At 44.5% G+C, this 1095131-nt stretch overlaps 1 protein-coding gene across 2 annotated transcripts; it reads left to right on the top strand.

Annotated features, from left to right (window-relative positions):
• Positions 1-199070: 199070 nt before the first annotated feature.
• On the top strand, positions 199071-961780 carry LOC144807767 (interleukin-12 receptor subunit beta-2-like). Of its 2 annotated transcripts, XM_078673424.1 has the most exons (16): positions 199071-199197; positions 289116-289213; positions 333913-334191; positions 365455-365578; positions 487660-487820; positions 491355-491503; positions 512040-512205; positions 543063-543145; positions 578781-579003; positions 618199-618387; positions 679151-679252; positions 706886-707038; positions 850854-850982; positions 922645-922759; positions 945042-945132; positions 960739-961780. In XM_078673424.1, the coding sequence occupies exons 2-16, from the start codon at positions 289144-289146 to the stop codon at positions 961330-961332; spliced, it is 2628 nt and encodes an 875-aa protein (XP_078529550.1). In that variant the 5' UTR covers positions 199071-199197; positions 289116-289143; the 3' UTR covers positions 961333-961780. The 2 variants fall into 2 exon arrangements, with proteins under 2 accessions (XP_078529550.1, XP_078529551.1); XM_078673425.1 differs by lacking the exon at positions 706886-707038.
• Positions 961781-1095131: the final 133351 nt, after the last annotated feature.

Raw genomic sequence — 1095131 nt, 5'->3', positions numbered from 1 at the left:
AAAAGTAGTATAGCTTCCATCCGCTTTAACACTCATTCAGATTGCTTGCTCCTGAAATAAGTATTACAGGAGAGGAGTTATGCAGTCTGTCTCCTTCCTTCCTTTCTTTTTCAGGGCATAGTGAGCAAGTTAAAATGGCCGCTTTTTGCAATCCAAGATACCGTTAATGCAGGGCATTTATTCACGGTGTTAAAGTCAGGGAGGTAGCTTCAGCGTGCCCCTGACATTTCGAGTGATGCTTTTTATTTTGCCTCACTCGTGTACAAGCATCTATGGGGAAAGCACGCGGGCACACGCGTGTGAGAAATGAGAAAACCTATGCGCGTGTGTTTTTAACTCACATCATTGTGGGGACAGGACATGTTTGCACAGCGTGGTGAATCTAATCCAGCCCTGATCTGGGACCAATACTCAATAACATCACATACAAAGGCCCGTACACATTCACCCAATACTCAATGAAATCCCTCCAGCGCTTGGACGTCAATAAAAAAAAATATGTATTCTGTTGTCATATCTGATATTCTAAATCAGGGCACAAGTCCTAAAAAAAGAAGTGGGGGGACGCTGTCACCGGAAGTGACGTCACGACAGGAAGTGACATCACGAAAGGTCGCTTGCACCATCGGGCTCATTGCCTCCCCTAGCTCACCCCTTAGATGCGATTGCATCTGAGAAGTCAGCACGTGAGCAACGTGCTGTCAGCTCCGATCTCGTGCCAGAGAGGCCAAAGAGTGAAGTCCAGCTGTTTGACAGGGGGGACGGCGTCCACCCGGTAAAAATAAGTGGGGGGACGCCATTTACCCGCGTGGTACCCCGACTCGAGCCCTGTTCTAAATACATAACTAAACCTGCATATCAACATTCATTCCTTGGTCGATGGGCTATAGTAGTTGAGTAGTTGATGGTGATAATATCTATCTATCTATCTATCTATCTATCTATCTATCTATCTATCTATCTATCTATCTATCTATCTATCTATCTATCTATCTATCTATCTATCTATCTATCTATCTATCTATCTACCTATCTATCTATCTATCTATCTATCTATCTATCTGTAATAAATGCAACAGTGTCATACTCATATCAAATTAACAAAAATGCATATGAAGGATTGGATAGGAGAAGAGACATCAGTTTCAGAGACAAAATACATTTGCAAATATTATACAAAGTAGAGATTCAGAGAGCTATACTAACCTAAGAAATTTAGAGAAATGCTACCCCCTTGGCCAAGGAAGTAGTGGGTGTCCCCCGAGAGAGGGTCGGGGAACAAAGATCTCAGAATAGTAAAGTAGGGCAGGTTTACGAACAGCTAGGCCTCTCTCATCAAACCGACAGACAGCGACAATTTCCCATCTAGCTTCGGACAGGCACACCTCCCTCTCTCCACTGCATTCCTCAAAACACACCCCCTTGGACACCCCAGTTATACTCTAAAACCTACATGTCCAACCCACAATAGTTGCAACTTCCATGTAAACTCGACTTCTCATTGGCTAAATCAGGGGTTGTTCTATCACACCACTGTGTCGTGAGGACTATTTTTCATAAGGTCTTTTGTTCTTAGCCTTTCCAACCCTGTCAACCACGTTCCACAGTTAAGTATTTCCTTATGGGGTACAAATGATACACATTTGTATTCATTGCGGCGCTTGCTGGTGCTTACTCCGTGGAAGACGTGTATACATCTTCTTTAGGTCCCACAGTCGTCCTCTGTCACTTGGCAGGTACACATTAACTTGGCAGAGGTGTCAACCTGGACTTCTCGTGCCTCCATTCATAGCTTGACTTCACTTTTTCTCCTTTCTGCTTTGTTCAGCATTATCCCATTTCCAACTGTCCTATGCTGTAGGCCCAGAGGTGCACTGTGGTTAATCAAACAAAAACATTTATTAATTTTATTAAATGCACTTTTCACTGTTTATCCCATGTTAATAATTATTGCAAGAGCATTAGTGTGCATAAGCAGCATTACTTATTTCTTCAAAAGCAAAATGCAAAAGCGAAATATGAAAAATGCGGCCTAGTCCTACTATCCATCAGTTCACGTTAGTGCATACATGCACAAAGTGTTTCTCTCAGTAAATCCGACTTAGTCTGGTCATACATTAGTCCGCATTAGTGTGCACATGCGCAAAGCATTTCTATCACGTGTAGGTGTCTTTTGCATTTTAGTTTTCTCACTGCACACAGTTAATAAAATGGTACTGGGGAAAAAATCTGAGCAGGTTTCTATTTTCCAAAACCCTGCTCCATCAGTGAATACTGACAACTGTTGAGTTCAGGGCGGCAGATGACTAGGCCTGCCTCAGGACTCCGCGCGCCAGCCAAGTGGGGCTGCAAAGAACACATGGTACACACTGGTTATGGCCTGGCACAGAACTGCATATCCGCAGTCCCACCCGTTTATTTAAGCCCATGGTCATGTGACCACAAGTATTGTACACACCACTGCACATACTCATACTGGTGTCAGCGCATTGTTGTTGTTTGTATTGGAATGTGGGAATGTTGGGGAGATGTTGGAGTTGAGCAGTTACAACAGGACTACTGATGGGAAGATCCACTTCCGTGTGGATCTCAGGTACCTTAACAGTAACATTTTAGTTGAGAGATTCCTGTTACCTAAAATTAACGAGCTTTTGACGGTAACTAAGGGCATGGAATGTTTTTCCTTAATTGATCTGTCCTATGCTTACCACCAGGTGAAACTTCATGGGGAAAGTAAGCCACTAACCACATTATTACCCTCCCACACCCAAGGTTGTTATCAATTTGTATATATACCCTTTTGACTCGCATCACTGGCTGCTGTTTTCCAAAAGCTGTGCCACAGTGGACATTTGGGCATTGTAAAAGTAAAAAGAGGATTAAAGAGAATTATTGGTGGTCTGGCATTGATGCCAAAATTGATAGAATTGTTAGGGATTGTGAGTTATGCATGGATGCGGATAAGTCACAGGTGCAGTTAAGGCCCCAGTTGTGTCCTGTCTAGAAATGGCTTGGGAGGTGTTAGGTGTGACATCATGGGGCCTATTGAGGGAAACGTGGAAGAATCTTAGTATGCTTAAGTAGCTATTGATTATTTTTCAAAGTGGCCTGAGGTGTCATTTGTCAATAATGCCAATGCAGTGAATGTGGTTCTAGATGAGAGAAGCGCTATCGAAAAAGGTAATTACAGACAATGGGGTTCAGTTTATAAGTGAGTTGATGGAGGGTTTCTTGTGTCGAAATGAAATTGACCACAAAGTCACTTCGGTTTACCATCCCAGCAGAAATGGTGAAGTTGAGACTAAAGGATCCTTGCAGTTGGCTAAGAGCAAAAGGTTGTACTGGATGGCTTGTATTAAAAGTACAGTGTGGATATATCGCACCACACCTTCTGTAACTGGGTATAGCCCTTTCACTCTTCTGAGAGAGAGAGTGCTTTTTATTGAAGGACAACCAAGGTTGGATGGCTCAATTTCATTTACAGCAATGGTCTCCAGAGATTGTAAGAGAGAATATTGTGAAGGCACAGGGGGAAATTTAAGGACTATACTGATAGAAAGAGGGTCAATAAGACAGTGGTGGTAAAGAAGGGAGATGTGATACGAGTAAAGTTGCCATGGAGAGTGAAGAAGGGTGCGAGTAAGGTGTTACCGAGATGTACACAAATTCTGCAAAACTAAGTGATAGATGTGTATGCAATTCTAGCAAAGTTGAAAGGTGCAATGGAAGCAAGGAGAAGGGTGAGGATGAGAAAACGCTGGTGGTTATAGCTGGCTGGATGGGTGTAGTGGACAGAGTGAAGGAGAAGGAAGTGTGGGTGTTGAGAGAACAACTGGAGCAAGTGAGGAAGAAGTGCAGGTGGGTGCTGTAGGAGAGTAGGGTCTGCTATCCTATGGTCACCCCAAATTTTTGCTTTTTGGTTCACTGGTTTATGACTTAATGTGGCTGTGGGCCTGCTAATCAGACCCACAGCCTGCTGTTCTCTCTCTAAATTGTAACCCATGTACTTTAGGTGCATAACGAAATTGGAACTGGTTCACCTTATTGGCCCCTGTAACAGTGTACCCAGGTACCCAGGGCATAGGTGCTTCCAAGGCCTACCAGGGGCTGCAGCATGTATTGTGCCACCCCTGGCCTGGCCTCCATATTTGACACAACTGGCTGATCACTCAGCTGGGGTAAGTCGGTGTAACCACCCCTTACTTAGGTGTAGTATGCCTATACCTAACCTAAAATGGACACATATGTTCCTATCAGCCACTCCTATGGGAGGCCTCATCAATCCTGGAGGCAGAGTGCTTGGAAATATGTGAGATGGTGCTCTGGCATGAGCTGAGCCTGTCTGCAGCTTTCGGAACCATGTCCTTTAGCTGTTTCATGATATTGCCATACCATATACTCTTAAGTGCATTATGAACCTCGCGGTTAAATGCTATCTTGGGTTTGGCTTTATCAAAACATGTCGAGTAAGGTGTCATACGAATTGGAATACTACCCCCTCGCCAGTTCTGGCGACGGGGGTAGCATTCCACCCTTCTAGAGGGACACGACATGTACCTAGCCTGAACCCCGGTTAAAGTTAAACAGAGCCTTAGCATCCCAAAATGGATGCTGCCACCACAGACACAAGTCTGACCTCCTGCTGCTGGGAGTCCTTCCAGCGAGGGCAGCTTGGACAAAGTGTTTCCTGCCTGGGGAGGTGCTAGCACCACTCCAGACAGGATTTTGTGTATTGGGTAGGACAGGGCTGAATAGAATCAGACATGCCTGGGGCACACAAGGTGTCCCTGTGCATAGGCCAGTTCAAACCGGTGCTGGGGCTTTCCAGCCCCAGTCCTGGCGTGAAACTGGACAAAGGAAAGGGGGTGTAACCACCCCCCTTCCTGGTTCCACCCAGAGGAGGGACCTAGTAGGTGATCCGGCCCCCCAGATTCGAATAAGAGTGGGAGCTGTGTCCTGAGACTTCAGATCATCCTGAATCAACTTGAAATACAGAAGAAGACTGGACTTCGACATTCTGCTGCACAGAAGACGGAAGAGAATCTCCCTTGTGGCCAAGGAGTGACCACCCTGTGAACACAGGCACCAACCAGCAACTCGATGTCTGCTTTGCTGCCGCCTCCCGCCGGAGCCCGAGCCCAGAGCCTGACAAGACCCAGACTCCCAGACTTCTCACCGCCCGATCCACAGTCCCTGCAAAGAAGGGACCCGTGGAGGCACCGAGAGACGTGGGACCGGACCTCTTGAAAGACCCCCGAGAAGCTGACTGCGCAGCATCAGAGGCACCCTCGACGCTGTGCTTTGGGGTTTGAGAAGCCCCAACCTCGAGCAGCCCTTGCACCGAAGATCAGCCCCCCAGCATCTCCACGATCTGCGTGGGGCCCTTTTGCACTGTGCCACTTGACGCACCATCCCGGCCACTTGCCACGCGGCTAGCGGCCATCTTGGCGACAAAACCTTCAACTTACACTGCGGGTCTGGTTGGTCCAGACTTGTCCTCGCTCCTGTAAAAAGGAGCACCTGCTCTGACCTTGCTGGTCCGGGTAACAAGCCTTTTTTGATTCCTGCGTGGCTTGCATTAGCCAAGGCCTGTTTGCTCCAATCAAGTTGCCGACACTGCCAACAGCGAGAAGCCTGCGTGCGACAGCTCGCGACCGACTCCTGGACGTCTTCGACCCCTCGTGTCCACGTGGCTGCAGAGAGAATCTACACCTCGACGCCTGTTTGCACCCAACATCGCCTGGTTCCACTCTGGTTCCACGGTAGTCACTGGCTAGTGACTTTGAACATTGTCCCCTCTGCTTTCAGGTCTTCACCTCTTCAGATCCACCCTTGGAACCACCGGAACTCTTCACATCGAGCCGCCTGCAGCATCTTCAGCTCCAAGCACCATCGACCTGCGTGACGAAACCCGACACTACTTCGACCCTGTGCACCCGCTTCCTGTGGGTGAGGTAACTCAGCTCCGCCGGTGTTCCCACACTGGTACACACCTCTAGGGTCTGTGTCTAAAGTTTCATCCTTCTAGGTCACTCGGAAGGTTCCTTTTTAACTAACTTTGTAACTTTTACGCACCATTGACATTGCATTGGTAAAGCGTGCACTTTCCGCACTGCACCCGAGTCCCGCGGGCCTTTCCCGACTTCTTCACTGCTAGTCCCGAACAGCTCCAGCGATTCCCCAGGCCCTAGGCCTCTTCACTTTCCCCATAGTGGTTCTTATACCACTATTTTAGTATATGGTTTAGGTGGCCCCTAGGGCTCATCCAAAATTGTGCAACTTTTGTGTATTTAAACTGTGTTTTGTTTTAACGCATTTGCTTCTGTGCTCATAAAGAGTATCAGGGTTATTTGTAGAAATAAATCTATATATATTTTCAATATATATCTGTGTGGTGTCCTTTCATTTGGTATTCAAGGGATTGTGTATGGTAAAACAGCTTGCTTCACATGCCTTTACAGAGTTTAGCCTAAGACTGCTTAGTCCATGCTACCCCTAGGATAGCTTGTCTATAAGGTTGACTTTACAACCTGCACCATAAGGGTTGATTGGCATGGTACAAGGTGATCACTAGAACTAGTGAGCATCATATACCAGGCCAACTTCTCACATTGGTGAGCAGCGGATTGGGATTTGAGCTTGCTGTTGTTTTACCATTACAATCTTTGAAAATATCATTTGAAAGATCATACAGGTACCTGATAGGTACACTAAAACAAGACTAGATATACTTAAGTTCTACTGAACTTAGTTGTTGTAGAGGATAGGGAGTAGCACACCCTGACTACAACTACTAGATAGGTTTTGTAGGAAAACACAAGTGTAGGTAGATTGCAACACATCCACCACACTAGAGCAATGTCTGGAGCAGAGGGATCCACTGGAACCACCTCTGTTGAGAGTGACCCTCCAAGGGCACCATCCAAATTTGCTATCTTTCCATTTAAGGAACTGAGGCAACTGTGTTCCATGAGAGGAATCAAAACAGGTCCTACTCCTACAGCAGGACACCTCAGAGAGCTGTTAGACCAGTCTGAAGCTCTAAAGAACTCCAAACCAGGCACCTCAGGGACTGGAGATGGAGGCTCTCCCACTGAAGATGATAACCCTGATGCCCCTGCCCCTGTCATCCAGATAGATGAGGAAGACCAGACCACTGGGAATACTCAGCCTGAGGAAGAAGAAGAGGGGGAGGAGGTTGAAGAAAGTGAGTCTGATGATGATAGAGATAGCCAGGTGTTAGTCAGCAGGCTTAACCAGGCTAACCTAAGCTTATTTGGGACTGAAGGTGGGTCCAACCCATTCAGACCCCCAAATGGACTTAACCAGGAGCATAGGAGGAGGAGGAATCACTCAGGTGAATCCAATACTTCCCATGTTTCTAGAGGTTCTCATGGTAACTCCAGAAGGGAGTTCACTAGCCCTCAGAGAAGGGAACATGAGGCCAAAATGAGAGAGGCTGAACTTAGGATCCAGAGACAAGAATTAAAAGTTGCCCTGGCCAAAGAGAAACTTGCTAGAGCAAGGCAGCCTAGAGAGAGTGGATTAGATTCCACTGGTGGCAGCACTATCCCTAAGGATAAAGACAGGTCCTATGACAATAGAAACCTGAGTAAGATTGTGCCCCCCTACAAAGTTGGGGATGATATCCACAAGTGGATGACTGCACTTGAGAGAGCTTGCAAAGTACAGCAGGTCCCTCAGGAGCAGTGGGCAGCAATCTTGTGGCTCTCCTTTGAAGGTAGAGGCCGAGACAGACTCCTCACAGTTAGTGATGGGGATTCTAGAAACTACCTGGTCCTGAAGAGTGCTCTGATTGATGGGTTAGGCTTAACCACTGAACAGTACAGGTTAATGTTCAGAGACACCCAGAAGACACAGACTCAGGACTGGTCTGAATTTGTTGAATGTGCCACTAAGGCTCTGGAGGGCTGGTTGCTGGGAAGTAAGGTTACAGACTATGAAGGATTGTACAATTTGCTTATGAGAGAACAGATTTTAAATAACTGTCAGAACCAGCAGTTGCATCAACATTTGGTTGACTCAGATCTAACCTCTCCCCAAGAATTGGGAAAGAGGGCAGACAAATGGGTTAGAACCAGAGTTAAGCAAAAGAACCAGAACCAGAACCAGGGTGGTGACCAAAAGAAAATAGACCAGAAGGGTGGGGAGCAGAAAGCTAAAGACCAGAAGTCTTCAACAGGGCCCCAAACTAATACTGAGGGTGGGTCCCAAACTTCCAAGAAGAAGAAGAAAGAAGGTCAAAGAAAACCCTGGTGTAGCTTTTGCAAAAACACCACTCACTGGACAAATGATTGTAAAAAGGGTGGAGCCACCAACACTGCAGCCCCTAAGGCACCTGCACCCACTAGTACAGTTGGCAGTGTTGGACCACAGACTAAGGGGGTAGTGGGTATCACCTTGGGAACTGATGGAGATTCTGACCTAGTCAGAATCCCCACACAGGCTGTTCTGATTTGTGATGGGGAGATTGATTTTTCCCCTACTGTCAGTCCCAATAATTTGGGCAAGTACAGACAGACACCTTTAATTAATGAAAAAGTGGCTCAAGCATACAGGGACACATGTGCCAGTGTCACTATGGTGACGCCTAGCTTTGTGGACCCTGGACAGTACATACCAGGTGATAATTACCTGGTGACCAATGCCAGCAATGTCACTACTACACATAGTGTGGCAATTGTTAACTTTTCCTGGGGAGGGGTAACTGGCCTAAAAAGAGTTGTGGTTAGTGCTGATCTCCCAGTAGAATGTTTGTTGGGCAATTGTCAGGTTTTGCCGTTGTTTATCCTCGGGATTGTATTGATGCTCAAAAGGGGCCCACCTCTAGATCATCCCTAGTCCGGCTATAGTTCACAGACTTTAAAGGAGATCAAGCGGGGGAAAAAAGAAGTCCGGAGGGGAACAGCTGGGCTGGTGAAACTGGAGACCTGCAATACATACAAAGCACGAAATAAGTGGTATGTCCCCTGAGTTACCAAAACGCTATACTATGTACATTGTGAGCAACACCTCACCTGTAAGGCAAACAGGAAGGACCGTAGTGAGAGTGAATTAGAACAGGCTTCTTCTCATTCCCTAGGTATGCCTATAGTAACAGAGAAAAGAGAATATAATTATCGGCTTCCCTTCTACCCTTTAGCCGTTAAGGAAGGTATGATAGATCAACCTACCCCGAATCAGGACTGAGGAAGACAAGGAAGCCCATAGAACTAGAAATGACCTCTAATTCACTCTTCTCCAAATTAATAGACGAAAGCAAACGTAGAACCCACTGGTTAATTCACCAAAAGTTCTTGGTATCCCCTCCGAGGTGTGGATCGATAATTGGGAATCAGGAGTCCAGAGTATGGCATACCAACATTACACACACCCTTCTAGAATCATGCACACCTACGTACATAGATCTGTGGAAAAGGTTTACTCAGATGACCGAGTACAGAAAAGCAGCCCAGAACAGTACAAAAGAAAACCACTGTTAGTTGCAGATCCTTCTCTGCAACCGCAACTCAGGGAAAACGATACCCTTGACGGTGAATGGCAAAAACCCCTAGATGTCCCGAACAGACGGAAAACAACCCCCACAGCGAAGACCTGAAACGAGGGTTCCGTTACCAGTTGCGGGCGCTTCCTAAGCCCCACCGTGTAATCCAACGATGTTCACAGGTACCGGAGACTGAAGAATAGCGGTTGACTCCAGGATCTCACCCGGATGAAAACGGGAGGCGATGACCCCGCACGCCACCTCGGGCGCTTCCAAAGCCCCGCCAAGTAATCCAAAGGTTAGCAGACACAAGAACACGGAACGTCTCCGTCAAGCCAAGTACAAAGAATAATCGGCAACGCGTCCACTGTTGGTGCCGTATTATCCTGTTTCCTGTTGCCCGGCGTCATACTGCCGCGCCGCATCAGGCATCATGGGAACTGTAGTTTTCAGACCCTGCAGAGTCCGTTTTTTCCGCAGGCAGTGATTTACCAGCGGCCGGGGAATCCTGACAGCAATGACTTGGAGAGCTCTCTATGGTCAGAAGTTGAGTACAGGACTCATGCAGAGATGTTAGGGATATCATCACATGTCCTTGCTGTGACCAGGTCACAGGCCAAAAAGTGCCTCTCTGAACCTCAGGTCTTGGATCCTGGAACAATGGACCAAGTACCTCCCAAGACAAGGAACAGGAGGGCAAAGGCTGTGCCTTCCCAAATGCCTACAAGTGAGGATCAGCCTTCACAGGAAGATGATTCTGAGACCCCTGAAGGAACTGTCCCTATAGAGCTTGAACCTGATCAGGTTGAGTTTCTGGGGACAGGGGGACCTTCTAGGGCAGACTTGGGGCAGGCTCAGTTATCCTGTACTTCTCTTGAACCCCTCAGACAGCAGGCTACTGCTGAGGCTGCTGGGAATGCTCAAGGTACCCATAAGGTTTATTGGGATGATGGGCTCCTTTATTCAGAGGGTAGAGACCCCAAGCCTGGTACAACCAGGAGGTTGGTCATACCTCTGCAATTTAGGGGCTTCCTTCTTACCTTGGCACACGATATTCCCTTAGCAGGACACATAGGCCAGAACAAAACATGGGACAGACTTGTCTGTCACTTTCACTGGCCTCACATGTCAGAAGATACAAAGGAGTTTTGTCGCTCCTGTGTAACCTGCCAAGCAAGTGGCCAAGCAGGTGGTACCACAAAGGCCCCCCTAATACCATTACCTGTGGTGGGGGTGCCCTTTGAAAGAGTGGGGATTGACATTGTTGGACCAATGGATCCTCCTACAGCATCTGGGCACAGATTCATACTGGTGGTGGTGGACCATGCCACCAGGTACCCAGAGGCAATTCCACTTAGGACCACAACAGCTCCTGTTGTGGCCAGGGCCTTACTTGGAGTTTTTTCCAGAGTGGGGTTTCCTAAGGAGGTAGTATCTGATAGAGGTGCAAACTTCATGTCAGGTTACTTGACAGCTATGTGGAAGGAATGTGGTGTTAACTATAAGTTCACCACTCCCTATCATCCACAATGCAATGGGCTTGTTGAGAGATTCAACAAGACCCTAAAGGGCATGATCAAAGGATTACCTGAGAAGCTCTGGCGAAGATGGGATATCCTTCTGCCCTGCCTTCTGTTTGCTTACAGAGAGGTCCCACAAAAAGGGGTTGGCTTCAGCCCCTTTGAATTGTTGTTTGGACATCCTGTAAGAGGACCCCTATGTCTGGTGAGGGAAGGATGGGAGTTACCTCTCCAAAAGCCCAAGCAAGACATAGTGGACTATGTACTTGGTCTCCGCTCCAGGATGGCTGAGTATATGGAGAAGGCCTCCAAAAACCTTGAGGCTAGCCAGGCCTTACAGAAAGCCTGGCATGACCAAAAGGCTGTCCTGACTGAGTACCAGCCTGGACAGAAGGTATGGGTGTTGGAGCCAGTGGCCCCAGCAGCACTCCAAGACAGATGGTCTGGACCCCATACAATCATGGAGAAAAAGGGAGAGGTTACCTACTTGGTGGACCTAGGAACTCCCAGGAGCCCCCACAGGGTGCTCCATGTTAACAGGCTGAAAGCATATGTTGACAGGGCAGACATGGGCTTGCTCATGGCTACAGATGGGGCAGGAGGAAGAGAGTGACCCTCTCCCAGACCTGCTGACTCAGAACCCTGAGGATGGCTCAGTTGATGGTGTGGCCTTAGATGGCAGCCTCACTGAACATCAGCAACATGACTGTAGACAGGTTTTGCAGTCATATCGACATATGTTCTCCTTGACACCCAGTCAGACTAACTGGTGTACCCATGTGGTGGACACTGGTGATAGTCCTCCTGTAAAGAACAACATTTACAGGCAGCCTGACTGTATCAAGGCTGAGGTGCAAAAGATGCTGGAGTTAGGTGTCATTGAGCCTTCATTGAGCCTTCAGAGAGCCCCTGGGCTAGCCCAGTGGTTCTGGTCCCCAAACCTCACACCAAAGATGGAAAGAGAGAGATGAGGTTCTGTGTGGACTACAGAGGACTCAATGCTGTCACCAGGGCAGATGCACACCCAATTCCAAGGGCAGATGAGCTCATAGACAAATTGGCTTATGCCAAGTTTCTGAGCACATTTGACTTGACAGCTGGCTACTGGCAAATCAGGTTAGCTGAGGAGTCTAAGGCCAAGACAGCATTTTCTACCCCCAGTGGGCATTACCAGTTTGTGGTGATGCCCTTTGGTTTGAAAAATGCTCCTGCCACCTTCCAAAGGTTGGTGAATCAAGTCCTTACTGGGTTGGATGACTTTTGTGCAGCATATCTGGACGATATTGCTGTCTTTAGCTCCACCTGGGAGGATCACCTGGTCCACCTGAAGGAAGTGCTAGAGGCTCTGCAAAAGGCAGTCCTCACTATCAAGGCAACCAAGTGCCAGATAGGGCAGAGTAAGGTTGTGTACTTGGGCCACCTTGTGGGTGGAGGCCAAGTTCAACCACTGGAGAGTAAGATTCAGACCATAAAGGACTGGACTCCTCCAACTACCCAGACTCAAGTCAGAGCTTTCTTGGGCCTGACTGGGTACTACAGGAAGTTTGTTAAGAACTATGGGTCCATTGTGACTCCTCTTAATGATCTGACATCCAAGAAGATGCCCAAAAAGGTTCAGTGGACAGAATACTGTCAAAAGGCATTTGATGACCTGAAGAAGGCCATGTGCTCTGCACCTATCCTGAAGAGTCCTGACTACTCAAGAGAGTTTATTGTCCAAACAGATGCTTCTGAGTTGGGAGTGGGAGCTGTGCTCTCACAACTTAATGTAGATGGTCAAGACCAGCCCATTGCTTTCATTAGCAGAAGGCTGACCCCCAGAGAGAAACGTTGGTCAGCCATTGAGAGGGAGGCCTTTGCTGTGGTGTGGGCCCTGAAGAAGTTGAGACCATACTTGTTTGGCACTCACTTCAAGATTCAGACCGACCATAAGCCCCTCTTATGGCTTAATCAGATGAAGGGTGAAAACCCCAAACTGCTCAGGTGGTCCATTTCCCTACAGGGGATGGACTTTACAGTGGAGCACCGCCCAGGGACTGACCATGGTAATGCAGATGGTCTCTCCAGGTACTTCCACTTAGAACATGAAGACACAACTGGTCAAGGTTAGTCTAATGTCCCTGCGTTGGGGGGGGGGGGGGTTGTGTAGGAGAGTAGGGTCTGCTATCCTATGTTCACCCCAATTTTTTGCTTTTTGCTTCACTGGTTTATGACTTAATGTGGCTGTGGGCCTGCTAATCAGACCCACAGCCTGCTGTTCTCTCTCTGAATTGTAACCCATGTACTTTAGGTGCATAACGAAATTGGAACTGGTTCACCTTATTGGCCCCTGTAACAGTGTACCCAGGTACCCAGGGCATAGGTGCTTCCAAGGCCTACCAGGGGCTGCAGCATGTATTGTGCCAACCCTGGCCTCCATATTTGACACAACTGGCTGATCACTCAGCTGGGGTAAGTCGGTGTAACCACCCCTTACTTAGGTGTAGTATGCCTATACCTAACCTAAAATGGACAAATATGTTTTGCTATCAGCCACTCCTATGGAAGGCCTCATCAATCCTGGAGGCAGAGTGCTTGAAAATATGTGAGATGGTGCTCTGGCATGAGCTGAGCCTGTCTGCAGCTTTCGGAACCATGTCCTTTAGCTGTTTCATGATATTGCCATACCATATACTCTTAAGTGCATTATGAACCTCGCGGTTAAATGCTATCTTGGGTTTGGCTTTATCAAAACATGTCGAGTAAGGTGTCATACGAATTGGAATACTACCCCCTCGCCAGTTCTGGCGACGGGGGTAGCATTCCACCCTTCTAGAGGGACACGACATGTACCTAGCCTGAACCCCGGTTAAAGTTAAACAGAGCCTTAGCATCCCAAAATGGATGCTGCCACCACAGACACAAGTCTGACCTCCTGCTGCTGGGAGTCCTTCCAGCGAGGGCAGCTTGGACAAAGGGTTTCCTGCCTGGGGAGGTGCTAGCACCACTCCAGACAGGATTTTGTGTATTGGGTAGGACAGGGCTGAATAGAATCAGACATGCCTGGGGCACACAAGGTGTCCCTGTGCATAGGACAGTTCAAACCGGTGCTGGGGCTTTCCAGCCCCAGTCCTGGCGCGAAACTGGACAAACGAAAGGGGGTGTAACCACCCCCCTTCCTGGTTCCACCCAGAGGAGGGACCTAGTAGGTGATCCGGCCCCCCAGATTCGAATAAGAGTAGGAGCTGTGTCCTGAGACTTCAGATCATCCTGAATCAACTTGAAATACAGAAGAAGACTGGACTTCGACATTCTGCTGCACAGAAGACGGAAGAGAATCTCCCTTGTGGCCAAGGAGTGACCACCCTGTGAACACAGGCACCAACCAGCAACTCGACGTCTGCTTTGCCGCCGCCTTCCGCTGGAGCCCGAGCCCAGAGCCTGACAAGACCCAGACTCCCAGACTTCTCACCGCCCGATCCACAGTCCCTGCAAAGAAGGGACCCGTGGAGGCACCGAGAGACGTGGGACCGGACCTCTTGAAAGACCCCCGAGAAGCTGACTGCGCAGCATCAAAGGCACCCTCGACGCTGTGCTTTGGGGTTTGAGAAGCCCCAACCTCGAGCAGCCCTTGCACCGAAGATCAGCCCCCCAGCATCTCCACGATCTGCGTGGGGCCCTTTTGCACTGTGCCACTCGACGCGCCATCCCGGCCACTTGCCACGCGGCTAGCGGCCATCTTGGCGACGAAACCTTCAACTTACACTGCGGGTCTGGTTGGTCCAGACTTGTCCTCGCTCCTTTAAAAAGGAGCACCTGCTCTGACCTTGCTGGTCCGGGTAACAAGCCTTTTTCGATTCCTGCGTGGCTTGCATTAGCCAAGGCCTGTTTGCTCCAATCAAGTTGCCGACACCGCCAACAGCGAGAAGCCTGCGTGGGACAGCTCGCGACCGACTCCTGGACGTCTTCAACCCCTCGTGTCCACGTGGCTGCAGAGAGAAGCTACACCTCGACGCCTGTTTGCACCCGACATCGCCTGGTTCCACTCTGGTTCCACGGTAGTCACTGGCTAGTGACTTTGAACATTGTCCCCTCTGCTTTCAGGTCTTCACCTCTTCAGATCCACCCTTGGATCCACCGGAACTCTTCACATCGAGCCGCCTGCAGCATCTTCAGCTCCAAGCACCATCGACCTGCGTGACGAAACCCGACACTACTTCGACCCTGTGCACCCGCTTCCTGTGGGTGAGGTAACTCAGCTCCGCCGGTGTTCCCACACTGGTACACACCTCTAGGGTCTGTGTCTAAAGTTTCATCCTTCTAGGTCACTCGGAAGGTTCCTTTTTAACTAACTTTGTAACTTTTACGCACCATTGACATTGCATTGGTAAAGCGTGCACTTTCCGCACTGCACCCGAGTCCCGCGGGCCTTTCCCGACTTCTTCACTGCTAGTCCCGAACAGCTCCAGCGATTGCCCAGGCCCTAGGCCTCTTCACTTTCCCCATAGTGGTTCTTATACCACTATTTTAGTATATGGTTTAGGTGGCCCCTAGGGCTCATCCAAAATTGTGCAACTTTTGTGTATTTAAACTGTGTTTTGTTTTAACGCATTTGCTTCTGTGCTCATAAAGAGTATCAGGGTTATTTGTACAAATAAATCTATATATATTTTCAATATATATCTGTGTGGTGTCCTTTCATTTGGTATTCAAGGGATTGTGTATGGTAAAACAGCTTGCTTCACATGCCTTTACAGAGTTTAGCCTAAGACTGCTTAGTCCATGCTACCCCTAGGATAGCTTGTCTATAAGGTTGACTTTACAACCTGCACCATAAGGGTTGCTTGGCATGGTACAAGGTGATCACTAGAACTAGTGAGCATCATATACCAGGCCAACTTCTCACAGGTGCTATGGAGGAAGAACGATCTATTGTTAGTTCCAAGAGGCAAATTAAACATCCAGTATATTTTAAGGATTCTGTTGAGTAGTAAAGAGAACCACCATTTCTTAAGGTGTGGTGATCACATCTTGTGTTTATAGTTTTCCCAGGACATACCCAAAGGTATTTTTAGCAGTGTTAAAGGATAGTTTTATTTTATATGCTTATTGTGTATAAAGGGGAAGATGTGTTGTGGGTATCTTTAAACTACCATACTCTGCACATACTCATTCTGGTGCCAGTGCGTGTTGTTGTTTGTATTGGAATATGGGAATGTTGGGGAGATGTGGGAATTGGGCAGTTACAGAAGGACGTCTGAAGGGGAAGGACATGTGGGCCTCTTTCTCACATGTATTTCAATAAAGGAGTTTACCTAACTCGTTGTTCCTGTTGCATCCATTCGCGAAAGCAGGGCCATACCAAATACATTGCGAGGCTGGGGACGAGGTACTGAATGCCCCTCGGCCCGAAACCCAACATTAAAATAACCTGAACAATAAAACAAATGGGTGACCAATAACTATACTCAGTCATAAACAGCACCCTTATGGGTACAACACACAATGTAGAGCACCGCCTGTATGGACTTCAGGATAAAGGCAGCCTATTTTGCTGGTCGCCCTGGCTTGCTGTCCAGACTCTACTATTCAATCACATAGTCCTCGAATTGCTGGGATACAGTTGGATTCTGCTGAGATTATATCTCGGGAGGCCCCAGTCATGTCCATCGGGTTTAGTGCTGGGTCTTTTAGTGTCCTCTTCCACATGCGGGCCGAGGGCAGAGCTTGCTCAGCAGTCACTTGGGTATGCTGCGGGATGTTAAAGGTTCAGAGCATGGCAGGAGTGGATCGGCTGTTTCAGATTGTCTGGCTTCTCTAGTGTCGTCCATCGGGTCATGTGAGACTCTGGGATTTCCTGAGAATTGTTTGTAAAAGGTGGCATTTCGGGTGACTGTCTCTCAGCCCCTAGAGGCCGATACTATACTACCTTGGATTGTGGTGATTTTCCATGGGTGGCGCTTAAATGGGAGCTGTGACTTTCTTCCTGGATATCAGTCTCTCACCAGCACCCACTTCCCTGCTGAGAGTCTCGGCGCCTTGGTTCACCTGCGTTGAGATGCTTGTCGGTTTTGATTCTCCCTGCGAGAGTGAGCATGGCTGTGCGGCACCCGAGCTTGTTCCCACATGGAATGCTGCAGGATAATGTCCTCAACACTTTGCCTGAAACAAAAGGTACTGAGTGTGGGGTTAGGTGGTAGTCTTTCAAGAAGGTGTAGATTGCCCATTCCACACACTGTTGCTCCGCCTGGGCTATGCGAATGGCTTTTGTGATGATTCTCATAAACCTTTCGACCTCGCCATTGGCTGGGGGACAACGGGGGTAATCCAGCAGTGTTTGGTTCCTCTGGATGTCAGCTAGTTGGTGAGGTCTTGGCTGTTAAAAGGCGGTCCGTTGTCCGTTTGGAGTTCCCGTATTAGGCCTTGCGTGGCTACAATTTTCTCTAGCTTAGGAACTGTCTCTTTTGCTGCGGTGGTCTTCACGATCCCTACTACCATATATTTAGAAAAGTCATTTATGACTACCAAAAGGTGTAGGCCATCTTGGTGACTACCTAACTCTGCAGGAATGTCTGCAACCCCACTGGATGACTATGGCTTCTTTTTCGTTATGTGAGCATCACTGCTCTATGGGGGCAGAGCACGGCTGGCATAGGCAACGCGCCCACTCTCTGCACTGTTGTCGCTGGGACAGTAGAGCTCTCAGACCCGTGGGGCTGGCGTCCACTGCCAGCTCCGTGTCGTTTTTGAGGTCAAATTAGATTAGTATAGTGACTTCATATAAAACCTGCTTTGTGCACTGGAATGAAGTGTTTTGTTTAGGACCCCATTGATAGGAGTTGACACTTTGCTAAGGTCTCGCAGTTGTCCTGTAAGTTGGGTTTGGTTTGGCTTAAACTGGCTGCAGTAGGTGACCATTCCTAAGAAGCTTCTGGCTCCGGTGACTGTGGGAGGCCCTGGTGTGGTCTGGATGTAATGGACTTTGGCCAGATCAGAGGTGATCCTTTTCACAGAGAAACAGAATCCAAAAATACATATCTCCTCCTTCAGGAATTCACATTTCTCTATGTGCAAAGTGAGGCCACAGCTTTGTAGCCAGTGGAACACTGAGCATACTCAGTTAAAATGTTCCTCCAGAGTAGGTGCATGGAGTAGAATGTAGTCAATGACATTCAACACTGCAGCGAGGCCAGCCAGCACTCTCCTGATGATGTCTCTAAACACCTCAGTGGCACTGAACAGTAATACAGAGAAAAACACAACAAAATGATTTCACAGCAAGGTAGAAAAATAAAGAATAATTGTATAAATAAAAGAAGAACAAAACAACAACAATACAACAAGTAGAAGTCGAAGTATGAATTTTCAAATAATAAACTCTAAAATATCGCTTAGAAGCAAAAAGCGCTTAAATGGGATATATGGTCGCGCTGGACCGGAGCAAAATCAAATTTCAGGCAAACCCTGATGGAGTGTGGGCCGGATACAGGGGCCCAATTAGGCCAGCTGAACAACAGTAACCCGATAAAGGATTGCGTTGACCTCGAAGAAGATGTGCGCTGCAGTCAAATACGTTGGTGTTGAGCCACACAGTGGGCAAGATGCATTGAGATTCTTTATGCAATGACGGAGAGGCAGTAGTTCTTAGTGCGATGCGCTGGTTTCTAAAGTGATGGGCGGCTACTGCACCCATAGCAGGTGTTGCTTCCATTCCGAAAGCTATGCTCTGGTTCCGAGTGTGAGGTGCCAGATCCATACCAAGGGTCGATGAGGATACGCTGGTTCTCACCCAATCAGGGGCAAAGATTTGCAGGTTTCGATGAGGATGCATGGCTTGGGTTGAGAAAGCACCTCAGGACTCGCTTCCAAGGGTCTAGGACTGGGGTGGCACCATTTGGCAGGGCAGACTCATAGCTTGCAGAGTCCTAATGCAGATGTAGGTAGTTGGAAGTCTTTTGTATCCCTGAGACTTCAACCAGGAGGCAAGCAAGCAAGCCCTTGGAATCACACTGGGTTCAAGTGCTGCAGGTCCAGTCCTTCTCACTCAGGCAGGAAAACAGCAGGCAGCAGCGCAGCTCAGAAGAGCAAGACCACAGCACGGCAAGAGTCCTCAAAACAGTAGTCCAGCAGAGTGGCAATCCTTCCAGCAGCAAAGCAGTTCTTCTTCCTGGCAGAATAGTCACAGGTCCAGAAATGTACTAAAGTTATGTTGTCAGGGGTCCAGTATTTATGCCCAGTTGTGACTTTGAAGTGGGGGAGACTTCAAAGAAAGCTTTGAAGTGCACTGAGGTTCTCCCTTCCTACCATGGCTTTAGACTCAATTCAGGTGGTATGCAGCCCTTTGTGTGAGGACAGGACACAGCCTATTCAGGCGTAAGTGTGAGCAGTGCCCAGCTCCTTCCTCCATCTCCCAGGATGGCTCAACAAGACAAACCTAATCTTTCTTTGTGTGTGGCTGTCTAGAGGGAATATACAAAACCCATTTGTCACTCAACCCATAATGAACAGAGACAGGCAGCAGGCACCAAAGTAAGTAAATGCCAACTTTCTAAAAGTTGCATTTTACAAATTGTAATTTAAAACCCAACTTCACCATAAGTTGTGATTTTAAATTCTGAGTGCAGTGACACCAAATGTGAACAGTCTGTCTCTTTACAATTGGAAATGACACTTAAACTGTAGTAAGGTAATCCCAATGTTATCCTATTGTAGAGGGAGGGCATGCAATAGTGAAAATGAAATTGGGAGTTTCTCACTATCAAGATATGTAAAACTTAAAAGTACATGTCCTGCCTTTAAAATACATTGCACCCTGGCCAGTGGGTCATACAGGGCCTACCTTAGGGCTGACTTATATGTATAAAAAGTGAAGGTTTAGACTTGGCAGGAGGTTTATCTTGCCAGGTCAAAGTGGCAGTGTAAAACTGTACATACCGACTCTGCAATGGAAGGCCTGAGCCTTGGTTAGAGGGATACTTAAGTGGGTTGCACAATGAGTGCTGCAGATCCACTAAGATCCACTAATCCACTAAAAAGCGCTTAGAGACCTCTGGGTTATAGTGCGCTATATAAATCAAATAAATAAATAAATAATTGCATTTAATGTGCAGACCCTAGGCACATGTAGTGCAGTTTACTTGGGACTTATAAGTAACTTAAATATGCCCGTTAGGATTAAGCCAATATTACCATGTTAATGGGAATGCCCAAACACTTTAGCACTGGTTAGCAGTCGGAAAGTGTGCAGAGTCCTAAAGCCAGCAGAAATGTGGTCGGAAAAATGGAGGGAGGCAGGTAAACAGTTGGGAGAAGACCACCCTAAGGCTGTCATGTCTAACAGTGCTTATATGGACTCAAACCGAGGTCAGTGGGAAATGTGGTTACATGCTGTGACTCAGGCACCAGGAGTATCTGGTGGTATTCAGACAGTAGGTCCAGTTTGTAGAACCATCGGGAGCTGGAGAGTTCTCTTATGATGTCTTCCACTGATTGTGTTATGTGATGTTCTCTTTTGATCGCAATGTTCGGGAGCCTCATACACACACTTATCCTGGCTGCTTTATCTTGTGAGCTACTATTATAGGTGATACCTAGAACATTGGTTTTTCCAGTTTTTCAGTGATACCCACCGCATCCAACTTCAGCAGCTCTGCCTCTACTTTCGATTGAAGGTGGAAGACCACTGTGCTGTGGCCCAATACGACCAGTTGCAGCCACTTGTCAATGTGTAGATGAACTACTTGGTCTTTGAGTCATCCAGTGCCTTTGGAAAGGTATTTGAATTTGTCTAGGCATGAGCTTATAGCACTGACATGAACACCAAATGCACCTATTGGACCAGCTGCAGGCGTTTGACCGTGCGGCAACTGAGGAGCATTTCTACAGCACCATTTGTGACATACACCTTTGCTTTAGTGGTTTGTTCTTGGTGGCTGATTGTGGCGGTCAGTACGCCTGTGAGCTTGAGACATGTGGAGGTCCAATAGGCATAAATCCTGGAGGTGGTGGGGTGAAGCGCTGGTGGGGACGCAAATTCACTGTGTATCGATATGGGCAATATGTTGATTATGGTGGTTGAGGCCCACTAATGGTTGTCAATTGGCAGTACAAAGAACAAAAAGGGAGGTAGAGTAAATACAGGAGGATTCTTACTCCACAGACTAATTTACATAAACAAAAGGAATCCTACTGGGGTAAGGGCGAAGTGTCCACCACAGTGGTGTGGGAGCACTTAGTGTTTTGTAAAATACCCCTCACACACCAAAAGGCCCCTTGGTGTCATGCTTCATCATCGGGGTCTTTGCACCCCTCTATCGGGATGCCGCGTGCTGCGACCTACGACTACGTGGGAGCACTTAATAGTTTAGCTATGTGTGGTGCATGTGTGTGGGTATTATTATGTGAGTGGTGGGACGTGATGAAAAAATTAAAAAGTACCTTCCGCGGAGCAGCGTGTGGAGTAAGATGGAGGAAAACTCATCCCGAGTTCCTTGCTTATTAGCAAACACCCCCCAGACGTCTTTTATGCTCATGAAGCAAGCAAGCAAGTCTTATAAGTCATGCAATTCGCATCACACTTGAAACAGACCGCTGTAGGCACATCATAGCCTTAAATACTACACATAATTTTAACACTTTTTTCACTTTTTCCAACTTTAATACATTTTGGAAAGATTAATGAAACGCGAGTAAGGTGGGGAAGTTGTGCCCCCGTCCTGAAGAAGGAGCGTAAGCTCCGAAACATGTCGACGCACACCAGAGGTCCTGTCCATTAACACGACAGACCTGACCTCGCACTGCACTTCTTTTAATAGTACCAGCCGGAGTTAGAAATAAAACATTTTTCCATTACACTCACGAGCCAGGTACTTTTTAATTTTGTCATCACGTCCCACCACTCACATAATAATACCCACACACATGCACCACACATAGCTAAACTATTAAGTGCTCCCACGTAGTCGTAGGTTGCAGCACGCTGCATCCCGATAGAGGGGTGCGAAGACCCCGATGATGAAGCATGACACCAAGGGGCCTTTTGGTGTGTGAGGGGTATTTTACATGTCAATTGGCAGTGACTTGGCACCAGAGGGTGTGGTGGATGCAGCCTGGGGGCAGCTCCACAATGTGTATGGCATGAACCGTTCCCTCTGATTCGTTGTCATCCATGTTATCCTCATCTACGAGCATTGATTCTGTGTCAAACTGGTTGGCAATCTTCGTTTTGAGCCCTTCCAATGGGGTTGTGGAGCAGCAGACCTTCATGTATCGGTTCATTTTTCCACATGGGGAACACTTTCTCCCTTAGGCAGGGCAGTCTCCACAATGTGGTGTAGGACCTCTGCACCACCTATAGGGTCTGGTGGTTTTTGGCGTCTTTGGGCAGTCTCTTTTTCTGCAAGGTGATGTGGATGCTCCTAACTGGTTGACTGGCTCAGTCTTGATGGTGTGCTAAAGGGTTGCCTCCATGTGGACGGCCGGTGCTTTTGACAGTTCTTTTGCCTGGCCCATGATGGGAACGTCTGCCATCGTCATGTGGGGCACCTGAAGGATGTGCTCACAAAGCTTTACCAATGAACAGCTTCATATGAACAGAGCTCAAATTGACTCTTATTCATCTGGAAGAGTGCATGCACGTGAGAGCTCTTGGAGCCTAACTTGGAATTCATCCACGATTCATGTGGTGTCTGTAGGACTAGCCGAAGCAGGAACAGCTCATAATCCAGATTGACCAGGAGTGCAAAGTGAATGGTCAGAGCTGTTTTGAGCGTAATGTAGCTGTACTGTGTGCCAACTATGTGTACTATTTTGGCCAGCTTATGGACGGTGGCGCCATCCAATTGGAGGAGCTTGGGCCCACACCTGTCTGGTTCTAATCCCACTACAGCAAAGTATATTTTGAAGCAATCAAGCCAGGTTGCCCACTCAGCGGCCTGTGTGGACTGTGTTCCAGAGACACCAAAAGTTTCAATGCTGGGTACGGACACAGTTATTTCATGCAGATGGATGAGCAGTCACTGCTGTGGTGTGCGGTGACGTCGCTTGTGGCAGGGGTGAGGAGGCTACGGTGTGGCATGGCTCTTTACCGGCTTCTCAGCTGCACTTTCAGCTGCATTGAGCAGTGGAAAATGTTGGGGCGATCGCCGCGATCCTCTCTTTGCAGGATGGTAAGACAAGCTGAGCATGTAGCTGCGCACTGCTTGGTCATGGGCATTTCAGTGTGAGGCGCATATGCCTTCTTACGGACCTTCTCGTCGTCCGGAAGTGGGCCCTGGTATGTGGGGCGCACGTGTCTTTCTGTAACCTTTTACCCTTCCGGGCTTTGGTGGCAGTGTAGGGCCCAGGTGGGCAACTAGAGCCACATTTCGGGGGGGGCTGGAAAATATTTCGGGGGGGGGGCTAATTCTTCCAACCACGGACAGAGTGGCTGTAAGAAGGGGTTAACACACAACAAAAGCCTCGTTTACAATTAATTGTTCTTTTAAAGACCTGTTAAGTACTAGGGTGCGGCTGCAATTTGATGCTCGTCAGCCCGCAAAGCTGTCTACCCCTGGGCTGACACACACGACGGGGGGGCGGGGGGCTGAAGCCCCGTGAGCCCAATTGGTGTTGCGCGCCTGGTAGGGCCTGTGTGTGCCCTAGGGCCTGTCGTATCCCAACAGTTCCAAAAAGTGTGCACTTGCCGAGCACGAGTGACTCACAAATGATAGGCGGTGCAGCCGTGTGGAAGCAAGGCCACCGGGCCGTCCATGTCGACTGCTGAAGGTCGGCCATGTCTGTCAGGGTCTTGCGTAACCCTGGGCGAAGCACTACGCTCCGCTCGCGGAGTTTGCGAAGTTTTTGCAACTTCGCACTACGCGAGCGGCACGTAGCATAGTGCGAACATGCGTAGTGCAGCGTAGCGTAGTGCAGCGCTCATTTTTTGCTTGTTCGCGGTCCTGAACGTCATGTTTGCGACCGCGAGCAAGCAAAATGACATCCCGGCGAGATTCTCAACGCGAGGAGGTCAGGTTTCTCATTGTGAGTGGTTGCGCATGCTCGCGACCGCTCTCAATGAGAAACTACCTGTTCGCGTTGAGAAAGCTGCCGCTCGAGTAATAATCTCCTCGAGCAGCAGAAAACTACAGCTCGCACTGTGCAAGATGCCGTTTTCAATGCTTGCACAGTGCCGGATGCTTGTCCGCACTGTGCAATCATTGAAAACGCATCTTGCACAGTGCGAACATGCTACTACGCAGCTCGCGTAGTGCTACGTGAAGTTCGCGTAGTGCGAAGTGCACTTCGCGTAGCTTCGCGTAGCGCTACTTCGCGAACTACGCCCACCCTTAGAGGACGCTTAGGGCCTCCTCCCTCTGTTGGGTGCATCAGCGGGGCGCGGGGCCGGGTGTATCCGGGCATCGATGGGAGGGTGTAGTACCACCGTCCTCGTCGCCAGTTGTGTTCTGGGCAGCAGGTGGCTAGGCTGGCCTCAGGATGCTTCACGCAGCCGCACAGTGCTGAAAGAATGTACAGCACACACTGGCCTTCGCCTGACGTGGACCTGCCTATGAGCAGTTTCACCTGTTTATCTAAGCCCTTGGTCATGTGACCGCGAAGCCATACCAAATACATTGCGAGGCTGGGAGCGTGGTACTGAACACTTTATAACCTAGCGCAGTATTAAGCGTCACCTATTTTTTAAATTTAATTCTTTTACAGTTCTATTCATTTCAGTGTAGGGTGTCAGAGCACTTTACATGACATTCAGAGTCACAATAAATCATACAAGTGTGTAAATCAGAACAGAAAATGTTACAAAAGACAAAGACTTTGTAGAAATTACACAATACCCATACTTGCAGACTATTATATGTTAAGACTGAATGGTCGGGAGAAACACAAAGTCAGGCTATAAAGCGTAATGCAAGTATTATGATTGTCTGTACCAACAACAGTTTATTACTTCCGAAAGGAACCCTTCTTTTCAACCTTAGAATAACATCAGTTTGAGAAAAAAGCAATACGGATTTGAACCCATGACTCATAGTTTGTATGCAGCTCCTTCATGTCTGTAAATAGATCACTGTGCTTTATTAGAAGGATTGCAATTAATGAACTGTAAATAACAAAATGATCTCAGTGTCGAAGGCAGTAGTCTACTTACCTATCAACATAAAATACAAATCTGTGATCTGCATGTTACACAATGTGCTTTACAGCAAGCACATTAACCCTCTATGCCACTGTATGAGTCAAAAATAACTGGACAAAACACAAAACTCTCCGAGAACTGTGTTAACAACTAAAGTTATCTCACAGCTATTATAATCCCCTGCAAATTGCTGGACACCCAATGATCACTGCAGCAGGTGTTTTAACCCTGTAAGATATTTTAAAATGCAACCCTTGTGACCAATTAAGTAAGCTAGAATACAGATTTAATATCACATATGTCCTTCTTGACGATTTCTATGAGCAGTATTTTTTAAATAGATGTATAAGTTGACTGCCTGACTCTGATTATTAAGCTCCGCCCCTCATAACACCACTCTCTTTCCTCTTCCCCACCTTGACCCCCAGTGTATTGGTTTCTGGAGTAAATGTTTTTCAGTTCCAGCACTGCTGGTCAGGCAAAACTCAGGGAATTACTGTAGGAAGCTGGCTCTTTATATAATCCACCAAAAAGCGGTAAACTGTGTAAAGAGTCCAAGCAAACCCCAATTGGTTCACAAAGGCACACGTGATACTCCAAATGCTTTCTTTTGTGGTAGTGTGGGCAAGCAGTTAGGCATATCAGAGGGTAGTGCTAAGCATCTATTGCACACACAAAGGCAGCTAGACAGACACGCACTCAATAATAGAAATCCACCACCAATTTATAAAAATAACACTTATTTTTATATGAATTTAGATACCAAGATCATCAAAATCAAGTAGTGATTATGGAGATATGAATTTTAATATGTTTCAAAAGTTGACAGTGCAATTTCTGGAGAACTTATGTTATCCCATGGAGGAAAAACATGTATTGCATTTGGGCACTTGTCAGCGACTTACGGAACTCTTCTGAATTTAAGGTGAGTATGGGACAAGGTCCAAGAAAGCACCAATAGGTCCCTTTAGGAGGTACTGTGGCATCCGAGTTCAGAGGTGCTTTGCTGCATGAGGTGTCCCATTCACTTCATTGGAGAACGGTCCGGTTGAAAAGAGGCTGCTAGCTTGGACTCTGGGGCCAGTTTGGGCGAAACTACAGGGGGTCTCAATCCTTAGTATGCTCTGGCATGTAGGGACACTGTTGGTTCGCTGCTTCATTGGCTGTGGGTCTCTGGTATAGTGGTATCTTTTGGTGTCGGACGGCATTGCTGGAGACACGTACGCTTCGAAGGGACCTACAGAAGGAGTCTGCAAACAGCAACTGTAAGTCAAGTTCTGCCAAACCCAAGGGTAAGCACAGCTCTTGTGGGAACTGTCGCCTCCCTTGGACTCAGGCTGTGGGGCGCAAGTGCGGATGCACTTTGAGGAGTCGGGTGGTGACAGTTGGAGTCTCTTACTTTGTCTTTGTTTTCCCGCAGAAGAGGGGCGAATAGGACAGCTGGGCCACTGTCAATGGGGGTCTCACTGTCCCTGAAGTCCCACGACATGCAGGTCAGTTTTCCTCAGCTTTGGTGTCCGTGCTGGACACAACAAGCCTTGGTTGCTGCAAGGGGCCCTGTACCTCAGGTATTGGTGTTGTGTGGGGAATCCCGCAGTTGGAATTGCCAGCCATTAAAAAATGGAGTAATGCAGCGATCCAACTAAAAAGTCTCTGCTTAGCTAGAGGCTTGAGAGCGGCTAATGGTCGTTTGTCTTCCGACCAAAAAGGGTCTAATACGTTTGACAATGCCCGATCCACCAGCAGAATTGATTACATACTCCTAGATGTAAGGTTCTGGAGTAAAATGCTAGACATGGTTGTAGAAAATAGACCAGAAAGCGACCACAACCCTCTGCTACTGACATTCTACTCTTGCCATGAGCCTATAGCACAAAGTAACATTATCGGGATGACAACGCAGGATGTAGTCTGCTCGAATAATTTGCGTAATCTCAAATGGAAAAACCTTCTAGAAGATGTGGCAAAACTAAAGGCACTTAAGAAATTGGTAGTAGACGAGGTAAATATTATCAAGTCGCACTGCGGGACAACCAATTTTCAAGATTACGTGATGAAGGCTCATGGTAATCTGTTTCCCAAAATACAAAGCTTTTTTTTCAAAAAAGTAGATACCTGCAAAAAGGGGAAAAATGGTATAGTACAAGGCTGGTATGATAAAAGCTGTAGGTTGGCACGGCAAAATCTAAGTCTGGAACTGAAATCTGGCAATGTAATATCAATCAGGAGGGCGAGAGATGTATATAGACAATCCCAAAAACTGGCTAAGAAACGTTGGGATGAAGAAGGTTGGCAGGATATGAAGGAGGCCTGTGCAGCTAAGGACTCTAGACGCTTTTGGGCTATAGTAAAATGGGATAGGGGAGGATTAGCCGCCCAGCCCCAAAATCATGTCCCCATAAATCAATGGATAGAGTTTTTTAAACCACAGTATGCTCGTAACCCTGCATACATTGATGATCTTCCCCCCCCATTTACCTTCTTTAAAACTCAAATATTTAATGAGAAGGATGTCAGTCTAGCGATGGATGGCATAGCGGGGGGGAAAGCACCGAGTATGGACGGTATTCCAGCCGATGTATTCCTATCGGACCGGACTGCCTGGGGAACTTATTTCACAATGTTGGCAAATGCTGTGGCGATGGGAGGTGCTGTCCCCCCGTCATGGAAGGGGGCAGAAATAATTCCCATATATAAAAAAGGAGACAAAACATTAGCCCAAAATTATAGACCCATCAGTCTAATAGATACAGCACAAAAACTGATGGGGCGCCTAGTCCAGAACAAACTGCAACAATGGATTGATGAGAAGAATATATTATCTCCCTACCAGGCAGGGTTCCGGCCATTGACTAGTAGTGTAGACCAAGTTCTCTATTTTATGACTATTTATTGGAGAAATGTCACACTCAAAAAGGGCACGCTGTATGCAGTCTTTGTAGACCTAAAAGCAGCCTTCGATCTAGTGCCCAGAGAAAAATTGTGGCAGACTCTGGCTGAGGTAGGTTTAAGCCAAGAACTTCTTACTCTCTTAGTTCGCCTCCATGATAATAACTTTGCCAAAATTAGATGGGGCAAGCAAGGCGAAGTCACAGACTCTTTTCCAATAGAACGAGGAGTAAGGCAAGGGTGTGTCCTTGCCCCCACGCTATTTTCAATTTATATAAACGGTATTGTGGCCCACTTAATGAAATCCCCATGCGACGCTCCAATTATAGCTGGCTCCCACGTCCCTGTTTTAATGTTTGCGGACGACACGCTTTTACTTTCACGCACCCCGAGTGGTCTTCAAAAAGTGGTGGATGCCTTTGGTGAATTCTGTGATAGTAGGGGCCTTGAATTGAATACCACCAAAACAAAATTCATGTGCCTAAACTACCAGTCTTCATTCAAAGGCGAAATTAAATACAAAGGAACCCCCCTTGAGAAAGTGGATGCCTCTACCTATCTAGGCATCACCCTCCAGGGAAATATGAAGTGGAAGCCCCACATTAATAAGACCCTATTGAAGTTTAACCAGCTTTCTGGTGCAGTAGCTTTAAAACATCGTAAATCGCTAACAAAGCCGGTTAACTGTGTATTGGAAATATACAACATGAAAGTACTAGGTGCCTGCTTATATGGTTCAGAATTATGGGGGTTTTCCAACTTGGGAGAGTTAGGATGTGCGGAAAACAGATTTCTTCGAGGGATTGTCATGGCCCCCCAAAGTACACCTGTAATCCCGCTAAAACTAGACCTGGGCAGGAAAAATATCGAGGACATAGCAAGACTGCGGCCACTCCTCTACTGGAGGCGCCTGATGGTCACTCCAAAGCTGAAGCATTATGCTACAGCCCTTGAAGATGTTGTTGAGTTTGATCGTTTCCATTGTATTGAATGGTTGAAGGAACTTCGGGGGTTGCTCGTACTGCTAAAATTGGAATATCTCTGGGGCAACCATGATGTGGCTAGTTTTCCAACTAAAGCGAAATTGAAAGACCTATATTGGGAGATGGTCTATGTAAGAATGTTCTGTAAAGGTTCCAAATCAAAATTGACAAATCGTTTCTGTGAAATTAAAATGTATCCAACATGTGAAACATTCTGGGACATAATAGAACGACCATATGATAGGAAACTTTACTTCCAATTTCGTATAGGTACTTTACCAGTGAATGCATTTAAAAAACACTGGTCGCCAATGTGGGATGAACATTGCCACTATTGTAAAGACCAAATAGAGCACATCTCGCATTTGTTGTTCTGTTGTCCCTTATATGTTAGCCCCAGACGTAAATGGTTAAAGCCAGTTTGCCTAAACATCGGCTCTCGCAGTCACTTGACAGCCCTTAGAATATTAGAATCTGATTGTTCTACACCAATGGTTGTCGCCGTAGCTAAGTTTCTTGCCTGGGCATGGACAATCCGCACTCGCAGTCTCAAGTCAATGTAAATGAAATAGTGTTACATAAATGGAATTAGTCTATTGTATGAATTGTTCTTAAAATATTTTTATAATCAATTGATTCTTAATGTGTAATATTCGACGGTCAATGTTTAATACGTGTTTTAGAATTATTTTTAAAAATATAGTATTTATTGTATTAGGGTTATTCAGGATGCTTTTATGACAAATGTCGAATAAAGCTTTGAAATTTGAATTTGTGTTGTGTGTTCCGATTGGTCCTGGCATCCCCGCACTTGGAGGGAGAACAGATTTGACCTATAGGAGCATGCAACCTCTTGCTGGGTAGCTATAGCATTGGTTATCCTGGTAGGCAGGAGGACGGTGAACTGGGCCTTGCTTCTTTGTTGCTTGCGACTGCAGGGGAGTAGCTCCTCTACTCCAAGGGAGTTTCTCTGGCGATTGGCGAAGTACTGGCAGCCCTCTGGGTTTCTTGGAGTCTACACAGTGGCAGGATAGGTCAGGTTCTCCACGAAGGCCAGGTGTAGCACGCAGCCCTGCAGGATTGGCGCCAGGTCAGTAGTTGTTCCTCAGGTCAGCCCTTCTTCTTAGTCCACTTATTCTTTTTGTCTGTCGAAATCTGAAGTCCTGGTATCAGAGGGTACCCTAAATACACAATTTAGGGTTGTTAAGAGGATTGAGAGGTAGTAGCCAATGGACTACTTACCCCTAAGGTCACTACACCCCTCGATGACCACTTCCTTTCGGAAGTAGGCATCACTTTGTCCCACACAAGATGGTGGAATTCCTATCTTCATGTTCACTTCAGGCTGCCCACCCTAGAGGTGTAGCCAGCCTTGCAGTGCAACAAGCTTCCTGCATAGCTAATTTTCTAGCCTGTCTGCTGGCAAAGGGGCTCAGGGCAGGGGTGGCATTTTCCCTGTATAGGGAATCCTTGGGTAATATATCAAAGGTGGCATAGGCATTTGAAGACTCCTGCCTTGCTGTACTGATTTATTAGCCTTCCTGGAGAAGGAGGTGTACACACCTCCCACCAGAGCAGGCACTATTACTGACCTTTGGGGAGCATGGCTCTCATCTTCTAGGGAGTCAGACACTTGTCTGTGGTGGCAGGCTGGACTGGAACAGTCAGCCAGCAAGCTAGAGGGCTAGTAGGGTTCAGGGGGTACTTCTATAGTACCACCTGGGTGCATGTTCTAATAAATCCATCAATGAAATCAGTGTGGGTTTATTAATACAAGGTGTTTGATACAAAACACTATATGTTTCAGTGAAGTCATTTTTTAACTGGGAAACTCGTTTTGACCACTGCCAAGTACATACCTTAAGATGGATTCCTTGTTCACATGGATCTGGCCAGTACAGGTACATATCTGCTCATGCAGATATGTCCTCACATGTAATATAATGCCATCTGCCTTAGGGCTGTAAGGCCTGCTGGAGGGGTGACTTACAAATATTACATGCAGCGACAGGGGAAATGGCACACATGTGTGTTCCATGTCTTGCTTTCACAGTTTAGGGAACTTTTTCACGCAGCCTGCAGTGGCAGTCTGTATAATTTTGTAGCTGGGTCCCCTACAGTGGCACAAGATATGCTGCAGCTCTTAGGGACCCTCGTTAGTATCTATGCCATAGGTACCAGGGAATCACTTACTAAAGACTTACAGAGGTGCTAAAGGCCTGGCCAATTGGGGATCAATTGACCAGTTGCCTTCTTTGAGGGAGAGAACACTGGCACAGGGAACTGGTTCTAACAACAAGGGGGGACTGATTAAGGGCAATATTTACCGGGGTCCAGAGTACGTGTCCTACTAAACTAGATACCAATAGAATGTACAAAGTTCCCCAGAAGAAGGGTAATAGAATAGGGGAGTAACTCTCTCACTGAAGGTTGTGTAGAAGCGTAGGCAGGGAATGAAGGTAATCACGTATCGGAACTAAGGATGCCTCACACAATTAAAAGGCTGGACGACTGTTGCCATCCTACCTGATGATTGTATTGTATCATCATTGGCCTCCTGCTCCAGCGACAGGCTGGCGGTGCAATGCCTGACGGGTAGCACAACGTGCTACTCTTTAGTGGAGTTCTTTTGTTCCTGGCCAATAGATGCGTGCGTGTGAGGGGCCTAAAGAGGTGAAGTAGTGAGCGTGAAGGGAAAGTTAAAAGAGGTCAGTAGAGTCCACTTCAGATTGCTTTATTCATGTGGCTCACTGCCTAATTAAAATTGGTAAAGGGAGGGGTACCGAAGCACAAAGGTAAGGTGATTTGGCTTCGTTAAACCCTCGCCTATGGTGTGGTCAACATGTTTCATGCCTCTGCGGCAATTCTTCAGGACCTAAATATGCTCATCAACTAGTAAGAAAAATCTAACAATTTGAAAGAAATTTCGCATACGACCTGCGTGGTGGATGTACCAAGGCAGGAAGGAGTCCTGCGTGAGTTCCCGCCCTAGGTGGGAAAGGAGGAGAAAAGAAAGACTAAATCATTCCTGGCACCATCAATTGGGAGTTATAGGTCAGGACTTTGCACATGGAATAGTTATCCAGTGAGCGGTATGGCTCAAAGGCTCACACCTATACACAGTGAAAGTGAGAGAGAGAAAAAGAACAAGGGGGGGTTTCACCATTTGTGTCATGTGTAATTGAAGACAAGTTGCGAATACTTTAATTAAATATACACAATGTGTTACACTCCATGCTTGTCACTCATTTGTGTTTCACAGCCAAGGGGTAGTGTAATTACTGGTGACGCGAGCCATTAGCACTTCAATGGGGGAGAGGGATTTTAAGAACACCAAGGTGTAATACTAGTCAGAAAATTCTTACCCCTAATCCCTGGTAGACGAACCCCACAGACTGTCCTTGTGGGGCCTGAGCTGTTAGGTAATTACCTAAATGAGAGGAGGGGGGTTGTTTTAAAATAGGGGAGGGAGAAAACAGTGTTACATAGTCCTTTAGGTTGTAAGACCCAAAGGATCGCCGAAGGATCCAGCAGTAAACTGTATTACAAAAGTCCTTGTGGTTACAGGAACCCAAGGGTTGCCACTGAGTCCAACCCGCTTCATGCAGTCCAGCCTGTGACCACCAGAAGCCCCAGGGGATGCAATCGGGACCCAGCACGCCGAGGAGACCATGTCCCCGCGTGCACAAACCGAACACCAGACATCCTCGCCGCCCGGAGCCGGACGCGGTCAATTCACCAAGGGGGTATTGCTCCCGAAAGGTGATCGCCGCTCATGCCCCATTAAAGAAGGCAAATCTGCCCCGCACCCGACGTAGCCCGGCAGGCAAGGCAAACCAGCGGCGGCCGGGGTAAGGATTGCCCCCGTGGAAGCACCCCAGGGTACCCAGAACAAAACGGCAAAAAGTCGTGATGGAAGGATTGCTACGCAATGGATGCCGTAGACAGACCCCATAATGCTTGTCACCACACCTTACCTGGTTGGCTCGAGGCACTAGGCTGGTAAGCACCTACCCCTACCACGGCGGCGAGATCGCAGGACAGCCGGTGGATGAGTGTGAGGCTCAGCAGTTTATAAAAGCCGGCTTCCGCGGGCGCCATGAGTGGGCGTGGTCTGGGGAGCGTTACTAGGTAACGCAGCCAAGCGTGGTGTGGCGAGCAAGGGGGAAGGCAGTATTAACCAGGAAGCGTCCGATTGGAGCGCCATCTTTAAGTGGAGTCTCCCCCGTTGTGGCGAGTGCAAAAGTTGTATCACGCAAAATGGAGTAAGGGGATCTCGTCAATTAAATTACTCGTTATGGTACTGAGTCAAGCGAACTTTAAAGGTCATTGTAGATTGAATTATGCAAGGGGTGAAGAAGGACATGGACTGTACTATTACCCCGGGAGCCCAGGGGGTTATGTCTTAGTTCTGAGCCGATGTGGCCAGATGACGAGGGGCAGTCTCCCTAGTTGGGAAAAAGGGTTGATTGTGGATAAATTACTGAAGCGCTCCTACAAAAGGGTGAAGTGCGTCCCGGGGCAGGATGCCTCGAGGGATACATGCAATACAACATGAAAGCACATCAGAAGGTCAAGGGGGCAGCTCCTAAGTTGGTGTGGGACCCTTATTACAGCAAGGGTGAGTATTGCGTTGCCTCTATCGATATGAGGGCAATCTAAGCATGGTTTATCTGGCTAGCATATTGCAAGGGTCAGAGTCATTTAGACCATGTATGTCTAACTGTAGACGATGCACCCAACGTTGTTCCATTCTGTATAGTGCTTGTTGGTTGATAGATGGATGACATTCAAGGACAGTCCATTGTATGCTCTCAGCGGAGTGGCTATGTTGTCTGCAGTGTTCATATAACCGGGTGTGTGTCTTCTTGCAGCGAATGTTACTGTTATGCTCAATAATGCGCAGTTTTACAGTGCGCATCGTCATACCGATGTAGTTCAACTTGCATGGACAGGTCAACATGTAGATGCATTTGGAGCTATTGCAGTTCGTGTGTTTGTTTAGATGCCAGGTAAAATCATTTGGCAGCACTATGGTTTTGCCTTGGATTGTCTGAGGGCATATCACACATGATCCGCATCTGTAGTGGCCCGTAACAGGGGGCAAATCCCAGAGGGTATTATGAGGACGGGTGCTCGTCTTTTTGGGGCGAGTATGGATCAGGGTGTCCTTGAGATTGGCTGTTCTTTTAAAAGCAAATCGGGGCCGAGGTATATCCAGGCCTGCCGTGTTCAAAATTCCCCAATGCGAATTCACAGTTTTTTTGATAAACGCAGAGTTTTTTGTGTAGGAGGTAATGCATGTGATGGTGTCCTCTTTTTCCTTTGTGTGGATTTCTAGGAGCGAATCTCTGTTGTTATTGAGCGCCCCCTTTACTGATTGCTTGAGAAGTCTAGTCGGATACCCCCTGTCCTGAAGTTTATGTTGTAGGGTGGTGGCTTCTTGTTTATAGTCTGTTATTGAGGTTCAGTTTCTGCGAAGCCTTAAAAATTGTCCAAAGGGCAAATTGTCCATTAAGGCTCTGGTGTGGTGGCTATTATACAGAAGCAGGCTGTTTCTGTCAGTTTCTTTTTTGAAAAGGGTAGTGGTGATTTCTGTGGGATTCAACTGAATTGTCAGATCCAAAAACGGTACGGACTGTTCAGAAATCGTACCCGTGAATTTCAAAAAGGGATCTTGAAGGTTAATCCACGCGCAAAAAGCCTCACAGCTGGTTCGATCACCTTTCCAGAAGACTAGAATATCGTCGATGTAGCGACGCCAAAGGGCCCCCACCCCGATCTCCTTCATCATGGAACTAGCTAACATAGCTCTTACAGAAAAAATTTTCAAATATGAGTCTCAGCTTTATCACCAAATCCACGGGACTTCGATGGGTTCTACGTTCGCACCGAGCTTGGCCTGTATTTACATGGCGACCTTCGAAAAACATTACATCTACCCATCTGACCATAACCCGTTCCTTGAAAACCTCACCCTTTGGCGTCGCTACATCGACGATATTCTAGTCTTCTGGAAAGGTGATCGAACCAGCTGTGAGGCTTTTTGCGCGTGGATTAACCTTCAAGATCCCTTTTTGAAATTCACGGGTACGATTTCTGAATAGTCCGTACCGTTTTTGGATCTGACAATTCAGTTGAATCCCACAGAAATCACCACTACCCTTTTCAAAAAAGAAACTGACAGAAACAGCCTGCTTCTGTATAATAGCCACCACACCAGAGCCTTAAGGGACAAATTGCCCTTTGGACAATTTTTAAGGCTTCGCAGAAACTGCACCTCAATAACAGACTATAAACAAGAAGCCACCACCCTACAACATAAACTTCAGGACAGGGGGTATCCGACTAGACTTCTCAAGCAATCAGTAAAGAGGGCGCTCAATAACAACAGAGATTCGCTCCTAGAAATCCACACAAAGGAAAAAGAGGACACCATCACATGCGTTACCTCCTACACAAAAAACTCTGCGTTTATCAAAAAAACTGTGAATTCGCATTGGGGAATTTTGAACACGGCAGGCCTGGATATACCTCGGCCCCGATTTGCTTTTAAAAGAACAGCCAATCTCAAGGACACCCTGATCCATACTCGCCCCAAAAAGACGAGCACCCGTCCTCATAATACCCTCTGGGATTTGCCCCATGTTACGGGCCACTACAGATGCGGATCATGTGTGATATGCCCTCAGACAATCCAAGGCAAAACCATAGTGCTGCCAAATGATTTTACCTGGCATCTAAACAAACACACGAACTGCAATAGCTCCAAATGCATCTACATGTTGACCTGTCCATGCAAGTTGAACTACATCGGTATGACGATGCGCACTGTAAAACTGCGCATTATTGAGCATAACAGTAACATTCGCTGCAAGAAGACACACACCCGGTTATATGAACACTGCAGACAACATAGCCACTCCGCTGAGAGCATACAATGGACTGTCCTTGAATGTCATCCATCTATCAACCAACAAGCACTATACAGAATGGAACAACGTTGGGTGCATCGTCTACAGTTAGACATACATGGTCTAAATGACTCTGTCCCTTGGAATATGCTAGCCAGATAAACCATGCTTAGATTGCCCTCATATCGATAGAGGCAACGCAATACTCACCCTTGCTGTAATAAGGGTCCCACACCAACTTAGGAGCTGCCCCCTTGACCTTCTGATGTGCTTTCATGTTGTATTGCATGTATCCCTCGAGGCATCCTGCCCCGGGACGCACTTCACCCTTTTGTAGGAGCGCTTCAGTAATTTATCCACAATCAACCCTTTTTCCCAACTAGGGAGACTGCCCCTCGTCATCTGGCCACATCGGCTCAGAACTAAGACATAACCCCCTGGGCTCCCGGGGTAATAGTACAGTCCATGTCCTTCTTCACCCCTTGCATAATTCAATCTACAATGACCTTTAAACTTCGCTTGACTCAGTACCATAACGCGTAATTTAATTGACGAGATCCCCTACTCCATTTTGCGTGATACAACTTTTGCACTCGCCACAACGGGGGAGACTCCACTTAAAGATGGCGCTCCAATCGGACGCTTCCTGGTTAATACTGCCTTCCCCCTTGCTCGCCACACCACGCTTGGCTGCGTTACCTAGTAACGCTCCCCAGACCACGCCCACTCATGGCGCCCGCGGAAGCCGGCTTTTATAAACTGCTGAGCCTCACACTCATCCACCAGCTGTCCTGCGATCTCGCCGCCGTGGTAGGGGTAGGTGCTTACCAGCCTAGTGCCTCGAGCCAACCAGGTAAGGTGTGGTGACAAGCATTATGGGGTCTGTCTACGGCATCCATTGCGTAGCAATCCTTCCATCACGACTTTTTGCCGTTTTGTTCTGGGTACCCTGGGGTGCTTCCACGGGGGCAATCCTTACCCCGGCCGCCGCTGGTTTGCCTTGCCTGCCGGGCTCCGTCGGGTGCGGGGCAGACTCGCCTTCTTTAATGGGGCATGAGCGGCGATCACCTTTCGGGAGCAATACCCCCTTGGTGAATTGACCGCGTCCGGCTCCGGGCGGCGAGGATGTCTGGTGTTCGGTTTGTGCACGCGGGGACATGGTCTCCTCGGCGTGCTGGGTCCCGATTGCATCCCCTGGGGCTTCTGGTGGTCACAGGCTGGACTGCATGAAGCGGGTTGGACTCATTGGCAACCCTTGGGTTCCTGTAACCACAAGGACTTTTGTAATACAGTTTACTGCTGGATCCTTCGGCGATCCTTTGGGTCTTACAACCTAAAGGACTATGTAACACTGTTTTCTCCCTCCCCTATTTTAAAACAACCCCCCTCCTCTCATTTAGGTAATTACCTAACAGCTCAGGCCCCACAAGGACAGTCTGTGGGGTTCGTCTACCAGGGATTAGGGGTAAGAATTTTCTGACTAGTATTACACCTTGGTGTTCTTTCAATCCCTCTCCCCCATTGAAGTGCTAATGGCTCGCGTCACCAGTAATTACACTACCCCTTGGCTGTGAAACACAAATGAGTGACAAGCATGGAGTGTAACACATTGTGTATATTTAATTAAAGTATTCGCAACTTGTCTTCAATTACACATGACACAAATGGTGAAACCCCCCCTTGTTCTTTTTCTCTCTCTCACTTTCACTGTGTATAGGTGTGAGCCTTTGAGCCATACCGCTCACTGGATAACTATTCCATGTGCAAAGTCCTGACCTATAACTCCCAATTGATGGTGCCAGGAATGATTTAGTCTTTCTTTTCTCCTCCTTTCCCACCTAGGGCGGGAACTCACGCAGGACTCCTTCCTGCCTTGGTACATCCACCACGCAGGTCGTATGCGAAATTTCTTTCAAATTGTTAGATTTTTCTTACTAGTTGATGAGCATATTTAGGTCCTGAAGAATTGCCGCAGAGGCATGAAACATGTTGACCACACCATAGGCGAGGGTTTAACGAAGCCAAATCACCTTACCTTTGTGCTTCGGTACCCCTCCCTTCACCAATTTTAATTAGGCAGTGAGCCACATGAATAAAGCAATCTGAAGTGGACTCTACTGACCTCTTTTAACTTTCCCTTCACGCTCACTACTTCACCTCTTTAGGCCCCTCACACGCACGCATCTATTGGCCAGGAACAAAAGAACTCCACTAAAGAGTAGCACGTTGTGCTACCCGTCAGGCATTGCACCGCCAGCCTGTCGCTGGAGCAGGAGGCCAATGATGATACAATACAATCATCAGGTAGGATGGCAACAGTCGTCCAGCCTTTTAATTGTGTGAGGCATCCTTAGTTCCGATAAGTGATTACCTTTATTCCCTGCCTACGCTTCTACACAACCTTCAGTGAGAGAGTTACTCCCCTATTCTATTACCCTTCTTCTGGGGAACTTTGTACATTCTATTGGTATACAGGGAACTGGTTAGCAGGCACTCAGTGTACTTCAGTCAAAGTTGCATAACATAACAGTCGAAAAGTGAAGGGACTACTGCGACAAAAACCCAGTTTCCCACAATTACACCCCACTACATAAATAAATATACCTTTCATTCCGTAACAGTTATAAGTCTTTCAGAAGGTCTGATACACATGGAAGGATGGGTTGGCCCTTGACAACAGATAATGTTTGTGATGCAATGAATGTAAAAGAGGAGAAAATGAAGAAGAGGGGGAGAGTGAGGATCACAGGCAGGGCCGGACTGACTACCGGGCAGTTTGAAATGCTGCCGAGCTGGGGGCTGATTTAATTGCAGTGTGGGCTGATTTCGTTCATGGAGACCTGCGTGTGGTTTGAAATAATGAAAGCAAAACGAATTTCGTTTAGTACACGCAGGTCCCCATCAACGAACTCAGCCCCCAGCTCAGCAGCATTCCAAACTGCCCAGTAGCCAGTCCGGCCCTGATCACAGGAGTAGAGTAAGAGCCAGAGACAGCTTGACAACCGAGTTCACAGGGTGATAAAGTCTTATCTAGACAGATGTCGGTGTCACAGGAGTTCCCAGAACCATGGTCTCCTTGGCCTCAGGAGTTACATCAAAGTCACAGAGTTCCTCAGGAGAGGATAGTTCACAGGGATCATCCTATATAGCCAGAAAGTAAGGTGAAGTACACGTGATAACATAACTTTTCCTCCAAGCTTTGACCATAGTTTATTTTATGCTGGATTATCTCTGCGACTTTCCTAAAGGTTCACCAGCACCATATCTTGTTGACGCAGATAAGAGGGTTTTGCTCACTTTCATGGGTTGGCAAATTATCTCTTCCCCTTCGTTGAAGCAACATGTGGGATTTTGGTCTTTACTTTTCTTCCAAACATTAGTGATGCTCCTGTGGTGCTGTGTGATGTGTCGCTGTCAACATGCAGAGTTTGACAGAAAATCTCTGACAAGAAGCAGAGCTTGAGTGATGGCATAAATCAATTCACTTTGCCATTGCTTTGAGGCCATAGGAGAGTTACTTTTTGCTGTTCAAATTCAATCCGTGTGGTAAAGTCCTTGAATTCTTTATCACAGAAACATAATCTGGTTTCTGAGTTTAAATTGGTGGCATTGCCAAAAGTGAAGAAGAATTAGTTTAACACAGGTACGACAAATTCAACTGCTGTCATGGGCTCAACCTTTATTTAATGGACGCTGAAACATTCATCTATCACTATGAGTAATTGTTAACCCATAGCGATCAGCCCCAAAAATGAATTGCCTTCTTTTGCAGTGCTTCTGGAGCCACATTTCTGCTCATTGTCTAGCAGATATGACATTTCCCCACTGTCTTTTCCTCAGAGTCACTGAGGGTTGGAATCCAGACTGTCTGCCGCAACAGGCACTAGAGGGCTTAAATCACTTGATGGTGTTTGTGTGCCTTTGGACCTGTTAAACGCACATTGGATTGCGACATGGTCAACATGGTGACACATCTTGAGCCATTTTTAAGCTCGAGCTGATGGTAGCTTTTATTTATGTCCAAGTTAGAAAAGAATTGATGGATCACGTCCTGTTTTTGAGGTTCCAGGGTTCATTCATACTGTATGGCCAGGTTGCGACATGCATATCCACACATATGTGAATCCTGTCCCCAGCATTATGGTTGGGTTCAGGAATAATGGGGGACACTCATGGCTTGAGCTCTGATCTAGTTCAATAACATCTTGTTGTAGAAAGTTATTGATTTCGTCTTCCGTCTGTCACAGTATATGAAAATGCATACTCCTTAACATGCTGGACACTGACTGAGCTGAATGTTGAATGTGTGGTCGAATTGGGCCTGTTTTTGAGTATGTCAATTTCCCAAAAGAGTTTGTCCTTCAGTGGCTTGTTCGAATTGCTGACACAAGTCTTAGAGAAAACCAGTTTTAACTTATTTGAAGCCCAGTTGTTGCTTCCACTATGTAAATATCACATTTAGCAGAGTGAGAGTGATGAATGAAGCGAGCAAATAATTTGCCCTTCCATATGAATGTTTTTTTTTAGCCCCATTATATATGCCTCTGTCAGCTGGTGCCAACGGAGGGTTGAAGTCTATGTTTGCAAAAGCATTGTATGCCATATTGATTTATGATCACATTAATGTCCATGGTCACAGGGCCAGTTCTGACAGTTCATCGTCCACATCAGTGAGGATGCTGCCTCTGACTGAAAATAATTTTGCAGATCTCAACAACACCCTGTCTGATGAGGTAGAATCAGATCAAGAGCATCCACTTTTCGTTGATTGTCTGATGTGGTGTTTCCAGGGTCGTAGCTTAGGGGGCTGTTTGGGGTGTGACACACTTCAAGTTAATTCATTCTTGGCTTGGCAGTTGGGTTTGGTGTCGGTTTGGTCTGTGGTGGTTTTTTTCATTGTTCTGATTTCACAAGGAGTTTTTAACTTCATCTTTTTGGACCAGAAACTTAAATATATAGAGTGACCAGTTTACCAAGAAAGTTGTAAATCTGTACCATAAACTTTATTCTTGAATGGATGTAAATATACTACTTTTTGAAATTCGCAAACATTGGCAGTAGTTGACTTGGTAAGCTAAACCAGTCTCAGGTTTCCAGGCATACCAGTGTCAAGTAAACACACAAACTGTGATAGCAATCACTCGGGTTAGTATTCCAAATCATTGTTTTTCACTCACTGTGCCACTTTAGGCAGAAGGCCTGATTTAAGGTTTGGTGGACGGATTGAAGGCAGACAAGGTGGGAGAGGGCTTTATGTTAGCCACTCTTCCTTTACTCTGGCAGCAAAATGTTGAAATTTCTGCTGGCCCCACAGACAGCTCTATACATTGGCAGAAACCACTGTCAAAGCGGATCCTGTCAGTGTAGGAAATGTTTGACGGATGGCTCTGTCACACATGAAGGACACCCTTCAAATATGATGGACAGCCGTCAAACTTTTCCAAAGTTTTTTATCTTCAAAAACATACTCCTAATGCAGGATAACTAAAAACGAATGACTCCCTTGCTATGAGGGATCTTTCCCATGGAGTGTGGGTTCTATGTTTGGGTTTTTTACTGTCCCTCAGCGTCAGGATATACCTTGCAATAGTGGACAGTTTTGAAAAAAAGCCACCAGACTGTCCACTCTAAATTGGGCAGACAATCACATTGCTTACCTCAGACAGCGGCTACTCCTTCGGTGCACTGGAGGATGTTTTACACTGCAAAACCAAAGGAAATGATGGACGGAGCATTGACAATACAAGCACTCACACCCAGTCAACTGATCTGGGTTTAATCCATCACCATTCTTTAGCCCACTCTGCCACCCCAGTTCAGACATGGCCATATGCAAATCAGTCTGACCCTGTGCCTCATGGGAACAGTCCAGCCCGAACTGCCAAGCCATGCCTTCCCTGGACCGGAAACAAGCTTCCCAGGACCGGTTTCTGGCATTGCAGCCGTCTTCAGCCGGGCTTGCTTGAATCCAGTGGCAAAGTGAGCAAGGGACTCACGTCTGAGCATACCCTGCCAACTTATGGCGAACAAAGCAAAACCAAAGGAAATGATGGACGGAGCGTTGACAATACAAGCACTCACCCCCAGTCAACTGATCTGGGTTTAATCCATCACCAATCTTTAGCCCACTATGCCACCCCAGTTCAGACATGGCCATATGCAAATCAGTCTGACCCTGTGCCTCATGGGAACAGTCCAGCCCGAACTGCCAAGCCATGCCTTCCCTGGACCGGAAACAAGCTTTCCAGGACCGGTTTCTGGCATTGCAGCCGTCTTCAGCCGGGCTTGCTTGAATCCAGTGGCAAAGTGAGCAAGGGACTCACGTCTGAGCATACCCTGCCAACTTATGGCGAACAAAGCAAAACCAAAGGAAATGATGGACGGAGCGTTGACAATACAAGCACTCACCCCCAGTCAACTGATCTGGGTTTAATCCATCACCATTCTTTAGCCCACTCTGCCACCCCAGTTCAGACATGGCCATATGCAAATCAGTCTGACCCTGTGCCTCATGGGAACAGTCCAGCCCGAACTGCCAAGCCATGCCTTGCCTGGACCGGAAACAAGCTTCCCAGGACCGGTTTCTGGCATTGCAGCCGTCTTCAGCCGGGCTTGCTTGAATCCAGTGGCAAAGTGAGCAAGGGACTCACGTCTGAGCATACCCTGCCAACTTATGGTGAACAAAGCAAAACCAAAGGAAATGATGGACGGAGCGTTGACAATACAAGCACTCACCCCCAGTCAACTGATCTGGGTTTAATCCATCACCATTCTTTAGCCCACTCTGCCACCCCAGTTCAGACATGGCCATATGCAAATCAGTCTGAGCAAGTGCCTCATGGGAACAGTCCAGCCAAGGGTGTAAGACCTGGGGAGGCACCTCTTTATGATCTGGAATTCACTCCATCAGGGTTCAAGCAGGTCCAGTTGCAGGTCCAGGCACGTCCACTTGTAGCTCCTGGCAGGGTCAGTTGCAGCAGACCAGCTGTACAGTTGCAGCAAGGCATCTAAAGCTTGTTGGAGTCAGTCTGGTAGTTCAAGGTTGAAATAGTCCTATCTCCTTCAAGCAGCACAGCAGGCCTCAGGCAGCCGGGCAGTCCTCCGAAGAACAAGGCAGGCCTCAAGCAGCAGGGCAGTTCTCTGAGAAACTAGGAAGGCCTCAATTAGCAGGGCAGTCCTCTGAAGAACACGACAGGCCTTAAGCAGCAGGGTAGTCCTCTGAGAAATGAGGCAGGACTCAATCAGCACGGCAGTCCTCTGAAGAACAAGACAGGCCTCAAGCAGCAGGGCAGTCCTCTGAAGAACAAGACAGGCCTCAAGCAGCAGGGCCGTCCTCTGAGAAACAAGGCAGGCCTCAATCAGCAGGGCATTCCTCTGAAGAACAAGACAGGCCTCAAGCAGCAGGGCAGTCCTCCTAAGAACAAGGCAGGCCTCAAGCAGCAGGGCAGTCCTAAGAACACGGCAGGCCTCAATCATCAGGGCAGTCCTCTAGAGTGCAAGCTTGTCTGAGAGTCCACTGTTTATACTCATCCCTGCCAAGTATCACGCATCAGGCGAGAGCCTGACGCATTTCAGTGTGGTGGTCCGCATCACCGCACTGAAATGCGAAGTCACGCATTATAGGGATAGCGCCTGGCCTGCGTCTCGGCTATCTGTTGACGGCAGCACTGCTATTAATGCCTCACAGACTGAAACCGCCTCAACACTGGTTGAGTGGCAGCGTGCCATCGCTTGAGTGTGGCTCCCAGCAAGCGGCTTATTGGGATTAGCTGAGCAGCAGTAGCTACATTGTAACAATTCCTGACACCGGCTGCGCAGAAATGAATAGGCGTGGTCGGATGTCCTGCTGCGGTGGCGCGAGCAGGTGGCTGCAATTTTATTTGAAAGAGGGCAGGGCTGCACGCAGTAATACTTTTAACACAAAGTAATATTTTTAGAATTAATGTGAAGCTGAGCCCCGCCGCAATGCGACTAACGGGCGTCGGATGGCCCCAATCCCCAGCATAGACCATCCGCGGCTAGCAGGCACTGTGGAGCCTAGCACACCACTGTCCTCCAGCTACCGCTGAGCAGTCACAGTGTCAGACTGAGATTGACGAAGAGTGCGTAGGCCGGTGCTAGACAAAAGGACGTGGCGTGCTCGCAGCAGGACTTGTTCCATACACAAGCCGGCAGATAACAGAATAATTGCTGCAAAGAGCCAGTGAGCACACCAGTCCAGTGTGCAGATGTGCTTGCCTTAAAGCCAGGTTCTCCAGAGTGACTCCAGGGGTCTCTTGGCTAACTTGTTTGAGCTACAGGGTGCAACAATCTTCCAGAGGCCTCCCTGCAACTGTCCAGCTGACCAACACCAACTGGACACGCATGGACCTGCCTGAGCCCTGATGCTTGCTCTGTCGGAGTGAGTCCTGATCCCCAAGAGGTGCCCTCCAGGGCCTGGACCTTTGGCTGTCATCAATGTGCACTCCTCCTGAACAAAAGGTGAAGAGACAGCAGTTGTGAGCTCCTTATGACTGCAAAGTGACCTTTTCACACCGAGAATCGACCGCCTGTGAGGGCCTCAATGCAAACTTCCAGGAAAATCTGCTCTTTGCACTGACAGCGACAGACCGCATTGGCGGCCAACATGATCGACACTCTTCACGCAAGACTTGAGAAGGTAATTTTTCAGTGGAGTTGACCTGGTCCCTGTATCTGACCCCTGCTCCGTTGTGGTCAACCTGAATTTGTGACTTTGCCTCGGCTCAGTGCAACCAACCTTTGGGCTTTTTGGAGCTGTTTCCACCTACAATTTTGAAAACTCATATCTCAGATTCTACTGATTAGATTGTTTTCATTTTGGTGTCATGTTATTTATTAAGTTTATTCTATTGTTCTAAATTGGTTTGAGGTTTTTCTTGTGTTGTGTTTTCACTTTATTACTGTTTGAGTGCTTCATAAATACCTTACACATTGCCTCTAAGTTAAGCCTGACTTCTTGTGTGCCAAGCTACCACGCTCAACTAATAATCCAATTCTTGACAGTGGTCAATAGTCAATTCCTTTGGCTAAGGTATGACACAGCAGCACGCTTAAAGCATTTGGAGTAAGGGCCTGTGGCAGGGTTTGGGAGTTGTTGATGTGGGAGAAAAGGCAGTCCAAGTCCCTCCTTGTAATGCAAGAGTTTTAACAGTCAGTCCAGAGGGAGTGCAGGGTGGGTTTGCCAGCTGGAGCATAAGGAGCAATTCTGTGGGAGAGATCCGAACAAAAAAGTCGAGTTAGAAAAAGCAGTGGTGGTGAGAGGAGGCATTGTGCAAAAGGACTGAGAGGAATCTGAAAAGGGTGTTCGGTTTGATTCTAGTCTTAGGGATTTTAGTGGGAAATATGTTTTAAGTCACTGTTAGCGAAGCTGATTACACTTGTACATAGTGCTTAATTTAAACAAAAAAAGTGTCAGGCACCCCTGCATTGCTCAGAAGGCCACTGCAACTCCCACTACCAACTGGAGTTCTCATCGCTGCCAAACAGCAATATAAACGCTCCCTACTAAGCATCACACGCTTACAAATGGGGCATTTTGGACATTTTCATGCCAGCAAAAGCTATAGGAATGGCCTGGACACGCAAGACTTATTTTTTATATAAATGCTTATGTTTTCTGCTAAAAATAACCAGACATCGCCGCCATGTGGTAGATCATCATAAATACGTACTGATGGGGCACACCGGCAAACAACTGCACAGTTTAAGTCCTGCTGGTAGTACTATATGGAGGGGTGAGGAGAGTGTTGGCAGTGTAGGATAGTTTCAGATGGTGAAGTTTGAATGAGGGAAAGAAATTAGGGAAGTATATTTGTCTATGTCACTGTTTAATGCGTTGAGACCTGTTAGTAGCTGTGTAAGTGCGCTTCGGGTTAGAATTACAACCTGTGATGCTGGTGGGTGAGAAGCTGCGTCATGAGAACTTGGACAGGTGCATGATCTGAGCCTGTGACTAGGGGAAGTACAAATAACTCTTTTGAGCTAATAGGCAATGATGTGCAACTGAAGCGTTCTACTGCAATAATTAACCGAAGTATCATGCAGAATTGGAACGAAGCCATATTGAATTTACTTCATGTACTCAGGTATTGTTTTAGAGTGGATGTGCCATCGGGTCTTGATGGTGGGAGTAGTGGGTGATGGGAAGCTCTTGAGTGTGGTATGTGGGATAGGAAACCTAACCCACATACCACATGGAGGGGGGTGGCTTTTTTATTCATTTTTATTTTTATATTCTTATATAGCTCCTGATTCGACCCCCGGAGGGGTATCTCCGCGCTTTTGCCAGTGGAAGAATATAACTCGTGCTGATCCATGGTCAGAGGGATAGTTAGACTTTCATTATGTGGTTTAGATGTTTATGAATAAATGAGTTTTGAGGGACTTTCGAAAGGTTAGGTGGTTAGTGATTTGTCTCAGTATATGAGGCAGTGAGTTCCAGAGGACAGGTCCAGTGTGGGCCAGGGCGCGGCCTCCCTGCCTAGATTTTTTTATTCTGGGTACCTGTATTAACTGCAGATTGCTGGAACGTAAGGAGCGTCCAGGAACATAAGGTAAGAAAGCTTTTGTCAGATACTTGGGACCGGTACCTGACAGACATTTGTGAATAGTGCATAAGATTTTAAACTTAATGCGTTGCCGCACTGGGAGCCAGTGGAGTTTAGTCAGCAGAGGGCGGGAGGGAGTCCCAGGTGGAACGTTAAGGACAAGCCTCGCCGCGGTATTTTGGACTATTTGCAATTTGTTGAGCTGTTCTTCATTAGCTGATAAGAGAAGACCATTGCAATAGTCCAATCTGCTGATGACTAACGCCTGGACCAGTGTCTTCCTATGACTGTCAGGTAAGTATGGAAAAACCCTTCTCAGCAGTCCAATGGCACGAAAACAGGTGCCAGCCACTTGGTTTACATGATCTTTCAATGTTAGTGCTTGATCTAATAGCACCCCCAAGTTTTTAACGGTCTGTTTAGGACTGGGGACAGGTCCCAGTTCCAAGGGCCACCACTCGGGGGACCATAGTGTCGCTGCCTCCCCGAACAACATTACTTATGTTTTTCCTACATTACATTGTAGGCAGTTCTTAGCCATCCACTCTGACACTGCCCTCATTCCATCTGCAAACGATTTTTTTAATGCAGGCGTGAAGGTCTTAAAAGGGAATCCTTGGGGTAAATTTGTGATAGGGAATAAACTAGGTTTAGCTCCAAATGTTTGCCATCTGAGTTGGTGGGCCGCCAGGTGCGTTAAAGAGGAAGCAGTCAGATAGAAGGTGCTTGAACTGTGTGGTCAGAACATACTAATGTCAGAGTTGAAGTTTGCGAGGTCCATGAGGCGAGCAGAGTGAGGTGCGGAATGGAGGACTGAGTCCAGCTCCTCAAAGGAGTTATTGGGGGCCCAGGGTGTACTCGAATGTGATGATACACAGTCTCATAGGGAGAGTGCTGTGATGGGTAAGTAGATGAGGGATTCACTAATGGTCATCCCTACCCCACAACCTCTCTGTGTTTTTCTAGGTGCATGGGTGAATGCGGCATGGCCAGTGTGGAGGGCAGCACGTATGCTGTGTTTTTTTGGTCGATGAACGTGCTAATGATTGTGATGCAGACACGTAGAGGGTATAAGAATTAAAGGAGTTAGCAATGTATGTGTTTTATTCCTTAAGATCGATTGTTCCATCAGCTGCTTGACTGGGAGTCTGTCGAGGGTTTTGGTCGTTACATGGTTTCAGTGACCATTGCATGCAGAATCGTGTAGTTTTAATGCAGATGAGTAGAGCGGATGTATTAGGTACATTGTGAAGGGTTAACAAGTGAGTGAGGTGTAACAGCCATGGTGGCAGACAGTGGCACTGTAGAACTGTGGAACTGTCAGGTGTGGAGTGGGGAAAGACGAGGACAAAGATAGAGGGGAGGGATGTGCATAGGAGGAGTAGAGCCTGGTGACTGGCTGAAAGGAAACTCAGTGGCTAAGATATGTGTGGGGATACTGTTAATATAGTTGCAGGGGATACACTGGGCTCATGTGCAGCCAGCAGGTGGCCCTGATCGTCCGGGAGAACATTCTCCGAGTGCAGAAGAGGTACAGGGATAGTTATCGCTCGGTGCACGGTTCTCATGGTAAAAGGGTGCCCAGGGCACTGATCACAAGGGACACATTTCTTTCTGGCGGTGAAGGGGTACAGAGAGGGGCACACATCTTTCAAGACATAGATTCAGGGGTGAAGAGGGGTGCACATTGTCACCAATCCTCCTGGGTATGTTTCCAAGGTTTCAGGTAGGGATATGGGAGCATTGATAACCAGGGACACAGATTCATTGTACAAGGGGGTGCAGAGCGGGACCAATTACACCCGACATAGTTCCCAGGGCACTGGTCTGCTCAAGAGCATGATCATTAAGGACTTAGTTTGCAAGGTGAATGTTACCCAAGGGACAACAGTTCACATTATGAGGGTGCAGTGGTGCAAACAGCGGCCCAAATGCAGTATGATTCTTGCTGCATACACAGGGTGAGTGGTGGGCACAGCACCGCTGATTACTTAAGACACCGTTCTAACTGTGCAAGGGATCCGGGGGCACCACACCCTCAGAACAAAGTCACAGGGATGCGCATCATCTTTGGTTACTCGGCACACAGCTCTTGGGGTGCAGAGGGGTGCACATGAGACCTAAAGTTTCAGGACACAATTCGTGGGTTGCAGGGGGAATTTGCAATCCATCCACTCAAGATACGGTACATAGGGTGCACCAGTTATACCAGACAAATAATACAGAGACCTGGGTGTAGAGAGCCATCCGGGCTCTCACCTACAATGTATCCTTTCAATGCACGCACGCACACGCAACCTTGGGGCGGGCTCGCCCCTAGGTATAAATAAACAAGCGGAAGACCGCTCGGGGTCTTTCCGGCTAAGTACATACTGGTGTCCGTGTGCTTACTAACTGTGTGTGCATACACGTGGTAGGCCCCGCCTCACAATTCTACATTGGCGACGAGGCCGGTGTTTCCTGGATCCACGTGTGCCTGGGACCCCGGGTTGCCTGCCCGACGCCTGCCTCACGCTGCGGTGCATGCCGCTGTGTTGTCCCGGCCTCCCGTGCGCTTGAGACCCGCCCACGCGTCTCCCGTGAGGGAGCGCCTTCAGCTGGCGGGACTCGAGGCGGCGGGAGCCGACGTGCGGCCTGCTGCGGATCCTGCGGGTGAGTGATCGTCTGCCCCGCTTGCGCGGCCCCTGCCTGCCGCGCTCCGCCTGTCGCCGCAGAGGAGGTGCGCCTGCAGGCTGCAGGCCTGGGGAGAGGCCCGGCGCACACCACAAGACGGCCCGCTCTGGGTCCGCCCCCGCCCTTCGACGACGACGCGCATGAGGCGCCAGTGCTGTGGCACGCGCGGAGACACGGCGCCAGGCCCCCTGCAGTGCCCCTGCCCTCACGACGTTCGAGGGAGGACGAAGGATTGCCTGAATCACATGGGGAGGAATTAAACAAGCATTGGCAAACACAAGAGGGAAGCTCAATAAACAGTGGTACAATTAAGGCCGTGCATCATAGACTCTGCCACCACGTTTGGTCCCTGAAGTCCTTATCTTCGCCACTGCTGCCTCTTCCTGCGCCACGCCATACAACGCCTCGACACGCAGCGCGGCCTACGCCCCTGCCCTGCGCCTCACGCGGCCACCACCCCGGAAAGCACCATCAAGGCCAGAGTGACGCCACGCCATGAGCCTAGTTGCGCCAGGAGCGGCCCAAGACGGGGCTGGCCAGCCCCCCCAGCAAGCTGCCCAGCAGCAACCGGCTGCGCCCGCCGCCCAACCACAGGCTCAAGCCCAAGCTGGAGCGGGTGCCCCAGCAGGACCCCCAGCGCCCGCGCCCCACGCGCATCAGCACGCTGGCGCAGCACCCATACCACCATTCAGAGAATCAGCTGACCCGGCAACGGCGGCCATCCGCTGGAAGGCATGGGTTGGACGCCTCAATCTGTATTTCAAGGGCACAAGGGAGACCGACGGTATGGTGAAGAGGTCGCTCCTCATTCTCTATGGGGGTCAGGAGATCTATGACTTATTCGAATCGCTCCCGAACACCGGAGCCGAGGATAACTATGACGCCGCGGTCGCGGCCCTCAACGCGCACTTTGACCCTCAGCTGAACAATGATTTCGAAAAATTCAAATTCAAGCGCGCATGGCAGTTGGACTCCGAGTCGGTCGACATGTACTACACTCGACTCCGACGGCTCGCGAGCACGTGTCCTTTCACCAACCCTCGCGACGAAATCAGGGACCAGATCATCGTCGGCTGCAAATCTAAGCTACTAAGGAAGCTGATCCTCCGACAACCAGGGATCACCCTAGACGAGATCCTCGTCCTGGCGAGGTCGCACGAATTGTCAGATGCCCGGGCGGAAGAGATGGAGGTCGCACTGCGCACCCCGGTGATCGCCCCGTCTGGGGCAAGGGCCCCGGCCATCAAAGAAGAACGGGTGGATGCGATCCAAAGAAGATTCCCGCCAGCAAGGCCGCGAGGTGGCCCGCCACGAGACAGCCAATGCGGGTACTGTGGTGTGGACCACCCTTCCACGGCCACGTGTGGTGCCAAAGGCAAGACGTGCCTCAAGTGTGGACGCATGAATCACTTCGCTGCTGTCTGCCGGGGAGGGAAGTTCAGGGCAGCAGGCCCGCGCGCCAGAACTGTGACCCAGCGTGTCCGACAACTGTCTCTCGACCAGGAGAGACCCCCTCCCGACACAGAGGCTCAAGACCGCCGGCCCAGATACGAGGACGATGAAGACGATGAGGTGTATGTCATCTCCTACGTGAGCCAGGCATCCACGAAAAGACGACCGCCTCCAATGTGTTCCGTCTCAGTGGATGGGACGAGTGTCAATGCGCTGATAGACACAGGGGCGTCCGTGAACGTCATGGACTCGGACCAGTATGAGCGCATGTCCCCAAAACCAACGCTGGCACCGTCCGCGGCACGCATCTACACCTATGGCGGAACGGAACCCATGCCCCTTCGTGGAGTCATTCAAACCACCGTGATCAACGGAGAATATTCCACTGTGACCAGGTTCCACATCACTGAGGGCAAAAAGGGCACCCTCCTGAGCTGTCACACAGCAGAGGATTTGGGGCTGGTGTTTTTCGCCAACCAAGTACACCAGGCTCACGCAGACTTCATGTTAAAAGAGTTCCCAGGACTGTTCAAGGGCCTCGGCAAGCTCAAGGGCAAAAAGTTTAAGCTACATATCGATGCGACTGTGAAACCTGTCGCTCTCAGACACCGGCGAGTGCCTTTCAACCTCAGGCCTCAAGTCGAGGAAGAGCTTCGCAAACTTGAAGAGTTGGGAGTGATTGAGAAAGTGTCGGGTCCGACACCTTGGGTCTCGCCACTGGTAGTCGCTCCCAAACCGAAGCAGCCGGGGGCCATACGTCTGTGCGTGGACATGAGGCTACCCAACACCGCTGTCAAGCGCGAACGGCACATCACCCCCACAATGGACGATATCATAGCTGACCTCAACGGGGCGAAGTGGTTTTCAAAACTTGACCTCAACTCAGGCTATCACCAGCTGGAGCTAGAGCCGGCTAGCAGATATATCACCACATTTTCGACGCACGTGGGGCTGCGTCGTTACACTCGGCTCAGCTTTGGGGTCTCGTCGGCGGCCGAGGTCTTTCAGAACGCCATTCGCGAGGTGCTCTCCGGACTAAGAGGGGTGATCAACCTGAGTGATGACATCCTAGTATACTCAACGACCCTCGAGGAGCACCACGCCAACTTGAGGGCGACCCTGCAGAGGCTCGCCGACAGCGGCCTTACACTCCACCGCGCCAAATGTGCCTTCTATCAGGAATCAGTGGATTTCTTTGGATATATCTTTACGAGGGAAGGCCTGAAAGTTGATCCTAAGAAGGCAGAAGCCATCAAAGCAGCAAGCACTCCACGGAGTCAAACCGAAGTCCGAAGTTTTCTGGGCATGGCCACCTACTGTGGCCGGTTCATCCCGAACCTGGCTGACATAGCGGAGCCCCTCCGTGCCCTCACCCGTGCTGATCAGAAGTGGGACTGGACTGCTGCTGCAAACAAGGCGTTCCAGACCATCAAGGCCAGTCTACTTGACAACACCACCATGGCGTACTTCCAGCCTCGGAGGCGGACTGAGTTGATTGTTGATGCCAGCCCAGTTGGGTTAGGAGCTGTTCTGCTGCAAGAGTACGGGCCGGAAGAGTGGAAGCCCGTTGCCTATGCCAGCAAGGCCCTGTCCGACACGGAGACCAGGTATGCTCAAATTGAAAGGGAAGCGTTGGCTATCAAATGGGCATGCCAGCATTTTCACCTCTACCTCTGCGGGCAGGAATTCACGGTGGTCACAGATCACAAGCCCCTGTTGCCCCTCTTTGCGGGAACGTCCCGGCTTGCTCCCCCTCGCATCGAGCGGTGGGCTGTCCAGCTGCAGGGGTATCGGTTCAAGGTGGTGTTCAGGCCGGGAGCACACAATCCCGCTGACTACTTGTCGCGTCATCCAGATGTCACCCCGCCAACGGCCCTGACAGACGACGGGGAGGAGCTGGAAGAGATGGTACATCTGATCACCCAAGCGGCGTGCCCCGAGAATATGTCGCTCCAAGACATTAGCGACGCCACGGCGACGGACGAAACCCTGGTGAAAGTCAAAGAGGCACTCGAGGGAAATCGCTGGGCCCATTTTCTCGATGGTGCATCGTGCCTCCGGCCGGAGGTGAGTCACGCCAGACAGCAGCTGTGGCAAATACGGAGTGAACTTAGTATCGGAGATGAAGGAGTGGTGCTGCGCGGGCACCTCATTGTCATGCCCGAAAGCCTTCAGCAACGAGCCCTGAGCCTGGCCCACGTGGGACACCAAGGTATAGCTAAAACCAAGGCCCGTTTGAGGAGTAAAGTGTGGTTTCCTGCAATGGACAGCCAGGTGGAAGCCATGATACGGTCCTGCCACGCGTGTACGATCACGGGCAGTGACCCTGCACCAGCACCCGTGCTCACGGAAGAAGCACCCCAGGCCCCGTGGGCTCAACTCAGTATTGACTTTGGCAGTTTTCCGGACGGTCGGCACATGCTGGTGCTGGTAGACTCTTTCTCAAAATTCCCTGTTGTAGAAGTCATCGCATCCACTGCATTCCCGCAAGTAAAGAAAGTCCTAAACCGAGTGTTTGCTACGATGGGGCTCCCTGAAGAAATCAAGTCCGATAATGGGCCCCCCTTTCAAGGGAGAGAGTTTCAGGCCTACTTGGAGGCTCTCCGGATCAAACATCGGAAAATCACACCCCTGTGGCCCCAAGCCAACGGGGAAGTCGAGAGGCTGATGCGGACATTAAACAGAGCGCTCCGGATTGCGGTTGATAACGGTGAAGACCCGGAGGCCGCCCTGGACGACTTCCTTGGAGCCTATCGGCAGACACCTCACTCAACGACAAAGTGTGCTCCCTCTCATGTTCTGTTCAAGCGAGCTCCAAGGGATGGCATTCCCACTACAAGCACGTGGGCGCCGGGAGAAAGGGACGCTGAGGCCATACAGGCCCGGCGACAGGCCACCAACATCAAAGCGAGCGCAAATCGGCATGCCAAAGAACCAGCCCTCCGGCAGGGGGACACAGTCGTTGTCAAGGATCGCCATCCTGGGTGGAAGTTTCGGACTCCCTTCGAGCCAGAAGTGTGGACAGTGGAGCGAGTGCAAGGGACTATGATTACAGCTAGGAGGAATGGCCAAACCGTGACGAGGAATGCCTCGTGTTTCAAGAAGATACTGGACAATGTCGACGTGCGTCAAAGAACTGAGAGAACGGAACATGGAGACCAAGAAAACATGGACTTAGATAACTATCCTGGTCCAGCACCTACTCCGCCAAGAATGGCCACTCCGCCAAGGCCAGTGTCACCAGGCCCCGAGGTCGGGCAGAGTCAGCCAAGGGTCGAGGATGCGAGAGAGGGTCCGAGGACAGCCCCGGCCGGGGTTGTCGAACTACCTCGGACCCAGGATCGTCGCTACAACTTGCGGCCCAATCCAAGGCCGAGTCAACGGTTGTTGGACTTTGCCTGTTCGTCTCCATGAGCAAGAGACTACAAACGTGCCTGCCGAAAGAGACTAAAATAAAGGAGGGATGTAGAGAGCCATCCGGGCTCTCACCTACAATGTATCCTTTCAATGCACGCACACACACGCAACCTTGGGGCGGGCTCGCCCCTAGGTATAAATAAACAAGCGGAAGACCGCTCGGGGTCTTTCCGGCTAAGTACATACTGGTGTCCGTGTGCTTACTAACTGTGTGTGCATACACGTGGTAGGCCCCGCCTCACAATTCTACACTGGGGACCTATATCACAAGACTCAGGGGCTGCTTGTTGAATATGGGACATTGCTATTTGTGACAGGATTGCTTTGATTGTAACAACAGGAAAACAGCTTTTTAGAATTCATTGTATTTTATGCTCGATTGACATCACACTGTTTTATGAGGTTCTACCTCAATAGTTCTTCCTAGTGAGGCCTTGAGACAAAACTGATTATGTCGTTTTTCGAAAAGCAGACTTCACGTCACCATGGGAAAAAGCATTACTTTGTTACTCTTCATAGTGAAATGTACAAAAAAAGAGTCCCCCATGCTACCCTATATAGCATAGGGAACAAAACCGCGAACAACTAATCCCTCCTACTTATGGGAAAGCTGTGTCTGAAAATCATGAATGCCCCGGGCCCTCCCCAAATGTCCAAACACACCTGAAGGCCACCTTGAGTCTGTGCGAGCCTTTCCTGCTTGCCCCCTCACCCTCACCCTCGAGCAAACCTGCTTGCCCGTCCTGCGGCTTTCTGGGCCGTCCCTACCTCTAGGCTGCCTGAGGCACTCCTACCCTCTCCTCCCAGGAATTCTGATTGAGAGCTGGAGCTGGTCCTGTGTAGGGGAGGAACACATGCCCTGACAGCACCAAGAGTCAGCATGGCAGCCGCGAATGGAAAGGAAGCTTTTTTAAATTTAAATGTTGATTAGCATAACGTGTATTTGTAAGCGCAGGTTCACCCGTAGGCATCTTGGCGCTGATTAACTGATGTTTTTTGTTGCCCAACTCAATGGTACTCATTTTATCGACCTCAGAAGGATGGAAGGCTGAGAGGACCCGCCGGGATTTTAACCCTTGACAATGAGGTCAACCATAGGCCCCCACACTGGACACATTAGTCCACTAAGCCACCATATCCGGATACTGTGTTCCTGACCACTGTTCACTATTGTAAAATCATGGCTGTGTCATCCACAATGATGGCAGTTTGTGGCAACTTGTGAGCATCCGTGGCATGTTGTCATATTGTCACATCCACCCCTGGTAAAATGCTGATGGTAATTCTTGCCAACATACATAGGATGATGCACATTGCCCACTCTACTCAAATGATTGCCCTGGCACAGGGTGGTAATTTCTATTAGCTTGTTTGCACCCATGGTTGGTTTCCTTTTCCTAGTCTGGTAAAGTGCTGGTCCATCCAGGCACAATGGTAGTATTTCTTGGCAGCTTGTGGGGACCACTACATGATGCCCATCCCTGGTAAAATGCTGACCTGGGCTTTATTGTGTGTATTCGTGGCCTATTATGGACATCCATGGTAGAAAGTTGCATATTTCTGGCGTAAAGCTGGTCCTGATGGAGCAGTGGTTGTTCATGACATATTTAGCATCCATAGTACTGGTTGCCTACCAGTGGCATAATGGCAGCTCGAGCAGTATGGTGGTTCTTATTGGCATAATGTGGGCGTCAATTGCACAGTGGTGCCCAAGTATGGCATACTGTTTATCCTGGCTCAATAAAGGTAATTCCTGGACTATTTTTTACATTCCTGGCACAGTCATGGTTCCGGCATGATAATAGTTATTGCCATTTTGTGGGCATTATTGCATATTGGTGGCAATTCTTGATATATTGTGGGCGTCTATTGAACCCACCCATACTAGATTGCTACCCTGTGTTTACTGTGTTAATTCTTGCCATGTATTGGGTGGGCATAATTGCACAATGGTAGTAATTCTTGATATATTGAGGCCATGCACGGCATTATAATGCCTTAACTAACAAAACTTTGGTACAGTCTTTATGGGGGTAATTTTGGGGATATTGTGGACAGCCATGGTGTGATGATGCCAATGCACACGTGTAAACAATTGTGTATGCAGTATAGTTCACACCAGTTCCGAAAATAGAGGAACTAGTGCAAGTCAATGTATGTAAATGCACAGCCAACCCTCTCTCCAAAGTACATGCATAGCCAATCCTCTCTCCAAAGTACATGCATAGCCAACCCTCTCTCTAAAGTACACGTGTGGTCAACCCTCTCTCCATAACCTCAGGCAGGTAAAAGTTTTCCAGTATCTGGGTTTAAGAAAGGAGATTGGCCAAGGCAAGATGTATTGCTTTAGTAAATTATTTTACATTAAGTATATTAACGACAGACAGAAAAAGGCAAATTCTTTCAGGTGATTATTCCAAAGAAGGCAATGATTTGTTGGTCTAGAAGAGGTTGATGGTTGATTTCCTGTGACACCAGTCTTTCTGGCACCACATATTTGTTTCTAGCAGCTCAGAATCTAAGGATTAAGTGGTCATACATCTGTCAATCCCTCTTTCTGGCCTGTCCATCTGTGTGTGCCAGCATGTGTGCTGTCTCACTACATGTGGCAGTGCTCAAACAAACAAAATGGAACATCAAGAGAGATGGTGAAAACAAGCTCTGGGCCAAACTCCTTCATGATATAAATTCCAACAACAGCGCCCGCTTCTGGCAAACAGTGAATGGGATCATGCGCCTGCAGTATAAAGAAATAGGATCTCACATCACTGAAGAGATTTGGATCAAATACCTCTCCACTCACTTCAATGACCACACGGAGCATCCAGGAGCGCAAATGAGGACCAATAAGATGATAGAGAGAAACTGTGAAACGCTTACACTAGAGACACTGGGACAGGCCTCTTTAGGCATAAACATCAACCCCCCAGAGAATTTGAGAATCCAGCAGACAGCCGTAATCAAAAAGCAGATAGCCAAAGGCAGGAAAGAAGGTGCCCCGGGACCAAATGGCATCCCACCTGCCCTCTACAAAGCAAAGAACAAAGAGTGGGCGGACATCATGCAAGTTTTATTTGTGGAAATAAGGCTACTAAACAGAATCCCAGAATCCTGGAGTGGGTCGACGATTGTTCCTATTTACAAAAAAGGAGACAAGGCTGACCCAAACAACTACCGCTTAGTAGCCCTTCTTGATAACGAGGCGAAATACTTTGCCGGCAGGAGATTGCACTTTGGGCTGAATCTAATCTGATTACACCACTGAATCAGACTGGCTTTCGGAAGAAAAACTGGAACAGCAACAAACATCCTCGCCATTTCACTAATCATCGACGCAGCAAAATCTTCCAAGCTCCCGCTACTCTTGTGTTACATCGATTTCAGCGCGGCATTCGATAACATCGAGAGAGGTAGATTATGGGGGAAACTGGCGCAATTGGGACTACCGCAGTCGACCCTAAACATGCTGATGCTTCTCTATACGGACACCTGGGTGCAGGTGAAACTAGGTAGCGGCACTCACCTGTCCTCAAAAGTACAAGCTACCAAAGGACTTAAGCAAGGGTGTGTGCTTGCACCAATTCTGTTTAACCTTTTTATGGCGGATCTGCCGTTAATGCCCGATGCTTGTAACTCCCACTCACCAAGGATAGGAGGGAAAACTCTGAGCAATCTCCTGTATGCAGACGACGTAGTGCTACTCAGCCACACCTACATGGGTCTTCAACGTCTTCTGACTGAAATGAAAAAAATACGCCATGAAAAACAACCTAAAAATAAACCTCAGTAAGACACGCACAATGTCAATCAACAGCAATAAAAAACAACAGAAGAGCTGGTCTCTTGGCGGTTTAAAAATAGAGCCAGCATGCGTGTACAAATATCTGGGAGTCATCTTCGACAAAGAAGGCGCTTTCACGCCCCAAAAGCAGGAAATAAGAAGGAGAGGTTCATTGGTTGCTTTGACGATGAAACACCTGGCAACTCAATTGATGGGTCCGACTCTGACCCCATTCTTGAAAGTAATCAAGGCAAAGCTACTTCCCTCGTTCACCTATGGTAGTGAGGCAATGCGGGGAAGAGACTCCAAAGACCTGGATAGAATACAGGTCAAAGCTTACAGAACAATGTTCTAGCTTCCGTCTTATACATCTCCAGCTCAAATAAGACTGGAATTTGGACTGCAAAAGCAAGATCTAGCCAGGAACGGGGCATACATCATTGGCTTGCATAAACTTAGAAGCGCCACTACAGATACACTAAACTCTCTGCTATGGCAGGATATACAAAGCAGGGATGCTTCTGAGGCAATAACTTATCTTCAAGCAGCATTGGAAGCCACCAAACTCTCAGAGCTCTGGGACACACAACTCAGGCATAATACTTTAAAAAAACTAGTCTGGAAAAATGTTAAATCCCTCTCCTTACTGGAGGACAAGGCACTATTCTCAAAAATATCGCATGCATGGATGACCCTAAACTCTTATAAATCGCCAACACCACAAATATACTTCAATCAGGGGTATCTGAAAGCCACAAAAATGAACCTCTTAAAATACAGACTAGGGATTCTGCCAAGTACAGAGCACCAACCGCCATGGCTCAGGAAAGACGGAAAAGAAACCTGCATGCTATGCAACTCAAAGAATGGTGACATTCTTCATGTAATCTGCTCATGCGCAGAACTGCAACAAGCACGCCAACTGCTTCTTAAAGATCAACTCAAGCAAAAAGGGATCAGCACTAGAAGGCAAGCTGTGCTCGCCTGCCTGAATCCGTTAAACACCAAACTAAACTGCAGACTGGTGAAATTTCTGGCAACGGCCGAACGAAGAACGCCAAGTCTGCCGAAACTGGGGGACAACGCTACAGTCTCAGGTCAATCAGCAGATGGACAATAGTACTTAAGGGCACATTCAGTGCACATGTACGTCCAGCACCAGAGGGTCATTCTTGAGAAACGCAAAACGCTAGTGGCTCAAATAGCACACGGCTGAACAGGATGGGAACAATCTAAAATGAGGATCTGTACTGCTTACCTCTCAGTGTAAAAAGTGTGTTCAGCAGTCTTATTGAGTTACTTCTGTGTAAATTGTAACGAATTTCCAATTTTATGATATATTTTAATGGTTTAAAAAAATGATGCTTTAAGAATTTTGTAATACGCACTGCAAAAGTTTTAATTAACTATGAAAAGTAAACTAAACTTCAAACTTCAAACTCACTACATGTGTGCTGTGTGCGTCCACCAAATGCTCTCTGTCTGGCAACAACCTTAGGATTTGGAAGTCTTTTTCAATCCATATCATGTATGCACCCATATTAGCAATACTTAAGAAAAGTCTTATTAACCATTTACTCGCGTTGCGCAGACTTTGAGGCAGCGCTCTGACATCTCACCTTATAGATACCCACAGATTGTTCTACATCCGCTATCTGTTCCAGCCCTGTACGCTTGCATCACCCTTCTCTTCCTAGATGCTGTTTCACTAAATTTTCATTGCCTAACAAACTGCACGTTGAAACAATCTATACCCAAGACACCCTTACAGGGGCGGTTTCTTCCATTATAGGGGAGGAGCGTCGCCCCACTTAAATGCCCCAGAGACGAAAAATAAAATGGTAAAGAAGTTAATTCATTACCATTTTATTTTTTGTCGCCCGTCCCGAATGAAGTGTCAGGACAAGGGTGTGGCCTGCTAAAAGGCAGCAGCAGGGAGGAGGGTGGGCTGCCTTTGCACTTTTTTAATGTGTGCATGTCTCTTTGACCGGCTGTCTGTCTACGGCCAGCCACACATTCGCACTTTAAATCTGCTGGGTTAGAGAAAGCAAAAGGCCCCAGTGCTCTTGTGAGCACTGATTGAGGCAGCTCCCTCCAATCCAGTTGCTGCTCATATGCTGGTTAATAGCATGAGAGCAGCAAGGATTGGTTAGGGGAGTTGGCTGGGGTCCTGGACATCATGACATCATGACAGAAGAAGAGGACCGGAGCGAGGAGGATGTAGCAAGCACGGTAAGTAATGTTTAATTTGCTTTATTTAAAAATGTATTTATTTTATGTACTCAGCCACCCTCCACCCATTTGTCCACCCCTCCACCCATTTGCCCGCCTCTCCACTTGGCATAGTTGCCAGTCACCATTGCACCCTTATCTCACCAACTGCACCGTTATACCCCTCATTCGCTACCCTTACGTTCATACTTCATCAACAAACTATGATTTGTATCAAACTTCTTCACTAAATGTTCCTACACTAACCATGTGGCATCCTTTGCTACCTCAAATCCCATCCTAAATGATCACATTTGTTGCTAGTGGTATGCCATTCCCCCTAAGGTTATGTATTATTGTGTCAATTGTGTCGTACCTTAATGAACAATTAACATGTTTGAGTTTCATGCTTCCTTAACCCCTTGCGTGCTTGTGTCGGAACCGTTCCGTCACAAGCCTCGGGTGTGCTGTGCTTGTAACGGAACGGTTCCGCCACGGCCCGCTCGCCGCGCCTGCGCGGCGCGAATTCCGTGCCTGCGCAGAGGGTTCTATTGGGCGAGCGGGCCGTGACGGAACCGTTCCGTCACAAGCACAGCGCGCCCGAGGCTCGTGATGGAGCGGTTCCGTCACGAGCACGGGAGCGCCGCGCGGACCCCCCTCCCCCTTAGCACTGCGGCGGAATAGCCACCGCAGTGAAGGGGTTAAAATGCTTCTTTGCAATGATGTTTAATTGGATTTGTGTAAAACGCTCTGCCATCATTCCACACTATCAACAACCTACAGAAATAAAATCAATACAAGTAAAAGAAAATAAATACATGTGCCTGTATGTTTGTTTGTGTGCACCAGCTTCTGCCTCTTGTCTATTGTCATGTGAGCATGGCTCCCCTTGGCATATCTTTAGCAGTCTATTATTCCTACTTTCTGACTGGCACATCTAAATCACCAGGTACGGAGTGGGAGCCAAAAGCAGCCCTAGGAAACATGTTCAAATCATACTTTCTCCCTTCCTCCTCGCACTCTCATCTCTCTCACCTTCTCTCCATCCCCCCCCTCTCTGTTTCCTGAAGCCCCCCCATGCATATGTCATTACCAGGGGAAGTTAGTGGCGTTTCTCTATGGACATGATTTTTAAGGGAGGCACACAAGGGTATACAGATAAAACTGATGGACCCACTTACAACAGGTGATCATGAAGACTGTGCACATGTTTGTTAATTTTTTTTATATATATATATATATTCACTGAAAAAAACATAGGTTTCACACCAGTTATAGTTAGGTATTAGCATTAAAAAAAAACGATTAAATTCATTTAAAAAAACATAGGTTTCACATCAGTTATAGTTAGCTGGAAGTTTTACTCGCATAAAACCAATGAAATTCCCACGTTATAGTTAGTTGGACTCACTATAACTTGCGCGTGCAATGCACTGCTGATGACGTCACATATTACATCACTCATGACATGGTCAGTGACATCACTCATGACATCACTGATGACACCATCCTTGTGACAGAGTGACAGACCTCCTTTCACTGAAATGTAACCCTTGAAACACATATTCAAAAATAAAAGTAACATTTAAAAAAAAAATGGAGATACCCATACCAGTTACTACAACCAATTGAATAATTCCACCATCTATATACACATGCACTGATTCACCAACAGTTCTATATAGTCACTCATACATATACTCACTCATCATATGTAGTGATACACCTATACATCCTGTTACACACCGACAGTCATCCAAAAGTTACTCACACACATACTCACACATGCAAATAAACTATTGAACATCCATTTATTAGGTCTCGCCTGTCGATGCGCATGCGCATCGAGCTTGCGAGCCTATTGCAGCTTAAACAACCTTTAACTAAGATGCAAGGAATCGTGGCGATTCCTTGCAGTGCCCGTGACTTTTAAGCTCAATGCGCATGTGCATTGAGCTTAAAAGCGCGTGCACAGCCGCAATCGCCATCTGTTCCTCTCTCCCGCATTCCTCCGACACCTTTTGAAGTGAAGCTTAGCTTCACTTCAAAGGCCCGGCTTCTTAACACCCACATGCCGCTCTCCCCGCTCCGCCCCCTCCCCTGCCCGCCTTGTGCATTTCTCCTACACCCCCTCCCCACAGCAATGCCCTCCATGACGGAAGTGAAATACTTATCTGGATCCTCTAGCTCCTGCTATCCTAGCAGTCTTCCCTCTTAACATACTAACACCCTCTCCCTCATCCAAGAATTTTGCCTTGCAATTTGACTCTACACGAATGGCGGCGTGCCTTTCTTTTCTTCTGCGCGGCTCACCAAACTCTATCTTAGCCCTTCACTCACTCATCGCGACTGCTCTCCCATGGCGGCGTGCCTTTCTTTTCTTCTGCGCGGCTCACCAAACTCTATCTTAGCCCTTCACTCACTCATCGCGACTGCTCTCCCATGGCACGGCCCACCATCTCTCCATATCTGACCCCATCCCGCTCCACTAAACTGACCCCCACCCATGCACTAACCATGACACCTTGAGGAGGTCGCCTGCTGGCACAGGCTTTTCGGCCCTCTCCACTCTCACTCACCATGGCAAGGCTGGTATGGCAGGCAAGCTCCATGCCGCGCTTCAGCTTCAACAACGGCGACCGCGCATTTCTATTCTTCTGCACGGCTTGCCCAGCTCCATGCCACCACAGAGACAGTAATTTGCATGGCTCAAGCAAGTAAGTGCGTCCGCTGGTCATCGATAGATCTCATGCAGCTGTTGTGATTACTGGCGGTGTTTACTCTAACAGACTGCATTCTGCGTGTGTTTTTGTGTGTGTTCACTCCGTCATCTGTTAGTCATACCCTATATGTACTGTGTGTGCGCGCTTTTTTGTGACTGCCGTACACTCAGTCTCCTTCGTGTGTGTTTATGGATGCATGCCACAAGCATTGTTTTTTACTCTGCATTATCCGTTGGCATGATGCCTCTATGCCCAGAGTAGGGGAACAGGGCGATCTCTGTATGCTGTTTGCACACTCCATGTGTGCTATGTCTGTAAACTTGTTTTTTTCTAGCTGTGATGTGGTGTGTATGCGCGGTTCCCCTTTCTTTAGAGGCGAAGAACATCCCTGGGACTCGGGTAAGATGGTCATTCCCCAGTATAATAGCTGTAGATAGGGGTTAAATGTGTGTGTGGTTAATTAGCACGTTTGTTTTCAGCTGATCCTCGCTGATCCTCGTTAATTGATTCGACGTACTAGGATCGCCTGAAAACACAAGCACTTGTTTTCATTTGTCATTAAGTATTCTCGCGCCACTCCATCCACTTGCCATCCCCTTTTAAATCATACAAGTGCACTAATAAATTGCAGCGTTTTGCTATTTCTTTACAAAACTTTTAATACATGACATGTCTGCATTTTTTTTAGGGAAGGCACAGAGTGCGCGTAGACTCGAACCACGTTCACAACTTTGCATGTAATGCCACTCCGTCTCACCATATGTATCAACTATGTTTATAGGTTTTAATCGCCGTTTCCCTGAGCACTGTGCCAGCACAGGACAAGGGTATTCACTTAAATTAGGCAGAGCTTCGCCTCCGGAGTCTCTCTTCTGGGCCCCTCCCTGCCAGACCTCACAATATCCCCAGTCCGCATAGTTTATCTCCCTCAAAGGGCCATAAATCTTATCAGGTTACTCATTTGGTACGCTCTCACGTCCTCTCTCCGTTGCCCCTGTGATACAAATGCTTGTTATTTAAAATGCAAATGAGTATTTGTTTTTAAATTTACCCGGGAGGATTCCTTCAACCCTTATCATTTAAACCAACCCTCTCCATTTACCTTTTAAATGTAACCCTATCCTTACTCGATAGTTACTTTCAGCATTGTCATTGTTCCTTTAAACCATTTACTCCTCACGATTTTGCTCACCAGTATTTTTTGTTTCCCATTCATGAGATATTTGTTTCCAGAGTGTTTCTTTTTGTCAGAAACAAAAACATGGCGCTAGCAGTGCACCTTATAAGAAGGGGATTTTCAGTTTCTGCACAGCGGGTGCATTAACCATCCTTCAGTCATGCGCTAGGAATTTTTCACTCCATGTGATGTCTTTCGTACAATCGCTTACTTTAGCCCTTGTAACGAGTTGACACGAGAGAAATACACCCAGGATTCGGGGTTTCTCTGGTCTCGGAATTATCCACTCTGGATCTGATAAACCAGACCAGGAGTCTAATGCAGCTGACATGCCTTGCCCCAGCCCGTCCGCCTGCATACAGCAACATGTAAGGAGCAGGAAAAAGCTTTTCTCAACTGCAGTAACAAGCACTGGCGTTGCCAATAGGTTTCGCATTTGGAAAGTTGGAGCTATTGGTTTTGTAAATGACATTTTATATTTATAGATTGTTATTGACAATGCCAATAACGATGTATAAATATAAAATGTCATTTACAAAACGAATAGCTCCAACTTTCCTACTGCGAGACCTATTGGCAACGCCAGTGCTTGTTTGCATATACAGCTATACACACACTACCACTTTACTTCAAAGAAAACTTACACATACTTACTCTCTTAAACAATCACTTATAGAAACACATACTAATTTAAATAGGAACTCTTACAATCTCTTACTCTTAGATATACTCACTTATATACATCAATATTCACATACACTAGATTAAAACATATGTAGTTACTGATAAAGAAACTAGTGAGACACTCATTCACTCAGTAACACACACATATACACAGTCATCCACCCATACAGTCCTGCACATATGCTGTCTTCAAAACACATACAAAGAGAGAGTCAGTCATTCATGCATCTATGTGCTAAGTAATACCGCCACCAAACCATACAAACACTCATACTGATACTAAGAAAAACATCTAATAACCTATATACATACACATGTACCTACTCACCAACCCATGCAGCCACTTATACACAAAGTGAAACACTAATTAATATATTTAAATATTTAAACATTACTCGCTAATATTTATTTTTCAAAAAGACACACATTCACTGGATGGTGTCATCAGTGATGTCATGAGTGATGTCACTGACCATGTCATGAGTGATGTAATATGTGATGTCATCAGCAGTGCATTGCACGCGCAAGTTATAGTGAGTCCAACTAACTATAACGTGGGAATTTCATTGGTTTTATGCGAGTAAAACTTCCAGCTAACTATAACTGATGTGAAACCTATCGTTTTTTTAATGAATTTAATCGGTTTTTTTAATGCTAATTCCTAACTATAACTGGTGTGAAAACTATGGTTTTTTCAGTGAATTTCAATGGTTTTTTAATAGCAAATGTTTATAGTTATAAAAAATAATAAATTTTAAAGCGAATTTTATATTGTATAATTATGTCAATTTTTAATTTTTTTTATTTTTAACCCGGGGCGCTCCCGGGGCGCTTACCGGTGAACGCACAGGTAAGCGCAATATTGCGGCGCGCCCTGGGGCGCGTACCGGGGAGCGTCCCGTTAGCGCTATTGCCGCGATCGAAAAAACCACATCGTGACGCGTCGCGTAAGCGTGACGTATCGCGTAGCCACGTGATGCGTCTTATGGCGCGTCGCGTAAGCGCGATGTATCGCGTTGCCGCGCGATGTGTCTTATGACGCGCTGCGTAAACGCACCCGGAAGCGCTCCACGGCGCGGCGCGGTGCGCATAGCGTAAGCGCGCTGGAGCGCGTAACGTAAGCGCATCGGGTCATCTGTCGGGTCATGTGACCTGAAAATAACACTTTTCATTGGTTCTCATCATTTGTTTTCTCCAAATGATGAAAGCCCCCTCCTTTTTTCCTCATTCTAACTTTCTTCATTGAGAGAGCAAGAGCTATTTTTGATCACTGCAATGGCATCACTTGTAGCTGGTGCACCCCCACCACCACCACCACCACCAAGAAAAGAAGGTCCACCACCACAGTTCCTTGGAGGAGAAGAAGAGGAAGAAGAGGAGGAGGAGGAACAATCAAGGCGCTTCCTGCATGAAGAACCAAGGCAAAGGCACGTTAAAGTGCACTATATTTGGCAATTCTTTTCAATCCCTGAAGGCCAAAAAAAGGTGAACGCCCTCAAAGTCACCTGTCTAATTTGTGGCTCAGTCCTCTCCAGGGGCAATCCCCTAAAGAAATATTCATTTGGTAATTTTACCATGATCCGCCACATGGAGAGGTTTCATCCCAATAACTTAGCCCACACTGAAGTACAGGAACTTCAGAACAACCCACCCCCTGTGGCCAGCACCTCCTCTACTGAAGACTCACTTTCTGGTCCTGAAGCACGCCAAATGGTGCCAAATATACAACAAAAATTTGGCACCATAAAAAATGTTTGCATTTTCTGTGGCAAAACGTTATGTTATGGTGAACTTAGTGTCACCTTAATAAATAATGCTGTGGACAACCACCAATGCAACAAGAAAAGGAAGCACTAAACCTTTTCTTTTTTTTGCTCCTGTTGAGCCATTTCCACTTCCCTGTTTTTTGTTTGTTCCCTTAAAAAACACAAAAAAAAAAAAAAATTGTTCAAAAATACAAAAAAAATGTTCAGTAAAATAATAAAAAAAATATAAAACAACAAAAAGAATTTAAAAAAAAGTTCTTTTCAGAACTACCTCACATTTATAAAATTAAACCTATATTTTTAAAGGATCTCTGTCAATTTTTTGTCCTTAGGGTACGCGTACCGGGGCGCGCCCACCCAAAAAAAGATTATTTTTTTTAATGAAGCAGTTAGCATGAGGGAAGGACACAAACAGAGTTATGTTAAGAGAAAAAGAGCTACAAGATGACCACAGAGGGATTGTTTATTACATAGTAAAAAATAGAGAAGGTGTAATTGGATGAAAGTGAGAAAAGTGAAATGACTAAAGGAGCGAAAGAAAGGAAGAGAGAGGAAGAACACTAAAGTAGAGATATTGTGAGACTTTGATTGGCTGTTAAAAGAAAAAGAAAGGACAGTAAAAAATGGAGAATGAAGGGTAGTGGCTGAACCACGATAAATGAAGAACGATGAGGGAAAGTGAGAAAAGACCAGGTAGTATAAGTAAAGAGGGGTGAAAGAGGGAGAAAAATTGAATTAGGATAACACATGGGGAGTGACAAAGAGAGAGGACAAAGAGAGTAACGGAAACAGTACCTGAATGGGCTTGAGTAAAACAGCAAAAAAAGATAAGTAATGCAGAGTGTGTGACTTATAGGGAGTCAGTGGGTGTAGGTCGCGGTGTGGGTGTGTAAGGTGTGTCTGTGGCTGTGTGGGGTGTTTCGGTGTGGGTGGAGGTGAGGGTGTGTGAAATATGTGTGAGGAGTGTATGAGTGTAGGGTGTATATGTGTGCGATGTATGTGTGTGTATGGAATGTGTGTGTGTTTGAGGAGTGTGTGTGGGAGGATTTTTTATGTGTATGAGGTGTGTGTGTGGTGTGTGTGGGGTGTATGTTACTGGTGTGTGTATGTGTTGGAAGGGGGATGAGGTGTATGTGTAGGAGTAAGGTAAATAATTAAGAAAAAGAGAATGAGTGAAGAAGCAAAGGAAGGGAACAGAGGGTAAGTGAAGTAAAGAAGTTGAATATGAGATGGGAAATCGGAAAAGGGGAGTAAACATGTAGAATAAGAATAAGTGAGGGAAGCAGAGTAAAGACACAGGAGTGTGGTAGATTGAGAAAATGTTAGTGAGCTTAAAGCAAAGGGTGATGACAAACTACATTTTTTTAGTCATACTTACCATATAATAAATATAACTTTAATTAATTTTTTTAACTACACTATGTATCTGTGAAAGAGAGAAGATAAAATAAGTTATAATTAGTAAAATATGTATTTTAAATTAAAAGATACAAATGAAGAGGTTAAAAATCATAACGCTCTATTTAGAAATAAAGTTAGAGTGAAGAACACAGAAAGGGAAATAAACTAAGGTAGAAGGACAAAAAGAGAGAAAAAGAAATAGAAGAAGAGGAAATTACAAAGAGTAAGGCATATAGATTCACTGACAAAAAGAGAGAGAAGAACAGAGAAATGAACTGAAGGTAAGAAAGATACTAAAACAATGTGAGTTAGCAAAACTAAATCAGGAAACAGAAGTAAGAAAAAAGATAATGACTGAGACAGAAAACAGTCTAATTAAGGATGCATTTAGAAGAATGAGGAATAGAAGATAACTGAGAGTAAGTGAAGAACAGTCATAGAGTGAAAGGATGAAGGGAGACAGGATAATATACAACGATTGAGGGAAATGGACTGAGGAAGTTATAAGGTAGACACACTAAGAGAAAAACTGAGTGAGGTGGAGTACAATGAGAGAGAGAAGAAAATGAGTAAGTGAGCAAAAAGAAGGAAAGAGAGGAGAAGACGACTAAAACAGTGGTACTGAGAGAAAATAATTTGGTGATGAAAGTAAAGAGAAGGACATTGAAAGAAAGGAAATGAGGGATAGTAATGGAACCAGAGTAAACGAAATGGGATGAAGAACAATGAGAGAGGAGCAGTGAAGTTGTTGTAAAAGAAGTGATAGAAGGTAGATAAACACAAGTGAAAATAACACAAGTAGAGTGAGGCACTGAGGACATAGAAGTAGTGAACGAAAAATAGAGAGAAGAGGTCAAAAGTAAGGAGCAAACAAAGATAAGCTAGGGACAGTGGGTGATTTATAGTGAAAGAGTGCAATAATACTGCTGAGTGAGTAAACAGGAATTACTAAAAGAGCAAAGGAGGAAAATACAGAAAAGAGAAGTAAAGTAGAGAGACTGAAAGCTGAAAAGTTATGCAAGGGAGAGACAGGATACACACAGTTGAAATGAGAATGAGGGGTTGTCAAAGAAGTGGAGTAAGGGAACGGGGGTTACAGAGAGTGAGAGAAAGACATTATAAATGAGTAAAAAGAGCTGAAAGAGGATGGAAAAAGGAAAGTAAGTGTCACAGAATGGGAATACAATTTAATTTACACAATCCAAAGTATAAAATAACTTGTACAACATGTTACATAGTTTATTTTTGCTGTTCTCAGAATATATTGAATTTCACTTAAAACAGTGAGTTCAAATTACTCATCATATGACAGCGGGAAAAAAAAACACAATCTAAAAGATTGTGTTTTAAAAAAAAACTTAAATACTGACAAATGACAAATGTACGCTAAAGTTAGATTGACTTACTTTTCCTTGAGGCCAAATACTGTATCATGGTGGTCCTTTTCTCGTTGGAAAGTACTTTGCTGTTCACTTAAAAATCCATTTCATCGACTTTCTATAGGAAAAGCTCCAAGAACATCTGAAATATTTTCAATATTTTCATATACTCCTTTTTTTCAGTCATGACTCTTTACTCATTCCTGCACCTTTCCATTTGGCCAAATAGTGTCAGATGTATGAGTATATGTTCAAATTCATTCTAAGGCACTCTGAAATGACCTTTTTCCCGACGTTCTGAAAGAAAGGCTCTACAACATTTTCACAATATTTAAGTATTTGTAAAACCATCTCTGACTCACTCATGTTCATCATTTTGTATAATACTAACATCACTTACTATGACATACACATACAGTACCTATATGACAAGTCAATTTTTTATATTGCCTGGATCACTTTTACTCAGAATATATTTTTAAACAGCAAAATAACCTTTATTAACTGCTCCCGTCTTCATTAGCCAATTACTTTTACCTAGATTTTGGCTGTAAAAACACTAGGTATGAATTTATAAAGCCAAAAGGCAAACGTTGTTTGAAAGTCAAATGAGTGTCGTTACATTGGGTCCAACCTTTAGAAGTTTTTAAATAGCATGTGTAATGCCCTGATGTTGTAGAAGGACCATCATGAAAAATAATAGCTACAGTTGCAAAGGTTCTTCCTGATATCGATAACTGAGAAGCCACAACATTTTTAATAGAAGTTGTCAATTTAGTTCCATCAGGTCTACATCGTTGGAACATTAAAATGACATAGTGACCATAATTTTGTAGAAATAATGTGGACAGCATTGTAGACTTACATTGGGTACACACCATATTGTGATCCGCTGCTTTAACTAGATTATTAAAAGGCACTGATTTGCAGTCTGGTAAAGTCAAATATATGAATATTTCAGAGTCTATTCTAGTACTACTTGATGAACCACAGTTATCACAGTCATGTTGCCATTGATAAGAAAGGTTAAAAAGATTTTTTATATCTACTCCTTCATCTTCCAATACATCAAACATATACATTAAAAATTCCTGACAATCCTGCTGAATTATCTGTGAAAATTGATTTTGACCTGAACATATGTCTACAAGATTCCTAATTTCTGAAACACTTTCTATTTCTCCTCTATCACTACTACATTTCTCTAACACAGAATTCAATAAACAGCACAATGTGTGTTCCCGATTTTCGACAATCTGTTTTTGTAAATTTTAAAGAAAAAAACAACATTAACTACTACATTAGCATAGCAGTTGACACCAGAACTGTTTTCAAACTGAAATCCAACAACATCCTCAACAGAATCCTTTTTCCTTCTGCTTACAATTACAGTTTCATCTACTTTTTGTCTTTTTGCTACTACCTCACTGCAATTACTCTCATTTCTTCTTTTTTCGGCCTACCACACGTTTTTCAATCAGAGGATATTGAGGCAAATGTGGAGCATACTCTCTTCTTAACCTATTGTATTCTTTAACACAATCTAGATCAGCACACATCTTTGTTTCATCACACTCAATCAAGTACAATCCTGATAAAGTTCTGACTCGTGATAATGCCACATATGCCATACCCTCTTTAAACACAGAACTTCCAATGTTCACAAAGCACTATCTACACTTAAACCTTGAGATTTATGAATTGTCACTGCATATGCCAAACAAATAGGAAACTGTTTTCGGCAAACATATAAGTCTTTCACGAGCAAAAATCTAGCTGAACAACGACAAATTTGTTCTATTTCATCAATGCCATCAAATTTAATTTTTAAAATTTCAATTCCATCTCTATTTTTGTAATTCACAAAACCAACAACATGACCCATTGCTCCATTTACCAGACCTCTTTCAACATTTAAATTCCTTCTCAAAATGACACGACAATTCAAACACACATTCAGAGTCTTTTCAAAACCAGCAGTTTTAGATATACTCTTCTCTAATGAATCCAATTTTGATTTCAAATTTTCAGACAAAACAATTGTTGCTCCCATATGCTCTATTTTATCTGTAGCTTCCAGTTTCACTATCTCTTCATTTTCTAAATTTAACATTTTGTTGTTGAACATGGAACATTCTTTCAGAGTTGGCATCAAACATATGGCAGATTTCCTCTCGTTAATTTTCTTAAAAATATTCTCTGGAAGAATGTTTTCATTTGGGTACAAATTTGAAATTAACCGTCCATGTAAAGCTTCTTTCCCTTGCTGACTTATTTTTCCTACTCTTACATCTTGTAAAATATTTTTATAATCTTCATCCTTTGCCTGCCGCATATTTTGAAGCAGTTCTGCATATTTGAAGTTTAACCATATATTAACGTTTCCAATGCTTCCTAGGCATTTCCTGGTATCTTCATGCATGAGCATTTTGAACACAGGTTGTCCTTTCACTGGAGTCAACTGCAGAAGATCTCCCAAAACAATAATATGTTTTCCTCCAAATAAAACATCATAGTCTGTTCTAAGAATTTCTTGCATTCTCAAATGCACAAAAGCAAGCATTATATTTGACACCATGCTTACTTCATCAATGATAAGAAGTTTCATTTTCTTCAGGACTCTCGAAACTTCGGAACACGCATCTCCAGATAGTTTGTGATATTGCAATTTGTTATCATGCTCCACTGGCAGCATCAGTAAACGATGTAAAGTAGTCCCTTTAATATTATGTGCTGCCAGCCCAGTTGGAGCGATAACAACACAAGACAGCGGTGATTCAGTCCTTTTCTGCAGATAAGATGCAATTGCTTTAATCAGAAAACTTTTTCCAGTTCCTGCTTCTCCACTCACGTACAGTCGGACAGGCTTAAATGATGTACATGAGCACTCTTTCTTCTCATGACTCAATCAATGTTCAACCTGTTCTGTGACTTCGTCATATATCAGTTTCTGCTCAAGGTTTAATTGTTTCACCAAATCTTCTAAATTAATTACATCCTCTTGAGCTTGCTCCATAGCTCTTTCCACCTCATCCATGGCAGTGGCAGCTTCATTTTGGATAATTGGTCTTCCTAGTGGATCCTGACTCAATGAAGCAGAACTCTGACTGCCTTGAGAACTGTCTCTCGCAATCTCTGCAGCAATTTTTGCTTCTTGCTCTATTTCTTCATTCAACATTTGCAGATAATTTGGAAAAACAGGACATTTTATGGTATCCTTCGTAGCATTAAAAGAGTCTTCATAACAGAGAAAATCTCTAAGTAGTTCCTCTTCTTCTCGCCATGGTTTAAAGAGTTGCAAAAGAGCCAAATAATAAAATTCTCTTTTATCTGGATTTTCACAACTCAATTTTCGATGATTAATCAAATAACCTTTTTTCTGTTTCACTAGACATCCTTCACATCCAATGACTCCATATATTCCATTATTGATATCTTCTCTGATGTTCCTCTTATAAATATATCTTTGCAGAACTTCATAGAGACAAGCATTCTCAAGGTGATGACTTCTATTTGGATAGTATGTATCCAACATGTTTGTCTTCAAAATATCTGTACTTTCTGGTTCTTTCTCCGCCAAATACTCTATCTCTTGTACAGATTTCAAAACTCGATTTCGTGTTGCAGCAAGACCTAGACTCACCCAAATGATGGTTCTAGATTTCGCATAGAGACTTGCTGACGACAATCGATCAGAACATTCATATGCTCCAATTTCTCGATGCGACAACATCTTCAGACTGTAACTGTATAATTTCTTGCTTAGACTCTTTTCATGTGAAATGTCCTCCCTCATTTCCTTCAGTTCTGTCTTTTCTTTTTTTGTGATGTAAGACGTCACATATCGAGCCACAGCAATAGAGTTGTCAGCAACGAACTGAATATCCATGTTAGCATTCCACATGGACAAAATCACTGGGTTGTAGTCGTTGATGTACTTGGACTCTTCGTTTCTTTTTAAATTGTATGTATTTTTTGGTGATTTCCTCGTCACAGTATGTCGCAGAGAAGACATCAAATTATTTACTCTTCCTTTAGAAATCACTTGTCGTGGAAAGCCGAAACGACATTTTGTGTAGAACTTGCCCTTGTTTCTGAATTTTCGACGACAGTACTTTCCACAACGATGGGATTGAAAGCGTAAAACTTGTTGCCTTAAACTGTTTTCCTCTGTAGTTTTCGGAACAGCACATGTTGAATACTCTTCAATGAAGCTCATCACTGTCTCATCCGAATCTGTTCCAAATTTGGGTGCATCTTTAATCCATAACAACATTTGTATGTGAGGAGCACCTCTCGCTTGATACTCCTTTCTCCAAAAGAAATCCAAAACCTCTCCAAGGGGAGGATTTTTTTTGTTGGTAATAAAAGACATCATAGCTTCAAATCTATGATTGAAATATCTGCATACATTCACTGGATCCAAAGAACACAGTTCTCCAGGTGTTTTGAATTCTATATTTTGTATATTTGCATTTGCCTCTCGTAGAAATTGAAGTAAGTCGTCCCATACATACTCGGCACAGCTAAGAGTTAGGAACCATGTAGGAGTTCCTAAATTTCTTAGCATACATTTCAATTCCCCATGACGGCGGTACCAATACTCGTTTGTACCACGCTGACATGCCATGAGATTGATTAGATGAGATTCTAAAATATTATCTTGCAGATTCACTTTCTCCATAAAGTCCCTCACCGAAACATTTTGCAGATGTGCTCCACTTTTCAGTATATGGTTTACTGCATAAGAAAGCCCAGACAAGTCACTTTCATACAGTAGATGAAACAAATAGGGAATGCATTGACGAAACCTTGGATCTTCAGCATATAATCTTACAGTTCGATATTCAGATGCAGGAATTTGAAGTGGTCGATCGTCATATCGTCCACCTCGACCTGTTGGAAATAGCTGTGGAAAACAATGAGCTTCCAAACTTTGTTCCCATACACTAATGGGACTTCCTTTTGCTGCTTTCATTTGAAACAATTCAATTGCATTCCCCATTACTTTTTTGGAATGCAAAGGATGAACAGTATAATGTTCATATATTTCTTCACTTCTAAACACATCAACTTTTTCAATTTGGCCGCCTGAACAATCACTGTCTTCATCTGCAGCTGTTTCCTCTGCTGCAACACATACATCTTTGTAATACTCATTGTTTTTGACTAAATACAACGTTGCCTTTTTGACTTTCCTAACATCCACTAAATCTTGCCAGATTTGTTTACTCTTTGTCGGAACCCCATTAACTAGAATAACTAAAGGTTCCTCTTCTACTTTTTCTATACCAATTGTATCAATATTTTTTTTTAAATCTAGGGGCAAATAAACAACTCTTCCCTTTAATCCTCTCTGCAAATCTGTAGGAGGCAATTTCCCTAACTTAGGCTACATGCGAACAATTGCCTGAAAAGGATGGACACATTGAATCAAAATAGACTCATATGTATTTAAATCTATCAATTCACGGGGAATGTCTACCAACTCCAGATTATTATGAACAGCTCTAGCAGGCATTCTGTTTTGATTTATTTTATCATAACAATATTTACAAATACGCTGATCAGAACTCAAATCAAAACAATTCTCCACCCACAAATAAGTTGCAAAATCTTTCCACTCATAATTATTCATCTTTTCACTTTTTACATATAAATCAACTAATCTAGTTTGATGCTTATAATGACTTTGTCGACAACACACACAAGTAAAATTCGGCCTTTCACTTGATTTCACCTTAAACCTGGTAATTTCCTGCTCAAACTTTTCTGTATTTGAAATCTGTACATTGTCTTCCACATTACCTTGAATTGCTGTGTCAATTTCTACACTGTCCTCTTTTTCACCAAAATAACAAATCTCAATTTCTTCACAAATCCTCTTCACATCTAATTCAGTTCCATGCAAAAGAGCACTGTTTAATTGTTTAAGCTTAAGTGCTGGACTTTTTGCATAATACAACATTCTCACTAATTTCCTCATTTTGGTATGATGCACTGCTAACATCCTAAAATGATGAAAAACACTCTGACAGACTTTTCTAGAAAGACAAGCCAGTGAATGCCCTTGCAAACCTGTGTTTTCTCTCACTCTGCAAGGATCTAAGTCTTGCAACAACTTCACTTTCTGCTTTAGACTTTTCTTACTATATGTACGTAAGAAATTACAAAACAAATCAATTGATTCCTGTCGCACACTACAAATACTACTACACTTCCAAGTGTACACTGGACCCTTAGTACGTCTCCCTAAAACTTCATCAGTTAACACCTCTTCTGGTTCTCTAGGCACAAGTTTCTCTTTTTCAATCGGACAACCGTCTTTCACTTCATACGCTCGACCACAGGTGTCAACTGCATTCACTAAATCATTATCCTGGAAGTAACTCATTAAAAAATGGCTCACAACTTGAACTGTGCATCCATTCTCCCCAAAAAACTTTACAAAAATTAGTCCGACTAATTACTCTTTTCCATCTACTGTTTGATTTGAAAACATCAATTGTCTTGTTAAGTGTCCTAATTCTATTGATTATTAAAATAAATTTTTTTTTCTTAACTTCAAAAGCCTGATCAACAATCTTCTCTACACTTTTCTTTTTCTTATAAAAAGCAGCTCTCTGTTTACCTTTCCTAATGTTTTTGAACAAATTTAAAACCACCCTATTGCGAAACATTCGTTTACGAATGTCTCTAAACTGATTCTGCCTTCCATTCCTATACATATTATTCTCTGCTGCTCCAGTTGTAGAATTCTTTAAGGGTCTCTCCTTCCTTTTTAAATTTACTCTCTCACTCTCTTTTTCTACATGCTGTCCATCAGTTTTTTGCGATGTACATATGTTACGTATGAAAGACTTAGTTCTCTTACCAGGAGCTTTGTTCCTGTTTTTTGAAGTATTTGTTGTGGAAGAGTGCTGTAATTCCGTTGCTCTTTTTGTTTTTTTTATGGTTATCTTCTTTTCTTCGCCTTTCCCTTGAAGGCATTTTGTCTTACTCTTGAAATCTTGATTTCAATCTGTGTTAAAGAAAAAAATAGCACATTATACATCACTATTACCAAACAACAAAGCAATGACAAAAACCAAACAGTCTATTCAGGGTTACAGATCAAGTCAGGATTCTCCAGCGGTGCAGAAGAGGTGAGGCCTGTATTGAAGAGTGTAGTGGAACACAGCTCTGTCCACAGGTACAAAGTAGGTGAGACCTGTTTCTAAGATTCCAGTAGGGGATAGACTTCATGAAGTCTAGTCCACTGCACTCTTATACAAAGGCTTCACCACCTATGCTTCCCAGGAAAGGCCTCTCTCCCACTACAGTCTTGAACATAGATCTCACCTCCTCTGTCCCTCTGGACATGCCTCACCTCATCTCCACAATCTACTTCCTAATCTCAGGTGAAACAGGTGACATGATTGTGAAAAGATCACATTTTTTTATGTAATCATGCACACACAATTTATTCTGTCTCAAAAATGTAAAACACATTACTTTGCCCTATAAATGTTTCAGTAGTGTAATGAAAACCTTATACATATCACCTTATCTCTGTTTTTCAAATTTCATTCTAAAAAAAGATTATGAGGCCTAAGCAGGACTGCTCATGTGATGAATCCTGTCCAGGGGAGCACAAAACGTGAGGCTTCTGTCCAAGAATGCAGTGGACAGGACTAAACTGGAGTAGTGTGCAAGAAAAAGATGAGCCTCATTTATAAAACCATGCGTCAGTTTTGCGCTACTGATGCGTCACTTTTTGTGACGCATTGGCGGCATAAAACATATGCCTTGTTGCACCATATTTAAAAAGTGACGCATGTCGAGTCAAGTCAAGTCAAGAAATTTATATAGCGCACTACATACCCAGAGGGTCTCAAGGCGCTTGAGGAGTGGGAGTGGGTTTACTTATCAAATATCCAGGTTTTGAGCTGTTTTCTGAAGGCTAGGTGGTTTTGGGTAAGGCGGAGGTGGATGGGAAGGGAATTCCAGGTTTTGGCCGCTAAGTAGGAGAAGGATCTTCCCTCCATGGTGGTTTTGTGGATGCGCGGAACAACGGCGAGGGCTTGGTTGGACGAACGCAGATGGCGGGTGGGAGTGTAGAAGGAAAGGCGCGTGTTGAGGCAGTCAGGTCCAAGTTCGTAGAGGGCTTTGTGTGCGTGGGTGAGGAGACGGAACGTAATCCTTTTGTTGACGGGGAGCCAGTGAAGGTCTTTCAGGTGACCGGAGATGTGGTCTGTGCGGGGAATGTCTAGTATGAGTCTGGCTGAGGCGTTTTGAATGCGTTGGAGTTTTTTCTGTAGTATTGCGGTGGTGCCGGCGTAAAGGGTGTTTCCGTAGTCCAGACGGCTTGTAACCAGTGCGTGGGTGACCGTTTTTCTTGTTTCGGTGGGGATCCAGCGAAATGTTTTTTTGAGCATGCGTAGGATGTTGAAGCATGATGATGAGGCGGCGTTGACTTGTCTGGTCATCGAAAGAGTGGAGTCGAGGATGATGCCCAGGTTTCGTGCGTGGTCCGTCGGTATGGGAGCTTTTCCTAGGGCCGTTGGCCACCAGGATTCGTCCCAGGCGGAAGGGAATGCACCTAGGATGAGGACTTCCGTTTTGTCCGAGTTCAGTTTCAGACGGCTGTGCTTCATCCACTCGGCTACTTCTTTCATCCCTTCATGAAGGTTGGTTTTGGCGGTGGTTGGGTCTTTGGTGAGTGAGAGGATCAGCTGAGTGTCATCGGCGTAGGAGATGATGTTGAGGTTGTGCTGACGTGCGATGGTTGCGAGGGGGCTCATGTAAACATTGAAGAGGGTAGGGCTGAGCGAAGATCCTTGTGGAACGCCGCAAATGACTTCGGTGGCCTCTGACTTAAAAGGGGGGAGGCGGACTCTCTGAGTTCTTCCAGCGAGGAAAGAGGTGATCCAGTCCAATGCTTTTCCTAGAATTCCAATGTTGCTGAGGCGTTGTATTAGGGTGCTATGACAGACTGTGTCGAAGGCTGCGGAGAGGTCGAGGAGGATGAGGGCGACTGTGTCTCCGTTGTCCAGTAGTGTTCGAATGTCGTCTGTTGCTGCGATGAGGGCGGTCTCGGTGCTGTGTTTGGCTCGGAAGCCAGACTGTGAGGAGTCGAGTGATTTGTTGGTTTCGAGGAAGGCGGCGAGCTGATTGTTGACGGCTTTCTCAATGACTTTGGCAGGGAATGGGAGGAGCAAGATGGGGCGGTAATTTTTGAGTTCAGTGGGGTCTGCTGTGGGTTTCTTCAAAAGGGCGATGAGTTCGGCGTGTTTCCATTTTTCTGGGAATGTGCCTGAGTTGAAGGAGCAGTTGATGACGTCTCGGAGATGGGGTGCGATAATGGAGTCTGCTTTGTTGAAGATGTGATGGGGGCAAGGGTCTGTGGGGGATCCAGAGTGGATGGAGTTCATTAGGCGAATGGTGTCTTCTGTGGTGATTGGGTTCCAGTAGAGAAGGTTATTCGGAGGGGTTATAGGTTCGGGGGAAAGAGGGGAAGGCTGGTTTACGGGTTGGTTGTCAAAGCTGTTATGAATGTCGGCGATTTTGTCATGGAAGAAGGAGGCGAGGGAGTCGCAGAGGACTTGAGAGGGGGTGATGTCGTTGGAGCTGGCGGTGGGGTTGGTGAATTCTTTGATGATGTTGAAAAGTTCCTTGCTGTTGTGGGCGTTGTAGTTTAGTCGGTCTTTGAGTGCTGATTTCTTGGCTGTCCGGATTAGTTGGTGGTGTTTGCGGGTGGCGATTTTGAAGGCGGTTTGGGTGATAGTGTTTGGGTCTTTTTTCCAAGTTTTTTCAAGGGAGCGGCAGAGTTTTTTTGATTTCTTAAGGTCATCATTAAACCATGGGGCGTTCTTGCTTCCTTGCTTGACTTGATGTTTTTTCAGGGGTGCTAGTTTGTCAGCGGTTTGGGTTAGCCAATGTGTGAGGTTGGTGGCGGCTTGGTTAGGGTTCGTCGAATAGGCAGGGGGTTTTAGAAGAAGTGATGTGGAGATCTGGTCGATTGAGATTTTGTTCCAATTTCTTCGCAGAGTTGGTTGAGGGTGGTTGTGAATCGTGGTCTTGTTGTAGGTGAAGTGGATGCAACTGTGGTCCGTCCAGTGGAGGGTTGTGGAGTGAGTGAAGGAGATATGCTTGCTGGAGGTGAAGATAGGGTCGAGTGTGTGTCCTGCGTAGTGGGTGGGGGTGTTAACAAGTTGTTTGAGTCCGAGATTGGCGAGATTGTCCAGGAGGGTGGTAGTGTTCCTGTCGTTGCTTTTTTCCAGATGGAAATTGAGGTCTCCCAGTAGAATGTATTCTTCTGAGGGGAGGGCGTGTGGGGTGATGAAGTCAGAGATGTCTTCGCTGAATTGTGTACGGGGTCCTGGGGGTCTATAGAGGAGGGTGCCTCTGAGTTTGGTCTTGGGGTCGGTATGGATCTGGAAGTGGAGGTGTTCGGCAATAGCGAGGTTGTCTTCTGAGCTGGTTGAGACGCGGATGGTGTTCTTATGGACGATGGCGATGCCTCCTCCTGTTTGCTTGGTGCGGTCCTTACGGATGATCTTGTAGCCGTCCGGGATGGCTATGGCGATGTCTGGGGCTGAAGAGGCATTCATCCAGGTTTCTGTTAGGAAGGCGACGTCCGGGGAAAAGGTGTCGAGTAGGTTCCAAAGGTCGATGGCGTGTTTGTGAACCGAGCGGGTGTTGAGAAGGATGCATTTAAAATGGTTGGTGTCGGATCTCTGGTTGGAGATTGTGGATTTGGTGTGGGTCTCGAAGGAGTCGTATTTGCAGGAGTGGCAGGTGAAGGGTACATGGGTGTGTCCCGGTGCGGCCAGGGCACAGTTAGGGAGTCGGCCGGGGTTGAGTGTTAGGAGGGTGGATGGGTCGTATGTAATGCGGGTGGGTGGGTGAAGCGGGGACCAGGGGGTCTGGCGCTGGGCGCGGTCCAGGTGCGGACGGGCGTAGATGGGCTTACCTTTGGCGCACCTTCGGCGCGGCTGCAGCGCGTGGTCGCTGCGCGTTGGGACATCGGTCTAATATGGATAGTGGAGGGGGCGGAGCGGGGGAGGGGCAGCTGGGAGGCGGGAGATGGGCTGTAGGTGCTGGTTAGGCACAACAAACAAAATGGTGGGGGGATAGAAATTCAGCCTGGGCGAGGTTGGGGCGCATGGAGGAGAGACGCTGCGGGCAGTTCGCTAAATATGAAAAGCGCGTAGTACAGCCAATCAACAATGCAAGCTGAGCGCTAGCTGACAATGAATGATACAATGACGAGGTGCACGTTTCCACAATCAGAGTTAAATACACAATGCAATTTTCAAACACACAAAGTGCAGGTATACAAAGCGGCAGCAGTGGCAGGCAAAATAATGGCAGGCAGGCGTATAGCGCTACTATACCAATCACAGTCTCTGCGAAGCGCTGTGGCAGTCTGGCAGGGTGCAAGGGGAGCGACCGCTTCCTACGTGGTAGGAGAGGTCACAGAGGAGCAGCAGGCAAGGCAAGCCTTCTGAGTCCGTGCGGGGGAGGGGCAGCTGGGAGGCAGGAGGTGGGCTGTAGGTGCTGGTTAGGCACAACAAACAAAATGGTGGGGGGATAGAAATTCAGCCTGGGCGAGGTTGGGGCGCAGGGAGGAGAGACGCTGAGGGCAGTACGCTAAATATGAAAAGCGTGTAGTACAGCCAATCAACAATGCAAGCTGAGCGCTAGCTGACAATGAATGATACAATGACGAGGTGCACCTTTCCACAATCAGAGTTAAATACACAATGCAATTTTCAAACACATGTAGGTAGATGCGTCATTTTTTAAACCTCTGCACCACATTATACCTCTGTCAAGTGTAATGTACTTTACAATGATGTTACCTGTGTTAACTCAGTGTAGGAAGCATATTGAGTTTGTTTGCATAGAGAAATTGTATTTTGTAAAATAGTGAGGTTTCAGTAATGACATGCAATGTTTGTACATAGGACCTGTGCTGTGTTTCCTAAATGTGATGTCAAAAACGATTTTGAGGAAAATGAATGGCTTTTACATTTTTGAGTATAATGTGGCGCAGAGGTTTAAAAAGTGACGCATCTACCTACATGCATTACTTTTTAAATATGGCGCAAAAAGGTACATGTTTGGGCTTTCCTGGGGAGCGTAGGTGGTGAGGCTTGTACGTTTCTTGAGGTCATTTAATCCACAAATGTTCCAAGTTGCACATTTTAATACAGAAAGAGCCATGAGATTTGATCAGAAAATAACAGCCCTAAATAGCTATGAGGTCTTTTATAACAGATATGACGAATATAATTACAATCAAATTGTTTTTCGTTGAAAAATCCAACAATTAGTAGCACATTAAATACATTCGGAAAATGAAACCAATTATAAATGAATACGATGGCCAACTTTATCCACCACCACCACCACCACATCACCCCGAATCCCAACCCCCTACCCAATACCCATTCTTTATTCCTTTTAAAAAATGTAAAAGCCATTCATTTTTCCCAAAATCGTTTTTGACATCACATTTAAGAAACACACAGCACAGGTCCTATGTACAAGCATTCCATGTCACTACTAAAACTTCACAATTTTACAAAATACAATTCCTCTATGCAGTAAAAACTTTTTACCAAGCATTACCAAAAAGCATGACACAAAGCAACATTAAAAAACCACAATTTGCTTCCAAATCTTCTCCATAGAGTATACAAGTCTCTATGTATATTAAATGAATCATAACTCACCTTTACAAATGCTCTAGGAGATTCACAACAGTGTCAGATACACACACCAATATTTCTTTAGCAGAGCAAAAGGTATGTTCTCCAGGCACTGCAACCATTAATGGCACAGAAAATCTCTAAATCTACCCACATATTGCTCATGGTAACCAATCAAAACTCTTCCCTCTGTATTTTCAAACCAACACCCTTCCACCCCTCAGCCCTTTCTACCTGTTACCATAGCAACTCCCTCCTCACTGAGCTCCAAGGTTTAAAAGTTTATTCTACAATGTTGCAAATCACCTCAGCAAGGATGTTTGAACTGCGAATACACCAGCTTATCTGGTGCAATGTTTCTTTAAATGACTTTTTTTTAACCATTCAAATTACTTCTTACACAGAACACAACCATGCACCCTAACATACAGTTTTCAACTATCTCAATCTACCAATCATTGCTTGTGATTCAAGAGCACTGAAACTCCACATTTTTTTTTGCAAACTCCTACTGTTCCAACTGCCATTTTATTCCTACACTTCATCTGACTGCACCAGAACCTCCTCTACCATGTATTCTGTCTGGATTATTGGACATAGCTATATCCACTGGGCTCAAAGGTATGCAGCTACCAGAAATTTTCACAACCTTGATTTACCAAATGTGAATATTAAATGAATTGGCCAGAGAGGATTGAGATGTCACCAATTGATACCATTGGTGAAAACCTTTTTGCATTTGCCACACCCTAACCTCATAATTCTACACTGTGGTGGAAATGACTTAGGCACTTTGACTGGGGTAGGTCTGGAAATGCTTTTAAAGGACACCTTTGAACAATTGATGGCACTTTTTCCTCAAACTGCCTTGGTATTTTCCAATATATGCCAAAGGCAGAAATGGAAGTGGTCCAACCAATTTTGTCCACAATTTGAGAAAGCACGGAAACATGTGAATAAATCTGTTTCTGCTTACATGAGAGACTATGGAATGGGTTCCATATACAACAACAACTTGCGTTACAACATGCAAGATATCTACAGAGGAGATGGTGTGCACTTCTCAGATGAGGGGAATAGAATATTCCTCCTGAATTTAAGACTGTGCATTGGTACCTACTTGTAGGTACCTAAATCAGCCACAGAACCCAAAAGCCCTTTTCAGGGCTACCCTATCTCTGATCACTCCAAATGATTATCTTTTTCTAATTTTTTTCACTGTTTTTCACTAAAGTACGCTCCCCGGTACGCGTACCGGGCGCTCCCCGTGCGAAAATTTTATTTTTATTTTTTTTGCCTATTTGGGCCTCCTAAGACCCCCTCAGAAAACCTAGAGGGTCAGGGAGTGCCTACGATGCCCCCTTATACCCATTCCCAACGTTGTTTGTCCTCCATTTTCTGTCTTAAATCTACTGAAAACAAAATGGAGGACTGCCGTAGCGCTGCCGGTACGCGTACCGGGGCGCGCACCGGGAAGCGCTCTAAAAAAAATGTTAAAAGTTAATTTACATAAAAACCACTGGAGACACTTTCACCAAATATAGAATAGCTCATACTACATACCAATCCCTACCATTTTCCCAAATTCGATGGAATTCCATTGAGCCATTTAGCCTGTAGACCTCTCTAAATACCCTGAGGTAAATTACTTCACAAAAACACATCTGAAGTGTTAGAATTGACAACCAATTAAAATGTTACTTTCATTTTCTCCTTTTGTTACCTGACATTTGATTGGTTATGTACATGAATATATATAAAGAAAGAGAGGGAAACACAGCCATTTTGACTACTACTTCCTGGTGTACATTTCAAAAGGATTTTCACTAATAACTTCAACTTCTTTTTAAAGGTAAGTTGTTATTTTGAAAACTGAAGTATATTGTGCACTTTAAGTTAATATGGAAAACTTTTTCTGATAGTTATATACTATCCCTCTGTAATAGTTATAGATTTAGATAGATTTCTCTGTTATAGTTATGGGTGGATTTAGGCTTGTCTTGTATAATTATGAATTTACTTAGGTTTCATCACATACACTTTTTTATATTTCTACTTCCAGTCTGATACCATACACTGCCCAAAGATAAATTCACTGTTAAAAACTACCTATCTAAACTTAAACCCAACAGTGCCCTATCTCTACTGATATATATATTTTTTTATGCAAATTTCAGCCAAAATGGAAGGAGAACAAAAAGTTTCATTTGAAATTGTCCTTGCAAAGAACAATGAAGAAAACATTGAACCAAATGACATTGAATTCATGGACGAATCACGAGACCATGAACTTCTACAATGTGTAGAATCTGTGGATTTCCTCCTTCAAAATGAGGACATTTCGGACAGTCAAATGTTAGACGTTATATTTAATTTGGAAAATGAATCTCAAAAATAAATTTAGATTTAATAATTCGAAAATTGTTTGAGACATTATTCATTTTTATATGTAATTCTTAAACTAGTACCAAATTGATTATAATGTAAAGTCAGACTTATAGTATACTGTGCAACTTTTTTGTGTTATATAGTAATTTTGCTCATAGATACTTCCTTTCTCCCACTATATTATCTCCAATGTGTATTTGACATCTCTTTTTCATCTCCTGCCTCCATGTTCTTTCTGCTTTCCTGACAGACTATGATATGGATTCCATATAGCACAATAACTTCTGTAACAACATGCAAGATATCTACAGAGGAAACGGTGTACATTAAATTTAAGACTCAACATTGGTACCTACATGTTGGGACTTAAAACACCCAAACAACACAACAACTCTATGCAGAGCTACTCTACCTCTAATCACTTTGAATTATTATTTAACTGTTTCACTCTGTTTTCCCCGTAGTACGCTCCCCGGTCCGCTCCCTGGTGCGCGTACCGGGCGCTCCCCCCGCGAAAATCGAAAAAGAAAATATATTTTTTTCGCCCCGCGGGACCCTTTTATGGCCCCCACATCAAACCTAGGGGGTCAGGGGGGTCTACCCTGCCCCCTTTTGGTCATTTCCCCCTTTGTTTTTCGCCACCTCTTGTGTCTCGATCCTATCGAGACACAAGATGGCGGCCACTGCGGACTGTTTCGAATGTTTACAGACACCCAAGAACCAATCAGCTTGCCGTGCGCAAGTCGCGTAGCGCGCCCGGAGCGCTCCCCGGTGCGCGTACCGGGGCGCGCCTATTGATATATACATTTTTTTGAACCTAAATTACTCAAAATCCTCTGGAGCACATATCTTGAGACATAGCAAAGGCACATCGGACTACCAGTCCCTACAATTTTGCCAAGTTTGGTGAAAATCCATTCAGCCGTTCGAGCTAAAAGTGCGACCGGCCGCCCTATGGAAATTAACATGGGGAAAACACGTTTTGGGACCCCCTTTTATCTCGGTCCCCACTTGACGAATCCCCCCTAAACTTTCAGAGAAGGAGCGGAGCGCCGCGAGGCAAAGTTGCTGAAAAATTCAGGCAGATTCCTCAACCGGCGCCAAAGTTATTCCCAATAGAATGTTGCGATTTCCCTATGGAAATCAATCCTAACTATAACTACCTACTGGCGACCGCCAATCGGTAATATATATATATATATATATATATATATATATATATATATATATATATATATATATATATATATACACATATATATAAGAATGATTTTGACATGTATTTCTCAAAGCTATGTGACAATGAAGTAGGTTTATAATTTACCTACAATTGTAACAAAAAGGAAATTGACTTCTTGGATCTGAAAGTGTACATTGAGAATGATCAGCTACACTCCACACTCTTTCGGAAGAAAACATCTACGAACAGTATACTACATGGAACAAGTTTCCATCCGCAACCACTACTCAATAGTATACCATATGGAGAATTTATTCGTATGAAAAGGAACTGTTCTAAAGAATCAGATGCCGAAGAGAAGATACAGGAAATAACTGAAAGATTAAGATCACGAGGATATAGTGAAAGAACATTGGAGAAAAGCAGAAAACGAGCCGCTCAAAAAACGAGGACAATGACCCTTCAAAATAAGGATAAAAAGGGAAATCAGACAGAAGAAATCACACAAGGACCACCTCGATTTGTAACAACTTATAGCAAAGAAAGTGGCATCATCAAAAGTAAATTTAAAAAATATTGGCACCTATTGACAGGGGATCCTAACATAGGCAAAACAGTAGGCCAAGGACCAATGATGAGCTACAAAAGAACAACATAACTAATGGATCAACTTGTAAGCAGCCACTTTAGAGAAAGTCAACTGGAGAAAAAAGACAATTGGCTGACAAGTCAACAGAAAGGATTCAAAAAGTGCAATGTGTGCAAAGCATGCAAAATTGCCCAAAACAGAAGTGCAATTGTGGAACCGAGTGGAAAAATGATAAACATCGAAGGAAAAATTAACTGCTCCACCACACATGTAGTATACATTGTGGAGTGTAAATGTGGATCACAGTACATCGGAAGCACAACGTGCATGTTGATGAAAAGAATTCTTGAGCATATCAGGGCAGTAAAGAACAAGGACATGTCCTATGCAACGGCCAAACACATGTCATTGTGCCAAAACAGTGACTGGAGATCCATGACATACTCTGGCATACATGTGGTAAACCCTGACGAGAGAGGAGGTAACAGACAACGGAAACTGAGACAAATAGAGTCACGTTATATAATTTGAATGAAAACAAAAATGCCCCGTGGGATGAACTTCGATGAGGAACTTTATGTACATCTGGATTAAATGACAGTAAAACATAATTCATATTGAGAAATCTCTTGACAATTTATTGGGCACTAATCCCAAAAAGACACTCAAGAATAAGACTCAAACAAGATATAGAATGGGGTACTATACCCGTGGACAAAATGTTGTCTTAACAGCGCGTAAAAAACTTCAGCGCCTGAAGAAGTACAGTGCGCGACAAACGCAATGATAATGAATTGCGAAATGTACATCAATCTAAGCGCATAAGATGATTAAGATGCAATGATAATGAATTGCGAAATCTTATAATGCAAAATAACACATGTCACGTATAATTTTATATCATGTATCTATTATATATAATTACAAAACTACTAGTCCCATAATGCACCCTAATAGCTTAATGGGATAAATAGTAGACAGAGAAAACAGCTCACTTACCGTGAACAAAGCCTGTGCTAGGCTGAAACGCGTTGGTCCAAGCTTGAAGCTATAATAAATTTAAAACCAAAACCAAATCTTGAGTGCCGCATCCTTTGCTGTAAAATTGTTCTTTTGGGCCAAGAGCCGGCCCCTATGCAGAGCACCAGTAGATGAGCGCGTGGAGTCTAAAGGATCGTATTGTGGAAAATATATATATATACATATATATATATATCCTGCTTCAAATCGCATCAAACGCAGGGCACTCAGGGGACGGGTGCCGTATTGCGGTGATGCGCCGCAGAAATATCCATGCTCCAAATCCTTTCACATCCGTACAAAGAAAAACGGCACTTGCGGGGCTTTTGGTTATAGCAGCAGCTTTATTCTTCTATGAACAGACGTGTTTCGGAAAACTTCCTTTGTCAGTGTTGTTTACACAACGCACTGGCGGACATCCGATTTAAAGCATCATACATGCATTCATGGAAACAGAAAGAGGTCTGGCGCGGCGACGCTGTATAGCGCGCGCCATCTTAAAAGAGTAAATCTCTTATTGTTTATGTTAAACAAATACTTGTAACGCATTGCACGTCAAGAAAAATGCATAAAGAACCTGACATTGAGTGTTTCTCATTATTGCATTGTACAAGTCGTTAAACAAGAATCATAACTCTTGCCGTGGATCAGCACTCACAACCTATTAAGCCGGTTGCAGGCGTGATCCCCATGTTCCATGTAATAATGCTGTGTATCGGCCCATGATTATTTGTTCAAGAAAAAGAAGATAATAATAATAATAGGGAAGATGAAACTTTCCCACTAAAAACATTCTGTGTCAAATAAAAGCAACAACCAACGTTAGCAGTGTCTTAATTAATTGCCCAAATGTACTGTCAATTCCTTCCCACTATTCAATCCATTGGGGGATTTTGTCTGTAAGTCCATGATATAACGAGACTCTAGACTCCTCAGTTTCAACACTCTATCCCCTCCTCTCACGTTCAGGGGTACACAGTCGATGCTGAAGTACTGTAACAGGTCCCTGTTACTGTTATGTTTAATGGCAAAATGGAGTGCCACTGGATAATTAAAATCCTTTTTTGTTATAACACGCATGTGTTCCAACACTCTTAATTTCACACTGTGTATAGTGCTCCCTATGTATCTAAGTCCAGAGGGGCACTTTAGACAGTAAACGGCAAGCGTGGTTTGGCATGTCATGAATTTGTTGATCTTTCTATCTGATGTCACGCCTTTAATTTGGTATGTTGACACCCTTTTGCTGAAGGCGCAAGCCTTACACCTACCGCAAGGATAAAATCCTTTCATATTGTTAAGGGCTCCCTGTCTTGGCGGAATATTCTCCAAGTGACTGTGTACTAAACTGTCTTTCAGGGAGCGTGCCTTCCTGTATGTGATCAGTGGTCCTGCTGGAATATCAGCCCCAATGATGGTCAGTTTTTAGTACATGTGCCAATTTTTCTTCATGATATTTCTGAGTGTGTCAGCATCTTCCGAGTAGGTAGTAATCATTTTAAACTGCCCATTAACCTCTCTGGATTTTTCTTGTTTCAGCAAATCCTTTCTAGATTGTGATTTCACTTTTCTAAGTGTACTTTCTAGGAGTCCCGCATCGTACCCCCTAGCAAGGAATCGATCAATACTCCCCTTCACTGCTGAGTTGTACTCACACTCTCTGCAGCAGTTCCTCTTTAATCTTAAAAACTCCCCACAAGGGATGCTGTTTTTCAGTTTCTTGGGATGACTGCTCGACGCGTGAAGCATGCTATTTCCAGCTGTCGGCTTCCTGAACAAGGCAGTGGTGATTTTGCAATCTATTATCTCTACCGCCAGGTCGAGTTATTTTGCTGCCACCAAATTAATCTCGCCTGAGAATCGAAGATTGACCTCATTTTTGTTTAGGAATGTTATATACTCTTCAGCCTCCCTAACTGAACCTCTCCACACCAAAAACAGGTCATCGATATATCTATACAATTACACTATTTTGGTGGTCCATTCATCTTTAGTGGGGTACCATGCCACCTGCTCCTCCCACCAGCCCACAAATAAATTTGCGTAGCTGGGGCCGAAGCAGGTGCCCATCGCAGTCCCTGAAACCTGTCTGAAAAGTTCTCCCTGTAAGATAAAGATGTTAATATATAGTCAGAATTCAATGAGTTCTAGCAGCATGATGTTATGGGTAGCGAATTTCAAAGGTCTTTTCTGTAGAAAATAATTCACAGCATTCAGGCCCTGTGTATGGTTCATACAGGTGTATAGACTTGTGATGTCTAAGACTATCAGACAATAAGATGGCTGCCACTCCAATGCTTCTATGTGACCAATGAAATCCGTGGTGTCTTTGATGTGTGACTTTAATTCAAGTACAGCATTAAACAAGAAATGGTCGAAAAAATTTGAGGTTTTCAGTGAGGCTCCCCATAGAGGAGACTATCGGTCTGCCAGGCGGTCTTGCCTTGTCTTTATGCAACTTCGGTAGGTGGTAAAAGGTGGGTAGGATGGGATTGGTGGTTCTCAAAAACAGATATTTATCAGTATCCAGCATTTGTTTTTCATGCCACTTTTTGACGAGAGCATGAAATTGTCGTATACTTTCCTGGTAGTCAGTTCATAACAGTCTTTATTCCTCAATTGCCAATGGGCTTCTTCCACATATTGTTCCCGGGACATGAGGACACTATTTCTCCCTTTGTCAGAAGGTTTATAAATTCCTGATGTGTCCTCTTCCAGATTTTTTATGGCATCCTTTTATAGTTTAGTCTAATTGCCCCGATTCATGTTTTTTTTTTTGCTCTCTCTGAATTTCAAGAAGTCCTTGATGACCGTTTCAGAGAAAGTATCAATGGCGTCAAGCGGCATGTGTGGAAGGAATTGTGACAATGGTTTTATGCCACTTGTGGGCGCATCTTGTTCTACATCCACTCGCCTAACTCGCTGACTCAGCATCACTACCGGTTTGGGAGCCTTCTTTTATTTTTTCCTGGTGTAGGTCCTCCAATATTTCCAAGGTTGTCAGATTGTTGACAGCCAATAGGCCAGTGTCCCTGCTTTGCGTCTTGAGTAATCTTGCTTCCTTTATGGCAGGTCTTAGTTTGAAGAATTTATGAAGTTTGAGTTTTCGGATAAACTTAAACAAGTCAATCCTCGTCTGGGTATACTCCATGCGGTTCTGGGGGCAGAAAGTAACTACAAGTCTAAGTACTGACTCCTCTGTACTTGTTAGGACTTTATAGGTTGATAATGGTTAATTGATCAACATCACCTACCATCTGCCTCCCCTCTTGCTCCGGTTGACTCTGGTTGTTTGGTTGGGCTTTGCCCTGCCTCTTCCTGCCGCCCCTTCTGGTTTTCCTTCTTCCTCCGGGGGCTTGCTCTTTCCTCCCCTTAGCCATGATTGGCAAATGATGTTGAACTCTTGTTGAAAAGGGGTTTTCTCTAGCCTACCAGATGGACCCACTGAGTCTTCTTCTGATTGTTCGTTCTCCGTTATATCGAATTCAGTGGTCTCTACCCTTTGGGGTTTTTTGTTGACGGCGGCCTTGTTTTTGTTCACCACCTCCTTGCGTGGCTGATCAAATCTTTTGGCGAAAGTTAGAATTCACCCCATGGCATAGTCTCTCTCATCCCAATCATACTTCTTTTGTTTTCGTTGTTGATTTTTATTTCATATTTTGAGAGACGTTTTTTCATTGCTTCTCTAAGCTGTTCTTGATGATCCGTCTCCGGATTCTGTTGCAGTTCTTCTTCTAAGAGCTCGATTTCTTTCAGCGCTTTCTCTCTATTGCTCCTGGCAAATTGCACTAGTATTTCCAACATGCCTCTGCATGACAGGGTCGTGTGTGCCGCCCAGGCCTCTAGAAGTTTCGGATCCGGGTTCTCGTACGCTGGGACCGTGTATATTCGTAGTCTCCTGGGTACTCTTTCAGCCTCAATGTAATTCTGTAGGGAAGTGGCTTCCCACCACTTCCGTACTCCTCTTTCGTACAGTCTCTCAAGTTTTGTATATTGAATTGGCAGGGTGAATTGACAGGATGTTGGGAACATTGCTGACTGTGCTTGTCTCAGTTTGTTTATAATCTGATCTCTTCATCTTGAACATATCAGCTGCCGCCTCATTGCGTTCTGTAACGCTGAACATGTTAATTCTGTATGTTTGTTAGAGCTCCGGTCCCAGGGCTCTATCACAGAAAAACGCTTGCTATTCTCCCAAAAGCCCTCGTCCTGCCCTGGACACAGTTCATACAAAGCACGCACACAGTAAGGCTTACCGATTTTTGTGGTGGTTCGCCTAGGGTGCTGTTCGATATGTGCGTCTCTCTCCTTCAGGGTTTCTCATCATTTTTATACAAATGTCCGCGGCGGTGCCACCGCCATTCATATCCCGCTTCAAATCGCATCAAACGCGGGCCACTCAAGGGATGAGTGCCGGTATTGCGGTGATGCGCCGCAAAAATATCCACTCTCCAAATCCTTTTACATCCGTACAAAGGAAAACTGCACTCGCGGGGCTTTTGGTTACAGCAGCAGAGGCGCTCGCAACCTATTAAGCTGGTTGCAGGCATGATCCATGGAACATGGGGATCCGAAACGCGTCTGTTCATAGAAGAATAAAGCTGCTGCTATAACCAAAAGCCCTGCGAGTGCCATTTTCGTTTGTACGGATGTGAAAGGATTTGGAGCCGTGACCATGGCGGTTTCGTCGAAACGCGTTGGGTATTTTGCGGCTTGGAAATCATGAAATAAACTTTTCCAAAGCTCCGTGATTGTGCTGTTATTTTTGGAAGGAGTGCATTAGTACATTTTTGTACAGTGGAACTTTATTTACAAACAGGGACAACCTCTGACCCTGACTCGCAACGCCGCCAAAGTGTCCCGGCATTTCTGAGGAATTGGAAAGGTTATATACATATATTACCTACCAGCGGTCGCCTGTAGGTAGTTTTAGTTAGAACCTATTTTCCATAGTAAAAGCATTTTTTGATTTGCTAATAACTTTGGTGAATCTTCACGAAATTCTCCCAAAAAAGGTGTATCCAGGTCAGCTCCTATCCTGAAAGTTTGGGGGTGATTCGTCAAGTGGGGGCTGAGAAAAAAGGGGATGCCAAAAAGTGTTTTCTCCATGTTAATTTCCATGGGAAACTTTAGCCAAGGCTACAGCCTGAACTGCTGAACGGAATTACACCAAATTTGGCAAAAAGGTAGTGCTTGGTTCAGAAAACGACCTTTTTTTTTAAAATGGTGTAAATCCGTTCAATAGTTGTTGAGAAATTCAAAAAATAAAAATATCGATATATGAGGCAGCGGTGGATTCCTGAACCCTCCCGACTATGAGCTTCATTCTAATTGGATGCCAACACTCCAAACCAGGAAGTGTTGGCAGCCATCTTGTGACTCGGTAGAAAAGTGTCACAAGAAAACAGTGAAACAAAGGCCAAAAAAAGCATTTAAAAAAAATAATAATTTCAGCGGAATTTGCGCTGGGGTCGTGAAGCCCGCTGAAATTATAAAACAAGCATTGGCATATCCAATAGGTCTCGCCTTTGTGAACTTATAAGTGTTTAACAACGCAACAGTTGATGTTGTTGCACCAATGATATTGTGCTGCATAACTAAATACTTATAAGGTCCCAAAGGCGAGACCTATTTGCCATGCCAATGCTTGTTAAACTTGGTAACAGTCTCTGGGCATTGGTTGCATTACGTTAGTACCAATTAAACACCTAAATACAGCAATATTTAATCTGTCCAGGTTTGCAAAGGTCCTTCCACTGTGCAGCAACACGTGCCGTCGCATTTTTTGTATCTTTGAACCGTTTGAGCTAGAAACATTTTTTGGGGTTAAAATCTGCAGATTTTGCTGCAAATGCGGCAACTCTATAATGATGCGAAAATCGCAGCGGCCACACAATCTCATAATTCCAGTGGCCCTGGACAAGACATAGTGATGCAGTGTGATAAAACATATTGATGGAGTGTGAAAAGACATAGGGCCAGATGTAGGCAGCTTAATACCGGTCGGTAACGGCCGAAAATTGCTAATTTTCCCGTTACGGACCGGTATTTAGCCCTTTCCAATGTTGAAAGCCCTAAATAAGCATTCAATAATTTACCAATTCGTTATTTTAAGGAATCGGTAAAATACTGATTCCTTATTTTAAGGAATCGGTAAATTACCGAATCCTTAAAACCTATGTAGGAAGCACTCAAGTGAGTGCATTTCTGCTTTAAGGATTCGTTATTTACCACCAACTACAAGTTGGTGGTAAATACCGAATACCTTTAAAAAAGCAAATATTTGCTTTTTTAAAAGTGCCATGTAGCAGACATACATGCCCTTAGGGCATGTATGTGTGCCACATGTGCACACATGCACGATTCAGGGGTGCAACAGAGTGTCAATGTGACACCCAACCACCCTTGAATATGCTCCCGCTATTACCGATTCGGAATTTACCTAATCGGTAATAGTGAATTGCTTCCCATTGAGGCCCATAGGAATGAATGGGAAGGTATTCCTCATTACCGAATCAGTATTACTGATTCGGTAATAAGGAATATTACCGAATCGGTAGATTTTACTGATTTATTACCTACATCACATTTATCGATTCTTAAATATCGAATCGGTAAAATTCGGTATTTAAGAATCAGTAAATTGTGATTACCTACATCTAGCCCATAGTGATGAGGAGTGATAGACATGCCCAGAGGAACTCTTATTTATCACAGTTACTGACAGTGTTATATTTAGGGGATGATGCAGTGAGACAGACATGTCTGCCGTGCGCTTTATATTTTAGACATATCTGGAGGTGCTCTATTTATATTGCATGATACAAGATGTCAGGAACTTGTTAGTCTGTTACATTGTATATGTACCTGTTGGACTTGGCCCTTATTGTCCTAAAAGTTTTCGCTTTTCTCCCTAGCCTTTTTACTGACATGGTGTGTCTGAACTGAAAATAATAAATGTTGTGCAATGGTGTACGCACCTTTATTTCCACCATTGTAGAAATGCACCTTTGTAAAATGTCACTTTTAAAATGGATACTCTTTCTGTCTGCTTGTGCCGCCTGCCTGAGGTGGGTTGGCGGTCTAGTGTTTGAAGTGACAAGGTGCTCTACACTTCCCCCACAGTGAGAGTTGAGGCTGGAACTGCCAGGGACCTTCTAGAAGCTTCCAGCCCTTTCTGGTAGGTGGGCGGAGAGGTGTATATGTAGAGCAGTAGAGATGCCATGTGCTCAGACTGAAAGTGGACTTGATTGAGAGGAGACACTCTGCCAGGAGGTACCGCCGCAAAGGCCTGTGTGCTGGCCCCTGAGCCCATCTGTACCTCTCTGCTGCTCACAGGGCCAGTGAGAGCCTTTGCTGGAGTGAAGACTGCTATGTCGGGAGGAGTGGCACTTTATGGGAGATGACTGCTTCTAGGAGCTGCTGTCCTGTACTGATGAGTACCCACTGTCTGCTGATCTTGCCAAGCCTTGCCTGCCTGCTCTGCTGCCCTAGCGCCTCGTGAGCGCTATACTTTGACTGCCTGTATTCCAAGGAGGTGAGGAGTGTGGGCACTACTGTCTTGTGTGGGACTCAGGATCCTCACCAGCTCCCTAGCACCTTGAAGGCACTATTTTCTTGGTTGCCAGAGGAGGAGTGATGCCTGCAGCGCTGTGCTGTCAAAGCGCTTTATTTGGTGGCCTGTACATCAAGGAGGTGAGGAGCTGACGCCTGCAGCGCTGTGCTGCCAGAGTGCTACTTTATTCTGGGGGACCCTGGGACTGTGAGCCATCTAGCGCCTCGTGAGCGCCGCCTCCAGTCCCTGCCCAGGAAAAGAAGGTGCTATATTCACATTGACTGTGCTCTGCTTGCTGTCTAGCGCCTCGTGAAGTGCTACAACAGTTTTCCAGCCCCCTGGACTCTTAGTCCTGCATTCCTGGACTTAGCGCTGCAACTTTACTCCTTCATGAGGAGAGCACTTTATCTATACTGCCCACCTGAGAGACAGCTACTTCCAGGGAGTGGTGACAATCTTTGCAACGTGTGTGCATGTCTGAAGTTCGCCCTTCTGACTTGAGGCCTAATGCATTTCTACACGCAGTGTAATCCTGCCATGATGTTCATGCTCTTATGCTAATGAGAAATGCCCTAATGATGCCTAATGTACCTGCAAAGATTCATGCCTAAGGGGTTTATACCCCAGGATTGGTGCCTATTGTATTCGATGATGCCTAATGTCATGATGTATGCCCACCGTGTCTTTACACTAATGATATTGCATTTATGCCTCATCTGTTTTCCTGCATAAGGTGACTGCAGGCTAATGCTATGCATAATGTGTTTCAAAACCTAAGGTTGAGGCCTGATGTTGTTCTTTTTCCCCCAAGGCTTATACTGTTGGTGTTCTGCCTGATGGTTATGCTCCATGCTCATGACTCATGCCTGTTTCCGTTTTTGGGCCTAAGCTTAATGTCAGGTTATGATGCCTCATGATTTATGCCTAATGACACTGCATTGATGCTAATGAGGTTTTTATGCCCACTGTCATGCATAATTTGTTTCCCGGTCAATGTGATGCTGAGATTATGCATAAGATGGTTTATTCTTCATGATCATGGCCCTATTGACATGCTTTGTGCGTTATGCCTAATGCATATGTTTATAATGCTAATGGTTTCTTTTCCCCTAACGCTTACCAGGTTGGTGTTCCGCATAATGTGCCATGCCCCAGGCTGCTAATGAGGTTTAGGCCTATTGTTGTGTCTGAGGTGCTTTTATGCCTATTGAGATGCCACATGCATATGTTTAGGTCTAATGAGGACACATAATATGTTTTATGCCTAATGAGGTGCTCAGATATTCTAGATTCACGCCTGATCTCATGTGGTTATGTGAATGTGCTGTGATTCATGACCTAATGTGTTTATGCCCCATGCTAAAGGGATTTATGCAAATGCAATGTTGCTCAGTGCATGATTGTGCCAGTAGCTACTGGCTGTCACATGCTTATTACTGATGCCTACATTTATTCTAGTTGTGATGGTGATGGCTCTGGCAGCGGCCCGATTGGCCCTGCCTTGTAAATAGTCCCCCTGTGAACTGCTCCCCGGTGCCATTACATTCTACAACGTGTTGTCTTAATACAAAAAGTTATTTTCACATCACCTGGGGTTGAGTCTCTTTTGTAGTGTGTCCGGTGTGTCGCCTGTGGGTGTGCTGCGCAGATGCTTTACACAATGCCCTGGAGTTTGGCCTACCCGCTCCGCACCACGCTACCCCATTTCTAACAGTACATCCGAGAATTTACTTGATGCTGCATAAGAAACTCTGCCAAGTCGCATACATAGATGAAGTTCTTTTTTCTTTTATTTTCTACTGCTGTTGGCAAGCGAGGATTGGACCAAGGATATGACAGTATCCCTATCCTTGGCCATTTTTCTAGCCTAACAAAATTGTGTGGTCAGCAGTGTTTCACGCTCTGAACCGATTCAGTATGAGAGACGCCTGGAGATGCTCTTAATTTCTCGGAGTACTGCAGAGTGAAAGACATATTATGGGATGCTCTATATTTTCTGCAGTGATGCAGTGAGATAGACTTATCTGCAGATGCTCTATGTTTGTTGCAGGGCATTAGCATAGCCAATAGGTCTCACCTTTGGGACCTTATAAGTATTTAGTTATGCAGCACAATATTCACTGTTGCATCGCTAAACACTTAAACAGTCCCAAAGGAGAGACGTATTCCTGGTTCTGCATCCCATGAGTCTCCATTGAAGTCATAAACAACCCTCTGGCTTCTCTAGCTTCTGCTTCTTTTTGTGTATTTTAAACATCAATTGCGTCATTTGCTTCACATCTCCATGGCTCTCTTGCAAAAGAACAGGCTCTGTGAGGCAGATGCCAGTTCAAACCAATAGAACTGCTGGAAGCTCTTGTTGCCTTAAAGGGACAGGGTGCTTTTTCTCTAGCTTCATCGTAAGCCTGTCGTGCTACGCTTTTCCCTCAGTGCTAGCCATTTACTGCATTTTACATGGCGGAGTGTACAACGCAGTGAGGTGTGGTGCAAGTAATGCTATGCTGTGTGGTTCGGTTCTGGACAAGCCCCAAGACTGTGCCAATCCAGGGGGCGGTATAATCGGTCATGTTGGTCACCAATATTATATTCAATGAGATAGGAAGTGGGGTATTCATGAGGTACAGCTTGGTGGCATTTCATTTGATTGACAAGTTCACATGCTTGTTAAAAGTTTGTATGGCGTTGCAAGCTATGTGGCGTGTATGCGCAGCTTTGGACATTTATGTGTGTGTTTTTTTTGTCTGACGTGTTCTGGCTGTTTGTTACATTTGTACTGCATGTCAGTAGTTCTTTCTAACGCGGTCTGTTACGTGAAAAAACGAATTCATTTAGCTGTGGCAATCCTAGGTTCCAACGAATGAACACATTAACTGTTCTTTCCCATGAAAGAACAGATTGGTGTCGGCTCGGCTGTCACAGCCGATCAGTCTTTACAGGTGAAGTGGAAAGGGTTGGCCTGTGCACTCCTTCACATTCCATGGTGGTGACCCAAAGGCAGCGGGGGTGGCCGACCATCGGACTAATGTCGTGGCTCCGGGGATGGCTTTAAGGGAAGCTGCCGTCCGGAAGGCAAAGGGGGAGCCGTGCTTGTTTAAATGACCCAATCTCTGCGGCGGGACTGGAGAGAAGCTTGGACCACCTGCTTCATGGCTGCACTGTGGAGCCTGAGGGGAGGTGACCTCAAGGGCATATCCATATTCAGGGGGCGCAGGAGTGGGGTGGGGCCTAGAGAGAGAGAGAGAGACAGAGCTAGAAATCTAAGGTAATATGGACTGCAACAGGAAGGGAAGTGGGCTGGTCGAGAAGAGTAACCAGTGGTTTTGCTTCTTGCTGGATGCAATGGTTTTATTGGCCCAGAGTTAAAAACACAGACGGGTCTCTGTACCTTCTTAATGTTGCAATATAATGCAGCCGATCCTGTTCTCAGTCACGAGCAGCACAGAATTCCTAGGCCCTCCTACCAATGGTCATGGCCATAGGTCGGTACATCCAACGCATGCCTCATCCGTGTACACTCCTTGTACTCCTGAAAAGTGCACGCATGAGGTGCGCGCTTAATACAAAACCCTCAGTGCCGCCTGGAAGCCCTTGTGTCCGCTGCCGCTTTCTAACGTGCCCTGCTCGGTTATGCTGAATTCTGTTCCATTTGCTGTCAGGCTCCACATGAGGCTCTGTCTGTGCACATGGTGCCGTCAGTCCATGTTGATCCTTGTTGGTCTGCTGGCGGGGGAAGGCACACACCTATCGGTCTGCATGCACAGACCCCCGGTGCACCTTTTTAAAGGTAGGATGGTGGGGCGTGGAGAACCTCTCACCTTTACATAAAGATGTGCACGGAGTGAGAGCAATACACGCTGTGAGCTGCGAGGGATCCCTTTCAAGAACACCGGCAGAGGGGTATCTGGTGGCACAGAGGTAGCCGCTGTTCAATAGCGCAGGAGGCTATACTGGGAACCAAGTCACTCGCTCACACAGTATATCACCGAAGGCAGCGGTGAGGAGAATGGGACAGCAGTGGGCGCTGCGGGGACGCCCAGCTTCTGGGATCCGTGGACACTGAGCACTGCCGGAGAGACAGAATCAGCTGCTAGAGGGAGGTGGCGATATGCACAGCCTTAAAAAGCTTCGGAGCTGGGGTTACCGGGGCCACTCGAGTAGCATGCAGATCAGTGGTCGAAGTGGGGGAAAAAAAGTAGGGGAACTGTGGGTGGAGAATTAGGGGGCGGGAATAACCGAAGATTGGATCAGTGGGCGGAGTCACAGGTGTGGCTAGAAATAGCAAAACATACCAATTTGTGGTACGTTTAACATTTCACTGATCAGTTACAGCTTATAACGTTATTTAATTCAATCAATGGATAAACATGTGTATTTGAGGTTTAATTAAGGAAAAGGCAAACACTCATAGGGAATACAGGTTTATGTAAAGCGTGCAAAATATAAGCAGGAACAACATGTTACCTTAATGCCTTTACTCTCATTGTTCAGACATTCATGAGTATTTTTTGTTTCAAACATTAAGGACATGAATACAGGGCATCTCCTGTACACATGTATTAAGGAGGGCTCAGAAATTAAAGGGACTCTTCAGGAGAATCTAGACTCAAGGAAACCCACAAAGGCTCCTTCACATTCATGTCAGCCAGCTAGCTGCTCAATCACAATATAGCAAAAAGAACAGTTGATGGATAGAATGCAGAATAATGTCATACATTCACCCCAGTACAGCAATCTGGGCCTAAATCCACAGTTGTTTGCTCCCCATGCCATTCCAGTTTGGACCCAGCCATATGCAAATCAGTCTTGATGCTGCGACCAATGGGAACAGTCCAGGCCGAACTGCCAGGCCAGGTCCTCCCTGGACTGGAAACCAGCATCCTAGGATCCGTTTTGGGCTTTCAGCCCTCATCAGCCAGGATAGCTTGATTCCAGTGGCATGGAGAGCACAGGACCCGCGTCTGGGCATACCTGTCCCACTCGGGGTGACAAAAGCAAAAAGTCCATTGTTTTTTTGTTCACCATGCCATTCCAGTTTCCTCTTCTGCCCCATCCCTTCTCCTGCCCCGTCCCTTCTCCTGCCTGTCCCTTCTCCTGCCCCGTCCCTTCTCCTGCCCCGTCCCTTCTCCTGCCCCGTCACCACTCCTGCCCCATCACCTCTCCTGCCCCGTCACCTCTCCTGCCTGGTCACCTCTCCTGCCTGGTCACCTCTCCAGCCCGGTCACCTCTCCTGCCCGGTCACCTCTCCTTTCCTGTTGCCTCTCCTGGCCCGTCACTGCGCCTGGCCCGTCGCTGCTCCTGGCCCGTCACTGCTCCTGGCCCGTCACTGCCCCTGCCCCATCAATTTTCCTGCCCCATCACCGCTCCTGCCCGATCAGCACTCCTGCCCGATCACAGCTCCTGCCCCATCACTTCTCCTGTCTCATCACTTCTTCTGCCCCGTTCACTGCTCCTATCCGTTCACTGCTCCTGCCCGGTTACCGTTCCTGCTCATGACTAATCACCGATCCTGCCCCGTCACTTCTCCTGCCCCGTCACTTCTCCTGCCCCGTAACCTCTCCTTTCCTGCCGCCTCTCCTGTCCCGGCACTGCTCTTGCCCAGTCACTGCTCCTGCCCAGTCAATTCTCCTGCCCCTTTACTTCTCCTGCCCCTTTACTTCTCCTGCCCAGTCACTTCTCCTGCCCCGTCAGTTCTCCTGCCCCGCCACTTCTCCTGCCCCGCCACTTCTCCTGCCCCGCCACTTCTCCTGCCCATTACTTCTCCTGCCCGCCACTTCTCCTGCCCTGTCACTTCTCCTGCCCATTACTTCTCCTGCCTGGTCACCTCGCTTGCCCCGTCACCTCTCCTTTCCTGTCGCCTCTTCTGTCCCGTCACTGCTCCTGCCCAGTTCACTCTGTGTAGAACATTGAAAAATTACACAAGGGGGCAAGTTCCCCACAGTACTCTGTTTGGGAAAAGCTCCTCTGTTATGCCCTCCTCTTTCTTGAGCTCGCCCATGTGCTTCTCCCCATTACTTCCCCACAAGCGGCCTCCGTGTTGCTTTCCACCAATCCTTGAATTGCTTTTTCTCCTTCCTTTCCACTCTTGCTTTTGTGTCCCCTTCAGCTCTCTCCATCTGTTGCTCCTGCGTCCCTACTGTCTTGCTGCGGTGCCCCCCACCCTCCCATTCACTTACAAAAAAAACACACCTTTGCACATTCATTTTTTTAGTTACCTGGTACAACTTGGATCAGTAATAAAAAGGTTTTTAAAGCAACACATAATTTTGTTGGGGCTCACATGTATGGTGCGTGCGCCTATAAATATACACAGGTGGCCACGTCGAAGGCTTTCGTATTATTGTTGTTTTACTTTAGCCACCTTGCATTGAATCACTGATGCTGTGAAGCGTTGCTGAAAACCATTGCCATTTATAATGGCTCACACAGGCGAGACCTAACAGCTTTGTCTGGCACATGATATGCAAAAAGGCAGGCAGCTGGGCGGGCGCATTGTCATTCCAAAGGGGATAATCAGCGTCAATCAGAATGACAATGGGCCTGCCCGCAGTCTGTGAGAGCTCAGGGAGGGGCTGCTGCAGCCTTTGGAGCTCAACAGAGAAGTACGAGCCGCCCCTGGGCCACCACACATGCTGAATGAAAATGTTATTGCTTTAATAAAGTACAACTATTCTTGCCGTCCCGGGATGCTTCTTTGAAAGAAAGAAGTAGGGGAACGGACTGAAATATTTTTTTTAAGTAGGGGCACGCCGTGCCCTTCCGTCCCCGCCCACTTCTACCACTGATGCAGATATATGTGTGGACGGCACCCCAAACACAGCGGTTCTCCCCCGTCCGCTGCCACCTTAAAGCAGGCACCTCTCATGCCCTGGTCCAGAGGGGCAGGCCGTTCACCAGGCTGTGAAAGGAGAGACAAGGCCAGGCAGCATTCAGACGCCACCAGACCGCGGGCAGCTCTCATTTACCATGAAGGCTGGGAGACGCCCTGGTCTAAAAACTGGAAAGGAAAGAACAAAAGGCAGGTCACTAGAGAGTGGGGCTGGGGACTTCGAGGGGTCTCTCGAGGCTTCGAAGCACTTGACTAAGTGAACTCGTAGACTGTCTACGAAGTCGCGAGAATAACCCCAACATGATTATCATTTGTAGTTCAAGCACTTACCGTACGCAAACCGTTCTCTCAGATTATGGTTTGTAAATCCCTCATCAATGCTGGGTGCTAATAGCAATTTAAGTGTTATTTGTTTTACAGAAGAGTTACATAAAGATGTGCAGTGAATTGTATTGTGACAGAACCTTGAAAGCGGTACTTAAAGCGCCCTCGTGAATTGTTTTTCAGTCACAGCAGTCTCCTTAAAGTGCATTCTCATTCAGTCCGAGCAGTCTTATCCAGAATGCCGCGCTCTGAGGGCCTAACCAGCGGGCATCGACTCCACACCCTTGTGTCAGAGCACGACTGTACTTGGCACATTTTGGGATATGTTAGTATAACCGGCGATGCTCAGTAGTTTCTCGTGATGAACACAGGGTGGCAGCGTTTCTTTATCAATCTGTTTGAGTGATTCCAAATAGTCGGAACAAGCCCAGCGATTATCAAACCCCATAAAAAAAAAATGAGCGCAGACATTGGCGAGCACTTTGGGGCATATTATCAAGTACGGGTGTTACATTATCGCCGCTTTTATCGGCAGGAAACTGCCGATAAAGCGGCGATAATGGGCTTGATAATATGCTCTATGAATTCCAATCGAAGCCCATGTTAGATGTGAAGACATATAACATGGGCTTCGATTGGAATTCATAGAGCATATTATCAAGCCCATTATCGCCGCTTTATCGGCCGTTTCCTGCCGATAAAAGCGGCGATAATGTAACGCCCTTACTTGATAATATGCCCCTTTGTTTGGTAGGTTAACCGCTGGGCTTGCTTTTCCGGCCGGATCGACCAGGGAGAGCACCTCCCTGACGGACAAGCTATTTGATTCTCCATGCTCTTCCCTATGACAGAAATACCAATAAATAACTGTGGTTTAAATCTTTTCAGTATATAGCATTTGTGACACTGTGGAAGCTTTTCTTGTTGATAAAAGCAAACCGTGAGAGGTGCTCATCATGATTGTCATCTGTACTTGTGAAAGGGAAAGCCACACGGTCCTCTCTTGCTGACTGGATGTTACAGCAGCAAACGAAGCTCAGATTTGAGATCCTATAGTGACACCTGCTGTCCGGATAAAGAGATCGACGAAGTCACCGAATTCAGTCTGTATTAAACGTCGACTTCTCAATGGAAAACAAGCACGGCCCATGGCCGCAAAAGTTAAATCGACCAGCAGCGTGCATGTGCAGCCTTCACTTTTCAAGCACTGAACTCGTGTCGGGCCACTGCTGGCTCCTGCAAGGTGGATGCCGCCACAAGCACGAGTGCAGTGCTTGAAAAGTAAAGACCAATGAGTAAAGGCCCTCCTAGAGCAACGCATGCGTGGTGCCTAGGCGAGACCTAAAATAGTAAGCGTGGCTTACGCGTTTCATTCAAATGAGGCCCTTTGGTTGGCCAGGTCCCGGGGCATTGCCCAATTTATAATTGCAGGGGCCAACGGAGCCCCCGCAGCCCCAGGGTCCGCCACCTCCCGGTGCTATGTAATTGATATGTGAGAGGGCACATGGCCCTCCTGCGGCCCCGGGGTCTGCCACCCCCTAGGGCTTGATTTTTACTGTGGGGTGGGTCTCCAACGCCACTCCTTGGGCTGTTCTTAGATATTAGCGGGGGCACACGGGCCCCCCGCTGCCCCGTTGACTGCCACCCCGTGGCTTGTTTTTTTGGGGAAAATAAACCTGTGGGGGCTCAGACCCGGGTCTTTAAAAAACCTGTGTGGGGGAGGGGGGGTGGGGGGGGGGGTCGAGCACCCCCATACGCCCCGGGGACCTTCACCTCCCATGGGCTTTCTAATTCAAGGGAGGGTCCTGGAGCCCTTAATGGCCCTGGGGACCGCCACCCCCCAGAGCCGGCAGTGTGCCCACCCCTGGGACACTGCTGTTTGCTATGGTAGAGTGGGAGAACGGCTTCCACACTACCATAGCAAACTCTGCTTTCCTGCTCTCGCTTCCAAAATCCAAAGCAGATTGCTTTTCCACACGGCATATGCATGTCAGCAGCTCCCTCTGTGGAAAAGCAATGCCGGCTCTGGCAGGAGGCAGGGAGCCGGCAGGGACTGTGGGGATTAAGTCCCCTTGAATCCTGAGGATCCCTTGGGTCCAACTAGCCCACCAGGTACCTCCAGTAAGCGCCACAGAGCTGCGTTGCAGAGAGCTGTAAAAAGGGGCGTGGCCTTGGACCACCTCTCTGCAACACAGCTCTGTGGCACTTACTGGAGGTACTGGAGGTACCCTGGCGGGCTAGTTGGCTCCTAGGGACCCTCAGGATAGAAGGGGAATTAATCCCCCAATTTAAAACCCACAGTGGTGAAGGGAGGGGGCAGGCCTGATGTGACATGTGTGTACTTATCCAATCACTCCACCAAACCCAAGCACTTATAAATTCACCATGCACTCTCCTTGCAGTACTCTAATCATCCAGTTACTACCCATGTACTCATGCAATGACCCAGGCACTAACACATGCACTGCTATAATCCCCTATGCACTACTGATGCAGTCCAGCCATCTCCTTCTCACTACCCATGCACTTCTCCAATCACCTAGCCAGTTCCATGTCCTTATCTAATCACTGCACCAAAACACAAGCACTTAGAAATTCACTATGCACTGCCCTTGCAGTAATCTAATCACCCAGTCACTACCCATGTACTCGTGCAATGACCCAGGCACTAATACATGCACTTCTACAATCCCCTGAGCACTACTGATGCAGTCCAACCATCTCATTGTCACTACCCACGCACTCCTCCAATCACCCAGCCAGCACCATGTACTTATCCAATCACTACGCAAAACCCAAGCAGTTATAAAATCACCATGCACTGTCCTTACAGCACTCTAATCATCCAGTCACTACCCATGTACTCATGCAATGACCCAGGCACTAACTCAGGGCAAATACAGAGGAGGTCATGCTAATCACAGCGGTACCCCAACGCATAGTGTTCCCTAGTGTATGTAGGTGTTTTCACTGTATTCTAAGTGTCTTTTAGCATAGCACTGGCTCTAGGCCTGGTTAGTCAGAGTCAGTTACCACCAGTACCCATCAGTAAAAAGTTGGGGCATCGGAGGACTTTCTGCTCCTCTGTTGGTTCATTCTGCACATCTCTTGCTTCTTCCTGCACTTTTCTTCGTCTTTCTGGATTTCTGTTGTCTCTTTCTGCATTTGTCATGCTTCTTTATGCACTTTTCTTCCTCTTTCTTCACATGTCCTGCCTTTGTAGGCATAGTTAGAAATTAGAATTTAAAAAACCTTTGAAATTCACTGAAAATCCATAGGTTTTAGGGACGTTATAGTTAGAGATTAGCCTTTAAAAACCTTTGAAATTCACTGAAAAAAACATAAGTTTCAGGGACATTATAGTTAGAAATTAGCATTTAAAAAAGCTTAGAAATTCACTGAAAAAACCACAGGTTTCAGTGACTTTATAGTTAGTTGGACATTTCACTCGTACAAAACCAGAGAAACTCGGCCATTATAGTTAGTTCAGCTAACTATAACTCATGCCCCCGCAATGCACTGCTGATGACGTCAAATATTACATCATTCATGACATGGTCAGTGACATCACTGATGACATCACTGATGACATCTCAAATGACATCACTGATTACATCAGTGATAATGATTAAAATTAATTTATAAAACCATGATTCATTAAACTTGTTACAGAAAGAATTATTAAAAATGCACACACATCTTTAATATACTACTGTAAAGAGTATGAACTTCCTATCTAATGGTACTGTTTTGATGTGTTTTTAATATTTTTTTCTGTAACAAGTTTAATAAATCATGGTTTTATATTTAAATTGTATTCATTATCACGTAACAGTTTGCACTTTCATTTTTTTTGGGCAACTGGTGCAAAATACCTGTTGCTACTCAAATGTATTCTAAGCCCACTTGGGCAGGACACTAGGGCGAGTGCGGCATGAATAGTATAGCCCACAAAGGCTTCTAATACACATGTAGAAATAAGGAAATAATGAAAATGCAGTGCTAATCTTGTGAATTGTAATGTTTAGACATTGCATGTGCCGCTAGATAACTTCTATGCAATTATTTTAAAAGTTTTTTTTCCACAAGTATGCTATTGATACGAGCACGGTTCAGGTGTAAACTGTAACTTTTATGAAATTATTCGTAAAATTGATTTCGCAAGTATCCTATAAAGGAGAGCTTGTTTGCATATACAAGTTGTTAAAGATTGTGGATGCATATAGTTTTGTAATGCTATTGAGCAGAAGATGTTGAAAAAGTACATGTCTGTCATCTATGTTGTCTACATGAGTAGTTTCACGTAACAAAATGAACACAGTTAACAGACTGCCGTAAATGCCACCTCGTCATTGGTGAACAAGGCTGGGATCAGCCGAAACACGTTCAATGGCAGCTTGACAATAAAGAACATTGGCAATCGCACATGGCGTTGTCTTCCTTGTGAGAGGATTGCTTTGAGAATATTATCTGGACCATTCCTGTGAGGTTCATATGGAGACGCGCCCTTCGCTTTGGAGTACAGCATGTGGTTTGCACGAAAACAAACGGAACAATATATTTTGAATAGGAGAATTGTTAACACTTTGTAAAGATTTCTTTCTACACAGCACCTTGCGTATAACATATTGTACTTTAAACATGCCATATTTAGTATTGTTTTCAATGCATAATAATAAGTTAATTGATTGTTGATTGGAAGTCGAAGTAACTTATTCACTGGAATGAGGTTAACATAGTGGAATAATGATTAGTTTGATCTCTTACTATGCACCAAGTACTTCACAAATGATTTTGAAAGTTCTTCTAACTAGCATGAAAATCATTAAAATCTGCTATCTCTGTAGTAACTATATAATGCGGTTTACAATCGTTTGCATTTAATAGTGACTCGAGTGAGTCAGAATTTCAAGATAGTGAAATGCACTTTCAATCTGTTTTATCTATTCATATTGTGCAATAATGATTTTATTGATTGGGCAACGAGCTTTATAGGATTCATATCAAACCAGCACTTTAAACCTGCCTCACAGTTTCGATGGAATGAGTAAAATGTTAGCAGAAACAGCACAGGGTCTGTGTTTGTCAGTGGCAGGGAACAGGCTCCACCGGACCCCTCTCTAGCGACACCACTAAGCGACATATGCGCCAGCAGTGGCTGCTGCCCTACAAACTGACCTCAAAAGTCTCCAATCCACAGGGGAAAGGCCCGGTAGATACAACAGGCAGTCCAGGCATGTGCCTCACACTGTTTGGTTGTTATACTCCGTCCCCTCTTCTGCACACCTTCTCTCTTCTCTGCTGCCTCCTATTTGAACACCATGGATTAGATCTAAACTTCTCTAAGACGTGCAACAGAAAGGATATCCTGCTAAAATTGTAAAATAATGTCGACCAACCTCATTTAAAACGAAAGTGTAAATTCAGAGCCAGCTTCTACACATGACCATAATTCCAGTGAAACTTAACAAGATGCTTCTTCTGACGATGAGTGCCGCTGATAGTGTTTATGACACCCCCTTTCACGCGAAGAGCTTTCACAACGATGGATAATGTTATCTGTGATCAGTTCTATGCGCATCTCCTTATCTGATTTCCCGCAGCAGATCTTTGAGAAACGGCACTTGCCAAGTTGTGCTATCTGGTCCAGGAAGGAAGTGACAAGAATGCCAAAAATGGTAGAAAATATTTAGAAAGAGTATGATATGTGAGATATTTTTGCACCATAACTTTGTATTACTTTTCAGTAAAACATAGGAGTTATATTTCCTAATTGGCATCATATTAGTGGTGCGTGCCCAGAAATATGTTCAAGAATACGACTGGGATAACGCGCCCTATTAGAGGAGGGTTGCAATGTACAAGCTGCCAAAAAATGCTAATTTACCACCATCTGCTGATTTTGAGTTTAATGCATATAGCACTATAGTGCATGAGGAAACTCCCCCAGCTTTTCCAATGTGCAAATAGAACTCCACCACTATTCGGTGGACCAAACTAGAGTGACTGATCTGCCAACAAGTGAGGTGGAGTCAGCTCTTTGAAAATCTGCCACATGAACAGGGTTGTACTTTCACAAAGATCTAGTTATAGCCCCTAATATTGTGTGGACAACTCATGTTTGATATACCAGTTATGTGCACGCTGAACGTGTACCACTCCCATTGTAATGATATATTTCCAGTGTTCTCATTTAGGGGTAGTTGTATTGTATAATGTTTTTTTTAGCTCGCAAATGCAGAATCGGCCGTTTGCAACCGGAAAAATGCCCCTTTGAGAGTTGGGAACCTAATACTGACTCGCAAAATAGGCCAAGGGCGTCCCTTCCTATTACCAAGTCACAGGGGATGTACAATTGTTTTGAAACCGGAATGCGGTCACAAAACAATCACAGTTTAGTGGCTTACCACCTACTTCAAGTAAGTGGTAAGCCAGTCACAAATGGAAGGGGGCCCCCAGGGGGCCCCTCCCCCTTTGTGAATGGTAGAAAAAAATGTTTTTTGAGAGCAGGAAATGGTCCTACGGACCACTACCCTTAAAAAATTAAACAGAAATGTTTTATTTTTATTTTTGAAAAGCATCCTATTTTCCTTTAAGGAAAAGGGGCTGCATTAAAAAAAAAAGTTTTATTTAAAAGCAAACACAGACATGGTGGTGTGCTGTCCTAATTAGGATTATTAGGAAGGGATGCACTTGGCACGCCTCTTCCTACTAGGGACTCGCAAATCCTATTTTGTGAGTTAGTAACAGGTTGCTGCCTCGAAAAATAGGATTGATACATGCTACAACTCTCTTTAGTGGTCGCAAACGGCCCAAATTTCCATTTGCAACTGCTAAAAATGGCCACACATGTGACCCTCAGTTAGCTAAACTCTAGACCATAAATTATTCACTTTTTGTTTTGCTTCAGTATAGCCAAGAATGCACAGGAAATTCTACTAAAGCTTATTTATGGCATGCAGCTGAATGGCTCTACTGCTTTAAGATACAGCAGCAGAATCGTCTCAATTGAAGAAGCATTGGCAACGCCAATAAGTCTAGCTTGCAGTTATAAGTCAGAATCAATGCCTTTGCCAAAGCTGTCGGTGCAATGAATTTGTATGTCAGCAGCAGTTTGGCAGCTGAAGAAGAGGATCTGCCTGGCATGCTGAATTTTAGCAGCTTGGTGGCTGAATGTGGCTGATAGCAGCACCAAAGTACCATTCCCCTGATGCCATTTGGAGTGCCTTATATTCATTTCTTTTATCTTAAATTGAAGCAATATGCCATGCAGTGAAAACAGAGAATAAAGGATTGATTTGGAGACAATGCCCGTGTGAGATAACAAAATGAGCATGATCAAAAAATTTGATGATTGAGTGTGCCTCTGAGGTGCGAAAAAATCTCTCATGAATTGCGATATACGGTATACCCACTTCTTAGGAGGTGGAGTGACACACCAAACAGCCAGTAGCATGAGGTGAGGGTTGTGTCCTCATCTAAGTTGTGATTGACCCTATCTCAAAGCAACGGCCTAAAGAACCTTATCCAAAGCCTGATCTATGTACATTGCACACAATAAGTCTGTCGGACGCTGCACTGTCTGGTCAGACCTAAACACTGGAAAATCAACCCAGGAATGGCTATTGCCTTATTGTGGAGTCATATATTCTGGAGTGGTGATGCATTCTGGGTGGTGAGGCCCATCCCATTGCCTTCAGCCAATTAGTTTATTTTCATCCTTTATGAAATAGCACTCTCTCTATGCTGATTCAAACTAAAAATTGTAGGGATAAAGGGAAGGAAGGAGAACGGGAGAAATGGAGCAACCCTACTTCCTGCAATAGCTTCTATGCTGCCTAGAGCAGTCTGATTGTGGGCCTGGAGAATGACAAACAGAGGTGGGAGTCCCACCAACTCATTGAAAGGAAGGTCTGGTCTACTGCAGTTATGTTTGTAGAGCATGAGGCGAACTGTCTGCAGTGTCACAGTCTAACCTCATATATGGCCCATTTCACAAAATGATTTGCAACAAACCGGAATTGTGTGCAAAGATTACACTAGCGGGATACATCAATTGATTTGAGATGGTCATGCATCGGCTGCCAGCCCTTTGGCTTAGGCAATCAATATTTTGTTGCCTCATGTTTGCAAAACGTTGTTGTTTGTAAGGTACATGCTCTGAACAATTTAAAAAAAACGAGAGGAAAAATATTTTCTTGGTCTCAAAAAAGCACACATTATCATAGCAGTTCCTGGCAATGCAGGGAACTTGACAGATAGACAGATAAGACTGGTAGATACATAGATAGCTAGACCGACAGATAGATGGATCCGCATAGCTTAAATTAGTAATATTATCAATACATGTCTACATAAGCACTGAAAACAAACTAGAAAGCCATGCAAGCAGGACATACAGACTGAATTGGTTAACAAGTATCATTGTACTCCCAAATTAAAATACATACCAGCGTGACAAGCAGGAGTCCAGTTATAAATGCGTTTCATTATGGGCATACAAAAAAGAGGATAACTTTATGAAGAACAGTTCCAAATGAGCATAATCTGGTATTCTGAGAAACAACAGCAGATAAACAAAGGGCACTCCAAAAGGAATTTACAAAAGCATTAGCTGGAGATATGAACTGATAAAAATGGAATGTGCTCTGTGCACACATAAAAAGCAGCATAAAGAGCTGGAAGAAACTGTCCTGCCATCACATCAGGCTTTAAACGCAAATGCGAAATACAATCAGAACAAGATTTCTCTGCCTGTGTACATAATCAAGAGTGCTAATCGTCACTGATAGCTGGTAACCAACGGGGCGGGTCAAGGGGCGATGAATAGGCTCGTGCCTAGAGCCTAGAAAGACATGGAAAGCAGGTATGAATGGATAAACTGCAATCAAAGTGGCCTGGATAGAAATATCTTTAGTTAATAAAATGCACAAAATGCTACACAGCAGCTTACCGGAGAAAATGCATTAACGGAATCCCCGAGTCGGTGGTGATAATGTCGAAGTCCTCAGGAGCATAACACCAAGTAAAGCACTAAAAGGTCCAGGGACATGCCCCTTGACCCGCCATGTTGGTTGCCATCTTTTGTCTTTTACCAGGTAGATCGTTTGTTATGGGTGGGTACTCGTTTCAAGTTCTCCTTGGGTAGACTTCAATCACCGGCTCCATGAGTATATGGGCATGTTCACCAGGCAAATTAAACAACAGTATGCACAAAATCAGTATCATCGCAGTACCAACAAATCCTCAAGAGGGTCAACATACAAATCCAGTACACTTAATTGAAAAATGTAAATAGGATAACAAATTAAGAACATGAATAGAACATGTAATGAGAAGAAAGACTGCATGTACAAAATATAGAATACATGTATAAAATCTACAAAAAAAAAATCATGAACTCATATACACACCAGTTCAAGTGAGGCTCTCGTAGAGAACACCTGTGCGACACCCACGCTAGTTAAAAACAATCAAACTAGTAATCAATCACTCATAGATCAGAGCCATAAGGAAGCCAGAGAAAAGGCCCACAAGTTTCTTTTTAAGTAATACACAACGTTTCATAGATTAATAATTTAGATGAAATTGTAACAGTTCATTAATCCTCTGATTAAAGTAAACCAGTTTCTATTCAACCATGAAAAATAATAAGTACATTGTTAATTCATAGAGTAATATCATACAATTCAGAAATGAAGAAGTGCTCAGTGTAAACGGTGATCGAAGAGTGCATAGGGTAAAATAAGAGTTACATCCATAGGTGTATCAAGAGAAAGTAACAAGCCACACAATCAAAATAGGATACAAGTGGATAAGTTGAGAGTCGATAGAAAAAGAATATGAATTAATTGTAATTAGTAGGGTCATGTGGATGATTTGTGAGAAGATAAATGGATTACATGTTAGAAAGGCTTACAACGCTGAGGGACCGTGGAGGAGGATTACAAGTTGCACAGACTTTCATTGCTGAGGAACACTGATTTTAATTGCAACAAGTTTGGCAATCGATCAGCAAACATCTACAAGATAAACATATTCCACTCCACTTTAAGGGGTGGATGACACATCTGAGCCTGAAGGTATCCATGGTGATACGCATGGCATCACCATGAAATGCACTGCCAAGCGGTTGGCACCATGAAGGGATGACAGGTACACAGATGCTGGGAAGATCTCTGGTGCTAGCCCAGGCTTAAGACCCTAGACATACTTTAGAGCTACACCTGGCTACACAGAAAGACCGTCTAATCGCTCCTGCAGAGGAGGAAGGCCCCAGCCCAGACCTGGCGAATTCTTCATACCTAACTTAAGAAGCATGAACAACTGCATGCTGGAGAGTTGCTACACTATATCATCATGTCACTTCATAATGCCGAGGTAACTAACTTGTGTGGTGTTATATCCTGTAACATTTGTGAAATCCAAACGAATGTGTACATTGCAGCTGGATAATGTCACATGCAGTTGGCTGGCATTTGTTCCCATGTGCTGTTTTGACAGTGTCCCCTTGACAAAACTCCTTATGCATATGCACTCATGTGATTCTATGGAATGGACTTGCAAAACACCTTTGTCAGAACAAACTCCGTGTAGTCTTGTCCATTATGTTAAAAGACATTGTACACTGTGAAGAAGAAAGAATATGCAAATTCACATAATTGTTTAAGTGACGTGTCCCATGGTGAGAAACTAAGTCAAAGCAATATATGTATGTGTCAAGAATTAGGCGCTGAGAATGTCTGTAGACCACCTTCTTGATTGGTGTCTCCTCTCTGTAGAAACGGTGCAACCCTGCATTAAATGGAATACATGAAAAGTGTTGTGTCTTCTTAAGATGGTCCTAGAAATGAGGAAAAACATACACAAGAAAAATAACTCATTGACAATCTTATAGCTCTTGTCTGAAGATAATGATTCGAATTGCAGACATCAGCAAATCATCAAAAACCTGCTGCCACCAGGAAGTAGGAAAGAGCCAGAAAAGCATCCAAATGAAAAAGTCCAGAAGAAGATCCAACTTTTAAAAGCAAAAATCTGGGACAAAAATAGAGACATCTTCATGCTAAAAAAATAAACGAACAATTACACTCTAACATCGTCTCATGACTGTCTCTCTTGTATATAACTGAAGAAGAACTGACATTACAGGTAAAGACTCGAACTCCATCTTAGATTGGGAATCTCAGTTAATGAAGTATAATCAACCCACCATATTTAGAAAGGCTGGTTGTAAGGCTTGTACATGCCCATTTTTCAAAAGTCATAGGTCCTGATTACAAGTTGGTCAGTTAATTCCAACCTGTGGGTAAACCCCTGTTCACGCACAGATAGGAATTGCTTTTTTATTTTTATTTACCAACATCTAATAATTATCTGATGCATTTAGCTCCGTTAAATTTTGCCAGGTCAAAACTACCAAAATTTAACTGAGAAAAAGCATACAGTATTTACCGTACCATGCAGATTTTGGAGTGATAAACCCGGAAATCCACGTTACTCCCCAGAAACTCATAATAGGTGCTATTTATAGCACCAAATAAATAATGTACCCTATTCGTATTGTTATTTATCAGGTGCACTAAATAGCACCTTTGCCTGAAACCAGGGACCATAATATTAATTTGAAGATTGATATCCTAATTTCTATGCTGAATTACAGCATCCTGCTGCCGCTCATCTTGCGTGGTGTTCCAGGTGACTTGTTAAACACTCATGCGGGTGACTGCAAGCATGCTTGAAGAACCACAAGCACTGAGACGACAGATCGTCTCAGCGGCATGAGCCCGCATCCAACTCTTAATGCAGCGTCCTAGTAAAACAAGGTGCTGCAGTGTAGGGAGATCTTTGTTTCTGAAATGCATGCATCCTTCGGTGATATCTTGGCATGATTCTTGGCACAGACCTAACATTGTGCTGCCCTGTGATGCTCAGGGTTTATGAGGACAATGTCATAAAAAATCGACAAGCTAATAAATATAGGAGTATGAACTGAAGCAGCATTTATCGAAGAATGATCACTCATGGGACAGGCTTTTCAATGAATCAACATTGAAGTAACCTCAATGCTACAAAGTATCACATATTTCTTGAACCTTGTATTCAAGTTGTCCTTGTACCGTGAAGTGGCAGAGGCTTGGATAGACTCTGTTAATAAGGATCATAAATGAATGGCTTCAATTGACATGAAAGATAAAAACAGGATATATCTTCTACCTCAACAGAAAGACCATAGGATTGATTTGAGTAGCTATCTCAAATGGGCCAATAAATCATGGTCCACATTTTACTATGATGTATGGACAGGAAGGAAACAATGAGACAATACAAACTTTCTTCCAGGAAAAAAGAGAGCAGAACTGTAGCTTGATTTATCTGCATTTCCTTTACTTTTATCTTAGAATGGCTTAAACTTTGAGAAACAAGTTGTCAATGTTGCCGTAGGTGATGCAGATAAGCAGTTTGCGCAGTATCCAGAGGATCAGTATAGGGTAAAGCATGGGAACAATCTCTTCAATGATAACCTTGCATACAGAAGAAAGGGTAAACTTGAATGTTATTGTGAGTTGTATCATTAAGAAATTATTATTACAAATCCAATCTGCTCAGTCTGCCCTTTTCACTGGGATGGTAAGTAAAGATAAAGCTAGTACAACTTGAATGAATGAATGAAAGGAGAGCTTATATAGTGCATTGCCACTGTGTTTTGGACCTCCTGCAATGTATTAGTAAGATAATCAGGGAAAGTGAAAAACAAGGCATTACCGTAATCAAGCCTTGATATTATTAAAGCCTGTATGACCCGTTTCCTGGCTGTGAAAAAAAGAAATTGTAAAGAACTTTCTTAAAACGCGCAGGAGTCCAAATCAAGTGCTCACCACCATATTAACCTAAGGTACAAAAGAGAGACAGTCATCAAATTTGACTAAATCAGTCTGACACCCAGGAGGAGGGGTGTCCACAGGCCAAAAAGACTGCCACGACTCAGGGGGTCTTCACTTCCAAGAAAAGCAGCTCAGTATTTTATGTGTTGCATTTGACCTGATGGGGTGTTAGTGTAGAAAAGTGCCTGTTTTGACATGGCCCCCTCACTTTCTGCCTGGTAGATGATGTGATTTCTATTCGATGTGCACTGGGTTCCTGCTAACCAGGTCCCTAGTGCCAGATCTCTTTCCAAAAATGAGCTATTGTTTGTCCAATAGGCAATACCTTTAGTACCCTTTGTAAGTTCCTAGTAAATGGTACCCCTGGTACCTAGGGCTTGACGTACTAAAGAGGGTCCCTAAGGACTGCAGCACGAATTTTACCATCCTAAGGGACCCTTCACCAAGCTCCTGCTAACTGGCGCAGCATGTCTTGGTGCTGGCAAAAGTGAAAACATGACATGGCACACAGCATGTGTGCCATGCCTTCATCACTGCATGCCTCATACTTAAGTCACCCCTACAGCAGGCCTTACAATCCTAAGGCAGAGTGCACAATACTACATGTGAGGGCATAACTGCAGTAGCAGATATGCCCTCGTGCTGGTCAGTTCCATTACTGCCTGTACAGTACAAGTGATCAGGAAAGCCATTTTAAAGCATGTGCTGGACACTGGTGAAAACGAGTTTCCCAGCTTCATGATGGCATCACTGAAATTAGCAATGTTTGGTATCAAACATCTAATTTTAATAAACCTGATGCCAGTGTTGGTTTTAGTAATACATTCACAAAGAGGGCCCCCTAGAGGTGCCCTCTGAAAACCTACCAGTTACTGGTGTGTTGACTGACTTGTTTTCACCAGCCTGCCGCCAGAGACGGGTTTCTGACCCCCAAGGGCGAGGGCCTTTGCTCTCTGGGGGCCAATAACCAAGCCTGATCGGGCAGAGGGTGCTTTTCACCCCCGACCACAGGATGACCTGCAGATTAGCATTTCAAGGCCAGGGAGCTTCAAAGAGGCCCACCACCTTTGGTATGCAAATCTGGCTCTTCTCACAAGAGAGGAAAGCAGCCCCCCTTGTCAAGAACCTTTTGACACCAGGACAGTTGGGAAAATTAGCTAGGTAAGACAGGCGTGTCCACGCTCAGGTAAGTACCACTAATGAACAGGGTTACCTAAAGTGGATGCAACTTTTCAGAAGTGACCATCTTGATGAAGGCAAATTTAAGATCTCTGGGACAGGGTTCTGTCCACTTCTCCCAGGAAGAGGTCATATTGGGGGCATAGTGATCCCAGGCGTAAGTAGCCCATTAGCTACTTCTCTACACTCCCATAACGCCCCTAAATTCAGTATTTAGGTGAACCATGGTACCAAAAAATGGTATACATTCAAAATATTGAGTTTTTAATATCGAATTGCATTAATATCGAATTAAAAATATAGAATGGACACAATATCGAATGGACAGAATATAGACTACAAAAATATTGAATAGAATAGCAGTAATATCGAATTCAAAATATAGAATGGACAAAATATCAAATGGACAGAATATAGACAACAAAAATATAGAATGGACAGAATATAGACAACAAAAATATAGAATGGACATAGGAGATAAGTAAGTTAATTTCAATTTTTTTAATAAAATCCAATTTGTTAAAATGATTTTTTTATGTTAGTATATGTGTGAAAAGTGTATATTAATTTTATAATTAATTTTAATTAATTAATTTTATGGTATTTAATTTTTGCATACTATAATTCTGTAGCGGGTTGTGGGTTTATAGGTGAATAGGGTGGGAAGTAATTTAATTATAATTAATTACATTTTTTATTTATTTATTGGTATTTATTTTGAATTAATTGGTAATTAATTGTTAATTGGTAATTAATTAAAATATAATTGGTGATTAATTTTAATTGATTGATTAATTGATAATTATGTACATTTTATTAATTTATTTTCTGTAGCGGGTTGTGTGTTTATAGGGGAATAGGGTGGAAAGTAATTTAATTGTAATTAATTAAATATTTTAATTTATTTATTGTTTTTTTGTTGTTCTAAATTTTAATTATTTTTTAATTGTTAATTAATTAATTGTTAATTGGTAAATGATTTTTAATAATAGGTAATACTTTTTAATAATTCATTTGTATTGGTATTTTTAATGGATTAATTATTATATTATATACAATTGTTAATTACTTTTAATTAATTTGTAATTGGTATTAATATTTAATTTATTTTTATTTATATATGAAGTATTTACTTTCCCTACTGTTGCACTCTCTGGAGCTGGAATAGTAATTTTTACCCCTCTGCTATCCAACGCTTTCCCTACTGTTGCACTTTCTGGAGTTGGAATCGTAATTTTTACCCTCCCGCTATCCAACGCTTTCCCTACTGTTGCACTGTCTGGAGTTGCAATAGTCATTTTTACCCCTACGCTATCCAACGCTTTCCCTACTGTTGCACTCTCTGGAGTGGGAATAGTAATTTTTACCCCTACGCTATCCAACGCTTTCCCTACTGCTGCACTCTGTGGAGTGGGAATAGTAATTTTTACCCCTACTCTATCCACCGCTTTCCCTACTGTTGCACTCTTTGGAGTGGGAATAGTAAATTTTACCCATCCGCTATCCAACGTTTTCCCTACTGTTGCACTCTCTGGAGTTGGAATAGTAATTTTTACCCCTACGCTATCCAACGCTTTCCCTACTGTTGCACTCTCTGGAGTGGGAATAGTAATTTTTACCCCTACGCTATCCAACGCTTTCCCTACTGTTGCACTCTCTGGAGTGGGAATAGTAATTTTTACCCCTACGCTATCCAACGCTTTCCCTACTGTTGCACTCTCTGGAGTGGGAATTGTAATTTTTACTCCTACGCTAGCCAACGCTTTCCCTACTGTTGCACTTTCTGGAGTGGGAATAGTAATTTTTACCCCTACGCTATCCAACGCTTTCCCTCCTGTTGCACTCTCTGGAGTGGAAATAGTCATTTTTACCCCTACGCTATCTAACGGTTTCCCTACTGTTGCACTCTCTGGAGTGGGAATAGTCATTTTTACCCCTACGCTATCCAACGCTTTCCCTACTGTTGCAGAAAAATTTATCAACCGCCAGCTATCTGACTACCTTGAATCAAGGGACCTTCTTAAACCCTCACAGATGGGTTTTCGCCCGGGTCAGGGTACGGAGACCGCCATGATTTCGGTAGTCGAAGAGGCGAGAAAGATCATAGATTCAGGGGGATCAGTGGCAGTGATCCTCCTGGATCTGAGTGCAGCCTTTGACAACGTGAACCATGGCACACTGGTCCACCGGCTCAGAGACCTGGGCATTTCTGGACTGGCCCTCTCTTGGCAGACATCTTTTCTACACGGTCGCTCATTTCAGGTGGCCGAGGGCAATTTCATCTCCAATATCACCCCGGTACACTGCGGCGTCCCGCAGGGCTCATCCTTGAGCCCTACGCTTTTTAATGTGTACATGTCTCCTCTCGAAACAATCCTCACTTCATATGGCATTAAACTCTTGACCTATGCCGATGACACCCAGCTCGTTGTATCCCTAAGTCAGCAGGACCACCCTTTCATCGATCTCTACTCCTGCCTTGGGGATATAGCCGGCTTGATGGACAGGTCCCACCTCAGGCTTAACGGTGACAAGACAGAGATTCTGGTCATAGGTAACCAGTCAAATTTACGCCCTGAAACATTGTGGCCCCCATGCATGGGTCCGCCCCCTACCCTAAAGGCTGATATTAAAAGCCTGGGTATCTGGTTGGATCAAGGCCTTATGCTTAACACCCAAGCAAGGAAAACCGCTGGAACTTGTTATGGCCTTCTTCGTACTTCCTGCAAAATTCTACCTCTGCTCCCAATTCAGTCCAGAAAGCTTTTGATCCAGGGCATCATATTGTCCAGATTGGACTATGGGAATGCCCTATACCTAGGTGTTCCAAAGAAAGTGACGGCTAAACTTCAGGTTGTACAAAACACAGCTGCCCGGCTCCTTACTGGCGCCAACAACCGAAGCTCAGCAAAACTGGCTCTCAGGTCACTTCATTGGCTTCCCATTTTGGAAAGAGTTCATTTTAAAGCCCTTTGCACGACTCACAAAATCATTCATGGCAAGGCCCCCCTATTCTAAAAGATCTCATCGTCCCCTATAAAACCAATAGAACCCTGCGGTCTACCCATCTTCATCTGACTCTGACACCCAGGATCAAGAGAGCTCGATCAGGAGGCCGCCTTTTTTCGTATAATGCCTCTAAACTGTGGAATTCTCTTCCGCTGGATATCCGTGCTCAGTCTAATCTTCTTTCTTTTCGTAAACTTCTGAAGACCTGGCTTTTCCCCTAATCCCCCTCTCTTGGGCTCAAAGGCTCTATCACTAGCGCTGGGACGCTCAGGGGCAGCCATGCGCTCTAGAAATCAACAAACATAAACATAAACTCTCTGGAGTGGGAATAGTAATTTTTACCCCTACGCTATCCAACGCTTTCCCTACTGTTGCACTCTCTGGAGTGGGAATAGTAATTTTTACCCCTACGCTATCCAACGCTTTCCCTACTGTTGCACTCTCTGGGGTGGGAATAGTAATTTTTACCCCTAGGCTATCCAACGCTTTCCCTACTGTTGCACTCACTGGAGTGGTAATAGTAAATTTTACCCTTTCCGCTATCCTACGGTAAAAATATTGTATTTTTTAAAATTAATAGTACGTTTATATATATATATATATATATATATATATATATATTAACAAATCAATTATTTATTAATTTTAAGGTTATTTAAGTATTTTAAGTATGTTTAAGTTAATTATATTTATTATTTCATTCATTTTTAATTAATTTGAAGCATTTTAAAAAATTCGATATTTTGACTAACTATATTTTTTACATCGATATTTTTGATTCGATATTTTTGTACTTACCTGTTTGGAGGTAGGAGGTCGATATTTTGGTATTCTATATTTTTACCTCGATATTTTTGTAATTCGATATTCTTGACGTCGATATTGTTTCAGTGATCCCCAGAAAATCACCTTCCTGCCAATCTATGAAGAAGAATGGTACTAAAGAGAAGCACCTGTCCCAGCGCCAGCCGCGCTAGCCTGTCTGCTGTTCCCAACAGAGTGAACCAAAACTCATATCATCCTGCAGCTGCTGTGCCGCCAAACCCTGGGAGGCCTACCTCCCTATAAAAAATAACCAGGGACTCATGTGGAGCAGCAGATTTGCTTTCCTGCATCCTGTAGGCAACTCAAGGAAGACTGTGAGACTCCAGAACCACATAACCCAACGCTGCAAAGCACCAATGCACCTGTGCTTCATAACCCGAGTTGAATTGGGCCAACGGTGCCAGCATGGACCACCACCCTCCAGAGACAAAGTCCAGCTTGGACTTGTCCACTTGACTCCCCAATGCCGCCTGCATCCTCTGTTCGCTGGCCCCCTCTACTGCGGCTACTACTGGTGATAAAAACACAACGCTTAAGGATGCCTCTGCACCTGTCGCCCCTGGCACATGGAGAAGAGGACCGAAGGTGTCCCCAAACCCCCAAGCATTGTGAGGATCCTTGTAGGTTCAGCCCGACTGGTCCCCCAGTCCGAGCCTGCAGCCTCTTTTCCGATAGACGGATCTCCATAGAATTGAATAGGGCTCCCGACACTGTAAGGCACCTCTTCAACCGACTGTCCCAGTGCTGCCCGATGTGAACTGTTGGGGCTGCCTTGGACCTTGCCCCATACTCACCTTAAGTGCAGAAGATTGATCCCGTAATTCAATGTTGAGTGCCCGAATGCAATACGTGCTTTTCCTCCATAGATTAACATTGCCGCAAATTGCTTCAATTACGATTTAAAGAGAAACCTGTTTTCTTCAAACCTGCTATTTTAAAAATGACTTACCCGATTTTAATGATCTTGGTGCCAAACGTCATGAGAAGATAAGTGTTATTTTAATAAATTGGTGTAGATCTCCTTATTAAGTCGTGTGTATCATTTGTTGGCAGTGTGTGCAACAGATGTCTAACACTCCTCTCTTATAAGCCTACGGCTGCTCCACCACACTACCCTCTAGAAGAGCACCTTGGCATTGCTAGAGCAAGCCACTGTCTACTAGTAAGGAATCCCTGGACTCTTTGAACGGTGTACCAATTTTTGGTATACCATATAAATAGGCTGCTTCCTACAGTTAGCCACTAGAAGACGGCTGTCCAGCAGGTTCTGATCATTCTGCCAGGAAACCCTGCATCCGTACCCCATGAAAACTGTAACTGGGTGTCCTCACCATAGGAAACTATTTTTGCTCCTAAGGCCTCGGCAATGGCAAGTGGTGTAAGATAGATATTAAATTAAGTAGGGCTAAGAGAAGAACCCTGTGGCACTCCCACTTGCAACTCATGAGACCCTGAAGAGAAAGGAGGACTCCAGACATCCTAACCTCGTCCCTCAAGGAACAAAGCCAGCCAATCCAGAGCTTGACCCACAATTCCAATAGATTGAAGAAGGGCTGAGAGTGTGGGGTGGGGTTCCATATTGAAAGCAGCTGAAAGATCTAAAATAAGCAGCACTGCCTTCCCCTCACCATCTAATGCACTCTTGATGCAATCTGACACCTCCACTAGTACCATCTCATTGCAGAAACTGGGAGGAAAGCCAGACTGAGTCGGTGTAATAAATTATTACTTTCCATGTACTGGGAGAGCTGATGGTTAACATGCTTCTCCAGTACTTTAGATTAAGCTGGTAACAAAGATATGGGTCCGTAGTTGGACTGCTCGCCTGGGTCTGGGCAACATTTTGACCTGCTTCCAGGCTCAAGGCATTATTGCTGATGATAAAGATTAATTCAGGAGTTTGCTGACCAAAGGGTTGATAACACTTGCCACTAGCACCCGCATGTTAAGGGGCCAAGGGTCCACGAGAGAGCCGTAATTAAGGCCTTATTTAGCTATAAATGATCCTTCAGGGAAATGAGTTTGAACCTGGAAAGAGTCACTGCAGAATTATGCATTAAGCTAGAGTGCATTCGTTCCAGTGAAGTCTCCTGAGGCTGCATACTGGGGGAAGACTGACCTGAATATTCTTTTTCTCGAACTAGTGTGCCAGCTGTTCACACCATCCAACCGAAGGTTTCTGACGCCTAGAACTGGTCTCAAGGGACATAACATGTATCCCTTACACACTGCTCTGCAAAGAATATGTGAGATACTGAGTTCCTCTATCAGAAAAGAGAGCAAAAGGCAATCCAAGAAGATAAAAATATCTGTCAAAAAGCATTGAGCCTCAGCTCGTGTTATTTGAGCAAAGGAGAAACATGAGCCACACTTGAAAAGGTGTCTACAGTAACCACTTACAAGCTGTCCTTCTGAAGTTGGAACATCTGTAATAAAATCTGTTGGAATCTTATGCCAAGGTTTGGAAGCTAGTGGTAACGACTGTAAATATTCATAAGGCTTACAATGTTGAGATTTGTGCTGGGAGTGAATAGACAGGCAAGATCATTTTCCTGAATGTCAAAATGATCAGTTGGTAATAATTTTTCATAGAATGTAACTACAATTCCCTTGTTGGAACAAAAATGGTTTGTTGACTGAAAAGTCATTCATTTCCTTAAACAAGAGGAGTCTTAAAGTGAAGGTCTTCCAGTTTCTGTAGAACAAACTTTTCGTGAACCATCTTTACCTTACCTAGGAAGGACTCAGCTATTCCAAAAACACATTGAGAAACAATTACTGGCTGATCCTAGCTAAGTGATGATTCAGAATAACAATGTGATAAAGGATCATCCAACATATTCTGTGAGCCAGTAATCTAACTGATTGAAAAATCAGTGTGCGAAGAAAAATACCCACCTGGGTTGACGATGTTACTACATTGATGTATTTGCAAACATTGTACACTTAGTGCAAACCATCTTCGATGCTAAGTACTGAATAGTTTGTTTCAGATTCTGAAAAGAAAACACGAGATAAATTAAAGGCAGGACGAGCCTGTTCAGCATCTTCTTGTTCTTGCAACACAATGCATTCAATTTCAGAAGCATTTGTTTCCACAATAAACATGCTTGAGGTTTTAGGATGCCGTTCATATTGGCGCATGAGTAAATATCTGCTTATGCATATGAAAAGCCTTTTCAGCTTGATAATCAACGCAAAAATCTTTGCTCATATTCTCATTTTTCAAAGCACGGGTAAGGTAACTGGTTATCTCAGCAACATTCCTAATGAACTGAAGATAAACGTTTGTGAATTAAAGGAAAATTTGAGTCTCCCTAACATTAGTAGGTGGAGGCCAAATCAGAAAAGTTGACAATTTCTTAGGATCCGTAGGGAGACGGAGGAATTCATTCTAAACCAAAGGAACTTAACTTCTTTATATTGCTCTGGATTGCAAGACAGATACTAATACTGATTCAGAAATTCAGTACTTAAATGTTCTTGATGTTTTAAACGAGTCTTTGAAAAAACTGGAATGTCATTCAAATAGAGCAACACAAACGGTTTCAAAACATCCAAGAATATTGAATTTAAAATATGCAAAGAGCATAGCACAACCCAAATGACATTATACAATATTTAGAATGCCCAAGTGTTGTGTGAAACGCTGTTGTCCATTTGTGAGAAAGGTTTTTGATTGAGGTGTGAAAACCCTTCTCAAGCAACAACCACAGTCCTTGACTGGGTGACTCACAAAAGTCACTAAATTAGCCTGTGCTAACCCTCTGGTAGCTTGGCACAAAAGCAGGCATGCTTAAATTGGAGGCACTGTGTAAAAAATGTATGCAGCACACAAATATTAATAAAGTGAAAACACTGGACAAAAAATATCCCACACCAATTTAGAAAGATTTTTTTAAATAAATAAATACAATTTGACGAAAAACAACAAAAATTGAAACTGGAAATTAGCAATTTTAAAGGCTTAAGTACATCTTGCATCAAGAAACGCTAACTATAGGTATCTGATTGAGCTACACTAGGACGAAGTCACACGTTTAGGCGGACCGCGATGGAGTGCAGGCCGGATAACGGGATCAGCTAAGTCCCACGAAAAAGCTCCTTTGTTAAAGTCTGGAATGCATAGTTCAGAACTTCAGCATTTCACAGGAGGAGCGCAACTGATAACAGATAGGAGTCCAGGACCTGGGGAGGCACCTCTAGGTAATCAGTAACTTAGTCCAGCAGAAGCCAGCATGGCTCAAGCAGGTCCAGTTGCTGGTCCAACAGGCCAGTTGCAGCAGATTGAGCTTGTTGTTTCCTTGCAGCTCAGAACAGGAGCTCGGCAACTGGCCCTTGGAGTCACAATGGTAGCCTGGGATGAAGGAAATGGTTCTCTATCCTTCAAGCAGTAAGGCAGACTTCAAGCAGTAGGCAGTCCTCTGAAAAACAAGGAAGGACACAAGCAGCAGGGCAGTCATCTGAAGTCCAAAGCAGTCTGTTAGAAATGTGTTTATTGGTTGACAGGGGTGTAAGCCCTGGTCAAGCACCAACCACAATCCTAGTCAGGGTAAGGGGCACGCAAACCATAAATTAACCTTTACTCATCCCCTGATAGCTTTGCACAGAGAAATCAGGTTTAACTTGAGGCAGTTTGTAAAGTATTTGAGCCACACTTTAAACAGTAAAACAGAGAAAACGCCACACACACTAATTCCACACTAGGTTAGAACAACAGCTTTGATTTCAACCAATAAAACAAGACCCACAACAACAAAAATCCAATTATAGAACCAGAGATATTGATTTTTAATGTTTATAGTAAAAAATAGCACCAAAAAACACAGAGCGCTATTAGGGATATCTGGTCGTGGCCGACCGTGACAAAGTCAAAAGTTCAGGCCAACCAAGATGAAGCGCTGGCTGGCTACAGTGACTCAGTTAGGCCCACTGAACAGAGTACCTTAAATCCAGGTTGCAGAGTGTTTTGTGTGTCCGATCAAAGATGCGTTGTGCAGCAGAGGCAATGCTTCTGCTTTAGGATGCGGCAAGGCTACGGTGCGAGGTCCTGATGGATTGACGTCAAAGATCCTGTCAATGAGGCTGGCGATGTGAAGTTCGATGTCGAGGATGCAAGGTCCAGCCAAGGCGATACCTCGGTTCCGATTGGTGGTGAAGCTGCAATGCAGAGGTTTGTCATAAATGTCGAGGCTGCCACTGGAGAGGGATGCTAGGAGCTTGCACAAAGAAAAGTGCTGCACAGAGGTAATTCCGAAGGTGATGTGTCGGTCCCAAGACGCAGGAGGCAGCACTGATGCAAATCTTTTGCAATGGGTCCAATCCACGCATCAGCAGCAATGCATCAGTTCTGATCAGGGATGCATCACTCAGTAGAGAAAATGTGTCAGTTCCGCTGGCAAGCACCTTAGGCCTACATCCAAGGTTCCAGGACTGGAGTGGTACCACTTGGCAGAGTAGATTCAAAGATGGCAGAGTCCTGGTGCAGGGGTTGGACCTCTATTTTGTTCCTGAGGCTTCAGTTCAGGAGGCCAGCCAATTAGCTCTTGGAGTCACTCTGGATTCTGGGGTCAAGAGATTCAGGTCCAGTCTTTCTCACCCAGACAAGAGGGCAGCAGACTGCACATCAGCACAGCAAATCAGGAGTCCAACAGAGTGCTGTCCAGCAGAGTGGCAGTCCTTCAGCAGTGCAGCAGTCCTTTCTGACATTGAATCCACAGACGGAGAAGTGTACTGAAGTGATGGTGTCTGAGGTCCAGTACTTAAACCCAGTTGTGGCTTTGAAGTAGGGGCGACTTGAATGACATGCCTTTGAAGTACACAGATGTCCTCCCTTCCTGCCCTGGCTCCAAACGTACTACAGGTGGGTATGCAGCCCTTTGTGTGTGGAAAGGATACAGCCTATTCATGTGTAAGTGATGATGTGCCCAGCTCTTCCCTCCTATCCTACCTGAGATGGTCCATTGAGACACTCCTAGGCCCCCCGTTGTGTGTGGCTATTTAGGAGAAATAAACAAAGCCTAACTGCCCAGTACACCCAGTCATGTGATCAGAAACAGGCTAAAGATGCCAAATGGTTAAAGCAAGACAATGCCAACATTCTGAAAGTACAATTGTCACACAGTGTCCTGAAAGGTAAAAGTTAGTAGGCAGTTATAAATAGCATGCACATAGCATTACTTGGGTGGACAGGAAGGAGATTACTCAATTTCTTGAATGGAAAATTAGTTATTATTCTTTATATTATAACATTCATTTCATGGTTGGAAGTATACAGTTGAGAACAGCACTGCATAGAATTTGAGGACAACCACATGAGACTTGGTGCAACAACAGTGAATAAATAGTGCAAGTGGCGACGCAAGTGAAGGAGAACAGAGAACAGCGTGGTCGGCGCACTGTGGATAAAGTGCAAGTTATCTACAGTGAGTGGCTAAAAGCGGCACGTGTGACATCGTGATATCACAAGGAGCACAGGTGGTTAATTAGACTTGGAGCCACTAAGAAGGAGTGCGCCTATTAATTAGGCTGTTGGGTCGACGGCGTTTCGATCCGGACGATTTCGGATCATCATCAGGACTGGTTGTCAGATTTGAATAGTGCTGTAAAGAGAGGGAGGGATTGTTTACGGAGGGAAGGTGGAAGTGAGAGAAAAGAAAAGCAACGGGTCCGGGCTATTGGTTACCTTGAAGTATCCATGTAATTTGGAGTCCTTGTAACCAACCGGGGTTCGACTCAAAGAGCCAGGGGACCATCGAGGGATCGGGTCGCTAGGTGAGGCAGGCGGATGCTGGAGGGGTGGACCTGTCCTGATGATGATCCGAAATCGTCCGGATGGAAACGCCGTCGACCCAACAGCCTAATTAATTGTGGTATATAAATGCTGCACTACAATACTATGCATGGGATTTCTGTAGCAGGCTGCACTACTCTAAGCACTGAACATAGATTACATAGGTATAACTCCCCGTTCTTCACAAAACCGCCACATTAGGGATTGTGTGTTCTATGCATACTGCAGAGATGCAAGTGGGTTAGGTATGGTAGGTTAGTTACCGTAGGTTAGCTATGGTAAGTATGGTGTGGTAGGCAGGGTAAATATGATAGGTTAGATATGGTTGGTTGGGTAGGTTTCATAGCTAAGGTAGGATAAATATTGTCGGTTATATATGGTATGTTAGGTAGGTATGCTTCATTAGGTTTGGCAGTTTGGTAGGAAGTATATTTGTGATATGTTTGTAGGATAGGATGCTATGGGAGGTAAGTAGGTATGACATGTATCGTAGATATGGTTAGTTAGGTATAGTAGGTAGATTAGATATGATGGGTTACATATGGTAGGTATAGTAGGATAGTTATGGTAGATAGCTTAGGTAATGTAGGTTAAGTATGATAGGTAGATATGCGAAATAGCTATGGTAGGCTAGGTAAGATATATAGGTATGGCAGTAAATTAGGTGTTGGAACTAGGTTTGGTAGGTAGGGTTGGTCAGTAAAATAGGTGAGGCATATTAATTTAGGTATCAAAATGAGTTATAGAAGGTATGGAAGGGTACTTATAGTAGATGTAGTAGGTTAGGCAAAGTAGGTTAAGTATGGTAGTTATGGTAGGTAAATACTGATGGCAGGTTTTGTAGGTAAGTATGGTTGGTAGCTTAGGTATGGTAGGTAGTCATGGCAGTTAGGTATGTTAGGTATAGAATGTTAATATACAAATGTAGGTGTCATATGTAAGTAGATATGATAGATTAGCTATGAAATAGTAGGGCATGTATGATAGGTAGTATTGGAGGTAGGTCGATATTATAAGTAGGAGTGATAGATGGATATATCTATAGATATGGTGGGTTAGATATGGAAGCTACCGTTGGGAGGTATTGCATGTTAGACATATTAGATTAGGGATGGTATTGTAGTTTGAGTTTGGGAGAACATGTGTATTTTTCTCTGATGTTGAAAAAGTTTCCACCATGTCCACAGTCATCCACAAAACACACACTCCCTACTCACTCTGCTATTATTATTATTATTATTATTATTATTAAGACAGTTTTGTATAGCGCGTGGTTACCCTTGAGCATCCCAGCGCTTCACCAAACAGAGTAGCAGATTAAGAGAGAGAGAAACACAACAGTTTAACAAAAGAGACAGGTTTGCAGTTGTTTACGAAAACGCAAAAGGCATGGCTCCGAGCGTAAACCTAGGGGGAGTGAGTTCCAGGCTATGCACACACACGCAACACTCACTCACAACTGGATACACCGAAGGACCCAGTTGCATGGGAGTGGGGATCATTTTAGAGGAATGAGCCCACTAGGTAACCCTCCTTGCCCAGGTTATAGGTACAAATCCCTTTTCTGCCATACTAACACGTTATTACCACCACTGTCAGCCAGTTACGCCGTGGGGTCCTGAGTAAGTCATGCTTAATTAGGAGGGAGCATCTTGGGTGAAACCCTCCACAACATAAGACTGAGCTGCAATCCCTGATACATTGAGCCCTCAGCAGACACGCATGATTGTCCGGTCTGTTGAGGCAAGAGATAAAAGAGTTAATAACGCTAGAGACTCACTTCTTGGGGAACTCAGGACAGGGGTGCATGCTCTGTGTGTCCTGCAGGGGATATTCCTGTCCAAATACTGACCCCTTCAAAATATTGAACAGGTAACATTGGAAATCTGCTGAGCTTTTTTGATAAAAGTAGAGCTTACTCTAAAACGAACCCGAATTGTGCTTTCTTCCATTTTGAAAAGACTCTTCAATACACCACATGATCGTTCTTGTTGATGTTCTGATTCAATAAAGAAATGTGAGCTTTACATGGAGAGATTGCAACTTTCCAGTCTTCAGACTAAGATGTTTCTAACCAAGGAGTACCCAGCTGTCCCTTGCCGCTTTGTACAGCGCACTTAGATTCTTAGATGCGTAGAAAAGATTCTAAGAACCTCTTAATCCAAAGTAATAGTATTATGAGAGAATCCTCAAATGTATTTTCTAGTAAATATTTCTTGTTGCCTGTGCCTGTTTGGCGTATACCCTGAGAACCATATACTTGTCTATTAATGTATGAAATCTTTTGTCTAAGGTCCTATAAAAGGACTTGCTTTTCCTCTATTTGCAGAACACAATGTCCCCATCATTACCAGGGAAAACTATGCTGGATTTCCAATTGAACTTTACTGAGTTCTTTATACCTATGATCTATACTCCTTGATGCTATTTTATATATTCTGCTTTAATACTTCTTTAAATAAACCTTTAAAACTTTGACCTGAGTTTGTCATTTTTCTCGAGATTGTTATTGCTGTATTCCTACATTGGAGCTCAGATGTAATAGAGACTGGTCCAATCGCGGTGCAACATAGTCTGTGTAGGGACTACAACACTACCGGTCCAAGTCACTTGTTGGATCATGGTGAGTTAATGAGAGACGTATCTGCACACCGACAGATTTGGTAGCAGAGCTTATGGTTCCAATTGAATACAGTCAGAATTAAATAAAGCCATTCAGCTATAGATCCGATTACTGTACCTTCATGGTTCAGGCAGTGTCAGCTCAAGATTCAAATTAACTCTGCCTCAACCCAGTCCTGGTTCCTGAGAATTAGGTAACTGTAACCCAGAGAAGGATGATGTGAGTATCAATAGGGACTTATGTGCATTCAAAGGATAAATGAGAATTAAGCCAAAGGATTGGTAGTTTGTGTATTGTGGCAGAAAGCAGTGGACGGATATTGAATTAAATTACTATGTGGCACTAGTTCTTGGACTTATGGGAATGGAAGCTATTGTATTTTTGTTGATGTTTTAAATTTTTTTTCTATTATTTCATTGAAGAGAGTTACCTCTGAGAAATTTGTTGAGTTGTAGAATTGTCTGCTAAGGTGAGATGCACTGTGAAGCACTATCAGTTACACCAAGATAGGGACGTGACTTTTTCTATTGTGCAAGTGCATTAATTGAACTCAGTGGTCGTTCATTCCTTGGTGCATGGAAGTGAGCTCGCTGAGTACGGTGACTTCTGCAGGTTGAGAGTCTGCTGTCATGTGGAAGTAGGTAGTCTTCTTGGCACTGTAGAGGTTTCTGATTAGGGAAAGCAGATAAAACATGAAACATAGTGATAAACAGTTCAGAAGTTCTCAGCAGTACACAGGTGTTTACGTCATTTGGTGCCGCAAAGGGATTGCCTAGCAAGTGCTGATGCCATGCTGCGATAGGGTGTCTTCTGACCGAGACGTACTGATGTTGGTAGGCACATCGTGAGCACACTTATGCAAAGAGTGTGTGAGACTGGGACAATGAGTGACTAATGGAAATCCCTTCTCAAAAAGAGAAAGATGTGAAGAAGGGAGAGAAATTCCCAACAGATGGAACTCCATCTAGGGAAATTGCAGCACTGAAGGGGTTGCAAACATGCATGTGGTTTAGCCAATGGCACGGATATACATCCAAAGATTGGGAACTACAATTCCCGCTGAGCAAGACTTTCCACATTCCCAGAATAGAACATTTAAGATGGTGAATGTGTGCCTTGAGACCTGAGCCTAAGCCCACACTGTTTGAGGCCCTGAATCTTTGGGAACAAGTTGTGAATGATAAGTAGAGGAAGACGTTTGCATTAAGAATTTGCAATAAGGCCTATTGGTGAATATGTGCACAGGGCGATGAGAGGCCAAGGAAATGGAGGGAGAAAGTGATTGAGACAGTTGGAGTTTACCTGTGGATAGAGTGTGAGGTTATAGAAAAAGAAAAACCTAGTGAGAAAAAGAAACCCAATAACGAGGCAGTAGTAGAGAGTGAGAAGGAGGACACCTTCCTAGAGGAGCTCCTTAAAGCTTATAAGGCAACATTAACACTAAGTGCTACATCACAAGTGGCAGAGGTAACTGTCTGGGTGGAAATTTCTGGGCTTTAGTGCTACAATTGTCAGGGCCCAATTTTGATGTGGCACATTCCTCACAAATGGCTTCACCCAAGAGCCATTATGGGGTTTAAGTATAGAGAGAGATGGAGGATTGTGTTTTCTCGATTTGTCAACCTTAGTGCAGAACAATTATCAAACGTTCTTTGATGGTTTTGCGTGCGTGGTCTTTATTTGTTATTCCATACGTGAAATGAGAACAGGAATAGTGAAAAACAGCCGACACGTGTTTTGCCCTAGTGGCCCATTGGCCCTGGGCTTTTTCAAGGCAGAGCTTGGTTAGGTAGGGAAGTAATGTTCGTGATTCTCTAATTAGAAGGCATTGAGTCCCTGCGGTCTAGGACAAGTCGAGAGGGAAAAATCCTCCATCTCTCTCTATACCACAAGTGGCTGAAACTGAAACATATATTGCAGCCACTCCAGAAGTTAGCGCAACTCCAAGTTACCCAGAGACTGCTCAGACCTCAATACCGTGGCAGAGAGTATTCCACACTACTCGGCCACCACAGCTGTTTCCCATATTACGATTGCTCTTAGCACATTCTAGAGTCATACCTCTCAGTGTCCCTCAGGACCTTATGGAGGTGTTCAATTTGATAGCTTCAGGCCCACCTCAGAGAGAGGCTTTAACAGCTCCAGTGGCAGGAGGTTGCATGACCAATGTGACTCTACTCGCCAACTCACAAAGTGAGGGACAGACTTTGCAAAGACTAAATGTCACCTAGCTGAAAGTAGAATTTAAAGAAATTGTTAAGAGTAATGTAGGGATGGAGACTTCCTAGGCCATTACAATGAGAACAACTTGCTGTACATGAGCGAGGAAGCTAATAGGGTGAGGTGAGAAACACATGTGTAGATGGAGAGAGTGGCAAATGAATGTGGATTTGATCTGACACAAAGAAATAAGTTGAGAAAGAATATTGCTGTGAGGGAGTTGATTGAGGATTTCAGGGACTGGAGCGACACTGAGAAGTTTAAAGAGTATTGTCTAAGAAGGAGAGGGTCAAGGTGAAAAGGAAGAAGGAAGTCACCAAGCAAGACAAGGGAGAAGTTGCAAGACAGTTGTAAAGGAATACCATTTAAGGAAAATACAGGGAGGAGCATATCTGCATGTCCCATCATCCCGGACAGATCCCTGCCAATTTTTGGATTCGTTGCCAGGTTGAGAGAGAATTCTTATAAGTGGTACGTACAGATAGAGCAGATAGTTATCATTTGGAAGGTTTTGTGGGAGGATTTGAATGTGTAGTTTGAAGTGATGATCCCAAAGGAACTATAAGCAGAATTCAAGAGAACAGTTGAATGGCTGACATAGAACCCCCCCAGGGTAGCAGGTACTAATGCACCTTCACCCTCGGTAAAGACAAAATACAGTGCAGTCATTAACCACCTAAAGACAAGGTTCAGTCAAAAGGAAACGAACTGGCCTGATATCATCCGAACATCCCAATAACCAAAAGAGTCCCTACATGCATATTTGGAAAGATAACTGCAGGTGTACAGGGAGCATAGGGGTCTAAATGGCCTGCTTAGAGAAAACATGGAAGGGAGTTTTGCCTTTTTCGTGCAGAGTCTGTGACCTGAAATTAGTAATCTGATCATACAACGTGTTCTTTGTTGGCAGTGTTGAAATGATAGAAACATAGCAAAAGGAGCTGACTGAGAAGTTCATGATCGCTCAGACCCAGTAGGTGCAGAATGGAGGTACGAAAGGACCTAAATTGTCCACTTAAGGACGTGAAGTTGACCCCAGTGCTGAAATAAACATGCAGGTGAGTTTCTATGGCATTTAGAGGGAATGCTCAGAGAATAGGATGAGGCTGAGGAAGTATGCCTGGAATTAGCATAAGGACCTTAAATAAGGTTACCCCTGGTCACATTTGTAACAAGAATGGGCTGTGGAAGAGGGAATGTTGCTACAATCCTGATCGTGCAATGCCCAAGCCAATAATTTCACAGAGCGGGGAGAGCTTCCCCTAGTACCCAGACTCCCAATGCCAACTTAAAAAATCCCCAAATTAGGCATGCCACAGAATTCCCCTGGTCCTGTACAGATGCAAGGAGGGAATCTTCATTTTCAACCGAGCAACATAGTTCCCCATAACCCATTCACATCCCAGAAAGCCCCAATTCCCATAACATTTGAGTTAGAACAGTCCCAATGACAGTACCTCAGGTGGGAAGGAGTGTATACTTGGTGCAATTCTGGAACTGGATCAGTGTGGTCCATATGGGGATGGAGAGGTTAACAAGCACCTTGTATCCTTTCTGATAGACACAGGAACCTCTTGGTTGACTGTCAGAACAGTTGAGGTTCTGAAACTGCCCATCTCAGGGAAAGAAGTCCAAGTCGTTGGTGTTGGAAATGGCACTTTCTGCTGGGTGAAATCCAAACGTTATGCCTTCCTCCTCCTCTTTTTGCTAAATCTAATTTTGTTGGCTTTAGGACTCTGTGCAATACCACTTCTAACCAGTGCTAAAGTGCATGTGCTCTCTCCTATAAACATGGTAATATTGGTTCATCCCCAATTTGCATATTTAATGTACTTATAAGTCCCTAGTAAAGTGCACTACAGGTGCTCAGGGCCTGTGTAAATTAAATGCTACTAGTAGGTCAGCAGTACTGATTGTGTCACCCACTTAAGTAGCCCTCTAAACATGTCTCAGGCTTACCCTTGCAGAGCATGGTGTGCAGTTTTAAACTGCCATGTCGACCTGGCAAGTTTAACCTCTTGCTAGAACCAAACCGTCCTTTTTAATACATGTGTCACCCCTAAGTTAGGGCTTGGACAGCCCAGAGGCCAGGGTGCAATGTATTTAAAAAGCAGGGTACGTACTTTTAAGTTTTACATGTCCTGGTAGTGAAAATCTCTTAAATTTGTATTTCAGTACTGCAAGGCCTATATCTCCCATAGGATTACATTAGGATTCCCTTATTATATTTTATAAGTGGAATTTCCAAATAGTAAGATATGACTGAGTTATGTTTGGTTTCTCTACAATCCTAATTTTAAATCCTAACTTATGATAAAGTCTGATTTTAAATTACCATCCTGAAAATACAATTTTTAAAGAGTTATAGAGAAATATAGCCAAGAGGTTGGATCCTTAAACAAAGCAGCAAGGTTCAAACACAGATAACAGAGCAATAAAGTAAAGTGCCTTGCCTGAATAAATTAGACCAATTACTTATTAGAGAGATTGCAACATTTATTTTGCATGATCACATTGATTATTCATGAACTGATTAGGTGAATTTGTATCAAAATCACTTGTATATCATACACAGCATGATTTGTTTATAACAAACCATAGTTCAGCATTTATAATACACACATAACTCACAGAACCTGATTTCTGCTGTACCTACAACGCTATGTGCTAAATTAAACTTTCGAAAGCAGTGACATAAACACATAACTTGTTACAGTTCAATTACACCATAAAATGACAGTATAGTCGAATGTCCAAGTTTCAGTTTTCATGTCCATTCTCCATGTTTAAGTGACCAAGGGGTTGAAGTCAGTATTTCGCGAAGGCCACCCATGCTTGTGAGAGTTCACTCTCTATAGAGTTTCTTTCAACTAATATCCTAGTGGCGAATGTAGACGCACTTCAACCCTCTTGATATTAGGGTCTCCTCAGGACGTGGAACTGGAGAGGCTGTTAGATAATAATACATTGAAAGTTTTTTGTTGAAATGTGCAAAAGTTGTGATACACGGATAAATGAATGATTCGTAAACTTGGGTGCCCCCACTAAAGAAAAACAGGTTTACCTTTACTTAATAGCATTGGCAGATATATAGAAAAACGAATTGTAGCTTTTCTAGTCCATGCGAGGCTTGGTGAAACCGTTTTTTTCAAGTCTTGCAAGTATGTATGTACCCTTGATGGAAGAGAAGAGACACCCATGAGCTTCAAAATACAACCATGACACCCATTTTAGAGCAAGGCACATTAACGATAGGTTGAGTTGAAAAAGTACTTTTGGATGATGGCAGCTAAATACGCTTCGATGTGACTGGCAGGGCTCAGGTGGCCGGAGTGGAACACAAATTCCAATTTAATATATACTAAGTTTGGAGGTGTTCGGTGCCAGTGGGAGTCTAGTTCGGGAAGCCTCATAGGAGACATGATTTTCAAACATTTCTGCGTTTATTGGCGTGATGGCGTCTTCATTGTGACCGGAAAGGACCAGCTCACACATGAATGACGTTATGCAGGAAAGATGCAAGTTGAAATGCCCAACTCACCTTCTATTGACGACTTGAAAGTATTCACAGACACAAATTATGCCAAATTGAATGCAAAATCAGCAATAGAAATGTTGAAGTTCTGACATTTCATTGCGACCCACAGCGGTTGTATTAAATTGTAAAGTTCGATTTGCCTCTCTACTTGTTAGATTTCTTTCCAAATCCAGTGGCATAGCTGGTCAGAAAATTTCTTGTCACCCCCTGGCTAGATAAAATGGCAAAAATATGTGTTTAAAACACATATTTTGGCCATTTTGTCACCCCCCTCAGTGATGACACCTGTGGTAGCCTGCATCCACCACACGCCCCTTCCTACGCCACTGTCCAAATCATCTCCTCGGGGATCGGGATCAGGATGAAAGACTGACAACAGAGTCCATTTTAGATCATTCTTGGGGTAGTGGTGCTCAAAAAAGTGATTTAGAAGTGGGGCTTATATTACTACGTGGCAAATCCAAAATTTGTGCTGAATTATTCTTTGTCGCATTTCCTGGTTTGTTTTACCAATGTAAAGCTTTTGACACAGACATACAAACCCATAGACTACTTTTTAGGTGGAGCATCAGCACGCATGCGCTGTCTGCAAGAAATGCTGTAATCACTCCACAGGAGTGAAATTTCAGCTACTGCTTGCCATTAGCTGACAACTCTGTCGCAGCTCCATGTTGGCCGGTGCTCTCAATACATCACTTCCATTTTTAAATCAGGAGCACCGGCCAATTATAGTTTTCGTACACCCTAGGGTATTAATGGACTATTTCTTTCTTTTTTTCTATTATTTAGGCGGACTTCCTCCTGTTTTTATTCCTCTCTGCTTCATGTTATTGCATATAAAGAAGTAATGCTGTAACCCTGGCACACCAAAAACCCTGGTAAGACCTTTATATCATTAGAGTCCACATTTTTTAATTATATTACCATCCTGCGAAGTGTCTTTTAAACATCCTTCACTACAATTCTTTTACAACTGTTTTTAAACCTTCAGACAATGCAGAGGATCTAATTTTGGCCCTCAAAACAAAAGCAACTCACTCTGATGACTTGACTCTGGGTTGCTTTGTGATAGCCTCATTTTAGATTCTTGCAGTGAGTTTTTAGCTAGTCAGTCCGTGACTTAAAACATAATTCCATATTTTAGTTGGCATGGTTCTGCTCAGAAAGTTAACCAATCACTAACTTAGAGGAATTGAGGCCGACCGTGGGTTTTCAGGGCTCAGCAGGGCTAGAATGATGAAAGCTATGTTGCAATACAGATTGTAGAGCAACATTTTGGAATCCGTAATTTCAATATGGCAGCACTCTACAGTGACTAACACCTTTCTAAAGTTGTTTCTGCTGTGCAAGGTGACAATAGAGGGATTGCCATTTGTGATGCAAGTGGGTGGTTTGTAGGTTAGACTAGAGAGGCCAAAAGATGGGTCGCTAAGCCAAGTTAAAGAGTACTGATAAGTGTTTCGTGCCTTCTGAAGTCTGGAATTTAGTGATCATATTGCTTGAGCACCAATGGGTCCTTTCCTTGTCTGTAGTTACTAAACAGTATTCTGTGTGTGCTGTTCTTTAACACTGGCATGCTTAGAAGCCTGTGTGCTTAACCTGCACAGCGCACAGGTGTTCATTCCCCTAGGACCTGGTGCACAGTGCACCCTAGGGTTCGGGTCTCAGGTCTAGGGTTCAGGGCTATATACAGCAGTTGGTCTGTGTACATGGCTATCTTTATCTGTCACCATCTCTCCATCGATGTATGTATATCTGTGGGTCTGGGTGCAAAGTTGCTTGTATCTGTTGTGTGCACATGTATATCTGTGCATTGTCCCTCTGTGCATGCAGTAACCTAAAGCGAAACCCAGGACCAGAAACCAAGTTCGACCATGACAAAAATATACAAAGTGCCCGCATGCTGCAGGAGGCCTTGACTAGAAATAGGCCATCATGGCATGGCTGGATCATGACAACCAATGCTCAATTTGACCAGATGGTTTCCAGTGCTCAGCACCAGCTCTTAATTGACAACACTGGTGCTTGTGATAGTCTGCCACAAGGTGACGCTGTCTCTCTAATTTAGAGATGACCAAAATAACAGTTAATCATTGATTCATCTCCTTTCTGTGCTTCCTTTCAGATAATACCTCTTTTAGGAGTTTTGTGGAGCTTTACAGAGTCACACCAAGTCAAATATTTTATCAATTAAATTCTCACCTCAGATTTGAAATTCTGAAATGTTAGGTCCAATTGCTGTTTTAACCAAGTTTGGTCAATGATCTCCCCTCAGTGTAAACAGGGTTTGCCACAGGCACTGTAATCAAAATGAACACGTTTCTTTGTGTGGATGATAAGGTTCTGACGCGAGCAGTTCAGACTAGCACCCGTCCTTAGGAGGAGCTTCAATTCAGTGCTTAGTGCACTACCACTTGTCTTGCTGTTGGCATGGGGCCACATTCTGCCTCCAGGGGCGAAAAGCGATGAGTAAAAAAGGCCTTGTTACTGCCAGCGTTGCTTCTCGTAAGCAACAATGGAAGTACAAAGTGTCTTTACACACCGCTTGCAGGTTTTCAAAATACATAATTAAAAGGCAATGGTACTTACAATGCCAATAGCTCAAACCCTCGCAAATGCGAGACCAATGCATTGCAAATACTTGTTTTGTTTTGCAATTAGAAAATGGTGTATCCATTTAATGCTCTCCAATGTGAATCCAGAGCCTTCAATAGTTTGGTCACAGACCATACAAGTACTGCACTTATGGTGGCCTTGCAAGCCACACAGGGAAGTCTGATCGTTCCTTCAACCATCTCTAAATCTAATTTGTACAGATGCCCGATGTAATCAACTAAGGTACATCCTTGTGATTGTGTGCTTGTTTTCTCCTTGGATAGATGCATATCCCACCAGGAGGTGTGACAGTCTGTCAGCCGCCAAACTACTATTGCAGCAATTAATTCTGCGTTTTGGGATGCCAGTTCATCTTGAGTCAGATAAAGGGAGTCACTTCAAAAATGGTGTAATGCAGTTGCCATGTACAGCATTAGGGTTAGATCATAGATTCCATTGCTGTTACAGACCAGAAGATTTAGGCTTCATAGAGAGACTGAGTGGGACTATCAAACCAAAGTTGGCCAAAGCCTGTGTGTCCACATACCTTAAATGACTCAACACACTTCTTCTGGTATTGATGAGCATTCATAGCACGCCCTGTAGACAAAGATGATTGTTTCCTCACAAGGTGTTGTTGGAAGGAGCCATGCGAATTCCTTCCATTCCAGATGCTGCCCTTGTGAATAACACAGATGATCTGGTTCTCGAATACTGCAAGGGATTGGCTGATATAGTGCATTCTATTTATCATCAGGTTGATGCCGCTACTCAAGCTGGGCAAGTCTCCAGGCCATGACTTGAACATCGGCAATTGGGTTCACACATGAAGAAGCACATTCGCAAATCATGTTTGAAAGAACACTGGAGAAGCCCTTGCCAGGTGATACTGGTCATCAACAATGCTGTAAATTGTGCTGGTCTGCCAAACTGGATACACGCCAAGCATACCAAGAGGGTGAGACAAGAAGAGGAAAGAGTGAAACAAACATTGACTAACTCCTAGAGTCCACCTAGGTATGACGTTTTTGAGGCATCCGAAGAAGAAAAACAAAGCCAGTCTGAGAGATTGCAGTCTCCAGCAAATTCAAAGAAATGTCATTCTGATGTCGACACTGGGCTAAGAATACACATCCACAAAGATAGCGATACCTCATGGAGAACTGAACCAAGTCCACTCGAGTCAGGTACAGAAGAGTAGTATTAGCAGAGAAGCCTCCACTTCTGAAAGCGAATCAGCTTCACCTGAAACAGAGATCACAAGAACCTCTAAGGATTTTTCATCAACAGATAAAGGCTAACACCAGAAAGGGACTAACCGAAAGAGACTGTTAACAGCAACAAAACAACCAGAGACCATAAGAAAGGCTAGCGATTTAGAGACGAAGGAACGTCTAGAGCAATCATGCACTGAAGGCGAGAGTTCAGGCCTGACAAACACAAGCAACTCAAAAGAGAGCGAAAGATTAACTACAAGTATTGAGGTCCTGATTGGACATATCTTGCAAGAACTGGCATCGAATCAGATGACTGCCTGACTCACATTGACAAACCTCCTTGAACTTTAACCTGACAACAAAAGGGGCTGAATTTACAGAGACCGCAGACAAAAGTAAAAAAGGCACAAATAGAGAGTTAGGTTAATGGTTAGAGGACATCTGGGCCTTAGAACTCCAATTGACACAGATTTAAAATCCCTGTAGTTTTCAAGATAGGGTAGTGGCGCTAAAGTAGAGAGTGAAGGATTGGTAGCTTCTTCTGAAATAACTTATTTGCTTGATCTGATGTAGGTTAACATGACGCAGCGACGCTGAGAACTTCTACTTGTAGTTTTGGCAGTTGCCATTTCTGTTTCTATGGTTGGGTGGATGCTAGATGTCCATCTACTGGGTGTTATGTTTCTCATATATCCGTAAACTCAATAATTGACCTCTTCATTAGCCAAACAGTGCATGAAGGCAAAGTCTCGCAAATTCCTCATCCTCAAGGTTTAACAATTGTTAGCTGAGTATGTGAAAATCAAGCAGGTAGAGGGTTATTTTGTCTGCTCCTATCTCCCGGCATCCACAGCTGATGGGGCTGCCTATATTCATCAACCTTTGTCCTATTATTTTTCATGTTCTGTTTTCCTTAATCTGTTCTATCAACAAAATTCCATCAAACTGTTCTATACTGACTATGACAAGCCCTTAGAAAATGCACCAATTGTAACAGATGCAAGTATGTATTTCTGGTCCACTAAACATGTTCATCATTTCTCTAAGGCTTTTAAACCAAGGGATAAGCTTGAGTATATGATGATATTCTTTATTACTGTGACTAACACGAGTGTTACTAACCAAAGCATGCATGACTTAACTTGCAAAATCAGCAAAGGAGAGAGGGTTATTTTCCATGAGCTAAATGAAAGGATAATACTAGATGAAGAAAAAGGGAGCAAGAAGGTTACTAAAGAACACATTACCGGAAAGAGGAAGGACATTTTGAAGGAGCCACCCCCAAGATTAAGTATTGATGTCACCAAGAAGGGGACTTTATGTATGATTCGAATCTAGAGGGGAATGAGACGGATGTATGACATTACAACGCATGCTTTTACCACGCATGCCTTTACAACACGGTTTTTACAACGCAAACCTTTACAACGCATAGCGCTTTGGGGTGCTGGATAGTGAATAGTTTAATTTACTATTCCAACTCCAGTCCCCGTGGACACTAGGGAAGGTGTTGGATAGTAAATTAAACTTATTCCCTATCCTAGAGCGCCCCCCAGCGCAATGTGTTGTAATGGTTTGCGTTGTAAAAGTTGCGTCGTAAAGGCACTGCGTGGTAAAAGTTGCGTTGTAAAGGATGTTTCCCAATGAGACTGTTGAGATAGTGGGTTGGAGTGAATGTAAACATAGTTACATGGCAAAAGGAAGAACCTTTTCTGAATTGAATGTTAGTATCCAGGGCATATATTTTGTATGTGGTAAATCAGCTTTTTTCCAGCTATCATATAATTGGATAGATAGTTGTTAAGCAGCTTTAGTTTGCCCAAGAATCTAGCACACAAATGAGCTAGGCTCATCCCATGATCACTACATAAAACTGAATAAGTGTGACTTTAAGAAGGTGATGGAGCAAGGTTTCCCATATTCCGAAACATGCTTATATTCAGCCCTCTCTAAATTACTTGTAATATATTAACCAACATGTTTTGTTTACTACTATTCGCCCTACACAACATTTATAGTATCTAGGGGAAGCTTGTTTATGTGCTTTTACTAACAGTAACTCTAATGCATTAAAATGTCCGCCGAAAATGCGGGAAAACTTCTGCGCATGCGTCTGTTACATCTACGTGGCATGACGTACCTCTCTGCTTGGTGGGAAAACATTGCTTCTGCGCACTAGTGCCAAAAATGGCCACTTTAAATCTCAAATGCTAATGCTTATGCTGCAGCTCATACTAAACTTGTTTGTCCTGCTTAATTATTAATGCACAAGTTAAAATAAAGCAATGGGGTTAGAGTAGAGATAAGTGGTATACAGTTCATTCATTTAATTTTGTATTCTAATATGTTTCTTTTGACTTTGCTACTAGCTCGTATTTGGGCCTGAAGGGTGACTAGAGAGACCATTTTGAAAATGCACTGCGCATGTACCAGGAGAAATGAGAGACCTCGAGCTGTGGCATTGAAATTGTGCCAAGGATTTTCTTACCCGCGATGCACCTGAGAATCTCACCCCATGACCCAAGAAAAGGAAGAAGACTTACAAAATGTTTTAACATTGTATGCTAAAATGAAATAAAATTGGTGGGCGGAATAAAACCGTGAGAAAATAAATTATGGGTGGGAACTTGATCAATTCAAGTCAATTGAGATGATCTCATCTTAGTATGGTTTGATGACCTCTCCTCGTCTTTCCAACCAATCACTGAAGGGGAACACATAGATTTGCAACATTTAGGGGTGGTACAGTGCCCTCGAAATGGTATAACTAAGGTAGGCTCAGATAGAGAAATTGTCCGACTTGTCCGGATAGCTGACCTGTCACTGACCCAACGCACTCAATAGGCAATCGAGAGCAGAGGTGCTGGCGGAGCACTCTGTCAGAAGAATCAATTACCCAATCGGGGTACCAATTGGCTTTCCTAGAGAGAGGGGTGTGACGCTGGTGTTGCACTTAGCGATGGTCACCTGTCCTGATCTGCACCTGTCTTGTCCCATAGGCACCTGATTAGTTGGGAGCCTGGTCCTGGTCCTGGTCCGTATTTTGCCCCAGACCGTGGCCAGGATTGGTCATTGCACCATTCTAGGTAAATATAATCTATGTTGTATGTCCTTCTGCTATTTCCCTTTCTCACCCTTCTCAGGTACCAATGTCTAAAGGGGTTACTGTGATTTCTTACAAACTTTATGTCCTGCTGGTTCTTTCCTTGCTTGTAAAATTTATGGTCAAAAGATTGTGGAGTCTGTGGTTATTATAAGAAAAGTAAATGTGGTTAAATATTGCCTGTTTATGCTTACTCCTTCTGATTCACAGGACTTATAAATAGGTGACGAGGATTGGTAAGTCATGGTTTACAGGTATAAGTCCTAAATGGACCTCTGGGCAAACTGATAGAGTGATTCAAATTAGTAAACTGGTTAAGCAGGACTGCTAGTTCAAAGTGTGACTGTTATATGTGCCCACGGTGAGTATGGTATAACTGAGCTAGTTGGTCCCTATCATAGGTACTTAGAGATATCTTTGGAACATTAATACCTTCAGTAGGACCTGCATTAAATGATGATTAATAGAATCAGAAAGCTATCAAATTTAGTAGCCCACTTGCTACTAATAGTGTAGGTGCCTTAACTGTTATTAATAAAGAATTGCTTACTATGAGAGCTAGGATTATGCAAAACTGCCTTGAATTAGATTTGTGTTTTTTGCAAAGGAAGGCAGAGTCTGCAAGGTAATTCATGTAAGGGAGTGTTGCGCATACATCCCGAAAATAGATAACCAGCTTAACAGCTATGTCTCTAAAATCACAAGTATAACACATTAACTAACTGAATTGGAAGAAACAGGTGCCTGAAAAAGTGATGGTTGAGTATTCGGATCGAGTGGAATGTAATTTGCTAAAATAGGCGAATGGTTAGAGAACTCAGGTGGAGGAATAATGAAGTTGCTTCTAACTCCTCCTTTGATTATATTAATTGGTGTTGCATGTGTGTTCTTTTTCCTAAAAATTAGCAAAGGAATTTCATCAAGCAATGGTTTAGATTGTGGGATTAAGAAGCTGTCAGCAATGAGAGGACGAAAGTGAAAGAGAATTGAAGAGATGCAAAGCGTAATCTGTGACACTAAGAAAGATTTGAGAGAACTGAAGGAAAAGAACCCGGAGTTGATGAAAACTGTCTGTAATAAAGATGCAGATGTGATGATTTAGTAATCATCAGATGGGGGTTGTGAACATAGTTTTACCTTTCCTTAGCTTCTAATGTGTTTTCTTCCAATTTGAAATGGCGTTGAAATACACCATGTGATCATTGTTGTTGATGCTCTGCTCTAATAAAGAATTGTGAGCTTTACACGGAAAGACTGGTACTTTCCAGTTCATAACCAAGAATAACCCAGCTGTCCTAGACCGCTTTGCATACAGTGTTACAATGCACACCACCTGATAAGACTTTGAGAACGTCTGAATCCAATGAAATAGTATTATGAGACAATCCTCAAATGTATTTCTTTGTATAATGTTTCGTGTTGCCTGTTCCTCATTGGTGTATACCTTGAGGACCATATATGTGTAGTAATGTATGAAAACCTTTGTCTTGGGTCCTATAAAAGGACGTGCGTTTCCTCTGTTTGCAGGAACACCATTTTCCGATCCTTACAAGGCGAATCTATGCTGGCTTTCCTATTGAACGTTACTGAGTTATTTGTACCTATGAAGTATTTTTCTTGATGCTAATTTATATATTCTGCATTAATTTTTTTTATATAAACCTTTAAACCTTTAAAACTTTGACCTATGTTTTTCATTCTTATTGAGAATGTTATCACTTTATTCCTGCATTGGAGCTCATATGTAATAGAGACCAACTGGGGAGCAACAAAGTCCGTATAGTGACTACTACACTCCCGGTCTGAGCCATTGACGCGCTCTTGGTAAGCTAAAGTGAGACAGATCTTCAGGCCGACATCTTCACTCGTGCATGACAGCTATGTTAGGAGTAAAAGGCACTGTGCAACAGGACATTGCTAACCGAGCTAACGACATTCTTAGCAAGTTTGTATGCTTTGCAGAGCAAGCCGTGCTCGTCTTTGTGTCAGCGTGGGTGGGACAGTGTTTTCGAGGCAAAACGTAATGAGTATTTTTTCAGCTGGTGAGATACTGTGTTTTTGGTGTCTTCCTCATAAAAAACATGCATTATTGTATTAAATAGTATATTGCTACTCCCCACTAAGGGCCAGATGTAGGTCGACAATTACCGGTAGGTAACGGCCAATTTCGGCCGTTACCGACCGGTAATTGGTATTTGAGATGTAGGGGGCCGAATTTTACCGAACAGGAAAATTTACAGAATTGGTAAATTTACCGATTCGGTAAAATACCGAATCTGTATATATACCGATTCGGTAAATCCAGATGTAGCTGGCACTTCAATGAGTGCCGCAGGCCCTTTAGGAGTCGGTATTTACTACCCAATCCTATTTATTTTACCGATTCTGTATTTACCGATTCGGTAAAATTACCGTATTGGTAAATACAGACTCAGTAAAATACCGATTCTGTAAATGCAGATGTAGCTGGCACACGTCAGAGTGCCACAGGGCTTTAAAAATCGGTATTTTACCATCCAATCCAATTGGGTGGTAAAATACCGAATTCCAGTGTACATGCACATTTGTGCATGTACACCTATGCCATGTGACACACAGACATGCCCTTAGGGCATGTATGTGTGCCACATGGCACACAAGCCTGCAATTGGGGTGCTACAGGGTGTCAAAGTGACACCACGTTCCTCCTGCCAGGATTCGGTATTTACCGATTCTGTAAATACCGATTTGGTATGTCCCATTGATTCCTATGGGCTTCAAGGCCCATAGGAATCAATGGGAAATACCGATTCGGTATTTACAGAAAAATTACCTACATCTGCCTACTTCCAATTTACCTACTCTTAAATACCGAATCGGTATGATTCGGTATTTAAGAGTAGGTAAATCGGAATTACCTACATCTGGCCCTAAATGACTAATACCCAATATCACATTATCTTGCTTTTCTTCCTTTAGTGCAAAATTTTTTACTCGTGAAATATTTATAGTTCTCCGCTAGACAATTGGTGAACTCACCTCTGTCTTATTTGCTACTACCAGTGAGCCACCTGTCAGATGGAACGATTTTAGGGGCTTTAATGCATACAGTGGAGCAATCATTCGCTTTAAACTCATGCCTGACATGTAGCGGCGTCTGTTGGAACATTTGCTGCGGGAAAATCTGGAAATGTTTGCCTGTTTTTAATCTGAGAATGAAAGATCAATGTTTTAATCAGAAAATAAAACTGAGATTGCTATTATGCAAATATTCAATGTTTCGGTTTCCAAATGTCACTAGACAACTGACCATCCCTAAACCAGCCCCTCCAACCACAGGCTCGGTTTCATGGCGCGACTAAGGGCACCCCCTCCTGTAGGTGAGGGAGTGGCGCCTAGTCATTCTCAACACTTTTATTGAATTTACCAACTTATTCCTGTGAATCCCCTATACTTTTCACTATTTGAACCACCTTCTCCAACATTGAATATTTGCATAATAGCAATCTCACTTTTATTTTCTGATTAAAACATTGATCTTTCATTTTTCACTTTTGTAATGCACCGTTTGCTACCTCTTATATTTTGTTGGCTCACGATTGTCACTTTTGTAATGCACCGTTTGCTACCTCTTGTATTTTGTTGGCTCACGATTGTCACTTTTGTAATGCACCGTTTGCTACCTCTTATATTTTGTTGGCGCACGATGTCATTTTTGCTTCATTTAATGTAACGTTTGCCTTTGTATTTTGCTCACGTGTAATGTTCTCATGTATCAGTTCTGTTCCTATTGTGAAGCGCTCTGACACCTTCGGGTAAAGTCCGCGCTATATAAAAATGCATAAATAAATAAATAAATAAAATCCTCAGTAATGGTTAATGCACATTTTCAACGTTGAAATGTTTAAAATACAGTTTTACAACAATACCTTTGTTACTCATTTATCTGATGTAAACAACGAGCATTGGCAAAGACAGTGGGTCAGGCGTGTTCTAGTGGGTACTCACAAACACTTTGCCGGGGGCCGCAAAGTTTGGTCCAATTGTACGACCGAGGGCTGCACTGATGCCAGCAATCTAGTGGCTGTCTTTAAAATGAAGGTGTTCCTAAAGTTAAAGGCCTACTACCTTCATTTATTTAACTGCGAATAACTTTTACATAAGTGCTGGCTGTAAATGTAGCAGTTTATTACATGTTAATGTGGAGTCGTGTAAACAGCAGACCAGTGCACCCAGGGGGCCGCATGTAAATGTCAGGAGGGCTGCATGTGGTTCCTGGGCCCTACTTTGAGTATCACTGTTCTAGGGTATGTTTGCATTCATGTGATGTGTCCTGGATGCAATAAATCTGAGAGTGAAGCAATAAAGTACTATTCTGGGATGCTGAGGTGAGAAGCCCAGAATGTTTGTTTACATCTTTAAACCATTCCTTAATGGCATAGGCCATGCTCTTGAAATGGTTATTTGGCCACGTCTCTTTTATGGACCTGCTGCTTACAGCCCCGAGGGGCCACATTGGTCACGAGGGAGTAGCACAGGAGCGAATATGAGATGGAAATAATCACAAACAAAGGGGCACCGGAGTGAATGGTAGATGCCAGTGTCCGCATAGTGGGGAGCATAGGAGCGATGGTCAGGGTGGTGTGATCTTTAATGACGCAGCCCTGGAGTGAGTTACTTTACACACAGTACAACTCCTTTCATTGTTCGCATTTTATATATATATTGTATGCAAAAGTAATGTCATAGGCTGAGATAGGGCAGAGCAGTATATAGAAGCATACAGTGAAAACCTAATGCATGCAGACGGATGCAACCTCCTCAGTCGTGGGTAAATAAAATGCATCTAATGTTCTGTAATAAACGCAGAAGCGCGTCCAACATTGATGCCTTGTTTTTCTCTCCCCTTTTATCATCATGGAAGGCGCACTACAGACATGGAAGCAACATGCTCTCAAGACGGCGACCGGCAGGTACTGCAGGATTGCCAACATATCTGTACCAACAGACATGGGAGGATTCCGTGCCCCGTGTGGTACCTGTTTGGGAGTTATAGCCAGTTGTGCTGTGGAGTAGCATAGCCCAAATGCAAAACAGAGCGTCCCTTGCAACGCTGCGAACGGCCTAGCAGGGTTGATTTGGTGGATTGTATGGTTGGGTCATAATGTAAAGGAGGGTGGTGGAGTAAAGAATGGCCTCTTTGTAGGGTGACCAACTGGTATTGGTGCAAATTCAGGACGGTGAGTGTAAAAATTCAGGACAAAGGGTCAAAATTCAGGACACAAATTCAGGACAGGAGGTCACAATTCAGGACAAAACTTCAGGACAATTGGATACGTTTTACAGACACATCAGAGGTCGCGCAATTGTATATAAGTAAGCCCAGCCATATCTAGACATAGTCAGCCATTTGCAAACCTATCCATCATGTATCCTTCCATCTATCATTTCCCTCATCCATCCCTTCATCCATCCTTCCACTCATCCATCCATTATCCATCCGCCCTTTCACCCTATCCATCTCTACACTCATCCATCCACTCTTCTAACCATCCATCCATTCACTCATCCATCCAGCCATTTACCCTTTCACCCATCCAGCCATCCTTTCACTTACTCATCCATCCACCCAGTCACTCATCCTTTCACCCATCCACCCTTTCAGTCATCCATCATCCTCCCTTTCTCTCTCCATCGACTCTTTCACTTAGCAATCCTTCCTTCCATCCACCCATCCATCCATCTACTCATCCGCTCATGAATCCATCCATTGACCCTATCACTCATCCATCCGTTCTCTCATCCATTTATCCTTTCACTCCTTCACTCATCTATTCATCATTTTGTCCATCTACCTTCCGTTTCACTCACTCATCCATCCTTACATCCACCCTTTCACTCATCCGTCCATCCATTTGCCCTTGCACTTATCAATTTGTCAATCCATCCATCATTTCACTCATCCATCCACCCACTCACTCATCATCCACCTTTTCACTCATCCATCCTTTCACTCATCCATCCACCCTTTTACCCATCCAGCTACCCTTACACCCATACATCCAGCTATTTCCTTTTCTCTCTTCCATCCTTTCACTCACTCATCAATCCATCCATCATCTCCCATTATCCATCTATTCAATCTTTCATTCATCCATTCACCCTTTCACTAATTCATCCAGCCATCCCTTCACTTACTCACTCGCCCACCTTTTCATATTAATTTTGAGCTGAGCCTTTTTGGGAAGAGGCCCATCAAGAACTTCACCCTCGCTGCAGGAGCCATTCCAGGACTGAGACAGGAGCCACCCGGGGCGGAGACAGGATCCAACACAGGGGAGACCGGAGCCATCACAGGCCGGGGATGGGGGGCACAGGAGCCATCACTGGGAGGGGGGGGGCAGGAGCCATCACAGGAGGTGGAACAGGATCCACCAGGGTGGGCACAGGGGTGGGCATGCAGTATTCTAGTATCATCTTGGTCTCTTCCAGGGTGGGGTAGGGCTCCTCACCCCTCCTGGACAAGACAAGAAGAAGACTAGCTCTGTTTCCAAAATGTTAGTGTTGCCCCCCCCCCCCCCACTGATGTACAGTACTGAAAGGAGATACTCCAAGAGAACTGATTTAACAGATTGTCCTCCATACTTTGTTAATCAGTGTTTGTGCGATTGTGCCATTTCTTTATTTTATTACAATATAGACTGCATGTTTGAAGAATTGAGATTTGTTTACAATTTAGTGACAGTAATTGAGCTCTGTGAATAGAACCACGTGCTGCCTCGGTGTAATCAGGGCCGGTTCTAGGATGTTTGGGGCCCTGGGCAGAAAGGGAATGTCTCACACCAATTGCAGATACAAAACGCATTCAGTGCTGTTTGCATCTGAATAGATGCCCATGCTCCCTGAAGCTGCAGCCCCTCCCTCTGTCGCCTTCAAGCACCTCTTAACAGCTCATCAAGGGCTGAAGGTGTGAGGGTTGCTGCCATCACGCTGTGCCTCTCCAATGCTGCTGATCGGAGTCTGTTACTCCCGACCTCAACAGCATTGGAGTCAAGAAGGGAGGTGGGTGCCAGCTGTGCGACCAGTTAAAATTACGGACAAAAGGCGTCCGTTAAAGAATCCTTCACGGACAACGGACAGACGGCCGTAATTACGGACTGTCCGTGAAATTTACGGACGGTTGGTCACCCTACCTCTTTGGGAGCGAGGGAAATGAGTCAGGTCTCGGTGTTGGCTCACCATCCTGAGGTAGCAAATACGCTGGTAACGGAGAGGCACCATGTCACTCTCCTGGCACACTAATGAGGCAGAAACACAACCAGCATTCTTTCTAATTTACTTAAGTTCCCGTTCACATGGGTGGGGACAGGACTATGGTGTGTGGTCTGCCACTTTAAACAACATGCGATCGGACAATGCTGGGGAGGTAGATCCAGCGGAGACTAGCTTACAGATTTAATATGATTTGCGAGGCTGAGCGCCCTGGCAGTACTAAGGTCAGCCGGTTGTCACTGTTATTTCAGTAGGTTCTGTCCCAATACTCTGGCCAGGGGCAATGGTGGTTAATTTTCTCCAAGGTAAGAAGGTCCGGTTATACTCCAGCCCACATACCTATGCTTACATCTAACCACATGGCCGGGGTGATAGCAACAGGGCTGCAATTATTCCCACCATTAATATGTTGTCTCTCATTTAGTTCTCAAGGTCCTACCAATGAGTTTATAGAGGGGCCGCCACCACAGCGGCGGCAATTGGCCTGTCAACAGAAGCAGTTTAAAGAGTGGGGTCGGTAGCAGCCAGCATGTTTTCAGCGGTGTGTGAGGCCTAATCTGGTGTGCCCAAAAGGTGAGGCCTAGAGGGCACAACTATTGGTTGTTATAGCAATTCTCTCTTTCTTTCAGTTGATGGCAGTAGTCCGGTACACATATGTTGGTGTGGGCATTCCTTGATTTGCAGAGTGGAGCAGCAATTGGCGGGTCCAGTCTGGAGGAATCACAAAAAGCGGAAGGGTTTATGCACCATTGGTTCGGTATGGGGGGTTTGCAAGATATTTTTATTCATTTTAAACAAGCGTTAGAATCTGGAGCTTTTCCTAACCCTGACATGCTAGTTATTCACGCTGGGGCGGAGGATATGGTATACCTGGGCAGGCGTGAGGTTCGAGAGGCATTGTTTTCAGTCATGGCCAAGTTTCGACAATGTTTACCGAAGGCAGTAATATTATGGTCCGGAGTGATACCGCAGGTGACATGGGCCAGAGGGGTTTCGGAAAAAGCCATGAACAAATTCATAAAAAAGTTGAACCATTCCATTAACAGCATTCTTGCAAAGTTCTCCATGGGCACTATTAGGCACAAATTGTTACATCCAGGGATGAGAGAGTTGTTCCACAGAGATGGGGTGCACCTGTCTGCCAAGGGGTTGGCGATCTTTATCCACACTATACTGGGGGCTATTGTCAAGCACAGTCAGCGCCAGGTGGAGGGGGGAGGGCGAGTGCGCCAGTGACCTTCTTGCCCTGTGGCGGAACGCTGACAGTTAACATCAAAGGGGGCATGTGCATCAATGGAGGTTCAGCGATTGGATGGACCCCAAAAAGGGGTACGATGGAACTGTGCATTGGATAAGCGGTGAGTGGACTGACCTGCAGGTGGTCCTGGACTCTACTGCAGAGTGTAGGCGTAGGGAGGGGACTGACCTGCCGGTGGTCCTGTCTCTACTGCCCTATCCCGCAACGTATGGACTGTGTGGACTATTTTGGGAGGATGCCTGTGTTCAGCTACCTCGTTGGGACGGTGCACTAGGCAGTGCCCTGTATTTCAAGTAATGCAATGTTTGCTGTAGCGCATTGGGGCCTGCCGGCACAATGTGCGCAGCTGAGTGAGTCGGCTGAAGCCCAACAAAATGTAAGTACATGTGTTTGGCAAAGTTGAAATCCATTATAATGTTATGCCCAATTTTATTACCGCCTTTGAAATGTGTATGTCGCAAAAGTAGTCTGTTGCTATGAATATATATATGTATCCAAATAATACTTAATCCCATTGCGGTTGTATAGATTTATATGCTTAATGTGAATAAAAGTCTATGCCTTGGACAACATAATTGATTCTGAATATTCTTGGGCCCAGTGGGCGCTGTCGGGTGTTGAAGTGAAAGGGAGTGAGTGTTTCATTGTGCACGTACTATGACTAGGCGCCCCCCCTCACCTAGAGGAGGGGGTGCCCTTAGTCGCGCCATGAAACCGAGTCTGTGGTTGGAGGGGCTCGTTTAGGGATAGTTAGTTGTCTAGTGACGTTCAGAAACCAAAACCTTGGTAGTAACCAGTATATAAGGTGGCGTCCCTGGGGTCTCTTCCTCCTTGTCTCCTTGGACCCAGGGAAGCCGCGAGAACGTCAGGAACCACCCTCCCACCCGGCAAAGAAGCAAGGTAGAGCACGGCGGAACGCTGACAGTTAACACCAAAGGGGGCATGCGCAGCAATGGAGGTTCAGCAATTGGATGGACCCCAAGAAGGGGTACGATGGAACTGTGCATTGCATAAGCGGTGAGGGGACTGACCTGAAGGTGGTCCTGGACTCTACAGCAGAGGGTAGGTGCATGGAGGGGCCTGACCTGCCGGTGGTCCTGTCTCTACTGCCCTATCCCGCAACGTATGGACTGTGTGGACTATTTTGGGAGGATGCCTGTGTTCAGGTACCTCGTTGGGACGGTGCACTAGGCATTGCCCTGTATTTCAAGTAATGCAATGTTTGCTGTAGCGCAAGTAAGTAATGTCATAGGCCGAGTCGGCCAACAAAATGTAAGTACAAGTGTTTGGCAAAGTTGAAATCTATTATAATGTTATACCCAATTTTATTACCGCCTTTGACATGTGTATGTCGCAAAAGTAGTCTGTTGCTATGAATATATATATGTATCCAAATAATACCTAATCCTGTAGCGGTTGTGTAGATTTATATGCTTAATGTACGCCTTGGACAACATAATTGATTCTGAAAATTCCTGGGCCCAGTGGGCGCTGTGGGGTGTTGAAGTGAAGGGGAGTGAGTGTTTCATTGTGCGCGTACTACAGTGTTTGCATGAAAATAACCTTTATGACGCCTTTTATGGGTGGCATGAAGAGAAGACAAGGCAGAGAGCGTGTGTTAACTTGTTGGTCGAGATTTCATATTGGCACAAGTTATGTCAAGTGATTAGCAAAGTGTGTAGAATATGTGGACTGACAGGGCATTTTGCCAGGTTGTGTTAGTCTGAGAAAAGGTAAATATGATTTGGGAAGAGACCAAACAGGATGTTTTAGAGAGTCTCAAGGGGTTAGGGGTGTGTGTGAGGGTTGAGGAGAAGACTAGGGCAGTTTGTAGGGTATTTTTTTTCATTGTGGGCTGGTTGTGCCATTGTTAACTGATTCTGGGACTATCGTGACTATCAGTTCCAGGACGAACATTGATGAGAAAGGTTTGACAAGGATTTATTACAAGATGACATTAATCTGGGTGGTTATGGACGAACGAGAAGTTATTTGAAATGGTACTTTGCGACTTTGGTGGACTTAAGACAGTCGAGTGTATATGGTACAGTGTGTGTTTGTACAGTAGGACCTCACATAACTTGGTATATTATCACAAGGGGTAAACAATAAGTTTAACAAGTGATGGGCGACAAAGTATTTGGAACTCAATGAGGGAACTTGTGGGAGAAATGGTGACTCAAAATGCTGAGCTCTTTGAGGTTTTGTTCTGTCTCTTGATTCACAAAAATACCCTGTCCTTCACGTAATATGACTCTGGGGGCTCCTCTGCTCCCTCCCGCCGACACTAACCTTTATTACTCAACTGGCTTCAAGTATCTGTGTTTGTGTAAATGTGTGGTCAACTCATGAACAATTATTGTTATTACTGAACGTTTTACCCATTCTATTTTGAATCACATTGAAGGCATATTTTAGTTTTTTTGTAAAGTTGCTGGCAGTGTTATCATATTTCGTCATTATTTTGTTTTTGGTATGCGCTTTGTAAAGCTACACTCTGAGCTCCAGCAAAGGTGAATGGAGTGAAGTCTTTTTTCTGTAATACTCAGGAATGATCTGTCCATTCTGGACTCAGGAGGGAGGCGATGTGTGAAATGGACGAGGCAAGTATAGTTGGAAGGTGTAGAGTTTGCCGTGTTACTTCACGAACACTACCTTCATAGGGAAAGTAAAATTACACAACCTTAGACAGCAAATAATTTCAGATGGATCATGCTGTGTGATCCTAAGGAAGTCTTCAGTGATTAAAGTCACTCTTTCCAGTATCCTTGGCCTTAATCCCAATGGAATCTTCAGTAGACCCTTTCCAATCTTCATATACAGGGATGCAGCACCACCACCAAGAGGCCCCCTAAGAGGTTATTGTTTTGTCAGTAGAGTCATAAAAAGAATGAGGGTCAGAGTTTGCCGGTTCCTTCTTCACTTTACACAGTTCAAACCTGATTCTGAGGTTGTTGGATTGAAGGTGTTATTTATCTCTCCTGATAAATAGCAATACCATGGGGTACATTATTTATTGGATGCAATCAACAGCACCTATTCTGAGTTTATGGGGATTGTCATGCAGATTTTGGTTCTTAACTTACCAAAACTCAAATTGGATGGTAAATACCTTACTATTTTCCTCACCTAAATTCCGCAGGTTCCACCTGTCAAAATATAATATGGAGTGAGATATGTAATGCAACTGGTAAATACTGGGTGCAGAAACTTCTACCCAACTTGGAATTTCGACATCTATGTAAACATTGATTTGTGCAGTAATCAGTCAACTAGGATTAACTCAGAATCAGGGCCTTTGATTCTTCACACTACACGTGTGAGCATTCCTTTAGTACTATGAGTTTGAGGAATATTATTTGCTATGAAGGAGAGGTTGCTCTCCCCCCCCCCGACAAGTTCCCAATGATTTAATTTCACTAAGTGCATACCAGGCCAGCTCATTAAATGGTACAGGGTTTAGATGGCTCTTCAAACATCAGAGCTCCTGTGCAAGTTTCATATTCCCATCCTATGTTCTTCCACTGTAGCAGAGTAGAACTATTTAAGGAAGTGCCCTTCTCAGGGTCATACATTGAAGCAATCCCTTTAAAATTCTGCGGTCCTTGTGCACCCTCTTTTGGTGCTAATCACACCCTCCCCTACATCCCTTGTTGCTAAGACAGACAAACAGGCTAAGGCCTGCCTGTTTGGCTGCCAGTCTGTCCCTGTGAGCGCAGTGAGGCAGTCTACATCAACTCTGTAGTTCTGTGTGGCTTCTGCAAGGAAGCCTAGACGTCTCTGGGGCTCTTTGTCAATTCCAGTGGTTATATCTCCACCACTGAGCAACATTTCTTTGCATTAATCATTGGATTGTAACAGTACCATTTGTGGAATAAAAAGCCTTTTTAGGGGCTCACTGTTGCACAGGTCCTTTAAATCAACAAAGAAAAAATTGGCATGGAAGCTGTAATATTAAAGAGAATAAGTTTATTAACCTCACATGAGGGAGACTACGTCAATACGGTACCCTCAGGCCACTGTATGAGGTAGTCCAAGGAGTACAGAAACCATGGGCCTTTTGTGGCCAGTTTATAGCTGAGTAAGCATGAAGACTCAAAAAGAGGTGGTACAAGTATACACATGAATAGATATTTTACATATATGGACTAACAGAAAATACTTAGTCAACAAAGTAGGAGGAGTAACAGAGTTGCTGACATTAGTTAAAAAAGCCTGACAGTTACTTTAAGAGCAGGTGCATTCTAGCAGCTACAGGCCTTTCTGAGCATGTGCAGTGCTCTGGCTCAATGCTGATGGAGTTAACTGTAACTGATGACTCAAGCAGAATACAAGGGCAGGCAACAGTGAAGAGAGGAGAAGCACATGGGGAGCACATGGCTAACTAAAATGGCTGCCACAAACCAAATGGCTTCAGCTCACACTAACAGCGAGTTCTGCTAGTTTCCACACACTGACAATCTTTTATGCTTATTGTGTCCTCTTTGCCATCTTGGCGTTAATTGTCTCATGATGGCCAAGTCAGTTCCTAGTTGTTTTCCTACTTCTTGCTTTTGAGGAGATCTATATGGCAGCTACTTGAAATACTCTGTAAGTTTCATAATGGACGTTCAGTTTCCCCCAACAAACTAAAATAACGCCAAATATTGATCTGCACAGTGACCAACTTGTGTTCTTTTGTCTGCTTAATTGGTACCCATGTGCAGAAACGTGAAGTAGACAAATTAATTTGTAAAGGGACTTACTTGCCAGACAACTTAAGTATTATTAGTATGTGGCATCATCCCCTATGAAGCTAGATTGCTAAGTGGTAGAGAGGATGCAGTCATGCTAGGAGGTGTGGTTGAGCTCCTTTAAAGTTCAATATTCTGGTAACTAAGAAATAAATACACAATTCTATGAGGAATCAACAGAATTCTCTCGGTATCTAAAGAACAAGCAACAGACTTCTGTCAGAGAAAGAGTAAAGCATGTAATGTCAATGTTTATTGTGCAGATTTAAATATAATCATTCATCATATACATATCAGCACATTAAAATAACATTTCATTGAATGGAAAAGATAGTTGAAAGTAATTAATAGTAAAGTATTACAGCAGCAACAAAGGCACATTAAAGAAAAAAATTAATATGATGGAGCTCCGCAGCGAATCTAGCTATAAAAAGAAAAGTAGTAATGATTACAACAATAAACAGTGCAAAAAATCCGTTAAGGGGTGAGATGTTATGAAGAAATTCTAAAAACTCCCTATAATAAACAACGGGGAAGGGAAAAGTCAATGATGGTCCTTTCAGGTGGAATTTTGATGCAGCCTCCTCCACCTTTCTTTCAGGAAGGGCTCCAGACATGTCCTGAACTGGAAGTCCTACCGGGTTTCAGATTAATGACAGATGTTGGTTTTAATGTTAACCTTGGAGTAATGTACGACCATAGGAGCATGCAACCCTTGTGACTGGAGATTCTTTATCATTGCTTTCTAAACACTCACCGCTGCATACATGTAACATACCATGAGGCCCACAAGGCATTTGAACATATTGGATCTTGTAGATATGTATGGAGAAGGACTTCCAGGACTTACTGTATACCACTCTATCTTCCTGATAGCATGATAACAGAATTCCACCCCTTCAGCTTCTAAAGATCAGTAGCAACTATATACCGGCCATCTGTATATGAAACCACCCCAGGCAGACCCGTGGACTCTACTCTATACACTAGGGGGCCGATTCTGATCCGGTAAAATCCCCGTCCGTACGAATCGTATCCGGAGCCGTTTCCATACGACTCGTACGGACACCGTACGACCGGATGATTCCGATCCCGATCGGCCGACCAGGACGCGATTCGTATGGTACACGTCGATTCGTACGGAAAAGCGCACGATCACCTACACACCGTACGGCGCGTACCCCCCATGATCACAGGGGTACGCGCCGTACCCCTGTGATCATGCGGGGTACGTGCCGTACACCCAGCGTACATGGGGTACGTGCCGTACACCCACCGTACATGGGGTACGGTGCGTACCCCATGTACGCTGGGTGTACGGCACGTACCCCGCATGATCACAGGGGTACGGCGCGTACCCCTGCGATCATGGGGGGTACGTGCCGTACCCGGGGGGGGGCGTTCCGTACCTTTTTCGGCGCGAACTCTGCGTTTACGACTGTTTTCAGCTCCCGTAGGAAAAGGGTCGTACGGTGCGTACCCGACACGAATCGTACTTGCTGGGTCGTAAAAACCAGCCGCGAACCGTAGTGATGTCGCGTACAGCGGGTTCCGAGTGAGACTCGTACGGAGATTTGATTCGTACGGAGTCCTGTACGACTCGTACGGAGTTCGGCTCCTGGTACGGATCGTACTTCGTCGTACGTACGGGACGTTTACGGGTACGATTCGTACGGGGAAAAACGCTCCGTACGACGATTCGGAGCGCATTTTACCGGATCGGAATCGGCCTCTAGATGTGATTGTGACCTGCTCAGTTTTCACCTGGTCTAGTGTTTGCTATTCTAGGTTGCACCCCTTCTGTGAGCAAGGTGGACGATTTTTCCAATTAGGGTAACCTCGAACCCACGTCATTACCTGTTTATGTTTGAATGGTGTGATATATATTTCACGTATGGTTTGCCGTTTTTTTTGCTCAGCTGCATATATTTGGTTATCAAGAGAAGGTATTATCTGCCTTTCACTCGGTCACAAATTTTTCTTCAGGTTCAAATGACTCCAAGCCGTCAATGAATACAGGAGGACTTGGTTGTGTATTATTCAATGTTATTTATTGTAGAGTTTTGTATGGCGCTAGCCAGACCCGAAGGTATCGGAGCGCTTCACAACATGGGTTAAAGCAACATATTAAGGCGATCATAAACACATTGATTCAAGGCGTAATTGGAAGACCTGTTTGTTGAATAACATTACAGGAAAGGAAGACACAGAGAGTCACAATAATGAGCACATGCAAGGAGGGGAAGAGGTATAAGTCTTGGTGAGGCAGTGGTTATGTCCTGCAAAGTGCAGGATTAGGCTTTTCGGCAGCAACTATCCATTCAGGAGAGACTGGTTAAGGAAGTGGTCTTTGAGTTGTCTTTTGAATTATAGAAAGGAGGGGGAGGCAAGATATGAACTGGGATGGAGTTCCAGATTTTGGGGGCATTTCCAGAGAAGGATCGTGAAGCGTTTTTTTGTTTGTGGATTTTCGGCGGGATGAGGAGAAGAGTGTTAGAGCTTCTGAGGCTTCTTGTCTGACCAGCCTTCTTGAGTTTGGCGGCGAGGTAGGCTGGTTTCCCTGTATGAAGGGCTTTGTGTGTGAGGCAGGCCGTTCTGAAATTGGCACACATTTCAATTGGGATGCCATTTTAGCTCTCTGAGTGTGGGCGAGATGCGATCAAACTTCTTCACTCCAGTGACCATTCTGGCTGCTGCGTTGAGCGAAGATCTGAGGGGGGCTAGGTGGGATTTTGCTGTACCTGTGAGGAAAGCATTACCGTAGTCTAGTCAGGGATTGAGTGGCTTGTTTGAGGTCAGTAGGCAGGATGAAGGGTTTAATTTTGTTAAGAAGCTTCAGGTTAAGGACAGAGCTCTTGGCGGTGTTCTTAATGTGTTTGGTCATGTCAAGTTTGGGGTCAAGGGTGATTCCGAGCGATTTTGCGGAATCCGTCAGGGTGAGATTGTCGTTTAGGGTGTTGATTGATTTTAGCCATTCTGTGATTTGTGGGTTCTCCTCTTTGTTAGAGATGAGGAGGGTTTCCATTTTGTCTTTATTGAGTTTCATGTGGTTTTGTGATAGCCAATGTTGGACTACTCTTAGAGTGTCGTTGAGTCTGTGAATATCATCAATGGAGGAAGTTTCAAGGTAGATCTGGGTGTCATCCGCATAGAGGTGGAAGGGGATGTTCAACTTTTTGAGTATGGTGGTGAGGGGTTCCATGTAGATGTTGAACAGTTGAGGTGAAAGAACTGATCCCTGGGGATGCCTCCACAGACGGGGTGGAGGTCTGATGAAAAGTTTCTAATCTTTATTCTTTGGCTGCGGTTCTGGAGAAAGGAGGAGAACCACTTTAGGACCACCTCTTCTGCCCCTACCCTCTCAAGAAGTACCTTGATGAGCAGTTATGGTCTACCGTGTTGAAGGCAGCCGATAAGTCCAGGAGAATGAGTAGGGAGCATTGGCCTGCATCTAGTGATTTGTGTAAGTCATCAATGACATTGAGGATCGCTGTCTCTGTGCTACAACCTTTTCTGAAGCCTGATTGGTGAGTGTCTTAGAGGTTGGTGCTGCCTGTGTGTTGAGTCAATTGGAGGAGAATGCACCATTTCAGGATATTGGCTAGGAGAGGAAGATTAGAGACGGGGAAGATTAGAGACGGGTCTGAAGTTGTTCAAGTCATTAGTGTCTAAGCCTGGTTTTTTCAATAGTGATGTGACTTGGCTGACTTTGAGGCAGTCCGGTATGACTCCAGTAGTAAGGGAGCTGTTAATGATCTTGGTCCAGAGCAGGCTAAGGAGGAGATTGGGCTTTTTGATAACTGGGCCGGTAAAGGATCAGAGGTGTGAGAGGAGGGTACGGTGGTGGAGATCATTTTGGCTATCTCTTCTTCGGAGATGGGGTTGAAAACTTTCCTGTGTGTTGGTGGGAGCTCGTGAGTGGCAGCTCCTATCCCTAGGGACGCACTCTTGTGTGAGGGACTGCGGGTGACATCAAGGGAGAGCTCAATCTTGGAGATTTTGTCGTTGAAGAAGTTAGCAAAATTCTCACACAAGTCTTTGGAGGCCAGAACTGAGGGTTTCGGTGTTTGGAAGTTTGTTGGCGAATGAGCTGGAAGAGCTCCTTAGGCCTGTTTTTAGCATTGTCAAAAGCGTTGCGAAAGAAGTCTTTTCATTTTTGATGTGTTTTTTGTAAATACCACGTATTGTTTTGAGTGGGTCTCAGAGGATTAGGGACGGGTTATTCCGCCAGAGTCTTTCAGTGGCTCTTAGTTCCCTTCTCTCAGAGTTAATGTTTGTGTTAAACCGGGATCTGGATGGGGTGTTTCTAACTCTTTTTTGTTTCAGGGGCGCATTTTCGTCTAGAATGTCAGTCAGGGTTGAGTTGTAGTGGGAGGTGAGTTCTGTTGTGGTGAGATCCTCTGTGGGGATGGGAAGGAGAGAGCTTATCCAAACTTCCAAGTCCGGCAGGGGGATATGAGTTAGATTTCTCACCCATTGAGGGGGATCCCACTTGTGGGGCAGGCCTAGGAGCACTTGGTTAATGTTGAATAAGATGATGTAGTGGTCAAACCAGTCAGCGGGCAGGATGTGGTTGATTGTGACTTAGTCTGGATGGGCAATAATGGCATCAAGAGTTGATCCTCCGTTGTGGGTTTCCTCTCCACAGTGTTGGGTGAGGTTGTTGTTGTGAAGAAGTTCATTCAGGGTTTGGGTCAGCAGGTTATTTTTGTTATTCCAGTGAAGGTTGAGGTCACCTAGAATTAAGTTGGTGATGTCACGAAGTGAGCAGTGGGTTATCAGGTTGGATAAATGTTCTCCGAATGCGACGGTGTGGCCAGGCTGGTGGTAGAGGAGGTGGCAGAGAAGTGGTTTGTTATCTCTTGTCTTGATGTTAGCGGTTAGACATTCGAAGGTGTTGTAGTTGAAGGTGTTGTGTTCCGTCACAGATATGATGTTCTTGTGTATAATAGCTACACCCCCACCTTGCTGGTCTTTTCTGTCTTTATTGATGATCGCAAAGCCTTGGGGTACAAGTAAATCCATGAATGGGGAGGAGTGCTCATTAAGCCATGATTTGGTGATGAAGGTGATGTCAATGTCATGAGTAAGGATGGTTTCTGCCAGCTCTGTTGCATGTTTGGTGGCTGATCTGCAATATATGAGCATGCACTTGGTGGAAGGCTGCCCATTTTTGTTTTCTTCATTAAGGGGGCCCTGGAGATGTTTGTGAGGAAGGATGGGGGTCTTGGGTCTTTGGGAGGTTGGTGGTCTCTTCTAAATCCTGTGATGACTTGGATCTTAGCTTTAGGGGAGAGAGAGGAGGCAGTGTCATACGAGGAGGCAAGCTCCATCGCTTCGCTCGTGAACATTGCGGGTCTAGATCTGTTGGGTCTCTGAGTCTGGTTTGGGAGAAGGGTTGAGTTCCAATTGCACCCCTGCACTTTAGCGGGTCTTTGATGATTAGAGCTGGAGAAAGTGTGGGACGGATGCGGGCAAGAGCTGAGCTCTCGAAGAGTATTGAGGTTCAGTAGGATATCTTGGAGGCCCAGGATTATGGTTTCTAGTTGGCTTTCTAGTAGAGCGAGACGCTGAGTTGCCTTCCCAGGGAGGGGAAAGGGGTGGACTGGGCGGGGTGTTCCCGGCAGGGGGAGAGCTTGTCCGAGTTGGGCTGTGTTATGGTGTGGGTGGTGTCCATGTCACCACTGTGGGTGGCCATGGGAGGGGGAAGCAAAGAATTGCACTGTGGTGTTGGCGTTCTCTTGCATGTGGGTGAAGGGAGGGTGCAGGGAAGCATAGCTAGTGGGATAGGGTCAGTGTTTACTGGTTGATGGTGGCATTGTGAGGGGGAAGCGGTAGGCAATGGACGTCAGGGGTTGGAGAACCTCCAAAGTGTCATGCCACTGGCTAGTATAAAGGTGGGGGTAAGAACTGTGCGTGTTGGGAGCGAGGGGATGGAGTGGGGGCAGGTGTCAAGGGGAGGAAGGATGTCGTTATAAGCGACAGGCGTGGGATCGGAGTCCAGAATCCCATGGCTGTTCGAACTATCCAAGGATAGGGAGTGAGTCGGTCGGGGGAGGCGAGCATGAGAGTGGGCGTTGCGTAGCAAGGGGAAGAGGAAGTCGAATGCCTCTAGGTTGTCATTATTGGCTTGATCAGGACTGTGCCATTAGGGTAGATGGTCACCGAGGTGTCACCGTGGCGCAAAGGGCGATTAGGGGATGAGAATGTCAATTTGCAGCTGTGAGAGTTGTTGGAGGTTTTGGAAATGAGGAGATGCGATCTGAGAATGGAGTTCCAGTTTTCTGGTCTGTCCGTGTGGAAAATGAGATCCATTTTCAGCGGGCCTCTGGAGGAACAGTGGTAAATATCGGCAAAGAGTGTTTCTGGATGTTGTTTGATCAATTTGTGTTTTAGGTTTGTTCTGGCTTTAGGGGAGAGGTTAGGGGGAAAGTTATGGCGAAGGAGTTTGGGCCATGGGGTTTGAGAGCAGGGGGGCTGGATGGTGTGGTAGAAGACATTATGTCTGCTTGGGGGGGAGCTCTTTCGCGTTCCGTTCCACCTGTTGGGGTGTAAACAGGACCAGCTAATCTAATCTGATCTGAGAGAGCGAATTCAGCAATTTGGAAGGGCTTGATCGACTGTGGGGATGGGCTGGGGATGCAGTTGAGTGCAGTCTTGGGATGGGCATCACATTAGTGACAGGAGGCGGAGTCTGGATTGCATCATTTGAGCCACTAGATGCTGGGGATCGAATCCTCAGATCGGGTTAGATGACTAGTGATAAGAAGCGGCGGGACGTTGAAGAGAGGCTGGAGCATGTCCGCTATGTGGAAGTAATGGGTGCTCAGTCACTGATTCAGCGTGGTTGTATGGTCGATCTGGGAGGCCTTGGGCAAGTTGTTATGGAACAGTAATGATTGCGATGCCATGGAGGGAGTACGTAGCTTAGTCCTAGGGAGGAGAATTTAAGCTAAGAGGAGGTCATCATCCTGCAGGAATCAGAGATATGGGGGGGTGATGAGTGCTGTGCTGCGTGACTGTGCGGAGTTGATGTCAGGATCAGAGAGACACAATGGAGGAGTAGGAGAAGTAGGAAGATGTGCAGGAGATAGGTCAGTGTTATTGATCGAGTAAGCATCGGTTGGGAACCGCAATTTTAGGGTCAGGCATCGCAGTCACAGGACATGAAACTGATTAATCTGGTACAGCGCTGCCAGAGGGACTGTTTCAGGAGCAATGAACCCCTGAGTAGACCCTTCCTCCGGAGTTGGCTCGGGTACTCACCGGAATTTCTTGCTGGATGATGCGATTAGTGTGCCGCCATTTTAACAACAGGCAGTAGATCCTCTGTGATTGCTGCCTGTTGAACTCGAGGGGGAACATCCTTTTCAACGCGGATGTTACGCCGGAGTGCTTTTACGACGCGTCCTTTACAACGCAAGTCGTAACCACGACTTGCGCTGGAGGGCGCTAAAGGATAAAGAATAGTATATTTACTATTCCAACATCTTCCCTACTATCCACGGGGACTGGTGTTAGAATAGCAAATTATACTATTCACTATCCGCGCCCAAAAACGCAAGTCGTTGTAACGACTTGCGTTGTTAAAGACGCGTTGTAAAGGCATGCGTTGAAACGGTACGCGTTGTACCGTCATACATCCGAACTCGAGTTGTGTCTGGGGCTGGTGGGCAGCCGGAGCATGCCAGGATACAGTAAGGCGCTGTGAGCGAAGGCGGATGAGCCAAATGGGGCAGAAAGTGGTCGTCGGTTAGGCGGCTTGCTTTAGCACGCATGCCTTTGCATTGTAATGGCATGCGTAGTAAAGGCATACTCGTGGTAAAAGTATGCGATGTAATGGCATGCAATGTCATTGACATCGCGTAGTAATACCCGCGTTGTAATGACACGTGTGGTATTACTATGCGATGTAATTACACACATCCTCTTAAGGGTGAAGGAAGCTGATTTCCAGAAAAGTTCACAAGGAGATAAAAGACTAAGGGCATATTGTGATACGTCTTAGTAGACATTTCGAAAGAGAAAAAGTAGTAAGGAATTATGAACACTGTCACAACGCCTCAAATGTCTTGTGCTAAAGAATGGACCCACCTAGTTGGAACTGGGAATGTGTTTCTTAAAGGATGGAAGCCCTCACCCACCCGGTGGTGGCATGTTTCATCATGGGTACCTCCTCACAATGATATAACAGAACATCGCTGTGGGCCTCTACTTTGAGAGTTCAGAGGAGCTCTTAGAAATGATGCAAAGACCTGGTGTCTTTGCAGTAAGGAGGTTAATGGGAGCAGGGCACCACCATTTTGGAGACAGGCAGAGAGTCCTACGTGATTGTTTTGTGATTGGGACTACTGTCTTTAGCTGCTGGGCTTCCAAAGATCCAAGATTTGTCAGGAGGGACGGTGAGAGCGAGGATGGAAAGGGCTCCGGCGGACGAAATTACTCGGCGAATGGGAGGTTTAGTAGGAGGTGGAGGCTGCCATTTTTAACTCAGGCAACCCACTCGCGAGCCCCTTGTCTCTCGTTGTTGGATGCCAGTTTCAAGGTTCCACGGCAGATTACCAAGTCGGGGAGACTTGGTAATCCTAGTTTGTTGTCTTGTTGACCATGTGCACACAGCAAGACTGTGGCATCAAAAGGGTCACCAACATCCACACATTGGAATTTATGTCACTTCTGTGTTCTACACCTTTTGGTACACAGTTCTGTGTGAGGGGAAATCATATCACAGATTAAATCTATATCATAATCCTAGCACAAGATACATAAACATGCTATTTGAACACTTTCCCAGCTTTGCCTACATAACGGTGCCCCATGCCTATGCAGTAAATAGCACTCTTGATCATAATTATTGCAGAATCATGTAAGAAAGAAGAACTTAAATGTTCACATCCAAGCATTATGCAACTGGGCCTGTGGACCTTGCAGCTTCAAGGCACATTTTACGGTTGACTTATTGATGTTAGGCATGTCAAATGGTTTACACCTGGCCTACAGCACTACGAGGTTGTTTCTCAGCCCATTTGCCAGCTTGGGTGGCCATACTATTCTCCACAATGGGCATTAGATGTACGCCTCCTGAGTATATTCTACAGAGTTTTACTGTGGACGTACCTAAAAGTCAAATATGCCAATTTTTATTCGTCCAACCTCTTTCGGGGGTCACAGGACAGACAGGGGCTACTAGCCTGCAACTATGGTGGTAGGGGTTGTTTGCCACAGGTGTCCTGGGTCAATACTACAATGACTCTGTAATCTGAGCCAAGCATACTCTTACAGGACTTAATTCTTGGGATAGTGAGGCTTAGCAGTTAAGGCTTCTCAGGGAGGTGGTTTAGCATGCAAGAATTCCTAACTCAACAATACACCAACAGATACAATACAATACAATACTGTCCAGCCCAGTGCTTTTCTTCCAAATAGAAAAGTATTTTCATAAGACAAAAAATATGATACTATACAAAGTAATGATGTTTTTTTAATTGCTATAACCAGCAACCAACACATACTGTGTCTGCATCCTACTGGGGATCTGAGTAAGGCTGGTGATCCTTACATTACTTCAGTTCTATCCTGCTATGTCTATAGCCCCCATCAGTCTTTGCAGGACACTTACTTATGAGGAATCACATGTAAGAAACAGCTTCGGTGAGTCCACTATTATGGCTGTTCTATCAAGAGTCCAATGCAGGGAGAGTTGAAGGTCTGCTCAGTGCTGTATCCTGCTAAATATTCTGGTGGCACACTGGCCAGATTTACCTACACAGATATAGTTCAATGTATAAAGCCTCAGTCTTTCAGACACAGCCTAATGTTGCATAACCAGATGAAATGCTGCTCCGCATTGTTGCAGCCATCTCTTCGCTTTACACAGTCAAATGATAGAGTCCTCCAGGAGTGGGAACAGAGCTGCAGGAATGGCCCCACCTCTCCGATCACATCAGAGTTGCAGGCACAGCAGGCTGCTATCAGCCGTACAGTCATCTCTTTTTGGCAGTTGTGTTATCTGGGCTCCACAATGAAATGGTGGCAGTGGAACAAACAGAACAGCCAGCACCTCCACTTTGTTTGCAATGAAGTTTGTAAATGCCTTTTTCTAAAGCGTGCTCTATGTCTGATACCGTGCCACCCACAGTAACACCTAATACATTACGGACTTCTCCGAATATATTAATCAATTTACAAACATAGACAGAGCACAGCAACAAACAAGTAAATAGCTGATTGAGCCCAACCAGCAAAATTATTTTAATGCAATATTCATGAAGTGGATTCTGTTCAGCAATCGTTCTTCATTACAGTTGTTCTTAGGTTACAACATTAGATACAGCCACAGCCGACACGTGTTTCGTCGCCATTCGCGACTTTTTCAAGGCTGTCAACAAATTGTACAAAAAGTTACTTTGTTGTATAACAATCATAAAGGAGAGATAAAGCGATTTAGCCAAATCCTATCTTTGATAAAAAAACATCTATGTAAAAACCTCCAATGTGTTGTCTTAAAAGAATCCCAACACCCCTTTGAACTTGAGTGTACATGCATAAAAAGTTAGCTTGACTTGAAATCTCTCGAATTTTTAATGCAAGACTCCAAAAGATACAAAATGTGAAATTTACACAATTAATAAGAATTGTGTGCCATCAATAAAAAAGATAAGTGAAAAGAATAGTAAGAAGAAGGATAATAGATGTAGAAACTAAAGGAAAAAAGACACGTTACACGAGCACAAAAAACACCCGTGTTGATGGTTCATTCAACCACCGTTTAAGATTAAGATTAGGAACATATATGTACCTTCTATTGAGAAGTGGGCAGAGTTCGCTGATATCAATTGGTTTAAACGGTTCAAAACATCTAAGACCTGGATGTGGTAGTCCAGATTTAGGAACAGATAGTAGCTCGAAAATGTGAGTCACGTCGGTTTACCTTTTTTTAAAATATAAAAGATAATAAATCAGCAGTGCGCCAGGAGGCGCGTTTGCAGAGTTGTACAGGAGGGGTTGTTGGCCCCCAAGGACCCTCCATAACCAAGAAGATTTCATCCCTCTACTAGTAGTGCGTCAGTAGGTGTGTTTGAAGAGTGGTGGAGAAAGGGGGCGTGGCCTGCTGTCAGATCTCAGCAATCCTGCTGTATGGTACTTACTGGAGGTAATAGTAGGGGTAGTATATTTGCAATTATTGTATGCAGGAATTTTAGGAATTTAGTTTTTGTCTGTGCTAATCTAGTTACCCTCCCCGCTTTTCACATTTGAGAATAGTAGGGGTAGTTGGCCCCCCAGGATGTTGTTGGGTGCTAACTACCCTGCCTGTTACCTCTAGTACGTCCCACACAGCAAGATTGCTGACAATTTGTCAGAGGCCATGCCATGTGTCTCCACCCCTCTGCAAACGTGCCTCCCAGCACACTACTAGTTAGGGGATAAAGTCCCCTTGCCTCTGGAGAGACCTTGGAGTCCAATAAGCCCTCCTAGTACCTCCTGTAAGTCCTACACAGCATAATTCCTGAGAGCTACTTGGAGGCTCGGCCCCCTTTCTCCACCACTCTGCAAACATGACTGCTAGTTAAAAAAACCTTAGACATTCACTAAAAAAAAAAGGTTATAGGGATGTTATAGTTAGGAATTAACATTTAAAAAAACCTTATAAATCCACTGAAAAAAACAGTGGTTACAAGGATGTTATAGTTAGCAAATAGAATTAAAAAAACCTTAGAAAGTCACAAAAAAACAAAGGTTACAGGGATAGTATAGATAGGGTTAGATTTTACTAATATAAAACCAGAAAAATTCAGCCGTTATAGTTACCTGAGTTAACTATAACTCGCGCCCCTGCAACGCACTGCTTATGACCTCACGTATTACATCATTCATGACATGCTTAGTAATGACATCTTAAATGACATCACTCATGACATCAGTGATGACATCATCCAGTGACTGTTTTTAAAACGTTTATGAGTGTTAAATATATATACTAAGGTGTATTGGTGAATCAGTGGGTATATGGGTGTCTGTATGGATAACTCAGTGAGTGCATGACTGACTCTATCAGTGAGCGATTAGGTGTCTCAGCAAATGTAAAGGTGAGTGACTGGTTGTGTAAATGAGTGTATCTGTCTGTCAGTTGATGTCTAAGTGGGTTTATGAGTGTGTTAGTGGGTACATGAATGGCTATATGGTGATTGGTTGTCTGACAAACTCTATGGTTGTCTGGGTGCCTGTGTGTGAGGGTGAGGAGGTGTGTGACTGCCTGTATGTATGAGTGAGTGGGTGAGTCAGTGCCTGTATAGGGTACTGTGCTTGAAAAGCTGTATGGGTGAGTGAGTTTCTGCATGGCTGTGTTGGTGATTGAGTGCATGTGTCAGTATTGGTGAGTAACTGGGTATGTGAAAGGCAGTATAGTTGAGTGATGGGGTATATGAGTAACTGTATGCATGAGTGCTTGAAAATGAGTGTGGCTATATGGATGAGTGTGTGCTATTGTCACTAACTGTATAGGCGAGTGAATATGTGTTACTATTTGTATGAGTAAGTAAGTGGGTGTGTGTATCTGTTTAAGTGAGTAAGTGGCTGTTTGTTGATTGTATGGGTGAGTGCCTAGGTGAATGAGTAGTTCTATGGGTGACTCACTCAGTGTGTGAGTGCCTGTATAGGTGTATGAGTGGCTATATTAATGGCTGTATTAGTGATTGAGTCGGTGTATGAGTGGCAGTATGTGTGCATCACGGAGTGGGTGTGTAATTACTGGTATGGCTCTGTAATGGGTTTGTGAATGGTTGTGTGGGAGTGGCAGTGGGTATATAAAAGATTCTACAGGGGTGTGAGTGAGTACGTCCGAGATGCTGTGGAAGATGTCATCAGTGATATCACTGACTATGTCATGAGTTATGTAATATGTGAGATCATAAGCAGTGCATTACAGGGGCGTGAGCTAACTATGGTAACTATAACGGTTGAATTTCTCTGGTTTTGTATGAGTAAAATTTGACCTCAACTAAAACTTCGCTGCAACCTTTGTTTTTTTGTGAATATATATACACACACACAAACATATATATATATATATATATATATATATATATATATATATATATATATATATATATATATATATATATTGAGAAAACCAAAGGTTAAAGTAACGTTGCAGTTACTTTATATATATAACATGTCAGTGTGTTAAGTTTGGAAAATAAAAGCTGATTTAAGTCGCTACCTGGAGTGCTCGCTGTCTTTAACAAGCATCATAGTAGTTGATCTTTCTGAAAGTGCTCTAGGATTTCAATCGTCAAATCAGTTCATCATTTATAATTAGATCTCCCTTGAGGAGATAGAGTAGAGAAATTATGCTATTTGTCAAGATACCTACTACTGCCTTCTAAATGCAACAATGGTGCTACCCAAGGACTATAAATATGTAACTTATTCTGGACAATGAGACGGAGGTGTCCACATCTTCGTATTTAGTATAATGGATGTATGAAATAGGAATTTAGAGGCATCCACCGCAGGTTCATAAAGCTGCAGTAAAATGAGATTGAGCACATTAACACCCTCTTTGGAGTACAAGTGTCTTTTTCATGAATCTGAAGATGGGCTGAATTTACACCATGATCTATATAGCATCATGAGCGTGTGGTTTTTAGGACAAGGTGTTATCGTTTTGGAAAAATAACGCCAGTGTATTGAAAATGTCAGTCACTTCTCTCCAGATTTGAGTGTGAGTCTGGCCCACCCGACTTGGACTTGCACTAACACTTCAAGGGAAGCTGAAGTGTGCAGAGTAAAGAATAGTGAGTAGCTGTCAGACTATGTTCATATACATAGAGCCACAGGTTATACACTTGTGAATAAACAGTGGACTGTGCCAAACAATCATGTGGCGTCTGTGAGGAGATACTATTCACTAGCTGTGTGAAGGTGATCAAGAATCATAAAGTCTCTGTTGGTGTTTGAAGGTCATAGAATGCCCCGGGCTAACCGCTGTGCCATAAAGTGAGGCAGACAGACGCACCTGTTCCATTGGCTGTGACTGCAGTGGCCCGTGCAGGTAAGGGTGGGGGGCCGGGTGGGGGGTGGATTCCATTGTCGTTTGTCGAAATCACGCCCCCTCCCCCCCCCCCCCCCCCCCCCCCCCCCCATCCGGCCCCACCGCTCATACCTGCACGTGCAGGGTTCATTCGAATATTCCTCCTGATGGAGAAAAAGCCTGCCTTCTTCCCTAACAGTACAGAAGGATAACTTTCCTTTCTTGGGCACAACTCTCAAAGCAGAAGGAGTGGTATAAAGTAAACCAACCCGTTTTGATGTGGTTATAAACGTGTTTTTACTTAAATTCTTCCCTAAAGTATGTCAGCAAAATTAAACCTTTTAACCGGTAAATTAAGATTTACTTCACGTAAATTCGTCGCTGTTTATAAAAAAGCAAATCTAAGTCAGCACAATTTTGTTTTTTTTACTGTGAACTTGCATCCACTTCTGCCTGTTTGTGCAAAATTGTCTGTGGTTAGTAAATAATAATTTCAATTGAAACCGCTCACAAAAGTTCCACATGTCCTTGAAAGTAGGTTATGTGAAAAGACAAGCGCCCCACTCCGTGCGCCGTTTGAGGTGCATGTGCCCTAGATTCTCAAACAGATGTGGGACGAATCGGAAAAGGGTGCAGGTGCCGGGAAGTGAGAATAGGGGAAATAGCAGTCAGAAAAAAACATAAATATGCAAAGATTGTTACCAAAGGATTTGCCAGTGGACTTAAGTGCCACGATTATTACTGACCACTGAGATATTTTAGGCAGGTATGAAGATGCATTTGTGCAGAGGACTTGCCCCTGTTGTGTACGGTTCGCCTTATCCCATATGAAGTCTCTCTCGCTTTACAAAATTCATGTCTGAAGCATGCCAAATCTGGGGCAGATTACTCAAATGGTTTAAAGTGTACAGGAGGAAATCCCCAAACTCGTGAAATTTCAAAATCCCATTCATTTTCCCAAAGCAAACAAACTATCTCCATGCAAAACTGGGAAACATTTGAAAGAACGTTCACTAATGTGTTATGGATCAGCGGCATTTCCATTATTCTGCGCCTATTTTTAGTATGGTGAGTTCAACTTTTGTCCAGCAGCTTTGGAAATGCAAACAAAATGTTATGCTAGCACTTTACATATCATAAATTGCAATCTTCAGACAAAACAGGAAAAATCGTTGCAAACTAAGGAAAACACTATGGTGCATATGCATTGAACACATAACATTCCTCTCATATTACATGATTATGGAGATGTAGAGCAAAAGCAAAAATAAATGAGCAGCAGAGCAGGAAAGTTTCTATAAATAACCAGACATTCACAACATATCTGTTATTGACTGATTGTTAAATAATTCAGAGAAGGTTAACTGTAATGCATGATCAATAACATATACCTGAGTCTTTTCATAAAATGCTTGACTCGTGAAAACACAAAAAAACTGTTTTCAACTTTACACAAATTAAGAGAATAAAGAAGGAATGTCTTAGAATAAAATATAAAGTTCAATTGTCTCTTAAACAGCTGAAGAAATCCGAAAGACTTTTCAGTTGATTGATTCTGCTGTATTACAGTTGTTTAAAGTGCACCGCAAACTCCTCATTTGTTGTTAAAACACAAGTTTGTTCATCCAGTTGTCTCACACAGTGTCTTGTGTGTGTTTTCTATATTTAGGAAAAAATATCACTCACTGACTGTGCTGGATGCGGTGTTTTACCTTAGTTTAACTGTAGTCCGATTTTCAGTGGCGTAACGAAACTTGAGGGGGCCCCCCTGCAAAGCTCATGTAGGGGGGCCCCCGGCAGCCTGGCCCACCACCTACAGTATATCATCTCAACATCTCAGTCCAGCAATTCCTCAGGTTAAACTCACAAGTGGTAGAAGTGCCGTGTTTGTCACAGATAGGTATATATACGCATTGCTGCTCGTAGAATGCTCTGAGGCATTTGATAAAGGAAGCTCTAAGTTTTGGTGAATGGCCAAACTGCCGGAATGTCTTCCAGAAATAACTAATACATGACTGAGACATACGTGAGAAATGAGAGCACAGCAAACATTATATCATCCAAACTTAAATCCACATTAAAGACTTTAGAATGTCACTAATGATGTAAAATAGGATTTAGTACGACAATGATCAACTAAAGTAGATAAACAAATTAAAGCGGTAAGTGAGTTAAGGAAACCTTGCCTATTACTGGGATCATGATGTTCATCAATATATACTGGCTCCGTTAGAGTCCCAATGTGAGATTAGACAACCACTAGTAGAAATACTAAAATCTAGATATAGTTTGGAAAGGCTTTCATTTTGCTTGTAGAATGATCTATTGATTTTATAGTATATGTTGGTGAATTTCCTTCAGGTGTAAGACCGGCATGAGATGGAGAGTGGGTGAAGTATGTTCCGCCCTACAATATGTTTTACTTTTATTGCTGGCCAGGCCCCAGCCGCCCCACCATGATGCCCTCCCTGTTTCGAAATTATCCAATTACCACCCACTGAAACTCCGATGGTCCTTAGGGGTGGGACAAGGTGGATGATCCCTCATGGTCAAGGGCCCATGCTGACCGAGCGCTTACCAGAGCAAATCCAGGCCTGGATTCAAAAGCGGAACCCACTGAGGAAACGTGTAGGACCGAGGTGGCTGCACACATTTTTGATATAGCTCGCACATGCCATGGAAGATGTCGCAAGACACTTAACATCTGCTCCCCTTTTTGAGAAGAGGGAAGCGTAATGCAATGGGGGACATTAAATCCCACCAGCTCACATGCTACTCGAATATAGAGGGCTGGCACTAGAAGCTTAATGGGGAATGACCCAATACTATTTCTTTGGTAAAGGACTGGTGTAAAAACCACACACTTGCAGACACAATTGCCCTGGCAACAATCATAAATGGATATGGGTGAGCAACAGCCAGCGAGAGCAATATGGCCGCATTATGAGGATGCTCACAATTATGCAGGCGAGGGTGGGAGCATTTTTAATCACACCGTCATTGCTGTGCCAATATCGGACACTTTTGTGTGACCATTTTTGAGTCAAATGCTACCAACTAAACCACCCAAATGACCCATCCACCCACCCACTTATCCAACCCCATCTATTCATCCATCCAAACCCTTTATCCTTCAAACTAGCAAAACCCATCCATCTATTCACCCTCCCAGCCATTCAGCCAACCTAACACATCAACCCAACCATTAATTCATACCCACCCATCCATCCTCTTGCATCAAAACACATATTAAACCAAGACCTTCTGTCCATATTACCATCCATTTATTCACTCATCTACCAACCCATCTCTCTAGATACAAGCTGTGAGCAAAAGATAAGAATTTCGCAGGCACAATAGAAAACTGGGAGCCTAGTTTTTATTCTACCCCATGCCTGATTCTTCCACTACACACTCCCACCCTGCCTCTTAGCTCACAGCTAGGATTATTTTCATCCCGAGTCCTGCTTTTATCACTGCTGCAGTCGTATCCTTCTCTTACTGCTTCTTTCTCCGTTGTCTGCCTTTCTCTCTATTGCACTAGGTCAATCTTTGGAAATGAAAAATAATTCTGGATGCCCAAATATTGAACGCTGAGTCTACAACATGCATCCACCAGCACAAATTAAGCATGTTTGCCTGAGAAACAACTGACTCTGTCCCGACCCTCACACACTTTCAGAGACACTGATCTTTTCAGAAAATGTCCCAGTTTTGAGACAGGCCAGCCAGCTGCTGATCTCTGCTTATTTATTCTTAGGCCTTAGTGTTACTTCCTTGGACTCTAGACCCTCCCTCCTCTATCATGTATGTGCCACAATCACAAATTCCTGAAAAACAGGACCTGGTTTTGATGATTTTGTAACACAAATTTCACTTATCAATTGGGAAAATCGGACTATACCACCTGTGTAACTAGGGAAGTGTTTCTGCTTTCAAGGGGACACGCAATGGCTTGAGTAGTGTCCCACCGTCTACAATCAAAGTGACCTTACGCTACCCATTAGCTGCTACGTTGATGCAAAACCCCCCAAAATGAAAACTAAAAAAAATATATTTGATCTGTTAAATGAGCATCTGTCCTTTCATGTCTAGTGTTCTGCAAACCTTCAAGAAGGTGTGATGAAGTCCTCTTGCTGATATGCCCCTCACTGGCCCACCATGTTTTTGTGGCCATGACTACAGCTGTAGGCCCCTGTGGAGTATGTAGGGATGACCCGTTCTTTCTATAGGTCACAATGCCACAGGAATTGTCCATTAGCTGATGAATTTTATAGATCGCCAAAGGAAGAACCCATATTGCGGCCAACACTTGCCAACACTGTTTCGGCCACCATACATCCTTGTTCGTGGCCAAGGCTGTCACACTCATCCGCAGCGCAACTGTTATGTGCTGTAGAAGTGCCACTGATAATCATCCAATGGGTCTGGCAGCACACAGGACTATGTCGACGTCATATACACTTCATAGGAAGACCTGACAAACTGACCTACTGAAAAACTCTAAAAAATAAATAAAATCCTTCATTGTTTGATATATACACAAAGATTTGACCAATACATCAAAGTCACTCACACAACACTCTGCAAGAACACCATTGATGTTAAAGAAAAGGACATGAAGGCCAACATGAACAATAAATAAAAACAAGCCTTACACTACTGCCTAGGAGGGCATAAGGTACTTCTAATTTTTCGCACAACGAGGAACACAGCACTTTACTTGGGGCGATCCAGCACTTTCCAACATGACGGCATTCATTTAGTCAGTAGCAGCACTTTACAGATAGAGCTGGCACTTTCATGTAACTACATTGGCTCTTCCCTGCTTGGATGGCCTGCAGAATCCCCACTGTCCTGAATAAATTAACGGTGACATGATAACAGCAGCTACAAACACAGTAACTCACCCAATACACTACGAAGAATAAAGCAGCCAAATTACCGGCAATTCACAACCAAAACCTGTAACCGCACCAATGGGACAGTGATAGCAGTTCGAATCCACAGCTACATCACATTTAAAGGGACACCGCCTGCTTCACCCCTTCAAGCACTTTCATTGGCAATTAGCCAGGTTTGGTTGCTCAGCGGACTAACGCTTCCACTGCAGGGACCTGTGTTGGACCTCATGGTCACAGGTTCAAATCCCGGTGGGTCCATCTGAGGTCGATAAAATAAGTACCATTGAGTTGGGTAATAAGAAACATCTGTTATTCAGCGTCAAGATACCTTGGGGTGAACGTGCGCTTACAAATACACATGTTATGGTATAGTAGCAGCACTTAGCATCTAGAACTGTGCATCACGTTTAAAGGGACAGTGCGAGCTTGACACTTAGCACACTTTTAACGGAACACCCTGGGCACGTCTCAACATACCTGCAATGCTTTCCACGGACTGGCAGAAGCATTTTTCAGAATAATTTGATTACATTTAGTGGGGCAGATGCAGAGCCAGTAGTCTCAGCAGGCATCGCCACTGCTGATGGGGCAGTACGAATTATGCCGATCTCTGCGGGTCTGCTGCACGTGCGGTGGCATAGTGAAAACACAAACAGATCTAAGAGCATCTTCTAGGACACGAAGCAGCACTTCTCAATGGAACTTTATGGGACCGTATCAATATATCCAACCAACTCGACAGCATTTCGTGGGACAGCATAGACAGATCCCATCGCATTTCACGGGACAGTACACAAACATATCCCAGAACATTCCATAGGCACTACAAAGAGAACCTTGCACCACCAGACCTAAGATCATTCCACGGGGCAGTACAAACAGATCCCTGAGCATTCCACAGGGCAGTAGCACCAACAAAACTAACACCATTCCATGGGGCAGTAAAAACAGATCCCTGAGCATTCCACGGGGCAGTTGCACCACCAGACCTAGAGCATTCCACGGGGCAGTACATACAGATCCCTGAGCATTCCACAGGGCAGTAGCACAAACAGAACTAACACCATTCCATAGGGCAGTAAAAACAGATCCCTGAGCATTCCACGCAGCAGTTGCACCACCAGACCTAAGAGCATTCCACTGGGCAGTACAAACAGATCCCTGTCCATTCCACAGGGCAGTAGCACCAACAAAACTAACGCCATTCCATGGGGCAGTAAAAGCAGATCCCTGAGCATCCCACGGGCAGTAGCACCACCAGACCTAAGAGCATTCCACGGGGCAGTACAAACAGATCCCAGAGCATTCCACTGGGCAGTAGTACTAACAGATCTAAAAGCATTCCATGGGGCAGAACAAACATATCCCTGAGCATCCCATGGGGCAGTACAAACATATCCCTGAGCATTCCATGGGGGTACAAACATATCCCTTGGCATTTTATGGGGCAGTACAATCGGTTCCCAGAACATTTCTTTGGACAGTATCAACAGATTGCAAAGAATTTCAAGTGGCAGTACAAACAGATCCAAACAAATTAGAAAGTCCCAACCGTTTCAAGGGATAATAAAGGCAAACCCAAACAGATCTCAGACAATTTCATAGGACAGAACTGCATTTCTATAAAGACACACAGCATTCCAATGCGAAGTGCATACACAAATCGGACAGTACATACGTAAATCCGTGCAGACCTCGTAACATTTCATAGGCAGTACATACAGGTCCTAAAGCATTTCATGGACAGTGGTGACACTTCTGAACCGTACCCCATAGCGCCTAAAAGGACAGTGCAACAACAAAGGGGGATGGGTCCCTGGACCGGAACTAGGAAGGACCCGTTTAAGTACAGAAACAACAATAACCTAGATTCCAAAGTCACTTCATCTCCATTCATTTAAGGGAGAAAGAACCACACTATTTTCTGCTGGTGGTTGGGTTATTAATTTTACCCAAATTCTTTCAATTTTATTCTTATATAATAAAAGGGGCAACTGTTCTTCACAGATTTGCACACACAAATGTTTACCAACAAACATTTACAGTAACATACTATTTCCTACTTATAACGGTAGTCAGTGAGACAAAAATAAATTCACATAATCAATGAAACGAATAGATTCAAAAAATCATTACACAGAGTATTCACAATCACTGTTAATAATCCAATGTGGAACGCAAGAAATGTTATTAAGCAAGGCAAATCAATTGCACTGCCAATTGCGTTTGTTTACACAATATTCCAATATCTTGTTAGTATTTAATTCATTCTCCAAGATATTCTCAATAATCTTATTCTTAACAACTCAGCGGAACTCTCGCTGTGTAGGAAATAGTATGTTACTGTAAATGTTTGTTGGTAAAAATTTGTGTGTGCAAATCTGTGAAGAACAGTTGCCCCTTTTTAGGTCGAGCTCTCTCGACCTATTGCTGTCGAGTTGGGTCTCAAGGGAGATCGACTGATGCACGAGCGCCGATTGCACATCGTGGGCGAGCATGCCCAGCCTCCCGGAGCCGTGCACATCTCCTGTCCCGCAGGCAAACCAGCATTCAGACAAGAGATGGCCACGTGCAGCACACTGTTCACACACACATACACACACAGGTACACACACACACCCCTCTCACCCCCCACTCACCGGCTCTTTCCGCGTTTCCCTCTCCTTCTGCAGCGGGTCAGTGTCTGCAGCAGGCAGACTCGGAGATCGGCTAACTTTTCCGGCGATCCATTGTGCACGCTCACGGCGACGTGCGTTCCCACCACGCTGCTTCGCGCCCGGCGATCCTCAGCCTGTTACATTAGCATTCCCGCAGTTGCACCAACCCGACCAAAAAGCACAACCATTGACGTGTAGAGCGTGGTCAGCCGATGATCAGAAGCATGCCTAGAATGACCGCGCAAGCGCGGACGGATAGTGTTCTTTTATTTACAAACTTATAATTTAGCGAGCGCAGCTCATCCATGTGCTGTCCCTTTAAAGCACAGTGCTTGCGCATGCGCCGTGATCCATTACGCTGAAGTATGTGAACTGTTTCCGGACTGCGTGTGGCCGCACGGAGAACGGGGCGGCAGGGATCCGGGTAAGGGAGGAGGCCACCGGTGGAGGAAAGTGACAGGTGCCGGGGAAGGGAGCGCCTCTCCTCAGCGGAGTCTGAGGTAACTCGGGCCACAGGCCGGTGTGGGGGGCACCGGATGGGGCATGCACTAACTGCCGGGGTACGGGGTACGGGGTACGGGGTACGGGGTACGGGGGGGGGAAGGAGGCGCACCTCAGGCCGGGGGGCACCAGCCGCTCCTCAGGCAGGGCGTGCACTTCAGACCGGAGGCCTGAGGCGCGGGTCTCCTCAGGCCGGGGGCATGCGGCGCTCCTGCCTGAAAGGCTTGTTGGCGGGTGACATTCCTGTCAGAGCTCAGGCCGACTTCCCGCCATTTGCAGCCTAATCCCACCACCCCCCCCCCCTCCTCCCCGCCTCTTAATGTACCCAACTAGTAAGTCTGAAATCCTCACCCGCAGTCACCATGGGGCCCCCAGCCGTCCCACTGTGTAGTGCTTGTGTAATCCTCTGCACTTTCCTGCTTCAGCATGCCCTTTCGCAGTTCAGTGTTACTCAATCCTTTCTTCCGTGGCTTGCACCATCCTAGTCGTATGACTCCCTCATCCTTCCAGAGACCGCCCTCCCCTCTATACCCGATTCAAATCTTCTACCGCTTCAGTGGGGCCAGCCCCCCGCTCCTCCACCGTATTTGAATTCCTGCACTGCAAGCATGTTTACTTCATCCTCACCGCCTAAGCAGAATTCATGCACTGCCCTTATGCGACAGGTCTCTTTATGCACCTTGCAAATTATTTCGTCATCTTAGATGCAGCTAGAGTGAAAGCAAATACACGCAGAACAAACTAGAGTTCTGCCCTCGGACCTCTTAAGTCTGTTATGTAAGTGTTTTATGCTGCCTCATTATCAATGTGGGCAAGTTTTCAAAGCTCTTACGTCAGGCGGAACTGCACATTTCAGGAAATGTCAGTATGTCAGTATGTTACGTTGGGGAAAGATGCAAAGAAATCAAAATAAACACAAGAATTCCAAAACACACTAATTCAGACCAATGGTTTAAAGTAGTAGAGCAACACTTTCTCTCCAACAGGGTTCTTTAGGAGGGTCTTGTACCTAGTTATGTGATCACTACCTGGTGATCGACAGCTCCCGAGAGGTGCTCTGCACACATCAGAACTCTGAAAGTGAACATATTTAGCTCTTAAATTCCCACTCCAACATTATGCAGGTATTCTGAAAACCAATATACAGGGTGAGCTTACCTTCAAGATAAGCAGGAGTGCTGGTTGTGATAGATTTGCAAATGATGCAGCTGGTCTTGAAGATGGTGTATGCTGGCAATGTGAGCCAAAGCACTTCCATCAGATTGGGGTGATGTGATCATATTCTGTCAGGCCGTGGATAAGATGTGCTGAAGCATGTAGGATGCCCCTACAGGGTGCCAGTGTAGAGTCTGTGAGGCCATGGAGTATGTCACTTCTTAAATACAGATAATAGACTTCAAGGGCATGAACATTAGTTCTAAAGTTACTTTCTGGAGGATACAGTTTGATATTCTTTAGAAGGGAGAGCTGGTACCAGGCTTTCCTTGTGTTTTTTGGTAACATGTTCCTCGAGGGAGAGGTTGGTTTTCAGAATGAATCAAAGTGATTTGGGATTCAGTGAGAGTTTGGGTTTGAAGCAGTCGCGTGTCATATCATTCTGACAGGTTTGCACTGTATATTGACTATTGTTCTAGGCTAATAGCAGGCGTTCTGTCTTGGTTGGGTTGAGCTTCAGTTAGGCAGGTCTGGGTGATGTGCAAGCAGCGTTTGACTCATTGGCTCTCCAAAGCAGAGGAGACGTAAATATAGTTGTTTCATCAGCAGATTGATTTTATCTGTGAGAAGAGCACCAAGAGGCTTCATGTGTAGGTTCAAGGTGGCAGGAGACAATAAGCAGCTCTGTAGGACTCTACATCTGATGGGGGTCTATTGGGACCCAGAGCTGCCTTTATGAAGAAACTGGTGTCAGTTGGAGGAGAAGCATTAAAAGACATTGATGATGAATCATTTATGACTCGAGGGAGGGATGCTAGACTGTTGAAGGCAACTTACAGAAATAAGAGGAGATGGGGGGGGGGGTCCGTCTTCATCTGTGGTCAAAAGTGCATCGTTTGCAATGTGTAACGGAGCGGTCCATGTGCTGCCGCATGATCTGAAGCCAGACTGGCAGGCCATGCTGGAGATTATTAGCGTTGCTGTGATCTTGGAGTTTACCATAGACTGTTTTTTCAGTGATCTTGCTGATGAACGGTAGTAGAGTGATATGTGTTTAGTTCATGAAGTCATCAGTCTGGTGTAGGGTTCTTAGGAGTGGAACGATCTGGCAATTCTTGAAAGCTTCTGAAAAGAGGCCTTGAGTGAGGGAGGCATTAACAATGGTAAGTAGGGGTAAGATCAGCCTCAGTGTTTCAATGAAAGACAATGGTAAGACAAACTTCCTAGGAAATGGCTTTGAGGTACTAATGTGTCAGCCCGATGTGTGAGAGGTAAGCTTTTTAAGGTTGCCTATCGCTGATCCTACTGAGAGGAGTGAAGGTGATAGATGAGGCAGGCTTGGTATCGTCAATGTGCTGTTGGATCTTCTGTATTTTTTTCAATGAAGAAGAAGTTGATGGCATTGGACTTTTTATAGAGTGAGGAATAGGCTAGCCTGGTAGGGGGACTAATGGAGTGGCAAATTGTCTTAAAGCATTTTGTTGCTGGTTTAATTGGTGGTGATGGTCTAGTACTTTGCGTTTGGCTGATATGATGTGCTGCCTGTGAGTTGCTTTGAGGGCCTTCAGTATAACAAAGCCCTCTGAAGTTCTGTTTTTCTTAATACATGCCACTTGTTATGGTCTAGTCTGTATATCCCTTCTTCATCCTCTTGCTGAATCTTGTATTCTACACTCACCTATTCACATAGGTCTACTGTGTTTATCTGCCCTAAGTTTCAAGGGTCTAGTTGTACCCCATGTTAGCAGCTTCTCTTCCCACCCTGTTCGGGTACTTCATTAGCCCTCTTCTCACTGAGCGAAGTCTGCATACATGTCCTGCACTGCCAACTGTCTCGGAGTCCACCACATTTCTTCACTTCTCTCAATTTGTTCATGGGTAGGATTTGACAGAGTGCCAAAGCATTTCACAAATGTAGCTACTTGAAAGAACTAGGCGGGCCAAAGAAAGCAAGTTGAATATTAGACCCTTGTGGTGGTATTGGGGTTTGAGTCAAGCTTGTGGTGAAGCAAGGTATGTGAAGTGCTATTCCTGGGGCAACATAAGGATCGTTGCCTTTAGGAGCCTGAGTAAAGGTTGGTGGCAATTGGTAGTCTGTAATTATTTGGTCTGAATTTACTAGTGCTTCTACTATTGACTGCTGCTAAGTTAGTGGTGATGACTTGCCCTTGCCAAGACTTGATAAACGTGTTTTGTGGTGAAAAATCATAGTGGTGCCCAATAAAATACATTAATTGTAGATTAAAGCGAAGGGTAGTTCTTCCTTGGAGTTTAGCAGCAGAAAATGGAAATTAATTTTTAGGTCTCGCTCGAGACCTATTGCTGCCGAGTTGGGTCTCAAGGGACATAGACCTGGGCACGAGCGCCGATTGCACATCGTGGACGCGCATGCCCAGCCTCCCGGAGCCGTGCACATCTCCTGTCCCGCAGGCAAACCAGCATTCAGACAAGAGATGGCCACATGCAGCACACTGTTCACACACACGTACACACACACACACACACACACACCCTCCCTCTCTGCCCCACCCCCCACTCATTGTCTCTTTCCGCGTTTCCCTCTCCTTCTGCAGCGGGTCAGTGTCTGCAGCAGGCTGACTCGGAGGTCGGCTAACTTTTCCGGTGATCCATTGTGCACGCTCACGGCGACGTGCATTCCCACCGCGCTGCTTCGCGCCCGGCGATCCTCAGCCTGTTACATTAGCATTCCCGCAGTTGCACCAACCTGACCAAAAGCACAACCATTGACGTGTGGAGCGTGGTCAGCCGATGATCAGAAGCATGCCTAGAATGACCGCGCAAGCGCGGACGGATAGTGCTCTTTTATTTACAAACCTATAATTTAGCGAGCGCAGCTCATCCGTGTGCTGTCCCTTTAAAGCACAGTGCTTGCACATGCGCCGTGATCCAATACGCTGGAGTCTGTGAACAAGATCCTTGTTTCCGGCCTGCGCGCGGCCGCGCTGCCGTCACACCTCTGTTTACCCGTCGTGTTTCCTATCTCACACCTGTGCTGGTCACGCCATGTCAGCGCCGATGTTTCCAGGATAGAAATCTATAGCGGGAGCAGAAACGGTGGTGTCATGGTGGTGAGGTGGAGGAGTGCACTAGGTACGGGAAAGGTAACTTGGCCGGGGGAGTCAGGACAGGAAAGGCACCCACCAGGGAAAAGGAATGCAGAACAGTGCATATAAAGTGGTGTTTGAAGGTGCTGCTATCCATTGCCTAGCAAGCTTCTTGGTTGGTGCATCGACCTTCACGGAGGTTGCAAACACCTGTGCACTCTTCAATGTGTTGCTTAAGTGAATAAGCACTAAGGCGTCGAATGTGTTGACTCCAGACACTTTGAAAGAATGGAGGGTGTTGTATGAGAGCAATTTGCTCTTTACCGAGGTTCCAGTATGCATCGGGTTTTGTTTGTTTGTATTGGCCCTGTTCCAAAATTTCATATTCTACTGTTTGCTGACCTACCTGGTGCTAAATAGTTATAGGTTCTGAATACCATATCACATAAATCATTTCCTCACCCCATATTGGTAGTCGGAGTGCTCCTGTCTTACTGAGAGGTGGAGGAAACTGCTTTATAACATCACAAAATGCACGTTCACCCGTGGGCAACTTAGTGCTGAATAACAGATGCTTATTGTTACCCAACTCAATGGTACTCATTTTATCGATCTCCGAATGATGAAAGGCTGAGTGGACCCGCCGGAATTTGAACCTGCGACCATAAGGTCAAACAGTCCCCTAGAGTGAACGCATTAGTCCACTGAGCCACCAGCCCCGGGGTTAGATGTGGGGGGGAGGAGATTCTTCAAGAGTGTGGCGTGATTGCTAAATGTTCGTTTGTTTCCCTCAAAGGTGGATTGTGGCTATTTCCTGCTCTAAACTGTGTTCTGTGTGCTCGGTCCAATGTCCTTTAAAAGTGGAGTGTACATATATATATAGTACGTATGTATCATGCATTTAGAATATTTTGATGTGCTTTTGGTAGTCTCCATCAAAAGTACAGTGATGTATTTTTTTTATTCTAGTGGAGTTTTCTCGTATCTGGTGTCAGTGTTCAGTGTTGGTGTGAATTGTGTGCTGCTGTTTGTACGGACTCAGTTTGGGTGGCGATAACCGTCGTTCTCTCTTTTGCGTGTGGTTACATTGTCTTTGTCTGACTAAGTTTATGTTCTTCAGATGAAGGCGGTTGCTATCGAGTGGTCATTGGCGAGTGTGTACCTATTATATGTGTAACGTGCTACTGTCACCCTTTACTACAAGTTGCCGAGGAGAAGCTTTTCGCGGAGGCCAAATGGATTTTTTTTTAACGTTAATTTTGCAGCTGCCAATGCTTGTTGAGAGATGTTTTCCCTTTCCTGTCAGCATGAAATTGGACTATTGGCAGATAAGGGCTTCCTTTGTGCAAGTGATACCTTGGGAGGAGCTGTGAATCTCGTCAGCCTCTCACCCGAGCGTGTGATCCTTTGCCTGTGTCTGCTGAAATCCTCACCTTTACTGTGAGTGACTGCGCAGCAGTACCGAATACTTGTCCCTTTCGCTCTGTTCCCTCTATCTCTTAACTGTCCCCTGCTCTTGCCTCTGTCTGCCATATCTGTCCAGACTTCCATATATATCTTCCTTCTACCTGCCTCACGGTGGCTCTGTATCTCACTGCTTTTCTTCATTCACCCCGCCCCACCTTTCCTACACGTATCTCTCCACTTTCCCTTCTATCCAGTCTCCGCAGATATTTCCATTGTGCACTATGTCTAGCTCACCACTTCTCTCTCTTTTTTTCTACTAAATTACGTTAGGCCCTTTTTGTCCCCTTTCTTCTATCACTTCATTTCACTCTTCTCTACGTGCTCCCATTCTCCCCTCAGTCTTTTTATCTTTATTTACAGTTCACACATTTCTCCTCTTATGGTTTTCTTCTTTGTCTTTCGTTCTTTCTCTCCGGACCAACTCCTCTTTCTCTGCTCTCTAGGCTCTACATCTCGCTCCGGAACCTTTCCATTCTCCCTTGCATCTCTGAACCCTCTTCTTTTCTCTGTACTACCTGTTTTTCTCCACTCTTTCATTTGCTCTTCACTCTTAATCTCTATGCATTTCTCTGTTCTCTTAACTCTCTCTCCTTCCCTTATCCCCTGCGTCTCTCCGCACATTCCTCATCTGTCCTCTCCCTTTTATCTATCCATTCTCTGCATTTTCTCTTTATTCTTTCATCTATCTCCACTTTGTCTGGTGTATCTCTCCATTCTTTCATTCCTTATCCTTGTGACGTGTAGCTCCGTCGCCTGGCTCCCTTAACTATTTATAGTGTAAACACTGAGCCAGGCCCCAGGCAAGTGCAGGAAGAAAAATATGTGTGTTTGACCTGTTAAGTAAACTGCTGCCTAGACCCTTTGTACTCCGTAGAGGGCTTTTTAAGTGGGACAAAAACTGGGTTTCTCTTTCTCCCCCTACCATTGATGGATATTAATGTTACTGTTTTATATTAATCTATGTACCCCTTCTTCCCCTTCTTGCCCCGCTCTTAATGCGGACATGATTCTTTTCCTTGGAACTGGAATAGATTGTACGGTATCCTATCTATCTATCTATCTATCTATCTATCTATCTATGGCCCTCCCTCTATCTATCTAACTATCTATCACCCTCCCTCTATCTATCTATCTATCGCCCTCCCTCTATCTATCTATCGCCCTCCCTCTATCTCTCGCCCTCCCTCTATCTATCTATCACCCTCTCTCTATCACCCTCCCACTATCTATCTATCTATCGCCCTCCCTCTATCTATCTATCGCCCTCCTTCTATCTATCGCCCTCATTCTATCTATCTATCGCCCTCATTCTATCTATCTATCGCCCTCATTCTATCCCATCTATCGCCCTCATTCTATCCATCTATCGCCCTCACTCTATCCATCTATCGCCCTCACTCTATCCATCTATCGCCCTCATTCTATCTATCGCCCTCCCTCTATCTATCGCCCTCACTCTATCTATCTATCGCCCTCACTCTATCTATCTATCGCCCTCCCTCTATCTATCTATCGCCCTCCCTCTATCTATCGCCCTCCCTCTATCTATCGCCCTCACTCTATCTATCGCCCTCACTCTATCTATCTGTCGCATCACCACAGCATCTCTCAGCACCATCACCGCATCACTCAGGGGCACCACAACATCACTATGCGCTACCACAACATCACTATGCGCTACCACAGCATCACTGAACGCCACAGCATCCCTCGTCACCACCACATCACTCAGCGCCACCACAGCATCAATCTGTGCAACCATTCAACAACTGGTTCAAATATGTTCTCTCAATGTTTCAAGCTTTATTAAAAATGTCACAAAAAGATGTTAATATTTCACTTCTGTTCTTGGATTTTCGTCACAATAAAATACACTGAACATAATCTTCGCAAAAGGTATTTACAAAAGTTTAAGCTATTGCCGTTATAAATTACAATAACTTTTATTTAAGTATTAATTATTTAAAAAAATTAAAAGCCATTGTTATTTGTAATATCGATACATCTAAGTCACGTAAATACAACACATATTGCATTACAAATGCTATAGGTGTCACATTTGCGAAAGGTAAACCTATTGGCATTGTAAATGACAAAGCTATTAATTTATCTATTTTCAAAACCAGCACATAAATAAAAAATTTGGTATTTACAATACCAATAGCTCAAACTTTCCTAATGCGAGACCTATTGCATTGCAAATGCTTGTATTATATAAGAATAAAATTGAAAGAATTTGGGTAAAATAAATAACCCAACCACCAGCAGAAAATAGTGTGGTTCTTTCTCCCTTAAATGAATGGAGATGAAGTGACTTTGGAATCTAGGGTATTGTTGTTTCTGTACTTAAAAGGACAGTGCAGCATTTCTCAAGGGACACCATAGCGTTAAATGGACCGTACCAGCACTTCTAGCTAGATCACCACAAGGGACCGTGCCAGCCACGCAGAGACGTTTTAAGACATGGGCAACGTGGGCTCTGGCCCAGGGCCCCAGCCTTTTTAGGGGGCTCCTTTTAGAGCCAGCTCTGCTATGTCTTACCCTGATGATCTTAATTAATTCTTAAAAATTTTTTAATACAGTTTTCCTTTAATTTATTGGAATGTGGTTGATTGTTATGCCCCTGTCATGTTGAAATGTCACTCATAATTACACTGAAATTATGAAAATTTCACACATCGTAATCTGAAACCTTGGCAGCTATGCTAAGTCTACCACACACAGCACATTTGAACATCTCAAAATTCCATTCCACAGAACTCTACTATAAATGATTTAACCCTACAACATTCCATACCACATAATTGCAATCCTAAAAATTAAAAAACACATATTTCCACTTCACGCCATACCACATAATTCCACATCAGATAATAACATTCCACACAACTTAATACCACTCCAAACCACATAATTATACTCCACACAACACAATTCAACTACACATAATTCCACTTCAACCTTTATAATTATACTTCACACAACATATTTACACTCCACTCTGAAACACATAATTACCCTCCACAAAATACAACTCTGCAACAGGCTGCATAATTCCACTCCACACAATTGTACACCACACCATGCCACATAATTCCACACGTCACACAATTCATCCCCACACAATTCATCACACAACATAATTACACTACACATAATAACACTCAGCACCACGTAGCAACATTCCTAATACCACTCAATATAATTTTCACTCAATAGCGCACACTTCCACGTCACACAAATTGAACTCTACACATTTCCATTCCACACCACATAATTCAACAAACTACATAATTCAAACCAACAACACAATTACACAACACACCACATACATCTAATCTACACCACAAAATTCCACATCATGCTACAATATTTAACCGCACACCACATAAGTAAACACCACTACACTCTACAGCACACAATACCATTGCAGATAATCTCTCTCCAAAACACACAATCCCACTCCATGACACACAATCCCACTCCACATAATTCTAGTTTACTCAATCCCACAACATTTCTATCCACATAATTACACTACACACCATGCCACATTATATCACTACACAGATCCAATCCACACAACACAATTCCACAGCTAACTATTCCAATCCAAACCATATATGACTTGCATATATGCAAATATATTACAAAACCATATATTGCAAATGCTTGTTTACCTTCAAATGGGTCCCAGCAGATCCTGTTCCTGGAGGGAGCTGCAATCCTGCTCCGGCCCCTGTCAGTTCTCCTCTGTGCTGCCTCATCCAAAGCTTCTCAGAGGCTGTGCCCTGTGGAGAATGCTGCCACTGGGGGCCCCACCCCCATCCTTGTCAGGATCCTAAACAGTGCCCTGCCCTGTGATGAATGCTGTCTCTGGGGCCCCCACCCCTACCCACCTCAGGGTCCTGAACAGTGCCCTGCTCTGTGGTGAATGCTGTCTCCTCTGGGGCCCCCACCCTTCTCAGGGTCTGACTCCTGAGCAGTGCCCTGCCCTATGGTGAATGCTTATGGTGAATGCTTTCTCTGGGGCCCCCACCCTTCTCAGATTCCGACTCCTGAGCAGTGCCCTTCCCTGTGGGGAATGCTATTTCTGGGGCCCCCACCCCTACCCTTCTCAGGGTCTGACTTCTGAGCAGTGCCCCGCCCTGTGGGGAATGCTGTCTCTGGGGCCCCACCCTTCTCAGGGTCCGACTCCTGAGCAGTGCCCTGCCCTGTGGGGAATGCTGTCTCTGGGGCCCCACCCCCACCCTTCTCAGGGTCTGACTCCTGAGCAGTGCCCTGCCCTGTGGGGAATGCTGTCTCTGGGGCCCCCACCCTTCTCAGGGTCTGACTCCTGAGCAGTGCCCTGCCCTGTGGGGAATGCTGTCTGTGGGGCCCCCACCCTTCTCAGGGTCCAACTCCTGAGCAGTGCCCCTCCCTGTGGGGAATGCTGTCACTGGGGCCCCCACCCTTCTCAGGGTCTGACTCCTGAGCAGTGCCCTGCTCTGTGGGGAATGCTGTCTCTGGGGCCCCCACCCTTCTCAGGGTCCGTCCGACCCCTGAGCAGTGCCCTGCCCTGTGGTGAATGCTGTCCCTGGGGCCCCCACACTTCTCAGGGTCCTGAGCAGTGCCCCGCCCTGTGGGGAACGCTGTCTCTGGGGCCCTCACCCTTCTCAGGGTCTGACTCCTGAGCAGTGCCCTGCCCTGTGGGGAATGCTGTCTCTGGGGCCCCCACCCTTCTCAGGGTCCGACTCCTGAGCAGTGCCCTGCCCTGTGGGGAATGCTGTCTCTGGGGCCCCCACCCCTACCCTTCTCAGGGTCCTGAGCAGTGCCCCGCCCTGTGGGGAACGCTGTCTCTGGGGCCCCCACCCTTCCCAGGGTCTGACTCCTGAGCAGTGCCCTGCCCTGTGGTGAATGCTGTCTCTGGGGCCCCCACCCTTCTCAGGGTCCGACTCCTGAGCAGTGCCCTGCCCTGGGGGAATGCTGTCTCTGGGGCCCCCACCCTTCTCAGGGTCTGACTCCTGAGCAGTGCCCTGCCCTGTGGGGAATGCTGTCTCTGGGGCCCCCACCCTTCTAAGGGTCTGACTCCTGAGCAGTGCCCTGCCCTGTGGGGAATGCTGTCTCCTCTGGGGACCCCACCCTTCTCAGGGTCTGACTCCTGAGCAGTGCCCTGCCCTGTGGGGAATGCTGTCTCTGGGGCCCCACCCTTCTCAGGGTCCGACTCCTGAGCAGTGCCCTGCCCTGTGGGGAATGCTGTCTCTGGGGCCCCCACCCCTACCCTTCTCAGGGTCCTGAGCAGTGCCCCGCCCTGTGGGGAACGCTGTCTCTGGGGCCCCCACCCTTCCCAGGGTCTGACTCCTGAGCAGTGCCCTGCCCTGTGGTGAATGCTGTCTCTGGGGCCCCCACCCTTCTCAGGGTCCGACTCCTGAGCAGTGCCCTGCCCTGGGGGAATGCTGTCTCTGGGGCCCCCACCCTTCTCAGGGTCTGACTCCTGAGCAGTGCCCTGCCCTGTGGGGAATGCTGTCTCTGGGGCCCCCACCCTTCTAAGGGTCTGACTCCTGAGCAGTGCCCTGCCCTGTGGGGAATGCTGTCTCCTCTGGGGACCCCACCCTTCTCAGGGTCTGACTCCTGAGCAGTGCTCTGCCCTGTGGGGAATGCTGTCTCCGGGGCCCCCACCCTTCTCAGGGTCTGACTCCTGAGCAGTGCCCTGCCCTGTGGGGAATGCTGTCTATGGGGCCCCCACCCCATCCGTGTTCCGGGCCTGGCTCTGGCTCTGACTGAAGAGAAACATTGTAACTTGATACTTTGTTTCTCTTCAGTCCTGGGCCAGCTTGTGCAGGCTGCTTGAGAGAGAGGAACAAGCCTCTCTCTCACAGCTCTCACCGAAGAGCTTAGGGGGCCCCCTTCATTTACTGCAGAGTGCCCCCTCCTCCCCCCACTGGCTGTGGTTACGCCCCTAGCAAGGTGCAAGGTTGGAGGGTCCCCAGGCTTCCTGCACCAAGTCCTTCTGTGTGCCCCCCCTTAATCACACAGTTCTACCATCTCTCTCTCCCGCTCTGCATTGCTTCTTCCATTGAACTGCCCTTTGACCTCTCCTGGTTGCCGCTCTCTTCAATATTTCTTTCTGCACTCCAGCGCTGGGGTGTCTTTCCTTCCAGGCCTCTCTATGCTGTCAAGAAACTAACGCTAATAAATTGAAACTGTTTCTTTTTTGTACCCGGGCTCTTCAGAGCACTGCTACCTGCCAGTTGGAAAGGCTGAAGCTAAACAGACCTGATGCATTCATTGCTCAGGCCTGTGCTTCAGCACTCACTTCAGTGTGGGACTGAGGGGGCCCCTTCAAATGTAGGGAAGCCTGGGGCCCCCCCGCACCGCGGGGGCTGCGGGGTCCTTTGTTACGCCCCTGCCGATTTTAACTTCACTTTTGTTTGTGCTTTCTTTTGAAGGTTTACGGGAGTGAAGCTCCGATGCGACCGGCAGAGGCAGGAGAAGCCAAGGAAGACAGGAACAGAATCAGGAGCCAGACGAAGGAGGAATCCAGATGAAGGACAGCCGGCGGGAACAGGAGACAGGTAAGGACTAAATAACGAACGAGACTAAGCAATGACATGAACGCGCGAGCGATTTAAACATCATTTGCCACTCACGTATGCATTTAGGAGACTCGTGGTCCACGTGTTGACAGTTTACAAGTGAAAATAGTTATACCCATAACAGTCCCCTCCCCCTCCCCGCCAAAGGTTGCAGTATTGGTTGGGCTTTATAAGGGTGCAGGGCATGAAAACGCTGAACCAACCTAGGGGCATTCAAATTAGAGGCCGGTTCCCAGGATCTTTCGGAAGCATTGTAACCTTTCCAATCAATGAGATAGTGTAACTTTCCTTGTATTCTTTTGACATCAAGAATTTGCTTTATTTAGTCCTCTTTTAATGTTAAGCTGCTACATCCATTGAAATTACATCTACCTGTTTAAAATGCCATCAAAACAGGTTGCGCTGTTTTTTAAACAAGCAGAAGAAGGCAGAACGCCGAAACGTGTACGGATGTGTGTCGTTCCTACGCATGCTTTTACAACGCATGCCTTTACCACGCAACTTTTACAACGCAAGTCGTTACAACGACTTGCACTGGGGGGTGCTGGATAGTGAATAGTTTAATTTACTATTCCAACTCCAGTCCCCGTGGATAGTAGAGCAGGTTTTGGATAGTAAATGAAACTATTCCCTATCCTACAGCGCCCCCCAGCGCAAGCGCAAGTCGTTGTAATGACTTGCGTTGTAAAAGTTGCGTGGTAAAGGTAGTGCGTGGTAAAAGTTGCGTTGTAAACGCTGTTTACCACGTGTACTTGTAATTAAGGTATCTTTAAAGGGGCCACATGTATATATATCTCATTGGGGAGAGGATGTAACCTTACGGCTAGAGCAGTCGACTTTGAAGCTGGGAAATGGGTTTGAGTCTTGGCAACGTCGCTCAAAATCCTGTGATTCTGGGCAAATCACTTAATCTACCCATGCCTAACAAAAATGAATGTGTCCTTGCGTAACGAAACTGGTACTATGTAAAGCGCTCTGATACCCGATATCTTCAGGTCTAGTTTGCGCTATATAAAACTCTGAAAATAAAAAAATATATATTTATATATCCAGGATTACCAAAAATGACTCGCATTTAAGGATTCACGTTCCCAGGATTCAATTGGCAAAAAAATCCTGGGAACTTGAATCGAGGAGTGCGAGTCATTTAGCTGTTATAGTTTGAGATATTTCAAGGAACTATAACTCATGCCCTAAGGTAACTATAACTTGTGCTGCCACTATGCAGAGTTCTGGCATGCATAATTTATTGTAAATGTTGAAGTGATAATATCAATGATGTCATAGAAGATCAGTAAATGTAATTTGTGGGGTAATTAGCTGTGCATGGCGAGGGTGCAAAATAGTTACCTTAGGTCACGAGTTATAGTTACATGAAATAACTACCTATAACAGCTGAATTTCTGTGGTTGTGTGCATGTAAACTCAGAACATAACTATAACGTCACTGTAACCTTTGTTTTCTTAGTGAATTTCCAAGGGTTTTTAAATGCCAATTCCTTACTTTAATGCCCCTGCACCCTTTTCAGTGAATTTCTAACTTTATTTAAACGGAGTGTGGCCGACCCCACGTGTGCAGCCAATCTAACACTGCGCATGGAGTGGTTGACTACAGGTCCTCACCATTTTTCTGAGTGCCATGTCCTTCTTTTGGCTCGTTTGTTTTACTGCTTTTTTTCTATTCATTTCCCCCATTATTCATAGTGTTTTCTCCTGCTTTTGACTCGGTTTTTACTGCTCTCTCCTTCCTCTTCCCCCATATTTTGTTTCTCCTGCTTTCTTTTCACTTTTTATTATTTTCTCCCCCCCCCCTTTATTAATCCCGGGTCTTTATATAAATACTGTAGGTGGGCCTGAACCACTCTTTGAAGCCCCAGGGACTACTCTGTGAGGCTAAATGTGCAATTTATTCAAATGTAAAGGGGGGGCCTGCCCAGGACCCACCTCCTCCATAGGGTCAAAACTTTAGTTGCAACTGAGAGGGGTGACAGAGTGGCCCCCTCCTGGGCCGATGTCGGACCCGGGGACCCTATCCTCCGGGGCATGGCCATATTTCAATAGGGGAGGAGGGCCATGTGGCCCCACTCTCAAGGGCTGTTTTTGGCCCCAGTGGCCCCATCCCACAGGGCCTGCCACTATATTTATCGGTTTCAGCCCTGGGGTCTGCGTCTTTCATCAATGAGGGAGGGGACACACAGCCCGTCCTGGGCTGATATCGGCCATGGGGATTCCATCCCTGGGGCCCAGCCAAAGTCCAAAGAGAAAGATGCTACATGACCCCCCTCACCAGGTTGATTTCAGCTCCTGGGACCTCATCCCCCGAAGCCAGATGCATTTTTTAAGGGAGGGGCATGTGGCCCCTCCCCGTGCCGATTTTGGCCCCTGGCAACCCATCCCTTGGGACCCGCCACTATATTTACAGGGGAGGGTGTCACACAGCCCCCCTCCCTGGGCTGATTTTGGCACCAGGGAATCCATCCCCCAGGGTTCAGTCAGATTACAATAGGGGAAGGGGCAAGCAGTCCCGTCCCCGGGCTGATTTCAGACCTGGGGACCGCATACCCTTTGTCCTAAGGTGGTGGGGGCCAAGCAGCACCCTCCCCAGGCCAATTTTGGCCATGGGTTCCTATCCCCTCGGAACCCGGCCAACAAACACTATGGTTGGGGACCCCGGGGGAGCCCCAAGGCCCCAGTGGACCACAGTCAGCCCCCCACCTCCAGCAGGAGACAGCACTGTTCCCCCAGACAGGGAGCAGCTAAAAATGCTGCTTGCTTCCTCCAGGCAGGAACATTATTTTAACTGTTTCCGTAGTACTAAAGAGAAACAAGGGTACCCCGATATGTGAACATGGGGTGGTATAATCTTTTAGGTAAACAATCGTTCTGGTGTGGCCTCAAAGGTCCAAAAGAAAGTGACCTGTCGGAGGACACAATAGCAGGATTGAAGATAATTTAGTTAATATTTTAGGGAGCAGTTTTAAAATCACCCTCACTTTTCTTTTCATGCTTGTTGTCACTTACCTGTGTGAACACCTGAATACTATTGTTTTGAAAATAAATAACAGCCATAAATTGACCTACATGTATATTACTTACCACTCCCTAAAATATGAACTAAATTATCTTCAATCCTACCATAGTGTCCTCTGACAGGTCACTTTCTTTTGGACTTTTTAGGCCACACCAGAACCATTGTTTCCCTAAAACATTAACTGTTTCCCTGCCCACTTCAATGCATTTTTCTTGCTTCTTCCCTCTGGGAGTGGACTTGGTGTTGATCCCACGTGGATGGAGTTTTGAAATTGCACCTGTCAAGTGAGAGCAAACACAGGTTGCCCTGCCAGGGCCAGTGGGGGCAGGAGGAACTGGTGTGTCCCGGGGGTAGGCACCCCAGAACATAGCATATGAGCTGGCTATTGGGCATGGGGTCCCTAGGGCCATTTATGGCTTAGGGAGGGGGTGTGCATGGTGGATCTTTTTTTGTGGTGCTTTTACTGTTTTTACAGTGTGTTGCTTCAAGTTAAGCCGGACTGCTTTGTGCCAAGCTACCAGATGGTGAGCACTGGTTAATTTGGGGATTACTGGTGCCGTACCCTTACTAAGCTTGTGTTTACTGCTTGACCAGGGCTAAAATCCCAGTCAACCAGGAACCCAATTCCTAAAATCATTGATCAGCGGTGACGATAGGACTTGTGTTTGTGCAATGCCATATGGTAATTTCGTGTACACTATCATCCTATATCTAAGACCAGTTTGAGTAAATTCTCTCTGGTTGGCCTTTTTACTTTTTCCAAATTAATTCTTACTCTTCCTGTCTGTTATGTCTGTGACCCCACCTGCAAAGATAGAGTTTGAGCTGGACAACATGGAGAGCTGTGGCCCAGCTCAAATATGGAGTTTGAGCTGGGCAACATGGAGAGCCACACGTGGCCCAGCTCAAGGAGGGGGTTGCCTGTTAAGGCGAGCAATAAAAAGACAGAGCGCCAAAAGCCAGGAGGGCATGAGCAGAGGCCCACCAGACCCCAACAGATGATGAAGAGGAAGAGCTGGATAATAAGGAGGAATTGGACTGCGACCTGTTGAGGAGGGGGTAACATACTCCCAGGATTGGAGATCTTTCCCAGAGCAGGGAGCAGTATGTCTTCCAGGAGACTATCCTCAGAGGAGCTGGAGGACAGGCAGGAAGAGAGGAAGCTCAAGTTGGAGCTTGCCTAATTGCAATTGGGGAAAGAATGAGCCTTAGAGGACAAAATGCTGGCCATGGAAGCAGAGCAAAATAAATTGGCTATGTATAAAATTGCTTTGAAGTGTTTGGCTCAATTGAGGAGCCTTAAGAAGCTGGACCTCAAGGTCAGACAGACAGGCAGAGTACAGCATTGATGGTGGCAGCAATATTTCAGTGCCCTCTGATAAGTGGGTCCACATTTCTAACGGTCTGGTGCCTGACTTTGTGGTGGGAGACAATATTAATAAGTGGTATGAAGCTTACGTGATTGCCTTATTAATGCACAGGATCCCTGAGGGGGATTAGAGAGCAAATCTGTGAAGGCATATCCCTAGCGAGGGCAGAGACACCTTACTGGCCCTAGAGGAGGAAAACAGGATCTCAAACTGTTGAGGTGGTCCATTTACCTACAGGGAATGGACTTTACGGTGGGACACCGTCCTGGAACTGACCATGCCCATGCTGATGGTCTCTCCAGGTTCTTCCGCACCAGTGAAGAGAACTCCATAGGGGTTGGGTAGCTCTTCCCATTTTCAGCTGTGTGGGGACAGACATGTGTTAGACCTGGCATCCTTGGCAGAGTTTCACCTAACTTTTTGCCTTTAGACTTCCTGTTTTTGTTGACTTCACTTTTGCTGGCCTTAGAATTCTGCGCACTTTACCACTGCTGACCAGTGCTAAAGTGCTTGTGCTCTCTTCCTAAAATATGGTAAATGTGGCTTATCTACGATTGGCATATTTAATTTACGTATAAGTCCCTAGTAAAGTGAACATGTGCTCAGGGCCTGTAAATTAAACTCTACTAGTGGGCCTACAGCACTGATTGTGACACCCAATTCAGTAGCGCTTTAAACGTGTGTCAGGTCTGCAATTGCAGAGCCTCTGGGTGCAGTTTAAACTGCCATGTCGACCTGTAAAGTTAAACCTCTTGCTAGGCCGAACCTTCCTTTTTAATACACATAAATCATCCTGCGGGTAGGCCGTAGACAGCCCAAGGGCAGTGTGCAGTGTATTTAAAAAGGAGAGCATGTATTTTAAAGGTTTACATCTCCTGGTAGTGAAAAATGTTTGCATTCATTTTTCACTACTGCAAGACCTAGCTATTCCCATAGGATAACTTTAGGATTACCTTATTACATTTGATTACATAAGTGTAATTCCCAATTGTAACAAGATAGACGTTTCAAGTTTTGTGTCTCTGGCATCACAACTTAAAATCAAAATTGCCTGTCTCTGATCACAGGTCTGGGGTGGGTGACAGCTGGACTTTGTATATTCACCCTAGACAGCCACACACAATGGGAGCGTAGGTGTGACCTGATGGGCAATCCTGGCAGGATGGAAGGAGGAGCTGGATCCAGCCTCATCTACACCTAAATAGGCTGTGTCCTATACCCACATAAAGGGCTACATACCCCCTATATTGAGTCAGGGGCCAGGGCAGGAAAAGAGGGCATCTGTGTACTTCAAATGCATCTCTTTGAAGTCTCCCCACTTCAAAGACACCACTGGGTGTAAAAGCGGAACCTCATACAGCAACACTTAAGTACACTTCTGTACCTGTGGATACTCTGCCAAGAAGAAGGACTGCTGTACTGTTGAATGGCATGCTACTCTGCTGGACTCCTGCTTTGCTGTGCTGACATTTTGCCTGCTGCCTTCTTGTCTTTGTGAGAAGCACTGGACCTGCATCACTTGAATCCAGACCCTGAGTGACTCTAAGGACATGTTGGCTGGCCTCCTGATCTGATGTCTCTGGGACTTAAAAGACTTCCAACCACTCTGCCTTCTGTTAGTCTGCCCTGCTAAATGGTGTCTCTGGCATCACAACTTAAAATCAAAATTGCCTGTCTCTGATCACAGGTCTGGGTTGGGTGACAGCTGGACTTTGTATATTCACCCTAGACAGCCACACACAATGGGAGCTTAGGTGTGACCTGATGGGCAATCCTGGCAGGATGGAAGGAGGAGCTGGATCCAGCCTCATCTACACCTGAATAGGCTGTGTCCTATACCCACATAAAGGGCTACATACCCCCTATATTGAGTCAGGAGCCAGGGCAGGAAAAGAGGGCATCTGTGCACTTCAAATGCATCTCTTTGAAGTCTCCCCACTTCAAAGACGCCACTGGGTGTAAAAGCGGAACCTCATACAGCAACACTTAAGTACACTTCTGTACCTGTGGATACTCTGCCAAGAAGAAGGACTGCAGCACTGCTGAATGGCATGCTACTCTGCTGGACTCCTGCTTTGCTGTGCTGACATTTTGCCTGCTGCCTTCTTGTCTTTGTGAGAAGCACTGGACCTGCATCACTTGAATCCAGACCCTGAGTGACTCTAAGGACTGGTTGGCTGGCCTCCTGATCTGATGTCTCTGGGACTTAAAAGACTTCCAACCACTCTGCCTTCTGTTAGTCTGCCCTGCTAAATGGTGCCACCCAAGTCCTGGACCTTTGGAAGTGGCTCAGAGGTGATTGCTTCAGCAGAAATTACACATACTCTTTCAATTTGACGGATCGCTGCTGCTGTACGGGTTGGAACTGGCACTTGGCCTCTGTTGCGTGGATCAGAACCGACATATCACCTCTGCAGCATGGATCGACACTGACACATCACTGATGCTGCATGGATTGGACATGACGCATAACCTTCGCAACCACCACTGCACGATGCTCATCCCAGTATTGCATCTTCGTCAACGGCAGGATCAACGATGATGCCGAACCTCCACAGCGCCGCACCCTGCTCATAGGAGCTGATGCATCGCTGCTGCTGTGCAGATCAGGAGTAGTGCATTGCTGCTGCTGCGTGGATGGGCACCTGGGCATTGCCCAGTCTGCACTTCGTACCTTCAACATTTACACAATCAGGATTAAAGTGCTTTGGCTCAGTGGGCCAACCTTGGTCCTCGTAGACGCCTGTGCTCCATTGCGGTCAGGCTGAACTCTTGGGTTTGTCCTGGTCCTGTGCTACCAGATATCCCAAGTAAGTGCTTATGGCTTCTAAGCGCAATCTAACAGTTTATTGTTTAAAAATCAACATCACAAGATCTACTTATTGGATTGTTGTAGTCTTGGTCTTGTTTTATTTACTAAAAAAGTCTCTATTCTTAATTGGTGTGGGATCTTTTTGAATGGTGCTTTCACTGTTTTTGCTGTTTGAAGTATTGCACAAATACTTTACACATTGCCTTCAAGTTAAGCCTGACTGCTCTGTGCCAAGCTACCAGAGGGTGAGTACAGGTTAATTTGGGGATTGCTGGTGCCTTACCCTGACTAGGAATGTGGGTACTGCTTGATCAGAGCTCATACCCAGTCAATTAGGAACCACATTTCTAACACATACATACATACATAAATAGTTAGTGCTTAAATAATTAAAAAAATCAATAAATAACTTGCCTTATAGTTCTGCATTGTAAAGTACCTAGAAAAGGTCTGTGTGGTACTTACCTGCATGGTAAAGTGTGTACAAAAAAGGTATCACGTGGTAAAAACTGTGTGGTAAAGGTACCATACTGCAACATTAGATCAGGGATGGCTATACCTAGGCCAGCATATACTTTGGTGGTCATTGACTCTAGGTAGAAGTTCCAGACAGCTGCATTGTTTATTACGGAAGAGACATAATGCCAGGCTCACACTTAAAAGTGCACACACATTTATGCAAGTGAGGTTCTAAATTGTCTTTGCTCTGAATGCAGACCCTGCTCTCCTCAGCTACTGGGCTGTTCATGCACTGAACTCACACATTTTCACTCAGCTTCTGCAGCCCCACGCTTCAGAGGGCCCTCACTGGCTACTGCTTTGGCCACTGCCTCTACTATTCGTTCCTAGGCTAATGTTCAGGGGCAGCTCCTCCGCTAAGGCAGAGGAGCCTCCTTCCACTGCCTTTATGCAGCAAAAGAAAGGAAAAAATAAAATGATAATAACATAATGCAGGGGCGTAGCTAGAGCTTCTGGCGCCCGGGGCTAACCCTCAGATTGCCGACCATGGCAGGTAGGGGGGGGGGTGGGGGTGCTGGGGAAAAAGGACAGCGAGCACTTGAAATAGGTGATGCAAAAATATATGCTGCATTCAAGGTGTTGCTCTGGAAGGACCATTGAAAATGTTCTACTTAACATGAATGCTATTTGCTGCCTCCGCTTCTTACATATTACAAATGGGCCTATGTAGTGGCAATTTTTTGCCTCAACCCTTAACTTGGTAAATGTAGCCTGTGTGTTCCTCCTACTGCGGGTCCGGAAAGAGAATCCCCGTGAAAGCTGTGCCGAAGTAACCCGCTCGCGAGCGGGGCCATAACAAGGAGTAGGGAAAGCAGCCCTATGGCGCGTGTGACGCGTCACTCACTAGTGCGTTTTCGGCGCGGGGGCTGGCCAAAAACTATGCCCAGGGCCGTCATTGGTAGCGCTTTCGCGCTACAAGATTGGCGGCCCTGGGACCCACAGCTACGCCAGTGACATAATGCTATTATCATTTTAATTTTGTCCTCCTGCTGCGGCAGCTGGCGTGAGGGTGCGGGCGAGGCTGCAGAGCAGGCGAGGAAGGTACAGCCCTCCTAAGTGTGCAATGACTGTTTGGTCAACCCTCTCAGGCTGACTAAACAGTAATGCGCACTTCCCCTGTTCCCCGTGCAGGCTTCATTACAGCATGCATGGAGAACATGCCCATCCCTCTAGCCTCTGTCTGAGCGCTGTGTAACAGCACTCAGGCCAATCACAACGCTGCATTGCAGGGTTGGGATTGGCTGTGGGTAGCGTGGGAGCCCTGGTGCTTCCTGTTTCCCCAAGGAAGGAAGAGAACGCAGGAGATAAGTGTTTTTTTTTACCCGATACTCCCGTGCCCCCACCCGCCCCTTACTCTGCTACCCGCCCCACTGCGGGTGAGAGGTAGCAGCCGCTACTGCTATTGTTCACCCACAATGTGACTTTTTAGAGAAAGGGTTACAACATAGTCATGCTCCTTATGACTTTGCTTGATTGTGAGTGGAAAGGATGGTCATGTAGAAGACCCAGTAGGCTGACAAACTGTATGTTTGAGTGTTATTTTGAGGCTATTGCATTGGTTTTGGATGACTGCCACTCCGAGAGTCATTGATAGGCACAGACCCTTTGAAATAGATAGAGGGATTGGCTTTACCTCTGAGAGTTTCTTCTAGGGTGCTGGGGAGCTACCAGTAGCTTCCGAACTACTCGTTGGAGACCCCTACGCTAAAGTAAACCCTAAAACGTAGAAAACAAACCGAGGAATAACAGCCATGGAAAAACATTTTTTAAATAAAAATGCATAAAAACAGTACAATGTGTCTCAATAACGAAAACTTTCATGAAATAAATATGCTTTTAGACTTGATACATATGATTGTCTGCCAATTGTTTTCAAGTGCACATATTCATTAACTTAGGTTGTTCCTTTTGTGAGTCATTTGCATACATGAAGATTGAGGTTGCAGCGTTCTCATTCTTTTTTCCTGAGCCTCAGAGTCTCCGTATGTGGGTCACGCATTCGCTGACTGGTTTCCTTTATTATCAGAGTGGCGAGCAGCGCGGCTCACTGCATGGTCTGCCACCGCGGGAGGGAAGACTGTTCATGCAGCCGCCAGTGAAACGTGTGGGCGCAGAGCTGGAGGTGAAAGTGTCCTGAGACAGTAGCAGGTAAACGACGCGTTCAGAGCTCTGTCTGATAATGATTTAAAATGCATGATTTACATCGGTTCATTTGTGAACCTTTTTTTCTGGCGATCTCTTTTTTTTAAACACGTGTTCTATTTATTTCCCTCTGGAATTGTACTACTCTTAAGGTGTAGATTAGAAAAATCAACATAATTAAAGTTAAAGTTGCAAATAATATATTTATTTTAATATTTACATTTATTTTAATTTTAAAATTGTATCACATATTTACACAATCTTAGATTTAATATTGAAATAAGCGACATATAGGAGTTGTGGGTTGTTTCTACATGATGGAGGGGCTAAGCTACCATTGGTGCAGCAGGTGCAGTTGCACCGTAGCACAGATCGCTGACGGGCCCATTGAACCCTGATAATTGTTGTATTTGAATACCCCAACAGCAGTCACCGGGACCATTTTCCTTGCACCAGGGACCATGGCATTCAAACTACGCTACTGACATGATGTATGGAATCCAAACATTCACTTGTTTGCGTTTTTGCAAAATTGATAGCTGAATCTTTCTCTCCTGTTGAATCAAGAGCTGCATCTGTTCTTGGTAAAAAAAAAAGGCTTCTCATTGTAGAGACACTGTAGTCTGATAGTGGCAAAAGGTGCAACTTACATCTGAGCTTATGAGGGCAAAAGTCGAGTATACACATGACTAGACACTAGTAGACAGTGTCTACCCACTCTTTTCACATGGTGTTCGCCGTCTACCCTGCCAAGAAGTTGGTTCCCACAGAAATATGCTAACCGCGGCCTGGTGTAGCTATCAGACACCGAGAGCACTTTACATTACAAGCACACATTATACATTGACAATAAATCATTTGTGTATAAATCAATGTCCAGGATGTGTTACAGAAGGCCGTGAGTTTTACAAGGTGTAGGAGTTACATGCCCTTTATAGCTCACTGTGCTATATTAGTAGGATTGCAAGGTATGAACTGCAAGCAACAAACGGTATCCATGTGTTAAAAGCTGTAACCCACTTACTCATTTCCATAAAATAAAAATCTGTCATCTGCGAGTTACTTATTGTGCTTTGCAGGAGACATATTAATCCTCTATGTTACTTTGATTGAAAACTGGGAATAGAAACAAACTAAATCTCTCCAGCAAATGTGTTAACCTACAGAGTTATCTTACCGTTATTATTTGAGAAGTGTGGCTCACTGGTTAGAAGCGGCAGACCCTGAAGCAGAGGTTGGCCTGGGACCAGGGTTCAATTCCCGACGCGGCAGGGTCTTGGGTCAATGTCTGCGGACTCGATAATTCTCGCTTAGGTGCCTATGCTAACCATGGTGTAGCATCGTGCTACAATAACTACAGACACACGTGGCTGTTATAACTGGAGCTTTATTACGTGCTTGTTACTCCTGCCCTGTCCCTATCCTAACTAACTATATCCTGCGTCCACTCCTCCTCTTCCTCTCGCCCCCTAGCTCCTCCCACTCCCACCTACTAGTGTGCTAACTTCATAACATCTCCCCCCTTTGTAACGAAACAAACAGAGCATACTGACTTCTTAGTCCATCTCCTCGATCAGTCTCTTGGGTGGACGTATGTCACGATGAGGTCGTGGCGACCTGGCCCTCAGACCATCAGTACTCAATGTCTCAGTGATCGGAGCAATGTTCTCTTGACCAGTTGGCTGTGGTTCTTCAACTCTGGGATTGTTTATGTCATTCATCATGGTTCTCGAGGTGTCTGTTGGCAGTTTCTTGAAGTGCGAGATGTTTCTCGTAACTCGCCGCTGCTCGGACTCCGCAGTTACCATAGTCCCTTTTCTTCTGGTGACCACCAACGGTTCATCCTTGAATGGACAGTCAGTCTTTTTCTGCGTCTCTTGCTTGACGATAACATTGTCCCCTTCATTTAATGATAATGACCGTGCTCTCCTCCGGTTGTCGGCATAGGCCTTCATTTTTCTTTTGTTGCGGTCATCAGTGGCTCTCATTTCCCACGAGTCCTTCTCAGATGATGATGCTTCCAGGGCTCCATCCCACGTGGGAATACGATTCCTCATGGGACGTCCCAGCATGAGAGTCGCCGGGCATTGGCCAGTCGTAGCATGAGGAGTTGTACGATAAGCTCGAAGGACTTCATTGAGTGCTGTTTGTAAGTCTCTTCCTTCCACGGTAGCATGTTGGAAGGTCTTTTTGAGGGTGGCCATGAACCTCTCAATTGTCCCATTCGCCTGTGGCCAGAGAGGCGTGATCCTGCGGTGATGAAAGTCTAGGTGCTTCGCAAAAGCAGCAAAGTCATTTCCGTTGAAAGGAGGTCCGTTGTCTGATTTAACGATCTTGGGAACTCCCCACGTTGCAAAGACTTCATCAAGGACTTTGAGAGTACTGGCAGTGTTCGTGGATGACACAAAACAGGCAATGGGGTACCTGGAATACTCATCAATGATGGCCAGCACATATTTGCCCGATGACAGGGGTCCATAAAAGTCTATGGCGATTTCTTGCCACACACCACTGGGCAGGCTGGTCATGTGTAAAGGAGCTGGAGGATCGCCCTTGCTGGTGAGTTGGCAGAGATGGCAATCTTTCAAGGTGGCTTCCACTAGTTGATCAAGGAACGGAAACCACACTCGTTCCCTTAGTGCTCGTTTGGTCGACACTATTCCTCGATGTCCTTCATGTGCAAGAGCAACCACTCCTTGTCTCAGTTGAGTAGGAATTACAATCCTCTGATCACGCAACAATATGCCATCAGTCGTGACGGAAAGCTCACCACTCACATGCCGGAAGGCTTGTAGTTCACGTTGAGTCAAGGAATCAGCTTTATCGTCCTGAGGATCATGCCTCCATCTATTGTTGCGGATTTTGTGAAGGACTCTCTGCAAAATGACATCCTGTGCTGTCATCTCCCGAATAGTTTCCATAGGGATAGCTGGAGGAAGAGCTTGATCCGTTACAAAATGAATGTACTCTTCCGCAATGGAGGATCTGGAAGCTGATGATGGGAGAGGATGCCGGGACATGTAGTCCGCTGGATTTTCAGACTTCCCTGGTTTGTGAAGTATAGTGAAGGTATATTCTTGTAACCGTAGGCCCCACCTTTCGATCCTCGGGGGCATCTTGGATCTTGGATTTCCATAGATGGTGATGAGAGCTTGATGATCTGTAATTAGAGTGAAATGTTTTCCGTAAATAAAGACATGAAAATGTTCACATGCCCATACCACGGCTAGGCTTTCCTTTTCGGGTTGGGAGTAGGCTCGTTCCGGCTCAGTCAGACTACGACTCGCGTAGGCAATGATGCGGCGTTGATCTGAGTCATTTTCATATTGTGCCAGGATCGCTCCCAGACCCACCGGACTTGCATCTACGGTTATTTCAGTTTTTCGCTTTGGGTTGAAATAGGACAAGTGATTCACCGATTCCACCGCCTTCTTGATTTCCTTGAATGCCTGCTCACATTGGGGAGTCCATTCAAACGGCTGACCCTGCTTGGTTAGCATGCGGAGGGGGTGGCTGATCGTAGCGTAATCCTTAATGTAGCGAGCACAATAACTGGCCATTCCCAGGAATGATCTGAGGTCGCTGACATCTCGGGGACTCTTGGTGTTGTTTAAAGTCATGATTTTGTCAGGATCAGGTTTCATGCCAGCACCAGAAAAGATGTGACCGAAAAACTTCAGCGTGGCCTGGTGAAACTCGCATTTCTCTTTGTTCAAAGTCAAGTTGGCTGCCAATAAGGCATGGCAGACACGATTGAGCGCAATGTCGTGTTCTCTGACGTCAGAACCATAGACAAGGATGTCATCGCTATAGTTGAGCGTGTTTGGAATATTTTGAATGACTTGCCGGATCATTTCCTGAAATATCTCGGCCGCCGAGGACACACCGAAGCTCAGTCTTTTATATCTAAACAACCCCAGGTGAGTTGCAAAAGTAGTGATATATCTAGACCCTGCTTCCAATTCCAGTTGATGGTAACCTTTATTCAAATCCAATTTGGAAAACACAGTGGCTCCGTTAAGTGCTGCGATCATGTCGCTCAAGTGTGGCCCCGGGTGCCGCTCTCGTTCTATCGCAGTGTTGGGCAAGCGCATGTCCACACAGAGTCTGACTTTGTTGGCCGTGCCCTTTTTGGGAACGATGACGACCGGCGAAACCCATGGGGTCGGGCCATCAGTGCGTTCAATGATGTCCGCAGCCAACAAATCTTGGAGTTCTTCCTCAACAGCGGCCTGTAGGTGAAATGGTACCCGCCGAGGGTGTTGGGCGACAGGCCTGACTTGTTCGTTGATGTGCAGTCGCACTTGACAGTCTTTCAATTTGCCCAGACCTTGAAACAACCTGGGAAACAGGCGAGTCACGTCTCGGATGTCGCTAACTTTGAAGAGAATTTCCACCAGGTGGAGTCGTTCAGCAGTTGGTAGGCTCAAAAGACAGTCTGCTTCAGGGCCCTTGATAACATGGATGACTGCTGAAATAGTTGTGTTGTCGTGTGTAAGCGTCGTTGAGAATTTCCCTAGGCAGGGAAGTGGCTTCTTAGCCATCCACGTGAAAACTCTCACAGGTGCAAATGTCAGGGGAGGTCGTGGACTCATCCTTTCATATTCAGTAACTGGAATGTAATTTAAGGAGGCACCAGAGTCTAGTACAAACTTTGAGTCGTGATTTCCAACTTTGATGTCCAGCCGAGGGTATCTCTTAAGCTGGTCCGGGTCTGCTGCCAGATTCAGGTATTCAATGGTGTAAACAGAGTCTCGGGACGAAGGTCTGGATTCTCTGGATGGTGACCTCCTCTCCCACCGAGACCGACGTGACTCTCTGCTGGAATGTGACGATTCAGGGGACCGCTCCTTCTGATCTTGGACAGCTCGCGCATGGTGTCTTCGAGTGTCGGACCGCGACACTCTTGGAGCTCTGCTTCGTGTGTCAGATCGTGTAGTACCTGAGTGGCCACTTCGCTTCTCTTTGTTGTAATCCCCGCACATTGCTTCGAAGTGGTTAGTGCGACCACACTTTCGACATCTCTGGCCCATGGCCGGGCAGCTGTCCACATGAGGGTAATCATACCCACATCGGTAGCACTTTCTCACTCTTTCCTGTCGTCTCTCCTTCCTCCATGGTTCTCGACGTTGATAGCCTGATTGCTCTTGACGGGAGGATGTGTGCGACCTCCATTGTTTGTCTCTGGAGCTTCTTCGACTGTCACTCCTGGCGTGTACGCGTCGCGCCTGTTCATGACTCCCTTTGTGTTCCGTTTCCATGACGGCGGCGTACTTCTCCGCCTGATCATAAGCTCGTGTCATCTCCTCTATTTCATCCAATCCATGCGGTTTCCTCAGTAGTCGTCTCCTTAGTTGATCCGAATGACATCCGTCTATTATTTGGGATTTGATGGCAGCGTCAGTAGAGAAAGAATCAAATTCACAGTACTTGGCTAGTCTCCGCAGACGCACCATGAAGGCACTCATGGGCTCATCCTTCCCTTGCCTGGCGGAGTGAAATGTGTGTCGTTCATAGTCTACATTTCTCTTGTGAAGAAACTTCTTGTTCAGGACCTCACACGCTTTAACATAAGTATCTACGTTGGCAGCGGGCAGGTCTTTGAGTATCTTGACTATCTCTCGCCCCGCCAGGTTGCGCAGAGCAATCAGTTTCTTTTTCTCATCAGTGATGTCCGAACCTTCAATATAGTCTTCAAACTCTTCCAGCCACTCTTGCCATTTGGGGCCCATGCTCCCTTCCGTTGTTACCTTGATAGGAGCGGGTGCTCGCAAAAGCGATCCACTAGGTGGAAGTGGAGCATCTTCGTCGGACATTCTGCAGCGATCTCACTTGTCTTTGCCAGTGCTTATTTATTTTCCACTGTTTGTTCCTTTCAGTCGCCAATGCTTGTTTGCTTTGCCACCGCTTGTTGCTTTCAGTCACCAATGCTTGTTTATTTTGCCAATGCTTGTTTCTTGTAGTCGCCAATGCTTGTTTACTTTGCCAATGCTTGTTTCTTGTAGTCGCCAATGCTTGTTTGCTTTACCAATGCTTGTCTTCTCCCAGCGCCTGACTTCAAGATGGCCGCCGTTGCCTTGCACAGGGTTGTCCTTACTAGGCGCCTGACTTCAAAATGGCCGCCGTCCTTGCAGGCACACACGAGGCTGGCTCTCCAGGCTCATTCACTCGGGGGCACTCAGAACTCACCGGCGGTCGGCTTCTGGGGCAGTCCACGCCAGGATTCACTCCTCCTTGGCCACCACGGACATCAGGTGAGATCGGGGTGGGCTCCCGGCTCGCCTCCACAGTTCCTGCTCTTCTTCGCCGAAGACCTCCCAAACCTCACGCATCGGGCGTGAGGTTTTTCCAATGCCCGATGTCGCCGGGGCTCTGATTTCAGTGCTCTCGGCAGCGCTTGCTGGCGGCACGTTGTGGACGCCGTCCACACCTCTGGGGCACTTTTCCTACCTCTCTGGGCACTTCACAGGGTCGGAGTGGGCTCCCGATCCCTGCACACACACAGGCTCTTCACACCGGGCACACGCTTCCAGCGTGAGGCGATTCTTTAGCGCGACGGACTGCTTTGTCTTCAGGCAGTTTGGCGCTCGTGTCTTCGACCCCTCTGCTCCCTCACAGGCCTTGGGGTCACTCTTGACGGCTGCAGGCCTTGATCTCCAGGCGGCAACGCGGTCCCATTCAGCAGCGTTTTCAAAGCTGCAAGCTGCTCGGGACAGGGCGTCTTTGTAGGGCTTTGTGCACAGTGGGGCTCGCTTCATCCCACCCTCGTCGCCAGCTGTAGCATCGTGCTACAATAACTACAGACACACGTGGCTGTTATAACTGGAGCTTTATTACGTGCTTGTTGCTCCTGCCCTGTCCCTATCCTAACTAACTATATCCTGCGTCCACTCCTCCGCTTCCTCTCGCCCCCTAGCTCCTCCCACTCCCACCTACTAGTGTGCTAACTTCATAACACATGGGTCCCACTCTGCAACTCTGGGCAATAGCTTGCTTAATCTCCACAACGGCCCCAGCAACGCCGGGGATGCCTGGCTTCACCTTGGGGTGCCCTCTCACAGGGAAAGCCAGGACGGGTTCCCCAGCGGTATACAATGCCAGGACGCCACAGGACGCCACGTAACGAGGTAACAGTGCGCTTTACAAGTATACATACATTACATTACATTATTATTCCTTGAGGTGTAAAGGGAACAAACAGGAAGACCTCTGCAGCAGGTTTCTTAACCCCATAAGATATTTTGAAATGAAAACATTGCAATTAATTAAGCAGAACAGATTTACTGGCATGTTTCTCATTGTTGCCTCTTTGTTTGTGGCAGGGTTTTAAAAAATAAATATATCAGTTGAAACCCTGATATTTCATCAGCACAACCCGACGCAAAATCTTATTTGTTAAATATTGTAATGTGCTTAATGTTCTCATGATAGATCTGCTAAACATATGTGGGAGGTCTTAAGTTCTGATGCAACTCATTGTGATGTCACTTCCTGTGAGGTCATGGGTTCTGATGTCACGTGCCGTGATGTCATGCTTTGTGATGTCACTTGCCAGGATGCCACTTGCATACTGCCTAACTTGGTTAGACCCCCCCACCTCTATTTTTTTAGAATTTGTGCCCTGGTCATACGTCTTGTAAAAAAATCACACAGTCAGATGAGTGTTATATGGTGTTTGAAAGGATACAAGGTGGTTTGCTGGGATTGCCAGCTGGAGGTCATCTTTAGGAATGTTCAACTCGTGGGTTATCCTTGGTCTTTGAAGCCCCAAGTGGTGCAAAGTCGGAGGCATGACTGAACACTCATTGCTGACAGCTGGCAGTTAGATTTTGGGTGCAGGGAATATCAGTAGCTCCTGACCTCAATCTGGACGGAGATCTACCATTAATGTTATGCCACCAAGACCAACGTAATCTTGCAAAGTGTTAAGGACACACTCGCTTAGTGGTCCATGCAAACCTAATTGTGTCTAAGTGCTAAAAATGTATTAACTCGTTGGCCGCTGCCGCGATTTCACGGCAGTGCGGGCGTTTTAAAAAACGGGCAGGGCTGCGTCAGCCAGGTAGTGCTCCGAACGTTCAACGGCCGACGGCAGCACTTGATGAGTTAAAATTGCAAGTCATTGTGGTGAAGAGGGGAAGTAGGAACAAAAGACCCTATGTAGTTCAGTGGATCTTGCTATAGAGATAGAAACTACATTAAGAGACAGGTTGCACACACAGGTAGGAGAGGTGCTCAGTTGTGTATTGTTGAGGATACTGCATATGTCGAGATTGATTTAATAGGTGCACAGCTCAGGAGTGAATTTACAGGTGAACAACTCTGAAGGGCTGCTAGAGGTGCCCATTTACAGACTGCTATCAGAGGTACACAACCCTAAACTACTTCTTGAGGTACACAACCGAGGACTACTGTTGAATGTGCACAGCTCTGGAGTGTTCTGAACGATGCTACAGCTCTGGAGCATTGAAAAATAGGATCATGAATATATGAATATCTTGTGAGTGCTGTGAGAGCTGCACATCTCCAGTGTTCTGCGCCGCCTACATCTTGAAGACACCTGCCTCTTACCAGGAGAGCTGCTGGCTACAGAGATAGTAAACAATGGAATGCCGGGTGCAGTGCTGTCCTATCCGTGCCGTGTGGCCCTAGGGCCGTTTCATGATGGGCTGCGCTGGCTCTGTGCACAGCCAAATGCCTGTTTTTTCACCTTCGAGGTCTCTAACATTCATACACGTAATGCAGAATTTGTCTGAGTTAACGCATGAAGTTTAGGTTTCCGAGCAGGGACGTTTTAAGGCGTGAGCAAAGTGAGTAATTGCCCAGAGACCCCACCTTCTAAGGGCGGCTCTGGGAAAGTAAACGTTCACTCTGTTTCACCTCTGTCTATTCTATTTCTTTAGTTAAACCTCTTTTTCTCTCTGACAATCTCTACCTCTGACTCTGCTCTCTATCCAGTATCATCTGAATGACTATTGATATCTAGTGCAAGACATCTGTTTACTGGTTTTGTGTGACCCTGTCAAAGTTTAACATATAATTTAGCTAGTTTGCAATTGTGGGGCTTGAAATAGCAAGAAATGGGTAATAAAATTCAAGTTTGTTTAGTACATGGGCCCCAAATAGGATAGAATGCTGAGCCCATGCTGTCTGATGATGGCGGCGAGGGGGGCAATGTAGATTTTGAAGAGCGTGGGGCTGAGTGAGGATCCCTGGGGAACTCCACAGTTGATGTCCGTGGGTTCGGAGAGGAAGGGAGTGAGTTGAATCATCTGAGTTCTGCTGTAGAGGAAGGATTGGATGCAGTCGAGGGCGGCTCCTTGTATCCCCGCGTCATGAAGTCTGGTGGCGAGCGTGCGATGTGAGACGGTGTCGAAGGCTGCTGAGAGGTCTAGAAGGATGAGGGCCGTAGTGTGTCCTTGGTCCAGTAGCATGCGGATGTCATCAGTGGCGGCGAGGAGGGCGCTCTCTGTGCTGTGGTTGCTGCGGAATAAGGACTGGGAGGCATCTAGGATGGAGTTCTTTTTGATGAATGTGGTCAGCGGGGCGTTTACGAGTCTTTCGGTGACCATGGCCGCAAAGGGGAGGAAAGAGATGGGCCGGTAGTTCTTCAGGTCCGTGTTTTCGGCATTGGTTTTTTGAGGAGGGGTTTCACCGCCGCCCGTTTCCAATCGTCTGGGCAGATGCCGGCTCTGAGGGAGGTGTTGATGGTGCGTCCTAGTTTGGGTGCGATGACATTCCCTGTGGAATATGTGCGGTGGGCAGGGGTCCGTTGGTGATCTTGAGTGTGCTTTCTTCATGGTGGCGGAGATAAGTTCGGTGGTGGCGGGATCCCAGGACGTGATAGTCGGCTTGTCTGCGGTGTTGGGTAGGGGGTGGTGTCCGGGGCTGATTCGCTGAAGTTGTCGTAGAGGGCCTTGATCTTCAGATTGAAGTTGGAGCTGAGCTTGTCGCAGAGTTCCTGGGAGGGTATGAAGTCCGTGGCTTTGCAGGTCGGTTTTGCGAACTGCTGTATGACGTTGAACAGTTCCCTGGCGTTGGTCGCGTTGGTCAGGACTATGTCTTTTATAAAGGTCCGTTTGGGGTCCCTTATGCGCTGGTGGTATTCCCTCAGGGCGCTCTTGTGGTTGTTCTGTGCTTCCGTGGTTTTCTGGTTTTGCCAGATTTGCTCCAGTCGTCTGCAGGAGTGTCTGGCTTCTTGGAGTTCTGTGATGAACCAGGCGGCCTTCAGAGGGTGTTGTTTGGTGGGGAGGTGGAGCGATGCGAGCTTATCCACGCAGCAGGAGACCCAGCTGTGAAATTCCCTGGCTGCGGTGTTGGTATCGGTCGTGGCGGCAGGGGGGGTGTTCGACGGAGGGTGGTGTTGAGGTGTTCTTCCTTGACCTTGCAACAGTTCCATCATGGCGGGCGTGGGGTGGGTTTGGGTGCGGTGGTGGTTTTGAAGGTGAAATGGACGCAGTAGTGGTCTGTCCAGAGGGGCTGTGTGGTGTTGCTGAAGCAGATGTTTGTTCCTGCTGTAAAGATGGGGTTGCGGGTGTGACCCACTCTGTGGGTGGGTGTGTTGACAAGCTGCTTCAGTCCTAGGTGGGCGAGGTTGTCGAGGAGGGTGATGTAGTCGGGGTCTGGTGGGAATTAGCCTACCCCTTCCCTAGGATTGCCGTAGGCACCACATGCCGAGTATTGCGAATAACTTTTTACCTTGGGCTCGTTTTCCCTGTATTTCTTCTCTCCTTGTGTGCATGCTTGGTGGGGGCGGGTCCTGCACAGATATAAAAAGTGCTGATTCCGTTCAGCCTGTCCTGCAATCCTATGAGTTTTTGTTGTTTTTTGGGAACTATTGTTTGCTACGGTAGGGGCTCCTACTAAAGGTGGCATTACTCGGGCTACGCGGCTGCGTGCCTGAAGGAAAGATAGTTTTTCCCTGTTGATACATTCTTGTCACTTTTAATATTGGTGACTAAAATTAAGTGCACTTATGTTTTTTAAGAGCTTTTGGTCGCTCTTCTAACACGTGGGTTTTTTTGGCCGTTTGTTGGTGTTTTTTCCCCTTCTCCTTGCTCTTCCTTATTTTTTCCCTTTTTCTTCGGGAGATCTTGGGTATAGCCTCCTGGACATTGTTTCTATACAAACCAAAAGCATACCTGGACATTATACATCGGTCTCGGAAGAGGAACCTTGTCTGTGGACTTTTACATGATGCTTAATGATTAACAAACTTTTGGTCTAAAGGAACTGTTGGCCCCTTATAAGAAGGGTAAGATCTCCCTGGTATTTGTGATAGATAGCCTGCCTACATCAAGCACGTTTGGAGATGAATGAATGAACTTAATTCTTTCTCTCTTTTATTTTTCTCTCTCTTGATTTCTGGGATTTGCAGGTCTATGAGCGAGGTCCAGCGATATCCAAAACACTTATGATTTGATTCTCCCACCATCTTCTGTTATATTAGCCTGCCATCACTGTGTTTTTATAATAGTGTTGGTGACTGGTCTGGTAGAAGAGTGGGGAAAATCATCGCTCCTGCAGTATTGGGCGGATTAAGAGTTGGATCAGGACAGAGCTGTTGCAGTTGTCGAGGTGGAAGTTCAGGTCTCTGAGCAGAATGTAGTCCGTGGAGGTGATGGCTTGGGATGAGGCGAGTTCAGCGATGGTCGTTGCAGGCTAGGTGCGATGTCCTGGCGGTCTGTAGATGAGGGTGACACTTAGCGTGGTCCTGGGGCTAGTCTGAATCTGGAAGTGGAGGTGTTCTGTGTTGGATAGGGGGTCACTCGTGCTGGAGGTGGAGAGTCAGAGGGGCATCTTGTGTGTGATGGCGAGTCCCCCTCCTGGGCGGCCTGGGCGGTCCTTTCTCTGGCTCTTGTAGCCATCGGGGATGGCCGTGGCGATGTCGGGGCCGGAGGTGATGTTGGTCCAGGTCTCGGTGAAGTAGGCGACGTCGGGCGAGAGGGTGTCAATCAAGTCCCAGATTTCTAAGACGTGTCGGTGCAGGGAGCGCACGTTGAGAAGGATGCAGCTCAGGGTTTCGATGGTGCGAGCCTCCGGCGGGCCTTCGGCAGTCGTGGGGGCAATGTCGATGGTGAAGGATTTGGGACAGGGTGTGCAAGAGAAACTGCCCATGGGTGGTGATGGGCGAGGATCTTGCACAGTCGGCGTGTCTTCCAGGGTTGAGTTCGTTGAGGGTGGTATATAGGCATTCAGATCTTATATAGGCATTCAGATCTGCTCCAACCAGCACAGCCCATCATGATACCGCCCCCAGGCATGCCACAAGTTTGACTAGCTAGTATTCCTTGGAATAAAGATGCAGATGGCTCTGTAATACTGGACATCTCGCACCTTGGCCTCAGTTTAATTGATACTCTTTAAGCTATAAAATCTTTGCAAAGGAGTTCAAGAATGTCTATTAATCAAATAGTAAAACATTCTACAAACAGCCAAAAGGTGTGACATGTATAAATGGGCTGTCCTGTTCTCTGTGCCCTACAGTCAAAGAAACAAACCATTATTTCAGGAGAACAGACATACCTAGCAAGTGGAAAAGAAATTCCATGCTATATGGCCTTTATTTGAGCAACAAGAATTGGCAAAGGTGCTAGGTTTCGCCATTGTGACCTATTGGTTTTATTAATGTTTTTTTGCTATTCTACACTACATTTCGAAAGCTGTGCTACGTTGCTAAAGTCAAAACAAAAAAAACTTTTGACATGGCTGCCTAGGTCATTTTGTAGCCGCATGCACTATGCCTACAAAAAAGAAGCAGGCGTTCTTTTTTAGGTCGAGCCTAGACAGCGCATGCGCTGTCGCAAGACCTATAGTAAACACAATATTGAGGGTAATTTCTCCTGCCATACTCCTGCTGCTTGCCATTTGTTAACTCTGTTATTGCTCTTGTTAGCTGGCTTATCCTTGGCCTGTGATCCGTCACGTCATTTTCGATCATCACCGAACAACTACTGTTTAGTTGCACTGGGCTGTTAACTTGGCTGTTATCTTGTCATTTACGGACTACTTCCTTCTTTTTAATGATTCTTCAGTCGTCACTGTTTGTTTCCTTTTACTTGGTCTAACCTTTTAACTTAGATTCTAAAAATTCAAGGTTTGTTTTTTGCTTGCCTGCCTCAATTAACTCTTTACTGCTGAAGCCACACAAGAGGCTGCTCGGAATAGAATCATTTGCAATGCAATACGTTTCACATTACTCAAATTGGGAGCTATTGGCATTGCGCATTCACATTTTTTTTCTCGGTTCAAATTATGCCAGCTGTAGCATAATAAGAAAATAAATTCCTTTCACAAAGGAAAAGGCGCAGTACTGCAGGCTGCTACTAGGTGTCCCTGGATCACCTAGAAAAGATACTTGTTTCACGAAGGAAAGGACGCAGTACCACAGGCTGTTACTAGGTGTCCCTAGAATTTCTTTTCTAGGTGTTCCAGGGACACCTAGGAACAGCCTGTGTTACTGCGCCCTTTCCTTCGTGAAAGGAATTTCTTTGCTTATTATGCTTCTGCTTGTTCTTGCTAAAATGTTTCTGGAGCAAATAGGATGAAACTGATGTTAATGACCAGAATACAATTTAGATCATGCTATTGAATTGTTCTCCATTAAAAAGTACGAATTATATTACAATATGCTAAATGATAAATTAATTAAGATGTCTGAAGGAAGGTTCTGTGTACATGTTTTGCCAGAGGGATGCACAGAGATACAGTACTAAATTAAGGTATTAAATAAGCCATGCATGGGAACAAACAATGCCTGTTTTCAGACAGCTGTCTTTACTAATGTGAGAGGCTGGGCCCAGGGACAAGAACAGCATCCAGCTATATGTGTGTAGTTGTGTAGGAAGGGCCTCAGAAGACAAAACAACGAAGATTGCATACAAAACATAAGGTAAAATGGCACTTAAAATGATTTTTTCGCCATCACTGAGCATTTCAAAGATTGGCATCTTAGACGGAGGCAGACGCTTTGCGCGCCTCTGTTGCTGATCTGTGACTGGAACTAAATCCTGGCCCTGCGAGGTAAAATTATACTTGCCTTATTTGCACCCATTTTCGGTGTCAAAAAAACTTTCTTTGCAGGTCATTCTTCAAATAAAAATTGCAACAGCTGATCCATATTTCATGCTTTCAAAGCTTCACCAATCCCTTGGGAGAAGATAATAAGGATCCCAGAAACAGCAGCGGCGCATAATTTCGCCTTTTACCAGGGGTTCAGAATGCGATTTAATTCTGGAAATGGATATGTTTGGCCACTCCAGTAAGACCTGTAGCCCACCGATATCGGATCCATTAGACCCGATGGGTGAGCTCAGAACATAACAGCCCTCACTTCCTTCCTATGGCCAGTAATTCCCAAACCCCTCTTTATTTACCCCTCAAGACCCAGTGAAAGCACATTTCTCGAATATGGCTGACTTCCACAACGCTGCTGGGTTGTACATTAAATCCATTTAACGCCTTCTGCCAACAATTTAAACAAGCATTTGCAATGCAATAGGCCTCGCATTTGCACGAGTTTGAGCTATTGGCATTGTAAATGACAATGCCTTTTATTTATGTGTTGGTTTTTTAAACATAAATAAAAGGCATTGTCATTTACAATGCCAATAGCTGAAACTCGCGTAAATGCGACACCTATTGCATTGCAAATGCTTGTTTATTTTTAGGTACGGATCCGGGTTGAATCAGTAACTAAAACAAAAACAAGCAAAAGTGCTCTTTAGTTTTTTTAAGTGATTAGGAGAATGGAGGCAATGGGGGAAGGAGCAAGATGAGGAGGTGGGGGTAATGCAACAGGCAAGGGTGAGATGGTAAAAAATATGGAAACAACACTTTGGAGAACGTGGGAAAGGGTGCGAAAGCAACACGTGGTGGGAGGGACGAGAAAGCAACACGGAGGGCACAGATGTGTTAACGCGGGATTACTGGTTACTAGTTACCTTACCAGATCCCAAACCAAGTCGACTGGATCGTTGGTACCTGTCATTGAGTAAAAGGCAATCTAACAATAAGTCAATCAATTAAGAACTTACACCACTCTAAATGACCACTGACCAGGATTAAGTTTTGAAAATTTAATATAAAACCAAAGATAACTGAAGATACAAACTTCTTAAGATGAGATTCAAAAGGTAAACTGGTATCACTATGAACATAAATTCTTTGAATAATCTGAGTCTACAAAACAGAATAATGAGTACAAGTTCGAAGATCATTAGGTTTGCAAGGATTGATATGAGTTGCAACCTAAGAGTCATTACAGAAAAGAAATTCAAGTTAGTCTGTCCCTACACTAGACTAAGTGACATCCCTACTTAACAAGATCTTTACCCCAAAAAGGTGTCAGCCGTGGTGACTACCTAAGAAGATCACGCACTTCTCTTTGTTTCTTCTCTGATAATGGGTCTCTCCTGATCAGCCTATCTGCCTACCCATCCGCTTCCTTAGGCTCCCAAAATCATCTGCTCTGCCCTCCTCCCGGGTCTCTTTCCCTAATACAAAATCACATTTCCGATAGGAACGCCCCTTGGGACGCCCCTCACGTGGTACATCTTTGCGCGGTAAACTCCATGATGGTACTCTTCAAGACCCTCGTTAAAGTTGACCTTGGTTCCCAGGCTTCTTCTCCAGTGCGCCGATACCCCCTGAAATTCCTGAAGACTCCTACAGGCCTGCGCCAAGCGCCACTGAACAAAGCTCCATTCATTTCGACTGATTAGGACCCCTCGCACCTGCATACAGGCCATCCTACAGTGGGCCTCAAATTCCAGGCTCCACCATATCTATAGGTCGTAAAGCATATGCAAAGCTCTGTACTTGGCGCCTCTCGACTTCTCCTCTAACGAGCACATTTCAGATCAAAGGAGCATCACTATCAGTTCGGGCCTACTTGATTTACATGAAGCGGGTCCCTGCACTCTGAAAACATTTAACTTGATTTAAACAGCATTCTTAGCTAACATACGTTTCTTAAAGCACACATCTATAAAGCATATATTTCAAACTAAATTCGATAATACATTTTGGAAGAACCATGTTAACCCCACCTCACATTATTTTAGCAGCACGTTTAGATTTTCTGTGAATTGCCATGAGGCCTACACAATATAACTGGTTTGCAAGGTTCCACTTAACTCTTACATGATTCCTTTAACATGAGAACGTGAGGTTTTCATATTCATTCCAACATTTCTACATTAGTCTCACACTGTTATGATTATTGTTACCCTACTTGAACACTCTATACGTTTCACTACTAAATATAAGACACTCTTGTGCAAAGTATATTTAAACTAACTACGTGCTTGTAAATATGGTGCACTTATACATTTTTTCTCAGACTAGTGCTCTCTCAGTCCCCCCTTTGATGACCTTCAGGGGTCATCACCATCAAACACCATCACAAAAATGTAGGACTCTTCAAAGTGAAGTCGTGGCAGTACCACTTCTTTTCATTGTCTCCAATGCCTTCAGACTCTTATATTGTGTATCTTGCATCGCTGTCAACCTTTTCTCCTGTTCTCTCATAGATCTCTGCAATCTGTTTGCTCTATACCACTGATACAAACGCACCAATCCCCACAAAGTGATTACACAAATCACAATTATGATGATGGGTTTCAGTATGTACCAAACGATACCCTTTCCTAGGTTGGCAAACCAACCTCCAACTTTACCCATTCCATGACCTACTTTTTCCCACACGTTTATCTTTGTCAGATCCTCAATTTCGTGGTGTATGGCAGTGATGTTTCGTATGTACTTTTCTAAAGGTTTTGAATTGTCCGGAATGTAAGTGCAGCATTCCTGGACCTTCAAAGCCTTACAGACTCCGCCCTCTTTGGCTAACAGAACATCTAAAGCAAGTCGGTTCTGAAGAACCATTGCCCTTATCGATTGCATCTCACCCTCCACCAGCATTAATGATCTAGCAGTACTGGCAGATAACCTATCTACGACTGTAGCCAATCTCCTAATTTTGATGTCATTCAGTATCACTCCTAGGATAGGGAAGGCAGCACCGAATACATCCCCAATTACTTCTGCTGCACCTAGCCCTCTCTTCCCTCTAGTTGGCATTCCTTTCTTTGTCGTTTCTAAATTCTCAACATGATATATTTTGGGGAAGACAATTGCCAGATAGCATGATCCGTACCAATTATCTGGTAGCTTCACATAGGCATTTCTTCCACATACAAAATATACATTTGGAATTGCTTGCATCTCTTTCAGAAAGTCTTTGGAGTAGTACTCCAATTGAAAAGCATGTTCACAACTGACTTGACCTACATACATATTCTCATAATAGGAGTAACTCCTGTGAATGCACAGTTTCCCCCATTTCTCCTTGTCTAAAGCAATTGGACCAAAGCTACCCTTTCTTTGGTGTATCCTTTCTTCCTTGGTCCAATCCGTTTCCCATTGCCCTGAAGCCTTTAGAATCTTCTGCCTCCTGTATCTAGTATCCACCTGCCCTATAAACTTTTTCTCGATTTCTGACACTTGACAAGTCAGATTATTTCTTCGGGCATGTGAAGTATCTAACGTTTTCCATGGAATGAACCATTTGTGTAATCTGTCTTCGCTCTTGTAATAGTCCCACTTGTTCAGATGCTTGTAATTTGGGACCTCTGGCAATGTCGAATCAAAGTTCGAGAAGTAATACTCGAACCCCTCTCGTCCATAGAATATGCTCAACAATAAACTACATGTAATTCCATATGTCAATGGAAGATGATGGTATCTGATACCCTCCTCCACCGAAGCTGGTAATTGCATACAAACGTAGCAATTCTTCGCCTCCATGACATCAATGTATTCGTAAAGCAATTTGGCATAAGCATTTGACCTGAAGTTTCCCTGTGATTCGTCTGTGTGTAATCTTTTTATTTCCGCATCTAACAACGCTTTGTCTTTATCATTGATGTTTCCCTTACTATTAACAGTGATTGTCCTCTGTGTTGACACTCCCTTGATTTCCTTAACTGCAGTTGCATCTCTCTCATGTCCCACTATGTATGAGACAGTAACCACTAAAACTATAAGTGAAATCACCACCCCTAAAAGTGTGCCAACTATACATTTTGCCCTACGGTTCGGGTTGCCAGCCTCCATGATCTCAAACAGTGTAGTTTTGGATGTTCTTCCAGCATCAACTTCTCCTTCTCTCCGAACAAAGACTTTCTTTCAAACAATGTCTCTCCTTTGAACACTTAGAAGCTGACAATTTGCTCCGCAAAACAGTTTAAAGTCCTGTAGGAAATAGACAACCCTAGCCCTTCTCCATCCTCTAAAAGGGAGACCCTATCATTTTCTTCTTCCACTCGGCGCTAGGTTATCTTGCAGCAATATTTTACAAAGTCCTTTTCAAAAGTCTTTTATCAATCAGAATCTATGAATGTTGCAAGGAGTGACACTACGTCTTCATAAATGTCCATTCGAAGAAACATTCCCTCAAGTATTGGGCATTCCTTGCAGCAACATGGGAATTCAACTGTCTCTAGGATTATTCTCCTTATTTCACTCTGGACCAGGGGACGAACAAAATGAAGAGTTAATGTCTTTTCAATCTCCACTCCTGGTACTATCAGTTCTACATCCACAGTTACAAAGGGGTCCGTTCTGACCAGGATCACCTTCTTCACTTTCCCAGTTCTGCGCCCCTTTGAAGACATTTACAACAAGGTATTAATCCAAGACAATGAGTGTTCCAAGAACTTCCACTACTCGCTCAAGCATTTCCAGTCGAAGAAGAGTTCCTTCCAACACTGGATATCGTGAACAGCAAACCGGAAAATCAACTGTCTCTAAAATCAATTTTCTTATTCGGCTCAGGAGAGGAGGATAGACGATGTTGAGTGTCAGCAGCCTTTCGGTCTCCGCTCCTGGCAGCAGGAATCTTATTTGCACTGTGATGATCGGATCAGTTCTGATCAGGCTCACTTCCCTGACCCTCCCGGTTCGGTGTCCCACGGACATCTGCAACGAGGTAGGTCCAGTCGGGAGTAGAGTACCTTCTGCTAGGCACTCGCACCCTCCTTGATCTTCTAAGACCTTCCTCGGCTTGATCCTGGGTATCTTCTTCTGGATCCGAGTCTTCGGATATAGGAGCAAGCGTTTCTTCCTGAGCCGACCTTAAACTTAGCCTCCTTCTTCTTTCCGGCCAAGTGGCAGCTCCAAGCCTTGTTCTCCTATTTCTCGTCCTCACACTCGGTTCTTGGTCGCTCTGGTACTGATCTGTGTCTGAGTCGTATTCACTACAGCTCTCCCCTTCAGTCGCGTCTTCAGTCTCACTGCCGTCCTGTCTTCTCTCCTCTTCTGGATCCGATGCGTTCCCACCTTCTTCCGACACCCCCTCAGCTGATCCAATCCCCTCTTGTGACTCTTCTTCCGCGACTGAACTTTCGTCTGGGATAGGAGCTGTTTCTTCTAGAGGTGCTGGAACTCTTCGAGTATGGGATGCATGGATCCAATTTGGCAGCCCTCCGCACTTCACCGCGGTGTTCGTGATCAGGATTACCTGAAAGGGCCCACGCCAGCGTACATCTAGGCAGTTCTTCCGGACGTGCTTCTTGACCAACACCCAATCTCCTGGGTTCAGATCATGACACAGATTCCTTGATGCTGGAACTTCAGCCGCCTGCACCTGAAGGGACACAGAATTGATGGCGTCAGACAGTCCCTTACAATAATCCAAGATCAGATCATCTGTAATATTCAATAGGGCAGCAGTTGGAACTGTGGGAAGTCTCATGGCCCTCCCCATCAGAATCTCATGTGGAGAGAGACCTGTCCTCCTGTCAGGTGTGCTGCGCATGCTCATGAGCACTAAAGGAAGAGCATCTGGCCAACTCAAAGATGTGGATGCCACTACTTTAGCCAATCTATTCTTCAGAGTGCCGTTCACTTGTTCCACAATTCCTGAGGCTTCTGGTCGATAACTACAATGCAGTTTTTGATCGATCTTTAATGTGGAGCACAACATCTTCACTATTTCGCTGTTAAAATGTTTTCCTCTGTCCGATTCCAGAGAGGCAGGCACCCCGAAGCGCGGTATCAGCTCCCTGAGCAACAATTTAGCTACTGTGAGAGTATCGCACCTACGTGTAGGGTACGCTTCAACCCATCTGGAAAATATACATACAACCACCAGCACATACCTAAGGCGGTTAACTCTTGGCATTTCAATAAAGTCTAATTGCATTCTATTGAAAGGCCCCCCTGACCTCCCAATGTGACTCAGTGCGACTGGTGTCCTTTTGCCTATGTTCAGTTGTTGGCAGGTAACACATCGCTTGCATACTGATTCTGCTGCTATTCTAAATTTTGGGCAATACCAAGTCTGCCTAAACACTCTCATCATAGCGTCTCTTCCTAGGTGTACAGGACCATGTATTTGCCTTGCCATGGGATTCGCTAGTTCCTCAGGTAACACAGCCCTCCCATCTGCTGAAATCCAAAAATCCATTTCACTTTGCACACAACCTGCTATTTCCCATGCCTTTTTCTCTGCTTCAGGTACGTTCTCCTGCATCACTCTTAAATCCTCCCAAGTGTCTACAGTCTCTAACATCATGCTTAATTCTGTCTTTTCTTCAGCACCATCAATTTCCACTTTTGAAAAAGAATAATCTTGTTCCGCACAATAGCGTGCGACCTCATCAGCGTACCTGTTGCCTTGTGATACAAAATCTGTATTCTTAGTATGAGCTACACATGTTACTATTGCTATGGCAACTGGACCTTGTAGTGCTTCTAACAACAATCGCACAAATTCTCCATTTCGAATGGGCGAACCAGAGGAGGTCATGTAACCTCTCTGAGACCACAACTGCCCGAAATCGTGAACCACACCGAAACCATATTGGCTGTCAGTGTATATGGTGACTCTCTTTCCGTTTCCTGCTATGCAGGCACGGGTTAGGGCAATCATTTCTGCTACCTGTGCGGAATGTACTCCTTCCAGGCAAGCGGCTTCCACAACTCCAGTAATGGTACAAACAGCATAAGCTGCTCTCAACCGACCAGTATCGTCTCTTAAACATGAGCCATCGACAAAGTAAATCTCATCAGGGTCAGACAACGGCTCATCCACAATATCTGGTCTGGGTTTCGTGCATAGTTCAGTCACATCAAGGCAATCGTGGTCTTCACATCCTTCGCCTTCTATTACAGTAGGTAATGGCATCAAAGTAGCAGGATTCAAGACAGAGCATCTCCTGAGGGTCACGTTCTCCGCGGCAAGAATAACTTGCTCGTAGCACGTGAGCCTGCTATTAGTCAGATGCTGCGTCTTCGTCCTGGTCATTAACAATTCTACAGAATGCGGTACATACACCACTAACGGATGTCCCATCACAATACTCTCGCTCCTTTCAATGCTGACACCCGTTGCAGCAACGGATTTGAGACATCCGGGCAACGCTGCGGCTACCGGATCTAATGTAGCCGAAAAGTATGCAACTGGTCTACGGGCATTTCCGTGGGTCTGTGCCAAGACTGACAAAGCACATCCCTCCCTCTCACAGCAATAGAGTGAAAATGATTTCTCGTAGTCGGGCATTCCCAGAGCCGGAGCCCGACACAAGTCGTCTCTCAGCTGCAAGAACGCCACTAGGCATTCGTCATCCCATGGTACCGGATCACTCACCTCCTTGTGCGTCAGTTTCTGTAAGGGTTTTGCTTTCAGTGAAAAGTTAACTATCCACTGTCGACAATAACCAACCATTCCTAGAAACATCCGAACTTCTCTCTGTGTCGTAGGCGCATTCATCTTCATTATTGCCTCAATCCTCTCTGGGGACACCTTGCGTTTTCCCTTTTCTAACCGGTGCCCCAAATACTGTACTTCTGTCAGACAGTACTGCAACTTGCTCGGGGATACCTTATGTCCATTTTCAGCTAAATGGTTCAATAAGGCAATGGAATCTACTTTACAAGCTTCCTCAGTCTCTGACGCAACAAGTAGGTCATCTATGTACTGGACCAGAACCAAATTCTGCCGCAGTACTAGATTTTCGAGATTCTTCTTCAACAACTGGTTGAAGATAGATGGGCTGTCTGTGAATCCTTGTGGGATTCGACACCATGTTAAAACGCGATCTTCCATTTTAAAAGCGAAAAGATACCTGCTCTCTTCATCCAATGGGATTGAAAAGAAAGCCTGGCAAAGATCTATCACTGTGAACCATTCTGCTTGACATGGTATTTGAAACAGTATCACTGATGGATTCGGTACCACGGGACAACATGAAACGACTATATTGTTAATTTTTCGTAAATCCTGAACTATCCTGAACTTCCCGCTAGGTTTCTGCAAACCCATAATCGGGGAGTTACAGGGACTACCCACCATTTCTTTCAGTATTCCCTGTTGAATCAATGACTCGATCACAGGTTTTATTCCTGCAATTGTTTCTTGGGACAATTTGTATTGAGGCGTTCTGGGAAACTCGGCATTTGGCTTTACCATTATTTTTACTGGTTCTACCCCTTTAATCAATCCTATTTCTTCTCCTGTGAAATCCCATACCTCTGACGCTACTGTATCTCGTAAGTCTTGGGGAAGATCTTCTACTGTCAGAGTAGGATATAGTTCTACACAGGATTTTGAATTGGCTACCTTGAAAGTAGCATCATCGTCTGTAGTCTGTACCTCCACTCCTTGCGGGGTACAGTATATGGTGCAGTTCAATTTGCACAGTAAATCCCTTCCTAACAGACATACAGGACTCGAATCACAAACCACAAACTGATGTTCATTCATATGGTTTCCTATCTTCACAGACACTGGTTCTGTCAATGGACTAGTCAGCCTTTTGTTTGCGACTCCTACCACCTGAATTGTTTCCCCTGACATCGGCAAGTCTGGAACCACCGCTGATCTCAGAGTTGATCGAGTAGCTCCAGTATCCACTAAGAACGTTGTAGGACACCCTGCCACTTCTGCCTCAACAAACGGCCCTCTCTGATCCACCTCTAGGACTGCCCCGAGGGTACAGTCCTCTTCACTACTCACACGTTGTCCTGTCAATGGATCAATATAATAACACTTTTCTTCCTCGATAAAGAGAGGCATTTGTTTAAAGACCTTTCCCCCTGTCGCTATTTTTGGTGGCTGTGGGAACTGGGCCCGTGGAGCCGAAGTCCCCCCTTTGGCCACCTTGCTTCCTGGAACCGTCACCTTTGGAGCTGGAACTTCTTGAACCTGCTCTTCTACTTCTAGCTCTCCATTTTCAGGGTTAAAGGGACACTCGCGTCGCCAATGTCCCACCTGGTGACACTGGTGGCACTTTGTCGTCTTTTTAAGAGTGGCAAAGTCTACCCTAGGTCTCTGACCTTCTTCATTATCCTTGTTGTGACCACTTGACTTCCGTCCCATTGTCCCCGTTCCCTGTTTCTGCTGTCCGCCCTTCCCGGCTGACTGCATTTGCACCACCATCAATTTCTCCTTTAGATTCTTGGCTTTAGAATCTATTTCGTCACTACAGTATCTCGCATATCGCAGGATCTCATCTAGTGGTTTGTTTTGCCAACATATTAAATGTTGTTGAATCATCAAACAAATATCAGGTCTCAACCCCAAGACAAACTTTGACACAAACTGCCCTATATCTTTGGGATCCATTACATCGAGTCCACTGTATTGTTTGAATGTTTTCAATAACCTCTCATAAAACTCATGAACGGTCTCCTTTGGTTCTTGTCTCGTTCGGTCTATTTTTACCCAATCTATATCCTGTGGTGGTACCTTATCTTTCAGCCAAGCTATTACCCTTTCATACTTTTGCATGACAATCTCGGACGGTCCATTAGTCCGAGCATCCCTCACTGGTTCAGTATTCGGCCATTCAACACTAGTCTTGCATGGTGTCCATAAGTCAGATGGAACCACGATGTCAAACAACGTGTTCAAATCAATCCACAATACCTTCGAGATCTTTACAAACCTTTCTACCTGCTTATACCACTCTACTGGATTGTCCCTTAACTTCGGAAATGAGTTGGTAAACGCAGCTAAGTCTCCTCTACTCCAGGGCACATGTACATAATTTCCGTTCGATATTTCTCGCAAAGGGAATGCCTCCATCTGCATTATCCTTCCCTCTGGGGTCATCACACTTGTACTCCGTCTAACAGTGCCCTTTTTCGACCACCTCTCTTCCCATTTATCCAGTTCTCTCCACACTCTTATTCCTGATACCAACTCTCTTATGTGTGTTTTTAATCCAGTAGTTCTCTTCTCATCTAGGTCTTGGTCTGAGTACTGCAATCTGTGGTTACTCTGCAATGCCCTTGTCCTAGATAAATCTACGGCATATCTGTCTGCCAAATTGGTCAGTTTCTCATGAAACGCTCTAGCTTTCCTAGTAATATCCTTTGCCATGAACAACAGCTCATCCTGTTCATACAATTCTATCCTTTCTAAAGGCAATGTACCATCAATTATCTCATCGACATCTGATTTTAAACTGGTGACATCAAGTCTCTTTGCCTTAATTTCAGCTTTCAACACACTAAATTTAGTTACTCCATCCGCATCTCTCCCATCCCAGCTCCGAGATCTACATTTAGGCTCCGGTGAGTTATGCGGAGTCTTCCCATGCTCCCACCTCTCTAGATCCCAGGCTTTTCCATCCTCTCGGGGTGGATGGTGAAATACTCCATTGCTTCTCACATTCCCACCTTCCCCGTTCTGCCTGTTCTCTCTGGATGTATAGTAAGGCATTCCATTACTCCCCCTTTCCTCACTATTTCCCTGTGATTCCTGATTACTCGAGGCATGGCGGGACCTATCACTGTTCTCCTTTCTCCAATGTTGGACGTCTTCTCCGAGTACATGATGAAGGCACCTAAACCTATTCTGAAAAGCATGTACCATTTGGTCTCCACCTTTCTCCCAGAGACGGGACATCTCCTCACACTCTACACTTCTACTATTTTGCTCCTGTTGTTCCCTCTCATCCGTAGGACGTGTAACTCCTCTATTCTCCTGACTTTGGCCTTCCCGCCCCTGACTGCTTTCGCTGGCCCCACAATGAGATACAGTCCCGTTATCTCTGCTTTCCCATTCTGGTTCTGTTCTTGACCTGTTACTCGGGGTTACTGTGGACCCATCCCATTCCCTCAAATCAGCTCTTAATTCTGTATAGGACTTTGGCCGCGGTCCCCTTAGGTCCATCGGTCCTCTCTGACCTCCCTGTCCTGTGTTGGGACCTACAGTTGTATCTAATGGGGTGTTCCACGTTACCGAACCTGGCAAGTGCTTCCATGCATTTGTCACGTTATTCCTCCTTTCCATCTCGATCCTTTCTCTATCCAATTGCCTCTGTTCTTCCTCTCTATCTCTCTCAGGGTTATAGATCGATACTATAGGTCCTATGGTAACAGGCACTTGAAGAGCGTCTGGCAATCCAAAAGACTCAACCCTTTCGGTGGTTGGCGTTTTCTGCACCACAAACCTTCCCACTACACTCTGTACTGTACTAGGTTGAGGTGTCTCCCCACCTTTGATAGGTGTCCATTCCGATATAGGGAGTGGTGTATACCCCTCTATGGCATTCCCATCTTCCCTTGCGAGCCCTCTATCTTCAATTTCCTCAACTCTCGGAGGTGGTCTGTCCATCAATAATCTATTTATCACATTGTCCTCCGACTCGCTCTCCTCATCCTCTTCCATGAGGTTCCTCCCACCTACCACCTCCCTCATTGGATACAACTTCTCTACCTCAATAGCCTGTACCCTCCATCTCTTTGCCTCCTCGTCCCATTTGGAATCTCGCACTGCTCTTACCGATCGCGTCAATCTTTGTTGACGCCTGTCCAAATTTCTATCGTGTGCCGCCCTAATCCATGCATTAAGGGCCTCAAACTTTGTTGGTCTAGGTGAGGGTTTCAATGAGGACATGGTTGCTTTTAGCCGATGTAACACCTCTAGCTTAAACGTTCCGTACTTTGGGAACTGCATTTCCTCATTTCCTTCCATAAGCTTATTCCAAGCCCCAATCCATAATATCGTATGCAGCCCCACATTCGTTGCCATATAATGAGCTGGTGTACCCTCCGGCGGTGCCTCTTCCCCGTAATAATGTTCACTTCTTTTTCTTTTAAAAATCCCTTTCAAACACTTAAAACACTTCATGATTTCTCCTTTCTCCGCGTTTGTTAACTTCCTAATGACAATCTACCAATCGCCGTGCTGTTCTCGCTAACTGGCCTATCCGAGCGCGGCTTTCCTCCTACGTCACTCTAGCCGCCCAACCAGAGCGCGGCTCTAGCTAACGTCACACCAACCGCTCAATCACAGCGCGGCTCTATCCGACGTCACCCGTCCCCCTTCGCAGCAGTTCCCCTCCTTTTTCGGCTCGTCTCCTCGGTCACGCATGCATCTCATTCATACTCTGAAAAATGATTACTTCCGTCCAAGCGATCACCTTTCTTGACTGTACGCCCACAGTCTTTTCTGTAGTTGTCACCTTAACTTGACGAAATGTCTTTCCGTTTCCAGACAATCGCCTTCTCTGATAGGTTACTCACACACAGTAACTTTCGACCAGCGTCCGTTACTCATACGCTCACTCTTACACTCCCCCTATCTCGGTCCCACGGCGGTCAATGGTACCTCGTGACCTCCGTACTATGGTCGACAACTACTCTGGATGTTCGATACACCCAAAACCACTTAAGCTCTGGCCTGAACTTAAGATTTGCCAGTTCACCCGTTTACCAGGTAACCGGTTCACCAGGTTGCGCGCGCTCACAACCTTCTCTCATTCACACTACAGGCATTCAACTCCGCAAGACATTATAATACAAATACAACACAAAACACCGCAATCTGTTCACGCATGACCCTTGTTATACTCACTCTCCTCCGATACTGCTGCTTTTCTCGCACCGTCTGCACCTTCGGCGCACAATTCTTCCGCTGCTCGTCTCTCGATGTCTAGGGGCCTTGGGGTAAACTAACCTCTCTAGATTACCTTCCTCAAGAAGATAACCATCCTCTGCTACCAACTGTTAACGCGGGATTACTGGTTACTAGTTACCTTACCAGATCCCAAACCAAGTCGACTGGATCGTTGGTACCTGTCATTGAGTAAAAGGCAATCTAACAATAAGTCAATCAATTAAGAACTTACACCACTCTAAATGACCACTGACCAGGATTAAGTTTTGAAAATTTAATATAAAACCAAAGATAACTGAAGATACAAACTTCTTAAGATGAGATTCAAAAGGTAAACTGGTATCACTATGAACATAAATTCTTTGAATAATCTGAGTCTACAAAACAGAATAATGAGTACAAGTTCGAAGATCATTAGGTTTGCAAGGATTGATATGAGTTGCAACCTAAGAGTCATTACAGAAAAGAAATTCAAGTTAGTCTGTCCCTACACTAGACTAAGTGACATCCCTACTTAACAAGATCTTTACCCCAAAAAGGTGTCAGTCGTGGTGACTTCCTAAGAAGATCACGCACTTCTCTTTGTTTCTTCTCTGATAATGGGTCTCTCCTGATCAGCCTATCTGCCTACCCATCCGCTTCCTTAGGCTCCCAAAATCATCTGCTCTGCCCTCCTCCCGGGTCTCTTTCCCTAATACAAAATCACATTTCCGATAGGAACGCCCCTTGGGACGCCCCTCACGTGGTACATCTTTGCGCGGTAAACTCCATGATGGTACTCTTCAAGACCCTCGTTAAAGTTGACCTTGGTTCCCAGGCTTCTTCTCCAGTGCGCCGATACCCCCTGAAATTCCTGAAGACTCCTACAGGCCTGCGCCAGGGCGCCACTGAACAAAGCTCCATTCATTTCGACTGATTAGGACCCCTCGCACCTGCATACAGGCCATCCTACAGTGGGCCTCAAATTCCAGGCTCCACCATATCTATAGGTCGTAAAGCATATGCAAAGCTCTGTACTTGGCGCCTCTCGACTTCTCCTCTAACGAGCACATTTCAGATCAAAGGAGCATCACTATCAGTTCGGGCCTACTTGATTTACATGAAGCGGGTCCCTGCACTCTGAAAACATTTAACTTGATTTAAACAGCATTCTTAACTAACATACGTTTCTTAAAGCACACATCTATAAAGCATATATTTCAAACTAAATTCGATAATACATTTTGGAAGAACCATGTTAACCCCACCTCACATTATTTTAGCAGCACGTTTAGATTTTCTGTGAATTGCCATGAGGCCTACACAATATAACTGGTTTGCAAGGTTCCACTTAACTCTTACATGATTCCTTTAACATGAGAACGTGAGGTTTTCATATTCATTCCAACATTTCTACATTAGTCTCACACTGTTATGATTATTGTTACCCTACTTGAACACTCTATACGTTTCACTACTAAATATAAGACACTCTTGTGCAAAGTATATTTAAACTAACTACGTGCTTGTAAATATGGTGCACTTATACATTTTTTCTCAGACTAGTGCTCTCTCAGATGTGGGGCATAATGGGGAGAGGCACATGGGCGAGCCCATCAGGGAGGGGGTTTGCAACTGAGAGCAACAAAGGAAGTGAAGTTCACAAGGGAGACAGTTTGAAAATACACACACTCTCATGGAGTGCTCAACATAAAATAAACAACTAATGCTTGAAAAGCAAGCCATGGAAGCAGAGATGCCAGCCAAGCAAAGCGGTAGTAAAGAGGCAGTGGTTTATGGAAAGGACAAAGAAAAACGTTGACAATCTAGGGCACGAATAAGAGCAGGCAAATGAGAGTGACAAGGAAAGCCAACCAATTAAAAAGCAATGAACGGGTTCCAAGGCCCTCTTTGTTCATGCTAAGCCACAATATGCCGTAGAAAAAACAGCTCTTCCCTGTCTAGAGACTCAACCTAAAATTAATAACGCACGCAATTCCCCTGTAACTGAAATATTTCTCAGAATATTTTTGAGCTGCTCATCCTAAAACAGCCGCAGTATGCAAAGCTTATCTGCATCAGTTAAATGATGATGACTGAACAGAAATCCATGGTATCATTTGTTCTAACAATTTAAGCAACAGGAGGTGACTCACTGACAAGAGGGCAAATAAAATGATCGCAGCAGACACAGAGTTAGAGTTTGGTGGATGGGATCATCTGTTGCAACCATGACGGATATCCCAACTGCTGCATTACAAGCTCCACAGGATAGAGTGCACTTATAATGCTGTGACTAGGATATCTGTCACGTCTGTGACGTACTGTACATCTGCCAAAGTCTGAATCAAGCCCTACATGTGTACAAGGAAGACTGAAGGAGTCTCTGTTTACTCAGAAGGCACCAAGGGACGTGTGCACCATTTACAGGAAAAGAAGGAGGGAGCGCTGAACAAAGGAGAAGTGCAAGAAAAGAAGGAGGGATAGTGTGCAGGAAAAGAAGAGGGTGCAGGGAAAGAAGGAGGGATAGTTGCAGGGACAGAAGGGGGTGCAGGAAAAGAAGGAGGATAGTGTGCAGGAAAAGAAGAGGATGCAGGGAAAGAAGGAGGGATAGTTTACAGGGAAAGAAGTGGGTGCAGGGAAAGAAGGGGGCATAGTGTGCAGGGAAAGAAGGGGTGCAGGGAAAGAAGGGGGGATAGTTTACAGGGAAAGAAGTGGGTGCAGGGAAAGAAGGGGGGATAGTGTGCAGGGAGATAAGGGGTGCAGGGAAAGAAGGAGGGATAGTGTGCAGGAAAAGAAGGGGTGCAGGGAAAGAAGGAGGGATAGCATGCAGGTAAAGAAGGAGGGCTAGTGTGCAGGGAAAGAAGTGTGTAGGGAAAGAAGCAGGGCTAGTGTGCAGGCAAAGAAGGGGTGTAGGGAAAGAAGCAGGGCTAGTGGGCAGGGAAAGAAGGGGGTGCAAGGAAATAAGGAGAAATAATATGGAAGAATGGGGTGCAGGGAAAGAAGAAGGGATGGTGTGAAAGGAGGGGGTGCAGGTAAAGAAGGAGGGATGGTGTGGAAGAAGGGGGGCAAGGAAAGAACGAGGGATAGTGTGGAAGAAGGGGGTGTAGGGAAAGAAGGAGGGATGGTGTGGAAGAAGAGGGTGAAGGTAAAGAAGGAGGGAGAGTGTGCAGGGAAAGAAGGGGGTGCAGGGAAAGAAGGAGGGAAAGTGTGTGGGAGAAGGGGGTGCAGGGAAAGACGGAGGGATGATGCGGAAGAAGGGGTGCAGGAAAGAAGGAGGGGTGGTGTGCAAGAAAGGCTACAGAGAAAGGAGGGATAGTATGCTGGGAAAGAAGGGGGTGCAAGGGAAGAAGGAGGGAGAGTGTGGAAGAAAGGAGTGCAGGGAAAGAAGAAGGGGTGGTGTGAAAGAAGGGGGGTGCAAGGAAAGAAGGAGGGATGGTGTGGAAAAGGGGGGTGCAGGGAAAGAAATAGGGATGGTGTGGAAGAAGGGGGTGCAGGGAAAGAAGGAGGTATGGTGTGGAAGCAGAGGGTGAAGGTAAAACACAAGATTAGTGAAGAAAACCATTGAATAAAAGAGACAGCCAGCTAGACAACACAACAGAGCCTTTCAGTAATGAGCAACAGGCTGACCCAAAGTCCTACCCTGAATAAATGGTATGTATTGGTAACAATAGGTCTGCCAACAGACCGCTAAAGCGGTCTGTAGTCCAGACCAAAAAAATAATTTTGACAAAGTTGTGCCATTTGCCTGCTCACCATTTAAGTATGACCCAGTGTGAATTCACCACACAACTGAATTTTTATATCTGAGCACTCCATGTTTTGCATAATCGTCCAGAGAACAGGTCTCTTTCCATAATTTCAGTTGAAGTGGGGGTTAACATAGACTGTTTCCCTATCCCTTCTCCAGTGGACATCATGAGTATTGCAGTAACAGTAATGGATATATTCAAGATGGACCTGTATCGACATTTATAACAATGGAAATCATTTAAGGTCGGTGGTTATCCTTAAAATATGTTACGTGGAAATCTATGGCCTTCTGCCTACCACGAGCTTCCTTTGTTCGCGTATTTAGTACCATCATATTGGGTCATAGTGACACGTTATTTGCAGCACTTAGAGATAGCAAACATGTTGAAAGAATTATTGTATAAAAACAATCATAAACATTTTGAAGCAGCCCTGCCAAGTTTCCCAGGTCCATATGTGATGTGCTGCTCTAGTCCATGTTTTTTATTTTAACCCTGGAACTTGTAGTCTTGTTTGTTCCATATTAAAACAGAACTACAAGTCCTAGAATTCAAAGGAAAAAAACTGTCCTAGAGCAGCACACTAGGCAATGACACAAGAAACTTGGCAGCTGTATGGAAGGCAGATAATTACCACAGGATTCAGAACATCTTATCTGTCCCAAGCCAGTGGCGTAACCAGTACCACTGGGCTAATGCAAAGAAAGTAAATGAACCCCGAATAAGATGCTTATCCCACTTCATGTCATGGGCACACCATATAGGCTTTCATGCAAAAACCTACCGCATTGTGGGTTATGGTGTACGTCCATTCAGCCGTTAGGCTAATGTAAATATAGCAACTATTTTTCTTTTTTTTTGCAGTTTTTATTTAGCATGAACTCGACCCGAAGGCAGTGGAGCCTTTAATGAGCACCAGTTACATTTCACAAGAGGACACATGCATTTTCGGTAGGCACGAGATTAAATGATTTGCCCAGAATCACAGGATGTCGAGCCTACGCCGAGACTTGAACCCAGTTCCCGCCCGATTCCACGGATGGCAGCTCTGGCCGTAATATAGAACCAGACTCCTTCTCGAAGATATGTCCTCGAGTAATGGTCTGTCTGACTTGTCGTGGTAATGACGCGCTGCATTGTATGCAGGGGCTGAGTCAGCACAGTCACTCCACTGACTCATGCTTTTCTTTGATATCAGAGCAGGCCACAGTAATGACTTTGGAGAGGGGAAGTAGTGTAACCTGAGAGCAGGCAGGGTCTCCAGCGCATCCCACGCTAATCCCGGCAGGATGGACGTAACTAGGACCAGCTGGGCCAGCGCTCCCCTCCCCCGTATCAGGAGCACAATATGTCTCTTTATGGGAAGGAACGGGCTCTCTTTTTTCGGAAGGAGCATAAAAACAAGCATTTGCAATGCAATAGGGCTCGCATTTACGCAAGACTTATCGCATTGCAAATGGCAATGCGTGCGGGTGACGAGGCACAAGGGGGGGTGGTGAGAAGGCATCGGACTGCGGTAGGGAGGCACGGGAAGAAAGTAGTCTGTGCTGTAAGGGGCCAGTTGCCATGGAAGGATACAAATGACAGACATGGCTTTCATGGGGAGGGACTAACAAGCTTAAAACCAATCAGAAGGCAGCATTTATAACCTAAGCCAATGTAGAAGATGGGCCGGAGAGTGGGCAGAGCTATCACGAAGCTTGCACACTATAGTGTGTATTGCATGCCTCGCAAAGCAAAGGTAGCGCATTCGCTCTGCAGCGCTAGGCAAGACCTAAAAAAGAGCTCTTTGTTTTAAGTCTCTAACCTGATGCAAGTGGCTGTGTACCACTACTTGGTACTGGCTGCTGTGCGAAACGGAGGCAGTAATTCCAGCCTGACTTGCTGTCCTTCACTGAGCTCTAGTAATATTAACATTAACTCCTGGTACGAACAGGGCATCTCCACTCCCAACCAGTTAGAAAGGCTCAGTACCCCGCTCACATTCGACACCCTAAAACATTTGCACAACCTACCAGATATTGAATTCTATAGCTTTCTAAGAATAAGGGCAGTGCTCACAAGAGCAGATCTTAACAAGAAGGTCCCATCAATTCTGCAATACATGGCGAACCTAAACAAAATTGGCCACCAAACGTCGCACCTATACAAACTCCTGTGCCCGGTAATGACAAGACTAAATGTCAAAGCATTAGAATACTGGGAAACCCTACACACTAGGCACTTCAGTGAGAAGGAAAAGCTTCGCCTTTGGACCTCAGCAGCCAAAAATAAAGTCACCCCAACCTTAGCACAAACTAAATACTGGCTCCTCCATAAAGTGTACTGGACCCCAGCCCGCCTGGCGGCTGTCGGGCTCCGCGATAGCGACCTATGCTGGAACTGCCATAAACAAAAAGGAGACCTAGCACACCTTATCTTTTACTGCCCCAAGGTCAAGACATTCTGGGGTAAAATAAGAGAATTCATAAACAGCATAATGGGGTACTCACTACATCCAGACTTCCTAGGGGTAGCCGCCGCCTTCATGGCTCCAGAAATTCAGTCCAAAAACGATAGCGAACTGATCGACCTCCTGCTCACAGCAGCTGTTAAAACTATCCTCGCGACCTGGAAAGACTCAGGGAAGGCATCCTTCAAAAGTTGGTTCAATTGGATCACCTTCCTAAGAGGGGCGGACAACATAAAATCAAAACACTCACCCAACCCCACCCCAAAGGGCGAGATGTGGCACTCCTTGGACAACTACCTGGGCTCGCACAAAACTCCATAGGCAGGTCACGGGGCTCGGTACCCTCACACCCAGCATCCTCACACCGCAAACTCCGGAAGAATGGCGGTTAACTACTGGGCTACCCATCCTGTCCTCTCTTCCTTTCTCTCTTTTCCCACTTTCGTTTCCTCCCTTCGAGGGTAATACATAAGGCCACCAATGGCAGCATACGCCAAGGTTGTAATTGCCTATCTAATGTACACGTGACCAATCATGTCAACAATATGCCTACTGTAACCCCAACGGCGTATAACGACACCAGTATTGCCTTCACTATATCTGTACTGTATATATAAAACTTTTCTAATAAAATCTTTTTACATTTAAAATAAATAAATAAATGTTAAAAAAATACGTGAAGTTTGACAACCACGTCACCTACTTGTTATTATGAAGTCTGTTATTTATTTCTGAATAGTGATATGTTTTAATTGTATGCAAGAGTGCATTGAAGTGACAATTTGGGGGTGCTTTAATGTGGTCTGACACATTATTCTTAAATGTTAAAGTGATATACGCTCACATGAATCATTAAATCCAGCTCATTCTATGTGATTGCAAATCTGTGTTTGTAGACAGCCTGAGTCCAACATGGCCACTTCCAAGTCTTGTGAGACTGAAACTTTTGCTGTTGATCTCACAAGACTTTGGGCAGCGATCCTGGAGCAGGCGACTCTGTGCAAAAAAGAAAAGCCAAAGAGTGAACAATGATAGTGCCCGACATGCACTTGATTTCTGACAAAGGAATTTCAAATGCCTAACAAAGTATATTGTTTTCTGCATAAAATGCCTTTATGAGACAAAGAATTGAATGTGACAAAAAGTGCTGATGAGTGTACTTTTTAGATGTAAAGTAGTCCCCCATGCATTGCAATGGAACCACTTCCCAGGGGGCAGAATAATACACCTTAAAGCCAGTAGCACCCAGTGAGAGATGTATTCTCCCCTAGACAGATCCAAGACGTTTCTGACAAATTCACTAAGCAATGGTTGAAGAGGGGCGAGGCAAACCCCTCCACTGACCAAGAAGGATAAGTCAATGCTCGCTCTGTACAATGGAAACATATGTTATGTTATGTTATATAGAATTTATTAAACGCACGATTACTGATGAGTATCCTGGCGCGACGCAGAAACAACCTGAGGTTAGAACAGGATTAGTAGGCCTGGTTGAAAAGGTGGGTTTTGAGAAGCTTCTTAAATTGCTGAAAATCCTGGGTTTGGCGCAGTATGATAGGAAGCGCATTCCATAAGGAGGCTACTTTGACTGAAAGAGACTGGCCTCCCATCCTAGAGCGACGAAAGTGAGGGATGGTCATCAGCCTATGGGAAGCTGATCGTAAAGACCCCCTGGGTGTATAAAAAGCCACCCTTTTCCTTATGTAGCAGGGACCCGAGTCGTGCAAGGCTCTGTGGGTTAGAATGAGAGCCTTGAATTACACCCGCTGGGCCACGGGCAGCCAGTGAAGATCACGCAGATGAGATCTGATACTTGATCGCTTAGAGATGTTAAATAAGAGTCTGCCTGCTGCGTTTGGATTAATTGCAATTTATTGACCAGAAATCAGGTATGCCAAGAAAGAGCTCATTACCATAATCCAGGCGGGACAAGATGAGCGCCCGAGCCACCATTTCCTTGGCTGGTTGAGGAAGTAGAGGGAAAAATCTGTTTAGGGATTTAAGAGTTCCGAAGCAGACACCCGTCAGTCTTTTGATGTGCTCCGAGAACCTAAGATCCTCCCCAAACCAGATTCCCAGGTTCTTAGCTGGACCACCCTCAGAGAGTGGGCGGGGGAAATCAAGGGGCCACAAGGTTTCAGTAAAGGAAGAGAGAAACTGGCCATATAGTAGGATCTCGGATTTCCCCTCATTACATTTAAGTTTGGCCTGTGCCAGCCAAGTGAACACGGCAGATAGGCAGCTTTGTGCCATTTTTGTACATAGAACGGGGCCGTTCCAGGTAAACAGAAGCTGGGTGTCATCGGCATAGGCCATAATTTTAACACCCAGCTCTTCGGCCAAGGAGATCAGTGGAGTCAAATAGATATTAAAAAGGAGTGGGCTCAGAGTCGAGCCCTGGGGGACTCCAGTCAGGACCTCCCTGGTCGAGGATGAAAACTGAGGCATCCAAACCTGCTGGGAGTGGGTGTTCAAGAAGGATTCCACCCAGGTCCACACTGCCCCAGAGAGGCCGATGGCAGACAGACGGGAGAGGAGAAGCTGATGGGGTACCGTATCCAAGGCGGCAGAGAGGTCCAATAAGATCAGAGCCGCTCTGCCGCCCCCATCCAGGCACTCCCTAATTGCCTCCGTCATCTCCACTAGAGCCGTCTCCGTGCTATAAGATGATCTAAAGCCAGACTGTGCCGGATGCAGAGCTCCAGAGGTTTCCACAAAGGCCTCCAGTTGACGGAAAGCCACCTTCTCACAGACTTTGGCCAGGGCAGGGAGTAGGGATATGGGGCAGTAATTGGCAGGTATCAGAGGGTCCGCAGTTAGTTTTTTTAAAAGCGGAAGAAGCTTTGCTTGTTTCCATTGTTTTGGAAGTCTCGCCGACTGAAGTGACCGATTAACAATGGACGTTACTTCCATGTATACAACATCGGCCACCCCGGCAAGTACTCTGGCCGGGCAAGGATCCGAAGGGGAGCCTGATTTAAGAGATTTAAGGATGTTAAGAATGTCGGACAACTCCACCAAGGCAAACTGAGAGAATATCTGGTTAGGAGGGGAAAGAATGTTAGCTGCTAGAAGCGGCCAAGCTGTCTTGGATAAGTTGGATTTTATTGATAAAGAAAACCGACAACTCTTCGCACCACCCCGGGGAAGCAGGAATGGACTTATGCTCTGCACGGGGCGACATGAAGCTTTGAACAATGGTAAAAATGTCTTTACTGTTGTTATTTGCTTTCATTATTCTGGCTGCATAATACTCACTTTTAGCTTTTCTAACAGATGAGTAATAGATTCTCTGAGCCAAACGTAGTTCGGATTTGGCCAATGGACAGTAAGTAGCCCTCCAGTGGCGTTGCAACTTCTTACAGCCCAGTTTCAATTCTTTTAATGCAAGGGAGTACCAGGGTTGAGAGGGCATCGCTCTGTGAACCATGTTAGACAGGGGTTTGCACGAAGATTCGACTCCCCTGCTGACCCAGGTGTTAAACTGGTTAACCGCATCCTCCAGGTCAACAGCAGGAGCGGCCTGCCTTTGCATCAAGGCCTCAGTCAGCCCCGGAATATTAATCTTGTGGGCCGTAGGACCTTGTGGCAAAGAGGGCCGCTGGGAAGGTTTATCCATGTCCCAAGAGAAAATGATAGAAGCATGATCGGACCAGGTCACCGGCAAAGGTTCCTTGACATGTAGTTCAAAGTTGGAGCACACCAGATCAATCAGGTGGCCCCTAATGTGCGTGGGCTTGGAGACTCACTGGGTCAGCTGAGTCAATCCCAGAAGGTCCAGTAGGGCCATGGATTCGGGGGACTCAGGGGAATCAAAATGAATGTTAAAATCACCCAAAAGGAGGAATTTGGGAAAACGCAAAACCCGTACGGCCATAGTGTCGCCCAGGGACTTTAGGAAGGCCCCCATCTGACCTGGGGGGGCGATACATCAATATGCCCTTCAGCGTAAAATGAGGCGTTATGGTAAAAGAAAAATCGAGAGCCTCACCCTCTAGCACTTCGGCAGAGGATTCACATACAAAGGCACAGGATTCCCTGAACACTACAGCAGTCCCCCCCCACCAGTTTTACGATCCGCATGTGCAATGTGGTAACCTCGTGGGACGGCGAGCTCTACAACCGGTTCACATGACTCCTTAAGCCAGGTTTCCGTAATGAACAGAACATCAAGATTATTCTCTAAAATTAGCTCAGAGATATTCGCAGCATGCTTAACCAATGACCGTGCGTTGATAAGGGCAGCCAGCACGGTAGGTTCCTTATCCAATACAGTGTGCGCCCTGGTCAGGGTAGTGTCAAAGTGAAAGTTGCAACCAGGACACCACCAGGCAGGGTCAAAAAGAGGGTCACAGCTTTGCTGACCTTAGTGGATACCCGGATCAAGTGATAAGAGTTCTGAGCGGTTATAAGGGCGTCGTCCCTTACCAGCCAGATCGGGACTGGCAGCATGACCGGCCCTGGGCGCGGGCCAGGCGCGGACGGGCGCAGACAGGCTTGCCTTTGGCGCGCCTGCTGCGCACGTCCGCTGCGCGTCTGGGCCAGCACGCCTCTAAATAGGCACGCCTGGCCACTAGAACGCTGACCTGGGCGAAAGAAGGCGCCCGGAAGTGGAATTTAATGAGGTCTTCCCTCCGCAACAATCGGCGAAGCCGTGGCGGACCGGGGAAGCCTCAAAGCTCCACAAGGTAAATGTGCAAAGAAGCAAGTTTTAGCAGCAATTAGGAAACAGTATAAAAATATTCTTTTTAAAAACCCAACATCGTATTTTAAAAAGAGTCAGAGCAGGCAAGTATTCAAAGTTCTCACCAGCAGCGGTATTGCAGGCAGCAGAACTGTTACGCTAGAGGTAGGAAAAGAGGAGGAGAGATGGTAAAGGCTAATGGGAGGACTAACAGTGTCAGACATAGATGGCAGATGTGGCAAGATCAGCATGTTTAGCTTGGTTTCCGGCATTCAGCCTGCAGACTAAATCCAAACTATAAATGGTACTGATGGACAGGTGAACTATAGGTTTAGAGTGCCCAATAAACGAGGTAAAATAGAATACAAATTGAGTTTATGAAAGCATATATAACTAAAACAAAAAAAAAACGATTCAGAGACAGATAAACATACCATTATCATATACTTAGAAAACTATGTTTAAGTAAGTAACCGCCCCATAAATCCTGCACCACCAAACTAACAGTTCCCACACCTCATTAAGGGCAAAGTACTAGTTTGGTAACACCAGAGCCTCAGCTGGTTCTACTGTAGAAAACCTCTGATGAATTACCTTTCTGCTCTTGACTGCACGCCAAAAAAAACTACCCTATTTAGGCTTGTCTTCTGACACATTTTTCCTGTTCAGGACTGCCAGAGAAAGCATGGCGATCCTGAGCAGGAAAAAGTGCAAATACCCCCATGCACTTGAAGAAAACTACCAGAGTCATTTGTGCTTTGCTTTTCAGAAACAAACCACAATTTCAGAGGTTTGTTTCTAAAAAAACTAAAGGTTTTTTGAGAGGGTCTATAAAATCACCTCACCTGCTCTACAATCGCCAAACGAGTGGCTGCTCTGAATTCAGTGAAATTCCTGGCAGGTAGGCAGGTATCACTTAAAAGGGAGGGTCTACCACTGGCTTGTAGGGATGGAAGGCCAAAAAAAGACGAGAACCTGCTGGTGCCCCGCAAGTTAGTGATTCGCGGTATCTGCGAATGCCCTGAAGGTCAAAGATTCGTTCTACCCGTTTTCAGCCACTTTGAAGTCTTACGGAGCTCCACATTGTCGATCTCTATGAGTTTAACTTGAGGTACTGTAATCATGCGTCACTACCGGTCGCTTCCAAGTAGCGCACGAGGATTTTTGCCGTGCGACGCATTGTTGGTTCGGTCTGCACGCCACCATAAATATTCAGGATTGCTCATCAGACATCCGTCATTGCGATGCTTTTTTATTGATCAGGCTATCTTTTCATATCTAAGATCCCAGTGCTTTGCACGACTTGCCAGTGACTTGTAAGGCAATCGGCCTAGCACCTTCGATATCTATGCGGAGCACGTGATGATATAATCATGTTGATTGCATCTCAAGATTTATCCCCCCTTTTTTGTTGAATCATGTTGATTAAACTGTAAACATTAAGGAAAGTTCCGCATACAAAGAATTATATTTACTGCGCCCTGACGAAGGAACTGTGGACACAGGTCCTTCTCCGAAACGCGAGCTGGCGCCTCCTTCTGTTGTAAAGTTGTGTGTGTATGTTTCAGTATTATGATTATTGTGATGTCTTGTCCAATATGTTTCATTGTGGTTTAGTTGTGTAGGTTAAATGAAGGCTATATTACCTATGTACTATTGTGTTATCTAGGAGAGGTTTTGTTCTTGTTCTAGGGTGTCCCACAAGGAGGCACAGTATGGCAGAGGAGCGTTGCCTCACTGCTTTTAAGCAGTGAGAAACATAAAATGACAATATCTTATAGTTATTGTCATTTTATGTTTCGTGTCCTGCTGCTTTTCGGCATGCGGGTGGGCGGGGCTGCTCTGCTCTCCGAGCAGACAGGGGAGGAGTATTTGTCCACTTCTAAAGTGCTCAATGACTGTTTGGTCGGCCCTCTCGTGCCGCCCAAAACAGTCATGCGCACTTCTTTGTTCTCCATACAGGCTGCATTATAGCCTGCACGGAGAACATGCCCACCCCTACAGCCAATGGCTGAGCGCTGTGTCATGGCGCTCAGACCAATCACAATGCAGCACTGCAGCATTGTGATTGGCTTAGGGGAGAGAGCCTGACTGCCTGCTCCCTGTTCCTTTCAGAGGCAGCAGAGCAGAAGAGCAGGAGGAGAGAAGACGCGGGACCCTGCCTCAAGGTAATTTTTTACTATTTTTATTTCCGATCCTCCCGTACGACAACCGCCCCCCCCGACCCCAACCCGCGAGTCATGCCGTCCACGACTGGGCACAGTTGGTGGCACTTTCACTTGCACCAGGAGATGCGTCTGTGGCAAATTGTTTGGCAATAACAAGCTGGCCTCATCCTTATCCACCCCCAAAGAGTATGTGTTGAATTCTTGAGGCACTGATGAGAGTGGCCTTGTCGGCCCGGTTCACAAGCATATTTTTAAAGGAGGAGCCATCAGTTGAAACTTCTTGCAGATCAGAGAAAACAGCATTGGCAAGAAGGGCAATCACAATGATTACGACCAACCTTTCATCTCACCTTTCATTGAACTACTTAACATTGATGGCCCAGTAGGTAGTATATCCTCTCCTTTTCTAGTGATTTCTGATGATCCAATGGGTGTTGGTGTTATCAGTTGGAATGACAGGATTGTTAGAGCATGGGATGTGTTAGTGATGTGTGGTGCTGAGGGTGGAAACCCCGGGGTTCTTTGTAACTTTTAACCACTTTATAAGCAATCTTCGACCACCTGCTCACCTTCGACCAGTCTTCCAACACCTACGGCCAGATGTAGGTGAATCTGATTTACCTACTCTTAAATACCGAATTTTACCGATTCGGTATTTAAGAGTAGGTAAATTAGAAGGGGTCAGATTTAGGTAATTCAAATTTCTGAATTACCGAATCTGTAAAAATCGGTATTTACCGATTCGGTAAATACCGAATCGGTAATGCCCATTGATTCATATGGGCATTGAAGCCCATAGGAATCAATGGGCATTACGATTCGGTATTTACCGAATCGGTAAATACCGAATCCTGCAAGGGTGCAGGGGGTGTCACTTTGACACCCTCTAGCACCACAAGTACAGGCTTGTGTGCCATGTGGCACACAGACATGCCCTAAGGGCATTTCTGTGTGTCACATGGCACAGGTGTGCATGCACACATGTGCATGCACACCTGGATTCGGTATTTTACCACCCAATTGGATTGGGTGGTAAAATACCTATTCTTAAAGCCCTGTGGCACTCTGACATGTGCCAGCTACATCTGCATTTACAGAATCGGTATTTTACCGAGTCTGTATTTACCGATACGGTAATTTTACCGAATCGGTAAATACAGAATCGGTAAAATACCGATTCTGTAAATGCATGCCCTACATCTGAAAACCCTAATACCGGTCGGAAACGGCCAAAATCGGCCGTTTCCGACCGGTATTAGGGCTCCTACATCTGGCCCCTAGCCCCTTATTCACCACCTGGATTAAGCATTTAGTTCACATTTACCCAATCACTCATATTCACCCACCACATCAAACATGTTGACCTACACATCAACCCCTGAAATTACCTGATTTTCCCATCCATACAACCCCACACAAATATAAACACAGACACGCTTGCATCTATCAAATAACAAACACTTTCAGTAATAAAAGCGAGACTCATTGGTGCTGCCAGTGATTGCCATTAATGCCACCTGCAGGCTCAGATTAGCTTTGTCAAGGGAAACACTTGGGTTTCTGTTGTTAACTGTTTTATTACTATATCAGTTAATGATCGAAGTAGGCTTTTATTTGCTTGAAATTGCAGGCCTTTTGTTGCTAATATTTAGGACATCAAGCCTGAAGTTATTCAACAACAAAAAGCTAGTGGTTTGATGCCACTCACGAAGTCTCCAAGAGTGTAAAAATATAACCTACAATTGCTAAAATGTGTTCTAATTCAATCTATATAGCAAATAGAGAAAGGTGTTAGCATGACACTTTAGTAGGAGATTCTGAATACATTATCATATAGCATAAAGCCATTCAATAAAAAATAGGGCACAGAGGTCGAAACCTCTCCTAAGTCTCAGCATAGAGAGCTACATATGGTCACAAGCATTGCCTAGTTATACTCTTGAAGACTCTCTTAATTTATCATCGTAAACCCAATTAAAGGATGCTTTCACAGAATATTCCCTTTCACATGACCTAATCAAAATTATTTATTGAAGATTTTATTACTTCAAAAACACAATAACTCTTCTTGTTGCTTTCACATATCTTTATGTGACCTTGGATGTATGCTCTCAGGTCGTACAGAAGCCTCCCTTCTGGTCGTAATTTCTTTCACCCTTGACTCCCCTCACACAAACCTATCGACTGCGCACAAAGGAGCCTTCTTTCCCATCCTTCAGCCATTGTACCAAGCACCTAGAAAAGAAAGAAACACACCACATCTAAGAGAACATTCATGCTGAAGGTCAAACATTGTGAAATCCAAGTGCTTAAGGCATTTGGTCAAGTCAACAGATGGAAACTTCAATCTACGTTATAACTAAATAAGACTAATGCATGTGCATTCAATTTAATACAGCAAATACTTTTCTCACATATATTTACCATTATGTAGCAGAGCACAACATTTTCTTATAAACAGACATTTAAACAATAACTTGTTATTACTAAAAGCATTAGTAGCGCACAACTAAATATTTTGTGATTACAGTACATGCACACATCACGCGTAACTGTAAGTACTCTTTTCTCTCACAGATGACATTATTTTTCATGAATACATAAGGCCATAATATACATATGCAGCCTAATCAATAATAATGAGGGTAGAGCCAATTTTACGCTGCTCTGTTAGTCAATATGAATAACAAAGAGAAGCCTTGAGGCATTGAACTAGAAGGTTTGTAAGGTGAAAGTAGCCAGAAAGTCATCCATGCTCTTAACTCATTTTCACTGTTAATCTGTGCAGGAGACTCTTCCCAGCAAGGAGATATGGCAAAGAGAGATGGGATGATGAATGGGTCAGGCACAGCCAGTAGATTTCGGACAGTCCACATACTAAGCTGACTCTTTCGCAACCATCAACCAGCTCATCCTTACTGACAAGAAGTCTGCCTACGTACTTTGTCTTGGACTGTATTCAACAGACAAGGTCAAGCATGTTGAGCATATTTAGACAGTTTGTACTTAGTTGACTACAGTAGTTCACTTTCTTGGTTTTGTTGATGCTGAGCAGGTTGGAGTTTGATGTGACTGAAAATTCTTCGAATGGCATTTCAAGAATAGGTGATTTTGCTGCTTGTTTTAATTCTTTATTTACACAACCTTACTTTAGTGGGAAGGTAGAAATAATGCCCTGAATTCAAAGGCCTACAAATGTTGTTACTTATTGTCATTTATTTATTTAGAAACTTATTAAGGCTCAAATAGCAGTTGAAGAGGTGCGTACGTCTATACATTCACAAAAGTAGGCATACAACGACCAGAGGTTGTTTATAGTTTATAAAGTAAGTGAATTTCTGAAGAAGTGTGATTATTTGTAGTGGGGCCATCCAACACATTGATTGTTTTGTTAGGAAATGTGATCGCTTTTAGTTTTTCTGAAATATTATAAAGACATTGAGTTTCTTAGTTGCCCATGCCATCATTAAATGGTGACATTAAGAAATGTGGTTACTGCTCGAGGGGGGTGAAAGCCTAAACAAGCAGGAACCACAATCCTTGTCAGGGTGCGGCACAAGCATACCTGAAAATAACCTGTGCTCAACCCTCTCGTAGGTTGGCACAGAGCAGTCAGTCTTAACTTAGAGGCTTCGTGTAAAGTTTTTATGCAGCTCTTCAAACGGAAATAAAGTGGAACACAACACACAAAAAATCCAACACCAATTTAGAAAAAAGTAATAAAAAATTCTAATCAGTAGATCCGGAGATATACTATTTTAAAGATGTAAGTGAAAATAGTGCCAAAAAGCACAAATCGCCAACTGTGGTTATCTAGTTGCTCTAGAATAGGGCACAGTCACAAGTTCAGGCAGACTGCGATGGAGCAGGGGCCAGCTACATGTTTCCAGCTAGGCCAGCTGAAAAAGAGTACCCTAAATCCTGGTTGTGAAGAGTTGTGGCATCCTGTGTTGAGGATTCGTTGCACAGCGAGGCGATGCAAGATCCTTTACGAAGATGTATTGCACAGCATCGGTTATGAGGAGATGCGATACTGTGATGCAAGGTCCTGCATCTTTTTCGAGGAGGCTGACAACGAAAAGGCTTATAATATGAAGTCCTTTGTTGAGGATGCGTCTTTCACCAGCTGGTGTGGAAGAAGCTGTGAGGCTTGTGATGCAGAGTCCTGCGTCATCGTCAAGGGTGCCATTGATGAGAGGCTTGAAATGTGAGGGCCTGCATTAGGGATGCGTTGCACGGCAGCGGATCCGATGACACTGCAAGCTGCGAGAGGGATGTGAAGTCCTTTTGCCAGGAAAGTCCACACAGCAGAGGTGATGTGTCGGTTTGCTCGGGGTGGCACCATACAGCAGGACGTCTGTTCTGCTGGGACCACAGATGGACTGCCAGAGCATCTTCAGGCCCACTTCCCTGGCCCTGAACTGGGGTGGCACAGCTTGGAAGGGTAGACTCACATATGGCAGAGTCCAGGTGCAGGTTAAAGGTTGTTGGAAGCCGGGGCTTCAGATCAGGAGGCCAGTCAACTAGCCCCTGGAGTCAATCTGGGGTTATCAGTTCAAGAGATGTTGGTTCTGTCCTTCTCACCCAGGCAAGAAGGCAGCACACAGCAGGTCAGCACAGCACAGCAGTAGTCCTTCAGAGCAGTCCTGCAGAGCGGCAGTCCTTTAATCAGCACAGTCATCCTTCTCACTAGCAGAGTCTACAGGTCCAGCAGTGTACTGAGGTGTTGGGTCTAAGGGTTCAACATTTATATCTGGTGCCTACTTTGAAGTGTATGAAGCTTCTGCAGGTTTCCACCCCCTTAGGTTTCAGGCACCCTTTTCCTCCCTGTGTTGGCCCCAACTGTTGCGAAACCTGAGAGTCACTCCTGACGTTTCCTCTTGAAGCTGCAAACTCCCAACTCCCCCAAGGATCTGCCAACGCAATCAGGAACTCAACTCTGACTGCGTAGACTTTTCCCTAAGGGAAAGGGGAAGTGGACCGAGAAACGAACAACATATAAAGAAACTTGACTTCAGTTGTTGTTTCTCCAGAAAGTGTTCCAGACCGCAGATCTTCTCTTGAAATACTTTTCGGATTTTTTGTACAATTCTGTAGTTTTAAAATTAACAATTACTACCCTTCACATTTACATCTTAACTCAGAGAATTAAATTAAACATGACAATTACTGACCATGGATTCTTGCGGTCTTGGTTCACACTTAACTTGTACCAGAAAATTGCTCAGTCTCAGGCTCAGGTTTCCTTTTTTAAAATAACACAGCAGTTATTCAAAATTAACTCCTTCTAATAACGTTAGTTATTAATCAGGTTAGTGAACTGAACTGACTAAACGCATGCAGTTAACATACCTGAGAGCAACTGCAATTCTTCAACACTAGGAATCATCTGTAGCAGGGAGATAATGCAAAAACAAACAATCTCCTCCTAGATGCAACAATACTTTAGATTTAACAGTTAAGTTTTGAAACTATAACTCTACTTGTCAAAATTCCTTCTGGTTTAGAATTGACTCTCTTATTTTACAATTCTACTTGGAAGTCTTCTTCACATTCATGACCTTGCCAAGCCTTAATCATAACTCAGAGTTTAAGTCTGGCTTTTAAAAGTTTATAGTTATATTTAAACCTCACAGTTGAGTGGCAAAACTCCAATACAATTTGCCAAGGTTTGTTTTGCACAATTGAAGTCTTGTCTTCTGTCTCAAAAGTTATTTTAAGTAATCAGAATCTTTCAATATAAAAACGAATAATTTGCCTTTGCCAAGACTTGTTTATAGTCACTTGTTACTTTTAGCCTCCTCTCCTTTAAGCAGAATTGCTCTGAAAATCATTTAAAGGATAGGTTTCATTTGCTGAAAACGTCGCTTTAAGAAATATCACAACGGCAGGAGAATTGAATCTTACTGTCCCCTTTGAAGTTTCTCTTGCTTACAGAAGGCTCGAACCGGCTTCCGATGAATAGAAAACCAGGAAGTGAAACCTGATCTCACCGCTGACGAAGGACGGAGCTTTTGCCCTCGGCTTCAGCGGGCTGAGCGGAGACGGCTTCACACGGGAAGCTGACGGCAAAGGAAAGGGACTCGACGGGGAAATACTCTTGAAGAGTTTTATCAGGGTTACAGACCTGTGGGCTGAATCTGGGGAATAGTAAACGGTTCACTGGGGATCCAGACACTACGACAGGAGCGCTTGTCAGGACGGTCATCAGAGACGAAGCGCATGACCGTTGGAGGAAGATCTATTTATAGAGTTGGCTCTGGCACGAGGACAGCGCGAGCTCTCACATACTAACATTCCAGCCTCGAGAGCCAGCGCGAGTCTTCCACCTCTCTCATGAAGAGCGCACAATCTTAAAGGGCAATAACTACTGAAAAAACAAGCATTGCCTAAAGCAAGAACTCAAACATTATAAATAAAACACATTAATAAAGAAAATAGAGTTACATTTTAAATAATAAGTAAACTAAAAGTTTAATTAAACATAGACTGAAATAAACTCTCACTAAATTAGGTAAGACGACCGGTAGAACCCCTAACAGTTCCTCCCCCCAAAGGTCGTCTTACAGGTCGAGGTTTATCAGGATGCAATGCATGAAAAGACCTAACAAGTCTAGGAGCGTGAACATTCTTCTCAGGTTCCCAAGATCGCTCAGAAGGATCATAACCCTTCCAATCGACCAAATAAAACAAGGTACCCCGTATCCTTTTAGAATCTAAAATAGATTTAACCTCATATTCAACATGATCACCAACTATCACTGGTGGAGGTGGATTATCAGCTCGAGTAGAAGGTTCAAAAGGTTTCAACAGAGAGACATGAAAAACAGGATGAATAGAATATTCTTCAGGCAAAACTAATTTTACAGACACAGGATTCAAAATTTTCTTAATTTGAAAAGGTCCAATGTATCTGGGTTTCAACTTTCTTGGACCCTCCAACTGGATGTTTCTAGTAGATAACCACACTAACTGACCTTCCTCATACAAAGGAGAAGGTTTACGATGAGAATCAGCAGTCCTTTTCATAGTTAACTTACTTTTAACCCATTGTTTCCTAGCCTTATCTTGAATATCCAACAGATGTGACAACCTATCAGTAACTGCAGGCATGGACAATTGTTCATCAGGTAAGAGTATAGGGATGGATCTCGGATGTTGACCAGTGAGAAAATAAAAAGGAGAACAACCCAAAGCTGAATGAGTGGTGTTATTATAAGAAAACTCCGCCCAAGGCAAAACTTCATCCCAAGGACAAGACGAAGTTGTTAACAAACATCTTAAACCTTGTTCCACATGCTGATTCACCCTTTCAGTTTGACCATCAGTCTGTGGATGAAAGGAAGAGGACAGAGCTAACTCGATTCCTAACTGTTTACTGAGTTGTGACCAGAATTTCGAAATGAATTGGGGACCTCTATCTGAAATAATCTTTGAGGGAAGACCATGAAGTTTTACAATATTAGATAAAAACACATTACTAAATTCTGCTGCAGATGGAATCTTGTGCAAAGGAATAAAATGTCCCATTTTAGACAACAAATCCACCACTACAAGAACTGTAGTATAACCATTAGACTTTGGGAGATCAGTAATAAAATCTAAACTGATAGTGTGCCAAGGTTGAGGAGGTATTGTCATTGGACGAAGTAAACCCATTGGAGCTACATGTAAGGCCTTTTGACATGAACAAACTGGACAAGCTTTCACAAATTGCTGAATTATTGAAATCATTTTTTCCCACCAGAAATGACGCTGACATAAATCCATGGTTTTGTTTATACCTGGATGTGCAGCCATTGCCAAATCATGATTCCATTGCATAACCATATCCTGTAAATCTCTTGTGGGAATAAACAATTTATCATTGTGATAGAAAAAACCATCCCTAATAGAATTCCCCTTCTTTGATAACCATTCATGAACATTAAAGGTTTTTAATTCCCCCTTAACAGAGTCTAAGAAACCTTCAGAATGGATTTCAGCAACTATTTTTTCCAAGGGCAGAATACTAGGTGGTTCATTAACAGAATATAAATCTTTCTCACAAACTAATCGTGAAAGTGTGTCCGATAACAACTGTTTATTTCCAGGCCGATACATAATTAAGAAGTCAAATTCGCTAAAAAATTGCAACCATCTCATCTGTCTAGGAGTGAAAGCTTTAACAGTGGAATAAAATTGTAAATTTTTGTGGTCAGAATATACGGTGATAGTATGTTTAGCCCCCAAGAGATGATGTCTCCACTCCTGAAAAACATCCCTAATGGCTAACAGTTCTCGTTCTGCAATCGTATAATTCTGCTCAGCTAAAAGGAATTTCCTAGAGAAAAAGGCGATAGGATGTAAATGACCAGTATTTGAATCCTTTTGAAGCAACACACCACCAATGGCTGTCTGCGAAGCATCAGCTTCCACAAAAAATGGCCTATCAGGATCAGGATGGACCAAAATGGGAGCAGAGGTAAAAGCCTTTTTCAACAGGGAAAAAACTTGATCAGCCTCCTCAGTCCAAGAGAAAACTTTCCCTTTTTTCAATAACTGGGTAATGGGAGTAACAATTTCCGAAAATTTAGAAATAAATCGCCTATAAAAATTAGCAAATCCAAGAATTCTTTGAGTGTCTTTTATCGAAGCGGGAATTGGCCAAGTCAAAATAGCTTCAACTTTCTTAGGATCCATATGAATCCCTTCAGGTGACAAACAATAACCAAGAAATTCCACTTGAGAGGCATTAAAGACACATTTTTCCAATTTAGCATATAAAGAATGATCCCTCAGTCTTTGTAGTACTAGCTGCACATGTTGCACATGTTCTTTCACATTTTTAGAATAAATTAAGATGTCGTCAATATAAACAATGCAACAGACATCCAATAGATCGTGCAAGACCTCATTGATAAAATATTGAAACGCCGCCGGAGCATTGCAGAGACCAAACGGCATAACAGTATACTCAAAAAGACCGAATTTTGTACGAAATGCGGTCTTCCATTCATCACCTTCTTTGACTCTAATCAAATGATATGCTCCTCTAAGATCTAGTTTAGTGTAAATACTAGAGCCTTTAATTTGATTAAGAAGCACAGGAATTAAAGGTAACGGATACCTATTTTTAATGGTTGCCTTATTAACCGCTCTATAATCAATACAAGCCCTCAAATCCCCAGATTTCTTCGCAACGAAGAAAAGAGGAGACGAAACTGGAGAAGTAGAATGACGGATAAAACCTAATTCCAAAAGTTCATCCAAATACTTCCTTAAATAAACATTTTCAGGTTCAGTTAAGGCGTAAATCCTGCTACAAGGTAGAATAGCACCAGGAACTAAATCAATCCTGCAGTCAAAAATTCTATGCGGTGGTAATTTGGTTGCTTCAACAGGATCAAAAACCTTAGAAAAATTCCTATACTCAACTGGAAGTCTATTATCTTCAGAGTTTAAAGTAGCACAAAAAAGAGGCATCACTGGATCCTTGGTTTCTTGATAACAGTGCAACTTACAAAAAGAAGACTCTAAGGTAACAGTTCTTTTAATCCAGTCAATTTTTGGATTATGTAACTCCAACCAAGGAATGCCCAAGATGACACCAAAGCTTGGTGCATCAATAAGATCAAAAACCACCATTTCTGTATGACCATTATCCGCCACTAAAGTCAATGGTTCAGTGTTAAATTGAATCATTCCCGAGGACAAAACCGAACCATCAACAGCCCTCACAGATTCAGGTTCCTTCTTGGCAACAAATTTTAGATTCAATTTATGGGCAAACTCAATATCGAAAAAATTTCCTGTAGCCCCAGAGTCCAATAGTACAGGAATACTATGTCTTTGAAGAGTAGTTAAAATAAAGACCATCCGAATAGTAAAATGTTTGGGAATATGCGTGGTTACATTGGTTACAAATTTGGAGATCTTAGAAAGAGATTTACTCGAGGAAACGATCTAGGCTTTCCTCGAGAATTCTAGTTTTCCGACTGATTTGTTGGAAGAACTTCAATAGCTAAGACTTTCTTTCTTGCAGGTTTCACAGTACAATCCTTAGCAAAGTGCCCAGGCTTACCACAGTACAAACACAAATTGCCCTTACGCCTACGTTCTTTTTCTTCAGAGGTTAAAGGACCTTTAAACCCACCCGACAAAACAGGCTCAACAGAAACATTCTTAAATTCTGACTCTTTTTTCTCAACTCTAACCAGAGAATTTCTAAATTCACTTCTTGTTTTTTCATTTTTACGTTCACCTAATCTGTGATCAAGCTTAACCACTAGATGCTGAAATTCCTTAAAATCATCAGGTAAATTAACTATGTGTGCAAGAGAATCTTTCAAATCATCTCTAAGACCTCTATAAAACAAAGATACTCTCTTTTCCTCAGGCCAATGAGTTTCAGTCAAAAGTCTATTGAAAACAGTAATATAAGAAATGAGATCTTTGGCCCCTTGACGAAGACTCAATAACTCATTATCAGAAGACTGAATAAAGGTGTGCTTTGCGAATAAGTTAGACATTGCTAGTTTGAAATTTTGCAGGTTATGAAGCAAAGGGTCATTATTGTCTACCAAAGGCATAGCCCAATTAGCAGCCACCCCTCCAAGATAAGAAATTATAAATGCCACCTTAGCCGTGTCGGAAGAAAAAATTTGAGGTTTACACATAAAATGCAATTGACATTGACTAAGGAAGGTGGTAAATTTACTATTATCCCCGGAAAATCTTTCAGGATTGGCCAGAGGGATTGGTGTTGGAGAAACAACAGTGACTTGAACAGGTTGACTAGTTGACGGATCTCCTGAGTTCGAAGACTGATCAACTGATGTTCCAAATTTTGCAGGCGCTAAAACTGTTTTTTTCTCCATTAAAGGATCCCTCCAATCAGTAAACCCTGCTCTAGTTTCATTCAACTCTTGACGTAGAGTTTTATTTTCCAAACGTAAATTCTCCATTTCCACAGTCATCTTCTGTACTAACTGAGACAACTGTGAAACATCCATGGGGGCGAATTTGCAAACCCAAGAGGAAACGATTTTAATTTAATGGCTTCGTCTACTGTTGCGAAACCTGAGAGTCACTCCTGACGTTTCCTCTTGAAGCTGCAAACTCCCAACTCCCCCAAGGATCTGCCAACGCAATCAGGAACTCAACTCTGACTGCGTAGACTTTTCCCTAAGGGAAAGGGGAAGTGGACCGAGAAACGAACAACATATAAAGAAACTTGACTTCAGTTGTTGTTTCTCCAGAAAGTGTTCCAGACCGCAGATCTTCTCTTGAAATACTTTTCGGATTTTTTGTACAATTCTGTAGTTTTAAAATTAACAATTACTACCCTTCACATTTACATCTTAACTCAGAGAATTAAATTAAACATGACAATTACTGACCATGGATTCTTGCGGTCTTGGTTCACACTTAACTTGTACCAGAAAATTGCTCAGTCTCAGGCTCAGGTTTCCTTTTTTAAAATAACACAGCAGTTATTCAAAAGTAACTCCTTCTAATAACGTTAGTTATTAATCAGGTTAGTGAACTGAACTGACTAAACGCATGCAGTTAACATACCTGAGAGCAACTGCAATTCTTCAACACTAGGAATCATCTGTAGCAGGGAGATAATGCAAAAACAAACAATCTCCTCCTAGATGCAACAATACTTTAGATTTAACAGTTAAGTTTTGAAACTATAACTCTACTTGTCAAAATTCCTTCTGGTTTAGAATTGACTCTCTTATTTTACAATTCTACTTGGAAGTCTTCTTCACATTCATGACCTTGCCAAGCCTTAATCATAACTCAGAGTTTAAGTCTGGCTTTTAAAAGTTTATAGTTATATTTAAACCTCACAGTTGAGTGGCAAAACTCCAATACAATTTGCCAAGGTTTGTTTTGCACAATTGAAGTCTTGTCTTCTGTCTCAAAAGTTATTTTAAGTAATCAGAATCTTTCAATATAAAAATGAATAATTTGCCTTTGCCAAGACTTGTTTATAGTCACTTGTTACTTTTAGCCTCCTCTCCTTTAAGCAGAATTGCTCTGAAAATCATTTAAAGGATAGGTTTCATTTGCTGAAAACGTCGCTTTAAGAAATATCACAACGGCAGGAGAATTGAATCTTACTGTCCCCTTTGAAGTTTCTCTTGCTTACAGAAGGCTCGAACCGGCTTCCGATGAATAGAAAACCAGGAAGTGAAACCTGATCTCACCGCTGACGAAGGACGGAGCTTTTGCCCTCGGCTTCAGCGGGCTGAGCGGAGACGGCTTTACACGGGAAGCTGACGGCAAAGGAAAGGGACTCGACGGGGAAATACTCTTGAAGAGTTTTATCAGGGTTACAGACCTGTGGGCTGAATCTGGGGAATAGTAAACGGTTCACTGGGGATCCAGACACTACGACAGGAGCGCTTGTCAGGACGGTCATCAGAGACGAAGCGCATGACCGTTGGAGGAAGATCTATTTATAGAGTTGGCTCTGGCACGAGGACAGCGCGAGCTCTCACATACTAACATTCCAGCCTCGAGAGCCAGCGCGAGTCTTCCACCTCTCTCATGAAGAGCGCACAATCTTAAAGGGCAATAACTACTGAAAAAACAAGCATTGCCTAAAGCAAGAACTCAAACATTATAAATAAAACAAATTAATAAAGAAAATAGAGTTACATTTTAAATAATAAGTAAACTAAAAGTTTAATTAAACATAGACTGAAATAAACTCTCACTAAATTAGGTAAGACGACCGGTAGAACCCCTAACACCAACCTGTCTGGGGTTACAATAGATTAGTGAAAAACCTTTTGTAAGAGTGCTCAGGCAGAGCCTTTGTGATTTGCAAATGTGGTAGGTGACAGCTCCTCCCCCTTATTATCTCAAAGTGGCCCATCCTGTCAACACCTATCTTCCCTTTGCCTCACTGTCTGAAAGCAATACATAACAACCAACTGCCAGCTACACCTAGTCATGTGACCGAGGATCATGCTGGAGGCACCAAATGGTTAGCACAAGAAAATGCCAACTTTCTAAAAGTAACATTTTCAGATTTGCGATAAGAAATCTGAATTCACCATTAAAGAGGGCTTTTCACTGGACACCAAACTTGATCTGTTTACCTGGTCCCAATTGCAAGTTACAGCTCATCAAATGTAATAAGATAGTTCCAATGTTATCCTATTGGTGAGGTATTCCTTGCAGTAGTGAAAAATGAATTTAGGAGTTTTTTTAACCACCAGGACATGTGAAACTTAAAAGTCCATGTCCCAAATTTTGTGTCTTCTATGACCAGCTGCATGTTAAATGATTGACACAGGGTCAAAAGCATAGATGAAATACTAACCATATCTTTAAAAGTACTAGCCAATGAGTATAAACTCGGGTCTACAGATATCTGTTAATTAGGCTCAACAGGTCAAAAACAGCAGCCCAGTATTTTTCTATAAGAGGGTCTCGGGCAAATGCATGATACACATCACCTCTCTTTCCTCAGCATCTACTACACTGAGAATTGTGTCTGATTTTTATTTTGCTCAAAACCATTGAAACCTTTGAAGTATAATACAAATCAGACGTGGCTTTTATATGCATGTTAAGTCACACTGATCTAGTATTTTTACACACATGGCATGGGAAAATCAATATCTGTTGTTCAATGATTTGTATCAATGTATATCAATTTTCATTTCCACACTCCTAATCCTAGCACCAATATGGACACACACTGATGGCATGTGATAGTAGCTACATATTTTATTTCATATTTTTAAATTACTAAATAAACAGATGGATTATTCCTGCTATGTGAATTCCCTAACTATTCCGAAAAGTCAGACAACATAGAGGTAGATAAAAAACCTATAAATAATACGGAATCATATTTACAATCCAATGTGATTTTTAAACACAGAGGAGGAGCTTTACCAAATCTCCACGCAACGCAGTGCAGCCTCCAGCGAGGCTGCGCTGCGTTGCGCGGCAGGGAAGGAGCAGGAGAGCGCCATAATTTAAAATATATGGCTCTCTCCTCCACTTTCCCTTGCGCCGGAGCTGTTTACAGCTGCCGTGCTCCACGCACCACCTTAGTGCCATAGCGCTAGGGTGTGTGCGTGAGTCTAGCCTAGACACGAGGGAAAGTTTTTCTGACTTTGTATGCGTGCTGCACAGTGCAACAATGCTCTACATCTTGGGATTCTGGGCAAATCACGTAATCTCCCGTGCCTAACAAAATTGAATGTGTCCTTATGTAATGTAAGTGGTGATCATGTAAAGCGCTCTGATACTTTTGGGTCAAGTTTGCGTTACATAAAACCTCAAAAACAAAAAAAAACAAGGTGAGCACAGACACATCTTTATAAGCAAATACACAGATGTGCGAATGCACACATACATACAAGTTTACTATGCATGTTCCAGTCTGTGCAATACTAGGGAAAGTGCTGGCCATTGGAGGGATTCAATTTTCTCTTCCTACTCCAGTCTGTGCAACAGTAGGGAAAGGATTGGACTTCGGAAGGTAATATTTACTATTCACACTTCAGTCTGTGCAGCAATAGGGAACGCATTGGACTTCGGAGGGGTAATATTTACTATTCCCACTTCAGTCTGTGCAGCAGTATGAAAAGCGTTGGATTTCGGAGGGGTTACATTTACTATTTCCACTTTAGTCTGTGCAACAGAAGGGAAAGTATTTCACTACAAACACATTGCATATTTAAATAACCCTACTAGTTTAGAACAAATATAAACTTGTAATATAAACATTATTAATTAACCCCCAATTTTCTTCTACTTAATTATCTTCCCACACTATACTCCTTCTTGGCAGCCCACACTTGGAATAAAGCTAAAAGTATAAAACAATTTACGTAAATGATAATCAATTAATTAATTCATTATTTTGTAATTATTTGTTGATTAATTAATACTTAATAAACAACCCACCCTAAAGCCCTACAGACCTAGCAACCCGCAACTTAAATACAAGTAAAATAAATCAATATTACATAATGTACAATGATTCATTATCAAATAATTACCAATATATTTATAATTGATAATTGATTGTTACTTAATTAACGTCCTACCCTATATCTCTACAAACCCTACAGCTCACATCTACAACATAACTCACATATGAAGTTATTACACATATTACATAATTAATAATCAATTACATATTCAATGGTAAATTAAAAATGAATTGTTAATTTATAATTTCTTAATTATCTTACCACCCTATAACCCTACCGACCTAGCAACCCACTACAACACTATCAACCACTATTAGCAATTACAAATAAAAGTAAAAAATCACTTAAAATTGTAAACCATATTTAAAAATATTTTCAATGATTACACGAACAAAAGTTACCCATTAAATTAATATATGAAATAAAACAGATTAAGATAATTAAAGAGCAATATATTTTACAACAATATTATTGAAATTATATTAACAACAATGACATTCTTAACAACAAAATTACCTGGTATAAATCGATATTCTTGACAACAATATTTCTGCATCATGATATTTTTGTATGACAATAGTTTTTTTCCAATATTTCTGTATCCAGATATTTGCAAATCGATATTTTCTTCAAATACTACAAAATGCTAATAATCTCTAAAATTAACTTGCACCTAATGCACACACACGGTCACATCTGTTTACCAACCCTGGGCGTAGGACTACGCTACACTCGCATAGTTTGCGCAACTACGCGCTATGCAAAATTGCATGTAGCTCAGTGCAAAAAGGCGTAGCATAGCGGGCATTTTTTGCTTGCTCTCGGTCCTCAACGTCAAGTTGGCGACCGCGAGCGAGCAAAATGACATCCCGGCGAGACTTTTTCCTCGTTCGCGATCAGCAACATCAAGTTGCCGATTGCGAGCATGGAAAATAAACCTCCCGGCGAGATTCTCAACGCGGGAGGTCAGGTTTCTCATTGTGAGTGGTAGCGTATGCTCGCGACCGCTCGCGATGAGAAACTACCAGTCCGCATTGAGAAAACTGCCGCTCCAGTACAAATCTACTCGAGCGGCAGAAAACGACCGCTTGCACTGTGCAAGATGCCATTTGCAATGATTGCACAGTGCGGACAAGATTCCGACACTGTGCAATCAGTGCGAACAGCATTTTCCCTACCGCACTACGCAGTTCGCGTAGCTTGCGTAGTGCGAAGTGCACTACACGTAGCTACACGTAGCACAACTATGCGAACTACGCCCAGAGTTACTGTTTACTCTCCTTGACACTGAGGCTCTTGCACATGCACTCATTCTCTGATGCCCTCCACATACTCTCTCAAACTGAAATCTCTACACATGCTCCCAGACATGCACTCTCATGATGGTGCACCTACAGATAAATTCTCACAAGCATGCATAGTCACATTGGAACATGTACAGACATCCACACATATGCCAAGACTCACTCTGGTACCTCCTATACACATCATAAATGTGCACACTCAGATTCACCCAACACATGCACTCCCACATCTGCATACTGATAAGCTGTGTTTAAGTTGTTCAAAACGTTTGCAGTCTCGTAGTTCACTGAACAGCCCTGGAGTTTGCTACTGACTTCTAAACTGAAAGAACACAGAACAGATGGAAAGCACAGTGTCATGTTATTGTGAAGTTATTATTTTTCTGTTGGTGTCAGGTGAGAAAGTTAAAAGTGTTGGGAAATGTTGTCACCCATTTACATGCTTCCAAGACTAAGGGCCTAATGTACAAAGATTTCAAATAAGAAATTGTAAATTGCAACTAAATAGAATCCACGATTTGATACTGGAATGTACTAAAATGGATTTGGTAAAAGTGGTCTCAATTTGTGCACCGACTTCTCCAAAATGCATTGGTATTTTGTGAACTGACCTATGTACAAATAGATCGGTTCACAAAATGTGAAATCGAAGTGGGTGGCAATACGTCCTACCTCACTAATATTCATGAGGTACGCCACACATGTTGAGCCACAACAATTGGCCACTGCTGGACCTACCCCACTTGACAGGGTCAGCTCCAGATTGTTGCCTTCTCTTACTGACTTTGTTTTTGTTGGCTTTTTAACTCTGTGTGCTTTACTACTTGAAATCAAAACTAAAGTGCTTGTGCTCTCTCCCTATTAATTAAAAGCTATTTGTGGGCCTACAGCGCTCATTGCGCCACCCACCAAAGTAGCACTTCAAAACATGTCTCAAGCCTGCCACAGTAGTAGGTAGTTCAGTTTAAAAATGCTATTTAGACCTGCCAAAATAAACCCTTCGCCAGGCCTAAACTTCATTTTTAATATTTTATAAGTCATTCCGAAAACATGCCCTAAAAACTCTTAGGGCAGGGTGCATGATATTTAAAAAGTAGGAACTGTGGGTTTAGGTTTTACATGTCCTGGCAGTGAAAAAGTCCTAAAGTTGTTTTTCACTGACGTAAGGCCTATATGTCCCATTGGATAACTCTAGGTTACCTTATTTAATAAGAGCTAATTTAAGATTGGGAGTAGATGAAAAAAATATATCTTGGTCACTTTCTTTCAAATTGTAATTTAAATTCCTGTTTAGTTGAGAAGTCAAAATTTAAGTTACAATCATTAAAATGTCACTTTTTAAAAGTTGCCATTTTTATGTTCTAATCCACTGTGCCTTTCTTCGAGTAGCCTGGGTCACATGACCCTGCTATTCTAGGTTGTGTACTGCTGCCAGACAGTGACACAAAAGAACACTAGGGGACTGATTACGAATTTGGTGGATGGATTACTCCATCACAAACGTGACGGATATCCAGTCCACCTTATCACGAGTTCCATTACATTCGGTTGGATATAATGGAACTCATAATAAGCTAGACAAGATATCCATCACATTTGTGATGGAGTAATCCGTCCGCCAAACTCATGGCCTTTAACAGTGCCCAGATGTCAATAACCAGTCTTTCTCAGATGCATTCAATTAGTTGTATAGCGCCAGTCATACCAGTGTAGGCTGTCAGAGCACTTTGCATCACACACATCACACTGAGACAATTAATCATACCTTTTGTAAATCAAAGTATTTGAAATGTTACATAAGGCCGAGGCTTACAAGGTGTAGGAGTGACATGTCATCCATACTGGTAACCAGTATAGTTTAAAAGTGCTTGGTGTAAAGAAGCACACACTAAGAATTCAAAAAGGAGCTCCATTGTTGGGGATTCTCTTTAAAAATAAGAATCCATTTCTACCCAAATTAACCCTTTTTGAAACATTAATATATGCTCTAATCTATAATTTGCAGTATGCATGCAGTTCTTTGATGACAGTTAATAATTCACTGTTCTATATTCGAATTTTAACTTATAAACTGCAAGTAACAAAAGGATGTCTCTTTTAAAAGCTGTAACCCACAGACCTATTTACATTATATACACTTTGTAATCTACATGGTACACATTATTTGCATTAGGCATATTAATCCTCTGCGCTACTTTATAGTGAGTCAAAACCTCAACTAGACAAAACCTCGATCTCTCTCCGGGAATAAAATTGATCACAGGAGTTATCCTGACATTCTTTTAATGCCTACAAATTGCTGGAAGAAAGGAATGCAGCAGCAGGTGCTTTAAAACCATAATAAACTTGCAAACAGGGTGCCCCCTGCAAGTCAGCACCTGGTGTGGTGCTACTGGTCGCACCGCCCTAGAGCCGGCTCAGTACCAAAAGGAACCTGGCACCAGGCCTGCCCATTCTAATGCCACCCCAGACAGTTTGGACCCTACCTCAGGAAGGAGGAATTTAAGACAAAGGGTACACTCCTCTCTCACTGGTTGGTACTGGGGAAAAAAGCACCACTCTAAGACCCCAAAACAGGACCCTCCTGGTTCTGTGAAGATTCAGAAGAAGGACTGCCCTACTACCGGAAGGGCTGTCATTTTGCCCTGTTGTTGGAAGGTTTACTATGCTGCCCTGCTGCCTGAAGAAAGAAGCCAGAACCTGCTCCTTTGAACTCAAGACCACCAGAGTGACTCCAAGGGCTATTAGGCTAGCCTCCTGTGTGATCTACAGGGATCTTGAACCCTATGCTTGGCCTCTACTGGAGTAAGTCTGAACCCCCCAAGTGGTGCCCTTCCCCAGGTTCTGGATCCTTGCAAGTAGTGTTGGTGGTACCTCTCCTGCATAACCTTAAAAGCTGGAACTTAGAAACCTTTTCAAGAAATTCTACTCTGAGAACCGGCAGGAGACCGGGAATAACCTGCAAGCCGATCCAACAAAGGATGGACTTCAACGCAGCTCCCACTATGTTCTTTTCCGCAGCAACAAATCATTTTCAGCTGCACCTTGACAAAGATATTCGTCCAGCGGCTCGGACAACGATGACCTCCTCTCGGCAAAAGACTGCTGCCTTGCCCCGCTGAAGAATTTACTTTCTCCAGAAATGTTCAAGAAATCTTATACGTCTGAAGGGAAGTTTTAGGCCAAGGCAAACCTGTGTTGCATTATATCCTGTTCCAGTAAATGTAGGAAATATGAAAATTGTATTCTATTTAAAACTTGGTCTACCGGCCCATCAAATTAGTTGAGTTTCAAAACTTAAAGAGCAAGTATCACACAGATTTCGTTCCAGAAGGCAAAACACCCAAAATAATGCTTGAGTGAACCGAAAACAACAGAGCGGGAGGTGGCTGGTGTGCAAGGGAGGGGAGAAAACAACATTGTCGAGACTGTGATGGCAAGCTACAGGACAGCAAAGGTCTTAAAGAGGCCCATGTTGCTTTCCATCTAGGGTGCAGAGAAATAGAAACAGCATCAATTTACGCATGAGGTGGCATATTGAAGGAAGCAAAGCGTGTAAAGTCCCATGACAGACATTTGGCCTACTGGCCAGAATTCCAGTCTTTGGAACTCGGGACGCGCTTTGGAGTCCAGTCATCAGCTGAAATCTGGGAAATCACTTAATCTCCCCTTACCTAAAATAATATCTGAGCGCGTTTAATGTAATCTGGTGCCCATGTGAATCCATTGGACTAGTTGTCTGCTATAGAAACGATCTGCAAAGCCATTGTGCTAGTTATCTGTTTTAAGAAAGATAAAAAAGAAGAGTCATTTTCTTTGCAGCTGCCTCTGCTGACAAGGCACACAGCTTTGGTGGAGGTGTACTTCTAAGATTAAAGTGAGGAGAAACTGCAGGGATGGGCTTTGTCAATGAAGAGCATCTCAGAATCACTTGTGCCAAGCACTGTACACACAATTGCGATTACGTTCCTTGCTGGGGGAAGTTGCAGCTCCTTTTCAAATCTCTCTGACTTGCAAACAGGGCACTCTGGAGGGCTGAGCAGTGGCTCGTTGGTTTTGACTACAGAAATCGACAATTTTGCATGTCTGAATTTGCTCCTTATGGATGTGGAAGCACATAGCAAATAAGCACAATCCAGTCACAGTGAAGCTAGCCAGTACCTGAAGTTGACTGACCCCTTGACCCATGCTGGATGTAGTAGTGGGTGCAAGAAATATGTAAATGACTCAACAGCAGACCAATGGATTAAGAGGGCTGACCTAATGTCCATATAAGTATGTGTAGTACACGTATTATATTTTAGTAAAATTGTATGATCTCTGCTAAAGGCAGACCTACTTAATACACAGCTCCCAGCGGTCTCATAACAGAGTTGTCCTTCAGTTGGACCAATCCACCCCTGAGTATACACTGGTGTCTGTAAATTCGATTATTCTCACTATAAAAACAAGTTATTTCTGTTTGTTTTCAGTGATATACTCAGAGACGTAGCTAGAGCTTGTGGCGCCCGGGGCTATCCCTCAGATTGCCGCCCCTAGGGAGAGGGGTGAGGGGGTTGGGGGGTGGAGGGGTGCTGGGGAAAAAGGACCGAGAGACACGTAGTATCACCGCTAACAGTTACCTCGATCATGCAAGTTACAATCACATACATGACATTTGCCCATGACAAAAAAAATAATCGCCAGTGAGCATCATTGCAGCTTGGGCCCACTCCCTCCCCAACACTGGTCTTAGATAATTTCTCTTTGGTTACCAAGGTGAAAAAATAGTTCATTGTATTAACAACACCTTTGAAACTGTCTTTTTGCACATCTAAGGGACACCTATAGGGGAACTGAACCTCAACTTATCCGAGGCTGAGGCTCAGTTCAACCCTTTTAATACGAAATTCTTATAAAAATGTGTTAAAAAATAGGAAAGTAATGATCAATAATTAAGCATTAGGTTCGCGTTGTTGTGAGTTAAAAAATGGTAAAACTGTGATTTAAAAGTTTGGAAACCCAAATGTATGCATTGTTGAAGTATTTGCCAGTAGAAAGATTATGAACAAGAATATCAGAAAGGGAAAGCCCTGATTGTTTCCAGTCAATAATAGTTTATAACTTACAATTCAGCACTCTATAGATAAAACCTCAAAATAGCACTACCAGACATATTTCCTAGTCATAAACAGGCTGCATATTTTACACAGCACCACCATAAGGAAGACTGTCCTAAATAAGTGCGGGAGTCAAGCTAGCCTGTACAAATTAAACAATGGCCTACAAATAGTCAGACAAAGTATAGTGTACTGCCCAAATGGAGTTCATAATATAAAGTATTTCTCTTAACCAATTACAAATGGGTTCTTCCGATGCAACTAAAGCTTATATAGCAGAGTTTTGTTGAAGCGCATCCTATTCACTGGCCACTCCCTGCCTCCAACAGGAGTCAAGGTGATGCTCTAATCTCAGATGTGAGATGCAGGCATTAACACATCTTGAAATGAACGCATCACTGAGTAAGCAAATAAGAAACGTAATATAAATGCCCACTTTTTAATTTTCTTGAATCTTGCTGAAGGCCACTGCTTGTTTACTTTAGCAACATTTGTTTCCACGTGGGACCTGGCGGTACCCGGGGAACATCTAGAGAAAGCTGGTTTGGCGCTACTTTAAAGAGTTTTCTGATATAACAGAGAAAGCCTTCTTTACAAACAATAAATATCTTCGGCTCGAATTCGCGCTAATATGAACTGCTCAAGAAGATATAATTGGCCAAGGACGCACAGTTCTACTTTAGCTGCATACTGAACAAACCTCGTAGGCAGGTGTCGAACAGTGTGAAACTCTGATCGGTCACCCCTCGCACTGTCCGATGGTCCGGGCAGCGCCACGGTGCAGCACCCCCTTGTCACTCTCATTGATTCATGGCCGCAGTGCCAGAGATGTTTGTGTCACTGAGTCAGTGTCAGCCCTGGCTCTTTCAGAGTTATTACATTTGATTTGTAAAAGAAAAGAAAACAGGCTCACCGGAATCTAAAGTTTTCTGCAGTAAGTCGGTGTTCTGCAGAGCTCACGCACGCACGCACCTCACATTTGCAGTTGGCTGCGACGGTCTTGCGCACCTCGGCCCGGTGAGGCGTAGCTGTAGGGTGACCCGGTCGTGACTCGCGCACGCACCACACCACCAGGTGAGTGCGTGCAGCAATTGCAAGCAGGTGAGCTAAGCTTGCTTTCGCTTTAAACCGGGGCGCACGCACAGCACTGGTGGCCCGATGCGGCGGCCTTTATAATTTATTTGGGGACACTCACTGAGTGTCCCCAAATAAATTATAAAGGCCTCCGCGCGTGCGCCACCCCCAAAACAGTGCCGCCTGGGGCGGTCCGCCCCCCTCACTCCCCTAGCTACGCCGGTGGATATACTGAGGGCCTCATTTATGATGCCTTGCGTGAGTTTTGCGCTTTCGATGCGTCACTTTTTGTGACGCATCGGCGGCATAAAACATGCCTCCTGATGCGCACTATTTACTAAGTGACTTAGTAAACCCCTGCACTACATTATACCTGCATCAGGTATAATGTATGCAGAGGGGGCGTTCACCCGCAAAAAGCCTCGTAATAGTGATGCAGTGAAATCTATGCGATTTCACTGCGTCACTTTTAGGACTCTGTTGCGTCAAAATCTTGTGCCTGCCTCACAGCAGGCGTAAGACTGACGCAAGCCCTTTCACACGGGGCTTTCCCCATGTGAAAGGACGCATTGCTGGAGTTGCGTCACTTCTGTGACACACTCCAGCAATGCGTCACTTTTGCGCCTACAGATACGTCAGAAATACTGACGTATGTGTAACTCCTTGCGCCATGATGCATCATATTATAAATATGACGCATCAATCATGTCGCAGGGAGAGCGCAGTGAAAAGTGACGCATCGCTGTTTTCACGCAGCCATGCGTCACTTTTCATAAATGAGGCCCTTAGTACATACACAGACAAGATGCGAAACACATACAAGTGTGTAGGGCACATCATATTTTGTAAACAATGATTTGCCTTATTGGTGAGACATATCCCCCAGCACCCAATTTCATCCACTGAATAATCATATTCCTAAGCAATGCATTGAAATTCTACGCTCACCTAGAGCTGTGCTGAACCCAACTCCTTTATATTATAGTTTTCAAAAGTATGCAGACTGAAATAACAGTACATACAATATAACAACCTAGTTTTGAATGCATAATTTATAGACTGATACGCAAATAAAAAGAGCAATATTGTATTCGATGCAGATTAAAACTATACATTAATACTGTTCATCATTTAGAGTTCAGTTTTCAAAAATCTCTTTCTATGAGGAAAACAGGTGGGCAAAGAAAACCTGCCGGATCCCCTATTCAATCACAGTTCAGCAAGTAGTGTGAAATTGACATAAACCTTGGAGAATCATACACTATTTTAACTCAGTGGATACAATACCGGCTAAATCCATATTTCAATCGAAAGTTACTATACAGAGTTTCGGGCGCAACTTTGGAGCACCTCTCTGTGTCCAGCAGGATCAGAGCCCATCAGCCAAACCAAGTAAAGAAGCAGCCAATTTAGTATACAGAGTTGTCACACGGCCATGTCCTTCTCAAAGCTGTCAATAAATGAAGCCTAAAATGATAATATACATTAATTTGATCGATGGCACACTTAAACCCACTCTGGAAAGAGTAAACAGGGTATTCCAGGAGAAATAATTTCAGCATTACCTCTTTAAATCTTGGGATAATCTGCATTCCTTCAGTACAGAAACTTAACAGTAAAAACCTACTACTTACAATTGATCATTGTCCGAAGGATACATTTCTGAACCTGGGACTTCAAGATGTGTCCCTCATGAGGCTAAGCTACAATGGCGAACCTACTGATTGAGTCTTCATGGGTAGAGCCAACATACCTAATCGGTTGTAGTCACTTAAGCCATTTCTGAGGCTTGTATGTCATTACAACGCTTGCATTTACCCCGCATGCCATTACAACGCGGGGATTACAACGAAAGTCTTTACAACGACTTTCGCTGGAGGGTTCTGGATCATGGAATAGTTTAATTTTCTATTCCAACTCCAGCCCATGTTGACAGTAGGGAAGGTGTTGGATAGAAAATTAAACTATTCCCTATCCAACAGCGCTCTCCAGCGAAAGTCGTTGTAACGACTTTCGTTGTAATCCCCGCGTTGTAATGGTAGTGCGGGGTAATCCCCGCGTTGTAATGGCTGTTCTCCTTTCTGAGCATCTATATTATCACATGTTTCTTGAAGGTAGATGAGAACTGGTCTCATATATGAAATATATCCTTACACTGTGGGCCCGATTCACAAAGGTTCTTACATATAGTAAAGTTGTGAGTGCGGAATCTCCACACTCAGGGTGAATTCTCTGCACTCGGGTGGAATCTCCACAGTGAGAACTACAATGCAGAGATTTCACTCCGAGTGCAGAGACTCACACTCCGCACTCGTAACTTCACTACAAGTAAGTGCTGTTGTGAATCATGGCTTTTTAGCGTCATGCTATAGCCACTACAAACATTCACCTACAAGCACTTTAACAGAACATCAGACAATACGTTTTTGTAACCAGTTTAATTATCTCTGTGACCTTGGCTGTATTTTATTTGCAGATTATGGAAATGACATGCAAGCAGGTGTGAAAAACAGATAAAAAACAGAATGCCACAAAAGCATGCCAAATCAGCATATGAGGCTCTTCAACAAAACAAAAAACAATGCTTTTCATCTGCGCCCTCTGGAATCCCCAGAATTTGTTATTGAGAAGTAGTGTGTTTTCAGGCTATGGTACTTTTCACAGTATGCCGCCACTTCTCTATTAGCTACCCGCGAAGCAGAAGTGAGAGGTTTATCTAGAAGTTTAAGCATGATCCTGCCACCCTCTCAGAAACTCCACTTTAAAATCATGTTGCAAAATGCAATTGTTACTATAGTTTTGATATGTTGTGGTTCAAAGTATCCATCATTCTCCTAATTGAATAAGGTTTTTATTAGGCCTGAGAGAAAATTCCTTTACAGGAGCCCAATCTTGGTAATTTTGATACTTTCGCATTACACTTGCTGCATGAAATTGTTGAAAATATACATGGACGTCTGCAGCAATTCAAGGGGGGGGGGGGGCATAATTTTAACATAATTTATCCTTGGACCCTTTTTGCCAATGTCAAAAGGCAGGGGCATTGTCTTATCACAGAAAGCTCAGGCATGTCAAAGGTTGAGAAACCTGATGCAAAAGCTTAATAGAAGGATCACGCTTCCATTGTCTGATTGATCTAATTTCTTATCTGTTTTTATGTTAACACTATTGAATGCACCACATTATTCATACACACAAATTCAAGGCACTATAACAAAAGAACATGTAGAATCTGCATTTTGTGTTAACGTACACAAACAAATGACAATTAAAATATATGACAAATGTATTTATTTTGAAAATGTATTAACTTTAATATATTAAAAAACCATTAAATATATTAATTTAATATATGTATATAAATAACAACTGTTCACATCCAAATTGGAAAATAAAACACATGACCTTTAACTGGATAACTGTTGCAGGCTAGGAACTGCAAACATCTACACTCTTGCTCAAATTTAACAATCACTTTTTCAATTAGTAGTTTTAAACAGTTTTTGTTCACTGGTTAGTGATCTTGAAAAAGGAACTGTAAATGTCTGTGGTCTCATGCAAATGTATCAATGTCATGGGTGCCACAAAATAAGATAGTGGACAAAATTGGAAATAACTTTTTTCACTTTTCTTCAACTTGCCTTTTCACAGCGCTGTTTCTGGTTTCTTTCAGACCACCAAGGAGTGAGTTGCATACACTTGTGCGTTTTTATGCCAAGAGAATGAAACATAGTTGTGTGCACTTTCATGGAAGTCTTTATATTTAGTAAAAGGCGTAGTTATGAATGTTCCTTGTATCCCAAGATTGAATCGCTGTGGGAAAATTGAACATTACTTGCAAATCGCACCTTTCAGCTGTGGAAAGTAGCTAAACCATGGTGAATATTCATTAATCCACACATGACGAAAACAGCGTGGTCCACCAGAAGCCTTCTTGAAGTCATACTTTTTAAGCAGGGTATATGTATTTAGTACTAGATTGTATTTAAAATCATATGTTAGTTTTTTAAAGAATTAAAATACAATCCTATATCATTTACAGGAGCATCAACATGGCTATATTCTGTTGGAGCTGAAACTGGACCTGCAGAAATGTTGCATGCATAGCAGTTGTCACAGCACTAGATTGCATGCACAGCACTAGCTACAGCTCTAGATTGCACCCTCAGCATCAGATTGCACCCAGAGCACTTGTCGCAGCACCAGATTGCACACACAGCACCAGATTTCACTTGCAACAGCATTTGACTGCACGCACCACAGTTGGCACCACACTAGATTACATTCACAGCACCCTCTACAGCACCAGATGTCACTTGATACAGCACCAGACAGCATGCACAGCAGTTGCAACAGCACTCAATTACACAGCCCCAGATTGCACCCTCAGCACCACATTGCAGCACAGCACTTGTCACACCACCAGATTGCACTTGCCACAGTACAATATTGCATGAATAGCAGTTGCCACAGCACTCGATCGCATACACAGCAGTTGGCAAAGCACTAGGTGGCACGTACAGCACTAGCAACAGAATACAGGAGTTGCCACTGCAGTAGATTGCACCCACAGCACCATATTGCACCCAAAACGCTTGCCACAGCACAGGGTATAATCTGTTGCTGTGGGTCTATATCCTGTGCTATGGTGTTGTATTTGCTGCTGTGGAGTTTTGTCTAGTACTCTGGATCTTTATCTAGTGCTGTGTGTTTATGGCTTGTGTCGTGAGTTTGTAGCTGGTGCAAGGGCTTTATATCTGGTGCAGCGGATCTATTTCTTGTGCTGTGGGGTTATATCAAGTGCTACGGATCTTTATCTGATGCAGCGGGTTTATATCTTGTGCCATGGGTTATAAATAGTGTTGTGGGATTACACCTACATTTCCTAAATCCGTGCCATCTTCCCCATTTATATCTTTTCTTCCTCCACCCCGTCATCTCTTTCCCCCTTTTACGTGTTCTATTCCTCCACCCCTGCCATCTCTTTTCCATTACATTGTATGTTAACGTGCTCTTTAATTACACTAGCACATTAACGTCACTGGGCAGTTCCACTACTTTTAATATTGTGTGTCAGGTCTCTTACAGCACGCTCACGCTCTACGTCCAATTTTTCTACATTACTGTGAGCTATGTATATTTTGCTTGTTTACTAAGAAGCATATTTCTTTTACCAAATATTGTTGTCAAACCCAATTTATGATCACTGCTGAGAGCCAAACGCTTAGTCAAATGCCTCGACAAAATTAATAGCGCATTTTGTGACCTTCCTGTAGTGCCGGCTACGTACACATATTCTGTTCTATAGCTAATGGGGGCTATTTTTTACAGGGTGACCGCGGACGATAAACTACAATTATTATATCTTAAAACAGAGGGTTGATTCTAGGGTGGTCAGCCAGACTATTTACTAGGAGTCAGCAGATTTGTCTCATCAATCCGAGTTCTTACTTCTTGAGTTGCACCTGTTGTGTGTTTTTTTGTTTTTCTGTTTTTCGTTTGCCTATTTACTCCCTGCTCCATTTTTAGCCACATGTCTTTTCTTTTCCTTGGTTTAATGTCAGACAGTTTCACTTGCTCTTCACCGTAGATTCTTTTTGACTTTGTAACAGGCATTTATACATCGCCTCTTCTACTCTCCTCTAGGTCCCTGTATTTTCATCAATGAGATTTTACCCTTACTTGGGACTCTCTCGACACGGGACCAGGTATGTCGCGCTACCTTTGGGTCATACTTGACTTCAACTTGCACAAACCAGGTTGACTGACAACTGTCCTTGTCACTATATTCTCTTTAGATTGCCATTTCAACGTGCGTCCCTGACGTTTTGGTATATATATCTTCTGTACAACCTTTACTGGTAAGCTATATTGGCAATTGCAATTTGGGATACTTACTTAACGGCGTGGGCTAAGCAGCTTTATAATATTTCGACACTCTAGTGTCACTTTCTCTTGACTTCCACGTGCACTCAGATTCAAATCACTTTTTAGTTTTGATCATCACATTTTAACTTGAGCACTGTTCACCCACACTGGGCAAAGCATGGTTGTCTCTACATTTTCCCACCTTCTCTTTGTTAATGTTAATGTTATAGGGTATTTGTACAAGCGCACGGCTACTCCGAAGAGTGTCCCGGCGCTGAGGAAGTTTAAGCAAAAGAACCTAGGAAGAGAGCCCAACGTTCCCACCTACTCATACTCCACTTAAATTATTGATGGAACAACCAGGTTTTCAGCTGGCGTCGGAAGCTCAGAAGGTCTACTTCTTGTCTTAAAGACAGCGGGAGCCTGTTCCATATTCTGCTCACTACCACCTGGAAGGAGCGTCCGCCCCTCCTGGTCAGGCAGAATTTAGGCACCCGCAACAGATGTTGGGTAGATGATCTCAGGGCCCTGGCTGGGTAATAGGGCACAATTCTTTTCCTGATATACTGGGCTCCACTGTTATTCAGCGCCTTAAAGGCCAACACAAGTGCCTTAAAAGCATCTCTGTTTCTTACTGATAACCAGTGGTGTGATTTCAAATGCTTCGCCATGTGGGTTCTAGGTCCAGCCATATAGACTGCTTTAGCGGCTGAATTCTGAACAATCTGAAGACGGTTTAATAAGTACTCAAGAATGCCCAAATAGAGTACATTAGCATAGTCCAGCCTAGACATTATCAAGGCCTGGACCACTGTTTTTCTATGGGCCACTAGTAGCAATGCTAGGAAGTTCCTCATCATTTTACCATCCTAAAACACGTTCCAGCCACTGACTGCACCTGTGTCTTCATAGAGAGATCAGAGTCCATCATCACTCCCAAGTTCTTAACCATCGTGACAGGGCTAACAGGAGCCGGTTGATCCGATGGCCACCATTTCCGCCATTCATCTGCTGGGGTATGACCATAAAAGATAATTTCCGTTTTAACGGGATTACAAGATAATTGGTTCCCCCGGAACTAATCGAACACGGCACTTAAACAAAAAAGTATTTGGTTTTCATCAAAGAGCTCCCCTTTTTCATAAGTGAACAGAAGTTGTGAATCATCGGCATAAGTAAGAACTTTGGCCCCTAAGCTCTCAGCCAGCGGCGCCAAAGGAGACATGTAAATATTAAAAAGAGTAGGGCTCAACACTGAGTCCTGGGGCACTCCCACACTCAGTGCAGGGATGTCCACTGTAAAGGGAGGTGTCCAATCCGCCTGCTGACGGTCGTCTAAAAGGAAGAGAACCACCTTAAAACTGTGCCCCTGATCCCGCATTCCTCCAGTCTCTGAAGGAGTCGTCCATGGGGCACGGTATCAAAAGCTGCCGAGAGGTCCAGCAGTATCAAAACTGCTATCCCCTCTCGATCCAGCGTACCTTCAATATTTTCTGAGACCTCCAGCAGAGCGGTTTCCGTGCTATAATTAGCCCTGAAATCTGATTGGCTGGGGTGCAGAACATTGGTGTCCTCAATGAACTTAGTGATAACCTTGTTTACGTGCTTCTCCAAGGTTTTAGCAAAGAAAGGGAGCAACGTAATAGGACTATAGTTAGTGGCCACCAAAGGATCCGCTGATGGCTTCTTCAGAAGAGGAATAATTGTTCCCACTTTCCATCTGGCCGGGACCTGACCACTAGACAACGAAAGGTTCAAGGCTTTATTCACCACGGGATTTAAAACTTCAGCAACACCGGCTATTATCTTAGCTGGGCAAGGATCTATAGGAGATCCAGATTTTAATGTCTTCATAATAGCAAGGGAGGTATCTAAGGTCATCGCAGGAAACTCCCGCAGTAATTGTTCCCTGAGATCTTCCTTCTGAAGAGATCTATTGTTTTGATTCAGAACAACCGGCAAATCAGAGGTCTCTTGGATGGCCTTAATCTTGTTATGAAAAAAAGCCGCAATCTGAGTAGTCCATTCAATGGTCGGAGCAAAAGATCTTTGGGTAACTATAGGTGAAACAAAGTCCTTTACTATCCTAAAAAGCTCTCTACTCCTATTACTGGCTAAATCAATTTTTGTGGTCAGGTACCTCTTTTGCTCCTCACGTACCTTAAGATAGTGGGCTTTAAGTGCCAATTTATATGCCTGTTTGCTATTGGAATCAAAGCTTTTCCTCCATATACGTTCCAAACATTTAAAGGCACTCTTGATTTTCTTCAGGGCTTCTGTGAACCAAGGGGCAGAGATGTTTTCTCTGGAAGTTCTATGTATCCTAGGGGGGGCAAGATACAATGCCCAGTTCTGCAACCACTCCTCGAGACTGGATGTAATGTCTTCAAGGGACCCTTCCCCAGGAATCGGATGGGAGTTCAATATATTAGTCAAAGTGTCAGGTGTAATGAGCTTAAAAGATCTGGATTCCTTAATTTTTTTTCTGACCTTGCCTAGCGTCCTGGGAGTATCTTTCTCCAATTGAAACGTTAACATACAATGGTCAGACCATATGATGGGGAGGGGATCATCTAGAGTAATCTGACATGTGGAGAAGATTTGATCCAAAGTATGCCCTTTTTCACGGGTGGGAGTTATTACATACGCTACCATATTGAACATTTCCAAGCATTCACATAGCTTCTTGGGTTCTGGGTCATCGATTTGGTCAAAATGGAGATTCAAATCTCCAAGTACCAGACATTTGCTTAATCTCGTGGCAATAGGTTCTATAACATGGCCAAAGGTCTCTAGAAAGCGACCTGCCGGCCCGGGAGGTCTACAGATAAGAGCCCCAGCCACAGACTGATGGGCAGAAATTGATAGAAGGAAGCCTAAACCTTCTGCACCCTCGAGGCCCATGATAGGAATTGATGAGCAAGGGAGGGAGTTCTTAAAAATAATTGCTACTCCTCCCCCTCTATTGCCCAATCTGTCATTCCTTATTATCCTATAATTTGGGGGTATGGCATTCGCTATAGTGGGGTTAGATCCCTCGTGAAGCCAAGTCTCGGTAATAAACAAAATATCCGGCTTGGCTTCAACAAGTACATCAACAATGTGGGATTCATGCTTCTTTACAGATCTGGCATTAATAAGCATAGCCTTAAGCCTTTCCTCACTAAAAACGGACGAGGGCGCTTGTAATCTGGGGGTACAATCCTTTAAGGAGTCCACTAAGACCCTTCCCTCTCTCCCAGAACAAACAGCCTCCCATTTGCAGATGTCACATCTCAAGTGCTCCCAGTCAGCGGGTAGCTTCATAAAAGGACGGCATTCACTCCGGTTCTCAATCTTCATCAGGCTCTCTCTGCTATATCTGAGCCGTAGTAAAATCTTACCATGGTGATCTCCTAATGCACGAGCAGCATCTCCAGCGCCAGGCGCTTTCGGGACGCTGACGGGCGCAGACGGGCTTTCCTTTGGTGCGCCTTCGGCACGCGTCCGCTGCGCGCTAGCGCAGCGTCCCTCTTTATCCCCTCCAGAGCGACTAGACCGCCCCGTAGGAGGAAACATGGCGTCTCAGCCGTGCAGTCTCGAGCAATCTGCCCTAGGTTCGATTCCCCCGTAGAAGCCGTAAACACCACCCCAATTCAATTCCCAAACACAGCACAAATAAACGGATGAACACAATAAAATATTTTAAAAGTAGCAGCTGGTGAAGTATTTCTAAAATATGCAAAGTAGGCAAAGTTTTAAAAAACGATCTTTCAAGTGGATATCAGCAGGGGAAGCGTCTGCTCTCAATCTTTGGGCATCCGTTCACGCTCTGTATCACTTTCCGAATCCCTTGCCCATCCATAACACCTAGGGGTCGTGGCATTTTCGGACACTCCCCCATTTCTTCTTCATTGAATATGTTTTCTACTGTTCACTGCCCTCTCCCCTCTATTGCTTTCCCCTCTTTTTAAATATCTTTTTTGATATTTTCCTATTGTGACTGCTACTAAAGCATATTTGCAATTGTATGCTATTTACAGCCCTGAAAAAGTCCGTTCTGTGGGCGAAATGTGTTGGCTGTTGTTGATCCTGTGCATACTGAACACATATTGCAAATAAAAGAAAGCTGTCAACACAAGAAGTATCTCATCGACCTAAATTTGTACAGTTGATCTGTCTTTTGTATGTTGCCTCTCATTCACAAATTGTTATTCCATTGTATGTATTTGTCCCCACCCATGTCATCTCTTTCTCATTTAATATATTTTCTTACCCCATGTAGTTCTGTCATCTCATTTCCCCATAATGCCTTTTCCTCCTCCATTTATTTTTTGTTACATGATCCAGAGCCACCATTTTCAGCCTTTTGGATGGTAAGGATGGGCAGTGGCTGTCTTACACTCTCCATCATAGTTGGGAGGCTGTGGAGGCACGTGAAGCGTGATGCTGCAGAGAAGCTGACCTGACACAGCCCCTGTGCGGCACGGACATCACAGTGTGCAGTGAAGTCATCTCAATACCGGCAGTGCGATTTAGCATTTTTTTTTAAAGGGAAAGTAAAAAATTCCTTTGTTCCCCCACCCTCCTTATGGCATTGCACCATGTTGTGTGTTTACGTGCCATTCAAGGCAAATCTTTAGCATAAGCAAAAGAGACCAACTCAAATGACCAGAACTGAGCAGCTCTTTTTAGCTGCCCTTGGGTTTTTTGTGGGTATTGTTAGCTTGAAGTGCATGCTTTCATCTGAAATTGACCCAAGGATGTATTTCGAGGTAAAATATAAAACCAAATGCCATTTTTTCATTTCACATAATTAGGTTTGATTTTGTGTTATTTTTTCAACATTTGTGTCTAATCATGCAAAACATTATTACACAAATTTCACACAATACAAGTTTTAGATGTATGGCTTCTTCGTGTATTCAAGGAATGCGTTTATCAGAGCTTTGAGCCTGCACCTTTGTGACTTTGGGGTGCCATTGACTGTCTAGATTATATACCACTATTAGTGTTTGAAAGTGAGACTTCATCTCTGTATGTTACCATTGTCAGCCTTTAGGAAGTGGCTTTGTGTAACTTGCTTTGATTCATCTCTGCACTTGATCCTTCAGTTGCACAGCAAGTAATAATAAGACTGTTGTTATCCATTTTCTATTCAAACTCTGGTTTGTCATTTGCACCAACACTAGACTCATCGAAAGAAATGAGATCAATGGATAGAAGACCCATAGAATACACATAATGGCACAACAATTTGTTGTTGAGAATTAGATTTTTCCCTATGTAATCAACATATTTTTGTCTTTTGAGGCAGAGCACCTTCACCTATGTGAGCAGAGCCAGGGAGCATCTGCTTGCTTTTTTTGTATGTGACACCGCTATTTGGCTCTCATGATGGTTTAAGCCTATTTGCTATGATATTTAACAGCCATTTGTCCAAAATATCCATATATTTATCCTTTATAGATTACTTTTTTTTTTAAAAAGCAGCAATAAACAACATTATCCCCTCGCAGGAACTTAACATCACTTTACCCCCTCACAGGATAAGCTGCAATAAACAACATTAACCCCTCACAGGAACACTGTGACAACCTTGCAAACTTCTTTGATGACTAGATCGCCAATATCTACAGAAACTTCCCCAGCTCAAGGCCACTGACTTCTTCAAGCAACACAATGGCCCTGCCACCACCACAGACACCTTACTAACCAAATGGAGCCAGCTTTCCCCACAGGACACCACCTGGAAACAAATGTAGAAGTCAACGCCCTATTGAAGAAACCCTCAGCAGACCCCAATGAACTCACCAACTACTGACCAACCTCCCTGCTCCCATTTCGGGAAAAAGAAAAAGCTAGCAATTCTACTCACATCTGAAATGGAACCTCATACTCTACTCGACTCCTCCCAGTCAGGACTCTGAAGTAACCACAGCACCAAGACAGCCCTCATCACTGCTACTGACTACATCCAGCCCTACTCGACCGAGGAGAGACTGTGGGTCTGATTCTTCTAGTCCTCTCGGCAGCCTTCAATATGGTCTCCCACCACACTCTCATCACAAGACTGCACAACATAGGCATTCAAAGAGTTGCTCTCAAATTTTATTTATTCATTTATTTATTTATGAGCTTATAAAGCGCACTTATGCCCAAGAGCGTCCTGGCGTCAAATGGATCGCCTCTTTCCTCACTGGAAGAACGCAAAAAGTCTGCTTTTCCCATTCACCTCCGGGCCCAAGAAAATTATCTGTGGAGTACCACAAGGATCCTCGCTCAGCCCCACCCTCTTCAACACTTATATGACACCTCTGGCCAGCATCGCCAAATCCCACGGGCTCAACATCATATCCTACACCAACAACCCACAATTCATCCTCTCCTTCTTCGAAGACACCATCAATACCAAGACCAACTTCCACAAATGCATGACAGACATCGCCAACTGGACGAAGGACAACTTCCTGAAGCTCAACATGGACAAGACAGAGGTACAGGTTTTCAGAAACAAAAGCTTCCCATGGAACGCATCCTGCTTGCCATCAGCACTCAGACCTACTGCTACCCCAGCTGACCACGCTAGAAACCTAGGCATCATTCTGGACAACAAGCTAACCCTGACGACTCAGGTCAACTCCTTATCCTCCTCGTGCTTCTTCTTCCTCTGTATGCTTCATAGTATATTCAAATGGCTGCCCAAAGGCTTAAGAAGCATCAGCCCCCAGGCCCTCATCTCCAGATGACTGGAATATGGCATCCATCTCTATGCAGGGAGCTCACCTCCTCTGTCAATTACTGGCCATACAGACACTGCAGCCAGACTGATCCTGGATCTCCCAAGAAAAATCCACATCACCCCCTACTGCAGGGAACTGGATCAATGGGCAGAACAGATGCCTTGTCAAGCTCCTGACCCATGCATATAAAGACCTGCACAACTGGGGACCCTACTACTTGAACCACAGCCTGAACTTCCATGAGCCCACCAGACACCTCTCCGCGTCCCTTTCTCTAAACCTCATCCCCTGCATCCAATGTAGCAGATGTGGAGGCCCCTTCTTCTCCAACCTTGCAGCATTTCTGCATTACACCCACAATATAATTCACTGGACAGATATTTACCACTGACCCACTCTTGATAATGGCAACTGGAACAATGTAATCCTGATAAACAGCTTATTAATGTGAGAGTTAAGGTTAACTTACTTCCTTAGCTGTGACATTTCCTGTTTAAAAACAACAACATAACCAAATAGTTCTGATTTAGTTCTGATTTTTTAATATATATATTTCTATGCAGAGAACTCCGCCCGATACTCTAAATGGTTTTGGAAAGACGAACACGGACCCAAAGACTTCGTGCAAGGTTCCCTGAACCACTGCCGTGGCGCGTTTCGGCCTTCAGGAAGCCTTGATCACATGACTCCATGAGGAGTGACCCACAAATTTAAAGTGACAGTGCAATACCACATGAAATAATGCAGATAGACATAGATAAAATATCACTTCTAATCATTTGCTTTTTGTAAACATCGTAGTACCAAACAAATCTAAATATCAGAGCAATTGTACCAATAAGCGGACAGTGCTAATTGGAAATGTGCAAATATGCAAATGTTACTGCATCTTATTAAAATGATTCAAAATTGTGGAAAAATTGTATATTACCACATATTTGAAAGCAATGGGTAGTTTCACAGGGAAACAATATCTTGTGAAAATACGCTTCCAGTGATGCATAATGATGTGCAAAAAAGCCAGTATTCATGAATCATAAATATATTCAATTAAAATACGGCGAAATCCCACTGAACTGAGCAGAGAAATCTCCTTTTTTCCTTCCTCTCTACCTTCCCATTGTGTGTTACATATATACGTAGTATGAAAAAAATAACACCCAGTGGGTCCGCACCTACTGCATTCTAACTGCTCAATGATATACGTGTTAGTGTTCATTAAAAAACTTTTTATAATACTGCAAAAATATTAAACAACGTTGACATTTCAAATGAAACCAATAGTTTTTAAAATGATCTTTGACTCGATCTAGTGTGGGGAGTTACACCAACTGCAAACCCACAAATACAACCGGCCATCAAACATATCCAGCTTAATATAAATAAAAAGCTTCCATGATGCCTGAAATGCTAAAACCTTAATAAATATTTATTACATCATAAATATCTAAAATCAAGTTTAGTGTGCAGATTGCATGATAATTTCATTGAAAATTTGTTAGAACATTTTATAGAAAAAATTCTAAAAGCTTAATAAATATGTATTACATCATAAATATCTAAAATCAAGTTTAGTACGCAAATTGATTGTTCATTTTATAAAAAGACAACTGAATTTTATTTAAGCCATCAAAATACTTGAGTAGAGCCCATGTGGGCCTGTTGTCTATATTGCAATAAAAAAAGTGCTTGGGCTAATAAATGTGCTGATTTAAAAAAGGTTAAAATAACTCAAGTTACATGTGAGGAGGTCAGGCATAAAAGTTTGTTTTACGTTGAAATGTATCATAGAGTTAATTAGTCTGATGATGAACTGGCGTCTTTGTGTCCAACTCTAGGATGTACCTTGTTTCTAATTTCATCAACAAGGCCTCTCGGTCACCACCACGTCTGAGCGGCTGAACCATATCCACCACAAAATAACAAAGGTGATCCAGGCAGCTGCCATGGTCCTCCTTAAAATACCTGGCTCCTGGATCAGATGCGTCGTTATTACTGATTGCCCTCATGAGCTGGAGTATACGCTTCTGGACCTGTAACTTGGTGCTACCCACATATTGCAGGCCACACGTACACTCCAGCACATAAACGGCAAAATCAGTTTTGCATATAAGCCTCTTAGATATTACTGAGGGCACATCATGGAATGGAATTTTGTAAGATGTTCTACTCTTTCCTAACTTACACGCCTTACACGCTGTACATCTGATGAACCCTTTGATAGTTTGTAACCATGTACTAGAGGTCACAACCTCTGGACTACTTTTTACAAGCATGTCACTCATTGAGCGTGCTTTTCGAAAAGTAATTTTTGGAACCTCTGTCAAGGATTTGCCAATCACGGGGTCATTTCGAACTACGACCCAGTTTTCATTGAAAATCTTACGCAAAGTGCGATGTTGGCAGTTGTACGTAACAATCAATCTTGGAGGTTCTGCAGTTGAAACAGGTGCACTATGCGTGTCACCTGATCTGGGACTAAGACCTAATGATATTCATCTGGAAATGGACTCGGTTTTTCATGATTGCCTTGTCTACCATTTCAACAGTATAGCCCCTGGCCAGTAAACTTTTCTTGCTGTCATTCTGAGTGTTACAACAGTCCTCATCCACACTACAAATACGTGCGTATCAAATGATCAGGATGATGGCTGGTGGCGTGAAACACCGTATTTCCCGCCGTTGGCTTGCGATGCAATCTGGTCTCCAACCGGCCATCCTGGATGTACACTTCCACATCCAAGAAATTAACTGATTCCTGGCTGATTTGTGCTGTGAACAGCCAATTGAGATCATTGTCATTGATTTCATGAATAAACAAAGCGGCTGTTGCCTCAGAACCCTTCCAGATGAGAAATAGATTGTCTATGTAATGATACCATGCAATTATATTGTCAGCTAAAACTTTTGCAAACATGGTACTGAGGACTTGCTCCTCCCACAGCCGCCCCATATGCAAGCAGGCATAGTAGGGGGAGAAGCAAGCCCCATAGCCACACCTCTCATCTGTCGAACAACCTGATTCTGAAATTAAATGATTGTTTAAACATATTGAAATCACCTCTAAGAGCTTTTGTTGTGGTCCAACATACACAAGGGTTTAGTCCTTAAGAAATGTTCAACTGCTTTAATGCCGTCCAAATGGTGTATACTTGTGTATAACGCAGTGACATCGATGGTGGTTAGCAGGTGCCATGTTATATTGTCAATCTTCCTCAAGAAATCGCCTGTGTCTTGCTGCTACGACAGTAAATGATTGACATGCTCCTTCAAGAAGTAGTCAAAATATTGCGAGGTGTTTTCCATGATACTGGGCCCGATTCACAGAACTAACTTAAGACAAAATCCTAAACTTACTACTTAAGGTATTCACAGAAGTTAGGATTTTGTCTTAGGTTTGTCTTAACCACTTGGATGCTAAGGCATGTTCATGGGGTCTATGTAATTTCCATTGAAACCAATGGAAATTCCATGACGAGCTGGGCTCGTCATGAGCGTCGAAGGGGTTAAGACAAACTTAAGACAGACTTAAGACAAGTCTGTCTTAAGTTTGTCTTAAGTCTGTCTTAAGTTTGTCTTAAGACAAACTTATGACAAAATCCTAACTTCTGTGAATACCATAAGTAGTAAGTTTAGGATTTTGTCTTAAGTTAGTTCTGTGAATTGGGCCCATAGTTTCTCACTGATATTATCGGCCTACCAGGAGGCTTGGCTGGATCTTTGTGTATCTTGGGGATTAGATAGATAACTGGAATTACTGGATGGTTCACCTTAGGAAACTTAAATTCATCCATACTCAGTAACCCAGCACTCTTCCATGATAACAACTTTTGTATGGAAGTCGCTCCATGCTAGTCTGATGGTTTTCCAGTCACTACGTCTATAGCACTGGTGATCATTGAAATGGGAGAGTGCTTCCTCTAGATACATTTGCTGAGGCCAAAGGATGACATTTCCGCCCTTATCTGATTGACGAATAATCACATTGTCGTTGCCTTTCAATTTCTTCATAAGTTGCCCATAACAGTTGTTTTAATATGAGGACCTACGACACGCATGTAATGTTGACATGTGAAGTTTTTTAAGTTGATTAGTCACAAGTTCATTGTATATGTCAATATTGTCATGCATCATGATAGGATTAAAAGTGGATCTTGGTTTGAATTGTGTTAGACCAGGCATATCAAATTTAGGAAAGAACTCGGTATCTGCAAATCTGACATCCGTACTTTCCTTGCATAATTCACGAAGGTTGCACATCAAATCATAGTCGTTAACTGTTATGATTGGCAGGCTAAGTATTCCTACAGTTTCCATTTTGGGTGCTGCTCAAGTGTGGGCAAAGTTGGACTGTGATACAGGACGGTTGCCCTGCCGTCGAGCTTGCACCACCCAGAGTAAAGGAGGGGCCCATGTGGCATGGTATGTGCCGAGCGGCTTTTGGGAAGCGCATATTAGGAATTAAAGTGGACACTGTTTGTGGCGGCCCATCTGAGGGCTTGAAAAGGGAACAGTAATTAGTGCACCATCGGAGGATTGTAATACCGGGACTTCTGTAGCCATAATGCTTTGCAGGTAATCGAACCAGCCCATCTGGGGACGTAAAACTGACATTATTGGCGGAGACCGGAGCACACATTCATTCTTGCACCTGCCTTTGAAGAAGAGAGATGAAGTTTCTAAACGCATCGGCGTATTGCAATTTGAATGACTGTTAGAAGGAAGCTATTAACAGGGGCCTGCTTGTACCTTTCAAATGAAGGTTTGCCACCTTCAATATGTGTTTTGGGTGCTGCTCAAGTGTGGGCAAAGTTGGAGCGTGATATGGGACAGCTGCCCGGCCATCGAACTTGCACCACCCACAGTAAAGGAGGGGCCCATGCAGCTTGGTATGTGCCGAGCAGCGTTTGGGAAGCGCATATTAGGAATTAAAGTGGACACTGTTTGTGGCAGCCCATTTGAGGGCTTGAAAAGGGAACAGTAATTAGGACACCATTGGAGGATTGTAATACCGGGACTTCCGTAGCCATAATGCTTTGCAGGTAATTGAACCAGCCCATCTGGGGGCGTGAAACTGACATTATTGGCGGAGACCGGAGCACACATTCATTCTTGCACCTGCCTCTGAAGAAGAGAGATGAAGTTTCTAAACGCATCGGCGTATTGCAATTTGAATGACTGTTAGAAGGAAGCTATTAACAGGGGCCTGCTTGTACCTTTCAAATGAAGGTTTGCCACCTTCAATATGTGTTTTGGGTGCTGCTCAAGTGTGGGCAAAGTTGGAGCATGATATGGGACAGCTGCCCGGCCATCGAACTTGCACCACCCAGAGTAAAGGAGGGGCCCATGCAGCTTGGTATGTGCCGAGCAGCGTTTGGGAAGCGCATATTAGGAATTAAAGTGGACACTGTTTGTGGCAGCCCATTTGAGGGCTTGAAAAGGGAACAGTAATTAGGACACCATTGGAGGATTGTAATACCGGGACTTCCGTAGCCATAATGCTTTGCAGGTAATTGAACCAGCCCATCTGGGGGCGTGAAACTGACATTATTGGTGGAGACCGGAGATCACATTCAATCTTGCAACTGCCTTTGAAGAAGAGAGATGAACTTTCAAAACGCTTCGGCGTATTGCAATTTGAATGACTGTTAGAAGGAAGCTATTAACAGGAGCTTGCTTGTACCCTTCAAATAAAGGTTTGCCACCTTCAATGTGCGTTTTGGGTGCTGCTGAAGTGTGGGCAAAGTTGGAGCCTGATATATATATACCCTTATATGGTGGTAGCCACTGAGCAGTTATAGTTAGGATTGTCTTTCCATAGGAATATCAATTTTTGTGTTTTCCTAATAACGTTAGTGCCATTTGATGAATCTTCATGAAACTTTCAGAAAAAAAGTTGTTCCTCCTCAGCTGCATCCTGGAAAGTATTGGGGTGATCCATGAAGTGCAGCTGAGAAAAAGGGGGGTCCCAAAATTGTGTTTCCCCGTTCATTTTTCCATAGGAAATGTAAACACAGCTACAGCCCAAATGGCTAAATGGATTTACCAAAAATTTGGCAGCAAGCTAGATTTGGGTCCAGAAAGAGTGCTTTTTTGTAATTTCATCCGTTCAGTAGCTTTTGAGCAGGTAAAGTTCAAAACTTTGTATATTTAATTTCACAGAGGATCCTTGGGGCCGACAAATCTAATGGTGAGATCTAATTGGCAACCACCACATCAACAAGGATGTGAAGGCCGCCATTTTAGGACTCAGGACTCATTCAGTAAAAGGAGGCAGGGCAGGGATACCATGACCCTCTTGGCTTGGTGGTGGGGGTAAATAAAAAAAAAACCAAATAATAATAAATGTACCAAACTTTCAGAAAATCTGCCGAGAATCCATGAATCCCCAGCAATTTCTTTTTTGTACCAGCACAGGCTCTTAATTAATAAAACCCTGGGTGGGCTAGGTTACAGGAGGCACTGCAACATATTTCTTTTGGTAAGGTGGGCACGTGGCCCCACTCCCCGTTCCTCCTCAAGCCTCGGGGGAGGCCCCAGGGATCCCATCCTGTAGGACATGGTGTAAAAAAAGGGTGGAGGTGCGTGGCCCCCCTCCTCAAACCTTAATAGGCCTGAGGACCCTATTCCTGATGTGTTCCCCGGGGCCTATTGAGGCTCATGAAGAGGGGCCAGATGACCCTCTCTTTAGTTTTGGCCCCAGGGGATGGGGTCCTCGGGTACACCATTGGCTTGGGAAGGGGGGCCATGCATGGATCATATGCGAGGCCTGCCTGTGCATGGTCGAAGGCCATGTGTGGTATTGGGTTGGCTGCCCGTGGAGGGGATGGATACAGGGTGTAACCACAGGTTTTAGCTTTAATATGCTAATAAAATATTACATTATGATAAAAAAATAGAAAATCCCAGAAAAAAACAAGGTTAAAGGGACGTTATACTCAGTTATAGTTAGGTAAAACTGTCATTTAAAACATACTGTTTTTAATTAACAAAAAACACTGGAATTCACCAGATATAGTATTCTCAAGTAACTATTACTTGTGTCTTCAGATAGCTATAACTCGAACCCTCACCATGCACTGCCAGTTACCCCACATATTACATCACTGATAATATTACTGAAACATTTGCCTATCAGAAAAAAGTGCAAACAGGCACAAGTTATAGTTATCTTAGGGCATGAATTACTTGATAACTGTAACAAGTAAATTTCATTGGTTTTGTTTGTATAAAACATTATCTTTTAAATTACATTTTTACCTCACTATAACGTCCCTTAAATCTTTACATTAATAACAAAGTACAAACATGAACAGACATGTTTTGGCTGATGCCTTTCTCAATGTCAGCGTGCAGGCAGTTAGTTATACATACTTTGTGAGACCGTTCATTGAGTAAACAAATTCACTGTAATCAATGAAGAACTCATATATAGTTTCACCTTATCAACGCTGTTAAAGCGGCCCCCATCTTAATACTGCAAAATGTTCCATACATTCATCGTAATTCATGTCAACCAGTGATGTAATTCTCAAAAGTCAACATACATCAATGCAGTTTGTGATCAATAAATGCATGGTAAATATTCATCACAGTTCTTAGATTATTTGGAGACACTTAATTTTGGCATAATGCCCCGCAAGATTACACATCAAACAAAACATTTGACTATTTAGAAATAAACCCAATGGCTTTAGAGAGAGATCTTTGGCGACATGTCTGAATTTGAGAGACCCTCTTCATCCGCAGCCCTGGACTTTACGCTGCTGAATTATTGTTACTTCCATTTCAGAGCATAATTCTTAAGATAAAACCTTTGATCAGCATGATCCGCTTGGGGTATACAACCTTTGCTCCATTGCAGTCAACCGGAAATCTTGCATAGATCCCAGTCAACAGCAAACATTTATTTTTCAATGTTTCTTTTATTAGTCTACGTGCTTTTTACCTTAAAATTAAGAAATATGTATCTCCAGTTATCCAGTTATAATGATTTGTGTCCTCATTAAATTGTTCTTTATTTTCCGAAATTGGTTTAAGAATATCATTGTGTTCTTTACTTTACTTTAAAACTGTTGGTACTTCTTGAACTTAACACACACTTCTGTGAAGATTTCATGATTCCTGTGCTATAAATACCTGGAATGAGGGACTTTTTCTTTAGGAACTGTGTATTAACCTCACCTTGATAACCACATTTCTGACAGTGACAATAAGAGTAAAATTCCTGCTCCTGTTAAAACAAACTCTACTTCTGGGGCGAGAAGAACCCCAGCAGCACTTGCTCAGACGACTTTCAATCAAGAGTTGTCCTTCCCTTTCTACTCCCGAAGGAGGACTAACCATCTCCTTAAAAAGTTTTAAGCAAAGTCTGCGGCTATAACGCAACGTCAGTAATTGAATGACAGTGCTCACTGACGAAGAGGGGTAAGTGAATCTATTTACTTAACGTACACAGAGTGACCAACAAAAAGATTGCTCCTTCGCCGGTCCTGATGAAGGCCCCATGACCCACCCTTGCGACCCAGGGTTGAAACACGTCAACCTACCATGATCTACCACTTGGTGCTGTGGATCAATAGCACACCCACAATAGCACCTCCATATACGTCTTTTCATGTTATCACTTTCCTATATAATAAAATATTGCACGCAGGAAAATAGATAATTTTAATCTTTTTTAACAATTCACGACTGTCACGAACCAGACAGTCTCCCTCCTGATGGAGGATAGTAGATCACCTGGAGAACAGAACACTCAGTTGATTAGACTGATGATACTGCTCACCTAACCACAAGAGCGAAGAATCAAGACATAAAACGCCCTGTGATAGTGTGATTGAGGGTCTCTGTGACAAACATATAGCCACGCTGATTCATTTCCTTTGATCACGAACATATTAGCTGTGGAAGTCGAATGAATCTCTGCTCCTCTCTCCCTCCCCTATTTTGTACCTGATAAAACAAATACAGAAACCGTCATCGAATGCACAAACTTCTATTCGTTTGCTTAAGCAAAGGGGGCAAATGGGAAGAAAGGACCAGTTATGGATGCACTGTTGAGATGTCAGTTTGGCTGGAGATAACCAAAGACAATTTAAACAAGCACATTACCTAGAAAGGAAGCAGTGACTCATTGCAGAATATATGGCCGAATAGAAAAGACACATTTGAAACTGAGCACTTTGTAGAGAAAGGTGGAAGAAGATAATAGAATATTTTAATATGTTGCTATACAGATACAAGTTTTAACAGTACTACACCTTTGGCAATCCCAAACAAAGCTTTTCATGGATCATGAGAAGCTAAGCTATTTGATTTCTTAGGTGAGTCTAATACTAGGCACATTTTAAGTATTGAAAGGAGGTGATCCAAGTACTAAAATTATTGTAGACATTTAAAGGGTTACAAAACTTAGTTGTGAACATCCAAATAGAAGTTAAACACTCTGATGACAAATACAAGGTCATGCCAGCGATAAGATGTTAACCTAAAATGTTGGAAAGTAAAGGTCTATCAAGAAAACTGGTATCAGTTTGAAAACTAAAACATGCACAAGCAGTGATAACCATAAATGAAATCAGTATTCCTGGAACAACGGCTAACGTGTTCTGCAGAATCTAATACTCCTTACAAAGGCAGATACATCAACTTAAAGACTCCTTTCTTGAAAGTGTATACAAATAATTAAGCTCTTAAACTATAGACTGAAAATGGAATGTATTTGAAACTGAGGCCCTACAGAAATGACACCACTGGGCCAAAAGCAGAGAACCGTTTTGATATGTGGTGGGCCCTGGCCATTCAGATGCCAACATATTAGAGAATATCAGTAGCTGAGAATGGAAGGTGTGGTATGAAAAGCTATTGAGGACCTTCCATCTAAATTGTGCATCCCCTATAGTCAACAGAACCAAACACAACTGCAACCTACATTATTGATCTGCTAGAATCAACTCTGGAAGTACTTAAAATGGTAAAGAATATTGAATCAGAGTCTAAAAACCAAAACTGAAGCACAGGTAGAAGCTAGTTTGTTATGGAAGGGTACTAGATGCTATATTTGCCAATGGCTTTCTCAAAGAAATGAGTAAAATCTAGTAGGCATCAGTGATGTTACTGAACCTGTAGTTTGAGAGACAGAGAAATCTAACATACTACGCTGAAATTGATGAACAGGATTTGCTTTGAATAAGAACTTTTAGAGAAGTTAGAAGTGGAATCTAAGTCATCCTGCGCATGTTTACATGCCATGTACATTAAGAAGAGTATCCTTTGATGTTGAAATCAGCACAGAATTACAATGGGAACAAGTCTGTAGATAACAAGTAAAATGAAATGATGGACATAATCACTAAGCTCATGTCATCTCAGACCACTAATACTAACTCAGCAGTTAAGCCTGATACATGCAGAGGCTCACAACAGCCATATGAACAGAGAGAAAAACAGAAGTGTAATAGATCAAAAGCGCCCCTACATTCACTCACCACTGGAAGTGAGTATTCCAAGGAAGAGTTGAAGTGTTGCTTTTTTTGTCACACACACGATAAAACTGGCACTTGGCATGAAAACCACTGACTAGGTGAACGTTTGTGAACACTACTTGATAATGATTCATTTCAGTTTCAATTCAAGTTAGAGCTGCACACCAGTATGTCAGACCGGTATTCCACCTTAAGATTGGCTACCCAAATATTGTGAACAAAATTTTGAGGACAACAATCTTGACAAGGCCAGTATATGTAGGTGTATATCGGCATACTTTACTTAACTTCACATAAGTGCACATTGATGATATATATCTCATCAATGTAGCTAGATATGGAGTTAAGAAAAATAAATGTATACTTCTGGACTTACCTTCTTAATATATTGGCAACAATAATTTCATAGCACATAGTTTCAGTGGTCAATATTCCAACATGCAACCTGCCAGAGATATGTGTGTTTCAGTTGCAGCACCTTGTACACCAAGCTGGAATAAGGCATGGACCCTTAGCTCATAAAGAAGAAGGGCTACTATGCTGCCCTAGTCAAGAGGACTTCAATCTGTGGAAATAAAAATAGGCTGTGTTGTGCTTTGCACAGTTGAAGGGGATTCGTCCTTTTGATGCTTCTCCCATTCCGCTGATTCAAAACATCTACCTACATCCCCAAGCACCTCATCCATGCGGCATCCTGTAAGTCCACTGATAATTTCTCCTCCCGTCAACCCTAAAGGGCCAAGAGCCCGATTTCTACGACATCCCCTGCAAGGCTACGTAAATGTGCGAAATAGCACGTCAGCCCCCTTTAAGGTTCTCATCAATTCAAATTGACCAGCTTCCTGTGTATGGTCACTGTCTAAATTCCATAATTTATCTGCCACCCCTCTTAATGCATAATATAGGCGACACTGACCCGGGTCTAATGTGCCCCTCTCCATCTGGTCTACAAAGGTGCAAAGGCTACCCTCCACTGCTATGTCCACCCAAGTCGTGTTTCCAGCTGTGGTCCAGGCATCTACTTAGCTGCCTGCACCGTGGGGGGTGCCAAAAGGGGAGGGGAGGTGCATAAGGTGTCGCTCTTTTACCGCAGTGTATATATTTCTTCCAGTACCATGTCACCACCGTCAATAAAGCACTGGGGATAATACGGTATGGGGGGAATCTAAGAGCCTCTACAATAATGTAGTGTTCCTGAAGTCAACACCCAACAAATGGATGGAAGGTGTCTAGCAGCCATCGAAGCGGCCATTGAAGTTGAACTGGGGCATAGTAAAGCTCATAATTGGGAGCCCCCAGCCCCCCGTTCTCTGGTGTATCATATTAAGTGTCCAATTTCACTGTTTTCCTTTTCTTAGCCCAAATCAGTGATGCAAGTATGAGTGGTAAGTCTAGAAAGAATGGCCTCTTTAATATCACCTGGAGTGCCGCAAAAAATAAAAGAGTCATGGAAGGACACTCTCCCCATAGGTTTAAGAATCTCTCCCAATAGATCATAGGTGTGGCTATGTCCAAAAGGGTAGCATCTGTCAAGTCGTTTCCCAGATTTGCCCCCACAAGGTCGCGTTCACAGTGATATATTTGGACTCCCAAATATTTGAAGGTGTCATAGTTCCACGGTAAGGGGTGGTTTCCAGTGGACTGGTGTTCAGCATCCATAACAAAGGAAACAAACATAATTTCCCCCAATATATCTGCAGTCCAGAGAGAGGCCTAAAGTGTCTAACACTGACATACATCAGGTAGTAATGTGGGGTCTGCCTGTAGATAAATCGGCATTCAAGGATCCTATCATTAGGCTGGTCTCCCACTGGAGAGCGCCAGGCACACGTTCATTCCCATAGCATACAGGCCATGGCCCCTTGGCCAGGGAAACAGCAAGGGAGCCTAGTGCCAAGTTCAACAGCAAAGCTATCCAATATTACCCTGCCTGTACGCACCTCAGCAACAGCACACTTATAAAGGACCAGTACCTACCAGCGGAACTCCGGCCCCAGTCCTAACTTCAATAATACCTCCTGTAAATAGGATAACCTCAGGGTGTCAAACACCTTTTCAATGTCTGGTGTGGCCACCCACCCCTGCATGTCAGCCTGACGTGCCCACTCCATAACACCAAATAACCTGGGGAGGTTCAGAAACTTGATCCTACCCAGCAAGGGAGTAGCCAGAAAATTAAATAACCCCCACTTTGAACAAAACCTCAAGTGATGTCAACTAAGTTAGCCCGTCCCTTTCTAATAGTTCCCATCACCCTTAAATCCATTCATCTGTCCATCTACCCTGCAAAGCTTCATCTCATGTATCATCTTTTTATCTTTCCAGCCATCTTCCCTGCTTTCATTATTCTTACCATACATGGAGATTCCATCGACCCATCTGTTCACAACAATAAATCTTTTCACCTTTCCAGTTTTCCATTTATCCATTGGCCCATCCACCCAGTAACCATTTTCCTTACAGATAAATATATGTATGTACACTTTCACTTTGCTGTCCATTCATCCGTTCACTCTTCATCCTTTCAAACATCAATCCTGGCATTTATACTTCCTTTTTTCTTTCACCCACTCTTCCTTCCATGTCACCTTTCACCTTTCCTTCCTCCTTTTCATATTGCCTTCCTTTCACCCTTCTTTCCTTTTACCCATCTTTCCTTCTCTTTACCCTTTATAGATTCTACATAAATTCTTTATTTTTTGGCATTATTTTTTCTTATTTACCTTTCACTACCCCACTATTTGCTGCTCTCTCTGTCTATTTTTCGTTCATTTGTATCACCTTATTCTGCGTTATTGAACTTGGCTAACACTTGACCCTGACCTCTCGGCCCTGTTATTCGTTAAGCTAATTTTTGTTTGCAGGCAAATGTATAATAACCAACTTCCAGTAAGACTGTTAGTGATTAACCCCCACTTAAGCTTCTAAAGTGGGAGGTTCGCGACGCCACTGCTGCCCAGAATGAACCCATTCGGATCTGAGTGGATCACTGTATGTATCACGGTAGTCAGTCTATTCGCCAGGACCTTCTTCGGCACCTTGTAATCAAGGTTAAGTAATGAAAGCGAATGATAGGATGCCACCTCAAGTTGATCTATTCCAGGTTTTTAGGAGTACTGTTATTAAGGCTTCCCGCATGCTGTCTGATAATCTGATCCGATCCCTGGCTTTTTGGTATACCCCTAAAAGTCACAGGGCGACGGCGGCCTGGAATATGGCATAGAACTCTATAAAGAGGCCATCAGTATCAGGAGTTTGGCCAGTGGCTATCTGCTTGATGGCCAGTTTGACTTCTTCAAGCGTCAGGGGTGCGTCCAGATACTGCCTCATCAGTGGATCAAGAGGCAGCATGTCACAGGAGCGTATGTACGCGGGTATTGCATATGGCTGTTTGCCCAGAGGTGTTTGGTAAAGTGCCCTGTAATAGGTTTCAAAATCCTTATTAATGGCCAATTGGTAATTTACTACAGTCCCTGTGAGTGTGCAAATTACACCCATTTGTTACAAAGGAGATCAGAGGTCAGCAGCCAGGCCAATAAGCTGTTGACTGTTAGTAGATTCTCTGTAATCAAAAGAACATAAGCTTTGGGATGCCTGCCTGTATTCGGATTGAATGCCCCCTAATTTGCGAATCCCATCCAGGTCAATTACTGAGGCCTGCTCAGCTGCTCGTAGCCGCCTATATACATCAAGGGCCCGATTGCGATGCGGTTAGGAAATCATCCCAAACTAATCGGTTTGGAAATGGTTTCCGAATGACTCGGATCAGGAGAGTTCAACCGACCGAGTATGATGCATCTGGGTGCTTCCAGATAAGATTGTTGGACTCCCATTGACTTCACATGACCCGTCGAAATTAAGGTGCCACTAGTAACGAGGGCCCCACTCTACTAGGCTTTGGCAGGTCTCCTCTGGCCATTTTGAAACGGTTAATGGCCATTGCTTTGAGCCTCGGCAGATTTGTACCAAGTGCATCCAACCATTGTGAAAAACATTTAAACTTTGAATGGTAGAACAAATCTCAGTAGAGTTAACAGAGAGATACAAATTGAAATGGAGCAGTACAATGAGTGAGTGACGGGTATCTGTACTGAACTGAGATTCTGCTCTGCACTGTTTGAGACACTGCTCCTGCTGCCTGAACTGCTTGCAATGTGAGCTTGGCTTCATGCTGGCAAAGTAGGTATTTTATCACGATCACTCCCATAGACTTAACATATGGGTATAGCCTCTAAAGTTGCAGAAGATTATAGTGCTTTGTGCATAGGCACTAGAATAGTAGTAACGTATAATGACCAGCTACGATTTGCAAATGTGTTTTGTTTCATGAAATGTATTGTATTTATTTATTTGACTCCTGTGTTCTTCCATCAAGCATTGATAATCAAAACGTTGCTCTTGTTTGTAAACGTACATACATTGTTGAACGTATTACTGCATTGCTCTAAAGCTATTGGCCTTGTCTTACAGTGTCCATGGAGGTCTACTGACTGGAGGCATGAATATCAGTATATTTTCCTGGAAAGCTGCACTTGTCCTCCAAATGCTTTGCTGCAGGGTCAATGGAGGTATTAGGAGGACGTTGTTCCTCCTTTTTTCTTGAAAATAATGTAAAATGATTTAATCTTAATGTTTTAATGTACAATATGATTGAGACACTCTATTATTTAGCTTTTTAAATTACTGATTAAAAGATGAGATTTGATAAATATATTTAAGTTAGATAATAAAAGAGAAGAATTCTTTTTATAAAAGCTTACAAGTGCAGTATTGACCTTTATGTTATCAGGAATGAATGAGAAGTATACAATGAGACCTAAATGAAGGTGAAGGGTGTGATTTAATTTGGATTTATAAGCCCAACAGTAATTTTAATTTGGACTTTTCAGTCAATGGAGGTAGGGCCAGCTATTAATTTCCTTATTACTGAGTTGGGCTCATACCTGCATGCTCCTCACTACGGGAGCTAGTTTAGAGCCAGGTATATACTTCCTGTGGCTATTTAGGCGGAACAGGGGCTGCAGCGCTTCGCGGGAAGGAGACAGTGGCAGTGTCCCCGACCCGCTTTGCGACCTGACCTGGGCAGTGTAAGCTAGCGCGCTGATTTTAAAAAACGTCCTTTTAAAATTGTTGTATTCTGAATTGTGTACTTACTGTGTAGCGCTTTTATTAAAATTCACTTTCCCCTGCACCACACGCCATAATACTGATTGTAGGATCCGTTTCCCTGCATCTGTTCGTTGGGACACTTCCGGTCGGCCAGCATACAGAGCGGTTAGCGCTCTAGTGTCCAACTTCCTGTGGCTATTTAGGCGGAACAGGGGCTGCAGCGCTTCGCGGGAAGGAGACAGTGGCAGTGTCCCCGACCCGCTTTGCGACCTGACCTGGGCAGTGTAAGCTAGCGCGCTGATTTTAAAAAACGTCCTTTTAAAATTGTTGTATTCTGAATTGTGTACTTACTGTGTAGCGCTTTTATTAAAATTCACTTTCCCCTGCACCACACGCCATAATACTGATTGTAGGATCCGTTTCCCTGCATCTGTTCGTTGGGACACTTCCGGTCGGCCAGCATACAGAGCGGTTAGCGCTCTAGTGTCCAACTTCCTGTGGCTATTTAGCCCTCACAACATCGTGAGCGCGCAGCGGTCGCGCGCAGCCTCGCCGAAGACCCGCCAAAGAGCTGCCCGTCTGCGCCCGTCCGCGCTAAGGTAGCGCTAGGCGCCAGGCACTCTGCTCTCTACTCTGGTTTCAAGGCGGTAAGATGTGCTACTCCAAATCTGAGCTGTTGAGCCTTCAGCATTCTTCATGCTCCTGCGCTAGACGTAATCCGGCTCATATACGCCACCCTCTTGCCAATCCCTCCCAGTTGTGCTCTACTACTAAAAGTAAATCCAAAACCCCCCTTGCCCATACCTTCAGGCTGGGTCACCTTAACGTAAGATCTATGTCCAAACATCATTCTGAAATTCATGATCTCTTAACTGACCACTCTCTTGATGCCCTGTTCATGACTGAGACGTGGCTCCTTGACGAGATGGACTCGGTCTGCAACCTGGTAACACCTACAGGCTATTCTATCCACACCGTGAACAGGGGCACGAGAGGGGGCGGGTTAGCGCTCATAATAAAATCTCACTTTGATTGTCAACTCAGCAAAGTAGACATTAGAGGCAGCGAAAGCGCTCGCTTTTCGATTAAAATTAATCCACAGTTCTGTGCAACTGGACTTCTGGTTTATAGACCCCCTGGTGCGGACGTCCCCTTCACTAATTCTCTTCTACAATACCTGAACTCTCATGTCATCAACTCAGCCAACTTTACGATTATAGGCGATCTCAATTTACAACTCGACAGGAACACTGAGTCCAAAGTGGCAACTTTTTTAGCGGATCTTGCGGCTTTCGAACTCAATCAACTTGTCAGAGGCCCTACCCATAGAGCAGGTCATCTCCTTGATCCCATTTTTTCCAACATCACCGAGGGTTCCTCAGACATACCTATTCCCATGACTTGGACAGATCACCACTTAGTGACTCTATCTATTCCCTGTAACTCGAGCCCGGTAGTAGCACCTACTCCCCTTGTTCAGAAACGGCCATGGAGAAAACTTCGCCTTGAAGACCTACATGATCTCTTGGTATTAAAGCCCCTACTCCCAAGTGAGGATCTGGATGTAGGATATGATCAGTTCTGCCTATGGATCACCCAGGCACTCGACATCCTAGTTCCTGCCAGATGGACCAAGGCCCGCACCCACACTGCCAGTCCTTGGTATAACTTGGAACTAGCTACCTTGAAAAAGGAATGTAAGAAGGCAGAGAGGTGCTGGAGGAAAAACTATGATGCCAACCTTAAACAAGATTATGTCCTGCGCCAAAAAACCTATCACCGTAAGGTCTGCAAAACAAGAGCGGCATATTACGCTAGTGAAATCAACAATAGCTCCAACACCTCAAAATCGGTATTTAAAATTCTGAAAGATCTAACTGCAAAAAAATCTGTTAACACTACTACCACCTCGCCCGACCTTTGCAACAACATGGCCAATTTCTTCACCGATAAAATCAAGAAGATATATGACACCTTCCCCAAATGCCCGCAGTCACCGGTTACCATTGATCCTACCAGGCCTTCTCTCACCTCCCTTCCTACACTTGACCGAGAGAATTTCTTAAAAATCTGCAGAAAGATTAAATCCGGATCTCCGGCAGACCCCTTAAAACCGGACATTTTCTGTGAAGCCCACGAACTCATCACAGAACACATTCGTGACATTATCAATCTGTCACTTTCCACCGCCAGTGTTCCTTCCAAATGGAAGCAGGCCTGGGTGTCCCCCATTTTAAAAAAACCCACCCTAGACCCCTCACTTCCGGAGAACTCCAGGCCGATCTCCTTGCTCCCTTGGCCTGCCAAAGTTGTCGAGGCACACGTCAACAATATCCTGTCCAATTTCCTCCTCACCAACAACATTCTAGATGACTCCCAACACGGGTTTAGAGCTGGTCACAGCACCGAGACAGCCTTGCTCAGTGTTTCTGAAGACCTCCGTTCCATTCTTGACGCCGGCGGCACTGCAGCACTGGTCCTATTGGACCTTAGTGCTGCCTTCGATACGGTGTCACATGAGGTCCTCTTGACGAGATTGGAGGAAATTGGAGTTACAGAGGCAGCCTTGGGATGGTTCACAGACTTCCTGTCTAACAGGTCCTTTAGAGTCTCCACCCCTCCCTACATCTCGAAGGAGCATAGCATTGGACAGGGAGTACCGCAGGGCTCGTCCCTTAGCCCTACCCTGTTCAATGTCTATGTTCGCCCTTTAGCGGAGGTGGCTAGAAGGAACGGAATGGCACTGGTATCCTATGCAGACGATACCCAGTTGGTGGTGGCTCTGAATAACAACAGTGGTCTGGAAGCCCATCACTTTAAACAGACACTCACTGACATCACCAACTGGATGACGGCAAATTTTCTTCAATTAAACGCCGGAAAAACCGAGATTCTGCTCCTAGGAAAAAACACCGCATCCTGGGGAGATAACTGGTGGCCTGACATCCTAGGCCCTCCCCCCAAGCCAAAAGACTGTGTCAAAAATCTGGGTGTTTGGGTCGATTCGGCTTTAAAGTTTACCATCCACACTAAGAAAGTGGCTGCCACGTGCTTTGGCATTTTACGCAACATCAGGCCCATTCTGAAGTTCTTTGACTGCCGCACCCGCCAGCTCATTGTTCAGGCGACGATCCTTTCTAGACTGGACTATGCCAGTTCTCTCCTATTGGGAGCGAACCTGGCCGAAACCACCAGATTGCAGAGAGTCCAGAATGCGGCAGCCAGGGCTCTGGTTGGCCTCCCTCGCCATTCTTCCGTCTCTGGAACCTTAAAAAAAACTGCATTGGCTTCCAGTGGGTAAAAGGATCCAGTTCAAGGCTCTATGTTTAGCCTTCAAAATTCTTAAAACCGCCTCTCCTCCTTTGCTGAGTCCCCTCCTGTCTGAGTACATCCCTAGAAGATCGCTCCGCTCAGAAGGACAACATCTGGTGACCATCCCTCGCACTAGACTGGCCAGAGTCGGTGGCCGTTCCTTCAGTTTTCTTGCTGCCAAGCTATGGAACAGTTTGCCTGAAACCATACGGGGGATTCAAGACCTTTTAGCCTTTAGAAAGGCCGTCAAAACCCATCTTTTCCAATAATCTGACTTCCATTTCTGTTACCTTCACTCTGCATTTTGTCTGCTCGCAGCGCCGGGACGCCCCTTGGCTGGGGCAGCCGTGCGCTATATAAATCCACATAACATTAACATTAACATATTGGAATACCATTTATTAAGAGGATTAATGCGCCAGAGAGATGGGGCATATTCAATAAGATTTGCTGACACATACTATTTTACTAAGCGTTTAATGTCCTAAAAGTTCCTAGGCAACAGGCGATCTGCAAAAACAGCATCAGAAGTCTCCTGTTTTGTAAATATATTATCATGGAAAAGTGTAATATTCCATCTCAATAAATGTAATCTCAATAAAAGTGCTTTTCCTAAACTTCTATACATTATGTTTTTTGACCTTTGGATTACAATACCAACGTATTGGTAATTATGGGTGCTGGAATACCAGATTCCTGAGTTAGCTAGAATGAGAACTAAAATGTCAGAAAAGTGAGAAAAAACAATGTATGTGGAAAGACTTCAAATGCAGTATAGGAAGGTGTTCAACTAAATTATTAAATCTAATAATGGATTCTTGTGCCTACATTCTTTTAGGGAACATTCGACATATATATCTTGATTTACATGTGTAAATTCACGTTTGGAATTCTCAACTCATACATTTACAATCATGGAGGGATTTACTTGTCATGTTTGTAGCTTCTTATAATACAACAATGTAGTAATAATATATAGGGGAGAATTTTGCCTGGTCGAATGCACACAGCCCACCTGAAAAAAGTGCACTTCTTTACCAGGGCTGGTGAGTCTGGGCTGCTCAGTCACTCCTTTATTTTCATATGTTTTATACTGTTGCTTTTTTTGCATACAGTTGTGTTTGGAAATAAAAGAAGTAACAATTGCAGAATTGGCAAGGCCAGACCTATGGTCAATGCGTGCTGTACTTTCTTGCTGTTACTTAAGTGTTGTGTTTGAAGCAAGTATTTCATTTTACTTAATTTGTTTTAGTATATCCTTTACTATGGTTTTATGTTTAAGCCACTTTGCGTGGCTTTGAATAGCTTCACAAATATGGAGTAGTGCAACACAGCTCAAATCGCTGCATTGCCTTACTCTGCTCAAGGGAGGCATTCCATGGGCATTGTGGTGGTGTTCCCACGCAACTCTCATGGTTTCGGTGGTTTTTGATGCATTCCCGGATTTACAAGACCTTAAAAACTTGGTAATGCTTCAAAATCTTGTGCCTTCCCAGATGAGACGTAAAGAGGTGAAATATGTTTATTTCTCCTCGTTTTTTCCTCTTTCTAATTGTGCTGCATTCTGCAGCACATATAGAAATAGGAAAACACCTCTATTCATTGTTTCTAAGCACAAAGGTTCCCCTTCCTGCACAAAAACAATCCTGCCTATAATCGGAAAAGAGACATCAGAGGGAGATGAAAAAGGGTACCTGGAGGCTGGCCTAGGATCTGATCCAGACCATAAAACAATGGTGACTGAAAGAAAATCGCTCCTGGCGAAGCTATTGGAGGACAATTGTAGCAATGATCCGGCGTGAGGTGACATAGCAAATGATAGGGAGATGGCGGGGGACTCAGGGTGGTGCAGGGGACAGTAAGATGTTCCACATCACCCCACATGATAGACTTAATTGCTCATAAGGGGATGGCGCTCCAATGGCTGTTCCCGATCCAGAGACTTCGTTTAATTATGATTTTAGTTTCGGGATTTGTTTACAGGTGCCTGTCAGTTAACCAACCTATGTATTTGCTCTTAGATCATGATACACTCTCCTGGGCAATGGTCATGGGAGGGGGGCATACACAGGGACTACACATTTACCCCTTGGATACTTATAGGATGACAGACTCACAGACTCTACGAGTAGTGATCCTCAATGTCAAGGGGCTAAATATTCCAGTAAAGTAGAGGGTGATTCTCTCCTACTTAGAAAATACGCGAGCGGACATATGCTTCCTGCAAGAGACGCACCTATTGCACAGAGACTGGCTGAGACTCAAATGCACAGCCTCCCCACAACAATTCTTCTCTTCATTAACCCAGAAATCCACTGGGGTGGCAATATTGTTTTGACGGTCCTTTCAAGGGAAGATAGGAGTAAAAGTAGCAGAGATCGAGGGCCGCTTTTGGGATACCACATACACTTCAGCACACACTTGTTACTGGTAGGATCAATATATACCCCAAATGAAAGACAGGAACAGTTTTTACAAGATGCAATAAGGGACGTAAGGGTAGCACAAGATGGCTGGGTACTACTGGGGGGTGACTTGAATTTGGTATTCCACAACGATCTAGACCACTCGACCCAGAGACATGGGACGGCAGGGGCAAACAGTAAAGGAGGAGCTCGCGGTGGCTATGAGAGCTGGGATTGAGAGACCTCTGGCGGGAGTTCCATCCTGAGACAAGAGACTACACATTTTACTCCCATGCACATCGATCATACTCATGTCTGGATTACTTCTTGAGTTCAAGAGAGGTGCAGCTGGCAGTACATACCATAGATATTGAGCCTAGAACCTTGTCAGACCATTTGGCGGTCCAGCTGGACCTCGCCCTTCCATCCCATTACAGAGGCCCTCGGGGCTGGTGATTGAGAGAATCTATGCTTCGCCGCTCAGAAACAATCCAACAAACAGAGAAGGTGGTAAGGAATATTTAGAGATTAGTGACCGCCCAAGACTTCCCCTGCAATGGTCTGAGATGCTTTAAAGACAGTAATTAGAGGGGTGCTGGAAGCGGTCTCGGCCGTTGAAAACAAGGCCAGACAAGAGAAATGCAAGGAACTCCAGACACAGGTTCGCGAGCTCAAGCATATCCACCACTGCACTGGTGCCCCGCGGGTCTGGAGACAATTGGAGTTAGCAAGGAAGCAACTAGCAGGATTGGACATGGATCACGCTGAATACTCAATCCTGCACCTTAAACATGCTTACTATCTAGGGAGTAATAAATGTGGGAGACTACTAGCTACCAAACTCAGAGTGCATCTCCAAGCCAACACGGTGGAGGGGTTAAGAACTGAGACGGGTGAGATAATAACTAGAGATGACGTGTTAGCAGCTAGATTCAGAAATTTTTATAAAGATTTATACACAGCTCAAGACATCTCCCACTTCAATCACATCTTACGTAGAGAAAGCCACTGTAACCAAACCAACAGATGTTCAGGCCTCTGCATTAGATCACGCAATTAGAATAGAAGAGGTCATTACCACAATATCAGGACTGAAACCCAACAAATCACCAGGCCCAGGAGGCTTCTCGGCCCTGTTCTATAAAACATATTGTACCATATTAGCCCCACTGTTCATCAAAGTTTTTAATGCATCCACGAGTGTGGGCATCTTCCCTCATCGATGCTTCAGGCCTCCATCTCTGTCATAGCAAAACAAGGAGAGGATAGGACAGTCTGCGAGACCTACCGACCCATCTCCTTATTTGTTCCAATCTTGCGGACATCATGGTTAGTGAACCCAGCCCGGTGATCTGGTCTGATCACTATCTTATACCCTTTACCGTCCATTTGTATCACCAGGACAGGCCTAGGATACCGCCCAAGGAGATTGGTAGAAAGTGGAGTAAGATCTCCCTGGATAGTATAGTTGACCACCTTCCATCTGTTGCCCCTCTAGATGCTTCTGATTTGGGCTCTCGCCTGGTCAACCTTAACAACTGGGTTTCCACGGCTATTGACGCTATTGCCCCTCTTCGTCCCATAAAAACTCATCGATCAGCCCCCGCCGCACCCTGGTATTCTGATGAACTTCGTAAATGTAAATCGGCATGTAAACTTCTGGAACGTTGTTGGAGAAAATCCTATTCTGCGGATAGTAAATCTAAGTACAGAGCCGCCCTTAAGTATTATCGAAAAAAGATTATTAATCACAAACAGTGCTACCTTGCGGAGAAAATTAATAAGGCGCGAGGCTCTTTCCTAGGGAGATCTTCAGCATGGTAAAAACCTTTACTGATCCTCAGGCCCTTAAACCCCAACTTCCAGTGTCGCAATCTCTCTGCACCTGACTTTCCGATTACTTTGAGGAGAAAATAGCTACTATATACGATTCTTTTCCTAATACTGACAACCCTGGAACTGGGGAAAAATTATCTGTCCACCATGCCCCAGCTCCAGTCTTCTCAGAATTTGAGGAGATCTCTGAAGATCGCTCTCTTATAGAGCTTCTTAAGTGTAAGTCAGGTTCACCCAGTGATCCCTGGCCAGCTAAGCAATATAAAGCTCTTGCATCTCTCCTTAATCCCACTCTTAATCGTATTTGGAATGACTCCCTCAGCACCGCTGTTTACCCAGAATCCTGGAAACACGCCCATCTGGTCCCCATCCTCAAAAAGGCCAGCGCCGACCCTGACATCCCGGCCAATTATAGGCCTATTTCATTACTTCCCGCTCCGGCTAAGATTCTTGAAAAACTGGCACATCAGCAACTGGCTGGTTTTATAGAAACCCATGGACTATTCCATGATTCCCAACACGGATTTAGATCCGGTTATAGCACTGAGTTAGCCTTGATAGGGGAGCCTTTGAAAAGTGAAATGAAGTATAAATGGTAGTCACGAGGTAGATCCAAGTAGACATTTATTAAGTTGTTACAGGATCAATTCATGTTGGTTACAGGATCAATTCCAGATGACATAAGGTATATCCAAGCTGGTACATGGCCCCACCAGGAGCTGATCTTCATAGCTCACCCACTCATTCCAACTGTCACTCCTCCAGTCCCAGGCATACCAACATTCTACGCTGTCATCATGCACTCTAAGGTTCCATACACACAGACACATGCAAACTAGCTGAGCTGCTGTAAATGTAGTTACAACAAAAAGCATACACTTTTTCAAGCCAGTACCTGGGTCCCGAGGCTGTTTCTGGGATTGAGTTGCTGCCGTCGTCAGGAGCCGCGCAGGGAGCGCTAGCAGTGGTGTCCCCGTGTTGCCACCGCTAGCAGGAGCTTCCTTTTGTGTTACTGTCCCTCCCCGCCGCCGCAGTTTGGACATCGAGCGGCCGCCGAGCGGGAGGAACAGGATTAGGACTGCATTGCCCAGAATTCCCGGTTTGGGTCCCGCCCACACACACAGCCACTTCCGCACCCGGAGGTGTTAAAATCGCGGGATGCGCGCGGGACCAGCCGGGCTAAGCCCGGGCAAAGGGCGGGCCCTCTTGTGGCCCTCAGAGGCCAGAGGAGGCCGGGCTGGGCCTATACTCTGACACCCCGGCCAGGGCAGTTTGTGCTATATTCTAGTAAGTTGACATACATCACTGTCTGGTCAAAAGCATTCTAGAAACACATTCTGTCCTCCTTCTTGGTTGACATTACTCTTATGCTTATGTTTAACTGTGTTTCAAATTGCCCCCTGGCACCATGGCCTCGAGTCTTATTAAAGGAACATCTACGTTGGCAGGAGGAGCAAATAGAGGAACACTAGACAATTATCTTATTAGGGCCTCTGTGGAAAACGAAAGGGAAAGCATACTTGCTGAGCGACGGGCTGAGCGACGTCGCTCAGTCGAGTTCATGAAAAATAATCGCTCTTCCTTGGGCCCGTTACAGCAAGTTACCTCTCCACACACGAGTCTTCACATTGAAAATGAAAATGAGGACATTGACATATCTAGTAGTGACAGCATCCCAATGCTCCTCCGAGACACAACTTCCTTACCCGATAAGACTAATGAACTGCATATAAATGTTTTACCATCCCTTAGTAACTCGATACCAGAGGTTGAAGTACTAGCTGAGTCGCCCCCACCAGTCGTAGAGGTTACCCAAAAAAAGGCTAAAAAATCAAAGCCACCTCGAGTACAAGGTTCACCACCAAGAAAAAGGAGAAAGAGGGGGAGTGAATTACAGAGAAGTAAGACTAGTCGACTTTGGTAAATCCCCTAAAGCCTCCTCATCTAATGCAGCCACAACACTAGGCTCAGTTACTTTACCACATCGTCCCTTACAAGAAACATCGACTACCGAATTAATAGGAAGTATGGAACATCTAATTAGATCCCTTATATTGCCGTTAATAGAGAGATTAAAGAGAATAGAGCATTGGCTGGGGACTCTAGAGCAGGCAATCGGTAAAAACACAGGGTTAATCAAGGACCTAGCGAAGCCTGTACTGGCGCCCCCAGCCACTGTACCATCTGCAAATCTTATTGGCCAAAAGGAAGCAAAAATGAATAAGTTAACATACTCAAAATCCCTGAGGCCAGCATCTCCCAAATTAACACAGCAATCGGTACAAACCATTGATAGAGAGGCACAGCTAGGAGAGAAATTACTTCACCCAGGAAATGCACGAAACAATAAGGGCAGTAAAAGTCCTGTTAGGGTAATGAAGCCGAAGGGGCATCAGGTTAGAGGGTCAAATGATAGCACCCACAAAACAAATCCACCCTCTAAATTAAAATCTAAAATTGTAAACTCGGATAGAGTCAGCCCTCTTGAGAAAAATAGCAACAAAGACCACCACCACATAGATCTACCTCCAGATTCAGCCCCTCTTGTAATCGTTCTCCTGGGGGTCCCTGAACTCATAGAAGGTAAGAGGGAAGGCAATCTAGATTTAAAGAATAAGGTAGTCTATTGGCTCAGAAACAACAGGCCACTGCCCCCTCACCTAGATGGAGAGATAGTGAACGTGAGAAGGTTGACTTGGGTGGGACAGAGGCCTAAAGATCTACCTGGGGATGTGGTCGTTATCAATTTCAGAGACCACAGGGTGGTTACCCATATCACTGATTGATATGAGGCCCGGGGAGCTAACGGCATCTCAACGAGAGATCTGAGTTATTTCTACCCTCAACAACTGGTTTCTTCTTGGCGCGGTGGAGATACATTTAATAATTCCTTACACCGTGCCCGCGTACCTTCTTTATTTAATATAAACCCATTTATAAGGAGACCTACGTGGCACAATCCTAGTTCCCCTAATAGGCTAACCAGGTTTTGGGGGGGAAACGCACACCCTGTTCCTCTCCCCTCATATGCACCATTCTGGCAAATTCCTTTAAATAACAGATATAACGGTTTGTCGGGCCTCAAAGATTTGGATTGACAGGCAAAACACTCTGTGGGCAAGGGTACATTTACTCCAATAAAGACGCTAACTACAGAGCACCATGACACTCCACGGGTAGAGACGCTGGTTAACATTATTAACACTGCGGACCAATCTAACCTAAATCCATATGCATTAGTTACGCCTAATGATGGCCCGGTTGCGGAGCCCCCAGAAGAACTAGGCTCCTGTAACCGGAACACTCCCCCTAGTGAAATATCCCCAATGCTAACTGCTACGCAGGTTACACCTGATTGCACTCTCCAAATAAGTACAAAAATAAACACCAGTGATGGCCCCCTCCCAAAGAACACTAGTGAGATATTCCATACCCTGCTTTCCTGGAACGGAGCGGGGTTAGCCAATAAGCTTTCCCTGCAAACTTGGCTAGATGTTGTCAAGAAACATAGTATAATATGTTTACAAGAAACATGGTTGATAGAGGAACAGCACATTAGTGGATACCAAACATTTCATTCACCTGCCCTCCCTAGTACCCAGGTTCGAAACAAAGGAGGCCTTTGCATATACGTAGCAACGACAGGGGATGTTAAAGTACGCAAGTTTCTTTCCACTTTTCAAATTATGGTGTTTAGATGGGGCCTTACACACAATATTATCTTAGTTAACTGTTATAACAACGTGTCCAGTACCATGATAAAGCCCACTCTCTGTACCCTCATGACTAGCCTAATCTCGCTCGAAGAAGAAATACCAGGGGAAAAGGTGATAATGTGGGTTGGCGACTTCAATTGTAGCATCTGTCCCCACCAAGCAACAGGTTTGTGCGGCCTAGCAGAATATGGGGAAGATAGTCCCACACATTTTACCCACACAAAGATAGGTAATCTCTTTATTAATATCGCCTTTCACTTTGATTTGTCTTTTGCAAATGAGTTATGCTCACCGCCTGTCCCTTTTCAACCAACCTTTAATGGTCGAGGCAGTAACTCTATTATAGATTTTGTCCTAATGACCTCCACGCCCGCAAGGTTCGCAAACAACTGGGAAATAGGAAAAGTTTTACTTAGCGATCATTATCCTATAACACTTACTGTAAAACTCAGGGGGGCATCAAGTAGAGAATCGGGCACTTGTTCCTATAATCCAAAGATCAATTTGACGGCAAGAAATGGTTATGTCATGAAATGGGAAAGGGTTGAACCCGCCGGGTTTCTGAAAAATTTAATATCATCTTCTTTTGGCGACATCTTGCGGTGCTTGGGAGATAATGAGGACCCTGATGATGTATTGACCGCATTCTTGAAAATCCAGCTAGCGATAAAGAACCTTCTGATTAGAGCACCTAGATGCGGTACTAACAAATCTCAAGGATGGTTTGATAGTGACTGTACGAAAGCTTTAAAAAACCTTAAAAAGGCCCTGCAGGGTACACCTAAAAACCTAGACACAATCCGCCAAGCTAGAAGGTCATATAAACTGTCCATTAAGGCGAGAAAATCTGCTTTGAAAAAAGAGGCCTGGGCGTCCTTGATTGAGGCTTCACGCCTAAGAGACAATACCGCTTTCTGGAAAGTGGTCAAGTCCTCATTTCTGCAAAACACGGGCGAAAATACCATAGATGTTGCAATAACAGGTGATACATGGGTCACTCATTTCAGACAACTGTACAATAACCCGATAGCTGGGGCGAACTTACCTACATCAAGCGTACCCACTGTCACCTCCAGTGATTCTATTTATTGCAATCCATTTCCCATGGATATAACGTTCACCTGTCATGAGGTGCTCGTGGCCATTAAAGAAAGTGCATCAGGCAAGGCACCAGGCCCTGATTGCATCCCGATCGATGTTTATAAGGCAGAGTTGAATTTGTGGGCCCCCCTGCTTACGAACGTTTTAAATAAGGCCAACCAGTGTGGGTTCATTTCTACTTGGCCTGATGCCATCGTGGTCCCAGTCTTCAAGAAAGGCAATAGAAATTACCCCACCTGTTACAGGCCAATCTCTCTTCTGGATGCCTTCATGAAAGTGGCCGGCAGAATAATTCTGAACAGAATCCAATCCAGGGAGGAGGATCACCATGTTATTTCTAAGTTGCAGTATGGGTTCAGAACAGGGAAAGGGACGATTGAACAATGTCTAAACCTGTCTCTACTCATCTCCAAATATACCCAGGCCAAATGCGGAAAACTTTACATCACTTTTGTTGATTTAAGTTCCGCATTTTACTGCGTCAACCACGGGCTCCTCTGGATAACACTTCGTGATATTGGCATCGATGATCAAATCATCACCTTTATAAAAGAACTATATAAGGATGCAGGTGCTAGAGTGAGGTTTGGCCAACAAGGAGAATGCTCAGATAAATTTTCCATACTGAGAGGGGTTAGACAAGGTTGTATATTAGCACCGCTGTTATTTACCCTATATATCAATTCTATTGGGCAATATTTAACAGACTCACTATATGACTACCCCTCTGTAAATGGGTCCCCGGTGCCTATCCTACTATACGCCGACGATGCAGCATTAATGTCACGAACGAGGCTCGGATTACAGCGTGCAGTGAAAAAATTTACGAGCTTCATGATGGACAGAGGCCTAAGGGTGAATATTTCTAAAACTTACACCATGCCCTGTGCATCAAAGTTAAGGAGGGTCCCCTGCCCCATATTCTTAGAAGACCAAAGAATTGAAACAGCCGACAGGTTTTGTTATCTGGGTGTAATGTTCGATAGGAGGGGTGGCTGGCAGGCCGCAATAGCAGCTAGGAAATTGGCTTTTACCCGGACCATAGGTGCCCTAAGAAATTTTTCTGTCAAAATTGGCGGTAAACCCGTCAAAGAATTAATACACATATATAAAGCAAAGTGTGTATCTACGGCCACATATGGTGCAGGGTTATGGGGAATCGAGAGTGCCCAGACAGATCTTGTAGAACCTGCACACGTGTAACTGCTTCTGGCAGCATTTTTAATCGTATCCTAATTTTAAATTGTCATTGCTTGACTTTTGCTTTTGTTTCGCGCTAGTGCGGTAATTTGCGCAGTCGCGCCGGTATCTGGGGGGGTGAATTAGTGAGTCTTACCTGCACTGTAATTGTTGGAAAACTCACCCGCATTTGTGGGACTTAGTGAGTAGGGCTACCTGGGAGGCTTACATCGCGGCGCTAGCCGCCATCTTGGGTGAGTGGTTGGGAAAGCGGGCCGGTGACTAGGCGCCATCTTTGTTGGCGGGCTAGACGATCGCATAGGCAGTCTCCCGCGCTCTGCCCTCGCATTTTGCATTTAAGGCGATCCTGTACCTCGGCAGGTGGATCTTGTAGAACCTGCACGCGTGTAACTGCTTCTGGCAGCATTTTTAATCGTATCCTAATTTTAAATTGCCATTGCTTGGCTTTTGCTTTTGTTTCGCGCTAGTGCGGTAATTTGCGCAGTCGCGCCGGTATCTGGGGGGTGAATTAGTGAGTCTTACCTGCACTGTAATTGTTGGAAAACTCACCCGCATTTGTGGGACTTAGTGAGTAGGGCTACCTGGGAGGCTTACATCGCGGCGCTAGCCGCCATCTTGGGTGAGTGGTCGGGAAAGCGGGCCGGTGACTAGGGGCCATCTTTGTTGGCGGGCTAGACGATCGCATAGGCGGTCTCCCGCGCTCTGCCCTCGCATTTTGCATTTAAGGGGATCCTGTACCTCGGCAGGTAGATCTTGTAGAACCTGCACACGTGTAACTGCTTCTGGCAGCATTTTTAATCGTATCCTAATTTTAAATTGCCATTGCTTGGCTTTTGCTTTTGTTTCGCGCTAGTGCGGTAATTTGCGCTGTCGCGCCGGTATCTGGGGGGGGTGAATTAGTGAGTCTTACCTGCACTGTAATTGTTGGAAAACTCACCCGCATTTGTGGGACTTAGTGAGTAGGGCTACCTGGGAGGCTTACATCGCGGCGCTAGCCGCCATCTTGGGTGAGTGGTTGGGAAAGCGGGCCGGTGACTAGGCGCCATCTTTGTTGGCGGGCTAGACGATCGCATAGGCGGGCTCCCGCGCTCTGCCCTCGCATTTTGCATTTAAGTCGATCCTGTACCTCGGCAGGTAGATCTTGTAGAACCTGCACGCGTGTAACTGCTTCTGGCAGCATTTTTAATCGTATCCTAATTTTAAATTGCCATTGCTTGGCTTTTGCTTTTGTTTCGCGCTAGTGCGGTAATTTGCGCAGTCGCGCCGGTATCTGGGGGGTGAATTAGTGAGTCTTACCTGCACTGTAATTGTTGGAAAACTCACCCGCATTTGTGGGACTCAGTGAGTAGGGCTACCTGGGAGGCTTACATCGCGGCGCTAGCCGCCATCTTGGGTGAGTGGTTGGGAAAGCGGGCCGGCGACTAGGCGCCATCTTGTTGGCGGGCTAGACGATCGCATAGGCGGTCTCCCGCGCTTTACGGTGATGGAGGGCCCAGCGCCGGAGGTGCGCCAGAGGTAAGCCTGTTTGCGCCCGTTCGCGCCCAGGACGCGCTGGTGCCTGGACCGGTCGCTCCTGTCTCCCTTATGCCCTTAATTTACACGAGAGAAGAACTTCTAGGCCTGAACCCTGCTGTCTTGGGAGAACATCAGCCCTCTACTACTGCTGAAAATCATAACTCTCTGGTCTGTGGTCATCTAAATGTGAGATCTTTGTGCAAGCATCACACAGAGGTAGCGCTACTCATAGAACAACATGAGTTAGACACCTTATTTATGACAGAAACATGGACGAGGACAGATAGTGGTATAGAATTGGAGCAAGCTTGCCCCCCAGGATACAGGATTAGACATAACCCTTGTGTTGGGGCTAGAGGAGGAGGGGTAGGGTTAATTTACAGGGACTCGCTGGATTTTTCCCAGTTAGAAATAAAGGAAATCAAGGATTTCGAACTGTTGGGCTTCTCCCTGAAGGGACAGGGGGGGGCACTATTCACTGGTCTTTTGTGTTATAGACCTCCGGCTGGCGGTACATCTGCTGTGTCCGATCTCACCGACCTGATTTACGGTCTATCCAGTTACCATGCCAGATTGTTGGTATTGGGGGATTTTAACCTATGGCCAGATGGGCCAACGGACTCAGCCTTTACATACCTTACTCAGGCTTTTTGCAGCATTAATCTGGAGCAGCTGGTTCTCTCCAAGGCTCATCAGAGGGGACATGTCCTGGATTTGATCTTTGCTGACTTTAGTCAGGTAAGGGTCAGTAACATTCTCCCGCAATGCTGGACGGACCACGCCCTAGTCCTCTTCTCCGTAGCTCTCCCGATGGGCTACTCCAAGACCAGTAGCACGGGAACGGTTAAAATCGGGAGACAATGGTCCAGGCTTTTGAGAGGTGCAAATCTCCCAAATCTGCTCTCTGAAGCCTTTCAGTTGGCAGATAACGTGGATGAAAGTTATAATGCCCTCATCCAGCAAATTACGACTTCCTTGGATATGTTGGCTCCGCTAAGAAAAACGCGAGATAGAACAAAAACTGCCATGCCATGGTTCTCGAGGGAACTGTTCCAACTTAAACATCAGTGTAAGCGAGCAGAGCGGAGATGGAGGAGACATTATCTGGAATCGGATAAAGTTCTCTTCAAACAGGAGCTGGCAGCCTATAAGACACAGATTAAGTGTTCAAAAGCGAGGTTTCTGGAGGAGACTTTGTTGTCAGCCTCAAACAAAGCACAGGCTTTGTTTAAAATGGTCAACGAGATGTCACGACCGGCCTGTGCTACTACAGCTATCCCAGCCTCCCAGTTACTTTGCGATTCACTGGCTATGGCCTTTGAAGATAAGATCGCGACCATCTTGAGTAACTTGGGCCCCATGACATCAGGGGCTGATTACTCACCTACATCTGAGATGGAGGCTGGGAAAGCCAGGCTGGATAGCTTTCCCCTTCCGTCCTTTGCAGAGTTTTGTGCTTTAGCGGATAGTGTATCATCGGGCTCTCCCCTCGATGTACTCCTGCACAAACTTTGGAAAGTTTTCAGGGAAGAGTTGTTCCCTCCTCTCCATGCAATTTGCTGCCAATCTCTTGACTCTGCTCAGGTCCCAGACAGCTGGAAGTTAGCGGTTGTTTCTCCACTGCTGAAGAAAGAATCACTGGACCCCTCATGCCCCGCTAATTACAGACCCATTTCATTACTTCCCTTTCCGATTAAGATCCTGGAAAAACTGGTCACGAAACACCTGTCCAGTTTTTTGGAAGTTAATGATTGTCTAGATGCAGCGCAGTTTGGTTTCAGACCAGCGCATGGAACCGAAACAGCTTTGGTGACAGTCTTGAGCGACCTTCCTTCGCGTGCTGACTATGGACGAGCAGCCTTTCTAGTGCTGCTCGACATGTCGGCAGCGTTCGATACGGTCAGCCATGCCATCTTGACCAGGAGGTTGGAGGAGGCTGGTGGGTCGGGCCTGGCCCGGGATTGGCTTGTATCATACTTGACCAATAGACATCAGGTGGTTGCCTTGCCCCCCTTTAAATCCACCATCAAAAGGGTTGGGCAGGGAGTACCCCAGGGTTCGGCCATCAGCCCCATTCTTTTTAATCTTTACCTCCACTCCCTGGTCAAGCTAGTTAAATCCTTTGGCATCTCAGTCACCAATTATGCTGATGACACCCAGCTCATCTTCTCCTTTGAGGGGGAGAATGCGGTGTCTCAGGAGACCTTTCACCATTGCATGGTCACCACGGCAACATGGTTGAGTAACAACTCGCTGCAATTCAACAGCTCCAAGACGGAGGTGCTGCACTGCTCAGCGGACCGGGTCCCTCGATCTTTACCCTAGGACTTTTGGCCCCCCTCCTTTCAAGGCACGTCAGCGGCAGCCACATCGGTTCGGAACTTGGGTGTAACAATGGAACCTAACCTTCAACTAGATGGTTTCATTGACAAAACGGTGTCTACCTGTATAGGTTTGCTGCGTTGCCTATGGAAGATTCTCCCTCTGCTCCCCGCCCTTGCTAGACCAGAAGTAGTGCGCAGTATCATTGTGAGTAGACTTGATTACTGCAATGCACTGCTTCTGGGGGCACCTTCTACAGCGATAGGCAAGCTACAACGAGTGCAGAACTTCGCGGCCAAGTTAGCACTTTCCCGTCGACGTTCTGACTCGTCTTCCGCGGCACTTAGAGACTTGCATTGGCTTCCCATCCCTCAGCGGATTGAGTTCAAAGCTTTATGCCTGGTTTTCCGGGCCTTGCATGGATTGGGACCACTGCCTCTACAGGAGATGTTCTCCTGGTATACCCCCACTAGATCCCTCCGATCGGCCTCTGCTTTTCTGGCTGTTGTTCCCAAAATTCGGAGAAAGCGAATGGGTGGCCGCTCCTTTGGTTTCACGGCATCTAAGTTGTGGAATGATTTGCCACTGTCGCTTAGATGCTCAGAAAATCTTCTTTCTTTTAAAAAAGAACTAAAAACACACCTGTTCCCTAGGTCAGGATAGTTTCTTTTGCTGATACTGCATTGACTGTGTTTTAGGATTTGCTTGATCACAGCGCCAGGATGCCCGTCGGGTGACAGTAGCGCTTTAAAAGTGTGTTATACATACATACATACATACATACATACTTTACAATGTTGTGAAAACCAGTTTATCCATCACTTATTGGGTGTATCAAAAACTACATCAACTTACATGACACACATTGAAGTGGGAGTCACCTACATTAGTGATATTATCAGGATGTCCCCTATTCTGCTATGGCATAAGGTGTGGGTTACGAAAGAAACCACACTGAATAGAGACCTAATCAGCGACTGTCTGGCATTGGACGGGGTAGCTAGCATCAGATGGCTATCTTACGTGAGAAACTTGTTCATTGAATTAGGTCATCCAGAGATCTTTGACAAGCCTACCACCTTAGAAGGGATTCCTAGATCCTCATTGAAAAAGATGGTGGCCACTCACCTTGATACGATCAGATGAAATCATGAAAAATCTAAAAATACTGTGCTCAGATTTCAGGAAATTACACCTTGCGAGGGATTACAACTTTACCTTGTCCTGGTCCAGAGCCCTTACTCCCGCATGTTGTTGACATGCTTTAGATTGGGTACCTTTTTCTGTATGGTCACTCTATCAACTTGTAACGATTGGTCTGCTGCCAAACTAATTTGCCCTTGTGACAACAGTTCACCCCAATCGAACATCTACTTCGCGTTATTTTGTAAATTTTATATGAATACCAGAAAGCTGTTTTTGTTACCAATCCTTAAATCTTGGGGGATTCGCACATGTAGATCAGCATTCGTGAAACTATTACAACTAGGAGATGAACATGTTATTTACGCTGTCTCATGTTTTTTTAAAAGCTGTCATAAAAGTCAGAAGTTCATTGTAATTGGACTCCATTCTGGCTCTGCTTGATAATGCATTATTAATGTACTTTCTTTGTTTTAATGATTTTTATTAGATGACTGAAGATGGTTTTTAGATATCAATCAAGCCTATTCTGTATAGTATGGATTGTATTTTGTCTATTTCTAAAACTTGTAAAAATGTGATTTTATGCTTTTATGATTTTTAATCAAAAATCGAATAAAGCTTGATTTGAATTTGAATTTGAATTAGCCTTGATAGAGATGGCCGACTCTGTACGCTGGACAATGGACAGGGGTTCAAGGGCGGTGTTGGTGCTGCTGGATCTTTCCGCAGCATTCGACACCGTCTCTCACCCTGTCCTGTTGGACCGTCTTCGGTCAATAGGCATCCAGGGCAGAGCTCTCAACTGGCTGTCTTCCTTTTTGTCCAACCGTACGCAAGCAGTGTTTACACCACCTTACGCTCAAATGGGGAGTCCCCCAGGGCTCTTCGTTGAGTCCTCTTCTTTTTAATGTCTATTTTTCCCCGCTGGCTGAGTTGATTTCCCAGACAGGAATAAAGGTGACCTCCTATGCCGATGACATACAGCTTTTGTTCTCATATGATGATCCCACCCGACCACTTTTGACCCTCTGAAAAATTGTCACCGTGATATAGCCCGCTGGATGGATAATAACTTTCTGAGACTGAACGCAGGAAAAACCGAGGTCTTTTTTTTCCATCAGCCTTCCCCCCCCTGGACCCGAACCTCTGGTGGCCAGTGGAGCTGAGTGCGGCCCCCTCACCTAAGGAATCTGTAAGAAACCTTGGGGCTAGATGGGACACAAGTCTCTCTTTCCACAGCCAAATCTATACTGTTTCGGCTGCCTGCTTCTCAAAAATCAGGATGATAAAGAAATTCATTAATTATCTACCCAGCAATACCAGGAAAATCATCGTCCAGGCATTAATTACATCTCACCTGGACTATGCCAATGGTCTCTACCTCAGACTCGCTTCTGGTCTGTGTAACAGACTACAGATGGTTCAAAATGCCGCGGTCCGACTTGTCTGTGGCATCTCCCTCCGAGAGCACATATCGCCTCATCGGAGGAACCTGCACTGGTTGCCGGTGCAAAAAAGGGCAGAGTTTAAAGCATTGACCCTGGCTCACCGGGCTATAAAAGGACATGGATCTGCCTATCTCTCATCCTGTCTGCGGCCTTATCGCAATGCCAGAAACCTTCGGTCAAATGCGAAGCTTCTGTTGACCACCCCTAAATTTAAAAAGGTTAGTTCTGGTGGCAAAACTCTCCAAGTGTGTGCTACCTCCTAGTGGAATAAACTCCCCATCTCCCTCCGTAAGATCCAGGAAGAATTATCATTCCGCAAAGCACTGAAAACCTTTCTTTTCTGCTAAACGTCCCTCCGGATAAGATCTAGTATTCTGAGCCTGAGCGCCAGGACACCCCGTTCGGATAGCTGTGCGCTATACAAGATACACAAATAAATAAATCTCACACTTGAATGTAGACGCAAAATTATTCACAGGTATATTAGTAGCTCGACTAGCTCCACTAATGCCCGGACTCTCACTCCTGATCAGTCAGGATTTATACACAACAGACAGTGTTCAGACAACACTAAACACCTTCTTCATCTTATAGAAAAAGCACCCTTACACAACGTGAATTAATGCTCTCCTCGATAGATGTTGAGAAGGCTTTTGATAGAGTACCTTGGCCGTATCTAGTGGGGTGCTGAGACACTTTGAGTTTGGGGACAAATTCTGCGCTTGGATATTGAGCAGGTATGAGCAACCATGGGTGTCGGTAAGGGTAAACGGCAAAACTTCAGATTGCTTCCCGATTCGGTACGGCACAAGGCAAGGATGCCCTCTCTCCCCTCTGCTTTTTGCATTATATGTGGGGCCATTTGCTCAAAGAGTGAGGGGCAACCCAGACGTGCGAGGTATCCACTTTGGGGTAGAGGACCACTGCATTACGCTCTATGCAGACAATGTCATTGCGTCCTTAGATGATCCAAAAGTGTCACTCCCAAGATTCTTAACCGAGGTTGAACACTTCGGACTAGTCTCCCGCTTCTGCATTAACGTGTCCAAATCGCCAGCACTGAATCTGACACTCATCCCTGAAACGTAAGACCATCTTAAGCAATTTCACTTGATTAATTGGCAATCCACCATCACATACCTGGGGATCCGCCATGCGCTGACAATTCAGGAGATCACTATGACCAACTAGAAAGACTTAGTAGCCAAAATGAAAGCAGATTCAGTCTGGTGGCACCTATATGCATTGGCTAGGATGGATTCTGCCCTAACAATGGTGGCTTTCCCAAGAATATTGTACGTGTTTCTGACCATACCTCTTTGGCCACCACCGGGAACACTTCAAGACTTGCAGGGTGTCTTTAGCTCCTTTGTGCTGGCAGATAAACAGCCCAGCATGCGAAGGAAGCCAAGCATGCGAGCCCCAGGAGTCGGAGGCCTGGGAGTACCATCCATAAAAAGCTACTTCCAAGCAGCCAAACTCTGATACATGGTGGAACGGTCCAGCTCGGGATCGGAAAAACGTGGTTGTTCATGGACAGGGCGCTTGGCGGGCTCCCTACTGTGGAAGATCCCTTTCTTAGAAAAGACTAGTCGCGCACCAAGCCTCTATCTATCGGCAATCATGGCCCCCACACTGAGGGTCTGGGACACGGTTGGGCTGAAGAGGGGCCTCACATCGTTCCCGTCCCCCTTGACTCCTGTAGTCAGGAACCCAGCCTTCATGCCAGGGCTGAATCACAAAGAGTTCAAAGACTGGCAAAAACTAGAGTGCAGATCAACAGGTCATCTATTTGACAAAGAAGGCCCCATCCCATTCAATATTTTAAGAGCAAATGGGATGCCCCCTGAGGAAGAGAGATTCCACTATACAGAAATCAGACAGTGGTTGATGAACCCAGAGACAAGAGAAGCTGTGTAGAGATGCTTAACCGCCTTTGAGAAATGGCTCCTTGGCAGAGACTCCGACAAACGACTATTCACTGACTTATACAAAATCCTAATGGGCCCAGAGACAGAGACGGAATCTGCAGCTTAGCAAAGTTGGGGGCTGGAGCTGGGGAGTGAGCTGACCCAGAAGGAGTGGAGAGACATTCTCTATAGTGCTAGATGCTCAGCCCCCAACACATGTATTACTGAAATAGCAGTGAAAATAGTCACCAAGTGGTTCTTGACCCAAGCTTGTATGCACAAAATCAACCCAGCTCGCAACAGCAAATGCTGGAGATGTAGCGCATCAACAGGAACACTGACGCACATACTTTGAGACTGCCCAAAATTGTCTCACTTCCGAGAAGAGATTCTAATAGAGATAGATACACACTTCATGACGCAGCTCCCTAGATTCCCCTCCTATAGAATTCTGGGTCTCCCCCACTCACTCACCTGCGCATTCAGATCAAGGAGAGGCAGATATATAACTCTAGCACTTAGAGCAGGACACAAGACTAACTTGGCTACACCGAATTTGGGACCTGTTAGGGATGGAGCGCCTCTCCTCGACGCTTAGGTCAGAGGGAGACACTTTCCGGGAGATCTGGCACCCATTTATCACATGAATTTACTGAGCTATCCTGCCCCCGATATCTTAGACTATCTATACTACTATTATAAAGAGAGAACTGTGTCCTTGGAGCCAGGTATCATGGAAAGTACATATGCTAATCAAAGGAGGAAAGGATCACTTGTCCTGCTCAACCTTAGGTGTACAGGACTCACAAAGGGTGTCCCAGAAAAAAGACCCTCATGCACGTGATGGGTATGGTGGTTTCGAAGCGGTATATCTTGGTTATCCGCTTATATATCACGTGTGTGCATAATCATTGGGTCTGTTTGGTTATGCAGCCTCCACCCGGAGGTTCTTACCCAAAGTTGGTGCAGTAGTGAGCCAGAAATAAAAAATGTTAAAAAAACCCAAAAAACAGAGATTCGCAACTTTATTCTGTCTGGATTTGGGTCTGGTAAACTCTGTTTCAGTGCATCTTGGAAACTGGATAATGAGTGACAGTTGCACTTAGAGTCACGAAATGGAAAAATAGAGGGGGGGGGGTTTGTTAAAAATTGGTCGACATGTTTCTGCCTCTTTCGCCTGGATTCTAGGACATACGGGCATTCATCAGGACCGTTAGTGAAAAAACGTGATGGGATATATAAATAAAGTGCTCAAATGGTGAAAGAGAAAGGTTATTGTCCTGTTCCTTTGTTTTGGAGGTCTTATGGTACCTGTAACGAGTAAACACAAGTTTGCAACACTCATACAGGGAGGGGAATGTGGGGGGACACACGCTGAGCAGTATATGCTCCTCATTTCTATCAATTGATAGACATAAGACAACTAAAAAATGGCAATACTTTATGTGACCGGTTTTCATCTATGGCAATGTCAACTCTCTCTTATGCTTTCCATGCTCGTGCATTTGACTAAAGCATGCTTCTAGATAGAAGTGCATGCATGTGTTGGCAAACAATAGTGGATGGTTTTCATACTACATCGTATGTGAATACTTATGGTGCTATCGATAGTAATTGTGCTTATTAATTCATGGGGCACTCATCATGCTGCGCAGTTCATACAAGTGATGTGGTGATAAAGGTAGGTCTAGTTTATCAGTGTGTATTCTCTCTTGGTGAAGCACTCGACATTCTATTGAATTTGTATTGTGAACGGAACAAACACCATGCATTAGCTCGTGTACTAGGGAGTAAATGCGTGGCTGCACAAATAATCACCGCCGCTGCTCGGGGGAATTACATAGATTACCTCGCGCAATTATTTTTCACGCTCCCTTCAGTTGGTGGAGCTCTTGGAATGGGCTACAGAGGAAGTCAAATGAGAATTGTTAGAGGGGGGCGGGCATAGCCGAATACTTGCGATTTTCGTAGAGGACGCTTTCACGAAGCCTTGATCACGCTACCTATTGCGCCCGATCCTCAGCTTCCCTGTCTGTGCGCTGTGCTGCTCTCACCGAACCGGAAGTGCTTGATTCCGCTTCCGGGTCGTATTTAATAGACGCGGATTGTGTGGTTGGAGATCTCCTATTGGTTCATATTGTATTGTTTACAAAACGTGAAGAACGTACATTTTCTGTAGTTCCAAGGATCTCCGTAGTTTTGGGCTGGTTGCAAACACCCAATCCCCTTCAATGACAAATGATACAACTAATTAGAAGGGGCAGTATTTCTAATTCTTTTGTCAGATATTTGACCCAATTCAATGAATTATAATTAAACACGTTATTGATATATATATGGTATATTCTAGCTCCAGTTTTTTGTGGGGTGATTTAATCTCATATGTAGGAAATTCTTAAGTAGTGAATGTTATTGGGAAGAACAATGGTTAGTGGTAAGTTTCATAAATGTTTACACATTGTTCATAAAGATGGTGTGTGAGACTTCCATTACTATGGGTATGTCAATATACGTGAGAATGTCAGGCCTTCAGGGACTCAGGAAGGATTTTGCTCAGGATTCGATGCGGGGTGGTTATTTTCTTACCAGAGACAGCCAAGGTATATTGTCATTCAGTCCTCTGGTGTCTGTTTTAAGTCTATGCACCCATCTTTGCTCCTTTTCGAAGAGGGTCTTTTCGGCATTGTGGTCTTTATTCGGTAAGGTTTCTAGAATCACCCATTGTAGATCGTGTACAGTGTGGCCTTTTTCTAAATAATGGGTAGCCATTTTGGTGGTGCTCTTCTTACATTTTACATTGCTCCTATGCTCCCCTATTCTCTGCTTTGCTCTCCTACATGTCATTCCAATGTAGTTCATTTTGCACGGACATGTAATCATATATACAACATGGGTTGTATTGCAGTTGGTATGATTGTTCAGGGTCCATTTGAAACTAGGCAAGAGTTGTATTTCTTTAGTTGGTCTTGTGAGGCCACAGACAGAACTGGAACCGCATGGGTAATGGCCTGTCACTTTTGGGTTGTCCCACAGAGTAACATTTTCTCTGTTTTTTTTTGGGGCTGGTCTCGTATGGACTAGGATGTCCTTTAGGTTCCTGCTCCTTTTGTTCGCGAACCTTGGTTTGGGCCAAGTGAGGTTACCTGATGTCAGTATTCGCCAATTCTTATTGACAATTTTTTTAATGTTGTTTGTCAGCGAACTGTACGTGGTGACACATGTTAAGGTTTCCTCTTGCGGTGTCTTTGGGGTACACTCCAATAGTGCATCTCTGTTCTGATTCCTAGCCCGTTTCTTGCAGCTGGCAATGATTTTCTTCGGATAGTCTCGGGCTTCTAATTTATCACAGAGGTCATTGGCTTGTAATTTGTATTCAGAGATGTTACTACAGTTCCGCCGTAACCGGAGAAACTGGCTGTATGGTAAGTTTTCTCATAAGGGTCTCGGGTGGAAACTGTTAAATGATAGAAGGCTGTTTTTCGCGGTTGTCTTGAAAAAAGTCCTTGTCTGAAGGGTGTTGGCTTCGGCATAGACAGTTACGTCTAGAAAGTTAATGCTCTCTTTATATGCACAATATGTGAACTTGAGGCAGTCGTCCTTTTGGTTTAGCCACGTGTGAAACTCTGATAAATTGTTTTTGTCCCCTTTCCAGATGACAAAGATATCATCAATGTATCGTTTCCAAAACAGTATACATTGATGATAGGGGTTGTTAGTTGGGTTCAGGATGTATGTATCTTCAAAAGTACTCACATACAGTCCTGCCACGCTGGGGGCAAATTTACTGCCCATCGAGGTCCCATGGCATTGCAGATATAAAGTGTCTCTGTATTGAAAAAAGTTCTCCATGAGGGCCAGTCGGCAGCACTCCAGGACAAAGTGTCTAGGAGTCTTGTAGGACCAGGTGGTATTGAAAAGTATACTTTCCAGGGTTTCCATTGTTTTTTCTTGGGGTAGACTGGTGTAAAGGCTTTCTACATCGAACCCCACCAGGAGCATAGTGTCCGGTGAGTATTCGATGTGTTGTAGGTGGTTCAGGAGGTCCCTGGTATCTTTAAGATATGTAGGAGTTCTTTGAACAAGTGGTCGCAAGTACTGATCAGCGAATTCAGAAAGGGGTTCAAGGATTGATCCTATGCCGGACACGATTGGTCATCCAGGTGGTGGTACTCGTCCCTTGTGGGTCTTTGGTAGTGAGTAGAAGTAAGGGGTACGTGGTGTGGTCGTCCTGAGGTAATCCCCTTCTTTTTTCGAAATCCAGTTGTTGGTCTCTCCTTCTTCTATCATCATTGCGATGGTCCTTTGGAGTCTCGGTGTAGGGTCTGTTCTGAGGATCTTGTAGAATTTGTCGGTCCATACATTGTTGGTTGTATCCTTCACTGGTCAAGAGGACAATCCCTCCGCCTTTGTCGGCTGGCTTTATGACTATGTCGTGGTCATTTTTAAGGGTATTCAGGGCCAATTGTTCAGATCTCGTGATGTTCTGAAAGGGTTTTTGCACAGAATTTGCTAGTTCGTCAATGCCCTTGAAGATTGCTTGTTCGAATGCCTGTATCTCCAAAGGTACCTGTGAGTTCAATGGGCAGAAAGATGACTTCTTTTTTAAGGTTGTGTCTCCTTCTCTGTTCGGTGGTTGGTCTCCCTTAAAAAACGCTTTCAGTTTTAATTTACGGCAAAATTCTGCCATTTCACATTTTGTTTTGAATACATCTGGTTTTGGTGTAGGAACGTATCCTAGACCTTTATTGAGTACACTTGTTTCTTCTTCTGACAGTACTTTGTCTGTGAGATTCACGATGAGGGATTCGTGGATGTTCCTGTTTTGGCTTTTGTTACACTTCTTGTCTGGACCTGTCTGGTTTGGTCTGACCAGGTCACTCCTCTCCTCCGTGTTCTCTCGGATGGCCGGCCATTCCCTAAAAAAGGAATGTGTTGCTGGAAATTTTGCCCTCCATGCTGTTGCATTTGGTGGTTCATCATCTGGGGGCCTTGGAAGTATGGATTCATCCAGCCTTGGAAATGGGGGTTGTAAGGTTGAAAGGGCATCCCTGAATTGCCCATTTGGAAAAAGGGGGGGCGCCAAGAATTGCGTCCACGTCGATTTCCCCTTTTATTCTGCTGATTGTGTTGGGGATTATAGGAGTTGCTAGTTCCTTGGTCCGAGCTGGTGCTGGAGGTACTGCTATCTGAACCAAAATTAGAAGCATTGTCATCTGTTTTATGATCTTTGCTACTATAGGGGTGTACCTTTTCAATAGAGCATTTCTTGAGTTCTTTAGCTAATTTTTGCAGCTTAGTCTGTATCAGATATTCATGAGAGTCACTCATTTCTTTATTTATTTCATCTAATTTTGTTTTGTATATAGTGATGTTAACCGTGTTGTTTATTTTTGTTTCCAAGATTTGGATTTTCACTGTTAGTTCGTCTGTCAATCTTGTAGCTGTTTTGATAATTAGGACTAGATAGTCCCTGGTGCATTTCCATGAAATGGCGGACCAATCCTTTCTGAATGCCAGATCTTTTAAGAAGATCCTTGGTGCATTGGTCACCCAAAGTCCTCTGGGTGCCGCATTCACTCTTAGGTATTCTGTCATGATTATTCCGTGTACAGCAGTTCTTACTTGCTCCTTTTTTAATTCCGTTAATTCATCCCATTCTGTAGAGCTGGAAAGAGTTTGAGTGAGGTGAGGTCACTGTTCACAAATGGCACTGGTCTCGCAAGTATTTCGTCAATTTCTTCTATGGAATAGCTTAATCCCAAATTCTCAGCCATTATCGAATATTGATGGCAAAAAGTTCGGATACTTGTGATCCAATTTTTAGAATAGACTCCCACAGCTGTGCGCTGCTAATAACTTCCTAATCAAAAGTGGGGGAGGTGGAATGCTGATCCATTCATTTTCCAAACTAGATATATGCTAATCAAAGGAGGAAAGGATCACTTGTCCTGCTCAACCTTAGGTGTACAGGACTCACAAAGGGTGTCCCAGAAAAAAGACCCTCATGCACGTGATGGGTATGGTGGTTTCGAAGCGGTATATCTTGGTTCTCCGCTTATATATCACGTGTGTGCATGATCATTAGGTCTGTTTGGTTATGCAGCCTCCACCCGGAGGTTCTTACCCAAAGTTGGTGCAGTAGTGAGCCAGAAATAAAAAATGTTAAAAAAAACCCAAAAAACAGAGATTCGCAACATTATTCTGTCTGGATTTGGGTCTGGTAAACTCTATTTCAGTGCATCTTGGAAACTGGATAATGAGTGACAGTTGCACTTAGAGTCACGAAATGGAAAAATAGAGGGGGGGGGTTTGTTAAAAATTGGTCGACATGTTTCTGCCTCTTTCGCCTGGATTCTAGGACTTACGGGCATTCATCAGGACCGTTAGTGAAAAAACGTGATGGGATATATAAATAAAGTGCTCAAATGGTGAAAGAGAAAGGTTATTGACCTGTTCCTTTGTTTTGGAGGTCTTATGGTACCTGTAACGAGTAAACACAAGTTTGCAACACAATGTGGGGGGACACACGCTGAGCAGTATATGCTCCTCATTTCTATCAATTGATAGACATAAGACAACTAAAAAATGGCAATACTTTATGTGACCGGTTTTCATCTATGGCAATGTCAACTCTCTCTTATGCTTTCCATGCTCGTGCATTTGACTAAAGCATGCTTCTAGATAGAAGTGCATGCATGTGTTGGCAAACAATAGTGGATGGTTTTCATACTACATCGTATGTGAATACTTATGGTGCTATCGATAGTAATTGTGCTTATTAATTCATGGGGCACTCATCATGCTGCGCAGTTCATACAAGTGATGTGGTGATAAAGGTAGGTCTAGTTTATCAGTGTGTATTCTCTCTTGGTGAAGCACTCGACATTCTATTGAATTTGTATTGTGAACGGAACAAACACCATGCATTAGCTCGTGTACTAGGGAGTAAATGCGTGGCTGCACAAATAATCACCGCCGCTGCTCGAGGGAATTACATAGATTACCTCGCGCAATTATTTTTCACGCTCCCTTCAGTTGGTGGAGCTCTTGGCATGGGCTACAGAGGTCAATAACCTTTCTCTTTCACCATTTGAGCACTTTATTTATATATCCCATCACGTTTTTTCACTAACGGTCCTGATGAATGCCCGTTAGTCCTAGAATCCAGGCGAAAGAGGCAGAAACATGTCGACCAATTTTTAACAAACCCCCCCCCCCCTCTATTTTTCCATTTCGTGACTCTAAGTGCAACTGTCACTCATTATCCAGTTTCCAAGATGCACTGAAATAGAGTTTACCAGACCCAAATCCAGACAGAATAAAGTTGCGAATCTCTGTTTTTTGGTTTTTTTTAACATTTTTTATTTCTGGCTCACTACTGCACCAACTTTGGGTAAGAACCTCCGGGTGGAGGCTGCATAACCAAACAGACCTAATGATTATGCACACACGTGATATATAAGCGGAGAACCAAGATATACCGCTTCGAAACCACCATACCCATCACGTGCATGAGGGTATTTTTTCTGGGACACCCTTTGTGAGTCTTGTACACCTAAGGTTGAGCAGGACAAGTGATCCTTTCCTCCTTTGATTAGCATATATCTAGTTTGGAAAATGAATGGATCAACATTCCACCCCCCCCATTTTTGATTAGGAAATCTCGGAAAGTACACCACCAATCGCAACACCCAATACAGCGTTGGAAAGGGGAGGTCCAGTAGATGGACATACGCTATATATAAAAAAAATATATAAGTTATTTAAAAAATTTACAATAAAAAAAAGTAGTCCCTTCGAAGTAGCGCCGGCCGTGTGTGCTAACCACATACGTGCTGACAACATCATCGGAGGACGGGAGCGCGAGGAGGAGCGGCGGACAACAGCACGGGGAGGGGCGGATAACTTAGCCACACTGGAGCGGCCTGAGGTATGTGAACCGCGGGGAGGAGCGGTGAAGTAAGGCGGACTGGAGCGTGATGACAGGTAAACTTTAGCGCTGCAGCGGGGCGTGTATACTGGCTTTGTCCGTTTGCAGCGTCGGATGCGTGGCCACAGTGTTAGGGAGCAGGGCGTGTGCGGATGATTAGGGGCACTGAAGGTGGAGGTGAACTTGGGCTGAGGAGGTGGTTGGGGACCTGGGTTTCGGCGACTGGGAGCAAGCCTGATTGCCCCCGGACAACGTGGGAATGGAAGTGAGCCTGGGGTTAAGCAGAGTTAAGAATAAGTACCAGCGCCCAAAACTCTGCTTACAAGTACGGGACCAGTGCAATTACATGTCGGTGGGTGGAATACCAGCAAGCCTGATTGCCCCCGGACAACGTGGGAATGGAAGTGAGCTTGGGGTTAAGCAGAGTCAAGAATAAGTACCAGCGCCCAAAACTCTGCTTACAAGTACGGGACCAGTGCAATTGCATGGCGGCGGGTGGAATACCAGCAAGCCTGATTGCCCCCGGACAACGTGGGATTGGAAGTGAGCCTGGGGTTAAGCAGAGTTAAGAATAAGTACCAGCGCCCAAAACTCTGCTTAAAAGTACGGGACCAGTGCTTACATGTCGGCGGGTGGAATACCAGCAAGCCTGATTGCCCACGGACAATGTCGGGGCAGGCTGCTAGTTAATGCTAACACAAGGCTCCCACCCAGCAGACATATGTGGAGACCTAGGAGTTAACTAGTACCACTAGAGGAGCCTAAGAGAATAGGATACACGGGCAAGGGAGGGCTGGGAGTTTTGGAGTTTTGTTACTTTTCCCCTTCATTCTCTGTGTAAAATGTTGCATCACAACCGGCAAGGCCGAATGTTGACGCCGAGTCGGAATGTACAGAATTTTGCTACAATACTGGAGCAACAATAAAACAAATTTAAACATAAAAGTGAACCACCCAGGTCTGAGGCAATCAGTGACACTCCCCTTTTTCACAAGGGGGAGGACCTTGAGGCACTTTTGCCAGGCTAAGGAGGTCATACCCACAGGTCTATGAAATCCTCTGCCTGGTAAAGTTAAGTTCAGACAGAAGCCTGTTCATTCAGCGCATGTCTAGCTCCAGGCTGCCTGTCCTGAACAAGAAGAGTGTCAGTCAGGCTGACTTTTGCTCAGCCTGAAAGACACTCTTCCTGCCTGGAGAAAGGTAGGCGGCGCGGCCCTCATCTCGTACGGATGGGCCGCTGCGGCCTACTCACTTGGGCATTATTTAAAAGTGTAGCCAACAGTGGGTAATATAATTTAATACTCAGCCTGCTGACCTCAACCCTTCTGCACACCCATGCAATATAGATGCACACCCGAATTCCAAACACCTAAGCCTTACAAAGTATGGTCCCTAAATTATGCCTAGTATGCTTCTTTGGAAAATTAAAACTAGGCAGTAATATTGGAAGAATATTATATCATCTAAGATACATACTCCAATGAAGGGCAGCGCACACCTAAAATTCTTTTACCATTAAATATATTTAAATCACAGGCAGCGGCCCTGCTTCACCAAGATTTTCCTATGAGTATGTGGGACTTACTTTTGTAGTGCTGTTGGCTTACTACTCAATTCTAGGACAAAGCCAGGAGTACTTCTGACCTAACTCTGGAACTCAATAGTGTAAGATTAAGTCCCAGCAAAATCTTTGTGAATCTGGCCCACAATTGAGATGTTACACATTAGGTTTGGGTTCTCTGACCCATACCTAATGCAGTTTTATTGTTTGAATGAAAATGATGTGTGAGTCTCTAAAAATGTCTTGGCCTAAGCAGTGTGGCCTTTAAAACTAAGGACGAGGCCTATTACATATGGACTAGTGTCCAGAGCGTGATAAAATCATGGATAGAGCTTTTCTTTCAAGAAAGAATAAATAAATGCAGCAAGCAACTAGGGGGCAGATTTACAAGCCCCTTGCGACACATTTACACCCCCGTTGTGTCACTTCTGTGACGCAGCGGCGGCGTAAACCTTGCGCCACGTGGCGACTTATTTACAACGTGACGCATCTAGGGAGATGCGTCACATTGTAAAGCCCTGCTCCACAATAAACCTGCATCAGGTTTAATTAATGCAGGGTGGGCGTTCCGTTGCAAGGAAGCCCCGTAAAAGTGACGCAGTGAAATCTACAAGATTTCACAGTGTCACTTTTACGTCCATGTTGCGCCAAAACCCTGTGCCTGCTTGAAGCAAACGTAAGGAGTGACACAGCATGTTAGGAATAGGGAGCCCCTGAGTATTGTTGGAGTTGCATCGCACTTGCAATGCGCCGCCCTTACGTCATCAGATGCGACACACATCTGTCTATTCCTGCGCCATGGTGCGCCGCATTGTAAATGCGACGCATCCGTGGTGGCGCAAAGGTAGAATTGCGTGTTGCGTCTTTACTGGCGTGTACCTGCAGGGATGCTCCAGTCCTTGTAAATCTGCCCCTAGATATTTACCTACAGCAACAGATATACAGTTTAGTAGCTGAGGCACAAGAATCTATCCTGACCAATACTTGGTGGCCAGAGGAACGTGGCAGTCTTCCAACCCTGTGAAAGCTGACAAAAATCTTAATTTTGAGACACAGGTCCATCGTACTGCAAGTACATGCTTTTAAATTATCAGGACTCTTTCCATTTAATCCGGCCAAAATGCATCACTCGATGGTCATTGCATTAATCTCCTCCCGACTTGACTACTGTAATTCCCTTTACTTGAGCACTAAGCACTAACACATCGTCTTTAAATAAACTGCAAGACTGCTTACCTCATTCTTAACACCCCCAAAAATATATCAGTTATAAAAGGCATTTGCGTTCTGCACTGGGTTCCTGTTAGGAAGCACATGTCCTTGAAGGCTATCTTCTTGGTCTTCTTTGCCCATCATCAAAAAGCATCTAACATTCTTTCTGCTCTCTTTAACAATTATGTGCCAGGTAGGAAGCTCAGATCCACTTCAGGTAGGAAAGTTACGAAACCCCAGGTTTTGCAAAATCAGATGGGGCAGCTCTTCTATTTCCATTCCTGCTGCCAGGTTATGGAACACTTTGCCTTCTCACCTCTCTAAGCTCAACACATTTGTCTTGTTTAAAAAAATCCTTGAAAACGTGGCTATTTTCATCCTAGTTCTTTCTGGCATTGTGATTGTTAATGGGTGCTGACTCTTCGGTATAGAGTTTACATACCTTTGGGTTTCAAGTGCTCTATAAAATCCAATTTCAATTAATTTAATTAATTCCGGTGTTCACTTTCTCTTTCCATTTTGCATGAGTAATCTGACTTATGTTCATCGTATGTGCAAAATCATAAATAATAATTCCCCATTCTCCTCTGATAGGGAGTAGAGGCAATCATTATGAGTTGCATGCTCTCAGGGTGCTCAGAGCATGGTTTGACGCCATGAGCACAACAAGAGCCCGCCACTCAATATGATTGCCTAATTGATTATCATGTGCCAATAGCTTTGATAATTTTGACAAAGTACATGTGACTTCTCAGGAGCATAGTCCGTTCCAACTATTAACATTGACTGTTTGCTTCCTTGGTCATAGGCCTTCAACCTGGTCCAGCTGTCCTGATAGAGGTCATAAAGTATATGGTAGCAGGTAGCAGACGTGAGGGGGGCACCAAGACAGTAAAAGAAGCTTCAACCCAGCACCTCATAATACGAGATAGCTGTTGTAGATGACCATTCTCAAACCCAATCCCTTGACTGCTATACACTTTGGTCAGTGGGCTTCCATTTTTAGATCGAGCTCTGAGCCAGCGCGCAAACGCTGCTCTGTGGATGATCTGTGGTAGTTCACTACGTGAGGGAAGCCCCGCCCACTCCCCCGCCCATGTTTTTCATTGGCTTGTATCTTTGTCCTTCGTAAATGCTGCCTTGGGATTGGTTTGTAGGCTTGTTAGTCCCTCCTTATTATGGCCACACAGTACGTGTTATTTACTTAATGAGGTTCTCCTACTGCCTTATCACCCTCTCCCCCCACTCCCGCTGTCCGTGCCTTCTCGCCCCAGCCCGCACTCCTGTTGTCCGTGCCGCCCCCCTCCCATTTGCAATGTAATAGGTCTCGCGTACATGCGAGTCCTATTGCATTGCAAATGCTTGTTTTCTCAATAGGTTCACTCGTGCACTAGGTCACTCTGGGGCTCTGGACTGAACTCAGAAGCCGCACCGTCACTACACACCATGCCGTTGCCGTCCCCGCTCCACTTCACCCCCCTTGAGTCGGCTCATCTCTCCTCCTCCTCGGCTGAGCACTGTTTGGTGTTCAGCGCTCTGTCCTGCGACTGTCTCCACCAAACGAGATTTGCTCAGAACCCAAAACCATTAAAAGAGGCTTGGGTGCATGTTTAAGCGCTTGTTAATTGCCACAGGCACACAAACGTACTCTAGTCGTCAACTTGGGATGGCCACCCTTTCAACACTGGGGCCTTGATAGACACCCCACTTATAACGCATGTGCTATATTGGTTGACAGTTTGTAAAAGACTTTAGGGGATATTCACAAATTAGCTTAACGCAACTTTGCATATCGCAGTCTATCACGGGAAAATAACACCGTGTTAACTTTGTATTCACAACCCTGGGCTCCATGCGATAGTTCCTCGATAACGCGTCAAATGATCGCGTTAAAATCAACGCGATGCCGCATAATGCGAAACACAAAAGCAAAAAAAGTTGCAATGAAGCCAATTGCGATACAAAGTTCAGCGATAACCAGCACAGGCCTGCAGTTCCCACATGTCATGCTGGAAAATGCACTATAAAAGCAGAACAAGAAAAAAATACCAAAAAAAAAATCAACTGCGTAGCAAAATGGATGCACCCGGACCGAGTGTCCAGGTCAACCCGAACCCCACAAGCCCCACAAGCCCCACAGACCACCAGCAAGAAACCTCGGGGTCGGGGAAGGCCAAAGGGAAGAGGAAGACACGGTTCAGTCTGCATGGCAACCGAATCGTCGTCACAGAGGTGACAGAACACCAACAACAACTGTCTATCCCCTCCAACTGGGCATTGGCAACACAGACAGAAAAATGGCATTCGTTTGTGAATGTAGTCGGAGTGTCAAGGAGACCAAGATGCACTGGCATGATGTAAAAGTCAAACCACGCAGAAACCCGCTGCCAACATGGAGGTAGCAACGACAAATGGAGGTGGGATTCCTGCGCCACAGGAGGCGGTGGAGCAAATGGTGGCCACAGTAATCCCGGTGGAGACTGTGCAAGAAATTGGGAGTCCAGACACTGCTTGACATGACCTGACACAACATCAACAGGGTGAGTAACGAACAGGGACTGGGGGACAGGAGTGAAGGGCACAATGGCACACATGCACAATGACGTGTAGCACACCGCACACCCACAATGACCCTGGGTCATGTACTTGATTCCTGTGGCACACTGCAGCACACATACAAACATCAAGTAGGCCCCCGTCCACCATGTGCCCAAAGGGGTCCCACCCCACACATCACCAATTCCACAACACACACATGCACCTGTGCCAAACACAGCAAAGATGCATATTTGTGAGCCACACTGACAATGCAAGTGACACTACATGACAAGCAGCATGGCTGGAGAACAATCACCATGACATTGTGCATGCCACGACACTCAGGTGGCTGAGTGTGGACCACATCCGTAAAGGAGCAGGTCACACTCTGACACATCCACGTGCACAAACAACCACTGACGTCAACAATACATCTGCAGACAATGCACAAGAGTTCAAAAACCGTCCCAGAGCACAAATGACCCAAGTCACCAACATCATTGCACCTTAAAAGCACAAAAGTCAAAGGCACACTGCCTCCAAGAGATAAGGGGCTGAAAAATAACAGCGGCAGGGGCGACCCTTCCACAATGCAGCACACACACATAGCAATGACAGCACATCCACATGGACGACAATTTGGTACATAGTGCAACACTTACACTACAGAACAGAGGACACAACTGGGTCTGCTTGTGCGTAGAAAATGGGCAATAACATCTGACATAGCAGGAAACTGTGAGACAAAAATGTATGTGTACAACCTCACCTACATCATGTAGTCCAAATGTCCACTCTCCCGCATCAAATAGTCCTCTCCACCCAAACAGTCACAATGTACATTGTCATGCAGTCTGTATGTAAACTTGAACAATGCGTCAACATACAAGCCAACACAATGTCAAAGAGCATCTCCCCTTCACATTGCAGAGGGACAAATAACACCTCCAGCAGAGCTGACCAGACAACTCGAAAGTGATGCAGAAGAGGGCCGCCACACTTTCAACACCGAGGCACTATAACAGTACGTGGACATCTTAGGAAATCGACCTCCAGGAGCAGGGCAGCCCAGCTGCACCAAGGATTCCCCACCCCCTGCACAGACCACACAGCTGGACGCACCCACCACCAAGGCTAGATCCCAGCAGCCCACCGAAGCACACATTGCATCACAAGGCCAGATGTCACACTGCCAGAAGGGGGTGGCTGAACAGGTGCAGGTGGGTTTCGACCTCATGGAAGCTGAACTAGATCCCATATGTGGGTGTCTTAAGTCCCATCTGGGACCACCTACACTCCCCAACGGAGGCCTCACTGCAACAGAGACACATGCCTTTGCACATCTCCAGTATTAATCCTCACCAAGAGCCACAGGATAATCATCCGCACCCCCACGCTGGACTGGTGTACACCGGCCCAGTTCACTCCTCTTACATATTGAGTGGGGGACTACAAAGCTGCATGTACAAGGTCTCACCCTCTGCCTGCGGTGACATGGCTGCGTCCAATGTACATGGCACAAGGTAATATTGTAGGGCCTGGGCCCCTAATGCATACATCATGAGCACACGGACACACTCAGATAGTTCGTTGAACTGGCTACGGGCACGTGCGCTCGACACCTTTATTGTCAGGGTCACATGTACAATGACGCCTGTGCTGGATGTGTGTGGGGTGAGTGTAAGTCAGCCCCCATGGAGTCGTTGGTGCTTGCAACAACTTGGACAGTGAACACAATTAAAGAGGAAACACCAGCAAAACATAAACAACTGTGAAGCATCATGGTGGTAGCCGGAGAAAGTACAGTGTTCACCCAATATGCAACCAGAATGGTCCATGAGTTGTGGTGCACTGAGTTAGTCGCACCTGAAGAGCTGAGCAGGGTATCAACCTGAGGATGGCACCCACAACAGGTGTGAGCAACTCTGATAGTCTGGCAGTAAGACACCTCCGACTCTGGCACCTGTTGTTTGAAGTTGGTCCAGGCGGTGGTGGTGTGTGCTTCCTGTGTTGATGCGACGTCCGGGCAGGTCAGGACTCGATTTGATGTGTGAGCCCAGGTGCACCGCAGTGGAGGCAGTGGACAACACAGGGCCACAGACACATGGCATGGATGAGCCCCAGGCCATTGACACAGGGGCCATCCAACATTCATTTAGAAAGGGTCCATGACTTGAGCTGCACAGAGTTAGTGGCCCCGGATGCACTGTGGCTGGCAAAGGCACACCGCCACAGGGCGGTGACTTGCGGTGCAGTGAGATAGGGCCACGTGAGCTGAGCTGGTCCTCATCGATGTCCGAGGTAAATGTGGCGGAGGGTTGCGGGGGACAGTGGAAGGTGTCCTCCAGGGCAAGATGCAGAGCGTAGGAGCCGTCCGGAAGTGGCAAATGGAGGAGTGGAATGCTACTGCCTCGTTTTTGCCACCAAGTCATTATCACTGACATGATGATGAAGACAACCCCCAGTCCATAGACTCTGTCACCACCAACGTTCAACCAGAAAGTGTCCATGTCATGTCGGGGAACAGACTTAGTGGCACAGGAGCTGAAAGGGGATGGAGTCTGCAATTAGGCCTGTGCAGTCAGTAGGGGCGAACAAGCCCATGTCATCAGCTTGAGAGCACCAGGGCAGTTGTTGTTAATGCTCGATCACCTCCGTAATGATGATCCATTTTTCATCCTGACTGAAACGCGTCTTCCTCTTACACCTCTCCTTGCGTGCGATGATATGAACTCTGCCATAATGAAATTAAGACTCAAGTTTCAAATGTGTGACGTACGAGAGCGCAGTGTGGACCGAGGACAGTGGTTCACGAGGGCCCACAGACACTTGTGGTTGGAATGCTATACACAACCCTGGTGGCACCACATCGAAGGGAGTATAGTGACATAAAATCAGCCATAAATATGAAATCTGTATAATCAAGACTCAGTTCCAAATGTGTGATCTACTTGTCCGCTGTGTATGCTGGTGGAGTATGTCAACAAGAAAGGAGGACTACGGACCTTGCTTGAGGAGGCTGTGATGGTCTGAGCAGGCTGCCAAGGTTGCGGGCCTCGGGCTTAGAGTTTGCATTGGCACGTGGTGGGCCCTCTTTGACACACACCGCGGCTGGCAGGTGAGCAGTGAGGCCTGGGTGTACAGAGGCGGGCAGGACGGGTTCGGGGACCAGAGGCCCGAGGTACAGCAGGCACACAGGATCGCAGGCAACTGTGCTCACGAAGACGGCATCGGCCTCGTGGCGGGTGAGAGGCGCCACCCTGGCAAAGACGTTGGGCATTCTGAAAGAGAACCACACCCAGAGCTACGTGCTATTTATTCACACCCCAACGCTGGCCTGGCGAACGCTGGGCCAGCCCACTCCGCTCACGCTTACGGGGGATGTAATAAGCTACATTTCCACGATCTTCCCTATTGGCTGGGGTGACATGATTGCGTCCACTGTCCACTACACTCCAAACACCAGCGGTGTATGTCAACATGGATATATGTGTGGTCTGCATACTTCAGTCTGGCCATCACATCCACGCCACACTTGCCATTGTGTACATTCTTATTCATGGGTCACTTGCCTCCTTTGCACATGCCTGGTCCCCACCTCCTCCCACAATCTGCTATTGTGTGACTGAGGTGCCATGCCGTTGATGGCTTATGTGCATGGCTGGCCCAGGTTCCCACAGTAAGTTGTGCTGTCTTGTCTGGTGGGTGGGCATGTTGTTTGGCATTCAGTATGTTAGTTTGTAATGTGTGCATTCCCAGTGTTGTGAGTTGCATGATTGTGGAGTTGAGGTGTGTGGTGTGTTCATTTGGTACTTGCCATCGAGCAGTCCATTTCCGTAGGTGCCTGCCTGGAAGCGCTAGTTGATGATGGACTGTCGGAAGATGTAGGAATCATGCACACTGCCTGGGCAGTTGGCGTCAATGCTGGTAGAGATTCTCCGGCGGTCCGCTATTGCCTGCACATTGATGGTATGTACATGCTTTCTGTTGTGGTTATTGTGTGCAGTGTTGCCAGGGGGCACAAGTAGGACATGTGTGCAGTCGATTGCCCCCAACACGTGCTGGAAGCCAGCTATGGTGTAGACGCCTTGCTTGTTCTCCAGCTGTTCCTGCGCAGTGTGGGGGGTATAGGTAGTGGGGTACCAAGCTGATGATGTAATCCAAGACCGTTGTGGTGAACTTTGATAGGGCTGGCTGTGAGACTCCTTCGACTCTGGCGGTTCTGGGTTAGAAGGTACCAGAGGCCAACAGGTGCAGCACGGTCAGCAGCTTTGTCTGAGGTGGGATATTGGTTGTCCGCTGTGTTAGTACCGTCAGCCTGTGGGCATGATGTTCAGGATGCGGAGGATGGTTGTCCTCTTGAGCCTGTAGTGGGCAATGACATTCTCTGGTGTTGGGTCTGTGGGGTTGGTGCGTTTTCTGAAGCTTGCTGTCTTTGTCTGCACTGCATCTGTGGTGGTCCAGGGGGTTTTGGGTGGTGGGGGTCCAGGAGGGGGGTCCTGCGTGTGATGGCCCTGTTGGGGCTCCGAGCTGCATTATCAGTGGCTCCATGGCATCTGTTGTTCTTCAGGTGTGGCTCTGGCCTGGGCTCCCCTTTCTGGTGAAGGCTGTCATCCGACTTTACACCAGGTCAGAGCAGGTGTTAATTTCCTGCTGCTAACGCGCCTTATCGCCTATTTTGGGTTCTTATCGCTGATCTGGCTGGTTGTAGAGAATGTTGCGGAGTGCCTTTAACTTGGCGATAAATCCTTGAGAATATGCCCAATTGTGGGCTCCGAGGAGTTGCAGATCAGCTCGCTGGCTCCAAGCACGCTCTGGACATTGCACCCATGGGAGGGAGAGTACACTTACTTGCGAGGTGAGAAACCTCCTGCATAAACAAACAGTGCTAATGACCAGCACGAACGATCATTGCCTTGTGTGCTCCAGACGATGAGCAATTTACAGGGAATGCTCCTCGCTGTTTACAGTGAAATTTCAGACCCGTGAGGGAGCTTGTGAAAGTTTTCTTCACACCAATAGAACTGATGCACAGCTGCTCCTAGAATTACCTGAGGACGTCTACAGAGGTAACCTGGGCTTAGTTCGCATAGTAGCGCTACACGTAGCTACGCGAAGTGCACTTCGCACTATGCACGCTACGCATAGCTAAGCGAACTGCGTAGTGCGGTAGGGAAAATACTGTTTGCAATGAGTGCACAGTGCTGGATGCTTGCCCGCACTGTGCAATCATTGCAAACGGCATCATGCACAGTGCGAGCGGTCGTTTTCTGCAGCTCGAGTAGATTTGTACTCGAGCTGCAGCTTTCTCAACGTGGACTTGTAGTTTCTCATCACGCATCCGCAACCACTCGCAATGAGAAACCTGACCTCCCTGCGTTGAGAATCTTGCCGGGAGATTTATTTTCCACGCTTGTGATCTGCAACTTGATGTTGCCGATCACGAACAAGGAAAAAATCTCACCAGGTTGTTGATTTTGCTCACTCGCGGTTGCCAACTTGACGTTGAGGACCGCGAGCAAGCATAAAATGCCCGCTACGCTGGCATTTTTGTGCTGTCCAACATGTGATTCACGTAGCGCGTAGTTGTGCAAACTACGCACACTCCGCTAGCATACTGTCGTTTTTCTCCCAGGCCTACACAGAGGTATGGCTGTTGAACACGCAGTCGTAGTGCGCACATTCACTAGTTGATCGCAGTGGCGGTGCCCGCTTTCAAGGGCCATCCAGCCAGATGCCCGCTCACCGGAAGCTTTGCTCCTTGTGTTCCGTTCAGCTGAGGGCATCGGGTTTCTTGTGAATCTGTGTGACCGTCTGTGTTGCGACTTGAAAGTGAGATGGGGCATTTAGCTGCATGTGCCAGGTGCGCATAGCTGTTAAACGCAGGGCGCCTTTTAACTGTGCCAAAGCCTTCCAACCTCTGCTACCCACAAAAGAACAAGTATATAAAGGTTTTCCACCCACTGATTACGCGCTGGGAGGCAACTTAAAATCAGCATATAGCGCTCTACAACACCAAAGTTTAACCAGCACTGACTTTGTCATTAGGTGTGGCTTTTTTTGCTGTCCTGTAAACATACAGGCACACAAGGACACAGCCACAAACGTTCAGGCATCCACAGACACATACCAATAATCACACCTATCCTTTGCATGCAGGTGAACCATATCCACTGTCGTTGGGATCCCAGTTAGGTGTGCACATAGGTACCACTGTTGCCCTGCACCTCATGGGTGCATGGTAAAGTAAAACATGAAATGCAGATTGACGTGGCGTGGGTGGGCATATGGTGGTGCAAGTGAGGTTTAAAGTGGTCCCATGTCAGATGTGAGTAGCTAATCCAGTCAAGGTTTTGTTTTTAGACTAAACGCACCAAAGCGAGAGGAACAAAAGGCCATGTGAGAAGATAGCCCATGTGCACCCGATAGACTGTGGTTAACTTCTCCTTGCTGAGCTGAGAGACAACTAATGGTATTCACTTGACAGCACAGCTGAATGCTTTTGAGCAAAAGCCTGATGGACGTGTGCTAGCTTTGGTTTTATACAGAAACGGTGTTTCTAGTTTGATGACATTGCAAGTTGAGATCAGACTGTATCATAGTTTGCTTTATGTCATATTTACTGCTGCCTGTAGGCCTAGGGACACTGGTGAGTGTTGGATTAATGTATATATCCTACAGTCTGGCTGAGAGTCTCCTGACTGCAGAGCACTTTAAAAAAAAATGAACTTTGCCACTGAATGATACAATAAAGCATAACTGCAGCCTAGTGGCAGAGCCATACAGGCCTTTTATTCCACTGGGCATTTCCCCAGTAGTTTGGATCCCTTGGAGGCTAGTCTTGAAAACTGAGGGCCGATGCTAGTGCCTCTGTCACCTTCTTCTGAGATTAATTGCTGAAGACACAGGGAGGCTCCTAGACAGAAAGATGTGGAAGGTAAAGAGAAAAGAATCAGAGGAGGAGAAGCGCGAGGAGAGAAAGAGGTTTGATGGATAGAAAGAGATCGTAAGGAAAAAAATGAAGAGTAGCTGGTTTGAGATTTCTGCTAGGGCTGCTTTTGGTTTCACAGTCAGGCCCTGCCTAGAGAGGTGGGTGAGCCACTGAATGTTTGAGGTAGGATGGACCCCATCCCACCCTCTTTCTTCACCCAGCCCATCTCTCGCTCCCATTAATGCACCTCACATGAAACCAATCTATACCACGTAGTAACATTCCATATAAACACACTCCATACAATGCCTCATAATTATAAAGACCAAAATTTCAATCAGTGTCACATATTTCCACAAAATCAACTCACCACATAATTCAACAAGTAACCACACAATAAAAATCAACAACACAATTACATAAGACACCAAATACATACAACCCACACCACATAATTCTACATCACACTAAAAAATTCAACAGCACGCAACATATTTAAACTACACTACATAACACTCCACAACACAAAATACAATACTACATACTTACTCTCCATGACACACAATCCTGCGCCACACAATTTCAATATACTAAATACCACATAATTACTATCCACATAATTCCACTGCATACCACATACATCCACTCCACAACACATAAGTAAAAAATATTTACATTTGCAACGCCGATAGCTCTAACTCTTGTTTTCTAAATAATTACTCCATTGCAGAGACAAAAACATAAGTAAAAACATTATCATTTACAGGGCCAATTGCTCTAACTTTCCCAAATGCGAGACCGATTGCATTGCAAATGTTTGTTAGATGTCTTAGCAACAGAACACGCCATCCTCCAGACACCTTCAGCGGCCGTTCAGGAGAGAATTTACCTTTTCATAAAATGTAGGGAAATGCTGCACTTTGCCTAGGACAGAAAGCAATGCTGCACGTATTTGCCTGAGGAGATGAGAGATATTCCCTGACAGATGCCTTTCTCCGCCTCTGGATGCATAGCTAGATGGAGCCGACCCTACGGTGGGTGCCTTCAATGCACAATCCCTGTGTCGGCATCTGCTGCACCATCCTGCTTTTGGTTGGCAAGCACAGCCGTACCTAGCTGATTCTTTTTTCAGGGGCCTGTGTATGGTACTAAGTAATGGTGGTGTCCGCACCTATGACTATGAAGAACGACCTGGTTGTCCTCGGAATGTGTTTAAAACATTTCTTCCTTCTCCCCTTTTTGTTCCTGTCTGCAGTTCACTTTGCACTCTAGCCTCTGAGGGAGTTCTGAAATCCCTCACAAGGGTGACTCAGTCTGTGATGGCAACACTTTCTGGAGGTTGTCAGGAATCGCTCAAGAGTTGCAGGACACCCAACAGAGCAATATGGCGTGGTGGTTTGCACATCAGCTGTGTGTTTACCTTTTGATTTCTGTCCAGTACCTGTGATGCTTCTGAGAATAGGTGATTGCCCTGTGCAAGTAGCTATTATTTGTAGCTGAGTGCCGAAGCCTGGACTCTGCAGGGTGCACATGGACTGGGGGTATGCACAAACGTGGGCTGTACTCTGCTCCCTTCAACCTGGAAGTGAGTGTTTGGTATTCTCTTTCAGTAAACTCACACGTTATTATTTGCATTTTTTTAAAAATATGATCTATTAACTAGAAGTCCTGTTCAATGTCCCTCCACCCTTAAACAAATACAAGGTCTGAAGTGCAAAGGGATGTAGCCAACTATTTCAATGTTCATTTAATTTTATTTGAGATATGACTACATGGCAAGCAGCTACTGATTGCTGTAAGGAAGTAACGACTTATAATGGTAGAACATCCGACATGGGTTCCTAAATGGGGAACAGTATGGAGTATGTGATTCAGTTGAGCCCAGATTATAAGGAGACCAGGCTATGATGGGCAGGGAACATTCAATTGAAACACAATTTTCACTACAATGTATAGTTTCTTTGCATATTTACATTACTAAAAAAAGGATTTTCCCGGAATCGCTGCAGAAGTCCAAATGTGCTGTAGGTATTTGGCACGGAGCAATCTTACATGTGTGTTCTCTCTCTCCGCAGGTGTTCTTGAGTGCGATGGGCATGTCAAGATAGAGCCCTCCTCAGTCTTCCTCATGGGTTCCAATATTTCCATTATTTGTACATCAACGCACGCCTGCCAGCGGGGAACGTTACATTTGTATCTGAATGATACAGAAGTGCAGTTAGATAAGGAATACCAGTCACGGGTACAAATTCAGCTCAAAAATGTGCGAGAAAAATACAGGGTCACCTGCTTCATCAAGTGTGCAGGCGAACCCATGGAGAGACTAGTTTGTGGCAACAGTATCTCACCTGGCTGTAAGTATCTCCTTCAGTAGGGAGCCCTGTATGGTTTCACACTTCTGTTTTCATTATATACCCGTATCGCCCGCTGCTGAGGGCTAACCCATTTGTTAAAGGCCCTGAGCCTCAGTTATACGCCCTTGCTGCAGGTGAAGACCTATCAAGAAAGAGAGGGCCTTTAACAACAGGTGTAGTCCGAGGCAGAATGGGTACAAGACTGTTACGACATTCTACCTATTGAGGGTAGAAAGTTCTAAATTAAAAAATGGAGAAACAGAAGACAAATATTGGAATGTTGGAGCAGAAATCCTATACCAGCAATTATTAGCATTGCGCTATTTCATTGTCTTCAATGGCACTCTCAAAATCCCAATGTTCTAATATAGCCTTAGATCCCGCCCAAGGGGGCTCTACCGACCCTTAAAGACCTGAGCTTAAGGTGAGGGCCTTTAACAAGAGAGTGGGCCTTTAATTGTCGGTAGAACCCGCTCGGAGGGCTCTAAGGCTATTAAAATATTACAGCCATAGAGGGCAGGATGTTCTAATTTGTAAAGCAAAGGCCTCACAGAGCCCAACGGGGTTGAAATCTCCGGCCTCTGTTAGGTCTTTGTTCACAGCTGTTGTTGTGAGCAAACATTGGAATGTTGATGCTCCTGGCTTCTACCAGCCATTAGAAGCCCTAAACACTCCACTGTCTTCAATGGAGTGCTCAACATTCCAATGTTTTAATCTTAAATAGTTCATGTATCACATGCTGTGAGATAAATATCAGTCCTATGTTATAAAAATTATAGTTAATACATTCATGAAACATTCATAATGTTGTTCTTATTCGATGCCACCACTGTATAAGCACTCTTACCTTCTAATTTGATTTTTCTCCATCTAGGCCAATGTCCCAACTCTTTTTGGAGCAAGTGCTTGTCTAGGGCTTCCATGGCTCAATCATTTTCTAGTGTTTCTCATCTGTTTGGGGTTCGTCAAGTTTCATGTTTGTCTCCACTATTGTTCACTATTATTAGCCAGATCACAACTGTTGTAGTTGGCAGATCTAATTTCCCAATTATGCAGATGATGCAATGTGTTAATTGTTAAACAGGGTTTCAGGTGGATAGGCTTGAGTGCTTCAGAACTGAATTCCTGTTGATTTCTCCTCAGTTTAAGACAGACCAACATTTATAGAGCAACATATCAGTTGGGGGCAAGGCTGTTAGCACAATGAGCAAAGTTAAGACATTGGCATGTTTGTTTTCCACTCTTCAATATCAGTGTTTAATTTGTAATAAAAAGAAGTGCCAGGGCTCTTGTCAGGATGCAGCTTCGACCAGCCCATTTCTCCTGTTAGTGCTGCCTAACACAGAACCAACAAACCATACAAGAGGGACTGGATGTGGCGTAATCGCTAGAGATGCTGACTTCAGAGCTGGGGAACCAGGCTTGATTCTCGGCGATGGCTCAACATCCTGTGACACTGTGTGAATCTCACGGGTCAAGTTCGCGCTCTATATAAACCTTAAAATAAACCTTAAAATAAATAAACTTTATCTTCCTGTGCCCACCAAAAATGAATGTGTCCTTCAGTAGCGGCTCCTGGAGGGAGTGCTGCGGGGTGGTGGGGCGGGTTGGGGGAGGGACAGGGGCAGGGTGGAGGGTAGTAAACTCTATAAAACACAAGAGTGTCAGAGGGTCTAGAAAAAGGGGGTCTATGTGTGGTTCATTAAACCGACAGAAGTAAGTGTCAACTCATCTAGTGAATGTGAAAACACATTGATGGATATCTGTGATTACTAACAGAATACCCATCAGTCACCACTCAGAACCGCCCTTCATCATTTGGGATTCCTGTTCACAACTAGGTACACCACCGGTTTAAATTAAAGGTCAGATGGTTTAACCTTAAGAAAACCTTAGTGGTGGCCCACGTGGTTCTGAGTGTCACAGACTACCCAACAATATAAAATGAAATGAGGGTGACTGATTTGCAGTGCTCGTGCATAGAAATGTGATAAGTGAGTGAGACTTAAAAATGGGTGAGGGAGCATGAAATGAGACTAGCTTTATTCTGTTCTATGCTCGCTCTACCATTGTTAAAAATAGCAGCACAAGTAGATTTAACAAATATCTACCTAGATGTAAGGTAGAAATGTGATAAGTGAGTGAGACTTAAAAATAGGTGAGGGAGCATGAAATGAGACTAGCTTTATTCTGTTCTATGCTCGCTCTACCATTGTTAAAAATAGCAGCACAAGTAGATTTAACAAATATCTACCTAGATGTAAGGTAGAAATGTGATAAGTGAGTGAGACTTAAAAATGGGTGAGGGAGCATGAAATGAGACTAGCTTTATTCTGTTCTATGCTCGCTCTACCATTGTTAAAAATAGCAGCACAAGTAGATTTAACAAATATCTACCTAGATGTAAGGTAGAAATGTGATAAGTGAGTGAGACTTAAAAATGGGTGAGGGAGCATGAAATGAGACTAGCTTTATTCTGTTCTATGCTCGCTCTACCATTGTTAAAAATAGCAGCACAAGTAGATTTAACAAATATCTACCTAGATGTAAGGTACATCTAGGTAGATATTTGTTAAATCTACTTGTGCTGCTATTTTTAACAATGGTGGAGCGAGCATAGAACAGAATAAAGCTAGTCTCATTTCATGCTCCCTCACCTATTTTTAAGTCTCACTCACTTATCACATTTCTACCTTACATCTAGGTAGATATTTGTTAAATCTACTTGTGCTGCTATTTTTAACAATGGTAGAGCGAGCATAGAACAGAATAAAGCTAGTCTCATTTCATGCTCCCTCACCCATTTTTAAGTCTCACTCACTTATCACATTTCTATGCACGAGCACTGCAAATCAGTCACCCTCATTTCATTTTATATTGTTGGGTAGTCTGTGACACTCAGAACCACGTGGGCCACCACTAAGGTTTTCTTAAGGTTAAACCATCTGACCTTTAATTTAAACCGGTGGTGTACCTAGTTGTGAACAGGAATCCCAAATGATGAAGGGCGGTTCCGAGTGGTGACTGATGGGTATTCTGTTAGTAATCACAGATATCCATCAATGTGTTTTCACATTCACTAGATGAGTTGACACTTCTGTCGGTTTAATGAACCACACATAGACCCCTTTTTCTAGACCCTCTGACACTCTTGTGTTTTATACATTCAGCTAGGGAATGTGTCTTTGCTCGGTCTATAAACTCCCTTAGGCCCTCCCTCACCATATTGTTGTTTCGGGTAGTAAACTCTGTCATACAGCCAATTGGAGACAGGAAAATAAATAAATAAATAAAACAAATTAAATTGCGCACGCTGCAACGCCAAATGCTTTGCAGCGCGCGCAATATAATTTTTTTATTTCTTTATTTCTTTACCTAACTCCATTCAGCTGTATGCCAGAGTTTGCTACCCCCACCCTGCCCCACACCTGCCCCACCCTACCGCCCCGCAGCAATCCCTCCAGGAGCTGCTACTGGTGTCCTTAACTGCTGCTCAAGCTCCGGTGTTGATGATTAAGGTCCGGTGCTGAGTACCAGAAACTACAGTCTCAAATTAAGCACTGCTCAATGTCCAGAGATAAATAGTGAATCAAGTGTTTTAGCAATAATAATTTAACAAAAACCGAGACCTTGTTGTTAGAGGTATTATTGGGCCCAAAACGGACTAGTGTAGTGCATACATGGTCGGCTTTACTAAAAGAAATGACAACAAACGGCAAGTGCTACAGATTTCATCTGCAAGGACAGCCTACATCATCAGAGCTCTGGAGGTCACATTGCCTTCTAAGTCTTCGGTATTGTTCATTAGTAACCCTTTTGTCGGGCCCTAAATATTTGAAAAATTAAAATGAACTTAAATTAGACAAACCTATCCTTAATCTTTTCTCTTGTGGGATGAATTTACCAGCTCATGTTGGGGGGGGGGGGACTTTCCCCTTGCTCACTTTTAAATATTGGAACCCTCTTCCTTGAGATACCTGTGGCCTAAGTGCTTAAATACCATTTTGTGGTTGTTAAGCACTTTATCGATCTATGACAACGGTGGCAAGGAAACTATCGCCATTTATAAACCTTTGGAGAGTTGCTTGTCATGTTTTAAGGATAATTGTCCATAAATGTATTTTTAAAAGATCCGGGGGTATTTCCGTTCGAGGAGCAGCATGTTCCATTGAATAAAATGCGTATGACATAATTCTTCGTATTCTGAGGTGTCCCACATTGGAAAAGTTGTAAACATTACTAGCTTTCTTGTAAAGCACGCCTACTTAAGAAGAATGTGGTTAAGTCTAAAAAAAATAAGCCACAAATGTCAAGCTCTTTTAATGTTTTCTGTTGCAACGAAAGAGGAACAACTTCTTGTACCTATTTATTTAAGAGTAGAAAGATGTTAGATATACAGCAGTAAAAAAACATATTGGAGCGTCATAGATTCGAAATAAACATTTGAGCTGAAAGCATCTTTTACTTGTTAAATGTTTTACTTTTGTGAGTGGATAGGACCCCCACCGTTTGTTACATGTTATTAAAACACTCTTATCTTTTCCAGTACACCAAAATAGTCAATTTAAGAATCCCTTCTTCGTAGGAATCGATGATCTATGTGTGGATACTTACATTTTTTTACCAATAGCATTTATTTGCACGCTATCGTAATCACTTGAATGTATATTGGAAAACAATATAGCCAAACATGCAAATCATCCTGGCCCTGTTAAATCTTACAGTTGAACATAGCAGGACTTGAGAATAAGACGTGCACTAAAAGAGAAACACAAGCTGAAACACAAGCTGAAAATGCTGTACCTCACTAGCATATCAACCGTTATTCGAGGAATGCATTATAATTTGAAGCTTAATCAGCAAAGCATTAAATAATATTTTTTATACAGTGCTTCATATTGCATCGTCTGCCATTTCTAAGCTCTGTAAGTGGCAGCTGGTAGTATTCCTTAGTGCAGGGTCTCATTATGAATACGTCGTATGTGGGGGTGCTAATGCCGCAGATCTGGAAATAATACCACAGTCCTGTTAATTCCAGGGGCACAAATGTAACAGGGATTCCAAGTTCTAAGAATCCGCCTTACAATGCCCTGAGAAATTAATCATTTGGGGGAGTTGGTCATTTCACGTTGATTTCCCCGGACATTGCACATCCCGCAGAAATTTCCGTTGTTTTCAGGAGTAAGAGTCATCAGGGATCTACTTTCAGGCTGGTAGTATTCCAGAGAATCTCAGATTTTTAACTACCTTCACCAGCTCCATGAGAGATTGAAAGAAAACTGGAAATGGATGTCTGGTTGAATTCAGTTGATTATACTGTTAAGGGAGGGGTTCCGCTACCAGATTTAACTAGCAACCCTGGGCCGATGTACCCTTATTACCTGCTGAGAAGTGTATAGTGGAGCGACAACTCATTTCAGTCAATTTAACAGTCGATAATAACTATGGCTCAAATGATCACAGACTCCGAACTCAAGTTTAGGGGTTTATTACAAAGCCAAGAACAACTGAATATACAAGCACCTCAAGACGAGGTTGTAAAAATACATGGGAACTAATACAAATCTGTATCTACAAATGAGTTTAATCTGATGAATCATGAAGAGGATAAAAAGTTCTAAGAATAGGACACAAGTAAGAACTGCTCCAATTCTCAGATCAGATTTCATCTTTGGGTGAAAAATTAAGAAGCATTAAACTATCCCTACACTATCTCCAATGTGATATCCCTACTTAGCATTTCCCAGGCAATGTCGGTTAAAGGTGTGAGCTTGTGAAGGCTCCCTAAGAAGTACATTCACTAAGTAAATCAGGTAGCCAAAGCTACAGAGCTCATTCTTAGATGCTCTTTCCAGATTGATCTCCTCGCCCTTTCTCCTAACTCAATCCTCGGGCACTATTGCTAATACAAAATACAAAGGTATATAAAAACACGCCCACAGATCACCTCATACTAAGGACACCTCTCCTAGGTATTTTCACTGTGTTCTTCACGTTCACTAAGTGTAGTCCGATGACCTTGGTTCCAAGGCCTCCTCAGCGAGAAAGAACACCGGCTCCCAATTATCGACCTTCTGTTTACAAAGTATCACTTCTCCTCCATGCCTAACTCCTAAAATAAAAGGAGTTAGTCCTAACTAACAAAGGCAGCTTGTTCCACCTGCAACTGAAACATTAGAACAAAACTTATTTGCATACACATGAAATTCGCGGACTACCTCCAAATGCGAGAGCCTACCAGGGAAATTACATTTTCAGGCCTACACAATTCGGCCAACATAAGAATAAATGAATAAGCCTTTCATAAACACAACGTGAACATTTTATTTAGGCCTTTACAGATCAAATTATACACTCATGTTAATAATGCTTTGTGTTGCAAATATCTACAATTATTACATGTTAAGCATAACTCGTTATTTAACACACAAGGGTTGAAGCGTGTGCGGTATCTTCAGCTAGTACTATTTCCCAGGCCAGCCGGGACGGAATTACAACCGGCGGAGAGATCGATCACCACCTTGCAATTTTGCCTTCAAGCCCTGTAGAAGTATTGAATTATAACCCAGAGGAAACACGTGTTGGCTGGGCAATCGATCTGAATTAAAATACAGAGACCACAAGTTACCTATGATTGTTCTTTTTGATATATAAATCAATGTTCATTACTTGTTTTTCTGAATGTTTTGAATTAACAAATACACAGACTCTGTTCTGCATACAACATCGACGAGCGCACAGGCCATTTGTATAACTCATTATTTCTTCGTGCAATCTTCATCATGACCTCTTCTGGTCAAAAGAACTTGGGCCTTTTCCTGAACCGGCAGTGGGCGTGTAAAGCCTGGCAATCAAAATCGATGCCAAACTTTCTATGACACAACAAGTCTCGGCAGTCATAGGTACTTGTGTTGGCCTCCTGAGATAACTGCAAAAACTGTCTCCACTCCTCTACTTGGCTACGCTCAGACGGGCGGTCTCAGCAATGATCCTGTTGCGTCTGGACTATGGCAACTCTCTGTACGCTGGCCTCCCTCAACAACTGTTGGCCAGACTACAAATCGCCATGAACGACGCAGCAATACTAATTTAAAAAAAACAAGATGGACGCATGCCACACCTCTGCTACGCGATCGCCATTGGCTCCCAATCAGGCAGAGAATGAAATTTAAGGGTCTCTGCATTACTTGTTTTTCTGAATGTTTTGAATTAACAAATACACAGACTCTGTTCTGCATACAACATCGACGAGTGCACAGGCCATTTGTATAACTCATTATTTCTTCGTGCAATCTTGATCATGACCTCTTCTGGCCAAAAGAACTTGGGCCTTTTCCTGAACCGGCATTGGCCGTGAAAAGCCTGGGAATCAAAATCGATGCCAAACTTTCTATGACACAACAAGTCTAGGCAGTCGTAGGTACTTGTGTTGGCCTCCTGAGACAACTGCAAAAACTGTCTCCACTCCTCACCTTGGCTAAGCTCAGTCGGGCGGTCTCAGCAATGATCCTGTCGCATCAGGACTGTGGCAACTCTCTGTACGCTGGCCTCCCTCAAAAACTGTTGGCCAGACTACAAATTGTCATGAATGACGCAGCAAGACTAATTTTTAACAAACCAAGATGGACGCACACCACACCCCTGCTACGCAATCTCCATTGGCTCCCAATCGGGCAGAGAATTAAATTTAAGGGTCTCTGTATTACACACAAAACCCTGTACGGCCAAGCCCCAAGTTATATCAAGGACCGCATTGTCCTCTATGTCCCTAGTAGGACACTGTGGTCAGCAGAGGCCACCCTTTTGGTATGCCCCTGCTTCAAACTGTCCTCCGTGGGAGGGCGAGCGTTCTCAACCGCGATCCCCCTGTCCTGGAATACCCTTCCAGTGAGCCTACGCAAGGAAGTGAATCTCCTTCCCTTCAGGAAGAAGCTCAAAACCGTGCTCTTCCTGGAAGCAAGGGGTACGACTTAGCAGCCTTCCTCCCCTCTCTCCACCTAGTCCAGGTGTGACCTCTGACAGCGCTTAGAGACCTCTGGGTGATAATGCGCGTTACAAATTTAAATTGCAATTACGATTACAATGACAATTACATCATGGTGCACGTTAAAATAAAAATGCATTATATCACACATAAGCTGTTCGTTAGGCAAATGCAATATACTAAAGATTACAGTTTCAAATATAAATGCCATTTAATTTCTCTTCTGCATGGCACAAAATATTTTCTGTTCATTCACATGCACATGTTTGTTATTACAATACAATTCTACTGATCAAAGTTAATACAACCCAAGAATATATGTGGATGCGGACCATCCGTGATTATGATGCACCCCTATAATTTTAGAGCACCCGTGCTCTCTATCAGTTCCCCCTCTGATGACAAGTATCATCACAACAAATCACACTCCCTGGAGATAGAACCGACCTAAACAGAACTTGTAGCCACTCTTCCCTGTCTGAACCTCTCGCTCCAAGCTTTTAATATTCTCATAATGACTGTCCTGCAGTCTTTCCATCCTTCTCTCTTTCTCTCTAAGTGACCTCTCAACTCGGTTTGTTTTATGCCACTTGTAAGCTCTAACTAATCCCTACAATATAATCACACAAACCACCACTACAATAAGAGGCTTCGAGATGTAACCAAGTATTCCCTTTCCAAGGGAAGCAAATCAACTTCCTACCTTAGCAAATCATTTCCCCACCTTGTCCCAAACTTCTTCTGTGGCTAAATCATGTACCTCACGATGAATCTCAGTGATTTTACTTATATACTTCTTCAGATCTTTACTATTGTCAGGAATATAAGTGCAGCACTGTTGGACTTTCAACATTTTACAGACTCTGCCCTCTTTTGCCAGTAAAACATCTAAAGCAAGACGGTTCTGTATCACCATAGCTCTTATCAACACCATCTCTCTATCTACAAGCAACAATGATTGATCTGTATTTGCTGACAGCTTGTCCACAGTAGTTGACAACTTTCTAATCTTGACATCATTCAACACCACTCCCAAACCTGGTATCAATGCCCCAAAAACATCTCCTACAATTTCCTCTGCACTTGCACCTCTCTTCCTTCTAGGATGTAATCCACCTTCCAAATGGTCCAAATCCTCCACATGATAAATCTTGGGAAATACTACTGCCACATAACACGTACCATACCAATTCAGTGTCAACCACACAAAGTCATTTTTCCCGCACACAAAATACACATTTGGCACCACTTGTACTGCATCTTGTAGAAACTTCTTTGCAGTAGCCTAAATGGTGAAAATATGATCACATACACTCTATCCCACAAAGACTTTATGGCAATATGTTTTAACTTGTCTCACACACAACTTCCCTTTCTGCTCGAAATCCAATGAAATTGAACTACTACTCCCTTTTACTTTATGCGCTAACTCCTCTTTGGTCCATTCAACTTTCCCTTCCTTGTCATAACGATTTCCTGTTAAATGTCTATGTCTATCTTCTACCTGTTAATGAACATGTTAAGTTGTGATGATGTGCAGAAGCTGTATCTAAAGTTACAGTAGGTATGAAATACTTTCCAACTCTATCTTCCTGCTTGTAATAATCATATTATTCAAATGCTTATAAGTGGACCTCTGAAAGCACTACATCATAGTTCGAAGAATGATACTCATAATGATATTTATCATAAAACATACTAAGCAATAAACTACATGTAATACCATATGTCAAAGGGAGATGATGGTAACAAATACCCTCCTCCACAGACGCAGGCAATTGCATACACACATAACAATCTCTCACATCCATCGTGTTTACATACTCATATAGCAGCTTAGCATATGCATTAAGCGCGTAATCGCCCCTAGATAAATCTGCATGCAACATACGACTACACTGATCTAGCATAAGCTTTCCAGCTCCTACGATACCCTCTTTTGTGTTAGAAGTAGTAGGTGTGGACGTCCCTTGCACTCTCACCTCCCTAACTTCTGCTTCATGTGAAATGGTTACAGATGCAATAATAACTACTACTATAACAACTATCCCTCCTACAATGAGTGTATCTATTACACACTTAGACGTGCGGTTCGAATTTCCAGACTCCATCTTTAGTTTATAGATTTAGTTCAGCAAGAGGATACACAAAAGTCTCTTTTTCTCCCCCTCAAATTGCTGCTCAAACAGTTAAAACACTGTTCAACGAAGTACTGGAAATTCTTTAACAGTTCAGTTCTCTTATTTTATTTACACAGTCCAAAAAGATTTCCCTAGCCCTCTTTCTTCTTCTGCGGAAAAAACCCTAATTGTATTCTTCTTCCACTCGGACCTAAGTTATCTTCCTTGAAACAATTATTTACAATTCACAGTTCATTCACAGTCCCTTATAAGCTCAGAACCAATTTCAATTAGCACATGCTGATAAATCTCAAGACGAACAGCTGCGATATCCTGAGCTGGTGGCTGATACCCAAAAGTCAGAAGGGACAATTCCTAAAGAATCAGAATCCATACTCTGCTCAATACTGGAGGTCTCCGAACAGTTACTGTCAGCACTCCCTCTATTTCCAGTCCTGGAACTATCAATTCCACATCGATTGTCAGCATGGGTTTTTTGCTGACCACTTGTGAAGACCTCAGTCTCCCGGTTCCCAATACTCCCGGCATCAGTAACCATATAAGTCCACTCCGGGGCAGCGTATTTTTGACAAGGCACTCTTACTCTCCTCGACCTTCTTGGGCTTGCTATACTTCACTCAGCTCTGATTCAGTTGTCTCTGACACAGTAGCAAGATCCCTTACAGTAGCTAGTCTCAGATTTAGCCTCCTTTGTCTCCCAGGCCAAGAGTCCTCTGCAGTGTCAGCTTTTCTCCTTTGACTCCGACCACCTTGCACTCCAGTTATTTTGGCTGAATCTGACTCTATACCATTCGCAACGTTACCTTCTCCCTCAGAGTCAATACCTCTGTCTTGTGTAGCGTAACAGTCCTCAGCTTGTTCTGCTGGACCAACTTCATCAACAACCCCCACAGTTTGGCTTGCCATCTCAAGTGGCCTTGCCGCCACAGCTAGATTTTCTTCCACGAGAGGAGCTGTTTCTTCCAGGGTTCTGAAACTTGGTGAGTACGGGAGGCATGTATCCAATTCAGCAAACCTCCACAATTCACCGCTGCATTCTCCACCAAAATCACTTGGTAAGGGCCTCTCCAACGGGCATCAAGGCACCTTTTCCTCACATGCTTGCAAACTAGCACCCAATCACCCAGACACAGGTCATGGCAGAGGTCCCTCGAGGTCGGGGTAGTTGCAGCGTCCACCTGGTGAGACACAGAACGGACCACATCAGCAAGTCCTTTGCAATAGTCAATGATCAAATCATCTGTTAATTTTATCAAGGCTGTGGATGGCACTGCTGGTAACCACATATCCCTCCCAATCAGGATCTCATGTGGTGATAGGCCGGTTCTTCTATCAGGGATACTAAGAACACTCATCAACACCAGTGGCAATGGATCCGGCCATTTCAAAGACCTAGATGAACACACTTTTGCCATCCTCATCTTTAAAGTCCCATTAATCTGTTCCACATTACCAGAAGCCTCTGGTCGATAGCTACAATGCAGTCTTTAATCAAAATTTAAGGCAGCACAAAGTAACTTCATGATTTCACTGTGGAAGTGTGTTTCTCTATCCGACTCCAATGTAGTTAGAAACCGAACCACGGATCTGCCATGGCTGACAGCATGCCAAGCTCGGTTATTTCTGGGCTCTCTCCTGTATAATCTCCAGTAAAAATTCATCCTTGTTCAGTGCAAAAACGTGCCACTTCATCTGCATATCTATTTCCAAGAGAGACAAAGTAATTTCCTCTCCCATGGGCTGTGCACTTTACCACAGCAATTTCTCATGGACTTGCAAAGCTTCTAGCAGTTGTCTCACATATTCCTCATTTCTAATGGGAGATCATGACGCCGTTAGGAAACCCCTCTGTGACCATAGATGACCGAAGTCATGAACCACACCGAACCCGAACTGACTGTCGGTGTAGACGGTGACTCGGATATGATCAGCAACTAAACATGAACGAGTCAAAGCAATGATTTCAGCTACCTGTGCGGAGTATACTCCTTGTAAACAAGCAGTTTCCACGACTCCAGAAATGGTGCATACAGCAAATGCTGCTCTCAAGTGACCCACATTGTCTTTTAAGTATGAACCAGCTACAAAAAAGATTTAATCAGACTCAGGTAGAGGTTCATCCACAATGTCAAGCCTTGGTTTGGTGCAAAGTTCAGTCACATCGAAACATTCATGGTCCTCACAATCTTCATCACTTACATTTGGCAAAGGCATCAATGTAGCAGGATTCACAATAGAACAACGTTTCAAAGTCACATTCTCTGAAGCAAGTATCAGGGGCGTAACACAGGCCCCGCAGCCCCCGCGTTGTGGGGGTGGGGGGTGGGGCCCGCGCTCCATGGCCTCCTCACTGAGTGGAGCCAGCAAGCCTAAATGGTGCGCACAACCTCCTCATCGGATTAACACGCGCCACGGCATTTGCTACATTAATTAAATGGTGTGCAAGCCCGGGCCTCGGCCGGCAGGGCCTCTGGGCGCTTCATTATTTAAATATTGGGTGCACAGCGCACAGTTGTCTGCAGCAGTCTTCAGTGGGAGGCATAGTGGGTGGGGCTGGGGAGCAATGACACTGTCATACGCATTGCAATTAAAAGTGCATGTGAGCAGGCTGACCAGTGAGGTGAGGCATCCTAGGACCCAGGCCAGCCAGAGACTAGTGAGAACTTGGAAGGACCGTGCGGCAGCCGGGCAAAATTTAAATATTACTAGCCCCTGCCTGGCTAGCCTTGCCCTCTTCTGTTGCTCGCTCGCTCCTGCCTGCTCCGAAGCTGCAGGCCAGGCCTCCGGTAAGTCTGTCCGATGGCAGTCTTGATTAATACGTGAAGTATTTGGAAAAGACACCATCTTATCTGAAACCACGAGCAGATAATGGAATGCTTCCTGTTCTATCCAATCTCAGATCAGATGCTGGTCTGAGACCTTGATGGAAAAACGCAAGTTTTTTTTTAACTACCAGGACCTGAGCAGGTACACTGAGCTTCGGGGAGAGAAGTGCCTGTTAGCCTGCTCAGAGAAGTGCTTCTGTGTGGAGTGTTTTTTGCGACATGTATGTTCGGCATGGGGTGTGCCCTAAACTCTTCTCCACTTGTAAAAGTTCTGTGGTAAATGCGGGTCGATAATGATGTGCGCCTTATGTCACACAACAGCTGGGACACCTTCTGCCAGTGTAAGGCTCTTAAATGAGGATTTTAAGGTTTTCTTAGGGAGAAGGAGCACAATGTCGAGGGTTTCCGTTTTTATGAATTCTGGATGAGGCGAACACCTTCTGACGAGCCTAGAGGCTAAGGTGAGAAACGCCAGGCTGCATTTCCAACTTCCTGATTGGATAAGCCCCTTGAAGCTCAGATTGTTTATGCCCCTCAGAACAGAAGTCCTTGAGGGAGGGCTGCAGTGTTGCATTTGGCAATAAAAAAAACCTACATCTGTTACAATTTGTTAAACAGATCTGTGTCTTAATGTGTTAACACGTAATCTCTGTAACATGAAGGTCACATGACTCAACCACCTCTTTCTCTTTTATTTTGAGGGTTTTAAAAAGGATAACATTGAGCTAGCCGATTGTAACTGCATCTATTATTTTTCTTGGGGCTCAAGGCTCTATAAAGTACAAACGAAATATGGAATAAAGCACCCCCTGCAGAAGACTAGTGCAAAACACCAGGGAGCTCGGCTCCATAACATATAGAGGAACCAGGCCAAAGGCACATTGCACCACCTTTCACCACTTCACACTGTGGATTCTTTAACAGTACAGCAAAGTACAGGAGCACATGCATATTTTTTTAGGGGAAGTAGGGACATTTATGGGAATTTCAATAGTTCAATGTTTACGGCAAACTACATATTCCTTATATCAATGTATTTTCGCACACAAAATATACAACTGCCCACATATATACACACACACAAATCATTTTGAGGTTAGAGATATCACTCCTCTTCTTTCATTGCTTAACATGTCTATCCTGGATAGACATGTTTCCCCTTACTGGAACAAAATGAAGGGATGTAAGCCAGGCATACCATCCTAACTTTGAAAACAGTGGCCTTCTGATCACTCTTTCTACCTTTTTATTCTCTACACTTACCCGGGCTCCGATGTTCTTCTCCTTCGGTTAGTCCAGATAGGCTGGTTCTCCTCAGTATGAGATAACTTTCCTCTTTAGTCATAACTTCTCTGGCCAGGTCTTGTGTCTGCTTCCTTTATGTCTTAGATTGGACAAGGTCTAGCTCTGCCATATGCTGATCTCATCCTCAGCTTATGCTGGCATGTCCCACCCCCATATGGATTAATTCCAGGCCACACTGCATCCCCGCTGCGGTCTGGTCCCTGCACCACATGCTCTTCTCAGACATATATATGTGGTTCTCCGTGAGGCTCAACATTGCCATTTCAATCTCTAAGAGGAACCACATGAGCACGACATACCTCACTGTCCAAATGTCCATGCTGTTGCCTCACCTACCTGGGAAAACACCACTATACAATTCCTTTCTTTCATTGCAGGCTTCAACTACACATTTGCTGCAGTGAACTCCTACCAGACTACATCATACCAAACCATCCACTACTACATCACACCGTAGCACGTATCTAACCATCCACACCACAGCATGACACAGAATATTACGCCACAGCACACAATACCAATCCATTAGAGGATGCATCACTCCACATCACACCACATCACTCGCCTCAGGCATGGTATCACACCACATTCCAGTATCATATAGTACCATATGATCCTAATCCCTACCACACCTTAACAGACTTCAACTCATTTCAGTACACCTCACCTACCACTTCGCACATCCAACAAAGCACATCTATAACTTCTTGCCAGAGTATATAACATTACATCACAGCACTGAATAGTACTTTTCCCCACCATACCTCCCACATCCAACATACCACTCTAGCACCACATAACACACTACATCACACTAAACTTCAGCATACAATTCCAGACCTGTCCCTCCCCACCCAGTCTACACAACTGTAAACCACACCACCATACCAAAACACCTTGCTGCTCATCACCACACTGCACCATATGATACCACACCCTCCAACACAATATCACATCTTATCATATTACGAGACACCAGTTGGAGAAGTATGCTGAGATGTTGACTTTGTAAAGCAGCAAGGGCTATCTTTATTAAACAAAGGCTGGTGTTTCATTGAAAACATAATCGTTAATTTTTCATTAATGTTAGTTAATTACTCTTTGGGCAATAGAAGTGAACATTTGAATTCTTTTTCTGAGGAGCCGGTGGGACATTAGGCTCTATTTTGATGGTATACAAACAGTTTAAGGACCAAAGGAGGTGACACAGTGTTGCTACACTGCAAAAGTACTGCAATATGCATCCCTCAAAACCACAATAGTCAGTCATAATATAGTGAATGGATGTTTTTGGAGACGCTAATACCCACGCTTCATTCCAAAGATAATGCCAATGGAACCAGATGCATCCCTCACCTCTGCATACTAATATGGATTGGGAAGTAAGGCCAACCTCCGATCCACAGTGAGACATCTGTACTGATAACCCACGTTCAGAAGTTATCAGTCAATGGGAAAGCATGCAGGTAGAATGACAGGGAGAATACATGACCTCCTAGGAACTCTCACACAAACAGCAGTTGAAAATCCACGAGAGAAAGACAAACTACTGTCAAGATCAGACAGTACATCTAAACTAGAGCTAAGCCCTGGTAGATACAGATTGATATTGAGGATTGCGAGACCAAATCCCTATTGTAGCAAACCTTCTGTTTTGGACAACCCATTGTCATAATTCTAAATTCCTCCCAGCAAGAAGGAGTCATTAAAATCAACAAATGATGTACTGTATAGAAACCCTGAGACACAATATGCACTTAAGTAAGAGAAAAATATATGATCAGTATCTGAAAGCCTGGGCAGTCTAGTTATGCCTACATTGTGCCGGATGTGAGATGCTATGCCCACCACACACAGTACTGCAGGAAAGCTCAGGTAAGTCATTGGTCGAATCCGGGACCAAAGACATTTAAAACATGGACACAGGTAGGCTTGATGAGACTGAGGGGCAGGTAAACCCATAGGCATGTCACATGTACACTGGGAGCCCTGAGGAAAAGGACACTAAGTCCTAGGAGTGGGGTCTATTGTGGACAGGGAAACATGGGGGACAGGAATCCCAGAAAGGAAGTCTAGTGGGAAGGGAATCACAAGGACTGAAAGATATTGAAACAAGGGACCCTCAGGTGATTGACTGTTAGACTTGGCTTTTTCAGCGGCTTCACTCCCAGACTGTATGCTTTTTGGCCTCCTGTTTTAAATTTTTTTTTTGATGGATTAGGACTCTGGGCTCTTTACCACTGCTATTCAGTGCTAACGGGCAATTGCTCTACATGTAAATTGTGTGTATGGATTTGTGCTTCCATGATTGGCTTATTTGATGTACTACTAAGTCCCTAGTAATATGCACATGGGTGCCCAGGGCCTGTAAATCAAATGCTGCTAGTGGCCCTGCAGCACTAATTGTGCCACCCACACAAGTAGCCATTCAAAGGGTTCTCACGCCTGCCACTGCAGTGTCTGCGCACGGCTTTTACTGCCATTTTGACCTGTCTAGTGCACCCACTTGCCAGGTCCTAACATTCACTTCTTTTACACGTTAGGCACCCTTAAGGGAGCACCAAGGTGCCCCCATGGGCAGGGTGCAGTGTATGTGAAAGGCAGGGCATGTACTGGTGTGTATGACACATCTTGATAGTGAAATACTGTGTATTTTGTTTTTCACTATTGAAAGGTTGTCTGTCCCATAGGCTTAACATGGGAGTTGCCTTGCAACATTTCACAAGCATATATATATATATCTCCATTGGGATAAGATGGAGAAATGGAGTTTAGTATGCCTAAACTCAGAATTTAAAAATACATCTTTTAGTGAAGATGATTTTTATGTTTTGTGTTTGAAAATACCACTTTTAGAAAGTGGGCATTTTCTTGCTTAACCATCCTGTGTACCTCTACCTTTTGTGTATTCCCTGTCTAGGTTTAGGGTGACAGGAGCAGGGGATGTGCATTCACACTAGACAGACACAAGGGAGGGGTTGAGATGTTTCCTGCCTTTCCTGGGTGACTCCTAGCCAGGCTGAATAGATTTATTTATTTAGAAAGGAAAATGTGGTATACATATTGGGGCTCTGACCCCAGAACTTTAGATTACCACTGGGCTAAGGAACCTGACAGGAAGAAGAGCTGTAAGAGCTGTGAGGAGAGAGGACCCTTTGCTGTCTGCTTTGCTGAGTTGGCCTGCAGTTGCTGCTTCTGTTTTGGGCAGGGAAAGGACTGGACTGTGCTTTCTGCATTCTAAGTATCCCCAAGGGCTTGATGTAGCGCTTGCCTCCTGTTGGAAGTCTCAGGGAAATCAAAGACTTAAACATCTTCTGGGTACTGGCTTCTGGAACTGGATGTTTCAGCTGCCCCAGAGGAAAAAGGTACCTCGACATCGTCAAAAAGGCCACTGACCGCTTCATGACCTGAAGGCACCGCAGAGGGTACGCCGCATGTCGCATTGCAACCCTGGTCTTAATGCCGCCGCCACCGCCCAATGCCGGCACAAGCCCCTGCTTGCATTGTGACCTGTGGTCACCACACTCCGCACCGCCTCGCTTCATACTGCCGCCTTGGAATCCCCGGAGTTATGTAACAATGGGGTGACCCGAAATACCACTGGACCCGGGTAGCATACAGTACAGTAGAGAATGGTCACAGTGGAAATCAATTTAAAAAAATCCAGAATACAATCATTCAAAAATCACCATAATAAATTCCAATGAATGTGATTCTATTTTCATCACATAACTATCAAAGACAACATATATGTCTGTATATTTCAAAAATGGTGCTCGGAGATGGGAACTGAGTGCTCGGGAAGGAATATGTGCTAGTGAGGGTTATAGGAAAGGAAAGGCATGTGCAATATATGCATCAGAACATAGCTGAAACCTATCCAGCCTAACAATAGAAAATTAATACAAAAGAAACATAGCAAAGGGTAGGCTCAGATAATACATCTCTGTGGTCTATGCTTGAAAAATTGAAAAAGACCGTCGAAGTTTCGACCCCTGCAGGCCCGTAACACAGGCCTCCACAGTCCCTGCGCTGTAGGGAACACCCTCAGGACATTACTCAGGCCCGAGAGCTCGGGATTAACTCCGGAGCAGGGGCCCCTCCATGTACCTTGCAGGGGGGCCCCCTCTTTTTTCGTTACGCCACTGGCAAGTATAACCTGCTCATAATGAGTGAGTCTATTATTTGTCATATGTTGTGTCTTAGTTCTCATCATCAGGAGCTCCATTGAATGTGGAACAAAAACAGTAAGTGGATGACCCATGACAATACTCTCACATCTCTCAATGCTGACACCGGTTGCAGCAACAGACTTGACATCCGGGCAACACTGAAGCTACTGGATCTTAAGTAGCTGACTAAGTAGGCGTAAGAAGTAGGCAACTGGTCTACGGACTCCCCCATGACTTTGAGTTAGGACTGACAAAGCACAACCTTCTCGCTCATAACAGAATAATGAAAAGGACTTGTTATAGTCTGGCATCCCCAGAGCTGGAGCATGACCCGGGTCCTCTCTCAACTCCAAAAACGCAACCAGCTAGTCATGATCCCACGGTACTGGATCACTTATATCCTTGTGCAGCAGCCTCTGTAAAGGCTTCGCCTTCAAGGAAAAATTTGGGATCCACTGACGAAAGTACCCAACTATTCCCAGAAACATCCTGACCTCCTTCTGAGTGGTAGGACCAGTAATTTTCATAATCGCCTCAATTTGATCTGGTGACACCTTCCTTTTGACTTTCTCGATTCGTTGAACCAAGTACTGAACTTCAGTCAAATAATACGGTACCTTGTTTGGGGACACCTTGGGTCCATTCTTTGCTAGATGGTTCAATAAAGCAACAGTATCGATCCTGCAAGCGTCCTCCGTCTCAGATGCAATCAGGAGGTCATCTATGTACTGCACGAGAACTGAGTTCTGTGGCAATACGAGGCTCTCGAGATTTGTCTCCAAAAGCTGAATGAATATTGATGGACTCTCTGTATACCCGTGACTAAAACAACACCACATTAACACACAATCTTCCAGCCGGAAAGCAAATAAAAATTGGCTCTCCTCATGCAATGGTATCAAAAAGAATGCCTGACACAGATCAATCACTGTAAACCACTCAGCTTCGCATGAGATCTGGAAGAGTATCACTGATGGATTCGGTACCATGATACAACATGGAACCACAATCGTATTGACCTTGCGCAGGTGCTGCACAATCCTATACTTCCCACTCTGTTTCCGCAATCCCATAATTGGTGAGTTACATGGATTTCCCATTATTTCCTTCAGGATTCCCTGTCTGATCATTGTCTCAATCACAGGCTTGAATCTTGCAATTGTTTCCGGTGACAGATTGTACTGAAGTGCTCTCGGAAACTCAGCATCTGGTGTAACTTGGATCTTAACTGGCTCAACTCCCTTAATCAGTCCTATTTCTTCCCTTCTTCCCCTGTGAAGTCCCATACGTCCAAGGAGACAGAGTCTCTCAGGTCGGGTGGAAGTTCCTCAACTGTTAACATAGGAAATACTTCTGTACACAGACTCTGATCTACCACTTTAAATGCAGCATCATCATCATTAGTCTGTAGTTCCACTCCCTTGGGCGTACAATAGATGGTGCAGATCAATTTGCAAAAAAGATCACAACCCAACAAACAGACTGGACTTGAGTCACATACCACAAATTGGTGCAGATCGTGAAAGGTTCCTATTCTCACAGGTATTGCCTCAGTCAATGGATTAGTCATTCTCTTATTCGCCACTCCTATGACTTGAATTGATTGTTCAGAAAGGGGTAAGCTGGGAACTACTGCAGAACCCACAGTAGAATGGGTAGCACCAGTATCAACCAAAAAGGTGGTTGGATGACCGTCAACATCCGCCTCTACATACGGTCCTCTCTGCTCTACCTCCAAGACTGCTCCAATAGTATAGTCTTCCTCCCCCCTCATAAACCCTTGTTGTTGCAATGGGTCTGAATCGAATTCATTGAAAGCCTCAATAAGGGGCACATGTTGGTAAGTTCTATTTCCCTGTGTGAATCTTGGTTGCTGGGAAACTTGTACTTGCGGACCTATTGTCCCCCCTTGTACAGATATGGTTCTCTTCACCGTATTGATGACCTCAGGTATCTGCACCACTTCCTCCTCTTGATTAGCTGGATTCGCTCTACACTCACGCTTCCAATGCCCGATCTTGTGACAATTATGACATGCAGTGGTTTTCTTTAGTGTGGCAACATCTACTCCTGTCTTAGGGTCTATGAGTATCTCCCTTCCCTGACCCGATGCATTTTGGGTCCCTCCTTGAGAATGCCCCTGTCTTCTTCCTAATATTCCTCTACTTGACTGTGCCTGATCTTCCATTCCTGCATTCTGCATTTGGACCAACATCAGCTTATCCTTAAGCTTCTTATGCTTCGAGTGCACTTTATCATTACAGGATCTGGCATACCGTAGAATCTCATACACTGATTTATTCTGCCAGCAAATCAAATGCTGTTGTATCATGAGGCTAACTTCTGGTCTCAATCCTAGAACAAATTTGGAGACAAACTTTCCCATATCTTTCGGGTCGAGAGTATCCAACCCGCTGTACTGCTTGAAGGCTTTCAAGAGCCTCTCATATCAGGCATGTACAGCCTCTTTTGGCTCCTGAACAGTTCGGTCTATTTTAACCCAGTCAATATCTTGTGGTGAAATCTTGGATTGCAACCGTGTGATTACTTGCTCATACTTTTTCATAACCACAGGTGAAGGACCTTGTGTAACAGAATCTCGCTCAGGTTCCGAAGACGGCCAATCGACAGCAATTTTACAAGCTGACCACAATCACTTGGTACCACACTATCAAACAACATATCAATCAACAGCACCTTTGAAATGTTGACAAATCGATCAACTTGTTTGTACCACTCAACAGGTTTTTACCTCAGCCGAGGAAAATCATTGGTAATCGCCGCCAAATCATCGCTTCTCCAAGGCACATGCACATACCCTCCACTCTGTACCTCCTGCAACGGAAAAGCCTCTACTCTTACTGTCCATCCTCCTGGAGGTGGTGTTTCTCCTATGCTTGTTCTAGCACCTTTCTTCTTTGATCACCTTTCCTCCCATTTGTCAAGCATGCTCCACGCATGTATCCCTACAATCAATTCACGAATATGCATTTTCAAACCTATGACTCTTTTCTCTTCTAGTTCCTGATCACTGTTATTTAACCTGTGATTTCCCTGCCACATCTTCGTTTTGGACAAATCCACATCACACCTCAGTGCCAACTCTGTCAATTTCTCATGTGCTTTCCTCACCTTGCGAGTTACATCCTTCGCCACAAACAGCAATTCATCTGGCTCGTAAAGTTCCATCCATTCCAAAGGCAAGTTTCCACTGAATATTTCCTCCACTTCTGCCTTTAATCTGACCACATCAAACACTTTAGCCATCATAGCATCTTTAATTGTTCCTCAACTCGACGGACTACTTGACTCTCCACTCTCACTACACTGATCTTCCTGCTGATTCCCTTCCATTATGTTCCGTGAGGCAGATTGACTCCCCGAAACTCCCTGACCATTGTCACATCCCAACTTCCTTCCACTAGGACCTCTCACTGGGGGTTCCCACATACTCAAGTCAGAGCGTGAATCAGCTAAAGGCCCTGTCCTCACTGCTCTCTGCTCCACCTGACCTCTAGAAGAATCTGCAGTGGCTGACAAAGGCGTACTCGATCACATTGGCCTTGAAGGGTGACCACTTCCACTCACTGTCCCATTCCCTCCAGAATCGGTACTTTCTCCCATTACCTTTCGTACCAGACTCCCATTTCCTGACTGATCTGGATCGTACACTGACATTATGGGGCCAATGGTGACCGGCACTGTAAGAGCTTCCGGTAGCCTGCCAATTGGATTGCCTCCACCTGCCTCTGCACTCCTCAGTGGCTGTGCCCCCATCCCCTCTGTTCTTGTTGAAATCCTTCCTCTTACTCCTACACTCGAGTTTTTGTCAGTGGTTCCCAAATTTCCTCTGTAAGAGCTCTCATTCCCTCCTCTGAATATTAGTTCTACGGAGGTGGACTCTCTGCCAGTAACCTTTCCAAAAGACTGTCATCTGTGTCACTATCATCTTCCTCTTCTCTTCTCTTCTCTTCTCTTCTGAGCAACTACCACTTTTATTAGCAATGGAAACAATCTATCTCCCTCAATAGTGTCTACCCTCCATCTCTTTGCCAATGCATCCCATCGCGAATCTTGAAATGCCCTGATCAACTTGTTCACCCTTTCCTGACTTCGATCCCTTTTTCTTGCATGCGCTGCTCTCATCCATGCATCTAATGCTTCGAACTGTGTTGGTCTGGGTAGAGGTCACAATGCAGCCATCACCGATTTCAAGTGATACAACACATCAAATCGGAATAAACCATACCGTGGGAAAGCCAAATCTTCCTCCTTCTTAGTAATTTTTTGCCAATTCTGAAGCCAAATTATAGTATGGAGTCCTACGTTCATAGCCATGTAATGAGCTGGGATATCCTCGGGCGGTGCTTCTTCCCCCACTCGAGTTACCACTCCTCTATCTCCCCTACAGAGATCTCGCAATACCTTAAAACATTTGATGGAATCAACTTTTTTACCAACAATGTTGTTGTTCCGCTTCCTGATGTCAATCCACCAATACCAGCGCGTCTTTACACCAACCGACCTATTAGAGCGTGGCAAACTTTGACATCACTCTTCCTCCTCACTCAGCAGTTCCCCTCCTTCAAAATTCATTTCGAACACTCTTGCACATCTCACTCATACAGCAAGTATCTGTCTGGCCACCATATGACCGGACAGTCACTTAATCGACTGTCTGTCCACCAAATGACCGGACAGTCGCTCGTAATTGTCTACCTCTATCTGACAATTGTCTGTCCGCGAAACGACCCTCGACCATCTGCCCACTAACAGCCAGACGGTCACATAAATAATTGATAGGATCCAATCACTCGATGTTACACACACAGTAACCACGACCTACGTTGGTCGCTCAAACACTCACTGTCTAGTTCCCTTTCTCGGGTGGGTTTGTCGCTGACTTCTCACGACTCCCTCAACCAATGGTCAACAAATATGGCTCAGGGTGTCTTCTACACTACAATCTATCTATCCCAGGATCTTAGGGTACTCGTCGAGCCTGACATAAAACATCACATGGACCGCGCACACTCACTGTCCGAAACCACAATCACTCGACTCACATTCCAACCCCGCAAGACATCACACAATCAAATCATCACCGCAATCTAAAAACATCCCTATTCATACTCACTCCTCCGCGAACCACTGTTTCCCCTGCACCGTCACTCTCCGTCGGTCTCCACCAAGTGCCGTCGTCCTCTCTTGATCCTCTGGACAATCATCTCTTGGGCTCTATGGGGTTTTAACTAACCTTTCCCTAACTACTCTCTGTACTACAGAGGTAACCGTCTTCTCGCTACCAACTGCTAAGGGTGGGGTTCTGCAACCAAATTTAACTAGGAACCCTGGGCCGATGTATCTTTATTACCTGCTGAGAAGTGTAAAGGGGAGAGACAACTAATTTCAGTCAATTTAACAGTCGATTATAACTATGGCTCAAATGATCACAGACTCCGAACTTCAGTTTAGGGGTTTATCACAAGGCCAAGAACAACTGGATATACAAGCACCTCAAGACGAGGTTGTAAAAATACATGGGAACTAATACAAATCTGTATCTACGAATGAGTCTAATCCGATGAATCATGAAGAGGATAAACGTTCTAAGAATAGGACACAAGCAACAACTGCTCCAATATTCAATTCAGACTTCATCTGTGGCTGAAAAATTAAGAGGCGTTGAACTATCCCTACTCTTTCTCTAATGTGACATCCCTACTTAGCATTTCCCAGGCAATGTCAGTTAAAGGTGTCTGCTCGTGAAGACTTCCTAAGAAGTACATTCACAAAGTAGATGTAAAGAACACGCCCACAGATCACATCCTGCTAACGGACACCTCTCATAGGTAATTTTCCACAGTCTTCCTCACGTTCACCAAGTGTAGTCCGATTACCTTGGTTCCCAGGCCTCCTCAGTGAGAAAGAACACCGGCTCCCAATTATCGAACTTCTGTTTACAAAGTATCACTTCTCCTCCATGCCTAACTCCTAAAACAAAAGGCGTTAGTCCTAACAAACAAAGGCAGCTCCTTCCACCTGCAACTGAAACTTGAGAACAGAACATTCTTGCATACAAATGAAATTTGATGACTACATCCAAAGGCGAGAGCCTACCAGGGAAATTACATTTTCAGGCCTACACAATTTGACCAACATAAAAATGAACAAATAGATCTTTCATAAACACAATGTGAACATTTCATTTAGGCCTTTACACATCAAATTATACACTCATGTCAAAAAAGCTTTGCGTTGCAAACATCTACAATTATTACACGTTAAGCAAAACTCATTATTTCTTTGTGCAATCTTCATCATGGTGCACGTTAAAATCAAAATGCATTACATCAAACATAAGCTTTTTGTCAGGCAAATGCAATATACTAAAGGTTACAGTTTCAAATATATATGCCATTTAATTTCTCTTCTGCATAGCATGAATTACTTTCTGTTCATTCACTTGCACATGTTTGTTATTACAATACACTTCTTTTGATCAAAGTTAATACAACACAAGAATATATGTGGATGCAGACTATCCATGATTATGATGCACCCCTAAAATTATAGAGCACCATTGCACTCATCAGTATGAAAGTTTGAAGGCTTAAGTCGGCCATGCCAGGGTTTAAACTTGTGACCTTGAGATGTCTACATATCTCATTAGCCAGTGTGCAACTCAATTTAAAAAAAATGCCAGGTAAGCCTCGACATAGTACACCAACAAGGCATATTCCCTAATATTTTTTATTTTGCAGTGAAACATTAAAAAGTTCTAGTACCCCAAGTATTTCGCCAGACTTTACTCAGTTTATCACGTTAGCAAAAAAAACAAGCATTTCTTCCTCCCAGAACCACATTAAGAAAATTCACTACACACTTATTAGGTGAGTGACACAGTCCGTTGGCGGTTTAAATCACTCCATTAAAGCGTTATTAGTTCGTTAGTTTGTTCAGTGAGTGAAACAGCCCCTTGCCACCAGCAACAAAGTCTGTGCATAATCTTTTCTCTCAGGATGTGGGCCTAGTTGTAATCACTTCATTGTCACCAGAGAAGTCGTTTTCATCTTTCAGTTCATTAAGATCCTTATAATGGGCAAAACTGTAATTTTCATTTATTAATGTCTTGCAAAATTATAGAGATACATGTGTTTTTTCAAAACTTACCACTCACAGTGTGCATTATAGATATGATTAGTCCCTAATTCTAAATCTACATACACTGAACATATTTAAGTTACTGATTTAGAAAGCCGGGAGATGACTCATCTAAGTGGGTATGGTCGAACATTTTTTTCAAATGTATATTAAAAAAAAAGCAGCAAAAAAGTACATGATGGAATATATAGATGGATCAATGTCAGTGGCATGCTTCAAGATTAGAGTATTTGAGAAATAAGCCTTCCAAACTTTAATTTTTTAATTCCCTATTTAATGTATTTTCCAACTTTCATGGGCACAACCCTCTCCCCCCCTCCAGCCTCGGGTGTTCTACAAATAGCAATGCCAGTTACAGATAACTGACCACAGAACAGTAGCAAGAATGTGTTAGCAGAGAAAAAAAAGAGTGTTACATTTCCTTAGGTCGTGAGGTCTAGTAGAGGAGTGCAGATAGGGAAACAGAGAACGCGGGAGCCACAAAATTGTCCAGTAACACGCCTCCTATAAGAAAAGAGGTAGGACTTTGTGGATGCCAGTTCTAGGCGACGGTCACAACCCCTAGGAATCCTTAGGGAGTTTCCTCTTCGTAGCTTCCTGTGACCCCAGAGATAAGTAGATGGGTAACCAGATTTGGAGGATTGCTCATGTGGCTTGCATTGTACCTAATGCAGCATAGCTTGAAGGTGACCTGGAATTTTGTGATATCCTGTGTCATTCCCTCCATATGGGGGAAATATGGTAAATTCTTTTGAACAGTGACTAGCCTTGCTGCAGAATGTAAGATGACTTTGAGGGGGCTGGAGAAGACTGATGGCCCAGGCTAGGATGGAGTTACCAAATTTAGTCTACACATCACCAGGAAATCCCCTGCTGTTTTTAGTTGTTCTTTGGAGATGAGCGGCTTCGCCTTTTTGGAAAGCCCACTTTCTAAAATTATTTTGCAATGTCAAAATGTATGTCTACACTCATATGAGTGTATATTTATTCTCATTAGTGTTTATTTGATATTTAGTTGGTATGCTTATCCTGTGTAAAGCATGTAGCATGGTTTGTACAAATAAGTATAAAATGAAAGGAATGGACAGCTAGCTAGTCAAGGAATTTCGAAAGATCATCGTTCAACCTGACTTTGTTGTCAATCTCCTTAATCACTGTCATTTGCAGTCTTATCTTGGTTTTAGTTTTCAGAATTACTTGTTCTCCACCTTATCTTTGACGTCCAACAAGACGATCAAATGGTAGTTGTATGGGACAAACTATCACTTTTTTTCTGCATTTTTACAACAATGCTCCCTTCCCAAATAGGCAGCAGCAACAAAGCCCAGCATTTTCGAATGCAAAATACCCATGGAAAGTGACCTCTTCCGTTAGAATGGAGACAGAGGAGCAGACTATACTTTGTCTAAGGCGGTTACAATCCTTCCGGCTGATAGCTAAATGTAATCGTAATCAGGATTGCTCTGACAGTTTCTGCTTTGTTTGCTAAGGAAGCATCTCGTGTTCCTTCAGTAAAGTCTTCATGAGTTCATGATTAAAACAACCTGACTGACACTGGCGCTTTTCGTTTTCCTCCTAGCACAATGGACTTTACAATTTGATGCCAGTAACAGAGAGCTCTATCTGTCTTCGAGAGCGTTGATTACTGGTTTGGAATGATACACTTGCAACAAACAGAGAGCACCAAACTCCCCCTCAGAGAGGACCAACGATGATGGTGCACCTAGCCAATGTCGAAATATCCAACTTCAGTTTTTTTAATGAATTGGGACAATGATGTCCTGAGTCCTCAAAAGCTAATTCTTGTGCACATAACAGTCCCAAATCAGTGACTGCTTTTTGTTGACAGATTTAAGACCTCCAATCAAAGCATGGAGTCTAGCATCTGTATCCTCCAGGTGGATCAATGTGTCAACCAACCCCTGAATCAAACAGGATTTAGAAAGGGTGTTTCATGCCATACCCTATAATACATCTGTTTTACTGGTAAACTGCCCAAGAGAAAAGGAACTGTCATTCATATTTATGTTCTCAGGTGTCAACTCTTCCAATTTCTCGACCATATTGATCACCATCTATTACAGTACAAATTAAAGACCCTTGGGATTAACAAGGCTTACTGAAATTGCTTCTCCAGTTTCTTGCTAAAACGTGTGTCAAGGTGTCCTTACTGGAGGAAAAACAATTTTACCTGAGACTGAACAATGCAGACGTTTAAGCACGGCTGTGTTTGGTTGTTCTGTCTCATTCACTGATATTGAAATACATTTCTCGAATAAGTGGATGATAGCTCTGTGTTTTCTAGGCCCGTCCATAAATCATACTATGCATGACGATTACTTAGTTTTGTTGGCTTCTCATGAGGAAGGTCTTCATAAGTCTAGGCCTCCAGTTGGTCTATTGATACTTTAAAACAATACAAGAGGTTAAATCATTTAAACGCTAATATTAAAAAAAGAGAAGTCCTTATTTTTGGGCCTAGCACAGTATGTAACTTCTTGTTCCTTGATGGCACCGCGCGTGTTGCTCTATGACTAATTAGGGCTCACCTTGACTCCCAACCTTAAAGGCCCATTTTCCCATTTTACAAAAGCAACTTCTGGTAGACTGAAACACTACAATAATACATGCCCAATTAGAAAAGTAAAGCTTCTTCTGAGTGTCATTCAAGCAAAAGCTATTTCCTCAGTATTACACGTTATATTTGAAAGATGTATAAAGCTTATCCGTTCAATTAACTTGATTGCGGCTCTAGTTCTGGAGAAACCCCTTAGTCTAAGGCATTCCCTCCCAGAGGCACATCTACATCTTTATTTAGCCCCTTGTAAGACCAACAGTCCTATTAGTTGTCTCACTTGTAAAGAACTATTCTGGAGTGACAGAACAATCCACTGATGCTCGGCGGCCTCATTAAAACTGAGACCTGTCATAGACTGGAAAGCGTATTCATCTCAAGAATGGGACAAATGTACCAGCCACACATAAGAATTGCAATTTGTTTCACTGTACGACTGCTGCAAACATAGCTGGGTGCTCTGTTAAACAACAGAATAACAATGCAACAATTACCAGGTTGAAAAGTCGTCTCTATGTAGAAGGTTCCTTCAATCTGGTCCACCAGGAAAGATGTCTGTGCTACAAAGCGAGCGTTTCAGACTGCTACACCTTCCCATAAAATAATTTACTAGTACCTGAGCAAGAACTGAATGTAGTGTCCAAACAAGTGCTTCTATGAATTGTCATATTGTTGTGAAGAGTACCCCTGAGTCTTTTGATTTAATTGTTTGAGGCCCTTTTAGAGCCAAGTAGGAATCATATAGCACCCTTCTTATTTCAACAGGTATGTCTGAAGCAATGCAGCTGTAAGGCTATGCTTTCATGGCAACGATAACAGAATATGCAGCAGGATTTCTAAGTACCATGAAATAAGCTTCAAAATGTTGCCTACTTTGAGCTGAGTGTATAAGTACATTGAATTGTTTAAAATGGACAGTAGATTGTATAAACTTGTCTTTTCACGGTTTCTAGGAACACCCCCGGTGTATCTTTGGTGGATATATCATTAACAGTTGGCCGAGTCAATCTTGGTGAATGTACATGTATCTCACAAACTCACCTATGGTCTTTACTCATTTAATAGAAATATATAGAGGAACAGCAGAAGTTGCAAGACATTTAGTGGGGTTCTTTTCCTGAGCTTACCCTCCCCTGCCATGATTATTAGAATTATTAGGGTATTAAGACAGATGATTACTAAATGGTTGAATATTACAAGAACACAAACCATTATGCAGGCAGGCTAACAACCAGTCTTGTTTTCTGTGTAATGAAATGTAAAACCTCCATGCAAACAGTTGTACAGCCGTTGAGTCTGCATCTTGCAGTAGTCCATATTGGACTAGTTATCAGTACAAATGTCCTTCGGAAAAGAAACTCAGGACCAGATGTAGTAATCCCATTGACAAGCTAGAGAGGTGCCAGGCAGAAATGTGCACTTTGTGCACCAACCAGTTTGCGTCTGGGAATGTAATTTGCTATGCAAACTCTGTAATTGCAAATAAAAACACAAGGGTGTCACAAAAAGAACTGTGAAACAAGCATTCATTACACAGGTTGCAATTCTCAATCCCCTATCATTGGCTGTAAATGCAGGATGTGGCTTGAAAGTCACAGCAGACCTCCATCCCTACAGCTGCATCCACGTCGGGACCATGACCTGCTCCTCATGAGGCTACTAGGACGATTCCCAAAGTGAAATTGTTCCCTACAGGACAGCTTACCCTTTGTGAAACAGTTGCCACCATAATTTGGAGGCTTGTAAACAATCAATGGTTTGCAACTGAAAAATCGTTGGTGCATCTCAATGGTGTACATATGATGGTGGGCCCTTAAAAGGTCTTTTATGCATTATTAAAATCTTTTGTGGTCACAAACCGTGTGATTTTGCGAATCACAGGGTTGGTGACCACAAAAGGACTTGATCCATCTAGCCCTCAGTTCTCTCTGTAGTGAAGCTCTTTCCCCTCTTGATAGACAGTTGTTATAGCATTCACATCAAGAAAAAATACCAGAAAGAAGAGATGCTCATTGCTTGAAAAGTGCCATAATAATCATATATCATAGGCAGAGCAACAGGTGGCATGGTAACCACGCATCATGAACTTTACACACCTATATAGGCTAATCACTAGAACCAATTCGCATTAAGGAAAACAGGCCTACAAAACAAAAGTAAATACAGACATATAATAATAGGGGAATAGATGATCTTCAAAGGCATTTCTCTGTACAACACATGCAATTTACTATATTATGTCACAATATATTTGCATACCATATAAAATAGTTAATAAAAACAAGGTAGTTAAACATGATTAGCGGGCACAAACCTGAAAATGTTATATAGATAAGGTGTGAAAGGTTATACGTAAAAGGTTTGTGGGTCTGAAGTAACGAGGGCCACGTCGGTAGGATGTAGTTCAAGATGGTTTATTGTAGTAAGTTACAAGTAGGTAAGATCCTGTGAAGCAGGTAGTTGAGTTCTGTGGAGCAGCCCCACCAGGAGCAGCCTGCCTCCTACTCAGCCCATTCTCCCACTCACCAACTGTCAGACTTCACCTCACAGATACCCAACATTCCAATCGCATCCTCACTCCAACATTCCATGCAGCACACATCACATTCACCCTGGCTGAGCAGGAGGGAAAATGGCAGAACATCAGCATGAGCAGGATACTACAGAGTCACACACCCAAGTTAATGTAGCAACCATGTGACATTTCTCAGCATTTCCATGAGCGATATCCCAGTGAAAAATAGGCAATGTGGCCCCAGAAAGCACATTCGGCTAGGTTAGTGGTGTGACTTCCCCTCATCCATAGGCACAAAGAGACTCTGGGCGTCACAACCCCTGTCCCTTTTTGTGGCACTACAAATAATGTGATAAAGCAGAGGTGATGGTGGCACAGCCCTAGTTATAATATGGTCCTCCCCCTGCCAAATGTATGCATGGCTCCACACAAAACAAACATACATGACAGAATTGAACTGTGTTTTTATATTTCACTGTAGTAGACTAGTATTGTAGGTCTTGCTCGAATACTTTCCATCATTTCATCATATTTCATTCACACTCCTGTCTGTTGAACATTATGCATTCTTTGTTACTACAGATCCTCCAGAGAGTCCAACCAACTTAATGTGTTTCTTCTGCGAGCAGTCACACAGCATGATGTGCGCGTGGGAAGCTGCAAGGGACACCATCATAGATACGAAGAGCACCGTCCATTTAACAAAGTGAGTCCTCACCGTAATAACTGCTTCCTGTAACCTGGTTCTGAACCACTGTATCATTTTTTTACGCAGCATTGCCATTCAGAGTGTTTAGCACTTATTAATTACTTTCTAATTTCAGCCTTGTACTACATTTTTAAACCATTTCAAATAATTCTTGAAAGGCCTGCGGCTGCTGTCAAGCATTACAGTCACTATTGCGAACTGCCTGTTATATTGAGTTCTGATGTCACAATGCTTGCTGCCTCAGGACACAGCATGTTGAAAACTGCACAATGCACACTGACACTCGTGCAGTCACTGAAAATAATTTCTCTATACAGGCCCTTTTAGGTGAACATCCTCTGATATGTCACATTCATAAGCCTATACGTTAATATGTGCTGGGACTCTGACCTTGGAAATGTTAGAGTTCTCTGAAATCCTTGACCCACACTTGATCAAAAATATGTGAGTCAATGATATTTATATCAAAAATGTCTCATTTTACAAATGACTTTCAGAATGATCTGGAATCCTTCAAAACAACATCAGATTTTAGTTTGTGCCAAATATACTAATTAAAATACTTTTTGGACTCTTGAATCTCACAGCACACAAATTGTAGAATTGTCACCATCCAACCGAGAGCATTAAACAGGAAATGTTTTATCATGCATCTTAAACTATTGGAACTATAAACAGGGGTGCTAGCCAGATGAGACCCGAGTAGATCATTCATAGACTTTGCAATTACTTTTCTGTAGGTAGAAAAACCTTGAGCTTTGTACACATGGTTTCCATGGTTCGCGCAAACCTTGAAGAATATGCTGTATTTAGTAAAAAAAAATAACACTTAATAAAATAACATTCTTATTATTGGATTATTAATAATATACTATTATATGAAATAAAATAATAAAATGTACCAGAGTGATCACGTTTCAGCATTCATTTATTTCTCTTTTTCAATAAATACTCCCGTTGTCTCTAATTATTTTAAAGCTTAATCGACATTGGCAGAACGTTCAACGTTCCTTTCATTAGGAAAACAATTTTCTCTCCACCAAGCGATAATCCTAAAGTCTTGCCTTGTTTTCCTGTCATGGGCGCACTTTCGTCAGAGAGCATCTTGCATCATGGGCTCTCTGAAGGTTAAGCTCGGCCTGGTAAGGCAAGTACAGATTCAGATTTTACACAGTCTTAAAACGGCACACTATATCCTAGGTTTACTAGTGCGTTCCGCTGGCACTAGCGCGGTGATAAATCAGCACAGAGCAGCATCAGTGATTTACTTTCCAGTGATACAGGTGTTTTTCAATGGAAAGATGGCCTTTTCACAGAGCAAAATCCACATTGTGTCCCTTGCATCAAGGGGGATTAGCGCTTTAGACTATATGGTGTGGGGTAGAAAATTCAAAATCTGCACCGATCGTAAACCATTGTTAAATATTTTAAAACCTGTGGGGGAAAGGAATCTTACTCCTAGGTTAACGAGATTGGCATTAAAATTGCAAATGATCTATTATGAGATTGCATATATACCTTGGAAGGATAACAATATTGCTGATGGATTGTCACGGTTGCCGTCAGAGGAAGGGAATGTAATAGTAGAAAATAGTAGTGAGTGTGAGGTGGCTTTCAATTATGAGTATCTTGTGTTGAGTGAAGGAGAAAAAAACAGGCAGGTTGTGTCTGAAGCAGAATGGATAAAGGAAATAGAAAAAGATATGGTGTTGAAGGTGGTAAAAGAATATATTTCGGGAGGTTGGCCAAGGGAGTCTCAATTACATGGAGAATACAGTGCTTTTTTGGAAAATTAAAGATGAGCTATCCGTGTACAATAATATATTGTATGAGAGGCGGCAAGATTGTACCCCCGATTGGTGTGAAAGTAGGTCACGAAGGACATAGAGGTATGTCAACAACAAGGAGGAAAATAAAAGGAAATCTTTGGGAACGGATGCCATGATTAATCATTGGATGAGTAAATGAGTACCTTTCAGTGCAAGTGATTAGGCTGTTAAACCACTGAATGTTCCTTTTGCAATGGTGGAGTTGCTGGAGGGACCGTGGCGTAAGTTGGCCAAAGACTTTATGGTGCTGTTTTCGACCTTGTCTGCCAGAGAGACATATGCTACAGTACTTCTTGATTATTATTCTATATGGACGGAAGTACGTATGGTGATCAAAATTACAACTGATATGATAATTGAATTCCTTGAGGATGTCTTTTCAGGAGAGGTTCTTCCTGAAGTGGTGGTGTCTGATAATGGGGTGCAACTTATATCAGAGAAAATGCATGTGTTTATGAAGAAGTCTGGACTTAAACATGTAAAAGTTTCCTTGTACCACTCAGTAGGTAATGGTCAAGTAGAATGTTTTAATCGAGTAAAAAAAGGAACCATCCAACTAGCTTTGAAATCTGGGCTGCAATGGAAGATATCCCTTCAAGACATGTTATTGCCCTACAGAATTACTCCCCATTCTGTGACAAATTCTGGATGCCTTTTGAGGTGTTGAGAGGGACAGAACTATCTTCCAAGTCGGTTCCGTGATGGTTGAGGAAGAAGAATGAGGAGGAGTCTGATAAAGTGGTTCTGGAAATGAGAAGGAAGGTAGAAATGCTTCAAGAACAAACCACAAGTAGACAGAATGTTCATAAGACTTTGCCTATGATGAAAGAGGGACAGTATGTGCGAGCGAGGAAGCCTGGTTTTGAGAAAAAAGGGAGCCACATTGGTCAGGAATTATCAAGGTTCTGGGTAGGGCAGTCAAGTTGGAGGATCAAGTTGGAGGATAGAGGTATGGGGAATTTTCGTCGTGTGAGTCTTTGTAATGTGAGGAAATCCAATAATAAGAATGTTAGCTGTGGGAATGTTGAAGAATGTGATGGCTATATGACGGGAATAGTTGGGGTAGTAGTGACTCTGAGAGTTTGTGTGTGGGGGAGAGATGAGAATGTGTGTGAGGAGGAAGCAGCAGTGGTTGATGACAAAGCAGCAAAGGTTGATAACAGACGAGGAGTACCTTACATAGAGGTTTCGTCAGAGTAGTAGAGTGAAGAAAATACTGTATCACTTTAAGAACCTTGTGATGGGATAATGGTAGTGTCTATTATTGCCTATGTGTAGTGTTTATTTAGTTTATATTTTTTCATATGTATAATGTTATTGTAATCTCCAGTTTTGTATTTTGGGTTGTTTTATTGGGGAAAGATGAGTGGGGAATATTATGTCTTAAGGAATGTTGGGGCCATGGAATGGTATGGGTACGGGTTTGAGGAGGGGCGGTTGGGAGAGAAGCTGGTGAATGTCCGAAGGTGCTTGCGTTGCTCCTTATGTCCATATTGCTTTTCTGAAAAAACCTTGTATGGAGTCTTACCTGCATAGACCTGTTTGCTTCTTAACAGGCGTGTTTCTGGGGGTATCACCCATTTGTTTTGACCCAACACCCAATCTTCTAAGGTACACTGACCATACTTGTGGATGCAGGTGCAAACAATGGGGGATGCATTGATGTCTCTGAGAAACCAAAGGATTGCATGCATGCTACAGTTCACATCAAAATCCAATGATTCAGACCCTTCTATTCTTGTCTATGTATAGGAATTTATACTGGAAGGGTATGCCTCCAGTCAAAATCCTATGATGGACAACTCATGTTGTCCCTGTACGATGGTGTGAACTTGTACATTGCACAAAACATCTATTTATGTGCCAGGACAGTAGATGACACCGGGAAAAGACCAATTTTAATATCTATGACTCTGCACTGTTTTCCCCTTTATAGAACACAGCACATACATTTAGATGCTGTGCTCCATTGTGATCGAGCGTAGTAAATCTGAACACATATGTTGTACTAAAATATCTTTATTTTTTTGTACTTAAAACGTTTAGGGCCATCTGTACTGAAACATTTTTTAGTAGACACAGAATGGGTAGAACCCTTTGATATATCTTCCCCATAGAGTAGGGAAGAGGAGGGGGCCTAATGGCTAGGGCGGTCGACTTCGAATCTGGGGAACCGGGTTTGAGGCTCAGCAATAACGCTGAACATCCTGTGATTCTGGGCAAATCACTTAATCTCCCTGTGCCTAACAACAACAAAAATTGAATGTGTCCTCATGTAATGCAACTGGTGCTATGTAAAGTGCTCTGATACCCGATACCTTCGGGTCAATTTAGCGCTATATAAAACTCCCTAAAAAAAATAGAGTGCTTAATTTGAAGCCCTCAATTCTGCATCTGAAACAATAGTAGTAACATGTGCAGAGAACCCTCAAGAAACTGACAGCACTCCTTTTTATGTTGAGGTGGGATCCATACATTAATTTACTAATTGTTATCCAATTGTCAAAATATATATGCATAGATTTTCAAAATTGTTTTACTACTTACAAAATATTTATTCTCAGTGCATTTCAGGCTACCTTGCCCTTCTTCATGAATGGCAGTTACTGCTTAAATAAATCTCAAATATAAACAGGCAAGTACAACTCTAGACACATGGTACACATAAGACCTCACGTGCTCTCCATGCCACTGGAGTCAAGCTATTCTGGCTGATGAGGGCTGAAAGCCCGAAATAGGTCCTAGGATGTTTGTTTCAAGTCCAGGGAAGACCTGGCCTGGCAGTTCGGGCTGGACTGTTCCCATTGGGTGCAGGATCAAGACTGATTTGCATATGGCTGGATCCAAACTGGAATGGCATGGTGAGCAAAAAATGATGGATTTAGGCCCAGATCTCTGTACTGGGGTGAATGTATGACATTGTTCTGCATTCTGTCCATCAATTGTTGTTTTTGCACACGTAAGACCTTAGACAGTCGCTGAGAGTATTTAACTGTAGATTTTCCAGGAGTTAAGGATGGAAAGTCCTACTTTTATTAAAAAAAGAACAACTGTAATTGCCAATGCTGCCACTTATTTTCTAGTTACGCAAAAGAGGGAAGGAATAAAACCAATCTCTCTTTAACCGCTTTTTCAGTTCGAATTAATCAATTTATTTTTCAAAGAAAGGTTTTTTTTAAAAAATACAAATCTTTACAACAATTCTACACACAATACACCTAATACAAAATTCCCCGTAGAAATAATTTTTCAGAACCTAATTTGTGTCGTTTTTTCAACACAGTTCTATCAGCTTCTTCTCTTTCATACTCATATGTAGTGACAAATTCGTACTAGTGTTCAGACTCATTACCACATTCATACATGCACCATACTATCAAAAACTTGCAACCCACCTTGTGGATTCCAAAACAAATCTTTTACAATACACGAATATCTGAGTTATTCAGAAAAATACAAACAATTAGTGAAAAATTTCGAATTTCAACAAAAGACCATCTATAGTTCAGATTAATCCTTAAATGTTTCAAAAGATGACTTGACTTGATTGGCCTAAAAACGTGGTTGACGCGTTTCGAAAAGGAGGAAACAATTTGGTAAGACCTATATTGCACAATTTGAGAAAGGCGGCTGTTGCCGAGGCTAACGTATCTGGTCTCCAAATGTAGAACTGAGGCAGTTGATTGTTAAACCTGTAGCAAATAGGTCTAGAAGGGCTAGAGGTGTGCAAAATGTGAGTAATTTACCTTTGTATAACTAAGTGAAATGCAAATCCATAATTTAATAGTATATTTTAGATCAAACTGTGTCATTGCGTCAAGTTTTTGATGTAAGGACACATTTCGCTTTAAAAAATAGTGCAAAAAAAAAAACAAAAGCACTGTGAACAACAGTTGCTCACATTCTGTTGTCTGTGTGCTGTATATTTTTTCAAGAATACTGCATAATCACACACCGTGGCATTATGGTGTGATTTCAGTATTTTCACATAATAAGCTTAGCATAAAAATCCTGAATTTCGAAGAATTACGCCAGCATAATAACATTTTTACCCAGGCCTAAAAAGGACCTCATAGAGATTGGATGATGTGGAATAAAAAGAGGATGAAGCTTCCAATTGATGTGATCTCTCAGGTGGCAAGAGTTCCAATCTGCCACTTTGATTAAATTACCAGGAAGATATTCTATCATAACTAGAATTTGATAGATCAGAAAAAAATCCCAAACTGTTTTGCTAAAGTAGCTAGAATTTTTTAGCATGTGCCTCCTTGGTGACTAATGTGTTGTACCTCACTGATATTGTCTGCGTGGAGCATTACAGAACAAAATACATGATTTTTTTGTGAATATTTGAATATCAAAAAAACCTCCAAGAAGCTCGAAACAGTATGGGGCATATTACCAAGCAGATAAACCTTGGTATTATCAAGGTTTATCGCAAATGCGATAAAAAACGGCCGCAATGCATGAATATCGCTGAAAAGTCAGGGATATTCATGCATTACCGAGCTAATGCCCTTAGCCATGTTATCTACCTCCCATTGAATAACATGGCTAAGAACTGCTCAGTTGGTAATAGGAGAAAGCGATGTTAGTGACTGTTTTCAGTCGCTAACATCTTGGCACGCCCACTTTGCATGTCATTAGTGATAAATATCACTGACATGCAAAGTGGGGCCCAAGATGGTCGCTATCTCCTACTAGCTGTCGCTAACTGGTGTTAGCGACAGCTAGGTAATAGGGAGATAATTTTATCTCTGCTTTCTTGGCTTGTAAAGCCAAAAAAGCGGAGATAAACCCCCTTGATAATATGCCCCTTTCTGTGGAGATCGGAATCCTTATGTGGACAATGCAGGTCCAGTCGAAAATTCTCCACATCCAACACCATACCAGACGTTTATAATGCTCGATAATGAAGAGGACCTGTAAAGACAGCTTGTTGGCGGAAGATCTACTATACTCGCTAAATGGTGGCGAGAAATGTAAGATAGAGTTAGAAAATTTGAGAGTTCTTTCAGTATAAGAATCACATTTTATTCTGGAAGTTGCATTGCATAGAATATTAAGTTTATAACAAAGCCTAGGAATTCTGAGAACTGAACTGAATTTACTTTTCCTTGTTTATATTCATTCATAAACTTTCCAGAAGAGAGTTTGTGATCTAAAATCGGACATCAATGGTTTCAGAAACTTTATGAAGCACCACTAGGCAGAAAAAGGCCAAAGAGAAGAGGATTGTGGAAGGGACAATCGTCTCCTGAATAGCGACAGGACAGAATATTGTTACAACAATATCGAGGGTCAAACTATTGAAAGATAAGTGCACAGAGGGAGGTACATATTTATTATTGTTAACTTCACATCTGCATACTTTGAAGATATATACATCATTAAGGTATGTATATGCGGAGTTAGGTCTAGAAAATATTCAGAAATGTCCCTTTCTATATTTTATCCTTCCATATTGTTGTAACAATATTGTGTTTTGTTGATTTTCGGGACTCGATATTCCAGACAACACTGGGAAGAGCTGTAAATTGATATGATAATCCTTGTCAGTAGAATTTAAGATATATTCTATGAGATTGGCTTGGGACCGCATGATAAGCATATTTGGGATCAGATCTGTGCCTGGATTTCCTGAAAAAGGTGGTGAATATGACTCAATTAGTGAGACCCAAAAGCTAGGTGTTCTAAAAATAAAAATATCTAGGTGTATATAGGCAGTTCAGATCCCACTTCTAAAGTACCTATTATCAAGAAGCTTGTCTATATCATAAGCAGCATTCCACAAATCAAATTGTAAGTCATTTTTGCAGAGTGAATTTGTTGTTCTGTGATCCGCCATTTAATTATTTGTATATTTTTACTCTATAATTAGGGGTATAACCAAATGGCATTTGAACACTCTGCCAGCAACATGGATGGAATATAATCAAAACATAAAGGATCAGAATTAATTGTATAAATCAATCAAAAGGCACAAAGAAGAGGATCAGCATGAGAGGTGTAAATTATCCTAATAGAGGATGGACTGTGGACCAACATCATTCTTGAATCAGGAAGTTCTTGAAAATGCAAGGTTAGACTTGCCTTTGGAGTGAAAGGATAGTTAGACATTGCTTGTTCAGTATTGTAAGAGAGGATCATGGTATTCAGACATGGCACATGAATGTTTGATACAGTGCTTTTGTTTTCTTTACTTTAGGGATTTTTAGCGGGAGTGTAGTGCTCTTGGTACACCAATCAACAGTATGTCAAAGTGCTAGTGTAAATTGATCACATGTTGGGTTATGTGGCCATTTTATTTGGTTTCTGTTACCAATAGAGTTGCTAAATTCAGTGTGGAATTCAGTTGTGCTAGTGATGCTTTGGGTAAAACTGACAGTAGGTGGCGCTGTGCATATTTGCAATGTGAGCTTGTAATCCGAGACAGGGATCACTATCAAGGATGGATTCCAAGTGGTTTTAGTTTATCCAACCAAACTATTACTTTGGGTGTTACTGTTTCCTGAAAAAGAAAGAGAGAATTCTGAATGAGCTATTTATGTACACCGAAAAAGGAGGCTGCCCTCCTTAGCACCTATTTATTTATTTTAAGTTTTATATAACACGAACAAGACCATTTTGGCTGACAGAGCGTTTTACAAGAATAGCAAGAGAAGGTATGTTACGAAATGGTAGGCAGTTTACAAAAGCAAAGTATAAGTCACATAAGTAAATGGTGAGAAACAAACATGGGCACATACAGGCATGGGGAGAGTCCTGTAGGTCAGTGGTTCCCAAACTTTTGACTCCCGAGGACCCCCATTAAGTCACCACTGGAAGTCGGGGACCCCCAAGCAATTTGTATGAGTTAAATTTCAAATATTAAAACAGTAATTCGAAAAGAATACACACATGTGCACACAAAACAAATACTCAAAGTACTTAGGGGCAGATTTACAATAAGTGACGCATCCATGCATATCAGCAGGGATGCGCCACTTATTGTGCGCCATGCCTCCGCCACCATTGATGCGCCGCATTTACAATGCTGCGCCTCATGGGGCAAAAAAGCACAAATGCACGACACATCTGTGCCGTAAAGGTGGCGCATTGCTGGAGTTGCGTCACAAGCACGACACAGCTCCAGCAATGCTCTGGGGGGCCGAATCTTGTTAATGCTGTGTCAATCCTTATGCCAGCTTCAAGCAGACGCAGGGTTTTGACGCAGCATGGACCCCAAAGTGACTGAGTGAAATCTTGTAGATTTCACTCAGCCACTTTTAGGAGGCGTTCCTGCGCCAGAACGCCTCCTTCTGGTGCAGGGCTTTACAAAGTGGTGCATCTCCCAGATGCGTCACGCTGTAAATACCCTGCACCATGGCGCATCTTTTGCGTCGCCGCTGCATCATGAAAGTGACGCAACGGCGGCGTAAAAGAGGCACAAGGGGCTTGTAAATCTGCCCCTAAGGATTTTGGGGCCAGATGTATGACGATTTCATTTAGCGCCTCGCAATTTGCAAAATGTACAACAGTGTGTTTAACACTGTTTCGGATTTCCAATGGGTTCGCAAATTGCAAGGTTCTTTACTATTAATGAGCCTCTTGCAATTTGCGAGCCTATTGGGAATGCCAGCCCTCCTAGGTATGGTGCCTGCTGGGCTCTGCAGGCCACCATGTCTGGGACTGCTTTTAAATAAAGCAGTTAAAAAAAATGCATCCCATTTACCATGCATTTAAAAAAAAGAAAATGAAACGTTTTCGTTTCATTTTCTAAGGACAGGCAGAGGTCCCTGGGACCGCTGCCTGCCCTTAAAAAATAATTTTGCATGCATTTGCAAAGGGGTAGGGGTCCCCTGGGGACCCCTTCCCATTTGCAAATGCATTACCATCTACTTGAAGTAAGTGGTAATTGCGAGTGTTTTTTGCGACCGCAAAACATTTGTATATGGTTTTAAGACTCTCTATTTGGAAGGGAATGCCCCTTCCAAATAGCAAGTTGCAAAACCTATTTAGCGAGTCGCAAACAAATTGCGACTCGCGAAATAGGCAATGTACACGGCCCAATACGTTTTTGCATGTGAAAGCGGGTTCACGAACCCGTTCGCGCATATAAAAACGGATCGTACATCTGGCCCTTAGTATTTTATATTGAAGTAATAGCCCCTCTGTCACATGTATTTCATTTGTTTTATAGCATCTCTCATACCATTGTAGGATGTCAGAGCACTTTACATCACACACATATAGAGACATTGAATCGTACATGTAAATCAGTGTGTATATAAAATGTTTAAAGAGTGCTTGGTCTGGAAAACCACAAACTCAGGATTCAGAACATAACACAGTGGCTAGCACTGACTTTAACATTAAAAATGTATTTCCACCCAAATAAATCTTTTTAGCAGCATCAGGATAATGAATAACTGGTAAAAAACAAACGTTACTAACTGGTACTGGTAACTAGGTCCCTCTGCTACATTATGATTGTCACTTATGAAGTGCACAGTAACAAAAGAATCTATGTGACAAAAGCAGTAACCACGAACCTATGCACATAAAATGCTGCTTTTTTAAAATGCATGTTACACGTTCTTTGCAGTAGGCACATTAACCCTCTGTGCTACATTAGTTAAGTCAAAGCTGCCACTAAACAAAACTCTCCTCACACTCCAGCAGGTACATTAATCACTGGCTTTATCTTGACACTTTTATTGTTGCTGGAAAGCTGCTAATTATACAAGAAACTTTTCTGTGCTTTTAAAACTGTTGCCTGTGGACCCCCTGGGAATGTGTCGCGGACCCCTGGGGGTCCGAGGACCCCAGTTTGGGAAACACTGCTGTAGGTGATAGAACGGTGTGTAGATTTGTGGGGAAGCACAGGAGAAACAACTTGGGTCATGATTGTATGTGCAAGGGTGTGCCAGGAAGCAGCAACACACACGCAGGAAAGAGTTGTTCATGAGGACAGGGAGGAATGTCCTCAGTGAGAGAGGAATCTGTTTTTCAGTAGAGTTTTTACTTCTTTACTGAAGATGGATGTGGAAGGGTTGCATTTGATCTTGGGCAGGAGAGAGTTCCAGATTTTAGGGGCAATACCTGAGAATCATTGGTTGTTTTGTTTGTTTTGTGATTTGAGTAGTAGGGAGCTTGTGCTTCTGGAAGGTCTGTTTTCACCTGATAGGGTCAGTTTTAGGGCTAGGTAAAAGGGGATATTGTGCTGCAGCACTCTATGGGCCATACATGCGATTTTGAGATCCTATCCTCATAGGGGAGCCATTTCAGTGATTAGAGGTCAAGGGTGTTATGATCACTTTTATTTCTATTCAGTGATGAGCCTGTCAGCAGCATTCAAAGTGGCCCTAAGCGGTGCAAGTGTGATTTTTGGGAGGCCTGCAAGTGCAGCACTGCCATAATCTAATTTCGATTGTACAGGAGCTCAAACCATTGTTTTGAGGTCTGCCCATGTGAGGAAAGGCGTAAGTTTCCATTGCGCATGTAGTTGAAGATTGGCTCTTCTGGTGGCACCAGATGTGCTTTTGCATGGAGAGCTAATACAAAATTCCCCATAGAAAGAATTTTTTCAGAACCTAATTTATGTTGTTTTTTCAACACAGTTCTATCAGCTTCTTCTCTTTCATACTCATATGTAGTGACACATTCGTACTAGTGTTCAGACTCATTACCACATTCATACATGCACCATACTATCAAAAACTTGCAACCCACCTTGTGGATCCCAAAACAAATCTTTTACAATACACGAATATCTGAGTTATTCAGAAAAATACAAACAATTAGTGAAAAATTTCGAATTTCAACAAAAGACCATCTATAGTTCAGATTAATCCTTACATTTTTCAAAAGATGACTTGACTTGATTGGCCTAAAAACGTGGTTGACGCGTTTCGAAAAGGAGGAAACAATTTGGGAAGACCTATATTGCACAATTTGAGAAAGGCGGCTGTTGCAGAGGCTAACGTATCTGGTCTCCAAATGTAGAACTGAGGCAGTGTCAGAACCGCAAAATCAGGTGCGAGTATTTGCGGTGTGTATTCCTTGACCAAGGAGCAGGAGTTCCTTAACTTCAATACATGGACCGGACTGGTCCGCTACTGGAAACATAAGATGGCACCCGAGATGGCCGCCACGGTAGAACTAGAGGTGGGAACGGTCTAGACTACGAGCCCACAGCTGCAGGAGAGTAGGTGAGCGGCGCGAGCGCCTCTGTAACAACGCACTTCACCGAGGTTTTTGGTCATAGAAGTCGTTTTAGAGTGCGCTTATCCCCTAGAGTTCCTAGTCCCCTGAAAAGTGTAATATTTCCCCTAGTTTGGTATCCGGAGACCAGAAGATAATAAATTACAGCGTAACTCGGCTCCAGTGACAGGCGCGAGTTATTTTCTGGAGTTGAAGTTCTGAGGAGTGAGAAGGCGAGTCATTGTTCGTCAGTTTGGAGGAGGTCGACAAGTTCACGTTCGAGCAGCAGAAGAATAGACGGCAAGCCAGAGCTAAGTAAAAAACTGTCACGAAGCTAGAATAAATATTATTGTGAAAACTTACCAGAGCAGCAGTCGAGCTGTTATAGAACCTGAAAGGAAAAGATAGTATTAGTTTCAAAGCATTAAAGACTTGAATGAATAAATAAAAGCAACTTGTAAATTTGTAAATACTTGCCATAAAAGAAGTCGTGTAAAGCAGGAAATCTCTGAATGGAAGAAATGGAATTAGTTAACTCCTAAAAGACCACGGAATGCTAATTAAAGCCTACATGTAAATTGTAAATAATTCACCAGAACTGAAGTTGTGTGCTCAAGAAGACCTGTAAGAAAAAAAACTGGGTTAGAAGAGAAAAAAGACAGCAGCTTAAAGAGCAGAGAGAAATCACAGAAACCCCAATAAGGAATTACTCCTCAGTTAGTGAAGTAAGTGCACTTACAATAAAATTAATAGGACTAACTAGGATAGGACATACAGGTGGAAACTAACGTTTGTTTTCTTCTATCAGTAACAAATAACTGGCGAGGAAAACAGAATTTACATAAGAATCAGAAGAGAAGCAAGGTCCAGGACAACTAGTGTGGGTGAGATACACAGCAGAGTAATTCAAGAGGAGGGTAGAGGTATAGGTAGTAATGTTGTATTAATTTTCAGGTTCCACTGAAAGAATAGACGACGTCCGCAGATAGCAGACAGAAGGAACCAGTCCGGACCAGTCTCTTCTTTGTTTGTTATTTTATCCAATTCCCCCGTCCCCCAAGGTAATGATTTGGAGGTTCTGAGTAAAGACCTTCTAGCATTGCCGAGCGGGATTTGGGACCAAGCATCTCTGTTCCTGTGCAAGAACTGGTAAGCCAATATAGAGTATAAGTTAAGTTCTGACAGGCAGTTGATTGGTAAACCTGTAGCAAATAGGTCTAGAAGGGCTAGAGGTGTGCAAAATGTGAGTAATTTACCTTTGTATAACTAAGTGAAATGCAAATCCATAATTTAATAGTATATTTTAGATCGACTGTGACATTGCGTCAAGTTTTTGATGTAAGGACACATTTCGCTTTAAAAAATAGTGCAAAAAAAAAACAAAAGCACTGTGAACAACAGTTGCTCACATTCTGTTGTCTGTGTGCTGTATATTTTTTCAAGAATACTGCATAATCACACACCGTGGCATTATGGTGTGATTTCAGTAATTTCACATAATAAGCATAGCATGAAAATCCTGAATTTCGAAGAATTACGCCAGCATAATAAAATTTTTACCCAGGCCTAAAAAGGACCTCATAGAGATTGGATGATGTGGAAAAAAAAGAGGATGAAGCTTCGAATTGATGTGATCTCTCAGGTGGCAAGAGTTCCAATCTGATTAAATGACCAGGAAGATATTCTATCATAACTAGGATAGATCAGAAAAAAATCCCAAACTGTTTTGCTAAAGTAGCTAGAATTTTTTAGCATGTGCCTCCTTGGTGACTAATGTGTTGTACCTCACTGATATTGTCTGCGTGGAGCATTACAGAACAAAATACATGATTTGTTTGTGAATATTTGAATATCAAAAAACCTCCAAGAAGCTCGAAGTGGTTCACCGACGAACTCAGGAGCTCCAAGAAGAACTGCCGGGCCCTCGAGAAAGCCTGGCGCAGAGACCCGACTACAGACAACATGACCACCCTCAAGCACTCCACCTGAAAACACCACCAGCTGATCCACACCACCAAGAAAACCGCATTCAAGGAACGACTGGACAACAACGCCCACAACAGCAAGGAACTCTTCAACATCGTCAAAGAGCTCTCGAACCCCAGCGCCGGAAACAACGACATCACTCCCTCGCAAGACCTCTGCAACTCGCTCGCCTCGTTCTTCCACAGCAAGATCGCAGACATACACAACAGTTTCAGCACACAGCCGACGCATCCTACGACCGTACCAACGACCCCCACCACCACCCTCCGCGCCTGGACCCCGGTCAACACCGAAGACACCATCCGCATGATGAACTCCATCCACTCCGGATCACCAGCCGACCCCTGCCCTCACCACGTCTTCAACAAGGCCGACTCCGTCATCGCACCTCATCTCCGGGACATCATCAACCCCTCCTTTGACACCGCCACCTTCCCAGAGAGCTGGAAGCACGCCGAACTCAGCGCCCTACTGAAGAAACCATCAGCGGACCCCACCGACCTCAAAAACTACCGCCCCATCTCGCTCCTTCCTTTTCCTGCCAAAGTCATCGAGAAGACCGTCAACAGACAGCTGGCCGCCTTCCTCGAGACGAATGGATCCCTCGACCACTCACAGTCCGGCTTCCGGGCCAACAACAGCACCGAGACCGCCCTCATTGCAGCCACCGACGACATCCGAGCCCTGCTCGACAACGGGGAAACAGCGGCCCTCATCCTCCTGGACCTCTCCGCAGCGTTCGACACTGTCTGCCACCGCACCCTAGTGCAGCGCCTGAACAACATCGGAATCCAGCAGAAGGCACTGAAGTGGATCATCTCCTTCCTCGCCGGAAGAACACAGAGAGTCCGCCTCCCCCGGATCAGATCCGAGGCCACCGAAGTCATCTGCGGCGTACCACACGGTTCATCACTCAGCCCCACACTGTTCAACATCTACATGAGCCCCCTCGCGGCCATCGCACGCCAACACAACCTCAATATCCTCTCCTACGCCGACGACACCCAGCTGATCCTCTCCCTCGCCAACGACCCCGCAACCGCCAGAACCAACCTACACGAAGGGATGCAAGACGTAGCCGAGTGGATGATGAACAGCCGCCTGAAACTGAACTCAGATAAGACGGAAGTCCTCATCCTGGGATCATCATCCTCCGCCTGGGATGACTCATGGTGGCCCCCGGCCCTGGGCAGCGCACCCAAACCAACGGACCACGCACGCAACCTGGGCTTCATCCTGGACTCCTCCCTCTCGATGACCAGACAAGTCAACGCCGTCTCCTCGTCATGCTTCAACATCCTACGCATGTTACGCAAGATCTTCCAGTGGATCCCCACCGGAACCAGGAAGACGGTCACCCAGGCCCTCGTCACCAGCCAACTGGTCTACGGAAACTCCCTCTACGCCGGAACCACAGCCAATCTCCAGAAAAGACTCCAGCGCATTCAGAACGCCTCAGCACGACTCATCATGGACATCCCCCGACACAGCCACATCGCCAGACACCTGAGAGACCTGCACCGGCTCCCCATCAACAAGAGAATCACGTTCCGACTCCTCACCCACGCACACAAAGCTCTCCACAACCAAGGCCCCAGATACCTCAACGACCGCCTGACCTTCTACACTCCCACCCACCAGCTACGATCGACCAGTCACACCCTCGCCGCCGTTCCCCGCATCCGAAGAGCCACAACAGGAGGAAGATCCTTCTCCTACCTGGCTGCCAAGACGTGGAACTCCCTCCCCATCCACCTCCGCCTGACCCAAGACCACCTCTCCTTCAGGAAGCAACTCAAGACCTGGCTGTTCGAGCAGTAGAGGACCCACCCTCCCCCAAGCACCTTGAGACCCTCCGGGTGAGTAGCGCGTGATCCAGTGGGCTATAGAAAATATATCATAAACAACGCTACCCAACTTCATAACCTATAAACAAAATTCTATACTAAATATGGACCCATTTATAAACCTGATATATTTTGGGCCTACTGAATCAGGTGGTCAGAATAAATCTATATACACATTATCTACAAATTATATACATATTTATACATTTGCAGAAAGAATATTGTCATTAGAATAAAACCCAATCATTTAAACGACCACCATAGGCGACGTGATCTAGCTAATAGTAACCTACACTTCTGAATAACCAAGACCAGCTTGTTTGTCAAAAGTAAGATTTTATTTACTAAATTATGGTATATAAGTTGAAAGTTTTATAAATGAAATTTATTAGCATTAAAGCAAGCATGATTGTAATGAAATATGAGAAAAATACAATTTAAGCAAATGAATCAATTTTAAAGTAATTTTATAAAGTTTAGCATTTCTAAAACCTAATTCCCTAACTGAGCTAAATAGATAGAAATTAAAGTAAAGTTCTTTGAGGATTCTTACGTGCTCCACGCAAAGTCCAGCAGCACATCACCCTCATCGGAAAGTCAGAAAGCAGCAGCCAGCCCATCCCTAAGGGCATGACTTTTTATACCTTTCTACGCTAACTAAACTAGCAAAGGAAAGTTTTCAGAAATCTTCGACGTCCCATTGGCTGAGAGTGACAAGTGACATGTCACCCAGTTTTCAAAAAGTTCCATTAAATCATGTCTCATAAAGACCATTGTCTCTTCCACGTGAAGCCAGAAGCTTCCTGAGTTTGCAACAAATGTATTAAGTCATTCTCGCAGCGTCCATAGACTTTCAATACAACTTCCGCGGATGCCAAGTTAAGGACTGACAAAATGTTCACTTTCGACCTTGGCCATGTCCGACAGAATGATGTCAGCTCATCAGTTTTTGCTTAGTAAATGCAGCTTCAATAAACGCTTTAATTCAGAATGGGCGTCTCGTGACTTTCTGCAGAATTACATGTCAGCTCTTTTCTGCGGCTCAAGTGACTAGGCCCAAAAGCAGGCAACTTATGATTTCTAATATAAAACAAACACAAGAAAAGTATTAATGTAAGAATTAATGTAGATTCTGTATTCACCCCTTGGTTCACTAATTAATTAACCCACCCGATTAAACAAAATGTTACCTAGCCATTGCAAACAAATAAAGCAGCGTTTATATCTACCAGTCTCCGTTTCTCCATGAGACCCATATGCACCTAGAATAGTAGAAATGACATATCACACAGACTAAGGAAAAGCAAAATAAGCACATGCTTCTTTTAAGTTTGCAGCAGTTAGTAATGACAAAAACGAAAACAATAAATTATTTTATTATTTTGCACGAACAAAAAGATGCAACAATTATGCACGTTTATGAGCACACATGTTAGTCCCCCCACGTGTAAAGTTTAATCTAAGTTGTATTAGCACAACATATCACAAATCATTAATATTATTATTCATGTTATGGAAATGTGACTTTGCGAGTTTAAACAACATTTTGTTTTCTATCTCGCTCCATCAACTCCCTCATCTGGTGATTAACAAATCACCACACCAGCACTCAAAATTTTGGTAAATTAAATTTTTAAGAAATCGATTCAAATTCATTTGTATTAGTAAACCTAAAAGTCTGTTTCTGCATAATCTTTGCAATTAGCATAACGCTCTCTATGTAACTCCTGCATTTCGATCTCTCTTTCTTCTTCTTTTCTGAGTTTATAGATTCTTTTCTTTTCTTTCAACTGTTTCTTTCTTTTATGTAATAAACAACCTATTTTAGTCAAAATAAAAATGAATACTATTATAATCAAAGGTGCCAGAATCTTGCCAAGAATTGAACTTCCGATATTATGAAACCAGTTTTTAATTGCTTGAAACCTTTTTGAAAGTTTCCCTGTAAAATCTTCTTCTTCTAAAGGAATTATCTCTGAATGCATTTGTGTAATATTCTTAATATACATTTCAATATTCTTACTTTCATCAGGTATATATGTACAGCAATGTTGAACATGTAAAATGCCACAGACTCCTCCCTCTTTTGCTAGGAGTATGTCTAAAGCAAGTCGGTCTTGAATTACCATAGATCTAATTGCAATAACTTCAACATTCACTAATTGAAATCCATCAGCAGTGTCAGTTGATAACCTATCAACTATAGTGGACAATTTTCTGATTCTCCCTGCATTTAGGGTTATACCAACAAAAGGTATTACAGCTTGAAAAATATCTCCCAGAACTTCAGTAAAAGTTTCTCTTTTAGCTCTATTTACATAATTATGAATTTTAAACAATCCTTCTGAATCTCTGTCAACATGAAACACTTTAGGAAAAACAATTCCCACATAACAAGTTCCATACCAGTGGTCTGGAAGGTTGTAGTAGGCTTTGTCACCACAAACAAAATAAATCCCAGGAAAGATAGGATCTTTTCCACCTTTAAATCCCCAACCTCCCATAATCTGATAAGTATCTTCACAGTTACTTGCACCTACAAAATAATTATCAAAAAGTGTGTTATCTCTTCTAATGCAAAGCTTTCCACTAACTGGTTTGTCTATGTGAATTGCAATATTTTCAAGCATTTTGCCATTTAACTTCTCATCCTCTTTCTGCCAGAAGGCTGTCTTAGTCTGCTTGACTAATTCGTTCCTTTTATAAATTGCTCTTCTCTCCTCAACCATATTCAAAAATTTCTTTCCTTCAGCACTTAATTTACATGTTAGATTATTCTTGTAAGCATACTCATATGTGAGTTCATTAGTAACGATGAAAAATTCTCTCATCTGTTTTGCTTTCTTATGCTTATTTAAAACATTATCAATCTTAATATTAGCAAAAATTTCATCATAATTTGAATAGTAATATTCTAAACGTCCAGTTTGATAAAATAAACTAGTTAATACACTACATGTTACAGCATAAGTGAGAGGAAGCATATTATATGTTACTCCCTCAGAAACAGAAGCAGGTAACTTAACGCAGACATAGCAGTCTTTTGCATCCATTACCTTAACATATTCACTCAATAGCTTTGTGAATGTATTACTTGAAAAATCACCTATTGATTTATCTTGATGAATGTTAGGCTGATGATCAATAACTTTTGCAGATACACTATGTTTAGTTTGGCTAACCAGAGTTTTACTTGTTATGTTATTTTTGTGTAATTCTCTATTCATTTCTAAAGGAATAATCACAGCTAGAACCAACCAGAGCAGAACTAAAATGAGCAGACATACCAGAGTCATCTTACAGCATCTTTTAAAAACAGAACACTTTGAAGTGCTCTCCTTAACATAAGGCATTTTTGGTTAGTTTTAGCCTCAAAAAATAAAAATAAATTTTAAAATTTCTAAATTTTATATTTACACCCCCCTTTTAAAATATTTTTATTTTTAAAACTCTAAACAAGATTTCTTCGACCTTATGTCATACATAGGTTTTCTTTAACTAAACAGTTTTTCTTCGACCTTGTGTCAACTAACAAGATTTCTTCAGCCTTTTGCCAATTTAATATATCTGTACTTCAATCATTGTCACTAATTTCTTGGATTTCGTTATCTTCTTCACTACTATCATATATGTCAATAACAGGTGGAATTACTAAGTAAGTCCACTCAGGAGACTTGTATTTTTGATTTGGTCTTATTATTCTCTTCCCTTTTCTCGATATCACTTCAATTTTTCTTCCAACTCCAACTTCTTTTCCAGGACTCTTTTGACTACTGATTTCTTCAACTTGTTCTTTTGGCTTTCTAATCAATCTGACTCTCAATCTTCCACCTGGCCAGTAGTCTGTTTTTCTCACGTACTTCTTCTTTGGTTCAGAATTATTTGATTCTGACTTCCAAGTCCTTTTCTTATTGTTTTCACTTTCACCTTCCACGTCACTTTCTTCAGTTTCGTAGTCTGAAATTTCGATTGACTCAGGAACTTCTCTATTCGGCAATTTCACTCCTTCAGGAACACTTTGTCTTCCATCACTGGTACTCGGTAATTCGTTCTCCTCCTCTTCTTCAATTACCTCTAACTTCCCAGATTTCGGATTTCTGTTCTTTACTTCAGAGTTTGATCTCTGCCTTTCGATACTCTCCTGGTCTGAAACTTCTTTTTGTTCAGCTTCTTTGTCTTCAATGGAGACAACCGAATCCTCAGTTATCTTTCCTTTTAACAGATTCTCTTCACCTTCAGAATCTATTTCAATTATTTCCAAGTCTTTTCTTGTCAGATTTTCATTTACTGGCACAGTTTCCAGATGTCGACTTTCTTGTCGATCTTCAGAATCTGGAATTATTTCACCTTCTGATTTGCCTTCTGCTTCAGAATCAGAATCATCTGTGGTATCACTTTCAACGTCAGAACTCTCAGGAGTTGGTACTGGAATAGTATGACTAGGATGTATCCAACGTTTTAATCCTCTGCACTTTACAGCATTAGTAGTGATCAAAATTATCTGCCTAGGTTTCTGCCATCTAGGAGCTAGACAATTCCTTCTCCGATGTACTTTCGTTCTGACCCAATCGCCAGGTCTCAGATCATGTGTCAAAACCTTTCCATTTGATTGAGCTTCAGTTCCCACCTGATTAGACACAGAAGTTACCATATCAGATAACCTTTTACAATAATCAAAAATTGCACTGTCATTTATGCTCAACAGTTTACCTACAGGTACAAAAGCTTGCCTCATAACTCTTCCCATTAAAATTTCATGAGGACTCAAACCTGTCTTTTTATCTGGTGTACTTCTTAATGACATCAAAACAAGTGGAAGAGCATCAGTCCACTTTATGCCTGTTTCAAGACACATTTTTCCAATTCTGTTTTTAATTGTCCCATTTATTTGTTCAACTACACCTGATGCCTCTGGTCTGTATGCACAGTGTATTTTCTGCTCAATGCTCAAAGCTTCACAAATTAACTTCATCAATTTGTTATCAAAATGGCTTCCTCCATCACTCTCAATAGTGACTGGAAAACCGTACCTTGGGATGATTTCTCTGAGCAATAGTTTTGCTACTGTAATTGAATCACAATGTCGTGTAGGGAAAGCCTCTACCCATCTTGAGAATAAGCATACAATTACAAGCACATATTTCAAACAATTGTGTAAGGGCATTTCAATGAAATCCATTTGTAACCTGGTAAAGGGACCACCTTCTCGACCAATTGTTCCTGTCCCCACCACTGATTTTCTGTTTGGATTCATTTGTTGGCATGACAAACACCTTTGACAAAAAGATTCAGCAATAGTTCTAAATTTGGTATTGAACCATGTTTCTCTGAAAAGTCTGACCATAGAATCTCTTCCTAGATGTGCAGGACCATGATATAATCTGGCCATGTCAGCAATCAAGCAATTTGGTAAGACTACTCTGCCATCTTTGTAAACCCACACTCCATCTTCTTCACGTGGTCTACAATCTGATCTTAACCATAGGTCTTTTTCTTCATCTTCAGCTTCATTTTGTAAATCTCTAATCTCATGCCATGTTTCTACAACAGTTGTTAGCATTAATGAATTTGAATCAGTTTCTTTACTCCTATTCCGATTGTATGAATAATTTTTCCTTGCGCAGTACTTTGCTGTTTCATCTGCGAAGGCATTTCCCTTGGAAATATAATCAGTTCCTCTAGTGTGCGCTGCACATTTGACAATGGCGATTTCTTTTGGCAATTGTATTGCTTCAATTAATCTCCTAATGAAAACTGCATTTTTAATTGGTGATCCTGTTGATGTCATGTATCCTCTCTGTGACCAGAGTTGTCCATAATCATGCACAACTCCGTACCCATATTGACTATCAGTAATGATGGTAACTCTTATATCCTTTGATATTTCACATGCACGAATTAAAGCAATCAATTCAGCCACTTGTGCTGAACGAACTCCTTCAAGACATGATGCTTCTTCAACATCTACGACTGTACAAACTGAATATGAAGCTTTTAAGACTCCTCCTTCGGATCTTAAGCATGAGCCATCTACAAAGTAGACAAAATCCGATTCAGACAAAGGTCTGTCTTTGATGTCTTTTCTTGGTTTAGTGCAGAATTCCATGACATCCAAACATTCATGTTCTGTTTCAATGTCATCAACAATTTCAGAATCAGGCAGTAATGTAGAAGGATTCAGATTTAAACATCTTGAAATCGAAACATTATCTGCTCCCAGTATGATTTTCTCATATTTTGTCAATCTGCTACTTGTTAGATGTTGAGTCTTACCTCTTGTCAGTAATATTTCAACTGAATGAGGCACAAAAACTTTCACTGGAAATCCCATTATGATCCCCTCACTTTGTTCGAGGCTGATACTTGTAGCTGCAACTGCTTTCAAACAACCTGGTAATGCTTTTGCAATTGGATCAAGAACTGCAGAGAAGTATGCAATAGGTTTCTTTAAATTTCCATGTCTCTGAATTAACACAGATAATGCACATCCTTCTCTCTCACTGCAATACAGTTCAAAATCTTTCTCATAATTTGGCATACCTAAAGCAGGAGCTTGGCATAAGCTCTTTTTCAGGTTCTCAAAAGATTCCATCTCAGCATCATTGAGAATAATTGGATCTTTTACATCTGATTTGGTCAGTCTTTGTAGTGGTTTTGCAATTACTGAAAATCCACTTATCCATTGTCGACAGTAACCTACCATTCCCAAGAACATTCTGACCTGTCTTTGTGTTCTTGGCGGTAACATTGCTTGGATCATTTTTATTCTCTCTATTGTTACTTGTCTTTTTCCTTTTGCAATTCTGTGACCAAGATATTTTACTTCTTGTTTGCAAAACTGTAATTTTGCTGGGGACACTTTATGTCCTTCTTCTGCAAGGCGATTTAACAGAATTATTGTGTCTGTTACACAATTTTCTCTTGTCTTTGCAGCTATTAACAAATCATCAATATACTGCACCAGCGTAGACCTACCTGGTAAGTTTAGATCTTCTAATGATCTTTTTAACAGTTCGTTAAAAATTGAAGGACTTTCTGTATAGCCCTGAGGGATTCTTGTCCATCCAAGGGTCTTACCTTGGAATCTGAAAGCAAAGATTTCATAACTGTCTGGGTGTAAGGGAACAGTAAAGAATGCATTGCAAAGGTCAATGACTGTATACCATTCAGCATCATGTGGAATCTGGAATAAAATTACTGCTGGATTTGGAACCACAGGACAACATGGAACGACAATTTGATTAACCTTTCTCAAATCTTGTACGATCCTAAATGTTCCATTAGACTTTTTAACTCCCATAATTGGTGAATTACAAGAGCTACTCTTCATTTCTTTTAATACACCTTGCTTGATTAATTTTTCAATTATAGGTGTAATACCTTCAATTGTTTCTGTTTTCATTTTATACTGTGGAGTGTTTGGAAATTCTATTCCCTGTTTCAATGAAATTTTTACTGGATCTACGTTTTTCATCAGACCCATCTCATTTCCAGTAAAATCCCATATTTCAGATTTCACTGTTTCTTTTAGCTCTTCAGGTAAATCTTTTTCTTCAAATGCAGGAAACAATTTTGTTTCTTCTGCTTCCATCATCATCATTGTCATCCTGTATAAACCATCTTCCTCCATTGTTTGTAACTCAACTCCATCAGGAGAACAATATATTCTACAATTCATTTTACATAGGATGTCTCTGCCTAATAGATTTACTGGACTACTATTACAAACCACAAATCTGTGTTTATCTCTGTAATTTCCAATTTCAACTGGTACTGGATCAGTTAGGTCTGTTTTAATTTGCTGATTACTTACTCCGACAACTTGGATGGTATCCCCAGAGAGAGGTAGGTTTTCAATTTCCACTGATCTAACAGTAGAACGGGTAGCACCAGTGTCCACTAGAAAAGTGATGTCTACATCATTAACTTTCCCGTTTACATAAGGAACAGACTGGTCAACCTCAAGAGTGGCTCCAACAACACACTCTTCCTCCTCTCTTGGGCACCGTCAGCAATAATCATCAGAATCACTGTCTTGACTTTCTGCTAATAAAAATTGTTGAGAAACATTTTGCATTTGAACCCTTTGCTGCTTTTGCTGTTTTTGTGGTTTTATTACCTGTTCACTTCCCTGAAATCCCACGGTTGGATTATATTTTTGAACTCCCCCACAATTTGGAAAAGGTGGTTGTGGCAATTGATCTTGACGATTATTCACCTGTTGTTGTTGCTGTTGTTGTAATTGTCGCTGAATATTAAATTCGTTTAACCCCTGTTGCATCTGTAGCTGTTGCTGCAGGTCAACACCATTCTGCATCTGTGGATTCAATAAGGGATTCTTTAAGTTTTTAGGAGGATGAGGACACTCGTCCCTCCAATGTCCAATTTCGCCACAATTAAAACAAGGTAATTTTTGTTTCAACTCCTCTATCTTTGGGCTAAATTTCTTTGGGAAATTATTACCTTTAAACTTTCCTTGTATCTGGTTTGTATTTCCAGTTTGAACAAAATTAGTGTTCTTATTTCCCATGCTGGCAATCTGATGCTCAGCTACCTTTACCTGAGCCCACATGGCTTTCTCCTTCAGTTTCTTCTGTTTTACTTCTATTTCATCGCTACAATACTTTGCTTTTCTTAGAATATCATCTACAGATAGTGATTGCCATCCGACAATACTAGTTCTGATCATTTCTCCAATTTCAGGTTTTAGTCCATAAACAAATCTATATACAAAATGACTCATGTCTTTTTCATCTAATTTTTCATAACCACTGTATTGTTTAAAAATTAACAGTAGTCTTTCATAAAAAGAATGAACTGATTCTTTTGTTTCCTGTTCTGTTCTTTCTATTTTAACCCAATCGACTTCTTTGGGTGGAATTTTGTTTTTCATCCAAACAATTACTTTTTCATAGAAATCCATTACAAGTGGATTTGGGGCACCTGTTTCTTTAATTCGCTCAGGTTCTGTTTTTGGCCAACTAATCGATATTTTGCATTCTGTCCAAAGATCAGATGGAACGACAATGTCAAAAAATCCATCCAAATCAATCCACAGAACTTTTGACACTTTGATAAATCTATCGACTTGCCTGTACCATTCAACTGGTTTTTCCCTCAATTTTGGAAAGTCATTTGTAAATAACAGAATGTCCTGTCTCGACCAAGGGACATGAACATATCCTCCTCCTGCAACTTCTCTCATTGGAAATTGTTTTGACAATTTTTCCAATCTTTCATCTTCCTTCTTTTTAGTCCATTTTACTCTCCATTTGTTCAGTTCTCCTAGCTTTTTGATATAGACAATCAAATCTTTAATATGAACTATTCTTCCCATTGAGTTCAAACTCTCAATGTCACTTTCTGAAAAATCTAGTCTGTAATGTTTTGCAAAATTCTTTTGTTTACTCACATCAATTTCAAGTTCTGCTGCTAGATCCTCTAGTTGATCATATTTATTTTTCGTTTTCCACTGAATGCTTTTGCAAATGAACAGTAGTTCATCATCTCGATAGTAATTTAAACTATCTGGACCAATCGTTCCAATTATTAATTCTTCGATATTCGCTTTTAATTTAGCCACATCAAGTTTCGGTGTGGTTACCCTGACTTCAGGACTCCCTATATCTGACATAGCACCCATTGGTGTTTTTGGAGATAAATCCTCATTAAAGGTTAAATCAGGCATTCTCGATTTAGAAGTGTTTAATTCAGTTAAATCTGAATAAAATTTTTCAGCAGCTTTTTGAATTTCTGTATTTAAAGGAATAGTTAATCCATTTTTGTTTGTATCCTTTTGGTCAAATACAGGTTGAACAGGACCAATTGTTACTGGAACTGTGACAGCTTCCATGCCTTTTGTCATTCTTTTAATTAATTCTTCTTTAGATCTTAAATATTCATTATAATCAATATCTTCAACATTTCTTGTCTCTCTTGTATAATCTTTTGGAGGTTCCCTTGCTCTTGGAGTCATTGCAAAATGTCCACCTTCATTTCGAGCATTCTCGAATTCTGATCTTCTAGGAGTTTCAGTGATTTCACAATTATTTGGATAAAGTTTAGGAGCTTCACTAATTGGAGGTGCACTCGGTGAAGTTTCAGTAGAAACCACTGGAGTAGACCATGATCTAGGAGGTCTCAAAGGCTGATTAGGCTGATTCTTTCTAGTAGTTGTATATATTTCTTCCATAACTGCATCCTCAGATTCACTTTCCATAGATTTCCCTGTAGGAGAACCCATTACCATTTCATGAATTAAATACAATCCTTCACTCATGTTTCCCTGTCTCCACATTCGCAATCTATCTTCATGAGTTTCTCTTTTCCAAGATGGATTTTTAGAAGGTCTTTTAATTCCACTAGCTTCTCTTTGTAACTGATACATTTCGTCTTCCCACTCAACTAAAGCTTCAAATTGAGTTGGTCTCGGTTTTGGAACAAGAGCATTCATTTTCTCTCGTAAGTTTCTTAAGACTCTTACATTAAATGAACCATCATCAGGCCAAGCTAAAACACCGTCGTTTTTAGTATAGCGTTTCCAACTGTCGAACCATAAGACAGTATGATATCCGTATTCACCTTCCATATACGCTGCAGGTGTTTTATACTTATGAAGTAGTTTACCACCTCGCGTTTCGATTTTCTTGTCAGGTGAAAATAAATTCTTGAATTTCTGAAATAATGTTGTCTTTTTCTCAACATGTTTAAAATGATAACTCATTTTTAAGAGTTAAATCTAATTCACAAAATCGTTCGTAAAATATTTCCGGGATGTTCCGCAAAACAACCAATCCGTGCGCGAAACACACCAACAAGCCAATGACAGTTGAGCTACGTCACTTTTCTGCTCAACCAATAAATTTGGAGTTTTTCCGAACGACCAATCAGCTCACAGGCCGTCAGAGACTCAAGAGCCAATCAGAATACAGCTTGTGACGTAGGTCACCCAATCCCAGCGCGGCTCTGTGACGTACACAGCAGCTGCGGTTTCTCGTTTCTCACTCCTGGCGCTTACCCCTCCTTCACAAAATCTTTTCACAGCGCCATTTTAAGGACACTTTTCAATGTAAATTAATTCTTAACAATGACTATAAAGACAACATCTGTTCGTTTCACTATTTAGGATAGTTTACATACATTCAAGTATCCACACTTCGGAATAGACGGCGCTATTCACACTAAGGATAATATTCAATTGTTGGTAGAATAACCTTACCCCACCCTTCTAACACGTATAATTATGGATTCGCTTTGCTCTGAACCCACCGCGAAGTGAAAGTTCTAAGAGTTCCACTTGTACATAAAATACAATTCAAACTCGCACTTTCATACGGAAAATTCCCTAATTTCAAACACACATGAAATCCGTACAGGACTCTCACCTGTTTATAGAAATCATGTACCGTTAGCAAAATAACGACGTTATCCGTACAGGGCTCTCACCTGTTTATAGATATGAAACATGTACCCGTACAGGACTCTAACCTGTTTATAGATAATCATGCACCGACGTTAATTTTACCCTTCACTCAAGCTCGGATATAACTAATACTCTCATCACAGTGAGTTTTATGGAAGGCGCTTTGTCCCTATTCTCATGCTGCTTTGATTTCTTAGAAAATCCTCACTATACAAGATTCAGACCTAGCCCTAAAACTGTGCTGCTCGGCGACAACACTATGGTACACGGCGATACCTCTTGTGATACTCGGCGATATCACTACAAACAGAACAGATGGCTTGCGTGACTAATTTCTCGCCACACAATCTATACCGGTATAGCTTACAGATAGCACGAAAAACGAACTCAACATATGTTAAAACATCGATCCTATTTCCATACCATAACGTAACCCTTAGCAACCAACATATTACCTTGGTTACCTCTTAGCAACCATCAATTTCTGCTACCAGAGAATTGATCCAGCGGGCTATAGAAAATATATCATAAACAACGCTACCCAACTTCATAACCTATAAACAAAATTCTATACTAAATATGGACCCATTTATAAACCTGATATATTTTGGGCCTACTGAATCAGGTGGTCAGAATAAATCTATATACACATTATCTACAAATTATATACATATTTATACATTTGCAGAAAGAATATTGTCATTAGAATAAAACCCAATCATTTAAACGACCACCATAGGCGACGTGATCTAGCTAATAGTAACCTACACTTCTGAATAACCAAGACCAGCTTGTTTGTCAAAAGTAAGATTTTATTTACTAAATTATGGTATATAAGTTGAAAGTTTTATAAATGAAATTTATTAGCATTAAAGCAAGCATGATTGTAATGAAATATGAGAAAAATACAATTTAAGCAAATGAATCAATTTTAAAGTAATTTTATAAAGTTTAGCATTTCTAAAACCTAATTCCCTAACTGAGCTAAATAGATAGAAATTAAAGTAAAGTTCTTTGAGGATTCTTACGTGCTCCACGCAAAGTCCAGCAGCACATCACCCTCATCGGAAAGTCAGAAAGCAGCAGCCAGCCCATCCCTAAGGGCATGACTTTTTATACCTTTCTACGCTAACTAAACTAGCAAAGGAAAGTTTTCAGAAATCTTCGACGTCCCATTGGCTGAGAGTGACAAGTGACATGTCACCCAGTTTTCAAAAAGTTCCATTAAATCATGTCTCATAAAGACCATTGTCTCTTCCACGTGAAGCCAGAAGCTTCCTGAGTTTGCAACAAATGTATTAAGTCATTCTCGCAGCGTCCATAGACTTTCAATACAACTTCCGCGGATGCCAAGTTAAGGACTGACAAAATGTTCACTTTCGACCTTGGCCATGTCCGACAGAATGATGTCAGCTCATCAGTTTTTGCTTAGTAAATGCAGCTTCAATAAACGCTTTAATTCAGAATGGGCGTCTCGTGACTTTCTGCAGAATTACATGTCAGCTCTTTTCTGCGGCTCAAGTGACTAGGCCCAAAAGCAGGCAACTTATGATTTCTAATATAAAACAAACACAAGAAAAGTATTAATGTAAGAATTAATGTAGATTCTGTATTCACCCCTTGGTTCACTAATTAATTAACCCACCCGATTAAACAAAATGTTACCTAGCCATTGCAAACAAATAAAGCAGCGTTTATATCTACCAGTCTCCGTTTCTCCATGAGACCCATATGCACCTAGAATAGTAGAAATGACATATCACACAGACTAAGGAAAAGCAAAATAAGCACATGCTTCTTTTAAGTTTGCAGCAGTTAGTAATGACAAAAACGAAAACAATAAATTATTTTATTATTTTGCACGAACAAAAAGATGCAACAATTATGCACGTTTATGAGCACACATGTTAGTCCCCCCACGTGTAAAGTTTAATCTAAGTTGTATTAGCACAACATATCACAAATCATTAATATTATTATTCATGTTATGGAAATGTGACTTTGCGAGTTTAAACTAAATTTTGTTTTCTATCTCGCTCCATCACGCGCTATACAAATGCTTTGATTGGTTGATTGATTGATATATGTGGAGATCGGAATCCTTATGTGTACAATGCACGTCCAGTCGAAAATTCTCCACATCCAACACCAGACCAGACGTTTATAATGCTCGATAATGAAGAGGACCTGTAAAGACAGCTTGTTGGTGGAAGATCTACTATACTCGCTAAATGGTGGCGAGAAATGTAGGATAGAGTTAGAAAATTTGAGAGTTCTTTCAGTATAAGAATCACATTTTATTCTGGAAGTTGCATTGCATAGAATATGAAGTTTATAACAAAGCCTAGGAATTCTAAGAACTGAACTGAATTTACTTTTCCTTGTTTATATTCATTCATAAACTTTCCAGAAGAGAGTTTGTGATCTTAAATTGGACATCAATGGTTTCAGAAACTTTATGAAGCACCACTAGGCAGAAAAAGGCCAAAGAGAAGAGGATTGTGGCAGGGAAAATCGTCTCCTGAATAGCGACGGGACAGAATATTGTTACAACAATATCGAGGGTCAAACTATTGAAAGATAAGTGCACAGAGGGAGGTTTATATTTATTATTGTTAACTTCACATCTGCATACTTTGAAGATATATACATCATTAAGGTATGTATATGCGGAGTTAGGTCTAGAAAATATTCAGAAATGTCCCTTTCTATATTTTATCCCTCCTTATTGGTGTAACAATATTGTGTCTCGTTGATTTTCGGTACTCGATGTTCCAGACAACACTGGCAAGAGCTGTAAATTGATATGATAATCCTTGTCAGTAGAATTTAAGATATATTCTATGGGATTGGCTTGGGACCGCATGATAAGCATATTTGGGATCAGATCTGTGCCTGGATTTCCTGAAAAAGGTGGTGAATATGACTCAATTAGTGAGACCCAAAAGCTAGGTGTTCTAAAAATAAAAATATCTAGGTGTATATAGGCAGTTCAGATCCCACTTCTAAAGTACCTATTATCAAGAAGCTTGTCTATATCATAAGCAGCATTCCACAAATCAAATTGTAAGTCATTTTTGCAGAGTGAATTTGTTGTTTTGTAATCCGCCATTTAATTATTTGTATATTTTTACTCTATAATTGGGGGTATAACCAAATGGCATTGGAACACTCTGCCAGCAACATGGATGGAATATAATCAAAACATAAAGGATCAGAATTAATTGTATAAATCAATCAAAAGGCACAAAGAAGAGGATCAGCATGAGAGGTGTAAATTATCCTAATAGAGGATGGACTGTGGACCAACATCATTCTTGAATCAGGAAGTTCTTGAAAATGCAAGGTTAGACTTGCCTTTGGAGTGAAAGGATAGTTAGGCATTGCTTGTTCAGTACTGTAAGAGAGGATCATGGTATTCAGACATGGCACATGAATGTTTGATACAGTGCTTTTGTTTTCTTTACTTTAGGGATTTTTAGCAGGAGTGTTGTGCTCTTGGTACACCAATCAACAGTATGTCAAAGTGCTAGTGTAAATTGATCACATGTTGGGTTATGTGGCCATTTTATTTGGTTTCTGTTACCAATAGAGTTGCTAAATTCAGTGTGGAATTTAGTTGTGCTAGTGATGCTTTGGGTAAAACTGACAGTAGGTGGCGCTGCGCATATTTGCAATGTGAGCTTGTAATCCGAGACAGGGATCACTATCAAGGATGGATTCCAAGTGGTTTTTATTTATCCAACCAAACTATTACTTTGGGTGTTACTGTTTCCTGAAAAAGAAAGAGAGAATTCTGAATTAGCTATTTATGTACACCGAAAAAGGAGACTGCCCTCCTTAGCACCTATTTATTTATTTTAAGTTTTATATAACACGAACAAGACCATTTTGGCTGACAGAGCGTTTTACAAGAATAGCAATAGAAGGTATGTTACGAAATGGTAGGCAGTTTACAAAAGCACAGTATAAGTCACATAAGTAAATGGTGAGAAACAAACATGGGCACATACAGGCATGGGGAGAGTCCTGTAGGTGATAGAACGGTGTGTAGATTTGCGGGGAAGCACAGGAGAAACAACTTGGGTCATGATTGTATGTGCAAGGGTGTGCCAGGAAGCAGCAACACACACGCAGGAAAGAGTTGTTCATGAGGACAGGGAGTAATGTCCTCAGTGAGAGAGGAATCTGTTTTTTAGTAGAGTTTTTACTTCTTTACTGAATATGGATGTGGAAGGGTTGCATTTGATCTTGGGCAGGAGAGAGTTCCAGATTTTAGGGGCAATACCTGAGAATCATAGGTTGTTTTGTTTGTTTTGTGATTTAAGTAGCAGGGAGCTTGTGCTTCTGGAAGGTCTGTTTTCACCTGATAGGGTCAGTTTCAGGGCTAGGTAAAAGGAGATATTGTGCTGCAGCACTCTATGGGCCATACATGCGATTTTGAGATCCTATCCTCATAGGGGAGCCATTTCAGTGATTAGAGGTCAAGGGTGTTATGATCACTTTCATTTCTATTCAGTGATGAGCCTGTCAGCAGCATTCAAAGTGGCCTTAAGAGGTGCAAGTGTGATTTTTGGGAGGCCTGCAAGTGTAGCACTGCCATAATCTAATTTTGATTGTACAAGAGCTCAAACCATTGTTTTGAGGTCTGCCCATGTGTGGAAAGGCTTAAGTTTCCATTGTGCATGCAGTTGAAGATTGGCTCTTCTGGTGGCACCAGATGTGCTTTTGCATGGAGAGCGTATTGTCCATGGTAAAACCTAAGGATTTAGCAAAGTCAATGAGGTGTGGGGTACAGTTCAATGGAGTGAGATGTGGGAGCCAGTCTTTGTTACTAGGCTGGTGTGCAGGGAGATTAATAGGAATTTTGTTTTTAGGGCATTGAGTTTGAGCTGGCTAAGAGCCAACCAATTTTGCATTTTTATCAGAATGTTGTTGAGGATATTGATGTCCTCGGGGGAGGCAATTTATTAATGGATAAGTATGTCATCCTCATATATGTGGTAGGAGATATGTGCAAGTTTGAGGATTCCGGGGGACTCCAGGTATAGGTCTAAATGTTGCCAACTGCATTGAATAGCGAATAGGGTGCTATAGTGAGTTTATTGCTGTGTGGACATTTCTTGGTGTTGGTGGTGATGAGTAAGGAAGATGGGTCTTTACTACATTGAGCACGCCAATTGGAGGTGAAGATGAGGTAATTTAGTAGGGTATCCTTGGTATAGCAAGAGTAGGGATTAGTGATAAAAGTTTCTTTGTGATCAGGAGGATTTTATGTTTGAGGTTTCTCATGGCATTTTTGGTTAGGTTGGGAATGTAGTTGATTAAGTATGAGTCATTTCCTGCAGGGGGTCATAGGGGTTTCAGCCTGCTTACATGGAGAGTATCCATGTTGGATGATGTCGGTTGGAGGGTGCTGGATCAGATCAGAAGGAGGTCTCTTCAAGTCAGATTTTCTTATTGGAATAAGAGTGAGTGCACTAACGAGTGAAGATGTAGGGAGGATCCTTCTCCGTGACTGATTACTACTGCTGTGAGCAATCAGAACCCCTTTACAGTGTCCCCTCACTTGTTGCCCGGTTGCCCCCATTTTGACCACTAGATGTTGGTATTCTGACTCTGATTGTACCCTGGAATGTGCTAACCAGACCTGTCTTCTGTGTAAAAGTACATGTTCGTTAGGTATAATTACAATTTGCAATGACAGGCCCCTGTAAAAATCCCTAGTATACAATAAGGCAAGGGGGATTAAAACTAGTTATAAGTCCCTAGCATATAATTGGGCAGGGAGGTTTAGAGACACAGAAGATTTCCTGCAATGGAGTGTGCACTACTGTGAGGCCTGCTGTCAATTTAAAAGCCAGGCTTGCCTTGCAGGCTGCTTTTAAATTGCAATTATACACAAATTTGACTTTGGATCTAAAGGTACTTGCAAAGTAATAATTTGCCTTATTTATACATATACTTCACCCTTAAGGTCTCCCCTAGGTACCTCATGGGTAGGGTGTCCTGTAAGTATAAGCAGGGACATTGTAAAATATGTTTATAAGCCCTAGTGAGGGAAAAACTGCCAAATTAGTTTTTTCCCATTGCAGATAATGAGCTAACGCTTGAATATTTTATTTAAGTATACATATTGACAGCAGCAGGATAAAAATATCATTCAAGGTATCAGAATGTTAGCTATTACAAATTCCAAAACTAGCCACTGTTAGATTTATAATAACTAAATTAGAAAATAAGTTATGAAACTTTCTTTTCTGTAAGCCAAAATCCAGCCTTCCAGTTCCTGATTTGCTAGCCTCTGCCAGGCGGAGCCCAGCTGACTTAAAGATGTGTTAATTAGCCTGCTGGAGAGTAACCCTGGGCGTAGCGCTCGGAGCATACGACATATGTAGTACAGTACAAAAACTGTAGCGTAGCAGTTAATTCAACAACATCCTCAGATGCATTGATAAAGCAATTTTACATGCTAAAAATCATATAACCAATCCACAAAAGTGAACTTTTTGAATGAAAATATTAGGCAATCAGTTAGGTGATGAGTTTGGGGTCCCCCCTAACCTAGGGGGAGGATGAAGCAGATGCCTTGAACACAAAGAGCATAAACAAAAAGCACATCATGTTGAACTTCGGTGGTGGTCCCATCCTCTTAAGCCCACCCCAAGCACAGTTATTGGCAAAAAAACAATCCCAACCAAAGGCCCTGCAAAGCATTATGGGACAAGATTTGCAGTGGGCAGTGAATATTATAGTATCCAATATCAAAATAATTCTACAAAGAGCTGCAGTTCAACTAGTTGTTACGAGGTGTCCCTCACGAGTCAAATGCTGTCATTGAAAATATTCTTACATCAAGCTGCAATTCAACTAGTCGTTTCTAGATGTCCCTTTCGAGTCAAATGCAAATACTTCATGAAAGGGTTTCAATGCTTTTGCACCTCTCTCACTGCTAACTAATTTTTCAGTTTCACTTTTTGTGAAAGTACTGTATGCTCTTTAGCATATAAAGATAAAGATACTTATTTTATCATAACTGGAACTGTGTGAGATGCCATTTGTAGTTATTGCACAGTGCACATGCCATTTGTAGTTATTGCACAGTGCAGACAAGTACACAGTGCCATCAGCTACGCACCATGCAACTTTGTGTACTACGCGTAGTTGAAAGTATACTACGTGCAGCTACGTATAGTGCTACGCCCAGGGTTACAGTGGAGAGACACTGGGTTTCCTGTGGGAGGTGGACTGAAACTGCAGAAGCAAATGGCAGTGGGAGGTGGGGGTCGCCAAATTGGTCTTCAAAAGGAGACTGACAGTTTAGGACAGCACATAATCACCCCCACATCTTTCTACGTGGCATTGACATTCCATTTCCATGTCTAGATCCTGTAAGATGTCACAAAGCAAAAATTCAAATATTAGTGGCCATTTGGTTGCAGGGATGGAAGATCATAGTGGAATGGCATATAAAGTATAAAAATACAATACAAATACAAGTGTGATACTCTTCACAAGGAGGGCAACATCAGAGGCTGGGGTAAGGATCATACGGCTTGAAGTAGCCATGTAGGTCATGGTCTGAAACAAGGAGCAGGACCCGAAGGTTGTTGTTACCATCAGTTTTTCCATGACATCTGTCATTTTCTGCTTGATGACCCAGCTCGGGACATCCTGAGAAGGAAATGGTAGATACAGTGACAGTATAAATCTAGTTTGTCTTGTCTTACGGTGGATAGGGAGATGAGCTAAACCTAGTTGGTTTCCTTTCTCCATGTGCCATTTTCTGATCCGGATGTTTCTGGGTAAAACGTCAAAAAGCATGACACAGGCCAGGCTGCACCCTCGCTTGGAACAGCAATGAGTGCTAAGGAAAATACTCCAGACAGACTGAGAAGTGCTGTGAATGATCTCTGCATGTGCGACAGATTGTCAGAGTGTAACTAAGAGCGGAAACCCTACTGAGTTGAGGGCTGGGTAACATTTTGGGCGGGGTTACATGAGCTGGCAGAAATTTATGTATGGATGGGCAAGGTGCTCAGAGCCGGAGACAGAATGATGGGCTGAAGAGTGGAACCAGTTATCGGTGCCCTTTGTGGTCTCTAATTATTTTTTAAACTACGTATATTTATGAACGTTGCATAGTTACCAGTATTTATACAAATTATGCTATGTTGCAAGCCATGAGTCTTTATAGCTTTGCACACTTATAATATTTAATATGTGGGTGAAGGGTAAGCATGTGCGTAAAATCCGTTCCGCTCGCGGATTTTGCGTATTTTCGGCAAATTTGCAATCCGCGAACTCTCGCGAACTTGCAGAAAATTCGTAAAATCCGTGCGAAGCGGATTTTTTGCTTGGTCGCACTTGCCAACTAGAATACTATACAATTTCGCGGGAGTAAACACTTGCGAACACGTAGATGCGGCGGGCAGCGACAATCTCGCAATTGCGAGATTGCAAAATTTGCCTTGAAAATTATGATTTTTATCAGAATACCTCCTCAGGTTGACATTTGCCTGCACTTTTTCTTTGCAAGGAGTCCATTTTGGGGGGGTGGGAGGAAGGAAGTGCCCCACAGTCTCCAACTTCCTGTTCCTGTTCAGCAGGCTCCTCCCAGTGCTTTCTTCATGTGCTGGTCACTTTGATTTGGATCTTGACCTGGAAGGGTTACTTTTTGTGGATGCTGCTGGATATTTGGATTTTTGCAAAACTGAAAGCACTCAGCAGGTGCAAAAGTTCAATCTTATCATTAGTAACCTTTCCCTGTAGTGCTTCCTGAGGGGCCCCTTCAGAGTTCCTTTGCCTACTTGCAACTATTCTATGACCCTGCTCTGACCCTCACAGCAGGCTCAGAGAATAGCTACAAGTATACAACAAAGATCCTGTTAAAAAAATTACACTGCAACAGAAAGCAATTACAGACAAAACTGAAAGCACTCAGCAGGTGCAAAAGTTCAATCTTATCATTAGTAACCATTCCCTGTAGTGCTTCCTGAGGGGCCCCTTCAGAGTTCAGTTGCCTACTTGCAACTATTCTATGACCCTGCTCTGACCCTCACAACAGGCTCAGAGAATAGCTACAAGTAGGCCACAAAGGTCCTGTGAAAATAAATTGCACTGCAACAGAAAGCAAATTACAGATAAGGAAGCAGGTGCCAGCCAGACTGGAAGTTTAAATTCAGTGACACATTAATCAACCCCAAATTAATTCATGTCAGTTGAAGCAGGGCAGGTGTGCTTGCTTTTTTTCACCCCCATGATCTACAGTGATAAACCAACCAGAGGGTGGCAGTGATGTACCAGAGGGTGGCATGGGTGTACCAGAGGGTGGCAGTGGTGAAACAGAGGGGGCTGTGAACCTGTGATGATGAACCAGACGTAGAAACAACATAGTCGCGGCCGTTGCAAGCCGACAAGTAAGTTCGCAATTGCGAACTGGTACACAACCCTCGCGAACTGGCAGAAACCCTTGCGAACACAAAAAAAAAAAATCCGCAAATTCGCGAGAGTTCGTGGATTTTGCGGATTGCGAATCCGTAAATACGCAAGTTCGCGGATTGCCAATTCGCAAGATCCGCCCATGCTTAGTGAAGGGGCTGTGCCTTGAATCATTCCACAGTCTGTTTTTAGATGCATTAGAGACCATTTGAGGTGTTATGTTCTGGACTTGGAAAATCAAATTTTTATGCTCTCTCCTAGAACTACAATCTTCGCTAGCTATTTCAAATTTTGCTTATATTTTGGGTCTATATTAGTTTTCCTTACCAAAACCTGAACACACTGTTTTGGTACAAATGGGGAATTTGTAATGAGTTGAGAAGGTGATGACAACATTTCAGAATTAGGAATGTTGGGTAGATGTGAATTTTAGCCTTTTCGATGGAATTGAAATTGACATTGGTGAATTATCTTCACGGTATTAGTAAAGTCATGCCGATATCCTTAAGTTACGACAAGTTTGGACTATGATTAATGGCTGTAGTTTATGTTGTCTTTTTTATTTTGGACAATGTTTCTCAAAACGGTGTGAAAAATCTTCAGAAAAAAGTTGAAGATTTGGCTAACGTTTAGTTCAGAGAGAAGAAGTGCTTGGATGCAGAGGGTGAGGCCACGACTCTATGATTGAGACAGCACTTTTGAATTTTGGGGGTACTTCTTATTTGGTTTGTCACTTGTATGTATATATGTATGCACATGTATAAAAAGAGTGTGTCCCTAGTTACAGAAACGTGAAGCATTGAATAAGGCTGAGATCCTTAGATATGATTTATGATCATGTACACAAAATTGGATGTACATCGGAGTTGAATACTTTTTTGTGCAGATGTAGTGTTCTCTGAAAGAGGTAAGATGTAGATTTGTCATCAGAAAGTCAAAAGAAAAGTGACAAGCTTTGCCTTTGTTCTGCCAATTGTTTCTGACCTCCTGTCAGATTGCTGATTCCATTAAATTGGCATTTTGTTGACCACACCCATACCTTTCTGGGAGTAGGGTTGTTAACTCTCAGCCAGGAATGTGTATAAAACCTCAGGAGTGGGGCTGAGGGACTAACTGGTTTGGAACCAGTTTTCTCAAAGGTAACACAAAGTACAATTTGGAAAATGTATTTTCCTCCAATGTACATCCAATTTTGTGTACATGATCATAAATCATGCCCAGTGCCGTCTAACACTCTCACGTCTGTAGGAGACAAAACTAGTTTCTGACCCTGATGGGAGAGGACATCATCTAAATAGGGGAGTGGCTAGAGGAGTGCAAGAACCTCTCTCTAGCTGGAAGCAGGGATTAGCTTTTTTGAATTGAGAGCTTCTTGGAAGTTTTGCTTCAAACCATAGAGGAGGAGCAGTAAAAGGTTGTGGGTTATTGGTGAAAATAAAAGTTGGAATTGGGTGCTGGGAATTCTCCAAACACTGGTTCATGAGCAGTACAAGTCTGGCACCTCACTTCCACATCCTGAGAACACTCTTGGGCCTAGCATGACAACATCTGAAGAAAGAAGACCCTGTTCGAAGAAATGGAAAGAAGGACTCCTGACTCTTCCTGACTGGCTGACACCCAGGGAATGAAACTCCTCTCCTAGTGTCAATTGGTTGACCTACTGTTTGATTGTTCCAGGGACACAAGAGCCAGAAGGAATCCTGTCTCCAAGTGCACCCAGAGGACTGAACCTTGGAAGAACCTTGGAAGGAGTGAGACCTAGTGCCTAGAAATATGCCATATAGACCTGGGTGCTAAAAGACTGACCAGAATGCATTTTCCCAGTAATTAAAACAAAAGTGAAACTCTTTTCACCTCCTGAGGCCCTCGACAAAGTGCTGAGATTTCCCCAGGGAGTACACACCCCGGATGTTCAGAAAAACAAGTTTGCCCTACTTATAGCAGTTTGTTGTACTGACAACAGGTTCAACAGGACCTTGCTGAAAACATATTCGGCCTTGTGGAAACCTGTCGGGCTACAGCTCCCAACCTCCACCCATTGGAAAATTTTGATTATTTAAAAATTGGACTGTGTCCAAAGGTAAAACCTTCAACTGTGGCGAGGTGGCAAATCTATACCAATAGCGAAGACGCCAAGGTAGCTACAAATTCAACTTTGTCCTATTGAAAACCTTGGACACCAAAACGAATGGCTTCAGTGGGGGCTCATCAATGACCTATCAAACTTCATGTGACCCTCACAATCTTTAGCCTTGCACCTTGCCTTTCTGGAGAATTTTGACTTCAAAAATTGACATAAAGTCTGAAGATAAAAATGTTTACTGATATGACCCGCTTGAAGTATGCGCCATCCACTCCATTGCAGTCAGGCTGAAATCATGTATAGGTCCTAGTCATCTGCAAACAGAAACTTTACTTGGATGCTATTTCAAGGTTTTTTTGCCTTAACATTTTGAAAAATTATATATCTGGTTTTATTAATTTCTCACAAATTTTTCTACAGTGGTTTAGGAATTTTCTTATGTAGTATTCTGGACTTTAAATGTTTTGGTAGAGCTTGAGATTAACATGCTATTATATTTGCCATATCTACTAGAGGTTGATCAGAGTTTCACTGAGGCTTGTGTTGAGAACTACCTAGTCTGTGAGTTGATTGAATTCCATGTTATGAATTGAAAACATGTAGATGGTGTTAAATATTCTCTATTAACTGGATCATACCAACATAGTTTTGAAAACTACTGGTTGTAAGTTGATTTATTTGGAATATGACCATAACACTGTACGTGAGACTCTTAAACACCCAATACATTTGGTTGCTCAAGCCTAGTGTGATCTTGCATCTCTCTGGTGCCAAAATATTCAAATAATGGAAGAAGGGTTGCACATTTTTCACAATGAAAAGTAGATTCATTTCATGGAGGGTACTGATTTGAATAATGGGTATTATTGTGAAGAGCTAATTCTTTTAAAGAATATGGTAATGTACTTTTAAGGTAGGATTACTTACGTTTGTTTTTGCACTTCTTCTTGTGCGGAATCTGTCCTTTAACTATTTTGATTTGGCTTGTCTGAGCTTCTGTGCAGAATATTGTTGTCAAAACCCGGTAAGCTAATGAAGTGTTCCTTTGAAATTATGAACCAACAATGGCATTCTCTTGGCTAAGTTTAGCTACACATGGCATCCATTGAAAGTCACAAGTGTGAATACCAGATTAGAAATTTGGTTATTGTAGGAAAGCAGGATCTGCTTCTGTGGTTACCACCACATTCTTCCTGGTGTTAAGCTGTTACTGGCTAGTCTGACTGGGATCTTGCTAATCAGGACCCCAGTCTATCTGCTTTCTACCTACATTGTCATGTTCAGTACTTAGGTAGATCCTAGATTGGATATTGGGGTACAATTATAAGTCCAGAGTACATGGTACTAAGGTACCCAGGGCATAGGTACCCCAGAGGTCTCCCATTGGTTGAAGCATGCATTATGCCACCCATGAGAGACCATTCAAAATGGAACTGCAGGCCTGCCATTGCAGCCTTTGGAAGCTGGTGCTAGCACCACTTACTAAAGATATATGTTTCCTATATCTAGGGTCACTGCACTGACAGCCTATAAGTCACCTGAAAGCCGGCTTCTGCAATCGTGAAGACAGGGTGCTTGGTTCCAAGTGAGAGGGTGCCCCTGCGTAAACAGGACACTCCTACAGCTTACAGAGTCCATTCTCCGGGGTTGTCAGTGAAGCAGCCATATACCATATAGAGGGATACCGGGAATTACTTGATGACCATCTCAAAACTGGCTGCAATGAATCCTATCATGTTTGGTATCAAACATGTTGGAATAACACCCCCACACTGTAAACTGTGTGGGAGGTATGATTACAAACACTGGAAGAGCCCTCCATTAGGCACTCAGTGTTCCTGGTACCAGCCTTCTTGACCCGGACAGCACAAAGTGGTTGCTGCCGACCAAAGACACAATTCTGCCCTCCTGCTGCTGAGCCAAGAGCTAGCAAGGCAAGACAGAACAATAGGCCTCCTGTGACAGGGAGGTGCGACCACCTCCCACATAGGATTTAATGTATTGGGATGGGTTGGGTGCGCATGCCAGCACCACTCAGTCTGCATGATGGGCACAGTTGGTGTCCCTGTGCATAGTTCAGTTCAAACCAGTCCTGGGAGCCGTTGCCTTCCGCTCTGGAGTGAAACTGGACAAAGGAAATGGGAATAACCTCCTCTCTGTCCAGGCCCTCCCCTGAATCTTCCTAACCCTTTCCCTAGGGTACTTAAGGGTTTACCTGGGTGTAGGTCCCTAGATTCATCGTGGGATAAGATTCAGATCAGACACCACTCTGTGGGGCCCCCCTCCTGAGGCCAATTATTTCCCGGGGAGTGGACCCCATTCCCCAAAGGCCTGGCCTTACATTGGGGACTGCAGGGAGCCTCGGGCCCCCGTGCATGGCAGCTGGCTCCCCGCCTCCTGCAGGAGCTGGCATTCCTTTTGGACAAGGGGAGCTGCTGACATGCAGCTCCCCTTGTCCAAAAGCAATATGCTTCGCTTCATGGAAGCGAGAGCAGGTTTTCTGCCCCGGCATTGCAAACTGCAATGTCCCCAGGGTGGGCACCCTGGGACATTGCTGGAGCTGGGCCTGGGGGGGCCTTGAGGCCCCCCCACGATAATGTAGAAAGCCCTGGGGAGGTTGCAGTCCCCGGGAAGGAGGCAGTCCCCGGGGCTTGGGGGGCCCCGCAAGGCCCCCCATTAACGAAGAAAGCCTCGGGAGGTGGTGGTCCCTGGGGCTTGGGGGGCCCTCCAATACTTAATAAAGCCCAGGGGAGGCGGCGGTCCCCGGGCCTGCTGGGGGCCACGTGCCCCCGTGCATAATAAATTAAGCCCCAGGGAGGTGGTGGTCCCGTGGACTGTGGGGCCCGCGAAGCTCCTGCACAAAACATTCACCCTGGGACCTGGTCCACCTGGGGGTTCAAAGAAATGAATCACAGGAGCCGCGCTTTGTTTTATATGGTCGAAAATATAAAAAGAAAATGCTTTTTTGGCCCTGGTGGTCCTTGTGGGACCCCCTGAGCAGGCCTAGGGGGTCAGGGTGTTTCTACCCTGCCCCCTTTTCTTCTTATTTATCCTTTTTTTTTACTGTTTTCTTGTGACTCAGTTTTACTGGGTCACAAGATGGTTGCTAACACTTCCTGGTTGGGAGTGTTGGCAGCCAATAAAAATGAAGCTCGTGCTAGGGAGGGTTCGGGAACCCTCGTCGGCCCTCCGATATCGATATTTTTATTTTTAAAATTTCTCAGGAAGTAAACAAAATTGTCACTTTCTGAACCAAGAGCTGCCTTTTTGCCAAATGTGGTGTAATTCCATTCAGCAGTTTGGGCTGTAGCCTTGTCTAAAGTTCCTATGGAAATTAACATGGGGAAAACGCGTTTTGGGACCCCCTTTATTTCTCGGCCCCCATTTGACAAATCTCCCAGAAACTTTCAAGACAGGAGCTGCCCTTTAGTGAACCATTACTTTTGAAAATTTCACGAAGATTCGTTAAACGGCTCTAAAGATATCGGAAAAAGAAAAAAAGCTTTTTGAATAGAAACAAGGTCCTAACTATAACTACCTACTGCCAACCGCCAGTAGATATATATGGGGACTGGAGAGGACGGCGTGTTCCATGTCAGCAAGTGTGAAGTTGTTCTCACGAATACAGCGCTTTGTCATCAGCCCTCGCTACACTCACCAGTTACAAGCAACAGAACTGCATGCTGGGACTGGTAGTCGCGGTACATTATGCGACATACCAGAGACATTGGCGATAGATATTTGCATCACAAGGGGCGGACTAGTGCGGCGATAGGTATTTGCATCACAAGGGGCGGACTAGTGCTGGACCAATCAGGTTGGGCGTGACACTATGTCAGTGAGAATTGCCGCCACCTGAAGCATACACACCCGTGGCACTGACGAAGGCTAATCCTAAGCCGAAATGCATTCGCCTTATTGCGGGTGATGCGTGACTCTTTTACCTGCTGCAGTGGAATAAAAGCTGTTTTTACCCGTTCCCCTGCTGTGGCCTCTGCACTCTCGTCGTTGGAGGAGGTGATGGATGTTATATATATTTATATATACATGCATATATATATATATACATATATATGTGTTTTAAATATCAATCGCTCGGAGGATTTTGTCAGTACATGCATAATTCAGATACATTTTGCAAATATCGATACTTGGTTGCTGGACACAATGTGGATTTATCCCCAGAATCTGTAAAAAACAATGGGTCTGTTGTCTTTGTTCATTCACTTGCCGGTTAAAAGATTGCTGGAAATGCTACATTGACATTGGTGAGCAAGGCTGGGATCAGCCGAAACGCGTCCGATGGCTGTTTGACCAATAAACCATAGTTTAAATTGCACTTGGCATTGTCTTCCTTGTCTAAGGTTTATTGCAAATGATTGGATTTTCCTGCAAAATCCCCGTGACGACGCGCCCTTCATTCTGGTGTACAGCGAGCAATTACAGGAACCAACACATATATAAATATTGCACAAACCTCTCCTTGTGCGAAAGAATGAGCTGCACACATCGCGGTAATTCACAGATTTAATTTGTAAATGCTCCGATAGTCCTAATGCATTTCTGCCAACTTTTGGCCTTCTTCAGAGGAGGAGCTTACAGACATCCGTAGGCCAAGCATGCAGAAACCAGGTAATTGCTTCTTTTTTATCTCAGTGATTTTTCCTTTAGTGGGCGCCGCGGTGGACTACGGTATGGAGCATTGTGGTCCCTGTAGTCAGCCTCTCAATTATTTCCCTTCAGTGGGTGATGTCTGTGATTACAGCCAGTAAAGTTATGCCGCGATCCCCTTGCACACCATTTTCAAGCGTGCTGGGGATTTAACCGGGGGTCAGTCCCTGGTGGCAGCCGCTACCCTGTTGCCTTTGCCGATTTTCCTCTGAGGTTCCTTTGCGGGTAGTTATGGCGCGCTTTTTGAAGTGGTGCGTAGCTCCGCGGTTGAACCATGCTGCCTTATATTGCACAAACCTCTCATTGTGGGAAAGAATGAGCTGCACACATCGCGGTAATTCACAGATTTAATTTGTAAATGCTCCGATAGTCCTAATGCATTTCGGCCAACTTTTGGCCTTCTTCAGAGGAGGAGCTTCCAGACATCCGGAGGCCGAGCATGCAGAAACCAGGTAATTGCTACTTATTTATCTCAGTGATTTTCCCTCTAGTGGGCGCCGCGGTGGACTGCGGTATGGAGCATTGTGGTCCCTGTAGTCAGCCTCTCAATTATTTCCCTCCAGTGGGTGATGTCTGTGATTACAGCCGGTAAAGTTATGCCGCGATCCCTTTGCACACCATTTTCATGCATGCTGGAGACTTAACTGGGGGTCAGTCCCTGGTGGCAGCCGCTACCCAGTTGCCTTCGCTGATTTTCCTCTGAGGTTCCTTTGCTGGTAGGTTTGGCGCACTTTTTGAAGTGGTGCATAGCTCCGCGGTTGAACCATGCCGCCTTATATTGCACAAACCTCTCCTTGTGGGAAAAAATGAGCCTCATATATAAATATATACATATATACATATAGATATATCATGTGATCAAGGCCCGAGGCGGGCTGAAATGGGTCATGGCTGTAGAGGTCCAGGAGCAAAAATAAAATACAACTTTGTACAACGCTGTGGTCCGTGCCTGTTTTTCCTACAAGGAATCTTTAAGGCAGAGTGAACAAAGATATATATATATATATTCACTGAAAAAACCATAGGTTATAGACCATATATAGTTAGGGATTAGCATTTAAAAAACCTTATTTTACTCACACAAAACCATTGAAATTCCATATATAGTTAGTTGCACTAACTATATATCGCGCACCCGCAATCCACTGCTGATGATGTCACATATTACATCATTCATGACATGGTCAGTGACATCACTGATAACATCACTGATGACATCTCAAATGACATCACTGATGACATCATCCAGTGACTGTGTGTTTCTGTAAAGTTTAAATATGTTTTACATATTGAAGAATGAGTAGATGTAGAAGTGTCTGGATGAAGGATTTAGTAGGTGCGTGACTGACTGTATGAGTGAGTGATTAAATGTGTCTCACTGAGTGCATGGGTTAGTGACTAAACTGTCTTAATTTGTGCATCATTATGTCTGTTGTTCTGTAAACTGCTGCATGTGTTGGTCAGTAGCTATATGAGTAACTATATGGGTTATTGATTGATTGCCCAAGTATTTGTATGGGAGACTGAGTGTGTGTGGCTGGCTGGGAGGTGTGTGACTCTGTGCAGATCAATGTGTACTTGTATCAATGATTGTATAAGAGAGTAAGTATGTGTTAGTATATGTTTCAAAATGTAAGGTGCTCTATGTTTAACTGTATAGATTAGAAAATGGAAGTGTGATTGATTATTTACAGGACTGACTAGGTGTGTGAGTAACTCCATGGATGAGTGACAGAGTGTGAGAGTCTGTATAGGTGTATGAGTGCATATGATAGTGTTGTAAAGATGAGTGATTGTATGTATGAATGATTGTATGGGTAAATGAGTGAATGTGTGTGTAAACATAGGAATCACTGAGTGCGTATGTAGTAACTAGTATTGGTGTGTTAATGGTTTCAAAAATTATACTCTGTATTTAACACTGGGTGTAACAGAGATTATATTAAAGTGTGAGGAGATGCATTGTATTGTCACATGAATGATATCATCAGTGATGTGGTCATTTATGTCAAATGAGATGTCATCAGTGATGTCATTTGAGATGTCATCAGTGATGTCATTTGAGATGTTATCAGTGATGTCATTTGAGATGTCATCAGTGATGTCATTTGAGATGTCATCAGTGATGTTATCAGTGATGTCACTGACCATGTCATGAATGATGTAATATGTGACATCATCAGCAGTGGATTGCGGGTGCGCGATATATAGTTAGTGCAACTAACTATATATGGAATTTCAATGGTTTTGTGTGAGTAAAATAAGGTTTTTTAAATGCTAATCCCTAACTATATATGGTCTATAACCTATGGTTTTTTCAGTGAATTTTCAAGGTTTTTTAAATGCTAATTCCTAACTATATATGGTCTCTAACCTATGGTTTTTTCAGTGAATTTCAATGGTTTTTTAATAGCAAATATCATAAGCTGTCGAATGTCAAGTACGTGGTAAGTAAAAACATTTTCGTGTTTATGCACACTGATCTGCTTTAAATGCTGCCCTCCCCCTCCCCCTCATTTCTATTAGGAGTACTCTCTCTTTGCAGATAGTGAAGGGTAGTTAACGCAGGCCTTTGCCCCCGTTGTAATCCGTCGTGCCTGCTTCTCTCTCCATTTGATTGATTGTTATCCAAGCATTTACTGTTTTAGAATTGGTTCTCTTTGGTTCATTCTCTATTTACAAACAAGCACAGAGTCGCAATACTCTGTTTAGTCTTTGCAGATAGCGAAAAATCGTGTAAAAAAACAAAAGGAATCGAGCAAAATCAGTAGGCCACTAATGGGATCTCTTTTTGACCTCGCTAAAATAGAAACATTAGGAACAACCCCTCATGACAAACACGAAACTATTGAGATGAACTGAACTCCACACCATGATGGCTGCAATACAGCTCGGCTCCGCCACCCACCCCGCCCAAAATAACGATAAACTCTATGCAAATATTACAAATATATACAACACACCAGCAAAGTAACAGGGTAAAACATTTTATTAAACAACTATTTACATAACTATTTTATACTTTTTGTTGCCCGATCCGGCTAGCTCAATTGATCGAGCATGAAACTCATGCACTCTGATGGTTCAAAGTTTTGAGGAGTGCTTGTAACACTGTCTGAAGCCTATTTGCACTTGCTTCAGCTTCACTATTCTCAAAGTAAAGTGGGGGCTGTTTGAGGACGTGACTGCATTTGTGAACAATGTAATGCGGTGCCACCCTGAACCGCTTGACGGAGGCCCCCGAGGGACGGTGTGATGGCGCGGACTCGGAGGGGGCGCTTGGCTCCGGCTCCCTCCCCAAGTCGTGTTCTCCTGGTGTAGCCTGAGATCGCCCCCGACATAGGTGGCCGGCTCCCGGGATCAAGCGGAACTTTTTGCCTTTTGGTAACTCTTCCATTCTTGACCTTGTCCCACAATCCGTTTCACCTAAAGACACGCTGTAGTGGGGCGCCCCTTTAACATTTCAGTTGCCATTCCGCCCGCTTTTGCTACACTGTGCCTCTTCCGCTATTCAGCTGTTTACCGCCCGCTCTTTCGACTACAGCGTCTCGCTCACCATGTAGTTGAGTTGCTCCCGCTCTTGCGGTGCAGCGATAGCCGGCTGCCACAGTACTCTCAAAATGGCGGCCGGCTCTTCAGATTTGGGCGTGGTCCACTAAAATTGCCCTGCGACACCTTGGAACTCGGACGCTTGTCTGCTAGAGATTGGGCTCCATTCTCGAAAGCGTCCCCTCAGCCTTGAAGATTCTACAAAAGTCTTGGGGGCCCCCGACTCCCGCAGGCTTCTGGTGGAGAGCGACTAGCATTATTGCTCGTCGAATGGCCACGACGGAGCTACGAAATGGTGGTGCTCTCATGCTAACGCCAGCTTCAGTCTGAAACATCCAGAAACACTGTAGACTACCAATTCGATCAGTTCCGGTAGCGCCCCAACGTGACCCGGTAGAGAAGAACTAGCCCTCCCCTCTTTCACTGATGGTCCTTGTTGCCTGTCCCTTCTGTTGTCATTTAACAGAACTATTTAGCCTGCTGAAAGGGGTTGTGTTCCGACCGCTGGTTGGTGGAGACATTTTGACTATATTCTAGACCTGCGTTGTCGTGTAATGCGTCATATGACGCGCCGCGTTAGCGCATCCGGAAGTGATCCGGGGCGCGACGCGCAGCGCGTAACGTAAGCATAACAGGTCATGTGACTTGTTAATAAAACTTTTCATTGGTTCATTTTACTTTTCTTATTCTAATGATGAAAGGCTTGGTCATATGACCTAAAAATTACGCTTTTTATTACTTTCGAACATTATTTTTTCTTAAATATATGTTATAATGTTCCAGGCTAATGTACTTTCCCGGAAAATTTACAACTGTCCTGCAAGTAAAATATATTCCTTTTTCGAGAAAAAGGGCGTTTCTTCGTCCCATGACGGAGCCGTTGAGCAAAAGAGGGTCGGCCTGCTGTCTTAGTCGCCGATACGCCTGAATATGAGATTCTTATCGATCACTTTATGTTGCAGGAGTAGAAAACACAACAGCCCTTGACCATTTATCTTTACTGCGTTCCTGCGTATTATACCTTTTACCCTTCATGTAATTGGTCTGCTTTATTTCACTTGCCTTTTACTGATTCTAAAACAGTGACTATTATTAAAAACTTTACCAATGTATATACTACTACAATGTTTTCTTTTAAAAACCTTTATTGTGAAAATGTCATTATACAAATACGGGCCTATAACCACGTGGGCCGGCCACGGAGCAAACTGTAATCGTATATGATGAGTAGACATTTACACTGTAGAGGAACGTAACGGGCGGGCCATTAGGTTGCAAGAACTAAAGTGTCTAACAGTTGCGGAATCGGTGGACGTACATTTTATAATTAAAATACGACAGGGCCAGTTACAATAAAATTATCTAGATATACATTTGCGGGCAAGTACCATGGGTGACGTTAATTCGAACTTTCAATAGTACAGTAATCAATAACACATCAGAACTTAATATCAATAGGGATATCGAAATATTCAATCTATTCTCGTCCCCGCCCGCCATGTGCTTCAAAACTGCATACGAATCTCGTGATATCAAGGTTGTGCAACCAGTACACAACAAGGAGTTACGAGTCCCATTTATTCCGGCGCCATTTTGGGCGAGGACGGGCAGGTCCAGGATATAGTCAAAATGTCTCTACCAACCATCGACTATGATGATGTTCATATGCTGTATTTATTAGAGTAACACTCATCTGTCCACATGAAATTAATTTGCCACAATCTAAACATGTCATTTTAATCTTTCCAAAGTTCTTCTAAATATTTGGGACCGTTTCCCTTGCCTCTGATGCTGTCAGTGCCACTTCTTTGATGAATGTACTGGCAGGTCGGGGGTTCTCCTCCAAATCTCTCTTTTATGCAGCACTATAATTAATCGGTGCCACCTCTCCATATGACGATGCATGGTATAGTTACCATAACTATATTTTTTTTCGGTTCCTCTGGAGAGTACATCGTGGCAGATGAAGCGTGTAACGTACCGGGCATTTACCTTTTTTTGCATGTAGAGGAAAGGAAAAAAAATTCGAGCGTCCCAGTTCTAAGGTGTCCCAGGGCCATTTTAGTGGACCAGGCCCAAATCCAAAGAACAGGCCGCCATTTTGAGAGTCCTCTTGCAGCCGCCTGTCGCTGTAGCATCAAGAGCGGCCGAAACTCAGCTGAATGGCAACTGAAACGGTAAAGGGGCGCCCCACTACAACAGACGAGCCTCCACCTAGGAAGGCCCGTTCACGCCGCCTCCCCCCCCCTTCGGGCACCCCACGCCGTTATTCGGAGCAGGATTGTAGGATGGCCACACCAGTACGGCAACTTGCTAGACACCACCTCGGTGCCTACCGAATCTCAGCGCCTTGTGGTGTCTTCTATTCAGAAAACATTGTTGTGCTGCCTTCGACCTATTCGCCGCAAGTGCGCACGCAACTCAGCTGCATAGCTTGCTAGACACCACCTCGGTGCTAACCGAATCTCAGCGCCTTGTGGTGTCTTCTATTCCGAAAATATTGTTGCGCTGCCTTTGGCCCCATGCGCACATCGGTCCGCTACTGACGCCATCTCACAGGCCAACGGGGCGCCCCACGCCGACTTTCAGCATTGTAGGATGGCCACACCAGTGCGGCAACTTACTAGACACCACCTCGGTGCCATCCGGATCTTGGCATCTCAGCGCCTTGTGGTGTCTTCTATTCAGAAAATATTGTTGCGCTGCCTTTGGCCCCATTCGCACATCGGTCCGCTACTGCCGCCATCTCACAGGCCAACGGGGCGCCCCACGCCGACTTTCAGCATTGTAGGATTGCCACACCAGTGCGACAACTTGCTAGACACCACCTCGGTGCCATCCGGATCTTGGCATCTCAGCGCCTTGTGGTGTCTTCTATTCAGAAAATATTGTTGCGCTGCCTTTGGCCCCATTCGCACATCGGTCCGCTACTGCCGCCATCTCACAGGCCAACGGGGCGCCCCACGCCGACTTTCAGCATTGTAGGATGGCCACACCAGTGCGACAACTTGCTGGACACCACCTCGGTGCCATCCGGATCTTGGCGCGTTGTGCTGCCTTCGGCCTATTCGCACATCGGTCCGCTACTGACGCCGCCTCACGTGCCAACGGATTTTCTACGCTTTTTATACCCTATGCCGCATAACAGGTCATGTGACTTGTTTATAAAACTTTTCATTGGTTCATTTTACTTTTGGTTTCCTAATGATGGAAGGCTTGATCATATGACCTAAAAATAACACTTTTCATTGGATGAAAACTATTTTTTTTTCCCAAATGATGAAAGCCCCACCTTGTTTCTGGATGTTTCAGACTGAAGCTGGCGTCAGCATGAAAGCACCACCATCTCATGGCTCCGTCGTGGTCATTCCGCGAGCAATCATGGCAGCCGCTCCCCACCGGAAGCCTGCAGGAGTCGGGGGCCCCCAAGACTTTTGTAGAATCCTCAAGGCGGAGGGGACGCTTTCGAGAATGGGGTCCAAGACCTAGCAGACAAGCGTCCGATTTCCAAGGTGTCCCAGGGCCATTTCAGTGGACCAGGCCCAAAAAGGAAAGAGCCTGCCGCCATTTTGAGAGTCCTGTGACAGCCGCCTATCGCTGCACCGCAAGAGTGGGCGCAACTCAGCTGAATTGCGGATTTTGACACAGTGGACCAAAAGCGGACGGAATGGCAACTGAAACGGTAAAGGGGCGCCCCACTACAGCAGACGAGGCTCCACCTGGGAAGGCCCGTTCACGCCGCCTCCCCCCCCCCCGGGGCGCCCCACGCCGTTATTCGGAGGAAGGCAACTCAGCTGAATTGCGGATTTTGACACAGTGGACCAAAAGCGGACGGAATGGCAACTGAAACGGTAAAGGGGCGCCCCACTACAGCAGACGAGGCTCCACCTGGGGAGGCCCGTTCACGCAACCTCCCCCCCCCCCCCCCCGGGGCGCCCCACGCCGTTATTCGGAGGGTGGCAACTTACTGGACATCACCTTGGTGCCATCGTTCTGCTGCCTTGGAACTATTCGCACAACAGACCGCTACTGATGACCCACCCCCCGCGACGCCCCACGCCGGATACCGAAATCAGTGCGGCACCCAGCCAACATCACCTGGGTGCCGTCCACAAATCTGAACGTTGTGCTGCCTTGGGACTATTCGCACAACCGACCGCTACTTCCTTCTTTTTCCCTAAAAATGTTTACATGTTTTTACTGTTTTTGTTTTGTTGTATATATTTATAAGTTATTAAAGTTTTATAATCCTACTACTTTGTTGGAGTGCTATATATTTTTAATGTGACACATAATTGTAAAAACTTTGATGTACAAAGAGTCATCCCTGGAATCTTCCGCTTCAGGCTCGGTCCCCTCCCCAATCACAATACAGGATGGTTTTCAGATAGTAGGAACGCGTGTGGTGTGACGGATCTCATCGGGTGTGGGCCTTGATCTACTATAACTCCTTTGAAGAGGGGTAATTCTTTACAGCTGGGGCCATAAACTACATCTGCAGGGCTAGCTGATAGCCTGGGACCGGCCTGGACAATTGGACACAGAGGAAGAGGAGTGTCAGAGGGTGCGGTAGTGAATAGGGCGAAAGGGAGGTGTCGGGCGGGCACAGGGTGTGATTCTCAGGGAAGAGCAGCGCAGATGGGGGGAGGTTTATTGCCCATGCATAAGACAGAGAGCGGGGGTGACCAGTGCCTGGGGGAGATGCTTGCGAGGGTGGGGAGCCATGCTAAGGATCGACAGCGTGCAGAGAGTGGGTCTGGTCAAGTCATCTAAAATGGCTGCCGTGCACGACAAAAGTGTGGCATTTGAAAAAAGGCAAGATGGCGCAGACAATGTTTTTCAACACTTCCTGATTTCCTTCGAATCGAACGTTAACAGACGTTGGGGCATATTACCAAAGTTAAGCGATATTTATCCCTAACGATGCTTAGCAACGAATTTTTTACCGCTAAGCATCGTCAGAAATTATCGCAGATAAACCTTGCTATTATCAAGGTATATCGCAAATGCGATAAAAAACGGCCGCAATGCATTAATATCGCTGAAAAGTCAGCGATATTCATGCATTACCGAGCTAATGCTCTTAGCCATGTTATCCATCCTCCCATTGGATAACATGGCTAAGAACTGCTCAGGGCAGGTGTTACTTTTTGGAGATATTCGCGCTTAGCGCGAATATCTCCAAAAGTTGGTAATAGGAGATAGCGATGTTAGCGACTGTTTCCAGTCGCTAACATCTTGGCATGCCCACTTTGCATGTCATTAGTGATAAATATCACTGACATGCAAAGTGGGGCCCAAGATGGTCGCTATCTCCTACTAGCGGTCGCTAACTGGTGTTAGCGACAGCTAGGTAATACGGAGATAATTTTATCTCCGCTTTCTTGGCTTTTAAAGCCAAAAAAGCGGAGATAAACCCCCTTGATAATATGCCCCGTTATCTCTCCCACACTACCGGTCCCCCTGGGCTTAAACGCCGAGATGGTAGGGACTGCATCCCGTGAAGATAGGCCGAGACGTCACTCAGCAGAAAAAAAAGTAAAAAAAAAGTCTATAAACATACAATAAGTTAAAAGTCAATCATTCTTCATTCCTTGTAGTACGCTCCCCAGTCCGCTTCCCGCTACGCTAACCGTCAGGGAGGATCTACTATGCACCCTTATGGTCATTTGCCCCTTCGCTTTGGCCTCCTCTTGTCTCTCGATCCTACCGAGAGACAAGATGGCGGCCGCTACGGACTGTTTGGAATGTTTACAGACGCCGGAGAACCAATCAGCTTCGCTTCACAAAGCTCCGTAATGCGAAAAGTACGCGAACTGGAGCGCTGCCCGTTCCGCTGTTACAGATATATATCTTTTTTTGAACGTTAATTTCTCAAAATCCACTGGAGCACAAATATTGAGACCTAGCAAAGGCACATCGGGCTACCAGTCCCTACAATTTTGCCAAGTTTCGTGCAAATCCATTCAGCCGTTCGATTATTATTATTTATTTATTTTTTTGCCCCGCGGGGCCCTTTTAAAACCTCCACATCAAACCTAGGGGGTCAGGGAGGATCTACTATGCCCCCTTATGGTCATTTTCCCCTTTGCTTTGGCCTCCTCTTGTCTCTCGATCCTACTGAGAGACAAGATGGCGGCCGCTACGGACTGGTTGGAATGTTTACAGACGCCGGAGAACCAATCAGCTTCGCTTCACAAAGCTCCATAACGCGAAAAGTACGCGAATCCATTCAGCCGTTCGGGCTAAAAGTGAGGCCAACCGCCCTATGGAAAACTCAATGTTAAAAACACGTTTTGGGACCCCCCTTTTTTCTCGGCCCCCCCTTGACGAAACCCCCCCCAAGGGGCTGCTCAGAAACAAAATGTTCCATTTTCCTGAAAATTTCAGCCAATTCCGTCCACAAACGCCAAAGTTATTAGACATAGAATTTTCAAAAATCCCATAGAGAAAAAATCCTACCTATATATACCTACTGGCGGTCGCCAGTAGGTATATATAGTTAGGATTTTTTCTCTATGGGTTTTTTGAAAATTCTATGTCTAATAACTTTGGCGTTTGTGGACGGAATTGGCTGAAATTTTCAGGAAAATGGCACATTTTGTTTCTGAGCAGCCCTTGAAAATTTGGGGGGGGTTCGTCCAGTGGGGGCCCTAGAAAAAAGGGGGGTCCCAAAACGCGTTTTTCCCATGTTAATTTCCATAGGGCGGTTGGCCTCACTTTTAGCCCGAACGGCTGAATGGATTTGCACGAAACTTGGCAAAATTGTAGGGACTGGTAGCCCGATGTGCCTTTTGTAGGTCTCAATATATGTGCTCCAGTGGATTTTGAGAAATTAACGTTTAAAAAAAGATATATATCTGTAACAGCGGACTGGGCAGCGGCCCAGGACGCGTACTTTTCGCGCAACGGAGCTTTGTGAAGCGAAGCTGATTGGTTCTCCGGCGTCTGTCAACATTCCAAACAGTCCGTAGCGGCCGCCATCTTGTCTCTCGGTAGGATCGAGAGACAAGAGGAGGTCAAAACAAAGGGGGAAATAACTATAAGGGGGCATAGTAGATCCTCGCTGACCCCCTAGGTTTGATGTGGAGGTTTTAAAAGGGCCCCGCGGGGCAAAAAAAAAAAATAATAATAATAATCGAACGGCTGAATGGATTTGCACGAAACTTGGCAAAATTGTAGGGACTGGTAGCCCGATGTGCCTTTGCTAGGTCTCAATATATGTGCTTCAGTGTATTTTGAGAAATTAACGTTCAAAAAAAGATATATATCTGTAACAGCGCACCGCTTCGCGTACTTTTCGCGTTACGGAGCTTTGCGAAGCGAAGCTGATTGGCTCTCCGGTGTCTGTAAACATTCCAAACAGTACGTAGCGGCCGCCATCTTGTCTCTCGGTAGGATCGAGAGACAAGAGGAGGCCAAAGCGAAGGGGCAAATGACCATAAGGGGGCATAGTAGATCCTCGCTGACCCCCTAGGTTTGATGTGGAGGTTTTAAAAGGGCCCCGCGGGGCAAAAAAAAATAATAATAATAATAATCGAACGGCTGAATGGATTTGCACGAAACTTGGTAAAATATTAGGGACTGGTAGCCCGATGTGCCTTTGCTATGTCTCAATATATGTGCTTCAGTGCATTTTGAGAAATTAACGTTCAAAAACAAGATATATATCTGTAACAGCGCTCCGCTTCGCGGAGATAAAATTATATCTGTATTACCTAGCTGTTGCTAACACCAGTTAGCGACGGCTAGTAGGAGATAGCGACCATCTTGGGTCCCACTTTGCATGTGAGTGATATTTATCACTAATGACATGCAAAGTGGGCATGCCAAGATGTTAGCGACTGGAAACAGTCGCTAACATCGCTATCTCCTAGGGACTGGTAGCCCGATGTGCCTTTGCTATGTCTCAATATATGTGCTTCAGTGCATTTTGAGAAATTAACGTTCAAAAACAAGATATATATCTGTAACAGCGCTCCGCTTCGCGGAGATAAAATTATATCTGTATTACCTAGCTGTTGCTAACACCAGTTAGCGACGGCTAGTAGGAGATAGCGACCATCTTGGGTCCCACTTTGCATGTGAGTGATATTTATCACTAATGACATGCAAAGTGGGCATGCCAAGATGTTAGCGACTGGAAACAGTCGCTAACATCGCTATCTCCTATTATCAACTTTTGGAAATATTCGAGATAAGCGCGAATATCTCCAAAAAGTAACAGCTGCCCTGAGCAGTTCTTAGCCATGTTATCCAATGGGAGGTGGATAACATGGCTAAGAGCATTAGCTCGGTAATGCATGAATATCGCTGAGTTTTCAGCGATATTAATGCATTGCGGTCGTTTTTTATCGTATTTGCGATAAACCTTGATAATAGCAAGGTTTATCTGCGATAATTTCTGACAGTAAAAAAATCTTTGCAATGCATCGTTAGGGATAAATATCGCTTAACTTTGGTAATATGCCCCAACGTCTGTTAACGTTCGATTCGAAGGAAATCAGGAATTGTTGAAAAACATTGTGTGCGCCATCTTGTCTTTTTTCAAATGCCACACTTTTGTCGTGCACGGCAGCCATTTTAGATGCCTTGACCAGACCCACTCTGTGCACGCTGTCGATCCTTAGCATGGCTCCCCACCCTCGCAAGCATCTCACCCAGGCAGTGGTCACCCCCGCTCTCTGTCTTATGCATGGGTAATAAACCTCCCCCCATCTGCGCTGCTCTTCCCTGAGAATCACACCCTGTGCCCGCCCGACACCTCCCTTTTGCCCTATTCACTACCGCACCCTCTGACACTCCTTTTCCTCTGTGTCCGATTGTCCAGGCCGGTCCTAGGCTATCAGCTAGCCCTGCAGATGTAGTTTATGGCCACAGCTGTAAAGAATCACCCCTCTTCAAAGGAGTTATAGTAGATCAAGGCCCACACTCGATGAGATCCGTCACAGCAGAAGCGTTGCTATTATCTGAAAACCATCCTGTATTGTGATTGGGGAGGGGACCGAGCGTGAAGCGGAAGATTCCAGGGATGACTCTTTGTACATCAAAGTTTTTACAATTATGTGTCACATTAAAAATATATAGCACTCCGACAAAGTAGTAAGATTATAAAACTTTAATAATTTATAAATATATACAAGAAAACAAAAATAGTAATAACATATAAACATTTTTAGGGAAAAACAACGAAGTAGCGGTCGGCTGTGCGAATAGTCCCAACGCAGCACAACGTCCAGATTTCCGGCGTGGGGCGTCGCGGGGGGTGGGTCATCAGTAGCAAACTGTTGTGCGAATAGTTTCAAGGCAGCAGAACGCGCCGAAATCTAGATGACACGAAAGTGATGTCTAGTAAGTTGCCACCCAGCAAATAACGGCGTGGGGCGTCGCGGGGGGTGGGTCATCAGTAGCAAACTGTTGTGCGAATAGTTCCAAGGCAGCAGAACGATGGCACCAAGGTGATGTCCAGTAAGTTGCCGCACTGGTTTTGGTATCCTACAATGCTGCTCCGAATAACGGCGTGGGGCGCCCCGGGGGAGGCGGCGTGAACGGGCCTCTCCAGGTGGAGTCTCATCTGTTTTAGTGGGGCGCCCCTTTACCGTTTCAGTTGCCATTCCGTCCGCTTTTGGTCCACTGTGTCAAAATCCGCCATTCAGCTGAGTTGCGCCCACTCTTGCGGTGCAGCGATAGGCGGCTGCCACAGGACTCTCAAAATGGCGGCAGGCTCTTTCCTTTTTGGGCGTGGTCCACTGAAATGGCCCTGGGACACCTTGGAAATCGGACGCTTGTCTGCTAGGTCTTGGACCCCATTCTCGAAAGCGTCCCCTCCGCCTTGAGAATTCATCAAAAGTTTTGGGGGCCCCGACTCCTGCAGGCTTCTGGTGGGGAGCGGCTGCCATGATTGCTCGCGGAATGACCACGACGGAGCTACGAGATGGTGGTGCTCTCATGCTGACGCCAGTTTAGTCTGAAACATCCAGAAACAAGGTGGGGCTTTCATCGTTTGGGGGAAAAAAAAAGTTTTCATCCAATGAAAAGTGTTGTTTTTAGGTCATATGATCAAGCCTTCCATCATTAGGAAACCAAAAGTAAAATGAACCAATGAAAAGTTTTATAAACAAGTCACATGACCTGTTATGCGGCATAGGGTATAAAATGCGGAGAAAATACGTTGGCACGTGAGGCGGCGTCAGTAGCGGACCGATGTGCGAATAGGCCGAAGGCAATACAACGCGCCAAGATCCGGATGGCACCGAGGTGGTGTCCAGCAAGTTGCAGCACTGGTGTGGCCATCCTACAATGCTGAAAGTCGGCGTGGGGCGCCCCGTTGGCCTGTGAGTTTGCGTCAGTAGCGGACCGATGTGCGAATAGGCCGAAGGCAGCACAACGCGCCAAGATCCGGATGGCACCGAGGTGGTGTCTAGTAAGTTGTCGCACTTCTGTGGCCATCCTACAATGTTGAAAGTCGGCGTGGGGCGCCCCGTTGGCCTGTGAGATGGCGTCAGTAGCGGACCGATGTGCGAATGGGGCCAAAGGCAGCGCAACAATATTTTCTGACTGACACCACAAGGCGCTGAGATGCCAAGATCCGGATGGCACCGAGGTGATGTCTAAGTTGCGGACTGATGTGCGAATGGGGCCAAAGGCAGCGTAACAATATTTTTTGTATGGAAGATACCACTAGGCGTTGAGATGCCAAGATTCGGATGGCACTGAGGTGATGTCTAGCAAGTTGGTGTGGTCATCCTACAATGCTGAAACTCGGCGTGGGTCGCCCCATTAGCCTGTGAGATGGCGTCAGTAGCGGACCGATGTGCGAATAGGCCGAAGGCAGCACAACGCGCCAAGATCCGGATGTCACCGTGGTGGTTTCATAGTTGAGAGGCACTTCATCTGCAGTGGGGCGCCGAGATCCGGATGGCACCGAGGTGATGTCTAGCAAGTTGCTGTACTGGTGTGGTCATCCTACAATGCTGAAACTCGGCGTGGGTCGCCCCATTAGCCTGTGAGATGGCGTCAGTAGCGGACCGATGTGCGAATAGGCCGAAGGCAGCACAACGCGCCAAGATCCGGATGTCACCGTGGTGGTTTCATAGTTGAGAGGCACTTCATCTGCAGTGGGGCGCCGAGATCCGGATGGCACCGAGGTGATGTCTAGCAAGTTGCTGTACTGGTGTGGTTATTCTACAATGCTGAAACTCGGCGTGGGGCGCCCCATTAGCCTGTGAGATGGCGTCAGTAGCGGACCGATGTGCGAATGGGGCCAAAGGCAGCGCAACAATATTTTCTGAAGAGAAGACACCAAAAGGTGCTGACATTCCAAGATCCGGATGGCACCGAGGTGGTGTCTAGCAAGCTATGCAGTTGAGTTGTGTGCGCACTTGCAGCGAATAGGTCGAAGGCAGCATAACAATGTTTTCTGAATAGGAGACACCACAAGGCGTTGAGATTCGGTTACCACCGAGGTGATGTCTAGCAAGTTGCCGCACTGGTGTGGCCATCCTACAATACTGCTCCGAATAACGGCGTGGGGTGCCCGAAGGGGGGGGGAGCCGGCGTGAATGGGCCTTCCTAGGTGGAGGCTCGTCTGCTGTAGTGGGGCGCCCCTTTACCGTTTCAGTTGCCATTCAGCTGAGTTTCGGCTGCTCTTGATGCTACAGCGACAGGCGGCTGCAAGAGGACTCTCAAAATGGCGGCCTGTTCTTTGGATTTGGGCCTGGTCCACTAAAATGGCCCTGGGACACCTTAGAACTCGGACGCTCGATTTTTTTTTCCTTTCCTGTACATGCAAAAAAAGGTAAATGCCCGGTACGTTACACGCTTCATCTGCCACGATGAACTCTCCAGAGGAACCGAAAAAAAATATAGTTGTGGTAACTATACCATGCATCGTCATATGGAGAGGTGGCACCAATTAATTATAGTGCTGCATAAAAGAGAGATTTGGAGGAGAACCCCTGACCTGCTAGTACATTCATCAAAGAAGTGGCACTGAGAGCTTCAGAGGCAAGGGAAACGGTCCCAAATATTTAGAAGAACTTTGGAAAGATTAAAATGACATGTTTAGATTGTGGCAAATTAATTTCATGTGGACAGATGAGTGTTACTCTAATAAATACAGCATATGAACATCATCATAGTCGATGGTTGGTAGAGACATTTTGACTATATCCTGGACCTGCCCGTCCTCGCCCAAAATGGCGCCGGAATAAATGGGACTCGTAACTCCTTGTTGTGTACTGGTTGCAGAACCTTGAAATCACGAGATACGTATGCAGTTTTGAAGCACATGGCGGGCGGGGACGAGAATTGATTGAATATTTCGACATCCCTATTGATATTAAGTTCTGATGTGTTATTGATTACTGTACTGTTGAAAGTTCGAATTAACGTCACCCATGGTACTTGCCCGCAAATGTATATCTAGATAATTTTATTGTAACTGGCCCTGTCGTATTTTAATTATAAAATGTACGTCCACCGATTCCGTAACTGTTAGACACCTTAGTTCTTGCAACCTAATGGCCCGCCCGTTACGTTCCTCTACAGTGTAAATGTCTATTCATCATATACGATTACAGTTTGCTCTGTGGCAGGCCCACGTGGTTATAGGCTCGTATTTGTATAATGAAATTTTCACAATAAAGGTTTTTAAAAGAAAACATGGTAGTAGTATATACATTGGTAAAGTTTTTAATAATAGTGACTGTTTTAGAATCATTAAAAGGCAAGTGAAATAAAGCAGACCAATTACATGAAGGGTAAAAGGTATAATACGAAGGAACGCAGTAAAGATAAATGGTCAAGGGCTGTTGTGTTTTCTATTCCTGCAACATAAAGTGATCAATAAGAATCTCATATTCAGGCGTATCGGCGACTAAGACAGCAGGTCGACCCTCTTTTGCTCAACGGCTCCGTCATGGGACGAAGAAACGCTCTTTTTCTCGAAAAAAGAATATATTTTACTTGCAGGACAGTTGTAACATTTCCGGGAAAGTACATTAGCCTGGAACATTATAACATATATTTAAGAAAAAATAATGTTCGGAAGTAATGAAAAGCGTAATTTTTAGGTCATATGACCAAGCCTTTCATCATTACAATAAGAAAAGTAAAATGAACCAATGAAAAGTTTTATTAACAAGTCACATGACTTGTTATGCTTACGTTACGCGCTGCGCGCCCCGGATGACTTCCGGATGCGCTAACGCGGCGTGTCATATGACGCATTACGCGACAACGCAGGTACAGAATATAGTCAAAATGTCTCCACCAACCAGCGGTCGGAACACAACCCCTTTCAGCAGGCTAAATAGTTCTGTTAAATGACAACAGAAGGGACAGGCAACAAGAACCATCAGTCAAAGAGGGGAGGGCTAGTTCTTCTCTACCGGGTTACATTGGGGCGCTACCGGAACTGATCGAATTGGTAGTCTACAGTGTTTCTGGATGTTTCAGACTGAAGCTGGGGTTAGCATGAGAGCAGCACAATTTCGTAGCTCCGTCGTGGTCATTCCGCAACCAATCATGGCAGCCGTTCTTTATCGTTATTTTGGGCGGGGTGGGTGGCGGAGCCGAGCTGTTTTGCAGCCATCATTGTGTGGAGTTCAGTTCATCTCACTAGTTTTGTATTTGTCATGAGGGGTTGTTCCTAATGTTTCTATTTTAGCGAGGTCAAAAAGAGATCCCATTAGTGGCCTACTGATTTTGCTCGATTCCTTTTCTTTTTTTTTACACGATTTTTCGTTATCTGCAAAGACTAAACAGAGTATTGCGACTCTGTGTTTGTTTGTAAATAGAGAATGAACCAAAGAGAACTAATTCTAAAACAGTAAATACTTGGATAACAATCAATCAAATGGAGAGAGAAGCAGGCACGACGGATTACAATGGGGGCAAAGGCCTGCGTTAACTACCTTTCACTATCTGCAAAGAGAGAGTACTCCTAATAGAAATGAGGGGGGGGGCACCATTCAAAGCAGATCAGTGTGCATAAACACGAAAATGTTTTCACTTACCACGTACTTGACATTCGACAGCTTATGATATTTGCTATTAAAAAACCATTGAAATTCACTGAAAAAACCATAGGTTGTAGACCATATATAGTTAGGAATTAGCATTTACAAAACCTTGAAAATTCACTGAAAAAACCATAGGTTATAGACCATATATAGTTAGGAATTAGCATTTAAAAAACCTTATTTTACTCACACAAAACCATTGAAATTCCATATATAGTTAGTTGCACTAACTATATATCGCGCACCCGCAATCCACTGCTGATCATGTCACATATTACATCATTCATGACATGGTCAGTGACATCACTGATGACATCACTGATGACATCTCAAATGACATCACTGATGACATCACTGATGACATCTCATTTGACATCATTCTTGTGCTAATACGATAAACCTCTTCAGACTCTAATATAACCTTAGATACACTCAGTGTATACAGACACTCACACACTGCCACTCATCCATGGAGTTACTCACACACCCAGTCAGTCATGCAAAGAAACAATCTCACCTCCATTTCTTCAACTATACAGTTAAACACACCTTACTTATTGAAACATATACTAACACATATTTACTCTCTTATACAATCCCTGATACAAGTTCACAATGATCGATACAACTACTCACTCATTCAGTGGCTCTCATGCACAGTTATTTATATATGCCAACTCTCACATGTACTGTGTTTTACATATGTACTTACTATGACATGTAGCATTGAGATATCCATTCACTCATCAATACACTCATGCACACAGTCAACTGCCCATGTAGCTGTTTCCACATGCACTCTTGAACTCATACACCTAGTGAATAAACTGCTCACACATCTATGCATAGAGTCACACACCTTCCAGCCACCCCTACACAAACTCAATCTCCCATAGAAATACTTGGGCAACCAATTAATAACACATATAGCCTCTCGTATAGCTAATGATCAACACATGCAGCAGTTTACAGAACAACAGACATAATGATGCACAAATTAAGACAGTTTAGTCACTAACCCATGCATTCAGTGAGACACATTTAATCACTCACTCATACAGTCAGTCATGCACCTACTAAATGCTTCATCCAGACACTTATACATCCACTCATTCTTCAATATGTAAAACATATTTAAACTTTACAAAAACACACAGACACTAGATGATGTCATCAGTGATGTCATGTGAGATGTCATCAGTGATGTCATTTGAGATGTCATCAGTGATGTCATCAGTGATGTCACTGACCATGTCATGAATGATGTAATATGTGACATGATCAGCAGTGGATTGCGGGTGCGCGATATATAGTTAGTGCAACTAACTATATATGGAATTTCAATGGTTTTGTGTGAGTAAAATAAGGTTTTTTAAATGCTAATTCCTAACTATATATGGTCTATAACCTATGGTTTTTTCAGTGAATTTTCAAGGTTTTGTAAATGCTAATTCCTAACTATATATGGTCTATAACCTATGGTTTTTTCAGTGAATATATATATCTATATATATATATATATAGATATATATATTTTTTTTACACACTGGTCCTCCACCGCCGTCGCTCCACAGCGTCCTGGGTGCTCAAAGCCAGCGCTGGTGAGGCGCTTACGATGCAAACACACAATCCAACCAGTCCTCGTCAGATAAGAACGGCCAGCACTCCGGTGTAAAGATTCAACATTCAAACGCCATTTTAAACCCTTCGCCCTTATTCATTTCATTGACATAGAAGATGTTCCCTCTATTGCAGCGGCGGCCATCTTGTAGTGTGTTATTTACAACGAATTACAATGGTGAAAAATGGCAAAAACCTAATATTATAGTGCTCCTATATACATATATACATATATATATATATATATATATATATATATATATATATATATATATATATATATATATATATATATATATATATATCTCGAACAGGATACTGGCTCTCCCTACTTCCAGCTGGCGAAGAGAGAGTCATGGACTCCAATATTGCGGTGGCAAAAACAGGTCTTGATTTTTCACAAAGCCATATGATGCGTTTCGGACATCAGAGTGTCCTTGATCACCTATATATATAAAACCAATGTCAATACAGGGCATCATGGTTCAGTAATTTCGCCATGTTCTTATTAGTAAGGTTAGAAAAGCATGTTGTGGCAGGACATGGTCCCTCCAGGGCAGATATTTTGGAAACTTATTCTATCTCCTGTAACTTGAGACAATCATCCACCTCTTTTTGTAATCATGTATAATTGATGTAGGTTTGGGAAACTGTACAGGTTTATGATTGGCATGTTTTCTTATACAAATGTATTTGGCTTGTTTGTGTGGAACAGGATATCAGGTCCATATTTTACTATCTCTGTTGTGCCATATGACAACATAGGAATATGTAAATGCATAGTTTCATATTTGACATGTGTCTCTTTAAATCCATGGGATTTGCCTGGCCATTAAGGGCATAATTTAGGTGTGGTAATAATCGATCCACACACAAAATTCAGATACTGACATTTGATGGTTTTCAATATTGGAGTAAATGAGGAGATTGCAAAATTTGTATAAATAGATGAAATATCAATAGTTTACAATTCGACCATTCCTGTTGTTTGAAAACAAAGGCAACTGATTTACAGTATATAAATATCAATCCGACGAGCTTTGAATGCATATTATTTGTCAAATTAATTGATTACATGCCTTTTATCACTGTTAAAATGATATGAAGGTGCAGGCTAAGATTGCCGACACAGAAAAGTTTAAAGCAACCACCCTTGATTAAGTCCTTTGTTTATTTTCATAATGAAATTGAGGCAAATGAAATGGTCTGTTATTTAAGTGTGATTTGTAATCATGGTAACTAACATTGACGAAGGCCATGCGCCCGAAACGCGTTTGTGTTAGCTCTTTTTCCTGGAGCACGCTGGAATAAATTACATTTTTCTATATGAGCCCGAGTGCGCAGCCTTGTGTATCCCTGGACATTGGTTTTCTATAATATGGTGCAGAGCCGCCACCGCGAGCTGCTGCACCCGTGCTGCTGAGAGCAGTGATTTATTGGCGGATTACGTTATTGCATACATATATCTATATCGCCCCGCCCATTCAACGGAGGCGGTGGTAATGACAGTATTAGATACCCTTCCGGGATCGTGCAGACAAACGCTCCCCCCAGGCCTTGGTGCTCTTGGACTTGTCGGCCGCATTTGACACGGTCGACCATACCATCCTGATTGATCGTGTCATCCAGGCCGGCGTCCGGGGCACAGCGGACAGCTGGCTGAAATCTTTCCTGGAGAATCGATCTCAGGCAGTTCGGCTTGGAGATCTAGTTGGCACCAAACAGACCATCACATGTGGAGTACCACAGGGCTCCTCCCTGTCACCTCACTTGTTTAATCTCTATATTCTCCCCTTAATTCAGGCTCTTAGACATAAACAAGTGACGGTGTTCAACTATGCAGATGATCTGCAACTGCTTTTCACCATAGATAATTCTTAAACTTACATCTCTAACTTTCAGTAGACCATGAGGTTCATCTAAGCTTGGATGGATCGGAATCACCTGAAGCTGAACCCGGGAAAAACCGAGCTAGTTCTCACAGGGGACAGCGTTAAATACTGGGGCCTGCACTACTGGCCACCAGACATGGGCCAAGCTCCGACTCCCTCCTTTTCGGCAAAGACACTTGGAGTCACCTTGAATAGTGATCTCTCACTGAAAACACAAGTGGGCCAGGTGGTCTCCAAATGCTTTTTCCAACTCAGAAAAATTCGAAAGGTTCGGCGCCTCCTTACCCCGGAAGCCATTACCCAGGTGGTGATCACCACTGTGCTTTCCCACCTGGATTACGCAAACTCTATTTACCTGGGTCTACCCCTCTACCTGCTGAAACGCCTTCAAATGGTACAAAACTACGCCGCCAGACTGATCCTGAACCAGCCTAGATGTCAACCGGCCACTCCACTGCTTATGAAACTTCACTGGCTCCCTGTGGCCCAGCGTTGCTCTTTCAAACCAGGCTGCACGATCTTCAAATCCCTACACTGCAAAAGCCCCAAATTCATCGAAAAACTTATCATGAAGCATGTCCCGTACCGCAATTTGCGCTCAGCTCACCTGGGCCTCCTACAGACACCTTCTTTTAAACGCAACCGTTCTGGTGGCTGCAGATTTGCTACATTGGCTCCTCGCCTGTGGAATGCCTTCCCCCTGGAGATCTGGATCTGTCCTGACCTCATGTCATTTAGGAAAGCTTTGAAGATCTGGCTCTATAAACAAGCATATCAATAACTCGCCCGCAAAATAATACCTCCAGTCACGTCTTCTGTCTTCACAGAGCCAGGAAACCAATCGGTGTCAGTGCGCTTAATAAATAATTTTTAACATAACATAACATGTGTGTGTGTGTGTGTATATAGATATAGATATATAGATTTATATATCCAAACAAAGAGTTGCCCCAGTGAGGATGGCCTCCCGGAGTGCCTAGTCCTAAACGGGAGTGTTGCAGCAGTGTCAGTACCTAACTTTCATCTCAATTCCTTGGCCCAACGCATTTCCAGCTTTCGCTCTTGTTCACAAGTCATCAATAAATAGACAAACAGCAACCGTAACTTAAAAACACCTGCTTTTAATCTTAAAGTCTCGCCCCTGGTGGGCGTGTCTTTCTAATTCATTCACAATATGCCTCCAGTGCATTGTGGTCTTGGCAGTTCAACATAAAATCATACCACAGTGGGTGGGGCCGTCATATCAACATTCATGCATATTACGCCACAGTGGGTAGATAAAAACTCAAACACAGACTCTGATGCAATATTAACACTCCTCGTTAAGGAGCACTCCGCTCCCTTTGCGCTAGCGTCAAAATCCTCTGAACGCCAAAGATCAGCTGTCTTTGTTTTTTTATTGAATGCATTATTAGATTTATAAAATAAACAATTATTCTTAATTTTTATCACTAGACAGCATATATATATATTTACCTATATATGAAGTTAAGAATAATCATTTATTTTTAAATCTGATAATGCAATTAGTTTAAAAAATTTACTAAACTTTTTTACTTATTTTGTAAAATATGACAAATATTTAAATAACTAAATACATAAATTTTATCCAGGTTTACTGCAAAATAAACAAAAATAATATGGTAGTTAGAGTGAATAATCATATTTTAGGATAGCGTTTAAAAAGGAATTGTTGTAAATAATGTTAATATGTTAAAATTATTTTATAATGTAATTTGGGAGGCAATGTGTTGTAATGTTTTATATTGTTAGTTCCATGTTAGTTTTAAATTATTATAATTTCTATTTCTATTTTACAATAAAACATGTTTAATTATTTTAAGGAACCAACAAGAAACTTCATTAAAATTCCCCATACTTCTCTGTATGGAACTCGGTCCTTGTGGTGGTGATCTCCACCCACAGGTGGAAAGCTATTAATAGTAACTTTATACTCATAAATTGAGTCGTAGGAGGAGTCTCTCTCTCTTAGGTGTGAGTGGAAACATGCAACCTTTAGGTATAGGAGTAGATCTATACAGTTACATTTACCTTTGAGCACCTGGCCCTTAGTGTGTGTTACTGCCAAAAAATTCTGTTGCGGATTTATAACCAAAAAGGCCTCAATTATGACTTTCGTGGTAAAAAACGCTACACTTGATCATTGGGTAAATACTGTTTCCGTGGGGTTTGTTAAATACCACATACAAACACTGATTATAAGTTTTACTGGATTCCACATTATTGGTATTTACTGCATGTCTTACCAAATGTGCTCTATTTACCATATATGGTAAACACTGCGCCTTTTAAAAAGCGCATGTACAAAACATGAGAAAGTGCCCATTTTAAGGCACTGGAAGTTCCTGGATTGAGAAAATTAATCTCTAGAGAACTGAAACAACCAGGGCATCATACAGAAGGATCTTGGGCCACCCCCAAAGGTGACCAACAACTCTTTCCTGTGAGGGAGGGTTCAGGTATTCATTTTGCGAGGACAAAGCACCTTGAAACAAGACAAACAGAAACCATTGCCATCCTCTGATATCACTCAGTCATCACAAGCAGAAACCTGCAAAACCCTTTCATCATGGACCCAAGCAGTGAAAGGAAGTACAAGTTTGCGGATCCTGAGCTTGAGTTCGTGACCAATAGATAGATGGTAAGACACCATGAATGTCTAATGTGCCATCTCATCTTGAACACATCACCAAAAACAAACAAGAACATGCCTGATTAAGGAAATAATGGATAAAATCAATACTGTATCTACATAGCCATATGATGTTGGGAACATTAAAAACAGTTTGGTTCCATACCTTGTAATGCAAGCTACTTAAGTGAGCCAAGTACAAATAGTAAAGTATGGCAACTGGTGGCAACGGATGTATGACATTGCAACGCATGGTTTTACCACGCATGCCTTTACACCGCAGTTTTTACAACGCATGCTGTTACAATGCATAGCGTTAAGGGGTGCTGCATAGTGAATAGTTTAATTTACTATTCCAACTCCAGTCCCCGTGGATAGTAGGGAAGGTGTTGGATAGTAAATTAAATCTATTCCCTATCCTAGAGCGCCCCCCAGCGCTATGCGTTGTAATAACATGCGTTGTAATAGTTGCGTCGTAAAGGCACTGCGTGGTAAAAGTTGCGTTGTAAAGGATGTCTCCCGGTGGCAACCTCAGCTATATCGCTCTATCTCAAGCTGTGGGAAGGAAAAAGTATGACCATCGTTGTTAGAATTGGGGGTCTCTGGTTGGCACAGGTAGGTACTTGTGACAAGCAGGGACCCTCTCCTCTAGTCAGGGCAAGGGAATTACTCTCTCAAAATAACCCCTGCTCACCCCCTAGGTGGCGTGGCGCGAGCAGTCAAGGCTTATTTCAGAGGCGATGTAAGTTAAGCAGTTGTGACCACATACAGTAACCCAGTGACAACACTACAAATGGACACCACACAGGTTTTATATCAAAAATAAGTTATACTTTATATAGAGTTACCACAAGTCCAATAAACAACAAAAAGAATCCACAGTACTATCACATTTCAAGAGTTAAGGTTTAAAAAGCTTAGTCCAAGGTTCTGTGCGAGTCGGTAGCCTTGTCCGGCTACAGCTTTGCTGAAAAGAACACAGAGTCTAACAAATCCAGCGGACCGCGGCGGTCCGGGCCCACTCAAATGTCGACAGACTCAGTCACAGTACCTTTTCCTTGAGGTGGCCGGCACGGATGTGCAAGCCGGTTCAGGGGTTCGTCGCGGTATAGAAAAAGAAAGCGTTGCAGGTCACGGTGTCCTTCCAGTCGCGGTGCAGGCTATGGCTCATTAACGGCATCGAGACGAAGTCGGTGAGCTCAGAGCTTGCGTTGTTCGAGGAGGACGTTGCTTGTTGCAGTGCTTCCAGCTTTACGGTGCGGCGACAGAGCCGGAGTTCGAGAACTGGCATCAGTCAATCCGACAGCGGTGCGAGTCGGTCGGTGCATCGCAAAGCGTGCAAGGCGGTGCCCAACTCCGGTGCGGTCACAAGACTCGAAGTCAGCAGCAGTGACCGCATCGGTCAGACCAGTTCGATTCGGTGTGGCGAGGCGTTGCACGTCATTGTGTCCTTCCAGTCGCGGTGCAGGCTACGGCTTGTTGACGGCATCGGGACGGGGTCGGTGAGCGCAGAGCTTGCGTTGTTCGAGGCGGACGTTGCTCAATGCTCTCTGCCTCTGTAGCCACTGGAACAGCAGCAATTCACAAAGGCTGGTGAAGTCCACTGGTCCTGGGACTTCGGTCAAGGGGCAAGCTCTCTTCCAAGCCCTTGGAGATCTTTGCACAAGTTGAAAATTAAAGGTAAAGTCCACAAAGTCCTTTCTCCTCTCTTTGGCAGTCAGGCAATCACTGCAGGCCAATCCCCCAAGCAGCACTGCAGCTTGGGAATAGTCTCTCCTCAGTTTCTTCAGGTTCCTTCTCCTCAGCAGAGCTTTCGTCTTGTCAGTTCCAGGAGTGATCTAATTTCATGGGATCAGGGTCCCAATACTTATACCCCAAAATCCTTTGTTCTCTGAGGGGAGAGGGACCTGTGCCCAGTTCAAGCCAGTTCTGAAGCACTCTGTTTACCAGACTTCTCCTTCCCTTTCACAGCAAAGGGCAGGCACATCAGACGCCCCACAGGATGTGGAGCCAGCACTGTGGAAGGCAAGTACAGTCCTGGAGCACTTTGTTGACAGTCTTCCTCCTCTTCTTTCAGTGTGCAGGGCAGAGACATCATACACACCACAGGGGGTGGAGCCAGCATTGTAGAGGGAAGGCCTAGCCCTATTCAGGTCCAAGGTGCAACTCCTCCCTCCCATCTGGATGCAGATCTCCCTATTCACCACCGGGCTGCCCCAGCCTGTCTCCTGGAACTCCCCAGTCCTGTCACACACAAACCCAGACAAGGAATACACAACCTAGCAGAGGCGGGCTCAAATCGTTAGGCAAGCAAATACCTACTTTCTAAAAGTGGTATTTGCAAACACAGAATATTAAAATAAACTCTACTAAAATATGTATTTTATTATTCTGAGTCCAGGCATACTAAACTCGAATTTCTACCATGTTCTCTGAGTCTGTTAGGATTATAGAATGTAACAATTCTAACAGCCCATTCTGGCCTATGGAGAACAGGTAGCCTTGCAATAGTGAAAAACGAAAATGGCTGTAATTCACTATTAGGACATGCCACACACATCAGAGTTTGTCCTACCTTATACTTACAATGCACCCTGCCCTTGGGCCTACCATAGGGGTAACTAATATGAAGACAAGGGAAGGTTTAGGGACTGGCAAGTGGGTGCACTTGCCCAGTCAGCATTACAGTACCAGAATGCACGCAGGTTCTGCAATGGCAGACCTTAGACACATTTTACAAGGCTGCTTCTGTGGGTGGCACAACCAGTACTTCAAGCCCACTAGCAGCAGTTGGATCACATGCCCTGGGCACACTCAGTGCACTGTACTAGGGTCTGACAGTAAACCAAACATCCAATCAGGGAACCACTAATCAATATATCAATTTACAGTAGGGAGCACTTGCACTGTGGCATTGGACAGCAGTGGCACAGTGCCCAAAGCATCTAATACCAGAAAAAAACATGAGGCAACAGCGAAAAATGGAAGGGAGACTCACGCCAATAGTGCCAGGTCTAACAATTGTCATCATATTTATAGTGGAAGATGTGAATTAAGGTCGTGAGGCTGGAGGGATTAAAGGTAAGAGACGTAAGAGTTGTAATGGAAGTTCATGTGGTTGTTAAAAACTTTACTTGATTTAGAATACTCACCATTGTGAAGAGTGACCAATGTAATTTGTTTCACATATTCATATGATCCATGTAATTGCTGACATTGGGGCTAATACTCATCTAGTGGTACTAAACATGTTGAGATTGAACTAAAGCAATTATAATGCAATGTCATCTTCATGATGAAAGGTTGTTTTGCCTGTCCAGAATATTGAGGGTGATGTGTAACCACAGTATGACTTTTCAAAGGACTATGGCATTGTGGTTTGATCCAGGGCTCCTAACACAGCAGTTCAGTATACAGAGTTCCACATCACCAAGCATTTGCACATTAATAGTCTGCTTCATGTTATGGTTGCAGCATAGTTGTCGCTGTTTACATGTGTCCACCAAGTGTTCATGGGTATCTGTAAACCCTGCTGTAATATAGATGCTTGCACTGCTGGCATTGACTTTTTGGGTGTCCAAACGGAACCGTAAATACACTGATTCACTCTCTGCAAAACAGCCACCACTTAGCAAAGTATTTTGCTGACGGTTGACTGAGAAATGCCATGCACCAATTTTACTGCCCACTTTGTGGTGCCTTTTGCTAAGAATTCTAGCACTGTTAGCATTTTCCAGTAAAGGAGATTAAGTGGCTCCCTATGTTACCTCTTTGGCATCACAGATGGCTTTCTGGAAGACGCTCACATTTTCGGTGGCAGGAAGGGTATTGCTCATTAAGATGGTGGTGCTTCCTCGACTTCTCTATTATTTCACTAAGTTATCGTTATATTTGCCACCATCCATTTTCCCCCCATCGAGCGTATGCTCCGTGATTTAATATGGAACGCATCCCGATGCAGAGTGGCCCTCGTGAAGTTATATTTGCATTGGACCAGGGAGCATTAGCAGTGCCCAATTTAGAGCATTATTACCTAGCATTTCAATTACAGTGGGTGGCCCTTTGAGTAGCGGGGTCACACTTATCAGACACAGCTGAGGATAGTCATCCATATGCACTTGATACTCTTCTCCATCTGTTCAATCCCTGCAGTAGGACGTCTTGGCCCCTCCCCTTACTGTTGCAGGTGGCCAACCGCTGCTTTCGCCGTTGTCTATTTCTTACTAGAACTATCAAGCCATATGCTCCAGCAATTCCATAGCTGGGACGCCTAGAGAAAAAGGGAAAACATTGCCGGCAAAATCCACTGTTTGGCACACAGTGGGCATCCATACACCAGGTGACCTTTACCGAGACGCACACTTATGACCTATGAAATCATAACACAGGAGGAGGGAATGCCACTGGGACACTTCCTTAGTTATGTTTCTAGGGTTGGCATGTTGCGGCGCAGACGGAGACACATAATACAGAAAATGCAAACACACCTTATACTCCAATACATACATGTTATGGGGGAGGGATGTCATCTTACTCGCTGGTGTGCGGATGCACTCCGTTTACACACTGCAACAGATTTAACTCCTTTGCGAACTCGATGGGAGGCGGACTTATATCGCCTGTGCACAACTGTAGAATGGAATATGATCCTGGTGAGCCTCACATAGGTCCCCCTTAATGCCAGGTTGAATACAGTATTACATAATACAAAGGGTATATTTGACCGCAGCAAAAATGAATTGCTATTTCAACATGCAGGGCATGGGTTATCACCGATGCACCCATCATGATGCTGATGTTATACATATGTTACGGTCGTGTTCCAAATTGCAACGTTACTGGGAGGGGGTAACACACCATTTGTTTGAATGTACTGATAGGCAAATTCCAAATTCATGGGAGGCATGCATACTGGGGATATTCATAAGAGATAAAAAGAACAGAGCCACAAACCAATTTATAGATCTTGGCATTATAGTAGCCAAATGTCTCATCACAAGACACTGGAAATCCAGCGAGCCACCATCCTTATTGGCCTGGTCACACGCCATACTTAACTGGGAGAGAGCAGAGGGAGTGGTGTCTTCGTAGAGAGGACACTGTTGGTTTGAGCAAATACTTTATTTCAACTACCTGGGATGTGATCCTGACGGCCCTTCAAACACCATTATGCCCGCAGCAGAAACAGATAATTCTTCTAATGAGGTACCAGTACCTGAATAGAAACCGATGTCCAGAACCTACTCTTAATAGATGTGATATTCATGCCTGTCTCTGCTTAGATGTATGAACAGAAGGGAAGGGGGATACAGTTCTACAGTATAATAATGCAATTTACTGATTGTTGCGGGCATAATGTTTTGAGTGCAAGCAAACCTATTTGTGTTTACTCTCTTGTTTCTATTTTTAATTCTTCCTTATGTTTGATCAGAATTAGAACTACTCGCCTTTTGCTCCCACCTGAATGACTTGTTCACCCAGAGGTGTGGAACTCACATATATGCTTGTGTTATTGGGGCAATGTATGGTAAATAACAAGGTAACATCCCTTTTCCTGTTCTTCTAAAGAATATGAGATCGGTGTTGTGTAACTTGAAACCAATACGGGTTGAATAGGATCAGAAACTTGTACACCATGGCACTGCAAATGTGATATAAGGGATTGAGCTACATGACTGTTTCTACTGTTTTTAGTTACTTCAGAGTTACATAAGGACACCCCTGTATTAATGCATTAGTTATTTATGTGATGTACCAATATAATGTAAAATTCAATAAACAGATCAAACAAAACAAAAAAAACGAAGTGGCTCCCCTATGTTGGGCTCTAGGGTAGCCATAATTTTGAAAATATGTTTCATATGGTGCCCGTATCAAGTCTGTGTATCCGCTGGATCTCAAGCTGACTCGAGTTATAGGTTCCAACCACACTGTGTCAATCCTGCCTCTCCTGCGTTTTTGCTCCATTTGAGGTCATGGATTTGTGGACTACTTTCCATCCACATGCTGCATAGTTTATTGTAGCAGAACATGGATCTGGCAGTGCTGAATTTATGGTGGGATACTTGGGAATGAAAGTGTGAGCTGCTGCAAACAACCTTTGAGAGCTACGCCCGTCCATGACTGTTTATGTAGGTCTATCCCTATATGCAGGTGTGTGAGTGATTATATTTGTTTCTTTGTTCAAACAGTGCAAGTATTGTGTTTTTTTACACTATTGTGTTGGTCTTAGTTTTTTGTATTGTTTTAAAGATTTTCGTTTATTCCCAACACTTTCAGGAATTTTTACCACCTGCTTTTGACTGGAGAAATCTAAGGTGGTATCTTCCACTTGTTTACAATGACCTTTCATACTGTAATTTGGTGTACATGCAATATTTTTCACATGTGGTAAATATCTAATGCTGTAAACAGCACATTTTATAAATAGCACATGTGGACTATAGATATGCAGTATTTAGAACATGCTATTACCAGCCTCTATTTTTAACTTGTGGTCAGACGGGACTGTAAATGCATGCACTAATTTCTATGGCATGCGGTAATTACCACCACGACTGGCTCACGATCATGGCCATGGTCTTGAAACATAGTCTGATTTATAGGTATAACTATGAATAATGTAACCAGGGAATCATTCTTAACCTTTAGATTGTTTAAGTACAAAAGTAAGTTTATTGAAAAAATGTAAGATAAAAATACATAATATAGTCAAACAATGAATAATCACAGACAAAATTAAGTTAAAACACGGAAAACTAAATTTTAAGATGTAAATATTAGAATAACATAGCTTGAAGACTAATATAAAAAGAGAAAAGAGAAAAAAAACAAATAAAGGGTTAAAATGGTGTATCCCACAAAATTATACATCATACAGAAGATTCCTTAATGATATTAACATGAAAAAGTCGATGCAAAATTAACATGTGGAAAGTCAGGGAGGTTGAGAAACTTCTTGTTGAATAGGGGTTAGGGAAAAAAGGGCTTGGCACTAGCATCTATGAACGATGTGACAGGTGACCATAAATGTAAACGTTTTAAGCCCTTATGAATAGGGTGTACAAAGGCTGTATCTAGTCTGTGGTTATAACAAATGGCATACCACCAAGCTTGATAAGATAATTTGGTGAAATCCTTCCAATTTTTGGTTATTTGCTGGAAAGCAACAGCCAGCAAAAGGTCCATAATCTTTGAAATTAGAGTTAACCCAAGCTGGAGATAAGCACCCTAGAAATAGATGTGTTTTAGAGAAAGGGATTCTGGAACAAAAGATTAAGTTAATCTGAGACCAAATGTTCTTCCAAAATGTATGAACATTCAAGCACATGAAAAGTAGATGGTTTTTATCAGCAAGTGGGAGGTACACGTCCAGCAAGTATCAGGAAGGCCAGTATGTCTTTCACTTAAGATTACCGGGCATAGCATGTTATAACTAAAAAAGAGTGTTTGTGTGGTGTTTGCTGCTCTAGAGGATTTCCTAATTTTAGTCCATATTTTGTTCCATATGGATGTAGACCAACACACCTCTAAATCCTGCTACCAGGAGAGCTCTACTTTAGTTTTTTCTCTAACATTGTGCGAAGTGATTAAAAATGTATGTATAACAGAGGCTTTGGGATAGGTGCGAAGAAAATCATGTAGTCCATTCACAGGAGAGGAAATGCTAGTAGTAAGGGTTAAAAGTTGAGCGTAAGTAATCTGGAGAGTGTGCTGTAGAAGTTTGTATTTAGACTGAAAGGAAGTGGGAAGATTTAAGAGCTGCCTAGCTTGCGCGAAAGGCATGACCTCATCTTGTACAAAAAGCTGATGCACCCAAATGTAACCTTTTTGTTTCCAAGACTTCCAGTACAAAGGCTTGCCACGTATCAATACCATCTTGTTATGCCATAATGTGGAGCTAAAAAACTAGTTTAAACTTGTCGGAAGTGTCAAGGGATGAGGTTCCAGATTTTTGCAAGTGGATTTAATTAGAGGGGTAGATATAGATTGAGGTCTGCGGGTAAAGGATAAATTCTCTTGAAATGAGTAAGGGTAGAGATAAGAATATTCAAGTTTCACCCACAAAGAACAATCTAAAAGAGACTCGGAGAGCCATCTTCAAGATTGGCGGTGAAAAAACTATTTTTGGTAGGTCATAAAATCAGGAAAATTGACACCACCCTCTGATTTTGGTCTTCATAACTTTAATATGGTCATGCGAGATTTCTTGTTGTTCCAAGGAAATGAAGATAACACTGAGTTTACCTTCTTATAACATTTTGAAAGAATGAGTACTGAAATATTAGATATTATGTACAGTACTATGGGGGTTATCACCATTTTTATAGTGTCCAGACGACTCCACCAAGATAAGTATAAGGAATGCCATTTAGCAGTCAATGTGGAGATTCTTTGTATACATTTGCTCATACATAAAGAGAGTGTTGTTGGTATGGAGGGTGTGAAGTATAATCCTAAATATTTTATGTGATTAGGATTCAAAGCAGGGATAGGGGATAGGGACTATGAAATAAATAATAACACATCATCAGTGTATGCTGCTAACTTAATTTGTTGTTCCTTGAAATCAAATCCATGAATATCTTGGTTTTGATGAATTCTAGACAACAACGGCTCTAAGGCTAAATTAAAAAAGAAGGGAGATAATGGGCAACCCTGACAAACACCTCCGCCTAAATTAAAGTATGAGGAAATGTTGTAATTTGCGCACACAGCTGCCTACGAGTAAAGAATTGAAATTAACGAAATCATTTTTGGGCCAAAACCAAACCATTTAAGTGTTTGAAAAAGATAGGGCCATTCACTCGATCAAATGCTTTTTCCGCGTCTGAGGCTATAGCTGCCAATGAATGAGGTACATGGGAGGATCTGGATGTTATATTAAAACAATCGAGTGTTATCTGTGATAAAATGGCCTTTAACAAATCCAGATTGTTCTGAAGCTAATAATTAGGGTCAGTGGTATTCCAGATGCATGGCCAGGGCCTTAGAAAAACATATGTAATCGATATTTTCTAATGAAATAGGTCTATAATTTTTTTTTCGTAGATCCTTCCATTCTTTAGGAATAAGGCAAATTAGGGCATCTGCAAAAGAACCAGAGGATCTACCGGAGTGTAGAAAATAGTTTAAGAGGTCATGCAGTTTGGGTAGAAGTAACTGTGCAAAAAGGAAAAAAACTCAACAGTGAAGCCATCTGCTCCTGGGGCTTTATATGTTTTGAGTATCTGTAAGGCAGTTAAGGGTTATATTTGTGATAAGTCAGATTCTAAGGGGGTGAGATCGATTTGAGTATCAGAGGAGTGTTGAATGCCAGAAAGAAACTGAGAAATGTGGACTTTTCAGGAAGGGTTATCTGACGTGTATAATGTTTTGTAAAAGGTAAGAAATTAATTCAAAATATCAGCATCCTTAAATTTCAACGTTTGTTGTTCATCCATAATTGACTCTATGTTAAGCTTATTATGTGTAACTTTCAAATAGTTAAATAATATTTTCCCCGCTTTGTTCTGACCACCATAAAACTTTGCACTGGATTTTAACAAATAGGTTTAGGTGTCGCCTCTTGATTAGATATGACACTTAGCATTTATAAGTTCAGTTAAACATTCTTTTGATTTGGAAGAATAATAGGAATGCTCCAACCACTTTATCCTAATTAAGAGGTCTTTGGTTAATTTATGTGAAGTTTTGCGTTTTTTTTTAAACAAAGCCTATAATGAAATCCCGAGCAGCTGCCTTGAAAGTCTCCCAAATAACAGAAAATGGTAGGGCATCTATTCGATTAAATGGAAAATATGTGTTGAAAAAGGAAACAAAGGAGGAAGTAAACTTTGGATCTAAGAGAAGAGCATTATTAAAGCGCCATTCCTGGGTATATTAGGTTTGTGTAAGATGACTAATTGAATAGAATTGGGGCATGATCAGATATTAGAATCGAGCCAATATCTACATCTGTTAAGGATTGGGAGATGTTGTGGGTTATAAAGAAATAATCTATTCGTGATTGAGTGTGATGGGTCGGAGAGTAGTAAGTATACTCCCTTGTGATAGGGTTGCAGAGTCTCCAGGCATCGATAAGCTTGTACTGCTAAATAGTTTGAGTAAAAAGTTTTTGTGTTTTATGTGGGACAAAGGAAACCATCAAGTTTCGATCAATGAAGGGATCAACAACTTGGTTACAATCACCAATGAGGATAAAATTATCTTCAGTGCACTGTGAGATATGCTGAGAAAGAGATGTCCAAAAAGAGGGATTTCCAATGGTAGGAGTATAAATGTTAAGTAAAGAAACCGGAGCATTCCCAATCAGTAATATTGTATGCAACCACCTTCCCTCATCATCAGAACTCTGAGTGAGCAGTGTAACAGAAAGCGATTTATGACAAAGAGTCAAAATCCCATTACAAAACCTCTCCCACACAACCCCTCTTCAACTTTAGAGATTTGTTTGCCATAAGATGAGACTCCGGTTTAAGAGCTATATCAGCCTTTAATTTAGCCAAGTGTGTTGAAACCCGTTGTCTCTTAATGGGAGAGTTCAAGCCTCTGACATTCCAAGAAACAATTTCCAGAGACATGAAGTTAACAGAAAAAAGAATAGAAGACACCAATCTAGATAAACCAACAAGAAATTAAAAACAAACCATGTAAAAATCCAACTATACAATTAATTAACCATACAATATATAAGAGATGAGAAAAATGAATGAAGAAACAAATGTGATACAAGAGGCTTATACAATAAAAAGAGATGAAATATGAAAAGGAGAGAGAAAGAAAGCCAAGAGGAAAGAAGAAGAAAGGAAAAGACAAGACTAATAGAAAATGGGGGAGAGATACAGGGGTAAGAAAGGAGAAACTTACCTAGAACACCCATAAAAGGGTTGGGGGAGGTGAAACCACGGGGAACAGATGACTCACCCAGGTTCAACCGATCGACGGGCGGGGAAGAACCACATCACATGTGATGAGGAGACAAGGCGAGCACAAACATCAACAAATCTGCAAGGAAGGAGAAAAATACATTATCAAGGAGTTGCATTGAAATCATGGGAAAACATTGGAACAACAATTTTAAACTATTGAACTGTATAAGATAGAATGAGCATGGTAATGAAGAAGACAATTTACAATAAGATTATGTTAACATTAAATAGTCTGGGAAGTCGAAGCCCCAGAAAAGTCCATGGATTCTGTTTTTCATGAGTTAATGAAGCTCTGCAGCTTGACTGGATCCTCGTATGTTGTGGTTCTGTTCTTGTAAGTAACTTTGAAGAGGCAAGGGTGAAAAAGTTCATAACTTCATAAGTTCATAAAGTTCATATCGGGCTCCCAACAAGCGTAGATCAGGTCTCATATTAAGGAACTCCTAACCTCTATTTGCAGTAGCTTTGGCATAATCTTGAGAGTAAAATAAAGTAGAATCTGACCACACAATGCGTTGAATTGGTTTGGCAGCAGTGAGAACTTTTAACAAATCAGTATATTCAAGGAAGTATAGGATAAATCCTCTTGGTCTCTGTGAGCTTGACACCCCAGCCGGTTGTTGACCTAACCTGTGGGCGCGCTGGATATTAAGTACAGTTTCCTTTGGTAAATGTAACAACATAGGAAGAAAGGATTGAAAGAAAACAAGGGATTCAGAGCCCTCTGTACCTTCGACTTGTTTTTGAAGTGAAGAAACCTGTGATTGCAGTTTGTTAACTTTACCAATGGTGGGCACAAGAGAAGAGACGTTCTGCTCTATTACATTGAGTCGTTCATACAATGTAGACCAGTTGTCTGTCAGAAACTGCAATTTGTTGGTTGTATCCTCCGTAAAGGGGCAAAGAGTGCTTATCTCCTCCAACAACAAGTCCAAGGATACCGGAGAGGAGGATTTTGGCGGGGATGGAGGATCTTTCTTTAAGCGTTTTGTAGTTGCTTTCCCTGTTGTCTCAGGGATAGGGCACAGAGAAGAAGATCCTTTAGATAAGGATACCAGGGAATCTTCCATTTTAGGGAACTCAGAACAAATCTTAGAGTTTTTGATGAAATAACAATGCAGATCGTGATGCAGGTGGTCCAAATTTTTTCAATCTTCCCATAGGGTGAGGAAATGTAGAAATGGGTTGGAAGAAAAGGAGTACACAATGACTGCGGATAATAACTCCCTGACGTAAAGAAAAAAAATATTTTCTCCCAAAGCGCTTTATAATAACAAAAGGTCACCTCAGCTGAAGCTCCGAAAGCGCCAGAAACACAATGAGTGCTTCATATTCAGTGAGAGACAGAAACACGCATAGCCTACCCAGGTTCTTCAATGCCAGCATTCTGTAATGGCGAAGCTTTGCGTTAAATGCGCAAAAAGGCGGCTTCACTCATCTTCGTTCCGAGGTGGGTGCCCGCAACAATCAAAAGCAGGTCCCAGAGCTTAAAAAAAAGCACTAGAGGACTTCCCCCTCATCAGGGCGACATCCGCCGCTGAAGACGTGCCATGCCGAGGAGCCTCACTTGGTTGCCGCCATCCTCCGTAGGCTCCAGGCCATGCCCCCCTAACCTTTAGATTATAAAGCTCTCTTATCTCTGATAAAGTGCACCACTAATTTCAGCTCGCTGTAGAAAACTAAATAGAACGTCCATGTCAAAGGCCATACATTTGAGTATGTATAGACATGAATGTATTCATTATATATTTTGGAATACCAGCAGACTCCAGGGACTTACCCAAAGGAAAGTTTTCTCTGTGATTCAAAACCACTAACTAGGTTTGTTGAGGTTCTAGACATGGTTGGCTACAAATGTAAACAAGAAATCAGCCAGAGTTCCCACAGTAGTGGTCAGGCGGAGGCAGCTGTTTCCAAGACAAGTGGCTAGTCAGCCCAAGTTCTGCTACCTGAGCCTTCTATGTCTTAGTTTGAATATAAAAACCGCACTCAAATTCCAGATCCGCATTCGCAAGTCTGAATTTGCAAAAGTGTTAAGACCTGTCACAATCGGTAAGTGATTGCTATAGATGAAAGTGGAGATGTGTCCAAGAGGGTTTTAGGAGAGCAGGGAATGCCATTGATGTCAACAACATTTATAGTCCATTTTCTTCATCTACCTCAAATTTCAAAGACTAGTTAGGTGGAGCAGTAACTATTGTAGAGTGCACACAACACCTCATTTATGCAATCGATAAACACCTTAACAAAGAAAATGATTTTCCACGTCAAACAAAATTAGAAAAAAACACTGATTTTATTTTGAGTAAGCCTAACCACTCACCTGTGGATTTTTTGCAATACAAACAATCTGTAGCTATTGGGCCCTATTTCCAAGTTGCACTTCAATTGTAATTGCATTTATACATAGCTAACTACCCCTGACGAGGCGTTGAAGTGCTTTTCGGCGAGTAGCCTGCTACTCCAGAACCTAAAAAATATTAGTGGTGATTTAGTATAGAAAAATATATGAAATTTATTTGAGTGGTGGATATGTGAGTCTGTTATTTGGATTGAAAAAGGATAGTGGAGAGGTGCAAGAGAGAAGGGTTTGCATTTATATAGCGCTTGTTACCCCTGATGAGGCGTCAAAGTGATTTCTGGACCCGTAAACACAGGTACCATGCAGAAACAGCCCTTCAGTACCCGCAGTTATGAGCCAGGTCAAATTACACCCCAAACTCCCAATTCTGTGTGAATTGACATTTATAACCTGTTATCAGCAGTGGACAGAGGAGGCGGTTACTAGGGCGAGGGGGGTGGGAGGTGGTGGGGGGGGGCTATTGCATGCTCTTCTGAGCCCATAGAAAGGAGCCGGCAGGAGCTGACTGCACTGTTACTGGCTGAAAGGGGCTCGTAGTCTGGTGAAGTAGAGTTCCGTCCAATTTATCAGGGCCGTAGAGTTTTGGTAAACAGGCACATATCAGGGATGCAACTTAAATTCTGACATTTGCCTGGAATGTATATAATTTAGGTAAAATGAAAGAGCTACAAATCCCTGTAAATCGTGAATATCAGCCCCACCAAGCCTTATCTCTTATTGCCTGACCACTACTTAAACCAAACGCTTGCTGATTTTCGATTTAAAAAGATCACGCTCTGTGAATCACAGACATTATGAAAGCAGGGCATACCATTTCCTTTTTGCTTCACACCCCTTTTCTTTGTGGGCACTGAGCACACCTAGTCAGTGATGGGAAAGTGAAGTGTGAAACCACAACCTCTGAACTTTTATTTTGGTACATAAAATAGGTAGTGTGATGAGTGAACTGAAATCTGTTAGGCAGAAACTCCTGAGCTAAAAGAGAAGCAATAAACGATGGTACATGCATCTGCCAGTCCCATGTTACACAATGGACATGCAGGTGAGCGCGTATAGACTTTGAAGATCACGAGGACAGGCATAGTTGAAGCAGCTGCTTGTGTAACACAATTGTGAAGCACGACTCACATACCTATCTGGACTCCATAAAAGATCAATTTACCTGATGATATTCTGCTTGTACAAAACACACCTAGTGTTCAGTACACAAATATTCATTTGACTCTTTCTAGGTGAAACAGGCAAATAAAGTTGTTCTTTTGTTTCTCACATAAATAGTAAATTCAAACTATTGAGATGGCAAACAATATCGAATTCTTTGTTAAATGTTTAGATATTGGGGCATGCAGAAAGAGCTGAAAGTCAATTAGTACCAAAGAAAAGCTCCATCAAGTCTTGATAAAGACATTTTTCTAAGCTTGGATAAAGATTTCAAATCGTATTGCAAAAAACAATATTTTATTGTGGAACTCTGTGTGTTTCTTCCATTGTAGGAAAGACTCAGGAAGAGTGACTTGTTGGAAGTTTAGTGGATTAGTGCAGTATATTAAAATAAGAGATATGTACATAGTGCTTGAAATTGTAGAATGCATTTCCAGATGCTTGTAATCACAAATAAATTCCGCCTCGATATTGGCATAATTGCTGGAACAGTGGAAATCAAGGCACTGCTCTGAGGATTTTTAACAGTCCTTCAAGTGAAAACTGATGTTTCTCCTTAATTCTCTTCTTTTGCCTTGTTTCACCTAATCACTTACTTTGAGTACACTTCTAATCCTGTATCTGTAGAATAAGAGAAATGAAAGGAGGTAAGAGAACAGCAGAGCGTTACAGAGAATCGTAAAGCGAGAGAAGTGAAGTACTGGCAGAAGGGAGGTAGTAATATATATACGCTATAGAGATAGATGAGGTATGGTGAGACTAATGCTGAAGAGAGAAAGGAGAGGTAGCTAGAAAGAAAGATGCATACAGGTAGAAAAATGACTAGGTAGATAAAGAGAGATAGAGAGGTAGGTAACGTTTTAGTGTAAGGTAGGGAGAGGTAAGGGTAGGGAGAACAAATGTTAGACAGGGAGAGGGATGGAGAATTGTAGGAAAGTGGATTATTAGTAATCAGAGGTATTCACCTTCACCTAGTAACAATACCACAATAATAGGTCCAGTCAAATCTCAATAAATTAATCCTTGCTCAACCCTTCATAGTTTGGCAAACGAGCAGCCAAGTTTAACTTAGGAGACAGGTATGTGTAAAGCATTTAATATCAACAAAACAATAGATAAGTAAAATACACAACACAGTAAAAACCCAACACCAATTTATAAAAGTAAAGAACATTTTTATCGTTAGAATAACACCAAAACAACAAACATCCAATGTAGGGAACCGTAGATTTTAATTTTGAAAGATTAAGTAAAAACTTGTACATTCTAGCACCACAAAGGTTGAAGCACCACTCGTGGCTATCTGGTTGCGCTGGACCAGAACTAAGTCAAAGTTTTAGGCCGACCATGATGGAGCGTCGATCAGATAGGCTAAGTGCTAGGCCCCGGTCAAAAGTGTACTTTGGGACTTAGTCCTTTTTTTGGACCTTTTCTCTAGTCGACAGGCTGGTTGGTGGGTCCTCAGGCTTCTGGGATCTGAAGTTCAATTCGACGATGGAGACCTGCTGCAACACGACGCCTCATGAGTCTCGGGATGTCTTTGTTCTTAACGTCAATAGTGAGGATTTCCAGAGCTTTCAGTGGACAAACCAGCGTGGTCAGGCTGATTTACAAGTCAACGTCGGTGGCTTGACTTTCAGTGTCAAGCTGGCCTTTTCCTGCAGCTTTTCTGCAAAACTCTGGAGAAAGTTTATTTCTTTGCAGATCTTGTAGTTTATTGGTTCCTTTGATGAAAATAAGTGTCCTGAAGCTCAGTCCACGGATTCAGATACTCTGGATTTTCTCTTGGGGACTAGGACTAGATTGCCCACAATGCACCTGCACAGTCCAGGAAAAATCCAGTTGCACCTGGTCAGCTGGGGCGATCCTCTCTTTGTGCTTGCAGGTGAGCTCTGTTGTACATGTTGCTGATCAGGGAATCCACTTGTTTTCCTTTGAGTCAGACACAGTCCTTTCTTTGTGGAGCCTTGTGAGTGCAGCAAGCAGGGACAGATTCTCCATTAGGGCACTGAGGCTGCGCCCCCCCCTGATATTCCTTCACATTCCTGTACAAATATTAAATAGATCGATGTATTTAGCGATACAATTGTATCTCTAAACAGACCAATGTATTTAAGTCTGGGCTTTGTGTCCCAGGCTGCCTGTCCCTCCTCGCTCTGAAGCAAGAGACGGAAGTAAGGCAGTAATCATCTTTCTAAACTGTGTTATACAACGACCCAGGACTTACTGCACTAAAGCCCTTCAAAATTAATCATTGTCATTGTAGTCTATGGCAGTATCCACTATAGGCCAGTGACACTTTCAGGGTCATGTTTTTGGGCGCTGGAGTTTCTGTCCCTGCATGAGAGCAGCTGTCCGTCATCCACAGTTAGAGATCTCACTCATTCCCATTTGTCACACGTAGGAGTGGATGTAAGCATGTGTGTTTTGGTGCTTTGTAAGTAAGTGTTAGAATGCTAGTATTCTGTTATGTATATTTTTCTGAGGCGCCACGCTAACCTCCCCCACTGTGACACCCCAGGCCCTGGCTGCAAGTCGCTGGCCCCGTTAGAAGTGGAGCTGCTACATTTGTTCCCCAGCGAAATTGATCCAAAAGATGAGCAGGCTAGGGTTCTTTTTCCCTTGTGAAGTTGATTCAAATATCTGAGTCAAGTGCAAAGTGAGAGATATGTGCTTACATTAGATAGTTATCTGCTGTATGACATTTAAACTGGCCCTATCTTCATGCGCTTAGCAGTGTTAATGCAAAAGCATGGATTGATTTATGACCAATGAGTGTTAAAAATGTTAAGGCAATGCAAGTCAGCCATTTAGTGCCTTTCTTATTTAAAGTTTTACTTAATCGTGCTTTCCTCAAGAGCTAGCTATTTAATCATGTTGTGTTTCTTTCTGTATTTTTTTCCGTTCATACTTTGAACTGTGCAGGTGTTTATGAGGGGCTTTGATCGTGAGCTCTGACACTGATGCTGACGCTGAAGCCAAAGCAAAGTGCCTGTCAGTGGGTTGGCCTCTTTGTACAGCACACAGAACAATGGTCATGTATTCCAGTTGTAATTGCAATTATGTGAAAATGTGTGTGCCAAGAGTGCACAGAAGGCAAAATATTTGCAGGGCAAAAGCAAAAGTAAATAAATGACTTAAATGTGAGTGAGTGCAGTGTATGTTTGGAAGTGGTGAAGAGAGGTAGGTAGGACTGTTTACCAGTGGGCCAAGCTATGCTGACACCTAGGCTCCTTGAATCACTTGTCTATCTTTAATGCACCTCTCTGTAACCTGATAGGGCCTATCAGGTTACAGAGAGGTGCATTAAAGATAGACAAGTGATTCATATAGGCTGTACGGACATAAAAGACTACTGTTAACTGTAGTATCTGCTCTGGTGGTGGTCCCCCAGTGTATTATTATTTTTTGTTTGCTAGCTACAACTCTGCTACATTGTGGTGCATTCTCAACAGGTCCAATTACTGAACGTTCTGTGCTACAATGCAGTGTGCTACACTGCAAGGTCCTAGGGCTGTGGGTGATGTTCTGGACAGCTCCTACTGCTGCAGGCATACTGTTACAGAAATTCAGAAAAACTAGGTGCTTACAGGTGTATTAAAATAAATACCTGATTTATTCTACGTTAATCTGCTCAGTACAAAATAAGCTCAACTCCGTAATAGGAAGCAGAATGTGATATTTGCTTATTTCTCGATTATGTCTATATGGCCTAAATTAAGTCTCTGTTACCTAATTTGTAAAAGTAAGCTCTGCATTTGGGAAACACCAATTACATCGATGTAAATACATCGCGGTGCTATCGCACCGCGACTTTTACATCGCATGGTCGTTGACATCGCAGCCTTTTAGTCCGCATGCCACAACGGCGCGATGGCATTAACATCGCATGCGATGTTAAGATGCCATTGATTACTCGGAATATTAGCTAGCACGTTATTTTGATACTGGGCATTCGTTTACGTCCTGTGTGAAGAACCTCGGAATAATCACAGCACCATCACAAATGGTTTCTCAACTAGCACGTATTTAAACAAATGGTCTGCCTTCGGTGCATTTTAATGGTTTCTGGGCATTTGTTTACGTCCTATGTGAAGAACATTAGAGCTACTGCGTTATGTCAGGTTAACATTACGTTTTTTGTTTCTTAAAAAATTATGCCATTACAATGTCACGTACATGCCCCACTTTATAAAAATGCAGAACAGAAACGGTGTGAGATGCTGGCTACAATCTTGTTGGGCGACACAATCGCAACAGAAACGTTGTTATTATCAAGCGTATTCACAGCCTACATATGTTATAATGGCGCAGATGCAAATTTTTAAAAAAAACAGTCGCTATCACAACTGGGTGGATGGATGCATGAATTAAGGATGGGTGGAAGGATGGCTGATGGGGGATGTTATAATGGTGCATATGTCAATATTGATGGGTGGCTGGATGAATGGATGGCGGATGAAAAAAAACTGTGGCTATCACTACTGGATGGATGCATGAATGAAGGATGGGTGCAAGGATGTGTGTGGTGGATGAATGGATGATGAATGGCTGGATGGATGCATGGATGGGTGGATGAATGGATGGCGGGCGGATGAATGGATGGCGGGTGGCTGGATGGATGCATGGATGGGTGGATGGATGGGTGCTGGGTGGATGGCTGGATGGATGCATGGATGGGGAAAAGTGTGGATGGGTGGATGGGTGCATGGCGGCGGATGGATGAATGGCTGCATGATGGCGGACCGTATAATGACGAGTGTGTGGTGGGTGGGCGGATGGATGGATGGCGGATGAATGGATGGCTGTATGGATGGATGCATGGATGGCGGATGATTGAATGGATGGATGTTTGATGGATGCATGGATGGGTGGATGAATGGATGGTGGATGGATGAATGGATGGCTGTATGGATGGATGCATGGCTGGGTGGATGGATGCATGGGAGTCATTTATCCATGCTTCACGGGTCCGAACTGATAGAGACATCTCGCGGCAACATAGCATTGCTCTTTGTGATGCACATCTGAACACTGTGAAATATAATTTTCTTGAGCGTCAATCAAATTGGAACCTTGGGCATATGGGCGAATGCACATTAGGCGCACTGACAAAGCAATCCTGAACAGTTTAATTTTTTTCGCCTGACCAAGAAAAGTATTTCTCAGAATAATCACAGCACCATCACAAATGGTTTCTGAACTAGCACGTATTTAAACAAATGGTCTGCCTTCGGTGCATTTTGATACTGGGTATTTGTTTAAGTCCGGAGTGAAGAACATTAGAGCTACTGCGCTTTGTCAGGTTAACATTACGTTTTTGTTTCTCGTGAGGTCCAGCAGTCTCGAGAGCACGATGTGCGCAGGGAAACATGTAGCCTCTTTTTTTGCATGCTATTCTCTATCGCTCCTCTTCACAGGAGACGTAAAGATACGATGGAGACAGTTCCCTGTAGGTAGCCGTATTGTTTTCAGATGCAAGTCCTGTTTGGAGCAAAACCGCGGGTGTAAGGTGAACACTCCTCTGGTATTTTTTTTTCATGAGTCACATGTAGAAGAATAACATCTGCCAAACGTAGATGCTAAAAACGAACATCAACTAAATGTGCATGTGTGAGGGAGAAAAGGGAAATAAGAGGAAGAACCATGTCTTGATCTCGGTTTTCCATTCAAAACATTTGACATCCCGCATATTTCAGTCAGGTATTTATTTCCTCGTGTGTGTGCTTAATGGTTTGTTAAACTCAGTGTTATTCAAATGCCCGGGATATAGATTTCCCAGCGGTGCACAGTGTATGTCGTAGAACGGCATTGCTAGAACTAAGATTTCGAATAGAAAAGCACATCAGTGAATTCGGCTCAGGATGAAGGCTGTGGATTGCAAGAGAGGGTCAAGCACTCACTTCTCCCTCAAATACACATTGACAGTGCAGTCTGTAGAATCATAGCCATTGTCCAGTCTGAAACGTGTGGGCTCAAACATCGCGTTGTCATGTCGGGCGATGTAAAGTCCCCGATGTGACACGCTACCCAATTAAATGCCCGCATTTGCATCGCAACAACGTGCGATGAGAAAATTGCCGATGTTGTAGTGCGCGAGGTCCGGGCCTCGCACGTGGCGTAATGCACACTACTGAATGACACACACACACAGGTTAGTGGTATGCCGGAAAGACCCCGAGCGGTCTTCCGCGCTTTTAATATATACCTCGGGGCGTGCCCGTCCCGAGGGTGAAGGCGTGCGTGTGTGTGTGTTGATACAATGTATGTGAGGGGCCGGGTGGCTCTCTACATCCCTCCTTCAATTTAGTTCACAAGAACAATGTCCAAACACAAGGGCTAAGGGGAAGTGCACATAAAGTCTCGGAGTCTTTGGCTTGGCCCAGGATTAGGCCTCAGGTGGTATCTGTGGTTGTACCGGACAGGGGACTCAACAGCCCCGGCCGGGGCTGTCGTTTCACCTCGGGAGGAAGAAGGGCACCCATTTGTTTCGATTCGGGGCACACCGGGGTGATGTCCGTCGCTTCCTGGCTGGTCACCTTTCGGGAAGGGCACGGAGTTTTGGGCCCCTATTCTTCCATCACTCGGACCATCTACGCCGGCATCGATGGTTTCGTCGGCCTCCTGGGGAGTGCCAGCCGGCACTCCTATTCGTTTGAAACAAGAGATGTTCCGGGTGACAGTCTGTTGGCCGAGGCGGGCCGTCACCATTGTTCCATGAATTCTCTCCACGATCCACCGTTCGGGTTCGAACGGGGTTCTAAATTTCCACCCGGGGTGCCGATCTTGTACCACCACGGTGTCTCCTTCTTGCAACCCCAGGTGTCTGGCATGTCTCTTTTCACTTGCTTTCTGGTTAGTGACAGTTCTCCGTGCTTGGATAGCATCACCATCTCTCTCTTCCGGGGTCCATGTAGAGGACGCAGGGATGTTGCCTCTGGGTGCTCTTCTGAACAGAACATGCGCTGGTGCGCAATGGGTGGTGCCATGCGGGGTCTGTCGGTATGCGTTCAGGAATTGGTCCAACGCAGCTTCCGGGTCTTTGCCATCGTTTACGGCGATGCGGAGCGCCCTGTTGAGAGTCCGCATGAGCCTCTCCACTTCGCCGTTTGCTTGCGGCCACAACGGTGTGATTTTGCGGTGCTTTATCCCTAGGCCTTCCAGATATGTCTGGAACTCTCGCCCTTGAAAAGGGGGTCCGTTGTCCGACTTCACCTCCTCCGGGAGACCCATAGTGGCAAAGACGTGATCCAGCGCTCTCTTGACTGGTCCAAATGCTGTGGAGGAGAGCAGTTCCACGACGGGGAATTTTGAGAAGGAATCCACGACGACCAGCGTGTGTCGACCATCCGGGAAGCTCCCGAAGTCTATGCTCAGCTGGGTCCAGGGTGCTGTCGCTGCTTCCTCAGTGATGACTGGGGCAGGGGCTGGATCTGATCCCGTGATGGTGCAGGCATGACAGGAGCGCACCATCTCATCCACCATGCGATCCATGGCCGGGAACCATACTTTGTCGCGTAGTCTGGCCTTCGTCTTGGCCGTTCCTTGGTGGCCTGTGTGAGCGATGATGAGGGTCTGTTGTTGTAGGCTGGCCGGCACCACGATGAGATGCCCTCTCAGTATGATGCCTTCATCGCCGACACTCAATTCATGGCGGATCTGCCATAGCTGTTGTCGGGCATGGCTAATCTCTGGACGAAGTCCTTGAGCTCCTTCCAGAAACCTGGTCCAGCTCCCAGTGTCCAGGGCGTTCTTGACGCGGATCAGAGTCTCATCTTCGGCGGTGGCCCTTCCGATCTCCTGCAGGGTGAGGGTCTCCGGGCAAGCGGCCACTGACACCATGTGGACAAATTCCTCCACTAAGGGACTGTCCGCCAGTGGGACTGCTTTTCTGGTGACATCCGGATGCCTGGACAGATAGTCCGCTGGATTATGGGCGCCGGGCCGGAAGACAAGGGTGAAATTGTAGCCTTGTAGCTGGACAGCCCATCGTTCAATCCGCGGTGGGGCAAGCCTGGAGGATCCGGTGAACAGGGGCAGGAGCGGCTTGTGGTCGGTCACAATGGTGAAGGGTTGGCCGCAGAGGTACAAGTGAAAATGTTGGCAGGCCCACTTGATAGCTAGCGCCTCTCGCTCGATTTGAGCATATCGCGTTTCAGTGTCCGTGAGCGCCTTGCTCGCATATGCGACAGGTTTCCAGTCATTCTGGCCATATTCCTGTAGTAGAACAGCGCCGAGGCCTACGGGGCTGGCGTCCACGACTAATTCGGTCTTCCTGCGTGGCTGGAAGTAAGCCATCGTGGCTTTGTCCAGGAGGCTCGCCTTGATTTCCTGGAAAGCTTGGTTTGCTGCGCCAGTCCATTCCCATTCATGGTCCTGTCTCGTGAGTGTGCGGAGAGGCTCAGCCAGGTCAGCCAGGTTGGGTATAAATCGGCCACAGTACGTGGCCATTCCGAGGAAGCTTCTCACCTCGGTGGGGTTTCTGGGCGTGCTGGCATTCTGGATAGCTTCCGCCTTCTTCGGGTCAACTCGGAGTCCTTCGCGCGTGAATCGGTAGCCGAAGAAGTCCACCGCTTCTTGGTAGAACGAGCATTTCTTTCTGTGGAGGGTTAGTCCATGTTCCTGTAGCCTCTGTAGGGTGGCCCTCAGATGTGCATGGTGTTCCTCCAGCGTGTTCGAATAGATCAGAATGTCGTCGCTCAAGTTGATGACCCCACTCAGCCCGGACAGAACTTCCTTTATTGCATTCTGAAACACTTCGGCCGCCGATGACACTCCAAAACTCAACCTCTTGTATCTCCGGAGCCCGACATGGGTGGAGAAAGTCGTGATGTACCGGCTGCCCTGATCAAGTTCCAGCTGGTGGTAACCCGCGTTGAGATCAAGTTTAGAGAACCACTTCGCCCCGTTGAGGTCGGCGACGATGTCGTCCATGGTGGGCGTGATGTGGCGCTCCCTTTTCACGGCGGTGTTCGGCAGCCTCATGTCGACGCACAGCCTGATGGCGCCAGGCTGCTTGGGCTTCGGGGCAACCACCAGTGGAGACACCCACGGAGTCGGTCCCGACACCTTCTCGATGACGTCGAGGTCTTCGAGCTTCTTCAGCTCTTCTTCGACCTGAGCGCGGAGGTTGAAAGGTCCTCTTCTGTGACGCAAAGCGACGGGACGGATGGAGGTGTCTATGTGTAGTTTGATCTTCTTGCCTTTGAGCTTTCCAAGGCCACTAAAGAGCGCCGGGAACTCTTCAAGCATGGAGTCAGCGTGTGATTGGTGAACTTGGTTGGCGAAAAAGACCAACCCCAGGTCTTCCGCTGTGTTGCAGCTGAGTAGCGTCCCTTTCTTCCCTTCAGTGACGTGGAATCGGGTTTCAGTCACGTACTCCCCATTTCGAATGGTGGTGCTGATGACGCCACGCAGCGGCATGGGTTCGGTGCCCCCATACGTGTATATTCGAGCGTTCGTCGGGGTCAGTGCAGGTTTTGGCGACATTTGTTCATACTGGTCCGAGTCCATGACGTTCACGGAGGCGCCTGTGTCGATGAGTGCTCTGACTTCTGAGCCTTCCACTGATATCGTGCACATGGGCGGCGGCCTCTTCGGGGTGGCTACTCGGCTGACGTAGGAGATTACGTAGACCTCATCGTCTTCTTCGTCTTCATAATATGGCCTCCGGTCTTGGGCCTGCGTGTCCGGGGGCGGGTGCTCCTGCTCGAGCGACAGTTGCCTCACTCTGGACGTCATTGACCGAGACCCATGTCCGCCTCGCGACCTCTGAGCATTGGGCCTGTAACGTCCTCCCTGGCACACCGCAGCAAAGTGGTTAAGTCTACCGCACTTTGAGCACGTCTTTCCTTTCGCGTTGCACACGGCGGTCGCCGCATGGTCTCCTCCGCAGTAGGCACACTGGGCGTCCCGGGATTGCCACTGTCGAGGTCTTCCGCCCGCCGGTCTCCTATGTATGGCGTCGACAGTCTCTTCCTTGATGGGTGCCATTTTTGGCGCCGCTTGCGGGGCAATGGGGGACCGGAGCGCCATTTCCATCTCGTCAGCTCTGGAGTCAGACAGCTCATGGGAGCGGGCGAGGACAAGGATGGCATCCAACGTGATGCCCGGTTGTCTGAGGATTAGCTTCCGAAGCAGTTTCGATTTGCACCCAACGATGATCTGGTCTCTGATCTCCTCACGCGGTTCAGCAAACGGGCAGCTGCTGGCCAGCCGGCGCAGCCTCGCATAATACATGTCCACGGATTCATTCTCGGTTTGCCACGCCCGTTTGAACTTGAACTTCTCATAGTCGGTGTTGACCTGGGGGTCAAAGTGGGCATTCAGCGCGGTTACAGCCGCGTCATAGTCATCGTCCTCCCCAGTGTTCGGGAGAGACTCGAACAGGTCGTAGATCTCAGGGCCGCCATACAGGAGTAAGAGTGACCTCTTCACGGTGCTGTCTGTTTCTCGGGTTCCCTTAAAGTAGAGGTTCAAACGCCCCAGCCACGCCTTCCATCGCGGCGCCGCAGTTGCTGGGTCTGTGGTCTCGCTGAAGGGCGGAAGCGGGGCCACTCCAGTGTGGGCATGGCTGACGACGTGGGTGGCAGCACTGCGCCGCGGAGGCGGGCGTGGCGTAGCGGCATGGGCGGCCGTCCACGTGGACGCACCTCCTGTGGCGGCGTCGTTCATGGCGGCGGTGGCCCCTTTCTTGGATCACTCCCCCCCTGCGCAGGCCGCGCAGCTTGGAATAAGGGCAGGACGGTGAGCACGTGGCCTCCTAGCTCACTACCACGTGGCCCGCCGGGAGGCAGAAACGGGCTTGGCCAGTGATTAATTAGCAGTCTGTGCGCGTCACAGCGCAGCAGCACACACCCCCTTCAGGGTCCGAGCAGGCTGAGATGGTGGTGCGGGGGGTGGGGGGGGAAAGAGGCAGACAGCAGAGGAAATAATCCGTGTTGGAAATGATGAATTCGCCAATGCTTGATGGAATTCAGTTCGTTTTTTTTTTTTTTTTTTTTTTCCTCTGATGGAATCTCCCTTCATGGCAGTCCCAGGGGCAGGCCACAAGTAGAGGCCACGGAGCGGAGGGCAGGCGTGAGCGTTGGAGGCGCCGGCACACGGGGCCTCGGGGCTGACGTGCAGCGTCTCCCCTCTTTGCCCCACCCCCTCTGGTTCAGCACACCACAGGGAGCGCGCTAGCGCTGTGCGCGCAGCGGGGCAGGCCCCCAGGCACCAGCACGCACAGCGCGGGGGTGCCGGCAAGGACGCGGCGGGGGGGGTGAACCACTCACCGGACGGCTCCCGCCAGCTGAACACGCTCCGACCTCGGAGGCGCGTGGGCGGGGAGCCGGTTTGAGACGAGGCAGCAGGCCGGCGGACGAGCTCCGCGGACACAGGGGCGCCAGGCAGCGATGGCCGGCAGCCAGCAGCAGGCGATGGAGCGGGGAGCTCCAGCAAAAGGCCAGGCACGCGCAGGGGCAGAACCGGCCTCGTCGCCAGTGTAGTGCGCGAGGTTCGGGCCTCGCACGTGGCGTAATGCACACTACTGAATGACACACACACACAGGTTAGTGGTATGCCGGAAAGACCCCGAGCGGTCTTCCGCGCTTTTAATATATACCTCGGGGCGTGCCCGTCCCGAGGGTGAAGGCGTGCGTGTGTGTGTGTTGATACAATGTATGTGAGGGGCCGGGTGGCTCTCTACAGATGTGACTGCTGTTGCGATGTTATGACCGCGATGAAAACTGCCGCGCGGTCTTTGTTTCCGATGGATCGTCATACAACCCTGCATTTAGACCCTTGAGCAGAGGTTTCCTAGAGAAACGTATTGGTGCACTGCTGCCCTCTAGTGGTCTTTTTTTTAACTAGACTATTTTTCGGTCTGAATGCTTGCATTCATTCCCTTTCCCATCAAAGTAAATAAGTGTTAGGGATTTCCAACAAAAACACACGTTTCATTGTGGCATTTGGACATGTTTCCTCTGTATTTAACCTTACAGTCAAATGGTTTATTGGATATTTATGTTAGTAAGCAACTATTTTCCCGTTATTTATTTATCCCCATTTCTGATTAACTTACTTTTTAGGTCTCATTTACCAGACCGCTAAAAGGTTTCCGCTGTGCTGTAAATACAAGCGCACAGTGGGCATTGCCCAATCCATTGCATGCCATTGGCTGCCTTTCTTGTCACTCTTATTTGCTTGCGTTTTATTTGATGGTTTTCTTTGTCCATCCTGTGTTTGTTCCTTCCCTTCCTTCACCGAATCATAATAGTCTGTTTACTATCCTTTCGACTGAATGACTCGTGAACTACTTTTTATCTTTCAGTAATCCATGAAAGTGTATATGTTTTCTATTTCTCTCCCTCATGTGCTGATTCTGTTCCACAAACACAAATAAAATAAAATGAAAATGAGATTAAAAAAACTACATTTAGCCCACCAGTTCGAAGAGGATCATTTTAAATATGCTATCTACATAGAAATACAGTCTTACCCCTCTAACAAGTTTGAACAGATGCACTACTACACAAGACCGTCAGAAAGTGCCTTCCTTTCTCTCCCAGGTTAGTTCTCTACTTTGCCCAAGGCAGGACCTGTTTCACAACACTTTTACCCACTGCTTCACTTCACCTTATTCTTCCCTGATATGCATCTCACTGTGCACTGTCATGCACAGATTTTGGGGTTGAATCATTTTGAGTATAGCACCTGTCCATCTTTTGTGTGCTTGGGTGTCTGTTGGTCTCTCTTCATAGATGGCACGAACGATGTAGGTTTGATGCTCTTTGTGCCTGTAAGTCTCTTTCTCTTAGGGTACAATGAACAGTAAGGATCTCCGTGTGCCTGCTTTCATGGGTTCTGTATGTATTTGATATATGGAATTTTTTCTCCGTGGGAAAACATGCATTTGTGTGTCTGTTTGTGTACACATGTGTTGCCTGTCACTAGGTGCATCATTATATAGAGCCAAACCCAATTGGTTTGGTAAGAGCTTCTTTATTTTGTAGAAGTGGCAGTGATGTGCAAAACGATCTGATGAATTTACCCTTAAATATACTTAGAGGAAATAATGTGTGTTTTAAATAATTAAAGAAATATGCTTAGGTAAATTAAAAATCTAACGTGCATGCGAATATCAACTCAAATTGGAAGATATCAGTTCTTTGGACTTCTATTGCCCTCCGATCCCAATCGACAAAGGTCCCAGTACACACATCTGCAGGCACGTTCGTTCACTGAATGGGGCATAGTAATAAGAAAGCCCCAGACTTCATTGAGGACCCAGGAAACTGGACATGGACTGAAAAGAGGACTAGCTTCTTGCTTTGGACCTGCACCTGGAGTATAATGGAACCTAACAGGGAAGAATCAAACACTTAAGTGTCAGGTGGTCTGCTGACCTCACTGTAATCTGGAAACGAGGCAGCGCTGTGATTGTGCCATGGGGCTTATTTATGAGCTCTTGTGTCACTTTTGTGCCGCCGGTGCGTCACTTTTTGTGACGCACCAGTGGTGTAAAAAATTAGCCTTGTTGCACCATATTTACAAAGTGACGCATCTAAGTAGATGCGTTACTTTGTAAACCCCTGCGCCACATTATACCTGCACCAGGTATAATGTATGCAGGGGTGGGGCGTTCCGACGCAAGAAAAGGGTCATAGAAACTACGCTGTGAAATCTATAAGATTTCACTGCGCCAGTTCTAGGACGCACATGCATCATTATCTTACGCCTGCCTCATGGCAGGCGTAAAACTGATGCAGGCACATTTCACATGGGACTTGCCCTTATGTAATTATCCATTGCTGGGGTAGTGTCACTTTTGTGACACACTCCAGCAATGCGTCATTTTAGCGCCTACAGATACGTCAGAAATACTGACGTATCTGTAACTCCTTGCGACATGATGCGTCATACTGTAAATATGACCCATCATTGGTGTCGCAAGGAGGGCACAATGAACAGTGGCACATCGCTGTTTTCTCGCAGCGATGCGTCACTTTTCATTAATTAGGCCCTTAGTATTTACATATACATTGATGAATTTTTGGATCTGTAAACAAGTCAACCAAGAGCATGAATGCCACCAGTAAAGTCAACAATTTGGATTTTGAACCAGAACTGACACCAAGAGAGCAACAAATCTTTGATAAACCATGTAAAATAAAATGTGGCTCTATAAAAGTTAGTGTGCCACAGAGATCTGATAGAACTGATGGCACGGTGCACGTGTGTTTAAAGATGTTTGAACAAACAGAATAGAAGCACATACACCAAGGTTTTGCCTCTTGATATCAATCTTCAGAGTGACAATGTAAAATATTGGAACTGCGATATGTTATATAGGGCCTGATTTAGTGTCTGGCGTATGGGTTGCTTCATCCCATTGTGGTGAATGCCCCATCTTCCTTGTTATGAGTGCAATAGGATGTAATGCCCTTATAAGAAGGTGTTCAGGATATCCATCATGTTGTAATATAGTAACCTGCCAACCTTTAAATCTGACCTAATCAGGCACAGATACAGTCTGATATATGGAACAAACAAGGACCCCCTGATAAGGATCAATTTCCTGGGTCAGGGCAGATAATTTGTGTGAATAAAACACCGAGGCAAATCTCTAATACCCACTAACACATGAATACTGGCATTTGCCAAACAAGAATAATAATAATCAACAACTGCTTTTGCACATAGATTACAGTTTAATTCCTTTTACACAACATACTAATTGATAAACATTTGATACATGATTATGAACAAATGATAAAATATTTCAGCATTGTAGCATATGCATAATTTCATACATTCATCAGTTAAAATATCACAACTAATAGATGGTTTCCTGTCTACGCGTTTCGACACAGGTGTGTCTTCTTCAGGACTGTACCATCGTATTTCTATATGATGGTTAAGTTATGTGGCTGACATCAAATATTCTCATAAAAATAGGGTATGTGGATATAACGATGGAGGTAGAAAGTTTACTTCTCCTGTTTTTTTAATGCATAAATCAAACGGCGTATAGCGATGTTGATTTGGATATATTACGTAGAGTCAATAGTTTGTTTTTCCATCAAATGTTAAATTTTCTATAGTAATGATTTCTGTAGGGCGCCGTATGACACTAGTGCAATCAGCCGTCCCCGATTTGGTAATCTTATGTCAGATTATCAAGTATTGTGATTTTTGTGGAGCACCGCGTGACACTAATTCAGTCTGACGTCCCAGATTTGGTGGTCTTTTCTCTGTATTTATATAGATTGAGACCAACCGGCTGCCAAAGGTTCCCGGCGTCTTTTATCTCAGTTTTGAGCAGATTAGGCGGACCGGTTAAGATAAGATTCCGGCGGTATCTGACGTTTCAGCCAAGAGTGTCGAAACGCGTAGACAGGAAACCATCTATTAGTTGTGATATTTTAACTGATGAATGTATGAAATCATGCATATGCTACAATGCAGAAATATTTTATCATTTGTTCATAATCATGTATCAAATTTTTATCAATTAGTATGTTGTGTAAAAGGAATTAAACTGTAATCTATGTGCAAAAGCAGTTGTTGATTATTATTATTCTTGTTTGGCAAATGCCAGTATTCATGTGTTAGTGGGTATTAGAGATTTGCCTGGGTGTTTTATTCACACAACAGATACAGTCTGAAACATTGGTTAAGTTGATGTTTCATCCACACCAAGTCAATTGGGCAAGGGCTTCATCAGGACAAAGAACATTCAAGTGTGGGCTCCTACTTGAGCCCTGAATAATATGTGTCACCCGTGTGTATGTATAACCAATAACGGAGGCAAGGTGCAAGGAAAGAAGAAGAGCTGCATTGTATTCATAACTGCAATAAAAGTGGTAATCAATCCATTTTGCACACTAGGCCATAGCAGTTTAGGGTCACGCACTCCTTTTTCCTTTCAGCCACGCGAAAGAGGCACGAGCTGTCTATAGCTTAGAATGCACTCTGTGTTGAATACTGCTTTTGCCCGCAGAAACACATTATTTCTAAATGTTTGTATATTCACAGGAAATACTGGTTCTGGAGAAAATAATTTATATATCTATGTATGTGTGTGGTATTTGCATAGTGAAAACCCAGTCAAATGACAGCGGAGCTTTCACATTTTAAAAGAGACAGTAAAGGACTTTCAATATTTGTTGTACTACAATAATTATGTTACAATCCTGCCACTCTTTAAAAGATAACCGAACCATGGATTATGTTAGTTTAGAAATGTGAAATTGGCACTGTATTAGTTTGGGCTTAGTTGAATTTTCCATTTATATCAGCCCACTCTTAAAAACTATTACCCCAAAAGTACATTACCTTACTTCTACAATAGTTTGTGCTTTTTACATATATACAGACCATGTAAATAATTGCTATTTTTTGGGTTCCGTTCTTTGACCATCTAGGATCATAAAAACTTGGCATCAGAGATGTGTATACTAATATTCTGTTTGACTAACTCAGGTGATCATACAGAGGGAGGGTATGAGTTGAATCAATTGTCCTGTTGAAGCAATGATCTGGTACTGTGAAACACGTGCTGCATTCTTTCAGGTTCAGTATTAACTAGTCATGTATGACAAATTATTTGAATGTATTATTTTAAGTATTCTATAATATGAAGGTGTATGGTGATCTTACATTGCATTCAGTGTCCCATGCTCCTGTGTGGACTATTTTTACTGTCTCTATACAGATTTACCTATAATACTAAAATATCTCACATAATTCTAAGTGTATACAAAATATATCATGTGCACCTTATCAGTGTAATTAATTACACTTCGGAATAGCACCTCAGTGCCAGTCAGTATCCCTGTTGCATGCAACTTATTTGCTGCAGTACTAAAGTTCTGATTAGGAAGAAAGGACATGCTTTTTTGCATACCCTCCCCCCCCATGTTTCCTTTCTGGTTTTGCTGTCTTTAAGACTTACTAAAGAGTAGAGCACGTATGCTTCCCTCTCCCAACCAACCACGCACTTGGCATTGGATTTATCCAAATGAGTGATTTAACTTTCCAGTAAGGCCATAGTGGATGCCAGAGAAAATATTCCTAAGACATAAGATAAATGTTATATGTCGGTGGGTATTAACATCACCCTCATAGTATAAAAATAAATGGCTCCGAGGAGCGCGACTGTGCTCTGTCTGGGCTGCAGGTAGAAGCTCTGCAGTGGTACACGAGAAAGAAAAGCATCTTAACCATGTAGAAAAACCTCTTTTTATAATTTTTTTAATCACCTCTAAATTGTGCCATGTAAACCCAAAGGGCTGGGTGCTTAATATATTTAAAAAAGCTATTTCCACTGTGCAGGTTAGCTAGAATCTCCAAAAACAGGCCTAAGTAAAATGACAATCTTGAACTTATACATTTGTTTGGTGAAATGCTAGCAAAATGATTCAAAGTCATTATCCACCTAGGTTTTAAATTTCATTTCATAGTTCAAGTTGATATCTAATAAGTTTATAAAAAATGTACTTCCGATGTCTGAGCCAGAACTGGTGTCATGGTTGTCGATCCTCAGGATCAGTGTGATGCTTAAAAGGTCCACCTCCAGGCAGCACCAAGTCTGAACGCTGGTACCACGCTGATTATTGGTGGGGTTAGGTGAGGAAAAGGGAGTGGGGAGGGGACAGCAGGGAAGGAGACCTGTGGAGAATAAAATAATGTTAGAGATTTTATATTTCAGCTACATCACTAAATCCCCCTGCCCCCTCAACTTAGCCCTCCCAAACGAATCACCCCCTGTGAAAAAGGCTGGAGTTGCTTGTCATGAGGCACGGTTGAGCTGTGCTCATGACAAACTGAGCTCGTCATGGCCGTTGGAACGTTCACACGCGGGGATAATTTCCCCTGCTGTGCTGAACGTTCCAAAATGGGTGTGGCCGTGACGAGCTTCGCTCGTCACGAGCACAGCGCCATTGTGCACTGTGACGAGCCGAGCTCCTCACAAGCACGGCGGTGCCGGGCGCGGCCCCCCTCTCCCCACACAGCAGGTGAAAACGCCCCACAATGAAGGGGTTAATAAAACTTCCAGAGCATTAATACACATATAGAAGTCTTTCCAGTGTCTACTGGGATTTCTCCGTAAAGTAATGTTTCCCAAACTCAGAAGGTTAGTTTTCAATATTATGTTCCACTTGATAGAACGACTCTGTCAGATGCGCTCCTACCTAGAGACCAGTCTGGCCTCAGAATCCACCTGAAAATCTTCTCTGGATGTCACAGCTCAAGCGAGGTCCATGCTCAACTGGAATTCTCTGAATAACGCTGTGAGTCTTGCGACAAATGTTTTGCCCCCTCTGAGGGCAGGGGCCACAAAGGAAGTGCCAGGAGTAGAAGGGAGCAAGCTAGAGGTTGCATCTGCGACCCCTGACTACCCCCACATGAGGTCCATGGTCTTGATCACCATATGGGGACGACTAAAGGTGAATGCAGATCTGGGAAAGGTGAATGTAGATTCAGTTTTGGAGCCTAGAAGGCGCTCCACATCGCGACAGGTCCAAGACAACTGGCTTAGAAATTGTTTCACCACTCATCTCACCTCCTGAGATCCAATACCCAGTCGTAGCTGGAGTGAATGATCTTAGTGTCCAGAGAGCAATAACCAGTCCCCTGTTCCCAGCAAGGCAAGGACGTTGCAGGCAACCAGTCACTTAATAGGGACTAGCCTGCTGAGAGGTGGCAGGAACATTTCTAGATGAAATGATAGACTAAATGTACTACCTCTTTTGACTAGAAGATGCCAAATAGTGCTGGTAGGCTCTTCTTCCATTCATCAAACAGCCCTCCTAAACATTGTTTCTAGTCCCAGCAGACGGACAAAAGTTCTTCACCGTGACAGAGGAAGGAGACCTCATCTAAATAGGGCTGTGGCTAGAAGAGTGCCAGAGTCCGATCTGATTTAATAAGGAGTTTAACAGCTTTTGGACTCAAGACTTCTGGAAATTGTTCCTTTAAGAGAAGAGGGGGTTCTGTAAAAGGAGGTGGGCATAGGGCAAGAAGGCAGACAGGTTTGTATAGGAAAAGTTCCCAAAACCTTGGCTGGTGCATAGGAAACGACTGGCCCCTCCTGACACCTGCTGGCACCAAGGGATTTAAACTACTCTGCAAGGATACCGTGGCTGATCTCATATGTGTCTGCTCCACAGACACAAAAGCAGAACGACTCCTGACCAGGCCTGGGTGGAGTTTCAATTATATTGATGTTATTGACATCATTTTGGGAATTTCATGCTACCCTTGTTACACAAAATTCCCTAAATTACACTATTTCATCACATAACTATACGCCCCACACAGCAAATTCTTAGCAGGAGTGCACAGTAAAACAGAAATGGCCAGAACATGAGCAGTTGATGTTTGTGGCAATTGTGGTTTTTGTGCTATTGTTTTGGCGCAAAATGCGTCCTCATGCCTAAAAATTAACACAAAGAAAGATTTTGTGTTAAAATATAAAATATAAAATACAGGTTTTACCATTCACATATTTCTGCATCATTTTCCCAAAACTTCATGTAATTACACAAACTATGTGAAATTCACTCACCATACCTTCTGACTCCAAGAGGATGCAGCTGACCTCAGAGAACGGGACCCTGCTGGAGGCCTGATTGGACAAAGACCTGGTGCCCTGAGGACCTTCGGCTGCAGGAGTCACCAGAAAAACGTTTCCAGCAGTTGGTTAGAAGTGGGAGTCAGTAATTTGTTCCACCTCTGAAGGACCTTGATAGGGTGCTGAGACTTGCCCAGGGCTGTTGCACCTTAAGAGGGAAATGAAAAACATGATCTTATAGAAAAGGTATATGTAACACAAGGGATTGTACAGAGTTCCCCTAGTAAAGGTCTATAAGGGAGTCTCGCTCTCAGTGTAGGTGGTGGAGAGAAAGGAGCCAAAGGGTCCCTTTTCGGAACTAAGAAACCTCATACAACTGCAAGGCTGGATGACATATTTCATTCAGCCCTTTGTGATGTTGTTTGCATCATCGGCTTCCTGCTCCTGCGTCAAGCCGGCGCTGCAATGCCTGACGGGTAACACTATGTGTTACTCTCTGTCGGAGTTCTTTTGTTCCTTGCCGTGATGTTTTGGTTTGTGAGGTACAAAAAATAGGTGAAGTAGTGAGCGGAATGTGGGTTAAAATAAGTTAGGTAGTCCACTAAGAAAACTTTAATGGTGTGGCTAGCTACTTGATTAAAAAGTGAAAAGAGGGGTATAGAGGACCAAGTTAACCATTAGTATGGCCTCATTTCAACCCTCCAACATGGTCGACATGTTTCATGCCCACAAGGGGCAATTCTTCAGGACCAAAAAATATAGTGCTCATATACTTAAAAAGTACCCTTGGGGAAACCTCAAGAGTACGCTTAATACAACCTTGTTAGGCCAATGCCCGGAGTTCAGCCAAAAAAGTACTGTCACACCGTCGGACCTGGGAATACAAACAGGAAACAACAGAATCGTCTGTCATTAATTGCTCAGAAACTAAGCTTTTTTCATTATCCCCGAATATAGATCAAACTGAAAGGGTAACACCCAAGCCATAGTGATTCAATCGGTCGCAGGACCGTTGGGTTTGTGCAGGGCGTGTGCGAAAAAACGAGAGGGAGACTCTTTATAACCAAGTGGTCCCAGGTAGGAAGTTTAACTGGGATCAAGGCGTCTTTGGAGTGATTATACAAAGACAGCCAGTAAAAAAACATAAACAAAACAAAAACAAAACAAAACATAGGGAATGTTGATATTTACAAGAGGAATCTTACAAAGAAGTAATAGCGCCTCTAGTGTCAACCGTGCAAGGGTAGTTAACATTGAACAATATAAAGAAACTCTCCAATAAGGGTGGGAGAGAGAGAGCACAATAGAGAGTTTCTATATGCTGAGTGCATCTAAATTGTGCTTAGCAGGTGGTTTATCAGCACTGGTGCTTGCAGTAGATATGGGCTTACCAATCTCAAGGTTGTCTCTATCTGCGCGGCTGGTTCCAGTGGGGTGTGTGCTAGAGGGGTTGACCTGTGGAGATAATCAGTATCAAAGAAAAGTAGGATCAACCTTTCTGACCCTACTGGGTGATGAATTAATTATAGGGGAGGACGGGATCACTAGAGGGCCGTTAGAGGCAACGTCCCGTCAAGCCATGCTAGTCGGAATGGCCGAGTCCCAGCCACAGTCCGCGGTACCGCTCGCTGCAGCCCGTCCGCGCCACCCACGAGAGCCTCAGAGCGGATGGGCGGGGAGCTGTCAGGCAGCCACGTTAGTAACAGGAGAGTGCCTGCGAGGTGGCGGGCCCGGGCCGCGAGGCAGGCGTGGCCGCTAGACCCGGCGGGGGCTGTTACCACCGACCGCAGGCGGGCGGAGGAAGCCGCCTCGAGCGGTCTCCCAGGGGGCCGTCGAAGGAGTCCTAGAAGCTTACCTTAGCCACGGAGGGACAGTGCCGCTAGAAACCTACCCCCACTCGCAGCGGCGTGTGGTGAAGACGCGAACCAGCCGGTACTGCGCAAGAGTCCACACGCCGGTTAAATGTCAGAGTGGAGAACGTAGGGAGGGCGGGCGGCGGGGTGTGTCCCCTGACGCGTGGGGCAGGCAACCAATCACGGCCATCTCATGGAGGAGATGGAGGTGTTGCTGCATGTAAGGGAACGTGAGAAAAGAGGTGCAGGGTTTAGGAAACGGCACGTTTCTCATCAATGCGAAGCCTCAGTCACCCCCTATCACTCGTCAGCTGGAGCCCAGTGAGTGTATTAAAGGGGAAGAGAACCAAAGGTGGGGGAGGCGGTAATAGTGGGCGGCCCTCGTTTTTTAGGGGGGGGAAAATGGGGGTAGAGAGGGGGGGAACCCATAATAGCGCAGGGCGAACGGTGCCCCACGTGGTAGCCTAGCCCCATGGGAGGTGAGGGGGTGACGAGCTGGGGAAGGTGAAATGACTGGAACATTGGAAACAGGCACATGACCTAGCCAGTCAGTCCACGGGCAGGTACCAAGGCGGACAAGCAAGGCGGACCCCAGAGGTTATAATTAGTTGGAAGAGTTATCATTGTCGGTGATGCCATCGAGAGGTGTATGGACCCAGCCCATCCATTCAGAAGGGAGGAGCTGGGGTATACCAGACATGCTCATATGGGTACAGACAAGGTGTCTGCATACATTCTCTGGTGGTGACGTCAAAGTGAGAGGGACAGGTCAGAGGGTTAGTTGGCTAGTTGATTCCAAGGGACGGAGTCGTTCAATCCGCAAGAGTCTAACTGTAAACGGTGCACCCACCTCTGTTCCAGTCTATACAAAGATTGTTGACTAATGGATGGGTGGCATTCCAACACTACCCATTGCATGTTATCTGCTGAGTGTCCGGCTATCTTAAAATGTTCATATAGCCTTGTGTGGGTCTTGGCGCAGCGAATGTTGCTGTTGTGTTCAATTATCCTTGTTTTTACAGGGCGCATTGTCATGCCAATATATCGGAGGCCGCATGGGCAGGAGAGCATGTAAATACAACGACTGCTGTTGCAATTGGTGTGTTTGGTCATACGCCACGTGAAGGATTGGGACAAAGTCAGCTCTTTGCTCTGTATGGACTGAGGGCAGACAATACAGCTGCCACATCTAAAGTGGCCCACAACAGGTGGGAGGCCCCAGAGTGTATTCAAGTGGTTGGCACTAGATTTCTTAGGTCGAGTGTGGGTAAGAACATCTTTAAGATTAGCAGTTCTTTTGAAGGCAAAGCGTGGACGTGGAATGTCCAAGCCTGCCAAATTCAGAGTACCCCAATGCGAGTTGATGGTCTTCTTGATGAAGTTGGAATTCTTCGTGTAAGTTGTTACGCAAGTGATGACGTCATCTACTGGCTTGGGATGTGTCTCCAACAGGGCTTCTCGATTGTTGTTGAGAGCTCGTTTGGCTGATTGTTTTAGAAGTCTAGTTGGATACCCCCTCTCTTGGAGTTTGTGTTGTAAGGTTGAGGCCTCGCGCTGGTAGTCTGTGACTGACGTACAGTTTCTACGGATCCGCAAGAACTGCCCGAAGGGCAGATTGTCCCTTAGGGCCCTGGTATGGTGACTCTGGTATGGAAGGAGACTGTTCCTGTCGGTCTCTTTCTTGTAGAGGGTGGTAGTAATCTCCGTGGGGTCCAGTCTGACGGTTAAGTCCAGGAAGGGTAGTGATACCTCAGAAATGGTTCCTGTGAATTTCAGGTGTGGGTTTTGGAGATTAATCCATGTGAGAAAGGCCTCACAGCTCGTCCGGTCCCCTTTCCAAAGGATCAGGATGTCGTCGATGTAGCGACGCCAGAGGGACAGATGTTCAAGAAATGGGTTAGTGTCGGCTTGGTAGATGTGGTGCTCCTCGAAGGAGGCCATATAAATACAGGCCAGGCTTGGCGCAAAGGTCGAGCCCATGGAAGTACCACGGATCTGGTGGAACAGTTGTGACTCGTATCTGAAAAAGTTTTCAGTTAAGGCTATACTGGCCAAAGCCATGATAAAAGAGATTGGAGTAGGTGATGTCCATTCCTCCGCCCTCAAGGCCGATTCCACTGTTTCAAGGGTAGCTTGCTGAGGGATATTCGTGTAGAGGGCTTCTACATCCAATGTCATTATGAGGTCGACATTTTCCCTCCCATCCATGTCGTCAATGAGGCGCAGGACGTCTCTCGTGTCCTGAAGGAAAGAAGGAATTTTCTTAACAATGGGTTGCAGAAAAGCGTCACAGAATTGGGATAGAGGTTCCAGGAGGGACCCAATCCCAGACACAATGGGCCTACCCGGTACCGGGGTGACCCCCTTGTGTATCTTTGGAAGGGTGTAAAAATAGGGTGTGACTGGATCATTGGTGATTAAGAATTCTGCTTCCTTTTTAGATAGCCACTCATTGGTTTCTCCCTCTAAGACAAGACTCATAATGGTAGTCGATAGACGTTTGGTTGGGTCTTCGTTAAGAGGTCTATAGTGGGTGGTGTTCGAAAGCTGTCTTCTGCATTCCAGGTCATATTCCACGTAGTTCTGGATGACTGTGGCGCCCCCTTTGTCTGCTTGTTTTATTACAATGGTGTTGTCATTTCCCAGGGCTTGTGAAGCCTGTCTCTCTGCCTTGGTTAGGTTGTTAAATTGGTGACATTGTGGTTTGTTGCTAAGGCGTTCAGGACAGCCCGCTCAAATGTCAGGATCTCGGGGGGGACCATCCCATCGGTGGGTGTAAATGTGGAGGGTTTCCGTAGTCCCGTATCTGTGGTGTCTTGTGCCGGTTGACCATCAAAAAAGGCTCTTAGCCGTATCTTCCTGAAGAGTTGTTTAATTTCGATCATTTCTTGAAAGCTGTCTGGGGTGGGGGTGGGGACGAATCCGAGTCCTTTCTCTAGAACTTTATTTTCCATTGGAGTCAGTTCCCTGTTTGAAAGGTTTACTGTCAAACTCTTCTTCCCCGGGTCGTGCTCCTGGTTTCCACCGTCGTCTGTGGTGTTGATTGGTCTTGCCACTGGACTCCTTTCTGTCCGCCTCGCTTTCGCCCTCTTCCTCTGCCCCAACCTCTGCCTTGAAAAGGTGGCGGGTTTGAGGGGAAGAACTGCGGTGGACCCTGTTGGTAGAAAGGGTATTGCCACGGGGGTACCATGTGTGGGGGTGGGGGTCCGTGGAAGACTGGTCCTTGTTGGTATCCAGGTTGCCAATTGGGATTCTGTGGGGCCCTGTTGTTCCTGGGGTTATATCCTCCACTGGAATCACTGCTAGACGAACCACGTCGGCTAGTGGTGTCTGTATGTTCATCTGAGGAGTAACTCGTCTTTTTATTCTTGAAGCCCTCCTTTAAGTAGGGATAGACTTTTTCTTTCTCAAATTTGGAAATGTCTTTCTGCAGTTTCGCCGTTTTCTGCTTCAGGAGGTACTCATGGTGATCTGCCATTTCTTGGTTGATCTCAGCCAGTTTAGTGGTAAAGTTTGCCTTGGTGTTTTTATTAGTTGTACTCCTCATTGTAGTTTCTATAGCTGTAATTTTCTCTAACAGTGCCTCTGACAGCCGTTTAGATGTTTGTACAATAAGGAAGAGAAGATCTTTGGTACATTTCCAGGATACCTGTACCCAGTCGACCTTAAACTGTTTGTCTTCCAAAAAGAGTCTAGGTATGATGTTAACAATGAGGCCCTGTGGGGCGATCTTACTCCTCAGGTATTCGGTCATCATTATGCCATGTATCGTGATCCTTATTAGTTCCTTCTTCATCTCAGTAAGTATGGCCCAGTCATCGTTAGTAGCGCCTGAGGCAGCAGCCGCCGAGAAGGTGAGTAGGGTGGGTGCCGTCCTGAGAGCCTCATCGATGGCATCGTCGTCAAAACTAAGACCAGGAACATCTTCCATTGTGGCCGGAGAGTGGCTTAATTCAATGTTAACTAGAAAATCAAACCGCAGGCAGCGGAGTGAAAGGTGGGGGGAGGGCGGGGGCTTGGTTTGGTAGGGAAATTAAGCAAACCAAGGGGGGGGGGGGAAGAGAAAACCCAAATGCGGGGGGCCAAATGAGTGAAAGGTGTCACTCTTGGTAACCTTAGGATCCCGTGGGGGCTACCCACGCCAAATGTTTCAACAAAAGGGGGAATGTTAAGAAGGACAGTGTTTAGAGGGGTCCAGTGTACCTGTCCAGAGAACATGTAACACAAGGGATTGTACAGAGTTCCCCTAGTAAAGGTCTATAAGGGAGTCTCGCTCTCAGTGTAGGTGGTGGAGAGAAAGGAGCCAAAGGGTCCCTTTTCGGAACTAAGAAACCTCATACAACTGCAAGGCTGGATGACATATTTCATTCAGCCCTTTGTGATGTTGTTTGCATCATCGGCTTCCTGCTCCTGCGTCAAGCCGGCGCTGCAATGCCTGACGGGTAACACTATGTGTTACTCTCTGTCGGAGTTCTTTTGTTCCTTGCCGTGATGTTTTGGTTTGTGAGGTACAAAAAATAGGTGAAGTAGTGAGCGGAATGTGGGTTAAAATAAGTTAGGTAGTCCACTAAGAAAACTTTAATGGTGTGGCTAGCTACTTGATTAAAAAGTGAAAAGAGGGGTATAGAGGACCAAGTTAACCATTAGTATGGCCTCATTTCAACCCTCCAACATGGTCGACATGTTTCATGCCCACAAGGGGCAATTCTTCAGGACCAAAAAATATAGTGCTCATATACTTAAAAAGTACCCTTGGGGAAACCTCAAGAGTACGCTTAATACAACCTTGTTAGGCCAATGCCCGGAGTTCAGCCAAAAAAGTACTGTCACACCGTCGGACCTGGGAATACAAACAGGAAACAACAGAATCGTCTGTCATTAATTGCTCAGAAACTAAGCTTTTTTCATTATCCCCGAATATAGATCAAACTGAAAGGGTAACACCCAAGCCATAGTGATTCAATCGGTCGCAGGACCGTTGGGTTTGTGCAGGGCGTGTGCGAAAAAAACGAGAGGGAGACTCTTTATAACCAAGTGGTCCCAGGTAGGAAGTTTAACTGGGATCAAGGCGTCTTTGGAGTGATTATACAAAGACAGCCCGTAAAAAAACATAAACAAAACAAAAACAAAACAAAACATAGGGAATGTTGATATTTACAAGAGGAATCTTACAAAGAAGTAATAGCGCCTCTAGTGTCAACCGTGCAAGGGTAGTTAACATTGAACAATATAAAGAAACTCTCCAATAAGGGTGGGAGAGAGAGAGCACAATAGAGAGTTTCTATATGCTGAGATTATAGAAAAGGTATCTGGCCTTGTAGAGCTGCGCTTGGATACAACCTCCATCCCTGTTCCACTGGAGGGTTTTTAGAACCAAACAATTGACTAAGGACCTTATTTAGAGTTTAATGAATAGGGTAATCCATCAACTTGTAGCAGTAAGGGTGAAATAATTAGGGGTGGGCAAAAAATTCCACTCCACTACGGAGTTGGCTGGGTTTAGGCTACTCTGCGTTAAGCATGTAATGTGGAGATCTGGCCAGATTCCGCCAACTGCAGCGTGGCAGAATTTATCTTGCATGCCTTGCCAATGGTTGGTTGGCAAGCGAGAATTGGTTTACCTAGAGTGCTTTTCGGGCACTAGGAGGCCACCCTGAGAGATTTTCCCTAAGTGGGCAGTCGTGACTGTTTACTGTAAGAAAGCTGCTGCTCGAGTAGGAATTCTACTCGAGTGGAAGCAAAACTAACTCAGGGTGTAACACTCAATGGCATACAGCCTATTGCTGTTCACACTGATTTCCCGGCACAAAAAAATGTGCGTGAGCAGTGCGACATCCTTATTTCCACCCGTTTGTACTACTTTGTGGAATCTTGCTAAATTTTGAGGTAACTCCTCACAATTCTATGGAGTGAAAATCTTCAAGCTCCGCTCACCCGTAGAAATAATCAGGGGCAATGCTATAATGTACTCCGTCAAAATGTAGCAAATATCTGTATGCCCTGCTACAAGTTCATAGGCTTTAATGCAAATGTGGTATGACGGGACATCTGCCATATTTGTGATGGAGCATCCCATCCTCTAAGCTCTAAAAAAAGCCTTAAATCAAAATGTAAACCTTTAGACAGAGGCAATAGGGCAAATTTATCCCATCTCCAAAGCAGCATTGTGTCTACAAAATCCAGCTTTCCCCACTCAGAGCTTTTGGCACCAAAACCAATGCTTCAGTAGGAGCTCAACGACAATGTATCTGATTTTGCTGGGCCCACCCTGACTTCACTTTGAATCTTGCCTGGTTTGAATACATTGACCTAGAGTAAAAAGATGACGTTTTAAGGTAAAACTATGACTGGGGCGACCCATTTTGTGTATTTGGCTACCACTGAATTGTGGTCAATCTAAGATTAGCTCCTGGGAAACTGCACACTGAGACTTTAAAACTGCACTTTTTGTTGGTGCTTTTTGTATTACAACTTTATATTGCCTATTTCACTTATCTAATTGTTGGGTTTTTTGCATTCAGATTTTTTCCATTTTTCCAATATTGCTTGAAAATGTTCTTATGTTGTTTTCTTAAAATTGATGATATTGCTTGAATATAACATGCGTTATCTGGGGAATTGCTGGTTGCTTGTGCTATAGGTCCATGGACTTAAGCGAAGTTTCACTGAGACTTGTGTGAAGACCTAACCAAGGTGTGTTTATTAATTTGCTAAGAGTTCCCCCTTTTCAAATTAATAACCCATTTTCTGACACCCTTTAAGAAAGAATATGCAGCTTCACTCCGAAATTACTTACCTGACCTTAAAATGCTCATCTACTTTAAGGCACTCTATAAAGGTCTGCTAAGGAAACATGTGCCAAGAAGGCAGATGGACAGACATTATACAATGAGTCCCATCGGTTCTGTGTTTCCAGTAGAATCAGAACTTCACTCTCTAGCTGTGGAAGTCAGAATCTGATTCAAATGTGCTGAATAAATAGTTTTTAGATGGCTAAACAGTCTGTCACTGACCTCTCTAAGAAACCTAAGCTTCTTCAGCAACAAACACACCATATGGTCAGATCAAGACAGAAGGAAACGAAAGGTGGAAAATGAGTTATGAGATACTGCAATATTCTACCCATGTAAATTTCAGTCCCTCATCAGTTTCATACAAGAGCAGAGCACGTGTTTAGCTATAGGTTGAGTTAACAGCAGAATATCAGAACACAGAAACTTACTCAGATGCATGCAATAACTCAGTGTGCTATAAAAAGTTTATATCATCCATTCTTACAAGTTCCAATTACACATTTCCATTCATATATCGCAGACAACTATTTGGTAGGAAGCCGTTCATCATTGCCAGTGACTAGAAATGTTCTCTCTCAGGGATACACACATACACGCTGTTAGAAATTGTATTGTTGGGTGACTGGGGTGCGAGCCCTGGTCAAGCAGCAACCACAGTCCTAGTCAGGGTTAAGCACAAGCAGACCCCAAATTAACCTGTGCTTACCCTCTGGTATCTTGTCACAGAGATGTTAGACTTAACTGGGAGCAATGTGTATGTTCATAAAGTACTTCAACCGTAAAAACTGTGAAAACACCATACAAAAAGATCCCACACCTGATTTAGAGAAATTGAGTATATTTTAATGAATTAAACAAGATCAAAATGACAAAAATCCAATAAGTAGAACTTGAGATACTGGTTTTTATAAAAAAAATTGTGATAAGAAGCGTAAAGGGATAAATTGGTATATCTGGTCTCACTGTTGGATTGGGACAAAGTCAAGAGTTCAGGCTGGTCGTGATGGAGCACAGGCTAGAAGCAGGGACCCAGTTAGGCCCGTTGAGCAAAGGTACCTTAATCCGAGGTTGCAGAGCATTGAATGGGTTCTGGTCTAGGATGTGTCAGGCAGCAGCAGTGATGTGCTTTTTCTGAGATGCGATGTGGCTGCAGTGCGACTTTCAGATGCGTCAAGGATCCTGTTGATGGGGCTTGCGATGCGGAGACCAGTGTCAAGGATGCGTGGCGCAGTTGAGGCAATGCAGTGGTTCTGATGAGTAGGAAAGCTGCGGTGTTGAGTTTTGATATCGTTATCAAGGGTACCATCGATGGGGATGTGAGGACATTGCACTGGGAAAGGCATTGCGCAGTGGTGGTTCTGAAGGCAATGTGTCAAGTCCTATCCACTTAGTAGCAATGATGCACTGGTGCTAATCCAAGTAGTAGTGATGATGCGCTGGTTCCGATCCACGCATAGGCAGTGATGTGCTGGTTCAGCAAAGGATGTTTTGGTGGAGAAAACCCTTTAGGCCCACTTCCAAAGGTCTAGGACTGGGGTGGCACCATTTGCAGGCCACACTGACAAATGGCAGAATTTAGGTGCAGAATCAGGATTGTTGGAATGTCTTTTATGTCCCTTAGACTTCAGAACAGGAGGCCAGCCAGCTAGCCCATGGAGTCACTCTGGGTTCAAGTGATGCCGGTCCAGTCCTTCTCACCATGGCAGGAAAACATCATGCAGCAGGGCAGCACATCAAGGCAGGGGTCCAGCAAAACAGCTGTCCAGCGGGGTGACCAACCTTTCAGCAACACATCAGTCCTTATTTCTGACAGAGTAATCACAGAACCAGAAGTGTAGTGAAGGGGTAATGTCAGAAGTACTTATACCCAGTTGTGCCTTTGAAGTGGGGGGGACTTTAAAGACATGCCTTATGAGTGCACAGAGGTCCTCCCTTCCTGCCTTGGCTCCAGACTCACTGCAGGGGGGTATGCAGCCCTTTGTGTGGGGACAGTAAAAAGCCTATTCAGGTGTAACTGAGGCTGTGTCCAGTTCCTCTCTCCCATCCTGCCAGGATGGCCCATCACGTCACACCTAATCTTCCATTGTGTGTCTGTCTTGGGGGAAAACACAAAGCTCAACTGTCACCCACCCCAGACATGAGACCAGAGATAGGCAGCAGGTACCAAATGGTTAAAGTAAGAAAGTGCCAACTTTCTAAAAGTTTACTGTATAAAAAGGGGCTGGGCTCTTCACAGCAGCTAGAATGATCCTCTCTAATATGTAAAACTACAGTGTGATCTAGCTGTCTCATTTTAAGAATGAATAATTTCAAAAACAGGGTTGTATAACTTAATTATCTTGGCCCTTGAACATTTCCAAATTCATTTCAAGTGACATTACAATTCATAACATGTCATAGGTGGATTCCCTTTGTTTTCTACTCTCAAACCTATTATATACATATAACATAACCTATTGTAACAAATATTCAAAGAGAAAGGGCAAAATTAAAAAAGATACACATACTTTTAACATTTTCATGTATTTTTTGAGAACCAGTCATCTAATCATGAATTCCACCAGCGAAGGTAATGAATCACTTGTTCCAAAAAATATTAACTCCTGCTGGTGATAGCTCTTTGGGACTGCTGATTAAATTTTGAGTGGACTTGTGAATCTGCCACCTCTCCCCCTCATTTATTTCTTTTACTGGAGATGTTTTGCCCAAGAGATCATGTCAACGCGTTTCATACCCCCTTGTGAGTAATGGGGTTCTCCTCAGGACAACGACTGGATTCTTTCTGTAACTAATAATGTGTATGTTTCTATTAATACCATTACTCCTTCTCCTCTCACTCCACATGCTGTTGAGCTATTAAAACCATATATCAAAAGTATCTTTGGTTGTCTTTAGCTCCTGTGCTTCAGATCTTATTTAAAGCTTGCTTTCCACTCTGCTAATTATGGTGCCAATTTCAATGTCCATTAAAATAAATTTGATTTCTTTCTATGTAGATTAACTTGCCGTTTTTTTTATCTGTAAAACAAATATCTTACATTATTCAATGTTTGGGCAAATCGTTTTGAAAGGAGCAAAAGATAGAATGCTGTAAGCGTTTTTATTTATTTGTGTACTTTAACGTTTAGGCACTGCTGTATCATGTTTTCGTTATGGCCGTGGTTCCGCACTAACTGGCTTATTTACGGAAGCAGAGCGGATTGGAAGGTTGAATCTGTTTTTAAAGTATTAAATTTATGAGAAGGGATCGCTCGGGATTTACCCAATCCTGAGAAGTTAGCATAACAGGCTGTGCATCAACATGTTCCTAATCCTGATGAAGACCCCATTGTGATGTTGCCCACTTACACTCGCTTTCGGGGGGTTGAAACGTTGATGTTAAATGAGCAATGCGTACCATACCTAACTAGACATATATTAGACAGCATGAAAAACACGTCTTCTTTAAGGGCATCAACTGTGTTTGGGCCCTAAAACAAACTTATTTGTATATGTGTTAATTGTGTTGACTGTCTTTTATTGTCTATTGTCATAGCACCTATATCATTTTGAGGAACATTCCTACACATTTATATATATGTTACAAAATATTGTTCATAGTCTGTATTTGGTTTGAATGTTCTTATGTACTAAGCACAGACGATATATGACTTTAAATACATCGTTCATCTCTAACTGTTACCAAACAAACGCTGTTGTTGTCATTTCCAATGTTTGTTTAAAGGATGTTTACAAGTAGAACTATTTGATAGTCCTTTATTTATGTGGGTATATTCCACTGATCAAAAGCAATTACCTCTACGTGGCAGAACCTCTGCTTCTATACTGCTGAAATTCCTCAGGCTCTGCATGTTACTGGGACACCCCATTATTATTAAGGCTCTAGGATGGGGGCGTGGTCAACCGCTGAGAGTAATAGCCGCTTCTTGAGGTGGCTCCGTCCGAGTGCGCCTGTCCAAGCAGTTATCGTCCGCTTCCAGATACGGCAGATGGCATAAATACATCCCGGAGCACTGCATAACTTCAGGGGAACAGGGGAGCCAAGTCTCAGCTTGACCCGACTGGCGGTTCCGGAGCTCAGACCTCGGACGTACAACGCCAGGGTCTCCTGCCTGCTTTGGAGCCTCGGCCTCCCTGCATTGGCTGAAGGTGAGGAAACTCAGCGGCGGCGAGGCCTGGAGCCGCGTGGAGCTGCCCGACTGGCAAGAAACGCCGCACCTGGAGGGGGTGATCTGTGCCCTGCTTCGCTCTGCTCGCACTGACCCATTGTGAGCCAAGGCCTCTGTGCCCTCCGTGGCCCTGGGCCCTCTGCATAGTGCCGGCTGGGGATTGCATTGCCAGGCTGGAGGGATGCGGCCTATGCCGGGGATTGGGACATTGCTTGTCGACGACTGGGGACCTTGCTCGAGGTGCTTGGCGGCCATATTGTGCCCAGGGAAAATAGCGACACTGGTTGCTGAGGAGAGTCGGACCCTGTTGCCCTGGGGGTTTATGAGTCTTTGCGTGGGCCGGGCATGCAAAGTACACTACATCTGCCTGTGAAGAGACGCAGCCTGCCCTGGTGCTCAGCTTACAGCGCTTCAACATGACCTTGCTGCACCGGGCCCTAGCAGAGGAGGACTAAAAGCTGTCACCAAGTTTCCATCTGGCCCAGTCACTCAGCCCTTCTGGGCTTGAATTGCGCTACAGGGCCGTTTACACTGTGGTGGGGGCTGCAGCTCTAAAGCTGCCCGCCAGGCCAAGCTAACGAAATAGGCATGGGATGGGGGCCCTGGAGCAAGTCCAAAAGGAGGGTCAGCCATGTTGGACAAGCCCGATCCTGGTGGGAAACAGAAGGAACCAAAGTTGCAAGACATCCTCGAAGCCATCATGACCGTCCTTACATACTTGGAATGGCACATTGACACAGTATCCACTGAAGTGCCCCTTATTCAGGCAGATATGCGCTCGATGAACTCGTAATTGAAAGACGTGGAAATTAAAGTGAACTCTCTTGTTTAGGACACATCTACATTACAGAGGAGGATGGAGGAAATGCAGAAGCACGCCGCGAAATTGGAAGCGCAGTTGGATGACTTTGAGGGGCGCTCCAGACGCAATTATGTCTGCATTATAGGAGTGCTGGAGCGAGCAGAAGGGTCTTTGGCAGACCTATTCATGGAAGAACTGATTACTACTTACCTTTAACCGAAGGGGCTCCCTAACTTCTTTTCGGTGGAACGGGCGCACCGTGTACCGGGTGGCAGGCCGAAACCTGGAGTCCTCGCAACCTCTCCTTGCCAGGATCTTCAATTTCCTAGACAGGGATGTTAACCTGGAGAGTGCCCGATCGCCCCCACCGATGGAGTACCAAAACAGCCGTATCACCTTCTGCCCAGACTTCATCGTCAAGGTACAGTGACAAAGGCGCAGTTTCTTGGACGTGAAAAAAGCGCTTCGAGACAGGGAATTTATATATGCTATGCTTTTTCCGGCCAAACTGAGGGTGGAATCGGAGGGGAAAACTTGGTTCTTTACCACCCCAGAGGAGGCCTGTGACTGGCTGGATGGATGGCATAAGGTAGGCGGCAACAACAGCCATACCATACCCGGGGTGCGAGGACGGGCGGGGACCCCCAGGACTCTGATGGCGGCTTGTCACCCAAGGAGCAGAATGAAGCTGCGGGTGGCATTGAATAACTGGTCTGTATGCTTCCCTTTTGAGGGTGGAAGGTTTTTCAATGACTGAGGTATGTGACGGAGTGTCGGCTCCTCTTAGTGCATCAGACTTCTCATTAGTATTGAGCCAGACTCTCACTGATAACTTTGTCGAACTGGTCTCTTCAAGACCCACTTGATCCCCTACCACTTATGTATCTGTTCCCTAGTGATTTCTAGGCCCTGGCTTTTGTTCTTAGTGTATTCATGTTATTTGAATGTGATTATTATCTGATAATTTCTCAGGGACGGGTGCTCGGTTAGGCTACTCATACCTGTAAGTCTGTTAGTTTGAGGGGTGAAATGTATTGACACCGCCGAGCAGGGAGGCAGGGAGGGGGGAATTGGGAAATGTTTCTTGGGTCTGCAGGGCGGGCGTGATGGGATTGTATTTGTGTTTATGTTGGGGTTTTGTTGTTCTTCAGGCATGACGTATTTGATTGGTCTCAGGTAAAATTAAATACAGATTTGGAATTCTTGATGTCCTCATTGATGGAAGGGCTACAGGGTGTACCGGCGTCTCTCCCCATATGCCTTGCGAAGTGCTCCTCTCTGGGTCACCACATACCTTTAAGATTGGGTGATGGGTACTATGAATAGACAGACACTTAACTTGCTCGCCTGGAATGTAAATGGACTGGGTGACAAAATTAAGAGAGGGGTAGTTCTGCAATTCATGAAGAGACATTTGCCAGATATTGTTCTCCTGCAAGAGACCCACCTGCTGGGTAATGGCTGTAAGGCCCTGTCACAGTGGGGTTTCCAGTTGGCAGCTCACTCCACCTCTGGTTCCCGGGGGGTGGGCATCTTAGTCTGTAAATCATTCCCCTTGACTGTGGAAGTGGTTTGTACAGACTCTCTGGGTAGATTTGTTGCTATTTCTGGGATTTGGGAGGGATCCACTCTTAACTTGGTTTCAGTGTACATACCACCAGGCTTACATACACAGGCCTCTATTGACCTCGGCGATCACCTCCTTGGCTAGCCGGATGGGAGGTTACTGATCGGGGGTGATTTTAACTCCATCGTCTCTGACTCCCTGGACCGCTGGCCCCAGAAAGACCTGCCTCTCTCCCACAAACAAATCCATAGTGTTTTGGGTGCTATGGGACTTGCGGATGTTTGGCGATGCCTGCACCCCGATGAGCTCCAATACACCTACTTTTCGGGATCCCTTCGCAGTATGTCTCATATTGATTATGTACTCACACTCAGGCATCACCTTCATACCGTCAAAGACATACAAGACTTGGCTTGGGGGATTTCTGATCACTCTCCTGTTCAGTGCAGGCTGTAAGTGGGTGAACCCACGATCGGCCAGGTGGCGCTGATTAATTCTTGGTATCTCATGACCCCCTCCATCAGGTAGAAGGCTCAGAGTGAGTCAGATCTGTATTTTCAGGAGAACTTGGGGTTGGTTAGCTTGTCCGTCGTCCTTTTGGAAGCTTATAAGACTGTTATTCGGGGGGTTGTGGTGGGTCAAATTGCCGGGCAGCACAAGGAGAGAGCAGCAGGCACGGTGCGTTTAAAGGACGAAATCCTAGATTTGGAACGCATTATTCTACTGCAGGACTCGGAGGAAGTGCGTCAGAAACTCCGTATTAAAATCAAAGAGTTCACTGACCTAGCCACAGATGCGGCCAAGGCACAATACAGGGCTACACTCAGCAGGATCTATGATGTAGGCGACAAGGCAGGCAAGTTACTGGCTTGGTTGGACCGTAGAGATGGGGCACGGCGCGTGGTGGTCGAAATTGCCACTGACCCACACTCATGTATTACCGCACCACAAGACATTGTGGACGCATTTGGTCGGTACTACTACTCTCTTTATACCTCCTGCAAAACAAGTTCTCACCCGCCAGGTGCACCGGACCTGTCCGGGTTTATGCAGGTGAGAAATACATCCCTCAACCTCTGCAGGCTTCACGGAGTACTTTGCCGGGTGGACACGATCAGAGACGATGCTGTTGTGTTATCCCTGGACGCTGCATCAGCGTTTGACACCATTGAGTGGCCTTACATGTTTGCTGTGCTTCAAAAACTAGGTTTCAGCCATGAATTCATTAAATGGGTGCACCATCTGTACCGTCAACCGTTGGCCCAGGTGGTCACCAACAACCGGACATCCCCTGTCCTTTCTCTTGGTAAGGGCACCCGGCAGGGCTGCCCCTTGTCACTGCTCCTCTTCGCCTTAGCTCTGGCGGCATGGATCCAACAGGATCCCACCATTAGGGGCCTTAAATGTACATATGGTTGGGAGGACCGCATATCGTTATACAAGGACAACATCTTGCTTTATTTGGCCTCCCCAGCAATGTCTCTCAATGTGGTACTTGACATATTTCCAGTATTTGGTATGTTCGCAGGATATATGATCAATTGGACTAAATCAGTGCTTTATGTCCTCTACGGACAGCGGCCTTTGCTGCCCCGGGTTGCCAGCTGACTGAGGCAGTGGAAAGCTTCAAGTATCTGGGAATTGGGGTTTCCAAAGGCTTATCTCGATTCTATGACAATAACCTTCGGCTGCCACTGGTGCGTCTCAAATCTGATGTCCAGCATTGGAAGTTGCTTCCTTTGACTCTCCAGGGAGGTGTGGCCCTATTTAGGATGATGTCCCTTCCACGACTTTTGTATGCTCTACAGAATACTCCACCTCCAGTCGTTGCATCGTATTTCAGAGAACTTGAAAGTACTATTCGTGATCTGCTGTGGGAGGGCAACACCCCTGCATCGCCACCCATAAACTCACATTAGGTTGGTTTGATGGGGGCATTGGGCTCCCAGATATTAAGAGGTATTATTGGGCCTCGCAGCTCGCAGCAATCATCCAATGCAGTTATAGACAGCAAGATGACCCGGCTTTTTGGATCGACAGGTGGCTTCTCCTGGGGGGTAGTTTTGGCGGTGCGTTATATGCGAGGTCTTTGAAACCTGCCCTGCCGGCCCGACCAGGCATGCCAAAAAAGTGTGGAAAGACGCAAACAGAAGCCTGGGTTGGGAGGGCAAACTCACTCAAGTCACGCCGCTCTGGCATTGTGATCAGCTGGGTCGACTGTCTCGCTCTAAGGGTTTTGATAAATGGGACCTTATTGGTATGTCCAGGGTGGGGGATCTCTGGAAATTGGGCGAAGTCATACCCTTTTCCCCACCACAGTAAGATTACGAAATGGCCAAATCTGAACATTTCCGGTACCTTCAAATTAGGCATGCCCTGTTTGTGGTTCTCCCACAAGGTACTGTCCTCCCTGACTCCTCTCCTCTTGAGGACAGGGTCCTGGATGGCGATTTACTGAAAAGCTATATCTCTTATCTACAAAAAACTAATTAATAACATGACAGATCCCGTGACCCGTCTGAGAAGTAAATGGGACCACGACGTGGCCAATTTGGATGATGAGGAGTGGCGGGCTGCGGTGGGTTCTCCCTGTGAAGTTGTCATTTCCTCCCAACTCCGATTGGTCCAACTAAAGATTCTCCACAGAACATACTTGTCAGGGCCCTCACTGGTCCATATGGGTTAGACCCAAGATGGTGGCTGCGTACGACGGTGTGGGCAGTGTGTAGCAATTCAGAAATACTGAGAAGGGGTGGTACTCATGATGGAGGAGGTATTGGGGCAACAGATACATTGTAACATCAAATTGGTTTTGTTGAACATTTGGGATCCCACTGACCTTAACGCCAAGGAGAGAATTTGGGTCACTTTAGGTTTCATGGTTGCCAAACGAAATATATTGCACGGGCGTGGAGGGCTCCGAGTCCACCAAAGATTGTTGATGGGCTAGCTACATGGACTGGTATATGGTAACGGAGAAGCCCATTTATGTATCCAGAGGGTGTCCGAAATATGGGAGCCATGGTATACTTACCGAGGGGACATCTGTGAGCCACCAAGGGTCCAGGGGGATACCGATGCTGGGATTTAACTGTATAAGTCTACTTATGTCAACCCTATATTATTGTGTTACCAAGCTCATGGACATACCATCTTAATGATTACTACTGACTACCCGAAAAATGCTGCATTGTAACTGTATCATGCCTTGTTTCTCAATAAAAAGAGTTTAAAAAAAAATTAATTCTCTAGGATGGCCAGGCATACCCTTTGGGGTGACTTATACCTATTAAATTGGAATGTATGGGCCTGGCGGATGTATGACGTTACAACGCATACTTTTACCACGCCTACCATTACCACGCAATTTTTACAACGCAGGATCCATTACAACGAAGAACCATTACCACGCATGTATTTACAACGCATATACCTTTACAACGCATACAAATACAACGTAAGTATTGGTAAGTATATAATATTTTTTAAAATTTAATTTAATTAAAATTAATATAATGTAATTTAATTTAATTTAATTAATTTAATTTAATTTAATTTAATTTAATTTAATTTAGTTAATTTAATTTAATTTAATGTAATCAATTTAATTTAATTTAATTTAAATTTAATTATATTTAATTTTTACCCTGTACCCTTTTACCCAAAAACCCAAAACTGACCCTGAACCCTAAAAATACCCCTTTACCCAAAAACCCAAAACTGACCCTGAACCCTAAAAATACCCCTTACCCCTTTACCCAAAAACTCAAATCTGACCCTAAACCCTAAAAATACCCCTTTACCCAAAAACCCAAAACTAATCCTGAACCCTAAAAATACCCCTTTACCCAAAAACCCAAAACTGACCCTGAACCCTAAAAATACCCCTTTATCCAAAAACCCAAAACTAATCCTGAACCCTAAAAATACCCCTTTACCCAAAAACCCAAAACTGACCCTGAACCCTAAAAATACCCCTTTACCCAAAAACTGAAAACTGACCCTAAACCCTAAAAATACCCCTTTACCCAAAAACTGAAAACTGACCCTGAACCCTAAAAATACCCCTTTACCCAAAAACTGAAAACTGACCCTAAACCCTTAAAATACCCCTTTACCCAAAAACTGAAAACTGACCCTGAACCCTAAAAATACCCCTTTACCCAAAAACTGAAAACTGACCCTGAACCCTAAAAATACCCCTTTACCCAAAAACTGAAAACTGACCCTAAACCCTAAAAATAACCCTTTACCCAAAAACTGAAAGCTGACCCTGAACCCTAAAAATACCCCTTTACCCAAAAACTGAAAACTGACCCTAAACCATAAAAATACCCCTTTACCCAAAAACTGAAAACTGACCCTAAACCCTAAAAATACCCCTTTACCCAAAAACTGAAAACTGAGCCTGAACCCTAAAAATACCCCTTTACCCAAAAACCCAAAACTGACCCTTAACCCTAAAAATACCCCTTTACCAAAAAACCCAAATAATATTTTTAATAAAATAATATACTTACCAATACTTACATTGTAATGGTATGCGTTGTAAAAGTACCTGCGTTGTAAATACATGCGTGGTAATGGTATGCGTTGTAATGGATCCTGCGTTGTAAAAAATGCGTGGTAATGGTAGGTCGTGGTAAAAGTTGCGTTGTAAAGGTTGTATACCGGGCCTGGCAAGAGGTTTAACTTGCCAGGTCGTCATGGAAGGGTGAACTGCACATACAGGCTCTGCAATATCAGGACCGAGACATGTCTACAGGGCTACTTAAGTGGGTGGCGCAATCAATGCTGCAGGTCTACTTGTAGCATTCGATTTACAGGCCCTGGGCACATGTAGTGCATTATACAAGCCAATGTTTCCACGATTAAAGGAGAGACCACAAGCACTTTAGCACTGGTTAGCAGTGTTAAAGTGCACAGGGTCTTAAAGCCAACAAAAGCTAATTCCATGAAATGAGGAGGAGGAAGTTAAAGGGTATGGGGTGACCCGGTAGAGAGGGCCATGTCCAACACACACGCACACTAACTCTACTCTCTCTATCACTATCACTCTCTGTTTCCATTCTCTCTTACTCATACACACTCTCTTTCTCTCTAAATCTCTCTCTGACATTTTTTCTGTTTGCATAATTCTGCTGATGCACATAATTGCAAAATAGTCAAACCCTAAAACTTCGCATTAAAGCTAATGCTAGCCTGCATCAAGACTTAATGCCATCTGCCTTGTCCTTAAACTCTTGGAAAACATCTCCGACTTCTTCATACTACTGGATGACTTAACATGCATCATGAGAGATTGAAGATGATGGAGAAAATAAAATAAAATAGGAAATGCAAGTATAGGGTAAAACGGACACTAACCTTGGTAGGACAAATAGACAATTTACTATTTAATCACAACTCAACAATTCACTATGAAGCCTATACATAAAAATTACACAACAAAGCCATTACGTGGGACAAGGAACACGCAAAGGAAAAACACCACATCTTAAAAAAGCATGATTTGCACCAACCTAGGTTTTCATTTCATTCAGTAAAAAGAAGCAAGAAATTAATTATTTGTAGTGATTTATGCTCTGTTTTACTGTTAATGCATTTAGTGAAATTGAGATATTGTGTTAGCTCTAATTAAGGAGTATATAGTTTAATGTATTGAATATTTTTCAGTTTACAGACACAAGAAGAGTCCGTTTTCCATTCCAATGACAATTTCACAATTTGGATCAATAAATCACAGGAAGGCATCCAGTATTCTCTCTGGGTAGAGACAAAAAATGACCTGGGCTCGGCAAGATCAACTCTGCTGAACATTTCTCTGGATGACATAGGTACGAAGTGTGATCTGAAGCACTGCTATATATTTAGCTTAAAAGAGTAATACTGCGGTTTGCAAACTAATTAATTTTATTTGATTGACTTGTAAGGATTGTAAATCCAGTTGTAATATTTCTGTCTTCGTCTTTGATATATACAGTTGCAAATCAACGAAGAAGTGAGTAAAAATTGCAAAATTTTAAAGTAGGGCTGTGTCCTGTAATCGTCTATCATTTGAATATAAATATGGGGTCTCACCTGTTAAGACATCTACTCTACAAAGATGTATCTTAATTCCCAATTTTTTTAAACATGGCATTTTTAAGGTCTGATTTCAGACCATGTTAGTTGTCCTGCAGAGCATATACCCTCAATAAATTACACAGAGACAAGAGTAATCATTCAGCCCCTTCCCCTCCACCCCCCCCAATCTGCCCCCCCAACTCGCCCCCGCCATTGGTTTTGCCATTGACATTTTGATCAGTCCACATTACAGCCAGAACTGTCAAGGATGACTTATAGTGATATTCCGCTTTAAAAGCACTAGGGGGAGCTGTTCCTGTTGGTGGAAGATGGCGGCTCTCCCCTCTTGCAACAGCTATGATTTGATCACCCATTGTAAGAAAACCATTTAACCAACTGTGGTATTGCTGCACTGGTAATCTGTCATCCTTTGTCCCTATCCTTAACACTTTAATAAATTAAATGTTACCTCACTATTAAACTGGATTATTGGTTTGGTAAATGCAATCTGAATCAAGTGCTACCTAAATTTGGTCTGAAACACTCAAATATGAAACAATATCCGGGCTACTTATTTTAGATGTGTGACTTTTTGAGACAGGAAATATTGTTTTCCTAATCAAAGCGCGGTGGTCTCGTGAGATGCTTTCTTGTGGCTGATCCTTTTTCCTGGCTTTTCACACCTGTTTTGGTTTCATCTCATGCCTGTAAGTATTTATCCATAAAGATATCTGCTTTTTAGCTTCTAGGGTAACACACACAATCATCAGAAAAGGCGAAGAGGTTTGAACTAGGTGCAGTTCCTTGACATCTACCTGAACAAACCTAATAAATCATGTATTTTTTACCGAGTGCTTATCTCTGGTAGACCCACAGTCTCCACTGGCCATCATTTTACTCCTAGTTCAGTATTTTAAATGGTGTGACTCACCTATTAAGTAGATTTGACTACATTGGTTGGAAGTTAGTAGAGTTGAGAGGCGCGGAAATGCTCCTCATTCTCCAAGTTGTCGTCAGTCATCTCGGATTTAAACACGTAAGTAGAAGTCTCCATGCCTGCTGCAAGCCCACTTTCTAGTGGAATACCAGACGATTTGTATCCTCCCTCTACATTGAATATTTGTGGTCAAGGTTTTGTTGCAGAGCTGAAAGTACATCTCGATCTGGTCAAAATGGTAATTTGAACATGATCTTCTGGGACGTTTTACTACCAAGGAAGCCTTCCTCAAAAAGATGCGTTCTGCAAAGCAGCAAATATCCTTCAACCAGGAGTGCTGACTACAGATAATCTGCTTAAACAACTGAATTGAAAGAACCAACCTGAATAATTACAGCACAATTTGGGTCTACTAAAAATGCCCTTCAACCATCATACAACAACTTTGAGTACAGTGTTTACAAGTAAATCTTTTACTTGCAATTACAGAACGGTGTTAGCTCGACCCACATCTAACTTTGTCACTATGTACCAGGTTGCGCAGCACAATTCAGACTGCGTTTTCCTTGCGTTTTATTGCTGTTCTTTTGTTGATAATGCTTGATTGAACACACCTTTTTCTGGGGCTGGTAGGTTGTGCTGTAGCAGAGTTTCTCTGAGACTTGTGTGAAGACCTAACAAAGGGGTGTTTGTTAAGTTAATAAGGGTTCCCCACATTCACAAGTTAATAACCTATTTTCTGATACACTTTGAGAAAGATTTTGCAGCTTCACTCTAACCTTGAGATAACCCTGCCAAAATATTGTTTTCCAAGAGATTCATTCAAAATATATATTCATTGAGGGGCATTTGTTCAGTGGCCTTCAGCCATTGGTCTGTTGAATTGTCATTCACATTTTGGTTTCGCCCATCACAGCTTTCATGCAGGTGGGAAATATAAGTTGGGGGTCAGTGTTCATTGGGTTTTGAGGGGCGAATAGGGTAGGGAAGCAAAAGCGGAAAAAATACCCATTGAAAAATATGTATGGGCAAGGAAGGGGGCAGAGGCTTGGCTGTTGCAGCCAAAGTCTTGTCTGATTTTTCCAGACCGAATTACTGGAGGCTGCGGCCCCTTTCTATGGGCTGAGGGGCCACCCCCCTCACCTTTTGGCCACTATCTGTCAGACTGAACAAAGATCAGCCTGACAGGTACTCTTTCTTTGCAGGTTGACATGCAGAGATGCGCTAAATGTGCAGACTCCTGGCTGCCTTAGCTGAACTTTGCCAGGCTAAAGAAGTCACAGCTCCTGTGGGCTTGATATTTTGAGCCTGTGCGTCACAGATTGCCTTGGATCAGGTCTAAGTCACCTCGTCACACAGTGGGGTGGGGTAAGCAGTCTCATTGACTTCATTCTACTCTGTGATGAGTGAAAGACTGCTGCCTTCCCTCACTGGTTGACCTTAGGTAAGCCAGTGAGGGAAGACAACAGGCCCAACCCTGCTGGGACCACTGAGGCAGAGTTGCCAGGTAAGTATGATTTTATTTCCAATGTTTGGTGGGTGCATGCATGAATATTTGTGAGTGAGTGTTGTGAATGGATGAGTGTCTGTGCTTGCATGTGTGAATGCATGAGTGTGAGTGAGTGTGTGTATGTGTGTGGTCCCCTGCCTTCATCCCTGGTAAAAGTACAGGCCACCACTGATTACTGGCTGGTAAAATTGGGTCCGATGATTTCGCACCTGTGAAAACCAGATGCAGAAACAGCCGGTCTGTCATGATCAGGTGGCGCAGTATTTCACCTAGAGATACTGCTCCGCCTGACTCGCAATTGGGACCTTCAATGTTCTTACTCAGGTTGGTACATGGTCAGTCTGTGAAAGAAAGGGTCTGGAAGTGAAAACTCCAAAGTGTCATTCTAGTGATATGGTCAAAAGTCCCTGCATCAATTCTGCCAAACATGATACAAAAGTTATCAATCTATGTGAGCTCTCACAAGCATACTCATGCAGAATGTCTATCAATAAGTCGATCAGATGGCTCAGTGAGTTGAATACTCATCTATAAAAAGTTTAGCGATCGGTGTGTCACAAGCTTGAATTCTAGCAATATAGACTCTGCCTTACATTCTCCTGAAGTCAGAAACTGAATACCATTAAATTGCATAATACCATTAAAATTTGAGGCAGTTGCCCAAACATTGTTCTCTCTAAGAAAAACATGAGATGTTGTCATTAGGCATTGTTGAGATTAAACAAATATACCTTAAGGCTTCATGCGATTTGAAATCTGGTGAAGTATTGAAGCAGGTAATGCATTTATGAAGTGGTATCATCTCTCTGTCTGTTATTTTAAGTTTATGTTATCTCTCTTGTGTTATGTGTATTCTAGTGGTTCCTGCTCCACCTGCTATCGTCAAAGTTGAGATTTTAAATACATTCACATCAAAATTGTTCATAGAGGGAAAAAATCGGGAAGCACATAAGAAGCTCTATTGTGAAGTTAAATATAAACCCACAGGAAATATCACATGGACTTTGGTATGTTATGGAAGAAACTATATGCTTTGAACTCATGTCTATTTTGATTTTCCTCGGGCAAGGGGTTTAACCCCTTGAAAAACATTTTCTAAAGGAAATACATGCTATTAAAAGTGTTTTAAACTTCTTGTCTAAAGAAATAACTATAGACTTTAAAAGCTCCCCAGTCATCAGTAATACCAGGTAATATGCTATTAGTTGGACTGGCCTTTGCATTTTTCCTCTCTCCTTTCTAAAGGTTGATTTTACAGTGTTTAAATTGCATTGTGACATCATATCTGGCTACATTGTTAGTGCTTTTTGAGTGATGATATCTTGTCACCGTCATTAAAAGTAAAAGTAAAAAGTGGTAAAAAAGTGGTAAAATGAATCGCACAACTGACACTTGTTTTTCTAAAAGAAAAGTAAATCATACAACAGCTGCATGAGTGAACGTATTATTATTTTTTTTAATTTGCAAGCATGTTGTGAACACTTTTATATGGCTGTCGGTTTTCTAATATTTTCATTTTCATTTTGTGACATACGTTGAATATACTTAACCATTTCACGAGCATTCTAAGGTCAGAAATATTTTGCTTTGCCAATGCTTGTAAACTTAGTCAGAGATAATGAAAATCCATCCGAGGCCAGTAAGACTGCTCAGAAGGATGGTGGCAGACAACAGAAGTGAAGGCATGCTAGCAGAAAACAAAAATGGCCATCCCACTCATAAAAAGAGAAAATGGATTCCTCTCCACCTTCACTGTCCACCTCCTCTATCAATGCAGGATTTGTATTTATTTTATTTTATTTACAGTGTTTTTCTAGAGTGCTTCTTCACCAAGTTATATTAGAGCAGTGTACATTATAACAATAACTGCATATTAAGTAAGATAATATGCCTCAATTTAACATCATAACAAACAAAAGAGTAACCATGAGGTGGTGGGGGGGGTGAAATGAGGTCCTGTGATGGATACAAATAAGTAGACATATGATATGTCAGTAAGGAGGCTAAATGTTATGCATCCGGGAAGGAACCATAGGCACGAACTGTGAAAGGGGGCAGTTTTCTTTCTTATTGACAGACAAATGATTATTGAATAGGAACATCTTGAGATGCTTCCTTAAGGAGAGCATGCTCACTGCTCAGCACCAGTGCAGTGGAAGTGAGACAAGAACCACCCCTGCTGCTGCCTGGTGCAGTGGGATGCAAAGAAGAGGCAAGGCGCACTGACCTGCTGGGCAATTTCCCGATGGGCCAGAGGGGAAACGGCCTCTACAACGAAGCCGTTTCCACGAAAACCTTTACCACGCATGCATTACAACGCATGCGTGGTAACAACGAGAGGATTTACCACGCATATCTTTACTACGAAATACGTAGTAAAGGTATGTGTGGTAAATGAAAAAAAAGGGGGGGTTTGGGGGGTCTCCCCCCAAAAACGGAAAAAATCGAGGGATAAAAAAAGGGGGGTTGGGGGGCTTCCCCCCCAAAAATAAATAAATACCTGAAGTGACGACATGCGATCAGCGTCATAAAAGAGGAAACGGAATTAAACTTCCGCTTCCTCTTTAGGACGTACGGTCGACGTAACCGACGTAACAAAGAAGATGGACAGGAGACGATTTGAAAAGGTAAGGGAAAATTATTTTTTTTTTTTTAAAATAAGGGTTAATGGCAGGGGTAATGAAAAGGAGTAGAGGCTGGGGACGTGAAAGAGGACAGGTGTAACCTTTAACAAGAATATGCCCGCACCATGCATAAATTAACAACGAAAAACGTTGTTAATCTATGCGTGGTAAAGGAATATTAGTGGTAAAGGTTATGCGTAGAAAACAAATTCCGTTGTAACGCATGCGTGGTAAAGGCATGCGTTGCAACGGAATTCGTTGTAACGTCATATATTCGGGCCAGAGTTGGTCTCTGCCGCTTCACCTTCTCTTTTGGAAATGGGTTCCAGTTTACGGGAATAAGGCGACCACTCCGCAAAACGTCGATGTCTGGGAGAGGCAACCGTCCCACATCCATTGTTGTGTGGTTAACTCACCCACTGCTGAAAGACTCTCACAATCTCATTCCTGACAGTTCTCATAGGTATGAAGAAGAAAGAAACACACAAAAAACACGCACACTGTTGTAGGTAAATTTCGCGCATTGTTGTAGATAAAACACTTGTGTGCGCGTTGGGGTCTGTACTTCCAGGGAAACACGCACACACCTTTCTATTGATTTCTATATGTTACAAGTGCGTACCTCGCATCCACCCCACTCCTACATCTCCCAAAAATGGAGATAACCACAGAAAAAGGCAATTTTATACAATTTTGTGTGCCTGAAAATAGAAATTGGTTAATAGTGTTGAACATTTCACAACCCATTTGCATTTAAGTAACAGTCACTGATATTACTATTTTAATGTGTGTGTGTGGGGGGGGGAGGTCAAGCCATCCATTTTTGTAATGTAATGGATATTTACTACACCCATATTTAGAGAGCTCTGGATACACTATCATTGATTGGAGGTCTAGACTTTGAAAGGAGAGGGTTGCATATTGCACAAAGCGTATGTTTTAGTGTATTGTGCAAAGCGTATGTTTTTGTGAAGAAAATGTATGCTTTCCTAGAAAGTCTGCACTCCTGTTACCAGCCAGGCTTTGTCAGAGACTCCTGTTGTTTATCAGGCTGCAGTTGCTGCCTGCTATTCCAGTGCCAACCGGCAGGAGGGGCTGCTGAGCAAGTCTGGGTGTACAAGAACTAGTTTCAAATGACCAAGAGTAACCCTTGCCTTTTCTTCAAAAATAACTGGAAACGTGTATGAACATTGCGGGCACTCTAAAAACCGGGACCAGGTGCCTCAGGGTGGGCGGCACTGAAGAGAAATGCGTTTGTGCGGAACGGAGGTGGTTTGGAGGCCTCGGCTTCACTGTAGTGGCCGGACCTGTCCCAAGCGCTGCAGGGTTTAGAGCTGGAGATGCTTGTGGGTGTGGAATGGGAACACAGCGGGAATTTTCTGCAAATATTTGTATTTGTATTTGTATTTGTGTTTGTATAGCGCATAAATCACCCGTAGGTCTCAGAGCGCTTGCAGATGCTTAGAAAGGGGTTACCGGAAAACCAGATAGCCAGAAGAGCCAAGATTTTAGGAGTCTTCGAAATCTCATGTGGTTGTATTCGGTCCTGATGTTTAGGGGAAGGGCATTCCAGGCAACTGGGGCTAATTTAGAGAAGGATCTATCACCAGTCCTGACAGTGCAAACTTTAGGAATGGTTAGGAGAGACTTGTTGGCGGACCGAAGGGTTCTAAACGGACAATGGTTGACAAATTTCTTCTCGAGGTATTTGGGACCTTTTCCATTGATGGTTTTGTGGACCAGGCAGCAAACTTTAAAGTTTATGCAGTTTCTGACGGGGAGCCAGTGAAGAATTCTAAGATTGGGCAAAGATGGGGAGCGGGGGGGGGGGAGAAGAGGGGGCCCTAGTGATGGCGTCCACCATTCCTCGGTCCAATGTTTGTGGGCATTTCCAAAAAAGCACGATCTCTGTTTTACCAGCATTGAGCATCAATAAGTTATTAGTCATCCAGTCCTTGATTGAGATCATGCGCTTTTGGAATCTCAGTTTGGTATCATTAGGGTCGGGGCCTAGGGTGATCAGTAGCTGTGTGTCATCAGCATAGGACACGGTATCAAAGCCGTGCGCCCTTATTACTCGTGCGAGGGGGGATACATATAAATTAAACCGTGTGGGGCTCAAAATTGATCCCTGAGGTACCCCCTTGTCGTTATCTTGGCTATTTGAGGTGAAAGACCCAATTTGAACCTTTGAGCGCCGTTCAGTTAGGTAGCTTTTGATCCAGAGTAGGGCTGGGCCTTCAACACCCATCTCCAGCAGACACTCTACGAGAATGCTGTGCGAGATGGTGTCGAAGGCCTCCGACAGATCGAGTAGGATCAGGATGGCGGATTGTCCAGCGTCGAGTGTCAGCCTGATGTTATCCACAATCTCTAGCAGAGCTGTGTCAGTGCAGTGGTGAGCCCTGAATCCTGACAGAGATGAGTCAAGCAGCTGGTTGGCCTCTAGGTGTTTACATAGTTGCTTAGTGATTAGGGATTCCATAATTTTCTCAAATATTGATAAGAGGGAGATAGGGCGGTAGTTGGAAAGCAGTTTGCGGTCAGCTGAGGCGTTTTTTAGGATAGGTCTTATGATGGCCTGTTTCCAGTGAGAAGGGACAGAGGAGTGGGATAGTGAGAGATTGAGGGTTTTCGTGAGATCGGCAATCAGAGCCGGTGCAATTTTAGCAAGAATTTGAGAGGAGGCAGGGTCTGTGGGGGATCCAGATTTAATTTTGTTTAATGAGTGAGCTACTTCGGTTTCTGAGAATGGTTGAAATTCTTTGAGGACTGCGACACGCGGATGAGGGGGCGTATCAGCCTGATTGGGGGGTAAGTTGCTAGCCATTTTGTTGGTTGACTTGGGGAAGGATACATGGATAGTATAGATTTTATCCTGGAAATAGTATGAGAGGGTGTTAACCCAGTCCTGGGATTCAACAGGTGGGGGCTGGCAGGCCGGAGGGTTCGTAAAATCTTTAACTATTTTATATAGCTCTTTGTGTGAGTTGGCTGCCGAATTTATCCTGTTCCCCAAATAGGTTCTTTTAGCTGCGGCAATCTCATTCATATAGCGTCTGTGTGCTGTTTTGTAATGTTGTCTGTCTGTTGGATATTTAGTATGTCACCATTAACGCTCGGCTGCCCTTGCCGACTGTTTGGTTATATCTAAGTCGGTAGTGAACCATGGGGAGAGTTTGTTAGAGCCTCTGGATGCCTTTTTGGGGGCAATTAAGTCTAAAGTGGAGGTAATTGCGTGTTCTAGGGCAGTTGCTGCATTATTAGGGTCAGTGCACTTTGTGATGGGCGGGGGAGAGAAGTGGGTGGAGAAGGATTCGATGTTGATCTAGGTCCATGGCCTGCTCCATTTCACGTGGTCTTTGACCGGTTGTGTTGCTTTTATGGAGATGTAGAACCTGATGACAAAGTGATCTGACCATAGGACGGGGAGAGTTTGATCAACCACCACTTTGGATGAATTTGTGAATAGGAGATCTAATGTGTGGCCTGCCTTGTGAGTGGGGCCAACTACTAACATGTTTAGACCTAATTAGTTAATACTAGTGATAATGTCACAGGTGTGGGGATCTAGAGTTAATTCAGTGTGATAATTAAAGTCCCCTACCAAGATAAAGTTGCTAGAGGCTAGGGTGTATGGGGCTATTGTCTCCATGAGATTGTTGACGAAATTGGTTTTGGTGCCAGGGGGCCTGTAGAGAAGGGCAACTTTCCATTGCTCATTATTTTCTGTCAGGAAGGAGACGATACACAATTCGCCCCAGTTAGCCAAGAAGGTATCAATAACGTGTAGTGAAATGTTTATCCTATAGATGATTGCGGTGCCCCCTCCTCTTTTTCCAACTCAGTCCAGTCTGAATATCCTGTAGTCAAAAGGCATGGCTACAGCGATGTCGGGTGAGGAAGAGTCTTGGAGCCAGGTTTCAGTCACGAGAAATAGGTCCGGTTTTTCGCTATCTAGCAGTGACCATATTTCTAGTGCATGCTTAGGGAAGGACCGAGAATTGCAGTACAGACAGGTTTGTTTAGGTAAAGGTTGTGATAAGGGTTTGCTTTTGTTGCGATTGAGTTTGTAGGGTTTAGTTAAGGATTTCCAACTGGGTTGGGAGTGTACCTGGTCTGAGAGATAGCTTTGTTGAGGGCGGGGAGCAGTATTTAAGGAGTGTAGCTCCAGACTAGTGTATTGTATTATGGCCATCTGTAGGAGATGAGAAAGCAGAAAAATATAAAATAATAGAGGAAAAGGAAAAATAAAATGGGCAGGGTACCTGGCGACTGGCGACAGTCAGGCACGGACGGGCGCAGACGGGCTTGCCTTTGGCGCGCCATCGGCGTGCCGCTCCGCGCGTCCGCTCGGCACAATCCTTTTTGGGAGGGAGTGGGCGGGACCGTGCAGCAGTGTGTGGAACGCTGACCTTGCATTCCACACAGGAAGTGAGGATAGCCTTGGTGTTCCAAAATGGTGTATGGCCCCTCCGTTCAATCGGCACAAGCCGCGACGGACCAGGGGGACACCAGGACACTCAAGGTAAGCGGGGGTATGAAAGTGCAAACAGCAGTTGAATATTTTTAAAATAGACCGAAGTCACAGTAATTAAAAAGCAGAGACCTGGCTGTTACATTAAAAGATATAAAATCCCAGAGGACCTAAAAACGTATTCATATGCAAATACTATAAATAGAAACAACTGTGTCCATTTTACAATTTTACTAGTAGGGAGTTGGACGTAAAGGACCCCTTTAGTGCTACCTCCTGCATTTTGAAACGGCCCCCCTGATGAATTAGGCTCTGAAATATATCCACTGTTGTGGAGTGGTGTGGCTCACTGGTTAGAGGCGGGCAGTCCCGTAAGCAGAGAACAGCCCGGGACCAGGGTTCAATTCCCGATGCAGCAGGGTTGTGGACCAGGGTCAAAACAGACTCGATAATTCTTGCCTCAGTACCTACTCTAACCAGGGAACACACTCGGCAACTCTGGGCATTAAGCTTGCCTCATCTCTACAACAGACGCCAGGGATTCCTGGTTTCACCTTGGAGATACCCAGAAAGGGACCATCTCACAGGGAAAACCAGGACAGGTTCCCCAGCGGTCTTCAGCGCCAGGATACCCCATGGAGTCGCAGTGCACTTTACAAGTACACTTACATTTGTCAGAATAATGTTCGTTTTCTGTTGCCTGAAAAGAAATGCATTTTTACGCTGTGCTGCTTGGGCCAATAGAGTGAGGCTAATAAGGGGCAATACAACATGTCATTGGGGCTGAGTTAAGGCTGCAAGTTACTTAAGACAAAGGGGTTCCCATCTTGGGAGGAAGTGTGTCAAAGACAATAGAGCCGATCTCAGACGAGTCAACGAACAGAGTACCAAAAGAGTAAATCACATACAGAACAAGTCCAAAAACAACCAGTAGTTATATTGTAAGTATTTTTGTATAGTGCAGGTTTCCTGCTCTTGCTTCCAAAAACCAAAGCATTGTTTGCTATGGCAGCCATAGCAAACGGTAATGTCCCAGGGGTGGGCACCCCGGGACATTGCAGGAGCCGGCCCTGGGTGTTGGCGGTCCCCAGGGCCGGCTCCCCAGGGCCATCAAGGGGTCTTGGAGGGAGGCCCCCCTATCAAGTGTTTACGGCCCCGGGAAGGGGTGGTCCCTGTGGCCCAGGGGTCTGCAATGGACCCCCCTATTTGAATATTTAGTGCCCCATGGAGGTGGTGGTCCGGGGCTGTGTGGGGGGCAGGACACTTTTTTTAATTCAATTTAAGCCCCAGGGAGGTGATGGTCCCTGGGGCTTGGGAGGGCCTGCGAGGCCCCCCCCTTATTAAAGAATACCCCAGGGAGGTGGTGGTCCCTGGGGCAGCGTGGGGGGGCAGGAGCCCCATAACACTTTTTTTTACAAGCCCCAAGGAGGTGGCGGTCCCCAGGGCTGCGGGGGGCTTTGTGCCCCTACACTTAATGAATAAAAGCCCAGGGAGGTGGTGGTCAGCATTTCCATAGGATATGCATTGTAAAAAAACATATAATCAGCCATTTCCAGCTATTTACCCAGGATCTGGAACAACATTCCTGAACCCATCTTGACCACCCCAAACGCTGTTCTAATTTAGGAATAATATAAAAAGCCGCCTCTTTAAACAGCATATCATGATGCATTACCGTCCACAACTCAGCTTCCTCTCAAATTACTCATTGACTTTAAGCTTGCCTTTGACCATATACAGTGTTCTGCTGCTATTTGTCTAGATTTGCGCTACAAAAATACCATTTACATACATACATACAAGTGTGTCTTATGTTAGGGTGAACTGTATATTTGTATGTGGTTATCAAATTGCTATGGATGTGACACTTCACCTTTACTAATATACAGATGAGTGAGTAAATGCATTTTGCATCAATTTGGATATCTTCCCCAGGATCAAAATTGGGTTCAAATTGGTTTCAGCATTTTCAGCCCCTTTCAGACTGAAGGTTTTTGACTGCATTGATTACACCACCCATCATGTATTCACCAAGCTACAGGGCAATGCTATAATGTCATTCTAACTTTATCTCAATAAGACCCATTCTGTCTTTCTTTCAATTAGGCCAGTGGTTTTTCCCGGTAATAGAGGTAGAAAAAGCTTAAGTATAGCTAGCACTCAGGTCTTAGATAAAAGGAACAACCAGAACAGTAGGCTCATGATATGTTTAGCTGTATGAATTTATGTCCGCATGTAGTATTTGTATAGCGTGAACTTAAGCCGAAGGTAGCATAGTGCTGTGCAGGGTCAAAGGCAAAGATTCAGTCAAATGCATTTGGAGGAGCAGCTGGGTTCTGAGAGCGGAAGTAAGCTTTTACTATGCTGTAACGTTGTGTTGTTGAAGAAGTGCTCTTTGACTCTTTCCTAAATTTTAGCATGGTTGGGGTTAGCCTAATGGATAAATAAATGTTGTTTAACATCCTGGGTACATAGAAGTAGAAGGTCAGTTGCCTTGTTTTTTCCTTATTTTGCATTTTTTTGTCTGTCTTGTAAGGTCTGTCACTGGCTGCAGGTATGCCGTGAGCAGCCTGTGATGGAAAGCTTGTCTGGAAAATAATTGGGTGTGTTGGTCATGATGGCCTTGTAATTGTGCAGCTGGTTTTGAAAATGGTGCGAGCTGGCAAGGGGAGATAGTGGTGTTTCATTAGGTGTTTCATTAGGATGCAGGTTATGTAGTCCTATTTCATCAGGCCCCTGTATGTTGCCACATGGAGGATGACCCTTAAGGGGGCCAATGTGTCAAGTCTGGAAGAACATTAGGGGTCCATTAGGATGTCAGGAGGTGGCACCACCGCGGTGCTGGCGGTGCGGAAAAATGCATGTTTCCGCCCACAAGCAGTGGTACTCACGTCCGCCATATTAGTATGGCCAAATTTAGCCCTTTCCCGTCCGCCGCGATGTGACGCACTCCGCCTTCAAAGTGCACCCGCCACCGCGGCAATGGAGATGCACCGCCGTATGGAATGACGTCCGCCCCGCTCCACAAATTTAGGATGCCCCAAATAAACAAACGCAACTCAGCGGAGAAACTGCCCAACCAGAGACCGCGGAAGCACGACAGCGGAGCGCCAAACCAGAGTCCCGGTCAACACCACCTGGTCACGACCGCCTTGGATCCAGCTCTACACGTATTTCCGGTGCTGTACCTGCTACATCCCCAGCAACTCATGGACCGCTGTGGACACAGCCGCAGGTACGCAATAACATAAACCCAACACACACCACATGGGCTGACTTCGGGTCCAAATTCACATCAGACACCCTTCTGGGGACAGGAACACATCCACAAGGGCACCCACACATGACCCACCTGCCACCAAGTGACCCCTCCGCATCCTGGATACACATCATCCGCGATCATGCAGCAATGTCCCGTTCACGTCACTGCAGCGGGGAGGCAAGGGAATACATGCGCACAATGTAGAAGGCAGGGCCAGCGCCAGGCATGGGCAGGGCACAAAGACCACAGGGCCACACCTCCTCCCACCACACATAAGCACACCCCATGAAGGTACATGCCATGTGCCCCTCCTGTGCACCCCCATGCACAACAAGACAGGTCAATCCACACCCTGCACCACACAACAAACAACCAGGGCGACAGCCACTGCAGGAGTGGCTGCACAGGTACACAACACACAGCACGGTAGCACAGGGCCAGGTAAACTCACAAACCTCAACAACACCACACTCAGGGAAACAAAAATGATTATGAGCACCAAATGAACACATACAAGGAGCAAGCATCAACATGGACACACGGCCTGCATAGCCACACACAAACATACCACAGACTGACACACAGACACATACACACCCCACATGTCAACAGCAATGGAGCACAACAAATACGAAAGCCAAAGTGGTCCACACACAAATGGAAGGCAATGGAGACACACAACACACATGTGTATATCACATGCAAGACAAGAAACAGAGAACAACACACTCAGACCATCAAAGCACACGTGGCCTGTACAGTCAGTGAAATCCAACCACAGACATCACAGAGCAACAACACAGGGAGACAGCAAGGCAAATCGTGCATAGGCACAAGGATGAAAGGAAGGCCCTGAAGTCAAACTGTGAACAGCCACACGTGTGTACAACTATTTCACAGGAGTACACCAGCAACACAATACACAGGGCCCTTTGACACACTCCCTGACTGCCAAGCACCAGTAGGAATATACAATTTTAACCTCCCTCACACCAGCAGCACACAACACCAGTGTCAAACACACACAAGGCTGGCAATACTTGCCACTCTAGGCACACACAAAGAACCACAAACCCTGGGGGAAGCCACAAACATCACACACACAAACAGGGATGCCAGAACAAATGTCTACACAAAAACAACAAACACATAACCCAACAGAATCACACCAACAACAGACATGCCCTGTGCAGAAAACGTGTGTAAAGGCAATGGGAGCACAGACACAACAGGAGTGCACAACCTCATCAGTCGGGAACAATGCACAGACAACATACCACAACACACACAAGAAGTGCACCATCACAGAACAACACAGCCACATCAAACAAACAACTGATGCACTGGCAAATGAATCACATAGCAAACACAGCAGGGCACCTGGGGATGCACACCAGGCAATGACAAGGCAACATACACACACACAGCACTGCATGCACAACAAGCAGTGTGTGCACATCAAGCGTATCATCCACACACAGCCATGATTGACAGAACAGCAACCCACACAAAAAACAACCAGCACAGCACTAAGACAACAGCACCCCCAGGAAGTGAAGCAATACCACAGCCAACACACATACATACAACACAACACCAGCAGATGCACAAGTCTGGGACACAAAGGTGGAAACAACTTGACCAGAGGATTGGGCAGCACACACAGGTGAACTGCAGATGAGCAACCATGACTGCCAAACAACACAAGAACATCACATACAACCCATAGGGGCAATGCCCTGAGTGAAACATTGATCCTGGCCAAAGAAATGCACCACACAGCACAGTGACTCAAATGAAGTGATGAGGAGGCACACACACATGGAAACCAAGGGGACAGCTGAAATCAAATTAAAGTGTACTGCAGGTCAGTAAGGGACATGGCAGGAGTGTACCATACACAAATGGAGGGATTGCAAAGCCACAATGGTTAGGCCCCTGAAGTACAGATAGGTGATGGTATGACACCACACACAACATGCCACACTGGAGTCAAGAAGGCACAATGTGATAGCAATGCATGAGAAAACACAACCGCAATGGCAGTGTGGAGCAGCAGGTCTGCAGTCACCACATACAGTAACCAGATACATAGATGATCAAAAACACAAAACACTGACTTTCCAGTCACACACTCTGCATACTCACAAGTGACAAAAACAAGTAGGAGTCAGACAGAACTGCAAGGACACACCAACACACTGCGCAGTGCAAAACATACAACTCACACATAGGCACACAGCCACATACACAGGGCTGAACAATCAAAACAACAGGCATACAACACCTGGGTGACACGTGTGCACTTGATAATGCAGGGACATGCACACATCAACACTCCCGACAAACTCACCCCCCTGAACACTGCACACTCCCTGACCATCCAAGAACACACATGGAAAGTAAGCCATGGACTAGGATGACTTGCCATCACAGGATGACCACACACATGCACCACTGGGCACATATAAAGGAAGAACACACATACATGATGACCCTGGCCAGCCTGCCTGCAATACAGTGGATAGAATCCCACTCTGTGCTGGGAGTGCACAGCAACCTGACATGTGTATAACATAGCCAACATGAACAAAGTAAGAAAATGACAACTGCTTTCCATTAGAAATTGACATCATTGGCTGTCAGGCGGACTGGGAGCTGGCTGTGTGCCGGGGACAGTTGGAGCACTTGACCGGGGAGAGAGCGACCCAGCTGAGGTAGAGCTATCAGTGGCTTGCAAGCCGGAGGGCTGCTTGGTCCAGGTGGTGTATTGGCACGTGGAGGTGGAGTCATGCTGACATGAGACACAGTGTGGCTGGGAGATTGTGGAGGGATGCCTTTCCACTTCTTGGGGATTCTAAATGGCTTCCCTGTCTTGGAAAGTGGTGTGGACACAACAGGCACACTCTCCAACAAAGCTGCATCAGGTGCAGACGCTGGCACTCTCTCTGGGGACGTGCTGGATCTAGCGGAACGCTTCCCCTGGCTTCACCTTTGCCCCTCCATCCCCTGTTTACCAGGTGTGACCTCTGCAGTGCCCTCCTTCCCCTGCTTCACTGGGCTTGAAATGGGAGTCAAGGTGGTGGGTGAAACTGTCTTGGAGCCCATCTGTGGTGTACCCTTGCCATGCACCACCCCTGGTAGGACACGTTGCGTGGTTGAGCGTACTTTTGGTCTGCTCAAGTCACGTTTCCGCTGCCTAGACAACACCGGAGGTGCACTAGCATACTCGCCCAGGAAGGTGTGTCAGATTGTAGTGGCATGCTGCATGCTCCACAACCTAGCCATTAGCAAGGAGATTCCCCTGCTCCTGGATGATGATAAGGACCCAAGGCCCCCACCTGCAAACCAACCCGTGTCCCGTGATGAGGACAGTGGAGAGGAGGAAAGTGTTGACCTGCGTCAACAGCTCATCACCTGCTACTTCAAGTGATGGTGGGTGACAACGTACAACATAGCCATTGTCTGATGATATTGCTGTTGTCGTGAAGGGGTATGTAGGAATTGTGACAGCAGCCAATTGTAGACTGAGCAGTGGGTGGCAATGTATCTGGGACAGGTAATTTGAGAACAGCTACATGGCATGTATGTTGACACTTGTTGCCCATTGTAACGTGTGCATGTTGGCTTCTCTTGATGGTAGGTGTTGTGTGATGTCTGTGATGCCACACCCAGAACAGTGAATGCTGTTATGTTTTGTTTCTCTAGGTGCCTTCAACTTCTCCTTGTCTACATACAGTCCATACTCCTGGTACATTGTGGTCATGTTGTAGACCGTACATCCTGCACTAAAGACGGAGCAGACACAACAACATGTTTGTGAACTTTTTTTATTTAAAATGGTGACATGTGAGGTAGGACATTTCCATTGAGGTGGTGGTGGAGCAGTGAGTTGAAAGTGATGGTAAATGAGATAATCGAGTAGTCACCACATTAATGTGGTGACCCAGTCCAACAGGCAGATGCCATTCACAAGGCTGTGTGGGGAAGGACAGCCCAAAAAGTCAATGCAGTGGTGAAGACTGTTGCCATTAGGGCTGGCTCTGTGACTGGCATTTGGCGGGTGCTTTGCCTCCAGATACTCCCAGGATCTTCTTAGGACTGCCCCTTCATCGCTTGGGAGAGGGGGCCCTGCTGCAGGGCCAGTGGGGTCTGAGGACTCACACCTCTCTGTGGGCGCAGGGGAGGATGGTGAACTGTCATCCTGGCCCACCAGAGGGAGTTGGAGGTGTTGTTTGTGGCGCAGGCCTGTCCCTCAGTACTGCCACTTGCTGGCCAAAGAGGTCCACAATTTGTCCCATGCAGGTGTCGATGGACCTCTTCAGTAGGATGAGCTTGTGGAACAGATTGTCCGACCGGCCAGTTTGTCCCTGGGCCTGTTCATAAGCGCCAAGGACTCTGGTGATGTGGTCCAGGAATTGGGTCCCAGCCTCCTGGTGTCTGTGGGTGACCCTGACCCTCCCACCTACCCTGCTGCCATGGACCTGTTGCCTCACCACTGTGGGCCCCCACATTCTCTCCCTGCCATCCTCAATTGGTGGTGTCATCCTCTGAGACAGGGAGGGTGTTGCCGGCAGCATTGATGGTGGTGGTGGTGGAGGACGCACAGGCCTTAACAGCAGGGGCCTGCAGTGAAGTTGTTATCGCTGCAGATGTGGTGGGGGGACGATGGGGTCCTGGGACCTGTTGCTCCCTAGCACACCAGATGGGCCGGCTTCAAGCTCATCGTCCAGAGGATCCTGGGAGTCAACATCCGAGAGTCTGTGTACCGGGAGTGGAGACTGGCTCTGCAGGTTGCTGGTGTTGTCCTCTGCAGTGAGTTCTTGGTCACCTGTGGATCAGATGGTAAATGGTCATTGTAGTGCACCCCGCATGCTTTGTGTTAGCTCTGTGTCATTCACTGTTTGTACACTACACATTTGACTGATCATCACATTGTTTTCTATGAGCTCTACTGTGCCTCCTGACATGATGCAGTGGTACATGTATTACTTGTCCATGGTGTGAGGTGTCATTGCAAACCATGCGACCCGTGCATGATTCATGATTACAGGGACCTCTTGCCATCTAGGGACTGCCACAACATGTTTCTCATTGAGGACTCTTTGTTGATTTGTCTGACCTGGCAGACGTCACATCTGGCCATGGACTGGCCATTGTCTTCTCTTGCATACCTTTGTCCTGTCATGTGCATATCTTGATGTTTACCCCCACACATACTTTCTTATTTTTGGAATGATCCTCGTTGCTCTGGCCCCATGGCGATGCGCATATCAATAGGTGCTGTGCATGATTGTGCTCAGACTTTCTTCCACATGTGCATTAGTGTGTCGCACTTTGGTAGCTGTGTCAGTTTCCTTTGCTTACCTGTGTGCACACTGTGCGTGGCAATAGGTTCAGTGTACGTATTTGTGCAATGAGATGGTTGGTGTTGTCATATGGCACCATTCTTTGGTGACAAATGGCTAGGTGCACCTACTGGCTACTTTTCTGTTATATTTTTGCATTTGGCTTTGTTATATGACACATCTGTGTGTGCATGGTGGAGGCTTACATCCTGCTCAGTGGTGGCACAAGACATGTCTACCTACCTGTTGGTTTGTTTGTAGTGATCCATTAGATGCCACATGCATCCTGGCTACCTTCCTATAAGTCTGTTTGGTTTACTGCAATGGCTTCCAACTGCTTCTGGGTGGGGGAGTGCTCCATCCTGCTCAGGTGTGGGACAGGGGCATGGTGGGAGTGGTAGTGCAGGTCTCCCACCCACAAACAGTAAAACCTTGGTAACTGGCTTCCTAACTGTAAGACTGTTTAGTGTACTGCAATTGCTTCCAACTGCTTCTGGATGGGGGAGTGTTCCATCCTGCTCAGGTCTGGGACAGGGGTCATAGTGGGAGTAGTAGTGCAGGCCTCCCACCCACAAACAGTGCAACCTTGGTAACTGGCTTCCTAACTGTAAGACTGTTTAGTGTACTGCAATTGCTTCCAAGTGCTTCTGGGTGGGGGAGTGTTCCATCCTGCTCAGGTGTGGAACAGGGGGCATGGTGGGAGTAGTAGTGCAGGCCCCCCACCCACAAACAGTACAACCTTGGTAACTGGCTACCTACCTGTAAGTCTGTTTGGTGTACTGCAATGGCTTTCAACTGCTTCTGGGTGGGGGAGTGTTCCATCCTGCTCAGGTGTGGGGCAGGGGGCATGGTGGGAATAGTGGTACAGGCCTAGTTCCCCCACACAGCCCTCCATGGCAAGATGGCTACCTACCTGTTAGTTTGATGTGGGTTGTGTAATGGCTGACACATGCTTCTGGGTGGGGTGGGGGGAGGGCTCCATCTTGCTGATGCTGTGGGACAAGGGGGCATGGTGGGAGTTGTAGTGCAGGCCTCCCCCCACACAGCCCTCGAAGGCAAGATGGCTATCTACCAGTTAGTTTGTTGGGTGTACTGCAATGGCTTCCAACTGCTCCTGGGTGGGGAATGCTCCATCCTGCTCAGGTGTGGGACAGGGGGCATGGCGAGAGTGGCAGTCAGGCCTCCCACCCACAATCAGTACAACCTTGGTAACTGGCTACCTACCTGTAAGTCTGTTTGGTGTACTGCAATGGCTTCCAACTACTTCTGAGTGGGGAAGTGCTCCATCCTGCTCAGGTGTGGGACAAGGGGAATGGTGTTAATTTAATTTAATTTAATTTAATTTAAAACATTTATAGAGCGCATCGTCCACCGTACGGTTTCTTGGCGCTAACGAGAGGTCCGAGTACTGAGATATAAAAGCCGTCAAATTACAGGGGTGAGCAGGTCTATACAGAAAAAGCCTGTTTAAACAGGAACGTTTTGAGGTCTCTTCGAAAAGAGACGTAGTGGGTGGCAGAACGTAGATGATCGGGCAGGGAGTTCCAAAAAGTGGGGGCCAAGGTAGAGAAAGTGTTAATAGTGGGACAGGCCTCCCTCCCCCACACAGCTCTCCATGGCAAGATGGCTACCTACCTGTTAGTTTAATGTGGGTTGTGTAATGGCTGACACATGCTTCTGGGTGCGGCGGGCTCCATCTTGCTGATGCTGTGGATTAAGGGGGCCTGGTGGGAGTTGTAGTGCTGGATGCCTGTACACATGCCCCCATGTTGATGTTGGTAACTACGTTTGGGGTAAATGGGAGTCGGTGAATGTTGGATCTGTGAGACATGTTTTTGTGAGTGTGTGGTGCAGATGAATGGTATTTGTCCTAGGTGGTGTAGCTTTGTAGTTGTGCAAGACAGTACATATCAGTGTGGTGGTGGTCATTTGTTTGTACTTACCAGCCTCCACTCCCCAGGTACTCCTGTGAGACTCCCAGGATTCAGTATGGCAAGCACCTTCTCCTCCAATGGAGTGAATGGTTTTGGTGGAATGGGAGGGCCACCGCCAGTCCTGTCAGTCATCTCCCGGTTCTTGCTTCTCCTCTCGTTGACAACCCTCTTCAGATCAGGCCACCGCTTCATGATCTCCTTTTTGGATCGCGGGGTGGTCCCTACTGCATTGACCCTTTGGACTATCCTTGCCCACATTTGTGTCCTTGTGGCTAATGGTGTCTGTTGGACCAGGCTACCAAACAGTTGTGGCTCCACTTTGACTATCTCATTTACCATGACTGTCAACTCACAGTCTGTGAATTTGGGCATTTTCTGTGCTGCCATGGTGTGTGGTGTGCAACGTGGTTGTGGGTGCAGGGGTGTGAGTGGTGGGTGTGGTTGTGATGTGTATGGTGTGTGATGTGCAGGGGGATTAGTGGTGCAGGTGTGGAATTGGTGGTGGTGGTGCTGTGTGTGGTGTGAGTAGTGCGAGTGTGTTGCTTTGCCTATCCTTTGTTGTAAGGGTGTGTGGCCTTCAGTCTTGGAATGTTGCAACGGCTCGTGGTCAGGGGAAGGGCTTGTTTTATACTCAGCTATGTGGGTGTGTCCAAATGGGGTGTTGCTATCAGGTGTGTTGTGTGTGTGGTACTGGGAATTGTATTTTTCTTTGTGCCATGTGTTTGTGTTATTGTGGTGTGTTTTGTGTATTTGGGGGGCATGGCTAGTTTGCTGTGTGTACTTTTTGGACTTCTTGTGGGTTTTTTGCTTCGTCCGCCATATTTTTCACGGACCGTCTGCAGCGGTGGCTATGCTACAGCTCTTCCCCTGGCTTTCCCATTCATTCTAGTGTGTGACCGTGGCAGTCGGAAACAGCGGAATGTACCGCGGGACCATCGGGGATATCCTAATTTCCCATGCGGTGTCTCCGCTATGCGTGCGGCGGTTCGGTGTTTTTCCGCTGCATATCCAACCGCCGCGGACGGATATTGACTATCACCGCCCGCTATGGGTGGTTTTTCTTGGCCCCGTTCCGCCGCGGTTGTTTTTTTTTGGGGCGGATGGTGCTAATTTGGCCACCGTTTTTTCCAAGCTACCGGCAGGCGGTTGTTTTCCGCTTCCGTGGCGGTTTTCTGATCGCCATCCTAATCAGCCCCTTAGTAAGGTGTTAACATTAATGCAGATATAAGAGTATGAGGACGTGAACAGAACATTCTAAATCACTTTCTAGGACAATCAGTTTAATATTTTTAGTAGAGAGCTGGTAAGAGGCCATGTGAGTTTTCTTTACAACTAGGTATTGGGTCAAAGTTGGGTTTTGAAGCGGTTCCAGGTGCATATAATTTAACAAGGTCTGGACTGCTTGTTGGTTTGTGTTCTTGGTAAATTGTTGGTCTTAGGTTACAGACATTGGGGAAAATATACATGAGGCAGTTTTAATTAAGACTTGATTACAATTGAAAGCAAGGGTTTCTACAAAATTAAACAACATGCTTACTTAACCCACAGTGCCAGGGTTAGAACCCAGATCTGTAGATTCCAAGAAATTACAAGCGCAGTTATTTAACCACTTGAAAGAATTTACACCTGCACGTGTTTATGCAGCATTTTATCATTATTAATTGAGGTTTGTGTTACTTGAGAGCAATTTCTTGAACGAGGATCTATTTGGCATTTGATCGTCTGATAATTTAACTCTTTATACATATATGTATACATATATAGGCAATTATGCATCCTACTGTGGTGTAGATTCTGCCTGGCTACCTTAGCCTCTCGTGAGGCATTTCTGGGAATTACTTTTTCCATGGACAACACTCTAGAGTTAGGAGACGGTCAAACAGGTCGATATTGCCAATGAGCCAAGCATCATCTCGGCATCACTAGGAACTATGTACTAAGAGCTGCATGGCCTTTTTTAAATTAAATGAGATATAGTTAAGATTCTCCTACTATCAACTGACCTTGCTCTCTTTGTCATCATTTCTGTTCCCATATGATATATTCTCCCATTATATTTTGACTGGGAGTCTTAGGTTGTTAGTTATTTTCTTAAATTCCCATACAACTCCTGGCAATCGAGTGAATGTTTTTTTGGTAGCCCTTTACCTGTATTATTGTACTGTATTTTTTCAAATATAACTCTAATTTCGAGCTTACACTGGGATATGTGGATATGCATGTTGCCACCGCCACGTCCAACCCTTTGGCCTGAAGAACTGCCTCCCTTGTGCATTTGATATTCTATTCGCTACAAACTCTTTATTTATCATATATCTGTAGTAGTGCCCTCTATGGAGCTGAGCTATGGGATTTTGAAAAAGTGAACGATCTAACAGTGATTGAGAATAAGTTCCTTGCGAACTTAGGGGCTCATTAGGATGACGTAACAATCTCCAACGCCGGTCCGGCGGTGGCGATCATTACACCATCCTAATGTGAATGTCTGGCAGTCGGTCCCATCACCGTTATGATGGCAGGCAGACTAATGTCCGCCCGCCATCATAATAAGCCCCTAAGTGTCTCTCCCTCCTAGTACACTACCTTATCCTCTCACATTGGACATGGGCATTAAGTCTGTTAAAGATCTAGTAAAACTCTGCCCAGTACTATTTAATATCACCCCCAAGTTGTCCACATATGCTAGATACATCAAACTAAAAAATAGGCTGGCTCAGACATATTAGAAACCTCCTTAGTGATATTGGGGCAAAGGGGAGTAGCACCAATTGTTCAGAACTACCCACCAAGAAACAGATCAAAATAATGCACTGGGATTGGGAATCCCAGAACGAAATCAGGGGCAGCAGGCAGGGTAGACTAACTGAGGAATTTATGGAGTTTAAATTAGCATGTACCCTTGATGGATACCTTGATTTTATTTAGGTGCCAGCTGACAAAAAACTTTACATTCAATTCAGGCACGGTGCTCTACTCCTGAACTCATTTAAAAGCTCTTGGTCAGGTAACGCTGCTCAGCCCAAAGGCTGCCCTTGTTGTCCTGCCCCAATTTAATCACTTGGCCTTACTCTTTTTGTCTTTCCTGCATATTCTGGCCCTAGAAGAAAATGGCTAATCCCTATTTGTAAACAGTTTGGAACCCATGACTCTGGGGCTGCTTTGCGCATACTAAAATCAGACACAAGACCACTATACGTGTGCGCAACAGCGAAGTTCCTGGGCCATATGTGGGGAATTAGACGAAAGGACCTGAAACGCATTCCATCATTCCCTCTAATAGGCCCTTTGTACAGCAAATCTCCACTAGGTTCCGCTGGGGAGCTAACCCATTGTAACCCCTATGGAGGGCAGCTAACTGAGCAACTACTTATGCCTTGATTGCTAAGTGTTCCCATGTCAGGGGAAGTACCATTGCAGTAGCTGAATGCACAATATTCTAGTCTTTTAACCTCTAAACAAGCTTGTGTATTTACGGATTAGGCCATATGACGTGATCAACTAGTAGCTTCTTAAGGCAATCATTGTGCAGTTAAAATGTTAACAGAAGGTTTGTGTTTTTAAAGCTTTTTGTTCTGTCTTTTTAAGTGTAACTGATGATTTTTTAACATATTTAAACTTTATTGGGCTGTATATATGCACCTTGCACTTTTATAGTCTGATGACCGAATAAAGTTTATTGACTGACTTTCTGATATACCTCTATTCTGTATTTTTACATATTTTTGTATACATAATACTTTTTCTTATTTAGAAAAATGTATATCATTATTCAAAGGGATGGCCTAATCTACCTCATTATATGTGAAGAATTGTCCATATGTATAATAAAAAAATCTCTCCTTGATTTGTAAAATAAGCACCTTAAGATAGTTTCAAATATACTACTTTTATCTTGTAGGTGAGCAGAGATAATACTGAACCACGCGTTACAAACAGTCTGCATGTATATCAGCAATTGGATGCAGACACTAAATATGAATTTCAGGCTCGTTGTGGATATGTTTCTGACTCTAGATACTGGAGCACATGGAGTGGGTCTTTTAATGTAACAACACCAGAAGCAGGTAAGATTTAAGTTTGAATGATTATATCCACTCTTATTACACAGCAATAGTCTATCAATCTTGATGCTGAAATTATATAGCCAAATAACATAGTGTAGAGCACATATGAAATTAAAATGTGATAATTATTGTATCAACAAATGCCCATACCTCAATGTATATTACAGTGTTGACTTTTGTGTAATATGTTTTCATTCTGAGAAGAGGTCCTGTGAGAAAGCACTACAACAGGGATCTTGTGATGTGGAGATGGTTATCAGGATGACTCATGCTCACTTCCTGAAAATGTCAGAACAGGTAATGGACAGAATGCTCATCAAACCAAACATGGACCCCAAGTATCAGATCCATTGTTTTATGTATGTTACACCATTCCAGTTTAGACCCAGCCATATGCAAATCAGTCTCAATCTTGCCCCCCTGTTATATTTCCAGGTTAGGCCCATGTAGCAAAGAAGCATATTTCTTACATTGTCCTCATACATAACATTTTCAGCTGTTACCTTTTGCACATATATGTGTGCATGACAATGTTGGAATAATTTCCTTGAAACTAAACTTGTTTACACATCTAGCTTTGCACAACATTATCACAATGCCCTGAACATCATGCACAAGGTCTCGTTTTGCACTATCTACAATTGTCATCACTATCTTCATCATGGGACGACAGGGCTATTTACATATCCATAACATCACTAATCTCTATGCACCTCATAAAGCTGCTTTCTATTGTAAAAGATGGGATTCTCAAAAGATTAACAGAATAGGCACTTCTGCTGACACCGCGGATCCTTGCATATTGAGAAATCACAACGCATGCTGTCTGACCTCTCATGAGGGCTGTCCATTTCGAGACCAAGATGGGGTCCTTCACTCTATCCCATCAAGTCATGGGGTTGGATCATCCCTTGGTGGGATTCTTGGCTCTACACCTACAGAAATTCTTGGCACAGGGTTCACATAGTAGAAGTACTTTCGATTACTGCCTTGTATTATATGCCTGCATTTATACATTGTTTAGCACCATGGTAGAACTACTGTTTACACTTTTGGTGCTTGTAATCACGTTTATCTGTTTCTGTCTACTAATCATTGCAGCACACATATTTTATGCAAAAATAACATTGGTTCAATAAATATTATTGAAAACGTCCCACTGTGTATTCTCTATATATTTCACTGTGAATAAGTGAGCACGAGTGACTGAGCGAAAAGGTCTGTACTGATCCACGATCCCTCAGAGGTTAGGGTTGTAATGTTCATTTGTTGACAGAAAACCATTTGCTACCTGGTAGGTTAGGGGGGCTTAGGGTGACACTGTAAGCTAGCCGGTCTATAGGCCAACATATCATGCGGGGGGGGGGGGGGTCCGAAATCAGTCTTGACACTAACCACCTGATTCATCAAGCAAAATTGCGCTAGCAATAGCTGCGAAAATGCTATTGTGGGCGCAATTTCCCCAATCGGCATTCACCACGACAATAGCGAAGTCGCAAACACATAATAGCGAATTCGCAAATAGATTCGCAGAATCCCGGCAGGAGAGCATTAGCGAATCGGAAAATGTGACAAACCACGGATACTGCGAAAACAATTGCGAATTCGCTATACAATCGCAATCGGTAATCACGAAAAATCGCAAATAGCGAAAAAAAACAAAATCGCTGTTTGCGAGGCGCAAATTAAGGACAACCCAAAGCAGGTGGTAACCATAAAAGCCATTGAAAAAAATGTTTGAAAAACCGTTGGCCAATCAGTAACAGGTGCAGGCCTGACCAAACACCCATAAGGAGAATCAGCAGCAGCATTTGGAGTCTCACAATGCCAGGAATGTACATGGTGGTCAGGCGGCGAAGGCTACAGCGAGCAGCACGGAGGAGACGCAGAATCCAGGACAGGATATTCCGCCAGCGGGTCACCCTGCTGGGCCAAACCAGAGAGCAAATATATGCAAAGTACCGCCTGAATGGGGAAATGATAATCCAGCTAATACAGGACCTTGACCCCCTGATGCAGCACCCAACAAGGCGGACCAATGCCATGCCTACACATGTCCAGGTATTGTGTAGCCTGCACCTCCTGGCCTCTGGGAGCTTCCAGGGGATAGTAGCGGTTGCTGGGGGGCTATCCCAGCCCACCATGTCCCGCTGCCTAAGGAGTTTCCTTGACGCAATGCTGACCCAGCTACACCAACACATCAAATTTCCCACCAGCCAACAGGATTTGGATTCGACCAAGCTACAATTCTACAATGTTGCCCATTTCCCACATGTGATAGGATGCATTGACTGTACCCACATCGCCATCTGCCCACCAGCTGCAACGGAGTACATGTACCGCAATCGCAAGTCCTACCACTCCCTCAACATCCAAATGGTCTGCAATGCTAAGACATACATCACGGACATAGTGGCACAGTACCCAGGGAGTACCCAAGACTCATTCATATTCCGGCACAGCGGCCTCCACACACGACTGGCCTGGGGAGACTTTGGGGAAGGACACCTACTTGGTAAGTACACTTTGTCCACAATGTCACATTGCGATGAAGTAGCTGCGCTGCACAGGCACTCACCCTCTGCTCCTCTCATTCAGGTGACAGTGGCTACGCCCTCCGTGAATACCTCCTCACCCCATACCTCAACCCTGCTACACCACAGCAACGGCGTTACAATGTTGCACACATACGGACAAGGAATTGCATTGAAAGGACTTTTGGGCTACTGAAGAGCAGATTCCCCATACTGCACAAGACAGGTGGGGCCATGTACTATAGTCCTGATGTGTGCTGCCGCATTGTGGCTGTCTGTGCAATACTACACAACATTGCTACCAAGCGCAGGATACCTGTTGACATCTCTGGCAGTGAGTCGGAAGGGGACGACCGGCCACCTGCACATGGGCGTCATGCACGCGGGGAGAACCCAGCTGAAGGCCACAGACGCCGCAACCACATCACAATGAACAGTTTCTAGTGCACCCACTCCCCTCACCCAACAAATCACAATTGCATGCAAAGGGAAATAATGACAGGACACCAATGTATGATGCAAGAATAAATATTATTGTTTGATTCACAATAATAGTGCAAGTTGCCATCCTTCCTATGCAATCAGTATTGCCCAATACTGCTGCGTCCAAAACACAGGGCAGGCTTATAGTGTCAGCCTGTGCCTGTAAAAGTACATGTTAGTCAGGTGCGCCTCCGGCGCGAATCACCCAAGCGCCTCTCCGGCTCCTCCTCTGCCACCGCACGTGACCCTGCAGTGGGCCTGGTGCTACGTCGTAACACCGCTACCTGTGAGGCAGACTGGCTGCTCACACTTGAGGTGCCCTCGCTGGCATCGTCCCCCCGACATTGCCAGGTACAGGGGGGTGGAGTGCCATAACAGCAGTGGTGAGGTGCTCTAATACTCTGGCCACATCCTCGCAGCATTGGATTAGCTGCTGCTGCTGCGCCAGGGACCGTCGCGATAGCTGTGATGTCGCATTGCCGATCACGTAGTTTAACCTGGTGTATGACGACAGCCGCGTCAGTAGCTGCCGGTGGTGGCGGCGCCCGGTGTTGCGCTGTGATATTAGCGCAGCAGTGTTGGCCTCCATGGCTGCCGTCATGCGGTCCATCCTCTCCCCCACACCTGCCATGGCTGCCGTCATGCGGTCCATCCTCTCCCCCACACCTGCCACATTGCGGACAATATTATACAGCTGCATCTGTATGGCCCCTTGCCGGCGTGCCTGCATCTGGTGAATGCGTAGCATTCTACGCTCTATGCTCATGCTCGGCAATCGCACTTCCATCCACCTCCTGCCGCTGCGTGCATTGTTCTGCAGGCGAGCCCTGCCATGCCTGCTCTGCTGGCTGCCCACAGTGGGTGGGCGCTGTGTCACCGCTGTCGCTGGAGCAGATGTGGAGGCTCCAGCTGCTGCGGGCCTGGATGCAGGGGTTGGTGGTGCGCCTGTTGGTGCTGGCGCTGATGCTGTGGGCCTGGCTGCAGGGGTTGGTGCAGTGCCTGTTGGTGCTGGCGCTGATGCTGTGGGCCTGGCTGCAGGGGTTGGTGCAGCGCCTGTTGGTGCTGGCGCTGATGCTGTGGGCCTGGCTGCAGGGGTTGGTGCAGCGCCTGTTGGTGCTGGATGTGTTTGTGACGGCACCTCCTCCGCATCCTGTGGTGGCTCATCGATGAGCAGCCTGTCACTGACGCTGCTGTCTGCGCCACCTGTGAGGGGAAGTGGACGTCCATTAGTTGCATGTATCTGTCACACGTGCAGTTGCTACATGCATGCTGGATGACATTCCCTGACTGGCTGTGGTATTGCGTACTTTGGAACCTGTCTGGCTGCATTGGGGTACTTGTACATTGTGGCCACACTACATGTCCCACAATGCTTTAGGGCATTACCTAATGTGCACCGATGGCATGACTTTGGAACATTATGGGAGGCTATAGGGTAATGGCCATTCATAGGGGACAGGGTCGCAGTCGCATGCCACTTACCTTGGCTCTCTTGGGTGGGGCGGGATGAGTCCAATCTGATGACTCCAATGCACGCCTCGGACTCCAACGTGTCCTCGACGCGGTCCTCCATGGTGGTGTTTGGAGGGACTGTAGGTCCTCCCCCTCCAGTGGCCAGGGACTCTCCCAGCCTCTCGGCAACCCTCTCCTTGGCACGACCTCGGAGGTCGTACCACCTCTTCTTTAGTTCATCAAGTGACCTGTCTGCCACGCCCACGGAGTTCACTGTGGCCGCTATCCCGACCCAGATTCTCCGCTTCTCCTGCTCAGGCACCCTCCTTGACTCTTTCCCAAACAGTTTAGAGTGGTTCTCTACCACCCCTTCGATGAGGTGCTCCAACTCCTGTTCGGAGAACTTCAGTTTTCTCTTGCGCCCGGTGTTGCTGGGCCCTGGCACAGCCTCCTCTGCCATTGCTGCAGTGAGATTGGGTGTGGTATTCCAAGTTTGCAGGTGTCCTTGCAGGAGCTGACTCAGTTGCTGTCTCGAGGTCTGCCTCACTGTGGTGAATGGGGGTGGGAACTGGCTGCTTCCTGGTTGTGATGTCATCACTGTGCTCGAAAAGCGACTTCCCGTTTTCCCGATCCCGCGTATTTGCGATCTCGCAATTAGCGATATTGCTATTTGCGATTTCGCAAATCCTACACGGATGTTGCCGAAAATAGCGATTAATCTGCGATTTTCGAAACTCGCTAACGCTTTTTGCAGTCGCGTGCGAATCGCATTTTTTTAATCGGAAAAATTCTTGAATACCGATCTGCGATTTCTAAATTGCGATTCGCAGTTAATCGCAATTGGAAAATCGCAGATTCCGGTTTTCATGAATCAGGCTGTAAGCCCCTATGGATTAGTAGGAACTACATTACACCCCATGGGAACAGTCCAGCCCAAAATGCCAGGCCAGGTCCTCTCTAGACCAAAAACAAGCATCCTGCGACCGGTGTTGGGGTATCACCACTCGTCAGCCAGGCTATATTGAATCTGGTGGCGTAGCAAACATGGAACCCATGTTTGGGCATACCCTTCCTACTTAGGGCAACAAATGCCCAGACGTGGGTCCCTGGATCACTGTGCCACTGGATTCAAGCTATCCTGGCTGATGAGGGGTGATACCCCAAAACTGGCCCCAGGATACTTGTTTCTGGTCCAGGGATGACCTTGCTTGGCAGTTTGGGCTGGACTGTTCCCATGATGAGAAGGGTCAAGACTGATTTGCATATGCTGGGTCTAAACTGGAGTGACAAGGTGAGCAAAAGAACAATTGATTTAACCCAGATCTCTTGATTGGGGTGAATGTTTGATTTGTTCCGCATTCCGTCCATCATTTGTGTGTTTGTCTCTTCCCACTCATTGCACTGTACATGGCTCCCTTAAATGTCATGGTGCTGTAGGGAGTAACAGGGGAAGGCTCTCCCTTCCACAGGATAGTGATATGAGCTCAGCAGGATGTGGCGGGCACCTGAGAAAACTATACACCTTGTGATACACTGTGGGTCTGATTCACAAAGGTCAACTTACACTTTTGCGTAAGTTTATGATTGCTATTCACAAAGGTATTTTACTAGTAGTTTCTTTACGATTGTAGACAACTATCCTATCTTTTTATGTGTGGTGATTCGGCAGTCATAAAGATGCTACTAGTAAAACGTTTTTGTGAATACCAAACAATTGAAAACATTATACAAAAGTGTACCTTTGTGAATCCGGCCCTGAGTGATCAAAGAAAAGGAACAGTCTATGGGGGTCATTAGCATCCCGCCATTATATCGGGAAATGGGACCGCCCACCATAAGGGCGGGGGTCCCGTGGGGGCCATTAGGATGCGCCCGTCACAGTGACGGGCGCATCCTGCATTCCTGTCATTGTGGCGGCCGGTGCAATCAGCACCGCCCGCCACAATGCCAGGAAGGCATGTTGTGCACTTCCATGCACAACATGGCAGGTACCGCGCGGTGTCTGCCATGTTGTGCATGGAACTCATGTGCACCCCCCAGTGCCCCCAGTTCCTGGGGGCCCGCAACGGGCCCCCGCAAGCATTTACCGTATGCCTTTAATAGCCACCACGGAAAGGCATGGTTCCGCCCGCACGCCCTCCCCTCCGCCGACTACATCCTCCTCGGGGACCTCAACTTCCACCTGGAGAACAACAACGACCGCAACACCACCACCCTGCTGGACAACCTCGCCAACCTCGGACTCAAGCAACTGGTAGATACCCCCACCCATAACGCCGGACACACGCTCGACCCGGTCTTCTCTTCCAGCAAGGACATCGCCTTCAGCCACGCCACAGGACTCCACTGTATTTACAAAAAGGGGTGGTGAGGGACAGAGTCTCTGAATTAAGCAGAATACTCTCACCCAGTCAAGAGATCAGGGCTAGATCCAACACCGTTTTTTAGCTCATTTTAGTCACAGGACTCCACTGGACGGACCACAACTGCGTCCACTTCAGTTTCAGAAGGACCACGATCCACCACCACCAGCAACAGGCTCCCCGCAGAAGCTGGAACAAGATCACTGCAGACCAGCTCGCTACTTCCCTGAGCAAGAACCCTCCCACCAGCACAACAAACCCCAGCCAAGCAGCCACCAACCTCACGAAATGGATCAGCGACTGCGCAGACGACCTCGCCCCGCTGAAGACCCCGCCGAGCAGACCCGGCAGCAAGAAAGCCCCATGGTTTAACGACGAACTCAAGAGCTCCAAGAAGAACTGCAGAGCACTCGAGAAAACCTGGCGCAGAGACCCAACACCGGAAAACATGACTGCCCTCAAGCTCGCCACCCGAAAACACCACCAGCTGATCCACACCACCAAGAAAACCGCATTCAAGGAACGACTGGACAACAACGCACACAACAGCAAGGAACTCTTCAACATCGTGAAAGAGCTCTCCAACCCCAACGCCGGAAACAACGACATCACCCCTTCGCAAGACCTCTGCAACTCCCTCGCTGCCTACTTCCACAACAAGATCGCGGACATACACAACAGCTTCAGCACTCAACCGACGCACGCAACGACCAAACCACCGCCCCCCACCACCACCCTCCGCGCATGGACCCCGATCAGCACCGAAGACATCATCCGCACGATGAACTCCATCCACTCCGGATCTCCGACCGACCCCTGCCCTCACCACGTCTTCAACAAGGCCGACGCTGTCATCGCACCCCACCTACGGGACATCGTCAACACCTCCTTCGACACCGCTACCTTCCCGGAGAGCTGGAAGCACGCCGAACTCAGCGCTCTACTCAAGAAACCATCAGCAGACCCTACCGACCTCCAGAACTACCGCCCCATCTCGCTGCTCCCGTTTCCGGCCAAAGTCATCGAGAAGACCGTCAACAAGCAACTGGCCGCCTTCCTCGAGACGAACGGCTCCCTCGACCTCTCGCAGTCTGGCTTCCGGGCCAACCACAGCACCGAGACCGCCCTGATCGCAGCTACCGATGACATCCGAGCCCTGCTCGACAACGGAGAAACAGCGGCCCTCATCCTCCTGGACCTCTCCGCGGCCTTCGACACTGTCTGCCACCGTACCCTAGTACAGCGCCTCAGCAACGTCGGAATCCAGGAGAAGGCACTGGAGTGGATCACCTCCTTCCTCGCCGGAAGGACACAGAGAGTCCGCCTCCCCCCGTTCAGATCGGAGGCCACCGAAGTCATCTGCGGCGTTCCTCAAGGCTCCTCGCTCAGCCCATCACTCTTCAACGTCTACATGAGCCCCCTCGCAGCCATCGCACGCCAGCACAACCTGAACATCATCTCCTACGTCGACGACACCCAGCTGATCCTCTCCCTCACCAACGACCCCGCCACCGCCAGAGCCAACCTGCACGAAGGGATGACAGACGTAGCCAAATGGATGTCGAACAGCCGACTGAAGCTGAACTCGGACAAGACGGAAGTCCTCATCCTGGGATCCTCACCCTCCGCCTGGGACGACTCCTGGTGGCCCCCCGCCCTGGGCAGCGCACCCAAACCAACTGACCACGCACGCAACCTGGGCTTCATCCTGGACTCCTCCCTCTCCATGACCAGACAAGTCAACGCCATCTCCTCGTCGTGCTTCAACATCCTGCGCATGCTACGCAAGATCTTCCGATGGATCCCCACCGAGACCAGGAAGACGGTCACCCAGGCCCTCGTCACCAGCCGTCTGGACTACGGCAACTCCCTCTACGCCGGAACCACCGCCAAACTCCAGAAAAGACTCCAGCGGATCCAGAACACCTCAGCACGACTCATCCTGGACATCCCCCGCCGCAGCCACATCTCCGGACACCTGAGAGACCTGCACTGGCTCCCGGTCAACAAGAGAATCACCTTCCGGCTCCTCACCCACGCACACAAAGCCCTACACAACCAAGGACCAGGATACCTCAACAGCCGCCTCAACTTCTACGCTCCCAAACGCCAGCTTCGATCGACCAGCCACGCCCTCGCCGCCGTCCCCCGCATCCGAAGAGCCACCAGAGGAGGAACGTCCTTCTCCTACCTGGCCGCCAAGACTTGGAACTCCCTTCCGACCCACCTCCGCCTGACCCAGGACCACCTCGCCTTCAGGAAGCAGCTCAAGACCTGGCTGTTCGAGCAGTAGCGGACCCCCTCCCCCCAGCGCCTTGAGACCCTCCGGGTGAGTAGTGCGCTATATAAATGCTCTGATTGATTGATTGATTGGCTGGCAGTGACTGACAGCCACCGCCACCATATTAAACTCTTTTCCGCCCAGTCAACTTGTTGACCGGGCGGAAAAGCGGCAGACAGTCTTTCTGTCTGCCGCGGTCTCCCCGTCATAGTAATATAGCGGGGGGGAATGGTTGGTGGGCGGGGACGAACCTCGGGCCGATCGGTGGCGATCCGCCCAGGATCCTAATCGGCCCCAAAGTGTCTACAATGCCTCCACACCTTGTCCATGCAAAATGATGGACTAGAAAAAGGCTTATCCTCCTAATAACTTGGTGTAATTAAATTATATCCAAACGGTTGTATGATTGAACAACTACTGCCTAAACCACGAATTCCTAAGCACGAAGGCTAAACAACGAGCAACGCCAAACAACAACATTGATAACAACGAGTTCCTAAACCACGAAAATGATTAGTTTATACAAACTAGATTCTAGTGACATACAGTTCTATGAGGTTTAGTTCTGTGCACTTTTTCTGAACCCATTTGTGGATATCCATTCACGTGCATGCTTTAATATTGTACTGCATTTCAATACTCCCAACATCAATGTTGTTAAAATGGTTATATTCCACACTATCTTAATGAATTTTTTATGTTTTCAATTGTAACTCACTTGCGCCATCTAGTGGCATGTCGACTGTTCTTGAGCTACATTTCATCTAACTGAAAAAAAAAGATTTATCCACATTTTTCTGCAATTTGATATCGTAGATGAAGAACTGAGAAGCTTGTTATTTATATAGTAAGAGTGTGTGTCTGTCAATTAAAAATTGTGGACCAAGCACGTTAGAGTAATGGGTTAAGAAAAACAGTGACTGACTAAAATATCTATGACTTTCTTATTAATCAAAACTTCCAAATTGAACAAAGTTGCTTTGGCTTATCAACCGCTTTATTTTGCATGACATGTAATCGCTTTTCTACACAAAATAATTATTTGATTTTCGCAATAACGTAGAACAAAAGTTCTTTTTCATAACGATAACTTTTTTCTGTGCGATCTGATTCCATACTTTTCCGTGTAGTATGTCTTGTTTTACTCTGCTTTAAATTGTGCAGGGGTGTTTTCCCCCCGTTTTAATTCTATTATGCCTGGCAGATAATTAAGTGGTGCTGGTTGGTGAAAGCAAATTCCAAGGTCGATGAGGGGTGGGGGGCTGACAGCAGTAACGTGCCACGATTTGTACCAGGTGGCGAAGAGTAAGCAATGTCAGGCCTTGGCAGTCTTCTGCACTGCCAAGAGAATGATTCCACGGGTCAATGAGGGGTGGGGGGTGGAGAGGAGTGACGTGCCACGCATTGTGCAGTTCTCGGTGTTTGGGTTTCGTTGTTCAAGAAAAGTTGTGGTTTAGGAAAGTCGTTGTTCTGGCTTTGTTGTTCAGGTAAGTAGTGGTTAAAACGTCGTTGTTAAGAATGTTTCCCAATGTCCTAATTAAACATAGCTATAACCAAAGGAAAAAATACATTGCTTATGTGTCCCACCTCTACGGCACCCTATTATCTTATCTGGGGGGGACTTTTGCGCACGCCAGATAAGGAGCAGTGGAACGCCGCTCGTTGGAACTTTGCCTCACCTTGCCTCGCCCTGCACACTGACCACGGGGGCTGCTCCATATCACCCCTGGCTCCCAGCACTGCGACCGGTCCCTCTCCGCCGCCGTTAGCCTCCTGACATCAGGCACGGCCGCCGAGTGAGGGGGACTACAGGTCCCAGCAGTGCTTGCGGCAGGAAGCCGCCGACGCCCTGCCCGCGCCCGGAGGCGCTCTTAAACAGCGGGGGAGCGTGACAGAGCGGGGGGACTTTTGCGAACGCCAGATAAGGAGCAGTGGAATGCCGCTCGTTGGAACTTTGCCTCACCTTGCCTCGCCCTGCACACTGACCACGGGGGCTGCTCCACCCCTGGCTCCCAGCACTGCGACCGGTCCCTCTCCGCCGCCGTTAGCCTCCTGACATCAGGCACGGCCGCCGAGTGAGGGGGACTACAGGTCCCAGCAGTGCTTGCGGCAGGAAGCCGCCGACGCCCTGCCCGCGCCCGGAGGCGCTCTTAAACAGCGGGGGAACGCGCATCGCGGGACGCGCGCGGGTGAAGCCGGGCGAAGCCCGGGCAAAGGGCGGGCCGTCTGTGGCCGTCAGGGGCAGTAAGAGGCAGGGCTGGGCCACCCCCCTTGGCTGTTATCCAGAGTAAGTGTCTCTACTTACATTAACTATTCATGTTGAACAACGATAAGTTATTTGAGTATTGTGTGGCTTATGACATTTCTGCACACCATTGTTTCCTGCAACTTGTGCCCTATATCCTTAATAGCTGCCTACTATGGCAAAACAAACCTCTCTAATGGATAACTATTTGGTCAAAGTTGTTAGCAAGATCAACAGTGACAGAAGAAAATCCTTAGGTCAAGTCAATCTACTTGACCCATCACCGGATCCATTACTGGATCCCACCATCGAGGACAATTCTTCTCCCATTCCTCCAACTGTGACACTCGAACCAAAGGTTACCAGTTGTAACATAGGAAATACCCCCGTTGAGGTGTTAGATGTCTCTATCCCTGTGGAAGACCAATCTGATAACCCTGATGGTACCCTTCAACCCTGCACAAGGGCTACACGCTCAATGAGAGCATGCAGGAAATTAACCACCAAGCGGGGAGGCCATATTACCAGGAAGAAAAGGGAATCCACACCCAAGAAAAATGTTTGTGATAAAGGGACTCTAACAAAAGACAATTGTGTTACTATTGCTGACCAATTTGATTCGTTAGTGGGTTGTATAGATGATAAACTGAAGTCGACTGTTGAACTGTTACTTGCCAAAATTGATGCCCTATCAGCTGAAGAATCTAGACTGGGGTCTCAGCTAGATGTGTATACAGCCAAGGTAGTTAACATTGGACCAACTAGTAAGGATGCCCCCAGTATTCAAACTGTCCCATAACCAGCTAAGGGGAGGCCTTGCCCAACGAGCAATGCTACATCTGGTACTAGCAAAGATTGTTTGCAGGTTCCATCTGCCTTGCCAAGTACGAGTATGCTACCAACATGCCACCCAGATAGGGTAGGGCAGGCACCACCTGTGACGTCTGTAGTTGCAGCTGTGGGGTCTGTAGTGGGTCCTACTCGTAAAATAACTTTACCAACACTTAAGACATGTGGGGCAGTGCAAATACCAGCGGTTGCTGGTTCTGTAGGGGCTTTTGTTGGTAATAATCGCTCGGTAGATCTCCCACCCGAGTGTGTACCATACGTAGTGATTTTAACTAATGTTCCCTCCTTAGCACCCAGCCAGGCTTTATCTTCCCAAGAGCCGCGGGATTCGTTAAAGAATAAAACGGTCTCCTGGCTACATAGTCATTGTGGGTTTCCAGATCAAATTCTATCTACCCGAAGGGTTACCTGGATCGGCAATACTAGAAAGAACTGCAGGGGAGACTGTGTGATTGTCAATTTTAAATACCCCCAGCACGTTTCAACGGTTTTATTAAGAGCTGCTGCTATCACACAATATGAGACTGATGTAATTGCACGTCCTCTGGGCTATTTTTATAACCATCTTAATAAGATTCCATCTGTTACTAGCAGAGATAGGGTATCCACCCCTAACCCTGTACCTAATAGTGAGAGATGTTTTCAACCTACTCCTAACTTTGTACCAAATAGTGAGAGATTTTCCCAACCTATCCCTAACTTTGCACCAAATGGCGATAGATTTTCCATACCTTCCACAAACTTTATACCCACTGGTGATAGATTTTTTGCATCTAACCCGAACTTTGTACCCATTGGTGACAGATTTTTCCAACCTACCCATGGGATGGTCTATGAAGTCCCGGTCCAGAACATGTATCAACTCCTAAGCTCTCTGGACCAGAATGATTGACTTCATAAGGGACTTGGGCGCTGGAGGGACGTCTCCGGGGATGTTAATCTGAATAATCCTAGTAAAGAAAAGGTGGTCGCTGAGATCCAACTTACTAACGATATTATGAGTAATAAGAGTAGTGGGTCTTTAGTGACTTGTGTGACTGAGATCTATGAGGATCAAGGGCAGGAAGAAGGTTGTCACATAGGGAGGTCCGAGAATGAACATAGTAGTAATAGAAATTACTGTAGGAATGCATTTGGCATTCAAAATAGTGACTGTACCGTGGGGATCTCTATTGTTAGCTGGAATATCGCCGGTTGGGCTTCTAAGGTACACAAATTGGAGTGGGAGGGCATTGTTAGGTCTTATGACATCCTTTGCCTACAGGAGACATGGTGTGTTGTTAAACCTAGTTTTGAAGGGTACACGTGCTACAGTCTTGAAGCAACCGAATCAAGGCATGGCAGAGCGAAGGGAGGACTACTTTTCTTCATTTCTGTAGATCTAAAGTTGACAATTATCAAACACCTGCTAGTCGAACCCCACTCACAAATTCTTTGGGTACGTGCACAGGACGGAACTAATGTGCTTTTAATACATTTTTATAACAATATTTTTAACAATTCAAGGCACAAAGTAATTGAGGAGTTACATTGTGCCCTCATGAAGCTGACATCTGAGGCAAAATGCACTTTTACTTATATTTGGTTAGGGGATTTTAATTTAACTGTCTGTAGTTTGTCCTCCTCCAGGGCATGTGGGATTCAAACCAATAGTGGGGAGAGCATGTTACATTTTCCACATCATGCCTATGGGGAGGCTATCAACAACATCATGGCTTCCTATGATTTAGAGCTAGTGAGTACTGACCAGGGGGGTAGTGAGAGTTCAATTCCAACCTTTACTGGGCGGAATAGCGGATCCACTATCGACCATATCATGGTTTCATCCAGTTTGGTACCTCACTGCCTGACTAAGATTAAGGATGCTTCTGCCCTGAGCGATCACAACTATATTACAATGCACATAACTATGTGGAAGTGTAGAGGAGAACAGCCTACAAGAAGTTTGGATGACATTGAGCCACACAGGGCTAATGGGACTAGGCTTAGGTGGAAAGGGGAAAAAGCAGCTATTGTGGAACCAATAATTGTAAGTAAGTGCTTGGCGGACATCGATATTATCTTGACTCTAGGATGTTCGCCCGATTCTGTTATGACCCATTTTCTCAATATTAACAATGTTATTAATAACATCTGGCAGAAGCGGAAAGGGGATCGGATGGTTTGACCATACCTGTACGATCCTTCTATCGCAACTTAAACACGCTTTAGCCCTTACCCCAAGAGACAAGAATAGAGTTAGATTTCTAAGAATTGAATATAAAAAGGCGCTATCTAAAAGAAAGAAGGAACTACAGCAGGAAGCCTGGGATAATTTATCCAAGGCAGTTGAAACCGCTGATAGCTGCCTGTTTTGGTCCACCGTTAACTCACCTTTCCTCCAAGATGATAAAAACCCACAGCTCTCCTCCAACGTTGGCAGCGAGGACTGGGTGAAGCACTTTTCTGCAATTTTTCAGGACAATACCCAGGCATCCGTAGAGCAAAGGCATTGGCCTGTGGTGCCTTTAGATATCGCCCTGAAGGAAGTGGAAAGTAGTATTAAAAGCAGTAAGGGTGGTAAGGCCCAGGGGCCAGATGGAGTCCCAATTGACGTGTTCAGGGCTCAACCGAAGCTTTGGGGGCCTATACTTACTTTGGCACTCAGTAACCACCTTGATCCCACCTTCTTTGGGTGACTCTATCATTGTCCCCATTTATAACAAGCATTAGAAATGCAATCGGGCTCGGATTTATTTGAGTTTGAGCTAATGGCATTATAAATGCCAATGTATTGTTGCTATGTGTTGTGGAGTGTGTTCATGTGGTGTGTACTGCCAGTGATCTCACCACTCTACTCACTACTCTACTCACTACTCTACTCACTACTCTACTCACTACTCTACTCACTACTCTACTCACTACTCTGCACTCACTACTTTACTCACTACTCTACTCACTACTCTACTCACTACTCTACTCACTACTGCAGTGTTGCCTTAGTACTGCATAGTGGTGGGTAGAATGGATATTGGAAAACTGGTATTAAGCCAGTTAGTCATGGAATAATTATGCTGTAAATCACAAAATAATCACTCACAGGGAGGGTTTGATTAATATTGGGGGGGGGGGGGGGTGTCTGTGTTGAAACAAGAGATTTTTACCCAAAATATGCATATATTAAGAAAGTTGCTTTAAATTTTCTAATTGAAAAGGCAAGGGCAGAAAAGATCATCATAGAACATAGAAATATGAAACTAACATATTTTCGGCTCCGTTCATGAGACTTCTTGTGCATCTGAATTTCACTTCACAGGCACACCGAATGTGCTATATCGGGCACACATCCACAAAGATGTGCAGAAGTAGCATGTATGGAAATGGACAATTTCTCTAGATGTCTATGCATATTCATGAGGATGTTTCTGAATCCATAAATATGCACTGGATTTTGCATTTTGGAGCGCTTACTAACTGCGATGCGTAGATTCCGTTTTTTTGTGAGTCGGGCTCCTGACTACACCTGTAATACTACTTCCAAATCCATAACTACTTTGATCTATTTTAAATGTATTCCTATTTTGGTGGCTACGCTGCCTGTAAACGGGGTTCCTTGTGGCATGCCTGCCGCTTGATATGTACTTTTGGTCAAATCACGTTTTCTCCCTTTTAGTTAATTACAAATATGTGTAATGTAAAAATGATTTTAAAAAATCGCTTTACCACAATGCAGTCAAGTATTGTCCCAATTAGATGCCGTCCTGAGGAGCCCCTGGGATGGGGCCCATACTCCCCCCCCGCCCCCCGTCACCATTGAGGCCGAAACCGCCGAAGATTGGTCGGCAGGTCGCTAGGGGTTACCTGGAGTTGGGGCGAGCGGTGCACTGGCGGGAAGCTCCTCCGTCTTCTGGAAATGCAATCATGGCTGCAGCTGCACGAAGAGAGGAGCGGGGCAGCCCTTCCGGTGCTCAGCGCAGTCACACCTCCCGGCTGAGGCTGACGTCCAGCTGGGCGGCTTCTTCCCTTGGCGGCCGGGCGGCCCGGTCAATTTCACACTGATTATACACTCTGGGCTAGCGGCGGTGATAAATTACACCGCGGGATATGTTAAAGGGGCCGGGGTGCCAGGGGGGAAAAAAGCACGCACTTCAAAAAATAAATGTAAATCAGGCGGGGAGACGGGGGTGAACGAGAGAGCGGCAGAGCAGCTCCCCGGGCCGGCAGGAAGGAGCCGCACACGGCGTCTATGCCTGTGTGCACGTGAGGAGGACGCGCGCCCGACAAACACACTGCTAGATGGTGAACGCGCGCGCACCATCTGGAATGCATTACACGGCCACCCTGACAGCTCCTAATTATAATTAATGTACTTCTTTGCGCGAGCACGAACGAAATATGCCCAAAATGGCGGAACAAAACTACATTTACCCTATCAGTTCAAGCCTATTAAAACGAAAACACAAGGAAGACGAATCACTGGCCAGATGACAGAAAACGCTAAGGAATGTGTGGAATTCCTCTCACCAAGGCCCTAAGGATACTTCTTCTTTTTTTTCTTATAACATTAGGATCTCGAAACTCCTCCCCCACTTACAGTGGGGAGGAGTCCGAGCCCTAAAAAGGGGGATAAGGCATCAGCCTGTAATTACCGGCCGATTAGTCTGCTCGACTCATTGGTTAAAATCATGAGTCGAGTACTGTTGTATAGATTGGAAGAGTGGGCGGATGAGAATGGGATTCTTGCCAATTCTCAATACGGATTCAGGAAGGGACGAGGGACTTTAGACCAATGCCTGAATCTAGAATTATTGATTGGCAAGTACACTAGAGCTAAGCCCGGTAATATCTATCTTTGTTTTGCCAACCTTAGCAGTGCTTTTGATTTAGTAAACCATTCTCTCCTTTGGTCAGTTTTGCTTGATATGGGTGCCCCTAAAGAAATTATTTTTTTCCTTGCTAGATTGTATAGTAAGATGCAAACATGTGTCCGCTATGGGGTTAGAGGGGAGTGCACCCCTAATTTTAATATCAAACGGGGAATTAGACAGGGGTGTGTTCGTGCCCCCCTGTTGTTTACTCTTTTTATCAATGAGTTTGAATCTGCCTTGAAAACTGTTAAAGCTGATGCCCCACAAGTTGCTGGGAATAGTGTCCCAGTTCTGCTTTATGCAGATGACGCGGTGCTCCTGTCCCGAACACCTGTTGGCCTGCAGCGCCTGATGGACAGGTTCACTGATTTTATTGGAAGTAGGAGAATGCTGATTAATAAAAACATAACCCACACTATGACCTGTGGTACAAAGACTGGGAACAAACGTGCCTTTTTTATAGAAGGGGTAAAAGTGCAGCATGTCAATAGTTTTTGCTACCTGGGGGTTACCTTTTCCAGTGATGGCAGTTGGGGGCAAGAATTAACCAATGTTAGGAGCAAAATGAGTAAAAGCGCTTATGACATTTTCAAATTTGCCTCCAAGCTGGGGGATAGACGAATCAAAGATATGACGGGGGTCTACAAGTCACGTAGTGTATCCATTGCCCTTTATGGGGCGGGACTCTGGGGCAACCGCAATATTGAGTGTTTGCAGAGGGAGGAAAATAATTTCTTAAAGAAGTTACTGTGCCTCCCTAAATCTGCTTCAACAGAGTTGATTCACAAAGAGGTAGGGCTTGCCTATCTGGGTGACCTTGCTTTACTTAGGCCTCTATTACTCTATCGAGCAGTTTGGCTCAAGGAAGAGACCGAGTTTAATCAACTTGTAATTAAGGACTGCCTTGGTTTAGACAATTGTATGATGATACCATGGCTTAAATATGTTGTGGATTGCTACCAGAATATCTTTGATATCAACCTGTTGTTAGATCATTGTCCTCCTAGAGGACTTACCAAGCAGGTTATGAAAAATTCGTTTAAGTCATATAGAGTTCAGAAACGCTCAGATGCGAGTAATTCTCTCGCTACTGTTAATTATTACAATAAGTATATTGTTACCGAGGGATTCCAGACTTACCTGAGCGTGGTAACTAGGCCTGCGCACAGATTTGTATTGTCTAGATTAAGGGCTGGAATTGCTCATGCATTGGTGGCCTTCCCACATAAAAAAAAGCACCCGATTGGCCCCTGTACCTGCGATGGGCACTCTAAACAAAGCACCCTGCACTTTATGCTCATTTGTACGTTGTTCCAGAATGTAACTACTACATATTTAAAACCAATGTTTCTTAAGTATGGTATTCTTACTGTGGAGGATGCAATGTGTCTATTATATAACATGGACTGTCCCTATATATGTTTTTATACTGCCAGTTTTATCTGTAAATCTATGGCTTTTAGATATTAATTGTATTTTATCTTGATGCATTTTGCTATGTGCTTTTATGGTCATTATTTGTTATGAACCGAATAAAGCTTCATGAAATGAAAATCTTATCTGGACCAAAGTATACAAAGTTCTTAATTCTGACAATAGTCTCTTAAGTACTGTATGACTGCATAATTATTCAGTACCTTCATTCTAGTACTAGTACGTTATAATCCTTGTAAAAATAGATGCAATACTGAATGCATCACTTGCTTAAAAAGGATATTATATTATTCACTTATGTTAATGAACGGGAGCCTGATAATCTCCAGTACAGTGACTGAAATAAGGGATATGCATTTCAGGGAGTAGAGGTGCTTGGAGTTCAGGAATCGCATATTAACATCATTAAAGCTGTATACTAATTAGCTATCGAACTCCAGCACTGTATTCTCATTACAAATTGCCAGATGTGTGCATTCTGAACCCTGGGGTCCATGGAACCGGTGTCTGTTCCCTCCAATGCCCACAGCTGTCATTCAAAAGTAGTTGATAACCTTTCACTGCTTTGCAACCACATGAATCATTGATACATTTGCTTGTGAATTGCAAGGACTAGGGGATGCCTTTTTCTACCTCCTTTGCTTTGAGGTTTGCAAAGGCTCCCAATATGGATAGATGTACTTGCAATTTTATTTAAGTACTTTACATTTTGATTTACACAATCGCAAATCCTGTCACTTTTTTTTGCCCTGGCTTTGCGTTGAAAAATATTACCTTCTTTGAGGCCAGGATTTTCCAAAAGAGAGGAACAGATTTCAAGCTTAATTCATGGTAGTGTCCAAAAGAGCTAAGATATTTTTTTAATTTTCACTATGCTTTCCAACCTAGGGGCCCATTAGGATGTAGGGCGGATCGCCACCGCCATGCGGCAGGTGGCGATCCGCCCTACATCCTAGCACGCCGGCCACCCATTTCCCCCGCCATATTAGTATCGGGGGGAGCGCGGCAGATGGGAAGACCGTCTGCCGCTTTTCCGCCCGGTCAACAAGTCGACCGGGCGGAAAAGGGTTTCATATGGTGGCACCGCCATCCATATCAGGATGCAGGCGGGAGTGAGCCTTTCTGTGGCGGCAAAGGCATGTGATTTTTTAGGTTGGGGTCCCCCTGGATGTTGGGGAGGTGGGGGGGAACATAGGGGTACCTATGGTACCCCCCTACATGTGCATGCACAACATGGCAGGCACCGCGCGGTGCCTGCCACATTGTGCATGCACATGCACAACATCCATTTTTGGCATTGCGACACCGCCCGCCTCAATGTTAAACATTCAGGATGCGCCCGCCAGTGTGGCGGGCGCATCCTAATGTCACCCACGGGACCCCCGCACATATGGCGGGCGGTCCCTATTACCGTCAGGATGACCTGCGGACAAATTCCGTCCGCCAAGTATCTTTCTATCTTGGAAATATACTATGCTACTTGCACAATCAGTGAGTCAATTGTGAAATAGGATATTGAAGTGGCTGAATAGCCCACATGCTCACTGTAAATGTTCATAATAAGGAAATGTTTGATGCCTCATAGTCAACTGGTGCCAAAGGTGTGTCTTGCAAATAAAATGTGAGAAGGTTTAAATGGCTGCCATTACTTCTGTGCATGGGCATAGCTGCTAATAGTGCAGGAGGTGCAGTGGTACTAGGGCTTAGGGTGTGACAGACCCTCTTCACCCCAGTTAGTGAATATTTTCCTTTACCAAACCATGGATTAGGGGCCCAATATCCTTGCTCCACCATTTTCTATGCCACTGGCTATGTTGATGTGTCGAGAGGTTAACAATTCAATGTATGTCATATAAAACACAAATATATTAAAAGTGAAGTCTGGGAAAAAAATCAATGGATACTCTTGTGATGAGGTCTGTGCCTAACTATAGAGGACCTATTTCACTAAAACCTTCATCTGACATTGCAAAGATTCACTTCCATAGAGCCTCTACCATGAGTAACAACCATGGGTCCTGATTCACGAAGGGCTTCTGCAGTGGTGGCGGAGTCCCCGCAATCGTGGGAATGAGAATTCTCATTGCGGAGATTCCGCCCTGAATGTGGAGACTCCCCCATGATGGCAGGGGCCCTATGAGAATCAGGCCCATAGTGTTGTAATCCTGTAGTTCCATGTTCAGTGTTTCATCTGTCCCATGATGCTTAGAAGGATGTCATGGCAAGAAGAGAACTACTGGACCAAGAGAAAGAGGCCAATGTTTCTCCTGTGCTCTGCGGTTGGTGGTTTTAATATAGGTTTCTAGCCCCCTGCCGAGGGCTTTACCGAATGTTAAAGGCTCTAAGCTATTCGAACATTCCACCCACCCATGGTAGATGTTTGAAATAAAAAGGGAGAAACACGAAGACAAACATTTGAATGTTGGAGCTCCGGGCTTATACCAGCCAATATAAGCCCAAAATTACACCATTGTCTTCAATGGAGTTCTCAACTTTCCAATGTTCTAATATACCGGAAGTTTGTTCTAACAAAGTTTGAGAACTTGTTACATAGATCTCAGGCAGTGAACTGGTTCTCCTCTATTTCCTCACAAAGTGCACAAAGAACTGTCCTTCAATGCTTTGATCTTCAGAGTTAGTTGATGGGATTTCCGCTCCTTGAAGTGTTAGAATTAAAATATACCAGCTCCTCTTGGTAATGCTGATTTTGTTTCTATGCCAACAATTCATTGTTAGACAGAAGTCAGATTGTTCTGGTTTGTAGAGTGACTTTCCCAAAGCTTGGTTAGCATCTTTGGTCTGCGCCTCAATCCGTGGGCGTCTGGTAAGCTTCTTTACTATGAAGGGTATTCAGTTTAGTAAAAGAGAAAGAAGTTCATATCTGAAGAACAATTTCAAAAGAACCGTCCCTCCATGTGTCTTGACATGAAAATTCTAATAGAAACAAAATACGAAGAATACACACATTGGGGGTGCGTGGCTTGGCTGCCGACCAAAATGTGCGCATGATACTGAAGCTCTGGCTGCTCAACCTTGGAAAAATGGGCCAATGTTTGCATCCAACATGATCCAGCTCTGCCTATATAAATCGGCGACACCCTAGTGCTGTGCATGATCCAGGCATAGCAGGGATGATAGCTCAAGACACTGGGGCGCAGTGAGTTGGAAGGAAACCCATGCCTAACCTCAGAGGCCCAGCGGTGACAGGGACCGCTGATGAGCCTGAGGCTCTGAGGCCGCCGAGTCCCACTAGGTTGCCTGCACCCCGCCCCCCCATCTATATGCAGCACAACTAATTCCTACATCCCGTCTCCCTGTCAAGTCCCTGTTTCACTGAAGAGCCCCAGGCTGCTTACCTGGGGATCACCTTGCCAACCTTGTGGGCACTCACAGTCAAGAGCGAACCTCCGTGACCTGGTCCCACATAACCCCTCTGACCTCTGGGACCCTGCAGAGCCAGGTGCTGGGCTGCCTTCCACCCACACGATTGCTGCGCTACCTATCTCAGATATTTTCACGTTTCCTCCGGAGTGGCATAGTGGGCTTTGCAGTCGGAGTGTCAGGAGGACTGCATGGTACAGCCCAGGCCCTGATGTACATTAAAGCTGCAGTGTGGGGGCACAGCACCACTGCGGTGCATCACCGTCTTGCTGCTGCCTTTCCCAGAGATCCCCCAGATGTGTAGGCTGCCTGGATTGCCCTCAAATTGACTGTGATGTGCAGCCTTTCCCCCTGGTATCATCACAGCGGGTGGCTCAGCCCCCTCCCCCCTGGATGCTCCTTCCCCCTTGTGAGGAATGACAGGGGTGCCACCTCCTGCCTTGGCACTGTTGTGCACCCCAAGCAATTTGGGATTAAGCTCTTCCTCCTGGATTACCCCTCTTGCCTCAGGTGAGAGACATTCGGTGAGTATACGGGTGATACGTAGCCGCTACCTGACCAGTACTAATCCCTTCGTTTCCCCCACTTGCCTGAGTCCTGCAGTGTGCTGTAACCCAGGTGAACACTAATGCAGGCAACACATCAGCCCACTTTGACTCTCATCCTCCTCCTCAGGCCCATACCATCATGCGGATATACCCCTGCATAGTCTTAACTGATTTGTTCATATCCCCCCCCCACATGATTATGCACACCAGTCCTGGGGCCACCGTTGGAAGGCTCCTGTTGATGCTGCTCTGCCGCCTCCTGATTCTGCAAGTCTCATTTTGGTCCTGTGACTTGCCTCCTTCACCACATCACAGTGGACCTGCTTTACTACTCTTAACCCAGGAATCTCCTCCCCATCCTGCACCAGTTATGGTTCAAAGTGATTCTAAGTAGCGGAAGCTAGCCTTTGATAAGCCCAGGCAATCTGATATCCCGTAATCCTCACCCGTGGCAGAGCAGGATGCTGTTGGTAGGCTTGGGTACACTGACAAAATATCGACACTCAAAATATCCCCATGCAAAAATATTGTGACCAAAATATTGATGTCAAAAATATGGACATCCTATACTTATAATGGTAAATACAAAAATATCAACAATAAAATATCAGTCATTAATAAAGTTGTATAAAATATCGATTTTTAAATATATATAAAATAAAATATTACATATATTAAATAGTAAAATTAATTTAAAAAATATGTTATATATATCTTAACATACAAATAAATAAACGTAATTAAATAAAGTTAAACACACATATACAATAATTAAACTATATCTATGTATATCTACTTGCAAAAAAAGTTATTTAACTAATAATTTATATTATAATTTTTAAATAATATGAAATCAAATAAATATACATACATATACCATTAACATAAAATCTTTAAAAAGTAAACGGTTATAATTAAATACAAAATTAAACAACTTAAAATTCTTTAAAAGTAACACACATTATTTGCACATTAAAAGTATTATTAGTTAAAAATATAATTTTCAATAAACAAAAACCTAATAATATTTATATTATATTTATAGCAAACTGTGCAACTATTAAAATTAATATATTAAAAATGTACTATTCCCATGTCGCACAACCCAAAAATAATAAAGCTGGTTAAAATTTAGCAATCTCCCTCCAATAAATGCAACAGTAATAAAAGCGTTGGATTGCGGCTAAGTAATATGTACTGTACCCATTCTAGCCAATACGACAGTAGCAAAACTGTTGGAGTGCGAAGGAATACATTTACTATTCCCACTCCAATCACTACGACAGTAGGGAAAGTGTTGTATTGCGGAGGGGTACAATTTGGTATTCCCACTCCAATAAGTGCAACAGTAGGGAAAGTGTTGGATATCGGAGGGGTAAAATGTATTTTATATTCCCACTCCAGTCTGTTCAACATTAAAAACAAACTAAATATCTTCAATAAAATAAAAATATTTTTAAAACAAAGTTAATAAAAAATATATAAATATGTTGAAAAATAAAATAAAAACATATTTCATCCTAAAAATTTTAGAAAATAAAAACATATCACAATCTTAAATACATATCACAAATATCTACAAAGATTAATAAATATAAAATACAAAAAAAATTGTATACAAATAAATATTTTTACATAGAAATTATTCATTAACAAAAACATTCATTATTACCCACATTTAGTTTAGTTACTTCCCACCCGATAACACCACTAAACTCACAACCTGCACCTAAAAATTATTTACGCTATGAATATAAATATTCATCAACAAACTAATTTCCATTAATTTGAATATTTATTAATAATTAATTATAATTATTATACTTCCCACAATAAATCCCCACAAAGCACCTAGCACACGCACAACATTTAACAAAACATTATTTACACAATTAACATAATTAATTATTAAATTAGTAATTAATAATAACTAAAAGAATTATTATGAATTGGTTAAAATTAATGTACTTTCCACCCCACACCCAAACAAAACCGACGTCTGAAATCTATAAAAAAATAATTTGCACAATTAACATAATTTAATTACCAATTAAACACAATAATTAGAACACAAGTTATAATCATTAAACCTAATTATCTTCCCACCCTTTACCCCTATAAGCGCCACAAATTGCACCAAAAATTAAACTAAAAAAAATTAATTACAGAATTAAAATACATTTTCAATGAAATAACTAAAAGTATTACCCAACTAATTAAAAAATAATTTACTCACCCACCCTTTACCCCTATAAACTCAAAACCCACACCTAAAAAAAGTAATTAAAAAATTAACATAGCTATCAATTAATTAATTATCAATTAACAAGTAATTATTAATTAATTACAAATATATTACTTCTTACCCTTTACTCCTATAACCTCACAACCCATGCCTAAGAAATTACACAATTAACATTACTAATTATCAATGAATTATTTAATATCAATTATCAACTAATCATTAATTAAAATTAAATTACTTTCCACCCTTTACCCACATAACCCCACAACCTGCACCTAAACAAATTACACAATTAATATAACTTATTATCAATTAATTAATATCAATTAACAAGTCATTATTAATTAAATAAAAATAAATTACTTCCCACCCTTTACCCCTATAAACCCCACAACCAACACATAAAATGTACCCAAAAACCTTAAAAGAACAATTAACACAATCAAATATTAATTGAATAAACATTATTAAATAAAAAATCATCATTAATTTATTATAGTTAAATTACTTCCCACCGTATTCCCCTATAAACCCACAACCCGCTTTGAAACTAAAATACCCAAAATGTATTTAAATAAAATGCTAAAAATTTAACACATAGATTAAAAAACATAAACAACACTTTTACCAAAAAATTACATCACATACATTTAAAATAAATACTAAGATACATAACTAATTAAAAACAATATTTTAAACAACTATATTTTGCAAACGATATTAATGACTTCTGTTATAAAAATCAATTTCTTCAAAGCGAGATTCTTGACATTGATATTCTTGACATCGATATTTCCATGTCACAATATTTTAAACCCGATATTCTTGTACATCGATATTTGCAACTCGATATTTTTTGTAAACACCGTGGCAGATTTGATGCCATTGCTAATTGCCTCAATTCCCTAAACAAACTTCTCAATAGACACAGTGCCCAGTTGGACAGGGCCGAGTAGAGGGTTTTGAGCTTGGAAGATGGGGCACCTCAAACGACTAACCGCTAGGAGAAACTAGAGAAACTGCTAAAGGACCTAGCGACCAGGGGCATCGCAATATTCTGCTCCCCTTGGGTTTTGTGATATCCACTAACACTGGGCGCATGGATCTCTTTGTGGAAAAACTACTGACTGACGTACTGGACAGACAACACTTCACATCCATTTTCGTGGTGGAAAGAGCACATTGCTTCTTGGGGCACGTCTCAACCCTGGATTTCCTTCTAGACCAATCATTGCCAGACCGCTCAATTTTCGTGATCACGATAAGGCCCTCCAGCTGGCACATGAAAAAGGCCCCTTGCACTGCCAGATTGCTGAAATGTCATTATTCCCTGGCTTCACCCGAGTTGTGCAGGGCGCTCATCGCAAATTCAATGATGTAAAAATCTCTTTTTGAAAACTGGTCCTCCGAAATGGCATGCTATATTCTGCACGTCTCAGGGTGGACATGGACGAGAACCCCACTTCTTTGATACACAAGCAGCTGCACAAGGCTTTTGCAAGCAGTATTCCGGGGATTACTCCACTTGAGAAAGATCTCCCCCGGGCCACCCATTCTAATGCCAGTGTGGACCTCTTCCCATCATGCTGAGATTTGTACTTGCTCAACTTCATTGACATACCTTTCATGTGCCTACTGACTGTGACACGCTCCTTCTGCTCCGCAGGGCACTACAGAATGTATCCTGTTTCCAGTGTTTGTCGCGAATTGCAGACTCATTTCTCAACCTGTTAATTTGGAGATCGGAAAGTACCCCAATTCACTGTGTGGCATTGCCATCCCCCAGTGGTATACACTGTACTGTTAATTGTTTTACTTTTCTGTATTTACCTGGCTGTTTATTTGGGGGTTCGCTTGGCCAACCATAACCTGGTGTGGGTGGCGGGTGGTGGTGTGGGATTCAAGATGGTGTTTATGTTTAAAGATGATGTTATCTGATGCCTACTAACTTGCACCTATGTTTTATGTATGCACAGTCCTATTGCTTTTTATACACTCACTGATGTTACCTTTGCAAACACTTGAATCACACTTTATAAGATGCACATTCCTGTCATGGAATATTAGAGGTCTTAATAAGCCCCGCAAGGGTATGCAAGTCTCGCAGTATCTTGCACGACATGGAACTCAAATTGCCTTTCTTTAGGAGAACCACCTCTCACCCAGTCAACCTTACAACTTTGCCTTCCACTGGGGTTCTACTGTTATTTCTCATGTTGTAGTAAGTACTCAAGAGGGGTCTGCATTTTGATTTACAAAAGTGTCCCATTCCACCCAGTTGCAGTTGTCATTGACAAACAAGGACATTGTACCTTGGTGACTGGGACACTGGCAGGCCACTTAGTGTTACTGACTAATGTCTATGCACCATATGTAGACACCAAATGTTTACAGACATTACATACAAAACACGTCAAATTTGGCTTTGACCACCTTATTTCAGGGCGGGACCTTAATCTACTCATGGACTTGCCTCACAACACACCAGCTAGCTCCCCATCTGGTAAACCATAATCACTCCAAACCCTATATTATATTTGTGACACTTTTACACTCCAGTACGCCTGGTGCCTGAAGGGATCTCCCCCTTGGCATTCACTCACTACTCCGGTCTTCACAATACCTGAGCCCGCATTGATTATTGCCTCATTTCTGCGTCACTGGGCCATTTGAGCAGAATTAGTCCACCACTTGCAATGCACCCTCTCTGACCATGCTCCGGTTTGCACAAACTTTTGTTTCCCATTCGGGGTGTCCGGGAGAGATCATGATGATTCTCCACATTAGCACTACAAGATGCACTTTTCTGCACAGACCTGCAAGATTCGGAGCTAGAATAATTCTGGCTGAATGAGGTCTCCGTAACCACACAGGCCACATTGTGGGAGGTATTTGAAGTGTTCATCAGGGGTATATGCATTTCTAAATCATCCAAGGTACTGCAAGAGCTCCTCAAGGGGCTGGCACTAATTGAGGAGGATCTATCTGAGCTAGACTCGGATAGCCATTAACAGCCAGAAACCGCAAGCTCCCTTGGGTGCACTGCACCCCTTGCACAATACCATGACCTGGCAGACGGTGAGGTATTGTTCCTCGGAAAATACTCCAGGGCTCGCAGATATGGGGAAGGTGAACGCCCAGGGCGCGCATTGGCCAGGCTACTTCATCCAACAAAGGGCACTTCCTAAATTGCGCACAGACTTGGGATCAAGAACAACGTCCAATGACGACATACTGAACACCCTTCTCTGGTACTACACACGCCTATACACCACTAGATTTTCCAATGATGTATTGGCCCAAACCAAGTACCTCCATGAGACAGCATTTCCTCAGCGAGTCCCTCACTTGTGATGAGATCGTTTAGGGTACAGACTCCATAGATGGATGTAAGGCCCCCAGCATGGATGGCATTACAGGTGAATTCTATTAACGTTTAAAACATATCCTTGCGCTGCAACTATTGGCCATGTACATGGAATCTATAACTACTGGGGCACTCACCCGTCGCTTTGAGGAGGGGTCATTACCCTGCTGCTCAAACCGTGCAAAGACCCACTTCATTGCGGTTCATATAGACTGCTTTCACTTTTAAATTTTGATAACAATATACTCACCAAGTACCTCTTTAATGGCCTTGTCCTACTACTGGAGCAAATAATATCTCCTGCACAGTATGGTTTTGTCCTTCATCACACCTCCTCCTTAAATCTACCCAAGGTCTTCTCAGTGCTCAATGGGATTTCCCTTGAGGTACCTGCCGCGATAGCCCTTCCCGATACAGAGCAGCCTTTCGATTCACCACAATGGTCATTCCTTTATGCCACCCTGCGCAAACTAGGTGCCCCCCACAAACTCAACCAATCCGTTTAACTCAGAGCAGATGGCAAGGCTGCCACTTATACCCCTTACTATTTATCATAGCAATGGATCCTCTGGTCTGACACTTACAACGAGATCACATGCACTGCTGCCTGCAATTCCGCCCAGGCCCATTACTCATATCTCTTTATGCAGATGATGCTCTGCTGCCTATCCGACACCTGGAGGAAAACCTGTCCCCCATCCTGCAGGCCGCCATTCTGTGCTAATGCTCAACTGGTCCAAAATCCCACCACCTCCACTACTCCTTTTCAATGTGAATTTCCACTATCCTGGTGTGACAGCTAGGTTAAGTACCTGGACATCCACCTACACCATGATAAAGAACAGGCAATACAACTGAACTGCCCTTGTCACTTTAACCATGCAGGTGGAATGCTGCCTACATCTACCACTATCCATAATGAGATGTATTGCGAATATTAAAATGGTAGTCCTTTCCCGCTTTTTTTATCTATTTCAAAACATCCCAATTCCCGTTATCAATTTTGTTTTCTTCATGTTACGAGTGTTATTATTAAAACTCATCTGGGCTGGAAAATTTCCCTGTATTAACTGGGAAACACCGGTCCTCCCAGTACGCCTGTATTACCTAGCAGCACAGTGCCAATACGCGTATCACTACTATCACAAAGATGCCAGGCTCCTATACACCAAACCGTTAATTGACGAGGCCAAACCAGAACTTTTAGCCTCTTTCCTACCGAGGAGTGTCTCCTTGGACTTCAACGATATACAACCCTTATCCACCACAAGCTGGGCCTGCCGCAAACTCCAACACCAGTTTAAAGCCTCAATACTGTACTCACCCTCCTTGATATTTGCCGATCACCCGTGGCTTCCTATCAACTGTGAGACCTTGGTTAAACATGCTTTAACACACTATAACCTCCGCACATTTGGCAATCTTTTCCCTGATGGACATGTTCTCTCCAATTCTACAGATGTACGCTTCAACAATGCAACAGTCATGGACCACTTTGTGATGCAACGCCTTTCAGCTCACTCCACGGGCAGATCCCATCTTATCCTTTGGCACCTGATGAGTTCACACATCTCACACTTTTATTAGATGACTACAATGGCACTCGTTTGGTGTTAAAGCTGTACCACGCATGTCTGATGTTTTTTGCATACGTTCTATCAGACACTCCGAAGCCGTTGGGAACATGATTTTGGTTGCCCCTTGACAAATAAAATGTGGACTGCCTGCTGTTTGCAGACACGCTCCTTCTCCCCTAATAATTGCCATAAACGTATTCATTTCAAATGTTTATGTCATGCATATATCACTCCAGTAGACCACCACATGTTTGACCACACCAGATCCCCATAGTGCCCCAAATGTCATGATGTAGGAGCAGATTTCCTGCATATGACTTGGACTTGTAGACACGTTGCATGCTTCTCAGCAGAGATCTTTTCCTGCCTGGCCTAAATGGTGGGGGTGGATCCTAACCCAACCCCCCCTCTCTGCACTACTGGGTTATGTGCAAGTCCTCCCGAAAGGCATGCGCTGATACACAGCGATGGCCCTCCTACTTGCCAGGTGGGAGATTGCCCTTCACTAGGGAGAAGAAAGCCCCCACTGTTAAAGACTGGTTCACAAGTTTGGCTTATTACGACACCACCAGTGAGCTATTTGGCTCACTTCAGCATCCATCTCCCAGACCAAAAGACATATGGCAACCCCCACGTACTTATCTACTATCAGTATCTGATTCTTCCCAACAAACTAAGAGCATGAACGTCTCGACACACCATCACACACCACACACTACCCTTTTTGCCCTCCTATTCAGCTCATCTCACCTGCGGACTCACCTTGATTCCCCTCGGCATGATCCCTAAACTACATCCCCCCAAGCACAAGCCCTAAACCCCTCCTTTCCACTCCTCGCTAGGTTCCATGACACCTGGAAATACCACGAGATATAAGCAACTACCTATAAAGTGCAATTTACCATGCTTCAATTGGCAAAGCATAATTTGATGATACAGTTCATTGTTTTCTGTTGTTCAAATTGAATTCTAAAAGTGGAATCTGGCTCCTGTAGATGCCTTATGAGCATGTACTACTCTCCTTCATTGTTTCTCTTCCATACAGCGCAACAAATGGCTGACTCTTTCTCTCTTATGCTGTATGCCAAGATATTGTATTTGATGCTATGCTGGTTCCGATTTGGAAGACTGTCACGTTGTGATATAAGCCTGTACTATACACAACAATAAAAACATGCTTAAAATAAAAAAGAATAGAGACATCTTGAGTCATGTATCTATTCTAGAAATAATCGAACAATTTTCTTTCAGAACCATCAGAAAGTCTGGAGACCTGGAGAAGTTTTGGTCAAATATACGCTAACGGTACCCAGGAGGTGACCCTGCTGATAAAGGTATGAAGTACCATCATTTCAAAGTCACTCACTAATTCCTGTTATGGATCAGATACCTCATTCATGTTATGAAAGGGTGAAATTCAGATCTGAGAAACTCATTTATTGCTGTTGTGGGTGGTGTTTTGCTGTTAATGTTTGTATTGAATGAGAATGAGAAAGGAATGAAAGAAGGCATTCTTTGAGTACTGGGACACTGACCCTCAGTAGAGCTGGGAAGAGGAGAGGCTACATTAGGGCAGTGAGAATTTATGTGGGATCTGTTGTGGTCAGATAACCCTCAACAACATTAAGTGGCATGCTTCATCATCAGATCCCCCTCGCCGTGACCAGCTATGTGTTGGTCTATGGCAGGCTCAGAAAGGAGCTCTTATGATAGGGTTTTCGTTTTAGAGTGCAAGTAATGTTGAGTCACACTGCTTTAAAGAAATCGCCTTGTGAACACCACTAAAGTCTTTCAGTGTAAAGAGCAAAGGACCTGAAAAAATGTATAAGTCTTTAGAAAATGGCTCATTTTATTATTACCCCTTTCCTCATGGCTAAAGAGCAACCTCGTTATGAAGGGATTTACTAAGATCCCATATAGTTTCTGCCCTTCTCCTGCCTACCCTCGATCATGGACATTCGGGAAGACGGGTACTCACTGTGCTAGTCTTTCATACTGCTTCTTTCGGCACTAATCTAAAGAATTGTATGTGGACAGAAGATTCATCCTAATACATTTAAGAGAGGTGCACTTAATTAGGGAAAAACATCTCTGGTTGCAAGAAACTTTAAATATTATACAATAAAAACAGACACATGCATTCATCATCAAATTCCTTGTTGTCACTAGCATTTGTCCACTTCTGAGCTCATAGTTGTAACGGTATATCTGAAAGAAAAGGAGGAAATCCCCCCAAAATGAGAGGGAATGGGCACATACACTCCACACTCCCAGGACCGGTGTCACTTCAAAGCATGTAAGGAAAGATATGTTCAGAAGTCTCACTGGTGCAATCAAATGTTCTGCCCCTTGGCTTACAATCAGGCACCTATCAGGACACTGCAGAACACAAGGAAGGTTTATTAATTGTCATTGAAAGCAAATTAGGAGGATTCTATATGGAAAAATATATATTTACAAGGATCCCGCTGTGCCATACCTTCAATGAATATGTCCTCCTTCCACTTCCTTGTGCTGTATAAGCCTGCTTACTGCTAGCAAACACCAAGGTTCCCTTTAAGAAGGGAGATCGAAGGGTGATGTTGATGTTTTCCTGTGCATTAATGCTGTGGGTGGCATGGTGTGCTCTGCACGGCACATGCGGTGACGCTTTAGGTAGTGATGTGAGCATGCTGCTCACATTATGACATCAAAATGTATGGCTGACACGTTGCACTGGTTACCTCCCTTAAATATACAAACGTTTCAAAACAGAAGCAGCACCTATTTTTAATATACATAAATGCAGAGAGGTACAGATTAATCTAGAAAAATAATATAGTTGGTCCTGGCCCTCAGTATTTAAATCATCAAGCCCAGAATATATGGAAGGAGAAGACATGCTGGCATAATTACCACTTCCCTGTTAAATTACATGATTGCTAGGGACGCACTAATTACCTTGCACCTAGAATTTTTTTAACAAGACTACTAGGAAGAAGTTTATGAAAAATTCCACTAAAGGGAGCTCTTGGCCTGTAAGCATCACTGGGGTCTTTCTAGGTGGGGTTGTGTGAAAGTCACTGGATATGTGTAGAGAGTCTATGACATACATTCTATAGCAAGCCCATCGACTCGAATGCAGTATGCACTGCTCACTTCAAAACAATTTAACAATTTATAAATCACAAAATACTCATTACTTCATTATCAGGCACATGCATCAAGCGTTTAGGAAGTCGCTAAAATAGCGATTCGCAAAAAAATGGCATTTGCGATCGCAATCTGAAGTGTTAATATGCAGGAACCTTAATTTAGCGAAAATCTGTAAATTTTCGCTAAATTAAGGAATCGCAAAACATTTCAATGATGCATGTACCTGTTTATCTCATTTGTTTTCATCCTTAAGTTTTTCGTTTTGTACATTATTTTCAATGCCTCATACATATACTAAACACAATATTCTAGAACATGTGTTCTCTTGATACTTTTTTTGGGACAATCGTCTGATCGATATTTGCTGGGAACATAAGCTGTCCGGGAAAAAGGGAAAAAGGAAAGGGAGCATTGGTACTCCCGGAGAGCAGTATGACCAGAGGTACATTTGGACTTTGACAAGTATGCAATGAGAATTAGGTTTGACCCTGTAAAGGCACTTAATTGTCCAGAAATGCATCCGCATGAAAAGAAACAGATGTGCATCTTATTTATTTAAAAAGTATCACAGTAGTATGTTGATGTAAAAAAAAAGTATCAAGGGAACTCATGACTGAATCTTAGCATCCAACAGGTGGATCCTCCCATTCCTCACCTCATGCACACAGTATACTACAGGAGACTACCCCCCTCATTCAATCAATCAGGATTCATAAAGCACTACAAATCACCTGTGGGAGTGCCAAGGTGCTGGAGATCCTAGCTGCTTTGCAGATAAAGCAGTGAAAAATGAGGCAAAAGCAGGAGAAAGGACTCAGAAAACAGGGGAGAGGAAGGAGAACGCAGTAAAGCAGAAACAAGATAAATCAGTAGAAAGCACTCAGGAAGGCCGGGGAGGAAGCACAGCCATGGGAGAGATGGGCCTGGGACCTGCTCAATGGGGTTGCGCTGCGGCCTCCATTAAGTAAGTCGCAAGAGGAGGTAGGGGTGGTGGACCGGACTAGGTGAGAGGCAGGAAAACGAGCAGGCAGGAGCGGCAAAGGGGGAAAAAAACAAGAAGCACTGACAAATTAAGGGAAAGCTTGAGAAAGCCTTCAGAAAAATGTGAGGAGAGGAAGTAGAAAGCAGTAAGAAGCAAGGCCAAAACAGGAGAAAGCACTCAGAAAAATAGGATGGAAAGGAAGGAGAAAGCAGTGAAAAATGAGACAAAAGCAAAACAAAGCAATCTGAAAAACAGGGGAGAGGAAGGAGAAAGCAGTCAAATCGAGGCAAAAGCAGGAAAAAGCATGCAAAATCATGGGGGGAAGGAAGGAGAAAGCAGTAAAAAATGAGGGAAAAACAGGTGAAAGCACTCAGAATAACAAGGAGGAAGAAGAGCTGTGCAGGCGCACAGGAGAGCTAGGCCTAGGCCCTGAAACTTATTTGTCTTTATGGACAGGTTTAACCTCCTGTATCCTTGCCAACACCTGTCCTTGGTGTCCTAGGTGCTCCTGCCATTCACTGCTAAACACAGCAGAGTCATCCAGGTAGGCCCACATAACCCCTCCTCCAGCCCTGCAAGAACATGGGTTAACAGGTGGATGAAAAGTCCCAAGAGCATTCTTCAACCCTGAGTGAGTCACCCTAAACTGATACAGCCCCAGTGATGTAGGAAATGCAGTTGTCTCCTAGGCACTAGGTGCTAAGACAATCTGCCAGTAGCCACTGGCCAGATAAAAGGTGTTCAAGTATTTTGCTGCACCTAACTGATCCACTATTTCATCTGCTCTTGGGACTGGATGGGCGTTAGCCTTTGCCACCTCATTGAGGGCTCAATAGTACACTCAAAACCTCAAGTCAGTAGACCCTTGCTTTGGCATTAGCACCTCAGGACTAGACCACGGACTACAAGATCTCTCAATGACCCACAGGTGCAAAATCTTGGCAAACTCTGCCATAACGCATCCTTGAACCTGGCCAGACATTCTGTACATTAATCCCTTCATTGTCAGACTGTTCCCAGTGTCCATGTCCTGCACACAGAAATGTGTCATCCCTAATGTCAGTGTGAAGAGCTTAGAAAACTATCCCAACACCTCTCTACTCTCTCTCTGCTGCTCAGGTGTTAACTCAGGGGCTGTAAACATACATAAGTTGATGGAAAATTGCTCTGGGTAGCATTTCCCAAAAATTTTCTTTTGCCCACTATGCCACCCCAGTTTGTACCCAGCCATATGCAAATTAGTTTTGACCCTCAATGTTCTTTTGTCCACCATTCCTCCTCATTTTCGACCCAGCCACAAGCAAATCAGCTCCTCATGCTCCTTGCTGCTTCCTCCACCGTGAATGGTACGCTTTGCTCCGGATTTTGAAAAGATAACTTTTTTAGCTGTATCTAGCTTTCGATTCACCGTGGTTGACCTGGACTTGTGACTTTCCCGTAGTCTAGCACAACTAGATGACTGCAAGTAATGCTTTTTGCTTTTAGGCTCTATTTTCATAAAAAACTTTAAAACTGAATATCTTTGGTTCTACTGATTGGATTTTTGTTGTTCTGTATCATTTTATTTATTAAATGTTAATCTATTTCTCTCAATAGGTGTCATCTGCAGTCCTGTACCTCAGGATTGGAGTGATGCACAAAAGGGTCCAACTCTTGATCGTCTCAATTCTGTATGCTGTAATAGCACAGCATTTTGATAGGATCAAGTGAGGGAAGGATAGGAAGGGAACAGCAGGGAGGGAGATCTGAAAATTATAAGAACATGCTATTACTATCTTCGGACTTTTCAAAGACAGATGACTGAGCTTACATCCTACACACCCTAACCATATAATTTACCTGTAAAAGAAAATAACAGGAACAACTGTTCATAATGTACGATAGTCACAGGAAAAGTGTTGCAAACATTCTGTGTTCTACTTCCAGAAGGAATGCATGGTATCAGTGTATATAAGGAAGAAATATAGTATTACTCACAAGTGAGTATCCTTAAGACAAACAAACAATTCTAGTTGAATTCATTACATATCAAATAGTTTGCCTGTATTTTCATCACAGGGTGTGGACCTCACTCCTACGAAGATCCCTGTTAGTAGCTAGGCATGAAACAAATAGAAAACATATGTAACAACGTCAAAGTATTGATACTTTATCATGTTTTAGCATTTGTTATATAATGCTCCATTAATCAGAATTCCTTAGACAAAGCTTCTCAGGGAGCAAAGGCATTCCAAGTAACACATAAACTGTGAAATAACCATCCTTGTGAGATTCAAGACGAAACAAAAGTTAAAGGGCAGTTGCCTCACTTCCAAGAGTAAGGAATATATGCCCACGTAGTTATGCCACTTCCAAATATATAGGAACCAAAATGTTGTCTGAACCTTTTTGCGCAATCAGCTGAACTCCAAAGGCAGAAAACCAAGGACAAAGGTTATGGCTCTTCAGATAACGGTTCCTTTAGCCAATGTGAAAAAGCCAGCCAGAGAACCGACACAAAGTTAGGTTTGGTGGGTTTCTTCACCCGTACGAACCTCAAACCAAACTTGCCAAGATGAACTGTCAACCCTTTGAGAGAAAGTGGTGCCAAGGAACCTTTATCAGAACCTCAAAGAAACGTGTGCAGACCGGCGTCTTTCCCCGAACGACCAGGAATAGTCTGCGACAGCCGGCCATGCCGAATTTCCTTAAGAGTCCGCCCACACCAGAAACATGTTGTGTGTACCCCGGAAGTACTGCAGCATGCTGGGAGTGTTAGTTTCGTTGGCGCTTCGTGCGTCTCACAGCGAGCCTACTCGGGAAATTGTAACAATAGGTTTGGGATTTTTCTTTTGTTTCAACTTTATTACTGTCTGTGTGCTGCATGAATAAATAACACATTGCCTCTAAGTTATGCCTCACTGCTTTTGTGTCAAACTACCAGAGGGTTAAGCACAGGTTAATTTAGTGACTTTTGTGGTTCACCCTGGCAAGAATTGTGGTTGTTGCAGGGCTTCCACCTCTCTCAATCAATAACCTTAATTTCCTACAACAAGCTTTTGCAACAGAGCTGAGGAGAGCACGAATGCCAGTGACATTGAACAAAATTGATGATAAATTCACATGTCTGTTCTGAATATTTAGTTTTTATAGGTTCTTGCAACCGATGTAGTAGGATTTTTCATTCATTAGAAACACTTCTCGGAAATGTATAAATGTCTTTATTTCTTGTATCCACATGCCAATCTTTAGGTTAGTGTTTAAGAAGCTGTGTGTTGCTAATGCAGTGACAGGCAGGACCTGCCATGATGAATGCCCATTATTCGAAGAAGGTAGTAGAAGGGCACAAACATGTAGACTACAAAGGCTCTTAGTAAATCAAAGACACTAAAAGTGCTGAGATGAATGCTTGCAAGTAGTCTACACCAATAGCAAAGGTGCTGGATTGCACTCCCACCAGTTCCTTTTCAGTCAATCAATCAATCATGATTTATACAGCGCAGCAAATCACCAATGAGGGTCTCAAGGTGCTGAAGCTGCTAGCTGCTTCTCTGTGCTGTCTTGAGTACTCTTCCGAATTGTCAGAGCAATGCAACGTTCCTGAGGTGCAAGGAAGGTCTTTCCAGGCTTTAGCCGCCAGGTGAGAGAAGGAGCATCCTACGCTGTTGGATGGGCGGATCCGGGGGTGTCTATGAGGAAAAGGGAGGAGGATTGCAGGTGTCTGATTAGTTTGTGGAAAGTCATTTGTTTATTGATGTATGCTGGTCCTTTGTTGTGCAGGGCTTTGTATGCATATATTTTTACCCACTCTGCAATCTAGACTGAGGCCGTCCTTATTCAAATAAGTACTGCCCATGCCCTTCATGGGAATAGACCAATGGAAAGAAAAATTTCCCTGGACCGTGATTTCTTTAAAAACACAAGATGTGACAATATAATATACCAACGTAAATCTATGTATAAATTGAATATTTATTAAAAATACATCTTAAAAATAAAAACATTAAAACTTATGTTCAATTCTTAGTGCCCCACAATACAAGAACATTAATAGAATCACATTCAACACAATGAGACAATTATGACCAGCATAATTTACAAAAGACAGAAAGGGTTGTATGACTTGAATTTGTCACTAATATTTGTACATCTCATATATTCTTTAGCCACACGATGTCATACACTTTCAAATAATTGATGATTGACAGAAGTGTGCTTCATAGGATTGTACAGGTAAATGCGTCGACGCGTTTCGATGGCTTGAGTGTTTCACACCATCTTTTTCAAGACAAGTTCAGTTTGTCTGTCTCTGTCAGGGTTTTTTGTCTTTTCCCTATAAAGATATACAATATTAGAGTCTATTCTTTCTTAGTCATAGCATTTTACACACTTTATCCATCTGATCGACTTAAATGCTATACTTCGACATCATTAAATGTTAATTCTCATCTTAAAAACATTTAATACATTTGGACACAGTCTTTATACAGTTGAGACATTATCATTCTTTCTTTATTCTACAGTGTGCATAACCCCATAATTGCTGGGTAACTTAATGATCATAAAAATCTAAATTCTTTTGGGCATTGTTCTATCGTTATAATTATATTGGTTTCTGACACAATCTTGCTATTAGTTTTAGTTAAATATTTTTTGTGTCAGATTAATTACAACCTAGGCGCTTAGTGGGTACCGTTATACCTTTATTAGATTGCCGTACTTTCTACTCCAGTTGCTATCGTGTTTGACGAGTCCCCTCTGGGCTGTTCTGTTACTCTCCCTCGTGGGCTCTAGATAACAAGTGTAAGATTTTTTAATTTGAGTAATTTTGGAATTGATGTCTATGATCTCTAATACAATTAGTAGAATGGTAGACAACGAAAAAAGGGCTGCTCACATCATATAGGTTTATCTTTGGGCTCCTATATGTTGATTGTTTGGTCTTATTCTTGAGCAATTGCTCCACTCTGGGAGCGTTATCTCTTGCTTAAAAACAATCTATAATAAAGGCAAGAGTTTAGTGATATAACTGTGCGTTTGGGCTTTTTTTTATATAAACCCTCCCATTATTAGCACCCTGTTGCTCCTTTTACCTTATCTTAAGTCATACAAGATAAAAAGTCGCTGGCTGCTTCAGCTTGGTTCCGGTTATCCACGGCTGTCTAACTCTCTCAGATATATTGAAGGGGTCGCAGGACTACTGGTGCTTAGACTGCAAAGATAAGTATGGAATTACCGTTTAACCGAGTTTTAAATTATTTGCGTGTAGTCTGTCTAATACGGAAAATATCGCCCTTACCTTTCGTTCGTAGCGTGTTCTCATGTAGCCCTGTTACATATGCCGCGACTATTTGATTACCGGCGAGTCGTCTTTTAAACTCTAAAAGAGGATGCTGTGATTGGTTGCCTAATTATACTTTTATGTAAATTTACAGTTTTCTATTTGGTCCGCCGCTTTTCTGGTGTGTTATATGCTCCGCGTAACGTGTAAAAGCGTACCACTAGGACCAACGGGATTTGGCCCAATGGGTCACGATTTAGCTAGTCTCAGCCCTTCCTAGGTTTTACATTGGTTGAGGAACTGTATTTTTGTGTGGTCTGATTCTATTGGGCCGCCGGACTAAGTACGTATGCAAGCGCTTAGAGACCAACTGGTGATAATGCGCTATATAAATTGAATAAATAAATAAATACATAAAATAAAATAAATAAATAAAATAAATAAATAAAATAAGTATGTGAGGCATTCCAGTTGTTCCGCATGGTGCGTGAGTGAATGCATTCGAGATATACGTCTACTAACTAATTCTGTCTACATAGGGTAAATTCCAATTATTATATCAAAGGGATAAAAAAGGGGAGGAAAGAAACGGATATCTATCTTGATTGTACCCGTTTCTGTGCGGAACTTTTTATGATGGCATAAAAGGAGAGCATACTTTTATTTTACAAAAACTTACAAAATTGTTGATGTTAAAAAGGGGGGGGGTCTTCATGAATCTTCATGCGAATAGTCCATCTTAAAATGCCAGGCAAAGCCCCATCCTGAAAAGAACAGAATCAACCCCAGATTGATTTCAGCCTTATTAGGTGAGGTATAGGTTGAATAACGTGGCAGATCAAGCAAGAGACCCACATCTGAGCATACTCTTGGCCACATAGGGTTTTACATCAAAAACACAAAAGCAGACGGGAGGAACACTTGCAAATAGCCTGAATCACTTTCAATTGCTCTGGGAAGCATTTCAATTCACTGTTTGTTACCTACTGTGGTTTAGAATGCTACCCACAGTGATTGTCAGTGGTTTAGACTATTTGCAAGTATTTCTCCAATTACCTTTTTTGTGTTTGATTTAAAGCTCTTAGTAAATCCCGATATATCTAGGTTGTTTTTACCCAGGTGGAAGGGGGGGAAAATACAAAATTAGCCATTTTCTAAACCACTCCTGAAAAAAAGGTTCAGGTACTCACCTCTGTACCCCAGTGGTTATATCTGAAAGACTTTAGCAACGGTCATAAGGCAACTTCTTTAAGAAGTGTGATTCAATCTCACTGGTACATAAACACTCTTACAAAACCCCTCATCAAGAGCCCCTTTGGGATCCGTCCGTGAGCAAATACACAACATCGGAGGAAGATTTGTCCTAGTGACCAGAGCTGCTAACTTTGGAATTGTGAAACCATCAGTGAGTCCTGGCCTTGGCTCAACATCCTGTGATTCTGGGCATATGACTTAATCTCCCTTTGCCAAAATAATATGTAATGTAAACTGGTTCTCAATTAAAGCCCTTCATTGCCCTTGGGCTATATTTACACTATATAATTCTGTATAAAAAATGAAAACTGGTGGCAAGGAGAGACCCGATGATGAAGCATGTCTTATAATGTGGGTGAGGATTTCTGTATATTTTCCAGAATACCTTTATGAGGATTTTTGGTGAGAAGCTGACTACCAAAACCCTAAGTAAATTGTTACTGACCAAATTTGGGAATCCACCATTGAAACTGGCAGATAGCGTCCCAGTAATATTTGTTTAATATAATTTTCCTATTGAGCCTATATTCTGTATCAACATTCTCAGTGGTGTGGGGGTACAGTCAGCAACATTGCCAGAATGGAAGAATGGTTAACCAATTCCTGTATAGTGAAATTTGTTTAGATGTACTAAGCTTGCAGAATGTTTGATCACCTATTCGGCGCCAGCAGCTCAGGATTATATTGTCCTGGGTTATGCCAATGCTACTAAAATCAAGTTCCTGAAGCACAGACTTGGTCTGCTACCTTGTATACAGCACTTCCCGCACTGGCTAAAGGAAAAAGCAGGCTCTAGCTGCTGCCTATGCTGCTCAGCACTAGAAGATCTGCTGCACCTGCTATGTACATGTAAAGAACTGTTGAAAAAACTAAAACAACTGTTAAAATGCCATTTCAATCAGCAAGGGTTATGCACTAGAAGACAAGCAGTGCTGGCCTGTTTTACACCCAATGACCCACTGTTGAATTGCTGTCTAGTGAAGTTCCTGACGTTAGTGGAAAAGAAAATGCCAGTGCAATAGTCATATACCAATTGCAACTGCAATTCTATTATGGGGGTTCAAAGAGGGCAGTTTCCACTTATTCACACCAGTCCTGGAACTAATGCACTTTATTAAAGCCTTGGGCACTTTTTGTACTTAGAAGCACTTTTTTGAAGTCCGGTATAATAGGTGACGGGAAGTAATGGACTGGATCTAAGTATCCTCGACTCCCTACAACATGTGCTGAATTAAGAACAGCTTAGTCAGGAGAACTTCCTCTCAGTGCAATATTGGTTAAAAAAAAAATATATATATATATATAAAATCATGAAATATGTTTTAATATCATATGCAGAATTGTTTTACTTGATGTTTTTGTACCACAACAGTTTTTATTAACTATGCAAATAAACTAAACTTACTAAGCTTGCAGAATTACATTCCTATGATGTGCTCATAGTCATACTTTTTTTCTGGAAACCGGAAGAATAAACAGAAAACTCACAGTTTACATCCCTAAAACCAGCTGTAAAGTGTAATAACAGACATTGCAAGTCTGCTCGAGTGCTGCTGGTCCAACATCAGCGACGAAGACACCATCAAAACCATGAACTCCATCCACTCCGGATCCCCATCTGACCCCTGCCCACACCACGTCTTCAACAAAGCCAGCACAACCATCGCGCCCCACCTCCGAAAATTCGGAGGTGGGACGCCGAGATCAATGCCCTTCTGAAGAAGCCCAAGGCAGACCCCAAAGGACCTCAAGAACGTCTGGCCCATCTCCCTGCTTCCGTTCCCGGCAAAAGTGACAGAGAAGATCGTCAACAAACAGCTAACCCGCTACCTCGAAGACAACAACATCCTGGACCCCTTCCAATCCGGTTTTCGCAGCAACCACAGCACCGAGACCACCCTTATTGCCACCACTGACGACATCAGGATCCTGATGGACAAAGGAGAAACAGCTGCCGTCATCCTCCTGGACCTATCAGCAGCCTTTGACACAGTCTGCCACCGCACCCTATCAGCACGCCTCCACAACGCCGGAATTCAAGAGAAGGCCCTGGCCTGGACCACATCCTTCCTCTCCAGCAGAACCCAGAGTGTCCACCTCCCACCCTTCCGCTCGAAATCCACCGAGATCATCTGCGGCGTCCCACAGGGATCCTCCCTCAGCCCAACACTGTTCAATATCTACATGGCACCGCTCGCCCACGTCACACGACAACATAACCTCAACATCATCTCCTACGCCGACGACACCCAGCTGATCATATCCCTCACTGAAGACCCCCCACACTGCTAAAGCCAACCTCCACAGAGGAATGAAGGCCGTAGCCAACTGGATGAAGGACAGCAGACTGAAGCAGAACTCAGACAAGACGGAGGTCCTCATTCTCGGACCAACCCCATCAGCCTGGGACGACTCCTGGTGGCCCACATCGCTAGGTGCAGCCCCGGAACCCAAAGACCACACACGCAACCTGGGGGTCATCCTCGACTCCACCCTCTCCATGACCAGGCAACTCAAGCCGTCTCCGCGTCCTGCTTCAACACCCTCCGAATGCTCCGCAGAATCTTCAAATGGATCCCTACCGACACTAGAAAAACCGTCACCCAGGCCCTCATCACCAGCAGACTAGACTACGGGAACGCCCTCTACTCAGGAACCATAAACAAGCTCCTGAGTGGACTACAACGAATCCAGAACGCCTCGGCTCGACTGATCCTCGACGTCCCCCGCCGCAGCCACATCACTCCCCACCTGAGAGGCCTGTACTGGCTCCCCGTCAACAAGAGGATCACCTTCAAACTCCTCATCCACGCACACAAAGCACTACACAACACCGGACCCACCTACCTCAACAACCGACTCAGCTTCCACACCCCCACCCGAAACCTCCGCTCAGCCAACCTGCCCTTGCCACAGTCCCTCGGATCCGGAAAACCACAGCCGGCGGAAGATCCTTCTCCTACCTCGCTACCAAGACCTGGAACACTCTCCCAACCAACCTACGACAGATTCAGGACCTGCTGGCCTTCAGAAGACTCCTCAAGACCTGTCTCTTCGATCAGTAGCGCCCCCTCCTCCCCCCCAGCGCCTTGAGACCCTCACGGGTATGTAGCGCGCTTTATAAATGTAATGATTGATTGATTGATTGATCAGAGATAAACAAATATGTGGCAATGTAAACAATGTGTATTTTTGATCGGCTGGTTACTTATTGTGATACCAAAGGGGTCGCCCTAAGTTGGCAGGGTATGCCCAGATGTGGGTTCCTTGCTCACTTTGCCACTGGATTCAAGATAGCCTGGCTGATGAGGGTTATGAACCAGAAATCGGTCCCAGGATGCTTGTTTCCGATCCAGAGAAGACATGGCTTGGCAGTTCGGGCAGGACTATTCCCATGAGGGACAGGGTCAGACTGATTTGCATATGGCCATGTCTGAACTGGGGTGGTGGAGTGAGCTAAAGAAGGATAATGGATTAAACCCAGGTCAGTTGACTGGGGGTGGGTGTTTGATTGCCTCAAACGCTCCGTCCATCATCCTCTTTGGTATCGCTTTGTTCGCCCTAAGTTGGAAGAGTATGCCCAGACATGGGTCCCTTACTTTGCCACTGGATTTAAGATAGCCTGGCTGATGAGGGTTATGAACCCGAAACCGGTCCCAGGATGCTTGTTTCCGGTCCAGAGAAGACATGGCCTGGCAGTTCAGGCTGGACTGTTCCCATGAGGCACAGGGTTAGACTGATTTGCATATGGCCATGTCTGAACTGGGGGGGTGGAGTGAGCTAAAGAATGATGATGGATCAAACCCAGATCATTTGACTGGGGTGGGTGTTTAATTTGCTCAACTGCTCCGTCCATCATCCCCTTTGGTATCACTTTGTTCGCCCTAAGTTGGCAGGGCATGCCCAGACGTGGGTCGCTTGCTCACTTTGCCACTGGATTCAAGATAGCCTGGCTGATGAGGGTTATGAACCTGAAACCGGTACCAGGATGCTTGTTTCCGGCCAGAGTAGACATGGCTTGGCAGTTCGGGCTAGACTGTTCCCATGAGGCACAGGGACAGACTGATTTGCATATGGCCATGTCTGAACTGGGGTGATGGAGTGAGCTAAAGAATGATGATGGATTGAACCCAGATCAGTTGACTCGGGGTGGTTGTTTCATTTGCTCAAACGCTCCGTCCATCATCCCCTTTGGTATCGCTTGGTTACATATTGTGTACAGCTGAATTTTTAAGAATGTTTTTTAGACTTTTTATATGAATGTGAAGTTTTATGACCAACGCCTAAGAATTGTTTTTTTTTATATTGTGTGTGCTTTTATGGTTTTTAACAAGCCGAATAAAGTTTACTTGACGACTGACTCACCAATAAAAAAAGGAGCTGGACTTTTAAACTGGTAATACTGGCCTCTCCGAGCATTGCAACTTTCCGTTTTAATTAAATGTTCAAGGGATAATGAGATCAGTGGTTAATTTGTGAAAGAATAAATAATCGAGGCCCAAAGTTTTGCTCAAAAGCCCATGGCTGGTGGTCATGCCGAATACAAGGCTGCCTAGACTTTGTCCACCTAATGCATCTTTCATTCACCTACAGACACTCCCTGTCCCTTTATCACATTATTTTCTTTCCTACTTTCTTTCCTTGTCATTGTTTTTCTCTTCCTCCTCCTTTCACCTTTTTTAACTTTTCTCTTATTTGCTCTGGATCAAACTTTGTTGAAGAAAAAGAATGCCAGTCTCCGAAAATTAGACCCAGTGGGGCCCACATGCAACCACTGGCACAAATTAAGCACTGGAGAAGCCCAACAAAACACACATATATAAAAACATTCATATTGATAAGAGGAATTTGGACAGGTAGAGTGTTTTATAACAATTGAGCCTTCTAGATAGACAAAGAGCTGCTGTTCAAACTAATGAGTGTAATTGTGGTGGTGATGTGTTTTTTTTTACTTGATAATATTATTGGTGACATTTTAGTCTCATACAGTAAATTGTAAGCAAGACCATCCTCAGGACATGCAGGCATTACCAAAGCCTCACATAGATCAGCCAAACAGGACATACTATCTAATATAGCGATACAAAAGGGGATGATGGACGGAGCGTTTGAGCAAATCAGACACTCACCCCCAGTCAACTGATCTGGGTTTAATCCATCACCATTCTTTAGCCCACTCAGCCACCCCATTTCAGACATGGCTATATGCAAATCAGTCTGACCCTGTGCCTCATGGGAACAGTCTAGCCCGAACTGCCAAGCCATGTCTTCCATGGACCGGAAACAAGCATCCTGGGACCGGTTTCGGATTCATAATCCTCATCAGCCAGGCTATCTTGAATCCAGTGGCCAAGTGAGCAAGGGACTCACTTCTGAGCATACCCTGCCACACTTAGGGCGAACAAAGCGATACAAAAGGGGATGTTGGACGGAGCGTTTGAGCAAATCAGAGACATTGTTCTACATTCTGTCCATCAACTGTGTTTTTTGCAATTTCCACCCCGAGTGGGCTGGGTATGCTCAGACGTGAGTCCCAGGCTCTCCACACCACTGGAGTCAAGCTATCCAGGCTGAATGAAGGCTGATAGCCAGAAACCGGTCCTTGGATGCTTGATTCCGGTCTGGGAAAGACATGGCTTGGTAGTTCGGACTGGACTGTTCCCATGAGGCACAGGGTCAGAGCTGATTTGCATATAGCCAGTGTCTAACCCAGGGTGGTGTGGAGTGCAAAAAAACGATGGATTTAGGCCCAGATCCTTGTACTGGGGTGAATGTATGACATTGTTCTACATTCTGTCCATCAACTGTGTTTTTTGCAATGTTCACCCCGAGTGGGCTGGGTATGCTCAGACGTGAGTCCCAGGCTCTCCACACCACTGGAGTCAAGCTATCCAGGCTGAATGAAGGCTGATAGCCAGAAACCGGTCCTTGGATGCTTGATTCCGGTCTGGGAAAGACATGGCTTGGTAGTTCGGACTGGACTGTTCCCATGAGGCACAGGGTCAGAGCTGATTTGCATATAGCCAGTGTCTAACCCAGGGTGGTGTGGAGTGCAAAAAAACAATGGATTTAGGCCCAGATCCTTGTACTGGGGTGAATGTATGACATTGTTCTACATTCTGTCCATCAACTGTGTTTTTTGCAATACTATCTAATATAAGCACATATATGTGTAAACGGGCCATTATCTCTTGTACATTGAATTAAAATATATATTTTCTTTGCTAACTTGAGCTCCCAAACACTTTAGTTTTGCCTGTACACTGTCTGTAATGTGGTTATGGTTTAAATATGTATATTTATTTAGTTCTAAATTATCTGTAAAAAATAAGTCTCAGTAGTTTGAAGCACTTTCTCAGTGCATATATAACTGAGTTCCAGTTTCACTGGGAACTCTAGGCAGCCCTTCTGTGATCAACAAAAGCAGGGAGAGCATGGTTGGCAAATTTTCAGATTGTTTTGGGGTGACATTTTTATGGTTTCGTTGAGAATTTGTGTGACATTAAACTGCTGAAAGTGTGACACTTTGAGTAACACTGGCTCACAAGTAAATCAAAGCCATGGGCAGAATTTGAGTGCCTCTCTCTGAGTTTTCTGTTATTGCATTCAGGCATATCAAACAACAATGTACAGATACTTAACACAAGCCAGACCTACTGACTTTGCCAACGCTTGTTAGCAATACCGACTAAATGACTAGTAACAGTAATAATAACAAGGACCATGCTGTGAATAATTAGAATTGAATATGTTTAACTTATGAAAATGTTAGACTGCAAACGAAACATTACTTAGATCTATGGAAGGAGTATTGATATTCAGAATGTTTCAAACACACCAGTTTTCCCTTATACACCCTTTCCTCTGAAGTGTCTCACTGTTAGCCACTTATGCCCTTTGTATCCTCACAGCTTACTGAAATGTTGGATGAGCCTATCCCACAAGTCCAGTGGTGGCTTCCATGTAAGGGGGCGAGGGACAAGAACAATAGTAAAAAACAAGCAAAAAAAAAACTTGCCTTCCTGGTGCGATGTCCTCCTCCTCGCTCGGGTCTTCTCCAGGCAGACTCCAGGAAACTGCAGTAACCAGCCCTGCATGAGAGCAGTGCCAGGATTGGAGCAGTGCCAGGCTTCTCTTGCACCTCCAGAGGACACTGGAGCTCTATGCTGTCTCTAACCTACAGGGGCGTAGCTAGAGCTTGTGGCGCCCGGGGCTATCCCTCAGGTTGCCGCCCCTGGCATCCGCAGCCCTATGATTGTGTGAGCTTAAGTCTCGGACTCGAATTTTGAATCTCACCTCACTGCCAAATTTCGGGCCCAAATATTTCTCACATGTATCATTTGAATGCTAGTTTTACATTGGTCTATTAACTAGTGCAAGTAAGTGTTAACTATCTGAACTCGCAGTTGTAGAGGGCTGCGCACAGCACCCCGGGGCCACTCGCTTAATTATACTGGTGTGATTTTTTTTAATACTTTAAAATATTTGTCAACCTGCCGGACTGTGTGTCGCACAGGCTCTCCCGAGGCTTGCCTAGCAATCATGCTATTATGCACATGCTCACTATGGCAGCTGGAGTCCTTAAGTCAGCTGACACTATGAATTTATGGTATAGGCCTGAGGCAATTGAGATCTGTGTTAGGGGCCCTCACACCCTGTTATAGTCTGGGCCCAGGTCCCATGTGGGACAGAGTGAGCAGCATGGAGTATAGTGATTCTTCTCTCCTGGTGTATTATTTGAGCTCTCTCCAAACAGCCGCAATGCCACATGTTCACAGACCGGTGCTCTCATCAGCGTGCGTCGTGACTGTCACTCGAGACAGACTACTTTGGCACTCACCTGGATCTGGAAGTGGGGTGTTGAATTTAGGGGTCTTTCGACACTTGATGTGCTGTAGGCTTTAAACAGCAATACCGGATGGACTGAATACCCGACTGTAGACCAAGCTGCTTCTGAGCCAAGGGCAGAAAACAAAATGTCCTGTTTGAAGTGTCGTCTGGTGTATTTACACTTGATGTGTAACTTGTCAGTCGCACTAGAGATCTAGAGATATTTATGCCAGTTCTTCAGGGCAGGCTCTGGTGATGCTCATGCCACTACTACTCTGAATGCGTCATGTGCATCATATCTACTTGCCAACAGTCACTATGATACAAGGATTGCTTATGTGTGTATACAGAACATGTGGAGAGTTATTTATTGGCGCCCTACCACTGACCTCTTTCTCTGTAGATACCTTTACTACAACCCTCCAACAGGGCAACTTCATCTCTTCGTAGCACTCCCCCTCATGACCTTCTCCTCAAACTTCCTCACTACCACCCTCCACCAGTGCCCCTCATCTCTCTGTATCTACCACCATCCCCCCATGACCTCCTCCTCGGATTCCCTCACTGTCACCCTCCAACACAGCCCTTCATCTCTCCAAAGCCTCACTACCTCATGACCTCGTCCTCGGATTCCCTCACTACCACCTTCCAACAGCGCCCCTCCTCTCTCCAAAGGCCCTCCTCCTCATGACCTCCTCCTTGGGTTCCCTCACTGCCACCCTCCACCCCTGCCCCTCATCGCCCATTGCCCAGTCACCCCATGACCTCCTCCTTGGATTCCCTCATAGCCACCCTCCATCAGTGCCCCTCATCGCCCATTGCCCAGCCACCCCATGACCCTCTCCTTGGATTCCCTCACTGCCACCCTCTACGAGTGTCCTTCATCGCTCCGTAGCCCAGTCCCCCCATGGCCTCCTCCTTGGATTCCCTCACTGCCACCCTCTAACAGTGCCCCTCATCACTCCATAGCCTTTCCCCCATATGACCTCCTCCTCGGATTCCCCAATTGCACCCTCCAACAGTGTCATTCATCTCTCCGTAGCTCCTCTCTCATATTTGATTTCATTTGTTGTGTAGCGCTACTCATAGTTTAGGGTGTACAGTACTTTACATCATGCACACATTAAGCAGAGACAATGAATCATAAAAGTCATAAAAGTATGTAAATTATCCTATAGGGAATGTCACATAAGCCAATGAAGATTACAAGGTGTAGGAATCACGTCATCCATACTGGTGGGCAATATATTTTAAGAAGGTTTGGTCTGGAGAAGCACAAACACTGGATTGAAAGTATATCCCAGTGTTTGCGGGGTTGGCTTTACTGATTAAAATGTATATATATCAAAACATACTCTTTATAGCAACATTAGAGTAAGGAAAGAGTAGGGAAATGTTAACTATATTGAAACACACAAAAAAAGTTCTAAATATACCATTCAGGTTTATATGCAGCTCTTTGATGTCAGTTTATAGGTCACTATCCTGGTTTAGGATTGTAACTTCTGTTCTGTACTGTAAGTAACCCACTGAGCTATCCATATCCACATAAAATACAGTTTATCTGAACAATAGCCACTCATTCCCTTTCCTCTGTTCAAACTCTGTGCCACAGCCGATCTGATAAACAGCTGAATGGGTCAGCCTGACGTCACTGCGAGGGCTGAATCAAAAATTTGCTAGCATTCGCGACAAGAATTTTCGATTCTATTAAGGACACGGAGGCGAGGATTATGCTTCTCAATCTTTACTGCATAAAACACAGCAGCCAATGAAAATGTATATTTTCAGTAAACATTAACAATAAACTTCATTACCCATGAACACCCATGAGTATAGGCACGCCCCCACAGTCCATAAGAACCCCTTGCGTGCTCCCATCATCCTCTTTCTTTGAGGCGAAACAAGTCCAACAAAACTTGAACAGTCACAATCCTCCAACGTGGAAGAACATCTTCAGGCGGAACATCCTGACCTCCGGAGTCGATTAATCGGACTTCTTATCTGATCCTGAAATAAAGGAAACAACACCCCGTAATTCTTGCATAAAAGGGTGGGTAAGCTTAATACATACAGTACATTAAGCCGGGTGGGATAATCCTCGCCTCCGTGTCCTTAATAGAATCGAAAATTCTTGTCGCGAATGCTAGCAAATTTTTGATTCTATTACAGGACCGGAGGCTTCAGATTATGCTAGTTTAACGCTGTTTAAATACCACAGAAGTAATATCTCCCACCGGCTTGTAATAAAACGTTTTAAACGTTGAATCAGAGGACCAATCTGCACAATGCATAATATCTTGGATACTGGATCCTAAACCATATGACTTGGACGCCATCGCGCCTCTAACTGAATGAGCACCAAAAATACTCGTATCAACACCAGCTTCCTTCATAATGAACCGAAGCCATCTAGCAATAGTGGCAGCCGCCACTGGTTTAAAGGGCTTTTGAATAGAAATCAACAATTGCGAACAGCCCTGCGGCCGCAAGGCCTTCGTACATTCCTCGTAGGTCTTCAAACAATGGACCACACATAGTTTTTCATTGTCAGGAAAAGCATTATAAGATATATGTCGAGACATTGTTTTAGTACGACCTGTAATATGAAAAGAAACCCCCTCTGGGGTAAACACTCTACCTGTTACGTCGAGCGCTCTGACATCTGAAGATCTTCTGCAAGAGGATAGACAAAGCAACATGGCTAATTTAGCCCACAATTGCTTCCTGGACAGGAGAGAATTAACCGGCCATCTGTCGAGCAAAGAGATCACCACTGAGACATCCCACAAACCTGAATACTTGGGTTTGGGAGGGTTGGCCACCCTGATGCCTTTCAACAACTTACAAACAACCGGGTGCATGCCTACTGGTTTACCATCCACCAGGGCATGCCCCGCCGAGAGGGCTGAGCGAAAGTTGTTGACCGAACGATATGCTAGGCCACCTGCCGCCTTCTCGGATAGAAAGTTCAACACTTGGGGTAATCCTGCCCCCACGGGATCCAGACGTCGTCCCACGCACCAATCCACCCAGTTCTTCCAGGCAGCGGAGTATCGCTTCCTGGTGGAAGGTGCCCAAGCCTGCTTGATAAAGTCAGCAGCCTTGTCCGAAATTCCTGGCATTTGCCACTGTTCCCTGAAAGCCTCCATGCCATCAGGGATAACCTGCCCTCCAACAGCAACGGGTGCTGTTCCTGACGAGGGCCCTGCAACAACCACTTCAAATCCGGCAGTAGCCGGGGGCGGTCGCAGCTCCACTGTAACAACTTGGGAAACCACGCTTGTGATGTCCACCACGGAGTCACCATGACAACTTCCGCCGCTTGCCGTATCACATGAGTCATTACTCTGGGAATCAACAGAAAGGGGGGAAATGCATACTGTGTCCCCTCCGACCAATCCTGGAGAAATGCGTCCGTCGCTTCTGCCATCGGATCCGGCCTCCAGCTGAAGAACCGGGGAAGTTGATACGTCAACCTGGAGGCGAACAGGTCCGTTTGAAAAGGACCCCAAATCGCCTGCAACCAGAGAAAGACCTGGGGAAGCAGCTTCCAGTCGCTGTAATCCCTCAAGTGCCTGGAATGCCAGTCTGCCACTTGGTTGGCCTGACCCGGGATGTACTCCGCTATGACTGATATCTGGTTCTGCAGACAGTACTGCCAAAACTCTTTGGCTATCTGTACAAGAAGAGACGACCTCGTGCCGCCCAACTTGTTGATATACCTCACTGCGGACACATTGTCCAGGCGCAGGAGGATGCAACATGACGTCTGCTTCGGGGATAACGTGCGGACCGCGAACGATCCTGCCAGTAACTCCAAACAATTTATGTGAAGTTCTAGATCCTGAGATGACCATCTGCCGCCTGTGGAAACCTCTCCACAGCGCGCGCCCCAGCCCCATCTGCTGGCGTCCGACTCGATTACCACATCCGGTCGCGACCCGAAGATCGCTCTGCCGTTCCAGGCATCCACGTGGCCTAGCCACCATTGGAGTTCGTGCCGAACCTCGTCCGTAAGCGGAACCGAGTCCGTATACGAGAGACCCCTCTGAAGATGTTTGATCTTCAGACGTTGGAGGGCTCTGTAGTGCAAAGGACCTGGAAAAATTGCCTGGATAGAGGACGCCAGGACTCCCACAATCCTGGCCAAAGTTCTGAGCGAGACCAATTGACTGTCCAACAGTTTCCTGATCTCCTTCTTTAGGTCCCTCAACTTCGCTTGCGGAAGAAGCAGCTGCGCCGTGAGGGAGTCGACCGTGAACCCCAGAAATTCTATCACCTGAGATGGAATCACTACTGATTTCGCTAGGTTTATCACAAACCCCAGGCTTTGTAACAAGGAAATAGTCATGGTCAATTGTTGTTGCAACACTGACCTGTCTTGAGCCATGATCAGAATGTCGTCTAGGTAAATGATCATGCGCACACCCCTCTCCCTGAGGAAAGCTACCACTGGTTTCATTACCTTGGTGAAACACCAGGGAGCCGAGGAGAGACCGAAAGGAAGAGCCAAGTACTCGTACCACCGGCCGTTCCACTGAAACTGCAGGAATCTGCGGTGTGGAGGAAAAATTGGAATAGAAAGATATGCATCTTTTAGATCCAAACGCACTAACCAATCTCCTTCCTGTAACAAATCCGTTAACATGTGGATACCCTCCATTTTGAAATGGCTGTACACCAGGAACTGGTTGAAATCTCTGAGGTTGAGCACAAGCCTGTTGCCCCCTCCCTTCTTTTGGACCAGAAAGACATTGCTGGCGAAGCCGCGAGGACTTCTCTGACAAAAAGCGATCGCGCCCTTCCTCAGCAAGTCTGCCACCTCTGCCTCTATAAAACTGTGATCTAGTTGGGAAAAATGGAGAGGTGGCGGGGGAAACGCTTGCGCAGGCGGGGAGTAGAAATCCAGCCTGAATCCCTGAACAGTCTGCAAGACCCAAACATCCTGGGTCAACACTCGCCACTGAGGCAGGCAATGTTGGGTGCGACCCCCCAAAGGAAGGAAAGACACATCTGTCAGACTCACCGGAACTTTGATGGGCCTTGAAATTCGCCCTGTTGTTTCCCGACTGGAAACGGCCTTTGTTGAAGCCTCTTCGCGATGGGTAGAAGGTTCCTCCGCGTGTAGAGTCCCACTCGCCGCGGCCACGGCCAAAATCACCTCTCTGGGAGCCTCTCTGGAACCCTCGGCCTGACGAGCGACCCCCGCCTCGCCCGGCCCTGTTGAAAACACCCTGTGTTAGGGCTCGTTTAATACCACTCTGGGCTTTATCCAATGCGGTGAAGGTGCCCACATACTTGGTGACATCCTTCACGAACCTGTCTCCAAAGAGACACCCCCCGGCCAGAGGGCCCGGTTCTGCCTCCGCCAGTTCTGTTAAATTGCTGTCCATGCGCATCAGCAAGGATTTGCGCCGCTCCGAAGATACAGCGCAATTCGCATTGCCCAGGAAGCAAATGGCGCGCTGAGTCCACTCAGCCAGGATGTCAGGATCCACTGGAGTCGCCCCTTGTTTGGCCGCCAAGGCCATTTCTAGGATCTTCGCTAGGGGCCCTATGACATCAAGCATTTTGTCCTGACAGCCCCGCCAGGCCCTGTCAAGCCCTCTTTTAGGATCCTTGGAAAATTTCTTAAGGAATGTCAGCATACTTGCGTCTATTTCCGGTGTGTCAGCGACGCAGTCCGGAATATCAGGACGCGGGCATTCCGACCGCAGTCGGTTGCGCACCTCTCGGGTGAAGCTCTTCCGGAGGTGGTCATGAATATAATCCGACACATCAGGTGGAGGAACCCAGTCCGAAGACCGAGGGTGAACTATGTCCGAAGGGTCGAATTGAAAGGCCTTAGGGGTCTTATCCTCCACCGCTTTGGGAGCCGGCCTGGCCTTCTTAGGGGGCGGAGGTTGCTCCTCCGAAGTATCAGTATCCGTATTGGTATCTGTATTCGTGGTGGTGGTGGTATCCGTGTCCACTACCACCAGGCGCTTACTTGTAGCCTTGCCTCCAGAACGTGGCTGAGTAGGGACATCTTTGACCGGTAGGGCAGCTAAGGATTGCGCATGCGGCCACATTTGCCGCTCCTCAGGAACTGAAGCCGAGGTAGAGGGAACATCGCGCTTCTGCTGTTTGCGCTTCCCATAACCATGGCGCTTAGCAAAACCTTTCAATTGCTTTTGAATGGGGCGTAGGGCCACTGCCAGTGCCTGCTGCACAGTCTGGGGGACCTTCCGGTCCAAGGCCTTATCCACTGAAGCTTGGACCGAGGCATCCAAGGCTTCTACAATGTTATCCTCGAGGACAGCCTCCTGCTGTCCTTCATTAGTTTCCTCCCCATCTGCCTCTCCATCTTCAGGGTACTGAACCCATTCTTCCATGGTGGTGAAATGATAAGAGAACAAGGGAAACAACCCTGGCAGTATATGGGGGTGGTGGGGGGGGTCAGCCCACTGCACACAACAAGTAATTATCACACCAACTGTACCCAAACCCCCTCAGCAAAGCTGTAGTCAATAAGGCCAGTGGCCAAGGTCCTTAATCTATAGAGCGTGTGCTCACTCTGGACGCTCAAAATAACACACCCAGCACAGGTGATCGAACAAGAGGCAAGCCGGTGTGTAGAACGCGCAAAACGCGCGTTCTAGGAAGCCAGGGAGACGTGCCGAGGCGCGCCGCCCAAAACGCGACCAAATCCTACTAGAAACCAGCCCAAATGGTCAGCGTTTCTTGGCGCGCGCGTCGGCCGTGAGCCACCCGGCCTGAACGCAGGGCGCATTAGGGAAGCCTCTACGCGCCTTCAGGCAGCCGGTACCGGGCCCCAGTGATGCATGCGGAATGCCCCTCGCCGGTCAAAGACCGTGAAAACACGCGCTGAAAGCCGCGCACTTCACAGCGGAAGCCGCGCGCTGACAGGCGCTCGCTCCACCACGGGAGCAGCCCCTGGAAGAAGACGGCCCAATCAAGGAAGCGCAAGGTGAGCGCTCGAACCGGCCAATAATTACAAACTAAATATAAATCACACCAGAGAGCACCCCAGTCCTCAATCCATAAGCGGAACCACCCGCATTAGTCAGTTAATACACATAAACGTCTCCCAAGACACCCCCAAAGCGACAAGCAGAGTGAGGGGACAGGGAAGGTACACTTAACTCTGGCTTGTGAGCAGCAAAGAAAGAGGATGATGGGAGCACGCAAGGGGTTCTTATGGACTGTGGGGGCGTGCCTATACTCATGGGTGTTCATGGGTAATGAAGTTTATTGTTAATGTTTACTGAAAATATACATTTTCATTGGCTGCTGTGTTTTATGCAGTAAAGATTGAGAAGCATAATCTGAAGCCTCCGGTCCTGTAATAGAATTCTGGCCTTGCACTTGAATTCACCATTCTATATAATTTAAGACCTCCATCGACTCTGGGCTGCAATCTGCAGAGATGGAAGCAAGGCTGGCTGTCGGCAGATTCAGTCCGTGAGTTACGGCGGGTCCCGGCCACGGCAATTTGAATTTGCCGCCCAGGTCCGGCCCGCCTCCAGTGAAGGACGTGCTGACTTCCGCTCACGAGAGGTGAGCGCGTAACCGTGGTTGTGGAGCGCGTGCCTCGCGCGAAGGCTGGCCAATCATAATTCCCAGGGCCGCCGTCATCATTGGTAGCGATTTCTCGCGCTACCAGACGGCCCTGGGACGGGATCAGTTCGGTGAACAAAGGCCTCATGTCTCAGTGCACTGCCACAGTCAATGCCCCCGGCCCCTTCGCAGTCCACACTGTGGTAGGCGCTCATTCGTAACGGTGCTTGCTGCGGCGGGTGCTCATTGGCCGCCTGGTCTGTGGTACGTCATCCCTCTCTCGGGTCATTTCGGCCTTTGAGCTTGGCGGCCGCGCTCCGCTCCCACCGTGTTTCCCAGCCCGCGCTCATCTCTCGGGCTCTGCGATGTGAGAGAGCTTTATTACCCTTCTGGCTGGAAGCAGGGAGGTGACAATGACCAGGAAATTGTCCAATTGCACCTCTTTCAACAAAAACAATCTCTTTAAACAGGAGCCCAACAAGAAAGGGAGTTAGCCCATGCAACTCCTCAGATTTTTATAATAAAACAAACGGGGTAAGACCGGACGCGCATGCTGCACTGCAGGCTGCGCATTTACAAGGTGCACTCTTCACACGGGGGCCGCGCGGCACTGGCGGCATTTCTAATTAATTTTATTATAGAATGTAAGTGTCCCCAAATAAATGATAAATGCCCCCGTGTAAAGCGCAAGTGCACCTTGTAAATGTCACCGCCCCAAAAATTGTGCCGCCTGGGGCGGACCGCCCCCCTCACCACCCCTAGCTACGCCGGTGCTAACCTAGCAGTCTAAGACAGCTGGGTTAGAGAAGTTTAAAATGTGCATGTCTAGCTGGCCAAAAATACATGCGTACTTTAAACTTGAAGTGCCATGCCCATCACTGCTTTCTGCTGCTGTCTGACTGGCAGCAAAAGAAAAAGGAAAATCACACCCCTCCGTCTTGACAATTGGCTCAGGACGGGTTTTTGAAAAATAAAATGGTAATTAATTAATTTTTATTACCATTTTATTTCTCCATTTCTGGGGCCAATTTTTTATTGGGGAGACGCTCCGCAGCCTAAACGGAGGAGCCGACCTTGCACAGGTCAACTTCTTCCTTCCTCTTCATCACTGTATTCACTATGTACTTTTGTGTGCATTTTCTCGTGCTTCCTTCCACTTTACTACAAAGCCACCCACTCTCTCACTTGCTTCACCTTTGAACATGCTATTTTCATTTCCTTTGGCGCTGTCAAGATTTTCATAGCCATATATCCAGTTCACAAACTTTCATATGTAATGTTACTACAATTGACATATATGTGACCATTGCTCTGTGCTCTCAGCAGAGATGCCAAGGACGGAATGCACCTGTTGTCTAAGCAACTTTATGACCCACTGTTGCTCAGACAACATGTGCGGTCAGGGACCCAGATTCAAACATGTGAGGGCACAGAGTTTGACCTGCCGTCTGATCCAGAATCCAGTGGATGGAAATGAAGATGTGACACCCAACCCCATTGTCTGTTCGCCAGGAAGAGTTGAAGATAATAATTGCATCGCATCCTGCGCACCATGCTCGCTGCCCTAGTGTGCTCTACCACCGCAGTGAGTGCAGCAGTCATCGAGGGTCAGTGTTATATGGTGCCATCTTGTCTGGGTGGCAGTAGAAAGAGACTTGCCCAGGTCCTCCCTGTTGGCACCAGGAGGCCCACAGATCAACAAGATACCATACCACATGTGGAGACTGAGGTCAGAGACAGCTTCTTTGTGTTGATGTGTAACTAGCTCTGTGCGTGGTAGCACAAAGCACCAGAAAGTGAAGTAAAAACAGCCAGTCCAAGTCTGAGATAGGTTTGTACCCATAGGAATCAGTCACCTCTCTTTGCCATGGGTCCAACTCAGACTCTGACTGCCTGCAGCAGCACAACAAGCAAGCTGCCAACCACCACTCTGAGATGTGCAATGCCTCGTTGCACAGTTCAGAGGAGCTTCACTATACGTAACATAGCATTTTAATGTGGTGATGCAGACACTACCACTACCACTAAAGTGTGTTATGCTATCCGACAATGAGTGGCACTTGGCAGGGCCAGGAGGGGAATGTCTCTCTACAGCAAACAGAGCATTCCAAGACTCAAGCAATTAATTAAAGAATAATAGCTCTTCCACCCTTTTGTTTTAATGCTCAGTGTCTGTGTTTATTCATTATGCATAACCGATCATTCTAGTAATACAAACACTTCAGCAAAGAGCCTTCTTTCTCAAAGGCATAGAGATAGCCTAATATTGATGGTCTTCTCCCTTCCACCATGCACCTACCAGTATTCTGCCTTCGCCATGACCTATTAATGCAGCACTGTCTCCACCCTTCTCTACTGTACTGTGAGAACTGAGAGTTTCATAGGGTTCATGGAGGATATGTCTACTGAGTTCCATATTCCTCTTTAAGCCAATACTGGTTACCTCTAATGTGGCATTCTCTGCAGATTACCCTGAAACTAGGCTTTCATGCAACGACACATATGTTAATATCTGCAAATCAAAATGCAGTCCCTAGCCCATTAGACTTGTCTCTATAATTCTTACCTTGTGGACAATGCTATCCTCCTGTGTGTGATTTGAGAAGGACATTGTTGGGGATCTTTCCCCTGGATCAATAGGAATTTTGCCTTTAGATAGAAACTGTAGCAAAATGATTTTTAAATCACTTTAAATGTCATAATTCTAGTCCAATAACAATTGTTCAAAGAACAATTGTTCAAAGTGTATCAAGCATATGTATTGATAACTAAAATATCGTGATACAAAAATATCATTATCAAAATATCAACATCAAAAATATCCAATTTACGTACCTATGATGTATAAAATATTGATTACAAAAATAGGCTAAAAAGTATTGGAATTCTAATATTGAAAGCAATATATACTTGTAGATAATATGATTCAACTTTATTAATACACGTTTCATTATTTAAAAAATACATATTATAACTTTTTCTATAGAACCAAAAATACTTATATGTGTAATTGAAAAAAAAAACTTTTAATTTCAAAAGAGTAATTAGCGCAATTGGAGCATCTGCTGAACTGACCTTCAGTCAAGTAAATAACAAAATGTATATATTTAGTTTAAACCCGCAAGAATAATTGCAGTAAGGACAGTGTAAGGATAGAAAAAACAGACGCTCAATGTACCTCAACTAGTACAGTTGATTAACATTCTTTGGAAAATAATACAAATAGACACTAGACTGAAATCACTAAAACCAAAATGAGTGGGCGGTTTGATAGGAGGAAAAGTGATGGAAAAGTACCTCTCCATAATATGTGTTATGGATTCTTTCTTCTAACGTTATTACTTGACCATACGTCTTATTTTTGGTCAAACCTTGCATTCATCATCTTCAACTCTCCCTGTATTGCTTCAAAAGCTTTGTATGATTTGTACGCTGTTTATTGACTACCACTAGTCTAGACGAAATACCCCATTTATATTTTTTTGCTGCATAGTATTTCCTCACAGATTACTTCATGTGCAGTAGTTCAGAGACATTACTTACAGTGTTTGAGTCCTCCATATCAGAGGATCCTGCACTTTGAATGTCTCCTTTGATGTTTTCCACAAGACAAGATGCCTGTTTATATTTTGATTTCTGTTGTACTAGCTGAGTCCTAATTGATTCCCAAAGCTATTACCCGTTAGTGTCTTCATGGGCAGATCACGAGGCAGCCACTCCTGGGGAGTGTACATACACCAAACCTGGACTCATTCATCACAGGCATCACCGGTCAGAAAGATCCATGTGCATGATCCCGGAAGCAGTTTAGGTACACATCTCACTTGTGCCAATATCATTATTTAATTAGCATGTGGGCTTAGGTTTACGACACAACATTTCCAATGACCTCCTGTTGCCTAGGCTATGACCAGCACTGACTGTGGCTGTTGCTGTCCACATATCTGGGTAGCCAATGTCCATCCTGATGAGGAGAGAGAGAAGAAGCACCATCAATGAGGATCACGCAAGGAGCTAGATAGTAGCACAGGTTTGCAGCCCTGCTGGGAAGAAGGCGCTATGTGCAGACCCTCCATGATAGCAGAGGGAAGCATCCAGCATGAGCTGGAACTAGCAGAGCTGCCTGCGTTTGATCTTTCTCATGCAGGAAATTGTGGGCTTCCGCAAGGTGTTGCAGTCACAGCAGTGAGTCCACAAGGCAGGTGGCACCTTGGCATGGTCAGCCCACAGCAAGAAGAGAACTGCATGGACATCCACGAACCTCTTGCACACATAAAACAGGATAGTGTGAAAGACAGCGCAGTATTTATGTCTGGCTGATACAGATACAGATGAAGACAAATACAAGAGAGAGCTAACTAGAGTCCTCACCTGCCCATCTCTGCTGTTCCTTGACGTCCCACAGCTGGGAAACATACCCCTCACACTGTGACAGTGTTTTAAATTGAGCAGGCAGCAGCGAAACTCACCAGCCGGTCCCTTATAAGTGTTGAAAACTATAAGCGCAGACTGGCCCCTAAAATCTTCTATTTAACTATCTCTTATAATATTCAGGGGAGGCTCCTCCGCTAAGGCGGAGAAGTGTCACCCCACGGCTCTCAGAGCAGTGGGAAAGGGTCAAATATTATTTTATTTTTTTCTTCTGGGCTGGGTTAGGGCGGGTTGGGGCTGGTGGCTCAGGGAGGAGGAGTGGACTGTACACACTTAGGGGCTGATTTCTATGCAGACAGGAAGGGCTCTGACCATTGGTCGGAGCCCTCCTGCCCGCATCGGAATGTGCTGTTCGGATTCCTTTCCAACTGAGACATTCTGATGGGCTCGGTCGAAAAGGAATCCGACTCAGTTTTCCAGATGGCTTCCGACGGGCTCAGAAAACCCATCTGCCATCCAGAAACCCTTCAGTACTCCCCTGGCTGGAGAGTACGTTGGCAGTTTCCACAGAAAGGCAGTAGGAAATTGTCTTTGGGGGCCCCCAGCAAGGCCCCCAAATGGCCGCCAAATGGCGGCCTAAGGTGCACCTATGGTGCCTCCCTGTTGATCCCTGCACCTGGTTGCAGGTACCTTGGGGGGCCTGTCACTGGGTGCAGGGATGAACTAGACCTCTGCACTTAACAATGCGAGCATGCATTCCGTTCGGAATGCATGCTCCCATTGTTAAGTATAGGATTGTGACCGTACAGGGTTCGGTTGCATCCTACTTGCAGATCTGGAACCGTCCAAAATCGGAATCGGCCCCTAAGTGAGCATGACTGGTTGGCTGGCCGTCTCGGGCCAGCAAAACAGCCAAGCGCATTTTGCATGTCTCCCACCCAGCCTGCATTACGGTCTGGGTGGTGAACATGCACAGGCTCCCTGTCCCAGTGTGAGTGCCTAACCACGTCGCTCAGACCAATCACAACCCTGCATTGCAGCATTGTGATTGACTATGGGGAGCCAATCACAAAAATGCAATGCAGAGTTGTGATTGGCTCAGGGGGGCCTGTGTGCTTCCGGACTCTTCAGCAATGACGAAGTAGAGATGGAGGTGTCTGCAGCGTGAAGAGGTAAGTGTTGTTTTTAAAAAATATATATTTTGTCCCCCCTCCCCACATGCCCTCCTACTTCCGTTCTCAGCTAGCTACCACTGATAACATTGCCATTAATCCATGCTAAAGTCTTCTTCTTTATCTTGATGGTCCTTGGAATGTTGTATTAGAAGTCAAAGGGCATTAGTAAACATCACAAACTTAAATAGTATCAGCAGTTTTAAGTTCAGTCAATGATGAGAGTTTGGATAGATTTTTCAATACCTTTATTCTCATCAAGAGATCAGTATGTTCTTCTCTTCATCTTTATTTTTAATTCAGTTAGCCTATAAATCAAATATGTTTACAGAGATCTTATTGAAAGAATGCTTCTTACAAGCAATAAAAATGTAATGCATTAAGCGAGTTCCATGAAGGAATAGATTCTCTAGTCTAAAGATCAGAGTTAGAGTTCAAGAACCCATGAAGAGTTTGAATTTCAAGGAAAAGAGTGCGATCAGAGGAGCATGAAGCTTCCAAGTTAAATTAGAGTTGCGAAACTTCCCATAAAGAGTAGTTCATAAGATTCAGCTGAGTCTTAATTAATCCAAACAAATCAGCATACAGGTGCAGTAGCAATCTGTTGAAAAGCAAACAAAACAGATGCAGCAGTAGCCACAACCATCAGGGGTCTGGGTTATGGGCAATCCTCTTCAGAGCTCAGCAAGAAAGAGAGTGACCTCTTCTACTTAGGAACACACACTAACATAAAAGTAGAGAAAACATGTTGAAAACATAGGCATCAGGTTTCTTCTCTCAGGAGCCAACAGAGTGGCAGTTCTCTTTGATAAGCAGGTTCAGCTCCTCTGTTCCCACGAAAATACATGCAGTTTGTGCACTTTTATTGCACAGTTAGCTACAGTCAGTCTTTGCATAGTTAGATTCTGGAAACATTGGACTCAGTTCCCATAGGCCATAAAACATAAATCTATCTTCCACATATAAGTTTCTTTCACTGCGGAAACAATGAACTTTAAACTAAAAGGCAAATCACTGTTAAGTAATGCTTTTTTCAATAGTATTGGGGCAAGCCACGCAGCTTGAGACACTGCGATAAGAGCCTACTACTAAGATTAAGAAGGCTCCTTCACCCAAGTTACTCAGGTATATAAATAGAGCTCTATGCTTAAGTAGTGTAATTTAAAGAGAGAGAAGAGGTTTAAAGTTTTAAACAAAACTTTATTGTTTTTTCTTACATCTCATACAGAAAGTGACAAAGCCCTGATGAGAATCCGGGAACTGTTTTGCCTGGATTCGAATCGTGTCGGCACAACTAAGGAGCACATAACAACATTAAGAATTCAGCTTTAATGATAGTTCGAATTAATTTCTGCTATCACTGAAATTTGTCACCCTTTGGTGGTTCTGCTCCTTTCTTCCTGACTTTGTCTTTAATTTGGATATAGATTCATTCGGTTAAAATATAAAGATATGAGTACACATTTTTGTTTGTATAAAGTTTTGTATCTAGGATGTATGATGTGGAGTATGTCACAGTAAATATGTGGAATGTAAATAAGTGTTTGTAAATAACGTTGTAAATTGTTGTAAATATTGTATTGATTGTATGTTTTTTCCTTTTCACACGCAAATGCGATAAAGAGAGATATATATATAAAAAAACTTGAAATCAAAAGGTATAAATAAAATACCAGTGCAAACCAAAAGAATTTGTGTTTGACCTGAAAGCTGACAATTTGAAATTATAAATGGTATAGGCATTTTTTGTGTTTACTGATACATAAAGGGCCCTGCCTATTCCATGTTCTTAGGGGCCGAACTCCTTAGCTTTCAATGCCTATTGCAAATCAGCACATTCCAAATGCGTGTTTTTCTCCATCACTTTTTATTTTTATTGTTGCATGTTAAACTACTAGATTAAATATTTTAATGTTCATTAATTAATTCTCCCAAGCCCTTTGGAACAGAGTGGGCCGTTTTGTTGCCTTCCAGGCCCCACCACATCTGGCGATATCTTTGAGTCTGCTGAACCAGTGATCAACAAACCTCTTCACGGCACAAAAAAGGTCCACTTTAAAGACTTTGAGGCTGGAAGGGGTGCAATCAGAATAAATAACATGAAGACAGGGCATCTGCACCAAGCTGGAAAAGAGGAACATTTGTAGTCTCTGACCAGAATCCCAGAATACAGTAGTTCTCAGCACTCACTAGAGGTGCTGCACAGGAAAGGGCCTCACTGTAGTCAACTCAGCCTTCTAACAGAAGTCAATGGTGGTTGTGTTGCTACCCACGCTGGTGAGTAGTGGTACTGCACCAGTTTATCGCCTGCCATAGGTAGAAATAGAGGTGAGGCGAACCAGGATCAGGTTGGCTGAGAAGCATTAAGCTGCGGACAGGAGGACAAAAGTGATGCATTGGAAAGAGAGGCCCTGTACTGCTGTGCAGCCAGACTGCTGCCAGAGAATGCACAAACACTGTTTGGCTGCACCATCTGGATGTCATCCCATTGAGGCACCCGGCCACTCTACATCCTTCAGTTATGAACTGGGTGCTTCCCAAGGGTTAAGGGGGGGCTGGGTAGGGGGCTCAGATGCACAAAGGAGAAGAACGCTTCAACTCTGTTGCAACCAGAGGAAGAAGGGGAGGCATCAATGAAGGCAGCAAGATCACAAGGTACAACTAACTGACTTCCACCCAACCAGTAGATGGAGGCTCACACTTTCCCTCGAACGGAAACCCAGAGACTCTACACAGATCATCCACGTATGCAATGGAGTCATGACCCAAGACAGGATGAGGCCAAGAGAAAGTGAGGCCGGTCAGAAAAGATGGCGGAAGCACACTGTTCCCGAGACTCTGGTCCAGACACTAGGTCCAATCGACCCACACTCTCAAGGCACACTGTGCTGCATCCACAATAACCATGCCTGATGACAGCAGAGCCTTAAGTTGCAAGCACTGCACCATCAAGAGAAAGTGAGGCAGAACCGCCGTAGCTCTCTACTCCCCATGGAGTGGGATGCTTAGATAGTCTCTGATAAGGGATCATCCGAGGCTTGGCCGATTGACACACTGAGCCGAAGAAGAAGAGAACCTGGCTGCACATTCCTACCCACAGGAGCACAGCTCCAAGAAGGTCGCTGATGAGGGGACATACGACATATGGCCGGATGCCACATAGCACTAGAAAGAATAGAAGTGGATCAGAGACTGCCCTAATCATCACCGAGCTGGAGCCCAATACCCTAGGCCAGTGACCAGACTACAGAGATAATAGACCTCTGAGAGACCCTGTTGGCCAGTCCTGAAGACATTGCACACTGAACAACCAAAAGAGAAAGAAGAGATTAGAGCTAAGAGAAGTCTCACAAGCATATTTGAAAAGAAAGTGTATGCAGAAGCACCAAACAGAAAGGAGAAAAAGGAATGTTACCAGCCGGTTCACACTGGGTGACCTGACGACCGTCCAAGCCTAGAAGGGGAAAAGACCAGGTGGGACCAGGCCTGGAGGTTGGGCCACAACCGATTTGTACCAATGACTGTGAGGGCATTTATTGGCACAAGTGAGCCTCTGATCTGGACCAACAACGACCCTGTGAAGGCCCTGCAGGAGAACCGAGAGTAGCAGCATGCATGTGCAAACAGAGTCTCTGCCCTAAGCTTCCCAGCGCAAACATCCAGACAATCACCAGCTACCTAGTGAACCATGATATTAATGCCTAGAGATGCAGTTTCTTTGCACATGCAGAAGACATGGAGCACAGCAACTCATAGAACCATGAGGTTATAAAGTCCATCTTGTCACCAAAGCTCCAACTGCTGAAAAACCAAGGAAGAATTCCTCAGACATGAAGGCAAGTCATCGACACCTATTGTACAGGTTCACCCAGCAGACAACACCAACCTGCCAATCCCTGTGGCATGCGTCACTACTACTATCTGTGGAGCATCTTACAATCGGAGTAGAGTCCAACAACATTGAAGCACTGAGAAGTGCATATGGAACCAACAAAGCAGCGGATGTTAACCATAAAGTAGAGGGACCCCAGGGGAAGAATGCCGAAGATCGTCAATGTATTCCCAGTCCCTAGAAGACTATCTTTAGAGGGTCCAGCATTGTAACCAGAGCAAGCTTCGAACAGACTCACAACAACACTCCTGATGCACCCGCATTGAACATTTGACACGAAACTCAGATTGTCCTAAGCATTATCATAGTAAACCAACTCTATACCCTATAGATATGAATACCGCGGTCATGCTGCCAGAAGAAATTTAACTTCTTTGCCCTAGTATTTTTGTCCTGTCTCATACCAGGTTAAATTATGAATTTCAGCCCAAATGCCCTGTTGCATCCAGTTTTGTTTGTCCATGTGTCAACTGCTGTCCTGCTGATTGATCCAGAGAGCAATATATTCTGTTGTATCCAATTTATTTTCTTTTGTTTCTAGTTTGAACTTGTCCTTTCTGTTGGGTTTTTGGAAGAATGTAGTGTCCTGATGGACACATCACATGGCAGCTTCTTTCTGTCACCGTTCAGTTGACCCTGTTAATCAAAAGGTCCGGATGTGTAAGTCTGGGGCCAGTTATGTCAAAATATTACTGATGAGTAATTATTTGATTAGCATGTGAGCCTAGGGCCCACTTCACAAAATACCCTCACTACAATTTCTCTCATTATCTCGGTATTACACCTGCCATACTTCTGGGCTCTGTCAGCAGGCTGTCTGCCGTTCGGCGATGCACTTATGCATCGTATATCCTCTGCATCAGCTCATAGTACAAATGATCAATGAAATAGGTGGCAGGTTTCGTGTCTAATGCCAGGCTTGAGGCCTCTCAGCTGATACTCGCTCTACTCCAGATCACCTGCTCTCTGCCCCTCTTCCTGCCCAATCCCAAAGTGCTTGTGGAAGCATTTTGAGACGACACTCTCCTTTGTAATGTCCAGAAACACAGTGTAATGACCTTGGAAGAAGCAATTACACATGGGCTCTGCATGAATGGAAAGGAGGAGGTGGCTATAAAGCAGACACGAATAAGTGTCTTGTGCATTAATGATGCATATTCAGCGACGCCCATTTGTCTGGTCATGTGTGCAGTCTTGCTATAGCAATTCTGTTAGGTATTAAGAATGCTTGTTTGGAGTGATGAAATGTGTGTGTGTGTGTTTGTGTGCTTTGTTTTTGAGGTCTTGAGTGTGATTTATTCATGTTCTGCAGTGAGGATGCAACTGATTTGGGTGGAGTTATTTAGTGTTACTTTCACCTCTTTTTCCTCCAATTATCTCACACTACACCTATCAGGGCACCGTGGTAAGCAACAATATTAACTCTGCACGCAGCATGGCGGGGGGGTTTAACTCTGACTTGTATTATTGAACTGACCTCCTTGCTTCTATATTTCTTATCTTTTTGCAGCCTCTTGATCCGAAGGTTGCAAGAGGCAGAGTTCTTGGCTATACAGCATTTTATGGAGAGCAGGAAGAGAAGAAAATAATTAAGATATGCAAAACATTGGAGCTAAAATGCAAGACTCTTGTACCCCCTTCAGTGCACACCATCTATGTCACTGCATACAATTCGAAAGGGCATTCCAAACCAGCTCCTGTCATTCTGAATGAGGAACAGAGCGACTCTGGGGGTGAGCAATGCATCATTCTTAATTGTGAATTAGCATTGTAGTAAGATGTGTGAATATATTTACATAATATTCTAAATTCCTAGCTTCAACGTTTTATTTTTGGTGCTAAATACTGCCATTATAAATTATCCAACTTTTCCAAACGTCCTGCTTGAAGGCGGCAAATAATCTTCATAGAAATGTATGCTGAATACATAAAGAAACACATATGTTTTTTACTGAATGCTATTGTATTGTTTAGAAAAAGTGTGTGTCTGATGTGGTATCAATCCAAATACGGGGGTTACTGCTTCCTAATATGACACTAATCGTGCTGGAAGAAAGAAAAAGGTAAAGTAAGTATCCAGGTACTGTACCAATCAAGAGAAGACAGTCAACAAGATTGTCTCTTGTTGCCCTCACTCATCCCTAGGGATGTCATGCTTCATCATTGGGCAGTGCTCCTCGTTGGGCTGGTCACTTTAGTTTTTTATTTCGCCGTTTGATGAGTGTGAGTGTGTGTCCTAGTGGGGTTCTGAGAAGTGAGTGTGAAACCGAATAATTAAAATTGGCTGGGGATATCCCAAAAGATGTAATATGCTGATTCCCTGTCAGAGTAAAAAAAAACATGGGTTAGTGCCACTTGTGGGGTATTAATGACCCCTAGTAACTAGAAAAAGAAAATGGTTGACATGTTTTGCACCTAAAGTTGTTCAAAATGATCCCTGGCACTTCATCAGGACCGAAATGACTATAAGTTAGTAACAGGTCAACCCCAATTGTAGATACAGAATGAGCGGTCCCCCTTTCTTTTTGTAGGGTGGCACCTGCTCGTGATAAGTATCACCATTGGTGCGACCTAGATAGCTAAGAGAAAAAGAGAGACGGTACATAGACAAACATAGAACGTTAAAAATGTATTCGATGGTATCGAACTGATAGTATCTAGTTGATAAGCAGACGTAAGACAAATACTTATTGGTTATACAGGAAACTAAAACGAAAAGTACATCATTTCACAAACAGGCGCCATCGTCAATTTCAAGGTCATAGTGTCTGTCATCTTTTCATTAAGCATTTTTGTATAATGGTGAGATTGTTTCTTGCCACATGCCCCTAATTTTGTTAGTATCTATTCCATAGCGTTAATTGTGGTAATATTACAAAGACATACAGAAATATGATAGGATAGATAATATATGAATCTTACCAAATTCTTCTAAAGAACAGGATTCATAGGCTAGCTCACAGTGACCTACACCGTTACAGGCTATTTGTGTCAATGGGATAAGGAGGGAGAAAAAAGGAGGTGGCATGTATCAATAACTGCGGTCGTGGCTGATGTAAGACGCGGTTCCTTAGTCATCGACTCCAGTGTGTGAATAGAACTACTTACGGTTTTACTGGGTGTGCCTCTCGCTGCACCTACCCTCAGCCATGCATGCCTGAAAGGTGGCCGATTGGTGGACCTGCATCCTCAAGTAGGTTCCGTTCTATTGCCTCACTTTAGGCTGCCTACCCTTCAGTAGGCATGGTCCACACTATTGCACATGTTCATGCGCCATCTCGGAGTGGTGACGTGTATACCGATTCCAAAAAGGTTATGGAATTCGTGATATTAAAAACATGTTAATGGTTGGTGATATTAAATGTGGTTGCAATTTAATAATGGTGTAGTGCGCCTCTAAAGAAGTTAGATCAAGCAGGTGTGTCATCAAGATACTTGAGTTAGTATTTATAATATTCAAAGTAGTCAAAATTTGCAGAATTTTTGTTATCTGATAGGGGGATTAAAGGGTTACTGGGTGTAGAAAGGCACCAGACACTGCCCTGTCTAATTAAATCCGTGACTGGTACCCCAATCCCATCTTGTCAAATGTGGGTAATGGGCTCTCAGGAGTATTCCCACTCCCACTGACATTTGTCAGGCGGTGGGGTATACTTTCACATATGTGTATGTAAATGTGTTTGGTCACTCCCTAGGGGTGTAACAGAGAGAGGTGTCAGATTTGTCTCTGTGGGTGTCTCTGGGCTGGGATTGTGTGTTCTAATCCAGATTTCATAAAAGTCACGAAATGTAGGAGTAATCTCGTCAGCCCCAATGTTTTATTTTGCCCTTCCCTGACTTTTGTGGTCAGGGGTTGTCATGGTAAATTATAGTTCAATCCACAGGATATCTTCATTTAGTCCCTTTTTATTTGCCTGTGAGCGGTGCATCCCGCCGTTGTTCCCTATTGAATAGGGCGGTTGCGCTCCAAGTGAGGTTCGCCTCTATGACAATCCATTTTATGTCATCTGCAGAGTGTTTACAGAGTGTAGATATTCTTGATCATAATCACTGGTGTTCATGATAACTGTGGCTCCTCCCTTGTCTGCTGGTTTTATGACAATCGTCTGATCTTCCCTGAGTGCAGATAATGCTCCCCTCAATCTTAGTGATAGGGAATGCAGTCGCAAAACATTTGTCGTTACCACCAATTTCAAGTTGATGGTAAGCCATTTGCAAATGGGAACAATGTGAATGGGGGTGCCAACATTGCCTGAAAGGAACACTGCCTGCCTTAAAAAAAATGAGAAACCATTTCATTTTTTTCTTTTAAACGCATCCCGTTGTCCCTTAAGGAACATGGGCTACATTTGAAAAAAAACTGCTTTATTTAAACATGAAAGACAGGCCTGGTGGACTGCTGTCCCCAGCAGTACACCATCCCAGTGTTATTGCTCATTCCCAATGGGTCGCAAATTGAATTTATGAGGCAGGTCCCTTGCGACCCATTTGGGATTCGCTAATGTGTCTGACACACAGTACATTTAATTTTGAGAGTCTCTAATTGCGAGTCACAAAAAAATCACAATTAGAGACTCGCAAAATGAAAAGTATGTACATCTGGCAGACTGAAGAGAAAAACGTATTTACACATACAATTCACATACAAGGAAAGTATAAAAACTATATTTCATTCAACCCAATGAATCTATTGGTGCAAACAAGGCCTGCTAGCACATGCTGAACTGTCAGATTTTTAGTGATTTTTATTTTTCAAAACATGGCCATTTCCTTTGCTATTCCTTATGCTCACTTTTTTACGTTTCAAGACTTGACCCCCTAACTTTGTTGTTCTGGATCTCCTTAGTGTGGTAGTATCAGACATGCATGGGTATTCTATGGATTCGTGGTGTCCACAGGCAATAAACTGAGTGCAGTGCATTTTGAAAATGTTGAAAGTTACTGGAACCAAAAGTCTGGTTAAGATACCTGCCTTCTGGTCATAGGTATGACCACTGGGCTATAAGAAAAGATACCAGAACCAATATTGTTAACATCTACTCATAATGCAGTTTCTATTATTAGTATTATTTCACAGAACAATGTAATTCACTCCAATCGCTCTCATTCAGTAACACATTCCTGCCTAGGGTTCACCCAGACTTTAGTTGTCTGGGTCTCATGAGTTTTGGGGTACTGCACATTCAAAGTTTTTCAACAGGTTTGATCAGGGACCCACCCATTAAAAACCAGTGAATACTTTTTACTGGACAGCTTCCCAAGGGGATGCATTTTGGCCCGGGTCGACCAGCACCGACGGACACCTACCAATATCAGACATTTCTGAAACAAAGCAACCTAGATAAGCCAAGGTGATGTGGCTTGTAGGAAATGCAGCACATTTGACTAACTGCAGAAAATCAAAGTATTGGTAAAAAAATGTCCCTCCATACAATGTACATGCAGATCTCCTGATAAGATGGTAATCCATATGTGTTGGTGGACATATTGCTTGGGAAAGGAATAGGCCAACACATAGTCAAAAGACAGTGTGAAGACCACATTGACAGTAGAATGACTTCACAAGGTCACTGTTTTGGTATGTTCCAATCCATTACCATAGACCAATTCACATATATGAAGTACTATTTTTATCGGTACAAATGGGGAGACACTAGGTGGTGGGATGTTTTTTATGTTCTCCACGATTTCCATCGCAGTGTGTTCTGTTTCCTGAACCAAAGATTGAGATTTGCCAGGCATTCTAGCTAGCAAAACGTGGTCGAGCCACACAAGTCATATGACCCAGAACTTTCCTAAGTGTTTAGTTTTCAGAAATGTCTGGGGCTAGCAGGTTTCTCTAAGTGCTAGTTGACCCAAGATACAAATAATGCAACTATTCCAAATATCAATACCATACATCTTTCTTGCCCTCTCCATGGTCGTGCTCCTAGTCCTTTCCTGGCCTGGAAAATAGGCCCACCCACAGTTATTTGGTACGTTATAATCAGGGGAAGTGTAATTTACTATAATCTATTGAATGCCCCTTTATTTAAGTTTTGCTGGTCTAAGCCAGTGTAAATGTAAATGTAAATGTGTTTCGATTTATATAGCGCACTAATCACCCAGGGGTCTCAAGGCGCTTGCTTAGGGAACCCGTCCTGGTATTCCCCTGTGAGATACCCCGGCAGGGTATTCACAAGGTGAAAGTAAGGCATCCCGCCGTGAGGGGCTGTAGTGGAGATTAAGCAAGCTATTGCCCAGAGTTGCAGAGTGTGACCCCGTGAGTCGAGAAGGCACCGGAGCGAGAATTGTCGAGTCCGTGGAATTTTTGTGCCCAAGACCCGCCGAGGCGGGGAATCGAACCCTGGTCCATGGCTGATCTCAGCTTCCGGGTCTGCCGCCTCTAACCACTGAGCCACGCTTCTCCACAGTGTACTCAAAACCTCGTCAGAATCACCTAGGATTATGGGTAATCCAGAGTTTGGAATGGTTCAAATGACGCCCTATTCCTGAACTGAGTTTATCAGGGATAATTAAAAACACATAGCTTTTAATCGCCCCGAATTCAAATCAATTGGAGTTTTTATTATCAAATGATGCATAGTCAGAGAAAAAAAACAATTGTAAACCCAGCTGAATTGTTGGCTCTCCGTATCCTAGGTTTTTGAATTGGAACTGCGAACATTAGACACAGTACACAATTATATTCCCCAACAAGGAGCCAGATGACTATTAGATACTTTTAAGCTAAGAAAAAATTCAAACATTATTTGGCTCCTTGGCGGCATACAGATGGCCCAATCCATCAGACGTCCTGACAATATGTGCGTGATGACACTTGTATTACATGCACAATAATGTGTCAGTAAGTGAGCACCGAGTTGTCTCATTCAGAGTGTAACTGTTCTCAGGAGGGATTGTGCATCACCAAACTCCTTATATAGACTCCCAGCACCAGGCAGAGTTTGTCTGCCATTGGAGAGATGAAAATGTTTTTGTTTAAAAACGAGTGCCAACGGCAGTCCTTTGAAATAATAAGTTATATCATAAGGACATCTTGGGCATACCAATTTAGGATATATAAAAGGAGAAAAAAAAGGTTAATTCTACTAACATTGCTATGAATAATGCTATGCCAGAATAATAATGTCTGTAATTAATTAATTAATTTGTTAGTGACATTTTTTGTTATAAGAAAATGCAATGCTACCTGTGTAGTGTAGTTCCTATATCCCTAATAGGCTCTGCGCATTGGAATAATATACACTATAGATTTGACATAGTACCGAGGTCAGTATGTCTCTATCGAGTACATTACACATAATTATTGTGTGTGCCAGCTAACTCAGTGGTCACTAGAAACTTTCTCGAATAAACAAGAAGGGATCAGTCTCTGACAACCGCATAAACATGACAACTTTGTTTCCCTTAGAGTCGGAACAATATCTTCAGAGTCGTGGAAACAATAGATAACTGTTTCACTCAGTCAATCGTGCATGCTTCTTTTCTACAGAGCTTGCACAGAAATAGAGAGACAGGCGTTTCAATAAAAAGGGTTTATTGAACAGTCTTCTTTCTCATGCAAGAGATATGAACGGCTACAATCGAAAGACAGAATGCGAAGTATAATGCATACAGCGGTAACAGTAATAAAAAATAATACTGTAATAGCATGGTCTGTAGCTATGACATATATAAAAATACATACATAAATAACACAGGCTAAAATACTAAACTGGTGTTTCTAAAATAATCCTACCCCAGTGTACCTAACCTACGTCTAGTAAGAGGGAAGAAGTAGGAGATGTCTTACCATAAGTTTCGTTTTGCCAAGGATTGCCAAAGGTTTCTCTAGGTTCTAATCAGCTCCATACCTTAGAATGAGAGAGGTTGGTATCTCTTTCCCAGGACTTGATTTTCTAACACCCTGCAAGGGGAGTCAGAAACACTGGAGCTGGATTCTCGGCTGGATTCAGTGCATCAGCTGGGGAGATGACTTCCTTCGGGACTTGCTGTGGCGAGCCGCCTCGTGCAAGTAGGTAGTCTAACCGCACTGCACCGTGCCTTGCCATAGCAAGTGAAGGTATATTTATACCTTGAAGGTGTTTAGGAATGCCAGTATTGACGTAAAAGTTGAGCACATGAACGTCATGAATGAACCCCTAAGGAATAGATGTCCATGCATAATAAATCAATATTCAAGCGAGGGGAAAGTCCCAGCGGCTTAAGAGTCTGGTTTTCCTAGAACTCGTTGTGACATAGATGAACGGGTGTAAGTAGCCATGCCTGTATTTGGGTAGCTTGGACTATGGCTAAATAAGGACTGGGTTTCTATGCCTATATAAGGGCAATATGAATTGTACCTATATAAGGGCATGAATTGGGAAATTCATACGGAATCTAAATCGATACACAACATCCACTCCACTTTCTTATGTACGACGTTACTAAATTCTAAACATGTTAAAACATATCTAAAATATATCTACATAAAAAATGCATTGATGCTGTACACATTAAAGCAAGGTTTCATTCTAAGCACATATTAACATTTGAAATGCTAAATGAATGAACCACAAAAGTATACATTTATGAAATCGCTCGTAAATACCCAAGAAAAAGGGCCGAAACGATTTCAAGTCATATTACATAAAATTGTTTGTTTAAGGACAAGGTCTAATATTGTCTCTGGAAGTATTCGAATAATTATTGTTCTCTATGAATAGTTCTACTATAAGCAGATTACTTAAGACAAAAATGAAAAAATACAAATTTTGAAAAAAAAATTAATCATAGGAAAAGTTCTTTGTTCCCCAAAAAAAGGAAGGTCAAATTCAAAGTCTCTCAGAACACTGTATGCCAAAATCAAAAGTCAGTGTTAGGGCTTGGAGAAAACATGACCTTTTTTATGTCTGTAGACAAAAAAAACATCTATCATTGTAGGCAAAAGTTGGATGACCATGTTTAGAAGATTAACCGCACATATATGTGAAGCATTGCCTTCAGCATTGGTCGCATCAGCAATGTTTGTATCGCATGTTACTCGCGTCCATATTGTTTCCTCTCGTACCTCATCATCAGCATTTTGTGTCTGTGAGATCTCAATGAATGCCGTCATCAGAATTGGTAGCCGCTGGGGACAACACAGAGCATGGGCCGTTACCGGTTCAAGCAGAGTATCGATATCCGTAGGCATGACTGATGGGAGTGCTAGACAGATGTCTGGCACGCATTCTTCTCCGCATAGCAGAAAGCATAGAATAGGTAAGATGCAAACTTGCCAGATTGGTCTAAATGACAGAAACCATGTTGTATTTAACTCTCGTAGATGAGGTAAACCTAGAATTCAAACGATGTGCTCACGACACTTCATCCAATAGAGCTCTCTCTATGGTGCTTTGAGTGGCGCTGATGATTTGGCTTGCCATATCATAGCAGTAGGAGCAAATATAGTATCCATGCAACGAGTCTAAAAAGTAGTGGCAGTCCGCCAAACACAGAGTGCACGAAGTTGGGAAATATTCTGAGGACTGCTTGCAAAGTTGCTAACAGTCCTGAACATACAATACCGCTTGTATCAGACATGTTTAAGATACGACTTAACATTTCTGAGAAATGTATAGGGCAGTTTGTATTCCAAAGGGCATGTATCTCGGCAGAAGTCCTTGCGACTTGTAGATCATATGTTTCTTTGGCCGAGGTCAGTGGCACAGTTTTTTTGCAAAAGAATGGCTTTCATTCTGCTTAGAGTATCAATTTGTATAGAAGAGATGTTCAGTGAAGGCCATAAAGGCAACTCCCTGGCTAGCTAGGTTTGTGGAAACAATACTTGCGTACAGCAAGTGACCCTGGAGGAAACAGTTACTAGATATGGAATACCTGGCAACATGCCACAGCATCAGTGATCTTTCAACATGAGGTAACTTCCATTTGAAAGTTGTCCGAAAATTGGATCAATTACCGCAGCTGGTGAACCTTGCAGGCGACAGGATAAGTTGTTGGAGAAACCATCTCAGGCCCCATGTAAATTAATACCCTGGCAAAGGAAAGAACCGCTTAGTGCGTTTTCACAGTTTGAACCGCTAAGAAACACTTCACGTCCCCCACTCCAACATCTGTGCGTGTATGGTAAATCCCAGGATGTCTTGATGTATTCTTTACACAACCTTTCATATTTACCTGCTGGTATATGTTTTAGGCAATACTGAAAATGGAAACTTGTAACTGGCCGGGTGATTGTTCCATGTATTGTCCATTCTGTAGCTGGTCTTTCTGCTACCGTGAATGGTAATCTTTCCAGTTTTTCAATGCTCAGCACCGTATAGTCTGCTCCCCTCTGTGCCAGTTTGATCTGTTTATCACTGAGATTGAATTCTGAAAACAGTGACGTAGTATTGATTAAACACCAAGGAACATAGTCTGAACTCAAGTTTTGGAGCGTCCAACCTAATAGCATGATAGAACGTAACTGAGACTGACCATGTTGCAACATGACCAAGTCTTGTTCCACAATGTCTATGGCAGAAGATACTATGCTGTCCAATGAATACATCCCGGATGAATTTAAAAATGTTTTGTTTTAGAATGCTTTTATGGATGTATATTTTACTCTGAATAAAGCTGTTTTTAATTGAGTCGTTAACCCATTGTCAACTACAGAGAGAGATTTCTCTAAATTAATACAATCAATTTCTCGTATTCGTTCTGTAGTCTCTGATTGTGTAATGTTCCATATTTCGTTATATGCAGCATATATACAGGCATATTTGAAACGTTTTTGATGCGGTTTTCTTGGTCCTAGCAAAAATTCCCTAAGGTCTGCGCCATCTTCAAGTAAATATAAGTGTTGTTTTACATCCTGTAGTGTAGCTCTCTGTAGCCAATCAAGGCATAGCTTCCCTAAACTGTATGTTGTTATTACCCCAGAATCCTGTCTTTGAACATATCTTGGGTCTGGCCTATTGACTTTGAAACCATGATTTTTGTTCAGGAGTTGATCTTGACAGTTATTTGTGTCTAGGGGCCAGAGCAACAATTTTTTCCAATCTGGATCTGATCTGTTGTGATGCAAAATATTATGTACGTTTACCTCCCCCCGTGTAGAGCTATTACTCGCAGGTATAGGTATGGTCGGTGTGTTCAAGTCCTTGATCTTGGCTAACCCAAGGCAAGACGTTTGTTGGACACTGTCATTCAAAAATATAATTTGCTCAGGGATGATACAGGCTCTAAACAAAGCTTCTACCCCCTGCACTTGCCAATCTTTTGAACCCCAGACAGTTTTTGTCTCAATGTTGTCTTTCCAAAAATCGAAACCCTGTCTAGACAGTTGGCATAAAAGGCTGCAGAATAAATCTGTTTTGTATTGGTCGACATATTTTTCGTTCCAGTCTTGTTCACATTTTTTAAATTAACTGATTCCGCACTTGATACATTGAACCCTGAAAAATATGGAAACTTATTCGCAAAAGTTTTTGAGCTACCCTTTGGAGGTGTAGGACAATGTTCCCTTTTTTTTTTTTTTAGGCATTTCTCCCAAGTGATAATTAAAGGAGGGAAGTGACCTTTATGAAGGGCCCTACATCTTAAATGGCAAACTATCCCTATTCCTTTTTGAGCTTGAACCTTGCTGGTCTCAAGGACTAGCTCACAAACCCAGTTTGGCTCAAATTTGTCACCAGACATGGTTTTAGTGCCCTATAGGAAACTTTTGATAACATCACTTCTTCTTGTGAAGATTTTGCTTGCTACTCCTGTCCTGCTATCCCGTCTATACATGGCAGGGTAAAGGGTGGCCTTTTTGTATGGGTTCATCTGACCCTAAAAGTGGATGTCTCAGTTAATGATTTAGGAAGCTCGGCCTTTATGGTTCTACTCATCAAGGACATTTCAAGGCCCTTTTATTTTTATTTAATTCATTTTTATAATAAAGATTTTTTAAATTCTGTATGCGTTCTTTTTCCTCAACTGTTCTAATTTCTATGGGATCTTAAGCCACTATAGGCTAGGTCCTCCTCTCAGCCCGATTTTAATGCCAACTGCTCAACACCTTTGAGGAGCATGGGATGAAGTGCTCTTTGTCCTTTAGGGGTTAAGCAGACAGTAGAGGAAAAGCGTTTAGCCAGTTTTTGGCCATACATGATATCGTAGATTATGTTGATATGTTTGTGGGGCATGGCATTCTTTGGTAACTTAAAAGATCTGGGAGGGCGTTGGTTAATGATTATATAATTGCTACCAGAAACTTCTCATCTAGGTTTTTACAGGGTGCTGTCACTGAGACAGAGTGAGGGGACCATAATGGTCTAACAGAAGTAGGACTTTTCCTGGTGCTGAGGATAGATGGCCCCACAGAAATGGTTTCTGTTCCTCAGCATACCAGCGATGGTTTCAAAATGTATATATGTATAACCAATGGGAACACTGTAGGACAATGTTCCCATTGGTTATACATATGTACATTTCTAGGCATTTTTGATTTGTGCAAGAAATGATTGCCATAATGGTTATAACAATAAATTTGTTTATAGTCTGATGAACCTTCTAAATATTCATGATTTGTGAATACTTCTGACGTTTCTAGATCAGACATCATATTATTCACAGTCTCGCAGTCCCAATCACCAGAAAAGGTACTAGAGGTACTAACGTCACTTAATTAAATCTTAAATTGGTGTAGAATCTTCAACAGTGCCGACGGGCCAAAAATGTCATATTCTGTTTTGTCCCAAGCTATACCATCAGGTATAGGAACGGCTGTGATGTTCACTGCTGACAAGTCTCTTTAATCACGATGGGAAGATTTGTGTGGTTTGAGGAGTAAGTTGACGTTCTGACTTGCTGTGTCCATTCTTCCATATCTTCCATTTATCAGCATACCCAGAGGTATTACTAAAGTTAACCAAAGTAGAAGAAAAAATATTCCCGACACAATCCATAATTCATTCCATGGTAAAAACAGATACGTATTTTCCAGGTGATGAAAAAAGTCAGTTGCTTGTTCTTTGAAAGTTCTTTTTGCTGGCATTCTTTCAGGTTTGCTGGGATCCTCAGAAAACGTATCAAAGTTAATGAAATAGCCAGTGGCGTTTCTGTAAATGGTTGGAATTGCATCAGATTTGTTGAAATCACTGGAACCACTCAATCACTTCATTGTAGACAGGTGCTTCAGGACGAATTGTTATTTGGGTCTCAAGAGGAACGAGTTCCATAGCTTTGTTGCATAATCCTACTTTTACCACTGTAAAATCTTCAAAGGTGATGAATCTCTCAGTTTGAACCTCTTGGATTGTAGCCAGCGGTGTGCGTCTGCTACATTGGCAGGGTCCACTTGGCTTACTGTTTAGTATCGGCCACATAGTGTGGTTTGATCAGGTGATTGACACATATCGGTTCTCCTTTTTACCAGCAAGGGGCGGCAGTAGAACTGTTCTTGATCCGTGGATTGCTAGGACAGGTACTGGTTGTCTGTAAGAAGGTCCAAATTCCTTCTTGTCCGCGATCTTTTCTCTGACTAGATCACCAAACTTTGGGATCCAAACAGGCCTTGCTGGGATGGTTGGTTTTTCCCCAGTGGTGGTTGGCTTCAGGAACACGTTGCTTTGTTTCATTCTTAGTTCATTTAAGTCCTGTAAAACAGCCAAACGATCTTTGATATCAAATTTCTTATTTTCCACCACTGATGTGTGACAACCAAGGTCCGGGACCAACATTCGTGTCCCAAATAGGACCTCGTATGGAGTGGTACCCCTAGAGAACTTCTTGGCAAGTTGTTAATACTACGTTGGACACTTATTACATGTTAAACCCACCCTTTACACGAACCTAGCTGTTATAGATTGCTTTATGTCCGGGTTTTTTCTTTCCTCAACCGAATTTCCCTCAGGATGGAATGGACTAGAGTACCGCAATGCAACGCCCAAACTGGCCATGGCTTCTTTATAAGCTCGAGAGCTAAAAGCAGGACCCTGGTCAGAATGTAGCGTGCCAATTGCGTATGTGCCGATAAAGACTCGCAAATATTTTATAACAGTTCGAGCGTCAGCTGAGGGCTGAGGCCACATCCAAAGAACCTTGAACACGATTCCCCTGCGACCATGATATATTTGTAGTGAACATCCCTTTGTAAGGGACCGCAGTGGTCCAGGTAAACACAAGCTAATGGTTTATCTGAAATTAACAGGGGCGTCTGCGCTGGACGTTTCACAGTAGAGACCTTCATCTTCTGGGAGATTTCACAGTCCAAGACATAATTTCTGGTCTGTTTCCTAATGCCTGGCCACCAGTACCTTTGTTTTAATAATAATACTGTGGCGGAAACTCCTGCATGAGAAGAGGCGAGCCCTTCATGTGCTGCTAGTATTAGTCTTAATTTATGTGCCATGTTTAATATTACCCTATCCCCTACTCCAGGGATTCGAGCAAACTGAACATTGTTCGCATCAGTTATATATGAGTATTTGAGTGGAAACCCTTTAGGTAACGCTGCACTGCTGCCTTTGCTTATAGCATTGACAGCCAGCATTATTTCACTGTTTATTTTTGTTTTTGAACGCATGATTGCAGCTACGGAAGCAGTTTGCACAGCCCCTTTCGCGGCTTCATCAGCCAATGAATTCCCTTCAACGTGAACGCCATCACGTTGATGACTCAGCGTGTGTATCACGTAAGTGTTTTGTAGTCTGTTTTGCAACTGAACTATTTGTTCCCAAAACGTTTTATGCTTGATTGTGCCACCTTTTGCATCTTTGAAACCATTTTGAAGCCAATTCTGTAAATATACATTGTAAGATTGAACACAGTAAAAAGAATTGCACACTATGAGTGTGGGGAATTTGCGATTCGTATTTTCAAGTGCCATTATGAATGCTTGTAGTTCCGCTTGCTGAGCTGTATAATCTCCTAGAGATTGCGTTTTTGTGACCATAGGTCTGAATTTACCATCTCGCATGCGACCTTTAACGTTCGCACATGCAGCATTATAAGCTTGTTACCTCCCATAGCGGGTTGTGCAGATCCGTCAGTATAAATTATACACTCATACTGGTCTAAAGGCAGAATTTCAGTAGGCAGAGGATATTCTTGTTCGTATATCAGGAATGTTTGTATTTTCAAATAAGGATCAAAAACGTATTCAACATCAGTTGCAGCAAGAGAATTAACCCATTGTATCCATCTCGGATGTAAAGCTTTAGCATTTGGAAGGCTCGCTTTTGTCACTGCCTCTAAGGAAGGTATAGGAGTTACAACCATAATGCGTTTTCCCTGTGCCAGGGCTCTTTCTTTTGCTACAGCGGTTTAAACTGCTGTCAGATTTTTTTCTGTAGAAAAGAATTTCATTTCTGCTTGTGTGTACAAATGTGATTTATATGCAATTGGTACTTTCTCACCTTCATTAAAAGTTAAGTTGGTGAATCCGCATTGACCCGGAATGATTCGGATCACTAAGTTGCATACGTTTACGTGTGTTTATAAATGTTTTGTTGCTAACATGTCTGTTTGTAGTGAACATAAAATTCCTGTGTGTTTTTGCGTCCAATTTACTGTTTTAAAATCAGGTTTGATTATTTCATAGAGAGGTTTAACCCTTTCTGCGTAGTTTAAAATGTAAGTTCTTCCAAAATTCAGGAAACCTAGAGTTGACTGTAAGTTTGTCAGCATTTTTGGAGGTTGGAGCAGCGCACACTTTTCTAAAAAGTTGGCTGCCAGGCTTTTGCCTTCTATTGAGAGTTCATATCCTTGAAAAAGGACGTTGAGATGGGCATTTTTTGATTTTTTTAAATTGAATTTGTACCCTTCAGAGGCGATTCCAAGTATAATAGTGTTCACCCTGTTCAAGTGCCTATTCTGGTAATCGTCTGTGAGATAGACATCATCGACATATGACACTGCTTCGTCATCATAAATTTGTAGTAACTCTGTTACCCTTGCTAAGAATAATCCTGGACTTTCTTGAATACTTGAGGGAGACTACAGAATTGACGCTGTGTCCCCATTATTGAGAAAGCAGTCAAATACCTGCTTTCAGGTGCAATGTTTTGACAAAAGAAACCATTTGAAATATCTAATGTGGTTTTATATGTTCTACACACAATGTTATTAATTAATGCTGTACTGTGTGCATATTGCACTGCAAATGTTTTACAACATGAGTTTAAGTGTCTGTAATCCAAAACTAGACAATATGTATTGTCTGGTCTGGAAACAGGAAACAAAGGATTGTTCATTGATGAGATGCAATTTTCAATCACCCCTTAATATTCAAGTTGATCTAAGATCTCCCTAACCTGTTTTTTAGCTTCTTGCTTGACTGGGTACTGCCTTTGTGCAATTGGTTGAATTTTTAACTGGATTTTATGGTGAGGTGAATCCTCATCCCATCCTACATGATTTTTGTATGATGCTGGGGCTTGGGCGACTGCCCATTTCCTGGCATAAGTATATTTTAAATGTATAGGAATATGATTAGAGAAGGCTGGAATAATGATGTCTTTGCCATGTGGGCACTCCCTGACAAATTCTGGTGGCCAGTCTTTTTCTGCTAGAAGTATATCATAACCCTTGGAAAGTCGCTCCCAAAAGAGTGCTTTCACTTTTCTTGGCATGTCTCCCTCCATCTGGAGTGTTATTTCATATAACCTATGTGGAGAGCTAACCTTGGTGTCAGCAGTTTCAACTTGAATGTCCTCATTCAAGTCCACTGTTTCCAGAAGTCCCTTCAGGTTCTGGCGAACTATTGTTACTTCTGCTGCGCTGTCCAACATTGTCTGAGCCCATTCTCCGTTCTTGAGTTGTGTCTTCAAGATCCTCGCCATGTCTGATTTTTAGACCTGCTAGCTTCTTTTTGGTGAATTGAGGTTTTTGTTTGCTTTTCTGAACGTGTTGATCATCTTTGGACTTCACGCGTACTTCTTTGTTTTCTGACCGTCCTCTTCTTTCGGATGTCTGTGACAATATCTGAAAAGTACGAGAGGAACATGTATCAGTATCTTGATACCTGTCAGGTTTTCTCAAATTACCCTATTCCTGATGTTATACCTCCTTTCAGAGGGCTTCCTTTGAGGAGACCTACCTCGGGAATGAGAACGCTTCTATTTGTAAGTTTGTTTGCTATTTTCCCACTTCTTTTTAGATGAGGTAGGAGTGTTTTTAGTAAAGACCTTTTCAGGACTTTCAGACAGTTCTGGTTTAACTGATTTCCCACCCAAACTGTCTCTGCCTAATTCTTCATAAGCTTTTTAAATTATTCTGGCTAGTTCTTGTGGTTGTTCTGTTACATCAAATTCCCTTCATTTGTGGCGGATGTGCTTCTCCCTTAATATTAGATAATATTATTGATGAGACTTGGTTGAAATTTTTCAGTAACTTCATACCTAAATTCAGAGCGGGCTCTGCCCCGTATTCGTTTTGAATCTGTTTCTGGACGGCAGGTATTACCGCCATAGGCGGAAAACCATGTGTTTTAGTGTTGATAGCAGCGATGACTGAATCCCAAGTGGTGCAGACCTCCAGTTGTGGCGTGATCCCCATTGGAAAACAGATTGTTAGAATTCTATGTTTCTGGTATAGGGAAATACCGCTTCATTTTGAGTAATTGTTTTAGCTATCCAGAACAGAATTTGTTCACGTTTTGGGGGTAATTTACCCAGGACTGCGTGTAAAATCTGTGGTGTGATTTTTAATGTATTCCCCTGGTGAGAGGTTTGTTGTGGAATAACTAATGGTGGTTGGACCAAGTAATTCTATATCTGACATTTTTTCAATGTCAGGATGAGGTGTATATCCGGATTTGATTCTGGGAATACTATCCATGAATAGAATACCTCTGTCTAGTGATATTCATGTGCTTCTATCACAAAAACTGCTCTACCAGCTCTTGATGTTAGGCCATGTTTTATAAGTTTTAGAGTGATGGCTCTCCTTAAATTTGGAGGAATGATTATAGCATTCTCGTCGGTTTCTTGGAAACCTGTAAAATTAAAAGCTAATTCGGCTTGGTCAGCCGCAGCTCCACTGGTTTCTGTGTTATGGGCGTTGTCAGCCATTGTTTAATGAAAGTTTGCAGAGCATGATTCAAGGGAACAAAGATAAGTTGCACAATATTTTGGAACACTGTATCCTTCAACGTTGAACAAACCAAAAAGCTAATATATAGGATTTTCGTCCTACTCAGCTGTGGCGGATATTTATCCCTACCCACTCCAGACGTCTATTGGATTATTATGAGTAGAGGTCTCTGAGAAGAGCACGACTGAGTCACTCCAGTATCTAGGGTTAAATTAGTGCTTTACCAAACTGTTGGGCGCCATGTAGTGTAGTTCCTATATCCCTAATAGGCCCTGCGCATCGGAATAATATACCCTATAGATTTGACATAGGACTGAGGTCAGTATGTCTCGATCGAGTACATTAAACTTAATTACTTGTGTGTGCCAGCTAACTCAGAGGTCACTAGAAACTTTCTTGAATGAACAAGAAGGGATTAGTCTCTGACAACTGCATTAACATGACAACTTTGTTTCCCTTAGAGTCAGAACAATATTTTCATAGTCGTGGAAACAATAGATAACCGTTTCACTCAGTCAATCGTGCATGCTTCGTTTCTATAGAGTTTGCACAGAAATAGAGAGACGAGCGTTTCAATAAAAAGGGTTTATTGAACAGTGTTCTTTCTCATGCAAGAGATATGAACTGCTAGAATCGTAAGACAGAATGCGAAGTATAATGCGTACAACGTTAACAGTAATATAAAATAATACTGTAATAGCATGGTCTGTAGCTATGACATATATAAAAATACATACATAAATAACACAGGCTAAAATACTCAACTGGTGCTTCTGAAATAATCCTACCCCAGTGTACCTAACCTAAGTCTAGTATGAGGGAAGAAGTAGGTGCTGTCTTAGCATAAGTTTAGTTTTGCCAAGGATTGCCAAAGGTTTCTCTAGGTTCTAATCAGCCCCGTACCTTAGAATGAGAGAGGTTGGTATCTCTTTCCTAGGACTCAATTTATTTTCTAAAACCCCACAAGGGGAGCCAGAAACACTGGAGCTGGATTCTTGGCACAGAGGATGACAGCGTCTGGTCAGTGCATTACTTGGGGAGATGACTTCCTTCGGGACTTGCTGTGGCGCGCCACGTTGTGCAAGTAGGTAGTCGAACCGCACCGTGCCTTGCCATAGCATGTGAAGGTATATTTATACCTTGAAGGTGTTTAGGAATGCCAGTATTGACGTAAAAGTCGGGCATACGAACATCATGAATGAACCTCTAAGGAATAGGTGTTCAAGCATAATAAATGAGCTCTTGGAGAAATCAATATTCAAGCAAGGGGAAAGTCCCAGCGGCCTAAGAGCCTGGTTTTCCTAGAACTCGTTGTGGCGTAGATGAAAGGATGTAAGTAGCCATGCCTGTATTTGGGTAGCATGGACTATGCCTGAATAGGGACTGGGCTTCTATGCCTATATAAGGACAATATGAATTGTACCTATATAAGGGCATGAATCGGGAAATTCATATGGAATCTAAACCGATACACAACACCTGCTGTTACCAAAAGTACAAATAGGCAAGCCATAGTTTGGTAACCACCCTCCAGTGTGTCAGGTAATTAAAATTTAATCTAATGACTAGTCGGCATTAGATTTTAAACAAATGTAGATTTAACATTTAATGAGAAGTAATTTTTTAAAATGTAAGCAGTGTAAAATTTGGGGAAGACCTTCGAGCCCTTTTTCTCTCTAGCACAAACATCCAGCGGCAAAGGAATTCTGTGAAAATACCTGCCAGTTAAGGACATTAGAGAGGGAGGAGATGATTGTGGAAAGAGAAGGTGCATAGAAGCTGAGATGAAAAGGCAGAGACAAGAGAGAGAGTAAAAATAGTAAATATGGTGACAGCAGCAATGCACAACTCCCTGAACCTAATGTTCCTTCCATGTTATGCAGGCAAGGTGCTGCACGGATGGGTCAATTTAAACTACGATGGCTTCAGAAAAATGTGGGTGACTTCAAACTTTTATGCAAAATTTAGAATTGTCTCAACCTGCCCAACTAGGAAGGCAATATTAAAACGTTAATATCCCCTGGTACCAGCATGCCACAGAGTGAACATTGTGTTAAGAATTAACAGGCCGGCTTTGTGCCAGGGGGAGGTATCATGTGTCATGGATGCATACATTACGCTAACAAAATCACATTATGGTGTCCGTGCCACCATTCTACCAGAAGTGGGTACGATCAATTTATTGTTGTCATATAAATGAAAGAATTGCCACCACTATAGCAGGTTATCATTATGACCTCGGTTTTTTCTGCATTTAATTTCAACTCACTGTTACCCAACCATTCAGCACTTTCATGCTAGACTGATTCAATCACCACAAGGCATGTATAGCTCCACTAACGAGGATATACATGTGTATGCTGTTGACATAAAAATTTAAAGTTTGTCCTTCAGCCCTGTTGAGTTCTAAAGCATGTTGATTTAAATATTAACAGCGGGAACAGTGCTGTCATATTTTTAAAAGACAAATAGATAAATAGACCAAGTTTAACTTGCTGAGTTATGTCTTCCATGAAAGCAGTATGGCAAAGTCAGAAGCCCTTACTATTGATTTCATATTGACATAAACTGAGCACGATCAACTGTATCAAAATCCGGCCTTGGGGTAAATTTATTTACACTGGAGTAATCTGAGTAATCTTGGTAACTCTGCATTACTCTTGGTTGTATGACATTACAACGCTGCCAAATACCACGCATGCCTTTACCGTGTATTTTTTACCATGCAAATCTTTACCATGCTTATGCCTTAACCAGCTGCTCCGTGCATTTTTTAATAATATTGTTTGTGAAGCAGACAGGAAAATCACAAACTAAACAAGTAGTCAGGCCACCAGAAGCTACAATTTAATTTAAATAATTTATAAGAGCAACTTTAAAAAAGGAGATGGAAGAAAAACATTATCTAACTGTGCAAAGTGCCAGCAAATTAAACAGTCCATATTTAATTTTAAAATAAAAAATACAAAACAAAAAAAAAACACACTTTGAAGAAGCTTTGTCACAGAAGCAAAAGGAGCTATTTTTTGGGCAGATGTTAACAATGTGCACAGGATTTCTGAAGTCACTCAAAGAGAAGAAAGCCAGTGGGTAAAGTTGGCTGATATGTTGCCTCATGCTGTATGCTGTGGCAAGGAGAAGCAAAAAGTGAATGACAGTTAACCGACCAACAGATGCCTACTTACAAAAATCCCCTATGCACATTATCGATTTCTTCCAGAAAAGTAATAGTCTGGCGAGACAGCTAATGTTGTCTCAAAGGTCAGATCAAAAAAGTCTACATTAAACAAACTGCACATATGCAAGCACACTCATATCATGCAGTTCATAAGTACTTAGAATTCAGTAAAAGTTTATAGGATTTTAGACAAGGGTTTTGATACTTCACCACACAACTTTCATGGTTCTCAGGATAAGCACCAATGAGGAGCTAACAAGAAGAATTCAGTTGTTGTTAAGTTTATTCACGCCATATAGTTGCTACATTGTACATTCGGTAGTCTGAGCCAATTGGGATGTTCTTGGTTATGTACCACTAGGTGAGAAGTCTCAAGGAACGCTCACCATTTATTATTAGAAGGCTCTCAATTCTTTAAGTAGAACATTCAGTACTGGTCATCACGTGATGTACTACAACATAATTTCAAGATGGATGTCAGTGTAAACACAGTTTATGTTACGTAAGCACAGTTTCTAATACATATTAAGACTAACCGAAAGAAAAACTGCTCTCACAACAGGTTACATTACAAGCTTGTCAAACGTTATGCATTCTCCCATTTAACTGGCAGCCATATAGCCTACATACTGCTTAGTTTCTGAATGGAAACCACTGCCAGCACAAGACAGTGTGGGATATCATCCAACTAGTAGTTTCTTGAAGTCAAGCATGATCAGCGGAGTCTTTGGTTTTCAGACTACTTACATGGAATCATTGGAGTGTGTGATTCTGTTTTTCTTTTAACCTGTAATGCTTCACATCGTCTTTCAGCATATAAAGACATGAAGAAAGTCAAAACAATTAAAACATAAAAGCATAGGTGCACCACAACATATGGTTCAATAAAGACCAATATCCAATCCAAATTCTAATAAGTCACGGGAGACGGAATCTTACCTTGGATCTAGACTTTGCACCGTTGTCTCACCCTTCTTTTTTAAACCAGCTGAGATTTGCATTTGGGCGATCCGCATACTACTTGTGTCCTACCTGGATAGAGGAGCCTCTTCCTTGAACGCAGTATCATTCATTTACTCCCATTTTACCGTTGGGGGTACCTTGAAGTTTCTTCCTAGCGCAGCCCTGACGAAGTCCCATACGGGGACGAAATGTGTCGGCTGTATTGTGCATTATCTATTTGATGAAATAAAGAGATCCAATTGAGGAACTTTTACTCCTGTGACTTTAATAGAATTTGGACTGGATATTGGTCTTTATTGAACCATATGTTGTGGTGCACCTGTGCTTTTATGTTTTAATTGTTGAGTTCCTGAGGGAACAGGTACTGTAACAGTGGGTGCCAATCGGTGTGCACACGGACCCCTGAAAAAATATAGGGGGTAATACTTACTATTTGGAGTTATTTTATGTTAGGTGCTGACCCTAAGAAGGTTCCACTGTTAGGTCTAGTTTTACTTATATGAAGAAAGTCAATATAGTTGTAGATGTTGCTTCGATAGAGCTTCATAGCTTAAACAAAACATATCCCAGCCATGCTTTGCTCCTGTTGTGCCGCCTGCAGACACCCCCAAACTATTCACCAAAGGGCGCTATGAGCCAGTACAAATCGCAAATACCCAGTATAGTGTTGCTGTTTCACAGGTTCACAACATATCTGAAACATTTAAAATGCATAAAGCATTTTAGTCTCTGTCCCACATCAGGATATCGATCCATAGTGAAGCAGCTGATGTCTGAGGTTGCAGCTGGGAGGGGTGAAAAAAGACTGTGGCTACGGCAGTGGTAGCAGAGCAAATAATACAAAGCCAGTAATTTTCATTATCTCTCTCTCTGGCATGAATAATTAGGGAAAGGAAGACGGCTAGCACCAAGCAGCAGTGGGATGCCATGGAGGCTCCTCAGGTTAAAGCACATGGAGCACATGGAAAAAGCAAACCACAACCTTGAGGCAAGCCAAGAGCTTCAGAAGCAATGGTTTGACCAAAAGGCTGCACTGGTTGAATTTCAACCAGGGCAAAATATATGAGTATTGGAGCCTGTGGCACGTAGGGCCCTCCAGGACAAATGGAGTGGACCATACCCTATCCTTGAAAGAAAAGAGGAGGTCGCCTACTTGGTGGATCTTGGTATACCCAGGAGCCCCCAGAGGGTCATCCGTATGAATTTCCTGAAACCCTTTTATGACAGGGCTGATGTGACTATGCTCATTGTCACTGATGAGGGGCAGGAAGAAGACAGTTACCCTTTCCTTGACCTCCACACTAACAACCCTAAAGATGGGTCTGTTGAAGGAGTTCTCTTGTCAGACACCCTCACTGACCACCAGCAAACTGAAAGCAGGCATATCCTGGGGCAGTATGCTTAACTCTTTTCCTTAACCCCTGGTCAGAGAACCTGGTGCACACATGAGGGCCGATTATGATGGCGGACGGACCTGAGTCCGTCCGCCACCATAGAGTAGGAGGGAACCTCTGCATGCCCTGCGGAGTTCCCTCCTGTGCAATTAGGATGTGACCGCCACCCTGGCGGTCACATCCTCTATTTTTACCATGGAGGCAGGTGCAGCTTCAAGCTGCATCCGCCGCAATGGTAAAAATGCATACATTGCATTTGTATGCAGAAAGCAGCAGGCACCATGCGGTGCCTGCCGATTTCTGCATACAAATGCAGGGGGGTACCATAGGTACCCCCCATGTGCACCCCCCACCCACCCTTCACCCAGGGGGCCCGCAATGGGCCCCCGCAATGAAGTTACACATGCTTTTCCACGGCGGAAAACCCGCCGCGGAAAAGCATTTTGCACAGCCCATCCTAATATGGTTGACGGTGTCTGAGAGACACCGTCACCATATTAGAGCTTTTCAGCCGCGGTTGTAAGCCAACCGCGGCGGAAAAGCTGCGGACGTAAACCAGGACACACCAGCCATCCTAATGTGGCGGTGGGTCTTTGGTGGGTCCGCAGAGGATTTTCCGCATCCTCCGGGCCGGCGGTGGCTTCCGCCCGCCCGGAGGATGCGGAAAATCCTCCATCATAATCGGCCCCATGATGTGGACAGTGGGAATAGCCATCCTGTCAAAAATAAAATTACAGGCAGTCTGCCCAAGCTAAGGTAAGAGAGCAAATTACCTTTATTGTATGATTAGTTAAAATCTTTATAAAAAGCAGAATTCATAAAATACTCCATTATGTACATTTTGGATAGCAATAAGTCCCTAAAATTATATATATCTTTAGTACAAAAAAGTTTGTAATAAAATTCATGTTTATGTTTAAGACTTTAAAAGAAAAGTAATCATTCTTATTTTACAGTTTCATGCAGTTCTAATTTTTCCCATACTTTTGCTAAAAATGTTGTCAAAGCAGAGTTGCTGAGTATATCATCTGGACAGAGACAACAAATCAATGCCTGTCTGCATGACCTTATCCCTCTTTCGTTAAATAATCTTTTTAATATAATCAGTCTTTCTTTTTTTAGTTCAGGACAGAGACACAAGAGATGGATAATATTTTCCTCACCAGATTTACAAAGCCTACACAACATGGTGCCTTCAAGTTTCTTCCACGTGGTGCATGGGATTGGCCCGGCCATACTCCAAATCTTGCTTTAATAAAAGTATGTTTGCTTTTCAATGACCATGCCTTGTCAAGATATTGCTGAACCATCTTTTTTGAGTAGCCATTTATTTTGGACCATGCATGTTTTCGTTTGACTAAGATGGCCTTGTCGCTTATTAATGATAGGTAATCAGTTGTTTTCTTAACAACTTTCTTAAATGATTTCTTGGTTATAGTGGAATCCCAGATCTCCCTGAGCTCAAATTTGTCCAGAGCTGCGTCCAGATATTTCCAGGCAGATGATTTGTTATTTCCTTTAATTTCTTTCCACAGTAACTGGAACATTAAATTGTCTTGGTAATTTTTCACTCTATTCCTAACTTTGATTGCATGGCCCTTTCGTACGTAGAGCTGATTGTTCAAACCAAATTCAAGCCTAATCTGAGCTTGCGATGCATTATTAGGAAGATGGAAAAGAGATCTAAAAGTTTTTGAGACAGCATTGTTGATGGTGAGAGCGTCTTTTTCATTTAGGGCCTCACTACCATATGTTAAAGAGGGTACCAATTTGGCAGATATCACCTTAAGGAGAGGTCGGTATGTTAGGTCACAAGTTGATTTTTCGATGGTCCTAAATGCAGCTGTTAAAGCATTAGCTTTCCTACTGATATCGAGTTTCTGAGGGATAAAATTTCCTTTGTCGTTGAATATGACACCGAGATATCTGTAGGTTTCTACTTGTTCCAAGTGCTGCTTTCCCAAAAACCATTTGGAATTATGTTTCCGTCTTAAGTTTTTAGTAATGACCATAACTTTGGATTTTGTTTAATTTATTACCATCCTATTTTCTATTGTGTACTCAAATGTGCGTGTTATTAAGCGTTGTAAGCCCACCTTTGTATTGCTTAGAAGAATAACATCGTCTGCATAGAAAAGATTTGATATGTGTTTGTTTGCAATCTTTGGTGGATGAGCATTTGTATCATTCAAGGCCTCTGTCAGGTCAGCTAAGAACAAGGTAAATAATAAAGGAGCCAATACACACCCTTGCTTTAGTCCGCCTGTTGTTGGTATTTCATTGGTGACTGACCGCCCATCCCCGATGCGCACTCTGACCCAGGTGTGTAAATGCAAGAGACGTATCAGGTGCAATAGTAAGGGTGGAATCCCCTGAGTTCGTAGCTTTTCCCATAAAAGTTCTCTATCCACACAATCGAAGGCCGATTTAAAGTCGACAAAGCATAAGTAGAATGGTTGTTTTTTTAAAATTGCCTTGTCGATTAGAACGGAGAGGTCTAAGATGTTAGTAGCTGTTCCTCGGCCTTTAATAAAACCGGTTTGGTTAGGTGGGAGAATGCTGTTGTCCTTCGCCCAGTCAGATAAACTCTTCAACAAAATCCTTGCAAACAATTTTGCATCAGTGTCCTGCAGGGTTATTAAACGGTAGTTCTCAGAGAGGGTCCAATCTCCCTTTTTAAAAATGGGGGATATTAGGGCCCCTCTCCAAGATTCAGGTATAACCCCTAACCGGACTACTTCTTTAAAAACCTTGGTGAGATGTTCTGCCCATATAACTGGATCCTCCTGGTACAGGGCAAAGGGGATACGATTAGGACCTGGAGCCCCGTCTTTTTGCTTTTTTATTAGCTTAAGTACTTGATCTTGAGTTATTTCAAGTCTGTTTTCTTGATCTGGATTAGATCTTTCCTTCCTTATTTCATTTTTTATTAACCTGCAATCCGGGTTCAAATAGTGCGCCAGAAAGTTCACCCAAGTCTTAGTTAATACTGATGCTACTACAACTTTATCTGTTCTTATTAAGTTTTTTATCATCTTCCGGAACTCCCTTGAATTTCCTTGATTACAGGCATAACAAATTTTGGGCCATAGATCATTCTTAGCTTTGTTTTTTTATTCCAGATTAATTTCCTTATGTTTTGATTTAACTCCATTAAGTTGGTTTTTGTTTCTTCTTTGTTAGGGAAGTTTATCAGCTCTTTCCTCAGTTTATTTCGAGTCCGTTTCATTTTCCGCACAGTGTATGTAAGGTTGATTTTTGTTTCCTTTTTTCCTGTCCGTGATTCATATCTTTCCCTAACTTCAATACGGTTATCCTGTTGTTTAACTAACTTACATATAAAGTTTACCCACTGATCAATTACTGATATAGAGGTTTTTTTTCCTGGAAGCATTCAATAACCAGTTTTTGTGCTGAAGCACTGATAAGACCTTTATTATTTGGTTTCCAGATTAATTTCCGATAGTTGATGGTTCCAACCTGACCTTGCATTGATAAGTACAATTGATGTTTTGTGTTGGTGAGTGTTGTACTAATTAGTTGTTGGCAATGACCGCTCTCAGGGACCTTCTTTAGGTAATACGCGGTACAGTTGTTAAAGATGTTCAGCAATGCCATTGTATAATCAATTCGAGATTTCGTATTTTGAGAGTGACAGGACCATGCTGGAGGCGAATCAGTTGGAAATCTACCATTGAGTATTCTTAAACCCAAAGCTTCCATATCCCTTACCAGGTTTATGCTTGTTTTAATTTGCCTGGGCTTGATTGTTGCGTCCATTGCTTGTGCAGGGATAAGCCATTGTTGATCTTGTGACTGTGTATCGTCATCTCTTGTAAAGGGTACCATCAGGCTTAGGTTAAAGTCTCCTGAGACTATAAAGTCCGTGACGGGGTCCTCTACCATTTGCTCCAGTAAGTAGCTGGGAAAAGCAGCGCACATAGTCTTTCTTGAGTTAAATGTGGGAGGGATGTATATGTTAACCAGCTTTAGGGATTTTTCTTGTTCATGCCTCTTGTATTGTAACATTACCGTTTGAATGTTACAGTTGTTTGTGACCAATTGCATATGTTCTGCTTTTAAATCAATTGATATAAATATTGCTAGGCCACCACAGGGGCGTCCGTAGTTGTTCTGCCTGATCGCAGGTTCAACGTATCCTTTGTATCCATGCATGATAAACGGAACGGTTGCCCAAGTCTCTTGAAGTAATATTATCTGATAGGGCTTAAATAATTGAGTTGTATTATCCAGTTTTTTGCCTACTCCATTTATGTTCCATGAGCCGATTGTTATTGTTTCCTTATCGTTACCTAAATTTTTAGATGTCATTTCGTGTTTTGTTTGTCATTGGTTATCATTTCCATGTAAGGCCATCGTAATCCATTTCTCGTTTATCCCGTTGTGCTTCTCTGTCATTTTGTCACCCGGTGGATTTGCAACATCTATATCTAGTTTCTTTAATGGCTTTTTCAGTACAGAGAAGGTTGGTGCCCCCTTTTTTTCTTTTCCATTAGTTAACAATTTTTCTGTTTTTATCAATGGCGTAGGATATTCCTTTGGCGCAACTTTGCTAATCACTATTGCCCAACTACGAAAAGTTTCTTTTTCTTTCATAATTTTTTCCACAGCCGACGGGGTTGTTATTGTTATTACTGTTAGTGGCAGTGAACCTTCGGGATTTTGTAAGAAGCCAACGCATTCAATGTCTTTAGTTGAGACATTAGCTAAAGATGGAACAGAGTTGAATAGGCACAAGAGGTTGCCTCTATTTAAGATGTCTTGTTGCCCCCTGGACTCGTATACTGGTGTAAAAATTAGTTGTTCCGTCCTTTGAATTAACAGGTCCCTTCCAGTGCACTTATTTGGATCTTGATGGACTATATTTATACAACGTTTGTTCGTACCACTTCTTACTATAACTAGATGATCCCGTTTTATCGGTTGGATTATGTCATCTATTTGGTCTATTACCTCTGGTTGGGTACCTAATTCATAGTTGGAGGAATCATGATGGGTCGAGAGTTGCATTAGGCTCAATTGTGTGTTTGGATCTTTATTAAGATCTGGCAGACTTGATTGTCGTACCGTGATGCCACTGTTGATAGATCTGCATCCCTTTTATCTACCGTAATTGTAGTTATTTGTGAGCTTAACAAACTCGTTGGTTGGTCGCCCTTTGTTTGTATTCCTCTTAGGGTATCCTTCTTTGCCCTGTTTTCCACACAGCCAATTCCAGGCTTATCATGAGGGGACTCCTTTGCTATAAGATTTTTCCATACTTCAGAAGGATCATCAGGTATGAGATCTGCGGTATCGTTTAAGGTTACTTTATCCATTTGGATCTTACTTTTCAGTTCTTTTTGAGAATTCAATCGATTTCCAGTTTTTGCAAAAATATTAAAATACTGAATGTTTCTTGTGATGGTTGATATTGGCAGGTCGCTACCTATGTCTGGGTTTTCTGTTCCAAGTGTTTCTTCCGCGAGTAGTTTTCCCTTAAGATTCCTATTTAGTTTTGTTCCTTTGAGTGGGTCTGGCTCTGTTATATCCTGCGCCTTAGCTTTATTTCTTGCCTTGCTCAATTTTTTCCTATTCCTTTTTGTCATTATAAATGGTGATGTCAGGGCCACTTCTTTATCTTCTTGTTCATCCTTTTGTTCTTCTACAGATTGATCTGATGGTTTACTGTCTATTGGTTTACTGATGACCTGTAGATTATTTAGGATTATTGGAGAGCATGATCAATCATTTGCATGTAAATTGCTTTGAGTGGTTTGATCATCCGTCTTAGTGAGTTTACTTTCAATTGTTAAACATGTGCCTTCTTTATCATTTAGTTTCCTGTTTCCATTCAGTTGGAGGCTTTCCTTGACATCTTCCAATATAGTAGTAATAACTTCAGGTATTGTTGTAAGTTTATTCATTATTGGCACACAAGAACATTCTAGATAGGTGGTTGATGGGTCTGCTTGAGCTCTAGTTATCAAATAATTAAGATCAGCTAATTTGTGATCTATTACTGCGACCGCATTTGCCATTGTTCCCAGTATTTCAATTTGCGTATCCATTTTATTCGACTGAAGTGTTAATGCTTCAAGAGTAAGGGATGAAATTTGATAAAAGATATCCCAAATGGAGGCCAGGTCCTGATTTTCTATTGTTTTAGTGTTTTTATCCCATTGAGGTTTCTGTTTGTTGGTGAGAGCATCTTTTTGAGAGCTGCTGTTTTTACTATCAGATTGTGCCTATGCCGATTCCTTGCTTAGGTTATTTCCTGGGAATTGTATTAATTCTTCACCCAAGCTTAATTTTTTGGGTTGCGTAACTAGGTTTTTAGACAATAGTTTGGGTGATTAATTTCTCTGTGCGGTCAGATCCGTACAATGAGTTTCCAAATGTATAACCTCGTCATTATCTGGGTGCATGGTTATCTCTGACGATGGGAGGGCATATCCTTTTTTCCTAAATTGGCTTTCGTGGAATGGATCATCTAAGTTTGCACTCTTATCTCCTGCTATATTCTGTTTATCAGATACCAGAACCAAGCTTTGAACAGTATTTTTCCTTATTTCAACTTGGACCTCTATAGGTAACCTAAGTGGCATTCTTGCAATTCCGGGTTTCATGTTCATTTCTTCTAGTGACATCTCACTTTTTGCAGGGTCAACAATATTTTCTAAGTTTAGATATTGTTGACAAGGTGATGTTATACGTAGTAATTCATGGTCACTAATTTGAGTAGATGTTTGATCCATTGATTTAACTGGCATATTTGGCTCTATGACCACATTATTTGTTTTCTTCTCAAGATCTTCATCTTCATCTTGATTTTGCCCAAATTTTCCGGTCATTTCACTCAGGGTAGTAAACGACTTGATTGGTGCCTGTAAGTTTCTTACTTCTGGGTCGCTTTGTATTGACATCATGACACCCGTTGGGTCCTTTAGAAAATCAAACTTATGAGGGACTTTTAAGGATTTTTCGAACATCCTCGCTATTGGAGATATGAGCGTCTGATTCGAATCTTTGGGTTGAGCTTTAGCTTTCCTTAAAACACGTGGTACTTGAGATTTTCGGGACCTTCATACCGGGGCGCCGATTGCCCTTTCCTTTCCTGAGCACATTTTTTGTGCGTTTACAAGATCAAAATAAAGCATCCACTGAGGGTTTTCCGCGGATCCTAGTAGGTAGCACCCTGCTAACTCAGAACACTCAACACTCAATATGTTCACCCTAAGCAGCTTGTGCCCAGGGGTACTCCTTGAACAGCTTCAGTGACTTGAGAAATGCGCATGCATTTTTTAAGGGCTTCAAAGTTATCCAAGAATAAACGTGAACCCCAATAGTATCTCTAAGTTATCGGGGAACCAACTTACCAAGATTTATCAGGTTTTATCAGAGGGTGTGGCTAGGTCCTCTCCCACACTTCCCTCACTTCACCTGTAATGAACCCCCACTTGAACCAGAACCAACGATGCAGATTATTTTTCTCTCTCTCTACACGTTCTGCAAGTTCTGCACCGCCTCCGTCTGGGTGCGCCACTTGAGCTCCGGAGCCTCTCCACCCCTCTGCCTCTCTGCTCACTGCTCCGAAGCTCGTGGATCCCACCGCAGCCGCAGCCTCAGCCCATATGGGCCTCCGGACTCCGGGCCGGCCGCGGATCAACAGCGGCAATGGCGGCAGGCAGCAGCGCAGGTATCGGCGGCAGTAGGGACGGTAGCGGTAGTGGTGGCAATCGTCTCTAATCGTCTCTAATCGCGGGAGCACCAGACAAGTTAAGGTAAGCATCAGAGCTGAGATCAGTAATATCCTGGAGTTAGGGGTGATTGAACTCTCTGAAAGTCCCGGGGCTAGCCCATTGGTCTTAGTCTCCATAATCTCATTCCAAGGGAAGTAAACCAGAGCTGAGGATTTGTGTCTCAATGCAGTCACAAAGAATGATGCTCACCCTATTCCAAGGGCAGATTAGCTTTTTGACAGGCTGGGTGCAGTAATATTTCTCAGTACCTTTGACATAACATCAGTACTGGCAAATTGGTCTCACCCCTGGTGGAAAAGAAAAGTCAGCTTTCTCGACCCCAGATGGTCATTACCAGTTTACTGTAATTCCATTTGGTTTAAAGAATGCCACTGCAACCTTCCAGAGGCTGGTGAAGAAAGTCCTGGCTGGGTTGAAAGTTTTGGTGCAGCGGATCTAGATGATATTGTTGCCTGTAACTCTACTTGGCAGGATCACCTGATCCACATTGGGAAGGTCCATGAAGTTCTGCAGGAACCAGATTTCGCCATCAAGGCCAGCAGGTGTGAAAGTTTAACTCCAAGTCGGCATCTTACAACACAGGGACTTTGTTTATGAAATCAAGTTGGTCCTAGTAGAAATGCTGTACAAGTCCTTAAACTACTAGGCTTAATGACTTTCCCCTTGCGTAGCAGCTCTGAATATTTGGAAGACAACTTGAATGTAGAATATTGTCCACTTGTTGCTTCTGTTTTGTTAACTGAGACTAGTGTTGTAACATATTAACTGCAGTCGCTTCTTGACCTTCTTCAATTGATTGTTTTGTCATATTGTTTTTGGCACAAAATTGATTTCATTGTTATTTTACACTTTGTCACGTGTTCAGTTTTAATGTATACTAATTGATGCGTATCCATACTAGTCTGACCTACAATGTAAATTGGATCAAATCTTCTTAAATAACTTGGCAAATAAATGCCTTAAGTCCATATTAATTAAGTTTATGGGCTCTAGTCTGTTTAATTGCTTTATCAGCACATGAATGTGACGGCTAGGACACATTTTTCCTCTGGAATAAGTATTAGGCCTTGTCCAGCCGTTTAGGGCCAACCCTGTCCTGCTATAACTTTTAGAAAGTGGACATTTCTCTAATCTTACAGCTCTGTGTGCCTGCAGCCTCTCTCTAATACACGTCTGGTTTGGGTGACAGTTTTACTTTGTCCATTCTCTCTAGACAGCCAGTCTGAGTGCCCATCTGCATTCTGATGCCACTCCCGGGCAGGAAGGGAGGGAAGAACTGACACTTACACCTGAATAGGCAGTGTCTTGTCCCCACACATGAGCTGATTAACCCCTACAGTTAGTCTGAATCAAGGGGTTTTGTGCACTTCAAAGACCCCTCTTTGAAATCATCCCCAGTTCAAAGGTATAACTGACTATAAGTACTGGGTCTCTGACCCCACTAAACCAGACACTTCTAGTCATGTAAGAGACCTCCGTCTGAAGAACTGCTGTGCTGCTACAATGACTGACACTTCTACTGGGTTACCGATCTGGAAGACCTGCTTTTCTGCTGTGCTTCACCACTGCCTGCTGCTCTTTTACCCTGCCGAGGGAGAGCTGGACTCTGCCCTGCAAACAAAGTGATCTCCAAGAGCTTATTGGCTTGCCTCCTGTTGCTTGAGACTCAGAGCTATTAAAGTCTCTGCCTCTGCTCCTCTGCTTGGTTCACTGGAAGTGAACCTAGATAGTTGCACCAGAGAAATTGATGTATCTCCAGTCTGCTTGAAGCAGAACTGGAACATCGACCCTGTTGCAGGAGTAGGATCAGTGCATCAGTGCATCGCACTCGAAACCAACGCATCGCCTCCAGAACCTGATCCACGCATCGCTACCGCAGTAGTGTAGAGAGATCAACACATCCCCCCGATTGCATGGAGAAACCTGGTGCAGCGCATTGGAACCAGTGTGTTAAACATAACAGTGGGCCATGTGGCTGCTGCTGCTTTGGTCAGAGGATCGTGGGTAGTGTCCACATTTCTGTAAAGGACGGTGGGCACATGATAGGTGGAGAGGATTTAAGACCCAAAGTCTTCATGTACAAAGAAGTGGACTCCAAGGGTCAGAAGGCTGACCTCTTTCTTGGGTGACAGGGACACAATTAGCTCCAAAAGAGATTCATCCTGCATTCTTGTTGGACTTGGCCCTTTTGCAGGGTCAACCCAGAACTTTTTGCCTTTCTCCTGGTTTTTTTCTGACCTGTTGTTGAAGGTTTTATGACTCTGGGCAATTTACCACTGCTTATAAGTGTTAAAGTGTATATGCTCTCCCTGTAATTGTTGTTATGGATTAGTGATTCTATGATTGGCATATTTGATTTATTAGTCAGTCCCAAGTACAGTGCATTGTGTGTGCCCAGGGCCTGTAAATCAAATGCTGCTAGTAGGCCAGCAGCACTGATTGTGCCATCCCCATAAGCAGCCTGTAAATGTAGCTCAGGCCTGTCATTGCAGAGCCTATATGCAGTCTAGTACTGCCATGTCTACCTGGCAAGTGCACCCACTTGCCAGGCCCTAAACTTCCCTTCCTTACATGTAAGTCACGCCTAAGGTAGGCCCAAGGTACCCCTGTAGGCAGAATACAGTGTATGTAAAAGGTAGCACAAACTCTGCTGTGTGGCATGTCCTGATAGTGAAATACTGCCAATTTCGTAGTTCACTATTTTAAGGTTATCTGTTCCCGTAGGATAGAATGGGGAGTTTGCTTATAACATCTTATAAGCATAACTTCTCCAGGGAACCAGATAGGAAAATAAAGTTGAGTATGCCTGAACTCAGAATGTTAAAATACATCTTTTAGTGAAGTTGATTTTTACATCCTGTGTTTGAAAATATGACTTTTAAAAAGTAGTTATTTTCTTGCTTAGCCATCTAGTGTGCCTCTGCTAGGATGTGTATTGGCTGTCTGGCTTTGGAGTGACAGGGGCTGGGGATATGCAGGGGCTCCAGAGAGTCTGTATGAGTCAGTGCTAGACTGAATAGGCCTGATCTGCATTTGGAGTGGTGGGAGGAGTAGCATCTGCACCTGAATAGGGCTGTGTCTGCCTTCCACAATGATTGCTCCGCCCCCTGTGGTGTGTCTGGAGCCAGGGATCACACTGACAATGGAGGAAGTTGTGCACTTGCAAAGTGCCCCCAGAACAGGTTTGGACTGGGCTCAGAGGCCTTGGCCAGGATAGAACAAAGAGATTTACTGTATAAAAAGAGGGTCTCAGACCCCAGACTTTTAGATCACTGCTGAACTAAGGAACCTGTCAGGAAGAAGAACCGGGAAATCTGGAGAAGGAGTACTGCCCCTGTGCTATGTGCTGTTGGGGTTGCTTCTGTCTTGGGTAGAGAAAGGACTGGACTGTGCTTTCATCATCCTGCTTTTAAATGATTTCTCCAAGGGATTAAAGTAGAGCTTGACTCCTGTTGGAAGTCTCAGGGATTGAAAATACTTCAAAGATAACTTCTGGGAAATCAAGAGAAATCTTTGCCAAGGAGAAGAGCTGGAGAAACTGAGGAGAAATACAGCCCCTGAGTTGTTTGTTGTCTGGGGTTGACCTGCAGTGGCTACTTTCTGCCAAGGAAAGGGAAAAAGGACTTTGCTGTTTCCTGTGTCCCTTGCTTGAGGAAGAACTATAAGGGATTGAAGAAGAGCTTGCCTCTTGTTCTGAAGTCTCAGGGACACAAAGACTTCACCCCCAGTTCCCCTGAACTTCATTTCTGGGAGTTCTGACCTGCCAAGAGGTGCCTGCAGCTGTTCTGGGTCTCTGGAGGTTGTCCTGGCTGTTGGGAGCAGGAAAAGCAATGCACCAACAAGAAAGTGTGATGCATCAGCACTGATTTCAATACAAGCCCTGCTGTGCGGCTGCAAGAACTTATGCATTGTCCCGGATCGTTGCATTACATTGAGGCGCCAGGTCTGTCGCATTGTTGGGAGACGCAGTAAGAAACCGATGCATCACCTTCCCACGCAGTAAGAAACAGATGCATCACCTCCTCTCTGGTAAGAAACCGACTCATCACCTCCCCTGCGCAGCAGTAAGGAACCAACCCATCACCTCCACCGGGGCAAGGAACCAACGCATGACCTTCCCTGAGTGTGAGGAATCAACGCATCACCTTCCCTGCAGCCCTTTTTCTTTGTGTGTTTGTGGAAAATATATCTGCAAACTAAAAGTCTGGGGCAAGAATCTCAAAATGCTGATCTGAGCTGGGGCTGTGTGAGCAGCAACAATTGGTCGTTATCTGGCATGGAACAAAACCCTCTACTGCACAGCCCACACGAGAGCGATGTGTATCGCACTGGAGCTTCCTATAAAATGACGGCTTTCATCACATTATGCCAGAAGACAAATGATATGTTGAGTCAAAGGATCTAGAGACACGTGATAAAAGTCAATTATGGGTGGTCTCTAGGGTGCAATATGATTATTAAAAATTAAATTGGGCTAAACATTATGTCAGGGATACAGAAAACCGACTGTCAAGGAAAAAAGATGACCGTGTCAGTTATGCATGTCCAAAATGAAGCGAATAATATACAAATTTAAGTTTATAGTCATAAGTACCAAAAATCTGTGCCAAAGGAAACAGTGCGGTGTTGAGTAGTAAGGTTTTGTAGCAACCCATGAACGCAAGGTTGGGCATTCGCAACTATAGAAAACTCAAACGTATGATATATGCTAGTACAACACTGGCTAATTTGTAAATTTCTCATTTTGTGCCTGTTTCAGCTTTCATGTGTTCGTAGGGAACTTGCTGTCAGCACAACTGCTGTATTTCAAGTCACCAAGAGGTGGCAGAATGTCCCAACAGTTGACAGATAGTTGGTTCAGGTATGATCAGTGAACAAGTGTGTTCTAAGTATTGTCCTACGGCTTTTGATCTTCTAAGCACAAACAGAGGTTTGTCAAAAGGCCTCTCTCTACAGAACAACACATGCCGGTGTTTCCTTATGTATTTGTGTGACCTTTTTGCTCTGAGGGTAAAAAGTGGAAAAGATGGTTTGTGCATTGGTGTGAGTATAGATTCCCGAGAGAAAGCCTGGTCTGCTATCGGAAGATCCTGTTTTACAAATCTGAGGATAATTAGAAATTACTCTCACTCTTTCCTAATTTAGTTAATTGTTCATCCCCATTATTCCTTGTAGGTTTCCTATGAGTACTTCCACTACATGCACTCACATGTGCACATTGTAATTTCCCCACTTAACCAGGCAGTTACCATTTATTTTCCATATTTATTCAGACAAACTTCTAGATACTTTTGTGCCCCTTCACTTTCATCAGGTAAGTTCTTGACAATATATTTTTTATGCAGGGCACTGAAACATTAATTCTTAAGTGTAACCTTCATGCACACTTAGGGGCTTATTAATAAGAGCCCTGCGTCGCCCTTAGCAACACGTAAAGTGGTACATGCTTGACGCAGAGCTCTGTATCAGATCTATGAAGCCACGCAGAGTCACTCGGCGTAGCTTTGAGTGGCCTCATAAATCATGAGTAAGGCAACTCAGTGCAAATCGATGTGTTGCCTTACTCTGCGCCCCGGGAGCCATTCCATGGACATTGCGGTGGGCTTTCTCACGTAACACCCATGGAATTTTACGCTGCCCCAGATTTACTAAATAATGTAAACCTGTGGAAGAATTTGATATTCTCAGACTAGCTCATGGCATCTCTGAGCATTTCTAAACTCTGTGGTACTGTATCAGTGCCAGGACACCAACTCGAAAGTGAGCATTGTGCTTAAGAAATGTGCTTTTTTATTGCCGCCTTTCTCTACTTTAGCGAAAACGTGTTTTAGTGAGTGTTGTTTAATTTGTAGCATAATATTGTTCTGTTTGTTTCGGTCTGTTGTTCTATTCTTGCATTTTTTTGCTGACACAAACTTTACTCCATTCTATGAAACCTTGCTACACCCTGTTGGGAGAACAGACAGGACTGCTAGTCAAGAGGAAATCTCAAAAATGGTCCAAATAAGTTAATGATAGAAAAAGGCTACATGGGATGTCGGGCAGATTGCACTGCCTTTCTTCTAGCTGTTCCTTTTGAGTTTATGTATGTATTGTATGAGGTTATAATGTGTTTTTTTGTACTGTCTTGCTGTATTTCCCCCATCACTTATATAGCTGTAAAACATTTCCCATGATTATCCTTTTAATTTTTCTGGTTATTGTGTTAACCATCTACGTCTTTCCAATTTCCTCGCACTATTGATTTTATTCTGACTCTGAACCCTTTGTCTTTGTTGTCACTTCTTTGGGTCTTTACATTTGTGTACCCTTTTCCTTAAGGTAGTTCCTCTTGGTCCATTTACAGAAGTACACAATTCAAATCAGATGCGCACAAAAACAGTCTATGTTAGCAAAAGACCGATCCTGACTCACATCTTAGTACCTCAGAAAACGTTACATTAACTGATCTTTCTTACTGAAACTCTGCAATGAATCTAGCTCTCCTGGCCCTACCAAGGTAGCTTTGATGTAACTGATAGGGATTCCCTGATGACTAGGTATACTCCTGATGGGTAAAATAAAAACAAGTTTGATGAGCTAATCCACATCTTTGATGGGTTTAAATTCATAGATTTCCCCTCGTGTGAACAACCAGAAGGCATCTCTATAGAGGAGTGTTAGTACTAAAGGAAGCCTGATTTCCATGCCTACAGCTGGGGACTTTTGTGAATCCCCAAAAAGTTAGAATTCTACTCAATGTGGTTGAAGACAAATTCTTTGCCTTACCTTCTTATTTTATGTTTTCTCCTTTTATTTATTTGTCTTTTGAGTTTTTTTTGCCATTTATTTGGCTATCAATATCTCTTTTTCCTGCTAATTATTTTGGCATCCATTTTTCCCATGGCACTGTTGCTTTATATGTTGACTTGACCATCTGAGCAAGCAGAGTCAAAATGGTCTGGGAATGAATGGAGGTCACGAGTATAATAATGGTGATTGGAGGAATACATGTGGTATTCTCTTGTCGACATCTCAAGCACCACGTGACACTCTGCAACTCTACACCGTCAATTAATACCAGCCCTGCTACAATTTCATCCCTCCCTTTCATCAGTGTAAATTCAGGAGCACACGTCAATAATTAATGAAAGCCTTGCACATGTTTGCTGACTCATGAATTCATGTTGGGTGAATGACGGAGCAAATTTGTAGAAGCCCATTTGTTGAATTAAATGCCAGGTGCCTGTGGCTTCACAACCAACGCCTTTATTTAAAATATGTCTAAGTGCCCCAAAATTAGAAATGAATGTGAAACAAGAGAGAGAGTAAGAATAAGGAAAATGAAGTTATGAAGAGGATGGTCACACAGGGAGAGGAAGAAAGCAGGGGAACTAAGCAGCACTAATGTTTAGAATTGCCACAAAGATTGCTTAGAGCCACTTATGGCACTGATAATGCTTTTTAATATATTTATGTTTGCCCACTCCATAACATTTCTCATTTCAGTTATCAGGAAGGCTATATATAGGCTGTAGATGCAAGCCCAGAAACAAGAGATTAGAATACATGTTGGTTTGTAAGCATTATGGGTCCGATTCATGAGCGTATTTCTAGCCATGAGCATACGTTAGCTGCTGAAAATGCCTACATTTACACCTGTCAGGTAATTCACAAAAGGATTCCAGGCTGGCATATAAGCATCTAGTGATTCAGATGTCTCTGCCACGAGTGTGGGGATATCTGCAGTACTAAAACCCAACTGGGAGACACCTGGCTGGGGATCACATTTTTTGCAGAACTACAGAGTTTCAGATTCATAAATCTCAATTTTTACGCTTTCTCCAACTCCGATGTACACTTGACCCCCTACTAGTTGAATTAACACACTGCCAGAATAAGACCCATTAGAGGCTATACTGATATAGGAATCCCTGGGCAAGAAACATATCACACACATTCACCACACACTACTGGCTAACACCCCGTACCCACTGTTGCCACTACAAGAAGCTTGGACCGTAGATGTGGGCTCCCTCAATCATGATGGCTTGAGAGAAACCAAGATTGCTATCTGCACACTTGCTATCTCAGCCGGACTTCGGCTTGTTCAGCTTCACTATTTCCATAGGATATGCTATTTTCCTGACCATTTACATGGGGCACCCTTTTTCATATGTTCTTGGAATGCTCTGTCATCCAACCATACTGAGTGCTGGTTTCTCCAGTCGAAATGAAACCTAAAATTGCTCTCCTGGGGATTATGGAGGAGATGGATGGCACACTGGCCCAACATACCTTTATTGATATTGGAAGATTGCTGACCAAATGCAATATTGCAAATTATTGGAGCGCTCAACGTCCCACCACATTGAACGAATGGCATACTGGTACGGATGACTGCTGCATCCTTGAAAGGACAGTATATATGACCAGATAATGGCCAGTCATACATGATAGAGCATGAGGACTTTGATAGGGAGATGTGTAAGATATATGTTTTTCTGATGCTGTAGCCAGGTGCACTGATCCTCCCCTCCCCACCCACCTTCCTTCAAGCTTAGGCGGAGACCTCTGCTTTGACAGGATCAAGGACATTATAAATATTACATCTATAACCAGAATAATTCACTGTATCACCTCTTGTTGATATGCAGTACTTGTATTAGTTTTATTAAATACTCCTTATGTATGCGATGTACATTATGTGTATACCGATTGTGTGTTTCTAAAAAACAATAAAATGGCTGGAGAAAAAAAGTAGTAATATTCCATGAATGGGGTGGGATTAGTCTTGTAAATTTTTGAACGTGCAACAAAATAAAAATTTGTAGCCATTCATAAGCTCTAACCTGACATCATCTTACTCTGGAAATGGTTAGAAATTGAAACTCCCCTTGCTGAATGAGAAGAGTATTGGATCAACTCCAATGGTGGCTGCCTTTGTACGGGGGTGGTTTGGTTGGGGGGAGGCATGAAATGCCACTGAAAGCACCCAGACTCCCGGACTCTCCAAGCCAATCTCAACGCTGCAGGAGCAGCGTCGTGATTGGTCTGAGTGGCCTGTTTGGCCTCTCAGGCACAACCTGGGAGCCTGGGCATGTTCTCTACTGGTTTGTGCAACACAGCCCAGAGGAGAACATACCAAGTGTGCATGACTGTTTGGCTGGCCCCATAGTGTCGGCTAAGCCATTATGCACACTTGGGGAGGAAGTACAAACTTCTCCTGCTCCCTCTGACAGCGGCAAGACCAGCCCTCCCAACCTGGCTGGAGTCCTGCAAAGAAAAAGAAAATTATAATATCTTCTTATTATTATAAAAAAAAATTGTGTTGCACTGATCATTGAGCAGTGGGGCGCCGCTCTGCTGCTTTATCGGAGGAGCCGTCGCTGATCAACTCCGATTTGATAGGAGTGTAGTAGAAGGACTTTCTCCGCAGATAAACATAGTGAATAGGAATATGTCACATAATATTGCCAGTTGCATTTCACAGCATTCTAGGTGTATTTCTTGGAATGTTTGTGAATTTAAAAAAGTGTTGCTTTTTTCTGTGAATGGGGCCCAATCTGTTTGGGTTAATATTTGACATATTTTCTCTTGCAGATTGCCCACCTCCTAGAAATATGATTTTATTTTCTTCAGATCATGACGGGATCTTAGTCACTTGGGGAGCACCTGAGCCTGATTTCCTATGGTATATTATTGAATGGATTCCAATAAGGTGTAATAAACAACAGCAAGATTTACTATGGAAAAGAATTCCGAGTGAGAATTCCTCCGTCTACATAAAAGGTGAGAAATGCAGATTGCAGTCATCCAATGGCTTTCTTCAGCGAAACCTTCCACCACTTCTCAATAAATAAAGAGTTCTGGTCTGAAAAATATGCGTGAAACTATGGTAATATTGACAGCACGTCATTGTTGATTAGAAATTGATTCCTGCTGAATGCCCTCATTGTACCGGTATTTAGACAAAATGTCTGAAAAAGATATTGTGACTATCGGGAATTTTTAGTGTTGTTATTTAATATTGTTGCCAAAAATGTCAATATAGAAAAATTTACTGTAAGTAATATCTATTGCAAGTGTTCATTTGTATGTAATTTATGCTAGTGTGTATAATTGCATATATTTGGTCAAAGTCAAATAATTCTTTATTTCGTCAATACCTGACTAGAAAAGCACAAGATAAAAACAGTATATGTTAAAAATTATTCCAAAAACTTCAAATACACATTCTAATTCCTTAGAAGGTTACAGAATTGGTCTTTCGAAACAGGCATGTACTCCTAAAAATAAAAGATTACGATTTTATGAAGCATATTTGTTCCTCAGTTTCAACACAGCCAGTATGTAATTTAAAACAGAGAAACAAACTGTTGGGGTAGACAAGCATTGCAAAAAGTATAAACCTTCTTGATATGACGTTAAATTCATGTTACTTAAAAAAGGGTGTCAAAAAAGATTTTGTATGGTACAATACAATGTGCAAAAGAGCATAAAGTGCAATGTAGATTGGGTAGAGGCTGCATCAAATAGGCAGCACATACATGGTAAATCAGGAACCTGTTCTGGTAAATACAGCTCAAAAGTGGACCATGCTCAGTCGGTTCCATTCCCATGGCAATAGAGATAGGCATGCACCTTGCTTCTGTGCCATATAAAGCATCTTAGCAATTCTTGCATTTTCCTTATCCTCCAGTAACTTTTTTTTATCGACGTCTTTGACCCGGAGTTAATGCTACCTAGACAATCAAAGATATTGCTCAGACCCAGGATGGAAAAGGTATTTTTGACATATGCCATCCATGGAATTGCTGTCCTATGGCTCGAGTTCTTACAGTCCTCCACCACATTGCACGAGAAGCTGGTCTCGGGGGTAGAACAAAGTTTCTGCCACAGAAATAAAAAGGCCAATCTAACTTGGTCCTCCAAATGCCCAAGACCACATTGCGGATGTGAAATAAAACTAGGCGTGGTTTTTGGGATGGCTAAAAGTCTGAATAATAATGTATTTTCAGCTGTCTGTAAATTACTAAGGCATACAAGTCCCCATACACCAGCTCCATGTTCCAGATTTAAAACATTTAGGGGCATATTTACAAGGGCTTTATATCTGCTTTTTTGGCTTAAAAAGCCAAAAAAGCGGAGATAAAAATATCGCCCTATTTACAAGAGGGTGTTAACATGCATAATCACATGTTAGCACCCTTTTTCCAACGCCTCCCTTTGCATCTCTAATGAGATGCAAAGTGGACATCACTGGGCTTTCCCCGGTTGGACTACTTTGCAAATATCGCTTATGTTCACATCGCGATATTTACAAGGCAGCCCACAGGATTTTAGCACACGTTATATTTTGGCGAAAACTGCGGTTTTCGCCAAAAACTAACGTCTGCTAAAATCCAGACTTATCTATGTTTACATAGGGGGTGGATTATGCTGATACGATCACAGGGTCTTATCAGCAAGGTTATCGCCGTTTTGCAGGGAACACTGCTGGAAAACCAGCGATGTTCCCTGCAAAACGGTGATAACCTCGCTATCTCTGAAATTTATGTCACCCTAGAGAAACGCGTTGTTAATAACGCGCTACCAGGGCGATACATTCCAGAGATAGCCTGCGATAAGAAATGTATCGCTAAGCACGGCCAGCAATAATTATCGTTGCCAGTTGATAATATGCCCCCAACTTTTATAAAGTGTAGACATCTCTCTCAGGGCCTTATGTCCTAACATTTTAGCAAATATGTAAATTGATTCACATGGAACCACCATCTTTTGTGTTCTCTACACAGTTAGCCTGCCCCAGCTCAAGTTTGCATCAACTAAAATTTTCAAATAATTAAAAATAGATACTTTCATAATCAGGGTTGTCCATACTGTGCTTCGAAGAAAAAGGAGTGCTCCTCAGCCCGCATCTTTAATTTTCCCAGAATTACGCAGACAAATCTAATAATGAGATAGCAAGCTGGGAGGTTCCGATCACCCTTCTTAAATATAGGCACTTTAATTGATTTCCTCTAAGAATCAAGTGGACATTTCTTAAACATGGCTCTCATTACATTTGTTAATAAAGGGCCCCAAAGGATTGGGTTGTGCTTAAATAAGTTGATTGGTACCCCTTCCGGGCCCAGAGCCTTCCCAGCCATTGCACTCAAGATAGCCTTTGAAACATCGGCTACACTAATCAATTCCTCAGGCGAGCTATCATTATCTGGGGTGAGATCTAATCCCCCTATTGTTAGGGGTTGATTTATAAACGTGGTGCTAGAATTAAATATTTGGCAGAAGTGAGCGATCCAATCACCTTCTGGGATGTGGTACTATGCCGGCAGCCGGTTGATCAAAAAAGAAGGGACGGTTTACAATCTCCCAGAAAACTCTATTGTCCATCATCTGTACTGCACCTATCAATATCTTCCCAAGCTTTGCTTCTAATTTCTGTTTTACTTCTATTAAGTGCCTGCTTGTATATTTTCCTGGCTGTTTTAATGTCCTCGGGGTTTCGTGGTATCACATTTGTAACTTTTTTAAGGGATTTAAAGACATTGGTACAATCTTGATCAAACCAGGAATGAGGGGCACCTTCCTTTGAACTAGTATTCTTAGTTAACATACAGGAAACTGAACTACAAATCTTCGTACAGTTGTCACAGATTTTAATTGGGTCCTTAGGGGAGGGGGAAGACAACAGGTAATATCCCCATATGTATCTTTAATCAGATTTTCAAATACCATAGTGGCTTCAACTGAATCCCATTTCTTCCAAAACCCTTTATTCACAAAGTAGTTCAATGGGGGATTGGTCTCACTTATATTTCTGGGTTTAAATGAAAAGGAAAAACATAAAATAATTGGATTGTGATCACTAAAAGGTAAGAAGGGCACCTCGTAACACAACAACTTACAAACCCACTCAGTTGAGAGTAAGATAACATCTATTATACTGCCTTTACCCCTTCCAACAAATGTATTAGGGTTAACTGCATCAGGGCTAACAATATCGGAGAAAAAATTCAAATTATGGGTGAGAACAATACCATTTAGAGGAATGTACAAAATGAGTGATGTTGTCACCCTGATCCTTTGAAAGACCACATATTTGATTACTACTATGAATGTATTTAACAATATTAAAATCCCCAGCCCAGATGAGTGATGTGTAGGTTCTATCAGGGTGCATTAGGTTAATAACATGCTTTTCTAGTTCTTCAAGAATACCAATTGGATGTGTTGCAAAAAATATATAATAGAAGTTTATAAGGATCACATTGATCAGATTAGGCTGCGATAACTTCAAATATTGGTAGTAAGGGTTAGATACCAAGACCTACCCCTTCATGTTCCTAATAGATATGGAAACCAAGACAGCCAGGTCCCCTCTTACCCCTTCCAGTCAGAGAAGGAATAGCAGGAGAGCAATAAGATTTAAACCCTTAACATGGTAAGGGTTAATTGACCAAGTCTCTTGACAGCATTTAATGTCAAAATCTTGAATAGAGTGGAGCCAACCAGAGTTACTCAGTTTCTGTCAGATCCCTGCAAATTCCATTATGAGAAACAAAAGCTGAAAGATGACTTATCTGCTGTGCAATCCATGGTCAGGTTTGGTGCCTTCTTAGAGCCGTTTCAAGTGTCAGTAGTAGAGGTTGTATGACTAAGAACCTCAAAAGGACTGGCAGGCCTTTACCATCAATCATTTTCTGACAAATTCGATAAAAGTTCAGAGTGATTTGAATTTGGGATTGTGTACAATTGCATTGGTCCGTTATGGCTTCTAGCTCTACACCAGTTAGTTTTAATTGCCTCAGTACAATGTGGATAATAAAAGAAGCCTAGGGGTAAGGCTTGAATTTTATTTTGCTAGATTGACAGGTACTCCAGGCGTGATAATAAAAAAACGAATGAAATTTGGACCCTTAAAATTAAGGACCTCCCCCCCCCCGCTCAAGGTCTTGGCTGATGATGACAACCAGCATGTTTCTTGAACCAGAACGCAGACTTGTTAATGAGGCTTTGAACGTCCACTTCTACATCTTCCTCCAAGGGTGGCACACCGTTCAAGATCATCACATATGGGGTACATTCAGGAGGCAAATGAAGTTGCACAAGATGGCCCCTTTGGGTTTGTACAGAGGCGGCTTGGGATAAATACCTGTCTCTACATGCCCAGATGTGGCAAGAGGAAAAGGTTCCCATGCATTTGAATGGGGAATGTTTGGACATTCCACCTTGACAGTGCATTGGCTCAAGCGGGAATTGTCTTCACTTATTTGGAGTTTTGGAGGGGTTTCTCTTGGATCCCTATTTTCACTTAAAAATACTATAGACAACACGGTTTTATTCAACATAGAGATACCACAGATCATGTCAAAAGGATCATTTCCATGCTGGACTGGTCGCAGGGTACTAATTCCCCTGTTGGTGTGGCCCTGTTGGATGCTGAAAAAGCATTCAACAGGGTCTCGTGGAGGTTCTTATGGTCAGTCCTAGCATGGAAGGGGTTTCCGATAGAAATTATCACGTCCATACAGACATTATACCTTCAGCCCTCGGCTGCTATACGTATTTCAGGTAGGCTGTCAGGGAATATTGCGATAGCAAGGGGGACAAGACAAGGTTGTCCTTGTTCCCCCTTGTTATTCGCTCTTTATACTGAACCTTTTATAATCACCCTGGAGAATAATACTGCAATAAAACCTGTTGAGATAAACAACGGGGAGTATAAAGTATTTGCGTACGCAGATGATATTGCTGTGGTTACGTCTGATGTTAGCAATGCTTTACCTAGGATTATTGAGGCAGCCGAGGTATTTGGGCGGTTTTCGGGTTACAAACAAAATGTTTCTAAGGCACAATTGATTCACTCGGAGGCCGGTCATCCAGCTGATATTAATTTTGAAACAGAGGCAACCTATCTAGGTATCAAAATATCACCTAAAGTTGAGGACATTATCCCCTTGAAATTGGATCCAATTATTGCCTCTTCTAATAAGACACTAGAAAGGATTAATAACTTACACTTATCTCTTTATGGGCGCAGTAATGTTTTAAAAATGCTTATTTTTCCCAAATTTTTGTATATATTCCGGGCTATCCCTTTACTTATTTCAGCCTCCTTTTTTTCACGTATTGAGAGAATGTGCTCGAGGTTTTTGTGGAGCTATCGCTGCTCTAGGAGAGCCCTTAAATGGTGTATTTTACCTAGAGTAAGAGGAGGCCGTTTATATCACTGGATAGCCATACTGCAAAATATGGGGGGTGTTAATTTTGCAGGACGATCCAATGGACGATTTTGCTGCTCCTTCTATTTATGAGATGTTACTGGGTGTAGAGGCGAGGCAATGCCTAATCTGAATAATTGAACCTAGTTATTATAAGAAAATAAAATTTAAAATTGTCATTGCTGCGTTTGAAATATGGAGAAAAACTAAAAAGAAATTGAGCATAGGCTCTAATCTAAATTTCTATACCCCATTTAAGAATTGTCCTTTACTTCCAGAAATATTCAGAGATCATGTTATGGTTAGGTGGCATAATGCTGGAATTTGTAAAATTGGAGATTTGTTTTAGGGGAAGCAGTTAGTCTCTTTCGATTTTTTTGCAGAAGAAATATAAGTTAGCTCGAATCGATTTTTTTAAATATCTTCAGCTACGTAGTTTTTTGGAACAGAAAATAACCCAAAACCTGATCACACTAAATAGAGTAGAAATTATGGAAGCAATCAAATTAAGATCTAAAATGGGGCCTTTATATCAGATGTTTATAGAAAAGGTGGAGGACGACCTTGAGGTCTGGGAGGTAAAATGGCTAAAATGAATTGGGGCTAGAGCGAATCAATCTTGAGAGAATCATCAAGCTGGCTACTAATGCCTTATTTAATGGCCCCTTAAATAGCCAACACTTTATGTCTATTTTTGAGTTATATTATACGCCGGGAAAACTTACTAAGTGGAACTCTACAAGGGGGAATAAGTGTAATCGCTGTGGGCTATATGCCGTGGATGCATCCCATATGTTCTTTTTTTGCCCCAAACTCTCCCAGTTTATTAAGGAAGTAGAGTATTTTTTGATACATAGTTTAGGTATCCGACAGCAATTATCGGCAAAGTTGGTGATCTTTGGTTTGCAAGAAAGTTCGGCTAGTTCTCTGTCGGAGGCTGAAGAAGGGCTTATTTTTATCTGTATGTCTATTTTTTGTTTATCTATTACGTCTCAATGGCTGGATGCTGAACGACCAACCTTTATTAATTGGCAATCTAGACTATTGTCTATATATCATCTTGAGACCGCGGTGTATAAAACAAATGGCGTGAGAAGGAAAATCCAGGGGTTGAAACTGTGGTCTCCTATCGCTAACTGGATATGAATTCATGATGTATTGGTACGATGAAATGATTTATTTTTAACTGTATAAGATGCTTATCTGTCGATATTGAAAGATGAATGATGTATTTTGAGTGCCTATATATTATTGCTTGTGTTCTGTCTGCTTGCTGATATAAATTTCAATAAAAAAAAAAATACTATATTAAGGTAATCTACCAAGAGGTACATTTTATCAGACTGAAGCTTAATTTGGCCCATCATCTCTTACCGAAAAGAATTAGGTATCACATCCATACCAACAACAATCGATTAACTGCTTATCTGTTGGACAGCTCTGTTATTGTCCTAGGTAATGGGATTTTGCTTTATCGAATTAGTTGCCCCAGGGGGTAAAGAAACCCCCTCATTACTCAGGAGCAGGGTATCCGGTGATACATTAAGCCTTTTTGTGAGACTTTGCTATATTCCCTTCAACCTGCTTCATTTTGGGCAGTGGTGGTTTATTAACTTGTTAAGCAACGAGCCAGATATACCAGAAGTATTTAAGCACAACTCTTTTTGAGAGGCGCATTGGATCTTAGCTTTTGACCATTTCACTGCCTTTGAAGGAGGTGCAACCTACTGGATTGGACCCTCATAGATTGAGTTAGAGGATACTTTGGGTGCCCCAGATTGAACAACCTGCAAGGAAGGTTATTCAGTAATCAGTCTCTGTACTGCTAAAATTCGGTCTTCCACCAGGTTAAGCTCAGTGGAAATAGCACCTTTAGCCGTGGTAAAGTAGGAGGTGATAGAGGAAGTTGAGTTTGACTACTTGTCTCCTTCCTCATTCTCCAAATAGCTCTTCGTCCCCATCGTTTAATTTGTTTAAGGACAGTCAATCCAAATACCAAGGGATTTAGGAGTAATTAGGAAATGAACTGCAGTGACGGCACCCCAGATAAATAACATCAATACCAAGCTTTTTTTGAATGAAGGTAGCCTTTCTCATCTTCAAAGCTGCAGGGCCACTATCAGCAGGCAAGGGCGCAAGGAAGGTAAGGAAAAAGATGAGGACCAAGAGCCCTGGCCCAGCCCCAGTCTCCCGGGCACGGCCTGAGCGCGGCCTGCAAAGCATGAGTCGTGTATGCGCTATGTATCGCTGGACGCAGGTGTGCAGGCTTTAGGGAGTCGCCTCCAGGCACCTTGTTCAAAATGGGACTTGCAGTTCCTCCAGTTTCGAATCGTCTTTCAACCAACACAGCGAGAGTTGTGTACATGCACTGTAGTGCTGGACGCCGGTGTGCAGGATTCAAAGAGCTGCCTCCAGGGGCTCTCTGCAAAGTGGGACACGCAGTCCCTCCAGATTCCGTTTATTTGTGCTTTAGTCTGATAATTTATTTGTCATGAAATTGTGGAAATTAACAATTTCAATTGGATTTATGTATATAAATAATGGTTTTATACATTTTTGTAGTGGGATATTGGGTTTTTAGGTGATCAGGGTGGGGAGTTTTTTAGAAAGTGTATATTCTTAAATAACATTTATATTAACATTTTGAATGATATGCAAATGAATAATTTTTATTTTATAATTTATGTTAATTTAATGGTTTTTACTTTTTAATGTAATATGCATGGTTATTAGTGTTAAATATGTTTAAATTAAAAATATTTTTTTAAATAATTTACAAAATACGAAAATAATTTTTTTTAACAAGTAAAGAAATTCGAAATTAATATTTTATAGATGTTTCAAAATGTATAAACGATATAAAATAGTATAATAGTATACATACATTGTTATGGTTCAAAATTGTAATCTATTTTTTAAAGTGGGTATTTTTACAAAACTTTGCAAAATACTTATATTTAAAACTAAATTAATTAAAAAGTAAACATTTGATCAAATGTTTTATATAAAGTTTGAAAAATGAATTGTTTCCCGAAATATTTCTTCAAAATTAAACACTGTTATATTTATTTTGTTTTACATTTATTATTTTATTTGAAAAATATATCTATGAATGTTTTTCAGTAAAATAATTGGTTTAACATACATTTGTAATATGTTTTGTCATTTAGGATTATAATTTTATTAAATTTTTTATGGTATAAAGTTTAGGAATGGTAGTAGTTTTTTATTTTATATTATTTAGTAATTACAATCATTTTTTTTTACCACATGGAGCATTTATTGTATATATAAAATATTGATTTTGTATTTGTGTAATTTAAATGTGTGAGAAGCTGGCCTGGTATATGATGTACACTTATGTTATTTAAGACGTCTTGGAAAACCTTTGAAAGCTCTCTAAGTGGTAGCTGTGGAGAGCAGCCTTCAGGCTTAGTCCAGAAGGAGTGTAAAGCGGCTTGTTTTACCAGAAAGCAATCTTATAGTATAGATGAAGTGAAAAAGAACCACACAAAGTATCTATAAAAATATGTATTTATTATACAACACTCTCTAACACATAGAAATATGTCCTACCGGGAGATATGCACAAAGCACACAATATGTTAGCAAATAAACACAGTAAATAGCAAGAAATACAGAGTGGCCCTGGGGGGGGGGGCAAACCATACACTAAGAAAGTGGAATAAGAACCACGAATCGAGTCAAGGCAGTGTTGAGAGGACGTAGAAGGGCTTGGACCCCAAAGAACCACCCAAGGTGAGTAGATAGGGAGCCCACGGAGAGCAAGTGTAGTGTGGAAATACAACTGCGTGCTCGGTGCAACTCTATGTACAAGTCGATTTTTAAAGGTTAAGGACCCTTTCCAGTGGACCCTGAAAAACCCAGTGGAAGACAGAAGGTTGGAGAGTCACCCCACCCGTGGATACCCTAGTACCCACATTACCTACACCAGGGAAACCGGGTGCATAAGTATGAAGTGTTTTTGGAAACTGCCGTCTAATCCAATGGAGGACTTCAGGAAAGTGCCGCTGGTGAAGAAGCAGAAAGTGTCCGTTGGAATCCAAGGATGAATTCTAGATGAGAGGCACCTGCAAGCTAATGAGACAAAGTGTATGTCACTCAGGGGTGACCAGGAGACTTGGAACACGAATGCCCTCCGATGTTGGCATTTGCAGGATGGATGACGATGACATTGACTCTGCAGCTGTGAGGACCAGGTGATGCTGAGGAGGACCAGGAGCCATGCACAAGCTGTCACACAAAGGATGTTGAGTGCTGAGGGTTCGGTGTCTGGCAGGAGCCTCAACAAGCCTTGGCAAAGGCAAGCCATGCAGGAATCAAAGAAGGAGAAATGTCAGGACCACCAAGGTCCAGGGCACTCACCAAAGGCACGGGAGTCAAGGCGGCCACGAGCAATCAGGGGTGCTCAAAAGAAACAAGAGTGAACCTCAGGTGGACCCACAAGCTGGAGGAACTGAAATTGCGACTTGCGAGAGGACCTCAAGTAACTCAGCAAAAGATGTAGGCCACGATGCACACAATGTGGTGTGGCTTAAGATTCTGGTCACTGGAGGTGCTTGAGGTTGGGGCTACTTGGAGCCCGAAGATCTTCTTGGAAAGAAGCCAACAAGGCTTTGCAACTGCAAGTTGGACGCAGTTCACAGGGTTTCGGTTATTGCAACCCCAGGAGGGATACTGGCCTCAAACTCGGTAGGAGGGCAGGGCAGGCTTTGGGAGCTGTGAAAAACCACCACCTGTGTTGCAGAAGCCACGGAGTCCGGAGGAGCTCAAGATCTGCAGACCGTCGACTTAAATCCGGTGCCTACAAATGCAGGGGAGTGACTCCTTCACTCCAAGGGAGATTTCTTTAGGTGTTTTTAATGCTTCACAGGCCTTGGAAGTTTCCTGTATGATGCACAGGCACGGACGATGCAGCAGACTGGAAGGGAGACAGAGTCAGGCCCAAGCAAAGTCCAGCGAAGTCCAGAGTGCCCAGACGGTAGAAGAGCAGTGGTTTCTGATCTGAATCTTATCCCACAACTAATCTAGGGACTTACACCCAGGAAAGCCCTTAAATACCCTAGAAAAAGGGTTGGGAAGATTCAGGGGACCCTCCCAGGGGACGGTCTGGACATGGGGGAGACTGCTCCCATGTCCTTTGCCCAGTTTCATGCCAGAGCGGGAGCCAACGGCTCCCAGAACTGGTTTGAGCTGGATTATGCACATGAACACCAAATGTGCCCCTTAGGCAGACTTTCTGGCGCTGGCAAGCGCACCCACCCGGTCCCAATACACTAAATCCTGTCTGCGAGGTGCTCACACTTTCCTGTGACAGGATGCCTAATGTTTTGTCTTACCCTGCTCGAGCTTGGCTCATCAGCAAGAGGGCAGAAATGTGTCTCTGGTCGGCAGCAACAATTTGGTGCTGTTCGGGGCTAGAAGGTTGGCACCGAGAACACTGACAGCCTAACGGAGGGCTTTTCCAGTGCTTGGAATCATACCTTCCACAATGTTTACAGTGTAGGGGTATGATTCCAACATGTTTGATACTAAACATGATAGGATTCGTTGCAGCCGTTTTCGAGATGGTCATCGTGTAATTATACGGTGCCCCTCTATATGTTATGCGGCTGCTTCCCTGACAACCCGGGAGAATGGACTCCATTGGCTGCAGGGGTGTCCGGCTCATGCAGAGGCACCCTCTCACTTATAACCAGTCACCCTGCCTTCAGGATTGCAAAAGTCCTGCTATAGGGGTGACTTATAGGTTTTAAGTGCAGTGACCCTAGATATAGGAAACCTAAATTTCTAGTAAGTGGTGTAAGTACCAACTTACATAGGCTGCAACGGCAGGCCTGTAGTTCCATTTTAAATGGTCTCTCATGTGTGGCATAATACATGCTTCAGCCCATGGGAGACCTATGCCCTGGGTACATGGGTACCATATACTAGGGACTTATAAGTGTACCCCAGTATCCAATCTGGGGGGTACCTAAGTACTGGACAAACCAATTTTGGGAGAAAGCAGATAGACTGGGGTCCTGAATAACAGGATACCAGTCAGACTAGTCAAAACACCATTACATCAAGCAAAAAGTGGGGGTAATCATAGAAGCAGATCCTACTTTCCTAAAAAATGTTTTTCTATTAAAGTGTATATAGTTAATGTTAGCTCTTTACTGTCTAAAATCTTGTCAAGTAGCCTTAAAGTGGGGTGGAAATAGTTATTGCAACCACTTTAGTGTCCAACACCTTCCCCAAGTATGATTAGACTGGAGTGGAAATAGTAAATGTCGTCCCTTTACTGTCTAATACCTTCCCCAATATGGAAAGACGGGAGTTGGAATAGTAAATATGATCCCTTTACTGTCCAACACCTTTCCCAATATGGTTGGACTGGAGTGGGAATAGTAAATATCACCCATTTAGTGTCAAATACCTTTCACCAATATGGTTAGGCTGGAGTGAAAATAGTAAATGTCACCCCTTTACTGTCCAACACCTACCCCAATATGGATAAACTGGAGTGGGAAAAGTAAATGTTACCCCTTTTCTGTTCCAACACATTCCCTAGCATGGTTAGGCTGGATTGGGGAAAGTAAATCTAACCCCTTAAGTGACAAGCACCTTCCCCCAATATGGTTAGGCTGGAGTGGGAATAGAAAATGTCACCCCTTTAGTGTCCAGCAAAACACACAAGATGATGGACGGAATGTTGCACAATGGCAAAACATTCAACCCCAGTCACAGATCTGGGTTTAATCCATTGTTATTTTGCTCACCAATCAACCCCAGTTCAGACATGGCCATATGCAAATCAGTCTTGACCCTGTGCCTCATGGGAACAGTCCAGCCAGAACTGCCAAGCCATGTCTTCCGTGGACCGGAATCAAGCATCCTAGGACCGGTTTCTAGCTATCAGCCGTCTACAGCCAGGATAGCTTGACTCCAGTGGCTTAGTGAGCAAGGGACCCACGTCTGGGCATACCCTTCCCACATAGGGTGAACAGCGAAAAACACAAGATGATGGATGGAATGTTGCACAATGTCAAAACATTCAACCCCAGTCACAGATCTGGGTTAATCCATCGTTATTTTGCTCACCAAGCCACCCCAGTTCAGACATGGCCATATGCAAATCAGTCTTGACCCTGTGCCTCATGGGAACAGTCCAGCCTGAACTGCCAAGCCATTTCTTTCATGGACCGGAATCAAGCATCCTAGGACCGATTTCTGGCTATCAGCCGTCTTCAGCCAGGATAGCTTGACTCCAGTGGCATAGTGAGCAAGGGACCCACGTCTGAACATACCCTGCCCACATAGGGTGAACAGCAAAATACACAAGATGATGGACGGAATGTTGCACAATGGCAAAACATTCAACCCCAGTCACAGATCTGGGTTTAATCCATCGTTATTTTGCTCACCAAGCCACCCCAGTTCAGGCATGGCCATATGCAAATCAGTCTTGACCCTGTGCCTCATGGGAACAGTCCAGCCCGAACTGCCAAGCCATGTCTTCCGTGGACCGGAATCAAGCATCCACGACCGGTTTCTGGCTATCAGCCATCTTCAGCCAGAATAGCTTAACTCCAGTGGCTTAGTGAGCAAGGGACCCAGGTCTGGCCTTACCCTTCCCACATAGGGTGAACAGAAAAACACACAAGTTGATGGACGGAATGTTGCACAATGGCAAAACATTCAACCCCAGTCACAGATCTGGGTTTAATGCATCGTTATTTTGCTCACCAAGCCACCCCAGTTCTGATATGGCCATATGCAAATCAGTCAGTAATCTATTGTTATGTTATCTTTAATTGTGTTATGTTATATATATTTTTATCATGAAGTATGATATACATAAGCTTATCAAAATGTTTTTGTTTTGCGGGTGGGCTTTTGTACTTCACAGAAGCGCATTGGGAGTTTTTGTTTTTTTAAAAATAAAATCTATTTTGGTTTATAATAAATCAATGCTTTTTACTTTGAATTCCATTTTGTCAGATTTCCTGGAGCATTTATGTTTTTGAAACACTTTGGGCCCGATTCCAATTCCGATTCCGATCCAGCTTGGAAAACCCTCCCTATGACTCGGATCCGGAGGGCTTTCTGACCGACTCATGCTCTGGGGCTCCAAGCGCCCGAGTACGATGTGAGTATGCGCTGACGGACTCAGGTCGCTCGGATCCCCATTGAAGTCAATAGGAACCTGTTGTACCTCGCGTACATAGGCCTCCATTGATGAAAAACATACTTTGCGGAAAAGGGCACCCCCTGTCGTGGAGACGCATCGGTGCCACACCCACCATACATGCATGTGACCGACCCATAAGGCTATAGGTGAAGGGGGGCCCTCTACTGCCCTCCGAATTCCGCTTCCCGGAGGTTTTACATGTCGGAAGCATTGACTTAATCCGGCTGTCCGAATCGTGCATCGTACTTGCTGAGTCGGAAATCGGCTCCATGGCACGGTTTGGCTACGGACAAGACGTACGGAGCTGTTCGGTCCCGTATACCATTCAGTAGGCAATTACACAATTATTGCATTGTACTTGCTCGCATGTACAGCTGTACGTGTCATTCAGAAATCATGCGTACGGCCCTGACTTTTTCCAGCCGGATCGCGTTCGTAGCCCTTCCGAGCGAGATCGGAATCAGGCCCTTTTTGTCAGACCTCCCAAGTTGTAATCCGGTGGTCTGACTGCTGGTGAAGCGATGGTAGTCCCGGACTCGAGTCCACAAACTCACAATTAAGCCCTTAGTGCATATTTTTGGACGTGTCTCCATATGCTTTAATTGAAATGATAGTAACAGCCTTGTGTTGTGTGGGCGTAAATCTTTAAAATGGTTTGAATCATGGCTTGTTCAACGTTTATGATCATTTGTGGGGGGTATAGTTATTTGTTTTTGTTTAATGTAGCTTAGGAGGTCATAGCAAGTGCTGCTTTGTTTATTTGACAGTAGGGCATATATAAAAGTTATATTTGTATTTTGATATTCACTGTATATGGTGTATATTTGAGTGAATGATTTCGGACACATTTTGAAGATCTTATCCATCAGCGACGTTTGACACTGGCTATGTTTAGTGAGTTATTTCCTGTGGAGAGTATTAGAATTCGTTGTCATTTAAAAGGAAAGATTAATTATTATGTGTCATTGTTAAATGTTCAGGTATTCCTATTTCTTGATATCTTCTGGGGGCAAGAGGAGTATGGCTGGTGACTTTTTAGTTTGTGCAGTTAAATGTTTTAAATAAGGAATGGGGGCGTGGCCAAGATGGCGAGGGGGCATGGCCATGATGGCAATAGGGGGGCGTGGCCAAGATGGCGATCTGAGCGGTCGCAAGGCTCTGAGGCTCCTCGCTCCTAGTCCCCTATTCCAGCCAAATTATCGATCTAGATCCATTTTGTGCACTGCAGATGGTGGTGCGACAAGAGGGAGCAAAGCGGCGCCCCGAGGAGCGATCATAGACAACATACGCTCCTGACCGACACCTTGCACAGCCTGGCAGATAGCAAAAGAAAATGGTTCCCAGGCCACAAGCCAAGTAGAGCTGAGGAGTAGGCGAGAGAGACAAGGCCCCTCTTCGGCAGGGGCAACGGCGGACATGGCGATGGTGGACCAGTGTGGTGACTTACCCAGCATCGAGTGAGTACCTGCAGTGGTGGCAGTAGAGCAGAGGCGGCGAGGATTGTGGGCCTTCCCATCCGCGAGTCCGACGCCTCCACAAAGAAGCAACGAAAGAGTGGTGCATAGTAACCTCCACTGGGGAAGCACATACGGAGTGGAGACCAGGCCGTGAGACACCCACCGTCAAAGAGCCACCTCATGAGCCCTCACAGACCGGGTATTGGAGGTGGGTGGATAAAGCTACAGCAGGAACAGAATGGGCACCCGGAGGCGATGGCGGGACAGGTCCGTGGGCCCTCCTGCAAAACACAGCCGTAACCCGGAGTGAACGAGGCGGAAGAAGGTGCAGCGTTGGTACAGGGAGCTAGCATTGCCGACAGGCACTCCAGGGCAAGGTCCCACAAGGACAGACTGGCAGTGGCAGAAATGGCGCCTGTGCCAGGCGCAGCGGGCGAAAGCTGCTGAAGACACTGGCAGTGGGGGCGGCAGCGGATCTGGATGTCACCCGGTCCATCATCGGGTGAGTGCCCGCAGAGGCCACAGCAGAGCACAAGTGGCTAAGGGCGGGGCCAAGAGAGGCTAGAGGCTCCCCCCGGGGAGACGAGGGAAATCGAAGGTGCGGATCGCGGGCCTACCCGGGAGTGAACCTGGCACCCTTACGAAGAAGTGGAACACAACAATTCTCACTTGGGAGACGTAAGAGAAGTGCAGACGGGATTGAGAAGTGCCCGTCATCACCTCTAAAGGGATACAGAGGGAGCCATTGAGGACCGAGTAACAGTCACTGGAAGTTAGCACCAAAGCTGGAATAAGAGAGGGGGTCCAGAGGCACAGGTGAGACAGGCCGAGGATCCACCCTGCTGAACATCTCCATAACCCTGCCGCGAGCAAGGCTAGCACTGTTTGGGCGCACGTACATGTGGGACGGCCACATTGTCCGTGGTTTGCATATCCCCCTGAGACCAGAGAAATTAAGAGGCACAGATAACAGCAGTTGGAGGCCTTGGTGGGCACTAGAGAGCAGCGGAGCGTGCAACAAGGATCGGAAGGGAGGAAGAGCCTAGAAAAAACTTAATTGAATTGAGTCAAGACTCAGTCTGAATCAAATTACACCCAGGAGTGCTACCCCTGTGACGCACACATGGACCAAGAGTGGTGGCCGACTTCCTGCGGGGTCCCCAAGATGACCACAGTGAGGAGGAAAGGGGAGAGATCATTTAAAGAGATGCTGGCCAATGGCTCCACGACAGGGGAGAAAGGGGGTTGAACGTCTCCGGCCCCTATACCACAAGCAGAAAAGGAGAAGGGGAGATGCCAATCACGCATGCATTTCTCGAAATGCTCTTCAACACTCTCCGGGAGGATTTTCAAATGCTCAAACATGATGTGGTGGGAGAGGTGGGAGAGATACGCCACGATGTGGACGAGATCGGGGAGCGAGTAGCCGTTATAGAAAACCGTGAACAAACCAAGAGTGAGGAGATAGAGCAACTACAGCAGGAACTTATATGCCTAAAAAGACCAACAGTTGGACTTACAGGCCCAGGCAGAGGATCTTGAAAATCGGTCAAGGTGAAACAACATCCGCGTCAGAGGGGTCCCACAGAAGGAAGAGGGGGAAAAAGTCGCCCGATACCTTTAGGGGCATGTTTAGGGAGATTCTGGGAGAGGCCTCTGACTTTGACAACCGCATTGACTGAGCGGAACGGGTGGCCATGGTGCGAGACGGGCGCCAGCCCTTTCACCGGACATACTGGCCTTCCTACCGGATTTCCCACTCAAGGCACGCATACTACGGGAAGCTAGGTCGAAGCAACCCCTCAAGTATCAAGGTCACTCCGTAGCACTCTATCAGTACTTGGCCTCCATCACATTACAGAAGAGGAAAGCATTCAAGGAGGTGACAACATTCTTGAAGGAAAAGGGAGTGACCTACTCCTGGGGTCACCCATTCCATTTGATTTTTAAGTTGAATGGCAAACTGCACCAACTGCGATCTCTCCAAGAAACATGTGCGATCCTTGTACTAGAACAGCAGAGCCCATATGAGTCACCCAGCCACACGCAATCTTCAGGGGGAGGATAGTGTAGTATACTGTTGCTTTTGCAATAGATAGCAGAAAGTAGGTCTTAGACGCTGGCCTAAGTTGAAGCCGTGGCCGGACTCTGTAACCATGACGCAGGAAAGAATGGCAGTCCTGGCAGCGATGTCAAAAGATACCAGATAAACTTTGATCTGCACAATGGGATACTACAGCACTGAACTACAGCTGACTAGGGGGAGGCCCAGGTCACTTGGGCAACACGTACACCCCAATGTTTTTCTGCATGCATGCGTTCTTGGGTGATGGGCATTGGACTATGGTAAAACTTTCGGATGATTCAGTTGGGGTGAGGGAGGGTTAGGGGGACTCGGGGAGTTGGGGTAGTGGTGGAGACACACAGGTGGGGAGGGGGGTGGGAGAGAAAAGAATGTACTTTGAGCAGAACACAAGAGCAGGGGAGGCAATGCTCTGAAAGGGTTGAGGGGGTGTTGTTGGGGTTAGGGAGGAGGGGGGAAGGAGAACCGGTGTGCTGCTGGGGGTGCTGGGGTGGAGCCTCGACGAGGGCCAGAGCCACTAAAGGTTAGAACCAAGTTCCAGGGGTACGGCCACTCAAATGGAATGGGCGAGTTCCTAATGATACCGCTGACACCGCTGACACCGCTGACACCACACATGAACACATCATGTCACGATCCAGTCTTCTGGTGATCACCCTTAACGTGAAGGGGCTAAATAATCCAGTTAAAAGGCGAGCCATTTTACCTTCTACAGGAAACCCGTCTGGGACAGAATGAGGTGTCCCCAACAATTTTACTCCTCTACAATGGACAAGAAGGCGGGGGTAGCAATATTGTTTGCCAGAAAGTTTCAGGGCAAAGTGAGAGATAAAGTGGCAGAAGTAAAGGGCATACAATTATGGGTGGGCGGGGCTGACATGGTGGTGGGGTCCCTTTACGCCCCCAACCTGGGACAAGACAACTTTCTTAAGGGAGCCGTGTCAGAGGTTCTTAGTTCCCAAGATAGGAGGATTCTAGTGGGAGGCGACCTCAATCTGGTCATGGATTCAGAGAAAGACACATCAGGTCAATGCTATGGCTGAATGGGAGCCCTATCGAAAAATGGGAGGGAATGGCTGTGACACAGGGGTCTGGTAGACATATGGCCGGAGGCTCATCCACAGAGCACACAATTCACATGTTATTCCCACACACGCCACACGTATGCCAGACTAGACCATTTTATAGGATCTACTGAACTAAACGCATTAGTAGATACAGTGGATATTACCCCAGTTGCGCTCTCTGACCAGGACACAGTGACGGTGACACTTGACATACCCCCTATTCATGGACCGAAAGGGAGATGGCGATTACGGGAGAACTTGCTTCAACGCAAAGGGGTATCCCAACAGCTACACAAATGCATCACTGACTATCTCGCAACAAACAACACTCCGGACACACCTCTGGCGGCAATATTGGGGGCTCTCAAGGCGATAGTGCGGGACGAACTGATAGCTATTTCCGTGCGGAAGAACGGAAAGAAAAGAGAGAACTGCACATGGCAAACGTGGTGGAACTAGAAAGAGTGCACAGTCAAACAGGCTCTCCTAGAGTAGGATGCCAATTGAAAGCAGACAGAGCCGAGTACGCGGCTCTGCTGCTGAAACACTCATATAGAGGGAGATAAAACAGGACACTTTCTAGCGAGTACATTAGAGCCCATACCCAGTGCTTCAAAATTGTGGCCCTTCACAATACTAAGGGAGAACAGGTGGAACAAGATGATCAGATAACTGAAACCCTCCATGAGTTATTTGCCTCTCTATACAGTAAAGATCCGCAACTGAGTGTGGATGGTGGGGCATACCTTCAACATGCCGCTACGACGACTTTGAGCGCAGCAGGGGCAGAAGCCTTGTATGCACCTATTAGGATTGAAGAAGTGATAGATGCGACTTCCTGTCTCAAACCTCTGAAATCACCAGGGCCAGATGGCTTTTCGGCTAGGTTATATAAAACATTCTGCCCACTCCTAGCCCAGATCTTAACTGGCTTTTTTAACTCCTTCCAGGGCCCTGGATCTATTCCTCCAGACATGCTCGTTGCCGATATCGTCGTCCTTCCCAAACCTTGTAAGGACGCAACCCAATGTGGCTCCTATTGGCCGATTACCCTACTCAATTTGGACTTGAAGTTATTTACAGGGGTTCTAGTGGCCAGACTCAGCCCACGTATGCTCGGCATCATCGAACCAGACCAGTCTGGCTTTATACCAAATCGACAGAGCAGCGACAACACCAAACGCATCATGCATCTAACCGAAAAAGCCCACCGTACCTGCTGCTGTTGATTGACACAGAAAAGGCATTCAACAGAGTCGACTGGGGCTTCTTGGACAAAACTCTAGCACATTTTGGCATTGGGGATCGGTTCAGGGCCTTAGTGGCGAGTTGCTATGACAAGCCCAAAGCTACAATATGGGTCAATGGGACAATCTCACAGCCCTTCGACATCCAACGGGGTACGAGGCTGGGATGCCTGTTGTCGCCTCTCCTGTTTGCGCTCTATGTGGATCCCCTAGCACAAAGGATACGAGATAACACCGATATACTTGGCATTCCATTTGGAGGAGAAAGGCACACAATCAGCCGGTATGCGGATTATATTTTGGCGACCCTGGAGACGCCCAAGCGTTCAGTGCCAGCCTTCGGGAATTGACTTCCTTTGGTAGTGTTTCCGGTTTTAAAATCAATATGGGGAAATTAATGATTCTGCCTCTAGGCTTAAACGAGAACCTACACAGTGGGGAGCATAGAGAGTATGGAGAACTCCAACCCCAAGCCACAATCCCAATACTTGGGGATAGTTCTGGCCAGTTCTATTTAGCAAACAGTTGCAAATAACTACACTAAACTCCTCTCACAAATCCAGAGGGATCTTCGTCTGTGGCAGAAGAACTCTCTATCACTTCTAGGCCAAATTGCTGCCGTCAAAATGTCCATTTTGTCTAAAGTGTTGTACATTTTCCAGACCATCCCAGAAGGCCCCTGGTGGGGACCATTCACAAGCTGCAAGGGGCGGTGCAATACTTCATCTGGGCTGGGGCGCGGCCTCGACTGCGCAGAGATTTATCCTACCAACCCCCTGACGAAGGGGGTTAGGTGTTCCAAACTTCTTGGAATACTTTTGGGCAATGCAACTTAGATATTTGGTAGAATGGAGCAGGCCCGAGTCTGAAAAGAGATGGTTGTTTCAAGATAGGGCACTGGCGTGGCTCTCTCTATGAAAGGTACCCTTTTTAAATCTTTCCGATAGACCACCGAACCTTGGGGGCTCCCCACTTACACACACAGTGATGCGAGTGTGGGACACCGTAGTGGTTAAATGGGGATTCACTTCCTTCCCCTCACCATTAACACCCTTGTTTGACAATCCAGAATTTCCACCTGGTTTAGAAGAGCAAGCAGTGGCGGGCTTTGGACTGCAAGTCGGCAGGACATCTATTTGGCCTAGAGGGTTTCCTCAAGTTCTCAGACGTGCCACAAACCTATGATATCAAAGAACCGAAATGATTCCAATACTTCCAAATCCGTCATTGGCTCCTTCACCTGACTTGCGCCCCCTGGTCGGTAGAAAACGAACAACTCTTGAGAAATGGCTTATAACCAAAAATTCTGACAAAAAAATAATCTCTGAACTTTACAAGATGCTTCGTCTACTAGGTTCCTCAGTGCCCTCAGCAGGGCAGAGGCGATGGGCACAGGAATTGGGGAGAGATCTTTCGAAGAAGGAAAGCGTGATATCTATTTCAGGGCGAACCATACGGCCCAAAATACAGCGAGCAGAGAAGCGGCGGTCAAGTTGGTAACATACTGGTACGTGATACCTATCAGACTGAATAGAGGAAATCCTGACTGTAGCCCGACGTGCTGGCGGAGCTGTGGTGAGGAGGGTACGCTGACTCACCTACTTTGGGACTGCAAGGAACTGACAGGATACTGGACTACTGTCCCAGACGATATCGACAAATAATTTGAGACGGAAATACCTTGCTTCCCTGCCTACACATTGCTGGGGCTTCCCAACTCTCTTACATATCCACTGAAGGTAGTAAAGGGAAAACAAATGGGCCTGGCAATGGGAGCAGCTGTCAACACATTCTTTCTCTATGGGGCACACAGACTCGACCAACACACACAGGATGGCTACGCAGGTTTTGGTACATCATCGGTATGGAGAGAATCCAAGCCAACCTCACACACTCAGCAGACTCATTTAACACCATCTGGCGCCCTCTATTATCCCTGTTAGCATTGGAATTCAGCTAAGTAACATGGCCAAAATACCTTTGCCTTCTTCGACTCACTGACGCTCAGCCGGCCGTAGTGGCCTCCTAATATGTGGCACGAAATGGACCTTTCACGCAGTAACCTAACAAGGCATAGACACAGCACACCGGTTCGGGGTGGGGGGCCTGGGAAAAGGGTGGGGGGTTGTTGGGAGTTTTTATTTTACTAGGCCTTACATACTGCTCATCAGGGTCAGGCCCTTTCCCTACTCGGCCAGCTCTGGCAGCTGATTGCACTACAGAAACACACCAGGGTCCTCAAAGATATGAGGTGGCTGGGTTGGATCGGGGGGAGACCAGATTGACGAAACATGGGATTGACCGCTGTATGTAATGTGCCTTTTCATTTGCCTGAAAATCAATAAAACAAAGTTAAACCTAAATTGGGAATAGGTGCTATTTGGCCTGTGATGTGATCAGAGACTTTAGGCAGTTTATCTTTCGGGATTTTGGTTGTGGGTTCCTGGGAACTAGTGGTTGCCTCTCTTATGTCTTGTAATATCTCCCTTACTTCTATTTCAGTCACATTTGGAAGGTCGTTGGGCTCTCTTACATGAATTACCACATCATATTTTGTACTTGACTTCCCATAGCATGCATTAGAATAATATTTGGTACATTTCCAGTTTATATTTTCTGTTGATGCACTTTCATGGCTATAGGTGTAGCCCATGTGATTTTGCACCTGCTATCTTTTCTGAGAGGTGTTGATGTACTTTACTGACTCAGTCATTATACCTGAAAGTAGTGTAATAGCATGAATATATACAATCCTTTAACCCCTTGCATGCTGGTGACGAACCCCAGCTGTCACGCTCCGCAGTGCTCGTGTGCTGATGACGGCTGGGGTGCGTCACGGCCCCGCCCTGTTTGTTTGTTTACCGCACAGCGGCGGAAACGGGCCAGCAGCGAAGGGGTTAAAGTTTGTTTATTTGTTATATACATGTAAAATTATGCCATCACTTCTATTTTGTATACTTACATGTATGTTCTGTCAATGTGTTTCACACATTTTTGCAGCTTTTCTGTTGGGAGTGTTCTCATGTGGAGCAGGTGTTTTCTGTTGGGTTAAAAAAATCATTGTTTCATTTTAAATGTTAATTTGGTAGTAGTTTTCAGAGGTTGAGGTCGTTTGCAATAATTTATGTATACCTTATTTTGTCGTTTTGTTGGTTGGTGGTAGTTGTTTTGTTCTGGCATTTTATTTATTTTTCAAGTTGTAGTTTTGTCATGTAGGAAGTATATGCAAATAGATAGTTGTTTGAGATCATTTTATTAATTAATTGCTATTTTACATTTTTAATTGACTAGTACTTTTATGTTAAGTTTTACTTACTTGGCTACGAAGTTGTTGCTATATATATATTTTTCATTTAATATTTCTTGCAGGGCTTGTAGTTGTTAAAGCATTTAGATGGTTAAATTAGTGTGCCTTTTATACTTTTGATTTATTTGTCTGATTTTGTTGGTTAAAGTTGTTTATACTTTTATTCTATTGGTTGGTTTCATTTGAGTTAGATTTTTTTCATAGTTACATCCTATTGTAAACGCTAATTTCATTTTTGTAATGTATGATATATAGTTTTATAGTTCTGAATATAAATTTATTCATGTAGATATGTATGTTTATTCATATTTTTTATGTGTAAATGTTTGTAGTTAATGGTAATATGTTTTTACGATTGTATTAGAATGATTTAAGGCAGATCATTTATTGGGTTGAATGGTAACAATGTGGTTGATGTAATTTATTTGTATTTAATTTTAGAATGTGTATAAATTGTTTTAGGTTTATTTCCAATAGTTGTTTTATGTATAAAGTTTATTTATATTTGTTAATGATTATGTGAATATTTTGTCGATAATATTGTAGTTGATATTGTATGAATCGATATTTTTGACATATTATATGTTTATTTAAATTAAACAATATTTTTGATTCCAATATTTCTGTTTTTATATGGGCTAAAATCGATATTTTTAATGATATTTATGTTGTTGATATTTGTGGTTTAACTAGTTAAGTAAAAAAAGTCAATATGGTTAAATTCAATATTTAATTTTCGATTTTTTTGTGTTTCAATATCATTAATATTGTATGAATCGATATTATGTCAGTGATCCCAATGAATCTGATTCTGAATTTCGTGAAGCTCAGATGGAGACTGAATCATATTAAAAGCATAATATGTGGATGTGACATTTATCACAACAAAATATGGGCATTTAAAATAATTCACCTGCATTCCCCCTCCCCCATGTAAATCACCAGTTCTTTTTTATCATCCCACAACTCGTAATTCTGATCTCCATTTTTGCAGGGATATGATATACACCTGAGCTATCAGTGAACGGGGGTGCCTTATGGTGGGCAAATGTTTTATATATCTCTGGCACCAGCAAAACATACAGATTATAACCATGGAATGTTACTTTCATATATTTCACAGAACATTCCTATGCTTCAAATCAGCCAGATTATTGAGCGAGGCAGTTATTTTTGCATTGACATCCACATTTATATGTTAACGTTAAATAAGCAAGTTCCTCAAAACCTATTTATTCAAAGCAAATACCTCTCAGATGAAGTTGAAGCTATCAGGAGAAGCTCTTCAAACAGAAACCAAAAGATGTAGCATCCTAAATCCCAGATTACACAGATGTAAAACTACTGTATATTTTGTACCTATGCACAAAAATGCATGTAACATACACAATGTTTCTGCAGTGATAGCTTCATCCCATTGTTGACTTGATGCACTGGTTTTCCATGTAGTATTTAATTCCTTTAAGGGTTTGCATAACAATTTCAGTAGTGGTAAGATGGATCAGCACTCTCTCTTTCCTTGGTATTCTTTTTTCCAATGAACATTCCATGTGTGAATAATCTGGTGACACCACAGTAAACCCAGCACATAAATGGCTGCCCTTTACTTAAACCTTTACCTTCGGTCAACAGGTTTCCAGTGCTAACAGCATAATGTATTTTATTCAGCGATAAATGTCTTGCATGTCAATTTTTCCTTTTCACATTTGATTTGGGAAGCAGCACAGCTTTGATGTGCTTATCACTTACAACAGTAAACTAAGATAGGACATTCTATGATAAGAAACTATTACCATCAGTAACTAACTCATGGAATTGGGTTTAAGTATTAACAAACAGAAATATTGCACCTCAAAGTTTCAAGCTGCCTCTCGATTAAAGACAAGATTGATGTTTGATGAGATTAATGCAGATGTTATCAAAAAGAGACATATTGATGTTGATTATAATAACATGCACACAAATTACATTACAAGTAAGTTCTAAAAAACTACAGTGCTCAACTAATATCATATGCAAAAACAGTGAAATGTTATGAACCATGCCCTGAAGGTAAACATTTTATGCCCAAGTCAAAGTCAAACCATCTTATTGACACTTTACGTAGATCAGTAGGCAATAAACGAGAGGCATTCCATTGCAGTTGTGTTAGTTTATTGCCACTTTTACTCATTTTTATCTTTTAATACCTTTGACCACAGGCTTCTTATTAAAAAAAGTAACATTTTACTTTTAAGAGCTACTCACCTCAGGTGTCTGCTACTTTTTTATGCTGTGTTCTATTGTTTTATGCTGGTGAGTAATTGTTAAGCTATTAACTTTTATTATTTTTTTGGGACAACTATTCATTTTAGCTGGGCTTTTATAATTGCAGTCTTCACTTCTAAGTAGCTTAGTGTTAGAACTGGGGGTCTCTAGTTGGCAGAGGTAGGTACCACTGTCCAAATAGGGACCCTTGCTTCTAGTCAGGGTAAGGAGGAAACACTCTTTAGATAACCTCTGCTCACCCCCTTGGTAGCTTGGCACAAGCAGTCAGGCTTATCTAAAAGCAATGTGTAAAGTATTTGTACCAACACTCACAGTAACACAGTGAAAACACCACAAACTGACTCCACAACAGTTTAGAAAAATAAAGGTATTTAATCTAAACTACACAAGACCAAGACGACAAAAATCCAACATACACAGTTTAAGAATATGATTGCAAAAGAGTTATTAAGGTTCTTAAGGTTAGTGATAAAATTATCCACAGTTGCGTCACATTTTAGCCACAGTACCTTTGTTAGCGATAAAAAGACAGAAGCTGTAGCGGTAAAAAACAAGCGATGCGTTGCTCCTGAGACCCTGGGGAGGCATTAGCGACAGCCCCGCTGCAGCAGCGGGCGTGTTGTGACGAATCCGGTCTGTATGGGGACGAAGGCCACTTGTATGGATTCCGGTGTGTAGGTTCTGTAGGAAGTTTTCTCCCGCAAAGGCACGATGCGATGATTCTCGGGTGTTGCGACGATCTCCGGGCGACGATGCGCGCTCCAGTGATGCTCTTTCTCTCGCAGCTCCTCGATGCAATGGCTCTGCGACGATTCTCGCAGCAACGTGATGCGATGATTTCACCCAGCAATGACAGGTTCTGCGACGATGTTCGCAGCGGCGGAAATCTTCCCGCTAACGAAGGGTGCGACGCCTTCAGGCAGCGGCGACGGGCGCTGTGACGATCTCGGTCTTCGTAGCGGCGGGAATTTTCTCGCTTGGCCAGGATTGCGATAGATTTTCTGTAGCAAAGTCTTTAAAAGCTTGATTTCCAGCTCCCCAACACAGGTACAACTTCCAGAGGCACCACACATGGGCCACACACTCCAGGAAGGACAGAACTCTCTCAGCAGAGTTCAGGGAAGCAGGAGGTGAAATCCTTTTGTTCCTGGGACTTCATAACAGGGAGCCAGCTCTCTCTCAGGCCCTTGGAGATTCCTTCAAGCAAGGGGACACAGCACCAAGCAAAGTCCTTCCCCTCTCCTTGGCAGTAAAGCAACAGCAGGTCAGTCCAGCAGAGGAACAGCAGGACAGCCTTTCTTCCTCAGTTTCAGCTTTCTCCTTGGCAGAGGTTCCTTCTTGATTCCAGGATGATCTAATTTTCTGTTGTCAGGGGTCCTGTACTTATACCCCTAAAAGTCTTTGTTCTCTTTGTGCAAGTGGATCCTGAGCCCGGTCTGAACCAGTTCTGGGTGTTCCTTGGGCACTTTGTTTTCCTGGCTTCTCCTTTTCTTTCAGAGAGAGGGGCAGGGTCGTCAGCCGCCCGGCAGGAGGTGGAGCCAGCATTGTAGAGGGAAAGCACATGGAAAACTTTGTTGACATGATTCCTTCTCTCCTTTCACAGTGCAGGGCAGAGACATCAGGCGCACCACAGGGGGTGGAGCCAGCACTGTGGTGTCGGGCACAGTCCTATTCAGGTCCCAGGTGCAACTCCTCCCTCCCATCTAGATGCAAATTTCCCTATTCACCACTGGGCAGACTCATTCTGTCTCCTGGAATCCCCCAGCCCTGTCACTCACAAACCAGACAGTCAATTCACAAACCAGCCAAGGCACACAGAAAGGTCAGACAAGAGAACAACTACTTTCTAAAAGCGCTGTTCTCAAACACAGGATTTAAAAACCACCTTTCCTAAAAGATGTGTTATTAAATTCTGAGTTCAGGGATACCAGACTTTTATGTCCTATCTTGCTCTTATGGGAAGATATGCTGGTAGCCACTGTACCCAGTATTCCCCATGATAGCCTTAGGGCAAGATAGCCTTACAATAGTGAAAAACGAAAATGGCTGTAATTCACTACCAGAGCATGTCACCTGCACCAGTACATGCTCTACCTTTCACATACACTGCACCCTGCCCAAGGGGGTACCTTGGGCCTTCCATAGAGGTGGCCAATGTGCACAGAAAGGGAAGGGTTAGGCCTGGTCAGTGGGGACACTGACCAAGAGTACATGGCAGTTCACAGACCGCACACAGGTACTGCGGGGGCAGGCCTGAGACACCATTTTAGGGCTACTCATGTGGGTGGCACAATCAGTGCTACAAGCCCACTAGTAGCAATTGTATCACCAGCCCTGGCACACTTAGTGCACTTTACTAGGGACTTCTGGGGGATACAAATACGCCAATCATGGATAACTAATTACCATAACAATTTACACAGAGAGCATATGCACTTTAGCACTGATCGGCAGTGGTAAAGCGCGCAGAGTCCTATTGCCAACAGCCAAAGGTTAGGAAAAATAAGGGAGGAAGAAGCAAAAAGTTTGGGGATAACCCTGCAAAAAGGGCCAGTTCCAACACTTAGTTTAAGCATGTTCTTAAAAGTGTGTGTGTTACTTACTTCTTCTGCTTGTGAAGAATCATTTTTCCCTGCTGCATGTCAGTTGGTGCAATTTCTTCCTGAACCGAAGTCAGGGATAATTGGAATGTCTTTTTTGCTGGCCTTTATTATACATCTTGAGTGTATTCTCTCCCCACTTTGCGTGTTCAATGCATCAGGCACCAGCTTATCTTTATGTGTGCCTCCAATAATACATATTTAAGAGTGTTTGCTGCATGTCTATGCGGATAGCATGCCAAACGCTACACAAGTAACTTGTTACTTCTTCCTGCTAATGACACTGAGTTTTCGTTGGCTATATTGTATGGGCTCAAAGATCTGAATATTTTAGGAAATGTCTCATCATTCTGTCACGCATCACATTGAAGAGCACAAAAAAGTGGTGAATGGAATGCTTGCAATATTCTCAGCTACTCGTTTTTACTTATTACTCTGGCCTCATCTGTGCCCCCAGTCCTACTAGTGGACACGGTTGATTCGCATATGGCTGGGTCTAATCTGAGGTGGCATAGTGGTCTAAAGAACAATGATTTGGGATGCAGCCCGAGTCATTATCAGTGGCTGAGATTAATTCAAGCTTTCCATTCATAACATTTTTGTATTCTTCATTGTGATGCCATAACTGCAAGACGGTTTGTTTTTTGTCATACACACAAAACATGACAAAACTATTTTCTCTGTCACAGTCAGGCGGCATTTAACCCAGCCATGGCACCAAGCTCTTGATCCTCTCAATATGGATAATTTAAGAACCATGGTAAATGTTATTAAGGGGGTGGGTTCTAATTCTGTTGGATCACTCTGCCAATTTTAATACCATTGATCACACCATTCTTCTTCAATGACTTGGAGGCCTAGGAAGTGAAGCCTTCATTTTATTTAGATAACTATTATTTTTTGCCTATCCTGTGAAAAGCTTCTAGGAATCTTGGCATCATACTGGATTCTAATTTGTAGCTGGAGCCATGGATATTGGCTGCTATTCAGTCTTGTTTATTTAAGTTGAAACAACTCAGGTGAATTTTCCCATTCCTGTCATTTTCTCATAGAATTGTTGTCGCCAACTCATTTATCCAGTCAGGAATGGACTGCAAAAATTCAGCCTTTTTTGGTATGCCCAGAAAACCTGGACCATCTCCAAAACATTAATAAAATGCAGATGTCAGACTCATTTGTAATTAAAAAAACTGAACCATTCAACATTGCTGGCTTATGATGAACAAATATATCAAATTCAAGGTTGCGTGTTTAACACACAAAAACTTTATGGATTGATTCCAGTGGTCTTCAGTGGCAAATTTAAGATAATACGGCTTGCTGAGATTTTCTGCTAAGGCCTCTATCTATATGAACCAAAGGAAACTTTCTTAATTGAGAAGCAGGTCCTTTCATGTTCAAAGACCTATTCCTTGGACTTCACTCCCTATCCATGTTAATGTGGAACCAGATCATCTTAAATTCGGATTTTGTTTTTAAAAAAGGCTGCTCACATCTTAAACAGCATTCTGTGGCAGCTTTGTGCTAAATAGGTTGGTGTACTTTTTAGCACCAAAAAACTCCATATACAAGTGTATGTGCACTTTACAAATACCCATAATCCCTTCAATTCAAAAGTGTTGTTACATTTTCTCATATGCACATATACACATGCCATTGGTTCTGAGATTATAGCATATAGTGAAAGTAAAAGAGGGTAACCCTACCAAGCTCCCCTCTGATGTCAAACATCTGCCCATTTATCTGTATCTTGCCCATATGGTCAGTATATAATAATTGCATCCCTTATTTATGGGTATTTCCCAAATCCCACTCACCCAAGCACCGTCAGCATGTACTTCCACTCTAGAGAGTCAAAAGCCTATTTCGGCGTCAAGGAATACTGCTGTTGTGCTCATGTCTGGGTCTAACTTTTAGACTGTGCTAACAAATCTGTGGAGGTTGTTTGAGATCGACTTACCGGGCATGAATCCAGTTTGTTCAAGCAACACTAGCTCTGACATATGTAAGTATACGATTGGCCAGAACCTTTGCAAACATTTTCATGTCAGTATTTATTAAGGATAAGACCCTTATCATTGTTTAACTGGAACTCCTGGTGTCCAATTCTCTCTGAACTTCCAGGCATTCGTGATACTGGTCCTTAAATAATTCTAATTTTTCTTACCTATAGTTCTTCTTGTATTGAACCAAAGAATTAAGATGCTTACAAAATCATTAGGGCTAGTCATCTCACAACATTTGATCCCATCAAAAAGTCACAATCAGTTCAATGGAAAATAATCATCTTATTTTCAGGAGTAAACTGTAAACTTTCCAATCCTGAAAGGCATCTGGGATATCCTAACAACTGGTTTGGGGTTTCCCCCATAATTATTTACTGTTTATTTTTCTCTATGAATATTAGGACACTTTCTCCTACAGTTTTTACTTGAACTCATTAAACGTCCTCACAAAAATTATGTTAGAGGTACATCCAATATGAAGTAGAACCTCCCTCAGCATTTGTTTGCCTCCTAACTTTACAGAGGCATGATATCTGTTTCTTTTGTGTGTTAAGCTGCACAGGAAGTGTGAATTGGTCAGAATTGCTGCCTTCAGTCTCTCTTTCTTGGAAGATCTATACAGACTACAAGAGTCCATATGGACAAAATGTTTTACTGCCAGTTTCTCCATTGCTTCCTCCTAATTTCCCAAGTCTTAATGCATAGTCTGTCCTCAAATCCTTGAGGGAGAGTAGAGTGTTAAAATGACTCCTCTGATGAACTATACGCCAAATGTTTTCTAGACTTGTGTTTGACTTTGCCTCTCTGCAATGTCACCCTCAAACAGTTTACCCTCACTCCTCCTGTTTTCTAAACCCGTTTTTGTTCACCTTTAGGATCCTGTGCACTTTACCATTAACCAGTGCTAAAGTACTAGTGCTCTCTCCTTAAAACATGGTAAACTTGGCCAAAACATGATTGGGGCATTTAAATTACTTTTAAGTCCCTAATAAAGTGGTACAACATGTACATTAAATGCTACTAGTGGTCCTGCAGCACTTGTTGTGCCACCCACTGAGGTAGCCTTTATGAACATGTCTCAGGCCTACCATGGGAACCTGGGTGCAGTTTTAAACTGCCATTTCCACCCTAACAAAATAAACCAGTCCTAAACCTTATTTTGTGAAGACAGATAACTCACTCCTGTGTTAGGCCCCTAACAGATCATATGACAGGGGTACATTGTATTTAAAAAGTAGGACATGTGTTTTTAAGTTTCACATCGCCTGGTAGTGACAAACTCCTAAATTAGTGTTTCACTGCTGTAAGGCCCATCTTTCACATTGGATAATATTGTATTGCCTTATTACATTTAATAAGTGATAACTTTTGATTGGGAGTAGGTGGAAAGATCATGTTTACACTTAAATTAATTGTAAGAATTTAAGTCTCAATTCTGAAAATGCCACTTTTTGAAAGTTGGCATCTTCTTGTCCTAACCATTTTGTGGCTTCAGCCTGTATCCAGGTCACATGACTAGGTATAGTTGGCAGTTTGCCTTTGTGTATCCCTCGCAGACAGTGAGACAAAAGGGCAGAAGGTGCTGGCAGGATGGGAAGAGCAGAGCTGTTTCCTGCCCCACTTACATTTAAAAGAAGCTGCTTCAGCACACTCACATAAAACTTTACACCGGCCTATTGTCACCCCAGGCCCCTTGGAACTTGGAAGGAAATTTCAGAACCAGATATGGGTGAAGTTGAGACGTTTCTCCCATTCCAAAACTGGCGGCACCAGGTACACACATTGGACTCTCGGACCAATTCTTCAGTACATTCCTGGTTCTGTAGACACAGCGGAAAGACTTCTCTGCTGCCAGGGGACTGTCCTGCTGCTGAGGACTGCCGTGCTTTCTGAGAAGGAAGACTGGACCTGCTCCCTTCATCCCAGGCTAAGTGACTCCAAGAGTCCTGTTCTGCGCTCCAGAGGCACAAGAAGCTCCAGAGGCTTCCCTGCAACTGCCCAGATGACCTGCTGCACTGGAGCTGCCTGGGCCTATGACTGGACCCGCCTGAGCCCCGCTGACCTCTGCTGGAATGAGTTCCTGATCCCCAAGAGGTGCCTCCACAGGTCTTGGATCCATGGCTGGCATCAGAGAGGACTCTTCCTGGGTGGCTGATGAAGTTTTCATCAAATCCGGCATGAAACCCCACTAAGACTCGACACAAGGCTGCAAGCTTCATTGGAACCAACGTCGAGTGGTGCAATGATACAAAGCACTGTGAATCCTCACCGCACAGCTTTATCGGAACAGACACTGGACAGAGCACAGCCTCGCAATGCAATGCCGTGCAGACCGTGCACCAAGGACATAAAGTACAGTCCTCAGCAAGCCAAATTTGGTCCTGGACCCGGCCTGTGCTCCATCACGTTCAGCCTGAATTAGTGACTTTGTCCCAGTCCAGCGCGACCAGATATCATCAGCTGACATTGTGCACCTTTTGGTGCTGCTTTTACATAAACCTTTCAAATTCAATATCTCCAATTCTACTGGTTTGATTTTTGTTGTTTTGGTCTCAAATTATGTATTCAATCATGATCTATGTTTTTAAATTTGTTTGGGACTTTTCTTGTGTTGTGTTTTCACTTTATTACTTTTTATGTGCTGCATACATACTTTACACATTGCCTCTCAGTTAAGCCTGGCAGCTTGCATGTCAAGCTAGCAGAGGGTTAAGCACAGGTTATTTTAGTGACTTTTGTGGTTCACCCTGACAAGGATTGTGGTTGTTGCATGAGAAGGGTTTCACCTCCTCAACCAATAACCCAAATTTTCACAGGTTGGATGTCATAAGGGATTCTAAAATATTTATTTATTTGATTAATTTATAAGGTGCACAAATAATCCCCAGGGGGATCTCTCGGTGCCCGAGAAGGAGGCAAATGTAAGAGGAATACAATATTCATTCATTAGAATAGCCAGGTCTTGAGAAACTTTTAGAATTGTAGAAAGTTTGGGCAGGCACTAATATGTTCAGGGAGCTCGTTTCAATGTTTGGGGGCCAGATAAGAAAACACACGACCTCCCATTTTGACTTTCCTAATTCTCCTGCAACAGAGCAGGCTGAAATTACTGGATCTAAGTTGTCGCCCAGGTTCATAGCGTTCAATTTTGCTGGTCAGATAGGCTGGGCCCATATCGTGCAGGGACTTACAGACCGGGCAGAGTAGCTTGAAGATGGCTTGTTTCCTTACAGGAAGCCAGTGTAAAAGGTGCAGGAGAAGGCGGGAGCGGGTTTGTGCTGGTTTGTTAAAGGCACCACCTGCAACCTGGATAGCAGGTCTTCCCTAATTCCTACCAACAAGGAATTGCCATAATCAAGGCAACTGATGAGGAGCGACTGAATGAGAGTATTTCTGGCGTTCAATGGAATCCACGGAAAGATCTTACTGAGTAACCACATGGTCCTGTAACAGGTACCTGCAAGAGTTTTCGCCTGATCTTCCATTGAAAGCTTATTGTCTATTCTGACCCCTAGGTTTTTAGCCCACCCTCTAGGGGCAGGTGCTTCTCGTAATTCTGTCGGCCACCAGTCAGCGCTCCACAGCTCTTCTGCCTTGCCGAATTTACTTTGCTCTCAGGTTCAATATCAGTCCGTTTCTCTGATTATGGCTTTTCGCTAGAACTGGCCTAGATATCTGGAAATGTTCCCTCTATTTCATGTAATGGGGTGAGAATGTTCCTCATTTCAAGTTGAAGGCAGTGTTTAATGATGTCCTCTACAGCCTTTATCTATGCTTCCAGCACTGCAATTCCTGGTTGGAACGCTCTACAGAAAAAGTTAGAAGAATCTCCATTACAGAAACATCATTGATTTTCCCACCACATTCATATTTTCCCTGATCACTTTGTTGTCTTCATCAGTCAAGTGATCCCTAGCTTTCTGTTGCTCAGTTAGGGGTATTAGATCTAGACTGTTTGCAAGCTCGGGATGCAAGACCTGTTTTAGTGCAGCACAACTTTAATCTTCTGGGTTATCTTCACTCCCTATCTTGCTTGATTCAAAACTCTCTTTGTAGTAAATTCCTGATTTGGGTGTTGATTCACTACGATTCTGTTGCTTATCTTTATCAATAAGCTCCCTAATTTCAAATTTACCTATGAGCGACCTTACACAAATGTAGTCCTTTAGGGGTTTCATTAATGTAGGTTGCAATTAAGGGGGAACAGGACTGACACTCAAAGTCTTTGTAAAGTCACCTTTGTGATTTCTAGATGTGCTTGCTTGCTCTTTATCCCCTATGGGCATTCTACATCCCTCCTCTTGGTTACTCAGATTCTCTACAGAATAAATGTGCGCATTTGGTCTCATAGAGAATTCATAGATTGAATTTGGTTATTAATACAGGCTACATCATGCATTGCATTACCTTGTATTTGAATGCTTCCCTTTCAGGGTTCATTGAGACAAATCCCTTTGGATTTTCCAGGGGCATCAGAGATACACTGGAAATCATAGGTGTTGTCAGGATGTTCAGATGGAACCCTTGTTCCCCTTGGAGTCTATATTGGGAACAGTCGGATCATGGACTTCAGTGGGGGCTGCCATAGCTTGCTTTGGTTCTTGTGGTTATTGCAACAGGGAAAGAAGGATATGTTAATAAACATTGGCTATTCTTGTTATCTGGACGAATATTCTCCCCAATGAAGCTCACAGGTTTCTTTATACTGCTTTCAATGGAGAACCAGGTTAGATATTTATGTGCTTCTGGATTCCCCGGATCATAATTTGGGGATTGTATAATTTACCGCACTAGAATTTTGGGCTTCTGAATCTATCAATCAAGCACAAAACCCGATTATGAAAATCATGCAAGGCTTTGTATTGGTATGCATTTGGGACATGTTTGAATTGTTAATTTCAGTGTTGTCATTTTGCTCGTTGTTATGGCTTCTGCAAGCTTACCCTGCATCTGTTATTAAAACATGCTTTTTTTTTAATCAATGGTGACTTGTTTTGAATTTTGGGTAGTTTGTCAGGTCTGTTTTGCATATGGCTGGGTCCAAATTGGGGTGGCGTAGTGGGCAAAAGAACAATGGATTTAACTCAGATCTTTTGACTGGAGGAGAATGTTTGCATTGTCAGCATTTCGTCCATCATTTGTTTGCTGTGACACTTTTCACACTAAGTGGGATGGGTATGCCCAGACGTGGGTACCTTGCTCACTGTGCCACTGGATTCAAGCTAGCCTGGCTGAAGAAGGGTGACATACCCTGAAACCGGTCCCAGGATGCTTGTTTCCAGTCCAGGGAGGACCTGGCCTGGCAGTTCAGTCTTTACTGTTCCCATGGGGCACAGGGTCAAGACTGATTTGCATATGTCTGAGTCCAAACTGGGGGGGCGTTGTTGGCAAAAGAACAATGGATTTAACCCAGATCTTTTCACTGGGGGAGAATGTTTGCATTGGCAGTATTCTGTCCATCATTTGTTTGCTGTAACACTTTTCACACTAAGTCATGCAAGGCTTTGTATCGGTTTGTATTTGGGACATGTTTGAATTGGTTATTTCTGTGTTGTCATTTTGCTCGTTTTTATGGCTTCTGCAAGCGTACGCTGCATCTGTTATCAAAACGTGCTTTTTTTTCAAATCAATGGTGACCTGTTTTGACTTTTGGGTACTTTGACTAGCCATTCCCTTTTAAAATGGGCTCATCATGTGCTCTTCTTCTTGCCTTCTGAATGTTATATGTAACTGGAAACCGAATCTCGTTGTATAGGCATGTTTCTCGTCTCATGTTTTTGTTTGTATTTTTATATGCAACTTTTAGAATTTCACTGTCATTGTATACTTATGTTTCTGCATACTTATGGCTGGCATAGGGGTCGGTGTCATTTGAGTTGCCCATTGCTCTGGTAGCCTCCTGCTCGACTTTGTGCGGGTAGGATTATGTGGGTGAGCAGTTTAGAGGTACCTAGTTCTGAACCAAATAGTCATTGTATATTTTGTATGAGTAGTTAACAATTCCTCTCCATTGCGTTTGATCTTCCATCATTTTTATTCGCTGTGGGTGGATTTGGTGATATATTTCTAGACAGTCCATGGTTCTGATTTGATTTCAGATCGAGTATTAGCCGTATGGTAATTAGTAACCGGAGTAACAGGAGCAGTCATTGACACTTGTTTCCCAGTGGAGTATGAGGGGTTCCCTTTTGCTTTGGGGGAGTAATGTGGCATCCTGTGATTGGATTCGTAATCTTATAGTAGGGAGAAACAAAGACTTCATTTAGACCCAGCAGTACTGCAGGTGGAGGGGGTGTTGGAGGTGGCGAGGAGGGGGGGGGGGGGTCCAGGGATCACCTATACCATAGCCACTTTCGTTGCTGGCATAATGGTATTATTTTTAGATTAGCAGTTCTTGTCCCCTGACCATGTATTCTGCTGGCATTGCAGTTAATCGAGTGACATAGTTGGTCACTAAGCCATCTTAAAATGTTTCCATCTTATAAATGTGTAGTAAGTGGCCTTTGGATGGTATTATGTAGTCCATAAAATATAATACACAGGGGGTTGGGAGAGCTGCAAACATGTCCTTGCCGGATTGCCCCATTGCCTCATGGTCATTGTAGTTCAGTATTCTCGTTCGAAGTTCTCAAAATGTTCAAAAAGTTTGTGGCCAGTGCCCGTATATTCTTAAATCATATCCCTAGACACGTGTTTCTGGTTAAAAACCTTCATCAGTAGGGAAAAATATTTTCAGAGGTTGCTTGACATGCCACCGTCATCTTCTCAGGACTATTACCACTCCCGGTGTGCAGGGGCGTCTCCCAGAGCTCGTCAGCTCATGGCTCACGGGAGCCATTTAATATAATACACAGGGGGTTGGGAGAGCCGCGAACATGTCCTTGCCGGATTGCCCCATTGCCTCATGGTCATTGTAGTTCAGTATTCTCGTTCGAAGTTCTCAAAATGTTCAAAAAGTTTGTGGCCAGTGCCCGTATATTCTTAAATCATATCCCTAGACACGTGTTTCAGGTTAAATACCTTCATCAGTAGGGAAAAATATTTTCAGAGGTTGCTTGACATGCCACCGTCATCTTCTCAGGACTATTACCACTCCCGGTGTGCACGGGCGTCTCCCAGAGCTCGTCAGCTCATGGCTCACGGGAGCCATTTAATATAATACACAGGGGGTTGGGAGAGCCGCGAACATGTCCTTGCCGGATTGCCCTATTGCCTCATGGTCATTGTAGTTCAGTATTCTGAGCTGCCGAGCTCAGGGGCGCGCGACGCATGCTGAGAGTGGTAATATTCCTGATAAGATGACGGCAGCATGCACAAGAACCTATGAACTTTTTCCCTACTGAAGAGAAAGGAATTTCGAAACACGTGTATAGGGATACGGGCACTGGCCATGAAATTTGACAAATCAGCAACTTTGAAAACTACATTTACCATGATGCAAAAGGTAATTTCGTTGTGCATGTCCGCGGCGTGCCCTACCCCCCTTGACTGTTGAAAAGGCTCCCATGAGCCGAGAGCTGATGAGCTCAGGGGCGCGCGACGCATGCTGAGAGTGGTAATATACCTGATAAGATGACGGCAGCATGCACAAGAACCTATGAACTTTTTCCCTACTGAAGAGAAAGGAATTTCGAAACACGTGTATAGGGATACGGGCACTGGCCATGAAATTTGACAAATCAGCAACTTTGAAAACTACATTTACCATGATGCAAAAGGTAATTCCGTTGTGCATGTCCGCGGCGTGCCCCACCCCCCTTGACTGTTGAAAAGGCTCCCATGAGCCGCGAGCTGACGAGCTCAGGGGCGCACGACGCATGCTGAGAGTGGTAATATTCCTGATAAGATGACGGCAGCATGCACAAGAACCTATGAACTTTTTCCCTACTGAAGAGAAAGGAATTTCGAAACACGTGTATAGGGATACGGGCACTGGCCATGAAATTTGACAAATCAGCAACTTTGAAAACTACATTTACCATGATGCAAAAGGTAATTCCGTTGTGCATGTCCGCGGCGTGCCCCACCCCCCTTGACTGTTGAAAAAGGCTCCCATGAGCCGCGAGCTGACGAGCTCAGGGGCGCACGACGCATGCTGAGAGTGGTAATATTCCTGATAAGATGATGGCAGCATGCACAAGAACCTATGAACTTTTTCCCTACTGAAGAGAAAGGAATTTCGAAACACGTGTATAGGGATACGGGCACTGGCCATGAAATTTGACAAATCAGCAACTTTGAAAACTACATTTACCATGATGCAAAAGGTAATCCCGTTGTGCATGTCCGCGGCGTGCCCCACCCCCCTTGACTATTGAAAAGGCTCCCATGAGCCGCGAGCTGACGAGCTCAGGGGCGCGCGACGCATGCTGAGAGTGGTAATATTCCTGATAAGATGACGGCAGCATGCACAAGAACCTATGAACTTTTTCCCTACTGAAGAGAAAGGAATTTCGAAGCCCGTGTATAGGGATACGGGCACTGGCCATGAAATTTGACAAATCAGCAACTTTGAAAACTACATTTACCATGATGCAAAAGGTAATTCCGTTGTGCATGTCCGCGGCGTGCCCCACCCCCCTTGACTGTTGAAAAGGCTCCCATGAGCCGCGAGCTGACGAGCTCAGGGGCGCGTGACGCATGCTGAGAGTGGTAATATTCCTGATAAGATGACGGCAGCATGCACAAGAACCTATGAACTTTTTCCCTACTGAAGAGAAAGGAATTTCGAAACACGTGTATAGGGATACGGGCACTGGCCATGAAATTTGACAAATCAGCAACTTTGAAAACTACATTTACCATGATGCAAAAGATAATTCCGTTGTGCATGTCCGCGGCGTGCCCCACCCCCATTGACTGTTGAAAAGGCTCCCATGAGCCGCGAGCTGACGAGCTCAGGGGCGCGCGACGCATGCTGAGAGTGGTAATATTCCTGATAAGATGATGGCAGCATGCACAAGAACCTATGAACTTTTTCCCTACTGAAGAGAAAGGAATTTCGAAACACGTGTATAGGGATACGGGCACTGGCCATGAAATTTGACAAATCAGCAACTTTGAAAACTACATTTACCATGATGCAAAAGGTAATTCCGTTGTGCATGTCCGCGGCGTGCCCCACCCCCCTTGACTGTTGAAAAGGCTCCCATGAGCCGCGAGCTGACGAGCTCAGGGGCGGGCGACGCATGCTGATAGTGGTAATATTCCTGATAAGATGACGGCAGCATGCACAAGAACCTATGAACTTTTTCCCTACTGAAGAGAAAGGAATTTCGAAACACGTGTATAGGGATACGGGCACTGGCCATGAAATTTGACAAATCAGCAACTTTGAAAACTACATTTACCATGATGCAAAAGGTAATTCCGTTGTGCATGTCCGCGGCGTGCCCCACCCCCCTTGACTGTTGAAAAGGCTCCCATGAGCCGCGAGCTGACGAGCTCAGGGGCGCGCGACGCATGCTGAGAGTGGTAATATTCCTGATAAGATGACGGCAGCATGCACAAGAACCTATGAACTTTTTCCTTACGGAAGAGAAAGGAATTTCGAAACACGTGTATAGGGATACGGTCACTGGCCATGAAATTTGACAAATCAGCAACTTTGAAAACTACATTTACCATGATGCAAAAGGTAATTCCGTTGTGCATGTCCGCGGCGTGCCCCACCCCCCTTGACTAGTCCATAAAATAAATTGATCCAAAGTCTTCACTATTTGTGTTCACTAAACATTTTTAAAGAATACCTATCTCCAGCTGCTGGTGTTAGGAAGGAGACTACTTCTTCTTCAATTAAATTAACTCCTTGTATTCACCATGCCTTAATTCCGTTCATATAAGACCACTACAGCTCAGTTTAGTCCAAAGAAGAAAAACATTCAAAAGGGCAGCAACTTCAAAACCAAGTAGCCACGCTTTCGGCCTTGTTTAGGGATTCGCAAGTGTCCTATCGTCCCGCCATATGCTGAGATCTCTGGTTGTTGGGCAAAGATCTCTGAGTTCTCAGAGTAGCCACTGTCACTTTGGATCTTCTGAGGGCACTATAGTTTTTCAGAGTAGTCACCATGTTTAATATGGTGGACTCTGTTGGCAGTTGTGGACCCTTGTTTGTAAAAGGTTATTCTGGAAGGAATACTAAGGAACTAAGCCCACCCTTCGCCGCACCCGCTGCGCGGGTGCCGCTTCAGAAGCAAGGACGCTGGGGACAGAGGTTGGATTGAGGGCGCTGTGTTGTGGACAGTGGTAGGAGGCGGAAATGGCGAGTGCGAGCGCTGCAGGGACTCCAACATCCAGGAGTCCCGGCGTGACCTGTACCACCTGGTCAGCACTCCCCAGGTCGGACCCGCCCACCACGCTACTAAACCCAGGCGCTCCCTCCTCGCGTGTGGGAATCTGTTGGCAGTTGTGGATCCTTGTTTGTAAAAGGTTATCCTGGAAGGAATACTAAGGAACTAAGCCCACCCTTCGCCGCACCCGCTGTGCGGGTGCCGCTTCAGAAGCAAGGACGCTGGGGACAGAGGTTGGATTGAGGGCGCTGTGTTGTGGACAGTGGTAGGAGGCGGAAATGGTGAGTGCGAGCGCTGCAGGGACTCCAACATCCAGGAGTCCCGGCGTGACCTGTACCACCTGGTCAGCACTCCCCAGGTCGGACCCGCCCACCACGCTACTAAACCCAGGCGCTCCCTCCTCGCGTGTGGGAATCTGTTGGCAGTTGTGGATCCTTGTTTGTAAAAGGTTATCCTGGAAGGAATACTAAGGAACTAAGCCCACCCTTCGCCGCACCCGCTGTGCGGGTGCCGCTTCAGAAGCAATGACGCTGGGGACAGAGGTTGGATTGAGGGTGCTGTGTTGTGGACGGTGGTTGGAGGCGGAAACGGCGAGTGCGAGCGCTGCAGGGACTCCAACATCCAGGAGTCCCGGCGTGACCTGTACCACCTGGTCAGCGCTCCCCAGGTCGGACCCGCCCACCACGCTCACCACATACTTGACTGAAGCCCCCGCTGCGCGGGAGTGCCGGGCGAAGCCCGGGCAAAGGGCGGGCCGTCTGTGGCCGTCAGGGGCCGCAGGAGGCTGGGCTGGGCCCAACCCCTAACGTTTACTCTTTGGTATCCGCTCGCCAGTTACTTGTTATTTGGTGGGAGCTAGGGGGGTGGGATATTGGTGCTTCTATTCTTGCTTAAATTATACTAGCTATTTGGCTGTGGCGTTTGCTCATTGATTGAGAACACGCTCTATAGATTCAAGCACACGGTTTACGGTTTAGGGTGCTGCCTTTTGCTTAGTACAAACGGAAAGTATGGCGACAGAGGTTCCTAACTCACTACCCGCCGCTTTTGGGGTTTCCATACTGGGTCCCTTGGACAAGTACTTTGCAAGGGCAACCAAAGAAATAGATATAGAACTTCTGTTAGCGGAGAAACGTGCGGAGCGCCGCTTCTCAATTGATCTACTTAAAAAGACACCATTACTTTCCCCCCCAAAGGTATCTACGCAGTCACTTTCTGGCAATTTATGTAACTCGAACGAAGATGCAGAGCTATTTAGTACCGATAATATTCCCCTCATCTTTCAAGAGCACAACTCCTCACCCATATCTATTGATATTACTAATGTTGGTTCTGCAAATGGCCCACCGGCTACTCCTAGTTGTTTAATAGATTTAAATTCTCCGGTTGTCATGGACCTTGTTTCTCAATCCCACTTAACCTCCCCTAATCCACTACCTAATGCTGACATTTTGGCAGAGACACTTCCATCAGTTGTTGTCAGCATGAGTAAAGTTAACTCTAAGACACTTCCGAGGGCACACTTTTCTCCACCAAGGAAAAGAAGGAGAAAAGGTGGGGCTAAAAAAGGGGAAATTAGCTCACGTGTCATTCCCCCTCCGGCTGACTCTACCGATAAATCATCTGGTCAACCGGTGAAGGATGCCTTAGAAGGGCTTCAAATACCATCAATTCCAGGGGAACAAACTCTCTTGACTAAAGAGACCATGGAGATGCTTGAACGTCTCCTTAAATCCCTTTTGCTCCCACTCACGGAGAGAGTCAAAAGGTTGGGGGAAAAAATTGATTGCATATTGGCAGCCTCCAACCTTACTGTAAACCCCAACACTGGTAAACTTAAGATACAGCCTACATTAAATAACCAGTTGACCTCTAACAAGACGAATCCAAAGATCCCACAGAAAGAAAACCCTGTATTGAAAAATAAAATAAAACCGAGCACCCCCACAGTTGAACAGGCTTTATATAAAGAGAAGGTAATGCCGGCTCCCAAAAAACGCTTCCTCCCACAAAGGCTTTAAGCACGAAGCCTGCTACAACAATAAAGCAGAGAGCAAATTTTAATTCTAGGTATATAGTGGACTTACCACCAGAATCAGCCAATTTCGTGATAGTTCTTACTGGAGTTCCTACCGCTCCAAACGGAAACATCGTACATAACGCTAATCTTAAAAACAAAGTAATTTTTTGGCTGAGTAAAAATAGGCCCCTTCCTCCACACCTAAACGGAGACATAATCTCCGTTAGACGTTGTAAGTGGGTGGGCCCTAGACCCAAAGATATCGAGGGGGATGTTGTGATAGTTAACTTTAGGGATCACAGAGTGGTCACGCACATTAGTGATTGGTTTCCAGGAAGAACGGAGGGGGGTGTCTCTACTCGTAATTTAAGCATTTTTTATCCTGAAGCTCTGTTAATTCCCCCCAACCAACCACTAAATCTTCGACACTTTAACTCCCTAAATGTAGTACACCGTGCTTCACATCCTTTAAATTTGGGACACCATCTCTTACATCCTCCCTCTTCTGCTAATTATACAACAAATTTTTCCCCTTTTCTTGGACGTCATTTTCCCCCTAGATATTTTCCTCCGAATACCAATTTTGGCCGCCCTGTAAACCCTAATGAGTTCTGGAACATCCTTTTACAGAACCTGTATGAACCATTCTCTGGGCTTGAGTCCAATGAATGACTGAATATTCTAACTTCCGATATAGAGGTCACCCGGGATTGCTTGAGTGTTTCTGCTACATCAGATGAAGCTATTAAAACTGCCCTTCCTATTGTCATTTCTCCATTAATAAGTAGCCCCGCCGAGTTAGATATCAACATGTGGGAGAAAACCTGTGTTCCCTTAGCGGAGAATAGTGGGACTACTAATGACGTCAACCTTTGTTCGCTGAATTTGCATGACATGGAGATCACTTCCACTTTCAGTGATACTAAGGCTGAGTGGGGTGGGGGGGAGGGTTCATCGCACGATGCCTCATCAACGATATCTAATTGTATGCTTTTGGATAGCGGAAAGTGCTTAATTTTTCCTACTAACTATATGGCAAGTGCACAAACTATGGAATCGGCACTCATCAGGAAGTATCATTCATAATGATAAATGTCCTTCAATCAAAAGTTAATCCACTTCAAATGAACAGGTCCGAACTTGATCACGGTAATTTTTCAATTCTTTAATGTAGTTTTCACACAATAGAAAAATGTTCCAAATCACAGCAGGTTTATTCCTTTTTCTTTTTTTAGCCTTTAGCCAACGCGTTTCGTCTCAAAAATGAGACTTCTTCAGGGCTCAAGAACCTGTTTTTATGGAGTATGACGTGAGTTGCACAATTTTTCTTAGATCATGTATCAATTAGAAAGGTCTGTTGTCTTTGATGAATATCCAAAAAGAACTAAAGAGACGGCATGGTAGCCAGCAAAGAAAAACGACCAGTAGAGATTCTGTGTGGCGAACCAGAATTTTTTATATGGCAAGTGATATGGAGGGTATCAGTGGGAATGAAGAACTTGTTGATATTGTATCCCTGCCTGAAAAATGTATCCCTGGTGGCCAGTTAAATGAAGAGGTCCTTTCTAACTACTCCACTCCTACCCCTGCTTATATAGTACATTCCATACTCAGCTGGAACGTGGCCGGCCTAGCAACTAAAATTGCATCACAATCATGGGTGGATATGGTGAATACTCATTCAATCCTCTGTTTTCAAGAAACCTGGGCTTTAAACCCAGTGCATTTACTAGGGTACCAGACCTTCAACGCCCCGGCCTTGGCGACAAATCATGGCAGAAACAAGGGCGGTCTGGCAATATATCTCAGTAATAATAGTGGACTAACTGTCCTGACACACATCCCAAAAGATTCCTATCAGATAGTTATGATTGGATGGGGTAACTCCCTTAATCTCATAATAATAAACTTTTATAATAATTTAGTTCCTGTAGCTTTAAATCAAGTTTTAAATGACCTAACTCATGCAGTTGTCACTTTGAAAGAACGTACCAATAAGGAACGTATGATTGCCTGGTTGGGTGATTTTAATTGCAATATTTGCCAGTATGGGCCAAAAGAACTTTTTGGCCTAGAGAGTATAATGGATGAAACCCCGAATCATTTCAGTCATTCAAAATCAGGGGATAGTTTAAATAGTTTTCTTTTCTTTTTTAACTTAGATTTTGTTAATGAATTATGCTCACCGTCACTACCTTTTCAAACTACTTTCCATGGAAGAGGCTCAAATTCTGTGATTGACTTTACCCTTTTCTCTAAATCACATGCCAATTGGCTCTCCTTATGGAAAATATTGGACGAGGTGTATGGAGACCATTACGCTCTAATGTTTAATATAGGGAAACATATAGAGAGGTCACAAACGATCATTAATACCATTACCTATCAACCCCATATTTCCATGGGACGGACAAATGGCTATACTATTAAATGGAATAAAGTGATCCCTGAAACATTTTTTAGAAATCTACTATCTGAAAGACGTACGGAAATCAACATATGCCTATCTCCATTAGAAGACCCGCAAAAAATATTAGACTCGTTTAATAAAATTCAGCAGACCGTTAAATCCCTATTGACACGGCAACCTAAATCTGGAATTAATAATTAGAGAGGTTGGTTTGATAAACATTGTACCGCTGCTTTAAAAAATGTGAAAAAAGGCGCTACATACTACCCCGCGTTCTATAGAGGCTATTAGACAGGCCAGATGTAATTATCGCAAGGCTATTAAGAACAGAGAAAAAGCCTTGAAACAAAAGGCCTGGGAAACTCTAATTTCTGCCTCAAGAAATAAAGATGCCACGGCATTTTGGAAGGCAGTAAATGCCCCTTTTTTGCGAGGTAACCAACCGGAAATGATAGATCTTGCCATCGATGGGGATACTTGGGTCGCTCACTTCAAAAATTTGTATGATGGACAGGAGCTACTATTTACTGCTCCTGAGGGTGGCATTATACGACCTCCGATCTCCGAATCTCACGTGAAAAATTTTCCGTTGGATCTTGTTTTTTCATGTGAAGAGGTGAGTCTGGCTATTAGAGAAAGCCCGTCCAATAAGGCACCGGGTCCAGACTCCATACCAGTAGATGTTTTTAAAGGTAACTTAGATTTCTGGGCCCCCCTGTTAGCTTTAGTAATGAACTGTGCTAATACCCATGGTCTAATACAAACTTGGTCAGAAGCTATGGTGGTCCCCATTTTTAAAAAAGGGGACAGGCACGACCCGTCCTGCTACCGTCCAATCTCATTGATTGATGCTTTAATGAAAGTAGCGGGGCGTATCATTTTAAAACGTATGCAAAATTGGATTGAGGAATTGGATATCCTCTCGATTTTTCAGTATGGTTCTCGTCAAGGTATGGGGACGGTTGAGCAGAGCCTTAATTTACATCTTTTAATTTCCAAATACACCATAGCTAAAAAAGGGAACCTTTTTATTACCTTTATAGATTTAAGTTCAGCATTTGATTGTGTTGAACACAAACAACTGTGGGCTGCCCTTAAAAGTCTCGATCTGGATCCTTCTATTTTAAATTTTATTAAAGAATTATACAAAGACGCTGGAGCGAGGGTTCGCTTTGGACAACAGGGAGAGTGCTCATCAAGATTTTCAATTAGGAGGGGGGTAAGACAGGGGTGCATTTTGGCACCCCTCCTCTTTTCACTCTATATTGATAAAATTGGTGATCACCTTAACAGTTTTCCTTATGATTACCCTGTCGTGCAAGGCTCCCCTGTCCCCATCCTCTTATATGCGGATGATGCCGCAATTTTATCGCAGACCAGACTGGGCCTTCAGAGGGCAGTCTCTAAGTTCACTCTTTTTATGAGGGACAAGGGACTGAAGGTCAACATTAGTAAAACTTACTCTATGTCTTGTCGGCAGGGAACAAAGATAATACCCTGCCCTGTCTTCATAGATAACAAAAAAATACAGATTACAGATCAATTCCCGTATTTGGGGATATGTTTCCATCATAAATCCACTTGGAAACAAGCTATTTTAGCTTTCTCTAAGGCCATTGGTGCCCTGCAGAACTTTGCAATTAAAATTGGTGGAAGACCTGTCAAAGAGTTGATTGTCATTTATAAAGCCAAATGTGTGTCTACGGCGATTTATGGTTCAGGGGTGTGGGGAATCGATTCGGTTCTTTGTATTCAACAGATTGAGAATCGTTTTCTCCGGTGCCTCTTGGGGGTACCAAAATCCACCCCAAACTATTTTATACATATAGAACTCGTCCTTGCATACATTTCAGACATTATTATGACGGAACCCATCCTTCTATGGCATAAGCTCTGGCTGACCACTGAAACTGCCTTTAACCGTAACATCATATCCGACTGTTTACCATTGGATGGCGTTAAGCGTGTTAAGTGGCTATCGACAGTTGAAAATATGATGAGTGACATTGGTCATCCAGAGTTTTTTAAGAACCCTGTTACCATGGAATCAATATCAAGGAAGGGGCTACGTAAAATGGTTTTGGACCATCTAGAAAATAAAAGATGGAAGACAGAGAAACTAAAAAAGTCCGTACTAGCCTACCAAAATATAACTCTTGAGAGGGGCCCACAATCATATCTTAACAGTGATATTAATAGCTACGCTAGAATGCTTTTATCCAGATTTAGAATGGGTTCCTTTTTTCGACTGATCACATTTCCATCTTGTAATGATTGGTCGAGACAAATCTTGCCCTGTCCCTGTGATGACGTGGCCCTCCAATCAAACTTGCACTGTACTTTATTCTGTAAATTTTATCAGGTTCCCAGAAAAATTTTGTTAAGACCAATTCTTAAAGAGTGGGGGATCCGTTCTTGTAGAGAGGCGTTTTTTAAACTACAAAGGATGGAAACCCCGAAAATAATTTTTACTCTAATTAAATATTTGAAACTACTAGTGAAATTTAGAAATTCAATGAATTGACTGTATATATCTTTTTTAAAATGTTTTAACTCATAGGGCTCTTTGAATTGTATAATCTTAAATAATGTTTTTAAACTATTTATTGTATTTTTTGTGTATGAATATGATCAATATTTCCCCTTTCTTCATCCAAAATTGTAATGATACTGGCCTTTTGTGATACATAGTGAAATCTGTATTGTGTTTTTGATGTATTTTTAATTGTAAGCTTTTATGATATGAAATCTTATATCGAAATAAAGCTCTATTTGATTTGATTTGATTTTAATATGGCTGCTCAGCAGATTCCTATGTTCTTCAAAAATAAAATCCCAAAGCAAAACAAAAACGAATGGCCCTGGCACTCTGGGAGTTTTCTCTTAGTGTGTAGGGGTTGTCTTTATCTTTTCCTTATCGGGACCACTAGGTTTTTCTGAATGGTGCCGGAAAATTCTGAATGTTTGCCCTAAATAGAGTGGACAGTCTGAGGTATTTAAACCCATGTCCCAATGTCTGTGGGGTTGTTGGTCTACGATTTCCACTGGCGGAGCGAGAGGAGGCTCCACTGGCAGAAAGAGGACGATTCACCTACTCTGAATTTAGGGGGTAGGCAAAGAGTATGGTGGACAGGCTGCTAATCCACTTTGGTGGCGGAGTACTGTGTCCGTCAAACTCTATATACAGCCCTTGGACTGAACTTAAAAACAATATTCACATATTCTCTGACTTTTACAGAGTTTCTCTGTTTACCAGCGGCACATAGAATAACATTTAAACGTCTCTGTTCAATTTGCATACTATACAAGGGCATGACTCAATCTACTTTTAGAAGTTGATACCACATTACATACCCAATCAAATTGTGAACTCAAGCTCAGCAAATTATGCTAGATGTCCTTATCTTTGATAAGAAGGGCCAAAGAAAGCATTTTCGAAGCAGGTGCCACAAATGAGCCGACTAAGTAGGAAGGGGTGGATTGAGGCAACTTAATAAAAACATGAGGGCATCCAGAATCCTTCTAGTCCCACTGCTGCTTGGATATCACAGTGTAAGATCAAATCTAGGAGCAGCTATGGTGGGCCGGTGGGATTTTTAAATTCAATCATGAGCAGCTCATAGTGCTTGCTGATGATGTGGTCAGGGAAGTGCCACACATCTTTGGAAGTCAGGTCACTAGGAATAGGGCATGACGTGGCATCACCTGACCAACACACGTCAAACACCTCCATGCACCATTATAAGAGACACTTATAACAAGAGATGCTCACATGTTCAAAACATTCTCTAATTTCTACACCGACTTTGTACGTGATGCACAAGAAACATACCCAGCCCAGAGTAATTCTTGTTAAAGACTTTCAATGACCAATGTATGTCATCAGCACATGGCACAAGCCAATAAACTCATCATTTTCTAACTGACCCACTGATGTATCGGCACAAGTTCTCTGGCACATTCCGCCAGAAGATGTTCTGCTTGTAGTGACAAAGGAGGACTCAGAAGATGCTCTAGAAAATACTGTATGTGTGCTCACACACACGCGCACACACACACACACACGCACACACACACACACACACACAAGCACACACGCACACACACCCACACACACCCACGCACACCCACACACACACTCACACTCACACACACACTCACATATATACTGTAACTCCCAACAGGTCAACACATAATAACGACGATAAAACTTTCAACCTCCCAAAATATTCTGACTACCAGAATGTCTTGAACAAACATATATATAGGTAAGTATAGATTTACTATTCTTGACTCCACACATACCTTGACGAAATACATATCGTCAAGGTGCATACATGTGGGTATAAGTACAGTAAACCCACATTTACCTATATATTGTACCTCCATGATATTCTGTTAGTCGAGATTATGCCATGGTATTTTGGCAGGTTGACATTTAAATGCTGATATTCTGGTAGTAAGCCTCCTTGCTAGCAAAGCATTAACCAGAATTTCTTCAATTTCATCACCTTGGAGAAAGAGCGGCAGGTCTTTCTCAGTGTTGCTCAAGGGCAGATAGAGGCCCTATGGTAGGTCCCTCAGGTGCATGACTAGAAAAAAGCCGACCCTTAAGTAAGAAGTAAACTTTGTATAATGTGCAGAAAAGAGTTGAGCAGTATATGAGAGGCGTCTCCCCATCAACGCATAGCCTGAGGCAAAGCCCCGGCTTGTGGAGTACCAAGAGTTGACATTACAGATGCCTGAGGCAGCTCTTCCACATCCGCAGTGGCAAAATACTCCTTATCTGTTTCTTTGCAGAAGTTCCTATTGCAGTTAAGGAAGCACTCAGCCAACAAACCCTACGTGGCTAGTTCTCCCTGTAGCATTTAAGACCAACCCTATAAAGATGAGTAGCACAAGCAAAAAACGTAGGGTTGTGTTGGAGCATGTGCGATATTCTAACATTAGGGATTAGTGTTGAAGTGTGTTTGGGATGGTTAGGTGCTAGGATTAGAATTGTGATCATAAGGATTATACTTTGGGTGTGTTGGAGATACTGAGGAGAAAAGATTGTGTAATCAAGGGAGGTGCTGGAACTTTTTGTGACAATACACATCTTGGAAAAACATTCTCCTCCTCGTTTATTGATGTTAGATCAATATTAGAATTGCTAGCTGATGAGGTCCTACCTGATGATAGTCTCCCTGCATCCTTTTGCAGTGGAGCTGATGGCATATTTTCATCATCCTCATTCCTGGGTGAGTCTTAGTCCTTTTCATCTAGGATGGGTGCGCTCTGCTTTACCAACATACGGTGTAGCATGCAACACATAACAGTGACACAGTACAACTTTTTGAAATATTTCTTTTATTATTGACAAGGAGGAGTAACACATCCCATGAATTAAAAAAAGATTCATTTTACAGACAGAACATATTTCAATTACTAAAGTGCAAAAATTCAAAACGGTAAGGTCAATCCAACCAGCATGATATGCTATTCATTTTTCATACATCGTTATCAAGTGCAATCTAGGGCTTTTCAAAATAGCAGCAATAATAGTACTAAAGTGGACATGGACAGGAAGTGCAAATTACAGCTGGACAAGATATCATCTCTCTCAGAACAGCATCCATCAACAGTTATAAATCATAAATAGAAGCAATGTCCATGTTGCACCGGATAAATATCATACCCTATAAATTCAGAGACTTCGGTTTACAGACAGCAGATATTTCCAATATTAAAGTGCAAGAGTGCAAAACGGGAAGGTCAAACCAACCAACAAGAAGTGCTGTAAAACTTCCATGTATCGTCGTTGAATGCAAGCTAAGACTTTGACAATGGCAGCAATAATAGTACTAAGGTGCAAAATGTGAACAAGTGCACATTACAGCAGGATAATGTTGCATCCCTAATAGCAAAAACAACAAGTGATGGACTGAATGTGGATCAATGTCACACACTCCCCCAGTCAAAAGATCTGGGCCCAAATCCATCGTTTTTTTGCACTCCACACCACCCTGGGTTAGACAATGGCGATATGCAAATCAGCTCTGACCCTGTTGCCCCATGGGAACAGTCCAGTCCGAACTACAAAAGCCATGTCCTTCCCAGAACGGAATCAAGCATCCGAGGACCGGACCGGTTTCGAGGTAACACCTCTCTTCAGCCCGGCTAGCTTGACTCCAAGTGGTGTGGAGTGCCTGGGACCCACGTCTGGGCATCCCCAGCGCACTTAGGGCGGCAATTGCAAAAACAACAAGTGATGGACTGAATGTGGATCAATGTCACACACTCCCCCAGTCAAAAGATCTGGGCCCAAATCCATCGTTTTTTTTGCACTCCACACCACCCTGGGTTAGACAATGGCGATATGCAAATCAGCTCTGACCCTGTTGCCCCATGGGAACAGTCCAGTCCGAACTACAAAAGCCATGTCCTTCCCAGAACGGAATCAAGCATCCGAGGACCGGACCGGTTTCGAGGTAACACCTCTCTTCAGCCCGGCTAGCTTGACTCCAAGTGGTGTGGAGTGCCTGGGACCCACGTCTGGGCATCCCCAGCGCACTTAGGGCGGCAATTGCAAAAACAACAAGTGATGGACTGAATGTGGATCAATGTCACACACTCCCCCAGTCAAAAGATCTGGGCCCAAATCCATCGTTTTTTTGCACTCCACACCACCCTGGGTTAGACAATGGCGATATGCAAATCAGCTCTGACCCTGTTGCCCCATGGGAACAGTCCAGTCCGAACTACAAAAGCCATGTCCTTCCCAGAACGGAATCAAGCATCCGAGGACCGGACCGGTTTCGAGGTAACACCTCTCTTCAGCCCGGCTAGCTTGACTCCAAGTGGTGTGGACTTGTTGTTTTTGCAAGCATCCCTAATAGCAGCGTCCAATAACAGCTGTCATTCATAAAAAGAAGCTAAATCCATCAGTTAGATAAACAGCACCAAAACTTGGCATATAGAGCAGCGCTGATAATAGTAAAGTACAACAACGTGAGCCGAAAATGTAAATTACAGTAGACTAGGATATCGTCACACTGGCCGGATCACATAGAAATAATAAATCTTGAATGGCTACCGCGACCAGAATTACGATGTAGGAAATAAAAACATACAATTCACCCCGAAGCAAAGTATTCCACGTTCATGCATCATCATCAGCACCTTAACAATATGGAATATACTTCATAGCTCATGTATGAAAATGATGCATGACTGTGGACACAGTTCAACTTCTAGTATTCGACGATCCGGACAAGATCAGCCCGATGTTGGGAGCAGAAACTTTTCTTCAGCTGTGGAATTCCCATTCTTCTACATTATGGGTGCAGGTGTGTGTAGTGTTACACCATTGCTCCTAGGCGTTTCCAGACACAGGTGATCAAAATCTATAGCAGCAGGGGGAACAGAGTCTCCTGTAGCAGGTAGCAAATGAATATGATGTAACAGTTTACGTGTTACCTCTTTGTTGACACCTAAGTAGAGGATATTCCCGTAATCCAGCCTAGAAGTAACCAGGGCTTGGATTACGGTGCGCTGGACATGGGATGGGAGCATCCACACGATCTTCCTCAACCATTTCAGAATGGTAAAGCAGGTAGCAGCAACCTTGGTAACCTGTTGCCACATAGAGAGAGAGTCGTCAACAATGAAACCAAGGTTGCGCACCTGAGTAGAGGGTTGTGGAAGCATACCCATTTCTGGCGGCCAATGTTGAGGGCCCCAGAGACCTCTATCTTTGCCCAGTATCAGGACCTCTGTTTTATTGCCATTGAGTTTTAAAAAGTTGGCGTTCATCCAGGCCATGACTTTAATGAGGCCAGATCTATGTGCAGAGGGCTTGGACATTTTTTCAGCTGAGAGAGAGAAGAGGATCTGGGTATCATCAGCGTATGAAAAATATTCGGATCCAGACGTGCACGGCTAGGCACTCAGTGGGACTCTGCACTTTTGGAGAATTCCTGGGGGGTCCCCTGTCTGAGTTCCATGAAGTAACTTTCTCATTTGTCACAAGTTATTCACCGGTCTGAGTACCACTTGGAGACTGATTTTCGTGGTAAAACCGTGAGTTTTTATCAATTGCACAAGATTAGAGGTTAGGGTACGCCTTAGTGAGCGTATACCGCCATGGTCTCACTAGTTACAAGGTCCTGATGAAAGCTTAGCAGAACATGCATTAATACACAAGCAGAAACAAGTCGACCAATTTTTTCACCTTTTGTTCCTAATCGGATCTCCCAGCCTCATTACTCAGCTGGCCCAGATCTGCCACTTGTTTTTAACCAGTAACCAAATCACCCACAATAAATAATTCCTAAGGTAGTATTTGGCTACTTTTTAAATCACATCACATCACCTTCACCAGTCCAAAACACAAACCTGCTCCTCTGCAATTGCAGGCATCGCAGCACACCAGAACGGCATTCGGACGATCCGGTGGGGACCCTATGATGAAGCATGTCATCAACCAGGTTGGTGAGTGAGGGTCCTTTTACAAACATCTGTGTTTTTTTTATAGCGTTTTAACTGGTCACTCTTTTGTTGTTATTGAGTATATTCTCTAGGGGGATCAAGAGTGTCTTTCTCCCTCACTCTCCTTTTGTTTTGAGGAGCAGATAGATCCTTGACCATGTTGAATAAGATTTTAGGACAATTGTTGGCCTGAGTAATAGATGTGGAAACATAGTTGGCACGTGCAGCCCTACAGTGGGAATGGTAGGCCCGTTTGCTAGTGAGGTAGGCGAGTTTGGCTTCAGGTGCATAGGTCTTTCGCCACCGATGCTCCAAGTTTTTACATTTGGTTTTCCCCCTCTTTAATTCATCGGAGAACCAGGGGCGGGGGGCGGTGGTTATTAAACTTTCTGACTGAAATAGGGAGGCAAGTATCAAGGGCCGACTGAATCCAAACTTGAAGCGCTACAAAATCTGTGGCAACATTGTTATGGAAAGTAGGAGCATTAGTGGACAGCAATGAGTTAAACTTGTTGATGTCAAGATTTTTCCAGTTCCTAAAAGGTTTGGCAGTGGTGTTACTATTCGCATGTGCGAAACGGGGGGTTTCAAGACTGAAACCCACTAGAAAGTGATCAGTCCAGCACATCGGCATGGCTGCTGGGCTGTGTAAGCAGGATAAGTTGGAAATAATGGGGTCAAGAAGGTGACCTGCTTTGTGTGTGGGCCCACTATTATGGAGTAAAATATTCATGGCTGCCAAATCGGAAATAAGGGGAAACATCCTTTACAACGCAACTTTTACCACGCACTGCTATTACAACGCAGGTTTTACAACGAAAACCATTACAACGCATTGCGCTGGGGGGCGCTCTAGGATAGGGAATAGATTTAATTTACTATCCAACACCTTCCCTAGTGTCCACGGGGACTGGAGTTGGAATAGTAAATTAAACTATTCACTATCCAGCACCTCAAAGCGCTTTGTGTTGTAATGGTATGCGTTGGAAAACTGCGTTGTAACAGCATGCGTAGTAAAAGCATGCGTTGTAACGTCATACATCCGAAATAAGAGTACTGCCAATGTTACAATTAGAATCCTCCAGATGGAGGTTAAGATCACCTATAATTGTAAAGTTGGCAGAGTGAAGCAGCAGAGGGGTAACAAGATCGGGGAAGTTTGTTGCCCATAAGCCAGCAGGGTCTGGGGGGCGGTACACCAACAACCCACAGAGAGTAAAATGCGGAGTCAGATTAAGTTTAAAAACAGCAGCTTCACAGTCGGGAATCAATAATTCATCAAATTTGCAACAGAACGTGTTTTTAAAAATAATGGCGATCCCTCCACCCACCCTGTCTTCTCTTTCCTTCCCAACAATAGTGTAGTTAGGAGGCAGAGCTCTGGTCACATCAGGCCCCGAGCAGCTGTTGAGCCATGTCTCCATTAGGAAGATGGCATCCGGTTGTAAGTCCACTAGGAGATCGAAAATATCTGTCTGATGTTTAGGGACGGAGAGACAATTAATATTGAAAAAAGAGAAATTATTAGGGAGAGCTGGCTTAGGTTTCATGGCATGTTGCACAAATGCTGGTGGGCTAAAGTGTTGGGCTTAATAGTCTTACCTGGTTCATCAAGGTGAATTTTAAATGTGAAATTGCAGCCCAGACAGGCAGGGGAGTTGCCAGCTACATCGAGGCAGGCACATGTGGGTCCTGCATCAGGACTTGTGAATAGGTAGGCTGGTACAAAACATGTCCTCGAAAGACATTAATTGACCACTGTCAACAAATATACCAATGGTGGTCCAGATAACGTTTATTTCCAGTTTCTTTGCTAAATTTGGGAAATGTCGGAACTACAGCTTCTTGACGAAAGGTGCATCCATAACAGATGCTTCCTTCTATATCTATTTTTAAACTAGGTTAAGGATTGATAGTTCATGTAAAGAATTGTTAAAAAAATACCAGAAGGAAAAAAAGATGCTAAAATATAAAGAACCTTCGGACATTCATTTACTTCTGAGGACCTGTGTTCGTCACAGTTTCTCTAACTACATCTTCACTCGCCTGGATTAGCAAGGTTAAATCGCAGGAAAACAAGAGGTGAATTAAGAATGTCGAACTAGTCTGATCAACATTTAATAAAACTGGATGAGTTCGTACATGATAAGAAACAACTTTGCACTGCTATATATACTAACCATGCAAGTCTTTGGCAAGCCCAGATAAATTGGTAAAGCTCTCCATTGATCCAAGGCCTACTGACACAATAGCATTCATAGCTTACACATGTCAAAGATGGTGTGTGCAGGACGCAGTTTATTGAGTTGTGGCACTTATTTTAATGTCTACTATGACATTCACAATGTGCCACCTTGATCCTCTCCTGCTGACCCTCCGATGAGTATCATCTACCACTGGCAGCCCCACTGCACAATCTCTCTACAGAGGGGTACATAGAAGACTATGCACACCATGTAGTTCCTCCTAAAGAAATCTCCTTCTTGTGCAATGTACTGTAAGACTCAAGGAGGCACTACAGCTCCTGTCCTTTTACACCCCCACCCGCCAACTACGATCATCCAATCAAGCCCTCGCCGCAATTCCACGCATCCATAGATCCACCATGGGGGGAAGATCCTTCTCCTACTTAGCGACCAAAACCTGGAATTCCCTCCCCACCCACCTCCTCTCCTTCAGAAAACAACTAAAAACTTGGATCTTCGATAAGTAAAGTACCCCCCTCCCTCAAGCGCCTTGAGACCCTCTGGGTGAGTAGTGCGCTATACAAATGATAAACTTGAACTTAAACTTGAACTGAATGTTTACAATTTTATTTTCCAATACCACTGTTATCAAAAGACTAGATGACTTTATATGTAGCATATGAACATTATGGCAAAGATCCACTAGGTATAGAACAGTGGGACTAACCTCATGAGCGCAAACTTGGGAGAGTCATTCTTCGTGAAGTTGATGGTGCTCATTGTTTGGGTCCACATGTTAACTACCTAAATGTTGTCATGTTGTAGGAATGTATGTGATCTATAGATCCTAAGCATACCATTCCAGTTGAATGTGCTAATTGTTTGTCACTGTGTAGTCTGTCTCTCCTTCTCTTCAGGCAAGGCATGGTCTACTAGTATTTGGATCAGAAGCAGCAAAAGCACATCTCCAATAGCAGCCAAGGTCAGACTTGGACTCAAAGGCAGCACTGGCAAGATAATGAGATTTTGTGTGAGTGTAGCACGTGAGGCTGATCCTCAAGAACAGTTATTTAGGGGTCTTCTCCCCCAGGCAGTTTTGGAAAACCTTTTTGGCAGACAATGCTTTAAACCTTCTCATAACATTCATCAGACGTACATGAGGTACAAAACTTATACCATAAAATATTGCGACACTTTACATTTTCCTACGGTACACATATATAGCTGGTCTACATTGAATAATAAAAGCAACAAAGTGCTGATTTGAAATTTGTATGACCGCAAAAATTACATGCACAGCAGAAAAATCTTCTTATAGTGGAATTTTAAATGTTTATCTGGGACTCAGATCAATCTACTCTAGAATGTTGTCTTCTGCATCATGGAACTCTAAAAGTCTCCACGAGTATATGCACTCCATTTTATGGCCGTAGCATGCCCACAGACCACTCAAAATCAGTGTTATTTTTTGGGAAACGTGATGCTTCACAACTGTGGTGAAAAGCCAAAAAAGTAAGGCAAAATTAGGAAATACATTGTTGTAATGTAATGTAATGTAATGTAAGGTTCACTTATATAGCGCGGCTGTCACCCCAAGGGTATCCTGGTGCTTAGATTCCAGAGCAACGGAAGCAAAAGAAAAGGCAGATCTAATTGTTGCTTCTCCGGCTTTCAGCTACAAGGCAGAACTTTGGGTGGAAAAAGCTAAAGTCCTTCTCCAACCTAACAAACCAGCGATAACCCTGAAATATCAAGAGCTGAAAGTAAGACAAAAGTAGACACAACATCAATGGAGCTAGCAAAATAGCAAATCCCAGTAATATATTTAATTCCATAGTATAATGTATCGTTCTGTGGTTCAAACAATATCACCAACAGCAAAATAATAATATGACAGACTCTTCTTGAATCCTCAATACTGTGCAACCAAATCCTCAGCCACACATTCTGCAGAACAGCAAACTATTGCAATACAAGGATGATTAGGTAGAGACTGATGTTAATGCAGCACTGGAAGACATCAAAGCAGGAAACGTTATAGGAGCAGATTAAAGAAAAAAGAGTCTCCCTATACCTTTACTCCTCAAAAGAGAATCATCCATTTTGTTTGATGAAAAGACACTTTGGCCTGATTTAGATCTTGGAAGATGGGTTACTCCGTCACAACAGTGATGGATATCACATCCGTCGAAATATACATTCCATAGGATATAACGGGATTTATATTTCAGCGGCGGGATATCCGCCACTGTTGTGACGAAGTAACCTGTCCGCCAAGATCTAAATCAGGACCTTGGTCAGCTTCAGGTGTTTATCTTTCTCAATCACAATTTCACCACTTCCATCCTAACCACAGAGAATCCCAACTCAACCAGTTACATTTCGAGAAAATATAACTTCAATGAAATGCCCAATAACTACTGGAGCATGTCGATTTTTAAGCAGTGAGCACCAAAATCAGCATTTACTCCCCAGTATCTGCTACTCAGAAACACTGACTTCCTGTGTCCACTACCCATCCTATTGGCAGAAAGAAGGTGTACCGGTCGTTCAGACCTTGGGAAATATATGGGATACTGAAAAACTCTCAGCTTCATGCCGAGGGTACTCGGGCTTTGGTCAACTCATCAATATTGTAATTTCTTGAATCACAGACTATCAACATACCAGAAAAGGCACAGCACGCACCAAAGAGATTGATGTTTGACCTGAAAAACTGTAACCAGGAGTAGCACACCACAAACGCTTACACTGACCCTCAGTGAAGGACAGAAACAAATTCAGGATCTTCTTCCTTAATAACAAATGCATTGACTTTGTAGCTCCCAAATAGCTGAAGATAAAAATTGAGCAATGCACTTGGGCTTGCAATTTAAATTTAGCAAATGAGCACCCCAAATCAGATGCAGAAAAAGGAATTACCAACGATTCTCTGCCCAGCTATATATGTCCAGTTATATATGCAACAACCAGTTCCCGATGGAGTTCAGGTAAAAAATGACTACCCACCTCTATGAAGATTATTGCTTTCTTCCACTCCTACCATGTATCAACTGCATTCTTCCTTTTGATGCATGTTAATTTATTTCTCTGTCTTTGCTTATAATGAATTCTCAGTCACAATGTGTCATGTTTAGTAACAATGTGGCTTATCTTATGCCTAACCACTTGGAAGTATCTTATTTTTGCAGGCTGCGTATTACATGAACAATTAATATAAGCATACATATAAATGTATTGGTATTACAACATTCACCAGCACAGCATATTGAGCCATTTGGAGATGGGTGCTCAGTTTCACACAATAGATAGGTGAGCGAACAAGGCAATGTAAGATTTTGAGAAGTGCTTGGAGAGAATAGTTGAGGGTGCAGTTTAGTTGAGGTGCATTTTATCTGAGCTAAATTTCAACTATAAAGTGTTTATTGAGAAGGATTGATATGAGATGTAATGCCAGATGCGGTCCTGGGAAGCTTGATTCCGGTCCAGGGAAGACATGGCTTGGCAGTTCGGGCTGGACTGTTCCCATGAGGCACAGGGTCAGACTGATTTGCATATGACCATGTCTGAACTGGGGTGGCGGAGTGAGCTAAAGAACAGTGATGGATTAAACCCAGATCAGTTGACTGGGGGTGAGTGTTTGTATTGTCAACGCTCCGTCCATCACCACCTTTGGTTTTTCTTGATATGAGATGTATCATCAAAATCATAGGGACTCTGCTAGATGCAGCTGAAGAAGTTGTGAGTTCCAGATTGTAGGGGCCATTCCTCAGGGAGATTGCCTTAAGTTTGTTGCTTCTTAATGCACGTTTCCTAGAGCTTGCTGCCAGCAACTGAGTGCTTGAGCAGCTTCTGGGCCAATATCTTTGAAGGTAATACACTTAATTTTGTGTATATTTGGACTACCAGGCGAGTCAATGTAAAAAGATTAAGAGGGGATAAAACCATCAAATGTTAAGTGCCTGACATTGGACCAGTAATGATGGTTTGCATGCTGCTGTTTTTGTCAGAGTGAGCTGGTTTTCTGGAAGGTTGATCATGAATGCAGTACCATACTCTGTCCTGGACACTGCCAGTGCCTGCATGGCATTTTGCGAGCCAGCTTCAAGGATACCATTTCACATCAGTGATCAGACTTGAACTTATGCTTCTGAACCTCTTTTTTAAAAAATGTATTCCAAGGACATGATGCTCAGTTCAACATTCATTAAGATACAATTAATTGTGAGAGTTTTCAGACGTGAACATGCTGGAGTGAGGAGGATAAGAAAAGAAAAAGTCTTTTCATTTTGTGTGGCTTGAATTCGGGTAGTTGTTTCACAACATCAAATTCAGTTTATTTTCAGTATTGTGGAGGATCTTGTGAAATGTGTGGTCTGAAAGTACTGTTAGATGAGCACTATAAAAATGGCTTTGTTCCGTGGAATTAAGGTTCCTGTATCATCATTCAGGATAAAGAGCAAGGGCCTGATTTAGAGTTTGGTGGACAGGGTACTCCATCACAAATGTGGCTGTGTCTCCTGTCTGGCAAACTCTTGGTCTGCCTGCCCTATTTAGAGTTGGGTGGACTGTCAGATTCAGTGGAGCCCTCAATGGTCCCATCAAAGAAAAGCTTACTCTGATTACCTCACAGAGTGCCAGCTGTTGAAGTAATTACACCACACTGCCCACCCTATTTAGGGCTGACGGTCTGATGTCTTTTATATGTCCATCACCGCCACCCTGTTGGTGATCAGAAAAATTTAAATAATTACACCCAGATTTTTTTTCCCACCAACAGGGGAACAACTCCCTTGTGGTGGGGGTGAATAGTTATTCATTTTTAAGAAACAAACTCCCACTTTGTCCTACACCAGCCTAATGAACAGCGAGCCACCTGTCAAACCCTGTATCAAGCCCCAAATGTTTGAGACTAAAATATACATTTATTCCTTCTTTGGGAATATTTATCATAAATCTACTTGGACTCAACCGATGGTAAAAGGCTTGGGATTGGAAACAATATGGCAGTCTTTAATTTAATATACAGTTTGCTTGTTCTTTTGGCCAGCTAGCTTAAATTTCTACATAATCATATCAGCAGTATTAGAATTATATAGAGCAGGCATTTGGGATTGTGTAAGCACTGAATGACAAGGCCAAGCAAATAATATTTCTAGAAGTATAATTAATTTCTCCTTAGATACCACATAGGAAGGAATAGAATCTCATCCAAGGTAGGAATTTGACATTAAAGCTCCTGTATACCCTGACGGGTTACAAGTAGCACTCTACAAATCTACTGATTGATTGATTTATTGATAATGTTGGCCTGCACCTTCATCAAGGAACATGATTTTACGTAGTGTGAGAAGAAATTAAAGTATCTTCCCCCTATGCATCTAAACCTAACCTACTGATAAGACTAATCATGTTAGTGGCGGTAACCCTTTCCACAAGCCCATGCATACCTAAAATGCTGTCATCACGTTCTGCACACAAGGCTTGGCTCATGGGAATGCTCTGTCTCCTGTACCAGTTGGAACTAATACACACAGATACTGCAGATATTGTTATAAAAATCATTAAGCAAACTTTAGTTTTAAAGTACCACATGACTCCAGATTAGTTGTGCATAGAGTTGCATGTACTTTTCTGTTCGTTTAGATGGCTGGATTGTCAAAGACTATTTCTAGGTTGTGTTTTTTCAAAAGTCATATATTTGCATAATTTTATCTTTCAGAGAACATTAGAGCTGGAATTCAAGTAAACATTTCTCTGTATGCTGTTTACACAAATGGAGTGAGTGTACCATGTAAAGATGTTGGTTTTGCCACAGAATTGAGTAAGTAGAGCACTTAAAACGTTACTGCACTTTATGTATGTCAGTAAAAAAAAACACATGAGACAAATGTGTCCCATCACAGCCTCTTTTACAGCTTTACAGTCGCCTCTTGAGGTGCTACAAATTAGTTTAGTAAATTTCTAGATAAAATTTACAGTTTTTTATTCCTGTTTTCTGGGTTTGTTCTAAGGCAGACAAATTCCCACAAGCATCAGTCCAACTAATCGTTTCTTTTTTTCAAAATAATTTGGTCACTATAACATAAAGTGATGAAAATGTAAATAGCAGCATTACTTACATTTTCTTAAATTTAAGTGTTAAAAATTTACTTCTGCAAGGTTTACTGTTCCTGTTGAGTCTGATGTGGAGTTAATATTTGTTTCAAAAAAGACGTTTTAAGATTCTGGATTCTTAGTGGTTAATGAGATGTTTTTAGATATAATGAAAACTTGCCCAAGCGGAGCATGTCAATATCTAAAATCATTTGAAAGGTTTGGAAATGAGCCCAGGACAAAAGAATCTTCTAGGAATTCGACTATTTTAGCCAAGGATCAAAACACAAAGTTCAAATATTAAGTAGGAAAATAGAAAGGTGGGGCAGGAAAAAACAAAATTTTGAAGAAGCCACATTCCACAAAGGGTTAATATAATAGGTGGACTTCAGGTCTAAAGGTATTCATTATGTGTGAAAACAAGCGTACCGAACAGGCACGTGGACTTCTTCACCTTCTATGAATCTGTGGACCATGAGAATGGATGTATCTTGAGGATCGATGTCAGAAGTTTTTGGGAGTTTATTTATACAGTTTTGTATAACGCGAACAAGTTCAACCACAGTCACATAGGGGGTCATTACAATGGTAGATGGAAAAGCCCACTGACCGCCATGCTTCTGGAAAAAAAGGCCTGAATGTTGCGGCAGAACCGGCGGTGACATTACGATTCAATGAATGTAAAATCCGACGGCGGCAGTCGGATTTCACAAGAAACCGTCCGCCACTTCTGGAAAAACATAAGTTCTGACCGCTGCAGGTGGAAAAGCTGCGGAATGCATTAAAAAGCCTAATCCTCATGCCGAATAAGCGCAAGTGAAAATATGATGAGATGGCAGAGCTGGCGTAACGATCATTGCGTTACGACTGCTGCGGTCGCATGAAAAGATGGATGGTGGTCGAATGCAACTACAAAACAAGGCCTCCAAGTGTGTCTGTTCTCTCCACTGCCCTCAAACACATCTGACACACCTCAGTGATACACCCCCAAGGTATTTAAAAAATACAATTTCTGGTCTACATGGAAAATACATCAGACAGGCATTGCTCACTTTGACACACCCACATAGCTGAGTACAAAACCAACCTCTTGCCTGACCATCTTCCTTTGCACAACTCCAGCAGTGAAGGGCCATACACCACAGCTCAAAGGAGAGGCAAATCATCACTCATCACACCATCGCAACCCCCATACCAACACTTCCAATACATACCTCACACATCTCCACCACCACTTCCTACCTGCACTTGTCAATTATTTGCACATCGCACACCATTTCACAGGAAAAAATGCCTACATTCACAGACAATGAGTTGTCAGTGATGGTAGACGAAATAATTAGAGTAGAACGACATTTGTTTAGAAGCATGGTCCAACAGATCCCACTAGACAGAAAAAATCAAATGTGGGAAAGGATAGTCAACAAAGTCAATGCAGTAGGGACCATCCTGCGCTCACTGCGTGACATCAAGAAGAGGTGGCATGACTCAAAGACCAGGGTGAAATACCGTGCTAACAGGAACCATGAGGCGGCTCAGAGGACTGGCAGTGGCCCTCCCATTCCACCACTAACATTCACTGAAAGGGAGGAGAAGATGCTTGCCATCCTGCATCCAGAGAGTCTCACAGGAATAGCTGGAGGAGTGGAGGCTGGTAAGTACCAACAAATGTATCCCCATCACACTGCCATGTACTGTCCTGCACAAATATAAAGCTACATTTTATAGACCTAAATGCACAACACACTCTTCCCAACACGTCTTACATATCTACCATTTCCTTCCTCTGATTCACCTCAAAGGTAGCTAGCAATATCTCCATGGGAGTATGTGTACAGGACGGCCAGCACTAAAACTCCCATCAGGCACCCTTGTCTCACAGCTGAGCAGGATGGAACACTTCCTCCACCCAAGAGCCATATGTCAGCCATTTCATTGCTCTGCTTCGCCTTACAGGTAGGTAGCCATCTCATGCTCACTTGCATCACCCCTGAACAGGATGGAACACTCCCCTCCATAGAACCATGAGGCAGCCATTTCAGGGGGGGAGGAGTGGACAGGCAGCCAGCACTACAACTCCCATCAGGCACCCTTGTCTCACAGCTGAGAAGGATGGAACACTCTCCCCACCCAGAACCATGTGGCAGCCATTTCATTGCTCTACTTCCCTTACAGGTAGGTAGCCATCTCAACAGGGGGGATCGGGTGGGTGTGGACAGGTAGCCAGCGCTACTACTCCCTCCAAGCCCCCTTGTCTCACAGCTGAGCAGGATGGAACACCCCCCTGCCCAAGAGCCATGTGTCAGCTGATTTCATTGCTCTGCTTCACCTTACAGGTAGGTAGGCATCGCATGCTCACTTACATCACCCCTGAACAGGATAGAATATCCCTCCAACAGATCCATGTGGCAGCCATTCATTACTATGCTTCAGCCTACAGGTAGGTAGCCTTCTCAACAGGGAGGGGTGGACAGGCAGCAAGCACTACAACTCCCACCAGTCCCCTTTGCCTCACATCTGAGCAGGATGGAACACTCCCCCACCCAAGAGCCATGTGTAACCTAATACCTTACTCTGGCCCACTTTACAGGGAGGTAGCCATCTCAACAGGGAGGGGTGTGTGTGTGGACAGGCAACCATCACTACTACACCCACCAGGCCCCATTGCCTCCCAGCTAATCAGGATGGAACACTCCCCCCACCCAAGAGCCATGTGTAACCTATTACCTTCCTCTGTTCCACATCACAGGGAGGTAGCCTTCTTAACAAGGAGGGGCGGGGTGGACAGGCAGCCAGCACTACAACTCCCATCAGGTACCCCTGTCTCATAGCTGAGCAGGATGGAACACTCACCCCACCCAACAGCCATGTGTCAGCCATTTCATTGCTATGCTTCACCTTGCAGGTAGACAGCCATCTCATGCTTATTTGCCTCACCCCTGAACAGGATGGAACACTCTCCCATCCCACAGCCATGTGGCAGCCATCTCTCTCCACAGTGCCACCTAACAGGTAGGTAGTAAGCGCATGCAGCCTGTCATCCTTTTTAAAGTGCATTGAGCCATATGACTACCTCATCTCTCACTTGTTAGCCAACTCTGTACAGATCCATATGTCACATCTAGTGCACACACAGCTAAGTCCATGTAAATGTCACATAAATCACACTTTGAATCACAAAGTCCCATGCAATTAAATTCAGGTCCAATCATGCAAAGCACACAATGCAATGTGTAAGTTCCTTTGTTTCAAAGCATGAAGGCTCATATGAAACAACACATGCATGGACAATCTATCAAACAAACAAAACCACATGATTTCAAACTAAAATGACCAACTGAAATTAGGAAGTTTTGGCATAGCTGAAACAGATTCTCAGAATAGTCTACTATATCCCAGCATAAACCAAAGTGGATGTGCACCAAGTTGGTAGATGATGGCATGTCGCTGTGAACACACTATCTGTACATGTCAAATGGTTGGTATTTACATGTCATACTAATAACAAGGAATGTATGTACCTCTACATAATGTCATGATGCTGATAATCTCTTACCAATACCCAGTGATTGCAATGTACAAAGTTTGGCATATCAACTAAAACCTCCAAAACGGGGTCACCAAGGTTTTGGAGTGTACTTAACTGACAATCTAACCTCTGGTCAACAGGAGATTCACAATCAACAGCTGGCAAAAACACCACCAAACAGCAGAGCCAGTCTCCCATCCCCCCGGAACGTGAACTCTCTGATGCTGATTCTCTACGTTTATCAGATGAGGAGCAACAACCTGGCCCCGCAGGACTGCCAGGGCGCACTCCGTGTCAGGACCTCATTGTCCCCACCACCACCACCACCACCACAACTATCAACACAGCAGCAACAACAACTACGCTGTCCCCTGCTACAACGACCTGTGCCGCAGCCACTTCCACCATCTCCACCGCAGCCTGCAATACTGGCCCTAGCTCAGTGGTTACCAACACCAGCATCCAAGCCCAGAATGCTGGAGACAGTGTGCGGGTACGTGTACAAACTGGTACCACAGGTCCATGTCAGCAGGGTAGGTGGGAGGGCAACTGGGGGACAATCACATGAGGACACTGAGACTGAAGCCCTGGCCACTGTCGCAAGAGTCCTTGGTGCGTACCAACGGAACCAGGGACAGATGGGCCAGGTTGTAGAGGAACTGTATGAGCTCCACCTGCTGCAGAGGTCCATGGACACACAAATGGGACAAAATTGTGGATCTCATGTGCCAGCTTGTGGGTGTTCTGAGGGACAGACATGCTGCTCAAATGACAGCTCACCCACCACCTCAGCTGCGGCCACAGAGAGGGGTGAGCTGCAAGACACTGACTCCTCAGTCACCTCTGAGCCTGTAGCAGAGGCCCCAGCTGCAAAACGCAAGAGGGGACATCCGAGAAACACCACAGGAGGATCACGTGGCAAAGCACCAACCAAAGTCAAGTCGCTGAGCCAGCCATGATGTCACCAGTGTTGCACTGAACATTGCCTTTGTTGATTATCCAATCCCACATTGGTAGGAGTTTGTTGGACTGTGTAATTCCATTATTGTGGTGACTACTCTATCTGTCTCTGTTACCATCACTGACAACTCATACACTCAGTATGCACAATTAACTTTTCATTCGCTTTAAATGTAACACAATCTAATAGAAAATAAACACAATTTACACACATATGCCTTTGTGTCAGTTTCATGTTTATCACAATATGTACAATGTAAACTCTGATTCCAATGTACCCCAAGCTTTGTGACGAGTCATTGATGGGGCGGAGAACCTAGAAAGACACAAGAAGATGACATTGAGTTGCCATGTGATGGCATTACAGCAACAACGCACTACTAGTCAAAACTGTCACACCGTGACACATAACACTGACCAACACCATCAACATAGACATGAGGTAAGTGGAAAACACTGTGCGACACACATTAGCCCTTAGCAGTGTGCTAACAACAGCAAGCATCCCAACACATCATCTATGCTTCGGCACTAGCAAAGCAAACCGACACTGTCATAGTTGGTCAATGGTAACTTACACTCAAGGGAAGTAGTTTGCGATGAGCTGTTGACGCAGTTCAAGACCTTCCTAGTCACCACTATCATCATCACTGGGCATGTGTGGATTTGCAGCGGGGGCATCTGCTAATAATCATCGTCCAGAATCAGTGGACATCATTAAAGCCGGCTTTCCCTGGTGTCCCTCGATTCCTCTGTGGGCTCAACAACCAAGGTCGGTTGGAATTCGCAGTCACCTAGTTGTGAGAAACACAGACCAAGTTTGTAATAGAAATATTTGAGGACACCAGCATGTCACACAAACAGCACACTACTTGACACAGCTCACTCACCAACAGGCCACACACGCTCCTGATGCAGATTTTCCATCAATTGTGGGATGATGCTGTTACGCAGTATGTAGGAGCCATGGGCAGAACCCAGAAATTTGGCACATACATGAGAGTTAATCAGATCCGCTTGGCATACCACTTGCACATTTATTGAATGGTAATGCTTCCTATTACGGTAGATGTGCTCACATGCCTGTGGTGGAACAAGGCCAATGTGTCTGCTGTCAATGTCTCCAACAACATTAGGTATATGACCAAGGTCATAAAATTCCCCCTTCACATCTGCCAATTCATGTCTCCTTGGAAAGTGACTGTAACAGTCCTTGTAGGTCAACAATGCAGACAGGACATCACGCAACACCATGCTGAACATAGGTTTAGACATCTCACCTGCGATGGCCACTGTGTATAAGGACCCAGTGGCAAAGAAATGCAAGGCAGCCATCACCTTTACTGTTGGTGTCAAAGCCGTTGGATATGTTCTGTGAGGCCTCAAATGGGGCTCCAACTGAGCATACAGCTCTCGGAGGGTAAGGCGATTCAGATAGATTTTCTTCATAAATTCGGTATGCTCAATTGTCTTCAGCTCCGGGAAAGTCCGATACACAGGTGGTTGTCTCCTATGTATTCTGGCAGGGCACACATGACAAAATGAGTCAGAGATGCGATGTGGGTAACAGCTTACATAATGACTAACACAAACACAACATTGACAGGACTGTAAAAACAGCTTAATGCACCAGTGACATCCATAGACATCTTGATCCCCGTTAGTCATTCATGTAGCCAGGATGTACATACTAACTACTGTCAAATCTAAATCAGACTATGTTTATGGTATATGGTACACTGCTACATCATGTGTCCCAGCCCTGTCTGTAGCTGACACACCACATGTGGCTAACAGCTTCAATGGTGAGTTGTATGTAGCTGCTGTTACTACACAACATCAAGCTTTAGTCACACTAAACACAACATCATTACAAAATGAGCCTAGTGAGTGTAAGCTGGACACCTATCAATATAAATACAGCGCTGTGTACAGACATATATGCACATTACATGGTCAGTTCATCATGACTGTGGAAGGAGTTTGCATTACACACATTGGCATGTTCACAAAAATGATAGGCAATTCAACATGAATTCTGTATAAATGCCCACATGGATGGAATCTGACATGTGAGTACGGACATACCAATGCATTTAAATATGTGTACTGCCATGACATGTGTCGGCATACTTAAGTTAAATGCCACACTCTCAATTCACTTTAAAATGAGCTGAAATTAGTTTTGGGAAATGTGTTGTGATCAGCGATGCAATACGCATAGTGAGAATGCTAATGCGCAATGTTTTTACAGCAGTGGTAGACGTGCTCTGCCACTGCGGTGACAGGCATTGGCCACAATTAAATAATGCAGGATTTCGGTAAAGACATCATACCCCCCGCAGTGTGCCCCCCGCAGTGTGACATCGCCTATGCGAATAACATTGCAGCCAATGGGAACCGCCATCGCGGTAGTGCATTTCAGTTTTGAACATCACGCTAGGCGTGCTCCACCACTATGGTGACAGGCATTGGCCACAATTGAATGATGCAGGATTGCAGTGGAGACATCCTGACCCCCGCGGTGTGACACAACCTATGCGAATGTCATTGCAGCCAATGGGAACCGCCATCGCAGTAGTGCCTTTCAGTTTTGAATATCACGGTAGGCGTGCTCTGCTACTGTGGTGACAGGCATTGGCCACAATTGAAAGATGCTAATCAGGCACCAATTCCATCAGCAGAGTACCACTAGAACAATCCTAGGGGACTATAAATGTCTGTGAGATAGCCACACCTGTCACTTGCATACAGACACGGCTGCCTGCCATTCATCACCGTCAACTGCTGCTGTACCTCTACTCTGGACCCAGTCATGGCTCGTACAGAGAACATCAGGGCCTGTCCCTTCAACACGGAGGAGCTGGAGGTCCTGGTGGACTAGGTCCTTGGCCAGTACGGGCAGCTATATGGTGCTCCAGAGGTACAGGTAAGGGTATGAATAAAGGTTTTAGAGTGCTCACAGTGCTCACATTCTGTTACTGTACAATAGTATGTGCCTGTGAGTGCAAGCCAATGTTAATGCATTCAGATTTTGCTGTCAGCATGGCCATACATGACGTATATGTTTTTGTACTTGAGTATGTGGGGAGAATGGAACCATAGACACTGGCCCAGCTTCATTAAAGGCAAACATCACACATGTTTTTCTGAGAATGTGTTGTAAATATGTGATACACTGCCTAGCATAATGACTTCATGTCAGTGGGGTGTATAGCTTTATTCCCCCAGGTCCCTGATTGCAGGCAATGATATTATGGACATAACGTGGTTTAGCAGTTGTACAGTTACACTGGTGATTTGACAAACCCTCACTCTGTACACACATTCCCTGGGCCATGTCATGTAATAGTACATTAAGTGTGCATATGATCATTTGTGAGATGCAAAATGTAGAACGGACAGAGGGTACTGATTAATGTGTGTACTGCTTTGATAGTGATCCTATGGAGATGTGGCCAGTCTGCACAGGATAACAAGGCCTGTATCTGTCTATATTGATGGCAACTCACCTTTCACACATCTGCTAAATGTACAGTGGACATGTCATCCTTCTTTTGGTTCCATTATGTGTAGAGTATCACTTGTGTATTCAGTGTGTCATCATTCTCATTGTACATGCATGTCATTCCTGCGATGGACCACTATTTTCCTCAGTGAAAATCCCTCAGGTCTGTCAAGTAAATGCACAATGCATCAAGGCACCCTCACTAAAATGACTTAGAAAGACATATGTTACCTATTTATGAAACGGAAATTAGAGGCCTGAGGACACAAGGCAGGCCTACACCTTGAGACAAGAGTGGGAGAATGTAAGATCAGGTACCTACTTGTGACCTCCATGACACGTAGCTATGCAATGGTCAAGGACATTAAGGGGTGTGTAGTGTATGACACAATGAGTCTGACCAATACACATCATTTACAGTGTATCCTCTGTCATGCTCACTCACATAGTGCATCACAGACGAGGCCCAGTTTCACCTTGATTTCTGTACTGGCACTCTGCATGTGTATGAAATGGGCAGGTAGTGTGTCCTTCATAATAGATGTCCACTTTGGAATAAGATAGCTTGCTCCAAGTGTACTATGTGACATGGTCTTTGGCCTCTGCTGTCCATTGCTGTATCTGGGTGCTTCATGTTAACATGCTCCTGGACTGGAACACAATGGTACACAATGGTACACAACACAGCTCAAGGTCCACCAGCGTAAGGCCATAGGGAGGGCCATCGCATGTAAGGTGTGGTCCCTGGGGGTCTCAAACCGATGCCACACTCACTGCCACAAGAGGTGGGATGATATCTTCCGCCTCAGCAAAAACATCGCAGAAATGAAGCTGGGGCTGGTCCCTCCAAGTGGCAGGTTGGCGCGCATGAGCATGACCCCACTAATGGCCCGCATCCCGGCAGTCACACAGCCAGAGCTGAATGGACACTGAGGGCCCAACAGCAGCAAGTTGGGGATGAGTATTGTGCCAAGTGTGACTTTGCGCATGAGTGACTATATTAATCCCAGCCCAGAATAAGGCAGGACCTCTGGGATGGTTCTAGTGTGATTCAATGGCTTCTATGTAGCCTCAGTGGCGAGTGCAGAGGTTCTGTATGTGTACAATGTTTTTATTCTCACGTGTGAAATACATGAGCGGTGTCATAGCAATTCCTCTTACCATGTTTTCATCTACCATCTGGTGAATGTTGTCTCAGACTGAGATATTCCTCCACAGGAGAAGACGTTGTGTGAAGAGTGTATCCCAGTACACTTGTCAGCCTTGTATGTGCTGTGTGGCTCACACAATAGTGTGCTCATGTGAGGATGTATATGTGGATGGAGACATGCACAAATGTGTACTCAGGGTGCAGTGTGTTAGCAGAGGTTACACCTGTCCCATGGTTAATGTATTTCTAAATGATACCGATGACAGCAAAAATGCAAAGCATTTTAGTCAAATATCAGCAGCATGGCATCACATGCAGTAATTACATGCAACAGTGACAGCAAGTGCACACAGTGGCTGGTGGTGTAGATGGTGATGATTACAGTGATGCATTGGCTGATCTGCATTTGATAATTGTGCACATGGCAACATGTCTGTGATGGTTAGACAGTGGAAGTTTGAATCAATGTAGCTAAACGTGTCTATTGTGATGTGAGTGAGGTGTTGTACAGTGACTTTTGTGGGCCAACAATATTGTCACTCAGTGTTGCAGTCCTCAGTATGTGTGCATTGTGGAGCTGTGTCCATATGCATCAATGCATGGTGAAGTTGTGGCTACTGCTTCCAATCAGTCAGTGATTTCTTGGGACATTGATATGTAATGGATGTCATCATTCGGCACTCTGTAAAGATGTCAGATGCCAGAACATAGGTATTGGCATACATTAGCTGTCCTTATGGAGGACACTGATTGCTACATCCACAGAAGGCACTCTCATGACTTGGATCATTGACGGCTTAGCAGGCAATTTAAATGTTGTTTTTATGTACATGTCACAAGACGCAAAGGCCTTGCATCACATGGCCAAAATCATGCTATTGTGCATTGTCTTTCTGACAACAATAGTACACATGGTTTAGTGGCACTTCATCCCCACAAAATATGTGTCCATGTGTCATATGCTGCAGTGTGAGTCTCTGAGACATCAACTGTTAGTGAAAAGCAGTGAGCATCATGTTAGGGTGCGTTGAGAGATTTGTTGTGTGGACTTCCATCTAATTTATACATCTACAAAGTGGTTACCATTGTTAAACAGTAGTTGTGCTTCATTAGCTAACATAGTGGATGTAAGGAGGTAATGTCACTTAACAATGTATATGTTTCTGTTTGTATTTGTGGGGCTCTGTGAACTCATACTTCAAGAGTGAGAAGCCCAACATATTTGGATGTTTTGCTCTCTTACCTGCAGGCATGTAGGTGTGCCTACAGACAATAGGATGTGATGTTGAGCTGTAGACATGCACAGAAATTTGGCAGTGTCAATGGAACATGGAGCATGACTATCCACTAAGTATGTTCACAAGCATCAGCTGATCATGCCAGGAATTGGGATTATGCATACAGTACATGGATAATTTGGATGTGGGACTTTCAACGCAAGTATTTATGTTTGTTTAGCAAATCATATTTGTGGGCAGGCCACTTTACTCAACCTATGTCTCTGTCTCTTTCAGTATCTACCAAGGGCAGGGAAGGAGAGGGGCCCAACACCATAGGGAAAACTACTGGCATTATTGGTCCCCAGGTGTACACCAACACTGAGGGGACCAACGCCTCACAGGGTGACAGGAGTGCCCGGAAGGAGTCAGGTCCTGAAACACCTACCTCAGCATCTCCAGACTCCAGCAGTGACTCCTCAGTGTTGGCAGACACAGGAAGTTCAACATCTGCTTTTTCATCCGCCACACCCTGTCCTGTGTCTACCTTCCCTGATGCTCCTTCAAGTAGTACCCAGGCCCGCAGCCCTAAGAAGGGTAGAGTCTCCTTCCCAGCAGGCACCGCTGCCCCTTCCTCACCTGCTGCCCTCAGTGTGGAGGCCATAGACATCTTGCGACAACTCTGTGTGTGTCAGACTTCGCTCCTGAATGCCCTCCAGGATCATGGCAACAAGTTATCACAGGTAGTTGCGTTAATGAAGGGCATTTATTCGGACGTGGGTAGCCTGCACAGAACTGTCCAGTCTTTGCCCTCCACAGTGACAGCAGCCATTCTGCGGTCCCAATCTCGCAGTCCTGCTCCTGTCCCTTCTGCTACCACATTCCCAGTGCCTCCACCTGACCAGAGCACACACGCACGAGAGCACTCAGGCACCCGGTTATCCACACGCAGCACTCAACAACAGCACACTAAAAGCACACATGATCGCACCACAACAGCATGTCACAGGACACACAGAAACATAATTATAAAAAACACGCATCCATGTTGCATACCTCACATTCCTCACCCTCCAAGCACCATCCCATCTTCACACATTGATCCAAAATCTACCCAAACACTGGCCCTGGCTGCCGTGGACCTGGTGCCTGCCACAACTGACACCACCCCTGTTAGATTTGGGGTTCTCTAGTTGGCAGAGGTAGGTACCTTTGACCAAATAGGGACCCTTCTGTCTAGTCAGGGTAAGGGGGTACACTCCTAAAATCACCCCTGCTCACCCCCTTGGAAGCTTGGCACAAGCAGGCAGGCTTATCTCAAAAGCAGTGTGTAAAGCATTTGTGAACACATACAGTAACCCAGTGACAACACTACAGATGGACACCACACAAGCTGTAGTATAAAAATAAGTATTTTTATATAGACTTAACAGTAGACCACAAACGACAAAAATCCACAATACTGTACTTTAGAAATGGTAGAATTACTCTAGTATAAAAGACCCTTATTCTCCCTTACAAATCAGAGGAGAATTCCTTCCAAGCTGACACGGGGTCCTGCATGCTGAATCTTCAACACGCAGTTGTCTGACATCCCTTGCTGGATGTCATCGCCAACGCAGAGATGGGGTCCTTCATTCTCAGGTTTCAAAAAGAAGGGAGGCAAAAGGACACCATTTACCACTCAAGATGGTGGAAGGTCCAGTAACAGCTTAGTGTCTGTACAGAGTACTCGAGAGTCAAACCAAAAGGGGTTGCTGTACTGTTCCTAAGGAAGGAAGCGATAGGAAAGTTCTTGCTGGCGTGACCAAGGTGGGGAAAGGAGAGGGATATTATTGATACCCTGGGGCATCCATTGTGTTGGATATATTTGCCTCACACACCCCGAGGAGTGTCATGCTTCATCATCGGCAGTTGCTCCTCGTCGGGGAGGCGGTGCAACCCCCGACGGGCACACCTCAGAGAGGGGCTCTTTGGCGGAGATCTTTTTTCCAACTGCCTATAGGTGAAGTGGGGGTATGTGGGCAGGGCGGTGTAAACCTATGGTGAGGTGGCTAAAATGTAACAAGGGGTACCGGAATGGATTTTATTCTGGGGGTCCCCTAGCTACGGTTAAAAAGTGAAGCTAGTTCCCTAGGTGTCAACCTATTATGTTGTGTTACCCTAGAAGATACTAGTGGTGCATGTGGTCAACATGTTTCTCGCATTTGGTATATTTACCGCGATTCTTCAGGACCAAAGTGAAGACAACAACATGCTCATGTCATATGTGTTGTAAATTTTACCTTAGTGGATCCTCCTATGCCTATGTCTAATGATCATATCCTAGGGGCCACATGAGTGTTCGGCAGGGCTGAACTACAGCGCTGAGCCCAGGGTGTGGCTGAAGTCTGCCGAGCTCGGCGGGGACGGGTAGGTCACTGCACCCGGACACATACCCCCACTTCACCTATAGGCAGTTGGAAAAAAGATCTCCGCCAAAGAGCCCCTCTCTGAGGTGTGCCCGTCGGGGGTTGCACCGCCTCCCCGACGAGGAGCAACTGCCGATGATGAAGCATGACACTCCTCGGGGTGTGTGAGGCAAATATATCCAACACAATGGATGCCCCAGGGTATCAATAATATCCCTCTCCTTTCCCCACCTTGGTCACGCCAGCAAGAACTTTCCTATCGCTTCCTTCCTTAGGAACAGTACAGCAACCCCTTTTGGTTTGTCCTTCATTCTCAACCATCAGGTGAGAGGATAGTTTTTCCCTAGGGGATTCTTGTCTACAGATACACATAGCTATATGCATATACATGCTACACTCCATAATCTGGCCTAGATACATTTAGGCAAATTACATAGGGCGCACATTTTAGGAATATGCAAGTGCTACTGTTTATGTTCATCTTATTAGCACTATGGCAGAAATGTATCTACTATTTACTTTATTGGTACTAGCAATCTCTTTTGTATGCTTCTGTCTCCTTATTGTTGCAGCACATATGTTTTACACAAGGATGTTGATGGTCCAATAAATTCTTATTAAAATGTCCTAATCGCCATCCTGTGTAGTTTCTGAGAGTAAGCAGGCACGAGTGTCTGAGAGAAGAGTACTGTACTGTTTTCCACGATCCCTGAGGAATCAGGGTTGTCATGTTTAGTGGTTGCCAGAAACTACCTACACCACTTTAAGATTTAGGGGGTGGTAGCGGCACTGTAGAGCTAGCTGGCCTAACGGTTGATATATCCTGCAGGGGTGTCCGGAAGTGGTTGGGACACCAAGCCCTCAGTTTAGGTGATCCAAAACACGGAGGTCCTGGAGATTCCTAGGAACTACACAACAGTATTACAGGGAAGGATCTGAAATGTTTTGCCTGATTTCTGGATTACCGCAGCTTCAAGGTCAGTCAGTGGCCATTCCTCTCAACCAGCCATCAGCTGTACTATGGTGTCCCGCAGGGCTCATTCTTGAGCTGTTGCCTTTTAACATTTATGTCTGCCCCATATCAGATATCTCATGTTTCTTCAATTTCAAGATGGTATCTTATGCAGATGATACCCAGCTGATTGTCACACTATCAGTAGATATGAACTCTGTTTCCATGAAACACACCACATGTTTAGCAAATGGGTCTGAGTGGATAGCAGCCAGCTGTCTGAAATTGAAATTGAATGGTGGAAAAACTGAGGTTCTGGTCTTAGGTAACAACCCAACTCTCTGGGATCAGATCATTTGGCCATCTCCCGTAGGAGACTGACCATCCCCTAAGTCAGAAGTAAAGAGCAGAGGGATGACCCTGAACAACCAACTAACTATGGCCCCCACAAGCAAAAAAAGTGCCTGGCAGCTGTTTCGGCCTTTTGAGAGCCCTAAGAAAGGTCTTGAAATGGCTTCCAGTAGAATCACGTGGAATCCTGATTCAAGGTCTAATCCTCTTCCGCCTCGATTATGGCAACTCAATGTACTTAGGCAGCCCAAAATCAGTAATAAATAAACTCCAGATTAATCAAAATGCCACAGACTGAATACTGTTAGGTATTCCACAATCAGTTGGCATTGTGCTCATTCAGCTACACAAGCTTTCCATAAGCTGCAGAGTACAATTTAAGGCACAATGCACCTTACATCAGGCAAAGCATAACACAGGACCATTTGTCCTGCAGCAGCTGGCCATCCCCTACCATGCCAACAGGGACCTGCGATCAAACAAACTTGAACATCTTCTTATCCCCAGAATCAATAGAGCTAGAATTGGTATCAGGTATTTTGCTTACTTTGCACCCAGGCTTTGGAACTCTATGCCTACCAGCCTCAGAATGGAGGACAATTTTGTGAGGTTCAGAAAGAAACGTAAGACATGTATTTTCCCTTGAGTTTGTTTTATTATTTTAAACTCACTCCACCCAAGTCTGACAGCGCTGGGAAGCCCTATTTAGGGTAGCTATGTGTGCTACAAGTTCTGGAGAATAGAATACAATAATCAGGGACAACATGGAGGTTGAATATGGCACTTAAAATGGCCATTGATGAGCTTTAATGTCGGCTCTGATGCGTGTCAGCAAACAAAACAGTGTTTTTTTCTCAGGCATTGTGAGAAAGTGCTCTCTTTCTGCCTGGTTGTCCCCACTTTTTGCTGAACTGCTGGTGTACTTTGACTGAGTGTGCCCTGGGCTCCTGCCAATCAGGTACCCAGGGCCTATGTTCTTTCCCTAAAACTGCACTGAAGACCAAACCCAATTGGCAATCTCTGGCAACAGGTCAGCCCCTGGTAAATGGTACCACAGGTACCCAGGGCAATGTGACCAGGGCAGGCCTTTAAGGGCTGCAGCACGTATTGTGCCACCCTTAGAGGCCCTGTATCTTTGCACTTACACACTGCCTTTGCAGGCTGCGTATTTTTGTGCAGAACAAAGTGAAGTGTTGGCATGGCACACATACCTGTGTGCCATGCCTACAACCCACTGCCCTGGCATAGATCAGCCACCCCCTAGCTGGGTGCACTATACCAGTGGTGAGGGTAAAGGTGCATGTGCCTTGTTCCCCTACAGTGTCTAAGCCAATTCTTAGACATTGTAAGTGCAATAATGCCATTAAGAGTATATGGTGTTGGGAGTTTGTTATTATGAACTCCACAGTACCATAATGGCTTTACTGATAACTGAGAAATTTGATATCAAAATTCTCAGCACATTAAACCCACAATGATGCCAGTGTGAGATTTAATGAAAAATGCACAAGGAGGGCATCTTAGAGATGCCCCCTGAAAAACGACCTAACACTAGTGTCCAGGCTGAGTGGCTGCTCACCAGCTGCCTCCACCAGACATGTTTCTGGACCCCTGGGTCAAAAGCCTGCTGCTCTCGGGGGTCTGAAACAATGCACATTCAGGGACAAGGTGCCAAGCCTCCTGCCCCAGGATGGGCAGGGTTCATGAAGGGGAATCTTTAAAGGCTTGCTGCCTTTTTGAGCTTCCCCATGCCTGATGCTCTTTCAGGAACTGGCCCCCATCGTTCCTGACCCACACTTTGCATGTGAGAATTGGTAGGAAAGCCAAGTGAGGAAGATAGGTGTGTCCACCTTTGCCAACCCCACCCCTCAGGTGGGGGAGGCGATGTGAAGCACAACTCTCCGCCCTCACCATCATTCAGATAGGGGGATCCAGCCAACCAGAGTGAGGCATATGCCCCCCTCCCACTGGAGGGTGGCATAATAGGGGGTGTACCCACCCTAAGGAAGGGACACATTGGTCCCAACATTTACTTCCCTGTAACACACCTAAATCTAGTATTTAGGGGCACCCCCGAACCTTGCCTCCTCAGACAAGAAACGACCAAAAGAACAAGGATCGAACAGGCATAACGAAGCTAAGAAGAGGAGGATGCCCACTTACTTGGTAGAAGCGAAACTCCAGTGTGTTCTGCAGTCAGCAACCTCAAGAACCCTGAGGACCTGCCCTGCCTTCCAAAGAAAAGAACTTTATCTCCTGTGAACACCAGATTTGTTCACACACGGACTCCAGCTCCAGCAAAATCTACGAGTCTGCACCACTTTGCACCCGTTGCCGACGGCCCAAGTTCGAGTTGTCCAACACCACAAGGAGGTCTCCCCGTTGACCTTGACTCAGGATCCAGAGCTCCATGACTTGACTCAAGCCTCGAGCAGATGCCTGCAAGCTTAATCAGGAGGGTCCCCACAACCGCGACCAGGAGCTGGTAAGAAGATCCAACCCTAAAAGATACCCCGGCACCTGACGCCCCACAGCCTTGGGTGGCCCAACCAACGGTGTCTCCAAGTGGTGGTCGCACCCAGAAGACCTTCGTCCCCTAGCCTGCAGTGTGTTTGCAGACCAAAGAATCCCCATTGAAAGTAACAGGGCACCTGATGTCAAAACAGCACCCTGCACCCGGCCGCCCTAGTGCCTCTGAGGGTGTACCTTTGGTGTTAACTTGAACCCCCATTTGCCCTGAGCTAAAGTCCAGGAGCTTCGCTCCCACAAACTTGTGGCCTGCTCGTAAGCAGTCACCAACCGGAGGCCCCTATCCCCCATTGGATAACATTGGGCCTCATCACTCTGCACCCGGCCACACTAGTGACGCTGAGGGTACTTTGAGAGTGCATCCTCAACCCTGGGGGACCCTCTGAGTCTAACCCCAGAAAGCCAATTTCCACAACAAAGTACTTACCACTGAACCGATAACACTATTTTCTCCCATGGGATAACATTGACTGTTTTCTATGACAACGTTTTTAAGTGTGGAGTTGGAATACCTATAAATGTCTCTAAAACTGTATCCAAATAACCAAAACGCTTTTACTTACCTGTTTACAGGAAATGTCCCGGTGTAGTATGCAGGTATACTACACTGTGTAAGAAAAGTAATTTGCAAAGTAATTTACTAGACCTGCTATTGAAAAGTCATTACAAAGTATATGTATATATTTCAAAGTATTACATTTCCAGTAATTCTACTGTAACCAAACCAAAGTATATATACAACTGCAATTCAAACCTGGTGTGGAGACTACTAGCAAATGAATAGCTGTTGTGTAGTCGTTAAGCCAACCATATGAAAATGATAACGAAAATATTTCTACTGACCAATCGTATAGCTGCATGCTTTTATCACAACTAAGACAAAGTTTCGGCGCTGCTGTAGTTACGTTGTGTGTTATACCACAGTTCATTCCTTGTTCATGAAGAGACACGTCGTTTGTTTGCTGAGGGCGAGAGGAGCAGCAGAAGGGGCCAGGACTCAAAGCCCCAGAGAACAGCGGGCAGTGAGTGATCCGGCAGACCCTACCTCTGTCCACCTGTGGTTATTTAACTGTTTGTGGTCACCCGCGCCGCGGGAGGTGCGCGGGCGGGCGCGGGGCTAAGCCCGGGCAAAGAGAGGGCCTGTTTGTGCCTGTTCATGACAGGCAGTGACTGGACTGGGCCATACTACGCCGGTATTTTATATTTTATTCAGTCAAGCTATGTTTTGTATGTCAATAGTGTAACAAGGTAATTGTCTCTGTGATTCGAGGGCGTCACCACCCCCAAGTGCTTAGCTCATGTGGTTTTTTTCTTCTTTCTCTTTTTTGCACTTTGTATGTTACATTTTATTGACCTATTAGGCTGAAGGTTTAGGACACTGATAAGCAGTAATATGGGTAAATCCAATCCCCCAAGTTCCCGACCACTGACACGGCAAAAAGCAGCATTAGCAGCACCCGTCCCTAGTGTGACGGCAATTGATAAAATGCTCCAAAAAGCAATTGGGGTGGTTTCATCGGCCATAGTTAATACAGAAAGACGACTTTCTCTTACACCCGCTATGCCTTCTCCGTCGTTATCTGGGAATGCATCTTCACCTGTTCCCAACTCGCCTACCTCTACGTTAGAGTCTCTCATAGGTGAGCTTCCATGTGCCCAGATTGCTCCGGATGTATGTTCTCCCTCTAACTCCGCACCCCCCCATAGTTACCCAGGTGACTAAAAAGGCACCTAAGTGTTGTACTAGTAATAGGAACTGGAAACCACATTAAAAACCTGTTAAGGCGACTACATCTGCCTTAGATACCCTCCAGACTGAGATAAGCCCTGCTAATGCTACTTTTGCCCACCCGGTATGGGCCACCCACTTATTAATAGATTTCCAAACACAAATGGAACAGCTTATCAAATCTCATTTCAAAAGTAGAATTGATAACGTTGTTTCAATGTTAAATCACCCGGCCCTACGGGAAGCAATACCGAGAAGGTGGACATAGGTAATATTAATCAGGCAAATCAAGGTCTAACCACAGAAAATGGCCCCCGATATAATAATCTGGCACTTGGACTGGAACCGATAAACACACTCAAATGTAATCCTAACTCCACTCCTTCCGGTTCTGTTATTCCCCCCATGGCGCCTTCAGATATAGCCACTCTGGTACCCCGAGTCCCATTTTGATCTCACAAGCTAACAGCAGGAACCAGTCAGATCAGGTTTTGGCCCCTCATAAGCCTGTCTCGAAATCGCCAAGAAAGTATGTCCAACAAATGCTACCTTGCCCCCATTTACCCACCGCGGCTTAGCCGTATGTGGTGATTTTAACTGGAGTCCCATCGCTGTCAGGTGAACGAGGTGAGACATTCCCGGAGTTGAAGAATAAAATCACCTTCTGGTTGAACAAAAACGGACCCCTAATGGGTAGGGGCCAGAGTGAAATTATATTCGCTAGAAGAGTCACCTGGCTGGGGTCGAAACCTAAGGATATTTGGAGGGGATTGCGTGATAGTTCATTTCAGGGACACTGGAGTGGTCAAACACATTCTTGATTGGGGGGATCCTAGACCTTTGGGTACAATCATCCCACTCCCTCTGTGGTACTTGTATTTACTGGAAATAGTTCCTGGTGGGTTTGGACCAACTTACTTACAACCAGGTGCCCAGGCGGTAGAATACAATCTACCTGTAGCCAATAGATATAGTCCCTTGAATTATGTGGATTGACGACATCATCCACTAAGGCTCACCGAAACAGATCTTAATGCAGCTGGGTGTCCCGCGAAGGAGTGACAGAGGGTTGAGAGTGGGCCTCCCCACTTGAACCCAGAGGTGCAGGAAGATGGAATACCAATGGCCACCCTTAGTACAATGGTAAGCTCCCCTGGAGATGAATTGCTGCCGGATAATCTGGCCAGAACATCCCCTCCTAATGTGTGTTTGACCCCTCCAGCCACTCCCCCAAGGGCAGAACCCCAGGGCACACTGATTGAGTCATGGAATCTTGCGGGTATGGGTTCTAAGCTAGCCCATCCAGAATGGGGAGAGTTGGTGGATCAGTACGATTTGTGTCTGTTCCAAGAAACATGGATGTTGACTGCCCCCATTAGGGTGGGCTTTGCTACCTTCTATATACCTGTGGTTCAGGGACCCTCTGGGGGGACTTTGTATTTGGGTAGCTACGCACCTGGGTTGTACAGTGAAGGTGATAGAATCCCACTCTCCGGACATTCTGTGCATTGTTCTTAAATATCAGGATGGTACGAGTGTGGCGGTTTTTAATGTGTACTTGCGATCCATTCCCCAAACTGGGGGCTCTTCTATGTTAAATGATTTAGATGACCTCCTGACACTATTTCTCCCACCGACTCATAGAATTATGGGTGGCGATTTTAATTGTCACTTTGAACCCCTGGCCGGGATTCCCCCTGTAACCCAAGATGAGGATTCTACCTGGCTCATTCAGGAATGTTCCATGTACCCGGTAAAGCGATGGTCGCCAATTGCTCTTCAGATTATCAAGCTTTTACTAACTCACTCCCTTAGAGCTTGTAATGGTAGACTCCAACCCGATGTCCCAGGTAAGACTACCTATAATAGAGTAGGGAAAGAAACAACCATTGACTATATTATGGTCAATGTAGAATTCTGGTATAAAATTAGGGCTTTTAACGTCATCCCAAGGGTTGACAGTGATCATAACCTACTGTCATTAGAACTAAAAAACACTGTGGGTTATCGATATAGACCGGGCGAGCTGAAGACCCACGTAGATACGAACCTACTTATAGCCGCGTTTGTACTAGCTCCCGATAAAATAGCTGACCTCTACCTACATGTTGCCTGTTTCCTAGTGGAGGCTTTCGAACTCCCGGTGGATAACTTTGATTCCCCCTATTTTTGTGCGCTTGGGATCATCCACTCTAATTTATCCACTATTTTGGCTCCTACTTCTACACCACAGTCAATAAGAGGCCACGGCCAAAAAACCAGGCCCAATGGTATACTAAATCTTGTAGGTTGGCTAAATGTGCACTTGTTAGGGAAGTCAAAACCGGAACTGTTGAGAGTATTAGAGCAGCGAGACACTCCTACAAGAGCACAATTGCTGAATCTGAAGCAGAATGGGAGGCTCTAAGGTGGGTTAATATAAAGCAAGCTTTGGACGGCCGTGACTACAGGGCCTTTTGAAATTTAGTTAGAACGGGTTCGGTAGAGGGTCCTTCAGCAGTAGTACCTAACCTGAGCGAAGATGTTTGGATATCGCATTTTAAGTCTTTGTTTTCTCAAAGCGATACCCAAACTGTTGTAGACTCTTCGCCCCTATCGAAGGGAATATTCGTCTCAGGAGCACTGGAGGGTAATGATTACGATTATCCACCCTGTACTATGTTGGAAATCCAAGCGGCCCTTAGGAACTTGTCTCCCGGGAAGGCTCCGGGATTGGACAGAATCCCAGGAGACCTATTCCTGAGTGAGCAGAAGGTCTGGGTACCTTACATTTGGTTATACTTCAATGCCATCCTTCACGGTATGGAAATCCCTCACACATGGTTGGGCGCAGAGATCATCCCCATTCACAAAAACGCCTCCCCACTGGATCCGGCCAATTACCGTCCCATTAGCCTGATTGACGTCTTGCAGGAACTGTTTGCCCGCTTTTTATTAACGAGGTTGCAGAGTTGGATTGATGAACACCACATCCTGACCTCCCTCCAAGCGGGCTTTTGTATGAAGGTCTCTACCATCGACCAACTGTTTAGACTCCAATTGGTATATTGGAAGACGGTAACAATGGGAGCTGGCAGCCTATACCTGATCTTTGTTGATCTCCGATCTGCTTTTGATTTGGTACAGAGGGAGAAGCTTTGGGCCATATCGTTAGAAATCGGTGCTCCTGCATATCTGTGCCAATTGTTTAAACGCTTACACCAAGGCACCTTTGAGAAGGTGAGGTTCGGGAGGAATGGGGAGCTCTCGGCCCCCTTCCCTGTGGAAAAGGGTGTCAGGCAGGGGTGCGTGTTGGCCCCTACTCTTTTTTCCTTGTTTCTCAATGGTTTGATTGACCACCTCTTGGGTGCAAGGGATGTAGATTCTCCTAGCCTAGCCACACGCAAGATACAGGCCCTGATGTTCGCTGATGATACGCTTTTGTTATCAAAATCTTCAATGGGTATCCAGCGAACTCTGGAGGTGTTCTGCTCTTTTTGCAAATCCAGAAATCTGGAGATTAATATCTCCAAAACCAAATACATGGTCTTCCATGCGAAAACAACCAATTGCCCGCACCCCCACTTGGATGGTTTGACGCTGAAAAGAGTATCCACTTTTGAGTATTTGGGGGTAACACTGAATGACAGGATGGAATGGGGGCACACATGCCCAAGGCAAACCTGAAGTTGGCCCAAGCATCTGGGGGAATACTAAAGGTATACAACGAGTGCTCACTTAAAATCCTGGGACCTCCAGTTGAAATCTATAAAGCCCAGGCGAGGGGTGGTACGCTCTATGGAGTAGAGTTGTGGGGCCATACTAGTCCTACCCCATTGTCCATCACTGAGAATAGCTTCATTAGGCGCTAACTGAGACTTCCCCAGAGCACTCCTTTGATTCCTCTACGTTTAGACCTGGGTTTGGTCCCTATACAGGATGTTATGGCCAATCGCCCCCTGTTGTATTGGAGGCGACTCTGGACTACTCCAGAGCTGTCAAGCTACAGAGACGACCTGAGGGATCTACTGGGCATAAGGGGAGTGGGGAAAATACCCTGGCTAAACTTTGTGAAGCAGCTCTGCCACGCATTGGGGAGGGCAGACATGTGGACTTCCCCTGGGCAAACATGCCCCTTAATCCCTAAAAGGTCTCTGGCCACTGCACTTAAACAATACCGCATGGATCGCCTATCACTCAGCCCTGCTTTGGGTAAACTGTCCAATAGAATACTGGAGGTGAAGGATGACTACTATTTTGAGCAATTCCTGGATGACATCCAGCCCTTACTGGCGAAGAAACTTTATGTTCAATTTAGACATGGAACACTCCCAGTTAGGGCAGTGACCAATAAGTGGTTGAATGCACCCCTTGCAGCTAGTACATGCCCAGGGTGCGAAGGTACTGAGGAGACGGATCTGCACGTTCTGCTCTTCTGTCCTTTGTACTCTAAGGCAAGAGGTAAAATGATTGTGCAATTATGCAAGAATCTGGGTCTCAGGGATTTCAGGGATGTATTTAGAATCTTAAAATATGATACTTCCCCTTTGATTGTATTCGTGACCTCCAGATATCTTTTGTCTATGTGGTGCTCTAGAAGCGCAAAAAATAAAAATGCCTAACTGTGAGATTTTTATTATTGTGACTATTTTAACCTTTAATGAATTTGATAAAAAAGGACGGGAGTGGTCCTGTTATAATTTTACAAGGATATATTTATACTTTTAATGCTGTACCCTAAAAAATTTTTTACATGATTGTTTTCCACTATTAACACACTGTAATGTTTTTAAACTGGCTCGTTTTATTCTTAAAACTGTTTATATGTGCTTTTATGGCTTTCAGCCGATAATAAAGCTTTTTTGACTTGACTTGACTTGAATTCAAACCTGTATTATTACTGCAAGAATAAATTACTTACCTGTGCCAGGCTTGCTTGGTTCTAGGAAATAAAATAACTATAAGAAAAGTTTTATACAAAACCAATTGGTCTGAAGTTCTGTCTTTGAGTGTGTGCAATCATTTGCTGATTGAGAGTGTACAACAAATGCTTAACATTACCCTCTGATAAAGCCTTACTGCTTGCCCACACTATCACAAATAGAGAGTATGGTGCTATGTAATTTTACCTCTGCCTACGTTTGGAGTTCCACTGGACTCTGTGCACAATATACCTCACTTTGATATAGTATATATAGAGCCAGCTTCCTGCAGGCATGCCTTATAGTTTCCAAATCTTGGCACCCCTCACCACTAACCTCCAGTTGGTCACCTTCGTGGTTGGTCCCCAATGGCTGTAAAAATTTATTTTCTTAATGCAAAGCTCTTAAGTAAGCTCTGATTCACAAGCCTAATATGGGTAAAAAAATATGTCTTAGCCCTAATCCAGCCAATCACGTTATGTAAACAATTCAAAATGTGGTCGATAGGATTGACTTGTGCGTTTAAACAGTAGAGATATGCATAAGTGTTAACCCTTTAAATCCCTCGCAGCACATTTAAAAAATATTAATATCTTAAAAACGCATAAACATGGGCACCGCGTTGATGGAAGAATAAACACTGTGGAAAGTACACCTCTGTTTTGCAGACTTTTCTTGTGAACACTTTTGTTGGGTTTCAAAGGGCCTTTTCTACCCTGTATTGGCAGGAGGATTATAGAAGGAGATTGTGCTAGTGAATCTGATAAATGTTAAGGTTATGAAAAATAGTGGACATTACATGTAACCTAAAAGATAGACACTCATTATGTATGGTATGTATACATATTTTTATAAATTTGTATTGTGCTTAGTGGCATGAACAAATAGTCTCAGCCAGGCATTTAAGTACAGGTAAGCACATGGAAACTGAGACTGTGTGCAAAAGGGATGCAGTGGCAACCAGTAATTTTACCAGGGAGGCGGCCACACATGCACACTTATACACTCTCTCACTCACGCCCATGCATTCACAAAAGTGAACACACATTCACAACACTCACTCACAACAAATTCATACATTCATAGATGCATGCACGCACCAGACATTCAAAAACATAGGTCAGTTAATGAGAAAAGGCAGCAGTCACTCAGTCATCCGAGTGTGGATGGGGTCAGTTAAACTTTGTGACGAGGTATCACCAATTGACACTTGGCCCTAGGCACTTCAGGGCTTTCAACTGAAGCACCCTTGTCGAGGCAATCACTGATGGTTTCCTTGTCACAAGGAAGAGGACCTTGAGGCACTTTTGCCAGGCTGAGGAGACCACACCCACAGGGCTGTGAAATCCTCAGCTTGGCAAAGTTCAGCTCTAGCAGTAACGTGCCAGCACATTTAGTGCATGTCTAGTCCCTGTCTGTCTAACCTGAACAAGAAGAGGGTTTGGCAGGCTGCCAGACACTCTTCTTGTCAGGCAAAATGTGAAGGGACATGGTCCCTCTCCGTACAGATGAGCCTCATCTGAGGGAATGTATCCAGTACAGCTACCTGGGAGGATCCTTTCAATAAGAATTTGGGAATGTGATCATGTGCAAACACAACAAAGTGTAGGTATGTCTGTATTTAGAAAGTGGGGTATAGACTGCCTGTCATCCTACCAACATACTTTCTGTTTTAACTAATTGACACCCATCCTTACATGCAGCAATCAAAACATTTGTCAATATCTCCATAGGCACCCTTCATTTGTAGGACGAGTTAGGTGAGCCACTATCATGTATATTCAATACCTAGCTGTATGGTGGTGTCACCTTGGTGCCATGCATTTCATAGCACAGACCATTGAGAAACAACTTAAAGCAATCAAAAGGACCTAATTTATTCTGGTATCATAGAGTTCAAGCAACTTTATGTCATGGTCCACAATAATGAATGACACTGACAGATCTAAAAAATCAAAAGCACATGCATCACCATCATCAGATGCCATTTGAAGGTCACACAGAACTGACATAATGATTGATTTGGTTGCCCAATGGGGATGAAGCCCATCTTGGCACTCATATAATAGATTGTTGTCCTCCAAATAAGTGATGACTGGCATGTGAATCCAGGATATTAGAGAAAGCTGGAAACCGTGAGTTGCTCATTAATTTGTTAATACTTTAGGGTCAGCTGTTGGTTCTTTACCAAAAGGAAGGGGTGACATAGGCATGTTTAAAGCCATCTAGGACCACAAAATTCTTACAAAGATTAGGTGAGCATTCAGCATAAACCGAGACAATGATGACATTAAAATGCATACAACTGCACTACATGGACTTCTCTGTGGTCAGGCACCTCAAATACTTCACAGCACCATCCATATTCTCCTTCTGTGGTTCCTCTGCAGTACAGGTTTCTGTCTAGAAGCCCACACTTAGAGTTCTTCACTCCAGTTGGGAATCTGCATTGAAAGTAGTCACAACATGCTCGACCTGGCTTACTTTCCCTTTGGTCAGGGTAACAAACAATTCCACTTCCCTTGATCTGGCCTCAGTCTGTGCTTTAAAGATCTCTATAGTGACATCGGCTGGTTGGGCTAGTCATTGCACTATCTCTCCATTACAATGCATGGACACTTTAGAGTCCCTGATTTGCAGTGTAAACCAACTCATAGAGAAGGGTGCTTCTCCCTAGACAGACTTGTACACCTATTAAATATATACCAATGAAATGACCAAATCCAGGCAAAGAGAAAATAGGCCATACTTTATGATGAATGGTAGTGTCAGCAATAAATCATTGTAATGTGATTTGGTCAATAGGTGAATGATGCCAATGGTGGGGTGAAGGCTGACCCATCACACCTAAGTCTAGTCTCAATACGAGTTGCATTTTAATGGTTAAAGTAATTTTAGCCTCCACATATACCTTTACTAGCTGGAATAGTATATCCAGCCTGGACAACCAGCAACATTTCTATTGAACCTCAAAGGTTGACTTAGGAAAGGGTAAATAAGGTTTCAGATTAAAATTTAATAAATCCAATTTCTCCGATTAGTCTTCTTTCTCAGGGTCCAGTCCGAGGGCGATGCAGGTAGACTGAGGGTGCCGAGCGTCAAGGCGGTGTGCCAAATACGCTCCCACCCCCCTCCTGAGATCCATGGTGATTTATTTTAACACCAGAAAAGTGCAGAAACCACTAAATCGAAGCCTCCTAAACCAGGAGTTATTAGGAAGACATTTATTCTTCCTAATTTTTTGCCTTTTCAGCATTTTGTTTAATTTTCACTTTCACGCCCCTAGGTAAGGGTGGGCCTTAGCACGTCCATACCATCAGGGTATAGAACACTTTTAGTCCTGAAGAATTGCCGGGTAAAATCACACCGTTTTGATGGCAAGAAACATGTCGACTGATGCATAGGAATCCTCCACTCAACTTAATGTGGACTGCTTCCATACACATAATTTTAATTATTGTCTTTAGTGATCATAGAATAAAAATTTCCTTGTGATACACTACTGACTTTTTTATACCCCCATCACTCACTAGCTTAATCTTGCACAACACGCCCTTAACTCACTATCCCGCTCCACAGTAGATCTGGCGTTGTAGCACACCAAAGAGACACTCGGTCTCTTTGGTGGAGCCCGATGATGAAGCATGTCATCACTAGGTGGTGAGTGAGGGCTTTCTTTAAACGTCCCAGTGTGGTCGTCTCATAAGCTTGAGTTTGTTGCTCCCTACTGTGGCAAAACCTATTTCTTAAGACACTCTTTTTTTGTTTATAAAAAAATAGTCTTCTTTCTCAGCAGCATTTCCTGCTAGGTGATTTCCCTCAGGGAAATTGATTAGTTCTGTGGTTTTCCTGCTTTACTGATAAACCTGGTGGACCCTGCGAGAGAACAAGAGCTTTGTAGCTACACCTACAAATGGCATGGTCTGACAAGTGTTCACTATCTGACACTGAAATAATTTTATCCATGGATGTACAAATATTATATTTTTTAATTTCTGTATACAGCTTCTCGCTACTGTTGAATCAAGGTGAATTAAACAGTTTTCTATGCATACATTTATGCTTCTAAAATTACTGTAAATACAGCAAATAATAATGGTCATAGTGTTACCTTTCTGTCCTAGCACCTGAAGTAGGTCCCACTGCTGTGCTTCAAAATAACAATGCAGAGACACTCGTAATTGAGTGGGAAGACATTCCTGCATGCAGACAGCGTGGTTCCATTCTGAGGTACAACATTTATCTGCGAACTGGGTCAGAAGCCTCTGAAATATATTGTAAGTAAAAAGACATTAAGTTATATAGAAACTTTTATTCCAAACTAGCAACATTCTTGGCTGTGAAGAGGCATGCATTCACCATAAACCCATTCAAGAAATTCAGATTGTTGATTTTAACATTTATAGATACAGATAACTGTAAAGAAAATGTGTTTTATATTTTGTTATCCAATGCTTTATTGCCAATTATGGGAAGTATGTTATGTACACTACACTCTGCATGGGATGATGTGAGAAATGCCTCTATTTGGGTGGCCACCCCTTTTTTTTCTGGCTGGTATTGCTCGTTTTTTTATTCTGCACACTGGGTCACTGCTCTCCAGGCCCGAGTGTAAGTACTCGGACCCTTAAGATATAGCAGCATTTGCTAAGTCCTGATTGACCTACTTACCTTTTCAGTTAGGCCAGAGTATATGGTGTAGAAAAATGTGAAAAGGCATGGTGGAATAGTAAAGTTAAATGTCACCTCCAGACAGAAGCACACGTTGTGCCATCCATTAGTCTGAAAATCCAACATGGCTTCAGCCCTCCCTGCATAGCCAGACTCCTGTTGCTTTTAAACCTGCAGGCAAAGGTGTCAAATTACTTTTAAATATTAAATAAATAACCCCTTATTAGGCCTTGTAGCCTAGAAGGTAGGGTGTCTAGTATTTAAAAGTGGTACATTTCAGAATTTAGCGTTGGCTTGCACCCACAGTGACCAGTCCCAAAAGCTATTTTCACTGTAAAGGGTTGAAGCTGTAGCTGTCCTATGAGAACAATTAAAGTTCAGAAAAAAATCATAACTCAGCTAACTTTGGTTGGGACAAGCTACAAGAAGAATTCAAGCACTGTTTTTATTGTTTATTAGAAATCTACTTAAGTTGTGAAGTCAGATTTCTAATACATATTTAGAAAAAGTGACTTTCAAAAAGTTAGACTTTGGCTGTCTGAACCTTTGGTGGCTAACTGACATTAGTCTGCCAGGATGGATAGATTATGAGTGTTCAGGAACTTAATTAACTTAAAAGAGACCCGGTGAGACTAGCCCATTCATAGATACTTGTAAAGGCAGACCTGACGAAGAGAAGCCTTTTATTTCCTGGGCTGTCTGTAACAAGTTTGACACCAGCCCAGTGGGAGTGGGAGCAGGCACCAGAATCAGTTTAGTGTAGTTAAAGAGGAGGAGAACACAACAAGCTTCAAGAAGCCTTTTTTTCCTGAAGTGCCCAGCTGACCTGTAGCAACTGGACCTAGACCAGACCCTGCCAGTGGAGTGAATACTGGCCCCTATATTGCCTAAGTGTAAGAATGACTCTTCATATACTGAAGTGGAGCATATCATATTTGCGGATCTGCATTGGCAAACAGGGAGACTGATAAATCTATTTCATTAATATACATGGGGTCTGTGAAATGAAGGGTCAAATGAAATACATACAAGCTCTTAAAATGACTTCACAGTTGGTTGCCTTTGTAAACTTGATAACGCTAGTGAGATATGACCAACATGAGTAAAAATCAAAAGAACTAGAACTAGAACAGCCTCTTACTGGACACCTGTCAGGCACTGTAAGGTGTACTATAGCCAACGCTTAACTTGTAAAAGAATGAGTGCCCAAAGCGCTGCTCCAGCAATGCTATTAAAAAACGGCACGTCGAATACTAAGGCTGTGTAGTGTTGAATTCACCACAGTCCTCTTTAATCCACTACCAGGCAATGCTGCCCCTTTATCTCACTCTTGCCGGTTCCTACTTTCTCTATTTGTTCCCATTTTATTGTCTTTCTCCTTCTTCTTCTTGCCTGTTTGTGTGTTTTTCTCTCTTGCATGCAGTCAATATCTAATGAGGAAAATTAAGTGTCAGTGCCCAAAAATGAGTGCCGGCGAGCCCCACTGACAATACCCAGCTCAATATAGGCACTGACTGCAGCAGACCCAGGTAGAGTCCATTGAGGTACTGCATGCCCCTATCGAGGCAAGATGGCGGCCGCTTAGTTGTGGCTGTGCACAGCGGAGCAGTGGAGATCAGGCTGGAGCCCTAGTAACTGTCGGTTGTCACTCCGAAGATATCCGACCCCTTTTTGTCTCTTGCCGGAAAATGGTTATGGCAAGAAACTGAACTAAAATAGCACAAAGCGAATGTTCTCCTCACTTACCTGCCGCGGTTCTGCAGTACGGCTGCTGCGGGAACTGACGCTGGTCTTGACGGCTCTCACCGCTGGCTGCCGAGTCTGCCCGCGAACGAAGGGGCGGGGTACAGGTGAAGCGCCTCTGACCTTGCGGTGTAGAGCGGAGGGATCTGAAGAGTCGGCGCAAAGCTGCGGGGGTAGCAGGCTCCGGAGGCGTTGGCACAGCGGGACTGAGAGGAGACGCGGTGCAATGGCCCCCAAAGTGAACACCGGAGGCAAAACAGCCAACAAGAAGAAGAAGGCTGGTGTCGAGACGGCTGCAGGAGAGGCTGATAATGTCAAAAAAGCACAAATACAAACACCCCCGGTAAGAAAGCAGATCGCAGCGAGGACAAGGCAGGCTGCTGCCACTGCCCCAATTGCGGATATATTTACCAAGGTCGGCAAAGAGAAGGGGGTGAAGGCGATAGTACCAATTGGCGATGGAGGTCAGATGGAGCTAGAGGCCGGAGCAATCGAGGTAACCCCCTTGGGCATACCAGAAGCACAGAACAGTCCAGAGGCAACACAAATAGCACCCGCCCCCCCAGAGAACTGTAGTAAAACCCGGGGAAGTGTGGAAGGGTCCGACGCTGCTGATACGGAGGACTCAGCGCTGAATGCCTGTACTAATGTGGAAAGGATTGCGGTTTGTGATTCAAGGCAACAGGAGCAAGGGGGACTCGATGCCGGGATGACCCTATCTACTAATGTAGACAACCTTACCTGCACGGATCAAGCTACCATACAGGTGGGAGGCCACGATTGTCAGGAACGTGACCTGGCCGACAATGGGGCAATTAAGGCGAGAGTTCAGAATTGTCAAGAATGCGATATGGCAAACAACGCGGTCCATCTGGAATCAGACAAAGGAAAGGACATGGGAAAGGAGAAAGACCCAAGCGAATGTTTTTACTCGGTGTCGGAGGGTGGTGAATGGTCAGAAGACGATGAAGGAGAACATAGTTCCTCTCTGGAGGATAGCGACCCTGATTTGTAGTATAAAACACATGGGTGGACCGGCGCGCAGAGGGCGTGCCTTAGTCGCGCCTAAGGCAAGCCTGTCTACGCCCGTCCGTGCCTGGACATCGCCAGGAGCCAGAACCCCTGCCGGTCCCGCTAGAGTCCAGGTAACCAGCCCGGGAAAACACTACACTTACACTAGATGCGACCTACAAAAAATCAGGGATAATAGCTGCGGGCACGATTTACAAGTAATTGTAAATGTGTTGTATTTGTAAAGCGCACAGCTGCCCACGCAACGGGGCGTCCCGGCGCTGCACTCATACAGCTGTGGAACCCTTCCGGGCTTTTCCATGTGAAATGTCCACTCCTGGGCACCCCCAAGGTGAAGCCAGGCATCCAAGCGCTGCTGGGGCCGTTGTGGAGATTAAGCAAGCTATTGCCCAGAGTCACAGAGTGGGACCCATGATTAGACTAGGCACCGAGGCGAGAATTATCAGGTCCGGGGAGATTGAGTCTAAGAGCCGCCGAGGCGGGAATTGAACCCTGGTCCCGGGCCAGACCTCTGCATCAGGGTCTGCCACTCTAACCATTGAGCCGCGCTTCTCCACATTCTCTAATTAACCACTGTACCTCCTCAATCTTAGCTGAAGCCCTTTTTTCTTCCATAAAATGTGGCTACCAGTGTGGGTCACCATCACAAGATAAAAGCAATTCCACAGATCTGCACATCATAAATGGCATCCCGCATCAGCCCAACAATAATCAACTAGGTCAGGCACATGCTACCATAAAAACTGGCAGCTGGGATTGCTTCCTAGCCATTGTGAGGTCGCTTCCCAAGCACGCCATTAATATATGGGACATGCTTTCCTCCTCTCTCCCAGATATTGGGTTTCTGACAGAAACATGGATTAAGCCCACCTCTAATTCAGCGATAGCCATAGCCCTACCCAATGGCTACCACATCCAAAAACTCGATAGACCACTAAAAACAGGGGGTGGGGTAGCGATCATTTATAAAGATCCCATTAAGGTTACCATCTTAGACCAACTAATTGACCTTAATACCAATTCCTCATTTAAGGAATCAGTAATACCGATTCCTTAAATGCAATGTAGGAAGCACATTAAAGAGTGCTTTTGAGCCTTAAGAAATCAGTAATTACCACCAACTTCAAGTTGGTGGTAATTACCGATTTCCCTTAAAAATGCACTTTTTTGCTTTTTTTCAAAGTGCCATGTGGCACACATCCATGCCCTTAGGGCATGTATGTGCGCCACATGTGCACACATGCACATTTCAGGGGTGCAAAAGGGTGTCCTTTGGACTCCCTGGCACCCTTGAAATACCTCCCGGTATTACCGATTCGGTAATACCAAATCGCTAATACTGAATGTCTTCACAATCATTCCTGTGGGCCTCCAAGCCCATAGAAATGAATGGGTAGGTATTCCTTATTACCGAATCTCAATTACCGATTCGGTAATAAGGAATATTAAGGATTCAGTATTTTTTACCGAATCTTTACCTACATAGGAAATACCAATTTCCTAATAGCGAATCGGTAAAATTCGCTAATAAGAAATCGGTATTTCTCATTTACCTCCATCTGGCCCGTAGTCCTCTCAAATTCACCTAACATTCTCTGTGGAACAACCTACCCTTTTACTTGGTCAGACCACTCCAAAATTGAATTTTGCATCACAGGACCTAGAGAGAAAAATATCCGGAAGTGTAATATCCCAAAGAAAAATAGACAGTGGCATAAACTTACCCCCACTCTATTCCAGGACACTTTTGTCTCTCTACAGTACACCAACTTAGACAGTGTTGAATCCTGCCGTAGTAATTTCCAAGATACCATAATATCCACAATAAATTCGCTCATACCACTGAAAACACAGAGGGCTACCCCTAAACGACCACAAGCACCTTGGTATACTACCAACCTCAGGACCAAAAAAAGCAAATGCAAAAAATTCGAACGACACAGGTGGCGCGCACTCGACCACCACGACAGAGAAAGATTCAAATCTGCCCTCTCCAAATACCACAGCAGCATAAAGAAAGCTAGGAAAATGCATATAACTAACTTGCTTGATCAGGCAGACAATTCCTCCAAAGCACTATTCCAGGTCCTCAACACATTCATCAACCAAAAGCATGCAATACAGAAGAAGAACCCTCCCAGACACTATGTGATAACATAGCAAGTCACCTCACCTCCAAAATTGACAATATCTACAATAAGATCATGAGAACTAAAGGCACTCAATTAAACTATAAATACACACTTCCCTCTACTATGCCCTGCTTGCACAAATTAGAGGAATTTCCTCTGTTGTCAACCGAAGAAACAAAACCCCTGGTAAAAACGATCAAATCTGGCTCTCCTGCAGACCTGATCCCAGCCAAAACCGCCACCATACAAGCAGACCACCTCGCAGGCCTGATCTGCCCTATCCTAAATAGCTCGCTAAGGGAAGGCAAACTCCCGGAGGAATGGAAAGCAGCTCAGCTCCTGCCCATCAGGAAAAATGCCAAACTCCCCCCTGATAACAACACTAACTTCCGACCCATCTCTTTACTGCCGCTACAAGTAAATTACTAGAGAAACACATAAATAAACACCTGACCAGTTTCCATGAATCTCCCAATAGCCTCGATCCTTCACAGTCAGGATTCCGACCTAGACACAATACGGAATCAGCGCTAGTGACAGTCACAGACAACATCCGAATGCTAGCAGACAGGGGTAAGGCAGTACTCCTCATACTGCTTGACCTGGCTGCTGCATTCAACACCATTTCTCACCAGATCTTGCTAGGAAGGCTCAGAGACATAGGCATTGAGGGGAAAGCTTTAAAATGGATGACGAACTTGCTAGCTGAAAGAACACAAACCGTCAACCTAGGCCCTTTCAGATCACAAACTACCAAGGTCACCAAGGGGGTTCCCCAGGGCTCTTGCTGAGCCCAACCCTGTTCAATCTATATGACACCCCACTCGCTAACTTAATAAGAAACGTTGGGTTTATCCTAATTTCCTTTGCTGATGACACACAACTGCTTCTCTCATTTGACAAAAACTGCACCAACGTTCAGGAAACCTTTTCAGAGGGAATGAGATCCATCACTGAATGGATGAGCAATATCTTCCTCCAGCTGAATGTTGAGAAAATAGAAATAATGCTTTTTAGAGAAGCAGTAACAACATGGTGTCCAAACTGGTGGCCGGGAGATCTGGGCCCATCTCCCTCTCCCAAACCGGTGATAAAGAACCAAGGGGTAAAAATTGACCTGAAAATTAACGTCGAGGAGCACGCCGCCGCAACCGCCAAGACCTGCTTCCATGTACAAAGTTTGCTTCGCAGAGTTTTCCCTTTACTCCTGTTATCCACAAGGAAAACTCTGACTCAAGCATTGGTCACAAGTTGTCTGGATTACTGCAGTGCTCTGCTGATTTCTGCTAAAGAATCCTCCCTTAATAGATTGCAAATGGTCCAGAACACAGCTGCTCGACTGGTGACCAATGCTCCCCCCAGAACACCCTCACTCCCTCTACTCCGCAAACTAAACTGGTTACCGATTCGGAAAAGGATCGATTTCAAGATCTGCTGTATGGTATACATGGCCCTGAATAGCCTAGGACCCAACTATATCGCAGATAAATTGACCTGTTACAACCCCTCCAGGGCCCTATGCTCTGGGTCCAAAGAGCTTCTTTTTGTGCCTCGCATAAAGCAAACCCGGCTGGGGGTGCATCCTTCTCCTATGTTGCACCATCTCTCTGGAATCAACTCCCCATACACATTCGACTCTCCCCCTGCTACTTATCTTTCAGGAGGTAATTAAAAACCTTGCTGTTCTAATTACTGGGCTTAGTTGTCTACAGCCATCCTAGCGCGGAGATACCCCGGTTGGGGTGATTCAAGCGCTCTATAAATGACATAAATAAATAAATACATTTTAAAAAACTCCAGGTTGCTCGTTTTTTTGACTGCTGGGGGCATTTTTACAAGCCCCTAACGTCACTTTTTCTGATGCCCCAGTGGTGTTGCACCATTCCCCATATTTACAAGATGGCACTAGGCCACTTAACGTGCCTTAACGTCACCTTGTAAATATGCCCCTCTCTGTCACCGTATGCTGTGGCACAGGGGCAGGCAGTGGGTGATGCAATGGGCATTCCACCGCAACACCCATTGCTGTTTAACACTGTCCACGATTTATAAGGCTTGGGCAGCTCCAAAAACTAAGGCCATGTAATACCTGGTCATAGAATGGTGACACGAGGAGAAATCAATAATTTCCCCTCGTTTTTTGTTCTTGCTTTCTGTGCTTCTGCAGCACACACAGAAAGAGCAAATCGCCATTATTGATTGTTTATGTGCAGGAAGGGAGTTGTTGATGTACAGGAAGATGTCCCTTCCTGCTCATAAACAATCGCCCCTGCAGTGCATTCACCCTTCCAATAAGCCACAAGGGTGCCTGCGCTGGCGCTAGGCAGCTTTTATAGTTCCAGCATTAGGGGAAATGAAGGGGTGGGTTGTATTTTTTGTAAATAAGGTGCATCCGTGCATTTTGAAAATGTCAGAGCACAGCGTTGACAGGTTTGCCGTAACACCATGCTCCGGCATTTTCTGGTACATATCCCTGTTGTATTGTATAGCGAAGGAGGCCATTGATCACTGAACCAGTCCCCCAGATTGTGATCCAAAGACATTCATGTCAGACTTTCTGGAAGTTACATATAGTCAAAGTTGTTTATAATTATTAAAAATTATTACAAAATGCATTTGAAAATCATCGTTAAAACCTATAAATAATGTGCTTAACTTTTAACAAGTTCAATTGAATAGTCCATACAATTAAATCGTTCTCAAAATATTTCATTTTCAAGTATGCAATTCCACTTCACGTGATTCCCCTGATTCCGCTTGTTGTAGGAGAGATTGTACTTTCCTCATGTATTTAACCCCCCTACAAGCCAACATGGGGGACGATCCATCTAGCCATCGAATTACAGATTGCCTGCATGTTCGAATGTTCAGTTTATTAAAAATGTTTTTTAAAAACCGTTTCCTTAATTCCATAAGAGCTGGGCAAGCACATAGCAGGTTAGTTAATGTTTTGTTTTGATACCCGCATAGACGACAATAAGGGTCCATGTGACTACCTTTCCAGGATGGTAACAGGTCCTTTGAACATTGTAGGCCCAGCCGATATTCTATATATCTTTGTTTTAGTGGCATATTAAAATGACTTTCTAAGTATGGCTGTGGTTTTATCCCTGAATAAGAGTTTATCACGGTCCACCCGTGTCGTCGTCGTTTTGCAATGCTTGATTTGTCTTCCAGATAGGATTTCTATTTGACAGCATTGTTTACGATTTTATCAAAGCTTTTTCTATCTGGCCTCAAATCCCATGTTGATTCGAGTCCTATACAACGCAAGGATTGGGACAAGAAATCTCCCCAACTGTGAGGCGTGTGCTGTTTCTGCTGGTTTTCGATTTCTTTCCAGCACAGGTTGTCCAGTGAGGCTTCTTCTGATATACGCACTTTATAACAGAGTTTCAAAAAAGTACCCATACTGCGGAACCTCTGATTCAGTAGGCCAAATTCTAAACGAACCTGCGCCGGTGATGCTGATTTTGGGAGGTTTAACGCTGCCTTATAAACCTTTATTTGTAGGCTGTTTAACAGCCTGCCTCTTTGCCACACCAGGTAACCAATGCGTATGTTATGTTATTAAGTCACTTATAAAGCGCGCTAACACTGATTAGTTTCTTGGCGCTAAAATTGACAGTAACACAGCCTAAGGTGGAGGAGGAGGTGGATTAAAAAGCTTGTCTAAAGAGCCAGGTCTTCAGAGCTTTCCGAAAAGGTAGGAGGTCTTGGCAAGATCGGATCTCCAGGGGAAAGGTGTTCCATAGACAGGGGGCAAGGGTGGCAAATCTACGACCACCAGAGCGTTTGAGTTTAAAGGGGGGGGTCTGGAGCAGGGCTAGATGGAGTGAGCGGAGGTTACGGGAGGGGACGTGTCTGGTGATCAGTTGATTGATAAATTTAGGGCTTTTGCCATGTAATGACTTGAAGACCATACAGCCTGCTTTAAAATAGCAGCGTTGTGTGACTGGAAGCCAATGCAGCTTGATGAGAAGAGGGGTCGCAGCCTGCCATCTAGGTTGCTTTAGAATCAGCCTAGCAGCGTAGTTCTGCACCATCTGGAGGCGCTTAAGTAAATAGTTGGGGAGACCTAGGTAAATGGCATTTGCGTAATCCAGGTGGGACAGGACAGTGGCGATCACGACCTGGGTAATCGCTTCAGGCGTTAATAAACGCCTGACCTTCCTGATTTTTTTTAGTTGGTAGAAGCATTTGGAGACCACTTGTCCCACTTGTGTTTTTAGTGAAAGATCACTGTCCACAATGACTCCGAGCGTTTTAGCCGAAGATGATGGTTGTGGAGCTTGACCCAGGTCTGCAGGCCAATAGTGAGGGCCCCAGTACTTAGCACTATCCCCGGTCAATACTAGTTCAGTTTTACCTGGATTTAATTTCAATTGATTTTGATCCATCCAGGATTTAATAAACCTCATGGTTGACTGGAAATGACTCATAGAGTCTTCAGAGTTATCAATGGTGAAGAGTAGTTGCAGGTCATCTGCGTAGTTAAAAACTCTCACCTGTTTGTCCCTCAAGGTTTGTATAAGGGGGAGTATGTATATGTTAAAAAGGTGAGGTGACAGGGAGGAGCCCTGTGGCACTCCACATGGGATGGCTTGTTTAACACCGGTCAAGTCCCCCAGGCGCACTGCTAGGGATCGGTCCTCCAAAAAGGATCTCAGCCAGCAGGCCGCCACACCCTGTATGCCGGTCTGTCCGACACGGTCGATCAAGATTTTGTGGTCGACCGTGTCGAACGCGGCCGACAAGTCCAGTAGTACCAGGGCCTGGGGAGAACGTCTGTCTGCGCAGTCTCGGAGTGTGTCCAAGACTGCGGTGATCACTGCCTCCGTAGAGTGTGCTGGCCGGAATCCGGCCTGGTGAGGGTCAAAGCAGGAGGACTCCTCCAAGAAGTTGGAGAGATTTTTCGCCACGTGTGCCTCTAGAATTTTCGCCAAGTAAGGCAGTAGGGAGATGGGCCTGAAATTTGCCTTGCATCCAGGATCCGCCCCGGGTTTTTTTAATAGGGGTATAACCGTTGCTTCTTTAAAGGTAGACGGGACAATGCCCGAGGAAAGGGAGTTGTTTAAGAGGGCAAGAATAGGGGTTGGGAAAGTGGAGAAACATTCTTTCAGGATGCGAGGGGGACAGATGTCTAATGGGGAGCCAGATTTGACTCTTGTCGTTAGTTCAAGGAGCTGATCGTAGGTTATAGGTTGAAAGTTGGTGAGGGTGGCAGATCCTGTCCTTATTGCCATACCAGTAGTGAGAGGGGTCTTTGGTTGAGGAATGCTAGTTTTTATGTCTTTGATTTTGTCACTAAAGTAGGAGTTGAGTGAATCACACAGACTCTGGGTGGGGATTACTTTAGGACGAACATTCTCCAGATTGGTCAGTTCGTTGAAGACAGAAAAGATATCTTTGGATTTATTTGATGAGTCCAGAATACGAGAAGAAAAGTACTCCACCTTTGCAGCAGAGATGGCATTCATGTATTCTTTCCTCGCCCTGGTATATTTGATTTTTTCCTCAGTGTCATAGTCACGACGCCAAAGGCGCTCGAGCTGTCGGAGAGCCAGTTTCCTGTTTTTTAACTCGGCAGAAAACCATCTGTTGGCATCTGTGCGCCGAGCAATTTTGATTTTTTTGTACGGGGCATGGAGATTGCTGGCCGTTTGTAGCCAATCGGTTAGAGAAGCAACTGACAGATTTATATCACTGTCCAAAGAAGGGACATCGTTAGCTAAAGACTGTAAAAAAGCATTCCTATCCAAGGCATTCCAATTCCTAGCTAGTCTGCCAGTGGTTGGCACAGTGGTTCTGTTTTGAGTGGCATGAATCTCAAATTTAAGGATCGTATGGTCTGACCACAGACAAGGCAGGGTAAGTGGGGGGGTCACGCAGGTAGTGTTGGACCACACGTGATCCAATATATGTCCTTTTTCGTGAGTAGGGGAGAGTACCAATTGTTTGAAGTTGAGGTTGGACAGGAGGTCAGTCAGTTCTGTTGATTGAGGGCCCTCTAAGGGATCCTTGTACCAATAGTTGAAGTCACCTACTAACATGACCCTGGTGTAGTCCAGGGCTAGGTTGGCAACCTGCTCGCTAAATGCCATGGGGAACAATGGCATTGAGGTAGGTGGTCTATACAACAGAACGCATGCTAAAGTCATGTGAGAAGTGACAATTTTTAGCACAAGGTTGTCCGTGTTGGCTAGTGTCAGACAGGTAAGACTGGTGACTTCCAAGCTGGAATGGATAATGGCCGCAACTCCACCTCCTATTTTTGCACTTGCGCGATCTGCCTGAATAATGTAGTAGTCAGATGGAAGAGCTGCTATGATATCCGGTGCCGAGGTAGGAGATAGCCATGTTTCTGCAAGCAGGAGGATGTCAGGTTTTTCCGTAGCGAGTAGCAGAAAGATATCCAGTTGATGTTTAACAAGGGAACGGGTGTTAAGGTACAGGATAGAGAGCGTATTAAGGGGTGGATTGGGCGTAGCTGAACATGCTGCAAGGGTGGTAAGGTGACAGCCTTGGCGCAGGATACCATGCTTACAAAGCAGATGGAGTGTGTCTTTAGATAGGAGTAGATGATCATTGTTCCTATTGCGCTCCAGGAGGTCGGCCCTGGAATAATGGAAGGTTTGGGTATTATGGGGTGCCCCTAGTCCCGGTCGGTCGCGGACGGGCGCAAACGGGCTTTCCTTAGGCGCGCCTTCGGCGCGCCATCGTCGCGCCCGCTGCGCTCGTCCGCTGCGCTTCCGAGGGAAGCACATGGTTTATGAGAGAATGGAGTGAAGATCGGTGGGCGTGGCCTCTGAGGGGGCGTGGCCTGCGGGCTGCCGAGGCGCTGGAAGCGTTCCCCGCCTTGTTTACAAGCAAGCGAAGTCCGCCTGTCGAGCGTGAGAGGTGGGGGTGAGTAAGTTGCTTTAAAACACACACAAAACGTATGACAAGGTGGGTAATGTTACATATATATTTTGATGTATGTGATTTATAGAAGACAAACCTAGTGACTGGGCAAGGCGGGGGATGCTTTTCATATAGCAATTCAGTTACAATAGAACATCTTTATAGCTTCAACAAACAAAATTCTGGTGGAATCTACTGAGACCTAGCTACAAGGAAGAAGACTAATACAGTAGAGACAACCCAAAAACTTGTGCTTTAAAAAAAATTATGAAGCTAATCATTGGAATTGTTCCTGCCTTTTCGAGGACCTAGTTCCATAATCAGCAGGCTACACCTGCTTCAGGGTCTTGGATTTCTTCGTTTTTGGAACTTGTAGCGTCAGTTTCGTTTTTCCTCTTGTTAGTTTCTGTCTCAATGTAGTATGGGACAGGAGCTTTAATTGCACTTGTGGATGTGTTGCAGGAGGCGATAACTATAAAGTAGGAGGCTTCCTGCAGACAATTTTTGAAACTTTATGCTGGGTATAATCAGAATCTTGCAGACTCTCCTTTTTCTGGGTGTCCTTCACTTGAATACTTAGTGTTTCGCCGAAGCACTTCAACAGGTACTGGATAAACATGGTAAAGAATAACAGTAGTAGTGCAGACAGCCCTTATTGAGACCCCTGTACTGGAGCATATATTGAGTCTGGCTAAACTGGAGGAGACTGATCGATGCTTTACACATTTTCAGCACAGTGGTGTGGGCAGGCACTCGTCTGGAAAAGTGTGATGGTGTCTTCCTGGAGAAAGCAGATTGATGAAAGGACTTCAGAGTGAGTCCCTGTTCGTTCTACTACATACAGGTCATTTCAGGCAAAGATTAAGGGTCTGATTTAGAGTTCTCCATGAACTCTACATCAGGCCCTAACTGAGTTTCTGTTTTTATATAACTCCCGTGCCAAATGAGCCCCTCACACACCTTTTCTGTGACCCGCAGACGACATTTTTCCACTGTCGGCGAATTTAAAATAAACTGAGTACTAGGCGTTATTCCATCAATTGCATGCATAGGCTAGGTTGACAACATTAACATATGATTTTGTTACGGCATACACAAATAAAGTATTTCCTGTAGAGTAAACAGTTTTAAACCCAGGCCAAAAGGCCACTGTGGGACCTGTCTCATGTTTGTGAACTGCTGTTCAATTAAGAATGTTTTAGCCAGTAGACGTTTAACTACACTGACTTTGCTACATACTATTAAGTATGCATTACGATGTAGGTGATTGGCGCGTTTGGAAACGCAGTGATGTTTCTATTTTCTGAGTTATATACAAGTTACCAAATCGACTCCTTACTATCTTTCATTGCCAAAGTTATCTAAATTCTTTTTGGCAGATTTTAAATCGATTTCTCAATTAGGTATTCCTAACATAGCATATTTTGCCTTCTACTTTGTATAGAAAAGCTGTATATTATTATTTTAAGCGAAACCATTATTTTATATTTGGATGACGTCATGCGCACATCTGGTTGCATAATGGAGGTATAAAGGCAAATTTGAAATTTTTGCAACTGTAATGTATAGAGGCTCCCACCGATTCTTTATACGAACAACGTGCTGACTAAATCCACACATTTTCAAATGGCATAGCATTTCACTGGTGCCGGCTGGTGCTGTAAAACATCATCATCAAAACCTTAGGGACTTCTAGTATGAGGTCACATTTTACTACATAAAGTACACATGGACCAGTGATATCTGTTCCAATCTAATTTCGGATGCAGGAAATGAAAGTACAAATTTACATTGTTAGGCACAAACAAACCCCAAATTAACCAGTGTTCAACCCCCCCCCCCCCGGTAGCTTAGCGCTGAGCGCTCAGGCTTCACTTAGAGGCAATGTGTAAAGTATTTGTGCAACACTTCAAACAGTCAACCAGTGACAACACCGCATAAAAGTTATGCTATACCAAGTTAGAAACATAGAGCTCAATTCAATGAACTAAACAAGACCAAAATGACAAGAACCTAACCAGTAGAACCTGAGATATACATTTTTAAAGAATAAAGTGTCTTATAGTCCTTAACACCTTAACCACGGCGGCAATTCCGCCGCAGTGTGGGCGTTCTAACGGGTGGGTGGGGCTGCGACAGCCAACAGACCTTCACAGCACCAGGGAAGGAGTGCTCAGGTTGAAAGAATAAAGCGTCAACCACAGTTATCTGGTCGTGCTGATTCGTGTGAGTATGATTCGTATACAGTCCCAGATTAGTCCCGCTGATGGTTTACCTCATCAAGCTTTGTGCCAATAAATTTAGTTTGCATGGTAGAAGGTCGCCGGGAGCAAGGAGAGCATCGCTGGTGGTGGTCGGCGTGGTGCAAGGAGCAGCCTGGGCATTGCAGATAGGTGGGCTGATACTTTGCATTAGCGGTCCTCCGCAGGCAATCAAAGCTTGAATTAGGAGCCCTCTGAGCCACACTAAGTGTCCATGTTCTTGGGGGTCTGGAACCCACTGAAGATGGGTCCAGGAGCTGTTGGGGAGCCTGTTATTTCTCTGAAACTCAGATCAGAAGGCCATCAGCTAAGCCCTTTGAGTCACTATGGGGCCCTCAGTTCAAGATGGGTTCCAGGTCCAGTCCTTCCTCCCCAGGCAGGAGGGCAGCAGGTGAGGACAGCAAGGCAGCAGCTCCTTCTGAGTAGCAACCCAGCAGAGTGACAGTCATTTCAGAAGCACAGCAGGCCTTCTCTCCTGACAGAGTATCCACAAGTCCAGAAGTTTGCTGAAGTGGTGGTGTCTGAGGTCCTTCTTCTATACACAGGTTGGCCTTTGAAGTGGGGAGAAACATCTAGAGGCATACCTTTGAAGTGCACAGATGCCATGCCTTCTTAGCACTCTCTCCTGACTAAGTACAGGGGGTATGCAGTCCTTTGTGTGGAGACAGGAAACAGCCTATTCAAGTACAAGTGAGCCTGGGCCCAGCTCCTTCCTCCAATCCTGCCAGTAGTGGCCCATCCAAATGCAAAAAGAACAATTGATGGACAAAATGCAGAACAATGTCATACATTTACCCCAGTACACAGATCTGGGCCTAAATCCATTGTTTTTTTGCTCACCATGCCATTCCAGTTTGGCCCAGCCATAAGCAAATCAGTCTTGACGCTGCACTTAATGGGAACAGTCCAGCCCAAACTGCCAGGCCAGGTCCTCCTTGGACTGGAAACAAGCATCCTAGGACCAGTTTCGGGCTTTCAGCCCTCATTAGCCAGGATAGCTTGACTCCAGTGGCATGGAGAGCAAGGGACCCACTTCTGGGCATACCCGTCTCACTCGGGGTGACAAATGCAAAAAGAACAATTGATGGACAGAATGCAGAACAGTGTCATACATTCACCCCAGTGCAGAGATCTGGACCTAAATCCATCGTTTTTTGCTCACCATGGCAATCCAATTTGGACCCAGCCATATGCAAATCAGTTCTGACCCTGTACCCAATGAAAACAATCCAGCCCGAACTGCCAGGCCAGGTCCTCCCTGGACTGGAAACAAGCATCCAAGGACCGGTTTCGGGCTTTCAGCCCTCTTTAGCCTGGATAGCTTGATTCCAGTGGCATGGAGAGCACGGGACTCACGTCTGAGCATACCCGTCTCACTCGGGGTGACAAATGCAAAAACAACAGTTGATGGACAGAATGCAGAACAATGTCATACATTCACCCCAGTACAGAGATCTGGGCCTAAATCCATCGTTTTTTTGCTCACCATGCCCTTCCAGTTTGGACCCAGCCATATGCAAATCAGTCTTGACCCTGCGTCCAATGGGAACAGTCCAGCCTGAACTGGTCCATCCAGTTTCACTTAAGCTCCCATTGTGTGTGGCTGTTTAGGAGGCATGCAAAAAGCCCAACTGCCAGCTACACCCAGTCATGTGACCAGAGACAGGCTGCAGGCACCAAATGGCTAAGGCAAGAAAATCCAAACTTTCTAAAAGAGGCATTTTCAGAACTTTAATTTAAACTCTAACTTCACTGTAAATTAGGATTTCAAATAGGATTCCGGAGACACCAAACATGAACCAGTCATCTATTCCCATTTAGAAATGGCGCTGATAAAATATAATAAGCCAATTCCAATGTTTTCCTATGGGATAGATAGGCCTTGTAGTAGTGAAAACATTTGTAAGAGTTTTTCACTACTAGGACATGTAAAAATTAATAGTATATGTCCAACGTTTTAAATACATTGCACCCTGGCCTCTGGGCTGTCCAGGACCTACCCTGGGGTGAGTTATATGTGTGAAAAAGTAAGGTTTTGGCCTGTCTAAGATTTATTTTGCCAGGTCATTGGTGCAATCAGTGCTGTAGGCCCTGTAGTAGTATTTAATGTACAGCCCTAGGCACATGTAGTAGATTTTACTAGGGACTTACAAGTAATTTAAATATGTCCATTGGTTATAAGCCAATGTTATCATGTTTTAGCAGAGAGCCCAAGCATTTTAGCATTGGTTAGCAATTGTAAAGGGCACAGACAGTCCTAAGGCCAACAACAACGAATTCAGCAAAAAGGGGAGGAGAAAGGCAAAACGTTTGGGGATGACCCTGCAGAAAGGGCCAGGTCCGAAACACATAATCCATTTTTCAGCAAAGTGTGGTAATGTGCAAAACATTTACAGTTCTCAAAGGGGGCAGTTTTACTAGACCTTCAAGAGCATCAGGAGGTCGATCATCACTGCCGGTAATGCATGCATTGTGATTCCACTTATTATTATTATTATTATTAAAAAAATTTGTAGAGCGCGTAGTCACCCGGAGGTATCCCAGCGCTAGGATCCCTACCTCTGCGGGTCCGGGGGCAAACGGAAAGGGGGTGGAGGGAGGAAAGCAGACATAGATGGGGAGAATTAAGTTAAGGGAACAGGTGAGTTTTCAAGCGTTTCCTAAAACGTAAATAGTTATGTTCTGTTCTCAGGTCTCGGGGGAGAGCATTCCAGAGGCGTGCGGTGTGGACCGAGAAGCGTCTTCCACCCGAGCGAGCTTTCTTGAATCTGGGGAGGATGATAAAAGCCTCCTTGTCCGATCGGAGCGATCTTGAGGATTTGTACGGTTTGATAAATTTTCTTATAATGGGGGGGCCTTGGTTCTGCAGTAGTTTGTGCGCCAGGCAGAGGGCTTTAAATATCACTCGTTTCCTCACTGGGAGCCAGTGAAGGAGCTTCAATGCTGGTTTGGCTGAGGCTCTGGCAGGAGTGTTAGTGAGGATCCGGGCAGCGACATTTTGGATTCTCTGTAATTTATTCAGAGTTGCCTCGGGTGCGCCCAAGTAGATTGAGTTGCTATAATCCAGCCTGGAAAGTATTAGGCCTTGGACTAGTAGCTTTTGTGAGGTGGGAGGAAGTAAGGGCAAGATCTTTCTCATAGATTTCAAAAGCCCGAAGCAAGTCCCAGCTACTTTTTTTGCCTGCGTGGTGAATGATAGGTCAGTTTCAATCCATACACCCAGGCTTTTAACTTCCTGTTTTGGGTCTGGGGGTGGGCCTAGACAGGGTGGCCAGATATTCTGGGGGAAGGTGAGCCCTTTCTGACCAAGGAGGAGGATGTCCGTCTTTGAACCATTCAGTTTTAAGGCTGAACTGTTCATCCATCCTTGTATTCGCGACAGGCAGTTGAATAAGTCCGCAGGTTGTTGGCTAGGGTGGGATATGGAGACAACAAGTTGTGTGTCATCCGCATAACTGATGATGCTCACTCCGAATGGGGTGACAACCTCCTCCAATGGGGACATGTAGATGTTAAACAATGTGGGGCTCAGGGAGGAGCCCTGAGGCACCCCACATTGGAGGGGTATTACGGAGGAGCAGGTGTTATTCTCCCAGATCTGGAAGGAACGTTGGGCCAGAAAGGAAGAAAGCCAGGAAAGAGCGGAGCCTTCAACACCGACCCTTTTGAGCCTTTTAATCAGGAGTTGGTGGTTGACGGTGTCGAAGGCCGCGCTCAGGTCGAGGAGGATCACTGCCACTGATCCTCCTTCGTCTAAGAGTGTTCTGGCCTCTTCCACCGCTGCCAGGAGGGCGATGTCAGTGCCCTGCCCTGGGCGGAAACCTGTCTGTGAGTTTTTTAACCGGTTATTGGATTCCAGAAACTGGGAAAGTATCTTATTTACCAGTTTCTCAGCAATCTTGCTGGTCCCGGGGAGAAGGGAGATTGGTCTGTAGTTGGCCAATTCCATCGGGTCCAAGGAGGATTTCTTAAGAAGCGCTTTAACAACAGCCGCTTTCCAGCTAGGGGGACGACTCCCTGTTGGAGAGAGGCGTTGATCAGCTGAGTGAGGGGAGGGATTATTATGGGAGCCACTTCCTTGAGGGTTCGTAGCGGGGCGGGGTCCCTAGGCGAGCCGCTTTTGATGGTTTTTAGCGTATTTCCGACTTCTTCGATGGTTAATTGTCCCCAGGAGAATAGGCGTGGGGAGATGGAAGTGTCAGGGGGGTCGTTTTCCTCGGTCGGTTTTGTAGGGGGGATTGAATCGAGGATTTTTTGAATCTTTTCTTGGAAAAAGCTAGCTAGCTGCTGGCATTTTTCCTGGTCTGCTTTGGGGTCTGGGGGGTTTCTAGGGCCGGGGTCTGGGACCTTAAGAAGTTCCTTCAAGATGGTAAAAGATTCTTTACTAGAGCAGGCGGACTTTTCAATTCTTTCCTGAAAGAATAGACTTTTTGCTTTGCCAATGGAGATTTTGTAGGTTAGTAGGGAGGAGTGATAGGCATCCTTGTTTGTTTCGGATTTCTCCTTTCTCCAGGATCGCTCAGTTCTCTTACATTCTTGACGTAGCGATTTCAGCTCTGGGGTGTACCACGGAGCAGAAGGAATTCGCTTGGTCTGTTTGAGGGTAGCTGTTTTGGGGAGGAGTGTGTCCAAAGAGGCTGTGATCCAGGAGCTGAATTGTTTATCGACCGTGACAGGGTCAGTTGAGAGCGTTGGAATAGAATTTGAGAGAGTGGTGGCCCATTCGGATGGTACGAGTTTGTGCCAACGTCTATCCATGACCTTGATTTTCATGGGTTGGAGGGGGACGGTGGGAGAATCCCAAAAGATGGGGATAAGAAAATGGTCAGTCCATGGCAGGGGCAAAGGATGGCGGGTGGTGATATTGGCGATATTGGTGAGAACAGGGTCTAGAAGATGTACCTTGTCGTGGGTGGGTTCGTTGTTAACCAACCGGATGTTGAATGACATTAGGTCCAGGAGAAGGTCGGAAGCAGTCCGATCAGAGGGGTCTGTGAAATGAAGGTTAAGATCACCTACAAGGAGAAAGTTCGAAGCGGAGGAGGCTAGTTGTGATACCGTTTCGGTGACAGCATTCAGGAATTTCCCGGGATTACCCGGAGGGCGGTAAATTAGTATTCCCGAAAGGGAGTGCGTCGGGGAGGTTTGGAGGGAAAAATAGCAGCTTTCAGAGTCTTCAATATTGGCGTCGTTTGTTCTACAGATAAGATGTTCTCTGTAGATAATGGCCAGACCGCCTCCTCTCCCTCTGGGTCTATGCAGAGTTTGAATGAGGTAACCTGGGGGGAGGGCGATGACAATATCTGAATCACTTGCCACAGATGTGACAACACAGGACAGCATTGAGACATTCACAGAGCAGTGGCCTGTCCCCGGAGGCCCCTAGTGTGAAGTATTTACTATAATACATGGGATTCTGCAATACCTCTATAAACACCTGTCTCTAATACATTTATAATCGGTGACTTGTGAGGCACCCAGTTGCTGATTATAAACAAAAGATGTCAGTACTCAACTGTAATAAGTTAATACAGTTGAGTTCTGACATCCCCATTGCCTGCTGCTAAAGGCAGTGGCTGAGGTGAAAGGCAGGTCAGGTCTCAAAGTCGGTGTTTAAAGCAACAGAAATTAAACATTGTTTTTCTTTCTTGTGCTCTATTTTTCTAGCTTACAGAGACAAGCAGAAAGAACATGTTTATTGTTTGCACTTCTTGGATAATTATAGATGTGCATGTTTCTACACATTATGATCAACTGCAGCTTTAAAAAATAATGACTTTTATTGAACTGTTTCTAATATCTTTTTCCAACAAATATCGAACAGGAATTTGAAGTGTTGAACTCTGCAATAGAGGTTCTATTTTTATTTTTCACGTTTGCAAACATGCTCTCTATTTAATATTAAAGAGCTATCCATTATGGTTTTAAGTGTTTTTTTGGGAAAGGTGATGATGTGACCATGTATTATATGGGATAAAGTACCCCCTTCGGCCTTGTTTATCTACATGGTTATGGAACTCCTCCGTGACTTGCAAATTCCCTATCATGTATGGTAGGGGGTACTTCATCCATTATATTGTGGATCTTCAAGTTCATATAGGGCAACTGAAAAAATCACAAGAAGAACACTGATTCTTCATTAGAGCAAGAAGCAACCTCCTACTCACAGCAGACTTTATGAAGAAATCATTGGCAAAGCCAGTAATTCTGGCAAATGCCAGACTGTTGGCTTTGTCAATAACAGTGTGGGTTTTTTACTACTTTTTTAGTAAAACTTTTTTTCAAAAGCACAAAAAGAAACAGGAGCCTATGCAAGCATACACCTGCACACTTACATACAGGTGGTTGTTCTTGCAATGTTTTTGTAATAAACGTTTACAAAAGCATTAAAAGATGGTTACACATGTGTGTGTATGTGTTTGCACACCCAGGCTGTCTTTGAATTTTTTTTGTACATAAAGATTAAAACCAATACACATTACAAACATTTAAAGATGTTCATGGTTGCATGCTCATGCACATCACACAGTGCTGGAATTGGAAAATACTTACTCTGGGGACCCATAAATTGGGGTGAAGGTGGGGCAGAGGAAAGGGGGTGGAGTCATGAGGGTTGGAGCTTGAAAAGCAGAGTCTGGCAGACAACTAATATATTTATTTTCAAAATATCTTACAGGGTTAAGACACCTGCTACAGAGATCTTTGTGTTCCCAGCATATTCAGGGGATTATAAGTGCGGTAAAATAACTCTGGATGTTATTGCAGTTCTGGGAGAGTTCTGTGCTTTGACCAGTCACAGATTTGAGTATTAAGGTATCACAGAGGTTAATGTGCCTGTTGCAAAGCACATTGTGTCACATGCAGATCACAGATTTGTATTATATGTAAATAGGTGATTGGGCTACTGCTTTGACACTGGGATCATTTGGTTATATCCAGTTCATAATTTGCAAGTCATCAATTATAGCATAGGGATTTATTTGCGTGCATCAAGGATCTGCATGTAAACTGTAAATCATGGTTTTGTATCCTTATTGTTTTATCTCAACTGCTGCAAAGAAGGGTGCCTTAGGAAAGTGGAAAAGTCTTATTCATACAGACAACCTTAATTATTGTGTTGTGTTTTAGATCCTGACTATTTGGGGCAGATTTACAATGAAAATGACTCGGTGCATTCCGCAAGCCATTTGGCTGCGCTGCACTGAGTCACTTTCAAAGCACAGGGCTGCGACATATATACAACCATATGTCGCATCTCTGTGCTTCCTCCTGCGCTGGTGCACAAACTGCAGCCATGAGCAGGCGCAGGCATCCTTGCACCATGGTGCAAGGATACCTGATTTGTGGGGCGATTATTTTTGTGTAGGAAGGGGCACCTTCCTGCACAAAAACAATCACTACAGACATTTCCCTTTTTCAATCGTGCTGTAGAATGCAGCACACATTGAAAGAGGAAAAAAACGAGGAGACATAAAACATTTCTCCTTGTTGCGCCTCCGTACGGCTCCCCTGGGGAGGCGTAGCATTCACACCCATTTCCAGATTTACGATTCCTCGTAAATCTGGAAATGTGTCTGATTCCATCGGTGTTGCGTGGGAACACCCACAGCAACACCCATTGAACGACAAGAAAAGCCACAAAACACTTGTTGTCTTATGTAACAATTCTCATACATTGTTTTAATCACTTGTGTAATGTATAGTGTCTCAGTGTGATGTAAAGCACCCTGACACCTTACAGTGGGATGAATAGTGCCATAATATAATTACATAAAAAATTAGTTGGTGCTATTTAATCATTATTTGTGTAACTACTCATACACACAGTTACAGTTTGCGTTTGGTGAGGTGTGTCCTGTGTGGGAAAATGACACCAGTGCAAATTCATCATATTTCCCAGGGTCGTCTGAATACTGATCCAGCCCAGACATAGCGGCCGGAACCGGGATCCGGCAGGATCCCCCTGCTATCCAGGACTGTGCATGTGCTTGTTCGGGCAATTGCAACCATTTTAGGATGCGTATAAAGTTCATTTTAAACCATGGCCAATTTAAGCATCGCTTGGGATGCAATGCACTGCTAGCACCTGCGAGGGACTGGTACCTATATCTGGGGTGGTGTGTATATATATATATATATATATATATATATACATATATAAATATATATTACCTACTGGCGGTCGCCAGTAGGAAGTTATAGTTAGGCCCTAGTTTCCATAGGAAATCCACAACCTTCTATTTGGAATAACTTTAGCGCCGGTTGACAAATCTTCGCGAAATTCTCCAAGAAGATAGGGCACTCCTCTGCGCTCCTTTCATGAAAGTTCAGGGGTGATTCGTCAAGCGGGGGCCGAGAAAAAAGAGGTTTCCAAAACATGTTTTCCCCATGCACTTTTCCATAGGCACCTTTAAGCGCGGCTACAGCCCGAACTACTGAACGGAATTACACCAAATTTGGCAAAAAGGTAGGGTTTGGTTCACAGATCAAGCTTTTGGTTAAATAGTGTAAATCCGTGCAGTAGTTCCTGAGAAAATCAAAAGTAAAATCATAGATATATCTATGGGTGCTTAGGGTTCGCGTATCCTCCAAGGACCCTTACGAGCACAAGCTGCATGCTAATTAGCTGTCAACCAGGAAGTGTAGGCAGCCATCTTGTGTCTCGGTAGAACCGAGGCACAAAAAAACTGAAAAACAAGTGCGCAAAAGACGCAAAGGGGGCAGGGTAGGAACACCCTGACCAGGGGGCTGCATTGCAGAGAGGTGTTCTGAGGCCACGCCCCTTTTTACACCTCTCTGCAACGCAGCCCTGTAGCTCTTACTGGAGGTACCTGGTGGGCTAGTTGGATCCCAGGGACCCTCAGGATTCAAAGGGACTTAATTCCCCAACTTAAAACACGCCACGGGGCGCGTTTGCACAGTGGTGGAGGGAGGTGGTGGGGCCTGAGTTCACATGTGTGCAAACACGCCCTGTGGTGCAGTTTAAGTTGGGGAATTACTGGAGGGACCTGGTGGGCTAGTTGGCCCATAGGGACCCACAGGTTTGAGGAGGAATTAATTCTCTAACTTAAAACGCGCCACAGGGTGTGCTTGCAGACATATCACCATAGTCCACGCCTCCTTCCTTCATCACTGTGCAAACGCGCCCTGTGGCGCGTTTTAAGTTGGGGGATTATTTCTCTTTCAATAATGAGGGTCCCTCAGGGCCCAATAGGCCAACAGGTATCTCCAGTATGCGCTAGGGAGCTGCGTTGCAATCAGGTGTTCAGAGGCCACCCCCCTTTTTACACCTCGCTGCAACGCAGCTCTGTGGCGCTTACTGGAGGTGCCTAGTGGGCTAATTTGACCCTAGGGACCCTTAGGATTGAAGGGGACTTAATCTCTCAACTTAGAACGGTGACAGGGCACGTTTACACAGTGGTGAAGGGCCTGACGTGATGTGTGCAAACACGCCCTGTGCCGCGCTTTAAGTTGGGGAAAAAATTCCACTTCAAACCTGAGGGACCATGGGGTCCAAGTAGCTCACCAGGTGCTTCCAGGAAGTGCCAGTGCGCTGTGTTGCAGAGAGGTGGTGCAGGCCGTACCCCTTTTTACATCTTTCTGCTACGCAGCTCTGTGGCGCTTACTGGATGTACTACGAATTCCGATTTACTCACCTGTTATGAGGAGAGACCTCAGTGCAGCATCTTTGAGCCCAGTACTGATCCTGAAAAGCAATTCTAACCATACTTACCAGTAACTTGAATTTCTTTCCATAGGCTGACATTGACTGGTTTCACTTAGAAATTCTTCTAAGTGTGGAGTTTTGGAACTTTAAAAAAATCCTCAAAAATCAGCCGAACTACGAATTCAGATTTACTTCCCTGTTATCAGGAGAGACCTCAGTGCTGCATCTTTCAGCCCACTACTGATCCCGAAAAGTAATTCTAACTGCACTTACAGTAACTTGAATTTCCTTCCATATGATATCATTGCCTGCTATATAAAATATATATACATTTAAAACAAATGTGTTTTTTTAATCAATTTCAATATTTATTTATTTTTAAATCAATTTATATTAAAAATATGTAATGTAATTTAAAAAATAAAATATCTAAATATAAATAGTTTAAAACAATGTAGTAAATCAGTATAAAAAATATAACAATATATTTAAAAATTATCATTTACAAAACCTTTGAAATTCACTGAATAAAACATAGGTTTCAGCCACGTTATAGTTAGGAATTAGCATTTAAAAAACCTTAGAAATTCACTGAAAAAACCATAGGTTTCAGCCACGTTATAGTTAGGAATTAGCATTTAAAAAACCTTAGAAACTCACTGAAAAAACCATAGGTTTCACACATGTTATAGTTAGCTGGACATTTCACTCATACAAAACCATTGAAATTCCCCCGTTATAGTTAGTTCAGCTAACTATAACTTGCGCGCCCGCAAAGCACTGCTGATGTCATCACATATTACATCACTCATGACATGATCAGTGACATCACTCATGACATCACTGATGACATCTCAAATGTCAAAAGAAGGGGGGGCCACACAGCCCCCCTTCCCCCAAAAATAATTTAAAAAAACACTGCGATCTTCCCAGAGGCTTCGCCCCCTGCAAGCAACACTTTGGAAACGCGCCCTCTAGCGCGTTTTAAATTGGGGAATTAATTCCCCTTCAACACTGGGGATCCCAGGGGGCCAACTAGCCCACCAGGTACCTCCAGTAAGCGCCACAGGGCTGCGTTGCAGAGATGTGGTCCAGGCCACGCGTTTACATAGTGGTGAAGGAAGGAATTTATGAGTAGTATCTTCACAGTGCGGAGTCTCCGCACATGAAAATACCTATCTCTTCATGTGCAAAGACTCCGCACTCCTAAAGATACTACTCGTAAGTCCCTTTGTGAATAGCAAACAATCGTAAACTTACATGAATGTGAGTCAGTCCCATAGTGGAGAGGGGAATTGCAACAAGAGTCTCCATAGAGCAGAGTGAGGAAGGATGGGGATGACGTCAGTTTTCTGTTTACTGGTCCTCTGGGGCTTTCCTCATTGATGGATTTTAGTATTTGTGGGACTTGGCCTTTTTGACTAAAGTTCCCTAACCTTTTTGCTTTCCCCAGACCGTTTTCCTGACATAGAGTTGCCAATTTAGATGCTTTGGGTACTTTGCCACTGCTGTCAGTGTCAAAGTACAAGTGTTCCCTGTGTAAAGTGGAATGGTAATTGGTTGGCCATGATTGGTATGCTTGCCCTACTAGTAAAGTCTCTACTGATGTGCACTGTGTGTGCCAGGGCTAGTAATGTAACGGTGCGCTGACAAGGCAACTCAGGCCTGCAGTGTAGGGCCTGCGAGCAGGTTGCTAAGTTAGCATGTTGTCCTGACAAGTGCAACCACTTGTCAGGCCTCACTTTCCCTTTTACGTACACAGTGGGTACCCCTGTGGTAGGTCCTGGGTAACCCTGGGCAGGGTGTAGTGTAAGTAAAAGGCAGGACATATACTGAGGTGTGTGCTATGTCCTGACAATGAAAAACACTCCATTTCATTTTAAACTGGTGAAAGGCCATCCTGCCCATAGGACAGAATGGGCGAGGCTGGGTATTGTGTTTGTTAGCTTAGTTTCCCATAAGTTTAAAATGGAGAGGTGAAGTTTAGTATGTATGAACTCACAGTGTCATAACACATCTTTCTATGAAATTGGTTTTGTCACTGTGTGTTCAGAAACCACTCTTTAGAAAGTGGCTGAGTTTTGTGCATTAAGCATTTCTGTGTGTCTATGCTGAATGTGGATTGACGGTCTGGATCTGAGAGGTGAGAGGAGCTGAGGGAGGTCTTGACCCAGGGATGGGTTGAGATGGCACCTGGCTGATCTGCATCTGGAGAGTAGGCGAAGGAGAAGCCCCAGAAGTTGAAGAGGCATGGGTTGCGGCTATAAAACAATTCACTCATCTCCGGGTGAGTGATTAAGGATCCAGACCCCCAGTATGAAAGGGAGAAAGGTCCCACTGGGAGGTAGACACTCAGAACTGATTTAGGCAGGGGTCAGGGACCCATGAGCACAACAAACTTCAAAGACATCTAGGGGTATAACTATGAGAGCTGAGACCCCTGAACGTGGGAATAGAAATGGATTGAGATCGAAAAGGCTCAGACCCATTTCGTGATCAAGAGGAACCTCTGGTAAGGAACAACTGCAGAGACTGCTGGGAAGGACCGACCCTTGCTTCGTGATCTGGGCTGGTCTGCAGTTTGCTCTTGTAACCAAGGAAGAGGCTGTTGGGACTTTGCTTGGTGCGCTGGGTCCCCCTACTTGAAGAAGACTGTTTAGGTTTCCGGAGAACTTTCAAGCGACGCGGTGGGCACCTGTTGTGGCAGCTTGAGACTCTCAGAAGGTGTGCCCTGTGATCTCGGACACACGGAAGAGACGTGAGACTCGGACATGCTGGGTACATGTCTTGTGCACAGGAGGCGTTGGTGAAGAGCGCCTGGTCAACGTGTGCATCGAAGGTGAAGTGAGTCTCGAAAGCGCTGGGTGCGTGTCGTAGTGCACAGGAGGCATTTGTGAAGAGCGCCTGGTCAACATGTGCATCGGAGGTGAAGTGAGACTCGGACGTGCAGGGTGCGTGTTGTGGTGCGCCTCCAGTGCTGGTAAAGAGCACCTGGTCAGTGTGTGCATTGGAGGTGAAGGGAGTCTCGGACGCACAGGGTGCATGTCGTGGTGCACAGGAGGCGTTGGTGAAGGGTACCTAGTCAACATGTACATAGGAAGTGGAGTAAGTCTCGGATGCAAATGGTGCGAGTTGACGTGCACCGGAGGCTCTGGTGAAGAGCGCTTGGTCATCGAGTGCACCGGAGGAGAAGTTGGTGCTTGGTGCTTGGTGTGCTGGGTCCCCCTACTTGAAGAAGACTGTTTAGGTTTCCGGAGAACTTTCAAGCGACGCGGTGGGCACCTGTTGTGGCAGCTTGAGACTCTCAGAAGGTGTGCCCTGTGATCTTGGACACACGGAAGAGACGTCAGACTCGGACATGCTGGGTGCATGTCATGGTGCACAGGAGGCGTTGGTGAAGAGCGCCTGGTCAACGTGTGCATCGAAGGTGAAGTGAGTCTCGAAAGCGCTGGGTGCGTGTCGTAGTGCACAGGAGGCATTTGTGAAGAGCGCCTGGTCAACATGTGCATCGGAGGTGAAGTGAGACTCAGACGTGCAGGGTGCGTGTTGTGGTGCGCCTCCAGTGCTGGTGAAGAGCACCTGGTCAGTGTGTGCATCGGAGGTGAAGGAAGTCTCGGACGCACAGGGTGCATGTCGTGGTGCACAGGAGGCGTTGGTGAAGGGTACCTGGTCAACATGTACATAGGAAGTGGAGTAAGTCTCGGATGCAAATGGTGCGAGTTGACGTGCACCGGAGGCTCTGGTGAAGAGCGCTCGGTCATCGAGTGCACCGGAGGAGAAGTGAGGCTCGGACACAGTGAGCGTGTCGGGTGCGGCCGAAGGCGTTGGTGAAGAGCACTTGGATATTGGGGCCCTGGAGTTGGAGTAAGTCTCAGTGTGCGTGCTTTGGTGCAAACTGGGACTGTGGAGGTGATCGACTGATCATCGTGTGCACCGGAATAAAGTGAGCCTCTGCAGCGCAGTGTGCATGTCTTGGTGCCAACTGAGACCACAGGAAGGAGTGCATGGTGAACGTCCACTTGGAGTCGACATGAAGTCCCATCAGTGTTGTGTGTGTGGCTTCATGCCAGAGGGGACCCGGAGGGTGCTATGGTGAATGTGCACCCTGCGTATCGAAATATCAGAGGTACGTGTGGCCTGCCACCTGAGACCATCCTAACAGTCCCTGTCCTGACTGGCAGCCCCGGAGGAGCTGAGCTGCTAGGCCGAGTGGCTGAGCCCCATTGAGAAAGTTCTGCAAAGAAGGCCCAGTTTGGTGAAGGAGAGGAGAGTGGGGTTGCGCACCCAGGTAACATGGATCACTGCCTGGGTGAGGTGTGGGCTCGGAGGGACACTCTAGCAGCCTCTCAGCCCTTCTGGCGATGTGAGCCTTTGCTTTGGCTCAGATTGGGGCCCGTACTGACCTAAGGAGTGGCAGTACTTGGGGCAGGGTGAGAAGCTGTACTTTATGTCATCGTTGATACGTGTGGGGGGTAACTGTTATCGAAGAGGCTGACTGTCGTAATACACATTGCCAATATTGCTGCTAACGAACCTCTTATGATGCCTGACATTATTTCTGCATAACGAAGTACATGGCTGCAGCGCTACACATTGCCTTATTTCTCCCTTGCAATGTACAGGATTTTAGCGGCCCGCATTGCAATATTTCTTCATTGAAAAGTACATGATTGTAGCTACGCATTGCATTATTCCTTAATTGCTAAGTACATGATTGTAGCGGTGCGCATTGCATTATTTCTTCATTGCAAAGTACGTGATTGGGGTGTGACACATTGCATTATTCCTTCATTGCGCTGGTCATGATTGTAGAGGTACACATTACATTATTTCTCCCATTGCAAGGTACCGGGTGTATCGTTACGCATTGTATTATTTCCCCTTTGCTTAGCACAGGATTGTATCATCACGCAGCGCACTATTGTTTGTCCATTGCAACGTGTGTGATTCTAGCATTGTGACCAGCATAGCATTTTGAAAGCCGTAGTTGGGATTTGAACCTACCAGCCAGCTGGAACGAATACCATCCTTTGATATCTGTTGGCTTTTGTATCATGTGGCCTGATCAATCAATCAATCAATCAAGCATATGTCAAGTGCGCTACTCACCCGTTAGGGTCTAAAGGCTCTAGAGGGTAGGAGGAAGCAGCTACTGATTGAACAGCCAGGTCTTGAGAAGTCTCCTGAAGGTCAGCAGATCCTGGGTCCGTCTCAGGTCGTTGGGGAGGGTGTTCCATGTCTTGGCGGCAAGCTGGGAGAATGATCTGCTGCCAGTGGTCGTTCGGCGGATGTGTGGGGCGGTGGCGAGGTCAGTGGAGCACAGCTGGCGGTTCGGGGTGTAGAAGGTGAGTTGATCATTGAGGTATGCTGGTCCGGTGTTGCAGAGTGCTTTGTGCACATGGGTGAGGAGCTTGAAGGTGATTCTCTTGTCGACTGGGAGCCAGTGCAGGTCTCTCAGGTGGGCGGTGATGTGGTTGCGGGGGGGGGGGATTCCTAGGATGAGGCGTGCAGAAGCGTTTTGTATGCATTGGAGTCTTTTCTGGAGTTTGGCTGTGGTTCATGTGTAGATGGCGTTGACGTAGTTCAACCGGCTGCTGATGAGGGCTTGGGTGACCGGCCTTCTGGTTTCGGTGGGGATCCATCTGTAGATCTTCTGGAGCATGCGGAGGGTGTTGAAGCGAGAGGAGGAGTTGACGTTGGCTTGCTGGGTCATTGAGAGCCATGAGTCCAAGATGAACCCCAGGTTGCGTGCGTGGTTGGTGGGTGCAGCTCCCAGGGTTGTGGGCCACCATGAGTCGTCCCATGTGGAGGGGGTGGAGCCGAGGATGAGGACTTCCGTCTTGTCCGAGTCCAGTTTCAGGCGACTGGTCTTCATTCAGTCTGTAATGTCCTTCATTCCCTCGTGGAGGTTGGATTTGGCGGTGGCCAGGTCCTTGGTGAGGGAGAGGATCAGCTAGGTGTCGTCTGCATACGAGATGATGTTGAGGTTGTGCACTCGGACGATGTTTGCGAGAGGTGCCAAGTAGCTGTTGAAAAGGGTCGGACTGAGTGAGGATCCTTGGGGTACGCCGCAGGTGATAGTGGTGGCTTCCGATCGGAATGGGGGAGGCTGACTCTCTGGGTTCTGCCGGTGAGGAAGGAGGTGATCCAGTTCAGATCCCTGCATTGTGGAGGCGTGTGCGCAGGGTGTGGTGTGAGATGGTATTGAAAGCGGCCGAGAGGTCCAGGAGGATGAGGGCCATGGTTTCGCCATTGTCCAGCATGGCCCTTATGTTGTCTGTGGCGGTGATGAGGGCCGTTTCAGTGCTGTGATTGCTTCGGAAGCCAGATTGGGTGGAGTCCAGGATGTTGTTCTCTTCAAGGAAGTGGGTCAGTGTTCTGTTGGCGGTCTTCTCAATGACTTTCCCCAGGAACGGAGCAGGGAGATGGGTCGAAAGTTATTGAGGTCCTGCTAGTAGGTCGCTCCCCCACCACACATATCCGCCTGCGTGCCCTGACGCTGCTGAAAGTTGAGGCCCTCCTCCACCCGCAGGCTACCACCTGCGCCTCATCCCTGGTGGCCAGTGGTAGGCCCTCGGTTTGTATCTTGTGAACGTTTTTGTCTCTGTCTCCCCCTCGCTGCCATTGTTTTGGCCACTGTGTTTTTTTCGTTCCGCTCGATATGGTATCTTGGGCCCGTTTTGCCTTCTGTCTCCCCCTCACTGCCATTGTTTTGCCTGTTCTTCTGTTTGATTTTAGCATCTTGTACCCGTTTTCCCCTCTGTCTCCCCCTCACTGCTATCGTTTTGCCCATTTTTCTTCTGTTTTATTTTGCATCTTGTGCCCGTTTTTCCCTCTGTCTCCCCCTCACTGCCACTGTTTTGCCCGTTTTTCTTCTGTTTGATTTTTGTATCTTGTGCCCATTTTTCTCCTCTGTCTCCCCCTCGCTGCCCCGTTCCCGCTGCTGCGTCCCCCGTGGCCCGCCCCTCACTCTGCCATTCGCTGCCCCTGCCTCCCGCCTCCCGCCTCCCAGCTGCTCAGCCCTCCCACATCCCCATATATGGCAGCCACTGCGCGGTGAGGAGAGCAACCCTTGACTGCTGGTAGGTCACTCACAAACCACACAGCTCCGCCTGTGTGCCCTGACGCTGCCTCTGCTGAAAGTTGAGGCCCTCCTCCACCCGCAGGCTACCACCTGCGCCTCATCCCTGGTGGCCAGTGGTAGGCCCTAGGTTTGTATCTTTTGCCGTTTTTGCCTCTGTCTCCCCCTCACTGCCATTGTTTTGCCTGTTCTTCTGTTTGATTTTTGCATCTTGTGCCCATCTTCCCCTCTGTCTCCCCTCACTGCCATTGTTTTACCCGTTTTTCTTCTGTTTGATTTTGCATCTTGTGCCCGTTTTTCCCTCTGTCTCCCCCTCACTGCCATTGTTTTGGCCACTGTTTTTTTCCTTCTGCTCGATTTGGTATCTTGTGCCCGTTTTGCCTTCTGTTTCCCCCTCACTGCCATTGTTTTGCCTGTTCTTCTTCTGTTTGATTTTTGCATCTTGTGCCCGTCTTCCCCTCTGTCTCCCCCTCACTGCCATTGTTTTGCCCGTTATTCTTCTGTTTGATTTTGCATCTTGTGCACGTTTTTCCCTCTGTCTCCCCCTCACTGCCCCTGTTTTGCCCGTTTTTCTTCTGTTTGATTTTTGTATCTTGTGCCCATTTTTCTCCTCTGTCTCCCCCTTGCTGCCCCGTTCCCGCCACTGCGGCCCACACCCCGCTCTGCCATTCGCTGCCCCTGTCTCCCGCCTCCCGCCTTCCAGCTGCTCCTCCCTCCCACATACCCATATATGGCGGCCACTGCATGGCCATGCAACAGACGCATGCAGTGGGGGCGCTGCTGGCACGCCAAATGCGCGCATAAGGCAAGCCCATCTGTGCCCATCCGCGCCTGGACCGCGCCCTGCGCCAGAACCCGACATAGCCATAGCCATCCCTGCCAGCTACAAGATCACCCGCAGAGACTGCACCAACGGAGTCGGAGGAGGAATCACCATCGTCCACAAGAACAGCATCAGGGTCTCGACCAGTACCGCCGACACTCTCAGCTTTGCCGAACACCTCCATTAACAGATCCACACAGACCCCAACTCCACCCTCAGAGGCACCCTCGTCTGTAGACCCCCTGACCCCGACCCCAGTTCAGCGACTCCATAGCCGACTTCATCAACACGCACGCCCTGACCTCCACCGACTACATCCTCCTCGGAGCCCTGAACTTTCACCTAGAGAACAACAACGACAGCAACTCGACAACCCTGATCGATAACCTCGCCAACCTCTGACTGAGACAACTCGTCACAGTGCCCACCCATTCAGCAGGCCACATGCTTGACCCCATCTTCTCCGCAAGCCCCCACATCACCTTCAGCCACACAACCGAACTCCTCTGGACGGACCACCGCTGCATCCACTTCTCCTTCCAGAAACCCAAAAATACACCACCGCAGCCAACAGATCCCCCGCAGTTGCTAAAGAAAAATCACCAAAGACCAACTTCACGCAAACCTCGCTCTCAGCCCACCCACCGAACCCTCCAACACCGCCGCCGCCCTCAACCTCAGACGCTGGATCGACAACTGTGCCAAAACCCTCGCACCACTGAAGAAAGCCCCCCACAGAGATACCAGCAAGAGGGCCAGCTGGTTCACCCCAGAACTCCTAGCCTCCAAGCGAGCCTGCCGAAAGCTAGAGAAGAAATGGCACAGTGAATAGACCCACAACCACCCACCACCTCATCAGGACGGCCAAGAGGACCTCCTTCAAGGACCGCCTCGACAACAATGCACCCAATAGCAAGGAGCTCTTTAACATCGTGAAGGAACTTTCCAACCCCAGCTCCAACACCAACAACATCCCGCCGTCGCAAGCCCTGTGCGACTCCCTAGCCACTTTCTTCCACCGCAATATAGCAGACATCCACGACAGCTTCAACATCCAGACAGCCCCAACAGACAGCAACCCACCAGTCTCTCCGCACACCATTGACCACAACCCCCTGCTAGTAAGCATGAGCGCAAAATCCGCTCCGATCGCGGATTTTGCGGATTTTCGGTAAATCCGCGATCCGCGAACTCTCGCGGATTTACCGAGAATCCGCAATCCGCGATCGGAGCGGATTTTGCGGTCAAAAGTTCAAGCCTGCATAATTTACGATGGCGCCGGCAAGCTGCCAGCGCCATCCTCAAATGGTTACTTAATTAGCTTCGACAGGAAGCTCTAATAGATAAGATACAGCAGGGGCTCGAGCGCCTGCTTTATTTTAACAGTTGGAGCTTCCTGTTGAAGCTAATTAAGTAACTATTGCAGGATGGCGCTGGCAGCTTGCCGGCGCCATCGTAAATTATTTCAACGGTGGTGTCTTCTTGAGTAAATATGAAGGGCAGGGTTCATTCGGGCACGACGGTCCTGGCACAAAAAAATAAACCTCAACAGGAAACACTTGCAGATATCAATAAAGCATGTGCCCTAGTTGAAGCTTTAATTCAGTGACTCATTGATCAGCCCAAAAATTAATCTGCTGATCGGTCTCTGCCCTTTTATACACACAAGAGGCATGCTCGCATGGACGCCCCGTCCGTTTGGCCCCGCCCACACACTCGAGGTGTGCACCGTCTTCCCGCCATTTACCCACTATGATGGACATTTCACTAAAGGGACCCCTGCGCACTTCGGCGCGATTGCATAGTAACACACACTTGGTCGCTGGAACTAGTTGAAGCGCAAATGTAGTGACTCATTCATCAGCCCAAAAAAAATCGTGAGCGTTGGGAGGCTGGGCAGATGTGCCTTCTTCCCAAATATCCCATCGATGCTGCTCTGATCGGTCTCTGACCTTTTAGACACACAAGAGGCATGTGCGCTCGCGTGGAAGCCCCGTCCGTTTGGCCCCGCCCACACACTCGAGGAAGCCCCGCCCCCAATCCGCAAATCCGCTGAATCCGCTAAATAGGCGGATTTTGCGGATCCACGATCCGTGGATCCGCTAAATCCGCGAATCGTGGATCCGCAAAATCCGCCCATGCTTACCTGCTAGCCTGGACCAGCGTGAGCATCGATGACACCATCAAGACCATGAGCACAATCCACTCCGGCTCCCCATCAGACCCATTTCCGCACCACATCTTCAACAAAGCCAGCTGCTTCATCGCACCCCACCTGCGCAATGTAATCAATCTCTCCCTCAAGGTCCCGACCTTCCCAGATAGCTGGAAACACGCCGAGATCAACGCCCTACTCAAAAAACCCAAAGCTGACCTTAAAGACCGTAAGAACTTCCGGCTCATCTATCTGCTCCTATTCCCAGCCAAGGTCATCGAGAAGATCATCAACAGACAACTAACCCGATACCTTGAAGAAAACAGAATCCTGGACTCTTCCCAGTCAGGATTCCACAGCAACCACAGCACCGAGACTGCCCTCATCGCTGCCACTGACGACATCAGGAAACTGCTGAACAACGGTGAGACCGCAGCCCTTATCCTCCTAGACCTCTCTGCCGCCTTCGACATCGTCTGTCACCGCACACTACGCACACACCTCCACGCCGTAGGGATCCGAGACAGAGCCATGGAATGGACCACCTCCTTCCTCTCTGGCAGAACCCAGAGCGTCCGCCTCCCCCATTCCGATCCGAAGCCTCCAAGATCATCTGCAGCGTACCCCAGGGGTCCTCCCTCAGCCCGACACTGTTCAACATTTACATGGCCCCGCTCGCACACGTCGCCCGACAGCACGACCTCAACATAATCTCCTACGCTGATGACACTCAACTGCTCCTCTCCCTCACCAGGTTCCCGATCACCGCCAAAGCCAACCTCCACAAAGGAATGAAGGCCATCGCCGACTGGATGAAGACAAGCCGACTGAAGCTGAACACAGAGAAAAACTGAATCCTCTGCTTCAACCCCTCAGCCTGGGACGATTCCTGGTGGCCGATGACACTGGGGGCAGCCCCGACACCCACGACCACGCACACAACCTAGGAATCATCCTCGACTCAACGCTCTCCATGACCAAGCAAGTCAACACCATCTCCTCCTCCTGTTTCAACACCCTCCGCATGCACCGCAAAATCTATAGGTGGATCCTGACAGAAACAAGACGAGTCACCCAGGCCCTCGTCAGTAGCAGACTCGACTACGGAAAGGCCCTGTACGCAGGAGCCCCGACCAAGCTCATCAAATGACTGCAATGCATCCAAAATGCCTCGGCACGACTGATCCTCGACGTACCACGCCCCACAGCCACATCACCCCCCACCTGAGAAACCTGCACTGACTACCCGCCAACAAGAGGATATCCTTCAAGCTTCTCATCCACGCACTCAAGGCACTCCACAAGACCGGCCCAGCCTACCTCAACAAACGACTTTCCTTCTACACCCCCAACCTGCTCCGCTCCGCCAACCTCGCACTTGCCACCATCCCGCGCTTCGGAAAACCACCGGTGGGAGGTCCTTCTCCCACCTCACCGCCAAGACCTGGAACACCCTCCCACTGGACCTACGACAGACCCAAGACCTGCTGACCTTAAGGAGGCAACTCAAGACCTGGCTGTTTGATCAGTAGCGGTCCCCCAGCACCTTGAGACCGTCATGGGTATGTGGTGCGCTCTACAAATGTTGTTGATTGATTGATTGATTGGGTCCGCCTTGGGTTTCTTGAGTAGGGCGTTGATCTCGACATGTTTCAAGCTCTCCGGGAAGGCAGCGGTCTCGAAGGAGCTGTTGATGATCTTTCGGAGGTGGGGTGCGATGATGGAGTTTCCTTTGTTGATGATGTAGTGGGGCAGGGGTCGGAAGGTGAGCCAAAGTGGATGGTGCTCTTAATTTTGATGGTGTCTTTATCGTTGATGTTGTCAAGGAGAGCAGGAGGTCGGTGTGTTTGGTGGATGTTGAGTGGGGGGGATTTCGGCATCTGTCGTCGGTGTCTGGGTGTCGAAGCTGTCGTGGATGTCTGCGATCTTGCTGTGGAAGAAGGTGGCCAGGGAGTCGCAGAGTTCTTGGGACAGTGTGATGTCATTGAAGCTGGGGGTGGTGAATTTTTTCACGATGTTGAAGAGCTCTTTGCTGTTGTGTGTGTTGTTGTCAATGCGTTCCTTCAAGGAGGTCCTTTTGGCGGATCGGATGAGTTGGTGGTGGTTGCGTCTGGCGTGGTTGTCTGGTGTCTGGTGGTGGCACCACTGCTTCTTGAGTGTTCGGCAGGTTTCCTTAGAAGTCTGTAGGTCGACGTTGAACTAGATAGCCCTCATGTCGGTATGCCTGTTTGGGGGTTTCGTGATCGGTGCGAGGGTGTTAGCGCAGTCGTCGATCCATTGTCTGAAGTTGTGGGCCACTGTGTTGCTGTCAGAGGGCTCAGGTGGAGGGCCTCAGGAGAGGGTGGGGATGAGCTGCTCTTAGGTAACTTTGTTCCAGCTGCGGTGTGGGATTTGTAGCTGTTGGTTGTGCGCGGTGTGTTTCTCGAAGTGAAAGTGGATGCAATGGTGGTCAGTCCAATAGAGTTCGGTGGTGTGGCTGAAGGTGACATGATTGCTGGTGGAGAAGATGGGGTCGAGAGTGTGTTCGGCACAGTGGGTGGGTGTCGTGACGATCTGTTAGAGTCGGAGGTTGGCGATCAAGGTTGCAGAGTTGCTGTTGTTTGTGTTCTCGAGGTGGAAGTTCAGGTCTCCTAGGAGGATGCAGTCTGTGGAGGCGAGGGCGTGTGTGCTGATGAGGTCGGTGATGGAGTCGCTGAACTGTGGTCGGGGTCCCGGGGGTCTGTAGACAAGAGTTTCTCTGAGGGTGGTGTTGTGATCAATGTGGATTTGGAAGTGTAGGTGTTTGGCCATGCTGAGGCAGTCTCGGTGTTGGTCAAAATTCTGATGGTGTTCCTGTGGATGATGGTGATTCCTCCCCCTGGTTTGTCGGATCGGTCCCTGCGGGTGATCTTGTAGCCATTCGGGATGGCTATGGCTATGTCTGACGCCGAGGAGGTGTTCATCCAGGTTTCCGTCAGGAAGGCGACGTCCGGGAGGATGAATCCAGAAGGTTCCAGAGTACGACGGCATGCTTGTGGACTAAGCGGGTGTTGAGTAGTATGCATCTGAGTTTGTTGTGGTTTGCTTTGGTGAGATGGGCAGGACGTGCAGATGTGTGCTGGCTGGTGGTGCAGCAAATACGGCAGGTGAAGGGTACGTGGGTGAGCTTCGGGGTGGCCTGGAAGCAGGTAGAGGATCGGCCGGCGTTGAGTGCATGGAGGGTATTGGCATCGTAGTGGCATCTGGGGTTGCGGCGCTTGCGGGGATCAGGGGGTCTGGAGCTGGGCACCATCCAGGCATGGACAGGGCAGACAGGTTTGCCTTAGGCGCAACCGCACAGGAGTCAGCATATGAAGGGGAGAGGGGTGAGATCAGAGGTAGGGGGTGGGAGCAGCCCGGATCGGGGCGGGCCGCAGGAGCAGCAGCGACAGGAAAAACAGCGCAGGCACACAGGGAAGGCAAAATATCAAGAACAACAAAATAACACTAATGCAGAAATCTAGACAACAAAATTACACTAATGCAAAACAGGAGAAAATAAGACAGAAAGCGGGCACAGAGTACATGCAATGCAGCGGCGACAAGGAGGGACGGGGGTGCTCTATCTGCCAGACAAATGGGATAACTGCAGGGGTGGAGTAGCGGCACAGTGACAGGCTGCTGGCTCTAACCCTGGCGGCGGGCAACGGGCTGAAGCCTGGAGACCGGCAACAACAGGCGGAGCTGCTGGGGAGAGTGCTGGCCTTGATCCAGTGATCGTATATCTTTTTATATGAAATTATACTTGTTTTATCATACTCGTGTGGAGTCCATTTGTGGAGTCACCAGTGGGTTGCTGTGAGTGTGGTTGCACAAACTGTACACACGTGCCTTAGAGATAGGCCTGGCTGTTCATGCCATGCTACTAAGGGGGTGACCAGGGCTATCTCAAACGGTGTCCTTACTTGGCCTAATGTTGAGTGTGGAGTCCCGGGTCTCGCATTTGGTGACAGTGGTGCGGGACAGTGGTGCGGGATTGGGACTGCTGCTTCCAACAGTATTTAATCCATCATTTTCGAAATCTGTTTTAATAAAGTTTCACACTCCTTTTTTTGTGTGATTACATTGTGATTATGTGAACAGCAATTGCCGAATATATTAAATAAACTGATTAAAATTGGTATTGTCAGTATCTCTTTTAACATGCAGAGACATGTCCTGCATGACCTTTGAGGGTCAATTAGTACCTTTTGCAGGCCGTTGTTACCAATAACGCGTGATTGGGCCATATGTTTAGTGAAAGATGGGCATAACATTATTTTCTAAACTAACAGGGCCATGTCTATAGTAACTCAGTATGGACATTGCAACTTATACTGCCTAATTGGGCAACACAATTCTAGTTGACCTTTTTTAATAATACCAATAAAAAATGCAGAGGTTATCTATATACTGCCCGATAGTGCCCTATAACGGCGCCTTTGTGTATTAATGCCACCTATATTTTTTTGTGTGCAAGGATGCCTGAGTGAGTATTGCCTGACTGTTTGTGTTTACTGTTTGTGTTTGCATTGGTGCCTTTGTGTGCGTTTCATGTTTATGCACTCCATAAAAGTCAGATGTAGAGGCTTTTAGTGCTTTAACTTGTAAGCTTCTGAGCAATGTATACCAATTTCTTTCTTCATGTTCCCTGAGCTAAGCGAGCTTAGTGAGTTGCCATAGCAACTCAGAGGCAGTCAATAGTCTGCTAGAACTTCCTTTTTAAAACCATAGATTTTTGCATGCATAAACTGTTCTTTCTGCTTTCTTGAAAGATGTTTACAACCTCAATAGGCGTGGCCCGGTGACGGATGAGATAAACGTAATAAGATCCGAAACCAAGGTGTTTGTAATTTTTGAGTGTGTATTATGAGTATTGTCTGTACATTTGAGACGTAGCATGCTGATTTTGATGCTTACTGCCCCAAAATCCATTTGTCCGGGTATGGATCGGTCATTTTTCTCACACAGTCAATTTTGGCAGGTTTGACCTGTGATTTACCTGGGAAAATTAGTTGGGTGCATCGTTTTGTGCAAAATACAAAATTACAGTATGCGTCTTAACATGAGTTACTGCACATAACAAAATTTAAGGTCGACTTTTAATGAGGGCAAATATGTCTTAATGGTTTGGAAGCAATCATTTGCAAACAAACCCTGGCAAAGCCAATCTGTCTGGGGTTTCACATAGCTAGAGTAACTCAAGTAATTATTAGATGTCCTTTTTGAGCTAGAGGAAACAGTGTGAAGTCTTTTATGAGATGGCAAGCCTTCAGAACTTTACTAGGTGTGTCTCTCCAGTCAGAAACAACAGCTTAACAAGTCTGTCACAAAGCTGTGATAACTCATGTTGGTACTAAATGTGCCTCTTGAGTAAGATGCAACGGCTTCAAATGTCCTTCACAATGTTGAGGGAGTATGGCTTCAATATAAAAATGTCTATGTTCACTTTTGCTACACTAATAAAATGTGCTTGATTTAAATAGCAGAAATAAAATGCCAATGCTGGTAAATGATGACGAATCAATACCGTTAATTTCAATAAATGTCTTGATTACTATGGAACACTTCTACAGACAACCTAGTGTGTGTGTGTGTTTGTGTATATATATATATATATATATGTATATATATATATATATATACATAAACATATGAACGGTAACTATAGCTCACCCTCCCACCGTGCACAGTTTTCTCATCACTAATTTTATTGCAAATTTTGCAGTTATATTATGAATGATGTCATACAAGATGTCGTTACTGATGTAATATGCAGGAGTAGCAGTGGATGGCAAGGGCGTGAGTTATAGTTACCTTAGTGCACAAGTTATAGTTTCTTGAGATATATATATACCTAGGGAAGAGGTGTGGCGCCACGGCCAGGGCGACTGACTCCGGAATCTGGGGATCACGGTTCGATCCTTGGCACCGGCAGCAGATTAGCCAGGCACCATGTGACTCTGGGCAATAGCTTGCTTAATCTTCCCTAGGGACCCTTACGGGTGATTGTTCGCGCTTTACAAATGTGGATTATTATTATTATAACTGTTGAATGTCTATGGTTTTGTGCGTGCAAAATCTGACACTAACTATAACATTCATCTAACCTTTGTTTTTTAGTGAATTTTTCCATTTTTTTTATTCTAGTACCTAACTTTAACATTTGTTTTTTCAGTGAATTTCTAGAGTTTTTTAAAGTAATATTTAATTACCGTAAGTTAATCCAAACCCCGCCACGCACGGCCTTTGTCCATGTGCTGCTGGGGTTGGCTAAAGGGCCTGGCCTAAGGCAAGGTCCAGCATCCAAACACCCATAGGCACCTAACCTCGCGCCATGCATGGCCTTCGGCTTTGCGTGACAGGAGTTGGCTGGGGTTGGCTGCAGGGCCTACGGCCACCCCATGTAGGCACCTATTCCCACTACATGCATGCCCATTTATGTATACATAGAAAAATGCATTACTGCAGCTACTCAGCATTATAAATGTGATATACTCTTAACTAAGTTAATTAAAAAATAACATATTGCTAGTGCCACTGAGCGTTACTTCTGAAATCAATAAAATCTGCTTATGTATCCAGAACCCTCCACACCAACATTTGTAAGATCCATACTGGAGAATAATTTAAGTGTTTTCAAATAAATACATTCCGGTTAGTTCATTTTTTTTAAAGCAAACAGCACAAAAATGGCTTTTAATTCAGCTTTGTTGACCTCCTGGTGTGTTCAGAGACTCCAATTAGATGAACTGATCACATCTTGTCCTTCTAGGGTAAACATACATCACTCTCGTAGTCCCACTAAACTATCAGGCGCACATTTCAGTGTCTCTAAATTAAATTTCTCATTGGAATGTTCGCATGGAAATAAAACAAAACTTAGCTTAGAGTCCTGCGTCCAGGATAAAATGATCCTTCAATCCGTGTCAGGGTCCCCTGACCCCACCACTATTTTTTTCACTATTAACCCACTTAAGAGTAGATCTTGTTTATAATGCTGAGTAGCTGCAGTAATGCGTTTTACTGTGTATACATAAATGTTTTAAGCTTCCCCATACAGTACACTATCGACGCTGCTTAAAGTGAAGAGTGTTGTTTATGTCTATTGTGGTTTTAACTTTAGATGGAAAAACAATATGGCACATGTTTAGATTGATAAAGGCAGTGTCACTGCGGAAATGTGTTTCTAATGTGTTCCCGTTTTCGTGGAATATGATTCATTAAATGGTTTTATTCCCCTGACTTCAAGTGCTTGCTCTCTCTCATGTTGCAGTTTTGACAGGTTTTGTTTATATATACATACACACACACGCACACATATATATATATTCACTGAAAAAACCACAGGTTCCAGGGACGTTATAGTTAGTTGGACATTTCACTCGTACAAAACCAGAGAAATTTGGCCATTATAGTTAGTTCAGCTAACTATAACTCGCGTCCCGGCAATGCACTGCTGATTACGTCACATATAACATCATTACTGATGACATCACTGATGACATCTCAAATGACATTACTGATGACATCATCAAGTGACTGTGTGTTTCTATAACGTTTAAATATGTTTTATTTATATGCCAAGGTGTATTGAAGAATGAATGGGTGTATAAGTGTCTGGATGGATGATTTAGTAGGTGCGAGACTGACTGTATAAGTGAGTGATTAAATAGGTCTTACTGAATGCATGGGTTAGTGACTGATACAGACATTCACACAGTTTAGTTTGTCAGTTGGTGTGTAAGCGGTTGCATGGGTTGATGAGTAGCTTAATGAGGATCTATACGGGTTATTGATTGGTTGGTTGTCTGAGTATCTGTATGGGTGCCTGCGTGTCTCTGTGGGTGCGTGGGGGTGTGACTGTGCATAGATGTGTGAGTGGATGATTCACTGGGTGTATGGGTTCAAGAGTGCATCTGTGAAGGGCTGTATGGGTGAGTGAGTGTGTGTATGCGTGTGTTGGTGAGAGCATAGATGCCTCAGTGGTACATGTGTGAGTAACTGCATATGTGAAAGGCAATATATGTGAGAGTTGGAGTGTATAATGACTATTTTTGAGACTCAGCGATTGTGAGAGTGATGTATGGATCAGTGTGTGCTTGTATTAGTTATTGTATAAGAGTGTAAGTATGTGTTAGTAAGGGGGGGCACTAGGTGACGCTTTACCGTAATGGCCGCGCTTTGGTGAGGCTCCCGCCGATCCGGGCGGTATTTTATCCATAATCTGCATACTTCTGAATACAACTGCCCATACACCGAACCACCGGACAGCGGATAATATGCTGAGTCTGCCGATCCTTGCTTGCTGTAGAGAGGCTTCCGTGGGGCTGCGGGAGGAGCGGCGGTGCCTGGTGGTGTGTGGGCAGCCTGGTAAGCTGAGGCGGGTGCGGCAGCGCGGCGGGCCCATGCAGCCATGGCCTTGCTCAGCAGCCTCAGCCGAGCGGCCGGAGGCGAGTGCGGGTCACGGCGGAGCTGCCCGGGTCTCAGGTGAGCAGCAGAGTGTCCCTGCAGCGCCCAAAGCGACTTCCGAGCTGCGGGGAGTGATTAGAGGCCAGCACACGGCGGGAGAAGACGGGCGGAGAAGCTCCCGGCCCGGATTCCAGTGCGGTGAGGAGCGGGTGAGCCTGGGAGCGAAGGAAGTGCTCTCACGGACATTACGACCCTGAGGACGGGAGGAATCACACACGGGGGGGGCTCAGCAGCAATCTGGGACGGCACGCCCGGTTGAGGAGCCGCCATTTTGTGCGAGGCTCGTGTGAGCATTACCTACTGGCCCCCCTGTGAGCCTTTGGCAGCACGGAGGGCACTTCCTTTAACAACTTGAAGGTCATCAGTGCCTTATTGTCCCCATTTGCTGGAGTTTGACTGCTTTGGACAATACACTTGCTGCTGAAACCCCCCAGGGCTCCCCAGCATCCATTTTGTGTAGACGCACACTGGCTGACTGACCCTTTTTGTGCTCTATTACTAGCTGGAGGTGTATGACGAGACCAAGAGCTGGGGCGGAGAAAGCGCAACTTGTTGATTGGGTCTCATCTATCAGTATTGTACGCAGGAGGCCTGTGATACACGGTCAGACAGTATGGGGAGAACAGATGCCAGACAGGCAAAGCTGTCCTTCGATGCGCGTAAGACGCCCGGTGTGAGCTCCAAAGAACGCACGGATCCGGATCCACCAGAGTCAAGAGATGGAGACTGGAAGGCGCTGCTGGTGGGGATGCAACAGAGTCTTACTTCCATCGACTCTAAGATGGACGCTATGACTAACAGGCTTGAGGCCGTGGTTTCCAAGATTGATCAGCATGATGAAAGGCATAAAGAGGCGGAATAAAGAGTGTCGGGATTGGAGGACGGGATGGCGGCCAACAAACAGCACATGCTCCAGATGGATAGGCTGTTGAAGGTCATAGCAGACAAAAATGAGGAGTTGGAGGCCCGCACTCGGAGGAACAACGTGCGCATACTGGGCCTGGCGGAGTCAGCAAACACCGGGAGAATGGAGGATTTCAACGGCTGCTGGTGGAGCTCTTTGGAAATGACTCCTTCTCCGCGCACATGACCGTTGAGCGGGCCCATAGATCACTGGCGGCACACCCACCCACGGAGGCCCCACCGCGCCCAGTGATAGTGCGTTTCTTGAACTATCATGATAGGGACACTGTGTTGCGCCTGGCTCATGAGAAGGGCGAAGTGCGATATGAGAATACCACCTTGGCTTTCAACCCTGACTTCACCCAGGTCGTGAAGAAGAAGTTGCAAGCACGAGAAATCACTTATGCCATGCTATACCCTGCCAGATTAAAGATCCATCACTGGGGAAAACAACACCTCTTCACTTCTCCTCATCAGGTGGAGGAGTACCTGAAATGCGACCGCAGAGCAACATCCCAGGAAGGTGTTTCACGCCGACGTTCCCGGTTCCAGTCGCCACTGTCGGATCCGGACTGATTATATGTCCCTGCGACGCAAGGCCTGCAGCAGAGTCAAGGCAAAGAGACTCCTGAGAACTGTACCAAGTGGGTGATGTATCCTTGATATTTGATGGTTGTTATGACACTTTTACCGTCTGGACACTCGCTTCCGTCCCGTTATTGCAGCCTGCTTAGTTAAGGGGGTTTGCGGACGGGTGAAATAGGGAGGTGGAGTGGGCACGGCGAGAGCCCCTAGCGGTCCCCAATTGAGGGCATTCCCCTTTTCACGTGTATATTTTAGTGTTGGGGGATAAGACTGTGGTTCTTAGGTAATACGGCTGGGAGGGGGGCCTTACCCGGCGTGTTGGGGAGGCCGGTGTGGGTTGGGATCTGGACTGTACTAGCGGTGGCCCAGAGGGTAGACCTGAATTGACAGATTATGGAATCGGAGAGGGAGGAGGTGGGAATACTCGGCAAGTTGGGGGAGCTGGAGTGGGTGGGGGAGGGAGATTTGCGGGGGATGGGTACATTTGATGGTTACACGAGACAAGCGAGACCAAAGCAGATGTCAGAATGGAATAGTTGGATGCCATGGCTGCAGACATAGGTAGTAGGAATGATCTACACATCATTACTTGGAATGTGAGAGGACTGAATGATCAGAGGAAACGGAGACAAGTGTTGGGATATCTAGATCGACACCATGTCCACTTGGATCTATTGCAAGAGACTCATTTTCAGTACGGTAGCACACCACACTTTGCGGCCAAATGGGCTTCCCATTGATGCTTCGCATCATATTCGGGCTACTCCAGGGGGGTAGCTATCCTTATTAAACGGGGAGTCAGATTTGTGCTAGGAGGGATGGAGGAGACCCTGAGGGGAGGTATTTCCTACTCTGGGGGACATTGAACTCACATGATGTCGCAATCTCAAACTATTACGGCCCCAATACAGATGATGTGCACCCCCTACTCATGCTGAGAGGCAAACTACACACGCTTGGCTCCAGGTACGTTCTCTGGGGAGGGGACTTTAAGACTGTGGTGGACCCCAAACACGATTTCTCTCATGTCATGGCGGCACACTACACTACTGCTCAGCGCACCCTGCATGACGTACTAGAATCTGATTATTTAGTGGACACATGGCGTCGCATGCATCCGTCACCGAAGGACGGGACACATTACTCGACTGTGCATAACACTTGGGCTAGACTGAACTGTGTACTAGTGATGGTGGGCATGACGCATTGGGTTGGTGGGGCGGTACATCTGGCCCGTATGTATTCGGATCACTCCCCAGTACTGGTGACCATTCGGACCCCGATAGATCAGGCCCCCTATCTTAGTTGGCGGCTAAATCCCCTACATTTGCAGGATGCCATGTTTAGAACAGAAATGGAACAGGATATCAAGGATTTCTTCGCTAGGAATATAGATTTGGTGGAAAGTTTGATGACTGTCTGGGAGGCGTTCAATGCGACAGTGCGAGGTCGGTGCATTTCCAAGGGAGGGGGGATTTTACGGGACCTCTGTAGGCACCTACACAAATTAGAAGGGAAGCTGAAAGCACTAGAACAGGAGATAAGAGAGGGCGGCAAGATGGGGACACTGTGGCATAGCTTGACAGGGAAAACGGCAGAACGAGAGTGTAAGTTTTCAGGGGGAGCACTGTTTGGAACGGGTGTACGGCGAGGGCGACCGGCCTGGAAAGGCATTGGCCAGCACGGTGTGACCACCTAAGACTACCTTAGTAGCGTATTATACCAAGCTTTGCACCTCGCAGAGTGGTGCTCCTCTAGATCTTCAGGGGTACTTTGAAGACACCGCACTGGCATGGCTGGGGAATACGCAGCATACATTTTTGGCTCTGGACTTGGAGGTTGACGAGATAACTGAAGCAATTATGTCCATGTCGTCGGGGAAGGCTCTGGGGTCTGATGGCCTTCCAATAGACTTCTATAAAACGTATGTGTCCATATTGGCTCCTATATTGCAAGCAGTATACTACGAGGCATTGGAAGAAGGTAGATTGCCTACAACAATGAGGGAAGCTCAGATACTGTCCCTATTAAAACCAGGCAAGTTCCCAGTCCACTGCAAATCCTATCGGCCCCTGTCGCTCCTCAATAGTGACACAAAAATCTTGGCGAAAGTACTGGCGACGAGGCTCAATCTTCTCCTAGAAAGGTTAGTTCTGCACGACCAGTCGGGATTTGTGCCGACTCGCGCCACAGCCCATAACCTGCTGACTCTCCTGGCTGTATTGCAGGATATTGATCCGAATAGTGCTGCGGTGGCGGCCACCAAAGCGTTCGACTCCGTAGAATGGGACTATGTGCTGGGAACACTAAGCTATATGGGTATGCCGGACTCCTTTGTCGATTGGATTAAACTACTATATACACAGCCGTGTGCCAGGGTTCTCCTAAATGGCGCACACTTTGAGGCCTTCTCGGTTACCAGAGGAACGAGGCAGGGGTGCCCGCTCTCCCCGGTACTCTTTTCCTTGGCTATAGAACCTCTAGCTGCGAAACTGAGACAGCACCATAACCACAGGGCTCTTATATACCCCTCTAGGCAGTTACTAGTGTCTCTATATGCAGACGACATCACGCTGTATATCCATAAACCGCAGGCTAATCTCAAACCAGTCTTACTGGAGATCACGAAGTTTGGGGCCATAGCTGGGGTGCAAATAAATTGGGATAAATCCACAGTTTTCCCCTTGACGGACAAAACATTGCCACATCAGCTGGACTATCCCTTAACATGGGAGACAGGAGATTTTAAATATATATCTGGGCATTCATATTTCTAAGGATAGAGATGCGCTAATGAGAACTAATTATGGGCTGGCCATGGACAGGGTGACAGATAATGTTTCCAAATGGATTAAATTGCCCCTCTAGATGGCAGGAACGATATCTTTAATTAAGATTAATATTCTGCCGAAATTTCAATATTTATTCGTAAATATTCCTTACAACCCGGGCGAACATTTTTTTTTTAAACGCAGCTGGTGCGACTCATATGGGGGGAAGCAAGCACGTTTGTCGTTGGCCACACTCATGTTACCGTATCAATTTGGGGGATTTGACATCCCTAATTTCAAACAATATTATTATAGCACACAAGCACACTTCGCGGTGTACTGGTTTCATCCACCCCTGTTCATGCCCCATCTTGCGGTGGAGGATGGGTACATGGCCCTTGTTCCTTCGGCAGGATATGTGTTTACACCGATTAAAGAGAAGGAAAGGGATCCATCCACCGTTGATTGTACGGTGAAGGCGTAGAACTGGTTGGCGCGTGCTGAGGGGGTGCAACTGATGTATTCCACTAGGGTGTCCTTGCGACATTGCCCTTTGCTGCTGGTTACGACTGAAAAGTTATGCCAAAATCTGCTTGATAAGTTGCAGTATAGGACCTGGGGAGATTTGTACATTGGGGGGAATTCCGCACTAAGGACCAGTTCTTCGGGGAGGGCGAGCACTCGTTTATGGATGTGTTCCTTTACACCAGACTTAGACAGAGTGTTGGGGCTAAAACCCCGGATTTCCTGAAAGATCCGGAGACGTTCACGTCACTACATCTTCTGTTACAAACGGATGCTCCCACACATGTCATTTCGCTGTTATATAAGAGGGTCCGAGGTGCACCTCCCCCTCACTCAGTACGGGCCAGACGGGAGTGGGATGAGGATCTTGATAGCCCTCTGAAGGATGACCAGTGGGAGGCAGCCTGCCTCCAGACAGACACTGTTTCCAGCAGCAGCAGGCTGAGCTTACTGCACTATAAGTTTCTACACCGACTTTACCATACCCCGGCAAGGTTGCATAGGCTCCACTTTCGGGAGGATGACAAATGCCTGCGTTGTCGTCAGAGAGAAGCAGATTTCATGCATCTGGCCTGGAGGTGTCCTCGGGTGGCTACTTATTGGGAGGAGATAGTCCTGGGCCTGACTTGCATGATAGGTACTCAGATCGAGCCCACCCCTCTTAGAACACTGTTGGGGCTGGTTGGAGACATTAAAACACCACACCGAAAATTCCTTGCACTAGGATTGCTGTTGGCAAGAAGGCAGGTGGCCTGTAGGTGGGGTTGGGGCAGGGCGCCTAAGTTTAAGGCTTGGATCTATGATTTAACCACTTGTCAGGAATACAATATGCGGAACAATTGCCGTTGAACTCACGCCCCAGGGACATCTTGGGGCCCCTGACGACGTATCTCCTGAGTCAGCATACGGAGGATGAGAGTGCTGAGGCAGCTGTGGTGGACTTGGAGGGGATGTGATGTGTGCAAGGGATGATGTACGAAACGTTCATATATGACGGGACATAGGAGGCATGGGATACACATAGGCCGCTGCAGGTCTGGCAAATTAGTGACGGACTCTGGACCTCTGCGACTTTGCAAGAGACAATAATTCACCTGGCGAGAGAACTTCCATGGTTTTTGAAACTCTATGAATGGCTTTATTGGTCGAGCTTGGCTTTTTTGGTTGAAGTCGATGGAGAGTTTGGGGGGATTTGACGGGTGGGTAGTTGAGGGGGCGGGGGTCCGGGATAGGGTAGAATTGCAAAGTATAGCACTGTTATTGTATGTATGGCGATAGCTCGACTGGAAGATTGACAATATGTACTGTATTGTATCACATGCTAGTATGTACAATAAAGGTTTTTGAAATTAAAAAAAAAAAGTAAGTATGTGTTAGTATATGTTTGAATAAGTGAGGTGGTGTGTGTATAACTGTGTAGGCGATTAAATGGGAGTGTGATTGTTTGCATGACTGACTAGGTGTGTGAGTAACTCTATGGATGAGTGCTGGTGTGTGAGTGTCTCTATAGGTATGTGAGTGCATATAATAATGCCATATTGATGGTTGACTGCATGTATGAGTGACTGTATTGGTAAATGAGTAGATGTGTGTGTAGACCTAGGAATTCTTGAGTGGGTATGTACTAACTGGTTTTGGTGTGTCTATGGTTTCAAAAATGGTAGTCTGTATTTTAGAGTTAGGGTATGAGGAGGTGCATCAGAATATCACCTGGATGATGTCATTAGTGATGTCATTTGAGATGTCATCAGTGATGTCACTGATCACGTCATGAATGATGTAAAATGTGACGTCATCAGCAGTGCATTGCGGGGGCACAAGTTATAGTTAGCAAAACTAACTACAACGGCCGAATTTCTCTGCTTTTGTACAAGTTAAATGTCCAACTAACTATAACATCCCTGAAACGTGTATTTTTTCTGTGATATTTTAAGGTTTTTTAAATGCTAATTTCTAACTATAACGTCCCTGAAACCTATGGTTTTTCAGTAAATTTCAAAGGTTTTTTAAATGCCAATTTCTAACTATAACATCCCTGAAACCTATGGTTGTTTCAGTGAATTTCAAATGTTTTTTTATATGCTAATTTCTAACTATACCTACAAAGGCAGTACATGTGAAGAAAGAGGAAGAAAAGTACAGGAAGAAGCAAGACAAATGCAGAAAGAGGCCACGGAAGTCCAGAAAGACAAAGAAAAGTGCAGGAAGAAGCAAGAGATATGCAGAAAGAACCAACAGAGGAGCAGAAAGTCATCCTGTGCCCCCAACTTTTTGCTGACGGGTACTGGTGGCAACTGACTCTGACTAACCAGGCCTAGAGCCAGTGCTATGCTAAAAGACACTTAGAATACCATGAAAACACCTACATACACTAGGGAACACGATGCGTTAGTGTACCCCTGTGATTAGCATGACCTCCTCTGTATTTGCTATGAGTTAATGCCTGGATCATTGCATGAGTACATGGGTAGTGGCTGGATGATTAGAGTGCTGCAAGGACAGTGCATGGTGATTTTATAACTGCTTGGGTTTTGACAGAGTGATTGGATCAGTGCATGGTGCTGGCTGGGTGAATGGAGGAGTGCATGGGTAGTGACAAGGAGATGGCTGGACCGCATCAGTAGTGCTGAGTAGATTGTAGCACTGCATATGTTAGTTCCTGGGTCATTGCATGAGTAAATGGGTAGTGACTGGATGATTAGAGTACTGCAAGTAGAGAGCATGGTGAATTTATAAGTGCTTTTGCTTTGGCGGAGTGATTGGATAAGTACAAGGAACTGGCTGGGTGATTGGAGGAGTGCATGGGTAGTGACAATGAGATGGCTGAACTGCATCAGTAGTGCTCAGGGGATTGTAGCAGTGCATGTGTTAGTGCCTCGGTCATTGCATGAGTACATGGGTAGTGACTAGATGATTAGAGTACTGCAAGGAGAGTGCATGGTGAATTTATAAGTGCTTGTACTTTGGCGCAGTGATTAGATAAGGACAGGGAACTGTCTGGGTGATTGGAGGAGTGCATGGTTAGTCACAAGGAGATTCTGGACTGCATCAGTAGTGCTCGGGATTGTAGCAGTGCATGTGTTAATGCATGGGTCATTGCATGAGTACACAGGTACTGACTGGATGATTAGAGTACTGCAAGGAGAGTGCCTGGTGAATTTATAAGTGCTTGGGTTTGGCGAAGTGATTGGATAAGTATATTGTGCTCGCTGGGTGATTGGAGGAGTGCATGGGTAGTGACAGGACCATGGCTGGGCTGCCTGGGTAGTGCTCAGCGTATTGTAGCAGTGCATGAGTTAGTGCATGAGTACATGGGTACTGACTGGATGATTAGAGTGCTGCAAAGAGAATGCATGGTGAATTTATAAGTGCTTAGTGATTGGATAAGTACACACATGTCACATCAGTCCCACCCTTTCCCTTCACCACTGTGTAAATGCGCCCCCTGGTGGGTTGTAAGTTGGGGGATTAATTCTAGGGGTGGGCGGAATTTGCGTAATCGCGTTACGCATATCTTCGCAAAATGGTAAAAAATTTCCACGAACACGCGTAAATTCCGCAAACACGTGGAATTGCTTGTTCACGATGCATTTTTACTGTTCGCAATCGCTGTTTGCGCGCTCGGGGCAAATATCTCGCGAACACGCATTTGAGAACGTGAACAAGCACAACATTTCACGAAGTCGCGGAACGCAGATTTTTGGGCAATTCACGTTCTCCGGGGAACGCGAAATGACCCAAATTCCGCAAATTCTGCGAACGGAACGGAATTTACCGCCCAGGCCTAATTAATTCCCCTTGAATCGTGAGGGTCCCTGGGGCCCAACTAGCCCACCAAGTACCTCCAGTAAGTGCCACAGAGCTGCGTTGCAGAGAGGTGGTCCAAGGCCATGCCCCTTTATACAGCTCTTTGCAACACAGCTTTGTGGCACCTACTGGAGATACCTGGTGGGCTAGTTGAACCCAAGGGACCCTCAGGATTCAAGGGGACTTAATCTCCCAACTGCAGTGTCCTAGGGTGGGTACCCCGGGACACTGCAGGTGCCGGCCCTGGGGGTGGTGGTCCCCAGGTCCATCAAGTGCTCCAGAAGGGGGACCGCGTGGCTCCCCTCCCTTCAATTAGAAAGCCCCGGGGAGGTGGTGGTTCCCAGGGCTCAGGGGTCCATAACGGACCCCACATTTGCATTTAAGTGCCCCAGGGAGGTGGTGGTCCCTGGGGCATGTGGGGGTGGGGGGGCTTGAGACCCTCACACAGGTTTATTTTAAAAAAACAAGGCCTGGGGGGGTGGCGGTCCCCGGGGCAGCCGGGGGGCCCGTGTTCTCCCGTGAATATTTAATAAAACCCCGGGGGGTGTGGTCCCTGGGACTAGGGGGGCCTCGGAGGCACCCCCACACATTAAAAAACAAGCCCTTGGTGTGGTGGTCCCTGGGGCTGTGGGAGTGCGTGTGCCCTCCCGCATATCAATTACATGGCCCCGGGGAGGTGGCAGACCCTGGGGCTGCGGGGCCCCCGGGGGCCCCCACAATTATAAATCGGACAATGCCCCCGGGACCTGGCTCACCCGGGGGCCTCATTTAAATGAAGCATGGGAGCCAGCGCTTCATTTTGTTTATAATTTCAGCGGGATTTGTGACCCCAGCGTGAATTCCACCAAAATTATTTTAAAAAATGCTTTTTTTGGCCTTGGGGATCCTTGTGGGATCCCCTGAGCAGGCCTAGGAGGTCAGGGTGTTACTACCCTTCCCCCTTTTCTTTTTTTTTATCTTTGTTTCACTGTTTTCTTGTGACTCACTTCTACCGAGTCACAAGATGGCTTCCAACACTTCCTGGTTTGGAGTGTTGGCAGCCAATTAGGATGAAGCTCATGGTCGGGAGGGTTCGCAAATCTACCGCTGCCCCAGATATAGATATTTTTATTTTTTTAATTTCTCAACAACTGAACGGATATATACCATTTGAAAAAAAGATCGCTTTCTAGAACAAGCCAAATTTGGTGTAATTCCGTTCAGCAGTTCGGGCTGTACCCTTGGCTAAAGTTTCCTGTGGAAATTAACATGGAGAAAACAACGCACTAACTTTTTGCCAAATTTGGTGTAATTCCATTCAGCAATTCGGGCTGTAGGCTTGCCTAAAGTTACCTATGGGAAATAGATTTTTTTACTCTTATTTTTTGAACTTCTCAGCAACTACTGAACGGATTTACACCATTTGGAAAAAAGGTCGCTTTCTGGACCAAGTCCTACCTTTTTGCCAAATTTGGTGTAATTCCGTTCAGCAGTTCAGGCTGTAGCCTTGGCTAAAGTTTCCTATAGAAATTAACATGGAGAAAACACTTTGTGGGATCCCCCCTTTTTTCTCAGCCCCCACTTGATGAATCACCCACAAACTTTCAGGATAGGAGCTGACCTGGATAGACCTTTTTTATGGGAGAATTTCGAGAAGATTTTTCAATCAACGCCAAAGTTATTAGCAAATCAAAAAATGCTTTTCCTATGGAAACTAGGTTCTAACTATAACTACCCATGTATATTTCCTGCTGAAGGTGGCCAGTAGGTAGTTATAGTTAGGACCTAGCTACCAGAGGAAAATCGCAACATTCTATTCCCAATAACTTTGGCGCCGGATGACGAATCTTCATGAAATTTTTCATAACTCATGGGGCGCTCTGGTCCGCTCCTATCCTTAAAGTTTGGGAGTGATTCGGCAAGCAAGGGCCGAGAAAAAAGGGACGCCCCAAAACGTGTTTTTTCCATGTTATTTTTCATCGCTTTAAACACGGCTACAGTCCGAACTGCTGAACAGAATTGCACCAAATTTGGCAAAAAGGTAGTACTTGGTACAGAAAGCGACCTTTTTTTAAATGGTGCAAATCTGTTCAGTAGTTTTTTAAATAATAATGGAAAAAGAAATATATATATCTGGGTGGAGCCTAACCACACATCTCATCGTGAGATCTGATTGGCTGTCAGCACTTCATCCAAGAAGAATCCTCTTCTATTTCACTAAATAATTCTGACATGCAGACTGAAACATGCACTTTGAATACCAGCAACAGACTTTCCTGGCGAGCAGTAGCTTTACTACAGTGATCTAATGAGCAACTACAGTGCTAACATTCAGAATTGATGGCAAATGTGTGACACATCTGAATGCCTTCTTGATGGAACCAAAGTAAAAAACTGAAAGTTTTTCCTACCGAGGAAACTGCAGTAAATGAGGAAATTAGGAAACTTCATAACAAATAAGTCTCCCAAGATGGCCACCAGAGACAAAAGAGCCCAAATGCAGCACAAATATCATCCAGATGTAGCCCACGTATAGCTCAATGACAGAATGTCCCCAGTGTTCTAAAGAACAACTAGAGCGCTAACAGTCTTACTTATGACAAAAGTATGACACACCTGAAGCAATCTTGATTGGAATAAACTGGTAACACTTAAAACATTTAATTAAAAAAGGAACACAATGAGGGGGTTCATTTTGCCATAGAAATTATGATTAGTGCTGAAGAAAGAAAAATTAGGGCACATTTTGAGTGACTTCTCAAGTCCTCTTCTATTTCATTAAAAAAGTCTGACATGCAGACTGAAACATGCACTTTTAATACCAGCAGCAGACTTCCGTGGTGAGCAGTAGCTTTACAACAGTGATCCAATGAGCAACTGAAGTGCTAACATTCAGAATTCATGGCAAATGTGTGACATATCTGAACACCTTCTTAATGGAATCAAAGTGAAAAACTTGCCAGACCGGACTTCTGCCACGTAACGGTGGAGAGAAGATGGAGGCTTAGGCAGCTGATCAAACCCTTTCAGGCTCTGGGCTCTGAGGCCTTTCTCTTATTTCCAGCTAGACTCAAAGTGGTCACAAGGGGTAGAATAAACATTTTTCAATCCGAGGTAAAAGCCCAGCAATACTTGGAGGAGATTAAGGCACAGAAAGGGAGCTGAGAAGTTTAAAAGAGGACAAGGAAAGGAATGGTAGACTCTGGCGTGCAATGGGTTGGAGGGTCGGTTAAACTGAATGGATTGCTCTTTGCAAATGAATAGGGAATTGGCACAGAGGAGTATATAGCACTTGGGGTGTTGGGTCCAGGGGGGGGAGGGGAGCGATATCCGCAGACTGCGGCTGCTACACATAGGTCTGCCGGACCTATTTGCCTGTAAAGGGGGGGAGGGGGGAGGGGTCCAGAGCCAGGGGAGGGCGGGAGTAGGGGGAGAGGGGGGGGGTAGGGAGGGTTAAAAAAACAAAAAAAAGAGTGAAACTATGGAAGAAACAGCACAAAAAAGCACATTTCAGATCACAAGTAAAGAATTCTTATTGGTATTCAATAATAGAAAGGATGAGACCTCACGATACATATCAGGTTTTCTATGAGAATAAAATCTTTGACACGGAATGGTTCATTGAGCTGGGCAAAATAACCGATTTAGGTAAATGACCTGTAGGATAGCTACTATTAATGTGTGCGGTCTGAATGATCTGGGGAAAAGATTAAAGGTGGTGTCATTACTTAGGACACTCAAGCTGGATTTGGTCTGCCTCCAAGAAACGCATGTTGAAGCTTCCAAGAGTTATATAATGAGTCAGCTAGGGTTCTCGGTATTGGCAAATACTACGCAAGGGACAAAACACAGAGGAGTGGCGGTACTAGGAAGACCCTCTGATGTGGTAGTAATAAGGAAGTCAGAAGATGAGTGGGGAAGATGGGTTATAATAGAAATAAAATTTAAGGGGGAAAAATGCACCATAGTCTCTGTGTATGGGTCTACGGAAGATGACCCAGACCTCTTTCAATTCTTAGATACAGAGCTGGCACTGTGGCCTGAGCCAATTATATGCTGTGGAGATCTTAACATTCATGATCCTACTAGTTCATTTGGTCAAATTGGGGCCATTTATACAGGAAGAAAAAAGAGAACCCATAGGGCATTATCAGCTATGGTAGTAAATAACTCTTTAGTAGACCCATGGATAAAAATAAAACCAAGTATCGATAGTAGTACATTTTATTCGGCCCCACATAAAGTACTTGTTAGGCTGGACTACTTCCTGATCTCACACTCCCTGTTATCAGAGGTACAGATAGAGAAACAGCCTCGAATTGTTTCAGACCACAGTCCCTTGGTTTTAACGATTAATCTGGGTCAGGCACAAACAAAAGATAGACAGTGGACTTTTGACAGAGCTCTGCTGAAAGATGAAGGCTATAGGGGTCATATGACAGGATGGATTAGATCATATTGGGAAATTAATAAAGATTCAGCCCCAGGGGGAGTAGTCTGGGATGCCTTTAAGGCAGGAGTACGGGGAGAAACAATGACTTATGTGTTTTCAGCACAGAAAAGAACAAGACTCAAAATTAGCGAAGTGGTACAAAAACTGATAAGGGTGGAGGAGGACTTGGCGCAGGCTTTAAGAAATAGGGCACCAATAGAAGATCATCTGCTAAAAATAGTGGCACTCAGGGCAGAGGTGACGGAAAGTATCTCTAAAAAAGCAGCAGAGAATTATCTATCTAAAAGAGAGGATGCTTATGAGCTGAGTGAGAAGATAGGCCATCTTTTGGCAGTACGTACCAGACAGAGACTAGCTGCATCGGATATTGTCGAGATTATGAATGAGAACGGAACTTTGGTAACTGAAGTAGATAGAGTGAGAGAGGTATTTAGGCAGTTTTATGAAAAATTATATACCAGGGATAGCACGGGAACGGTGGGTGAGTTGGAAAATTATTTAAGGGAGGATCCCGATCCAGGTCTGACGGTAGATGAGAAAGACAGCTTGGATTCCCCCTTTGCCCTAGAGGAATTTATCATGGCTTTAAGCACGCTCCCGGCTGGTAAAGCTGCCGGACCGGATCAGATCCCGGTGGAGTTTTACAAGGTCTTTTATCAAACAGTGGGTTTGGAAATGTTCAATGTCATGATGGAGGCACAGAAAGGGGATAAAGTACCCGAGACATGGGGGGAGGCAGATATTATTGTCATTTTAAAAAAAGGGAAAATTCCAACACTCCCAGGATCATACAGACCTATCACATTGTTGAATGCAGATGCGAAGATATACTCTAAGATCGTAGCGACAAGACTGGCGGGAGTAATAGAGGGGTTGGTAAGCCATACTCAGCATGGTTTTATTCCCGGCAAAGGCACAACGCAACACACCAGACAAGTTATTACAGCATTTGATGCAGCAAATGGCATGGGGGACCCTCTCGCAGCACTATTTTTAGACGCCGAAAAGGCTTTCGATAGAGTGTCCTGGGAATATCTATGGCAAATATTAAAATGGAATGGATTTGGAAATAGTTTTGTAACGGCAACGAAGACACTTTATAAAAACCCAACAGCAAGGATTAGAGTAAATAGAGGCAAATCACTAGCGGTTATGATTGGGAGAGGGACTAGACAGGGCTGTCCTGCATCACCATTATTATTTGCTCTTTACCTAGATCCCTTGATAAGGAAAATTGAAAGCAATATAAGAATCCCCCCAGTAAGGTTGAATGGATGCGTAATAAAGACACTAGCTTACGCGGATGACATTGCTATCTTGACTCCTAATCCTAGTATGGCCTTAGTGGAAATTGAGGCTGAAGCTCAAAGATTCGGGCAAATATCTGGTTATAGCCTGAACAGCTCCAAAACCCAAATTGTATGCAATCAACACAGCGTATTTACTGATCAAAGAGTTGTAGACTCTGCTATATACTTGGGGGTCGCAATCACATCTAATTTGGATGAGTTGGTACAGAACAATCTTGCGCCACTCATGTTAAAAGTCAAGTCCGATCTAGTACGTATGAATAATTTGCACCTGTCATTAGTAGGCTGCACTAACGTTATAAAAATGTTAATTTTACCGAAATTTTTGTATTTGTTTAGGACAATACCTTTATTTTTTTAACTAAAATGGTTTAATGATCTGGAAAAAATTCTGAATAGATTTATTTGGGCCCATGGCAAGACCCGAAGGGCATACCGCTTTATGTCCCTTCCCAGAGAGAAGGGGGGGTGGGGGGTGCCCGATTTTAGATTATACTATTGGGCATCTGTACTCCAATGTATGCGGGGATTGATAGGGGGGGAGGTGTAGACGTTAGAACAATGAATGACTCATCCAGGATATATTCTACTGTGCTGGGACCGGAGGTAGAGAACTCCTTCCTCAAATGTATTGATTTTGCGTATTTTAAAAGAACTAGGTTCAAGACAGTACAAGCTGCTACTAAGGTTTGGATTGCAGTGATGAAAAAACTTGGGTTGGGCCGATACAACTGGTATACGAGACTATATAAAAACATCTCTGTCCCAAGGCAGATCTTCGGCGACACTACAATGGCAGGCTGGGTGGAAAAGGGTATAGTTCAGCTTGGAGATGTGAGGAATATGGAAGGGATGCTTCAATTCACGGAGCTAATGACCAAATTTGGGTTAGATAGGAGGGACCTTTTTAAATTTTTTCAGCTAAGAAGCTTATTTGGGAATAAGCAAGGTGGAAGTATAGGGTTTGCTAAAGTAGAAATCCTCGAGAAAATAGGATTGGGGGGAGACTGCTCAATACGGTGCTTTTATGCAGAGCTGGTAGCAAGTAAACCAGATGACATGAATAAACATGGTGAAAAGTGGGCAGAGAGGTTAGAAGGGGAACCCTGCTGGTTTAAGGAGTCGCTGGACTTAGGGCGTACTCTCCTGTGCTCAGCTCCGCTGCAATCGCAGCAGTATAAAACACTTTATTCGCTCTACTTTACCCCTGCAAAAATAGCAAAATGGGGGGGTACTACAGGCACTACATGCCCAAGATGTTCCTCCCCCGATGCAGATCTAATACATCTATTTGCACTATGCCCACAGATAAAGACAGTGATAAAGGATATAGAGCAGTTTCTGGATACCACTCTTAATATCCAGATTACTTTAAAACCTCCAGAAATACTCCTCGGGATAGCTACAGATACTAATGTTATGCAGAGAGAATTCATCTTTGTTGCAATGGCTGTTTTTAGGTTATGTCTAGCTAGGGCTTGGTTAGATAAAAACCCCCCAGGAATGCAAGTTTGGCTATCGAACTTGTTATCAACCTATAACTTGGAAAAGAACATATACGCCCGGAAAGGTAGGAAAGGGAGGAGCTTGGGGTTAAGGATATGGGATCCTATAATAAGATGGAAAGAAGGACTGGATTTGTGAGACTTGAACAGGTCATGACACGGCAAATGAAATAAGTAAATAACCTGAGTAGATGCTGATATGTTGCTTAATGAATTCTAAACTGCCTTTTCTTTTTTCTTTTTTTTTCTTCTTTACTTTCTATTATGTATGATGTAATACGATAATTGAATACAATGGATGGTTGAAGAATCTATAATGAACTGTGTAAATTGTGCAATGGTTTAAATAAAAAATATATAAAAAAAAAAAAAAAAGGAACACAATGAGGGGGTTCATTTTGCCATAGAAATTATGATTAGTGCTGAAGAAAGAAAAATTAGGGCACATTTTGAGTGACTTCTCAAGTCCTCTTCTATTTCATTAAAAAAGTCTGACATGCAGACTGAAACATGCACTTTTAATACCAGCAGCAGACTTCCGTGGTGAGCAGTAGCTTTACAACAGTGATCCAATGAGCAACTGAAGTGCTAACATTCAGAATTCATGGCAAATGTGTGACATATCTGAACACCTTCTTAATGGAATCAAAGTGAAAAACTGAAAGTTTACTACTGAGGAGACTGTAGTAAATGATGAAATTAGGAAACTTCATAACAAATAAATCTCCTAAGATGGCCACCAGAGACAAAAGAGCCCAAATGTAGCACAAATATCACCTAGATGTAGCCCACATGTAGCCCAATGACAGAAGTGTGCAAAACACTTTTTATTTTTTGTGTTTTTGCAGTTTTATATAGTGCAGACTTGTCAGGTATTGGAGTGATTTACATGAGCATTGGTTACATCACACAAGAACAAGTTCATTTTGGTTGTAGACATTGGGAGATTAAGTGATTTGACCAGAATCACAGAATGTCGAGCTGGAGCAGAAACTCCAACCTGGTTCCCCAGTTGCAAAGTCTGCAGTTCTGGAAGTAACACCACATCCTCTCCCCTAAGTGCAACATTTAATTAAGAGGTCAACTGGATAAAAAAACATAAAGATAACAAATAATTTAAAAGTGCTTTGTCGCTATTTAAAAAGTCTGAAAGTATTCCTCATTTTAGTTTTTTAGAGCACTAACCTTAATTTTGATGCAAATAAGACCCTCTCATATATATGTAATTTCTAAAGGAAATGCTCTAGGTATTACAGTTTTGATTACATCAAGATGATGTCAGGCGTTCCACACTTTTGTAATAAATATAAAATGTTAGCAATCTAGTTGTTCATTAGTATACTGTTGAGAGGCAGCGGCCAGGGGCACGAACTCTGAAAACTAAAGGCAGGTAGGAGGGTGCAGAAGCAACAATTTAACCACACTGGGCAGGCAGGAAGGGCAGTGGCAGCACAACAGACTATTGAGGGCAGTGGAAATGGGGCAGGGGCAACAAACCACCAATACAGGACTGGCAAGAGAGGCTGTGGCAATACAATAGACCCTTGTGGGTAGAAGGAAGAGGCAGTGATAGTACAACCATACATGCCAACAGATCCGATTCAGCCATGAAATGTCTAATGTTTTTAAGTCCAAATGGGCTTTATTTGATCTGTCTCCTGTCTACAATCTCCTCTTTTCCAATGTAAGTCAAAGGGGAAAATCAATACCCCAGTTCTTTTTTCAAAATCTCCCTCTTACCAAGTTCAAAATGTTAGCAAGTATGGTACATTGGATCACGGAAGGCAGGAGGAATTGGGGTAGGGACATGGACTCGGATAACAGAGGACAGGAGGGACATGGAGAGGTGCATCAAACTGACCCTACAAGGCAGGCATCAGGGTTTGCAGAAGCACAATACACCACACAGGGCATGCGGGACGGGAGTGCAGCACAACAATCCATAGAAAGCAATAGGGAGGGGACAGGACCATGCACATGGAAATAGAGAAGAGAGGGGAAAGAGGCAATGGTAGCTAGCTGACCATAATGGACAGACGGGAGAGAAAGCTGCAGCATAACGGACCATAAAAGGCAGGAGAGACGGTACTGGGGCATTACAATGGAACAAACAAGCCAGGAGGGAGGGAACAGGGGTCTACCCATGGAAACAGAGGGCTGGGGTCAAGGGGGCAGGGCAGGAGCAGCAAGATGACCATGGAGGTCAGGCAGGATGGGTACTAGAAGCAAGACACACCATGGAGAGCAACAGTGAGACTATAATGGCATACACACAGACCATAGAGGGAAGGTTGGAGGGGGTCAGGGGCAGCTTCCTGACCACACAGGGACAGTGGGTGGGGCCATGGCAGCACAGAAGACCATGCATGGCAAGCAGGAGGGTTAGTGGAAACACAATGGCTATGATGGGCAAAAAGGAGAGTGCTGGGGCATGCACAAAGCACAATGGAGGATAGAAGGGAGGGTCAGGACCTGGGCACAGACAAGAGAGTTCAGGGGAAGGGGCATCACAACAGACCATGCAAGGCAGGCAGGAGGAGCATTTGCAGCACAACAGACCAGGGAGGGCAGAAGGTTATGGCAGTAAAATGGACAATGGAGGACAGGAGGAAGGGGATAGGGGCATGGAATGGCAGGGCGGGGGTGACAGGGACAGGTTACAGTCATCTGACAATGCTAGGCAGGTGGGAGGGGAGTAGCAGTTCAACAGGACACTCAGAGTAGATAGGAGTGGCAGGTCCATGGAACATGGTGGGCGAAAAGGATGGAGCAGGGGCATGTACACAGACATCGGAGGGCAGGGGGAAGGAGAATAGGGGCAGCAAGCTAAGCACAGAGGCCAAGCAGGAGGTCAATGATGGGGCACAGAATTGGGCAATGGAGGGCAGGAGGAGTGGACTGGTACATCATGCTAAATGGAGGGCAGTGCAGCACATCAGACCATGCATGGCAGGAGGGAGGAGGCTAATCCAGGATTCAGAAAACAGAGGATAGGGAGGAGGTGGATGGGGCAGCAAGCTAACTGTTCAGAGAAGGCGGGAAGACCAGTGGCAGAACAACGGCCACACAGGGCTGTAATAAGGGAGCAGGGACATGGACTTGGACAATGGATGGCTAGGAGGAGGGAAGGCAGGAGCAGCAAGCTTGGGTGGGGGCAGCACAATGCCAGGCTCTGCTTCCAACCCCCCACCATCCATTGTGATATGCGTCTTACTTTAGAAATTTGCTGAAAAAAACAAAGATTACAGGGACGGTATAGTTAGACTCAGATTTCACTCATACACAACCAGTGAAATTCAGCAGTCATTGTTGCCTGAGCTAACTGTAACTTACGCCCTCGCAATGTACTACTAATGACCTCAGACATTACATCATTCATGACATGGTCAGTTACATCACTCATGACATCACTCATGACATCTCAAATGAGCTGTGAATAGAATGGAACTATAATTGCTAGAACTTTATTTAGGGATCGTGTGTGTATATTAACACCACTTTTTTTTCTTTTATTTCGTGTAAGAACCATTATAATACACAACGTGCCCAGATTAATATTGCCGATAGCCTTTCACTTTAAAGTAATGTGTAGTCCATTGTTTATGTTGATGTTTGCAATCCTAAGTATGTTTATTATGAATAAGTCACGTTGACGAACATACAGGTGTGGCGTTCACGGGGCAAGATATGCTGAAATGACATTGTGTGCATATTAGCACCTGTTTTCTTTTCTTTACTGTATCAATATCTGAATTTTCACATCGTGACCAGGCCAATGTGGCTACCAGATTTTTGAATTAAAGTAATATGTAGTCCTTTGTTAATGTTGGCAACTGGAGGCATTTGTACATTTAAATAAGGATGCTACAATGACGTCTTGTATCGTTATCAAGGTTCGGAGGGGCCGAAACGCATGGATCACGTCCTTTGTAGATTAAATCCTTCCAAATTACAACCTGAGTGCTGATTCCTTCCTTGCAAGAGTGAGAGGAGATTAAATACATATATGTAAAATACACTGAAAAAACACTAGTTTCGGGGCATTATAGTCAGAAATTAGCATTTAAAAAACCTCAGAAATCCACAGAAAAAAACACAGGTTTCATGGACGTCATAGTTAGTTGGACATTTTACTCATACAAAACAAGAGAAATTCGGCTGTTATGGTTAGTTGTGATAACTATAACTCGCGCCCCCGCAATGCACAGCTGATGACGTCACATATTACATCATTCATGACATGGTCAGTGACATCACTGATGACATCACTGATGACATCTCAAATGGCATCACTGATGACATCACTGATGGCATCATCCACGTGACAATCTGATACACCTCATCATACACTAGTATAACCTTTTATCACTCACTGTAAAATACAGAGTACCATATTTGAAACAATAGACACACCAATACCAGTTACCACATAACACTCACTGATTCCTAAGTCTACACACACAACTATCCATTTAACAACAGAATCACTTATACATGCAGTCACTAATTAATAGAACACTATCAAAAGCACTTATACACTTATATAGACATTGACACGTTAGCAGTCATCTTAGTCGTTTATGCAGTCATCCTACTCACTCATGAAAAAAATTAATCACACTTACATTTACTCACACAATTATACACACAACACCTCATTTATTCAAACACATACTAACTCAAAGTTAATATGTTAAAAAATCACCATTACAATTATAATCTCATTCATATAGTTACTCTCACAATCACTGACTCTTACATATACTTATTTGTATACACCAACTCTCACATACAATGCCTTTTATTTTTCTACTTTGTTGAAGGGGTGCAACTAAAACATATATTCGCACGCAAAGAAAAACACTCAGTCACCCAAACAACAGTTTCAACATGCACTCTTAAACCTATACACCTAGGCAATCAATCATTCACACATCTATGCTTAGAGTTACACACACCTCATCCAATCACACACAAACTCAGTGTCCCATACAAATACTCACCCAACTAATCAATAACTAATATACACACTCATGTAGTTAGCGACCAACTGATGCAGCATGTTATACAACAACAAAGACAGTGATGCGCACATTCACATAGTTTAGTTACCAATCCATGCATTAAGCGAGACACTTTTAATTACTCACTTAAACAGTCAGACAGCTACCAAATCCTCCATCCAGACCGTTATATATCCACTCAATCTTCAATACAGATTGGTATATATATATATATATATATATTCACTGAAAAAACCATAGGTTATAGACCACATATAGTTAGGAATTAGCATTTAAAAAACCTTATTTTACTCACACAAAACCATTGAAATTCCATATATAGTTAGTTGTACTAACTATATATCGCGCACCCGCAATCCACTGCTGATCATGTCACATATTACATCATTCATGACATGGTCAGTGACATCACTGATGACATCACTGATGACATCTCAAATGACATCACTGATGACATCACTGATGACAACATCCAGTGACTGTATGTTTCTGTAAAGTTAAAATATGTCTTACATATTGAAGAATGAGTGGATGTATAAGTGTCTGGATGAAGGATTTAGTAGGTGCGTGACTGACTGTATGAGTGAGTGATTAAATGTGTCTCACTGAATGCATGGGTTAGTGACTAAACTGTCTTAATTTGTGCATCATTATGTCTGTTGTTCTGTAAACTGCTGCATGTGTTGATCATTAGCTATACGAGAGGCTATATGTGTTATTAATTGGTTGCCCAAGTATTTCTATGGGAGATTGAGTTTGTGTGGGGGTGGCTGCAAGGTGTGTGACCCTATGCATAGATGTGTGAGCAGTTTATTCACTAGGTGTATGAGTTCAAGAGTGCATGTGGAAACAGCTACATGGGCAGTTGACTGTGTGCATGAGTGTATTGATGAGTGAATGGATATCTCAATGCTACATGTCATAGTAAGTACATATGTAAAACACAGTACATGTGAGAGTTGGCATATATAAATAACTGTGCATGAGAGCCACTGAATGAGTGAGTGGTTGTATCGATCATTGTGAACTTGTATCAGGGATTGTATAAGAGAGTAAATATGTGTTAGTATATGTTTCAATAAGTAAGGTGTGTTTAACTGTATAGTTGAAGAAATGGAGGTGAGATTGTTTCTTTGCATGACTGACTGGGTGTGTGAGTAACTCCATGGATGAGTGGCAGTGTGTGAGTGTCTGTATACACTGAGTGTATCTAAGGTTATATTAGAGTCTGAAGAGGTTTATCGTATTAGCACAAGAATGATGTCAAATGAGATGTCATCAGTGATGTCATCAGTGATGTCATTTGAGATGTCATCAGTGATGTCATCAGTGATGTCACTGACCATGTCATGAATGATGTAATATGTGACATGATCAGCAGTGGATTGCGGGTGCGCGATATATAGTTAGTGCAACTAACTATATATGGAATTTCAATGGTTTTGTGTGAGTAAAATAAGGTTTTTTAAATGGTAATTCCTAACTATATATGGTCTATAACCTATGGTTTTTTCAGTGAATTTTCAAGGTTTTGTAAATGCTAATTCCTAACTATATATGGTCTATAACCTATGGTTTTTTCAGTGAATTTCAATGGTTTTTTAATAGCAAATATCATAAGCTGTCGAATGTCAAGTACGTGGTAAGTGAAAACATTTTCGTGTTTATGCACACTGATCTGCTTTGAATGGTGCCCCCCCCCCCTCATTTCTATTAGGAGTACTCTCTCTTTGCAGATAGTGAAAGGTAGTTAACGCAGGCCTTTGCCCCCGTTGTAATCCGTCGTGCCTGCTTCTCTCTCCATTTGATTGATTGTTATCCAAGTATTTACTGTTTTAGAATTAGTTCTCTTTGGTTCATTCTCTATTTACAAACAAACACAGAGTCGCAATACTCTGTTTAGTCTTTGCAGATAACGAAAAATCGTGTAAAAAAAAAGAAAAGGAATCGAGCAAAATCAGTAGGCCACTAATGGGATCTCTTTTTGACCTCGCTAAAATAGAAACATTAGGAACAACCACTCATGACAAATACAAAACTAGTGAGATGAACTGAACTCCACACAATGATGGCTGCAAAACAGCTCGGCTCCGCCACCCACCCCGCCCAAAATAACGATAAAGAACGGCTGCCATGATTGGTTGCGGAATGACCACGACGGAGCTACGAAATGGTGCTGCTCTCATGCTAACCCCAGCTTCAGTCTGAAACATCCAGAAACACTGTAGACTACCAATTCGATCAGTTCCGGTAGCGCCCCAATGTAACCCGGTAGAGAAGAACTAGCCCTCCCCTCTTTGACTGATGGTTCTTGTTGCCTGTCCCTTCTGTTGTCATTTAACAGAACTATTTAGCCTGCTGAAAGGGGTTGTGTTCCGACCGCTGGTTGGTGGAGACATTTTGACTATATTCTGTACCTGCGTTGTCGCGTAATGCGTCATATGACGCGCCGCGTTAGCGCATCCGGAAGTCATCCGGGGCGCGCAGCGCGTAACGTAAGCATAACAAGTCATGTGACTTGTTAATAAAACTTTTCATTGGTTCATTTTACTTTTCTTATTGTAATGATGAAAGGCTTGGTCATATGACCTAAAAATTACGCTTTTCATTACTTCCGAACATTATTTTTTCTTAAATATATGTTATAATGTTCCAGGCTAATGTACTTTCCCGGAAATTTTACAACTGTCCTGCAAGTAAAATATATTCTTTTTTCGAGAAAAAGAGCGTTTCTTCGTCCCATGACGGAGCCGTTGAGCAAAAGAGGGTCGACCTGCTGTCTTAGTCGCCGATACGCCTGAATATGAGATTCTTATCGATCACTTTATGTTGCAGGAATAGAAAACACAACAGCCCTTGACCATTTATCTTTACTGCGTTCCTTCGTATTATACCTTTTACCCTTCATGTAATTGGTCTGCTTTATTTCACTTGCCTTTTAATGATTCTAAAACAGTCACTATTATTAAAAACTTTACCAATGTATATACTACTACCATGTTTTCTTTTAAAAACCTTTATTGTGAAAATTTCATTATACAAATACGAGCCTATAACCACGTGGGCCTGCCACAGAGCAAACTGTAATCGTATATGATGAATAGACATTTACACTGTAGAGGAACGTAACGGGCGGGCCATTAGGTTGCAAGAACTAAGGTGTCTAACAGTTACGGAATCGGTGGACGTACATTTTATAATTAAAATACGACAGGGCCAGTTACAATAAAATTATCTAGATATACATTTGCGGGCAAGTACCATGGGTGACGTTAATTCGAACTTTCAACAGTACAGTAATCAATAACACATCAGAACTTAATATCAATAGGGATGTCGAAATAGTCAATCAATTCTCGTCCCCGCCCGCCATGTGCTTCAAAACTGCATACGTATCTCGTGATTTCAAGGTTCTGCAACCAGTACACAACAAGGAGTTACGAGTCCCATTTATTCCGGCGCCATTTTGGGCGAGGACGGGCAGGTCCAGGATATAGTCAAAATGTCTCTACCAACCATCGACTATGATGATGTTCATATGCTGTATTTATTAGAGTAACACTCATCTGTCCACATGAAATTAATTTGCCACAATCTAAACATGTCATTTTAATCTTTCCAAAGTTCTTCTAAATATTTGGGACCGTTTCCCTTGCCTCTGAAGCTCTCAGTGCCACTTCTTTGATGAATGTACTAGCAGGTCAGGGGTTCTCCTCCAAATCTCTCTTTTATGCAGCACTATAATTAATTGGTGCCTCCTCTCCATATGACGATGCATGGTATAGTTACCACAACTATATTTTTTTTCGGTTCCTCTGGAGAGTTCATCGTGGCAGATGAAGCGTGTAACGTACCGGGCATTTACCTTTTTTTGCATGTACAGGAAAGGAAAAAAAAATCGAGCGTCCGAGTTCTAAGGTGTCCCAGGGCCATTTTAGTGGACCAGGCCCAAATCCAAAGAACAGGCCGCCATTTTGAGAGTCCTCTTGCAGCCGCCTGTCGCTGTAGCATCAAGAGCAGCCGAAACTCAGCTGAATGGCAACTGAAACGGTAAAGGGGCGCCCCACTACAGCAGACGAGCCTCCACCTAGGAAGGCCCATTCACGCCGGCTCCCCCCCCCTTCGGGCACCCCACGCCGTTATTCGGAGCAGTATTGTAGGATGGCCACACCAGTGCGGCAACTTGCTAGACATCACCTCGGTGGTAACCGAATCTCAACGCCTTGTGGTGTCTTCTATTCAAAAAACATTGTTATGCTGCCTTCGACCTATTCGCCGCAAGTGCGCACACAACTCAACTGCATAGCTTGCTAGACACCACCTCGGTGCCATCCGGATCTTGGAATGTCAGCACCTTTTGGTGTCTTCTCTTCAGAAAATATTGTTGCGCTGCCTTTGGCCCCATTCGCACATCAGTCCGCTACTGACGCCATCTCACAGGCTAATGGGGCGCCCCACGCCGACTTTCAGCATTGTAGAATGACCACACCAGTACAGCAACTTGCTAGACATCACCTCGGTGCCATCCGGATCTCGGCGCCCCACTGCAGATGAAGTGCCTCTCAACTATGAAACCACCACGGTGACATCCGGATCTTGGCGCGTTGTGCTGCCTTCGGCCTATTCGCACATCGGTCCGCTACTGACGCCATCTCACAGGCTAATGGGGCGACCCACGCCGAGTTTCAGCATTGTAGGATGACCACACCAGTACAGCAACTTGCTAGACATCACCTCGGTGCCATCCGAATCTTGGCATCTCAACGCCTAGTGGTATCTTCCATACAAAAAATATTGTTACGCTGCCTTTGGCCCCATTCGCACATCAGTCCGCAACTTAGACATCACCTCGGTGCCATCCGGATCTTGGCATCTCAGCGCCTTGTGGTGTCAGTCAGAAAATATTGTTGCGCTGCCTTTGGCCCCATTCGCACATCGGTCCGCTACTGACGCCATCTCACAGGCCAACGGGGCGCCCCACGCCGACTTTCAACATTGTAGGATGGCCACAGAAGTGCGACAACTTACTAGACACCACCTCGGTGCCATCCGGATCTTGGCGCGCTGTGCTGCCTTCGGCCTATTCGCACATCGGTCCGCTACTGACGCCATCTCACAGGCCAACGGGGCGCCCCACGCCGACTTTCAGCATTGTTGGATGGCAACACCAGTACGGCAACTTACTAGACACCACCTCGGTGCCATCCGGATCTTGGCGCGTTGTGCTGCCTTCGGCCTATTCGCACATCGGTCCGCTACTGACGCAAACTCACAGGCCAACGGGGCGCCCCACGCCGACTTTCAGCATTGTAGGATGGCCACACCAGTGCTGCAACTTGCTGGACACCACCTCGGTGCCATCCGGATCTTGGCGCGGTGTATTGCCTTCGGCCTATTCGCACATCGGTCCGCTACTGACGCCGCCTCACGTGCCAACGTATTTTCTCCGCATTTTATACCCTATGCCGCATAACAGGTCATGTGACTTGTTTATAAAACTTTTCATTGGTTCATTTTACTTTTGGTTTCCTAATGATGGAAGGCTTGATCATATGACCTAAAAACAACACTTTTCATTGGATGAAAACTTTTTTTTTTTCCCCAAACGATGAAAGCCCCACCTTGTTTCTGGATGTTTCAGACTAAACTGGCGTCAGCATGAGAGCACCACCATCTCGTAGCTCCGTCGTGGTCATTCCGCGAGCAATCATGGCAGCCGCTCCCCACCAGAAGCCTGCAGGAGTCGGGGCCCCCAAAACTTTTGATGAATTCTCAAGGCGGAGGGGACGCTTTCGAGAATGGGGTCCAAGACCTAGCAGACAAGCGTCCGATTTCCAAGGTGTCCCAGGGCCATTTCAGTGGACCAGGCCCAAAAAGGAAAGAGCCTGCCGCCATTTTGAGAGTCCTGTGACAGCCGCCTATCGCTGCACCGCAAGAGTGGGCGCAACTCAGCTGAATTGCGGCTTTTGACACAGTGGACCAAAAACGGACGGAATGGCAACTGAAACGGTAAAGGGGCGCCCCACTACAACAGATGACACTCCACCTGGAGAGGCCCGTTCACGCCGCCTCCCCCGGGGCGCCCCACGCCGTTATTCGGAGCAGCATTGTAGGATACCAAAACCAGTGCGGCAACTTACTGGACATCACCTTGGTGCCATCGTTCTGCTGCCTTGGAACTATTCGCACAACAGTTTGCTACTGATGACCCACCCCCCGCGACGCCCCACGCCGTTATTTGCTGGGTGGCAACTTACTAGACATCACTTTCGAGTCATCTAGATTTCGGCGCGTTCTGCTGCCTTGGAACTATTCGCACAACAGTTTGCTACTGATGACCCACCCCCCGCGACGCCCCACGCCGGAAATCTGGACGTTGTGCTGCGTTGGGACTATTCGCACAGCCGACCGCTACTTCGTTGTTTTTCCCTAAAAATGTTTATATGTTATTACTATTTTTGTTTTCTTGTATATATTTATAAATTATTAAAGTTTTATAATCTTACTACTTTGTCGGAGTGCTATATATTTTTAATGTGACACATAATTGTAAAAACTTTGATGTACAAAGAGTCATCCCTGGAATCTTCCGCTTCACGCTCGGTCCCCTCCCCAATCACAATACAGGATGGTTTTCAGATAATAGCAACGCTTCTGCTGTGACGGATCTCATCGAGTGTGGGCCTTGATCTACTATAACTCCTTTGAAGAGGGGTGATTCTTTACAGCTGTGGCCATAAACTACATCTGCAGGGCTAGCTGATAGCCTAGGACCGGCCTGGACAATCGGACACAGAGGAAAAGGAGTGTCAGAGGGTGCGGTAGTGAATAGGGCGAAAGGGAGGTGTCGGGCGGGCACAGGGTGTGATTCTCAGGGAAGAGCAGCGCAGATGGGGGGAGGTTTATTACCCATGCATAAGACAGAGAGCGGGGGTGACCACTGCCTGGGTGAGATGCTTGCGAGGGTGGGGAGCCATGCTAAGGATCGACAGCGTGCACAGAGTGGGTCTGGTCAAGGCATCTAAAATGGCTGCCGTGCACAACAAAAGTGTGGCATTTGAAAAAAGACAAGATGGCGCAGACAATGTTTTTCAACACTTCCTGATTTCCTTCGAATCGAACGTTAACAGACGTTGGGGCATATTACCAAAGTTAAGCGATATTTATCCCTAACGATGCATTGCAAAGATTTTTTTACCGTCAGAAATTATCGCAGATAAACCTTGCTATTATCAAGGTTTATCGCAAATACGATAAAAAACGACCGCAATGCATTAATATCGCTGAAAACTCAGCGATATTCATGCATTACCGAGCTAATGCTCTTAGCCATGTTATCCACCTCCCATTGGATAACATGGCTAAGAACTGCTCAGGGCAGCTGTTACTTTTTGGAGATATTCGCGCTTATCTCGAATATTTCCAAAAGTTGATAATAGGAGATAGCGATGTTAGCGACTGTTTCCAGTCGCTAACATCTTGGCATGCCCACTTTGCATGTCATTAGTGATAAATATCACTCACATGCAAAGTGGGGCCCAAGATGGTCGCTATCTCCTACTAGCCGTCGCTAACTGGTGTTAGCAACAGCTAGGTAATACAGATATAATTTTATCTCCGCGAAGCGGAGCGCTGTTACAGATATATATCTTGTTTTTGAACGTTAATTTCTCAAAATGCACTGAAGCACATATATTGAGACCTAGCAAAGGCACATCGGGCTACCAGTCTGTGGAAAAGTAAATTTTGTCATGTTCTATGTCCCTACGTGTCATCCATCATATGTTATGTGTGCATGATCAATATGCATATGTTATTCCCCATGTCCGATTCAAGACGCAATTATAGTTGTGTCCACCTCTGGTATATCATTTCCCAGTCCTCATGAGTAATATGAGTATCAGGCCTATGTAAAGTTATGTTGCCACGTTTCTCAGTGTGTACGTTATTCCATTATAAAGTCCCCGTTTCTAGGCCTCAACAGGGCCCGGACATCAGATTCAGCTCCTGTCTCCTGAACCCTCGCTGAGGAGCGATCCAGCCCCCACCTGTATCCTCGACCTTTCACTTACTTCCTGCCTCGCAGTGCCCGGTGCAGCTTGGCTCTGCCTCTGAGTCTGCCAAGACTATGTTATGATTCCAGCTATCAGTTTAGTTCTCCTTCTCTGCATTCCCAAGCTACTGAACTGCATCAATAGTTTCCGTCATTGTCTAGCCTATTCGGCCCCATGTTAAGAGAAATACTGTATTTAATGGTCATTTAATATTCTTCATCACGCACTACATGTAGAATAAATGCATGCTCTAGCCTTAGAGTCTGTTAGCTTTTCCCCTCATGACTTCTAGTTTATATCAACATGTTCCCTAAACATTAGATACCAGATAGGGTTTAGGTACATGTCGCTCCGACCCTCCAGACTTTAGTCTCTGCTCCTAGCACAGAGTTCATAGCCCCCAGCTTCTCCTAGTAACACGTCATTGCCAGTTTGCGCGCACCATCAGGTTAGAGGTCCCGGCTCCTTAGGTAGCCCCCTCCAATGTTTCCGCCCATTCATGACATATTCTGTTACATTTGCATCACATGTCTATGTGCACACCCAGTTACACCCTCTTTAAGCCCTTATCTTTCGCGACTGTTTCGCGTCATGCCTCTTGCTCCACCCACTGCTACGCCCATTGCAATGTAATACTATGTGTTGGCGTTATGTATATATGCTCATGTACTGCTATTAAAAAGTGTTCCCAGTCCCGATCCTGTTGGTGAGCCATTCTAGACCCTGACCACGGCAGCGCTGCCAGGCTTGCCATCCTATTCCGTGCAGGTTGTCCTGTTCCTGTCCTTATGCTGTAATAAACCTGCAAAACTCCTACTACCTCGAATTTTGACTCTTATTTATTGAGCTATCTGTTATTCATTCATTCATTCAAAAATAGATCCGGTATTATTTATTTATATACCACATAATGGCGCCCGAATAGGGACTTGCCCTTTCCCCACGCGTCGGTGAAGCCACGCCGACCCCCTGACCCTCTGCAGTCGTGACGGAACTCTTCTGCGCAGTGGCAGATATTTCTGCTCAAGTATCCCTCAGGCCCACGGAGAAGACGGAGGAGGCGGTCCAGCATCCAAACGAGACGGTGGAGGAACGCGGCGAGTCCCGACCAGAGCCCAAGCCAAGAGTCCAAGGTCCGAGGTATCCGGAGGTCCACCCGTAACTGAAGTCCGAGGTACGTCGTCATCGTCGTAGCAGTACAGTCCAGTCCGAGGCCTTCCGTTCTTGCTGCCCGGTGAGTACCGTTACTGGGGTGGTATCTAGACAGGGTCAATTTAATTGACTCTGGTCTGTGGGTTGGTGGTACACAGTCCCACAAACGAAGTGTCCACTTCGGTGGATGCGGGTCCTGACGTGTCTCTTTATGAGACCGGTAAGTTTCGTACTGTTTCAGCAGTGCATCTAGTTTCTGTTCTAGTCAGTTTCTGTTCTCGAGAAATTTCAAGTGTTCTGTTCGCAGTATTTCCAGGTAGTATTCTGTTCGAACTGTTATTTTAAATGTCCTTCATGTATTTTAATGTCGTGGTATGAATGGGGAATAGGTATCGTGTTTATTGTGTATTGTATTGTGTCCAGATTATAGTCCAGTCATGCCGCTCTTCTCAAAATTACGTCAGTTAAAGACTAGAAAGGGTCTGCTGGAAGCAGCAGTTCCCGTCCCGCCTAGGGACAGTCCAGGTCACTTTATGTATCAGAAACATGGCATAAGTGCCATATTGTATCTAGATTTATGGGTAGAGTATACCAAACAGTTAGAAGAAAAGTATAGATGGCCCGTATCGGGTACATGGGATGCCGAGTGCATCATGCGAGTAGAAGAAGCATTATGGAAAAAGAAAGCCAGACAATCACAGAAGGATGCCATCGAGCTATGGCGCAAAGAAGCTCATAGAAGAACCGAAAAAGAAATCAGAAAGTCAGAACTAAGTAGAGAATCCCAAGAACGAGCCCAAGAAAAAGAATTAATCGAGATAGGTGAACAAGTCAAAACTGAACAGAGAGACAGACAGAGGCATGCCCTTATTAAGGGTATGTATCCTCTTCTTGCCGAGGGCTTGCCAAAAGCGACCCCGGAGGCATCCAGTAATTTCCCGCCACCACTAGTTCCGACCAAGCTATGTCACAAACCGACCGCAGCTGATATTTTTATTTCGTCCTATTTGGACGACACAGTCCCTGAATATGTAAATCCTGTCCGCGCTCCGCCAGTCCCTGTAAATCAGGTAATTCCTACTCCCCCAGACACCGGGGTGCCCTTAACAGCCCCCCCGGGTCAGCCCGCCATACAAGTCCAGCCCACGTTACAATTACCCACCCTGCCAGGACGAAAAACATCAGTTGATGATTCTAGTTTAGGGGCCGCAGGAGGAGGTCTTCCTCAAACCCCGCCGCCATACAAGCGTTTATCAGCACTCGAATTACATGCTCAAGCATCACAGCGTACTCCTAAAAGTAATAAGTCTGTTGCAGAGATCAGGCAAACCCTTGGCGAATGTGTCTATGACCCAGTTCCAGGCGAGTTTAATATGGTTTTATATTCCGTACGCGTAAGGAGAGTGACCGAGTATCTAGTCACCCTGCCGAATATGAAAGAAGATCTAGACAGGATATATCGTTTCATCCGTACAGGGGATGACCCACAAAGTATTAGTGATGCCATGTCTCAAAGGAAAGCCGAGATTCAGCGCATGATATTAAAGTTCTTAGTTAACTGTCTAATAAGAGAACAGGATCATCCGTCTAAAGACCCGGAAGAAATGAAAACTCTAACAAAGTGGAGTGATAATATAGCCGAAGGAAAGCACAATACCATTGGTGCCATGGAAAGTATGTACAAGAAAATCCGTAGAGAGATAACAAAAATACACGAACAGCGTAAAGCAGCACAAGTAAGCGAGAAAGAAAGTACCTCTGATCCTGAAGAGGAAGACGATGAGAATACCGCCAGAATAGCGTATGTAGGAAAACCTAGATTTCCAGATCGCCATTTACGTCTAGAACACAAGCCAATTTCCCATCATTCAGCACCAGAACAAGGTTCCCTAGAACAAGTATTCCAAGCTACCGATCACATTCTGAAATCACAAATCGGTTATAGTGAGTTAAGTACTATGCATGAACAAGAAATAGTTCGGTCAGCAGTCCGATGGATTACTGATTCTACCACTTTTCCAGACGAAATAGTGGCACAAATGTTTCTGAAAATGCCCCCAGCCGAGCAGCGACTGGTGGGTATGTATATGATTCAGCACCTCATTACTCTGTATGAGGGTCAACATTCTGATCCAGGCCCGTTACATGATATCCTGAACGAGTTACTCCAGTACAGATGGAGAGGTCTAGGTACCGATTTAATTAGTGTCATTCTAGAACAGCGCCACAAATATAGAACGTTTCTGAACCCGCATTTCGTTCATGTCTCACCCCCAGAAAGTAAATCATTCTACATAGACAGACAGAATCCGTTACGAGAAGTCCACCCAGTCAGAGGAGCGGGTGGCGAAATGCAGCGAGTGTTTGTATACACTCCGATCACAAAGATGGAACTTCTAGAGATGAAGAAATTAATTCCCTGTCATGACAAAGATCCAGCAGGGTACCATAGAGAATTAAAAGACATGCTCCGTATGGGAGAATACACTTACCCAGATATCATTAAAATGTTAAAGGTCCTGTTGCCCGCAGGGGTGTATGAAAAGCTAAAAGAAAAAGAATGGGAGGTGGGAGAGAAAAAGATAGATTGGGCAGTCCTAGAAGCAGAAGATAAGATACGTGTACCAGGTACCGGTCTAGGAGAGAAATGTAAAGAACTACCAGAATTATTGATTCAAGTTTTACCCAGATTATTAACAACGAAAAAGGAAGACTGGGATGCAATCTCAGCCTGTAAACAGAAACAAGATGAAGACATTAGTGATTTTTATTCTAGGTTTGAAAAATGTTTCAGTATCAACAGTGGTCTCAAGACAAGTAGTGAGTCGTACCCTCACCTTTTCGTGACTAAATTAGTCGAGAATTCAAGTCCACCAATTAAAAACCGAGTTCTGAAAGTCGAAAGTACCTGGCAAGCTAATACTCCGTCCCAGATGCTCCAGATGCTTCAGTATCACCAGAATAGAATCAGAGAAGAACAAGAACACGAAAGAAAACGGATGAAAGACACGAAAATGAAAGTGCTAGTTGCACAATCTGTTCCTCACGACAGTCAGAAGAGGGGTCCGAATCAAGCCAGTCATCCTGCAGCACCCGTTAAAGGGAACTGCAATTATTGTAAACAGCCAGGTCATTTCATAAACGAGTGTACAGTTCTGAAACATAACATAGCTACTGGTAAGACTAAAGAAAGACCACGTCCGCCTAGACAAGAACAAGTTTCACAGATTCCTCAGCCACAGAATGCACCACAGACAGTTACCGCGCCGCAGCCTATTGCTGCAACACAGCACGTTACATCGCAGATGTACCAGTATGCACAGTCTGAGTATCCAGAGTATCAGCAGTATTCATGAAACAGCCTAGAGAGGGAGGTAGGCTTGCCTCTCATCGAGATACCTGTAGATCAAGAGGGTCCCTATGTTCACAGTCAAGTATTAGGGAAAGACAGAACGTTTTTGATTGATACAGGGGCAAGTAGGACCACAATTAGTCACGCCGAAGTTCCAGGGGCTCCGCTCTCAGGCTCTAGAAATGTTTCCCTTGGATTTTCAGGAAAGCCTATCGTAAATGAGATTTCAAAGCCAGTTACTCTAGAAGTAGGTCCATTGTCCCGCACTACTGATCTGTTACTTACTAAGTCATGTCCAGAAAATCTGTTAGGCATTAAGACATTGAAAGCGTTAGGTGCAGTTATATGTTGTTCCCCCGAGGGAATACGTTTGTTCCTACGTGACTTTAAGGGTCACTATGTATTACGAGATTTTGATTCGAGACTGTCTAATGTTCCACAGCATTTATGGGCACAAGGTCCAACTGATGTAGGTTATATGCAAATCACACCCTATCGTGTGACTCTCAAGCCAGGTGTAGTGTTACCACGAATCAGACAGTACAGATTGCCACCTGAGGCTGTAGCAGCCTTATCCAAAATTATAGACGAGCTCATGGCTCAAGGAGTAGTTGTAGAAACTGACTCCAATGTATGTAACTCTCCGATCATTCCAGTCATGAAACGTACTGATCCAAATGCACCCCCAGTATATCGATTAGTGATTGATTTACGAGAACTTAACAAATGTATTATTCCTCAGTACCCAGTTGTCCCAGATATCTCTTCCCTATTGACAGCCATTGATTCCGAAGCCACGTTCTTTACAGTAATAGACCTCAAGAATGCATTTTTTAGTGTTCCAATTCATCCAGACAGCCAGTTTCTTTTCGGATTTTGTTTAAATGGAAGGAGCTATATGTTTACACGAGCTCCTCAAGGTTTCACAGAAAGCCCTAGTATTTACAGTCAAGCACTTAAGAGACAACTAGACAATATTCACATGCCAACTGACACAGCCCTGCTCCAGTATGTCGATGATCTACTGATCACAGCCCGTTCTGAACGTGACTGCGAGCGTGCGTCACTGACAGTCTTGTATTTCCTAGCCGAGATGGGGCACAAGGTGTCCCCTTCGAAGCTTCAATTCTGTGTCCAGCAAGTGGTCTACTTAGGACACTTACTGTCCAAGAGGGGTAGGCAGTTGACACCTGACCGCATCCAGTTGATAGCGAGTCTTCCTCAGCCCAAGACCCAGAAGGAGGTACGTGCTTTTATCGGCCTTACTTCTTACTGCAGACAATGGATTCCTCAGTATGCATTTCTAGCTAAGCCACTGATACAGTTAACGACACAGGAGGCAGCCGCACCGACTGTCCTCCCTTGGACATCTGAACATACACTTAGTTTCAACGAGTTAAAGAAAGCTTTATGTCAAGCTCCAGTTCTAGCTACACCGAACTACAGTAAGCCTTTTACACTTTTCGTCACTGAACGCGAAGGTACAGCATTATCTGTTCTCACACAAGATCAAGCAGGACAATACAAGCCGTGTGCTTATTTTTCTAGCACATTAGATCCAGTCGCCCAGGCTTTGCCCGCGTGCCTCAAGTCAGTTGCAGCCACAGCACTAGCTATCAGACAAAGTGATTCCATAGTTTTAGGACACTCCCTGACAGTACAAGTTCCACACTCCGTGGAAGTTCTTTTAAATAGAACACAAACACAGCACTTGACAATTGCACGTTTAACGGGTTATGAATTGACACTGTTTCAGCCACACATAGAAATCAGACGCTGCAACGTCCTGAACCCTGCTACACTGTTGCCATCAGCTAGTTCAAATTCTGCCGCACACAATTGTGTGGAAGTAGTCAACATTACGACAAAGCCAAGACAAGACCTGACAGACATTCCGTTACTAGATCCCGACCTGACACTTTATGTGGATGGGTCATGTATGAGAACTAGTACAGGAGATTTAGTTGCCGCGTATGCAGTGACTACTGACACTGAAGTTATTGAAACACACCGTATTGATACTCTGTCCGCTCAAGCAGCAGAGCTAGTTGCTCTGACACAAGCCTGTATACACGCCAAGGAAAAGAAAGTTAATATTTACACAGATTCACACTACGCATTTGGAGTCGTACACGACTTCGGAGTGCTCTGGCAGGAGAGAGGTTTCATGACTTCTCATGGAACCAAGATCCAGCATGGTCTCCTTATTCAAGCTCTGTTAGATGCAATACATTTGCCGACATCCATTGCTATTATGAAATGTAAAGCACATACGAAAGTTACTGACATTATTTCCCAAGGTAATGATCTAGCAGATCGCACAGCCAAGCTTACAGCACAGACTCCAGACATTCAAGTTAATCCGACACAGATACAAACTCCAGATCCGACTACATGTATGACAGTTAAGGACCCCACCCAGGATGTCATAGATATCCAGTTACATGCTACTCCCGATGAAATCAAGAAATGGTCTGAACAAGGAGGGGTCCAGACAGATCAAGGATGGGTGACGAAGGGAAGAACCACATGGTTTCTCCCCGACTCTATGGTTCAAGTCATCATTAATACCGCACATAGTCCAGCACATTTAGGAGAAAAAGCTATGTTAGACAGTATCCAGAACATTTGGTTCAACAAGCATTTACGAGCTGCAGCCAAGCAGAAAGTCCGTACCTGTATGATATGTTGTCAGTTTAATCCAGGTAAAAGTGTCCCGGTGGAACAAGGGGGATTCCAGCCTCCTGACCACCCTTTTGAGGTCCTCCAGATGGATTATATTCAGATGGAGCGATGTCGAGGTTTCAAGTATGTTCTTGTAGTTGTATGCGCTTTGTCCAGATGGACAGAAGCATATCCAGTCCCAGATTACACAGCCGCGACCACTGCCAAGCAGTTGGTTCGTGAGTTTTTCCCTCGATATGGACTCCCTAGAGTCGTATATTCTGATAACGGTCAGCCATTCTCATCTGAACTCATGAAGCACGTTTCCCTGTTGTTAGGGTACCAGTGGAAGTTTCATTGTGTACGCCATCCTGAAGCAGCTGGTCTGGTCGAGAGACATAATCAGACTCTGAAAATCCGAATTGCCAAAATATGTAAAGAGAAAGGTGTGGACTGGCTAGTAGCTCTGCCAGTTGCTTTGTTTTATATGCGCATGGTCGCACATTCCAGATCAGGTCTGTCCCCGTATGAGGTCGTATTCGGCCGCCCCCCTAACATGTGGGGTACTCCTAGACCCCGAAGTATTACTGATGTTTCATGTAATATGCTGACAGATTACCTAGCTTCCTTGATGTCTGCCCTCAACTCATGTCGTTCACAGGTTGCCGCCGCATTTCCAGACAATACCGAGGTGGCCCCGCATGAAATCGTTCCAGGTTCAATGGTCCTCGTACGTAACTTCGACAGATCAAGTCCGCTGGAGCCACGTTGGAAGGAGCCCCGTCAGGTCCTCCTCACCACCCGTACAGCCGTGAAATTGGAAGGACGCCGCGGCTGGGTACACCTTTCGCACGTCAAGAAATTCTACGGATTAAAGCCGGTCTCCAAGAACATTTCCCAGGATTTAAAAACTTGTCAAAACATTGTTCCTAAGGACTGTCCCGCAAATGACATTGACACAACCCCTCCCCTGTTAGAGAAAACTCCGCAGCAGGAGTATAAGCAAAAGCTACGGTCTAGTAAAATAAGTCAGCCAGTTTGATTGTCTAAGTCCTCCCCTAGGTGAAACGGTTAGACTGTTTCTGACATGTATAAAATAGACCCCCATAGTGAGAGAGTTAGTCAAAACTCAATCCGATGTATCGTTTTTCTAAGTTTCATATTATTTCTCAGCCTTTTGACTTCCTGCACTAGTTACGCATTTTATCTGTGTTTTTCAGTTCCTCATGTAAATAAGCATTCTAATGTTACAGTAGAGCACACGTTTAGTGATCTGCCTCCTCATGAATATTCATACCGCCTCGCTATGCGTAACAATACTTTTATCCGCATGTTGCATTATTCACACCAGACCAGCAATGCCACTAATTGTTGGGTGTGTGGTCGACTCCCCCCTTTCCAGACGTCAAAGGGAGTTCTGCCACTCTTTCCTTATCCTTTTTCCCATAATGGTTCGTGTGGAGCATGGTCCACGTTAACGTCATCCTCAACAGATATGTCTTTTCTTAACAGCACATGTTTCCCAGACAAGCAAGGTCTCCCCCACAGAACAGGTTTAGATCTAGAAAATGAAGTGTACAATTTAGGTAACTATTCGTCGAACTTTATGGTCCTGAATGTTCAGTCTGATACTACTCCAGACTCACCTGCTATTTCAGTATTACCAGTTAAAGGCGAATTATGTGTCCGAAATTATGGTTCCGTACACGTAGGACATAGTGATTGTATTACTATTATCAAGTATAGTGACAGTGGGAAATCTATTTTCAAAGCTTCACGTCATTCATATTTTATTTGTGGTCAAACCGCATATGTTCGTCTGCCCCTCGATTGGGAGGGAACCTGTTACATTGCCTTCCTACTGCCACCTGTTTTTCTAGCCCCACCTGACTACCATAGGAATTCCTACCTAGTACATACTAGACACAAGAGAAATCTCCCGATTGTCGATTATACTGAAACTGCTGCAGAGCAATTCATTGATATCGATAAAGGTGTTTTCCCTTATTTAGGCACAGTTGTAAATAGTAAGCTAATTCGTAGGTTAACAAGAACCCTTGAAGCTGTAGTAGATGAGACTGCCTCCGCTCTCGGTAACTTAACCGAAGAGCAATCCTTTATGAGAATTGTTGTGCTCCAGAATCGTCTCGTCCTTGACGTCATACTGGCCGATAGGGGCGGGGCCTGTAGACTCATCGGATCCAGTTGCTGCATTTTCATTCCAAATAACGCGCCGTCTGTTTATTCAGCTATAACCAGACTTCATAAAATTGCCCATCTGTTACATCAAGATCCAGGCACCTGGACATGGTCCGGTTGGTTCTGGAATATAATTTCCGCCTGGGGATGGAAAGTCCTGTCCTTTCTAGGTATCGCAGTAGCGATCATATTCAGCTGCTGCCTCTGTATACAATGTGGCCCTGCGATTTGCGGCATGTGTGCTACCTCTTGTATTCCTAGTCCCAAGCCCCGTTCTAAATCTCGTTCCAAGACAATTCGAGATGAACAAATGGTACTGTATGAAATGATAGATGGTATCATGAATATTGATGTTTCCTGATGAAAACGTAGTGACAAGGAGGGAATGTGGAAAAGTAAATTTTGTCATGTTCTATGTCCCTACGTGTCATCCATCATATGTTATGTGTGCATGATCAATATGCATATGTTATTCCCCATGTCCGATTCAAGACGCAATTATAGTTGTGTCCACCTCTGGTATATCATTTCCCAGTCCTCATGAGTAATATGAGTATCAGGCCTATGTAAAGTTATGTTGCCACGTTTCTCAGTGTGTACGTTATTCCATTATAAAGTCCCCGTTTCTAGGCCTCAACAGGGCCCGGACATCAGATTCAGCTCCTGTCTCCTGAACCCTCGCTGAGGAGCGATCCAGCCCCCACCTGTATCCTCGACCTTTCACTTACTTCCTGCCTCGCAGTGCCCGGTGCAGCTTGGCTCTGCCTCTGAGTCTGCCAAGACTATGTTATGATTCCAGCTATCAGTTTAGTTCTCCTTCTCTGCATTCCCAAGCTACTGAACTGCATCAATAGTTTCCGTCATTGTCTAGCCTATTCGGCCCCATGTTAAGAGAAATACTGTATTTAATGGTCATTTAATATTCTTCATCACGCACTACATGTAGAATAAATGCATGCTCTAGCCTTAGAGTCTGTTAGCTTTTCCCCTCATGACTTCTAGTTTATATCAACATGTTCCCTAAACATTAGATACCAGATAGGGTTTAGGTACATGTCGCTCCGACCCTCCAGACTTTAGTCTCTGCTCCTAGCACAGAGTTCATAGCCCCCAGCTTCTCCTAGTAACACGTCATTGCCAGTTTGCGCGCACCATCAGGTTAGAGGTCCCGGCTCCTTAGGTAGCCCCCTCCAATGTTTCCGCCCATTCATGACATATTCTGTTACATTTGCATCACATGTCTATGTGCACACCCAGTTACACCCTCTTTAAGCCCTTATCTTTCGCGACTGTTTCGCGTCATGCCTCTTGCTCCACCCACTGCTACGCCCATTGCAATGTAATACTATGTGTTGGCGTTATGTATATATGCTCATGTACTGCTATTAAAAAGTGTTCCCAGTCCCGATCCTGTTGGTGAGCCATTCTAGACCCTGACCACGGCAGCGCTGCCAGGCTTGCCATCCTATTCCGTGCAGGTTGTCCTGTTCCTGTCCTTATGCTGTAATAAACCTGCAAAACTCCTACTACCTCGAATTTTGACTCTTATTTATTGAGCTATCTGTTATTCATTCATTCATTCAAAAATAGATCCGGTATTATTTATTTATATACCACAAGTCCCTAATATTTTACCAAGTTTCGTGCAAATCCATTCAGCCGTTCGATTATTATTATTATTTTTTTTTTTTGCCCCGCGGGGCCCTTTTAAAACCTCCACATCAAACCTAGGGGGTCAGCGAGGATCTACTATGCCCCCTTATGGTCATTTGCCCCTTCGCTTTGGCCTCCTCTTGTCTCTCGATCCTACCGAGAGACAAGATGGCGGCCGCTACGTACTGTTTGGAATGTTTACAGACACCGGAGAGCCAATCAGCTTCGCTTCGCAAAGCTCCGTAACGCGAAAAGTACGCGAAGCGGTGCGCTGTTACAGATATATATATTTTTTTAACGTTAATTTCTCAAAATCCACTGAAGCACATATATTGAGACCTAGCAAAGGCACATCGGGCTACCAGTCCCTACAATTTTGCCAAGTTTCGTGCAAATCCATTCAGCCGTTCGATTATTATTATTATTTTTTTTTTTTGCCCCGCGGGGCCCTTTTAAAACCTCCACATCAAACCTAGGGGGTCAGCGAGGATCTACTATTCCCCCTTATGGTCATTTGCCCCTTCGCTTTGGCCTCCTCTTGTCTCTCGATCCTACCGAGAGACAAGATGGCGGCCGCTACGGACTGTTTGGAATGTTGACAGACGCCGGAGAACCAATCAGCTTCGCTTCACAAAGCTCCGTTGCGCGAAAAGTACGCGTCCTGGAGCGCTGCCCGGTCCGCTGTTACAGATATATATCTTTTTTTAAACGTTAATTTCTCAAAATCCACTGTAGCACATATATTGAGACCTACAAAAGGCACATCGGGCTACCAGTCCCTACAATTTTGCCAAGTTTCGTGCAAATCCATTCAGCCGGTCGGGCTAAAAGTGAGGCCAACCGCCCTATAGAAAACTCAATGTTAAAAACACGTTTTGGGACCCCCCTTTTTTCTCGACCCCCCCTGGACGAACCCCCCCCCCAATTTTCAGGGGCTGCTCAGAAACAAAATGTGCCATTTTCCTGAAAATTTCAGCCAATTCCGTCCACAAACGCCAAAGTTATTAGACATAGAATTTTCAAAAAACCCATAGAGAAAAAATCCTAACTATATATACCTACTGGCGACCGCCAGTAGGTAATATATATATATATATATATATATATATATATATATATATATATATAGATAGATATTATAGATATTTAAATTCCAAACTAAACCACATTCACTGGATGATGTCATCAGTGATATCATCAGTGATGTCATTTGAGATGTCATCAGTGATGTCATCAGTGATGTCACTGACCATGTCATGAATGATGTAATATGTGACATCAACAGCAGTGCATTGCGGGCGCGCGAGTTATAGTTAGCAGAACTAACTATAACAGAGGAATTTCAATGGTTTTGTACGAGTGAAATGTCCAGCTAGCTATAACACCCCTGAAACCTATGCTTTTTTCTGTGAAAAAAAGAAATATATATATATATTATTTTTTTTATGCCCTAACTGAAAAACAGAGATACTGCCTACTAATATACATCTATACGATAGCTGATATCATTGCTGATTAAATTACATGGTAAAGATACCGTTGCCCATACAGGGCCACAAAACTAAAAAGACCAAAAAATAAGAACCAAAATAATGAATCAACTGGTAGACACCCTGGTCCGGGGTATGAATAACATAATGAAATTGGGGATACACCCCCATAAGGTAAAACACTCACAAAATGTAAGTGTACAGTGTGCTAACATAGGATCTGAATGTATATCTAACTCAGCATCAAAAAGAAAGTATTACTTGAATTATAAACTGTTTGTTGTAAAAATGTTTTTTTATTATGCACTAAGCACTTTACTCTTTCACCTTGATAAACACTTAGAATATATGCAGAGACATATGTTTAAAGATGGCCACCGTTTTTGACAAAATTTACCATCATCTATGTCAATGAATGTAGCAATGACCGGTGGGTTTAAAATGGCGTTGAATGGTTTACACAAATTGACACTGACGAAGCTAGCATAGCGAAACGCGTCTGTCTGGGGTGAGGGGGGTTTGCATTAAAATTTTAAAATCCGGATACCAGCGTGCTTGCTGTTTTTTCGACTACATAATCGGATTGTTTTGCAGTTTCTAAGCGCCTCACCAGCGCTGGCTTGGAAGCACCCGGGAGTTGGAGGAGCGATGGCGGTGAAGAAGCCTGTGTCATAAATCAATATGGCCGTTAGCCCCGAGGTGATTGGAGCAAAATGAACACCTAGAGTTACGAACTGCGTGCTCAGAAGGATTTGCATCTGAAGGAAACAAGCTGCTCACCTACCGTTACGAAAACATCGTGAGGAAGACGTCGGAAGGCGATGACCAAACGCCAGTATCGAACGCGGTGAGTGAAAGCATTCCTGCATTACGCACCATAATTGTTTGCTCAACCTCAGTCCCGAAGGTACCGTGAAATAGTGCAAACCCCCAAACAAAGTGAAAAGTCACCGCCCCATAGGAATAAAGAAAGAAATAAGTACATACTTGATTTAACAAAGATGTCAGAAAATGAGGATATAACTGGTGAAAGAGAGTCTGCAGCAAATGTAATGTTTAGATCCACCACAGATAGACCACTGAGAGCGGATAATGCTAGAACAATACCGGCAACAACCAGCAATTTAAAAACGCTCTTTCAAAAGCTGGAAAAACTACAAGAAAGAGAGGTGCGAAAGTGGTGGGAGGCCACCTCTCTGCAACGTTACATAGAATGTAACAGGATCCCCAGGGGTCTTCGCATCTTCACGATACGCTCCTATGAAAACCCTGACCCCACATTACTAAAGGACTGGGCAGAGTATACAGCTGAATCATCAAAAGGGATGGTACGCCTACTGATACAATATGCATGGAGCGATCGTGATAAATGCATAAAAGAAATCGCGGATGTTTAGGCTTTAATTGCAAAAGAAACAGACTAATAGGCAAGTGAAGATTTTAGATTCGCTATGGCAAAAAGAATTAAAGAGTATGAATTGGGAATTCGTAAAAGAAAACAAACCAAATTCCAAAGGGATGAGCAGGATTATTTTTCAGGCAGAATATTGACTTTTGCTCGTAAATTTGATGCCACCAGAAAACGACTTGCTCAGGGGACCGTGGGCCCAAACAATGCAGATACTGAAGAATCAGAGGTGTCTGATGGTGAACAACCCACAGCTCCTGCAACAAAAGAAAAAACAAGCGTGAAACCTTTTTTCAACGAATATCAGGTTATAAAGGAAACACGCCAAAGACCGCAGCAAAGGAATCACCCTCCCCCCCAACAAAGCAAAAAAGGAGAACAGGGTGGGGCAGAAGGGGTAAGAGGAGGTACACAGACAACTGCCTCACCGAGGGTGACTCGAAGTGTGACATATCGCAGGAGAAGACAATAACAACGGGCGACAATAATATCATCAACCTGTCAAAAAGAGAACTAACAGAGGATGAGATAAGAGTCCTCAAGAAATGACTGAGTTTTTGTCCTGCAAGTGAGTTTGATCTAGTGGACACAAGAATAGATCTTTTTAGATACATTCGAAAACTAAAGTTCAAGAAAATCTTTCTTCTACATCCCAAAGACATTGTTGTAGGAACGCATTTGGAAAACACCCTAGAGGAATCTACAGAAGTACACCCTAATACTCTGGCAAATTTTCTACTGACCCCAACTCAAGAAATTTCAGAAAGGGGAGTAACAGACACGCAGGGTGAAGATGTATCTATTAAACAAGTGCGAGATCCGAGCAACATGAAAAAGAAGTCAAAGAAACTGCCTGTTGCACCTCATGATGCAATTGATGTTTTCAATGAAGCGGTACTTATGGACTTGGAAAGGTTATCAAAAGAAAAGATGGACATGCAATCGTCCAATATCACGAGGAGAGAATGAGAGGCAATCAAGTCCCTAAAAAATGATCAAACTATCGAAATTAAACCCTCGGATAAAGGAGGAAATATTGTGATTTGTAACAAGGAACAGTATGAACAGGAGGCACAAAGACAATTAAAAGATAAAGAGTGCTACACAATTGTACAAAGAACTGAATATCTCAAGAGCATAACAAAATATCAATCAATGTTAACAATATGGAAGGAGGATGGCATGCTCAACAAGGATGAGTTCCTCTTCTTACAATGTGAATCACCAATATTACCCACCTTTTACCATCTGCCTAAGATCCATAAGAATGCCAAAAGACCACCGGGGCGCCCAATCGTATCTTCCATTGGGAGTCTTTTGGAAAATACGTCACACTTCATTGACTCGTATCTTGCTCCTATAGTAAAAGATTTACCGTCATACGTGAGGGATACACAAGATTTCCTCCGTATTATGGACAATATCGCCTGGGATTCGGACATGCTTTAAATAACATTGGATGTGGTGAATTTATACACTTGTATAGCCCATGAGGATGGCTTTATGGCGACTAAGTGGTTTTTAGATAGGAAACCAGAGAAACATAAGTCACACAGCAATATGTTGTTAAACATGATGCGCTTTTGCTTATACCATAACATTTTCCTTTTTTCTGGCCAATTATTTAAACAAACCAGGGGTACCTCTATGGGCTTGTGCTTCTCCCCCAGCTACGCAAACTTGTTTGTGGGCTGGTGGGAGAAGCACGAGGCGTGGGGTGAGACCAATGAGGCATGGACAGAAAACATTTTAATGTGGACAAGGTACATAGATTACCTTTTTATTGTATGGCGCGGCAATCGTACCTCGGCTGAGGAATATATCGCCGCCCTTAACAATAATATTTGGAACCTGAAATTTACTAGCACAATAAGTTCAACAATGTTAGACCTGACACCCTTGACGTGGGTTTTCCCCCCATCTTTTTGCCTCTGACTCATGTATTCTGGATGCTGTGCTGGATTTCGTTTTTGCTGGTTTAGATGTTTTGGACACTTTGCCACTGCTGATCAGTGCCAGAGTGTAAGTGCTCCCTCTGTAAATTGCCATATTGATTAAATATACCTGATTGGCATATTTGCATCACCACGAAGTCCCTAGTAAAGTGCACTATGTGTGCCAGGGCTGGTGATGACAGATGCTACTAGTGGGCCTGCAGCGCAGATTGCGCCACCCACATGAGTAGCCCTAAAAAGGTGACTCAGGCCTGCCAGCGCAGGGCCTGTGTGCAGTCAGTGGACTGCCCTGTCCCCCTGGCCAGTGTCTCCACTGGCTGGGCCTAACCCTTCCCTGTCTGTGCACATCAGTCACCCCTATGGAAGGCTCAAGGTACCCCCCTGGGCAGGGTGCAGTGTATGGATAAGGTAGAGCATGTACTAGTGCAGGTCACATGCTCTGGCAGTGGGCAGCAGCCATTTTGTGCGCTCACCGCTGTAAGGCTATCTTGCTCCATAGAATAACATGGGGGAGGCTGGTCCCAATGGATACCAGCCTATCTCCTCATAGGAACAAGATGGGATATAAGTGAGAGATATCCCTGAACTCAGAATTTAATAACACATCTTTTAGTGAAGGTTGTTTTTAAATCCTGTGTTTGAGAATAGTACTTTTAGAAAGTGGCTGTTCTCTTGTCTAAACCTTTCTGTGTGCCTGGGTCTGGTTGTGGAATGCCTGTCTGATCTGAGGGTGACAGGGGCTGCAGAGCCCCCGGAGGGAGGGAGTCGGAGTCAACCCGTGGATGAAAGGCAAAATCTGCTGCCAGGGAGGCGGGAGGAGATAGCGCCTGACAGTGCCGGGCTGTGCTTGCCTGACCACCATGCTGGCTCCCCCTCCTGCCGGCCAAACTGTCACCTCTGATCCTGATGCTGTCAGGAAGAAGAAAACCAGAAACCCCCAGCGCTCCGCAACCCCCAGAACTGGTTTAGACCGGGCCCAGGGCCCCCTTGCACAAGAGACTTCAAAGGACTTCAAAGACTTTTAGGGGTATAAGGGAAGGACCCCTGACTACAGAAGATTCGATTCTAAGATTCTGCAATCAAGAAGGAACCTCCGCTGGAAGAAGGACGGCTGGAGAACTAAAGGAAGATTGCCTTGCTGTGTGCTCTAAGGGCTGACCTGTTCTGCTGTTGCAACTGAAAGCTGAGGAGGAGAAAAGGGACTTTGCTGTGTGCTGTGACCCTACCTGCTTGAAACTGCAAGACTTTGCTGTGTGCTGTGTCTACAAACTTGAATCTCCAAGGGCCTGAGAGGAGCTGGCCCCCTGTCTGCAACACAGGGACATAAAGGTTGCCCAAGGACCGCAAGACTCTGTCGTGCCCCCTGATGCTGCTGGGTGGCGAGGAGATCGTGAACCCGTGTGGTGGTCTGCCCAAACGCGTGTTTGCTAATTGCCAGCTGTGTGGAACAATCGATGTGCTCATCGGCACAGATTCAGGGGTGGGGAAACGTCGTGGTGTCTTCCTGAGTCTAGGAACCCCCCCTACTGATTTGGCTGGTGAGGAAACAGGCTGCCCGCGATCTACGGACCCAAAGATCTCTTGCCGCCAAATCACCATCGCGGCCCGGGGCCAGGAACACCCCCCGCAACTTGCCTCGGTGTTCAGGAGCTGCAGCGGCGAAGAACGAAGCCGCCGGGCTCCCATTGGCTGAGGGAGCCGAGCCCCCTCACTAACGCCGCGACGGGATTGGCCCGTGGAGCATAGCGTCATCGGCAAGGCCGCGCTGCCATTGGTTGGCGGCCTCGTGTCTAGAGGGGCTCGACGCAGGAGCCGCGACGGGATTGGCTGGTCCAGGCGAGAAGAGAAGGAGGAGAGGAGACGACCCGTCCGCGAGAGCCGACCTCGCCGAGGGAATCTAGGAGCGTCCCGCACCCCTGGCCTTGCGGCCCCCCAAGGTGAGCAGCACCACCTTCCCCGCCTCTCGTTGGATTGTCGAGAGCGGGCGGGAGAGGAAAGGGGACCGGCCGGGGCGGGGACGAGTGGGTTCTGCTTGGCGCGGTGCGCCTAGGGCCCTCACAAAGAGCGAGGCGGTACCGGGGAAAAGGAAGAGTCCCTGGACCCCTCGAGGAAGCGCGTTGGCCGCGCTTGAAGCCTGCATATAAAAACGCACATGGGCATTGTTCCTAATGCTCGTTTTTGGGAGCGCATTTTTCTTGAATAAATCAGTATTGCTTATTCTGAGTGTTGATCCCCTTGGATAATTTCCTTGCATTGGCATTGTGTTCCTTACTCGTTTTTGGGAACACCTTCGCCTGAGATAAATCAGGATGGCTCGTTTTTAACCCTGATTTCCCAGAGACTTGAGACTGTCTTTTTATTAAGAACTTCCTATTTACAAGTACTGCAACCATTAAGATTAAGAGCAACCTTTGAGTGATAAAGTGATTATTGTGCAACTATCGTGTTTACCTTGCTGAAATTAGATAAATATATATATTTTTATAAAATATAATTACCTGTGTGGTCTCAGTTTGTGGTGGATTGGGGATTACTGTGGTGTTAAGTGCAAATGTTATCCACATTGCCTTTGGTTAGCCTAGACTGCTCGTGCCATGCTACCTAGAGGGTGAGCAGGGGTTATCTCAGAGGGCTATTCCTTCACCCTGACTAGAAGCAAGGGTCCCTACTTGGTCTAAGGTACCTACCTCTGCCAACTAGAGACCCCCAGTTCTAACATTGTTGGACAGCGGTGCGGATTTTGAACTAATAATTGCACTTGACCTGCAGTGATTTCTTGTACATCACTAGTCTAGTTTAGCAGAACAGGTTGCGCAAGATTTTTTCTTTTTGGTGAAACCTTTTAGTTGAAAAGGTTAGGAAGCATCATGTCTCAGAAAGCGCTAAGCGTGAACGGAGAAGTGGAAGTGGAATTTGAAATCCAGGAGTTGTTCACCTATAACAAGGAGCAACTGAAAAGATTCTGCAAACAGCTTGGATGCCCAGCGAAGGGCGGCGCAAACAAGGAAGAGCTACAGAAAGCTCTGAGGGCCTGGTGGGAGGCCAAACATGGTGATCCAGAAGCTACTATTGGAGAGGGAGGCACACAGGAGAATGCTTTTTTGCCCAGTGAGTTGCCAGTGAGTAAGGCAGTGTCTAGGACTGGCAGCAACCACTCCAGTAGGATTATTTCTCCAGAGGAGGTGGAGGAGAATCAGAGAGCTAGGGCCCATGAGATTGAGCTTTTTAAGCTCAAAGCACAAGCAGAGGCGGAGGAGAGAAGAAACGCTCTCGCTTTGGAGGAGAGGAAACTCCAATTGGCTCATGAGTTGAGCCTGAGGGAGCTGGACATTAAATTCAAAAAGGCGGAGTCCAGTTCTAATGGTGGCAGCGCACAACCAATACAGGCGGGTAAGGTATACATACCAAAGGATCTGGTACAGAATTATCAGAGGGGTGAGGATATTTATGCGTGGTTCAGAGCGTATGAACTTGCCTTAACGATGAATTAAGTGCCTGAGAAGAATTGGGGGGCAGGATTGTGGAAGCATTTTGAGCCCTCTGGGAGGGATGTTTTGGCACCCTTAGAAGCAGCAGGTACTTTATCCTACCCCGCTATGAAGGAGGCTTTGTGCCTCAGGTATGGGCTCACTTCAGAACAGTACCCCCAGAAGTTTAGGAACTTCAAGAAGCTTGATTCAAGTACTTGGGTGGAGTGTGTGAGTATCTACACACGTGCACTGGAAGGTTGGATAAAGGGCAGCAAAGTTACTGATTATGTGGGGTTGTGTCACTTGATTAGTTGGGAGCACTTAAGTAGTTTATGTGTTCCAGAGCTGCGCCAGCATCTTTTGGATAGCAAGTTAACTGACCCCAGTGAGCTTGCTAAAGAGGCGGACCGCTGGACTAGCATCAGGGTCCACAAGGGGGTGGTAAGTACCCCAGCCAAGGTTGGACAGGGTCCCCAGCAGAAGAGTGGGGGGGACACGGGTAATCAAAAGGAGTCTTCTAAAGGGCCCTAAAATGGTTCCCAGGAGAAGGTGTCTCAACCCCCCAAGGCTAAGAAGTCCTGGCCCCATAAGGGCACGCAGGACAAAAGGACCCCGCTTACTTGCTATGCCTGTAGGGAGGTGGGGCACATTGCCCCCAAATGTCCAAAGAAGAAATCAGCACCCACTGGTGCTCTCGCTCCGGCGTTAGCCAGTGTAGCTTTGGGAGGGGATTTGATTTCTAGTGGGGAGAAGGGGTTAGCATTGATGACCCTTGTCTCTCTAGGAGACCAAGAGATGGCCCAGGAAACTTTGCTGCCCCAAAACACTAAGAAATACGGGCAGAAGGTGACCATCAATGGACAGGAAATAGAGGCTCTGAGAGACACAGGGGCCAGCGTGACATCTGTGAGGTGTCGGTGGGTGTCTGAAGAGCAAATTGTTCCCAAGGTACTCCGGCCTGTGGTGGCCTCTGACAGTTCAGTGCGCTACTGCAAGTTGGCAAATGTTCCATTTGAATGGGGAGGGGTCTCTGGTATTTTGGAAATTGTTGTAAGTGATGCTTTGCCTGTAGATTGTCTATTAGGTAATGACCTGGAGAGCTCCCCATGGAAAGAGGTGGTGCACCGGACTCACTTGGAGATGTTGGGTTTGCCTGCGTGGATCTGTGTGTCCACCCGTGCAATGACAGCCAGAGAGGGCGGTCTAGCAGAGCTGGAGCCTGGAACAATGGCCCAGGGACCTGCCAAGAGAGGAAGGGGTAGAGGGCGCGGGAAACCAGCCCCCACTGTTCCCATGGTCCAGGAGGAAGCAGACCCTGAGGGGGATGCCCTGGAACCTACAGGGGAGCAGGTGGCCGAACTAGGGGAATTGCCTGAGCTGTCCCAGTGGCAGCAAGAGGGTGGTCCCTCCAGGGAGGAATTCTGCCAGGCTCAGAAGGAGTGCCCTTCTCTCATTGGTGTGCGGCAGCAGGCTGCAGACCAGGCAGCAGGCCTGGGGTCCAAGGAGCATTTGATCTACTGGGAGGATGACTTACTTTATAGTGAGCCTAAGTTCGCTGAGCCCAGTGCAGCCCGTGTGCTGGTAGTACCGGAGCGCTTCAGGAACTTCCTACTGGGTCTGGCTCATGACGTGCCTCTCGCAGGACATCTGGGGCAAGACAAGACCTATCACAGGCTTGTCACCCATTTCTACTGGCCCCAGATGAAGAAGCACGTCTCTGCCTTTTGTAAATCTTGCCAGTCTTGCCAGAGCGGAGGGAAGTGCGTGGCACCACTCCAACCCTTTCCTGTGGTGAGCACCCCTTTTGAGCTGGTGGGCATTGACATCGTGGGGCCCCTGAACCCCAAGACAGCCCTTGGCAACAGGTTTATCCTGGTCTTGGTGGACCATGCCACTCGGTACCCGGAAGCCATCCTGCTCAGGACAGTCACAGCCCCAGTGGTGGGCCGTGCCCTGATGGGAATCTTTTCCCGGGTGGGATTTCCCAGGGAGGTGGTCTCAGACAGGGGGACAAACTTCATTTCTAGGTATATGAAGTCCCTGTGGAGTGAGTGTGGGGTGACATACAAATTCACCACTCCTTACCACCCTCAAGGAAATGGGTTGGTTGAAAGATTCAACCGCACATTGAAGGGCATGATTATGGGCCTGGAAGAGCCCATGAGGCGGAAATGGGACGTCTTGTTACCATGCCTATTGTTTGCCTACAGGGAGGTGCCCCAGAAATCCTTAGGGTTCAGTCCCTTTGAGTTGCTGTATGGCCACCCTGTCAGAGGGCCTCTTACTCTGGTGAAGGAGGGGTGGGAGAAATCCCGTGGGAAAACCCCTCAGGATGTGTTCAGCTATGTGCTGGCCATTCTCAACCAGACCAAGCGCTTCAGGAAGCTCGCTCAAGAGAACCCTGGAGGCTAGCCAGGAGGAAATGAAGAGATGGTATGACCAGAACACTTCTCTGGTTGAGTTCCACCCTGGTCAGAAAGTGTGGGTGATGGCGCCAGTTGAGCCTTGTGCGCTCCGTGACAAGTGGTCTGGGCCATATGAGGTGGTGGAGCGCAAGAGCGAGGTTACCTACTTGGTTAACCTGAAGACTCCCAGGCAGCCCCTGAGAGTGCTACATGTGAACCGCCTCAAACCCCACTTTGAGAGGTCTGAAGTGACTATGCTCATGGCTACAGATGCTGGAGGGGAGGAGGATAGTGATCCTCTCCCTGACCTCCTGGCAGTCAAGGAGCAAGATGGGTCAATGGATGGTGTGGTCCTCTCCCCCACCCTGACCCCAGAGCAGCAGGAGGACTGTCGCCAAGTCTTGGGTCAGTTCGCCCCCCTGTTCTCCCTGACCCCCGGTGTCACCAAATGGTGCGTCCACGACGTGGACACTGGAGACAGTCTGCCTGTGAAACAGAAGTTGTACAGAGTGGCTGACAAGGTCAGAGCCAGCATCAAGGAAGAAGTTTCCAAGATGTTGGCGCTAGGGGTTATTGAGCCCTCCAGCAGCCCCTGGGCTAGCCCAGTGGTCTTAGTGCCTAAGAAAGCTGCTACCCCCGGTGGCACCCCAGAACTTCAGTTCTGCGTGGACTACCGTGGGCTCAATGCGGTCACCAAGACTGACCCGCACCCCATCCCCAGAGCTGATGAGCTGGTGGATCCGTTGGGAGCTGCCCAGTACCTGAGCACTTTTGATTTGACTTCAGGGTACTGGCAGATTGCCTTAACCGAGGGGGCCAAGGAGAGGTCAGCATTTTCCACCCCAGAGGGGCACTTCCAGTTCCATGTCATACCCTTTGGGTTGAAAAATGCCCCCGCCACATTTCAGAGTTTGGGCAACCAGGTGCTGGCGGGGCTGGAGCAATTCAGCGCAGCCTACCTGGATGACATTGCTGTGTTCAGCTCCACTTGGGAGGAACACCTGCAACACCTCACTGTAGTGTTGAGGGCTCTGCAGAAGGCAGGCCTCACTATCAAGGCCAGTAAATGCCAGATAGGGCAGGGATCTGTGGTGTACTTGGGACACCAGGTAGGGAGCGGCCAGTTGGCGCCCCTACAGGCAAAGATTGATACCATTCTGGCTTGGGAGCCCCCCAAGACCCAGACTGAGGTGAGAGCCTTTTTAGGTCTCACCGGGTATTACAGACGGTTTGTCAAAGGTTATGGCACCATTGTGGCCCCTTTGACAGAGCTGACATCTAGAAATCAGCCCAGGAAGGTGAATTGGACTGAGGCCTGTCAAACTGCTTTTGACACCCTCAAAGCTGCCATGTGCACAGCACCGGTGCTTAAGGCACCTGACTTTTCCAGTGAGTTCATTGTGCAAACTGACGTTTCAGAGCAAGGCGTGGGAGCAGTACTCTCACAGATCAATGATGAGGGCGGAGACCAACCAGTGTCTTTCATTAGCCGGAGGCTAATCCCCAGGGAACAGAAATGGAGTGCCATTGAAAGAGAAGCTTTCGCTGTGGTCTGGGCTCTGAAGAAGCTGAGGCCCTACCTGTTTGGGACTCACTTCCGTGTTCAGACCGACCACAGGCCCCTCAGATGGTTAATGCAGAGGAGGGGTGAGAATCCAAAACTGTTGAGGTGGTCCATTTCCCTACAGGGGATGGACTTTACGGTGGAGCACCGCCCTGGTACAGAACACGCGAATGCTGACGGTCTGTCCAGATTCTTCCGCCTTAGTGATGAGGACTCCCAAGAGGTTGGGTAGTTCTCCCCACTTTCAGCTGGAGGGGACACGTGTTAGACCTGACACCCTTGGCGTGGGTTTTCCCCCCATCTTTTTGCCTCTGACTCATGTATTCTGGATGCTGTGCTGGATTTCGTTTTTGCTGGTTTAGATGTTTTGGACACTCTGCCACTGCTGATCAGTGCCAGAGTGTAGTGCTCCCTCTGTAAATTGCCATATTGATTAAATATACCTGATTGGCATATTTGCATCACCACGAAGTCCCTAGTAAAGTGCACTATGTGTGCCAGGGCTGGTGATGACAGATGCTACTAGTGGGCCTGCAGCGCAGATTGCGCCACCCACATGAGTAGCCCTAAAAAGGTGACTCAGGCCTGCCAGCGCAGGGCCTGTGTGCAGTCAGTGGACTGCCCTGTCCCCCTGGCCAGTGTCTCCACTGGCTGGGCCTAACCCTTCCCTGTCTGTGCACATCAGTCACCCCTATGGAAGGCTCAAGGTACCCCCCTGGGCAGGGTGCAGTGTATGGATAAGGTAGAGCATGTACTAGTGCAGGTCACATGCTCTGGCAGTGGGCAGCAGCCATTTTGTGCGCTCACCGCTGTAAGGCTATCTTGCTCCATAGAATAACATGGGGGAGGCTGGTCCCAATGGATACCAGCCTATCTCCTCATAGGAACAAGATGGGACATAAGTGAGAGATATCCCTGAACTCAGAATTTAATAACACATCTTTTAGTGAAGGTTGTTTTTAAATCCTGTGTTTGAGAATAGTACTTTTAGAAAGTGGCTGTTCTCTTGTCTAAACCTTTCTGTGTGCCTAGGTCTGGTTGTGGAATGCCTGTCTGATCTGAGGGTGACAGGGGCTGCAGAGCCCCCGGAGGGAGGGGGTCGGAGTCAACCCGTGGATGAAAGGCAAAATCTGCTGCCAGGGAGGCGGGAGGAGATAGCGCCTGACAGTGTCGGGCTGTGCTTGCCTGACCACCATGCTGGCTCCCCCTCCTGCCGGCCAAACTGTCACCTCTGACCCTGATGCTGTCAGGAAGAAGAAAACCAGAAACCCCCAGCGCTCCGCAACCCCCAGAACTGGTTTAGACCGGGCCCAGGGCCCCCTTGCACTGGAGACTTCAAAGGACTTCAAAGACTTTTAGGGGTATAAGGGAAGGACCCCTGACTACAGAAGATTAGATTCTAAGATTCTGCAATCAAGAAGGAACCTCCGCTGGAAGAAGGACGGCTGGAGAACTAAAGGAAGATTGCCTTGCTGTGTGCTCTAGGGGCTGACCTGTTCTGCTGTTGCAACTGAAAGCTGAGGAGGAGAAAAGGGACTTTGCTGTGTGCTGTGACCCTACCTGCTTGAAACTGCAAGACTTTGCTGTGTGCTGTGTCTACAAACTTGAATCGCCAAGGGCCTGAGAGGAGCTGGCCCCCTGTCTGCAACCCAGGGACATAGAGGTTGCCTAAGGACCGCAAGACTCTGTCGTGCCCCCTGAAGCTGCTGGGTGGCGAGGAGATCGTGAACCCGTGTGGTGGTCTGCCCAAACGCGTGTTTGCTAATTGCCAGCTGTGTGGAACAATCGCTGTGCTCATCGGCACAGATTCAGGGGTGGGAAAACGTCGTGGTGTCTTCCTGAGTCTAGGAACCCCCCCTGCCGATTTGGCTGGTGAGGAAACAGGCTGCCCACGGTCTACGGACCCAAAGATCTCTTGCCACCAAATCACCATCGCGGCCCGTGGCCAGGAACACCCCCCGCAACTTGCCTCGGTGTTCAGGAGCTGCAGCGGCGAAGAACGAAGCTGCCGCGCTCCCATTGGCTGAGGGAGCCGAGCCCCCTCACTAACGCCGCGACGGGATTGGCCCGTGGAGCGTAGCGTCATCGGCGAGGCCGCGCTGCCATTGGTTGGCGGCCTCGCGTCCAGAGGGGCTCGTCGCAGGAGCAGCGACGGGATTGGCTGGTCCAGGCGAGAAGAGAAGGAGGAGAGGAGACGACCCGTCCGCGAGAGCCGACCTCGCCGAGGGAATCTAGGAGCGTCCCGCACCCCTGGCCTGCCGGCCCCCCAAGGTGAGCAGCACCACCTCCCCCGCCTCTCGTTGGATTGTCGAGAGCAGGTGGGAGAGGAAAGGGGACCGGCTGGGGCGGGGACGAGTGGGTTCTGCTTGGCGCGATGCGCCTGGGGCCCTCACACAGAGCGAGGCGGTACCGGGAAAAAGGAAGAGTCCCTGGACCCCTCGAGGAAGCGCGTTGGCCGCGCTTGAAGCCTGCATATAAAAACGCACGTGGGCATTGTTCCTAATGCTCGTTTTTGGGAGCGCATTTTTCTTGAATAAATCAGTATTGCTTATTCTGAGTGTTGATCCCCTTGGATAATTTCCTTGCATTGGCATTGTGTTCCTTGCTCGTTTTTAGGAACACCTTCGCCTGAGATTAATCAGGATGGCTCGTTTTTAACCCTGATTTCCCAGAGACTTGAGACTGTCTTTTTATTAAGAACTTCCTATTTACAAGTACTGCAACCATTAAGATTAAGAGCAACCTTTGAGTGATAAAGTGATTATTGTGCAACTATCGTATTTACCTTGCTGAAACTAGATAAAGATATATATTTTTATAAAATATAATTACCTGTGTGGTCTCAGTTTGTGGTGGATTGGGGATTACTGTGGTGTTAAGTGCAAATGTTATCCACATTGCCTTTGGTTAGCCTAGACTGCTCGTGCCATGCTACCTAGAGGGTGAGCAGGGGTTATCTTAGAGGGCTATTCCTTCACCCTGACTAGAAGCAAGGGTCCCTACTTGGTCTAAGGTACCTACCTCTGCCAACTAGAGACCCCCAGTTCTAACCAACAAGTATTTGCTACTTGGATTTGGAGGTTTTTATATACAACAACACCCTCCAAACGAGACTCTTCAGAAAACCCATTGCGAGTAATGCCGTGTTACACGCGGCGAGTACCATCCGAAGAGTCTTATTAAAAATGTCCCTTATGGCGAACTACTGCGCCTAAAAAGAAACTGCTCAGTAGAAACTGATTTCCAACAAGCTAAAGCTGACGCCAGTAAAAGATTTCAAAATAGGGGATACTCCAAGATTTTACTTCAACAGGCTTCAAATAAGGCGTCGAAAGTCAACAGGAGGGATCTCCTGGTGGCAAGGAAAGCGCCAAAGGTGGAAAATGAGGTGAGAATGATTACCAAATTTAACACCAAATCTGGAGATCTAGTCCACATTTTTAAGAAAAATTGGCACATTTTAACCACTGACAGTGTTTTGTAAGGGCACATTCCTCAGCAGCCTTTGATAACTTATCGACGCTGTCAGTCACTTTCTGATCATCTAGTTCGTAGCCATTTTTCTTCGAAGACCCAGCACACTGAACTTAGTAACATCAAAGGGTTCTTCCCCTGTCTGCGCTGTAAAGCCTGCAAAGGCAGTAAGAAAGTATCAGAATATCCGGGCAGAACAGTAGAGGATAGACCAAATAGGAAAATAAAGACACTCCTAAATTGCAATTCCGACTACACCGTCTACTGTCTAGAGTGCCCCTGTAAAAGAAGATACATAGGTAGTACCATAAACCCCCACTAAACTCAGAATCCTGGAACATATGCGAGCAATCGCGAATAAGGATAAAACATATCCGGTTGCTCGTCATTTCGCAGAATGTCACCAAAGCGACAGGGATCTTCTGAGTTTTTATTGCATCGATCAGGTAAAACGTCTGGAACGAGGGGGGGACAGAGAAAAGGCACTTTGAGTCCTAGAATCTAGGTACATTATAGACCTTAAAACCATGACTCCTTGGGGCCTTAATAATGACGAGGAATTGTGGGTCCACCTCTAACCATACACATGGGATCATGTGCATTAACACTTTTATATGCCCTAACTGAAAAAAAGAGATACTGCCTAGTAATATACATCTATCCGATAGCTGATATCATTGCTGATTTAATTACATAGTAAATATACCGTTGCCCATACAGGGCCACAAAACTAAAAAGACAAAAAAATAAGAACCAAAATAAAGAATCAACTGGTAGACACCCTGGTCCGGGGTATGAATAACATAATGAAATTGGGGATACACCCCCATAAGGTAAAACACTCACAAAATGTAAGTGTACAGTGTGCTAACATAGGATCTGAATGTCTATCTAACTCAGCATCAAAAAGAAAGTATGTACTTGAATTATAAACTGTTTGTTGTAAAAAAAAAAATTATTTTGCACTAAGCACTTTACTCTTTCGCCATGATAAACACTTAGAATATATGGGTAGACATATGTTTAAAGATGGCCATCGTTTTTGACAAAATTTACAATCATCTATGTCAATGAATGTAGCAATGACCGGTGGGTTTAAAATGGCGTTGAATGGTTTACACAATTTGACACTGACGAAGCTAGCATAGCGAAACGCGTCTGTCTGGGGTTTGCATTAAAATTTTAAAATCCGGATACCTGCGTGCTTGCCGTTTTAACCTCTCCTATATTCAAGTGTTGAATCTGTTTATCAAGAATTTATCACCGTCCGGTGAGTAATTCTTTTTCTTTTTTTTTTTTTTACTATTACTAACGGGAGTGAGACAGACGGTTGCTGTTACGCTCTGCAAGTGATCGCGGCTGCGGCACTTCACATCCGAATTCCTCACCGGACGGTGATAAATTCTTGATAAACAGATTCAACACTTGAATATAGGAGAGGTTAATCATCCCTTGGAGGCAACGAATAAGACGCCCCGAGTATTAATCCTCAGGTTGTCCCCCCCTTTCCATGTCCTGATGAAGACCCGAACCGGTCGCTAATAAGACAGCACCATATCCCAGGGTCGAAACGTCGACGTTATTCCACCAATCGGTCCTCACTGCATCTCAGCAGAAAATATGCATAGTTACACTGTTTGAGAAAATTGAAGTTACTGTTGGACCTGTGTTTTTAATTGCATTTCTATGAAATTGTATCACTATACCAGTCACAGTTAATCACTGATCACGTTTATTCACTTGTGCACCTTTTTCTATTGATATTACTACTACTATGTGGACAACCGAACTTTTAATGGTTTAAAAAAACTTTGCAAAGTGACTGAATAATTACAACTTTGCTTTTTGTTAAAAACGTGTGGTGTGTGAATTCTTCATGAAAGTGATTCCATGATTAATAATGAAAAAGGTATATATGATTATATACTAAGTAAATTAGAAACGGAACAAAGAAATTGATCATAATCCGACAGAACCAGTGTTGATTATTGAGGTTGAAAGTGTGGTGGGGATAGGGTCTGCCGGGGCTCCAGAGTGGATGGATTCCATGATGGTAGCTGTAGACTTCTTGGTAAGGGGGGTCCACGATATAAGCGGGTGTAGGGGGGCATCAGTCGGTGTGAGGAAGTTGATGCTGTCTGCGGCAGGGGGTTGGGGTGCAAAGTCTTAGTCGATGGTGTTAAAATATTTAATATGTTCAAAATTAAACGTACACTGTATTATACTAATTTGTTACAGACATAGTGTACTACAAGGTATTTTCTATTGTTATCATATTTAACTTTTTTACAAATAAGTCCACGGAGTACCGCCGTAATACCTACAAATTAATACGCTACTAAAAAGTGCAGTTCCCCCCAAACTGCTGTAAAAATATATAGAAAATTATGAATACATTTCTCTATTATCACTTTAATAAAGTGGTAATAGGTAGAGAACAGCAATAAAGCCTACTACTTACCTATATATTAGGCCCTAACACATAACACAACCAAATGGAGAATGCAGCCAAACTATGCTGACAACTACATGGCTGTCTTTTGCATTTGGTAAACACAGCCATTAGCCAACCCCAAACTGCTGTCTCACCCGTATGTAGCGCTCTATACTATTAACTTATGGTGGTATGCTACGGCACAAAGTATAATCAGGTATTTTAAACTCATAACTTGAACATTGCTTGCAGTATTTACAAATACTACCAAAAATAAAAATTCACACCTCATAATGTACATTCCTGCCACATTACATCGACTTCCATTAACCTACTTTCACATTACGTCTGTTCCAATTACCATACTCCACTCTACGCCACTCCATGCCACTCCACACTAATCCACTGTATGCCACTCCAACCGACTGCACAACCCTCAACTGTATGCTGTTACAGTCTATGACATGCCAGTCTGTCATTCCATTGTACGCTCCTTGACTGGACACTACTCCACTATATTCTATTCCACTGTATGCAACTCCATTCTACGTCTGTACACTCTAAGATATTCTACTCTATGCCATTGCACTGTATGATATTCCACTTTACACCACTCAGCTCTACGTCATTCCACTACACACCACTCCCCTACACACCACTCCACTCAACAAGAATCCACTATACGCTATTACATTGAACGCCATTTCATTTTATGCCACTCTACCCTACACCACTCCACTGTATGCTATTCCACAGTATGCCAATCCGCTGTACGCCACTCCAGTCTGCACCACTCCACTGTACACTATTCCACTGTCCTCCACTACACTGTAACTCACTCCACTCTATGCCAGTCCACCCTAAACCACCCCACTCTACACCACTCTGCTCTATGCCACTACACTCTATGCCACTCCACTCCACGCTATTCCACTTTATGGCAGTCCACTCAACCACACTCCACTGTACGCCACTGCACTGTACACCATTCCACTGTACGATATTCCACTGTTCACAGCCGCATTGAACACCACTCCAGGTTATGCCACGCCATTATATGGCACTATACTGTAACCTAATCTACTGTACAATATTCCACTGTATGCAACTCCATTGTAAGCCCCTGCACTCTATGCTGTTTCACTTTATTTCTCTCCACTCTACACCACTCCACTGTATACCACTCTACTAAATGCTATTCCTCTGTATGCTACTCCACTGTATGCCACTCTATTCTCACTCACTCCAGGCTACTCCACTCCACGGTAGTCTATTCTACTCTACAGTACAGTACTCTGCTCTATGCACCGCCACTCTCACCACACCACTCTACGCTATTCCACTTTACGCCAGTCCACTCTATGCCAACCCACTGTACGGCACTACATTAAATGCTGTTTTACTCTAAGACACTTAACTATACACCACTCCACTGTACGCTATTCCACTGTACTCCACTTCACTGTACCCCAGTCCACTTATGCCGCTCAACTATATGCTATTGTACTTTTTTTTTTTTTTTTTTTTGGATTATAAACTTTTATTAACATCCAAGCATTCATACACAGCAGTGCGCCTACAACCATACAAGGCCGGCAGCGATACACCTGTATTAGGGCAATCAGAGGCATTGAACTCCCATATCCAGGGAGTGTAGTGAAGGTCAATCAATAGCTAATACACACAAGATGTAAGACATTAATCTCAGACCAGTGCCTTAGGAGGGCAATTGAGGATGATATACAATCAAGCAAGCGTGATAGGATAGAACAGAATCGGGAGATTACAGCCGCAGTCTGGAATGTAGGGGGATAGAGGCATTACACATTAATGAAAGAACAATGCAGTTCCTGCAGAGGCTGTGATGCAGGTAGGTAGAATAGTAGAGTAGTCAGGGAGGTCAAGTCCATGCAGCGGCGCCAGACAGTACCTGTGGAGGGAGAACATCAATGCAAGACATGCTACCAACATTTCAAGGGTAATTCAGCAGACAAGTAACATATAGCTTTTTTTTTGGAGAGGAGGCTCTATATCGGGTACATCTCTAACCCTGCAACAGTCCTCCAATAGATCTTTCCCTGCACAGGTCAAATGGTGTGAAATGAGAACAGGTGATTCAAATAGTCTGTGCAGGTGTTGTATCAGTATTGTCAGTGTCCTCTTCCCCCTGTGATGTGGCAGCGAGAAAGTAGGCCTGCAGGGGACCCCAAATGTCCGCTGGTCTCGAGCGCAAAGGTACCAGTTCTGAAAACACACTGTACTGTTCCTGACAGTATAACATATCATGCAGCCAAACCTTAAACTTAGGAGCGCGGCCTCGGCCCCATCTACACGCTAAGTGTCTCCGTGCCAACAGTAGCGCGACATTAGTGAACTTCCTAACCGTCCGTGCTATCTGCGCTGTATGGCCTAGAAGGAATAACATCGGGTCTGGGGTCAACGCAGTACCTATCATGTGGGACAGGCCCTCGCTGATCCGCGCCCAGTATTCCTGAATTTGCGGACAGGTCCACGATAAATGGAAGAAGTCCGCTCCTTCCCGACCACATCGCTCACATCTGTCTGAGTCGGCAAGCCCGAACCGGAATTTCCGAGCCGGTGTGTAGTACATCCTATGGAGGAATTTGTAATGGATGATTTTAAAGCGGCAGCTAGACATCACCTCACCTGACAATTCGCAGCAGTACTGCCATTGGGCATCAGTGATATCCCTTCCGAAATCACCTGCCCAGTGCCCTCTAGCCGCACTTGTTACTACCGGTAATTCCTCTCGAATGCACTTGTACAGTTTAGAGACCAGGTGTGCGCCATCAGAGCTGCTCAACACCACAGTGAGCGGGGCTAAGCTGGGGGGTTCATGAGGATAATCAGGTAATAAGGCTTTCAGGCCTTCTCTGAGTCGTAGGTAGTAGAAGAGTTCCAGAGGGGTATGTTCGCTATCTCCAAAGAAGTCATCTCGAGATCGGAACTTCCCATCCCGGAAGAGGTCCCCCCACACCCCTACCCCCAACCTCTTGCACATTCGTCGGAATCCCACCTCTCGCAAGAGCGTCACCTGTGGGTGGTAGGATAGTGGCATACGAGTCGAATATAGTAACGGGGTTTGCAATCGTGTCCCTATCTTGCGCCACGCCTCTATTGTGCAGGACACAGTGTTGGAATGCATCTCCAGCGCGGCCGTGGGGGCGTGCACCACTCCCTCCAGTGGCAGCGGGTGCGCAATCCAGTCCTCCGCTGCCACCTGCGGCATGAAAGCAGTTGGGCGTAGCCAATGATATAGGTAGTGAGCCTGAGCACTTAAGTAGTATGTTTCGAAGTCTGGGACATCGAAGCCCCCCGCTCCATAGGGTTGTGTCAATATTGCCCAGCGGAGCCTAGCCTGCCTCCCCCCCCACACCAGTCGGATAAGCTCCGAGCGTAAGGTTTTAAAAAAATATGCGCCAGGGTGATAGGGAATATTGAGGAACATATACAAGAATCGCGGTAGTACCACTATCTTGACTAGGGAGATTCTCGCCGCCATAGACAAGGGCAGTGTAATCCACCGTGTCACCGAGTCCGTCAATTTGGAGATGGCCACTCCGTAATTCATCCGCAATGTCTCCCCTTTGTCTCTGGAGATCTGGATCCCCAGGTAGCGGAGTTCCGAAGTGCACCACTCGAGCGGGTAATCTAGCGGGAATTCGGTGACCGCCGGTGTCAGTGGGAAGAGCTGGGATTTGCTCCAGTTGATAGAGACACCTGAAAGGCATCCGAAGGTAACAAACTCCCGCAACAGCGAGTTAAGATTAGCCTGGGGGTCCTTAACGTAAAGTGTGACATCATCGGCATATAATGATATTGAGAGTTGGCGCTGAAAACAATTGAAGGCGCTGGGCTTGTGGAGTTGTCGGATGCGACAGGCCAGTGGTTCAATTGCCATCGCGAAAAGTAACGGGGAAAGGGGGCACCCCTGTCGGGTCCCCCTCGTGATCGCGAAAGCGGCAGTAAGTTGTCCATTCGCAAATACTCTCGCCATTGGAGATGTATAGAGTAACCGTACCCAGGCCACAAAAACAGGGGGGAATCCCATCTTCTGCAGGACTGCGAATAGAAATCCCCATTCCACAGAATCGAATGCCTTTGAGGCATCCAAAAAAACCCCAGCAAGGGGAATCTCCGGATGAACAGTTTGAATGAGGGAGAATACCGTGCGGAGGTTATGTGACGTGGATCTCGTGGGGACAAAGCCGGACTGATCTGGCAAAATGATCGTGGTCATAAGTAAGGAAAGCCTGGTTGCAAGGACCTTCGCCAGGATTTTGGCGTCGCAGTTCAATAACGACAGAGGGCGATATGAGTCACATTGGGTGGCAAGCTTCCCAGGTTTAAGTAAAGATGTTATAATGACTTCTCGCATCGATCTCGGGAGCACCCCTACTTCCATGGCATCATTGAATACTTCACGTAGCACCGGAGCCATAATCTCCACGTAGCATTTATAAAACTCCGCGGGGAGACCATCATGACCCGGCGCCTTCCCGTTGCTCAGGGACATTATGGCATCTCGTACCTCCTCCAACTCGAGTGGCGCCCCCAGAAACTGTCTGTGGACATCGCTAATCCAGCAAAGTGCTATATCCCCCAGATAGCCGTCCAGGTCAAATTCCCCAGCGGCCCGTGAGGTGTACAACTGTTCGTAGTGTGCCTGGAGTGTGTTGAGTATGCCATCATTGTCTTTGTGTACCGTCCCATCTGCTGCAGTTAACTCTAAGATAGTGTTCGAACCTCGCGCCAGTCTCACTGCCATGGCCAATGCTTTACCTGGTCTCCCTCCCTCATTATAAGCACGGGCTTGCCAGTGTTTTCCCTTGAAGTGCACTTCCCTCTGTGCCTCCGCTTTGTACTCTGATAGTTTCGCTCTGAACGCGCTGTGCGCCTCCCCATCTAATCCCTGTACCATACGAGTTTCTAAAGTTCTAAGCTCCTCTTCCAATCTGCGCAGTGTTCGTTGTATATCTTTGAGCACCCCTGAGCTCTTAGCTATACACCACCCCCGCACCGTGACTTTAAAAGCTTCCCACACCGTTTCCACACTATCCACCGTGTCTTTGTTCCGGGGGAAGAAATCTGCTATGTCAGTTCTAAGTTCTTCGCAGAAGACAGTGTCAATCAGGATGCTGGGATGTAGTCGCCAGGGCGGACGGGGTTTGTGAAAGCCAGGCAGATCCAAAGACAGGAAAACAGGGCAGTGATCGGAATGTGTTCTGGGTAAATGTCGAGAGGCGAAAATGTTCGGGGCTAAACCCGGGGATACGAAGATGTAATCTAGCCTTGCCCACGTGCCCGTGTATGATGTAAAGTGTGTGCCCTCTAGCAAATCAGGGTGTAAGTGTCTCCAACTATCGATCAACCCCCCCTCATCAACTATCCCTTCAAGGGACTCCCTCGCCTTAGTATGGTATGTGGAACATCCATCCGCTCTGTCCACTCTCGGGTGTAAAGCTACGTTGAAGTCTCCGCCCCATACCATGTACCTGGAGCCTATATCCAGTATACCCCCCCAGAGGCGGTGGAAGAAATGAGGGTCGTCAACATTGGGAGCATAGCAGTTGGCAATAGTAACCGTCTCCCCTCCCAACCTCCCCCAGACAATGACATATCTACCATCTTTATCAATTTGCTGCCCCTGCAACGTGAATGGGAGATTTCGGTGAATAAGAATGGCAGTACCTCTAGCATATGAGGAGAAACTTGAGAAAGCCCTCACCCCCGCCCATCTCGCACCAAATGTAGGGGCCGTAGATGGGGGAGTATGAGTCTCCTGTAACATAATCACCTGCACATCATGCCTATCCCAATAGGCCAACAATTGTCTACGCTTACGCGCATCTTTCAGCCCCCGTACATTCCAGGATAGAAAATTACATCGAGTATCTGGTCTTGCACCCATACTGGTGTAGCAAACTGCGCTGTAATAATGTGCCTTGCGTGCCCCCCAATCGCACATCGGAAAGAGTCATAATCCAATTCGTTGCCCTCAGACAGTAGACTGTGGCATTTTGCTCGTGTATCAGAACTTCATACAAGACATGTAGCAACCAAACATTCCCCCAAGCCCCCCCCCCTCCTCCCACAGAGGCAACCCCAACCCGCCAGTGCTAGTTCCCTCCCCTTCCCTCCCCACTCCCCTCAACAACCAGGGATAAGAACAATCCCTGTTACAACAACAGTAACCGCATGGGTGATACCCGCTAGGGACCATTCTAGGTGGCAACACAACAACCCCTTCTCTCTAGCAGCTGCCCATGGCAGACCAACCTCAGCCGCCAGGAGAGAGGGGGGTACCTGACGACACAGTACAGTTTCAGCATGTCCCAGGCCTCAGCCCTCGCCCAAGTCATCTTGAAGGGGGAGACGGATAGGCCCCAATCACAGACCCCATCCCTCCGAGTATTCCATGACAGTACTCACAAATAGGATACCCCGCAACATCCAATGGTGTAGATGCAGCGGGGTCAGTGTTCATCATCTTCAAGCTGGTCGTCTTCGCGAGCAGGGTCCTCCGCCTCCCCCTGACGCTGGCGAGCCGAACATTTGACTTGTTTAATGAAGTCTTCAACCTGCTGCGGAGTCGTGAAGAACTTTTGGCGCGCCTGGTAGGTGACCCGCAGCCTAGCCGGGTAGAGTAATGCGTAGTCAATTTGTAGGGCCCGAAGTTTCGCTTTAACGTCCAGAAACTTGCGTCGCTCCTCCTGGACCACGGGTGTGAAGTCAGGATAAAGTGTGAATTCGTTACCATCACACACTAGTTTTTTGGAAGAGCGAGCTGCTCGGAGAGCTGCATCTCTGTCCCTGTAGTTCAGCAGCCGAGCTATGATGGGTCTTGGTTTCATGCCCGGCTTGGGCACCGGTCCCAGGGATCTGTGTGCCCTCTCCACTATGAACTGGGGAGAGAATGCTTCCGGCCCCACTGCTGTCCTCAATAGCCGCTCCACGTATTCCTCCATTCTACCCACATTGGTGGATTCCGGAATTCCAACGACGCGTATATTATTACGCCGGCTTCTCGCTTCTAAGTCCTCGTTCTTAGCCGCTATGGTGCGCAATAGGTTATCCATTCGAGCTAGACGTGTCGTATGTTGTCCAGAGGTGTCCTCGACGTCTGACACTCGCTGTTCCACTTCCGTCAGCCTCCCCTCATGGACCTCCAATTTTTGGACTACAGCATCCATACGAGACGACATCCTGACCACCTTGTCCGCGATGGTCGCGAAGCCCTGGCGCATTTCACGAAGAAGTTCCTGGGTATCCGTGGAGGTGGACGCCTGATTAGCAGAAGGATTGTTGGCCTCCATTCGTTTCTGAGAGTCCGGGCTGTTGCGATTCAGTTTTTTGGCTGCATCAAAAGTAAGCTTCGGTTGCCGCGTGTCAGGTCGTCCCATCCTAGCAGTCCAGCAAGGGCAGGGGAAGCCGTGAGTCGGATGGCAGCAGAAGTCGCACCGTCTCAACAATCCCGTGGGTCGACAGATCAGGTCGTGAAGCCCCTATTCACCAGCCGCCCTCCGATATGTAGCAACACCTGCGCACGTGGCAAGGAAGAGGGGGCACAGGCAGCAGATATATGTTGGCAATGGTCGTTGTCCTAGGACACAACGCGCTCCCCAGGCGTAAAATTCAGCAGTCTCCCGGAAGCACAACGGTGCAGCCGTCCCTCCGTGCGACCCTCAGGAGCCGGACACAACAATAAAAGAAGTGAACCGTCGCAGGACAGGTGGAAGTCGTGCAGGAGTACGTGCCAGGCAGGAGGAAGAAGCAGTTGTAAGGAGGCGCGGGCCCAGAGTGTCAGGGAGTGTGGGAGTAGCACTGCCACTACGTGCTGTGATCAGGCACGTCCCAAGCACACACGTTGTAGAGGGTGAAGATTAGCACTCACAAAGCAATCCGTGAGGTGCGCGTAAGGTCTTTACAATGCCAGGGCGGGGGGGTTATGGCGTAGTAGGATGTTCCAGCCACGGACCCCAGCCAGCAGTCCTCGCACCCCACTGTTCCCACGCAGGACAAGGAAGTGGCGCAGTGGCCGGAGCGGTGGTGATGTCCGCCGGCGGTGATGGTTCTAGGAGTTGCCAGTCAAATGCAGTGTAGATGCCCAGCGGGGGTGGCCTCGCAGCAAGAGTCAAGAAGTCGGGGCCCCAGAGGGCCCGGCGGTAGCAGGAAATCCACCTAGACGCAGCCGGCAGCCCTGGGGGGGAGATGGCAGGGGCGAGAGTCGCGCCCCACAGAGACGCGTTGCGCCGGGGTCCGCAGAGACAGGCAGAGGGTCTGCAGCCGCCCCCCGGGAGCAAGAGGGACAGGACGGTACCTGCTCTACCGGCAGCGCGCCTCCACGAACGGGAAACCGGGTCCGCTGCCCTCCTCCGCCGAGCCTCCGCAGTTCTCCGGCGCTTTCGCGCCCTTCAGGGCCTAGTTGGCGCCCACAGAGCCCCGGCCTCGCGTCGCCAGGCAGGCCGTCCCAGTGCGTTGGTGTCTCCGGCGGTAATCCCCGCTGCTCGGCAAGACGGCTCCACCGGCGGCGCGCAACGTCCGATCCGCCTCAAACTTGCACCGGAGCCGCCGCTGACGTCCCTGAGCAGGCGAGGGCAGTTTCAGCCCGATTGGATGCCGATAAAAGGATCAATGTTAGGATATCGGTCGTCAGGATGTGGGAGCCTTACAAGGAGGCTTCCATTCACCAGTGCGCCACCTAGCGCCCACCTATATATTATTGTACTTTACCCACACTCCTCTCCGCGCCACTCCTCTCTATGCTACCCACTGTCTGCCACTCCACTGTACCTCATTCCACTGTACGCCTCTCAACTGTACACCACTGCACTCTACGCACCTTCACTATACAATATTGCGGTCTACCACACACCAGTCCACTCCACTTTTCGCTACTCCACTGTATGCTGTTCTCCTGTATGCACTCCACTCTATGCCACTCTACTCTACAACCCTCCACTGTATACCACTCCAAAATACACTATTCCGCTGTACAGGGGATCCATCAAGAAGAAGCTGATAAAACAGTAGGGTCCCAAAACAGAAAAGTCCCATACATTTTCCATAGACTTTTTTGGAGACCAATATTGCAAGAACTGCGTAACAGACTTGCACCAAATTTGTCAGGAAGCTAGATCTTGGTGCAGAAAGCATGCATTTTGTGATTTGGTGTTAATTAGTTCAGCAGTGTTTGATAAATTAAGTTACAAAAATATTTGTATTTCTGAACCATTGGGTTCTCACTAGAGTCTCTAAAACCCAATAATTTTTTTTTAGCATTCTGATTGGCTTACAGAGCTTCTTTTTCTCCCTTGGGACAATTTACTTCCATAGGAGACACCCTCCAGCGGGAGCAACCACTCTGATAGGTTACCAGCAACATGAAGACACATATTGCTGTCAGCCATCACAGGACTCAGGGACTGACTCCCCTAGTCTGAAAATGTTTTTAAACATATATATAAAGGAGCAAGGTAAGGACACCCTGCTCCCTAGCCCGGGCTCAAAAAAGTTAAAATATTGGTCATTTTTGCCGCAATCTTGCTGGGCGCATGCAGGATCGCAGCAAATAAGAAAAAGAAAATGGTGGGCCGCCATTTTTTAAATCCCCACATGGAGGCTCAAACATGACGAAACAATAAACACAACACAACACAACCTGGAAAGAGATTTCACTTTACAAAATGATACAAATCAAACACTGTTTTCAGAATAAGGCTTAAGGTTATATTTATGCAATGCTCTCTAACAGAAAGGCTCTCCAGATGTCAAATGAACAACTTTCAAATGTATATAGAGATATATATGTATATGCAAGCAATAATAACACACTTAGCAAATTCAACTGTTAAATGCATGTATAATGATATGAAATTAAACACAAGCTGATAATAATATCAAAATAAAACACACGCAGGTAATAATATGGAATGAAACACAAGCAGATTATGCTGGACGTCCTGCAGGAAATCAGAAAGATATATACACTAAATACATCAGATGATTAACTTGGATGTGCACACAGACATTCACACATCACAAAGTCAATCTCAAAGAAAAAACCTCAGATGATTATAGCCACTAGAAACTGGAATGTGCACACAAACAGTCACACATCACAATGGCAATAATCAAAAATAAAACACATCACCTGGTGCGAACTTCATCTTGGCCTACTCCAGACTGGGGGATTCACAGCCAGGGTCAGGAGACTCAGCAACCAGATTCCTGCAATGAAGACGCGTCCGCCATTCAGGCTCCAATCCTAGTTTCCAAGTCAGCAAACCCCAGCTTTATAATCTCAAAACACACTAGAAGGTTCCGAGAGGCCCTCCCTCTGCGCCAAGGAAACTTACTGGAATTGGCCACTTTCTATGCAAGCACTCTAAAGGCAAAGGACTTCTCACGTTCCTTCTGCATTCTCATGTGTTCCAGCCTTTATCTTAACAAAGCTCACTAAAGTCTCCAGTAGTACATTCAACAATCTCTAAAAACAGAGCAACCTTGAACGTGAATAACCTAACCAACTTGAGTAATTTGAGGAACTGCCTGTGCCTGTAAAAACCTCAAGCAAGATAGAGTCAGAAGATGGATTGAGGGCATGTCAAAGCCAAGAGTAAGAACTTCATACTACTTCCCAATGTACAACACAATGCACATTTGTGCACCACTGGCTATAGCATCACACACTTCATCTCCCAATGTACAACATATTGCATAATTGAGCACCACTGCCCATAGCATCATGCACTTCATCGCCCAATGTACAACATAATGCACATTTGAGCACCACTGCTTATAACACTGCACTTCGAGACCAAGAAGTACATTCCACACTTCTCTCTCTCGCATACTTGCAAATTCACATACAACACGTTCTGTTCCTGGCAAGGCTGTTCTACACTGTGAAAGCTCTCCAACTTTAAAACTACAAGATTACAGGAGAGACATCTTTCCCTGCACATGCAGGGAAACATTATGTTGTACATTTAGGCTAGGGTAAAATACAAAACCAAAAGTTAATTAAAATAATGGTAGTCAAAGGTCATCAAGAGGCTTCAAAACATAGGAGTGCCTCTAGCACTGCAATCCTGCAAGTCACATTCAAATGCATTGATATTATTTCATGTAGTTGCAGTTCAACAAGTTGTTACTAGGTGTCCCTCACAAGACAAATGCAAAACCATTGGGATTCTTTCATGAAGCTGCAGTTCCAAAAGTCATTGCTAGGTGTTGCTTTCTAGTCACATGCAAAAGCATTGAGATTCTAGCACTAGGCTGCAGTTCCACTAGTGGTTATTAAGGGGCCCATTATGATCTTGTTAGGAAGGGCTCAGGATGGGATTCGGTATTGTCGAATCCAATTCAGAACCCTTCTTTCCTACCAAATTGTACAGTGTCCCAATGACCAATTACGATGCCGGGAAACCGTTCGAACAGACCGAATCGACTCTGAAAGGCATACAGACAGCACGAGTCTTTCAGAGCCGATTCGTACAGCTCTATGGACACGGTTTCCAGACAAGCGATTACGATGACCGATTCAAACAGCTGTTCTGATTCGGTTTGCCCGAGACGAAACAGCTTTTGGAATCAGTCTTTGGGGGCCTGTTGTGTGGCCCCTTCACCCAGAGGTGTACGAATATGGTCTGTGGGGATACACAAGGGAACCCTCTTCCCATTCACGCACAATGTGGCAGGCTCCATCGGGTGCCCACCACAGGGTGCAAGGATTTCCCCAACCACCCTTTTTTCCAATGGCAGACTGTGTTCTCGTTAGGAGCACAGGCTCCCATTGAAGTCAATGTGAGTCTGACAGAGTGATATTGTGAAGCATCGTAAACGGTCATCCAGACTTGCAGGACCTTATTCGTTTGGAAGCTTGTCGGGAAACAAGTTGTTCGGGACAGTTTCCAAATGCCATCGTAATCGGGCTCTAACTGTCTTTCACAAGTCAATTGCAAAAGCATTGAAATATTTTCATTTATCTGAAGTTCCACTTATTATTAATTGAGATCCAGCTCAAGACAGAAGCAACACCTTCAAATGACCTACACCAAGCTGAGGAGGTGTGGCTTTAGTATATACCTTTATATACACACTTTTGCTATTTTAATAAAGTGAGCTGGTTTTCACAGGGTTAATTATTTGCAAAAGTGGTTAATAAAAATTAGTAAAAATTTCAGATTTCAATCCATTTATTGATTTTTTTTAATTGTGACACAACCTACTATTTATAGGTATTTTTATTCACTGGTAAGTACAAGTACATTTTTATAGCTTATCTTAGCTGTTTGTGCTTCAGTAGGTATAAGCTTTGTCTTGAGTTGAGAGGACTGTTCTGTGCATACTGACAGTGCTGATACAACACTCCATTAGGGAGATTTAGTTCCACAACTAGTTACTATGGGGTTCTCTCAAGTGGTTGAAATTCCAATCACAAGCCTGTGGGGTGTGTAGCTTCAACCTAAAAATCTGCAAATAGACCCCAGGTGCTCATTTTCAGTGGGATAAATAAATATGCCAGAGCTAGTTTATAGTGAGAAATGAGCATTGTAATTTATAATAAATATCTTGAGAGTTACGAAAATAGTCATGTAACCCTACGATAATCAGATACTATGAATCATTGAGAAGTGCAAGTGTTTAACGATTGCTATTTTTGTTGAACTATTTTTTAGGTGTATGTGTAAATGTCCAAGGAAAAAATGCAGTTACTCAAAGAAAAAACATCCAATGGCTGGAGTGGGCTGGCCTGATGATCTATACTTTCTGCTCGGATGGGAGGGAGTATAACTTGATTGACATGCTAACAGACCAATGATGAAAGAGTGTTGATTGGGAACCCCAGTATATGTCAGTTATTTTGCATGATATTATTTGGAAAACATGAGGCTTTCAAGACAGTTAAAGGTGTCTTTAGGTTAAAACAACACATCTGTAATGTAAACCGAATAGCACTTTGCATTCTTGACCATTGTAATTCATTGTAACTTGGTCTTGTATAACTCATATCACTGTCTGTTACTGAAATTAACAAACATTAGCAACGCTGATAGGTCTCACTTTTTTAAACAAGTATAGCCCAAACTAATTTGTGAAGGTTTGTCAGAGAAAATAAATGCGAGGCCTAGCGATCAGCAAAGTGAATCGATTTGGCTTATAAATGAAAGTGTTTCTATGTCAACATTTCATGCTACAGAGGCCCACAATGAGCCCGGAATTGGCATTAAAATCCTAGGCCCCACAATATAGCAGGAGTGCACTGGGGGGCATCATGACACAGGCTGGGGGGGGCATCATGACACAGGTGACACAATTTGTCAAATATAACCATTAGTATTACAGGACTAGCATGTCCCCTCGGTGTACACCATCCTGTTGTTAAAGGGCCCAAAATGCCAAGAAATATCACCAATATGTGTTGGGTGCTCCCAATATGCTGCCAATAACCATCAAATTAAAGATCAGCAGTTCGCCCAAGGTGGTTACCATCCTGCCAAGGGGGCGCTGAAAAACTTTAAGATTTACAACAAACATGCCATGGGTGATCCCAAAATGCAAATGACCTCCAATATGTTAGTGTCAGAATTTTGAGTAGAGACAGCACCATCCTATGAATTGTCCCGAAATGGCAGAAATACCACCATATATGCCAGAGGCAAGAGAGAGCAAGCACACTCTGTTAGACACACACAAATAAAAGCTCACCTACATGCTCATACATGCACAAATGATCACAACTCCTCACACATGCGCTCTCTCACTCGCACAAACACACTCATCCCACATGCACATACACTTGATCTCACCTGCACGTGAACACGCCCTATCATAAACACTCACAGGCATACATGTGCACGCACAAACACACACACATACACCCCACACACACACATACATACACAATATCTCTCACTCACACGCATGTAGACATCACTTGCGAGTTTTTGAGTGTTTACTTTATTAATTTATTGGCATTATTATTCACAGCTTCCATAGGGCCTGGGTCCTTGGCACTTTTGCTGGCAAAGGGTTTGTTGAAAATAGCAGATTTAAGTTCAAAACATGTCAGTGTGTAAATGAGCCATCAAATGGTGTGGTAGGAGAGTTACAGAGGAAACAAAGTCCCCACAGCGGTAGGGGACAGGGCTCTTGTAGGGAACTGGCTGTAAGGAGAGTTTGATCAATGCTAGATCCCTCCCCAAGCACTCAAGATATATTTGGGCTCTTTTAAATGACGGCTACTTGGGATGTTTTATTTGATCACTGAAACCTGGCATGTGGTATCTTCCTAACCAGACATTGCCCAAGCCCTACATGAGGGCTATGCTATCTTACACTTTAATTAGGAAATTAGAAGGTGAGGGGGCATGCAGTAATTTACCGATCATGCTTTCAGTGTAGGGTTGGGTTTGGGGGAAGCAGAGAGATTAGAATTTTCTATTGAGTTTGTCACTCACTTTTTCTTTTTCAGGATCCTTGGTCTATCAGCCACCAGAGATTGGGCCAAATTTCGGGGTGGCACTAGCTAATGCAGGGGCTCCTTTGTATTTGCAGTATGCCAACTTTATGGTGCTTGGGGATTTTAACCCCTTGCATGCTGCTGCGATTCTGCGCCTGTGTGGCAAAATCGCGAGTGGGCGGGTTTATGACGGCCCCCAGCCGTCATCAGCACATGAGCGCCGTAGTGCATGATGGATGGGGGCCGTCATCAGCATGCAAGGGGTTAATGTCCATATAGAGGATCCAGCCTCTAAAGAGATGATAACACTGGTTGAAGTGAGGCAGACTTAAATCTTCTGCAAAAAGTGATGGGACCCACACATATGCAGGGTCATACACTCGATCTGGTTTTTACGAATTGTCCAACATTAAGAGTAGATAAACTGCAACCTGTGGTATGGTCTGGCCACTTTATCGTACGTTTCTTATTAACTGTGATGGACATTTATCTGGCAGATGCCAAAACAGTTATTCCTTTGTGACCCTGGTAGAAAATTTCAGAGTCTATTTTATTAGCGCCCTTGGGGCTTCCAGGATCAGCTTAAAGGTAAGCATGGAGACTGATGTTAAGTCTTTTAGTGCTTCCCTTCTGCAGGCAAATAAAAATGTAGCTCTGTTGAGAAAAGAATCTGCAAAAAGACAGCAACCTTCAGCTTCTTGGTTCTGCCCTGCTCTTCAGAAGGAAAATGGTATTGTAAGCAGCTTGAAAGAAAATGGAGGAAATGTTATCCAGAAGTGAAGTGAGTGTACAACACTGCCCCAATAGCCTTTAGAAAAACTATGGGATAAGCACAATTTTCAAGCCAAATTGCTAATTCGGATAACACAGCAAGGGATATTTTTAAGTTTGTCCAATCATTTCTATCTCTGATGGCCGGACAGTGTTTCAAAGTTTTTCCATAAAAAGGCTGAGGATGTTTACTCTTAGTTTAGTGAATATGTGGTGGACAGTACCCCTGACCTCCCTGCATCTGAACAGAATGTGAGAACTGGTTCTTTACTGAATACTTATGACTCCATTTCTTGGGGTGAGTCGGATTTAATGGCAGGTTCAGATCTTTTTTGGATTCTTCCCACTCATATTCTAAAATGAGGGGCTCCAACTGTGATACTAACTATCAATAAGCTTTCCAATCAATATTAGGAATTAGGATCCATTCCTCTTGTATGAAAGATGACGCAGGTAGTGCCTCTCCTGAAGAAGCCAAATATTGACCCTTCCATCCTGAGTAATTTTAGGCCAATCTTTCTGCTCTCAGCTATAGGGCAAAATGTTGGAGAAACTGGTAAATAAACAGCTTTCCTAGTTTACAGAGAGTAATACCATTCAGGGTATGACTCAATCTGGGTTTCCTCCTGGGTTCAGTGCCAGATTGGCACTATCAGAGTTTATAAAAGCTAACTTAAACCACGGGATGAAAACTGTGGTGATTCTTTTAGATCTTTTGTCAGCTTTTGAAACCATCTCCCACACAATCTTGTTAGAGCATCTTGAGGCAGCTGAAATTGTCCGCAGAGCTATACAATGGCTTTTTAAAGGATTGGATGCAGGTCGTCCATCTCCCCCCATTTACCTCAGGTTGCAAAGAGCTGAGACATGGTGTCCCGAGGTTGAGCCTTTAGCCCTACATTTTTCAATATCTATATGGATCCTTTCGCCAATGTAGTGGAACATTGAAGTTTCAACATTGTGTCATATGCAGATGATACACAATTAAATTATTTCTTTTCTGCAGATTGATGACTCCATGGTAGGCAGGTTTCAAGGCTGCATTTCTGTTTTGGCTGCCTGGATAAAATCGAGCTGTCTGAAGCTCAATGCTAATATGTCAGACCTACTTTTTTTGGCAACTACCCATCCCTTGATTTATTGAAATGGTGGCCAACTGATCTTGGGAAGCCTCTGGTCCCCTTTTCGATGGTACGTAATTTAGGGATCAACTTTGCTCATTTAAACTGCAGATTCGGGCTAAATACTGTAGGCTGTTTCTCCATGCTGAAATCTTTTAAAAATCTTGAAAATTATTTCCAGACCATACCCTGTGAATGGTTATGTTGGCACTCATGACTTCGAGATTAGATTCTGCTTATTCTCTATATCTGGGGACTTTTGCTTATGTGATTGACAAAACGGAATTGGTTCAAATTGCTGCTGCCCACTTGAATCTTAATTGCCCTAGGAAGCAGTCTATTTATTATGTTCTCAGGAAACTTCATTGGTTACCGGTGTGAAAGGATCAAATTCAAGACTTTGGTAATTTCCTTTTGAGCAGTCCACAAACAGGTTCCTCTCCATCTCAGGAACAGACTTTGTGGATATCCTCCATCTAAAGGACTTTTTGCAGTTGTTCTGTCTCTTTATTAGCACTTAAGCTGTGGAGTAAACTGTCTCCAGACTCATCAACTCCATAGTATTGTTTAAAAAGAGGCCGCAGCCCTTCCTTTTTCATGTAGTATAAGGCTAGATTATTGCCTGCTGGTGAGCACTTGAATGCTTCCTTATAGGAAGCTGTTTGCACAATACAAATGGCAGTTAATTTATTCATTTATTGCAAGGTCAGGACCAAGAAGCTTATATACAAGAGGCATTATAGGTAATGGGCAACTCAACATGGCTGCCAGACATGCAGATTGCTGACCTCACACAGCATGCACATCTGAAGGGATATGTTTGTTGGAATGGTTGTGGAAAGCAGGGAACCTGGGACCAGAAGCAAGATAATCTGTGGTTAGGTGGCAGTGACAGAGGATGAGGCAGGAGCACTGCTAAAGAGGTGGGGCAGTTTATGTAAAAAATCTTACCTCCAGCAGCTTTGTCAGGGAAGCTGCGATGAACCAAAAATAGGAAATGAAATGACAACTTGGTAGAAACAAGGGAAGCAAAAGTGCCTGGAGGGAAGAAGAAACAGAGAGAAACAGTGAGAGACTAAGAAGAGGAGAGAGCGGTGAGAGCAATAAGGAAAAACAAGGAACTTGCAGTCAGTAGAAAGATTAAAGGTCAGCTGAAAGCAAACACTAGTACAAAGAGAAAGGGCCTTTTCCTATTTTTGACTACTAAACAAAAACAGTTGTGAAAGAATAATGCTAAAGAAAAAATAGTTACCTGGCATTAGTAGTAAAAAATTGCAACTTATCCAATCAAAATAGGGAGATTCAAAAATACTTCTCAGTTGCTGGTTGTCGTGGGTGGCAAGGGAATTGGCTGTACCCCTTCACCGCTTTATAGTTTTCTGCTTTTCCTTTCCACTGCTTTTTGATCTGCCTTTGCTGCCTTTCACTGTAATCAATGAAGGCCATCTTAACTATAGTTAACATACTGATTGCACCAATCGTGGCCACACCACCAAATTGAGGGTATTTCTAGGATATTATTTATATTTAATATTTTGGAAAGTGTGACGTATACCTGAGGTTGCCTTGGCACCGGTATCTACGAGATTCTGTAACGAAAAGGGTAAAAATGTTTTCTAAGAATCGTCAGATATGACTGGCATTAGAGATGCCAGGGCAACTGGTTCCAAGCTGACCGGTGGAGTAGACAAAGCTTTTATCCCCCTCCATTGTTTTGGAGGATGCTGATTGAAGACCTCTCCTAGGAACATACCAAGATAATTTTCTCTTTAAGACCGGTATGATAGAGATCTTTAAGCACTGTGCACAGTGCTTTGAAAAGCACTCTGTTTTTTACTGGGAGCCAGTGAAGCTCCATTAGTGTGTCCGAGACTAAATCAGATTTCCAAATGTTCTTGAGGAGGCGTGCCACAGCATTCTGTACCCTCTGCAGTTTCCTCAGAGAGCCTTGCTGCATGCCCAAATAAAGGCCATTGCAGTAAACTAATCCCAACAAGATCATAGATACAATTACTGTTTTTTGTAGTTCAAAGGTAATAAAAGATATGAATTGATTTTTTTCAGTTTTTTTTAGCAGGGAAAAACAAGAAGAATTTAGCTTGTTGGTCTGGTCAGTAAAGAACAGTTTGGAGTCAAATATTGCCCCTAGATTTCTCACTTTGGGTACTGGCATTGGGAGGGGGCCAAGGTCTGTGGCCATTAGGAGAGGTTCCAAAATGAGGTGTCCTTCCCAAATAAGAGTACCTCCTGTTTTGTCTGAGTTTAGTTAAAGGCAGTGATTGCTCATCCAGGAACCGATAACTAGCATACAGTTGATGAAACAATGCGCCACTTCCTTCATACTGCCGGTGACTGACACTAAAATTTGACTTTGGTCAGCATAGGAAATGGTTGAAAAACGAAAGGATCTTATTAGCTTTGCTAATGGGGCCACATACCTATTAAATAATGTGGGGCTCAGTGAGGACACTTGCAGGATACCACAGGGCAAGTAGAATGGTGTAGGGGTAAAATCTTCAAATGTGATCAATTGCTCTCTGCCTGTGAGCAAAGAACATAGGAGACCATAGGCAGGACCACAGACCCCTATCTCTGCTAGTCATTGCTTCAAGACAGAGTGACTCCCTGGGTCGAAGGCTGTGGATAGATCCATAAGGACCACCGCAGCCTTACTTCCGTTGTCCATGAAATGACATAACACTTCCGTGGCCACTGCCAGTGCAGATTCTGTGCTATGGGTTTTTCTAAAACCTAACTGTGCTGCATCCTCAATCTGATTTTGATCTAAATATGAGTAGAGGATGATGTTCAAATGCTTCTCTAACAGTTTAGCTGGGATCAGAAGGCAACAGATGGGGCAATAGTTCTTTTCTTCATTTGGGTTTAGTGAAGATTTCTTGCGCAAAGGGAGAATGGAAGCAGTTTTCAAATCGGTGGAGAAGATACCCACATTGATGACGCTGTTCAGTAAGGTAGTAAGAGGAGTAGCAACTGTGCCTGCTATCTCCTGAGGTACTTTCAACGGACTTGGGTCAGATGGGACTTCTGACTTAGTTAGCCTTAATAATTCTGAAACTCGCCCCCTGTGAGGGGCAGAAAGTTGTGAAAATCCTGGATGTTTGGGACTGAAAAAATGATTCCCTGAAATGGTGAGGTTAATAGTCTGACAAGTGTCAAATTCCCTATATACTGCCTTTACCTTGTTTTTGAAGAATTCTTCTGATTTGTTACACAGAGCCTCGCAAGAAATTAGGATGTTGTCAGTGAATGGAAGAGAACTATGGCTCTTTCGGGCGGCTTCTGTAATTCTTAACCTGTCTAATTGGGTTAGTTTGTTGGCTGCCACACTTATCCACGAAGAGTAGTTGCGGCTGCCTTCAGATCACCAGTTAGGGATGGTTGCTTACCCTCCAGAGTCTCCATCAATTCAATCCTGCTGATTTAGTTCCAAGCCCGAACTGATTTATCCTCCTTGTGTTATTAGCTGTAGTTTTGCTAGGTAGTATTTTAATACAATAACCCACCGCCATATGGTCAGACCAAGTGACAGGAAGAATGTCCTCTAGCTGTAGATCTGGATGGTTTGAAAAATGCTGTTTAAGGTATGAGCTGCAATATGGGTTACAGTGGTTACAACTTGTTCCAGATTGAAACCGCTCAGATTTTCTGAATCACTGACAGAATATCGACATAAAAAATATCGAGGTACAAAAATATTGATGCAAAAATGTTGTCCAGAATATCGAGGGCCTATCTATATAATGGTAAGTACAAAAATATCGAGAAAAAAAATAAGGTTGTCTAAAATATCGTTGTTAAAAATATTGGGCTTTTTGTAATATTTGAAAAATAATCTAAATAAAGGAAATATTAATATATAATTAAAAAACATAGAATTATTAGAAAATGTTTAAAATTATAATTATTACATATAGGAGCCGATTCCAATTCGGTAACATCCCGTACGAATAGCCGTACGGAGCATTTTTCTCGTACGAATCGTATCCTCGTACGTCCCCGTACGTACGATGTAGTACGAAGCGTACCCAAAGCAGTTCTCCGTCCGAATCGTATCAAAGCTCGTACGACTCAATAATCTGTACGAATGGCATTTGGAACACGCAGTACGCGATGTCTATACGGATCGTAGCAACATTTTCTGACCCAGCAAGTACGATTTGTCTAGTCAGCACTCTGTATGACTCTTTTTCTACGGGAGCTCAAAACGTCCGCAAAAGCAGAATTCGACTTGAAATGCATACAAAATGGACTCCCCCCGGGTACAGTCCGTACACCCCATGATCATAGGAGTACGGTTCGTACACCCCATGATCGTAGGGGTACGGTTCGTACCCCTACGATCATGGGGTGTACAAACCGTACACATACGATCATGCGGTGTACGAACCGTACCCCTACGATCATGGGGTATACGACCATACCCATATGATCATGGGGTGTACGAACCGTACACCTGCAATCATGGGGTGTACGAACCGTACCCCCCATGATCGTAGACGTACGGTGCGTATGTGATTGTGTGGGTCTCCGTACAAATTGCTCATACGTGACGTTTACCGTACGAATCGCGTACTCATTCCCCGGTCCGGATCGTACTTGGTGGGTCGAATGGCATGTTTACGATTCGTACGGTTCACAGTGAGGGTCCATATCGTATGGATTTACCCTTGCTTTTCGTACGGTTCGCAAAGATTCAGACGGATTTTTTTTCTACGGATCATACTAAGTGAGTCGGACGGATTTGTACAATTCGTACGGAAAGGGCTACGAATTCGAATCGTCGTACGGATTAGTTTCCCGAATCAGAATCGACCCCATAATGTAAAAAAAATATAACATACATATATATAAAATATAATATATATTAACTTAATAATATTAATAAATAATTACTTTAGTAAATTATACATTATTAGAAACATATTAAAAATGATAAGTACATATATATATATATATACACATACACCAATAACATAACAAATACAAATAGAAGATATATATATATAGTAAATTAAAATATTTAAATATTTTTAAAATACATTTTACATTACATTAACTAAAACAGTAGAGAAAATATTGGATAGCGGAGGGGTAAAAATTACTATTCTCACTCCAGTGAGTGCAACAGTAGGGAAAGTATTGGATAGCGTAGTGGTAAAAATTACTATTCATACTCCAGTGAGTACAACAGTAGGGAAAGCGTTAGATAGCGTAGGGGTAACAATTACTATTCCCACTCCAGAGAGTGCAACAGTAGGGAAAGTGTTGGATTGCGTAGGGGTAAAAATTACTATTCTCACTCCAGTGAGTGCAACAGTAGGGAAAGTGTTGGATAGTGGAGGGGTAAAAATTACTACTCCTACTCCAGTGAGTGCAACAGTAGGGAAAGTGTGGATAGCGTAGGGGTAAAAATTACAATTCCCACTCCAGTGAGTGCAAGAGTAGAGAAAGTGTTGGATAGCATAGGGGTAAATATTACTATTCCCACTACAGTAAGTGCAACAGTAGGGAGATTGTTCGATAGCATAGAGGTAGAAATTACTATTCTCACTCCAGTAAGTGCAACAGTAGGAAAGTATTGAATAGCGTAGGGGTAAAAATTACTATTCCCACTCCAGAGAATGCAATAATAGGGAAAGTGTTGGATAGCGGAGAGGAATAATCTATTATTCTCACTCCAGTAAAATAATTAAAAATAATTAACACACACATAATTAATTTAAAAACATTTACCTCCCACCATATTCCCCTACAAATGACACCACCAATGTTGTAAAACATAACACTATTAACATAATTAATTAATAATTGTTTAATTATTTATTTAAAATCAACAAACATATCAAATATATTTTATAATAAACACAATATAAAAAAATAGTTACTTCCCAGCCTACTCCCCTATCAACACACAACCCGCTCTTAATAAAATCACACAAATAACATAATTAATAATTAACTAATAATGATCAATATCCAATTGATAAATATTTAACAATATATTATTTATCACAATTTTCAATATACTTTTATAAATACATAAATATTAAGGGGCCGATTCCGATTCGTGAAATCCCGTAAGAGTAGCCTTACGGAGCATTTTTCCCATATGAATCGTATCCTCGAACGTCCCCGTACGACGATGTAGTACGATGCGTACCCAAAGCAGTTCTCCGTCCGAATCATACCAAAGCCCGTACGACTCAATAATCCGTACGAATAGCATTTGGATTACGCAGTACGCGATGTCCGTACGGATTGTAGTAACATTTTCCGACCCAGCAAGTACGATTCGTCTAGTCAGCATTCCGTCTTTTTCTACGGGGGCTCAAAACGTCCAGAAAAGCAGAATTTGACTCGAAATGCGTACAAAACGGACCCCCCCCCGGGTACAGTCCGTACACCCCATGATCGTAGGGGTATGGTTCGTACACCCCATGATCATAGGGGCACAGTTTGTACACCCCATGCTCGTAGGGGTACGTACCACTACGATCATGGGGTGTACGAACCATACCCCTTCGATCATGGGGTGTACGAACCGTACCCCTACGATCATGGGGTGTACGAACCGTACCCCTATGATCATGGGGTGTACAAACCGTACACCTGCAATCATGGGGTGTACGAACCGTACCCCTCATGATCGTAGGCGTACGGTGCGTATGTGATTGTGTGGGTCTCCGTACGAATTGCTCATACGCGACGTTTACCGTACAAATCGCGTACTCATGCTCCGATCCGGATCGTACTTGATTTTTCCCATATGAATCGTATCCTCGAACGTCCCCGTACGTACGATGTAGTACGATGCATACCCAAAGCAGTTCTCCATCCGAATTGTACCAAAGCCCGTACGGCTCAATAATCCGTACGAATGGCATTTGCAACACGCAGTACGTGATGTCCGTATGGATCGAAGCAACATTTTCCGACCCAGCAAGTACGATTCGTCTAGTCAGCACTCCATGGGACTCTTTTTCTACGGGAGCTCAAAACGTCTGGAAAAGCAGAATTTGACTCGATATGCGTACAAAACGGACCCCACCGGGTACGGTTCTTACACCCCATGATCATAGGGGTACGGTTCATACACCCATGATCGTAGGGGTACAGTCCGTACACCCCATGATCGTAGGGGTACGGGTCGTACCCCTACGATCATGGGATGTACGAACTGTACCCCTATGATCATGGGGAGTATGAACCGTACCCCTACGATCATGAGGTGTACGAACCGTACCCCTATGATCATGAGGTGTACGAACTGTACCCCTACGATCATGGGGTGTATGAACCGTACCCCTACGATCATGAGATGTACAAACCGTACCCCTACGATCATGGGGTGTACGAACCGCACACCTGCAATGATCGTAGGGGTACGGTGCGTATGTGATTGTGTGGCTCTCCGTACGAATTGCGCATACGCTACCTTTACCGTACGAATCGCGTACTCATTCCCCGGTCCGGATCGTACTTGGCGGGTCGAACAGCAGGTTTACGATTCGTACGGTTCACTGTGATGGTCCATGTCGTATGGATTTACCCTTGCTTTTCGTACAGTCCGCAAAGATTCGGACGTATTTTTTTCCTACGGATCGTACTACGCGATTCGGACGGATTTGTACGATTCGTACGGAAAGGGCTACGAATTTGAATCGCCGTACGGATTAGTTTCCCCAATCAGAATCAACCCCTAAGTAATTAAAAATATAAATTAATTAATTATTATTAAATTACTTCCCAACCTGCTCCACTATAAACCTACAACACACATCTAAAAAGATAACACAATTTACATATTTACCAATTAATTATTAATAATTAACAAACAATTAATAACTCATTCATGATCAATTATTTATCACAATTAACAATATGAATTAATAAATACTTTGATATTAATTAATAGAAATGAATATTGAATTAATTATAATTAAATTACTTCCCACCCTATTCACCTATAAACCCACAACCCGCCCCTAAAAAAATAACACAATTAAGATATTTACAAAATAATTAATAATAATTAACAACCAATTAATAAATAATTGATAATACATTAATTACCACAATTAACAATAATAAATATTAAATATATAAATATAAATTAATTTAAAAAAAATGTACTATTTATAAAATTACTTCCCACCCTATTTCCCTATGAACCCACAACCCGCTATGGAATAAAAATGCAAAATTTTATTTTTAAAAATTAATTATTTCTAGAAATTATTATTACATTTACTATCATTAAATTACTACCCACCCTATTCCCCTATAAACCCACAACGGAAAATTTACTGTAAAAAATATTAATAACTTCTGAAAAAATACTTAACCAAAAAGATAGAACACATACATTGAAAATAAATACTAAACTACATAATACTAATATAAACATCGATATTATTAACAACGATATTTTTACAAACGATATTACTGACTTTGATATTAACAAAAACAATATTTCTTACCTCCATGTCAATATTCTGGTCACTGATATTCTTGATGTCGATATTCTGTCCCTTCGATATTTCGAACTCGATATTTTTGTACTTCAAAATAAAAACTCAATATGTCTGTGCACCAGATTTTCTATGAGAGATTTAGAGTCTTTGTTATTTAAATCTTCCAAATGAAAGTTGAAATCCCCCAGTATGTGTAGTTAACAAATTAAAAACATGTTTCTAAGAAAAATCACTTAATGCCTAGAGGATCATTTCTCTCCAAAGATGCAGCCTTGCTTATAGTGGGATGCAAGGAGATACATTGTACTCTTGTTCACAGATAGTCCACCAAAGCAACATCATTGTCCCATTGTACAAACAGAGGCATAAAAACGACCCAAAGCCCTTTGGCCAATTAGCCTAATAGATATTGACTTTAAGATTTTTTTTAAAACTGATACCTAAGGCTCTAGATGAGTGGGCCATGAATGAAACATCCTCATCTCCAAGACCCCCAACACCTGCAGGCTCCTGTTACAGCTGTGGAATCATATTGCAAAGCAAATAGCTTAAAAATCAACTAAAAAACAAAAATCATGACGTTCAAGACAAAATGACAAACAAGGTACTCATTCTTCATAATTGATACAAAACCGGAAGAAGTCAACTCCTTCAAATATCTGGGGGTAACAATCAACAGAACACTCAAATGGAATAACCATATTCAAACCACAATAGAAAATTCTGAGGCTGCAGCCAATGCCTACTTGAGGATTGCACGTAAACATGGACATTGTTTCTCAGAACGTATTGATAAAGTCTTTGAAGCAAACGCTGGAAGTCAAATCTCATATGGAGCTGAGCTAGGGGTCCTAGATAAGACCACAACCTGAGCAGGATCCTTTAAATTAAAATTTTGGAAATCAATGATCAAGATACAATTAACTTTCCTTAAATCAGATGTCAGATAACTTTCAACTGAAGCCAGTTGCCAGATAGCAACGATAAAATACAGACTGAAAAAATTAAGAGCACTAGCCAAGAATTTGGTTGATTGGGCCTGGAAAGAACATTTTAATGGGGGAAAAAAGCTAAGAGACTCCGCCTGATATTGCCTCCTACATTCTCCAACCTGGAATTACTGACAAAAAGGGAAATAATCTCTATTATCAATAAATATTTCTCAAACTTAAATATGGAACAAAAACGCAAAGCTCTTTAAGAAACACTTTCTAAGAACCTTGCCGGCATATATCACCCATCACAGAATATCCAGCAATGCCTCGTTTTGCTACTGAATCACAGAAAGAGAAGACTGCTTTAGCAAAAGGTAGATGTTTGTCGTCAAATTACAGCAGGAATAGAAGAACCTCTGCTGTTTCTGACGAATGCTTGTGCGGAGCAAGAGAGGTCATGAAACACTTCCTGCTGAACTACAATTTGTATGACCCTGTTGGGTTTAACACAATAGTCAAGATTTTGCATAGAGAACACGCCATAAACCCAGACCAACAATTATTCTTCCAAGTGACCTCTCAGGTCATACGACAAAACAAATTGGTGTGTGCTTGAGGAAAATTTGGGATATTTGGATGAAAAACAGCAAACTTAACACCTTGGCAACAAACACAATAAGATTAGTTTTATGCTACTTTTTCTGGCTAAAAGCAGAAACCTAACGAATCGCGCGAATAGCACTTTAGGACAAAACAAAAAACAGGTACACTGCATCAAGAGTCGGGCCTCTAAAAAAGAGACTTGTATGTCATAGGTGTCAACAGCAGAAGCTAGCTTATTTCTTTTAATTTTTACCATTTTTCTTTATTTTAAATTACTTTTGTATCAATGCATGTGTGAAAGGCTATGCTCTATGCTTTTAGATTGTTGACCAAAAGCATCTTTAATAATTTTCAGATATCAGATTTCACAGGCAGTGCCTGCTTGGGCCACACTTCATAACGTGTCCTGATTCAGTGCAGCTACTCCCCTCCTATGATGCTATTCTGCTTGTGAGGGGAGGTGATTGTCTGGTCCCTGCATCTTTCCCTATTCTTGTCTGCCTATGCTGCCTATCACTTTTATGGCCCTCTTTACTATAAGCAAAGGCTTCCTGAAAGTGCAAGACCGTGTCCTTATCAGCTGATGATGTACTTTCTATCACTCTTCTGCCTATAAGCTGAGGGAGCTCAAGGCTTCCCCCTGGCACCCAAGGTCAAGGTCATAATAGTCAAGGAAAGCCCAGGTGTTTGTTATGAGTAGGTGATGCGGATATCCTAGTTTATTGTTCTGTTACACCTGACATTCTTGGAGTAGTATGCTCCCAAACGTTTTACCCTCACCCCTCCTGTTTGGTGAATTAGTTTTTGTTGGCTTTAGGTCTCTGTGCAAGTTACCACTGCTAACCAGTGCTAAAGTGATTGTGGTCTCTCCTTAAAACATGGCAAAATTGGCCTAAAGCCAATTAACACATTTAATTTACTTTTCAGTACCTAGTATATGGTTCTACATGTACCCAGGGCATGTATATTGAATGCTATTAGTGCACCTGCAGCACTCATTGTGCCACCCAATAAAGTAGTACTGGCAAAAAAACAGTTTTGCCAGGCCTAACTTGCCTTCTTAATTCTTATGTCACTCCTACAGTAGCCCCTAAAGGCTCGTATGGCAGGGTGCATTGTATTTAAAAAGGAGAATATGTGCTCTTAAGTTTTACATGGGCTGGCAGTGAAAACCTCCTAAAGAGGTTTTTCACTGTTGTAAGGCCTTTCTCTCTCATTGACTAACACTGGTTACATTAATAAGTGCTAACTTTAGATTGGGAGCAGATAGAGATATGCCTATTTACACTCAAATTAATTATGATTTAAAATCCTCTTCAATTATGAAGTTGGATTTTAAGTTGCAATTCTGACATTGCTTCTTTTAGAGAGTTGGCCATTGTGAATGGCTCTGCTGTTGAGGTTTGTGCATTGCTTCCAAACAGTAATAAAAAAGGAAATTATGTGTGGACAGGATGGGCCATGATGGCAGGATGACTGGGAAGGGGCTGCACCCTGCCCCACGTAGACTTGAAAAGGTTTGCCTTCTGCATACACAAAGGAACCTGACTCCAGGCCTGTTCTGCCTTTTGTCACCATCAGACAGTTTGGAGCCTTGACAATGAAGGGAGGAACTTTTCAGAACGAGTAGTAGAGATAGGACAGGGAGTCCCCCTACACAAACCTAGAACCAGATATAAATATTGGACCTCTAGAGCCACTCATCAAAACACTCCTGGACAGTGCTTAATTTGTAAAGCATTAAGTGCTGAGGCACTTCTCCGAAGGCCTCTGCAGCCTGCACCACCCATACCATGCCAGCACTGCCAATGGTAGGACCAACATAACGCATAACCATCACACTCCTACAAGTGTGACAATTCAGACTATTTCAGCCCACACAAAGTTATCATAATGGGATGCGCGGCTGGTATTATTAATTTTCAATGTATATTGACTTAATAAACACGATTTTTCTCCTTATCTCAAAATGAAAAAAGACGACGTCACCATGTGGTGGACTGTTACTAGAGCCAGTGCTGACAATTAGGTGCCGGTGCCGAGCACCGGAAACCACCAGCACAAATTAAGCACTGCTCCTGGACCTGTGGAAGTCATAGAAGCAGGACTGCCAAATGACTGCTCTGCTGCTTCAAGGACTGCATTGCTGTCTGAGAAGGAATATTGGGCCTGCTTGCCTTCATCTCAGGCTACCCAGTATGACTTCAAGGGTTAGTTGGCTGGGGCACAAAAAGCTTCAGAGGCCTCACTGCAACTGCCCAGCTGACCTTCTGTAACTGGGAATGCCTGAGACCTGCTGATGGCTTTTGGTGTAGTGAGTCCTGATCCCCAAGAGATGCCTCCCCCATTAGAAATGGGATTGCTAGTTGGCTGAGATATGCACCCAGGCCAGGCAGGAACCACTACTCTTGTCAGGGTAAACTAGATATACACTAAAAGATAACCTGTGCTGACCCTATGATAGCTTGGCACAGGGCAGTCAGGATTATCTAAATAGGTAATGTGTAAAGTATTTGTGCAACACACAGGAACACAATGAATAGACCACAAAAAGACTCCACACAGGTATAGACAAAAGAGGGAATATTTATCTGAACATTATAAGACCAAAACGACAAACATTCAAGTAGAAGTCGAGATATGAATGCCTTAAGAATAAACCGAAACATGCTTAGGAGTCAATAGTGCTAAAAGGTTACTTTAGGTCACGCTAGACTCGGGTAAATCCAAAGTTCAGGCTGACCGTGAAGGAGCGCGGTCCGGATACAGTTTCAAACAGTTCAGGCAGAATTTTCACTTTCTCAAACTGATCCAAGAGCCCCGTTCATGGAGGAGATGGTCACCAGGAGCCAGTAGAGCGTTACTAGCGATGATTCTGCAGGCGCAAATTGACGGCCCGGTGTTGTGGACAGCAGATGGGGCCTCGTGGTCACGGGTACTGATGCCTGCTGTGCAAGGAGACAATGTTGCGGCATTTCTTTCCGATCAATCAAGTGAGCAGTGCAGTCCCAGTGTTCGCGGTCGCCAAGAGCCCAAAAACCTGATTTCAGGGGCGCAAACAACACTTCCAAGGGCCCATAACTGCAGAGGTGCCTCTTGGGGATCAGGAGCAAATTGAAGATGGGCCCAGGAGCTGTAGATGATGAGTTGGAAGTCTTTTGTAGAAAGCAGCTACAGAAACCACTTCTGAGACCCAGAACGTGGAAGGACCACTTAAGGCAAGAGCAGGACTCACAGACACCACTGTCCAGCAGCACCAGCAGAATTGCAGGATGTCTTATGTGTCCATGAGACTTCAGAAAACAGGAGACAAGCCATCAAACCGTTGGAGATCACTTGAAGGGAAGGCGGAGTCCTTTCAGTAAAGTTAGGGAGGATCAGGCAGCAGGGCAACAAGCAGAAAAACATTTCTTCCAGGAAAGCATTCTAGAAGAGTCCTTTAAGCAGCACAGCAGTCCTTTTGACAGAGGTTCAGTTCAAGATCCAGAAGTGTCTTATTTCAGGGGGTCAGAGATGCAGTGCTTATACCCAAAAGTGCTTTTGAGGTAGGGGGTGATATCAAAAGATCACCCCACATTTAGAAGGTAACTTTTCAGCTGGTCTAACCTGGTCCCTTTATCCGACCCGTGCTCCATCGCGGTTAGCCTGAACTTGTGACTTTCCTCCAGTCTAGCATGACCAGATGACAGCGAGTGGTGCTTTGTGCATTTAGATGCTATTTTCACTTAAAACTCTAGAATTAAATACCTCGGGTTCTCCTAATTGGATTTTTTTCATTTGAGTATCATTTCATTTATTGAAATTTACACTACTTTTCTAAATTGGTTGGGGATTTTTCTTCTGTTGTTTTTCCACTTTATCGCTGTTTGTGTGGAGAGATATGTTGTGAAAGGCAGCCATAGGAGATCAGATTTAATTTTTTGAGATAGAATGGAAGAAGAGACATTAGCAGTTCTATGCTCATCACAAATAAAATTCCACCAAGTCAATGAAGATATTTTAGAATTATCTTTCCAAGATGATAAAATAACTTTAAATGCTAGTGCAATAAAAAGGTCAAAAAGTAAAGAGATAGAGGAGGATTCATCAACATCAGGTGAGGAGGAACCTAGAAAAACATTTTGTAATGATAATGTAAGATCACAATTAAACATTTTCATACAAATATCCCAAACAAATTTCCAAAATGTCAAAACATTTGAACAATCATAAAGTTGATGTCTCAAAGTACCAGTATCATTAGAACAAGACCAACACAATGGAGAGGAGGAGGGGGAATACTTGTAAATACATACAGGTGTGATAAGAGCTCTATTATAAATAAAATACAAAGATTGGGTTATACGAGCAGCAGCCGAAACTTTAAATAACTTAGACCATAATTTATCCCAAGTCGAAATAGGAAAAGAAACGGACAAATCAGTTTCCCACGCAAGTTCAATAGGGGATTTAGGTCTTTCACTGACAGGTAACAATAATAACTTATATACAAGAGCAACTTTAGGTCTGTGTACCTGAAATAAACTATATAACGGAGAGGGTGGAGTAAGAGAGGTTGTATCATCAGGGAGATCAAAAGAAGCTAACTGTGATTGTAAAGTAGTTGAAATTATGGTATATTCATTAATGCAAGAGCTAGGTAAATGATAATGTATCTGCAGGTCAAGAAATGAAAAAACAGAGTTTTGGTGAATTAATTGGTGAATTAATTGGTGTACAAAAATGATTCCCTTCTCCTTCCAGTATTTACGATTTACCCTTATATTTGGGAAATGTATTGTACCAGATCATTGAGGATAAAAAACATTGAAATGGAGGTAGACCAGTGGTACATGTATTGTATAATACATTCTGTGAGTACTTTAAAATTGGGCTATTAAATATAAAAGTACATTTGGACATATATAGAACATTCTGAAAGGAAAAATCTTTTAACAATGACCGTTCAAAAGCAATCCATCTGGGAATAGGGGTATCAGCAAAATTATAGGATAATGCAAAGGATTGTTTAATCAAAAAGGCCGAGTGATAGGCTTTAAAGTTTGGAAAACATACACCGCCCTCAGATTTAGGACATATAAGTTTAGTAAGGGCAATTCATGGATGTTTCTTATTCCATAAAACTTTTGAACAAATATTTGAGAGAAATATGAGATGGGAATCTGAATAGGTAACATAGATATTGTATATAGGACATGAGGTACAATCATCATTTTGATAGTGTCTAACCGACCCCACCATGAGAGAAAGAGGGGAGTCCAGGTGGGCAGAAGTGATTGAATTTTAGTAGTTAATGCATTAAACGTATATTTAATTGTAGTAGACAAAGAAGCAGAGAACCAAATACCAAGGTATTTGATTTTTGTGGGGCACCTTGAAAAATTAGTTTCATTAAACATGTATTGGTAACATATAGAGTTCAGAGGTAGCACTTCTGTCTTAGAGAGGTTTAACTTATATCCAGAAATACTGGAGTACAACTGAACCTCATCCAGAAATGGCAAGGAGGGAAGTAAGGGGGTTGGTCATGTAAATTAATATTTCATCAGCATAAGCTGATATTTTGGACTCTATAGAATTATATGAGAAGCCAGAAATATGAGCATTCACACAAATGCACTCAAGGAAGGGCTGAAGACATAAAACAAATAACAGGGGAGAGAGGGGACATCCCTGACGTGTACCTCTGGATAAAGAAAAAAATCTAGAAAAGTGATTATTTACAAAAATGCTGGCTCGTGGGCAGGAATATAATAGTTTAATATATAAAATAGATGTAGGTCCAAAACCAAACCATTGGAGAGTTTGAAACATAAATTACCAATTAATACGATCAAAAGCCTTTTCGGCATCCAAGGAAAGTGCTGCAAGAGGGGATTTGAATTTTTTCCATAAGAAATAATATTTGCAAACATTCGAGCATTGTCCGTTGCTAGCCTGCCCGTCACAAAACTAACTTGGTCAGTTGTAATCAATAATAGAATGATATTTTCAAGACGAGATGAAAGAATCTTAGCAAATATTTTACAATCATAGTTCATTAATGATATAGGGCGGTAATTTTTACACAGGGAATGATCTTTATCAGGTTTAGGAATGAGAATTATTAAGGCGTCCATAAAAGAACCTGAGGCTTTAGCATCATCAATAAAAGAATTAAAAAGTGGCAGAAGTTTGGGGACAAAAATGGAGGCAAACTTAGAATAAAATTCAACAGATAGACCATCAGGCTCTGGAGCTTTTGATTTTTTAAGGGATTTAATTGCATTAGGTATTTCTTGGGCAGTAACCTCTCCCTCCAATGAGTTGAATTAATCGGGCAAGGAAGGAGGGGAGGGAAGGCCCGAAAAAAAAGTGTCAAGATTTTGACTAGAGGGATTTGTGTCATCAGAGTAAAGTGACTGATAGTAATCATGAAAAACATTAACAATATTGTCATCTGACGGCACAACATTTTTTGTGGAATCATTTAAGATGGGTGCAATGCTTTTACGTTCGGATTTGATTTTCAAATAATTGCCTAACATCTTCCCTGCTTTGTTTTGGCCTCCATGATATATTTTTATTTTTTATTTTTTATTGTGTAAGACATTTATTATACACAAAGAAAAGTTACACTGCGTCATGCCAACAACCCGGAGGCAGGCCGCGATGCTTACAGATGGTATTCAATGGCGGGTATATTTCAAGGAATCTTGCAGCATAACGGGCAATGCATCATCAGGAGATGCCTGTAAACAGTCTAAGGTATGCAGACATACAGTGTAACAACAACAAGGCAAATAGTCTTACAGTTTTTAGGGTGCCGCAGACAGGCACTATCACCCAAACACATGACGTCGCCCCATCAGATTGACGAGCGCGACAGCCATGGCTCAGTTAAACATCAGCTCAGCATGGACTCGTCCGCGGCACCTTTTCTCCCAAACCCCCACAACAACCCGAGGGAAACAACGAACTTGGTGCATAGCGGAAGCAGAAACACATATCACATCAGGCAGATGCAGGGCTGTGAGTACTAGGGTCAGGCAGCTTAATAAGGATGTCAACATGTAACAGGGGCAGTGGCGGGAGTATCCCATGTATCCCCCGCAGGGCGGGGGGTGGGGGGACAGGCAAGACGGTGGGTCGCGCGATCAATGAAGGGGACAGATTGCTAGGTCGGGTGAGCACTTGGTAGATACCAGCAAGGGCAGGAGTAGGGCGTTCCACAGCCCCGAGGCACATCCGCCCAGGCAGTAAGCAATCCACTGGAGAAAGGGTGTACACGGTGGGAGGCCCTCAACCCATGTCATCAGAAACGCCCACGTCAGGGGAGTCCTCGGAGGTAGCAGATCCCGCCCGCTCCCTGGCCCACTGAAGGAACGGCTCCCAAATGTCTTTAGGTCTGGAAGCGGTGGGCATTGACTCCCAGTAATGCGTGAGCTGCGTCTGGCCATAAGTCACGTCCCTAATCCACGCCGTAAACGCAGGCAAGGTCCTGCGGCCCCAGTTTATCGCCACCTGGCGTTTTGCGTAAAGGAGCAGTAACGCGTGCAGTTTCCGGTCACCAGGCTCGGTGTCTCTTACATAACCCAACAGGCCCGTGAGCGGAGTAGGCTCGTCAGTCCTGTGTAGAATTTGGTTAATGGCCGTGAAGATGGCCGACCAGTACTCATTTAATTTAGGGCAGTCCCATGCCACATGCAGGAAGGACGCATCCGCCCCACCACATTTCCAGCACGATGCATCCGTCCGGATGCCCATGCGATGTAGCAGTATCGGCGTGCGGTAGTACCGGTGCAGGAGCTTAAAATGGACCAGTCTTAACCTATAATTTGGAGACAGTGCCGTGAGTTGTGCACAGCAGTAGTCCCACATGTCATCAGTGAGGGGGTCGTCCAGGTCTGCAGACCAAGCTTGTCTGGCCGCAGGCACAGTGATCGGGGCTTGCTCTTGCATACAATTGTACAGTCTAGAGACCAGTTTCGCGTGGGACGGTCTTGACAGTAGATTTTGGAGTGCATCGAGTTGTGGCGGCTCCTCTGGGAACTGGGGCCACAGCTTCTTACATGACTCCCGGAGGGAGTGGTGTAACAGTGCGTCCGAGAAGGAGTCAGATTGACCGTCTTCGCGCGCTCCCAACTCAGCGAACGTCCCATCGGGATAGAGATCAGCAAAGGTTGTTGCGCGTTTCCCGCGGATCATGATGGTGTCATGGTGTACATAGGCAAGGCAGCATCGGGTTGCTTCGTAATGGGATTGCCGGCGCATAGAGCAAGGTAAGCTTCGCCCGGTTCCGCAACTCGCGCCAAGACCAGCGGATCATTTCCGCTGTGTCTATGTCCCTCGACTGGCGTGTAACCTTGCCATATAGCGCCACCTGAAGAGGCGACGGGGCGACAGCGGCCAGTTCCACCGCCACGTGTGGCTGGTAAGGGGTGGGGAAGGCCCAGAAATGTAGAAATTGCGCCTGCGCGCATAGCGAGTATAGCTTCAGATCAGGCGCCCCAAGGCCCCCCTGCCATAGCGGGAGCGTGAGCAGGGCCCAAGAGGATCTCGCCTGACCCCCGGCCCACACCAGATTCAAAAGTAGTGATCTCACGCGCGCATGGAAATGAGCAGTCATGGGTAGCGGAACATTGACAAACAGATATAAAAATTTGGGGAGTACCACCATTTTCGCCAAGGCTATCCGCGCAACCAGGGAGAGAGGGAGCCTGTTCCAGATCTCTACCTTTCTCTCGAGCCAGTCAACAGCTCTCCCAAAGTTCAGGGACCATAGTTCCTGCGTGTCTCGACTCACCCAGATTCCCAGGTACTTCACCGCATCAGTTTCCCACCTCAGGGGATAGTCCGATGGAGGTTGTTTAGTGGCGTCAGTTAGGGGGAATGCAACGGACTTGGACCAATTGATAGATGCTCCAGCCAGACCTTCAAAGCGCACGAATTCTCGGAGCAATGGGTTCATATTGTCAGCAGGGTCAATAACGTAAAGAGTAACATCGTCTGCGTATAAGGAGATCAGCAGACTTCGGGAGCTGAATCCGATCCCTCTCGCCGTGTGGTGCTGACGAACTCTGGCCGCCAGCGGCTCCATGGCAATAGCGAAAAGGAGAGGAGATAGTGGGCACCCCTGCCTGGTCCCCCTTGAGATGTTAAAGGGCTCGGACACAAGACCGTTCACACGCACTCGAGCCCTGGGTGCATCATACAGTAGTTTTATAAGCGTGATGAAGTTATGGCTAAACCCCATCCTACCCAGGATTTTAAACAAGTAGGGCCACTCCAAGGAGTCAAAGGCTTTGGTGGCATCGAGGAACACCACCGCAGCTTGAACGGAAGGGTGGAGATAGTGCAAGATAGAAAAAAGAGTTCTGAGGTTGTGGGAAGTTGCGCGGCCAGGAATAAACCCGGACTGGTCAGGGAGAGCTATAATGGGCAATAACGGTTGGAGCTTGTCTGCGATGATCTTAGCAAAGATCTTGGCGTCCACATTTATGAGGGAGAGGGGACGATAGGAGTCAAGTACCATGCCGTCTTTGTCGGGCTTCAGGAGGGTGATAATCAGGGCTTCGCGCATCGAGTCCGGGAGGGAGTTCAGTTCGAGGGCTTCAACAAACAGCGAATGCAGCCTCAGGGCCAACTCCTCCGCATATGTCTTGTAAAATGAAGTTGTCAGGCCGTCTGGGCCGGGCGCTTTGTTCGCCGGCATGCTCTTGATGACCTGAGCTATGTCCTGAACAGTAACTGGGAGGTCCATGTATTGTCTGTGGTGATCATTGAACCAAACAAGGGCAATAGAATCAAGAAAACCGTCCAGTGAATCAGGGGCGACTGTCTGTCTAGTCGTGTAGAGGGATGCATAAAAATCAGTGAAGGCTTTTATAACTGCCTCCTGGCCCGCAACCAGGGTACCCGCGCTATCGTGTATAGTGTGAATGTGGTGTGTTTGTGACCGAGGGGCGATCAGCCTGGCCAAAGTTCTGCTCGGCCTGTCCCCCTCCCCGTATCTGCGGGCTTCAGCTTGTTTCCCCAGAAATTTTATTTCTCGTTGTGCCTCCTCAATAAATATGAGCAGTTTGGCTTTAAGACGGCTAGCCAGCTCCAAAGTCGGGTCCTGACAGAAGGCCAGGTCCAACTCCCTCAGCTCTCGCTCCAACTGGGACAGTGAACGGCGTATGGTGTGTAGCACCCCTGCCTGTCTAGCCATACATTGGCCCCGTATCACCGCCTTGAAGGCGTCCCACACAATAGCCTCTGAGGAGGCCGACCCTTCGTTATCCTCAAAGTACTGCACAATGTCCGTTCTTATTTCCTCGGTAAACACCAGGTCTGTAAGGGCATGAGGGGGTAAGCGCCAGCAAAACGCCCTAGTCGTGATGCCAGGAATCCTCAGCTCCAGTGCGCACCTGGGAGAGGTCGGGGTCAAATAGCTCGTGTAGGAGATCAGTTACAAATACCTCTGTCCTCCCAGTGTTGTCCGTCTCCGGAATGCCAGTGATCCGAATGTTGGATCTACGGGACCGAGCCTCCAAATCATCTGTCTTGGCGCGCATGTATTCCAGTTCGCGCTCAATGTTAGTGATATGTTGCTTAGTTTGTTGTTGGAACTCGCTGCATTCCGTTTGCCTGTTCTCCAGGCAGTCTAAACGCTTCTCATGCGTATCTACCTTGGACTTTACCGCCTCCAGCTGCGCGGACATGGCATCCAATTTTGAGTCAATACTCTTGAGGCTAGATCAGACCTCCATTATTAAGGCGCCAAAATCAATGTCAGGTGTAGGACTGTTGGAAGGGGGCGTCGCGGCCCCCTGTTCCGCCGGAGACTGTTTGGCCTTCTGTTTTTGCTCGAAAGTGAGCTTGGGTTGCTTCGCATCTCTATTGCCTCCCATCATGGACTCGCAGATTTACCTCCTTGTTTGGCGCGCTTTTCACCCCCTCCTGCGCTCCGCGAAGCCCGCCACCAAGGACAGCCCGGCCCAAAGCAAGTTGTGTCAAAGAGAATCTGGGGGGGTATGCTAGTGTGCAGTTCCAGCGATCTCAAGCAGCATGTCCCAGTGAATGTTTCAGCTCAAGCCAGTGACGCTCAGGACTGGGGCAGATGGCAAATCCCACACCGAGAGTCACAAACAAAGCGCCCCATCCAATCCAGGCTCGCTTCCCCCCAGTCTTCCCTGCAGCTTGTCGCAGGTTGTACTCACCAGGGGCGCGGCGCCTCCCCGCGTGGCCAGCAAGTCTCAGCAGTACAGGGATTCCTCAAGCAGGATCTAGTCCCTTACCGACCCTGTCGAGTGTCCAGGCGGCGGCGCCCCGCACCGCGCCGATACACCAAGATGGCGGACGCACCACCAGGTCAGCGCCGACCCGTCGCAGGAGGCGCTCCTCAGGTCTGAATTCGCTCCGCACTCACTCTGCAGGGCTCGGCTTCCGCCTCCTCAGCCCAGCAATCCTCAGCGGAGTTCTAGCAAGTGGCGCGGGGGCTCGTTCAGTGCGCTCGCAATCCAGCCATACAGGCCCGATAATCCTCGGGGTCCGGTGAGCAGCAGCCGCCGCCCTGGGCTCCACGGCAGTGGGCGGGTTCGGGCAGTCGGGTTCTCGGCGCCAGATCTCTTGCGCCAGGCGCCCGTTTTCTCCAGAAGTGCGATCGAGTGTGCCCCAGGTCATTTAACGCTCAGTCATCCGTGAGTCAGGGTCTCTCGGTAGCGTTAGACAGGATTATGGTAGGATTTTCAGTGTGCAGCCGGCGGAGCTCGCTCACAGAGCGGCCATTTAGCTGCTCGGTCAGCCACGCCCCCCGGCCTCCATGATATTTAGATTTAATTTTAAAAAGGGTATTACAAGCTTCAACTGTTGCAAGTTTGTTAGACTCAGATTTGGCCTTAATCACTCATGTAGAGTCGATGACGATTTGGACGTGAAATAATTATGTTCTAATAACTTAAGTTGTTGTAATTGATCTACATACTTTTTCTGATTAGTTTTCTTTTTCCTTGAAACATATGAAATAGTAAAGACACGAAAAGAGGCCTTAAAGGCATCCCAATTATTGGAAACAGAAGTGTCTAAAGGATTATTGAACTGGAAAAATTAATTAATAAAAGTATTGGCGTTTTTAGTGAAAGCAGTATCAGATAATAAGAAGTTGTTAAGTTTCCAACGGCTGAATTTTGGAGAGCTAAAGGAAAGGTCCAAAACAATATGAACTGGTGCATGGTCAGAGATGAAAACAGACCCAATTTCTGATGATTGAATGGATGGAAGTAGGGATTTGCCAACCAGAATATAATCAATCCTGGACGTGTTTGGTGGACATTGGAGAAAAAAGTATATTCAAGAGTCACGGTTACAAGTCTTCTAAACATCAAATAATGGATGAGAGGCAATGGCTGACTGAAACGCTTTATGGGATTTGTCAGGATTAAATTTACATTTAGATAATCTATCAGAGAAGGGGTCAAGCCATTTGGTTGAAATCACCGGCAATAACAAAATTAGGGCAATATATGTAGTAAATTAAAATCTTAATGTTGTTCCAAAATTTAAGGTCAGGTTTAACTGGGCCATAGATATTCAACAAAACCTGAGTTTTGTTTTGTATGACAACCTTGGCCATCACCCAACGTCCACCATTATCATTTTGTGTAGATAGAATTTGTACAGATAATGATTTGTGAAATAATATAGCAACACCCCCTTTTTAGTTAGATGTAGGAGAATAAACAACTTGACCCACTCATTGTCTTTTTAATTAAGCGATTCCGCTTCATTACAATGTGTTTCTTGAAGAAAAGAAACTTGAAAATTTAATTTGAACAAATGAGACAATACCTTTTGCCTTTTGATGGGATGTCAAGACCACAAACGTTCCACGTAACAAATTTACACATGATGTAAGGAAGGAGGGGTATTACACGGAAGGAGTGATACACGTCGGGGGGACATCTAAAAATGGAGAGACACCACATATAAGAGAAATAGAAGAGATATTCTACAAGAAAACAAACATTCCGAATGGACACATGCAACAAATTAAGCCTCATTGAATGAAACAAACGGATGAACAAAAACAAGAAAAAAGACAAAAAGGGAAAAGGGAATAGAGATAGAAAAAAAGAGAAGATAGATCAAGGAAAGAAGTCCAGATATATGAGAAAGTACGAGCAACTGATGCATGGGGCGAAACTTTCACCGACGAGAAATGAAACGACAGTGAGAAAGAAAAAAGTGATAGCATCACAAACAGCCATAATGAATATGATGTGTGTAAAAAGCAACAAGGACATTAAGGACAAAATGAAGAACCAGCAGCAGAATTTGTAGAGATGCTTTGGAGAAATGACTTCAACTTAAGAGGATCCTCAAACGAACGTGTGGAACCAGCATGATTAATCTTACACAAACAAGGATGCAGGATACCATAACGAATATTCAATTGCCACATTTGAGGACGTGGAGCCAAGAATTATTTTCTTCTAGCATTAGTAGCATTAGATAAGTCTTGAGATATGTAGATGTTGTGGCCGGACCAATTGAGATGACGCGTTGCTTTGGCTGCAGGTAGGACATGCAATAAATCAGTAAATTCAAAAAATAACATAATTATCCCTCTAGGTTTGGAAGCATGAGGTTGCAATCGACCAAGTCTATGGGCATGTTGAATATTAAATGAGGGTTCCGATGGAAGGCTCAAAAGTTCTGACAACAATTTCTTTAAAAGAGAAGCATATCCTGTCCTTCAAGATTTTCTGGCAGACCATAAAGGCGTAGGGTATTACGTCTATTTCGATTTTCAAGGACCTCTGTGTGAATCTTTAGACGTTGAATTTCCTGTTCTAAAGTCCGTATTTTAGTAGAAACATCATGTAGGTCAGTGATTCTTTGTTCCATATCCAAGACCTCAGCTTCCATACTAATCCATCTGTCCTCAATTTGTTGAAGTTTCTTGTTGGTCGTAGACATAAAAGACTTAAGACCTCTCACTTCATCCAAAATAATATCAAGAACAGGTTCTGAGAGGATAAGGTGGGTGAAGGAGGATCATTTTTGGCTCTTTTAGGTTTGGTACCTGTAGAGGAGGCTCTGACAGAAGTTGAAGCTTCATTAGCCATCTTGAAATGGCGAGGCGGATGATAATGATTTCAATCTGCCAGTATGTCTTGTAGGATCACATTAATAATGGATGAGCCTCCAGCAAACAATATATCAGAAGAATTACGTCACCCTCCGTCTGCACTTTGGTATTCGTTAGCAAGCAAAGTAGCGAAAGCAATATGGCAAGTAGTATTCCAAATGTCAATTTTTACATGAGGCTAGGAGGTGTGACAAAAATAAAGAGTATATGGAATAAAAAATAAAGAAAAAATATTAAAACTGGCTGAAGCTAGCCCAAACGCCATATATTCAGGAAATGCAGGCACTCCTGAAGTGATTTCCATTCATCTTGGATGGAAAATGGGCACATAGGACGAAAAAAGGAACTTGAGGAGAAAAATAATGGCAGCATATGAATATTAGTGTGACTAAAAATATTGGCATAACACAGTAATTCCAGCAATGAGTGGTCTTGCATCGATGTAACAGGCAATAGAGAAGAAGAAGCGGAATAACAATTTTTTTAAAAAGACACAAGATGCTGCGCGTTAGTATTCTAAAACGCCGGTTACCTCAGGACTGTATTATGCGAGCAGCCGATATAAAATGGCGGCCGCCACTCGGTACGAGATGTGGAAGAATCACCGCCGCTGCCACCGGGACATTTCAAGACACTAGAGTTGTCCGAGCGGTCGTAATCACTGCTTCAACACTTCATGTGGGAGAATCTTTCATTGCTGTCCTGCTGAAGTCGGAATGCAGGCTGTAATCCTATTCAAAGCTCCGTGAACGCCTGGAGCTCACAGGAGAGCCGTCATCTCTCAGCGGCGCGAGATCACGCCCCCCATACCCTTCATTGCTTTTGACATAGGAAAATGTCTAACACCATGTGTAATATTCTCTGCACCTAAGCATTGTTTTTAAAATAGTGTAATAGATGTTTTCATAGAAAATTAATCATGCATTTCACATAGTTATGAAATAGCCCCCACGTCTAACACTATCCGAGTCATACATGAACTTTATGTGCCGAGTCGCCTCAATTGCTCACTAGCACACAATACATTACCTTTGCATTATTTGAGGGTGGGTGGCAGAGCAGTAGGGTTTTAAAAGTAGAGTGTCATCAGTTAGGAGAACTCAAAGGAAAGCTGAGAGGGACCTGGATGGGGCTCTGGGTGGAGCACACGATAGAAGCTTTGTGGAGGGGTGTCCCAGAAAGATCGGATGATTGGGATGTAAGTTACAGAATCGGGTAAAGAACGGCAAGGAGAACAAATTGTAAGTAACTATCATTAAAACAGAGGCGAAAGATGAAGAAGGGCATATTTGAGGAGAATGGCAGAGGATATAGGAGGAAGTCTTGAGATTCTACATAGTTGGGCATTCAAGACCGCCTGTAATGGTGGTCATATTTTAGTCTATTTTCTATGCTCATGGTAAGCTTTTAAGTCGTTCTTCATTGTCAATAAAAGGTGCCTATCTTCCAATTTGGACATCAGGTAACTATGTATGAAACAGCTGAGTCTGTTGAGAGACTGGTGGACTTATGTTTTACTATTCCACAACATTCTGCAAAGTGTGGTGTTGCAATGCCTCTGCTTCGGTTAGAATCGTTGTTCAAGATGGAACATCACATGCACAAACCTCATACTCTTTACTACTTATGGTTTGTCCCAGTTTACTCTGAAATACCTTTTACTCTGTCGTTCTCATGCCTTGGATAATCTGTTCTGGGTGGAGACTTCGTTAAATGATATTTTTGCTTCTTATAAACACCTATTATTTCCTGCAGGCTATTCCATCTATAGGCTTGCCACGATCTCTAACGGTTTGGCAAATATTACAATTATTTTTGCCTCAAATCTTTAATGTGAAACTCTTATACTTCCCAGACTCCATCATTTTAATTGATCACAGTTTCCGTGAAGAATCCACATTAACGTACTGAATGTTCTCCAACACAATGTATCCTCTTTCTATCACATTTCTTAGCTTTTCCTATCAGCAGCTGGTTGATTTTAACAGTATCTGCAAAGCGCTTTAATACTGCTTGGTGGAGCAGATCTATAGCAAAAATATGTATTTAAATTTAGATCCTAAAAAATCCACTCTGTTGCATCTACAATTAGATACGTTCGTGTCTCAGCCTCCCTCTAATGAATCAGCATTGGCACAAGTGCATGCAATGGCATAGTGTCCCTTTGTGTATAAGGAATGTGGTCCCATTTTCTTCTCAATGTCCACATTCCTATGTATGTTAGCACAAATGTTATTTTTATTTTTATGTGTCATACTCAATAACCATGTGTATACAGTGGAAGGCGGCCAACACCTTGTAGCCTTAGCACAGTACAAAAGTCACTCTCCTCCAAGAATTAATACTGGGAGTAAAAGGGCAATACCGTACTTGGGGGACTTCAGAGAGCTACATGGATTGTGTTTCTGGACCGCATTCTCAACAATAAGATCTGCTTTGAATGGCAAATGCCCCATGTTCATTTCTCACTCTGCTCCTTTCTTTTCAATAAAGATGCCCATCCATCTGCGAGAATGAAGCAGTTTGGTAAACTGAATCCTCAAAGTTTTTACACTGCTTACATGACGGCTTCTACAGCTGCTGGAGAGGGACCTGCCGGAAATATTGTAGGATTTAAAGTTGGTAAGTCTGTTTTTTCTTTCTTTATATGTGCGATTAACTTATTGTCTTTGGTACACTGAGTTTGAATTGGGAATGTGTGGAAGACATAACAATTTGAGCAGCATGTGCTTCTTGAATAAGACATGCTGGTTCTTGCCAAACTCAATTTGTTTAGATGGATCATTTAAGAATAACTGTTTACTTGCCCCAATTTCGCTCAGCCTTAGAGGTTCTAAAAGGAAAGGACAAAAAAAACAGAAAACTATAGCTTGTGTTCTTGCTCAGAGGGATCCTGACAGGGTGTTTCGATCTGGTCTGTTCCCTTTGGATCAATATTGATTTGCACTTGGCTGGATACTGTCTGAGGTGATATGGTGATCAAAGTGAAACAAATTCGATTACTGCCCAGTGGCTTGGATTAAGTCAAGTAATCCACCCATCACTTTTTACTTTGTTTACTATCAGACCCAGTGTCAACAACAATCTACTTTACCTCAGTAAGTTTATTTCCTGTTAAAAAATTTGAAAATATCATAGACCATGGACAATGCCTTGCAATTGGAGTGGCTTCAGAATGTCCAAAATGCTGCTGTTCAACTTAATTTTTCCATTAAAAATGGGACAGAGACTCCCACCTCATGCAGGCCTTGTACTGGCTCCTTGCTAGGGTGTACTCTAAAAATCTCACCCTTGTTTGTAAATGTCTGCATGGTTCTGCGCCTAAATATTTTTCCTGGAAGTTTACGACCATCTAATCTTCCACGAAAACATTCTTGTCTGTACTTTATCTTCTGCTTCTAAGGATTCCTGGATGTAATTGTGGCTCCCAGGACTACGCAGGTTTCAGGCCGCTGTGTAGTTGTCTCTTGCTCAAGGTGGAGCAAAACCACTCCTTATCTTCTTTACAGAAATTATGCGAATTTCGCAATGTCTTTAGTGTTTCCTACCATTGCCATTTCATTTTTCCTCATGCTTAGATACAGTTTGGCATATGCAGCTGTGTGTGGCAAACCTAAATAAAAGAATAATAAATGGAAAAGCTGTGTCACCCTCTGAAAACAATAGCTTCTGACTAGCTTTCACATGAGAGTGTCTTGGCTCAACCCACCAGCCCTTCCAACCTACTCTTCCATTCATGTCTATTACATCTTCCACTTTCACAGTTTATGGTCTGCTACCACGTTGGACAATCCCTTTCAGCATCTGAACACATTCATTCTGATTAAGACACCGAAAATTCCTGTCTGAGGCTGACAGTTCAACCTTCTTTCCACTTCTGTCTTAGATGTTCTCTCTTCCATTAATATTTCACTTTTGTGGCCTCAGAGTCAATTGCAATACCTACTGCCTGGCTGAATACCTTTAGGCCCTTATTTAAACCACAGATCAACGTTTAGGAAGCATTGACATTGCCAACAGGTCTAGCTTCTTATTTATGTGGTGTGTAGTAATTTATAGTTTTCTTGAAACAACTCTTGGAAGAGGAGTATTGTTCTGTTTTGTATTTAATAGATCAATATGCATGAATTGTAATAGATACGTATAGGTAATACAACACTGAACTTTAACAATTTAATAGAATCATTAGACGTTTAAAGGCAATTAAAAGAAAATTAGGTTGTAGTTTTTTACATAAATTAGGTATGATTTAGGTGTTAATGTGTTTAGTGTATTAGTGCAAATCTTGTAACTGCACAGTAATATAAAATTGGCAGTGGAGGAGGATTAAGAGAAATGCATGGGCACCTTTTCAAGGCACTTTTTTTTATTGTTTTAGGTTTGGCAGTAGCCAAGACCTTTTGATTTTACTAAAATTGTGTGTGTCATATATTTACTCAAATGGGCTTTCAGCCAGCCCTCTTTATCCACTGGTCTGTCATTGTGTCATTCACATTTTTCTTCTGCCCAATAAAACATGCATCATGGGACAATGAACCATCCCACTTCAGCCACTGACTAACATCACTGTGAGTGATGGCGTTCTGCCCTTTCATGAGGAGCACATCCTCACACAAGGTAGTTTCCTTTAGTCCCCTGACCATGAACCAGTAAGTCAATGTATGATTTTAGAGACAACATTTTGTTTTTAGCTTTTAGCCACATTTTTTTTAAGGGTGATGATGACCAGGGTTATTCTCAACCACAACGTTTAAGCAAAAAAACAGGGAAAAACCAAACAGACATTGGCAAAGCCAAAAGGCTGGTGTTCAATGCCAGATCTATTGGCGTTTCCAATAGGACTGAAGTGTTGGTAACTGGAGGTCATAGAATGATAGTTTGATTTGTTTAGTGTTCTTCTTTTGATGTAGAGTGGTTGATGTTAAAGTATGAACAGTAAGAGGATCATTATTCCTCAAAAAACAATATAAAATACTGTCAAATAATTTTTGTTCCTGTTTTTATATTTTGTACCTACTGCAAGTTGAGCACACAATGTGATGGTTACTCAATGTTTTAAATTACTTCCATGCGTATGCAGGTGCAACATCTGATACAAAATGGATGCAACAATGGGTGTGTCCCTGAATTGTACCTATTATTTCAGACTGGGAGAGGAAAGGGCTCATTCGGGTGCCCGATTTATCACAGTATGTTCAATTGAAGTCGTTATATGGAATGTGGACCCTGGTAAAACAGCATTTTTCCCAAAAATCTTACTGCCTACCTACGTGGCACAAATCAGCAAATGAAGCTCTCGGTCTCTTCTAGAAGTAGGCCTCCCCCAACCTGTTTTATCTTCCGCTTTCAATCACATCATCCTGAATCCGTATCCAGGTTGCTCTGAGTTTGTGAAAGGGACGGGATGACCGTGCTCTGACCATTGATGAAGGCTTTTACTGCATCACCCGATAGTGCCTGCATCAAGCGCACAGTGTTGCACAACGAAGTCCAAGCACTATAGCGAATTTTCGGAACGGCACACTAATAAATGGCATCCTTTGATGGAACTGCCCTTCATTTAAAATCTTCGTTTGAATCTTGTACATAGATGTTTAAGCTTTTCTTGACAAATATTACCCATTCTTTCTCATCTATGGTACTCAATAATTCTACTTACCTCGGTTGTCTATTCCCAGTATGATTTTCTCTGCCTAATTGTCAAGCATACCCTACTCACACGTGATAATTAAACGCGTGTACAAGTTTTTTTTTACAATTTACTGTACTGTGACGTGCACGGCCACGGTTTTGACTATTTTCAGCACCCTTTCATAGTCATAGATGTGCTTGCAGATCATGCAACGCCCAGTTTGAAGTTATAAATATAGAATAACATTTTTCAACTGACGAACAAAGACATTCACAAAGGCATGAAGGCCAGCATTCGCACGCACCAGAAACTCCCTGGAGTATGTGCACGTCACTAGAGACGGAAAGGCCCAACCAGGATGCAGCCTGTGGGTCGGTGCACGCACCTTACTCACAATCGTCACTTCCTGACCTTTGAGGTTTCGTCTGAAAATCTTCAAATTATTAAAGTGTAGTTTTTGGAACTGGACATATGTTTGGCAGGAAATAGGCCCTGGTTTACTAGAATCGTGCCTCATTGATGTGCAGGAACAAACCCTGCTGAAGTGAAAACCGCACGCGCGTCGCACTTCCTCTACAGCGGCTGCTGCTTGTCACTCAAGACAAAACCACTTCATAGTCACAGAGGTGCTGCAAACAGGTTTCAACTCGCAGCAAAACCACCTCATACTAGCAGGAAATGGAGGTATTTGCCTTACTATAATTGTTATATCTTCGGTCTAGTTAGTCCTCTGTCAGAGCAGCCTAGTGCTTTCTTTATCGTGTTCACCAGGGCACAAGTCCTAAAAAAAGAAGTGGGGGGACTAACCTAGTTAATCAGAATGCAAGTGGCATCACGGCGCGTGACATCACGGTGTGTAACACCACGGCGTGTGACATCATGGCGCGTGACTTCACGGCACGTGACATCACAGGAAGTGGCATCATAAGAAGTAAGATCAGATCTTAAGCCCTCACATATATGTTTAACATGTCTATCATGAGTACATTGGAGCATATTTCGAGTATACAGGGAAAACCTCCTGATTTAGGCAGAATATTCACACTTTTGTAAGCTACACATAAAACAGTGTTGCCTTTTGTCAGCGTAAACTTCCTCTACCCATAGTGCTTTAAAAGATAAAATAGTGGTACTTGAATATTTCAACGCCTTCTCAGGGGCAGTAAGCACCACTTATGTTGTGTAACTACAGGGAAAGACCAACACATCTGACATTCTTACAGTGAATGAATATCTTGTAAACAGGGACTGAACAAAGTGAAAAGCTGCCTCTCTTAAGTATGTGTGAAGTGCTAACAAGGTGTGAGCCTTTGTTTCCCCTCTGCTACATTTGCATCAGGTGTGAGGCTCCTGACTTCTCCCAGTCAGGAGACTCCAACAAAAGGAGGCCTGATGACCCGCTGATTCGGCCTTTGTTAGGGGACTATGCAGGTGAGAGGAGTGGTGATTAGGAAAGACTAGGAAAAGAAGGAGGTTCATAAGCAGCAGCAGGCAAGGTGGAAAGAGTCACAGGGATAACAGGGCAAGGATGAGTGAGGAGGAGGAGTGAGGCTGGACCACTGGGACACAGTGAGGAAAGAGGAGGGTTGAAAGCAAGCAGCAGAAGTGGACACACAAAGGGAAAGAAGGACAATGGGCTACCATTGACTGCTAAAATCAAATGCTGTACAAACATGCAACAGAAAAATTGTTACCTGTCACCAGCAGTGGAAGGGTGCAACTCATCCAATTAAAACATGTTGAGTCCTAAATACACATCTGGATCCGAAGACACAAAATATGGAGGAAAGTCGTTGAATCAGGAGAAGGGGTGAGGGTGCAAATACACCTGCCTTCAATCAAACACACTTTAGAGAGGATCTGATGGCCAGCAGATAATATCCATCCTTTTCAGCACTAATAGGGCTCCATAACAGCAAGAGGAAACCAAGGAGGATTACAACTATGGACAGCGACATACCAATATGAAATGTGGGGCCATTTGACAGGTGGTAGAGGAAGGAGAGTCAGACATCCCCAAAATCCGGAGCCCAAGATGGCGGTCGGGTGGCGCTGATGAAATTGTAGGCCGGTAAAGTGGTGCTAACAGTGGGGGAGGGTTGAGGTGAAAGGCCCATGCTAGGATATGGGTGAGCAGTGTGAAGTTGGAAGACTTCCAGTTCGGTGGGGTGGTATCGGAGATTAGAATGCTGGAGTGGCACGGCAGCCCTGGCTGTGATTCTAGTGGGGTAGACTGTGCCACTGCTGCAGTATGTGGTGCAGATGTATGACCCACTGGAGGTCTGCTGAAAGTGAAGCACCAGTGCCTGCCCACTTCAAAACATTAATGGCCACATGGGAACGTGTTGTGAATGTAGCTGTACGCTTAGAGATTGAATGGCTGCCTCATCCATACGGGTGCTTAGGTCTGCTTGTTCCCCCACAGAGTTGGGAGAGAGGTGAGACCCAATAAGTCAACAGCTGCAATCCCCTTTCATGTCTACTAACTGGTCACATAACCCATCCATTATACCTAGAAGGGAAACCAGCCTGTTCTCAGAAGCCCCAGCTTTATAGGGGGTGTCATTAGGTAGAGTAAACAATAATGATATAGGGCTGCCAGCAATATTGAGGTTGCTCTGTTAAACTTTGTCTTGTTCTAGCAGTCAAAAAGAGCAACTAATGCTACTATACTGCTGCTAGCTGTCAATTACAACGTTAACAGGTTGCCAAGAGAATAGGTGGCCATTCCCCCGTTAGTTTGATTTTCTATTTGCATTCTTTCGGCCCAAACACATAGTCAACAAGGGGAAAATAGACACTAAGAAGCCAAGGCTACAATTTGAGGCAAAATGGGTTGACAATTTTGGGCATGCTGAAGGTGGGCAGAGCCAGACAGAGTGAATTGGGTTGCAAGTATCTATTTAGACATGGCATAAATGCATTCTTAAAGATTATGCAGCAAAGCCTTCTCCCCATAGATGATAAAATAGATATGTTGATCCAAATAGTTGACACACTGGCAACTAAAATAGGCAGAACGTGAGGATGCTAGAAGTGGAGCAGTGTATATCAGAGGACCTAAAAGATAAGCAAGGAAAATGGTTAGACATGGATCAAGTGCTATCCCTTATCAAAGCTAAAAATGTAGCTTTGGAGTCAAGATCCAGATGGAATAATTTGCACATCTTGGGCATTTCTGAATCGAAAAACATGGGAAAGCTTGAAGAGTCGTTAAAACATAGCTCAGCTGCTGGCTTAGGGAAGACATTTTTTCAAAACTGCTGGTCTTTGAAAGAGCTCACCGCTCATTGGATCCCCGGTCACCCCTAGGAGCCCCAACCTAGCCACTCGTAACTACGTTGCTAAGTTTTAGGCATATGGGGCCCGATTCACAGAACTAACTTAAGACAAAATCCTAAACTTACTACAATTTAGGTATTCACAGAAGGCACTTACTCATTTCGGTATTCACAGAAGTTAGGAGTCCTAACTTTAGGACTCCTAAATGCCTTCTGCGAATACCAAAAGTCTTAAAGTTAGGATTTTTCTCAGTTTAGTAGCAGTAAAGTTAGGACTCCTAACTTTAGGACTCCTAAATGCCTTCTGTGAATACCGAAAGTCTTAAAGTTAGGATTTCTCTCAGTTTAGGAGTAGGACAGTTAGGACTCCTAACTTTAGGACTCCTAAATGCCTTCTGTGAATACCAAAATGGTAGTAAGTTTAGGATTTTGTCTTAAGTTAGTTCTGTGAATCGGCCCATGGACACAGCACTATGCCCCATACAAGAAAAAAGAGATCAAAACTACAAATGGAGCTCCTTTTCCCTATTATACCCGGATGTCACATTAGCAGTTCAAGAGATCAATAGAAAATATCTGACTGTGAAACAGAAACTGCAAAAGCTGAATATTGCGTATGCCATGCCCTGTCTAGCTCACCTGAAGACTACAATGTCTTCTCAAACCCAAGGCAGCTTTTCTGTAGAAACTGAAGAACCCAGGGATTTGCAAAGAGGCCAATGTCAATGCTGAACCTCCATCTTCGCATCTCAGTTACACTGAGACAGCAGTGGTAGTGCGTGCTGTATCTCCTTATGACTCAGTTTCACATCTTAATCATCCATGGGGCATGTGTCAAATTCATTACTCCTCATTTCTCTCTATTAGTAGGCTGCATGGAAACTTCACAGATTGGATTGCCTCTGGTGTCCCTGTGGCTATCCCTTCCTGGATGGCTCATCATTGAATGGATGGTGAAGGTTAGTCACAGTGGCTAGGCTAGATGGGCTCTCTGGCTGCAAACCAAATACAGAGTTCGAATGCTCCTATTTACATATGTTGCTTTTTATTATGGTTCCTGTACACTCAGCTAATGATTATGCTTGCCCACCTCTGACATGAAAGGAGGAGTAAAGTTGGCACCGGTGAATTCCCCCAGGGTTAATACCCCATTAGTTGGCATCATGCTCCTGGAGAACTCCCTAGTGCACCTGTATGTTAGGATAGAGGGGATGAATTGTGTAAGGATGAGAGGGATCTTGTATTCGCAGGTAAGTGGGAATGCCAATGTGGGGGGTGAGACAGAGTAAGGGCACAGTTGTTGTTCTCATATTATTGGGTTTACAGAAACAGAACATAAAGCTAAGCCAGACAAATACATGTTTTGTCCTTTCATTCACATCACACCATGACTCATTACGCAATAAGAGGCATGTGTTGAGCACACAGTAAGCTAGAAGCAGATACATATGCATTATTGACCTGGAACATTAGGGGGGTAAATAACCCCATACGATAGGACAGGTTATAGCATATTTTAATAGGCACAAGGCAAATATATTGCCCAACTTCAAGTAACTAATCTCTTGAAATTCCCGCAAATAATTCTAGCACAGAAATGGATAGTATACTATTATGTGTCTTGTACTCTTCATATGCCAGATCAGTAGTGATATTCATGATAAAGGGCACCGTATATAGTTACTTACACACAATATCAGACAATCAAGAACGATATGCTATTGCACAGAGTACCCTGGGAAGAAAACATGTAAGAATTGTTAATATTTATGCACTTATATTGATTAGCCTCAATTTTTATCCCTCTTTAGATTTGTAGACATGCATTGCCCCATAAAGTGATCATATGTAGAGGGGACTCTAATGTCATATTGGATGCATGGATTGACAGGTCACGCACATACCAAGTCACTATACAGCAGCGGATGTTGGGGCCATCAATGAGATAATATCAGATCTCAACTTGATGGATATCTGGCAAATAAAACATACAGAGAAAATGGAGGTTACATATCAGTTGCCAGCACATAATCTGTGGTCTATGCTGTTTTACTGGCTAATCACATGGGGTGCTTCTTCTTTAGTAATATACATGCAATATGTCAGAAATTGGGTTCTGGTTGGCAGAGGTATGCACCCTGTCCAAGCAGGAACCACAATCCTAATCAGGGTAAGTCAACAGCATTCCCTAAATTAAGCTGTGCTCATCCTCTGGTAACTTGGTTGGCACAGAGCAGTCAGGCTTAACTTAAGAGGCAATGTGTCAAGTATTTGTACAACACCTCAAACAGTAACTCAGTGAAAACACCATAAAAGGCTCCATACCAGTTAAGAAAAATAGAGAATCATTTTATGGAGAAAACACAACCAAAACGACAAAAGGTGCCAACCTGGGCTATTTCGTTGTGCTAGCCCGGATCAAGTTCAAAGATTAAGTCCGACCATGAAGGACCAGCCTTGGCCCACTATAAAGTACCTTGTTAGTGTCAAGGGAGATGTGCGCTGTCGTTTATCCTTAGGTTGTAGGCAATGTGTTAGCTTTGAGCCGCGCAATGTCGGAGATAAGTCGGAGATTGAGGCTATGTGCTACACAGTCGGCAATGTGATGCACTCGATCCTCATGGCAGTGGCAATTCATCATTTTCGATGTAGATGTGCCGGTTCTGAATGGCGAGATGGTGGGAATGAGTGTATTGTTGCTGGAGCAGCACTTTATACCCACTTCCAAGGGTCCAGGACTGGGTTGGCAGGACAAGAGTCATAGGTGGCAAAGTCGATGTGCTGTAGCAGGGTGATTAAATGTCTTGATGTCCCTGAGACTTGAGAACAGGAGGCAAGCCAGCAAGCCCTTGGAGTCACTCTAGGTTCAGGTGATGTGGGCCCGGTCCTTCTCAGTCAGGCCAGAGGGCAGCAGGCAGCAGGCCAGCAAAACAGTTCTTTCAGAGCAGCAGTTATTTTTCTTTTACGCTGCCCATTATTTTATACGTAGATACCTGAAGGTGACAGACCTAAAAAACATATAGAATATTTTGGGCTTATATATGAGAGGCTTGCATCAAAAGAGAATCACTTTTTTGGATGCTCCAGTGGCACACGCATCTCAACCATACCTATGAATCTGTGCAAACTCACCCTGCATGGCTTTGCATTTCCTCATAGATATGGAGTAAGACATAGCAGCGCAAGTCACTGCGTTGCCTTACTCTTCGTCAAGGAGGTGTTCCATGGGCATTGCGTGGGGTTCCCACGCAAAGCGCATGATTTCGATACTGCCCCATATTTACAAAATCACGTGTAAACCTGGGGAAGCTCAAAAAACGGACGCCTCTCCAGTGGAGGCGTAATGAGGATAACTGTTTTCATTTCTCCTTGTTTTTCCTCTTTCCATGTGTGCTGCATTCTGCAGCTCACATAAAAATAGGAAAACACCCCTCAGGATTATTTTGGTGAAGGAAAGTGTCTCTTCCCGTACAAAAGCAATCCTGCCTACGTTGGCGCTAGGCAGCAATATGAGAAGGAAAAAGGACTGGAATGCACCGTATTTCATGAATACGGTGCATTCCTGCCCTTTAACATTGGGATAGAGCAGCGCCGCAAGAAGACTTGCAGTGCTGCCCTATGCCAAATTCTCATAAATGAGGCCCTTTATTTTTAGGTACACCTTTGGCTATACCCCTACGCTCAATGACCTTTGGTTTGCTAAACACTGTTTAAAATCATTTCCCCACTGTAAAAATTATTTGCTGTGGTAATTGGGGGCTGTTAGAAATGGGGGTCTATAGTTGGCAATGGTTTGCTCCTTTGGCCAATTAGGGACTCTTCATTCTAGTCAGTATAAGAGGGATACACTGCTGAAATATCCCCTGCTTGGTACAAGCAGTCAGCCTTATTTCAGAGGCAGTGTGTAAAGGATTTGCACATAACCAACAGTAATACAGTGAAAACACTATAAAAGGACACACACCAGTTTAGAAAACAATCTGATACTTTATATATTCAAAACAAGACCAAAACGATAAAAATCCAACATACAGCACGTAGAAATATGCACTTTACGGGGAGCTGGCATCGGTAGTTCCGGACTGCGGTGTGGGATGGGGCAGTGTGTCACAAGACTTATGAGCAGTGCCCCCAAGCCATGGTGCGGTCATGGTTGTCGAAGTCAGCAACGGCGTCAGTGAGACTAGAGCGGCAAAGTGAAGCAAGACGGTGAGGAGTGCGGTGCCCACAGGTCACGGTGCAAGCAGCAGCTCAGTGGCCGCCGGCAGTGAGACCAGGCTTATGGTGCGAGATGCAGCACTGCCCTTTGCAGTGCCTTCAGGACATGAAGACAACGGCGGAGTCAGTGACGGAGTCAGTTGCTTTCCCCCCTCTCTGGCAACTGAAACCATGGTTCCAGAGGTGGTACCCAGATGTCAGTGAAGTCGAGGAGGTCCCTGAGACAGGAGGCAAACTCTACTTTAAGCCCTTGGAGAAACTCAGCAACAAGTAAAGAAAGTTCAGTCCAGTCCTTTCACTCCCCAAGGCAGAAGCAGCAACTGCAGGCTAAACCAACAAAGCTATCTATCAAAAAGGAAGGGAGAAAGAGGCTAAGGCTAGTTTCTGCCTCTTGAAAAATATAATAACATAATGTAACCCAAATTTATTGGGTTGTGAGAGACTAGCCTATCTGTAAAAAAAGGGGGGGGGGGCATGACTCCCATTTGCGTGTACCTGCTTGGAAAAGAAAATTCTTTTCTTTAGTCCCCGGACTCACCAGAGGTTGCCCTTAGGTGACATGCTTCATCATTGGAGCTTCCAAAGCAGCTGCTGCTTGGGGCGTGCTGCGACTTGCGAGGTATACGTAGGAGCACTTTTTGTGAAACTATGTGTGGTGCAATATATGGTGGAGTGGTGTGGGTTAAGTGAAATTAAAAATACCTAACTAGTAAGCTTACACATTTATTCCTGCTTCTAGCTGGTATAATAAAAAGGGGTTAGATGTAGGATTTGGATCCTTTGATGTTGTCAAAACCTAGCTATCTCGTCGACATGTTTCAAGGTGTCCCCTTCACCTTTTCATCAGGACCGCATGAGTACCCGCCTCATGCTTGCCACTCCGTTTGTAAACCTCTACTTAGGTATACTATAAATTGAAAAACACATTAATTATGCATCCATTATATACATACGGTTTAGGAATGTGTCCGTAGTATTAAGTAAAGAGCAATGATATGCCCCATGGTCCGCCTGGGTGGAGGGGTCTCTATAACTTCAGTTCAGCTCCCTCCGTCATAATAGACCTAAACACACCTCGGGCGACCGCATGTACAATACAGTACATTATGTTAAACCAACAAAGCAACAACACAGCAAAGTTGCAGTACTACTCTTGGCATTTCTTCCAGCTCTTCTTCTTGGCAGGTTCCTTGATTCCAGCGAGTTCTAAAGTTCTGGGGTCAGGACCCCAATATTTATACTCAGTTTCTCCTTGTGCTTTTAGGTAGAGAGCTCTATGGCCCGCTTCCTGGCAGGAGGTGGAGACAGCGTTGCCCAAGGCAAACCTGGCCCATTCAGGTGCAAGTAAATCTCCTCCCACTACTATATATACAGCCCAGGTCTATTCAGCCCAGCCCTGACTCCTCCAGGAAAGGCAGGGTACACCTTGATCCCCCAGTGGCTGTCTGATGAGAATGCACATCCCCAGTCCCTGTCACTCCAAAGCAAGACAGCCAATCCACAAACCCAACAGAGGCACACAGGATGGCTAAGCAAGAAATGAACTACTTTTTAAAAGTGGTATTTTCAAAGATATGCTTCTAAGATGATATAAGTAAACTCCCATTCTATCCTATTGGACAGCCTTTCCATAGTGAAAAATGAAGCACACTGTAATTAACTACCAAGACATGTCACACACACCAGTACATGTCCTACCTTTAATATACACAGCACCCTGCCCACAGGGGTACTTTGGGCTTACCGTAGGGGTGACTTACATGTAAGAAAAGTGAAGATTAGGGCCTGGCAAGCGGGTGCATTTGCCAGGTCGACATGGCAGTTACAAACCATGCAGACACTGCAGTGGCAGGTTTGAGAAACCTTTTCAGGGCTGCATGGGTGAGTGGCTCAATCAGTATTGCAGGCTCACCAGCAGCATTTGATTTACAGGCCCTGGCACCCTCAATGCACTTTACTAGGGACTTACTAGTAAGTCAAACATGCCAATCATGGAAACACCAATCCATAATACAATTTACAATAGAAGCACTTGCACTTTAACACTGAACAGCTGTGAGAAGGTCCGCAGAGACGCTGAACCAGTAAAAACAGAGTCAAAACTAGGAGGTCAGAAAGGAAACAAACAGGGGAAACATGCAAAAAGATGCCAGATCTAACAGGGGCATTTATGGTTGTCGATAGATGTTAATGATGAGGAGAACCAGTTTCTAGAACATTTTGTCAGAAGGGGTCCTTACGCTTAAAAGTTTGACAAGGGGTTCTTGACATCAAAAAAGTTTGAAGACCACTGTCCAATAGAGATAAGGATGGAAATACCAGAAGCTGTGACTGCCACCCTGAAGCGTAGGCTAACAGTGGGAGCACAGAGGGGGAGGCTTTTAGGGAAGGCCTTAGACATGAACTTAAGGCATACTTTGCTAATATTGCTTTGTGGGTGATATGAGCATATGGTGGGAGACATTTAAGATGGTAGTTCAGTGACTTTGCATGGCTAAGCTAAATGAGCTGCTCAAATCTCTGAGAGATCAATTGGCTGCAATGTGAGATTATGGAACTTGAAAACTCTAGTGCGACTCCCCAACACTTGCTCAGATTAGGATCAAGATCTCAGAGTATAATGAAGTGGCAGAGAGAGAAATCAAATTTCTGGAGAGATTGGCAATGGTACGTAGATAAGAGAAGGAAGGAATCCCATGTAAACCACAAGCCAACCTGATAAAGCAGCCTTGTGTGGCAAATGACAAAGTGGCCATTAAAAATGCCACCGGTTTTCCCAGTTAAGAAGCTAATGAAATACTGAAAGAATTTCCTGAATATTATGTGAACTTTTACTCGTCCAAATTTATTGTCACGCCAATAAACATTTGTGAATGCCTGAAAGACACAGCCGTAGCCTGGCTAGGTGATGCACATAGATTTTACTTTGGGCAGCCTTTCTCCTTAAAGGACATAATGCAGGTGATAAAGGTGTTGTCATCTGGCAGCACCCCCAGTTCAAATAATTTCCCATCTACATTTTATGGAGAATTTACGGATCTACTGGTGACACACTTGCTGGCTTTGCTCAAAGCTGTAAGTACTAAGTCTCTAGTTCCACCTACTATGAAGGAGGCTCTTATTATTACCTATTACAACGTGGAGAGGCGCCAGATAGAAGTGATTTGTGTAGTCTATTGTCACTTATCAGCTGCAGTGCCACAGTACTCTCTAGCATCTTTGCAAAGAGACTGTTGCTTTGCTAATAGACCTGTTCAACTTGAGTACATTATTTGCATTGCTGCACCTTTTGGACCTGCAGCTGAATGCAGTGATGGTCTCTTTGGATGCAACCAAAGCATTTGCTTCCCAAGAATGGGAACATATTTTTACTATATTGCAGGGCAAGGGTCTTCCCCAGTCCTGTGTGAAGTGGATCAAGCTGTTCTGCATTATCCCATCTGTTGGCCTCAAGAATAATGGGCTTGTATCTCTCCAGTTGACAATATCGAGGGCACCCATCAGGGACACCCACTATACACTACTGTCTTTACCTTGGTGCAATAACCATAAGCAGCAGGGGCGTGGCTACACCAGTGACTAAGATGGCTGCCAAGCAGTGAAGCTCTGGCATTGATGGGCTTCATTCGGCAAGGTACGGGACGGAAATCCTATCTGGGGCCATCGAAACTGCAATATATGGCTCCCTGATGGTGGCGGCATGAATGGGTGCCAACGTGTAGGATTCTGCAACCATGAACATTATAAGAGTGGGGGGGCACATGATGGGCCATCGTCTGAGACCCCTGGCGACAGGGGCCACGGGTGAGCCTGAGGCTATCGAGCCTCGCTGGGCCTCTTGCATTTTTTGTGCTTCATGGGGGAGATCGGCGGCAACTGAGGTTGGCATTCATCACTGCTCAGAGGGGGTGGAGGCCGAAGACAGCCACAATCAAACTGTGAGGCGTGACTTGCCAGAGATGTGGCTGGACTGGCACTGCACAGCAACCGATTGGGGGCCATGGATGCCACTGGTGCAGTCCGGAGGCCTTGATCCACATTTGCCCTCTCCTGCTTGCCCTGCTTTACAGCAACGCAAGGGCAGCTCCTCCACTGGGAGTAGTGCAGCACACCAACAGACAACATGTCTGGTGCAGGCGAGACCCGATTGCTGTAAACCATGTGTATGGGGTAGCCGGCATGGCACCTAGCCACCCAATCCCAGATCTCCTTATCAACCTACATGCAGAGCTTACTATGCATATTTACTTTTCTCTCCCGCTGTGCTAGATAAGTGAGCCATGTAACTGCAGGTTTCTGCTACTTCTCCAACCTCCATTCGCCAGCCTGGGGGGGTCTGTGTTTTGCTCCTGCACCACCCGGGTTGAATACCGGCCTGAGCGCTGAATAAAGCACTTTCACTGCCACTCATTACTCACAATAGCCCATAAGGGTACTCTCATGAATACGTTCTGCAGAGGGGCACAACAACAGTGACACATACGTGGGGCAGCAATCTCCTGAGCAGCCTGAACTGGCATGGCACTGGGAGACTCGGTAGAAAGGAAACTTCAGGTCGAGAAATCTCGAGCTTCTGGATGTGCAGACTCCCCATCGGATACTGAAGAGGGTGCTGCTGGGACCATTGGCATGGAACAAATGACAGGCACGGCAGCTATAATGGGCAAACTTTGTGTGGGTTCTCGTTCCATAGATGCCCGCTTCGACACCCTTATGGGCAGGGTTGACTGATTGGGCGAACGCATGGATCACCAAGGCATGTGATTGGACGGCGCGAATGAGCACATCTCGAGCTTGGAGGACAGCACAATGACGGTCTTCAATCAATCAACTTGATGAACTGGAGCATCTTCTAAAAGCCATGGCAGTGAAGAATGAAGATTTGGAAACGCAATCCCAAAGAAATAATATCTGCATAGTGGCCATTGCAGATCCCACTGACATGGGCCGCCTGGACCAGTTTGTGGAGCACCTCCTGGCTGTTCTCTTTGACCGCCAAAACTTAATTTCCATCTTTGTGGTCGAACACGCCCATCGCTCTCTGGGCACATGCCCACCTCCGGGTGCCCCACCTTGTCCCTTCATAGCCCACTTAATTAATTTCAGGGACATGGCGCTATGCCTAGCGCAAGATCAAGGTCCATTGCAATTCTAGTGCTCTCCAATTGCCTTCTACCCTGATAATACACTGGCGGTACGGGAGACCCGAGGCAAATTTGCTGACGCTAAGAACTTATTACGCAAGGATATATTGATGTATAGCATGCTCTACCCGGCCTGCCTCCGGTTGGACCCCAACTGGAAAGCTCTCCTTTTTGACACCCCAGCTGATGTCATGAACTTTTACAAACAATACAGCAAAGGGACTTCGTCACGTGGGCTTGCCACTCTGGAGCCGTCCCGTCTGGTGTACATGCCACAGCAAGCACAGATCTCTTCCCTTCTGACTGATTGATCTCTTTGTAGCCCAGGCCTGCAATAACTCTATCCACCTTAGCTGGGCTGCTATTCCAACTACTTGGCAGTACTCATCTGATCTCATGTCCTGGATAAATGTGACTGACCTCTTGAGGCCACTTCCCACATTAGATGCATCAGTTATTATTCATTTGCGGGCCCATTAGCCACATCATTGCCCAACGTTTGAGGTGTGTACCACATTAGAGCCTGTTGGGGTCTTTGTGTTTTTGTTCTTTTGGATTTTATTCAAAATGAATGGGAATGAAGTATTGGGATTCACTGGTGGTTTCTTACCTGGTGTGGGTGGGGGAAGGGAATTGGCTGTTAATGTTTTTGGAGTATGTTGACCATTGTTACTTGGCAGGTCAGGACTGCCACTACTGATCTATACACACACTCATGAGTGTTTAGCTTTAGATTACAGTGCAGCGCAGGGGGTGAGATCATGTGGCTTAACTTACAATTTTTGTCTTGGAATATTAGGGGCTTTAATAACCCAAAGAAGGGCAAGCTGGGATGCTGGAGGTTGCCTGGACACCGTCAGTTGGGCCGTGCGGTGTCTTTAGGTGGTGGGTTTCCTTACCAGTTCCGATCGCTGTCGGGGGGGACCCTCCAAATACAGGCTGCAGGCATTGTTGGGAGGCTTGAGGTAGGTCAGGGGTCACCAGGGCCCAGGTTAGGATTGCTGGGGTGACCTCTTTATGGTGTTAGGCCATGGGCATCAGTCACAGAGTGGTGTAGACATGGGAATTCAGCCGGAGCCAAGTCTGGTTCTCATGCAAGTCCGGTGCTCATGGGAGACAAAGTCTTTGTAGGGAAGGCAGGGCAGGCCAGGTCCTCTGGGTTCTGGGGGGCTGCTGGCTGCAGGACATGCCGGGATTCTGCTGGAGCAGGTCAAAGTCGGTACGGGCCGGTAGGCTGGGGCCAAGGAAGTTAGTGTCCTCCTCTTCTTCCTTCAGCATGGCTCTTCGGTCCTTCTTCTTCTTGATTGTCTGAATAGGCAAAGTTTGGGGTTGCATTTCAGGTAGGTAAAGGTCAGGACCAATGGGAGAGGAGTTGGCCTAACGGCTAGGGCGCTCGACCTCGGACCTGGGGATCTGGGTTCGAGTCTCGGTAACGACGCCAAAACCTACTGTGATTCTGGGCAAATCACTTAATCTCCCCGTGCCTAAAATGAATGGGTGTCCGTCCGCATGTAACGTAACTGGTGCTATGTAAAGCGCTCTGATACCTGATTCGGTTCGGGTCTAGTTCGCGCTATATAAAACTCTGCAAAAAAAAAAAAATGGGTCCCTTCCTTGGGATGGGTACACCCCCTTTTATGACATCCTCCAGTGGGAGGGGGGCATACGCCTCACTCAGGACCAATGGGAGAGGAGTTGGCCTAACGGCTAGGGCGCTCAACCTCGCACCTGGGGATCTGGGTTCGAGTCTCGGTAACGACGCCAAAACCTCCTGTGATCCTGGGCAAATCACTTAATCTCCCCGTGCCTAAAATGAATGTGTGTCCGTCCGCATGTAACGTAACTGGTGCTATGTATAGCGCTCTGATACCTGATTCGGTTCGGGTCTATTTCGCGCTATATAAAACTCTGCAAAAAAAAAAGAAATGGGTCCCTTCCTTGGGATGGGTACACCCCCTTTTATGACATCCTCCAGTGGGAGGGGGGCATATGCCTCACTATCGTTGGCTGCATCCCACCATCTTCAAGATCGGGTTTAGAACTGTGGGGGCCAGTTTTCTGGGAGCAGCAAGTGGCTGGGTGCGCTCTCAAAGGCGGCAAGCCTTTGAAGCTTCCCCTTTATGGACCCTGCCCATCCAGGGGGAGGAACCTTGGCACCCCTGCCCAGGATACGCTTTGTTTCAAGAACTAGAGAGTGGGAGGCTCTCGACCCAGGGGTCCAGAAAATGTCTGAAGGTGGCAGCTGGTGAGCAGCCAGTCAGCCAGGACACTAGAGTTAGGTTGTTTTTCAGGGGGCATCTCTAAGATGCCCTCAGAGTGCATTTGTCATTAAATCCCACACTGGCACCAGTGTGGGTTTAATGTGCTAATAAATTTGATACTAATCATCTCAAATTTCAGTAACGCCATTATGGTGCTGTGGAGTTTGTAATGACAAACTCCCAGACCATATACTCTTTATGGCTTTACTGCACTTACAATGTCTAAGAATGGACTTAGACACTGTGGGGGTACAGTGCTCATGCACCTGTACCCTCACCAGTGGCATAGTGCACCCAACTAGAGGGATGGCTTACCTATGCCAAAGGTAGTGGATTTTAGGCACGACACACAGGCAGGTGTGCCATGTCGCCTCTTCACTTTTCTCTGCACCAAAACACTCAACCTGCAAGGTCAGTTTGTGTGTTAAGACACAGGCCCTCTAAGGGTGACACAATATGTGCTGCAGTCCTTAGAGGCCTTCCCTGGTCACAGTGCACAAGGAACTTACATGTGGCCAGTGTGGTGCCAATTAGGGGTGCAAAGGTACCGTTTTAGGGAAAGGACATATGCTCTGGGTACCTGGTTAGCAGGAACCCAGGGCACACTTAGCCAGAAGAGCTTCAACATCAGGCAAAAAGTGGGGGGCAACCATGCAGAAAGGGGAATTTTCCGACACCACTATGAGGGTCAGTGGTGGGAAATCATCCAGGGCCAGTGGGTAAGAGGGGATTTCGGCACGCAGTGCACTATGGAGCTGTCGTAACACGAAGTGGTTCATACATGTAGCATCTGCAAGTCTGACATCATCAGCATGAGTGAGAACATGACGATCCAGAAAAATGTCCCCGAATGTGCATAAATTATATTGGATCAGCATATGTTGAACTAATTTTTCTTGAGTGATGAGGGTCATTGATTATTAGCCAAAGGATGAGCGGTTGAGTAGAGGAGACCTCGCCCCAGAAGCAGTTGTAGCTTCCGCCAAACCCAGTTTGTAGTCAATAAGGTTTGGATATCAAGAGGCATCTAGTGCAATGCCTTGTGGAAGTATGGAATGAAAAGCCATAGTCCCTGCTTGGTCTTTCTTGGGTTTGGCATAAGGGCGGTGGGCAGCCGGGTGGGATCAGTGATAAGCAAATTGACACTGCACCACCAAATAATAGAGCTGATAATCTGGTACACCAAACACGTCATGATCATAGAGAAGGACCAGCATGCCTAATCCAATCTGAGGAATTACAGCCAGCCCAGATGAGCCATAAAAAGAGGCTCCTCAAAGTTGCAAAGAAAGCATTGGTAAGAGGAATTGGTATATTTAAAAATAGGTAAACGAACTGGGGGGGAACCACAATCTTAATGATGGGGATTCATGCTACCATGGATAATAGGAGTCCAAGCCATTTTTCTACTTACATGGTTAGATTATCGACGGCCAGACAGTAGTTCAGGTGAATCACCTGCTCCTTCTCAAAGAGTATGACAATGCCCAGGTACTTAGTAGAACTATCACAAAAAGTTAAAGATTATCCACTAGCAATAGGTGAGGTGGCATCTGTGAGAAGTAATAAACCTGACTTAGCCAAATTAATATTTTGGTTAGAAAAGTACCAAACTGAACAACCTCACCCGCAATGGAAGACAAGTTTTCCTTTGGGTGCGAAAAGACAACAATATATTGTCTGCATATAAAGAAAGGAGCAAGGAGTCCGAGTCATACTGGAGGCCGCAGTGAATAAGGATTTCCTGCGAATGGTGGACTAGGGGGTCCATAGCTATAATACAAAGAAGTGTCAACAGGGGGAAACCCTGTCTAGTTCCCTTGGTTACCGGAAATGGAGCAGAAAGGGGCCTGTTGGCCCTCAGGAAGGCTGCCGGGACAGTGTACAATAACATAATAAGTGAAACGAACCCGCACAGTAGTCCGAGCTTGAGAAGCATTGTGTGTAGGAAGGGCCATTCTAGAGAGTTGGATGCTTTTTTGGCATCTAAGAGTGCCACAGTCACAGGTACATCTGGGGATATTGTAATGAGCACTGCAAAGATTGTACGCAAATTTAGGGAGGTGAATCAATGGGGGACAAGGCCTGATTGCATCAGAAATATGATCTTATATAGCAGCAATGGTAAATAAGTGGCTAGGATTTTAGCCAATATTTTATTATTGATGTTGAGAAGCAAGCAATAAAAGTTATTGAGATGGGAATCCTTGCTAGGTTTCAACAACCAAGTGAGCCCTTTATCCCTAAATAGCAAATTATGTGTCTGATAAATTGGTTAAGGGGGTGAAACCCTACTAAAGCAACAGCCACAATCGAAGTCAGGGTGAACCACCAAGAAATCACTAAAAACCTGAGGTAAATGCTCTGGTAGCTTGGAACAAATACAGTCAGGCTTAACTTCGAGGCAATGTTTCAAGTATTTATGCAGCACTTAAACCGTAACCAAATAAAAATGCAACACAATTAAAATCCCACACCGATTTGGAAAAATAGAGTACATTTCAATAATTAATTTTACACCAAAACAGTAAAAGTGATCACTTATCAAATGTAATAAAGTAACCCAGTGTTATTCTAGGGGAGAGGTAAGTCTCACAGTAGTAAAAAAATGAATGTAGGAGTTTTTCTCTCCCAGGACATGTAAAACTTAAATGTACATTTCCAACTTTTTAAACACACTGCACCCTGCCCTGTTGGCTGTTTTGGGACTACCTTAAGGGTGACCTATATGTAATAAAAAAATGCTTTAGGACTGGCAAAGGGTTTATTTTGCCACATCGAATTGGCATTTTAATGCTGCATATAGGCTGCATGGCAGGGCTGGGACATGTTTTGGGAGGCTGCTTAAGTGGATGCTACAATAAGTGCTGCAGGTCCGCCAGTAGCATTTCATTTACAGGCCCTGGGTACTTGTAGTACCACTTTACTAGGGACTTATAAATACATTAAATGGTAAACAGTCAAAATATCGAGTCCAAAATATCGATTGGATATAATATCGAGTTTTAAATATAGATTGGACAAAATATCGAATGGACAGAATATAGACAGCAAAAATATCGTTTTTAAGGTAAGTAATGTAATATCGAATGTTAAAAATATAGAAAGTTAAAATATCGAAGTATATAATATAGGTTATTAAAATTATCGAATTTTTAATAATATCGAATTTTTTATAGTGTTTTTTATGTTATTATATGTGTGAAAAGTGTGTATTTATGTTATAATTAATTGTAAAATAAGGAATTTTGTGTTTTTTAATTTTTGCGTAATTTAATTCTGTAGCGGGTTGTGGGTTTATAGGGGAATAGGGTGGGAAGTAATTTAATTATGATTAATTAAATATGTAAATTTAGTTATTGGTATTAATTTTTAATTAATTGTTATTTAATTTATATTTGGTAATTAATTAAATTTTAATTGGCAATTAATTGTAATTAATTTATTAATTGCTAATTATGTTAATTTTACTAATTTATTTTTTGTAGCGGGTTGTGGGTTTATAGGGGAATTGGGTGGGAAGTAATTTAATTATAATTAATTAAACATGTAAAATTAATTATTGGTATTTATTTAGAATTAATTGTTAATTAATTTTGTATGTGTAATAATAAAATGTTAATTGCCAATTAATTTAATTTAATTGAATAATTGCTAATTATGTTAATTTTACTAATTTATTTTCTGTAGCGGGTTGTAGGTTTATAGGGGAATAGGGTGGGAAGTAATTTATTTATAAATAATTAAATATTTAAATGTATTTAATTGTATTCAATTAGAATTGTTAAATAATTATTTGTTCATTTGTAATTTGTATTAATAGGTAACTTATTGTGATAATTAATGTTAATTAGTCATTTTAATAGGTTAATTATTGTATTATATTAAATTGGTAATAACTTTTAAATAATTTTTTATAGATATTCATTTATATTTTTTTAAATAATATACGAAGTATTTACTTTCCCTACTGTTGCACTCTCGGGAGTAGGAATAGTCATTTTAACCCCTACGCTATCCAATGCTTTCCTTACTGTTGCACTCTTTGGAGTGGGAATAGTAATTTTTACCCCTACGCTATCCAACGCTTTCCCTACTGTTGCACTCTTTGGAGTGGGAATAGTAATTTTTACCCCTACGCTATCCAACGCTTTCCCTACTGTTGCACTCACTGGAGTGGGAATAGTAATTTTCACCCCTATGCTATCCAACGCTTTCCCTACTGTTGCACTCTTTGGAGTGGGAATAGTAATTTTAACCCCTACGCTATCCAACGCTTTCCCTACTGTTGCACTATTTGGATTGGGAATAGTAATTTTTACCCCTACGCTATCCAACGCTTTCCCTACTGTTGCACTGTTTGGAGTGGAAATAGTAATTTTTACCCCTACGCTATCCAACGCTTTCCCTACTGTTGCACTCACTGGAGTGGGAATAGTAATTTTTACCCCTACGCTATCCAATGCTTTCCCTACTGTTGCAACCACGGGAGTGGGAATAGTAAATGTTATCCCTACGCTATCCAACGCTTTCCCTACTGTTGCACTCTTTGGAGTGGGAATAGTAATTTTAACCCCTACGCTATCCAACGCTTTCCCTACTGTTGCACTATTTGGAGTGGGAATAGTAATTTTTAGCCCTACGCTATCCAACGCTGTCCCTACTGTTGCACTCTTTGGAGTGGGAATAGTAATTTTTACCCCTACGCTATCCAACGCTTTCCCTACTGTTGCACTCTTTGGAGTGGGAATAGTAATTTTAACCCCTACGCTATCCAACGCTTTCCCTACTGTTGCACTATTTGGAGTGGGAATAGTAATTTTTAGCCTACGCTATCCAACGCTTTCCCTACTGTTGCACTCTCTGGAGTGGGAATAGTAATTTTTACACTTACGCTATTGTACGGTAATAATATTGGATATTATTTAATTATATTATGTTACTATATATATATGTTTTAACAAATATGATGTAAAAATTATTAATTATTTAATTATTATAAGTTAATTTAAGTATTTTAAGTATATTTTAGTAATTCATTTTTAATGTTAATTAATTTTAACATTGTTTTTAATAAATTCGATATTTTTATAAACTATATTTTAGTAAACAATATTTTTAACTCGATATTTTTGTACTTACCTGTTTGTAGATACAAACTCGATATTCTGTCTGAAGATATTTTGGCAACGATATTCTTGATAGTCGATATTATTTCCCTCGATAATATGTCAGTGATCCACATTAAATGGGCCAATTAGGTGAAAGCCAATTTTATCAGATTTTCGAGAGTGAGCACAAGCACTTTAGCAGTTGAAAAATGCAGAGTGCTAAGGCCAACAAAAATTAATTCAACAAAACAGGAGAGGGAAGGCAACACGTTTGAAGGAGACCCTGCAGAGAGGCCCAAATCCAACATAAGTCCCCTTCAGCCAAATCTGAAGAGCGACAAATCAGTACCTTGATGGGTGATCGCACATGGACAATTGAGTTCTACTGCAGAGGCTCTTGTCAGTTCTATGCTTCTCTCAACTCCGTTGGAACCCTCGGTCTACACATTCCTGAACTACTGAGCAGTCCCCTGGGAAGTCCTTCTCCTCTCCTGATGGACCTCATTTGTAAAGCACCTAACCTTAACTTTCGCACAAATGCACCCCAGTAGGCAGGCAACACCACCATGGCCAACAAAGTGATGTTCTCATTCCACCCCTTCGATCAAACGTCTGTTCCCAACCAAGGAAAACATTGCCTATAAGGACAGCAACAAGCCATGGCTACTGACAGCTGTCTGTGTTGAGACCCAGGCCCCAGCCCATCCACGGTTCTTTAACCTCTCAGATTTCTCAGATTGGGGGGCAAAAGCTGAGTGCTACGCACCCTTCTTCCACTCTCCTTCCCAATAGTCCAGGACTGGTAGCCTGACACTGGGCCTGTACCCTGAGGCTGAACAAGGGTCATTGGTGAGCCTTTCCTTCCCCTGGCCTTCCATTTAGGCCTCTGTAACCTCAGTTTCCATTTAAGACTGTACTCCCAGAAACCTGAGCTTTCTGGGCTCCCTGGGCAGCTGCCACTCCCAGGTCTTCTCACACAGGCGGTAACTCATTTCCCAGAATGCAGTCAATGGACATCTGGGGACTAACTAATACCTTCCTCTGCGTCACCTCCCCATCCCACTCCCAGCATACAAGTGCCATGGGGTGGAAAAAGTCCTGCCCTATGGCCTACGTTATCCTACACACCTGTCAAGTGTACAGCTCTGAGGAAACCAGCCTTTCTACTGCCATGGTCTGGCTGACCTCAGTGTCCATCAGAGCAGTGACAGGGATCTCATTCACTTTGACCTGATAGAAGTGACGACTCCCAATGTAAGCTCACCCTCTGAGTCTATCTCCCCAACTAAGGGAGACTAGGGTATGCTCTATCTCCTGCCGCTGAGGAATTCTTACACTGTGGTACTAATGTAGAAAACTGCCTCTTTAGCACGCTCCCTATGGTCTGTGAACTTACTTTCATCCAGGTGTTGGTGCAGGCCTGCAAAACAGATATTGAGCATGCACTCCCTCAGTATCAGATTAAACAGTCAAGTAAACTCATCACCTTTATTGCCCTTCACCCAACCACTCAGTGAATTGCTGGAGTAGTCCAAGAAATCTACCCAAAAATGGTTTGGAAGTTTCTGGTTGTCTGTGAATCTGATGCTTAGGGGTCAGCCCAAACATGGAGAGTATAATGGCATTCATTTGCTCCCCCTACTCTTTTGTAAGAAGGGTATCCCTCCCCACTGGGGGCATATGTCTATATAGACTTCTTCCCCAATCTTCCTCTGGACTCTATACATCCTCAGAGCTATCTCATAATCAGAAACACATTTATCTATATCCTCTTCCACCATATAGCTAGGCACCAGGTCTTGAGACAGTGTGGATCCTCACCTTTCTATAGACACTGGACTGCTGCCATCAGTGTTGTTGGATCATGTTGTGTGCTTGGCTTTCAGTTCTAGGTTCTTCAGGCTCCTCTCATAAGCCGGCTTCTTTTCCTCTGGAATCAGCCTCTTTTCCTCCATTTTAGCCTTGGGCATCTGCAGCTTGAAGGCTCTTTCAGCCTTCTTGTCTACCCCCTCCTCAGGGGGCAGGATGTAAGAGAACACACAATTCCCTAGTCTGGCAGGAGGCTCCATTTCTGCAACCAAATGGTCTTTCTCCTCTCGGGCTGCAGCAGCTCAAGGTCTATGTCGAGACCCTACTACTTCTCCTCCTCTAGGTCCTCTTCATCCTCCTGAGTCCTAAGGTGAACTGCATCCTCCATCCTCCATCTCCATTGTGGCACAAAGAGGGGGGGAAACATTATTTTGGAAAAGAGAGAAAAATCACCAATCAAACATAAAGGATAATTTCCAAAAAGAGGTCAAATTTGGTGTCAAATTATTCTGGGATTTTGGTGTTACACAAATCACTGTATGGCACTGCACAAACACAAGTACTGGATCCCACCAATGAGCACCAATGTGAGAAACTGGGTTGTTGGTGGATGGGGGTGAAACCCTACTCTAGCAACAGCCAAAATCCTTGTCAGGGGGAACCACCAAGAAGGCACAACATTAACCAGTGCTTAAACCTGTGGTAGCTTGGCAAAACAGTAGTCAGGCTTAACTTTGAGCCAATGTGTAAAGTATTATGCAGCACTTAAACAGTAATAAAATGAAAACACAACACAAGAAAATCCCATACAAATTTAGAAAAATAGAGTACATTTTAATAATTATTTGACACTAAAGTAACAAAAATACAATTAGTAGAATCAGTTATGAATTTTTAAAGTTTTGAGTGAAAAATTAAACCTTAAAGATCAAAGTACCAACCAAAGACATCTAGTTGTGTCGCACCAGGGCCAAGTCAAAAGTCACTGCTGACCGCAATGGAGTGCGGTTTGGATAGACAAAGTGGATTGGTCCTGGGCTCCTCTTTCCTCTGAACTTAAAAGAACTTTTAAAAAAACGCCTGAGAAGGTACAATTCAGCAGAACAAGGCAGCTGGCGGTGCCCGAGTAGGATTTGTTTTTGTCAGGGTGCCACCAGACAAAGATACAGGGAAGATTTCTAAGTTCAGACCTAGGGCCTGATTTAGACTTTGGTGGATGAGATACTGAGTCACATATGTGGTGGATATCCCAAACTCCTTATTACAAATGCCATTGGATATAATTTAATTGTAATACAGAGGAAGGGATATATGTCACGTTTGTGATGGAGTATCCCATCCGCCAAAATATCAGGCCCTTAATCTCTTTTATGGAAGTCAAAAATCTCCAGTAGAGCAAAGCTGCAGGCTGTACCCGACAAGGGCTGTATGAGACCAGATACCTCTTCTACGAAGAGCCTCTGCAGTACAGAAGGAGGTAGAAGGATCTGCGGCAAAGTCGGGCCAACCGTCAATGCACCTTGGGCGGATTTGTCCCAGTACTGTCTCGGTTCTCAAAGCACTTTTTGGGAGAAAGGTTTGTGCCAAGTTTTAGATTTGGGATACCTGTTCACATTTATCACCATTTCCAAGGGTTCAGGACTAGGGGGGCATCACTTGGAGTGCCAGGACTCACTCAGGCTGGATCCAGTTAAGATTGGAGCCTTTCCTGTCCCTGAGGCTCTGATCAGAAGGCAAGCCAAATAGCCCTTAGAGTCACTCCGGCAAGTCCTGGAGTAAAGCAGTAAATCAGGTCTAAGGCAGTCCTCTGAGGGCACATGATTCAGAAAAGGGGGTGGTGATGAACAGAGTGCCTGAATTAAGCAGACCACTCTTACCCAGTCCAAAGATCAGGGCTTGATCCATCACCGTTTTTTAGCTCACTGCACCATCCCAGCTCAGAAATTGGCTATATGCAAATTAGTCTGTTCCTGTCCCAGTGCATGATGGGAACAGGGCAAACCAAACTACCAAGCCAATTCTTATACTGGGAAGGAAACAAGCTTCCGGGGACCGGTTTCTGCCATTTCAGGCGTCGTCGGCCCGGCTTGCTTGAATCCTGATGGTGCAATGAGCAAGGGACTCACATCTGAGTATACCCTTCCACGCATATGGTGGACAAAATGATTCAGAAATGGGGGTGGTGATGAACAGAGTGCCTGAATTAAGCAGACCACTCTTACCCAGTCCAAAGATCAGGGCTTGATCCATCACCGTTTTTTAACTCACTGCACCATCCCAGCTCAGAAATTGGCTATATGCAAATTAGTCTGTTCCTGTACCAGTGCATGATGGGAACAGGGCAAACCAAACTACCAAGCCAATTCTTATACTGGGAAGGAAACAAGCTTCCAGGGACCGGTTTCTGCCATTTCAGGCGTAGTCGGCCCGGCTTGCTTGAATCCTGATGGTGCAGTGAGCAAGGGACTCACATCTGAGTATACCCTTCCACGCATATGGTGGACAAAATGATTCAGAAAAGGGGGTGGGGATGAACAGAGTGCCTGAATTAAGCAGACCACTCTTACCCAGTCCAAAGATCAGGGCTTGATCCATCACCGTTTTTTAGCTCACTGCACCATCCCAGCTCAGAAATTGGCTATATGCAAATTAGTCTGTTCCTGTCCCAGTGCATGATGGGAACAGGGCAAACCAAACTACCAAGCCAATTCTTATACTGGGAAGGAAACAAGCTTCCGGGGACCGGTTTCTGCCATTTCAGGCGTCGTCGGCCCGGCTTGCTTGAATCCTGATGGTGCAATGAGCAAGGGACTCACATCTGAGTATACCCTTCCACGCATATGGTGGACAAAATGATTCAGAAAAGGGGTGGTGATGAACAGAGTGCCTGAATTAAGCAGACCACTCTTACCCAGTCCAAAGATCAGGGCTTGATCCATCACCGTTTTTTAGCTCACTGCACCATCCCAGCTCAGAAATTGGCTATATGCAAATTAGTCTGTTCCTGTCCCAGTGCATGATGGGAACAGGGCAAACCAAACTACCAAGCCAATTCTTATACTGGGAAGGAAACAAGCTTCCGGGGACCGGTTTCTGCCATTTCAGGCGTCGTCGGCCCGGCTTGCTTGAATCCTGATGGTGCAATGAGCAAGGGACTCACATCTGAGTATACCCTTCCACGCATATGGTGGACAAAATAATTCAGAAAAGGGGGTGGTGATGAACAGAGTGCCTGAATTAAGCAGCCCACTCTTACCCAGTCCAAAGATCAGGGCTTGATCCATCACTGTTTTTTAGCTCACTGCACCATCCCAGCTCAGAAATTGGCTATATGCCAAATTAGTCTGTTCCTGCCCCAGTGCATGATGGGAACAGGGCAAACCAAACTACCAAGCCAATTCTTATACTGGGAAGGAAACAAGCTTCCGGGGACCGGTTTCTGCCATTTATTTATTTATTTATTTATTTATTTTGCGGGTTTGTAGAGCGCTAGAATAAACTCCCAAGGGAGTATCTCCGCGCTATCTGACTGCTGAACCTGCAGGAGATCGAATTCCCTGGCTCCAAACTAGTTCTTAGACTGTGTGGTTAGACCTGAAACAAGAACGTCTTCAGCTTTTTCCTGAAGGCCAGATGGTTTTCAAGCTGCCTAAGCTGGAGAGGGAGACCATTCCATATCCTCGGTCCCCTCACAGACAGAGCCTTACCCCCTTGCCTTGCCCGCTTGATCCTAGGAATCGTGAGAAGCATTTGGTCACTGGACCGTAGAGCACGAGAAGGAACATATGGCACAAACTTGTCTGCCAGATAGGAGGGACCCAAACCATGAAGTCCTTTGTGAACCGTACAACAGATCTTAAAAACAACTCTCTGACGGATGGAAAGCCAATGAAGCCTGGCAAGTAGAGGTTTTGAAGGTGTTCTCGGAGGGGCATTTAGAACCAACCTGGCTGCGGTGTTCTGCACAACCTGTAACCTATCCAGGTCCTCCTCATTAGCTGACAGCAAGAGACCATTACAATAGTCAGGAAGGAAACAAGCTTCCGGGGACCGGTTTCTGCCATTTCAGGCGTCGTCGGCCCGGCTTGCTTGAATCCTGATGGTGCAATGAGCAAGGGACTCACATCTGAGTATACCCTTCCACGCATATGGTGGACAAAATGATTCAGAAAAGGAGGTGGTGATGAACAGAGTGCCTGAATTAAGCAGACCACTCTTACCCAGTCCAAAGATCAGGGCTTGATCCATCACCCGGAAGCTTGTCTCCTTTCTGGTGAAGAATTGGCTTGGTAGTTTGGTCTGCCCTGTTCCCATGATGCACTGGGCCAGGGACAGACTAATTTGCATATAGCCAGGTTCTGAACTGGGATGGGGCAGTGAGCTAAATAACGGTGATGGATCAAGCCCTGATCTTTGGACTGGGTAAGAGTGGTCTGCTTAATTCAGACACTCTGTTCATCACCACCCCCTTTTCTGAATCATTTTGTCCACCACAAGCATGGAAGGGTATACTCAGACATGAGTCCCTTGCTCACTGCTCCATCAGGATTCAAGCAAGCCGGGCCGACGACGCCTGGAATGGCAGAAACCGGTCCCTGGAAGCTTGTCTCCTTTCTGGTGAAGAATTGGCTTGGTAGTTTGGTCTGCCGTGTTCCCATGATGCACTGGGCCAGGGACAGACTAATTTGCATATAGCCAGGTTCTGAGCTGGGATGGGGCAGTGAGCTAAATAACGGTGATGGATCAAGCCCTGATCCTTGGACTGGGTAAGAGTGGTCTGCTTAATTCAGACACTCTGTTCATCACCACCCCCTTTTCTGAATCATTTTGTCCACCATAAGCGTGGAAGGGTATACTCAGACTTGAGTCCCTTGCTCACTGCTCCATCAGGATTAAAGCAAGCCGGGCCGACGACGCCTGGAATGGCAGAAACCGGTCCCCGGAAGCTTGTCTCCTTTCTGGTGAAGAATTGGCTTGGTAGTTTGGTCTGCCCTGTTCCCATGATGCACTGGGCCAGGGACAGACTAATTTGCATATAGCCAGGTTCTGAGCTGGGATGGGGCAGTGAGCTAAATAACGGTGATGGATCAAGCCCTGATCTTTGGACTGGGTAAGAGTGGTCTGCTTAATTCAGACACTCTGTTTATCACCACCCCCTTTTCTGAATCATTTTGTCCACCATAAGCGTGGAAGGGTATAGTCAGACATGAGTCCCTTGCTCACTGCTCCATCAGGTTTCAAGCAAGTCGGGCCGACGACGCCTGGAATGGCAGAAACCGGTCCCCGGAAGCTTGTCTCCTTTCTGGTGGAGAATTGGCTTGGTAGTTTGGTCTGCCCTGTTCCCATGATGCACTGGGCCAGGGACAGACTAATTTGCATATAGCCAGGTTCTGAGCTGGGATGGGGCAGTGAGCTAAATAACGGTGATGGATCAAGCCCTGATCTTTGGACTGGGTAAGAGTGGTCTGCTTAATTCAGACACTCTGTTCATCACCACCCCCTTTTCTGAATCATTTTGTCCACCATAAGCGTGGAAGGGTATACTCAGACATGAGTCCCTTGCTCACTGCTCCATCAGGATTCAAGCAAGCCGGGCCGACGACGCCTGGAATGGCAGAAACCGGTCCCCGGAAGCTTGTCTCCTTTCTGGTGAAGAATTGGCTTGGTAGTTTGGTCTGCCCTGTTCCCATGATGCACTGGGCCAGAGACAGACTAATTTGCATATAGCCAGGTTCTGAGCTGGGATGGGGCAGTGAGCTAAATAACGGTGATGGATCAAGCCTGATCTTTGGACTGGGTAAGAGTGGTCTGCTTAATTCAGACACTCTGTTCATCACCACCCCCTTTTCTGAATCATTTTGTCCACCATAAGCGTGGAAGGGTATACTCAGACATGAGTCCCTTGCTCACTGCTCCATAAGGATTCAAGCAAGCCGGGCCGACGACGCCTGGAATGGCAGAAACCGGTCCCCGGAAGCTTGTCTCCTTTCTGGTGAAGAATTGGCTTGGTAGTTTTGTCTGCCCTGTTCCCATGATGCACTGGGCCAGGGACAGACTAATTTGCATATAGCCAGGTTCTGAGCTGGGATGGGGCAGTGAGCTAAATAACGGTGATGGATCTAGCCCTGATCTTTGGACTGGGTAAGAGTGGTCTGCTTAATTCAGACACTCTGTTCATCACCACCCCCTTTTCTGAATCATTTTGTCCACCATAAGCGTGGAAGGGTATACTCAGACATGAGTCCCTTGCTCACTGCTCCATCAGGATTCAAGCAAGCCGGGCCGACGACGCCTGGAATGGCAGAAACCGGTCCCCGGAAGCTTGTCTCCTTTCTGGTGAAGAATTGGCTTGGTAGTTTGGTCTGCCCTGTTCCCATGATGCACTGGGCCAGGGACAGACTAATTTGCATATATCCAGGTTCTGAGCTGGGATGGGGCAGTGAGCTAAATAACGGTGATGGATCAAGCCCTGATCTTTGGACTGGGTAAGAGTGGTCTGCTTAATTCAGACACTCTGTTCATCACCACCCCCTTTTCTGAATCATTTTGTCCACCATAAGCGTGGAAGGGTATACTCAGACATGAGTCCCTTGCTCACTGCTCCGTCAGGATTCAAGCAAGCCGGGCCGACGACGCCTGGAATGGCAGAAACCGGTCCCCGGAAGCTTGTCTCCTTTCTGGTGAAGAATTGGCTTGGTAGTTTGGTCTGCCCTGTTCCCATGATGCACTGGGCCAGGGACAGACTAATTTGCATATAGCCAGGTTCTGAGCTGGGATGGGGCAGTGAGCTAAATAACGGCGATGGATCAAGCTCTGATCTTTGGACTGGGTAAGAGTGGTCTGCTTAATTCAGACACTCTGTTCATCACCACCCCCTTTTCTGAATCATTTTGTCCACCATAAGCGTGGAAGGGTATACTCAGACATGAGTCCCTTGCTCACTGCTCCATCAGGATTCAAGCAAGCCGGGCCGACGACGCCTGGAATGTCAGAAACCGGTCCCCAGAAGCTTGTCTCCTTTCTGGTGAAGAATTGGCTTGGTAGTTTGGTCTGCCCTGTTCCCATGATGCACTGGGCCAGGGACAGACTAATTTGCATATAGCCAGGTTCTGAGCTGGGATGGGGCAGTGAACTAAATAACGGTGATGGATCAAGCCCTGATCTTTGGACTGGGTAAGAGTGGTCTGCTTAATTTAGACACTCTGTTCATCACCACCGCCTTTTCTGAATCATTTTGTCCACCATAAGCGTGGAAGGGTATACTCAGACTTGAGTCCCTTGCTCACTGCTCCATCAGGATTCAAGCAAGCCGGGCCGACGACGCCTGGAATGTCAGAAACCGGTCCCCAGAAGCTTGTCTCCTTTCTGGTGAAGAATTGGCTTGGTAGTTTGGTCTGCCCTGTTCCCATGATGCACTGGGCCAGGGACAGCCTAATTTGCATATAGCCAGGTTCTGAGCTGGGATGGGGCAGTGAGCTAAATAACGGTGATGGATCAAGCCCTGATCTTTGGACTGGGTAAGAGTGGTCTGCTTAATTCAGACACTCTGTTCATCACCACCCCCTTTTCTGAATCATTTTGTCCACCATAAGCGTGGAAGGGTATACTCAGACTTGAGTCCCTTGCTCACTGCTCCATCAGGATTAAAGCAAGCCGGGCCGACGACGCCTGGAATGGCAGAAACCGGTCCCCGGAAGCTTGTCTCCTTTCTGGTGAAGAATTGGCTTGGTAGTTTGGTCTGCCCTGTTCCCATGATGCACTGGGCCAGGGACAGACTAATTTGCATATAGCCAGGTTCTGAGCTGGGATGGGGCAGTGAGCTAAATAACGGTGATGGATCAAGCCCTGATCTTTGGACTGGGTAAGAGTGGTCTGCTTAATTCAGACACTCTGTTTATCACCACCCCCTTTTCTGAATCATTTTGTCCACCATAAGCGTGGAAGGGTATAGTCAGACATGAGTCCCTTGCTCACTGCTCCATCAGGTTTCAAGCAAGTCGGGCCGACGACGCCTGGAATGGCAGAAACCGGTCCCCGGAAGCTTGTCTCCTTTCTGGTGGAGAATTGGCTTGGTAGTTTGGTCTGCCCTGTTCCCATGATGCACTGGGCCAGGGACAGACTAATTTGCATATAGCCAGGTTCTGAGCTGGGATGGGGCAGTGAGCTAAATAACGGCGATGGATCAAGCTCTGATCTTTGGACTGGGTAAGAGTGGTCTGCTTAATTCAGACACTCTGTTCATCACCACCCCCTTTTCTGAATCATTTTGTCCACCATAAGCGTGGAAGGGTATACTCAGACATGAGTCCCTTCCTCACTGCTCCATCAGGATTCAAGCAAGCCGGGCCGACGACGCCTGGAATGTCAGAAACCGGTCCCCAGAAGCTTGTCTCCTTTCTGGTGAAGAATTGGCTTGGTAGTTTGGTCTGCCCTGTTCCCATGATGCACTGGGCCAGGGACAGACTAATTTGCATATAGCCAGGTTCTGAGCTGGGATGGGGCAGTGAACTAAATAACGGTGATGGATCAAGCCCTGATCTTTGGACTGGGTAAGAGTGGTCTGCTTAATTTAGACACTCTGTTCATCACCACCGCCTTTTCTGAATCATTTTGTCCACCATAAGCGTGGAAGGGTATACTCAGACTTGAGTCCCTTGCTCACTGCTCCATCAGGATTCAAGCAAGCCGGGCCGACGACGCCTGGAATGTCAGAAACCGGTCCCCAGAAGCTTGTCTCCTTTCTGGTGAAGAATTGGCTTGGTAGTTTGGTCTGCCCTGTTCCCATGATGCACTGGGCCAGGGACAGCCTAATTTGCATATAGCCAGGTTCTGAGCTGGGATGGGGCAGTGAGCTAAATAACGGTGATGGATCAAGCCCTGATCTTTGGACTGGGTAAGAGTGGTCTGCTTAATTCAGACACTCTGTTCATCACCACCCCCTTTTCTGAATCATTTTGTCCAGCATAAGCGTGGAAGGGTATACTCAGACTTGAGTCCCTTGCTCACTGCTCCATCAGGATTAAAGCAAGCCGGGCCGACGACGCCTGGAATGGCAGAAACCGGTCCCCGGAAGCTTGTCTCCTTTCTGGTGAAGAATTGGCTTGGTAGTTTGGTCTGCCCTGTTCCCATGATGCACTGGGCCAGGGACAGACTAATTTGCATATAGCCAGGTTCTGAGCTGGGATGGGGCAGTGAGCTAAATAACGGTGATGGATCAAGCCCTGATCTTTGGACTGGGTAAGAGTGGTCTGCTTAATTCAGACACTCTGTTTATCACCACCCCCTTTTCTGAATCATTTTGTCCACCATAAGCGTGGAAGGGTATAGTCAGACATGAGTCCCTTGCTCACTGCTCCATCAGGTTTCAAGCAAGTCGGGCCGACGACGCCTGGAATGGCAGAAACCGGTCCCCGGAAGCTTGTCTCCTTTCTGGTGGAGAATTGGCTTGGTAGTTTGGTCTGCCCTGTTCCCATGATGCACTGGGCCAGGGACAGACTAATTTGCATATAGCCAGGTTCTGAGCTGGGATGGGGCAGTGAGCTAAATAACGGTGATGGATCAAGCCCTGATCTTTGGACTGGGTAAGAGTGGTCTGCTTAATTCAGACACTCTGTTCATCACCACCCCCTTTTCTGAATCATTTTGTCCACCATAAGCGTGGAAGGGTATACTCAGACATGAGTCCCTTGCTCACTGCTCCATCAGGATTCAAGCAAGCCGGGCCGACGACGCCTGGAATGGCAGAAACCGGTCCCCGGAAGCTTGTCTCCTTTCTGGTGAAGAATTGGCTTGGTAGTTTGGTCTGCCCTGTTCCCATGATGCACTGGGCCAGAGACAGACTAATTTGCATATAGCCAGGTTCTGAGCTGGGATGGGGCAGTGAGCTAAATAACGGTGATGGATCAAGCCTGATCTTTGGACTGGGTAAGAGTGGTCTGCTTAATTCAGACACTCTGTTCATCACCACCCCCTTTTCTGAATCATTTTGTCCACCATAAGCGTGGAAGGGTATACTCAGACATGAGTCCCTTGCTCACTGCTCCATAAGGATTCAAGCAAGCCGGGCCGACGACGCCTGGAATGGCAGAAACCGGTCCCCGGAAGCTTGTCTCCTTTCTGGTGAAGAATTGGCTTGGTAGTTTTGTCTGCCCTGTTCCCATGATGCACTGGGCCAGGGACAGACTAATTTGCATATAGCCAGGTTCTGAGCTGGGATGGGGCAGTGAGCTAAATAACGGTGATGGATCTAGCCCTGATCTTTGGACTGGGTAAGAGTGGTCTGCTTAATTCAGACACTCTGTTCATCACCACCCCCTTTTCTGAATCATTTTGTCCACCATAAGCATGGAAGGGTATACTCAGACATGAGTCCCTTGCTCACTGCTCCATCAGGATTCAAGCAAGCCGGGCCGACGACGCCTGGAATGGCAGAAACCGGTCCCCGTAAGCTTGTCTCCTTTCTGGTGAAGAATTGGCTTGGTAGTTTGGTCTGCCCTGTTCCCATGATGCACTGGGCCAGGGACAGACTAATTTGCATATAGCCAGGTTCTGAGCTGGGATGGGGCAGTGAGCTAAATAACGGTGATGGATCAAGCCCTGATCTTTGGACTGGGTAAGAGTGGTCTGCTTAATTCAGACACTCTGTTCATCACCACCCCCTTTTCTGAATCATTTTGTCCACCATAAGCGTGGAAGGGTATACTCAGACATGAGTCCCTTGCTCACTGCTCCGTCAGGATTCAAGCAAGCCGGGCCGACGACGCCTGGAATGGCAGAAACCGGTCCCCGGAAGCTTGTCTCCTTTCTGGTGAAGAATTGGCTTGGTAGTTTGGTCTGCCCTGTTCCCATGATGCACTGGGCCAGGGACAGACTAATTTGCATATAGCCAGGTTCTGAGCTGGGATGGGGCAGTGAGCTAAATAACGGCGATGGATCAAGCTCTGATCTTTGGACTGGGTAAGAGTGGTCTGCTTAATTCAGACACTCTGTTCATCACCACCCCCTTTTCTGAATCATTTTGTCCACCATAAGCGTGGAAGGGTATACTCAGACATGAGTCCCTTGCTCACTGCTCCATCAGGATTCAAGCAAGCCGGGCCGACGACGCCTGGAATGGCAGAAACCGGTCCCCGGAAGCTTGTCTCCTTTCTGGTGAAGAATTGGCTTGGTAGTTTGGTCTGCCCTGTTCCCATGATGCACTGGGCCAGGGACAGACTAATTTGCATATAGCCAGGTTCTGAGCTGGGATGGGGCAGTGAACTAAATAACGGTGATGGATCAAGCCCTGATCTTTGGACTGGGTAAGAGTGGTCTGCTTAATTCAGACACTCTGTTCATCACCACCGCCTTTTCTGAATCATTTTGTCCACCATAAGCGTGGAAGGGTATACTCAGACTTGAGTCCCTTGCTCACTGCTCCATCAGGATTCAAGCAAGCCGGGCCGACGACGCCTGGAATGGCAGAAACCGGTCCCCAGAAGCTTGTCTCCTTTCTGGTGAAGAATTGGCTTGGTAGTTTGGTCTGCCCTGTTCCCATGATGCACTGGGCCAGGGACAGACTAATTTGCATATAGCCAGGTTCTGAGCTGGGATGGGGCAGTGAGCTAAATAACGGTGATGGATCAAGCCCTGATCTTTGGACTGGGTAAGAGTGGTCTGCTTAATTCAGACACTCTGTTTATCACCACCCCCTTTTCTGAATCATTTTGTCCACCATAAGCGTGGAAGGGTATAGTCAGACATGAGTCCCTTGCTCACTGCTCCATCAGGTTTCAAGCAAGTCGGGCCGACGACGCCTGGAATGGCAGAAACCGGTCCCCGGAAGCTTGTCTCCTTTCTGGTGGAGAATTGGCTTGGTAGTTTGGTCTGCCCTGTTCCCATGATGCACTGGGCCAGGGACAGACTAATTTGCATATAGCCAGGTTCTGAGCTGGGATGGGGCAGTGAGCTAAATAACGGTGATGGATCAAGCCCTGATCTTTGGACTGGGTAAGAGTGGTCTGCTTAATTCAGACACTCTGTTCATCACCACCCCCTTTTCTGAATCATTTTGTCCACCATAAGCGTGGAAGGGTATACTCAGACATGAGTCCCTTGCTCACTGCTCCATCAGGATTCAAGCAAGCCGGGCCGACGACGCCTGGAATGGCAGAAACCGGTCCCCGGAAGCTTGTCTCCTTTCTGGTGAAGAATTGGCTTGGTAGTTTGGTCTGCCCTGTTCCCATGATGCACTGGGCCAGAGACAGACTAATTTGCATATAGCCAGGTTCTGAGCTGGGATGGGGCAGTGAGCTAAATAACGGTGATGGATCAAGCCTGATCTTTGGACTGGGTAAGAGTGGTCTGCTTAATTCAGACACTCTGTTCATCACCACCCCCTTTTCTGAATCATTTTGTCCACCATAAGCGTGGAAGGGTATACTCAGACATGAGTCCCTTGCTCACTGCTCCATAAGGATTCAAGCAAGCCGGGCCGACGACGCCTGGAATGGCAGAAACCGGTCCCCGGAAGCTTGTCTCCTTTCTGGTGAAGAATTGGCTTGGTAGTTTTGTCTGCCCTGTTCCCATGATGCACTGGGCCAGGGACAGACTAATTTGCATATAGCCAGGTTCTGAGCTGGGATGGGGCAGTGAGCTAAATAACGGTGATGGATCTAGCCCTGATCTTTGGACTGGGTAAGAGTGGTCTGCTTAATTCAGACACTCTGTTCATCACCACCCCCTTTTCTGAATCATTTTGTCCACCATAAGCGTGGAAGGGTATACTCAGACATGAGTCCCTTGCTCACTGCTCCATCAGGATTCAAGCAAGCCGGGCCGACGACGCCTGGAATGGCAGAAACCGGTCCCCGGAAGCTTGTCTCCTTTCTGGTGAAGAATTGGCTTGGTAGTTTGGTCTGCCCTGTTCCCATGATGCACTGGGCCAGGGACAGACTAATTTGCATATAGCCAGGTTCTGAGCTGGGATGGGGCAGTGAGCTAAATAACGGTGATGGATCAAGCCCTGATCTTTGGACTGGGTAAGAGTGGTCTGCTTAATTCAGACACTCTGTTCATCACCACCCCCTTTTCTGAATCATTTTGTCCACCATAAGCGTGGAAGGGTATACTCAGACATGAGTCCCTTGCTCACTGCTCCGTCAGGATTCAAGCAAGCCGGGCCGACGACGCCTGGAATGGCAGAAACCGGTCCCCGGAAGCTTGTCTCCTTTCTGGTGAAGAATTGGCTTGGTAGTTTGGTCTGCCCTGTTCCCATGATGCACTGGGCCAGGGACAGACTAATTTGCATATAGCCAGGTTCTGAGCTGGGATGGGGCAGTGAGCTAAATAACGGCGATGGATCAAGCTCTGATCTTTGGACTGGGTAAGAGTGGTCTGCTTAATTCAGACACTCTGTTCATCACCACCCCCTTTTCTGAATCATTTTGTCCACCATAAGCGTGGAAGGGTATACTCAGACATGAGTCCCTTGCTCACTGCTCCATCAGGATTCAAGCAAGCCGGGCCGACGACGCCTGGAATGGCAGAAACCGGTCCCCGGAAGCTTGTCTCCTTTCTGGTGAAGAATTGGCTTGGTAGTTTGGTCTGCCCTGTTCCCATGATGCACTGGGCCAGGGACAGACTAATTTGCATATAGCCAGGTTCTGAGCTGGGATGGGGCAGTGAACTAAATAACGGTGATGGATCAAGCCCTGATCTTTGGACTGGGTAAGAGTGGTCTGCTTAATTCAGACACTCTGTTCATCACCACCGCCTTTTCTGAATCATTTTGTCCACCATAAGCGTGGAAGGGTATACTCAGACTTGAGTCCCTTGCTCACTGCTCCATCAGGATTCAAGCAAGCCGGGCCGACGACGCCTGGAATGGCAGAAACCGGTCCCCAGAAGCTTGTCTCCTTTCTGGTGAAGAATTGGCTTGGTAGTTTGGTCTGCCCTGTTCCCATGATGCACTGGGCCAGGGACAGACTAATTTGCATATAGCCAGGTTCTGAGCTGGGATGGGGCAGTGAGCTAAATAACGGTGATGGATCAAGCCCTGATCTTTGGACTGGGTAAGAGTGGTCTGCTTAATTCAGACACTCTGTTCATCACCACCCCCTTTTCTGAATCATTTTGTCCACCATAAGCGTGGAAGGGTATACTCAGACTTGAGTCCCTTGCTCACTGCTCCATCAGGATTAAAGCAAGCCGGGCCGACGACGCCTGGAATGGCAGAAACCGGTCCCCGGAAGCTTGTCTCCTTTCTGGTGAAGAATTGGCTTGGTAGTTTGGTCTGCCCTGTTCCCATGATGCACTGGGCCAGGGACAGACTAATTTGCATATAGCCAGGTTCTGAGCTGGGATGGGGCAGTGAGCTAAATAACGGTGATGGATCAAGCCCTGATCTTTGGACTGGGTAAGAGTGGTCTGCTTAATTCAGACACTCTGTTTATCACCACCCCCTTTTCTGAATCATTTTGTCCACCATAAGCGTGGAAGGGTATAGTCAGACATGAGTCCCTTGCTCACTGCTCCATCAGGTTTCAAGCAAGTCGGGCCGACGACGCCTGGAATGGCAGAAACCGGTCCCCGGAAGCTTGTCTCCTTTCTGGTGGAGAATTGGCTTGGTAGTTTGGTCTGCCCTGTTCCCATGATGCACTGGGCCAGGGACAGACTAATTTGCATATAGCCAGGTTCTGAGCTGGGATGGGGCAGTGAGCTAAATAACGGTGATGGATCAAGCCCTGATCTTTGGACTGGGTAAGAGTGGTCTGCTTAATTCAGACACTCTGTTCATCACCACCCCCTTTTCTGAATCATTTTGTCCACCATAAGCGTGGAAGGGTATACTCAGACATGAGTCCCTTGCTCACTGCTCCATCAGGATTCAAGCAAGCCGGGCCGACGACGCCTGGAATGGCAGAAACCGGTCCCCGGAAGCTTGTCTCCTTTCTGGTGAAGAATTGGCTTGGTAGTTTGGTCTGCCCTGTTCCCATGATGCACTGGGCCAGAGACAGACTAATTTGCATATAGCCAGGTTCTGAGCTGGGATGGGGCAGTGAGCTAAATAACGGTGATGGATCAAGCCTGATCTTTGGACTGGGTAAGAGTGGTCTGCTTAATTCAGACACTCTGTTCATCACCACCCCCTTTTCTGAATCATTTAGTCCACCATAAGCGTGGAAGGGTATACTCAGACATGAGTCCCTTGCTCACTGCTCCATAAGGATTCAAGCAAGCCGGGCCGACGACGCCTGGAATGGCAGAAACCGGTCCCCGGAAGCTTGTCTCCTTTCTGGTGAAGAATTGGCTTGGTAGTTTTGTCTGCCCTGTTCCCATGATGCACTGGGCCAGGGACAGACTAATTTGCATATAGCCAGGTTCTGAGCTGGGATGGGGCAGTGAGCTAAATAACGGTGATGGATCTAGCCCTGATCTTTGGACTGGGTAAGAGTGGTCTGCTTAATTCAGACACTCTGTTCATCACCACCCCCTTTTCTGAATCATTTTGTCCACCATAAGCGTGGAAGGGTATACTCAGACATGAGTCCCTTGCTCACTGCTCCATCAGGATTCAAGCAAGCCGGGCCGACGACGCCTGGAATGGCAGAAACCGGTCCCCGTAAGCTTGTCTCCTTTCTGGTGAAGAATTGGCTTGGTAGTTTGGTCTGCCCTGTTCCCATGATGCACTGGGCCAGGGACAGACTAATTTGCATATAGCCAGGTTCTGAGCTGGGATGGGGCAGTGAGCTAAATAACGGTGATGGATCAAGCCCTGATCTTTGGACTGGGTAAGAGTGGTCTGCTTAATTCAGACACTCTGTTCATCACCACCCCCTTTTCTGAATCATTTTGTCCACCATAAGCGTGGAAGGGTATACTCAGACATGAGTCCCTTGCTCACTGCTCCGTCAGGATTCAAGCAAGCCGGGCCGACGACGCCTGGAATGGCAGAAACCGGTCCCCGGAAGCTTGTCTCCTTTCTGGTGAAGAATTGGCTTGGTAGTTTGGTCTGCCCTGTTCCCATGATGCACTGGGCCAGGGACAGACTAATTTGCATATAGCCAGGTTCTGAGCTGGGATGGGGCAGTGAGCTAAATAACGGCGATGGATCAAGCTCTGATCTTTGGACTGGGTAAGAGTGGTCTGCTTAATTCAGACACTCTGTTCATCACCACCCCCTTTTCTGAATCATTTTGTCCACCATAAGCGTGGAAGGGTATACTCAGACATGAGTCCCTTGCTCACTGCTCCATCAGGATTCAAGCAAGCCGGGCCGACGACGCCTGGAATGGCAGAAACCGGTCCCCGGAAGCTTGTCTCCTTTCTGGTGAAGAATTGGCTTGGTAGTTTGGTCTGCCCTGTTCCCATGATGCACTGGGCCAGGGACAGACTAATTTGCATATAGCCAGGTTCTGAGCTGGGATGGGGCAGTGAACTAAATAACGGTGATGGATCAAGCCCTGATCTTTGGACTGGGTAAGAGTGGTCTGCTTAATTCAGACACTCTGTTCATCACCACCGCCTTTTCTGAATCATTTTGTCCACCATAAGCGTGGAAGGGTATACTCAGACTTGAGTCCCTTGCTCACTGCTCCATCAGGATTCAAGCAAGCCGGGCCGACGACGCCTGGAATGGCAGAAACCGGTCCCCAGAAGCTTGTCTCCTTTCTGGTGAAGAATTGGCTTGGTAGTTTGGTCTGCCCTGTTCCCATGATGCACTGGGCCAGGGACAGACTAATTTGCATATAGCCAGGTTCTGAGCTGGGATGGGGCAGTGAGCTAAATAACGGTGATGGATCAAGCCCTGATCTTTGGACTGGGTAAGAGTGGTCTGCTTAATTCAGACACTCTGTTCATCACCACCCCCTTTTCTGAATCATTTTGTCCACCATAAGCGTGGAAGGGTATACTCAGACATGAGTCCCTTGCTCACTGTTCCATCAGGATTCAAGCAAGCCGGGCCGATGACGCCTGGAATGGCAGAAACCGGTCCCCGGAAGCTTGTCTCCTTTCTGGTGAAGAATTGGCTTGGTAGTTTGGTCTGCCCTGTTCCCATGATGCACTGGGCCAGGGACAGACTAATTTGCATATAGCCAGGTTCTGAGCTGGGATGGGGCAGTGAGCTAAATAACGGTGATGGATCAAGCCCTGATCTTTGGACTGGGTAAGAGTGGTCTGCTTAATTCAGACACTCTGTTCATCACCACCCCCTTTTCTGAATCATTTTGTCCACCATAAGCGTGGAAGGGTATACTCAGACATGAGTCCCTTGCTCACTGCTCCGTCAGGATTCAAGCAAGCCGGGCCGACGACGCCTGGAATGGCAGAAACCGGTCCCCGGAAGCTTGTCTCCTTTCTGGTGAAGAATTGGCTTGGTAGTTTGGTCTGCCCTGTTCCCATGATGCACTGGGCCAGGGACAGACTAATTTGCATATAGCCAGGTTCTGAGCTGGGATGGGGCAGTGAGCTAAATAACGGCGATGGATCAAGCTCTGATCTTTGGACTGGGTAAGAGTGGTCTGCTTAATTCAGACACTCTGTTCATCACCACCCCCTTTTCTGAATCATTTTGTCCACCATAAGCGTGGAAGGGTATACTCAGACATGAGTCCCTTGCTCACTGCTCCATCAGGATTCAAGCAAGCCGGGCCGACGACGCCTGGAATGGCAGAAACCGGTCCCCGGAAGCTTGTCTCCTTTCTGGTGAAGAATTGGCTTGGTAGTTTGGTCTGCCCTGTTCCCATGATGCACTGGGCCAGGGACAGACTAATTTGCATATAGCCAGGTTCTGAGCTGGGATGGGGCAGTGAACTAAATAACGGTGATGGATCAAGCCCTGATCTTTGGACTGGGTAAGAGTGGTCTGCTTAATTCAGACACTCTGTTCATCACCACCGCCTTTTCTGAATCATTTTGTCCACCATAAGCGTGGAAGGGTATACTCAGACTTGAGTCCCTTGCTCACTGCTCCATCAGGATTCAAGCAAGCCGGGCCGACGACGCCTGGAATGGCAGAAACCGGTCCCCAGAAGCTTGTCTCCTTTCTGGTGAAGAATTGGCTTGGTAGTTTGGTCTGCCCTGTTCCCATGATGCACTGGGCCAGGGACAGACTAATTTGCATATAGCCAGGTTCTGAGCTGGGATGGGGCAGTGAGCTAAATAACGGTGATGGATCAAGCCCTGATCTTTGGACTGGGTAAGAGTGGTCTGCTTAATTCAGACACTCTGTTCATCACCACCCCCTTTTCTGAATCATTTTGTCCACCATAAGCGTGGAAGGGTATACTCAGACATGAGTCCCTTGCTCACTGTTCCATCAGGATTCAAGCAAGCCGGGCCGATGACGCCTGGAATGGCAGAAACCGGTCCCCGGAAGCTTGTCTCCTTTCTGGTGAAGAATTGGCTTGGTAGTTTGGTCTGCCCTGTTCCCATGATGCACTGGGCCAGGGACAGACTAATTTGCATATAGCCAGGTTCTGAGCTGGGATGGGGCAGTGAGCTAAATAACGGTGATGGATCAAGCCCTGATCTTTGAACTGGGTAAGAGTGGTCTGCTTCATTCAGACACTCTGTTCATCACCACCCCCTTTTCTGAATCATTTTGTCCACCATAAGCGTGGAAGGGTATACTCAGACATGAGTCCCTTGCTCACTGCTCCATCAGGATTCAAGCAAGCCGGGCCGACGACGCCTGGAATGGCAGAAACCGGTCCCCGGAAGCTCTTCTCCTTTCTGGTGAAGAATTGGCTTGGTAGTTTGGTCTGCCCTGTTCCCATGATGCACTGGGCCAGGGACAGACTAATTTGCACATAGCCAGGTTCTGAGCTGGGATGGGGCAGTGAGCTAAATAACGGTGATGGATCAAGCCCTGATCTTTGGACTGGTTAAGAGTGGTCTGCTTAATTCAGACACTCTGTTCATCACCACCCCCTTTTCTGAATCATTTTGTCCACCATAAGCGTGGAAGGGTATACTCAGACATGAGTCCCTTGCTCACTGCTCCATCAGGATTCAAGCAAGCCGGGCCGACGACGCCTGGAATGGCAGAAACCGGTCCCCGGAAGCTTGTCTCCTTTCTGGTGAAGAATTGGCTTGGTAGTTTGGTCTGCCCTGTTCCCATGATGCACTGGGCCAGGGACAGACTAATTTGCATATAGCCAGGTTCTGAGCTGGGATGGGGCAGTGAGCTAAATAACGGTGATGGATCAAGCCCTGATCTTTGGACTGGGTAAGAGTGGTCTGCTTAATTCAGACACTCTGTTCATCACCACCCCCTTTTCTGAATCATTTTGTCCACCATAAGCGTGGAAGGGTATACTCAGACATGAGTCCCTTGCTCACTGCTCCATCAGGATTCAAGCAAGCCGGGCCGACGACGCCTGGAATGGCAGAAACCGGTCCCCGGAAGCTTGTCTCCTTTCTGGTGAAGAATTGGCTTGGTAGTTTGGTCTGCCCTGTTCCCACGATGCACTGGGCCAGGGACAGACTAATTTGCATATAGCCAGGTTCTGAGCTGGGATGGGGCAGTGAGCTAAATAACGGCGATGGATCAAGCTCTGATCTTTGGACTGGGTAAGAGTGGTCTGCTTAATTCAGACACTCTGTTCATCACCACCCCCTTTTCTGAATCATTTTGTCCACCATAAGCGTGGAAGGGTATACTCAGACATGAGTCCCTTGCTCACTGCTCCATCAGGATTCAAGCAAGCCGGGCCGACGACGCCTGGAATGGCAGAAACCGGTCCCCGGAAGCTTGTCTCCTTTCTGGTGAAGAATTGGCTTGGTAGTTTGGTCTGCCCTGTTCCCATGATGCACTGGGCCAGGGACAGACTAATTTGCATATAGCCAGGTTCTGAGCTGGGATGGGGCAGTGAACTAAATAACGGTGATGGATCAAGCCCTGATCTTTGGACTGGGTAAGAGTGGTCTGCTTAATTCAGACACTCTGTTCATCACCACCGCCTTTTCTGAATCATTTTGTCCACCCTAAGCGTGGAAGGGTATACTCAGACTTGAGTCCCTTGCTCACTGCTCCATCAGGATTCAAGCAAGCCGGGCCGACGACGCCTGGAATGGCAGAAACCGGTCCCCAGAAGCTTGTCTCCTTTCTGGTGAAGAATTGGCTTGGTAGTTTGGTCTGCCCTGTTCCCATGATGCACTGGGCCAGGGACAGACTAATTTGCATATAGCCAGGTTCTGAGCTGGGATGGGGCAGTGAGCTAAATAACGGTGATGGATCAAGCCCTGATCTTTGGACTGGGTAAGAGTGGTCTGCTTAATTCAGACACTCTGTTCATCACCACCCCCTTTTCTGAATCATTTTGTCCACCATAAGCGTGGAAGGGTATACTCAGACATGAGTCCCTTGCTCACTGTTCCATCAGGATTCAAGCAAGCCGGGCCGACGACGCCTGGAATGGCAGAAACCGGTCCCCGGAAGCTTGTCTCCTTTCTGGTGAAGAATTGGCTTGGTAGTTTGGTCTGCCCTGTTCCCATGATGCACTGGGCCAGGGACAGACTAATTTGCATATAGCCAGGTTCTGAGCTGGGATGGGGCAGTGAGCTAAATAACGGTGATGGATCAAGCCCTGATCTTTGAACTGGGTAAGAGTGGTCTGCTTCATTCAGACACTCTGTTCATCACCACCCCCTTTTCTGAATCATTTTGTCCACCATAAGCGTGGAAGGGTATACTCAGACATGAGTCCCTTGCTCACTGCTCCATCAGGATTCAAGCAAGCCGGGCCGACGACGCCTGGAATGGCAGAAACCGGTCCCCGGAAGCTCTTCTCCTTTCTGGTGAAGAATTGGCTTGGTAGTTTGGTCTGCCCTGTTCCCATGATGCACTGGGCCAGGGACAGACTAATTTGCACATAGCCAGGTTCTGAGCTGGGATGGGGCAGTGAGCTAAATAACGGTGATGGATCAAGCCCTGATCTTTGGACTGGTTAAGAGTGGTCTGCTTAATTCAGACACTCTGTTCATCACCACCCCCTTTTCTGAATCATTTTGTCCACCATAAGCGTGGAAGGGTATACTCAGACATGAGTCCCTTGCTCACTGCTCCATCAGGATTCAAGCAAGCCGGGCCGACGACGCCTGGAATGGCAGAAACCGGTCCCCGGAAGCTTGTCTCCTTTCTGGTGAAGAATTGGCTTGGTAGTTTGGTCTGCCCTGTTCCCATGATGCACTGGGCCAGGGACACACTAATTTGCATATAGCCAGGTTCTGAGCTGGGATGGGGCAGTGAGCTAAATAACGGTGATGGATCAAGCCCTGATCTTTGGACTGGGTAAGAGTGGTCTGCTTAATTCAGACACTCTGTTCATCACCACCCCCTTTTCTGAATCATTTTGTCCACCATAAGCGTGGAAGGGTATACTCAGACATGAGTCCCTTGCTCACTGCTCCATCAGGATTCAAGCAAGCCGGGCCGACGACGCCTGGAATGGCAGAAACCGGTCCCCGGAAGCTTGTCTCCTTTCTGGTGAAGAATTGGCTTGGTAGTTTGATCTGCCCTGTTCCCATGATGCACTGGGCCAGGGACAGACTAATTTGCATATAGCCAGGTTCTGAGCTGGGATGGGGCAGTGAGCTAAATAACGGTGATGGATCAAGCCCTGATCTTTGGACTGGGTAAGAGTGGTCTGCTTAATTCAGACACTCTGTTCATCACCACCCCCTTTTCTGTATCATCTCTGAGGGCACATGGCAGACTTCAGGCAGCAGGGCAGTCTTTTTGGTATAGCAGGGCATTCCTCTGAAGTACATACTGGCCATGGGCAGCAAGAAAGTCCCCTGGAATTCCTTCAGCAGGTCTAGAGGTGAACTGAAGAGTGGGCCTAAGGGTCCCATTTTTATACATGATGCCAACTTTGAAGTGGAAGACATTTCTGGAGATGTCCCCCACCTGAAGTGTCTGTAATTTCCAACCTCCTTTGTCCTGGTCCCAGTCTGCCTGCAGTCACAATAGGCTAATGTGAAGTTTGAAGTGCTAATAGGGTTGTGAACAGCTTCACCCTATCCTGCTTTGGATGGCTCATCCTGCCCATCCTGCAAACATCCAGTCAGTCTATTGTTGGTGTCTAGGAGGAATACACAAAGGCCAACTGCCAACTACAACTAGTCGTGTAACCCAGGAAACAGACTACAGGCAACAAATTGTTAGGACAAGAAAATGCCAATTTTCTAGAAGAGACATTTTCAGAATTGTGATTTAGGATCCGACTTTACCATTAAAGAGAATTTTAAATTGCATTTCTCTAGACACCAAATACAATATTTCTACCTGCTCCCAAACAAAAGTTATCACGTATTGAATGTAATAAAGTAACCCAATTATATCCTTTGGAGAGGTAGACCTCACAGAAGTGAAAAAACAATTTAAAGAGTTTTTCACCAACAGCACATGTAAAACTTAAAAGTATATGTCAACATTTTTAAATACTTTGCACCCTGCCCTATGGGTGCTTTTTGGCCTACCTTAGGGGGGACGTAAGAGTAACAAAAAAGGATTTATTTTGCCACATTGAACTGGCAGCTTAACACTGCATACAAGCTACAATGGCAGGCCTGAGAAAGGAGCTGCGATCCAGGTAAATCTTGGCCAGATTATTTTCAACATGGTGCTAAATTGTCCTATTGAGAGATGCTACGCTATTTTGACTTGACCATGAAATAAATATTTTGAGCTTATCCCGGAAAATATTTTGTGTAGCAATGTCCTTAAATATAAATTATACTCCTTTATGAAATGTGTCCCAGTATAACAGAGTCTGCACTTCATGCTATACAGTTGAGTTATCTCCTCATTATCCACTATAGAATTAGCCAGGAATCCTGTGTTCTTAATATTTATTGCCATTGCTGCTACTTCCCCCTCAGTGGATCATTTTATTTCCCAAAGAGTCATAAAAGAATTTGTCAAAGTCCCTGACAATGGTCACAGAGAATATTGCAGCTAATCGTACATAGCTCTAGAATGCATTTCCACTTTTCCATGCCAACTGCTCCAATGGTGTTAATCATTCCTTCAATACCCATTGTGCATTGAAAGTAAATACCTCTTAATCAAATACTTTAGTTTAATCAATGGAATCACTAAAAAAACGAATTAACTATATACTGCACCATGTACTAGGGTCTGTGCCACAGCACACTGGATTGCATTTAGTGCAAGGGAATTTCGCCATTAAAATGAGTTTGGATCAGAATGAATTCCATTAATTCCGGTCCCAACTCATTAGCTACTTTTCATCTTAAAGGTAAATACTTAAATCACTGTAATTTGTGAACATTAGGATCCTATACTTTACTGCATACTAGGAACATTCTACCTCAATACAACACTACATCCTAGAGACACTAATTCTTTATCCTCAAATCCTAGAGCTTTTGAGTCACTGCCCTGCATCCTAAGGGCTCCGGTCAACCACACTCCAATACATCCACCATTTTGTAACAAAGCCAGCCTCAGAGATGCACCAGAAAGCACTAAATCTTACTTACACTTATCAAAATGAACTGCACAATATGGACATTTCCACATCATGCAACACACTATATTGAATTCTAGGAACACAAACCCTCCACACTGCACTTTGTCTTAAGGAAACAAATTCTTCTCAAGCTGCACTGCATCTCATGAGCACTGTGCCACAATACTGGACTTCATGCTGTCTTTAGAAGCCCCTCTAGCCAGATCGCACTGCATGCTCAGTGGAACACCACATACTTCCTCAGGCATTTAGCTCAGTTGGGTGGCTGTCGTGAAACTTCCAAAGTCAGACTCCTTTTTGAGAATATTAAGTCAGCCTGTCTGAGTTTGGTCCACATTCAGAATGTCATTATCTTTCGCAGAACTTGTGAAAGTGTAATTTCATCTAAAAACATGACTTTGTTTTAAAATCAGGTGACATACGTTTGCTACAAGCTATGCAATATCTAAGTTTCAATTTTTCACAGTAGATGTGTATGGTAAACATGTAGACCAAGGTGACATAATTTAATTGTGCTGGTTTAGACCGGTTACATGTCAGAGTATTGGAAAGTCCCAATTAGATTTGGCAGCGTAGACTGAAAGTCAATGGTCAACCCTATGAAAACCCCTTGAATTTACCCCAAATTGGGAGAGACATTTCGCACAAGGTTATCACAAGAGGTTCTGCCAGAGTGCCAGAATGTCCATTTTTCAGCTAAGAGTCAATCCAGTGATGAGGGGAGCTGAGCATGGCTGAAGTCTGATAATCACAGTTAATCTGCTGTGAACAGGTATGCAGAGCATTAGGCCCCAAGAAACTCTAGAGCCAAGCCAGCTATTCCATGCTCTCATAGTTTAGCACATAAAAATAGTTTTAGGCGGTTAGGCTGCAAGGACCGTTGAAAATATGTTAGAACTGTTCTTTTTTTCCGCTGCTTGCCACATGCATACATGCAGCTTTAATTGCATTCTGTGTTGTGTATTCATGCTTGTGCTGAAATAACAGGATGGAATTGTTGAAACAAATCACTATTAAATAAATATATATAGACGTATATTGCCAGTAGGTAGTTATAGTTAGGACCAAAGTTTCCATAGGAAAAATGTTTTTTGTTTTGCCAATAACTTTGGCTCTGCTTGATGAATCTTCACGAATTATTCACAAAACGCCCCCTCTTTGGTTCAGGTTCTGTACTGAAAGTTTCAGGGCGATATGGCAAGCAGGGGGAGAGACAAAAGGGGAGTCTCAAAACGCATTTTCCCCATCTTATGTTTATGGGGATTTTTCATTTTTGGAACATGACTGCAGCCCGAACCGCCAAACGGAATTGTACCAGATTTGGCAACAAGCTAGATGTTGGTCCAGAAAGCATGCTTTTAGTAATTGGGTGTAAATCCATTCTTTAGTGCTTGAGATATTTAAGATGAAGAAATACAGATATCTGGGGCCATGAGTCCTACCCCAAAAAAATTTAAAACCGAAAAGTGGCAGTGTAGGAATACCTTGACCCCTCCAGATGTAGTGAGGGAGTCCGACAGGGACCCAGCAGGGGTTAAAAGTATTTTTGTAAATTGAATATTGCTGTGGATCTGAAGCAAAATAAAAAAAGAGACACGGGGGCTCCCGCATGTCTTTTTCATGAAGCCCCCGAGTGGGCCAGATTTCCGGTGCAGTTTTTAAAATAAGGCAGGGGACTGCCACCTCCCCAGGGCTATTTGATAAATTAGTGTGTTGGTTAGGCCTGTATGGCCTCCCCCACAGCCCTGGGTATGCCACCTCCCCGGGGAAATCAACAATGAAATGTGGGGTCCCGTGTGGCTTCCTGCAGCCCTGGGGTCTGCCACCTCCAAGGGGCAATCAACAATAAGATGCGGAGGTCTGCATTGCCCTACTGCAGCCCCAGGGACCGCTACCTTCCCAGGGCTCAAATAATATAATGGAGGGGGTCCATTTTGGAACTCTAGGGATCACCACCTCCCTGGGACTAAAGTAAATATTGGAGGGGGCCACCCGGCCCCTCTCCTGGAGCCATTCGTGGCCCTGGGGACTTCCACTGCCGGGAGATAGCTGTTTGCTATGGCCAGGCAGGATCTTTACCACTACTGCCAAGTTATAGCCAACTGTGCTCTACTTTGAGCAAGCAAGAGCATTTTGCTCTCTCTTGTTCAAAGCAGAGCGCAATTGGTTTGACACAGAGGGTGCTGCATTTTAGCAGCTCCCTCTGTGTCTATGCCAGCTCCTGCAGAAGGCGGGGAGCCGGCAGGGACCACAGGGGCTTTCAGGCTCCCCCCGCAGTCCCCAACTGTACAAAGTGGGTGCCCTGGGTGGGACCAGGGCACCCACACTACAGGCCGGGCCTCGGGGGTGGGGTCCCTGGGGCCCAACTTGGCCCGGAATGATGTCATCAGTGATGTGATTTGAGATGTCATCAATGTTACCATCGGTGATATCACTAACTATGTCATGAGTAATGTCATGAGTAATGTAATATGTGATGTCATAAGCAGTGCATTGCAGTGGCGTAAGTTATAGTTAGCTCAGGTAAATATAACTGCTGAACTTTACTGGTTTTGTAGGAGTGAATTCTGAGACTAACTGTAACGTCCCTGTAAACTTTGTTTTTTTCAGTGAAATTCTATATTTTTTCAACTTGTTGTTACGTTTGCAGCGTGGGGGAGAAAAGGGGCAGGGCCTCCAACCAGCTCTCAGAAACCACGCTGTGTTGGACTTACCGGAGGTAACGGGAGGGCTTCTGGGCCCTAAAGGACCCTCGGCATCCAATAGGATGCCATCCCACAACCATCCATGCACCAGGAGGCATGTTTGCAGAGTGGTGGAGAAAGGGGGCATGGCCTCTGAAGACCGCTCAGCAATACCGCTGTGTGGGAATTACTGGAGGTAACAGGAGGGCTTGTTGGCGTCCAAGGACAGTCTAGAGCCTAGGGGACTTCATCCCTCAACGACTTATTTGCCAGGAGGCGTGTTTGCAGAGTGGTAGAGAAAGGGAGTGTGGCCTTTGAAGTCCTCTCAGCAATCACACTGTTTGGGACTTACTGGAGATATCTGGATGGCTTATTGGCCCCCAAAGACCCGCTGCAACAAAGGGGATTTCATCTCCCAGCCAGGAAGTGCGTTTGGAAGGTGGTGGTGAAAGGGAGCTGGGCCTCCGGTGACTTGCTGGTCTTTTATTATTTAGTATTATTATTTAGTATTTTATTATTTATTGGGGGAGGGGGCTGTGTGGCCCCCCATCCCTGTGACAATTTGGGCTCAGGGACTGTTTCCCCTAGGGCCTTATCTATTTTTAATGGGGGACAGGGCAGTGCAGCCCCCCCTCCCTGGGCCTATTTCGGCCCCGGGTACCCCATCCCCCGGCCTTTAGTTTTTTTTTAAACTAAAAGGGAGGAGGGCTGAGCGCCCCCCTCCTGGGCTGCATTCAGCCCCAGGTACTCCATCCCCCGGGACCAGGCATCTTTTTATTTATTGAAAAACAAATAATGGGAGGGGGGCCATGCAGCCCCCATCCTTAGCAATTTTGGTCTGGGAACCACATTCCGCAGGGCCCGGCATCAAATGTGGGTGCCCTGGCACCAACTTTGTTGGGGCCCTTGGTGGGAGCATCAAGGCCCGCTGCCAGATCCCTGCCTCTTGCAGGAGCTGGCATTGCATTTACAGAGAAAGAACTGCTAACATGCAGCTCGCTCTGTGTAAAAGGAATTTTCAATGCTCTCCCTTGCAGAGAGCAAGCATAGTTTGCTATGGCTTGGCAAGAGCGGTAAAGCTCCCGCCAAGCCATATCAAACAGAAATGTCCCAGGGGTGAGCATCCCGGGACATAGCAGGCGCCAGCCCTGGGGGGCCCCTCCTTTCTTAATTTTGCCCCGGTGAGATATTGGTCCTGCAGGAGGTCCAAGCGGCCTCCCACATTTTTCTAAATCAAAACCCAGGGGCGGTGGCGGTGGCGGACCCTGGGGCTTCAGGGAGATCCATGCGGCCCACGCATTGCTTTATCATAAAGTCTCAGGGAGGAGGCGGTCCTGGAGCTTGGAGGTCTGTGAGGCCCCCGTAAAATAAAAAAAATAAGACCTAGGAGGTGGTGGCCCCGGCGTAGCGGGGAAGGCCTAACGGGCCTCCCCCTCATTCATTTTTAAAGAATCCCCAGGAGGTGGTGATTTCATACAAAGAGTGCTGCAGGGCCACTAGTTGCATTTAATTTACATGCCTTGGGGGAATTGTAGTACTATGTACTAGGGACTAAAAAGTAAATTAAATGTATCAATAAAGTGTAGGCTAATTTTATCATGTTTGAGAGAGCACAATTACTATAGCACTCATTGGCAGTTGTAAGGTGCACAGAGCTCCAAAGCCAACAAAAACACATTCAACAAAACAGGAGGAGTGAAGGCAAACATTTTGTGGGGATACCACACCAAAGATGTCAGGTCTAATACTATGCACATTCTGACCACAATCCATTAAAGTTCATGTTATTAGTCCCAAGTAGAATTTTCATAGGGCAGTCAAAGGCTAAAAGACTGGAGTATTAAGACACCGTTTAAACCCCAAAAGTGTATTCCACAGCATGCTAATTCCTGAAATGAATTTCTATAATACAATGTGGCATTAGCGCAATGGAAACCAAAAAGAAATAATACACTCATAAAGAAGTGACATGTCTGTAGTATTGGTGTAAGTATCCCTCTGTCTTAATCTGAGCATGAAAAAGTAGTTCTATGAGACAGCTGGATGGAAAGTTATGTTTATGTACAAAAAAAGTTCTAGCCAGAAGCTGTGGGAAAGTTAGGGTATTTGTGTCTGGCAAGCAGATCAAGGGAATTCATGGGTGATTTTCAGGGGTGAGTAGAATGTTTCATTCCGCCTGGAGATTTGGTGGAATTTGGTGATTCCGTGTTCCTCTTGTAAGGCAGAGTTCTGGCCAAATTCCACCATTGCAGCATGGCCCGCTAGGCTCCAGAAAAGCAAGCGCATGTGGGATTTGGAGCTCCCTAGCACGATTTTCTATTGTAAACGTTTGTGGGCGGTTGCTAGTGGTCGTGCTAAGAGTCCTGCTTCTCAAGTAGATTTGCTACCTCCCAAGTAGATTTTCTACTCAAGCGGCAGCAAAATCAGCTTGAATGACCACAAGTTCTTGCCCGCAGCATCGTGCCGTTAACTCTGATTTTTCATCTCTGCGTGCGCTACTAGTGCTAAATTGCAGTGGTAGCAGCTCACTGTGCATATTGTCCACCCATTGGCGGGATTCTGTACAATCTTGTAGAGTTTTAAAATGTAACTCTGTGGAATTCCGCTGAGTGAAACACAGAGTTCAGCCCACCCCTAGTGATTACTTCTATTGCAAATCGAGGCAATCTGTTAACAATAGGAACTTGTGACAGTCAATAAGCAAATGCGCAAAACCAAAAGTCCAATACACATCCTGCCAACCTATTGAATTTGTCACTCTCATAATCCATTCATATCAGCCATAATGACTATAAAACACCAGTGTCTATGTGAGTGAGTGAGTGCTAAAATGTTACGTTTTCCATATACCCATATGCAATACAATTCTCAAACATACAGAAATAAAGAAGATACTTTTTGACATGGGGGGAGCTGCACATACCATGTCTATCTGGGAGGATTTGAATGCCCTGTGTGGCACCAACTATCAACCAGAGTTATTAACCCCCCTAAAAAGGGAAGAGACACAGACCAAATAAACTGCACCCCCCATGATGTACCTTTAGCCATCGAAAAAATCCTTCCTCAGGCCAACACACTGACACGGGGCTCTAACAGTAAAAGGAACCATGACGAGCCTAATAACGACCAAATGTGCTGTAGCCCCTCGTTATCCCCTAACCCAACCTTATTAATGACGGATAAGGTTGAGATTAGAACAAATGATTTTGTGTCGCCTCTCCAATTGACCCTATTGGCTCAAATCGAACGATTGTTAAACTCTGCATTATTACCGCTGGTCACTAAAATCAACGACCTGGGGGACAGGTTGTCCAGTATTGAAAAAACAGTAAATAGGATTTATCCATTATCTGAAAATATTGCCATACCTACATGTCCTACTCTCCTTACTAACCTCGAAAAGGCTAAGTCCGTCGAAAGCAGCAAAGTTCATTCTCTTGACTCTCTTCTTACCAAACCGCATTGTTATTTCTAACCCTGTATATGTCCCTCACACAGCTCCTAGAATTATTCAAGAAAGAAGGCATCAAATAAATCTACCCCCTGAAGCCGCCCCATATGTGACTGTCCTCTCTGGGGTCCCTGCACTTAAACAGGGAAAACTTGAAACCCAACAGGACCTGCTGAACAAAACCATCTTTTGGCTCCAAAACAACAGACCGTTACCACCTACTCTAGATGGCGGAATCTTGAGCGTCAGGAGGGTGGGGTGGCTAGGCTTGTTGCCTAAAGATATCCCGGGGGACTTGATACTAATTAAATTCAAACACAGGAACATTGTCCCTTATTTGCGATCTTCCCAGCCCAAAATTGGAGATGGTCCCATTTGTATCTGGGACTTAAATGACTTTTATCCTAGCCCCCAACCACTGGCTCAAAATACATGGTGAAAGGGGACTGTGTGTACTCTGTGTTATTATTCTGACAACTTGACTCGTTTTTAGCTTGAGTTTGTTTTAAATAGTTGGTCTTCTTTTAATTCTGTAATGAATTGTTGAGTTATTAATGTATGCATATATTTCTTTTTGTTGCTTTTATGGTTTTAAATTTAAAAACCGAATAAAGCTTATTTTGATTTGATTTGATTTGATTTGATTTGATTTGACATGGTAATGATGCAATGTATCCATTAATTGTCATCTCATATAACTTTTCAGTCCATTCTAAAAATGTATTGATATGTCCTACGTAATTGTGCGAAGTGCCGAGCTTATTTTGGAGAACAAATTAGAATGGCTAGTTCATCGTCTAAAGCCTTGTTTAAAACAATTTCTTTGCTTACAATGGCCCCTAGTCCTAAGACTGAGAGCAATATTGAACTGTGCGAGACCCTAGCTACTTTCTTCTCACAAAGGTCGAAAAAATGTTATCCTCATTTACTCTCACCCCCAATGAGGTGCTGTCCTCAGCATGTGCTGTCCAGAGGGGTTGCCCCCCCCAGATTAGATCATAAATTGATCTCAGAGATCCGGTCTGGTTCTCCTCTGGACCCTTGCCCAGCTTCGGTACTGAAAGCAGTACCAGAAATCGCGGGGGAAGCTCTTACTCCACTGTTTGCTTCTATTTTTAACTCAGGTCATTTCCCTGGCCCTTGGAAGTTAGCTTCTATTTTGCCGTTATTAAAAAAATCTAACTTGGACCCTACAGATCTGAGTAATTATAGACCTCTCTCGTCTTCCCTTTCCGGCTAAAATGATTGAGAGGGCCATGAACGGTCAACTTAGTCGCTTTCTTCAGTCCAATGCCCTGCTTGACAACACGCAGTTTGGTTTTCGCTTGGAGCACAGCACAGTGCTGGCGCTAATAAAATCTACCGACGAGATCAGACAGGCCTTGGATCAGGGTGGGGCAGCTATACTCCTCATGCTGGACCTCTCGGCCGCTTTTGATACGGTCCATCACAAAGTGTTGTTGAACCTTTTAGCAGCGGTCGAAGTCCATGGCAAAGACTGGGCTCTCCTGAAGTCTTTTTTGGCAAACAGAACACAAACAGTGGATCTGGGCAGGGACAGCTCCAAGCCTTTTTCTCTCCCTTGTGGAGTCCCGTAGGGCTCCTCGCTTAGCCCAACACTGTTTAATGTGTATGTCGCACCATTGGCACCATCAATCAGATCATTTGACTTCCAGCTAACCTCATATGCCGATGATACACACATTGTGTTATCTATTAAAAAAGGCACTGAGGAGGAGACTGGTGTAAAATGTCATAACTGCATGCAGGCCATTGCCGCATGGATGACGTCAAACTGCCTTAAGCTCAATGCAGGGAAGACCGAGATCATTATTTTTGGGAATTCGGCCCATTTGTGGACATCTGATTGGTGGCCAGACACAATGGGCACACTCCCAATTCCGGTGGATAGGGCAAAAAATCTGTGGGTGATTGTTGACTCGAAACTGGCTTATTGTGATCAAGTCAGTGGGGTTGTTTCCTCCTGTTTTTTTGTTCTGCGCATTTTGCGCAAGATCAAATTCTTCCTTCCGGAAGACAGCATGAAAACAGCAGTCACGGCACTCATCCTCTCGTGTCTGGATTATTGCAATGCTCTCTTCATTAACATCCAGAAAGGGCAGTTGGCAAGACTCCAGATGGTGCAGAATGCGGCAGCCAGACTGCTTACTGGGATTCCCAAATTCGCCTCAGTTAGGGCAGAACTTACAGCCCTTCACTGGCTCCCTGTTGGCTCTCGGATTCAGTTTAAGGCTTTGTGCCTGGTATTTAAAGCCCTAAATGTCATTGGCCCTGCTTTTTTGAAGCATCCTTTTCAATGGTATGGAAGGGCCCTTCGCTCTATGCAAGCCAAACAAGTCTCTCTCCCCCGCGTGGCGAAACAGAGCTGGGGTGGAAGGAGTTTTTGCTATTGTGCTGCTAAGGCATGGAATAGTCTTCCTTTTTCCTTAAGGAGCTCGACAGAACTGCTCCTGTTTCGAAAGGGATTGAAAACCTGGCTCTTTAGGTAAACCGCTCCTGCCCACTTTGTTGCTCATAATTTTTTTCAGATGGTAGTGTACAGCGCCAGGACACCTCTGGGTAGCAGAGTGCTTTAAAAATCTTATGGAAAAAAAAGCAGAAAGAAATTGCATCCGAAATTGTTCTTTTTCGTTTTTGCACCGATGATTGTTCTTGAGTATTTCCTCAATATGTCAAAGAGTGCTGGGCATAAACAAAATATGTGTTCCAGTGAGTCTTGATCCAGATTACATAGTCGACAAATAGAGTTAGGTTTTTTCGGTTGATTCTAGGATCCATTAACTTGTTTAAAAGGAAGATGAAACAACATAAATTGCAAGGCTTTCTTTGCTTTAGTTGCACTAATGCATCCCAAATATATGGTTGATGCTGCAAAGTATACGTTTCCATGATATATCTGATATTTGTGTATGCTCTTGATTCCTCAATATCTATTCTAAAATAATTTTCTTTAATTTCTCTCTTTAAAAGTAATTTGTGAGCTGATCTTGGCATCAATATTAATTCCTTGAAATCAGGTATATGATTCTTACTAAGACTTTGCTTAAACTTTGTTCGGATTACACCTCTTCCGAATTTTGTTAGACCAGATCATTCTTAGCAATAGATCGCTCATGAAATGTAATTGCTAAACCCAAGAATATGCACGGTTGTACATCGTGATGTACACCCTTGACTCATTATTTTGTACACCTATCTCCCCACTTGAGATCACCTGGTACCCTGTCGAGTAGCACCCCATTCATCTGCAGTAGCTCTCAGACAAAGATGCTTTAACTTCACTTACCTGTCAATGTACTTATACGTTTGCAAATAATACTTGAATTTCTGAGAAAAACACCACTTTTCCCTCTTTTTTCATCAAACCTTACTATCTCGGGCACTTTTAGCGTGTTCTCCTGCACAACTCACGTAAAGCTGTTTCTTTTCCCAAGAATACAATTCCCTGTCGGCATATAATGATGCTACCAATGCCACACCTCCAACACCTGGTTAGTTAACTCACAGTGAGTGGGCTGTGGCAGGGCCGCTTACTGCTGATGCGTGGAAACAGTTGTTTGGGCAATTGTAACTGGAGAATTGATAGCACAACATTTTAAACTTCGAGCACAATCTGTTTTTTTTAAAACTACACCTGTATTTTAAACGTTTTCACTTTTGTGTACTAGTGGTACCTACCTGCTCTGGGGGCTCGTCTGGGGGTCCGAGAAAGCCTTGTCTCAATTTCCTCCTTCCCGCCCTGGTCCGACGCGGTGACAGCACCGTTGCGCGGAGGGCGTGGAAGGGTAGAAACAGGCACTTCCTGTTGGGGCGGTTAGCGCTCTAGTCGCCAGCACAGATTCTCAGGATGGATATAAGACGCATGCTCAAACGGCCGCGCAGAGGGCACGCCGGCGGCGCGCCGAAGGTGCGCCAAAGGCAAGCCCATCTGCGCCCATCCGCGGCCGTTCGGGGACCGGGGCCAGAACCCCTGTCCGACCCAAGGGAATGGATAATACATTATGGTAGGACGGACCTACTGAATTTATGCCCACCTATGAGGTATGCCTGTAGAGATAGTATGGTGGCCACTCAAGTAAGCAGGTGCAAACATTGCTCTTTTACTTTGAATAGGGGGCTGTGCGGTCAGTTGGGAAGGAGGCCTCTTTCGGGTGGATTACTAAACTGTAGGTCCCTCAGCAAACACAACATCGAGATCTCGGAGCTCGTTGTTGACGAGGCACTCGACGTGCTGTTCTTTACTGAGACTTGGCTGGGGGCCAACTCAGATCTGGACATCGTAGAGGCACTCCCCTCTGGTTATATGATAACAAGAATTGACAGAGCAGTCTGCAGGGGTGGAGTGATCGCAGTAATCACGAGAGCTCCCTTTGAATGTACCATGGACCCCATTTCGGTGACTGGTAGTGAGGCGGGTCGTTTTGTATTAAAACTGGGCCCCAATTCTTCAGTGACTGGGATTCTTATATATAGACCCCCTGGACACTCAGGGAATTTCAGGGCGAGTTTGATGGAGGGCATGGCCCACCTCGCTATTAGACGTGACAAACTCCTGGTTCTGGGTGACCTTAATGTCCATTTTAGGACCCTATGCATAAGGAGGCGGCTGAGTTAAGCCATGACTTGCAGTCAATGCTGCTGGACTTAAAATCCTGCTCCCCTACACATCAGCAGGGACACCTGTTAGATCCTGTGTTTGCAAGCTGGGAGAAGGTAAAGGTAATAACTCCGCTACCAGTTCCATGGTCGGACCATTTTCTGGTACCATTTAGCATAGATATGACTACAGAGGAGATTCAGAAGGGGGTAATGAATAGTTATCCATGTAGGAAATGGAGAAATTTTTATCAGGATAACTTTAACAAAGAGCAGAGAGAAGGGGGCCCTCCAGGAGGCTCGCACAGTGAGACTGCAAGTGAGAACCTGGAGAGGCGTATCCTTAATGCCCTCAATCAAGTGGCACCATTGCTCCTGAATAAAACAGTGAATAGAGAGCAGAAATCCGCTCCTTGGTTTACCCCCACCCTACAGCAGGCTAAGGCAGGCTGCAAGCAATTGGAGAGGAAATGTAGAAAGGGATTTCGACCCCAGGACAGATTGTTATATAGAGAAGGACAGAGGAAATATCAAAGCCTACTCAGAGGGGCTAAAGCCACTCACTACAAAGCTAGAATTGGGAAAGCTGAGAATTCCACCAAAGAACTTTTACAAATCTATAAGGAAATTTCCACACTGGCTAGTTTAACAGCATCTAGCAATGACTCGGTGGAAAAATGTAACAGGGTGGCAAAATACTTTTCCCAGAAGGTGAGGAACAATTACTCCTCATTTTCCGGTAGCCCTGTGATTGGAGATGATTTTGAGGGACATGTGGGAGATTGTGAAACGGGGCTGAGACTGAATCAATTTACTGTCCCCCCTCCTGAGGCTTTAAGGAGTATCTGTCTCAGTGTAAAATCCGGCTTACCTAGAGACCCTGCTCCTCCAAAAGTGATGCGGGAAAGCTTGGAGATTCTTGAGCCCTATAGCCGACATGTCCTTGAGGTCTCTTTTTCCTCACACACGCTGCCAGTTAATTGGAAAAGAGCAGTGGTTCTGCCCATTAGGAAGAAACCGAATGTTACCCAGGATATTTTAGAAAATCTGCGACCCATCTCGTTGCTGCCTTATTTAGCTGCGGTAGCAGAGAAAGTGGTCAATAAACAACTTATGGCGCATTTGGAAGTTGCTAATCTCCATCACCCCTCTCAATCGGGATTTCGGGCAGCCTACTCCACGGAGACTGCTCTACTACGAGCCACTGAGACCATCAGGCAGGGAGCTGATGCGGGACACACCATGGCACTGATAATGTTAGATCTCAGTGCAGCGTTCGACACTGTGGTACATCACACCTTGCTGCAGTATCTGAACAGAGGTGGTGTCTCAGGTCCAGCTCTGAGGTGGCTAAAATCCTTCTAAGTAGGGCGTAGCTTCCAGTTCAGACGCGGGGCCCACTACTCCGAGGACATTGTATTGGAACAGGAGGTTCCTCAGGGCTTGGCCCTGAGCCCCACCCTGTTTAATCCTTACATGTCTCCGCTGGCAGAGATTGTACAGGCGTTTGGGATGGAGGTAGTCTCCTATGCGGATGAGACCCAGTTGCTGATCTCCCTATCCCAGGCGCCTTCGGCTGCAGCTTCCAGCTTTAGAGCATGTATGCAGGAGCTTGCCTCCTGGATGGACAAGAACTGCCTAAAGCTAAATGGTAGCAAGACCGAGGTGCTGGTGGTAGGCGGAGACAGGTCCAGCTGGACCTCGGAGTGGTGGCCGTCGAGTCTGGGTCCAACCCCCACACCTTGCACTGAGGCAAAAAATCTGGGGATTTGGGTAGACCCCTCCCTCTCGTATGACGGCCATATCCGTCGTTTAGTGGGGAAATGTTTCAGAGTTTTAAAAACTTTACGGAAAACACTGGACATTCTCCCTCTGGAGGCCAGGCAGACGATGATACATGTGCTCATTACTTCCCGTCTCGATTACGGAAATCTACTTTATCTGGGAGCCTCTGTCAAGAACCTGGGAAGGTTACAGGTTCTTCAGAATGCGGCCGCAAGGCTGGTTCTGATGCTGCCCAGAAGAGCGGCGTCGAAGCCAGCCCTTGAGCTTTTGCACTGGCTCCCTGTTAAAAAAAGAGTGCTGTTTAAGACACTACTTATCTGTCATCGTATCCTTCAGAATGTGGCCCCCGCATATCTGGGGAATCTGGTTACCAGGTATGTTCCGGGAAGATCCCTCAGATCTTGTGGGACCGGGCAGCTAGTTATCCCTAAGATAAAGAAGATGAGAATGGGTGGTCGCTCGTTCCGCTTTCTAGCAGCTCAAAACTGGAACAAACTTCCTCCATCTCTTAGGCTAGAAAGGTCAGAAGCTAACTCTAGGAAACTACTAAAACTTATCTGTTCACGGCCTAGTTCTCTCTTCTGGTCGGCAGAGTGCTGCACTGTATGTCCTCTCACCCAGCGCGGGGACACGCCGAGATGGCGTAACCTTGCGCTTTATACATTTTCCTTATTATTATTATGTGATTCAGCATCATGCATCAGATAATTACTTTGATAAATTGCAATAGTACACACAGGATATTCAACACTGCATACCAAAAACACAAATGAGATCTTTTCTTTTCAGCGACCTGAGAGCTTCTTTAGGATGAAATGAATTTTAACAGGTAAATTATTGGGTAGCTGAGTTTCAAAGTTCCCAGTGAGGGATGCCCTTTGTGCTATATTTACAAAACAGAGCTTCAATTATTCGCATTGTGTGGGGGTCCCAAGATGGAGGCTGGATAGTTTGTTATTAAGTGAGATGTACTGATACTACAAAGCACCTCTCATCTGTATCACACTGCCTTTTTCTGGGATAAATGTTATGACAAAAAATCAGGGGAGACAAATTCTGTGTGTGGGATTGGGTATCGGACCAATCAGACCTTGTACAGGGTGCACACTAAAGTTGCGGGGTTTCGGATCAAGCTCCGTTTCTGAAATGTTGTTTTGTTTAAGCACTTTCCATAACAAAAGATAATTTGCACAATTATAGGCTTTACACTACTGAGTTCCTGTGAACACTTTGTGATCACACAGGACGGCATTGCAATCTTCTCAGATGTCTGCGGCCTACAGATTTTACTCTGTCCGTATGTACATCTCTTGCAAATGAACAGAAAGTTTCTTATAGGCATAGCTATATTTGTAAAATGAAGGTTTCCTGGTTTATTGAACCTGCTGTGGTGTCTTTGCACATTCATGTTTTATTTACAATGCACATTAGATTCCCTTTCAAATGGATTCTAGGCCTACCAATGCACCACCTCCAAGATTTAAAAAAAAAACTGTGGTTCCTTAAATCCAAGATCAAGTTGCTATCCTCAAATACGATGACCCACTAAATTCTACTTTTAGCATAGAGAATTGAAATACTGCTCGTTAAAATGTAGACATAATGAGCTTGAAGCCACTGATGAGAGTGAAGCATGCTTTTTAGTTGCACTTTCAACAGCACCACTGCAGAAAAAAAAATCCTACTTCATCACATCTTCAAAGTTGAGGCTAGTAGGAAGATGTCACAGATACCTCTGTCTATTCGTTCACCCTTCTCCTTCCAATGTTATGTTATGTTAGGTTACACTACACTGCGGTATGCTATGCTAATGTTAGATCTGGGGGTCTCTAGTTGACAGAGGTAGGTACCAATGTCCAGATAGGGACCCTTGCTTCTAGTCAGGGTAAGGGGGATACACTCTTTGGATGACCCCAGCTCACCCACTTGGTAGCTTGGCTCGAGCAGACAGGCTTATCAAAGGCAATGTGTAAAGTATTTGTGCCAACACTCACAGTAACACAGTGAAAACACCACAAATGGACTCCACACCAGTTTAGAAAAATAAAGTATCTTTATCTAAACTACACAAGACAAAAACAACAAAAATCCAACATACACTGTTCCAAAATAAGTCTTTAAAAAGAGTTCAAGGGTTTTCGCCAAAATAATCCACAGTTGCGTCACTTTTAGCCCAAAGTACCCGTAGATGTGACAAAAGTTCCAAGCGGCAGCTGCAGAGTCCGAAAATAAGCGATGCGTTACTCCTGAGACCCTGGGGACGCAATGCGACAACCCCGCTGCCCGCAGCGGGCGGGTTGCGTCAAATCCGATCTGTATGGGGGGCGATGCGATACCTTGTATGAATTCCGGTTTGCAGGTTCTCCGGTAGGAAGCGTCTCGCACAGGTACGATGCAACGATCTCCGGGCGGTGCTGCAGGCCCACAAGTAGCATTTGAATCACCAGCCCTGGCACACTCAGTGCACTTTACTAGGACCTACTGATGAAACAAATCTGCCAATCATGGATAGCCAATCATAATAGCAATTTACCCAGGGAGCACCTGCACTTTGACACTGATCAGCAGTGGCAAAGTGCTTAAAGCATCTAAACCAGCAAAAACTAAATCCAGCACAGCGTCAAAAATACAGGAGGCAGAGGCAAAAAAGTCAGGGGAAACCACGCCAAAGATGCTAGGTCTAACAGCTAAGTTATGTTATGTTTATTTGTTTAGTGTTTTAAACACCCTTGAGGGTATTCAGGTACTCTGCAAGTAGGGAGATGGCTGTCTCCCTGGTGAGTTTGTTGAAAGAGCCAGATCTTCAGCTTCTTTCAGAACTTGAGAAGCGATGAGGAGACTCTGATATGATGCAGGAGGTCGTTCCACGCTTTGGGGGAGATGTAATAGGAAGCGCGGCCTCCGGTTTTGATTAAGTGGATGTGGGGTATGTGTGCTAGTGAAAGACTGGTTGAGCTGACGTGCCTGGAAGGTAGGTGGAAGTGTACATGGCTGTTGAGGTAGGCTGGGCAAAGGTTGTGTAGCGCTTTGTATGCGTGTGTGAAAGAAGTTTAAACTGAGTTTGTTTGTGTATGGGGAGCCAGTAGAGGTTTCTGTGGTATGGGGTGATGTGTTGGGTGGTGTGGGTGCAGTGAGGTAGGCTGAGGATGAGTCTTGCTGGGGTGATTTGTGTGCAGTGAGTTAGGCTGAGGATGAGTCTTGCTGCGGCATTTTGGATGATTTTGAGTCTTCTCAGGAGCTTCTTGGTGATTCACCATAGAGTGGGTTACCTTAGTAAAGTTTGCTGGTAATGAGGGCATGTGTAACCATTTTCCTGGTGTTCTCTGGGAGCCACTTGAAGATCTTTCACAGTATTATCAGGGTGTAGAAGCAGGTGGAGGTCACTGTGTTTACCTGGGCTGCCATGTTGAGCTTGTTGTCCAAGATAATTCCTAAATTTGTGATGTGGGTGGTGGGGTTAGGTGGGGGGCTGAGGCCTGATGACCACCAAGGAGAGTCCCAAGCAGACATTTTCCTTCAGAAGACCACCACTTCAGTTTTGTCTGTGTTGAGTTTCAGCCAGATGCACATCATCCAGGTGGCTACCGAGGTCATGCAGGTCATTAAGTTGGTTTTGTTGTGGGTGTCTTGTCCGACAGGAAGAGTATTATTTGGGTGTCTTCAAGAAATTAAAGTATGTTGATGTTGTGTGATCAAAAGAGGTCATCCAATGGGTTCATGTATATGTTGAATAAGACCAGACTGAGGGAGGATCCTTGAGGGACTCCACAGATGAGGTTTGTGGCTTCTGACGTGTAAAGTGATGAGCTCGCTTTTTGTATTCTCCCTGTAAGGAAGGAGCAGATCCAGTTGAGGCCACGTCCTTGGATGCCTGTTTGATGTAGTCTTCTGATCATGGTGGAGTGGGGGACTGTATTGAAGGCTGCTGTGTGATCAAGTAGTATGAGGGCCGCTGTTTATCCATAGTCGAGCATCAAAATGATGTTGTGTGCTGCTGCGATGAGGGCTGCCTCAGCCCCTTAGTTGGACCGGAAACCTGATTGTATGGTATCTAGGAGTTGGTGTGTGTTGAGGTAGTGAGCGAGTTGCTTTTTGATGGGTTTCTCTATGATCTTGGATGGGTAGGGTAGAAGGGAGATCAGGCAGTGGTTTGCTAGTTGGGTAGGCTCTGCCAATTGTTTCTTTAGCATTGCGTTGACCATCGTGTGTTTCCAGGCGACCAGGTATGTTGCAGTGGTGATGGAGTTGTTCAGGATGTGAAGGAGGACTTCTCTGATTGGAGAGGCGCCCATGTTATAGATATGGTGGAGGCAAGGTTCTGTCCGTGCCCCAGAGTGGATAGTCCTCAGGATGTTGGCTGTTTCTTCTGTGGTGATTATTTCCTAGGTTCTCAAAGAGTTTCTGTGGTTATTTGTGAGTAGCCTGCTGGTGAGGGTGCAGGGGTTCGGTTGAGGGTTGAAGTTGTAGATACTTTTGATTTTGTTGAAGAATTCCAAAAGGATATTGCACAGCTCTTGAGAGGGGGAGATGCTGTTCGAGGTGGAAGATGGTGAGGTGAAGTCTTCGATGATCACAAAGATTTCTTTACATTTATAGGAACTGCTGACTATGTGCTTCACTAGGGCCTTCTTCTTGGTTTCTCTGATCTGCCGGTGGTAGTGTATCAAATGGCTTGTTCCCCATCTTCTTTCCAGGTATTTGCAGTGTTGTTTGGTTGCGGGGAGTTCCTCAATGTACCAACTAGCCTGATTCTGGATCCTTCTTTGTGAATTGTGTTTTCGTGATGCACTCGTCAAGCTGTTTGATATCGCCTTTTATGTCATCAGTGGGGTTTGGACTAGTTGGATTCCAAAATGCTGCTCCACTTGTGCCTGGCCAGGCGTTTGGTGGTGGATTTTGATTTGCAAGGGATGCTGATTTTGAAATGGATGATGGCGTGATCAGTCCAGGTGAGAGATGTGGCTGTGGTGATTTTTATGCAGTTGAAGGCATCAAAAACTGGGCTGTGGGTGTGTCTTGCTGAGTGTGTGCATCCAGTGAGGATTTGTATCAGTTTGAGGTTTCCAAGGCTTTCAAGGAATGAGGTTCAGTTGGTGTTGTTCCTATCTTCCAGGTTGAAGTTGAAGTCTCCTAGTAGGATGTAACCTTTGGAGTTGATGGTGAGGGGGAGTAACGAGGTCTGTAATGTTTTTGATGAAAGTAGCTCATGGTTCTGGTGGTTGGTAGATGAGGGTTTCGTTCAAGGTGTAGGTTACTGAGATTTGTAGTTTAATAAGTAGCTGCCCCATGTAGGGGGTTGCGTTCTCTGAAGTTGTTGTGCAGATGACAGATTCTTTGAATAGAATTGCAATTCCTCCTCCTATTAAGTGTTTGCAGTCCTGCCAAATGAGCTTGTGCCCTGTCAGGATGGCTGTGGCAATGTTGGGTGCTGACTCGGTGGTAAGCCATGTTTCCGTAAGAAAGAGGCGGTCTGAGGCATCAGGATGTCCCGGATTTCCGTGAGGTGCTTGCTGGGTAAGAGGGTGTTGAGAAGCATGCATGACAGTTCACCTTTCACCTTGTGGTGCGTGTTTGTAGGCAAGAGCGGAAGGTGTGCTATGTGCATTTTACGTAGGAGGTGTGGTAATGGTGGGTGACGCTGCATGCAAAGCTGAAGTGAGTGCAAGTGAAAGCTCCTTCTGTGTTGTGCAGTGCGGTGCAGCAGCAGTGTGGGGATGGGTGTCCCACGTTAGGATATCAATGGAAAGTGGCAGAGTAGTGAGGGGGGCAGAAGGACCAGGAATTGTGGTGCTGGGTGTGGCATAGGCACGATGGACACAAAATGGCTGGCCACCATTAAGTAGGTCCGGGGATGGTGAAGCACAGGGGCTGTGGCCTGGACTTGGTGGGAGCACAGGGAAAGGAGCTTGGTGCAGGAAGAAGCAAGTAAGGAGCTGGGGAGGAGGGCAGAGGTGCAGGAGTTAGGAAAACTGGGCACCCAGAGATGTCAGGGCAAAAGAAGTGCAACAGAAGTGAGAATGAGCAAAGAGTGAAAAGGAGAACACTGAGTGCAAAAGGAGCAAAGAGTGCAACAATGAGCAAAGAGTGACAAAAAAGGGCAAAAGAGTGAAAAAGAGAGCGCAGAGAGAGAAAAAGGGCAAAGAATTCAAAAAGAGCAAGGAGTGATAGAAAAGAGCAAACAATGCACAATTGAGCAAACAGTTAGTGGAAGAAGAGCAACGAGTGAGCAGCAGATAATCAAGTCACAGAGTGAAGAGACACAGAGGAGCTAGAGAATGAGAGTGAATCTGTAGAGTAGGCAGGAGCCTCAGCCACGAGGGCGTTTACCCATTGGGGATCTGGTCCAAGTAAAGTCCAGGGAGGGGCGGGTTGTGGAACCTGTTTAATAAACATCATTGGTGTACACAAGGCCCCTTTCTGCCCTGACAAAGTCTTGTAAATCCCCACAAGAAGCATCCATATCAATATTTCCCCTTAGCATCTACCTCCATCATCTCATGAAGACCAAGATGGGCATGACCTCCTTTACTGCCCTCTGCACTAATGAAAGTCAACACGTGTGAAAAAATAGCTCTGGGAATTCGAAACCTGCATGTCGGACATTGCATCATATATGACCATAGACCTTTCGAAAGTCGATGACTCAAAACAAAAAGGCTGTTCCTATATTTAAACCACCACGACCATTGTCTGTCCAATTGAGACAGTAAAATTATTTTTGATGTGCGAAATCCATCCGTGGTTTCTAGACATTGTACTATTAATATGACACTCCCCAAATTATTCACTGGTAAAAGTGAAGCATGGTATTAGTTCAATTTGTCAGTTAGGCCAACATGTTGCATTAGAGTCTATCTAGAAACCATCCCCAAGTGGGTCGGAATACCAAAGATAGATTGGTAACTAGAAAGATGCCCTAGGACTACATGTACCTAACTAATGGCACAAACGTTCAAAGCACCTCCCTTACACACATATCCACTCATAGAAGAGAACCATAACAATGCAGGGTTTACCCATGTAAAAGCCCTACAACAGCTTGAACATGGCTTGAATGTGGCAGACAATTGACAGGACTCAGATCTTGCTCTGAGAACATATCTAAATATCCACACCAAGTCTAACCACTTTGTGCAAGAAAAGTCACCTTTGAGAAAAGAAATATCTTTTTTTTTAATTTTTCCTTTTGGTTCTCTTGATTTGGAACTCTAGTTTCATTGTGCTAACATGGACCTAGGCTATCTCTAGCTGCCACTTGGAATTTTATAATATTAATAATTCTCTCCTTGTAAATCAGCAGTATTGTAAGGCTATGGGGTTAGGTATGAAAAGCTAGGGTGCAAGATATGTTTCCCCTAGAGCCGCTTTACAAGTTACTTATTGCTGCACAGGTAGCTGACAGCTTTCGCTGCACACATTTCTCTTTTAAATGCCAATGTTACTTCACTATTTGTTTCCCAATTCTAGGAAATGCAACCAACATCAAAATAATATCTCAAATGTAATCTGATTTGATAAACTCAAAATAATTAGAGATTAATGTTATTCAATATAGTTGTATGCATTGTGAGCTGAGCATCTACTCAAATTACAGTGCACTAAGAGATTCATGCTTTAGCTGAAGCCCTCTAAGCACTCTATTTTTCCTTCTGCCACATAGCCAGATCAGTTCTTATCTTGACCCATCTTTACTAAGTCATCTTAAAAGAAAAATGGGGAAGATCAGCATATGGGAGAGCTTCTCCCTTGACATATGGCAATGCAAACCTCTCAGCAGGGGTTTCACTACCCAGAAAAATGAGAGAGAACAACAACTGGGAGAGCGTCTCCATTGACATTTGGTAATGGAAAGAACTCTTGACACTCAGTGACCAACATTCAACATGGGTTACTAGAACTGTGTTGTCAAGAATGGCTAGAGGCCCTTTGAAGTGGGCTGGCTGGATAGGTTGACAGTATGTGGGGTTGGGAAGGATAAAAGAGCCCCATAGTACCAGAGTTCTTCAATACCATCTTGGAAAGTACTGGGTAAAAGAGAGAATGTATTAGACACAAGGCCTAAAATTGGGAGTGGGGTCTGAGAAGTTTTCATAGATTGGCTTTGAGTGGTCCACCAATAGCATACACGTAGTCCTTTTAGGAAAGCTTCCTTGACCCACTGGCACTTTAGAACTTGCTTGGAGAGCTGAAGATAAATAAATATCTCAGTGTTCTATGCACGATGAATGTCTACTACCACCCAAGGGAACACTAATAAAATGTTCTGAACACTGACTTAAATCTACAGGACTTTGGGCCGTAACTGGACAATACAATTTCATTGCCTGTCCCTTCAGAGCTGTTTAAGCCTGTCTTACCAGGATGACACACATCCTGGAAGGAGCGTGCTTAAAAGTCTGTGTGCTGTGAACGCTTCTGGACCCAGAGAAAGTCACTGACCCCAAAGAGCCCTAGAAAGTGTCAACTGTTTGCTGAAAAGCCAGTCCTGAAGATTTTTTGAGTCTGCAGCTAAAGCTGTGTTGTGTAGAATTAAGAAAACCCTGTGGTCCGGAAAGAACTCCAGGGCTGCTGGGGATGTCAATAATTTTGGTAAACACCTTTACAGCCAGATGCTCTTGGAGATCAGTGGCCATGAAAGCAACTCCTTCTTTCGAACATACTATGCTTAAAGATTAGCTCTGTTTGTTTGAAAACGTCCAGCTTGCACTACAGGCGAAAGTGGCGAGAGACCCAGTGAAGAGCGTTGTTCTATAGAGTAGATGGAGAAGGAACCACCCTGGAGAAGAGATAAAGAAAGGATTATACATAATGCCAGAATCTGCTACTTTTTGCAGGAAAAAAACCCTCATCTATACACATAGGAGTAGAAAAGGAGCAAAAACAAGGCACAAAAGTGAGGGAGTTCTCACTTAAGTTTGATTAGCTTCAATGAGACATGCAAAAACATTTGAAAGAGATGAACAAAAAGTAGTGTGTAGAACAAAATCCAGGAACCGAGCATATCAAAATGTCAAACTACCTTGTTGAATTGGCATCGGATGTAGGCTTACGCCAAGCTTTACATGGAGTCACAGATTTGGGGCACGTGCACAGAAGACAGAGTGAGTGAGGACTTGTAGTTAGTCCAGCATGTGGTCACACTCCATCCTCCCTTGCGTGACAGCTTCAGAGTTCCTCTTCAAGATCAGGGGGTTGCTTGTTTGCACAGGAAAGGGTGAGCCGTTTGGAAATTGTCTGCATGAACATGACCTGGAACTGTCTTTTCGTGCTCTGTGCATATAGAAAGTAAATACATATCAGCTGCAGAGCTTGGCTTGTTAAAGTGTGTGATAGGGAAGGAGTGTGCAGAACTATGTGGTTGTGGGGAATAGTTTTATCATGCAGGCTGAGCTTTGGATCCCAATCTAATGCTTGTCTGGGTTTTGCTAAAGCTTGTGGAGCTCTTTGAAACTTTCTACAGCATTTCCATCAGAGCAGCAACGTCAGTCCAAGGTAAATGACCTTTCACTAGCCCTTTTGTCTGGTCTTCCAAAGGTTGACTGCTATTCCTTAAATGAGCAGCCTCAGTGTTCAGCTATCACTAGTGGACATTGAAGCTAAATAAACTATTCTCTTCTGCTTTAATTGTTATCCAGATCTGCATCAATCTCTTATTTCAAATTTGTTTTTGCCGTAGCCACTTGTCTTTATACCTACACCTGGGTAGGACCTTTATTTTTATTTTTTTCCAAAATATATTGCTGTTCGGTTGGACTGGTAAACGTAACAACTTCTCTTATATGTTCCCTAGAATTTGCTGTACTGCTCTGTTCAAACTAACAAAAATTATACAAGGTACCCTGAGAGTTACCTGTTTACCTATGCGGAATAGACCCTGGTACATTAGTCAACAGGCCTGCTTCCTATTCACCCGTTCTCTATCTGTTGCTTAATCTATCCAAGTAAGAAGCACTTTAAGGTGGTTCAATCTGCAGGACTGTTCTATGAAAGGTTTGAATTTATTTATGCAGTTAGTGTTTACCTTATTTTTCAGTGTGGTAGTTGAATGTTATGAACTTGTGAGTTGCTAATGGAGTTCACGTTTTTAACATGACTCTTCTTTCCTTTCTCATTTTATTATCGGATTTAACCAGAGCTGAATGAGGTTACTGTTGAAAGAATCAGTTATAGTTAGCTTAATCTCAAAACATTGAGCCTACTTTATTCATCTTCTGATTTCATCAATTCCAGTGCATCTCTTGCAGTCATGTTTCTGGCTATTCTACTTTTCCAGAAACACAGCCTTCCTGTTTTCTGGTGCTGAAGCAAATGTAATTTAAAAGGCAAAACAGATTTCAAAAAGTCAGAGGGCTAAATCCACGCAATTCTTTGCCGTCAAAGTTGTCACTCAAATCCACACCGAGCTTGGGAGAAACCTGTTTGCATACTATGTATAGGGGAATTGATGGATTCTTTGTTAAACAATCAGACATGTTTCTGGAAGTCTGGATTCCTTTGAAAACTCTGGGATCTGTTTTGAAAGTTACAGAATCATTTTTGAATTAATTGAATAACTGTTTTTTGATTATATTTCACACCTCTTGGACCTTTTGTTTCAGGCAATTGTCTAAGGAAAATGTAAAACCACAACACAGAGAGATTTATATTTTCACTGGTTCATCCTGAATGTAAGGGATCTTGTTCATATTTATTGGCAGTGAACACATTATATTACAGCCACCCAAAATATGTCGTCGAATCCCAATGTATTTTGATGCCAGACTGTGCAGTTGTCGGGAAAATAATCTTACAATTTTTTTTTCTTTTAGGTCTTAAAAACAACAATGAGAATTTTATTATAATCCTGCTGACAACGAGTTTTGGTGCAATTCTTCTTACAATATTTCTTTTGATATTAGTTTCCAGAAAGAAAATAAGAGAAAGGTAATCCATTTCTTTTTCTTTTTTTTGTTTGATTTATTGAGGAATAACAATACAAATAAAAGCGATCAAATTAATATTACAGTTCCTATATGGCATGAAAATGAATTAATAGAGCAAAATACGATGGATATAAACAATGAAGCTGTAAAAAAGAGAAAAAAGAAAAATCATACATAACACAATAAGGAAAAAGGGATAAGGGGGACAAATTAGAAAAGAATTCATATGTAATACAAAATATTCAGAAATTACAGGCCGGTATTAGCAACTGTTTACAATGTAAAGCATAACAAGAGTAAAGCTAAAAAATGATTATAAACATTCAGTAGTAAAGGACTAACTAATTATTCAATAGAGAGAAGGCAAGGGGAGGAAATTAAAGTGGGTTGCGTACATCATCTGATACATTTTTAGAAGCAACAATTGAAGAAGGAGTGGAGGATAAATAAATGGTTAAGGGAAGCCATAGGAGATCTCTTTAGATTGCCACAGGAATATGAATAGAAATCATAGAAATGGTATAAAGAATTAGAGGGGAGAGCATCATCTTAATTGAGTCTAAATGACCCCACCAGGACAGAAAAAAGGGATGCCAACGGTTAATTGAATCATTTAACTTTTTAATAATATAGTCAAAATGTACCTTTAGTGTTTCATGGAGTGACGGTGCAAACCACAAGTCCAAATATTTAATTTTAGCAGGTTGCCAACGGAACCCAGAATGTTCGAATAAATGTCTCTGACATAAGATGTTGAGAGGTAAAATTGTGCATTTATCTGCATTTAAGTGATAACCAGAGAGTTGAGAGAAAGACCTGCTGAAGAAAAGGAGAAAGGGAAGTTTCTGGATTGGAACAATATAAAAGAATATTATCGGCATAAACTGACATTATAACCTGATAGGACCAAAAAGAAAGCCAGTTATACGTTCAACGCATCTAATTTTAGTTAAAAAAGGTTCCAATGCAATTACAAATAAGGGAGATAAGGAGCAGCCTTGTCTTACACCTCTATGCAGGGGGAAATAATTAGAAGTGTTACAGTTAACAAATATAGAAGCGTGAGGACCAGAATACAATAAAGAAATTAAAGCAATTAATTTAGGAGGGAAACCAGTCCACTTTAAAGCATGAAACATAAAATCCCAGCCAATCTGTCAAAATCTTTTTCCGCATCTAAGGCGATGGCAGCAATAGGATGATCTGAGGAAGAAGCTTTACTTAGAACATTAAAAAATACTCTGGAGTTATCAGAAGCAAGTCTTCCTTTAATGAAACCAGACTGCTCAGGGCCAATAAGATCAGACGAAATAGGATCGATACGAAGCGCTAAAATCTTTTCAAAGATCTTATAATCCATTTTGACTAAGGAAATGGGTCGGTAGTTCTTACATAGGGAACAAACCTTTTCCGCCTTATGAATTAAGTAGATCAGAGCCTCCTTAAACGTGCCTTGAGAATAGCTATTATCAGAAAAAGATTGGATGAAAGTAAGAGATTAGGTAAAAGGATTTTCTGTAAGTAATGGTAAATCCATCTGGACCAGGTGCTTTTCCACGACGTAACACTGAGATAGCGTGGGAAATATCAGCCAAAGAATTATCAGTATCAAGAGACTCAAAATCAATGGGGGTAGATGGAGGAGAGGGAATAGAACTAAAATAAGAAAGGAGATCAGGTTGCTTTGGTATAGATTCAGGAGTATAAAGAGACTTATAGAAAGAAACAAATTCATTCAGAATATCATTAATCTGACCTCCATAATAGCGGGAGTTACTTTTCAGAAGATAATTGGAAGCAGCATCCATAGATAATTTATTAAAAGTAAGTTTAACTTCAATAAGGTTTTTGAAAGAGGACTCATTATTAGAGTTATAATATGAAAATAAGGTAATTCATTTATAAATGTAAAAAGAAGTAATAGTTTGTATTTCTAAATGTATATAACACTATTTACTTGGAATTGGATATTTACTTAACTGGTATTAAAATTAGTTTTTTTAATTATCTATGTATTGCATACCTAGCTGTCAGACACGCATTGATTCCCTTCTTTCCACAGACACAGAGAGATTATAACTGACTTGCATTATAGCGCCTTCTATGACACACATAAAGAATATGATCAAATCATACTGTAATATTTAAAATAATATAGGTCCAAGTGTTGCTTAGGTATCATCTCTTATAAATGCCAAAATACATCCAGTTATAATCGCAGAAACTGCATTTTTACACTGATCTAATGAGTTTGAAGTGGTGTCTTATAAACAACAATGCGAAAACATTGAATTGACTGAAACAAAGGTGCCATATGGTTTCTTTTGGTACCATCCCGTTGGTATGGTAGTGTGTAAAGGATTTGCAATGCTTTATTAACTTTAAAGCAGGAATAGTTTATCTGGTTATAGATTTGATGACCAGTCTCTCAATGGCTAATACACAAGTCTTAGATTACATTATTGAGCCAGGGAATCATTTTCATTTCATCATCTTTAGTTTGGCAAATTGCCATAAAAGAACAGAATAAATACATACAAGTATAAAACATTCTTTAAAAAAAAAACATTGAATGTAAAAACAATTTAGAATTAAAGACAAGTGGTTAACCTCTAGCAGCTTAACTCATAAAGTGCAATAGCAATCAGCATCAAAAGCACACACATGATCTCATTGTAACCCAGATAAGTACAACCACAGTACAACAAATAACTAAGAGCTAATGACCCTTTGAGACATCTTAGCAAATGCATCTCCTAACAACCTGGCTTTCTTTTCAATACAGGTTCCAGATATAAATTTTATATCTTAGACATACATGCTTGAATGCTGTCATGAGCACTGCTTACGTGTGCACCACATTGTAAACAAATCTCTAGAAACAGTGAAGACAATGGGTTGATGGGTGTCAAGATCCTCAATGCCTCTTGGCTTACTAGATTGAATCAACTATTTTGATCTCCATTGTTATACAGGCTGGGCAAAAAAAAAGAACATGCAATTCGGGTTCCTCTGGTGCACCAAAAGCTGGGCAATTCGTGACAAATCACCACCATAGTTTGTAGTGGGGCTGAGCCTTGCATTTATACAGTGTTAAGTTAGCATGAGCTTATTAAAAGTTTATAGCCATTTTACCTTTTGCTTTCTTTTGCACACGGCACACACGTTAGATATTGTTTCGAGTTAGATTGAGAGTTTTGCTTCACATGAGAATAACTTGTTTTTCTACATTGCTATACTTGCTTTGTAAGCTTAGTCTGAACAGTGAGTGCTGAGGCCTTCAAGGTTATATCAACACTGTTGCTGTTGTTCGAACTGATCAGCGCACGTTCTAGACATAACCTATATGCAGCTGAGGACAGCTCAGATACTGGCGCCTTTAATAATACACTGTGTAGGCATGATTGAACACACTTGGAGAGCAATCGTATGCTGAGAGCTTGTGCAGAACTCGGTGTGATTCACTCCTGCTAATCCCTGAGGTATGGGGTCGCCTATGCAAGCCTAAGATGTAAATGTAAATGTATTTCGATTTATATAGCGCACTAATCACCCAGGGGTCTCAAGGCGCTTGCTTAGGGAACCCGTCCTGGTATTCCCCTGTGAGATACCCCGGCAGGGTATTCACAAGGTGAAAGCCAGGCATCCCGCCGCGAGGGGCCGTAGTGGAGATTAAGCAAGCTATTGCCCAGAGTCACAGAGTGTGACCCCGTGAGTCGAGTAGGCACCGGAGCGAGAATTGTCGAGTCCGTGGAATTTTTTGAGCCCGAGACCCGCCGAGGCGGGGAATCGAACCCTGGTCCACGGCTGATCTCAGCTTCCGGGTCTGCCGCCTCTAACCACTGAGCCACGCTTCTCCAGGTCTTCTAAGAGACCTTCTTTAGTTATAAAATAACCTACCAGCAAGGGAGGGTGAAATATAGGTATATATTTAACCTGTTTCCATTTAGCATTATAACATGCTTTCTCCCTTTGTATTTTATGGAATAGTAACTATGCTGACAATCTTATTTCTTATCATATATCTGCTAGTATTAGCTAAGATGCTGCACCTGAGATCACGGCGTTAAAATAAAATTTTCAAACGTGCTCGTGTTTCCCTTTACTCCCTGTTCTAGAATGGTATGAGAGTATAATGAAAGAGTGATCATGTTTCCCACCTTACCTGAGGTATCCTAAGTTGCATGTTCTGGGTTGTCTAATCATTGGTGACTTTGCTATAGGACGAAGAGCTAATGAGACACTGATGCTAGTCTGGTAGGGGATTTTGGGTGCTAAGGTGAGTTTTTGGTACACCCTAATTCACTGAGGTCCTGAGTCTCTGTGCACAGTTCTGTGACTGGGCAGAATCCCTGCAACAAGCTGTTAGAAAATTAGCACCGAGGAAGTGACCTATGTTTGAATTGTGTGTAGAGTTTCCTAGCTAAAGCTGGCTAAATTTCATCTAGAAAGACCTCTAGACTGCAGATATCTTTTACCCCAATAAAAGTTGCTGTCAAAGTGCCTAAAGACAAGCACCTCTGAAGAAAAGCAATTTTGTGTCCCTTGAAACAATTCACAAGGTCTTTTATAGATGTTGTTAGATAGATCACAGCAGGGTCACTCCCAAGGTTAATTTTGTCAATGCTGTTCACCGTATCTCATGTAGTTAGGCCAGAGTAATCTGTCTGACCTGGGTAACCCCAGTATATCCTCCAGCGCTAGTCTGTAGGAGATCAACTCAGGAGTGACCCAGATTATTTTCTAGAAAGGGAGGGATCTAAGTCCAAGTTCCTCAGAGACAGGTCTATTTCCTATGTCTAATCGAAGCGGGATGAGTGGGGTACTGGGAAGAGGCTGACTAACTGCCTGATAACACTTTTAAAATGTTACCAATATCTTTCACAGATTTATGCCCCCATAGTTCAGCCCCATACATGATGGCACCAAAGGCTTGCACTTTATAGATCTCAACATGTGGGACTTATGGGCTTGTGGAATGAGTTCCTGTGCACTCTCGCCAATTCCTCCAATATTTGTGCTAATTTGAGTCTTGATTTAGCAATATGGATCATCAGTCCATTTGTTCAGTGAGAGTTAGCCCTAAATATTCAAAGGTGGATACCCTCTCAAGGGGAATGCCGTTCATACAGGGATTAGAGCATGTGGAATGCATGAACCATAAAACCATGAATTTGTCTTGGTAACATTAATTGCTAGGCCTCTTGACTTACAAAAAACGTTAAAACTATCAAGTATCCTTTGAATACTGATTGGAGATTTCAAGAGAAGACATACTTTATTTGAAGCGATCTTGGGGGCATCATTGTTGTTGACCCTGTTTACTAAATCCACCAGGCCATTGATGTATAGCTAAACAATGTTGGGGCCAACACGCAGCCCTAACTCCCCTACAGACTGTGAATGGTTCAGAGAGATCCCCGTGTTTCCCATATCAGACCTCAGCAAAACCCTCATGTAGCCTCCTCATCCCGTGACACAAATAGGAAGAGACCTCAATATCAGTTAGTACTGACCAAAGCTTGTCTCTAGGTCCTAAGTCAAAAGCTGACTTGAGGTCCCACATATTAGAGATGCGTCGCCTAAAGCCTGCTTGGAAGGAGCTAAGAACATTATGAGCCTCTTTCTATCCCTGAAGTAATACCTGTAGTACCCGGGCAAAGACTTTCTGCATCACATCGATCAGACTGATAGGTCTATAATTGCCTGGTATCAGAGGGGAACCCTTTGTGTGAATATGTATAATTTCTGCTCCAACCCATGATTTGGCTATAGGCATTGCCTCCATTATGGCTTTAAATATTACCCACAAATATGGGCCTCAAAACGCTGGTTTTAAAGGAAAAGTTCCCCAGGAATTTTATCAATCCCTGGTGCCTTGTTGGGGGCTATTTTATGGATGGCACTAAGCACTTCTGACAGGGTTATCGCTCACACAGGGACAATTACTTACATGAGTGGCCTGCACTATTACCCCTCTGTGCTTTATCTCCCTCTGGTGCAACATACAAGGCCTGATAATGCTCATTTCATGCTTCAGCCACAATGTTAGGTTCAAAGCTAGAGCTGCCCTCACCACTGCCAGAAGTTACTATTTTTTCAAAAAGCTTTTAGGTCTTTGATTATTGGGGCCAGAGGGGAGAATTCCACTTGGCCTGGTCCCAGGACTTGTTTGCGGACGTGGTGATATCTCTATAAATATCCAGCTTGTGTTTGATCCAGGATCTATCCTTCTAATAGAGCTTGTGTGGCTTCTCTACAATGCCGATTAATCCAAGAGTGGGTAGTCTGCTTTGGCCTCTGATCCATAGTTTCACACACAGTAAATCCAATCATTTGTCAGTCAGTGCAGCATAAATTTCAGCTACCCCTGTAAGCGAGCAGGTTTTACCTTCGGCTGTGGTAACTTTGCTCAGATCTATTAGGGAGTTTCCCACCGCCTCCAACAACCACAATTTATTCAGGGGATTGCTGCATTGCTGACAAGCGCATCCATTGCCTACCACTTGTCAGTCTTGTCTCTTGTCCAGCTGGTCGCTAGCTGCCGACCAAGCATGTATTTCAAGTAGAGCAAGGTTGAGAGTCAAGGCATTGTGATCACTGTCATGCCTAGGCAAGAAAGCAAAATCTAAGACCAAAGGCCACATACAAGTTTCCACAATAATGTAATCAATTAGAGACGAGGATCCTACCCGATTAAACATATACATCCACTGGGTGTTTAATTTTGTCTGCCTATTGCAGGACCTTACTTACTGGTTCAGGCTAAGAACATTGATCTGGAGACCCAAAGGGGCCAATGTTTGCTTGTGGGTATACTCAGCTCCAGCAAAGCCCACAACTTTTCCTCCTTGCATACAGTGTCACCCTAATGTGCAGCTAACGGCTCAAATTGGCAGTTAAAATCACCCATTATAACCAAATAAGCACATGCCGAAATAGTGGACAAAAAGGTTGCTAGTTGCTCCACAACCAGAGATTCATGACCAATACTCATAGGTCTCGAATAATCATTAACCAGTGACACAACAACCTTGGAAGCAAAGGTAAGTATGATACACAAAATGTTGTTTAAAACAAGCTCAATTGCCTTGGCCGTACAGACCAGGTGTGGAGCAACTCATATGGTTAGCCCGCCAGATGGTCTGCCCCTCTCCCTGGTAGTAGCATCCCTATCGAAGGCCGCAAAGCCCAGCTGCCAAGCTTCCTCTATACATCATGTTTTCTGGAAAAAACATGCATCATACTGGTCCATAACAGACCCCCAGTCACTAGAGTGCCATTTATTCTTTAGGTCAACAACATTCCAGGACACTGCCTTGAGAGATTTTTTAACTTCCCGGGTTCCTGAAATGGTCATGCAGGGCTGAATATGACTCATTACATCACATAGCAATACCACACATACCATTACAGCGCGGGTATTACTACGCGATGTCAATTACTACGAAATACCATTACAATGCAAACTTTTACCATGACTATACCTTTACCACGCATGCAATACAATTACAACTCAAAGGCATGCATGGTAAGGGTATACTCATGGTAAACATTTGCAAGGTAAGTGACTCCACCCTACCCGACCTTAAACCCTATTGTAGTACCACTGCACGACCCTCCCCCGACCCTCAGACCTCTCCCTACAATAATACTACACTACACCCTGCACGACCCCCGACACTACCCTTAAACCAAAAAAACAATCCTACACTACACAAACACCACAACACTACCCTAAACCCTAAAAACAACTCCCAGCACGACCCTTCCCCTGCCCCCCAGTCAGGTCCCTACACTGAAACACTGCCCTGCACGACCCCTGACACTACCGTAAACCTTAATACACTACCCTACACTACACAAACACCACAACACTATCCGAAACCCTAAAACACTACCCCCAGCATAACCATTCCCCTACCCGGAGTCCGGTCCCTACACTGAAACACTACCCTGCACATCCGAGACAACACTACCTTGAACCCAAAAAAACTACCCTACACTACACAAACACCACAACTCTGACCTAAACCCTAATACACTACCCCCAGCACAACCCTCCCCCACCCCCCAGTCCAGTCCCTGCACTGAAACACTACCCTGCACAGCTCCCCGACATTGCCCTAAACCCTAAAACACTACCCTACACTACACAAGCACCACAACACTACCCTACCCCCAGTCGGTTCCCTACACTCAGGCACTACCCTGCATGACCCCCGACACTACCCTAAAACACAGCCCTGCACTACACAAACACCACAACACTACCCTAAACCACTGCCCCAGCACGACCCTCCCACTACCCTCAGTTCATTCCCTACACTCAACCATTACCCTGCACGACCTCCGACACTACCCTAAAACCTAATACACAACCCTACCCTACACAAACACCACAACACTATCCTAAGCCCTAAAACACTACCCCTGCATGACCCTCCCCCTACCCCAGTCCAGTCACTACACTCTAACACTACCCTGCACGACCCCCCGACACTACCCTAAAACACTACACTACACAAACAGCACAACACTACCCTAAACCCTAAAACATTACCCCCAGCACGACCCTCCCCCTACCCCCAGTCTGGTCTCTACACTCTAACACTACCCTGCACAACCACCTGACACTACCCTAAACCCTAAAACATAACCCTACACTACACAAACATTACAACACTACTTCAACACTACTGTATACCCTAAAAAATAACCCCCACCCCAAGCCCAATCCCCCTTACCTCTCTCTCTCCTCGTGGTTCCTCTCTCCTGGTTCCTGCTTCACATCCAGCACGGTGCATGTCGTTGTGAGGAAATGGAACAGCCTCAGTTTCCTCACAAAAATGTGGGTAGCCGCTACATCGCATGCATTGTAAAAGCGCATGCGATGTAATGGTATGCGTGGTAATGGCTGCGCGTTGTTACATCGCATGCGTAACTCATGTGATGTACTGACTTGCGGGGTAACAGCCTCATTGTAATGGCTGTTTACCTGCAGGGCTCTACCCTTTGGGATGACACCACGCTTTGAGGTGTCAATGGGGTATTCCCCCCAACCTCGATAAAGGTCTTCTACTGCCAGGGTCACTCCCCTCATTATTATTGACCCTGTCTTCCAAAGAGGGCTCCAGGGAGGGGGGCCCAAGTTGCAAATGGCAGAGCCCTGGGTGGATCCGGAATCTATTCTCTTTCCCTTCTCCACCAGGGTTCGAGGTGATGTGAACCTCATGCATTTCACCCTGCTGCCCAACTCCTGCCTTCCAGGACCTTAGAAAGTGGTGTGGATTATGGATTTCCAGTTCCAGTCCCACCCCCAAATGTCCCCCCTTGGATGACTCAAACTCAGCCTGGCCACAAAGGCAGTCTCCTCCAGTGCCCCGAATCTCTTCGCTACTGGCATTGAAAATGGAGAGGCCTGGGCATCTGGTGTGCATATCTGCCCCGCATATAGGCTAGGTTCTGAGTGACCAGGCCACTTTGATTTTGTTTGCCAAAGGGCATTTTGTAGAAATAGCCAAATGATAAGAGCATGATTGCTGTACCCAGTACCTGCACATAAAAGTCACCCACCACAAAATTATAGGCCAACTTTGAGTTCCTAAAGTTAATAATAACACAATCCCTGGGATAGCTGGGGGATGTAGTCTCCCAACCCAGCAGTCACGCAGTCAAGGAAAGCTGCAACAGAAGTGAACAAGGCACCCACGCTGGGAGACGCCTCCTCCGGGTTTATGATGCTCCAGAAATTGATGTGGCAGCTGGGGGCTGTAGTCTCCCACCCCAGTGGTTGAGCTGTCAATGAAAACAGCAGTGAACGAGCCACTGGCGCTGTGGGATGCCTCACCCGAGTTTATCGCGCTCCGAAACCTTAGGGCTCACAGGGAGGAGGCTTGGAAACTGTAAATAATGTGCCTGCCATTCACAATAAAACTGATTGTAGGGACTCTGTTAGACCTGGAATCTTTTGCATAATTTACTCCTAACCTTTTGCCAAGAGACCTCCAGTTTTACTGACTTCGTTTTTGCTGGCCTTAGGACTCTGCACACTTTCACTGCTAGCCAGTGCTAAAGTGCTTGTGTTCTTTCCCTAAATATGGGTAAAATTGGCTTATACCCAGTTGGCATATCTAATTGGCATATAAGTCCCTAGTAAAGTTCACTACATGTGCCCAAGGCCTGTAATTAGATGCTACTAGTGGACCTGAAGCACTAATGGAGCCAACCACTTAAGTAGCCCTTTAAACATGTCTCAGACCTGCCATTCAGGGCCTGTATGTGCATCGTTTGACCTGCCATGTCGACCTAGCCAAATAAACCTTTTGCCAGGCCAGAACCTTTCTATTTAATAAATATGAATCACCCGAGTCCTGGACCCATGAAAGTGGGCTTAAGGTTTTTGGCAGTCTTTGTGGATCTAGCAGAACTGACACATCTTCTCTGCTGCACAGCAAAATCCTGAGCAGAACCAACTCATTTCCGTTGCTGTGTGGATTGGACCCGCTGTAAAGCGCAGGCCCTCGCAACTCTTGTTGATGGCAGACTCCACATTTCAGCCTCACAGTTCTTCAAAACCGACGCTTCGCCTGACTGCGACCCACATCCCAGGCATCGAACTTTGCATCGCAAGCCCCATAGACGGGATCCACAACGGGACCACGCGCTGCAGTCTCGCTGAATATCAGAACTGATGTATTGCCTTGGCTGCTCAACGCATCTTCGACACGGAGCCACGCAACACACTCTTTAACCTGGATTTTAAGGACATTTGTTCAGCATACCTAACTGGGTCCCTGTAGCCAGCCCGTGCTCCATCGTGGGTTAGTCTAAACTTTTGACTTTGTCCCAGTCTGACTCAACCAGATATCAACAGTTGGCGCTGTGTGCTTTCTGCTACTATTTTGACCTAAAGTTTTAAATTGAATATCTCTGGTTCTACCAATCGGATTTATGTTGTTTTGATCTTGTTATTTTTATAAAATCATGCTCTATTTTTCTAACCTAGTGTGGGATTCTTTTTTGTGTGATGTTTTCACTTTTTTATTGTTTGAAGTTTTGCACAAATACTTAACATATTACATCTAAGTTAAGCCTGACTGCTCTGTGGCAAGCTACCAGGGTGTTAAGCACAGGTTAATTTGGGGTTTGGTAGCGCCTTACCTTGACTAGAATTGTGGTTGCTGCTTGAACAGGGTTCACACCCCAGTCAATAAGTAACCTAATTCTAAACGGACTCAGAATAAATGAACCAATTAAATGGCTTGTGTCTTTTGTGGTCACTACTAAGAAGGGTTAAAAAAAAACTTGTTCCAGTGGAGGCTTCGTAATCTGAGTGCCCATTGTGTTAGCTAGTATAATCAACGACTTCAACATTTTTTGTTGCCAAATCCTGATGAATGATGGCTTCTCTTTCTTCTGGCTAATGTATTTATAACAGCCTTACCACTGAACTTTTCATTATTAGATTCAAATAACTTAACTAACACAGAGACAGCAAACAATCTTGACGAAGTCAATCTTACAATTTAAGCCACTGCATAGGATGCTCATAAAATGTCCCTGTCTTATGAAAACTGGGGGATTCCCTCCATGAATTCCATGTTGGACAGTAAGTCATGAAAGGTCTTATCATAGTTTATACATTATAATACCTGTAAGAAATTGAGATATTAGTTGAAAAGGATGAAAGCCCCACTCAAGTACTAATCATACTTCCTTGTCAGGTTGAAATGCGAAAGTCACAAAATAAACCTGTGCTTAACCGTCTGGTAGCTTGACACAAAAGCAGGCAGGCTTAACATAGAGGCAAAGTGTAAAGTATCTAAGCAGCACTCGAATAATATTAAAGTAAAAACACAATGCAAGAACAATCTAAAACTAATTTAGGGAATATTTTAATAAATAAAATGACACCAAAATGACAAATATCCATTAAAGAGAACTGGAGATGTGAATTTTTTTATGTTTGAGGTAAAAATAGCACAAAAAGTGCAAAGCATCAACCACCATTATCTGATCATGCTAAAATGGGTCAATGTCAAAAGTTGAGGCCCACCGCCATGGAGCGTGGGTCAGATACAGGGACCAGGTTAGTCTTGGTGTAAATTTTACCTTTGCACTTAGAAACTTGCCGATGGGAGTTGTCGGCGGGTCAGTGTGCAGGATGTATCAGAAGAGAGGCTTGTCCATGGTAGTCTGATGGAGTTCCAGTCCCTGTTCAGAATTTCACATTGTTGTTGTTGATGCAAAGAGTTGTTAGTTGATTGGAGCTTCGCATTGGCGGAAAATTGGTGGCGGTCATTGTTGAAGTGAAGAGCTCCATGTGGGCTAAGTCTGGGCCTTGAACAAGGAAGGTCTTGTTGGTAGTGAGATACAGATTATGCATTTTCCTCAGTGAAGTCCATCCACATTCACACTGAGACTGGGGACATTATTTGTCAATGCGAACAACTCTGCACAGGATGTTCTGCACAATCAATCCAAGCTTTGATTTGTTGACATCGGCTGTGGTACACTCTAACACCAGCTAAGGGGCCAAGGACCTCAGGGGCACCTCTTGGAGGATAGGACTCCAACAGATGGTAGCAGCAGGGTCCAGGCAAGTTCCAGATGGAATAGGTCAGCAGGAAAACAAGAAATGTTGCAGAAGATGGCCTCTGTAAGCATGTTATGTCTTGTAGCTGACACAGGAGGTCAGCCAAATGACCCTTGAAGCCACTTCTGGGTCCTGGGTTCAAGGCAAGCAGATACAGTCTTCCTTCAAGCTTCAAACAGCAGGGCAGTCCATTGGTCCGAGCCTCCACAAATCCAGAAATTTTCTGATTTCAGGTTCTGCGGTGCCCCTTTCATACCCAGTGCCAGTCTATAGGTATCCCTAATAAAGATTCTGGTCAGTTCTTCCCCTCCCACCAGGTTTGGTTCCAGTCTGTCTGGTGAAACCAAAGGCAGGCTGCATTTGCGAGTGCCAATGTAAACCTCTTCTGAAGTCAGGAAGCTCAGATCAGTGGAAAGAAAATTAAAGCTGGTCAGGTTATAATCTTCCTATCTCTCAGGCAACACTGAGGGCCTATGACAATGTCTCGGAAACGGGACCGATTGACCTCTGGTCGGCTGTCCCGACTGCCTGATTAGGAAGCGACCGAACACTGTTCAGCCACATTCTGACATTTCCCTATGTGTGCATGTGTTTCCCAATCGGACCAGGGATTAACATAGGGGCACCTCAGGTGCCCCCTCGGCCACCAACCAGAGGCCGCCAAGTAAAGGGGGCCCTAATAAGGGCCCAAACTCGCTGTCTGATAGGCTTTCCTTGTCAGAAATGCCGGCATGACAAGCCTGCCGGAGACCCAGTATCGTAATACCAATGGCAGAAAGGCCTCCCTTTGGGATTATGGGCCGGCCTCCGACTGGCCGACGGGCTCATTGAGCCCGTCAGACGCCAGCCGGAAAGACCAGCCAGTTTCAATTCCGACTGGCTGATTCATAATCAGCAGGTCAGAATTTAAATAGATGATTTCAAACTTGCTAAATAATCAGACATCAAAGACAACAAGTACATCTATTTGGGCTTTTGGCTATCGGAAGGGGCAAAACCTACAGCCCATCTGAACCATCTGAGAAGGAAAGCGGCTGGCATAATTTTCTCTTTCAAAAGCCTTAATCAGCAACTTCACAGTCCAACTGCTGAACCCATTTTGAAAGTTCCTAAGGCAAAGCTAGTGCCCTCTATTAACTATGGCCATTTAGTTTTCCCCGTGCCTTCAATAAGTTCTTCGCGAACCATCAAACAAATAAGGGTCTTACATCAGATTTTAAAATGCTTAAAGCTACGCCATGTTCTTTGGTTTGCAGCCATTTGCAGATAGGAATAAGCCAGCTTCTTCTAGGGCCAGAGTTGGCTTGGCAACCAAAAAAGACGTGGCTGATAGAGTTAATCGGAGCAGGGCAACAGGGACAGCCCTTGTTCCGGACTGGGTCACATGCCCATAAGTTCATAAATGAATTCAGGGGGAGTGAACCGTGTCTAAATTGGATGTAAAGATTTCTATCCGCTGGCAGCTGAATAAGGTCAAGGTAGCCTTCTAAGGAACGCAAAAGTTTAAAATCTAAAACTTCTTCAGTTAATCTGCCCAGCTTACTGTGCCTTATTTCATTCTTGGCTACCCAGTCCCAGTAAATGGCTTTCTATTGCTTTTTTGAGAGCAATTCTAGGCAATCTGTGCTACCCACTTTTTCCCTGATACTGTCAAGTAGGTTTTTGATGTTCCTAATCCAACCTATCTTCTTGAGTGTATCTAGGGTGCAAACTCCATCAAGAGTTGAGGCATATGAAGACAGTTCTGGGGTCGAAAATAATATTGACCAGAAGAGAAGCGGACAGAGTTTTGCTAAATCGTTTACAGATTTGATACCCATGTCCAGAATTTAAATAGATAATTTCAAATTTGCTAAATAATCAGACATCAAAGACAACAAGTTAATACCACAGACCTGTACAGCTTAAGTAAACATAAATGAAGTCAGCATTTATCTAAGGCAAATAGGATTTCACACAGGATGTAACAACCTGAAAGACACTCGCATGCTCTGGAGGTTAGTTGCATGAAGTGCCAACAGAAATACTTTCATTCGAAACGCATTATTCTTCGAGAAATTTAGAGAGAGACCACTTTGTATTGAAGCACTCTTAGCAGCATTAAAACTAGCCTAGGGGTACAAATTGGAGGTACCCAAGTGCAGGATACCCTCTCCCAGGGACCTCCGTTAACTATCAAATCAAGAGACCTAATCCACACAAAACGCAGTCTTACAAGGACCTTGAAAGCAAGAAGGAAAGGCACCAAAAACATAAAACCTCAGGAAATAACAGCTCTCCGCGCAGCGCACAGGAAGAAAGTCTGGGAAATACGCTCCAAGAAAATGGAGTCAGAATGGGTGAAAATGTTTACCTTCCTCAAAGAAAGGGGACACATACAACTTTGGAGATATATTAAGCAATTTTCCAACACCGGCCAGACAAAAGAAAATGGAGTGGCCGCCTTGGAGTGGGTTAAACATGCAACTCAGCTGTACTCAACCCAACAGGATATTACCCAAACTAACTCCAGGACCCAATGGAGTTCCCGCATCTGTGTTTAAAGCCTCGCAGGGATTCTGGGCAGAGCAGTTAACAACACTTTTTAAGCACACCTTTGCCACCTATACTGTTCCATTATCGTGGTAAGGTTCAATACTCTTCCCAATTTACAAAAAAGGGGACAGCACAAAACCCGGAAATACAGGCTCATTGCTTTATTGACATTGAAGCCAAAGCATACGCCAGAATACTTTTGAAAGAACTGGAAGCCTGGGTAACAGATAATAACATTCTTCCCCTATTACAAACAGGATTCAGGGACCAAAGCTCTACCACAGACAACATCTTAGTACTGGGCCACCTGTCGAACTGTGCTACCCAGACATCTCAGTTACCACTTTTCTGTTGCTTTGTGGATTATAGTGCAGCTTTTGATAGGGTTGATCGCAGAAAGCTGTGGGAAAAAATACACACTTGGGGAATCCCCCAACAGCTGCTAAAAGCCATAATTTCCCTATATCAGGGGACCTGGGTCCGCATTAAAATCAGTCAAACATTAGTCACTGCTAAGGTACCAACCAATAACGGCTTAAAACAAGGGTGCGTACTTGCCCTTATACTTTTCAATCTGTGCACAGCTGATCTGGGGAAAGCGCTGGAGGGGGCAAATCTATTGCCCCCCAGACTGGGAAAAACACAGCTTCAAATACTGTATCCAGTATGCGGATGACATTGTGATTATGGACTACACGAGAACTGGCCTACAGAAGGCCCTAAAAGCTTTGCATGGATATAACCAACAGAACAAACTCCTGGTGAACCAGGAGAAGACTAGGGTACTTATATTGGGGAAGTACCTGCGTAAGAAGACCACACATTGGCAACTTAGGGCCCTGCAAATGAATTTTTACACAAAAACCTGGTCCTACTCTACTACAGGCCATTATATATATATAGTACCTCTTGTTGACTCGTTTGTGCGGTTATTCTTAACCTAACACCCACTCACGGAGTTTGCAACAGGGTGTGCCTGTCTTTAAAATGTCCTCATAAAAATCTCTGCGCGTCATTCACTACATGCCTACAGTCCCTATACTCAAGTTATACTTGTGCAGCCCCGTGTGTGGATGCAGAAAGGGAGAAGTCCAGTTAAATCAAATCAAGATCAAGAAAAAATCAAGAAAAATGTGTGGAAGATGGGAAGGTGCCTCACGGGAGCAACCACCAGGGAACTACTGACAGGTTCTCGTCAGTGTGTTCCACTTCTCATCATTGGCTCCTTCCCATCATAAATAAACAAACTGGAAAGTAGGAAAAAAGAAAATTCAGTTAGCTCAACAGTGTATGTCCCTACCATAACCGTGTGCATCTACCCCCATAGACACCAACACCGCTACTCAGTGTGATGCTTGTTTAAAATGGAGTTAGAAATCCCTAGCTATTTGAACACCTTTATTCTGTGCTGGGTTTCTACTCCCACTAAAACCAACACTCTACCGTTGTGCTTCGTTTTTGTATTCTATGAAGCCAACATGTTTCATTGCCTGTGTGATATCGTTGGCAATTTCATCAGGGCTGGGGGTGTTTTCTCCACACCACGCCGGTCACCGCCGGCGACTAAATCTGTAGACATATATGACATCACCAGAGAGACAAAGCAACACACAACATATAAAAGACAAAGAGTGACAGATATTAGTTTAGATGCCCATATCCTCTAAATATATGTATTCCAACTGTCACACGGACATATCCAAACTCGTTACCTTTTTCTCTTTGGCGGCTCATGTACCTGGGGTTTCTAGTTTCCCCCTTTTTTTTGGTGTGGTACTCGACCACCTTGAAAGGTTTTTGGGTCGCTTTTCGTCGACCTGTAAAAACAGATGTATTCTGTCAGTATCTCATGTCTCTGCAATCCGTCATTATCACCCCGTAATTCCATTAAAAAAAGGTTGGTAATCGCGCTAGCGACCATGCCCTTTGTCAGTACTACATGCTGTTATCAGGGTTCCCTGGTACTCCCATCTTTCTCCTGTTCCCGATTTTCAATACGTAAGTTGTTAGCATGTAGTTACCGATCACCCCTACATAGTGCCCGTCTGCTCCTTCGTTCTGAATAAGGAGGGGGGTTGTCGATAGATTCCTTTAACATGCCTACGTTTATGCCTATCTATCTGGGGGTTCCGGGTTCTAATTCCCACTCCTTACTGTCTTTCACTGAAGACGTTTCCTCTATTCGGGGCTCCCGTTCCCGCTGACTCGGACTTGGATCTCGCCGACAAGTTTACATTGTCGGCGTGTGACGTCACGTGTCACATGACCTGTTACTGCGTGGCGGCCATCTTAGAGTGGGATAGTCGTTTGAATTGTCATAGCCCACCCTGTGCCCTCTTCGCATGGTGCAGCTAATCTTGTTGTTATATTCCTTATGCACCTATGTTTAGCGATCCTAAATTAACGCATTTTAAAAAAAATTAAATTCGGGTTGGAGGAAGCTGTTAGTTGCTCCATCATTTTTATGTTTTTATTTCCTCAGTGCATCTAGGGAACACGGAGTTTTTCCTTCCCCCCCCCAACAATGTGGTCATTTTAGTCTAAAGACCCGAAGTCCCAGTCAGGTTCAATGATTTCTCTTGTATATGCTCCCCTTCATATTCTTGGGGGTCATGATTTTGCAGACAGTTGCCAGCGGGCCCTCCTGCCAGTGTTCTGTCATCTAGCAGATACCTTGCTCCACTCAATAAAATCATTGAGTCCATCTTTATCTGCCCTCTCCTGATAGATCCAGCGTGCTTCCTTTGTCATTAATCTGGTTTCAATCGTTTTGGGGTCCCCCATGATTTTTTCCAGAATCACCCAGCGTATATCTTTCGGTTGATGTTGCGACAACTTAAAATGCTGTACCAGCTTGGTGGTGAGTCGTCCCGCTCTCACCGTGCTGAGGTGTTCCTGAATGCGGACCTTGGCCTTTCTGGTTGTCAGCCCAATGTAGTGGAGTCCGCATGGGCACGTGAGTCGGTATATGACGTTGGCTGTATTACAGTTAGTCAGGTTATTCAAATGCCATGTCCTTCCATTGACTAATTGGATGGTCTTTGTCTTTTCAGTGAGTCCGCATACTGAACAGCATCCACAGGGATGGTGCCCCGTAACTGTTGGGGGTGCTGTCCCTTCCTGTCTGGGTCGAGAGTGCACCAACCTGTCCTTCAAGTTTTGCGATCTCCGGAAGGCGAACCTGGGTGGTGGCATTTTAAAACCGCTGGTACTCAACAGATGCCAGTGTTTCTTCAAAATCAGACGTATCTTGGAAGACAAAGGATCAAAGGTGGTGACCACTGGTAAACAGTCTCCCATTTCCTTAGGGGCTCGTTCAAGAAGACTTTCACGCGGAGTATTCAAAGCTCGCTTCCATGCGGATTTCACTATTTTTTTTTAGGGTACGCACGTTTCTCCAGCTTCGCCATCAATTCACTTGCTTCTGCCACATATGTTTCTCTGGTGCTGCAATTCCGTCTGTACCGGAGGAACTGTCCTACCGGCAGATTGTCGCGGAGTGCGCGGGGGTGGTATGAGTTGTAGTGGAGCAATGAATTTTTATCGGTTGGCTTCTTATGTACCAGCGTGATGATTTGGTTCTCATGAACCAATATGTCCAGGTCCAGGTATACAGCTGTTTCCCTGTTGTAGTGCCATGTGAATTTCAAACATGGGTCCAGGTTATTCAACCATGTAAGGAACTCCAGTAATGTCGCCTCGGGTCCGGTCAGACACACAGGACATCATCAATAAATCGTTTCCAGAGACAGATGTTCTTCTGGTATGAGTTTGATTGATGATGGATGTTGTGGGTCTCAAATTGTCCCACATAAATGCACGCTAGACTGGGGGCAAATGTAGCCCCCATCGAAGTACCAGATGTTTGTAGGTACAGTTGATCTTTATACTGGAAGAAATTTCTGGTAAGCGCTAGCTCAATGCACTGTAGAACAAAACATGGAGGTGTATCAAAGAACCATTCTCTCTCCTCCGGGGCCCGCGCTGCTGCCACCAGCGTGGCGTCCTGGGGTATGCTCATATATAATGATTCAATGTCAATGGTTACCAGAAATTGCTGGTTCAGATCGTATTCCATATCCATCAGTATATTCAGTACATCAGTCGTGTCCGGTACGTACGAGGCTTGAGTAATAACACATTCCCTCAGGAAGAAGTCTGCAAATTGGGATAGTGGCTCCAGTATTGACCGGATGCCTGATACTATAGGTCGACCCGGCGGTGGACTCTGAGCTTTATGGATTTTTGGAACAATGTAAAATGCTGGAATCCTAGGCTTCGGATTAATCAAGAAGTCCATTTCCTTTGCAGTGATCCACTTTTTCTCCTTTGCTTCTGTCACTATAGTTATAATAGTTGACAACAAATCTGCTGTGGGGTCACGCATTAGTGGTTGGTAGTTTTGGCGTGCCCCCAACAAGCGGTTGATTTCTATTTCGTAGTCTGTGGTATTAAGGACCACAACTGCCCCGCCTTTATCGGCTGGCTTGATGGTAATGGAGGTGTTGTTTTCCAAGGATTTCACTGCCAGTGAAAACAAATGAAAACAAGTATGAGCTACATCTATTTGGGCTTTTGGCTATCGGAAGGGGCAAAACCTACAGCCCATCTGAAACATCTGAGAAGGAAAGCGGCTGGCATAATTTTCTCTTTCAAAAGCCTTAATCAGCAACTTCACAGTCCATCTGCTGAACCCATTTTGAAAGTTCTTAAGGCAAAGCTAGTGCCCTCTCTTAACTATGGCCATTTAGTTTTCCCCGGTGCCTTCAATAAGTTTCTCGCGAACCATCAAACAAATAAGGGTCTTACATCAGATTTTAAAATGCTTAAAGCTACGCCATGTTCTTTGGTTCGCAGCCATTTGCAGATAGGAATAAGCCAGCTTCTTCGAGGGCCAGAGTTGGCTTGGCAACCAAAAAACACGTGGCTGATAGAGTTAATCGGAGCAGGGCAACAGGGACAGCCCTTGTTCCGGACTGGGTCACATGCCCATAAGTTCGTAAATGAATTCAGGGGGAGTGAACCGTGTCTAAATTGGATGTAAAGATTTCTATCCGCTGGCAGCTGAATAAGGTCGAGGTAGCCTTCTAAGGAACGTAAAAGTTTAAAATCTAAAACTTCTTCAGTTAATCTGCCCAGCTTACTGTGCCTTATTTAATTCTTGGCTACCCAGTCCTAGTAAATGGCTTTCTATTTCTTTTTTGAGAGCAATTCTAGGCAATCTGTGCTACCCTTTTTTACCCTGATACTGTCAAGTAGGTTTTTGATGTTCCTAATCCAACCTATCTTCTTGAGTGTATCTAGGGTGCAAACTCCATCAAGAGTTGAGGCATATGGGGTAGAAATCAATATTGACCAGAAGAGAAGCGGACAGAGTTTTGCTAAATCGTTTACAGATTTGATACCCATGTCCAGTTTTGAGGGAGAAGTGGTGTGCTTGAGGGAAGTGATAAGGAATGTATGATATGTCACTGTAAGATCATCCACTTTCACAAAGCCCACAACTTAGCCTTGTAGAGGGAACAGCTTACAGTCTTGCTTTTGTAGATCTCTAGGGCTATAAGTGTGCGAGCAAGTGTTCCTTCCTCAGGGCCCCAACTATCTGCTTAAACTTTAGGTTGGCCTAGGTTAGATGGTGCTTCCAGTACATACCTTCTGCCAGTTTAATAGCTCAATATTCAAAACCACCCACTCTCTCTAGGGCAATGTTATTTAGAGTAATACATCCTTTGAATGATTTATGAGGGTTTAGCATCATGAGTTTTGTTTGAGTAGTATTTATTTTTAGGCCTCTCTCATTACAAAAAGCCTTAAATTGGCTTAATAAAGTTTGGAACCCCCTCGGTGCTTTGGAGACAAGGAATGTATCATCAGCAAAAAGAAGTGTTGCAATCTTCTCATTCCCTAATGATGGGGCATCCGCTGGCGTTCTGGCTAGAAAGTCAACAACTTCATTGATATATAGGGAAAATAGCATAGGGGCCAGAACACAACCTTGACTGACCCCCCTGTTGATAATAATGGGATCAGTGACTTGGCCCTGGTCATCCCGCCGCACCCTGGCATCGTTGTCCTCATGGAGGCGAACAACTAATGACAACTTTTCCAGGGGCATCACCATCTCCTTCAATGCCAGCCAGAGCTTATTTCGGGGCACAAGGTCGAATGCTGACTTCAAGTCTATAAAAGCTATACATAAGCTCCCCTTACCCAATACCACCACCTTCCAGTAAAGGAGGATGAATCTAAAAACTTGATCGATTGTTCCTGTTCTCTGTCGGAATCCAGGAGACAGTATGTCATTCTCAGCCATTCAATCTTGGATCCTCACCAGAAGGGTACGGCAAAATACTTTCTGGATACAGTCTATAAGGCTGATGGGCCTATATTTGATCAGATTATTCCTATTGCCTTATGATTTATATGTTTTGGGACTAAAGTAGAATTCCTCTAGACAGGCTCCAGGGACCAGCCAGGTCTCAGGTCACATTACGGAAAAAATTGAATTCCAGAGTCCTGGACTCACTGCTGTTGAGGAGGTTGTCAGGACAGTGTCTCACAAAAACTATCAGTTTCAACAAACAGCAGATAAGGAATAGAAGGGCTGAAGAGTAATCGCCTGTCACAGAGATTGTTTCTTTCCAGAGAACATGTAAAGGCTCAGTTTCTAAATTATGTGGCAGCTGCAGGCTCATTAAGCCTCCATTCTCTGTTTTAGAACGGCTTAATAGCTTAATATTGTTTAGAAAATGTGTTTAACGCTGTATTTTATTATCTGGATCATCAAGAAACAACATTTAGATGGTTCAAAACCATGCACTTTGCCAATGCATAATTGTTGGAATTAGCCCAAGAAATTAAACCAATGGCATATCTCCCTTATCAAAAACAAAACACCAAACAGTACTGTACATTTATGTCGACTTCACCGGTCAAAATGTATTTTTAGCATATCAAGTGTTCATCGACCAGGGACGTTACAATACACAACGTTTTCTTGTCTATCTGATTTTGCTTATTGAACAGATAGTCACTGAGCATCCATCCTGTCCTGCATTTTTTAAAATATTTATCATTTGTGATGGTTTATATCATTTCAATGTATTTGGTACATATAAGTAATGCACGGCTTTGCTTTTGATTTTTGCAGTATGAAAACTGTTTTGATGTCTTGGATACCAATATGGCTGCATGAAAATGTTCCTAAGGCAGAGAACAGTGCTGCAATCAAGTCGATACAGGTACTTTGTGCTACATGGATGAGGTCACAGACTAAGTGATAGAAAGGTTGTAATTCACTGATGTTAGCTCACATTTTTGCAATAGTAAGTGAAGATAAATGAGTGTGTGATTTATTGTGAGGCCTCATAGAGCTCTAAACACAGAGCAGACTTCATGCAAGAAATTATAAATTCCAATGCAATTCAGGAGAGCAAATTATAGATTCTTAATGCAGTCTTGTGAAGATGGCGGATTGGAGGGATACCACTGACAGAGCTTCTTCGTGTGTCTGCTTTTGTGAGTGTGACTAACATTACAATGGTTTTTTCAAAGAACAAGGCATTGATTCAAAACATTTTGGATCATATCATAACATTCTGCAGAAGTGCAAAGATACAAAAGGAACATTTGCAACAGAATGGTATTGTCTGTGGTACACACACTGAATCAGTCACTCTACAGGTTGGTGCATGAGCTGCAGAAAGCCCACATTAGAAACACACAGTAGCAACACCCAGAATTCCAGGGCTCTTATGTCTGCAGCTCATGTACTATCCTACATAGGTATGGAGTTAGTCTACGCATAGTAGACACCATGATTAACAGGCCTTGAAGTCAGTGCTATAATAAGGCTAGTAGCACCCATGAGTCTAACAGTAGCCAACAAAGGCAAATTAACAAACCCACTGTTTCACACTGATTGATGTCCCTCCTAATGAGCTAAGAATGCTGGAAAACAACAGGCCATATCAGCATTGGACGCACTTTAATTGGCTGAGCCAGTTTCAGCATTTCATATGTGCATTGTCTGCAGTTGTTTGACATTCAATAATATCATAGGCAAATGAACCTTTGTAATAATGATTGTCCGAGTCTTTTTTTTGTATGATTTATTGAGAGAAAACAACAGAAATAAAGAGCAGTAAAATTGATAACATTAATCCCATTTGACAATAAGTGAGTAAGTAAAATAAAAGAAGATATAGGGATCAGACTCTGTAAACTGTATGTAAGGAGAAAGAGTACAATCTGAAAAGAGCTAATAAAGGAATGGAAAGAGAAGGGAGGGGTCAGGAGGGAAGGGAACAAAAGTAATTAATATATAGCAACTAAGCATTATACATTTTATACAAATGATGTGATATTGTAAGCATAACAATCAATAAGAAGTCAAAGGATGCATTGTAATAAACACTCGGTAATGAAGAACCAACTAGATACTCATGTGGAAAAAGGCAAAGGGAGAGAACTAAGGTGGTTTCCTTACATCATCCGATAAATTTTTAGAGGCAACAGAGAAGCAGGCAGATTGGGATAGATAATTTGTTAAAGGGAGCCATAAAAGATCCCTTTTAATTGCTAGAGATATAGGGGAAACATAGTTAGTATCTAGCCGATGGGGAAAACAGACAGCATTCCACCGTGCTCTGAAGGTGACCTTATCAGCTTGTTTCCAATTTGAAGTTATTAAATGAAATGCAATAGCTAATAATAAATCTAAAAGTTTAAAACTCAACGGTGACTGAGGCCATTGCGGAGAAAGAGTGCCTAAAAATACATTTGTAATAAGAAAAGGGATTTGGACCTTAAAAATGTGTCTAATTTGGGACCAGACCAATTGCCAAAATTGGGGGATTGAGGGGCACTCAAACAACATATGTGTCAAATCAGCGGCGGGACACGGACAAGACCGACAAGTAGGGGAAAAATCGGATGAGAAAGACGCTAAGGACATTGGGAAGAATAATAGTCTATGGCAGATGAAGAAAAGGGTTTGTGTGGTATTGGCAGCCCGGGAGGTCTTATGAAGTTTAGACCAAATTTTATCCCATGTAGCAGTTGGCAATTCTTGAGAAAAATTCTTTACCCATATCCTCTCAGTTTTTGATTTAAGTATTTCTGAGGCAAATAATAAGATTTGTAAATATTTGATGCTGAGGGAGATCCTTCTAGAATTGAGAGTAAAGAGTCGCAGGCTACAAGGGAATCAGAAGTAGCTGGAAGATTCTGAATAAACTGAGCGAGGAAAAGCTGGAGATGATTATACTGCGATCTGGAGAATGAAGGTAAAGAAAATTTAGATTGAAGGTCGGGAAAAGTATGGGGATTATCATCAGACATGAGTTGAGAAAGCCAGCGAAGACCTTTAGAATGCCACGTCTTCCAGTAGATAGGTCGACCACGAATCCGTACAGACTTATTATGCCATTGAGGCTGTTTGTGAAGAGAGTTAATGGAAGGAGATAGACGTAAAAGGGGAGATAAGAGTTTGCGAGAGTGAGAAATGACAGGGGAACATAAGGAAGCAATAAACTCACTCATAAACTGCTGCTCTTGAAAGACAAAGATGGATATACTGTTTGCAAACACATGTTGAGGCATTGATGAAATTGGTATTTTTTTCCTATTTTTCTCTATTTCTACATTGCTGTTATTTCCTAAGCAGAATGTCCCCTGCACGTTCACAGACAGGGACCAATAAGACCCACCTATGATATTGTCTAACCGTCAATAATATGTATTTAACTGATGGGTCTCACTTGACCTTTAACTTCACAGCACAATTTGGACTCTGTTTACTCTAGTAGTGTCTGCGGAATTTTCTATGAAATATTCTACAAGAACATGTGCTGCATTTTGCTCTATTTCATTACAGCTAATACATTCCTTTCGGCGTCCCCCTGTTCTTTCCAAATGTTTTATTGTTTTCCTCATTAACCTGAACACACAGAATTCGCTCCATTTAGATGTCAAGTACTCAGTGCGTGGTTGAGAGCCGTCCATGCAAACATTTTAAGGTGAATACAATACATGGAGTTCTTATATACAAAAAAATCCTTTAACAAGCTAGTTCACTGTCTTACAATGTTCAATTGTGAGTGCATAGTGTTGGAGCCTATTACACTCTTGTAAAACTACTGTATGGTCCTAGCCTGTGTAGATTAAGTATTTTGTGCTAAGAGCTTTTCAATTCTAGTTTTCTATTGCATGTGTTATCTGGGACGCTGTATCAGGGTGGGGGGCAGGGTGATCACCGGCTCTCCTTCCTGGGTGTGGGCAGGCAGGGTGGTCAGCTTCCTCAGTGGTATATTCCCATTTGGGCTCTGGGGGAGGAAGGGGGGCGGTGGGGGGGGATTGAGAAGGCCCGTCGGTCTTTCGATGCCTCAAAGGCTGTCAATGTCTCCATCCACCTGTCTGATAAAGGTGTCTTTCGGAGGCCTCTGACCTCCTCTCGCTGAAGGGCCGCTCCCTCCACAGACATTCAAATGCTCACCTCTGCCTGACATCTGTTATGCAGTGGGCCCTCTGAGGACTTCCAGTGGTGTGCAGTGTCTCTGAGGACAATGCCTAGAGCAAGGTTCACAAATCTATCCACAGCTTTCCTCTTGTCAGTGTGGAAACCAACCTAGTAGGCATATCTCCTCTGTGTACACATTTAGTCTGCCCAGGGTTTTCTTTAGGTCTGTCACCACCCTCTCCCAGAAGGAAGCAAAGAACGGGTATCGCCACACAATTTGTGCAAAATCATCGTCTTCTAAGCCGCATCTACTGAAGTGGTGGATTTGTGTTTGCATCATCATGTTGAGCCTGTGTGGGGTGATGAAGGTTATATGCTATTAATTAATTTGAGACTGATTCATAAAGGACTTCTGCTCTTTTGAAAGAGGGCCCGCAGTCATGGCAGGGCCTCTGTAATGAAAAAACTGCAACGCGAAGGTCCCGCCACAAGTGTAGGGCCTTCACTATGATTGCAGAGGACCTTTGTGTGTACTTAAAGATTGCGGTCTTTGCCACTGTACAAGAATGTTCCAGAGTCTTTTACCATTCTGTGTCCCTCAAAGGTCTACCCAGGAGTCTCTCCAATCCGTTTCTAGCCCCGGGCATATCATCAAAGGTGGACCATATCAGTGTCTTGTACAGCCACTATATCAGTCTGCATCCATCCCCAAAGATAACTAACATTTGCAGTGTGTCGTCAGTTTGTGGCTCACAGTCTATATCTCCTAATATGTTTCTTAATGCCGCGTAAGCATAACTTAGGTCAGAAACTTTGTGGTGGGTAGCCCACTGTCAGACACTAGTCTGTCCAAGTTTCTGAAGGTTTTCTCCTTGTACAGGTCCCCAGAGTAGTGCTGCCTGCTGTCGTCCAGGCTGCCATCCATCTAGTAGTGAGGAGTTCACCCCCCATGCTGTGGAGGGTAGTGCTGGCACTTATAGCGCCCATTTCCATCATCGTAGGCCTATGGTCAGGAGTATGGATTTCTGAGGTGGGCCTACTTTCACTTCCATCAGAACCGTCACAAAGGAGCCTTCTCTATTCAGCTCCCCAAATTTGCCCAACTCCTGGACGTTCCAACCTACCAGCCATCTGGCCGGTCACTGGAGATGTGCCACGAGAAACCCACTCGGTTAATAGGATTTCCATCAAACACTTGTATGATCAAATTCTATCATCTGGTCATCCTCAGGGATCTGAGGTCTCTAGATCATTGAGACCCATCATTACCCTGTAGTAGAGCGGGGTCAATGCCCACAAGCACTAAATAGCCAGTGATAGACAAAAGATGGGTATAAGTGCAGTGCAAAAACCAAAAAGTGGTGAAAATAAAATAGAATAGAGGGCAGAACAGTACATTTATTGGGAATCTGTCCTCTTCCTAATTAAAACCAGAATGAACAGTGCAAGAATGCAGTATGGAAGCAAATTACTGCATTTTAGGCCAACATGTTTCAACCTCATCGGGAAGGACCCAAGGTTTTCATCAGGCCCTGTTCACAATATTGCTACTGCTTAGTGAGAAACCAAATATTTCAACTATATCAGACCCAGTGTGATAACCAACAAAGGATACAGCGTATGGGTTCAGCACTCCGCCGTACAGAAGGTTCCAATCAGTGATCTACAAAAAACAACACAAACACCCCCAAATTTCAGAAAATCTAACATATAAATACTTCTACATCCTCTAACAGTAATATAAGGTCAAAAAGTACCACTCACCCTATTCTGCCGGGGAGTAGACCTCACCTCACCTGGACTCAAACTCAGGAAGAAAGGGAGGCCACGCTCTAAAAGAAATACGAAGCATCAGAGATAGGATACAGCCCAAAGGTATGGTAACCTTGCTTGTTATATCCTGCCTGCACAAGATGTGTCATGCCTCTATTTCTAAATACTTCTTTCCACAAGTAACTCAAGGAAACTCGCGCTACCTTACAACATTATTCTCAACTTGAAGTTTACGACCAAGCTTATGACCGTAAAACTTGGTCATCAGTCATTAAAAGTACCTATCATAATACAATACTAAGTGCTAAAGTCACAGCGCATATCAAAACCTGCATGTCAGACGCACACACTCGCATTAGTCACAGTACGCTTGTACAGAAAACCTCACCTCTCCGTCGTTGCCCCAGACAGTATCTGAGTAAGGGGGAGGCAACGAGAGGGAGAGGTGTAGGTCGTTAAAAGCCCGCGTGGGGACACGCCCAAAACAACGTACAACATGTTTGTAGCAATAAAGGATACCGTTTCATTACTGACCGCTTTGACTGATAAGAACGGCACAGCCATTCCCTTGGGACGCCGGGGTCTTCCGTAACAACCACTCGCAGTAGTGCGCATGCTTAGCGTATGCGCAGTGGTGGTCGCCTAAACAGCGCGAGACTTCAGGACTACAGAATGACGAAATTCTCGTCTGAACTGTAGTTCGTTGTCCTCAGCCTGCCCAGATAACAAGACTTCGCGATCTGGGTACAGTGGAGCTGATATCTAGAGCAAGTGTCTGTCTAAAAAGAAGGTTCCTGATCCATCAACCAAATCAGTATTAAGATAACTCCATTTAAAGAACTACCGTGTTGCAACACAAAGCACCGAACCTCTATAGATGTAAATTTAGTGAGGAGGGCACAGGTGGGCATAACTGTCTTAAGATGACAGACACTTGCTCTAGATATCAGCTCCACTGTACCCAGATCGCGAAGTCTTGTTATCTGGGCAGGCTGAGGACAACGAACTACAGTTCAGACGAGAATTTCGTCATTCTGTAGTCCTGAAGTCTCGCGCTGTTTAGGCGACCACCACTGCGCATGCGCTAAGCATGCGCACTACTGCGAGTGGTTGTTACGGAGGACCCCGGCGTCCCAAGGGAATGGCTGTGCCGTTCTTATCAGTCAAAGCGGTCAGTAATGAAACGGTATCCTTTATTGCTACAAACATGTTGTACGTTGTTTTGGGCGTGTCCCCACGCGGGCTTTTAACGACCTACACCTCTCCCTCTCGTTGCCTCCCCCTTACTCAGATACTGTCTGGGGCAACGACGGAGAGGTGAGGTTTTCTGTACAAGCGTACTGTGACTAATGCGAGTGTGTGCGTCTGACATGCAGGTTTTGATATGCGCTGTGACTTTAGCACTTAGTATTGTATTATGATAGGTGCTTTTAATGACTGATGACCAAGTTTTACGGTCATAAGCTTGGTCGTAAACTTCAAGTTGAGAATAATGTTGTAAGGTAGAGCGAGTTTCCTTGAGTTACCTGTGGAAAGAAGTATTTAGAAATAGAGGCATGACACATCTTGTGCAGGCAGGATATAACAAGCAAGGTTACCATACCTTTGGGCTGTATCCTATCTCTGATGCTTCGTATTTCTTTTAGAGCGTGGCCTCCCTTTCTTCCTGAGTTTGAGTCCAGGTGAGGTGAGGTCTACTCCCCGGCAGAATAGGGTGAGTGGTACTTTTTGACCTTATATTACTGTTAGAGGATGTAGAAGTATTTATATGTTAGATTTTCTGAAATTTGGGGGTGTTTGTGTTGTTTTTTGTAGATCACTGATTGGAACCTTCTGTACGGCGGAGTGCTGAGCCCATACGCTGTATCCTTTGTTGGTTATCACACTGGGTCTGATATAGTTGAAATATTTGGTTTCTCACTAAGCAGTAGCAATATTGTGAACAGGGCCCTGATGAAAACCTTGGGTCCTTCCCGATGAGGTTGAAACATGTTGGCCTAAAATGCAGTAATTTGCTTCCATACTGCATTCTTGCACTGTTCATTCTGGTTTTAATTAGGAAGAGGACAGATTCCCAATAAATGTACTGTTCTGCCCTCTATTCTATTTTATTTTCACCACTTTTTGATTTTTGCACTGCACTTATACCCATCTTTTGTCTATCACTGGCTATTTAGTGCTTGTGGGCATTGACCCCGCTCTACTACAGGGTAATGATGGGTCTCAATGATCTAGAGACCTCAGATCCCTGAGGATGACCAGATGATAGAATTTGATCATACAAGTGTTTGATGGAAATCCTATTAACCGAGCGGGTTTCTTTGTTACAATCACTTACACCTTTCTTTATTTCATTTTATCTTTATCCTACTCCTACTATTGCTTTCCAGTAAGCTTGCGCTATGGTTTAAGGGCACAAAGATACCCTATCCGCAGACCCCTAGGTTTTCTTGTGATTATACATGTAAGATGTGCCAGAATGCCACACAGACATGTGGGCCCCAGAGGACCCACCCACCTCCCAGATTTCCCTCTTTCTTGTCTGAGTCCGAATAGTATATTTTGACCCCAGGTATTTAAGGGCCCTTGGTTCTCACCTGATCCCTGCCACTTGTATTGCTGCCAGGGGCTCCAGCTGGTCACACTATAGCAGAAAAGCACAGATCTTTTACCAGTTGGTGCAGAGACTCGAGACGGTGCCCTGTTCTGCTAGGTGGGCCATGGCACTCTGTCTCTGACATTGCGGAGGTAAAGTAGCATCTCATCCATGTATAAGGATATCACATCCTCCCTGTTTCTCAGAACGATGCCCTTCCCCCAACCCTCGAGTATTCTGCAAATGGTTCCTCCACTAAGGCAGATAGCAGTGGGGAGAGACGACAGCCCGGTCTAGAGCCCCGGTGGATCGCAAACACCTCTAAGGTTGCTCCGCCAACCCAGCCCCTTGTCCCTGTACCTGAGTACAAGAGCAACACCCATCTGTCCCAACCCGCAACCAGGTTCATCCGATGCATAACCACCCTCAAGTAACCCCACACCAATTTGTTAAAGGACATGCTTATGTCAATGGATAATTCCAGCGCATCCAGGAGACTAGAGAACTAAATGTCATTGTGGTCCTAGTATATCCTTCTAATATAGTGTCAAGTGCGGCTGTGCAGGTTGAAACCCTTTTGATTGGGGTGTATGAGGTGCTGCAGGGCCAATGGGCATTTAGCTAGAAGCTTGCTCAGAATCTTATAGTCTAGGTTCAGTATTGAAAGAGGCATGTATGCTGCCACTTCTAGGTGGTGCCCAGCTGGTTAGGGTGCTAATACTATTAGGGCTTCCCTGGCGGACTTTGGGAGCGAACTACAGACCAAGGCCCCTGCCAGTTTCGGTGCCCAAAAAGATTCATATGTCTGATAGAACTGGCTGTCTGTGCTTGGTGTGTTCCCTCATGCGAGTCCCTTGAGGGCCTCCAGAATCTCAAATTCTGTCACAGTCTCTCCCAGAGCCTTGTTGTCAGTCACAGGGAGCTGCGGCAGGGTAGCATGGTCCAGACAGTTTCCAATCTCCTCAGCAAGGGGTGGGCCCGTGTCTCGGTATAACTCCCTGTAGTGTCTACTAAACAACCCAAGGATCTCTCGTTCAGAGTAGACCAGTGGGCCCTCCTGATCAGAGATACAGGTAATGGGTAATTCCTTACCGGTAGGCTGCACCAGCCGTGCTAATAGTCTGCCAGCTCTGCCTCCCTCGTTGTGTGCAGGGATCAGGTATATATGTATGTCAAGGGCTCTCAACCTCTCTATGATAGTGGCATGTTTTTCTTTTTCTGCCAACAGTCTGTGTTAAAGTGAGCGGTTGCTCACTGACATTCTTTGCAACCCTCAAATTCCCTTACATATTATCCTATACAGAAACCCCGCACTACAGCCTTGAAGGCATCCCGTTCTATGTTAGTATGTCTCACAGTATGCCAATTGTGGTAGAAATAGTTACATATTGTGTCTGCGAGTGGGTAGGGAACATGGGTTTCTGTAAGTGTGTCAATCGTAGTCTCCAAGTGGTAATAAACTCGCCTATCTCATCACATGCACATTAGCAGTAGGTTGTGGTTGAGATTTTGCAGCCAAGGTTCTCTATGAGGTGATATGTGAGTCATGCACTGCCAAGTATCAGGAATATTCCCCCCTTTCTGCGTTCCTACCCCTCCAAATATTGCCCCAGTGATGCAGCCAGACAGGGAATTCCCAGGTCACCCCGGCACTTGCAGAGTCCACAAGTGGGGGCCCCAATCTGTCCAAGGCTGTATCCAGAATGCACTTATAGTGTCCCCATAGGATCATCGGGCTGCTCATATCCTGGGATAGAACCTAGATCAAGAATTCCAGGAACTAGGTATGTCCTGTGTTTGGTGCACAGATACTGACTAATGTCAGTTGTATACCATTGAGTATCCCCTCTAATATTGCTTCTTTGTCGATGTCAGCCTTCAGGAATTCAAAGGGAGTCACTAGTATGATCCGTATTAATGCCCCTCTTGCAAAGGATGAGTAACCTGCAGTGTGTATCTGCCGCGTCCAACATCGCTTCAGTTTGGGTATTTTTCCCTTCAACTAGATGCGTTTCCTGTAGGAAGGCCACATCCATGACCCTGCATTTCAAGAAGGCCAGTATCTTACATTGTTTACTGACACACACCAGTCATCTCACATTCCACATGAGTAAGGTGTACCTAAAGTTCTCAGGAGCCATCCCCTCTTCTCTCGATAAGTGGGTCCTGTGCCCACCATTGATAGCCTAGCCACAGGTACATCCCAGCCCCCCTGCAGCATCCCTTCTGCAAAGTATGTCTATAGCTGAAGAGTATGTGTGTGTGCAACTGAAGGTTGGATCAAACAAAACTTAACAATGGCCCCCAACTTCCTCACCCCAGTTCTGAGACGCAACCGCCATACGTCCTGTGAATTCATGTGCAGATATTGACTTAAACCAGACCTCTACTACTCGTAAAACATAAATGCTGCCTCAAAGGGGCAACATTCTGAGGTGCCACATTCAGTAGGTGACACGGCAGGGAAGCTCCTTTGACAACCTAAGTTAGACTGTGACTACAGACCGGCAGCTATCTGTTTTCTCATTACTTTTTTTGGCTTTTTCTTTATTTTATTTACTTTTTATCCTAGTGTGTGACTACAGGGGTCATCGGGTGTACCCCTGTCCATTCAGCTATATAAACATCCAGACTAGGGAAATACTGAGAGAAGTATGAATGTGTCACAGTCTCACTAGCAAACAAAGTGGGTTGACTTAGAAATATACAATATCACTTGCATGTGATTGCAGCGTGGAGTTGCAGTGATTTCTATTTGTTTATCTGAAAAGCACAATTTCTTTTGGCGGTCAAATACTTGCATGGAGTGACTTGATACCAACTGCATCACTAATAAATGTTTGTCTTTAAATATGTGTGCATTATACAATTTGATCCGTGTTCATACAGGTTTTCTGCATGGAAGACTCGACCAGTGTCTAAAGTATAATACTTGTAGCACAGGGTGAATGTGTGTGCTAGCATTGTGTGTATGTGTTAGTATTACATCTGAATTCCATACCATATAAGTACCATTGTTAGAACTGGGATTTCTGGTTGGCTAAGGCTTGCGCCAAAGCCAGGCAGAAACCACCACTCTAGTCAGGGCAAGGGAGTTACACGCCAAAGATAACCCCTGCTCACCCCCTTGGTAGCTTGGCACGAGCAGACAGGCTTATGCGGGAGGCAATATGTAAAGCATTTGCGCAAGCACACAGCAACAACATCCCAGGCACACTGCAAAAGGAACTCCACACAAGGTTATATAAAAATAACTTTTGTATTCATAAAACACATCAGATAGTAATCACACAATATACATTGTGCCAACTGGCACGGGCAATATTCACAAGGGATTATTTACACAGGACAGGGCCACGTGGGCCACTGTCAGGGCACTTAGTAGAAATAGCACTTAGAGTAACTGTAGCACCAAATAACAATTACAGATCACAACCAGTAACCACTGGTAAAAGGTAGGTACACACTACGCAATACTAATCACCATAGGCATAGATCATGCAGGGACACATAAACTCACTAGTGTAAACTATACTAGGCAAAACAACCTCCTAAGCATGCAAACACATTTGTTATGTTATTTTATGTTAAAATTTTGTTGAAGCGCGCAGCTGTCCCAGTTAAGGGGCGTCCTGGCGCTGACCGTTCATTTGTACAAGAGACATAGTAGGCTGAAAAGATGAGGCCCTAGTTCAGAGGAAAAAGGAAGGTCTTAATGGCTTTCCGGAATAATAGTAATTTGTCAATGCAACGAATAGATACAGGAAAGGAATTCCACAATTTGGCCGCAAGTAGTCGAAAAGAGCGGCCACCAACACGACAAAGTCTGAACTTGGGTATAGTCACCAGATGTTGGCCCAAGGAACGCAGGTTACGTTGGGGAATATAAGGGGTTAAAAAAGGACAGAGTAGCTCAGGGCTAGTACCTTTAAGAATCTTAAACGCCAAAAAAAGGGTCTTGAACTGAATTCTTGATTGGATCGGTAGCCAGTGTAAGGCACTAATAGTGGCTCTGGCAGAACATCTACTTGGGAGTCCCACAAGAGTGCGAGCTGCCGAGTTCTGGACTCGCTGAAGTCGTGAAATCTCAGCTTTATTAGCGCCAAGAAGTAGAGCACTGGCATAGTCCTAGTGCCATAGAATTGTAGCCTGGATAATGAGCTGCCTAACAGGCGCATTGAAGAACCTCAGAATAGAGCGGAGGCCTCTCATCAGGCCCACACATGTCGCTGCCACCTTCTTCGTGTGGCACTGAAAATTAAGGTCCGTGTCCAGCCAAACTCGCAAGTTCTTAACCACTGGCTTGGCTGTAGGTATAGTGCCTAAGGAAGCCGGCCACCAGTGTTAGTTCCAGAGGGAGATGTTCTTCCCTACCAGCATCACTTCCGTTTTTGTGGCATTTAATTATAGCAAGTTGTCAGCCAACCACTGAGCAACTGCAGTCATCCCGTCTCTGAACCTTGCGGCAACAGCAGAGGGGCCTTCGGCCAAGGTGACAACCGGCTGAGTATTGTCAGCATACGATACCAGCGTTAGGCCCCACTCTCTTGCTACAGGCGCAAGTGGTTGTACATAGAGATTGAACAACGTCGTGCTCAATGCAGATCCCTGCGGTACCCCTTGGCGGATGGAATGAGCTTGGGATAAAAAAGGCGGTGCTGACACCCGGAAGGATCTATCCGACAAGAAAGCACGGAACCATTCCAAGGCTTGACCCGTAATCCCGATAGTCTCCAAACGGTACAACAAGATGTCATGGGACAACGTATCAAAGGCAGCGCTAAGATCTAATAATATAAGCGCTGCACTCTGACCGGCGTCAAGAATAGTTCTTAAATACTCGGTGGAGGCTAACAAGGCAGACTCGGTACTGGTAGAGGTATCACAGGCATAAATGCATTGCACATTACGCATAACTCACATTAGGCCTAACCAGTATAAATACAGTAGGCAATCTCCTCACTAGTCTAAACACATTAGACCCTACCTCCTAAGTATAACTCACATTTAGGGGCGTAAATCACAGTGAAGTACAATCTCACGAACACAAACTTCCATAGGTAAAACCATCTCTAGAGGTATCAACACAGGGTGCGTAAAACATACTAGATGCATTACATTTCCTAGCACCACATTTAAAGCACATATCAATCCCGTTTGGGCCTTGCACCCTATACCTCTACCAGTCCCCCTGGCCAACTGGCCATCAAGAAGGGGCTCAAATGCCCTGTGGCCAGAATGTCAGGGCGCGCAGGGGTGCGCCATCTGCGCAAACCTAAACGTTGCAGTTGCCCACTACTTGCTGGGCAGCTGAGAACAATCACAGGGCCTAAACGCTGCAGCTGGCACTAAGTGCTGCGCAGCTGTGGAGGCCAAGTTAGGGCGAGGGGAGTGCCACTCACAAAGAACACATGTCCCCTAGAAAGAAAGACCTAAACGGTGCACGGGAGAGCCCCCGCTCCTCAGGGACTCCCTCTCCCTCTGGCGTCGGCCTCCTCTGGTCTCCTCCTCGCTGGGGGACTCTGGCTGCAACACTCCACTTCCCTGTCCATCCTGGGAGCCCCGCGCTTCCTTCGGCGGCCGCTGCCGCCTCTTCCCTTCACTCGGGGGCGGCGGGCAGGACTTCCCTTCCAAAACGGATGTCCCGCCCACCATCAGACACTACAGTGCCTGACTTCCTGTTCTCGCCGTGGGCCGCGGCGTTGTATCCCGGGGCAGAAACGAGGGGTAGGCACCCTCGGGTTTTAAAACTACACATCAGAAGCAGCCATCAGCGGGGTGGGCACTCGAAATGGGATACTCATCGGCGCGGCGGCCATAATCAGGGTGGGCACTGGAAATTGGAAATATAAATGCGGGCACCATGCAGGGTAGGCACCTGCTTGTAAATATAAAAAATAAGCGGGGTCGGCACCTGCGCTGCCATCAACAAATGCAGCAATGAGGGGTAGGCTTCCTCAATAACAGGGTCACTCAAAATAAAGCGCTCACGAGGCGCTGGGGGGCATAAAAACAACAAAGGCCCCAGGAATGACCCCTAAAGCAAGAAGGCTCCCAGCAACAAGGTCCAAAGAAAAGTCCATCAGGTATCCAGGGGCTGGGCAGGGCCCAGGGACGTAAGCCTTCCCCTGGGCCCCAGCAGCAGCACGCCCCTGGTAGATTCAAGTAGGAACAAGAACCTTTGCTTGAGGTCACAGCCTCTCTTTTTATACACTGAAATCCTTTGCTGTAAAAGGTGCAGGCAAGGGGCGAACCAGATGCAACTGGTTCCTGTGCACTTTGTTTTGCTCAGCCCCTCTGCTTATTCACAGAATGGGTCAAGGACATCAGACACACCACAGTGGGTGGAGCCAACATTGTGGAGGGAAGGCCCAGCCCTTTTCAGGTCCCAGGTGCACTCCTCCCTCCCATCAACATGCAAATATCTCCATTCTCCACCAGGGCAGACCCATCCTGACTCCTGGAGCCAGGCATACCAGCCAGCTCCAGCCAATCACAAGCCAGACAGCCAATTCACATTCACTGCACAGACATGCCAACTTCTAGAAGTGGCACTACTTCACTAGACACAATAAATCCGCGCACATCATTGTGCAACATTTAATCACAAGAGTTCGCACATACCAAACTCGACCCTGCACTCCCCACACATCAGGAACTACCAGGGACACACATAATCCCCATGCATTCCTATGGGAGGGCAGGCCTGTCTCACCACACATACACAGAGAGAGCACGCACTTTACACTGGACCACAGTGAAAAAGTGCGTGGAGGCCTATCATCACCAACACCAGGTTACAGAAACAGGTTAGGAAAATGCAAAAAGTTTCAGGGTGAACCTGCCAAAAGGGCCAAGTCCAACAAACATGTAGTTAATTTCAAGAATCGGGATCCATGAAGAAAGTTGAGGACTCCAGACGGGGCCAGAAACATGGCTAAAGAATGTTGATCTAGGGGAATGTAGGGCCAATAGTTATCCCTAACATCCATACGTTCTGTTTTTCAATATCCCCTATAGGGATTTTTACACTCACTTGTTGGATCCCCACAATTAACAACAGGAGGCATTGTAACCTCCAAAATAAAGCACCCCCTATAAACAGGGAGCCCCCCTGTCCCGGATGGAGGAGGCAAACCCAATGAGGAAGCATGCCGCCTAGGTTTGTGGGTGAGCATTTGCCTTACGTTTTTAGGAGAACTACAGTTGAGACAAAAGGTACCTCTAGATTTAAGTATATTCTTTGGCAATACCCCTTATGTCCTGGTTGCTTGATGATATAGCACCTCTAAATCAGGTTAAAGGAGGCTGATTTTGAGATACACTGGTGACATTTCCTACATGATAGGGATAGATTGGCAGAGTCTCCACCAGTGTTAGTATGTCATCCAGAAATTGTAGGACTTTAATTTCACACTACACCCGAAGTCAGGCCTTTGACCTAAATGTGTGGGGCAAGAAGACTGATTCTTCACTGTTCTACCTTGGACACTGAAGCAAAATCTTCACTGACATCATTTGGAACAAGTCTAAACCTCTCTTCTTCCTCGTATTCCTTCTTTTCTGGTTACTGGTATTTGTCTTCCTCCATTTGTAACACCTGATCCTGGGCCCACATACAAATCAGTTTCAGGTATGCATGTTGTCTTAGTATCATATGCATGCATTTAACAGAGCACTTCAATGTCAGGTGCCAAGATGCATAATATGTGCACAAGTGCTAGGAAATTTTGTAATAACATTTGAACCAACTGGTATTGCTCTCTTAGTGGAAATGCTATTCACCACTCGTTGGTGCAAAGTCAGTAAAACATTGGCCCCAAATGGTTCACAGTTATGTAATTGGGCGCCTGGACTCTTATTAGAACAAGAAGGGTGTAACTAAGTGTTTGCCTAGATCCAAGCAGGCCTAAATTTTTCTATTGAAAAAGATGAGCATAATATGTTTGAAATGATTAACTTATGAATTCATGCATTTCAAGAATTTCTAATGAAACTAACTCATTTTATAATTTTCAGAAGAAAAGTGAATCCATCAAATCCAGTTCCCTGCTTCCACCTTCGGATTATGAGCCAACGGTTACTGAGATACAGGAGACCTTACTCCAGGAAGACTTGGTATTCGTTGAAAATCAGAACAAATACAAGGAAGAGTTGAGCTACAGCCTAGGTGGCCCACAGAATGCGTTACTACTTGATGTTTCCTCCACACCTCTTCTTCCACGAGTTGATGGATACAAACCACAGATTTCCAACGAAAGTACTTTTGAAAGTTCGCTCCCTCAAGGGTCTTTACAGGCTTTCCAAGAAAATGTAATGGAATTGGACAACACCACAAGTCCTCTTTTTCTTTCATGGACAGAAATGGTAGTAGATGTCAACAACGTGACTAAGGACAACAGGGGTGATGAGTCAGTGAATATTTTCTCCTGCATTAGGATTGAACATGATGAGTCCATAGATTTTGGAAGGAAGACTGATTTAGTATGTGGCTTGATTCAAGACGAAACTCCCCTTTCCAATGGAATAGGATGGTCTTTAATGATTGGAGGAACAGAAACTCCAGACTCAAAGCCCTATTTCCCTCAGATCTTTCCAAAACAGCTTCATTAAATATGCTCATTCACGATAACTGATTATAACCCTCCAACTAAAGAAAGTAAGATAGAACACAAAAATGGGACACATCTTTTGAAGCAAAACTCAACGCTCGTGCTTAATAGATACTCCCAAAGTTTACATTACTTTTTACACGGTGTACAGTACGGTATACTATTTCATAATGAATTTACATTTAGAAATCATTTAGATTTTTATGAATTGTGGATCTCTGTTGCATCAAAGACTCACATTTTAGAGATAATCAGGTAAGCCTGCCCCTCCTTTATTAGAAGGCGTGATATAAAGTGATCATTGTATTTTCAAATGAAACATAGTAGTGTTCAAAATAGACTACTCTCATTTTAACTCCCTCATTTTAAGTTTTTAAGTTTGGTTTAATGGAGTTGTAGTGCAATTCATGGAAATTTACCGAGTAAATAACAAATAAAGAACAAGAACTGGAATGCAATGGTGTAGGCTTTGTTATTCATACTTGGCCAGGAATACATTAATATTAGATAATGCTTGATTGGTACGGAATGCTCTCATGTTATTGTTGCATCGTCTTGAAAAGGTATCTGCCATGGCAATTTGTTTAACGGTGTTAAGAATCTGCTATAGTTGCTTGTATGCATTTCACAGGAGACCTGAGTGAAGTAAAAAAGAAAACTACGATGCATTACATTTATTTCTGAAAGTACGGAAAATATTTTCTTTTCCAGGCGTATTTTTCCACAATTAGGTCATTCTTATTTAGACTGGTTTATCTATCTCCTGTCAAAAAAATACCTCTATTTTCCCTGTGCAGAACTAGACTCCAGTTGGGCCTGAGTATCATGACTAATGTTACAGCATATATCACAACAAAGCCCGGGGCGTAGCTTGGTCACTAAGATGGGGGTGGGGGGAGGAGCTTCAGATTGGCATATCTTGCAACCATACATTATCTGACAAGCAGGGCATGAGGGGGGGCTTCAGTGGTGGTAGAAAGTGAGAGTAGTGTGGATTGTCAGCGGTACATATAACACAATAATTTATAAAATAACAAACATTTTTTAAGAACTTCAAAACATAGACGAAGAGTGTAGGAGTATGCGTTTTAGTCTGTGTGTGCATGTAAAAATCCGAGCTGAAATCCGACAGACATCTCACCATACCTGACTGAAAACACCTGTTCCCGACTGTTTGTTAATGAATACATTCAATCAGGGGGGGTTGTGTGTGTGGGGGGGGGTGTTGCACCCCAAACACCCTCCGTGAAGTGATGCCTCTGAACAGAACTTCAACATTTGAGGCACTTTAAATCCCTTAAAACAAGCAAAGTAAAAAGTCAAATTAAGGTGTCATCATCCTAAAACTCAAAGCAGTGCTTAACTTGAGCCTGTGGTTTCTGTGCTTACCACCAACAATTAATTGTCAGCACCAGCTCTAGTGGTAGTCCACCACATGGTGACACTGTCTGTCTAACAACCATGTTTATTAAGTTATTAAACATTAAAAATGAATAAATCTGCTGCTTACACCATTATTATAGCTTTGGGTGGCCTGCAATAGTCGGAATTCTCACACTTGTAGAGAGTGATGGTTAATAGTCATTGGCAGAGCTGGCAGGGGCATCGGGTGGTGCAGGCCTCCAGTGGCTTTCAGAGAAGGGCCCTGGGACTTTTTTTTTTCAAATTAAGCACTGTCACAAATGTATGTTTTTGAATGATGTATACATGTAATCACGTCCGTTCTTTAATTCTTAACTTGGACACAGAAGAAAACTGTTTTCTGAGCTTGGGATTTTAAAATACATCTCTCCAGGCATTGATTATAGGAGAACATATTGAAAAACACTGGCTCTGCAGCTGTACGGTATTTGTGGTATATCAGAAGTGAATTTCCCTTCAAACAATTTAAGGGTAATTCTTCCCATGTTTCCTGCCTCAGTGTTAATTTGAGTCTGGCTGTAGACTGTTTGGAACTTTCTTCCCAGAAGTTAAAAAGGATATCGATGTTGTGGAAAGGGTGCAGGGACACTGTGGTGGCTGGTGACACTTGAAAGCAGCGGGCTATGAAAGCTGGGTAAGACTTTTAAGTAGCAAGCAAAGCGAGCAAGCTTAATGGACAAACATAAGGACCTGGGGAGGTCCTTCTCCTGAGAAAATGTTTTAAAAATTGGCAAATGGTGCATTTGAAAGCAAATGAATTTAGCAAGAGAGCAAGGTTTACAAAACAGTGGGAACAATAGTCTGGAAATATTAAACAAATTAAAAACTGCCCCATATCTTACTTTATTATTATATTCAACAGTTACTGTAATGTGCAAATTGTACAGCGCGACAACTTCAACCTACAGTTGCTGGCTGCAATCAGTCCTATAGAAAAATGTGCAGATAGGTTTTTTAAGTGGGATGAAAAAGTGAGGGATCGGTAAAAGGGAACATATAATATACATTTCTGTGATTCCCATTGCGTGCCACCCGACCAATATTTTGTATGTTATAGCATCCAATCAATCAATCAATCAATCAATCAGAACAATTTGTAAAGCGCGCTACTCACCCGGAAGGGTCCCAAGGCGCTGGGGGGTGGGGGGGGTCCGTTACTGCTCAAAAAGCCAGGTCTTGAGTTGCTTCCTGAAGGAGAGATGGGCCTGGGTCAGCCGTAGGTGGATGGGGAGGGAGTTCCATGTCTTGGCCACCAGGTAGGAGAAGGATCTTCCTCCGGCGGTGGCTCTGCGGATGCGTGGTATGGTGGCGAGGGCGAGGCTGGTCGATCGCAGCTGGCAGGTGGGCGTGTAGAAAGTGAGGCGGTTGTTGAGGTATTTGGGGCCCAGGTCGTGGAGAGCTTTGTGTGCGTGGGTGAGGAGTCTGAACGTGATCCTCTTGCTGACGGGGAGCCAGTGCAAGTCTCTCAGGTCGGCGGAGGTGTGGTTGTGGTGGGGGATGTCCAGGACGAGTCGTGCGGAGGCGTTCTGTATGCGTTGAAGTCTTTTCTGTAGTTTGGCAGTGGTTCCCGTGTATAGGGTATTCCCGTAGTCCATTCGGCTGGTGACCAGTGCCTGGATGACCGTCTTCCTGGTTTCGGTGTGGATCCATCGGAAGATCTTACGGAGCATGCGCAGGGTGTTGAAGCAGGATGACGATACGGCGTTGACTTGTCTGGTCATTGCGAGGGCGGAGTCCAGGATGAAGCCCAGGTTTCGTGCGTGGTCCGTTGGCTTGGGGGTGGTGCCCTGGGCAGGGGGCCACCAGGAGTCGTCCCAGGCGGAGGGGGATGATCCCCGGATGAGGACTTCCGTCTTGTCTGAGTTCAGCTTTAGGCGGCTGTTCTTCATCCATTCGGCGACGTCCTTCATTCCCTCGTGTAGGCTGGCTCTGGTGTTGGCCGGGTCGTTGATGAGGGAGAGGATCAGCTGGGTGTCGTCGGCATATGAGATGATGTTAAGGTTGTGTTGGCGTGCGATGGCTGCGAGGGGGCTCATGTAGACGTTGAAGAGGGTGGGGCTGAGCGAGGATCCTTGAGGTACGCCGCAGATGACTTCGGTGGCCGCGGATCGGAACGGGGGGAGGCGGACTCTCTGGGTTCTTCCGGCGAGGAACGAGGTGATCCACTCCAGTGCTTTCCCTTGGATTCCGATGTTGCTGAGGCGCTGTATTAGAGTGCGGTGGCAGACTGTGTCGAATGCTGCAGAGAGGTCCAGGAGGATGAGGGCAGCTGTTTCCCCGTTGTCAAGCAGGGATCTGATGTCGTCGGTGGCTGCGATGAGGGCGGTCTCGGTGCTGTGGTTGGCTCGGAAACCGGACTGTGAGGGGTCGAGGGATCCGTTCATCTCGAGGAAGGCGGTGAGCTGTATGTTGATGGTCTTCTCGATGACTTTGGCAGGAAAAGGGAGGAGCGAGATGGGGTGGAAGTTCTTGAGGTCGGTGGGTCTGCTGTCGGTTTCTTCAGGAGGGCGCTGAGCTCGGCATGCTACCAGCTCTCCGGGAAGTTGGCGGTGTTGAAGGAGATGTTGATGATGTTCCGGAGTTGGGGTGCGATGATGGAGCCGGCCTCGTTGAAGACGTGGTGGGGGCAGGGGTCGGTAGGGGATCCGGATTGGATGGTGTTCATCGTGCGGGTGGTGTCTTCGGTGCTGACCGGGGTCCAGTTGCAGAGGGTGGTGGTGGGGGCGTTGTTTCGGTGGTTGGGTGCGTGGTTGATGCGTCGAAGCTGTTGTGTATGTCAGCGATCTTGCGGTGGAAGAACGAGGCGAGTGAGTCGCAGAGGTCTTGCGAGGGTGTGATCTCGCTGTTTCCGGCACTGGGGTTGGAGAGCTCTTTGATGATGCTGAAGAGTTCCTTGCTGTTGTGGGTGTTGTTGTCCAGGCGTTCTTTGAATGATGTCCTTTTGGTGGTGCGGATCAGCTGGTGGTGTGTGCGGGTGGCGTTCTTGAGGGCGGTCATGTTTTATGTGGTCTGGTCATGGCGCCAGGCTTTTTCGAGGGTGCGGCAGTGTTTTGAGATCGTTGGTGAACCATGAGGCTTTTTTGCTGCCGTGTCTGCTGGGAGGGTTCTTCAGTGGTGCGAGGTCGTCGGCGCAGTTGATGAGCCACTGTGTGAAGATGCGGGCTGCTTCGTTGGGGTCCGTCGTGTTGGTGGGAGAGTTCTGGCTGAGGGAGATGGTGAGCTGGTCGGCGGTGATCTTGCTCCAGCTCCTGCGGGGAACTTGTTGCGGGTGGTGGTGGGTCGTGGTTCTCTTGAAGCTGAAGTGGACGCAGCTGTGATCGGTCCAGTGAAGTCCGGTGGAGTGGCTGAAGGCGATGTGCTTGCTGGAGGAGAAGACGGGGTCAAGCGTGGGCCGGCGTAGTGGGTGGGGGTGCTCACCAGTTGCTTGAGTCCGAGGTTGGCGAGGTTGTCCAGCAGGGTAGTGGTGTTGCTGTCGTTGTTGTTCTCCAGGTGGAAGTTGAGGTCCCCTAGGAGGATGTAGTCAGAGGAGGCGAGGGCGTGCGGGTTGATGAAGTCTGCGATGGCTTCGCTGAATTGTGTGTGTGGTCCCGGGGGTCTGTAGATGAGAGTGCCTCTGAGGGTGGTCTTGGGGTCGGTGTGTATCTGGAAGTGGAGGTGCTCAGCGGTGGTGAGGGTGTCGTCGGAGTTGGTCGTGATGCGGATGGTGTTCCTGTGGACGACGGTGATGCCTCCTCCGGTCTGGTTGATGCGGTCCTTCCGGGTGATCTTGTATCCGTCAGGGATGGCTATGGCGATGTCGGGTGCTGAGGAGGCGTTCATCCATGTTTCCGTGAGGAAGGCGACGTCTGGAGATGTTGAGTCGAGCAGGTTCCAGAGTTCGACGGCATGTCTGTGGACGGAGCGGGTGTTGAGCAGGATGCACTTGAGGTGGTTGTTGCTGGTGCCTGACCTTTCAGGTGTGGTGATGGTCCAGAGGCAGGTGAACTTGCAGGCTTGGCAGGTGAAGGGTCCGTGGGTGCGTTTTGGGGTGGCTCGGTGGCAGGCGGGGTTCCGGTCGGGTTTGAGTGCGTTGAGGGTGCCGACGTTGTACGTCCATCGTGTTGGCTGGCATCTTCGGGGGCCAGGGGTCCTGGCGCTGGGCGCGGTCCAGGCGCGGACGGGCGCAGACGGGCTTGCCTTTGGTGCGCCAGTGGCGCGGTCGCTGCGCGGTCTCCATAAGTGGCAGGGGGAGGAGGGGTCAGCTGGGAGACGGGAGGGCAGCCTGCCAATAGGCACGGGGGGCGGGGCCGCAGGGGGGGTCAGTGGCGGGAAAAAACAGCAGGGGTCTGCGGCGGGAAAAGCGGTGGCGCGGGGTAAGGGGCTGCTGGTACACGGGGGTGCACGAGAAGGCTGGCAGGCTGAGGAGGTGGCTGGCTGGCAGGCTGAGGAGGCGCTGTAGCGGTGGGGAAGCGACCTACCCGAGGGTCAAAGGTCGCCGTCTCCGTTGCGCAGCAGCCTCCCTTTAACTGGGGTCAGCTGGGAGGCGGGAGGGCAGGCTGCCAATGGGCACGGGGGGCGGGACTGCAGGGGGGGTGAGTGGCGGGAAAAAACGTTGGGGGTCAGCGGCGGAAAAAGCGGTGGCGCGGTGTCAGGGGCTGCTGGCACACGGGGGTGCAGGAGAAGGCTGGCAGGCTGAGGAGGCGGCTGGCTGGCAGGCTGAGGAGGCGCTGTAGCGGCGGGGAAGCGACCTACCCGTGGGTCAAGGGTCGCTGTCTCCGTCGCGCAGCAGCCTCCCTTTAACTGGGGTCAGCTGGGAGGTGGGAGGGCAGGCTGCAAATGGGCACCGGGGGGCGGGGCCGCAGGGGGGTGTCAGTGGCGGGAAAAAACGACGGGGTCAGCGGCGGGAAAAGCGGTGGCGCGGGTCAGGGGCTGCTGGCACACAGGGGTGCAGGAGAAGGCTGGCAGGCTGAGGAGGCGGCTGGCTGGCAGGCTGAGGAGGCACTGTAGCGGCGGGGAAGCGACCTACCCGAGGGTCAAGGATCCAGTTATATAAAACAACAACTCATATACACCTAAAATCGACCAGTTCTATTGACTTTGTCAATGGTTGCTAGCTGTTTAAGAGAAATGAGTAACAACAATGATTTGTTATAAATAATTAACATTGGAAATGTTTCAATTCTGAAACTGTGAGTCTGTGAATTAAATATTATTGAGGCCTGTGGAAGGATAATTGGCCTTCAGTTAAGTGTGCTTTATGTTATATATATATATATATATATATATATATATATATATATATATATACCTATTTTCTGTGCATATCTCGTCCATCTGCACATCTGCACATCTTCAACCTCATCTCTTTTCTCTTCAGCACCCTCTTTTCACTCTCCTCCGATTGCACTTCTTTGTATCTCCCTCAGCTCACCCCCAAACATGCACTCACTCACTCACATTTAAGCACTTTTGCCTTGTAAATATTTTAACACTTGTGTACCCCTTCACACACAATTACGTAGAATTTTAGTTGCAACTGGATTAAATGACTATTGCTCTGTGTGCTCTGCAGAGAGGCCAAGCCACTGGCACGCACTTTACTTTGCCTTAAGCCTCATCTCCAGAGCACCTCATAAATGCCTGGCACAACTCAAAGTATGCACTATACAAGAGTAATAAGATGCACAAAAAATACAGAAACACAACATGATGACATAGCTAACACTCTTGGGGAATGGAACTTTAAGTAAAACTTGTGAAATGCAAGAGGATTCACTGATATGCATTACATTAACGTTTTAACATTCGTTATTCGTCAATCAATCCATGTTTTGGCATTAATGTTAAAGGCTTGAAGATAGAGCCAGTTTTAAGGTCATACAACATATAACTGTCTTTACAATAAGCACATATGTCTACCTTTGCGCTTGACTTGGATATTTGGATCAACTTTACAATGGAATAAAATCTCTGCTCAGCTTTTGGGTCAATTTCACAGGGAACAAATACAGCAGCTCCATTTTTTAATGGGACAGTAACCTGCAGTCCGGGGCCTGGGGTGCCATAGTGGGGATTGTTAGCGTGACCAGGTCGCAGTACAAAATACATAATACAGGATTAACATTATAACACTTACCATTATGGAGGACAAGTCTCCAAATCACACATGCCTGCATCCAGTTCATGTGACGATTGGGAAAGGGTGGGATCAATGCTTGTCAATGACGGATGTCTATCCTCACGCAGGGATGCAGACTCCAATGCCAGAAACCATGACCCTCAGTAACCACAAGAAGTTGCCTGTACAATTTATGATTTAAGCTATCATATTTTTTATCGTTTGGTCAAACACAATTCTTTTTTGTTTGCACAGCATTTTATTTATACCTTTTGATTTCAAATTTTTATATTTCTATTTCTAACATTTATGCATGAAAAAGGAAAAGACAAGTACATTCTATACAAGATTTACAAAACAATACAGAATTATGTACAAGACTTATTTACAATCCACATATTGATTAAGACATACTTTAACATCCTACATCCAGACCAGAAAATATGTACAACAGAATATTAGCCTAAAACAATGAGCAGCTATAAAAAGTTTGAGAGATGACTCTTCGGTGGTTATTAAACAAGCCGATAAAGGCAGGGCAGTTGTGATCTGGGCCCGCGATATGTATTTGAACGAGGAATCGAAACAGGTTAACAATAGTACCTGGTATCGACGGGTCCAAGAAGATCCAGTGAGAAGGATTAAAGAGATGATTTTTTAAATCTTGCAGACAGGCAAGGAAGGTGGGTTTCTGGGACCTAAAGAATATGCGTTTTTTAGTGAAAACATTTTCCCAGAACCCCCATTTTATATTTGTTGCCTAAAATCCACAAAAGCCTCCATGAACCCCCGGGTAGGCCGATAGTCTTGGGTTGCGACTCTTGCCTAGAACCAATCTCAAAATACGTGGACTTCTTTTTGAAGCCATTTTTAAAGGAGGTCAAATCGTATCTAAGGGATACTACACATTTTCTCACAAAGGTAGAAGTAAAAATTCGTAGAAACTAATAACCCATTTGGAGATCATATCAATCAATGGTTACGCTATATTAACGACATCTGACTACTGTGGCAGGGGAGCCAGGTGGAGTTATTGGGGTTCCATGAATGGCTTAACTCTAGACATGAGGACATCACATTTTCCATCCTGTACAGCAAAATAAAAATGACTTTCTTAGATGTGGAGATAGCATGTGTTGAGAGTCAGCTGAAAGCATCCCTTTATAAGAAAGACACGGATAAAAACACTATTTTACATCATAGAAATGCCCATCCAAGGAGTTTAAAAGCAAATCTCCCATATGGACATCTCCTAAGGATTAGGAGAAATTGTACTGATGTCAGAGACTTTGAGGAAAATGCTCAAACCTTCTGCGATAAGATGACACAAAGAGGGTACCCCAAAAAACTCTTAAAACATTCATTAAAAAGCGCGAGATTCACACCATGTGAATGCCTCCTTCAGGTCAAAGAAAAGCAGGAACTAGACAGATTGGTAGGTGTCACTACGTTCGGACCGAAGACACATAAAATGAGGCAGATGAAACTCAAAAATTGGCACCACCTTAAGGACTTGGAATGTCCCTTCCCAAAACCAATTTTCGCATTAAAAAAGAATCAAAGCATAGGACAGTAGCTTGTCCGAGCGGATATCACAATACCAAAGCCTAGAAGTGACTTACTATCTAAATGGAATTTAAAACCAGTAGAAGGCCATCACAAGTGTGGCAATTGTGTGGCTAGTCCCAGTACCATCGAAGGGAATGAATTCAATCATATGGGTACAAAGTGGAAACATGTGTGTTTCTCTAATTGTAAAAGAAAAAATGTGGTGTTTGCAATACTATGTCCCTGTATGAAGATTTATATAGGGAAGACTAACCAGCAACTTAACATGAGAATTACGCAACACAGGTCACGGATTAAAAAGAAGGTCATTACAGCCCCGATGGTGGAACATTTCATTGAAAAATCACATGGGGAAAATGATTTTAAATGTACAATTCTATTCACTACGAATCTAGTGAAACGTCCTGTAGATGTCGATAAAGTTTTGCTTCAAAAAGAGGCATACTTAATTTTGAAATTCAATAGTGCACAGACAGGGTTAAATAACTTGCCAGAAATATCGAGGCTATAGTACATAGTCACGCATGTTTTTGTGCCCACATGAATGAAAAAGCTTGGAAATCACATAGTTGAAATATGTACTACATTTCCCAGAACCCCTTTCAGCAGTAGAAAGGGTTAAAAACACTGTGTCCAAGATGTCCGCCACAACTGGTGGAGTGAAAGTTAACTGTTCTGCAGGTCGACATAAAGGTAATGTCTTTCTTTTAAAATAAGCGATATGGAATCTATCAGTGTTATTGCGAGTTACTAAAACGGCCATTTTTGTACTCTAGGAACCGTTGCGAAAAAATACGAGCTCTGAGCTCCAGCGTGATTCGGCAAACGGCCGTGAGAAGGTACGCATGCATGCTGTGGTTCTTAAACTGTGTTGACTAGTGGGGAGATACAAATGTTACAAGCAGGCTTTACAAATGTATCTATTTCTCGCCAGCTTTGCTAAAATTGAATGCGACGAAGAAAATGAATACGTATTCGGAAAACGGCAAGGAATATAGGAAGACGCACACGGCATATTGAGAGGTATGTGTCATGGGGGCATTTACGCTGATAAAGGGCATAAAGACATATTGATAAGCGGGTTACTTACGATAAAATCAACTTTCCGATACTGGAGATAAACAAGAACGTCTTCGCAGATGAGATAATACAGTGATTACTGACTGAGGAAACGAAAAACATGAGGTAGGAGTTAACAATTTTGACCAAATTAACTGTAACATGCAAACAATGTAATCATCAGGCCCACCACTAAAACAACTTTCACTGTTGTTTTAGGAGCTTATCCGCATGGTGGTAGACTACATATAAGTACGCCGGTTGGCGGCAGTCGACAATAGCAAGGTATGCTTCATGTAGTACTGGGTTACGCTTTAGTAATGAAACCACGAGCTGGTTTGAATTACTAATATAAAAACTTCTCAAAATTTCTTGTAGGTTTTCTTGCCTGGCCACGCTTAAAATAATTGGTTTGAAACCCCTTTACGCCTTAATGCCCTGCTCTACTTACAAACAAGTTTGGTATGTAGGAATTTTCTTTCTCAGCCCATTGCCTTAAAAGAAGTTTGGCTTTGAGGAGTGATGAGTAAAATATTTTTTTTGCATCTTGCAGATACAAAGAATAAAACAGCCCTGATGAGAGATCAGCGACTTTGTGCCTGATCTCGAAACGTGTCAGCACTTTCATAGGGTGGAATAAAATGTCATCTTCACGATACTAGGACCGACTGGTCCAGTATTGATTTGTTTAAGAGCCATTCACTTGCTTATAATTCCCCCTTGGATTGGTTTTCTCTATATTTTTCTCATTTTTTGATTGTAATGTTTGTTCTAATGTTGTTTGTGATGTATTCTTAGTTTTTTTGTAATGTTTGATGCAAGGAAATTTCTTTTTTGTATTGTGTAAAGAATTTGTTTTTCATGTATGTACAAAGTATTTATAGCTGTGTAAATATTTAATGTATTGTTCGTTTTCTGTCATGTAGCTTGTTATAACTTGAAAAAGATTTAAAAAAAACATTGACACTAAGTAAAGTGTCGAGGGTGATCACAATAAATTGATCGTTCCCTCTCAAGAAGCTTGTGGAGATTTTGTGGTTCGGGCAATTTGTGTTACATATTCTATAAAGGGTCTAGCCCCCACCACTTGTTTATGGACCTATCCCCTTTTGCTCATCCGATCAAGGCAGGGCAGCAAGTCTGGGACTGGTAGCCCAGACTTAAATACATCGATTTGTTTTGAAATACAATCGTATCTGTAAATAAATCGATCTATTTAATTTTTTTGAGGTAAATGTGTAGGAATTTCAGAGGGGCGCAGCCCTAGAGCCCTAATGGAGAAACTGCTGCTGCAGGAACAGCATCTAACCCTGTTAACAAAGGCAAATAATATGTGTGACCATATTGACCATGCAGAAGTTTCACAAAGCTGTGCCATTGTTGATTCTTTTTATTAGCTTTTTTTTAGAAATGGCTTTGAGACAAATTTAGCTGTCTGCCAGAACTAATGTGAAGGACTAAAATACAAGTACACAAGTAGGGTATGAAGGTCTGTCCTCTTCAGCCATTTGGATGTTTTGTCTCAACCATCTTACACCAATGATCGATGAAATTGTCATTAACATTTTGGATCAACCCACAGCAATATTTTCTCTTTCCCTTCATGCATTTGACTATAATTGGCCTGATTACAAGTTGCATGTTGCAGGGGGCACAAGAGTACCAGAGCAGGAATTACATTTTCCAGTCTTTAGTTCTGCCTCTTAATAATGCAATGTGAAGGAGACTGGCATGCTGGCTTGGAACAGGGCCGGCCTAAGGCATGTGCAAGCTGTGCACCTGCACAGGGCCGCCAAACCCCAGGGGCCGCCACGCCAATATATATCCTTAGATACATATTTGCGTGGCGGCCCCTGGCAGGGATTTGGCGGCCTCGGGCCCCCTACCTACACTCCCTGCTCAGGGCCTCCGTGAGCCTAGAGCCGGCCCTGCTTGGAATTACTGGATCTTTCACTGCATGTGTAGCCTAAATGATTGGTCTATTTCAGCAGAGAACTTTCTTCTACTGTAAAAAGTAATTTCTGTGCAGAACCACGGGAGAGATACTGGGTGTGAGTAAACACCCATTGAACTCATAGTGGACAGTACCGAACTGGCCGTAGCCGGCTTTGGGCATTTCCCTGGTTGGCTGAAAGGGTAGGGGCAGATTTTTCAGTGGTGAGGCACATTTTTAGGTCGAGCCTAGCGTTGCAGCTGCTCGCTTTGAGAGGCATGCAGTATTCAGTATAGCGAGGAAGCTTCGTGGAAACTCCCCCCACTCTCCGCCCATCTTTTTCATTGGCTTGGGTCCTAAATGCTGCCTTCCAATTGGTTTTACGTTTTTTAGTCCCTCCTCATGACGAGCATGTTGTCATTTGTATCCTTCCACGGCTACTGGCCCCTTCACTTCAAGTGTTGCACAGTATTTATTTTTTTATTTTGAGCACTATTTTGTTCCCGTGCCTCCCCCTCCCGCAGTCCGTGCCTTCTCGCCCCCGTTGTTCGTGCCTTCTCACCAGCCCGGTTGCAATGCAATAAGTCTTGTGCAAATGCGAGTCCTATTGCATTGCAAATGCTTGTTTAAGGCACTTTCGACCACTGATAGATAAAGCGAGCGCTCGAGAGAGCGCATTTGATCCTATTTTTATGGTCCGAAAATCTGGTCACCCTATATGTTTTGTCTTGCCTTTTTCTATCTCTGATGTATCAGACAGTTCCTCGTTCCTTCCACTGGCTTCCTGCTGTCAATTTCCATATTGGCATTCTTTCACTCTCCTATGTTAGAGCCTGAATAATGCCACTTCCAGACGGCAGCCATGTGGCGTATAAGGAGCGTTACGAGTTGTAGCTGTTTTTTTATTCTACTGGTAAACAACAAGAGAGGAAGGGCTTAAGGACACTCCTCTACCCCAGATCAATTATATCTAACAACAAAGGAGTGACTACTGTTAAGACTAATCTAAGGTTTTAGCCAACAAACAAATGAAACTACAGAAAAGTGAAGTGTGTACAACGTGAAAAACCCGAAAAGTTTTTATATAAAACCCTCACTCACCCATCTACTGGGTGACATGCTTCATCATCGGGTTTCACCGGGCGGGCGAATGCATACCCATGTGCTACGACACCTGCATGGGACCGGTAGCAGGGGTTACTTCACATCGGAGAGTGTTCACTCCAGATGGCTCCCCGCGTGTGACCTAACGTGGTTCACATTCACCGCCCGAATTCGTATTCGGGCGGTGGATGTGAACCACGTTAGGTCACATGCGGGGAGCCATCTGGAGTGAACACTCTCCGATGTGAAGTAACCCCTGCCACCGGTCCCATGAAGTGAGGCACAAAGTGCTTTCACGTTCGGACACCTGGCAATACCAGGGTGGTCTGGTAAAGAAACCGTGAGTTCTACATCTTTTCTTACACTGAGGTTAGTGTACGCCTTAGAGTGCGTACACCGCCCAGTGTTTTCACCACTTATTTGTCTTGGTCCTGATGAAAGCTCAGCCGATTCGGCTATATTGAGCAGAAACATGTCGACCTTTTGACACACCCAATGGACAATTTGGCTCAAATTTATTGTCAAGCCTGTCCACAACTATTTTAACGTGTGCTCACTCTAACCTTTATTAAAGTTTGGTCTTGGTTAAAGTTCGCACTCTTTTAAACTTCACCACCATCACGTACTGCACCATTCACACTGAAATAAACCAGCTCCACTGCGACTGCAGGTGTCGTAGCACACCGGGTAGGCATTCGGCCCGCCCGGTGAAACCCGATGATGAAGCATGTCACCCAGTAGATGGGTGAGTGAGGGTTTTATATAAACACTTTTCGGGTTTTTCACGTTGTACACACTTCACTTTTCTGTAGTTTCATTTGTTTGTTGGCTAAAACCTTAGATTAGTCTTAACAGTAGTCACTCCTTTGTAGTTAGATATAATGGTTTTTATTCTACTCTGGAGTCCTTTATCTCTTTTCTTGTACTGGCCTTCTTCGAAACTGTTTGGTGCTTTCCTTTGGAAATGGATGATACCAATTATCTAGTAAGGGGAGCGTGAAGGTGCTTTACAAGATTAGAGGGCAACTGTTTGGTGCGTTCCTATGGAAACGGACAATACCAATTATCTAGTAAGGGGAGTTTGAAGGCACTATACAAGATTAGAGGGCTTTGGTGAGAAGACTTTAGGGCCTTGCGGAACTGTAGTACGTCTAGGAGAGGCCGGGCGCATAAATCAGTCGGGGACTCTGATTTTCCAGTTTTATCCTGCAGCTGGAAAAGGGTAACTGATCAATTCAATCAGCAGAGTGTGTTGGAACTTCAAGACTCCACTTCACACAGACACTAACTAAGATAACGCCGACTGCTGCTTACAATGACACATGCCGTCCAGAGGCTGGGCTAGGTACATTACATCACCTTCCTATCCACAGGTAACGCACAACAAGATTGTGGTAAAACCATTCCAAATACAGGTTGCTGCCTCACTCAGTCTGCCTTTCCTTTCAACTTAGTTGGATCAGCTCGTCGAACAGTGCATGTGTCATAGGTTTTTGTGTTTATAAAGAGTGCCAATAAGACTGGTGTATGCAGCGGTCCAGCTAGTCACTTATGCCTATTTTAGCATTTATCCATGCAGTTAGTCTGTTCCTCCTTTCACATCCATGTTCCGAAACGTCCTTTCAAACATCAATCAATTTCTTTTTTTGTTCCTGGTATTTCTCTCAGCATTATAACAAACCCCAATTCGCCTGATTCTGAAAAGCTCTACAGCAAACCCATGCAGTCCAGCAAGCTGCCAAATAGTACTGCATTTGCCATTATACAGCTTAAGGTTTTGGCATCTTCCCATTTGTGCGATTATTTGTCATAGATATACGAATGTATTGGCTGGAATAATAGGTTGCCTATGGTTTGGTGGAAACTTTGCTTGTTTCAAGCTAAATCTTCATGGACCTTGGTATGGGATGTCGTGTGTTTGATAACAAAATATTAATAATATTACAATTTAAAGTCTGATTACATTCAGTTGGTTGAATTATTCAAGGTTTAGTAAAAGGTGTATGTTTTATATGAATATTGCCAGCAAATAAGAGGCTAACTTCAGCATCATGCATATTGAGAGCCCCCCGCCCCTTTATGGGATTGGGGAGGTGACGTAAGCGCTCCCTGTATTACTCTGAAAGATCCGTTTATTTTTTTATTTGCACATTGATATTGTAGAAAATGTTGAAAAGATCGTTTTTTCTCTTCGCTAAAACTGTTTTGGTACTAAATGTTGTACGAAACTTAGATTGTACAGCATATAATATGAATCATTAGTGCACCAAATTGATCATCATAGATGATTACCTATTTGTCTATAACTCCTACAGAATGCATTGGCCGGAGGGTGGCCTGTCAGCCCATGTTTGTGGCAAGTGTTTTTGTGTCTGGCTACATTCTCATAGATCATGTAGGGTACTATAGTATGTTTGATATCAACATATATTTGTGAGCCAATTTGGTTTCCTATAGACAAGTTTGTTTACTTATTTGGCCATAACTGCTTAGGAATGTATTGAGGCGAGGGCTAGCATTTGGTGCCCCTTGTTATACGAAATGTTGGTTGCGTCAGACATTTTACATACAGATCAGGTCGACGGATACTCCTTTTATCAGGATCAGTATTACTATTGGTGAGCCAAGTTGCTAGCGCACACATAATAACTCTGTATCGGTCGTGAGTTTTGCAGTGGTATACTTTGCAAGCATTTGACTGCAGTACCTTAAGGAATGGCCCTTATGGATCACCTGTGTGCTGTGTGTGTTATTCAGCTATTACAGTCACTTTTTACAACCTCTTGTACTGTGATCATTTCTGCTGCATCAGACAGTGACTCATAGTGGCGTGTCTCACTCAATTGCAAATAACATCAGCAACATTTGGCTTCAATCCAGGCTTAATGGAAAGGGTACACACTATGCAGACTGTGGCTGTGTTTCAGGCATAACCCACACATGCATTACTCAACGCCTGCAGCCCTGAGCCCTCGGCCGCAGCCTACAGCTTTATGCGGTACCTGCAGTGCTGCCAGTGACTGAGAGGCACGCTGCACAGGCTGTGGCCACGCCCTTTGTGTCTCATTCAGATGCACAATGCTGGCAGTGCATTGCCTGGGGCCATTCATTGTGTGCATAAGCAGAAAAACGTGTGCCTGTGCTGGTGATCTATACATCTAACGCACGGGATCATCGAGCAATGCCCTCTACAAGCACACACGGGCAATGGCCTGAGGCAGTCATCTGCACAATGCGCACGGCATCGTATGACACGGTGCCCTGTGCAGAGCACAAACAGTGCGTGACTGATATGAATGTAATTGAATCATGTATAGGACACCAAATGGAAACTATTTCTCTGCATTTTTGCTTGTGATTGTGGCATTGTCGTCAGTCCAATATGCAGTCTATGTCTATGCCCTGTGCATTGTACACACTCACAGAATGGCTCATGGTCATGCCATGATATGCACAGGGCATGGTTTACAGCAGAATGCGGCCTGTAGCTATGTCCTATTTATATAACACACTGGGCATTACCTGCAAGCTTGAACTGTACGTACCGTGCACAGGATGCGGGCAGAAGCCATTAGCTATACAAACTGTGCAGTGGACATTGCCTGTTTCCACACACTCTTTGCTGTGGCACACGTGTTGCTCCAGGCATATCACATCCACGAATGACCTGTAGACTTGCAATACATCTACTGCATACAGGAAGCAGTTCGCAATAATACCCTCTGTGCTATAAAACCAGGGCGTGGTCTTCATCAAGGTGCTGCATGTACATCTGTGTCCCACATGTGGCATTGCATAAGGCAAAAGTTGTGTGTCATAAACAATACATCTGCCTCACCACATAATTGAAGTTCCATTAGGACAGTTACCACCTACAGGACAGTCTCTATTAAGCCTTGTTACCACTTTCTATATGCGCTAATAGAATTGCCAGTTTCCCATTCTTCAGTTAAAATCTCATTGACAGTTACCATTCTGTCCAGTTAGCATCTCATCGACAGTATCCATTACCAATACAAAAAAAATCAAAAGCACTCTGGCAGAGCAGTGTAGGGTTTGCAGTGTTTTTGAGTGGTGTGCAGAGTATCGCCTGCAACCAGGCACGGAGGCATAATTTAGATCTTACAATGGATGCAATACATACCCAAAAATTAAAAACAAATTGTATATATTTGGAAAAGTGAAATATTCCCATCAAACGCAGGCATATACTAGAAAAAGTGCTATCAGTCATTTAGTTGAAAGTCAAGTCACTCTCTTATTATTTTAATCCCCTTCTCGTTGACAAAGACCTTTACCAAACATCGCCCCAATGCACTAAGTGATGTGTAGGTAGCGGAAAAAGGGCACATCAAACCGTAATAAATGCGCCCCACGTGGGCTGGCACATTCATCGTTTAGCTTTTGTACTCCCCTGAAAACCAGCGTGCCGTTAATCTTGGCAATTACCCCATTCTAAACCTAATGCAGAGCCTTCCTCTGCTTGGAGAGTCAATACTTTTCAGTTTGCCTTTAGGCCTTTTAGGCCGAGCATTCGAGCTCTCTTGTATATACTTTAGTATATACTTATATGTGTATGTACTTTGTGGGCTCTGGAGATCAGCCCTGGGACTGGTCTACTTCCGCTTAGGGGCTTGTTTTCTGTTCAACTGCCTCTATTTAACTGTCTTGATAGAAAACGACCAGCGGACGTCAGAAAAATACCAGAATTGCTTTCTGCTGAGGGACTTTATTTTTTTATTTTTCTGGCAACTACCTCTATTTAACTGTCTTGATAGAAAACGACCAGCAGAGGTCAGTAAAATACCAGAATCACTTTAGCATTCTCTAGATTCCAGTCCATAGAAATTGCCTTCCACGAGCATCCCTAGACAATAATATTTTTTTAAAATTTTGTATTTTCAGTGATATGACCACGAAGGCCCTGATTTTATAATAAAAACAGAGCTTTGAACTATACCATTTCCTTCTGGAAGGCAATATTTCTCTCCATGTGTTCCCATGCCAGCCGTAACACGCAGTTTGGTGCTTACTTTCCCTCTATGTTAAAGAAAAGTAGATGTTTCAGCACCCAGGCTAATGTGCTGCATAGCTAAATACATATAAGTTGCCAAAGGCGAGACCGATTTTATTGCAAATGCTTGTTGTTACTGGGTGTCGGTTTTGCAGCGGTGCTCCTATATCAGCCCCCAGTAACAAAAGTAGCAGGGGGCTAGTCCCTCAACATTGCAAGGGCTGCTTCTGGTTCCCAGTCTGGGCCTGATAGAGGATACTGCAATCTGCTTTTCTCCTTCCTCCTGTGTTCATCTCTCTGGTACTTCTCTCCCTACCACAGCTAGTCAACTCAGCCACCTGTTCCTTAAGACAGCCGATTGACACTTCATTGCTCTGAAGTCATCCTACAGTGACTTGCTCTGATGATTTGGCACTGCCTTTTGTACAGGCCCTTGATAGATGCCATGACCCTTTTAGCTTGTTCACATAAGTCATTAAACTCTATGGAACACCTCATTTACCCACAACACCATGTGATACTCTCACATTTACTTTCAACTTTTTAATTCACACAACTAATTTAACATATGGCTACTTCCAGCTCACTTCCCTGCATCTACCATGCCGCACGTCTACGTTCACCCAAGAGACTCTCCCTGCAAATGTGCCAACAAAATAGTTCTCATCAGTAGCAAATGCATTCACAGATATGTTCTGATTAGTCTACGCACAAGCTGGTTTGTGATGCTCATGCTACTTAAAGCCACGTCAGCTGCAGATCATTATCATGAAACTTTAGTCTCAATTCCAACTGTGTTTTCAATTTGTCATTGAATCCATAGTTCCTCAAGGAAACCAACTGATACACTGAGAGGCAACAAAGTGGTATAGCGGTGAACAGCCTTTACGACGCGGCTGTTACACCGCCGTGCCGTTACAACGCGGTCTTTTCAACGCAAGTCGTTACCACGACTTGCGCTGGAGGGCGCTGCAGGACAAGGAATTTTTTGATTTACTATCCAACACCTTCCCTACTGTACGTAGGCTGGTGTTGGAATAGTAAATAAAAAAATTCCTAAGTTCGCTCCCACTCCACCCCAAGTCGTGGTAACGACTTGCGTTGAAAAAAATGCGTTGTAACGGCACGCGTTGTAAAAAGTACGCGTCGTAATGCCGTACATCCGGTATAGCAGTTATTCACAAGGACATCCACAAATGCAGATCTGTGTTCACCACAATCCATGACTGTTAGAGTCTCTAGTTGGCAGGGGTAGGTACCACTGTCCAAATAGGGATCCTTGCTTCTAGTCAGGGTAAGAAGGATACACTCTTTAGATAACCCCTGCTCACCCCCTTGGTAGCTTAGCATGAGCAGACAGGCTTATCAAAGGCAATGTGCTAAGTATTTGTACCAACACTCACAGTAACACAGTGAAAACACCACAAATGGACTATACAACAGTTTAGAAAAATAGAAGTATTTCATCTAAACTAAACAAGACCAAAACGACAAAAATCCAACATACACAGTTCAAGATATGGTTTTTAAAGAGTTTTTAGTGGTTGTGTCAAGATAATCCACAGTTGCATTAGAATAGTTCACAGTTGTGTCACGTTTAGCCAACATTACCTTTAGATGCGACAAAGTTCCAAAACTGAAGCTGGTGCGGTGGAAAACAAGCGATGTGTCACTCCTGAGACCCTGGGGAGGTGATGCGACAGTCGTGCTGGACGCAGTGGGTGTATTGCAACGAATCCAGTCTGTATGGGGAGGGAGGCAATACCTTGTATGGATTCCGGTGCGTAGGTTCCGTAGGGAGCGTCTTGCAATGGCTCGATGCGACGATCTTCGGGACGGCGACGATATCAGGTGCGGCGGCGATGCGCGTCGCAGCGTTGATCTTCTCCTCTCGCGGCCCCTCGATGCGATGGCTCTGCGACGATACTCGCAGAGACGTGATGCGGTCCGCAAGCAAGTGGTGTGATGATCTCACCCAGCGATGACATGCTCTGCGACGATACTTGCAGTGATGGTACCTTTCCCGCACCGGAGCGATGCATTCCGCAAGCGAAGGGTGCGTCGGTTCTTGCAGCGGCAACAAGCGCTGCGACGATCTCGATCTTTGCGCAGTGGGAATTTCCTCGCACTGACGGGGATGCGCTCCGCAAGCGAGCGATGCGTGAACATTTGCAGATAGTCTTAGTTTCTTGTTCTCCAGCTGTCCAAACAGCAGGCCACAACTTCCAGATGCCCCACAGTCGGATTCAGCACTCAGGAAGGGCAGAACTCTCTCAGCAGAGCTCAGGGAAAGCTGGGGGGTGAAGTCCTTTTGTTCCTGGGACTTCTTAACAGGAGGCCAGCTCACAACAGGCCCTTGGACATCTCTTCAAGCAAGGGGACAAAGCAACAACAAAGTCCTTCCCCTCTCCTTGGCAGGAAAGCAACTGCAGGCCAGTCCAGCAAAGCAACAGCAGGACAGTCTTCCTTCTTCAGTCTTCCAGCTTTCTCCTTGGCAGAGGTTCCTTCTTGATTCCAGGATGATCTAATTTTCTGTAGTCTGGGGTCCTATACTTATACCCCAAAAAGTCGTTGTTCCCTTTGTGCAGGAGGGCTATGAGCCCGGTCCAAAACAGTTCTGGAGCATTCTGTTTATATGACTCCGTCTTTCCTTTCACAGTGCAGAGCAGAAACATCAGACGCCCCACAGGAGGTGGAGCCAGCATTGTGGAAGGAAAACACAGCCCTGGAGCACTTTTTTGACATGATTCCTTCTCTCCTTTCACAGTGCAGGGCAGAGACATCAGGGTGGATCCAGCACTGTGGGGGGCAGGCACAGTCCTAGTCAGGTCCCAGGTGCTCAGATCTCTCTATTCACCACTTGGCGGACTCATTCTGTCTCCTGGAATCCTGTAGCCCTGTCACTCACAAAGCAGACAGTAAATTCACAAAGAGCCAAAGCACACAGAAAGGTCAGACAAGAGAACAACCACTTTCTAAAAAGTACTGTTCTCAAACACAGGATTTAAAAAACACCCTTCCTAAAAGATGTGTTATTAATTTCAGGGATACCAGACTTTTATGTCCTATCTTGCTCCTATAGGAAGATATTCAGGTAACCACTGTACACAGTATTCCCCATTATAGTCTATGGGCAAGATAACCTTACAGCAGTGAAAAACGAAAATGGCTGTAATTTACTGCCAGAGCATATCACCCACACCAGTACATGCTCTACCTCTCACATACACGGCACCCTGCCCAGGAGGGTACCTTGGGCCTTACATAAGGGTGTCCAATGTGTACAGAACGGGAAGGGTTAGGCCTGGTCAGTGGGGACACTGTCCAGGTTGACATGGCAGTCCGAAGACTGCACACAGGCACTGTGGTGGCAGGCCTGAGACACCATTTTAGGGCTACTTGTGTGGGTGGCACAATCATTGCTGCAGGCCCACCAGTAGCATTTGAATCACCAGCCCTGGCATACTCAGTGCAGTTTACTAGGGTCTTCTTGGTAATACAAATATACCAATCATGGATAACCAATCACAATAACAATTTATACAGAGACTGCTGATCAGTGTTAGAGTCCTATTGCCAACAACCACAGGTCAGGAAAAATAAAGGAGGAAGAAGCAAAAAGTTTGGGTATAAACCTGCAGAAAGGCCCATTTCCATCAATGACAAATTTGAATTGCCTCAAAATTCAAAGTTATGTTTTATCTGGACAACTGACATGGTCTTGACAAAGGGAAACACTTTGTTTGAGGTACCATGGAACCTTGTACCTGTGCAATGTCTGTCCCTGTGGATATGCATGGTCTGTTCTTCTACACGATGTGTTCTTGTACCCATAAATGGTCTGTTGGTGTCTGCTTGCAGTATTTTCTCTTCTGCGTGCCACTTTGCTTGTGGAAAATGTGCTCTTCTGTACTGCATGATTATATATATGTAAGGTTTACTATTCTTTGTTCCCTCCCCTGTGTGGCAGCAGCAAAGTTTTTTATTGGCTCCTTAATTCAGGTTGGTAAAGGTGTTATGATGAGCTGGTCTATGTTTTGCGGCCTGTGAGGAAAGGTAGATGGTGAAATGGTCTCACCTGATTTTAGCATGTTGTTACAAGCCATCCAGTTCAAGAGGCTTAGGGAGTGCATGGTATCTAGTTGTGATGAAGCAATCTTGGATGTGCTAAATGTAATAACTCAGTAATACTCCATTATCAGTTATTCATTCCAATTCTCTGAGCTAGCATTTTTTATTTTGGGGGTTGTGGTTATTGTATGACATGAATCATTATCTGTCAGTATTTAAAAGTGCACGAGGTTAATGGTGAGCACCTCCAGTATTTGAGGATGCTTACACAACAACATTTCAACAATGTGTGTTTTGTAATGGTTAAGGTTTTTGAGATTGTTCACATTCTAAACATTTTGCAACATATGTCACTGGTGGGTGTCCTTTACACTTTTTAAAAATACCTTCAGCTTAAGGTGTTGAAATTGTGGCAATGATAGATTCAACAGATTCTTTAAAATATGAGATTAATCAGCAGAGACAATCAATAAATAGACATGAAATAGCATGGTGGCAGAGAAAACATACTCAGGACTTAGACCTGAGTCAAGATCCACTGTAAGTGGATGAGAAGTTTTTAATTTTAAGCTGGCTTTAGTTACATCATGCGTTGATAGATCATTAAGACTGCTATCTACGGTTCTTTGATTAAGAAGTTTTGAGGTGCAATAATATGCTGTTTTAAATAGACTTTACCACTCTTCAAACTAGCTCCAGAGATCATGGATGCTGTGCCAGATCACTTTCTTTGAAATATTTGCAGGTTTATATTGTGATTGTATGCCTAATATTTCAATACCAGGGGAGGCAAGTGAGTCTGTGTTCAGTCTTTGCAATGATCAAGTAGTAAATACGTTGTCTTTGTTTTCGTCTTAGAATCAGACACATTGATTGTCTCTAAAAATGATACTGAACAATTTTTTATTTTAATAATTTAGAAAGAATACAAATAAGTTGCAAAAAAATGAAATATATCCCTGCTTTTTAAGATGGATTTTATGGGCTAAATAGGGGTAAGCTTTTGGACATTGCATGCTACGCTAAAGTTATTATGTTATTCATTTGGGTTTTTATTGCTATGGAGATGGGCACAAAGAGGTTAGTTTTAGCATGGAGAGGTTCATTAGTGTTCATAAATTATATTTAGTTTTAATATGTATGATGCGCAAATCAATGATGGAAACATTAGCAGTATTTAACCTTGGGATGCACAGATGAGTGCAAAAATATTCCCCCAATATTGCAACTCTGGATGCATTTGGCGATTTGTTTCATTATCTTCAGTCCAATAAGATTTGAGGTGTTGTAAGCATTTGGGTTACTAGTTGAAGGGAGTAAAACCTTACTCAAACAGCAATTAAAGTCCTAGTCAGGGTGAAGAAAAAGTAAACCCCAAATTAACCTGTGCTCACCCATCTGGTAGCTTTGCACAGAGCAGTCAGGCTTAACTTAGAGGCACTGTGTAAAGTTTTTATGAAGCACTTCAAACAGTAATAAACTAAAAACACAACAAAAGAAAATCCTACACCAATTTAGACAAATAGAGTACATTTTATTGACTAATTCAAGACCAAAGCAACAAATATCCATCCAGAGATATGCAATTTCAAAGATTTCAGAGAAAGCAGTGCCAAAAAGCACAAAGCGCCAACTGTGGATATCTGGTAGCGCCGGACGGAGACAAAGTCACAAGTTTAGGCTGACTGTGATGGAGGCTGTGCTGGCAACAGGGACCCAGTTAGATCTGCTGAAAAACAGTACCTTATGTCCTGGTTGCGGAGCTTTGTGAGGTCCTGCATCGCTCAACTGAGGCGATGTGTCTGTTCTGAGGAGCTGCAATGCAAAGTCCTGTGTTTTCGTCGAGGATCCTGTCGACGAGGACTTCGGATGCGAAGTCCGGCGTTGAGTATGTGTTTCACAATGGGAGCGATGATTTGGTTCTGAAGATCTGCAAGGATACAATGCAAGAACCTGTGTTGTCGTTGAGACTGCCATTGACAAGATATTTGCAATGAGAGGGCATGTAGCAGGACAGCTTTGCCACAGCTGCACTAGGAATCCTTGCTCTGGAAGAACCCTCAGAGCACAGGAAATGTGTTGGTTCTGCTCGGGACTGTGACGCACAGCAAAGGTGATGTGTCGGTTATCCAGGATTTACAGATGGACTGCAGAGCAGATTCAGGCCCAAGTATAAGGATTCAGGACTGGGGTGGCATCACTTGGCAAGGTAGGACTCACAGATGGCAGCGTTTAGGTCCCGGTTTAAAGTTGGTTGGAGCCTTCTGTCCCTGAGGCTGTATTCAGGAGGCCAGCCAACTAGACCTTGCAGTCACTCACGGTACCTGGGTTCAACAGATGCAGCTCCAGTCCTTCTCACTCAGGCAAGAGGGCAGCAGAGCGGAACAGCAAACAGGAGGTCTTCAGGGCAGCAGTCCAGCAGAGTTAACGGAAGAGTTGATGTCTGGGGTCCAATATTTATACCTGGATCTTCCTTTGGGAGGAGAGAAGCTTCTAGAGGTTTCCCATTGCTGTCCACAGGCTTCTTGCCTTCCCTGTCCTGGCTCCAGACTAATTACAGAGAGTATGCAGCCCTTTAAGTGGAGACAGGACATAGCCCATTCATGTATAAAAAGGGCTGCGCACCACTTTGCCCTCCAATCCTGCTAGTGATGGCCAATCCCAGCACACCTACGCTTTTGATTGAGTGTGGCTGTCTTGGATGAATACATAAGCCCAACTGCCAGCTACATCCAGTCATGTGACCCAGACACAGACTGCAGGCACTATGTGGCTAAAAGTGGCATTTTAAAATTGTAATATAAAATGCAACTTCCCAATGAGAGAGGATTTTTCATTACATTTCCAAAGACACCAAAACATGAACAGTAAAGTATTGCCCACTCTGCGCTCTGCCTGGAGTGCAAAGTTCAGCAAAAACTCTGCCAACTGCAGCGTGGCAAAGTTTACTGCCCACCCCTAGACTTATACCTCTGCAATATGTAAAAAATTGAAATCTTCCAATTTTTATTTACAAACTGCCCATGTTTCAGAGTTTAAGTACCTGATTCTTGAGGGATGTGCAAATGATAACATGTGCCATGAAGAGTTCATCCAAAACGCCCAGGGGATCCAGGAAAGCAGGATTGGAAAATCCAGTTGAGCAGGCACGACAGACTACCCTTTCCATCGTAACTGAAAGTAAACTTTTCCCTTTCCTCTTCACATGTGAGAGTAATCAGTTGTACTGCTGCACTGTTGAGTTAAGCAGGATTTGCTGGCAGTGGCGGATCCTCCATGGGGGCATTTGGGCGCCGCCCCACTGCTTTCTCACCCTGCGAGAAGGCAGAAAAAAATAGTAGAGAACTACCATTTGTTTCTGCCTTCTCGCACGGGGAGGGAGGCTGCCTGCAGCCTTCCGGCGTGACGAAGAGCACGACTCGGAATTCAAAAGAACAGGACGGCGGGAGTCGGGAGTCTGGTGGTCGGTGGAGTCTCGGAGTCGGAACTTAAAGGCGGGAAGAAGGTAAGTTTGACTTTTATTTTATTTATTTTATTTATCCCGCTTCCCCCCCACCCGTAATGCCGGCCAGCTCTTTTTATTCTTGGGTGCCATAAATTATAGGGTAAGGTGAGGAGTGGGGGTGAGGAGGGCTCACTAAACACATAGGAGTGGAAAGGCAATCTTCCAGGCTGCATATCTGTTCTATAAGGGTGGCTGAAACACTTGCACAGCCCCGTCTTTGAGGTACTACAGACGCGAGTCTGAGAAACTTCATCTTGTTTCTCCTGGGGCCCCTCTCGTGTTTATTCCCAGAATTTCAGGCAAAGGTCGAAAACCTGCATCTGTGGCCTCTCAAATAAAATTCACCCCCTGTCAAGATGTGGTGCTCCGGCTTGAGCTCACAGCGGAGACCCAGCTGAGGGCGGGTGGAGATGTGTTTTTCGTCGTTTTCCCAGGGTCGAGAAGCTATGATTGTGACCTCTCCCCTGCCAGGTGGGGCCGACGTGTTCCATAATGGCGATGCAGAACACTGGAACACTTCATGCGTACATTTTATAAACACACAGCTTGTGATATCCGATGAGCTCTGAGCGACCATTCGCGGATAAAATGTTCTCTCTGGAGCGAGGAAAGTCTTACTGGTGGAATCTCAATAGAATATTTCCCCATGGATCTGAAACAGAAACGTGCACAGAGCAGCCGCGACTGATTGTAAGTGTGTTTTGCACTTTGAAATTCACATGGTGCAATTTTGACTCCCTACTTGTTTAAACACGCAAGGGTGTCTGAAATCTGACATGCCATGGGGATATACCACCTCAATCAGTAAATTAGCAGTGGTGTCGTGGAGGAAAATGTATCCATACACCTGGTTGGTTTGAGCTTCTCATTTTGTTTAAGTAACTCTGTAGGTTTGTAGCTCGCTCATGCATCTCACAGTTCTTAGCACCAGCAACCTAACAAGTTGTTTATTATTGCTTGAAAATGCACCATATGCAGTCACTGACCATATGTCCACTTGATTTTCAATTTTTTCAGGGGGGGTTTCGGGCACGCGCGCTACGCCTCGCCACTTTCAAATGTCACCAGCCGCCACTGCTTGCTGGGCAGGTATGGGAGTTACGGAGACTAACAAGGGCACCCGGTGTCCGCTCCAGTGATCAGAGGGCCCCTAAACGGACCGCAGACTTCAGATTTAGGCACCCTGACTCCCGGTGATAGACTGAAGCTAGAAGCACTCAATGCTACAGTGAGGTAAGATGGCCCAGATCGCATGCTGGAGGAGTTATGACAAGAGGATTGGGGTGATTATTGTTCTTTGTGCCCTCCCCATATAGGCTGGAAGAGACTCCTTAGCTCGAATGCTGCCCAGATTTTCTCGCCTACAAAGTAAAGCGACTCAGTTTCGCAAAAGAAAGACCCTCTGCCATACTGTGCATATTAACTCTCCCTCTCCCATCGCATACAGCAGCCCCTAACAGAGAACTGCTTCAGAGGACAGATTGGAGAAACTCGTGGGCAGGGAATTGTGTGCTACAGGATTTACTATTCCCGTAATGTGGCTGTCCTGTACTTACAGTTTTAAACAGTCCATGTACATCTTTCCTCATCCCTACAGGTTTCAACAAAGATTCACAAACTGTGGCTTAAAATATGGGAATTGTGTCTTAAAACCTACATCTTAATAAAGCAATGGCAGTGGCTGCACTTTAAGAATGGTGCTGTTCTACACAGTTTGAGGCAAAGCATCTGATGCCTCACCCTTTTTTGTGCATTTTGTGTTCCATATCATATTTGCTTCTAGATATATGCACTGAGCCTCATTTTGATGAAATCTACTTTCTAATCAGGTTAATCCCAGATGTGTATTCTTGTGAGTTTCAAAGAGATAAATCTCCTCATACCTCCTGTCTTTAAAGGTGTCAGTCTGCAATAATTAGCACAACAACAGGGCACCTGCTGTCTCAAGGATAGATGCACTTTATGCTTTGTTACTAAGATACTCAATAATTAAAATAAAATAACCGTTAATTCATCGCATATTTCTGTAAACATTTATTAGCAAGAGGGGCTCGTTTGCATACAAACAACAAGGAATAGGTAGATACTTTTGAGGAAGTGGAAGAGAATTGAGGTTGAAAATTCCCTTTCTCTATTTTGTGACCAAAAATAATACAAGATATTCTTGCTGGTGGCAGAAATAGGTCATGGTACTTTACTAGAAATCGAGAGTGTTCTAAGGATCACTAGAAGTTTGGTGGTAGGTGATTGCAGATTCCTAGATTGAGTGTATCAAGTGAAGCAATTTTTTAAATAATCTGGACTAACATTGTGTAACGCTTTGGTAGCATGCATAGTGATTGAAACTCGATCCTTTTGTCAACCGGATGTCAGTGTAATTTTACCAGACCCTGGGAAACAGATTGATGTTTAGGTATGCCCAGGAGTAGGCGCACCAAAGCATTTAATAGCATTTGTAGCTTTTGCAGGAGTTTTTTTTTATGTTTAGAAATACGGCATATCTATGGTTATGTTTTGATAGGGCTAGGGCGGTGCCAACTGTCTTCTGAAGATCAGGTGAAATAAAGGGACAGATCCTTTTGATCAACTTCAAGATTAAAAAAACTGAAAAAACTGCAAAACTGAAGATACTAAAGCATTGATCTGATCTTTAAAGGTCAGCTTTTTGTCAATGATAATTCCTAAGTTGTGTACCTGCTTTACTGGTGATGGGAGAATACTCATATTCTTAGGCCACCAGACAGGTGACCAAAAAGAGGTGACCTATTCAAAGAGTAGAACCTCTGTCTTACTGGAATTGTAACTTTAGGCAGTTAAGCTGCATCCAATTATTCTTCTAAGTCATACAGATATTGAAGAGTTCAGCCGTATCCTGGATGTTGCTAGATACTAAGACAATGATTTGAGTGTCATCAGCGTAGGATACGGCTGGAAAACTGTAGTGCCTGATGAACCGTACTTGTTGGGCAACGTATAAATTGAACGAGGTTGGGCTCAATGATAATCCCTCATCATTCAAGCTAGTTTAGAGCAGACTGAGGTGAACTCGCCTAATGTCACGTGTTGTTCACTATCAGAAAGGAAGGACTTTAGAACTTTAAGAGCGGTACCTTTAATTCGAAATTCGGAGAGTTGGTTAATTAGTATATGTTGGTCAACCGTATTGAAGGCGGCCGTGAGATACAGTAAGATCAAGGCTGCCTTCCCTCCCTCGTCTAGGATTAATCTCAGATCTTCGGTTGTTGTAATCAAGGCAGTCAATATGCTAGGGGCTTTCCTGACACCAAATAGAGTAGGATCTGGGTGTTTATTAGAGTTAATGAAGGAAGTGAGTTCTAGGTTTATAGCCCTCTCCAAGACTTTTGATGGAAATGGCAGTCTGGAGATAGGCCTGTTACTGCTGGGTTCAAATGTGTCCAGGTTAGATTTCTTTATTAATGTCAGAATTGATGTCATTTTCCGCTTAACTGGAAAGAGTCCTGTTCTTACGATTTCAATAAAGATTTCCCTCAGTGATTTACTGCTAATATCTGGTGCAGATGTATTATTCTAGGCGGACAAGGGTCAAGGGTTGAACCCAATTTAGTTGCAAGGATTCATTTCTATACCTTTTCCAGATCCAATGGAGGTAAAGTCTCCACAAGATTGCTGGTACAGGACGTTGTTGCAATTATGGCTAAATTAGTGATATTTTGCATGTTGCTGTTAAACATGTTAGAGGCGTTTTCTACTTTGGACTGGAAAAACCTAGCCAATGAGTTGCAGAAGTCAAGGCTGCAGTATTTTAAAGTAAGCTGTGCTGCTTTCGCCAGGCTTTTAACAGTGGCAAATAGTTCTTTAGTGAAATTCTTTGACTGTGTGATTTTATCAGATAAATATTTCGAATTCTCCTCCTTTATTAGAGGTTTTAGTTTGTAATAACTGAGGAGTCGTTTTTTATCCTGTGACTCATAATTAGCTCTCCACTTCCTTTCTAATTTTCTGCAAAGCTGTTTTTGTGTTCTTAGTTTATTAGTGAACCACGGTTCAGAAGGGGTTTTCCTTTTGTTAGAAAAATGTTTTTTTCTGGAGCTACTTTTTCAACTGCGAGCTAATCCATGATGCATAGATGGAAGCAGCGAGGTTTGGGTCAGAATTGATAGCTGGCTTAGAGTTAATCAATAGTGATTGAAATTCAAGGGGGTCCATCCTATGCCAGGCTCGTCCTCTACAAGAAGAAGAGGTGTTGTTATTGCTACTTTGTGAGCATAGTACATTGATTTCATATCTAACTGCTTTATGGTCAGACCATAATAAAGGCGATACCTCTGTGACCTTAAGATGAGGATTGATCGTCAAGATACCATTGAGAGAAATTCAGGCTTTATGAGTGGGCAATGCTACCTGCTGGTATAAATCAAAATTGGTAAAGTGAGTCAATCAGGGAAAGGGTTTCGCGGTCACCTGAGTTTTCAAGGTGGGAATTAAAATACGCTAATATGGAGAAATCTGGAGATTCGATGCTTGACTCCAGAAATGGACTTACATTTTTAAGAAAAGAAAGAAGAGTTTGTGCCAAGTAGTCGATAGACCAGTAGGCTGTTAAAGGAGTATGTTTTGCTTAGACGGACCTGGAAAGGCATCAGTTCACAATCTACACCGCTTCCAGCTGGGAAACTTGATACTTTGAATTTCTCCCTAAAAATGATGGCCAGGCCTCCTCTGTGCCTACTCAGTCTGTCAGCCCTGAGGCTGGAGTATCCTTCCGGAACCGCTTAAGCCAGATCGGGGTTAGCAGAAGGGTCTGCCCAGGTCTCTGTGGTAACTATAACATCTAGTCTATGCGATTCTACAAACTCCAGGAATTCTAAATTGTGATTCACTAAGGAACATGCATTAACTAGACTGCATCTGAATGTCTCTGAAAGGGATTGATGAGTTTTTTTTGTTGTGGGCTATTAAAACCACAAGTTGGTATGGTGTCATAAGAAAAAATCAGTTTGCAGACTGCACACTGAGAAAGGCCGAGATGGGGCAAATGATCACACATCTTGTCTTCTTTCCGGCTGTGTTTACTGCTATCAGTTCCTCCATTGCATATTTGATCAGTGATGGTTGATCTAGAATAAAAAGGCCAGGAGTTCTGACACGAGGTGCGATCCAGGCGCGGATGGGCACAGACAGGCTTGCCTTTGGTACGCCAGCAGCACGACCTCTACGTGCGACTACTGCACGGATGCGCTCCCATGCAATCCAAGTAGCCCTCGGAGGATCTGGGTGTGTGTCCAGAGGTGTGGCTACAAATCAACGCTTTTCCCATCCAGCGGTAAAACAGATGGGAAAAATTAAAACTAAAAATGGGGTCCACAGGCCCCTTCAGTCCAGCGACCTGCTCCCCACTGCCAGGCTGATACTGGTAACCAAAACACAAGCGAAAATAAGAGTACCAACATATAAAACATAAAATTAATAAAATAGGGTATAAACCCTACCTAAGATTGCACCCGTGCTAACAGGAACCAGCCAACTCCTAAACGATGGCTCTAATGTGTCTACAAGGAAAAGAAAAACAGGGCATACATGGTCTGATGCTGTGCCAGCTCAAAGTTGCTTAGAGTAATGCCTACCGTAGCAATCAGAGAACATACTTCTGGTTGAGAAGCTACTTGGACACACTCCCATGTGATTCATGTAGTGCTCAGAGGGCAGGGGGTGTGACCAGGGGGCGAGGCTGCACTCAACTCTTTCCGAGTCCAGCTGTAAAATAGGTGGGGAAAATGAAAACTAAAACTTGGGTCCAGCAACCCATAGAGTCCAAACACAGGCTCCCCTGTGTCGGGCTGATACTGGTAATCAAAAACCAAGCTAAAATAAGAGTGCCAACATATAAAATATAAAATAATAAAATGGAGTATGAACCCTACCGAAAATGGCACCCGTGCTATCAAGAGCCTGGCAACGCCTAACAAATGGCACTAATGTGCCAACAAGGAAAAGAAAAACTGGCTATAGGTGGTATGATGCTCTGACAGCTCAAAGTTGCTTAGAGCAATGTCTATTGTAGCAGACAGGTGGAGAGCATACCTTCAGTTCAGAGGCTGTGCTAAAGCGCTTCCATGTAATTCAAGTAGCCCTCATTGGGCACGGGGCGTCCAGGGCGCGTGCCTGTACTTTTCTGGATGTGGCCATATTTCCTTACAAGGGTTTCCTTCATGGAGAGACACCTCATTGTACCCCTCTTTTCTAGGGCCAGTAGGGCATCTCTCCTCTCACTAGGGATCTGTTTCCATAGGCTAGCCCCCCACTATTCCTCAGGGATCCTATGCATCTGTAAAGCCACTTCATGAGCGTCAAACCACTTGTCAATGTCATCCCCCACAAAAAAGTCAGGCATCAGACCTTAAGGAATATGGACCCTCTTATCTTCAGGGCACTGTAAGTATGCTGCCATCATCACTGCTGGGCTCTTTTCCTCTATTTCTATGAGGACATCTGCAGCCTAAACCCCCTCACTGCCTTCCTGTCTTACAGCTCCCCTGGGAACAGCCCTCATTAAGACACACTGCTCTCCACCCTGGTAAGGAGTTCCAACTCGGGGGTCAAGTCATCCTCCTTAGCTGACTGCTGCATCTCAGGGCTGGTATCCAGAAACTGCTCTGGATTCTCCACATCATCCTCTCATCCTGATCCTCTGTTGTGACTAGCAACTGGTGGGCATCCGTCCATGTCCTCAAAGCCTTTTGGAGCTCTGCTTCTTGGTGATTCTTTTAGTGGGTAGACCCTTTCCTTACAAAATTCTTTGAGCTCAGACACTGTGTAGCTCTCAGGTTGAGGAGCTCAAATTCCATCTTTGCAGGTGAAGTCCCATATACAAACTGTCATGTAAACTGAGGGTGTATGTGGAAAAAGCAAAAAGGCCAATCATAGAATTTAAAACTAGAGTTGGCCTCAATTTTTAGTGTAACATACATTTACTGTATGGCACTGCACAACCACAAGTCCTAATCTTCACCGTTGACCACTAATGTAAGAAATTGGGTTACAGGCTGAGGCAGGTAAAACTCTACTCAAGCAGCAACCACAGTCCTTGCCAGGGTGAGGCATAGGCATCCACCAAATTAACCCCTGTGCAGACCCTGGTAGCTTGGTACAGAGCAATCAGGCTTAACTTAGAGGCAATGTGTAAAGTGTGTATTAGCACTACAAAAAGTTATAAAGTGAAAACACGACACAAAAAAATCCCACACCAATTTAGAAAATTAGAAATAAATCGATAACAAAACGACAAAAATCTAATCAGCAGAACCATAGATATGCAATTTAAAAGATTTCAGAGAAAATGGCGACAAAAAGCACAAAGCGCCAAATGTGGGCATGGCAAAGTCCCAAGGCCAAATGCAATGAAGTATGGGCCAGCTACAGGGATCCAGTTAGAACCACTAAACAAGAGTACCTTAGGTCCCTGTTGCAGAGCATTGCGAGGTCCTGCTTCATGGGTGCATTGGACAGCCGAGGTGATGCATTGTAACCCTGGGTGGAGTTCGCGGAGTTGCACTACGCGGAAGTCCGCGAAGTGGCAAAAAAACTCAGTCGCACTATGCGGAGCTCCGTAAGCGCCGGAGTTCCATAGAAAAATGCTGTTCGCGGTGATCGCACAGTGCCGGATGCTTGATTTTTACTCGAGCAGCAGTTTTCTCAACATGAACAGGCAGTTTCTCATCACGAGCGGTCGCAGGCATATGCGAACACTCAAAATGAGAAACCAGACCACCACCCCCCTCCCCCCCCCCATGTTGAGAAATCTCGCCGGGAGGTTTATTTTCCACGCTCGTGCTCGCTAACTTGATGTTGACAATCGCGAATGAGGAAAAATCAAGCCGGGAGGTGGATTTTCCTTGATCGTACTCGCCAACTTGACGTTGGTGAACGCTAGCGATTTCACCGCCAAGGGTTAAGGCTTGAAGATGTAAAGTCCAGCATCAAGGATCTAGCGCAGTAACGTCGCATAGTTAGGGCGATGTATCAGATCTCAAGAGCTGCGAGGCTGCAATGCAAGAACTTGCGTCATCATCCAGGCTGCCATCAAAGAGAGATTTGCGATGCAATGGTCTGAATTGGGATAATTCGAGCAGCGGCTGTTCCGATGCCGGCTTTGGGGTCGATGTGGAGTCCTTGTGCTGAGAGAACCCTTGCAGCAGAGGCGATGCATCAGTTCTGCCTGGGATTGTGCCCTGCAGCAGAGGTGATGCATTGGTTCTGCTAGATCCACAGATGGACTGCAGAGCACCTTAAGGCCTACTTACAAAGGTCCAGTACTAGGGTGGCACCACTTGATAGGTTAGGACGCCCAGATGGCAGAGTCAAGGTGCTGGGTTCAATGTGGGTGGAGACCTCCACCCACCTTAGCATTGACAGGATAGGATTGACATTTGTGGAGAACATGAATGCCGAGGCGTCTTGGTGCTAGGGTGAAAGAGAGAGAGGACCAGTGTCCACAGAGCTGACACCTTAAGCCCCGGGGAACAGCCATGTTTTAATTAGCTTCCTAAACACTGTTCTGTTTGGTTGGCGTGTCACTGTGATAGGTAGTTAGTTCCACAGCCTAACCACACAGTGAGATAAACTCTTACCACCCCATCTGGCTCTACAAACTGCCGTGGCACAGATGAGACCAGAATTAGCTGATCTAAGACTTCTAGGGGGAGCATACCAGTGAAAGATTTTTCGAAGGTCAGCGACCCTCCGTCTTAAAGTGTCTTATGCACCAGACATAGGGCCTTGAATTCTAGGCGTTGCTGTATTGGAAGCTAATGGCATCAGATGTGGGGTGACCTTTAGGAATGTTCAATAGTAGCCGCACCGCAGCATTTTGTATGAACTGTAATTTAGTCTTCTGTGCCTTGGCAATGCCTATGAATAGAGCATTACAGTAGTCTAGACGGGATAAGACTAATGCCACTACCACTGTTTTTCTTAACTCTTGCGGAATAAAAGGAAACACCTTCCTGAGTAGCTTCAGAATATAGAAACAAGTGGAGGTTACATGATTGATCTGGGCCGAAAAGCCCAGTTGCTCATCAACTGTGATCCCCAAGTTCTTAACTTTAGAGGATGGTGTTGGACATATGCCAGCCTCTATCGGCCACTATGTGGGGTCCTACAGGGACGGACTGCCACCAAACTCCATCACCTCTGTCTTATCAGATAATTGTTGCTCAACCAGCTCATGATGTGAGTCAGACATGCATGGAAACCCGCAGCAACAGACGCCTCCTGATGTGACACAGAGATGATAATCTGTGTGTTTTCTGCGTAAGACACAAACGAGAACCCATGCTGTCTAATGAGACTGGTGAGTGGGGTGACATGGATGTTGAACAAAGTCAGTGTAATAATTAAGTGACTCCTCTCCACAGCTTTGTGTATCAAGATGCAGGTTTATTCATAACAAAGGATCCCATCCAACCAGATCAACTCCAACTGCTAAAAGACATCTCCAAACATAGAATTCCAACACATCAGCATTGCATCATTAATTCCAGAACAGCATGACGTACTACCATAGAGAATAACTACTAATCCTACAACCATAGAGAGTTATGTAGGATATCACACATCCCCCTCCCATAAATTTGAAAAGAAAAGAAAATTAATAAAACACAGTCACAAATTGCATCCTTACATAGTCTTTAAAATCGCAGAGTGGTGACGATTAATAAAGAATTCTTACAGTTTATTGATAATGCAACAATTAAAAAAGTGGACAGTAAAGAGACCACTCGCCACTTATTAAAACAAGAAAATGACAATAAAAGATACACTTAAATTATGTATTCTATAATGTAGTATATCAACAAAGATGTCCGAGTAGTGAATTATACTAAATGCGCACCATTTAGTATAATTCACTACTCGGACATCTTTGTTGATATACTACATTATAGAATACATAATTTAGGTGTCAAAAATAGAGTACGAATATACACCCAATATTGTACAAATCCAATGTCTTACTTTTTTCTGTCTTTTTGTTTCAATTTTGCTGGTCAATATTGAAATTTAAGTGTATCTTTTATTGTCATTTTCTTGTTTTAATAAGTGGCGAGTGGTCTCTTTACTGTCCACTTTTTTAATTGTTTGCATTATCAATAAACTGTAAGAATTCTTTTTATACACATGAATCTTGGTATTGTTTTTGACTTTTTAGCTTAAGTGTTACTTTGTCCAGTTTAAGGGAATCTCTCCTTTATTTACGGTTGGTTAACCCTAATTCCCTTAACTTTCGTTTAAGGGGTACCTCTCATTTTCATTCCGACGATTAATAAAGAACAGTCACAACCATTTTTTTTTTTACACATAGTCCTTAAAATGGCATGGACGTCTTGTGCATCTAGATGATCTTCTTAGTCCTTCTGAAAACAAATGTAACATTTGTTTTTTTCTGTTCCTCATCCTGATCCTGATCTAGTTCAACATCCTCTTCCCTTTTGATCAACACCACTCTATTAAGGTTCCAAACACGATGATCCTGAGTTTTTCCTGCATTAGTAAATACCTTTAAAACAACCATAGGATTCAAATATTTGGAACTACCACTAGCGATAATTCCAGGCTGCTTAATGGCGACCAAATCACCAACCTTGACCTTAATAGATTTAACGACATTCCTTATATCAAAGTATTTCTTCCTTTGCTCAGCTTTTTGTTTTACCTTATCCAAAACCTCTTTATAAACATATTTTCCTTCTTTATCTTTAGCATATGCATGCTCATGCACCCAGCATGGTTCAAGTAAAGTGTTTGGTCTCTTCCCCTAAACAAAAGAAATGGAGTTTTACGAGTCGTAGAATGTGGAGTAATCCTATACTCCTCCACTTTTTTTGTAACTTCACTTCTCCAATCCAAAGAATGAGATTTAGCCAAACATATGGACTCCTTACTTACCCGGTTAAATCTCTCCACCAATCCATTCCCTTCGGGATGATAAAGAGAGCTTTTTTTATGAACAATTGATATGATATGATATGATATGATACAGGATTTATATAGCGCACTATCACTCCAAGGAGCAACTTGGCGCTTTGACTCAACTAAGCTGATAAGGATGTTCCCAGCTATGCTGTCTCCAGAGAAAGAAAATTCACATCAATAATTTGCATGCTGAAACCGACAGACTATATATCCAGGTCTTTAAGGATTTCCTAAACCCTTGTTCGGATGTGATCTCACGCAGCTTGTGAGGTAGTTTATTCCATGCCCTTGCACCAATCTCTGCAAGGGATTTACCTCCCTTCGTTGAAAGTCTAAATTTAGGGACAGTAAGCAGGTTGGCAGTAGCGGACCTGAGATTTCGGGAGGGGTGGTATCGTACAAAACTTTTCCGGAGGTACATCGGGCCCTGCATGTGAAAGGCCCTATAGGTAATAGTTAGGATCTTAAACAAAATGCGTTTGTGGATAGGGAGCCAGTGAAGGGCATCCAATGCGGCAGAGGCCGAGGACTTTCTAGGCCATCTAAGTACCAGTCTAGCGGCCGCATGCTGGACCATCTGAAGTCTGTGCAGGGCCGATTTGTTTGACCCTGCATACAGTAGTCCAGTCTTGATGTAATTAACGCTACTATGACCGTGCGCCTAGGGGGAGCAGATCAAAACATTTCCTTAGGCCCTTTATGATGGTAAAGCAGGCGCCTGCTACCGCCCCTGCTTGCTGTTTAAACGATAGGGAGTCATCAAATTTGATCCCTAAATTTCATGCTGCACTAATTGTGAAGGAGTTGTTTAGTCCAAACGGCAACATTTCCGTTTTGGCGGAGTTTCACTTTAGATGATTATTGGTCACCCAAGCGAATGTCGCAGATAGGCAGTCTTTCAAGGTCTGTTCCGCATTAGCCATATCCTTATCCAGGACAAGGACTAACTGCGTATTGTCAGCGTAAGCAATCGTGCTAATGTCAAATGAAGAGATTAATTTAATCAGGGGGACCATACAGAGATTAAAAAGTGTTGGGCTCAAACTTGAGCCCTGCGGTACCCCTGACTTCAGTACCTTTTCCTCTGAACAATACTGCCCCAACGTAATTGCTTGACGCCTATGCGTCAGGAAGTTTTCAAGCCGCTCTAATACGGTGCCTGCTATGCCCACAATGGCCAGGCGGTCTAAAAGGATAGCATGGGACACCGTATCGAACGCTGCAGATAGGTCTAAAAGGATCAGGACAGCCTTCTTGCCCTGATCCAAAGCAGCTCGTATGATCTCTGTTGTAACCAGCAGGGCAGACTCTGTCGAATGTTGGGCTCTAAAGCCCGCTTGGTTGGTGTGAAGAATGTTGTTCTCCTCTAGGAATGCTGTAAGCTGCTTGTTCATACAAGTTTCTGCCAATTTGCAAAGGGCTGGAAGGAGCGAAATAGGGCGCAAATTAGATAGGGTCGTGGGATCTGTAGTGTAGCTCCTATTTTCCCAATAGGCTCTGCGCATTGGAATAGTACCTACAGCAGTAAAGGCCTAGGCCAGACGTTAACTAGGTCTACTACTGTCGATACTAGACTTAATTTTTGGGTTTGCCAGCTAAGCTCAGAGTTCGCTAGAAACTTTCTCGAATGTTCAAGGAAGGGATTAACTCCCCTGATTAGACAAGAAGGGATTTAGTTTCTGACAACCATAGAACATGACAACTTTGCTCTCCCCTAATCAAGAGTCAATCTCCAGAGTCGTGTGAGCACAAGGCAATTATTTTACTCAGTCAGTACGTGCATTCTTAGTCTCATCAGAATGTAGAGAAAAAGGAAGAGACGGGCGTGTTCAATAAAAGATGTTATTTATTGATCAGTCTCTTTTCTCGTACAAGAGAAATGGATCGATATTATTGCAATACTTATAGTTAAGTAAAGTGCATACGTTAAAAGCAATAGTACAAAATAATACTGTAAAAACATTGATATGGTTTCTGAGCCATATGATGTTTAAAATGATTAAAATATATTTACATACACATATACATTTGACTAAACGTACTCAACTGATGTTTCTAAATACGCCTACCCCGTGTACCTGACCTAAGTCTAATATGTGGGCGGGAATAGAAAGTTACAGTTTAAGTTAAGTTTGTTTTTGCCAAGTGAATAACTAAAGAATTCTCTAGGAGGGGTTATTCAGTTCTGTACCTGGAATTTAGGATGAATGAGGAATGGTATCTCTTTCTCTGCTCTCGATATTCCAGGCTGCCTGCGAGGGCTGCCCAGAAGCGCCGGTGCTGGGTCTCTCGGCTTGAGATAGCAGCGCGTCTCTCAGCGCGTCAGGAAGGCAGGGCTGCTGCCTGCGGGGTCTGCTTCTGCTCTCGGCTTCGGCAAGTATGGCTGCTCCGTCTTGTCACCACGCGTGTGTTTGCATAGGGCAAGGTCGGCAATATTTATACCTTAAAAGGTGCCGGGATTGACGTAAGGATGGACATAGGTACGTCAATAAAGATGTCATACGACTTGCTCGTTAGCACATTCTTTACTAAAGTTCTCTGTGAAATCAAAACAATGGCCGCACGGATTATCCAGGTTGTCATAGGTTTGATTTGTTATGAGAACGTCGTATGCCTTATCAGGGGCTGGAGGAATGTCGCTTGTCTAATTAGATCTCAAGCGTTATGACCTAATCAGATAACACGTTCCTGTGCCGTAGTGTGACTGCGTCAGATAACGGTATCTGCATCATGGGGGATTTCTTGCCTCATGGGCTGACTGTTAGTTGACTAGCTAGGTAGTTTAACCAGAATAGGGTCAGGAATAGGGGGATCGATTCAGAACCTATAGAAATACATGACACCCACTCCACGCTAACTATGGTCATATCTACTAATCTATGCATAGTATAACATAGTACAACATACTATAGAGTATAGTGTATACCTTACCACCCCAAAATACATAAATGCATTTCGAAATTTTCAAATATACTGAAAAATTGCAGTCATATATATTGTATGCACTTAAGCTATGAATTAAATGCAAAAGTAAACACGCATCGTTATGCATTATTGCTTGTTGGTATATGAGAAATACACATGAAATGGCTCTTAATATGGCTATACAGAAAAAAGTCGAAACCATTTCATCACATAAAATATTTTGTGAACATACCAGCGGGCAGCTAAAGTCTATATAAAGTCTATAAAGTATCTAAAAAAATAGAAATCTTAGTTCTCTAGGAATAGTTTCTTACTTTAAGCAGAAGATCAGTGTCCCGGGAAAAAATATATAGAAAAATATTTTAGGGGCTTGCTGAAAAAAGTTGCTGTCCGTGAACTGGATTGTAATTGTTCATGTGACTTTATTTTTAAAGTTGAAGGCCGAATTCAGGGAACGCCGTGTGCGAGTTTACTCAAAAGTCTCTATTTCTGTTCCGGAGAGAACATCATATCATTCAGGCTTTCGAAAAAACTGTCAACAGCTTCATGGGAAAGTTCCTCTAAGTCGGAAATAGGGGTAACCATGCATTCGTGCGCATGATTGTCTCCATTGACATTCTGATTTGCATTGCTGACAGAAGGTCGTACCTGTTCGATGCTGCTCTCATCTTGAACTTCACTACTCTTCAATCGCAGTGGTGAAGATTCCAGGAATGCCGTCATCAGAATTGGCAGCCTTTGAGGGCAGCACAGTGGAACCAGCAGTGTATCTGCATCCACCGGCGCATCCGATTGTAGCGTCAGACAGGTGTCTAACACGCATTCTTCTCCGCATAGCAGACACCTTAGTACAGGTAAAACACACCTTTGCCACATTGGTCGAAATGATAGAAACCAAGTCATGTTTAGGTCTCTAAGCCGGGAGAGTCCCAGGATTTTTGATATCCGGTCCCGGTATCCAATGGCTAGGATCGTTTCTTCCATTGTCGTCAGGGTTTGATCTGTGACATGGGTTGCCATAACGAAAAATAAGGACTAGGAATAGGATTCCTGCAATTAGTCCCAGGATCAGGGGAAGTCCGCCAAAAATCGAATGGACGAAATCTGGAAAAATACCCAGTATGGCTTTGAATGGTGTTAATGCCATCGAAAATACTGTCTTAAATACCTTTGAGACCCCAGTGGTATCAGAAATATTTAAGATTTCGCTCAGGATTTCCGCGAAATGTACGGGGGAATTAGTTGATAATAATGTATGTATCTCTGCAGTCGTCCTTGCGACTTGTAGATCATACGTTTCTTTTGATGACGTGAGCCTTGTAGGCGTCTGAAGAAGCACTGTTTTCATTCTGCTTAAAGTGTCTATTCGAATAGAAGTAATTTTCAAACTGGGCCATGCCCTCGCCTCCCTGTCTGGAAAGGAGCTGGGGAACAAAGAACGTCCACAGCACTTGACCTTCGCTGTCGTAGTGACGAGATAAGGAGTCCCGGGCATAAGACTACAACATCTGCGGTCTACAATAAGAATGTAACTCCCATTATAGAGTCTTTGAAAGAATGGTTCTATTTCAGTTGCAGGTGCGCCTTGTTGGTGACATGAAAGGTTGTATGAATTCCCTTCACAGGCTCCGTGCAAACTAATACCGTTACACAGAAGCGTGCCGCTTAGTGACATAGCACAATTGTTGCCACTAAGAAACACTTTCTGTCCTTTATTACTGATACATGCATGTGAATAGGGCAGGTTCCATGTTGTTTTAAGGTACCCCTTTCCCAATTTCTCGTACATGCCAGCCTGTATATATTTTTGGCAGTATTGAAACCTGAAGGTTGAGATTGGAATATTTATGATTCCGTGGATTATCCATTCACTGACAGGTCGTTCTGACATTGTCATTGGTAATCTTTCTAGTTTTTCAATGCTCAAGATTGTATAATCAGCACCCTTCTGCGCCATACCGATTTGTCTATCAGTAAGGTTAAAGATTTGGAATAGTGACGTTGTGTTGATTAAACGCCAAGGCACGTAGCCTGAACGCAGATTTTGTAACGTCCAGCCAAGCTGTACAATAGAACGCAATTGTGACTGACCATGTTGTAATAACAGTAAGTCTTGCGATAATATATCGATTGCTGAAGACACAATGCTGTCCAATGAAAAAATTCTGGAGGACAGAGTCATTAACCCATTGTCCACTACAGAAAGTGATTTTTCCAAATGAATACGGTCAATTTCCCGTATTCTTTCTGCTGTCTCAATTTGAGTAACCTTCCAGGCCTCATTGTATGCTGCATATACAGAGGCTGCTATGAAACGCTTTTGACGCTGTTTGCGTGGTCCCAGTATGAAATCACGCAAGTCAGCACCATCAGTAAGTAAAGTTTAGGTGTTGCTTAATTTCAGGCAGTGTGGAAGTTTGTAGCCATTGAAGGCATAATTTGCCCACACTGTTGGTTCTTATTATCCCTGGGTGATGTCTTTGGGGATATCTAGGGTCTGGCCTGGTCATTTTGAAACCCTGTGTTTTATTCAGGAATCTATCTTGACAGTTATTTGTATCTGTGGGCCAGATCAACCATTGTTTCCAATCAGGATGTGTTCTGTTTTGGTTAAGTATATGGTTTATGTCTATTTCTTCATCTGTATCAGAGTTATTGCTAAACATTGTTGGCTTTGGAATAGACGGGTTATTTAAATCTTTGATTTTGGCTAAGCCAAGACAGGTGGTTTGTTGAAAAGTGTCATTTAAAAATATCATTTGTTCTGGGATCATGCAGGCTCTAAACAAAGCTTCTAAACCCTGTACTTGCCATTCTTTCGTCCCCCAAACACTTTTCAAATCAACATTTTTGTCCCAATAATCGAATCCAAAAGTATTCATTTTTTCAAAGAATGAGTCAGAATAAATCAATTTTGTGTTGGTTATCATGGTTTTGGTCCCTGTCTTGTTTGACAATTTAAAATAAAATGTTTCCGCATTACTTGTGTTAAAACCTGAAAAATATGAATATTTGCCATACACGGTTCTTGAGCTCCCTTTTGGAGGTGTAGCACAATGTTCCCATTGATTAAAATTTAAAACATTTCTAGGTCGTGCAGATTTATGCAAGAAATGGTTACCATAATGGTTATAGCAGTACATGCTGTCATAATTTGTAGAACCCTGCAAATAATCATGTTTTGTAAATTTAGCAGACATTACTAAGTCAGACATCATATTGTTAATACTTTCAAAGTCCCAATCATCAGCAAATGAGTTTGGTTTTGCAAAGTCACTCAAGGAGATCTTGATTTGGTGTGGATATTTCAGGATCTCGACCGGACCATAAATTTCATAGTCAGTGTTGTCCCAGGCTACCCCACCAGGTATTGGAATTGCTGTGAAGTTGGCTGAAGAAAGTTCTGAAGAAAGTTCTCGTTTCTCGACGTGTGAAGATGTGTGTGGTTTGAGGACCAAGTTGATGTTCTGACTTGCTGTGTCCATTTTAGCATATTTTCCCTCAATGAAGCGTCCCAAGGTAAATACCATGATGAGCCAAAGTATGAGGATAAATGCACCAAAACCCACCCAAAATTCAATCCATGGAGAAATCAGATATGTTTCTTTTAGTTGTTTCAAAAGTTCCTTTGCTTTGTCTTTAAAGGATTTTGGTGATGGCTGTGTCTTTTGTTCACTGAAGCCGTCAGAGGAATCTTCGAAGTTGATGAAGAAACCAGATGCAGTTCTATCAATTGTTCCAATTGGTTCAGGATTTTTGTTTCTTGCATTTTCACTTGGTACTTCAGTATAGATTGGTGTGTCTCTGCTAAATGTTTTTATTTGGGTTTTCAGAGGTCTTAGTTCTATTGCATTGTTGCATAGTCCTTGTTGTTCTTCTGTAGGCGTTTCGAATGTGATGAGCCTTTTTGATAGAACCTCTGTACTGGTAGCAAACCTTGGTGTTCTGCTACTTATTGGGAGTCCACTTGGCCTACTGTTTGTTATCGGCCACATGTTGTGGTTTTACCAGGTCGATGGATACAACTCGGTTCTCCTTTTTTCCAGCAAGTGGCGGTAGTACAACTGATCTTGTCCCGTTGACAGACAAGACAGGAACTGCTTTTCTGTAAGAAGGCCCAAATTCCTTCTTTACCGCGATCTTCTCCCTGACTAGATCCCCGACTTTTGGAATCCAGACAGGTCTTGCTGGGACAGGTGGTGAATCTTCAGTGGTCGTTGGCTGTTGTTTCAACTGTATGTTGCTCAGGTCTTTTCTTGTTTTGTTTAAGTCCTGCAAAATAGCCAAACGGTCTTTGACATCAAAGCTTTTTTCTGTTACCACTGAAGTCTGACTATCAAGGTCAGAGATCAACATCCTAGTTCCGAATAATAATTCGTACGGACTGAATCCCTTCAGAGAATTTCTTGGCAAGTTATTTAGACTACGTTGGACACTTATTAGATGTTTGACCCACCCAGCTCCCGAACCTAATATCCTTTCTATTATAGATTGCTTTCTGTCTTGGTTTTTTCTTTACACCATCCCATACCCTCAGGAAGGAAGTGAGAAGATTCCCGCTGGGCTGTGCTCATTTGGCCATTCTTTCCCCCCCCAGGCTGGATTGCCTGAGAAAAAGGAAAAAAAAAATGGTCGAACGTAGCATGCTCTTAGCGTATATGCCATTTAGACTCGCAAATCTTGTATAACAGTCCGGACGTCAGCCGAGTGCTGTGGATCTACATTATAAGTGGAAACTAGCCTGTATATGTTAATCGCAAGCCATTCTTTTTGTTGGTAATATTATCCGCCTTGCTACGACGAGGTATTAAACTGCTTCTCTCCCCACTGCGATCTCTGTTGCAGTTTGGGCAGTTTTTTACAAACATGGTGTAGTGCAGGCTCATGCCTGGCCACCAGTACCGTGATTGTAATTCTTCCAGAGAATCTTTTAATTTATGGTGTCGGAGACCCTCGCCCATGTGTGCGTCTGCGATTAACAAGTTTCTCCTGTCCATGTTTGGAATCACTCTATCCCCCACTCCAGGGATTCGAGCAAAAGGAATGGAGTTTGCATCTATGATGTATGTGTAATTGAGTGGATAGTTGATCGGTAACGCTGAGCAGTCGCCTTTTGATGACGTTTTCACCGCCAGCAATGTTTCGCCGTCAATGTATTTTAATGTACGCTTTTTCCGATCTACGGGAGCCGGTTTACTGGCTGCCGCTGCGGCTGTTTCAGCCAATGAATTCCCTACAACGTGAACGCCATCACGCTGGTGACTCATTGAGTGTGTCACGTGAGTCTTTGGTAGTTCTTTTTTCAAAAGAGCTACTTGTTCCCAGAGCAGTCTCTGCTTTATTGGTGCATCTGTGTCATCTTTGTAACCGTTCTGAATCCAGGTCTGCAAATCCTTGTTATATGCTTTGACGCAGAAATATGAATCTGACACTATAAGTGTCGGGAATTCGCGATCCGCATTATCTAGCGCCATTTTCAAAGCTAATATTTCAGTTTGTAGTTCTGAATTAGTTTCTACTGAGTGTGATTTTGTTAATAGAGGTCTTAGTTTACCTCCGTGCCACACTTCTTTTGTAATCTCACATGTGGGATTGTATGCATGTTCTCCCCAAACGGAGGGTTGAGCATGTCCGTCTGTATAGATTACACAGGCATAATGTCGTAGAGGCAGAATGTCGACTGGCAGAGGATACGTCTTTTCATATTTTAGATTTTTCAATTCTTCTAGTTCTGGATCAAAGAAGTAATATACTTTGTCCGTTGTGATTGAATTTACCCATTGTAACCATTCTGGATCCAATGTTGTTGTTGGTAAATTACACGGTGTTGTTAATGCCTCAAAGGCTGATTCAGCTGTTCTGACTGTGATATGTCTACCGTCAGCTATGTCTTTTTCTCTAGCTATTGCGGTTTGAACTGCTTGAACAATTTTTCCTTTGTTGTTGAATCTCTGTTCAGCTTTTGTGTACAAATGTGATTTGAATGCAATTGGTACCTTATCTCCCTCATTAGAGGTTAGGTATGTGAATCCGCATCTCCCTGGGATGACTCGGATCACAAGGTTGCGTGTATTATCACGGGTTTCTAATTTTGTTTTAATTAGCATGTCTGTTTGTAAGGATCTCAAAATTTCTGTGTGTGCTTGAGTCCAACTGGATTTTTTAAAGTCTGGTTTAATTAGATCATAAAGGGGTTTGACCCTTTCTGCGTAATTTGCAATATATGTTCTTCCGAAATTTAGGAAGCCTAGAATTGACTGTAGGTTTTTTAGTGTTTTAGGAGCTTGGATTACGGCACATTTCTCTAGGAAATTGTCTGCCAGGCTTTTACCTTCACTTGATAACTCATATCCTAAGAATAGGACCGTCAGATGGGCAATTCTGGACTTTTTGAAGTTGAATTTGTAACCATCTGCAGCGAAACCAAGTATTATGGTGTTCACTCTTTTCAAGTGAGTCTCCAAGTCATCATCTGTTAAGTAAATGTCATCGACATAAGATAATGCTTCATCATCATATTGTTGTAGTAATTCTGTTACTCTCGCTGAGAATACCCCCGGGCTATTCTTGTACCCCTGGGCTAACCGACAGAATTGTTTTTGAGTGCCATTTACTGAGAATGCAGTTAAATATCTGCTCTCTGGTGCTATGTTTTGACAAAAGAATCCGTTGGAGATGTCCAAGGTTGTTTTGTATTTTTTGCGCACTATGTTATTCATTAGTGCAGCACTGTGTGAGTTTTGCACTGCAAAAGTTTTGCAACATGTGTTAAGGTGTCGGTAATCCAAAACTAGACGGTACGAATTGTCTGGTTTGGAGACCGGAAACAAAGGATTGTTCATTTGTGAGGTGCAAGTTTCAATCACCCCCTGGTATTCTAGTTGATCTAGTATTTCATTTACTTGTTTTTTAGCTTCTTGCTTAATTGGGTACTGCCTTTGTGCAGTAGGTTGTGATTTTAACTGGATTTTGTGAGGAGGAGAATCCTCATCCCATCCTACATGATTTTTATATAAAGCAGGTGCTAAGGCCACTGCCCACTTTCTAGCAAGTGTATATTTTTTATGAATCGGTATTTGATTCGAGAAGGCAGGCATAATTACTTCTTCGCCATGAGGGCACTCCCTGACAAACTCTGGTGGCCAGTCTTTTTCAGCTAGAAGGATGTCATAACCCTTGGATAGGTTATCCCAAAATAGTTCCCTTATTTTCCTAGTCTTATCTCCCTCTATACGTAATGTTATCTCGTATATTTTGTGGGGCTTGCTAACTCTGGTATCTGCAGTTTCCACTTGAAGGTATTCATTCGTGTCCACTGTCTCCAGATGATTCATAAGGACTTTGCGAGCTATGCTCACCTCTGCTGCGCTGTCTAGCATTGTCTGAGCCCACTCTCCGTTTTTCAGTTGTGTCCTCAGTATTCTCGGCATTGTTAACTACCTTGATACTGGCTACCTTCTTTTTTGGAAATTGTGATTTCTTTTTCAGTTGAGCAGGTTCCTTGTCTTTGGACTTGGCGTGCTCTTCTGATCGTCCTCTTCTTTCCGATTTCTGCGAGGAATTCTGAAAAGATTGAGAGGGACGTGTATCAATGTCTTGATATCTATCAGGTTTTTTAATATTATCCCTATTTCTAAGGTTATATCTATTCCCAGAGGGGTCACTCTGCGGTGACCTCTGTCTTTGGTTTGGAGATTTCTCTCTTCGCCTAGGAGACCTTCCTCTGGACTGGAACTTCTTTTCTTTAGGATTGGATTGTTTGTTCCCATCCCAGTTCTTTTTTGGTGAATTATTATTATTAAAAAATATTTTTTCTGGACTTGTAGTCAGTTGCGGTTTTACTGGTATTCCATCTAGACTATCTCTGCCTAGTTCTTCATAGGATTTTTCTATGATTCTGGCAATTTCAGCTGGTTGGTCTGCTATATCTGTCTCTTTTAACCTCTGGCGGATCGCCACGTTTGCTGCTTCACCCTTTATATTGGCTAGTAATATAGCCGAGACCTGCTTGAAGTCTTTTAGTAATTTCATACCAAGAGTTAAAGCAGGTTCTGGACCGTATTCATCTTGAATTTGTTTTAGCACATCTGGTATTACCGAAATGGATGGAACACCGTGCGTTTTTGTGTAGATGGAAGCAAAGACTGTACCCCAAGTGTCACAGTCCTCAATGTGTGGTGCGATTCCCATTGGGAGACATATAGTCAGAATTCTGTGTTTTTCCAGCGGGGTGGTGTCAGGAAACACCGCCTCTATTTGGGTAATTTTCTGTGCCAACCAGAATGGTATTTGTTCCCGTTTAGCTGGAACTTTACCTAGGCAGGATTGGATGTTCTGTGGTGTAATTTTATTTGTGTTCCCCTGGTGAGGGGTCAGCTGTGGAAGTTTAATCGCTGGCTGAATTGTTGAAGTCCGCATTACATACTGAACTAATTGTCTGTGAATTTTTTGTAGTTGTTTTAGCTGTATTAGCAGCTCTGCTGCAGGCATTCTTTCGATGTCTGGATATGGTGTGTATCCGGCTAGGACCGGCCACGTTGCTCCTGGTCTTCCTAAAGGACCGGGCCTTGTAATGTGATTATTATGTTTTAGGGCGCCATCAAATAAGAGCAAATGCTCTTGGAATTTGAGTGGTACTTCCACCTCCTCGAAAGGAGTGTACTCATTAGGAGGTTCCTCTACTTTGTAATAGTGGAAGTACTTTGTTATAGTATTAGCTGCTGGAAAATGTATCCATGTATAGTATACGTCTGTCTGCCGATATTCGTGTGCCTCGATTACGAATATGACTGTGCCACCTCTAGGTGTCAGTCCATTTTCTATAAGTTTTAAGGTTATAGATCTCCTTTTGGCGACCGGAATGAGTATTATATCCGCGTCTGCTGCTTGCATGGTAGCATCAGCATCTGCTATTTCAGTAGCTAATCTAGTAACCTCTCGTTCTTCATCGCTGTCCATTTTGCTGACAGGATGGTATTATGTTTATTTGTAGATCGGGTTTCTTTATGGAAACAGAGATTAGATGCACAATATTTTGGAACTGTTTTATCCTTCAACGTTGACTAGACCAAGAACCATACATAGGAGTTCCCTCCTGCGAGGTTTTGGAGGATATTATAACCTTTCACCCACTCCAGACGTCTTTGGAGTATTTGGGAAAAGGGGTCTGAGTGAGAAAGCACGACTGAGTTACTCTAAATGTCTTACGTTAGTTTTATCGCCCTTTCCAAACGCGTTGGGCGCCATGTAGTGTAGCTCCTATTTTCCCAATAGGCTCTGCGCATTGGAATAGTACCTACAGCAGTAAAGGCCTAGGCCAGACGTTAACTAGGTCTACTACTGTCGATACTAGACTTAATTTTTGGGTTTGCCAGCTAAGCTCAGAGTTCGCTAGAAACTTTCTCGAATGTTCAAGGAAGGGATTAACTCCCCTGATTAGACAAGAAGGGATTTAGTTTCTGACAACCATAGAACATGACAACTTTGCTCTCCCCTAATCAAGAGTCAATCTCCAGAGTCGTGTGAGCACAAGGCAATTATTTTACTCAGTCAGTACGTGCATTCTTAGTCTCATCAGAATGTAGAGAAAAAGGAAGAGACGGGCGTGTTCAATAAAAGATGTTATTTATTGATCAGTCTCTTTTCTCGTACAAGAGAAATGGATCGATATTATTGCAATACTTATAGTTAAGTAAAGTGCATACGTTAAAAGCAATAGTACAAAATAATACTGTAAAAACATTGATATGGTTTCTGAGCCATATGATGTTTAAAATGATTAAAATATATTTACATACACATATACATTTGACTAAACGTACTCAACTGATGTTTCTAAATACGCCTACCCCGTGTACCTGACCTAAGTCTAATACGTGGGCGGGAATAGAAAGTTACAGTTTAAGTTAAGTTTGTTTTTGCCAAGTGAATAACTAAAGAATTCTCTAGGAGGGGTTATTCAGTTCTGTACCTGGAATTTAGGATGAATGAGGAATGGTATCTCTTTCTCTGCTCTCGATATTCCAGGCTGCCTGCGAGGGCTGCCCAGAAGCGCCGGTGCTGGGTCTCTCGGCTTGAGATAGCAGCGCGTCTCTCAGCGCGTCAGGAAGGCGGGGCTGCTGCCTGCGGGGTCTGCTTCTGCTCTCGGCTTCGGCAAGTATGGCTGCTCCGTCTTGTCACCACGCGTGTGTTTGCATAGGGCAAGGTCGGCAATATTTATACCTTAAAAGGTGCCGGGATTGACGTAAGGATGGACATAGGTACGTCAATAAAGATGTCATACAACTTGCTCGTTAGCACATTCTTTACTAAAGTTCTCTGTGAAATCAAAACAATGGCCGCACGGATTATCCAGGTTGTCATAGGTTTGATTTGTTATGAGAACGTCGTATGCCTTATCAGGGGCTGGAGGAATGTCGCTTGTCTAATTAGATCTCAAGCGTTATGACCTAATCAGATAACACGTTCCTGTGCCGTAGTGTGACTGCGTCAGATAACGGTATCTGCATCATGGGGGATTTCTTGCCTCATGGGCTGACTGTTAGTTGACTAGCTAGGTAGTTTAACCAGAATAGGGTCAGGAATAGGGGGATCGATTCAGAACCTATAGAAATACACGACAGATCCTGTAATATCTTCTTCTGAAGTGGTCTTACAGCTGCAACTTTCCATTGGGATGGAATTTCACCCGACCGGAGTGATGAATTGATAGTGGAGTTTATTGCAGGATTGGCCTCTTCAATTATAGCTTTTAACAGAACCGGGGGGCATGGATCAAATGGGGATCCTGACTTCATTAGAGATATGGCCTGGGAGGTGTCTTCCAGGCTAATCAGGGTAAAGGTTTTTAAACATGCCGTGCTAGAATCAGTTGTACCCCTTGACTCTAGGTCAGCCAGCTCAACCTGAGGGAAATCTTTTGTAAGATTGTATATTTTTTGTTCAAAATAGTTAGCTATATCGTCGCAGAGGATCTGAGACGGTGGGATTTCCTGTAACAGGAATTTAGGGTTTCTGAAACTATTGACAATTTTAAAGATTTCCTTCTGCTTGGTTTTTGTGGCATCGATTGCGGTCGTGTAAAAGTCGACTTTTGCACATTTGATCAAAGCATGCTAGTGCCTCCCTGTCGTCTTATACACCTCATGTTCATTGCTATCGTGATAGCGCCGCCATCTGTGTTCTAGAGGTCTGACTTCCCCTAATGTTTCTTTTAATGTTCTCGAGAACCAGAGCGCAGATTTCCTCCCCTGATGGGGTCTAGGCCTAGCACCAATAGGTTTCATCTTGTTCCGTATTGCATTGATCCATCTCTCAAACCTCTGGTTATCTGTAGTGGTATTCCCTGATAGGGTGGGTTTACTCTCCTTCACCCAACTACAAAAATCAGGGTGGTCTATGATTTTACCCCAGCATGGAGTGGGCCTCCTTGCTTGCTCTTGTTCCCTATTGCATTGATCCATCTCTCAAACCTCTGGTTATCTGTAGTGGTATTCCCTGATAGGGTGGGTTTACTCTCCTTCACCCAACTACAAAAATCAGGGTGGTCTATGATTTTACCCCAGCATGGAGTGGGCCTCCCTTTGCTTTGTGCCCCATTCTTCGTTGCCCCATTAATATGAACCCTTTGTGGGCCACACTAAGAAAACAGCAGCGTGCTGTTTTGGCCTCCTTAGGGGTTTAAGACCTGTCCTTAAATTTTTTGATGCCCCAACCAGGCAGCTGGTAATCCAGGCCACTGTCATCTCTCGCCTGGATTATGCCAGCTCTCTCCTGGTGGGGGCTAACCTGACAGAAATTACCCGCTTACAACGGGTACAGAATGCTGCGGCTAGAGCGATTGTTGGCCTGCCCAGATTTTGTCCTGTGTCAAATGTCCTCCGCTCCCTGCACTGGCTTCCAGTGAGGAAGCGAATCCATTTTAAGGTCCTTTGTTTGACCTTTAAAATTCTGAAAGGTATAGGCCCCCAAATCATGTCTAGCTTCCTGTCCTCTTACGTACCTACACGCACCCTCCGTTCTCAAGGCCAGGCTCTTGCTGTGGTCCCTAGATTCAGGCTCTGCCGGGCGGGTGGACGCTCTTTTAGTGTTAAAGCTGCAACCATCTGGAATTCCCTTCCAGTTGAAATCCGCCTGCTGGAGGACCTTATGCTTTTCCGGAAAGCTATTAAAACTTTCTTGTTTTAGTCCGTCTTCCTAGTGGTCTTCCCTGTTTAGTTCCTGTTATGTTATGTCCTACCTTGTCACCGCGCCAGGACGCTCCTTTGCTGGAGCAGCTGTGCACACAACAAATATCGATAACATAACATAACATAAGGCTGAATGCAATAGATTTGTGATCTGACCAGGTTTGAGTCAGGGGGGGCTCTACCGTCATCGTGTCTAAGTTGGAACTAATGCAGTCTAAAATATGCCCTGCTTTATGGGTGGGTTCTAAAATTCGCATAATTAGTCCAAGGACCTGCATTATCTCATTGAAACAAGTGACACTCGGATCGTTAATGTTGTCCAAATGAAGATTCAGGTCTCCCAATAGGGTGAAATTGGAGAACTTGAGTGTCAGATTGCTCAGTACTTCCCCCACACTTTCCAAGAATTGAGTAGGTTGCCCCGGTGGGCGGTATACTAATGCTCCAGAAAAAGTGAAAGAATCGTGAGCCTGGATACAGAAGCCGAGACTTTCGGCTCCTTTAATGTCCACTAGCTCCGTAGTTGTGCATGTTAAATATTCTCGATAAATAATCGCTAAACCTCCACCCCGCTGTAATTGTCTGTCCAACCTCTGGATTTGGAATCCTGGTGGCAGGGCATGTACAATATCGGGATTAGACCATTCTCTTAGCCACGTCTCGGTGACAAACAGACAGTCCAGGTCCTCTTCTACTATAAGGTCATATACATGTAGTGCATTCTTACACATAGATCGTGCATTTATGAGACCTCCCTTTATAGTCTTGGGTGTCCCTTTCCCTCTCGAAATTTGATGGGGTACCAAAACTTGTTTGCAACCATAGCAACTAATAGGGCCTACCCAGGTGTCGACATTAAGAGCTTGATGACAGCGATTAGGCTGTTTATTTAAGGATAATATAAAGACCCTGGACATTTGATTGTTGTTAATTACCTGAGCAGCCTATCTGGCCACTGGTCCGTCCTCAGCGCGGACGGGCGCAAACGGGCTGGACTATGGCTTGACTTCGGCGCGACAGAGGTGCGACCGCTGATCGCTTCGGCAGCGCGGAGGCATGGCCATCTGCCTTTATACTGGCGCCTGAAGCGATAGAGCGCTGTGACTTGTATTCCCCTAAGATGGCCGCTGTTGTGACACAGATGTCTCCTTCAGCACAGCACCTAACTCGGCTGAGCGAAGGGCGTCTGCGGGGTAAACTGTGTGCAGGCTACTGCAAGGAAGATCACAATTAAAATACGGCGCAAAGCAAGAATAACAAAGTATTTTAAAAAACAAAACTACCACACATATAGTATGTCTCCCGGCTTTCCACCTCAGGAGGACAGTAGAGTCTCGCGATGCCACGCGCTCCCTGCCTTTATACTGGCGCCTGAAGCGCTAGAGCGCTGTGACTTGTATTCCCCTAAGATGGCCGCTGTTGTGACACGGACGTCTCCTTCAGCACAGCACCTAACTCGGCTGAGCGAAGGGCGTCTGCGGGGTAAACTGTGTGCAGGCTACTGCAAGGAAGATCACAATTAAAATACGGCGCAAAGCAAGAATAACAAAGTATTTTAAAAAACAAACCTACCACACATATAGTATGTCTCCCGGCTTTCCGCCTCAGGTGGACAGTAGAGTCTTGCAATGCCACGCGCTCCCTGCCTTTATACTGGCGCCTGAAGCGCTAGAGCGCTGTGACTTGTATTCCCCTAAGATGGCCGCTGTTGTGACACGGTCGTCTCCTTCAGCACAGCACCTAACTCAGCTGAGCGAAGGGCGTCTGCGGGGTAAACTGTGTGCAGGTTATTGCAAGGAAGATCACAATTAAAATACGGCGCAAAGCAAGAATAACAAAGTATTTTAAAAAACAAAGATACCACACATATAGTATGTCTCCCGGCTTTCCGCCTCAGGAGGACAGTAGAGTCTCGCGATGCCACGCGCTCCCTGCCTTTATACTGGCGCCTGAAGCGCTAGAGCACTGTGACTTGTATTCCCCTAAGATGGCCGCTGTTGTGACATGGACGTCTCCTTCAGCACAGCACCTAACTCGGCTGAGCGGAGGGCGTCTGCGGGGTAAACTGTGTGCAGGCTACTGCAAGGAAGATCACAATTCCACATGCAAAACAGAAATTCTTCCATTTCCTTTTAAATGAATTGCACCCCATTATCAGACAGTACAGTTTTTGGCATCCTTCCCTTGCAAATAACGATTTAAGACATTTAATGATGCTCCCTGAATTGATGCTAGTCAAGAAGAAAACTTCAGGCCACCGAGGAAACATGTCACTGACAACTAAAATGAACACTTGGGATGTTTTAAAATATAACGGTCCAACCAAATCCATCGCAACATCCACCCATGGACACTTTGGATTGTTCCTATTACCATAGGATGTACCCTAGTTACTTTTGACTTATCACACATATTGCAAGCATCACAATCACGTATGACCCTTTCAACCATTTTATCCATTCCCGGCCACCAATAGGAAGAACGTATTCTCTCCTTAGTTTTGGTGATCCCAGGATGACTTTGATGAACCAAACGGATAATATCAATTCTTATACTACAAGGAGGAACAAGTTTGGTACCTCTGAATAGAATGTTTCCATCAACACTCAATTTATCTCTCACACACCAGAAAGGTTTAGTGTTCTCAGCATTATCTCATTTCATCCTTATTAAATCCATAACTTCTTTCATCGTGTCGCCAGATTGAACTTCCTCTAACCATTTCTCTTTTGATATACATTCCAAATCCAGAACACACACGTTATCATACTCCTCTACACCATCATCTTCCATCTTATATTCAGAAGATACTAACCGGGACAATGTATCTGCGATTCTATTATTCACACCAGGAATATATTTGACCTGGAAAGAATACTCTTGGAGACTAATAATTCATTTAGTAATCCTACTCGAAATAAGATCCAACCTCTTCTTCTCAAAGATCTCTACCAAAGGTTTGTGATCAGATCTGACTTCAAATTCAGAACCCCATAAAAATTGTTTTAATTTCTTGACAGCAAAATAAATGACTAAAGATTCACGCTCCACAACAGAATAACGACTCTCCGTATCCTTCGGACTTCTTGACAAGAACATCACAGTACTTTCACCATCAGGATTAATTTGCTGTAATACCACGCCTAAACCTTTCTCGCTAGCATCAGTAGTTAGTACTGACTTACACTTAGGATTAAAGCTTTTGAGAAATGGCACACAACTAAGTTTATTTTTAATTTCCAAAAGTTCATCCTGACAATCCTTTCACCACACAAAACCAACTCCTTTTCCTAATAAAGCTCTCATACTAGATGTCATATCAGCAAATCCCTTTACAAACTTAGCATAGTACTCGACCATGCCAAGAAAACTCATTAGCTCTTCCTTGCACACAGTGGGACTCCTCAAGGCAGAAGGAATGTTTCAGACTGTGTTTTTTCCCAGAAAAAAGTCTGTTCCCTATCCTCTAAAAAAGACGATAGGAGGGACAGAGCCGACTCCCCAATCCCCACCGCCTTCAGCCGCCACACTAACAACGTGTGATTCACAGAGTCAAATGCTGCTGATAGGTCAAGGAGGATGAGGATCGCTCTACCTTCCCCATCCACCTGTCTTTGAATATCTTCTGTTGCCATGACTAACGCAGTCTCAGTCAAATGACCTGACCAAAATCCATGCTGACTTGGATCCAGCAGGTTGTTAATGTCTAAGTAGGGTGACAGCTCCTGATTTGTTGACATCTCAAGGATTTTGGCTGCAATCGGCAGACAAGAGATAGGTCGATAATTCTTAGCCTCCAGTCGATCAAGCTGGGGCTTTTTAAGAATTGGTCTGATGCAGGCTTTTTTCCAGACTGGCGGATTGATCTCTGATTCTATCACTTGATTTAAGATGGGAGTTAAGTGTCTGCTAATAGCCCCAGACACATATGCATGACAGTAGGTGGACACGGATCCCTTGGAGATCCTGATTTAGTAGAGAACAGGAGTTTATTTACTTCAGTGGGAGACAGTGTGCTGAACGTGTTGAACTGACAATGCTGCGTCTTGTCTTCTATTATGGTAGATTGTCCATTGTCGTTTACCTGCCTGTTATTCCGAAGGTCATCATAGATCGTTTCGATCTTAGTTTGAAAAAACATTGCCATTTTAGTGCATAAAGCGGAGCCTGGATTAAATCGCGGGTTCTGACGTGGTCTTGATAGCGCTTAAATATTTTTTTTAAGTTCCTTAGTGGAGTTGCTAGCCTCCTCTATTTTTGTTGAATAGTAAATCTTTTTTGCTTGTATAATAGCTTCTTTATACAGTTGTAAAGCTCTATTATAGCATATCTTATGATTCTTGCTATATTCAGTTTTCCATGCACGTTCGGCTTTCCTGCATGTGGCTTTCAACTTTTTCAACTCCGTACCATACCATGGCGATGACGCCTGTGCTCAACTTAGTTTAATGACTTTCTCAGGGGCCACTCTGTTTACCGCCAACTAGCCCTTGGAGTCACTCTGGTGATCCTGGGTTCAACAGATCCAGAGTGCACTGAAGAGGTGATGTTTGGTGCCCAATATTTACAGCTGGGCCTTCCTTTGAAGTGGAAAAAGCTTCTAGAGGTTTCCCTTAGAAGTCCACAGGATTCTTGCCCTCCTTGCCCAGACTAAATGCATGGGTAGGCACCCATTTGAGTGGAGGCAGAGCACAGTCTATTCATGTGTAAGTAGGGCTGGGCCCAGCTCTGTCCTCCCATCCTGCCAGTGATGGCTTATAAAAGCACATCTAAACTTTTTATTGTGCGTGGCTTTCTGGAGGAATACACAAAGCCCAACTGCAGCTAAATCCAGCCATGTGACCCAGAGACAGGCTGCAGGCACTAAATAGCCAAGGGAGGAAAATGCCAACATTTAAAAATTGTAATTTAAAATCTGACTTGACCATGAGAAGATTTTTCATTACAATTCCAATGCATGAACTGGTTACCTGCACCCTGGGCACAGGTAGTGCCACCTTTACTAGGGAGTTACAAGTAAATTTAATATGGCATTTGAGTTTAATACCTTTCTACCATATTGTAGGGAGAGAGCACAAGCACTTTACTACTGGTTAGTAGTGATAAAGTGTGCTGAGTCCTAAAGCAGGAGGAGGGAAGGCTAAAGGTTAGGGACAAAACCACATTAAGGATGCCAGTTCTAACAGGGGTAAAGAGGAGTAAACTAATAATTTAGATTTAGCAAGAGAGAAGAAAAGAATAGCTATTTGCAAAGCACACATGCAAGAACTTTTATAACAAAACTCAATTATATTTATTTTGTCTACCTGTGAACTGTAAAAGGCTCAATGGACCCCGCCAGGATTAGGTCTGGTTATCTTTAGGTTGCTACTGAAATGTTGTAGTTGGAGGAAGCACGTGTGCTTTGCAGACAATGATGCTAATGGTTACTGCTTTTGCCAATTCGAGACTTTCTGAATTTTGATTTTATCTTTTATACTTTGTCTATTTTTCCTCCTTATACTTTTGCATGATTAACTATTCCTCACTTACGAACTCGTATTAAATGTATTTCTTTGGCATTTCATATATTACATAATTTACCATCAATTCCAGTTCCCTTCTATTACCTTCGAATTATGAGCCAACGATTACAGATATACAAGAGACCGTAATCCAAAGGATATGTATTTATTTATCATTGCTTATATTATATTATTTGCAAAACCTCAAAATGCTCGAAAATATCACATGATAGCAGGACTGAACATTCCATATTAGTTAGCACTAGACCCATGTGTGATTTTCATGTCCTGGGTCTAATCTTGTTTAATTCCCAAATTGCATGTTACACAAACGTTTATGAAATGTCTCTTGATTTTTGCATGAAGAAGGATATTTTAAACCAAAAATTCTTGCTGAGAAACATCCAATGCTCCAACTTTTCTATGCGAGGTAGATCATCTCCTAGAAAAGCCATAGCTTGCCCAGAGCTTATTCTCATCTATCCAGTTCTTAACTCTTCTACGCCAGTAATAGACTCAATCCTCTACTTCTACTATGTCCATCGGGCTATGAGACAGAACTCAAAGGCAGTAGGATAGCAGACAGGTTGGTTTCATAGCACTAAACATGACCAACAATAATGGTGAGGCATGCGTAAAGTAAAGGCTAATTTCACCAAGAGATCATTGCTCCTCATCACGGCACAAAAGAAACTGCTCCAACTACTATCCAGTAATGACAGGCTACACCGTTGGATGAGACCTAGCACCGTAATGACAAACTGTAGGGTTTTTGTAATGAAGATTCTATGTAAGAAATTGGAACATTAGCACTTCATTTCTCTCCTTTGTCCCAGGCCTTACAGTATGAAGTTATATCAAGTGCCAGCCTTTCAACCACAATCCATTTCCATTTACTTGTAGTTCTAGTTTATCTCATAACCCTCTCGGGAGTATTTGCTCCAGGCACCATATTGTAATATGAGTGTGTGGTATCCTCGTGTGGGCTCGTGACAGCTACTCGCTCCTGGAACTCGGAACGCTCAATGTGTAGAGGATTCCGAGTACTCCAGTGCGACGGTTGGCGTGGGCTCTTATAGTCATGATCTGTACTCACAGAATAAATAAGTAAATTATCTATTTTCCTGCTTACCTCATTTCATTAATAATAAGGATTCTTCACTGGCGACGATGGAGAAACACATCCACGCGTTTTGGGAGCCTGCAGCCCTGGAATAACCAGATCACGATTGCCGTTACGAAGATCAACTAATATTTCTTCCTGAAGTGTCGATCGGACACTCAGTTGTGGATTCCTGCACATATTCCTGAAAATCCCGCTTTCTCCACTCTAGCGGTGAGACTTTATTCCAATTTAACTCTTTTTAAGATACATGCGAGTTCAGTCTACGACAGCGCGAGTTGACGCATGCGCTCAGCCTCGCGCTTAGCATTTCCAACTGCGCGTGTGCGTTCTAGTCCAATCTCATAACGCATGCGCAACTGAGATCGGCTGAATTCTCAAAATACATAACAAAGCGTCACTTAGCAACGTTTCCTTTATGACGCATTGACAACCTCACAAAGAATTTCCGGGCTGATTTCTTTCAATCAGAATATATTTACGTCATAATGATCTGCCTTCTCTCAATAGAGTATTAAAACAATAACTTTCGCAAGAACATGACTTTGTGTTTGAACAACAATTGCTTATAACATCACAATATTCACCAGTCTTCTACTAAAATGTGTCTTTAATTTCTTCTACTAAAAAAAACAATTAACCAAACCAATTAAAGTCATTAATTTTTACAATTATATACATTCCATCAACATGGAAAGTTTCAATGCTCCTCCCCCATTTTTGGCAAGTCCAGGCGAACCACCTTTAGAATGGAAACAATGGCGTGAAGGGTTTGAGGCATATCTTGAGGCGATTGGAGGTGAAAATTATACTGATAAGCGTAAACTTGCCATTCTTAAACATTCTCTAGGCGCCGAAGGCAGACAAGTTCTTTCTCATCTCCCTCCTCTGGCTGTAGACAATTTGTCTGAAGAAGATACTGATGTTTATGAAAACGCCATCATGCAACTCGACAAACAATTCATCAGAAAAGTCAATGAGGTTGTGGCGCGTCATAAATTTCTGAGTAGGCAGCAATTACCTATTGAACCTATTGATTCCTTCGTTAAAGACTTAAGGATTCTGGCAGCCAAATGCAATTATCAAGAATTTCACGATCAGATGGTGAGAGACCAATTAGTACATAATGTAGCAGATGTAAAACTACAAGAAAAGTTACTTGATGCGAAAGACTTATCTCTCACTAAGGCTATTGACATTGCTCATCGTTTTGAGGATATGAAATTAGGCATAAAAGAATTATCTGAAAAAAAGTCGAAAGAAACTTCTGTGGAAAGACCTGCAATTTCTGATGTTCAAGTTGTCAGAAAGAAACATGTAGAAAACTCTTCTAGCAAACCAACATTTACCTCATCAATGAATTCAGGTTTCAGAAAAGAAGTAGTTTGTTTTAAGTGTGGTTTTCCTGGCCACGTCGCAACAGACAAAAGATGTCCTGCAATGGGTCAAGTCTGCAATTATTGCAGATCTAGAGGCCATTTTTCTAGAATGTGCAAGAGTCGTAACAGACCTAAAAGTTTTTACTCTGACCCTAGACGTATCAAATATTCAGATGTTCAAGTAGTGGATTGTGACAATGAAGACTATGAGGACCTCCTTGCTGTATATGAAATTGGAGAGGAAAAAAAGGATGCACCTTACTGTATGTTACAAATTGGCTCCAAACTAATAAGAGTCATGGCAGATTCTGGTGCAAGACACACTTTAATAGGTGACGAAGTTATGAAAGAATTTCCAGATGTATCTTTACTACCTTCTGACATAAGGTTGCTTGGGTACAGTAAAAAACCAATTGAGGTACTTGGGTATTTTTCCTCTATTTTATCTTTTAAAGGTAAATCCATTATGTCAAAAGTCTATGTTGCTAAGTATGGTTCGTGTTTATTGGGTTGGCCACAGCAAAGAAATTTGATGATTAAGCTTGATCCGAACCATCCAGACCAAGTTTTGGGATATTCTGATTTTGTTAATTCTGTTAATGTATCCCCTGTTAACAAATGGGAAACCCTGTTTCCTCAAGTTTTTTCTTCCAGTTTAGGTTTATTAAAAATGTTTAAACACAAGATCATTTTGAAACATAACGCAGTACCTAAGGTACATAAAGTACGCAACATTCCTCTGTCTTTAAGGGAGTCTGTTAAAAAGGAACTTCAAAGACTCTGTGAACTTGATGTAATTGAAGAAATTGAATCTTCTGAATGGCTTTCGCCTGTCGTCGTAGCTCATAAACCAAATGGAAAGATTTGTTTATGTGTTGATATGCGTGACTTAAATTCTAATGTTTGGGTTGACAGACATCCACTTCCGAACATTGGCGAGATGTTCTCAAAACTCAAAAATGCTTCAGTTTTTACTATGTTAGATTTATCTAACACATACCATCAAATTGCCCTCCATGACGATAGTAAGCACCTAACATCGTTTATTACTACTGAAGGAGCATACAGGTACAAGAGGATGCCCTTCGGTTTAGTGTCTGCTTCCTCTGTATTCCAGCGTGTCATGCATAACTTATTCAAAAATGTATCTAATGTCTTTTATTTCCAGTACGACATTTTAGTTTTTGGCAAGGATGATTGTGAACATTCTGAAGTTCTGTTTAATGTTTTATCAATTTTGCAAGAAAATGGTCTTACTCTCACCAAAGAGAAGTGTACATTTTGCAGGGATTCTGTAGATTATTTGGGGCATTCCATCAGCAAGAAGGGCATTTCTCCTAAGTTGAGCTTGATTAAAGCTATCGAAAATGCACCTGAACCTAGTAACAAAGATCAACTCAGGTCCTTTTTAGGGCTAGCCGAGTACTATGCCAAATTCATCCCTTCTTTTGCTGACAAAACTTCTCAATTGAGAAATTTAATGAAAAATCAACAACAATTTATTTGGGACTCCAACTGTAAAGATCAATTTAATTTTGTTAAAAAGTGCATTACTTCTGCCCCTGCTTTATCTCCATTTGACATCAATCGTAAATCAATCATTGTCACCGACGCTAGCAATGTGGGGATTGGTGCGGTACTTATGCAAAAGCAAAAACTTGGTCTAGTCACTATTGCTTTCGCATCAAGACCGTTGCGTGGTGCTGAGATAAAATATTCAACATTAGAAAAGGAAACTTTGGCATGTTGGTGGGGTGTTGTATACTTTCGCAAATATGTGTACGGAACCAATTTTGTTGTGAGAACTGATCACCGCCCTCTCGTTGATCTTTTCACGACCAAAGGCTGTGGTAAAGCTACTGCCAGAATTGCGAGATGGCAATATAAGTTACAAGACTTTCATTTTCAGGTTGAATATATCCCTGGAGCGAAAAATGTTTTAGCTGACTTCCTCTCAAGATTGCCTATTGAGGATGACAATCTGGTTGCTCCTGATGATAATCCTGATAAAGTTGTATCGATCTGTGAAGTGTCCAATGGATGTATTAAAGAGGATGAATGGAAGATTGCATGTGGTGATGATCCGGACTACATGAACGTTTTGTCTTTTGTTAAGAATGGATGGCCCATCAAAACAAATTTGTCACAAGGAGTTTTGCCTTACTTCCATGTTGCACAAGAATTATCTGTTCAATGTGATACTTTGTTAAGAGGTCTGCAATTGGTAGTTCCTCAAGCTCTTAGAGAAACCATTTTGAGTATGGCACACGAAGGACACCCTGGCATGTCCAGCATGAAGAGAAGGATAAGATGCGAGTTTTGGTGGCCTGGTGTCGACAGATTTATTGAGAGAAAAGTTAGATCTTGTGTAGAATGTTGTGTCAGTGACAAATCCCAGAAAGTTGTGAAATATCAACGTGATTCTATTACTAAACCTTCTAGACCCTGGGAAAGTGTTTCACTTGACATTGCAGGTCCAATGAGTTTTGGTCAAAGTCCAATTTATGCTATTGTTTTAGTAGATCAATTTTCTCATTGGCCTGAGGTGAAATTTGTTCCGCATGTCTCTGCTGGAGTCATCATTGGATTTTTAAATTCAGTGTTTGAGAAAGAAGGTTTTCCAGTTTCAATTCTATCTGATAACGGTACGCAGTTTACATCTGTTGAGATGAAGTTGTTCTGCAACAACCACGGGATAATTCACAAACGTTCATCAGTGTATTATCCTCAAGGTAATGGCATAGTGGAAAGATGGATCAGAGTTCTTAAGGAAGGTTTACAACTGGCTTTGTGTAATGGTGAAAATTGTTATGAAGCTGTTAGAAAACTTTTATGGAGTTACAGAAATACTCCCAGAATTGAGGGTGATTTGTCTCCTTTCGAAAAAATGCGCGGGAGGAAGGGTGTTTGTAACATGAGCCAACTTTGGATGAGAAATCTTGTTAATGACAAATGTAAGAAGCCTAGTTCTGGTTCAGTCAGTGCTTCTGTTAGCAGTCCGTGTAGTGTTGGTGATTGGGTTCGTGTGAGGAAGTCTGGTTTCATTAGATCTGGTGAGTCACATTTTTCTGATCCTATGCTTGTAGTTAGAGTAGGTAAACAGGTAGTGGAGTTGACTGATGGAAATGTCTGGAGTCTTTCCAAGATTGTTAAAGTTCCCAAGCTTAATGGTATGCCCGTTCTTCATGGTGGGCGGTTCTCCACTTCTGTGCCTATGCACATTGTTGCCCCTATTCCTTCTCCAATTTCTCCTGTCAACAGGTCAAAACCTCGGTTTAGGAAGCCTCCCACATGGCACAAAGACTACAAGGTGGGAAAGTAATTTGTATTGCCATGATGTAAAAAAAATTGTTACATTCTTTTTGATGTTTCTGCTTTGTTCATATAATAGTTGTTCTTATAATGTATTTTTATTTATTTATTTATTTATATATTTATATATTTTTTGTTTATTCATTTAAAGGAAGGAGGATGTGTGGTATCCTCGTGTGGGCTCGTGACAGCTACTCGCTCCTGGAACTCGGAACGCTCAATGTGTAGAGGATTCCGAGTACTCCAGTGCGACGGTTGGCGTGGGCTCTTATAGTCATGATCTGTACTCACAGAATAAATAAGTAAATTATCTATTTTCCTGCTTACCTCATTTCATTAATAATAAGGATTCTTCAGAGTGGTAGTCTAATGGACCCTCAAATCAGTGGCCATAGAAAACTAACACTGTTAGTTCACATTTAACCCCTTGCATGCTGGTGACGAACCCCAGCCATCATGCTCCGCGGTGCTCGTGTGCTGATGATGGCTGGGGTTCGTCACGGCCCCGCCCTGTTAGTTTGTTTACCGCACAGCGGCGGAAACGGGCCAGCAGCGAAGGGGTTAAGATTATGAAATGGTCAATCCAGTGGAGTGTGGTCTTGCAAATAGGCAAAAATGTATTGAAAGACCAGAGCTAAACAAACCACCAAAGGGATCCAAACATCAAGCAGCAGCCACACAGTTGTCCAACTTCCAGGAGTCACAATGCCGAAACCATTGCCACGGCAATGATTTAAGAAAGGTCACATCCATGTAGATCGTAGGTGGTTAGTCAGTGACACGCATATGGTCAAGTCATATGAATAAAGAAGAAAAGAACATGAACCAAAATGCTTTGGAGAAATCTGCACAAAGCACCAAAATGCCAGGATAAGGAAATGAAATGAACTTGAATAGATACAGAGCAACACGCAGCATCCAGTGCGGAGCCTGTGTCATTAAAAGAGACACACAAGTCGTCAGAGTCAAAGATCAGGTATGTATGGCCCCAGGTAAAGGAAGATGGCCTCAATGTTTGTTAGATTCAAAAGCCTAGGACAGTTGCCTCTTTCCCAGACATGGCTCAATTTTTTTAATGTAAGCAAGGGGTAAACATCATTTACAACGCATGCGATACAACATATGCCATTACAACGCATACCATTACAATGCAAGTTGTTACAACGACTTGCTGTAGGGGGCAGAAGGTGTTGGATTTTAAATCCAACACCTTCCCTACTCTTGCACAGGATGGAGTGAGTTGGAATAGTAACATATACTATTCCAAACTCCAGCACCCCCCTACAGCAAGTCGATGTAATGGCTTGTGTTGTAATGGTATGCATAGTAACAACGCTGTCATTTTAATGACTACGTTGTAATGGCATGCATTGTAAAAGCATACCTTCTAATGTGCCCTATACTAAGCACAGTGACAAAGTAGAAGTAAGAAGTGGTAGCTATCGGGTTTGTGGTCTCATTTCCTTCTAGTGGGCAGACATCCTTGTGGAGGTCCTGCAGACGGATGTATGTCAGTACAATGCGATCTTTTAGATCGCGGTACTTTACAACGCGTTTCTACAACGCTAGTCGTTACAACAACTTGCGTTCAAGGGCGCGGATTGAGGATTAATATAATGTTATATTCCAACACCAGCCCACGTAACAGTAGGGAAGGTGTTGGAATTTAAAATTACAATATTCCTTAACCAACAGCGCCATCCAGCGCAAGTCGTAGTAACGACTTGCGTTGTAATGGCAGTGTGGTAAAGGTAGTGTGGTGTAAACACTGCGTTGTAAACGATGTTTCCCCTGCAGACTATGCTCAAAGTGAACCAGAAAAAGAGAGCATACGACTGACTCAGGGGATTATATCTAGGAACGTAAGCTTCAGCATGGGCCACTAGCTCATTGCACTTGATTTTTCAGTCCTGGGGTTTCAAGCCAGGGATTTCATCAGGCTTCTTTCAGTTTAAATGAAATTCCTCCTCTTCCCCTTAGACAGACATGAATCTAGTTGTCCAAAGAGCTTCTGGTCAGTTTGATAGTTTTGATTGAGCCAACATTTTCCCTGTCTAACCGTGTAATTGCAATTATATAGCGCTTTCTACCCCTGATTGGGCCTCTAATCGCTTTTCGGCGAGTTGCACGCTACTCCAGTACTCAAAAGGGATTTGTGGTGAATTAGTATAGGGAAATATGAATTGATTTGAGCAGTGGACATGTGAGTCTGTTAGTTGGAATGAAAAGGATAATGGAGGAATAGAAGAAGGAAGAGCCAAGTGTTTATTTGAAGATCATAGTAGTAGGAGGAGGTTAGGGATGAACAAAGGAGAGATGAAGGGGGACAGTCTCTAGAAGAGGATTAGGGAGAAAGATTAAGTCTTGGATGAGTCTAAGGAGGGATACATGAATTCAAAAGCCAACTCAAAACCCTGTTCCTCAACCGCTCCTTAGGAAGTGGATAGTGTGGGGCAAATAGCAAACATCGAGCTCTGCTCTAGCTCTAAGACTCCGAAGAACCTTGAATGCAAAAATGTACTAAACTACAATGTGCTGCTCTTTTACTTTTGCGCTCCTCTGTTGATATGTCGCTCCTCTATTTTGTATCTGATGATTATCTGTTTTGTACCTACTGTAAAGCGCTCCGATACCCCTGGGTCTGGCCAGTGCTATAGAAAACTTCATAAATTAAAAAAAAAAAGTTTAGAAAGGGTTGTTTGGGAGATCTTACTAGTAAAATGAGGTTTGGGGTGATGCAAGGAGGGACAGAGGAGGGAAGAGTCTAGAAAGGGTTATTTTTTTGAATCGTAGTAGAACGAGGTTTGGGATAAGAGTGGAGGTAGAGGATGTATTGAGAGAGATATTGATTGAGATATAGGGTAATGCATTGGAGAGACTCAAATTTAAATATATATATAAAAACAGTATACCATATGGAGAACGGTTGCGATTAAAAAGAAACTGTTCACGAAACAGTGATTTCATATCTGCAGCACTTGATGCCATTGAAAGATTTAAGATACGGGGTTATTCAGATCAGCTGCTTCAGAATTACTTTGACAGAGTAAATAAAATACCGAGACACTGTCTTTTAACAGATAAGCAGCAACAAGGTGTTACTCAGATTAATAGCTTCAGATTCATTACAACCTTTTCGAGAAACTCAGAAAGATTACAACATGTACTGACACTCAACTGGCACATTCTCAAATCTGACTCTGTCATTGGGCGAGAAATACCAGACCACCCTAGAACAACATATAGGCGTTCTTGCTCCTTGAAAGACTCATTGGTACAGAACCATTTGGAATCCATTCCTTACAACCATAGATTGAGTAATGTCACTGGATTCTTCCCATGTTCCAAGTGCAAAGCTTGTAGGAACAGTGTAAAAATCTTAACATATCAAGTTCCAGGTATGTCTGGCCCCAAGAAGATCACTACGTTTCTTACATGCAATACACCATTCTGTGTCTATAGTCTTGTCTGCCCCTGTGATCTACAATATAAAGGCAGCACTATACATCCTACTAAAACGCAATATTTTGGAACATGCAAGGGCCATTGAAAGAAACAACTTAACCTATCCCGTAACCAGGCATTTTGCTCGTTTCCACTAAAGCAATATAAATCTACTGAAATTCTATTGTCTTGACCATGTCCCAATACACGAACGGGGTGGGAACAGAGAACTGGAATCCAGATTCATTGTTAACCTACAGACCAGGGCTCCGCTAGGCCTTAACACTGAAAAAGAGCTTGCAATACACCTAGGCTAGTGGTTCTCTGGTACTGCATTTACAGTAGGTTCCAACTACTCACTTAATAAGCGTTCATTACTATTCTTCATTTATGTATTCCCATCTTTTTTTATCAATTATTGCCGAAATTTTCCATGTCACTGTGTAAATATTGTAAATATGGTACAAATTTTGATTTCACTCAACGATTGAAAAAATGCATATATTAATAGCGTCTTTGCCAAAAGAATGGATATCCATATAGGCCATCACTGTGATTGTCCTGTGCATCAGAATCAGTGAGTATTCAGACTACTGAAATCTATGAGATTTGCCTAATGCATTCTGGGCCGAGTGCCCATTCAGGGCGAGATAGTTTTGTGATTTGTTAATTGTTATTAAGTATAATATAACTATAGTAGCAAATATCAAGTTAATTCATTGACAAACAAAGCATGAAATGCGAGAATTTAGACCTATCGAGATATTGCTCATTATATATTCTTTTATATACATGATTCTAGGCCAGTTAAGGAAGCTTTAATTAACTGCTGAATGATTATCACAGTTGAATGATATATACAAATGTGAATTGTACAACATTCCAATATGGGCGACAAAGAATACACTTATAGTCCATTCACTATGTTGATTGTTCATTTTGCCCCAGAAATACTTCCTTCATGAGTATGTAAATGTATGGCAGTGCCTCCGTCTTTGTTTACTGTTTGGAAAAAGGCGCAAAGCCGAAACGCATCCTGTTTGCTTAACCCGGTAAATTAAACACCAGTTTTTTCACCCTTAATGGAGTGCGGTTTCTTCACTTGGTGACGAGTGGGGTTTTGAGCTGTATATATATATTTTTTTAACAATAGCAGTAAAGTAGTATTTAATAAACTCAGACTTTCAAGTGTTGCTGTTCAGTATTTTTTTGCCTCTCCCTTTTAATGTCTTCATGACGTGTGAAACATGATTGGGCGCTTAACGAACACAGAAGAGAAAGAGATTACCATACATCTTAAGGATGGAAGACCTGCGTTAAATGTGCTCTACACTAAATAGTGTAATTTAAAATTATTGTAGCAAAAACGACTCGTGTTATCAGTTGTATATTGATAAAAAAAAGGTATCAGTTTGAGCACTATTAGTTATTAATATTGACAAGAGAGTAGTTGTTTTTTTAACTTTCATGCTCACTTCCAATTAAAGCATCATTCTATGAGGCAGTTTTCTGATGAAGGGATAGTAAATTTTGAAAGGGCTTGGAGATAGGGCCACCAATGAAAGTGTCTGGATTCGAAAGGAACAAAAATAAATATATAGTTTGTAAGCTATCCACATAAACAAGCCTAAAAAATATTTTTTTAGAACTAGGAGCCAAAGATTGGCCAGTAATATTATGTTCACCTGCAGTTTTGTTTATGTGACTAACCTTGACAACCTTGGAGACCTAGGAAGCCAGTACCAAATTTAAATTCCATTGCACGATTTACAAAAACTAGGACAACAATTGCCAATAGCATACGACAGCCTAGTTTACACATTTTCGTAAGGCACATTCACATTGTGGATGTGGTCAGCGATTTACTGCTGTCTAGAGGAGGAGTCGAAGTAGGAGAATGAGTTTCTTGATGGGAAAAAACCCAGTTATTTTTTCAGTCAAGAAAGGAAAAACAAACCTCGAGGATCGATATACAAAGTGGTAATGCCCTTTTACCGAATGGTTACTCATGCAAAATGTATACCTGCTACATTTACAATATAGAGCTAAACCTCCAAGACCGAGTTTGTGTATTTGTGAACTGTGCTCATAAGCAATAGGCATGCAATAAAGTAACTTTTTCTGTCATTTCATAAACTAATCTAGAGCAAACGGCCTTATTTAGAGATCAGTGGACGTGAATTAAATTAAGAATTAGCCCATCTGGGTGTAGTTTTAAGACTTGGGTTAATATTTGGTGATTGCACATAAAATGAGAAATTGGAGAGGATTAACATAATCTTCACATGCTATTGTATCCACATTATCAAGCCACTTTCTCTTGGTTGGTGTAAGGCCTGGCATCCTTGGTGGGGGTTCTCCAAACATTTCAACTCAGACCTCCTGTTTTTCTGACTTTGTTTTTGCTGGCCTTAGGATTCTGCTCACTTTACCACTGTGCCCAGTGCTAAAGTGCTTGTGTTTTCTCTCCCTAAATCAATTGGCATATTTAACTTACTTATAAGTCCCTTGTAAGTGCACTGATTGTGCCTCCCACTTAAGTAGCACTTTAAACATGCCTTAAACCTGCAATTGGAGAGCCTCTTTGCCGATATAATTGCCCTGTCGACCTGGCATGTTATACCTCTTGCCAGGCTCAACCCTTCCTTTTTAATACATATGTCACCCGTAGGGTAGGCCCTGGTTATCCCAGAGGGCAGTGTTCAATGTATTTATAGGGCAGGACATGTACTTGTAAGGTTAACATGGTCTGGTAGTGAAAAAGTCTTACATTTATTTTTCCCTACTGCAAGGCCCATCTGTACAATAGGATAACATTGGAGTTGCCTTATTAGATTTTAGAAAGTGTAATTGCCAAATGGGAAGAGATATCCCCTTCAATGTTGGTGTCTCTCGAACCCCAGTTTAAAATGGTGAAGTTGGATTTTAAATTGCAAACCTGAAAACTCCACCTTTTAGAAAGTTGGCATTTTCTTGTTTTAGACATTGGTGCCTGCTGCCTGTGTGGCCTTGATGGGCCATCCTGGCAGGTTCGGAGGACGGAGAAGGACCCAGCATCACATCCACTTAAATAAGCGATGTCCTGTCCCCACACAAAGGGCTGCATAACCCCCTGTAGTGAGTCTGTAGCCAGGACAGGAAGAGCAGGATATCTGTGCACTTCAAAGGCATGTCTTTGAAATCTCCCCCACTTCAAAGTCACCACTGGGTGTAAGTACTAGACCTCAGATACCACCACTTCAGTGCCCTTCTGAACCTGTGGATACTCAGCCAGGCAGAAGGACTGATGTGCTGCTGAAAGGACTGCCACTCTGCTGGACTGCTGGACTCTTGATTTGCTGTGCTGACCTGCTGCCTAATGCCCTCTTGCCTTGGTGAGAAGGACTGGACCTGCATCATTTGAACCCAGAGTGACTCCAAGGCTAGTTGGTTGGCCTCCTGATCTAAAGCCTTAGGGACAACCACTTTGCATTTGCACCTGGGCTCGACCATCTGTGAGTCTACCCTGCCGACCGATGTCACCCCTTTCCTGACCCTCAGAAGGTGGCCTAAGGAGCCTCTCAGTAGAACCAATGCATCTTCTCTGCTGAGCAGCACATCCTCCTTTTGAATCAATGCATCTCCTCGGCTGAGCAGTGTATCTTCTAGCAGAACAATCAATCAATCAATCAATCAGAGTACTTGTAAAGTGCTCTATTTACCCATGAGGGTCTCCAGGCGCTGAGGGGAGGGGGTGCCGCTACTGTTCGAAGAGCCAGGTCTTGGGGAGTCTTCTGAAGGAGAGTAGGTCTTGGGTCTGCCGTAGGTGGGTAGGGAGGGTGTTCCAGGTCTTGGCGGCGAGGTAGGAGAAGGATCTGCCGCCAGAGGTTGTTCGTTGGATGCGGGGGACAGCGGCGAGGCTGGCAGAGCAGAGCTGGCGGGTTGGGGTGTAGAAGCTGAGTCAGCTGTTCAGGTAGGCTGGTCCGGCGTTGTGGAGTGCTTTGTGTGCGTGGGTGAGGAGCTTGAAGGTGATCCTCTTGTCTACGGGGAGCCAGTGTAGGTCTCTCAGGTGGGGGGTGATGTGGCTGCGGCGGGGGACGTTGACGATCAGTCGGGCGGAGGCATTTTGGATGCGTTGTAGTCATCGTAGGTGTTTGGCTGGGATTCCTGCCTAGAGTGCGTTGCCGTAGTACAGTCTGCTGCTGACGAGGGCTGGTGTCACCGTTCTTCTTGTTTCGGTCGGGATCCACTTGTAGATCCTGCGGAGCATGCGGAGGGTGTTGTAGCAGGAGGGGGAGACGGCGTTGACCTGTTTAGACATGGAGAGGGAGGAGTCGAGGATGAATCCTAGGTTGCGTGCATGGTCGGTGGGTGTCGGTGCTGTTCCCAGTGTGGTCGGCCACCAGGAGGCGTCCCAGGCTGAGTGGGTGGGTCCGAGGATGAGTACCTCCATCTTGTCCGATTTCAGCTTCAGACGGCTGTTCCTCATCCAGTCGGTGACGGCCTTCATTCCCTCGTGGAGGTTGGTTTTGGCGGTGTGCGGGTCCTTGGTGAGGGAGAGGATGAGCTGGGTGTCGTCGGCGTAGGAGATGATGTTGAGGTCGTGTTGGCGGGCCACTTGTGCGAGGGGTGCCATGTAGACGTTGAACAGCGTCGGCCTGAGGGATGAGCCCTGGGGGGCGCCGCAGATGATGTCGGTGGCTTCGGATCGGAAAGGCGGGAGGCGGACGCTCTGGGTTTTGCCGCAGAGGAAAGACATGGTCTAGTCAAGGGCCTTCTCTTGGATTCTGGCTTCTAGGAGGCGTGTCTTTAGAGTGCGATGGCAGACCGTGTCGAAGGCGAGTGACAGGTCCAGGAGGATGAGGGCTGATGTTTCGCCGTTGTCTAGTTGGCGCCTGATGTCGTCTGTGGCGGCGATGAGGGCTGTCTTGGTGCTGTGGTTTCGTCTGAACCAGGACTGGGATGGGTCCAAGATGTTGTTGTCTTCCAGGTGGCGGGCCAGTTGCATGTTGACGATTTTCTCGTTGACCTTCGCCGGGAACGGGAGCAGGGAGAAGGGCCGGAAGTTCTTGAGGTCCTTGGGGTCTGCCTTGGGCTTCTTGAGGAGGGCGTTGATTTTGGCGTGTTTCCAGCTTTCCGGGAATGTCGCTGTTTCAAAGGAGATGTTGATGAGCTTCCGTAGTTGGGGTGCGATGGCAGGGTCTACTTTGTTGAATACGTGGTGTGGGCACGGGTTTGACGGAGATCATGAGTGTATGGAGTTCATGACCTTGCATGTCTCGTCGTAGTTGACGTTGGACCAGGAGGTCAGGCGGTTGGTGCTGGTGGTGTTCACAGGGGAGGTGGGGTCTGGTGTGGTCGGGGCGGTCATGGTGTTGAAGCTGTCATGGATGTCAGCAATCTTGCGGTGGAAGAAGATGGCTAGTGAGTTGCACAGTTCTTTCGAGGGCGGTATGTCGTTGGCGTTGGCGCTGGGGTTGGAGAGTTCCTTTACGATGCTGAATAGCTCTTTGCTGTCGTGTGCGTTGTTATCGAGGCGGTCTTTGAAGGAGGATCTCTTGGCTAATCTGATGAGGTGGTGATGTCTGCGGGTAGCGTCCTTGTAGGCTGCCCGGTTGTCCGGAGTGCGTTCGTGGAGCCATATCTTCTCCAGTTTCCGGAAGGCGCGTTTGGAGGTCTGCAGCTCGTCGGTGAACCAGGTGGCTTTCTTGCTGTCGTGATTGTTGGAGGGTTTCTTGAGTGGGGTGAGGGTGTTGGAGCAGTCGACGATCCTCTGTCTGAGGTTCCGGGCTGCGGTGTCTGGGTTGGTGTGGTCGGTGGGCGGGTTTTGGGCGAGTGTGGTGATCAGCTGGTCTTCTGTGACTTTTCTCCAGCTGCGGCGAGGCAGCTGTTGGGTGCGGTGGTGCGTGGTTGGTTTGTTGAAGGTGAAATGGATGCAGTGGTGGTCTGTCTAGTGGAGTTTGGTGGTGTGGTCAAAGGCGACGTGGGTGCCTGTGGAGAAGATGGGGTCCAGCGTGTAGCCAGCGGCGTAGGTGGGTGCGGTGACAAGTTGTCTGAGGCCGAGGTTGGCGAGGTTGTCGATAAGGGTGGCGGAGTTGGTTTCGTTGTTGTTCTCGAGCTGGAAATTCAGGTCCCCGAGGTGGATGTAGTCCGTGGAAGCGAGTGCGAGGGTGCTGGCGTGGTCAGTGATGGAGTCGCTGAATTGAGCTCGGGTTCCGGGTGTTCTGTAGATGAGTGTTCCCCTGAGGGTGGTGTTGGGTTCGGTGTGGATCTGGAAGTGCAGGTGTTTCGCGGTGTTGAGGGTGTCGTCTGCGTGGGTGGCAACCTTGAGGGTGGATTTGTGGACGATGGATATTCCTCCTCCGATTCCATTGGCGCGATCCCTGCGGGTGATCTTGTAGCCGTCCGGGATGGCTATGGCGATGTCGGGCGCCGAGGAGTCATTCCACCAGGTCTCGGTCAGGAAGGCCACGTCTGGGGCGGAGGTGTTGAGCAGATCCCAGAGCACGAAAGCATGTTTGGGTGCGGAGCGGGTGTTGAGGAGTATGCAGCGGAGGTGGTTGGGTCCAGTCCTTGGAGGTTTGGTGGTTCTGTCACAGGTGAAGCTGCAGGTGTGACAGGAGAAAGGTCCGTGAGTCTGTTTTAGGGCGGCTTGGAAGCAGGTGTGGTTACGGCCGGCGTTGAGTGCGTAGAGGGTGCTGGCGTCGTAGCGGAGTCTGGTGTTGTGGCGTTCGCGGGGTCCAGGGTTTCTGGTGCTGGGCGGGGCCAGGTGCAGACGGGCGCAGATGGGGTTTGCCTTTGGCTCACCCGCTGCGTGGCCTCCATAAGAGGGGGAGAGGGAGGGAGGAGCAGCTGGGAGGCAGGAGCGGGGGCCAATGGGGTGCAGGGGGGTTGGGCCGCAGGGACGCAGCGGCGGGAAAGGATCGTGAGACGGCGGCAACCAGGTGGCGGCATGAAGCAGGACACGAGGCAGCTGGCGGCTGTGTGGTGGTGTGGGGAACCGACGCATCGCTGCTTTTGCGTGGATTGGTCCTAGAGCAGAAGGTCCGCATTGCCCTCACAGTGCTCAGAACCGATGCATCACCGAAATTGCGGCACATTTCCAATCCTGGTATTCGCATCCCTCATCAACGCCAGCTTGATGATGACAACAGTCTCCACATTGCAGCCTTGCTGCTCCTCGAAACCAAGGCATCACCTCAGCTGCGTATTGCAACCTCTTCACCCGAACTTTGCATCATGATCCTTGACGACGATGCACATGACCTTGCACTGCAGCCTCGCCTCATCCCGGAACCAACGCATCACTTCGACTGCGCAACACTTCTTGCTTTGGATCTTCACAACGTTCTGCCACCAGTTTTTAAGGTGCTTTGTTCTGCTGGACTAATCTGGTCCCTGTAGCCGGCCCGTGCTCCATCTCAGTCGGTATGAACTTGTGACTTTGTCCCGGTCTGGCGTGACCAGGTATTCCTTGTTGGTGCTTTGTGCTTTAGCACACTATTTTAACTTACACTTTTTAAATTCAATATCTGCAGTTTCCTTGATTGCATTTTTGTTGTTTTGGTCTTGTTTTATTTATTAAAATCTACTCTATTTTGCTAAACCTGGTGTGGGATATGTTTTACTGTCTATACTGTTGCAGAAGCCAAGCTACCAGAGGGTGAACACAGGTTAGTTTGGGGTCTATTTGTGCCTTACCCTGACTAGGATTATGATTGCTGCTTGATCAGGGCTCATACCCCAGTGAACCAACAACCCAATTTCTAACAGTTGAGATTTGCCCCTCAGATGTATCACATTATCAAAAATGTTAATCAGAGTCAGTATATCAGACAATGTTTTTCATAATCCTGAGGGAAGGCCTGGCAGGAGGACTGCTGTGCTGCTGAAAGGACTGCCACTCGGCTGGATTGCTGGACTCTTGATTTGCTGTGCTGACCTGCTGCCTAATGCCCTCTTGTCTTGGTGAGAAGGACTGGACCTGCACCATTTGAACCCAGAGTGACTCCAAGGCTAGTTGGTTGGCCTCCTGATCTAAAGCTTTAGGGACAACCACTTTGCATTTGCACCTGGGCTCGACCATCTGTGAGTCTACCCTGCAAAGCGATGCCACCCCTTTCCTGACCCTCAGAAGGTGGCCTAAGGAGCCTCTCAGTAGAACCAATGCATCTTCTCTGCTGAGCAGCACATCCTCATTTCGAATCAGTGCATCTCCTCGGCTGAGCAGTGTATCTTCGAGCAGAACCAACGCATCGCTGCTGTTGCGTGGATTGGTCCTGGAGCAGAAAGTCCGCATTGCCCTCACAGTGCTCAGAACCGATGCATCACCGAAAGTGCGGCATATCTCCAATCCTGGTATTCGCATCCCTCATCAACGCCAGCTTGACGACAACAGCCTCCACATAGGAGTAGGAGTAGTGATACGTTTGTCATAGAAGTAAGCATGGGAGTAAGAATAGGGGTAGGCATGGGGTGAGAATAGACCAAAGGGCAAGTGGTACGGAAAGGAGTATGGTAGAGGAAAGGATGTGGCTACAGGTATCAGCTCAGTGATAGGAATGGTGATACGAGTAGGAGTGGCAAAAGCATAGTAATTTGAGTAGGTGTTATGTGGGAGTAGTCAGATATGTTTCCATTTCAGTGCATTGAAGCTTCAAAATAAGGAAAAGATGGCCAAGTTGATGACCTGTTGATCAACTTCAGTGAAGATAGAAATTCAGTGGATAGAAGAATAAAAGGTTGGTCAATGACACATGATAGGATAGGAGAAGGAGGAATAGAAGCATGGCAGTCGATTAGATGTCACAAAAACAGTAACTAGAAATATCAGACGAAACAGAAAGAATGAGTTTGGCAAAAGGCAAGAGAGAAGCACTATATGAATATGAGAGTGGAAGTATAAGGAGGAGTAAGAGTAAATAAGAGTCAGAGTAAAAAGTAGTGACAGTAGGAGTAGGCATATGTAAAAGTAGGAGTAAGTAAGAATACATATGAGCTGTTACTTCAAGGCGTAAGAGTAGCTGAAAGTAATACATGTAGGAACTAGGAGTAAGACTAGCAGGGGTAGCAATAAGAGAGAAAGAGTAGGAATAAGGGTATGGATAATAATATTGGAAAAGGTGGGAGTAGGGGTTAGGTGTAGTTGTAGGGTGAGTAGTGTGTCTAGGAACAGGAGTGAGGTAGGGGTAGGAGTTAGGTTAGGTATTGGAGTTGGGGTAGGGATAGGGATAGGAGAAGGAGTAGGAGAAGGAGTATGAGAAAGAGTAGGTGAAGGGGTAGGTGTAGTGTGGGAGTAGGCCAAGGTGTATGTCTCAATTGCAGTGCACGGTTTCTTCATTTTCCATTATGTGCAACGAAAGCAGTGCAATGATATTTCCACATAAGCAGAAAGCAGAATTCGGTCTGTAATGAAAATTTCAACACCTGAGTTTGAAAGTACCCAAACACGCCAGCGCTTCGAAGCTATACTAATGCCAACACTATATAAATCTGTTAACAAAACGCCTAATATTCCATAGATTGAAGGTAAAGATGACATACTCCTGGGAGCTTATCGAAAACGTAAATAATACTTTAAACGAGCAGTGGAAAAAGTACACTAAGCCAAAGCAACGAACGGCTGAAGGGTATGACCCCTCTGTGTAACTTTTCTGTTCATCACATGAATCTGGCGAACAGATAAAGCAATGTCTAGCCAGACCTTATGTGTCTCAAGAAGCGGGATGGCCATACAATGGTAACATGTACTACTAACTAACTAGTTGATTGTCCTACAATAATAAATGATATATCCGTGTGAAATTGGAAAACTGCTTCATTTTCTGTTGTCTACTGAATGCTACGGACTCTCTACAGCACTTTTGAACAGGGGTCATGTGCAGTAGTGAATCAAAACAGCGAAAACAGACCACAAAAAACAAAGAAGGAACTCTGCCCCGCCCACGTCAAAAGTGAGAGTGCTGAGATCACGGGAAAGGGAACTGAAAGGCATATAGATTGCACTTAATGTGTATTTATAGTGCAATGTTTGTTTTGCTCATACGTGTGAAAGGACTATTCTAAACTGAGTCCCGGTCAGCAGACTTGTCATTGGTTGAGTTGTGCTGATTTACTGTAAATTGTCAGTTTATCGGAAGGCTAGCATTTACATGAATCTGAAACCAGAGGTTTGCAGTAAGAATGCAATGGACTCATTCAGTAAACTCCTACTGTGAAACAAGAGTGTCAGAATATGCTGATCGATTTATTGTAATGGATTGCGCGGTAGAGAAGTGACATCAGTTTCTAAGCTCTATATTTATGAAATAATCATGTCAAATGATTCTAGCATTACTAATTGACTCATGGCATGAACACTTCTCTGTAAGGCTGCTTCTCAGTCGGTATTTTACCATCAAGAGCAGTATTTTTACATCAAGGCCAGTAAAAATGTTGCCTACAATTACTCTTTGCTGAGGCAAACTCAAAACAGCAAGTGCGAAAAGAAATCATATCAGTAGTAGTTTGAGGTTTTTCAAATTTGTCCTTAAATGACTAATAAACAATCAGACGCCAAATTATGGTGCTAAAATAGAGACCAGGGGATTTTAAACAAATTCTTAATTTAAATAATGCTCATGGCCATCGCAATGACATAAAGACATGAACAAATAGCCTTCATTTCACTTTCTGAAAAGTGGCAACCCTGCATCTCTGTCATAGCATAGATCTAATGTGCATGCAAAAGACGACTTCTATCAAGCCAGTGAGGCAAACTAAATCACGAGGTGACGTGCTGCGCTGCCCTACCGCAAAGTCCTGTAAATGAGGGCCCTGGTGTATAGTGCTACGTGCAACATTTGGTTTTTGTGTGTGTTACCACCGCACCCAATAAATACTGATGCCATGGGACTCAGTATTTAACAGGTGGGATATTACTGTATCTTTACTAGTCGGGCAATTTTGAGTGAGGCATAATGGTAAGTATCTTAGGCCCTAATTTATGGGGTTTTGGCAGAGAGCAGCACAGCAAGTCACCCTGCTGTGCTACTCTACGTCAAAGTGAATGGGCAGGAATGTACCGTATTGGGGAACATCCTTTACAACGTGGATGTTACTCCGCAGTGCAGTTACGGCGCGTGTTTTACAACCCAAGTCGTTACTACGACTTGCGCTGGATGGCGCTGTCGGATAAGGAATCTTGTAATTTTATATTCTAACACCTTCCCTAGTGTTACGGGGACTGGTGTTGGAATATAAAAGTATAAGATTCCGAAATCCGCACCCTCCAACGCAAGTCGTTGTAACGACTTGCGTTGTAAAATCTGCAATGTAAAGTACTGCGTTGAAAACAACCGCGTTGTACTGACATACATCCACCGTATTTATCCAATACGGTGCATTCCTGTCCTTTCCCAAAGCGATGGGGCAGATTAGGCAGCCTAGCCCAAACAAGAACCCTTGCAGCATGGTGCTTGTGTTGTTGGAAGGTTTTTTTGGGCAATAAGGGGGACCTTCCTGCACAAAAACAATCCTGGGAGACTTTTTCCTCTTTCTATGTTTACAGCAGAATGCAGCACACATGGGAAGAGAAACAAACAAGGAGAAATAAAGTTATTTTTCCTTGTTATACCTCACCTTGGGAGGCATAGGGCTTTGGCGATCCCCAGATTAAGGTGGTTTTGTAAATTTGGGGATGTGTCAAAATCCATGGGTGTTGTGTGGGAACAGCGCAACGTCCATGGAACGCCTAATGAGCGCAGAGTAAGGCAACGCAACACTCTGCACTGCCATGCTTTACTATATGTCTATGAGGCTATTTCAAGCCAAGCAAAGTGGCTGTGCGTGGCCTCATAGATATGATTTCAAGGTTTTCCCGCACACATGAAGCTGAGAAGAAAATGAACTAACCTACAATGCCCCTGCCACAAAGATGAGTGTGATCATCTAATGAATTGTCTGAATGGATAGTATGTTCCATAAACTAGAGATGTAGTTACCAATGAATACTTTCTAAAATGTGAAATTTCAAAAGGTATTGAAAACAAGGGCAGGGTCTCGTAGTTGTGGCCACAGATTTTGTTGACTGATGGAATCAGTAAATTTACCATAAGGGCTGCCAATGATCAGGAAATCAAATGCACACCTGCATCAAGCACAGTCAATTGAAATAGGGCTCTGCTAAGGGCTCTAATTGGATCCAGGTAATTCAGAGGGACTTTGTGCCAGCTGTTGTGGACACCCTCAACTAAGTTCATGGAGTATCAGAATTTAAGGGTCCGTATTTTGAAACAGGCTAGGTAGGTGGAGAGCTCACTGGATGCACAGATTTCATCATTTGAAATTCGGGTTCATGGTCAGAGGCCCATCATGACTTTAAACATGTAACTCAACAACAGTTAAGAATAGACAAGCCATTCCAAAGGTTGAAATCAGGATGACCTGCTTCAGCTAAACGGATATGCACCATTGCCTAGGATGAACAACAAAAGTACTAGGTGTCCGTATGGGGTTGGATCTTTGCAGGGATGAGTTCACCCGAGGGCAGGGACGGTGGCTGGTGAGTAAAGGAAAGTATTAACCACATTCTTCTGCACCGCCCTGGACAAGGCGTAAATCGGACCCAAATAACTATTTAATATCATCAGACAACAAACATCAAACCCTCTGCAGCCCCAAGCCAGGCCTCCAAAGACCTGTGCGACAACTTCGTCAACTTCTTCATAGACAAAATCACAAAGAATGAGCTATCTCTAGACGTCAGCCCCAACACCTCTGGCACAATCTCACCCCCAGAAACCGAAGCCAATGCACACAAACACCCCATGAAAGTCTAGAAATCTTTCAACCCCATGCCGGAAACTGAGATTCTCAATCTGATTTTCACCTCCAAACCTGCAGCTCACGCATTAGATCCTTTACCCACTCAATTGACAAATAAACTGAAACTCTCCATAGCTCCATACTGGTGCAAGATCATTAACAGCTCCCTGAGAAATGGCATTTTTCCTGACTGCCTCAAAGCCAGCCAAGTTACTCCACTCTCGAAAAAACCTGGCCCTGACTCCGACAATCTTAACAACTACCGACCCATCTCCAATCTCCCCTCCTTGACAACATTCTTGAAAAGTGTGTTCTTTCACAATTGACTCAGCACATGGACAGCATCAATCTTCTTGATCCCCACCAATCGGGTTTCAGAAAAGGTTGTAGCACTGAGACTGCGATCCTCAACATCGTGGATGACATTCACAAATCTCTAGATACCAACAAATGCTGCCTACTCATCCTCCTGGATTTATCGGCAGCCTTTGACACAGTGGATCACAATGTGCTTATCAAGGTTCTCCAAGACAGGGAAGGAGCAGACAAGGTGGTCTAACAGTGGTTCTCTTCCTTCTTACACAACCGCTCCCAAAGGATAAAAATCAAACCCTTCATGTCTGACTCTCATCCTGTCAACAGAGGTGTCCCCCAAGGATCAGTGCTCTCCCCTCAACTATTCAACATTTATATGGAACTCCTCACCTCCATACTCAAAAAAACCAACATCACCTTTCACCTCAATGCAGACGACACCCAGATCTATCTGGAGACATCCTTCTTTGAAGATATTCAGAGACTAAACAAAACTCTTAAAGAAGTCCAGCATTGGCTATCCGTGAACCGCCTCAAACTGAACAAAACTGAAATTCTCCTTATCTCCAACAAAGACGAAAACCCCCAAAGCATGGAATGCCTTAAAGAAATCGATGCTCTCAACTGTAATCTCACTCTGGCTAACTCAACTAACTCATTAGGATTTACCCTAGACCCCAAACTTGACATGGTCAGTCACATCAAAAACTCAGCGAAGAGTGCCTTCTTTAATATGAACCTTCCCAACAAAATAAAACCCTTCATCCCACTCCCAACGACCTCAAACAAGCCCTGGCGTTTTCCAGACTCGAATTCGGAAATGCTATCCTCTCCAGTATAGTGAAATCCTACCTATCCCCCCTCAAAACAACTCTAATCGCAGCAGCCAGAATGGTCACAGGAGTCAGGAAATTTGAGCCCATTGCACCTGCACTCAAAGATCTAAAATGGCTCCCAATAGAAATGCGTGCCAGCTTCAGAACTGCCTGCCTCACGCACAAAGCCTTCCACACAGGGAAACCTGAATACCTGGCCTCCAAACTCAAAAAGGCCGGCCAGACTAGGAACCTCAGGAGTTCCAACTCCCTTCTGCTTGTTCCTATGAAAATAAGCAAACAGAAAACCGCTGCACGTTCCTTCTCCCTAAAAGCACCCAGAATCTGGAACTCCATCCCAGCAGACATTAGGACTATCCCGTCCTTTGTAAAATTAGAAAACTCCTAAAAGACCTCTATCTCAACCGTGCCTTCCATGACAGGTAAACAGCGCTATAGGGCTCATGCCTGCATTCCGCAGCACCAAGACACTTGTCACCATAATCTACCTCTTCCTAGAATTCCTTTTGCCCCTCCACGCTCCTTCCCTCCCTGAAAATGGCTCTGCGCAAGACAATCATGCACTCTGCGAGGCTCTCAGGACTGCCCTACCTCTATGTTGCACTACACGCCGGGATTTCCGAACTTATATGTACACTGATGATTATTTGTGATTTTCTGTACTATAATTGCTGTAAAGAGCTCTGATACCCTCGGATCTGGCTAGCGCTATGTAAAACTCCTAAAATAAAAGAAATAAATACATTAATAAATAATATATAATATATTTGTACATTTTGCATATAAAAGCGGTGAATGGGGGGGTAATCTCTAGCATACCTAAAAGGGGGTGGGGCTACAGTCTAAATCCAAATCCATACAAGGATGTTTTAAAATCATGACATGAAATCCGAAAAACATTACTGCTTTGAGGGAAACTCAAGTGTAAAGTGTAATTGATGTACCATGTGTGGAAAGGCTTCCTTGTGAATAGGCATGTCACATGCAAGGCTAGCCTGATTGCATATAAACATGTTTGCAGCGAATTTTAGACAACCAATGTAATGGCTGTAGAGTCTAGAAAAGCAGTCTGAATGATAATGCTAACATATCTGTCCTCGATCGCCATGTTTTCAATTAAAAAAAACTCCATGTTCTCTGACATTGTTCAAACTAACAAGGAAGAGAAGGGAAACTTTAACTTCTCTGGAGCATCACTTGTAACCGTGGCTGCAAATATATCTGGCCTTGCAAAGATCCGACTTGGAAGGCAGAAGGGAAGAGTAGCATTAGCTTCTGTGGCTCCCTTATGCTATGGTAAAGGGCCATTGTGTGCATATTGTTTGTAGAAAAGCAGGAGTGGGGCACAAGTGACTCCTCCTCAGTCCATAAGACATCATTGACAATAAAGGTTTATGAGGAATCAGGCTAGGGTAGGGTTGGCACCGGTTGCTGAGGGCAGATGCTGAAGGGCTGAATTCCGACTGCTTACATGATGACAGCATAAGGTATGAGTGAAACTGTACATGGCTTGACATAATTTAGGCTTAGTAAATCTATACAGCCAAGTAAATTACATGGGTAACATCTAGATACTGAATAGGGTGTAGATTAACAGGTTAGAGATGTGGGGTGAAATATGATTACTGTTTATGTAATATTTCCCTTAATCTGCATATTGCCTGCTCAGCTGTTTATGTAACTAATGATCATTTGGATACAAATGATTAATACACACATACTGAAAAATAAATTATTATAGTAAAATATCAATAATTGTGTATGCATACAGATTTGGGATACAAGGGTGAGGCTCAATTTGTCATCACCTGCAGATGGCAGGTTATCTGACATGTTTGCCTCACTCCTAACACTCCCCATCCAATAGAGCATATCTCTAGAGAAGGAGTGGGACACCTGCCAGATCTATTTTCCCCCAAAATGGGAGTATTTCCTTTGGGACTTTGGGACTAAGGGGATCTATCAGGAGTGACCCAATAATGTTGGTCTAAAGACAACAGAAGCTTGGACCTTGAGCCCTCTGAAGATGCATGTCCAATAGTTCTTTGAGAACAACAGCTCCATTAATGCAGAGAGCAAAAGAGATGTAGATAGTCTGGACTTGCTTCTCGTCCCAGTTCAGCTCCTCCTAATGTGCCATGCTGTGGAATCTGAAAATCCTTTGCAACGAAATTCCACTGTGTAGACTGAGAAGGCCACAGGCTATCACTACCAGTAGGATTTGTAGGCAGAATCACTACAGGATTTGGTAGTACCATACAACACCATATTAGGGTACTTTAAACTGCAGTTAAAACATTGAAGCAAATGGTGAACAAATGTATTGTCTGATTAATTAAAATCATCACAGAGTGATACGTTACAATACATTTCCAGCAATTTAACATATAATATTCTAGAATCTACAATATAACATTATGGGATTATTCGTCAATTCAATAAGAACTAATAGACATAAAATTAATCAAGGTTAAAAATAAAGCTACATTAGTCCTAGCCCGCAGAAAACCACTCAGATTAATTCATAGTGGCAAGTACTTGTAGACATTATATGCGTAAACATTTATCTGGGTTAAACACTGCATCAAAGTGCCATGTGAAATCATTTGACAGTCCAGTTAAAACCAATACATATAGAATTCGTCAGGATAAAAATAAAGCTGCATTCATCCTAGCCCACAGAAAACCTTACAGGTTGCTTCAAAGTGGCAAGTGTTTGTAAATACTATATGCATAAAAATGCATACGCCAAAGTGCCATGTGATTCAATACAATGTATATCCTTAATTGTCAACACCTTTGACCTATAGAGGCAGAGAGAAGTATGTTTTCGGAAAAGTGCTAAATGCATTGCCTGAAAAAGTACCTCAACCCAACCAAACGTAAAAGAAAAATATAAAAAGTGTGGTGAAACTTATTACTGAAAAATAAACATTCATTGCACTAGAGTTAAAACTTTAAAGAACAACTGCTCAATGGCTCCTATTATCCTGACAAGAAAGCGTACCCACATTGAAGAAGGAAAGAAAATATCAGCCTCACTCAATGAAAAAGAAGAGGGAAATCAAAGTTTTTAGTGCTTTTTTAATTTTTTTTTGTAGTTTTTATTAATCCACAGTATCACAAAATCAAAGAAAACAAGCAATTTCATCCCCAAACACAAGACAAATTAGGAAAACAGGCAAAAATAGATAAACGAAGATCCTTACTACAATTATCTGCATATGTAGTACATCAGACATTCATATGATCAAAGAGCGTCCCCCAAATATAGATACCCATTTTCCGTTTTCTTGAGCCTTTAACTGAGTATAGGCTGAATTCTAAATTATATATATTATACATCCGGGATCTCCACATTTCAAAAGTGGGGGCTTCGGGCTTCAACCATGAGGCAGCAACACAAAGATGAGTCACAGCCATAGTCATAAACAATAAATAACGATGCTTGTACATAGGTCTTACAGACTCTAAATCTTGACTGACCCCTAATAACATCATGGATGCAGAAATTTTAATAGGCACACCATTAACATCTGACAATTTTTTTTCGATATGATTAATATAGAGAGCAAGTTTACCACAAGAATAGAAAATATGTAAACTATCAGCATTGTCGGTCCCACAGCGAAAGCATTTACCATCATTCCTCCCTCCCCATTTCAACAACTTTGCTGGCATAAAATACAGGTTAAACACAGTTTTAAAAAATTGGACTTTAAGATTCACAGATAAGAGGGCTTCACTGGCTATTGCAATAGCCTTCTCCTGGGAAACCTCCTGTTCTCCTAGAACATCGGCCCATTTAACATTATGCTTCTCCAAATCATCTACCCTAGAGGTTAAAAGGATTTTATTAAAAAAAAACGATTTTCTCCTGGAGCCTAATGGCCTCAATAAGTTTGTGCGGTGTAGGCGCTACATTTTGTCTGCCCAAGAAATCCAGAATATGGAGAAATTTAAAAAACTGCGCCCTAGGTAAATTATATTTCATTGCAAAATCCAAAAAGGAAGGAGAAAGCCCTCCAGAGTCATAAAAATCTCCGATTTGTAAAATACCCTTACTTCTCCAAGTTATTGCCGCATAATCCCAAAAGATCGCTGGAAGTATCCTTAACCGCATGCGTGCGCCCGCTATTTTTGCGCTGTGCAGCTTTTTTCAAAAAGCCGCGCTACATGACGAGCTGAGCTCGTCATCTGCGTGCGAGCAGCACAACTCATGACGAGCTCCGCTCGTCATGAGCGCAGAAGGGGTTAAAGCATTTGTAGGTGTGTAATATGTTATCCCCTCCAAACAAATAATTTTCCGAATAACTTTCAACACCTTAAAAACAGCCTCTATAACTTTAAAGCGCGTTCTTTTATAGTAGCTGCTGTCCAATTCTTTAAACAGGCAGTTTTTAACCTCTGTTGCTAAAAGTATATGGTAGATTGACGGAGCTTCTGCTGCATTACTAACCTCCTCTCCGGTCAATAATATCTGCATATTGGATAAGAAACATGCATAAGAATAAAATGTAAAATCAGGGATCGACCAGCCACCACTCTCTCTTGGAAGAGTCATAAATCATGCGGCTCGTCTCGGTTTGCCCGGAGCCCAGAGTAATTTAGCACAAAGTGCCTGCAAATGTTGAAATAGCGGAACTTCTAAGGGAACGGATCTAAAAAAGTATAAGACCCTGGGGAGTATATTCATTTTTAAGATGTTACTTCTGCCCCCACCTTTCTAAAGAATATTTTACACTACCCATTATAGCCACCCAGTTAGCTTCAACCAACTCCTTCATAGACACTTGCATTTTAATCCCTAGATATGTCACTTTCCTGACCACTCTTAGATCATCGGGCATACTATAGTTTGTGCAAAGAATTTGTGTTTTTATTGTATTCAACTTATAGCCTGATATCTCACCAAATCCTTGAGCTAGGCGTTCTACCTCCGATATAGCCGTAACCGGATCTGAAGTAGTAATGGCTATATCGTCCGCATACGCGAAGACAGAATACTGATTCCCCTGAGCGATAAACGGTTTCACCAAGACGCTTTTTTCCAACATACTTACCAATGGGTTGATATACAGGGCAAACAACAGGAGTGAACAAGGTCACCCCTGCAGAGTCCCTCTAGTTATTTTTACGGGATCCAATAACATACCCATTGAACATATCCTAGCTACCGGTGACTGATATGGTACTTGGATCGCCTGAATAAGCCCTTGTCCAAAACCCATCCTAAATAGGATGTTCCATAAGTAGTCCCAGGCAACGCGATCAAATGCTTTCTCAGCATCAAGCAATATTAGCCCAAAACCCTACCTTACACCTGGGCAATATCAAATAAAGTCACCACTTTATTACCATGAGATACCGTCCCTCTGCCAGGAATGAAGCCGTGCTGGTGAAGGGAAACCAGTGGTGAAATAACCTTTGCCAATATTTTGGCATACATTTTCCCGTCACTGTTAACTAGTGAAATCGGTCGGTAAGACCCAGGAAGCTCTGGCGGTTTTCCCTTCTTCTTAAATACCGCAATACTGGCTTCATCCCAAGACCTAGGTGCTTGCCCATTTTTTGCTGCTCGAATAGCTGCCAGCATATCATTTTGAATATCCTGGAAAAAGACACCCTATACACCTCCCCGGGGAGCTTATCTGGGCTTGCAGCCTTACCAGTTGCCAAATTATTAATAGCCATCTCTAACTCCTCCATCGTAATAGGACTGTCTAATATCTCTGCCTCCTCCTGATCTACCTGCATCAAATCCTCTTGAATACCAGAATTACTTGCAGAATCCTGTGGCTTCTGTTCAGTATATAAGTCTGTATAAAACTTATGAAAAATTGCAAGGATCTCTCGAGGTTCATAAGTCATGATTCCTAAGTTGTTTCGAAGACCCGCAATTCTATGGGAGGCTTACTTCGACCGTAGCCGTAAAGTTAAACACCTAACAACCGCCTCACCGTACTCATGACACTCCTTTTGATAGATTAAATATTTCCAAGCATTTTCCTTATTCCATAGAATATTAACATTTGCCCGACATCTTGTCGCACTAGTTTGATGATCCGCAATATCATTATGCTGCGAAATTCCTTGAGTGAGTTTTTCCTCCGCTAATCTCAATTTAGAGTATAAATCCTGTAATTCGAATTTTCCTTTCTTTTGATAGTATAACCCAAAACTCAATACTTCCCCTCTAAAACAAGCTTTAAAAGTATCCCAAATAACCGCTACAGTGACAGAGTGTCTATTAGTATCAAAAAAATCTTTAATCCATATCTGCATATGCTCTCTAAAACACTATCAAGCAAAAGCTTCTTATTAAATGAGAACGTTTTAGGGGTTCTGGCTACAGAAAGAGCGGGGATCTCCATGACTATTGGTGCATGATCAGAGATGACCCTAGGAAATATATGCATCTGTGCCCTCGTGAGTAATGCGGAAGATATAAAAAAGTAATTGAGACGTACTCATTTCTGATGGGGATAAAAATAAAACGTGAACCCAGGCGCTGGCGCTCAAAGAGAATGCCAAGCATCCAGTAATTCATGATCCTTTAACAAATTATACAGTGCCTTAAACATCCTGGGTTTCCTCCCTGTATACCCTTGTATCCCACCCCGTCGTTCTTTATTAACCAAATTTATATTAAAGTCTCCGCATAATACCAAAGGCAATGGTCACGATGCGAGCGCTAAATTCAATTCTTCTAAAACTAAAGATTTGTCGAGATTAGACCTATAAATAGTACATAATGTAAATTTTGAGCCCCCAGCCAGCAATCCACAATTGCCCACCGTGGTCCGGATGGCAGGTTTGGCAAGTATCGCTACCCCCCGCGTCATTGAAGCTTGGTGTGACGCACCCAAAAGTACAAATTCTAAATCTGCCAACATTTGACGTTTTGCCCAAGGTACATGCATTTATTGAATACAAAACAAATCCGGTTGGATCACACGAAGTTCAGCAGCAATACTTTGGGCCCGATGTAGGTCGCCAATTACCGGTCGGTAACGGCCGTTTTCGGCCGTTACCGACCGGTATTTGGGATTTGGCATGTAGGTAGGCTTAATTTACAGAATCTGTATATTTACCGATCGGTAAATTTACCGATTCTGTAAAATACCGAATCGGTAAATATACCGAATCGGTAAATACAGATGTAGGTGGCACTGAAAACAGTGCCACAGGCCATTACCGATTCGTTATTTACCATGTAATACTATTACATGGTAAATAACGAATTCCAGTGTACATGCACACCTGTGCATGTACACCTGCGCCATGTGGCACACAGACATGCCCTAGGGGCATGTCTGTGTGTCACACGGCACACAAGCCAGAAAAAGGGGTGCAACAGGGTGTCAAAGTGACACCCTGTCCCCCTTGTAAAATCTGTAATTTTACCGATTCGGTAATTACCGAATCGCTATTTGCTATTGAATCCTATGGGCTTCAAGGCCCATAGGAATCAATGGCAAATACTGATTCGGTAATTACCGCATCGGTAATTACCGAATCTTACCGATTCGGTACTTTTACCAAATTTTTTACCTTCATAGCAATTACCGATTAGTAAATACCGAATCGGTAAGATTCGGTATTTACCATTCGGTAATTTGCTATTACCTACATCTGGGCCTTTGCCTCTTATTCTAATTATTAAGGCTGCATACATATTCTAACCCCCATGCTAGCCATTAGGAAAAAGGAAAAGAAAAGAGCAGGCCCTTACTGAATTTTTAAACAATACATCAAGTCTTTGACAATTAAAACATTTTCCTTACTGATACTGTGGATTATTTTTATGATTCTACCCCACCGACCCCCCCGCATTATTCCACCCAACAACCATGCCTACCCAATCCCCCACACACACCCCCAACCCACCCAACAAGATGTACCCCCCTCAAAGAGGCTCTAGGACCCATGGTCCTTGTGATGACAAGCTCCCAATCACCCAATGCTGTTGCCCGTAAACCCTATCCTGGCCCTTGTGGAGAAAGATAAAAAAACATAAGCCACGATCTATGTTGCATATACTACATCTTTGCTAAACATCCTTTTAATGCCAATAATACCAGGGAAAAAAGCAATTCCCACATGGGTTGGGAAACAGAGAAAACAAAAAAAAGAGAAAAAGCAGCACTACATAGGGGAAGGGATACACCATTCTAAGCAAAGAAAAGAAAAACAACATCTATCCATTAGATGGTATTATTCCAATCCCCAACTAAACAACCACTAAAGCCAGGAAAGAAAACAAAAGCTCCCCCTAGAGCGAGACCATCTGTAACAGAACTTAGAGATTTTAAGAATTCTTTCACTGAAATCTCTGTGGGAAAGAATCGGGTACAATCCTGAAAAATAACTTTAAGTTTGGCTGGGTTTAATAAAAATACTTGCGCCCCTTTAGCCTGAAATACCGGAATAAGCTGTTGTAGCTGCCATCGATTCTCGACAGGGAAATGCCAAAAATCTGGCCTAACAAAAAACTCAAAATCCCTCTCTGCCCTTTTTTATGTGAGTGGGCTAGCTGGTAAACATCTTCCCTGGCTAAAAAACTATTGAGGGAAATCAAAAATGCTCTGGGCCTATCAGATGCTTGACCTGCTCTAGGACAGAGAGTAAATGGAAAGCGATGTGCTCTTTCTATTTCTCTATTCCAGTCCCACTTAGTTAACTCAGGGAATGCATCTTTAAACAAATCAACAATAAACTTGCGAGGATCTTGTCCTTCACGACCCTCCGGAATCTGTAACACTCTAAGGTTTTTCCTGCGTGAGCAATTCTCTAAATCGGCCAGCTTCCACTATGTGTCCTCTTTCGTTGTACGCAGAGACTCAGTCAATGCCTTTTGTGCAACAAGTTCATCTTCAAGAATGGAAATATGTGCCTCCGCTTCATTAAATCTTGATGTAAATTCTGAACAGGTTTTAGCAATGCGGCGTACTGAGTTTTGAAGTTTCCAACAAAGATTCTGCACTCTCTGACTTTCAAATCTTGTCTCCTCTCGATGAGACATTATTGATTGGTGGATTAAGGCTACGGATATATCTTCTGGAGGGTTAGTTGAATCTGGGGTTTTCTGTAGCCCATCAAACTGGCCCCTTTCAGATTCCATATTGCTGGTTTTATGATCTAATCTTTTACGAACAGTATGAGGACTACCTTCCAAAAACTCACCAGAATCTTCCAAGTATGCACTGCTATGGTCGCTGCCACTGACACCATTAGCTTGAGCTTTGAAACTTGCCGCTAGATCCTCACAAGATGATGTTGACTGATCAGATAAGGACAAAAAATCACCAGATTCTGTCTCCTGAAATTGGGCATTTTAGCTTTTATCTGAAATTACCCCAAGATCAGAGCCCCCTGGGGTATTAGACATTGTCATTGCCGTTGTCGATCTTACAACAGAACTTAAGTTGGGGATAGCAGAAGCAGCCATATATGCCATATCTGCATTGGGGTCCCTGCTATAGCAGCAGAAGCGGAGAGAGAACTCATATCCTCCAACAGAGACTGCTTATCCTTTCTTCACCGGCTATCAAGAATACCGTTATTATTTGGCAGAGTCAAAGAAGTTAAAGAGGAGGAGAAAGAGACTACATTTTTATTGCTCGTTTCTTCCTCCATTACATAAGCATCAAAATCTTTATCAGTGCCACCTTGCTCTCCTGCTACGTCAACCTCATCTACTTGTGAAGTATACACATTCTTGCCCTTTTTCTTATCTTTGCCAGCAGTAAAGAGCTCCGGGATAGTGCTTTTAGCGAGACTGTCAACCTTTGGACCCTTAACAGTTATATCATGTGTTGCAGTTTTTGTAACAACAGGGAGATTACCTGGCGTCTTCACTCCTCCAACGGCGTTCCCTTCGCCAAGAGGATATTCCTGTGGACGCGCTCTCCCCTGCGCACCTGTGGGAGGCATTGTTGTTGGCTCACGATACTCCTCTCTCGAGCCTCCATATCGCCTCTGGGGCGAACAAACAGCCCAGTGCGGATGCAGCGGGACCGCCCAGCAGCTCCGCCTCAAGCAATCAAGTCCGTTGCGACCAACGCTGCCAAAACGCTCAGCATCCCACAGATTCCATCACCAGGTGAGTCCGTGACTCAGCATTTCTCTCCTGTTCTCCTCCTGCATTACATAAGTGTAGTATCGCCGCCTTTACTACGCTACCGTTTACAGGCTTGAGCACCAGGGAGCAGTCAGCTCACACGTCCGAACTTTGGGAGGGAGGTCGAGGGGGGGGGGGTAAAAGCAGACCAGAAACCGAGTTGTGGAAAAGGCCGCTTTATTAGGAACAGGTGCACATTACAAAATCATAAACCTCGGCAACGCCTTCCAAAACTAGACCTCACTAAATAAATAAATAAACCTGACCCCCGCTGCCACCCCCTCCCCTAAAATCTTTCTGGCCCCGCCCCCACCCATGCAATACAACTTTAAAACATTATATCAACATTATACAAAATTACATCATCATTAATAAACATAATAAACATAACGTCATCATAACCATCCCGAACTTGCCCATACCAGGCCCATCCTCAACCAATCACCTGCCTGCCCCTTCATCTCTGTCAAACCCTCAAAAACCTATGATCATCCAATCAATGACCAACTTATCCTATCCCAGTGCTAACACAAACCTAAACAGCAATTAACCAAATTCTGACACCAACTGCCCAAAAACAACTAGACCCCGCACAGCACCTGTCCCAGCGACAAAATACAATATCAAACAACCCTTGCACCCCTGTTCCCAACAACAACGCCTTGCATGATAGAATTAAAAGCGAAGACAAAGAAACAAAAATACAAAATATGTTAAACCAAGGGAGGGAGGGAGGGACAAAAATCAAGAGCCTCCAGCCACCAGGTCACCAAACCAAAATGGTGGCGGAGGGGAGGAGACAAGAGGGCTTATGGGAAGGGCTACTAAAACCCTACCAAAAACAAGCCGAAAAGGAAAACACCAGAAAGTTCTGGAAGGTAAGGACCCCTCCCCCCCCCCCGAAGCCCTCCCAAACAGCCCGGGGGGGGGACCTCCCGTAGGTCGGCACCCCCCCAAGCCCCCCTTGGGAGGGAGGTCGAGGGGGGGGGGGAAAGCAGACCTGAAACCGAGTTGTGGAAAAGGCCGCTTTATTAGGAACAGGTGCACATTACAAAATCATAAACCTCGGCAACGCCTTCCAAAACTAGACCTCACTATATAAATAAATAAACCTGACCCCCGCTGCCACCCCCTCCCCTAAAATCTTTCTGGCCCCGCCCCCACCCATGCAATACAACATTTAAAACATTATATCAACATTATACAAAATTACATCATCATTAATAAACATAATAAACATAACGTCATCATAACCATCCCGAACTTGCCCATACCAGGCCCATCCTCAACCAATCACCTGCCTGCCCCTTCATCTCTGTCAAACCCTCAAAAACCTATGATCATCCAATCAATGACCAACTTATCCTATCCCAGTGCTAACACAAACCTAAACAGCAATTAACCAAATTCTGACACCAACTGCCCAAAAACAACTAGACCCCGCCACCCAGGAAGGAGGGGAGGGGGAGGGGCAACAACAGCCCCCCCTACCCCTCTTTCTGCCCCCCCAATTGGAAAAAGGTCGAGAAAAGGATACAAGACACCGTCAACGTTGCATAGCCAAAGCCTTGGACAAAACCTCACGCAATTCCAACAAGTACAAATCCATGCCTATTCTGGAAAGATGGACGCAATCGCCCCTAAAGAATTCCACCGACTCGAAACGAATCTCCCTGTGTGAAATCCTCCCAAAACCCAGCTGGCGGCAATAACGAGAGACCTCAGTATTGACCTTCTTCCTAGCCCTATCCACTGCTCTCGGATTCACAGCTCCACGCCAAATCCTGCGGGGTATCAACTCGGTCCAAAAAACATGGCAACCAGCCCAAAGTTCCTTAATGGCAAGTAAATCCTTCTTCATGGCCCGCAACAGCACAACCCCCTTTGTGGCACAAAGTCCATTTTCACCCAAGTGGATCACTAAAATATCTGGGCAACAATTCTCCACCAAACTCCTATTCAGGCACGGAAGTAGCTCCTTCCACAGCATCCCCCCTTTTCCCTTCCAAACAACATTAAACATCTTATCGTTAAACCCCAACATTTCCCCGAAATAACTTTGTGCAGCCTGTACACGAGCCCACTTGACGAAAGAATGTCCCACGATCCACACCGTCATTGCTTGTGATCGAGGGCCCGCCACAGAACCTGCAAAAAAGAAAACAGTGAATGCTCAAGGCAAAGAGGATGACGCATGCGCCTCCCCCGCAGGTCCCCGCACATAACGCTGAAAGCACTTAGATGACCAACGGCCCAACTTCATGACGTCCCCATCAGACCACCCCCTATTATGCGCCTCTGTTGCCGCACCAATACGAAAGGAGTGTGTTCCAAAGCTATTCCCATCCAAACCAATATGCGTCAGCGCTTTACACAAAACCATGCGCAGTTGGTATGCCGTAACCGGCGTTTTATTTATGTGCTGGAAAACCAGATCACCGTCAGCACCCCTCGATAAAGTGCGCCAGCGCCGAGCCCATCGCAACGGACATGTAAGCCTAGGAGAACTAGCTTCCAACCACACCCCTTTGCCCACCTTCCGTTGATCAGTCTTGGAAGACGAAAGCCAAACATGGACACCCTCTTCAGAGCAAAAAACATCTCTCCAACATATGCCCCCTTTATCCTTAGACCCCAACAATTCTGAAACACGAAAGGCTCCAAAAAACATGAATGCCACTAACATTGAAAACAAACAAGATTCAAAATCCTCGCTACAAATGAAAGGTAAGGCAGCTAAAACCCGGGCCAATGTCTGCCAGGACAAAGCAGCTCTAGACATTGTGGAACCTCCCCGTTCTCTGACCCAACCCTCCAGCATTTTCCTGCCAAGTTCACCAGCGGAAGGGGCATACCCCCAAAAAAGTTTACCCATGAAGGATACTCCCGCGAGCTTGCCCGCAATGGTTACTCTAGACAAGCCTCTATCCATAAGGTGTAAAATAAATTGGATCACATCTTCCGAACGTCGCCACAACTCCTCACGCCGAGCCGCCCCTGACTCTAAAAATTCCTTCCAGGCCAATGAATAAGCCGAACGAGTAGACAGAGATAAAGAACCTACCACCAGTTGTAATACCCGCTGTTGCCTACTTGCCACAGATGAGTCGGCATCGGGGTCGGTGATCTGTCCGCCTCCCTGGCCAATCCACGGAATCTCCCCCACTGCGTACGAGACAAAGCATCCGCTATGTCATTGTCCACACCAGGAATGTGCAAGGCTCGAAATGCAATATCATGCTTCAAACAACCTAACACAAAGACTCGCGTGAGCTTCAGAACCTGTTCATCTCTGGCTGACTGCCGGTTGACAATGTCTACGACTGCCATGTTGTCTACACGGAAAAGTACCTTCTTGTGTGCCAAATCCGCACCCCACAAAGACAGAGCCACCAGCAAAGGAAAAAGCTCCAGAAATGTTATACTCCTGCCACCATTCAACCATTCTTCAGGCCATCTCTCTGCACACCATCTCCCATTCCAATAAAGGCCAAAACCTTCACTGCCTGCCGCATCAGAAAACATCTGGACATCCCACTGAAAATCCATGTCTCTAACCAAAGGCACACCATGAAAAGATGCAAGGAAAACTTCCCACATTCTCAGATCCTCCTTGACCCCTGCCGACAGCCGCACACGATGGTGAGGTAGGTGTCTGCCAGCTAGAGCCCTGCCCAACCTCCGACAAAAAGTCCGTCCCGCTTTCACCACTCTGCATGCAAAATTAAGGTGCCCCAACAACACTTGAATCTCTTTCACCTGTACCTTCTGCTTCAACAACATATCATTCAGCAGTTCCAGCATTTTCGCCTTCTTATCGTCTGGCAGACGAGCCTGCATTGCTACAGAATCTATTTCGATGCCTAGAAATGATAATATGGTGGCAGGGCCCACAGTTTTCTCAGGAGCCAGGGGCACACCTAGTTCCTCCATGAGCCCATGAAACGTGTCCAGAGCTGCCTGGCACTCCGCGGAGCCCGGGGAACCCACAAAAAAGAAATCATCCAGGTAGTGTGTAACCAGGGAGTGACCGGAATGGTGTGAGAAATGCCACTGTAAAAAAGTGCTGAAACATTCAAAAAGAGCACAGGACATGGAACAGCCCATCGGCAATGCTTTGTCCACGTACCATTTACCTTCAAAATGGATACCCAGAAGACACCAATCATCCGGATGGACTGGAAGCAGCCGGAAAGCCGACTTAATATCGCACTTAGCCATCTCTGCAGCTGCGCCCGCGGTCACAACAAGTGACATGGCCACGTCAACTGAGGAATATGACACTGAAGCAGCTTCCTCATCAATGAAATCATTCACAGAGGAGCCCTCCGGCCATGATAAATGCTGGATAAGTCTAAACTGTCCCTGCTCCTTTTTAGGGACCACACCAATCGGTGACACAATCAAATTCTGGATCGGCCAGTCATGAAAAGGGCCTGCCATCCGACCTTCCCGCACTTCTTTAAGCAATTTCTCTCGCACCACTGCTTTATGTTCGAAGGCTGACTTTAAGTTGTCCGCCCAACGCCTCTCCCTTGGCCCCAAATAACCTAAACGAAAACCAAATTGAAAGCCGTCCAATAACTTCTGCCTTACTGCTGCATCCTCATACTCCTGAAGGGCCTGCTGTAACTGAGGAAGCCTAACTGGTGTATGAGCCCTTTGGCCCAGAACCCTGCACGCCCCTACCTCCCCGTCCCCCTCTAAACTGTTGGGACGACCCTGCTGAACTCGAACCTGCTTGATTCCCCTGTTGAGCCCCTCCCGGCCTGGGCCCCCAGCACTTAGACAAAGGGTGTCGCCTTCCACAGCCCGAACACTCATGCTTATATTTGCAATACTCTCTAGTGCACAATCCTTTATTGAAATCCCAGCAAGCCCCATTTCCTGAGTGTGAGCCTGAACCACTCCCCACCCCTCCCCGGGTGGGCTTCCCTTGAAAGGGCTGATAAATTAAAGGCAGCCCACTGGCCGTGAAAATGGTCTTGCCCCCAGAGGCAGCCCCCATCGTATGTTGCCATAAATCCATATCTAGTTCGCCCCACTTCGCTTCCGAGTCCCATGCCATCCTAGCCCTAAATTCCTCATCATACTGAGCCCAAGCATATCCCCCACCAGTTAGCTGCGCCTTCCGAATCACATCCATGTATTTAAATATAGATACGCTGCGCTCAGGGAATTTTTCGCAATAAACGCTTGCGTAAATGAGAAAAGCTGCAGTCCAATTCTCAATCGTAAGTGGTACTTTAGGTCGTTTTGCCAGCTCATATTCTTCCTCCTTGGAGCCCTCTTTAGACCTAACTTCCCTGTGGAGAAGCTTCAAAATCTCCACATACTCACCCTTCCAAATACGCTCTTTCGTTGCCAACATAAGATGAGCGCCTAAGGGCTTCGTAACTCCCATATATGGTAGTTTTTTAATTTTCAACTCCTTACTGTGCAGAGGGTCTTTCACTCCCTCCATAACATCCGTATTGGTACCACTTTCAATCTTACCGTCAATTGAACCCAAACCGGGCTCTGTACCCACACCTGCATCCTTTACATACCTTCCCTTCAACAATCTCCCCTCCCCACTCCCCCCCACCCTTTCAACTCCTGTCCCCACAGACACCATGTTAGGTTTGGCCTGTGTGATTAGTCTCTCACCTGGCTCTAAAGGAATCGCCGTTGACACTTCCTTCCTTGGCGCAGAGAAATCTACCCCGGTCCTTCCTCGAGGAACCCTACGGGATGTGCCACGCTCTTGTCTCTCCCTTGGTTTCTCTGCAAAGGATGACACCTGAAAAATACTACGGGACACATGAGAGGACTCCCCCTCCGCCCCTTCACACAGCTCTCCTTCCTCAGGAGTATCATCATCGTAATCTAATTGCACCGGCTCCATCTCCAGAAGCCCCAAATTGTCATGTGCCACAACATCTCGGGTCTTACCTAACCCGTCATTAGCAACAGCAACCTTAGAATGAATAGAACGGTTTCCTGGCGGGGGAGCAGACTGTACACGCCTGTACCTTCCCCCATGCTGACTCTGTAGCTCCATAGCCGCCGGCCCGGCTGACCACCTAGACCTGCTACTCGTTGGGGCCAGCGAGGGTGCGCAGTCCCTTCGTGTGCTGACCGCGACGGGCTCCCTCGGTGGAATAGAGATCGCCGCGCTAGGCTCCCTCCTCACTTCACCTCGGCGTAAGTGGACTGGACCGCGCCCTACCGAGTCTGGACCGCCGAATTGATCCACCACCTGAAAAGAAAAGGTTTGGACTGGTGTGCTTGGGCCCCTCAAAACAAAACCCGTGCCAGACCTAGACTGTTGCAACAAGAACGGATCAACCGACCTAGCCTGCGACCTGTCATGCGACAAGCCCCTACTGACACTCCTCAAAGGCGCCCTCTTCACCGGCGAATCCCGTACAACATCCTCATCATCACTTGAAACCCTTCCCGTATGCGCCACCCCCGAAGAAAACCCCCCACCTGCTCTATTCCCAGACAAACCCCGCTCCCCAATCCTTTCCTGCATCCCCACCCCATGAAATTGCCCCTGTCCAAAAAGCTGCCCACCACAATGCTGGCCATCAAATTGGGAGCCCACCATACCAAATGCCAAACCAGGAACCACCTCCGAAGACACCCTCCCAGAAACCCTACCATGCTGTGCAACAGAAACAGGAACCCCCTTCCGAACACCAACTTGAGAAACATCATGCCACGCCTCCGATATAATTACTGCTGTAGGGTCCCCAACATTTACCTGTCCCACACCCATTGCAGAAAGACCAGACCTAGAAGGACCCCTGTCTCCCGCCACAAAACCACCGCCCACACCCTGACCACTACCAAAACCCCTGCCCTGAAAAACCTCACTTTGCCCCACATTCCAACCAACACGAGAAATAGCGCCAATCTCCCCCTGCAAAACCTCACCTTCAACATCACGTAATGCAACATCCTCATAAAAATCCACTACCTGCCCACCAGCCCCTGGCTTAGAAACCCCCACCCCAACAACATCCCCCGCACTGACACCCCCCTCCCCAACCTGAGCCCACTCCCCCTCCCCCCTCGAGTTCCCCAACCCCGAAACCGCTTCCTCGTGTTCCGAAGGAGGGCCAGAAAACAGCAAGGGGCTCTGCACCCAACGTGCCCCCTCAAATGCCCCGGCCTCATGGGTAATGTCCGCAGTGCCCGTAACCTGGCCTAAAACATTACAAGAATCATCATGGACCGCCACATTCATGGCGTCCAATAACGTCTGGTCCAGATGCGCGCTAGCCGGAGCCAAAAACTGACAGGAAACATTTTCCACACCTAACAACAAATCTTGCCGCTCTTCCCTAAACGCAAACGAGCCTCTGCGCAAGGTACGCTGCGGGGCCACATCACCCCTTCCTTCATGCTGCGCCCCATGTGTCAAAGAAGACGAGCGCATAGCGCTCCTCTTTTGACCTCCCCGGCCGCGAACAGCCGCCGGGGAAACCGCTCGCATAGCCATACCTGTCTCCACCCCAGCGCTGACACCTGCGCCCCCAAGCGCCTGAGGCAATGACGCAGCCCCCGTACCTAAAACCGGAGGGTTACGCGCATCAACTGTTACCGCCACAGTGCCCGCCCGCGCCTTCGACGACGGGGCCGCCTTCCGAGTCCGGGAGCGGCCCCGATCACTTACCCCCTGAGATCGTCTTTTCTTGGGCGACGAGCACGCCGCCACACCAGCAGAAGCCTGGCGCGAAGGGCGCGCCGGCGCCGGGGGCCCCCCAATCACCAGATCCATGCGACCGGCCTCAGACAAGAGTCGCAGTGCCTCCAAAACACGATGGTCCTGCATAATTACGATAGCGCCTAGAAACCACAACTAACTATAAAGGTAATTATATCACAAATGCAATCCTCACACGACAAAAATCAAGAGCCTCCAGCCACCAGGTCACCAAACCAAAATGGTGGCGGAGGGGAGGAGACAAGAGGGCTTATGGGAAGGGCTACTAAAACCCTACCAAAAACAAGCCCAAAAGGAAAACACCAGAAAGTTCTGGAAGGTAAGGACCCCTCCCCCCCCCCGAAGCCCTCCCAAACAGCCCGGGGGGGGGGACCTCCCGTAGGTCGGCACCCCCCCCAAGCCCCCTTTCGGACGCCATCTTGCCTCAGTTTTAGTGCTCATGGTAAACATAAAAAAAACTTTCTCCCATGGTCAAAAACGTTATCAACTGACAAGCCAGTGTTATTGAGGCACCTGATAAGCATACAATAGGGGCCTGGTGGTTAGTACTCATCCCAGCATCGAGAAAAAAAGGTTTTAACAATTTGCGATGTGCTGCAGGCAAGTTTGGGCAGACACATACAATATGCAATAGGGTTTCTTGCTAAAGCCCATACAGTCTACAGTCTCTACATGCTCTGTGCTGGATTTATTTTGGAGTGCCATCATTAATGGGATATCTGCCAAATAGCAATTTTAGAAAATTGTCCCTAGTCGTGATGGAAAGTAGGTGGTTAAATAAGGCTGAATTTCCAGTCTCTGATGAATTTCCAGGTATGATTCTTTGCAGCTAAGGCCGCCATGTCAGCAATGAACGAGTCAATGTTATCTTTCTGTTTATAAAGAATTTAAAACAGGATTTATTCATATTAGGGAACCCAACTGTAAATCAAAGCTTTGGAAGATCTCTAAGGGGACATATTCAGAATGACTTACTTTCTACCAGTAAATAATTGCTAAGTAGCCAATTTCTGATAGAAACAGAGAATGCATGCTTTTCCGGAATGACCGCTGACTCACAATGGAGTCCAAATTCCAAACGTATTTCAGATTGTCATTTAGTTTTTGGAATTTGAAAAACAAACTTGCAGAGGCCTTTATTATCAAGAAGTCCAATAGTTTGGCATCCTTTCCTTTGATGATAGAGGAGCCATAGGAAATAGTAGGGAGCAACTTGTCTTTAAGAAGATGTTCATACGATTTGAATTTTAGTGAATCTCATAGTGACTTCAAAGCGAAAATTGAAGATTATGTTTTTGCTCTTAATAACTTAAAATGGCTTTTAAACTAGACTTGATTACCATATAGGATGCCCAAATATTTATATGACTTTACAGTCTCCATTGGCCTTCCTCTTCCTTGCCAAGTTCGAAGGTTGGTAGTCGATGGAGCTATTGCCATTACCTTACTTTTCTTGATGTTCAATTCCAAACAACTTGCTGAAATACATTAATCAAACGCAGTGATTAGCTGTTGTAATCCTAAAGATGGCAGTTGGCAAGTTTAGGAGGGTGAGCATTGATGGCTTCAATGTGCTGAAACAGATCTGACATAAAAAGATTAAAAAGACACTGGGCCAATACACAGCCTTGTTTAAGGCCATTGCAAGTTTTGATTCTCCAAGACAGACTGGAGCCATCACCTAATTTAACTTGTACCCATTCATTTGAGTGCAAAAGTATAACAGCATCCAACAATTTTTGAGGAACACCCCAACCAGCAAGTTTTTTCCATGGTATAGCTCATGGAAAAGAATCAAATGCAGCTTTGAAATTTAAAAAACAGATACATAAATGTTGTTTTTTTTAAAACAGCTCACTCCGCCAGCAGGGTGAGCGTCAGTAGATTGACCCACTGAAGCAAATAACACATGAATGATATAGGTATCTCAGACGTCTTTCATTTTAAACTTGTAATAATCTATAAATCATTGTATACGAAATACGTTTAAATGATTGACCATTTAACAGCCATAACTGATAAAGAAGGTTGGCCTTGTACATGTAAGATGCACTCTACTAAACTGTGTCGGAACACCTGGACTTAAAAGGTCACACATTGGGTCAATGGACCTGAATTACTCCAATGAGTCCTCACAACCTGCCACCCATAGAATCAATGTTTTAAAAAAATGAATTAGACACAGCACTAATGAATAGAAAAGACCATTGATCACCCTTAGGCATAGTGGATAATTATGATACATACAGGGAGATCTAAATCATTATGCTCCAACAGAATTGTCTCCCAAAGATGTACACTTAGCAGATGAGGGAATTTCCAGAACATTACAGTTGGTTCCTGTTAGAGACAAGACAGCATGTAATAATGTGGTTTATCCAGGTCATTTACTCAGGAAAGGTGTTCTCACTGAATTATTATTAAAGAGTGTGTGACTGGATGTTGGGGGTTATAGTATGAATTAATTTTGAATATATTTATGAATTGTGATTTGTCAGAGAACATCCTTCAAATACAATTATGGATATATCATTTCTTGTAAGAGATTATTTTGTTAAGAGTGTAAATGCAATGTAAGTGTTACTTTAACAGTATGGTCCTATTGACTGGTCCATGGAACTTGAGTGTTTGAGTGTTAGAACCCCTATGTGAGTAGCCTGTCTGGTGAGACAAAATGTCCCCTGCATGGTAAACGTGTGTGTGTACACCTGCCCTGAGTGAAACAACTGCTTTGTTGTGATATGTGCTGTTCTGCCTTTTTTTCGGACCTGGCTCACATGCTAATCCAGTATGCAGTCTGAGGCCTAGGCTAGTCCTTTGATTCTGCGTTCCAGTGTCTGGTTGCAAGACGTAGTGGTGCATGCCCTCTAGCTGAGATGGGACTGCTGCCAAATTTCTGGGTTGTCAACATTAAACGGTGATGGCAATGCATAGTTTTCTTAATTCTAGCACTTAATGGCCCTTTTCTTTGAATCAGGAGTTTGGCGCTTACTGACCCAACTTATGTGAAGTTCTGTTGACATGAGACACCAAAACCATTGCGCTGATATCCTGTTTGCATGTTGAGTGTACATTGCAAAAAGTGCACATGGTAGCCGGACTCCATGCGGATGTGAGTGTGAAATTGGTGAGAATGGTGTAATCCATGTGGGATTGTCCCTGGTTTTACATGGCAAAAGATGAAGGTTGTGATACAGCTTCCCCAAACAGTGGAAGTGTATTGCCTGGATCCCTTAGTACAACCCTAGACACTGATGTGTGGGAGGATGTAGATGTGACTGCCTTTAAAAATGTTATGGTTACCTTTTTAGCAGGGGATTGCGGATGAATCCTTCCTGAGAACTGCCATTTGATCAATTGTACTTGAGTCAGCTAATTCTGTTAGAGGCAGCGAAGCTTCTAGGCAGGGCCTTTCACTTTTATCTTTCCCTATGTGCTACTTCATGAAAGTAGAAGGCAACCAGATGCAGACGTTTCACACATCATTGTGCTTGTTTTAGCATTATCAAATACCTGCTATAAAAGCCATCACCTTTCACAAAGATTGTTTCTGTGTTACAATATTTGAATCAAATCAAATGAAGAGGAACATCCCAACAATCTGGTTCCTGAGAATTGACAGTGGGATCAGCATCCTCTGTCTTGGAAGTGTGTATAAAAGTACCTCACTTAGTTGCAATTCAAAGTTCTTCAAGACCAAGGATGGGAAGGGAGTGCTCCACAGAGTGTTCAAAAAACTGCTGAGGTCCAGGGCTGAAGTATGAGAAACATCTAGTCTTTAAGAGTTGAATGGACATTACCTGAAGTCTGCAAACCTCACTGAAATGAGCTGTGAGTTTTTGTCTGTGACATGAAAGCCTGCCTGACATTCTAAGAAGGGCAAGAAATCTGTCTGGCCCTGAAGGAGCTGGCTGTCCAAGAGGGAAAAAGCCCAGCTTCCAGGCTCAGTACAGGGATGCCTCAGAAGAGCAGACTGTCATGGAACAGTAACTTGAGTTGATCTGAGCCAGCCCAAACGTCCCTTGAACTCTTTTAGTAGTTCTGCTTTTAGGCACTGTGAGCCAAATCCGCTCACTAACAAATGTGCTCTGCTCCAACAATCGCCACCAGAGGACAACTGACGTGCTGACTCTGAGGAGGGTGGGCTGCTCAGCCCAAATGCAGTTGATAGCTCATTTTCTCATCTGTGCTTCTGTGGACACACACTTGCACTGCAGCCAAACAAGAGCATGACAACTCAGGTAAAACCAAGGCCTGACCTGAACATTGATTGTGAACTTTGCTACAAATTTATGTTGGATTCATGCTATAAGAATAAGCGCCCACCCCAAAGAGAACTTCCTAGTAAAGTAAATACAGACTGACACACAGGTCACAGTAACCAGGGATGGTGCTATTCTGCTCCCATTGTAAACCCACACCTGTGCTTTAATCTATTTTATTGATTTCTGTGTAGATCACCCCATGTATCAATCATAGGGCACAACTCCTTTTCTGCATGGTCACCCAGATTTTTTGTTTTTTTCTGGACACTATTTTTGCTCGTGATAGGACTCTGTGCACTTCAACACTGCTGTTCAGTGCTACAGTGCATGTGCCCTGACCCTAAATGGTAATAGTAATATTAGTTTCACTCAATTGGTCTATTGAAGTATGTAGTTGATATCCGAAAAAGGCACCAGTGACACAGAAGTTAAATCAAATATGTGAGGTGTAGTGTTTATTTATACCACCCACACATTTAGGATACAAATGTATGTCTATTCCATATGTTTATATGTTTCCAAAGTGGTGATGCCCATTGACATACAGTGGGGATGCTCAACGATGTTTTCAATTTACCTTCATATGAACGTTACAATTTGTGTCAGAATACAGGGGTTACTTCCCGCTGTGGATTGCTCTGCATTCAGTCTGTCACATACATGTGTTCGTAGACTCCTCATGTAAGGTCCCCCCACATTGTTGACATGCCCATTGACATATGGTATGTGATTGATTTTTTATATCGGAACCAGATGCAGCCGTTGAATCTCACCGGCGATATATGTATGTGTCTCATTCATTCATTATGTTCTTTACAAAATTAGACATCTTTTTGATTGGAATAACTTAACATTTTGTGATTATTATTGTGTGAGCAGTGTGTGACGACAGAGGAGATGCCTCCATTTCTGATCCATGAAGCGCTTTATTGATCAAATTGGGGTAAGTGGCAACTGAGGGGCGTTTGACTAAGTTCACCACCAGCATGTAAGCACATGTCAACTGAATCAATAATTTATATATTTCTTTCAGCACCCGGACCCCACACTTTTCACAGTTGTTTGTCCAACTTTGGAAACATTTTCTGTGCTACTCTAGGTGAGTTTGGAGAGTATTGAGGCCTTTACAAACACACTAGACCCGTTTTTAACTACCACTATACAGGTTGCCCCTCATTTCTGCCCTGATGAAGACCCATATTTAGGGTTTTGAATGACCACGTTATACTGGGTAGAAACGCCAACAACCTTATATTCTAAACCTGGACTACATCACTATCCTTGAAGAGGGAATCAATTGATTAAAGCACCATCCTCTACCATAAGGACATTTGCTAGTTTACTCGTCATTACAACAGACAGGCTTTGTGCAGTTGCCTGCGTGCTCTGCAATTCATATTTCATTTTATTTGTATATATTTATCACTTGTCACTTTTGCATGAGCACTTTTTCTACAACTCTTTACATAAAGAGGCAAATGTATTTGGAATTCGATGCACATACCATAAAATCTTATTATATGTGATTTCTTGCATATGTCTTGACTTTGGTATTGTATTTTTTCTATTCTCTTCTTTTTTGATACCTCATAGGTCTCAACTTAACATTATTTGTTTGTTCTGTGAACATTTATTTCCGTTTACAAATAACTTTTGCATTTCCTGTTTGGACCACTGATTTGGCACTAGCCTGCGACTTAGGGCCAGATTTAGAAGTCGGCGGAGGGGAACACTCCGCTATAAAAGTGACGGATATCCCATCCGTAGTATTCCAATCACATTCTCTCCTATGAGGAACGTAATACGGCGGATGGGATATCTATCAATACTGTGACACAGCATTCTCTCTGCCGAATTCTAAATCAAGCCCTGAGTTATTTATTTTTTCTTGTTGTAATGCATGTTTATCTTTTGCTATAAAATATGTGTTTCATTATGTGTTTGCTTTCCTTAATTAATGTATTCATACTGGGTCTTATTTAACCTCACAGGTTAATGCCCTAATGGACATCTCACTGGTATTTTCTCAATATATCTGCATGTAACGCATGTGCAATATAGGTAGGGAGTTCTTTTACCCTAACGAAGACCTTTTGACTAATTTCCCAGCACTAAGCGTAGGTCAAAACATGTTGGTATATTCTCGTGGTTAGGTGAATCATCATGTTCTGCCTTTAGACCACAATTCAGATTTTAACCTATACCGGGGGTACCCTGAAATAAAGGAACATCCGTTGAGTATACCCCTAGCGTTTTATAATTTTGAATCAGGAACAGCAAATTTGTCCAGTAAAGTAACATATAAGAACTTCCAAATGTATTTGGTTGAGATCTCTGGAACGGCATTGTCCTATTCCTATAGAGGTCGCCTATGATGAAGCATGCCATGAGAAGTGATGGATAAGGTAACTTCTCAAATATATTTTGATGACCCTGTAGTACTTTCGCATACTGGACAAGATTGATTTGTTCCCTATAATACTCAAATACCTTGTGTGAGATAATTAAGTAATCTGGAGGACGTACTTGAGTTTCTTTTCCCTCTTGTCTCTCCTGTTGGGATTAGAAAAGTTATGTGTCTGCCAGGAGCACCACTGTGATCTGGCTGGGCTACAATTTAAAGCTACTGCAGTAACGCATGACAAGGAAAAATGCCTTCACTATATAGGAAAACCCGTTTTAGACGTAAATAGGTTAATTACAGAATAAGATTTTTGATAAGCTAATCACTAAGGAAACTTTATAAAAATCTACTTTGAGCTTTTTTAGTCAGAACTGGCTTAAAACAATTTTTGCTATTGATCACGCCTGCAAAGCTGGAATAAATTCTTGGCTGGGAGAGTTAATACCCCTGGCTTAGAGGACAATAATTCTGATGCAGAACACTATAGCCTGTCTCTGAGCCCAGAAAGAGCAGATGTGTGTTAATTGCTGGCCACTTAGCAGGAATTATTCATGTGGGAGAATACAAGAACAGCCTTAGCATTACCACTTTTGACTTGGAGATTCCAGAGAGGGCTTTTCCTATTTATTCACAGTACCTTCCATCACACTTGAGCCCATTAAACCCTGGTTGCTCTGTGGCCCCCGAAACGAGTCTGGGAAGACAGGCCCCATCGTATCACTTTTGCCTGTTAGGGATTTCATACTGAAGTTGCCAATTTCAGGTATTAAATGATTCTCTAGTTGGAGAGCATATTGCCACTCTCAGTTACCTCCAGATCTTCACATCAGCCTTTTGCAAGCACCTGATTGCTTGCATAATTATCGTTGATTACTAATCCACGATATGGATTGATTTTTTGCATTTGGTCATCCAAGACCCTCCAGTTATCTTTACAACAAATTAACATTTTGCAGACATAGGATGCTGAGACTTTAAAGGAAAGATAAATGCTGAGCTGTTAAAAGAACAGTTATGAATAAACAGTATTATTCCCCGTCAAGGATTTGTGACAATGATATCTACCTCACAACTACAAGATGTTGCCAATTAAGGACATGCCACAAGGTGTGGAAAGACTTTCATAGGTTCTGAGGATTGTTTGATGCAGAGTAACCCTAGGCGTAGTTTGCGAACTAGCGCTACACGTAGCTACACGAAGTGCACTTCGCACTGCACGAGCTACGCGTAACTTGGCCAACTGCGTAGTGCACTGTGCAAGATACTGTTCGCAATTATTGCACAGTGCCGGATGCTTGTCCGCACTGTACAAACAGTGCAAACTGCATCTTGCACAGTGCAAGCGGTTGTTTTCTCCCGCTCGAGTAGATTTCTAGTCGAGCGGCAGCTTTCTCAACGCGGACTGGTAGTTTCTCATCGCAAGCGGTCGCGAGCACACGCGACCACTCGCAATGAGAAACCTGACCTCCCCGCGTTGAGAAGCTCGCAGGGAGGTTTATTTTCCACGCTCGCTTTCGGCAACTTGATGTTGCTGATCGCGAACCAGGAAAAAGTCTCGCCGGGATGTCCTTTGCTTGCTCGCGGTCGCCAACTTGATGTTGAGGACCGCGAGCAAGCAAAAAATGACCGCTGCACTACGCTACGGCATGCTACGCATGTGTGCACTGTGCTACGTGCAATTCGCTTAGTGCGAAGTAGCGCAAACTTCACAAACTATGCGAGCATAGTGTAGTGCTTTGCCCAGGCTTAGTGCAGAGTAGTATTATCTGTTGTTGAAGTAGCTGTGGAAACCATATTGGAGTCAAACCAAGAATTATGATGTGTCGTGTGTCAGAAGTCCAGCTTTCCAACCGGACCTGTGAAGAAGGCATTGATTGTGCATGCTACAGTGAGTTGAGGGGGACCCCAGTGCTGATTCTAATGCTTTTTGTGGGGGGGGGGGTCATCTCCCTCAGTGCCCCACATCTTAGCGTAGGCTGTTGTGTAGCCATATCTTTGTGTAGTGGTTTTGTATAACCTTGACTGTGATAACTTCATGTGTCAGAGAAAGTAAGACCTCTAGCCAGTCTGGCTGCCTTTTTGATGCACCTTTAATACTCCTAGGGGCTTATTGACAAGCCCCTTGCGCCACTTTTGCGTCATTTTTAACATGGGAAAAGTGATGTACAGATTGCGCAGGGGGCTTGTAAAGAAGCCCCCTAGTGTCGGCACATGTAATGAGCGTGTAAAGATGAGATGCTTCCTTTGCCAGCAATAGCTCTGTCTTTAGGTGGCTGAGTTTTCAGAAGCTGGTCAAGCAGTGCCTCTCACTGCTGAGTCTTACAGAAAGAGAGGGTTCTCTGTGCTGTCTGCATACATGCAAGAACGACCCTAGAGCTATGCGGCAATGCAGCAAGTGCCTGCAGTCAGGAGCTAAATAGGGGTGGCATCAACAAAGGCCCCTGATGCACATACCAGTGAAGCATGACTGGGGGCTGTAAGAATACACATTGCGAAAAATTGGCCAAAAATGCTCCTTTACATGCTTTGTTTTATGGAGTTCTAAAGATAAATTGTTTTCTTTACCCCGGCAGCTTAGCAGATGTAAGTAGGAGAGTAACCGCACAGCCTTATGTCCACCAGTACCAGGCACAAAACGCCCGTAGGGCTAAAAGGGCTTTAAATCCCCCCCACCCCCAACCACTGGTAGTGTGCCCATGCTTGGCTCATGCAGCTTCAGGACACAAACACACAGCTTGGGCTGCTGTGGGCTGTATGGGCAGTGGCTAGCGCCTTAACTCAGCCTCATCTGAGCATTTCACAGGACTTTAAAACCATTTACAAGCTAACGAGGCTTTCTGTTTTTCTCACTGATTTCCAGTACCCCCTGGTCCCCACTGTGCCTATTCCTTTGATTTGTTAAATACTTTTTCTAACACAGTGGGAGAATGCATTTCCTAAAATGTGAAATTAGGCATATAGGGTTGTCACGAGGCCGGTTTTCTACTGACAAATCAGTATTTTGATATCCTGGCCATTACAAAACAAAGCAAAATCGCATCTGTACATACTTCAAGCACCAAATATAAACAGGAGGCACTTTTAAATGTTTTCTAGATAGAGCTGCGTTGACAATCCTTGTCTGATAATTAAACATGGGCAGGAAAATCATCTTACAAATGAATACATATGAACTCATTTAGTTTTACTTCTGGGCTTTCTAAACTCTTAAAATAACAATGGCCAGTCTTTTTCTCTTAGAAAGATGGCAACCCACTAGGCATATCAAGAGGCTGAAAGTTTGTTGCAGGATCTGCAAATCGTTTATTTCCTCCACCCTCCATCCCTGATTGATGCCATAGGAGCAATAGGCGGGTTTCTTCTATGTAATTCTTGGTTCGCCTTTTCGAAGAACCTTTTGTTGTCTTCATTGAATTAAGCCTGAGCCATGACAGTTTCCAGGGAACGGGTAATAATTTCATCTTTCAGTTTCCTATGCTCTTTAGAGGTTTTTTTTAGGGTATTTTGTGGGCAGGAACCTTTTCCATTTGGAGTGAATTGCCATAGTAATTAATGAGGACATTTTAGAATCAAATGCTCTTTAATCAATGTTCTCTGTCTCGAGAAGCATTTTTTATAGTGGTGCATCTTGTGTTATGGACTTTACTTTTTCCTGGTACTTCTGGGTTATTATCTTATTACTTGGTTTAATGTGTTGGTGGTGGCACTTGTAGGTGCCTAATTTTTCAGACTTTTAAATACACTTCTAATAAAGGCTGAAAACAGCAAGAATGTATTTGGTGGACACTGTTTAACTCACTAGGGTGTTGTCAGCTGTCAGTTTTAGAAAAAAGTTTTCAATTGACACCAATTAAATATTTTCAATTGTGTTTTCTTCTTTGCATGCATTACCTTATCAGCCTTGATAAAGTCCAACGATTGGATGAAACAAGTTGGCTGAATTATCTGCATCCCATCATTGACAGAACATTTGTATCTTGCTTTGGTTGAATCATCTGTATCAGAACAATTATTAATTGTTATTAAATATCCCAAGAGGAAGTAAAGACATCAATTGATTACGACAATTAATGACTGAACTTTGTGATTGTTAGAGGAACGGTCTATGATTGTAAACCTATTACATAGGTTTATGATGGTGTGTCAATTTCAAGGATCTTTACATATTAACATGCATTTTGAGTGCTCTGTTGCTAATTTTGTGAAGTTTTTTAACTAATATCAATGAACTTTCTTGGATCTGTGGTGACACATCGTGGCAAAATATGCATTAAGGGAGTATGAACACCTAACCCTCTTGTCTGCCATGCTTTGGCAAATAGATGATGTGCAACAGTTAAACCACAGATGCCTTTCTTTTTGTATTGATTATCTGGAAAGGCATCCTGCAATCAGACAGCAGTCCCATCACTCACCTTACACTCACAGGGATCACACTGTACTTACATCTCTCATCATGCGCACACACAGTTCACTCTGCACTCATAATGTTCACCCTATTAACGTGCACTCAAACGAGCACACCGCTCATGCTCCATGAACATGACACTCCACTAACCTGTCATTCTCACCGCTCGCTTTTCAATCTCACCAGTCACCCTGCACCCACAGCGATCACACTGTATTTACATCACTCACCATGCACTCACGCGATTCGCCCTCCTCTTACCCTGCACGCATTTGAGCACACCACTCACCCAGCCTTCACATGACACTCAACGCACCTCTCAGTCTCACTGCTCACCCTGCAGTCTCACTACTCACCCTGCACTTAATCTTAAACAAGCACATCACTTGCCATACTTTCATTCTTCACACTCTGCACTTTCACCCTCACCGAAACTCAAATAAGAACTACACTTACCCTGCTCTCATACTGGCACACCGCTCACCCTGCATTCACATAGGTGTTCAGATAGCTCACCTTGCACTAACACCTGTTCACTGCTCAGCCTACACTCACACGTACATTAGGTTCACCCATCACTCACGCAGCTCGCCCATCTTATGCACCGGCACAATAGTCTGCCAAAACTCACTGGGACACACCACTCACCGTGCACTAACTCCTCCTATTAAGCTCAAACCTGTCACTCCCACAGTTCACCCTGCTCTTTCGCTGCTCACCCTGCACTCACACAGGCACACTGGTCTCTCTGTTTTTTACATTGAAAGTTGGGACTGAAAATCCCAATATGCAAAGTGTTACTGGGTAAAAAACATGTTTGCTACAGGAGAGGTTACACCCACCATGTCTGTCAATAGGACAGCAGCAGAGATTTGGCAATAAAATAACAGCATTGTCTAATTGTATCTCAAAAGTGGCTAAGCTTGTTGCTCTGTTTCCCTACCTGTATTTCTCTCACAGGGCATGTGGTCTAGGAAATCCCAAGGACACGGGAAATCAGACTTCCATGGCTGAGGGAGCTGGCCATGTGTGGGCTGCTGCAGTTGAGGAGAGTGAACTGAGACAGCGGGTTGGTGTGGTAGGAACGTTTGACATCAGACTGTTGAGGCTGCAGCAACTGGAGTGTCTGTCAGAGTGCTGGGATGGGCGTGCAGAACAAACTGCTTCTTCTGCTCGGCGCAAATGTAGACTTGGAAGAAAAAAACATGTACAGATGTTTTTTGCAGCCTTATCATGGTTGTCACACTAATTTTGATAAGGGGAACATCCTTATAAAGAAGGTCTCTTTGCCAACAGGATAAGCCTATCAATTAAAACATGCTCCACGCTGTAGTTAATGCACACAGTGAACATGTCATGATGCTTTAGCAATAATATTAGCCAATACTACAGCGTGATACATGAGCCTTCCCATTGTCAACTGCCACATCGCTACGTTTTTTTAGGTGACCGAACGCCCTTCAGGAGCCAACAGGAGAACAACAATCACTGTTTCTCAATGGCAGTGCACACCTTCTGTCCGATTAAATACTGTACTCAAGGTAACCAATATGTGGGTGGAGACAAAGTCCCTCTCTCAGGTGTGCTTCTTAGAGCTCTTTTTCGTTTGATCACATAAGGTTAGGTGACCGTTGCAATACAAAGCCAGACCCAAAGAGTAAACCTCTGAATCTCATAAATTCCAAAACACATCAATTAACTAGGGTGCTTCAAAGAAAGCACATCACAGTGCAATACAAGTATCCTAACGTTTTCAGACTACCACGTGGATTTATGTCATGGTTTGCCATGAAATACCTAATTAGCCTGAAGCAGTGCAGTGGTTTCATAACACTCTCAGTTTTATTCAAAACCATATTGTTTTCATTTCTTTCCTTTCATGCATTTATTGCCAATAATCTTTCCCAGTTCCTAATTCACCCATTGTGCCTTTGACTCATATTGAAATCTTAGTAAGTGAATGACAGTGACTACATATAGTAAGTAGTGCACAAGTTGTCTTGTCGGAATATGTATCCTTTATAGTAGCGAGTGTATTCATGCAAAATTATATTCTTCCTAAATTAATTTAGACTTTCTAATGGTCTGTTCACTCTGTCCATGTTTAGTGGACTCTGTTAAATGTGTCATTGCATGGATACTAAACTGATGTGTATTTGTGTCTCTATTTAATCATTAATGTATAATCATTAAACTCAATATATCTTCTTTCCAATAATTGTCAATGTCCGTACAGCACACACCTGCAGGAATGGTATCATTGTCTTTTCTTCTTAAGAACAACACAGGAGTACATAGCAGGGAAAGCTAGCTGGAGCCAAGAAACCCGTTGCCTGCCTTACTTCAGAGGAACCTGCCCTATGTCGTGGAGAGATGACCTATGGCTGAAGAGCAGACCGTGCTCAAGAGACCTGAACATTAGACAGTTGATCTGAACATGGGGAGCTGACGATGGGCATCAAGAGCACAAGAACAGACTGGCTAGATGAGTTCACATAAAAAAAGGTCCTCTAACCATAGTATCCGAAGTTGCAGTACCTTAGGACATTCTGATTTCTTAGCAGCACAGTCAAAGGCGTCAAAGGCCCTCGCTGTGTGCCTGCACACCTGCATTACTTCCAACCCTCCAAATGATTTTAAACCCCCTGTTTCCCTCTCTACTGCTCAACCGTGCTCAATCACAATTCTAGCAGTGCTGTGCAGTTTACCAGAATACACATCATGAAAACAACCACAGTTACTCACCTTTAGCCTCGTGAACACATAGGACTTCTTCAAGGCTGCAAAGGCTTGTAGGCCAGGTCAATCACCGGCAGACTCATGCCCTGCTCATATATGCAAGAATAGGGAAACAACCCTTACAACGCAACTATTACAACGCACACCGTTACAACGCACACCATTACAACGCAGGATCCGTTACAACGCATGCCTTTACAACGCATGACATTACATAGCAGATGCTATTACAACGCATGCCATTACAACGTAAGTATTGGTAAGTATGTTATTTTTTTAAATCATTTTTTTTAAATGTAAATTAAATAAATTAATTTAAGTAATAGTATATATTTAGTTTTGGGTTATGGGGTACAGGGGTATTTTTAGGTTTCAGGGCTAGGTTTGGGTTTTGGGGTACAGGGGTATTTTTAGGTTTCAGGGCTAGGTATGGGTTTTGGGGTACAGGGGTATTTTTAGGTTTCAGGGCTAGGTATGGGTTTTGGGGTACAGGGGTATTTTTAGGTTTCAGGGTTAGGTTTGGGTTTTGGGGTACAGGGGTATTTTTAGGTTTCAGGGCTAGGTTTGGGTTTTGGGGTACAGGGGTATTTTTAGGTTTCAGGGCTAGGTATGGGTTTTGGGGTACAGTGGTATTTTTAGGTTTCAGGGTTAGGTTTGGGTTTTGGGGTACAGGGGTATTTTTAGGTTTCAGGGCTAGGTATGGGTTTTGGGGTACAGGGGTATTTTTAGGTTTCAGGGCTAGGTATGGGTTTTGGGGTACATGGGTATTTTTAGGTTTCAGGGTTAGGTTTGGGTTTTGGGGTACAGGGGTATATTTAGGTTTCAGGGCTAGGTTTGGGTTTTGGGGTACAGGGGTATTTTTAGGTTTCAGGGCTAGGTATGGGTTTTGGGGTACAGGGGTATTTTTAGGTTTCAGGGTTAGGTTTGGGTTTTGGGGTACAGGGGTATTTTTAGGTTTCAGGGCTAGGTTTGGGTTTTGGGGTACAGGGGTAATTTTAGGTTTTAGGGCTAGGTTTGGGTTTTGGGGTACAGGGGTATTTTTAGGTTTCAGGGCTAGGTTTGGGTTTTGGGGTACAGGGGTATTTTTAGGTTTCAGGGCTAGGTTTGGGTTTTGGGGTACAGGGGTATTTTTAGGTTTCAGGGCTAGGTTTGGGTTTTGGGGTACAGGGGTATTTTTAGGTTTCAGGGCTAGGTATGGGTTTTGGGATACAGGGGTATTTTTAGGTTTCAGGGCTAGGTATGGGTTATGGGGTACATGGGTATTTTAAGGGTTCAGGGTAACGGGTATTTTTAGGGTTCAGTTTTTAAATAAATAATTTTAAATAATTTAAATAATTAATTTTAATAATTTTATTATTTTTTAATATTAGTTCTTTAATAATAATTGTTCTTTTTAAAATAAACTATTTTTAAAGTATATATATTTACAAATTAATTATTAAAAAATAATTTAATTTATTAAATTAATTAAATTTTAATAAATTACATTTTTTTTTTAAATAATATACTTACCTATACTTACATTGTAATGGCATGCGTTGTAATAGCATCTGCTATGTAATGTCATGCGTTGTAAAAGCATTCGTTGTAAATGTATCTGCGTTGTAAAAATTGCGTTGTAACGGTGTGCGTTGTAAAAGTTCGCGATGTAACGTCATACATCCGCAAGAATATCCTCATTAATACCGCTGCATATAATCCAGCTAGAGCCATCAACTCCACAACTCCTTGGATAAAGGTGTATTCTCAAAAGAACTCCCTAAAACAAAGAGGGCTTCAAACAAGGGCTCTTTCTCACTTTTGGACAATAACCAACTAGTTCCAGACAAAATGATTGAAAGATCGGAGTCAAAGAAATATCTACATTCCTCAAATAACATAACCTTCTGTTAGGTTACCAAAACGGATTCTGGTAAGGCTGTGGTACAAACACAGCACAGACTTTCACAAATGGGTAAACTAAATTGAACATGCAATGATAAATAAGTTACAAGCAAATAGTCCTGTCACAGAAGGGATCAGTGAATTGGCAAAAAGGATGTTGTGTAAAATTAACTTTGCAACAACTTGTTTTATGTACTTTGGATTAAAATCTGTAGAAGCCTTTTTTTTAGTTGTCAATAAACTGAATCCGCTTTTAAAATATCACTGTGAGTAACCTAGGAGCAGTGTCAAATCAACAAAAACATGTTCATTATACTAACAGGCTTGTCCAATACGTTTAAATTGCAAAGTTTGTCACCTTTCTTCTTATATTGGCTATGAGGGTAGATGCAATCCCACTCCTGGAAATGCCTGGTCTACCCTATTGCTGGAAGTGTTAACCCCCCCCCACACACCCCCCCACCACCTCACACGCGATTTACAAACCCCAAACATCAGTAAAATGATTGCCTCCAACCATTCTACCTCAGAGAAAGTAATCGAATTATATTTTGTTCCGCTAGTGTAGGAATTCATAGCCCTACTGAACCCATGAGAAGTAGTCATGCAGAGCCTGGGGCGGGGTTTCTTGGTGCAGCGGACGTGCGGTGTGAACAGAAGTGGACTCTGCTGGCTTAGTTCTGTGGTTTCTGTAACCGTGAGTTAGCCGTTTGTGCTTGCTGTTCTCGTACAAGCTGCTTTTACGTTTAAGAGGGATCTTTCGATTATATTTCTTGAAGCAAAATGTATCTGAAAAAAATGTACCTGCAATAATAAACATTTCTTAAAATTTGTGATTAAAAACATAGCTTTGAGAACAACATCTGTCAAGTTGTGGCATCACGATTGAGGCATGTGTCGGTTACCACCAAATCTAAAAAAGTCAGAAACAGGCCAGACAGCACGCTGTGAAATGTCACATTGCTCGGGTCTATTTAATCTAGAATGTGTCACCACCATGGATTCATCACAGAGGCACAATTAGAGCTAAATTTTGGGAGGGGCCAATACCTAATAAAAATTTCGGGGGCGGGGGGGGGCTAATTCTTCCAGCAATGGGAAGAGTGGAGATGCAGGGGCTCTAAGAAGGGGTGAAAACACAACAAAGCTTCGTTAACAAGTAAATGGTATTTTAAAGACCTGTGAAGTACTCAGTGCGGCTGCAATAAGACGGTCACCTGCCCGAGAAGCTGTCTCTGCCCGGGCTGACACATTCGACAGGGGGAGGGGGGCTGTCTGAAGCCCTTCTGCACACCACAAAACTCATTTTCAGCTACATAGATTCACTGGCCACGAAACTTGAGGAGGCCTCCCTGCAAGGCACATGGAGGGGCCCCCTCCGGGCTCAATCAGGAGCTCTGCAGCCAGAGTACTGTGCTGAGGAGGCCCCCTGGAGCTTGGGGCCCCTGCACCGCAGGGGCTGCGGGGGCCTGTGTTACGCCCCTGCATAGATTACAACAGGATTACCCTCCAGGAACAACTGCCTCCACCATCCTCTGTGATCTGCACCAGAGATCGGCACTGTCTGTTTCTTTGTAAGGCGCACACAGAAAATGGCATTGCCCTTTGTCATTGTACTGTAGTTAGGAGTTTTGAAACAGCCTAAGACGACATGTTCTGAAATGACAGATGACTGAATCTTTCTCAGGTGTAGGAGATGCTCTTTATAGTCCAACAAGCTGAGTCAATTTGGCAAAAAATCTTGCATTAATTGTTGATGGCAATCTCCTTCTCAGGACATAAAAATTAAGTCTCCTTTGGATAGATGAATGGATGGATGGATCGATGGATGGATGTTGTATCAATAGCCTAAATGGTAGTGGAGAGCTGTACATAGTCAAAGTCCAGCAGCGAGTAATAGGAGTGGTAGGTGGTTTGTGGACTGTCTAATATGTACCTATGTTAAGGACCGTTATTCTTCCGCTGCTCAGAGCACATTGCAGTCGGTGACAAAGTGAGGCTCTGAGTAGAAATTGACCTTTGACCTTGACTGTCTGTTCATCCTCATGGTGATCTGTTGCTGGGGGACCTTGGGTCAGTAATCAAAATCTGGATATCAAGAGACCGTACTTTTTTACATTGACAACAGAAACTCACTGAATTTAAGGGTCCCAAACTATGGGGCAGATCTACAAGAAACTAATGCAGCGCGGTGCTGCAACTCATTTTGCTGCATCACGCTTGATTAGTTTGGAAGCACAGGGATGCGACATATTTACAACATCTGAAAGAAACACGTCAGTTATAGATTCCTTACCTTAGAAGTACCCCCAGGCGTCAGACTGGTTTTTTTTGTCAGCAGAACCTCTGCGCTTTGGAAGGTGGTATTAGTCGGCTCTGCGTCCGACGTCAGCGTCGTGGTCGCCGGGATGACGTTGCAGCAGCTACTTAGACATCGCCCTCGCGCGTTGATGTCAATCTTTCCTTTTCCACGCCAGCCAGTGCAGATCCGGGAAGAGCAGTACCTCAGTAATTTTTTGACTATGTTTTTCTCGACTTTTGTCAGCTTCTTTTTTGAAGTCTTCGACTCCGAAGATGCACGAGTGATGCCTGGTTTCAAGGCCTGCGGTTTCTGGGGTCGTGGCTAGCGAGCAGCCAAGATGGCCGCTTCTCTGTAAGCTCTGTCGCGTTGCCGGGAGGTCGCGTCTTTTATTTCATTACTGACCCCATTTCTGCCTACAAGATTATCGAATTCTGAAGGCGGAATGTGCTGAGGATATTGTGAGTGGTTTTGGAGCGGCAGTGGCGTGTTTTTTACTCCCTTTTCGTGGTGATGACTGTCCCATCAGGAACGCTCCTCAAAATGGGGGCCTGTGAAGCATGACTGAATCGTCGACGTTTGAGGGATAAGTACTGCCTGTAATCTTCTACGGACTTTACAATGTACTTTTTCAGTCAGCATTTTCTACATATTTCTGCTTTTGCGCCTTGACATATAGCTATTGTAGCGTACTACTCAGCCGTACTTCTGTTTGATGCTCTCTTCAAGTTCTTAATGCTTCAGCTGCATCTTTCTTCTGCTGTGGATACTGCTCTGTCATGCATTTCCCATTGTGCTTGTGGTTTGGTCATGCTTATGTCTTCTCTAGCTTTACCTTAGCACATTTTTAAACTCTGGAAACGCAAAATTATTTTATATTGTGCTCTGTCATAAGGGTTTGGCTTTTGCTTTTTGTTGCCCTTATAGGATACTATTTTTTGAGTGCAGGTGTGTGCGCTGTTTTGAATTTATTGTCGAATGGCAATAAGAACTTTATTTTTTATGCCCAGAGTTGAGCATACTATTGTTTCCCAGGAGGCTGTCCTCTTATAGTGTAGTGTCTCCTGCTACATTAGTGGAGGCAAATACACACTGAGAGCTTCTTTATTGTCTCTATTGCCTTTTCTCATGGCAGACACCATGGGTCTTTCTCCCAAAACCAAGGACTCTAAAGGCAATCCGAAAAGATCTAAACAAACTTCTCCTACTCCGATACTTGTACCGAAAGACTCTGGTACTAGATGCTATTCTCTCTCGCCTAAATGGTGTTCTTGATATTGCGCAGAGCACTAAAACTAATACTGATTTACTTCAAGTTGAAGTTGCGGCAATCCGGAATGACTTCCAGAATTTAACATTTCCTGTCTCCAATGCGGAATCGCGGATAAGTGTTGTGGAGGATTCCTCACATCAACAGGCTAAATCCATGCAAAATATGGAGCGCTCCCTTACGGAGAGATCTTACGGAGCAGGAAGATAGGAATCATCAAAGCAATCTACAAATCCTTGGTTTGCCAGAGGATGCAGAAAAAACAGCGCCATCAATGTTAGAGTTTTTGCTCAATTGGATTCCTACTGTGCTGAATATTTCTTTTCAGAGAGACTTTGAAATAGAGCGTGCTCACAGGGTTCCTACATTTCATCCGACGTCTTCACCTCATCCTAGACCGGTGGTTTTCAAACCATTGCGGCATCAACATTTTGAGGAAATTTTGGCACAGATGAGTAAAATTAAAATGATTAATTGGGAAGGCCACAGAATTGCTATATCCCAGGATTTTGCTAGAGATACTGTCATCAGACGGAAATGTTTTCTAAATTTGTGAAGAAGACTTTTAGACATGAACAGTCTGTTTTCTTTTGCTGGTCCTTCACGTTTTCGAATAACCTTCAGAGGTCGCACTCAGATTTTTTTATGAACCTTCTGAGTTATCTACCTTTTTGGATAATCAGACCGAATCACAGATGGAGTCTTCTTCTTCTCCTGGTCCTTCTGGTTCTTGAGTATTTCTTGTGAGGTGTCTGTAATTTTGCTCTCACCTGTTTTTAGTATCCATGTAATAATGCTAGGATATCTGTTTCTATTTTAGGGGATTTGTTTGATGATGCTTGCAGTTTTACATTGGTTATAACCCTTTCTTCGTAGGTTCTGCTCCCATGGTACAAGATGCCGTTATTTTCATACCTTTATTTTCCTTGTTTCTGTTTTATGGCTCCAGTAATGGTGTGCTTTCCTATTGTTTTATTTGATCTACTTTTCTACTCTCCCTGCCTATTCTCTCTTGGAGTTTTATCTCTCAGTTCTTGGTTGTTGGGGGTTTCTGGGGCATTATTCTAGTTCTAGTCCCTTAATATTGTTTAGTTTCATGTGTTACTTTGGTACCTCTCCATTCTTGGTTTTTTATTGGATAGCTCAATATATATTTATGTGTTGTACTAAAGTCTTATTGTTGGCTATATCAATTTTTGTTCTCTGGTACATGTCTGTTGGTGTTTCTGTGTATTTATGGTCTGTTATGTTTTTTCCATGTATATTTTTCTGTGAGTATAATATGCAGTGATTTTCTAATTCATTCACAGATCATTTAAGATCATAGTTCATATTTTATTTCTAAACTTGTTATTTGATTATTCTTATGCTTTGCTCCATATTCCAATACTCCCATAGTTGCAGTACCTTAGGACATTCTGATTTCTTAGCAGCACAGTCAAAGGCGTCAAAGGCCCTCGCTGTGTGCCTGCACACCTGCATTACTTCCAACCCTCCAAATGATTTTAAACCCCCTGTTTCCCTCTCAACTGCTCAACCGTGCTCAATCACAATTCTAGCAGTGCTGTGCAGTTTACCAGAATACACATCATGAAAACAACCACAGTTACTCACCTTTAACCTCGTGAACACATAGGACTTCTTCAAGGAGGCAAAGGCTTGTAGGCCAGCTCAATCACCGGCAGACTCATGCCCTGCTCATATATGCAAGAATATCCTCATTAATACCGCTGCATATAATCCAGCTAGAGCCATCAACTCCACAACTCCTTGGATAAAGGTGTATTCTCAAAAGAACTCCCTAAAACAAAGAGGGCTTCAAACAAGGGCTCTTTCTCACTTTTGGACAATAACCAACTAGTTCCAGACAAAATGATTGAAAGATCGGAGTCAAAGAATTATCTACTTTCCTCAAATAACATAACCTTCTGTTAGGTTACCAAAACGGATTCTGGTAAGGCTGTGGTACAAAAACAGCACAGACTTTCACAAATGGGTAAACTAAATTGAACATGCAATGATAAATATGTTACAAGCAAATTGTCCTGTCACAGAAGGGATCAGTGAATTGGCAAAAAGGATGTTGTGTTAAATTAACTTTGCAACAAATTGTCTTATGTACTTTGGACTAAAATCTGTAGAAGCCTTTTTTTTATTTGTCAATAAACTGAATCCGCTGTTAAAATATCACTGTGAGTAACCTAGGAGGTGTCACCACCATGGATTCATCACAGAGGCACAATTAGAGCTAAATTTTGGGAGGGGCCAATACCTAATAAACATTTCGGGGGGTGGGAGGGGGTTTGGCTAATTTATTTCTTGAAGCAAAATGTATCTGAAAAAAATGTACCTGCAATAATAAACATTTCTTAACATTTGTGATTAAAAACATAGCTTTGAGAACAACATCTGTCAAGTTGTGGCATCACGATTGAGGCATGTGTCGGTTACCACCAAATCTAAAAAAGTCAGAAACAGGCCAGACAGCACGCTGTGAAATGTCACATTGCTCGGGTCTATTTAATCTAGAATGTGTCACCACCATGGATTCATCACAGAGGCACAATTAGAGCTAAATTTTGGGAGGGGCCAATACTTACTAAAAATTTCGGGGGCGGGGGGGGGCTAATTCTTCCAGCAATGGGAAGAGTGGAGATGCAGGGGCTCTAAGAAGGGGTGAAAACACAACAAAGCTTCGTTAACAAGTAAATGGTATTTTAAAGACCTGTGAAGTACTCAGTGCGGCTGCAATAAGACGGTCACCTGCCCGAGAAGCTGTCTCTGCCCGGGCTGACACATTCGACAGGGGGGGGGGGGGCTGTCTGAAGCCCTTCTGCACACCACAAAACTCATTTTCAGCTACATAGATTCACTGGCCACGAAACTTGAGGAGGCCTCCCTGCAAGGCACATGGAGGGGCCCCCTCCGGGCTCAATCAGGAGCTCTGCAGCCAGGGTGCTGTGCTGAGGAGGCCCCCTGGAGCTGGGGGCACCTGCACCGCAGGGGCTGCGGGGGCCTGTGTTACGCCCCTGCATAGATTACAACAGGATTACCGTCCAGGAACAACTGCCTCCACCATCCTCTGAGATCTGCGCCAGAGATCGGCACTGTCTGTTTCTTTGTAAGGCGCACACAGAAAATGGCATTGCCCTTTGTCATTGTACTGTATTTAGGAGTTTTGAAACAGCCTAAGACGACATGTTCTGAAATGACAGATGACTGAATCTTTCTCAGGTGTAGGAGATGCTCTTTATAGTCCAACAAGCTGAGTCAATTTGTCAAAAAATCTTGCAATAATTGTTGATGGCAATCTCTTTCTCAGGACAGAAAAATTAAGTCTCCTTTGGATGGATGAATGGATGGATGGATCGATGGATGGATGTTGTATCAATAGCCTAAAAGGTAGTGGAGAGCTGTACATAGTCAAAGTCCAGCAGCGAGTAATAGGAGTGGTAGGTGGTTTGTGGACTGTCTAATATGTACCTACGTTAAGGACCATTATTCTTCCGCTGCTCAGAGCACATTGCAGTCGGTGACAAAGTGAGGCTCTGAGCAGAAATTGACCTTTGACCTTGACTGTCTGTTCATCCTCATGGTGTTCTGTTGCTGGGGGACCTTCGGTCAGTAATCAAAATCTGGAATTCAAGAGACCGTACTTTTTTACATTGACAACAGAAACTCACTGAATTTAAGGGTCCCAAACTATGGGGCAGATCTACAAGAAACTAACGCAGCGCGGTGCTGCAACTCATTTTGCTGCATCACGCTTGGTTAGTTTGGAAGCACAGGGATGCGACATATTTACAACATCTGAAAGAAACACGTCAGTTATAGATTCCTTACCTTAGAATTACACCCAGGCGTCAGACTGGTTTTTTTTGTCAGCAGTACCTCTGCGCTTTGGAAGGTGGTATTGGTCGGCTCTGCGTCCGACGTCAGCATCGTGGTCGCCGGGATGACGTTGCAGCAGCTACTAAGACACCGCCCTCGCGCGTTGATGTCAGTCTTTCTTTTTCCACGCCAGCCAGTGCAGATCCGGGAAGAGCAGTACCCCAGTAATTTTTTTACTACGTTTTTCTCGACTTTGTCAGCTTCTTTTTTTGCAGTCTTCGACTCCGAAGGTGCACGAGTGATGCCTGGTTTCAAGGCCTGCGGTTCCTGGGGTCGTGGCTAGCGAGCAGCCAAGATGGCCGCTTCTCTGTAAGCTCTGTCGCGTTGCCGGGAGGTCGCGTCTTTTATTTCATTACTGACCCCGTTTCTGCCTACAAGATTATCGAATTCTGAAGGCGGAATGTGCTGAGGATATTGTGAGTGGTTTTGGAGAGGCTGTGGCGTGTTTTTCACTCCCTTTTCGTGGTGATGTCTGTCCCCTCAGGAACGCTCCTCAAAATGGGGGCCTGTGAAGCATGACTGAATCATTGACGTTTGAGGGATAAGTACTGCCTGTAATCTGCTACGGACTTTACAATGTACTTTTTCAGTCAGCATTTTCTACATATTTCTGCTTTTGCGCCTTGACATATAGCTATTGCAGCGTACTACTCAGCCGCTCCTTCTTCTGTTTGATGCTCTCTTCAAGTTCTTAATGCTTCAGCTGCATCTTTCTTCTGCTGTGGATACTGCTCTGTCATGCATTTCCCATTGTGCTTGCGGTTTGGTCATGCTTATGTCTTCTCTAGCTTTACCTTAGAACATTTTTAAGCTCTGGAAAAGCGCCATTATTTTATATTGTGCTCTGTCATAAGGGTTTGGCTTTTTCTTTTTGTTGCCCTTATAGGATACTATTTTTTGAGTGCAGGTGTGTGCGCTGTTTTGAATTTATTGTCGAATGGCAATAAGAACTTTATTTTTTATGCCCAGAGTTGCGCATACTATTGTTTCCCAGGAGTCTGTCCTCTAATAGTGTAGTGTCTTGTGCTACATTAGAGGAGGCAAATACACACTGAGGGCTTCTTTATTGTCTCTATTGCCTTTTCTCATGGCAGACACCATGGGTCTTTCTCCCAAAACCAAGGACTCTAAAGGCAATCTTAAAAGATTTAAACAAACTTCTCCTACTCCGGAACTTGTACCGAAAGACTCTGGTACTAGATGCTATTCTCTCTCGCCTAAATGGTGTTCATGATATTGCGCAGAGCACTAAAACTAATACGTATTTACTTCAAGTTGAAGTTGCGGCAATCCGGAATGACTTCAAGAATTTAACACTTCCTGTCTCCAATGCAGAATCGCGGATAAGTGTTGTGGAGGATTTATCACATCAACAGGCTAAATCCATGCAGAATATGGAGCGCTCCCTTACGGAGAGATCTTACGGAGCAGGAAGATAGGAATCATCAAAGCAATCTACAAATCCTTGGTTTGCCAGAGGATGCAGAAAAAACAGCGCCATCAATGTTAGAGTTTTTGCTCAATTGGATTCCTACTGTGCTGAATATTTCTTTTCAGAGAGACTTTGAAATAGAGCGTGCTCACAGGTTTCCTACATTTCCTCCGAGGTCTTCACCTCATCCTAGACCGGTGGTTTTCAAACCATTGCGGCATCAACATTTTGAGCAAATTGTGGCACAGATGAGGGAAAATTAAAATGATTAATTGGGAAGGCCACAGAATTGCTATATCCCAGGATTTTGCTAGAGATACTGTCATCAGACGGAAAGGTTTTCTAAATTTGCAAAGAAGATTTTTAGACATGAACATTCTGTTTTCTTTTGCTGGTCCTTCACGTTTTCGAATAACCTTGAGAGGTCGCACTCAGATTTTCTTATGAACCTTCTGAGTTATCTACCTTTTTGGCTAATCAGACCGAATCACAGATGGAGTCTTCTTCTTCTCCTGGTCCTTCTGGATCTTGAGTATTTCTTGTGCGGTGTCTGTAATTTTGCTCTCACCTGTTTTTAGTATCCATGTCATAATGCTAGGATATCTGTTTCTATTTTAGGGGATTTGTTTAATGATGCTTGCAGTTTTACATTGGTTATAACCCTTTCTTCGGAGGTTCTGCTCCCATGGTACAAGATGCCGTTATTTTCATACCTTTATTTTCCTTGTTTCTGTTTTATGGCTCCAGTAATGGTGTTCTTTCCTATTGTTTTATTTGATCTACTTTTCTACTCTCCCTGCCTATTCTCTCTTGGAGTAGTATCTCTCAGTTCTTGGTTGTTGGGGGTTTCTGGACCATTATTCTAGTTCTAGTCCCTTAATATTGTCTAGTTTCATGTGTTACTTTGGTTCCTCCCCATTCTTGCTTTTTTATTGGATAGCTCAATATATATTTATGTGCTGTACTAAAGTCTTATTTTTGGCTATATCAATGTTCGTTCTCTGGTTCATGTCTGTTGGTGTTTCTGTGTATTTATGGTCTGGTTTGTTTTTTCCATGTATATTTTTCTGTGAGTATAATATGCAGTGATTTTCATTCACAGATCATTTAAGATCATAGTTCATATTTTATTTCTAAACTTGTTGTTTCAGTATTCTTATGCTTTGCTCCATATTCCAATACTCCCTTTCCCTGTTATTAGATAGCCTATTGGTATTATGAACTGTTTATTCTCTGCTAGTTGCATTTCTCTAATGAGATATATGAATTGTTATATATGAATTCTATTTTGTTTTTATGATTCTATATCTATTTATGTATGTTACTTTTATCATATAATGTTCTATAGTAATATATACAGTGCGCTCTGCCATGTTTTACATATGAGGAATATTATATAAGTTTTTCTTTGCCTAAAGGCTGTTCATATTGCTTGATAGCTCCTTGTTAGATCTATTGTTCTCATCAATTTATAGAATGCATTTATATATTTATTTTAATTTTCCTCTTTTGCTGCTTCTGTTTTCTTATTCTCTATTATTTTCTGCTTATGTGGGTGGTTGGGGTTTTTTGCTGACCTCCTTGGTTGCTCCTTCATGTTTTTCCCCCGTATGCATTTTGTCTATTATAGACTTTCCCTCGTGGGTTATTTTTTCTCTTTCATCTGGTATTTTGCTTTTTTTTCTCTTCATTTTCTCTTTCTTTCCACTCTTTACTTATTCCTTCTTTTTTAGAGTTTCCTATTGGTATCAATTTTTTGTGTTTTCACTGGTTCTGTTTTGTCTTTGTTGTGAAGATGCTGATGCTATTTGTTTATCTTCTCTTACACTAAGTAGTATTTGGTATTTTGATTCTTCACTATTATGCCAGACTTGAACGTTTTATCACTTAATGTGCGTGGGTTGAATTATCCTGTGAAGAGGGCAAAAATGTTGGACTATTGTAAAAGCCTTTCCAGTGATTTAGTATTGCTACAATTAACCAAAATATCGTATAAAGAAGCTTTATTGTTGGGGAAGGAGTGGGTTCTTGATGTTGTTTGTTCTGAGGCTTCTGGTAAGAAGAATGGAGTGGTGACTATGATTTCCAAAAATCCTGGACTGACTATTGTTACTGCGGAGCATGACTCTGAGGGTAGGTGGTTGCTGACTCGTCTATCCAATGGTTCTCTCGATATTTATGTCATGAATATTTACGCACCTAATAGTGATGATCCATCTTTTTGGCGTCTTATTACTCATCATGGTAATTTGATTGTTGGAGGGGACTTTAATCTCCCTATGTAAATCATCTTGGACAGACACTCTGTTTTTAAGTTTTGTCCCTCTTGGGCTCACAAACAGATGACTAACATGTGCTCTTCATCTAATCTTACTGATGTGTGGAGATTGCATAATCCCACTGGTAGCGATTTCACCTTTTTTTCTTCTCCTCACTCTAGCTTTTCTCGTATTGATCATCTTCTAGTTCACCCAGTTCTTCTAAAACGCTCTTCGAATCCTGTCATTCATCCTATCCTTGTCCCTGATCATGCAGCGGTTTCCTTTACGCTTCTCAGTTTTTCAGACATTAAGGAACCTCGCACTTGGCGGCTAAATACAGAGATCTTGTATGATCAAGTTCAAGTTGATTTACTTAATGAGGATATTGCACAGTTTTTCTTGGAGAATGAGTCATCTGTGGTATATAAATAAATAATACCGGATCTAGGTTTGACTGGACATAGCAATAACAGATAGCTCAATAAATAAGAGTCAAGATTCGAGGTAGTAGGAGTTTGCAGGTTTAATACAGCATAAAGGACAGGAACAGGACAACCTGCACAGGAATGGGATGGCAGCGCTGCCTGGGACAGGATTGGACTGGCGTAAGGGATCGGCGTAACATTTAATAACAGTGCACAAGCATATATACTAAAACAATTGCATTACAATACATACGATAGGCGGAGCAGTGGGTGTGGTCAATAGCAGTCGCGAAAGATAAGGGTGAAAAGAGGTGTAACAGGAGGCGTATACATAGACATGTGATGTAAACGTAACAGAATATGTCATAAATGGGGCGGAAACATGGAGGGGGCTACCTAAGGAGCCGGGACCTCTAACCTAATAGTGCGCGCAAACTGACAATGACGTGTTACTAGGAGAAGCTGGGGGCTATGAACTCTGTACTAGGAGCAGAGACTGAAGTCTGGAGAGTCAGGGCGACATGTACCTAAACACTATCTAGTATCTGATGTTTAGAGAACATGTCGATAGAATCCAAAAGTTATCGGGGTAAAGGCTAACAGACACTAAGACTGGTGCATGCATTATTCTACATGTAGTGCGTGTTGAAGAATATGAAATGACCATTAATACAGTATTTCTCTTACATGGAGACGTAAAGGCTAGACGATGACTGAAACTATTGATGCGATTCAGTAGTTTAGGAATGCAGAGAAGGAGGGCTGAACTGATAACTAGAATCATAACATACTCTTGGCAGACTAGCAGGCAGAGCCAGGCTGAACCGGGCACTGTGAGGCAGGAAGTAAGTGAAGGGTCAGGAATACAGGTGGGGGCTGTATCGCTCCTCAGCGAGGGCTCAGGAGACAGGAGCTGAATCTGGTGTCCGGGCCCTTTTGAGGCCTAGAAACGGGGACTTTTCAATGAAATAACGTGCACACTGAGAAACGTGGCAACGTAACTTTACATAGGCCTGATACTCGTAGCTTTCACGAGAACTGGAAACTGGCATACTAGAGATGGACACAACTGTAATTGCGTCTTTAATCAAACATGAGGAATACATATGCATATTAATCATGCACACATAACATAAGATGGGGAACACGTAGGGACACAGAACATGGCAAAATTTACTTTTCCACATTCCCTCCTTTTCACTACGTTTCCATCAGGAAACATCAATATTCATGATACCATCTATCATTTCATACAGTATCATTTGCTCGTCTCGAATTTTCTTGGGACTGGATTTAGAACGGGACTTGGGACTAGGAATACAAGAGGTAGCACAAATGCCACAAATCGCAGGGCCACATTGTATACAGAGGCAGCAACTGAATATGATCGCTACTGCAATACCTAGAAAGGACAATACTTTCCATCCCCAGGCGGAAATTATATTCCAGAACCAACCGGACCATGTCCAGGTGCCTGGATTTTGGTGTAACAGATGGGCAATTTTATGGAGTCTGGTTATAGCTGAATAAACAGACGGCGCGTTATTAGGAATGAAAATGCAGCAACTAGATCCGATGACTCTACATGCCCCGCCCCTATCGGCCAGTATGACGTCAAGGACGAGACGATTCTGGAGCACGACAATTCTCATAAAGGATTGCTCTTCAGTCAAGTTACCTAGAGCAGAGGTAGTCTCAATCACTACTGCTTCAAGGGTTCTGGTTAATCTACGTATCAGTTTACTATTCACGACAGTACCTAAGTAGGGGAAGACACCTTTATTGATATCTATGTATTGCTCTAGAGCAGTTTCAGTATAATCGACAATCGGGAGGTCTCTCTTGTGTCTAGTATGTACTAGGTGGGAGTTCCTATGATAGTCAGGTGGGGCTAGAAAAACTGGTGGCAGTAGGAAGGCAATGTAACAGGTTCCCTCCCAATCGAGGGGCAGACGAACATATGCGGTCTGACCACAAACAAAATAAGAATGACGTGAAGCTTTGAAAATAGAGTTCCCACTGTCACTATACTTGACAATAGTAGTACAATCACTATGTCCTACATGTACGGAACCATTCTTTTGGACACATAATTCACCTTTGACTGGTAATACTGACATAGCAGGTAAGTCTGGAGTAGTATCAGACTGAACATTCAGGACCATGAAATTCGAAGAATAATTACCCAAATTATAAACTTCTTTTTCTAGATCTAACCCTGTTCTGTGGGGAAGACCTTGCTTGTCTGGAAAACATGTACTGTTAAGAAAGGACATATCATTTGAGGATGACGTTAACGTGGACCATGCTCCACATGAACCGTTATGTGAAAATGGATAAGGAAAGAGTGGCAGAACTCCCTTCGGTGTCTGGAAAGGGGGGAGTCGACCACACACCCAACAATTAGTGGCATTGCTGGTCTGGTGTGAATAATGTAACATGCGGATAAAGGAATTATTACGCATAGCAAGACGATAAGATAGTTCATGAGGAGGCAGATCACTAAACGTGTGCTCTACTGTAACAATAGAAGACTTATTTACATGAGAAACTGGAAAACACAAATAAAATGCATAACCTGTGCAGGTAATCATGAGGCTGAAAAACAATATGAAACTTAGAAAAACGATACATCGGATTGAGTTTTGACTAACTCTCTCACTATGGGGGTCTATTTTATACATGTCAGAAACCGGTCTAACCGTTTCACCTAGGGGAGGACTTAGACAATCAAACTGGCTGACTTATTTTACTAGACCTTAATTTTAGCTTATACTCCTGTGCGGAGTTTTCTCTAACAGGGAGGGTTTAGTATCATTGTCTTTTGCGGGACAGTCCTTAAGAATAGTACTTTGGCAATCCTTAAAATCCTCGGAAATGTTCTTGGAAACAGTCTTTAATCCATAAAAAAATTTCACATGAGACAGGTGGACCCAGCCCTTCCTGCCTTCCAGCTTGACGGCAGTACGGGTGGCCAGGAGGACCTGTTTTGGCTCCTTCCAGCGAGGCTCCAGCGGACTTGAACGATCAAAGTTCCTCACAAGAACCAAACATCCAGGAACGATGTCATGCGGTGCCACCTCGGTATTGTCTGGAAATGCGGCGGCAACCTGTGAACGACAAGAGTGTAGGGCAGACATCAAGGAAGCTAGGTAATCTGTCAGCATATTACTTGAAACATCGGTAATACTTCGGGGTCTAGGTGTACCCCACATATTAGGGGGGCGGCCGAATACGACCTCGTACGGGGACAGACCTGATCTGGAATGTGCGACCATGCGCATATAAAACAGAGCGACTGGCAGAGCTACTAGCCAGTCTACACCTTTTTCTTTACATATTTTAGCAATGCGGATTTTCAGGGTCTGGTTATGTCTCTCTACGAGACCGGCTGCTTCTGGATGGCGTACACAATGGAACTTCCACTGGTACCCTAACAACAGGGAAACATGTTTCATAAGCTCAGATGAGAATGGCTGGCCGTTATCAGAATATACGACCCTTGGGAGTCCATAACGGGGGAAGAACTCACGAACCAGCTGCTTGGCAGTGGTCGCGGCTGTGTAATCTGGGACTGGATATGCTTCTGTCCACCTGGACAAAGCGCATACAACTACAAGGACATACTTGAAACCTCGACATCGCTCCATCTGAATATAATCCATCTGGAGGACCTCAAAAGGGTGGTCAGGGGGTTGGAATCCACCTTGTTCCACCGGGACACTTTTACCTGGATTAAACTGGCAACATATCATACAGGTACGGACTTTCTGCTTGGCTGCAGCTCGTAAATGCTTATTGAACCAAATGTTCTGGATACTGTCTAACATGGCTTTTTCTCCTAAATGTGCTGGACTATGTGCGGTATTGATAATGACTTGAACCATAGAGTCGGGGAGAAACCATGTGGCTCTACCCTTCGTTACCCATCCCTGATCTGTCTGGACCCCTCCTTGTTCGGACCATTTCTTGATTTCTTCGGGAGTAGCATGTAACTGGATATCTATGACATCTTGAGTAGGGTCCTTAACTGTCATACAGGTAGTCGGAGCTGGAGTATGTGTATGTGTCGGATTAACTGAAATGTCTGGAGTCTGTGCTGTAAGCTTGGCTGTGCGATCTGCTAGATCATTACCTTGAGAAATAATGTCAGTAACTTTCGTATGTGCTTTGCACTTCATGATAGCAATAGATGTCGGTAAATGTATGGCATCTAACAGAGCTTGAATAAGGAGACCATGCTGAATCTTGGTTCCATGAGAAGTCATGAAACCTCTCTCCTGCCAGAGCACTCCGAAGTCGTGTACAACTCCGAATGCGTAGCGTGAATCTGTATAAACATTAACTTTCAGGTTCTTAGCGTGTATGCAGGCTTGTGTCAGAGCAACTAGCTCTGCTGCTTGAGCAGACAGGGTGTCAATACGGTGTGTTTCTATAACTTCAGTGTCAGTAGTCACTGCATACGCGGCTACTAGTTCTCCTGTACTTGTTCTCATACATGAACCATCCACATAAAGTGTCAGGTCGGGATCTGGTAATGGAATATCTGTCAGATCTTGTCTTGGCTTTGTCATAATATTAACTACTTCCACACAGTCGTGTGTGGCAGGAGTTGAAATAACTGACGGTAATAGTGTAGCAGGATTTAGAACGTTGCAGCGTCTGATTTCTATGTGTGGCTGGAACAGTGTCAGTTCATAACCTGTTAAACGTGCAATTGTCAAGTGCTGAGTCTGTGTTCGATTTAAAAGAACTTCCACGGAGTGTGGAACTTGTACTGTCAAGGAGTGTCCTAATACTATGGAATCACTTTGTCTGATAGCTAGTGCTGTGGCTGCAACTGACTTGAGGCACGCAGGCAGAGCCTGGGCTACAGGATCTAGTGTGCTCGAAAAATAAGCACAGGGCTTGTATTGTCCTGCTTGATCTTGTGTGAGAACAGATAATGCTGTACCTTCGCGTTCTGTGACGAAAAGTGTAAAAGGCTTACTGTAGTTCGGTGTAGCTAGAACTGGAGCTTGGCATAAGGCTTTCTTCAACTCATTGAAACTAAGTGTATGTTCAGATGTCCAAGGGAGGACAGTCGATACGGCTGCCTCCTGTGTCGTTAACTGTATTAGTGGTTTAGCTAGAAATGCATACTGAGGAATCCATTGTCTGCAGTAAGAAGTAAGGCCGATAAAAGCACGTACCTCCTTCTGTGTCTTGGGCTGAGGAAGACTTGTTATTAACTGGATACGGTCTGGTGTCAACTGCCTACCCCACTTGGACAGTAAGTGGCCTAAGTAGATCACTTGCTGGACACAGAATTGAAGCTTCGAAGGGGACACCTTGTGCCCCATCTCGGCAAGGAAATACAAGACTGTAAGTGATGCTCGCTCGCAAGCACGTTCAGAACGGGCTGTGATCAGTAGGTCATCGACATACTGGAGCAGGGCAGTGTCTGTTGGCATGTGAATGTTGTCTAGTTGTCTCTTAAGTGCTTGACTGTAAATGCTAGGACTTTCTGTGAAACCTTGAGGAGCTCGTGTGAACATATAGCTCCTTCCATTTAAACAAAATCCGAAAAGAAACTGGCTGTCTGGATGAATGGGAACACTGAAAAACGCGTTCTTGAGGTCTATGACTGTAAAAAATGAGGCTTTGGAATCAATAGCTGTCAATAGGGAAGAGATATCTGGGACAACTGGGTACTGGGGAATAATACATTTATTGAGTTCTCGAAGGTCAATCACTAATCGATATACTGGGGGTGCATTTGGATCAGTACGTTTCATGACTGGAATGATCGGAGAATTACATACATTGGAGTCAGTTTCTACAACTACTCCTTGAGCCATGAGCTCGTCAATAATTTTGGATAAGGCTGTTACAGCCTCAGGTGGCAATCTGTACTGTCTGATTCGTGGTAACACTACACCTGGCTTGAGAGTCACACGATGGGGTGTGATTTGCATAAGACCTACATCAGTTGGACCTTGCGCCCATAGATGCTGCGGAACATTAGACAATCTCGGATCAAAATCTCGTAATACATAGTGACCCTTGAAGTCACGTAGAAACAGTCGTATTCCCTCGGGGGAACAGCAAATAACTGCACCTAATTCTTTCAGTGTCCTAATACCCAACAGATTTTCTGGACATGACTTCGTAAGTAACAGATCAGTAGTGCGGGACAATGGACCTACTTCTAGAGTAACTGGCTTAGATATCTCGTTTACAATAGGCTTTCCTGAAAATCCAAGGGAAACATTTCTAGAGCCTGAGAGCGGAGCCCCTGGAACTTCGGCGTGACTGATGGTCGTCCTACTTGCCCCTGTATCAATCAGAAACTTTCTGTCTTTCCCTAGTACTTGACTATGAACATAGGGACCTTCTTGATCTACAGGAATCTCGATGAGAGGCAAGCCTACCTCCCTCTCTAGGCTGTTTCATGAGTACTGTTGATACTCTGGATACTCTGTCTGTGCATACTGGTACATCTGCTGTGTAACATGCTGTGTTGCAGCAATAGGCTGCGGTGCTGGAACTGTCTGTTGTGCATTCTGTGGCTGAGAAGTCTGTGAAACTTGTTCTTGTCTAGGCGGACGTGGTCTTTCTTTAGTCTTACCAGTAGCTATATTGTGTTTCAGGACTGCACACTCGTTTATGAAATGACCTGGCTGTTTACAATAATTGCAGGTCCCTTTAACGGGAGCTGCAGGATGACTGGCTTGATTCGGACCCCTCTTCTGACTGTCCTGAGGAACAGATTGTGCAACTAGTACTTTCATTTTCGTGTCTTTCATACGTTTCCTTTCATGATCTTGCTCTTCTCTGATTCTATTCTGGTGATATTGGAGCATCTGTAACATCTGGGACGGGGTACTAGCTTGCCATGTACTTTCGACTTTCAAAACTCGATTCTTAACTTGTGGACTTGAATTCTCGACTAATTTAGTAACAAAAAGATGAGGGTACGACTCGCTACTCGTCTTCAAGCCACTGTTTATAATGAAACATTTTTCAAATCTAGAATAAAAATCACTAGTGTCTTCGTCTTGTTTCTGTTTACAGGCTGAGATTGCATCCCAGTCTTCCTTTTTAGTGGCTAACAATCTGGGCAAAACTTGTATTAACAGTTCTGGTAATTCTTTACATTTCTCTCCAAGGCCGGTACCTGGTACTCGTATCTTATCTTCAGCTTCTAGAACTGCCCAATCGATCTTTTTCTCTCCCACCTCCCATTCTTTTTCCTTGAGTTTCTCGTATACCCCTGCGGGCAACAGGACCTTTAGCATTTTAATAATATCTGGATACGTGTATTCTCCCATACGGAGCATGTCTTTTAATTCTCGGTGGAACCCTGCTGGATCTTTGTCATGACAGGGAATTAATTTCTTCATTTCTAAGAGTTCCATCTTTGTAATCGGAGTGTAAACAAACACTCGTTGCATTTCACCATCTGCTGTCCTGACTGGGTGTACTTCTCGTAACGGATTCTGTCTATCTATGTAAAACGGTTTACTTTCTGGAGGTGAAACATGAACAAAATGCGGGTTCAGGAACGTTCTATATTTGTGGCGCTGTTCTAGAATGACACTAATTAAATCGGTACCTAAACCTTTCCATCTATACTGGAGTAACTCGTTCAGGACATCGTGTAACGGACCTGGATCAGAATGTTGACCCTCATACAGAGTAATGAGGTGCTGGATCATATACATACCCACCAGTCGTTGCTCGGCTGGGGGCAGTTTCAGAAACATTTGTGCCACTATTTCGTCTGGAAAAGTGGTAGAATCAGTAATCCATCGGACTGCTGATCGGGCTAGTTCTTGTTCATGCATAGTACTTAATTCACTATAACCGATTCGTGATTTCAGAATGTGATCGGTAGCTTGAAATACTTGTTCTAGAGAACCTTGTTCTGGTGCTGGATGATGAAAAACTGACTTGCGTTCTAGGCGTAAATGGCGATCTGGAAATCTAGATTTTCCTACATACGCTATTCTGGCGGGATTCTCGTCCTCTACCTCTTCAGTAGAAGAGTCATTCTCTTTCTCGCTTACTTGTGCTGCTTTACGTTGTTCGTGTAACTTTATTATTTCCTTACGAATTCTCTTGTACATACTCTCTATACTACTGATAGTTCTGTGTTTACCCTCGG

The sequence above is a fragment of the Lissotriton helveticus genome, chromosome 1_2 (genome assembly GCF_964261635.1).
Source record: "Lissotriton helveticus chromosome 1_2, aLisHel1.1, whole genome shotgun sequence".
NCBI classification, from domain to species: domain Eukaryota; kingdom Metazoa; phylum Chordata; class Amphibia; order Caudata; family Salamandridae; genus Lissotriton; species Lissotriton helveticus.
The sequence above is the reverse complement of the archived record's forward strand: the minus strand, read 5'-3'. Positions and strand labels throughout refer to the sequence as shown.

Coding starts and splice junctions, on each gene's coding strand:
- LOC144807767 (XM_078673424.1), top strand. CDS start 289,144: ATGAATATCAGTATATTTTCCTGGAAAGCTGCACTTGTCCTCCAAATG. Junction 512,206..543,062: donor TGTAACAACACCAGAAGCAG/GTAAGATTTAAG, acceptor ATTTTCTTTCAG/AACCATCAGAAAGTCTGGAG. Junction 945,133..960,738: donor CTGCAATCAAGTCGATACAG/GTACTTTGTGCT, acceptor TATAATTTTCAG/AAGAAAAGTGAATCCATCAA.